The sequence below is a fragment of the Ambystoma mexicanum genome, chromosome 2q (genome assembly GCF_040938575.1).
Source record: "Ambystoma mexicanum isolate Mex_15411 chromosome 2q, UKY_AmexF1_1, whole genome shotgun sequence".
Classification (NCBI taxonomy): Eukaryota; Metazoa; Chordata; class Amphibia; order Caudata; family Ambystomatidae; genus Ambystoma; species Ambystoma mexicanum.
In genome coordinates, this window is record NC_090924.1 from 62,175,217 (window position 1) to 63,308,861 (window position 1,133,645).

The window sequence follows — 1,133,645 nt, forward strand, 5'->3', positions numbered from 1 at the left end:
GTACAAGTACATTAGATGGTGTACAAAGTTTTGCTTATAAAATGGGTTACAATGTTCAGTGCATTGAGGTTGTGCAAAATGATACATAAGACACTGTATAAATGCCACACTTCATAAAATAGAAGAAACATTGTGATACTGATTGGATATGTTAGGGATCATACATAATGTTAGGATATATATATATATATAAAGTTTTTTTCACTGAATATATATATATATATATATATATATATATATATATATATATATATATATATTTCAGTGAAAAAACTTTGTTAAAGGGACGTTATGGTTAAGTTGCGCTACTAAAAACCTATGAAATTCAGTGAAAAAACATTGTTAAGGGACGTTATGGTTCCAAGTAAAACCGAAAAACCCTTGAAATTCGCCAGTTATGGTAATCTAAGCAACCATAACTTGCGTCACCACCGTGCACTGCTAAGACTAACATCCATGACATCAAAGATGACATCACAAATTGGGCAACCAATATAAACAACATAGAGGAACGGGCATTCGGAATGTAGTATTACTCTGTAATACCACAAGGTAAGGTTGGGATTGCAGACTGCAGAAGCAACAATCTATATTTACAAGTCCACAATCCCATGATTATACATCTCCATGCCTTGAATGCCAAAATGCAATGTCTTTCGCCTGTACTTTACGCACATATTGTGGAACACCTCCAAATGTACCGTGTGACTTTCGTGACAAAAAAACACCCGTTTTCTGCTTCTTGCAGCCATATCCCATCCCATCCTCATCACCCCTCACCTCCCAAGAGATTATTTGATAAGTTTGATAAGTGCAATGTTGTTTTTTTTAATATGTTTTTACCGCAATGTCCGCGGACACCAGACACGGATCCAAGATGGCGGGCGCATCGGAACAATATGACGCACTTCATGCTCTTCACCATCCAATCAGCGAAGACGTCACATGTCCGTGGACATGACGCAAGCCGATTAGCCAATCGGTGTCCTGTCCGCGGAGCGAGCAGGGAAGTGTGTCCGCGGAGCGGACATAGATATCACTAATTCTTTGTGACCTACTTTTTGATCCTTTTAAAAAAATACTACTGGACGGATTTTCACCAAATATACAAAAGCATGCTTTTGGGACCAAGCTCCTGCCACAAATTTGCTGAAAATCCGTCCAGCGGTTTGAGCTCTAGGCGTTAGCAAAGTTTTTTCCCCATTCAGTCTATGGGAATAAAAATAAATTTTGGGACTCCGCTATAACTTTCCCCCCCCTGGACCAAACCTCACCAAACTTTGCAAGAAAATTCAGAGAGGCCATATACTTTTTATGCAAAGTTTGGTGAGGATTCGTCCAGGGAGAGCGAAGTTATAAGCCGCCCAAAAAGTGCTCTTCCTATGGGAATAGCAACTTAACCATAACTACACAGCCACTGCCATGGCTGTGTAATATATATATATATTGATGTCATACAATGCATCGTGTAGTTTGTACATAAGAATAATTCTTGACCAATGGTGAGAAGTCTAAACTTACGCTTAATAGCGTTGTGTGCAGTCAGAGATGGGTAAGGGTCATCTTATTTCATTATATACAATCAATCTCTCGGCATACGACAACAGAAACGGATTTATAACCTCTCCAGAAGGATTAGCTGCATGGTTGAAACAGAGTGCCACATGGGCTTGGCATACGTATCTGGTACTTCAAACAGGGAATAGGGTTGGGGGGTTATCCACAGCATATGTCATAAATGTTGGGTCTGCAAGGGGACGGGACAAGTTTATGGAGATAACTTGTTTTTCTGAAACCCCAGTTTCGGCCCGGTCATTTGGAGGTCAATGATGGACTCCAGAAGGTGAAAGATACAGTGTTTGTCATGTAGCTTGTTCACGCCTAGTCTCCTGTGAGAACAGGCCTGCTGCAGGTCTGCGGAGGGGAGGAGGGCGAGGGAAGTGACTGACCCGCTGTGCGCGATCAGGAGGGGAGAGCTGCAGCCCTGTGGGCCGCTTGTGTTCATGAGGCCTAAGTTGTTATGTACAAAATGGAGTCTAAGTGTGGCACAAAAATGGAGTTTGGTATTATCCTGCTGGCTGAGTAGTGCAGCCATATGGGTCCCGCATCTCTGGCCACAGGCGCATGGGTGGCTGCCGGATGAATCGCAGTCCGCATGTTAGTAACAATAGAGGGGAGGGGGCCTTGAAGACCTTTCCTCCCATTCATTCCCCCCTTTTGTTACTTAAGTAACAAAAGGGGTGAATTTAGTTACTTAAGTAACGAATACTGTAGTTCACCCAGCCTCTTTCGTTCCTCCTCCTCGGCCACTGCTTCGTCCCATGCAGGTGTTCCCTTTCACAGCATCCAGGCCCTACACACTCCCCGGAGGCTCTACCCAGCTCTAGCATATTCATCAGGCATACAAGTCATGTATATACACCCTCCATCTACCTCCAGGTTCACCCACACCTCGTCATACCAAGTTAACGTGCAGGGTTCTTTTATTGTTGTGTGATATAAGTTATCTACAATGTACCCATCATAATACATTGCTGCCAATCTATATTTAGGCCCTGGGTCATCTCCTGTTTGTACCTGTGCCTTGTGTGTCATCTGCACCACTCCCTTAGCATTGCCCATTGTCACCATCATCATTGCACTGTTAGAAACTGCATCTGCGCAGTACCTGAGACCTAACTGGCACACACTAAAAATCAGGAGCAAACAGGAGCAAAAAAACGATGGTGGGTACTAGTAGTTTAACAGCCATCCCGAGTCAAGAGGGTACCCACGAAAAAATCTCATTGAACCAGGTGCTGGGCTGTACTCCTCCTTCCTTTATCCACTCGCCACGGTTGTGCACGGCTGCAATTACGTGCAACAGAGTTCCATTGTCCGCGTCTGCAGAAGGTACAAACGTGCAACACGTGCTCCCGATTTTTCAGCAAACACCTCCATCCATGGCCGTTAACAGGTCTAGGACATACCTGTTCTACATTGTCATTAGCCGTAGGGCCCTTAGCTCCACCGTGATCACGTAAAATCCTTCTTCTGTGTCGTTGGCCAGTTGGATCAGCTTGCAGCGGGTAATTTGGAGCCATTTTGCGTTGGCTTGCGCTTGTATACTTGGGATGAGGGAGGTGAAGAATGTTTCGGTGGAATTGAACAACCGTAACCTATCTGGTATTTGTGCCAAAAGTTCTGTGGATGCCTTGGGGATGTAATTCAAAGACCTTCTTTTTCTTGACACTGAGCTTTGCACGTTCTCAGCGGATAGGGCATACACCGGGTAATCGTCAGTTGGTTGTGGGGTTCCTGGTTCCTTGACAGCAGACAGCCCCCTCCCACCTTGGATATGACTTTCAGGTACCACCATCAGGGCGGAATGCAGCATTGCCACAGAGGACGTGCCCCTCCATGACTGTGGGAGGTGCAAGTACTCCTGTTTGCCGCAGACCCAGTAAGTGTCCATCAATGCAGCTGCCCCTTTTTTCATGTCTGGGATGATGAGCGTTTTATTACAGTTCCTGTTTGTGCCCATATTTATTTTTCCTTCTCTAAGAAAACACAGTTCATAGGCAATTTCTTTTTGAAGCTTGAATGGCTTCTCCAGCACTGTGGCCCAAGTGAGCTTTGTGATGTGTTGGGTCCACATCGGGGCGCATGTTTTCTGAATCCATTGCAATTTTTCAGCTGCCAACCCTCGTAGTGCCTCTGCCTTGCATGGGAACTGCTCATTTAGCCATTTATTGTCCGTATACAATGTCCCTTTGATTACTAAAAGCGGCTCTTTCAGGCATACCACTCCTTTAGGTTTTGAGTGGCATGTTTTTTCATTCTGCAACATTTCAAAAGAGACAGTGTGAGCCTGGAAGGTGTTCTTTATTCTGCATAATGCCAAGATGAAAGAGACATTGGGCATCAGCAATAGGCGACTCCTGTGGCAGCAGTACTTTAGGAGTACCCGAGGCATTTGGTTTTAGAGCACACATAACAGCTCTCATTAGTTGTCTGCTTTGCAGTGGAGCTCATGTCTGCGTAACATTTATTGGACTGGTGTGGATCTTCGATTGTGTCTAGCCCCAACCCGTAATATTTGTCATAATTTGTCCTCCCTGCCCCGCTTTTCTATCTCTTATTGCTTTTGAGGTGCTCTCTTTCTTTCCCTTCTCCATGCTGAGTTAAGGGTATTCCACATGCCCCCCCCTTTCCCCACTCATTATACAGGGCAATAAACCTCTCGGCAATTTCTGCATTTTCTTGTTCCACACTTTTAGGGGATATTGTTATCTCTGTTGTTTCAGGTGTTGCAGTGTCATCATACAGCCAAGGTAATTCAGAGGAATCTGGGTCGTTCATTTGGTATAAATTATACTCAGAGGCATTGCATGGAGCAGTGGGGCATGCTGGTACAGGTATATTAACCGTGCTGTTTGTATGCCGTGTGGCACTATTGTGTGTCCCGTGCTACCAGATTAGTTTAAACCCATCCCATATGAGGTGGGTTCCTTTTGTTATCATGTTGGTCCCATTTCCTCCCTCCTCATTTATGTCTATTGATATAAATGCAATGGGCCAATATACCACTAGTCCAAACATCATTGAAATAAATATTACTGCGCAGACAAACAAACCACATTCGTAGCTATAGCACCTTAAGTTAAAATTAACATTTCCATTTCTATCTACTCTAACATTGTTATAATCGGGGGCCCCCTCCGTTGCCATGGTATCTCCTGCACAATGAGACATAAAGGGGCGTTAAGCATGCTCATATATCCATACGTCGTTATTTTTATAAAAAATGTGTTTGTTATATTTTTATTTCTGTGCGTTTTATGTGATTTTTACACAAATTAGAGAGAGAGAGTGAGAGAGAGCAAGTTCTTTTTATCGCATCACATTTTACATAAACATCATTTTAATTTTATTTCCATTTTTCTTTTCCTGTCGCTTCTTTATTCATCACTTCTCAACTTTCCTCTTTCATGTTTGAGTCACCTCCTCTGCCATTCCTGTCTCTGTTTCCTGTGTTACACTATCATATGCTTTTCGTACGTTGGACAAATGTATCCAGTACCTCAGCCCCTTTACCTTTACACCAGTGGGTGTACAGTTCACCACTTCATATAGGCCATGAAATCGTGGAGTATTCCATCAATGTATGGAACTCCTCACATATACCATCTCCCCTGGCATGAGCTGACCTGCAGGACTGTCTGTTGCTGGTGTTACCGTATCATTTGCTGCTTCTTGGGTGAATGGGGGTGCTAACTGCCTAGCAATCATGAGTGCTGCTTTTGTGAGTTTTGTCAAATATTCATTAAATTCTTCCCCTAGTACTGTTGCACTCCTGTGTGCATCTGAGTGTCTGCGTAGTGGGGAGTGTGCTTTATGCATGCGTCTTCCTGTTACTATCTCTTGTGGGGACAAATGGTGGTCCTTGCTTGGCTGGTTTCTCAATTCGAATAGGGCCAAGGGTAAACAGTACACCCAATTTTTCTTTACAGTGTAACATAGTTTGGAAAGTCTACCTTTTAAGAGCCCGTTTATTTTCTCAACCACACCGTTTGATTGCGGGTGATAAATCGTACATAGTTTATGTGTTATTCCTAACATCGCTGTTACTTCCTTGAATAGGTCATTGACAAAGTGTGTCCCGTTGTCGGAGCGTATTATGTCACATATTCCCCAGCGGGGAAATACTTCCCACACTAGGAACTTCGCTGCACATTTTGCATCTGGCTGGGCACGGGCTCCTGCCTCTACCCATCTTGAGAAGGGGCATATCACCACTATCATGTAGTGTAATCCATTGCATCTCTCGCCCTTATTGGCGTGATCTATATGTAGCTCTCTAAATGGTCCAATTGGTTTTGGCAGTGTTCCTCATAGCATTCTTAATGTCATTCCTGAATTGTATATCTGACTTGTGGTACATTCCATTGCCATTTTTGATATTTGCTCTTGTAACTCTGGCACAAACCAGTTTTCCTGTATTTCCGCTGCTATGTGTTGTTTGGCGTTGTGAGCTGGGAAATGAAGCTGTTGGAAAGCTATTTCTAGTAACTACTGGGGCATCACTACTTTACCTGTGTTGTTTTGATGCCAAAGGAGATCTGTGGATGATTGGCTACATCTACTCTTCTCCCAGAGTTCTTGTTCCTCACCTGGTGGTCCTTGCTGCAATTCTGATATCTGGGAAATCGACATGAGGTTGTACCCATCCGGGCGATCCTCCTCTGCGTGTTTCTGTAACACGTACTCACCTGCTGGTTCCTTAGGAAGTATGTCGCTTCTTTGGTGGCAGCATCGGCTGCCACGTTTCTCAAGGAGACTACGTCATCCTTGTTTGTATGGGCCTGACACTTCACCAATGCCACAACTGGGGGCTCTTTCAGGGCGTCTATCAGTTCTGTCAATAGCTCAGCGTGCTGTACTGGGGATCCGTCTGCCCGTCGAAATCCTCTCCTTCCCCGTCCGTGCCAACCCTCCATGTACTGTTGTGGTCATGTATGAAGAGTCAGTGTATATCGTTACCGCACATCCTTTTGCTGTATGCAGTGCCTCTATTAGTGCTATTAATTCTGCTGCCTGTGCTGAGTAGTGGGCGGGCAATCTTCTTTGAACAATTACTTCATATTCGTCCTCTTCTAATCGCACGACAGCCACCCCCACATGCTTTTCTCCTGTCTCAGAGTTAATTGATGCTGACCCATCTATGAAATATATCTCTCCTTCAGATAATGCATCTTCACTAGCCGTGGGTGAACCATCATCCTGTCCTCTGTATGTAGGGCAGTCATGTGTTTGCATGTCTTCCACTGTGCAGGCTTCTGTGAGAAATGTTGCTGGGTTCACTGTTTTACACCTCATTATGTGTATGTTGGCACTTGATGATATGATCTCATATGCTGTGGCTCTTTGTGTTGTTAATGTGCTCTTTGACCTTATTGTGAATAATGAATGCTCCACGAACAATGTCACAGAACACCCCATCACAATCGTTGCACTTTTTTCAATTACGAACGCTGCAGATTTGAGTAATTGTTTGCAAGCGAAGTGTCCCTGCATTACCGCATCTAGCGTACTGCTGTAGTATGCCAGAGGCTTGTGACCCAATGATTTTATTTTTTTTGTGTTAGTACTGCTGTCATGAGTGTCCCAACACAATGTGAAAATAAATAAAATTTGCGCTGATAATCTGGGTTTGCGAGTACGGGTGCTGAAGGCAGTGTGCATTTCTGCTGTCCATTGTATTTCTGTGTTTTCTCTTTGTGCTTCTTTGAGTCCCTGCAGTAGTGGTTTCGTTTACCCTGCATATTCTGATATCCAAGCACAGCAGTAGTTGCACATGACGAGAAACTTCTGCATTTCCTTCACTGTATTAGGCTCATTTACAGCGCATACTGCAGCAGCCCTGTCTGGTATGATTCTTTTCCCATCTTTTGATATTAACTGTCCCAAGTACAACACTTCGGCCAGGCAGTATTGTAGCTTCTCTCTGTCCACCTTGTAGCCTTTATGGGCCAACAATATCAATAGTGTAACAGAGTCCTGCCTGCACTCATCCTCGTTCTTCCCACAGATCAATAGATCATCCACATATTGAATGATCGTGCTCTTTGTGTCGATATTGCCTAGATCTTCATGTAAAATCCTGTTGAATATACTTGGGCTCTCACAGTATCCTTGCAGCAATCTGCAATGCTCATATCTTTCCCTCCCAGGGTGAATGCTGTCAATGCTGTCAGATACTGTGACTCAGGGTCCAGTGGAATTGAGAAGAATGCGTTCTTCAAATCTACCACTGTAAAACAGGATGCATCTTTGGGTATGCTGCAAAAATTGATGCAGGATTTGGGACCAAAGGAAATTCTATTTGTATGACGTCATTAAGTGGGCGTAAGTCCTGTATCATCCTCCACGCCCCCTCCCTTTGCTTTTTTAATAGGGTAAATACAAGTGGTACAAGGCAAATTTGAGGGCACTATGATCCCCTGCACTAGCAACGCATATATTGTTTCTTTTATCCCTTCTTCTGCTTCTCGGGACAAGGGGTATTGCTTTACCCAGGGCAACAATGCCCCTGGTTTGAGTTTTATTTTGACAGATGTTACCTCGCACAACAATCCAACATCATGTGGGCCTGTTGTCCATAATTCCAGTGGCACCAGTTGCATGACATCATCAAAAAAGGGAGGTGGTGCACCCACTACTGCCCTTAGCTGTATGGCACTGTCAGAGTCAGTGAAGAGCTCTTCATCCGACAGGTCTCGCAGGGCTATGTTAGCATTGATACACAGCACCGTTCGCCATTGACACCCATGTATGTCTATTCCTATTACTGCTATTCTTTGAGCGGACACCTGCACTCCATGCAAATCTAGGGACATCACTGTTCCTTGCATTATTTCTGGACGTGCTACAGGGCAGAACATAAATTCTGCGGGCACTCTCCATTCTTGATGCTGTAACTCAGGCACAACCCATGCTAGTGTTTTTAGTCCTTGGATGAACATGTCTGGATTAACTGGTATTCAAACACACCTCTGGTGCGGTGGCTCGTGTGTGCACTACCAACATCACTCGCATTGGACAGAACCCAGGGGTTGAACAAACTATCCCTCTTTCAGTGAAGAATATTGTCATATTGAGTTTACTGAGGAGGTCCCTCCGCAATAAATTAATGGACGAGTCTTCATAATACAGTAGAGGTGTTCATACTGTCTTCCCACCTACCGTTACATCCAAATCCTCAGTATATGGAACCTCGACGACCGCCCCAGACAACCCCTGCGTTTCCAATTTACAATTAGATAACGGGAACCTGCCTTGTCGTAGACATGATTTTACGGCTCCTGAGTCCACCATAAAGATGAATTGTTTGTTTCCTATCTCCGCCCCCACCAGTGGTTCCTCAGCTGCATTGAGGTTTCGTTGATAGTTCTGGACACGTACGTGCTCTCTGTGGGCTGTTCTATGCTGAATATCTTGTGTTTCCCCCATTGTCAAAAACATTCCCCTACACCACTGCCACCCCTCCAAAGGGCGCAGGGGCACTGTTTGCTGTTGTAATGAAAGGGTTACCTTGGGTGTGGGCAATGTGCTCGCGGGACTGTGGGTGCTGTAGTACATTTCGTGGGGGTGCTCTACGCTCATCTGTGCACCTTTGGTCATGACGTTCTTCTCTCCCTCCACCACCCATTGGCAATGCATGTGGACTTCCTGGGTGGGGGTGGCCACACTGCTGTTCATTTGGATAATTATTCATGGGTCTACTCCGACACTCCCTTGAGAAATGTCCCCAACTCCTGCAATTCCAACAATTCCCTTGCCCTCCTCTGGGGCATGGTCCTCCATACCCTCCATACCCGTACACGCCCCCCCTTAAACCTCTGTACCCACCTTGTCCTCCACAGGAACTCCTTGCTTGCCATTGTGGCCCTCTGTACTGTTCCTCACCATTCCACTGCTCCTGTCCATTTCCTGCCCAGTTGGCTGCCATTCTGGCTTGTATTGCTATTGACCCTTCCTCCTCCTCTCGTTCCCTGTCTGTGGGGAGTGTGGCTACAGCTGCTGTGACCTTCACTAGTTTCATCTGAATTAATTTAGCCTTGTCTGCCAGTCATTTCTGTGCTATCTCTTTCTCTTTTACTTTGATCCTTTTGCAATGGTGCACTATAATGCTTTGTATTTCTGGCCAGCCTTTGGCTTCAATCCCAGCTATTTTATCGAGTTTTTTCTGGACTTCCTTCGGAAGCCCTCTATTGATTATGAAGTAGAACAGGGAGGTAGATTGATCCCACGCAGTGCCTGTCTCCGCCCTCCACATCTCCTGCACCTGTAAAATGAAGGCCATTGCCTTTTCTTCATCAGCCATTGTGCACTGCATTACTGACTAAATTGGGCGTGTGTGGAAAAGTATCCCTCAATGCATCCCATATCCCTCTTTCAGTGTAGGATATTGTCATATTGAGTTTACTGAGGAGGTCCCTCCGCAATAAATTAATGGACGAGTCTTCATAATACAGTAGAGGTGCTCATACTGTCTTCCCACCTACCGTTACATCCAAATCCTCTGTATATGGAACCTTGACGAACGCCCCAGACAACCCCTGCGTTTCCAATTTCCAATTAGATAACAGGAACCTGCCTTGTCGTAGACATGATTTTACGGCTCCTGAGTCCACCATAAAGATGAATTGTTTGTTTCCTATCTCCGCCCCCACCAGTGGTTCCTCAGCTGCATTGAGGTTTTGTTGATAGTTCTGGACATGTATGTGCTCTCTGTGGGCTGTTCTATGCTGAATATCTTGTGTTTCCCCCATTGTCAAAAACATTCCCGACACCACTGCCACCCCTCCAAAGGGCGCAGGGGCACCGTTTGCTGTTGTAATGAAAGGGTTACCTTGTGTGTGGGCCATGTGCTCGCGGGACTGTGGGTGCTGTTGTACATTTCATGGGGGTGCTCTACGCTCATCTGTGCACCTTTGGTCATGACGTTCTTCTCTCCCTCCACCACCCATTGGCAACGCATGTGGACTCAAAATGTTATCCCTGACCCACAAGGCCCTCAATAATTCCGCCCCCAGATACCTGATTGACAAATTCCACAGGAGAACATCTCTCAGACCGACTAGAGCTGTCAATTCTAATTGTTTGACAATAGCGAACTTTAGACTCACCACGATCGGTGGAAATAGCTTCCCGGTAAAGGCTGCAAAAACCTGGAACTTACTGCCACAAGACTTGAGAATGGACTTGCCCTACCCCCGTTTCAGACAAAATATCATTCAACTTCTCACTTCGACTGACCTTAGATGACCTGTGTCACCTACCTCCCACTGTATTTCCTCGCATTAATTCTTTACATCTGCAACTCTGATTGACCTCTCTGGAACATTGTACTTTTTGTAATTATTTGTGTTCTAAAGACCTTTTATTGTACTTTATACTGTATGCTATGCTATGTTGTAACCATGTAAGTTTTGCATTTTCTTGCCACTGCACCCTGCTACCCCTGGGTCTGGCGCGCATAAAAAGTGAATAAAACAAACAAACAAACTTCCTGCGTGGGGGTGGCCACACTGCTGTTCATTTGGATAATTATTCATGGGTCTACTCCGACACTCCCTTGAGAAATGTCCCCAACTCCTGCAATTCCAACAATTGCCATGCCCTCCTCTGGGGCATGGTCCTCCATACCCTCCATACCCATATACGCCCCCCCTTAAACCTCTGTACCCACCTTGTCCTCCACAGGAACTCCTTGCTTGCCATTGTGGCCCTCTGTACTGTTCCTCACCATTCCACTGCTCCTGTCCATTTCCTGCCCAGTTGGCTGCCATTCTGGCTTGTATTGCTATTGACCCTTCCTCCTCCTCTCGTTCCCTGTCTGTGGGGAGTGTGGCTACAGCTGCTGTGACCTTCACTAGTTTCATCTGAATTAATTTAGCTTTGTCTGCCAGTCTTTTCTGTGCTATCTCTTTCTCTCTTACTTTGATCCTTTTGCAATGGTGCACTATAATGCTCTGTATTTCTGGCCAGCCTTTGGCTTCAATCCCAGCTATTTTATCGAGTTCTTTCTGAACTTCCTTCGGAAGTCCTCTATTGATTATGAAGTAGAACAGGGAGGTAGATTGATCCCACGCAGTGCCTGTCTCCGCCCTCCACATCTCCTGCACCTGTAAAATGAAGGCCATTGCCTCTTCTTCATCAGCCATTGTGCACTGCATTACTGACTGTAAATCGGGCGTGTGTGGAAAAGTATCCCTCAATGCATCCCATATCCTTGCTCTTACTGTGTTGAAGGAGGCACCATCATGGCGGTCACAATCCAGCATTATTCCTGGGAAACCTGTTTTCGCCCAAACCCGGTCAGCTTGGTCGCCTACTGCGGATACTAACAAGCTCTTAACTTCACCTATTGCCAAGAGGAGCCCAGCAGTGTTTTTCTCAAATGCGTAAATCCATTTGCTTGCTCCTCTGGAAAGCAGGGGCAACAGTTTCAGTAAATTTGCCTTACCCATTTGGGCGCAGGGAATATAATTAGGTAGTCCTCCCCCCTATGTATTAGTGGCAATTGCAACTTGCCTTTTGCTGTCTTCCCAGTACTTACCTTCGTTCCCTTTCTGCCCAATATTGCCATTCGCCCCCTTCCTGTTCCTCAACCTCCCATTCCATTCTTCTTCCATTGCCCTTCCTAATGGTGTCTGTCCTAGCCCCACTGGTGCCCCACCGGCTGCGATTCCCAGCCTTCTTTCCTCTTGTTCTTGCTCTTCTATGTCGCACCAAAATTCTTCCTCTCTGTCTGATGTCATATCCCCTCCTTCCGCTTCCCCCTCGTTCATTTCCTGACCTACCTCTCTAATTCTCGTAGGTGTGTCATTCATCTGGTACAAGATCTCACCCTTCGCCCACCCTTCTTCCGTGGACCTGTCGAGTGACTGTGACATTTGTGTCTGTTCTATTCTGGATGTTCCTGATCCACCTTGTTCACATATATGTCTCAGTCGGGATAGTTCACTTCGGGCCATTGTTAACCTTGAGTCTAAGGGCCTCATTACACGGTAGGCAGTAAGGGTTAACGGTCACTGGTAATGGTACCGGTGACTGTTAACCCTTACCGCCTTACTACGAGGTCCCTTAGCGGGTTGGTACTTTAACGCCTGCTTTTAGCAGGCGTTAAAAACCAACCTGCTAAGGGACCTTGGTGCTAATTACGGCACCGCAAATTTGCGGTACCGTAATTAGCACCTTCCCCATTCCCATTGTGCCCTATGGGGCAAAAATGGGAATGGGGAAGGGCAATGGTGGAAGGGGGAATTACCGCCCGCCAACCTTGGAATAGGGCGGTAATTCCCCTTTCCACCAAGGCGTTGCCGGTATTTTACCGGCATGGACCAAGGTGCTATTAGCACCTTGGTCCACCGCCTACCGTGTAATGAGGCCCTAAGTCTTGTGTACATTTTTCAATATCTATTGCCGGGGTACTCACCTGTCCACCTGATCTCGGGCACTCGTACGGGGGAGGTGCTGTAGGTTAGGTGGGGTCGGGGGTGTAGGTATTGCCACATATACTGGCTCACTGTACCCTTCGGCAGGTACTGGTTTTGGCAGCAGGGGATACAATCGTGCAACTTCTATTTGAGCTTCCTTCTCTTCCCCTTCCTTCCCACTATTCCCTACTGCCAGGGGAGATGAAATCTGTTCTCTTGTCGGTTCTTTATTCTTAATTGGAGGTACTTCTTCGAAGAGCCTCCATAGATCTAATATCTCCCTTCTATTGTGATACTGTTTGCCTTTATATTTCATATATAGACATGTGGCTACCATGTCTGAGACATTCTTATCGAACGATCCCCCTTTGGTCCGCACCCGGTGGTAAGCCTTTCCCCTTCTACCCTGTGATCCATTGATCATGGTATTTTGTGATTCTCTCTGCGTAGCCTGGCATGCTTTGACAGATATGTGCCAATGGTGTTCCTGCACCCATTCTAACCTCTGGCCCCTCCTGTTCCCTTTGCTAGTATGAATTATATGACCACAGTTCTCACTACTCCAGTATTCTGTGTCGCTCTGTATACTACCTTTACACAACAGTATTCAATGGTTCTCACTTACGATGACCAATACTCATGAGATAATAATGCAATACTTTTAGTTATTACCAAGTGTACAGTAAACATAACGACACGACAAATCAAACACATAACATTGAACAATGAACAGGCCACACACAACATGTAACATATACCCTCCCTGTCTACTCTCAATATCCTGTTGATGAGAATCTCCCTTATCCCGATACCTTCCACCCTTTCCCCTTCAGCTACCCATATATTTTCCCGTTGATCAGAGAAGAAAAGAATAAAGCGTTTCTAAGTCGTATTCCGAGTCCTCTCCTTATATGAGACTCCCACTGATTCTGTTTATTTTCCGCTTATTTGCAGTACTAGTCAAGATAGCACTATGCAGCAGTGCCTTCTACCCCCTTGCGCTGCTAGGTTCCCATACTCTTCTTTCACCTTGTAATCTCCCTAACATATGCTAATGGCCATAAGCAGGAAAAGAAAAATAAGAGAATATCTATTAATCCCACAAGAGCCCCCTATATTTATTACCCGTAGCCCTCTTTCAACTCCCCTCTACCTCATCTGACTTCTGTATGCTATACTCGTATCCTACACCCAATTTCTTTTAATGTCGCTCGCACTTGATATTCACGTGTCTGTCTTGATCCGAGTCCCTTCGGACCCGGTCCATCCAGGCGCTGCCCCGCACTCAATGGCCGCCTCCGGCTCTGATTAGCGGTACGGTGGGTTTTGCCAAGTGGGACCCGTACCCTCTCGCCCTACTGCGTGTGCACGTCTAAGTGTACCGGTTGCCGTAGGCGAGCAGCTCTCTTGAAGGGGTGCGCCGTGGGTCTCCGCTGTGGGACGTCTCGTGCCAAAAGGAAAAAAGGGACAAAATCACGTCCTAGGGTCACTACTTGAAAGTGAGTGTGCCCCATAATGCATTTAGAACTCAGTGAGAGTCAGTAAAGGACACACCCCAGGAGGGAATGAGACCAAGACCAAGTGCGGGTGAAGGCAAAAGGTAAAAGCTTATCCAAACCAAAATAGGGCAAGCAGAGAACTCGGCAAACTCCGAGAGCGCTCTGCCAAACATCAGAAAAACATTCACATTTTGTTACAAAACCACATCACCTATGACGTGGGAACTAGGGATTACATGAATCGCTGAGATTGGGAAATGGGGAATGGGTAGTATAGAATATATAGTGTTGAAGCTCCAGGATTAGCGAGGCTCCACGTGGTGTCATGGTAATGCTTGCAGGTCAGCTGGACTCATCGTGGTGGAGCGCTGGGTCAGGCGATTGTTGAGTTGATACATCTCGGCTGCCCTAACATTTGCCCTTCTGGCCACACATACTCATTCAGTGTTAACTATACTTCACAATGCCCTGTAAATCCTCCAAGTCGTTATTCTAACATCAAAAGAAAAATAGCACATAACTCTGGGTGTTCGTGTTTAATCATCATAAAGATACTATACAATAAATGAACTGCTTCATGGGTTCAAGTGGCTTAGCAGGGGGCACATTTCAGGGATACCTCTATCTCCATCCTACGTTAGATCTAGTGAGAGACATCTTTATAGTTTGTTAGTACAAGAGCAAATATATGGCTACCATGGTCAGTCTGGGTTAGGGTGAGCTGGGATACTACCTGGTCAGAGGGCACATAGTTGGTACATCAAAAAGGCGGTGAGATGAGAGGCTTGTTACCCATATATCTTTAACCAGAGTCTGGGGGTGTGGAACAAGTTTATGGTGCTATTGTGGGTCTGGGGACTTGGGGGAGGGTGGGTAGTGCAGGCTCAGCAGAAGGTTAAGGGGTTACAATCATGACATCAGATTGTCAGTGAAACCAGGACTTTACATGTCAGCCCGGCCTGAGGGTGAGAGAAGGTGGGGGTTGAGCATGTGGTGCTGCAGGAGAGGGGAGAGAAGAGCCTGTAGCTTGTTGAGCCGTATCTCGTGCATTTTGCTGGGGAGTACACATGAATCATACAAACGAGGAAGAAATAGGTTAGTGTGTGTGTACAAGTACATTAGATGTTGCACAAAGTTTTGCTTACAAAATGGAGTGCAATGTTCAGTGCTTTGAGGTTATGCAAAATGATGCATAAGACACTATGGGCCTCATTACAAGTGAGGCGGTAAGGGGTTAACAGCGCCGGTAAAGGTGCCAGCGCCGTTAACCCAGTACCGCCTCATTACGAGGTCCCCTTGCAGGACCGGCTCTGGACGTCTGGTTAGACCAGACGTCCTTTGCGGGTCCCGCGAGGGGACCAGCATGCTAACAACGGGCCCATCATTAACGGGCCCGTTGTTAGCATGCTCCCCATTCCTATTGAGCCCTATGGGGGCTCAAATGGGAATGGGGATGGTCCGGGTTCCCTGAATGGGGAAATACCAGGCCCTCCAAAGTCGGAATGGCCCGTTATTTCCCCATTCAGGGACCACAGACCCGGACCCGAATTTGGAGGCAGCCATGCCCTTTTTAAGGGCATGGCTGCCTCCAAACTCGTAATGAGGCCCTATATGTATAAATGCCACACTTCATAACATAACATAAACGTTGTGATACTGATTGGATATGTTAGGGATCATACATCATTTAATATATATATATTTATGTCATACAATGCATCTTGTAGTTTGTACCTAAGAATAATTCTTGACCGATGGTGAGAGGTCTAAACTTACACTTCATAGCTTTGTGTGCTGTCGGAGATGGGTAAGGGTCACCTTATTTCATTATATACAATCAATCTGTCGGCATACGACAACAGAACTGGATTTATAACCTCTCCAGAAGGATTAGCTGCATGGGTGAAACAGAGTGGCACACAGGCTTGGCATACGTATCTGGTACTTCAAACGGGGAATAGGTTTGGGGGTTATCCACAGCATATGTCATAAATGTAGGGTCTGCAAGGGGACGGGACAAGTTCGTGGAGATAACTTGTTTTTCTCAAACCCCAATTTCGGCCCGGTCATTTGCAGGTCAATGATGGACTGCGGAAGGTGAAAGATACAGTGTTTGTCATGTAGCTTGTTCGCGCCTAGTCTCCCGTGAGAACAGTCCTGCTGCAGGGCCGCTGTGCGCGATCAGGAGGGGAGAGCTGCAGCCCTGTGGGCCGCTTGTGTTCATGAGGCCTAGTTGTTATGTACAAAATGGAGTCTAAGTGTGGTACAAAAATTGAGTTTGGTATTATCCTGCTGGCTGAGTAGCGCAGCCATATGGGTCGACCCGCAGCCATCCCGCATCCTTGGCCACAGGCGCATGGGTGGCTGCTGGACGAATCACAGTCTGCATGTTGGTAAGAATGGAGAAGAGGGGGCCTTGAAGACCTTTCCTCCCATTCATCTGCCATCCTCATATCTATCTGGGTCTCTAAAGTTTGCAGGGAGGACTGGTGGTTTTCTGCTGCTTGCAAGCTCTCGTCCCATTGCATCGATCCGGACGTTAATCTTGTCCAATTTGCCTCCAATATCTGCCCTCATACCTCCGATCTTCTCTAGTAATGAGGCAATATCACTCTTTGTGGACATGGGGTCTCCCACCCCTCCTGCATTGTGGGTTCTGGGGTAGTGTTCTCAATTCCCTGGTTTCGTAAGTATTCGAATCGTTCCAGTTTCCCTTTCCATTCCATCGGGGACCTCAGGCCCTCTATTTGGGGCGCAGGGCTCAACCTTCAGCAAGCAAAGGTCTCCGATGGTATCCCCAGCCCTTCCACTCCAGCGTCCAGCGAGGCGGGCACATGCCTCGGTCCCAGTCCGCGGGCCCTCACCTCCTCACACAGTTCCAGATTCTTTCATTGGGGTCCCCTTGTAAGTCTAACACCCCCACCAACTGCCAAGGGCATCCACTTAACCCCTGCAGTGGACCGTATGACCAAGCAGCCCCCTTGGACAGCATATAGCCTCGTTCTCACAGCGCCAGTTTCCACCAGAGCCTCACATGACAGGGCTCTACACCTCCCCTCTCGAGTCCAGGTCTGGTTGTTCCTCGCAGTATGTTCCGCAGCCCTGACCTACAACCATCAGGGTTTAGCCTCCACACCCCTCCACTCTGCCTCTGGCCTTGGGTCCTCATTCCATGTCTGGGCCCCCACCACAATCCGTTCTCCCGCTCACCTTTGCCCTCCCCTCTGCATTCAGGGAGGGGCATCACAAGCTCCAACAGACCCCTCTGTGGCACGTCTCCTCACTTTTGGCCTCTCGCCTAGTTGTCAGGCAGGCATTTCTCCTGGGGCGGGCTTATGCCGCCGGCAACTGCCAGGGGGTCAGGGTGCTACGCCCACCCCTTCCCCTACTTTCACACTCAAGGCTATCCTCCAGGGGGGTCTCCACATGCCGCCAAGTGCTACTGGTCTCACTCCGGCATGTGAATTAGGGGACTGCTCTGTTCCCTGACAGTCTGCGTTCAGGCATTCCCTCAATTTGCTCGGTCTCTCACCTCCTGTCCCTGGGGAGCACTATCCCACTGTTCTGGTCTGCAGGGTGCCAGTTGCCACAGGTCGCCAGACCGGTCTTACGCCTCTTTCCGCTCCGGTCCGGTCTTCTCCCTCCAACTGGAGCAGGCGTGCTTCCTCACTACTTCCACCCATGCCCACTGCGTTCCCGGTTCAATCCGGCTCCTCTGGTAGGCACTGCTACCCTCGGGGGGGGCCCATCACCTCAGGACACCGGGCTGGCCCTTCTCCACACTTCTCAGGCCAACCTCCCTGCTGGCACGGAGGCTCAGACCAAACAATTCCCGAACCCAGAGCAGATGCTGTCTCAGCTCAGGGCCTCCAGCCCCTGCCCGTCTCATGCTCCACGGGCTCTCGGTGAGGGACGGGCTCCACTCCTGGGCAGACCTGCAGGCTCTGATAACTCGGGAGCCGACTGGGCGATCCACCCCAAACTTTCTCGGGTGGGTGGTGCTGCGGGTCTTCTGACGCCGTTTTCTTCAGCTGTCGGCGCTCCAGGGGGGTCAAAAGTGGGTGCTCAGTACACTTTAGGGCCCCGCAAGTCAAGAGCTACGCTCTTAAGCAGGCACCATCTGCCGGCCTCCTTAAATTACATTTTTTAATCTGTTTATAAATTAACTCGATATTATTAGATTTCTCGTAATTACCTTTTTTTAAATGAAAGATGTATTAATTACTTCTTGCGGGCAGTACTGTCAAATCTGAGGCATGCTGAGACCTTTCCCTTTTGGTCGTGTTCTAGATATTCTCCAGTTCCCAGCGGTGATGGAGATTACCCTTCTGTGAATAATACAATATGAAACCAGGACATTTGAACACATTAATGATTTTACATTGTACACAATTAATTGACAAAGAGAATATGTTTGCAAGGCTTTTGTTTGCATATCTGCTTATAAATCCATGTGCAAGCATTGATTGAACAAACAACTACTATAGCAGCAAAATGAACGTGGCATGATTGATTCCCATGTTTGATTATTTGCTTAAAAACGACACCACGCTGTAACTGTCTGCAGCAGTAAAACATTAATTTACTTACAAATATCTGTTCGCAGTAGGAAGCATTATCCGAGCGATTCCTCAGTCTGGTCTCAGCTGCTTTTGAGGTGCATTCTTGAATCCCTACCGTTGCATTGCATGATATGTGTATATACAAGCAGTGTAAGTCAGATGAGGCATGTCTGAAGACCAGCTTTTCGAAGATACACTTGATTTTTCAATACAGATCGAAATGTGGCTATGTGTTGTGCTACACACTGCTTGCTGACACAACACTATCTTGTTTGAGATTTGTAATGTTGGAGAGGATTTTAAACCATGATAGAATTCCACTAAATTCCCATTTTCCAGCTGCCCCCTGAAAGGGAACCTCTAAGAACGTTGGTTCTTTCTTTGTTTAAGCAGGTTGCCTATGTAGTGTTTTGAGCCAGCCAACGATCATGGTCAGTCTTAGCTGTGTTGCATTGCTCAGAGTGAAGCCAAAGCAGGCAAGTGCCTTCTCCAAGTTCTATGCATAAAGCGTAATTTGTGGTGTACACGCATTTCGAAAACATTTTTTCAGGGCAAGCATATGTTCAATGTTAAAATGAACGGCTATTGCAAACACGTATCTAAACATTACAGTCAAATGGACACTGTAGTTAAAAACTTCTTTAGCGTTTAAAACCAATTGGCTTGAACACTAGACGCAATGGTCTCATTTTTTTTCTTTTTTTATGTCAAGCTTTATTTCTCAGATTTCCATTTTATCAACTTTCCAGTACAAATCAACTAATGCAAAATACAGAAAATAAAGTACATGGAAACAAAAGATACATACACAAATTAAATCAAAATGAAAGGCCTGGGCACCCGAGGATAGGCTGCAGGAGTCTCACGGAAATTGGCAAGCACAAATCACAATAAACCTGAATTGTTGGGCTATTTGGTGACAATTTGCTGGTTCTGTTATTTCAGAGAAGGGATAAGTTGCTGTCATGATACATGTGTTCAGGATCGTTGACATGATCTAAAAATGGGAACCATGTCTCGGGAGGATAGCTTAGGGGCAACGTGCTCGCCTTGGAAGCAAGAAGACAGAGCACCACAGGTTCGATCCACGGGTCCGCGCTTAGAAACCTCTGGCACGTTATAAATAACCTATCAAATCAAATCAAAAATCAAAACCATGTTGCTAAGTATTTGGCATAGGAATTAGGCAATGACGTTGATGTCCTTTTCATGGAAAGGAATTCCCACACCTTTATCCACCAGCAGCCTATGGGTGGACCCTCTGGGGCTTTCCAAAACTGTGCTATTGTAAGTGTGATGTCTTTCATGTTATTGTCCGATGGGGAGGGACACGGGGCAGCAGGAAGAGGAGGAGCAAAGGATAGGTGAGTCAGTTCCTGTTTGTGCATTGCTGAATAAAGACGTGTTCCTCATATCCCCGGCCTCCGCGTCTCTGTGCATGAGTGACTGTGTGAGAGGGCCTGCATTGAGAGAGTGAGTAAACCCCAGAACACCACACTGGCAACGAAGCAGGATATTTTCCCCTGCGGCACCAGCAGTCCCTTTCATGAGAATCCCGTGCTTGTGACTAGGAAAGGTCGACACTTGAGCCGCAGGCCGCTGCAAGGCGGGTAGAGAGAAAGGGCGGGTAGGAGCGAAAAGGCTCCCCGCCAGCTGGCCAATGGACACAACCCGGGCGGGTTAAGCACGATTCCCGCCGACGGCAACCAGGAAACACCTGCGGGTGGAGCGCAATGACTCCCCGCCAACAGAACACGACCGCATTCCGGGCGGTTAGAGAGAAGAGCTCTCCCGCCGACGGTGACGGCCAAAAATAAGGCAACCAAGGGGCGATGGAGGCGCTGTCCTCCTGCTCAATAAACACAGCCTAGCAACAACGGGTACCAGAGCACGGCAGCGCCCCGTTCTGCTCACACATTTTGTCAGCGGAAAAGAGAGGTGCGAAGGACTTCCCAGCTGAAAGATTACTTGCGCAGCGGGAAAACGACCCGCCCTGAAGAACAGCCCAGTCATCAGCGGGTGGGAGCACAGCAGCTCCCCGCTACAACAGTCCTTAAAGTAGGACAAACAACATCTGATATCCAAGGGAGTGACAGCACGCTCACCACCAGAGACAGATCCATTCCAAGCCCAAACGTGGTACCTGACCACGCTCATCACACACCAAGCAGCCACATACAATCTCAGAAGATGAGTCACTAACCGTACAACTAACACCTGCCCGTGGCTGCCTTCAAGAATGTGTGACAGTTTATTATCCCAGCTGCCATCCAATTTTGATTTAAGTGACACCAGCACCTTGGGATCACAATGGAAGAGGTGGCTGAGGGACTTCGAAGTGTGCCTCAGAGCTGTGGGCCCACTTGACAATGAGAAGAAACACAGTCTGCTGACCCATGCAATAGGGTCAAACATAAGGGACATAGTGGACGAGCTCCCAGAAAGTGACAGTGATACCTACATCAATCTGAAGACAACGCTCACTGACTACTTCACACCCCACACAAATGTGGACTATGAGAAACACATTTTCCACACTACCAAGCAAACCAAGGGCGAAACCATGGATGCTTTCCTCATGAGGCTAAAACTAAAGATGAAACATTGCGACTTCAACAAATTGTCATGAACTACAGAACACGCCCCTTTTGGACTTCCTGGTCCTTGTCTCAACGGGGCTTACACTCCCTTGTACTCCCAACATGGCCTGGTTGAATGGAAAGGATATCCTCCTAGTGAAAGAACCTGGGAACCACTTTCTAATCTCAAGGCCCCTCGACTGCTCAGAAGATTTCACCTTATACACCCGGGCAAACCCGGAGGAACGGGTCTTTGGAGGGGGCATGCTGTCATGAACTACAGAACACGCCCCTTTTGGACTTCCTGGTCCTTGTCTCAACGGGGCTTACACTCCTTTGTACTCCCAACATGGCCGTCCACTGTGAAACACCTTCCTCGCTCTACGCCTTGGACGTAGCGTGTTCTATTAATAGACCACGCCTCCCGTGGCTCCGCGCGTCTCAATGCTATTGCGAAGTAGCGACCAGACCTGTGCTCTGTAGCTCGCGGTATTGTTTTCCTTTCTTCTTTCCAGCCAACCCATTCCTAGTCCCTTTCCTTCCTTTCTTGATTCCTGGACTCGTGTGCTAGTAGCGCACTCTGTAAATTTCCCAGATTCCTGGATCCTTGCATCCCGGAACTTTGAACGCACGCTGGAGTCGGAAGAGACTTGTGCAGCCTTATTCAAGACTCGATCCGTCCGCAAGAAGGCATCGATCAAGAAATCCAGCAAAGATCGAACTCAGGTGAGAAGGGGGGGAACTCCTTGACACAAATATTCCAACAAAGAAGCGCTGCCTTCACAAATAGTGGGATGTGAGAGTGCAGACTTCAGAAAACTATTACTACAAAAACCACAAAGCCTAGAAGAGATCCTTCGCCTGGCCCGCTCAGATGCGGCACAAGCGTCACAAGTTGAAGGGCTCGAAGACATCAAAATAATTTATGGGAAACAGGAAAGTCTCAACAAACCTGAAGGAATCTCGAAAAACAATGGCAACCCCTCCTGTTACAGGTGCGGCCACGGGTACCGGCATGAAGGTCAGTGCCCCGCCATGGGCCAACAATGCTCCTCGTGTGGGGGAGAAAACCACTACAAGGCAGTATGCCTCTTATTCCGCAGCATGAGGCAAGGCTGTAGGGTATTTTGTGGAGATTTGGGGCCTGACGGTATTTTATTACCGCCGAAAAATAACTTAGCAATAATCACTCTTTGCATTCAGATTTGGCCATGTGCAACAATAATACAATGGACATGCATTATTTCAGCACCCAGACCTGCATATTTGGTATACGTGGTTGGTGGTATTTTGGTGAGCATAATTCCCTTGTTTTATTTGTGGCCCCAATGTCCAGAATCCCTTATCTTTGCTTAGATTTTTCGTGTGATCACTAGAGAGACCTCAGACCTGCATTCTAGGAATACCACATTTCCAGTGATAGTGTTGGTGTGCCACCATGGGCGAACTCACTGACTTATTTACGACAGAGAGCTATATGTGGTAGTCTTGTGGTAATTTCCACTACCTTATATACGGTAGGGAGCTATGTTCAGAGAGTCTCTCTTCCCGTTGGCTCATGTACCTCCAACAAGCTATGCTACAGTCACTCACAATTATTCATACTGATTCTGACATGCACACATCTGTCTTAAAATGACCATTGCACTGTTTAAAAATCTCCCCACATCATCGGCATTGTAATGGTAAATAGAAAATAAAACACCCGTCTGTTTTCAAATATTTTCTGTATTATAAAAGCTGCATTTAGACACGATCTCATTCTTTACAGAAATAAATAAAATGGTACAGTCAAAGCATTGTCTATGACACACTGCAAAGTGCGTGGCGGAGAACAGAACTCAAATTGCAACATTGGTATTTGATTAAGACACGCACAGGAATCCTACACTGACTGCATATTACCGTACACACTCAGCTCCCACACTTCTCATTACCTTATCTTTTTAGTTGTTCTCTTTGTGAATGTGGCTCTCTTGGATTAACTCCAGCAAAAAGGAACGCTTGCCTTCTCAAGCCGGGGTCATTGCCTGGAATTCTCAGCTTTTTCAGATAGGAATGCCTCAGCCAGTGGAAAGGTTTTTCTTTCAGCTCTCCCCAATCTCGACTGCAGCAGGACACAGGAATCTGCATTCAGTCAGGACCCCACAGCCAGGTCTTCTCCCCAGTAGTGCAGAAAGATGTCTGCCTGTCTTTTTCCCTGATACTGCCCACTAAAACTTTCCTCTCAGCCCTCTGTATGACGTGTCCCAATGAAATCCATCATCTCTCATCCTCCTACTCTTCAACAATAGCTTCGCTTATACATTTGCAATTGTTGCAAATCTGACTTCCTTCTTCCTGCAGTTACTGTGCACAAAAACACGGAGAATCAGGCAGAGAAGAGAAGAGAAAAAAAAATCTGCACACACATTTAAATGGTTTTCAGAGTATGCCTAATTCTGCAGTGGAGAACACATTTTATTAGTGGGTTATATTAAATAAGGTTTTATTAGTCAGGTTAATGGTTAATAGGTTAGCTGTTAATTTTCAAATGTGTCTCTAGCAATATAGGCATTTCAGGTGAAAAATAGTGTGCATTTTTAAATGAGCACGTGTGCTTTTAACTGTAAAAATAGATTTGCATCTTATATGTTAAAATCGTTTTTGACTGAATAGCCTGTCTTTCCTTGTTAATCTGCTAACCCATATAGCAATGCACCGCACCCTTGTGGTGGTGGTGCTGCAAAAAAAATGTGCTACTTGTGCAGTATTACTGTACTCTGTACTGTAACACGCCAAATATCCTTACATATACCCTCCTTTTGTTTTTAGAACTTGGCTATAATCCAAGCCAATTCCTAAAAACAACTTGTTCTATTTTTTTTACAATATAGCAATCCAACAAAATGAATATTCATGTGCATCAATGAAAATTTGCAATCAACATTTCATCTGAGTCCATCAGTTCATAAAATGTTCCACATTTGCCTTCTCAAGGGAAGTGGCATTACTTTAAGTTTAAATTTTCCAAGTCAATTAAAAACAATGAAATAAAACAACTAACTAAAACAAATAAGTAATATAACAAATTAAAATAAATAATTAAAATAATAAATACGTGGAACTCCATATGTCAGTACTCTTGTCCGCTTCTGACACGTCCCGAACAGCGATGTTATTCGGTTCATTCAAGTACGCTTTCATCTTGGCAATCTTGAATCCACAGTAGGCATCTCTTTTGGCATCCCGGTTATTTTGTCTTCACCTCCACCTGGAGGCAGGCATCTTTTGGTCTTCATCCAGGGGACTCCAGGACTCCATCGTCTCTCCCGTGGCCTCTGATCCCGGAACCTCCGACCAAATAATGTTAATTGTCTAAATCAAAATAGAAAATAAACAGATTAAGTACATAGCACAATACTAACTTCATCCTTTTGCCAAAAATAAAACATGCTTGGTAAAAATATTTCGTTTTTTTTTTTTTTTCTTCTGAAATTAAACACAAGTTAAAAGAAAACAAACACATATAAAACAGCATTCAATATTTAATACACTTTCTCTCTGCACACCAACCATGAGCTTCCATTATATGTGCATTTATTTATTTATTTATTTATTTATTTATATTATATATTTTTACATATATTACAGTGTTTATGTGCCATCATAACAATCAACTTTTTTTAACTTCTTTGTCACTGCCTCCTGATTACACCCATTTATTTTCTCAAGGGACTCTATCCGTTTCCACATGCTCAAGCTGCCTGATCTCATGTCTGGGATGGCATGGTTTGATTTGATTTACATGGACAAACTGCTCTATTGCTGTTTCACCTTCATTTTTCAAAATTTTATACACTACAGGAGAGACTTTATCTATAATTCGAAATGGCCCCTGCCAGGCTGCTAGAAATTTAGAATTTTTCTGTTTACTTTTTCCAAAATGAAACTTGTACACCTGATCCCCTACACTGTATTCCTTTACTGATGTCTTTTTATCATAATATGACTTTGCACTGTCAGCAGCTCTTTCCAGATTTCTCTGCACAAAAGCAAATGCATGTTGCAAATGCCTCCTCAGTTCATCAATATATTCATGAACTGTGGATGCACTCACTAGAGTTTGCTCATGTGTTCTGTATAGTAGGTGTTGTGGTAACACCATTTTCCTACCTGTTAAGACCTCATGGGGGCTAACACCTGTTGCTTTGGCAGGAGTCGACCTGATTGCCATCAAAACCAATGGTAAACGCAAATCCCAGCTGGAACCTGCTTCTGCCACAAATTTCTTTAAAATATCCACAACAGACCTATTGCTTCTTTCAACTGTACCTGAAGACGCCGCCCGATATGCGATATGTAGTTTCCTTTTCACACCTAGTATTTGCCATACCTTGCTCATTAGAGTACTTGTGAAATGACTTCCTCTGTCTGACTCAATTCTTTGCGGCAACCCAAACCTTGAGAACACATGGTTCACCAGCAATGTGGCTGCTGTTTGCGCACTACAATCTGGTGCAGGAATGCACTCAATCCACTTTGACATCAAACATACCACACTCAAAATATAACGGTGTCCCCTGCTCGATCTTTTTAAAGGACCTACATAGTCTATTTGCAAATCTGACCATGGGAGAGTTAGGCCTCTTTTCATCAATGGTGCTCTATGCATTGGTGAAGCAGGTTTAAATTGGGCGCATACTAGACATCCTCTAGTATATAATTCCACATCTTGGGACATATGAGGCCAGTAAGCATAATCTTTTAGTATTTCTAATGTTTTTTGTGAACCTCTATGGCCTGCAGTTATGGCATCATGTGCATGGTGTAGCATTAGTCCTCTGAATGAAAGGGGTACTACCCACTGTATTTGCCCTGTTATGGACTCTCTAATCATGAGCCCATCCTGTAATCTAATTCGTGTTTTGTTCTTTAATAACACCCTCAACTCTTCTTTTCCCATACAATCTTTTTCTGTTACAGGATTTTGTTCAGGATCTATCAAATGATTATAATAGATTCCCAAAATTTGATCATTCTTTTGTGCCTCAATCAAATCTTGGTCTGGCGTGTCATGACTCCACTGCACCACCGGTTGATCTACCTCCTTTGGTGCTTTAGAACGTGTGACTGCATCAATTTGTATTTCACCCATTAAATAATCAATAGGTAGCAATTCTCCCATCACAGCCCCAATCTTAGCCAGATGGTCTGCCTTATCATTTCCCTCCTTATCCTCTCCTGGTGTTTTTAAATGCCCACGAATTTTTCTCCAGTATATTGTTAAATTATTTTCTGACACCAATTTGTCTATGGCTTGTATCATTTTTCCATGTTTAAGTGGCTTTTTGTTGTATGTAACCATGCCTCTTGCTTTCCAACCAGGCAAATACTCCACAAAGCTATTCCGTGCATAGTCAGAATCAGTCACCAGGACAATTTCACTGAACTTTTTATCAACTGCAGTAGCAATTGCTTTATAGATGGCTGCCAATTCCGCCACCTGACTGCTCCTATCTCCAATCCTCATCCCTATACTAGGAACGCCTTCACATTTCAACCAGACATTTCCTATTCCTGCCACTAATTGTTTATTACTGTCATTTTCAATGTGAAAAGCACAACCATCCACATATACAGTTGGCAAATCCTTGCATGTTTTTTCATCAAAAGCTTTGTGTGGTGATTGTTCAAATTCCTGCAAACTAGTTTCCACTTCCATTTCATTTGGTATTTGTTCAGCTGCACAGTCATGTAAGTCAGCTAACCCTTGAGCAATTGGGCTCTTTTTATTTTGTCCATATCTCACTTCTACGGGAAAACCTTGTAATGCCAGCGTCCATGAAGTGATTCTGGATTGCGCTAGATTGCCTGATCTAATTCTTTTACTCTCTAAAAATTGCAACGGTTGATGATTTGTTTCAATAATCACCTTTTCTCCCTGAACAATGGGGCGGAAATGTTGTAGCGCCCACACAGTGGTTAATAGGGCCTTCTCACATTCATTAAATTTCATTTCAACTTGGGAAAATGCCTTACTTGCATATGCAATGGTTTTGTGATTCAAATCGTGTTTTTGTGATAACACTGCTGACATACAATGTTCAGAAAAGCCTATTTCTATAAAGAAATCCCTGTCCTTTATGGGGTATGCTAAACATGGTGCCTTTACAAGATATTCCTTCAATCTATCCACTGCATCAGACTGCTCTCTTTCCCATCTCCAGGGAGTATTTAGTTTAAGCAGTTTAGTTAATGGTTGAGTGATTTCTGCATAATTCTCAATGAACTTTCTGTTATAGCCTGTCATCCCTAATAAACTTTTTACTCCTTTCACATGTTTAGGATCTTTTAATCTTTGAATGGCCTCTATTTTCTTCCTTTGTGGATTTAGCCCATGTTCAGTCACTTCATGCCCTAGAAAGTTCACTTTTTTCTTGCACCATTGTGCTTTTTGCAAAGATACTTTGGCGCCTGCTTTCTGCAATTGGCCAAGTATATGTCTTATTTCATCAAAATGGCTTTTAAGGCTTTCATTTTTTATCAGGACATCATCCACATAAACTATTGTTCCTCTTTCCGCTGCATCCGGCATGGCCTTTCTCAAAAATATGCCAAATTCACTCCCACTATTGATGTACCCGAACGGAGCTCTAAGCCAGGCATATTGAGTCCTGTCAAATGTAAAGGAAAATAAGTGTTGTATCTCCTCTGCCAATGGCACACACCAATATCCAGAGGTGAGATCTAATGTGGTAAATACCTTTGAACCATGTATCTGAGCTAGGCCCTGATCAATGAATGGTAGTGGCCATCTAGATACTGGTACTCTTTTATTTAACTCTCTTAAGTCTGCACACAGCCGCCATTGACCATTTGGCTTTAACACACCTAAAATAGGCGTATTGGATGTGCTATGAATGGGCCTGATTATTCCCCGTGATTCCAAATTTTTAATAATCTCTGCCAATGATTCTAAACATGCCAGCGGTAGTCTATACTGGCGTACAAACACTGGATTTCTGCTACAACCTTCTGGTAGTGTGGCCACATGTAAATCAGTTAAACCACAATCATAAGCATCTTTTGCAAATACATCCTTAAACTCCATAAATATTTCCCTCAGGTCGTCTCGATCCTCATCGCTGTCACATGCATCCGCTAAGGAGATCTGCTCTTCTACCATTCTGGAAAATTCTGGAAACTCTTCTGGTAAAGGAATCTCAGCGCTTTCCTCTAACTGTGTGGCTGTGTCTTTTTGTAGAGCTGCCACTTTTAAATATTTTGGCATATCAGCTTCCACTTCAATGGGCTGATTTCCTGTTTCATTTTCATTTAAATTAAATATTATGCAATCCTCTTGATGGCAGCACACTGTCTCATTTGAATCATAAGGATACACAGAATGAATTTTAAATATTCCTTTGGGCTGAGAGTCCAGGTGTTCTGGCAACTCGCTCTTGGCATCTACATATTTTTCAGGAATATTCCCAATCACCATGTTATTTAAATCTGCCGTATAATGTGATTTTTGTATGGCCATTCCTAATGGGGAGTTTTCCTCTAAATGAATATCCTGACAACCTTTATTATTTACCATGATTTTTACAGATCCCTCACCAATGTCTACCAATGGAATGTATTCATAATCCAGGCCTTGCTGTTTTATGGATTCATTCAGGCATACAAATGCATCAGAGCCTTTCATCTGCTGTCCATTTTTGCATTTCAGTGTTATTGCAAACTGTTTTGTAAATGCAGGAACAATAGTATTTTTCCTCAATTGTAATTCGACTGCATAAGGAACTAGTTGTGCACAATGATAAGCCCTTCTTTTGTCTTCAAATTCAGGTGCCGGACCACCTAGGCGTGACCATATTTTTTGATTAAGGAAATCTAACACCATACACATTCTGTGCATGATGTCATTGCCCATGTAAAATTCATTTTGTGCTCCACTCACTATCCATACATTATGGTAAATTATTTTCTGCCCAATGCTAATTTTAAGCATGCATCTGCCTGCAATTCGGTTTTCAAAGTCTGGACTGTCCAACCCAGAAACATATTGGTTTTTAATCCTAAATTTCGGGATTTCTTCCCTCTCCATAATTTTTTGCAACAATTTCTCATTAATGAAACTCCTTTCATGTTCAAGCGCTAAAGTGGCTTTTATTGTTTTAAGATAATCATTTATACCAACTTGAACCCATGGTTGCTCATCTTCCATGTGTATTTCTGCCAGAGTGGTAATGTGTTTTTCTGAATCTGTTTTAGGAACAATATTCTGTTTGCATGTATTCTCTTTTAAGTAAAAACGTAATGTGTGCTCATCTATAGCAGTCTGCCAATCTTTCCTTGGGTCCAAGTATATTTGTACAGGTAGTTTTTCATTGTCGCTCTGATCTTTGTCTTGACACATTAATATAACAGTGACACTAGGTATGCAGCTATTCTGGAGATATACCTCCACAGCATCATTTGTTTTGGCAACGGTGTGACATTCTTTTATATTGCTGTTTTGTGATTTTAGTTTCTTAGGCCTCAATGGTTTTTTGGTTAAGGACCACAGCACTCCATTCACCCCATCTATGAGAGGAGACAATCTTTTCAGGCAATCTGTCCCCATCAGAAATGGAATTTCACAAATAGATGTGATCAATACCTCTTGTTTCATTCTGTGCTTTTTTTTTTTTTTTTTTTTTGTTAAATGTTATGTTTGACTTGTCAAACTTTTCATTTTTTTTTTTTTTTTTTTTTTTTTTTTCCCCGTTTCCTTGTGCTGTTCATGCTAATACATCATTATTCTGTTTGTTCTTTTACAGTTCTTTGTCGATTTCGATCCAGAATTTGATCACTGTGATGATCAACCAATGGTTGTTTCCTTGGAGCAGTTTTGCCCATCGCTCCTCTGTCGTCATTTGTTGCTCTGAGATTTTGAAGAAGTCTCTAAATATATCACGTTTATTTTTTAGCTCTGGGCACACCATGATTAGATGGAATAGGGTTTCTTGCTCCACTGGGTCTTTACAATAGCGACAGATTGCCGAGATGCTACGTGTTCTATCTATCAATGACAAGTATTCACGCGTCGGTAGGATATTCAGACGAAATCGTAAAAATAAGTCGCGAATTTTCACACTGGGAAATTGAAGTAAGTACGCAGGCATCTCATTGATAGCTCTTACTTCCATAGCGGTGTTTAGATGTCTTTTAAATTTCTTCTGATCTTCTGTTGTTCTTATCCAGTCATTTTCTTGTACTTTCCGTTTGTATTTAGTATTTTATTTATTTCTATAGCGCACCAGGCCCAGGGGCATCCGGGCGCTTAACTTAGTTACAACAAGATGAAAGCATGACAAGGCAATGTGACAGAGTAATTACAAGATTATTACAGGAAGATATACAAAATTTACAACATATACATTCAAATGAATATCGATAAGGCAGTGATTTACAGGATAGTTAATAAGGGATGCCGAGTAGGTCAAAGTGCAAGTAGGGCAGTAAGCTGATGTTAGCAGTCTTGGGCGGATAGCCATGCTTTGGTAAGGTATTTGAATTTCAGGAAGGAAGGTTCTGCTCTAAGGTCATTGGGGAGTGAGTTCCAAAGTTTGGCTGCCAGGATGGGGAAGCTGGTTCCACCAGATCTTAGGAGATTAAAGCGCGGGATGACAAGGCAGTTTGCTTGGGCCGCTCTGCGAGGTCTGGTGGAATTGTGGAAAGAGAATCTGTTTGCCAGGTAGCGAGGGGCTTGGTTGTGGAGGCATTTGTGTGTGAGAGCCAAGGACTTCAAGGAGATGCGCTGTGGGATAGAGAGCCAGTGCAGGTTGCGCCTGGTGTCAGATATATGCTGGCGCCTAGGAATGTTAAGGGCCGCTCTGATCGCATTGTTTTGGACAATTTGTAGCTTATTTAAGTTGCGGAGATTAGTACCTAGATAGAGGGCATTACAGTAGTCAACCTTGGATAGAACAAGGGTCCTGGCCAAGGTTACGCAGTTGGCAGTGGTTAGGAACGGGCGACAGGCGGTGATGAGCTTGCAAGTAAGCGCTGCTGCAGATGAGACTGCGTTGGATTGTCTAGTCAAGGATAGGGTTGAGTCGATGTAAATCCCAAGGGTTTTCGTGTCCTTAGCAATCGGGATGGTATTCCCATCGATGGTGAAAGACTTGAAGGCAGGGTTAAGTTTAGTGAGTTTTTGTGGTGAACCAAGAATGAGGAGCTCTGTCTTTTCATCATTTAGGCAGAGGCCGTGCTGGGCCATCCACGCTTGGATGACCTGGTAGATGGCGTTGATGGCAAGGGAGTCAGTTGTGTAATCGCCTGTGATGGGGATGAGTATCTGTGTGTCATCAGCGTAATTGGTATACGTGACGCCCAAGTGATCCAAAATATCGAAAAGGGGTTTGGTAAACACGTTATATAACGTGGGCGAGATACAAGACCCTTGAGGCACACCACAGGCGACCGGAGCGGGTGGTGCGGCCGCAAGTGGGGAGAATACACGCATAGATCTATTATCCAGGAAGGATCTGATCCAAGTGGCGGCATTTTCTGAGAAGTGTGCGGCTGATTTGAGGTGATGGCAGAGAATTTTGTGATTGACGAGATCAAAAGCAGCAGAGAGGTCCAGGAGAAGTAATAATGCCAGTTTGCCTTTGTCTTTGAGATCTTCGATCTGCGTTTTTAAGTCAATAAGGGCGGTCTCAGTGCCATGGCGAGGCCGGAAGCCTGATTGCCTGAGTCCCAGAAGGTTATTAGATTCAAGGTATTCCTGAATTTGTAGGTAGGCCGCGCGGTCGAGGATTTTTAGTAAAAAAGGTACAGTGGTAATTGGTCTGTAGTTTGTGGGTATACTGGGATCGAGGGTAGGTTTTTTCAGAAGCGGGATGACCCATGCATCCTTAAGATTGTCCGGTACAATCCCAGAGCTAAAGGAGGAGTTGATGAGCGTAGTGATGAAAGGTGCTAGGTCGTGAGCAGCTTCCTTGATAATAGGTGCAGGACAGAGGTCACCCTGACAATTGGACGGTTTAAGGCTAGTGATAATCTTTTCCACTTCGAGAATGGAGAGTGGAGAGAAGCTAAAAGGAGTCAGAGAGTCTGTGATAGAGGGGTTTGTGGTAGGTATAGGGATCTGTAGAGGGTTGGATTGAAGGCTAGATTGTTTGTTGTTAATTTTAATTTGGAGAGTGGCAATCTTACCTAGGAGAGCTTCTTGGATTTTGGAGCACCAGGTGCTATCTTTGGTACATGTGTCAGGTGGGGTAACAGGAGTTTCAAGTTCTTTTAGAATTTTAAACAATTCTTTGGTGTTAGATTTGGCTTGCTCGATGCGTTTGTTATATGTGTCTTTTTTTGCCTGGAATATAGCTTCCTTGTAGTTAAGGGTGGCCAGGAGTACGCGTGATTTGTTAGCTAGAGAGTGATTGCTTCTCCAGTGGGATTCTGCAATTCGTTTTTCTTTGCGTAGTGCTCTGAGATGGGGAGTAAACCAGGAGTTTAGGTGGGCTCGAGGTTTAGATTTTCTCAGTTTCGAGGGTGCAATGGTGTCTAAGGCTGTAAGCATGGCCCGGTTGAAGGTGTCGACCAGGGCCGTAGGGTCAGAGCATGATGGATCCAGAACATTAAGAGCTGGAAGGAGGAGGGGTAGGAGTCTATCGCAGGTAATGTTGCGTTTGTTACGGGTGGCCATAGCCGGGGCAATGTTGTGAGGGAGGCTGATAGGTTTGGACTCAATATTGAATGTAATTAAGTTGTGGTCTGTCCAGGCGCACTGTTGGTTAGAGGTGATGTTGATTGGACAGTTGGGGGCGGCTAGCCAGTCAAGGGTTCTGCCCTTGTTGTGGGTAGGTTGGTTTAGGAACTGAGTGAATCCAGCATTAGTGAGGATGTTGTCAATAGACGAGGCAGCGGTGTCCTTGGGGTCGTTGAGGCCTAAATTGAAATCCCCCAGTATCATAACCTGGGAGGTAACTTTGGTGCTGTGTGTGAAGATGTGGCATATTGAGGTCTGTTTCTCAGCATTTCTTCAGTAATGCCTTCGTCTTGCATATTTCGTTTGATCTCGCTTATCCACTTTGTTAACGCTGTAATTTGGAATGCATCTTTTTTATCTTTGAAAATTTCCAGTGATGGGATGTTTTCTTGCGAAATGATTTTTCTATATAGGTCCATTTGTTTCCAAAGTACAATGGATTGGATAGATTGGAGGGCAAGTTCATATCGAATTCTAGAGATTGGTAAAGATTTCGGCAGAGCAAGGGTTTTCCTCCAGAATATAGCTTCATATCTTGGCCATTTCAATAGGTGTTGATTTATCAACGATTCGCTCGCATAAGTCAGGATTGGAATGACTTTTTGCTTATACAATAGAGTTGTAGGTTTTACTGTATATGCACCATATTTGCAGTGAAAGAATCGGCCTTGTCTTGACAACGATATTGCCTTTTCTTCGATATTTTCTTGCCATTCTTTTTCGTTCTTCGATGGATTTATTATTACACCTAAATATTTTATGGATTTGGTTGCTAGAATGTTTTTGTGTTCTAGGTAGAGATTTGGAGTCCTTTGCTTCTTAGAGTTTTCAGTTATGAGTTTCATCATTTTGGTTTTTTCTGTGTTTATTTGTAGATCATTTTCCTTCATGAATGTTTGCGTTTTGTTCAGTGTTGTTTGTAGACCTTTCACCGTTTTGTCCAAAATAATAATATCATCGGCAAATATTAAAGTTTGGATAGGTTCACTATTTATCTTCGGTGGATTTGCCGTAGTGTGTTGAATATTTCGTTCAAACTCATGGGTGTAGAGATTGTAGAGGCAAGCAGCTAGTGGACATCCTTGCTTGAGCCCATTCCATGTGAGTATTGGTGCTGTTGCCTTTCCGTCATTTGAGAGGCGAACTCTGATTGACGTATTCGAGTATAGTTGTTGTATTGGTTTCAGAATGGCCGGTGGGCAACCCCATGCAGCCAATTTGAACCATAGAAGTTGTCGGTTGACTAGGTCAAAGGCCATTTTTAAATCTATAAAGATTGCATATACCTGCTGTACTTTTGTAAATGCTTCGTGTTTTATCATGTTCAGCAGCAGAAGATTAACGTTGGTGCTTATTTTTGATACAAAGCCGGTCTGTCTTTTTGCTAGTTTACCATGATGTCTGGCCCAATCAGTTAATTTTTTCTCAAGATAGCCTGCAAATAATTTGCCCAATGGATCTAATAGTGCTATCGGTCTGTAGTTGGTAGGGTTTTTTCTATCTCCTGCCTTGTAGATTGGTATTAAAACGGCTGTCGACCATGTTCGGGGAATGTCATTCGTCTTTTCTATCAGGAGTAAGAGATGTGAGAAGAATTTGGCCCAGTGTTCTGGATTTGCTTTAAGGTTGCTGTTAGCCAGCCCATCAGGTCCTGGGGCCCTAGATGAATTCAGACTCCTCATAGTAGTGGTGATATCTTCTATATCCCATTTTAGGGTCCAGGGTTCAGTGTCTTCTTGTAGACTTGAAGCTGGTTGGAGTATTGGTTTCTTATATAGGTTTTGATAGTGTTTAACCCATATATGTGATTCCACCTCTTGAGTCAGGGTTTGCTTTTTCGATGCGTTGTTCATCAAGGACCACAACTGTCGCGTGTTTTTTCCACTTAACGCTTTCAAGAGTTCTTCTGCATCATGTTGTTTCGTTGTCATTTTGTATGCTTTCATTATGTGGGCAAATTTTTGATTTTCTTTTTTTATTTCAATTGCATTATTTCCTTTTTTTTTCTTTATTTGTCGGAGTTGTTTGTAGTGTTTCTTTTTTTCTAAAAAGATTTGAAGATTGAAATAATGAGTATGCAACTGTTTGACTCTTTGTTGATTTCTTGCTGTGGATTGTTGATATTTCTGTAAGATCCAGCCATAGTTTAGTTTATCTTGGTCTTTCATCGCTGTGTCTTTAAATAGGTTAGTTAAATCTCTAGCTTGATGATCTTTAATTCTAAGGCGATTCAACCCGTTAGTTATTTCAAGTTCAGGAAGATTCAAACAATGCTCGCATGAAGGTTCGGCCGGCCAGGAGATGAAGATTTGACGATGGTCGCTATTTGGGTTTGACACATTCGCAGTGCGATTTGTGATTTCCCGAATACCTTCTGTTGTGAAGATATAGTCAATTATTGTGTTGGAGTTTTCTCTTGACCAGGTCGGCAACGGGATGCCTTTTTCGTTGGTGGGTTGCACGCTTAGGCAAATGTTGCGTAACGTCATTTCCTTGATCCATTTTCTCGCTCTCGATGACATTTCGTTAGGTGCCAATTTCTTTCCTTCTTTATCGAAGAGGTGGAAATTGAAATCTCCTGCCAGAATGATTTCGTTTGTGCTATTAGTGATATTCAGTCCATCGATTTCCTCACATATAGAGTCGATGAATTTGTTGTCAGACATAGCTGTAGGGTTCCAGTAGATGTTAAAAATCGATAAACGCGTGTATTTTGGAGGATAAGATGTATTGGATTTCTGTATTGACGGAATGTTGATGGTTAGGAATTGTGCCCATGGGTGAATTATTTTACTTTGCAATATACGCCATGTGAGTTTTATTTTTGTTAGTATGAGCATTCCTGAGGCTGGTCTTCCTTGTTGAGAGAATATGGCTGGATTCGTAAATGATCTGTAGCCGTCGCACACCACTTCCTCTTTCAACCATGTTTCCTGGAAACAGATGATATCGACTTCTTCAAGTGTAGATGTCTCTTTTTCCAGAAGATGTCTGTAACCCCTCGTGTTCCAGGAACATAAGGTTGTATGGGGATTCAGTAGGTCTTTTCGTTGTTATAGGTATGTTTTCTTTGTTCTGTGGTTCACTTCTAGATTAGTGCAGGTTCTTGGCTTTTTATTTTGCTCGGGTGGTCTCAAGCTTAGATCGTTGAGCTTTGGTCGCCCTTCTTGGAAGGTGTATTGTCTGGTTCGTTTATTGAATATATTCTTGCTAAAGATTTGTAGCGTTCTTGTTTTTTTTTCCGCCATCAAACGAGATACCATTATTTCCTCTGTTTGAAATCCCAGAGTCGATAGGTGATGTTTATTGTCGATGACACATTGCATTGTGTCGTGGTTTGAGAAATCAACGTGGGCTTCTTCCATATATTGCTTGTTTGGGAATATGATTAGCTCAATGTCTTCCGTTTTTATGTGAGATAGTTGTGGGATTGCCTTAAACAGGCGTAGGGTATTAGATCTATTTAAGATGACAGGATCTTCAGTGCTTGGGTTGTTCGGAAATATGGCCAGTCGATATGCACATGATGCATTTGACGGATTTTTAAAGATTGGTCTCGAGAGTTTAGGTGTTGTATGAATCGGCGTGTAACCGTTGGTTTCTATGGGTCCTTCTGTCTCATCTGCTGGCCATTTTTCTTCAATTGACACTGTCGAATATGCCAAAGCGATGTTGCTTTGGTGCACATTTTCAATGCTTTCGCTCCGAGTGCAGTCAGATATCGAATTTTCATATTCATCTATTATAATGTGGGATTCATCTTGAGAGTTTATCGAAATGGGGTTGTAGGCTCTTCTGTCATCTTCTGTAGAGATGTCTGTCAGGTTAGTTGAGTTTGCAGGTTTAATTCGCGATTCTTGTCTGGTTAAGTCTTTAAGACTCATTGAGTCGTTAGCTTGTGGGATAAAATTTGTAGTTCTATCTCTTTTTTCCAGGGTCGAGGATGTTTGTTGGTTAATTGCATCTATGAGTATATCTAATGGTTCCATCGTTGATTGGTTGCCTTGAGTTGTAAGATTTCGAGCTTTATCTTTTTTTCCAGCGATTGGAATTGGATGTGATAGAGTAGACTGATTATTAGGTAGAGATTTTCTGTTGGTCTTTGTTTTTTCATTATTTGTTTTCTGCGCATTTAGTACCTTTCGCAGAAATGCACGTGACCCGTTTTTAGCAGGTTTTTTGGGCTTTGGTTTATTCGATGAGTCCTGTCCCACTAGTCCTCGTTTTGAAAGATCAAAGATATCAAATGGTGTGCAAGCAGGAGGTTCGGTGGTGTTTTGCCACACAGACACCAGGGGTTGTGGCACTGGCACTGGATAGGGTTGATGGTCATATTGTGTCGTTTGGTCTATTTTCCTCATGTTCAGGTTCGATTGGTTATCTGTCTGAGTTTGTTTAGTGGTCCATTGCAGGTTCGTTGGTACTTGTGCAGATTTTTTTACTTTATCATCTACTATTTTTTTTGTGATAATTGAGAATGTGTCCATTAAATTTAGTTTGTCAGCTCTATCAGCTCTTGCCACTTCGGCTAATCTATTTTGCCATATTCTTGACGATTCAGCTTCGTATTTTAGTCTTTCTTGTATTGAGTTTATAAGGGATTCAAACTGCGTTTGCTTGGTCAAGAGCATTGCTAGCAGTGTCGCTTGATCCTTGATAGAATCAACCATCGCTTCTTCAATTTTTAAAAAAGGAATCATAGCTGTTGATAGTACTGCTACCAGAGTGTTTTGCAGATCTAGCATCGTCGTCGGTATTCTTTGTTGGTATTCTATACGATTACTTATATTCCCCAGGTTCACTCCGATGGACGAATTGTTTTTATTTGGATTGTTTTCCAAGGGTTCATTCGTAGGTGAAACGGTTCTGGGTGAACCGATTGGGGTAGATGTCTCCATTTTTCGGATTTGTTTTGGCGTAGTGAATCCGCCAAACACCTCCTTAATTCTTTCTTGTGAATCCATAATCGCATCAATTTCTGTAATGTCGAGAGATAAACGGGCAATTCTTGCTTTGAGTGGATTTGTGGGCTCATCATTTCTCATAGCAGTCGGCAGATGTGTTGTTTGCCATTGCCGTTTGGCTGCCCTTGCACGCTCTTGTAGCGGTGTTTGGTAATGAGCGTCTAGTCTCAGATTTTGATCTTGCGTCTCTGGCAGTGATACTGATTTTGTAGCATCACATATGGGGTATATGTGTTCCGGATGGGACGTGGAAGGTGTGTCCAAACGTATGGTTTCTATGTCTGTTTTGCCGGATGCCGGTGTGTGTGCTACATGTTCAGGGTTGTCCAGAGTATCCTGGACTTCGGGTTTAGCTTTATTTTTGTCATAAGTATTTGGTGTCTTGGAAGTATTCAATATGGTTTCATCCATATCTCGTTTGATGGTCATATTTTGTGTAGATACTAACGATTCGTCTCGTTTGCCTTGGAGCCTTGTTCGGGGCCTTGTGGTTTCCATGTAGACTTGCGATTCCTATCGCCGATCCAGCCGCAAACAGCAGAAAACAGCCTCGCCCTTTTCTCCACCACGGGCTTCTCGCCACAAGGGTGACGGAGTGCTGGTTATGTAGGTACTTCCTGTAGGCGTGTCACACGGACGTCAGGTGACGCTTGTCACCTGATGCGGAAATGATGGGTAAGCACGCCGCTCGCTTCAACTGCTATCGGCTCCTGCCAATAGACTAACGCGAGTTGGAGCGGCGCTTCGCCTTTCCTTGGGTCAACAGGTAAGATTCAGGATCGGGTGATCGATTAGTATCTCAGCCGCACAGCAGAAAACAGCCTCGCCCTTTTCTCCACCGCGGGCTTCTCGCCACAAGGGTGACGGAGTGCTGGTTATGTAGGTACTTCCTGTAGGCGTGTCACACGGACGTCAGGTGACGCTTGTCACGTGATGCGGAAATGATGGGTAAGCACGCCGCTCGCTTCAACTGCTATCGGCTCCTGCCAATAGACTAACGCGAGTTGGAGCGGCGCTTCGCCTTTCCTTGGGTGAACAGGTAAGATTCAGGATCGGGTGATCGATTAGTATCTCAGCCGCACAGCAGAAAACAGCCTCGCCCTTTTCTCCACCGCGGGCTTCTCGCCACAAGGGTGACGGAGTGCTGGTTATGTAGGTACTTCCTGTAGGCGTGTCACACGGACGTCAGGTGACGCTTGTCACGTGATGCGGAAATGATGGGTAAGCACGCCGCTCGCTTCAACTGCTATCGGCTCCTGCCAATAGACTAACGCGAGTTGGAGCGGCGCTTCGCCTTTCCTTGGGTCAACAGGTAAGATTCAGGATCGGGTGATCGATTAGTATCTCAGCCGCACAGCAGAAAACAGCCTCGCCCTTTTCTCCACCGCGGGCTTCTCCTATTTTTATGTCAACCTCAGTTACACCTATGATGGGCACCTCCTCCCCATTAAAGTTATGCACTGGGCCTTGATTTGCCTTCACTGTGATCTGACTCTGTGGAGGCCTCCCTTTATTGATACTCTTTACCAGCTCCTTGGACATAATTGTGGCCTGTGCGCCAGTGTCAATCATAGCGAAGGTGTGGCATTTTTCTTCTACAGTGATGGGTGCATAATATCTGTCCTCAACTTCCTCTAATACACATAAGAAATGTGAATTCTTACTGATTTCAGGGCTCACCTTTCTCAGGTCTTTTTCACTTTTGGCTAAGCACATTGGTAAATGAAAAGACATTTTTCCCTCCTTTTTACCCATTTCTGTGCGAGATATTTTATTCATTTCTCCATGATCAGAAGTTTTTTGGAGTGTGGCCACTGTTCGCCCATCCATCTGGGTAACATCAGAGACCACATTACAACCTTCCAACTGAACATGTGTAACAACATCATTCAGCAATTTGTCATTTTTTAATTCTGTGCATTTGTGATCATTTAGTGTAATACCAGCCCTTGCAGCCTCTTCAAGAATATGTGGCTCAAAGAATTCTTCAGGTGATTGACTTGTACCCTCCTTGTGAGCATTTCCTTTTTCTGTCTGTGTTTGGTCATTGTTTTGCTTGCCCAGGGAAGGAGCTATGGCATCCCCACTTACTCCCTGTTCACTGGTATTCCCCATGCATGAGTCATTTTTCTTAAATCTGTCCCTTTGTTCTTTTGGAATTCCTAATGTTTCTTTTTCATTTGTGCAAATCTTTACTGTTTTATTTAGCTCTAAGTTAAACCGTACCTCTTTTTTAGAAGTATTTGCACTTTCTATCACAATTTCATTTACTGGTACTTTCATTTTTAATCCATTAGTCACCTCAGAGTTGTCATGCAAAATTATATCAGAGCAATCTGTCATTTTGGCACTGCGATTATCATGAGTACTTAGTCACTTTTTGGAAGCCCCCCGGTCATTGCTATGGCCATCAGCCCCCTCTTTGGAAGGTTGTTTTTGCGCTGTATAGAGCTTTCCTATTTGCTCAGCTAACATTTTCACTTGGGCCTCAAGGCACTGGAACCTTTCCATCTCTCTAGGATCCTCTTTCTGTGGCCTAGGTCGATATTGGTTGTTTTCCCCCTGATTGGATCTATTCTGATACCTCTCAGGTGATTGATGTCGGTTGGGATGGTTTCTGAACTCTTGATTCATTTGTGGAGGGGAGCGGGTTGCACGGGTTGCACCCATCCTTTGATTATAGTCCCTTGGTGGGGAATCATTGTACTGGCGTGGACTGTAGTTCACGTTTTGCCTCATGTCCTGTCTCTCAGATTGTGGGTACTGGCCCCTATATTGATTTCCATTATCAGTAAATCGATCCACATATCGGGGCCTATCCTGATTACCATATATCATGGTGTTGGGATCAAACCTACTCTGTGTCCCCAATGACTGGTAGGGACCATCATTTCTTTGATCTTGATTTTGTCTCTGGTTATTGTTCATACCTGCCATATCAGACCAGTATCTTACCCGGGGTCTATCCCCTAAGTACCTAGGGCTGATGTAGCTCTCTCTATTACTAGGATCATGTGATTGGAACATTGGTACAGGAAATGGCGATCCTTGTTGATTACCCCTTTGTTCAGGTGTCACATTTTTACCTTGACTTTGAGCAGACTCAAGGGACATTTTGGCTGACCTGATTTCCATTACTGTGGCTGAGGGTTCTTTAGATTTAGGCCTAGTATCTTTCATTTTATCACTTTCTCTACCCTGACAATAGAGTACCTCATATAGCTTTGTGCTTTGATGTACAATCCATTCAAGGGACTTGTCACGGTCAAATTCACGGACCAATTGGGATATGATGTCTTTCTGTAGCCCATAGAAGTATGCAGTTTTAAACTCATTGGAATTTGAGTCAAAAGATACATCAAAGCGAGAGAATGCTCTTTTTAAGTCTTGTAAAAATTGGCGAGGGGATGTATTAGGTCCAGCAGTAATAGTGTACGCGACTTTCTTTGCCTCCTGCAATGACTGAAAAGGAGAAAAATGACGCCTAATTTCTTTTTCAAACTCCAGCCATGTCATATTCTGCTGTTCATTTAATCCCCTTATGATGCTGGCCGTCGGGGCATCTAAAGTTAAATGAAAATATTGTCTGTACTGTTCCTTAGGTATCTGGAGTGCTTTAAAAATGTCATGTACCGCTTCTAAGTGATCCTCAATGCAGCATTCACCTCCCTTTTTAAATGGTTTGATCAGGGCTTTAATGGATTTCATTATTTTTATGGGGCTACTTGTTGCAATGCATGGAATTGCACTATTTTGTGATTCAATCCTGTTTTCAGGTGTATGAGATTGGTGGCTGCCCCCAATGGGAGTATCAAATCCCCCAAGGGCGCTGCAACCAAGTTCAGTCACCGGCCCAGTCACTGGGGCACTAGCTCTTTGGGCAGAGCTAGAATTCACCTCCACTCCATTGAATGTGGTACCCTGCCGCCTCTCCTGGGACCTGGGAATGCACATTTGCTGTTCTAAGTCCTTACACTTTTTAAGGAGTCTAGTTGCTTCATTCTGCAAATAATTATTTTCATCGCTCATTTTATTAATCGCCTCCTGCATGTCGCACATTTGCATTTGGCATTCATTGAACTCTTTATTTCTTTTGTCTCTTTCTTGAATCATTTTAATCATTTCTTGTTCTGCACTCTGGAGATCACCTTCTTTTTCACAATGTTCTTTTTGTAAAATCTGCATTTCTGAAACAACCTCATCTTTATCCTGCCTAATGTGATCCACTAAGGCTTTTAAGTGTGCCAATTCTTGCTCACTATCTTCAAATTGTTTCTTGCTTTTGGATAACTGAGTATCAAAGTCTCTGCATTTTAATTGCATGTCTTTTTGGCATACATCCAATTCTGCTCTCAACATTTCCTGATTTTTACTTGCCCCCTCTAATTCAGTCTTTAACCTGTTAATTAGCTGAGTATCATTCTCTTGCATTCGCAGGGATTTGTTTAAAATAAACCATATTTTGCCGCATAGCCGTATTAAACAGTCTTTCTCTGCATTTTTATCGGCTGCATTCAATAATCTTGTAAGGCAGACCTGAATTATGCTGCCTTCTGCAAAAATATTGTCTAGTTTTTCTTTCTGCACCTCACCCTGAATGCGGTTACTCCATTCTAACGTACTATTCGAAGACCAATTCCCATGTGCAAATAACTTTGCCTCTAAATATTGCACTAGATCTGAGAATGTGGTTTCTCTTTGTGACATTCTGAAATTCGTTTTTAGTGGCACACTGCTATTATAAAATGGGTTCCCTTTAATGTGCAAATGGCAGTGTGAGACACGCTTGCCACGCCCAGTAGGTACTCTGTGATCACTTTCCCGGCCTGCAACGCACCATAAATATGTAGGGTATTTTGTGGAGATTTGGGGCCTGACGGTATTTTATTACCGCCGAAAAATAACTTAGCAATAATCACTCTTTGTATTCAGATTTGGCCATGTGCAACAATAATACAATGGACATGCATTATTTCAGCACCCAGACCTGCATATTTGGTATACATGGTTGGTGGTATTTTGGTGAGCATAATTCCCTTGTTTTATTTGTGGCCCCAATGTCCAGAATCCCTTATCTTTGCTTAGATTTTTCGTGTGATCACTAGAGAGACCTCAGACCTGCATTCTAGGAATACCACATTTCCAGTGATCGTGTTGGTGTGCCACCATGGGCGAACTCACTGACTTATTTACGACAGAGAGCTATATGTGGTAGTCTTGTGGTAATTTCCACTACCTTATGTACGGTAGGGAGCTATGTTCAGAGAGTCTCTCTTCCCGTTGGCTCATGTACCTCCAACAAGCTATGCTACAGTCACTCACAATTATTCATACTGATTCTGACATGCACACATCTGTCTTAAAATGACCATTGCACTGTTTAAAAATCTCCCCACATCATCGGCATTGTAATGGTAAATAGAAAATAAAACACCCGTCTGTTTTCAAATATTTTCTGTATTATAAAAGCTGCATTTAGACACGATCTCATTCTTTACAGAAATAAATAAAATGGTACAGTCAAAGCATTGTCTATGACACACTGCAAAGTGCGTGGCGGAGAACAGAACTCAAATTGCAACATTGGTATTTGATTAAGACACGCACAGGAATCCTACACTGACTGCATATTACCGTACACACTCAGCTCCCACACTTCTCATTACCTTATCTTTTTAGTTGTTCTCTTTGTGAATGTGGCTCTCTTGGATTAACTCCAGCAAAAAGGAACGCTTGCCTTCTCAAGCCGGGGTCATTGCCTGGAATTCTCAGCTTTTTCAGATAGGAATGCCTCAGCCAGTGGAAAGGTTTTTCTTTCAGCTCTCCCCAATCTCGACTGCAGCAGGACACAGGAATCTGCATTCAGTCAGGACCCCACAGCCAGGTCTTCTCCCCAGTAGTGCAGAAAGATGTCTGCCTGTCTTTTTCCCTGATACTGCCCACTAAAACTTTCCTCTCAGCCCTCTGTATGACGTGTCCCATTTTATTAGTGGGTTAGTGGGTTATATTAAATAAGGTTTTATTAGTCAGGTTAATGGTTAATAGGTTAGCTGTTAATTTTCAAATGTGTCTCTAGCAATATAGGCATTTCAGGTGAAAAATAGTGTGCATTTTTAAATGAGCACGTGTGCTTTTAACTGTAAAAATAGATTTGCATCTTATATGTTAAAATCGTTTTTGACTGAATAGCCTGTCTTTCCTTGTTAATCTGCTAACCCATATAGCAATGCACCGCACCCTTGTGGTGGTGGTGCTGCAAAAAAAATGTGCTACTTGTGCAGTATTACTGTACTCTGTACTGTAACACGCCAAATATCCTTACAGGCGCTATAAAAAGTGGAAGACAAACGCCGGACAGAGACCAAAAACAACAAAGTCCTTCCCGCACGACAAGCCATCCCCAAGACTCGGTCCGCCGCAGATACCGAGAGGACCAGCCAGACAGATGGAAGGAGAGAACCTCGGGCAAATGGAGAGACAACAAACCCTTAACATCCAGACACAGGAGGAGACCTCGAAGATATATCAGGTATCTAGGCGAACAGTCACAGTCGGACAGCGCATCAAGTGCATCCTCAGTAGACAACACCAGAAGAAAGGAAGGCATCAAAGAAGAACCACGGAAAAAGGGCTACCTATATGTATTAGGCAACCCCACAGCGAAATGAACACAGCCCGACCTTGGTCATCCAGGTAAAAAAAACAGCTGCCAAATTTTTATTGGACACGGAGGCCACCATTAACGTCATCAGCGAGGAGGTATACAACAGCATACCACAGGCCCCATGGCTACAACCAGCAAGAGCACTCATATTTCCCTACAGGTCAAAGACACCCCTAGCATGCAAAGGCTTCTTCACAGCATCATACAGCTACAAAGGTCTCACCCACCAAGGTCACACCCATGCATGTCTTAGAAGCTGCCACCAACAGCGGATGCATCACGAGCTACAAGGCGGCAATTGAAATGGGCCTTATTCATGTCCTTTACAGGCTCATGATGCACAAATATCTGGAACCCACCGCAAACATTGAACAGGTATTTCCAGCACTGTTCAAGGGACTGGGCACATTGAAAGACTGTCAAATTAAACAATGCAAATCGATCCCAACATCACTCCTGTAGCACAACATTATAGATGAATCCCCATCAACATACAGAAGCAGGTGGAGAACGAACTAGTCAAACTACTAGAAGCCGACACCATTGAGCCAGGTGAAGGTCCCACACCATTGGTGTCCCCCATAGTGCCAAGGGACCCAAAAGTACCCAAAAGAGACTCTCCCGACATCCGCATATACGTGGACATGCAACGGCCAAATGAGGCCATCATGAGAGAACACCACCAAGCCCCACGCACCACGGACATGGTGCACCTTCTAAATGGAGCTACAATCTTCTCAAAGTTGGACCTTAATAAAGGGTACCATCACCTAGAGCTCAGCCAGCAGTCCAGATACATTATTACATTTGCAACTCATTTAGGTCTATACCAATACAAACGACTCAGCTTCGGAGTCTCATCAGTGGCAGAAATGTTTCAATCAGAGATCCACAACGTGATCAAACACGTGCCAAATTGTCTCAACTACAGTGACGACATTTTGGTATTTGGACAGACACAAGAGCAACATGACGACACACTAATGCGAGTATGCATGGCGCTAGAGGAAGCACAACTCGCCCTGAACAAAGAAAAGTGTGAATTCTGTAAGCAAACATTACTATTTATCGGCCACATCTTCTCTGCGCAAGGAATGACACCCGACCCCGATAAGGTCAGCACGCTCACGGACACAGAACCACCCAGCTCCACGTCCGACCTTAGGACTTTTCTGGGTCTAGCGAGATATTGCACGTGATATATCAAAGACTTTGCATCTGTCAGTGAACCTCTCAGGGCACTCACCAAACTCAACTCAGAATGCAGGTGGTCAGAAAAGTGCCAAGAAGCATTCCAAACAATTGAAAACCGCATAGCTGGCGCCAAAAACATGGCCTACTTTGACCCCAGGAAACATACGGCCTACTTCGACCCCAGGAAACATACAGAACTAATCGTGGATGCGAGTCCGGTAGGCCTCAGAGCCATCCTGACCCAACTAGGTGAGAGAGACGAACACTCCCAGCACATCGTATCATACGCAAGCAGGAACCTGTCAAAGACAGAACAAGCATATTCACAAGCGGAGAAAGAAGGCCTTGCCTTGGTGTGGGCATGCAAACACTTTCATTTATTCCTATATGGGAAACCTTTCACAGTTGTCACCGACAACCAGGCCTTGCTATTCATCTATGGCAATCCACAGGCCAAAATGCTGCCAAGAATTGCAAGATGGGCTCTACGGCTGCAGGATTACCAATTTGACATAGTGCACAGGCCCGGGAAGGAACAAAACCCTGCAGACTTCCTATCAAGACATCCTAGCAAGGGAAATGTGGCGAACCCGTCAATAGCGGACCAATACATCCAATACATATTACAAGGAAACACACCAAGGGGCCTCGATGCAGACCAAATAGCCTGTGAGTCGAACGCAGATCAAGGACTGCAGATCATCTTGAGGTGCCTGGAGACAGGCTACTGGAAACAGGCAAAGCACCTAAATGAAGAAGTGGGGGAGCAAATAAAACAGGACATTACCTGCATGCTAGCTGTAAAAGAAGAATTCGCCAAATCAGACGAAGGACTACTCCTAAAGGGAACCAAATTGGTAATCCCTCGCAGCCTAAGACAGAAAGTTCTTGAACTAGCACATGAGGGACACAGAGGACTATTTTCCACCAAAAGGATGTTAAGGCAAAAACTGTGCTTCCCTCACCTCGACACCCAAGTGGAGAAACTGCTTAAAAACTGCTCCACGTGCGCAGCCATAAACCCGCACACCAGACCGGAGCCCCTGTGCATGACCGCGCTACCTGAAGGAGCGTGGGTGGAAATCGCGGTAGACTACTTTCCACCCCTTGAAGGAGGCTATCACATATTGGTAGTGGTTGACGAGTACTCACGATTCCCCGACATACAGATTGTGCCATCCACCTAGGCATACCACGCCATTCCTGTGCTGGACAGAATGTTTGCCACCTATGGTATTCCCAAAGTAGTAAAAACAGACAATGGGCCCCCATTCAAAGGGCAGGACTTCAAAACATTTTCAGAATACATGGGGTTTCACTATCATAAAATAACACTGCTATGGCCTCAGGCAAATGGCACATAGAACGTTTTGTGGGCAACATCAAACGCACCACCCAAATTGTCTGGCTCACAGGAGAGCCCGTTAAAAAACTACTGTGTCAACTGCTGAGACTACAGAACCACTCCACACAGCACCGCATGAAAAACATTGTCAGAAGAGATGTTTGGGAGAAGCGTAATAACCCGCCTTCCCCACATCATACCAGAAGAAGACAAATACAAGGACGACCAAGAAATGCGAGAGCACGACGCTGAGAAAAAGGAGGACATGAAGAAAACAGCAGACGAGAAAAGGCGAGCCCAGGAAAACGACCTGGAGCTGGGAGACGTAGTCATGAGACGTAGTCATTGTGAAGCAACCCCAAGGACGCAAGTGCATGACCGCTTTCAATGAAGCACCCCTCGCAGTAGTAAAAGTAAAAGGATCACTGCGCAGGGTGACCGGAAAACCACTACAAGAAACTCCTCACATTTCAGAAGGATGCTAGAATTAGTGCCTGTTGCTACTCCCAGCTCGCCTGGGTTTTCCAGTGAACGGGATGCACCCTACGATGGAGAACGAGAAGACTGAAATGCCACTCTGGGAGTAACCAGGACAGTTGGAGCCGACAAACCAAAGGCCCCAAAGAACTCGGAAAAAGCCTCATCGGCTCATCAAAGAAATTAATTGAAGTAGGACTTAATGTTAAGCATTGGGGGGGGGGGTGATGTCTTTCATGTTACTCATGTCATGTGGGGAGGGACACGGGGCAGCAGGAAGAGGAGGAGCAAAGGGTCGGCGAGTCAGTTCCTGTTTGTGCATTGCTGAATAAAGACGTGTTCCTCATATCTCCGGCCTCCGCGTCTCTGTGCGTGAGTGACTGCGTGAGAGGGCCTGCATTGAGAGAGTGAATAAACCCCAGAACACCACAGTAAGGCAGGCTGCATTCAGTAGTTGTGTGATTGCCCACAGAGTGGATTTAACCCTACATTGTCGTTGCTTCCCAGAACCAGCCCTAGTGGATTTAGTGGGAGCTGCGCTCCTACGATGTCTCTAATTCTCACCAGAATTTCTTTCCAATCTAGCTGAATTGCCGGGCATTGCCACCACATGTCGCATGGAATTGTCTTTTTCACGTTATATCATGCACGTTATATAAGCTAACATTGAGCCATTGTGTGCCAACGCAATGTATACATTCGTAAGACTTTTAAAAGTCGTAAAAATGCGTCATTATGATGTAAAAACATTTGCAGAGTGCCTGAAAGGTGCACATATACAGAACACATTGGCTGTCTCTATTTTTTCTTCCTCCTCCTGTTATTCATCAACCTCCTGTCCTGTTTCAACCACCCCTCCCTGCTCTTTTCTGCCAACATCCCCTTTCGTTTCAACCTCCTTCTCTGTTGTTCGCCTCCACCAACCTCCTCTCTCTTTCCAACCCCCTTTTTCTGATGCTTTCTTTTGCCAGCCTTCTCTCTCTCACCAACCGGTGTTGCCTCCTCCACTCATCCACCTTCACACTTTCTCAAGTACCACTACTAAGCTCCTCCACTGTGCTATTGTTATTGTTATTAATATTATAATTAGGGTATTTATTGAGTGGCAACTTAGCTTTGGGAAACAACCGAGCACTTTATATAGGGGGAAGAACACAGTGAGGGAAGCAGACAAAAAAAGGAGCGGGGACCTAAGAGGGGAGGGTGGGCAATTGGCAGCATGGGGCGAAGGCAGTGGGGAGCATAACACTGAGTCTCAGGCAGGGTGCATGAGGGCACGGCTTGTGGACCTAGGTGTTAAGGAGGAGCCATTCATTGAAGAGGAAGGTATTGAGCTCTTTCCTGAACTGTAGAAGTGATGGGCAAGTCTGATATTGACAGGGAGGAGGTTCCAGAGTCTTGGAGCATAGACAGAGAAGGCCTGTCTTCTGGTTCTTTCCTTACTGCACTGTCATCATTCTCAAGTCTGCACATTTCATTACTTCTGGTGGATTGCAGGCCTCTGGAGATACTGAGTTTCTCAGTGAGGTAGCTTGGGGTGACATCCTTCTAGATGATGCAATGGGATTTGAAGATGATACGGGCTTGCAGTGGGAGCCAGTTCAGTTTGATGATTGTCGGGGTGATGTGGTCAAATTTGCGCAGTCCTTTAATGAGTCGTGCTGCAGAATGCAGGACACATTTCAGGGGTGCCAGGGTACTTGCCAGAAGGCCTTCCAAAAGGGAATTGCCACCATCCAGGTGAGAGAGGACCAATGTTTGGACAGCAGATCTGAAGTTGTTTTCTGGGATGAAGGGCTTGATTTTCGGCAGGAGAGAAAGTTGGTACCAGGGCATTTGTGTCTTCCTTGCTATGTGCTGTTTGAATGTGGGTTGTCTGCCGATGTTGATCCCAAAGGACTTGGCACACGGGGCCAGCTGGGGTGTGAATCGATTGAGGTTCATAGCAGACAGCCAGGTCTCGGTGTCAGGGAGTTTGGTTTTGTTAGTCAGCAGTAGGAATTCAGTATTGGAGCGGTTGTGCTTCAGGTAAGCACTGGACATCCAGGACTGGATCAATGTGAGACAGGCCTTGAGCCTGTGGCTGTCGTCGATGCAGGATATATTGAGGTGGATCTATGTGTCATCTGTATATTTGTGAATGGGGATGTTGTGTGGAGAGAGGGGGGTTCTGAGAGGTTCCATGTAAAGATGGAAGATCACAGTGGACAGGATGGATCCTTGCGGGACTCCACAGGTAATGGGTAGAGATGGTGATCTGGAAGAATCTATTTGTACGAACTGTTGGCGGTTTGCAAGATAGGACTTGAAGAAGCTCAGCGATCTTGCTAATCCCCATGTGGCAATGTACATTGTCGGTGAGTGTCTGGTGGTTTACCGTGTGAAATGCTGCTAACAGGTCAAGGAGAACTAGGAGGCAAGGATGGCCATCAGCAAGGATTTTAAGGGCATCGTCGATTACCTAGATGGTAGCCGTTTCTGTGCTGCTTTTGGGTCTGAAGCCAGATTCGTAGGCCTGAAAAAGGTGATTGGCTTCAATGTGCTGGAGGAGTTGTGTGGCTATTTATTTAATTTTTTTATTGATTAAAAATGTATTCAACCTTTAACAATTGGCAGTTTACACTAAAACCAAATGTAATATATTAAACACTTTGCATACTAAAAATACCATGCAAACAAAAAAAATAAAACAGAAGAGAAAGAAAAAAAAACACAAGGCAATGAAAAAAAGCTGAAATTACTTTCACGAAAAAAAGGAGAGCTTTGCATGAGAGAAAAGAGAAAAAAATAAACCTGCTTGATCAATCGTTATTGAATCAATGAATGTTACAACTGCATTTGCAGTGGATGTTGTGATACCTGATAAGCAATAATTCCACATTGCATCAATATCCAGGGTGACTTTGATTCTAAGTTTGTGGAGCACTTTATCACACAACTGTTTCAAGGCAACACAGTCAAGTAAAACATGCTTCAGTGTTTCTCTCACAGATTAATTTTGACCAAATCTGCAAAAGGCTGCGGCTTCTGTTATTACACCATTTCTTAATAGGGTGTTTCTTGATTTGATCAGATTTAAGTGGAATCTGAAAAAAGTAGATTGCACAGCCTTGCTGGAATATATGGATAGATATGCGGCCAGACATTTCTGTCTTTTGTGGTCGGCCTTAAGATGATCAAAGACGGGCTTGGAGTGAAATTCCGTCACTGTGTTGGACCAGTCTGCCCTGAAAATTGCCTTCTTAACTTTGTTACGGTTCTCTTTCAGGTCACTCTCAGAGCAGCCCGTTTCAGCCAATGATAGAAGTGCAAGCCCCCTAAGATCTTGTAGGGCTTGAGAACTGCCCCTCTCACAAGCCTCCGCAAAATCCACCATCAGGGAATTGACTGTTGGTAGAAGCATTTTCCTATAAAAGGACAAATATTGCTGAAGTGCTCTGGCCTTCAAGGAGGTGATGCCCAATTCATATCGAATACATGCGTGCAGCACAGCAGATGATAAATGAGGAACTCTTCTCCAGATCAGGGCTTCCAGGTTTGTTAGGTAATCTATGAGGGCTGGATTATATATTGCTATTCCATAGAGCAACTTTGGGACAATCTTGCCCCCATAGTACCGTAGACAGGGCAACAGAGAGAATTTGCCGAATTTTGAGTCTACCCTTTGGAGTTTGGCGGCTTTAGTGTGAACCAAGCACACAGTGGAGCAAGAGAAGGTTTAGAATGCATCATAAAACCCAGGTAAACAAATGAATCAATCTTCTGCACTGGTGCTGATTGTATATGCCACTTAAAAGGAACCTGCTTACAATTAGATGAAAATTGCATGACCTGTCTTTGTGGGATTCACATGTAGTGAATTCTCACTTACAAAGGCAGAGAAGGCGTTTAGAAAGCGCTGAAGGCCTATCGAGGTATTATCAAATACCACATAATCGTCTGGATATCCAGCCCACAAAGGGTTAAGGGATGAGATTTCTAGCATTGCCTGGGATGCTGATTGCAAAAGTTGATCTACATCTGCCATGTACAGGATGTAGAGGGAGGGTGCCAGAACGCATCCCTGTCGTTCTTATCGGGCGTGACAACATGTCTTGTTGGTTCAAACACACTTGCATGGAGGATCCATAATGTAAAGCAACTAGCAAACACCATTTCAATAGCTTATGCCACAAAAATGCCTGGTCCACTGCATCAAATGCCGCTGCCAGATCGATTGATGCCAAATAGACCAGACTATTCCCTTTTGACCGTGCCTGGCACTGTATACATTTGAGTAGCATACCATTCAAGTGTGTACCCATCCCCTTCCTAAACCATGTTTGCCATTTCAAGATTAAATTCAGGCTACAGGCCGAGGCTTCCAGTTGTTCGAGGAGGAAACAGGAAATGATTTTTGAATCAACATAAAGAATCGCCATCGGCTGGTAGTTGCCTGGGTACTCTCTCTTTCCCCCCTTTTATAGATTGGTATATGTGCTCTGTCCATGTTGGTGGAAATTGCACAGATTTAGCGATGTCAGTGAATAAGAAAAATACAATTTCTGCCCAAAGTGGTGGACTAGATTTAAAAAGGTGGTTAGATAAACTGTTCAGCCTGGTGCATTTGAGTTGCTATAACGGCCAATGATTTTGGTTTAGTTTCGGATGAGGAAGGGCTAAGTCAAAACAGATCCCCTTACGGGGGTTATTAGCCCAATTGAAATTGTCAGCGGTAGAGGGTAATGCATAAAGGTTTTCAAAGTGCTGAACCCAGGCAACTCCAGTGACTGCATTGACAAGCCTACCCACAGGCACGTTGCCCCAGAATTAATTAAGGACCAGAAGGATTTAGAGTCCCTCTGAACCAGGGCAGACAGCATGTTTTCTGTTTCCATTTGAAGATGTGACGCTCTAGTTGAACGAAGCCAGTTCTATATGCCCGCTGTATTTCCTTCGTCCTTACATGTGTGGCCTGGGCAGTGAGACAAGAATCTGCTCTAATTTGCCTTAGTTTACGTCTGACTTCTCTTCTTTTTTCCACTGCATTACTATCATATGAATGTAAATGGGCAGATGTACTGTGTTTCTTAATACCTGATCTAGTATTGTGTTGTGTGGCTAAATTCTTTCTCAAGTATCTTACCTAGAAAGGGAAGGTGGGTGATGGGGCGGTAGTTGCTGAGATCATCAGGGTTCAGTGTTATTTTCTTAAGAAGCGTGAGGATTTGTCCAGTCTAGAGGGTTGACGGGAATGGGCCTTGAGTTAGGGAGCTGTTGATGATTCTCAGGTAAGAGAGGTGCGCTTCAGTCGGAAATGTCTTGAGTAAGGAGTCAGGGAGGATGTCATCTGCATACGAGGTGGCCTTGAGGGGTTTTTAAGGTGGCAGTGAGGTCTTCCATAGTTAGTGTCTTGAATGATGTCCAGGTAGTTGTAGTTTTGCAAGATGGGGTGTGTAGTGTGCTGTCAGTTGTGTTGGTAGAACATGTTGATCTTGCTGATGAAGAAAGAGTTGATGGTGGTGGATTTTTCAATGGAATGTGTTACGGGTGGGTCGGGCAGAGGGTTGATGCAGTGCTTGATGGTTTTGAAGAGGGCTCTGCTGTCATTGTTTGCCTTGGTGGTGTTGATCAGTTGCCTGCGTGTAGCACAGAGTTCCTTGAGCAGGGCGAGGTTGGAAGCGCTGCAGGATTTTCACCAATTCTTTTCTAAGTTGCTGAAGGTTTAGACTTGAGGCTGCACCGTTTCACTGGGGCATGGCGGTTGATGTCTGTGAGGGGGGTGTTGTGTTCTTGGAGAAGCGAGTTGCAGTCCTGGTTCTTCAGAGGTACATCAGCCCATGTGTGCTGGAGTTTGGTGAGATCTTCTGTGAGAGCCCCCACTGGGAAGTCCCTGAAGGATCTGAAGGCTTGGTTTCCAATGGCTTTGCTTGAGAGGTGTTGTGTCACAAATCTCAAGATTGCCAGATGGTCCGACCAGTCGAGTGGATTAGGAGAGCTGTGATGAAGGATGGGCAGAGTGGTGATGATAAAGTCGAGGATATTAACGTTCCTGTGAGTTGGTTCTTTCATGTGCTGTGTGAGGTTCAGTGTGTTGAGTGTGCTACAATTGCCAGCCAATTCCTTCTCCAAACTGCCTCCACTCTGGTATGGGCTGGCATACTTTTATCCTTGGGAGGCCCCTCCCCTGGGACTGGCTTTCCACTGAGGAACACACCATTGCTGGTGAATTACTTCAGGCCAGGGGATTAGTTTCCCGAATTTCCCACAGATGAACGTAATGTGCTGGTATGAGAAAGGAGCAAGTCCTGGTCCGCCATCATTGATTTCAGTTTGTGGGTACTATCTGGTTCAGCCTCTTCATTCAGCCCCTGAATAGGAGATCTGCTCTGTGCGCATGTCAGAACTGTTAAGAGTTGTTTCTGTGTTTGCTCTTATAGCCCCTGCTTCTCCCACAGCTTTCCTTGCCAAATGCAGAGGTTTGTTCACTCTGACGCTGGCTGCAGGGGGGGTGAGTATTGTCACTCAGGTAGGTTTAATTCACAAGTCTGGTCCATGAACCAAGTCAGGTAGGGCTGAGTTTCCTTTTTTCTTGCACTGATCTTGGATTCCCTGAAGTGAGTGATTGTAGTCATCGGGTAAAGCAGTCCGGTCTGCAAACCGCTCTTCTGTTTCACGTTGCCCCAAGATTTCCTATGAACCAGGTTTAGACTTTCCATGTAGAGCTTCAGCAGGATTTGGGGAGACGATGGGTGCAATACTGGCTATTAGTTCTGAGTAAACAGTGACTGAGGGTTTCTCAAAGGGCCTGTAGGTTGGGGTCCCCAATATGTGAATCCCCTGCCAAATAACAGGAACTATGTGGATGAGGCTAGTGCATTCTCTACATACTGTGTCTGGTCCATCATCCACTGGCTCGGGGAGGTGCCTTGCCCCCTTGGTGGCCTCACTAGTCATCCCTATTGCAGGTAGGGGACTTCTTCATACGAGATATAGCCTTGTCTCGGTTACACACTTGTTCCACCCCTGTGTTTTTAACATAATAAATCAATTTTTTTAACAATTGATTTGGGTCTCAAGTTCTTCCCTTGGCATGTGCCCTACTTGAAACTTGTGCCACTGCCTTTGGCTCTCAGGCAACTTGGGTATCTGCACATGGTGCACTCTGTGCACCACTCAGGCAAACTACATTTGAACTTTTGACATCAAGTGATCGTATGCTGTTTTATCCCTTACGGATTTAGGTGAATTCTGCCTATTTATTGTGCATCTCAGATCCTTTAACCATGTGTTCTTTTCTTTAACAAGGCTCTCTTGGATGGTGCTGCCTGTGAGATGCCTAGGAGGGGGCATTGGCACTAACTGCTTCAGGGCAACATTGTAGTAATTTTGTTTGCCACCACCCTCTCCTGTCGTTGGAGTGGGAATCTACCAATATAGCGGTTGCCCCTTTAGGTCAGGGCATGTAGTAGTCATTACTTTTTCTTGAATTAAATCAAACCCTCAAGTGGACCCCCTGTTTCTCTGTTTGTTGCAGCCACAGCGAATACTAATTGACCTTTTCACAATTGACCTCGGGAGAATTGACCTCAGAAGAATTGACCTAATTTAGAAGGTCAATTAGAACATATATGCGGGGGGAAACCCCTGTGACCCCCCACCCAATCCCCTTATATTATTTATAATCCAAAACCAACCCACTACATATATAAAATAACTAAAATAATATGAAGGTCAATTGTGCAAAAGGTCAATTAGGACCACTATAATTAAGTCATTTGTGCAAAAGGTCAATTGTAAAAGGTCAATTTGGGTAATACTGTTCATGTGACCCCACAATGCTCAGTCTACCCAGCTGAACGAATTTTGCAATTGGGATGCAGGTGATGTGGCAGGAGTGCTCAGGTGCATGTTGTTTTAAATCTTTATTACTGCCGACACGTGTTTTGACACAAGTGTTGTTCTCAAGGCTAGGTCCGTAATTACATGTCCCAAAATATTATATTTAGACGGAATTGGTATATGCGCCTTTAGGTCTGCAAATATAGTCCATGTCCCAAACCCAACTGGGACACTTTTCTTTTTTTATACTTCCATTTTGACACTTTGGAAAAAATATAAAAAAGGACACCTGTGCAAAAGTATGCTTTCAGGTCCTTGCTGATGCTCCTCGTGCACGTTTGCTGCAATTCCTGTCAGCACTTCAGGCTGTAGCCAAAACCAGAATTGTTTTTCCTATTCAAAACTATGCCGTGTGCCCCAATAACCAAAACAGTATAGTCACTTTGGAAAAAATAAAACACAAGGCAGATTTGCAAAAGCATGCTTTCAAGTCTTTGCTTATGCTCCTCGCGCAGGTTTGTTGTGATAGAGTCCAGCACTTCAGGCTGTAGCTGCAAGCAGAATATGCTTCCCATTCAAACTTAGGGCTTCTGCCATGCTGCATGCTCCAATCAGCAAATCATAGTACACATGTGTCCTGCTCAGGGCCAGGCCCGCTGCCCAGGCACCAAAGTTATATCACTATTATTTGTACGTACATTTTTGAAAGATAAAACACAAGACAGATTTGCAAAACCATGCTTTGAGGTCCTCGCTGATGCTCCTCGTGCAAGTTTGCTGCAAACCTGTCCATCACTTCGGACTGTGCCACGAGCAGAATTTCTTTGCCCATTCAAACCTTTCTCGACTTTGAAAAACATTACCACACAGCCGGTCCTTGCTGGCCATGACCACTTTAACCCCCTTTTGCCGGTCCCTCATGGTCATGGCCATTGGCCAGATTATCTGGGTCAATCATGCCATTGGCCATGGCCACAGCCTTTACCTCTGTCACCAAAGGTATATCACTATTTTTGTACCTGCATTATGACACTTATCAAAAAATTCAACACAGACACATTTGCAAAACCATGCTTTCAGGTCCTTGCCAATGCTCTTTGCACCAGTTTGCTGCAAATCCGCCCATGTTTTATGTTTTGGAATATGTCAAAATGTACGTGTAAACAATATTTGTATAACTTAGCCCCCACTTGACAAAATTGTACCAAACTTTGCAAAAACATTCATATTTGCGTCTAAAATCTTTTTGCAAATTTACAAGCCTTTCAAATATTTTGGAACCCCCCCTCTTGGCAAAACAGCATCAAACTTTACAGAACCATTCAGGGGCGGGTCTAAAACGATATTGCAAATTTTCATGCAGTTTCATTGAGTGGCGCCAAAGTTATAAGCCATCCAAAAACTGCTTTTCACCGACCCTATAATGCAAAAATATGCATGGATGTCCCCGAACATTTGAGATGTTCACGAACATTACAGGAATGGCCCCGTACATCTGAAATGTTCCCGGATATTAGAGATGAAACAATACCCACATTTGGGCTTTTTATTGGCATATCCCATGCTTGTCACCCCTCATCTCCCCAGAGATGGTTTCATTAATTTGACAAGTGTAATGCGTTTATTTATATGTTTTTATCGCAATGTCCACGGGCCGCGGGCGCAGTTTGCAAATCCAACCTGGTGTCCGTTTAACATTTTTTACGCACCTCACATTTTTAATTGACCAATCAGTGGGAGAGTATGATGTCCGCAAACGTCACATGGATCTCTGATTGGCCCAGAAGTGTCAGCGGACACCAAATCAGGAAGTTACACAGATATCACTACATTTATAAGACCTACCTTTTGGCCATTTTAAAAATAAACGACTGGATGGATTTCCACCAAATGCCCCCATACCTTTCCTGTTGAAACAGTACTGGGTATGAGCTGCACAGACAGCCCGCCTCTGAACCCAACCATTCAGGCATTCTTCACTAATGGACTGCCGACCTGTTAGTGATGGCGGGTTCATGGTTTTTCCTGCATCCCTGTAATTTCTCCAGCTAACGAGATCTAGATTCCAGGTGAAAAAGCTGTGGCACATTTAGCTACATTTACAACCGCCTTTTTCATGTGCAGCACAGATATCTGCTCTTGGCACTGCCTCTTTGTCCAGTGACCCAGGGGTCGCAAGGACAGGTCTACGGGTAGCAGAGGGGGAGGCGGGTTGCAGCTGCTTCCACTGGCAACCCCTAAATGATGTCCCTGTTTGCAGCCAATCCCGTGCCACCCACTCATATAAGCTCTTAGGCAATGCTAATAAACGTTTTTAAAATGCAGCACCTTCAACTTGAAGTAATGTACACGTAATGGCAATATGTAAAACAGAGTTCACCATGACCTGTCCGTCGGACTGGTGCAAGGAATCAGTCCTGGTACCAATGGAAAAGTGGCCCACAATCACACATTACGATTAATTCCTATCCAGAACATACTGTTTGAGTACTATCCAAGTGGGTGTTTTTGGTTAAAATGAAATGTAGCCCACAATGGGCCTCATTACGATTGTGGCGGTAAGGCAACAACGGCGCTGTTAGTGCTACCGGCGCCGTTGTTACCAGACCACCACATTACCAGTTCTGCTCGCAGGTGCTGCTCTGCATGCCTGGTCAGACCTGGCGTGCAGAGTGGCACCCACGAGCAGAACTGGATGGTAGCAACGGTACCATTATGAACGGTACCGCTGCTACCATCCTCCCCATTCCCATTGAGCCCTTTGGGGGTGCAAATGGGGATGGGGACGTACCGGCTCCGGGTCCCGCGCAAGGGGAATTACCGGTCCCACTGAGGTCGGAATGGCCTGGTAATTCCCCTTTCGCAGGACCCGGAGCCGGACCCGAGTTTGGGGCTAGCCATGCCGGTAAAAACTGCATGGCTACCTCCAACCTCGTAATGAGGTAATGTCTTTGAAAATATGTGTGCCTAGTAACATTGGTTACAAGTAGTGTAGTAGTTTATGAAACTTGCCCACTCTAGTGAAAAAAGGGGTCCATTCTGTCAAACAAAATTGTCCCACTCTAGAATCATAGTGTGGCACTGCCCTATTGTTCTATGAGCCGGTCTGAGCCTGCTGGAAGTTCTGCACCATGAGGCCACAAGGTTTCTTATCCCAACTTCTGAGCATTTTAGCCGAGATATCTTGACTTAGTTTGATCTCAAATACTCTTGTTGAGCAAATGACATTGAGTATGTAGTTAAGCAGCAATAATTAAATTTCTCTCACTATTTACCAGTGACAGAAATGGAATTACTGCAGCTTTTTCCAAACCGACTAATTCCAAGTAGCACAATTCTGGAGCCGATTCCTGGGGAGTAATTACCTCCAAATAATGGCCTCTAAATAATGACAGCAATTCCTCTGGAGGGTTTAGCGCTAGTGGAATTTGCTCCATCAATTAATTAATTCTACCCAATTACAAGTTGAGATACTGCCAAAATACCTTCACAAAGAGGGGGTAAGTGATTAAAAAAAATAGGCACACTAACATAGGGCAAACATGTTAAGGAAAATGCACCCTGGTGATGAAAATGAACCCATAGAAACCAATAGGTCCCAAAAGGGTATGCCCACACCTTCCCCAAAAAAACTTGCAAGAAACCTCCAGGCCCTAACAGTTGCAAACGAAGAGATCTAGAACCTCCAGCTTCTCATTGCTTTGCAGCAGCAGCTGCATCAGCGTGCAAGGAGTCAACCAGGCCAAAGGGGGAGGAGGTGTCTGGTGCAGAGGCCGCCCATTCGCTTGGTCAAAGCATCAAGCTGAGCACTCAGAGATGGGAAGATTATCACACTTCACCACCTGAACAGGCAGACCATATCAGACCTAGGCTGACATTAACAATGGGATCAATATTTCAGAATGAGGCCTGGCAAAAAGTAATGTCGGACAAAGTCCTGCGACCTCTGGGGGTGTGGGGGGAGGCTAAGGGATGTGCTAATATGAACTATATCAGTTGTGTAAAAAGACCACCTCGGGTGTTCGTGTTTTGGTCGGGAAAATGGGGATACCTTCAACATGAAGGGAGTGAGCGCTGCCAAATGCTTGGTGTGGTCCATTGGTAGTAAAAGTGCTCCACCACGTGCAACACCACAGCACTGGGTGGACTCAGAGATAGCCTTGCCCAGGAGGAGTTCGCTCGTGGGATCCCCGCCAGTGGCAGAGCCCGTGTTAGAGGTGTGACAGGTAGAGGTCTGGAGGAGCTGCCAGATAATCCACTGAATCCCATGCTCCTTGAGTTCTGCACACTTTGCAACAGTCAACAATCACAGTGAATATCAGGAATTGGTAAGATGTTTTTTGTAAAGTTTTTGAAAACCTCACATTTCTAAAGCATGCTGTAGATTTTGTTTGAGGCTGCTTTGTGGGATATTAATGGTCTAGATCATTGGGCCTGTATTGCTACTGATTTCTAAGTTAGCCTTGGCACTCTTCTTTCCTTGCCCGCTTTGGAACATATATCTCAATCACAATGGGGTCTCTGTTGGACCCCGAAACTGATACATTGAACAATGTGCCCTCCCACCGAAAAGCTACATTCTCAAAGGATGAGCAAGAACTGGCTGTAGGCGATACTCCACAACACAAATCTAACATCATCGAAGACATCTCCATAACACAAATATAATACCATCAAATACATTTTGATGTAGAACAGGCCATTTTTGCCGTGTTCGTTCTCATAGAGGGGCACCCATGACTAATTTGTATTGTATTACTTCATCACTATATTGAGTGTCGTGAACGTTACATTACCTCATGCAACTTTACAGTGGTGTATGACTTCTACAACTTAACAGATGCAGACTAGCTGTTTGCCCCCGTAAACATATAAGAAGACTCTGTGCACATTCGTGCTAGCGTTCGACTGAAATATTGCACTGCCTGTGCTAGGTACTCAGCAAGGTGGTGCTCGCATTAACTCATGCGAGGTGATTATCTGCACAATAACATGAAAAATTCACTTTGAACCAAAAAAACGACTTGGGTCTGGTTCGTAGCTACTCAGAGAGTCCTTTTTTTTCGGAAGTCGCCAAGTTCTATGATTCATAAGACAGACTGTTTCCCACATGTTGGGTTCGTTGTCTTCGGCCAATAAACTAGAAACAAAAGCCACGATCAGTATCAGTTATGCTATCAACCGTTCCTGCACTAGAGAACGCGTTAAGTAATTCAGCTCGCTTTAGGTGCAAGCACTGGATGTTTGCTTCGTTGTAGTTCACAGCGTTTGAATGCGGTGAGGGGGAAGCGCTGATAGAATACTTCAAATTGTAGTCTCAGACAAGGAAAATATGAAATGACAAAGCCGCGGTACTTATCTGCAGGTGGTCCGGGGCCTGGATGGTTTTCAGGCGTGTACCTGGCCCCTCATGTGGCTTTTCTGCCGGGAGCTCACCAGCGACACGTCTACTCAAATCAAGATCAGTAGCATGAGCAAGGTTGTCTCCTCGTTGCGTGCGCATGTGCATTGAGTCAGGTGTGGCCTGGGTGTGCCATCCTGTCTGCCGGGAAAGGTAATTCTGTCTCCCAAACTTGTTGCCATACCTACAATGGAAGCAGATATGACATCTGCTAAAACGTGCTCTTTGGTTGGATTTCACAACAGATACATGTTTTATGCTGATATTTTGGTTTACACTGTTTGCCCCACAAGTTACTGCCACCAAGTCTGGTTTTGCCCTGACAGTACTCCCCCTCCCTCTGATAGACCCAGGTTTACTAGGATGATTTGCATGAAACACACGCAGGAGCCGAGGAGCATGTACATTAGATTTGGGTTCCTAGGAATGCTCTTCAGGACAAATCCCACCTAGTCTGTGAGATACCAGAGCTGCCCTTGTCGAATTTAAAATAGCTTTGACTTCAAATTCTGGAAAGCCTTTGGTGAGAACTGGTGGTGTTCTTACTAACCGTGGTGAAGCTGGAGTGGGTTTTAGTAATGCTATGTGGAACAATGGATGGACCCTCACATGGGAGGGGAGGATCAAACGTACTGCCACTGGATCAATTATGGCTTCAACCCGGAATGGTCCAATGTCCTGAGGCTGGAATTTCCACTGTCCTGCTGGATGTAGATGTTGTGTTGATTACCACACTTTATCACCTATTATGTACTCTGGACTCAGCCGTCATTTTCTGTCGGCATAGCATTTGTAAGATTCTTTTGCACCATCAAGCCGGTAGTCGATCCTCAGTAAAGCAGGAAACCGGTTGCATGTGTGAGTGGTAACTGTATGTGCTAAATAACGGCGGATGTTTGGTGGAGGCGTGTATGGCGTTATTATAGGCCAATTCTGCTAACCAGATTAAATTGACCCAGGCAGCTTCATTTCCGTGGGTTACACATCATAAGTATTGTTCGATGGCCCGATTGATGCACTCTGTTTGTCCTTTTCAGGGATGCCAACATTTTTGCAAAAAGCTTTTCAAAAACAGGAAGTAAATTGTGAGCCATGGTCAGAAATAATGTCCTGTGGAATCCCATGCAGACGTACTATTTGTTGTAAGAAAAGGTTGACCATTACATTGGCTGTGGGTACTCCCTTGCATGGTATAAAATGAGCTCGTTTTATAAAGGGAATCCACCACTACTAGTAGAGATGTGAAGCCTTGGTTCTCAGGCAGATTCACTATGAGATATAAGGAGATAGTATGCCCAAGTGGGTGGTGTTATGTGACGAGCCAATGGATCCCTCACAGAACCCCTGCCTAAAGTCTCCTCCCAGGTGGCCAGGGAAAGGCAGACGCTTCCTGATTCTGACCTTGAGGGTGGTGTACTGTGGGAGGATCATCTCAGAAGAGACCAGGCCCAGGGTGGTGAGGAGATCCCGTGGGATGAGATGCAGTATTTGTCCTTTAAAAGGGAGAATCTTTTAAAGTTGCAAGAACAGGTAATGGCCTATTGTCATTATGATGTATCTAAACCAAATAAAAGATTGTTGGCGCTGAATGCAAATGCCTTTAAAGCTGAACAGGCCTTAATAACAGAAAGACCATGCAAGGTACTTCATGATAAAAATCCTCCCAACCCCCAAAGGCATAATGGAAAGGAATTTAGAAATGATGATAAACTGTCTTCCTTTGTAGCAACACATTCTAATGGTTGATCCTTGGATAATTCTAAGGAAAATAATTCTACCCTTAGAACTAAGAAGTTACTAAAAATAAAAGATTTTGTTGTTAAGGACCACAAGTCCTCTAACATCAGTAGTACTGGGAGGAGGAAGAGGGCTGAAGAGTCATGCTGTAGTAGTAGTCAGACAATTAAGCCTAATAGCCCACACCTAAGGGAACCTGAGAGGCTTAAAAGTCCCCCTCAGGATCAGGCAGTTAGAGGAAGCTGGAACTGTGGCTGGAGTGTATGCAGTAATAGCAGAAACAGAAGGAAGAAGGCACAGTGTTAGCAATCCAGGCAGAAGTGGGAGAACCAAAAGAATGCCAGGACTCTGATGCAGCAAATGTCACCTGCTCGTCCTGTGAGGGTCTTGTTCCTCCAAACTCTGGTATGCAGAGGCTGCACAGCAGAAGGCATGCAGGAAGGCTGGTTTTCACCATGTGAGCCTAATTGCAGAAATTGCGCAGCAAGAAGCGTGTTGGAGACCGTGTTGAGCAGATGTGATGAAGCCGTGGGTCTCAGGAGTGAGAAGGGCTCCTTAATTGAGTGGCTGTACTGGAGACACCTTCATTGTGTGGGTCCCAAATGAAGCCAGAAGTCGTCAAAATTTTGCAACACGTGGAGAAAGGAAAACAGAAGCTGGTGAGGGAAACCTGGTGTTCTGATTCCTTGCACGAGTACTGCCAACAATAGTATCCTGCTTAATAATTGCTTAGAAATTAGGCAGAGTTGTTACTTCAGTCTTTAACAATGGGATACTTGAAATGTAGCACTTGCGTGTGATCGGGTATTTCAATTTCACTTACGTGAAGAGCAAACGCTGTGCAAATCAATTGTTAAACCTTTAAATGTTGTAAAACCTATGAAGAAGTGGTTGCGTGTGCCTAATTAAATTTCACAAAGGAAGAGTGAACTCTGAATCATTATTCACACAGATGACAATTGCCCATAAAGAGATGTCAAGTGTTTAAAAATTGTATTTGAAGGTGGAGACTGCAAGCATTGCCCAAGCCAAGAGTATTCCCCTATTGAGACTGAAATCAACCTTTCCCAAAGCCAGAGAACAGTTTAAACAATACTGTGATCCGAATAGAACTTCAGCATTGCCTAAGATACAAGCGTGAAAGCATTTCCTGATGCCAAGACAGTGGCACCAAAGCTTCTGGGTCATTATTCTGGCTAACAGTTGGCAAAGGGATAAAAACAAGGTTGGGGAAGGAAAACTTGCTACTTATAAATATATTTTGAAGTTGATACAACATACATTGCCAAAGACCATCAGAGAAAGAGAGAAGAGTGTATCAAAGGCAATTCTAGGTTGTTGTTGGTTGCAGATAGACAAGAGAGGCAAAGAGGCTGTCCCTTTGAAAAGGAATCTTCAGAGGAAGTGTGCCTTGCCTATTTGAAGGTGTTGAATTACCTGAAAGTGAATCTTGTCAGAACCAAAACCTATTTGAAATGACAAAGTATTGAAGCTGTAGTGGTATTCCAAAGTACTGAAGCTGTGTATTTGGTTGTCAGTAGATGTGAGAATTCAGTAGCACAGATGAAGTGGAATACTATGAGGCAAAGAAGTATGCACTCATGGGAAACCTTTGTAGAGGTTGTGGAAGTGGAAGTAGAAGCGCTGTGAAGTCATCCTAAAGATACCTACTGTGACTCCTAATCTTATAAAGAGAGACATATTAACTGTTAACCAAGACTTGTGTTTCACTAATATTTACAGAAGTTGTATTTCATTTGAACTGTCACAAGTCTTCTTGGATAACTGGAAGTGGTGGCAAAGCAGCATAGCTGGAAATAACAATGATGCTAATTTTTAGGAAGCGGAAAGTCCTTATTACACCAAGAAGAAGAAATTTGTTCTTGGAACTTTGGTTAACAAAACTTTACCTTGACATTGAAACATCCAGAACTGAATTGAGACTGTATTACCTAGCTGGATTGTCTGGTTTCTTTTTGTTAAACATTGGAGCAGAAATGACCTTGAATCCTTGGGAAGGGAACTCAATCAGGTTATCAAGAAACTGTGAATATCATTGTCGATGGTATTAAATTGCCATATAGTTTCTTTGTGTATTTGATGTTTAAGTGCAAGGGCCAGACATCCTGTGTTGGAGTGTTTCCCTTTAGTGTTGTTAGGCAGGGAAATCCTTGTCAGAGTAGGGATAGTGAGGCATTTGATAACTTTTATAATTTAATAAAATGGCATATTTTGAACAACTATCCAAAAGTTGCCCGCCTCGCATTGCTGACCCCTCACAGTTGGTGGTGGTTGTAGTTGGCCCACAGGTCTTTGGTGGTCGGATTTATTTCTGGCACATACTTTGCAATCCAATACATATTGGCAATTTTTTTGAGACATTTGTGGCCAACAGAGGTATCTTTTTATCAATTTGTACGTTTTTGTTTAACTTAGATGCCCTGCAAATGGAGAATCGTGGCACAAGCGTAGAGCCTGTTTTCTTAGGGCTTCATTTGGAAGATATAACGCTGAACCATTGGAGACCGATCTATCTATCTATCTATCTATCTATCTATCTATCTATCTATCTATCTATCTATCTATCCATCTATCTATATGTTTTTTTATATAGCGCCACTCGCTCAAAGGCCTCAGAGCGCTCACAAGACATACAACAAAAACATAAAGGGAATGCACGCAGTTTGAATTTAGTAAAATTGTAGCGGAGACCTTATGCGTTTTTATCTATCACTCTATCAAAAAGAAGTGTTTTCAGATGTTTTTTAAACATTGTCATTGATACGCACACCGTGATATCCAGGGGAAGCGAGTTCCATAGGGTGGGTGCCCATGCATTAAAGCGAGCACCACCAATCTTTTTTTAGGAGGACATGCGGTTAGTATAGCATCACACTATTATTCGGGCATAGAGTCTGCCTAAAGGCTCACTATTGAAAAGAGAACAGGAGAGCTTCACCTGAAAGACATTTAAACACCAGAATGAAGCCCTTAAACTGTATTCGCTGTTCACCTGGGAGCCAGTGCAGTTTTCTGCGAGATTCAGAAACCTGAGATTGACGACCTAGCCCACAGACTGCACGAACAGCTCATTCTGTGTCACTTGTAGCTTCTTTATATCAGCTTGGGATGTGCCTACAAAGAGACTATTGCAATAATCCAGCATAATGGCATTACCATTGACTGTGAAACATTTGTACTGTACGTCTAGGTTTTTTTAGCTTTTGTTTGGTACCGATAACAAGCAGCTCCGATTTTGAGTCATTCAGGGCCAAAGAGTTAGTGGCCATCCACATCTGTATGGCTTTCAATACTGTATTAACTCTAGCCACATCTTGACTATAGAGACCAGAAATTTTAAAGACTATCTGGGTGTCGTCTGCATAATTCACAAACTGGACCACCGGAGAAGCAAGAAGGTCACATAAAGGTTTGGAGTATACATCAAAAAGTAGCGGCGACAAGCATGATCCCTGTGGAACACCACATGTTAACAGCTTTCTTTGGGATTGGGCATTACCTTTAACCACATTAGCCATCCCTGGTTCCAAAAATTATTTGAACCTATGTGCAGCAGAGGGGGTGCATTTACCCACCTTGACCAGTCTCTTCGGCCAACAATGCGTGATTGACTAAATCAAAAGCTGATGAGAGATCCAAAAGTAAAGGCAATGCTGCATTACCTTCCTTAATAATTCCTGTGATATTAGATTTAAAATCCAGGAGAGCAGTCTTGGTCGCGTGATTCACATGAAAACCATATTGTTCATTAGCCAGGATTTAATTTTGCTGCACAATTGTTTGATATTGAGAGCAAGCTATTCTGTCAATCATTTTTAGCACGAAAGGAACATTTGTTATGGGCCTATAATTTCCAGCGACTGTTAGATCAAGGTTATCCTTTTTTATTAGAGGTGTGATGCATGCCTCTTTGATATTCTCTGGAATATAGGCCTCTTGAAAGGAGCGATTAATACATTTTGTGACCCAAGGAACAAGTGTTCTAGCAAAATCCTTAAAGAATGTAGCTGGGAAAATATTCCCCTTACATATTGTGGGCTTCATCTTTTGTATTGTCTCTATAACCTCACTTTCCGATACCTCTTTAAATGCAGAAAGAACAGTATCTGGATTTATTGTGTGTGAGAAACCTGAAGGTGTCTCCCTAGCTAGTCCCTGGGCATCTGTCATCCAGGTGGTCAGGACACGGCCATCGCTATTGGATCCAGTTCCTGTGGGTGGACCAGTGAGGGAGGATCACCTGGATGGAGGGTCCTTGCAGAGTGGGAGTGCGACACCGACGGTTGAGACGCGGTACCCCCCTTCTTTCAACTCTTTTTCCCCATCCTACCACGTAGGATATCCCAAAACACTGCTCCCCCTTTTACGACACGAACACTTTCACACAACACAAAAGACAATGGACTAACACCAGAGCCATTTACCTGACATGTTCCAATACAAGGGTCAGGCAAAGTCAGGCAATTGACCAGAATCACACACACCTGATGGCCCTTTCCCTTCCCCACAGGGGTAAAAGGTGGAGCACGAGAGCACAGCACGAGCAAGGCAAACCGCACAACATGAGCTAACTCAGTACGAGAGGGTGACAAGGAGAGAAGTGACCTTGCCCTTTCTAAGCAAGACCCGTGAAACCTACGCAGATGGAAACATAAAACCGCGAACAAAGGCCAGAGTGTTTTGAAGCAGATGTCAATGGTACACGAGACCCTCCTCCATTGATTACCAAGCCGGGGAGAGACGCATGCCTCCGTGGTACCAACCTTGAGTCAAAGGAGAAGAAAGCCAAGGAGTTGATCATAGCTGGTGAGTCGAGAGGAGAGTCAATAAGAAACCAAACTGTGTTGAACGAAAAATAGCAAGCAGCTACATTTTAACTTTGAAAGGTTTAAATTAACTATTGAGAAAGACGGGGAAACCCCACAACAGAGGCGTCCGGCACCACATGGGTGCTAACGCAGGAAACTCTGGGTGATTACCCCATGACAAGAGACTACCGTAACAAGAAGGCCTTGGGAAGAGGTGAAGTGAGGTCAAAGTGGTCATGCAGGGGTCTTGTAAAATCCTCTGTACCGTCGAAAGTCTTTGACCGACAGATGATTGTGAAAGAAAGGGAAATTAATCCTGCATGGTGAAAACTAGTACATGAACAGAGTGTTGCAGAAGTTGGCAAGAGTGTACCCAGTGGAGGGATGCTAACGAGACGGGGGAAAGCCCAAAGTGCCATAGTCAACTGTTTGTGTAAAATTTGGCGAGAGTGAACCCGGCAAAGGGAAGCCGACAATCGGGGGCGAAGCCTGAAGAACTGTTTAAAAAGACATTAAGAGTCATGAAAGTAAGAAGCATTGGAAGACCAGGGGAAGTGAATGGTCACCCTTGTCAAGTGGGTCTGAGCCCAGTCGAGGGAGATCCAGGGGTGAAAAGTCCTCACCAAAAGTCATTTTGCAAAGGAACTTTTTGTTTGATTGTTTGTTGTTGAATACATCAGGCCCTCGAAGGTAAGAGACTTTTTATTGAAAAGAGACTTAACTATCGAAGAACCAGATAACTGGATGTTTTCACCAGTTGTGTTCTGCCTTTTGTTTCACCCCTCTGGCATACAGAACCTCTGTGGTAAACCATTGTTATAGTTAACAACTTTATTCTGTTTTACGGATCTTAGTGGAGCCAGAGAGTCGAAAGCTTGATTGGTAGCTGATCTGAAAGCAAATATAAAATCTTCAAAGGAATGTTTCTCTACCAATGGCGGTAGTTAGGGTATCACTTGTGAGTCAAAGGCCTCAATAGTGACTTTTTTACCTTTTACGAGTTAGGATTGATGATCTAACTAATTTCAAGGTTTTAATTTGAAGGAGAGAGAAGGGAACCTCAAAAAAGAGAGAAAAATTATCAGACCAGATACTCGTTTCCACAGACGTTAACATCACCTTCTGGTTCTTAGATTAAATCCAGTCCAAGGTGTTGCCACCATTATGTGTTGAGGCAAGAACATGCTGATCAAAACCAACAGATTGGAGGGTCTGTAACAGTGACGAGGCCTCATGATCCAGGGGATTATTAGCCCATAAATTAAAATCCCCAAGGATAATAAAGGACCTTGTATTTTTTTTTCATATATCTGTTTATTGGCATTTATAACAGCAACCAAACAAAAGAACCACAATCTTCCCAATCCAACGAACCCTCCCACCCCCCACCCCCAACCCGACTTATCCTGGTACATCACAACAACTCTCAGATTTTGTCCTTGTTAGCGTTTTCCCTGCTCCCTTCTCTCGCCTCCTACCCCCGTTCATCCTTATACTGAGCAGTCCAAGTTCCACCGACCGGATCCACGATGCCACTGAATCTCCCCCCTTTCAGTTCCCCCCCCATCCGGACTCAAGCCCTTTATTCGGCCAGACCCAAAAGTTTCATGCTGCTCGGGCAACAGGCCGCTTTGGAGTCTCTACTGAGGAATTGCAGAGCCAGATCCCAGTACAAAAGGAACTGCTGGTGCTTCCCTTTTAACAAATACGTCACCATTTCAAGAGCCGCCAAGTTCCAAATCCGTCCTACCCATTCATGTTCCGTGGGCGCCTCTATCGCCCTCCATTTCTGCGCTATCACCAGAGCTCCTGCCATCACCAAAATCACGTACACTTTCCTTTGGGCCCTCGACCGTAACCCATCCAGGGTATCATCCAGCCCCAGCATGAACAGTCCAATGTTAGTGCCCCCAGTGATGGCAGTGCCCATCATATCCTGCACCGCCTCCCGAACCTTAGTCCAGAATGGGGCAATCTTCGGACAAAGCCACCAGACATGCCTCCAGGAACCCTCCTCCCCACAACCCCTCCAGCACAGGGTGGTCCCAGACCGATAGATCTTAGTGAGCCTATAAGGGGTAGGTGTCATGATCTCTGCTTCCAAAAGGTCAGGGTTTTCCCAACTCCCTTGGAAGCAGATCCATAACCCAGGTTCCAAGTGCCAACCAGTCCCAATTGGGACCTTTTGGACCCAGTCCTGGCGCCAGTGGCACCAGGCTCATAAATATGCCCAGTCCCAGCGCTGGAAGCGCCGGGCTCATAATGCTTGGGTGGACTTACCTGCAGCAGACCATGCTGCTTACTTGCCTGCCAGTTGAGCCTCTGATCCTCTTCTGTTTGGAACTACTTTTCCTGTTGGGTGGGGCAGGAGCCACTCCCTAGATTCAGAACACTGGAACTCTTCTGGAAAGCAGGAACTCTTTTCTTACCTAGGCGTGGCTGTGGAAGGAGACACCTAAGCACTACAGGAGGCTATTTAAACCACACCCGATGGATGAATCTTGCTTTGCGTTATTCTGCATCCTCTGCAGCAGAACGCTCATCGTGTCTTCTGCATCTGATCCTGGGCCTAAGGAAAAAGGCTTACCATCCTGAATCCAGTCTTCAGCAACACCTATAAAGACAAGAAAGAACAGGTTAGCATTACGGTCTTCAGTGACAGCTCTTCACTTACCTGGTCCATCGGCTGTCACCAACGCCTCGCGCTGCATTCCGGCATCTGAAAGACAAAGGCTTACCTACTCTTCGTGCGCTCCGGAGGTCTTCACACTGCATTCCGGCATCTGAAAGACAAAAGCTTACCAACTCTTCGCACGCTCCGGAGGCCTTCGGCGCTGCATCCCGCATCTGAAAGACAAAACAAGGTGCGTTTAAAGACATTGGGGAACTTTAATACTCACGTGCCATTACTCCTTTCCACATCTAACCCAGTGGGTATTCCGGCACCCTGCAGCCGCTCCGAACTTGTACCTGCAAAATAAAAAGACAGTTAGAGCGCATCGTGAAGCAGGCAACAAGCGCTTACTTACGTGCTTCCAGGCGCTTCTATTCATCACACGGGCTCCATCTTCAACTCACTTTAGCCCGTCATCCGCCATCGCCGGAACCCTGCAAAACAAGAGACATCATTACTAAAGACTTTAAAGACATTAGTATTACTCGAAACTTACCGTTCGTGCAGTAAACGACGGACAGCAGTCCTCTGAAGTCAAGAAGCCTGCTCCCCTTATCCAGTGAAGAAACTGGTTACAGCACCCTGCCCCGAGGCAGATGGAGAGCACAGCGTTCACTTACCTAAGGTGAGAGCGTTAACCTTTGGGGTTCTACAGGAGAAGAGAAAGGGAAGAAGAGAGAGACATTCAATAACCCAGTTCCTTAATCCCATATTTTCTATCTGCAGACATCTTACCCTTCGAGTCAGACATACAGTGCACAGAGGTCCAGCCCAAAGAGCCAGCCGTGTGTTACACATCACCTTTGAAGATACGGTATACGCCCAGTCAAGACCGGCGCCTCTACGGGAATCAGGTGAGCGTTACAGTAGGATGCCACTGATACATCATCTTCACCCAAATTTCTTGGAGTTGCAAAGAGGTCGTCAATTTAGGGATCCTCTCCCAGAGGGTTTGCCACTGCTCCAATGCAATTGATTGTCCCGTTTCCTTCTCCCACTTGGCCATAAAACCCTCTCACCCATCTCCTCCCCTTCCTTAAATAACCTGTAGAGATCCCCCACTAGATGTCTATCCCCTGCCCTATTGGTCACATATTCTTCGAACTGGGTGAGGCCTCTTGTGGCCGCATCTTTCACAGCAGGGTGTAAAGCCCAATGCCTTAACTGCATATACCTGAACCGCTCTACCTCTCCTACACCGAACTTGGACTTACAAGTAACAAAGTCCCTCAACTGTCCCCCTTCATAGAGGTCCTTGAGAAACCTACAGCCCCCATCTTCCCACGCATCAAACCCAGAGTCTACTTCCAGCCCAGGGGTGAACTGGGGGTTTGCCAGAAGGGGCGTAAGAGGAGAGGGAAAGGTAGTGATTTTCAACATAGCCACCGCCTCGTCCCATAACTTGCCCACCAACTCCTCGATTGCACTACAATACATCCTTCTGGGTCTATCCTCACATGGAAGCCACAAAACTCCCTCTAACCCCCACCCTATCACTGCTCTATCCATTTCTCTCCATATCTTCCCCCTATCATCCTTCGACCAGTCCCGAACTACCCTCAGCTGTGCCGCCCGGTAATAATTCACCATGTCTGGTTCACCTAGACCCCCTCTATTTCTCGGCAGTTGCATCAGTCTACTAGGGATTCTGGGCTTCTTTGAACCCCATATGTAGGCCTGGGTGATTTTTCTTAGTTTCCTAAAGAAAGGGGTTGGTACCCTCACTGGCAATGGTAAAAAATTTGCCTCATACATTTGTTCTATTGTCCCCGTAATGACAGTCCCCAAATACCCTATTTTACGCTTCGCCCAGGCAAACCCAAATTGCCCCCGTAATTCCTCCTCCAAACCAGGGCCAATCTGCAGGCACAATGCCTCTGACTTACTATTGTTGATCCGCAGCCCGGCAAGTTGGCCAAACTCCTCAAAGACTTTCACAGCTACCTCCAGAGATTGTCGGGGATTCGTCAGGATCAACAACATATCGTCCGTAAAGGCGGCCACCTTATGTTCACGTCCACCAACCATTACCCCTTTAATCTCTTGGTTAAGTCTAATTTTACAGCGGACAGCCCTGCTTGGTACCTCTAGACACTTCCACCGGGTCAGATGTTTCCCCATTAATCATCAGACGTAGCGTGCGCTTACAATAGTTTGCCTCTATCTTGCCCATAAACTTCTCCCCAAAGCCCATCTTACCATAGTGGCAAAAAGAAAGCCCCACTCTACTCTATCAAACGCTTTCTCAGCGTCCATGGCTGCCACTATTGCCTCTATCCTGGACTTGTTTACCTTTTCTATAATATGGGCAATCCTCCTTGTGTTGTCATGGGTTTGCCTTCCCTTAATAAAGCCTGACTGGTCCCGCTCCACTAGGGACGGTAGGAGAGGTTCGAGTCTAGAGGCCAATATCTTGGTAAAAATCTTCGCGTATATATTGATCAAATCAATCGGTCTATATGCTCCACACAAGGCAGGATCTTTCCCCTGTTTAGGAATTAATACTACTTTCGCCTCATTCATAGAAGGGGTTATCCCTTTTCCTCCCCCAAAGGTATTATATAAGGCGACCAATTTCAGGGCCAGCTATACGTTTTGTAAAAAGCTGCCGTAAAACCGTCCGGCCCCGGAGCTTTATCAAGGGAAAGAGCCGCAATAGCTTTGTGTACCTCCTCTATGGTTATATCCATTTCCAGTTCTTCCCTCCTTACCACCTCCACCCCTGCAAGTTGACAGGTTTTTAAATACCTCTCCAGGTCTCCTCCCACTGGACCGTCAGATCTATACACTGCACCATAATATTTTGCAAACTCCCGCTTGATTCCTAGACTCTCCGTCACCTCCCCCCCATCCGCCGTCCTAACTCTTAATATCGTTCTATCCTTCTCCTCTCCCCTCAGCTTTCTAGCCAATAACCTGTCTGCCCCGTTTGCCTTCACATAATACCTCTGCTTGAGGTGCAGCAGCGCTCTCTCCGCCCTGACCGAAATAATGGTGTCCAGTTGTCCCTTAATCCTCCTCAACTTCCTTCTATTCTCCGCGGAGGGTCTAACAGCCAGCTCCTGCATTACCACTTTCAGCTTCGCTTTCAGATCCTCCTCCAGTTTCCTACATTCCCTATCCCTTCTCGCTTTGATTCCAATGATCACCCCCTAATGGTAGCTTTAAAAGCGTCCCACACTATCCCAGGGTCCATGTCCTCCGTATCATTCCTCTCTCAACTCGTCTTGCAACACCACATCCTTAAAAATGTGAGAAGGGTATTTCCACTTCCACAATCCAGCCGCCTGCGACGGCCGAGCGAGCTCCAACACAATCGGGGCGTGGTCCGAGAGCGAAATCGTGCCCACCTCAATCTCCCTGAGCCTACCCACAAGAGCGCGAGACATCCACACATAGTCTATCCTGGAAGCGGATCTGTGGACATGAGAATAGAAGGTGTACCCACTCTCATTACCCCTATTTTCCCGCCAGGCATCCACCAACACTAGATTATCCAGTTTGGACTGGCGCTCTCTGGAGGGCTTACCGTGGGTCAGAAAGAGCCTCGCGCTCCTATCCCTCGCCGGGTCCCAAGCCAAGTTGAAAACCCCTGTGAGAACAATGTTACCCCTGGCCACCTTCTCCAGTTCACCCAGCATGCTTTGTATAAAATGGTCCTGCCCCGTATTGGGCGCATAGAGAGTAGCTACTGACCAGACCTCCCTGCCGCTCCGAAGATTTAGGGCCAGAAACCTGCCCCCACTGTCCCGGGAGGACCCTATAACCGTCACATCCAACCCGTTTCTTAAGGCTATAAGAACTCCCCCTTTCTTCCTCTGACCGTTCGATTGATAGAGGCGGTTGAACCCCTGTAGGCGCACCCTCAATCTGTCATCTTCTTGTATATGGATTTCTTGAAAGCTTACGATGTCGGGTTTTTCTTTTGCCAACATAAGCTCCACTTTTTTCCGTTTAACCGGCGAATTCAAACCCCTAACATTCAGGGACAAAATTTTCAAACCTTTACCCATCGCCCATAAAGAACGTGGATCACCTTATACCAGGACCCAGCCCCCATCCCCTGTTCCCTCCCCCCAAACCTGCAATCCCCCCCACCAGGTGCACACTGCCAGCCTCCAGCCCCCCCCGTACCTCACCTTCAGGAGTAGTGCCGCTTACCAACCCCAGTGTTCCTATTGGCAGGTCAACCCAGACCCATAAGAACTCCTCCATGACCCCATCCCCCCACCAGCCCGTAGAACCTCAAATTGATCCCCCTCTCAAAAACCAACTCAAGCCTATCCCAAAGCGGAGTGTGGCGACACGCTTCGCGACTCCCTTCCTGGGCTCGAAGCCACATCCCCAGTGGGAGCACCCATCGGGCCTCTCTTTCTTGTCGCTTTCCTCCTAGTAGTCTGCGTTGACCACTCCCACTCCTTTCGTTTAGGGCTGGCTCTCCCCCTATCAAGCGTATCAATTGAGGAGTGGTCCACCTCCATCCCAAGGACGGACGCCCCCTCCTCCACAGATGTGATCCTTCTGTCCATCTCAAATACCAAGCCAAATGGAAATGTCCACCTGTATTTCAAGCCCCTCTTCTGGAGCTCCAGTGTTATCGGGCACATTCGCTTCCTCTTATTAAGAGTAATAGCCGACAAATCTTGGAACAACTGAATCCCTGAGCCTTCAAAGCTAATGGCTTCCGTCCCCCCCGCCGCCCGTAAGATTTTCTTTTTTTGCACATAATCATGCATTGCCACAAGTACATCTCTCGGTCGGGCGCCTAGCTCATCTCTTCTGGGCCCCACTCTATGTGCCCTGTCTACTCTGATCTCATCCGGGCTGGACACATCCGCAAGAGGAGCTAACAGCTGCTTCACCGTCTGCCGGAGGGCCGAGTCCGAGACAGACTCTGATAGTGATTTCACCCTGATGTTAGCTCTCCTGGACCTATTTTCAAGGTCCTCGGTCTGAAGCTCCAAATTATGTGTGGCAGTGGCCAGGCTCTCCATCCATTCCTGCACCTTTCGAGGGTCCTCTGTCAGCTCTTGGAGCGCTTTCTCATTGGTATCCACCCTTGAGCCCAGATTAGTCAGGTCACAGCTCACCTCTCTGATCCCACCTGCCAGATCGTCCTTCATTTTGTCCAGCTGTACCTGCATGACTTGGGCCATTCTATCTCCAAAAGATTGAAAGCACTCCTCCAGGAGCTTCTTAGTGACCCGATCGTCCCCCCGGCCATCCTCCAGGGGCAAGTTGTCGCCACTCCCGCCACTTTCTCCTCCGCCCCCGGACTCAGCCCCCTCCTCCCTTCTCCATAGTTTCTGAAGCGTGCACTCCGAGGACTTTTTCTCCCCCTTCGCCGGGGTCCCCGGGGTCTTTCCTCTACCCTTAGACATTGCCCAACCGGGTGAGTCCTTTGGACTCTTGCCCCCCTTGTCCAAGTCCCAGTCACTCCTCCTGCGATTGTATCCTCAGCAAACACAACCGGGTCCTTGGCCCACTCAGGTCCAGATCACCTGGACACAATCACCTCCAGCCGTAAACCTGAAAAGCCCCAATTCGCTCCTCCTCCTCGCAGAATAGACTAACCCCAGCACTCCAGCAATGGGACTGCCCCAGTCCAAGCAATGTGGCTAGGGGGGGCCCGGAGCCGCTTCCTTGACCACCCGTAGCGTATGGTCTCCAGTTCTCCCCGGTGCTCCGCACTCTCAACAGTCCTTCGGCGCAACAGGTATCAGATTGGAGGGACCTCACCGCAGGGGCCTGAGTCTTCCCCCGGAGATGATCCAGTGCGTGCTCCCTTCCTCCCTCCAGTGGGGCTCAGGGAAGCCGCTGCATCAGAGTCCTTTCAATGGCCAAGGGACCCCCGCTTCCCTCCTCCTGGGATCCTGGTTGTAGGCCGACGCCAGGACTCTGCGGGGAAAGAATCCACTCCAGGCCCTCTGGGCCACCGACGATCCCGCTCGGATCTCCGCTCCCCAGCCTGCGTGCTGCTCGCGCTAGGCTGCAAGCTCCTCCTTCTCCCCCCGGCGGGTACCAGGCCCCACACACCCGCCGGTGCAAGCAGCCGCCAGACAACAAGTCCACTGCAGGGCCTCCCTGCTGCCTCCGCTCCACGAGCGGGTCTTCTCCGTTCAATCGTCCCCGGGTCCTTGAAGCTCCAGAAGGCCCGGGGGCAGGGACAGCCCCAGACTGGGCCGCTCTGCAGGAGACCCCTCCTCCGCCCCCTCCGGGGCCCGGGCCACACGCTCACACCGCCTCCCACTCCAGCAGGAGCGCGGTATTTACCGGGGCGAAGGCGGCTTCAAATCTGGCCGCAGGTCCCTGCGAGGTCCCCCGCCCCTCCGCTCCACAAGATCCTGTCGCCGTCTCCGCCTGCACACTCTCCGGTCCCACAGCTCTGCACGCCGACACGGCCCCTCTCAGGCTGGGGACGAGCACCAGCTCAGCCCCGGCAGCTCCTCCCCGAGTCAAGCCGCACTCGATCAGACCAATGGAAAGGCAGGTCACCGCGCCCCCTACCAAGCGCCACCATCTCCGACACCAGCTCCTGCAGGTAGGGGCACCCGGGGAGGGGAACCACACCTATTATTCCCTTTTGGGGCTGGGGGCTCCGGGAGCGCCTCTAGCAGCGAGTCGTCTCTCCAGTGGCCATCTTGGAACTGACCTTGTATTTCTTAAAACACTACCAATAAATGCTAATAATAGCTCTTCAAATAGCAGTGTCAACCTGGGAGGTCTGTATAATAATAGAACAGTAAGTGAGTTGACAGAGTTGCTATGAAGAGGTGCCTCATGAAGCCATGCCTCAGTAAGTACTAATACGCCGAGATTGGTTTCCAAAATAAAATCAGATATTTTAGCAGCATGCTGAACTAAAGACTGAGTATTTAATAAACTACATTTCAGTGTATTATTCGGTACCTCTGCAGCGGAGTATGTTCTTGTACAGTTGCTGTGGTTATATACATTGCCTACATGAACTTGGGTATTATTTAGGGTTGTGATGATTTCATTTAAATTGACTGGTAAGGATAAACAGCAGGCAGTACACAGTGTATCAGTAACTGTGACTTTAGACGCTACTATTTTATATTGGGCAATTCCCCAGATTGCTATCCTCTGACATAGCCCTGAGACATCCCTGGCAGTTTCTCTGTATAGCAGCCGCCAGACTACATTGTGTAGACATGTGAATCACTTTATTAGTAAGGATCTAAGATTAGAAGGGAGAACACAGATCTGTGTATGAGACACTCACTGTACATGAACCGGAACAAACCGGCTTAGAAAGGAATCCTTCAGGGAAGGAAATTAACTCATATAGCCCGGTCAAAATCCGGCTTAGTCGCGCCGGCACTGATGTGCCTGACGTTGTCTCAAAAAGGCACAAGAACTACAAAACTAATCGCAATTGTAGTTCGAAGGCAACCAAACTAAATAAAATGGTAGATGCTTCAGATAAAAGCTAAGTGTCATGATTCCTGCCCCTCATGTCCCCATCCCTCCAAGATGTCAGGCTGGAGCCAGGCCACAATCACCTACATGGCCCTCAAGGGCCTCTCCATCCCTCCAAAGACCCACTTGGAGTCAGACTTGGGCTTGTGGCACCAGACTCACTCCCATAGGATACATTGGGGATTGGACTTGTAGTGCATTGATGGGGACAAGATGGATGCCCCCACCTATTTCGGTTCCCAGAACTGCATGTGCAGTCTAGTCTTTTGAGTGTGGTTCAGCCCAGAGACACCTGGGATACCCAGAGACTATTTAAGCCACGCCCAGGCTGAGAAACATGCTTTGCGTTTTCTGCACCTGCAGCGTGACACTCACCGTGTTCGGATCGGTCTCCAGTAGGCCTGCATCATTCTTCTGTGCTCAGCTCCTGCAAGAACACTGTTAGGAACAGCCTTACCTTGCAGCGCTTCTGCCCATCATTCATCGCTCCTTCTGTTCTGCAGGCATCTTCAGCTGTGTCCTTCTAATCCCGGCACGCCGCTTCCTAAGGAAAAGGGAAAAGAAGAGAAAAAAGGCATTAGTAAGCATTCAGCAAATCTTCGCTTATTTTTAAAGACTGTACGAGCTTCAAACGCTTACCTGAATCCCAGCCACTCTGGGGGAACTCTGTCTCCGGAACTTCTCATCCATCTGCAAGAGGGAAAAGACACTCCAGGTTAGCGTGGAAACATCTAGAGGCGCTGAATACCACGCTTACTCACCGCATTTCTTCTTCATAACCGGCATCCACGCTGAAAACATTGTGGCACCTAAAAGACACAGAAAAAGAACTCAGTTCAATACAAATACGAAAGGGTCCCATCGCGCATGAGTGAGAGCATCGTGCTCTCACTCACTTTCAGCGCTACTCTTCTCAACAGCACGTCGCCATCCCGGGACGCCGGCCATCATCTAAGGAAGGAAAGGAACGAAGTTAGAGAACTGTGCAAAAGACTCATTATACTTACCTGTCGGACTCTTGCCAGTGAAGTAACTAGGTAGCAACGAGCCTGAATCAATCAACGCGCCCCTGTGCTGAAAGCAGGACGAAGAGCACACTTTCCAAGAAAACAAGGTGAGCTGTGGATCAAAGGGAAGGGCTGGACCCCGGGGAAGAAAGGGTTCAAGCACACAGAGACAATAGGGAGATAAACTCTACCAATCCTGTGTTTCAGGCCCAGTCTCCAGTCGAGTAGACTCCAGGGAAGGGTTCGAGGTCGTAAGAGGTCAGAACAGGCTGAGTGACGTCCCCGTGGATACCAGGTGAGTATTACACTAAGTAAACTAATGTGTAAAACACACTACTAAAATAGCTTCCCACAATTGATTTTTAAAAGTATGAAATTCCACCAGATAAAGTGCATAACAGTTAGCAGCACAACGATTTAATCATATAAAAGGAAACCTTCAGCCAAGGAAATTAACTTATATAGCCTGGCACAAACCAACTTAGATGCGCTGATGCGCCGGACGTCATCTCATAAAAAAGCACGAGAACTACAATATTAATGGGAATTGTAGTTCATGCTCATCAGTGATTAGGAAAGTAATGCCGTACTCTACAAAAGATGCAATAGAGCAAGAAGGCAACCAAACAAAAAAAATGCTAGATGCTTCAGATAAAATACAAGTAAACTGATGTCTAAAACACACTAAAAAAGCTTCCCACAATTGATTTTTAAAAGTATGAAATTCCCCCAGATAAAGTTCATAACAGTTAGCAGCAAGACGATTACATTTTATAAAAGGAACCTTCAGTGAAGGAAATTAACTTGTATAGCCCGGCACAAACTGCCTTGACATGGGTTTGGTGTTTTTCTGGAGTTTGTAAGTAGATAAGAATGTCGTCTATATAGACCACTGCGAAAACATCCAAGTATCCACATAGAACTTCATCTCGGAAGTGCTGAAAGGCGGCGGGCGCATTGCTGAGTCAAAATGGCATGACTTGGTATTCATATAACCCAAATTATGTCCGAAATGCCCCCTTCCATTGGTCTCCTTTGTGCACCAGATGGTAGGCCCCTCGCAAATCTAATTTTGTATATATAGTGGATCCTCGCAACTGATCTAAAAGCACTGGAATCAGAGGCCGCGAGTAATGACTCTTGATAGTTATCCGAGTCACCACACTGTAGTCAATAGAGATCCTTAAATATTCAGTCTTTTTCAGCAAGAAGAACAGGGGGGTTGAAACTGGCGAAGACATGTGTCAAATGAACCCATTCTTAAGATTGGTTTCAATGTATTCTTTGAGGTGGGTATTTTCTGCTTCTGTAAGAGCATAGATGGGAGTGCAGGGAAATGCTGCGTCTGGTTCCCGATCAATCCTGCAGTTGAATGTGCGATGTGGAGGAAGGGATTCTGCTGCGGAGTTACTAAACGTGTTGCGATACTCTTCATATTCTGCTGGAAGTTCCACCGTCACACCACAAATGGTATGTTCTTGTGCTGACTGCCGAGGTGTTTCAGACAAAACTTTTGCTGGGAGGCATTGATCACAACAATATGTAGATACCCATTTTACTGTGCCTTGAGACCAATCCACCATCAGATTGTGCTGGTGTAGTCACAGTGTTCCCAGGATAAGGCCAAATTGGGGGGCTGCAATTAAATTGAAGCTTATTATTTTTTTGTGGCCTTGTGCGCTTTCTAGCACCAACTCACCTGTTTGTTGTTTGATAGGACCCAAAATCACAGGAAAACCATCCACCGATTTGACATCTTCGCCTCGCTCCTTGTCTTTGAGTGGTAACCCTAACTGTTGTGCATAGTGGACATCAATGAATTTGCTGGTAGCTCTGGAATCCAACATTAACAACACTGGCACCCGTTTCCCTAGATAGTGGAGGAAGCCATGACACCTGTTTCCCTAGATAGTGGAGGAAGTCTGAAAGAGATACATGTGGAGATACATTGTTGCGAGTTGGCTAGAGTTTTCGGTGTGTTTACCGAAGGACTCGACAGGGCCACCATGTTTACTGGCGGGCACTGGCGTACCCCAAATTGTCGGTTTTTGGGTTCATTTTCCATAGTACAGACAGAGTTTCTATCGTCTTCCTTTATCTTTTTCCTCTTTTGAAATTGGGCCTCGGACTGACCTGATTTGCATGGGTTCATCTTGCGTTTTGTCAGTTGCCCACATTAATATCTGCTGGTCTAATCTGACTATTGGCCTTGGTTCCAATTTACGTTGATCCTGTTTTATCTCACACTGTCGCTGGTCCAATTGAAGCACTAGATCAATCATACATACGTAGGCCCTGGTAAAATAACGCCATTCTTTTTTCCACTGCTAAAAGGTTGAAGGTGATAACATATGAAACTCTATCTTTGCTCCCTTGACGTAAGGATAAGAGCTCCCGATCCCTCACCAAAGATGCCGCTCAGCGGTTAAAGATTTTGCCAAACTGTTCTAGAAAAGATTCCCACCTATACAGAATGGCATCGTCTTTGTGCACCAGCGGTGTGGCCCAGGTGGCCGCATCTCCCCGTAGTTAGGAAATAACGTATGCGGTCCATACCTGGGTGGTACGAAAGGCTGCCAGTTTCATCAAAAAAATGCAACTTGCATTGCATAATAAACATGTTGTACTTTTGGGGGTCACTGTGGCATCTTTCTGTTGGTACCAATGGGAATGGGGGGTATCTGTTCATTCCATCGAAATCAGTTTCATCTAATGCCTTACCATTGAATTATATCCAACGAAAAGCATTTCCATCTAAATGCCTTTTCATTGACTATAATTTGATGGTATATTCGAAACTAGGGTTAGGGGTTAGGGTTGGGGCTAGGGTTAGATTAAGGGTTAGAGTAGGGTTAGGGTATGGGTTGGGGGTGGATGTGGGGGGCTGGGAGGGGTAGCCCTCCCACCCCCCCAATATACAAAAAAAACATTAAAATGTTACAAGGAGCTGGCCAGTGCCGAAATTTCAGCAGTGGACAGCTCCATGTATATTTTCAATGGACAGGTTTAGATGTAAATGCACTTTTACATGTAAAGGATAGCATTTCGATGCAATGTTATTCGATGGATTTCCATTGATGGAAATGCATTTCGATGCATTTCCTTCGATGGAAAGACCATAAACCGATCAGGGGTGCTGTGGTGACTTGTACCTGCACTGGTGGCATAGGGTCTGATCTTTGAGGTGGAAAAGGCATGGCTTGTGCATTTGCTTGTAGAGTGAGGGTTTATACGTGGCATAATCCTGTTGCGTAGCTGTGAGCTCAGTTTCTTTTTTTTTAAACCAATCTTTTTATTTGATTTTAACAATAAACAGACATCTCAAGAGCATAAATTTGATTATCGAGCAATTCGTACAGAGATGAAACACAACAAATCAAAAACATAACCAGGTGGGGACAAGGGGGACAGCGGGAACAGGGGGGACCTAATAGGCGGGGGTGCTATAGGTGGTAGGGGTCCTGGTTTGGACTGTTGATTTCCACAGGGCGGATTGGCTGATCATTATCTGAGGTGGGAGCGCATAGAGGGATGTGAGTTGCACGCTACTGCTTCTGATTCCGTGTCACCGGGGCTCAGCCGGTGAGTTCAATGAGAGCCTCTGGCCGAGGTTCGGAATTCGCTAGTCATATTTAGAATGCCAGCGGAGGGGCAGAGGTTTTCTCGCCATTCTGGGGAACTGCTCCGTGTAATCTAAAAATAGGGCCCAGGTGTCTAAGAACTTGTTTCTATTTCCAAGGCGGATGGCGTTTTTTTTTTCCGCCACTGCGATGTCCCAGCATTTGGCCCACCACAGGCTCACTGCAGGGCCCTCTGGATGATTCCATAGTCTTGCTATCGCTATTTTTGCTGCTGTGAGAAGTTGGGTGCATAGATTTGCCAGATTGCCGGTTAGCAGGAGTTGGCCGTCACCTGTACTGCCCAGTAGGACTATTCCTGGGTCCCACGGAATCGTCAGGCCTGTGATCTGCTTGATGAGGTCCAGAATTTCTTTCCAGTATTTTGTGGAGCTTGGGCATGTCCATAGCAGGTGGAACTGTGTGCCTTTCTCTGCACAGCCTCTCCAACACAGCGGGGAGATCGCTGGATTGCTCTTGTTTAGGGTCTTCGGGGTTAAGTACCACCTGTAGCAGGTTTTGATCGCCCCTTCCTTGTTAGTAACGCATTTCAAGCATTTTTGTACTCTGGTCCAGATATGTCCCCATTCTTCCGTCTCAATTGCTTTGCCGATGTCCCTTTCCCACTTTTCCATATAAGCCTCCTTTTTGTTGGGGTCTCCTCTGTCCAATAGTCCATACAGGGCTGCTATTTTCCCCCTGGGGGGAAGCATTGTGAGCGTTTGTTCCAGAGCCCTTAGATCTCTACTGCCTTGTGATTTCATTGGCTTGTGCGAGAGCCAATGTCGAATCTGCGAGTAGCAAAATATTTCAGTTTCTGACACCCCACATTTTTCCTTACATTCTTCGAATGTTAGCAGCAATCCCTCTGCATAGAAGTCCCCCACATATTTCAGCCCTCTCGTCTTCCAGAAGTTGAAGTTATTGGGCCCAATTCCGGGGTTGAAGTCCAGACCGGGGACAGGGGGCCTATTGTGCTCCTGCAGTTCCATTGCCTGGCTGCCCTCCTCCAATTTTTCGACAGTGTTCTTGGTCGCGGTTAATGGCCCCTCTTTGGGGCGGTCGATGGGCCTGATGATGTGCGGGATTGCTTCTACGGGGCTTCAGCACCAGTCCTCCAGCTTCATCCAGCGAAGTCTGCCGTTGGTTAGCTTCCAGGCGAAGGCTGGTGAGAGCTGGGACGCTAAGCAGTACCTGTCCACCTCTGGAGCCCCCAGGACGCAGCATAACCCTTCTGGCTATTCATGGCTTCTTTCCCCCCCAGATGAATTTAATGATGTGTGTTTGGAGCTTCTGCAGGTCCTTCCTGGGGATGGAGATCGGGAGGGCCTGGCAGTGGTAGAGCAACCCCTTGGCACCAGATTCATTTTTACTGCTGTTATTCTTCCCAGCCATGACACTTCTTGCTTCTGCCATCTTAACAGGTCTGATCGCAGCTCCTTGAATAGTGGGGGCAAAGTTTGATTTGTACAGCTTCTCTATTCTGCGTGGAATCTGAACCCCCCAGGCATTTAAAGTGTGAGCTGACCTCCTGGATGGGGTGGTTGGCGGCTAGTGTCTCTACCATGGCTCCTGACATGGTGAGCTCAGTTATGAGCACCTGCAACCCTTTTAAAATATATTCAATGATCAGAACCTTGATATGCCCAGCTGCCTAAAGTTACGTGGGGTCATGCTTCTGTCACGGCTCCTCTGGATCTTGCACAGAGGCAGTACAAACTCCTGCCTCCCTGTGGGCTCTTGGTACTGCAAGAAACCTGAAGGTGTCTCACCCACTAGTCACCGGGGATCTGTCATCCAGGTGGCCAGGACACGGCCATCACTTTTGGATCGAGTTCCTGGGGGCAGACAAGTGTGGGAGGATACCCTTGGTGAGGAGTCTTCGGGGAGTGGTAGAGGGATACCGGAGGTCGAGACGCGGTATCATTATTATTATTAAATTATATATTATGCACAACCAACGGCCCAGAGGCATACAGGCGCAAGTCATATCCCTGGCATGTCCATTGCAAAGAGAGGTGATCCAATCCTCATTTAAAGAGGTGAGTCTTGATCGAGGCATTCCCTTCCCTGTAACTCATTTATCCCATCCTATCAGGTTGGATACTTAGGAACTCAAACCACCCTTTCCCAACACAAACCATTTCTCACAGATAGCTCGATATGAGAGAAAACGTACTAACACCCGAGCTGTATACCTGGCATGTCCCAATACGATAGTCAGGCAGTTACTGATCATCACACACACCTGACTTCCATTACATTTCCCGACATGGATAAAAGGCAGAGCACAAGAGTACACTCTGAGCGAGGCAAAGCACACGAGGAAGCAGCAGTTCCAAGATGGCAGTTTAACACGAGGTGAAAGATGGCAAAACAGAAGGGAATCGCAAGGAGGGAAGTGCCCTTGACCTTTTCGATGAGGAACCATTACTATCACAAAACCTCGAGAATAGAAAGCGTAAGACCAGGAAACCCAGCTGAAGAAACCTGCATTGTGTATTGGAGGTACCCAGGGCTCTCCAGCATCGATTATCAAGGTGGAGAGAATCGCCTGCTGCCTTGGTACTGTCCTTGGCTCCTACAACAAAGCAGTGCCAGTGCAATCAACACAGCCGGTGAGTTGGGGAGGCCGATACCAGACCGGTCTGTGTTGAAGCCAAGGTTGCAAGCGCATGTGATAACCAACGCGAGTAAAAGTGGACAACAGATGAGTGATTGAACTTTGAAACCAAGGTACGATACCTTAGAGTGGTCCGGCACAGAGTGCAGGCTCATTTGAAGGTCACTGTAAGGTATCCAACTTAGAGGTGTCAAAAGTGAAAGAGTGACAAAGGATTGTGGATCGAAGTAGTCCTGCAACGGGTCGAGCCAAATACTGTGCACAATCGGAAGTCTTTGATGTTAATAGAGTAAAGAAAATTGATGACAAAGTAGATAAAGTTGGTCCAAGCCCTGCGTTTTTATTATTTGATGGTCGTAGCTTGCACCTATCTTTAGATTTAGTATTAGATAAGCGTTTTTCAAACCTTTAAAGTTCAATAAACACTCTTGAACTGTGGTCACTTGTGTCTGTCTTACTGTTGATACCATGCCTTCCTTACAGTTCCTGCACTGAAAATGTACACAGGCCAAGATGGTTAGAGTCCAGTGGATTGGATAGGTACAGGGTGGGCACGTAACCAGAGACAGGGTTAGGGAGAGGTTGAGGCAAGCAAGGGGATAGTAGGGAAAATGCTCCTCGACTCCTTCTTCATGCTCAATAATCAATGCTGATCTCTATGCCAGGTGCATCTGCATTGCACACATCCATGCACTCTGTTGCCCAGAAATCATTCATAGCCCATACTCAGAACAAGTTTGCATTAAGTCATGCAAACTTATACTGAGCCTGGTGAGAAACCTTCCATTACTTCAGGCAAGATACATTGTGTGTGGTGAACAACCTTGCATTACTTCACCACTACATTAAGCATTCTCAGCGTTGCATTACCTCATGCAAATTTACATTGGTATATCACTTCTACAACTTAACAGATGCATACTAGCTGCTTGCCCCCTAATACATATACAAGACTCTGTGCACTTTCGTGCTAGAGTCTGACTGAAATAATGCACTGCTTGTGCTAGGTACTCAGCAACTTTGTGCTCGCATTAACTCATGTAAGATGATCATCTGCACAATAACATGGATAAATCAAATTGACCTAAATGATCGACTTAGCTCTGATTCGTAGCCACTCGAATGTTCAGATAGTGCTTTTATTTTGGAAGTCACCAAGTTCTATGAATCTTTTTGGTTATTACATTTGTCGTTGACTTTGCACCACCTATAGTTTATTTTGTAATCCCAATATTAATTCGACATACATAATTATATTAAAAACACAGACAGAATGAGATTAGTTGTGTTTTATATTGCATAGTTTTACTTTCTAATGTTCAAATTGCAGTATCCAAATGAACAATATATCATTCTTCAGATTTTGCTTTTGAATATTCAAACTACAATGTCTAGCTATGCAATAAGTTGGTCCAAAAAAAAAAAGAAGAAAAAAATCTAATTTTGATAAAGTCTAAGCTTGGCAGACTTCTAGTTGTAGCCTTAGTGTTTGTGCTGATTTGTTATGCCTCGTGGCATTTAGGTTAACAATTTTAGTTAGATTGAGTTTTCAAACTCAATTTAGTCTAAAACCTCTGTGTCCTCATCCTCTCATCCTCCACATGGGTTTCAGGAGGAGTAGTAGTTTCCTTTTATGTAAATCCTTATTGCCTTCTTTTCCTTGTCTGGAGACAACTAAGTACAGTCGATTTGAACTTTAGAATTCTTCATTGATTGTTATGTTTAGTTTCATTGGTGAGTGGTCAGCTTGACTTCAACTCGGGATGGATTTGATTGTCCTTTCCTGGTTTTTCGCGGCAATTACTTTGAATCTTCAAAAGCAAAATCAGAAGAATGATATATTTTTCATTTGGATACTGCAATTTGAACATCAGAAAGTAAAACTATCCAATAAAAAACAATAACTAATCGCATTCTGTCTGTATGTTTTGAATATAATTTTGCATTTGGAATTAACATTGGGATTACAAAATAAACTATAGGTGGCGCAAAGTCAACAACAACTGTAACAACCAAAAAATGCACAGACAAAAGAGCAGCAGCTGTATGACAAGCAACCCTAAGCCTCAAATTTAATAGGGACATCGCCCTGGACACAAGTGAATGTCTGCATGTAAACAATTGAAAGGTTCTATGATTCGTAAAACAGATTGTTTTCCGCATGTTGGGTTTATTCGCTGCGGCCAATAAACTAGAAACAAAAGCCACGATCAACATTGGTTGTGCTATGATCAACCGTGCATGCACTAGAGAATATGCTAAGTAATTCAGCTTGTTTTAGATGCAAGCACTCTGTGTTTGCTTCGTTAAAGTTCACAGTGTTTGAATGCGGCAGGCGCAAAGCGCCGACAGAATACTACTTTGGATCGTGGTCTCAGAGAAGGAAAACATGAAGCGACAGAGCAGCGGTACTTATCGATAGGTGGCTCAGGGTCTGGAAGGTTTCAGGTGTGGGCTTGGCCCCACGTGTGGCTTGCCTGCCAGGAGCTCACTGGCGACCCGTCTACTCAGCTCAAGATAAGCAGCACGATGAGTCGGGAGTGGCCTGGGTGTGTTCTGCCTTGTTACAAGAGCTTGTGCTCGGCCTCCTAGTCTGCTTGGAAAGGTAGTTCTGTCTCCCAAACCTGTTTGCCACATTTACAATGGAAGTAGATATGACATCTGCTTAAACATGCTCTTCGGTTGGATTTCACAACAGATACATGTTTAACACTGATATTCTGTTTACACTGTTTCCCCTACAGGTTACTGCCACCATGTCTGGTTTTGCCTTGACAGGGGTGGCCGTCATCAAGGATGTTGAGGGCACCGTCAACCACTGTGCTGTCTCTGTGCTGCATCTGGATCTGTACCCGGATTGGTAGGTTTGGAGGAGATTGTCGGTGTTGATGTATTGTTGCAGTTGTGCGGCTACTGCTTTCTATCTTATATAGTAAGGGAAGATGGGTGATGGGTGATGGGGCGATAGCTACCTAGGTTGTCGGGACCCACAGTGGGTTTCTCTAGTAGCAGGAGGATGTGTTCTGTTTTTAGTGTTGATGGGAAGGTGCCTTGAGTTAGGGAGCTGTTGATAATCTCCAGGTAGGGAAGGAGAGTTTCTCCAGGGAGGTTCTTGAGGATGGATGCTGGAAGGATGTCGTCTGTATATGATGTGGCTTTGAGGGCAGCCAGGGTTTCTCCCAGGTCCTCTGTTGAGAGTGTCTTCAATGTTGTCCAGGGTGTGGAGATTTCACAAGGAGGGACGTGAGGTGAGTCTGTGGATGCAGAGCTGGTGTCTATGTGCCGGCGAATCTTGCTGATTTTGTCGAGGAAGAAGGTGTTGATGCCAGTGGATTTGTCAATGGAGTGTCGTATGGCAGGGGCGGCTAGCGGGTTGAAGTAGTGCTTGGCTGCTTTGATGAGGGCTCTGCTTTAATTGTCGGTTTCTGCTATGGTGTTCTGATAGTAGGAGGCCTTGGCTGTGTTGATGAGTTGTCGGAGGATTGCCAGGAGTTCCTTGAGGTGCGCCAGGTCGGATGAGACCCTGGCCCAGCGCCAGGTTTTCTCTTGTTTCCTGATGACTATTTTGCTGAGGTTGAGTTCTTGCATGTACTAGGGTGCTGATGGTTTCAGTTTGCAGGTGAATTGGTTTAAGAGGCACATGTTGATCGATGGAGGCTGAAAGGGTGGCATGGAGTGCTTCCAGTAGAGAGTCGCATTTCGTTGGGGGTGTTCGGTCCATGTAAGGTGGAGGTTGGCAAGGTCTTAAGTGAGCGCTTCCACTGGGAAGGTCTTAAAGGACCTGAAGGTTTGTCTGATGGGTTTCTGCTGAGGTGCCTGACTGGGATGGTGTGCAGGATGTTGAAAGGCACGGCTAGGTGGTCAGACTAGTTAAGCGGGAGAGGAGAGCTGTAGTGGAGGGAAGATAGTGTGGTGATGATTAGGCCAAGGACGTTACCTTTCTAGTGTGTTTGGTCTTTCGTGTGCTGTGTGAGGCTGAGGGCTTTGAGAAGACTGAGGAGAGTGTGCTTCATCGGTCTGCTGGCCTTGTTGCCTGGGAGTTTGAAGTCGCCTAGGAAGATGTTGTTGCCATGCAAGAGGGACATGGTGGTGACCAGGTCGGTGAAGTCTCTGATGAAGGCCATTTTGGGTTTGGGTGGTCTCTATATGAGATGGAAGGTGAATGTGTCTGTTGGGGAGAGTGGGAAGTGGCAGGAGAGGACTTCAAAGGAGCCATTGTTGTCGACGTCAAGTCTGGTGCAGGGTCACAAGGTCTTGTGGACGACTGCGAGGCCTCCACCTGTTTTGTTTGGTCCGTCTGTGTTGGATGCTGTAGCCATCGGGGACAAGGACGTCTAGGATGTGGGTGGAAGTGGGTGTCATCCAGGTCTCGAGATGAAGATGGCGTCAAGGACGTATGTGGTGATGAGTTTGGTGATGTCTGTTTCATGAGTGATAGATGAGCGGACATTGGCAAGCATCAACTTCCGTGTTGTGGACAGCGAGGGGGTGCTGATGGACTTGGGGCTGATGTGGATGAGGTTGCTGCATTGCAGAGTACATGCCTTGGAGGAAGTGCAATATCATTGGCGTTGTCTGATGATGGTGGGGATGGACTGTGGGGACGGAGGGAGAAAACACATGTCTGTGTGTACTTAACTGTTGTCTGAGCAGGGATTTGGGCCCTTTCCCCTCCCTGTCTGAACAGGTTCAAACAGGAATTGCCCTTTTCTTCACCTACCCTTCACTTCAGACACCCGTGATCTAAGAGTTAAGAGCAGAAAGGAAGATGTGGGCTAAGAAGTTGGGTGGGGTTTAGGCCAGGTGACCTAGATCTTCTTGAACCTGCTCACCAACTGCAATGGGAAAGAGGCATGTGGGCTGCATAAGTAGGGAAAAAGAGCAGCAAACCAGGAAGGCACCAACTGTTTCAAGTGATTGACAGGTGACCTAGATCCTCTTGCACCTGCTCACCAATTGTTGTGGAGACTACTGTCTTTTTGGACATGGCACTCATATTTGGGTGCAGCTGAGTATATCTCATGAGGAGTAGGATCTGCTAGTGTCACATGTCCAGTTCTGACTATGAATCCTGTATTATATATGCTTATGACATGATCATGCCTTCGTAGGGATGACAAGAGATTCACATCTTGCAGAGTGTTTTTGTGGTGCAGTTATTGTGTGATCACTGGATGCAGGATGCATTTGGCTCCTCATCAAGGCCTAAATCATTGTGACTGGCCAAACTACTCTGAGAAGGATTGCACTCCATCCTCATAAAGCGGCTCCATGATACCCTTGGTATCTCGGAGCAGGCACTGGACTAGCTGACCTCCTTACTCACTGACCATCCTTCCCAGGTTATCCTGGGTTCTTACTCTTCACCCACCTCTATCTCCACTTATGGCATTCCTCAGGGTTCTGTCCTTTCGCCTTGGCTCTTTAACATCTATCTCGCCCCTCTTGCTCACCTTATCTCCACTTTCTCCTGCACTTCCAGTGTTAGGCAGATGACACCCAACTCTTCTTCAGATTACCCTCTGCATCTCTTCTGACTTCCTCCGTCATTCCTGATTGCCTGTCTGCCATCCTGTCTCGGTGCGCCTCCAATGATCTCTGTCTCAATGCCAGCAAGACTGAGATTCTTCCTATTGGGACTCCTGTTCCCTTTTTTCGCCCTTCACTCTGGCCACCCTCTATGATCTCTCCCTCCTCTCCTTCCTCTGAAACCGGACACCTTGGAGTTATTTTCAACTCCTCTCTCTCTCCTTCATTCCTCACATCTTGGACCTTGCCAAGAAGGCCCATTTCCACCTCTACCTCCTCAGAGGCTCCTGCCTTTCCTTACTTTTCCCCAGAAGCTTAATGTCTCCAGAGCTCTGGTACTCTCTAGGCTGGACTATTGTAACATCCTCTTCCTTAATCTACCTTCTTCTTCTCACCGCCTCTCCAGCTAATCAAGAATAGGGCTGCGATACGTATCCTTGGCCTCAAACCTAGGGACCGTATCGTTCCAGCCCTAAAGTCTCTCCACTGGCTTCCGGTTGCTGCAAGGATCAAATTGAAATCCCTCTGCATCATCCATAAGGCTGTCTGGGGCAAGGGACCATGCTATCTGTAACTTGCTCTCAACAAATTGTCTCCTTCCAGATCCCTCCGATTAGCAGGCTCCAACTCTCTGCTTGTCAAACACTTCCCTATCAGAGAGTGGGTGGCTATTCACTCTTCTTGGCTGGCTCCCTCCTCTGGAACAGCCTCCCCCTTTCTCTGTCTTGAGCCGGATCTTCTGAAGTTCTGCAAGCACCTTAAGACCTTCCTCTTCTCCTACTCCTTCCCTCTCCCGTGCTAAAACCCACACTCCCTGTGATTGGTGGCTGGGGGCATTATGTGTCCTTCTGAGTCCTGACCTGTCGAATCGCCCACAGCATGCGCCCTTCCCCTGCACTTGCCTTTGGGCACCACAGGCCTGTGAGGTCTCACAGGCCTGCACTTGTTGTGTTGGCTGGTGACACCTCTTCCACCAAGTGGTTGCTGCCTGGCACTTACCTGTTGCCTTTGCAACTGGCTCTCTGACACTCTCCTGTTGCCTTTGCAACTGGCTCTCTGGCACTTCCCCCCCCCTCTGTGGAGCCTCTAGTACATCTCCCTTCCCATCTCTCGTTCTGCATTTGCACACTCTGAATGTTAACAAGGCCTAGTAGGACTGCTTTTGTATTTTGCTCATCAGTGTCATCATATTCCATTGTCCTGCTGTTCCCTTCCCTTTGCCCTGAGAGTGCTTTGAAACACAATTCCTTGATGTCTACGTGCCTTACAAATGCCCAACTAAAAAAATAAAATAAATAAATAAATTGCTCATGCTTGTCATTTATGTTGCCATCACTCCCAGGATGGACAATGGCATAGGCAATTGATATCTTTGTAAGGCTTGTTGGGGTTTGGCCATTGGTTCCAGCATTTCTTATGTGGTCCTTACGTGTGACTGGTGCCTGAGAAAAAATACATTTAGGGGCATATGCCCTCTTGTGTTTTGTTTGTTCATAACACATTCAGACAACATGTGTGAGAGAGGGCAAAGGGTTGGGTCTATTATCATGGGCCTCGCCTGGTTACCGCCCTTCCAGATTTTATGAGGTCACTTTACATTGGGGCATCACATTCATCTCTGTGTGGCATTAATTCCTAGATATCACCTGCACTGGTGCCTCACCTTTACTCCCATTGTTTTATTGGTGGTTCATCTGCTTGAGCATGACCGCTAGCAGATTCAGCAGCATCGTTTGCATGGTCATAGCTTGGGGCTCATGTCATACATTTCCATTTACATGCAGCCATGCATCTCATTTTATACTCACTGGATCCATTTGGCTGACATTTCCCAAATTGATACCTCCCAGTGCCCTCCAGGCCAGCCACATGAAGGATGCCGCTGCCTTTCTCCTCCCAGTCCAGGGGGTTTAGCTGCTCAAGAGGGCTACTTCTAGTGACTGATGTTTGGATTCACTGGCTGGAGAGGAGACTGTGGTGCCTGGCCTTCAGGCCATTCAGCCTTTTTCTGCAGTTCTCGCTGTCCTGTGGGATAATCACCATAGCCACCACCTTTACTCTGATGTCTCTTCAGGTGGGAGTCTTCCTGTCGATGGTGGTTTTGCGTGATTGCCCACCAAACAACTCCTCTGCATGTCCAATCACATTGTACAAAGTCTTGCAGCTCTGCCTCAGTAAATTTAGGATTTCAATCCCACATTTCTGGCACCTTGCCCTTCCCCTTTCACCTGCCATGATTTCCACAATGTACTACTTGGGTGGCAACAGGAAATGGGTAATATTCAGTGAATGCAGATTGTAAAGATGGCCACCCCATATCTTCCTGTTTCTGTGAAGAAGCTATTTACATCTGTCCTTAATTCCGCCATATTTTGTGGAATTGCAGTTATGGGAATTCCTCCATAATCATCAGTGATAACAGTAAATCTGTTGAAAATGTCTGGATTTATCGTTGTTAATGATTTTTGGTATTAATCCCTCGCAACAGCAATAATGTTAACAACTAGGCTCTCCACATGCGACTATGAGGAGGTAATATGGAGCTGATTCCACTGACAGGAATGGCAATTCTGCTCCACGGATTTGCCACAATTTTTAGCACCCACTTCGTAATGGCGGGGGGGGGGGGCGTAGTCCTTCATTTGTGAACATTTCACTTTCCATGGTGTTCCACTAATCAAAATGCTACATGCACATTCTGGAAGATCCAAGTCAGAATCCGTGGAATACGTGTCTATTCAGAGACATGTGCCCAATGCAGAGATATGCAGGCCTCCAACATGGGCTACGCCCAATGTCTTGTGTAACTATTACTTGCTGGATGTTTCCTCCTCGGTTTATTAAGTGTTGTTGTTGTAATGAGCAAAAGGTTTGCTATGTTAGAATAAACTATTGTTGAAAACTGCAGAGTTTGCCATTCTGTGGGCTAGCCTGCATTTCTGGGCTATTTCTGCTGTTGGGCAGAAGGCTACAAGAAGCCAAAGTCAAGATGGAAAGGGATGCAGAACAGTGTTCAGCTAATTATTACGGGGAAGTTCTAAGAGACAGCAGGTGCCTTCCCAGACTATAGACCAGTGATCTTCAAACTGTTTTGGTCTGGACCCCCCTGAGCAAAATGTGGACAGGCAGGGATCGCCCAAAAATGCCAAATGGACAGTAAGTTTAAATGGCTATGAACTATTGCACGTCGTTGCCACACCCTGCTCCCAGTATAGACCCTGGGATCGCCCACTTGCTCCCATCACAGTCTCTGGAGTCCCTTATCCCACTCCTAGCCAGACCCTGGGTTCCCCCCACCACACCCGAGACCCTGTGCTCTCCCCACCCTGCTCTCACCAAAGTCACTGTGCTCTCCCCACTCTGCTCCCACCACTATTGCATGCCCCCCCCCATCCTGCTCCCACCAAAGTCCATGGGCTTCCCCCACCCTGCTCCAGGCACAGTCCCATGGCCAGGGGCGGCTAATGAAATTTTTAAATGGAGGGTCATAAATATTTCCCCCAGATATGCAATAGAGCACGAACCAATGAAGTAGGGGGAATTCTCCTGCAAGGAATTCATTTAAAATAAAGAGTTAAAATGAAGCTTTTTAGATCCAAACAGTTTGCAAGAATACAGTCTGACAGAGTATCTCGGGAACCATTGTCCATTCAAAACCTCAGTTGGATAAGTTCGGAGAAACTACTGAACAGCATATTAAACACTTTGCAGTGTGTGCGCAACCCATTGAGCCACCTCGTCAGCTATCAAACCATTCAGTGAAAGCTGTAAAATGACGCAGATACATTGGAAACGGATCTGAATTCGTGCAACGTTTTCCCTAAATAGACTTATCAACGCTGCATAGCAGGAAAACCTTTGCCAGACGTGTGTCTTTCAGAGAAATCAGCCAAACTCTAAAGTTGCTATTTAGGTGAAAGAAAAACATGTAATTGCCCCTCTATGTCATCCACTAAGGACATGCAAAGGGGCCAGATCATGCCTGTGCAGTAAACCAGGTGGTATTTCAGAAAACAGCATGTTTTACTGCTCTGCGTGATTAGGCTCTGGTAACCCAGAAAAATAAAAAAAACTGATTTGTCTTGTGGACAAAAGGCAATACCTCTAGCCAAACCACTGATATCAGACCAGGCAGAACTGGTGCATGCAGTAATTCTGTTCATCCCAAATGGTTTTATCGAGTTACAGTTATGAGGAATACCAGGAAGAAGACCCCTGTTGGGGGGTTGGGATACGTTCTATGCACGCGGCCTCTCTTCGTTGGAACCGACAGAAACATGGCAAGTCATTGGAATGGCAGTGATGGCTGTGGTGTAGTAAGCTCCTGACAACTTGGAAACACAAAAATAAAGTTATTCTTTTCAGACTGTGGGTGTGCGGCCCCCAGTTTGAATGCCACTGCTATAGACGAATGAATACATAATGCTTGTGAAGGCCACAGTGAGATACACGAGAAAGCCCAGAGAGTAGCATGGCCAAAATGAAGAACTAGGATGTGAGCACAGCGCCCCCACTGAACGTTAAGGCACTCAGTCCAGTGGTAAAGTTCCTTGGTAAAATGAATAAATAGGAGAAATTAATTTCCAAGAGCAGGACCTCAGTCATGTTTTTTTCATGCAGCTATTCATTGTGAGAAGATAACTAGAAGGTTTTCTCTGGGGTTGGCAACATGTATTGGGATTGGAGTTGCAGAGTGAGCAGGTGCAAGGGGCGGGAAACCAAGAGGGCCAATTATGGGGAAGGGATTGTGGTCTTCCATGAAATGCAACAAATGTTTGACCTCGCTGATTTCCACTCACTGGATGATTGGTTCGTCTCAGTGTGATGCTACAGCCTGAGCGGTCTCAGGTGTCGCTGTCCAATTAGGGTCAAGCTTTTTTTTATCAATTACATCATGAAGCGGGCCAACCAATGAAAATGATGTACTTTGTGCTAACTATGAAATGATGTCATGTTTGAGGGGTGATATTTTGATGGTCACGAGAAAGGAAACTTCCAATCATATTGTTTAAGTTATAGTGTTCTTTAGGAGCTCAATGACGAATATTCAATGGAAATGTTAGACTAAGAATTGACGCTTCAATTGTAGAATATGTTAATTTTACGGTTTCTTGCTTTAAATATTGTAGCCGTGGGCGTGTCGAGATTGTTCTCAGTTCGGTTCCACTGAGCCGTCTGATTCTCTGGGCTGTATTTTGGAAATAAAAAGCTGTTTTTCATACAATTTGTGCACTCTATTTTTTGGATTACTTTAGTATTATTTTGGGGGGTTTTCGGGGTACTTTACCTAGCTTTACAGTATGCTTATCTTATAGTTCTCCCTCCTACATGTATTGCAGCCTGATATCCCCTTGCAGCCTGATATCCCCTTCTGCATTTTACACTGTTACTAAATTAGTCCTTGGTGTAAAATCTCACTAACTGGCGCCTGAGCCTAACGGATTGTGTACATAGTATGCATGAGTGGAAGACAAGGAGCGTGATAGGGTCCATTTATTTTGGAGATTCAAAATTCTATTGATGCAGTTTTTCTATTGACAAGAGGAGTTTCAAGTATGGCCTACGGCACAAGCAAGTTTCTTAAGAAGTTGTGAAATAGAGAGCGTGATGGACTAAGAGTACCTAAAACCATGGACGTAATAGTTCATATGATGTTCAGCCGGTGCAGCTGAAAATGGACAAACTGTCCTTTCAAACAATAAAATAAAGGTCTTAAAGTTCAACAAATGGGAACCAATAACAAAACACAGTGATTTCCACCCGGATGATGCACGTGTAGAAGAATTCAAGCGATAAAGGTACTCTGTGGTGCTTGGATTTGTTGCTTATCCTTAGCCAACAATAGAAATCTGGCCACTGTCTTTGATGGGGTTGATAAAGTTGCATGTCTTTTGCCTAGTGTACTGGCTGTTGCAGACACCCTCCCACCCACCACTATTCAGATACAGGCTCTCTGCAGTTGCTTGTGAAAATCAATGTTGAAAGGATTGAACACAGGGGAACTCCCACACATTTTGGTATGGGCAGGTGGTCAGAAGGGACTCGGATATTAATCTTCTATCTCTGTCTTTCAGTCGGCTCGGGCAACTTTTGAGAATGGTGGAAATCCAACTCTCAAGAGACACTTCACTTGGGATCTCCTGATGCTTATTAGTGCCACACACTTTGGCTTTTGAAGTGTTGGATACACACCTTCCCACAAACAATTCTCTCAGATGTGCCTGCTCTCTCTCAGCACCCCTTGCACATCCTTAGGGAGGGATGGGACCCAAACTCCCACAAAATAGATCACTTTGTTTCACTTCAAGCCTTTCCACACTCCACACTTTTTTTATTGTCTTTGGTTAAAATCCTTTACAAAAGCTTAAATATTACAGAGTAAATATAAAAACACAAAAAAGAAAGCAACAATTCCACATTTCAACATTAAAAAAATCATTTTCTACATCTATTTTATCATATAGCAACATAAAACCTCCAATTCCAACCAATATCTTAATGCATGGAGTGAATCACTTTCTCGGTCTATACTCTTTCAGCTCTCACAGTGAGACACTGGATTTTTCTTTGAATCCAAATTGTCTTGAATAACATTCAGGAGTTGAATCAATGTAAGCAATAACTTTTTTTTTCAACTTTATTTAATAATGTTTCCAAATGTTACAATTGAAAAACATCATATCAGTGAGAACAAGGTATAAGCAATTCCATACATATCACTTCTCTAAAATACATACAGCAATCAACTTATCATTGCCATAAAATTCCCACCCTATACCCTACATTAAACAAAACAAAAAAATACAACACCAAACAGGACAAGACAAACACCCCCCACCTAGCCCTCTTAAGCAATAACTTTTGATTGAAGCCCCACATACAATTTTCCCATAAGCTTTCTCTGCTCAAACAAGATGACAAGGATAGATAAGATCCAAAAATCCTATTTCTAAAAGCTTCAAAAAACTCACAGTATATGGTCAGATGCTTTAAAGATTCAAGTACAGAGGTTTATATACAGAAACAACATATGCCAGGAGTTGGGTTTCCCTCCTCCACATTCCAACATTTAATCCTTTCTTTTGTCAGCAATTGATTCTGTTTAAAGCGCATATATATCTTGCGTGACCGATTACATGGAAACATCTCCAAATAGCTAGGTCTGTCACCCCATTTTCTGCTAAATTTTACGTATTCATAGTAAGTCTTGCTCATGCCAATTTGATCTAACATAAGGCACCAATAATACTTCTGAAAATTACACTTACAAGACGGAAGACCAGCAACATGGTCTTCCTTGCTAATCAGTGCGGACTGCATGATTACTTCCATTTTATTTTCAAATTTTACCACAGATGAACAGAACCTTCCCTCAACAAAAGTGCCAATTCTTCATATAAGGATTGTTTCGGAGGGGGGGGGGCATTTTTACATAGCTGTTCAACATGCGCCAGTGCCATTTAGCTGAAAGGGGTAAAATGCCCAATCCGTGGCAAATAAGTACATTCAGAATTTAAAGCGCTAGACCAAGTACCTGCTTCCATATTCTACCCTGCATCAAATCGAGAAACCCCTCCATCTCCAAGAGGCAGATATCAAGTGCTATATAGCACTATGGGTTCTACTTTCAAAAGATAATATTGTAGACAGGGGAGGACAGAAAATTGAAAATACTTGTTAAAGATGATTTTCATCTGAGATGTGATTGACTTCACTTTTACATTAAGAAGATCTTTCCACGCAGTTATGGAATAGGTATTTGCAAGTATGTAACCGAGATATTGGATTGTAGGCATCTGCGGAATACACACTCGATTCACACACCAATTGAATCTAGCGATTTTCTTTTTGCCATCTGCAAATGAAATAATAAATGACTTAATCGGATTAATTTTGGAGATTATGTTTTTGGGCAAAACTGAAAAATAGATTCAGTTTTGTCTGAAGCCCAAAAGGAGTGTGATCTAAAAACATAAGATTGTCAGCGAAACCAATCCAGTTAAGCGCCAATCGACCCAATTTCACCGGAAAAATAACATTCTTGCTCCAATCCGTATCCATGCCCACTAGGTAGAGATTAAACAGGATTGCCGCAAAATTGCAGCCCTGTTTAAATCCAATCTCAGTAGGGATTGGATCAGTTACAGCCCCATTCATTAACAGCCTTATTTCATGAGAGGTATTTTGATGTAAAAGTGCAATAACCGCCACCAGATTAATCATCTTCTCCTCATCATCTGGAAAGCCCAGATTAATCATCTTCTCCCACAGCACTTCTCTAATCACTGTGTCGAATGCGGCCATAAAATCAAAACCTGCCACATAGATAGGGCCTGTTCTTGAATGTTTAGAGTGATCGTATAAATAAGCCATAATAGATGCGTTGAGAGGACAGCCCATATGTTTTCTGAAGCCCACTTGAAAGCGTGACAACATATTCAAGTGGGTTATATAAGACCGGATTTCTTCTAAGATCAAAAGAGTAAAGATCTTGGCCGCAGCATCCATCAAAGCAATGGGTCTGAAGTTATTAGGATCATCAACCTTTCCCTTCTTATAAATCGGTCTGACAATCGCACTGCCTCAAGAAGGGGGGAGTTTTCTGGTCAAATATATTGAATCGAATTTCATTTTTTTAATATCGACTCATAACTCTGGATCTGCTTTGATCAAACAAGGCGGAATACCATCTGGCCATGGTGCCCTCGACCCTTTCGTTTTGGCAATTGCACCAACAATGTCGTCACGCGACCACGGAGAACATTTTGAAATCAACAAATCAAATGTTCAACGGGTTCAAAGCCAAAGGGCAGTGCATATTTAGTATTTATGTAAGCCACCCATGTGGAAGCAGAAACAGCCTCGTGTAAAGTAGTAGCAGCACCAGTAATCGCTGTAAGTGTCGCCCACACCTGTCTTGTATCATTGGCAAGGACATGGTGTATCATCTTTTGATTGCCGTTTCTGTGAAGTTCATGCCTAAGGACCTTCACCTTGTTATGATACAACTGAACAATATAACATTTACGAGAGTTATGTATAGTCCAATCATAATTGGCTGGGCTCAGTTGCCTTAGCTGTCTTCTCTTTTCTCTCTTGAGGGAAACAATGCGGTCGTTAAAGCGATGACGGTGCTTAGGTACCACTTCACAATGGCGCTGTGCGATCCATTTCAGGTGTTCCTGAATGCGCATTTTATTCCGGCGTTCGGCTATGATAGGCGTAATGCAGGAATTAGCCGACACATAACAGAGTATGGGGTCATTTCTCAGACGTTTAAAGTCACACACGTTTTAAAATCCCATCTAACCGATATAAGCGGGCGATCCGTGGCTAAAAGAGCTAGGGCGGTCACAGATTTATGTGTGAGTTTTCAGATATTCAGAGTCAGTTTTAAAGCAAGATGATCACTTGATCCACATTCATTGATACCAGGTGAAGCAAACCAGTTGATGCGAAGAAATAATCAATCATAGAACGTGCAGAGCCTCTACTCCAAGTATAGCCATAAGTATCGGATGTGGGCCTAATGAGTTGTAGATCCCAAGACATGAAATACTCAACCCATTTTTCCCCATTAAGTACAGAAAGATGAGACAGGCCTCGAAAAGGAACCCCTTCTGAACTTCGTAAATTTAAACAGGTGGAATTAAAGTCCCCACCGACAATGACCCTTAAAGCCAGATTACGGGAAACCACATCTTCCAAGATCTGATTCAACCAATCAAACATACCGGATATGGAGGATGCCAATCCATGCCAGTATAAGCATACAACAAAAACTCCCTCGTTGACCCTGGAAAGTGGAGTTCCACCACAAGAAGGGACTCGTGGGCAAAGACCAGATTAGATACAATTCTACAGGATTTGCCGATCAGTATATTGCAAGACCCCCAGAAGGGCGCCCCAATAAACCCTGTTTGGCCAGCTGGTAATAAGAGTGATAACCCTCCACAACAAACCGAGTTAAATGCATGGTTTCCTGAAGGAGAATAACACTAGGTCGTAGATCAGCATCAAGGTCTGCGGCCCAAGACATAAAGTTTCTTAGGCCACACAAATTCCATGTCATAAAGGTCACCCCTATAGGATAATTCTAGTGGTTCTGGTTCTGAGTATTGGACTGAGTGGGAATAGATGGAACTGATCCTGCAATCCCCGTTAGTGCAGTCGCAAAGATCATAAGTTTCTTAAGCAAATCATCACTAAATTGGGTGGAATTTGTCCCATAAAGGGGGCACCTGGCACCTCACTCTTAATAGGAGGTGTTTCCACAAAGGCTGTCGCTTCAGCTTCAGATGGAAAGATGTACGGGGTGAGCCCAATCAATTCAAAGTCATCTCTTTGTTCCCAGATCAGTTTAATAATGATATATGAATGGTATCCGCAAATCATCTGATGTCGACTTTGGGATGATAACCAGACCCAGTCAATATCATCTGATCTGATTGTCCTCAGGGAATGTATTGCTTGGAATGCTCTCAAAATAGCAGAACAATTTAAACTCGATTTCCCATTTGGACCAGCCTTTGCTTCCCTCCCCCTGATATATGGCATTTCAGGCAAAAGTGCCATCTCAAACTCACTTAGTCCCTCTTCTAAATTCATGTCCAAGATGTTAACACTGGAATTGGGTGGTACTTTAGGGATCTCATCATAGAATACACGGGCGACCGCCTGTGCACCTAAGCCGGTCACTGGTTTTACTGGTGCACTACTTAAATTTCCAGAATGCGTATGCGCAGTATTGGATTCAACAGGCTTAAAATTTGATTCAACTATTTGCTCTTTGGGAGTAAACATCGTCTTTAGATCAGTTTTCGTTACTGGATTATTTGTGTTTAGGTTCAATGGCTTTGGGGGCATTATTCTACCTATACCTTTAATTCTATTTGATGCTTTTTAATCTCAAGTGCCGGATAGAATTCAGTAAATCAGATTGTCTATGTTGATCATACACAAAGGACCCCTCAGTGGGCATCTAGTATTTCTTGTGAAAACTAGATCCCAGTATGCCCTGTTGTTATGGGATTTTTTGGAGTTTCTTCTTTCCCTTAACTGCTTTTGGTATTGGTACCGCATTTGTGTTCTCAATATTCAATAAGGCTTTAGATTCTGTATTAAGCTGATGCAAATCAATAACCCCATCTTCGTTAGATAGATTACAGATGTCCTTAACATGGGAAGCATGATTATCATTTTTCTTCAATCATTCATTTTTTGATTTTTTTGATTTTGCACTCAAAGATTTATTCTGTCGGGCCACTCGTTTTAATGTCCTTACAGCCAGTTTTTGTTTGTTTTCGAGACAGCACAGGACCAGAGACGTCCGTATTTTCCAGCACTGGCGGCACAACAGCAATATAATCATGCTTAACATGAAGGTCATCTTCCAGGTCGATCAAATTAGTTAGTGCTGTGGGACTAGCAATCGGTTCACTGTAAGGAGCCTCATTAGGGTTACCCGGTTGGTCACCACATGGGTCATTAGAGTTGGTCTGGTTGTCATACGAGATCACATTAAGGTTCTGTAAAATGTTTTGAATTGCCATTGAATTAGTAGTAACAGGCTGCGTAAGGTCCCTCACTAATTCTGCCAAATTAGGTTTGCCATGGCTCACATTTCCAGCAGCTAGTTCAGCAAAGGACTTGATTGGGTTGCCTATCGTCCTATAATCCAGAGGTTTTTGTACAGCCCTATTTACTGTGGACACATTAGGGTTATTTCTGCCAGCTGTTAAGGCAGCCACAGTGTCACAAGCAAATAGGAGCCCTTCCATCTGATTAATTTTGCATAGAATTTCGACAAGTGCACCCTTCATAGCTCCACTTTCAGAGTGTGCTTGTTGTTCGTGCCCTCTGTCCAGCACATGTAATATTCGTGTTAGCACCGGGAAATCCGTGCCCATAGCCAGAGTCTAAAGGATCCTGGCCCGCCATAACCCGAACTTCAGGAGCGTTCCCATCATAATGATGATTGGGAGTACCTGAATCAGGCCCCAAGAGCATTGCAGCAGCCGGGTGATCCATGGACATTTCAGAAGAGTCTAAGGGATACTGACCACCGGTTGGATGAGCTTCAGGGGCACTCACCTCAGACTGATGGATAGATATGCCAATATCATGGTCCGAGAGCATTAAAGCTGCCACAGTTTTTAAATTACCCTGCACATCGGTCAGGGAGCTAGATTTCCAATTACCAAAATCCCCCGTAGACTAGTCAGCATTATGATCTGTCATAGAAGCGTTGCCTTTACCCAATCCGACAAGCGCCTGTTGCGGCTTGCTAAACAGTTGTACATTTTCAATACCCCAGCCACTTTGATTTACTGGGGTAGAGGGTGCGAGGGAAAACCGCATACGTTTCCCTAGCTCAGCTTCTATCGCGGGGGCAATCATGGAGACATCATTTAATTTACTCTTGAAACTCTCTATTCCCATTTTCTTAAGGATATCTGCACGTTCGTTCATTTCTCCATCAGACATTACTACTACAACATTTGATTGTTCGTTGCCTTCCATTAGATCTGATACATTCATTTCTTTCATTTTAAATGTTTTTGATGCAGGAAATGGGTCATATGGCCCTACAACCATCTCACCCTGCGTTATTGCCGGGATAGTACACATTTCAGTGTCCCCCAATATGTTGGATTGCTGGGAGCAAGAGGCAGGCTGTGGTTCCTCACATACGGAGGTGCCCACCTCGCTGCTCTCTTAAAGCCCATTTAGGCATACCGAGGTAGGTTCTTCCGTCACCCCCAACTGTGAGCCTAGGCTCAAGCCTGCTAAGGGCTCACACAATTTGCGACCACTTCTAAGACCATTGACAATTTTTACAAATCGCCAATAGGGATCACACCGCACTCTACCAGTACCTCATCCTCCCAAAAGGGAAATTTCACAATCACACTGAATCTGAGTGGATAGATACCACACCATTCAGGTTCAAGGCCAACTAACCTCTCACATCACTTTATAAGGCGTGAGTCGGTAATAGTGGCGAGTAAACTCAAATCTACTTTATGCTGAAAAATAATGGCAGGGAAGTTCAAAGGCACTTGCCCCACAGTTACCCCCACACCAAACACGATCAGAAATAAAAAAGCACAAAGAAACACAATCTCAGCAGAGCCTTAATCGCAGTTCAAGAAGCAAACAGACAAAAAAGTTTTTTTTTTCAAATTTCCTGCAGCTTCAATGCGGCTTTGACTCAGGCATCTAGATGAAATAATGTTACAGAAGCACCAGCTGGCACTACTCTATGGGGTGGGGACTCAAAGGCACTAGGCCCGCAGTCACCCCCACACCAACTCAAATTCAGGTCACTAACAACCAACCTTTCAGAACACTCTTGTGACTTTTGCTAAACGGTGCTGCAGTAATGCAGCTATGCAGAGTCAAGCCACTTTGTACTAAAGAATAGGGTTAGGGAGGCTCAAAGGCACTCGGCCCACAGTCGCCTCCACCCCAAACAAGGTGAGAAATCAAACAGCACAAAGGAACAAAATCACAGTAACGCCTTAATCAACAAAATTGTTCCTTTGCAGATTTCCTGAGCTTCGATGCAATTTTAGCATAGGCAACAAGATGAGATAATGGTGTTGGATCACTAGCTTGCGGAGCTCTACAGGGTAGGGGCTCAAAGGCACTGGTCCCACAGTTACCCTCAGACCACTCCAATTTAGGGCTCAAGCAGCCGACTTTTCAAGACACACACATGACTTTTGGTAAAGTGTGCAGAAGAAATCCTGATGCGCGGACTTAAACTGCTTTTGGCCGAAAAAATAATGGCAGGGAGGCTCAAAGGCGCTAGGCCCGCAGTCGCCCCCACACCAAACAAAATAAAAAATAAAAAAAAACAAAATCACTGCCACGAGTGCACCTTAATTAAAGATCAGCGCATAGAGGCAATAAAGTCAGTGTGTAGATCGTTACAGCTTTCCAGTAGAACACTGTCAGATCGACCTCTGAACAAGCCAAGCGAGTCCCATAGGAGACTTTTTGGAGGGTCTACAGTCACGCATCCACGCAGGAGCAAAACAATGGAGTCCAGACAGAGCGTATTGATGGACTATAACTGGAGTGTCAGGGGGTTTCTGCACACCCCTCAAAGTGTGGTCTAAACGTACTTGCTGAAGTGTGCAGTTCTTGCAATCCAGTTTACTTTATACTAAGTGCTCTCATGCTAAACAAGTTCTGTACTTAAACAGTTCTGTGGTGCAAGACTCACCAGGCCACAGTCGCAGCGCGACTCTCATGTACGGTTAGGGTCACCAAGAGTTTAAGGTTCTTGCCACCTGCTTAAACACGGGAAACTCGCTGAAATGGGCTCATAACCAGTATGGTACGGTACAGTATGTACACCATGGGCTGTCCAATGAAATGTGACCAAAGTTCAGCAGCCGGCTAAAGGAGCGAAAAAGAGTTTCAAGGACATCAAAGCATATAGAAAGCTGAGCTCTTACCAGCTGGATGGCTTTCAGCAGTTTCACAAATTCGGCGACCACCAAACCGAAGACCTGCAAACACCAAACACACTGCTGGCACTCCGCGCATTCGCTGTGTGTTTATAGTTTGGAAAGTAAATCAACCGCAGTAGAAAGAGGACTGCTAGTAGGTGTAGGTAGATGCAATGTTTCTGCCGGTCTCCCGGAGAAATACACAAAGGTCCTTCTAGACCAGCAACACCAAACACACTGCTGGCACACCGAGCAGCGCTCCACGCAGGCCCGGTGTGTTTATAGTTTGGAAAGTAAATCAACCAAAGTAGAAAGGGGACTGTTAGGAGGTAGATGCAATGTTGCTGCCGGTCTCCAGGAGAAATACACAAAGGTCCATCTACACCAGCAACATCAAAAACACTGCTGGCACAATGTGCAGCGCTCCGCGCATGTGCGGTGTGTTTATAGTTTGGAAAGTAAATCAACCGAAGGCGAAAGAGGACTGTTACGAGGTAGATGCAATGTCGATGCCGGTCTCCAGGAGAAATACACAAAGGTCCTTCTACACCAGCAAAACCAAACACAGAGCTGGCACACTGCGCAGCGCTCCACGCATGCGCGGTGTGTTTATAATTTGGAAAGTAAATCAACCGAAGTAGAAAGAGGACTGTTAGCAGGTAGATGCAATGTTGCTGCCGGTCTCCATGAGAAATACACAAAAGTCCTTCTACACCAGCAACACCAAACACACTGCTGGCACACCACACTTTGCCTTGTATCTCTCCTCAATCTCCCTTTAGTGTTCTTCACCTCCTCATTACTACTTCCAAGCCACTTTCTCTGCTCTCCTACAAAACTCATCTTCCTCCTTGCTGCTCATCATCTTCTCTCCTCTCTTCCAGCCACTACCAAAGCACTCTCTTCCTCGCCTTCACCATGCCCCTTCTCCTTGTCTCTTCTTGCTCCAAACGGCAAAGCTACTCGGTTTCTCCATGTGGTTCTTACACTCTTCCGACCCTGCCCCCAAAACTTCAGACTATGGGTTGCAGAATTTTGGGCAGGAATCCCCCGAGCTGTGTTCCCTGAGTGCTTGCGCTCCTAGCCCCGCCCCTTCCTCTCAGTTGACCATGGTTTCCATTTTAGATTCTCAGACTGTAACTGCATCTGAGAACGTCTAGTGGTCGGCAGGTCCTGAGCGCTTGTCACGACCTGGGGGAGATGGCGTGTGTGGAACTATTGGAAACAAGGTCCGCCATTGAATGTTCCATCACGTACTTTGCCGCGTCGTGTGCAGGTCTAGTATTTGTTTTTTGCTTCGTGTCCGACGCCGGTAGTTATCTACCGTCACTTCTGGCTCTCGGACGCGTTGCAATGACCTTAGGCTTTTTTCCTCTTGCTGTTGCCTTCGCTCCCCTGTTCTTCCGTCTAGAGTTTTTGTCCGCTTACCTTTTTTCCCTTGCTTTTTTGCTATTTTTCCCTTGTTTTCTCCCTCCACCTTCTTGATCCTGCAGTCTCGCTCTTTCCCAGTCCTTCCGCTTCCTTTCCCGTTCCTGTCGTGTCTTTGTTATGCCTGTCTGTTCCTTTTCCCATTTCTTTTTCCTTTCCTGCTTTTCCTGCTTGTGCTGTTCTGCTTACCAGTGTACCGAATCTTGCCTGACCTCGGATTGCTACCGGTCAACCCTTTGTATCGTTCTACTTACCTGTGTACCGGACCTTTGCCTGACTCCTCAAGGGATTTGTGCTTCGGGGTGTACCTGGGAACCTAGGACTTACCTTTGTCCACTCTTGGAGACTTCGTTGTTTTTTTTTGTGCCTCTGGCTTTTTCCCCCTATCTGGATACCATGGAGGATTGCCCACAGCCCACCTATACGGTGACACTGTGGCGTCCTTCCGTGAGCGCCCTTATCTACATAAAAAAAGGAGAGACCCGGGTCTAAAGGGAGAAAGAAGCCGGAACCCAAGTGGAAAAGTAAAGGTGAGGAGGAAGGGGAGGGGGGAGAGACTGAGTCCTCTTTTGAAGAAGAGGATATAACAGACCAGTGTGACAGTTTTCAACGCCACGAAACCAGCTGGCTACTCCACAGCAAATACAACTAGTGGCAGCAGTCCAGAATCTTAACCTGGAAGTCCAGAATCTCAAGAGTGCCAACGCTACCCTACAACAACGGATGACCGAGAGGGAACAGCCTTCGACAGATCTACCCCCACTTCCTTTGGTATCGGGAAAAATTGATGGCATGCCAAAAAAGGTGAAAGAGTTCTTGGATGCTTGTAACTTGCATTTTTCATTTTGGGCTCAGGCTTATTCATCCGATCATGCCAAAGTAGGGTTCATGATCACACACATGACCGGAAACGCTCTGGCATTGGCCACCCCATTAGTCAACCAAACCGATCAGGTACTGCAGGATTATAGCGCCTTTAAAACTCTGATTCAGCAGACTTTCCTATGTACTAAAAGCACTTATTTGGCTTCCGAAGTGTTAGGCGATCCTCAGCACATCAGGCCCCCCCACATCAGAACACTGCTCACATTCCCCAAACATCTCCACCCGAGCTTCGAGGCTCAAGGGATTCGGTGAACCCACAGAACCGAAAACACCGTACCTTCTTTGCTGTACGGGCTCGTTTACAACCTTTCCTGCATTGGCAACTGCCTTGGAGGATGTATCGCAGAAGGGACGGCGTTACGTCATCACGTCGGTCACGTGATACAGTGTGGCGTTCCTCACGTGATCTTGGTGGACGTCACATGGCCCAGAGACGTCACATGACCCTGGGACACACAGTATAAAGAACTGAGAGGCAGGACGATCATTGCTTCTCAGCTGGCTTCGGACCCTGTTTGGCGTTATCACTTGCTCCTTGTTACCTCGACCACGGAACTCGATCTTGGACTCTCTTGGACACCCCTTGTACCTTTGCTTGGAACTGTTTACCTGTTGCCGGATTTTTGGACTGCACATCGACTTGTCTTTGGATCATCCCTGAGTATCCTGCTGTACTTCTACGCCCAAGTCAAGCCCTATCTTACAGGTGGTCTACCTGTATCCACGCTTACCTGCGGTTCTACCACTCCAGGGACCGCTGTATCTTTTTGAGCCTCGAACCTCCCTACTAGGTTACCTGGGTCTCCCTTACACCAGATAGGTAAGACACTTTAGATTCTTTTGTTTACCTGCCTGTATTGTGATTGCCTGGTGCTTAACCTCATTCCTTCTTGACAGCAGCATCGGTGTTCCAGAGGCTCCGTGGATCTGGGAAGACATCTCTCACCTGTGGCCTCAAGGGTCGCACAGCGGGTTTCTATTTGGTTCCCCTGTGCGTCACTTGGGGACGGAGGTCTCATCGGTCTACACGACACTCAAGTCAGAACAGACTGAGAAGCCGTATAGTCGTGTTAGACGATGCAGGGATCCACGGACGAGCCCATAACTGCTTTAGTTCAGGCAATTACAATATTAAGGGCAGATATGGCCGCCGCGAACACAGTGATCCATCAAAGGCTGGATACCATACAGAGCGTTCAGCATTCCCTTCCTGCAGACCCTGAGTTTGGAGATGGCAGCTCCTCCACTACACCCCCTCCCTTGGCTACTTCTACAGTCCCGACTCCAATAATCCTCCCAACTCCTTCCCCCCTGGCTGCTCCTGAACGTTACCAGGGTGATCCCAAGAAATTCAGAACCTTTGTTAACCAGTGCAAGTTACATTTCTTATGCAGGCCTTTGGCTTTTCCCACGTCCACTGCGAAGGCCGCCTTCGCCCTTTCCCATTTAGCTGGAACAGCTGCCGCTTGGGCTAATCCCCTGTTAGAAAACAATAGCCCAGTTCTTTATGACTTTGATTTGTTGGTCCTAGAAATGTCCCGAGTATTCGATACTCGACACAAGGCACAGTCTAGGGATTTGGAGTTGTTGGAATTGACTCAGGGCAAAAGAACTCTGATAGATTACATCACCCGGTTCAATCAGCTAGTTGCGGAAACATCATGGCCAGAAAACAAGCGGGCGGTGGTCTTTTATAGGGGGTTGAGTAACACCATGAAAGACGCTTTAGCAGTGATCCCTTCTATGCCTACTCAGTATCAGGAATTGGTTGATCTCGTCCTGCAGGTAGATGCACGTAGATCCGAGCGTAGGGCTGAATTGGGGGCCTCTTCCTCTCCTACTCTTGTTAATACTCCCGCTTCCGGTACTGATGAACCTATGCAAGTGGGAGGGTTACGCAGTCCTATTACAACATCTGAGAGGGAACGTAGAAGGGTAGATAATGCGTGCTTTTATTGTGGCACCACTGGACATTTCGTGAAAGAGTGTCCTCGACGCCCCAAGAAGAGTCAGGTTTTTCGGATGGCTCGACCTTAGAACCGGAGACCAGGTCGAGTGTCCCATCATCTTCTCCGGGTACCCCTCTTGCCTTTGCTCGTGTTCAACCCATCTCCGTAAAGGCTACTCTATGTCCCTCTACTGGCCTTCTTCATGCAGTCAATATCATTATTGATTCCGGTGCCACTGGTAATTACATAGATATTGATTTGGCCCATTCCCTCAATCTACCCTTAGTGGTAAAAACACGACCGGAACATGTCCAAGCCGTAGACGGCTCCGCATTGGTTTCTGGTCCTGTTAGACATCAAACTGCACCCCTCTTGTTGAACATACAAGACATACACACAGAAACCTTAAGTTTTGATTTGATCACCGCACCTCAATTCGGTATCATACTAGGGATTCCCTGGTTACGTGAACATAATCCCCTGATCAATTGGCAAGCAGGCACTGTACTCTTTGAGTCCGATATTTGTCAGAATTATTGTCTCCCGACCCATCAAGCCCCTGACACACCCTCTCGTGTCTTGGGAGCCTTAGCACAACTCACACTGACAGTTGACGATCCAGAAGTCATACAGGCCCATACTGTTGGGGGGTTGATGTCTGGGATTCCGCCAGAATATCGGGCTTTCGAGTCAGTTTTCGATCGAGGCTCGTCTGAGGTACTTCCTCCACATAGAACTTATGACTGCCCAATCGAATTGCTTCCTGATTCCACTGTTCCTTCGGGCAGGATCTACTCTTTGTCTCCTTCGGAGGAACTGGTGTTAAAAGAATATGTACAGAACGCCCTGCGATTAGGACACATCCGTCCCTCCACTTCACCAGCGGCAAGTCCTATCTTCTTTGTACCCAAGAAGGAGGGGGATTTACGTCCTTGTGTAGATTATCGGCGTTTTAACGCGATCACCAAGAAGGATAGATATCCCATCCCGTTAATTACTCCACTCTTAGATCATTTAACACATGCTTCCATATTTACCAAACTTGATCTACGCGGCGCATACAATTTGGTACGCGTTCGCGAGGGAGACGAGTGGAAAACTGCTTTCTGTACTCGTTACGGCTTGTACGAATACCTTGTCATGCCCTTTGGCTTATGTAACGCCCCGGCCACGGTCCAACGATTCATGAATGACATTTTCAGGGATATTCTGGATGTGTACATGGTTGTGTATTTGGACGAAATCCTGAGCTTCCGTTCATAGTCGAGGCAGATGCCTCTTCCTTTGCCCTCGGGGCGGTACTGTCACAAACATGTCCTACTACAGGCAAATTACATCCAGTGGCATACCACTCCCGTAAGTTTTCCAGTACTGAGTCTCATTATACCGTTACGGAAAAAGAACTCCTGGCTGTCATGGACGCTTTCCGTGTTTGGCGTCATCATCTTCTGGGGGCTAAACATCCCATCACAGTATACTCCGATCATCGGAATCTACAGGATTTGGCCTCTCTGAAATGCATTAATAGCAGAGAGGTCCGATGGCATCTTTTCTTTTCCTCTTTTGACTTCCGTATTATGCACCGTCCTGGAACGGCACATGGGAAGGCGGATGCCTTGTCACGTTCCCCGGGGGGGGTCCAATTGCCTACATTCCCCGACACTGTTCTCGGAAAGAGTCATGTGATTTGTCTCTGTACTCCCTCATTGTCACTGATAGACTCGGTTCGATCCTGGACTAGCAATCATTCTGACCAGTTGCGAGAATGGGACCCAGTGTTTTCTGATGGATTACCGTTCGTACATGAACGCCTGTTCCTTCCCACACCTGACACACGTAATCTGGCCCTTGAGTGGTCTCATGACGCTCCCTTTAACGCTCACCCCGGACAAGAGCGCACTTTAGATCTTCTCAAGCGTTGGTGTTGGTGGCCTTCTATGAAGCGCGATGTAGAATGTTATGTTAGATCATGCGCAGTATGTGCTCAGGCTAAACATCAAAGGGGTCGACCAATTGGGTTGTTGCTTCCGCTTCCGGTACCTCCCAGGCCCTGCCATACGTTGACGATGGATTTCGTTACTGATCTCCCCAAGTCGAAGGGCTTCGACTCCATCTGGGTGGTGGTGGACACGTTCACTTAAATGGCCCGTTTTGTTCCCTGCAAAGGTATCCCTTCGGCTCCTGTATTAGCGGATTTGTTTTTTGAACATGTGTTCATGCTATTCGGCCTTCCTTCGGTCATTATATCTGATCGAGGGTCACAGTTCACCTCTCGGTTTTGGAGATCCCTGACGAAGCTATTGGGCATTGATACCAGGTATTCTTCGGCCTATCATCCTGAGACCGATGGACAGACCGAAAGGACGAATCAATCTATGGAACAATACCTTCGTTGCCTTATATTGCAACATCAGACCTCTTGGTTGGCCGCTTTACGGCTTGCGGAGTTCGCATATAATAATGCGGCTCATTCTGCCACTGGTTATTCTCCTTTTTACGCCCTCTATGGCCAACATCCCAAGGTCTTGCCGGTCCCTGATGCTTCTGATTCTGCGAACCCTGCGGCCACGACATGTCTTAGGGATCTTTCTGCCTTACACGCTAGTACAGTGGTTCATCTCACTGAAGCAAAGGCTGCTATGAAGGCCCGTGTGGATGGCAAACGTCGGGCTGCTCCCCCTCTGGTGGTGGGTTCCAGGGTCTGGTTGTCTTCCCGTCATCTTCGCCTAGTGGGTTGTCGGAAGTTGCTACCTCGCTTTGTCGGTCCTTATGTGATATCAAAGGTTGTTAATCCGGTGGCTTTCCGTCTAGTGCTTCCCAGCTCTTGGCGCATCCATCCTGTGTTTCATGTCTCCCTCCTCAAACCCTGTCCCGACTCTGTCCGTCTTCGTACCCCTGTTGCGCCGGTGTCCTTGTCCTCTCCTGATGTTTTCGAGGTGTCGGCCATTTTGGGCTCCAGATAGTTTAGGGGAGGGATCCAGTATCTGGTGGATTGGAAGGGTTACGGCCCGGAGGAACGATCATGGGTTTCCGCCTCTGACCTGAACGCCCCTCGCTTGGTAGCCTGTTTCCATTTAGACCATCCATCCTGCCCACGGGGTCGTGGGCCGTTGGGGAGGGGCTATGTTAGGCGATCCTCAGCACATCAGGCCCCCCCACATCAGAACACTGCTCACATTCCCCAAACATCTCCACCCCAGCTTCGAGGCTCAAGGGATTCGGTGAACCCACAGAACCGAAAACACCGTACCTTCTTTGGTGTACGGGCTCGTTTACAACCTTTCCTGCATTGGCAACTGCCTTGGAGGATGTATCGCAGAAGGGACGGCGTTACGTCATCACGTCGGTCACGTGATACAGTGTGGCGTTCCTCACGTGATCTTGGTGGACGTCACATGGCCCAGAGACGTCACATGACCCTGGGACACACAGTATAAAGAACTGAGAGGCAGGACGATCATTGCTTCTCAGCTGGCTTCGGACCCTGTTTGGCGTTATCACTTGCTCCTTGTTACCTCGACCACGGAACTCGATCTTGGACTCTCTTGGACACCCCTTGTACCTTTGCTTGGAACTGTTTACCTGTTGCCGGATTTTTGGACTGCACATCGACTTGTCTTTGGATCATCCCTGAGTATCCTGCTGTACTTCTACGCCCAAGTCAAGCCCTATCTTACAGGTGGTCTACCTGTATCCACGCTTACCTGCGGTTCTACCACTCCAGGGACCGCTGTATCTTTTTGAGCCTCGAACCTCCCTACTAGGTTACCTGGGTCTCCCTTACACCAGATAGGTAAGACACTTTAGATTCTTTTGTTTACCTGCCTGTATTGTGATTGCCTGGTGCTTAACCTCATTCCTTCTTGACAGCAGCATCGGTGTTCCAGAGGCTCCGTGGATCTGGGAAGACATCTCTCACCTGTGGCCTCAAGGGTCGCACAGCGGGTTTCTATTTGGTTCCCCTGTGCGTCACTTGGGGACGGAGGTCTCATCGGTCTACACGACACTCAAGTCAGAACACGAAGACCTTCTGGACATCAAACAAGGAAGTACCGACCTACTGTCCTACATTACTTCCTTTAAACAAATAGCTGCTGAAGCCGGATGGCAGGAACAAGCACAATATGCCATTTTTCGGAGAGATCTAAGAGAAGATTTGAAAGATGAACTGGCCTGAATAGCTCGACCTCCCACATTTGCTGAGCTAGTTACCGCCACACTCCGCATTGACTTTCGTTTGGCGGAACACCGAGCTGAAAGAAAGAAAACCAAAAATGATGTCTCTTCTCCCCTGGAAACCCTTCCTCCTCTGCAGTCATCCACCTCACGAATACCACAAGATGAGCCTATGCAAATAGGTACCACCCGCGCTCCTCCTACCCCTGAAGAGCGGAAGAGGCGCAGAGATGGGAGCTTATGTATGTACTGTGGCGCATCTACACATTTGCTCTGGGATTGTCCAGATGTCCCACCCAGGCGCTCGGTAAACGATCGCCCTCGTGAGTGTTGGGACTCACTACCGAGGGGCTAATACCAGTCCTTATGCCACTCTCTCTGTCACTTCCTCCGACAGGACAGAGGATTCTTGTCTCATGGTTGCTGCTGTGACTCTACATCTCGGAGGATCCGAAATACAGTCCCAAGCCCTGCTCGACTGTGGAGCGGCCGGGAACTTTATTGATACCCAGTGGGCTCAGCAAAAAGGATTGCACCGTATCGCCAAAACAGAAGACCAGAAGGTAGAGGGTGTAGATGGTGAACCCTTAAGCTCAGGCCTGATTACCCATACCACAGAGGAGCTCACCATGTCTATTCAACAACATTCTGAACGCATCATCTTTGACATTATTCGAGCTGCACACTTCCCTCTCATCCTTGGTATTGGTTGGCTATGCAAGCACAATCCCACCATAAATTATACAAAGAACCTCTTAAGTTTCCATTCATCTCTCTGCAAGGCCGAATGTCTACCCGAACCAAATTTTGAGACAGTAAAGACGGTGTGCAGCTCTGAGTCCAGAGTCGTTCATGGTCTGCCTAACCATCTAAGGGATTACGCTGAAGTGGTGGCTGAGAAGATTCCTTTGGAGTTACCCCCTCACAGACCTGAAGATTGCTGTATTGAACTCAACCCAGGAGACCTGGTACTTTTTTGCCACATGTTTCCTCTATCAGTGGAAGAGAAGCAATATCTCAGGGAATACTTGGATAACAATCTCGCCAATGAATTGATCCGCCCTTCGCAATCTCCGGCTGGAGCCTCATTATTTTTCATCCCCAAAAAAGGGACTCAAGAGCTACGACCTTGCATCGACTACAGGGGCTTAAACAAGGTGACCATTAAAGATCGGTATCCCATGCCACTGACAACAGATATTATCCAAGCTGTCCAAGGATCAACCATTTTCACTAAACTCGACTTGTACAATGCTTATCATCTGCTCTGGATTCAGACGGGAGATGAATGGAAGACCGCCTTTCGCACCCCTTTCGGCCTCTACGAGTACCAAGTGATGCCCTTTGGGTTAGTTAATGCTCCCTCGATATTCCAGCGTTTTATGGATCGTCTTTTCTCTGATTTACTGAGTCACACGACTATTATCTACCTCGATGACATCTTGGTATTCTCTCACACTCAAGAAGAACATATCAGGCACGTTAAGGAAGTCTTTCAGAGATTACGTGATAACCATCTTTCCGTAAAACTCAACAAAGGTGTCTTTTCCGCCTCCTCCATCTCTTAATTGGGGTTCATACTTCCCCTGAAGGCATTTCCATGGATCCTCAGAAGGTCGTATCCATCCTAGATTGGCCAACACCTAAGACTGTTAAGTGTTATAACTTGATGGTCGTGAAGATTATGGGGCCTCTGTCCACAAGTTCCACTCAGAAAGATACAAATAACTTCCTGAGCGATCCTTGAGGCCACAGGTTTTTTGAGTGCCGAAGAACGCCAGGAACCAGGAACACCGGTGACCCCTCGACCACTGTAAAGCAAGCAATGGGTCAGTACAATGGCAAACAATACACTGAATAGCGAGGTAACAAATATCAAGGGCCTAACCAAGGTGGGGTCTGGGGACGGGAAGAGCACAGATGAAAAATGGAGGTGTTCCGTGTGGCTGCAGAGTGTAGCAAGCAGCAGCGGGTAGGCGTAGTACTGGAAGATTGCTGTAGAATTTGGCACTGCAAAACCTGTATGTGGGTACTCCAAAAGGTAACAGAAGAGGAAATCCGAAAACAGTCCGTTAAGAGTTCCAAGGTCAAAAGCCAGCCAAGTTCGTCGAGACCAGGGGTAATCCAAAGGAATCCAAAAACACAGTTCAAAAGGTCCCGAAACAGCAGAGCAAAACAGTATCCGAGGGCTTGACAGAGGAATCCAAGAAGAACAGTTCGTAGTCTAGAATCGAGATGTGGAGACAGGAAGACGCCGAACAGTGCCTGATTGGGTCAGCTGTGAAGCACTGAATGAGCGTTCCCTCTCCGGGTTTGAAGGGGCCTACGAGTATCACATGTCCCCATCACGTGACTGATGATGTAGCACATTTCCTTGTCACATGACCCATGTTTTCAAAAACGCTGCCGTGTCTTCCTGGGGGCGTGATGAAGCAAAGAAAAAGGCCGGCGTCTCCATTGACTGTCTCCAAGACGCCAGGGCAGCTGCCAACGTTGCAATGGGTGAGTATGACCATAGCGCGTTGGATTCCCTCGTGTGTTCTTGTTGTATAGCCGCTGCCGTGCTGCTTGAGGGAGTGAGGACAAGAGGTTAGAAGGGGAAGGCAGATCAGGACCTGAGATGGAAGGCTTAGTGGCTGCACGGGTATTCGTGTGCGTAAGGTGACCAGTGGATGGTGTAACAGAGCCCCCCCCAAAGGCCCACGACCCCGTGGGCAAGCAGGAAAATCTCGATGAAACTGGGCCACCAAACGAGGGGCATGCACATCCCGGGCAGGAACCCAAGAGCGCTCCTCAGGACCGTAACCCAACCAATCCACGAGGTACTGGAACTGACCCCTGAAGAGACGAGAGCCCAGAATACCCCCAACCTCATAAACATCAGGGTCATCTAGTGACACAGGGGCAGGGTGAGAGACCAGACGCGTAGGACCAGGGCATGGTTTCAGGAGGGAAGTATGAAAAACTGGATGGACCTTCCAGGCTAAAGGAAGGGATAGGCGGTAAGCCACCGGACTCAGGACACCAGACACCCGAAAAGGACCAACAAACTTGGGAAGCAATTTGCGACAGCCAGGCAAGTGTAGATAGCGGGACGACAGCCAAACTCGGTCCCCCACACGGTAAACAGGAGCAGCAACCCGTTTCCTATCGACTGACGCTTTCATGGCCAACTGAGCTTCCTGCAGATGGGCAAGAGTCTGGGCATGAACCATGAACAAGTCGCGAACACAAGATGAGGCAGCAGGAGCACAAGAGGATGCATAATCGGGAATGGGCAATGTACGGGGGTGTTGGCCATAGAGGGAGTAGAACGGGGAAAAGCCAGTAGAGGAGTGCAAGGAGTTGTTATGGGTGAATTCAGCGAGGTGTAGCAGGTGTACCCATGATTTCTGATGTTGTAGTGAATGACAGCATAAGTATTGTTCCATGGCCTGATTTACCCTTTCCGTCTGGCCGTCGGTTTCCGGATGGTAAGCAGAGGAAAATTGTGCATCAATACCCAATAATTTAGTGAGCGTACGCTAGAAACGGGACGTGAATTGTGAACCTCTGTCAGAAACCAAGACCTTAGGGAGCCCAAACAAACAAATAATTTACTTGAAAAACAGGCTTCCCAATGTAGGTGCAGAGGGTATACCAGAACAAGGAATAAAGCAAGCCATCTTTGTGTAGGCATCTACTACAACCCACACTGTATCAAAACCCTATGAACGAGGGGGATCAGTCACTAAATCCATTGTAAGGGTATGCCAGGGTCTGGGGGAATCAGCAAGGGCTGTAAAAGACCCAAGGGGTGATCCCTACGGGACTTACACTGGGCACACACTGAGCATGTGTTGACATAGTTCTCAACGTTGCGCCGCATCGACTGCCACCAGCACCAGCGTTTAAGTAAATCCAGAGTACGCTGTTGTCCTGGGTGGCCATGGATGGCAGCATCATGAGACCATTCCATAGCTAGATTTCGAGTGTCACTAGTGGGTAAGAACAACCTGTTGTGAACAAAAGGCAGACCATCGTGATAAATGGGATCCCATTCTGCTAACTGTTGTGGATGTTGGGAAACCCATGTGCGTATGGCTGACAACAGAGGAGGCGAAGGAGTGCATAAGCATACTACATGCCCGTGGTCAAGCAACGTTTCTGGGAACACCGGAAGCGACACCCCTCCAGGAGAGCGGGATAGAGCGTCTGCTTTACCATGAGACAGACCAGGACAGTGTTTCACAACAAAGTCATAGGCTGCGAAGAATAAGTGCCAGCGAACCTGACGACTGTTGATGCATTTGAGGGATGCGAGATCTTGCAAATTCCTGTGATCAGTGAAAACCGTGACTTGGTGTTTGGCCCCCATCAAATGGTGCCTCCATACCTGAAATGCGTCTTTGATCGCCAGGAGCTCCTTTTCGGTAACTGTATAATGGGACTCAGTAGATGTAAACTTGCGTGAATGGTATGCTACAGGGTGTAAATGACCAGAGGTTGGGCAGGGTTGTGACAATACCGCTCCCAAAGCAAAGGATGATGCGTCTGCCTCGACAACGAATGGCAACTCCGAATCCAGGTGTTGTAGGACCGGAGCTGAGGTAAACGCAGATTTTAAGGACTCAAAAGCGGCCTGATGTTCGGGGGTCCAGATAAATGGAGCATGTGGACTGGTCAATTAAGTTAATGGTGCCACTATAGTAGAAAAACCAGGGATAAATCTCCGATAAAAAATTGGCAAAGCCCAGGAAAGACTGTAAGGACTTAAAGTTTACCGGAACCGACCATTCCAAAACGGCTCGTACTTTAGACTGATTCATAGTCAATCCACCCGGTGAAATGTGGAAACCCAGAAATTCTACTTCTTTGGTATGAAACGGACACTTCTCAGGCTTGGCAAATAGCGCATTCTTGCGCAAACGGGATAGGACTTCTCGGGCGTGAAGGATGTGTTAGTCTAAAGAGGAGGAAAAGATCAGAATGTCGTCCAAATAGACTACCACATAATTGTCCAGAATGTTCCCAAAAACCTCATTCATAAATCGCTGGAAGATGGCAGGGGCGTTGCACAAACCGAAGGGCATCACCAGGTATTCAAATAAACCATGTCAGGTACAAAACGCCGTCTTCCACTCATCCCCTTTGCGGACACGTATCAAGTTGTATGCTCCCCGGAGATCTAATTTGGTGTAGATGGAGGCGTGTGTTAATCTATCCAAGAGTGGAGAGATAAGAGGTATGGGGTATCTATCCTTGATAGTGATGGCGTTCACACGTCTGTAGTCTACACAGGGGTGAAGATCCCCCTCTTTCTTTGGAACGAAGAAGATAGGGAATGCAGCAGGCGAGGAGGAGGGCCGAATGTGGCCCAAACGTAATGCCTCCTGCAAGTATTCTTTCAAGGCTTTATCCTCTACTGGTGATAAAGAATAGATTCGGCCCTTGGGGATCTGAGCGTTAGGGACCAGATCTATGGGGCAATCGTAGGGTCTGTGTGGAGGTAAACTCTCTGCGGTGCCCTTGTCGAAGACTGACGAAAACTCGTGATAAACTGGAGGTATGTTGGAAAAGACAGCACCAACCATGTGCAAAGTGGAAGAGTGGTGTTCATCAGTCACAGATAGGGTCAGATGTGCTACTGCACCCAACGCTGCAGCTGGTGTATCGATTACCTCCTCTCTCTCGATAAGACAAAAAATGTTGACATACTTCGGATTCAAAACAGACCTGGCCAGTATCCCAATTGATTAGCGAGTTATGTTTCTTTAACCAAGGGATGCCAAGAATGATACCAAACTGAGGGGTGGTTATGAGGTCAAAGGCAAGTGTTTCCCTATGTGTTTCCTGGATGACTACTTCCATGGGAGCAGTCTGTTGTCGAATAGGTCCAGAAGCAAGGGAAGTCCCATCCATAGCCTGTATAGGCTCGGGAAACTCCTTGGTAACTAGTGGAAGGTTCAAGGCATAAGCCATTTGTATGTCGATAAAGCAGCCAGTGGCCCCGGAATCAATGATAATCTGAACGGGGTGCATTGTGTCAGGAGTAGGCTTTAATAAGGCGTGGACTGTGACTGGTCTAATAGGCCCAAATGCCAGAGGAGAAAAAGAGGGGGACTGTGGAGAACTCGTCCTGGCCCCCATATTCAGGGACGAGCACTCGGAAAATCCGGATTCTTTTGCTTTGGGCGGTGTGGACAATTCTTGACGTAATGTCCATTAAGTCCACAATAAAAGCAAACGTTGTCGGTTCTCCCCCTTTCCTGTTCCGTCATAGTTATAGGGCTACGTATTCCACCCACTTGCATGGTTTCGCTGGCTACATCAGGAGGAACCGACAACTGTGTACCTAAGAATCTGACTTCTGCCTTGCGCTCGGTGCGTCGAGCGTCTAACTGGAGTGTTAGGTCAACCAGATCAGAGTACTGAGTCGGAAGCGACGGCACCACTGCCAAAGCATCCTTAATGGAGCCGCTTAGACCTCTATAAAATACTACAGCCTTTTTGTTTTCGGGCCAGGATGTTTCTGCCGCTAACTGGTTGAATCTTGTTATGTATTCTACAAGGGTGCTTTTCCCCTGAGAGCGATCAAGTAATTCCAAATCTCTGGATTGAGCTTTGTGTCTGGTGTCAAAAACCTTAGACATTTCAGTCACTAGCAGGTCAAAGTCATAAAGGGCTGGATGATCATTTTCAAGTAATGGGTTGGCCCATGTGGCGGCGACGCCAGACAAATAGGAAAGCAAAAACACAGCCTTGGCAGGTGCATCAGGGAATGCTGAAGGTCTACAAAGGAAATGTAATTTACATTGATTCAGAAATGTAAGCAATTTCCTGGGGTCTCCCTGGAATCTCTCATGGGATGCTAAAGGAAAAGGAGTGGGAGCAATTACTGGTGTGATGATGGAAGGGGTGGCAGAAGGACCAGGGGTTGGAGGTGTGGGGTCCCCAAATTCAGAATCAGGAGGTAGGGGAAGGCGAGCACTCTGAAGGGAGTCAAGGCGGTGGTGTAACGCTGTGGTGGCTGCGGCCATATCGGCCCTCAAGGTAGTAACTGCTTGCAGTAGAGCGGCCACGGGGTCCCCAGCCGATGCCTCCATAATCAGAACTACCTGTCGGCTTCACAGTCTGTTATGACTTGATGGTCGTGAAGATTATGGGGCCTCTGTCCACAAGTTCCACTCAGAAAGATAGAAATAACTTCCTGAGCAATCCTTGAGGCCACAGGTTTTTTGAGTGCCGAAGAACGCCAGGAACCAGGAACACCGGTGACCCCTCGACTGCTGTAAAGCAAGCAATGGGTCAGTACAATGGAAAACAATACACTGAATAGCGAGGTAACAAATATCAAGGGGTTTACCAAGGTGGGGTCTGGGGACGAGAAGAGCACAGATGAAAAATGGAGGTGTTCCGTGTGGCTGCAGAGTGTAGCAAGCAGCAGCGGGTAGGCGTAGTACTGGAAGATTGCTGTAGAATTTGGCACTGCAAAACCTGTACGGAGAGGGTACTCCAAAAGGTAACAGAAGAGGAAATCCGAAAACAGTCCGTTAAGAGTTCCAAGGTCAAAAGCCAGCCAAGTTCATCGAAACCAGGGGTAATCCAAAGGAATCTAAAAACACAGTTCAAAAGGATCTGAAACCGCACAGCAAAACAGTATCCGAGGGCTTGACAAAGGAATCCAAGAAGAACAGTCCGTAGTCTAGAATCGAGATGTGGAGACAGGAAGATGCCGAACAGTGCCTGATTGGGTCAGCTGTGAAGCACTGAATGAGCGTTCCCTCTCCGGGTTTGAAGGGGCCTAGGAGTGTCACATGACCCCATCACGTGACTGATGATGTAGCACATTTCCTTGTCACATGACCCAAGTTTTCAAAAACGCTGCCGGGTCTTCCTGGGGGCGTGATGAAGCAAAGAAAAAGGCCAGCATTTCCGTCGACTGTCTCCAAGACGCCAGGGCAGCTGTCAACTAGTATGACCATAGCACGTTGGATGCCCTTGTGTGTTCTTGTTGTATAGCCGGTGCCATGCTGCTTGAGGGAGTGAGGACAAGAGGTTAGAAGGGGAAGGCAGATTAGCACCTGGGATGGAGGGCTGAGTGGCTGCACGGGCATTCGTGTGCGTAAGGTGACCAGTGGATGGTGTAACATTAAGGATGTCCAGAGATTTCTTGGATTGACGAACTTTTACCGGAAGTTCATTCCTAATTTTTCTCAACAGGTCTTACCCATCACTACTCTCCTTAAGAAGTCTTCTACCCCTTTCTGTTGGTCCCAGAATGCCGAAGACAGCTTTATTCATCTCAAACAATCCTTTTGCTCTGCTCCCATTCTGCGACAGCCAGATCAACATCTCCCGTTCATCTTAGAAACTGATGCTTCTGCTGCGGCCGTAGGGGCAGTTTTGCTGCAAAGACACCAGGATAAGGAACATCCGGTATCCTACTTCTCGAGGACACTGAACGCCAGCCAAAAGAACTATTCTGTCATTGAACGCGAACTGTTAGCCATGAAATTGGCTTGTCTTTAATGGCGAGATTTGCTTCAATGAGGTGAACACCCTTTTACCATCTAGACCGATCATAAAAATCTGCAGGTCTTACGACAGTTCGAATGCTACAATACCATCAGGTGAGATGGGCTCATATCTTTGCACAGTTCACCTTTAACATCACATACATACCAGGCGAACAGAACTTGGTTGCAGATGCACTTTCCCGACACAGTGATTACTCCTCCGAAACCGAACATACTAAAGAGATGATGTTCTCAAAAACCAAGAGGATTGGAGTACAATCCACCTTCCTTCAGCAAGTAAGAGAAGAGTCCGGAGGACACTTTGACGTTGAATAACATCACAAGAAGATCAACTATGACATTCAGCAAGGGGAAACTATATCTACCTACACAAACTCTAAGGAAGACCGCGTTGACTTGGTGCCATGATTCTAAGATCACAGGTCATCGAGGCAGTAAGGGTACTCTAGACTATCTTCAAAGACACTTCTACTGGCCAGGTATGAAAGAAGACACAAATCAATATGTACAGTCATGTACCACTTGCCCCCGCAACAAAGCACCGACTCAAAGACCTTTGGGATTATTGGAGCCATGTGCCATTCCTACGAGCCCCTGGAGTACCATTTCGACGGATTTTATTGTCGAATTACCCAGATCCCAAGGGTGTACCTGCATAATGGTCGTTGTGGATTCTTTTTGAAATTGGCACATTTTTCACCCTTGCCAGGGATTCCCTCAGCTACTGAGATGGCTGAGGTCTTCCTAAAGGATGTGTTCCGACTACATGGTATACCAACCAAAATTATCTCGGATCGTGGTAGCCAGTACACTTCCCGATTTTGGAAAGCCTCCTGTGAAGGGTTGGGGATAGAAAGAGCATTGACTTCAGGTTTTCATCCCCAATCCAATGGGCAAACCAAACGTCTTAACGGCACCCTTGAACTGTATCTTCGATGTTTCATAAATCAGCAACAGGATAACTGGGTCAGACTCCTACCCATGGCAGAATTCTCTTATAACAACTCCATCCATTCTACTCTTGGGATGAGTCCTTTTTTCTGCACTTATGGGTACCACCCACGTTCTGTTCTACCCCTGGCGGGCCTTTTCTCAAACGTTTCCTCCATTGATCCACCCTCAGACTCATTCATGAGGCCCACGATAAGGCCAAACAGAGTCTCCAGGAGGCTCGAGATCGCAACAAGACCCAGGCCAATAAACACCGTAGGCCTGTCCCAGGTTGGGAGGTAGGATCTCAGGTAATTCTTTCTACTAAATATTTACCCCGATGGGTACGCCCTTCCAAGCTGTCCCCTAGATTCATCGGGCCTTACAAGATCTCCCATAAGATAAACCCTGTGGCTTTTCGTCTCCAACTCCCAGTGGGTCTACAAAGAGTCCATCCAGTGTTTCCCACCTCCCAGTTAAAACCCTTCCAGGTCGATAAATGGGCACATATCTCCCAAAACACCCATTTATCCCTTGATTCTTCCAAGGAAGAATACGAGGTCGTGCAGATATGTGACTCTAGATATCGTCGGGGAAGGTTGGAATACCTTGTGCATTGGAAGGGATATCCCTGGTCAGAGAATTTGTGGGAACCCAAATCTCATATAAATGCCCCGCTTTTGTTGCGTAAGTTTCACCGGAGTAATCCGGGCAAACCTGGGGGAGTGTGCCTCAGGAGGGGGCATACTGTAACGACCTGGGGGAGATGGCGTGTGTGGAACCATTGGAAAGGAGGTACACAATTGAATGTTCCATCACATACTTTGGAACGTCGTGTGCAGGTCTAGTATTTGTTTTTCGCTTCGTGTCCGACGCCGGTAGTTATCTACCATCACTTCCGGCTCTCGGACGCATTGCAACGACCTTAGGATTTTTCCTCTTGCTGTTGCCTTCGCTCCTGTGTTCTTCCGTCCAGAGTTTTTGTCCGTGTACCTTTTTTTCCTTGCTTTTTTGCTATTTTTCCCTTGTTTTCTCCCTCCGCCTTCTTGATCGTGCAGTCTCGCTCTTTCCCGGTCCTTCCGCTTCCTTTCCCGTTCCTGCCCTCTCTTCGTTATCCCTGTCTGTTCCTTTTCCTATTTTGTTTTTCCTTTCCTGCTTTTCCCGCTTGTGCTGTTCTGCTTAACAGTGTACCGAATCTTGCCTGCCCTCGGATTGCCACCGCTCAACCCTTTGTATCGTTCTACTTACCTGTGTACCGGACCTTTGCCTGCCCTCGGATTTGGCTCAGCTCGACCCACTGGTGCTGTTTTCTTGCCTGTGTACCAGATACGGTAACTGTCCTCGGATTGCTTCTGCTCAACCTCCTTGTACCTCTTGCTTACCTGGATTACAGTACCCTTGTCTGCTCTCGAACTCCTGACTCCTCAAGGGATTTGTGCTTCGGGGTGTACCCGGGAACCTAGGACTTACCTTTGTCCACTCTTGGAGACTTTGTTGGGTTTTTTTGTGCCTCTGGCTTTTTCCCCATATCTGGCTACCACAGAGGATTGCCCACAGCCCACCTATACGGTGACACTGTGGCGTCCTTCCGTGGGCGCCCTTATCTACATAAAAAAAAGGAGAGACCCGGGTCTAAAGGGAGAAGGAAGCCGGAACCCAAGTGGAAAAGTAAAGGTGAGGAGGAAGGGGAGGGGGGAGAGATGGAGTCCTCTTTTGAAGAAGAGGATATAACAGACCAGTTTGACAGCGCTCTTCTCTTCACTTTTCTGTATCGTGGGGGCACTGACTGGGTGAGGTGAGCTTAGAATTTCATAAGTGCCTTCATAACAAACAAGTTGGTACGGCCATGGGGCTCATTTGATATCGCCAAGCATGCACATCCTTGACAAGTTCTGTCTTGAGGAGTTTGTATTCCTGAGGGTATTTCACTGCGTCTCTCTACAACTCCATTGCCTGTGCTACTCTTCTCGAAGGAGCCCTCTTGTTAATGAGACGTTGGGTGCAGTGCATGCTAAGCCTAAAGGTAGGGGGGACAAGGTATCCTCCCTGCACTGCCCCAGGCCCCGATTCATGCAGTGGGGCTGTTACCCTGCCCCCTCGGTCATCCCAGCCCCAAAGATTGGAGTAAGACAGAAAACTTGGTCACACACCACAACTTCCACCAGACTCTTCTCATAGCTTGAGTAGTATTTGGACGACGATCCCTGCTTACATTTCCCCCTGGCAGAGGCGTTGCTGGGGGTGGGGGCTAAGGGGGCTATAGCACCTGGTCTTTTGATTGTAGCCCCGGATAGAATCTCAGGAGCTACAGCCAAAAGGCTAGCTAGCCCCCAGTCCCAACAGTACCGACATCAGCATAGCCCCAGGTCTTATCCAGACCTAGGAACTCCCCTGCCCCCTGCTGTGTTATTAATTTCTGAGCCCTGCTTGCACTTCTCTTTCGGTGTCTCTTGCACTACGTGGGAGGGTGTCTGGACTACAACTCCCAAAATACAATTCACTTTGTCTTTCCCATGCTCATGAAGTCAGTTCGATCGCAGATCTCCAGCATGACAGCAGTCATTGCAGGGTTCGAGTGCTAAAAAAAAGTAAGAAAGTGGGGGAGGGTGTGGGGCACTCTGACGTATGCATTGGGATGTGACCAGTGGTCCAAGTGGGCGGGAGCAGTTGGGAGTGGTGCGCCTCTACTTTTTTTGTTACGTTTTACTGTTCCTATACTTTTATTTTAAAAAGAAATTGTTCCAGAATGACTTTGTTTTAAAATAAAGTGTAGGAAGAAGTTGAAACTTGCCCTTCAGTGCAGGGCACTGAACATTCCCCAGACACGCTTGTTTGGGGGTTTGGATTGCACGTGGGAGGGGCACAGAGATGGGGTTTGTGGGGAGCTGGGGAAGGCCAGCAGAGAACATCGTTCCACTACTTCTTTTCGTACACTTCGACCCCTGGATGTGACGTCATGGGTGGTGAACGTAAATTGAAAGAAATTTGCATATTTAATTTGAGGGTGTCTTTCTTTTTACTGTACAGAAAAGAGTCAACGGAGTGATGTACGACCCTGTGCTTAGAGATTCTTGAGATCTTGCGGCTAGGTTCCTTGTCTCTCAACTGCGAGACCTGGGTTCAAATCCCGAACACGGCTCTCTGTCAAGTGGTGGTAGAAGAACAGCGTCCACTGGCTGAAAAAAAAGTGCTCCCTCGACTTAAGCCCCGAGTCCTTGCCAAGCTTGCATTTAAAGTTCAGCTACACGGCAGAATTTCACAATGGTCTCAGATTGTCACAACTCAACATTTCCATTTTTTTTATTTGCAGTACCTTTTGTTCCTTTCCTGGGATTCGGTCAGCTGACCGAAAACAGTGACAACAGACTTACAGATCGGCCATCTTCTTGTTTCAGCAATGGCACTTCACCACACCTCCCATTCCCATAGGATAAGGATTGGAATGTTTTGAAAAGTGGGGATAATGTTTGGAGACAGAACAGATAGAGCCAAAGATAACTGGACATGAGAAGGTGAAGGGGCGGGGAACAAAAGCAAATGCCTATCTAATGCCCACACTACAGTCTAAACTTGTTCTTGTTCTTAACAAGAATTCAATGCAGGGAACAGATGCTGGAAAAACCTTATTGCTTATAAGTCAAGTGCCTCAAGAGCAGGAGCTGGTTTACAGTTGCAATTAAGCTATTACATTGCAGAAGACTGCTTAGAAAGAACATTGGTATCCCCTTAAAAGCATGGCTTCTCCCTGCACATTCAAGAACCCACCCACTCCAAAGGGAGGACTCTAGACTGGCTAGCCAGTTCTAACTGCAATATTAATGTCCACTCCAGTGCCCCCTGTTTATGGTCTGACTACCACATCATTACCTTCAACATTGAAGCAGCCCCGCGTGCCCCGACCATATTAGCTCCTGCCCTCCCCACTAGAAATAAAAGGGACATAACTAAGGAGAAACTACACCCACTGTTACTCCCATCGCTCAATGCTGCCTTATATTCCTGCACCGACTCTACATCCCTGGCTGATACCTATAATCACAGCAGTCTCACGGCCATAACTCCCATCGCCCCTATCAAACTTAGAAAGTCCAAACCACGTGCACATCTCAACTCCTGGTTTACACCACAGTTAAGAGTGCTCCGTAAAGCTAATCGTTGTGCTGAAAATCGCTGGAAAAGTCACCCCTCTGACGAACATAAAGAAGGTTTCATCCTCGCCTCCATCACCTACAAAGATGCCATTATCACGGCCAAAAAGGATTCCCTTAACAACCGTATCCTGCAAGCAGACTCAAACAAAATAAAACTCTTCAAAATGTTAAAAGAACTCGAATCTCCAGCCACCCCCCCCGACACATGCACTAAAGACAGCAATGGTGTGCCAATATTCAGTCCGCCCTTCTGAACAAAATCTCCACTTTACAATCTAAAATCAAAGACAAACAAGATAGTCTGAAGATGGAACCGTCCAACCATTCGCCCCTCTTGATTCTCCTAATATTAAACCTTTTGCCTTCTTCCCACTCACCATCGCTGAGGTAGAAGACATCATCAAGAGAATCAAACCCTTATACTGCCAAGGTGACCCGTGCTCTGCTTCAATCGTCAAGGACTCGTCTCACGACTTGGCCCCTTTCATCACGGCCTTCGTTAACTCCTCTTTTAAAACAGGCACAGTCCCTGACAACCTCAAGGACGCATGGGTGATCCCACTGCGCAAAAATCCAACCTTAGACCCTAGCATACCCACCAATTTCAGACCCATAACCACTGTTCCTGCTTAAGATTCTGGACCGTGCGGCATACCTGCAGATCCAAGACCACCTGGAATCCAATAATCTCCTCGGCCTACGGCAATCTGGATTCCGCCCCAGACATGGGACAGAAACGGCCTTGATAGATTTAAAAACCCAAATTGAGGTCCTGAAAGATAATGGAAAACTAGGAATGCTTATTCTTCTAGACCTTTCTGCGGCTTTTGATCTGGTCAATCACCAAATCCTATGCCGGCACCTCCACTCTGCTGCCCATTACTCGGACTCAGCCTCGGCTTGGATCAAATCCTTCCTGAGTAACAGATCCATGAGGGTCTTCCCACCTTCCGCTGCCCCTGCTCCAATTCACTGTGGCGTTCCCCAAGGATCTTGTGTGTCACCCACACTCTATAACGTTTTCACTAAACTGCTCTTTGATGTACTTGATGATCTGGGTGTCTCATATACCAACTATGCTGACGACACCCAGATACTCATCCCCATCACTGGCAACTAGTTGACACTAAGGCCTTGAACGACGTTTATCTGGTCATCCAGGCCTGGATGGCACAACACAAATTATGTCTCAATGACGACAAGACGGAGCTCCTCATCCTGGGCTCACCGCAACGTCTTGGCAAACTAGATCCTTCCTACCAATCATTTATCATAGATGGGAATACCATCAAAGTCTCTAAAGACACTAAAACATTAGGTTTTTACCTTGACGCCACCCTCTCCTTGTCCCGACAAACCAATGCTGTCAGATCAGCCTCAGCTTACACGTGTAAACTTATTGCAGCTTGTAGACCGTTCCTGACCACTCCGAACAGTGTCACCTTAGCTAGAACGCTCATTATGTCTAAAATTGACTATTTAGGTGCCCTCTACCTAGGGACTAGCCAAGGGAATCTGAATAAACTACAAATCACCCAGAACAATGCCATTAGGGTAGCTTTAAACATTCCCAGAAACCACCACATCTCTGAAACTAGAACTAACCTACACTGGCTACCTGTCAAGCAGAGAATTTCATTGAAAACACTTGCCCTCAAGCACAAATGCCTAGCCAACAAGCCCCCCCCCATACCTCTGCTTCCATTCCTCCACCCGACCTCAAAGAACTGCCCAGCACCAGAGCCTCTCTATTCCTAGGTTCAAACTCCAAAAAGCGGGGGGTACGAGCTTCCCTGTGCTTGCCTCCAAGCTGTGGAATTCCCTCCCTGTCACCATCAGATCTGAAGACTCATTTAACACCTTCAAGCTAAAAACGAAATCATGGCTCTTTGATCAGAACTAAGGCACTTCTGCCTCCAGGCCTTACCTGCTAACTTCTATGTAAGTTTTGTATATATTCATGTTTGCACATTCATTTGTATATAACCATGTATGTATATTACCTGTATGTATGTATATTACATGTATGTATGTATATTACCTCTATGTATATAAGCTTAAGTTGCGCCCAGATGCCCTCGGGCAGATGGTGCGCGTTACAAATAAACAAAATACAAATACAAATACAGAGCTAGCTCAAAGAGATCCCAAGGGAGTACGCTTTTAATGGGAAGGCGCAAGGAGTGAGGGGGAATGGCCATAGGGACCAGCACGTGTCCTTCCTTTGCCCCAAACTCTCTATTTTCTTTACTTCCCAAACCAATGGGCGTCCCGTGTACAGCACCACATAACTAAAAACACCACATAACTAAAAACGTACCATGCTGTGGGGTTTTCATTCATGATTATGTGAGCTTGTTTATGATCCTTTACTGCCCTCTGCTGAACAAACATATGAATTACAACTAACGCGCATGTATATTTACGAAGACACCTCTTCATCATTCGCAAGACCAACATACGATTAGCTCTATACCCGTGTAGTAAGATAAAAAGTTGTTAGGTTTGAATCTCCTAAATTGCTGTGGCGCAGGGGTCCAGCTACAAACGGGGCTGGACTGGGAACCACACGTGGCCCTGTATTTCCGAGTTGGCCCATATTACCCCGAGCAAGCGTCAGCTTCCCGCTTTAATGATGCTGTGCAGGTACCCCTCCACATCTAATGGACGTTGAATGGGCCGCTGGCAGTGCCCCTATCGCTGGAGTAATTGGTTGAGGCGCAACATATGTCTCCCTTACCGTAATCTCCATCTTAAAAAACAATGCCTATATTCATTCTTTCTCTTGTTTTTGACACAATGCACAACCCCCCCCCCTGACATTTCCCCAACTCTCTTATTATATCTATTCTGATGCTCTCTTCGTCCTCTCCTTGTAACTCTTCTTTTCTCTCCTCTGCTGTCATAACTCCCTCCCACCCGGTTGTCTCTCGCCATCCTCTTCTCACTCCTTTGCTACCCCCTTCATTCCCTCTCCCCATGCTACCTATGCCTTCATGTGCCTCCTAGCACCTCCACACCTACCCCCTCGAGTTCTTGCCCCAGCTCCCTCACCCTACACCTCTGTCTTGCCGCAACTCCACCCAGAACTGCCTTTACTCTTTCACCTGGAAATTGCCAAGCACTTCGCGTCTTTGTGGATGGTGTCGCCATGCATCCTTGGCACCTCTGAGCTGTCTTCCAGCACTCCTTTCCACCCTACCGCACTCCCTTGCTAACCTCTCTTCCTCTCCCACTCTTTCTTTCATTCATACTACGCCCCCCCTCACCATCCTGCTCCCTGCAAAATATCCTATTCTCCGATTAATTTCCCGCTCTTGTTCAAAGTTCTCCACGTCCCATTGTCCTTTTATTTCTGATGTGTCCTCGGATCTGGCCTCTCATTCCATTCTAATTTACGAACCCCGATTCGCTTTCCTTCCACTCCCACCCTCTCACTTCTCCCTTCCCTCTTTCCCTGCCGTTCTCTGAACCCTTCCCCCGTTAGTCTGGATCACAGTGGCATCCGCATCCGTGAACATGAATCCCACAGAATACTGGTGGAAATCCCACGAGATTTCAGCACAGGAAGTCATCATCCCAGCAGAAACAATAGCAACCCTGCAGTAAGGGAAACAAACAGAAAACAGCCACTGCGGGGTGATGGGAAAATACATAAGAGGCAGAGGTCTGCTCCCATCCTAAAATAGAGCAAAGCAGACTCCGAGACACTAGCCCAATCTCTGCACACGGTACACTTGCATTTACAGTACACCTAGTGCCCGCGTGTGAAGAGAAATGCAGCCCCGAGCAGCAGCAGCATGCCTGCCCGGTGGGTGCCGGCCCAAACACACACTATTGCCAGCACATTGTCATGTCTCAAACATGACAGGGACACTTCTTCATGGAAGGCTCCGAACCTGCCCCCCCCCCCCCCCGAGTTTTCCCTCTACTCTTTGTGCCTCATCACACAGGCAGGGTGGACCTCTTACTGTCAGTCACACAAAAAGTGCACGTGTGCTCACGTGGTCCGTCCGCTGCCAGCTGCATAATTCTGCAGTGTGTTCTTACTAAAATTCAGAGACTCTCCCTGTTATGTTTATCAGCACAACGTTAGTAAATAAGGCATTAAAGCCAGAAAATAGCTTAAGTTCAATTTCAGAAACTTACAAATAATTGTAATTGAATCTTCATCACAGGAGCGAGGGCCAGGGGAGTTTCTAGGTCTGGAAAAGACCCGGGGCTAAGCTGATGTCAGAACTGTTGGGACTGGGGGCTAGCTAGGCTTTTGGCTGTAGCTCCTGAGATTCTATCCGGGGCTACAACCAAAAGATCAGTGGCTATAGCCCTCTTAGCCCCCCCCTAGCAACGCCCCTGAGCGAGGCAATCATAACATTACCTGCACAAAGCCACATATGTGATTTATGGCCAGGACCAAACGCTGGGACTTTCTGTGATGCATGTATATAATATTTATTTTTTACAGGGCAGATGGGCCACTGTTGTGGCCTAAATAGATGACAGGACGCTGTAGGGTTTCTAACAGTCTTTATTGACTGACAAAAGGGAGAAAGGATCTAACGTGGCCTGATGGCGCTGGGCGCTTACTTACAGTTCATTGCAATCAAGTCCTGTGCTTTCCCAGTTGATTCACTGTGGAAAGGTTGTGCTCACCAGTGGCACGCTGTAAACTTCTAGGGCCCCCATGTAGCCTCCTGTGGCTGTGGTGTTAAGCCCTAGAAGCTGTGGTGTGAGTCCTGTGGCTCACTGCTTCTTCTCCTGTAATCAGGAGCAGCGCTCCTCTGTGACCGCTTCAGCTGGCCGAGCGCCAACTCTGAAGCGGGAATGTTTTCCCGCGGAGCGTGGGCTCGCAAGATCCCGTCTCGCAAGATCTCGCGAGAACACGCTCTCGCGATCATGTGATGTCCCCACACACCTCCTTTGCTGGGAAAAAGGATGGGTGGTCACTCCATGATGAAGTCCGCATATTTCCTGGGTTTCCTTCTCTCTCTCTGAGGCCTGCCAGGATCGGGGTATGGAGCGGGATCGATGAAGTGTCTTTGGGAAGGTGCTGGTGATTCAGGTTCTCTTTGTCCAGCTCTTTGCTGTGATTCCCTGGGTGTTGTTGGGGGGATGGGGCTTGCGAAGTCATTGTGATGGTGCGGCTCTATGGTATCTCTACTTGGGAGGTGATGGTTCTCGTATGACTCTTGGCAGACTTGATCTTCTCCAGTGTCTCCTCGTGAGTGTACAGTGTCTTCTTTCCTGCGGTACATGGCTACCCTTTCTAGATTCCATCTCCTGCCATCGCTGGTGCAGATGTGGTTTGTCCCTCTCTCCATGACTTCTATGGGACTGCTGTATCTGGAATCAGTGGAGGTGTCCTTGTGATGAAGTTGTATCTTCACCAGATCTCCTTTGTTGACTTGTGTGTGTCGAGCGGCTCGGCGCAAATCCCCCTGTGCTTTCATTGCTTCTTTGTTGCGCTGCATGCGGCACGTTATGTCATCCATGTCAACGTCTTCGTCGGCCCTCACTTGCTGGAGCCATGGTGGTACCAGTGAGGATGCTGCCCTTCTCCCTCTCAGCAGATGGAAAGGTGAAACACCTGTGATGGCGTTGGGGGTGAGACGGTGGGCCGCTACGGCTTCTTTGACTGTCTTGTATGGGTCTAGGCCCGAGGCGTGAGCCAGTTGTAGCGCCCCCTTGATGAAGCGGTTTGCCCGCTCGACTAGGCCATTTGCCTGTGGGTGGTATAGACTTGCTTTCCGCTGTTGGATGTTGTTGAGCTTGAGAAATTTTTCCATTTCTCTGGAGACTAGCTGGACACCGTTGTCCGTGACGAGTTCTTCGGGCAGGCCCTCCCGCTGGAATATGGCGGTGAGTGTTTCAATGACTGTTCCTGTGGTGATGTCTGAGGTGAAGTCAGCTTCCACCCATTTGGAAAAATAGTCGACCATCACTATCCCGTACCTGTGCTCTGGGGGCATGTTGTCCAGCGGCCCTATGAAATCCAGACCCAGTTTTCGCCACACCCCTTTGGGGACTTCGGAGGGCAGCATGGGGGCTTGCCTCACGGCTAGGCGCTTGTCGCTGTTTGAGCATTCATGGCACCTATCGACCATCTGCCGTACGTCCTGGTCCATGCCTGGCCACCAGTATGCTTTGCGTATCCTTCGTCTGGTCATGTTGCACCCTAGATGGCCCGAGTGTGCTCTGCACAGTATGACTTTGCGGATTCCGCTGGGTGGGATGATTTGATCACCTCTGAGAATGAGACCGTTCATGGCGGTGATTTCCTCGTTCACCTTCCAGTAGGGACGAAGGCCTTCGGGGATCGCCCTCTCGTTGGGCCATCCATTTCGAACCCAGGTGCTTACATGCCTTAGGGCGTAGTCCTGCTCGAACTCTTTCTGCCAGTGGCGCTCGCTCATTTCCATGTACTCGACGTTCCTCAAGTCGCCGATGGAAGCAACGACACATTCGTCTTCCAGGAATGTGGTGCCAGGGGCGCTTTGGTTCAGGAGCCTGGACATGCAGTCCGCTTGTGCGTTTTTCCAGCCCGCAATGTGTTGTATCTCATAGGTATACTCTTGGAGCTTTGCGGCGATCCTGGCCAGTCTAGGGGTGGCCGTCTTGGTGCCGCCCGGGCTCAACATGTGAATTAGGGGTTTGTGATCGGTGATCAACTTGAATCTTGTCCCCCATACGTATGATCTGAAATAGTCGACGGCCCAGGCGCATGCCAACATCTCTTTCTCTACCGTAGAGTAATTCTTCTCGGATGAGGATAATGCCTTGGATGCAAACGCCACAATTTTCTCAGTGTCGCCCTTCTTCTGGGTCAAGGTGGCCCCCAGGTCGTATGTGCTGGCGTCAGTGGTGATGCAGGTGTCCCATTCAGGATTGTATGGTTTAAGACACAGCGCGTGTAGAATCCTTTTCTTGATTTCACCGAAAGCCTCATCCTGTTCTGGGCCCCAAGAGTAAGCTGCCCCCTTCTTCAGGAGCTCCCTCATGGGAGACATGGTCTCGGAGAACCTGGGGACGAATTTGGCATAGTACTCGGCTAGGCCCAAGAATGAGCGTAGTTCCTCTTTGGACATCGGCGCCGGTGCTTCTGTAATGGCCTCCATGAGGTTCCTCTTGGGGCTTACCCCATCACTCGAGATGCAGTACCCAAGATATTCTACCTTGTTCACCCCGAAGACACACTTTTCATGGCGTAGGTGAATGCCTTCCTCCTGAAGTCTGCCAGGACTGACTTGAGTGCCTTGTCATGGGTCTCGTTGTCTTTGGCGTACACCAGGATGTCATCTTGGAAGAATGAGACATTGGTGAGTCCTTTAAGCAGGGAGTTCATCATCCTCTGGAATGCGGATGCTGCGGACGATAACCCGAAAGGCATGCGGGTGTATTGGAAGGTGCCAAAAGGTGTGATGAACGCCGTCAGGGGGCGGAAGGACTTGTGTAAAGGAATCTGGTGATAGACATCATGCATGTCCAGCTTCGAGAAAATGGCTGCCTCCTTCATCATGAGGACAATCTCATTGATGCTGGGGAGTGGGAAGCTATCCGTGATCACCTCTAAGTTCAGGCTTCTCAGGTCGATGCAGATCCTGAGGTCGTTGCTGGACTTTTTCTTTACTAATACTACCGGACTCAGCCACTCTGAGGATTCCACGGTTTCAATGGTTCCTTCTTCGACCATCTTCCGCAGGTGGGCGTCCAAAGCTGGTCTTGCGGTGGCAGGTACTGCCCTTACTTTGTGCTTGACCGGGGTGGCGTTGGGTTTCAGCCGAATCTTGTGGACAAAGTTTTTCACTTTTCCCGGTTTCTCGGAAAACAGGTTTGGAAAGATCTCCTTGTAGTTTTGCGCTGCTCCTGATGAGATCATGAGCACCTGTTCCGGAGTGCTGGGATCTAGTTTCATGCTGAGTTTGTGTTGGTCATCCCACCCCAGCACGGCTGGACCTTTGGGTGAAAAATACACTTTGGTGGTGGTAGACCTCCCTTTAAAATCGATCTGGGCTTTGATGTAGCCCAAAAGGTCGACCGTTGCCCCTCCAAACACGGTCGGTTTTTGCCTGGTTGATCTAATCTCCACTTTTTCTTGTCCCATCATCTCCTTGTACGTGTTGATGGGCAGAATGGTGAGGTCGGATCCCGAATCAGCCATGACGCGCGTTTCCATTCCGTCCACTTTAATGGTGCAGTGGGGCTTTTCTCTTCTGGCATGGGGGGCATTGACCATGACAACCATGGGTCTGTCCTGTAGTTCATCATCATCAGTTGAGGTGCAGTCACCGTCAACACGGGAAACAGTTTTCTCCCGCCACATGCATGCCGGAGCCACGTGGCCAATGCGTCCGCACTTGGAGCACTCCTTATTCCTGGCGGGGCCGTCGCGGTCGTTCGCCATGTGCTTGGAGCTGGCGCATCTGTAACATTTCGGTGCCTCCTTTTTCCTGGGACTTTTGTCTTTGGGGCCGTCGCAGGAATGCTTGTCTCTGCGACCTCTCCATTGTAGCGCCGCCATTTCGGGCACAGGCAGGTGACTTCCCGCCTCCTTGCGTCTACTGGAGGTTTCTTCCTCCGCCCTGGCAATCTGGATGGCTTTATCGAGGGTGACCTCCTTTTCTTGGATGAGTTTGTCCTGTACTTTCCTAGAGTTGGTGTGGACAACGAGCATGTCGCAGATAACCTGTTCTGCATTTTCTCCAAAGGCGCAAAGAGAAGCGAGTTCCCTCATCCTGGTGATGTAGTCATCCACGGGTTCGCTCCCTTCCTGTTTGCGAGTGTAGAATCTCAGCCTGTGAAGTACAATGTTCTCCTTATTGGTGAATCTCTTCATGATGCGACGAGTCGCTTCTTTGTAAACATCGTCGTCTTCGACGTCATTGTCGGCCCAGGTATTTCTTTAAGGCTGGCAAAGATGCGCTGACCTTCAACCCCTAACACATTTAACAGCATCGCCCTCTTCTTGATGGGGGCATATCGCGTGCCGCCCACTGCTTCCAAGTAGGTGGAGAAAAGGGGTTCCCATTGCATCCAAGGAATTGCTGGTGTTCCTGGCAAGGGGAGAAACGCAGGGGGTGGTGTGGCGCCTTGCATGGTGGGTCCGTGGGACTTCTGGTATCCTCGTCGCCAGTTATGTTGTGGCCTAAATAGATGACAGGACGCTGTAGGGTTTCTAACAGTCTTTATTGACTGACAAAAGGGAGAAAGGCTCTAACGTGGCCTGATGGCGCTGGGCGCTTACTTACAGTTCATTGCAATCAAGTCCTGTGCTTTCCCAGTTGATTCACTGTGGAAAGGTTGTGCTCACCGGTGGCACGCTGTAAACTTCTAGGGCCCCCATGTAGCCTCCTGTGGCTGTGGAGTTACGCCCTAGAAGCTGTGGTGTGAGTCCTGTGGCTCACTGCTTCTTCTCCTGTAATCAGGAGCAGCACTCCTCTGTGACCGCTTCAGCTGGCCGAGCGCCAACTCTGAAGCGGGAACGTTTTCCCGCGGAGCGTGGGCTCGCGAGATCCCGTCTCGCCGCGATCATGTGATGTCCCCACAGCCACTTGAGTTGGTAAATGCAGCGTGCAATGAATGAAGCCCTTAATCGAATAGCAGTGACAGGACAAGAACCTCTGAGCATACATTATCATGAAGACATTGCTGGACTTGCATGCCTTGTGCATTATAAAAGATACATTTGCAACGTGAGTAAGCATAGTCCAAGCTGACAGTGTGAATTTCCAGATATTCACGTGGCACCACAATCAGCTAAGGGGGTGGGGAAGGGGGGAGGGGGAGACTACGAACCAAAAGAGGCTCTGGAAATAATGTTCTCAGTGGTCCCATAGAACACATTCTCAACAAGCCCCACCCTTTCCCTATGAGAACATTTGGAAATAAAATAGGTTGTCGCACAAGAGAGGCCCAGGGCGCAGAGGCCTAGCAGGAAATCAGAGCCAGAGATCCCTATAGGCCAGGCCACCCCTGCCAGCTAATGCTCCTGGGCAGCGAAGTGAAAGGGGGTGAAGCAATGTGCCCAGGGACACACACGGATGCCGAGATTTGAGCAGTGAGAACTTAAATGCACGCTTGCCTTAGTACATCTTCGCGGATCAGGGTGGGTTACAGGGCAGTCGATGGATGTCAAAGTAAGTCTCTTGGGGGGCGACGAGGATGCGGGGAGTGGAGGGGATTCGGGAAGTGGGGGGGGGGGCTCTCCAAAAATACCGCAGATAGGCTGGGATTTGAGCGGTCATGAGACAGCCGTGAGCGTCGACTGTCTCCGACACGTCTTCTATTGCAGCCAAAGGGCACCGAGTGGAGGAAAGGAACGGGCAAAGAATACAGGGGGCTAGGTCAGTGTCAGAAGGAAGGTACAAACGTGCGTGTGCCCACTATACAAGAGCGAAGTGTAACCACCGAAATGGCACATAACACACTGTGATGCCAGTGTGTGGCACAACTTGCATGTATAGGTCTCCTGTCACGTAGGAGGTGCTCGTCCAATCGGTTTTTTTCTTTGCATTCTGGGACATGTAGTCCTAGTGGGAAATGTAAAACTGCAAGTACCAGAATGCAAAAACAGGGCTGGGTGAGTATCTCCGAAAGGGCCTGGGGCATGTTGGCATGTAAGTGTAGCAGCCAGCTGCTGTCATTTCTCGGGGTGAACACATTCATGGGCGAGAGAAAATTGCAGGGAGGTGTGAACGTGGCAACACCTACCTGGCAGAGAGGGCACTTTGCACCTTCGAGGCGCTTAGCACGCGGGCACCCACAGACTCCCACTTCCCAACCGAGGGACTCCGACAGTATCACCTTTTTAGCCTGTAAAGAAATATCATTGTTGCAGTGAAGTGCGGTGCACACAGGCCTGCGGCCAGACGCCTCTTCCCAACCAGGAAGCGCTTGGAGGAAGCCCCTGCACATCTATGTGCAGTGCAGCAGGCGTTCCTCTCGCAGTTGAGCACCCTTTGTGTGATGCTGTGTCACGCGCCGGCAAGCCAGAGCCGATGGAACATACAAAACGTCGGTACCACCCAGAAGCACCACTCGGCGCACTTCATGTTTGAATGATGATTCCGCCCTGTGCTCGATGTTTTCCCTGTAACATATATTGATTTCCTTGATAGATCTAGATGCCTGGTGATAACATGTATCGCGGAACTGTTGCGGATGCAGCGCGCACACCTGAGTTTACGCGCGCGCACTCATATTTGCCACTTAATCATTCCACCAAGTGAAGAAACGGTGACTCGAGCCGACCGCCTTAGAACTTTCACCCGACTCACAATATAACACCAGCAAGTGGCAATGCAACGATATCTAGCAAACCCCTTTTAACTGAAACCAATATCGACACGTTATTCTAGAGTACTGACTGAATATCAAGGCCCTGGTGGGTGTGAAGTTCCCCCTTGCAGGTGCAGGCGGCGGGAGAGATGAACGGTGGCACAGCTCGGGGAAAGCGGTCCAGCAGCAAAGGACACAACACGCCTGTGTTCTCTTATGCCCGGAACTGCCTGTCCTCCGTCAGTGCGGGTCCTTTATTTGCAATATGTCTCATGTCATCGTGCATGCGGGACGTGAGGCGGATCTAACATTCCTCTTTTTTTCCAACAAAACACAACTAAACACAAACACATAACCACATCAAACAACATCCCTAACTCTGCAGTGCAAATCTAGTCCGGCACAGTTACACGCTCTCCACCTTGTCATTTCACCACTCATAGTATCTTACCCTCTCTGGAGAATTCGGGGCTGCCCTTAGGTTATACCTGCTGGGCCGCTGCTGGGATGCTGTCTCGGGGCTATGTCCTCCTCTGGCTCACCTCCATCTTCTGGATACGCCTCCTCAGATCCTTCTGGTTGCTCCTCCGGCTCTCCACTTGGTGTCGCTTCTCCCTCGCCTCGGTGACTCGAACCGTGTGGTGGCAGCTCTACATCCGCCTGGGAGTGTCTGTCTCCGTCAGTCCACATTCGCTGGGGTACCCTCTTAAACCAAGAAGCATTCCTGGCAATCGTCTGTTGTTCTTGTGCCGCTGTCACCATCGTTCCTTCCGTTCGGGTCACTTTGTAGGTTTTCGCTGCTCCAAAACGTGATCGCTGACTTTGTGTCTCGACCTTCTTGCATGTCTCCTGTCACTAATGTATTTGTTTGCTGCAACTCTCCTTCATTGGGTGCCGTCACTGTCAAAAGGGTCTAGTCCCCTGCTCGGGTGGTGTATTATGGTTGATTTTACCAAAGTACCATACATGAGGTCCGCTGGGGGTATGTTGGTGGAGCTGTGGGGTGTCACCCGGTAATTCCGTAGGAATCGGTATAGATCCACTCTCCAGGGGCTGTTTTGAGCCCTGGATATGCATAACACTTTGTTGATTGTTCGCTTGAATCTTTCCACAACACCATTCACCTGTGGCCACCGGGGCATGATGTGGTGATGTTTGATGTGCAAATCATCCAGGTATTTCCTCCGTCCCCTGGAATCGTGGTCCATTGTCGGTCCTGATGCGTCTTCGCAGGCCCTGTGTTGTGAACATCTCCGAGTGCAGGTATTATGGTCTCCGCTGCTGTCGAGGATATGATCGCCACTTCTGGGTATCGTGAGTGGTCGTCAATAGCCACCAGCAGATATGATCCTTCCTGCACTGTACAGAAGTCAATGCTGATGGCGTACCACCTTGATGACCCACCCTCTGCCGACTGTATTGGCTCAGGGTTTGGAGGTGCTCCTGTGATTTGGCAAGGGTGGCAGGATGTAATAACCTGCTCAACCTTGGTGTCCATGTGAGGAAACCACACCTGGTGTCATGTTCTGGCCTTTGTCCTGACCATTCCCTGGCAGCATCATGTGCCAGCGCCACGATTCTGTCCTGCAGGCTGCTGGTTATTACTATGCAGGCTCCCCTCAGGATCAGCCATTCGATGGTGACGGACAATTCCTGTCGTACTGGGTATTTGACAGTAATGAAGTCTCTGGCCGCTGGCTTGCGGTTATGTACGTGGCAGAGGAATGATTTCCAATCACTGGATATGATAGTGTTCTTCACTATGTCACAGCAAGTGTTATTGTTCGTGGCCTTCACAATATCTTTGATGCCGACCGCCTTGGGCTTCATGGTGTGTATGATTTGACATATGTGTTCCTCTGTTTCCTCTGCATCACTCACTTCCCCCAGGGTCGCGGCCCTCGGGTGCCTGGATAGGAAATCTGCCGGATTGTCTGTGCCCGCTTGGTAGGCCAACTCGAACTCATACTGCTGAAGGTGGAGCAGCCACTTCCCAATTCCGGCCGAAGGGTGTGCTGATGACACTGTGAAGATCTGGATGAGTGGCTTGTGATCTGTGTAGACCCTAAACTTCCGTCCATAGAAGTAAATGTGGAAATGGCAGCAGCCTCAGAGCACTACTGTGGCTTCCTTTTCTATGTGCAAGTATCACTTTTCAGTGGGCATGAGGGCTTCAGAGGCATATGCGATTAGCTTTGTTTCGCCTGTCCGTGATTGCTGGACCAGGATGGCCCAAAAGCCAACGGGGCTCGCACTGACATATAGTTCAGTCGTCAACATTGGTTTGTAATATACCATTGTTGTTTCCGATGACAGAGACGTCTTGATTGGCTCAAACCCCTCCTGGCATTCAGAGCTCCAGTTCTATTTGGTGTTCGACCTGGTGAGCTCCCTGAGCAGCTCGGCATGGTTGCCAGGTTGGGAATTAACAGACTGCAATAAGTTGCCATCCCCAAGAAACTGCGTACTTCCATGGGTGTTGATGGGGGGAGGCCTCCTTTATGTCTGCCACCTTTTGTGGGTCGGCTGAAAACGTACCCCGAAAAATATTATCTCTTATTTCAGGAACTCGCAATTGTCCAAGTGGATGGTTAGGCCTGCAGTCTCCAGCCTGCTAAACACCATCGCGAGGCGACGCATGTACTCCTGCCTGTCGCTGGCGTGAATGAGGATGTCATCACTGACGTTCAGCACTCCCGGGATCCCTTGGATCACTTCCTGAATGGCTTGCTGGAACACCTCTGCCGCTGAGGAGATGCCAAAGCTCAGTATCTTGTACCGCAGCAGACCCATGTGGGTGGAGAAGGTCGTAATATACCTTGAGTCACAGTGTAATTTCAACTGTTGTTATCCAGCATGGAGGTCAATTTATGAGAAAACCTTCGACCCTGTGAGGTCCGTAATTATCTTATCTAACGTGGGACTGATGTGTTGTTCCGTTTTGATTGCTGCATTCGGTAGGTGCATTTTAAAGTAAATCATTATTTCCCCCGGTTGCTTCAGTTTCTTCGTCACCACCATAGGCGAAACCCAGGGTGTTGGTCCTGTGACTTGTTCAATAATGCCAGCCTTTTCAAGTTTGTGTAACTCCTTTGTGAACAGGTCTCTCATATGAAATGGAGTTCTACTATGGCGTACCTGCTGGGGCTTTACAGTCTCGTCGATGTGAAGTTTTAGGAGCTTGCCTTTCAAACATCCGATGCCGTTGAGGATGCCCAGGTGCGTCTCTAGGGGGTCGGTGACGTCTGTTCAGTCTGTGACGTCGCAGGTGAACCAGATCAGTCCCACGTCTTCCGCTGCATCCCCACTAAGCAGGCATTCGATTGCAGTGTTGATGACATAAATCTTTGATTTGATGACTGTCTCGCCTCTGCTTAGTTCCGTTCTGAAGCGTCCTTCCACTGGTAGTGGCATCTTGCTTCCGTAGGTGAACAGGAGTGTTTCAGTTGACCTGAAGTCAGGTCGAGGACATAGTGTCCTGAACATTGTCGATGGCATGACATTTACCGATTCTCCAGTGTCCATCATCATGAGTTTCCCTGGGCCCTGTATGGACACAAGGTAGTCGTGTCTTATTTCTCGGCTCTGGGCTTCTGTGAGCAAGTGCTGAGATCAGATGGACCTTGCTCCTCCTCCTCGTTCTCCCAGTCCCCACATCTGTCAATGTGTTGCCATTGTCATCTCCAGACTCGTCTGTCGACGAGTTGTTGTTGCCCGCTATGTGACGCATATCCGCATGCTTCTTTTTCTTGAAGACCGGTTTATCTTGTTGCGGTTGTGGATGTTGATGCTGCCCTGAGGATCTGCATACACGTCCAGAGTGGTCCTTCCGGCCACATACCTCACACGTGGTTCCCTGCGCTGGGCAGTTTTTCCTTCTGTGGAATGCCCCAACTCACCATCCGCACTCAGTAGGCCGTGGGATCCTCGGATTGCCACTGCTGTGAATTGTTCGCCTCATTGTAGTCTTTCCTTGGTGCTTGGCGGTTGGATATCTGTGCTATCACCAATGTGGTTGGCGCCAGTTGGAGCTTCTCTAGCGTGGTTCCCATGTGTGCCGCTCTCGCATTTGAGAGCTCTCTTTGTCGTCCATATTAAAGGATCCAGACTAGGGTGATGCCTTTTTGGGCCAACACCATTCTGCCCAGTTTCTTGGAGTGCATGCCGTTGATGATTTGGTGCCTTATTTCCTTTTCGACTTTGTCGAATTCACACAAGAGTGCTAGTTTCCTACGCCTTGTGTGGTAAGCGTCCAGTGTTTCATCCTCCATCTGTACTGTGGTGCAAAAATTGAAGGTTTCGTAGTCCGGATTTAACTGTGGCATGAAATGTGCTGTAAGGGCGTCTTTGACCAGTTGGTATAGGTCCGCACCATCGTCAATGACCAGCGTGTTGAAAATGCGCAGGACATCATCACCCATGTTGAGCAGAAGGTTTGACCTCATCTTTCTGGGTGTTGTAATGTCCTTGCAGTCCAAAGCATCCAGCGGTGCCCCACTGATGATGGATCAGTGTAGAGGTCGAAAAGGCCCTAATGCAGCTGTGGCACCACCATGAGGTCAAGGGGATGGCGATGGTGGCATCAGTGATGCGGCTATCCTTACCGGTGTGCCGGATCTGGGCGTGGAAAGGCCAGTTGCCATGTTGCCCTGGTGCCATGTTCACCCCCTTGTATCTGTGGGTAGCAATGGCTTCCTCCTCACCTTTGTTTTCCGGTCTGTTGGTGTGGCACCATGGACTACTCTGCTCCCAGGTGTTTCCTTGGGAGGTGCAGTGTCTTCCTCTATGCTGCTTGATAATGATGCACTGTATTTCGTTGTGCAGATGCTTGAATTTGAAAAAAAAAAGAAATCTTTTTTTTTGGGTGGGGGATGTTACCCCTACCGTGTTTTCCCAAAATTCGCCTGTGTTGTGGACGTGTGGACTGATTTATGCCTGGAATCAGCTGTGCACATCTTCCGCTCCGTTATCTTGTCACGAGTGTGAAGTTCCGCCGTGCCGATGCAGCCGGCGCAGAGAGGAACGTGTAGGGCCTGCATTGGTGGCCCGGCAGGGGGAAAGCCAGAACAGACATAGGACAGGACACGCCGGTGCTCTCTCATGCCCAGAACGTCTGCCTTCCGGCAGGGCAGGCCCTTTTTTGCAGTACGCCTCACGTCCTGCATGCACGTGGGTAAAAGAGTGCGCTGCCACCATTCTTTTCTTGGAGTGGCTCGACACGCCACGGGCAGCAGCTGACATTTACTTCATACACAGCTGAGCTTTTGCATGTAGATAGCCCAAAAAAAAAAAAAAACATACATTTAGTAATTGCACCTGAAATCAGTGAAGTGGCCGCAGTCGGAGGTGTGAGCCCGCCCATACACCGGGCAGAAAAGAAATGCAGCAGCCAGTGTGATAGCGACCCACCAGGTCATAATTTATGTGTCCTTCCCGAAAGCAAGAAAAGTGTCCTTATGCCCCAGGAGTACTGGGGAAAGTCCAGGTGGGCCAGTCCAGCATTGGCTACAAAGCAGACAAAACTTAGTAGGTTTCCATCAGTGGTGCAAAGGCCATTGAGCAGACCAGACTTTGAAGGGTTAGCGCCCCCTTTACATATTTAACTAGTATGATGTCTTTCACCCCTACTTACTGACTCTGCATCTAAGGGTGCCATGCTGCCACGGCTCACCTAAAGCTTCTCCCAAACTACAGAGCGATCGGGGCAAGAATTCCCTTCACTCCTCCCCTCCCCTTCCATTCCATTCCATTCCCTTCCCCGTTAGCTCATTAGTTAGCCTTGCTAAAGCAGGATAAAACATCTTAGAACCTGCTATCCTACAATCGACTGGGATGAGGGTATTTTTAGATATACATCCCCTACTCCCATATACCATCTGCTACTGTAGCATGGGTGCAGGGAGCAGGCTTAGCCAGGGGGTTGCACTGCCTGTAGGAAGGCCTTTGAGATCTTCCAAGGGGTAGACCAGGGGATCCGTAAGACTTTAGCAAGAGGTGGCCAAGGATCGCACCGGTACACATACATTCAAGCACTACGCACACTCAAGTTGGGTACTGAACGCAAGAAATCTACATGCCTCAAGAAAATAGCCTGTGTTTGAACATGTTAGAGGACTCTCTTTTGCAGTCAGAGGAAATATCGATGGATGTGGAATTGCCGAGCACAAGCAGAGGCCTCAATACGATTGAGGGATTCTTGGACCGCCTGAATGCACGAGTCAAGGACCAGGGTTGGGAACCTGCAGTGGGAATTATGAGAAAAGATCAGGGAGCAGGAAATAAGACTGGGAGTGGGGCTGGTGCCAGAAGACGTTATTCAGAGATTGGCGAGTAAAGCAATTGGTCAGGGTTGAGCCAGGAGATGCAGGGATCCACGAAAATCAAGACCAAATCAAGCAGGGATGAGGGGGGGAGCAGGACGGCACGGAAGGTGCTGGAAGACTAATTGGCTGCAGCCAGGGCTTTCATTAGTCATAAGGAAGAGGGCAATGCAGGAAGAGGTGCGGCAAACGTGGCACCAGTCGCAGGACCAGAAGAAGCCGTAAAGGAACAGGGTAGAGGGCAGGGAATGAAGATGGGTATAATGGCACCACCTAGAATGGAACATTGGGGCACAAGAAAGAGTAGGAATGCAGAAAATGGAAAGGGGACACCAGTGTGACCAAATCAAGCATTGAGCATAAACAGTAATCATGGGAAGGATACAGGGGACACAGCAGGGGACGTCATGTGGCCGAGGGGGGCGGCTCAAGGAAGGGTTGGTAGGGGAACGGGGAACAGGAAGGGTGGGGGCCAAAGGCACAGTAGCAGAAGGTCGTTCTCTGGCCCTGGGGAGCCAGGGCCCATCACCCATATGGGTGGAAAGGGTATTAGTATGGCTGCGACAATACCCCTCTCGTAAAAGAACCGGACACCTTAGGGGTTTCGTGATGGGGATTTAAAATCCCATATAGGAGCCCCATTGTGGAACGATGGGCACTGAATACAAAATCGGTGCGGGATCGTGCAGAAGTGGTAACGGAAAAGCTAAAATAATTGCTAAATCTGGGGATGATAGCCAGCCCGTATGCAACAAGACCAGTGACGATTCACAGATGCGCCAGGGAGATGGGGGCTTGGGGCGATATAAGGGAATGCATAGCACAGGCCGGCATGGCCTAGCTAGTGGCACAGGAAGGGTTGGAGAAAAAACAAAAGTTTTAGAACGTTTCCCTGTGGTGGCAACACTTCACATTTGGAGTCCAGTACTCGCAAACAGACGAATGACCATATTGTCAGATAACATGGGGGTAGTGCAAGTGCAGGTGATTAACTATCAGCCAGCACAATGTCCGATAACAATCAGGCTGATTCGTCACTTAATGTGGGCGGGGGTGCAGCTGAACACTGAGACGCATGTCAGGGTTACAGAACACAGCCACTGACGCACTTTCTCGTTTACAGATCGAGAGTTTCATATGGGCATGATGTAATGCCGACGAGGCAATGACACGATTTGACAAGCGGCTCAGGCCATTGGTGGAATGGAGTGGACAAAAGGGCGAAGGATTTAGTAGAACAGACGCTGCCGGAAGGGACATGGGACAAGGAAGAAGTACAGGCGATGTATCAACTTGTTTTGGCGATATATCTGGTACTAGGGCAGAGTATGGGCACTAAGATCAAGCGTTTGGTGCTCTGGGCAAAGGACTCTATGAAATCAAACACTTGGCTAGTGAAGCTCTTGGCAGCAATTTTCTGAGAAGTTAGAGTAGAGTGTAGAGGAGACCCAACAAAGTGTTTGACAGTCAGGATCTCGTTTCAAGGTTTGAACAGGAGTAGGACACTGAGCCTAGAAGACAGATTGCCAATAGACTTCAGGGTACGAAGGCAGCTGATTGTACAATTGGGCAGGATTTGCAAATCACTATATGAGGGCAGGCTATTCAGTGCAGCCTTCAGCACAGCTTTCCTTGGGGCATTTAGAATCGGCGAACCAATTGCCAGCTCCAGAGCAGACACCAGTGGCAGGGCCTTAGCAAGGACGGATACGGCAATGTATAGGATGCATGTGAGTATTCCCATCAGGCGGTCAAAAACTGACCAGGATGGGAGTGGACGGGAAGGGACATTGGGAGTGCTAGGTGAAGAAGATTACTGACCAGTTCACGCAGCAGGGGTGTACATGTTAGTCAGACCGGCAGTCCATGAATATTTATTCTTACATCAGTACATGACACCTTTGACACAGTATCAATTTAGGAGGGTGCTGGCAATGTCATTAGCTAAAACAGGTGAAGAACAGGAGAGACACAGGCCACATTCCTTTAGAAGAGGGGCAGCAACCACAACCTATGAAGAATGGCTTGGGGAGAGGAGAAGAATGGCTTGGGGAGAGGAGAAGAATGGCTTGGGGAGAGGAAAAGAATGTCTTGGGGAGAGGAAAAGAATGGCTTGGGGAGAGGAAAAGAATGGCTTGGGCAGAGGAGAAGAATGGCTTGGGTAGAGGAGAAGAATGGCTTGGGGAGGTGGACGCCGTACCGATTCCAGAGCTATATTCAGACGGGGGCTACCCTAGGGGGCAGGGAAAAAGGTTATAGTACAAGGGATAAGTTACAGCGGGGGAGGAGGAGAGGGGTTGGAAGATTAGATAAACAGGTGCGGTGGAGGGTTCAAGGTAGGAAATGCTACTTCACAGAAGGAGTCGGGGGTTAAGGGGGGGCGGAATCATGGGGGATACGTGAGAATGAAAACAATTTGTGGAAAAATGCAGACTTGACAATAAAATGCAAAACTAAATTCATACTTTCGCGTCATTCTCAGGACGAAAGGAAGCACGCGAGCAGCACGGGGCATATGACAGGTGAAGTGGAGCAAGGAAATGGGGCTTGTGGAGACATAGGTCGGGGACGGGATGGGGGAATGAGATGGAGCGAGCTTTATGGCCTGGTAATGGGGGAAGTGGCAAGGTGGTGGAGGCCGCACGTTCTTGCAATTCACCTGGGAAAGGGTAGATGCTTGTTACTACAACTAATGCGAGGCACACTGATAGATTTAAGTCGTAGCCTAGGGGCCAGAGAAAGTGTGGTCCGAATGGATTCCAAGACAGGAATGGAAGGGGGCCCATTCACAGAGCAGTGGAGGAATCTCTGAGGCGTTTGAATGCAGGCATGGGGACATTCTTGAGAGGCAGGGCTTCAGTTGGGGCAGGCACACATTAATCGCACTAAGAATGCCAGGGTAATTTGCCCCGTACATTGTTCATCTGCCCGAGGGGGGATGGCCTTAGTGAGAATGAATATCAGGGACACGTTGAAAGGGTATGGGTGCAAACGAGAATGAGAAAAGATGGAAGTCTCCCAGCGGCACCTACGCAGGGAGGAAGGGCAGCAGGGAGAACTACGAAGAAGAGAGTGGAAAGCGGCAAGCGAACTGGAAAGCCATGCAATCGGGAGAGGGGTGCAGGGCAGTGGGTAGCCGCCCAGGAAAGAAAAGCATAAAAAATAAACAGTTGTACAATTACTGGCTGGGTGACTGTATCAATGGCACACCCGGTGCAGGGGGCATAGAGGCTGGGTGCAAAGGGAAGGGGGGTCTGGGTCGGAGAACACGACGGTGAAGTTACCTGGTGTTGCATAGTGCCCCTCCTGGGAGCATGGTAGCTCCCAGAATGTTGTCATGGGTCACGTGGCTGTAGCCACGTGACCAACATAATAAAAGCACTGAGCCGCTTCCGGCTCGGCAGTCGCACCATGCATTGACTCCGGTGTGGTTCTTGCTGTGCGCCTGCCTGGCGCAACACCGCGTGGTGCAGGCCCAAGGACCGGGCCCACCACGAGGCCGGCGCCCCTGCTGGGCAACGCCGACCACCACCGTCTGAGTGCCATGTGACCATGGCGTTTGGGGACGACCCTGGCCTGGGTGCCCACAGAGCCGGGGCCGTCGTGTGCTGGGTGCCCCCAGCTCTGTGTGGGCTCCAGTGACCTGGAGCGCCGTGGGATGATCCCCACGGCACCATCCGCGGTGTGATCACCGCACAGCAGTACCCGTCAGGTGACCCCGACATGAGTATGGGGGCTGCCCGGTGACCCGGAGCAGCCCAACACCTGGTGTATCCAAAGAGAAGTGCTGTAACAGCCAAAATAATCCAGCAGTCGTAGGGAAGGGCGTGGGAGGGGGCGTACACCACCCCAGGGCACAAGGTCTGAGGGAGGCATGGGGTGTAAGCAGCCAGTGCTGGGCGAACCAAAGGGGGGGTGGGTCTTGCCTTTGCAAGCGAGTAAAGGGAAGGCTGGCTAAAGTAAAGATTACCATGGGAGCGGCAGGAAATGAGGAAGGGGGACACGGGGAAGGGCGGGTAGGGGGTACGCACCAGAGGGGGAGTGGCAGACGGTAAGCAATACAAAGAGATGGGGGTCGGCCAAGCCAGCAGGGTACAAGAACGAGGGACAACATAGCTGGGCGATGTCAGTAAGGCACGCAGGGCCAGGCAGGGAGGCCAGTGCTAAGTGCATGACCCAGTGCCCCAATAAATACCAGCCCAGCGTAGCTTCTTCGGCTGGGATCATCAATACGAGTCACCTGTAAGATAACGTTCCCCTAATAAAGCAGCTGCAGCAGTTTGATCAACCATCACAACTGTGTGGCTGCGGAATTATTGGGGATGGGGGGGGAGTGAGGGGTGGTGGCAAGAAGGGAAAAATCAGGAAGGGAGGGGGTCGGGACAGCCAAGTATGGGTGTTACCACTAAGCTAGAGGGCCATGCCACCCTAGGAAGGCCTTGGAGGTCCTCCCAACTAGTGGGGAACACCCACCTGACAGGAGACCCATGACCCGAAAGGGAATGGCAGCGCGGGACACACAAGGACGGAGGGCATGTGAAGGGGGCAGAGTTTGGAAGCAGCCAGGTGTGGGTGTGACAGTCTAGGGAAGAAGAGTTGGCTGGGATCACGGGCCAGATAAAAAAAAGAGCAAACAGGGGGTAGCTCTCTTTGTTCCAGATTCGCAAATAACGAGAGCATGCACCCGCACGCCCACACCTTTAGTTTAAGGATAGTCTGGGGGATCAGTTCGGAAATTACATGTAATGTTATGATATTCTGTTTGATACTTTGTTTCAGAGGCACCTCAGCAGAGTTACATGGTGTATCCAAACAGAAAAAGTGCTGTAACGGCCAAAAGGGTCCAGCAGTCGTAGGGGTGTGGAAGGTGTGCACGAGGTCTGGGGGAGGCATGGGGCGCAAGTGACCAATGCTGGGCCAACCAAATGGGGGAGTTTTCCCTTTGCAAGCGGGTGAAGGCAAGGCTGGCTACACTAAAGGTTAACATAGGGTAAGCGGGACATAGGGGAACGGAGGGGGGATCGGCCACCAGAGGTCGGCAAAGCCAGCTGGGTACAAGAACGAGGGAAGACATAGCTGGACGATGCCAGCAAGGAAAGCGGGGCCAGACAGGGAGGCCAGTGCTACCTGGATGACCACACAGTGCACCAATGGATACCAGTTCAGCATAGTTCCTGCGTCTAGGATCGTCAATACGGATCACCTGTAAGATAACTCTTGTCTAATAAAGCAGCAGTTGATAATCCACCAAAAGTGCGTGGCTGTGGAATTATTAGGTTATTGTAGGGGATGGTGGGAAGAAGGGAAAAATCAGGAAGGGAGGGGCGAGCAGCCAAGTGTGGGGTTGTCACCACTAAGGACTCCCCGCTGCAGTGGGGGTACCGCGTGTTAAGACATCTGCAGTAGTTTGTGCACCATGTTTTGAAACGCAGTTATTTTGGTCACTGGAGGTTATTCTGCTGCCCCATTCCACCAAAAAACTCCACCGCTCACCCTATATGCCTGCTGTAGCAGTCCAGGGGAAGGAAGAAGTACGTGGCGCCTCTGTAGTGGATTTCCATCATTTCTCAAACTGGGCCAACAAAGAGGGTAGAAAATGTTGAACATGTGCAGCTTAGGACTGTCATGTAGAGCAGCGGCTGCCGAAGAGTGGCACACAAGGCACGCAAGACTGCAGCAGCAAAACGTATGAAGGCAACAGCCCTTGCTTACACGAGAAAGACTACAGCGGCTCTCCACATCTCCTGCTGCACCACTAACAAGTGTAAGTAGTGCATCCCTCTCCCTCTCCTTTGCCCACATTGATCTATTGAGGACTGACTGAGGCGTGTAGCCGAGGAGGATCCATGTAGAAAGCCTAGTTAGCTCCGTTATTTGATAGAGTTAATCACAACAGTGTGAACCTCCTTCCCGACTTGTCACTGTTAATCGGGGTGTGCCCAGAGCCGACACTAGAAATTGCAGGGCCCTGGGCAGCAATTGGTGTGTAAGCACAATCTGCAATTCAGGATCTTGAACACCTCTCTTCCCAGATGTAAGTGGTAGAAATATTGGTCCTCATTCTGAGTGTGGCAGTCTGGAAACATGGGTGCTGGTAAGCTTACCGGCACCCTTGTTTCCGGACCGCCACACTATGAGTCGGTCTGCAGGGGCCATAGCGCCTGGCAGGTCTGACCCCGCAAGGTGCATCAGCCCGGTAAGCAGAGTTGTCACGGAAGCACTAGCACTGTTGCCAACGGTGCCGATGCTACCGTCTCCCCACTCCAATTGCGAATTACCGAATCTGCCGCCTGACTTCCCGCTCCGCCGGGACTTGTAATGTTCCGGTGGCACCGGGAAGTCAGTCAGCAGAGTCAGTGTTTCGGGGTCAGCGGCAACTAGCCTGTGGCACCAATGGGTTACCACTGACCTCGTAACGAGGCCCATTGTTTGTAAAGGACTTGAAAGTTAACTGCTGTTTTTGCAGCCGTTTCCTAATTGTTTTTATTTTTATTGTGTATATATTAGGCCGTATTGCCCAAGCTAGAATTACTCTTACTTCAGAAGCTACAGATAAGGATTATTTTGGCTGTCTACAGAAAAACTCCAAGCAAGTTCCCAGGATGTCAGATCAGGGCAGGGACTGGCCCCAGGGCAGTCCGGGCCGGTTGCGTATATGGCAGGATTGCCTAATAGTGCGATAGAGCCGATTTACCTGGAAGGCCTTGAGGCAGGGAAGTAAGCAATTTTTCAGGTCTTCAAATGCTAACCAAATAGAGCTCAAGTCCTAAAAAAAAGTTGGTGGGGCTCCATAATATATGCATAGGCGCTGAGTACATGGGGTTAGAGGGCTTAATTGCACCCGCTCTCCTTGCCATACTCACCTAAGTCACTGGCTGTGGCAGGATTTCTATTTCCTCTCCTGCTAGATTCAGGCTTGGTGACGTGTTAGCATGCATCGTGCAAAATTCCGTATAGTAGACTGCTGCAAAGACAGAGCAGCAAGCTAGGTGACCTGTTGAGATGTGATATGTTTAGACCTCCCTGTAAATCATGTGGCTTTTTTCCAATTCCTGCTGCAGAATGTGCTGTAAAATGTGGTATTTCGACTGGGGGATGGGTACAGCTCCTTCTCGTCTCTCAGTGTAGGAATCTTTGCACCCTGTAGCGAAAACTAAAAGCGGACACCCATTAATATATGCGCAGTAAGCGAACATATCTTAAAGTCAAATATGCAAATGTAGCTAAATTATCCTTTACCCTTAGAAGAAAGTGCACAAGACAATTGCGTTCCCAAAAAATGTATCAACCTGGAAAAATGATCTGAGAGAGAAGAATTTCAAATAAATATGCTAGTAAACTATAAAAGGTGTCCACCTTTATGATGTTGCTCGAGTCCATGGTCATTCACTCTTTCATTTTTTTGTCATTATCCTTGCGCGGACGATACACAGATTCTTGTTAGTCTCGATCTCTCCCTCCAACCCACAGCTAAGCCTTGTCACTCTTGCCTTCCTTCTGTCCATACTTGGATGAGCAATAACTGTCTTCACCCTAATGGTGACAAGACTAAGGTTCTGGTGGTCGGCCCTGCTACTTCGGCCAACCTCTGGACTTCTGCTTTTTGCCCTTCCGTTCTTGGCCCGCTACCTAAGCCTGCCACAGATATGAAGAATCCTGGAGTTAAGCTTTCTGCCTCAGTCTCCCTCGAGGCTCAAGTTAGCTTGTCTGTCAGCTGTTCACCATTAGTTAAAGAGTCACTGTAAACTCCTTCCTTACTTGCCGGCTCATTTGTGTCCTCTTGTGGTTTCTACTATGGTGTTAGGGTCCATTTGTTATACCGTAAAAGTAATCACATAGCCCGAATTATATGAATAGTATGTTGGCCATAACCGAATCGCATCATGTGATAAACTTTGCAAACCAAGAAACCTGAATGTGACCATAGGGAGTCCATTTTGTAAATGCCGGCCATTTTGTTTTCTTTTTAGTAAAACGCTTTGCAAAGTATATTATATGCTTTAGACTCACACACAGTGCGAGGCCACAGTTTGAATTCTGAAATACTAACATAGGCAGGAATGTAGATCCATGCAGAAATACATTATTTTCCCTGTCAGTGAGGCCTTGAAGCTGTGCAGAAGCCGTGCCTAATCAGTAGTCGAGGTGCTGGTTTGTCTTGCAAGCACTGTTGTAAAAGGCAGTTAAACATGAATTATATGCAACTAACAGTGCTCGTTCACGAATAATGGTATTTCTGCCTCAGAACTGTCTGACCCTTAGCTCATGAGCCGCGGCAAACAGATAACGTTGTATGGAATGTTTCTCTGCTAAGAACAAGATATCCTTTCTGCTCCATGTTCCTCATAACAGAAAAGTATCTCTGCAGCCTTTGCTAGACTAACTAATGTTTAAACTAAATGTAGACGTGTCATGAACTGTCAATTACCAAACCTTAGCCTGAATGACATGTATAAGGGCGGGACGTACCGCATTAACAAATGATGATGTATTATGTATATATATATGACTGCTTGAGCGCTGCCCGCTTTCTCTCGCATCTCACGGTGTCTGGGAACACACGTCGTGAGGCATTGAGACCCAGTCGGCCGACTGAAATACTTTGAATAAAACCAGACTTGTTTGGAAATTGAACTTCATGACTGATGCGTCATTGGGTATATGGTTATTGTGCCTTATTTCCATATATGGGCTAACATAGATGGCGCCCGAATAGGGACCCTCTTTGTGATGCTCCATCACATACGTTGAAGGCAGTGACGAGGTCGAGAATGAAGGTGTCAGACCGGGATCGGAAAGGTGTTTGCGGTGCCCCTGCAGAAGTGATTGGAGACTCCTCCGCAGATCTGTACACAACCGATCTGTGATCGACGAGTGCCGGCCAGAGAGCATCGTGGCTTGGATCCTGGAAGCGAAGCAAATTGAGCCAGACATGCGGTCATGACGATTCTTGGTTGCGCCTGTATACAGGTGAATTGAGTCCTGAGAGACTAATTGGTTGAACAGGTGAGTCGTGCCCTGATTTTTAAATGTCTGATATTGGTCGAGAGTTGCACTTGCAAGTTCAAACGGCCAGGTTAAGAAAAGGGTAAACGTTAACCATGCCTGGGAAATTGTCTTCTTGTCTAGTGAGTTTATTTCACTGCGGTAGACAATCTTTGGAAACTTGCCAGGTCGCGCCACCCGAGGGGTCACCGGCTCCTGATATGTACATAAAATACGGAATAGGGGCAATATTGTTTAATGCGGTTTGGCATAGGCAGAACAGACGTGTTTTTATTTTTATTGTGTATATATTAGGCCGTATTGCCCAAGCTAGAATTACTCTTACTTCAGAAGCTACAGATAAGGATTATTTTGGCTGTCTACAGAAAAACTCCAAGCAAGTTCCCAGGATGACAGATCAGGGCAGGGACTGGCCCCAGGGCAGTCAGGGTCGGTTGCGTATATGGCAGGATTGCCTAATAGTGCGATAGAGCCGATTTACCTGGAAGGCCTTGAGGCAGGGAAGTAAGCAATTTTTCAGGTCTTCAAATGCTAACCAAATAGAGCTCAAGTCCTAAAAAAAAGTTGGTGGGGCTCCATAATATATGCATAGGCGCTGACTACATGGGGTTAGAGGGCTTAATTGCACCCGCTCTCCTTGCCATACTCACCTAAGTCACTGGCTGTGGCAGGATTTCTGTTTCCTCTCCTGCTAGGTTTAGGCTTGGTGACGTGTTAGCATGCATCGTGCAAAATTCCGTATAGTAGAATGCTGCAAAGACAGAGCAGCAAGCTAGGTGACCTGTTGAGATGTGATATGTTTAGACCTCCCTGTAAATCATGTAGCTTTTTTCCAATTCCTGCTGCAGAATGTGCTGTAAAATGTGGTATTTCGACTGGGGGATGGGTACAGCTCCTTCTCGTCTCTCAGTGTAGGAATCTTTGCATCCTGTAGCGAAAACTAAAAGCGGACACCCATTAATATATGCGCAGTAAGCGAACATATCTTAAAGTCAAATATGCAAATGTAGCTAAATTAACCTTTACCCTTAGAAGAAAGTGCACAAGACAATTGCGTTCCCAAAAAATGTATCAACCTGGAAAAATGATCTGAGAGAGAAGAATTTCAAATAAATATGCTAGTAAACTATAAAAGATGTCCACCTTTATGATGTTGCTCGAGTCCCTGGTCATTCACTCTTTCATTTTTTTGTCATCCTTGCGCGGACGATACACAGATTCTTGTTAGTCTCGATCCCTCCCTCCAACCCACAGCTGAGCCTTGTCACTCTTGCCTTCCTTCTGTCCATACTTGGATGAGCAATAACCGTCTTCACCCTAATGGTGACAAGACTAAGGTTCTGGTGGTCGGCCCTGCTACTTCGGCCAACCTCTGGACTTCTGCTTTTTGCCCTTCCGTTCTTGGCCCGCTACCTAAGCCTGCCACAGATATGAAGAATCCTGGAGTTAAGCTTTCTGCCTCACTCTCCCTCGAGGCTCAAGTTAGCTTGTCTGTCAGCTGTTCACCATTAGTTAAAGAGTCACTGTAAACTCCTTCCTTACTTGCCGGCTCATTTGTGTCCTCTTGTGGTTTCTACTATGGTGTCAGGGTCCATTTGTTATACCGTAAAAGTAATCACATAGCCCGAATTATATGAATAGTATGTTGGCCATAACCGAATCGCATCATGTGATAAACTTTGCAAACCAAGAAACCTGAATGTGACCATAGGGAGTCCATTTTGTAAATGCCGGCCATTTTGTTTTCTTTTTAGTAAAACGCTTTGCAAAGTATATTATATGCTTTAGACTCACACACAGTGCAAGGCCACAGTTTGAATTCTGAAATACTAACATAGGCAGGAATGTAGATCCATGCAGAAATACATTATTTTCCCTGTCAGTGAGGCCTTGAAGCTGTGCAGAAGCCGTGCCTAATCAGTAGTCTAGGTGCTGGTTTGTCTTGCAAGCACTGTTGTAAAAGGCAGTTAAACATGAATTATATGCAACTAACAGTGCTCCTTCACGAATAATGGTATTTCTGCCTCAGAACTGTCTGACCCTTAGCTCATGAGCCGCGGCAAACAGATAACGTTGTATGGAATGTTTCTCTGCTAAGAACAAGATATCCTTTTCTGCTCCATGTTCCTCATAACAGAAAAGTATCTCTGCAGCCTTTGCTAGACTAACTAATGTTTAAACTAAATGTAGACGTGTCATGAACTGTCAATTACCAAACCTTAGCCTGAATGACATGTATAAGGGCGGGAAGTACCGCATTAACAAATGATGATGTATTATGTATTTATATATGACTGCTTGAGCGCTGCCCGCTTTCTCTCGCATCTCACGGTGTCTGGTAACACACGCCGTGAGGCATTGAGACCCAGTCGGCCGACTGAAATACTTTGAATAAAACCAGACTTGTTTGGAAATTGAACTTCATGACTGATGCGTCATTGGGTATATGGTTATTGTGCCTTATTTCCATATATGGGCTAACATAGATGGCGCCCGAATAGGGACCCTCTTTGTGATGCTCCATCACATACGTTGAAGGCAGTGACGAGGTCGAGAATGAAGGTGTCAGACCGGGATCGGAAAGGTGTTTGCGGTGCCCCTGCAGAAGTGATTGGAGACTCCTCCGCAGATCTGTACACAACCGATCTGTGATCGACGAGTGCCGGCCAGAGAGCATCGTGGCTTGGATCCTGGAAGCGAAGCAAATTGAGCCAGACATGCGGTCATGACGATTCTTGGTTGCGCCTGTATACAGGTGAATTGAGTCCTGAGAGACTAATTGGTTGAACAGGTGAGTCGTGCCCTGATTTTTAAACGTCTGATATTGGTCGAGAGTTGCACTTGCAAGTTCAAACGGCCAGGTTAAGAAAAGGGTAAACGTTAACCATGCCTGGGAAATTGTCTTCTTGTCTAGTGAGTTTATTTCACTGCGGTAGACAATCTTTGGAAACTTGCCAGGTCGCACCATCCGAGGGGTCACCGGCTCCTGATATGTACATAAAATACGGAATAGGGGCAATATTGTTTAATGCGGTATGTCATAGGCAGAACAGACGTGTATCAGACCTTCAGTGGCCGAATAATGGGAGTTTTGAATTAGCGCGTATAGAACATTTAGAATCTGTTTTGCTACGGAAAAAGGCCAGACCTGCAGCGTTTGGCGTTGTAAGAGACTGGAGGAAGCAAGCGAATTTGCGCTTGAAAAGTAGAGAAAAACATGCACGTAGACATAAATCAAACATAGAAAAAGCGCTAGAGCATGATCAGCAGAAGCATATAGAAGCTATTAGGAACATGGATAGGGCCTTCCAATTAGACGTACAGAAAATATATCTTTCACAAGATTTGTATACATCTGATGAACTGATAAATAAGATACTGAATGAGCTAAGGAATTAACATTTAAGCACTGACCCAGTTGCACCGCCTTCTTATGTATCCCCTCCTGTTGCTATTGCTATTCCCACGATCCCATTTGCACCTGCAGTAGCCGTTCCATCTGCACCCGTGACATCATTTCCTCCACCTCCTTCAGAGCATGAGTTATATGCTTTAGCTGGTAGCTCTGCATCAATGGGGCCTGGAAAAGGAAGTGTTAGACTGACTCAAAATATGATTAGCAAGGAACGGAAAGACGAACTGAAACAGTGGGCTGAGACCTATATTGATGATAGCGATGAAGTGGCGGTGCAAAGTTCCATATGTGATCATAGAGGCCTTGGCGAACAACAGGTATTGTTAGAATGTATGGGAGATTATCTTGTTAAAATATGGAGTGAGTTGACTAGTATAGTGGTACCGCAAGAGTTGCATGATTTGATTGTCCTTTCCAATATACAAGATAATGCGGCAAAAGTACGAGAACATGTAGGGCGAATATTTGTGTTCAAGCGCGAACTTGATCGATTGTATAAAGAGATAATGAGTAAAAGTAAACCGCATATGTCATATGTTCAGTAACGGTTTCTCCCGCCGTTGAAACCCGTCAGTGAAGAGATGCGAATTTGTACGTGCTCAGATGATTACGGATGCCGCCATTTTCCCGATTGAAGTGCATGATACGTTTAGTCAGTATACACCAGAGATGCAGAGAAAGTTGTTACAAGTTATGGTGGAGTATTTGCAGGATGAATGTATGAAGAAAAAGGTGTGTTGTCCTGCTGATTTAATGATGATTTATAAAAGAGCATTTTAGCCTGACACTGGAACAACTGCTTTTTCTCTTGATTTGGCTTTGCTGCTTAATAGACAAACAGAGGTAGAATCCCCTACTTTGCAATTATCCATTAGGGAGGTGTCTCCCACGTTTGTCCCGAAAGTAGAGGTTGCTGCTGATGGAGCGATTCCAGCGCGAACGATAGAAGCCCATTATATCGCACAGTTTGTACATGTTCCCTTTTCTAGGCAAGAAGTGAATACAATAAAGCAGACCATTCCTGGCATTAGAAAAAGTCTGGTGGGATTCTATAAGGAAATTGAATCAGTTTTAAATTTGTCTGTTTATACGCTAAGTGACATTGATTTATTGTTCCCTGTGATTCTTCCTGCAGACATATGGAAACAGATTAGAAGTATAAATGATGCGCCGATGTTAGGCGATACATTGGAGAACCTGATTAGAACTGATGGCGAAAGAAAGGTGGGGGAGAAGCCTCGGCAAGTAATTTTGACTTTGCCTTTTTTACGGATAGTAGAGAAATTAAAAACCTTAGTGCCTGAGAAGAGAATAGTTTGGGATAAATTGATGCTTGCTTACAAGGCAAATTGGAAGGAGCGACAGATTATTTCAACCGATTTGAAGATGTATTTGCAGACTTTAGTGGTCAAGATCTAAGTACTGAACCTGGTAAGAGATTGTTTGTTCATAAGTTTGTGCGAGGATTGTTACCGAAAATTCAAACATTAATAATGACATTCGAAAGTGCAAGGCAAGCAAAATCACAAAGCGAAGCATTGCATATGGCCCAATATTATGAGAATTGAGTAAATTCAGAGAAGGATAAGGAAATAAAGGAAAAAGGAGATTTGAAAACCAGAGTGTTATTGCAACATGTAGCAAACAATAATAGAGGTGGTGGAAACACACCATCTAGAGTTCCATTTGCCTTAACATCCAACATGCAAGGGGGTCCAATAGGTATAAATCAATGTGCCTATTGTAGACAAGAAGGCCATTGGCGAGCACAATGCCCGCACTTGCAGAATAGAAATGGGACTATTTTGAGAAGACCATTTAGAGGACGGCCAAGAATAGCAGGTCCGAATAGAAACCAGTTGAAGCAACAATTTCAGGATAATCAGGTTAATCAAAATCAACAACGGAACACCATGAATGGTGGAAATGTTTTTGATTATCCCTCCAATGCATACTACTCTGGAGACTTTACATCTGATGATGTACTGTTCCGTTAGGCCAGCCTGACACAGGGGTTGGAACCAGTGCCTATTCCCGTTGACCAGAAAGGGCCATACGTAGAAATGAAGGTTGGGAATAGGAAGCACATTTTTTAGTGGACACAGGTGCACAAAAATGTTCGATTGATCATCAGCAGGTTCCAAACATACCACTGTCAGGGCACAAGAATGTCTCAGTAGGGTTCTCAGTTACACCAGTAATTAGTCCAGTTTCACAACCAGTGCCAATTACACTAGGACCATTTACTGAATCATACCCGTTTCTATTGACGACAAATTGCAGCGAAAATTTGTTGGGATTGAACCTATTGAGGTTCTCAGGAGAACAATGAATTACTGCATTCAACTTTTTCAATAGGTTCAATCCCAACAAATTTTCACTGCAATTTGTCGGGATTGAACCTATTGAAAAAGTTGAATGCAGTAATTCATTGTTCTCCTGATGGAGTATACTTGACGATTTCGCCACAAAAAACTCCTGTATCACAATTTGTATCCATGCCGTTGCCGCCTGAATTGTGTGAAGTACCAGCTTGTATATGGGCAGTGAACAATAATGATGTTGGATGTTTGAAAGTAGAACCAGTAAAAATTGTTTTGAAGGAATTACATCACCGCGTATTCCACAATACAAAATTTCGAGTGAAGGTGAAAAGGCATTGAAATCTATTGTCTGATTTAATTGCTGGAAATGTAATTGAAGACATTTCTGGTAGTGTTTGCAATAGCCCGATTCTTCCAGTTTACAAGAAAGGAGGTAATGCTATTCCTTACCGTATTATAATTGATTTACGCGCCGTTAACAAAGTAATTGATCCCCAATTCTCGTTAGTCCCCGATGTAACCACAATATTGACTATGATTCCTGCTTTCGGCATCACACTTCAGTGTGATTGATTTGAAGAACGCGTTCTGCAGTATTCCCGTACATCCAGACAGTAGATATTTGTTTGCTTTTACATTAGGAGGGCGCTCATCTACATTTACCCCTATTCTACAAGGCTACACTGAAAGTCAGAGTATTTATAGTAGAGTATTAAAAGAACACTGGATATGCTTGAATTACTATCAGGATGTATATTGTTACAATATATTGATGACCTACTTATAGCAGCAGACTCAGAGGACATTTGTAAAAAAGGAACTGTCACACTATTGACACATTTGGCGGCACAAGGTCACAAGGCATCATAGAAGAAATTTCAGTATTGTCGAGAGGAGGTGGCCTGTCTCGGATACCTCCTACCGAAGGAGGGAAGAAGATTGACACCAGAACGAGTGGAGAGCATCTCTGATATGCCTATTCCAAACATGCAGAAAGAAGTCATGGCTTTAATTGGCATGGCTTCATATTGTAGGCAGTGGATAGCTAATTTCTCAATGATTGTAAAACTGATAGTGGCATTGACAAGGAAGGATGTTACCTTACTTTTGCCATGGAACATGGAGTGTCAAGAAGCTTTTGACCTGCTCAGAGCTGCATTATGCTCAGCTCCAGTTTTGGGCACGCCAAATTATGAGAACGGTTTTATGTTATTTTGTGCATGAAAAGGATGGATGTGCTTTGGCTGTTTTGACTCAGGAACACGGGGGCAGAAATAGACCATGCGGTCTTCCACGGCGGTCTTCCACGGTGAATCCTGTTGCATGTGCTTTGCCATGTTGTTTGCAAGCTTTTGTTGCAGCTGCAGCGTCAGTAAAACAAACCGAGGGGATAGTTTTAGGTCACGCTTTAACCATGATGGTACCCCATTCAGTAGACGTTCTTTTAACTAGAACGCAAACGCAACATCTCACATCCGCCCGACTAACGAGATATGAAATTGTCCTATTTGCACTTAATATTCAAATTAAGAGATGTTGCGCTTTAAATCCGGCTGAGTTATTGCCCCCTCCCAGTGAAAAAGGGAGTGAGAAGCGAGTATCACATGATTGCTTAATCACTACTGAGTAAGAGACAAACGGAAGAATTGATTTAACTGATACCCCCTTGAAAGAGTCTGATGGAGAACTGTTTTGTGACGGTTCTTGTTTTAAATTACTGAATGGCACATCTACTGCTTCTTATGCCATTACTACACTGAAAACTATTGTAGAGTGCAAACGAATCCCATATAACTCAGCACGAGCTGCGGAAATAATAGCATTAGCTAGAGCCTGTGAAATGTCTGCAAACCCTAGTGTAAAAATTTATACTGACAGCCAGTATGCTTTCGGCGTGGGCCACAATTTTGTCCGACTATGGCCTGAAAGGGGCTTCCTGATGTCACATGGAACTAAGATTTAACATGGCACTTTGATAGTGAAACTGTTGTCAGCACTTGCACTTCCTAAGCGGTTAGCAATAATGAAATGTGATGCACATAAGAAAACAACGTGTAATGTGGGAAAGGGAAACACATTTGCTGACCGAATTGCCATTGATTTACAAAAATGTATGTCGAAACAGCAGAAAAAGTGTCCTGCATGATAGAGGGCAGAATTGAGACAGTCAGAGAGATACAAACAGAAGCCACTACAGAGGAAATAAAACAATGGTCCGAGGGTCCAGCAGAATTAGATCTCGAGGGTTGTTTGGTGGACAAAGAGAATAATAGATGGTTGTTGCCAAATGTATATGTTATGACAATGGTTACGATGGCCCACAGTCCAACATACATATGTGTGAAAAAAATGTCACAGCACCTCGGATCTGTATGGTGTAATGGAAACATAAAGAAAACTGCAGAGAGATTGGTTCAGAATTGCATGACTTGTTTACAACATAACATTGGAAAAGGAACAGCGACACCAGTAGGAAGTTTTGGTCCTCCCCTCTATGCCTTTTGAAGTCATCCATTTTGACTTCATAGAAATGGAAAGATGCCAGAACTATAAATATGTCCTCATAGTGGTGTGCGCATTTAGCAAATGGGTGGAGGCCTATCACCTGAAAGATTGTTCAGCCATGTCAACAGCGAAATCCAAGTTAAAAGAATATTTTCCCAGATTTGGGCTGCCCCGTGTTATATGGTCCAACAATGGCCTGCATTTTATAGCGGCCGTGATATTACAAATGTATGCAGGTCTCCGAAGAGATAAGCGATTCCATTCAGCCAGACACTCGATGAGTGCCGGTTTGGTAGAACGCCAAAACGGTATTTTGAAAAACAAGTTAGCGAAAATTTGCGCCAAAAGCAATTTGAAATGGCCATATGCATTACCACTAGCTTTGCTATGTATGCGTACATCTGTGCAGGCAAGGACTGGCCTCTTCCCATATCAAATAATAATGGGGTGACTAGCGAATGTCTGGAATGTGCCATGTCCAGAAAGATTGAGGGAAGTTAAATATCTATTACTCATTGACTATTGTAAACAGTTGACTCAGAACTTGCATTTGATTCATCAGCAGGTGCAGGAGCCTCTTCCTGTCAGGTATATAAGCCCAGGACATTGTCTGCAACCGGGAGACTGGACATTGGTTAAGAACTTTGAAAGAAAATCTTGGCTTGCACCGCGCTGGAAGGGGCCCTATCAGGTGTTGCTGGCTACACAGACTGCGGTCCGAGTGAATGGTCGAAAGCATTGGATCCACGCAACACACACGAAAAGAATCCCGTTTCATTTGCCACATGAAAAAGAGATCGATAATCTTGACGTCGAAAGTAAGACAGCTGTGATCGATCACAAAGACATCGCCGAATTTCAGCCAGAAGTCCTTCCTAAACCTGAGAAAGGGCCTGGGGAGATTGCAACAAAAATTGAAAGATCAGTATTACCTCAACATTGTTCGACTGCTGCCTCATCATCACGAATTGCATCACCGACTGGCACCGTCTTTGCATATGCTGCAAACAACGACAGTCCATTCATTGATCATACCGTACCTGGAGCTGTAAGGTACAACCTACGTTCACAAAATCGGAAGTAATCAGCAGCTTTTGTTTTGCCTTTGTTTCCAGCTCACGGATAGAGCTTTGAACGGAGGCCTAGGGAAAGGGATCGTATGAGCTTTATCGGATGAGAGCTCTGACACGTGGTTTCCTGGTGCCATCATTGAAAGTGAATGCCTTTGCAACCTTGCGTGGACAAGCGGGGGCAAATGGTACCGACACTATAAAATTGATACTTGCTTCTGCCTTTTTGGAGCTGTCGAGGTAAACACCAGCTTGCTGCCATCATAAGCAGGCTGAACCCCACTCGTTTGAACTTTGCTGCAAACGTGTGTTACTGTGGAGAACTTTTTCCGTCGGACACTGAGAAACTTTCTTCGATCATGCCTGTATTCGCTCCTGCTGCCACCTGTACTGATGCTGCCATTGATAGACATATAGACATTGACATTATGCCTGCATTAAGAAAGACTTGATCTACAAAGACTAACCTACTCCTGATTACCATACCCATTTGTATAGTAGTTACATTGACCCCAATGTTTTGGTACTTGGAAACTATGCATCCCTTGAACACTCTATTGCCAACTGTAAATCGTCCCACTACGTTTACCCCAGCTCATGTGCTTTCTTACACTCTTCCGTAACGAGATGTGACACACCGAAAAGGATATGACAATAACACTTTATTGCTGATTATGAATATGACCCATGCTATTTTGAATAGATCCAATTGCTGGGTTTTCTCTCATTTACCCCAGCACGGAGAAAGAGAAATGGGTTGGTATATACATCCTTTACTGCTTAATACTGCCTGTTATGCACCATTAAGAGCTTTATTTTTTTGGAAATGGAACAATAGTGTCACTGGAAACTTTGATGGAACAAATATAAATGAATTTGAAAGATTGGTAATAACCCCGCTAGGTTGTTCTGTGTTCACAAACCAAAGCAAAATGAACACTGCATCGACTAGTCCTATAGATAGACTGTCTAGGCCTTACCAGTCCCTGATTACTTTCAAAATGGCTCCGGTTGGAAACAACGATGCCATGCTTCCCTCCTATACTATTAATCACAGTCCACATTCTGTTCCATTTTGCTTGCGTAAAAAAGGTTCCCACCCGGTGGGAACATTTACTAGTTGCATGAATACTGCTGTACTTGAGCAAGAAGAGAAACCGTTATATATTGGAGGTTCTGTCTATTTTGTGTGTGGAGACCAAGATTATCCATGGTTACCTAGAATTGGGAAGGTACCTGTTATTTAGGGATACTCTTACCTGGTGTGTTCTTTGCCAAACTCATGAAATAGCAAAAATATCTACATCTCCGGCACAACAAGATGATACTCCTGGGCAAATCTTTGGGGACACAGCAAAATCATTTATACCTTTCTGGGGACAAGCAATAAACTAATGGAATAAAAGAAAACTATCCAGGGTATTAGAGAAAACAATAAATGGAACCACTGACATACTTAACAACATGACATTGGAACAAAAAGCAATTATACTAATTGCCCTTCAGAATAAAATGGTTCTTGATATTATTTTGAGTGACCGTGGAGGTGTATGCAAATTAGTGGGGTCAGCGTGCTGTGTATTTGTAAGTGACTCCTCCCCTACAATATTTGAGGCAATTAAGAAATTACATGTCCTAAATTCTGAAATTCATGTTCCCGCAGGTGGCTGGAATCTAAGCATAGGTCCATGGTCCTGGGAACTGTTACTATCCTGGGGATGGAAACTAATTGCAATTTTCATTATGATATTCGGTATCCTCATATTCTGCAAATTTCGAATGAATGTGTACAATTAGTGCAATGATTGTGAAGTCTCCTCCCAGAATGATAAATGATGGTCCAAAAGATGAGAATGAAATTATTAAGGAATTTATGGTAATCAATATTTCTGATGATGATAGTGACATGGGTAGTTCAGAAATGAACACCTGGTCTGATGAAGACGAAATGTATGGATAATGATGCTATTGGTTTAAGGTCAAAAGGAGGGTTTGTTATACCGTAAAAGTTATCACATAGCCCGAATTATATGAATAGTATGTTGGCCATACGCGAATCACATCATGGGATAAACTTCGCAAACCAAGAAACCTGAATGTGACCATAGGGAGTCCATTTTGTAAATGCCGACCATTTTGTTCTTCTTTTTAGTAAAAAACTTTGCAAAGTATATTATATGATTTAGACTCACACGCAGTGCGAGGCCACAGCTTGAACTCTGAAATACTAACGTAGGCAGGAATGTAGAGCCATGCAGAAATACATTGTTTTCCCTGTCAATGAGGCCTTGAAACTGTGCAGAAGCCGTGCCTAATCAGTAGTCCAGGTGCCGGTTTGTCTTGCAAGCACTGTTGTAAAAGGCAGTTAAACATGAATTATATGCAACTAATGGTGCTCCTTCACGAAGAATGGTATTTTTGCCACAGAACTGTCTGACCCCTAGCTCATGAGCCACGGCAAACAGATAACGTCGTATGGAATGATTCTCTGCTAAGAACAAGATATCCTTTCTGTGCCAGTGCTCCACGTTCCTCATAGCAGAAAAGTGTCTCTGCAGCCTTTGCTAGACTAACTAATGTTTAGACTAAATGTAGACGTGTCATAAACTGTCAATTACCGAACCCTAGCCTGAATGACATGTATAAGGGCTGGACATACCGCATTAACAAATGATGATGTATTATGTATATATATGACTGCTTGAGTGCTGCCCGCTCTCACTCGCATCTCACGGTGTCTGGGAACACACGTCGTGAGGTGTTGAGACCCAGTCGGCCGACTGAAATACTTTGAATAAAACCAGACTTGTTTGGAAATCGAACTTCACGACTGACGTGCCATTGGGTATATGGTTATTGTGCCTTATTTCCATATATGGGCTAACACCTTGACTATTGTAACTCTCTCCACCTGGGTCAACCTGTCTACCTTCTTCAAAGGCTACAGATCCTGCAACATTCTGGGGCCAGAGTAGCTACTGGTATGCTGTTTCATATTTCTATTTCTCTTGTTCTCGCATCTCTTCACTGGCTTCTCATGCCACAGTGTGTGAAGTTTAAGGCCCTTTGTATTTTACATCGTACCTTTTATGGCACTGGCCCAGAATTCCTGCAGGCCAAATTCTGCCCCTATGTGCACTCTCACACTTTGCCCTCGGCTACGGCTATGTGCATTTCTGTTCCTCGATTCAGACGTTCCCACCCCGGGGCTCATGCTTTTTCTGTCGCAGACGGTCTTTTATGGAACTCTATTCCTGTGTTGCTTTCTGCTATTAAAGATCATCTGTCTTTTTGGCATTCTCTCAGAACTTTATTGTTCTAGTTGTTACCCTTTTCATCAGTGGGGGGTGCGCTCTACTAGAGTTCATAGCTTAACGTATCACCTTTTAAACCCAACAATTTATAAAGAAATATTCCAAAGGAAAACAAAATCCAAAAAGGAGACATGTACTTTCATTACACCTTTCTGTGGTCTTGTGGGTATGCGCCTGCACTGGAAATATGGCAACCTGAGGTGAAATCTTAGATTTGTTTTAATGTTGGCCTCAAAACACCCAACAGGGGTTATGTCTGACCTCTAAAAAAGGTGGGTGGATGCTGTCCACACACATGTATCCTCGAAGTGTGCCCTGAAAATCAGCACAGAGTCAGAACCAGAGAAAATAACCCCTTCACTCTCCAGGACTATAACCTCTCCTGCCACATCCTGGGCAAATATTCATGACCCACTTGCCCTCTCTTCCTTTTCACTTTCACCCCCATGTTTGGCTTTCAACAATACTCTGTTTTATAAAGATAACTTGAAAAGTACACAAACAATAGTAAAGTAGTCACACAAATATATAAATCCTTATAGAAATATGCTAGGCAAAGGGGGCGCTCGAGAGCCCGAACATGATGGCGGTAGGGAGACGGAGCTCTAATGCAGATGAGCTTTGCCACCACAGAATATCCTTTCTCATCTGTGCAAAAGCTAAATGTAATGCTGGAATCTGATGGCGGAAGGTGGGGAGAGTTGAATTCCTGCAAATACGGCTTGCCAGCCGACTCTATTGCTATGATATGGGAGGTGGAAATCCTGGGAGCCTGTGAATGCGGGGACTGGGCTGGCTGACGGGCCGCAACTCCCTGTAACGGCACACACCTCCAGGCTCACGGCCTGGAGGCAATGACTCGAGTCAGATAACAGACCCGTAGGGGAGCAGAGGCACAGAGAGGAGCACTGCCACATGATGTGCTGCGGCCGGCCCGCCCCGAGAGATATCTCCAGCCAACGAGAGCAGGTACAGGTCAGCTGACCCGTACCGTCGACATCCCGGCACACCTGATCTTGGGCACAGCGGCCTTGGCACCCCTAACTGCTCGCTGAGATGCCCAAAGATGAGCGGAGGCATGGAGCGACCCGAAGACCGCACTGCAGAGGGAAGCTCGGCCAGAGCTCCAACAGGGACACCTCCCCCTGCCCTGAACGGCAGATTCGCCGTTATCTGGTGTCGTTAGCCCACCACCAACCCGGCAAAATGGTGAGCCACTGGGGGTTACTGTGGGCTGAGAGGCGGCCGACTGTAGTGGGCCTGTATAGAGGCGCAGATCGGTGGAGAGGGAGAGAGAGCCGCATATCCCCGGGCACTGGCCCTTACATAATATCACCCGAAGAGATGCATGAGGCTGCGGATCGCAATGGCCTGCACAGATTGGTTCTCCAAGCTTTACGCTCCTTGATGAAAACGCCGGTGGCATTCCCTTCCACTGACGGTGCACGTTAAGAGGCCCACTTGCATACACATCCAAGACTGCCTGCGAGTATCTGGTCAATGCCTCCTGCCTCTAAGACTGGGAACAGGCCCCTGCCAGCTACATGAGTACACCATATTTCAGGAGGTGGATAGCCGGCATAGGTTTGTGGTCCCAAGGCCGATGGATGCTGTGGTCCTCCTTTTGACACATCAAGCGGAACCGCTGCAATTATGGGGGCTAACAAACAGGAGCTTTCACAGAGTTGCCACTGTTCCCATTAAATAAACCTGCAAATCATCAGTGAAGGAGCATTGACGCCGGGACCTGGACCTGGTAAGCCGGGAGACCACTGTGGCCCAAGGGGGGGGTCCCCAACAGCCCGATAAGAGCCCATTGACACGGCGGGCCACCCACATTGATATGATAGGGGCCACTAACGCTAAGGGAACACCCTCTATAATCGCCTACGCACCTTAGAGCCAGCCTACTGGGTGAACCAAAAAAGCACAACTGTAATGGCATGGGCTTCCCTGGATCTGTACCCACCTGGCATTATATGGCTGGCCCCTGACCCCTCTCGTAACAACGCCACAGATCCAGGCACAACTAGTACACCGGTGCACCACTCTACCTGGAGACAACCCACGATGGAGGCCCAAATCCAGAGCCAGCTGCAGGCAATCCTCCGGGAGATGAAGACCAGTGGGCAGAGAACTCAAGAAACAAACAATGCCGTCCAGGACATTAAGCACGACCTCCAAGATGTCCATACACAGTGCACAGGCAGACCGGATAACCGACAACGAACAGCGCATCAGCTCGCTAGATGACAATGTTGACACAGCCACCACTGACATCGATGGTCTAATTAAGGAGGTACAGCGCTTAGGCGCAAAACTGGAGGATCAGGAAAAGTGGCCCTGAAGGAACAACCTCCTTCTGGTGGGTCTCCCTGAACACCGTGAGGGGACGGACTTGGAGGCCTATATCTATGGCTTTTTCCATGAAAAACTGCAGATTCAAGACCCAAGAAACGTCATTATAGAATGGGTGCACAGTGCCTGTGTCCCCAAGCCTGCTCCTGGCGAACCCCCATGTGTCATCGCAATGCAATTGCTAAACTTCCAACATAAACTGGCAATCCTGAAGGCATGCAGGTCCATGGGCACTATACGCGTGGAAGGGGCCCGATGCCTGGATATTCAATGACTTTTCCATTGAGTTTTCGAGATGCATGAAAGAGTTCAATCCCTTTTTTGAAGCCCTGAAAGGCACGGATTAGATATATTACCTAAAGTTCCGGGCCGTCTGGTGTATTTGCTTAGAAAAACAGTAGCACTTCTTTGATGATATGGAGTTGGCCTGGCACTTCCTAAGGCAACGCGAACTGGTCTCCACTGAATTCCCATCTGCAGAACTTGGAAACCGCCCAGATTGAGCGCATGTCACCTCGACCTTGACCGCAATGCTGGGCCCAACTACAGGGATGTTGGAAGTGGACCTTGAATGCCAACAAGAGGCACTAGTGAACTGAGTACTGCAGAACCCTGGAAATGAACCCAGGCTCTGGTTCTATTTGAAGGCCTCGAGACATCTCTAATGAGGGTGCACCATCAGGAGACCATTCCCTTCAAAGGGGGGCATACCACTTGTGCACTGCCCACTAATAGGATGTCTGAGACAACGCAATTTAGCAGAGCTGCTTCTCTCTATGACTCCAACAACATGGAGCACCGGTTTCTAGTTTATGGAAGGGATGACGCACGATGGATCACCTGTCACCCGAAGCTCATCTGCCCCAATGGCAGGTATGTGTTCTATGTTAAATGTTGAAGTGGGTTCCTTACACCACCAGTGTCCCCTGGTTGGGGGCATTGGTATGCATGGGGAACTGTGCGGGTCCTTGGACCCTCCCCGACCAGCCCCACACATGGGCTTTTGCTATTCTGTATTGGGATACAGTTTTTCGATCCCAATGTTCTAATGTCTGTTTATGGTTTGAAGTGTTTGGGTTTGTTTTAGGGTATAATCCTCCATATGTGACCCCAATGTCACCATGGGTACGGGTCAGGAATGGAAATCGGACAGTGAGCGCCTCCCAGAAACTGAGATGATCACCCTTAAATGCATTACCCTTTATATCCAAGGGCTGGGCCACCCCATAAAAAGGAAACACATGCTCAATTGCATGCAAGCTATCCAAGGAGACATCGTGTTTCTCCAAGAAACTCACCTCAACACGACAGAGTCTGAGAAGTTGGGCCGGGGTTGGGTCGGGACGGTAGTGCATTCTCTGTGTCAAGGGAAGAGGGGTGTATCCATTTAAATCCATAAGCGGGTTCCCTTCTGGGTCCTTAACACACTTGCAGATGGGGAAGGCAGATCTGTCTTAGTACAAGGTTGCATACTGCACCAAGTTATCACTCTTCTCAATATATTTGGACCCACGACTGACACACCATCCTTCTTCACGCATATCTTCACAGAGTGTGCACGATATACGAGTGCTGTGACATTAGTTGGGGGGGATTTAAATGTCACTCTGGCTCCACCACTGGACGGACAAAGCACATCCACAACCACACAATCTAACCCGCATAAACTGGCCACTCTCTAGTCCCTCCTAGAGGAGCTCCGACTTAGAGACGCCTGGTGAATCACACATGAACACCAGAGAGATTACACCTTGTATTCCAATCGGCATGGCAGCTACTCCAGGATAGATTACTGGTTTCTGTTCTCTAACGCTACCCATCAGATCTGGGAGTGCGACATATTGGCCTCCACCCTCTCGGACCTCGCGCCGGTGCTGCTGCATATTGACCTACTGGAGGTCCCTTGCACGGAGACCGCTGTGGAGTCTTAACTTGAGAGCCTTGGGATATTCAGCTTTTCTTGAGTACTTAGAGGGTGATACTTAACTGTTCTGGCAAACTAATGTGTCCTCTGAATACCCAGTACTGAAATGTTTGGACACATATAAGGCATACACATGAGGGCTATTTTGAGATGGTCCCACAAGCTAAAAGTATGGGGGAAGCGGGAAACACAACTGAGGGCTGACATACCGACCATGGAGAAGCAGCATAAATGCATGCAGGGACCTTCAGGCACAAAGGGGTGGCCTCCCGCACCCAGAAATCATTCACCAGCTGGTTGCAGCCATATTGTTCCGAGGGAGATCGGCCCTTGCAGTCTCATGGTGCTTTCACTGAGCAACAGACAGGCAGCACAAATTATCGACTCTATTAGAGACCGGGGGAACCTGCGTGAGGGAGATGAGCGTGTAAATGAGCAGTTTGCAAATTCCATGGTGCGCTATACGTGGAACCAGACCCAATAGATCCACATCGAATTTGCAAATGTCTATTGACGGTCAAGCTCCCTAAGTGGGGTGTATCCCAAATAGAGGGTCTTGCCGCTCCAATCACTGCCTCAGAGGTACTCCGAGCAATCAAGTCACTATCGGCGGGGAAGGCAACTGGCCCTGATGGACTTCCCATCAACCTCTATAAAGCATTAGCAAACTGCCCAACGCCTACTCCTGAGTCTGTGTATGCAGGAGCTGGAATCAATTGCCACCTACCATGCTCCATGCTGGCGGCTAACATTGTTGTATTCCACAAGAAAGGGTGCGACCCTGGGGTCTGTGGGTACTACTGACCCATCTCTTTGATCCACGCTGATGGGAAAATCCTGGCAAAATACTTGGCCCAGAGCATAGAAGGACTAATCCTGCTCTTTATCCATAGGGACCAAACTGGCTTCATCCATGGCAGGCATTCTGCCGACAACGTTCGCCTGGTGTTACATGTCATTGCAGGAGGGACAGACCCAGAAGAGGAAATTCAATGTTATAAGCTGAGAAGGCATTTGATAAAGTCTAATGCAACTGTTTGTTTCAAGTGGTAGACACCTATGGTTTCCCAGCTGAATACATCAAACTAGTAAGACTTCTCTACAATGTCCCGACGGCCTCAATGGTTAATAATGGTATTATATCTGCCCCCTTCTCTCTACATTCAGGTACACGGCAAGGGTGCCCATTATCCCCCCTCTTATACAAACTCATCAATGAGCTACTAGCAACAAAATTTCAGGCTGACCCTGGGTGGTTGGGAATACAACGGGGTACTGAAGAAGATTGTGTATCCCTATATGTGGACGACTTGCTAGTGTACATAAGCAACTATAAGACCTCACTCCCGAGACTATGCGAGCTGATAAAATACTTTGGTCACGAGGCAGGCTACGTCATGAATTGGATGAAATCAGAGATCCTCTCATTAAGACCGGACATCCCTTGGGATCCCAGTGGGGTGGCACCCTTCAAGCTCCAGCTTTGCTATGTTATATACCTAGGTGTGAAAATGTGCCTGTCCTGAGCAAAATACTAGGTCTACCCCGGTCCTGCTGAAAATCAAAACAGGATCTTCTCTGGTGGGAATCGCTCCCGCTGTCCCTCTCCGGAAGGATAAACACGTTCAAAATGAACCCTCTACCGAAATTGACCTATCTGGCCATGATGCTCCCCTGAAGAAAGCGTGGCTCACACTTGAAATTCTTTGGGCCTCTAAGTGGGATGGTGGACTAGTGTTACTGGGATAAAGAACATATTACGAGGCCGTGCAAGTGTGCTGGCCCAAACATTGGCTTAATACTGCAGACCTGACCAGCTGGAAAGCAACGGAACTATCCCTACTGGCGCTGCACTCGCCATCTGAGACCCTGGCTATTCCCCCAACTACTTGATGAGATTAAAAGACACCCGATAATAGGGCCGACGCTCTCACAATGGCACAGACTTCGGGTGGTGCTAAGCTCACTGATTCGGGCGACTCCAGCCTGGATCAGCATTAGAGCGCTGCTGTCACACGGGCTGGATCATAAGTTGCATCCCAGCCAAGATGTAGCGTGGCAACACGTCCGGGTGATGGACCTGTACGAGGACCATTCCCCACTTAGCTTCTCAGAAGCTAGGTGGCTGCTCAGACTGGGGTGGTCAGATTGACTCCAATATATAACAATTATCGGTGATCCGCAAACACACCACGGAACAATCTCGTACGGTTACACAAATGGCGGGCGAAATCAAACAGACAACAGCATACCCACACCTGCGCAATTTCTACACAATATGCACCCCAAATAATGTGGAGCATAATCATATTCTAGCGACTCAATGGTCCGGTGATCTAGGAACTGTGCTTGATCCAGGTAACCTATATGACTTCTTCAAAGCTATACCGGCGGTTTCGCCCAATAGCCGCAACTGAGATATCCAGGACAAACTGATCCAACAGATGTACTATACAACAAGCAAGTTATTCCGGATGGGTCTCACGCACTCTCAAGCCTGTTTGCGGGTATGTGAGGGGCTGGGCACGATGGGCCATATTCTCTGGTCCTGCCCGCAGATCGTTGCATATTGGCAAATGATACATAGACAGATCAGACACATCAACGGGGTGGCGATGAAATTGGCACCAGGTCCATTGGTATTTGGGGGGGCAGAGGGAGGATTGGCACACAGACCCCTTGCACTGCAAGATAATACACATAATGCTCTTCGGTGCTCGTAAAACACTAATCATGAACTGGAAAGCCATCAGCCCACCCCCTAAACTCATGTGGCAGACATTACTTACCAAGTTATGCTCCTTGGAACCACAGTACCTTCAAGCGCCTTAGTAGGCCTGCGCAGGCGGCACGCTTCTGGGCGCTAGCTGAACCATATATTTAAACCTTCAGTATCTAATGCAGCTATGAACCAGAAGAGGATACTGACCATCCTTGGTATACATGAGCTGGGGCAGGTGAGGGAAGTGCGCTGCCAAACAAAATCAAAGGGACCACACTAGAGAAAAATACCTCTACCCTGGGCAGCAGGTCCCCCCACTCACGTCACACTACTAACTCTATATGTGCTCTGAATATAGATGGACCGGGCCCTCTCGAGCCGGAACGTCTGTCGACTAGCATTGATAGGGGGAGAGGAGGATGCAAAAACACTGGTGGAGAACTCCAGGAGCCGCAGCTTGACCCAAGTGTGACCTACTTTTGGGAATGGTCGGAGATGGATACTTACAGCTAATGTTATATGATTGGGAAGTATCAATACAACTCTTCCCACGACACGTGTGGTACATATATGCATCTAGGGGAGGATTGGGTGGGAAGTGGGAGGGGGGGTTAGTTATTACAGCCATACAAGCGGGCATATTAACTGCTTTCCTGAAGTAGAATATCTATGGGCGGGGGAATTGTGGCTACAACTGCACTGTGAATGAACTGTCTGCCATTTCACATGCCCACCATATTTAACGGGCTGTACCAGTTTGAAATGTAATAAAAAGATTGGAAAAAAATGAAATATGCTAGTTAAAACCTTTACCATTGTGGCATTATTCCTGTCACCTTGAATGGAAGCCTACAAGTACCAGAATGTAATTTTGCAGTAGGCAAAAAATGGCCTGTGGATTTTTTACACACAAGGTAATGTTTGAAAAGGTCACCTGTTTGTGTTTCAAACCTTGACAAAGGCATGCATCATATATAATGTGGGAAAATGTTGCATTCTACCTAATAAAAACTATTTTTAGTGTGTTAAATATGAACACATACTAAGGCAGATAGTTTAAAACGGGTATGTGTAATATGTTTAATTGCCCTGGAGAAGGGCACAGATTTTAGGCAGCTGACTGGTGCATTGCATGTGCTTTCAAAATAAAAAGGTCCATTATCATCCGTTTTTAACAAGGAAAAGCCAGGGGATGCGCCGAGCGCAGGGAAGCATGTAGCATACGATGCCGTAGCCGCTACACGCAGCAGGCCACTCTTGGGGCCTATGTACCCATGCCCCTCCAACAATAGGATCCTGCTGGGGTCGGGGAGGGGGGCCCTCCTCAGACTAGCTGGCACCAGTCCCGGGAAGCAGTAAGAAAGGAGGGAACAAGGTGCGAAAAGGGGCGTATGGGGGCGAGCTAGACCATCCCCTATGTCGGGCTTATAGCTGGGATGGGCATGGGTTGTATAAAGCACACGTTAATTACCATGAGGACACCGAAATACTCCGCAATAGATGGGGTGCACCTCTCACGGGTAGCGATGGAAATCATGAGAAGGAGCATCAGGGAAGCGCAAAAAAAATAAAAAAAATAAATAGGGTTGTAAATACAGAGGTATGGTTAAAAGACGGCAGCAGGGGCATAACCTCTGATGCGCAACAGGAGCATGTTGGTGGTAGTAGGAGGAAGGATCAAAAGTAAAGGGGAAAGTAAAGTAAAAGCGAAAAAGTGAGTGAAAAATGAAAAGTGTGCAAGGTCACTGAATAGGACGGCGACGGGGGCATAACTTCTGATGCGTCAGGCGGCATGTGGAGGGCGGTGGGTGGAGGGATTAAAAGCAAACAGGGAAAGTAAAATGCGAAAAATTAGTGCAAAATGAAAAATAAAGTTGAAAATAAGCTAATATAATTTAAGTGGAAGGTTAAGGTAGTGTGCATAAGTGCCTAGGGGAGGGTAACTGATCAGAGCTAACAGGAGCACAGAGGAGGGAAGAGACAGGCACCGAACCAGCTAAAGAAGCCTACAAAGAGGTAGGTGGGGGATCTCTTCGGCGCTGTAAGCCTCCCAAAAGTCATGGCGGTGGATTAGGCAACTGACGGTAGGGGCTGGCAGGCACAAGGTAACAGGGCACAGGGGAATCCAGTTCGTCGGGAAAGGGGGAAGGGGACAAATGTACGGTGCAGCTACTTGGGGAGTTGGTAGAGGACTAGTGATTGGGTACCAGGGGGGAGTAAAGGGGGAGGAGAGTGGGGGGGAACAACTTCCAGGGGAAACGAGGAGCAGGCAATGGGGGGAAAGGGGCAAGTGCAATGGGGAATGAAGGAGAACAGAATCCTAATGGGGGAACAACAATGGGGGAGTCCTACAAGCAACAGAGAGCTAGTAGGCCTGGAGACCGGTTGGAAGGGGTTGAGGTCAGGTACCTAGGGAGGGAGGGGTGAGGAGGCGAGAGAGCGGCAGGACCCCAGGGGCGAGGAATAAGATAGGGACATGTAAGCTGTGGGCCGGTGTTATGAAGGGGTTGAGTCAAGGGGAGCAAGGGGGGTGGGGGCAGTCGACAGGGGGTGGAAAAGGTTTAAATATCTTGCACCTGGGAAAGTAGCAAAATTGGAACCGGCTGAAAATAAAGCCGGAGCCGAAAGGGGGAGTGTTCAAAGTACAAGTTAATAAAGTGAAAATGTTGACGGGGTCATGTCTGTACAAACAGAGGCTGCCCGCCATCAAGTTTGAGTTCATGCTAAGTTAAAGTGGAAAAGTAACAGCGTCAATTCCGCTCAACGGATGCTGCTCGCCACCAAAGTGGCGAGTGTTTGGGTGTGCAGCTCAGAGCAGTATAACCTGATGCTGTATTACCAAGTAACAATTAACGCAGCACCTGTAAGCTACCTCCTGCTTAATAAAGCAACTGCGGCCTGTACATCCACAACTGAGTCAGTGTCTAATTTCTGGGAGGTGTTGGTGGAGGGAATGGGAAATGTTTGGAGAGCCGCAGGGTAAACAAAGTGGAATTGGAAACCAGGTAAGCCAAATGCAGGGCCCCATGGAAGGACAGTGTGGGGTGTTGTGGCTACGTTAAGAATGTCTTGTCAAAAACCATGGTCTCTTAAATGGCTATCACTTGTAAATCGCTGTAACTTTAAATGGTCTGCTTGAAGAAATAAGTGGTAAGCAGTACTTCCAAGGCGCCCCACAGCTTCTGGTGGGCCGCTGGGAGGGGGTATTTGTCTCGAGAGCATCGCAGCAGGAGGTTGAGAGGTGACATGTTACATCACTAGGGCAAACAAAAAAGGAGACTCGTACACGTAGGCAGCACAGCACCTTTTGAAAACAACATTCCTTTATGTGCTTGAGGCAGGCTGCTGATTCCTGCGTGGCCCCGTAGACATGTCTACGGGCCCTGGTCAGCTGCACAGACTGCCCATACCTGCGGCTGACCCTGGCTACCACTCCCTTTTCACTAATTATGGGAAGGCGGGAGTTGCATTTTTCCAAACTTGAGGCTTTTGTTGGGCTTAATTCCTCGTGTTGAAGTTCTTTCTCTCTTTCCACTGTTAAGTGAAGAGGGCTGTGGAAACACCACTGGCTCCGGCTCCCTGGGTAGGGCACATAGTGAGGTGCTTAGCATGTACATGCAGAATAGTTTTGCGTTCACGCCCCTATGGCAGGCAGAAACCAGAGACTGCACACACAAGCACTATGCATTCAGCCTCCCACACAGGGGTAAACCAACCGTTGTTCTGCATGGTTTCTCACGTTCACGGGGTTCTGCGTTTCTGCCCTGGTTTGTTAGTGTTCCAACCCCCCCACCACCTCTCCAGCACCCCATTTCCCCAGGGCAAAGCAAGCCTGGCTGGGGTTGTTAGACCCCGACCTTCATTGTTAGAGGTTGAAACAGAAACCGGGGTAAGACGTGAGAGAGTAGCTCACCACCAAGGCTTGTGACCACACAGGTCGGTGAAAGCAACAGTGTGCACGATGCTGTGTTCACAGACGGAAGTGACTTCATTATGTGCCCCCCAGCGACACCGTTTGCATGTTGAGGTTGCATGTTTCATGTTCTCCACTGGGTACCAAAGCATTCTGGTTGCTGATCTCACTCGGACATGTAGGTTTCTGTCAGTAAAAGATGCTGAGCACTGTGGTATGTTTGCAGTTGCAGCCAATAATACCACAGACATGGGAACATTCTGCCACAAGGCAGCGGAATTACTTCCAGCATTTTACTGGACGTTTTCCTCAGCCTCACAGCCAAACTTGTAATTCGGAGGGACAGTAATGTGGCCGTAACAGAGTTAGCACTGCACTAACGCTGGTTTTTCACTCCACCACCAAACTCGTAATGAGGCCCATGCTCATGGGCTCTTGATCCCGGGGTTTGGTTCTGCTGCGATGTATTGTTAATCAGTAGCACACAGTGCCCTCTGTCGAAGCTTGACCTATGGATCATGCTCCCCATGTGCCTTTTACCATCTTTCTTCGAAGACACACATTGCTCCTTAGGTGGCAAAAATGAAGCTTCTGGTGGCACAGTTTAGTGAAAACCCTTTGCATCAAAGAGAGCAGGGGTCAATTGCAGCCCTGTAGGTGATGGGATCTTTTGAGGACACTGGAAAGTCTCTCCTCTGAAGAATATTCTTCTACTTCCCAAACCTCAGCCACATTGCTGAAATTGTAGGCAGGCTCTGACCCTTACCGCAGACAATGGTAATGTCCACGGCTTACTCTTACATCCCGTCCCCTTTCCTCGATACTGCATGGGCGTCCCTTCCTAGGGATGGGAGACAGAACCTTTTTCACCAGAAAAAATCTTCTTCACCTTTAAATTTAGAGACATGCGGGGGTGTCGCCCTTGGAGTATGCGCTACCCTGACTCCGCCCACCGGCGCCACTTCTCAGTCCCCTTTTCCGTATCGACGGGAATGGGACAATTTCACCAGCGCTCCTGGGTTTGGCCTTGCTGTCAAGGTTCCATTAGATGTCTCTTCGTCTGATCATAGATTGGTCCTGCATCTGATTAAACATTCCAGAATCCACAGTAGAGCGAACAGTTTTCACTCTAAAGTGGGACTCTCTTTAGCTCCTCGGAATCATGGTTCGTCTCTTTCCCCGCTCCCTTTCAGGAAACGCTATGGGTTGCCTTGGAGACACTGGCCACCTTTGCATTCACGTAGGTGTTCAGGCCTACGACACCGCGTTATGCGTGCGGTCAGCTGACTGGTATTTAAGCCCGCCCCCGCGCACGGCGGTGCTTCTGAATTTGTAATTTCCTAAGCTACGAATCTTGTTACCTTGTCTTCTAGCTCCTTGAATCCCTGGTTTTATTTGTGACTTTCCTGCCTTGTTCTTGTCATTGCCTTCGTCTTACCTTCTCATTGCCAGACCCGGAACGACCAGGGACTGCATTTGCCTCATCCCTCAAGTCTTACCCGCTCATTGCCAGACCCAGAACGGCCACAGACTGCATTCGCCTCATCCCTCAAGTCTTACCCGCTCATTGCCAGACCAGGAACGGCCACGGACTGCATTCGCCTCATCCCTCAAGTCTTACCTGCTCATTGCTAGACCCGGAACGGCCATGGACTACACTCGCCTAATCTCCCAAGTCTTACCCGCTCATTGCCAGACCCGGAACGGCCACGGACTGCATTCGCCTCATTCCTCACGTCTTACCTGATTATTGCCTACCTCGGAACGTCCACGGACTGCCTTGTCTCATTCCTCACGTCTTACCTGTTGCCAAGACCTAAGTCTCTTAGATTGCTCCAACTACAATCGGTGCTTTGTCTTCATTCTCTTAGCGCCCAAAGACTTTAAGGAACAGAAATGACTTTTGTGCATCGGCGCAAGGATCAAAGGACATTAGCGCAACGATCAAAGGACATTAGCGCAACGGCGCAAGGATCAACAGACTCTTTAGGCGTCCTCGTGCCGGCGGGAATAGGAAACAGGACATTGTGTTTCCAGGACTACCACTTCCTTCCCAAAACTACATCTGCTGTTTCTACCCAGAACACTCACTTGGTAAGCACATACAGTTTGGTTCTTCCCTTTTCTTACTCTTCTGTCCTCCTGGTAACAGTTACCTTTCTTGTTTCAGGATACTCACCAATCTAGCTTAGAACTATTCAGTCCCATTCTGATTTTCTTGCTTGTGAGTACCAATTCTTCACCTTGTTTTGAGATTACATTGCCTTAAGCCCAATGTTAATACTTGGTTAATTTTTCTTGCAGCCAGCTGTCTGAGTACCAGGGTGTACCAATATTTTCGAGCAATACTCACCTCAATCTGTCCTTTTGTACTCTTGAGGGGTATATTGTCAGAAAGACTCAATTGCATCACGACGTGTCAAGCCACCACCACTGGATTTAGTCCTTGGGCCCTAACATATTCAGCAGCCTTCAAAAATGGAAGAAGCCGCTGATCATTTAGCGGCTTTATCGAAAGTGGTGGCTGACCTCAGAGCCAATATGACAGCAGCACATGATGCTACTCAATGTTGTATCAATGAGTTATATGCTGGCTTGCAGTCAGGAGCTGGAGCACCTAGTCCTGGAGCGGATTCAGCTTCGGGAAGGGCTCAAACGAGAACTGATTCAAGTCCTGTCTACATGGCAGCCCAGTTTCCGTTGGCTCCTCCAGAAAGGTTCTTTGGGGATCCTAGGACCTTTCGAACATTCATTAATCAGTGCCGTTTGCATTTCCTGTGTAGGCCTGCCTCCTTTCCGGATGCTACTACAAAGGCGGTTTTTGATTTGTCTAACCTTGGGGGTACTGCTGCAGTATGGGCCAATCCCCTGCTGGAACAGAGTAGCCCGCTCCTGTATGATTGCGAGGCACTGATTACGGCTATGACCTGTGTTTTTGATACCAGATATAAATCACAGGCAACGGACCTGGAATTGCTTTCTTTACAACAAAAAGACAAATCTTTTTTGGAGTACTTGGCAAAATTTAACCAGCTAGTTGCAGAAACTGATTGGCCAGATGAAAAGAAAGCTGCTTTGTTCTATAAAGGTCTTTCGGAAAGTTTGAAGGACGTTCTAGCAACGGTACAAGGTTGTGCCTAGTGGTTTCCCAGAACTGGTTGATCTTGTGTTACAAATTGATGCCCGAAAGGCAGAACGAAAGGGTGTAACGCTCACCTGATTCCCACGGAGGCGCAGGTCGTGGCAGGAAGGTGTCTGTGACTCGAAAGGTGATGTGCAGGACACGATGGGCTTCCGGGGTCGAACCTCTTCGCACTGTGTGACGAACTCGTAGGGTGAGGTTTCTGCAGGTGAAAGAATATAGGGGTTAATGGTCTGGGTTGTGTAATGCCTCTCTTCCTCTCACTCCCCAGCTTCTCCGTAGAGCCCCCTGGTCAACGTGCTCACCTTAGATAGGTGAATGCTGGACTCTCCATCTGCGTCTGATGCAGGGCGCTGTTGCCAGTTCCTTCACTTGTGAAACATAGGCCTCTTGGACTCAGAGGACCGTTACCGTCGTTAACAGCACGAGCGGTGAGTTTCCAGACACCTTTTTAGTCTTTATAGTCTTTAGATGCAAGGCAGGACTTCGTATGATGCTTTTCCCCCTTTTGCTTGCAGGACTCTTGTGAAAGATGAAACAAAGCACCTGGAAATGCGTGAGTAAATGCAAGCGCTCTAGCTGTCTTTTCCCTTGCAGCGTAGTTCGGGTTGAAGAGGCACCGGAGTATTTGCAGACGTTCTATTGTGAAGAGCGCGATGAGCGTAAGTAAATACCTGTCTAATGTCTCTTCTTTTGTCTTTCAGAAGTTTGTTTGCAGCGCCGGAGTCCGCGGAATGCCCGTGAGTAATGCAATGCTTTTATCTCTGCAGGCGGCGATGCAGCGTGAAGAATTCCAGAGTTCACGGGGTGCCGGTAAGTAATGACAATGCTTTTGCCTTCACAGGCGAAAATACAGCGTGCCGAAATGACCGCAGCCGAATGATCAGGTGAGTAAGCACTGCGAGTTAAGACTGCCTTGCTAACCTGCTGTTTCTTGTCTCTGCAGGTGCTGCTGTCGACTGGATACATGAATGGTGAGTATGATTCTTGCAGATTCAGGATCGAAAGAAGAAAGGCTGGAACAGACTCTGTGAGCGTTCTGCTGCAGATGCAGAATAACGCGAAGCACGTTTCTTCTATCGGGTGTGGTTTAAATAGCCTTGGAGTGATGAGGCATCTTCCTCCACGGCCCCGCCTAGATAAGAAAAGAGTTCCAGTTTTAGAAGCTTTCCCCATGCTGAATCCAGGGAATGGAGCTGCCCCACCCAGGTAAGAAAGTAGTTCCTGTTCACAGAGGACTTCTAAGAGGCTGGTAAGTAAGCAGCATGGTCTGCTGCAGGTAAGTCCACCCAAGCATCTGCACACATATTATGAGCCCGGCGCTTCCAGTGCCGGGACCGATGATTTTGATGAGCCTGGTGCCACCGGCGCCAGGAGAAGGTCCAAAAGGTCCCCGTGGGGACCGGCTGGTGCCTAGGATTAGGGTTAGGGGCCTGCTTCCAAGGACGTTGGGCTGGTCCTGGCTCCTTGGAAGCAGTGATCATGACAGTACCCCCCCTCAAGGCCCCTCCTAAGCGTGTCTTCTCCGGGGGTTTTGGCTTGTCGGGGTGATTCAAATGGAATCTCTTGACCAGACGAGGTGCGTGGACATATTCTGAGGGCTCCCAAGACCTTTCCTGGGGACCGTATCCTTTCCAATCGACCAGATAGTATAATTTAGATCTGGAGATTTTGGAGTCTAGGATGTTCTTTACTTCGAATTCGAGTTCTCCGTCTACCAAAACGGGTTCTGGGAGTTCAGTCAATCGAGTTTCTGGTTGTACTGGTTTTAATAAGGAGACATGGAATACTGGATGTATTTTCATGTGCGTAGGCAATTCCAATTTGACTGCCACCGGATTAATTATGGTAGAGATGGTGTAGGGTCCAAGATATCTCGGGTTGAAGGTGCGGGATCCTTTTAGAGGCAGGTGCTTAGTGGATAACCAGACCTGGTCTCCTACTGGGTAGTGAGGGGCCTCCTAACGGTGTCGATCTGCTCCTTTTTTGACTTGAGCTTTAGCTCTTTGCAGATGGGCAGTGGCTTCCTTAAAAGCACGGGTAATTTCAGAGTGTAAATGATCCACAGCTGGTGTTTCGAATTCTTGGGGAGGATCCAAATTAGAGGTTTTAGGCTGATGTCCGTATAATAGGAAGAAGGGAGTCTTCCCGGTTCCAGAATGAGTCGAATTGTTGTAAGCGTATTCAGCGATCCACAGAATATCCTTCCAAGGGTTTTCAGTTTGTTGGAGCATGCAACGCAGATATTGCTCTAGAGTCTGATTAGTCCTCTCGGTTTGTCCGTCAGTTTGGGGATGGTGACTGGTTGAAAGTCTTACATCAATTTGGGCTAGACGACAGCAACTTCGCCAAAAGTGGGAGATGAATTGACTTCCCCTATCAGAGATTAAAACCGAGGGAAAACCGTGTAACCGAATGATGTTTTCTAAGAATTCTCGGGCCAATACCGAAGCCGAAGGTAGGCCCTTCAGGGGAATGAAATGAGCCATCTTGGAGAATAGATCCACGACTACTAAAATGGTATTATACCCTGAGCATGGAGGTAAATCCGTGATGAAATCCATGGACAGGGTATGCCATGGACAGGGAGGAATATCCAGAGGGTGTAAAAGGCCGGCTGGTTTCTCCTTCTGACTTTTATTCTGGGCACACACACCGCAGGAGATTACAAAGTCTCTAATATCCTTCTTCCATGATGGCCACCAGAAATGTCTTTTGATCTTTTCCATGGTTTTGGTAATGCCAGGGTGACCCTCCATCAGAGAGTCGTGATAAACAGAGATTACTTGTTTTTGTATTTTCTCACAGGGCAAGTACAATCGTCCTTGGAAATATGGTAGGTCTTGATCCACTGAGAATTCTTTTCCCCTTAATTGCCAGTCCTGCGAATCGGCCGGAGTTAGGAGTGCCTTGACTGCAGTCTTGATGTCTTCAAAGGATTGAGTGCTGACTAACCCCAAAATCCTTTTTTCTGAGATTATGGGTATTGGTTCTGGATTGGTCAAATGTTCATCTACTCCCATCCGAGAGAGGGCATCTGCTTTTCCGTTTTTACTGCCGGGTCGATAAGTGATTATAAAGTCAAACTCAGCCAGAAACAGAGCCCAGCGAAGCTGTCTGGAAGATTGAGCTTTGGCCGTCTTCAGGTATTGTAGATTGCGGTGATCAGTCATTACGGTGACTGTGTGTCTGGCTCCCAAAAGATAATGTCGCCAGGCTTTAAAGGCCGATCTGATAGCTAAAAGTTCCTTGTCTGTAATGGAATAGTTGATCTCGGGAGCCGAGAATTTGCGGGACCAAAAGGCTACAGGATGTAATTGGTGTGTGACTGGATCTCTTTGTGATAAAACTGCCCCCATAGCAAGACTAGAAGCATCTGTTTCCACGATGTAGGGGAGTTCTGGGCGAGGATGTTTCAGAACAGGTGCAGAAATGAATTTTGCTTTTAAGTCCTGAAAAGCTTGTTCTGCTTCAGTAGACCATTCAAAACGTTTGTTCTTTTTTAACAGAGCGGTGATGGGCTGGACTATCCGGGAGAATTCAGGAATGAATCTGTGGTAAAAGTTTGCGAAACCTAACATGCTTTGAACTCCTTTTACCGAGGTTGGTGATGGCCACTTGATGATTGCATCGACCTTCTTCGAATCCATATGAACCCCCTTAGGTGATAATATGAATCCCAGGAACTCAACTTCAGTTACGTTGAAAACGCATTTTTCAAGCTTGGCAAAGAGGTTATGTTGCCGCAGTCTCTCGAGAACCTTTTTAACGTGTCTCTGATGTTCCTCTTCAGATGATGAATAGACAAGGATGTCATCAATGTAGACAACAACACACACGTCTATGAGTTCTCCAAGGACATCGTTCATAAAATACTGGAAAGCGGCAGGAGCGTTACAAAGTCCAAATGGCATCACTTGATATTCGAATAACCCATACTTGGTGCGGAAGGCCGTCTTCCATTCATCGCCTTCTTTTACTCGTACCAAGTGGTAGGCTCCTCTGAGATCTAACTTTGTATATATACATGCTTCTTTGACTTGGTCCAGGAGTTCAGGGATCAAAGGTAACGGGTATCTGTTTTTAACGGTGATTTGATTTAGGGCGCGATAATCTATACAAGTTCTAAGGTCTCCTTCCTTTTTTGGAACGAAGAACAAAGCCGAGGAAGCTGGAGACTTGGAAGGACGGATAAACCCGTTAGCTAGGTATTGGTCCAGATATTGTCTGAGGTGAAGATTCTCTGGCTCGGTGAGGGCATAAATCCTACTGCAAGGAGGAGTTGTTCCGGGTATCAAGTCTATTTGACAGTCGTAAGACCTATGAGGAGGCAGGGTGTTAGCTTGATCCTTTCGAAAGACATCTTGGAATTCCTGGTAGTCGGAAGGTAATGTAGGAACCTCCGAAGAAATTGCCGCCACTGAAACTTCAGGCCGAGGATAACAAGTGGTAAAACATTCTGGAAACTGAACCGTCTTTGCTCGCTAGTCGATCTGAGGATTGTGTTTCTCTAACCAAGGGATTCCCAGAATGATCTGGAACTGAGGGGCCTTGATCACATCGAACACAATTTTCTCCCGGTGTCCATCTTGACTTACTAGCGTCACTTCTTGGGTGGCATGCGTTACTGGTCCGGAGGCTATCTCCGTGCCATCCACTGTAGTAATGACGTCCTTTACTGCCTTGGGGACAAGGGGTAGGTTCATCCTTGATGCCATTTCACGGTCCACATAATTGCCGATTGCTCCGCTGTCGATGTAAGCTTCAATTGCATGCAAACGATCCGGACGTGCTGGACTAATGAGGACCATGGGCACCACGAAATGCGAGGTCACGGGACAGATCTTAACGCTCGGCAAGAGGACCTCTACACTTGCCGTGCTAGGTCGTTTCCCTGCTCAGAACTTGTGGCACTGGTGTCTGCGGCTCCTACAGCCTTCTTAGCTGGTTTCACTGGACAGTCTCGAAGAAAGTGCCCTGAGTTCCCGCAATAGAGGCATAATTGCAGCTGTCTTCTTCTTTCCCGCTCCTTTTGGCTTAAAGGACCTTTCATCCCCCCTATTTGCATGGGTTCCACTGTGTCCGCTCCCTTAGTAGGAGTCTGTGGTTTAGAAAACACTCGGGTATCAAATTTAGAGCGATCAGCCTTCCTGTTCTGTAATCTGTTGTCCAATTGGACGACCAAGTCAATATAGTCTGAACATTCTTGTGGAGGATACACAACTTGAGCTAACACATCCTTGAACTCTCCACGCAGGCCTCTGTAGAAAAGCGTTATTCTCTTGTCCTCGGGCCATTGAGTTTCCACTATGAGTCTGTTGAATGAGGCTATATAGGTTAAGAGGTCTTGATTACCCTGTCGTAATGAAAGAAGTTCATTGTCCAAGGCCTGCCCCTGTGCATGTCTTGCAAACAGTTTCTCCATACTGGACTGGAAGGCCTGGAAATCATATAGAACCGGATCATCCTGGGTGACTAAAGGGATCGACCAATCTGCGACGCTGCCACTGAGATAAGAAAGCACGAAAGCCACTTTGGTCTGATCTGTTGGGAATGCAGCTGGTCGACATAAGAAATGTAAGCGGCACTGGTTGATGAACACTGCATATTTCTTTGGGTCACCAGAAAAACGTTCGGGCGGAGCCAAGGGCACATTACCAGGTAGATTGATTTGCACTGGATTTACAGATGGTGCAGAAGGATAACTTCCTCCTGGAGCGGGCAGAGGTGTCTGTCCTGCCTGCGTTTGTAGCAATTGCCTAGCGAGGTCCTCTGTTCGCTCCTTGGAAAGTATTAGTTCTCTTCTTAGAGAGCTTGTGTCCTGACGAGCTGCATGTACTTCTGCTCTTAATTCCCCGAGCAACTGGGCTAAGTGATCAGTGTCTGAGGTTTCCATTGCGCCTGGGTAGGAGTTTTGCGGTGGGCTTCGCGTTCTGTAACGCTCACCTGATTCCCACGGAGGCGCAGGTCGTGGCAGGAAGGTGTCTGTGACTCGAAAGGTGATGTGCAGGACACGATGGGCTTCCGGGGTCGAACCTCTTCGCACTGTGTGACGAACTCGTAGGGTGAGGTTTCTGCAGGTGAAAGAATATAGGGGTTAATGGTCTGGGTTGTGTAATGCCTCTCTTCCTCTCACTCCCCAGCTTCTCCGTAGAGCCCCCTGGTCAACGTGCTCACCTTAGATAGGTGAATGCTGGACTCTCCATCTGCGTCTGATGCAGGGCGCTGTTGCCAGTTCCTTCACTGGTGAAACATAGGCCTCTTGGACTCAGAGGACCGTTACCGTCGTTAACAGCACGAGCGGTGAGTTTCCAGACACCTTTTTAGTCTTTATAGTCTTTAGAGTCTTTAGGTGCAAGGCAGGACTTCGTATGATGCTTTTCCCCCTTTTGCTTGCAGGACTCTTGTGAAAGATGAAACAAAGCGCCTGGAAATGCGTGAGTAAATGCAAGCACTCTAGCTATCTTTTCCCTTGCAGCGTAGTTCGGGTTGAAGAGGCACCGGAGTATTTGCAGACGTTCTATTGTGAAGAGCGCGATGAGCGTAAGTAAATACCTGTCTAATGTCTCTTCTTTTGTCTTTCAGAAGTTTGTTTGCAGCGCCGGAGTCCGCGGAATGCCCGTGAGTAATGCAATGCTTTTATCTCCGCAGGCGGCGATGCAGCGTGAAGAATTCCAGAGTTCACGGGGTGCCGGTAAGTAATGACAATGCTTTTGTCTTCACAGGCGAAAATACAGCGTGCCGAAATGACCGCAGCCGATGGATCAGGTGAGTAAGCACTGCGAGTTAAGACTGCCTTGCTAACCTGCTGTTTCTTGTCTCTGCAGGTGCTGCTGTCAACTGGATACAGGAATGGTGAGTATGATTCTTGCAGATTCAGGATCGAAAGAAGAAAGGCTGGAACAGACTCGGTGAGCGTTCTGCTGCAGATGCAGAATAACGCGAAGCACGTTTCTTCTATCGGGTGTGGTTTAAATAGCCTTGGAGTGATGAGGCGTCTTCCTCCAAGGCCCCGCCTAGGTAAGAAAAGAGTTCCAGTTCTAGAAGCTTTCCCCAAGCTGAATCCAGGGAATGGAGCTGCCCCACCCAGGTAAGAAAGTAGTTCCTGTTCACAGAGGACTTCTAAGAGGCTGGTAAGTAAGCAGCATGTTCTGCTGCAGGTAAGTCCACCCAAGCATCTGCACACATATTATGAGCCCGGCGCTTCCAGTGCCGGGACCGATGATTTTGATGAGCCTGGTGCCACCGGCGCCAGGACAAGGTCCAAAAGGTCCCCGTGGGGACCGGCTGGTGCCTAGGATTAGGGTTAGGGGCCTGCTTCCAAGGACGTTGGGCTGGTCCTGGCTGCTTGGAAGCAGTGATCATGACAAAGGGTGAACAAAGAACCACCCCAGCTGTTCTGCCTGTGTAGACTCCTGTTTCAACCTCTGAGCCAATGCAGATTGGTGCCATTCGAGGTCCACTCACTCCCTCAGAAAGGGAACTCCGAAGGGCCAATCATTTATGTTTCTATTGTGGTTCGTCTGGTCATTTTTTAAAACTTTGTCCCAAGAAACCTAATAAGGCGGGAAAAGCCAAAGCTCGACAAAAGACGGGGTCCCTTTGTCGCGTCAAGTTGTCATGGACCCAGGTCCTTGGTTCCTTTCTCAGTCTTGGCTACCTTGTCTTCTACATCTGAGACAACCTAGTCTGTTGAACCCATGCTTGATTTACGTGGATGCACAATTTGTACGTGAACATTCCATTCCATTGATTTCCAAGAAAACACCAGAGTTAGTTAATGCAGTGGACGGTACATCGCTGATTTCTGGTTTGGTGACGGAACAAACCATTGACCTTGTGTTATCAATTGGTGACAATCATTCAGAGATCATCCATTTTGATGTTATTTCAGCTCCCCAACTCAAGCTGAATCTGGGTCTGCCATGGTTAACTAAACACAATCCTACCATCGATTGGATATCTCGTTCTGTTAAATTTACTTTGGACCACTGTCAGAGGTTTTGCCATGTATCCACGGTTGAATCCGGAAATCCTAGTTCCTTGCTCTTGGATACAGCATTTATGATTAGGGCGATCACTACAGAGCTCCTTCCTAAATCATATGATTCTTTTAGGGACGTTTTTGATAAAAAGGCAGCAGAAAAACTACCTCTGCATCGTCCTTCTGATTGCCCGATTGAACTACTGGCAGAGGCCCGTATTCCTTCTGGTAGAATCTATTCACTTACGCAAAAGGAGGATGTAGTGCTAAAAGAGTATTTAGATCAAGCACTCAGGACGGGATTCATCCATCCCTCTAGGTCTCCAGCAGCATCACCTCTTTTCTTCGTTCCCAAGAAAGAGGGAGACCTACGCCCCTGTATCGATTACAGAGAGCTGAACGTACTCACAGTCCGGAATCAGTATCCAATTCCGTTGGAAGAACCCAGTTGATCCAACAGGACTGATATCAAGTTTTTTACCAAACTGGATTTAAGGGGAGCCTATAATCTGGTGAGGATCAGAGAAGGCGACGAATGGAAAACAGCTTTTAAGATAGAATACGGTCTTTTTGAATACTTGGTTATGCCATTCGGTCTATGTAATGCCCCAGCTACGTTCCAGTATTTCATCAATTATGTGTTCAAGGATTTACTGGACCAGTTCATGGTTGTCTATCTTGTCAGAAGTGCCCTCCCCGCTGCCGAAAAAGCTTGGTGATCCCTGGCTGGACATGCTGCCCCTGCTGCAAGAAAATAAAACAAAATTGTGCAACAAGAGGTTGTTGCTTAGTATACCATCATGCTCTGTTTGTGCATTATTCAACCCTTCATGGGGTATTCCTCAGAACGTCCTTACTTTCCGCCCGCAACTCCATGCAGGTTGTGCTCCCCATCCCACACCTTTTCTTGCGTGGTATCTGCCGCCTACCCTTCCCCTGTCATGCCTGCCTCCCGGCCCTACACAGCCATAATGCCTTACTGCTAATCCTTTGGTCCTTTGCACAAACCACTTCTCTTGACTGTACTTCCACTGTTCTCTGCTGCGACCTGCAATTCGCACATTGAAATTGTTACTTTGACACCCTTCCCACCATCAACTTACAATGGCGGCAAGACATCTGTGCCCCAACAACTCACTCCTTTGTCTGTGTCCCTGCCCCCTGTCGTGGCAGCTCAAGGCGCCCTGTGTTGCTGTCCTTACTTGTTCTTAACATGCCCTCTGGCTTATTACAGATACCTATGAAAAGGCAAGTAAAAAAAGGGGCATGCCCTATGCTTTGCTGAGAATCTCTGCAGCAAATATGTATCTGCACGTTTATCAAAATAAACGAGAGGCTTTCAGACTTATACTCGGTTCATTGAAACACTTATGTACCTACGCATGTTAAAACTATCCATACAAAACCCCTGCCCTCACGCTTCGCTCCAGGTCAATGAGGCACTCGCGATCGACACGTCTAACATTAGTGTTCTATTTTTTTTAAAAACCTTTCCCCAAACCATAACCTTCTAAAGCCCTTTGTGATAAAGTACCATTCCTAGCATCCCATAATATGCACATTGTTCAAAATCATCTTATTTTTCTTTGCACCCGGAACTGAAACCCCTTTGTATAGGCACGATGTAAAATGCCTGGATGCCTGTCATTACCAGCATCCTAGCGTTTCATTAAATCCATACTTTCTTTTTGCTTCGCATCGGGAATCTGAAACCTAGTGCATAGGTGTGTTATAAATTGCACCGCACCCTGAAACAATCATGCGTAGGAGCTGAAACACTAGTGCATAGGCATCATAAAAATCACAATGCACCATAAAACGCTCATTCGTAGGAACGGACACGCTCGTGCCTAGGCGTGTTATAAAATCGCACCACACAATGAAACACTCGTGCGCTGGCATCTTGTAAAAACCCTTTGCTTCCTTGTAGCAAATTAGCCAACACTCGTGCATAGGCGTTTTATAAAATTATCGTTTGCAGCGAAAAACGAAATTGGAATCTGCTGTTCGGTGTTTGCCCCGTAGCGTGGGCACTCAGCGCCTTGCCTTCCCCCCCCCCTTTATCCGTCCTTTCTTACCCCCCCCCCTCTATTCCTAATCAGTCATACCATGCAAGCAGTAGAAAATTGACACGACACCAGTTTGTGTGGAAAGTTAACATGCCTCAGCAGCTTTATTTGCATAAAGTCTTGGAGTTATCTTACAGGCAATCCGTAATTCACCGTCACCGATACACTATTTCGAGTGCGGCTACCTAGGGCTTCCCCCTCCCCCTCCCCCCCCCCTGATCGTCCTCGTCCGGTGGACGCCTCGGATCGAGCCCGGCCCTGACTATCCACCTCTCTCTACCCCGGCCGTTGTTTGCAGTGAATTTTTTGGTGTGCCCACCATTTCCCCCCGTGCCCATGTCTAGGTCTTGTTGCGGGTGCCCGACCCCCCGCACACTTGCCCCGTTTCCTGCTCGGGCTCTAGCTAAAACCGGCAGCCACGCGGTGCCTCGCTAACATCAGGTTCCTATACCGGCACCGTACTAGTGCCCTTACAATTTCCTATACCGGCACCATACTAGTGCCCTTACAATTTCCTATACCGGCACCACCACAAGTGCCCTTACATTTTTCTATACCGGCACCACCACAAGTGCCCTTACAATTTATGTACGTATCCGTATTTGGGCCGGCACCGCCCTCCGATGCCGGCCCCCACTTTCTGCCTGCCTAGTTGGCCGTCGCTTGCGACGTCCATCTAACCTTTTCTTGCCAAACTCTGCTCAGCCCCCCCTACGCCTTCGCGTTGTTCCGGTTATTGGCATCCTAGTCTTACCCCCGTTATGCCAAAACCCCCCCCCCCCAGGTCTCCCTGCTGTGTCCCCGAGCCCCCCAGAAACATCGCAATTCCCTCTCACTCAAGGGGCCCCCCCCTCCAACTGCAGCCTTAGCAGGTGTCCTCCCCCCCTTGGCTGGTGTCATATCTCTTCCAGATTCCCTGTCCCTCGTACTGTCTTCCTTTCCCAACTGTCTCCCCCATTCCCCCGGTCCCCTATGCTGCGCCCCCCCAGGCCCCCTCTTTCCTGTCCTTGCTGGCCCTCCTTGTCCGGACTCCCCCCGCCCCCGATGCTCCTACCTTTCTTCCTCCCTCCTCGAGCTCCTCCCTCTTGCCCCTCCCCCTCCGTGACGACTTACCCCTGCTGTAAATTTTTGTCCCGGTAGCATACCCCCCCGTATTCTCCTCTTGTTCCCCTCCAACCAGCTTCACTTGCTGCCCTCTTTTTAGTTTGTTGTTCGTTCCCTCCCCCCCCCGCAATTTGGGTCTTGGAATTGCCTCCCAAGTCCCCTACATCCCTCCCCTTTTTTCCCAGGGCCTCCCCCAAGCCTATTGCTCTTGGGGCGCCGTGCATCTAAACTCTTGGCTGCTCGTTCCCCTGTGGGTCTGCTAGCAGTGCTTTGTAAAGGGATTGCAATGTAACTCCGCTGGGCGACCTGTAAAACAAAATTGAAAAATTATTCACATACTTTTTTGTCGGGAGGGTGGGTGGGAAAAAAGAACGCAGCTCCGGCAAGACGGGAAACCGAGGGAGGATGTGTGAATGCTCACACCAGCACGGGCTTTTATGCCCGGCTTCTCCCCGGTTTCCCGCCCTGCCCCGAAGCTTTCGCGCCCTGCCAGGGGGGGCGGGCCCCTTTCCGTCATCATCCGCCCCCCCGGCGGATTTCCCTTACGTGTGTGGGGGGAGGGGAAGGGCGGCCTGTACCGCCCCCACTAAGGGGCGGCGCTCGCCATGCCTGCTTCGCCGGCGCGTTCGCCCGCCGTAGCGTGGGCACTCAGCGCCTTGCCTTCCCCCCCCCCTTTATCCGTCCTTTCTTACCCCCCCCCTCTATTCCTAATCAGTCATACCATGCAAGCAGTAGAAAATTGACACGACACCAGTTTGTGTGGAAAGTTAACATGCCTCAGCAGCTTTATTTGCATAAAGTCTTGGAGTTATCTTACAGGCAATCCGTAATTCACCGTCACCGATACACTATTTCGAGTGCGGCTACCTAGGGCTTCCCCCTCCCCCTCCCCCCCCCCCTGATCGTCCTCGTCCGGTGGACGCCTCGGATCGAGCCCGGCCCTGACTATCCACCTCTCTCTACCCCGGCCGTTGTTTGCAGTGAATTTTTTGGTGTGCCCACCATTTCCCCCCGTGCCCATGTCTAGGTCTTGTTGCGGGTGCCCGACCCCCCGCACACTTGCCCCGTTTCCTGCTCGGGCTCTAGCTAAAACCGGCAGCCACGCGGTGCCTCGCTAACATCAGGTTCCTATACCGGCACCGTACTAGTGCCCTTACAATTTCCTATACCGGCACCATACTAGTGCCCTTACAATTTCCTATACCGGCACCACCACAAGTGCCCTTACATTTTTCTATACCGGCACCACCACAAGTGCCCTTACAATTTATGTACGTATCCGTATTTGGGCCGGCACCGCCCTCCGATGCCGGCCCCCACTTTCTGCCTGCCTAGTTGGCCGTCGCTTGCGACGTCCATCTAACCTTTTCTTGCCAAACTCTGCTCAGCCCCCCATACGCCTTCGCGTTGTTCCGGTTATTGGCATCCTAGTCTTACCCCCGTTATGCCAAAACCCCCCCCCCCCAGGTCTCCCTGCTGTGTCCCCGAGCCCCCCAGAAACATCGCAATTCCCTCTCACTCAAGGGGCCCCCCCCTCCAACTGCAGCCTTAGCAGGTGTCCTCCCCCCCTTGGCTGGTGTCATATCTCTTCCAGATTCCCTGTCCCTCGTACTGTCTTCCTTTCCCAACTGTCTCCCCCATTCCCCCGGTCCCCTATGCTGCGCCCCCCCAGGCCCCCTCTTTCCTGTCCTTGCTGGCCCTCCTTGTCCGGACTCCCCCCGCCCCCGATGCTCCTACCTTTCTTCCTCCCTCCTCGAGCTCCTCCCTCTTGCCCCTCCCCCTCCGTGACGACTTACCCCTGCTGTAAATTTTTGTCCCGGTAGCATACCCCCCCGTATTCTCCTCTTGTTCCCCTCCAACCAGCTTCACTTGCTGCCCTCTTTTTAGTTTGTTGTTCGTTCCCTCCCCCCCCCGCAATTTGGGTCTTGGAATTGCCTCCCAAGTCCCCTACATCCCTCCCCTTTTTTCCCAGGGCCTCCCCCAAGCCTATTGCTCTTGGGGCGCCGTGCATCTAAACTCTTGGCTGCTCGTTCCCCTGTGGGTCTGCTAGCAGTGCTTTGTTTCAGGGATTGGCCTGTGATTCCTCCAAGACTCTCTGCTGGCTGCCGGCGGCAGAGAGTTCCCCCACACCCAGCTTGCTTCCACAGGGCACTCCCTGATTTTTTTTTTTTTTTTTTCCTTATTTTTTTTTTTTTTTTTTTAGGGCAATTAAAGTCATGACGGGGGCTTAGAACTTGCATGTAAGGGGGGTGTCTGGAATGATGGAGAGGGGGACAGGAGACCTCCCATCCTCACAGCACTCCTGGAGTGGGTGCTTTCAGACTTAAAGGAGAGAGTTAATTGCCTGTAACATTGAAGCTGCACTAGAACAGTCTTATTAGAATGCGTAAAGAAGTTGGATGCCCCCACACCAATAAGTGTGCCCCTCCCCCACCATCGCTGAAGTTAGCGCCTCAAATGTAGTCTTGAGGTTGTGGAGAGCTGTGGGTTGCAAGGCCCTTCAGAAGACCATAGTCTGTGCAAACATATACTTGAAAAGAGCATCACATTACATGCAAATAATGACTAGAATTGGGTTCATATTCAATTGCTAGCAGAGCTGACTGGTATAAAAACATTGCAAAATTATGCAGAGGATTGTGCTGAGGCGCAGAGATGACTGCTATGTCAGCGACTATGTGACAGACAGCTGGAGCAAAGGTTTCCTGGGAATTCTTACTATAGTCTATCAACCCATAGGGCAACTCTCTACAGTTGTGGGCTCTGCTGTAACTTACTATTATAATGTACAGGATTCATAAAGTGCAAACCCATCTGCGAACCAAAGAATAGCGCCCCCTAGAGGACACACCCGCGGGTTACACTGACGGCGGGAGACGTTCAGAAGTAGTTCGGAGAGGCTGGTAGGGTGCCGCGAGTTCTCCCCTTTGCTCTAGCAGCTCCCGCCTTGTCCTAATCACCATCCACCCACGCCGGATCTGGTAAGTATTGGGGGGTAGGCGAACGGGTCTGCTCGCCGACCGCCGCGTCAGCTTGAGCGGGCCCTATTTAGGGAGGAAGGAATAGATTTCGCCGTCACGTTTTACTTAGTTAATATGCATTGCAAGCAATGTTTTTCCATGTCTTCACTTTATGCTCAGCAGATGGTAGCCGCGCCACACAACAGCTGATTATTTGTTTTTGGCATTAGAGCAGCCTCCAGTGGCTCAAGTGGTAAGTGCTTGGTCTTGGAGCGCCGAGGACCCCAGTTCCAATCCCCCGTCTGCTATCTCCGGGGGACTTTTTTTTTTTTTTTTTTTTTTTTTATATAATTATTCCTCGTGGCCGTTGGTAACACGTAGTCCTGAACGGCGCATTTGGCTTCTGCACGGGGGGGTATTCTCAGCTGACCACCCTCCTTTACTCCCCTCGCACATTGATACGCCCCCCCCATCCCTGTTGCATGGCACCCCTCTAGTATCCCGTCATGTTTCGTTTTAGTAACCTCGTGGCCGGTGTTGGCGTATTTGAGGGCTGTGTGGCGAGTGGGAGTAATTGAGTCATTGGTTGTTCTGAGCGGTTGGGGGGCTGTTTTAGAATGGACCATTCTATGTGGAAGGGGGTGTGTTACCAGCTGGGCCTGGCGGAGACTCTGCAGCCTCCTGGGAGGCAGAGGGGCTGCCGGGGGTTGTAGTCTTGAAAGGCGAACTCTGGGAATTGTAGGTCCGTCTTCATCACGCGTTCGACGGGAGGGGACAGGTACTGTGTGAACCCACCCCTCTCGTCCCCACCTCTATCTAGGACCCCATGCAGAGTGAGAAGTGCGCCGAATTACCTGCCTCGAGCATCGATGAGGCCATGGCGCTCCCTGACGCACAGAAAGCCTTCGCGATGGCCCCAATGTAAACAGACAAGCCGTACAACGGGCTTAAAACAAAACATTACTTTGTGGCACCCGAGGCACAGTGGCCATCATATAAACCAAAACTTTCGGCGCGCCATACGAAAAGGCGCATGCCCACGAGACTCCGCACCTTGCAATCGAACCCCGGTCTCCCGCATTACCAGTCCAAGCCCTTAACGCTTGCGCCACTGGCGGCTGCGCTAAACAAACGTAAAATTCACTCTAAATAAAGCAGCTTTCGTTAAAGCTGCTTTATTTAGTTTTTCCATGCTGTAAACATATCACGCCATAACAATGCCGTCGTGGTAACAGCCCATTTCTTGAACAAACGAGGCACGGGGCCCTGATCGTCACGGCGGCCCCAATTAAAACGAAAAACACACCATCGCTTTTAAAATTGCTTCGTCGACACCCGAGGCACGGCGGCCCCGGTACCAGTTAACCACAAAGTCAGGGTGCCCAACGTGAACCCACGAACCCCCCGCCCACCCAAGCCAGCAGATTTGCTGCCCGCGCCACCGCGATCGGTACCGCCGCACTCGGCGGCCCCAAAGCACACAAGTAACACGGCAGACAGCCCCAGTTCTGCTCCTCCCCACCACACAATCCACAAGGTGGTCAGGAGCAGAAGATTCGGCACTTGTTGTAGTGCAGGCTGCTTCCACTGCACAACCCCTTTTTGAAGCCTGCATACAGCCACTGCTGATGCTGACGTACAATTAAAAGAAAAGGAGATTGATCCCGTAAAATATTGTATTCCTCGGGTCCGCTCCAGCTGGCGCGGCGGCCAGCGAGCAGACCCTTCTCCCTTCCCCCCCATACTTACCAAATCCACCGTCTTATAATCCTCCCTGGGCGGGATTCGGACGGTGCCCTCGCTCACTACCCAACAGTACCTGCGCACTAGCGTCGGGGCCACCGCACAATCCCCACCCGAACTTCTGCGTTATGAGGGCCTGCGCCACACCACCCCGAGAACTCTTCCCCCCACTATCGCCCCCCATGAACCCGTCCACACGAGACCCGCACAACCGGCCCGACGTTCGAGCGCTTACCTGCAATCCACCATGTGGCGACAAACGATCTCCGGGCAGCAACTTTCGCCAGCGACTCCCGAACTCCTCACTCTTCCACTGGAACCGCGAACTCCTCGCTCCTCCACCCGAACCGCGGGAAACCCAGACACCAAACAGCCGCTCGAACACAGAGAATAGAGCGAGCTAACGAAGAACGCAGCTCCGGCAAGACGGCCTGAAAGATCCAGTTGACACCACTTCCCTACCAGCAGTCCTAACAATGTCTATATATGCCCGCAATTTATGAACATATGCCCCAAGACGTTTGTACCCACTTCCCTCCTAGCAGTCCTATACATGTCTTCCCCTATCCACGTGTGCCCATGCTAAGGCGAGGCGTTGGGCACAAGTCAATTTAACCAACACAATCCATAGTCTGGCCGCCCACTTCCAGGCAGGAATTGGCCCCAATCGAGGACGCATCTGTGTATTTGCGAACATCAAGCCCCAGCGCCTTTCCGGGTGAATTCAACGCACAAACCAAAGTTGCGGGATACTCTGCACCGAAGAACTTCAAATCTCCCTAATGGTGTGCCCCCTTGCAAACTGGGGACTCCTTCCTAACCCATGTTGAGGATGGATACCCTCAGTGACTAGCCCCAACCTGAAACCCAGCGGAATACCACCAACGCCAACTTGAACCCGCTCTCTCACTGACCTCCCTTCAAAAACTTGTACTAACCCACCACTGCCCCCCCACACAGAATTTTTTTTTTTTTTTTTTTTTTTTTTTTTTTTTTTCCTCCCTTTTCTTCCTCCCCTTTATTTCTCATGCTCTCCACCCTCCTTCCCACGCGTTGACCCTCTTCCCTGCAATCCCCCCTCCTTCCCCCGCCGCTGGGACTGGGCTCCACAAGGCACCCACCCCTCCCAGGGAGGCCCGCGAAAAACCCACGACATGCACAACAGCACAATGCAGAGCGTCGTCCCTCGCCACCACAATGGCTCTCCCCCCCCCGACAAGGCCGTGTCCGAGCGCGAGGGAGAAGTCCCCGCGGGCCCAGAGGTTAAGATTCAGTCTAAACCTTCCAGCCATCACCTTTGTTTTTGCTTCTAAACCCAGTTTCACTGGAAATTGGGCCTTCCGTCATAATAAACCAAAATGGCTGCGTAATTGATTGGAATAATGGCTTAACATAATTTTCTTCTGCAGAAGTAGGTGCTTTTCTAATCTCATAGGAATGAGTAGCGCCAACATCTTTAGACTCTAAATTCTTTGTGTAGAGTGCTAATTAAACAGAAGAAATAATTAAAATGCAATGACTAGCTAACCAAGCCGACAATGACCAGATACTTGCATGGGGAATCAATAACGTGATGTGGTAGCACTATTTAATAACAAGGAGTCTGGTTCCCCCGGTGACTTCTCATTTAATGAAATCCATAACGCACAGGAATGCTGTCATCGTTTCAGGAGGGTACGAATACGGTACGGTACATAAGGTACATACGAATCAGACCGGGGCAACCCAAACCGCGCACACCCCCAAGCGCCGACATCGCTAAAACAACCTCTCCACCCTCCGAACCACCGCGCGCCACCCCCGCGAGGCACACGGAGGACGGCGGCCCCAGGGCCACCCAAACACATCCCGCGGCAGCCACCCCCAAACACACTGCATCCCGCTCGCTGCCAGAAACACGGACCAAGGCAGAGACCGTGAAAAAACACTGAGAAGGCGGCTTAAACAGGAAGGCAAGATGGCCGTCTTCCATAGGGGCATGGGGTAGTGAGTGAAAGCCAGTAGAGGCAATGAGGGAAGGGACTGGGATACGGCACACACAGTGAACCGGTTGGATCGTGGTAGAAGCAAAGTCGGTTTTTAAAAGGCTGAAAAGCACAACTAAATGTTAACAGATCCAGGAGGTGCTGCGGCTGCAGAGGGGATGGGGTAGCGAGGCTGGCGGACAATTACGGGGCGCACAGTGAGTCCATAGATCCCCATAGTCATTATTGATATTAATTGTCCGTTAGAAGAACGTGTTCTTTCTGGCACGGGGCTGGCTAGGAAGGGGGCACACGGGCACTTGCCAACCACACTGGCTGGACTCTGATACATATTACATCTTAGCATTTTCCCAATCCTATCACGTTATGTAGCATGCCCAAAGCACATATTTCGCAGCGATCGCGTAAACATAGTTCTGATTTTTACAAAACTAGCCACCCCTGTGGTGCACACGGACGACGTTCAGAGGCCCACGCCCCGCGATATCATCGGCTCCCTAAGCGGAGCTGCACCCCTTCGAATGGATGCTCCTACCCCCCCATCCGCCCGCGGCCCCCGTCGACCTCGACTCCCCCGTTTCCCCCCGACCCAACGAACATGTATCCCCCCTTGCCTACCTCCAGCGTTTGTATCTGGAACCGACCGCTGCAACACAGGAACTCCTCGACACGTCCGCTGCTTCCTATCCCGACGAGATTCGACGACGCTGTCCACCACCTTCGACGGCCCAAAAAAAAAAAGAACGCAGCTCCGGCAAGACGGGAAACCGAGGGAGGATGTGTGAATGCTCACACCAGCACGGGCTTTTATGCCCGGCTTCTCCCCGGTTTCCCGCCCTGCCCCGAAGCTTTCGCGCCCTGCCAGGGGGGGGCGGGCCCCTTTCCGTCATCATCCGCCCCCCCGGCGCATTTCCCTTACGTGTGTGGGGGGAGGGGAAGGGCGGCCTGTACCGCCCCCACTAAGGGGCGGCGCTCGCCATGCCTGCTTCGCCGGCGCGTTCGCCCGCCGTTCGTTGTTTCCCAACACTCTATCCCTCACCTTGATGAGAACCTGTTTCCGGCTTCAGGCTGAACAAAGGAAACCCTCGTGCAAATCCCTGCCTCCTTATCCACATTCCGAAACTCCGGTACCGTGCCCCCATACTCCGAGATGGCCTACCGGTGCCAACCGACAGAAGTTACTCCACAAAGTGCCAACGGCTGATGACCGGCACTAAAATTACCTACAGTACATACATAACTACAAGCCCTCCAAAACGTAATATACACATTACATACGGGCTGACTTTCCCGGGCACGCTTTGGCAACTGTGCCCTTCCCGCCCGCATCGGTGCAGCAGCCCCGCAAAATTGATAGCATTTTTAAAATTCCCATTACACCATTGGTGCCGTTTTGGTGGCTGAAAAGCACCTCCGAGGCCACTGGGCCTTGAGGCAAGGTTTCTAGGCACCACATGGAGGAAATGCTCACGGTCTACGGACTCGCGGCAAGGGCAGGCGAAAATGCACTGCCCATCAACTCCACACCCTACCCCTTTGTGCCTCCCAAGGCACCACATGGAGGAAATGCTGCGGTCTCCGGACTCGAGGCAAGGGCAAGCGCAAATGTGCAACCCATCGACTCCACACTATACCTTATAGTCTCCCGCTAATCTGTGCTCGCTCCAAGTGAGCCTCTGTTTCCTCTGTGCGTCTGCTGTTACTGCTGCCAGGGCTGGATGAGAGGGCGTGCTCTCTGCGCCCTAGCTATTTAAGTCCTCGAGGTTCCGGGCGTTTCTGGCCGGACCCCTGAGGGCACCCTGATTGTGTTCTCTTCAGAGGAGGCGAGTCCACGCATGGGATGGCCAGAGGGGCGGCTCGCTATGTTAGCTGTGCCTCTAGCGACCCCAGTCTGGGCTGGCGCACCTGCTCATTCGCCCGACGCAGAAAACAGACCCGAACTGTTACAGAACACGCCACAGAGTTTAATTGCTAACTCTACTCTCAGTGAGCAGGAGGAGCAAATAAAAGACAAAGCCAGACCCAGTTTATTACCTAAAGCAAGAAAAAACGATGTGGATCCTTCAAAGAACTTAATGCTGATGGCGGCCAATCGTACTGTCGTTGTAGTTCAGCCATAGAACAAACAAACCTCACCCCACCGATTCAAGAGTGGGCAAGACCTAGAACAATCGACGATGCCAACAAAATCTTGCCAAGATCTGATGGGGAGAGAGGACCGCTTAGTTGAGCGCCTCAAGTTAGACTTTCATAAGCTAAGAGAGAGGCTAAATGAAAGCTGAGGAATTTCAAACCTCTGTGTAGAAGCCAAGCTCAATTATGGTGTCCCCATGCTGACATCAAGCTCGAATACTACAGATTTGACAGTTATGAATGGCAGAAGGCCCGATGAACAACGGCTTCATAAGAAAATGACTAGCACCCCTGTAAATGGGAATAAGCCACAATCAACCACAAATGATAAAGAAAACTTGCACCAACTAAACCGCGACAATATATCCCATGTCTAGATTCTCCCTGCCAACTGAATATGCACCGCCCAGCAGAACCAGATGAACTAACACTAAATAACAAAAGTCGGATTTCTGTTGCAGTGGGGATGCAGATTCATAATAATGTGATGGCAGCCACCACAATTGCGATGGCCCCATTTGTGTAACTATATGAGTCTTTAAATGACACCTTGAAAGACCATGGAACTCTTCTTGCCATGAAGAATTCAAGACTCATACTCTTGGAAACATTCACTGAACAAATCCAAAGAAGGCTAGATGGAGAAGCCGAAAAACGTCTGCAAAATGGCACAGCAGGCTAAGTGATCTAGCCAGAAACGAGATGGCAGAAAAAACAGATCTAATGGAAGCAGTAATTGACTGCACCAAATGGATGCGTCACAACTTCCACAAATTGATCTGGTCACAACTTCCACAAATTGATCCCTAATGCAGAGGTAGATGGACTGCCATTGTCAGTGAATAAACAATGGTGAGAAGACAGTGGCAGAGCAGAAGGGAGACTCCATTCAAATCTCAAAAGAACCCGTCAACTTGAGTGTCGACTCACCAGAGGAATGTAGAGGCAACTCCCCGGCCAACACTATTGAAAAGAAAGATCTCTCCATTAATCCTAGTCATCCCTCTGAACTGGTGAGGGAGCCATCAAAAAGAGCAGTGATGGACGGGTCCAAAGTCAAAGCTGTTGACAACCCCTCAAGGAAGCCTAACCTGACCACTACAAGCACAAGCGACTCCGCTTCCCGCACTGCAGCTACGAAACAAGTTACAATTGCTGGAAACCACAGTGTTGACAAAAAGCAGTCTCAAATTCTACCCCCCTCAAAGGGGACGATTGATACCCCGATCTTCAACATCTTTTCCAAGTCTGCAAAGTTTGAGCTAAGCGCGAGTGGCAAGCAAGTTGACACATATTCAACAAAAAGCTTCTGTAAAAGGAACGGAGGGCACGACATGCGCCCGAAGAAAGGGAAATCTAACGGCCCGAGAGCCTTCATCAGAAATTTAACAACTCCACCCCCAGCAGTACTGTTTGAGCGTGCTGGTACAAAAAAGAAACAAGATAAGACAAATCAGCTGCCGGTGAGTGATAATCCACAGCTTAATTCCCCAGAGTTAGTCGACAATGTCAAAAAAAGGCAGAGAGCGGAATTTGAAGATTGAGAAGGAAGCCAGGCAAATACCATAGATGATCTGGCAAACTTATCAACTTGCTCAATAAATGATGAGGAAAGGCACAACTCTCTGAATGATCAAACTCTGGATTGATCATATGATCAAACTCTGGATGAAGAGCCCGTAGGCCTTTCTAGGGAGGAATCGACTTGGCGAACCAAGAAACCAGAAGAGGCAAAAATCCCTCCTCATGGTAGTGTTGCTGGGAAAAGGAATCAGACTGGGAGACAACGAACGAACAAATATCCAGGGGAGAGCTGGGAGTCCCTGGAGTCTGCTCTCACTGCTTGTCCTCTAAACCCACCCCTTCTGGACAAATACCACGGCTGGAGCCCGTCAGGGTGGAAGCCCACGGGGGTGAAAGAGCGCAGGTGTCTGCTCCCACCTGGGTGTTCGCACCACGCAGGGATGGGCTTCCGGTGGGCGCATGAGGTCAGTGCCCGCAGAACAACCCCCTTGAGGTGAGACTTATCTTCCTGGTTTTAAACTTTCTGGATTTCCCCCCGTCTTGGTGGGGGTGTTACAATGGAAACGGCTGGTGTTATGGCAGGAGGGGCCCTCTCTTTCCCGTTTTCCCCCCTCTTCCTCTCCAAATCTTCCCTCCTCTTGAACCTACAAGGATCCACAGTCCCGCTGGTGCATCGGAAAACTATTTTGGGCTGAAGAAGGAAGGGGGGCCCGTCACACAAAGTGCCGGCGGATATGCAGGGTAGTGACACGCAGGGGAATGGAGTATGTCTTGATCTTACAAATGGGGCCGGAGCACCCCAACCATCTACGGACACTGTTTGTAATCATGAGGGTTTCAGGAGGGAAACTGTATTTGAACCATGCTGTACCTACAGCCCTCAGGTGACAGTCCCAACCTGCCCTTCTGGGGCTAAAAACGCTCCTGACCGGAACTCACCCCCTGCCCCCGGTCTGGCCAGTCTTCTCCTGGATGCATCTCTGCCCACTGCCGACTTCTTAACTGACTTGTTAACCCCTGGGGGCGTGGGGGCTTTGACAGTGTGCCCACTGTTGTCTTCCTGTATTCCCTGGCCATTGGCTATGGAAAGATCTCTAGGGGCATTGTGAATTTGACTGGTGGATGTATTCCTTCAGTCCCAACTTTGGTGCCCGTCCATATCCTTCCCTTTTTGCCCCAAACCCTGACTCCTCAACCCCACAGCAGGGACTGATACTCCCAGAAGTCCACCCGCCTTTTCTTCTGCGACCATTGCTTCTGACCCAGGGACCCAGGGTTGGGAGGGAGTGAGTGAGGGAGTGGGCGAAGGAAAGCTGGCTAGTTTCCATTCAAGTTTCTGGAGTGAGCTCACGCCAGATGCTCCCTCCGGGACCAGCTCTTTCCTACGCCTTATCCCTCTCTGGGCTCCCAAACCCCACCCAAAGGGAGATCAATGCCAGCCAGCCCTATCCTCTACCGTATCTGCCAACCTATCAATTTGCCCCTGCCAAGATCTGCATTCCAAGTTGGCTGTGATTAAAAATCTGCTACTGACCCTGAGTAAGGAGGTGATGGGGGCTGGAGGGGTGGTGAGAGCGGGCTCGCTAGGGGCCCGTTCTGAGGGGCTGATCTCAGCCAGTGCCACAGGGCCAACACCTTCTTGCCCTTGTCCCCCCCTGCGCCCACAGTTTTGATTTCCCCACCCCTGAAGTGCCATAGCAGGAGGGTTCCAACACCCAGTGCTACTCCCATCGAAGGAGCCCACAGAGATCCCACCTATGGGGGTGAGCCCCCACCATTGCGGAACCTTATTGTGACGGCCGAGGGCAAGGTGCACTCAGTGGGGCAGGAATCCAATGCATTAACTCCCGGTCAGGGGAGGTCTCTGTCTGGGCATCATCTATGTGAAGGGCGCGGCAGCAACATGGTGTTCCTCCACGGGGTTCCCAAGGGAACCAAGGGATGCCCTCCTGAACAAATGCCTTCACTGGATGCAGGATGTGGGGGACTGTGGGTTTGTGTACAGGGGTTTTCTGTTAGAATGCACCATGCTTTCCACATGCCCTGCCAAACCGGACATTGTCAAACTGGTCCTAAGGGACGCCCACATGGTCAGAGATGTTATGGAAAAATGAAATCGCCATGGGCGGACGAGACAAAGCGGGATTACAGTCAGTTCCTCCCTCGATTCTGGACATGTGGTCCCTTTGGGTGACAACATTAGCAAGTAACCACTTTCAGGGGCAAATCTTATTCCATTGGGCCCAAGGCTCACTGGGTGCTACAAGAGACGTGGGGGAGGTGGCCGTTGATCTTTGGTCAAAAGTGTTGTCCGGTGCCATTTTGTCTGTTTTGAGGGCTTAGTTGAAATTTTGTACAAGAAACATATTTTTAGGATGTACTTTGATGGCCTTTCAGGCCGAATAAAGTTGTAAAGTGAAGTGAAATATCACTGTTTAAGCGTAGAAAACTGTACACTGAACATGAAGGTGAAGGAGAGACTGAGTCTGTCCTCAAATTAAATCCAAAATTTACAGTGGCGCAAGTTCAAAGGAAAGGCAGAAAGCAGACAAATGCTAGTCCCCTAAAACTAGACAGACAAAGGGTGCCCAGAAAATTACAATTGGAGACCTTTTTATGGCAAAAAAATGAAGTCAACTTAAATAGACGAAACATAACGAAGCTCCTACATAGTGTGCCATTTCTCAGAAGAGTAACATCTGAAGATATTGACATTGTGGAGTATGTGACCGAATCTCGTTCTGATTAATTCTACATGTGTCCTCTAAACTGATAGAAAGTACCCCATTAACAGCTGGTGATGAATTACTCACATTTGGATACAAGCTAAATAATAATCACCATCTTAATAGCAAAGAGCGGAAGAACGAACAGAGCGGAAAGTTAATAAATGAGAGACACTTGTTGACGATTGAAGACAGGAGAGAAACCCTTAAAGAAAGACAGGAAAGATGAGAAATTGGTAGCTTCTCCAAAAATAGCTATGAGGATTCAGTCAAACAAGGGATGGAAATGAAAGGACGACGTTCTGACCGTTATTAGCAAACAACCCGCAAACCCCATGACAAATGCTCATTAATATCTTGGAACACACGTGGTTTTATGCATTTGTTTCAGGCGGGGGGGTTAAACAAGGAGCGTCACTCTATATGATATGATATGGCATATATAACGCGCCTATACACAAGTGTTTCAAGGCACGACGAGGCAAGGGAGGGGAACAGAGGGAAGACAGACAACGATCCTACTAGGCCCGGTGTCATTCAGATTGCACAAGTGCATGGGAAGGGGACAGGGGAGAAGTGCAGGGTGGGAACGGGGAGAGGACAGTGCAGTACATGGGATAATAAAATAATAACAATAGGTAGGTATGGCCAGCAGGTGGCAAGTGCAAGGGTAAGTGCAGACAACAAGTGCTGGTAGTGGGGCTGTAGGGATACAGAAACAGTCCCCAAGTGCGGGGTTGCCAGGAGGGCAGTGCAGGAGTGCGACTGGCGGGGGAGGGGACCTGGGCCCGAGATCAGAGGGCGGCCAGGCAACCAGTGCAAAGTTAGTGTCAGCCAGGAAGTCAGCAAGGGAGAGGAGGAGAAAAAGCAGAGGCAAAGAGAAAGGTTTTGAGGTGCTTCCGGAACCGAAGATGATTCTCCTCAAGTTTCAGGGAGGCAGGGAGGCTGTTCCAGAGGGAGGCCCCGGCCGAAGAAAGAGATCTACCACCAACTTGTTGCTTGGAGAAGCGACTAACCCTGAGGGAGTTTGAGGCAGATGAGCGAAGAGCTTGAAAAGGAAGGTATTTAGGGAGAGACAGTTGAAGGTATTGAGGCCCCAGGCCCCAGAAGGCCTTGTGGACGATGCAGAGGGTTTTGAACTTAACCCTCGCAGCCACAGGGAGCCAGTGTAGAGATTTCAGTCCTGGAGAGATACAGTCCCTGGGCTTGAGGCCAAGGACAAATCTCGCAGTCCTGTTCTGGATATTTTGCAGAGGGTGGAGAGAAGAAGCAGGCAGATTTAGAAAGAGGCGTTTGGAGTAGTCAAGCCTAGAGAGAACCAGAGCTCTAGAGAGGGTGAGCTTCTGGGGGAAGGAGGAAAGGAAGAATACCTCTGAGGAGGTGCAGTTGGTAGTGTGACTTCTTAGAGACGTCAGAGATGTGAGAAGAGAAGGAGAGTGTAGAGTCGAAGATGACCCTGAGGTTTTTAGCCACACAGGTGGGAGAAGGAAGAGGGCCAAGAGAGGCCGGCCAGAGAGCTACAGGAAAAGAGGGAGTGGGTGTGCCAATGAGGAGAATTTCAGTCTTACTGGCATTAAGGCAGAGGTCATTGGCAGCACACCACTCCTGGATAGTAGACAGACAGTCAGAGATGAGGGAAGTAGAGGAGGAGGCCGAGGGTAGCTTGAAAATGAGCTTGGTGTCATCTGCATAACACTGAAAGTTAGGGCAGAGAGTGGCGATGTGGTGGGCCAGGAGTGCCAGGTATTGGTTGCACAGCCAGAGCGAGAGGTTAGACCCCTGGGGGACACCAAAGGTAGAGAAAAAGATAGCGGAGAGGAAGGAACCAAGTTGGAGGGTCGGTGGCAGAGGAAAGAAGTCAGCTCTGCCAGAGCCTGCCCGGTGATACCCAGGTTATCACAGAGACGTTTGAGCAGGATGGCATGGTTGACAGTGTCAAAGGCGGAAGAGAGATCAGGCAGGATGAAGCAGGATGAGGACGCAGGGGGTGTTAGAGTCAATATTGGAGAGCAGGTCTTCACGGATGTTCAAGAAAGCAGTTTCCGTGCTTCTAGCAGCTATGAAGCCAGACTAATGGTCATGGAGACCACCAACAGATTCAGTGTGGAGATTAAGCTGGGAGATGGCCAGTTCCTCCAGGAGCTTGCCCAGGAAGGGAGTGATGGAGATTGGACGATAGTTGGCCGGACAAGAGGGGTCGGCAGTGGGTTTCTTAAGAAGAGGGTGCACAAGGGAGTGCTTCAGGGGTGATGGGAAGACTCCGGTGGCGAAGGAGTGATTACAGAAATCAGCCAGGGCAGGAGCCAGGGAGTCGATGTGGTCCTTGATAGTTTTAGAGGAACAGAGGTTAACCTGTTTCAACAAGACTTTCATAGATCAGACTTGTCTAGAAACCTTATCTGCAGAGAACAGGGGAAAGGCAGAGAAGGAGGGAGGAGAGGTGGCTGCAGAATGGCCAGAGGAAGAGCAGGGAGTTGGGAGAGGGGGGGGATAGGAGGAGAGAGAGGACAGGATGTCCTGAGTTTTAGAGATGAAGTGAGATGTTAGTGCTGTGCAGAGGGCCTGGGAGGGGACAGGAGAGGTTAGAGACTGCGGCAGGATTGGCCAGTTCCTTGTAGATTTTAAAGAGTTCAGCCGAGTTGTTAGATACTGCAGAGATGCAGGCTTGGACATGCGCTCTCTTCTTGGTTAGGACAGAGAGCCGGTATTGCCTTTGCAGCAGGCGGTAGGCCAGTTTGTCAAAGGATGTACATGAAGCACGCCATTTCCTCTCGGCCACCCTACACTTGCGTTTTAGGGTGACGAGGTCTGTATAATACCAGGAGTTGCACTTGGCTTTGGGCTTCAGGCGGATTCTCATGACAGGGGCAAGGATATCAAGAGTATCAGAAACAGCAGAGTGGAGAGTGGAGAGGGCTGTGTCAGGATGAGAGTGAAGGGGGGTGTGAGAAGTTGGCGGTGACACGCGCTTCATCGGTCGGATGACTGAGAAGGTCGGTGGCAGTAATGGAAGTGGCTTGGCTTTGGGGTTAGGGAGGGTGAGGTGGGAGGAGAGGAGAAAGTGATCACTCCAGGAGAGAGGTGTAGTGAGAGGGACAGAGAGGGGAAGGTCTGAGGAGATCAGAACATCAAGAGTGTGCCCTGCAGAATGAGTCGGGCCAGAGAGGAGAATAGTGGGTGAGAGAGAGTCGCAGAAGTCGCGAAAGAGTCCAGAAGGAGGACAGGAGGCATCTAGGTGGATGTTGAAGTCTCCAAGAAGGGGGAGTTGAGTAGTTGAGGCCAGGAGTGAGGAGGAGAGGTCCGCCCACTCAGAGAGGAAGGATCAAATCTGACCAGGTGGCCGATAGATAGTAGCCACAGTGAGTGGCTACGGGAGAGAGCCTGCAGACAAGGCATTCAAAAGAGGAGTAGGCCTGCGTAGGAATGACAGAGGCAAGAATCCACTCGGAGAAGATCAGGGCTACACCCCCACCTGAGTGGTTGGCCCTTGGTGCAGAGAGGATCTTGTAGCCATCAGGTAGGAGCAATTCAAAGCTTGTGACAGAGCTGGCCGTGAACCATGTCTCGGTGAGACCGAGGACATCAAGGTCCAGTTCTTCCAGAAGGCGGCAGATGTCAGAGGACTGTTTGAGAGCAGAGCAAGAGTTTAGAGTGGCAAGATGGAGAAGGTTGCCATCCTTGAATGACTTCCGGGGAGGGGTACGGATCAGAGGTACACCCTGCAGAGGTGTAGAAGGAGCCCAAGAGGGGGCAGAGAGGGAACGGAACGGCAAGGTAGCCAGAGAGGAGGCAGAAGGGGGAGACGAGGTAGTCAAGGAAAGGGGAGAGGGGACAGCAGGAGAAGAAAGGAAGGTGATGAGGCACGGGAAACGTCTATCAAAGAGTTGAAGGTTGGCCTGATGGCCTTGGACCAGGACGGTCTCATTGGAGTAGACATTGATGATGACTTTAGAGGAAAAGAAGGATGCCAGGAGGGTGTCCCAGCAGGTGCCACTATTAATGGGAGAAGAGGAGAAAGGAGAGAGCACAGAGACTATATGAAGGGTCCATAGGTCTGACAAAGGCACGACAAAGAGGATGTCAGTGAGAGTTTCCTAGGAGGAGGCACTGGTATAGGTGTCGGCAATAGGGATGCCTGGGTTGGAGACCAGGATGTGTTTTTTTAATTTTTTCCTACCAGATTTAGTGAGGGGAGCAGGTAGTCAATAGAGGAGCAGTTACAAAAGATAGGAGAGACAGAGAGCACCATATAATAGGTGGGAGAGGGGGAGGGTGGAAGGGAAGACACTAGTGAAGGTCAGTGGAGTAGGCAGACTAGAGAGCAAGAGGCAGGCAGGTTGTGCAATACGACAGATGACAACACTCAGGAAAGGAGTTTTTACACAATGCGCCGGGTAGAGGCAGGTAGGAGGGCTCACCCAAGTTTGAGAATCCTAAAAGGGGAGAAAGGTCTGGTATTTCACAATGCAATTTTTAAATACTGATACAGTGCATATTATAACAACACAGTGAAAAAACACCTAAGTTTGAGAATCCTAAAAGGGGAGAAAACCTGGTATTAACAAGGGGAATACAACACAACTGAGAAGGTGTGAAGGTGGCAAGGAAGCTCAGAGGGACTGACCAGAAGACTGACTGGCGACTGGCGTCCCCTGCGGACACCTGCAGACACAACAGGAGGAGCTGCCACAGAGGGAGTCGCCCTTTGCCTTAGGGGCCCTTAGCCGCGGGGCTGCCCGGCAGGGGCTGCCCTGGTAGCGCCTATAAGGGGGGGGGGCGTGCCAATCCGGATGCAGTACAAGGGGTGGGAGGAAGGCAACGGAGAACCACGGAAGGGGAGAGAGGGTAGGGGGGCACAACAAAGGGAAAAACAGGTAGGGACAGCAAAAAAATCAAACAGCAGGGCCCACGGAGGGGCCTGGTACCTTCACAGCAGCCTTCAGTCAGTGTGCCTATAAGAAACATGCCTACGTGAGGCTCCTGTATGTGATGGTTTCGGGACTACTAACAATGATCAAAAATAATGTGGACTGGAAAATTGTAAAAACAACAAACCCTAATTTATTTGTCCAAGGAACAACGCTATGGAATACTTGTGAACACAAAAACAATGCAGAATACCTGATGTTAATCAATAATTACTGGAATGCAGCAATGATCTCTTCTGAGAGATTCCTCTCTTCAGTAATGATGATGATTGACAAATGTGTTTTTAAATTAAAAAATCCACACATTATCGTCTTCAGAGACCTGAACATCTCAATGTTCGACACCAATGGGAACTTCAAAGAGGTGTCAGCAACTCAGTAAGATCTAAAAATGGAGTGTGGCACATGCTGGACCCAGGAGCTGGACCTACGAAACTGCAAAATGCTAAATGGCCAGACCACAGGAGACATTCCTGCGAATCCAACATGGTGCAGGAATGGGTGCCTATATCTAGTCCTCAAGAAACATTTTGCATACTATCATAAATCTAAAAGTGATTAAGATGCAAAACAGTGATCATGATGCTTTAAACTTGATGTGGATGATGGAAACAAAACCACTCTAAATCTAAGTGACCTAAGAATAAACCAAGGCCAAAACCGATTGAAAATAAACCCGGAGAGAGATTAATGACCCGACAAAGAAACTCAATTCCGTGAACCAACACAGGTTTGGGAATCTAAATTATGTACCTCTCCTATCAGCATTCAAAACAACAAAATCTGGTTTCAGGTCTGACCACATGCAAAACAAACACCCATTTAGCCAGAAGGTGGTTGAGGAAAACAAAAAAATGCGGAAAGACATCAAAGCATTAAAGTTTCATGACATCTTGGGAGTGGAGACTGGCAAAAAAATGCAGTGGCAGAAATATCAAAACTGGCTCCTCTCATTTTAGCTGACCTGTAATCAAGAGCGAGCAGAGGTGATGCTAAAACCCATCTATGTCCACCACGGAAGAGATACATGGGCGATCATAAATGAAGGTTCACTAACCCAAAAAGCAAATCTGAGCAACAGAGTAAATGCAGACCAATAGGTGAAACACTACTCAAAGGTCTTCACCAATTTGACGCCGGATGCAGATGAAATATCGAGCAACTCAGATGTACCATGCGATACATGTATTAACAAAGAGGAGATCGAAGTTGCCATCTCAAAATTAAAGAATTTGGGTGCCGCAGGCCCCGACGGATTGTCTAATTTTACTCTAAAAAAAACAAAGATCAATGGGCCAGATTCAGCGAAGTGCTCTTCAAACACATCTCAGAAGCGAAGAACATTCCAGTTTCGTGGAAATCAGCGGCAGTTGTTCCGATATTTAAAAACGGCGATAAGGCCGGCCCAAACTACTACCGTCCAATCGCTTTATTGGATGTCATCTGCAAGTTGTTCACATCATTTTTGCAAAAGAGACTGTCCAAATGGGCTGAAGATTCAGGAATTCTAGATGTGAAGCCTATTGCTAAATTTGATAAATCTGGAAACGTTAAAAGGCAAAATAAATCTGTTCCTGCCATTTAACGACCTATGCCAGGCATTCGACAGTGTTAACGGAGCAAAAATGTGGGTGCAACTGATGAAGTGGAACTGACCTCCCGACCTATTACAAGCTATCAGACCGCTTCACTCTGGAACGTCCATTTGAATCAGACTAAACCTCGAAGGTTACCTCACAAACAAAATAATGACCGAAAAAGGTGTCAAGCAAGGCTGCCCTTTAGCTGCCTTAATCTTCAAACTTTATTTATCGGACTTCCCAGCACCTTTAACAAATCGAGATACCTTCCCGCCAAGAATAAATGGCCACCCGATAGCATGGGCGATATACGCCGATGACTTGGTGCTTCTGGACACAACTCAAATAGGTCTTCAGAGACTGATTAATCACCTGGAAGAGTACTTGCAAAAAAACCAATCTGTCGATAAATTTAAAAAAGTCCAAAATCTTGACCTTTGGATCAAACCTTAGGAAGAGAGGCAGACAGTTCAAATGGAACCTAGCTGGCGAACAACTCGAAAGTACTGACTCGATCCGCAACCTGGGCATCTTGTTTAACACATCTATTAGAGAATGGCAGTGGACACAAGATCTTAAAATACAAATTAAATTTCTTGCTCAGCAAGGGGCAAAATTTCATACAGAACACAGTAAATATACCTTGAAACTGGCAATTATGTTTTACAGGCAAAAGGTGATAGCTACTATAACGTTTAGAAGCGAAGGAGGCCTAAACATAAGTCGGTCCATATGGGAAATGCTAGAGGGCTACTTTTGGCTTAGGGTTCTCCGACTGCCTAGATTCTTTTCCATCGCTGCAATCTGCTACGAACTTGGGCTGCAGTCATTATATGCAACGGTTCTCTGGAAATCAGTGGCCTTACTGCGAAAAATGATAATGACTTCTTCAGCCAGACAATATCAAATTTTAAACTATTCTTCAAGCAAATCTTATACTGGCCTGTTAAATGAATGGGACAGGAAGATCTGGAAACAATTCAGTCATGCAGAGATTGCATCAGAAACACTCAAAGAATCCATGTGCAGCAAAGAAAAAGATTTCCTGCTGCGATTGGATCGAGACGCTCCGTCAAATAGCTAAACTTGTCACCTCATTAGATCTGGGGTGTGAAGCGAGGGCGATTAACATTATCCCAAAATATTTGGAAAGGTTCCCGAGCCAATACCACCAAGACAATTTCCAGCGGTTACACCTAAATCTATACCCAATTAAGGAAATGCTGTACATGAGACATCAAGTAGATACAGCAGACAACCAGTGTCGATTCTGCAAAAAGCTGTGGAGTCGTTGAAGCACCTTGTAATTGAATGTACAGAATTCAACACCCGAGGAAGTCTCTTCCTAGAGAGAAATGCATCGAAAAATGGGAATATGGAAGAGTGGTGGCAGGGAATTCTGTCTGGCAAGAACTACATGACAATCTACACAACAATAGACTATCTTAACCAAATCTTGAATTTCTCTGTGTGACGATGTATGATGGGTAATAATATTAATCATGTTGGGTAACATCAGGGACATTTTTGATGCTGAGGATTATGGACGTTATGACAACAAATGCGAGAGAAATAAATGTAGGAAAAAGGTTGTAATAAACTGAATTTTATAATAATTAAAAACAACAATTATTGTATAGAATTCCATAAAGGAAAATTATTTGTTATTCCTATTCTTTCTTATTTAGGGTCACTGCAAATTATCTGATATTCCTATTCTCTTTTATTCAGGGTCACTGATACACTTGTGGACCCCTGGTGTTTTTTAAGAGGCCCGAACAAGGAAGCCAGCTACTCCAGAAACGAAGAGCCACATGGCACCGGATACAGCCCAGGAGCTCCCATTTAAAAAAAGAAAAAGAAAAATGTTGGTGTGGGGGAGGGTTGTGGTAGCAAGGGAGACCACAGAGATCGAAAGGGAGACCTCATGGGTAGCAAGTGTGACCCCTGGCAACGCCCAAATGACGTCCCTGGGTGCCAATGTGATTTGTTGACAGTGTGTCAAGTCAGCAATCAATTTTTGGGCTACCTTTTGCAATTCTCTTCTTTGCTGAGGTTTTGATGTTATGAAGTTTTTCTGACAAGGATTCTTTTTCCAAATTCCTACTTAAAGCTCCAACCGCTATTTGGTCTGCTGCCCTAAGTAGCCCATATGGCTGCCAACGCAAGTCTACTGGAATTTGTCATTGTCTTGCCACAGAGGCATAGCCAGGATTGTCTAACAAGTGGGGCCTGAAGCTAATGTGTTGGGACCACCGCAGCAACATTAACTTCAGTACATTTCCACACAGCACTACTCAGTGGGCATTTATACATTTTGGGTGGGCCTTTCCCATTTAGGCCCTACCTCTGGGTGTCTGGTCAAAGGGTCGACTACAAAGGGTCGAATGGTCAAAGGATCGACACCAAAGGACCGAAAACAAAAGGATCGCATTTTTTTTTTAAATTACATTTTCTTGGGGTTTTCGTTTAGGGAAAAAAGTGGTTTTTACCACAAAAAACAGGGGTTAGGGGGACTCCCCCCAAAAAAATAAAATGTAAAAAAAAACAAAAATGTCGATCCCTTTGTTTTCGGTCCTTTGGTGTCGACCCGTTGACCATTTGATCCTTTAGTTGTTGATCCTTTGACCTATAACCCCTACTCTGTCTACGCCTCTGTGACATGCCCTTCTTCAACCGGAATGCCATAGGCTGATGGCCGTTCTGTACTTTTATTTTGGATTCAGCTCAATGTAGCCTTTCTGTCACACATTGGTAGTTTCTGGCTTCCCGAGTAGGTGCAAAAAGACAGCGTTTTTAAGTCCTATCAACTGGTCAATTTATTTTGAGCCTTTCTTTGTGCGGTTTTCACGATAGGAATGGCCTGCTTGGCTGCTGTGCCTCTGTGAGCTCTGGCCATTGTTAACAAGTGTTCCTTTGCTTGAATGGGATGCAGTTTTGACTGGGAGGGCGGGGAGGTGTGTGGAGGGGTGGTAGTGTTTTTTCTCAAAAAATTGGTGATGGGTTGGCTATCCCCACGTGGACGTCCGTCAAAAATTTTGAATGGTGCATGGATGGTGTTTGGAGGACCTAGGTAACCCCCAGGTGCGTATATTTGTGGCTATCCCAAGTCATTAAACACTACCTAGTTAGCACATTCCCAATGCAGCTGAAGAAATCAGGCCATCATTGGAGACTTGTTGCTGATGCAGTGCTACTGACTCCCAGCAGATGAAGCTCTGCCTCTCTTCCATCCAAGAGAATGCCGATGTGGGCTCTTCTTCCCACTGATCTGGTGGGAACAGCTGGATCCTCCTTTACTACTGCTCACTGTGTACTTCTCTAGTGTCCTGAACAGGAGTGGGTGCCACTGCTGCCTCTACTAGAATCCGAAAGTCTTGCTGCTGCACCTAAGTGCCTGCTCCACCTTGTGACATCCTGGCCTGGACACCTGAATCTGTTTTCGGGACCCTCCCGCCCCATCCTGTAGCCCTCTGTTATGACTTGAGAATCATTGGCCTGTGGTAGGGAGAATTCTCTGTAAAGGCTAATTTCCCAAACCTAGTGAGTCCCCCAGCAGCTTTGCTGGATTTTTGGGGTTTATTTCTTTCTCCTGCTAAGAGTGAGACTCTTTTTCTCCCACTCTTAGACATGATTTGAGGTGTTCCTTTGACTTTGTATGTGTTCTATGGGCTATGGGGTCCTTTACCCCATAGGGTTTAATGTGTTTTTGGTATGTGGGTTACACAGCACCCTCCGTGCAGTAACCCAGGGGTGTCGTAGCGACCCCAACACATAGACTCCACATCCTGGGATGGACTACTGTCTCCCAGGGCATGTAAAGTCACCATTGGCTTTACTAGTCTTAAATTGTGAACAGAACCAGTACAAACCATCATATTGTGGATGTACTGGTCGGGGCAATTTGATTGCCCCGGGGTCTGTTGTTCGAGGGGGCACTGTCCAGTTCCCCCCGACCGAGTTTTGGCTGGTGGCAGTGGATACTACTTTTTATATTCGATCGCAAATATATTCCTATGGGATTTTCCCATTGTTTGAGGCTACCACTTTTTAAAATAGCCTCGAACATACCGCTGGTTTATTAAATTAATATAAATTCACTGGTTGGTATTTTTTGCCGAAACTTGGTTCCAAAATGGCGTTTGTGTTCGCTTCTGTGACTCCAACCCAAGTCGAGCCCTTTGTTCCACTTTTTGGCGGGCTTCTCCACAGAAGCCTCCAAAAGTGGTGCCACTCTGTCTGGGTACCACAAGGGGTGTGGGAGGGGGTTTAGGCACCCTGGACTGAGTTGCCTCAGCAACTCAAGTCACACTCTTGTGTGATTGGCCCAAGTGGTGAGCCGCCCGGCTCACCACTTAGCATGTTTGAGTGACAGCTAGGCTGAATGAATGGGGGTTTTCTGCATAAAAGCAGGGCTTTGGGGACTGGAACTTCAGAAGTCGCCACAGGACCTAAAGAATCCGAGGAGGGAGAAGCCGAGCCGACCTGCAACCGCCCTGCTGAACCGTCTCACCACTTTTCCAGACGACAGAGGAGATCTCCTGTCCTCAGAGTCTTCTTCCTTTGACTGGTGGGGATAACCAGTTTGCCCGTCTTTTCGCCTTCCTGGACCATCTCGTGGCCGCCTTGCCCGTGCCCGCCTTGCCCATGCCAAGCACCCCGGCAACCGGAATACCACGGTTTACCACTACAGCGAAGAAAAGGGTAGTACCTTGTAACCGGGAAACTCAACGGCTGGTTTCTTCCCAGGCAGTGCAATGACCTTCATCTTTCCTCCACGTCAAAGCCTCCTCTTCCTCTGGACGAAACACTGACTTGCACCCGCTGCCAGGAACAACTGCCCCCGCTGGAGCGTTCTTTCCATTTCAGGTACTGTGACCCGCCTGGCTTCCCTTGCGACAGATCGTTCGGGGTGACAGTAAATCCTCGACTTTCTAACCTGGGTTAGCCTGGGGCCTGTTAACTAACTTTTCCTAACTTGATCTCAATCTTTTGTGAACTATTTACAAAGACTCTTTGGGCATAACCCCACTGTGTGATCCTGGACACATTTCGCTTGCTCTCTCTAAGAGTGGGCCTGGCATTTGAACTTCCTTGCTCTCCAGTCGACTTTGCCTAACCTGCCTCACTGTGGTTCTTTGAAAAGTATTGAGATTTGTGTGCTTTCATAACTTTGCCCTTTTCCTCCCTTTTTATATAACTTATTAGAGTGCCATCTTATGTTAAGCGCTCACCTCGGTCTGACAATAAGTGGTGTTTCTCATTAAGACTTGTCTAATAAGTAATCAGGGTTGTATATATATATAATAGTGACTGTGTGTTGAAATTACTTACCTCTTTTTGTGCTAGTGTAATTTACCAGTGTGTCTATAAATAAATAATTATATACTTTTACACCAAAGCTCTGGTCAGTGTTAGTTTGTGCTACTGTACCTCGGTACCTATTGTGTATACTCTATATACTGCCTAACTCATCTTGAGAGAAGTCTGACTGCTCAGCCACAGCTACCAGGTAAATCTGGGTGGTACAGACTGCTACCAATTGGGTTTACTGCCAACCACCTGTAGTCCTAAATCTTTTGCAGTGGTCCCTAAGGGAACTGCACAGGTTTCTGCCTAACAGCCTCTAACTGAAGGCTCAGTATTGTGGTAACTTGCTGCTGGTCTATCATCCAACACATTGAGAGTCGTCTTCTTTGAGCCTGTCATCCTTGCCTGCATCAATGAATCCATCTATCTGTCTTGAGCAGCCTTTTCCACACTCTTCGGGTCCTTGGGCCTCGAATATGTCACTGACGACTGCCTCCAATGTCTGGGGGCTCCTTGTGCAGACTGTCCTACCATGTACCTCCCCTGTGACTCAGTCTGCGCCCAACCTTGTGCCGCTTTCCTTTGAAGAGCCTCTGGTCTTCAAGCCTAGATCGCTTTATATAGTAAGTCATTCACCGTAGTGACTAACATACTCCTAGTACATAGTCCCCCTTTCCTCCATACTGCATGGGTGTCCCTCGCTAGGGACGGGAGATTGAGCCTTTTTTACCAGAAAAAAACACCTTCCCCTTTAAATTTAGAGGCGCGAAGGGCGTGGCCCTGGGAGCATGTGCTCTCCTGTCTCCACACACCGGCACCACTCCTCAGTCCCCATTGACGCATTAACAATATTAACATTGCCGAATGACACCAGTATTAATAGGGGGGAGGGTGGTGGGACGTATGCAGGAAAGGGGACTATGGGCTAGGAGTACCTTAGTCACTATGATGAGTAACTATTAATTACTCCTATGTCCCGTCCCCTTTCCTCCATACTGCATGGGCGATTACAACTGAATGAAGCCCCAGTGTAGAGAGGTGACCTCCTTAAGCAAACAAGTTCCTTAGAACCGCCTGTCCGAAAGCCGCGTCTGATTTAGAGCCGGCGTCCAAACAGTAGTGCTTACAGAAAGCCAAAGGGGTGGCCCAGGTGGCCGCCCTGGTGATGACCTGCCATGGGACCTGCCGCTGGAATGCGACGGCCGTGGCCCTGGCTCTGACAGTGTGGGCGTGCATGTTAGCTGGAAGTGGTTTGTGCTGCCCCTCATAGGCCTCCTTGATGGCTGAAACCATCCACCTTGCTATAGAGGCCTTGGAAGCCTGTTAACCTGGCCATGACCCCCCGAAGGTGACAGAGCGTCTGACTTGCGGAAGTTCTTGGTCCTGTCCAGATAGAATCTCAGAGCGCGCCTGACATCCAGACAGTGTAAAACCCTCTGAGCGTAGTCCTTAAGATCGGAAAAAACATAGTTAGAACTAGCTCCTCATTTAGATGGAAATCTTAGACTTCCGCGGGGTGCGTTCTCAGGACCACCTTACCCTTGTGAAAAGTAGTATAGGGTTCTGATGCCACCTGGATCTCGCAGATTCTGCAAGCAGAGGTGAGATCCACCAAGAAAGCTGTTTTAATTGTGACCAATCAGATGTCTGCGGATGCCATTGGTTTGAAAGGTTTGTGCGCCAGGACGCTCAGCACTACACTGAGATCCCACACTGGGTGTGGCTTCTTGATGGGCGGGAACAGCCTGGGGAGGCCCACCAAATACCGCTTAACCACTGGGTTGGAGGAGGAGAAGACCTCCTCCTCAGAATTCCTTTAGGCCCCTATGGCTGCCATGTAGGTGCGGCAGGTGTCTGCACGCCTGAGTGAGTGAGCAAAGTGTGCCGAAAATGAGAGCACTGGACTCTAAGGAGATCGACCCCCTTACTTGCACATTGGACGATATGCTCTCATTGACGGCACACCTCGCTCACTCAGGCGTGCAGATAGACACCTGCCGCACCTACTTGGCAGCCACAGGGGCCTACAGTGAAAGACCCTGGACCATTTACTCTTGTACTGGCTCCTAGTAGCGTTGCTCCTAGCGCCCAGAATGATGTTCAGGTTAGCATGAAACAGGCTCAGATGCTTCAGAGTGACCTGCTCAGGCACAACGCTGCGAGGGCTAATTTCTGTGGAGCGGGGGGGGAGATGACCCTGCCCCCGTTAAAAGAAGAGGTGAGCTGGGCCCAGCGGCAGGTGAATGGGTGGCCTGTCGGAAGAGGCTGAGGAGCTCGAGAATCACGGTCTCGTCAGCCACCACAGAGCTATCAGAATGATGCGGAGGTACCACAAGTCCCTTATCTTGCAGATCATCCTGTGGATCAGAGGTGTGGGAGGGAAAATCTAGGCTGTCATGCCATTCCACTGTATCTGAAATGCATCGGCCAGGGAGCTGTGGCCCTGCCCATGCCAGGACGCAAACGGTTGGCACTTCCTGTTGGACCAAGAGGCAGAAAAGTCCACCTAAGGGTGTTCCCATCTGCTGAAGACCCCGAGCAGGACCTGATCATTCAATTTCCATTCGTAATTGTCTGCTCGCAGCCTGCTGAGCCTGTCGGCTTCCAGGTTGGACTACTCTGGGAGGTGGATTGCAGTCAGATAGATGTTGTTCTCCAGGCCCATTCCCACATTCTGACCGCTAGGTTGCACAGTGCAGGGGACCTGGTACCACTATGTTGACATAGTACATGCTGGTGGAGTTGTGCGTCTCGATGAGGACGACCTTGCCCCCAATAAGCGGAAGGAAAGCCTTGAGAGCTAGCCAGATAGCCTTCAGCTCCAGCCAGTTGATGTGAGATTCCTGCTCCTGCAGGGACCAGACTCCATGGACACTGTGGTTGTCCAGCGTAGAGTAAATTGTGTCCCTTGACGTCTGGGTTGAATTTAGGAGCCCTAATCCAGGCAGTCTTTCTCAGATCCATGGCGATGCATATGGCCCAGTCCTGCCTTGAAACGTGCCTGGCTCTGCACCGGACGTTCTGGAAGGAAGTTGGCTATTTCCCGCCAAAGCCTCTGGTTAACGGCTGCCAGCATGGCATCCTTGTTGAACTGACGAAGGTGCAGTGAGGCACTGGAATAAAGCTTCTTTCCGTAAGCCTCCAAGACCTTCTCCTCATTGCCTAAAGGCCGACTGAGGCTTTGAGTAGAGTGACACCGCAGCGATCACCGAAAAGTGCAGTTGAGGGTGTGCCGACAGCAAGAGTGGATCCCCCTCCATTTGCATATACTTGGCGTCAAGGTGCCAATTGACATGCTGGCCCGAGTGGGGCTTAAACCACCCCTTTTTGGCCAAGGCGACAACGTCCTTTTGCATTGGGATCTCTGTCCTAGCCACGGGGCATAGAGTGAGAGCCTCAGCCAGCACCCCGCCTCCGGTTGTTCGACCTCGGGTTGAGGAAGCCCCAAGTTCTCTGCCAAACCGTTCGTGGAAGGCCTTGGCTGACGACGGCATGCCTGGGCCTTCTTCCTCGTCAGTGTCCACCAGGGTTTCCGGATGGTCTGGAGCGGGTTGAGGAGTGCTGGGCTCCGAGGGCTGCAGTGTGGAGACCGGAGCCGGAGGCTGCAGCGGAGGCTGGTGTGGAACCGCCTGAACTGTGGGAGGCAGGGGAGCCGGAATCGAAGGAGCTGGCGAGGGCAGCAGGGGCTGCACCGGAACCTGCAGCACTGCAGCCATAAGAGGAATGACTATAGGCGCAGGGGGAGGGGCCGGAAGGAGCATGCCCCTGATCACATCACGAAGGATGGCGCCCATTTGAGGAGATCTCATGAGAGTGAGGAACTTTTCAAAGAACCTGTCCTGACAGACCGGTGGGGTGGCAGGTGATGTTGACGGGGTAGCAGGCAGCTGCTGGGGCCGGTGGGTTCTCTGTCTAGCCGGTTGCAAGGTTAACCTGCCCTGCGATGCTGATGGATAAGCTGTAGGCCACGTACCCACCTGCTCCGTTCCAAAGGGCAGTATCAGACGAGCGACCATTTTGTCTGGCGCAGCGGCCATCTTGTTGAGCTGCGTGCCACGTGCTAAAGTCGTGATGCCTAGCTCACTGGCCACAGCCTCCTCCAGGACTCTTGGCGGTGGAGCATGAGACCTACCCTGCGTCTCAAGACGTGGCCTGGTAGGCGTGTTGCAGTCTGCAGTATCGCTGGTAGTGCTGCGTGCAGGCGCCCCCTCGGACATCTGGCCGGTACTAGAGCATAGCCCCTTGGGTGAAACCCGGTAAAAGAACCTTGTGGTCCCTCAGCACTCTCTCCGGAAGGATCTAATGACCCCTCGGCCTGGCGGCCGGTAGCTGAAATGGCCTTGGTACCAGTGCTGGTGCGAGTACCTGAAAGGTTCCTCCCGCTCGGGCGTTTCTTTAGAAAGGAGTAGCCCTTGCAGGGTGCGATGAGAAAAAGCGGCCCTACCTAGGGCCTTGACTTATGTCTGACGAAGTCCATCAAGCCCTCAGGAGGTGACTTTTCGCAGAGTTCCCTCCACCGAGCTAGCCTGTTCTTCAGAGCATGTGGTGTAAGCGCATCACACGCGGTACAACCCTCCCACTCGTGGTCCGGGCCAAGGCCGCGGTGGCAAAGAGTGGGGATTGGACGTAGGTTAGAGCCCTTCGGAGGCTGGAAACCTGCTGAAGCCCGCTGACGTTGACATGCGCCGGGGAGGAGCGTGGCGCTAGAGGACTGAGTACCTGATTGATAAAAAGAAGACAAAAAGACAGAAGAAAGTATCAAGGGGAAGAGCGCGTGGTACTACAAAGCCAAACCCAAACCCAGGAGCGCTGGTGAAATCAGCCTGTTCCCGTCGATGTGGAAAAGGGGACTGGCGCTGGTGGGCGGAGTCAGGGGAGCGCGTGCTCCCAGGGCCGCGCCCCGCACGTCTCTGAGTTTAAAGGGGAAGAATGTTTTTTTTCTTGTGAAAAAGGTTCTGTCTCCCGTCCCTAGCGAGGGACGTCCATTCAGTATTGAAGAAAGGGGACGGGAAGTAGAAGTAAGGCTCTTATATTATAGGCAGTCTGAAGGTTGTCTTCTCTGCAGGTATCTTTGACAACACTGAGTCTCACTTCCAATAAGTGGGAGCTGCCTACTGGCTTTGTAATGTTAAAGTCTATGGACTAGGTAATTAAACTAGCAAAACTAACTACAAGTGCTGGAATATTGCTATGGACTGTAAAAGTGTGCTGTATATCTGTACAGATTGTGGATTAACATTTCATTTTCAGGTACTCTTCACTGTTTTATATGAAGAGTATATTTTTCAGTAAACATACTGTATGGACCTTTATTGCATACTGATGTGTGAGTCATTGGTACTTTAGGATTAGGCCCACCCTCCTAAAAGTGATGGTCTGACTGTGCAGGCACATTATGATTGTGAATTAATTTAAGGGGAACCCTGCCCCTAAACTATGAGTTGGTCTTCTCAAACCTTCAGCAGGGGACTTGTACAGTCTGAAAAGTACAATATCCAGTATCAATGATTTTCTATTCTCATTGCTTGAAGTATGTTCCCGTTAGGTTTTAAAAGCAACAGATTTTTTTACAGAGTACTCTATGGTTCAAGGTCAATAAGCATTTTCTTTAACGACGGCTCCTTTTTAGGGGTGTTCTGGGGAAAGCTACCCCTTGGGTAAGTCCCTAAATGCATGCTGGGACTTTCTTTACACATCGAGAAGGCAGGGGAACACCGGGGCTAGTTTATCTCAACTTTTCTCTAGTGCAAACATGATGCAAATTGATTTAGCACCTGCTGTGCTATGTGATTAATTAATTCATTTATTTTTACATTTGTACAGAGCTCCAAGCCCTCGGGCATCATGGCGCTTTTTCTTGACCAATTACTTGCAAAAAAGAATTAAAAAAAATCTGAAAATGCCTGGAGTAAAACACACTACACAAAGCGGTAGGGAAGAATCAGGCGGAACAAAGGTTCAACGTTCAAGCAAATAGAGTTTTTAGCGATTTCCAGAAGGCCCAATAAGACCGTTCCGCTTGCTAGGTTGGTGGGAGTAGGTTCCACTGTTTGGCTGCAATGGTTGGGAAGCTTGCGCCTCCAGCTTTCACCAGTTTAAATTTGGGCTGAACGAGGCAATGGGCATAAGCCGCTCTTTTGCGTCTGGATGAGGTTACTAGTAATATTTGGAGAGAGTTAAGCGAGGGCTTCCTGTGATAGACATCTGTGAGTGATTGATAGTGTCTTTAATCAAATCCTCTTGCGGATGGGGAGCCAAATATGCCTTTCTGATTGCTGCATTGATGTGTTTGGATATGTTCAGCACTGCTCTGAGGGCATTGTTCTGGATGACCTCATCTTCCTAATGTTGAGTTCTGAGGTACCTGCAAAGAGTGCTTTGCAATAGTCAAGTCTTGAGCCAATAGTGACTCGGGTGATTGTGAGACAGCTCTAGGGTCTAATAAACTTGGTTGTATAGGCAGCAGTTGAGGTGATGGAGTTCACTGAGCGTGTGAGCGGGAGTGTGGCATCCAGTTAAACTCCAAGTATCTTCACAGACAAACTGAGATTGGAATACTCTCAATGACAAAGGCAGAGTACTGAGGGGGCCACCAGGAGGATCACTGTTTTCATTGTTTGGGCAGAGGTGGTGTGTGGCCATCAGGGTTTGGATAGTTGAGTAGACGGAAAGCAGGGAGGTGGAGTCTTCCAGGTAGTTGCCAGTGAGAGGGAGCAGGATTTGCGTGTCACAGAATATTTTGTATATGATACGGCGATCGAGTCAAGGAGGACCAAAGGGGTTTCTTGAAGATATTGTACAATGTTGGGAGACGCACGGGAGGTGCGTTGGCGTTCTTCGCGAATACTCCGATGGATCTGTCTGCAAGTAAGGAGGCAATCCAGGTTGCGGCTTCCGGCGAGAAGTCGGCAGAGATTGTGGCAGAGGATCTTGTGGTCCACCAAGTCAAATGCTGCCAATAGGTCAAGATGAAGGAGTAGGGCAGGCTTGCCCTCATCTTTGATGTCATCCAGTTGATTCTTGAAGTGCAAGAGAGCCGATTCTGGACCATGACTAGGGCGTAACTACGACTGACGAACAGAGTAGCTTGCCTGCAAATCTTGCACTATCTAGGATTTTTTGGAGGAATGGAACAGTAGTGAGGTGGCGGGTGGTTGGCAGGGTTTGTGGGATCTAATGTGGGTTTTTTGATAAGGGGGAGAACCAAGGCTATGTCAGAGATATAGGCAAAGTGAAACATGGGGAGGTCATTTCTGTTTGTGGGAAGGGAGGGCATGGTAGGTGGAGATGGTAGATGGAGGCTGGTTGCTTAGCGGCATAAGCAAAGATTGCTTTAAGTCTCATTTTTTTGGAGGGTATTGATTTTAGCCAACATCGAGTTTTGAATGTTCGAGCACCATAGATCATGTTTGGTACTAGAGGGTTGGTAGGGGTTTCAAGTTCCCTAAGGATAGTGAAGATCTCGCTAGTGTCTGATATAGAATTGGCGATACAGTGTTATATGATGTAGCCTTTGCCTGTAGGATAGCATGTTTGTAGAATTTGGCAGCACAGGTGAACTCCAGCTTCCTGGCCATGGTGGGTGACTGTATCCATTTAGCTTCAGCTAGTCTTTTGTTGGAACGGAGTTTGAGAAGGTCCTGGTTACCCAAGAGTTCCTGTGATCAGACGGTTTGGACTTTTGTGGTAGTAGTGGAGCGATGGTGTCAATAGCTGTAGTCAGGACAGTAGAGTACAGATTAGCGAGAGTATTAGGGTCAATAGGGAGGGGCGAGTGAGGGAGGCCAGTGCTGAGCCCCGGGGCAAAGTGCTCCTTGGTAAGGTTTCTTGAACTGCGGGCCATTGTCAGTGGTAGTGGGAAAGTGTCCAATAGGGGACAAAGAGAAGTGGATCACGTGGTGTTCAGACCATGGGCATTATTAAGGGTGAAGAGGAAGACCTAAATGTGGACCTCGTCGCACCTACCCACTCTCATTTCGACAGCAAAGAAACAAAAAGTGTACATAGTTCCTCTGCCTTGCCTCCCCATCTTTGATGTATCGCAGGTATGAAAAACGCTATTCACTCAGACAGCCATTCAGACCATGTCCTGGAGATACAGCTGCAATCAATGAAGAAACTGATGATTTCACGACAGAAACTCTGACATAGATGCGTTAGACATGAAGTACATAGGCATCCTGCATGAAGCTACGCAGACACTCTAGATTGATTGCTGACAGACCCGAAGAACATGCTCATGACTCAGGTAGATGACGTGCACACTTTTGCTGGGCAGAAACCGCCGTACACATGAATTGTTTGCTGACGCTTAAACTCAACTAACATGGGCAGCCATGTAAATGAAGATGGAAGCAACAAGTACATTGGAATTAATGGAAGGAGCAAAATGGACTTGAGGATGCAGAGATGAACTGACAGGTGCAATTCAACAGTTCAGGCTTGGGCAATCAGTTCTTTAGGCTTTGTTCGACTTGCCACCAATACACAGTTCTACTTTTGACTTTTATTTTTCCACAATTCAACACCGGCTTCCCTCTGCATTTTATCGACACACGCGCAACCTTCAACTTTTGGTTACAGTTACTTTTGCTTTTAACACAAACCAGGCTTGTGTTGCCTTTGATAACTCACGAGTGGTGTTAATTATTTAGGCTTCTTTCTTCAAGTCCTTTCATGTAGCATTCAAGGCCGTTAACAACGCCTCCTCTGCTCCTCCACATCTCTGTCGATCACCCGGGAGGGTAGCAGGCTGCTTTGAAGCACCTTGAAGGTTTCTCCTTTCCGCTTACTCGATTTCTGTCTTGGAACGCTTCTGGCTTCCCGAAAGGGTGGAATTCTTGCCTGGCTCTCTCTCATTCTTTGCAGCTGCTGATCAGCCCCTTGGCCTTCCAACTTCTGTAGCCTGGTTTGAATCAGCCCCGGAAGAGCTGCTCCTTCTCGTTCCCAGCCTCGCTCAGAGTGTGCCTGTGCAAGCCACCTTTTATGGCGCTTAAGGCCAAGGAAAAGGCCCCGTTTGTCCCCTGTTCGCCCCGGGACGCTGCGGCAATGCAGCCCACTATGTATCCCACCTGATCTATCTCCCATGATCACCTGGCCACTATTGTCTGCTGTTGCCGATCTCACTTGTGCGCCCGACTGACTCTCGCACACCCATGGTCAATGAGGCCGAACGCTGGTAAGATGCCTACCCATTGTCAACTGTGAACAAGTTCTAGCTCTGGCACACCTACTTGTATAATTGACACTCGCGCTGAGTGCAAGACACTCTCTCGGCCATGCTATGCGATTGCACACTTGCACGAACATTGCCAAATGCTACTATGTTATTAGGCTTACTCCGCAAGATAATATTGCCTGACTAGATATTCAGTGGCCTCCACTGCTAACAAAGAAATATACTGTACTATCGTACCTTTGCCAATTGACTAGGACCCCTGGTATGGGCGACTTAACAAAACTTATGTGATGACCATGTGAAATTGTGCTGACTGCCTCACACATTGCCCACTGGCTTAGCTAGCAAATTGTATTCACGTGCTACAGCAGTGCTCATGCACACAATCGCAAATAACTTTTATTGTTATAACTGTCTACTAGACTATACGTTCAAAATCACTCAGGAAATGCACATACCTACATTACCTAGACTAGCCAGTAGTGTTACATAGTCCACTAGCTCCTAGGCATGTTATCCCTAGTATAACGTCATAGCCACTTGATATGTTAATGTTTATGATAACGTACATTAACCACTGACTAAATCATATGTCTAGTCCACTAGCGAATGCATCTGGTTACTTATAGTACCCAGCCTCACTCTATGCGAAGGTAACACCGTTATTGTCAAGCCACTGCACTTTCATACTGCAAGCCTTACTAATACAATATGTACCTACAGCCTAATCTAGTCTACCTGGGTGCCAATCTCATGCTAATGGAACTCTACATAATGTCGACACGAACTAGGATAGCAGATATACTGGAAAATAATACCTTGTCTCCACAACTGTCCAGGCATATGTCCAACGTACCTCTCCCAACGACCCCTTGCAACACTTTGCTTAGAAATTCTAGACTCCGAGCACGGTTTCCTAGAATATTTGACCCGCTCATCAGACATGAGGTTATCTCTAACTTCCAGAATAAAGTACCCTACAAACACCCATCTAAGCTCAGTCACACCACTAATAGTAGCACCGACAAGCCCCACACAAAAAGAACTAGGACCCACATCAGATTAGCCGCTCTAGACAGCATTACCCCACCGCCCCCAGATAAATTCACCCCTTACCTTAAAGGAGCCTTAATAAATGCAAGATCGTTAGTCGCTCATGCCACAGAAATAGCTGAAGCCATCTTTACAGAAGATTACGACTTTATCGCAGTCACTGAATCCTGGCTCCACAAGGCAGATGGCCCTGCACTGTCCCTAGATGTACCAAATAACTACACCATCCTTAGATTTGACAGAGGCGAAGCCAGAGGTGGGGTACTAGCTATTATTGCCAAAACCAATCTCTATGAGAATCTCAACCTCGCCTAACATTAACTCTTGTGAAGTTATGTCAATCAAAATACCCACAGCCAACTCGCAAGCGTTGAACATTCACCTTATATAAAGACCCTCTGGCCCCATTAATACTTTCATTGAAGACCTCTCCTCGATCCTATCAGAAAATCTAAAGGATACCTCCCAAACGCTACTGTTAGGAGACCTTAACATAGGCTTTAATGATGCCAATGACCAACCGGCTTTACCCAGAGAGTGAACGGGCCAACTCATAATAAAGGGAGAAGTCTCGATTGGGTTGCAGATCATAATTGTAATGTCTCCATTAGCTCCATCTCACCCCCAATCTGGACGGACAACTACCTCATATCTTTTAGAATAGCAACCAAAAGACCCACCTTACAGGCACCTCCTGCCCCTCCCACATTTACAAGAAACAAGAAAAATATTACAGTAGAAAAAATACTCTTGTGTATCCTGCCCACCCTCAACTCCCTACCTGACAATATGGATCCTTGCATCCTAGTGGAAGACTATAACAAAGCTATGAACAGAACTCTAGACAACATCGCCCCGCTAGAACTTAGAAATAGTAGGCCCAAAAGCCACCTTAACAATTGGTTTACTCCCCACTTAAAAAATCTATGACCAGACAAAAGAAAATGCAAAATTGCTTGGAAACTTCATCCCACCGCAGAAAACAAACTAAAGTTAACAAAAATATCATCCCAATACAAGAAGGATATACTTCTGGCCAAACAAGATACCTATAATACTAGAATCACACAAGCAAATTCTAGCACAAAGGAACTTTTCACAATTCTAAAAGAACTAGAAAATCCTATCACAGTCCAAGACAACTGTGTCAAAGATAACACATGGTGTACAGACATCCAGCATGCGTTGGCTAACAAAGTGGGCAACCTCCAAAACAAAATAGCACTAAAGGAAGCCTCACTAATCGTCACCAAACGACCACCCAATAAAACAATTTCACCTAAAACTAAGCATGTCACCCAATTTCACTTGTCCAAAGTCTCCATTATAGAAGTTGAGAAAGTTATTCTGGGTCTCACACCATCTAACTGCAAAGGTGACCAATGCCCAGCACAACTTATCAAGGATGCTGCAAGGGAGCTAGCACCTTTCATTACCAAATTTATTAATGCTTCCTTCACATCCGGCACGATGCCTAGCAATCTTAAGGAATCCTGGGTACTCCCTCTTCTCAAAAAACAAACGCTAGACCCCGCCATACCGAGGAACTACAGGCCTATCACCACAGTGCCATTCCTACTGAAAATCTTAGACAAGGTAGCATATATCCAAATCCAGAACTTCCTAGAACTTAACCAACTCTTAGGCTCCCGTCAATCTGGTTTCCTGCCATTACACGACACAGAAACAGCTCTCATTGATCTCAAAGCCCAAATAGAAAAAAATAAGAGACAATGGAAAGCTTGCATTACTCCTCCCCCTGGACCTGTTGGCGCCTTTCAACCTGGTAGACCACAACGTCTTATGTAGCCACCTGGTCTCAGCTGCCCACTTCTCCAGCGAGGCTATAGCGTGGATACAATCGTTCCTCAGTGACCGAACTATGAGAGTCTTCTCACTGTCTGCAGCCGCGGACCCCATCCCCATCACTTGCGGGGGTGCCCCAAGGCTCATGTGTTTCTCCAACTCTATAATATATTCACCAAGTCCCTGTTTGATGAGTTGGACTGTCTGGGTATCACCTACACCAATTATACAGATTATACCCAGATCCTCCTACCACTTACCGGGGACTACTGCAAGGATTCAGCATTGGTGAATAGAATTTACAGCATCGTTCAGACATGAATGGCCACTCACGGCCTCTGTCTGAATGATGACAAAACAGAGCTTCTCATCCTGGGATCCTCATCCCTTCTTACTAGACTTGGCACAAACTACTCATCATTCATCATTGATGGGAACCTTATCAAGGTTGCCAAGAAGTAAAAACATTAGGTTTTTACTTAAACTCCCCTTTAACATTCACTAAACAGGTAAACTCCCTAGTATCCTCGACAGCATACACATGTAAACTAATTAGAGCTGGAAAACACTTCCTCTCCCCAACAGCTGAAGACCCTAGCTAGAGCTCTCATTATATCCAGACTAGACTACTGTAACGCTCTATACATTGGAGCGAATAAATATATTACCAACAAAATCCAGATACTCCAAAACCATGCCCTCAGAGCTGCACTCAGTATCTCTAGGAAATAACATATTTCCAAAACTAGAAGAAAATACAAGTGGCTATCCACACTGGAGAAAATCAAACTAAAAACAGCCTCCTTCATCCACAAAAGCCTGAACAACAAAGCCCCACGATATCTAATAGAAAGATTTGCAAGAAAAATATCTTCTAGACCCACAAGGCTAGTTAACTCTAACTGCCTTCAGGTGCCTCACTTCAAACTATCCACTATTGAGGGTACCCGTTTCCCAGTTAAAGCAGCTCAACTATGGAACTCACTACACTCAGAATGGACCAAACCGTTGCCAAATTTAGACAAAATCTGATCATATGGCTCTTAGAGAATGCTGACAAATTAACTTGCAGAATTCGTCCACCCGTGTAAATAACTGTAAATTTCTTCTGTATATTGACTGTTTATATTTTTCCTACCACTACCTTCTCCATGTACCATACACCAATAATTTACTAGACTAGAGGTTTTGCATTATTTGTAACCATTGTAACCTGTGTACTAAGCTGTGTGACTTCTTATTGCTTGCGCCCTGATACCCTTGGGTCTGGCACGCATAATAAATATTAAACAAACAAATTTATCCTGACCGGGAGTGTTAACAAGTGGCAGGTGTGTATAGTTAGGATTACGTGCCTGACTCTGCCTGGTCTCATTAAAGGGACAGAGCCATTGCAAGTCAGTAGAGGTAATCTTTCTGGCCTCATTCCTCATCTTCCTCAGCTCAGTAGTGTTGTCAATGTGAAGTGGGGAGGAATTATGGGAGCTGTAGTTTCCCATAAAATAAGCAGGGATAGGGGTTAGATGGGTTGTGGAAAAAGGGGGATACCATGTTTTACCATCATGTGCTTCTCCCCCAGTCTCCCAGGACCCCTTACGCAGGTGATCCTCCCTCGCTTGTCCACCCCTGGGGTCAGGATCCAAAAGCAATGGCCTTTCCCTGGCCACCTGAGTACGGGATCCCCGGGCACTAGGTTGTGAAACACCCTCTGGTTTTTCACAGTTAGTATGCTTTTTATCTTTGCAGAGCTAGTGGGGCATACCTTTGGTATTTTCCCCACTTCAAGATAGGATTTCCTTTGAATGTCAGTTCCCAAAACCATAAAAACCAGGGAGGAGGAAAGAAGCCAAGCTTGCCTGTACACCAGCACAACGAAGGACAAGCCCTTGGCTTTAGCATCCACATGATTGCATGCAGAGGGGAGGATGTATAAGGCAGTTTGGCGAAAGTCTGCCTATCTGCTAATGTAGTCCACATCCGGAGAACAGCCAAGTGAACATCACTTTCTTGCCACTATGACGGTTCCATGATTAAATCTATGTTGATGTAATAGAAATCCCAAAAGCAGAGTTCAGATAGAACCCTTCTCCTAAGGTTTCAGATAATTGACTTTTCTGTACCACAAAGCAGAGTAGAAGGAGGCAGGCTTTGGTCTCTTGTTAACAGAAACCGAAAATGCCACACAACTAAGATAGAGGGGGAATTTAAATATGCACTGTTTTCTTAGCAAGTCTCAGACATCTACAGTAAACGTATTTGTGAACAAGTTAATAGCGTATTTATTGCCAGATCAGAATTCTGTATTGAGATAGACAATTTTGGCAAGATTTGTCCAGCAGATCAGGATTCGATACATATCATAGGAATGGTGATGTCAATGAGAGTATGGAACAAAACACTTTAAATAAAACCTCTCTCTCAGTGCATGTGCTATATGAACAATGGGTATGGTGCTGAGAGCTAGGAAGAGAGGTCCCCGACATCATATAGGTCGGGATTGGAACTACAGAGTACCCACTAAGCACACGGATGGGGAAAAGAAGCGCAAATGGCTAAGACCACCTAGGAAACCACAAAAGGTGCAGGAACACTAAGGGGACCCTAAAAGGCTCATCCATCTTGACTCTAATGCAACGCAGACGTATTGACGGAGTCACAATAATGAATCACCGGCTCCCTATATTTGTCAGTGTACTCCTCGTATATGGATACACAGATATCTAGTTTTTCTGTGCTGGATAAGAGATCGGCAACGTATGTTTGGGTTCTGGGAGGGAATCACAATGGTCTCTCTTAGGAACATAACAGGTTCACATGTCGGTTAATAGAGCACCTTGGAAACTGTAAGTTGCCATGACAGTAACCTCCAAGCTTGTTCCATTTTTAGACCTCTCAGTTTGTGAAAATCCTGCAGGTACCTTAAAATATCCTCTCTGCTAGATCTTCTGTGCATGACTGGATGGATCACAGAGTTAGGCAACACGGTGCTTGGGATAAGACTGGTCTGGTTTGAAACGGATGTTCACCTGATGGATCATTTGCCAGATAGACGTTCATTGACTGTGAGTCCTTCATCATTCGGGAAATTCTGTTCAGACAGAATGGGCAACTGACATCAGGGACTCTGCAAATAGACTTTTAGATACAATGTCCACAAGTTATAGAGTAGCAGCCTTCGGCTAAAGGGGAATCACACACAAAGCACATAAGTCTACAGGATGATTGGTCACTACTCTGTGTGAGCAAAATCATAGGGACTCCAAGGCAAGTGAGCTTCCCGGAAATGGGACCAGCAAAACAATTTTCTTAAAGACAGTGACCTTTGGCATAAGGGCTAGGCTGGGAACAAATGTGATTCAGAAGTTCAGGATAAGTCAGGATGTTTTAGCCGGCGTCCCCCTTCCCCACGTTTTTAGCATGGACAATGGTGGACTCTCGAGCACAGCACACTCCTGGGCTTCTCCAGTACAAAGTTACAGTTCCTTTCAGCGATATTAGGACCTTCAGTGGTCAAGTCTCTTTTCTACAAAGTCTCTTGCTGCTGAGGGCCTGATGTGTCAACAATAACAAAATAAAAGTTCCTTTCAGTACTCTTATACGTTGGGTGATGACTCTTCCACCCTGGATCCCCCTCAGCCGAGCTCTGATCTTCTCAAATGTTAGCCTCCCTCTGTCGGGTTCACAACGGCCTTTCACTCACAATCTCTTCATCTGTAGTATTCACAAGTCTCAATGTCCTTTTAAACAATCTTTCACCGTGGACATCCCTCAGCTGGGTTCACCCTTGTCAACACAATGTTCACGGGGTTATCGTGCTTCACCCTGCTTTGCAGGTATCCCTCAGCCGGTGGTTTACATTTGCCAGTTACAGGGTTCGCTTTGCTTTATCACAATGCAGGATTCCCTTCCCTTAGCTTTCCTCTTGGTTATGGGTCAAAGACTTTCGGCTGTACAAGGGGTTTTACTCGACCCTTGTATGACCACTTTGACCTCCTACATCGGTCCCCTCTAGGGCCTCCTGGTATCTGTACTTTTAAGAAAAGGGGACCAACCAGAGTCTTTCGAATAAGCGCCCATGCGGCGCCGGACCACTCTGCAGCTGGTCTTTACCTGCGTTTTTAAAGTTACGTAACAGATAAGATCTTTGTTCAAATCATGTTGCCATTTGCAACCTTCGCTCAACACAGCTTGGTCTATTATCGGTTCTCCCTCTGACTCACCGGCTGCGCTGAAACTCATTGTCATTTCTTGTTTCTAGAGTCAAGGACGGTACCACGGTAGCAAGTGCCTCCCTCTGCCTTGATCATCAGTGTTGGAGGGCTCTGTGCACCGTTGACATCTGCTACACCACACGCTAGCGTCTTATAATTCTTTTTTCTGAGGCTTTGCAGGTCTTCGGTCGAAAAGGGCAAGGCCACTTCCCTTCTTGTCCTTTCCAGTATTGCTGCCTTTTTCCTCCTCTTGAACTGCCGTCCTGGCACAGCTGCCTCCTCGTGTGTTTTTACTTGCTCAAATTGTGCTCTCGCGCTCCACTGTTTATCCCTGTGGGGAAGTGAAAGGGCCGTCAGGTGTGCGTAGTTATTGTCAGTTGCTCGACTCTGCCTGACCCTTGTTTTGGGACATGTCAAGAAGACGGCCTTAGTGTTAGTCTGTTGTGTTTCACAGTGTAAGAAAGTGTTCATTTCGGAAAGGGGGTATGGGTAGAGCTTCTGAATATCCTACGGGGTAGGATGGGGAATAGGTGCTATAAGGAAAGGGGTACCACATCTCAACCGTCTGTGTCACACTTCCACTCCACGAGGACCCCCCCGCCCATCCAGGTGATCCTCCCGCACTGAGACACCTTCAGGTTTCTCAGAGAGCCGAAGTAGATGATTGAAGGCAGAGAGAAAGTCAGTTGCATATGGGAAGCAGTATTCTAGGCCCTGGGTTTATAGTAATGTGGTGCTGGTTTGGGGGCATAAGTATGCACTTTACAAGAATTAATATAACACAATACAGGCAGAGTCTTGCAGGTACCCACACTTCAACATGTATTTTAACTTAATGCTGTTTAACGGTCCTCTGGTCTTCTGCTGCATCGATACAATTGGTTGGAAGGAAAAAAAGAAGGTACGTAGAAGCCTTTCCTTTAATCAGCAAAATTTTGCAAAGAAATGACCATAAACAAAACAACACTGGCAAAGTAGGGCTTGAGATATATTTCAATTTTTATTTCCTTTAAGTTTCCAATACCAAATTCAACCTGTGCAGAGGCCTTACCTTTTCATTAGACACTTCTGGCAAGAACTGCCCTCTTTTGAGGATGTCTTTCTTCAAAATTCTTTCAGAACAAGGGAGTGAAGGAGGGTCTGGGACTCTACTAGGAGATACAGTATCAGGCATTAGATGTGGATTAACAGTGCCCTAAAAGCAGAGAAACTGCAGAAAATCATGGTCAAGGAGCACTGTAATTTAACAAAGGAGAGATGCAAATAAAATTAACAAAGGAGAGCTGCAAATAAAACAAAGGGAGCCAGGACGTTGCGGATGGTGGAGGTGAAGGGCATATTCAATCATAGAAGGCTAATGGCACAGAGATGCCACAGTATTGACAAAACAGAATAGAATGCAAGGGCAGAGTAGGCCTTGTCAAAGAGAAGCATTGTGGGACCTCAGTTATGGACTTAGAACTGCCCGGGAGTCGCAGACCTTAATACAAGCCTTAAATTATGCAGTAGATATTCAATAAAGAAATAACCGATGTAAAAAATGGACAGTGAGATGTTCAGCATGGATACATGGCCACCCCATAAAACTCACTAAGAAAGTCAGCAACTACGTCTGGTCCAGGTTGGTAGGGCAAGAACATGATGTTAGGGTATGTGCCTTAGAGGAATAGGAAGAATGACATTTCCTGTGTACCATGCACTTGGAGTTACTATTTTCATTTCTGTATAGGTTGTATACCCGTTTTAATTCTGCTAGGCATGGTTTGGTGGATCCATGTCAATAAGGTGTTGGTTGTAACGCAAACGGTTGGCAGCAAAGACCTTCCTATTGGCTTGGCTGGGAACTGCATGATTTCATAAAGTGCAAGGTCAGGTGTTGCACAGAGTAACCCAGGCATATGCTCCATCCACAATACACCACCTGTATGCCTCACACCTCTTCTCTGACCCAAGGAGAGACAGGGAATGGATGTGCAATACTGTAATTGAAAAAGAAATATCAAATGGACACAGTAGTAGAGCTACTATATGTGGGTAACTAGCTATTCTTTCAGCACTGGCTCGTTAACACTTCTTTGGAAATAGATTACTATGGTAAGAATATTTTGTGTAGACTGCTTTGGTGGAATTCACTGAAAACACTCTCCAAAATGGAGTACACGAGGGAGTGCTTCATCCAGTAAAGGTGGATGAACGTGAAAGCTCAATTTGGTGGCCTGCACTATTGAAGTACAAAGCTAAGTCAATGGACTGGGCTGCCTCTGTTCAGGTGGCACCAGCGTTTTGTGAAAAAGACAAAAAACATTAAATGAATGCAGCGAAATTCCCAGATGTGCCTATCCGACAGTGATTAATACATACAGCAGCCAAGGAGTAATGGATAACGTATTATGACAGATCACTGCCCATGTCTAATAACTCACAAGGGCAATTTGTAATCAGAAAATATGAGAACATCATCCCGTTACTCACTGTTGAGGAAACATAATCTGAAGCAACCACAAAGAGACCTGAAGGATTACAGGAATTTCGTGCTAAATCCATGGCTAAGTAGACCATGGTGGGTCCTGTGAACAGCTATTCACAAGAACTTACAATTGTAAAGGTACAGTTGAACACGATAGGATGGAAGCTTCATTGCAAAGGCCTAAAAGGACACCTTAAAGAGAAGTATGTCAAGGACATCGTGCCATGCCACCAGATCATAAGCCGTATCAAGAGTAATACAACCGAGAACATTTCATGTAACCACACCCATTAAGGAGCAGTGAGGGAGGGCTCTAGGAAGGACTGGTGTAGTGTTTCTTTGGGTCAGAGAGCCCAGATGAGGCTGTCACATGAATTGGAATTATTTACCAATCATCCTGACAGAAATAGCAAATGTTGAGACCTCTTGACCAGGCTTACTACAAGATTCCAAAGGCTCTGAATAAAGGAAAAACTCTGCCTAAACCCAGACCATATGGGGTGGAGAACAAAGCAACCAAAATGGCTTAGGAGAGGAGGTGTCCCTCAAAAAGCCCATAGAGGAATATACAAGATTGGTTCCCTGTGGTGCGTATTGCAAGCCAGAGGAATACTTGTCAGCAACTACATACCTCACACCATCAGCAGACAAGGAAGGAAGAAGGATGTAAAGAGGGGAACTTGCAATTTATGTATCTGATTCATCCAGAAGAATACATGTTTTGTTAAGGCAGGCAGCCAATAAAGTGGAACTAGCTATGCCTTCTCCAAATGAAGACCTTTACACTTTAACTACAGTACTAAGGCAACATTGTTTGTCCTAACAGGAGTTGGCAGAAGCAATACCAAGAGAGGTTTATGTAATAAGGCTAGTGCAGGAGTACTTAATAGAAGGGCTCACGACAAGTGACCAGGTTTCATGCATCCAGTTCAAGACTTAATTTTGATGACTGCCTCAAATGCCGCAGATGGAATGCTCCAAATGAAATTTGTATTTGTATTTATTAAGTTTATACTTTACGCCAAAGCGCTGCACATTTTAACAACAGGGTACATTTAACACTTTATCAGGGGAAATGAAAGTTAGTAGGTTGTAGGTCTTCTCAACTCATAAATGAAAACAATGGCCAAGCAGTCTCAGATAATGGCTTGGCACAACAGCTTGGCATATTGAGAAATCTGGCATGCGCACTTGTAAACATTCTTTCATTAATGGCCACAATGCCGTACAAACTTAAAGGAAAAGAAAAAACAACTTGCATGAAAACAGCTGCAGTCTCATGTTAATATCCATCGTTTTCTTTCAAGCTGACAGAATGAGGAACACAAGTAAACAAATCAGAAAAACATCAGAAAATACAGGGTAGTGTTTAGGAGTATAAGCCTGTGTTTGTGAAGGTGTGCCGGGGCGTTGGCAAATGACATTCTCTCCTGCCTACTGGAAAATAATTTTTGGCAGGTAGTATGTATTAGCTCTCTGGTGCTGAAGGCCAATGGATACTAACATTAAACAGTGTAGACACGGATGAAGACAACATAGCAATGACCTCTTTAAATGTGCAATTCACTTCTCTCGGGATCAAGATACTGTGCTTCATTATATGGGAACGGCAGTCCCACACCAAATTCACTTGGAGAACTCTGGTTCCCTTTCATCAATGATACAAGTGGGACTAGAGCATCCGAGGCACTGCATTGGGTTAGCTAAGAATCCATCCTCTAAATAAATGTGAGGCAGTGGCCCCTGCCAGCCACATGTGCTTGCTATCCGCAGAAGTTCAATCTCCAGCTCTCAAGTTCACGTTCATTGCATGCATAATCGCCATGCATCTGCCGCTCCATGAATCATCTGGCGGATTTCTCCTTATGTGCACTATTTTTAAATACCCTGTGGAAACCATATTCGGACATGAAGTGCTAATGGGAACAGAATCTGCATTCCCTAACAGAGTGAATAAGGGGGACTTCAGACCACCGGCTGCCCCAACATGACTTAAGTGATGATGCTGGTCTGCAGTCATTAGAATAAAACAGTTCAAAATGCGATCTGGGGTCTTTTGGATGGAAATGAGAAGATACATGCACCAATTGCTAACACACACAGAGCCACAGAGGTTTGTGTTGAAGGCTCAATCCGAGAGGATTGTGGTGATTCAATGCACCATTCTCTAAGAGAGCAAGTCTGTCATTTTATTTGTACTTTAGATCAAGAATAATTCCTGGACCAATATATGGTCCAGGCACTAACAGCAGTGACTTGGAAACCATGATTCAACAATACAATACATAAAGGCACACAGATTTCAGGCAGTGGTCTTGAAAAGCAACCCTTTTCCCACTCACTGCTGACTATAAGACAAGAATTCAGTCCATGATGGTGGCCACACTGCATTATCCTGCCTTTCACAGAATGTTTAATGACAAGCTAATAGAGAGAATGGACCAGGGATCCCTCAGATGTTGATTGGATAGTGTAGGAGTTTCTACAGACTCCCGACATCTTCTCCTGGACTATTCTGTAGTTCAAGGCAAACTTAAATGAACTCAACCAGTTGACGTGTCATGTTATCTTCTCCAGAAAGAAAGCACAAACTATGGCAAGAAACTGAAATATGGACCACAGCCATGTTCAATAGGTTGGCCTCCCTGTACGCTTTCTTTGGCAATATCTTAAAAAATCTCTAGCCAGAGTTCTTTATACGGGGACATGGTTTGGACCTAAGCTAAAAGGACCACCAAAGAAATTGTGAAACTACCATCATGTTAGGAGGGAGTAGCTGTGAAAACAGCAAAACATTCAGCAAATAAATGTCCACCTTACCATACTTTCAAAGTGGGATTTGGGGGGGCACGGACATTCGTGCTGAAGAATACTTTCATTAGGCCAGATAGAGCGCGGCCATGGAATGCCCTCAACGCAAACAGTGGGGCCACAGAACCGGGAATGCATTGCAATGAGAATAAATAACACCCAGGCCATAGCTTTCTCAGGAAACTTAGAAGACACATGCACTCTTCTCTTTAAATACAAATAACACTAACAGAGTGCAAGTCTGTCGCTCTAAATATAAAGGTATTTAAGCACATGCCTGCGTGCTTCTTTAAATATGAAGGTCACTCTGAGTACGCCAGAGTGCTTCTTTAAATGTGAAGATCATAAAGTATATAAGATTGTGTCTCTCAATATACGGGTTGCATGAAGGCCTGTTAATACTATTAGAGGAAATGAAGGGGGGCTGCAACAAGCACCATAATGGAGGACAGTCGCGCCGCTAGGGTTATCAAATAATGTGCACGAGATGGTGTTAACAGTGGGTTGATGTAATCCAACCCACTTGTATTTATTAGAAAGGTAGAAAGGAAACAGTCTGCATGTGTTTGTTATGGGGCTTCAAATGTGATTGTAGGGGGCAAGACAAACCTAAGGCCATGATTTTAAAAGATAAAAAGACTGGAGGTCAAAGAGTCTAACCATGGCAGAAGATATTGCATTAGCGGTGCACAAGCAGAAGCCTTGATAAAATGGTATCTCATGCCACATTATAAAGGTCCACTTCACCGTCCATTTCATTATATATATATATCAAATGCACATAAACTAATATACATGTAAAAGTAAAAATGTACACTCGTATGTACACACACACACACTCGCACACTCACATAAAAAATAGAACAAAAACATATAACACATCAGCAACAATTGAAAATAAAGTGTCCTGTAAGCAGTAATTTGAATCATACTGTATCACAACCTTTGCTTTGAGCAAGGCAGATATCTCTAGCCGCACTCTCAACAGTGGCTTCCGACCCATGCCACGGGGGGTCTGGGAGTACATCTGAAGGCACTTTACTCCTCCTTCACGTTGAGGGGATGCGCAGGTTGGTGAGAAACAATGGAGTTGGCAATGAGGAGTGGGTGTGACCAATAGAATTGTAAACCACACTGTATTTCAGAGAAGGGCCATAAAGCAGAACATAAAAATCCAAGTATTCACCCTCCCTTTCTCCCTACGCCCAAACAAAAGATGCACACTGCAAATGTCTCTTAGTGTTTCCATGGAGCGGAGAGTGCCGTTGTAGCTGCCGTCTGTATCATAGCCTCTCTGAACAATGTAACTTTGTGAGTTCATCTGCTTCCTCTGGCTCTTTGTCCTCTTTCCCTATGGCTTTGCTTAGCCTGCCCCTTTCGTTGGCCTTTGCAGGTTCCCTGCGGTGCTTCTGAGGGGCAGGAGGTGTATCTCTGGCCTCCAACGAGTCAGAGCAGTGGGAAGATTTGTCAGAACCATGCACAGAAGTCACCAGACTGGCAATCTCATCTGTTGGGGAGCGGCCAATGCTGCCATCCACCTGAACCCGGATATCTGGTGAGATGGACAGTTGGTGGTGAGGTACAATCCCATTGTCTGTGCACTTTGGGTAGAGGAACGTCTTCATCTGACCTTTGCCCTTGACATTGACAGTGCCCCGATAGTCAAAATCATAGGCCATCTTGGCGAGAACACGGTAGCTCTCCTCACTCACCTGGATCCGACACTCCACCCCAGTGGTGTCCATCCGGCTGGCAATGTTCACGGTGTCACCCCAAATGTCATAAAGGAGTTTTGTAGTGCCAATCACCCCGGCTGTTAGAGGGCCATGGTTAAAGCCAATGCGCAGTTTAAAGTTAAACCAAAGCATGTTGTTGTTAAAGTCATCAACCACCCTCATGGTCTCTTTGGCAAATTCGAAGAGGGTTTGGAGGTGCCCATGAGGGTGGCTGGTATCTTGACACTGTGAAGGGTTTAGGCCAGAAGCCGCCATGTAGGTGGCACCAATGGTCTTTATCTTCTCAATGCTACTGTAGTCTGGCTTACTCAGCAGCTCATCAAAGTCACCAATCAGTTCATTCAGGACGCGATAGCACTCTTTGCCTCCTTCATAATTCTCCTCGTAGAACTCACTGAAGTTGACGATGCTGGCAAAGATCACGCCGGCATTGTCATGGTTTTTGGAATAGCTCTGGGAGACCTTCAGTTGTTCCGCCACATGGTATGGGATGATGTTCCTCAGCAACCAGTCTGCTTGATCTCGCATGCTCTGGATTTTTGTGCGATGGAGATCGGCTTCCACATCTCCGTGATAATGGAGTCGGTAGCTTACTTCAAATTCACGATTCAGGAACCAGACCAAGAGCAGGAGGAGGAGGAAAGCAAGGATCACCTCTGGACCAATTCGACATGCTGGCTTTACGTAGGAGGTGGAAATGAGGCATGTGGGCATCCCAGAACTATAAGAAAATGAGAAATGGTTATTATACATATGCATTATTTTCACTTACAAATGTCTCTGAACACATACAAATATAGAAGTTAATTTCCCATGATTATAATTATTTTATTTAAAAAGTCAATAGAAACTGGCTACTTCCAAAGCACTGCGGAAAAGGGATTGTGTTATCAGCACATTTGAGGAGTTTGTTCACAGTCTGTGTCTGGCAGATAATCAACTTGCAAATCCTGACAGTTTATCAATGCCTGCTATGAGAAACCAAGGGGTGTCTGACCGACTAGTCCCTTGGGATCTGTCATCCAGGTGGCCGGGGCATGGCCATCGCTATTGGATCCAGACCCCGGGGTGGACCATTGCGGGAGGATCAGCTGGATGGGGGGTCCCTGGGGAGTGGGAGTGGGGCACCCGAAGGAGAGATGCGGTTTCCCTACACCCATTTCCCTGTAGTACACCCTCATTCTATATACTATCTAGGAACCTTATCCCCCCCTTTCCTACACACACGCTGCTGCATGGATCAAGTACGTCAGAGAAAGACAGACTCACACACAACCAGTCCGTTTGACATGTCCCAATATCAGGGTCAGGCAGAGTCAGGCACTTAACCTTGATGACTCCCACCTGAATCCTGTTCCCTTTACCCACTGGGATAAAAGGCGAAGCATGAGAGCACCCAGAGAGCAAGGAGAGCAAGGCAAACAAGGCGATCTGCCAAGGGGCGAGAGTAGGGCTGTGGTCAGGCCAGCTTCATAGTGAAGGTCGTGCAGACTTTTTCTAAGGAAACCTCCCCGCTAATGCACAAGCTGAAGGCGGGTCCTCCTTCGGTTGAACAACTGAGTTGGGAGGAGGCGAGCTGTGCGGTACTGATAGCCTTGGAAACGCTGGATGAATGGTATTGAGCGGCACCAGTGAGTGAACTGTGAGACCGGCTGGGGTTATCGAGTGAAAGATATCAAAGCGTTTAATTAGGCTTGCAGGGTTTCGTGAAACTGTTGGCGGGAATACATTGTAACCAGAAGGATTAATGCAGAAGCTGCTGGTGTCATAAAACCATAAGGGTAGCTCGCAACATTGCCAATATGTATAGGATAACGGAGTGGTTGGGTAATAGAATATTACCTTCTCAAAAGGCTCCGCACACAAAGTGAAACTATTAGATTGAAAATAAGATAATTGGAAAAGACTGCAAATACCAGAAGGCCTTAGGAGAGGCGAACCAAAGTAACAGAAAGTCAAAGTGGTCATACAAAGGTACAAGCAAAGTTCTAGTACAATCGAAAGTCTTAGACAAGTGGGAAACGAAGGGAACAATTGCAAAGTAAAGCTAAGTGAACTGTGTTGTAAATGCAAGTGTGAACCCGACGGAGGAATGCCTAGAGAAAACTAAGGGGAGCGAATCCCGTATTGTGATAAAGTTGAAAGGCAAGTGTGAACCGACGGAGGGATGCCAAGAGAGCTGAGAGGAGCGAATCCCACATTGTGATAAAGAGGATAGGCAAATGTGAACCTGACAGAGGGATGCCACACCAAATATTTGTTTAAAAAGAAATGAAGAGTTCCTGAGTGTTATAAGCTAGTAGAACTGATAAAGATTAACTGAATTGTGGTTTGAAGGCTACAATGAACCCAATGGAGGGCTGCCAAGGGAAAGTGAATCCCGCATTTTGTTAAAATGACTGAATCGTGGTGTAAAGACAAACGTGAACCCAACAAAGGGGTATCACGAGGAAGCCAGGGAAGAGGGGAACCTCGCATGGTCAGAGCTTGGGAAAAAGTATTGTAATGCCAAGCAAAAGACATTGCTTCGAGGGATCCTGCCTTTTCTGAAGAAAATGCTTTCTGATGCCTGTAGACTGAAGGGGTGCTCACAGTCATGCCAATGTTCTGCCTTGTCCCGAGATGTAACACGAGGAAGGAAGGGAGTACACTAGTTCAGCAATCCTGAACTACAGAAACACTTTGGTCATTTCAGTTTGCACTACACTCTTTTGTTATACATATCATTGCCCCACACCCTTTTGTTTTATAGAGTAAGGATTTGGCAATAGGTTTATTAGTATAGGCCATTTTGTTTTGACATGACACCACTAGGACAGCATTTTCTTTACGTTGATGGTTGTAACTTACTCCCATCATAGATTTAGGTTTAGATCAGGCATTTTTCTCACCCTTATACTGTGTAATAAACACCCTTGGATTATACTCCTTGTGTCTGTCGTGCTTCTGATAACCATGCCTTCCTTACACCACCTTGAGAGTTTTGTCATGCAGTTCATCGTGATGTTTTATAATAGAAATTGGACCAGTCCATTAAAAGAGCCATACCCACACACATTATTTTCAGATACTTTGAAATGTCAAAGGAATACTCTAAGAGAAAGTGCTAGATCCAAAGGGATTTGGGGGACATAGCTGACATCTTAAACCCAGTCTACCTTGAACCAGGTTTTAATACATTTTTTTACACTGAGTATTATATTTCAAGGTATACTTATTTAGCATTACACCTTATAAAATGTGTATTTTCACTTGATATTTGTTGACATAGTGAACTTTAAGGGTTGCCTGCCAGCACCACCATTTACACTTTTTGCCACAGTTTGGTGAGGTAATTGTATGAAAGATCTACTCAAGACAAGTGACAAAGAGAGCAAAAACAACATGCCCCATACTCTTTCCAATAGCAAAACCTATACAAGCAAATTAAAACAACTTAATTTCCTTCTATCATGCCCTCTGTGAAGACTGCCTCTTAACGCCTGGTTCCACAGGACACAATTGGTGCAAATTCCCACCTTGGCTAACTTTCAAGTAAGGTTTTATAATTGAACAACATTACTTCCTCATAATGTGAATTAAAAGGCGGCAGCTATAGCGGGCTAATGTGTATTGTTACATGCAGGCCATGCTAATCTAGAACACCAACTCTAAATCTGTTTCAGAACATATATGCCGCTTGCCCAAGAGAAGGACTATCATTTGAGTGCAAACTGAAAACACAAATGGTGGCTCACATTCGCTCAGCAGATATCGTAAGGTATATATATATATTGATTTTAGTAATAACAAGGATTAGCAAAGCCAACAGGGCTTGCTTCACAAATGTAGATTTTCTTGGTTCAGTTCTGCAGGTCAGTCACAGAAAGAAAAACAAAAATAACAACAATGTAGTGCAGCATGTAAGTGAAAAACACACCAATGCACTAAGCAGCAGGGAACAAAACATGCTTTTCAAAAGCTCCAATATATACTATAAAATGGCTCCTGCTAGAACAGCGCTTCCAATAAAACGCACTCGCTTTCGGAATTGCAAAACAGCCAATTAGTACGAGGGTCCCTATTTAATGTGTATCTTCAAGAGCTCTGGCAGAACCATAAAGCAAGTGGCATTCTCGTCAATTATTGTTTTAAACTAACCACAGGTTAGCTCAATGGCAGTATTGGAAGCAGAGAACAACCTCTTTTTTTAATAACTTTATTTTTAAGGTCATAGCGCAACAAAGGATGCAACAAAAAGCACCACAGACACTGATAAAGCTGAGGCAAGGATAAACCATAAACCATAATAGTGTGCCTAATATCCTCTCTGTGCAAAGTTGACTGCAGAAGTGTGCCTAATATCCTCTCTGTGCAAAGTTGAATTTAGAAGGTGCCTAGTAGTGTGCCCTGGTTGAATTTAGAAGTGTGCCTAGTTGTGTGTCCTGGTTGAATTCAGTAATTGCCTAATATCCTCTCTATACAAAGTTTAATTTAGAAGGTGCCTAGTACTGTACCCTGGTTGACTTTAGGAGTGTGCCTAATATCCTCTCCGTGGAAAGTTGAATTTAGAAGTGTGCCTAATATCCTCTCCGTGCAAAGTTGAATTTCAAAGTGTGCCTAATATCCTCTCTATGCAAAGTTGAATTTAGAAGGTGCCTAGTAGTGTGCCCTGATTGACTTTAGAAGTGTGCCTAACATCCTCTCCGTGTAAAGTTGAATTTAAAAGTGTGTCTAATTCCTCCCTGTGCAAAGTTGAATTTAGAAATGTGCCCAATATCCTCTCTGTGCAAAGTTGAATTTAGAAGTGTGCCTAATACCCTCTCTGTGCAAAATTGATTTTCGAAGGTGCCTAGTAGTGTGCCCTGGTTGAATTTAGAAGTGTGCCTAACATCCTCTCTGTGCAAAATTGAATTTAGAAGTGTGCCTAATATCCTCTCTGCGCAAAGTTGAATCTAGAAGAGTGACTAGTAGCGTCCCCTGGTTGTCTTTAGAACTGTGCCTAATATCCTCTCTGTGCAAAGTCGAATTTTGAAGTTTGCCTAATAGTGTGCCCTGGTTGAATTTAGAAGTGTGCCTAATAGTGTGCCCTGGTTGAATCTAGAAGTGCCCCTAGTACTGTACCCTGGTTGACTTTAGGAGTGTGCCTAATATCCTCTCTGTGCAAAGTCGAATTTAGAAGTTTGCTAATAGTGTGCCCTGGTGGAATTTAGAAGTGTGCCTAATAGTGTGTCCTGGTTGAATTTAGAAGTGCGCCTAATAACATGCCCTGGTTGACTTTAGTAGTTGCCTAATATCCTCTCTATGCAAAGTTGAATTTAGAAGGTGCCTAGTACTGTACCCTGGTTGACTTTAGGAGTGTGCCTAATATCCTCTCTGTACAGAGTTGAATTTAGAAGTATGCCTAATATCCTCTCTGTGCAAAGTTGAATTTAGAAGTGTGCCTAATATCCTCTCTGTACAGAGTTGAATTTAGAAGTGTACCTAATATCCTCTCTGTGCAGAGCCGATTTTAGAAGTGTGTCTGATTTTCCTCTTTGTGCAAAGCAGAATTTAGAAGTGTGCCCAATATCGTCTCTGTGCAAATCCATAATTAGAAGTGTGTCTAACTTCGTCTCTATGCAAAGCAGAATTTAGAAATTGTGCCCAATATCCTCTCTGTGCAAAGCAGAATTTAGAAGTGTGCCCAATATCCTCTCTGTGCAAAACCGCAATTAGAAGTGTGTCTGGCTTCCTCTCTTTGCAAAATCGACTTTAGAAGTGTGCCTAGTATCATCTCTGTGCAAAGTCAAACTTAGAAGTGTGCCTAATAGTGTGCCCTGGTTGAATTTAGAACTGTACCTAATAACGTGCCCTGATTGACTTTAGTAGTGTGCCTAATATCCTCCCTGTGCAAAGTTGAATTTAAAAGATTGCCTAATATCCTCTCTGCGTAAAGTTGAACCTAGAAATATCCTGTGCCCAATATCCTCTCTGTGCAAACTTGAATTTGTTGCCTAATGGTGTACCTTGATTGAATTTAGAAGTGTGCCTAATAACGTGCCTTGGCTGACTTTAGTAGTGTACCTAATATCCTCCCTTTGCAAAGCCGAATTTAAAAGGGCCCCTAATATCCTCTCGGTGCAAACATGAATTTGGTTACCTAACACCCTCTCTGTCCCTAATATCCCTAATAGCGTGCCTGCTTGAACTTATATCCTCTCTGTGCAAACTTGAAATGGTTGCCTAATACCCTCTTTATGTCCCTAATATACATAATAGTGTGACTTGCTTAATCTTAGAAGTGAGCCCAATACCATCTCGGTGCAAAGCTAACTTTAAAAGTGTATATAACACCACCACTTTGGCATAGCGGAATTTAGACAGTGTCCCTAACAGCGTCACTGTACCAAAGTCTAGAAAGTCTGTTCTATAGTTTATGTGGGTCATAATTGCACTTAGAATGTCTACCTATAGCTTATCCGTGGCATAATTGCATTTAAAAAGTCTGCCCTATAGCCTATGTCAGAAAACTCTGCCCTATAGCATATCTGTGTCAACAGAGAATTTGAAACTGGATTTAGAAATTTAGCCGCTAGCATATTTATATCATAACTGCTTTTAGAAGCCCTCCTAAATTCCACTTATAAGAAGCACCTAAAAACAATATCTCTGGTGTTGTTACACTCGAAACTCTGCCTAATAGCATACCTGTATCCCCGCTTTGCAATTTAGAACATTAAAAATACATGAATAATATCACCCTGTTTAGTTGAACCCAGAAACCTTGAATAATCTCACCCAGTGGTACCACTCATACTAACCATGAGTGCACCCATTCCACAAAGGTCTACCGGAAACAACCACTGTGCACCACCCCCCCTTCCCTCCAACCCTACCTCCTGCCTCCCCGAATCATCCCACCCTCCACCCCATCCCTTTTCCAAACACCAAGCCAGAGGTGCACAATGGCGTGCCAACCACTCTAAGACCACTACTCCCACAAACCCCACCGATCAGCCTACTACGATCATACCCGCTCACCTCACAAGCCTCCCAAGCATGCCCCGCCCATCAATCGTACACCCCACGCTTTTCCTATCAAACCCCACCACCATCCTGCCACGACCACACTGCTTCCCCTCAATAAAAACTGCACGCCTAGCCCTAGCAAGAACGGAAGCCTCATCCCTCTCCCCCTCTGGCCCCCCTACCCTCTCGCACACACCAATCGCAACATAGACACTAAAGAGGAAGCATACCTGGTCCCCCTCAATCTCTCTGCACTCATCGCCTCCCCTGTCTCGACCCACCGCCTCATCCCCCCTTCACCACCCTCACCCCATGCCTCACCCTGCTTGAAACCCCTCTCCCTCGATTTCTCACCGACCGCGGCTGAAACTCCAAACCCAACACACCCCACCTTTAAATCCCCCGGACCAAACCCAATCATCCCACCCAAAACCCACCAACTTCCCTGTCTGCCCACTCTTCCCATCGACCACCCCACCCCTCTCGCTCTCCTGTCTCCACCCTCTCCCCCCCTTCACCCATCTCTGCAGCTCCGACATCAACCTCTTCTACCGAAGTGAAGTGCATCCTATTTAATGCCCGATCCGTAGCAAAAAACAGACACATCATCTTTGACCTCCTTGCCTCTGACAAACCAGACCTGGTCTTCATCACCGAAACCTGGTTCTCTGACGACTTCGCCCCTATCGCGAATGAAGCCTCCCCCCCCCCCCCCCCCGACTACTCCATCATCCCACTGAACCGTCACTCTAGAGGAGGAGGAATAGCATTCGCCTTCAAATCTCACTTCCACGCCTCAATCATCGACAACCAACCTTCCATCCCTTCCTGCGAATCACTCCTCGTCAAACTATCTCTTTCCCCTTCATTCTCCCACAGCTTCCTAATAATCTACAGACCCCCTGGCTACGACAGACAATTCTCAAACAACCTCTGCGACTCTATTGCCACACTCCAACTAAACCATCCCAACCTCACCCTTCTGGGAGATTTCAACATATGGCTCGACATTCCCACCAACCTTATGACACACTTTCTGGTTGACGGCCTAGACGCGATTAACCTCCAACCCCACATAAACAGCCCGACCCACCATAAAGGACACACTCTTGATGCCATCTTCAGCTCCCACAACCGGATACATCTAAACCCCCAGACCCCTATCATCTGGTCCAATCACTTCATTGTTTCTTTCACCATTCGCTCTCCCAAACCACTTCCCATACCCGAACCTGAACCTCCGATTCTACGCAAATGCTGGAAGAAGCTAATAATCCTTCCTGACCTAGCCGACGCACTTCTTCAGTCTCCCCCGCCTACCAACCTACTCAATAATCAACTAACATCCAATGCCTTTGACTCTTGGCTCAACACCTCGCTAATGCGACTCACACCCTCTTGCAAACCATCAGCCCGCCGTGGACTCTTTCCTAGATGGTTCACACCTGAATTAAATACCAGTAAACAACTATATAAATACCTAGAACGCAAATGGCGGAAAGACAAAACTCTCCTAAGCAGATCCACCTTGGCCCGGCACCTTCGTCAGTACAAGGCCGAAATCCGAAAAGCAAAAAAAGCCTATTACAACTTCCGAATCCTAAACTGCAAAAAGCCCAGCAAAGAACTTCACAAAATCATCACCGAATTCACCAAACCATCATGCACTACCACCGCCCAAACCCCTCTCAATCGCTGTGCGACTCACTCTCTCTCTACTTTTACACCACAGCTCTCGAAAGAACAAACGCTCTAACCAACAAACTTGCTCTCTTACACCCACCAGGCAACCCACCCTCCATATCAGCCACCCCACTGCCTGCGACCACTAACCAACCAACATTTGACTCATTTAGTCCAATATCAGCTGACCAATTTCTCAAACTTCTCTCTGCCCGCAAACCATCCGGCTCCCCGCTGGACCCTTGCCCGGCCACAACCCTTAAAGAAATGTTTGCATCTACCTGCGCAGGAGAACAAGCAAGAACCATCATAAATGACTCCCTTGCCTCGGGAATTTTTCCCGATGCATTCAAAACGGTTCACGTCAAACCTCTAATAAAAAAACCTTTCCTCAACCCTCTCGAGCCCAAAAACTACCGCCCCATCTCAAACACAAGGTTCCTTGCCAAACTCATCGACCGAACCGCCTACTCCCAACTAAATGCCTTTGTCGAAGCCAACAATCTCCTAGACCCTGCTCAATCTGGTTTCAGAGCCCGACACGGAACTGAAACCACCCTAACCTCAATCTGGGACGACCTTAAAAACACTGCAGACTCTGCGGGTTGCGCCGCATTAATCCTTCTTCACCTATCCACCGCCTTCGACACAATTAACCACTCAATCCTCCTTGACCGCCTGCACTCCCTAGGAATTTGTGGAACCGCTCTCAAACGGATAACATCCTTCCTCAAATATAGGAACCAAATAACTCTACTCTCCACCTATTCCTCCCAAGCCCGACCAGTCGATACAGGAGTTCCACAAGGAGCATGCCTATCGGCCCTCCTGTTCAATCTCTACATGGCCACCCACCCACAAATAATTTGTTCGCACAACATCCTGTGCTACAACTACGCTGACGACACTCAACTAATTCTAAAACTCCAGAACTCAAAACCCAACTGCCGACCTGACCTTGCTTCCTGCCTCCTCGACATAGAGCTCTGGATGACCACAAACCACCACTTGCTAAACCCCTCCAAAACCGAAATCATGGTATGTGGCAACACCGAACTTCTTCCACACCCATTACCTTGCCCATCTGCCATGGGCAACTCACCGACCCCCTCTAATTCAGTAAAAAACCTTGGTTGCACCTTAGACTCTGACCAAACACTCTTGCGTCAAGTCAACAACGTCTCGAAGTCCTGCCACTTCCACCTTAAAACTCTTAGACGCATTTTCCCATACCTCTCCTTTCCCAACAGACTCTCCGCGGTCCAATCAATTATTATATCAAGACTAGACTATGCTAACCCCCTCTATCTCGGAGTCCACGCATACCAACTGACTAAACTACAAAGAGCACAAAACACTGCAGCCAAACTGCTACTAGCGCTTGGCCCGAGAGACCACATCTCCCCACCCTCAAAACCCTGCACTGGCTTCCAATTGCCCGAAGGGTGACTTTCAAAATATTATGCATTTCTCACAGAGCATTGCATAAAACCGGACCTCAATATCTTCAAGACAAACTAAAACCCTATCACCCTGCAGGTACTCTAAGATCAAGCTCAGCCGGCCTCCTAGTCATACTGAAAACAAACTTAGTCAGGTTAGGCGGATCATCATTCTCAGGCCTGGCCCCCACACTGTGGAACGCACTCCCACCCCACATTTGACTCACTGAAGACCTCATGTCTTTCCGCAAATTACTGAAAACCTGGCTCTTCCCCTAAAACCGACCCGAACTCTAACTCAAACTGGATAACAGCATCGCAATGACTCAGCCAAATGCTTGATCATAAATTGCAATGCAGCATCATGATCCGAACGAAATGGATAAAAAGAATAAGTTGTACGAGAACAGTAAATTGAATGAAATTAATGAAATGGACGAAATAAATGTTTTTGACAAGATGATCGATGTGGACACGAGGAATAAAGTCGATAACAACAATTGAAATAACCCAAATTATACTAGACCTTAAATAACAATAGATCAATGCAGTGAAGACGATAAAAGAATAAATTGTACGAAAACAGTAAAGCGGTTGAAATAGATTAAATGGATTGCAATGAACGAAAGGAAGCAGAGCACGGAACGGATAGAGTGCGTGCGACAAGTGACATAGGCTAAACCGATAATAAAGAATGAACGAAGTGTGTGGGGCGGATAAAGTCGGTAGAGTGGATAAAGTGCGTAAAACGGATGAGTGTGCAGAGCGTATGAGTGCGCATAGCGGATGAGTGCGTAGACCGGTCGAGTGCGCTGAGGGGTCGAGTGCGTGGTGCGATCGAGTGTGTTGCGCGGAGGAGTGCGTGGCGCGCATGAGGGAGTGGCACGCATGAGGCCGTGGAGCAGATAAGAGCACGGTGCGGATAGAGGTTGGTGCGGAAGTTGGATGTAAGTGGATAATAGAATTACAGCTGATGTAGGGTGTTTGAGCAGATGTATGGCGAGTGTTGAGCAGATTTAGGGTGTTGAGCAGAAGTAAAGTACGGTGGTGTTGAGCCGATGTAGTGTGTTCAGAGGATGTACGATTTGGTGAGGTGCGGAGCAGGTGTAGAACGCGGAGAGCGGAGCGGTTGTGCAATTGCGGAGCGGGTGTAGAACGCGGAGAACGGAGCAGGTGTAGAGAGCGACGCGGGTGTAGAGAGTGGAGAGGGTGTAGAGGTGTAGAGTGCAGTGCAGGTGACGAGTACGGAGCGTGTGTCGAGTGTGGAGCAAACGGGAGATCTGTGAGGATCGAACGGGTGATGTAGTTGAAGGGAATGGGTGAAGTGGTTGGAAGGAACGGGTGTAGTAAGGCGAAGAAACGGGTGAAGTGGGTGGTAAGAACGGAGGATGGATCTGGAAGAACGACTAATGTATATGGTTGAGACGGGTAAAAAGTTGAGGAAGGAACGGATGAAGTATGTGGATGGAACGGGGGAAGAGGATGGATCAAATGAAAAATGGGATGGAATGGAGGAAGTATTAAGTTGGAACCAACAAGGTATATGAGTGGAACGGATGAACTAGGTGGAACGGATGAACTGGGTGGGACGGATGAACTGGGTGGAACGGATAAACTGGGCGGAACGGATAAACTGGGCGGAACGGATAAACTGGGTGGGGTGGAACGGATGAACTGGGTGGGGTGGAACATGAACTGGGTGGAACGGATGAACTGGGTGGAACGGATGAACTGGGTGGAACAGATAAACTGGGTGGAACGGATAAACTGGGTGGAACGGATAAACTGGGTGGACTATGTAGATGGAACGGATGAACTATGCATATGGAACGGATGAACTATGCAGATGGAACAGATGAACTATGCAGATGGAACAGATGAACTATGTGTTATGCTCACCTGGTATCCGCAGGGACGCCACCCAGCCGGGTCACTTGCTGGTATGCTTCTCAGCTTTGCCCTGATGTGGTCTGCGGGGAAGGTTCTGCCTTGTGGTAGAATTAGGTGTGCTCTTCGTCCTGCCTTCTTTGCAAGGGCGTGTTGTCTTCCATGGGCGAGTGCGGTCCAGTTACTTCACTGACGCCGGCCGTTTGATATTGTTCAGGTAGGTCTTACTGCTGTTCTTTAGTTTTGTTGCTATCCTGCATGCCTTTCTTTGTTTAAAATGTCTCCTTTTTCTCCCTTAGGTATGCAGAGCTTCAGCGCGGCGAACTGGCTTGGTTGAGCCCCGCTGGTAAATGATGGCGCATTAAGAGCGCTATGATGCGGTAAGTAAGCGCTATGCGCAGCGCTGCAAAGTCTTGCCTTTGCTAACCTGTGTTTTCCTTCCTTGTAGTTCGCAGTGTTCTTCAGCGCGAGTGGTATGTCCGGAGTGGTGCCAGCCGAGAGGCGACCAGCCAGGTAAGCCTTTTGAGCAGTTCGTAATTTGTAAATGTCTCTAGAGCTTTCTTTAATCTTTCCTCTATCTTCCTCTTTCAGGTCGTTCTGTCCGGTAGGCGTGCAGATTCGTGGAAGCTGTTCTCAGTAGCTGCAAGTGTTTAAAGATGAAGACTGCAGGTAAGATGCTGCTGCTAATGATGTTCCTTTTGTCTCCTTGCAGGTTCTGCTTCTCCGAGGTTTGAGGGAATAGCTGGACACGGTGAGCGTCACGTTGCAAGCTGCAAAGTAACACGAAGCATGTTCTGCAGTCAGGGTGTGGTTTATATAGCCCAGGTAAAGTAGTACCAGGGAAAGTAGTTCCAGGCCTGCCACACCCAAAACACTAGACCGCATAGCTTGGTTCTTAGGGAACCAAGCTATGTGGATGACTCCATGTTGGCTGACAATACTATAAAGTAGTTCCCAAGCACATTGTTGTTCATGGTGTATGAGCCTGGCGCCATAGGCGCCAGGACTGGCCTCATGAGGGCTTTTGAAGAGGATGCCAGGCTCTAGAGGCCCGAGTCCTGACTCCACCTGGCCAATGGGTTTGCCAGAGGGTGTTTTGGGTGAGGGACGTGACGCTATGTAGATGGAACGGATGAACTATGTGGATGGAAAGGACGAACTATGTGGATGGAACGGGTGAAGCATGGGGATGGAACGGGTGAAGCATGTGGATGGAACGGGTGAAGCATGCGGATGGAACGGGTGTAGCATGCGGATGGAACGAGTGAAGCATGCGGATGGAACGAGTGAAGCATGCGGATGGAACGGGTGAAGTATGCGGATGGAACCGGTGAAGTATGTCAAAGGAACGCGTGAAGTATGTGGATTGAACGGCTGAAGTATGTGGATGGAACGAGTGAACTGAGGTTGAATGGGTGAAGTGGGTGGAACGGACGAAATGGTAGAACGGATGAAATGGGTGGATGGACGGGTGATGTATTACGGAACCGGTGAAGTGGGTGGAACCAGAGAAGGGGGGGAAACGGGTGAAGTGGATAGAACGTATGAATTTGGTGGAACCAGTTAAGCAAATGGAACCTGTAAAGATGACGTATGTGGATGAATGATGCATGGAGAAAGGATAACATGGCCAGAACGAATGAAAGGAGCAGTGCATAAATTGGTTGGAGCGCATGAAATGGCTGAAGTGCTTGGAATGGGTTGGTGTGCTCGAAACGAAGTGGAGTGCAGAGAACGGATGCGAGTGCACGGAACAGATGCGAGTGCATGGAACGGATGCGAGTGCATGGAACGGATTAGAGTGCACGAAACGGATTGGAGCGCACATGGAATGGTTTGGAGAACATGGAACGTTTGAAAGAGCATTGAAAGCAACGGTTTGAAGTACTCAAAACGATCAGAGTACTTGGGACAGTCGGAGTACTTGAAACAAATGGAGTATATGGAGCTATTGGTGTGAAGCACCAAAAGTAAACCACCATATTCTCATCTCCACGCTTACTCTCTTCTTTACACCACCACTCAAATAGAACACAGCGATACTATGACACCATTTGATATAGCTGTTCTCATACCATCATTTGCCACATACTCCCCATCACTCTAACTAAATACTGCTGGTTACACACCCACCAGCCTAGGCGTTTCTCCTCAGGCCTAACGCAGCCAAAATCGGTCTGGATAACAACCTGCTAGAATGAACACATACTCTTGATCTCTCAACCTCCACACCTACAACTAAGAAGCAGCTATCACACGGATACACCAGCTGCACACATATCCGGTGCTCACATGCACCTTTTGACTCTCTCTATTCTCTCTACTGACCTGAACTTCGGTTCCCGAGGGCGTTCAACCTTCCAGCGCCTCGAGACCATACCAATGGTACATAAGGTGCTATATAAATGCAAAATAACATAACATAACATTCACTTTGCGGCTTGAGTCTGCCACATACATTTCAATGAGAGAAAGCATCACAGCCCAACACCATCCCCTGATCCAGCATCTGGCCCTGTTACCGGGCCTTCACCCTGGGCAGCCACTAGCACGGACTCCAACATTCTCTTGAATTCCAACCATACACCCGGCAGGCACACACTCTGAGGCGATTGATTCCAGTAATTGATGTCCATATTGGTGGCCCAGACCAAGTTTCTCAACCATTCATGCACAGTTGTGGCAGCAGAGCGCGCCTAGGATAGCATAATACGCCTCTGAGCCATTTTAAAAGACACATTGCCAGATGCTTCTTAAAGGACTTGGATAACTCATACTTTCCGCCCAGCAGAGACACCATGGGCTGAAGAGGAACAGCCTTCCCCACTGCCTTGTTTATGATACCCAGAACTTCTTCCCAATAAATCCCGATCAGTGGGCAGAACCACAAATAAGGGAAAAACCCTGCACCATCACATTTCACACACAAATTCACGCACTCAGGGTTAAACTGGACCTGTCTTGCCAGAGTCATATTGCATCGATGGAACATCTTGTATTGTATGAGCTTAATCCATGACATTTGCCACCACTTTTTTTCTAAATACACTGCGTGTACCTTTGAGGGGGATTCAGCCCCGATATATCGACAGGAAAAATTGAAATAGACGACATTTACGGGAAATTAAGAGCCACAGGTTTTATTGAATGCAACATCAAGAGCTCCAATTGAACTTTTTTCCGGATGATGGAATCTGATGACACTAAACAATACGAGCCATGAAATTGATATTCAAAAGCACTTTGCTAGACAGAAAATTACACTAGGATTAATATTCCGTGAATCTTAAGAAGGAAGTCGTGAGAACGACTTTATTGTCAAAACATGTGTCGGCTGACAGAATTTGTATAATAAATACTGTACAAATTACGGATGCTGAACTTTTATGGATGTGTACACAAAGACACAAACTGACTCTGTATATTGTAATAATCTCTGGAGGAGCGCGAGTGCGGGTCATCATCACTAATTTGTATACTTTATACTGGGTAGTGATAGACATGCCCAGCTGATTGAGCAGAGCACCGCAGCTTGACCTCTAGTCAAAACTTTTGAGACAATCTGAGCGCACACGACAGGACCTTTTGCCTACCATCTCATCTTAGTGTACACTTTTTGGGCATATGTGTACATCTGGCGCCACTGCTTATCGTCTAAAGGGAAATCCAGACATCTCTCTCATTTAAGTTTGGCACTTATAGGGCACTCCGGTGCCTGACTCTGCAATAATTTACAAAGCGTAGAGACCACATGCCACACCCTGACTCCAACACAATGTACTTCGGCAAGGGGGACGTTGCAGTTTTAGCTGGGAAACCATGATCCCATTGGTGGAAAGCCGCCTCCCTCTAACAGTAAATTGCTGCTGTGTAACAAACGTCCCTTCCGGGTACATCTCCCCCAAGCATACAATACCCAGCCTCCTCAATGTGTTGGATATTCAAGAGCTGAGATCCACCACAGGCCGAATTCTTGCATGTACAGAGTCCCTGTGCCAACGTGACTATGAATTATCATCCAGGGATCGAGTGCACAGCTTACTGGATCTTACGGACATTCTTCCTGCCTAACCCGGGAGATCAGCAAGGAATGGAGAGTGTATGGCTATACTAATGTGCGCTATGCTCAGAGATGTGCCCGAGAGGAAAGTTGGTATAGCTCCACTTCGGGAGAAGAGTGACCCTCCTGTTCTAACGGCCCAGTGAGAACCTCCCACCAGATGCAGTGATTTTTAAGGTGCCAGACCAACTGGATCCACAGGTATTGGATCTGCTTAAATTCTCGACTTGGGTACACTGGGATGTTTTGGAACAAATATAGCATTTCAGGGTGTATAAGCATTTTGGCCAAGCACGCCTTGCCCCAGACAAAGAGGCAATTGCTTCCACCGCGCCACCTTATGCTGTAACGCCATCAATGCAGCCCAGTGATTATTCACTAGTAGACGTGAATGATCTTTACTCACCCCAAACACCTCATTGATGATTCCTCCCATTTATAGTCACCGATATTCTGAGGACACACTGTACTGCCATTTAAGCGGAACAGGATTGACTAAGATCAGTTTATGTTCAGCCCCGATTGAGACCCAAACCGAATCACCTCATCTGTCAGCGGCATCAGGTTAGTTTTTGGGTTCCTGATATAGAACAGAATGTCGTCAGCATAAAGAGACTACCTCTCACCCAAGGGCAAACCCCTATTAATGTGAAGCTGTTTTAGCCTAAACACCAAGGTCTCCATTTCAATGGCGAACAGTAGCAGCGACAGCGGGAAGCCCTGCCTGATGCCCCTCCCTAACGTGAAGGGCACACCAACTGTCCCCAACGCAGGCCTTTCAGCAGTTTGTCTAGCATACAACAGCTGAACACACTATTAAAAAAAAATACCCTGATAGCTCCATCGTCTCTAAAACCATAAATAAGTATCACCACGATAAGGAGCCCAACGCCTTTTCGGCATCAAACAGATTAGCCACTGCTCCCATCTGCGGGTCGATCTGAGCCATTATAGCAAACAGTTTACGCAAGTTCAAGACTGTTCATTTCCCCAGGAGAAATCCCGAATGGTCCAACTGTATAAAAGGCGCAGCATATTTGATAAACCGTGTTGTCAGCACTTTGGCAAAAATCATTGTATCTAAATTAGGAAGTGAGATAGGCCTATAGGAAGAACTCTTGGCCTGGTCCTTATTTGGCTTCAGGATCAGAGTAATCAGGGCTTAATTGATGGATGGAGGCAACACACACTCCACGTATGCCTCCTCCCATAACCTCACTAGATACAGTTCAAACCGGGACGCAAACTTCTTATAAAATTCTGCGCTCAGGCCGCCTGACCCCAGAGATTTGGCACAGGGGAGGTCTCTAATATCCACCATAATTTCTTCTGCTGTAATGGGGGGATGGAGTTCCTCAAGGGTCTCATCTGTCAGCCTCCCAGGATGATGATCCCGCAGGTCAGACAGCTCGACCCACTCATACTGCGAGTATAGGCCGGCATAGTACATTCTCAATGTCGACAAGATTTCTTCCAGGGAAGTATGCAGCAACCAATTCTCGTCCTTAAGAGCAGCAATTTTCATACTGCTGCTTCCCCCTCTAATCAGCGCTCGCCCCGGTCTATCTATTTCACCACAATTCCGGGCTAACTCGAGTCCCCTGAAGAACCAAATTTCTGTGGTCGCAGCCTGCCTAAATTGGTCCAACTTTGACTGCAACGGCCCCAAGCCCATGGTACCTGGTGCGTTGGCAACCCAGAGTTCCAAAACCTTAATCTCGTTCTCTAGTTCAGTCATCGGACCGTAACACCCCCATCTCTGGGCCCATGCATATCACTTGTACATATAGTTTCAAATCTTCCCAGACCAAGGCCAGTAGCGGCATGGACCCCACATTAGTCTAAAGAAATATTGAAAGGGCAGAGTCCAGTTCCCCGCCCCCCGAAGGCTACATCAAGCAGTGCCTGTGGCTTGGATCTCCAAAGCGGCCTCATAGCCATCTTATCAAACACCATTGTCCAACACACTGGGGAATGGTCTCACATTGTTCCTGGAGACATGGCACACAACAGGGTCTTCCTTACCAGTTCTGGACTGGCCAACACCAAGTCAATACGTGAATGCATATCATGCACCGAAGAATAGAAGTCTGTCCTGTGTCTATTAAGGGTACGCCAGACATCTTGCATCTTAAAAAATGACATAGCCGCCCTAATCTCCCTTGCCGCCACTAAGGATCTACGTTTGGTGCTCAACCTACCCTTGTCTGTGTCCAAGATTGTATTAAAGTCACCCACCCACACCAGCTGCATGTTCATATATTTTAATGTTTTATGTGGCAAAAACTGAGGGTCATCAATGTTTGGTGCATAGATGCTAACGAATGTGATCCGGACCCCAAACAAGGCGGCGCATAGGAAGACAGTGGCCCTGCGTGTACACTTCCTAATAATTCTACAGAAAATTCAAGGGTCTTATGAACCAATGTCAATACCCCGCTCGAATTTGAGGGGTATGTCGTGCAGTGTCTCGAGGGCCCTCATATCTTAGCGTACAGCTTAGTCCCAGAGCCTGCATAGTGCGACTCCTGAATACAAATGTTAGCATGCTGACTCTCACAATAGGCATGGACCTTGCTGGCCATAACGCCATTTAGGCCCCTGACGTTCCAGCATAGGATAGTGCACTTCTCAGCCACGCTTGTAAATAACCACCAATAAATGGATGCACCACAGATCTCCAGGACCCACACCCCCCTGCCTCAAGCCCCACCTAATAGCATGCACCACAACCATTTTACTCACAACCAGTCCCACAACAGCAACATCCCAACCGCAACCCCTATACCCAATCCCCCACCCCCACCCTCACTGCCGTCCCCAACCAGCAGTGCAAACCCAAACTCCCAAAACATTTTGGCTAACGCACAGGGGTACCAACAGAGTTAACCCACCCGGCTCCATCCAAAGCTCAGACATCCATAGCAATTCCAATGTTACATTTCTAGAACAGGTATAAAACAAAAAAAAACATTAGTTCACTTCGGCAGTAGCAGAGTGCCAGCAGTACCGGGGGGGGGCAAAAGTAGGGTTGCAAAGCTTCAAACCCTAAACACAGATCTCACAGAGGTACCTCCACCTGGGCTTCAACCCGTAGGGCCTTGGGTATTGATTCTAGAAAAGCATGCACCTCTTCACGCCACAATAAAAAGTGCATTTTATTGTTCCATATCACACGCAGTCTTGCAGTAAACAACATAGCATACTTAATACCCTTGTCTCAGAGTCTTTTCTTGGCGGAAAGAAAGGTTTGATGAGCTTTCTGGGTGGCTAGCATTAAATCAGGGTAAAAGGAGATCCCTGCCTCTTGGTATCTCAGCTCCCCAAGTTCTCGAGCCCTATGCCGTACCGCAGGCCTGTAGCAGTAATTTAGTAGCCGCACTATCACTAACCTAGGGTATTGACCCGGTTTCGGGAATGGGCCTAAGGACCTATGGGCTCTCTCCACTAGGAAATGGGGAGGCAGCAGCGGATCCTGCAAGACATTCCTGATGAAGGATTCTATGAAGGTTTCCATATCGGTGGATGCAACCGACTACAGCACCCCACTATTCTCAAATTTTTCCTGCAGGACTGAGCTTCCAAATCTGGCCTGCACCTTATCTACATTTGGAGCTTGCAGATGTCTCGTTTCATTTGCTCCTCTCCATCCTCCAGCTGACTGATCCTGGTTTCCGCTTCCGTAATACAGCCGCTCTCCTTATCAATCCTGTGCTGCATAGGTCTACTTTACACACCAGACTGTCCAGCTTTACGTTGACAGAGTCAAAACCCACCTTCATTTGCAGCAGAATCCCCCCCATATCTGTTGAGAACGTTTCTGGGGGTCTCTGATCCAAAGTTCCTGGACTAGCAATGGCCACTGCCCCCATCACTCCCCCTCCTCTCAGTTAAGTCCTGCTTATATTCTGTGCTCACCTACCTGGCCTTCTTCTCTGCCCCTGTATTTCTTGATGAAGGTCAACTTGCCCTGGCATTTGCTCCCCTTTGTCATAGACTCGCAAATCCTCAGGCTCCCCAGGGACTGCTGAGCATCCCTACCAGCTTCAGCAACATCACAGCCACAGCTTGCACCCCCCTCCAACCATGCAACTCTACGGGCCAAGCAAGATGTCCATAAAACAGGTGTACACAGAGTTGGGCAGTGCGCCTCAACAAGCTCCTTTCAGACTACTGTGCCATAACAGGCCTTACAAAAGCCTCACCAGGCTATAAATGTCCCATGATCCTGTGCCTGTGTTCCCACTGACCTGGACAAATATCCCGCTGTATAGCCCCTCCTCATGAGTCCTCCAGAATCAAGGCTGTACCACCATCCTTTTGTAGATCTCACCAAAGGCTCAGCTCCACACTCCTCTCACGACCATGAGAGGAAGCAAACTGCTCCCACCTCACCTGTCAGGAAGCGGGACGAGTCTCTGCTGCCCCCATCACGGGTGCCAGTCACCTCGTAGGTTCCCCCGGCTTTACGTTACAGGCCTTTCTACAGCAGAGGGGATGTCACTGAGTTCTGCTACCCACCCGCGGGCACCCGACGCTTCATAGGTTTTCTCTGTCGTTTGCTGCAGGTCTATCCATAGTGGAGGGGAGGGCTCTATTTATGCCACCCACCCCCCGCCGACCGCATCCGGTAGAGCACCAGCAATTGCCATCTGCCTTCTCCTCCCACCACTTCCAGCACGGGCAAACAGGTCCTTGGTCCGGATCCAGTGAGACGGGCACATCAGATTTCAGCGCTCCAGCGCTACTCCACCATCCCAGGTTTTTGTTTCCTCCAAGACGTTGGCTATGGTGGGGGTCTAGGTCGCACTCTGTTGCTGCAAGCAGGCTGCCTGCTGCGTTAAGCCGTGGGTTTCCTCCAGGCTATTTTAAGCACTTTTGGGGCATGAGCACAGACACCTTTGGGGTCCCCTCCACTGAATCAAAGGAATTAAGGAATCTGAATATTTCTGGTGCCCCCCCCCCCCTCATCGCGATCACCACCCACAGCTTGATATGCTGCCACACAGCAATCAAAATAAGCATGGATACTCCCTTTTAGTCCAATTACCCTCTTTATTCTTACTGTAATAGGAATGATAAATAAGTAGCATTTCAAGGGCAACATCAGCAGTCCAAGTACGGGTGTTCTAGCATGGGTACGGAACCCTTTCCATTAATACAATGGACTCATTCTTTGATTGTACCAATTCATAAAAAAGGTGATCGGTGTCTCCCACAGAACTATAGACCCATCGCCTTACTAGACGCTCCGGGCAAACTCTACAGCCGTATTATTTTGCAAGAATTGAATAAGTGGACCCTAAATGAGTTTAAAAGAGACCCATTTCAGACCGGTTTTGTAGCAGGGCTAGGCACCTCAGTAAATCTAATTACATTAAATATGTTAAAATCTAAATATGCAGAACTTAATCAACCTCTGTATATGGCATTTGTCGACTTTCGGGTAGCCTTTGATTCAGTCGATAGATCATTGTTATTCCTGAAATTACAAAGCTATGGCTGTCCTCCATCATTGCTAACTATAATCAAAAAATTGCACTCGAATACGACAATGCAAGTTAGATTATCGCTTGATGGGCTGTTGTCTGCGAATATTAATACAATGAGAGGTTTAAAACAGGGGTGTATCCTGGCGTCCACTCTCTTCAATCTTTTCATCTTAGATATTGGGACCTCTTTTGAAGAAGTACTGTCAGATTCTCCCAAATTGGGAGCTCAGAAAATTATATGGCTCTTGTATGCTGACGATCTTGTCCTTATTTCGCAAACTCCAAGAGGATTACAGAACCTTTTGAACAAATTGGACACTTATACTCATACTAATAATTTAACTATCAATGTGGATAAAACTCAGATAGTGATTTGTCAAAGAAAAAGGCCCACAAAAATGGTGAGAAATCAGTGATTTTTGCGCGCAGTTCCATTACAAACTGTACCAAGTTATAAATACTTAGGATTACCTTTTTCTGGCTCTGCGACAAATCAAATTTACGATGACTGCGTAAAAGCCAAAGTCACGACTTTAATCTCACAAGCCAAAATAATCCTATATAAGTATGGCAAATTCACTGCAGAGCATGTGGTAGCCTTTTTCAATCAAAAAGTTGTCCCGATCTTATCCTATGGAGCTGAAACTCTGTTACCTCTGTCTAGAATTTACTGGGATCGACTTGAAGGGAAGTTTTGGAAAACAGTTTTGTGCTTGCCAGCATTTACTCCCTTGTGTATGTTAAGGTACGAACTTGGCAGTATCTCCCTGTTTGGTCTAATTCTTTGGAAATTTTGCAATCTTTATCGAAAGTGTCTTTTGGGTATACAAACTAACAACATGCTGGGTTCAATTGCAATGTACATCTGTGCATCCAATGATGTATTCCCTAAAAAGTGGGTAAGAGAAATCATCAATGCTCTAGCCAGTGCGAACGTTTCAATTGACTTGTTACTTAAGAATCCTGTTCTAGCAAAAAAAAGAATGTATTGGCATGATTGGAATGTAACCCAAGAACTATGTACAAAATATGTAGATTTTGATCGAAATTTGTTCCCTCACAAGAAGCTTAAACAAATGGCCTATTATCTTTTAAAGTCTCCATCACATCATGTTCGCTCTGAAATGTTAAGACTGCGTTTGAATTTACAGCCCACAAATCAAATTTTAGCACAAAGAGGTGCAATTCTAAAAACTGAAACATTTTGCCGTTTCTGTAAAGATGCTAAGCAATTAGAGTGCTTAGCTCACCTAGTAGTGGATTGCCCGGCTTTAAGTGGCATACGTAAACATTACTTCTGCAATGTATTACAATTATATTGTGATCGCTCATCATATGAAATATGGATTATATTAATGACAAGCAATCGCACTGCCATTCACATCGCATTAACGCAATTTATAAAAACGATTTTTCCTCGTGATTTATCGCTTATGGCCAACTGACAAATGTATTTTAAATTTTAGGATATATGTGGGTTTTTATTTTATTTTTTTATTTAACTTTCAACTTTTATCAATCATTCTTGTGAATAGGACACTGCTTATTATCTCTGAAACAAATCTGTAAAATTTAACAAATCAATCAAATATGTATATATGCTATGGAAAGCTTGATAAAATTGTAAAATTGGTAAATTGATACAAATTATGTAAAATTGATTTATGTAAAACTGTAAAATTGTAAAATTGTAAAAGTGATAAAAATCAATGTATTTTGTAAATGAAGATCTTTTTGAAAGGTTGAATTTTTTTCAGCCAAACAAAAACAATAAAAAAAAAAAAAAAATTAATACCAGCCACAAACGAGGTATACTGGTCATAGTATAAATGCAGGATACATATTGTATGAAAGGGGTGAACATAATCCAGAACAGACAGATGACTCAGATTATCTGTCTCACAGAATGCAAAATGCATAAGCATGGATACAAGAGAGCAATTGGAAACGAGGATAAAGCTACACATACCATAGCATACGTAGCGGATGAAGATTAGAAATTGCCAGGAATGTGTCCGTATCCAGACGGACTGAAATTAGAAGAGGATATGGTTTTCAAGTAGTGTTGCCACTAGAGAGTAAAGAAACAAGTGGCTGTGGTGTGCAATATATCGATGTTCACTATTATCATAGAGGAAGCAACACTATCGTCAGTAAAACCATGAGTCAGGATTTTTTGAAGATCATGCCCTGAGAATGAAAACACTCTGAAGGGTGACAATTTTGAAAGGTTCAGGGATTGGTAATTTTGACAAGTTAGGCAACACAAGGTTAAATGAGATGAGGCTCACACATGGTTAAGAGGCGACACACTCTTGCTCCCATTTGTCAATTTCTGGACTTTACCACTTTATTTTAGATTTTGGAACAATGAACAAAAATAATCAAATTTTATAGAAGTGACTCGGAAAGTTCACTAATCACATAACCCAACATGATCATATTTATTAACTAAATGTTATAAAACAGTTTAGCTTCATTGTCTCCATCATAGGGAAGTACCAGCATTCTACCCGATGTGATCTTAAAAGATCTGTTATCTTGGTTTCTCTTTTGTGTTTTAAAGCTTTAATTTGCACAAACACAGGCTTGTGAAATTGTTATTTATAAACATGCAGATAAACATTTGAATTGTACAAAAAAGCAAACCGTTTTCTGTGTCAAATGAACAGACCCTAAAATATGCTTGCCAAAGGCCTTTAATATTTGGTCCGCTTTCTTCTGTCCAGAACCCTTTCCACTCAAATTACCGATATAAAAAGAAAAACTGGGTAATGGGTTAACCCATGCCATCCGCATGTGAGAAGGCAAACCTTTTCACAGAAGACAGCACGGTACTATCGGTGATATAAGATGATTTGTCCAGGATCACTCAGGATAAGAGAATTAATGCCTTGGTTCAACAGTGAAGAATTAGGTTTCCTCATCACCTCTCAAGACTAACACTTTATGTTCATCAGTAGGCGTGGCTGCCTAAGTTTTACAAGCACCTCTCTACAGAAACCGGTTTCTATACCTTCACCATACTGATGCTATGTTTGTTTTTAGCGCGATCACTACCTGGTGCAGGTACATTGCTGATAATAGCACCTGATGTGCTACAAAACAAAGTACATATACATGCAGGTTTATTAACTTCAGACATAGGAAAGTCTGAGTAAACCTTACTGGAATTTTGGTTTTGTAATCTTGCATATGAACACAGATCTCTGCAAGACTCTTAGACACTGAGCTATCTTCTGAACAATTGCAGCACTCAAATTGATCAATATGCATTTCAACTTTGACTATTGCACAAGATAAATATGAGCCACGCAGAAAGGTGAGAATGCTACAGGAGTTGTGCCATAGTGAATGCACACACTATGCATACCAAATGTGAGCACAGAAAGCTTACAGGATAAATTAATCACAACAGAATGTCATTTTTATCCTCAGCAGCATGCCATAAAATAACCTGAAGTATGAGATTTATGTTTGGTGAACAATGGAAACTGACTTCTTAGATCAGCCAGCTTTGTGGGGTGCCCCTCCAAGGTGGGGGCCCGGGACATGTGCCCCTTTTGCTCTCCAATAAAGACATCTCTGGGTGTTCTCTGCCTACACCGGAGCTCAGGCAAACCGCAGCCATCTTCCACGGCTGCTCCCCGAGTACCCCCAGATCACCCTCTTTTACGAAACATGCATTTTGCCATCAAAGTATTTTCACAAAAAGATTTTTCTGCCAAAGTGAGGCCTCTGTATCTGTAATGAACACTGAAATGTACCCACGCCACATGTGCACCCATCATACATGCGTGTTAACCATTGTGCCAGCATTTTACTCTCAACATATATTATGTTTCACATTACAGCACTCCGCCCAGTTCACATTTGCATCTATGCCAGCTTGGAGAAATAAACGGGTGAGTAACATTTACTATTTGCGTGGCACTGATTTACATTTTGAAGATCTTTTGCTTAAATGTAAAATATGAAGAGACAAGCAGGGTTATATGCCCAACAGGCTTGCAAGATGAACCTTGAAGGCAGAACATATTTATGCATTTAGTTAAATAAATATAACATCTTCTGATATTGCTTCCTATATTTCCTAAAGCACATTTTATTTTGATGAAAATTAACATTTTATACTCCTGAGAAGGAATTTACTTCAATCCCTGTGATATGATAAGATATGATATGATATGATATGGCATTTGTAACGCACCTATACACAAGTGTTTCAATGTTAGATGGTTGTCTCTGATGAATTATTCAAATATTTTTAGCAACTAATTTGTACATGTGTGATGGTGAAAAGTGACTATAGGTGTGGCTGAATGATTTCGGAAATATGTAGAACAAATTTGGGTTTTCACTTCAGGTCATGCGTTAGGGTAGCAAATGTATTTTCAAACATAGAAGTTCAATTAGATAATGATATTTGAGTTCCATTTTAATTAAATGTTCAAATGGTTTGACCTTGCAACAATCTGAAATGTCCTCAATAAGGACATTTCAGAGCGAGGGTTTAGTTGTTTTCTAGTTTTAAGCAGAAAGGAATGAAATGGACATATGTAGGCACTTGGCTGTTCTTGATGTGGATAATTACACTTGATAGGCGACTCTTTTAGATTCATAAAAATTACCTTTGACTAGAAGGGAACTACAAGCTCGCCTCTTATGCATCAAGCAAGTCCCATTTTCCTACCGTCATTTTGGGCACATTTTCACAACATTTGTGAAACTTCTTTTAGGACTATTTTTCGTGGATGTTTTTGAGGTTGGGCCAGAGAGGGATGGGAAGATAAGGGAATTTATATTACCCACTGGTTTAGAATCCGACCTTCCCATTTCACCACTAAGTCCCTCAGCTCTGCCACATGAGTGGGGTAGACACTTGTATAGTGTGTTTTTCGCTTGACAGTTGCTCTGCCACCAAAAGATTTTTTGTACTGTCGTTTCTGAGCCTTAGATGGTCTAAAGCTTATGTTTCTGTTGATGCCGTAAGCATATGTTGGGTCTAAAATGAATATCACGTAATATTATCCCCATAAATAAAGTCGCCATAGATATAGCCTCTGGGAAACGGCATAGGCAACATTATTTATGTGGATAATTTATGAGGTAAATGGGAGTGGGAGTTTGCGGGGGTGTCCCCTGATCCCTTTAAAAAAATATGGGGGTTGCAGGGGTGTCCCCCGCAGGTTCCATGGGGTAAAATCGCTGCAAAGAAAGGCGCCATTCTTGTATGGCAACATTTTTGCTGGGATATTAACACATGGAACCCTAAAATGTACTGGTAATGCTAAGATAACCTTATGAGCATGGTGGATGCCTGCACTGTCTGATGTGTACCCAATTTTAATCCTCTTTATCCTCATACATAACCTTCCAACTGCATATTTAGGTGCACCCAGATTGGCAACAAGGGGAAGACGCTAACAAATACAACTGCATAGGAAGCCTTCTAGCACAGGAAGAATCCACAACTACTAATAAACCAATACATCTAGAGATCTCATGATCTACCCAGATTCCTACAATTTCTATAACATACGTTCTATGAACGTTTTCATCCCATGCGTTTTTTGTCTTTATTCTGAGGGCTTCCAATGTGAATAGTTCTATAGCGTCTTCCAAAGCCAACATTCCTCAATATGTTTTGAACATCTCATATGCACTTGAAATCAATTAATTAGCTTGGATAAATGCTTTTGCTTTCTACGCCAACTGCCGTACAGAATATTGGTGCTGAATTAACTGATCTTAAATGCAAAAGAGCAGGGCTAGAAAAGGTTCATGGGCGTAAAACCTTTCCTATCGACTCCCTATAGCAGTCTTCCCCTAGAATTGGCAGAATCCACCACCAGAAAACCTACGGAAGGGAGATGAAAAACAAGGAGGCTCGCCTCTCAGTGCTCTATGTGTTTCCCAATACGGACCTTGCAATGGCAGTCCCAATCAGGTATTCGGATACATCCATGGAGCAGCAACGAGCAAAAACAAACACTTCTCAAAAGGACGTTTCTACAATATATGCTTAACCATCACATTATCTGACATAGTGATGATTGGGCACCTTTAAACCAACTCTTTTTTACCAGAGCAGCATATGGTCAATAATCCTCAAAAGTAGTATTAAGGCCCAATACCCACAGTACTGTCTCTGTAGGAACTAAAGGCATATGCTGCAGCTCTGTAGACGTTTATTTTCATGGTGCTCGATTTAAAGGTGTTTTCCCCTGACGAGCCCTATATATCGTGCGTGCCGCTGAAGGATTCTACGTCGCTCAGGGTCAGACCAGACCATAACTCTGCCCTATGCAACCAATATTACATACAAAGCCACAATGGCTCCCACTGGCTGGTGGCACCCTTAACTTCAGGACTTCAGATTTTCTGTACTCTGCGGATGAACCTACCAGCTAACCCTGTGTAAAGATCCAGTGCAGAGTCCTAGAGCCAGACATTGGGCCTGTAAAAGAGTGAATCTGATATGGATATGGCCAAGTTTGCTCAAGGATCTTTCAACGCATCTGAAGGGCTTGTCCCTGAAGAAGCCAGCAAGGTTTTAAGATGAGAGCATTGGAATAATATTTAAATGAAGACAACTTGTCTTAGGACTTGAATGAAGGTCCAAATACTGAGAACCTCATACATGTTTATGGTCTGCTCCAGTTCCAGGTAGATGTACTAAAGAAAAACAAAAGCAATGCTGCAACTTGAAACCCACCAAAACCCTGCTAATTCCAACGCTCTTTGCCAAATCTTGGGGAACAGGACTCCAACCTACCAGGGAAATACCAGGAGGTTGCTCACTGCCCTGAACGTGCAGGGACTAGCCTGTTGGAACACATGATGTGTGATGCCGCAGAGTCTGACGGGTATAGGAGATCTGCAGCTGCCTAAGACACTGTGCTACAGCCTAAACACAGCAATCCAAGGCGCACACACTGTCAGGAGACGCCCCTTAACTCAAGTACCATTCCTTCTGACCAGTGTCGCTGAATACATATTCTTATAAAATAGCCAATTTGCATAACTTTAATCAAAAAACTCCCCCCTTGGGTACTACTCAAACAGTGTCACAAAAGGGATGAATAGCCATATGCAACTGTAGGCCACTTTTTCATTGGTGCCTGAGGCAATTTTATGGCCCAGTCCGACCCTGTGGAGCTGTGTCTGATTTATATGCTGCATCTGCACCCTAACGTCTGTGGCTCCCAGCTGCCCATGAAGAACAGTGGACAGGCGCCCCTAACATTACTGGGATGTTTGCATTCCTTCTCCCGCTGCCTCAGATTCCAGCCAGAACAACACAAACTGATAGCTTGGACGGAAAATAGCCAAAGAAAAGACACTGTGAGGTACGGGGAGGCTCATAAGCTGGTCCGGCCACAACAACACAACACTTATTTCCAAAGACTAACTTCTCTTGCAATCACCAATCTTTCTTTTCACCTGCATGCATTAGTGATAGTTCCTTCTGAACTATTGTTCTTGTGTACTTATGTATAAAAGCCTATTTTCATCATATTCAGTAACTCTTTGTCTGGATCTTCTTGGCCAGTTGTAAGTATGTGCTAGTGTAACTATAGTTCAGTGATTATTATTACTTATCTGCCAGTATCTGGACTTCTTGCACTTATCAGAGCCATTTATTGAACCCCATTCTTTCACCTTTGAGATCGCCCGCTGGAGATCTCTGGATCACAGCCTCAAATGTTGATATATTTGAATTGACCATCAAACACTGCTGCATATTGCTTTTTGAGGCTGGGCTCTTTCTGCAGATGGCTTTTCTTTTTATTGATTCTCAAGTATATTCAACTTACAAACGTTTTATCTATCAGCTAAACATTCCTAGCAACTTGGAACGGTCACTTCTCGTGGCGTTGCTAGTTCATAACCTGTCTTCTGAAGACAGAATTTTGAAATGTTTTCTGAATTTGCTGTGTTCTCACTTTCTCTATACTTTCCAAACTACCATTGTAAGCCTTTTTTGCCAAAGGTTTTTGTGAATCGGTGGAAATAATTCACATTTCTTGGCATATGAGGAAAACAAATTGGCAAATATGGATCAGACACGATATGCATTTTGCTTTGCACAAATCTTACTTGATGAATAATCAAATCACCCAATTTGAATCTGAATGGGCATCGTTTCATTAATGGAGCCTTATTTCAGCCATTACAAAACTGTTCATCTCTATACAAACAATTGTGTTACTGTCGTTTTCCTGTTGATCCAGCTAATTATGTCACAAGTGAAATACGATCAATTCCATTTCCACCCGTGGAAAGGCTCAAAGCCATGTGGATTCACATTTGATGCATTACATCCCTAAAGTCCTACCTTTTGCCGTCTAATTTCTTTATCTTTAACCCCAGCCTCATTTCTCAGTATTTTTTGTAACCTCTGGAATGTAATCTCTTATATCTGTGCTCTGTTTGCACCTGCTACCATCTGCCATTCTCCTTTCCACTTACAGAATCTCTGGAATGTACTTGTTAACGTCCCTAGCGTGCCTTCAGATCGCTATGCCTCCAGACCTCCTAATAAGTAAAGCCAGTGACCTTCCCTCAGGACCTCCTTTCCTTTCCTGCTGATCCAAACTCTGCTCTCTATTATTACTCGTCTTTCTGACCTGTTTTAATGTTTTCCCCCTCCATTACAAATTACTTTTACATTAGTCAATTTATTATGGTCCTCCGGGGCTCAGTACCAGACTTGTTTTATTTATTTTGTTCTTTTTCCAAAAAGATGTCTATTGCACCCACTATGGTGCAATTTTTATTAGGGCTGTTAAGAACTTTAGGATAGATTCTCACTGTACCATACTAGACACACATTGTTGATGAACAACTGACTTACCTAATATTTAGAGGTGAATCCATTTCTGGAATTGTGGTCGATCTGAAACAGAAAAGCAATAAAAAGGGTTATAAACAATAGGTATTAGAAAGCAAGTTGTTGTTAATCTTGGAAGAGGTCATTGGCCCCACTGTTGAATACAGATGCAGTCATGTGTGTGTGGCCAAGGGCCACCAAGGGAGTTGAATAGGGTTCCATACACACGGAGGGTGTTTGGAGACACCAAGTCAAGCCACAGGAGAAGCGCAAATAATTTGAATTCTAACAGTTTTAATGGTTATTGAACAATAACGGGCCATCTAATCATGGACTTTTCTCTGCAGTTGTTGAAATGGCTGTTTGACAGATTCTTTCACTGTATTTTATTTTAGGGCAATGGCCAAGTTAGGGTGTATTATAAATTGATGTTATGGGTACTAAAGGCGTGTGGGTTTGGTGGGGGGCATGTGATGAGTTGTGGGTATAAATGCTACAAAATAATTCTCAAAAATGCACGCGCTGCCATGTGGGCCTCATCCTATAGAACAAAATAGCGGTAACTGTGCATGAGCGTAAGTGTGAAATGGCAGAGCAGTTTTTGTTTCAGTAAACTAAGTAGCATATTGGTGATATAAAGAGGTGTCTATGGTGAAAAGGACTACTAAACAGCAATAAGACATTTTAGAAAAACATTAAATCATCGACACATACCTATTTTAAAAAAAATAACATCTGAAATATTGTCCGATAATAGGCGAGGGCCAAATACGATCTTAATAATATTCACGCAAAGCTGATGAATCTGCATTGTTTTGGATCAAATAAAGTCACTATGAAGAAGGGGAAAATACAGGCAGACTTTAAGTGGCCCAATTAAAACCTATGGTAAAATGGTGTGGGTTTTTCATTACTTAAAGACAAGCAAGATCTATTAGTGGCAAACCCAAATTCAAAACTATCCAATGCTATATAGGACAGATCTATATTAAAAATTGTCAAGGAAACATAAGGAATTATTAGACTTCCTCCATATTCCTACCCTTACAAAAAGAAAACCTCCTGATGTTAGGTCAATCCATAACTGAGGAAAAAAGCTATGAATATTGATTGTATCCCTCAAGAATTCTATACAATTTTCAAGATCACATTATCCCCAATACTAGTTACATTATTTAAAGAAGTTGAAGTTAAGCAAGACATTAGACTGGAGCTCAACCAAGCAGTGATAACAATAATACCCAAGCCTGGTTGGGATTACATACTTTGTTCCAATTTTAGACCTATTTCTCTTGACAGACATGGCAATATTTGCAAAATGCCTAGCCCTTAGACATGGTAAATGTATTCCATCCTTAGTTCATAACACTCAGACTTGTTTTGTACAGGGGAGATTAGCAAAAGATGAGAACATCACTACGTATACTTTGGAAGAGCAACCGCCAAACAATTCTAAATGTGTCTTATCGTTAAATGCCAAAAGGCATTTGGTAGGGTAGAATTGCCCCATCTTGTTGATATAATTAAAAGATTCGGTTTAGGCCAGAATTTTATTTCAAAGGTTAAATTGAAATACTTTAAAACCAATGGTCAAAATGATCAGTAATGGTTTTATCAGATCCTTTCTTTCTCTAACACGGTACAACACAGTGTGGCCCCTAGGCCCCTCTCTCCCTTTGTTTTGGCACTAGGAGGAACTAGGGATGGCAATATATCTCTCTAATAACCTCTCACAAGGTGAGTATTATGCATTCATTAAGCACTTAAATCGCCTGTGAAATGCAGCAATGCTCATTGTACATAAATGCAATCCAGGAATTAGTCATTGTTGTTTGTACACCTAACCCATTTCTCCACTCGCCCACCGCACCTTCGCAACTTAGGGGAAGGCACAGCTTCACTCCATACACCCTGCACACACATAACTTAAACACTATTGCACATCACCTCTGCAATAAGAATGAAGCTACTTTTAACAACAAAATTCGAACTGTAGCTTCCCATATAATTATCTATCACCTTCAACGTAAACCCCCCCTTTAGTACACAGTATTCCTCCGCTGCAATACACATTCCATTTAGACATGGCTGACTATTAGCCACCATCGCATAACTTTAATGGCTGAAATGCCTCACGCATATAGCACCTCCCAAACGATCCCAAATATTTGGACTCCGGTCACTCCAAGGGCATTCAATCAAAAGAGAATCGGAACCATAATTATGGTGAAAGGCGCTACAACAAATGACAGAATGAATGAATGAATGAATGCATTAGCATCATTAGTACCTTAAGGATTAGTGACTCAGCAGAATGCAAATATTTTTTTTTGGGGCTAGCCTTGCCTCAGATGGGAAGATTAAAGCATTGTTATATATGCTGACAATATTTTACTTATTGTCGGACATCCAGAAAGGACCACTTTATTTGAGCCCAATCAAAAAAGACTCCACAGACTAAAGCTTCGAACAGAAACACATTCCACTGGTCTAAGACTTCCTCACATGAAACATATTTCCTCTCAACTCAACATTGTCAATTATTACATTGATTGCATGACCCCTAAAATATGTTGTAGTAGAAGAAGAACTTTTGGTCCATGTTTTTGGGAGTCATATGCCCTCATTACATTACATTAAACTTCTATTTGCTATCTGATAACAGACGGAACTGAAATAAAGTGAAAGTAGATTTATGCAGGAATTAGAAAGAGGATTTTAACATACATTTGCAGATTAACAATGGGATACATTTCTATGCCCACAACATTATTATATTGGAGAGGCTAGATTGAAGATTACACAATTTAAAATTGTACAAGATTTGTTCTGCCCCCTCCTCCCAACCCCCAAGTAAATTGTTTGGATTTAGCATTTACTTATCAGATTCATGTTGAGGATGATGACAGGTAAACAGAGATCGGTTCCATGTACTATGGAGTTGCTTGAACATGGATAGCTTCTGAGCTCAAGTCTGGCACATGATTTAGTCTTGTTCGAATACATCTACCTAAACACAGAAGCGTAGCTCATCTATATGAACTCTCTGAAACTGTGAACCCTAATACAACATCAATCACCCAATTGTAAGAAGCTCACTACTTCACGTAAAATCCGATATCTTATCTATTGTACGTTCTTTTGTGATTAAAAGAGCATTGTTCTTCCTAAATAGTTTGATAACTCCTGCTCTACTGACAGCCACGGTTAACTTTCTTCTATTGAGAAAAGACGTACATGATTGGACAGACGAATGACTAAATAGCCTTCTGAAAAATATTTTTTGGAGGTGGCTCTTATTTTTACCATTTGGGGATCAATGAAAAGCTTAATTTGATATATTTTAAAACCAGCAACTCGGCTCTCGAGATTTCATACATGTTAATTTTGGTCTTTTGTGTACATTTTCATAAACTCTATTTGCTCATCTACTACTTGCTAATCTAATCTAGGGAAACCTGACTTGCTTACAGTTTGTTGTTAAGTAGGTTAGGCATCTGTTTTATTTTTACTTGATATACATGTAATTTCCTGGTATTTTCAGAATCTTCATATCATTTCAGTTACATGGTTGGTTACAATTAGCTCAGTTATAACATGCCATATTTGGTGGATAATAATCTACATCCTGTATGAAGGGCATTTTTATTGGTTAAAATGATTCATGTTTTTCTTCCTGCTCAACTGCTCTAAATCTTGCCTATTTACAAATATATTAGCCATACATTTTTGAAACCTTCTGATCAGGAAAATGTTGATATCTCTTAGATAATTGTAAGCTTCACACTTATTTTGTAATCCAAATATATATGAACAATGAGACACATACACTTTAAGCTAGGCTATATATGGTGTACTTAAGTAAAAACTATATTCATCTCTACTCTTTAACATTGTTATGGACCGTTTATTGTACTTATCTTTTTCAAGGATGCTGAATACAAATCATTAGAAAAACATATGCTAGGAAGGGGCTAAGTCAAAACATGTTTACATCTGTATAATGTAAAGGCAGGACATGTTTTTTATGAAAATAATAGTCCATAGGTGCCCCTCTGCGAGAACAAACACGGCTAAATGACCTGTTCTTTGGGAAGGTACCCACTCGCGCCTTGAAACACTTGTGTATAGGAGCGTTATAAATGCCAGATCATATCATATCGAGAGTCCGCAGCCACACTTTAGCTCACTGTACCTTTCACAGAAGGGAAATAGCCATTTGCATATCAGTCTTTGTCCCACCCACATGGGCAGTCCAGTACGCATTGCTATGGCAATTCTCTTCTGAACAGGAGTACCAAGAGCAACCCCATACACGTGTTTCAGCCTTGTTGGGCCTCATCAGTGAGGTGGAGCTGTGCCTCTCTGTGAAAGGTACATTGAGCTAAACCCTTTGGGTTCTCCTTTGAGATTATTTTACTATCCCTAAAAACTACTGTTCTTAAAGATAGAGGGATACTTAGTATGCTTCCTCAAAAACCCTAACTCCTGAGAGATTAGCACATACCACCTAACTAGTATCCCCCCTCTCTCTGCTTTTTAGTCACTGTGACAACCCAACATTTATGGCTGGTGCCAGTGGACGTGTTCTAGCAACTATTGTGCTATTTCTCTTTACCGCAGACTGTAATTCCAGTCTGGGTTATGCACAATAAGGTCGACTATGTTCTAACATGGTGGCTCCTTTCTTTTTTCACCATTGTGGTTGTTTTTTGTTAGCCCTTCTTCTACCATTCTGGGAAGGGAGGTCTGTGTGTGAGTTTTGCCTTTGGCGGGAAACCTTTTATGTCCTTGATGAGGCAAGTGTGACTGGGAAGGCAAGAAGCAGGGGAGGAGTTTAACATTCCCCTGTCTTTTGTTTGCCAGAGTATCTGAATGGAAATAGTTCCCACTGGGGGGGTTGGCTGTCCTGATTGGACATCCACCTGCTCATTTCTGTCAACTGCTGCAAGAGTTTGCCGAGATGTGAATGGGAAATCTGAATAAAAGGAGAGGTTCCTGAGGCAGAAGGCAAGTCAACCACTGGAACAGAAGATCCGAAGCTGAAGACAACCATAGATGCCTGCAGACCCTTCCAGTAACCGTGAAGCGACCACTGCTGTCCTGACCCAGTTTTCTTATACACAGAGGAGCTCCTAAGAGGATGACTCCCTCCCTTTGGCTGGTGGCACCAATTAGCCCCGAAACGAACTACTAATCGAGCCATCTGCGGGGGGTGGGCTGTGCCCTCCCAGGACGGCAAACAGCAAATACCAACAGACATCCAATCTGCACAGCACTTTGGTGAACTTCAGTTGGACCTCCGGAGGCATACCACTCATCCAAGTCCCCTCACCAGAGTGCAGGACTGAAAAACTGAGGAAGATCGATCAGGCGATATCCGTCCTTTGTTTGAGCTGATAAAAAGGCGCTAAAACCGCAGACCGACGTGGGGGACCAAAGAAATCCGTGCTGAGGGTCCTCTCTCGTGGCTACTGCTGTGACATCCCATTAAGAGACCTTCTTTTCGTCACCAGACCGAGGAATCATGAGACCAGGTTCGTCTTTGCTGCACAAGAGAGAACCCAGTTATGTTTACTTCTTCTAACCTAAGGTACTGCAGGGCTAAAGTTAGAACTTATCTTAAGACGAATAGTTACTCCAGTGTGACTGTAGTGCGTTAGGTGGTGTTCGGGTGTCCACCCATGCCTCCTGCCCAGGCTTGATAGCTTGTGTCCTATTAGGAGTCCTTGGCAGGGTCCCTATAACTTGTGTTATCTTGCTAGGAATTTTTATTCTAGTGACTAAAGTATCGCCTTTCTGCTGCTACATAAGACGTTTTGTTCTACTCCTACACAGACTTTTAGCTGGTTAAGGATTGGGCTTACAAAGCATTAGGAGCCTTAAAAAGTGTTACCAGAACTTTTAATATTGCTCAAGTGTGAATAACCATCCTTTTCCTTCAAACAGACTTAGTCTGATGTGACTTTACTACATACATGCAATTACCGTTTATCTGTAATCAATGCAAGTGCGCAGTGTTACCAATAATACGGTAGAACTGTCATTAGTGTCATTCTCTGTAACAAGTGTAACCGCGAGCCACTACAATTGAAGCAGCCTCCTTTGAAAAGCACTGTGAATAATTCTTATGTGTATTGGTTATTCGAGAAGAGAATGTACTTACCTGTCTTGTGTATATATAATAAATACATATTTTGATATAACTTGTGTGTAAGTGTTTCTTTGGACTATTGTATTGACTGGGTTCAGTGTACTTACCTACAACTCACATCCTCCTCTGAAGATAAGCCTGGCTGCTCTCCCAATCTACCAGATCCTTTGTGTAATACAGACTTATACTAAGAGTTGGGGACTTGTATGCCAAGGGATAGTTTAATAGAGTCTTACCTAAAACTGGACTTTAGGAAAACTCCCCTAACAGTGTCCTAGGACTGTTTTGAACTTCTGCATTGAATGAGTAAAGTACATTCTGGGAAATATTGTTATGTAGTGATTGTGTGCTTTGTGAAGAACAACCATTCCGGCATGTGTTTGTGGTACCAAGGAATAGCATGGCTAAACCTGGCATGTGATGACAATATTTGGGCATGTGGAGCTGGAACTAGCAAACAACACTCTTGTTGACATATGAACTGCTCTTGCTGATTAGGAAGTCTATTCCTGGCTCTCTAGGCTAGACGTAGGGATAGGCTGGTTTGTCTATCAGTGTACTTGGCAGTGCCTCGGCAATTGAGGCTACATTTGTCATAGTACAGCAGTACCCTAGCATATGATGGCAGGACCTGTGCATGTGCAGCTGTCCCTGGGCATATGATGACAGTATCTGAGCATACGGGACAGCAAGTTGCATTAAATATAGCCGGATATACTGACTGGGCAAGTGCGTGTTTAGCTTGATGAGATAGGTGTACAAAGACACTCATGCAAAAGGTATTTGTTGATGATTGCCCCTTACATGAAAAGAGCCAGTAGAATCTTTTTTCGACTTCTAATGGTACCATATAGTCGGTGTCCTCCATGTCTCTTTCTTATACAAGAAATGAACTGCCCATGGCATAATGGGCTTTAAACAAGGCCCTTCCCCCTCCTGGCACAGAAAGTATTTGAAAACATTTCACGTTTGAGCTTCCTTTTTCTGTAAAAGATACTTTTTCATTGACATCTTGTCAATGAGGCCCTTTAGCAATCTCTAGAGCCTCCATCCTTTTTCATCGGCATACAGTAGTCTAATATTCCCCCAGTTTTGTTCAGAAAGTGTTCACCAAATTTCACTTCTGATATCACATCTGCCTTGGCATTTTGTCATTCCACTTCTGCATGCACTTTATCTAAAACGTTATATATAAGCCGATTGTCTGAAACCATTTCATTTTTCGCATGTAGAGAATTCAAGCAGTGAAAAAAAGACTAGCTTTCTTATAGTAATGCAGATTTGGGAACAGCATATTCTCCCGACAAGAGATGGGATAGGAGAAGCAGTCACTGTTAAGGTATCACTTTCCTTCTCCAGCATTTGGTAATTCCCATTGATTTAAATGGATTTCTCTTAAACTAGATTATCATATGCTTTTGGCAATATTCTTTGACATTCATCACAGAGTTAGTAAAGACTCAATTCCCCTTTAGTTTGGAAGCTTCTTCTGGATTGAGATGGGATTCATGCAGTAATGCTGAATCAGGATTTTGCAGGAGCCAGGTCACTCTTCACTAATACCCTCTAGCTGAGAAGGCACATGAGGAAAGTATGTATGACTGTCTTATGTAAAACCATGATCCACTTTCTCAGAAACCTTGTTGCAGTGGACAAGCTGTTGAGATCTCATTCACAAGTACCTCATGGATCCATACGGGTCCGCCTGCTGCATTGAGCAGGCAGGCCACATACGATCTCCAGTATTTGCACCACCATGAAAATCCATGCACATTTGTCTAGCAGTGAAGGCGGGACATGGCCGAAATGCAAGTTTCGTTCTGCCCTTCCTTTCCGCCATACAAATGATTGAAAAGGAGTCATGCTTTTACACATTCCGTTTATGTTATGGCTTCTTGGAACATGAGTTCCTCAATGTCACTGGAATAGCTCCAAACTGCTCCTCGAGGCCCCCTCACAGCCCTCCCTTTCATACCACTTGTTCCATTTTCTGTGTGTTGCCTAGAGAGGCATGTCTTCTCTGCCATTACTTATGTTTTGTTCAGGGTGCATTATTGTCTCCAACCAATATAGACTTTAATTCATGCCTTTTGTGACTTTATGACCTATTCACAAAAATCAAGTGGTCTTTGAGCCTGTAAATCATGTACAAAATTAAGTTGTCTGTGGGGCTACCACAGTGGCACCACAAGCACACAAAGAACATCCTTCTGAGCTACCTTCTTGGCCGGGTAGAGCTTTACTCAATCAAGTGATTGTTTTTGTTCAGCATTAGCAACATTATAGTACATAAGTAATAATATATTTATCATTTATAATTTATCACTATTTATTCATAATACAGTATGCCATTAATATAATAAAAGTTAAGATACAAATAGGTGTAAAAATTAAACTAAGGCTTAAACTTGCTTAAATTAATAAAACAAAGTAAAATCTTTCAAGACGCACATGTTAACACAGCAAAGACACAGCTAGCCACACATTTTTTGAATACTGTTGCAGATGGCTTTGAATAACCTTAATGGCTGCTTTGAGACAGATTTTCAGATTTGGAAATGTTACGAAAAAGCAAGAGTTGAAACATGAATAACCAAATGATTACCTGGGGCAAGAGAAAAAAACATTTCCAAAATCGTGCTCATTCTCAGAATATGAACACACTTAGTCTACTTTGCTAACACATACTTTTTTAATAGTATTCCCCCCTCCTCCCGTTCCCATTGTGAGTGTTGGATAGTCTTTTTTTATCTTAAGAGTGCAATCGTTTTTTATACTGTTGTTTCATTGATATATTTTTCCTGCGCCAGCTTTTGCTAGCTCTTCTTTGCTTGCGATTTCTTATTCCTTTTAAATGCATGACTGGTTCATTTTCTTTGTACTCTTGATAATTACATTTTGTTTAAAGAAACCCATTAAAAAAAGTTAGTTAAGGAAGAATCAATGTTGGAGAAATTACCCAAATGCCCATGCCTAGAAACTTTCAGTATACTGGCTAGTTGATGTCTATCTGAGCCAGACAAAAGTAAAGACATTAAGCAACAGTGTTAACATAACCCAAAAATAAGCAACTCGTTTGACCCATACAATGTGGGGTCTGACCAACTAGTTAGCAACCAAGCTCACCTGTCAGAGCACAAAGGGACATAGAGAAGAATGAGGAGCACCACTCCCACAATAGTGGCCAGCGAGGACCGCATCCAGGAGCTGAGCTGGCAGAAGTTGCAATACTGGATAATGGTTATGAGCAGCGCGGAGCACAGGAACATAGCATACTGAAGAGAAAGCAAAGAAAGCATGAGTTATAGTGGGTGATCCCCACTGCCCTAACAACCACAACTTTAAAAGGTCTTCCATGCTCAAAGACTGAATTTTCTTCAGATAACAATGCTCTCATTACACGAATAATGAAAACAAATCTATGGAACTCCATCGGACGACAGGCTTTGAATTGTGCCTTGGACTCACAATGCAGAGAGGAGATTGAAGGACTAACAGATGAACAAGGTGCTTACCTTCGGTAACAATTGCTTTGATATGCGCTAGATTTCAGCTGCAGGTAATTCATCTGCATTATGTCTGGAACTGTGAAATGCTTTTATTAGCGACGGATACCCCCAGAAAGGTATTGTTCAGTTCAGAAGTGACCAAAGGGCATGATATGGTTAGACTCTTCCCAATCATTTAATTCTCATATGCAGAAGGAAGAGGAACCTCCCTGGGTAATAACAGGGGCAGTTATTCAAGTGTGAATGATTTCCAGAGGCAATTCAGCGCCCACTAGAACCACTGATGCTAAAAATAAGCATTCTCCTGGAGGATTGCAAGATGGCCACTGGTGAATAAGCACACACAGTCCTTTGCTCCGCTCCTGGCTGAAAAATAAGCAGGTTGTGCCTTTGTAAACCCGGGTACAGGCTGGGCAAGGAGAGATATGCTGAAGCAGGGATAACGAAGTGCAGACCCTTGCCAAAGTTACTGATGCCTTCACCCCCACAGAAGAAGAGCACAAGGAACGCGCCTGCCCTGGGAAGTAAGTACTGCAGAGGCAGTGAAATCAGAGGCAAAGCGTGCTGAGAGATATCCAGTCCCTTGATTGAGCGGAGAAAAGGGAGTACAGCATCGAAGATTCCAGTGGTGGACAGTGTGAACAACGCGGGTGGAGTTTCTCTGGCGGTGAGGATGAATAACGTGGATGGAACCTTCCTGCGACGGAGTTCCAGCGAAGATTTGAAGATCAGAAAGTATACCCCCCGGGGTGCTTGGAAGCAATATAAGGACTAGAGGAGGAGGAGCTAAAGCTTAGTGTGCAGATGTTTGTGGGCCTGATGACACATAGCTAGAGACAAGTTTGAATGAATTTGAGCAATCCCCACACAAGGCATTCAACAAAGAAACATGTAAGGATTTACCAACTGTGTATGTAGATGGATGTGCATACCATGTAGAAAATGATACAGAAAAAGAGCGTGTAGCAGGAATATGAAACATATGGTTTAAATGTGACAACATTCCAAGAGTAAGCATGAGGATAGGCCCCAAAAGCAGTGAATTGGCAGAATTGGCCGCTATTTATAAGGCAATATCTACAGCAGTAGAAAATAGATTCAATGAAATAGTTCTAGTAACGGATTCTGATTATGCGCAAAATAGTTTTGTGGAGTATTTACCTGGCTGGTCGGTGAAAGGCACGTTCACCTATAACATGAAGCCACTTAAACATGGCAAGATGATTCAGGTTATAGACCAACTTGTGTCAGAAAATGGCCCGATAATCCATTGGAGGAAAATACGTAGTCATTTGAAAACACCATGTGAGGATAAGGAAGGAAATGGTAAGGCAGATCAGTTAGCCAAAATTGGAGCTGTAATGGGGGAGTTATATCCGATTGAACACCTCCGTGGTGGAATACAGGTAGATCCGAGAACACGTTCCAAAACTCCAAAAACAGTTCAACAGCCTGTGGCACAGTGGAGTTTTGATAGTCCAGATCAAGACTTGATCAAAGCGCTAAAGGAAGATCTTATTCTAGGCCCATTCTACAACCATTTGCTCAATGCAGAACAAAATCCTCTGACTGAAAAGGAATGCAAAGGGAAAGAGGAATTAAGGTTGCTATTAAAAAACAAAGAAAAGTAAGTTACAAGACGGACTGATGATTAGACAATCAGTGACAGGCCAAATCCAATGGGTAATGCCTTTGTCATTTTGGGGATTGATGATACAACATGCTCACAATGCCATAACTGCAAGACACAGAGGTTCACAGAAAACTTTGGAAATGTTATAAGATTATGCCTATTGGCCACACATGTCCCAAGATGTTGAGCTCTACACCAGAGGGTGGATAGTGTGCACAGTTTCAACCTGCGTCACCAGCTCATAGAGCACCATTGTTGAAAATGGGCTTGACACTCCCATGATCTGATTTACAAGTCGACTATGTCGAGCCTGTGAGGAGATCAGCAAGGGGAAACAGGTACATGCTGACAGTCACTTGTCTAATGTCTAAATGGGTGGAGTGCATTCCAGCTCGAGAATGAAGTGCGCAAACGGAAGCCACTTTACTAGTAAATCATATATTTTTTATTTGATTTGGTTGAACAAGTTTCAACCTTTCAAAAGAAAGTTAAATATACACATACATGTATACATTCAATTCAGTTCTATCAGTATAATGCATTTCAACACAATACATTTGTGTAAACAAAACAAACAAAAAGAGAAAATACTTTTGAATTTACAAAACATTGAGAATATAGTGCAATGTATATATGTTATATGTTAATTTAAAACATTTTGATTTTAGAGAAAATTTCAACATAGACATCAGTACATTGTCAATAAAAGAGCAACTCTGTTTTCAAATGACATGTTAAAATAACATTTTTAAAAAAACCTAGGTGTAATTAAAATAATATTCTTAAAATGTAATCTTAAATATACAAAATATACTTCAGCGTTATGAGTGAACTGTATATTATGTATCTGACCAATAGTAAACGGTAAGCTGTAACGCTTCTAAGTAGTGCACTAATGCTATTTTCACTGCTATTCTAGGAGATGAAAAGATGTTGCACCAAGTTTAGCTTGATATAGTAGATAAATGGCGAATTTGGTCTTTAAAAATTATCAAACATTTAGAGATTAAGGCCGGAAAATCAACTACTAAATGTTCAACAGTTTCCCTTTGAGTTTCTTGTTGAAAGAAACAACAAATATTCTGTTCTTTACATATGATGCCACGCCTGGCCAAGAGGTTCTTAGTTGGCCATAAATTCAGTTGAATTCTTAAAAAATGGACTCCTAAAATGGGGAGATGGACATTTAGCTAAGTAATTGGACATTGTGCAGATTTTCTTATGCCCAAAAAGTGTAGGCTCAAAATCTCAATACATTCGAAACTGAGTTTGTGTATAAATCCAGTCACATTGATGCAATTTATTTTTAGCTCAAACTGGATTTTCAATTAGGAGCTCTATTGAAATGTCAGCATCAGCTAATGCATTTAGTACAAAAGTCTGCCATCTCTGTGGAAAAGATTGAGAGGAAGTTAATAAATATCTAGCTAAAATACTCAAAATATTGTTCACATTTATACCCAATAAACATTTTCTGAAAAAGTTGAAAATGTTCCATGCATAGTGAATGTAAAGAGATAAAGCACCTAACTCAAAGCAAATTATTGGCATTGGAGTACAATTAGGTAATTTGAGGATAGCACACCAGAACGGAGCTTCCAGTTTGTCCCAAAATATTCGCTCTCTAGGAGATATGCCATAGGTTAAAATTGGTACAGCTTTTTGTAAATAATAAGTCATAATGTGATTACAGGTGAATTTACCATATTTAAACAAAAGGATTTTTTCCTGCGATACAAGGGTTGCAATTTTGGAATCAATGTTCAAAAGATATAGTTTGTCATTAGGTTGACTACTAATAATAATCCCTAGATATTTATACTGTTGAACTATAGCTAGGGGATTATCTTGAAGTGTCCATGTATAAGAGCTTGATTTTACTGATTTTCCAAATCTTAAAATTTGTGTTTTTTCCAAATTGATCAGAATATTATTTTTTTCGTGCATAGATGTCCAATTTGTTTAGCATCCCTTGTAGACCTCGAGGAGTTTGAGATACCATCACAAGGTCATCCGCGTATAATAACCACGATATTTGATGCTCTCCTAACTTGGGTGAATCTGCAATTGCTTCCAGAAAACATATGCTTATATCGAGAATAAGCAAATTAAAAAGAATGGAAGCAAGAATGCATCCTTTCTTTAAACCACTTCTAGTCAAAAAGGAGGCAGTTAACAATCCCTCGATAGTTAGTTTAACTTGCATTGTAGTTTCAGAATGTAAAAGACTAACCAGAGCTATTAGAGAGCTTGGGCACTGATAAGATTGAAGTTTTTGTATCAATAAAAGGCGATCTATCGAGTCGAAAGTGACTCTAAAGTCCACGAAGGCCATATAAAGAGTTTGCTTTCGGGTGATATAATGGGCCTTCAGTATATTGATGGTCATAATATTTACAGAGGTGCCTAAACCAGCAAAAAACCCAGATTGAAATGGATCTCCATTGTTCGTAGGAAGAGTCCACGCATTTAGGTCCTTTAGTATTAAACGTCAAAACATTCTTTAAGGGCATCCAGTAGGGCAATCAGCCTATAATTAGCTGGATTCTGGCGATCGGCCTTCTTATATATTGGGAGAATGATGGAGTGTCTCAACAAGCGTGGAATCTGTTACTTCAGCTTTATATATGTGAATAGGTTGAATAAAATTAAAGACCATACTTGTTTCATCATGTGGTTTGATAAGCCACCAGGCTCTGGGGCTCGGGATTGACCCGCTTTGTTTATAAAAAAACAACATATCTTCCCTAGTGAAGTTTATGTGAAAAGCGGTCTGTCAATCTATAAAGAGCAGATGACTTTGCTCAGAAGATTGAGGAAAGGAATATAAATCAGTAAAATATACAATCCACGACTGTTCATTTACACCGTTTATTTGAACTGCAACTTGCAAATTTGTTGTTACTTGGTTCATCAGAGTCCAAATTTGTACAGTGTTTTTGTCATGCAGCATTCTAAGCAGCTTTTCCCCTTCCGGCTGAAACGTTTGAGATTTACTTGCATGAATCATATTTTTTCAAGGTTTGGTTTACCTCAAAGAATAGAATCAGACCGTGGTAGTCATTTCACTAGTGCATTAATGACAAAAATATGGCAAATCTTGGTTGTGCAGAGGAAGCTACACATTTATCACTGGCCCTCCTTTTAAGGAGGAATGGAATGGTGTAACAGATGGATAGTGGACATGTTGAAAAAGTTTGTAGATGAAACAGGATCTAGTTGGGATTTGCGGCTTCCATTGGTACTAATGGCTCTCAAGTCGACGCCCATTAAGTCAACAAATCTCAGCCCCCATGAAATCTTGACGGGAATAAAAATGGTTTTGCCACAACACTTACTTTACAGAACAAATGAACAGGTGCTTATAACGTCCACAATTCATGAATATGTGGAAGAATTGAGAAAATACTTGTAATATGCGTTCACATTTGCGCAGGGAAATTTGGAAAAGGCTGCTGACGGTGCAAAGACATATTATGATAGGAAGGCATTTGTGAGACAATATGAAATAGGAGACTAGGTATACAAGTTTAACTTCAGAAAGAATACACATAAAAACTCTAAATTCCTTGCAGCACGGCAAGTGCCATAAAGAATTGCAGTCCGTATACCCAAAACATGAAGTCAAAAGACTAGAGCGAGTTGAGAGTAGAAGGGAGTAAAAAATTGAAGTGCTTACCTATTAAATAGAATTACCAGAGCAGATGGATAGGTGTTAATAGTGAGGAGATGTTAATAAGAAAAAAGGAAAAATATATCAGTTTAGTCAACAAAAATGTAAGTGAGTAACTAAGACAAAGGAGTCTTGTGTTTGAGACTGTTACCTGAAAAATACTGTGTAATATTAGTTTGCTTAGTTTATGTTATTTTCAGTTGGTCATAAGGAGATGTCTTGGATGTATTATGTGTTGTGTTATTTGGTATCATTTGCATTTGCATGCATAACTGAATTTTATTTCAGATATCCCAGGGAGAAAGGAAAAGTAAAAGGTTTGATGTGCCTGATTCCTAAGTTGTTTCTTCTTTTTACTCTATAAAAATAATTGCTTTCCCCGTCAGCACCGGATCCTTGGAGCGCCGGGTGCCTGGAGGATTCCACTGGAATGGAGTCCCTTGGAAAGCCACCAGGACCGAAAAAAGGGAGTGAAGATGATGACCCTGAAAGATGTGAAGATGATGACCCAGAAAGAAGTCCCACAAAGTCCCGGAATGGAGGTTCATTCCACCAAGAATGGTTTCTTCTGCAATTTTGAAATTATTTAAAGACAATTTTTACTATTTTTATCACAAACTGATTTGTACTGGTTTTTACATCTGACTGAAGTCCATGGCACAGTTTTATGGACTTATGTTTTCTGAAAGTGACAATGTTTATCTTTAATATTTAAAAAGAAAAAATCTACAATTCCCCCAAAGGAAAAGAGAGATAAGATTAAAAAAACATTCTAAACAAAAAAAGATTTAAAAAAAGATTTTTTTCTTTCTTTTGCTCAAGAGTCATTCTCAAGACTAGACATATATACATAATGTTTCTTGTGTATGAATATTACCATTTGCATGTTTATTTTTGACTATTAAGATCTGGTTTATTGGGACTATAGCATATATGTTTGTTTTTTCCTGCAGTGATTCCAGGTTATATCCCAGCAGGAAAAAAAAGGAGGGTTGTAGGAAGAATCTAGACTTTGCATTTCAACTGCTAGACTCCACATTTCAACAGCTAGACTCCACATTTCAACATTCACATTTTAGCGAGGGTTGAACTTCAACCAGTGCCAAGGGTGTGAGACTCATTATGGACTCAAGAGTATGAGTCTCAAGCTGAATTTAAAAAGATTGCAATGCACAGAGCACATGCTAGAAAATGATCACTTTGCTCCATGATGCTATTTTGATGGGCCGAGCTGCACTAAAAAATAACACCAACATATTTTTTACTGCACGTTTAGCTCTCTATTCATGTCAATTCAAAGTGACTGAATGCAGAAGAAATACAATGAGATTAAATAACCTTTTCGAACGTGTTCTTTATCATAAACTAAAATCATGCAAGTTACAGAGAGTGACACATACACCCACGTTGTAATTCACAATGTAAGCAAAGTGTTTCCTGCAATGGCTTTCAACACTCTATCTTTGCCAAGCTCTGCTAAATCAACCTTGGCTTCGCAACAAAAGTTGGCAGGATAAATATACTCTGAATAACAGTTTTACATGTACATTTAAATTCATATCTCTGATGCAGTACCTAAAAATGAACTGGATTATTTAATCTGAGCTACGCAATATGATTCACTTCACCAGCACCTCAATTAACAGATAATTACCTTGGTTAAGCTGGCGATATTCCCTGACTCGGCTTGGCAGTGTTCCAAAGTCATTCACAGGTAAGGTCGCCCGAGACTGTGCAGCCCTTCTAAAGATTGCTGAAGAGCCGGGTAAGTACATAATAAATGAGAGTGAGTGGACAATCAAATCCTTATGTCAAAACCTAAAGATAAGAGCATCCAGGCTAGAAGGAGGCAACCTCAAGTCGAACAGGAAGGTCAGCTTGAGTGGTGCTGGGTTTTCTTAATTATATTTTTCTAGTCAATAGGCCATATTTAAATAATCTCTCTTTAACCTTTGGACTACGTTCTGCAGTTTTTTTAAGTAGCTTCTTTGTCCTCTTTCTCAAAGTATCTTTGTTCTGCTCAAGTTCCTTCTCTCACTCTTGTATGACTCCAGACACCCTTTTATATAGTTCTCCTCTCAGGAATTGCGGTTGCTCAACTCCCAATTATAGTTCACCTCTTCCTGCGGTGCTCTTTCATGTATGATATGTTTCTTCCTGAACTCAAGGGTCTTGACTCCCCAAATGTCTCTCTTTGGTTTCTGTTCTTTCTTATGTGAGGAATCCCAGGGTAATGTCACTGCTTCCCTGGGGGAAGACTCTTCCCATGAGGCCAGGGAGGCGAGGCTGCTACCCAATTGTCTCCCAAGGGGTGGTACTTAGCGGGTGGATCTCATGGGGAGGGAACCCCTCCATGAGACCAGTGATGATCCCCTTGGGAGATTACGGTATTGCCATCCGTGATTTCTTTCACTCCTTTCTTTCACCCCGCTCAGTACCCTGTGGTCCCCCTCACCTATCTATCTGTGTAGAGTTCAGGAAGCCAAGTGCCAGGAGAATACTGAGACAAATAACAGTTCCACAGAACTCTGATGATCATCAGTTCAGTACTGTGACTAGGGTGAAGGTGGAGCAGTGAAGAATACCTATGGAAACCAGCATACACAGTCTAGTTGCTGGAGACTACCTATTGATTACCCAAATTACAAATTAGGAGAAGGACTATGCCATTGGTCAAGCCTGCCCCCGAGGATCCGAGAGCAAAGTTTGTATGACGCAGACAGAGAGACACAGGAAGAAGCTTTAGACCAGGAAGACGGTGGAGAGAAGCCGCTGTCTCTGAGGTTGCTGTCAAGAACCAGCAGGCCAAGAGACACCAAAGAGAAACAAAGTACGATGAATACTTGGGATGCCTCCTCAAGGAAAGCCACACAGCTCAACCCGCTGAAGCAGGGACACCAACCACAGTAGAAGCAGAGAGAAGCATTGGAAGCTCGCCCAAAGAGTCGGAAAATCCCAAGCAGGATGTCATGGAGCAAGAATCCGAAAAACAAGGTACTGGTGCTGCCTGTGTCCATATGAGAGGCTGGGGACTGAACGAGGGGAGCCTAAAGGAAGATTGGGAACCCAATACGAAATAAAGGGGATGACAAAGGATCCTAAGAGAAATATAAGGACACAGACATATGCCGCATCAGTAGACACTTTGCAGGAGAGTAAACCGAGTATCCTGGAAAGCCAATACAAAGTGGTGTGGGACCCAAGTGAACCACCAAGGCAAAGACAAAGTAAATGGTTTGGCGAACTGAAAGAAACACAAAGGCAAAGCCGAGATAAGAGGGTCTGGGACCCTGAGAAAATCAAGAAGAGAGATTGAAACAAACGATATAGAATATCCTTTGTGGAACCGTACTTGGCAGGAGAGTACACCAGGTCAGTTCAGTTGGACATTGAGTGAAGTTGGGGTAGAGAACTTGCGAAAGCAACACACCAAGTTTTGGGACATTTATGAAGTTGGGCGAGGCCCACAAAAGCAAAGCACAAAGGTCAGGGACTCACACAAGAGCAAAGAAACATATAGTCAAGGGGCTGAGACCCAGATCAATTCAGAGAGAGCCCAAGAGAATATAAAGGGGTCTGGGACCCACACTTCTGAGACAGGAAATACAGAAAAGGGTGGTGGAGAGCCTGAAACAACACAGAGGGATACAGGACCCATGTGAAAGACATTTTATGGGAATTCTGAGTTCTGTAGTCAAGTCTGGCAAGATAGCACACCAGACTTGGCGCTACAGTTTTGAGTTGGAAGAAGAAACAAGCGGAAGAGACAAACCCACACCCCACTCCCCTGATGGAAGGAAAATATGTTTTGTGAGGAAAAAGTCTACAGTTAAGTCTGGCAGGATAGTGACCGAGACTTAACACTACATTTGGGAATGGATCACTGGGAACTGTTTTTAAAGATTCACTTGTGTTTTCACAGCACAAACTGAACTTTAAAGTTCTGTATCCGGAATGTGAGAAGCCTCCTTCTGGATCACAGACGGAAATAGGTTTGGACACAGGATGGTGGACATATTTACAAGACATCCTGACAGAGTCCTTAGTGTTTTTGTTGAGGTATGGCAACCCATCATACTAATAGGGCAAGCTAGGTTTTTCCTTTTCTTTACTTTTATAATGAAAGTCTTTGTCAACAAGAATGCCACCACTGTGTCAGACTCGCACTTCTGTACCCTTATACTCATCTTTGGGATATAGGTTGACCTTTCCCCTTTCCCAAGGCAATAAGATTGCAACTCTATTCCTCTTTCCCTTCTGTGGGTTTCCTGTTTCTCTTTATCCCATTAGCACAGTTCTGTGGTGTTAATTTTTAAATTCTATTTCTGTCCCACACTGTGGGGTTTGGGTTTCTCTTTATTTCATTAACACAGTGCAATAGGGTTCCAATTCTATTTCTCTCCCCTTGTGTGGTTTTCTTGTTTCTCTTAATCTCATTACTTCTGTCCTGATTCATCGGTTTGTTTCCAATTCTTTTCATGTTAGTACTGGGATGAGTTATGTTTAAATTATACGGAGTCCCTTTTAACTTTGCAGTATTTCCGTTCCCCATATTACCTTCTGTCTTCATGGGTAACATGGCCAGAACTTGTAGGACTTTGGACTCTCCCTTGCTTCCTCCCGCCTGTGGTGTCGTCATGCGGGCTGGCTGCCCACCACGATTGCTTCGTGGTCATGCCACCACCGAACTCTTGGTCCCAACTTGTTCGGATTTTCTCTGTTCTCGCACGCCAGTCTCCCAGCATTTCTTGTTCCACGCTGGCGATGTTCTGGCTTACGCGGGCTCCGCATTCTGCTATAGCTCCACCTCCTTCCGCTCTGTTACATACAGGGGGCTTCCTGAGGGATTCTCATCTTTCCACGCTTTGTCGGGTTTTTGCCTCATCTTGGTTTTCCACCTGCACTTGGCTTTCCGCTTTCTCTTGCTGGTTCTTTGGCTAGTCATCCCTTTTCAGCATTCTCGGAACAGTCCATTAGAGACTCTGATTTAAAGGGATATCATCAGTTTCTTTTTGTTGGTAATCTAAGTTCACTTTACCTTCATGAAACTGATAATGGTCTCATGTATTAGGTAAATCCATATAAGCCATCACTTTGTGGGCGTCAGAGAGTTCCTCACAGGAATGGGAGTCCTTGTCCCCAAAGGGGGAGTCTCTCCCGCTAAGGTCCCACTTGCCTCTATCCCTTGGGAGGGTGTTAAGGAATGGGCTCACCTTCCTAGCCCCTCAGGTGGGGGGGGCTTACCCTTCGGGAGAAGGGACAAATTCCCTCAATTCGTCACACATGCCAGTGAAATAATGATGGCCACAAGTTCATTTTCCTAATATTAAAGATATGAGATTCTGTATGTTATCGCTTATAGTGTACTTTGTAAAGAGATGGCTGCAGCTCATTCCTTTTCGCCAGTGCTCTTTGCTGGGCATATTTAGAGGCCATGTAAGTATATCTGCTATTTTAAACCTGGTCCTAGATCAATGATTATTTTGCAGCAGCAGACTGTCACCAAAGATAGTCAGAGATCAAACATTTCTGAACAATATAAAATGTGACACCAGAACTAGAGAAGAAATGTTTGAGGCTGGTGGGGGTAAGACGTAAGCAATAAGTCTGGCTTTCTCTTTAAGCCGGTACAGGTGTTCTGCCGAGTCTCACACTACATCAGGCTGCAATCTATCTATGTAAGTGGACTGGATGAAGGTTCAGAGAAGTGAGCTGCATAGCTCCCCATCAGGGAATCATAGTCAGCTGTTGTCAGTTAGCCAAAGGGAGAACTTCATCTCCCAGCCCTCCCTGGCCTTGCAGAACTGGTTTGTATCTACAAATCAGATTTCCCCTTGTAGCGAGTGCTATTGGGGACTAGGGGAGTGTCCCATCCATTCTGCTACATTGGTCCCTCAGCCTCTTGGACTACTGCCACTAAGCTAGCCGATGCAGGACTTCATCTCTGGCCTCAAATACCCTGGAGGACACAGTTTAAGTCTAATAAACAGGGTACAGGCGGAAGGAAGAAAAAATGTAGTCTCCCTTCAGGTGTATTTGGTTGGGAGCACAAGGACATAGCCAAGAGGAAATTGAAATGCCTGTCTCTTCCTGATCGAGGCTGATTGATGCCTGGCCCTACCTCATGCCCATCCTTTACCACCTTTACCACCTTTACCACCTTTACCACCATGGCGTAAACTATGTTTACGCCATGGTGGTTGGCGGACTTACCGCCCCATTCCGAGGTTGGCGGGGCGGTAAGTCCCCATTAACCCATTTACCCTTCCCCATTCCCATTTTTGCCCCATAGGGCATAATGGGAGTGGGGAAGGCGTTAATTACGCCACCGTAAATTACGGTGGCGTAATTAACAACAAGGTCCCTTAGCGCCATGGATTTTAACACCTGCTAAAAGCAGGTGTTAAATCCTCCATGGCGCTAAGGGACCTCGGAATCAGGCGGTAAGGGTCGGCGCTGTTTACGCCGCCGTAAACCCCTTACCGCCTGGGTCCTAATGAGGCCCAATGCTTTAGACATTGATAGGTTACTCCCTGGCAGAGTTCTGTTAATGATGGAAAGAAGTGAAATAATTGAATAACCTGAGCGGGGAGTTAGAGGATCTGCCTGCACCTTAACATGAATGGCAATCATAGAAACCAGGGAAACCATTGAGCCTACAAGGAAACCCGCACAGTTGACCAGTGTTTGTTTCACCATGGTGGCGTTCAACTCGATGAGTTCAATGAAAATGGATGGGAGCACTATAACTAATGGGGAAAAGTAATGTTAACATATCCCATTGTTACGATCCTTCAAACCTTGCAGACCTGGCACTTGGGGGAACTTAAGGAGAAGAACGTTTTGTTATCAAATGAAACCTTCCATTTGGACGAGGACTGTGCCTTCTTGGAAGACATCTTTGACTTGGCCAGAATCCTCTGATTTATGAGCGATTAAACAAGGCTGAACAAGTCTTAAATCGGATGAGCACTCCTTTTGAATATGACTCTGGCCTGAATACTTTGGAGGGACAGCACTCTATTTTGGCACAGCAGTTATCACATGGTATAGCCAAAATAAAAACTACGATAGAATGGCAAAGGAGACTGAGTGATTCTACAAATGGTAATCGCTCAACCCATGTCAATCCAGGCAAGGTTGATTACCCCTCAAAGCCTGGCCCTATGCCTATAGTGGAAGGCATGTCAAAAGGGGGAGCCTTGATAATTCCACTAGAGTGCGAATGAAAGTCTCCCTAGAAATCTTATAATGACCCTCAATTGGAAGTTCCTCTACATCGGAGGGGCACGTGCAAGACACTCAAACCTCCTCGTCTATATCATCTGACCCCTCACAAATTGGGTTGGCCTTTCATACCATCAGAAATTCATGTGAACATCGCCTGCCATCAGCTGCAACGGCTCAGCTACAGAATAACATAATGTCAGCTCTGGAAGTTGCGTTAAATTCCGTAACAAAACTGTTTGAAACAATGAATGAGACAATAAAAGATCAAGCAACCTTATTGGCTGTGACTCATTCAAAGCTAATATTCTTGGAAGCCTTTGCAACATCAATACAAACCAGGCTGGATAGAGAAGCTGAACTATCTGTTCATTGGCAGGAAAGGCTTTACAATCTGGGGAGAGGCGGATAAAAACATCATGATGGCCTCTATGAAGTTGCTGAGATCTCTTCATGAGAAAGGCAAACTGGTTAAAATACCTCCCAAAGAAAATACTGAGTCCATGGCTAGATCACAAGTGTCCCAGATGGAACTTACAAAGTCTCAAAACTTCAAAAGCCCAAAGGCATTCACTGCTCAGGTACCGAAGAACAACAATTTTCAAGTGCAAGAATTGGTGTAGTCCTTGGATTTAGAGATACTAGTGAATAACCAGACTGACCTAGTGGAAGAAAGGTCCGGTGTAACACATGAGCAGCGGCAGCTAAATGAAAGCAATGTATTAAGGGCCAATCAACAACTACCTCCAGATAATGAGAATGAGGGGGCCGGTACATCAGTGGCAGCACAAACAGAATCGGGAAATAACAGTCCAAGTGTGAAGATGTTTCCTATATCTGAAAATTCAAAAAAGCAGAAAGAACACGCCTAAAAGACAAATGGGAAACATAATAAAAGATGAAAAACATTCAACTGGTGAACAAACCCAAATCTAATTGATCAAAATCATTCCTGTGGAATTTGAAGACTCCTCCGATCCAGAAAATAGGCCCCCAGACGTTTCAAATGATTGAGCGACTGCGGATAAGTAAAATCACTGACAAAAGAGATTGTCAAATTGTCGAATTAAGAACTCAATCAAATAGGGGATCTGGTGATCATCAAGTCGATCAAGGTGAAGACCCAGGAATATCGATCTTTTTGGAATTTACGATACATTTAGCCGGTCAAGTGGCACAGTGAGTAGAGCGCTCGCTTTGACATCCATGCATAGCCTGCTAACGCAGGTTCGAATCCCGGCAGGGCCAAACTCAGCCTTTCATCCTTCTGAGGTCGATAAATGAGCACCACACACCGTGGGTAATAATAAGCAGCGCTCAGATACCTGAGGGTTCGTAGCACTATATAAATGCCAAATTATTATTATTATTACATTCAGATTAGGAGGGTATAGATCAAGGTGAGATAGTGGATCTTTCATACAGTTCTGAACACGAAAATGTCCTGAATGATCCGCCACCCCTTGATAATACCCAGAATCCCTTCCTTGAGTTCCCTAAACAGATTGTGGTTAGTAAACCTACAGAAATGATGAATGACCACTTTCAATCCCTGGAAGAGACATGCACTTATGCAGATATTACAACCTGCTGGCATAAATATCGCAGAAGGGGCCTTCGAGCGGTTGGAGGTTGTAGAGAAAAATATATCATCTAATAATCAAGCAATAATATCTAGAATTACAGTTGTAGTAGAGAGATTACTACTCTCCAAAGATGGCCTAATTTTAAATCGAGCCAATGTTCTAAAACAGCTGCATTGTGTCCCTAAATTACGATACATTGCATCGGAGGATATATCAATAGTTCAATCTGTCAATGAAACACGTCTAGATTGGGTTATCCTGCATTTAAACTCTGTGTTGGTGAGAGCAGCTCTGATGGAAGCAATGCATGATTTGCTACCATTAGGCTTTGAAATAAGCAAAGAGTGGGATGCCAAGATGGACGCCGTGTGTAGATGATGTGTGTGAGAGCCTCTCCCCTCAGGGCCACACTGAAGGTGAATAATTAAAGCAACACTGGAAGATGGAATAACGTTATCCCGGAAGAAAAAAAGGGTTGGAGCATTAAGGAACGGCCGCAAGCAGAAAACTCAAGGCAGAAACGGAGAGCGCAAAGTAAACTCTGCTGCGCAGCCCATAGAGAGGGACGGGCGAGCTGGCAGCGTCGACAGGAACTTTCGAGGCACCACTTACTTAAGCAGAAAAGACAAAGAAGTGGCGCGGCACGAGAGAACGGGTGGAGATGAACACCGACCCAAACACAAGGAGGGAGAGCCCGCCCAAGGTGAACATTAAGGACAGTAATAAATTGCAACCTCATGGACGCGGAAGGAAAGGAGGCACCCAGAGGAGAGCCTCGCACCACGGCAGAACAGGCACCTGCGCAATATCGGAGGCACACCAGGGGGACGGACCGATATAGAAGAATTAAAGCTAAATCGGGGCCCTGGAACACTCAAGGATTTGTTCACTTTTTTAATAAGGAAGACTTGGGCCTCTAGTGCTATTACATTTTATGCTTGCAATAGACCTGGATATGATCAAAACCAATATGTGATGGCTTTATGGTATTCTTGAATCCCACCAAAAAAGGCCCGGCGAGTAGACCCCAGTGAGGTTTAATGACATTGGTAAAATCTGGTCAGGGGCTATTGGTGACTGAAGTGAGAAACCCAAATCCATTTGTAGAAATGTTGATTCTTAATTGTCTACTTGCAGCACTGTAAAGACAATAATATTATATTGGAATTCTGTAAGGATTGGGGATTAATGTTTTGTTAATTGTGTAACCTCGTTAATTGAGGTTTCCTTTGTTTGACTAATCAATCCTTACATAATGATCTGTTGAGAGCTTAGCATAAAATGTGTAGACAACCAGGGGAAGGGTTTTTCAAAATTCTCCTTGCATAAAAAGATTGCATTATGGGTCCAGGAATTGAAAGAGCAGGGATTATTTATGCTCAATGGTCAAACAAAGGGTGACATCCCAGGTAGAGCGATCTGGGCCCGGGGTGACCAGGAAGCACATTTGTACTATTGTTTTTTTTCTTGGAATATGATCAACTTGATTGACTTACTCTTAGTAACACCTATGGAAAATAGTGACCATCATCTTCGAACAGTAAGATGAAAGGAAGTATAAGAATGCCCCTAGTTGTGCACACTTGAAACCATACAGACCTCTCAGAGAGGGAACAGATTAAGAATTAGTCCCAGTGAGATCCCATCTATCACAGCCAAATACAAAAATCAGCTAGTCTTGGAATTCCAAGGGAAAAGGTGCAGAATGGTTGAAGCCTGAATTTAAAAGACTACACACCTATAATAAGGAGATTTTGTACAGCAAGAGGACTGGGCTTCATAAAGCACCCAGCCATTACACTCGGTGACCCGGACCTTTTTCGCAAAGACGGCACACATCTATCAAACCAAGGCATGGAACATTTCTTTCGAGAAATGACAGCAACTCTAGCCTCCAGGGGTTGCCAATAGGAGATACTTTCGGGGGAACGTGGTCAGCAGCCAACCTGCCCACGTGTGGCGGCACGGGCCAGAGGGGGGTAACCCCAAGACCCGGTGCCCAAAAGTATTTTACTATCATGATATGTGATTATTGTCATCTCCATGACCATATATGTACAATAAAAAACCTACAGCCTTTTATTGCCAACACTTGACAAACAATGTGTGAGCCAATTTATTCTGGGTGAGGGTACGGGGTCGGCAAGAAAAGTATGCATGCATATGGGTTCCGCAGTTATGGGCAATGCTGCAGGGCCGCGCAAAGCAAGGCAGGGTAACTGCTGTTACCATCATCAGGCCTGGACAGGGGCAGCCCGATCTCCCCTCCCCCCTCTCTGCTCCTCTCCTTCCCCCCAAGCCGGAGAGACACACAATCTGTGCAACACAATACTGAGGAAGGGTGAGGTGTGAGCAATCACCTCACCCTTCCTTCATGCAGCAAGGTGCTAAGCACCTAAGGAAACCAACAGGCAGGCAGGGATCAGTTCAAAGACCTGCCCACCCCCAGAGGGCCAGATAATCGGCTATCCGGCTGGGGGCTGGAACATAACAGCCCCCACTACTCTTATAAATACAGAGCGGCATGCTCTGAGAAAACACAAACAGTTTGTGGACCCTGAACGGGGACCCAAACACACAGGAGGTGCACTGTTTACTCAGTGCCTTCTAAATCTTTGCTTCTTTACCACAAAACCCTCCCACCCTACAAATAAGGGAGAAGAACAAAGGAAAATAAGTACAAGGCACTGTACGGTGCCCACAAGTTGGTGGGACATGAGAAGGCGGGCACGGGCCAGAGGGGGGTAACCCCAAGACCCGGTGATCAAAAGTATGCTACTATCATGTATGTGATTATTGTTATCTCCATACCCATATCTGTACAATAGAAAAACCTACGGCCTTTTATTGCCAACACTTGACAAACAATGTGTGAGCCAATTTATTCTGGGTGAGGGTACGGGGTCGGCAAGAAAAGTATGTATGCTTATGGGTTCAGCAGTTATTAGAATACTCATTCAACCGCGAAAACCCCATTCTGTACATCAGTCAGAAGGGGACTCAGATAATCCTTATATTAGGAACTTAGCGAAAAGTACCCATACTCTGCATGGGTTCTGTTGACAGACATGATAACACTCATCAATTGTTGAAAATCAATGATCTTGTAGGTTGCTGCTCTGAGTCGCTTATCGCTTGATGAGCTTTGCACTCTGAAGTAAACTGCACTGAGAATGGGTGCGTGTGGCTGGCCGATATACCCCCGGAGCAGACATGGAGGGGAGACGAGAGTTGGCGTGCTGCGCTGTGTTGCGGTGCAAATATCCTGGAAATTGTGGGTCCTAGGGCCTTGAAACGTGGTTTTCGGCCTTCGAGGTTTGTTCCTCACGTTGAGACGCTCAAAATGAGCTTTGTCCGGTCCTTCTATGACCACATTGATGTTTCGCCGATTTCAGGCAACCGTCTCATGTGTGAAGGGGCTGAAATTTGGGGAAAGAGGTGACGTGTCCAAATGTCATGTAGCCAGTAATGTCCACAGGGTCCTAACAGATAACGATGCAACATTTAGTGCAGACTGGTGGAATGGTGAGGAATTGTATAAGGAACAAACTAACACATTTTCTGCTTTATATGGGATACATTACTCACCGTAATCGTATTTCTGATGCTTGTATCTGCTTAGATTCACATGCTGTGTATAGGCCGACATCTAGTGGAAGCTGCGGAGTATTAGCTTGTTTTTCAAAACTCGAAAATGGGCGTCGACACAGGGCGTGCCAGTAATACTATCCCTAGTGTGACGTCCACTGTACCCAAGATCCCTCACGCGTCTAGGATCCTCAGATTGTATTTTTTCTGACATGAGGTAGCATGAGGAGTAGCGTGAGTACAGATAATCCAAGCAGATAGATAGAAAGGTAAGACTACAAGCAACCATGCGCCTTCTCTCAGAGGGGAGGAAGGGTGGGTCGCATGTGAATCTAAGCAGATACAAGCCTCAGAAATACGATTACGGTGAGTAATGCATCCCTTCTGAGGCTTGTGGAATCTGCTTAGATCACATGCTGTGCATAGATTAGCGAGCAGTACCTGAAGAAGGAGGTGGGATGTGAGAAGGGTCATGAGCAAATAAGTGTCTTAGAACCGCTTGTCCCACTTGTGTATCTGCCTTGGAATGAGTGTCAATGCAGTAATGCTGAGTAAAAGTGTGAATAGAGCTCCAAGTAGCTGCTTTGCAAATGGTGTCAAGGGGTACATTTGCAATGAAAGCCAGAGTGACCCCAATGCCTCTAGTAGAGTGTGCTCTTGGCATGAAAGGCAGAGTTCTTTCAGAGAGTGAGTAACACAGCTGGATACAGTTAATAATCCACTTCGAGATGGCACCTTTAGAGACGCGATCCCCCTCTCTGCCTGTAGCTACAGAGACAAATTGTTGATCTGTTTTTCTTAGCGGTCTGGTTTTATTTACATAGTAGAGGACCGCCCTACGCACATCTAGGGTGTGTAGTTTCACCTCAGCCGAGCTTTGAGGGTCCTGGAAGAAAGCCGGAAGCTCGATGGACTGGTTTACGTGGAATTTAGATATAAAATTAGGTGAGAACCTAGGGTGTGAGCGTAAAACCAGTTTGTCTTTATGGACAGTAAAGAAGGGATCCTGCACTGACAGAGCCTGAATTTCACTGACCCTTCTTATAGAAGTAATAGCTACTAAGAAGGCCATTTTATAAGTCAGGTGTTTGAGACTGCTTTTATGCATGGGCTGGAAAGGGGGCCCCATGAGCTTAGATAGCACCACATTAAGGTCCCACCCTGGTGGTGGGTTTGAAATAGGAGGGTGAAGTCTCTTTACTCCTTCCATGAAGGCTTTAACTACTGGTACTTTCCACCACGAGACCTTGTTATGGGAAGTGGTGTATGCCGACAGGACTGCCAGGTGTACTTTCAGTGAGTTAAAAACCAATCCTGCGTCTAGCAGGTGGAGCATGTATGTAACAATAGTGGAAAGAGTGCAATCAACTGGGTTGATTTGTCTACTCTGGCACCAGATAACGAATCTCTTCCTCTTGTCAAAGTAACAGTGCCTTGTGTTTGGTTTCCTAGATTCCTTTAGGATGTCCATACACCTCTGTGGTAAATTGAGATGTCCAAACTCTAGGACCTCAGGAGCCATGCTGCCAGGTTCATTGAGTTGGGTTGCTGATGCACTGTTTGACCTTGGTGCTGGGACAGTAGGTTGTACCAGGCTGGACGTTTGATGGGCTCGCACACCGCCATCCTGCGTAGGTGTGGGAACCACGGTTGTCTTGCCCACATGGGAGCAACTAGGACGAGCGTCATCGACTCTCTGTTCATCTTGTTCACCACCTTCCTGATGAGAGGAGTTGGTGGAAAAGCGTACGCAAACATCCCTGACCAGTTCATCCACAGGGCGTTCCCTTGGGAGTCTGGTTGGGGGAACCTGGATGCAAATCCTGGGCATTGTTTGTTTTCGCTTGTGGCGAATAAGTCTATAGTGGGGAAACCCCACTGAGAGACGATATTTTCTACGACCTCTCTGTGTAGAACCCATTCGTGTTCCTCTGGGAGGGGGTCTCTGCTCAGAGCATCCGCTAGGGAATTGAGCTCCCCTGGAACATGTTGTGATGACAGGAAGATGTTCCGTCTGAGTGCCCATATCCAGATTTTCTGGGCAAGCTTGGACAGATTTGGCGAACAAGTCCCACCTTGCTTGTTCAGGTAGAACATGGCTGTTGTGCTGTCTGTCCGGATCTGCACTGACAGGTTTAGTAGGTGGGGCTCGAACGCTTGAAGCGCTCTGAATACTGCCAGAAGCTCTAGCAGGTTGATGTGGTTCTTGGCCACTGAGGGAGACCAGAGACCCTGAGCTGTGTGGTGGAGATGGTGAGCTCCCCACCCCGTCAGACATGCATCGGTAGTGACTACTGCCTGTACTTCGGGATGGTAAAAGGGTTTTCCCTGTGCAAGATTCTCTCTTGTCCACCAGTGAAGGCTTTGCATTAGTGTTGGCGAAACGACCACTAGATCGTCCCACTGACCACTTGCCTGAGACCACTGTTCCGCCAACCATTCCTGCATGGAACGCATGCGCAGGCGCGCGTGGGGGACCAGGCAAATACATGACGCCATCATGCCCAGTAAACGCATTGCTTTGCGTACCGTTATTTGGTGACCGGACTGATATTGCGGAATTTGCAGTAGTATATTCCGAATTCTTTCCTCTGAAGGAAATGTCAACCCCTCTTGAGTATCTAGGATTGCTCCTAGGAACTGTTTGGAGGTGCTTGGCACCAGGCTTGACTTTTTCTCGTTGATTGAGAAGCCTAATTCGTGGAGGAGGTCGATAGTCCTTTGAATGTTTGTCCTGCAAATTACTGAGGTTTCCCCTGTTATGAGCCAGTCGTCCAGATAAGGGTACACCGGGATTGCCTCCCTGCGTAGGTGTGCAGCCGCCACCGCCAGTACCTTGGTGAATACCCTTGGTGCCGAAGCTATCCTGAAGGGCAGTACCTTGAATTGGTAGTGCCGACTGTCCACCTTGAAGCGCAAGTACCTTCTGTGAACTGGGAACATGGAAATATGAAAATAGGCATCTTTCATATCCAAGGTTGCCATGTAATCCCCCTTTTTTAGGAGGGGGATTACCTCTTGTAGCGTAGTCATACGAAACTTTTGGGGCTTGACATACTTGTTGGCAGGCTGTAAGTCCAATACTGGGCGCATTGTCAAATCTTTCTTTGGCACAAGGAAGTAAGTTGAATAAATACCCTTGTTTACCTGGTGTCCCGGGACGAGTTCTATCGCGTCCTTTTCTAGCAGAATGGCAATCTCCTCGAGGAGAATCTTCTGATGTTCTAAAGAGTGTACTCTCTGTCGTGGAGGATGGTTCCGGAGACGCTGCAGTAGTTCTATACAGTACCCTGTGGATACTGTTGACAGCACCCATCTGTCTGATGTGATCCCTTCCCAAGCCTGGGTGAAGTTGGAAATGCGTCCCACTACTGGGGTTGCGTGAGAAGGGACCCTGAACTGAGCGTCACTGCTTTGGTGGAGGCGTGCCGCCTTCTTTGCTGGGGCTGCCTCTGCCTTTACCACGACCTCTCCTATTACCCCTGCCGTAACCCTGGGTAGACTGTTGGCTGTTGTTCCACTGTGTACCCTGCCCCTGGGAATAGTTAGATCCTCTCTGGGAATTTTGGCCACGTGGACGAAGAAAATTACTATTCCCTCTCTGGTTAGGGGGTTTATTGGTTAACTGGCCAAGGGACTTCAGTGTCTCGTATTCGTCCTTGGCATTCTTCAGTGCGTCCTCGACCGCCTTACCAAACAACAGATCGGCTTCCACCGGTTTGTCCAACAATGATGCCTTCCTCGACCGCCTTACCAAACAACAGATCGGCTTCCACCGGTTTGTCCAACAATGATGCCTGGGTTTCTGCCTTAAAACCAGACTGCCGTAACCACGCATGTCTCTTGATAACAGTGCCTTCTGCTATCAATCTGCCTGCGTTGTCCGCGGCGTCAAAGGTTGCTTTCAAAATGCAACCAGACACGGCTCTACTCTCAGCGGAAATCCGAGCTAACTGGCCCTTTAAAGGTTCCGGAGCAGAGGCTATAAGTGCCGCGACTTCTTCCCACTGATGGCAGTTGTAGCTGGCCAACAGCGTGGTGGGGTTTGCAATCCTTGCCTGATAGGCGGACGTTGAGGCTACTTTCCTGCCGAAACCATATAGTTTTTTGCTCTCCTTGTCTGGAGGAGCTTCGGACGATGACAAGGGTGTTCCAGCCCTCTTACGAGTGTTAGTGACAACTAGGGAGTCTGGCTTCAGATGTCCTCTTATATAGAGAGGGTCAGACTGGGCTGGCCTGAAAAGTTTTTCAACCCTGGGATTGACTGCTCTGGTGAGGTTCGGGTTCACCAGGGACGGGTCTATTCTTCGCTGAATGGATTTAAGGATAGGGATGGTCTGGGCAACAGGCCTCCTTTCTCCCACTAACTGCTCGGCGAAGTCCCTCTCCTCCTGGACACCGTGGGTGTCAATATGGAAATGTTCTGCTGCACGTGCGAGAACCTCGTTTAGGAGGGGTTGGTTATCGACAGGGGAGTCGGTAACCGGGGCTTCGTTTTCTACCGGGAATCTACTCTGTAGGTTTCAGGGTCTTCCTCTTCTTGGTCCTCATCATCCCCATAGTAGCCCGTCCCGGTTTGCTCTTCTACCATGCCAAATTCTTGGTCCTCACCAAAGGAAGCCTCTCCTTGATACAGTGAGTATGGTCTTGAGTAAGGTTGTACCTCGAAGGGTTCTGTAGACCTCATCTGTGTCTCAAACCGGGGCTTCTTACTCGGGGGGGATAGGATCGTTAGAGCCTGAGGGTGTCGCCCCTTGTGGATCATACGAAGGGAAATGGTCTGGATTTTTATCGTAAAAGTCAGCCAAAGAAGACATCCTTGACATGACCCTATCTATGTTTTCACTCGACCACTTTTTGGAACTGGGAATGACTCTCTCAGCAAGTCTCGCAGATTTATCTTGAGTAGATTTGCTGGTTTTAGACATATCAGCAGACCTGGTCTTGTCTGTCTGTTTAGGGGGAGTGGCATGTTTTACAGGTGTGGAAGAGTGCAAAGGCTTCTTCTTCTTCTGTTTTCCCCCCCTCCCTGTGAGTGGAAAAGTGTTTTCCCTGTCCTTTTGTGGCTCCGGAGGTTTTCGACGCCTGGCGTCGAGGATCGGGGGTAGAGTCCCTGTCCTTCGAGCGTGGGGCTGCGCTGATCTTGTCTGCGGGCTCCGACTCCTGGAGCGCGTCCTGGGGGTGGAAGTCGTCTTCGTCCTCCGACGATCGAACTTCTGTTAGCCTAGGGAGCGAGGCACTCTTGGCAAGAGTGGATGATTGCCTGGAGTCATGCGGCAATCTCGATCGAGAACGCCCAGAGGACACCGAATCGGACCGTTCTGTTTGTGCCTCTTTCCGAGAACTCGACGTCGTTGAGTCTCGGTTGGACTTCGTGTGTTTAGTGTGTGTGGTGTGTGAAGCGCTTGTGTCGCCGGGGGTCTTCCCCATAGCTGCCTGTCATGCTGAGATCCTGGTGTCTGCGGAAGCTGCTGAACCCTCGACAATCCACCCAAAATGTGGCACTCTGAGCTGACATATATATATAACCGCTCAGTTTACCTCACTTTCAGGGGAAAGCGGGAAGGGACAAAGAAACAAACACCAGGCTGGAAGCTATCAACTCGCTGGTTCTTCACCTGTAGTTAAAACATAAACATGCAATACACCTCATTACTCAATGGGTTACTATACTAACCTTAAACTCTATATCCTTTACCAAAATAGTCAAAAAAACCATACCTGGTACTTCTCTTCAAAGTGCCCAGAGAAGTGATAAGCAGACAAGACTTCCTTACTTGTGGACCAGAATCTTAAAGATCATTCAGCCTTCTCAGTAGGTCCATGAAAGTAATATTTAACTTTGTAGTTCGTCTTCTCAACCTCAAGATTCTTGAACAAGGTCTAAAGTTCTTCAAATAAGTTTAAGGAAGTTCTTTTAAGTTCTTGTATTTGTTTTTGTATTTTCTTTTTAGAGTGTCTCTTACTCAGGAACGAATTTTAAACTTGCGATGAAATCTTCATGTGGATAGCCAGCACACGCGCTAAAATCCAAACCGCGGGAAAAAACGCAAACGCGCTGAAAATCCAAACCGCAGGATAAAACACACGCGCTTTAATCCAAGTCGTGGGAAATACACACACGCTCTGAAAATCCAAACCGCGGGAATAAACACACGCGCTTTACTCCAAGTCGCGGGAAATACGCACACGCGCTGAAAATCCAAACCGCGGGAAAAAACATACGCGCTTTTCTCCAAGTCGCGGGAAATACGCACATGCGCTGAAAATCCAAATCGCGGGTAAGACGCACACGCGCTAAAGTCCAACCCACGAAAAAATACGCATACACGCAAAAAAAAAAATTGCGGGAAAAAAGCACACGCCCTTTTATTTTATCACGTGACACTTCTGAGAGCTCGCGCGAAAGCTCCACATAGATTAGTTCTTGCGCACGCGCAGATACGAAACGCGTAATATAACACACACGCAAACTCACGTAGAAAAAACCCACACGTATATGAACAGTAAACGCAAGTCCAAAGTTCACGCTCGCGCTTCACTCACACGCGCAGAGTCACACGCGTAGGCTCAAAGTAACAGGAAAAAAATCACGCGCTAGTTTGAAATGACACGTAGGGATGAAAACAAACGTACGCGCTTCAGTTTTTTAGATACAGATATGCGATATCAATCCCTTTAAATTAATATAACCTTTTTACAAAGTTCATCAAAAATGGAAAGTCACTTATCTTGTGATTGAGACTTGAAAACTTCTTTTCTCAGAAAATTGGAAATTTCTCACTCCTGTCCTGTGTCTCCACCAAACTCCATACACGACTCCTGTTATACTTTCAAAGATTCCGCTCGACTGCTTGAAACTTGTCACCCTTGAACAAGTTAAGCAGGAGCTGCAAGGCACATGACCTCTCAGCTGGGCAAAGATGATGAAAGGCAGTTTAGAATGTTCACTGTCCTCCCTATAAACAATCTCCAGCCAATTAGAATTTAGACTGAGAACCTCTATCTTGGCTTGGGGCGTTTTCCATAGACTGCAATGAAGGTTAAGGGCAAAATTGGCTGTTTAAAAATATAACCCATAATAACTTCCCAAAACCTTTCTATACTAAATATGTGTCTCCCCTGACCCAATGTAAATGAGTATATGATACTGTATGTAAAGAATATGTCGCTCCAACCTGACAGTACCTGACAGTACCCCCCTCCTAACGCCCAGTCCCTGGGCCACTTTTCAATGGAACTTTTTTATGGAATCTTTCAACCAAACGAGGAGCATGCACATCACTTGCTTTCTCCCAAGTGCGCTCTTCAGGACCAGAACCCTCCCAATCAATGAGATACTGTAGCTTTCCTCTTACTCTTCTAGAGTCCAGAATTCTCTTAACCAGAAATTCTTCGGAAGCATGTTCCTCAATCACAACTGCTGAAGGAGTAGGTGTTCATCTAGTTCCTTTAACCACAGGTTTTAATAAACTAACATGGAAAGTTGGATGAGTTTTCATATGACTGGGTAATCTAAGACGAACAGCCACTGGATTAATCACCTTTTCAACAACAAACGGTCCTACGAAACGAGGACAAAACTTATTTCTTCCTTTAATTCTCAAAAACTTGGTTGATAACCACACCAAATCTCCCTCACTATATTGAGGACTAATCTTTCTTTTACGGTCAGCAAACCCTTTGTATTTTTGTTTACTCTCCACCAACACCCCTTTTGCCTTTTCCAAATTTCTTTTCATGACTTCTAGTCTCCTTTCGACTTCTGGGTTTCCTGAATCATTATTAATCTCAATACTAAGAAAACGAGGATGAAAACCTCGTCCCAAATAAAACGGAGACATAGAGGTGGCATCCTTACTACAGTTGTTATATGCGAATTCTGCAACCCACAACAAATCTACCCACTCTTCACCTGTCTGCAGATAACACCTCAAATATTTTTCCAACTCCTGATTTATCCTTTCTACCTGCCCATTGGTTTCGGGATGGTAACCTGATGATAAACATACCTCAACTCCCAATCTCTTACAAAAAGCTCTCCAAAACTTAGAAATAAATTGAGACCCTCTATCTGAGATGACCTGACTGGGAATTCCATGTAATCTTACCACTTCTTGCAAGAAACTGTGAGCTAAACTATCAGCGGTAACCTCTCCCTTCATTGGAATGAAATGTGCTTCTTTAGTAAGTAAATCAACTACAACCAATACCGATGTACACCCTTTATCTTGTGGAAAGTCTGTGATGAAATCTAAGGACACTGAGTACCAAGGCCGCGGTGGAACTGGTAACGGCTCCAATAACCCAAAAGGCTTTCCGATGAGATTCTTAGATCTAGCACAAACTTCACAGGTCTTAACAAAATTAAGGGTATCTTGTCGAATTTTTTTCCACCAAAAATTTCTTCTGATCAACTCAAGAGTCTTCCGATACCCTGGATGTCCTGCCAAAACTGATTCGTGACACTCCTTCAACATTTTTTCTCTAAGTTCAATTGATGGTAAATAGAGTCTGTCATCTAAATAAGGTAAACCATCTTTAATTTTGCGAGCTGGATTCAAACGAACCCAATCTTCAAGTTGTGTCTCAGAAATGGATTCCCGTACTTTCTTGAAGATTTTGTTCTCCTTTTCAATCCCAGCAAGAACAAAACGTTCTGGAGCGATCAATGGAAGAGGCTCACAGACCGACTTAACCTCACTTTCTGGAAACTGCCGTGACAGAGCATCTGCTTTTTTATTTTGATTACCTGGCTTAAAAGTAACTATAAAGTCATAATCCGCAAAAAATAAGGACCACCTAAGTTGTCGAGGTGTCAGAGTTTTTGCTGTCTTCAAAAAAAGTAAATTTCGGTGGTCAGTTAATACTGTCACAGTGTGACGTGCTCCTTTTAAAAAATGTCGCCATTCTTCAAATGCTGCTTTGATAGCAAGAAGCTCTCGGTCTGAAATGGTGTAATTTTCCTCTGCAGGTGAAAATCTCTTAGAAAAGTAGACCACTGGATGCAATTGTCCTGTAACATTATGCCTCTGAGACAACACTGCTCCCATTGCCACATTGGAAGCATCAGCCTCTACAAAAAATGGTTTGGAAGCATCAGGATGAATCAAGATAGGAGAGGTAATGAATTTCTCCTTCAAAATTTGAAAAGCCTCATCAGCCTTAGCTTCCCAAACAAATGGAACTCCTTTTCTTAAAAGTCGAGTAATTGGAGCTACTAAACTGGAGAAGCCTTCAATGAATCTTCGGTAAAAATTGGCAAATCCCAAAAAGCTCTGGATCTCCTTCACCTTAGTTGGAGTAGGCCAATCACGAACCGCTTCCACCTTTTTTGGATTCATTTCCAGGCCACAAGGAGTGATCACAAATCCTAAAAATTCTACCGAATCCGTATGGAACTGACTCTTCTCCAATTTAGCGTAAAGATTATTCTCTCTCAATTTTCTTAAGACCTGTCGAACGTGAATTTTGTGTTTCTCCAAATTCTGGGAAAAAAATCAAAATGTCGTCAATATAGACGATAACAAAAACATCAAGAAATTCCCGAAGAACCTCATCGATAAAAAATTGAAAAGCCGCTGGGGCATTGCAAAGACCGAAAGGCATCACTTGGTACTCATACAGGCCAAATCTGGTCTTAAATGACGTCTTCAACTCATCCCCCTCTTGGACCCTTACAAGATGATAAGCTCCACGTAAATCCAACTTAGAAAATATGGTAGCACCTTGGATTTGATTTAACATTTCTCAAATGAGAGGGAGAGGATACCGATTTTTCACTGTCATTCTATTTACCGCCCTGTAATCTATACAAGTTCTGAGAGAACCATCAGCTTTAGGCACAAAGAACAATGGTGAGGCTGCCGGCGATTGAGAGTGCCGAATAAATCCCTTAGCCAAATTTTCCTTTAAATATTCTTTCAAATAATCATTCTCTTTTTCTGTCAAGGCATAAACCCTACTGCTAGGTAAAATAGCTCCAGGCTCCAACTCTATCTTGCAGTCAAAAGGTCTATGAGGAGGCAACTCTCCAGCTTCCTTTTCATCAAATACATCCCAAAAATCCTGATAACAAGTTGGAAGTTCACCCACAACTGCTCCAATGTCAAAACCTATTGCCCCTCTTTCTGCAAGCGAAAATGAAACGGAATTCACAACTTTTTCTTTCTCTTCAAAAGATTTTCCTGAAAGACAATGTTCCAGACAGAAGGTTGATTCTAAGGTTACAATTCTTGCACTCCAATCAATTCTGGGATTATGAAGTGTAAGCCAGGGCATACCCAAAATAATTTTCAAGATTGGCGCGTCAATTAACTCAAAAGAAATATTTTCTTTATGACCTCCAGTCATCTCCATCTCAAGTAACTCTGTATTATGAGTGATTGGACCTGAAGAAAGAGATGTCCCATCAACTGCCCTGACCTGCTCCATTTCTTTCTTTGCAACTATAGGAACACCTAGAGTTTTTGCCAATCCCTTATCCATAAAATTACCCGTAGCTCCTGAATTAATAATAATTGGCCCAGAACCTAAAATTACTTTTTCAAACATCAAGGATACGTTCACAGTTATGTGAGGAACCCCTGTCTGTATTGTGTTAGCCACTTGTTGTACGCTGCCTGAAGATTTGGAGATCTTCTTGGGGGTAAAAGGACAGTTTTCAAGAAAATGGCCACTCCTACCACAGTATAAGCACAAATTATTCTCCCTTCTTCTTGCCTTCTAATCCTTGGACAACGGACCTCTCACCCGGCTCTGCTGGTCAATTATCTTTGACTTCACTTCTCTGTTCGCCACCTCAACTTTAGGCCTCTCCATTCTTCCTAGAAACCTAACCTCTCCCTGAGAACGTCTACGCTCTAAACGTCTTTCTGTTAAACGAAAATCCAACTGAACTACCAAATCAATTAAGGCATCTAAAGTATTTGGTCGCTCCAAAACTCCAGCCAGAGCATCTTTTAACTCATCCTTTAAGCCCCTATAAAATAAGAAAGCCCTCTTCTCCTCTGGCCATTTACTTTCTAAAATTAAAGTTCTAAATTGAGTGATATAAGAAATCAACTCCTTTCCTCCCTGGCGCAGTTCCAGTAATTCTCCATCAACCTCTAAAGATAACTGTCTCTTATCAAACATTTTCTTAAATTCAGTCTGGAAAAGGGAATAATTATTCAAAGCCAAACTCTTTTGACTCACCAAAAGACTTCCCCACGCAGAAGCTTCTCCAGATAAATATGATAAGGTGAATGTTACCTTTGAAGCATCTGTGGAAAACAACTCTGGACGACTTAAAAAATGCAATTCACAATGAGTCTGAAAAATTTGAAACTTTCTTGAATCTCCTAAGAAACGTTTGGGAGCGGCCAAAGGAACAGGCATAACTAAAGTTCCTAAACCTCCCTCTGCCCCTCTGGGAAGTCTAGGTTCTTGTTCTTCTCCTACTCTCACCAACTCAGGTGGGTTTCCTGCACCTTCCGAAACCTCAACTTCTCTTTCTTGTATTTGAGTTACCTTTAAATTTAACTCATCCATTCTTTGACAAAGACTTGAATATTCCTGATGAGCCACCCGTAACTCTTCTCTCATTTCCCTAACCATTACTCCCAATGCCTCCATGGCTGTCTCGTCGGGGTTCATAACAGCTTGGGCAGACACTTTTTTTTATAGGCCTTTCATTCTGTCATGCTGAGATCCTGGTGTCTGCGGAAGCTGCTGAACCCCGACAATCCACCCAAAATGTGGCACTCTGAGCTGACATATATATATATAACCGCTCAGTTTACCTCACTTTCAGGGCAAAGGGGGAAGGGACAAAGAAACAAACAGCAGGCTGGAAGCAATCAACTTGCTGGTTCTTCACCTGTAGTTAAAACATAAACATGCAATACACCTCATTATTCAATGGGTTACTATACTAACCTTAAACTCTATATCCTTTACCAAAATAGTCAAAAAAACCATACCTGGTACTTCTCTTCAACATGCCCAGAGAAGTGATAAGCAGACAAGACTTCCTTACTTGTGGACCAGAATCTTAAAGATCATTCAGCCTTCTCAGTAGGTCCATGAATGTAATATTTAACTTTGTAGTTCGTCTTCTCAACCTCAAGATTCTTGAACAAGGTCTAAAGTTCTTCAAATAAGTTTAAGGAAGTTCTTTTAAGTTCTTGTATTTGTTTTTATATTTTCTTTTTAGAGTGTCTTTTACTCAGGAACGAATTTTAAACTTGCGATGAAATCTTCACGTGGATAGCCAGCACACGCGCTAAAATCCAAACCGCGGGTAAAACGCAAACGCGCTGAAAATCCAAACCGCGGGATAAAACACACGCGCTTTAATCCAAGTCGCGGGAAATACGCACACGCGCTGAAAATGCAAACCGCGGGAATAAACACATGCGCTTTACTCCAACTCGCGGGAAATACGCACACGCGCTGAAAATCCAAACCGCGGGAAAAAACACACGCGCTTTTCTCCAAGTCGCGGGAAATACGCACATGCGCTGAAAATCCAAATCGCGGGTAAGACGCACAAGCGCTAAAGTCCAAAACGCGATAAAAACTCACTCGCGCTAAAGTCCAACCCACGAAAAAATACGCATACACGCAAAAAAAAAATCGCGGGAAAAAAGCACACGCCCTTTTATTTTATCACGTGACACTTCTGAGAGCTCGCGCGAAAGCTCCACATAGATTAGTTCTTGCGCACGCGCAGATACGAAACGCGTAATATAACACACACGCAAACTCACGTAGAAAAAACCCACACGTATATGAACAGTAAACGCGAGTCCAAAGTTCACGCTCGCGCGTCACTCACACGCGCAGACTCACACGCGTAGGCTCAAAGTAACGGGAAAAAAATCACGCGCTAGTTTGAAATGACACGTAGGGATGAAAAAAAACGTACGCACTTCAGTTTTTTAGATACAGATTTGCGATATCAATCCCTTTAAATTAATATAACCTTTTTACAAAGTTCATCAAAAATGGAAAGTCACTTATCTTGTGATTGAGACATGAAAACTTCTTTTCTCAGAAAATTGGAAATTTCTCACTCCTGTCCTGTGTCTCCACCAAACTCCATACACGACTCCTGTTATACTTTCAAAGATTCCGCTCGACTGCTTGAAACTTGTCACCCTTCAACAAGTTAAGCAGGAGCTGCAAGGCACACGACCTCTCAGCTGGGCAAAGATGATGAAAGGCAGTTTAGAATGTTCACTGTCCCCCCTATAAACAATCTCCAGCCAATTAGAATTTAGACTGAGAACCTCCATCTTGGCTTGGGGCATTTTCCATAGACTGCAATGAAGGTTAAGGGCAAAATTGGCTGTTTAAAAATATAACCCATAATAACTTCCCAAAACTTTTCTATACTAAATATGTGTCTCCCCTGACCCAATGTAAATGAGTATATGATACTGTATGTAAAGAATATGTCGCTCCAACCTGACAGTACTTGACACCGCCCTGCCGGACGACCTTCCGAGGTCGGGGACCTTCGCTCGGCTGTCTTTCGATGCCATAATGCCCTCGCTGTCCGAAAGTACGGCGTTGCTGCCGTCGCTGAAGGCGCCCTCCGCTGCCATGGCCGCCTGCCTGGCGTGGTGGGCCCAACGCTTCGTCGAACGGTCCTTAAGTGTCTTAGGTTTAAACCTACTACACGCTCTGCTGTTCGCTTAGGGGTGGTCCCTCGGCAAGCAGAGATTGCATGTGGCGTGCCTGTCGACCCAAGGGTATTTGCGATTGCACTTGGGGCAGAATTGAAAAGGGGTACCCTCCATACGCACCTTGAGGCAGCGGGCTGTTAAGTGTAGGAAATGTATAAGGTGTACCTATATACCAAGAGTGTAGAGTATGTCCAACCCCCACTCTCCCTACTTGCAGGGCCGAGGCCAGAGGCCTTCCAAGGCCCGGGCCGAGGCCAGAGGCCTTCCGAGGCCCAAATCCATCGTGCAGCAGCCGACGGTCGATTTCTTCTCCAGCCGGCGTCGAGTGTCGAAGTTCAACGTTGGGATGGGGAAGGATGTAAATAATTTAATATTTTAGCAAAAGTATGGCTAAGGCCAGGAGACTCCGCAAAATGCTTCCGACCAGTATGGCGGAAAAAAACAATCTGAGGATCATAGACGCGTGAGGGATCTTGGGTACAGTGGACGTCACACTAGGGATAGTATTACTGGCACGCCCTGTGTCGACGCCCATTTTCGAGTTTCGAAAAACAAACTGTAATACTCTGCAGCTTCCACTAGATGTCGGCCTATGCACAGCATGTGATCTAAGCAGATTCCACAAGCCTCAGAAATATATATATATATATATATATATATATATATATATAGAGAGAGAGAGAGAGAGAGAGAGAGAGAGAGAGAGAGAGAGAGAGATATGCAACACTGTAGCACTACTAGTCCACAGACCAGTCTTGGAAAAACCTGCTTAGTAATAAATGATAACACGAATCAGAGTCATTTCACCGCTAGCAAACATTACCATGGACGGTAAGATTTACGTTAGCCTGAACGACGTCACATGCACAGTGTGTGACGTCACTACCATATATATCAATGTTCAAAATGGTGGCCATGATGAAAATATTGCGGTGCGCCAATGCCCAAAGCAGCATTTTCAAAAATATAAAAGGTAAGCGAATGCAACAGCCTAGCATTACCGTATGAGACCATACTGCATTACATAATGAGACTGATGTGAGATCACCATTTTAGCAGTGTGACAGGGAAACAATGTTGAGATCTATTCAATATTACTACAGAACTAGCCTCTCCATTCCCGCTATAGTTGTCCACGCCAAAACATGGTGAGCATTATGCTAATTTGTTTTTCACTTGGTGAACTACTAGAACAATGAGACTCTAATATACTAAACGCCACCACATGGTACCTTTTCAGCAGTACCAGCCATTTCTAAAATGTATGTCGACATCCCCCAGAACTCCTTTTAAACACATATAAGGGTGCATACATGTGTGGGATACATTCCAATAACTCATTTATAACATTCGATATGCGATTGGCCCTCATCTCAATCTTATCTTTTCTCATTTTCAGAAACATTGACCCAGACTAACAAGTCAATGGACATAGGAGTGAGAATCCAAGCAATAACGCAGTTTGCATCTATTTAATAGCCAGACATATAAGCAAATGTTTTGATTTACTACCAGGCAATCCATACCATGTACAATACTGTAGAAAGGTTTAATGCCTCTAAATCTCCATATTTTATATTTATAGAACCTTATAAGAGATGAGATTTAAGAATGCCTGGATAGTCTTTCCAATAGGAATCAATTAACACTGAGCTCAATCTGGTCTCCGACAGAATTGGTAACAGCCAAGATAGGAATATACCAACATAAATTAATTTCCAGTTTGATGAAACACAATAACTAACTTTCATTATTTTTTCTCTTTCCTTTTCCCCTTTTCCTGTGGCATGTCATCTTGCTACTAATGTCAAACATATAACTTAGGCCAACTTTCACTGTAAATTTTTGACTTCGATATTGTCTAATGTAATCTAATGCATTCAATATCTCTTGCCTACACACAAATGGATCAAATAGGTTGGGCATATACGTCGTGAATTATGTAGGACTCACCTTTTTTGTGTCATTCACACAACATGTGCTGGTTTTTAACACTTGTATGCAATATTTAACTAGTACTTGAGCCTTGAAAAAGACCAACCAGGTCGAAACACGTGCCTGCCAAGTTTCAGCAGCTTTGCAAAGAAATAAACTTTCTAGCTTGTTACATTTACATACCATTGACTGGTTTACAGTTCTATTGATGTGGGACAACACAATTATACTACGAGAAAGAGACTTGCACAGGTAATCACAGGTACTTAGCAGGGAAAACATTAAATTGAAATTGGGACATTGGGCATAGTCGCATGATTTGTGATCACAGAGCAGAACTGTGTACTATAAAGCATTTCCGGCCACATGATCTAGTCACCCAACGCAGCACTGGGGGTGTCCATATAACGATAGAGTGGATGGAACGGATAGAGTGGATGCAATGGATAGAGTGGATGGAACGGATAGAGTGGATGGAACGGATAGAGTGGATGGAATAGATGAAGAGAATGGAACGGATAATGAGAAAGGAACAGATGACGTGGATCGAACGGATGAAGCGGTTGGAACGGATGGAACCGATCAATTGGATGGAACGGATGAGGGGATAGAACGGATGGAAAGGATGGAGTGGATGGATGGAGCGGACAGAACGGACGGAGCAGATGGAACGGACAGAGCAGATGGAACGGACAGAGCGGATGGAACGGACGAAGTGGATGGAACGGATGAAGTGGATGGAACGGATGAATGGATGGAACGGATGAAGTGGATGGAACGGATGAAGTGGATAGAGTGGATGGAACGGATGGAGTGGATGGAACAGATGGAAAGCATGGAACGGATGGAACAGATGGAAAAGGTGGATAGAGTGGATGGAAAGGTTAGAGTGAATAGTATAGATGGAAAGGACAGAATGAATAGAATGGATGGAAAGGACAGTGTGAAAGGAGTGGACGGAGTGTATATATCTCTGAATATCCCTGTATCTCCTATTTATGCTATGTATATGCTATGTACCTGTATCCCCATGTTATCTGTATCTCATGTTTACCCTATCCATCCTGTCGCTTTATATACGTATGCTGCTTTGTACGCCCCCTGTCCTCCTCTCTTGCTTGGTCGCAGGAGCTTTACTGATGACCACCATATCACACCACTACGCTTACTCTCTCCTATACACCATCATTCAACTAGAACACAGCTATACTATGACACATCCAGCCTAGCTGTTCTCATAATAACATGACCCCACGAAAACACCTCAACATCCTAATAAAACACAGGTAGCTGAGCACATACCGGCTAGCTTAGGCGTCTCCTCAGGCCTAACGCAGTCAGAACTCAGTCTGGGTGACCACCCTCCAGATTGGACACATCCAACTGATGTCATCAGCACCACACCTACCGCTAAAAAGCAGCTATCATGCAACAACACACCAGCTGCACACATATCTGGTGCGCCCACGCACCATACAACACTCTCTCTACTGACTTGAATTGTGGTTCCCAACGGCGTTCAACCTACCAGCGCTTTGAGATCATACCAATGATACATAAGGCGCTATAAAGTAACATAACATGACATATGCCCAAACCCATGTACTCGCTGCTACTAAAGGGCAATCCTCTCCTTCCCTTGTACAGTGATTTTGCCTATGCTTTAGAACATCTTCTCCACTCGCCAATGACCCCACTGAAGCATTTAGGGAACTAAGTAAGAGGTTTAGGAGAGGGCCAGTTCATGCTAAACCACCTTTTTCCCTCGTCACATGGTCCTGACACCATTTTCTTTCAAGACCCTTCTGAAGCCTTGGTACCCCGATTTCTCTGGGTGGCACACCTTCCATTACAGAAAACATCATCTTCCTTGGCATCCTTAGTGCTGTCCGATAAAGCAGTCTAGCAGTGGTCAGGACCTTACCTCCTCATATAACACTGTAGACGAATGCCCATTTTCTGGTTTCAATAAAAATGTGAAAAATGAAAAAATTATGGACCCCCTGGTTCTCAGATACTGTTTAAGCTGCCATGTGGTCTCCAAAGATTAAACGGTGAAAGATTTATTCTGAGGTTTATGAAAGCTAAATGTGACATTCGTCTTGCACTCTATCATGACTCCATCTTTGAGGCACTTCTCATCTAGGATTCAGAAACTTGCAAATAGGGGAGGGAGCAGTTTAAAGTCGTTCATTATCTTTCCTCCCCACCAACCTTAACTCAATCACTCAATCCTTCCCTTGCATTAAATTCCACTGATATAAGGCCCCCCCTTTCTACAAAGGATAATCAGAAGGGAGCCCACATAACCAAATATATGCCATCCCTTCCCCATCCACCTATCTCTGCTTTGACTTTTCACCTGTCTCCACTGTCCATGTGGACACTAACCACAATTCTCGAAAATCCAGCAACTCTAAAGATGTTATTGCTTCCCCTGTAATTTAGGAACTTCTCAACCACTTGACATCAGCAATGACTAATGAATCTCAGTAATGCCTCTGTATTTAGGGTCGTTTTACCAACTTGTTTCAAGTATGCTCAGGTTTCTCTGCTTAATGAAAAATAACATAAAAATGATGCTGACCCACATAATGCTGTTAATTACATGCCAATTGCAATCCTCCATCAAGCACCTAAAATACAAGCAAGTATTGCCAGTTTACATCTGCAAGAATATCTTCCCACAAGGAACATATTCAATATTTTTAAATCTGGCTTCCATAAAATGGCATGGCAGAGAGCATGCCCTCAACATTTCGGACAATGCCCTGGAGGCAGAAGATGCAGGAAGATATATGCTGACATGTCTACTGGACCTTGTGCCCGCCCTTGATATGGTGGACCATAGAATTATGGTTGATAGTCTGACCTTACACTAGACCTCCTACTCTTTGATTTGGAGATATCTGCAGATAACGGTTGGCCCTTTGTGTTTGTACGCCTCGTCAGTTAATTGTGGGGTTCCAGAAGAGTTTAAGTTTAAGCTCTAGATTCTCTCTCTCTTCAAATAGGTAAAGCACCTTACTATAGTCTATCACTCTTATACAGGTGACAACCATACAGACAGTTACATGGCCCGTGATTCTATCACTCAGATGAGGCAATGACTGGTTGGCATTCACAACTGTAGGAAATCCAGGCGCCTGCAATTAAAAAAGGGCTGGGATACGATTCTGCTTCGCTGCCCTTTACAGACAGCTGCCCCACCCTGTCCCTCTGCCCTCCTTCCTTGCCAATATTTTTATATCCTCTGCCCCTGTTCGGAAGCTCAGAACTATGATGGACTCCTTTCATTTTTATGTGGGTGAATATAATCGAAAGGGGCTGTTTTCTCCCCAATTAAAACAATGAAGCCTTTTCCTTAGCCTCAGGAAGACTGAATGGTTGGTGGATGAGGTCTTTCAAGTTCACATGTATTGGAGATTGCCTGTCACGTCCAGAGAAAAGGTTCCAGTATTCCAAAATGCCACTGTAAGAACAGTGATGAGCTTTCGCAGGTGAGAGTCTACATTGGTTCAATATCCAAAGCAGGATCTCATGCAAAGGTTTTTGCTTTTATCACAACTGCCAGTGGTGCAGGATCTCTGAGCACCTAAGCAGAAAAATAATTGTTCCATCCCCTCTCAATCCCCATAGCTCATGGTTTCAGTAGCAGAGGCCAACTTTGAACCGTTCTGGATTCCAACTAAAGGAATTCCTCCACGCATTTCATGAGGGTGGATCCTAATCATCTTGTGTTCAGAGCACTTCCAATACCTCCTGTGCACCTTTCACTTCTATGCAGTCATGACCAGCGGGGACTGCATTTTTGATGCACTTTATATGAATTGTTTCCCTCGCTAACAATCCTTAGGCCTACACAAAAGCACTCGATGTTACAGCATGCAAGTATGCAAAATCAGCAACCAAAGTGAACACCTGCTCCTCAAGAGTAGCATTTCAGCTAATTGCAATATCACACTCCACATTGTCTACCACCCCCCAGGGACAACCAACGACTTCCAAGCCTCACTAATGCACCTGCTATCCGACAACTTGAAGGAAACCACACAGTCCATTCTCTTGGGAGAACCTCGGGCTAAACGACCCTAATGATGCCTCAGCCAAATCCCTAGACAAAGCTTTATCCACCCTAGGCTTTAAACAAGCCATTACTGGTCCTACCCATTCAAAAGGACGTACCCTAGATTGGATAGCCCACCACAATTGTGACCTTACCATTAACTCCAACTCCCCTATACCATGGTCTGACCACCAATTATCCACTTCAACCCTGGCACCTCCAAGGCTGACACCCAAAAGGAATCTCCACTATCCCCTTGCTCTCACAAGGAGCTCCCGCCTGCTCACCAAACAGAGAAGCATTCCCCACCTCTTGGTGCCTGCCCTCAAGCCCCCATTCGCCAGTAGCCCTGAGGCGCTAGCTCAAACATTCAATAGTATCATCAAACAAACTGTTAACTCCATCGCCCCTCTCACCTCTAGGAAAGCTAAGTGCACTAAGCATTCAAACTACTGGTACACCCCATAACTCCTTGAGCTACATACCAGGAAAAGAGAAGCGCTCACTAAATGGAAAGCCAATCCCACTGACTCCTTGAAACAAGATTTCAACAAAATAGCCAAAGATTACAAACTGGCGGTCATCAAAGCCAAAGCTACCTCATTCAACTCTAGAATAGCCAATGCAAAATCAGACTCTAAAGACATCTTCGCCATATTTAGAGAGCTGGAATCCCCCGCCACCTCCCCACCATCCTTCACCAAAGATGAAACATGGTGCAATAGTATTCCATCGGCCATGCTGAATAAACTTTACACCCTCCAAAACAAAATCCGAGCTCACCAACAATATCTCAACAGCCTCACCTCTAGGCCTCTCAAACACACTGGCCCTGATGGGAGCGATTCTCCCCTCTTCTCCTTCCAAGATATTATGGAAAAGGAAGTCATGAGTTCGATTAAACCATCAAACTGTAAAGGGGACATCTGCCCTGCACAGCTGATTAAAGAATGCGCTCCACCCTCGCCCCCTTTCTTACTGCCTTCATTAAGGCTTTGTTCGCCACAAGGCATGTTCCACCCTGCCTGGAGGAAGCGTGGGTTAGCCCCCTTCTGAAGAAATCCACACTCGACCCCACCAACCCTGGAAACTACAGGCCCATCACCACAGTTCCGTTTCTACTAAACATCTTGGATAAAGCTGCACATCTTCAAGTACAAAAATTCCTTGAAGACAACAAACTTCTTGGTCTACATCAGTCCGGCTTCCGCCCAGGTCACGGGACCGAAACAGCACTGCTAAACCTGAAGAACCAAATGGATGACAGTAGAGGCGAAGGCAAACCAGCTCTTCTCCTCCTCTTAGACCTGTCAGCTGCCTTCAACCTCTCTGCCACCACCTATCCTCTGCCGCCAACTTCTCCCCTAATGCCATAGCCTGGATCACCTTATTCCTCAAAGACAGAGCAACGAAGGTCTTCTCTGACCAAGTGGGTGCACATCCCAACATCTTAAAATGTGGCGTCCCGCATGGCTCCTGCATATCCCCTACTCTGGACAATATATTCACAAGGCCTCTCTTCTTCATCCTCGATGCCCTAGACATCACCTACACAAACTATGCGGATGATACGCAGGTACTCATCCCACTCTCAGATGACTATGAAGCCAACATCAGAACCATTAACTCAATCTACACCACCATCCAAACGTGGGTGGCAGAAAACTGGCTCTGTCTTAATGGGAACAAAACAGAACTTCTCTTAATCGGTTCCCCAGAAACCCTAAAGAAACTTGATGTGAAATATTGGTCATTCACCATTGACAATGTTCAGATACCCATCTCCCACACCGTCAAAACACTTGGAGTGTACCTGGATGTCAAAACAGGTTAACACAATCACGTCCGCAGCAACCTACCATGCCAAACTTCTCACGGTGGCTAGACCCTTCGTCTCCAAAGAAAACTGCTTAACCATAGCCAGAGCTATAACTGGTTCCCACCTGGACTACTGTAACGGCCTCCTAACCGGCACCTCTACAAAAAACATCGAAAAACTCCAGGTTGTCCAGAACAACGCCTTCAGAGCTGCCATCGGCATTCCCAAACATGACCATATAACGTCCGCCAGACAAGTCCACTGGCTCTCTATCAAAGAAAGGGTAATCTTCAAAACCGTCGCCATCACTCAGAAATGCCTGCATAACACAGCCCCTCTTCACTTATCTGAAAGAATCTCCAGACCACTCTCGACAAAACCGACCAGAACCCCTTACACCAACAGAATCACTGTCCCTAAGGTCGTTAGGTCACACACAGAAGGATCCATCTTTCCATTTATCACGGCTGCCCACTGGAATGCTTTATCACCTCACCTTAGAGGGATAACTTCACACCTGGCCTTCCGCAAAGCAATCAAGACCCTTCTCTTCACATGAACTTACTACTCACCCTCCCCTTGCCCCCGCTGTCTACCGACATTCTAGCACAGAACTCTGGTACTTACTGTTAACACTGCTTTTGCTGTATTTAATTCTAAGATATGCCCTCTTGTAACCAGTTGCTTCACCTTGTAACCATTATTTTTTCTTCTCCAACAAAACGCTTGTATTTACTGTTAACCCTGTTTTCTCTATATTCACCCAATGTTACGCCCTCTTGTAACCAGTAGCCCCACCTTGTAACTACTATTTCTCTCCTGGACCAGCGCCTCAATGCCTCTGGGCTGTTAGTGCACTTTATAAAGTCAAATAAATAAATAAATAAATGCAGTCTCCAAAGACTGCATAAACAGTAGGATAAAGTTGAGCGTCTTCCTTTCCTATTCTCTCTGCTTGCGTTACCTTCACGTAACCCCTCGTGTGACAAGAGACAGCTGATAATCCCTAAGTAAGTTAGTTTCTCACTATACCAAAGAGCGAGCCTAATTACCGTTCTGTCAAAGCTGCAAGAGGGGTATGTGTGGGACTGAGAAAATGATATTGTGATCCTATGCATTCCTGCTTATGTAGTTATGGATAAAAGAACGTCTGGTACTCACATTAATGTTAGTTTCAAACTCGGATGTGACGTGTGAGAAGACAGCCAATGCTGGAAGGGATACAAGCAAAGTCCCAATGAAATGTCGAGGTAACCATCCAGAGATTACCTCAAGAAGCCGCTTTGTACAGACCATTACGTCCTCCAGGTAAAATGCCATCCTACAACGACAATAGCAAGAACATACAATGTTACACAGAAAAGTTTAAATTGGTGCCAATAGAACATGATATTTTAGTAAAGTTAGTAACTTACACCCTTAACATAAATCTTGTTCAATGCAGTAATCCGAAAATGGCCCATGTACAGCAGTTCACTTTACAAATAGTATGCACTAGAAGCACCATCTTGTAAAAGTCAATAGCTATTACCCTTCCATTCAACACTAGTCACGTGTGCTTAAGGGACCATCTAGTTCAGTTCAAGTGTGAAGACAGTGAGTGTGGAAATTGTTCTGCGTTCCAACTTCCTAAAGTCTGACACAGCTCACTGCAAGATATAGACGACCAATGGAGCCAACCTATTGGGGTGTTTTTTGTTATTTTTTTCTCAATTTTTCTAACAGAAAATGTAGGTCTGGGTACGAGCTGACCTAAATTAACTTCATGTCAGCAGCCAACCGGGACTTGTGCAGTGCCAGATTGAAAAGGGATCAATTTTCCTTTCATCTCTTGGCAAAATATAATACAGTATTCTGTTCCTGGTGCCATGAATGGTGTGCCCTCAGACCCTCCCAGCAGTTTCACCTTCAGAACCAGGCAATGGGCCCCCTTTCCCACAAGATGCCCATGGCCTGGTCTAGCCATGCAAAATCCCCTGAACCCCAAAAGTCGTTCCTTGCACATATATAGAGGTCAACAGTCCTCACCACATTAGATATGGGCGTAGGATTACTGGTGCATGGCCTTAGCTCAGGAAATATAGCATTTGTTTGCATTCAACTTTCAAGGGGGCCAATTCGACTGGGAACGTACCCCCTTCAAGTAATGTTAATAGAGGGATCGAATTTGGGATCTTTGTAAACAGGGCAATGCTGAAATGCTGCCGAATGGGTTTACTTAATATACATGGATGATGCCCTAATTAAGAGTGAGGAACTAGATGCACAAATCCAGGGGGATCAGGAATGTGCTCTCTCAGTTACAAAGTAATCCTTGTCCTGCGGAACAGTTGCATTCATCAATATCTTTGTTTGGGATAGATGCCTTCCTGAGTGTTTTGGTGTCATTCAAAATTAATCTTACATTTCTCAGAGTTGATGGTCAGACAACTATTGCCGAAAATTGATGAAATTTCTTGCTCCATCTAAATGGACACATTATCAAGAATGCCATCGCAAATGTACGCTATATCTCCCTTTAACACTGTCAGAAGCTATTACCATAGCTCTCTGCAATTCAGCGGAGACCAACCCTAAGCTAAAAGCTAGAAAAAGATTATATGCACCAACGGCTCCACCAATGAGGTCAGATGCTGCAACTCAAGATGCAAAGCAATTTGAAAGTATGCAGAGAATAAATGTAGTCTGGAAAATAGGTCTAGTTTTCTGTGCAAGGACAAAAAAACTGCCATGGATGCAGTCTGACCCAAATCCAATTATTTAAATCACAGAGATCTACGTATGTGTATTCTGCCATTCCCCTTGCATGTAATCACTGCTAATGGCAACCAATTTAATGCCACTATCCATTCAATGGCACATTTAACAGTTAGCCTAATAAATTCAGCCTTCAAAGCTTGTTGGTATAATCAATAGCATACAGTGGGAACTAATAGACCTCAAATTTGACATTTCTTTTTTTTTTTATTGACAGTTGTTACATAGCACACATAACCGTGGCAAAATCATATATCCTCACATTTCGACAACTTGCCAGTTTTAACTTTTACATTTCCCCAACACAAATGAGTAAATACCCCTCCCCCAGCATAGCCCCTTTGCCCCCAGGATAGCAAGGTGTAACAGAGTCGAATGTCTGCATATTTTAAACCACAGTAATGTATCTTTTCCCCAGGTGATGTGGGCACGTGCGTCACTGATCCGGCAGGAGTCGGGTTCCAGGGCATCACTTAGCCCTTCTAAACACACCTTACATGTAACACTTACAACTCCTTATTCATCATGCTGTCACAGGAGGAGCATGATCAGGGCCATACTTTTTAAGGAAGGCCGTCCACTCCAATTCATAGATCTCTGATCATGTAACAGCCCAGTCAGCAATTCCATCTCATAAGTGTCTCTTGCTTTCAAAGTCCATTGTATCTCATTAGGAAGCAATGCCCTCTTCCACCCCCCCGGCCAGACATGCGCGCGCAGTTAGCAGGAGGAAGTGGACCATATGAGGTATCCGCCTCTACTCCCCCTCAAGCACTTCGACTCCAAAGAGCACCAACCAGGGGTTAAGGCGTCTCTCTATTCCGTCCAGGGACTTTATACATCCCAGGACCTCTTTCCAAAAACCTTGCACCTCTGCACAGCCTCACCACATATGACAGCAGTCTGCAATCTGGCCACATCCTCTCCAACATCTGGGGTCTACTCCAGCATGCCTCTTTGAAAAACGCACAGGGTCCCATTGCCATCTATATAACAACTTTATGCAGTGCATTTTTTTATTGGCATGCAATCGATGTTCTATGTGCATTCTTACACAACATTGTCCACTGCTCTGCACTCAAGGCAACCCCCATATCCATTTCCCATCTCCTCTTATGCATTTCTGTGCCACTTCCGTGGGCCGCTAACAGGGCCTGGTACAACTTGGAGATCAAGCCCTTCATAGAAACATCCGTGCCAAGTATCTCCTCAGATCCTGTCAACTCCCTATGCCGGTCTTCCTTCCATTCCTGCGACATCAATGCACCTTTTGAGTTGGAGGTATTTAAACAACTGTAGCGTCCCCACACCCAGACCCGCCTCCAGCTCGGACACGCCCACAAACCCATCCACCTTCACTACCGGCCCCACTCTTTTCAGCCCTGCCTCAAACCAATCTTGAAACCTGGCATGATCCGGGATACTGCCGCAGATCGGGCTGCCCATATGGCTCAGTGGGGTAGGTCATATCATAACTCCTGCCATATCTTTTTTAATCATCCACAGCGGGCCCAGGACACAATACTCAGACAGTCCTTGGAATTGCTTCCCGGGGTGCCCATACACATTCTTCCATCGTGACCAGCCTGAACAAATAATTCTCTACCTGCACCCACTGTTTATGTGCATCTACTCACAAATGCTGGACAAGAGACATAAATTGTGCAGCCCTATAGTACAGGCACATGTCTGGTAGCCCCACCCCTACTCTCTCCTTAGGTTGAATGAACACTCTGTATGGCACTCTTTGCTTCTGTCCTTGCCTTTATCTCTGTAAAGTGTGCATCTGGCATCGCGATTGGCAGCGCCTGATACAAGTATAACTTTGGGCAGGTACGTCATTTTGACTGCATTAAGTCTACCCATCCAGGACACAGTGAGCCTGGACCACCTCTCCAAGTCATCAAAGAGCGTACTCAGAAACGGGGGGTAGTTGGTCGTATACAGGTCACTTAGGTCTTTTGGTAACCGTATTCGTAGATACTTTATACTATTCTGCTCAATCAGGATACTGAGGCCACCCCAATCTGCACCCTTTTCCTGCAACCCCAGACCTATGGGGAAAAGGATTGGTTTATCCATATTAACTTTCAACCTCGATACCTGCCCGTAGTCAGTTAACAAACGGTGCACCCCCTGGACCAATGTGGGCAATTGGAGAGATGAAGGATGTTGTCCGCATAAAGACTAAAGTCTATACTCCACTGCCTCTACTCTAATGCCAGATTTCTGCTCATCCTGTCTCCACTTTATACTGAGCAGTCCTATGGTGAAAGTGAAGAGTAGGGGCACAGGGGGCACCCCTGCCTCATACCCCTACTGAGACGAAAGGCTCCGGACGTCTTCCCATTGAACACTACACTCACATTCGGCGCAGCATAAATTGCCCAGATAGCGCGTTGTATTCGTGTCCCACACCCCATCTTGTTGAGTACTGTAAATAAAAACTCACACTCGAGGCGATCAAATGCCTTTTCGGCATCAAGGATGAGTTATGCGTAAGCTTCTGAGTCTACGGAGAAATGCTCCATGAGATCTATCATTTTCCTTATAGCATCTGTACCCTGTTGAACCCTCTATGAAGCCCACCTGATCTGAGCATGTCAGCCGATGTATCATGCCCTCTAGCTGGGAGGCCAATATGCTTGCAAATTTATTTTCGTTGAGCAACGATATAGGCAGATATGAGGGGCACCAGGTCCGGTCCCTCCTTCCTTAGGTATCACTGTTATGAGCGCGTTACTAAAGGATCCCGGGCGGCCCCGGTTTTAAGTATTTTGTTATACACCTTGATCATGTGCTTCAGAAGGTCCTTGTAAACTGTTTATAAAAACCTGTCGTCCTTCCATCCTCACCCAGGGCTTTCCCGTTGGGGAGCTGCCGAATCACTGCCATCACTTCCTCTCTAGGAGCTCAACCTGTGGGCCAGTGAGCCTCTCGATTTCCACACCTCAGAGAGTTATTCCTCCGAGGCAATACCCGACCATGGACACTCTATTGCATATAAGCCTTCATAACATAAAGCAAATCTTTCCGCAATCTCATTGGGTGCGTCCACTCCTAGCTCCCGGTTATCCTTCAGCGCTGCAACCCTCCTCTCGGCTCTCTGTGTTCGAAGCCTCGTGGCCAGAAATTCATCTGCCTTTTCCTTGTTTTTTCGTAAAATCTTTGCCTAAGGTACTTTAACTTACATAGAGTATCCCCCAGCCGGAGCGCCCCCTCAAATCGGCCCAATTCTTCTGAATTCCCTCTAACACTTCCTCATCATACTGCCCCTCTGAATGCATCTGCGATTCCCCTCCTGTATAAGGAGTCACCCTCCAGATGGCCTTCCCCGTGTCCCAGACAACATTAACATCTATCCCATCAGTGTTGTTAATCTCAGACTATGCCCTAATATCTTCTGCAAACTTGTCAGCAAAAAGTGGGTCCTACCACAGGGCGTCATTACATCTCCATCTGCTGTCTGCCATGCTAAGCCCTTCGATATCAAGGTGCATTACAACCATATTGCGGTCAGATCACCCCCCAGTCGAATAGCGCTGCTAATCACTCTCCTCCTTGGTCACCATTCAAAAGCAGATAGTCAATTCTAGTATATGTAGTGTGGGGGCGGAGACAAAGGTATATTCCTCATCTCCCAGATGCATCACTCTCCACACATCTATCAATCCCCTTGCTGCAATGGCGCGTCCCAAGTGCCCCTCTCTCCACTCTCTCCTGGGGAGAGTCAGTCCTTAGCAGATTTCCTGTCTTGCAGTTTGTCGGCCCATGAATTAAAGTCCTGCCTAGTATTAACATATCCCCTACGGTGGCCAATATCACGTCCAGGGCTCCCCGGCTAAACGCTGCTTGTCCTTGATTAGAGGCATAGAGCGCAACCAAAACCACCTGCAGCCCTTCCATATTACCCTGCACTATAAGCAGCTGCCGCCCGTCATCACTCCCTGAACCACGCATCCCTCGAGCCGCTTCTGTTTGTGCAACATTATTCCCACTCTGTCCCGCTTTGCATGCCCCGAGGCCCAGTAGACTTGCACAATCCCTGCACCACTTAGCCACCTCTTCTCCCCCTTCCACCAACCTGGTTTCATGCAGGAACATCACATCTAAACCAGCATTGCAGAATTCACAAGCTACTAAGGAACCTTTTGTTGGCAAATTCAGTTCTTTACCATTCAGGGCCCCATGATCAGACTCTCCCCGCCATCTCCCTTGCCAAACATTTTCACCTAATACCCGATGCCTCCTCTACCAGCTCCCATCCATCATGTGCAGCCCCCCCAATGCCTCCATCTGAATACTTGGTGTCTACCAAAATAGAGTCCCTTGTGTACCCATGCTACTCCTGGAACTGCCCAACATAACAGGAACTTCAACTGTATCAAACACATTAACTGTGGACTGGAACTGGCAGTGAATGTTATAGAGATGCCCCCTCGCCCACTGAGGGCCACTTGTGGGGGGAATTGAAGACTGGTTCTCCCAAACCCTTGTAAGAACCAAGCTATCTTTGCCCTTAGTCATACACTCTGCAACTCCACCGGGGCACTCACGAGTTCTTACGTGGAGACGGGGCATTGCATTAGATTAGGCTGATGCATTAGCACCCTTTAAATTGTGCAAACAACGCAGTCGCCCTCCGGAACCCTGGTTTTCTCAAAAACTTAGGGACAGCAAACTCTGTTGTAGGTAGACTGAGAGAAAGTGGCGTCTTAGTTACTCTTCCAACTCTAAAATCCTTTATCGTAGCACTCTTGCTGCCTACCATATCAAAGTCATAAATGCAAAAAAAGCCTACTTTGCTCAGACTGTGGAGGGGGCTGTTAATAAACCGAATGCCTTATACGATTTATTGCAATCCCTGTCCATGCCTAAAATAGGACAGGATGCAGCCCCACCCTCCCAAGAGCATTGTGACTCCATCTCTACTTTCTTTCTCTCTAAAATTACCATAATTTGGGACAACATTGCAACTGAGGCTGCAGCAATTAATGCCTTCCCGGCGCTGGTGAAACTCCCCCCTACTGGAGGGTGCTCGTCATTCTTTCCCCTTTTTTCCAATGCGGAAGTTCTCTCCACTATTCAAAAACTTAAATCTGCATCACCTACAGACGCTATACCACTTGCTCTTCTGCAGGAGACGTCTGCCGATATGATTAACCATATAACCTCTGCAGTTAATATTTCCTTCTCCACTGGAACAATATCGGGCTCACTCAAGAATGCTTTAGTGATCCCGCTGCTTAAAAAGCCTTCCTTGGACCCTGAAGTGATGGCCAACTATCGCCCCATTTCACTTCTTCCCTTTTTAATGAAGGTTCTGGAAGCACTGGTATTCCGTTTGTTGGCTACTTTCCTGGAATCTTCCCAGTTTCTTGACCCATTTAAATCTGTCTTCCGGCCTGGCAGAGGCACTGAATCCGTTCTTAATTCAGTAATGGATGACCTTTTCCGCCTGGTTGACCAAGGCGGTGTCGGATCATTCCTGTTATTAGATCTGTCGGCTGCTTTCAACACCGTTGATCATTCTCTTCTTATTTCCCGGCTTGTGGAAGCTGGTATTTCTGGCCAAGTTCTTGAATGGTTCAGAGCTTTTCTGACTGATTGTTCACAGTCAGTCTCTCTTCCCCTTTTCTGCTCGGCGCCTGCCCCTCTTTGCTGTGGAGTCCCTCAGGGCTCAGCACTGTCTCCTATCTTATTCAATGTCTGCATAAGATATCTCCTGCTTCTTATTAAATCGCATGGGTTTTCTTTTTATTCATATGCTGATGATACTCAAATCCTAGTCCGTATGGACCTGACTAAATCTGAAACAGCCAATAGGCTGAAAAAATGCCTGGAGGAACTTCGAGCATGGATGACATTGAATTGGCTCAAGCTGAATGGTAGTAAAACTGAGGTCCTACTCCTCAGCTGTACTGGACATCCGACTTTTGGCCTTTGTCACTGGTTCCTCTCCCATACCCGTCCTGTCAGTTAGGAATCTTGGAGTGCGATTCTCTGCCACTGTGACTATGTTTAAACTCAGGGTTCTCTGGAGGGTCTTCCCGTTTATTCCTGTAGCTAGCCAGGCACCGGTGGTGGGAGCACTAGTTCTCAGTGTGCTGGACTATTGTAACTCACTATATCTGGCACAACCCGGCTACCTTACTGGACGTCTGCAGCTGCTCCAGAATGCCACTGCTAGATCCATCATCGCCCAGTGTTTGGAGCACATATGACTCCCTTATTAAGACAACTGCACTGGCTCCCCGTCGCCCAGCGGATTCTGTTTAAATCCATGTGCATTGTGCACCGGGCCTTTTATGGTGTGGGACCAGATTATTTGCAAGTCAAGTTTACTCCCTACCAGCCTACTCGCACTCTTCGTTCCCAACCCACCCAGCGGGTAGCTGTACCTCGCTTTAAGCTAGCTCGTAAGGGAGGCCGTGCCTTTTCAGTTGCCGCCGCTAAGGCCTGGAACAACTTACCCTTCTCTTTGCGTGATACTATTCATCACCTTGTTTTCCGCCGTAAATTAAAAATCCTGCTTTTTTAACTACTTCACAGTAGCTTACCTTGCCTCCTCAGTGCCAAGATGCCCCTGGGTGAACGCACATTACACAAATGTATTTAACATAACATAACATTAAGACACATATAGTCATGCCCGCTCTGCCCCCTATACCACCTGGGAAGGCTCAGCAGTGCCTCCTACTTTCCTCTTTTCTTGGTCAGGCTTGCCTGCTGATCCAAAACCATCACAGTGTCTGAGGTCAGGTGGCTTAGGGCCTGTTCTGTTTCTTCTGCCGATGTAATACGATAGTCTATCCCGTCCACCCCAAATTGTAAAGCATATCCCGTCCACCCCAAATTGTAAAGCAAATGGGAATGCCCATCTGTACCTGATCCCTTTAATCATTTAGCCACTTCATAAGCAGTCGACAATCATTTCTCCGGGACAGCATTAGATTGGACAAGTCTTAGTAAACCGTTATGCGGGTGCTCTCATGCTCCAAGTTTTGCCGCAACCGTGCAAGTACATCAGCCTGGTCCTTATACCTCGAAAATCTGGCAACGATGGAGCGTTGCCCAGTCCCATAAGGCTTACCACCTCTATGCGCTCTCTCCAATTGTACCTCCTTGCCCCCTACTGCCTTTAACAACTGATTACAATGCCTTGCACTTTACACTGCACTTGAGAGGGGTTTCTCCATCTTCCTCTCCCAGCCCGAATATTCAGATGTCATTCCTCCTTTCCCTGTTATCGAGATTGTCCATTTTTAGGGTCACTTCCTCCTCACGCAGCTCCAGTTCTGTCATTCGGGAATCCAGGTGCATTTCAACCACATAAACTTTAAGTTGGTTATCCTCCAGGCTCTCTATCTTACTTTCCACCGTGCCTTCCAATTCTGTAAGATCTGCCAGGGCCACTTGTATGTCTCCTCGAAGCGCTTTAATTTTGGCCACGATACTGCCAATGTTATCCTTCATGGTGAAGTTCGACACGTCCACTACCACCAACAGCCGTCCACCTGGTGTCTCTCCTGTGGCACCGCCGGGCCTCCCCATGTTCGTTGTCCTAAGCTTCGCCATCTTGGAACTTTTATGTGCTGCCCACTACCTTTTCCTGGGCCGTCACCCAATAGTGGATCACTCAATAAGTCCTCTAAGGGCCTCGCCTTCTTGACATCCGTGTCCTGGGGCCCTAGTCTCCCTTGTCTCTGTGCTCCTCACTTCGTCCAGTAGGTCCCTGTGCTCTCTCCCGACTAAGGGGCAGTGGTCATCCTCATGCAACAAAAAGAAAACACTATGCTGGTGGCCCACCTGGAGCACATTCACTTTGTTTGTCCCTTGATGCACAGGTGTGGGAGGCAGCCCCTGTGTGCACTGGGCAGGGTTCATGGAAGCCCGGGCCGCTCAGTCCTCCACCCTCATATGTAGTAAGGCCTGATCTCAAAGAGGCTTGCTGCAGTGCTGGTGGGCTGCGTATTGAAACGCATTGTTTATAGGCACCATATAAATAAACAATCATTTCATATAGCCCCTGTCAAGCTGGAGGCCGTATATGGGCGGGCTGCCCCTGGCCCTCTGTGATCTAATGCCACAGCCTCCTGGGATCTCCTCAGTGCAGCCGGAGGGGGGGTCTCTCACTTCCCACAGCCTGAAGACACTCACTGCCAGGTCTGGGGACTGCACCCCTCCGTTTACAGCCACTGCTCCTCTTCCCCTCAATCAGAACACAGGGCGCTGAACTGCAGAGACAGCGGCTGGCCCATACGGCGTTGGGCATCCGTCCACATCAGAGCGGGCATTCTGCACTGCTGGGAGGCGTCCATGTGGCAGGGGTCTCCTGGGCTGCGCCTTCACCAGAGCGCCATTACCTTGGGGACCTGATTGGTCTGTTGGTACTAGCTCCTCCACTGTTTGCTCAGCCGCCGCAAGCCGGGACCCAGCGAGGTCCTCAGGAGGTTGGCCTCCGCTGTTGCTCGATGTGTAGGCTCAGCACGGGCTGAGCAGGTGGGTCTATCTCAGTGCCTCCTCACTCACCTGCCCTCGTACCTCGCCTGGGGGCACAGCACCCGTTCTGCTATGTGTTTTGGCCCGCTAATCGAGCCGGGCCCGATTGGTTCAGCTCTTTCTCCTTGCTTAATTGTTGAGGAAAGCGGCCGCCATAAGCTAAGCAGCCATGTTTCCCCGTGCCCCCTGGCCGTCCTGACATTTTTATTTTAACTGTTGATGTGAATGTATTCATTCATTCATTCATTTTTGTCAGTTGTATAGTGCTTTTCACCACAATTATGGTCCCAACGTGCTGGTGGTTGAACACCCTTTGCTATTATGCGTTTCGGCCATTAAAGTTATGAGCGGGTGGCCAAGACCCTGCTAGTCACCCATGTTTGAATGGCATGTGGATGGGTGACTATACAAGTAGCTACGCAGGAAGGGATGTGTAAGAGGGAGAAAAGTTATTTGAGTAGCTACAGTTCAAAATTTGGTTTTGAAAGGTAGCTTCATTCTTATGGCAGGGGTGTTGTGCAACAGTGTTTGAGTAATATGTGAGGGCAAATGTGTGTGGGTGTGAAGCTTTGCCTTTGGCTAGGTTTTGAAGGTGCGGAGTGCGAAAGGAATAAATGGTTTGGCTATACATTCAACATGGTCTACCCCCTGGATTCCAACTGGGTACCAGAGCAGTGTTTAATTTCACATAGGTTCTAAGTGCAATAAATACCCACCCTATGTGTGGATTTTAGAGTGATACATTGCCCATTACCAAGTCCTTCATAAGCAACAAATTCCCACCTTAAGTGTCTAGTTGAGCGGCAATGCCCACCCTTATATGTGTTATAGTTACATACAGTGTTGACTCCAAATGATGATTCAAATGCAACTAATTATCCTCCTCCAAAGTGATCCATTTGCTTGACCTAAGGGTGCATATAACAATGTAAGGTTTTGTTTTTGTTAGTGACATTTATTTATTTTTACATTTATTAAGCACACAAAACCCTTAGGCATGTTACAACCAATTACACTCACATAATGAAAGGAAACTTATGATGATGATCTCAAGATCACATAATGTAAGGGCAGAGAGTACAAGGTCTTGAAATAGGTGGCTTAGGTGAACAGCCATGTTTTCAGTGATTTTCTGAAAGACCAGTAAGATTTTTCAGTTCTTGGATGAAGAGGGAGAGGGTTCCATTGGTTAGCTGCCACTGAGGGCAAGCTAGCGCCTCCACTTTTTGCCCATTTGAAAGCAGGTAAAATGAATCTGTCTATCATTTTCATGTTTAATATGACATCCTTGTGTAAAAAAGGTTTACATTTGAAGTAGGTATATAAGATGAATGTTAAGAGATTTAATGAATAATTTCCTTTTTTTTTTTAAATAAATGGCAGCTTTGGCAAACTGATTTTCAAAATCAGATGTTAAGAGTTTAGGACCTGGTTTCCAACAAGAACCTCATTTGAGATGTGTTATTGGTACCCAGGTTCCAGCTAGGGGTTATAGTGGTTTTCTCTTATCCCATGTTCTGACGTAGACATCCGTGGTAACAAAAGCACCAGGTGACCTAAACTATTATTTCCAGACCACACTCAATCCCCACTTGTAACATCTGCCCATGGATCACTCTTCCTTTTACTCATCACCTGCAACAAAATATCTTCATTTTGGATTTTTCTTGTCCTGTAAATTCATCCCTCATTATTCTTTACAACCTTCTTACAAACCTGGGCAAAGTTTCACTGCATGCCTCAAAATCTTTCAGGTACAGAGCGAAACACTCTGTTAAACTGGTGTTTAGATCCACAAAACCACCATACAAATACTCACTTTTTATGATAATCTGGTATGTTTTTGCTACCATTTTGCTGAACTTAAACAATGTGTATGTTCCTTTTTCCCTGCACATCGTTACCACGTAATGCAATTCATATGCTGACCATTCCAAAGCATTAATTTGCTCATCAACTTGGTACTTCTTGCAATAGCTACTGCTTCTTGTAGCGGCAGTTTGTTAACTATTGTTAACTATTCAAAGTCCTTCTTGTACTTTGATGTTCATTCTGTGAATCAAGAAAATTTGTATTTTCGTATTTGTATTTATTACATTTTTATAAATACAAATACAAAAATACAAATGTTCTCGATACACAAAAATGTTTGTGATGGGGCCCTAGGATTGGAACCATCCTTGCTAAACTCTGTTAATTGATCCGGTGTCTTTATTGTTTTGATGCCAGGTCACAGGATGTGTTTTGAGGTGAAGCCCACACCTCCTTTGTTGTATGTTCCGGGGTTATCCTGGATACCTCGCAGTTAGTTTGTTGTTTCAAAAAGTAGATTTTCCACACCGTTTTACGAATGGTGTTAAGTGCAATTTTTAATAATCATCAAATTGTTTGTTGTGTGGGCTCATGGTCCCAGTTAAGGTCAGCCGACATGTGTTTCGACCACGTGGTTCTTTATCAAGGCTAGTGTTAATGGTTGAGTTCTCCTTTTGGGGTTCTGTGTAGATTTGCAGTCAGTCCAGTGGGTAACAGCTGGGCTCCTCAATAGGCCCTTATTTGAATATGCGGCGTGCGTAGTAGCCTCCTCGGTCCGTTGTCCGCGAAACAACAAACTAACTGCGAGGTATCCAGGATAACCCCGGAACATTCAATATGTGTATCATTCGACCTACTAATTTGCTTGCAAAGTATGGATTTACAAGTGGACATTTCCATAGACAACCTAATAGTACAGGCTCATTCATACCTTGCACTCTTCGAAAAAATTGTATTTTACCAGATCTTAATTGGTTGTCCTGGCTGAAAAGGCTAGAAGGTAATTTTTGGAAAATCACATTGGGACTTCCCCCAGCAGCACCATAGTTTTTGTATGGGTTGACGTAGGTTTTATCTGGATGCTGTAAATCATACATTGCTGAAGAATCCTCATTGATGGCTTCAACGTGGAAGGAATTAGGAAGAATCATAAGGGAACTCAATAGGCTCTGCTTATATGTGCCAAGCCTCATTATAAGCATTACTGAAGGAAGAATATTTTAATGACGATTGAGTTCAAAACAGTATTAAGGCGAATATGCCCCGACTGGACTATGACATTAGCATCATGCACTTGAAACAATTAAAAACTTCTGAGGAATGTATGTTAACTCAGCCGGCTACTTTGACATGCCAAAGTTGTTTTGAATGGCACCCCTCTACTCAGGTGTGACGTTGTCTCCTGAAGCTGAGATGTATTCTTCTAGAAACACAGGAGTGAGTAGGGGCAAGGAGGCAGAATCCTAGGAAAGAGATTATGTTCAGGGTAGATGCCTGCATCTTTTTTAATTGAACAAGGGTGTGGGAGCCCCTCTACTGACAACGAACATGCGACAAATACCCTGTTCCATGGAATTTCTTCCACTCAGGAGGGTCTATAACCACGTTTTAGCTCACTGCACCCTTCAAAGAGGAGAAGAACAAGTTACTTACCAAACTGGTAACGTTCTTTCGGTGGGATGTTCCTCCGACGTATTCCTTATCTTTGATATAATCAATTCCAGCTTGCTGACCTCGGAAATATTTTCTCAGTAGAGGGCGCTGCGCCTCGACGACCCTCGAGACGGTGTCCCTCGACAGCCTCCGTATCGGCACCGCCGTCACCCTGAGTATAAGTAGATTTGCGCAGCGTCCGTTGCTCAGTTCCGTTTTGGAGTTTAGTTTTGCTTTGCATGAATTGGTTAGTAACCTTGAAGGAGCGTAAGCTGCAACTACAAGGGAATTTTTACTGCGGGGATGGATGGGCGATAAGGAATACGTTGGAGGAACATCCAATCGAAAGAACGTTACCAGTTTGGTAAGTAACTTGTTCTTCGAAGGGATTGTGTCCTCCGACGTATTCCTTATCTTTGATAGACTCCCATAACAGTAGTATAAAGAGGAGGCGGGAGTAAAAATGAAATGTGTCCCTTTAAAGATGAACAGAATGCAACACAGTTTTTCCAAATGTTGTCTCCTGGCTAGAGGAGGAATCAAGGCTGTAACATTTGGTAAAAGTGTGTGCGAAAGACCATGTGGCAGCCGCACATATGTCCTTATTTGGAACCCCTCTTTGGAGAGGCGAAGAGGCTGCGATACCCCTGGTTGAATGAGCCCTAAGATGTTGAGGGGGCTCTTCCCCCACCAATTTATAGCATTATATAATGGTTAAAATAATCCATCTTGAAATGGTTTGTTTTGTAATTGGCAACCCTAATTTGTGCCCTGCATATCCAACAAACAATTGGTCTGCTTGTCTGATTCTTGCCAGTCTGTTAATGTAAAAGCTTAAGGCACGCCTTGGATCCAGCCTGTGTAATCTTTCTTCCTCTTTCCCTGGATGTAATGTGGAATTCAGAGACCACCTTTGGGAGAAAATTAGGCTTCACTTGTAAAACAACCTTGTATTTATAAAAGAATGTATGAGGAGGTTTGCAAGATAGAGCTTGTAATTCGTTCACTCTTCTGGCGGAAGTTAGAGCCACTAGAAAGACTGTTTTAAGAGTGAGAAATCTTAATGAACAGGAATGAAGTGGTTCAAAAGGAGTACCCATCAGAAATTTTAAGACTAGATTTAGGTCCCACAATCGAACTTGAAAAGGGTTTGAGGGATAAACATTAGTTAATCCTTTCAGAAATTGGATTACCAAGGGTATTTTGAAATATGAAGGCTCCTCAGCAGTACGCTTAAAAATTGACAGCGCTGCGAGATAGCCCTTGATCATACCAACTTGAAGACCTGAATTTGCTAAGTAAAGCAAGAAAGATAACACCATCGGTGTACTACATGAAAAGGGTTCAATATTCTTTTCTCTACACCAGCTGCAAAATTTGTTCCAACGACAGCGGTATAAAGTCTATGTTGCTGGCCTTCCGGCTGAAAGCAACACCTCCATGACGTCATCCAGGAGATCCCAATCCTTGTATCTCAACCTTTCAGAAACCAGGCGTGAAGGTTGAGGGTTCTGATACCGGATGGAGAACCTGACCTCCCTTCTGCGAGAGAAGATCCTCTCTTTGCGGAAGATGAATTGGAGGACATATGGGCATGTCTAGAAGATCCGGGTACCACGTTCTCCTGGCCCAATCTGGGGCAATTAGGATCATGGGTTTCCAGAATCTTCTCAACCTCCTGATCATTTGAGGAATGACGGGGACTGGAGGAAACGCGTATAGAAGTGGATAATCCCAGTCCACTACGAACGCTCCCCTAGAGCTCCTCTCGGGGGAAATTCCCTTGAGCAATACTGATCGCACTTCCTGTTGATGCTGGTGGCGAACAGATCCACTTGAGGAGTTTCCCAAAGGATGAAGATCTCTTGAAGGACTTCCTGAGCTAGTCCCACTCGTGAGAGACTGTGCTCTGCCTGCTCAGAGCGTCCGCCGTCAAGTTCTTCTCTCTCCGGCTAGGTGAACTGCTGATAGAGAGATTCCTTCTTGACTTCCCCAAAACCAAAGCTGCATTGCCTCTCTGCACAGTGGCAGTGACCCTACGCCTCCTCTTTTGTTGAGGTAGTGCATGGCCACTGTGTTGCCCGTCATTATCAGGACATTCTTTCCCTGTACTGATGGCAGAAAAGCTTTCATCGCTAGTATGATCGCTCTCAGCTCCAATAGGTTGATGTGTAGACTGGACTCCGATGGAGACCAACGACCGCTGATGGTCAAGTCGTTGGCATGGGCTCCCCACCCTGTGAGTGAAGCATCCGTGACTACTGTTCCCTCCGGCCATGGTTGCCAAAACTGTTCTCCTTTTAAGATGTTCTCCCGACAGGCTGTAGGGGAGGACTGGTCCAAGAAGACCCCCCTCGCCTGCGCTTTCTCCCCAGGTGAGGACTATGGCTCTCTTGGGCGTCCCCTCATGCCACCCGGGCCCAGGTGGTGGAGGGTTCACCCACTGGAGACATTGCCCGCATGTATTAATTGCCCACATGTATTAAAATTTAGCTAGGCCTAAAGAAACCATTTTGTCTGGTAAAGATGGTGTGAGCTCAGCGCACTGTAGCGCGGCCCCCACCCTTGGAGGGTTTCAGTCATCCTTGTTGCCGCAGCACCCTGGCAGATCCGCTGCGAGCACGTTCCCACGAACAAGACGGACATGAGCTAGTGTAATACACTAACATTGTAACAGTTCACCTCCCGCAATGTATCATCGCTCCCAGCATGACCCGGCCAACAGGCCTACGCAAATGAAAAGAACAGTAAAATGGTCGTTAGATGACAGACAATCTTCGTATATTAATGTTGAGACTACTTGCAAAGGATGCTTTTCTTCCATAAAATCCCTTATATTACAAAAGCCTGTAAGATGTATAATTACAAGAGATCATGCTCCCATGATATAAGCGATGATGAGCATATACCATTGCAGTTGGGTACTAATAATAACGGAACGCACCAGGAATCTGTTTGTTACGTGTATGACTGGAAAACTTACACCCCATGGGCTCGCGCCATAACTGAACTAATGCTGCTAGTGGACACAAGAAAACGAATGTAACCATACAAAGGGCCCATGTGAAGAATGCAAGAGAAAGCACATGTCATGTGTGCATGTCTAGGCCCCACATGCGCCACCACCGTCACGAACAAGTGGCGGGTTACTTTCTATGTTCTCCACCAATCCTAACTCTACCTCACTTACTGCAAATATATATGCATATGACTAAATACTGTACTTGTTAAAACATAATGTATGAATAAGGTACTCAGACTGGGTATAATCAAGACACATCCAGCAAAGTTTAAATGCATGTTTTGTAATGTTCCGAATAAGTATTATAGAGTGTTCAAATGTTTATGATGTCTCTACCTAAATCGGCAACACACGAGGGAGATACCTTTGTGAAATACATGCAAGGCCATTCCCCCTCCCACCCTACGACGGCTGCCAAGGCATGAGAGCAGAGACCGCGACGCGCTGCGTTACCTCCCCCAACCAGACTGGAGTCGCTTCAAAGATTTGTAACCCCCTCTGTAGCACCCAAGGCCACCACCTGCCACATGCATTATTTACAGCACAGCAGTAAACCTCTGCCTGAACACACGCGCTCCCTCGTAAACCTCACAACCCACCGGACCATCTCAGACTTATGGCCCTGTGCAATCAAGACACCCAACACTTTGGCAACACACAGCGGAACATCCATAACAACTTCTAACAAGGCAGAAAGACATGTACCGCCCGTGCCAGGCCCTGAAGCTTAGCCCCTCGACCTATTGCCCCGGTCAACAGGACACTGGTAACCATGCCCTGACGTATTGCCTCCAGTCCCCTCACAAGGTGCATTCCTCCTGTGTTGCATTAACCTGTTGTATAACCTATTGTAAGATTTACTAAAGAAGATAATACTAAAAATGCCTGAATGACTGCGGTGTGCATGGCCTAGGGCTAATAAGTCAGGAGAAGACATTCATCTCTGCCACTGGCCGCGATGGCCCCACCACACCGCCTGGATGAACTCCGCCACCCTGCCAGGCCCAGCCCAACCCACGAGGCTGCCCAGTGACGTCTTCCAGCCAAAGCCAACCACATCACAGCAGCACCTATAGTTAGTCGTCGCCACCCAATCCCCATGAACTTGTGCCCCCTATAGTGTGTAGGTTCTTATGACGTTTTTTGTAAATATATACGCCTGTCTTTGCTATTGTCAGACAGAGCGCTCTCGGAGTTTGCAGAGTCCTTTGCATGCCCTATTCTGATTGATAAACTCCAATTTACGCTCACCCGCACTCTGTCTTGGCCTTATTCCCATCTTGGGAGAGTCCTTCATTGTCTCTCATTGCGGGGAGGATCGTGCTGTTTGGGGACGCTTGCTTTCAGTGGTGACCCCGATAGCGTGATATTATTTCTTCCTAAACTCGTTATAACCGTCCCCTTTTGGCACGAGAATCTCCGGTCGAAAAGGGATACGCACGGTGAGCTGGCTCCGGGAGGCTGCCCGCCAACGGCGACCGGTACACTAAGAAGTGCGCACTCAATAGAGAAAGGGTACGGGATCCCGGTTGAAAAATCCCCTTTGAGTACCGCTCGCCGGAGTCGGGGCTGACTGTTGAGCTGACGGCGACACTGCCTGGACGGACCCAGTTTCGGAGACTATCGGTTCAAGACGGGCACGTGAGTACTGAGTGTGAGCGATTGTAAAGGGAGCGGGGAGAGAAGCGTAGGACAGGGAACGAGAAGGGGGTACGAAGATATACTAAAGATTATTCTAAAATTTCCTTTCTTTTTCTTTGCATATGGCCATTAGGACTACAAGGTGAATAAGAGATAGAAGTGACGGGAACCTAGCTCCGAAAGGGGGTGGAAGGCGGCGCCGCATAGTGCTATATTGACTAGTACTGGGAATATATGACGAAGTGAAATACAAGATAAAAGTGTTCAGCAAAAGGGGACACTGAGAATATATTAGTGCTCGCTATTATTTCTTTCTTCTCTTTTTCTTTAGGGGTAGGGGGAGAATAAAAAAAAAAAAAAAAAAACAAGTTTAGCACGAACCTGGGAAGAAAGTAAAAGAGAAACAGGTCCTACGAAAAGGGGGGAGAGCAAGTTAAATATATAAATATATGCATATGCGCATCCATCTATCTAAGTGAGACGGACAGGGACAGCTGGCTAGGGAGGAAAGGGAGGGAAGCTCGAATGGTGAATTGAATGCTACCAAGAAGTGTGTGTGCACCTCGTATGTGTCAGGGGACGACTTTGATGTTGCGAATGTGTAAAAGGGCTATAAATGTATAATTGTTAAATGGTCATGGTAAGTGTGACCGGATAAAACTTTCTGAAGGCAACGTTGATACAGTGACGTGAGTGGGTGCCTTTTGATTTCCGGATTGATATTGTCAAAATAAATGATGGGTTGCTCTTGTATGTGTCCCCCAAAGAGAACAAAGTAGAAACTGTGTACAGTCAGTTTTGTATTGTGCAGTGAAGGGAGGGGGAGCCCAACCGAGCATAACACTGAATGTGAAGTAGAATACGAAAAATAACATTGATACTACATTCACATTGTAGTTGAAGACACACAGAGACACATAAGCACTAGGAGAGCACAGAGATGGGGCCTGAAACACCCTTATCACATATTTGTAAAAGTCTACCGGGGTACGCGGAGCGGATTAAGAAATATCACGACCAATGGGTAACTGAGTTGAAGGGAGAGGGGCTACCCCAGATATGGCCAGAGGGAGGGTCATTTGACAAAAGCGTTCTGGATATGGTGATGACATGCATTTTCCTGAAGTACCGAGGGAAGCAGCTGCAGAATAGGAGGGAAATATTAGATCTTTGGCGGTTATTTGAAGAGGTACCACCGCCTAAAGCGCCAGCACCAAATCCTGATCTCCCATCCACTACAGACAATCCACTGATGATACATAAAGATATCAAAGAAGTGCCAAGTGTAGCGCCACCAGTAGAGGTAATAAGTTTATATCCGATATTAAAAAAACCTGTACCCGCAGAAGGATACAGTGATCCAACGTATGTACCTCCCCCGACAACCACTACACCCCACCGACCCACTGCACCCCCATCATATGAAAGTACAAGGGAGCGAGGCCAGGCGAGTACACAAAGGGTGGACATAGAGAAACTCACAGATGATTTACAGTCAAGACTGTCCATAGCAAAAGATGAGCTCTCAAGAATAAAAGACATGTGCGGACAAACCGCACTTAATGCGACTAGATCGGGGCGCACGTCTAGAGCGCCAGACGAGACAAGAAGAGCTGAAGAGGGGTGGAAGAAAGGTGAGATACTGTTCAGAATTGAGGAAGAACCAACCCGAATAATTGAAATAGAGACACGTGAGGGAGATCCCGACAATGATGAAAGGCCTATGGGGGATAGAGAGGAATTACTATGCGATATAAGGGACGAGTTAGAAGAAAGTGACAGGTTGAGCCTGGCTATGGGAGGAGGAAGTGAAGGGGGGGATGGCACATGTTCAGTGAGAACACTGGACGATGAGTGGTCGGGACGACTAAGGAATAGAGTGGGGAAAATGGCATCACTAGAGGCATCAGCACCCACATCGGGTCCAGGTGCCATAACGAAAGGAAAACTACAGCTCCCGCTGATACACAGAGGAGGAGGGAGACCTAACTATATCCCATGGGCACAAATGGACAAAGCCAACTTATCAAAGCTATTGCCCCCGTTATCAGGAGGGGCAAGTAAGTGGATATACGCCTTTGAAAAACATACTGCTGGAGTACCCCTAGCTGTAGGAGATGTGAAAAGTCTGCTCGTATCAGCGGTGGGCGATCAGGCTGAAAGAGTATGGGTTAAAGCCGGCTTCCCGGGAGTAACGTTAGATTGCGACCGCCATGATGGGGCCTCCTTTAACACAGTGCGGGCTAGAGTGTGGGACGCCTTACGCGAAACATTTCCAGATACACCTGACTTACAGTCCGTGATGCAGTGTACAATGAATGACGGGGAGGAGGCTATGGATTACATTTTTCGGGTCCAAGAGATGTGGAGAGCGGAAACGGGCACGCCTTGGTACCAATCGACCTCTTTATTTTACTTCATTATAAAAAGAGGGCTCCCAAAGGAAGTGCAGAAAGCGCTCGACAAAATAGCAGGTATTGAAGCAAAGGGATGGCCAGAAATTCAGAGCATAATAGTACACCATTGTAAACGAATAAAGGAAAGGGAGAGGGAGTTAGCTCAGAAAAGATTGGCAGACGAAGCAAAGTTAGTACAGACAAAATTGGTGAAGGTCGCAGCGGCAGTAGCCGCACTCCCACACAGCAGGGAGGGAGACGATGAGGAGGAGGGGCTGATAGCAATACAAGGAAGGATGGCAGCTAATTGGGCGGGAGCAGGACAGCGGCAGTGGAATGAGCAAGAGCAAGGTGGAGGTCCGCAGTGGCAAGAGTGGACCCCCCGAGGGGGACGAGGTGGGTACAGGGGCCGAAGAGGAGGTGGAACGGGGTATGGAGGAATGGGAGGAAATGGATGGCAGGGCCCTAGAGGTGCACAAGGAAGTTGCTGGAACTGCGGGCGATGGGGGCACTATTCTAGAGAGTGCAGAAGTAGACCCAATAACGGGTTCCAAGAGGTAGAACAATATGGCCATCCCCACCCGGGAAGCCCATATGGCCTCCCAATGGGACAACAACAACTAAGAAACCCAAGCCAAGGTAATGCCGGCCAGCAACAGGGACCCCAGTATAGAACACAGAACCACCCACAAAACATGCAAAACAACGACAGCATGCAATATACCCCAGGCAACCCTTTCGCGACAGCAGCAAACGGGGCCCCCGCACCAGCACCTTACAACGGTATGTCAGTGGTCTCAGGTAACGTATTCAATGAAGGGGGGGCGATGAGACACCCCGCATAGGACAGCCCACAGAGAACACTTGCGTGTCCAGTTCTATCTACCACCCACAGTGCAGCAGAGGAACCATTGGTAGGGGCACAGATAGGAGACAGGCAGTTTGTATTCATGGTTGATTCGGGAGCGGAGAAATCATGTGTCAGGGAGGGCAGGTTCCCGTTATCTAACAGGAAGTTAGAGACGCAGGGGTTCTCTGGGGCTGTAATTGAAGTTCCTTACACCGAAGTTTTGGATGTAACCGTAGGGGGCAAGACTGTAAAGGCACCCTTACTGTATTATGAACAGTCCCCGATAAATTTGCTGGGGAGGGACCTTATGAGTAAACTTAACATGACCATATCATTTACCGAAGGAGGAATTGTGTGTTCGACACCCGGGATATGCCCCTTGCGTGCAATGTTGGTAGTGCAAGCCTACACAACCACACAGGAAATACGAGGGCTGCCACAGAATGAAGAGATGTTTATTGAAGGGCTAAAGACTTTGGCCCTTATAGTTCCAGAGCTAAAAAGTATGGATTGGAGGATTCCAGCAGAGTTCCTCTTCCGCCCCATAGTGTGTCCAAACGCAGCACCAGGATCAGTGGTGTCGCTGGATTTGCACGCCGTGCAGGTATCAGCGAAACGGATCGCTGTGATTGGGATGGACAGAGAAGGATGTGAGTGGCGCACAGTGCTGTGTACAAACGCCAACCTCGCCCTACGCGAGGTAACAGATGAGGATCTCTTTTCAGACACAGAAGCAGATGGTGAGATAGTAATGGAAATAGCGATGCCCTGTGACATTTTGATCCAAGCCAGAGAGATCCCCGTCCAATTGATGGCAGTGGTAGGAACACCACCGTCATTTTTTGATGACGACATGAGGCTAGTACCAAACAATTTATGGACAACAGGCCCCCATGATGTAGGGCTGTTGCACAGAGTACAACCTGTGATAATAAAACTAAAACAAGGAGCTATCTTACCCAGAGTGAAACAGTATCCATTGTCCCGTGAGGCTGAAGAAGGGATAAAGGAAACGATAAATGCACTACTAGTACAAGGGATAACAGTGCCTTCAAACTCCCCATGTAACACATGTATTTATCCAATAAAAAAAGCAAAAGGGGGATCTTGGAGGATGATACAGGACTTACGCCCCCTCAATGATGTAATTCAGAAAGAGTTCCCTCTAGTCCCGAACCCTGCATCAATACTATGCAGTATCCCAAAAGCAGCATCACATTTTACAGTAGTGGACTTGAAAAACGCATTTTTCTCAATACCCCTGGCTGAAGAGAGTAGATACCTTACAGCGTTCACACTGGGGGGAAAAAGATATGAACACTGCAGACTGCCACAGGGATACTGTGAGAGCCCGAGCATATTCAACCGCATATTGCATGAAGACTTTGGAAACCTATCAGTAGAGAGTACGATTATTCAGTACGTGGACGATTTATTGGTGTGTGCACAAGACGAAGCAACATGTAGAAAAGATTCAACGACGCTCCTGACTTTACTAGCCAACAAAGGATACAAGGTAGACAGGGAGAAGCTACAGTATTGCCTGACTGAGGTCCTATACCTGGGACAGCTCATATCAAAAGATGGAAAAAGAATAATTCCCGACAGAGTAGAGGCAATAAGATCAGTAGGAGAACCCACAACAGTAAAAGATATGCAGAAATTCTTGGGGATGTGCAACTATTGCCGAGCATGGATACTAGACTATGCAGCATACACGAGACCCCTCCTACAAGCACTCAAAGAAGCACAACAGGAGAATGTAAAAATAAAATGGTCAGAAGAAATGAGCATATCGTTCCAATCACTGAAAGAGCTAATTTCAAGCGCTCCAGTACTAGCAAACCCTGATTATGGACGCGAATTTTACCTATTTTCCCATTGCAAAGGAACACTCATGACAGCGGTACTGACACAAAAAACATCCTTAGGACACAAGCCCCTGGCTTACTATAGTGGTACTTTGGATGCCGTGATGCAGGGTCATTTCGCGTGCGAACAATCGCTCGCAGCAGCCGCATTCGCGATTGAGAAAAGTGCCACAATAGTGATGGGGTGCCCTGTGACATTGTTTGTGGAACACTCATTATTTGCAATACTTGAAAGATCAAAAAGCACACTGACCACACAGCGGGCAACAGCATACGAGATTATATTGTCCAGCGCCAACATCCACATAGTGAGATGTAAAACAGTGAACCCCGCCACATTCATTACAGAAGCGTGCACATTAGAAGATATGCAAAATCACGATTGCGCAACCCACACAGGAGAAGGAGGGGAGGGCACAGTTGTGTGTGAAAACGCTCTCAGCGAGGGGGAAGTGTACTTTGTGGAAGGGTCCGCATCAATTGATATGGACACGGGAGAAAAACACGTTGGCATGGCAGTAGTGAGATTAGAGGAAGGTGAGTTTGAAACACTAGTACAGTACCGCCTCCCGTCACATTACTCTGCACAGGCAGCAGAACTGATTGCGCTCATAGAAGCACTACACGCAGCCAAGGGCTGTGCAGTAACAATATACACAGACTCAGCTTACATGACGACGATAGTACATGGAGGTCTAGCAAGATGGGGCCGTAGGGGATTCAGAAGGGCAGATGGAACACCAGTGCAGCATGCAGAATTGTTAAGAGAATTAATTGAGGCCCTACAAAACCCTACTGCTGTAGCAATAGTGAAGTGCCAGGCCCATACATCCAACTCAGACGTTGTGTCTTTAGGGAACGCGGCAGCGGACGCTGCCGCCAAGGAGGCTTCCTATTTTCAAAAATACGACACAGGTGAGTTCATGATCAAGAACACAACAACCGAAGAACTGTCAGAAGGGTATAACATGATGTCCTTATCACAAATACTAGAATTGCAGGAAGGAGCTAGTGCAGAAGAAAAACTAACGGGGATGCAGCCAATCAGGAACAGACCTACTATGGCGGCAAAATAACTCAGGGAAAGTGGTAATGCCACTGCAGTTACTAGAAGTTGCATTTCAACAGCTACACTTCCCCGCACACAACACTAAACAGCACATTGCAGCAGAAATACAGGAAGAATGGTTTGTGCCCTGTCTCCAGGAGCATGTGTCTCGATTGGCAATGGAATGTACAACATGCCAAATATACAACTCAGGAATGACATTACGCACACTCCGGGGAACAATTCCTAAACCCATTGGCCCCTTCAGAGAACTGCATATAGATTATGCAGACATGGGGGAAAGGTGTAATGGCGCACGGTACATGATCGTGGTTGTGTGCCCGTTTTCAAGGTGGGTGGAAGCAGGACCCTGTGCGCGACCTGATGCCAAAAGCGCCGCCAAGTTCCTAGTAAGGGAAGTGTTCCCGCGCTGGGGAATTTGTGACGTAATTCGCTCAGACAACGGCTCCCACTTTGTGAATGAACTTTTCAAGGAAGTTACCACGTTATTGGGTATAAAACATAAATTGTGTTCGATTTATCATCCCCAAAGTAATGGCGTAGTGGAAAAGATGAACGGCCTGTTAAAGGGCAGGTTATCAAAACTATGCTTCTCATTGAAGAAAAATTGGATTTACTGTCTACCCCTAGCGCTATTTGAATTGAGAAACCAGCCAAGCAAAGACCACCATTTGTCCCCGCACGAGATCGTGACTGGGAGACGAATGAACACAGCACACTCTCCACTGCGCGAACACTCAGATGCCCACAGAAGCGCCGCAATATTGGGAGATGAGTTCACAGACTATCTAAGAAAATTAACAAGGGCAGCGCGCGCAATATCAAAGCAACTCTCCCCACCCTTCACTAGAGAAGAGGGAAACGTAACAGGATCTGTCACGGAGCCAGAGCAACAGCTACAGCTGATGCCAGGTGACTCAATTTATGTTAGAAGCTTTGTGCGTCGGTGGAATGCACCACGATTCCATGGCCCATACGAAGTAATATTCTGCACGCCCACAGCAGTGAAGGTGAAGGGCTTGCGGTACTGGGTACACTTGACCGATGTACGAAAAGCATACAGCAATGTACAAGAGGAGATAGATGAGGAGGCACAAACAACAGCAAACGATGCAAATGAGTAGGATGTCTACATATCGACTTGCGTGTGTGTGTGTGTGTCTCAGCACTGGACTTGAATGGAATAATGACTGACAAGGATATTCCAAAAAAAAAAAAAAAAATGTATGTGTGTGCTTTCTTTTTTATCTTATTGAGTGGTATGTAATTAATGTAATAATAATATTATAGCTTGCATACACCCTTGTCTGTGAATACCCCTCCCCCGCAAACCCACCCGCTTCCATTCCCCGTCAAATGTATTGGCACAGATGGTGCCAGCAAAACGTTTACATGCATGCACTTAATGCACTTTTATATCTCAAACAGGAGCTTCCATGGCATCTAACGGGCAGCCTGCAACGGATAGAATTAGTAGAATGAGAGAATTAGTATATGAGAGATGTAGATATTCGTATGAGTGTGGATTATCAGTATGCATCACATTGTTTTTTATGATAATGTTTGGCTTGGTTACGTATTGGTTTATAGCGTTCATCTCTATCGAGATGTACGAGGGGGGAGGGAGTAACAACACTACTGGACCAATTAACAGTACCACCGGGCCCAATGCAACTGCAGGTGTCAATACCAGGGAAGGTGATTTTTTGATATGGGACGGAACTAAACTTGTGTGGGGGTATCATACCACACCATCCAGTGTTGGAATGCAGAGCAACACAGTGTCTCCACCAGGGGTATCCAATTACAATGCCCACAGTCTCAATGACCGAAACCCGTCTGCCATATCATGGTTGTATAACACCCCCACCAGCCAGCTTGCCCCCAGCCCAAAAAACAATCTGCCAGATAACGTCAGGAAAGAAGACGAAAAGCTACTAGCAATGCACGAAATATTATATGATGAATGGGCCAAGGGGGGCGGGAATGAGAAAGGGGGGTCTAGTTTGTCCACTGTCCTGGGGGTTGGGAAGTACATGAGTAACAAGAATAACAGACGAAAGAGAGAAGCAGGGAGGAGGAAGTATGATGAGTACTATGGGCTAGGCCTAGATAAGATGGAAGACCCACGACACCCCCATCAAACAAATAAGTGGTACGCAGACATGAGTGCCACAGCTAAACAGACAACAAACGAGAGCTGTTATGTCTGTTCCCTCATCCCCCATGCATCAGGTACACCCAAAGTGTTGTTACCTAAAGAGTTGCCTATTGTGGATGCCCAATGTCTCCTTCATTTCACGCTGTGCAGGATTAAGAACACCTTCCAGGCACACGAAGTGACTTTTCAAATGCTGCAGAACGAGAAAACGTGTTACCCAAAAACGGCAGGAGTGGTATGTTTGAAAGAACCATTTTTCGTGATAAAAGGGACACTTTTTTCTGACAATAAGCAGAAGGATGAAGAAGTACTGTGCAAAGCGGAAGCACTAAGAGGTGTGGCACCGGATAAATTGCAGTGGATAGAGGAAACATGTACACCGGTATGGAGAGAACACATTTCAAAACTAACTTGGGTAACTGCCATTGAAAAGCCGTTCAAACTGCAGAGCGAAATGGACTATAAACTGTGCTTTAAAGGACAAGGGAGAACCCCCATGGGAACAAACAAGAACTGCAACAAAACCCTCACCATCCCAGACCTAAGGAAAGGGACAGCGGCCCTGATGGACACGTACTGGGTGTGCGGCAACCAGGCATACCTACACCTCCCCCAGTCATGGAGTGGCAGCTGTTCAATGGCCACTCTGCACTCAGCCCTAATGGTGATACCAGAAAGCCACGTCGATGGGACACAGGAACGCATGCAGAGTGTGGCTCAACCAACTGCAGAGACACAAATATATGTCCTGTCTTCTGGAAGCAAGGGAGAAGTGCTGACCCGTAACAGACGAGCATCAAACTACATATCAAAGGCATCATCGGAACTGTTGGCACAGATCCCAGACAAGTATCGATTATTCAGCTCAGCAGAAACATTTTTTGCCTCACTCGTCTCAAGTGTCCAAGCAAGGGCAAACGCAAAGTGGCTCCAGATAACACGCTGGGAACTAATTCAGCTGGCAAACGACACTGAAGAAGGATTCAATATAATTAAAGTGGAACTAAGAGCTTTACGACTAATGACCATGCAAAACAGGTATGTCCTGGACCTGTTGACGGCGATGGACGGTGGTGTTTGCCGAAAAATAGGAAGTGCCTGCTGCACTTTCGTACCTTCTGAAGACGCAGAGAATGGCTCCCTGTCCCATGTGATCGAAGCAGTCCACAACCTAGGAGAAAAAATGAAAATGGAAGGTGGAGCAGAAGCGAGTACATGGTTCGACAACATCTTCTCCTGGGTTCCCTCATGGCTTGGAACAACTGTGAAATTTTTAATACCAGCTGTTGTGTTCCTCCTTCTACTTTTTTGCCTGTGCCAGGTGGGTCTTCGAGTTTGTGCTAACGCAGTACCAAATGGTGCAATGATGATGGTGACAATGGGCAACTCACACGGTACAATAAAAACGATGCAAGAAGCACAAGTACAAACAGGGATAGATAACTCGCCCAAGTACCAACTGGTGCCCATATACCACGATAAAGATATTGTAGATAAGTTGTGGCACACCACCATCAAAGAGCCCCGTATATTAGAATGGTATGAGGAAGTTTGGGTAGATTTAGAAGGAGATGGTGGGTGCATATATCTAATGTGTACCCCAGATGAATACGCCCGGAGAGGTGAAAGCTTAAAGGGGTGTGCAGAGCATGGATGCCCATCAAAGGAACTCCTGCATGGGATGAGGCGGTGATGGACGAGGCAGAATGTAGGAGGATAGAAGAGTTAAAGAATTCGTTACTTTAGTAACGAAAGGGGGGAAATGTAGGGGAGGACTGGTCCAAGAAGACCCCCCTCGCCTGCGCTTTCTCCCCAGGTGAGGACTATGGCTCTCTTGGGCGTCCCCTCATGCCACCCGGGCCCAGGTGGTGGAGGGTTCACCCACTGGAGACATTGCCCGCATGTATTAATTGCCCACATGTATTAAAATTTAGCTAGGCCTAAAGAAACCATTTTGTCTGGTAAAGATGGTGTGAGCTCAGCGCACTGTAGCGCGGCCCCCACCCTTGGAGGGTTTCAGTCATCCTTGTTGCCGCAGCACCCTGGCAGATCCGCTGCGAGCACGTTCCCACGAACAAGACGGACATGAGCTAGTGTAATACACTAACATTGTAACAGTTCACCTCCCGCAATGTATCATCGCTCCCAGCATGACCCGGCCAACAGGCCTAGGCAAATGAAAAGAACAGTAAAATGGTCGTTAGATGACAGACAATCTTTGTATATTAATGTTGAGACTACTTGCAAAGGATGCTTTTCTTCCATAAAATCCCTTATGTTACAAAAGCCTGTAAGATGTATAATTACAAGAGATCATGCTCCCATGATATAAGCGATGATGAGCATATACCATTGCAGTTGGGTACTAATAATAACGGAACGCACCAGGAATCTGTTTGTTACGTGTATGACTGGAAAACTTACACCCCATGGGCTCGCGCCATAACTGAACTAATGCTGCTAGAGGACACAAGAAAACGAATGTAACCATACAAAGGGCCCATGTGAAGAATGCAAGAGAAAGCACATGTCATGTGTGCATGTCTAGGCCCCACATGCGCCACCACCGTCACGAACAAGTGGCGGGTTACTTTCTATGTTCTCCACCAATCCTAACTCTACCTCACTTACTGCAAATATATATGCATATGACTAAATACTGTACTTGTTAAAACATAATGTATGAATAAGGTACTCAGACTGGGTATAATCAAGACACATCCAGCAAAGTTTAAATGCATGTTTTGTAATGTTCCGAATAAGTATTATAGAGTGTTCAAATGTTTATGATGTCTCTACCTAAATCGGCAACACACGAGGGAGATACCTTTGTGAAATACATGCAAGGCCATTCCCCCTCCCACCCTACGACGGCTGCCAAGGCATGAGAGCAGAGACCGCGCCGCGCTGCGCTACCTCCCCCAACCAGACTGGAGTCGCTTCAAAGATTTGTAACCCCCTCTGTAGCACCCAAGGCCACCACCTGCCACATGCATTATTTACAGCACAGCAGTAAACCTCTGCCTGAACACACGCGCCCCCTCGTAAACCTCACAACCCACCGGACCATCTCAGACTTATGGCCCTGTGCAATCAAGACACCCAACACTTTGACAACACACAGCGGAACATCCATAACAACTTCTAACAAGGCAGAAAGACATGTACCGCCCGTGCCAGGCCCTGAAGCTTAGCCCCTCGACCTATTGCCCCGGTCAACAGGACACTGGTAACCATGCCCTGACGTATTGCCTCCAGTCCCCTCACAAGGTGCATTCCTCCTGTGTTGCATTAACCTGTTGTATAACCTATTGTAAGATTTACTAAAGAAGATAATACTAAAAATGCCTGAATGACTGCGGTGTGCATGGCCTAGGGCTAATAAGTCAGGAGAAGACATTCATCTCTGCCACTGGCCGCGATGGCCCCACCACACCGCCTGGATGAACTCCGCCACCCTGCCAGGCCCAGCCCAACCCACGAGGCTGCCCAGTGACGTCTTCCAGCCAAAGCCAACCACATCACAGCAGCACCTATAGTTAGTCGTCGCCACCCAATCCCCATGAACTTGTGCCCCCTATAGTGTGTAGGTTCTTATGACGTTTTTTGTAAATATATACGCCTGTCTTTGCTATTGTCAGACAGAGCGCTCTCGGAGTTTGCAGAGTCCTTTGCATGCCCTATTCTGATTGATAAACTCCCATTTACGCTCACCCGCACTCTGTCTTGGCCTTATTCCCATCTTGGGAGAGTCCTTCATTGTCTCTCATTGCGGGGAGGATCGTGCTGTTTGGGGACGCTTGCTTTCAAGGCCCACCAATGAAGGTCTCGAGCTACTCTGTCCGGGACTTGTAGGAAATCTGACATTTTTCCTGAGAATTGTGACCATTGGGTCCTTAGCGCCCACTGGAGGGATCTCGTTCTCAGGCGAGCCTCTGGCACTAGGAAGATGATGGATGCCATGAGACTGAGCAACCTCAAAAAGTCGAAGGCTGGTGGATGTTTGGCATTTTAAAACCTGGTGACCATCTGTAGAATATCTTGAGCCCTCACCTCTGGTGGCGAGGCTTTTCCCAGGGATGTGTCCAGGACTGCTCCAATGAACTGGAGCCTCTGTGATGGTATCATCTGTGACTTCTTTAAGTTGAGGGAGAAGCCCATCTTGTGAAGGAAGTGGCAAACACAATCTAGATGGATCTGAGCATGTTCCGGGGATACTGCTCTGATCAACCAGTCGTCCAGGTAGGGGTAGACGTGAATCCCTTCCCTCCTTAGACTTGCAGCCAAATTCGACATTAGCTTGGTAAAGACCCTCGGGGCAAAGGTCAGCCTAAATGGCAGAACTCGAAATTGATAATGAGAGTTGCCAATTGCGAACCTCAGGTATTTCCTGTGTTTGAGATGGATTGGCACAAGGAAATAAGCATCCTGAAGGTCTAGATATAACAACCAGTCCTGAAGCTGGAGGGCCTGAAGGATCTGAAAAAGGGTTACCATCTTGAACTTGTCTTTCCTGAGGAATTTGTTCAATTCTCGCAAGTCCAAGCTGGGTCTCAGTCCTCCGTCTTTCTTCGGTACTAGTAAGTAGGGGGAAAACCAAACCTTGTTCCTCTCCGCTACAGGTACCGGTTCTATGGCACCTTTCTCTAGCAGGTCTGAAATCTCCTGCATAAGGAGCGGATCTGGAAGCTTCAAAGAGTTGTTCCCTGGTGGATGACTCTGAGGAAAGTGTAGGAAAGGCAGGCAGTAACCTTGGGCAACTGCCTCCAATGCCCAAGCATCTAACGTAATAGCCTGCCATTCTGCCAGATGTTGAGTTAACCTGCCCCCTACTGGTGTCTTGTGAGGGGAGACCTCAGAGGGGTTTAGAAGCGGCTGAAACAGATGCTGAGGGTAAAGTAGCACATGCTGATGCAGATTTTTTACCTTTACCCCGTCCACCACGGGAGAATCGTCTCCGGCCCCTTTGAGCTGGCTGTCATCTGCCTTGTCCAAATGCGGAGTAAAAATGAAAGGACTTACCCCTTCAGGATGTACCTGAGGGGCGATTTGGAGTTTGCCGGATTGCAGCCCCAAGGGGTTTCGCTGCTGCTTTGGATGTTTGCAATTTCTCCAGGCTGCCATCAGCCTTCTTTCCAAATAGAGAAGTGCCGTCAAAGGGCATATTTAGAAGTCTGGGTTGCACATCTGGAGCAAACCCAGACTTCCGCAACCACGCAAACCTGCAGATTGTGGTACTTGCCGCCATGGCCCTGCTGATACTGTCAGCTGAGTCAATGCCTGTTTGAAGGGACTCACACATTGCATCCTTTCCATCCCTGATGATGTTTAAGAATGCTTCCCGTTCTTCTCCTTCTGGGAGACAGTCAGCTGCAGATGAAGCACGCTCCCAAAATGTGTGGCTGAATCTTGCTAGCGTGCAAGTGGCGTTGATAGATTTCAGCACCATACTACATGCCGAAAAGACTTTTTTTGACATGGCGTCAAATCTTTTATCATCTCTGTCTTGTGGAATGGTAGGGTATGCTGACTTACTGTTTGATGAAGTTGCTGCCTGCACAACTAAACTCTCCGGAGTTGGATGCTTGCTTAGATATTCAGGATCTGAAGCTGATACTCTGTATTAAGCAGAGAGTTTTTTATTTACTGCAGGGATAACTTCAGGAGTTTCCCAATTTGCAGATATTTTTCTTTGCAGAGCAGCATGAAAAGGAACAACGGGATCTTCCTGGGGTCCTTTATCTAATATATCAGTAAGGTCATCTTGCTGAAAAGAAGGAGTAGGTGTAGTCCACCCCATAAACTCAATTATTCTAGCCATAAGGGCGCTGTAAGGTATCTCTGCATGTTCTCCAGGGTCTGGTTTAGCAAACTCTACTTCTGGAGAAGTATCTATACCACTTGCCTCATGCAGAGACTCCTGAAGATCTTTTAACCTATTTTCTTCAGAGATTAATTCCTCTGGAATGGGTATTGTAGTCCTTTGCAGACCAAAAGGTCTCTAATGGTCAGAGTCCTCCCCTTCCTCATATAGGGAGGAGAAGGCTCTAAAGTAATCAGACCTAGGATATGGTGTAAAACCCATTTCTAGAGAAGAAGGAGCCAAATTTGTTGTTACTGCCTAAGAAAACATTGTGGTTGTCGACATAGACGTCATAGGCTTCGACAATCCTGAAAAGGGCATTGCAAACGTCGAAAATGCCTCAATGAACTCGAGAGGACCGGAATCCTACTCTGCGCTGTTGAGATTGTCGATGGCACTCTCGACGTCATGGTCGGGGCTTTCGACATCTCTACTGCCTGTGACTTAGTTGCAGTTCTAGGCTTATCCTTTATCGGGGTAGACAACGGCGTCGAAGATGGCGTCGATGAAACCGCTTTATGCGTCGAAGGTTCCTTCGACAGAGGCGTCGATGACGCAGATTTTTGAGTCGAAGGAATCTTCGATGACGGCGTCGACGACATGGTCTTATTGCCTTTGTTCATGGCGCTCTCGAGTATTTTTACTCGCCGGGTTCAACGACTTGCGGCGTTTTGATTTTTCAGGTCTTTCACCCAGGGTATCACCCTTAGACGTTTCCGAGGGGGTCGAGGCCACTTTCTCGAAGACGCTAAGCATTTTTTTGCGGAATTCCTCCCACTTAGCTGTGTTTCGTGGGGCAGGTGACCCTTTCTGGGGAACTAGAGGAAGAGGGATTTCTATGACGCCTCTTTTCGGAGGGTCTTGATCTCGAAGAATGATGGGAACCGCTTCGAGATCTCGAACGGGAGTGTTTCTTTTGACGACGAGGAGACGAATGCCTCGAGTCAGCCGAAGAAACTTTTGAAGGGGTAGAAGTTTTAAAAGCCTTACCTCTTTCTAACTTCCCCTTACGCTCCTTCAAGGATTTTGCCGTCATGGACATACATTCCTCACACTCTGAACACTGATGCTCCGATCCCAGGCACCACAAACAGATCCTTTGAGGATCGGTTAAAGACATTTTCTTTCCACAGTCGCGACATTTCTTGAAACCAGACTGTGGAGTCAATGGTTCGGATGAAGATGCCATCGTGTAGAACCAAATATCTTCGAAGAATAAGAAGGTTTTTATATGAAGAAAACAAACCGAGCGTTACGTTTCTGAGGCACACGAAGTGTGGAAAAACGAACTGAGCAACGGACGCTGCACAAGTCTACTTATACTCAGGGTGACCTCGGCGCCGATACAGAGGCTGTCCAGGGACTCCGTCTCGAGGGACGTCGACGCGCAGCGCCCTCTACTGAGAAACAATTTCCGAGGCCAGCAAGCTGGAATGGATTATATCAAAGATAAGGAATACGTCGGAGGACACAATCCCTTCGAAATAACCATTTGCATATCAGTCTGGTCCCACCCATAGGTCACTCCAGCACCGAAACCCAGTGAAGTGAAGCTGAGCCTCTCTGATTACACTGGGTTCTTTAGATCGAAACCCCACATTTTACAAATTAAACAAGGGTGTGGGAGCACCTCTACTGAGAATGAACATGGGTCAATTACCCTGTTCTATGGAATTTTGCCCACTCAGAGGGTCTACAACCACCAGCACCAACAGCTTCACCTCACTGATGATGCCCGAACAAGGCCGAAACACGTCTCGGGGGTTGCTGTTTGTATTCTTGTTCAGAGGAGAATTGCCTAACATTAAGGTGCTGGACTGCCCAGAGGGGAGGGACTAGACTGATAAGCAAATGGATATTTCTCCTCGGTGAAAGGACAGTTAGCTAAAACATGGTTTTAGACTCTCCTGCGTGGGTACTGTGACAAATCTAGCAAAGCCGTCAATGGTTCCCTGGGGGAAATCTTCCCTCATGTGACCAGGGAAAGGAAGAAGCTGCATGATCCTGACCCTGGGGGTGGCTATCTGTGGGAGGACCACATGAGGGGAGACACCCCACAGGGGAATGGGGTAGACTCGCTAGATAGAACATGGTATCCCGGTTCTGCGTTTGAGTCTCATAGCTCATTCTGGAGTCCCCATTCCTCAATGGCTTATCGTATTGCACAACATTCAGACATGCCTGATTGTACAGTTTCTCAAACTATCCCTTTCTATTTGACAGACAAAATTGGGATGAGGAAGAGGAACCAGAGCATGAAGATTACTTAGGCTGCAAAAGTGGAAGGCGTGCTCTAGTTGTTACATGAGCTCGATTGGCACCGGGGCATTTAAATCTTCAGAACGTCGCGGAAAAGGAAGACTAACTGCTTCCGATGCGGGAAGGAATAATTAGAGATGATTGCCATCCAGAGAAGCTCAAGTGACGAAAGTCTGACACAGAGACGCTGAGAATTGAAGGTGCTGCTGAAGGGAGCTGAAGGCATGGTGGAAATTGAGGAGCAGACTGAACGTACGCCAGACCTGATGGCAAGAGGTAGACCGAGTCGGGAGACACAACGGACTCCGAAGCTGCAGCTGAGAACCAGTGAGCCCACGCAGATGGACGGGGCTGATGGGGCGCTTTGGGAGGTTTGCCGCGTACAGAGAGAGCAACAGTACAAGAGATGGGGAAGCCTCTATAGTAGGACCCCTGGGATATTTGTTTATAAATCAAGAAGTAAATGAGAAAGGGTCTGGGACCCAAAGTAGTATTGAAAAATCCACACAGGGAAAACAGTGTGGCAGAGAGAACAGAAGTGAACGAAGAAAACCCTGACAGGAGAGTATACCAGGCTGAGAGCGTAAGAAGTGGTGAAACCTAAAAGTCCTGGCAGGGAAGTATACCAGGCAAAGAGTGAAACAAGTATGGAATTCAGGGGAAGGAATTGGCGATCTCCTTTCTTTTGAAGTGATTAACTGTGTTCAATGAGAGAATACTCATGCCCCTTGAACAAGAAAAACTGTGAAAGCTCAAGAAAACCAGTGGTAGAGAAACCTCCTGGAAATGATAAATGTTAGTTGATGAAGAGTAAAAAGATAAGGGAAGAGGTATATCCCTTGGAATAGAGTAATAATGATAAATCCCTTGAAAGCAACATGAAAGTAGGGGAAGGGAAGTCCCTAGGGATTTATAAAACTTAGTATTGATGTGTGTGATCCTGGAAATACATTGAAGGGACAGGGCCTCCCTGTCCTTGTCCTGTACTCCCTTGTGTGTGTTCTGTGTTGTTTTCTGCACAGAAGTCCAGTAGGACCCCTGGCAGTGCAGCTCTTTCTCTGGTTGTGGTGAACAGAGACCCTTACGATACCCTTATGGCACCCATGGGTGGGGGTATAACCCTGTAACCCTAGTGTATGTTTTTGGGCACCTGTGTGTTGCCCACAGGCCAGGGTTTGGGCTGGGGGCAGCTTCATGCTGATGTGACAGGAACTTCTGAGTATCTTCCATTCTATGTTATGGGTGCCTGGTTTCTGTGTGTGTGAGACTCACTGAATGAGACAGCCCTGCCTGAAACTAACTGACACGAAACTGACAATGGGTGCTTGCCCCAATCCACATTCCTTGCTATGGGTGTCTGTGTGGAAGTGAATTGCCTGAATGCCTGTGAGCCTGATTGACCATCTTGCAAAAACTGCTCTCCTTCATCGAGGCACCCTGGAAGCCAGTTCTGTGAGTCTGATATCCGGAGAAGGGATCCGCCGAGAATCCTGAAGAGAGAGTCTGGACATGTAGGCCATCAAAGTCCATTGACGTCCGGGTTCGAAAGAATTTGAATCCAAGTCGAATCGTATCACCGAGAAGCGGGGACACCTTGACGCTGTGCTGCTTAACGACTGAAGCCGTGAAACATTCCAATTTGCCTAAGAACATTTGATAGAGGGCTCCCTTGCCATCACTGTCGCCCACTTTGTGCCGCCGGAGAAAGTCAAGGTCGCCGACTACCGAGGAAAGTCAGCCGGTGGGTTTCCCACCACCATAAGCCGACAAAGACCTCCCGAGGACACTGAAGGAGTGACAATCCGAGGTCCAGCCTGGGTCGAGTCCCGTTTGCCGGAAGCTATCCTAAGGTACGGGCTGCGGCTGCAGCACCATCAGGCCAGAGGACGCCGAACGTGACTCCCGACACCCGATGCCCTGCATCCATCACCGAGTCTAATTTGCGGCACCAAACATTTTGCATCGACATGGACCACACGCCTCATCTTCCCGGACTTCCACGATTGATCATCAAAGAGCACCGCGAATGTCGAAGCTGCAGCATCACCGTAAGTGTTCACTTTTCCACAAAGTTCTCGACGGCCAGTGGCTTCTGCTTTAAAGGGAGTCCACCCTCGAAGGATACCGTCGACGAAATTCTTCTAATTCAGGAACAATAGGGTGATAGAACTCTTTAACTAAGAAGCAAGGCTTATTAAGCATTTATGGACTGCACTTGTTAATTCTTGTATTACAGGTTGCCCAGGTGGGGGGGATCCTCATTCAGAATTGTGTATCTATACCCAAAGAAAGCATTCTGCCATTGTTTAACTTTAACCTGCCTTCCTTCCTTATCATCTATGGGTATCAGGTAATAATATCCCTATGGTCGCTGCATATAATGTCGCTGGGAAAAGGTTGTGGCGACATTATACAGGTGACATATATATATATATATATATATATATATATAGGGACATGGGCAGCAGGGGTGTCCTCCGCTCCCCATGAAAAATAAAAAAGGGTTTGGGGGTACCGGGGGGTGTCCCCTGCATGTTCCATGTAATAATGTCCCCACAAAAAAAGTAATATTTTCTGCAATTTTTTTTGCATGGCGATATTTCTGAGGGGATATTATTACATGGAACCCGTCTATGCTGCTCGACCTTACTGAAAGATTTGTACCTGTCAGCAGTTGATGCATTTATAGGAATCTAAATGTTAAGTGTGGTACCACATAGCAATGTATAGATTTGACATATTAGAATGACCAGAGTACAAAGTGTGTTATTGAATTGTTTATACATTTCTGAACCTTATTTTTATAAAAAGAAATGTGCTAGCACATAACAGTGTGTGGGCATTCTTTTGTGGGGGGCTTGGGGACTCACTGTACTTAAGAACCAGCCTGCACCACCTCCTGGGTGATTAAGCCTTGGTTGCCCGTCCATAGCTACCATAGAGAACCTTGGCTGGGGTCCTGTGCTTCTACTCTGTCATATAGTGGGCAGAAGTACAGATATCCCCTCCAGTCTTACCAGGTTACTCACTGTAGTGACCACCTTACTCCTAGTCCATAGTCCCCTTTCCTCCATACTTATGGGACATCTCTCCGTCCTGTGGGACGGGACCGGAGCACTTTGTAAAAAGCATCCACATTTGTTTCAAAAATGTGTCCCTCCTCTCTTTCCTGCGCGGGGCCCGGCACGCGGCAGTAACCCCGCCCACCTTGCCTCCGCCCCGCGCATCGCCCATCAGTCCTTTTCTATCGCAGGGTCAAGACCCATTAGCAATAACAGAGGAACCTTATTAGAGGGGACGGCGGGCGGGCGTATGAAGGAAAGGGGACTATGGACTAGGAGTAAGGTGATCACTACGGTGAGTAACCTGGTAATACTCCTACGTCCCGTCCCCTTTCCTCCATACTTATGGGAGATTCCCAAGCACTCCTTAGAGGAACTATGGGTGGATGGAAATACCCTTTACTGAAACAGGTTCTTCAGCACAGCCTGGCTGAACTGAGCGTCAGCTCTAGAGCTCATATTGAGGCCGTAATGCTTACAGAAAGCAGATGGGGAGGCCCAAGTAGCCGCTTTAGCGATGGACTCCCAGGGAATAAACTTCTGAAAAGCAACCGCGGCTGCCTTGCCTCGCACCTGCTGTGCATGGATACCTTTAGGAGGTTTCAGCTTTTGGACGGTGAAAGATTCTGTGATACAGGCGGCAATCCATCTGGAAATGGATGCCTTAGACGCCGGCCTGCCCTGAGGTTTACCAAAGGTCACAAACAGTTGGGAAGATCTCCGAAGCTCGGAAGTCCTGTCCAGCTAGAATTTAAGAGCTCTTCGGACATCCAGGCAGTGTAGAACCCTTTCCGCCTCCGAGGCAGGGTTCGGAAAAAAGACCGGAAGGGAAATCGACTGATTCAGATGGAATTCGGTCACTACCTTTGGTAGGAAAGCTGGGTTCGTCCGAAGGACTACCTTGTCCTTGTGAAAGACCAAGAAAGGATGCTCCACCGACAATGCCTGGAGCTCACTCACTCTCCTCGCTGACGTAACGGCTACCAGAAAGTACACTTTCCAGGACACGTACTTCAGGTCAACCGTAGCCATTGGCTCAAAGGGTTTATGGCACAGCGCCGTCAGGACTACATTTAGGTCCCAAGGCGGGTGCAGACTACAAACCGGAGGGTAGATGCGTGTCAAGCCAGCAAAATGTCTCTTCACCACCGGGTTAGTTAAGGAATAAGAACACCGGTCTGTAGAGAGGTAAACGGAAATCGCAGAGAGATAAGTCCTGCAAGACAGAACATGAACCCCTGACTCTGCTAGGGAGGATACGAAGGACAGCACCTTGTCAATCGTTGCCACCCTTGGGTCAAATTCTTTCTCCAAACACCAATGACAGAACCTGAGCCATTTACTCTTGTATTGGGATCTGGTCGAGGGTTTCCTGGCTGCCTGGATAATGCGCATGTTATCCGCAGACAAACCCAAATGCTCTAGAGACGTGAACTCAGGCACCATGCCACCAAGTTGAGCGATTGTGGGGAGGGGTGCCACATCTGCTGTTCCCCTTGGTGAAGAAGATTGGGAGTTACTGGTAACCTGATCGGCGGACACACCGACAGGTGTTGAAGTTCTGAGAACCAAAACCTGACCGGCCACCACGGAGCTATCAGTAGAAGAGAACAGTTGACAGAGCTCTTCAACTTCCAAATTGCTCGATGAACTAGGGGAAGAGGAGGGAAGGCGTAAGCTCTCATGTTGTGCCATGGAATCTCGAGTGCGTCCCCCAGAGAGGAGGCTCCCAGCCCTCCTATGGAGGCGTACTGAGGAAGCTTCTTGTTTACCGCCGTGGCGAAGAGGTCCACCTTCGGTGTGCCCCAACGCGAGAAAATCCATGAGAGGATCTCCGCCTTCAACTCCCACTCGTAGCTGACCACTGTCCGCCGGCTGAGGGCATCCGCGGTGACATTCAGCTGGCCCGGGATGTGCACTGCAAGCACCCAGACCCTATGAAGCACGGCCCACTCCCAAATCTGGATGGACAGGTCCACGAGAGGGGGACACTTCGTTCCCCCTTGCTTGTTTATGTAACACATTGATACCACATTGTCTGTTCTTATGCGGACCACCTTGTCGACAATGAGCGGTCTGAACGTCTTGAGCGCCAGAAAGATCGCCAGATGTTCCAAATGATTTATGTGCAGGAGCTTGTCCTGAGGTGACCAGAGGTCAGAGACCTGAAGAAGATCTAACGTCGCACCCGACCCCAAAAGGGAGGAGTCCGTCGTGATCGTCACCATGGGGGCTGGGTCCTGAAACCCCGCGCCCACTGACAGGTTGCTGAGAGATGACCACCAGTCTAGGTCCACCCTCATGGAATCCGGAATCATTATTCGCTTGGAATCCGGGTCCACAGCCTGACGCCAGGAACTCCGAAGAGCCATATGGGTCAGTCTCATTTTGAGACGAGCAAGAGGAAGAGCCAGTACACACGAGGCCATGAGTCCCAGAAGCCTCTGGAACCACCAAGCCGACATGCTCTCCGACTGTGCAAACATCTGACACGTGGCCAACAGATCCACCATTCTGTCCCCGGTCAGATACACTCGGCAGTCGATCGTGTTCCAACAGAAACCCCGGAAAGTCAGGTCCTGTGAGACTGTCATGGAGGATTTCCGCCAGTTCACCAACAGCCCAAGATGGAACAGCAGCTGAAGGAGAGACTGAAGATTGCCCGCTGCTTCCAATGGACAAGGGCTGCGTAAGAGCCAGTCGTCCAAATAGGGATACACATGGATACCCTGGAGACGAAGATAGGCCGCAATCACCGACATCATCTTCGTGAAGACACGCAGCGCCGAACTAAGGCCAAAAGGAAGCACCCGAAACTGGAAGTGCTCCTCTCCCAAAGAGAAGCGGAGGTATCCCCTGTGTGGATTCCAAATCAGTATATGCATGTACGCATCCTGAAGATCCACCAGGCTGAGCCAATCACCCATCTGCAAAGAGGAGCGAATCTGGCCGGGCGTGATCATCTTGAATTTCTCTTGGGGTAGGAAAAGATTGAACTGGGAAATGTCTAGGATGGTGCGCAGGCCAGCCTGGTTGGGTTTGGGCACCGTAAACAGCCGGGAGTAGAAGCCCTCCCCTCGCTCCCAAAGGGGAACGGGTTCCACAGCTCTGAGGTGCAGAAGTTTCTGAACCTCGGCCTTGAGGGAGGGTGAGCCCGACAACTGAAAAGGAGGGTTGAGGGGTGGGGTAGGGGGTAAAAATAAGCAGAAGCCCGCTCGAGCGATTGACAAGACCCATCTGTCTTCTGTGATGGCCTGCCACCCCTCCCAATGAGACGCAATGCGTCCTCCCACCGGGGTCTCGTGCGAGCACGGAAAACCCTCATTTGGCAGGCTTATCGGTGGCGGTGCCACCTAAACCTGATGAGGAGGCTGAGGAGCGGGAGAAATACTGCATACGCTGTTGTTTACGGCAGTTATTCCCCGCAGGAGTATCAACTCTGTGAGATTTGCGGTCGAGGAAGCCCCTAAACCCAGAGGAAGGCCGACCTTGCGACAGCGGCCTTTGAGCCTTGTAGGGAGCTTTAACCAGAACAGACAATGATTTAGCCGTCTGAGTGCTGTCTTTGGTTTTGGTGAGCTCTACATCAGTAGAAGAGTGATGGTAAGGATACCATCAAATGGAAGGTCCAGAACCTTGTCTTGCACCTCCTTCGAGAACTTAGTGGCATGCAGCCACGCTTGCCACGAGGTATCAACCCCAAGCATCAGACCCCGAGCCGAGGTGTCTACGTGATGAGCCGCAGCCTCCAGGAGATCCTGGGCCAAGACCCTGGCATCGGAAAGGCCTCCTCTGAAAATCTCCAGCTTCTCGACCGGAATGTGCTCCTCAAATTCCAACAGACCTCTCCACATCCGTATGTTAGCTCCCGCCAAAATCAATTCTGCATTGGCCTGCCTGAGCTGTAAGGCCGAATTGGCAAAGATTTTGCTCCCTAGGGAGTCCATCCAGGAGCTTGTCCTCCTTTCCCAAGACCTGAGTAGCCGTCGCTGAGAAGGATGCTGCAGGCCTGGATTGCAACGTAGCCGCAGCCACCACTGTGGAGGAGGGAGGCGGACAAGACGACAAGGCCACTTCTTCCGAAGGATGCAGCCTGTACCTCGCGTCATTCTTTTTATTGACAAAAAGTCCAGAGTGTGGCTTTTCCCAAACTCTATGGACCTCGGCCAGAACGTCCTTCTGCAAGAACAGGCCGGTACGCTCCAAAGGAGACAAGGTGAACGCCCCAGAAAGCACGCCCTCCTGCAGAGCAGGTGCCTCGGGCACCGGAACATCTCAGAAACTCATCATGTCCAGCACCCGGTCAAGGAAAGCTCTGATAGAGCGGGGAAGGTCCTCGTTGTCCTGATCGCCTTGAGGGTCATCTGACAGGTCAGGATCCTGCTGAGCCGTATCAGGCACTGCCTTGTCCACTGGGGACAATGGTGGCACAGGCGGAAGCGCAGGGGGAGGCACAACAGGCAAGGGAGGCGCTGGCGGGACCACCGTCGGAACGGGTGGAGCCGGAGGCGCAGGTGGACATATCTCCTTGAAAAGCCCTTTGAAATATTCCCTCATGGGGTCGGTGCGCATAAGCGCTTGAAATTTACCGAAAAAAGCGTCGTCAGGAGATTGTTTCGGAACCTGAGGAGGCCTCTCATGAGGTGGACAAATCCAGGGACGTAACGGAGAAGGGTGCCACACCGGCCCCTCCACCGACGAAGCCACATAATTCAAGGGAGCCGCCCCCGCGGGCAATGAAACATTGTGCGGAAGAGGCATCCGGGCGTTCAAATCATAAACCGGCCGGTAAGTATGCGCACAAAGGACCTTAGTTTCCCCCGAAGGACCGAACCCTACACCAGGGGCCGATGGCGTAGTTGTAGGGGTAGTACCTAAAATGGCCACGTGGTCGTGGTGGGAACAGCCGCCATTTTGTCTTCATCTGAGGGGAACTGCGGCACGTGAGGAAGTGAGGCAGGGGCCCCGTCGATGGGTCAGGGGTCTTAATTTTAGCCTTAACGTAAGGAACCTCGGCACAGCCAGTACTATGAGGCCTGGAATGTTTCTGCGACATACCAACCGCCAACTGAGCCTTCGAAGGAAGGGCCTCGGCACTGCCGGTAAAAGAAGAAACTTTCTTCTTTGCCCCCTCAACAGATCTGGTGTCACCACAAGAGCGGGAACGGTGCGCTGTCACCGACATGGCCTTGCCCGGCCCCTCAGAACTGTTGGTATCCTTAGCCTCTGTACGAGGGACCTTGGACCTAGGCCCAGTAGAAGCCTTATCGGCACGGGCCTCGAACATCCGTTAGGTAACCCCAAGACCTCAGGGCGCACCCGGTTTTGTTTTTGAGGGAAGCTGAAAGAGCGGCCTCAGAGCAAGCTCCGGTACCCCACGACTCAGTAGAACTGGGTCTACAAACAGCCCCCACAGGAGGGGCCTCGGAGCATACTCCGGTGGACACAGGCCCTTTACGGAGACTCTCGGAGAAAATTCCGGTAGAATTATTAGGCCCGACAGGCACCTCAGGGCGAACCCCGGTAACAGAGCGATCAACGCCCCTCCCGGCCAGAGAGGAACCCGGAAAGGTATTGTCAAGATCCGAGTCCACCTCCCCTTTCTCCTCACCTGACTCCTCCGAGGTAAATTCGTAAGGATCCGTCTTGGTCTTGCTGGGTTTCTCTTTAGCTCTTGGTCCCTTGCCTTTCTGAGTTCTGGTCTTCTTTTCGTGAAGGTAAGGTCTGGCCCCTCTGGAGGCCACCCTGACAGAGGAGTAGGCCTGTCACAGGGGAACTCCAGGGGGCCAGCCTCAGCTCTAGGGAAAAAGCCCGTAGGCAGAAAAAACCCTAGTCCGTAGGTGGGTTCCGAAGATGGGGTCTTTAGATGGTACAAATCCTTAAGGTTGAATTTCCTGGATATTAGGTAAAAGGACGTACTCAGTGCTACTGAAGAAAATGTCAAGACACAGAGTGGAAGGGTCTTAAACCCGGAGCGAGAGATAGGTAAGGAAAGGAGGATCAAATATAGTCTATGAAGGTTAGCTGAGAATATGAGAAGAATATCTTGTCGAGTCAGGAAGAGGAAGGTAGGTATGTTCTGAGTAGCCCAAAACAGCGTAGTGCAATATAACCACGGCGGAGAAGGAAGGAAGAACCCCGCCGGGAAGCAGCACGCCGAGACGGCAAGGAGGTAGGAATAGGTAACGCAGAAGCGGCAAAGCGCAGCGCTTCTGCGCTCGTTAGAGACAGAATATACAAGACTGAAGGGCTGAGAGTGCCGCCGATAGCGGAACCAGCTAGGAAGCTCCTGTTAAAGGACGCGGAGAACCGTGAAAGAAGCACCTCCGTGGCCGGAAAAGGAGGAAGACCAGGCAGCAGTAATGTTAAAAAAAAAGAAAGTTAGAGCGAAGGGATGAGTGCGAGGAGGAGAGGCACCGTACCAGAGACAGCGGCGGTGACCTCGAACTAAAGTAGAAAGCTAGCGAACACGGGAAAAAAAAGGCAACAGACAGAGATATTAACGCACAGGGAAGGAACAGAAGGTATGATATCAAGGGAGTAAACACAGGATGGCAGTAGTCCAAAGTCGGAGCGTTGAGAAAGTAAACAAGCCACAGATACAACGCACCGAAAAGTGGGCGGAGCCTGGTTATATAGGCTCCGGCGCCATGTTGGGTGAGGTCTAGACCGTTCACCGTCGGAACCGCCAGCGGTTCCAATGTTTCCAATCCTGGATCCTGACAGGTATCCCCCGGCCGGGGTGCTCTGAAAAGTAAAGAACTTACCAGGCGTTTTTTCTTCTCGTCGATGAACGCCTGAAAATGCGAAGGAGGAGTCCGTCCGAACACCTCCTCCCACCGCTCCAACCGACATTGAAGTGCCCGGACCGAAAGGGAGTCACAGTAAAAACAGGAGTCCCAACGGTGTTCCGGACCCAAACACTCTAAACAAAGAGGATTGGGATTCGCCCTCGCGAGGCGACGGTGGCACGATTTACAGTCTGGAAAATCTAGTTTAAAAGACATAGACATACTAGTAAACGAACGCTAGCGAGAGCCAGAGAGGGAAAAAAAAGGGAAGAAAGTCTTCCGAGGATGCAAGTGTGTCCGGCCCCGATCGTGCGAGAAAAGGACTGATGGGCGATGTGCGGGGCGGAGCCAAGGTGGGCGGGGTTACGGCTGCGTGCCGGGCCCCGCGCAGGAAAGAGAGGAGGGACACATTTTTGAAAAAAATGTGGATGCTTTTTACAAAGTGCTCCGGTCCCATCCCACAGGACGGAGAGATGTCCCATAAGTATGGAGGAAAGGGGGCGGGACGTAGGAGTATTTACAATGTGAAGCGACACAAAAGGAATAATTACATTTCTAGAATTGAACTACATTGAGAAAGGGAAATATGGGGGAAGGGAAAACCCCCTCTCTCGATGAAACTTTGGTTTGTTTAATTTGCACCATTTGAATTTTTGTTTGGTAACTGTGGAGAGCAGCTAAATATGTTCAGCTATTAGGGTTGGCATGTGAGGGTCAGGTTAGGTTTTGGACACAGGACGGAGGACATTTTACGTTTGGACATTCTGACTAGGACACTAGTTAGTTTGGTTGAGGCAGGGAAACCCCTCGTAAAACCAACCCTTCTTTTTATTTTGGGAAATTAAAGTTTATACCAACCTACATTACGCCACTGTGTCCGACTCTTACTCTTGATTCATTACAGTACCTTCCCATAGTAAATCGTTCTCGGTAGAGAGGCTCCCAGACCACTTTGTGAATCTTTTTCATTGATCTTGTATTGCTTTTGCCCATTACTCTTCAACCTGTATAAAATCCTCTGATACCATCAGGCCCTTTTCACAACATTTATTTAGGCTTAGGAGGAAGGACAAACATATGAAAAGGTACAATTTCCTGTATGGGCCTTCATATTGGGTGCAGACACTGGGATCTTACTCAAGACTTGAAACATGTTATCAATTTAATAATGATAACCTTTCTTATAGTATTGCATTGGACAGCACCTACCTCCAACCATCACCACATTTCAGGCTTATCGAATTAAAAACATTTTTTTTAAAACAATACCACAAACCACAGCAGATATTAAGTACCAAACATGCATATTCAAGGTGATCGGGCAACTTCAGTTGCATGGGTGACCGGTAGCTGGCCACCAGCTCCAAAAGTTAACAGCAGAGAGCTGCTATTAAGCCTCCATTTGTTTATGTGCAGGGTGCAAGAAGATCTACCACAACATGTTCAGCCTGCATGCTCACCTGACCGATACAATGAGTGACACCACCCCGAGCAGTCCAGCAAGAACAAAGACAACAATGCTTCCCAGTGATGGTGCAGACGTAGATGTGCCCTGCTTCAGGAAGCAAGTGATGGATAGAATTAGGAAGACAACAGTTGATAGTAGAACGTCCAGGAGGGAGCTAAAGGTGGCACTGCCAAACGTCTTCACGGGAGCCGTCCTTATGACCTGTTTCAAGAGATCAGAAGGATAAACCAACAAAAAAAAATACAAGTTAATGGAGGTTGCTTGTTATGAAGGTGTAGTTGGAAAGGTTTATTAGATATACAGGCTACACATTAAAGGAGCAGAGGGAATTGAAAAAGGAGGCTACAAAGGCAGAACCATGGAACACAGGAGGCTGCTCCACTGCTGCACTGGGTAATTCATTTGTCTTGGCTTTTCTGTTTAAGGAGTGTAAAATGCATAATGCTGGCATTACACGTGCCATTTTACATGTAAAAGTAAGTCTGACAAGCATCCTATTTGTAGTCAAAGTGGAGTGGGTATTTAGGATCTCCCATGACATACAGCAGAAAGGTATGTGCAACAGTGTATCTGCAGTTCAGTGTAATGCAGAGCTAACTATCCAGGGGACAGGGCAGTGAAGCAGCTGTATAGTGCACTCTACTTTTAAAGGGCAGTTAATCCAATTAGGCCTATACGTGAAAGGGCAATGGACTGACCCTCTACCCCTTAATGAAGTCAGCAGTGTGGTTTCAAACAAACCATAAAGCAGACCCCATATGTAGAGGGATGGTGCATTCTAGGTTTATCAGATAAATGTACACCACATACTGTCTATTACATTAGTTGGATGTATTTTTCTGCACTAATTAGAAAACCGTTCAAAGAAACAAATGACATTCCAAAAAGGGATACAGATAGTGTATGTGCGTACCTGGTACCTCTGTGAGCCTAGTTGCACATATGCAAGTAAGCCCTGGAGCTGCAGCACCTTCAGTCACAATGTTGACATTTCTTCCCATCGGACAGTACCTAAGCCAATGCCACAGGGGATCTGAAAGCATAGCAGCTTAAACTTAGAAGCAAGAGTGTGTGTGCATGGGGAGGTTCAACTTATACCAAGCCTCTGTCCTCTTCAGCCAATTGCACATTTAAGTTCTCAGCCTGCATTTGGGAGCATGTTAAGGCAAGGATAGCGAGGATGGGACAGCGGGTAGGACGAATGACCAAAAAGGTCCCTTAACTAAGGTTTCAGTTAGTAAGGTCGGTAACATTTACTTACGGTTATGTCCGTGAGTTCCACAGTTGCAAAGATTGCCAAGCGCAAAGTTCAATGGGAAGACAGCAGCATGGATGTTGAGTATACAATCTAGCCTGAAATACTTTTCAGGATAGATTGACCAAATTGGAGCCCAACCCTGTAACTAATATCTAATGACTAGCGCTTGCAAAAAGTGTTAGGAGTGGTGTAGGTGGCTATTTCGCAGAAAATGTGAAAAGGCCCTTAGAAAACTAAGGGGGCTGTGTAAGTAAGGACATCTTGCTTGTTTGTTTGTTTATTTATTTATTTATAGGGCGCCCTGGACCCTTAGGTAGCTGGGCGCACAACACGACAGGGATACTTAAGGCTCGGTTACAGGTATAGATAGGTACAGAGAATACTTACAGGCACAGTTGCAAATGTTAACAGATACAGGTAAGAGGCAAGACATAAAAACAGATAGCTATAATCATTAGTCTAATGGTCGTTGAGGCGTAGCCAGGTACGGGTGTTGCGTCTAAAACTGTCATAAGACTGATCCCTTCTTAGCTCGACTGGTAATCTTTGGAAGCAAATATCCTTTGAAGAGTGTAACTCTCCTTGAAAGTGATGTACAGGTTTCAGTGGTTTCTGTATCAGGTGCTGGCTCTCCATACATACCCAACTAAAGTGTTTTGACCTATACAAGTAGAATCAGAGGTCTCCCTGAACATCAAAGTTACGGAGAGTGCATCCATATTATAAAGCATGGGGTCAGAAAAAAGGTAGGAAGACAAAACTGCCCAGTTCTACGGACAGTATAGGCCCGGGCTCTGCAATCTGTGGCTCTCCAGTTGTCATGTACTGTAACGCCCATGATTCCTCACCATTGACTATGCTGGCAAAGGATGAAGGGTTTTGTAGTCCAAAACATCTGGAGAGCCAAAGGGTGCAGACCCCTGGTAGACTTACAAGTACGTTAGAGTTGGGGTGTAACCTGTGAAGAATGCGCTGATCTCCTAATCTATATGTGTGTCATTTGCATCAGTATCAGCGTTGGGAGGTACCCTTAACCCTCCCAGAACTTCTCAAGAAAATGTAGGGTTAAATGCTGACAAACAACGCTATGACAAAGGTCATTAGTGTCCTTGAATATCTTTCAAAATTATATGCCTTCAAACACTGTAATTGTGCAGTCCAGTTTTAATAGTGAAATCTATCACAGCCGACACGCGTTTCGACCTGGGGTCGTCCTCAAGGCAACTTCTTACGTCAATCTGTTTCCCTATTATTAGCATTTGCTGGAATTCTTCCAGTAATGATTTCAATTTTCTGCCAATTCTTTTTACATTGCATCTGCATTCAAGTCTATTAGTGATGGAAAAGTCTTATTGCGCCCCATAGGGTATAGGTATATATTAAGTCTGATGTAGCCATTGTCTAGTATCTCAAAAAAGTTCGTCCTGCCTTAAATTTTGATGGTCCCAATACCTAAAGTCTCCTTATCATAATCCTCGGGCTGAATCCCGCGTGGTCGCTAGTCCATTCGGATTGCACAATTGCAGTGTTTGAAGGCATATCATATTGAAAGATATTCAAGGACACTAATGACCTTTGTCATAGCGCAGTTTGTCAGCATTTAACCCTACATTTCCCTGGTAGACTTATCTTGCCAGCAGAAGTTACCACCACCATGAAGAAAGCAGTTTTCCAAGCGAGGAAGGAGATATCACTAGATTTCATGAGTTCAAACGCCCTATGTGCGGCTTACTTGGCAATGCATTTAATACAGCATTTAAATGCCACACAGGATAGCATTTCCTGTTGGAGGATAGAGACAAAGCACACCATAAAAATATTTTCTGGCAACCTTTTCCTCAGGAAATCAAATTGGGCCTTTGAATTTAGTGCTCCAAGGTAGGCTCTGTAGGAATACATTAGAATACCTGAATGGACTTCAGAAAAGGTAAGTGATGAAACAATTGACAGGGTGCGCCCATATATCTTTCCATGGGCCGAGCAGAACTAAGACCATTTGTTGTTATACTAAATCCAGTGAAGGGTTTCCTGAATGCCCTAATGTTAGTCAGATTATATTCATACATAATAGGGAGGCAGTAGCTCAAACAATGAGAAGCCAGACTCAAACTTGATAGTTAAGTTTAAGTGAGAAATATCGCATCACTCCCTTTCCTTGATAGGATCCAGTCAGATGCCTTTGCTTGTTCCATGGTTATAGACTGCAGCAGGTGCAGAGACACATGAAGAAGCACCACCCCTTTAAAGATGACAGACCTCTGCCAAGCTAAGCCAAGCCACCAAACAGCATTAGTGGAAAACTCAGTGTCTTAAACAGGTCTTACTCCCATTTCACAAATGCAAATGTTGTCATCCCTAAGTTACAGATACACTTAGCGTGGATGCATTCTGCTCAGCTTGTCTAGATGTATAATGAATTTGTACTCTAGATATGGTCTTTGCGATTGCCCGACTAACATTAAATTTGCAGACAGCCCAGAGCCTTGAGAGGATGCAGCCCTGATTGTTAATCTGAAACATGACCTTCGTGTTGACTGTGTCAAGCAAAACTATTTCTACCAAAGGAAGATGAGTGCTCTGGGTCCAAGAAGTGTGCCTCATGCTCTAGAGTACTAATACATTAGCACAAACCTATGAAAACAGCATATGGCTAGAACTGCACTTCTCAGAAGGCAGATGTGGTGTGCTGGTGTGCAACAGTGTGCTGGCTCAAGCCACATAATACAACCAGGCTGGCCCCAATAGATGAAATGTCAGTGCTTGCTCCCTTTGCATGACAGAACTTTTTGTGCTTGTGGAAAACCATGGCAGTGCAGCCCGCCAGTGTGGGGGCAGCACGAAGGCATGCAGGGCCTGAGGGTGGAGATTTTAGAGGGTGCTTTCAGTCCAAGCATCATGGCCATGGGATCAAGACGTGCCGCAGATGGAAAAGTCCACCCTTGCAGTGGGCCCTTCTTAGGCCATATTATAGTTTGGCTTTCTTCCTGCCTTCTCAGGTCACGAAACACCTTACAAAGTTATGCACTTGCCCAGGAAAGCTGCAGATTTTGTGGGCTAGTGAGCCTTTTTGTGTGTGGGGCCCAAGAATGCAGATGGGACTGTCTAGTCCCAGTCCACATCCCTGGCGCTAGACAGTCTGCTTCTCTGGTGGATGTGAAACCAGTAGTTGTCCCCGATTGGACAACTACTGGCTGTTTGAATGGTGCAGATTCTTACCATTGGCGAGCTTGGGCTTACTTCCAGCTTGTATCTTGGATAAAAGGATGTCCTCTCCAGCTATTCTTCAAATGTATGTTGGAGCCAAGAATCCCTCGAAGAGCAGACTGCTGAAGATCCGAAGACGACTCCAAGTGGCCCAGCATCCCTTACCTTGTCTGGTCCGATGAAGCCCTGCTCCTCTACCTGATCTCTGAAGACCTTGAGCAGTGCTTCAGTCCTTTGATAAGTGGGACCAACTAGTCACAGCAGCTTCTCAAAGATCCATCCCTTAAAAGCCTTCTCATGTGACCATGGACTGCCCGGTGGAGTGACTAGATCTCTCATGGGCTACCTCGTCAGAAGCATCGCGGTTCCGTGATCGTGACTGGAACTTTGGTGGTCACCAGCTTGTGCCACAAGTCACCTTCTCCCCGAATCCCAGCTGCCCACCTTCAAGGGAACCTGTTCTGGACCAGCTGCTGTGACCGTGACTGGAAGGACGCCGGTCATCGCCTGCAAACGGCGATTGCCGCTGGAACTCACTTCCCCCATTCAGTGAAGTGTTCAAAGGAGGCCTGCGTTATTGGATTCAGCATTCCTTCACTGACAGGGGTTGCATCTTGCATTATCAGCCGACCAGAAGAATTCTCGAAATCGCAACTCCGGGGAACCTCTTACTTGAACCAACGGCAGAAGATCAATCGCCCAGCGACCCCCATACGAACCCCAAAGACATCTGGAAAAATCAGTGTCCGGGGGAGCAAGTAAGCATCAGTGTGCGGATGCAGGTGATTTGACCGAATCCATGTTTTCGAAAGAGTGAAGTCTCTGAATAGATATATTTATTTTATTGCAGGGGAGACACCCTGCAGTCTCCTCCTTCCTCCTACCTTTATTAATATCCCTAACCCCACCCCCACATATATTTTTTAAGCTTTTTTTACGTAGAAGAATTAAAAAACAATTTGGTCAGTTCTTCCTTGAAAACATTAGATTTGGTCACTTGTACGGTTTCGTCCGTGTGCCTGTACCCCCAGTCTTCCATAGGATAACATTGGAAACAAGTCTGTTTGCCTCGTGTCTCCCCTACACTCACCTTTTGTCGTCAACCCTCGATTGGGTATCCTGTCCCTGGGTTAGCCTTGGGTCTGGAAGAGAGGAGAACACTTACATTTTCTCTGGTAAATTGTTGAGTAACTAACTAGTTTTAATCTAATCACCACCACAAGTCCATTGCATCCTTTCCCAAAAGAACTCATACTGATAAGACACATTAAAGATGTGGTCTTAAGGTTTGGACTTCTCAAGTTAGGATAGTGTCTTGTAATTGGTTCCCATCATTTACTACATCTAATTAACTTACCTAAATTGTTTGATTAAGTTATCTGAGGTCTAGTGAACCTAATGATGACTTTACATATGTGTATTATAGAGTGTTGTGCGATAATATTACCTGTCAGATTCATTTTCCAGGGTGTTCATAAGGCCTAAAATAAATAACTATTTTTCAAACTGATTGTCTAAATTGAATTATTGTGTGTGTGTGCTGTCTTTAAAAGCAATATTGTGCCAGCCTGAAGAGCGAAGGACCCACGCGAATATTAATCTTTGAGGGCTTTGCTCCTGTGTGCTGAGCTTGAGGTGTTGGGGGCCCAAGAACAAACGGCACCGGCGATGTGAGGGTTTCGCTTCTTTTACAACTCGTAGTCCAAAAGAGGGAACCATCAATACCCAAATGTCCTTCTTATCGATTCAGAGATAGAGAAATCACCCTAAAGCAAGCTTCATTTGAAACTGAACAGGGAATAGTTGGCTGGCAGAACGCAAGGTCTGTGAAGCTACTACGGCATCTGCGAGGGTCCTGTTAAACAGAAAGAAAATCTAAAAATAAGATTGAGGAAAAAAGTCCAACCACCCACTATGTGCTTGAATAGTTTAGGGACATGGGTGAAAACATCCTTTCTTCCCTTCTAGATATCCCTTAAAAACCTTTCATCAGGAAAATCAAGGGTGTGTAAAGTTTAAGGCTGTTCTGGCAGAAATGTCCTTAATTGAGCACGTGGAAGCGGTGATGCATGGCAGCTCGAATGATGGTGGGGGAGAACATTGAATACTTGACCTACAAGAAGGTCACCCATTGATACCGTTTTCTTATTCCATCCAAATTATGGTTTAGCTTATTGTTTGTTTGTTTGTTTGTTTATTAATTTGTAGGGTGCACCAAACCCTTAGGTAACTGGGCGCACAGCATACAAAGAAAACTTAAAGCTTATTTACAGGTAAAGACAGGTAATGGTAAAATACATACATACATTAATAGTAGAGTCAAGATACAATGCAATGGGGGGAACTGATTCAGGGAGCAATCTGTCACCAGATACTGTAATGATGCAAAAATTTAGTCATGGTGGTCGTTGGATCATTGAATATAGTTTTTGTAAACATGTTTTAATTTATATATTTACTTATATAGTGCTCAGTTGTGGGCTCTCCTGTGTGGTTTATTAAAAAATAAAAAAAATATTTTAATCAGGAGAGCGTACCTCTTCTTGGTAGCTGGCTCTGTACGCTCTCTCCAAGTCCTGATCCAAGAAATTCAGGCTAAGCCGGTTGATGGGAGGCTTGAAGAAATAATCATTCATCATCCTGCAGGCACAAAAGAAGAGCACAATAGGTTAGTGGATACGAAGAAATAAACTACACACACACAACTTATGAAACTTTATAGTCAGACACCAGCTTCTACAAAGCCCTGTGCTCCACCCCCGCACCAGCACACACACCTTTAAGATTTACCACCTTGAATGTCCCTAAGATTTTGGCAAAAGGTCATTCATTTCATATTACATGGAAGCATATCAACCATCACTGAGACATGGGCCCATATGGCAGCCATTTTGCACCATTGCAGTGCACTTTGTGGGCCAGTGCAAACATTGCTGTTAAACAATACATGCATGCACTGGCACAAGCATTGCACTGTGATGGTGCAAACATTCTGTAGTATGGCCATGGTAGAAACAGAACATTAACAAAAACGCACACAAATGCATACCCAGTGATGACAAAGGCTTGAGGGATCTAACATCACCGTTTATTCGACAGTCAACCATTGTTTGAGGCCCAGTGCATGGTGTCATTTAACATTAGTGCCAGTTCTTTCAGATATGGGGGTGCGCAAGGGAGCGGGGTTAGATGTACGGAGAACGCCCTTTATATAGGTGTTTTCCAATTGTCTGTGTCTAATGTTTTGTGGATTGATTCATCCCTCTTCTTATTTGAGCTGAGAACAACTTATCTCTACTTTTCATTACATACAAAGACATAATATGAAAAACACAATGGATTTGTATTAATGAACTTCTATTTAAATACTTTGCTACAGCCTTGGTCAGGATTCTTAATGTCATCGATGACCTTACTTTTCCATGTCATCAAAGTAATTGTTTCCAAACAGTTCTCACATCTTTCCGTGTTTCTTTCAAATGGAACCATAGCCTCAACATTCTTCTTCTCTGCAGTCTTCACATTTTAGCCCCAACCGGTGTACTTAGCCGTTTAATACCATCTGTTTTACTTTCTCCTTGATCCAGAGCTGCTAATGCAGGCGTTCACTTCTTGGCACTCACAACAATGGATAGCTCTCCGCCTTGGAAGCTTCGCCTCTGGCTGAAGACTTTATTCATGCTTTTCGGTTATCAAATATCCAAGTCTTTTCTCTACGGCTACTGGTTCCCATATATCCCAAAACGAATCACCTTTTTTCCAATTTTCAAAACAACTCTTTTTTAAGAACCTCTCAGGATTCAAGCGTTTTGACGTCTTCAAACCTCTCAAGTTCAAATGTTCTTGGAGTTTTAGCCGCTCTCAGACCCAAACGTCCTTATTTATTTAATTGTATTTGTCGGTAGCGCCCAAACCTGGAGGTATCACGGCGCTAGGACAGCGGTACAAGGGTTATATAAGATGGTTTGAAACAAAAGGTCATAGCATTCTTCCATAAATATAGACAGGCAGGTACAACATAGATAGGCAGGCATTAGGGTTACACATATGTGTTAAACAGTGAGGCTTTGACTTTCTTTCGGAAGAGCGGGTAGGCAGGTTCATTTGGGATATGCTGTGGGAGAGCTTTCCAGAGCAGGGAGCGATGGTGGTGAAGCAAGAGCCCCTCGCTCTCTTTCTGGCATTTCTGGATGAGAACAAGGCTGATGTGTATGTTAATGTTAAAGGACATTGATACCGCGCACTATCACCACGAGAGTGGTCCCCTGGCGCTCTGGCGGCTCTGAAAGAGGGAGGGGTGGTTAGTGGGAGCAAGCTGGTAAAGTGCAAGAGAGCAGTGATGTGCAGTTGGCAGCCTCAGCCCAGTGGGTCCATTGGCTGGGCCTGGGGTGTTTGCGGCCGGTAGTCGTTGTGTACTGTTGTGCGAGTCTATGTGTGTTTTTTGTTTTGTTGTTGCAAAGTAGTGAAGTTTGTGCGGTTTGCTGTGTTATAGGTTTGTGGTTGTGTTAGGTTTGGAGTATGAGCGATGTATGCAGAGGGGGAAATTGTTAGTGCAATTGGTTAGTTGGCATCTTTATACTAACTTTGAGGAGCTGGGGTTCTGTAATCTCCCAATCTCCCAAGGTGGGGTTCAGGAGCACTCCTGCGCCCTTGTCCTGATCTGGGTTTGACCGGCCTTTGAGGTCCCTTTGTTTGTGTTTTTTTTTGCTCCCTCCTCCCCCAGCCTCCCATGGAGCCCTACCTGTTTTCACTCCTCACTTACATGGCTAGTGCATCTGCCAAGTGTCCCCAGCTCCGGTAGTGTGGTGAATGCCAATATCCTGAACAATTCCACAACAGTGGTGCCTGGTGGCGACTGAGGGGTGAGTGCGGGTGTTGGGTGGGACTAGGGTGAGTTGTTGACTCTGTCTTCATGGGTGTCGCCTGTGTACCACTCTGCCCGGCGTCCTTGGTCCAGGTGCCGTGGAAGCTCCTCCTCATAGCGAGTTGTCCACAGTCGATTCTGGGAGTTGTCCGTGTCCACTTCTGTTTAGTCATCCCTTTCCTTTCGGTTTTCTTTTGGAGTCTGTGGTGTCGAAGAGCCAGGTTTTTAGTAATTTCCTAAATTTTAGGTGATTTTTGGTGTTTCTTATTTCTTTCGGGATGTTGTTCCAGGTTTTTGCGGCTAAGTGGTAGAAGGAGGTGCCTCCAAGTTTTTTCAACAAGGGGTCCCCCCGTGTTGTTCCCTTGTGCCCCCCCACACAGGAGTTTGTCTTGCTACATTCTGGTTTCACCATCAACATCTTGTGGCCAATGATGGATTTTACTTTATGGACTTCATTGATTCACGGTGCGTCACCCTTTCTCAACTCTCATGCTGGACTTCCTTTGAATCTTGTACTCATGGTGACCCTTAATCATGTTGTTCCCATCTTCATCTTGTATCCAGGCTTGCAACATTATGTGTTACTACTGACTTCTGCAATTGTATTCGCTCTCCCCTCTTGCTTCTCCACTCTTTTTGACTGCTTACTCTCTGTTCTCTCCTCCTCTTCCTTTCTCACTTTTCCTATCTCCTCACCTCCTCCCCTTACTTTCTTCTCTGCACTTACTCTATCAGAATTGTCCCTGGACCTAGTATGATAGCAACCTCGTCTGTCGCTCCCCCATCCCCTTGCTGTCCCCTCCCCCCCTCTAGCACTATCTGAAACGTTGTCAGGCCTAGTATGATAGTCGCTTATTTTGTTCTTCCCCTCCCTTTCTGCACCCTTCTCCCTCACCTTTTGTTTTTCTCCGGCTCTACCAGAAATGTCGTCAGGCCTAGTACGGTAGTCGCCTGTCTGTTTCCATTTCCTTCCCACTCTTCCCCTCCCTTCCTTATCTATGTCTTAGCTCTTGCACTATCTGAAATGTCGTCAGGCTGAGTACGATGGTTAATTTCACATCCTTACTGTTCATGGCCTGTAAGAATGTCATTGTATTTTCCCTTGTTCCCTCCCTTGTCTTGAAGCGCTTTGAAACACTTTGTGTATAGGTGCTATATATATAAACAATGATATCATATCATATGGTTTTGGTTCCAGGCAGATTTTGTTACTTGACCTGAGGAGTCTTATTGGCTTGTAGATTGTTATTTTCTTTTGTAGAAATTCTGCTCCTTGTCCACTGATTGCTCTGTGCGTTATGCACATCGTTTTGAAGGTGATGCAATGTTTTACTGGGAGCCAGTGTTGTGTTTTTAGGGCAGGAGTGATGTGTTCTCATCTCAATAGTTTGAGGAGTAGTCTGGCTGCTGTATTTTGGATCCGTTGTAGTTTCTTCAGGAGGTATTCTGGTATTCCGAGGTAGAGGCTGCTTGCATAGTCGATTTTTGACATGATGAGGGCAACGATAGTGAGTGTTTTGTGCCCGAAGGAGAGGAAAGGTAGGATTCTTCTTGCCGTGTGAAGGAGGAAAAAGCATTTCTTGACTGTTGCAGTTACTTGTGGCTCTAAGGTTAGGGTGTTGTCCATCAGGACTCCCTGATTTTTTATTACCTTAGATGGTGGCCACGGGATGGCGGTTTTGTTCTTTTGGTCTTTGGATATGATCATGATTTCTGTCTTTCCTGGGTTGATTTTCAGGTTGTTGGCAGTCATCCAGTTGCCAAGAGTTTACAATATTTTTGTTTAGTGCCCTAAATACAAGGGGCACCCGCCTGTTCACATCCACCCCTCTCACTCGATATTCATATATTTTCCACAGGATCCCCAACTAGTCGCAATAGAATACTGCCGAAACGTGATGAAGACAGGGAATTAAATCAAACTCATATATCCCTGATCCTTTGGAACTTATATTCCGGTTCCAACTATCAAACCTCACGTTGGTAAGGATAAAAAAGATATCTTGTATCAAAGACCACGCAGCATTAATTGCTTGAAATTAACAATTGCAAAAAGGGACTACCATTGAACAGAATCCACAGTTTGGGCAATGATATTGTCTATATATCGAACCAGTATCATGCATATGTCCTTTTAGCACTCTACTTTATGATTTAGTCATTTTAGTGAAACGAAATGAACTAAACCCAATCTTCTTTGTGTTTCTTGTTTTTGTTCTGTGAATATAATTGTGTTAAAATACCTTTGTATACTGTAATCTTTCCCCAAAAAAACGTTGTCTTCTCAATGTACCATGTGGATGTACTTATATTTTGTTCTACCCTTGGTTGAGATTATAACCTTGTTGATTTCCGGTTATGTGTTGTGTTTTTTCTAAAAATATATGATTTTGACCTTCTTCTAGGAAGTAGGAAGTGATTGTCTTTTGTTCTTCCTAAATTATATTGGTTATCTATTACCTATTTCTCAAACACTGGAAACATCACTGTAATATTTGTCCTTTGAAACATAGAGCAACTTCACTACTTGGGTGGACACATGAGAACAGCGGTTGACCTCACCTCAGGATTTCCCCAATTCGGAAACCTCGTAAAAATAATAATTAACTTTTAAAGGAAAAAATATGAAAATAAATAGTAGCAAGGGTACATTCTTCTGTTTAGATGTTCAGTCATCCAGTTGAAGACTTCTTTTAGACATCCCATTAGTGTTGAATGATCTGCTTGGGTGTCTTTGATTTTGTAGATGATTTGAGTATCATCTGCGTAGTTGTAGCACGTAATGTTGTACTTTTTGAAGATTCTAATAACCAGAGTCTGGTAGATGTTGAAGTACAGCGGTGATAGTGAGGATCCTTATGGCACGCCACAGTCGTTAACTCTTGGAGTGGATTTGAAGGGTTTAATCCAAGTGGGTTCTGTTCTGTCTGCTAGGAATGACTTAGTGCAGAACAATGCTGTGTCTGTTTTGCCCATGTCTTCTAGTCTTTTGGTTAGGGTGTCATGGCTAACTGTGTCAAAGGCTGCGGAAAGGTCGAATAGAATGAGGGTTGAGGTTGTGTCTGAGTCTACGATAGTTTTTAGGTCGTCCCAGATGGATAGTAGCGCTGTTTCTGTTCCTCTAGCGCGTCTGAAGCCGACTTGCGCTTGGTCTAGCAGGTGGTGTTTTTCTACATATTCTTGGGTTAGTTTGTATACAAAGTTTTCATGAGTTTTGCCGGGTAGGGGATGTTTGATATCGGTCTGTAGTTGGAGAGGTTTTCTACGTCGCCACTTGTGTTTTTCATAAGAGGTTTTATATATGCTGATTTGAAAGTCCTCGCTACAGTTCCTGTTGCTAGTGATAGTTTCAGGGTCCGACCTGGTCAGGTGTCTACTCGTCCTGCTTCTAGAAGAAATAAACAACAGAACGTGAAACAACACTCTCTCCATACCCGAATCCATAAGATCAATGGAAACGGGTTGCCATGGCGACTTTGGCGTCCATTGCGTCCTCCGCATTACGGACGGCGTTAGTGGCGTGATTTCCATGGTAACCTATTTAAACACTTCCGGGTTGTTATTCTTCGCTTCTCATTTTGTAATCAGCCGTGACTACGTCTTGTGTGTACCTTGTATCCTTTGTGCTTATTGCCATGCCTTGTTCTTTCCCACTTCCTTGGTATCCTTGTGACCCGGACTGCTTACTGAGTTCCTTTGCCTGCTGAATTGGATTTGTTTGTTTCCAATTGTGCCGAACCTGGAATGCTTCCTTACAGTCCCTTGCCTGTTGATTTGGAGTTGTTTGCCTTCACATGTGCCGATCCCGGAACGCTGACTTACAATCCTCTGCCTGCTGATTTGGACTTGTCGCCTCCACTTGTTCCGAACCCGGAAGAACAAGTTACTTTCTTACCTGGTAACGTTCTTTCGATGGGATGGTCGACGTATTCCATATCTATGACATGTAATCACCACAGCGGTGCTGCTTCGGAAACTTTTTTCGGCGTCTGCGTCCTGCGTCGATGCGCCGTCGTCGAGGGCCTCCTCCGACGTCCAAAGTCATCCGATGTGATAAGTAGGACGCACGACGCCCGTAGCCTCAGTTGTAGTTTTTTCCCCCAGAACGTGTGACACTAGTCAACTGCCAGTCAGACACAAAGCCTTGCGGAACGTAAGCTGCAATCGCAAAAGAAATTCTGCCGCGGGGAAGGCAGGGCGGGAGCGATATGGAATACGTCGTCGGACCATCCCATCGAAAGAACGTTACCAGGTAAGAAAGTAACTTGTTCTTCGAGGGGATTGGGTCCTCCGACGTATTCCATATCTATGACAGACTCCCAAAGCAGTACCAGAGCAAGGAGGAGGGAAAGAATTTAGAATCAAAATTTAGAATAGCTAATCAAATAGCAGAGCAAAGGACCGCCTTGCCAAAGGCCAGATCCTGTGCTCGGATGGAATCGAGGGAATAGTGACGTACAAATGTATGTACTGAAGCCCAGGTGGCTGCATCACAGATGTTGCGAATAGGAACACCCCTCTGCAGGGCAGTAGACGCAGCCATACCCCTGGTAGAATGGGCCCGCAAGCCAGCCGGTGGGTCCTTACCCGCCAAGCGGTAGCACTCCGAGATGGCCAAAATAATCCAGCGAGACAAAGTCTGTTTCGTCACAGCTTGCCCCAAACGCTTTCCAGCGTAACCAATAAAGAGTTGATCGTCCACTCTGACCCGGGACATGCGTGAAACATAAAAGCTTAAAGCTCTCCTAGGATCAAGCCTATGGAGCCTCTCCTCTTCCTTACCAGGATGCGGAGGAGGATAGAATGCCGGAAGAACAACCTTCTGGGCCAAATGAAATTCCGACACTACCTTCGGAAGAAAAGAAGGACGAACTCTAAGGACAACCCTGTCCCAGTGAAGGGTGGCTTAACTGAAAGTGCCTGTAACTCACTCACTCTGCGAGCGGAAGTAACCGCAACTAAAAACACAGTTTTCAGAGTTAACAGCCTCAAAGGGCAAGAATGTAAAGGCTCAAACGGAGCACCCATAAGAAACTTAAGAACAAGGTTTAAATCCCAACCAGGCACCAGGAAAGGTGACGGAGGGAACACATTAGTGAGCCCTTTCAGAAACTGTGAAATTAAAGGGATTTTAAAGTAAGAACACTCTTCAGACGAGCGCTTAAAGATGGACAGCGCCGCCAGGTAACCTTTAATGGTACCCACTTGCAAGCCCCTGTGGGCCAAAGAAAGTAAAAAGGACAGAACCATGGGGATGTCACATGCAAAAGGATCCACATTCTGAACTCTGCACCAGTCGCAGAACTTACGCCAACGGCAACGGTACAGAGACTTTGTTGCTGGCCTTCGGGCCGAAAGCAACACCTCCATCACGTCTTCAGGGAGGTCCCAATCCCTATACCTCAACCTTTCAGAAGTCAAGCGTGAAGGTTGAGGGATCTGACCTCTGGATGGAGAACCTGACCCCCCTCCCGTGAGAGCAGATTGTCTCGGTAGGGAAGACGACGCGGAGGGCAGATGGACAAGTCGAGAAGGTCCGGGTACCACGTCCTCCGAGCCCACGCCGGAGCAATGAGGATCATCCGGGAACCGAACTTCTGTAACCTCCGCAGCACTTGCGGGATGACGGGGACTGGAGGAAACGCGTACAGCAGCGGGAATGACAACTCCACCACGAACGCGTCTCCTAAGGCTCCTTTTGGAGGAAATTCCCGCGAGCAAAACCTTTCGCACTTCTGGTTGACACTGGAGGCGAAGAGATCCACTTGAGGGGTCCCCCAAAGGGCGAAGATCTCCAGGAGAATCTCCTGAGCCAACTCCCACTGGTGAGAGATCGTCTGTCACGTTTTCGTCACCGGCCAGATGAACTGCCGAGATCGAAACTTCCTGCTGGATGGCCCAGAACTCAAGCTGCATCGCCTCCCTGCACAGAGGAAGTGACCCTGCCACCCCCTTTTTGTTGAGGTAGTGCATGGCCACTGTGTTGTCCGTCAGGATCAGGACACTCTTTCCTCGCACAGTCGGCAGAAAAGCCTTCAGGGCTAGCCTGACGGCCCTCAGCTCCAACAGATTGATATGGAGTCTGGACTCCGTCGGAGACCAACGACCGCTGACTGTCAGCCCGTTGGCATGAGCTCCCCAACCCGTGAGGGATGCATCCATCACGATCGTCACCTCCGGCCAGGGAAGCCAAAATGGAGCCCCCTTCATCAAGTTGCCTTTGACGGCCCACCACAGAAGGTCCCGGGCGACCGAGGGCGGCACCTGAACCGGGTCCGACATCCTGCCGGAGGACTGCGACCATTGCGTCTTGAGCGCCCACTGCAAAGATCTCATCCGCAACCTGGCCTCTGGCACCAGAAGAATGCAGGATGCCATGAGGCCGAGCAACCTCAAGAACTCGAACGCTGGGAGCGTCTGGGCATGCTGAAACTTGTGCACCATCTGCTGAATGTGAAGAGCCCTCACCTGGGGAGGAAAACACTGCCCCAGGGAAGTGTCGAGCACTGCTCCGATGTACTGGAGCCGCTGTGTTGGCGTCAAATGGGACTTCTTTAAATTGAGGGAGAAGCCCAGCCTGTGAAGGGAGTGGCAGGTGACGGACAGATGATCCAGGACTTGCTCGGGAGAGCTCCCCCTGATCAACCAATCGTCCAGGTAGGGGTAGACGTGAATCCCCCCTTGCCTGAGATGCGCTGCCACCACCACCATGAGCTTGGTGAAAACCCTCGGGGCGGAGGTCAATCCGAACGGCAGGGCCCGAAACTGAAAGTGCGAGTCGCCAACCGCGAACCTCAGGTACTTCTTGTGCTTGGGATGGATCGGCACATCCTTGAGGTCGAGTGACACCAACCAGTCCTGAAGCTGAAGGGCCTGGAGGACTTGAGAGAGAGTAACCATCTTGAACTTGTCCTTCCTGTGGAGTTTGTTCAAACCGCGCAAGTCCATGATGGGTCTCAATCCCCCGTCTTTCTTTGAAATCAAAAAAGAAGGGGAATACCATCCCTTGTTCCTCTCCGCTACAGGCACCAGTTCTATGGCGCCTTTCTCCAGCAGGGCTTGAATTTCCTGCGCAAGGAGCGGATCCGGACTCTGCAAAGAGAGGTTCCCCGGTGGATTGTCGCGAGGCCTGTGCCGAAAGGGAAGACAGTAGCCGTGGGTTATGATCTCCAGAACCCACACATCTGAAGTAATGGCTTGCCACTCTACAAGATGCTGCGCCAGCCTTCCTCCAACCGGCGAACCATGGGACATGGCCTCATGACTGAATGGGAGCGGCTGCGGCGTTACCTGAGGGCAAAGAGGCAACTGCCCGAGCGGCCTTGGCACCACGGGTACCCTGTCGTCCACCTCTGGTACCCCTGCGTTGGCCTCTTTGACTGCCAGCTCCTCTCGCTTTACTGAAGGAGTAATAACGAAAGGAACCACCCCTCCACTGCTGTCCCCTAGGACGAAAAGGCAGAGGTTGGCGAACTGCAGCGCCCAACGACTTCGCTGCAGCTTTTGAGGTCTGCAACCTCTCAAGGCTCTCGTCAGCCTTGCTGCCAAAAAGGTGTTCACCGTCAAAGGGCATGTTGAGGAGCCGGGACTGCACATCAGGAGCAAACCCCGACTTCCGCAACCAGGCAAACCTGCGTATTACGGTGCTCGCCGCCATGGACCTACTGACGCATTCAGCTAAGTCCAAACCCGACTGAACGGACTCACACATGGCATCCTTACCATCCTGGACCATAGCAAGGAAACCATCCCGTTCGTCCCCTTCGGGAATATGTTCAGCCGCTAATGCAACACAGTTCCACAGAGCGTGTGTGAAACGAGACAAGGCACAAATGGAGTTGGCCGCCTGAAGCGCCATACCACCAGAAGAAAACACTTTCTTCGCCATATGGAACGGCAGTACCGGATCAGTTGGGGGACCAACATCAAGGATGTCCGTCAGATCATCCTGCACAAACTCCCCTGGGGGAGCAGACCATCCCAAGTACTCAGAAACCCTAGCCATAAGGCGCCGGTACGAGGAATCGGCATGAGAGCCAGGCTCAGGCCTACAAAATTCCACCTCCGGAGAGGTGTCCAGTCCACTGGCATCATGCAGTGACTGTCTCAAATCGTCAAACTGACTATGGCCCGAGACAATTTCATCTGGAACCCGACTAGGAACCAGGCCATCAGAATCCTCATCCGCCTCTGAAATATAGTGTGGCGAAAAGAAGGCACCCGAGAGTGCATGCTCTTAACCAGAGCCTTCCTAGGGGGTTCTCCCGTGCCACGGGGTACCTCCGACACGAAAGGCGTCGATGGCGTCAGAGCGAATCAGCGCCGGCGTCGAGAGGACCGGCATCGGCGCCGAGAGGATCGGCGTCAACGTCAGATGCAGCGCCTCCAGCATCGGCGGCGTCGACACAGCCCTCGAAGCCGGAGCCCCGAGCGTGTCCCTCGACGACCTGAGCGTCGACGGCTTCGACGACTTCCTCGGAGCCGGAGCCTCGAGAAAGCCTGTTGACGCCCTCGACGCCTCAGACGTCGATGTCTTCCTCGAAGACCTCACAGGTGCATGCGGTCTCGAACGCATCGAGGACCGGGACCTGGAACGGGTACGTCGAGAACGAGTCTCCTTGTCCGAACGGGACCTCTCCCGTGACTCGTGCCGACCACTCTTGCGAGCGGTGTCTCTCGACCTTCCACGACCGACCCCACTCGGGGGCGCGGACGGCTTAGTACCCTGCGACTCAAGAATCGCCAGCATTTTCTTCCCGAAGGAAGCCCATTCCTCCGGCGTCGCACGGCTGGTGGGGTAAGCGACGTGCCGGGCAGAGTCCTCCGAAGAGGACCTGGAAGACGACCGGTGTCGGCGCTTCCGAGAATGCCTCGAAGAGGCTGAGGAGTGGCGAGACCGACTCCTAGAAGGAGACCCACGAGACTTCCGACGATGACGCGGAGAGTCACCCCTCGAATCATCCGTCGAAAGCCCCGCAGACTTCGACTTCCTGGGCTTGGACACCCGACCTACCGACAACTTCTTCTTACGTTCGCGTAAGGCTTTGGACGTGAGCGACTGGCAGTCGATACAGTCATCCGTGTCGTGGGCCTCCCCGAGGCACCAGAGGCAGGCGTCGTGCGGGTCCGTCACCGACATCTTGGACCCACACTCCCCGCACTTCTTGAAACCCGGACGCGGGGTCGAAGACGAAGTAGAAGACATCTTCACACGAAGGATTTTCACAAAACGAACAGGTTCGAAGAACCGAGAAGAACAGAACTCCAAAGAGTCAAGGCGTTAACCGAGATTCACGAAGCAACACGTTCGCGGAAAAAACGGAACTGAGGCTACGGGCGTCGTGCGTCCTACTTATCACATCGGATGACGTTGGACGTCGGAGGAGGCCCTCGACGACGCCGCATCGACGCCATCGACGCAGGATGCAGACGCCGAAAAAAGTTTCCGAAGCAGCACAGCTGTGGTGATTACATGTCATAGATATGGAATACGTCGGAGGACCCAATCCCCTCGAACGCTTATTAACAATACCTTGCCTGCTGATTTGGATTTGTTTGTCTTCCCATGCACCAAACCCGGAACGCTTACTTACCATCCCTTGTCTACTGGATTGGATTCGTTTTCATCTCTTCAAGGAATACCTAGTATTGTCCTGAAACTTACCCGTCGCACCCTAGTGTACTCAGAGGAAAAGCGCTGAACTTGAGACTGCCATCCTGCGCTGGGTCGTTAGGCGTCCTCGTGCCGGCGGGATAGGATTGGGACTAGAGACTGCCTCATTCCGTTTTAGGCATCCTCGTGCCGTCGGTTCAGGTATTAGTACACTGGGTATTGGTTGGCATCACGTCTACGTCAGGACAAGTGGTAAGTCTCCCACTTCATTGCATTCTTCTGTTCTTACAATTCTTCTCTTCTAAAGCCTCACCTCCTGTCTTATATTTTCTTAGTCTACATCTTGACTCAGTCTTGCCCGATCTCTGTACCAGAACACCCTGGAATTCTTTCTCATCTGGTCAGTTGTTATTGACTGTTTTCTTCTTACCTACTGTATTGTTGATTGACTCTGAGGTCTATGTTGTTCATCTTGTTTCTCTGCAGAGCCTGGACGTTTGTGTGGTGTTCCTTATCTTTCAACTAATAGATCCCTCTGTACTTACCGTGTGTGTTCAGATGGTTACATTTGTAGAAAGAATTCTCCGGCTACACTACGGGTCCAAGTTTGGTTCCATCATTACGGATCCTGAGAATTCTGACATATCTGACAGATAGGTTCAGAAGGTTTCTGTAGTATTCTGCTGGTGTTCCTTGTGCAAGGATTGATTTGTAGATGTCCGAGGGACAGGGATTCATGGGTGATCCTGCTTTCTTGCTGTGTTTTACCAGCATTGCAAATGCCTCTGCTGATAATTCAGGAAAGTTTTTGAGTTTGTGCTGGGGTTCTGTGATAGGTTGGCTTGGGAGTATGTTGTGGTCGGTTGGTATGTTTTGTATGGTTTGTCGGATTTCATTGATTTTTTTCTTGAAGTGGTCTGCCAGGTCGTTGCATAGTTTCTCTGAGGGAGTTGGGGTGTGGTCGTAGCCTGGTGGGTTTCTCATTTCTTTAATGATGTTAAACATTTCTTTTTGTGTGTTGTGGCATTAGTGATTCTGAAATCATAATGCCTTCTCTTTGCCTTTTGAATTTCCTTCTTGTATGAGCGGATTTGTCTCTGGAACAGTGTTTTTTTGCCTGGGTTTTAATCTTTCTTCCATTCCAATTCCATCTTTTTGTTTTCCTTTTTCATGGTGCTTAATAGTGGAGTGAACCATTTTGCCGTTGCTCTTTTTTTTTTTAAGGGGTGAATGGTTTTTTTCGGGTGATCTTGTCGATTGCGTCTGCAATCCATTTGTGTAGTAGCCCCGCTTTTCCGTCTAGGTCAGCTAGCTCTAGTTCTGTAGTTTAGGGTTTGCTTAACTCCAGTTGTTCGAATAGGTTGCTTTCTGTGACGTGTTTCCAGTTTCTTTTTGTGGTGGTTGTGAGTTTAGGAGGTTGGGTGCAGACTTGAGTAGGCAGTGAGATCACAAATGAGATGATGAGATGGTCGCTCCACAGTATTTGTATCGGCGGTGCCGTGGTGATGAGTTTTTCCTTGGCGAAAATTGCATTGATGCTGTGTCCTGCCGAGTGTGTTACCCCTCTGACTAGTTGTCGTAGTTTCATGGTGGTGAGTTGTTCCATCAGTGAGTTTTGGGAGTTGGCGTGACTGTCTTCAAACCAGATGTTGAAGTCCCCCAGGATGATTAGGTGTTTGTGGTTGATGGCTATGTTGGTGATGGCTTTTACGAAGTTGTCGACGAAGGCTGCATCATATGATATGTCGGTGGTCTGTACACCAGGATGAATGTGACGTTGGTTTTTGGGCTTGCTGTTAGGTGTATTACCATGGTTTCGCAGTTCAGGATGTTTTTATTTTCAGGTGTCCTTTGAATACAATTGCGGCGCCTCCTCCTTTTTTGTTTTTCCTGATTATTTGAAGGCATTTGAAGTTGGTTAGAAGGCAGCTTTGGCGTGTGATTTTGTAGTTGTTGTCCAGCCTTGTTTCTGTGATGAACAGGATGTCAATGCCGTTGTCATCGAGTAGGTCGAAGATCTCTGTTGAGTGTTTTGACATGAATCATGCGTTTATGAGTTTGCTGTGGAGGTTGGGAGGTGTTGTTTGGTATGGGCTTTCTTGTTGAGTTCATCTTCTGGTTGGTGTTGGGGTCTCCTTCCTGGCCGATCTCTTTTTGAGGTGTAGGTTTTGGGGTGTCAGCGTTTTCGAAGAGTTCTTCTAGATTTTGTCTTGGGTTTTTGTTTTCATCGGGTTCGTCTTCCATGAGTTGTGGTTGTCAATAGGAAGTTCTTCTTGCTTTTGTGATGTAAGGTGTTATCGCATCGGTTGTGCGTTTGTTGTTTCTTGTGTTGTTCTTCCTTCTTCTGCGTGTTTGTGTTGGGTAGTTTGATGTTGCTGTTTCCACCGTTGGGTTGGTTTGCTCTGGTTACCAGTTGTCAGTTAGGTAAGGAGTTAAGTAGAGGGATTTGTCTCTTCTCTCAGTGTTGGTTCGATACTTGTTCCTTACTGCAGGGGTGCGTTCTGTTGTTGTGGTTCTTTGTTGCTGATCCAGAGTGTCTGTTCTTTCTTCTCTTTTTCTTTCCCTTGGAATGGGTCGTTTGCGCAGCATTGTAAGGCGTGGTTTTAGTTTTTTTGTTATTTTTTGTTATTTTTTAATTTTTTCTATGTCCGGTTGGTTCTGTTTTGGTCTGGTTGTCTTGTGGTGTAGTAGTGGGTGTGGAGGGCTGTCCGCTAATAGTTAGGGCTCTGTCTGTGGGTCGTATTCTGGCTGATGTTGCTGACTCGTTCAGTCGCTATTAGAAGAGTGGGGAGGTGAGGTGGTTAGGGGTTATATAATTGGGTGTTATTGGTGGGTCTCTTTAGTGTCCGTCTACCTACATGCGGTTCACTGTAGTGAATGGGCAGTGTGGGCTTAAGGAAGGTATCTACTCATTGAAGGGTGATCTGCAGTGGCAGAGTTAGGATTTATGCCTTATGAAAGCCTAGAAATTGAACCCCCACTAAACTTGAGAGACCGGTATAGTGTGGGAGAGGCTTATAAATGCAATCTAAATATCTCACGATATAATATGGCGACAGAACCATATTGGAGGAGCAGAGAATGTGGATGTTGTGTTTCTTGGTGATATGATTCGTGAGGTGGGGGGCAGTATTGTGTAGCAGCGGAAGGTGATAGTAAGAAATTTGAATTTAATATGTTCTTTGATGGGGAGCCAATGTATCTTCAGTCGGATTTGGGAGATATGATCTGACCGTTTCAAGCCCCAGACTGCTCTGAGTGCGTTGTTTTGTAGCAGTTGTAATTTATGTTTTTGGTTGACGTCCCTGCTAGGATGGCATTACAGTAATCTAGTTTACTAGCTATGATCGCTCTAGCTAGGGTGAGACAGTAGTTCTGGGTAAATCATTTTCTGGAGAGGTTGATAAGTTTGATGGAATAGGCCGCAGAAGAAGCAATTGCTTTGGCATGTTTCTCCATTTTTAGTTCTGCGTCTAGATAAACACCAAGTGTTTTGACATGGGTGGAGACAGGGATGGTGTTTCCGTCAATGCAGAAGGAGGTGAAGGCAGGGCTGAGGTGGTAGAGGCGATGATGGGAGCCGAGCTCAGTTATTTCGTTAGACAAAGATGATGGGTGGCCATCCATGCCTGAATGATGCTGAAGACGTGGTTAATGTTAGAAGCATCTAGCTAATGGTTACCAGTGTTTTTGAGTAGGACCTGCGTGTTTATCAGCAAGGTTGGTGTTAGGTATGTTGTGGCTGTCAAGAAGGTCGAAGAGGGGCTTTGTGTACATGTTGTACAGGGTGTGGGGGGAGGCAGGAGCCTTGTGGGACACCGTGGGAGACAGGAATGGGGTTAGCTGATTCAGAACCCACAAACACTCTAGTGGATCGTCCGGATAGGAATGATTGGATCCATAAAGATAGCTTCCGGTGCGAGGTTGAACGTCATGGTGAGGTGTTGGCAAAAGATTTCCTAATCCACCATATCAAAGGCTGCAGAGAGGTCTAGTAGGAGGAGGATTGCAAGCTCACTATTGTCTCTGATGTGGTCAAGCTGGATCTTAAGGTCAAGGAGGGCGGATTCTGTACTGTGTCTTGACCTGAAGCCTGACTGAAGGGTGCCTTGCAAGTTGTGGTTTTCAAGGTAGGATTGAAGTTGCAGGTATGCAGGGCGGATCAGGATTTTGAGGACATAGGGTACTATCGTGATCGGACGGTAGTTGGTGGGGATGCTAGGATCTAGGGTGGGTTTCTTCAGGAGAGACGTGACCCAAGCTTCTTTGATTGCAGTGGGGATTGAGTTGGATTTGAATGATACATTAATAAAGCTGGCTATGGTATGGGCCAAGGGTTCAGCACACATTTTGACAATGTGAGTTGGACAAGTGTCTCCAGCACAGTTGGAGGCTTTCAGGTGCTGGATGCTGGAAAGGACATCAGAGGGGGAAGACGGCAGTCAATTGGAACTGTGGAGCATTGGTAGCGGTCATGGCAGTTCTAGCCTGAGGGGTTATTGGCATGGGTGTTAGAAGGGATTTTTTTCAGAATAACTTTGTCCCTTAACTTCTGTGTTTTGGTGTTGAGGGCAGGCTGGATGAGAGAACACCATGCTTTATTTTGAGGAACGTTTTCAGAAGGGGGGGCGCTGGAGCTTTATAAGGATTTTAGAGAGCTCTTTGACGTTCAAGCTGGCTTCTGTGATTCTGGTGTTGAACACATTAGCTTTTGTAGCAATGATAGCTGTTTCGTAGGTATCAGCTGAGTGAGCGCTGGAAGGCACCTTTGTTGGAAGAGTTAGGGTTTTTTCTCTAGAGATGTTCAAGTGAGCGTTTCTTTTTTCGGAGGGAGGCTAGGTCATCACTGTACCAATTCTGGGGGTTACTTTTTTAATGGGAGGTGGTTTCGAGAGGAGAGTGTTTGTCAAATGCTGTGAGCAATGCGGTGTTGTATGATGCTAGGATGGCTTCTGGGGTGAAGTTGTCAGGGGCTGATTTGAGAGAGGCTAGGATGGAAGGGGTCAGTTGCTCAATTGTGAGCTTACAAGTGTGTCTGGCAGTAATACAGAGGGGATCCCCGGTTGTAAGGGTGATTTCAGTGGGAGTGGTGATGGTGAAACATATCAGAGAATGGTCTGCCCAGGGCACGGGAACAATGGAGGAAATTTGGAGTGTAGTGTTACAAGGGAGTATCCAATCAAGAATTCTTCCTTTTTCGTGGGTGGGCGATAGGACCAATTGGCTGAAATTCATCTCTTCGAGGGTAGCTGAGAGGGCAGAGGTCTTGTGGTCAATGGGGGTCTTTATAGCCTAAATGGAAATCTTCTAGTAGAATGAATTTAGTATTGGGCTTGAGGAGAGGGTTGATGAGGAGCGGGATGTCCGAGAGTTCCAGTGAGGGAGGGTTGGCGATAGAAGAGTAGTATCTTTAGCCCGTGTCGCATCTAGATAGAAATGTGAATGTTAGCATGTACCAGACTTAAATGAAACTGTGAATGTTACTAAGTACCACACTTAGATGGAATTCTTAACTTTAGCCTGCATCTCATTTATACAGGTGTAACAATGTTAGTTTGTGCCACACTTAGATGGAATTCTTAACTTTGGCCTACGTCCTATCTAGATAAGATTGTGAATGTTAGCATGTGCCACACTGAGATGGATTTACAAACTTTAGTGCGCGTCGCATCTAGATAGAAATGTGAATGTTAGCATGGGCCACACTTAGATGGAATTCTTAACTTTAGCCTGTGTCACATCTAGATAGGATCATGAATGTTAGCATGTGCCACACCTAGATGGAATTCTTAACTTTAGCCTGTGTCGCTTCTGGATAGAAATGTGAATGTTGGCATGTGCCAAACTTAGATGGAATTTTTAACTTTAGCCTGCATCACATCTAGATAGGATCATGAATATTAGCATGTGCCACACCTAGATGGAATTCTTAACTTTAGCCTGCGTCGCATCTAGATAGAAACGTGAATGTTAGCATGTACCACACGTAAATTAAACTGTGAATGTTACCAAGTACCACACTAAGATGAAGTTCTTAACTTTAGCCTGTGTCACATTTATACAGGTGTAACAATGTTAGCTTGTGCCACACTTAGATGGAATTCGTAACTTTGGCCCGCGTCGCATCTAGATAGAAATGTGAGTGTTAGCACGCACCACACTTAGATGGAGCTCTTAACTTTGGCCTGCGTCGCATCTAGATAGAGGTGTGAATGTAAGCGTGCGCCACACTCAAATGAAACAGTGAGTGTTGACAAGTGCCACACTTAGATGGAAACGTGATCACTAGCCTGCCTCACATCTAGATAGGATATTAAGGATTAGCAAGTGCCACACTCAGATGGAATAGTGAATGATAGCAAGCAGCACACCTATACATAATTCCAAAGGCAGCAATGCCAAATAACCAATCCACTAACAATTTCAACCCTCTGCATACACCTCTCAAACTCTAACCAAACACAACCACAAGCCTAAAACACAACAAGCCGCACAAACTTCACTACATTGCAACAACAAAACAAACCACACATAGACTTGCACAACAGCACACGACGACTACTGACCGTAAAACACCCCGAGCCCAGCCAACGGACTCACCGGTCTTAGGCTGCCAACAGCACATCACTGCTCTCTTGCACTTTTCCAGCTTATTCCCACAAACCCACCCCCCTCCCTTTTTTCAGAGCCGCCAGAGGACCACTCCGGTGATGATAGTGCGCTGTACAAATATCCTTTAACATTAACATTAACATGTTGATGGTGGTTTGGGGGGAGGATTCAAGCTTGACCAGTAGGAGTTTGTAGCCTGGGAGACATTGTAGGTGAGAGGCTCTAATGGGGAGGGTGGACTTGTGGATGATAGCAACTCCTACTCCAAGGCCGACTTGACGGTCCATTCGTAGGATGTAGTATCCAGTGGTTATGGCGAGAGAAATGATGGGTCCTGCTGCTTCATGTAGCCAGGTTTCAGGTAATGCTAGTAGGTCCAGGTTGTTGGGCAGTAGGAGGTCGTGGATATTGGATGTATGAGCGCAGATGGATTGAGCATTGACCAGAGCGCAAGCAAGGGAGTTGGGGGTGGAGGGGCTATGAGGTAATGGTGTACTGAGGGAGAGAGGAGGTGTAGTAGAGATGCAAGTGGGCTGGGGAGTAGGGCAGGGGGCTTTAGGGCTCATGGAGCAGTAGAGTATCATTTCTTGGAGGGGGGGGGGGAGTTAGGGAGTCTAGAGCAGTGTCTATGTGAATGGGCTGGCCTAGGCAGGGTGTACAGAGTTCATGTGTGGTGAGGTTGGTGTCTGGCAGGGAGTGGGGATTCTGGAGTCTGCAATAGGAATGTGGGGGGCAACAACAGCTATATCCATGGCAGTTTCAGCTGATACATTGGGGATAGGATGTTCATAAGTAAAATGAATCAGCGGTGGGGTTGGCGGGATAACATCCTGTATATAGGACACAACATAAGCATTGGTAGATTGGTTAGCAGTGACATTGTGGGGGGTGTAAATAGGTACATTAGATATATCATGTTCAGCAGTACATTGAATTACACTAGAATTGAAGAAATCAACAATAGGAGCAGTAGTCATGCGGTGTGACGGGCAGTTTGGCATACAGGCCATAGTGGCGTTTGTGAGGATGAGTAGCAAGAACCCGCGTCTCGTGGAGGGGGCAAACTCTTTTCCGCTTTCCAAAGTCCTTCTTTCTGAATGTCATCTGATGTAGACGTTTTGGAGCTTACCTTTTTAGGAGTTTACCATTCACGTATGACACTAACTCTTTGGAGAGTGTTGACATGCCCTTCCATGTCTACTTTTACTGGTGGTTCCTATAGAAGTTACTGATCATCTTAACATAACATGCATGACTACTGTACTGTACTCCCTGTGCATACTCCCCTCTCCTTCATACTACTCAGACTACCAGGAAGAGTACCATAGTGGAGACTGCTCAGCAATGTGCCTTGCTTACCTGTGCCTTGTTGACAGTAACTTTTCTGGATTGGCTCATGGCCATGTTTGTAACATGTTATTTTGATCTTTTGCTGTGATGATAAATAGGGTAACCTCCACCTTGGAATTAGGCAGCCCTGTCATGATGCCTGCCCGATTACTGCACGGCTTCCGCAGAACTGTATATTTATCCTACTTCTAAATGCTACTCTTCTCTGGGCAATGCAGCGAAAGTCATGGTTGAGATCTCGATTGTGCATGACTTTTAACACGCTGACCTCATTTTGATAGTAATCTTTCCGACCACCCTTTTATGAGAGCCTAGCAAGCCTACTTTGCAGTCCACCTGAATCGGCTATTGTTACCAGAGTCTCAGTCTCTTGTCCTGCTCCCAGAGTGAGGAGGTTAGGAATGGGTGAGAGGCTCATGGGGATCCTCTGTATACTGCCTCACTAAACTACACTGGGTCAGCACCAATGAGCAGGATGTTGTTCCATGGTCATCGGAATCCCTCTCACCTAGTTTACTGATACCTATCTTGTGAAGGAGAAGATTGTGGCTGATTCCACCAACCCAGTTCACACTTCCACTCACCTCACCTCATCAGGGCAGTGCTGGCAATGCTAAGTGGTGCTGTCACTGGGGAACTACATCCCCTACATTTCCATACACTCAACACTTATTTAGGTGCCCTGAGATCACTGGGGCAGGGTTTGAGCCTTCGTATTAGTCGATAGTCGTGTAGTAAAGGACTGCTGCTATGGGCTTTAGCCATTGTATTCCATTTGCTGACAGAACCAAGAATGCTCATCCTATATCAGCTATGTGCCTCTTACCATCCTGGTTTCATCCTATATGGGATTTCTTCATTTTTCCCCATTTTCAAAGAAACTTCTAAACTTGTGTGTTAACCCCTCCTGCATTCATGTTACCAATTATCTTTTCCTATGCACAACTTTTAATGCAGATTAAATACGGCCAGTGAATAAGGAGCTGCTACTGCCAAACTATGTACATAATGCAATCTGAACTAACCATATGGAAAAGGCAGGTAAAAGGTATGAAGCCTACATCCCTGCCCATCACCCCAGAAGGCTGGGATGGCAACTCACATTCTGTTTGACAGACAAGGCAGGCTCTAACAATGGGGTAGCATTTTGTAAATTATTCAGCACGATGAAACATGGAAGCTACATTCCTAAGAATACTGCATGCACTAGAAGTGACTGTTTCACCCTTTTATTGCTACAAACATATTTCCACAGTGATCACCACAATTGGCGTTCAATGCAAAGCGGACATGTATGTCATGTCGCTAGCAATTGATGGGTTAAAATGTGACGCGAAAAGCCCAGGGAAAAACAACTGAGTGGCCATAAAATGTGTTAAGTAACATGCGCAATAGGATACAAAAACCAGAGAAAATTATGACAAAAAGTACTCTGGTTGACTCAAGATGAGATGTGGCATTATGTGATCACAAACACATGCCACTTACTGAGAAATACAATACAAAGGTTCTAAGGTACTGAAGACAGCTCTCTAGTGTATGCATGTTAGAAATTGCTGATATAACAAAATCCCTATGAATCCCCTATAAATGCACTTTTGTCAAGTATCCAGCTTACTTTTAGACAAAGGACACTATCTATAACATGGGTTGCCCCCCACAAGCCAAGAGTCAAATTATAGTACACATTCCCAAGGAATGAATCATTTTCAGTCGATGCAATTGGAGCTTTGCAATTGGAAGACAGTCTTTGTTATACTCCCCCAAAGTTTTTGTAAGGTGAACCACATCAGGTCACAATCATAAAAAGATGTTTTGATAGAGTTGCCAGTAGACAGCCTGACCACCCCAACCAATGATCAGGAGGCTATTTGCTACGCTTAATAGGAATCCGCAATTACTTTTTCATTCTATTTTGATTTTACCTGTCTTCCTTAATCACGTCAACAAAGTGAGCATCAGTCTTTTCGCGGATGTTCTTGAAGCGCAACGGTAATAGAGCAGACTGGTCCATGCTCACTCCGCCCCACCGGCTCTTCTCCTGAAGCATCTCGCACAGGGATGTCTGACTATTGGTCAGCTTCTCCTCCTGGGGTGGGCTCAACAATCCGTTCTGGGCCTTTGGGTAGCGTGCAAGAACAATATGCTATGTCAAAAGGAAACAAAACCACAAACAGGTTACAAGACTAAAGTAAAAGATAGTAATTAAACCAATGAAGCTCATTTAACTTTGTTCGCAAAAACACTGGGCCTCATTAGAAGGTTGGAGGTAACCATGGCGCTTTTAGCGGCATGGTTGCCTCCATACCGCAATCCGGGTCCGGGTTCCTCGAATGAGGAATTACCGGGCCATCGCAACCTTGGCTGACCCGGTAATTCCCTGTCTGAGGAACCCGGACTCGGTCCATCCCCATTCCCATTCGAGCCCCCATAGGGCTCAATGGGAATGGGGATGTAGCTAACAACGGGCCCGTTAATGACGGGCCAGTTGTTAGCTCCCTGGTCCCCTCGCGGGACCCGGTAAGGACGCCTGGTTTTTCCAGGCGCCCATTGGGGGTCCCGCGAGGAGACCTCGTAATAGGGCAGAACGGGTTTATCGGCACCGGTGCCGGTAAACCCATTCCGCCAATCTTATAGTGAGGGCCACTGTCAGACAGCATGGCATTTTCAAACGTTAGCATATACAAGTAAACGCACAACATGAGAGGGATTGTCCAGTATCACAGACCGGAACGTATTGCATCACACATGAAATGAGGTCTACTGCAATGTTTATCCTGCACATTTCCCATTATTCATCAGATTGACTCGCCTCCCGGGGCAAACTATGCACGGAATAGAGCCCAAATGTATTTAGGCCAGCAGGTCGGGGTCACCATAGCGGCAAATGTTTCCACCCTCTCATTTGTGTACACCAAGTCCCTTAGCCATTCCACGCATGCTTGGGCAAATGCTGACTTCCAATGTTGGAGGATCCACTTCTTGGATATGATAAAAGCCAGGTTAAAGAACGTCTAGTAACCACTGCTACTTTGCCTATATTACCCAGCAAGTATTTCAATGGTGATATGACGGGAGCAATTTCAGTAATGTCATTCAAAATATCAGCCACCTTACGCCAGTATGCACTGATGGGCGGACATTCCCAAAACAAATGGTAGGAATTGGCAGGATTGAAACCACACTTCATGCACATCCCGCTCGCTCCCGGGAGAACGTAGCGAGTTTAGCAGGGGAGCAATGTAGTTGATTGGTTATTTTAAACCGTATCAGTAGGTATCCCGCATTCATAGACACTTCTTTGGTCAGCAGACAATACTGATTCCATTGCATATCTGTGAATTCAGTGGCGAGATCCAACTCCCATGTCTGACAAGCTCTGTTTTTACATCGCTGTCCCTCCTGTACCAGGTTGTAGAGTTTGGAAACCATATGCCTGCTCTCACCTCCATCAGTAATTGCCGTAATACAGGCATATGTCTCAGGCTCCACCGGGTGGCAGCCTAAGTTCGATAATGCAGTAATTTCAAAAAGCCCTTGCCCATTTTGGCCCGAAAGACCTCGACTGACACAAAGGTACCTCTGTAAACAGGTCCCCAATTGTCATTTGTTGCTCCAGCCACCATGTCCTGCGTATTTCCACATTGTATGTTGGGGCAGACCTGGGTAGTTCCAAAGAAGGACCCGCCTATTGTAAAGAGCGGTGAGCACCAATCTGCGGTATATTCTGCCCCATGCCTTCACTGTAGTACACACTGGATCGAATATACATGAATCTACATAACGGTTACAAAAAATTACAGATCGTAGGTTGGTGGGGCTGTTCTAGAGTGGCATGAACTTCCCTGCACCCAGAGGAGTACCAATACCCAGCAAAGTGCATCTGTGCTACCAAAGAATAGAGATTTTTTTTTGGGTGAATTTTTTGAAAGCGCTCACACAGCTGAGGGGTATCGAGGCACTGTTACAGGAATATGTCTCTTAGTTGCGTATTTATAACTCGCTTAATACCCAGAGGTTTCTAAGCGCTGACCCGGGGATCGAACCTGTGTTGCTTCGTGTCATATTGTTTCAAAGGCAAGCACATTGCCGCTGAGCTATCCTCCCGGAGCTTGAAATATGGCTCGGCCAATCCCCCCTGTGCATAGGGCTCAACCAGTTGCTCCTAGCTAATCCTAGCCATCCCACCTCCCCAAATAAATTCCAGCAAATGCGGCCGCAATCTTGTAAAGAACTCCCTCCCTGGCCATAACGGAACATTATAGAAATATTAGAGGACTTTGGGAGAACAATAATTTTAAGCATAGGAAGCTTGAACCATATTTTCATTTAAGCCCCAAATGCCTGCAGATATTCTGTGTGGTCATGAGCATAAAGGGAATTTTGTAACTCCAATATTACTATACCCAGATATTTAAATTGCACCAGGACCCATTTGAACCCTAGTAGATCTGCTGGGATGGTCGTAGCAACCGTAAGAAGGAAAAGCTCTGATTTGGACCCATTAATCCTGTACACTGAGTATTTGGTGAACTCATACACTGTGTCCATCATGGGGACCAGTTTAACCGCCGGGAATGGACATACAAGTGGGTATCATCAGCATATAAGGAGATGACTTGCGGAGGGCCCCATACACGGATACTCCTATACTCATGCAATGTTCTTTTGCGTGCAGCCAAAGGCTTGATGGTGAGAGCCAAAAGCAGGGAGATAGCAGACATCCCCAACTTGTGCCCCTCCCGAGCTGCAGCATCTGCAAGATATTGTTGTTAGTGCCTACCCTGGCTATGGGCCCTGCATATAGCAGGTGTACACAATTTAAAAAATACCGCCCAGACTGATATCGCTGCAGGACCATAAACAGATATTTCCATGACACCAAATCAAAAGCTTTCTCAGCGGCCAGGCAGACAGCCACCGCCCTGGCCCGCTGGTTAATCTGAGACATAATACAAACCAGCTGCCTAAGATTCAGGGCTGTGGAGCGACTGGGGATAAACCCAGACTGATCTGGGTGCACCAGATGGGCGATGTATGGGAGCAGTCAGGAGGAAAGCATCTTGGCGAAAAACATTAAGGACGAAGGCCTATAAGACGCAATATCCGCTGGCAGCCTGTTGGGCTTCAATAGGATATTAATGATGGGCCTCCCGAAGGTAACTTCCTAGTTTACATCGTTTCCTCGCACAGCTGCATCAATCGAGGCGCCAATGTTAATTTAAACTCCTTATATAACTCAACACCTAATCCATCCGACCCAGGCGCCTTGCCGGACGCTAATGCCGCTATTGCCACATAGGGCGAGGTTGCGGTTGTAGGTGCAGGAGCATGGAAAGCACTACCGGGGAATGGTCAGACAGCGTACGTGGCAGAATTTCGCACCTTTGAACTTTGTGAACCAACTCAGCAGATAGAAACCAATATTTAATTCTGGACATCGTTTAATGCACAGTAGAATAGTATGTATACTCTCTAGCCTCAGGATGTAACAGCGCCAAACATCACAAATTTGCAGCTGGTGAATAATATGAAGTGAGCGTGCAGTGGCGGACCCCACCCGAGGGGATATGGAGGACCTATCCAGGACATCATTGAGAATAGTATTGAAATTCCCTCCCCAAATGAGGGGGGTAGTAGCAGATCGGGCGAGTATTTCAAAGATAGAGCTGTAAAAGCTAGGGACATCAATGTTAGGGCAGTAGGTGTTAATGAGACCCACATCCCTATCATACAGCTGACCTCATACAATCATGTAGCGGCCCACTGGGTCATCACCACTACCCGTGACCTGAAACAGGACCGAGCAGTGGATAAGGGTGAGGACACCCGTAGCCGGAGAGGAATAATTGGTATAATACCTGTAACTACTCCATCTTGGGGCAAACGTCTCATGGGTACGCCCGGCGCAGGGGTCTCTTGTAGCTTAAGAATTTTAGGCGGATGCCTGGCAAGATAGGCCAATAGTTTCCTGGGCTTGATTGGGTTATTTATCCCACGCACATTACATGTGAATAAGGTGACTGGCTCCACAGGCCCCACAATGTCAGGGTCTGCCATGCATCTCATCCCACCTCGGCTGCCACACCACCACATGTTGCCATGATACAATAGAGATTCTGTCTGCCAAACATTTAACTTTAACTCCCCCACCCACACAGTCCACCCCAACCAGAAAGTGTCACCCCGTAACCCTTCCATGTTGAAACTTCCAAGAAAACAGTGAGAGCAGCACCTCAACACGACATATGAGGACCACTCGGTTCAGAATTGAGATACACTCAGAAGCCCATAGACCAGGTAAGAGCTGCAGCAATAAAAAAAAACAATGCACCAACACATACTAATGCCATCAAGCAGAATAACAGTAAACACTGAAAACATAATGCAACTGGAGGGTAGCTTTCCTCAAAGAGCAGCAACAGCGCAGACACAATTTATCATCACGTATTGTTTGAGGCCGGAAGCACAGAAGGGGGCATAGAAGGCTCAACATACTGTAGAGCATCCCCCAGAGTCTCAAAGAAATGGGCCCTGTCGCTTTGCAGAATGCGCGGTTTGGACAGAAAGAGGATGGCATATTCAATCTGTTGCTACTGTAGCAGGCACTTGAACGGGTCGTAGGATCATCTGGCAGCCTGGACCCCAAATCTGAATAAAAATGGACAGTGCTGGATTAAAATTTTAACGAGCCAGCCCTTTTCTTTAGACAGGCACAGTATGTTATCTCTGTCTCTATAGTTTAATAGCTGTGCGTGATTATCGACAGTGCCCAATGCATGGGGGTAGGCACCGATGTGCACGTTCCACCAGAAGTGTGCTGAAAAGCCTGCCTCCACAAACAATGTCTTCAGCGGATCCTCCACAAATTGCTTCATAGGCTCCCTCCCCGCCGCCTTCTGGAACTCTCACAATGCGTATGTTATTTTGAGCGAGAGCGCAACTCCAAGTCTTCACACTTCATTCTGACGGCAGAGAGTTCCTTTGTGACCCCTTTCAGTAGCTGATCATGAGAGAGGACTGTATCTTCACGGTGCACTATCCTCGTCTCCGTGATGTGCCCGCCCTCTTTATCCATCCTGGCCTTCAAGAAGCTAATGTTGGTGACAATGTCATCCAACTTAGTGTTAACAGAGTCAAATACAGACTGCATCGCTGGCATAAGGCGTTCCCATTCCCTCTGGTGCCGCCACTGTTCCCGCAGGGGCAATCTCTGTAGTAGGTGCGGCAGACACTTCCCTGCCAGGAGTGCTAGCAAAGAAATCCATCGGCCCATGTTTTTTGGCAGCCCCCTTAGTCATTCTCCAATGTGCAATGTACTCAGTTTGGTATGTCACCCCACCAGATCTTCCGGAAGACAGGATGTCACAGGCACCCTCGATAGGCCATAGTCTGCACCTCACCACACCAGTCTCGACTTCCTCCAGGCCCCTCGGGCCCAGTACGCCACCTAGAACCTGAACCCGCAGTCAAGCAATATGTTGATCAGTGCAGTACTTCAATTCCACTATATAAAGGCTCAGCCTTCCCCTGCTTCCTCAGCCAACCTGATGCCCCACCTTGTAGTGGGGTAACTTGGCCACAGAAACCAGGAACCCTGCTCAAGGTGTCATGTCAGCACCAATGAAATCGCAAGGTATAAGTCCGGAGATGCCAATAGTAACCACGGTGGGCCCGGGCCCAAGTGAGCAGGTAGGCAAGCTGCACAAGGCCCAGCCACTGGAGCTCTTCAGGATGTTATCCGTTTCCTGCCGGCAGCCCCCCAGCGGGCCAATGATCGTGTTGGGGAGCCAACCACGGGCTCACTGCCGATGTCACTGCCGATGTCACCAAGTCTCTCCACACTGCCCGTGGGTGCCAGGCTGGGAGATAGCGGTCGCCAGGCATCCACAATCGCGTCCGAATCGGAACATGATGCAGACAGCGCAGGAAGGCCGCTGAAGGATTTCACAATAACGCAGTCACTGCTGCGTTCAAGAATTGTTCACGACCTGCACCACACTTAACAACACCTTCCCCTGTCGTTTGTCCCAGAATCGGCAGGCAGAATGTCGGATATATTGATGACAGGATTTTGCTGAGTGAGGAGCCTAACGTTCAGGCAGCCATTGCAGTTGCTGCTTAGATGCGCACCCCCTGCCCCCACTTATTTAAGTTTTTTAAAGTGCAAATTAAATCAACTCCAGGTTATTATGTGAACTGTTGCTTTAAATATCTGAACATACAAATGAGAACTCAAATACCCTTCCTTAAACAAAACTTAAAAAACTCGTGCGGAGGTAGATATTGCTTTTATTATCATATGTATAGCCCTATTGTTTGTATAGCTCAACAGAAATACTAATTACGTTCATCGAATAGCCAAAATCTGGGAAACTCCGAAGAAAGAATCCAACTTAAAAGCCTAGCATTCATTTTCAGTTTGCGCTACTAGGTGCCGCTTGCACCACCTATAAGACGAAACTATTGCATTAGAGAACAGATCGAGAGAAATCGTATGTGAGGAGGGACACAAATTTGCCCATCCATTGTCTGCCACCATGGCCATGCTAATCCCTATGGTAATCCCTGTCCAGTTGCTGCCCCTCCCCATGCAAAAAACACCCCCTCATTGGAACTCTTTGAGCTCCCTTAAATGAAGCCTTACCATCAGAAATGTCTTAACAAGTCTACCTTCAGCCACTCAATTTATAAGCACTTTGCATGTCCTTCACTGAAGTCATGTTAAAAACAAGCACTGGCAAAGACAACAGTTTTGGCTTATGTATAAGTATAAGGCATTTGCCAAGAACGGCCATTAGATGCCCAGGTACTCGCATGTTGCACCTGCTACCATCAATGGCCAGTTAATACCACCACAGCAGTGCCTGACAAGTGCCTTTCCCGTGCCTACACAAAATCCAAAACTGTTGGCATTGCCAATGCTTGATTTAGGTGGAAGTTGCATTAACTGTGATTCTTAAACGCCTGGACTTCTAACCCTTGCCTTTCTGTAGCTGCCAAACAATGGGAACTGTCACGAACTAGTGGCAGGACTGGACACTGCTTTGTAAACTATCAAACTGAAAGTGTGCACTGTCAATAAGTATCATATTCCTACTTCTGGCTCTCTTACTACAGGTACAGGGCATATTTTAGAGCTGGTGAAGTGAAGGATAAATAGGTGAGAGAACCAGACATCATGGCATTCAGGCAATGACCCTGACCAAATTTGACATCATTACAATAGGCTATGGGGGTCATTTCATGTTTGCCGGTCTGGTAGATTTTCTGGTAAAATTGTCAGCAATTCCGGTATCAGCAATTTTCTCAAAAAGACAGAGGATCTTGTGGTCCATGAGGTCGAATGCCACAGAGCTCGAGCAGTAGTAGAAGAGAGAGCGAGCCCTGGTCATTGGCGTCATCAAGCTGATTCTTCAGGTCTAGGAGGTGTGAAGGCATCATGAAGCAAGACACAGACAACAGATTCAAAGTTCAAACAGAATTGCTTTATTAATTTAAATGTCAGGATGGTTAAAGGCCTAACTTGCCCTGTACTAAGATGGGATTTCCCTACACAAAGAAACTAAGGAAAGTCTGAGTCAGAATGTTCAACTTAAAAGTCTGTATGTGTCCAAAATCTATACTTGCCCTCATAACTGAAGCTAAACAATGTGTAGGTATATCAGCAATAAAAGAAATAGTGTTCCAAATAAAGTTTGGCACTTCTTCCAGCTCCTTGCTTACTTTTCGGCTCCTCTTCCACACGTTCAAGATGGCTCCATAAAAGTCTTGGGAATCCCCTTCCCCAAATTCAAGACAGTTCCACAAATCCTCAGGGTTCCCTTCCCCAAGTCCAAAACAAAGCCACAAAGTCTGAGTTCCCTTCCCCAAGGTCAAGACAGTCAACTCGTACAGGTTAATATTCAAAAACAGCTCCAAATGAACTTCACACTCCTTCTGGGTTCTTAAAAGTTCAATCCGATTTCTTACTCTTGTTTCACTCCAGCAACCTCTGACTTTCATGATTGGGGTTTCCCCAGTATAGGCGCAGTTGTCAGACCACACGGTCCACCCATTACAGATTGTGCAACCAGGAACCCTAGCCTCTCTAGCCCACACAGGTTCATCTGTTTCTGTACCTGTGTGATGGTTCACCCTTACCTGGCTTCTCCTTATCAGCATCTTGGCTTTGCCACAATGTGCTTTTTCCTTTGCCAGTCTTTGGCCTTGCCACAATGTATCTTCACATATAGTTCTCTCTGTGGTGGGTTTCTTCCATCACCACCTTGCTTTCAGACTCTCTTGCAATGCCCACAGAGGTTTTTCTGTATGTGTACCTGTGTGATGAGTTAAACTCACTTTGCTTCTCCTTATCAGCCTCTTGCTTTTGGCACAATGTGTTTCTTCCTTCTGTGTGTCATATGACTCGTGTTTACTGTTCAACAGGCAGTATATAAATTCTACACACACTTGTCATCGGGTCATAGTTTTGTCAAAAGCTTTCATTCAGTTCGGTATTCAATATCTGTGATCTGTTAATCTTCCACTTGCACGTTATCTTGTCCTTATCACATGTTGCTTTGACCGTGAGTCTCGCTTGCACTTCAGTCTCTCTCCATCTCCCGCCGGCAGGTCCTCTCTTCGCAGATGCTGTTGGTCACTTTGCTACTTTCTTCTGCATCAGCAGCTCTGGCTACGAACCTCCGACCAATGAGGCTCCCCCACCTTGCCTTCTCGCGGCCTGCCTGGCCGTTGGTTTCACAGCTTCCTGGAGTCATCAGTCAGTGTCCTGGCTCCCCTGCAGAGCCCACCTCAGCTGCCTCCTCACATACAGGATTCCCTGCTGGTCTCTTTGCTGCTGTTCTCCTCCCTTTTTATACACCTACAACCACTTGACAGGTTTTTAAAAGAATATGTATTGTGCATTTGTAAGGCGCTTATACATCAAGAAATTGTGTTTCAAAGCACCCACAGGACAAATGGGGAGGGAACATGGAAACAAAAGGCAAATAGAATAAACTGATGTACATGAAAGAGGCGGTTCTACTAAGCCTTGTGAGCATTCAGAACGAGCAAGTGCAGCGAGAGAGAAGGGACAAGGGAAGGGGGTAAGTGCTAGGAGTTCCATAGAGGAAAGTACCAGGGAGTCAGTTGCAAGCAACAGTTAAGTGCCTAGTAGGGGTCACCAGTTAACGAGTGATCACCTGCCAATACAATAAGTGCAGGCCTGTGAGAAACAGAGGCCAGTGAGTGCCCAACGGTAAGTGCTGGGAGAGGGCACTAGGAGTAGGTGCGAGTCACAGGTGTGAGTTCCAAATTGTGATTGCCTAACTGCTATTATTGGAACACTTGGGACTTGCCTGACCTCTAAAACACCCTGAAGGCCTCTTCCTCGTCCCAGTACTATAGTGGGTTGAATGTGGGGAAATAAGGGGAGATGTTTTGCAACAGCCCATAAAGGCCGGGGGAGGGTGAGGTTGGTTCTCAATAGGGACAGGGGGATATAATGTCTCGCCTGTGTATATCCTCTCCCCAATGACCCTCCACCCAGGTGATGCTCCCTCGCTTCTCCACCCCCATGGTCAGGATCCAAAAGCGATAGCCTTTCCGTTGCTACCTGAGAAGAGGATCCAAGGGGAGTAGGTATGAGGATACCCTCAGGTTTCCCACAGAGGGCAGATTCAGTTCTGTGTTTTGGGCGGAAGACTGATTGTTGGGTCCCCAGAATGTGGTGGCGTTCGAGGAATGAGTGGATTTGTAGTTATCCATCTCGGTCCATGATTTTCAGCAGAAAGGGGACCATTGTAATTGGAAAGGATTGCAGGGTCATAGAGGACTTTATCAGCAGTGTGGAGTTCCAGGATTCTTTCAGGGCGGAGGGGACAGTGCAAGTAGTGAAGGATGAGTTAATAATGGTAGCAATAAGGTGGAATAGGGGTTCTGCTCACTCCTTTACCATATAGGCTGGGCAGGAATCTCCCTTGCAACGGGAAGGCTTAAGGCCTTTGATGATGTTGGCGAGGGTGGAGGTGCTGTGATTTGGAACTGGAAGAGGGGGATGTCTATTTGGTCTTTGGGAGCAAGGGCTGAAAGAGGACCTGGTAAGTGTGTTTGTGTGGCTTCTATTTTTGCCTGTAGTGAGATTTTGCCTGAGAGAGTGTCTTGGATAATGTTGCACCAGACTATCTTTCCTGATGGAGGAAGGTGGGGAGATGGGGGTTCCCAGTTCCCTGAGGATGGAGAAGAGTTCACGACAGCTGGAGGCCGCTTTAGTGATTCTCTCATTGTAAGTGGCTGCTTTAGCGCTCAGGATGGCTTGTTTGTAATGGAGTGAGATTTTTGAGGGATGGGTTTTGCTGGCTGCGTTAGGGTCTTTTGTGGCAAGCTTCTTCCGCCAGGAGACAGCAGCAGTTCCCTGATCCTGACCCTGGGGGTTGGCTGTGCGAGGGAGGATCACATGAGGGGAGGAGACCCTCAGAGGGACGGACAGGCATCATCAGATGAGACATGGTATCCCCCCTTTCCTTTTAGGGATATTGTCTCCATTCCCCATGCCTTGATGCAATATTGTGAGAAACCCCTTCAACATCCTGCAAAAGCTCCTGACAGAACTTATGAACATTTTACACCGAGAAAAAGGGCTGCCATGAGAAAGACTGTGAACCATAATGTGCAGTTTAGTGTTGTGAAGAATGTGATTGGTCCAAGACAGCCTGGAGGCAGACGTTTAAATCAGCCACCACTGACAGATGGAGATAGCTTCCTTTTCCAAGCGTTGGCTGGGAAACCGATGGGAGACGCAGGTTGCGGTACGGAACAGACGGCGTCTCAATCCTGGAGCGGACACTGAAGGCAGGTGAGTGGAGGTGACGAGCGAGGGAACCGACCCAAGCACACCTTGCTGGTCAGGCAGACCAGGAAGCAGACAGGACCGAGAGCTGTGGCCGCAGAGCACTGCCGGCGAGAAGAAATGTGCAGAGGCGAGCTCCAGACCGGTCACAAAGTGAAGTGGTACTGGTTGACCATGGAGTCGCCAGACGAGGAAGAAGGCAGTCGCAGTGGGAATTGGAAGTTGGGACAGGCTTTGTTCTGATGCAAGGAGCGAGAACGCTCTGTGCTGCTTACTGGGGAAAGGCGCTCAAATCCAGAAAATACAGAGCCGAGTACCCGAGTATGTACGATTGGAGTGAGAGAACGCGTAAGTTGTCGGTGAACCGAGAGGGGAGAAGGGATGCCGAAACTGAGGCAAAGAGACCCTGAAAACTTGAATTAGTTGCCAAGTGTGGGGAAGAGAGTAATCCGCAGTGGAATCAGTGTCATCTTCATCGTCACACTACTTTGCCATGAAGTAACTTGGGGAATACCCATGCCCCCTTGTACTGAATGAGAAAGAGAGAATGCAAAATTAAGTGCTAGCAGGAGAGTATAACAGTTGAATTGCGGATCTGGGATTCACAACCATAAGTAATTGTACAAAAGAACGAGACAGGAGAGCATACCAGGTATTTTGCGAGACTAGGACCCGTTGCCAAATTGTGCAAAAGAACTGTACAAGATAACCTGGTAGGTGAGTATACCAGGTGTTTTGCAAATCTGGGACCCGTACCCATGTAGTGCTATCTTGGAAAGAGTATCCTAAGGAAAACCCATACCCTTGGGATTTCAATGGTATTGAATGTGGACAAAGGCCTGGAAAATTGAGTCATTTCCACTGGAGTGAATTGCAACACAAGAGGAGAGAGTTATCCTCTTGGGCTATAAAGAACTTGGTTATTCTTTGAACTTTTGTTTTGGTGGAGAGAATCCTAGGGAAGGGGGCAATTCCCTTTGAAACTGTGAACATTATCCGCTTGGAACCTTTGTTGGAGTTATACCTTTTGTTGAACTTGAACATGTGCGCACTTTCTAAGCCAAAGGCAATACCCTGAACACCTCAGAGTTAGTTTTAGAATGCAACGACTAGGGTAGGATTTTGATCAAAGACATATTTGCTTTGGACATCTTGACACTTGACAGACCCTTAATTTTGGTTGAGGTACGGAAATACCTCCTAGACTAGGAACAGTGAGGAATTTCCAACCCCATTTATTATTTAATAAACGTTTATACCACTCACCATGAGTCCTCTGTGTCTGTGTCTCATTCCTGGTTCCTCACATTACCATCAAATATCTTCGAGTGCAACAGACAGGCTAACATTATAAGGTGCAGCACTAAGTGTCCACTCCCAAATCCATCTAAGGCAGTGGTCTTCAAACATTTTAGGCCTGACCCCCATGCAAAATGTGGGTTGGCCAGGCCCCCCCAAAAATGCCAAAAGGATGCAAGTCAAAATGGCTATGAACTATCGCGTGCCATCACTGAACCCTACTCCCATTATAGTCCTTGGGCTCCCTCACCTGTTCCCATCACAGTCTCTGGGCTCCTTCATCCCACTCCTACCCAGTCCCTGGGCTCTCCCCATCACACCACAGACCTGGGCTCTACCTACCATGCTCCCACCATTATCCCATGCCTCCTGCCCATCCTGCCCCCACTACAGTCCCTAGACTCCCCCATCCTGCTCCAAGCACAGTCCCAGGGCCAGTGGCAGCTGGTGAATTCTAAGGCATAAATATTTCCCCCAGATATGCCATAGCGGCAGAGCGTAGTAAGGGACCCTGAGCCAATCAAGGGAGGCTCGGGGGGTTTTGCCCTGTGAATTCTTTTAAAATAATGGGTTAAAATTATGCATTTTAGAACATACTTTTAAACAAAATGTGTAAAAAGCCAAACAGTTTGCAACTGGTGCTGGGTGGCCCAGTGGGCTGGCATGATATTTTTTACTGAACTTCTATAATAGATGTCCAGTAAAGAGATACCATCCCTGTCCCCATGGCCCCACAGAGCCTAACACAATCAACATGATTATGTGTGTATGCAAGGTGCTGGGGGGCCCATGCGGAAAGCATGGCATTTTTGACTGGACATCTATGATAGATGTCCAGTTAGAAATACCATCCCTGTCCCCCGGGCTCCACAGCGCCCCAGAAAGCGAGCTGATTATGGCAGGTGGGTAGGGGGATTGTGCAACAAAGGCATTTTTAAAATGCCTTTGTTGTACAACCCTCCCCCCCTTCTACCCCTCACTCGGCAAAATCAGCTCAACGGACCAAGAAAAAAAAATAACACACACACACACACACACACACCCAACCCCCCCCCAATCATAAAACAAGCGTACATACACACATTTAAATAAAAAATAAATTAACATAAACTTACCTTCTGTCCCAGTTCTGAGGTTTCCCACCCAGTACTCCAGCTCCTGCATCTGTTTCTGAACAGGAATTGGGAAGCAAGAGCCTGCGCATGGGTGCTGAAACACCCTGCTCCAGGATGCTCTGTCTGTATTTTTGAGGAGGCGTAGGAGCTCCCCCTCGCACATAGACATGCAGTTCGCCAGCCAGCATTTCCAATGAGCTATGCAAGGCTGGCGAAGCAAAGCACCCCCTGCTTGCATTGCTCAGTGAGCAGGTGGGGCTGGAGAACTCAACTGTCAAAGGGAAACTTTGTTTTCCTTTGACAGTTCAGCCAGCCCAGGACCACTCCTTGAGCTGGAAAAAGCAGCTGAGGGAGAGCTCAATGTTTCACTCGGCTGGTGCCTCGGTTCCTCCATAATGGGTCTGGGGGCCACTGGGTTGATGCTCCTTTGCCCATTACGGATGAGCCGCTAGGCTCGGACTGGCCTATAGGGCAATAGGGCTATGCCCGAACCAAAAATGGAATAATACTAGCGTGGGCCAGTTTCTTGTGCCAAAATGGGCCACCTTTCTGGTCAATGTGGGCCAGTTTGATAAGTAACTTCACTATGCAGCTAGTAGTTTTGATCATTGTTGCTGAATAAATATTCTTTAAATATCCAAATTTGCTTACATTTTAACAAAAAACACCCCATTGGGTACAATTCAAACAGTCTGTCACTAAAGAAATGAATTGCCATTTGCAACTGTGGGCCACTTTTTCATTGGTGCCCGAGACAGTTTTATGCTCCAGTCCGTTCCTGTGAGCAGCCCATACCCATTTAAAAAAAACAAAATTGCAGCTGCGCCACCTTTGGGGGAGGCGAGCCACAGTTTGAAGACCTATGATCTAAGGGTAGCACACTTCCTACTGTAAGGAAAGGCTTGGCATCATCAATGAAGACAGTCCCAAAAGAGACACAGTTCGAGGGTGTTTACTGAATTTTAAAGGCTTAGTTAAACGCCTATCTAAACCTATATCTAAGGATGGGAGCAAGCTATAACCAACAAATAATAATAACGCAGTCCTAGTCGAGTCTGTCAAAATAAAAGTCACTATGCTAATAAACCTATTACCAATCTTTACTTCTAAATACAAAATGGTGTGGGACAGTAGTGTATGCAAAAAAGGAAAAGTGTTCAAGAAACAATATGTCAGGAGAGTTGAGCAGTTGGCCTCCCTTCCCACCCTTTCAGCATGGGACAAGGCAGCACACTCGAGCCTTGTGTGCACACCGGCTTCCTCGGCACGAGGACACAGTTCAATGGTAAAGTCTTTAAGAAACAAAAAGGATTCTCAAAAGAAACTTCTCTTGTCAAAATACTGTCTTCCTCCACCTTGAAACAAAGTTCACTTTGCTTGTCAAACACAGACTTCCTTTCCTCCACCTTGAAACAGAAGTTAATTTTACTTGTCAAAACACACAGTATTACCTTTTTTCGCAGTGACTGCTGGTACTTGTAATTCCTTTTGTCACTCGTACAGTTCAATATCTCAGTATTAGGACCATCTGTGCCAAAGTCCCTTTGCCATTCAAAGTCTCTTACTGCAGAGAGTCTGATGTAGCAAATGAAACAAAAAAGTTCCTTTCCTTTGTCAAGATTCTCACATTCATAAGTTCACGACTGTCTCTCTCCTCAGGTTCGGACCATGGGTACCACTAGTCCGGGCTCAGACCCCATTTCTACCATGTTCACAATTCAGAAGTTTGTCTCCCTCATCCGGGCTCGGACCATGGATCTCCCTCTTCCGGGCTCAGATCCATTTTGACACCAGAATTGAAGACTTTCGACTGTGTGCGGGATTTAGCTTGACCTGCTGCAGGACCACTTCGATTTACAATTCTTTAAAACTCTTTAACTTTTGCTTCTGCCACTTCTCAGCTGGATACCTTACAGAGACCTTCAATTGGGCACACACGAGGTGCTGGACCACTCTGTCCCACAGCTTTGCTCTTTTGGACTACAAGTCCCAGAATGCACATTCAAGGTTTTGTTCCCCCTTCGTCAGCCATAGGCACTTTTGGGATTTACACAAAGTTCTTGACACAACAAGTTATCCCGCCTTAGCTTCCCTCGGGTCACAGGATCTCCATCTTTTACCCTCAGTGATGAGGTGTTAGCGGATCCTCAATGGGGATTCACTTCAGGTCAGGAACCAGTACCTGACTTTCAACTACCTGGGTTTCTGGAAAAATATCCATTGCCACCCATTGATTTCTATGGGTAATCCTCATGACTCCCACCTGCCTCTTCTTCGTACCACTAGTTGGACTTCTAAAATGGAAGTAGGGATTGTGGGAGTTGTAGGTTTTGTCCGGATGAAGGGGGTAAATGTATTGTGCTGGGTGAATGGATTTTCCATAGGGTTTTAATGCCCCTGGTAATTTTCTTCTTTTTATTACAGAAAGGTTCTGGGGTATAATGGGACTCTGCTGACAATATCCCATTACAACAGAAGGGGTGCCGGGTAGGGGAGTATCGAAACGGGAGGAATACCATGTCTCGCCCACGGCGTGTCTCCCATAGTCCCCAAGGATCCCCTGACCAGGTGATCCTCACGCGTACGTCCATCCCCAGGGTTGGGATCCAAGAGCGATGGCCCTCCCCTGGCCACCTGAACAAAGGATCCTGGGTAATAGCCGGGGAGAAACGCCTCAGGTTTCTCACACCACCCTCAAATCCATCTAACCTTCATAGATCGTCTAAGTGAAATACATGTGCTAACCTTCACAGATATTCTAAGTGAAATACATGTGATAACTTTCACAGCTCTTCATGTGCAATACATCTGCTAACCTACGCAATTTCTCCGAAAGCGCAACACATGTGTGAACTTACACAATATTTTCTGAGTGCACTACATGTGTTAACCTTCACAGTTCTTCAAGTGCAATACAGGAGCTAGCGTACAGAATTTCTTATAAGTGCACCACATGCCCTAATCTTTTAGGTTCCATATCAACAAAGAGACAAACAAAAGGAAAAAGCAGTGAAGCAAGTGGGGTAACAAAGCACAAATAAAGGGGGCAAATGTGGGAGAGCACTCACCAAAATGTTCCAGGTGCAAAGGAACTTGGCCAGGAGGTCATGGAGTCTAACTTCATGGGCAAGTATTGTGGGGGACCTGTGATCCCACGGCAAGCCAATCCATACGGTTTTGAGAGGGGGATTGAGGTGGGATGGGAAAGGCCAGAAAACACAGAGACAAACAAAAGGAAAAAGCAGTGGAGCGTGTGGGGAAGCGGGGAACAAATAAAGGAGGCAAATTGGGGAGAGCACTCACCAAGAGGTTTCCAGGTGTCACATAAGATTCAAGATGCGTTACATGGCAAAGGACAGCAAAATCCTTTTGGATTAATTAGTGGCAGTTGGCAAGATAGGAGTTGAACCAGCTGAGTGTGGTTTTGCTGAGCCCCATGTGGCGATGTAGAATGCAAATGACCCCAATTACAAACCTTTTTCTCCAGGAAATTGTCTTTGTCTTAGAGGGCAGTGCACGGTATGGGGCATAGCGTTTGGTTTGGGGTGGGGGTCATGAGGCAGAGCGTTTGTGAGATCATGGCGTTTGGCTGGGGGTTCATGTCGTTGGAGGTGGGAACATGAGGGGAACAGTGCCATGCTGTTTGGTGGGGGAGGGAGGACACTGGACATGCTGTCTGGTGGTGGCCTCAAGGGCATGGGATATGCCATTCAGTGGGGGGAATAAGGGAGTCAGGGCCATAATGTCGGGAGGGGAATGGGGGAGGCCAGGGCCACCCAGGGTGGAAGCAGAAACTGGGACAGTTCCATAGAGTGATAGAGCAGGATGAACAAGAAAAGGAAGCCAACAAAGAGGACACAAAGTGGCAAAGGATGGGGCTATAGCTGAAGTGGTAACAAGAAGGTAGATGTTTCTGTGCATTTAAAAGTGCATCCCAAATTCACAAGTGGGATGCGTTTTCAAATGCACAAGCAGAAATTAGGGTCGCGTCCCTGCAGCTGTGACACATAGTCGCAGAGCCCGGTTACTCTTCCCTTCATTTGTTACCTTTTTTGTGGGATCTGGAGCTCAGTCCAACAAAGAAAGGCTGTTGAGGCATATGTGAACAGTCCCACCACAAAGATTGCCTGACTTCAACATGGCTACACTGTGCCCTATTAGCGAGTCTCCCTTCTCTTGCCCCTTATTCAGCCGCATCGTGTCTGGCATCCAATAATCCAAAAATATGCCAGGAATCTTCACTGCAGGGCCCCACCTACCACATCGGTGAGGGCAACTTTCAGTTAACCATCCTGAACTTCTGCTGTTTGAGCCCTCTGAGGCCCCCACTGTGCTCTTGTCGCCCTGGACTTCGAAAGGGGTGGGCTTCTACCGGGCCTGTATCTTCGGTGAGCCACTCACAGCAATACTTCCAGGGCTCACTTGTCATTTGGTCCGAGTAACCAGCGGAAACCTGTGGGACCTGGATCCATCCCAACAAAAAGCCTGGGTCCGGTGCAGAACGCCTTGAGCCTACCGCTGCTAATTGCTCACTGCAGGACCCCTACCACTCCGAAGGGCTCCACACATAACTCTCGGCAGTCCGCACTCGCCACTCCACCTGGCCGTCACGTACATTTAGAGTCCTAAAGGGTCGATCCACACATTTATCGCTGCAGCCTAGGACGCCTGTTAAGATTGGGCGGCCATCTTGGCCAGGCTCTCTACCACCACCCACTGAAGGCTTGGTGTTAAAAGGCATTTACATAAGAGGAGGCAAAACTAAAGGGAGTTCCCACTGCGGTGCATGGTCCTTCAGTTATTTAAGAGTAAGCACAATCTGTCATGCCCAAAGGTTAAAGACGGTCTCAGTGATGGGCACAGTACTACACTCTGCCTTGGATTATTTGAAAACTTTCTATGAAAGCCTTAAAAATCAGTGGCCTCCAAAACATACAAAATACAGCAGCAAGAAGGATGTGGGGGCTAAAGCAAAAAGATCATGTTTCAGGTTCCAGGCGAGGATTACATAAAATTACTATAATCAAATGTGTAATAGAAGTAAGCCATCGGTTTGATGGTGGGTTCCATGAAGAACTCATTTATACTCTTATTTTAATGTTCGGAAACTTCCCGTCTGCAGCCTTGGCGGACTCTCATTTACGCCAATAAAAACATGCTGGGGTCCCCATTACTTTGCAAGTGTAGCCGACCCTCGTGGAGGGGATAATGCTCCTTTCTATGAGAAGGGACCTCTCAATTTCCAGTTGATCCCATTCCGATCCTCGCATCATTGGCAGCCTCACGCGAATGTTTCTGTCATTTGATGTTACTATCTACTGGAATTGGACGCCTATCCTTGTGACCCGACTTTTGGAACTGGAGGTGGCCAGCACATCATGGTTTCTTCCTTGCACTAACTGGAAGCAGCTCGGTAACAGGGGTGACATTTTTTTTCTTCTTTGTACTCTCGCCGGCAGCAATTGAACAGGCACGGCATGACATTTTTGGGCAAAGCTATATAGGCAGACCCTGATAAATAGGTTTGTAGTCACTCAACGAAGAGAACAATAACATCATATGTCTCACAGCATAGCCGTCTGTTGGCCTTAACATTGTCCAATCTTTTGGTCAGATTCCGCAGGATTCCTTTACAATGTATCTTCCTATTGGAGTCGATGAATGCGTTAATAGGACACTTGATGCAAACTGCTTCAATTTGACACTGTCGGATAACAATGGAAAATAGAAACTTGGTTGCTGTTTTGCCATAGTAACCAGACAAATGCTAATTCAACAAAATTGACATCTTTGTATTATGGGAGGAAGTGGGCTTTTAATGTCTGAAAATGCCTTATATTTACCCTCCCCAGACAAAGTGAATTCCTCGCTTGGCATTTCTTAAACACATATTAAGCAGTTGAAAGGTTTAAATAACAGTTCCCAACCAATGATAAGCATCTCCCTTTTCAAGCAGTTAATGTATTCCTCCAGCAGTGGGTAATCCACTTTGAAAATGTTCACTGTTTGGCCAATTTACATTTTATGTGCCGTACCAATTCCAGATTAGGGCTGAGAAAATGTTTATGAAGGCATTTTGAAAGCAGTTTGCTTGACTATTAAATACGTAATAAATGCCTTCCATTTTTAGAAGAGTTACTATTGCAATATCACCTTAAGTAGTTTGATGCTAAGTCAAAAATATTATGGATGGTTTATTGACTCTTTAATCACACAATAATTGCTGTCGTCTGTACGGTGAGGGTAATCTACAAAAAGTTGTGCTATGGTGTGAAAGAGGCCCAAGACGACCAGCCATAATACCTTTGTGTTGACAAATGTTGCCTTGATAAGTTCCCAAGAGATGCCAGCGTCAATGTCATTACTAAATTCCCTTCTAATGTTGCACCCACTCAATGTTGTGACTCTTGAGAATCCAAAGGATCACTCTAGCCATTTTTTGATAGAGTAGCTAACAAGCCGCTCACGCTACCGTGCCACCAATTAGCCATCCCTAGAAGTTCACCTCCAGTTGCAACAAAACATTGCTCAGTGGCTCTAACCTGGAAGTGAACTCCCAGGGATAGTTACTGGGTGGTGCTGTGACATAAGTAAGTTCTTTGTTAGCTGAAATGACCGTTCTACCTACACAATTCAAGGAGAAGGGCTTTTGTCATGCATTTTTTAAAACACATAACAATGATGGTGGTGTTTGCTAGGCCATTGCTCCAATCACAAGGATGTCAGACTACAACAAACTGACAAGCCCCAATGAAGGAGTACTGAGTATGTGGCTTTCTTGCGTTCCTGAGTGTAGTCAGTTTTAGGTTAATAACACTATTTATACAATTGTATCGGCCTATAAAACAAATATAATCTTACATGGAGCTAAAATGTATGATAATCAGCTGATTTGCATACTGAAAAAGCATTGATAAGGGGCTCATGAATTGATCTTAGCTGAAATGGCCTATTCCACACACACACACACACGCGCGCGCGCTAACACCGCCAAAAACTGCCTTGTTTTTCTACAGAGAGTGAATATGCCCGAATTTGAGGAAAGAAGTAAGTCTGGTCTACACTGCCCACAAAAGTCTCAGATTACAGCTTTAAAACTCTTTGGTGCCAACAATAGGTGCTCCTGTAAAGTAAACTCGCGTAGGGATACCTTTCTGCCGATGACTGTGAGGAAACTGGATTGTTAGCTAGAATTACACCTTTTAAATAAACCATCCTTAATTATCAAGGAGGCATATCAACTTCAAAACATGGAATTTTGTGAATTTGAGTTGTAAACTTTTATATTTGTTGGAAGTTTAAGCATACACATATTGAACATTAAAAATATTTCTTCTTTTTTAAGCTAAGGATAGCGCAGTATGAATGTATGGACTATTTGTATATCTAAAATCTTTGCTAAATAAAACATATATTGAAAATATATTTTTATTGTACTCAAGAAATTGCCTCTACCTATTTGGAAGACCATATCTACATTTACTAACCATTGGAATCCTACTACCCTGCCGACAGACGCTTAACTTTGTGACCCAATAACGTGCACCACTCCCAATCTTGAAAACTAAATTACCAACATGCATTAAAATGAAGGAAACAGTCTAAATCCCTATGTTGCAAACAATCTCCTAAAGAGCTTCAGAGGGACCTGTGTGCTTTAAAACCATTTTCACTCGGTCTAGCAAATGATACATCATTAATTCTGCAAGTGAAAGAAGTAATTAACTTCTCAAAAGCCCTGTGACAGAATTCTTAAACATTTGCTATTAACACATGTTCAAGATTAAGGCCTTCCCACCAACACTGCCCGTAAATTGGATATGAGAATGTCTAGCTTCTCAGCAAATAACCTCTGAAGTCTACAAATGGAAAGCAGGGCCAAGCAGCTTACCTTCTCGACAAAACAGAGTGTAGGTCATCTGAGGAATAGAAACAAATGTTTGGAAGCAGACAAGGCTTCAACGAGAACTGGCTTGGTCGGGACAGGTCTGTGAAGAGGAAAATGAATCTACTCTGAAACCTGAAAATTAACAGAAGAGTTGGGATATGCAGGGGAGAATCAAAGAAATGGAGAGTTTCTCAATTTAAAGTTCTATTTATTTATACTATAAAGTGAAGAAGCATGGTGCATTGCTTCACTCATGATTTTCATTTCTCACTAGCTACCATGAAATAGGTACACCTGTGGGATGTAGGTAATTACCTCAACACTTGGCAGAGGGCATCCTACACAGATTACTTGCACACCAGAAACATTCCTTTGAACTGGCCAAGGGACTGGATTTTAACCAACTTATTCATAAAAAAAGGTGCCCTTGCTGCACTGAAACAATGTACCTTACCAGAATCTACAAACAAGAAATGTCAGTGAAGTGCAGAGCAGCACAATATTTCATCAATAATAACAGCATTCCCTATAAATCGTGGAACTGCATACAAAAATGCAAGGAGGCTAGAAAGTGTCCGAAATGTTCCAATGTAAACAGTGTAATTATTTTCCAACAGCAATTGAAACCTTGGTCAATTATTTCAAGAATATATATATTTAAAATATAAAAGTGATACTTTTATACATTTTTTTGACAAAATCCAAGTTTTATTTTTATTGAACTAACTGAAAATATTATGCTGAAACTGTAGTTCCATTCGTTTTCGAAGTCCCAGTGACCTCTTCATTGGATGGTGGTCACACGACAGATGAGCAAACAAAGAAAATCACACACAGACCTACCCATCGCTTTTCAATAGAAAGAAAGAAAAAAGGACAAGAGATTCTTCCACGTTAAATTCCCTTGGCTGCATGAAGAAAGTATGTAAGAAATTCAGTCCTCAAAAACGCTAGACTGAAACACATACTCAAACTGAGAAGTAGTTCTCATTGCTCAAAAATTACATTTCAAGCAGAGCTGTGTTATTCACCATTTATTTTGCATGTAATGCGTAATATGTCTAAACACCTAAGCACAAGTCTAATAAGTGGAATCCAGTACAGAAAAAAACAGTGATGGTGTTGCAAAGAAATGTTAGAGTCAACGGTCCGGAGTTTGAGAAGGAAACAATATGCTTTTTCAAACCTTCCCTGCACAGGCTAAAGTTTTTCACATGTGCATTGATTTTAAGTTCCCAATGTTTCAACCAGCCTCACGGTTTTTCCAACAACAATGAGTCAATATGCCCCGAGTTGGCGGCCCCACCCTTTAGGTAACAACCCGCCACCAAAGTTAAGAACCCGAGAACAGCATGGGTCTCTTAATGAGGGTGGCAGGCCGTTACCTGCAGGGTGGCCCAGCCAACGAGGGACATATAGCCATTAGCACCCATGTATATCACTACACGGGTGCTAATTTTCTTTTTTTTTTAATTATAAAAAAGAAAAGAAAAATGTAGCCTTATCTCACGCCCGACGCAGCACAGTGCCTTCAGCCAGGACCTCTGACTTCTGAAGGTATTGTATTGTAAAGTGCCATGCAGCGAGATAAAGTTAAGCTAAGTTAAGAAATAAATCACACCATTAGCACCCGTCTAGTGATCTATATGGGTGCTAATGGGCAAGGGGAGCTGGGAGTAGGTTACGGGAAGTGCCTGACGTGAATGAAGTGCTAGGAACACAGGATTTCCTTTGTGAATACAGCCCGCATTCCAAGCATTTCTATTGGCTACGGGCGCCTCCCAGGATGCTAATTTGTATAAGCATCTTCTTGGCAGCCACAGCCAAATAATTGGTTGCAGTGACTGTAATGACCAACCGGACTAAGAAAAAACACCTTGCATCAGTGTGTTGGGACTATAACATTGTTAAAGGTTAGAGCATGTTTTCGAAGCCTCAATGCTGTGCTAGGGTCATATAGTAGAGGTTAACCAGAGTAAATTAATCATAGTTGTATGCATATGCTGGGACAAATACAGAAATCTCCCGTAAGCTTCAAAGGTGTCAAATCCAAATGTATCCTAGTTGTGCCTCATGTTCCACAATGCCTTACTGACTCGCATACAAAGCGACAAATTCAAAAAACAATGATTTTGCATTAAAAAGTGAGAGAGCTGACAACCCCCACATTTTTCACACATGTTGAAATTAGGATTAACATTTGAAGACTGGGGCAGTTGGATTCTCTGGGAGTCACCAGCTATTAAGCAAGCCAATGGAAAGATCTGAATAATCAAAAAGTGTGTTATCATGACAAAGTGTAGGAAAAATTGCCATTGCAAAAATAGAAACACAGGGAATATGCAGAGCAAGGATTTTGAAAGCTGCCAAGAAGGGGAACCTTTTCCAAATGGAGGAGTTCTGAATGTGGATAATATCAGGAGATGAAAAGGCCTTGCCCATGAAGGAGCCTGAAACAGCTTAACTTGAGGTTGAGCAGCTTTCCTGGAAAATGGAGTACAGGACCAGGTGAGGCCAGAGAACTGTGAGTTACTTTGAAATCTCATGAGGTTCGGTCCTGTCAGAGTGCATTAAAGAATTATTTAAAAGGAAGTATAAAAACCAATTCCTCAATCCAATTGTAGAAGTTCCGCAGAATCATTGCCCTGCTAAGTCGCTGGAGTGGGAAGAAACGGTGGAGCCAATTTAAAATAAAATGCTTTAGTATGTTCGTGGGAAATACACTTTGCTTTCACACTGTATTTAATGCCGAGCAAGATGTCAGTGCAGTATAACCAATAGCATTTATCAGCACTAAAGTGCAGTCCTTTGTAAATTAAATCCAATCAAATTGTACCAAGAGTGTTCTCACAAGTGAAGTCATCCAGTTAGGTTGCGATTCGAATGGCACCTAATGGAGAATTGTTTGATAGCATGCGATCTGTGAACGCCACAGATACATAAACAGAGAGATTGGGAGATAAAAGGGGTTTTTAACGTCTCACTTCTCGTAGAAAATGATGCCAATGTAAGTTATATTATCTCTTCTCACTTGACACTGCACAGTAGGGTCAAGGGCTTTGCACTTGTTGGATCTGATCCGTGAAGTAGGAGGGGTATTCAATTCTGTAACAGAAAACCATAAAACCATTCTATTTTGGATGGGTGAACCAATATTCCATGCAATCTAAATTGATAGCACTGCCTACTGAGCTCAAACCTGCACATTTAGATGCCCCTCATAGCACACATTCAAATTGCACGCCCATATTATCAACCCACAGGAACATATTTACATGAAGTGGGAATTGATTTCTACTGAATGATAAGAGTTTAGATGTATGCAACATTTCTCTACTACTAGTACTTGATTATAAGGAAATTCATGTGTTGTACAAACTGCTTGGATTATTTGAATATACAAGCCGACAGACGGCTTGTAAGGAAATTTTATAGAATTGTGTTAATTAGGATTAGATGTTTAGAAATATATGTAGTTGATTCATGTAATTGATTGTGTGTGCGCCACCTCATTGTGAGGTTGTCACAGGCAGGTCAACTCCAATGGTGTAAACAAGTTATTAAAGTTAATGTATCTTATTGTGTGGATTTCTCCCACATAAAGTAAGGTGACTCTCTAGGATTTTCTTTTATTTAAATACATTTGAGTTTTAACTATAAGTACAACCTGTTTCTTGTGCCAGAATTGTGGGGTGAGATTTTATACATTTAATGTTATATCAGGGATTGTAATTTAGTGAAAAGAGCAACATATCAACAAATATCTTGACAGAAGGCATCTGCCTCAGGGACCCGACTAAAATGTTTGTTATGAAGCCAACCACAAACAAGCCCAGCATCCTCCCATCTCGCAGATTAGCCTCAGACAATCAGAGCTCTGGCTCCATCGAGAATCAATTGGGGAGAACCGAGAAACTGTACTAAAGGTGTTGAAGGTACCTCAGGAAATCTTCCTGGACATTGGAGGCAATGGGCAGGTGGACTGAAGTTAGAATTATTCTCCAACTAACTGCTTGTTCTGTACACCTCCATTAACAAGTGCTACAAAGAAGGCATGGACATTGTATTGTTTCAACTGTACCAAATATTAGTCACACTGGACGTGTGGATCACAAGCACCTTTCAGGAAGCAAAGTGGTCTTCGCCTGGTGATCAATTTTTCTGAAATTACCTGCTGAGCCAGGAATACTAAAACACTTGGTTAAAGGTGAAGGAGTCGAAGAATTATTGGTTAGAGCCAAGACAAGTGGTCAAACGTGCCTTGCCAGCAAAATACTGCCTTTGTCAATACCAGGTGCCCTTTGTCCCCACCACCTTTAACAAAACCCCCACTCAAGCACCCGTCATACCGGTCGCCCTGCCTTCCATTCCCACCTACCTTGACCAACTCTAATTTCTTGAGATAGAAGGTGGACACCAGGCCACGTTCTACGAGTGGTGGGGGAAATGTGCAGCAGAAAATGTCTGTACCCCCAAATGTACAAATGCACTGACATTACTGGAAGTGACGTCACAGTAAATTATATCACAAGAAAGAATATCAATGGTTGATACTCAAGTGTCTCATGGGATGTTGCATTAGAAGATGTTACCATGAGTGTACCAAAAGAGAAATAACTTTTAAATAATGTACAATTGGTTATCATTACTTTTTTTGTGTACTGAGCAACTCTTAAGCAATACTCCTACTCATATAGAGGGCATTTAACAAAGTTTCAGGCTCCGCCCAGGAATTCCCGACTAAAAAACTAAAAGCACTGCAACATGATGTCAGGGGTGCTTATAGCCTTTTTTTTTTAAACGTGTGCAATGGGTGCAGTGGTCAAGTTAAAAGAAACCTACAAAGTAATTGGGTCACCATAGAAATTGCATAGGAACTACCGTTTTGTTTAACCATTATGTTTGTTTTTTGTTGGTTGGTTTTCTTTAGACATAGCTCATTATCTGATAAAGCTTGTGGCTGAAGTTTTTCCACCTTACCTGGCTGTTTGGTCTCATGATTATGGTACTCTATGACCTGCTATGAGGAAAAGCGGCGGGGGTGTTGTGGTTATTTCATTATTTCATCCTGTCTTACCTGCACCGCTTCCCCGCACTAAAGCACTTTCAGGTTTATTCACATAAGCCCCCAGAGGTGGAAGGCCCAGATGCATAAGGTGGGAGGTGGGCTTGCAGGATGAGGCGCTCCTCGACAGGGAAATGGGCAACACCCAACCAGTGCATTTCCTGTGGCACCCAGGTGTGCAGGGAGGGCTCCAAGTCCCACAAGACAAAAGGGGCCCAGACTACTGGGCGCCCAGGCAGGCTGGAAGGTGGCAGGGACAAGTAACAAGCACCTGCCAAACAGGTGGTCCCTGCCCCTGACAGCTACATCAAAGGCCCCCCGCCCATCCGGACAGAAGGGAGGACAAAGGGCCTTTTAGTTGCCAAAGGGGGCTACCTGACCTTAGGGCTTTTTTGGCCTTTATTTGAGGAGGGCAAGGTAGCCCCTCCAGTACTCCTGTCTCCCTGGCACTGGGCGCGCATCTGCTGCAAGGCCACCCGCACTGAAGAAAAAACGAAAAAATGATCCTCCCTCCCTCCCATAAGAAGTGCAAGGTTTAGGTAGCACCAACAATAAACGACACACTGGGGACACATATCTCTGGAATACGGGTAAAAAGACAAAAACAAGCACCTCTAAAGAGGCTAATTACAGAAGGCAACATAAAACTAAAAAATGAAGATAAGAAAAGGATGAATACGGGAAATAGCTAACGCCTCGGAAGAGGCAATATAAAAAAGTGAAATATGATGATAAAAGGAAGGAAGCAAATGTGGAATTAAAATCCTAACTAAGATATGAAGATGAGAAAAGGATAAATCGCGAAAAGAGCTAACGCCACGCAAGAGGCAATGTCAAAGTAAAAGATGCTGGGCAAAAGAAGGAAACAGCTAACGCTGCAAGAGGCACGACCCTGGCGCTAATGGGTTTACGGCACCGTAAAAGGCTGCGGCGCCGTTAACCTATTAGCGCCTAATTACGAGGTCCCTTTGTGGGACCCGAACTTAACGGCTGGTTTTACCAGCCGTTAAAGTCCGGACCCGCAAAGGCACCTTGGTGCTAAGTACGGTGCCGCAATTTGCGGCACCGTACTTACCGCCTTTCCCATTCCCACTGAGCCCTATGGGGCAAAAATGGGAATGGGGAAGGGCCATGGAGGAAGGGGGAATTACCGCCCCGCCAACCTTGTAACGGGGTGGTAATTCCCCCTTTCTCCATGGCGGAGTCGGTAAGTTACCGGCATGGACCATGGTTCAAATAGCACCATGGTTTTCCGCCAGGGTCGTAATGAGGCCCAAAGTAAAAAAAGCGGAATAGGATGGATAAAAAGAATGAAGCAAGTGGAAAATTAAATAAGGAAACACCCGACTAAAGCTTAAATATGGGAAAAGGATAAATCTGGAAAAGAGCTAACGCCTCGCAAGAGACAATGTAAAAGTGAAAGATGCTCGACAAAAATATGAAAACAAGCAGCTAATTGAATTAGGCAACTTCTAACCAAAGCATCAATATGAACGAGGATAAACCCGGTAAAGAGCTAACGCCTTGCAAGAGGCAAGGGAAAAAAAGAAAAAAGCCAAATAAAAAGAAGGAAACGAGTGGCGAAAAAAAAACCAGACACGGCTCAATGCCTGGTCATTACAAAGTCACAAGCTTTTCTGTAATGAGCGCCAGGGATCAGCCTCGAGTTGGCCCTACGGTGGAGTAGGGTCCCCGCTCACCTGATCCCATGTTCCCCAAAATAGTTTTGTTTTTCCATTATGTTTTTTGTTGGTTGGTTTTCTTTACCCATACCTCATTATCTAATAAAGCTTGTGGCAGAATTGTTTCCACCATAACTGGCTGTTTGGTCTCATGATTATGGTACTCTATGACCGGTTATGAGGGAAAGGGGGGCGAGGGAGGTGTTGTGGTTATTTCATCCTGTCTTACCTGCACCGCTTCCCAGCACTAAAACACGTCCAGGCTTATTGGAAATAATATTGCAAATACACACCAACACTCATTTTTAGTAGAACGTTCCCAATACAAACTGCTAAGCATTTGGGCGTAGCACGTGATTCAGAGAGGGGGCTTTTGTTAAATGGCCCTTTTACAACTCAAAGTTCCTACACTGCTCTGCCATGTGCACCTGGGAAAGATCACCCAACATTAGTAAGCTGCCTGGTTATTGTTCAGCTTAATTGACTAGGCCACTTGCATCTATAGTAGTCTAGCAAATTAGGAGCATAAAAAGAGGCTGAATGCAGTTTGAATCTTTAATTTTGGATTGCAAATCACCTTAGCCCTAAGGAAGGCCACTTCACTCAATCGTCAAATTCGTTTTAAAGGGTGTTTTGTTTCGGGTTTGTTTTTGTGCTGCCCCGATGGGACCAGTGGGCCTAGGGTGCACGGATGCCCCCCGCCCCGAAGAGAGACACAGACACCAGTTGTGCTGTCTTTGGTCTTCCGTCATCACGCCTTAAAGGAACCACACCACACTCCTCCTTTTTCATAACAAACAAATGCACAAAAAAACCATAAAACAAACATGAATGTGAAGGAACAAGTTACTTACCTGTAACTATTGTTCTCTGGCATGGATTCACATGCTCATGAATATTCCTCATCGTCAGACTGGGAATCCTCGGTAAAAGAAATAACAGTTTTGCTTTCACTTACAAACTGTATTTCTCCTCTAAACCAATCACTGTCCTCTGGGTCACACTGTCCCCATCCTGCACTCTCCCCTCCCCCTCTACATTGCACTTTCCCCCTTCCCATGCACTTGTGCAATATGAATGACACCTGGCCTAGTAGGATCGCTGTTTGTCTTCCCTCTGTCCCCCCCTCCCTTGCCTCGTCGCGCCTTGAAACACTTGTGTATAGGCGTGTTATAAATGCCATATCATATCATATCATCCAATGACAGTCCTCTCCCTAAGCCCCACCTCTGTGTTAGGACACTTTTTCTGAAGTCCAACTAAGGGCTTAGTAAAACCATTCTACCGAGGCAGTACAAGACTCCACTCTTAGTATAAGGCTGTACCACCTGAGTTTGGGGTAGCGTAGACAGAGCAGCCATCTTAGGAGGGAGAGAGGGCAGTAGATACAGTACAAGTGAAATTGTAATACAAATGATCCAAAGAAACACTGAAACACTATGTATTGTAAAAATAAAGGATTTATTTAACTACAGGTAGGCCCAGATAAATCTAGGGGTTAAGTAAGTACTAACACATTATATGAAATCACTATATAAAACACAACACTATACTTGATAGTACACAGACCCAAGTTTAGACCTTATTTGGAACACCTAACAGTAGTTCTAGGGAAGTCAAAACCTTGTTATACACATTTAGTATAGGCCAAGCCTATTCTTTGGGAGTAAAAGACCAATGGTTACTTTCAGATTACTTTTGGCAATACAAGGGCAATAGGCCCTTCCAGTTGCACAGTGACTCTTGGAACAAAACACAAACAGTCAACTGGACAATATACTTTTTGGTGAATAGTGAAACACTTATTCTAGGTGCAGTAGAAACCTAATGAAGTAATATACATTTACAGATGCTTTGGAAATCAGGGAACCCTAGATTGAGGTAAGCAATATCTCTGGTAACTTGTTTTGGATGGCACACAGCTAACACAAGGTAAGTAAAACCCACCTACTTTAACTTCACAATGAAGGGGAAAGTAAAACCCAGTGTCACACTTTACTGAATAGTTATTCTAGGTAGGCAACAACATAATGTAGACTTATTAAGGACAGGCTAGCAGCAAGTCAGGGGAAGCAAGACCCATTTGGGGGACACTCATACAGTTATCCTAACAGGACTAACCTGGTGATACCAACAGTTGGAGGACACTCATACAATTACCCTACAGGAATAATCTGGTGAAACCAACACATTACTTTTGTAAAGTGGCACAACCTAATCACAGGAGAGTAAAATACCTTCACATCTACTTTCTATTAGACTGGTAAAACAGTGGCTAAGGAAGAAAAAATGTTAACCATACTTTTAAGAATATTGCATCACACATTCAAGATCAGTAAGAACTTTTGTAACTGTTCACTCTTAGAATTACAGTTACCCACCAACTCTTTACAAGTAAGTAAAACACTTGATTTCTTTTCTAGGCAGAAGTGCCAAACCCTTCAAAGTCTTTCCCTTATTCTTGGAGCATGAATGTTCTCAGTGGCAGAAGGGGGGTCACTAGGACTACTGACCAACTGGCAGTGTTAGAATAAGTTCTTTAGTTGCAAAAGTCAGAGTTCCTTAGGAAAACTGGCAAACGGGTGAGTACTTTACTTCTAGGGTTAGAAGAGGGTCCAGGGGCTTCACAGAAGACATCCCAACAGGATTCTAGCAGTGGGACTGGGTGCACTGGATGAGGGACCTCCCAATCACAGAAAACACCCCAGGACTACACAGAAATCCCAACAGGCTTAAGGTAAGTATATACCCAAGCCAACACAGTATCTCAGCAATGAAGAAGAGATTGCAGCAGGAGAACTTCAGGGACTGCAGCCAAATACCCGGTCAGTGGATTCCTTGTCCTGGAGACTGAACACAAGACCTCAAAAGGAACTTCGCAGCAGGGATCGATGAAGAAGGCTCTAGGCAAGATTTCTCTCGTGGCTGAATGCGGTTCTGCGCCTTTTCAAGAAGCACAGAAGAAGACAGAAAATCGGGGTTGAATTCTCGTCGTTTAAAAGGTCCAGCACCCTTGTGAGGGGACTTTTCAGACTCGCTCCGTGTCTCTGGAGATAAACCAGGATGCCCACAAAGTTTCAGCCAGATTCGGAATTCGGAAGACCGTGCACCGCATTGGGGTATTGCAAGAACGCAAGGTCGCAGCAACCCGTGGGATGGCTCAAAATGCAGGTCTTCTTGAGTCTAGTGGATCTAACCAGCCTCTGGGTTCAGGTCGTCGTTTTCGGAGACCCCAGGTCGATTGGAATGAAGGGCAGCAGCAGGCTCCGGTTACATAGCAGGCTCTCCAGTCGCTGGAAATCATTCCTGATGCTTTTCCTTCGTCATCCTCTTCGGTTGTCTGTTCCAGTGGTCGACATGACTTCAGCTTCCAGGTTCCCAGTATTTATCAGGAACTACAGCACAACCTCTGCATTCTCTCCCCGCATTTTACAAGAAAGGGGTGTCTGGTTGTCCAATCAGGACAGCCAGCCCCCCACTGGGATTTGTCCCAGTTGAAGGAAGGCGTAAAACAAAGGAAGGGGACGTTTTGGACTCCTCCCCCACTTCCTGTGCTTACAGACGGACTGGAGCCTGGGTGGGGTGTCCAGTGGACTCCTGCCAAAGACAAAACTCAAACAAAGGAATTTCCCACCCTGGATGGCAGGGGAAGGAACAAGAAATGACAAGAAACACTAAAATGGCAGAAAAAGAAGACAGGGCCATTTTGGTAAAATGAGCACCCTTAGGTGTCTTTACTGCAGCTGTGATCACAGGCCATGGCAAAGGTGCACCAAATTAGTAAGATATCACTGCCACCAGCCATTAAAGGTAAGCTTGTCACTGTAACAGAATTGTTACAGTTTTAATGTGAAAGGGGATACATTGTATCTCCCCAGCACTCCACATAAGGTGGGGTGTGCGGGTTTCACAGAATAAAATGTAAAAGGGATCCAAAGATCCTTTCTACCCTTGGGAACTGTGGTTCACTCAAGGTTAGCACAATAAAGTTAAATGGGGAGCACCTAGGGCAACCCAGCAACAACAGGCACTTATTGCCAATAAGTTGTTAGACATGATAACTTTAAAAAGACACTATGGAGAGTCTTAAAAATGACACCCATAAAAAGAGTTAAAGATTAGGTGAGTGTGGAAAAAGGTTCCCACTCACTGAGGTATTAATGAACAATATCCCACTAGAAAAGCAAAATGTTCTGGAGTTGAACCAGTAAAGGAAGATTTACCAGCTCTGTGGAAATCTTACCTAACACTCTGGCAGCCATCTTCAGATTTTGGTAAGCATGCAAAGTGTCAGTATGAGCAAAAAGAGCCTCAGAGGAGAACAATAGTTACAGGTAAGTAACTTGTTCCTTCTCCAGCATGGGGTCTGGCATGGATTCCCATGCTCATGAATGACGTATACACAGCAGTACAACATTACACAACCACCTGAGGTGGCAAGGCTCAACAGAAGCAATCAACTCTCAGCCCTGGAAGAGACTCACCTTAAGCGAACAAGTTGCGTAGCACTGCTTGGCCGACTCTGGAATCCTTGTCGATGCAGTAGAACCTCGTGAAGGTGTGCCTGGACCTCCATGTAGCAGCCCTGCAGATGTCCAGCAGGGGCACACCAGCTAGGAACGGTGTCGTCGCAGCGATCGCTCTGGTGGAGTGGGCTCTCGAACAACTCGGCAGCGGTCGGTTCGTCAACCGATGACAGTGCATGATGCAGCCGCAGAGCCACCTTGAGAAGGAAGCCTTGGACAAGGCCTTCCAATGGTTCACAGGACGAAAGTTCACAAACAGCTGTGAAGTCTTTTCAAAACTCTTTGTGCATGCTACGTAGAACTTGAGGGCATGAGCAACGTCCAGCAAATGCAAGGCCCTGTCAGCGGTGACTAAGGTTTCGAGGAAAAAAGAGGCAACATCAAAGGTTCATTGAGGTGGAATTCCGACAGAACCTTTGGCATGAAAGAGGGGTGTGTCCACAGCACCACCCTCGATTCATGGAAAGTCAGGTAGGGCTGCTTGCAGGACAGGGCCTGTATCTCACCCACCCTCCTGGCGGAGGTGATGGCCACCAGGAAAACCTTTTTCCACTAGACGAACCTGAGAGAGGCCTGATGGATAGGCTCGAAAGTGGCCCCCAAGATGTAGCGGGAGATAGCCACCAGATGTACCTTGAGTGTGCCAGTCCGTTTTGGCCAAGGATAGCAAATATGGAAGAATCTGCCGGGCCGTGACCCTCAGAGGGGTACTCTTCTGCGACCGGCATCATGTAGCGAAACGCTTCCACTTGTGACCGTAGCACTTCAAAGTCGTTGCCGCCCTGGCTCACCGATCCTGTGTCATGATGCAGGATTTGCCTCCTTTCTGGTGAGAAGATCCGGTACCACTGGTAGTTTGATTAGAGGCAACCCTGACAGGCTGAAAAGGTCCGGATACCAAATCTGCCCGGGCCATGCACGGGTGATAAATATCATCCTGCAGTGACACTGTCTGAGTGTACTGATGACTAAGCAGGAGAGGCAACGGTGGAAACGCGTACAGAAACATCCCTTCCCACAGGAAGGAGAACGCGTCCCCCAGGCTCCTCGGTTCATGAAATCGGCTGGCAAACCTCTGGCATTTGGAGTTCGCCACCGTTGCAAACAGATCAATCTGGTGCCTGCCCCACTTGGCAAAGATGTGGTCCACCTGTTCCTGCCGAAGGTTCCAATCGTGGCAGGAGCACAATTCCCTCCTGAGGGAATCCGCAATGATGTTCTTGACTCCCGCTATGTGAGGAGGGACGACGAACATTTCTTGTCCAACGGCCCAGCTCCATAAGTCCTGTGCTTCCCTGGAGAGCGCCAGGGATCGAGTGCCCCCTGGTTTCCTGATGTAGAACATTGTGGTGGTGTTGTCCGTGAAGATTCTCACCACCTTGCCCTTCAGAGACAGAAAAAATTACTTGAGGGCACAGAACACTGCCCGTATCTCCAGGATGTTGATATGGAGATCCTTCTCCTCCGGCAGCCACAAACCTATGCCGTGCAGACGTCCGGTGTCGGCTCCCCAACCTTCCAGGGAAGCGTCCGTGGTGACCATTTCCTGGAATCGAGGGTTCTGAAACCCTGTGTCCCGGGCAATGTTGGAGCAGACGCCTCACCACCTTATCGCCCGATGGAACTTGTCACCCATAGTGATCTTGTCTGCAAAGTTTCCGGACACTTGTACCCAGCGAGCGTCCAGGAACTCCTGAAGAGTTCGCATCTGTAACCTGCAGAGCCGGATGAGGTAGATGCACGATGACATGTCCAGCAACGACTTGATGGTCCGCAACCGTGGCCGTCTTCATCGTCAACAGCTGCTGCACCTTCCCCTGAATGGCCGCTACCATCTCCTCCGAGGGTGATGCTAGGCAGGACACTGTATTGAGTCTGGCCCCCAGGAACAGCACTTTCTGCGATGGTATCAAACAGGACTTTGGATAAGTGATGGAGAATCCCAGATCCTTCAGCAGCTTGACAGCCGCCTCTGTGTGTCCGATGGCCAACTCTTGCGAGCGGGCCTGGATGAGCCAGTCGTCGAGGTAGAGGTATATGTGAATCCCCTGTAGACACAGATGGGTCGACTTCAAGACGAAGTGTAGTGCATTTAACTGGTAATGCTGTCCCTGCACTACAAAGCGTAGAAACCTCTGGTGTTTTCTGTGAATGGGGACATGGAAGTAGGCGTCCTACAGGCCCAGCAATGTCAAGAAATCCCCTCTTTCCAGTTGGCCGAACACTTGCTGCAATGTGACGATCCTGAATTTCTGAGATTTGAGGTTGTTCAGACGTCGCAGGTCTAGAATGCACCTCCAGCCTCCCTTTCTATTTTCTTACCAAGAAGTATCTGGAATAGACTCCGGAGCCCCTCGTCAGCCAGCCTCCCAGCGGGGTGCATGGGTAGGAGCCTGACATCTTGACCGGTTCAAGCTTGCTTCAGCGCCGGTGCTACTGCCGCCGGCGACGCCGTCGTCCTCCACCGTAGGCCTGGGAACGGCCTCTGTGGGCTTCCTGGGTCGTGGGTCTGGAAGGCTGACGGTATGAGGAGGAGAAACCTTCCAAAGACTGCCTGACTTTCTGTTAGGCAGAAACCTGTGCAGTTCCCTTAGGGACCACTGCAAAATGTTTAAGACTACAGGAGTAAGCAGTAAACCCAATTGGTAGCAGTCTGCACCACCCAGATTTACCTGGTAGCTGTGGCTGAGCAGTCAGACTTCTCTCAAGAAGAGTTAGGCAGTATATAGAGTATACACAATAGGGCTAAAAATACAGTAACGCAAGCAAACATTGATCAGAGCTTTGGTATAAAAGTATATAATTATTTATTTAAAAACACACTTGTGATAAAAACACTGGCACTAATATGTCAAGCAAGTTCAAACACAGTGACTATAAGTATATACACCTCCCTAGGTAATTATTCGACAAGTCTAGGTTAAGACACCACTTATTTAGCAAAATAGAGGTGAGCGCGTAACCGTAGATGGCACTCCAATAATTTGTTTAAAAAGGGAGAGGAAAGGCAGAATAGGAAAATAACACAGTACCAAGACTTTTAAGAAACCACAGCAAGTCATGAAAGGCAGGGTCTACTGTAGAGCAAAAAATTCATAGGCCAGGCCCACTCTTGGAGAGAGCCAGGCGGAATGTGCCCAAGATCACACAGGGGAAATGCACTCAAAGTCTTTGCAGAAAAGTCCAAAGAGGTTGGAACAGTTCAGAAAGGTAATGTTAGCAGGTCTGAGGTCACCCCAGGATAGAGAGTCAAGGATTTACGGGACACCTTGGACAATGGGTTGCAAGGGAGACCAGGCGGGACACAGTACCTGAAATGGTGAGAAAGCTCCAGCGGGGGAAGTTGTTCCTGGCAGCAGGTGCAAGTCGGGGCTTCATCCAGGGGAAGAGATGATCACTACGTGGAGGAAAGCTGGAGGTCGTTGCACTGCCAGGGAAGAAACCAGCCATGGAGTTTCCCGATTAAAAGGTACAACCCTTTTATTCGCGGTACTGGTGAAGCGTGGCTATCCGGCCGCCGGGGTGATTGGCACGGGCGATTCGACCATGAGACGATCCAGGAAGGCGAAAAAGGCGAACTGGTTGGTCCCACCAGCTCAAAGGGAAGAAGACTCTCCTGGAAGAAGATCTCCTCTGTCGTCAGGGAAGTGGTGAGTTCGTAGAGCAGGGCTCCACTGGTGGTGTCATCGTTGTAGCTGGCTCAGCTTCTCCCCTCTTCAGATTCTTTAGGTCCTGTGCCGACTTCTGAAGTTCCAGTCCCCAAAGCCCTGCTTTTATGCATCAGAACCCCCATTCATCAGCCTAGCTGTCACTCAAACATGCTAAGTGGTGAGCCGGGCGGCTCACCACTGGGCCAATCACACAAGAGTGCGACTTGAGTTGCCAAGGCAACTCAGTCCAGGGTGTTTAATCCCCCTCCCACACATCCTGTTGACCCCAGACAGAGTAACACCATTTGGAGGGCTTCTGTTAGAAGCCCGCCAAAAAGTGGAACAAAGGGCTTGACTTGGGTTAGAGTTTCAGAGGCGAACACAAACGCCATTTTAAAACCGACTCCTGGCAAAAAGACCCAACCGGGGAATAAATATTAAATAAATAACCAAGCGGTATCTTTAACATTGCATAAAAAGTAGTGTGTTTAAAATGAATGGGAAAATCGCGTGGTATCCACTGCCACCAGCCAGAAACTCGACAAGGGGGGACTGGACAGTGCCCCCTTGGAAAACAGACCCAGGGGCAATCGAATTACCCCTACCAGTACTTCCACAATGTGATGGTTTGTACTGGTTCTGTTCACAATTTGAGACTAGTAAAGCCAATGGTGACTTTACATACCCTGGGAGACAGTAGTCAGTCCCAGGGTATGGAGTCTATCTTTGGGGGTCACTATGACACCCCTGTGTTACTGCACTGAGGGTGCTGTGTAACACACATACCAAAAACACATGAAGCCCTATGGAGTGAAAGACCCCATAGCCCATAAAACATATTCACAGTCAAAGGACATTCTCAAATCATGCCTAAGAGTGGGAGAAAAAGAGTCTCCCTCTTAGCAGGAGAACAAAATAAACCCCAAAAATCCAGCAAAGCTGCTGGGGGACTCACTAGGTTTGGGAAATTAGCCTTAACAGAGAATTCTCCCTAACACTTTCCTCTGGAGGAGTGAAAGGAAGAGCGGTGCTGTTGGAGGGTGCCCACGGACTGGGCCGTCTCTGTATTCGCCTTGATGACCTGTAGGGACTCATCGACGACCTTCCCGAAAAGGTTATCTTCGTTGAAAGGCATGTCCAGTACATTCGTTTGGAGCTCCTGGCGAAAACTCATGGTCTTCATCCAGCTTTGGCGACGAAGGCAGACACTGTTCCCCATCTGCCGGAACCTTGTGTAGGTAACGTCTAGCGTCACTGTGATGGTGTGATCCGACGCTACTTCTCCCTCCTGGAAGAGGGCGATCACCTCCATCCTGTTGTCGTCCGGTACGAATGCCAAAATCGGACCCAGCTTGTGCCACAGCTCCCTGTCGTACCTGGCTAGGATCGCCAGTGCGTTGGCTGCCTTGATGGTGGATGCCGCGGTATAAATCACTTTCCTGCCCATGGAGTCCATCTTCTTACCTTCGATGTCCGGAGGGACTGAAGATGACGAGGACGGGTTGGATGACCATTTCATCGCGGCCAATGAAACCACAGAATCTGGCGATGGTTGCGACCTCAGGCACTTGGGTGTGGATTCTGGTACCCGGTGCTTCTTCTCTAGCCTATCCCGCTTGGCTGAAGCTGGGCAAGGGTTCTTCAAGCGGGCCAGGCCCTCCTCCCACACATCAGCCACGAGGGGCACTGCCATGATTTTCTTCCTCTTTGCCTCACGTCTCTGGTACAGGAAACCCTCCTTCCTTGTTTCTTTGGGCACCAGCTGGAACAGCTCGGAGGCTCTGGCGATCATGGAATGGAATGAACCCACCTCGTCTGGTGGGGACGCCCAAGGGTGCAGGCACCCGCTGCTCGCTCCGACAATATTATCATCGTTGTCCGTGGTGGAGGCCGTATCCTTCCCGGTGTCTGGGTCTACTTGGGGAGAGGGTGCCTGACGCGGATTTGGAGGCTTAAATGGGGGCATCGGATGGCGCGTCCTCTTCTTTGTCGGCGGATGGCCGAGGGCGGGGGGCACTATTGGAACTGCCCCTAGTAGCATCCTCTTCTGGATCTCCGATACCAAGGTGTGGAGGGTTGTTAGGATGTCCAGAGACACATCCCTCAGTTGAACTGATGTGATCGGCACACTAGGCCGTCGTCGCCCCCCTCTTTCACATCCTCATTGATCGTGTGTAGGGACTCAAGGTCCTCGTCATCCTTGGATGAAATTTCCATGGCTTGGACCACAGCCTGGGACTGATCGAGACCTCCTTGCCTCCCCCCTTTGGGCTATTACCGGATTCTGCGACTGTGTCCCCTTCTCTGACGTGCCGCAGACGTTGTCAAAGTCAACACGGCAGCCTCGCGCCTCGTAAGGAGGGATACCTTCAGCGCTGTGGGGGCTTCCTTCTAAGGGTCATCCCCTTTAGCTTTCAAGAGAGCAGCTGCCACCAGCTTCATCGTCGACAAAGACCTATTCTGTGCCACCTCGGTCTTCTTTGGCAGCTCAGCCTTCTTCTCCGCCATCCGCAGCTTCTCGGGCTTCTCCCGCAGTTTAGTTGGGTTGGACGACTTTCTCTTCATGGAGAATCTCCATTGTCGGCGGAAGGGGATGTCGATCGCGCCTTGTCTGCCCTGCTTCTGCAGCTGCCCCGGTAAACCTGGACTTGCGGTTCTTGTCCTTATCATAGGCCCCCAAGGATGAGGGGCTCTCACAGGACTTCGAAGACCGCTCCTCAGACTGACCGGCCTTGAGTGAGGCAGGCCCATGTTCGGGGGCACAAGGCACAGGCCTTGGCGTTCAGCCACGCCTGTCTACTGTGCCTGTCCTTTGTCGTCTTCTTGGAGAAGCCGTGGCATATTTTGCAAGTTCCTTCCTTGTGGTCCGGATGCAGGCAGTAGAGGCATTGCAGGTGCTTGTCCTCCACAAGCACATTTCAAAGCCCGTACTTGGTAAAGGACTTGAAGAGGGACCTTCCTTCCTTCTTCTCCTAAGTCATGGTTGAGGGTACGAAGTAGGCCCGATGGCCTTCTGGAAACTTCGACGATCTTCGTCTTGAAAGGTACAGAACTTCACTGACACAGATCCCCGCTGTCGGCAGATGGAGAGAGGAGCACACAAGCACTTTCGGAACAAAAATAGAACCTTTTTATGCAAAAAACACGCTAAAACATAGATGTAGCCCGCAGAGCAAACACAAGGACTCCAACACTGAAGTGTACAGTAAAAATCTGAAGATGGCTGACAGAGGAGGGGCTTAGGGAGAGGACTGTCGTTGGATGGGGGCAGTATGACCCAGAGGACAATGATTGGTTTAGAGGAAGAATACAGTTTGTAAGTGAAAGTGAAACTGTTTTTCTTTTTACTCAAGATTCCCAGCCTGACGACAGGCAATATTCACGAGCATGTGAATACATGCCAGACCCCATACTGGAGAATAGAACATTACACACAACAAAAGTTCTACCACAGTCTTCCAAGAATGCTGGCCGGCACCTGGACTCACGAGCAGGATACCTCCTCTCGCTCACCGTTCTTGGGGTGCTCTCTCCTGTCTCTCAGAGCCAGTGTTCTCACTTTCAGTCTCGCTCTGCGTCAACCACCTCTGGCCACCATCTTCTTCATCGCTGTCTCGCATCTCCAGACTCTGTATTTGTACGTCCTCCATTCCATCGACTCAGACTGCCCAGGAGGCCGGAGAGAATGCGAGTCTCTGAAAGAAACAGGAATTCTGGGCAATTGTTCCTTTTCCATTTGATGCCATCACCATGAATCCCTTGACATCTCTGAAACAGGGCATATGCCACAGCCACACCGGTGGAGCAGTGAGGTATTGTACGGTATTCCAAAAGGAATTGAAACAGCACCCTTCTCTCGCAGAGTACCTGGCTGTGCGCCATCCGGAAAACCTTGTTTACCGTGCACATAAAACGTTCCGCCTCGACATTTGCTCAAGGCCACACAGGGGTGATCTTCCGGTGGCACTCTCCCCACTCTTACAAAAACTCTGAGAACTCTGCACTTTGACATGGAGGGTCATTGTCCGAACACATGACTTTGGGGAAACCATGTGTGGCAATGACTTTCTCCATTGCTGGTATCCATCATGGAGTGAGGTTGATGGAACAAACTTCATGTCTGGATAATGAGACCACTGGTCCACGTTTACCATGAAGTGAGTCTCGGTGAGTAGACCCAAAGCCCACGTGCACACACTCCTACACCGTTTCACTCTGGGCCATGCACTCAATTTGGGGCTCCTTGTGCTTCGGGGTGGCCGCCTGGCACCATACACATGCCTTTACAAACTTCTCTGCCTTCTCCCCCAATGCTGGAAACCAAGCTTTAAGGTGCAAACAAGCTTTGGTCTTGGCAACACTTTGATGTCCTTGGTGTGCCAATTCGATCACCTTTTGAAACAGGGAAGAAGGAACCACCATTCGCAATCCTCACAGCAGGAGACCTTCATAGATGAATGTGAGCTTGTGTTTTGCATGCCACAACTACTCCAACATCGTTCTTGTCTCTTGCCTTCTTCCCTTGAGGTTGACCAGGATCCTTGTCCACTCACCCCTATTCACAGCATCCCACAAGAGGTTGAAACATTCGTCCTTCTCCGACTCATCCCTCAACTCTTCTAGCGCCATTGAGGTCGGAACCATCCCTGCAGTGACCAATCTCACAAAGTCTTCAGTTTCTTCTTCCTCTCCACTCATGTCCTTCGAACTTCCCAATGGATGCCTGGACAAATAATCAGCAGCGTTATCATTTCTGGGTCGATACACCAAAGTCACATTGGATTCTTGCAGGGCAAGGAACTATTTTTTAATCTGGGCAGGGGGTTTTGCTGACGCCCCCGTCATGATGGAATGAGGGGTTTGTGGTCACTCACCACACACACAGGATTATCGAATATTTACAAGTGATAGTGACAACAGCCCCACAGCATGGCCAAAACCTCATGCTCAATTTGGGAATACCACTGTTCCGCCATTGACAATGCCCTACTAGCGTATGCCACCTGCTGGACCTCCCCTTTTGATTGTACTACGTGAAAACCGCCCCCAGCTCAAAAGGGCTTGCGTCCACATTACTTTCTGTGTCCAAACTGGGGTAAAAAATGACAAAGTGCACTCGGCCGACAGGGCTGCCTTTATGTCCTCACAGGCCCTCTGCTCCAGAGGTGTTCACTGCCACGCTCTTTTCTTGTGAGATTTCTGAGGGGCTCTGAGATGGTTGCAAGGTCCTTGATGAAACGGCCACAATACGTGACCATGCCCAGAAAACTCTGGACCTCGGACACAGTTCCAGGGGCCTTGTCCTCACAGATGTCGCTGATCTTTGCAGGGTATGCAGATATACCTCCCTTCTGAAATATAAACCCAAAAAACTCAATTCTCCTGTTCAGAAACTCACATTTCTCTTAATGGAGCTTCAGCCCAAGTGAGCAAATTCTTTCCAGGACCCTCTCCAGACGCGCAAGGTGTTAAGCCCCCTACCGGGCAAACACTAAAATGTCATTGCTGATGTTCAGCGCACCGTTAATGCCAACCAATGCTCTATGGGAGACATTTTGGAAGACCTCTGAGGCTGAAGATATCCCAAAACTGAGTCTCTGTACCGGTAGAGTCCTTTGTGTGTAAATGTTATTTATCTCGAATGCTGGTGCAGAAACAGCTGGTGGCAGCTAGCCCTCAGAACCAATTTAGACAAAAACATAGTGCCCTGCAGATCAGTTACGATGTCATTGATGGTGGATGTGATATGGTGCTCCCTTTTTATCGCCATGTTAGGAAGGCCCATATCGATGCAAATTCTGACTGACTCAGGCTGTTTAAGTTTGCGGGCAGTGACGATCAGTTAGAGACTCATGGGGTGGTCCTAGCCACGGGTTCAATTTTATCTAGTTGGACGAGATTCTGAAGTTCCTACTCGATCTGCTCCTGCAGATGAAAAGGCACCCATCTGTGCTTCAGCGCTACTGGATGTACAGTCTTGTCAATGTCAAGGTCATTATATACACACACTGGTGTTGCGTTATGGCAGAGGCTGATGCAGAGCATTATAGTGTGCCTCAGCCATCACATTGACGGACACGCCAGTGTTAATGAGCACTGGAGTGCTTGTGTTTAAAATGTTCACCATGCACCTTGGTTGGCACTTCGTTTTACCACCAACGTTCACCACAGTAGATATGAAAAACACATCTTCCTTATCCTGTTCACACGGTGGAGGGTAAACATCAGACACTGCATGCTTGGCGTTCGCCACCTGGGAAGTCTGCTTCTGGAACAGCACCCTCATGCGTTTTGTTCCCCTAGAATGAGTGGTCAGTGCAGACTCTCTGCACACATGTGCCAAATGATTCTGAATGCCATAACGACCACACGTGTGTCCCTTGTCCGGGCACTCGCTTGCATGAGGCAAATCATAGCCACACTGAGGGCAAGCAAGACTGGGACCAGGCCGAGTCTCCTTCTGCCCGCCTAGCTTCCTACCGGCTCTCCCGGGAGGCTGCTTGCCCACCACACACACTTCCTCCAGCTTTATCGACTTGAGGGCTGATTCCATCTTGGACACCCTCACATCCGCCAGTTCATGCAAGTGGGCAATTTCCAGAATGTGTGCCAGAGAAATGCGAGGCTCTCTGAGAATTTGCTTCCTCATCTTGACTGACAGGCAACCCTGAATGAGTTGTTGACTCAACCCCTCATCTTCCTTGCCCTGCGTGCACGTGGACACGAGCTGGCGCATGTGCCCATGGAAAGCATCCAGACTCTCACTGGCCTTCTGTGTGGACAGCCTTGTAACAAATCTCTCATAGTCTGTGTTCACCGTAGGAGCAAAATACTCATTCAGCACAGTGACAGTGGCCACACAGAGTTATGAGCAGGTCTTAGTGTTGTAAAGTTCTTGTGATCTGCCAGGCCAGCCGAATAACTGAGCATGGATTTCTTGGCCCGATCTTCCAGTTCCCCTGTGGCGTCAAAATACATGTTGAGGCACTCAAGCCAGAGACTCCACCTTGGCCTAAAACGCATAGGTGATCCATCCACATCAGACTCAGTTAGGGGAGCCAAAGACCCTTGCCCTCGAGGCAGTCTGCCTCTGGGCAGTGCCCTCGCCTCATCGCCTGACATAATGCCAAACCAGAGCGGGTCCGGATGTGAAGAATTGGTAGAGTTCCCAATGGCAATGTCCCAGATGACAAGGCCTTGACTGTATCGATATACCAACACTTCAGTGCGCACAAGCACTCACATGGGAGCCACAACCCCCTCAGGCACACATGTCCAGCCGAAGTGTACAGACACGTCGCTGAAGTGAGAATGTCCCCTTGCACCAGGGCACATGAGCAATCTCCTAGAAGAGCCGCAACCCAGTATAGGCTGGAGACCAGTGGGGCCAGCTCACTTGCTTAACACAGGTGAAGAAGAAAGAAAATCTTCCCACTGCCACCATGGAGGAGACAGAGAATGGTGAAAAATTGTCTTTTCCATCTATGTAGGCTTCCCTCAAGGAATTTCCTAAAATGTGGCCTTGTGTCACCAGGGGAGCCATAACTCACCTTCTTTCTGGCAGGATACACTGCAGAAGTGGAAATAACTGCCATATCATTCATACTGTTGGAGGAACGAAGCATGTCGCACACGGGCACCCCCACAGAGAGACTGCTGATGATTTGCCACGCTGAGGTGGCCATAAGTGATCCCCGGAACAGAAGGCGTTTGCGCAGGTCCACAGTTCAGACCGCTGAACTGCAGGGCCCCCTCGTCGCCATTTGTGGTGTCCCGATGGGACCAATGGGCCTGGGGTGCACGGATGCCCCCCCTGGCCCGAACAGACATGTACACCAGTTGTGCTGTCTGCGGTCCCCACACGTGCATTGCCCTGCGTGCCAAGGCAGGGCCGTATATATTAGCCCAGCGCAATAACGTACGCGTCATTGTGCCTTAAAGAAAGCACATCACTGTTTTATGGCAGTACTGTTTCAAGAGTCACTTGTTTCCAGTCTCTTCACTGCAAGTGTAGTTTGTGTGGCTTGTTGCTATCCTGTTTTGTGAAGCGGTTGGCTCATCTCCCAAACTACACACCACGGTATTAGTGTCATGACCACTGTGAGGGGGCACAAGTTGTGCCACAAGCAGGCCCCCACCAGAACCCTGAGGGAATTAAAACCACTGTAAAAGGGCTCCTGGAGCCAGTCCTGGCGCCTTTGGCACCAGGCTCATATGTAGGAAGGAAGGGCTGTTCAAACTAGGTCCCATTTATGTACATGGGCCTTTAAATCCAACATGGAAGCACCCACACAATCTAGTTGTAAGAACCAAGCCATGCGGTCTAGTGTTTTGGGTGTGGCAGGCCTGGAACTACTTTCCCTGGTACTACTTTTCCTGGGCTATATAAATCACACCCTGACTGCAGAACACGGTTTGTGTTATTCTACAACCCGCAGCGTGACGCTCACCGTGTCGAGCTCCTGGTCTTCAGCATCTTCCTGTAATCCTGCAAAAACAAGAACAAGACTATTCTGTCTTACCTGAGAAAACACCACCCAGCACTCAGCATCTCAACTGGGCTGCAATCTGTGGAAACCGAGAGAAGAAGAAACATCACTTACCTGTGAGTACTAGCTTAAGGACTTGCGGCGAACCGCTCCCACAGCTGCTGTTCGAACATTGCGACCTGCAATAACGAGAAAAGGAAAAACAATATTAGAATGCATACTTCCAAAACATCGAATTCCATCAGTCTTACCTGAATTCCATCGCGCTACGCCACGCTTCAATCCGGAGCACCACAGCAACATCTGCAAAGGAAAAGAGACATATTCAGGTTCGCTTTCAATATTAAACAACTGCACAGCGCTGTACTTACCTTAACGGATTCCGGGGGCCTGGTTTTCATCGCGCTCTCCTCCACTCGCAGCACCACAGCGGCCTGTTAGGAAAACAAGAAGAAAACACAGGTTAGCTTTAAAAGACAATAAAGGCGCTGCGCTTCGCGCTTTCTCTTACCTAGAAAACATGCCTCTCCATCCGGCACGCCAGCATCAAGACCTTCGCACCTAAAAAGAAGGAGATAAAGACATTAACGAATTCCCACCATAAACAGAACAAAGACTTACAATTAAAAAACCTACCTGCCTACCAGCAGATTCGGGATCACAGCAGGCCTGGGCCCAAGGAAGGCGTACTGCACCAGTGAAGCAACTCGGGCAGCTCGCCAACAAACGTCAAGCGCCCCTCACAAGAAACGCAGGACAGATAGCTCACCCTACAAATAACTAAGGTGAAAAAAGAACCCAGTGGGAAGGGAATCGGTCACAGGGAGGTGGGAGATTCACCCATTAGAGACAGTTATCACAAATCCTCCCTTCTGCAATTGCAGATTAATTATTCAGCACTGGGCAACTACGCATCCAGGGTTCCAGATCTCAGAGCCTTCCGACGCCCCTGGGAATATCAGGTGAGCGTAACAATTAGCCTACTTGACCTATTGACCAAACTGACCTTTTTTGGCCCGTCCAAATTGACCTTTTTTTTAGCAGTCCAAATTGACCTTTTTTTTGCAGTCCAAATTGACCTTTTTTTAAAATTGAACTTCAATTACCTCGATCATCTTGCCTATTTCACTTTTTTCCTTGCTTCTTTTATTCATAATTAGTGACTTCTGAAACAAACAATTTGTTAAAGTTACACTTCAATACAATTTGCTTATGCATATCTGTTTTCACATTATAATGAAGCTCACAGAAAATGACATGCTTGACAAGTAGTCTGAAAGGGTCAGTGTTTCATATTTCAACGCTATTTCTCTCAGTCTGTTTATATTTTGAATGCTCTTGGGTTTTATTTCTATGTAGATTCTGACCACTTCATTTTTGAATAATCAAATTCTCTTGCAACCCTTGATCTGTTTGCAGTACTGTTAAAAACATACACAGCGTTGGTTTACTATGATTCATGGCCACATTCAGGCCATGGTGCTAACCCTCCAGTTTATTGTTGGTTTTTGAGGATCAAGTTAAGACTGCAGAGTAACAATTCCAATATTCAAGTTTTATTTTTGGAACTTTTATGCCTGAACGTGTTTGTTCACCAATCCAAGTTTCCTCAAAATAATTAAAAATGTGCTTATTTCAGTCTCATTTCACACATAGTATGGTTCTGTAATGATCGACATATATGCATCTATCACGTTTTCCGTAGGAAAAAAGGCTAGTGCACATAGCTTTTTTATGTTGTGCTGATATTCACTGTCATCACTGTATCTTGTTTGCAGCCCATGTTTTTGGAGATTTCGCCACACTGCTTGACTATAATGAAAGTAGCAACCTTGAATTGTATTTAAAGGAAAAATAGCAACCTTGAAATGTATTTAAAGGAAAAATATTTATCATCGCATTAATTGCTGCCAGTTCGAAGTCCATTGAACCTTTTTTTACCCTCTGTTTCTGTGTTTGGAATTCTCTCTTTTAGTTTGCTAAATATTTCTTTGTAGTTCTTTTCCCCTTTTGCTTCCATCAATATGTACACTAGTGGGCCCACAATTCATTGTCCATCTCACCATGCACAGTATACACTTGTACGAAATGTTTGGGACAGTACTTGAATGTACCGTCCAACATCCAGTTCTTGCTTTTTGCTAGTGAGGACAAATTTTGATCAGTTGCAAAGATAATGAATCTGTTTTCTAATGTCTGGCTATCATAATATATGAACCGTTCTCCCTGCAGTTACCTGGAGGTTTGCTGGTATTTCCACTTCTGCTACCTTTTTTGGGACGGTCGGCAGTTTACATTCTAAATTTCTTTGATATATACAGTACTTGTTTTTTTAAGTAAGTTCTTGCACGGCATTTCACGAGCCAAATGCAGAGGGATGTCTCTTAATATACGCTGTACCAATTGTCCACTTGAACATTCCTCTGATTTTGCCTTTTTTAAAATTCCACACTCTTCTCTTTTACTAGAATTTTTGCAATATTACGTTCATGGTTATGGTCTGTTGTGTTTTCAATGTATTCTCCTATTGTTATGGCTCTGCCTCTTCAATGTATCTTCTTGTATTCAGTGCATTTCCACCATTTTGTATCTCCCTTAAATCTCTCCAGATTGTATACAAAGCCATTTCTTGACAATTGTTCCTTTCCTTTCGTAGAAATAATAAAAACTGCATTTTCCATACTGTTTGTTACCTAAATAAATCAATTAACATATTTTGGCAAGTTATTAAATGTTTGCATCATGTTTTTTCTCTTCCTTAACACCATATAACTCCTACACATTTTTGTCATTTATTTTGGCTCTTTTAATTTTTTACATACTGCAAATGTCAATACTATAAATCCATAACGTAATGCTTATGGCCAGTTAATGTGGCAAACTTATAATGAAACCGTCTCGATGCTTTATAATATAAAGCAAATCAAAGTTACCCTGGGAGACTTACATTGCCTGCACTTTATTTCCTCCTCCTCGTGTTTTTAATCCAGACATTGTAGTCTGTACTTTATCTATAGTTACCTTATTTCTAATGCTTGTAAATATTTGTTTACAATAAGATTTCAAACACTTTACCTTTGTGCGTTTTACTTACCTCTCACATTCACTGCTACTGCTTTATTTTCCTTTCAACTGTATGCAACGATGCTCGATAGACGATTTCACTCGCAAAACACTGTGATCAATTTCCCCTCAGCCACGTGTTTGCTTCCTTTACTAATGTCCACAGTAAACCGTTTGTCGTCATGCGTAATCTCGCGAGATTTGGACTTTATGGCCTTTGATCTAAATCCGCATTCATTTCCTGGATTCCCGATCGAGTTGTGCAGTGTTGTTTTTTGCACTGACACTACGAATGCTTTTATGCCCGAATACACACCACATTAGTAAAAGTAAGGCCAAATTATGGGTATAGATACTATTTGTTTCTTCTGATTGGCGCGCAATATGTTGTGCTTCACTTTTGAATCCTGGAACTTTTACAATACGATCGAATCGGCTATACGGTAATTTATTTTCAGTCTATTGTAGTGTTTTCTTTTTATACAATTAAGAGGTATGACATTGTATATAAATTAAGTAGATTTATTCAGGAGAGCCCCCGAGCGGGCCATTTCACCAAAGCAACATCTTCGTGTATGATGCCATCAACATTCTGGAATCATACACGAAGATGTCACCATAGCAACAATAACATAACATTCTCACATCTCCCTACCTAAACACAAATAAAATTATATTTGAAATTTAACTAAAAACACCTTACACTAAAAAAAAACATATATTTCATCACTGGACAACTCATCCTTAAATCTTTCCCAGGACCTTAACTTGTCATCAGTATCTCTCCAACCAGCTTCAATAGCTTTTCTCAGCATTTCTTGTTCAATGTCACTGTCCCTTGCTTCTATCCATTCTTTTTTCGAGAAGCTAGGATGTACTTGAGCTATAATACAATCCATGTTCTGTTCCTCCATTAACACTTGTCCATCCTCACAGTCATCTACCACACCTTCACATGGTAACCTGGAAAAACAATCCGCAACCACATTGTTCCTTCCCGGAATGTACTTTATGGTCACATTAAATTGCATAATAATCAAAGTCCATCTTCTTATGCGCGGAGACATCATGTGAGAATTTTTCGAGTTCAAAACATGAACAAGAGGCTTATGGTCTGTTCTAACATCCACAGGAATGCCCCAAATGAGACTTTTAAAATGTTCTAATATCCACTTGACTCCAAGAGCCTCCTTCTCTATTGTCGAATAACTTCTCTCAGCACCTCTTAATGTCCTTGATGCAAATGCAATGGGAACAACTTCGCCATCTTGAACTTGTTCTAAGACACCACCTAAGCCTACATTGCTCGCATCAACTGCTATCCTTGTTCTGGCACTCGAGTCAAACATTTTCAAATCCGGTGCTTTATTAATCATAGTCTTTATCTGTTCAAATTCCTTTTTGCATTCTTCAGACCATTTAAACTTCATTCCTTTACTCATTAGATTCCTCATACTTTCGGTGTTATCAGAGTAATGATCAATGAATTTGGCATAATATTCTGTGAGTCCCAAAAAACTCCTCAGCTGGTCTTTATTACTTGGTTCTGGAATTTTGAGAATAGTGTCTACCAATGATTCCTTAGGCATGATGCCCTTGGTATTTATGCGATGTCCCAAATATGTCACCTCATTTTTCTTTATTTTGCACTTTTCAATTTTGAGTGTCATTCCTTTCTGCTGTAACACTTGCAGAACAGCTAACAATTTTGCATCATGTTCCTCTTGAGACATTCCTGACACCAATGTATCGTCCTGGAAGTAATATACTCCTTGTAAACCTTCAAACAGATGATGCATTAACCTCTGGAAGACAGCAGCAGCCGAAGCTAACCCAAAAGGCATTCTCTTGTACCTAAAGGCTCCCAACGGCGTTACAAAAGATGTCAAATGTCTAGATCCTTCCTCAAGTACCACCTGATGGTAGGCCGACGACAAATCCAGAGTCGTAAAATACTTTGCAGGACTCATGGTGGACAACATCTCTCCAATATTCGGCAAAGGATGACGATCCACCCATATGTTGGCATTTAAATCTCTTAGATCGACACACATCCTGATAGATCCATCTGTTTTTTTAACTAACACAATAGGCGATAACCACTCCGAACTCTCAATTGGCTCAATGACATCTTGCCTGCATAGTCTTTCTAGTTCAACCTTTAACGTATCTCTGGTGCCGATGGGTATACTTCTCACTTTATGTACAACAGGTGTCACACCTCTTTTGAGAATGATGCGATGTTCAAAGCCTTTTAGCAAACCAATCTTGTCATTGAAAACTTTTGGAAAAGCTCTTGCCAAACTCTCTGCATTGTCACAAACATTCTCAGAAATACAAAGGATGGGTACACTCTCTCCTGGATGAATCTTGATTTTCAAAGAAGCTTGCTCCCACCATCCTACTATTGAAAAACCATTCTCTGCCACATACAGTCTGCAGTAGGTTTTTCGCCCTTCAAATTTCAATTTCACCCAAAAACACCCTACAATATTGATAGGTGTCTTTCCATAACCTGTTGCTCTGGTGTTTGTCCTCTGTAGGTCTTCCATCTTCTTCTTTAAAACATTGACATATGTCTGTACATCAACCATAGTATATGGAGAACCTGTGTCCACCATCACTTGTAAAGTTATCCCATCAATATCCATAGGAACCCAAGATCCTACACCATCATCTCTTGGTGTGACTGTAAGTATCTGAACTCTATCTTCAGTCTGATCCGTTATTGCTATCAGGTTACTGGGACCAGCAATTTCCTCCACAGCTCTCACACCCATCGTAGTTGCACTTCTGCTTCTATAAAATCGACCAGTATTTCTACCAAATCTGCCATTATATCTGCCTCTCCCTCTGTTGCTGCGACACATCTTTCCAAAATGTCCCGTATGTCCACACCTAAAACACTCTGCCGAGACTGCCGGACACTCCTTTTCCGTATTTTCATGTTTGTACCATCCACAATATGTACATCTATTACTTTGCTTGAATGCACCTCCTCCGTCTTGTCTGTATCCACTAGATGCATCTGACCTGACCATTCTCTTAACCATGGCAATCAATTTTTCTTCTTGGTTGTTATGCTGTTCATCATTTATCTCTTGGACTGACTTAATTCCAGTGTCTTCCAGTTTATTTTGAACTTCTCTCATACATTTTTCACCCATTTCAATTGACCTGGCTATCTCAACAGTTTTATCTAATGTAGGATTCTTCGCCTGCCATAGGCGTTGCTGAATGCGCGGATCGGCCACATGCTACACTATCTGATCTCGCAAATATTCATCAGTAACCCCGGTGAATGCACATGTGGCCATTAATCCTCTCAATGCAGCCAAATATGAATCAATACTTTCCTCGTTGCCCTGTTTTCTTGTGAAAAACCTGTATCTTTCCAATACAATGTTGGATTTATTTCCAAAATGTTTATTCAATTTAGCAACTGCTATATCATACTTTCTAGAACCACTTGATGCTTCACCCCATGTTTCCTCATCATGTTCTAGTTCGGGCAATGACCTGAATATTCTCAATGCTTCCGTACCAATGCAGTGCAACAGGGTTGCTTCCTTCTGATCATCATTAAATTTTGCCCCTCCTATTGCTCTCAAATACACTTGGAAATTGTCTTGCCACTGCTCCCAAGGGCATGTTGGATTCCCAGGTGCCGATAAGAATTTTATTGGAGCAGCCGTGTTTTGCATGACTAGAGTTTGATGTTGATTCGTATGCAATGTCCCCCTCATAAGTAGTATGCTCCACCAGATCGCTTGTTCCTTCCTTTATATTGATATTTTATTTCCTCTTCACCAACAGTTTGCACGTAATGTTTCACAATGTCATTTAAAAACTCCTCGAGCATCCATCAACATCACAACTGTCAAGAGAACCGATTTCAGTGCCTCCGTGCAAACGCGTTCGAGCGTTTGTTTATTTTTCACATACTTTGTTTACATAGGCCCAAACAGCTGTTCGTCGCATTCATGAAACGCAGGATTCCGGCCTTGTTTCTTCTAAAATGGCGGCACGCATCACACGCTCGAAGGTCCTTTACTCTAATGTCCAAGGACGGTTGATCCACACTCGCGCACATCCCAATGCAGCTCTTGCCAGTTGAGTTCAGCGTTTATGATTTTCCGCAAAATAATGCCGCTCACCTGCCCTTCGTCCATATGTATTTTACTCAACCACTCGTAGCCGCGGGCTCACACACTTCGTCACACGCATCGGGTGACGGCCGTACACATCATTCATCGTAATCATGTCCGGGGGCTCCCTCAATCAGCTAGATCCTCGTCGCCAATTGTAGTGTTTTCTTTTTATACAATTAAGAGGTATGACATTGTATATAAATTAAGTAGATTTATTCAGGAGAGCCCCCGAGCGGGCCATTTCACCAAAGCAACATCTTCGTGTATGATGCCATCAACATTCTGGAATCATACACGAAGATGTCACCATAGCAACAATAACATAACGTTCTCACGTCTATTTTCTACGTGCCATTAAAACGACCTAAACCCACACCACCACAGACATGCTGTGTGATGTATCTGCAGGATGGGATCTACTTTGCTGTCCCTGCCGAAGTCCTACACCGTGGTGTTACCATGTTTTCTTGCCTCTAGCCTATTCTGTCTCTAGCTTGCTGCGCACTCCCGATGGGGCCGAGGAGAGGCCGAGGAGAACAGGTCTTCTTGCATTGACCTGAAACCAACTTCAATGATGAGGAGTAGGAAAAGGCAGTGTTTAGTTTACATATTGTGGGGTGGGAGTCGTTGAGGTTAATTGCAGTGTAAACCAGCTCCTGATATATTGAAATATCTAAACCAATTGTGCCTTCAACCACTTGATTTGTAATCAAAATGTGTGTCCTTGCATTTGCTCTTTCCACTGAAAGTATGTTAAAAAAAGCACTGGCAAAACCAAGAATGTTGGCACTTTTACAGGCATTAGTTATTTGCGAGGAACTGCCCAAATGTGCCCAGCTAACAACAAAAGGTGCCAACTGTTGCCATCTCATGATCACGTGGCATAATGATGGCATTGCCTGGAAAATGTCTGCCCCATGCCTACACTAAAGCCAACACCGGTGGCTTTGGTAATGCTTGTTGTACATGGTATCCGATTTTTCTATTATCGTTTTGTGCTTGTAAACATTATGCTTCATTTGTTGAATGTTCTGGCCGGTCATGCGTTATCCTTACTCCTAATTTTTCATCAACATGGCCCGTAAAACATCAGTCTTGAAAGGCTACGTCCCGCCAGGCACTGGCCTGAGATTTGGAAACCGCTCAACAGGTCCATAATGGTTTCCAAGAGACCCTCATTCGGATGATCCAACTCTTTGTCGTTATAAAATAACCAGTTTCCTCATGTGCCCCAAACACAGAAATTGCCAGAACTCTCGCTATAATTCAACAAACTAGGGTGCCTTCACACCAAAGCCTAAGGTGAGGTTGAGGTTGGTTCAGACTTGTGGACAAGATCATGTAAAGGTTAGTGGTGCTGCTGCAAACATTTATAGTTTACAATGCTATAACTGAAATATAGAAAACGTGTATTATTTTCTACGCGCTTATTTTTCAAATTTGAGCGCCACCTTTTGCCTATTATAAGGTATTACAGTAGAAACCACTCACATTTTTAAAATCAACTATTTAAATACAGTGTTAATAGACTTTCTTGCAGCCCCTCGAGTAACCAACCAACAGTGATTGTCCTATAACATTAGGTCGTACCTGCATTTAAATGTTCGAGGTCCTCAATGACAACTTTTATACGGGGAAGCTATCCAACATATTACATTTAAGTGTCAGTAGCGCTCTTATAACAGAAGTGCGAAAACGTTATTTACTGTAGTGGCTTTTGGCTAAAGGTGGGAGGGGCAGAGATTTCATGGGGAGGGCCGAGCCAGAGCAGAAACAGGGAGTCTAGCCTGGCTCTTAGTGTCAAACACGAGCCGAGCCATCAACTCACCACACCAGCGTTTTAAGTCTGTAACAGTAGTAGTAAATACAACACAAATATCAAGTAACATAACATCATATACCTGCCAACATGCGCCATTCCATTCAGAAGATAACAGTACAGTATTGTTTTTTTTGTGAATTATATAAGTTTTAGTCCTAGATATTAGATTGAACTTCAAAACATCAACAAAAAACACAACTTTAAAAAAGGTTATGTTATGAAGAATATGTTTTGTTCCATAAAAGAACATCCCTTTTCTGGCTAATAAAAAAGCAACAAAAAAAAAGCTACACGATGGGAGGCTGGGGGTGAGGGGAGCGTGAAGTCAGATTACAGTTTAGAGGTTAAAAACCGCGGCTAAAAAGATTTGAGCTGTGGAGGAAGATACATATGAAAGTGTCCGTGCTTCAACGATTTACAACCAGCTGCTAAAGCAGAATACTGCCAGGCCCCCTTTACATGGAGACTAGTCCTAGAGTGGATCAATGCGGCCTCACCATGACGCCTGCATGTGTGTCCACAGCTAGCAATGGGGGGCTACACGAGCCATCGAGGAAAATGAATCCCTGGTGGGAGGCAGCGAGTGTCAGACAGACACTGCCTCCAAGACCAAAAAAGACTTGTTTTTTTATTTTCATTTCGTCATGATGCAGGTGGGGAGAACAGGCAGATCTCAGCTCGGGCCCCAGGGCTCGTTGACACCTAGTTAGGGTCAGGCTGTGGTCATCCACAAAGCCCGAGCTGGCTCGAGCACCCCACCCGCCCCCGCCTGGCACTCCCAACTCCCCTTTTGTATACCTGATCCTGGAGTCACCAGTCCTCCACACTAATTGAATGACCACCCGGAACAACCGGAAACAAGTATTCTTTCCACAATATGAAGTGAACATTCAATTTGAATGAAGGGTGATGCGTGATCTTGCAAGAGACATAGGTGAGGGAAATGACAAGCGGGTGCTGTGCAGGAGAGGAGGCAGTAGAACTTTGTAGTACCTTGCCTCCTGCAAGGTGCACCTGAGTGAGTGATGAAAGGGAGCAGGAACCAGGCTCACTCAGGTATGTACCAAAAAGGAAGATGCTTTTTTTAACTCCTTAGTTTCATAGATATAGTATAGAAGAATGAGAGAGAAGGCTACATGCATCAGTCCTGGTCCCTTGCCCAGCTCCCAGTCCTCAACCGTCAACCTTGGAATGCCCAGGCCCCAAACTCTCCACAGTGCACCAAACATTCCACAGGTCCTAGCTACTCACACAGACACATCATAGCATACAAGATACTACAAACTTCACGCGCGAGAGTCACTGCAGCAATGAACATATCATCACTTGCAAACATAGATCTGGCACTGGTATTTGTAATAGATCCCCATATAGGCAGCGACTAGGTGCAGGGGTGTACTGGCCAATGGGGAACTCTGGAGATTTCCCGGTAGGCCTCTGCAACACGGCCCTCTTTTGTCTGGTAACCAGTTTATTTCCACATTATCTAGATGGTTCGTCTTTCCGAAAACATGTAATATGGGGTCACTTTGGAAATTATTTCCAGGGCCTCTTTTGGTTTGGACTGTGTGCCAGTGCATGCTGCATATAGCGGCACCCTCTATCCACTAATTAATATAAATCGGGTGATCCCCTCCCTCCAGTGGTAACACAACTATATAACATAAGGTATTCCACCATTGGGTTTTCTTAAGTTTCCTCCTTAGTAAAATTTAATTCTATATAGTCGGGTATCTTAACCTGATATCCCGCTCTGTGTGTCTGACATGACAACAAAATAGAACATTTAAAGCAAAACACAGTTAATGGTTCAAACACCTATTCAAGAGTTACAGATGGTTCCAACACTTATTCACAGTTTACAAATCGTAACTGAATTTTATATACACATTCTATTAATCACAGATTAAATCATTAACAACAATTAAGACATAAAATAATACAATACCAGTGGACAGTGCCCTGGGGAAGGAAAACAATGAAAAGGCGAAAGAAGAAGAAGATGGAGGCCAGAAGGCCCAAGAAATATTGAAGGCCTTCAACTTTACCGAGTCTCCCTCGATGTGGACTTAGTACATGAATAAACGAAAAGAAGGCGATGTGTAGAAAATTCACAACTTAGTGTTAAATGAAGAGAATACAAATATTTGTTGTTCCTTATTTTACAATTGTTTTCAATTGGGTATTACTTGTACAATTATTTCTGTTTCCATCCCATCACTCAGGATGTTTTTGAATATGCAAGAGAAAAAAAAGAAAAATACATTTTCTGTTTTTGTATTACAGTAGAAAGTTCACTTTATGCAGCAGGTCTGCCAACTTGTGTGTAATATAGGTGTTACCATTAGATGTTATGAGGGGAATGATTGCAGTAGGGCAGGGTCCGCATAATTCAACACGTTTCGCGAGTCCAAGGTACAAATCAGGGCGTCTTCTTCAGGGCGTGTTCATAGACCCTGTGGATATATATATATATATATATATATATACACATATGTGCATTTTAGTGTAATGTCTGAAGTAGAGCTGCATCATTCTAAAAGAGCCTTATTTCTATACCCTGGATAACTTACCCAATGTGGAGTAAGTACGGTTACTCCAGGAATCTCCTGCCCTCTTGGTCGGTAGGCAGTGACAATATGGCCGTCACTGCGGCAATGAAGCTGATATTGTAGCAGTGTAGCTTGCCAAGTGATCCTGCTGTGGCATGTATCCACAGGGTGTCTCTGGATTCACAAAGGAGAGAAGTGTCCTCCAATCTGGGGACAAAGTATTGAGAATTCGGTAAGTAGGAGTAAGATGGAGCGAAATGTGACTCCAACTGTGATGTAGGGGGGGTGCATGCATGCTAAAACAAGGGGGTGAAAATAAAGTGCCACCCATGTGGTTGGGAGGTAGGACACGGTGAAGAGTGTTTCATGCTGTTGCTCGCACACGTAATGGAGTGCGGGGCTCTAGTCTAAACTGGTGTAACCCTGCATGCTTATGAACCCATGCAGAAAAGCATATTGGTATAGCCGGGGGTCATAGAATCCAACTAGAAGCAAACGGTACTGCACCCTTAATAATGGCTGGTGGGAATCCAGCCTAAGCAGTACGTCCATTATTTTCATGTGTTCCTTTTCTTTCAATAATTTCGTTCGCGGGAGGAGTGCTGCAAAATGTTAGGGTGAAATTGCCCAGTCTATGAAAGTAATGTGGCCAGTATGAAGGACAGGCACCTAGTGGTGCATTCTAATAGCTTCCTGAGATAAGGAGATCATTTTCATGTCTCCTCTCTGTGGCGGTGGCAGCAATTCGCCCAAGGTAGCGTCTACCTTGTTGTTAGGGATACAGGTAATGTGTCCTTATTGGTATAGCCGGCGAGAACATGCTGGTATCAACACACCGTCGTCAAGGAAGCCCGTTCCTACTCGATGCAAGGTGTCATTGTTGTTTATGTTTTTATGTATAATGCAACTAATGGAGTGGTGCATATATCCATTGTCATGTCCGTGCCCTGATATAAAAAATGAAGAAGAAATTGGGTGCTGGGCATGACTGAAAGAGCCACAAATCCGGCTCCTCCTCATGTCGCAGTGTTTCCACGATTGTTGCACACCCGATTATAGCCCAAATAGGTAGCTCATGAAGAGTCCCCATTAACACGGGGGCTGATGGAGACAGACACATTAATGGATACCCGGTTTGAAAATAGGGAACAGTCTTTGCAATTAGTGCCTGATGTATAGTGTCCCAGAACGGGATGATTTAATAGATACTGAATAAACTAAAGTGACACTAGTCCATGTTGATAACGCAACCTTAGGTAACTATGCTGCATGGTAAATATTGGTCCTGGTTAGCTCTCAGTAGGTTTCTAATCATGTATTTAAAAAAGGGGTCAAGCTGGAAGAGAGCATCCCATGATGGCAAGGGTGAAGAATTCACTGAAGACATGCTACTATAGGGGATTATAAACTGCAAATGAGGGCCAACCCTAGGTTTTTGCACTGGTCTGCTTCCGTGATCAAGTATACTGGGTGCCGTCTCCATCTTCTATTATAATCAATGGTTATGTCACTGGTATAAATTCCTCATTCAGTCCTTGATTAAATGTATCCAGTCTGTGAATCCATTTTAGCTCCTTCTCAAGAAGGCTTCTCTGTATTTTTGGTACCCCTTTCACTATTTTCAGGACTTCGTAGTGTCCAAACCGGATCTCTGATGGCAAATGATTGGATTTTTTTCATAAATTTGCAAGCAACACAGTTGCCACATGGGAAACGTCTGGTGACTGCTTGTAGGTTCCACAGACTATTGTGTAAGGTGCTTTTTTAAATGAACTTTCGAATGCACCAACAGGTCTCGCAGATTAATGGCCCTCTTGAGGGCAAATCGTGGTCTGGGTTCTCTAGGTAGGTCCAGTTGTACCAATGGCAAGTATTTGCAAATTAGTTTCTTGATTTGAAATTAAATGTATGTGTGCCATGTGTAATGACACGCCATTTGTTTTGTTGGTTTCACCTGTTTTCTGGATGTCTATCATCCAATTGTTCTGCCTGGTCATTAAATTCTTCCAGAGATGTAGAGTTCTGCCTGATTCTTAAATATTGTCCATATCACAAGTTCTCTTTGATATGAGTCAGGTGGTGGCTGTTGACATGTAGTATAGTGTTTCTGTCACTACTCTTGTGGTACAGACTGCATTCCAGTTTATCACCCTGGTATTTAATCACAATATCTAAAATGTGAATTTCTGTGTTGCTATATTCCATTGTGAACTGGATGTTGTGGTCACATTCATTAAGCCAACTGAGGATTGATTTGAGTCCTTCTTCTGTGCCATCCCATATATGTACCTCTTCCAGTGTCGGATCTGTTGCCTGAATGGATTATGGTCAAATAACACATATTTGGATTCATATTTGGCCATGAACAGAATTGCCAGACCTGGGGCAAATGCAGCCCCCATGGCCGTGCCTTTGGTCTGTAGGTAATATTGTTGGTTAAACACAAAGAAGTTTCTGCAGAGAGCTAGTGTCATCAATTCCACAATTAAGTTATTGGGAACCTTTGCCTGTAGGTTATATGGTTTCAGATGTTCCCTTATACAGTCAATGGCTTGATTCTGTGGGATGAGTGAATAAAGGGATTTTATATCCATTGTGACAAGCAGTTGGTTATTGGGATCAAAATGTATTTCCTCAAAAATGTGAATGCTATGCATAGTATCTCTTAGATACGTTTCTGTCAGGATGCTCATACGTTTTTAAAAAATGTACATTTATTTGCATATAGGTTCCAGAATTGAGCCACACCATCTTACATTGGTCTTCCTGGGGGATTTTTTGGGGTCTTTGGGAATCTTAGGTAAGGCATGGAACGTGGGCGTGCGTCCCTGGGTACTGTTTAGAAATGCTGCTTCTTTCTCAGAAACCCAGCCCCTCTGGAGTCCAAAAGTAACCATCTCAGATGTTATGAACAAGCTCCTTATTAGGATCCTTTCTGAGTGGTGTGTAGCTCTTAGTGTCATTCAATAGATCATATACCATTTTTTGATATTGCGCTGCAGTCATGTTCACTATGCCCCTACCTTTGTCTGCTGGTTTAATGATCAAGTTTGAGTCGCCTGCCAGGGTGTTTAGGGCTACACTCTCTTCCTCTGATATGTTGTGTCGGAGGGTTTTCTTTTTTGCTTACGTTTTTTAAGATCCCTCAAGATGCCCTTTTCAAACATTAAGATATCTCGTGGTATTTGGTTATCTACAGGGGTCAAAGTCGAGGGTGGGTGGAGTTCTGAGTATATTTCCCTTGTATCCTTCGGTTGTTCCTTAAAGAAAGGACTTAATCGCACAGTCCTCAGAAATCTCTTTACTTGCATTTCCATGTCGAACCAATCTGTCTGTTGAGATGGTACGAATGACAGACCTTTTGATAGTATAGAAACCTGTGCAGGGGTTAGTTCTGTGTTTGCCTAGTTGAATATCTGCATTGTTAGGGGATCATTGGTTATTGGAAGGACGGTCTCCTCATCCATCATCTCCTTGTGCGGTATGGTTGTGTCCATGGTGGGTGCTCCAGTTGTTTCTTCCAAAACATCCTCTGCCTAAAAAAGGAGCTGGGGTGGTGGATAGTTCCTCCATCCACTAATCACCTCACAGACACTGAAAGTCCCTGCCACAGATACTGGAAATAAATAAACCTGAGTAAGTTGAGGGAAAAGGGTTCACGTCTTAGTCAACCGCTGACCACCACCGTCATTGTCCCCTTTCTAATCCTATCCCTTTTTACTTTTGGTTATTAGGTGGTGCTACAAGCACCACCTACAAGTTAAAACTATTTTCATCGGAAGTAAAGAGAGGAGAGAGATGGGATACGCGGATTGGACGGACACATTTGATCGCCGATGCTAATCTCTATGGCCAGTCCTTGCTACTATGTGCCCCTGCCGGCTTAGAACACCACCCCTGGGATCTAATTGTGCTGCCAATGACATTACACTATTTCTAAACAGTCCTGTGAAATATACTGGCTTAACTGCCCTAAGCCCCTGAGCTGATATAATGTAATCTATTCACGTGTAGGCATCATGTATGTACCAGTATCGTCCAAAGAGACCTAACATAAAAGATTGAATGGGAGATTTGGCCGAATTTCGGCCGTTCGTAAATTCCGAACGGCCGAAAAGTTCGGCCAAATTTCCCATTCGGTGGCAAGGGCTGCATGGGGGTCCCCCGCACCCATGTTCACTATACAGTGAATGGGAGTTGCGGGGGTGTCCCCCATAGCCGATCCCGTACAAAGTCAAAATAAAAAATAAAAATAAAAATAAAAAGGACGCTTTCGTGCCGGTTCCCGATCACGGAAGTGAAAGGGAACAGGTGTTGCAGGGTCATAGCGAGTCGGCGGCACACAGCAAAGTGTGCCACTGCAAGGTAAGTAGGTGGGGGTGGTTGGAAGCCCATGGCTGCAATGTTCAGAGGTGAAAAGATCGAACATTTTCAGAAGTGAAAGGGAACAGGCGTGGCAGGGTCATAGCGAGTCGGCGGCACACAGCAAAGTGTGCCGCCGAAAGGTAAGTAGGTGGGGGGGTGTGGGTGGAAGCCCATGGCCCTCTATAGCTCTAAATTCATAATATTAAAATCCCCAGCTCAAATCACCAAACGCTCACTATCTATGCAATCTGCGAGCTGCTTCCTCAAAGGACAGGTTGTCCTGGTTGGGTACATCTATATTAGAATAACTTTCCTCTTTCCAAGTATCGCCCCATAAGCACTAAGAGCCTGCCCTCCAGATCAGATTCTTTTGCGAGCAGCTTAAATTCTACAGATTTGTATATGTCTCTACCCCTCTTACGCCTGACCTTTATGAGAGTATTCCCTGAGCTTACTCCAAGATGGAGCAAGCTTAACCTCACACCCCCAACATATGTGAGTTTCTTGCAACAGCAGGATATCCATTTTATGCCCTCTGGCATACTCCGAAGTGTGCCTGGACTTCCGATCATCCTTCACCCCTCTTACAGTCCATGTTTTTATCGTTAAAAGTTTTATTCATATCTCCCATGTCCTACCTAAATCATACGCATGTGCTACATCGACAAACCATGCTTTTACCACATTCATAATGCTCATGAATCTAGCCAATATGTAATTTTCAACAACTAGTTCTATCTGCAGCACCAAACAATTGCCTTCAATCCCACCACCTCCCATGCCACCCACCCAATTTGATCAGCAAATATCCTCCCAAACATTTAAAACTGCCCCTGTGTGGTACATGCTGGGGTGCACAGTAGCACAGGCCCCTGCTACTGGCCGTAATTTGCCAGGCTGTGGTCTGCCGATTCCTGTTACTACGCATCAATTACATTAACCATTAACCACCTGGGCCACGGTTTGATCCCCACTGCGGCCCGCGCCGCTCTCAGTCCGCGACTCCTTCCCTCCCTCTCCGTCCTTACTCCCACCACGCCCCTGGAGCCTCATTGGGCTGTGCCTGCCCAGCTTCCTGGTGTAGCTCACCAGAGGTCTCTTGCATGCTCTTTCTACCATCCGGAGCGTTTGCAGGTGAGTGCCTTGGCCAGTGACCCTCCCGGGCATGCTGGCTAACTTCTGGGCCACTGTTTGTGCCCCACCGCGGGCCGCTCTCAGTCCCCGACTCCTTCTCTCCCCCTCCCTCCCTCCCTCCTCCTACCCCACCCCCATAGCCTTGATTTGGCAGCCCAGGATTCATCACGCACCAGGCCAGGGCAGCCCCTGCCCGACAGTCCCCTGCGGCTAAGGGCCCTGAGGCAAAGGGCGGCTCCAACTGAGGCGGCTCCACATCATGTCCGCCGGTGTCAGCAGGGAAAGTCAGCGGCCAGCTGTCGACCAGCAGCGACTAGCACGGTAGGAGCAGCCTAGGTGGGAAGTTATACTCAATTTGCATTGCTGGTTCGCGCTTTTAGTCTTGTGCACAACTTGCATTGATAGGTAAAGGCCCCTCTACCCCAATACAGGATTCTCAAATCCAGCTCTGTTTAGTCTGGCACACAAACTGCATTGTTAGGTTACTGTGGTTAGTCTTGCATTGTTAGACATAGGCCTCTCTTCCACTATACAGGATTCCCAAATATAGCTGTGTCTAGTCTTGTACACAAACTGCATTGTTAGGTCACAGTGCTTAGTCCCGTACAACTTGCATTGTTAGGTGAAGGCCTCTCTCCCACTATACAGGATTCCCAAATCTAGCTTTGTTTAGTCTTGCACACAAACGGCACTCTGAGGTCACTGTGTTTAGTCTTGTATTGTTGGGTGTAGGCTTCTCTTCCACTATACAGGATTCTCAAATCTAGCTGTTTTTAGTCTGGTACAGAAACTGCATTGTTAGGTCACTGTCTTTAGTCTTGCATTGTTAGGTGTAGGCCTCTCTCCCACTATACAGCTTTCCCAAATCTAGCTTTGGTTAGTCTTGCACACAAACGGTACTGCAAGGTCACCGTGTTTAGTCTTGCATTGTTAGGTGTAGGCCTCTCTCTCACTATACAGGACTCTCAGATCCAGCTGTGCCTAGACCTGTACACAAAGAGCATTGATAGGTCACTTTATTTGATCTGGTACACAAACTGCATTGTTAGGTCGCGTTGTTTAATCTGGTACACATACTGCAATGTTAGGTCGCTGTGCCTAGTCTTGTTACGCTCACCTGGTATCCACGGGGACGCCACTCAGCCCTGGTTGGATGATATGCGCCTCGAACCCTCTCCGCGATCCCGGGGGGTGCCTCCGATGGAAGTTGAGCCTGAAATACAGGAGGGCTGGATTCAAGACTGGGCCGTCTCTGGTAGGGTCTCTTCCCACCTCTCTTGGATTCAAACCTTCCCTTTGGCCCTCTCCTCACCTTGTTTCTGTAGAGGGCGTGCTCTCCATCCTGCTCTTTGTGGCAGGGTTGCGTAGTCTCGTGGGGGCGTGGGCGACCGAGTTACTTCCCTGGTGCGAGCCCTTTCAAGTGTCCTTAAGGTAGGTCTTGCTACCTTGCAGTCTTTGTATTGAATACTGTTCTTGCCTTCCTTCCTCCTATTGTGGTTAATGTCTTGTCTCTTCTCTTACGTTGTGCAAGAGATTTGGCGTTTTCGTGCAGGCTGGGTTGAGCACCTGCCGGTAATGGATGGCGCAGTGTGTGCAATGCTGTCCGGTAAGTAATGCGCAATGTGCGGCGTTGCTTCACCTTGTATATGCTAACCTGTGTCTTTCTCCTTCTTTTGCAGGCTGCAATGTTCTTTACCGGTGGGCGTGATGTTCCGGAACGATGCTAACCAAGAGGTGACTAACCAGGTATGAATCTTGTAATGTCCGTTGTTCATGTGAAGCCGTTAGTATGCGTTCACTAATGCTGTCCTTCTCTCTCTCTCCTTTTCAGGTCGCTTCGTTTCGGAAAGCATGCAGTGCCCAGAAGATGTAGTTCGCTGGATCGACTGTCCCCAGGTAAGCAGAATCAGGAGTTAACGATGGCTGAAGACAGGATGCTGTTCACAGGTAAGATTCCTATAACAATGTTCCTCTTCCTCTCTGCAGGCTTGCTGTCCCAAGGATTACTGGTATCAAGGACACTGGAGACCGGCCTGGACACGGTGAGCGTTACGCTGCAAACTTGCAGAACAACGCAAAACGTGTTCTGCTGCTTGGGTGTGGTTTAAATAGCCTTCCAGTAAAGTAGTCCAGGTAAAGTAGTCCGAGGCCAACCACACCCAAAACACTATACCGCATAGCTCAGTTCTTGGGAACTGGGCTATGTGAGTGCCTCCAGTCTTGTACACAAACTGCATTGTTGGGTCACATAGGTAGTCCTGTTCTACCCTGCACTCAACCCGCACCCTTAAATTTAGTCTTCATATACGTAACATAGTCATTGAGGCACCATGTCACGCGCGGGCCACACCTATGCAACTCCCTGGCCCCACTGAGAGCCACCGCAGGCGCTCCTTACCCCCTCTACCACACAGCTCACCACCCTTCCACAGGGCACAACCAACTGGCACCCCTCACCGCCCTTTTTTCCCCGCCCCCATCTTAGCCCACCGCTTCAGATTGTCAGTCTCTCACCTACTCGCAGATCCTGCTCTGCACAACTAAGAGCAGCAAGATGGAGATGGAGAGAACGGTTAGATAACTCCCGCCCTCGTAATACACAATCCCGGACGCAGCCCACCAACATCCCCCCACCCATCTACAGACCACTCCCACCTCCCACTTCATCTCACTTAGCGCAGCAAGATAAGCTCTAGCCAACACCCCACTCACCAGAGAACCACCCACTCTCTCCCACACCACCATGCCCACACATAATGCAAGTAAAGGGCGAGACCGCAGACACCTAATGCCCCACCTAGCATCTCCCACTCTCCAACACAGCTCGCAACCACCGCCACCACAATACAGGAGCGAAACCTCACCGCCCGCACCCAACCCAGTCCTAGCTCTCTTCCCCTCCCTCCTCCGTCAACGCACTCCAATTAACCCCTCATCCCCTCACACCTCCTCCATTCCTCCTTTCCCACCCTCACTGTCTCTCCCTACATCAGACCCCGCTCTTCCCACATACACTAACCACCCTCCACCCACGAAGGTGTCCCGCCAAATATCGTGCACCCTCATCAATGCCAGGTCTGTCTCCAAAAACAAACTCCACATCTACAACCTCATCACAGAAGAAAACCCAGACATCCTCTTCATTACTGAAACCAGGTTCTCAGATGACTACGAACCTCTCGCGCCCAAGTCCCTCCCACCTGGGTACAATCTCACCGTTCGTAACAGATCTCGTAGGGGAGATGGCCTTGCTATACTACACAAAGACCAATTTAGGCTAGTAACCATTGACACCTCCACCTGCACCAAAAGGCTACAAATCCCTCCTGATAAAACTCCAACTCGCACCATCCACCTCACACAGCTTCCTTTTCATCTATACACCTCCCGGCTATAATAAAAACTTTGCAGACTGATTTGGCGAAGTTCTGGCCGCCAATCTCATCCAACACCCAACCCTCACTACCCTAGGATATGCCAACATATGGTTTGACTCACCATCGAACCCCATGACTAGATCACTTACAGACATTCTAGACCCACTCAATCTGAAAAATCACACATCCACTCCCACCCACGTGAGAGGCCACACCCTTGATGCAATATTCAGCACCTCAAACATATCCACCAAACACCCGCGCCCACTGTCATGGTCTGATCACTCAGCACTCTGTTTCAACATACTGCTCAATGCCCTGTCCAGTGGCCAACACCCAACATGCCCCCTACAAACTGCCCCCTCCACTTTCCCATTATGGAACAAAGCGGCAATCACCCAGATCTTGAACTCTCACTCCGCAAATCACTCAACTCACTCTTCCTAGTGGAAGGACCACCAGCAATTGACTCCTTTGACTCCTGGCTTTCCAATGCCCTCAAACCCATAACCCCTTCAAAACGTTCTACTCAGAGATTTGGACCATCGCCAAGCTGGTTCTCCCCACTCTCAAACCCCTGAAAACTCTCAAGCACCGTCTGGAACGGGCCTGGAGAGCCGATCCTACAGCCCTAAACAAAAATGCCCTAGCAAAGACATCCAGAACCTACAGATCAGAAATCAAAAAAGATATCATATTATGGTAACCAAATGCAAATCCTAATCTCCACCTGGGACGACCTAAAAGAACAGCAGACGCAGACGGCTGTGCGGTCCTCATCCTTCTCAACCTGCATGCAGCGTTCAATACCATCGATCACACCATTCTATTAGACAAACAACAAACACTAGGAATCAAAAACACAGCCCTGTCGTGGATTTCGTCCTTCATCTCTAACTGGTCGCAAATCATGCACCTCAACCGATTTACATCCATATCACGTCCAGTCTGCAAAGGTGTTCCCCAAGGAGCATCCACGTCAACACTTCAATTTCTACATACAACCCATTCCCGCAATCATCCGTTCTTACAACCATCACTATTACAACTACGCAGATGATACCCAGATCATCCCCAAAATCCAAAATTCCCAAGGATCTGGCAGCCCGGACCTAGAATCGTGCCTCTCGGATATTGATTACTGGATGATGTCCAACCACCTCATTCTCAACCCTGGGAAAACCGAAATCCTACTTTGCGGGAAACCATCCCTCATTCCCCAACCTATCCCGTGGCCCGAATCACTAGGACAAGCACCAATACCCTCAAACGTGGATAAAAACCTTGGATGCGAATTTGAGAACCAACGTATCCAAAACATGTTTCTTTCATTTGCGTATCCTCAGGTGGATTTTCCCCTACCTCACCTACCCCCACCGTTTCTCAGCCATCGCCTCCATCATCCTCTCCCGCCTCGACTATGCAAACTGCCTCTACCTAGGAGCCCCCGCATCTCAACTACAGAAACTCCAAAGAATCCAAAATGCAGCAGCACGCCTGCTCATTAACCTTTCTGCCAGAGAACACATCATCCCTACCCTGAGAGTCCTTCACTGGCTACCTATTGCCCGCCGCACCACCTTCAAAGCCATGTGTATCACCCATCGCGCAATCCACAACACCGGCCCTGAATTCCTACGAGACAAAATTGTCCCTTACCAACCGTCCAGGAACTGCAGATCTCGCAATGCATTTTGCCTTGTGATCCCACCGCATAGCCATATAAGACTTGGCGGCTCCTCCTTCTCCGTTCAAGCGCCAACCATCTGAAATTCCATCCCTCTACACATTCGCAACATCGGAAACCACCTGAAATTCAGGCAGGCCTTTAAAACCTGGCTCTTCCCATTACTCTCCAAAGCCACTGCTCCCTTGAATACTACACTAAATATCCGCCTCCGCTCTAGATCACAACTCAGGGGCCGGCAGCTCTTGCAGCGGTCTCACCTGACACACCACCACTCTCCTCTAAACAACACTGCCTGCCGTCTAGAACCCCAGGTAAGCCAGCAGCTTTCGTTGTGGCTTTCCGGTTCCACCAACATGCCTCACACAACAACACCCCATCCCTACAAACACCGGAGCCAAGCCAGCAGCCTTCTCTGCAGCCACACTAGCATCAGACTCTCCTCAAAATCCATACCCACCAATCCACATGAGAGACAATTAACAATTAGATAGGGGCCCTGGCTAGCACACGCACATCAATAACTATCTCAGTCCCATTGCTAACCTCCAACGCTCACCCTGGGAAGCTCCCACCAGTAGCAACCCGCCTTCACATCCCTACTCCCCAAACTAGTTCCAACAACCCCTCAATGATTGTTACATCACAGATATTTTCATCACAACAGGCTGTAACCTATGGCCTTTCATGTCTAGGCCCCACCTGCACCTGCACAAATCATGGGTTAGCCCCCGCCATTTTGTTGGTTTTAGATAAAGAACGCCAGCACCGTGAAATAAGGGCCGCCTGCCGACCATAGAGGATTCTCAATATTTGGCACAGCCTCTCTTGGCTGACTATAGGACGACACATACTGCAGTGGGATACCCAAGACTCTCTTCTCAAGAATTCCCTAGTTAGCCCTCTACCCAAATTACACTGTTAGTGTAGGCTCTAGCTTGTTTAGTCTTGTACTTAATAGCATTGTCGGTTTAGGCCTCTCCCCCACTATACAGGACTCTCAAATCTAGTTGCGCTCATGTTGGTTCCTAAACCACACTGGATGGTGTAAGCATCCGTCCCAATATACAGGACCCTAGATGCTACGGTACGTATATCTCACACCACTAGCGTGGACACAGGCCCCAGGCACGGCCAAGCATTCATGCATGATAAAATACGCCTACGACTAAGCTCATCCAGCCTAGCGCACACTTAGCCGTCCAGACTGAAACACCTGATGTGCCTCAACACCTCTATCACTAGCATGCGGCGACCACCACCCGAAAGGAATTTGGTATAGCCGACCCACATAAACTCTCTCAACATTAGCAATCTATCCCTAACTCTCAACAGCACCCACCCATGTGCCTGTCCTCTCTCTGGCTGCTTAGTCGAGCCTTGCCAGCCAACCAAGTCCTAGATCGGCAACCTGCACACACGCAACTCCTAAACTAACCCCCTAGAACTCTCCAACGACACCGACTGTGGTCACCAAGGGCGTTCAACCAAGGAAAAAGCGCATTGAGGCCACACAAGGGGGGAAAGAGCGCTATATAAATAACAAAATGCAAGTTCCCTCAGGTACTGTGCAGCCAGCGATCCCTGCGCTGATCTCTTTGTTCAGTGGTCTCAGTACCTGTCGAGTAATTAATTAAAAATAAATGTGTCTATTGCCCCAGACAGACCGTCCTGTAACACCACATCAGTCAGCCCCTCATTCTTAAATATCCAGGGCGTTCTCCCTACCCCCCGCCCACACTGGGGCATGGTCCGACAGTGTGCACGCCAGGATGGACGCCTCAGTCACTTTACCCATTAGTGTGTGGGAGACCAGGAAGAAATCTAGCCGGGATGCAGAGTTGTGTATGGACGAGTGGTATGTGTACTCCAGTATCCCCTGGTTTCTAGTTCTCCGGACATCAGTAACCTCCCACATTGAACACATGCATTGTAATTTACCAGTCGCCTTGGGACCCGAATGGTGGACTCCCCCTGTGCGATCCTGGCCCTGCTCCATGACGGCATTGAAATCTTCAGCCCAGATTATCTCACCGGGTGACAATGTCCCCAGTTGGGAGTCGATCCACTCTAATGCTTCCACTGTGTCTTGATTTGGGCCATAATAGTTGACCAGAGTGTACAATCGGCCCTGTATGATTCCCTGCACCTCCAGTCCTCTTCCCTCCTGATCTTTAACCATTGTAATTAGACGGAACCCAACAGAATTATGGATGAGAATACACACCCCTCTAGAATATGAGGAATAGGAGAGAAGTAACGGTGGCATCCCCAACTTTTCCAGAATTTTGATTCTGTGTCTGATGTCAAATGTGTCTCTTGTTGAAACACAATTTCCACTTGGTGTCTCTGCATGTATAGCAGTACCCTACAGCCCTTAGATGGACAGTTTGGGCCTCTCACATTCCATGAAATATTTCTAAGTGACCCGGACATTACATACCCGCAACAACATTCCGACCATCTAATCTCTCCAATTCTTCTGTACGACTGGCCCCTTAACCTCTGCCATAGACTGCCCCCACCCGCACCAGTCCTCCTGACCCACCTGGTCCCCACTCCTTCTAAATTAGAAACCAGCCATATAGGTAATAATAGTTCAGCCGTTTAAGGTGGCAACACAGCTTTTGGTCCCACCGTACAGCCCAGCTTAGAACCCCAACTATGACCCTCCCTCCCCCACCAGTAACACCAAACAGCCAGTTCCCCCTTCCCACTCCACCCTAATAACACACATTTGCTCACGTTCGGGGGCTCTCCAGGACACAGTCATCCTGACAACCCAGTCCACGGATGTCTCCGCTGCCATAGGATACTGAAGGCCACTGCATTTCCTGCTCTGAGGTTGCATCATACGAGCCCTCTGGATAGACCCCCATACAGTCATTTTTGCCTCTTTCGCGTGGAACTCTCAGCAGGGACTCGAGGAAGGAACTTGCCTCCTCTGGAGTGCCTAGGTTTAGATGGGAAGAGCATCGCATATTTAATGCCACTCTCCCTGAGCCTCCTTTTCACATCGATCGTCTTCCTGGATGATTGTACCTTTTTTTCTGAAAAATCTGGAAAAAGATGGATCTGTGCGTCGTGGTATCTCAGGGAGCCCTTTTCCCTGGCCCTCCAGAGTGCCACGTCACACGTCCCTGTTACGATAGTTCAACAGTCGAGCTATTAGCGGGCGAGCAGGCCTCCCTATATTGGTTTCCTGCAACTTGGTATATGGTGAGCCCTCTCCACGATAAATACTGCTGAGAAGTCTTCACGCCTAGGACCTCCTTCAGAAGGTTCTCCACCATTGTCTCCATGTTGCGCTGGTCTGCTGCCTCCGGGACTCTTATTATCCTCAGATTATTTCACCGTGACCGTGATTCAAGATCGTCTTGTTTATCAGTCAGTTCTTTCACCACCTGCCTGAGCTCCGCTAGGTCCCTCACTGCAGTGTTGGTCCCATCTTCAACTGTGGATATTCTGCCCTCAGCTTCACCATGCTTATCTAGGCAGACCTACATATGGTCCACCTTGCATGTCAAGATGTCAATTTTGTCATCCAGCGATTGAATACTTTCTTGTACCTGACCAAGCATTGCTTTAATGTCACAGAGCACCTCACCAGGGTCCGACACAGAGACTTGTGAGGATCCCTCCTGAAGACCCTCCATGATCCCAGCTGATCTGGGCATTGTAGTGGCTTCGAAATGCAGCAGAGATCATTGCTTGCCCAACTTCTGTGCTTTTGACATGGTGCAGCCTGCGAGCCCCGGGCAGATCATCTTGTCAGAGTATGGTACCGCTACACCAGCTACAAGCTGATCAGTGAGCGACACTGGTGTTTTGCCTCATCCAATCATGGGCCCTAGGTTCTTCAGCACCCCTTTACAAGGTCTTGCTGAGTCTGATGGGAAATCCAGTTGATTCCAAAGCCTTGTTTCTGGTCACACTGCCCTTCACTAGTTGGTGGTATGGGCTGAATCCTGCACCACTCGTTGCCCGCAATCTAATCAGAAGGGCCATCCCTGTTTTAGGCCATCAGTAGGCACAATAGGTCAGAGCACATAATGGAGGCTGCCCTCCCCCCCAGGTTGTGTTCTTCATTCACGGCCCTCCCTATTCACCTCTCTGCCGCCTCGTCAGAGTCTGCCCAGCACAGCCCATCACTTGCACGCGTCTGGATAGGCCCCTAGTCCATGGAGCCACAGGGCGTGTGACTTATGTACCCCTGACCTTCCACTCCATGGGGGTACCAGCACCAGAGATCCCTTATTTGCAGATTAATAACAAGCAGCTGGTTGGGAGCCGCACTAGGCATGACAAGGGCGTGACTCGCCCAGATGCCTGGTGGCCCCCTTTGCGTCTGCTGTGCGGGATGTTGTCCCACACCACCAGTTCACTCTTGCGCCTCCAGCTCTGCTCGACCCCGAGCACCATGGGTTTTCAAAGTTAATCCGAATGTGCACCAAGAATTTGCACAGTTTACAGAACATTCCACAGCTCCTGGCAGTCCAAACGAGGAGGGTACAGACCAGATAGATTAGGATTGGACGGGAGCTCACGGATCTATGGCCATTTTGGCTGGGCTCTCTACCGCCCCCCCATTCCACTGCATAATAATTTTTATTTGAGAATTTCAGAGGTAAAATTCCAGTGGATAGGAATAGCTACAATTATCAATCGCCATATAGACATCATTTTTCTACATGAAAACAACAAACATTATTTAGGCAGTCAGATAGCCTCAATTAAGGCCCACGCTATTGAGATGGACACAAAACAACCTTAAACCCACATATATTGGAAAAATTAAAATAACATTGGGTGCAATGTGGAGGGCAAGGGCACTTACACCGTAGAAAAGTACACACAACAAGGTCACTAGTACACGAATGTGAAGCAACATAATTGTGGCAGAGCTGTAGGGTGCTTAAGGTGAGAAACAGTGTGATAACACATTACAATCCCACTCACTCTAAGCTATCTCTGAGCAGCACAGCCCAGGATCCACAAAGGACTGGGGTGGGAGCAAGGATTTCCAATTTAGGTTTCTACGCTTTACATGCTTCTATGACACAAAGCGCCATGTTTACTTTCCTGCAGCCTGAGTTCCACGCAGGCTTGATCACCTTCCAAATCCTACGGCTACAGTTCACGTCTTACTGGGTCGGCATAAAGAGACTCAGCCGGGCAGCCACCAGGGGCACAGAGATGTGCGTCGTTCCCCTCCAGCAATTCAAAATCAGGAGTAGAGCTCCCCCAAGTTGCCCCAGAAAGTTGTGCTACCCCCTGTCCCCCAGACCTAGCCAAGGTACAGTGCACCGCGGGGGTGTTAGAACGGACTGTGCAATCCACGGATTAGCCGAGAAAATCCGTAGTAAAGAGGAGGCTGATGCAACAACAGTTCTGAGCCACCCCGTGCCTCCAGGTGAAATCTATGCGAGGCCGCGGAGTGCAGGCAGCACCACTGGGGGTGAAACATATAAAGCCTGCCACTGCACCCCAGAGGAAGGCACATGACTGGTCGAATGGACACCCTCCCCACAGAAGTCAGCAGGCACAAGAGAAGCGGCAGAGAGTGCCCCCTGGGAATTACATCGCTGATGTCAGTGGTGAGTACGGAGATTTCCCCTGCCCACAAAGCACTGGTACAGCCAAAGGCGCAGAGCGTGGCCTGGAGAGCCCACACCCCACACACCCGTGCAGAGACTTAGGTAGGTGGTGTGTGACAAGGGGAAAATCAAGAGCGGCACTCAGCGGCCCACGTTCCCGGACATTGTTATTGGTGGGGAGGTCCCCCCCCCTTCCACGCATACCGGAGGCCCCAGCCAGAGAAGGTCCCCTGCACCTTTCCCCACAGGGGCCAGACTGTATTGGGAGCCAAAGCGGAGGGTGCCCCAGGAGGAGGGCAGAAGGCCCCCTTCCAGGAAGGCACCGCTGAGCAGCAAGCCCCCGGGGGGCACTGGTCCTACCCTGAGATCGCGGAGGGGGCACAGGATTGTGAAGAGGCCCGTATTACTCACTGTGGAATCTGTGGGGGCAGCAACACCAGCGCTGCGCACTTTAAGTGCAGAGCACCCTAAATAGAACCAGAATCCGGTCTGAAAGGACTTGGCCCACAGCCAAACCTAATGCGGTCCTCCAAGGAGGGCAGGGAATGCTCAGAGGGGGAAGCATGACCACCCACCCCGTAGCGCCGGGTGGTGACAGAGCAGACTTCAGCGAGCGGTGGTGTCCCCCAACACCTCAGATTCATACAAGGATTAGAGGACCTCGAAGTGAATGAGCCCAAGTGGGCCTGGGGTCTCTCTATACCTGCCAACAGTCAGCTAACCCAAACACAAATGTATATTGCCATACATGAGCGGAGCGGCCCCGCTCCAGAAATTCAAGTATGACCGAGCCCCCAGGCCAACAAGAGAACAGCCCCCCCAGGAAATAAAACTATGGCAGATGATGTGAAATCTATGAGGAGAGATATGGCGGCGATCTTGGAGGAACTGAAAGGTTTTATATCCGATATCACACATAGACTGGATGGACTAGACAGAATAGTGGTTGATATGGACGACCGAATCCAAGGACTAGAGGCCAACCAGTCATCAGTAGATGACCTGGAAACCCAGTTCGATATGCGGATCTCAGAGCTAGAAAGAAGGGAAGAGGAATGTGCCTTAAAAATTGATGATTCTGAGAACATGGAACGACGAAGAAATCTGCGCTTTTTTGGGTTCCCTGAAAGGGAAGGCGAAACACAAAGAGGCACCGTCCAAGCAATTAATGGTATTGTCAAAAAGTTGTTCAACGATGAAAACACCATGGAACCCACCATTGACAGAGCCCATAGAGCAGGAGGCGGCATCCGAGGCCCCCGCTTCATACTGGCGAGGTTTCATTTTTACCCAGAGAAAACCAATATTCTATAAAAGGCCAGGGCGATGGGCCCAATACAATGGGGAGAATCCAGGGTCAGCATTTACCAGGACCTGTCTTCCTTCACTCTGTCCAGACGTCGCCTCTACGGCCCCCTGACGAAATGGCTCAATGCAAAAGGAATCTGCTACAGATGGGGATTTCCCTTCTCCCTCAACTTCGAACACGAGGGTTAAAAATACAATTTGAGAACCGTGGATGACATTGGCAGGGTATCACGAGAACTACTGGGAGAACACTCTGAGAACGAGAATTCCATGGCAGTGAGGGAGATACAGGGGAACACCCAAGGGCTGAGAAACCCAATGACAGATGACGCATCAGGGGATGCCGCAAATTCAAAAAGTTGAATCCTCCCTCTCCAGCAAAGACCTGAAACAGAAACTGAGAAATCTAAATAGTGGGTCCGATGGGAGTCCTGCTCCATACCCACTTAGCTGTTGAGGAATTAATTCAAAGTGGCAGGGGACTACACACCGTCTCCCAGACAGTTCTGCTTCCCGGAGTGGGAGGCTCGATCCTGGGGGTGATGACGGTGAGATCCAAGACAACAAGCCACATGAGGTTGTTGGGAGGAGGGGGGACAAGGGGTGTGTGCAAAAGGCAAAAGTTCTTCGAGCTAGTTTTGAGGGGGGCTCAAAGTAACGATATTGTGGGAATAAGCATGCCTGAAGAAGGAGGGGAGTCTGATGGTCTGGACCAATGATGGTGTACATCGCATCTGCGGCTCAGACGAGTTCAAAAAGGGGGGAGGGTGTAAAGTTGAAGTTTTGGGGGTTGTTCGCAGGGGGGGCGTTTTTATTACATATGCAAGTAACACAACACAGGGCGTGCACCACATATCAGCAGTGGCAAGGTAAAGTACCTGGTGGCTTGGCCATCGGGGACCCAGATTTATACAGAAACTATAAGGAATCCTGCATGCATGACCTGATCTTCGAGATTGCTCTAGGCTCACTGAACGTTAGGGGTCTTAACTCCCCATCGAAGAGATCCCTAGTGACCCGGGAATTTAACCGCTTGAAGCTGGATGTTATGCTCTTACAAGAGAACCACTGGAAGAGGGGGGAGGAGCCAGGCATGAAAGCCAGGGCCATTGAAAAAATGTATCCTGCCTCGTGTGAATCCAAAAAGAGAGGGGTATCGGTGGTAATTGCGAAAAAGCTGGGCTTCACGGAACTCTCCACCCTTGAGACCCAGAAGGATGCTATATTTTCATCAAGGGACTGATAAAAGACTAAAAGGTTTCCTTAATTTAAACTTATAGCCCAAATGAAGGACAGGACCATTATTAGGAAAAAGTGAAAGGGAAAATACCAACCTTTGTAGCGGGGCACTTATTGGGGGGGGCTTTAACATGGTCCTGGACCCGGAATCGGACAGGAAGGGGGCAATTCTGTCAAAGGGATCTTACGTACAGCGCAAGATGGCCCGGCCTTCTCCCAAATAAAAAACAAACTGGCGGTGATGGATGCAATGGTCCGGGAGGGAGAAGCGGTCCCATCTTCCACTTTTCACTCAAAGGTCCACGCTACCTACTCTAGGATAGATTATGTCCTCGTAGACGCTGCCCTGCTACATAAAGTGTCAGCCTCAACCATAGAGCCGGTCCCCTGGTCATACCACGATTTGATTAGCGTTAAACTGGGAGAATGGTGTCCTGAGCAGAGGAAGGGGAGGTAGATGTGTAATTACCTGCTGTTGAAAGATAGAGAGGTAGCCCAGAGCCTGTTAAAATCAATAAAGGAATTATCGACAATGGGGGGGTGAGGCTGACGACAGTCTGGGAGGCATTTAAGGCCACGATACAAGGGGAACAAATCCGACTGGGAGCGATAAAGAAAAGGGAGAGAGAGAAAGAGGAGAAGGCCCTAAGAAGCAAGATATAGGCACTAAAACCTATGGGGATGCTAAAATCACAAATATCCCCGAATAATTTGGCAATAGTACAAAAATACAGAACACAGTTGAAGGATCTCCTCCTGTATCAAACAAAAACGAGCATTTCTCAAGCAAAAATATATGGAAAAGGGAGAACACACAGACAAAATACTAGCCTGGAAACTACGAGCTCAAAGAAACACCAAGAGAATAGGGCCCATCCGCCAAACAGATTCAAAAAGGGTGTATAAAGACCAACAAATAGAGGAGTTCCCAAATACTATGAGGCCTTCTGTTCGACTGAATATACAGGGGACAGAGCTTGGATAGACAAACTCCTCAATACGCTCCCGATACCAGGCATCCCCCCAGAACAGGAAGCCACACTAGAGGCCCCATTCACAGCCGACGAAATTAGCTTGTGTATAGGGAAGATGAAATAGGGAACATCTCCAGAGGAGAATGGCTTCTCGGTCCGATTCTTTCAGATATTCTGTTCCACTCTGGCACCCTTCCTGGCTAAACCATTTAACCAGGTACTGGAATCAGGTATCCTCCCAGACTCCATATTAAAGGCTCTGATAGTGGTTCTTCCCAAAGTGGGTAGGGACCCAACACAATGCCAATCATATAGGCCTATCTGCTTGTTAAACGCAGATGCAAAAGTGGTTGCAAAAACGTTAAGTGTCAGACTGGAAATGCTCATGCATTCTTTAATCCATGGAGACCAAGTCGGCTTTATTATGGGACGGCAGGGCGCAGATAATATCCGCAAAACAATTGACTTAATGCACCTGACTCAGGAACAGAATCTGGATGGCTTTCTGGTCTCCATCGACTCTGAAAAAGCTTTCGATAGGGTGGATTGGGTATGTGGAAGGTTCTTGAGAGAATGGGATTGGGCTCCAACTACCGTAAATGGATCACTGCACTATACACAGACCCGGCGGCAAGGGTTCTAGTCAATGGTACAAAATCACAACCCCTTCTCTTAAGGTGCGCCGTAGCTGAGTTTAAACTGTCACTGTTCGCGGATGATATCCTATGCTATCTGTCTGAAGTGCATCAATTACTCCCCAAACCACTAGACCAAATCAACACATTTGGGGCATTCTCGGGTCTAAAAATTAATAACACAAAGTCTAGTGTCATGCCACTACAGCCTGCACACAGAATAGCCCAGGAAACGCGAAGAGGGATGAGGCTGGAAAACAAAGAAATAACATACCAAGGGATATGTCTCCCCTGCGATCTTACTCATCTGATTGAAGTCAACTTCACCCCTGCCCTGGCCAAACTGGGTGCAGATCTTTCACACTGGGCCCCCGTGACTCTTTTATGGCATGGCAGGATGACCTCAATTAAAATGACGGTCCTCCCGCAACTATTCTATCTATTCACAGTGATCCCCACTCGTCTCCCAGACTCTTTCTTTGAGAGATTTAACTCTATGATCTCCCAATTCATATGGCAAGGGAAGAGACCCAGAATCAAAAGGACCTCCCTTACTCTCACCAGAGACTTTGCCCTGCCGGACTTCTACTTATACTACAAAGCAGCACAACTGCGCATCCTCTTAGAACACACAAGAGATGGGCACATTCTGGTCTTACCTGGAGGATATGTATGCGCTCCACGGGAAAGTTAGTGACCCGCTGCGAGCCCCGACCAAGTCAGTACCAATAAGTCTCAGGGAGTACCCATTGCTTGGGGTAACATGGACCTTGTGGAAGATAAATGGGAGAAATGTGTCCCTCTCCTCCTGGCCTTCCCCTCTGAGCTCAATATGGGGTCCACCTGTAGAGTTAGTTAAAGGGGATTTAAAAATGCTCAAATGTGGTCAGACAAGGGTCTGGAGAGAGCGGGACAACTCTTCCAAGAGGGATGGTTCAAAAACCTTGAGATATTGAGGGAGGTGTTGGGGGAGGAGGGGGTGGCAGTGTTTGATTATCTGAGGCTGGAGGGCATCTGTACAGACCCCAAGGTCCTACCAAACCTCTCCCGTCCATTAACAGCCTTTGAACGAGTTATCAGTGAGTTTACCACCAGGAGGGGGATCGTGCCCAAACTGTACAGAGTGCTGGTTACGGCAAACTTCGAAGGGAGACAAAATTTCAAGCAAGCTTGGGAGATGGCAACTGGGAGAGTAATAACCGTAGAAACATGGGAACAGGTATACAGCATTATGTCCGAGGGGAATCTGTTCACGGCGAAAATGGAGCATAACTTTAAAATGTTACATGGCTGGCACCTAGCCCCCCGTAACATTTCCAAAATGTTTGCCGGGGTCTCTCCCCTCTGTCCCAGGGAATGTGGGAAGCGGGCCACATCATATCACATGTGGTGGACATGTCCCAAAATCCAGGTGTATTGGACTGAAGTCCTTAGTTGGATGAAAGAGGTGGCGGGCATAACTTTCACACTTGACCCACTGCAAATGTTACTGGGGTTACCAGGGTTACCGGAGAAGACCAGGGACGAAAATAGGCTTCCACAAATATGTGAAGCGATGCTGAGAGCGGCCCAGGTAGCAATAGTGCAAAAGTGGAAGAGCTCAGCTATTCCCTCTAAAATAGACTGGTCCCTCAAACTCCGGGACATATTCGTTTTGGAAAAACTCACTGCAATGATAAACGATAAGATGGAATCCTTTCATATGGAATGGGGAATGCTCATACTGCATTGGGGTCATAGCCGACCATAAAGTGATAGCATAACCATCCATAAGGGTCGACTGGCCAGTCAGGTTGAAAATACTAAGGGCACGCCCAGGGTCTTGTGGGGGTTGGGGGGGAGTCTCCCCTTAGGAAAGGAAACTTAAAAGAGCCTTAATGACTGCACAATTAAGGTGCCCTGAATTCCTGCTGTAATGCCATAACAAAGGTTAACTTGAAGAAGTACATGCTGTAACCCAGTGTTGTATAAGTTGGTCTGTAAGGGAGAGGGTGGCGGGAGGGGAGAGGGACGTTAAGGGAACAAACTGCTACTGCCAACATGCTTATTATTGTAACTGTTCCTCGTGCAATAAATAAAACGTTTTACAATTTTTTTTCAAAAACAGACTTCGCCGTCTGCTTAAAAGTTTTTTTAGTGAGCTAGAATTGTAAAGATCTGGCCCTCTGTATCACATTCTAATTTATTAGATTTCTGGTCTTTGGCTAATCGCCCAAAACGGATGAATGGCAGTAGCTAACCCAGGCACTGCCACAGTGTTCAGTTGTGACCTTAAGTCCCTTTAGATACACGTGCCAAGACGAGGTTTGTAATTCATCTTGTAGTCAATTAAGAGCATAAAGAGGAATTATAGAGTGGCAGAGAGGGCTGAAAGGAGCGGATTAAAAGGAGGGTGTGGAAGGTGGGGGGGGGGGTGGCGAAAGCCATGAAAAGCCATACCTTGTTGGTGATACTCTTGTGTTCCTCCTGGCAACCGTTCTGGGTGGCTCCTTCTTCAATAGGGACATCGCTTTTGGGAGCAAATGGAACACTGCAGGCAGGGCAAGTCTGCGGAGAGAAATTGGCAGTGTTGTAATACAGGATTAGAGAAAAGGATGTATTCAAATGCAACATGAGTGCGGTGCAAGTCAAGTTTCCCCTTTGGCTCCATAATCGCCCAGAAAGGTAATTGTGTTTATATAGATAAAATATGAATCCGTTCATGACAAAAACAACATACAAATTGGGATCCCAGACAAAGCCGAGGTCCCCTTTTTTCAACGGTGAAAAGTTGTAATGTGCTGAGCGCGAAGATCGGGTTTGCATTGTCTGGAAAGGAAGTATGTGGGAACAGCCACAGCCCAGTTCTGTCATTCTTCGTTTGGCAAAAGAGAAATAACATTATTAACGTTGTTTTTTAATAAATGCTACTGGTTACCACCGTTTTTTTCCGTTTCGTAAGTAACCGGTCTTAATGTTACTTAATTTACTGAACTCGGAGGATGTAAGACACTGTTGGCATTTAAACCGGACATCAGCAGGTTTAAACACAGATCTCGGCAGTACACGCTGGTCTCACTGAGCTAACTGACCAGCATCGTGTAAGGTTCGTTTAGTAAAGGCAGGTGGAACTGCTAAATGTGACATTTCTAAATGGCCTGTTGAGTGGGTTTCAAGAATTCGACTTTCCTGTACAGCACCTGCCTAGCCTAGTGCAGTTGGTTGCACTAACAAGCCAACCGTACTGGCCTTTGAAATAGTGTGGATAAACGTCACGAACCACGTGACTCCAAGGTGTGGTTGACCACTGTTGTATTGTCACACACCGACAGAAGAGAATGAATGCCACGGCAGACTTTGTGTTTAACAAAAACTAAACAGTAGCTTGACTCAACAGTGTCAGGATAGAAAAACAGTAGTGTCCAGGTCCTTTCCTTCATGGGGATACTGTTCTCCCCCAGGATCCCCAATAATACAGACCCAGGGAAAAAGTACCCAGCGTACTCTTTGCTGCTGGTTCTCTTCACAGGTGGATAGCGCCCTGCCCACTATTTGTAATACACACCAGAAGAACAAGTTACTTACCAACTGGTAACGTTCTTTCGATTGGATGTTCCTCCAACGTATTCCTCATCTTAGATGTATTCCATCCAGCTTTAGCTGCTTTGGAAAAAAAATTCGGCAGAGGGCGCCATGCGTCGATGTCGTCGAGTTGATGGTCCCTCGAAGGGCGACGTAATAGGGTGTATAAGTACCACGCGCAGCGCCCGTTGGCCTCAGTTCTGTTTTTCCCCCTTCATTATTGATTTTTCACTGTGTAGACTGTGCCGGCAGAGCGGTATTTGCCTTGCGACAGTTGGAGTGGCAATAGCCCGGAAAAATCTACAGAGGGGTAGGATGGGAGGGCGATGAGGAATATGTTGGAGGAACATCCAATCGAAAGAACGTTACCAGTTGGTAAGTAACTTGTTCTTCGAGTGGATTGTGTCCTCCAAGGTATTCCTTATCTTAGATAGACTCCCAAAGCAGTATGGACAATTCCTCGGGAGGAGGGGTTAGATTTTTCGATACCCTTACATGGCTGAGTATAGTACTGCTCTACCAAATTTAAGCTCCTTAGACTGGGAAGCATCCAGGCTGTAGAATTTTGAGAAAGTATGCAGCAAGGACCAAGTTGCTGCTTCACAAATGGACCTTATAGGAACACCTCTTTGTAGGACTGTTGAAGAGGCGATGCCTCTGGTGGAATGAGCCCTTAGACCTTCTGTTGGGTCTTTTTGTGCTAATCTGTAGCATTCTGAAATACAAAGCACAATCCAGCGTGATATTGTTTGCTTTGTCACTGACTGACCCAATTTCTTTCCTGTGTAGCCAATAAACAGTTGATTGTCCACTCTAAGCTTGGAAAGCCTAGAGATGTAAAAGCTTAAAGCTCTTTTCGGATCCAACCTGTGTAATGTTTCCTCCTCCTTACTAGGATGAGGTGGAGGATAGAATGCGGGTAAGACAATTCTCTGACTTAAATGAGAATTTTAGGACCAAATTGAGATCCCAAATTAGAACTTGAAATGGTTAAGGAGGAAACACATTAGTGAGTCCTTTTAAGAATTGTACTAACAAAGGAATTTTGAAGTAGGAGCATTCTTCCGACGAGCGCTTGAAGATGGAAAGCGCCGCTAGATAACCTTTAATGGTTCCAACATTTAGACCTCTATGTGCTAGGGTCAGGAGGAAGGACAGTACTTCCGGAATGGAACATAGAAAAGGATCGACATTCTTTTCTCTGCACCAGTTGCAAAACTATTTCCAACGGCAATGGTATAGAGACTTTGTTGCTGGCCTTGTTGCCGAAAGCAACACCTCCATGATGTCATCTGGAAGGTTCCAATCCTTGTATCTCAGCCTTTCAGTTACCAAGGGTGAAGGATGAGCGTTTTTGACCTCTGGATGGAGAACCTGACCCTCCATTTGAGAGAGCAGGTTCTCTTTCTGAGGAAGACATACTGCGGGACAGATGGACATGTCTAGAAGGTCCGGATACCACGTTCTCCTGCCCCTATCCGGGGCAATTAGGATCATGCGGCTCCCGAAGCGTCTCAGTCTCCTGATGACCTGAGGAATGACAGGAATCGGAGGGAACACGTACAATAGTGGGAAATTCCACTCCACCACGAACGTGTCCCCCAGGGCTCCTCTCGGAATAAATTCCCTTGAGCAATACCTTTCGCACTTCCGGTTGATTCTGGTCGGAAATAGGTCCACTTGAGGGGTTCCCCAAAGGGCGAAGATCTCTTGAATGACTTCCTGAGCCAGTTTCCATTCGTGGGACACTGTGCTCTGTCTGCTCAGATCATCTGCCGTCATATTCTCTTCCCCGGCTAGGTGAACTGCCGTTAAAGAGATTCCTTCTTGAATTGCCCAATAACAGAGTTGCATTGCCTCTCTGCATAGAGGTAGTGACCCTACACCTCCTCTTTTGTTTAGATAATGCATGGCCACTGTGTTGTCCGTCATTATCAGGACATTCTTTCCTCTGACAGATGGCAGGAAAGCTTTCAGTGCTAGTCTGATTGCTCTCAGCTCCAGAAGGTTGATGTGTAGTTTGGACTCAGATGGAGACCGACTGCTGATTGTCAGATCGTTGGCATGAGCTCCCCACCCCTTGAGTGAGGCGTCCGTCACTACTGTGATCTCCGGCCATGGTTGCCACAAAAGTTCTCCTTTCAGGATATTCTCTGAACAAGTCCACCATAGAAGATCTTGACGAACCTTGCTCGGAATCTGGAGAAGATCCGTCATTCGACCTGAGAACTGGGACCATTGAGTCTTTAGAGGCCATTGAATGGATCTCATTCTCAGATGTGCCTCTGGCACCAGAAAGATACAGGATGCCATGAGGCCGAGTAACCTTAAAAAGTAGTAGGCCTGAAGATTTTGGGCATTTTGGAATTTGGAAACCATCTGAAGAATGTCTTGAGCCCTTGACCTGGGAGGCGAGCTCTTTCCCAGGGATGGGTCTAATACAGCTCCTATATATTGGAGCGTTGAGAAGGTGTCATTTGTGACTTCTTGAAATTGAGGGAGAAGCCCAGTCTGTGGAGGAAGTGGCAGGTGACTTTCAGGTGATCTAGTGCCTGTTCGGCAGGACGTGCTCTGATCAGCCAATCGTCCAGATAGGGTTAGACGTGAATCCCCCCTCTCCTGAGGTGCGCTGCCACCACTACCATCAGTTTGGTGAAGACCCACGGGCGGAGGTCAATCCGAATGGCAGGACTCGAAACTGATAGTGTGAGTCGCCAACTACGAACCTCAGGTATTTTCTGTGCTTGAGATGAATCGGCACATGAAAATAAGCATCCTGGAGGTCCAATGACACCAACCAATCCTGAAATTGAAGGGCATGAAGGATCTGAGAAATGGTAACCATCTTGAACTTGTCCTTCCTGAGGAACTTGTTCAAGTTTCTTAAGTCCAGGATGGATCTCAGTCCTCCGTCCTTTTTGGGGATCAAAGAATACGGAGAGTACCATCCCTTGTTCCTCTCCGCTGCAGGTACCGGTTCTATAGCACCTTTCTCCAGCAGGGTCCAACTTCCTGCTGTAGGAGCGGGTCTGAAAACTTCAAAGGGTGTATCCTTGGTAGATTGCTTTGAGGTTGCGTTAGAAAAGGAAGGCAGTAACCTTGGGCTATTATTTCTAGAGCCCAAACATCTGAAGTAATGGCTCGCCATTCTTGCAGATGCTGTGATAGCCTGCATCTTACAGGTGTCTTGTGATGCAAGTCCTCAAAGTGGTTTTGAGGCGGTTGCTGCAGCTGCTGACGGCAGAGAGGCTGTAGCTGGAGCCGGCTTTGCACGTTTTCCTCGTCTGCCGCAAGTGGCCTTTCTCTGGCCCCTTTGACTGGCCATTCCTCTCGCCTTTCCATATGAGGAGTAGTAACGATAGGATCGTCCCCTCCAAGATTGACCTGGTGCACAAAAAGGCTCAGGTTGCCTGATGGAAGCTCCCAAAGACTTGCCAGCTGTCTTTGAGGTCTGCAACCTCTCAAGGCTCTTGTCAGCCTTGCTGCCAAAAAGGTGAGCCCTGTCAAAGGACATGTTCAGGAGACGGTTCTGCACGTCTGGTGCGAAACCCGACTTCCGTAACCATGCAAATCTGCACATTACTGTGCTAGTGCTCATGGACCTGCTCCCACTATCTACAGTGTCCAATCCAGATTCAAGGGATTCCTGAATGGCCTCCTTCCCATCTCTAACGATGGCTAGGAATCCTTCCCTTTCATCCCCTTCTGGTATGTGCTCCTCCGCCATCGCAATGCACTCCCACAGAGTGTACGAAACTGAGTTGGCTGATTTTAATGCCATACTCCCAGCTGAAAATACCTTCCGTGCCCAGCCATCCACACGCTTATCGTTCCTGTCCAGAGGGATAGAAGGGTACGCCAGTTTGTTAGAAGCTGTGGCTGCTTGTATGACCAAACTCTCGGGAGTGGGATGTTTCGACAGATAACCGGGGTCGCTACTGGCAGGGCGGTATTTTGAAGTAAGGGATTTATTCACTGGCGGAATAGAATCCGGAGTCTCCCAATTTTTGGTCACCCTATTTTGCAAGGCTATGTGAAAAGGTAGTATTGGGTCTTCAGTAGGACCATGATCCAATATGTTTGTTAGATCATCTTGGATGAATTGGGCTGGAGGTCTGGCCCATCCTAAATAATCTATTACCTTTGTCATTAGCTGACGGTATGATGGACTGGCATGTTCTCCTGGTTCTGGTCTACCAAAGTAATTTTCACGAGATGTATCAATACCACTTGCATTGTGCAGTGATTCAACCTAATCCCTCATCCTGCTTTCTTCTGAAATCAGGCATTCCGGGACATTTGGGGTGCCATATTCTAGCCCATAAGGTACATTCTCCTCATCAGATTTCTCCTGTTCCTCAAAAATGGAGGTCAGAGACTTGAAGAACTCTTTCCTAGGAAGAGGTTTGAAAACCTTTTCTGGGAGAGGTGGAGGAGGAGTATTAATGGGCCCTGAAGGGATTACAGGTTTTTTCCCTTTTTCTGGTTGATTTTGCCGAACTGGGGGTTTCGGCGTTGAGGGCTTCGGGGTCGATGTCGACAAAGGCGTCGATAGCGTCGGAGCAATACCCGTCTTCGACGGCGCCGGCTTCAATGGCGTCGAGGCGCTCTTCGAAGACTTGCCATTCGAGTTGTGTTCGGTCTCGGACGGCATCGGGGACCTCGAGCGGTCGACTCGACTCGAGCGGCTTTTCTCGCTCGGCGTCCTAGAAGGTTCTCTATCCTTCCTATTTCGATCACCCGGGCTCGAGGGTGCGCGAGTGTCGGAGCGATGACGTTCCCGGCCGGCTTCCAAGGAAGGCACGGACCGAGGCTTCGCTTTCTCGAACACCGCCATAATTTTGACCCTGAATGCTTCCCATTCTTCGGATGATGAATGTTTAGTGGGACATTTCATCCTTTTTGGGGATTCGCCTGAGGACGAGGTGGAGGGGGACTTGTGGCATTGTTTCTTCGATTTTTTCATCAAAGACGACGAGCAACGGGAATCACTTCGGGACCTGGACCGATGCCTTTCGCGTTGAGGAGATGCCTCTTCACGGGACCTCGACTCAACGCTAGAGGCTTTACGGTCGGATTTGCGACCTACCTGTAGTTTTCCTCTCCTTTCTCGCAAGGCCTTTCCCGTCATAGCCTGACACTTCGTACAGGCCTCCATGTCATGGCCTTCTCCGAGGCACCACAAACACTCTTGGTGCGAGTCTGTGATTGACATTTTTGAACCGCACGACTTGCACTTTTTGAATCCCGATCTCAGGGCCATGGTCGGCATCGATGATGAGGACATATTCGATATTATTTGCTATTCTCACAGAACTCGAGGCGCTGCGAATCTCCGAAGCAACGTTTACTGCGGAAAAACAGAACTGAGGCAACGGGCGCCGCACGTGCTACTTATACACCTGATGACGTCACCCTCGACGGAGGCCTTTGAGGGACCATCGACTCGACGACATTTCGATGCACAGCACCCTCTGGCGAAAAAAAAATTCCGAAGCAGCTAAAGCTGGATGGAATACATCTAAGATGAGGAATACGTTGGAGGACACAATCCACTCGAAGGATAGTGTCTGGAACATAGCTCCCTGACCCAGAGGCCTATGGTGCTCAGGTTCACTGTGACATTCAGGGTGCCCTTCTCCCTCCCTAATATCTCTCACACTCCTGTAGTTTCGGCTCCAATCTCTCCCTCTAATAATTCTCTAGATGTTATAGTACTTCACAAGAGGGATATGGTGCCATTAATACTGCGGTAGGCTCAGGGTACAAGGAAACAACAGGGTCCCGGTCCTGTGGGGGTACTACGTCATTCCATCGCCAGGTTTATTTGGTGGATTTTTTTGCTGCTGAATTTTGGCCAAAAAAAGCCATAGAAATATATGTTACAATTGGGGACCCTCCCCCCGAGCCCTCTTGCCAGTGTTTTACTATCTATTCCCTATCCCTCCACCCGTTATGTCCCTTTATCCAACCCCTTCCCATATTTTTCAATTACCTTTTTAGTCAAAAATCAGTGGCAAAAAACTCAGCAGAAAACACTCTTGCGATGAATTGACGTCGTACCCCTGTGGGCTCTCCATAGGTCTTTTCACAACATGACATGCTGCTTCAAGGACTTTAAGGGTTCACCACACCACAGCTGGCAATCTCTTCACCCCAACCCTCGCTTCACTGCTCCTGGAATTCGCTGGCTCATGTAGCTGTCCTCCGGGTTTTCCCAAGCAGTCACTTCCTTCTTGGATCTTGACCTCTGCACGCTCATCTCTCCTGCTCCCACTGTTGCACTCCCATCGGCCTCTGCCTAGATGGACATCTACTTGGCCCCCAAGCTCAAACTCTCATTCTCTTTCTCTCCTTGTGATTGGACAAATGCAGTATTATCTTGTATGGAGTTGACAGATTGATTGGTTGTATGAGGCAATGGTTCCTCATCTCCGCCAGTCTCTGCTTTCTGAGATCATACCTTACAGCAAGTTGCATGCTGGTTTCTTATACCAACTACTCAGCAAGGGGATGGTTTCCATTCCATTGCCCAAGCCCCCACGGGTAAGTCTTTGTATCTAGTACGCCATATGCCATTTTTGCAGGTGGACACTTGCCCCAAAAGACTGACCAATTTTTGCGCCCTCTGTTTCGGCAGCAGGCCTTCTCTGCCCCTCCCCAGACAAGAAAGCATTCAGCTTTTGCTCTATAATGCCTTCTGCTTCCAAAATGTGGCATTTCTCAGGGTGACGCTACCCTCTCTGATCCCTCTGGGCTTCACAACAAATTACTAAGCTAGATATGCAAGGGTCCTTTCTTTGGCTAGAATGCTGAAGTTATAATCATTTATCAACTGCCCAGAAAACAAAAGGACAGCAAGCTCTTCCATGTTAGAAATGTTATGTTATAGTCATTTTTAGAGCCCACAACCGCCCGAAGGGACCCAGGTGCTAAAATGTGAATGGAGCCGCCTAACAACCAAAATTAGAACACAAATGTTTTTAGCAGACGCTGAAAGGCTAGATGGTCAACTGTCATACATAGTGCCTGAGGGAGGGCATTCCATGCCTTGTCGGCAGCAACCGAGAATGCGCGGCCGCCTGTACAGGTCAATCTAAAACGGGGACACTTAACAAGAAAGGCAGAGTGTGAGCAGAGGCACGGAGTTGGTGCATAGTGGGGGAATTTGTCTTGAATATATTCAGGCCCCAGGCCGTTAAAGGCCCGGTGACCCATACACAGCGATTTAAACAAAATCGTCTTTTCCACCGGAAGCCAATGAAGCTGCCTTAGCAGTGGGGTAATGCGGGCACCATTCGGGGGCCGAAAAATTGCTCTGGCAGCAGTGTTCTGCAATAGCTGAAGCCGATGAATCACATAGCGAGGCTGGGCAAGATACAGTAAATTGCAGTAGTCTAGGCCACTCAAGACGAGTGCTGCTATGACCGGAGCCCGGCATTTTTCCAGCACAAATGGGAGGACTTTCCTAAGTATGCGCAATTTAAAATGTCCGCTCTTACATACTGCAGCCACCAGAGCATCCATGGGCAGGGAGGAGGAAATAACAACCCCCAAGTTCTTCACGGATGCCACAGGGAACGGGAGAGGACAAAGGGACGCCGGCCAGCAGTCATTGGTCCAGAAAAGAAGAGGTGAGGTAGTACCAACCACCAGCACCTCCGTCTTACTGCCATTTCGTTTCAGCCATTCCCCTACCTCCTGGAGACACATCCTAAACCGACTGGCCATATTAGCCTGATTGAGATCGAGACGGACCAAAATTTGGGTGTCGTCTGTGTAGGAATAGAGGCGGAAACCATGGGACTGGATGAGAGCCAAAAGATGCTGAATATGCATGATGACACTCATGTCTGGCCCCGAACATTTCACCAGAAGGGGGCTATTCCGCATCCTTCATACACTGCCTTCAGGAAGATTGTGTCACTAGCCCTGAAGCTCCAGTAGGCCGTCTACTCTGGCTGCATATGCCCCTCTAGGTTCAGTGACAAAGGTGATGTTCTGATTCTGTAACAATAGCCAACTCCTTTGGTCAACTGTGCCATGTCCCATGGCAGAAGGACGATGCGTCTTCTTTGCAAAAGATTTCCAAAAAATGTATGGGAACTTGCCCCATTTCCAAGGCAGGCCTTGCAAATTATAAAAAATACCAATAGACCTGCAGGGCAAGTTCCTTAGTTTACATACTCGACCTAAGCGAAATGCACTTGCCCCAAGGTGACTCGTGACAAAATATTTACCAATGCTTTTTGTAAAATGGTGCATGCCACCATAAGCACAGTTCATATTTGGTGCAATGCTGCCAAGCATGCACAGTGAACTTGCATTTTCTTGTTTCTGCAAACAAAGTGTGTTTGCAGTAAATGCAAAATAAGTTTCTACCATCACCATGCTCGCCAGAAAGGTTGGGAATCCTGCAAATGGCGCTCGCCCTTCATAAAAACTACTTGCCAATGCTAGTGGGCTAGTAGATTTTGCAAGCCCTTCAAAGGAATCCATCAATTATCTAGGCATTGGAGGCTCCTCCACTGATTGAATATTTTTGACAGTGGGCCAGGTACCTGGGGATTGCCTCATTGCGAGAAATGTCCTTCAACTCCCTAGGTACTTCCCCCATCTCCACAGATTGCAATTAAATCCCAGGCACCTGCCCAATTGATGAGGATTGTGTGAGAAACCCGAAGGTGGCTCACTTACTGGTCCCCGGGATCTGTCATCCAGGTGGTCAGGTGGCCAGGATACGGCCATCGCTATTGGATCCTGGAGGTGGACCAGTGGTGGAGGATCACCTGGATGAGGGGTGTTCGGGGAGTGGAAGTGGGGCACCGAAGGTTGAGACGCAGTACCCCCTTCCTCATAACACCTTTTCCCCATCCTACCCTGTAGGATACTTAGAAGCTCTAGCCCCCCTTTTCCGACACAAACAATTTCTTACACCGTAACAGACAACGGACTAGCACCAGTGCCGTTTACCTGACATGTCCCAACACACTGGGTCAGGCAGAGTCAGGAAATTGACAATAACCAGGCACACCTGACGGCCCTTTACCTTCCCGAACAGGCAGTTCAAACGGAGGAGAAAGGCGGTGAGACCAGGATGGACGAAGAAGGGGGAATTGCCCTTGCCCTTTTCAACTCAGACCTGCAAAGCCTCCAAAAAGGGAATTACAATACCAGGAAACAAAGCTGACGTGTGGAGCAACAGATGTCACCGGTGCACAGTGGCCTCCCGCATTGATAACACAGGCGGGGTGGCATGCTGGCTACCGTGGTACCGTCCTTGACTTGTCAATTTGCATATTTAAGTAACTTTGGGTCTCACCCTAAGTTACTAGGGGAATCCAGACGTGGACCCCTTGCTCACTATTCTTAGAGAGGCACATCTCCTCCCTACTGATGAGGTCCAACAAGACCGAAACACGTGTCTGGGGATGCTGTTGGTACTCTTGTTCAGAGGAGAATTGCCTAGCATTTCGGTGCTGGACTGCCCCAGGGCAGGACAAAGACTGATATGTTTGGGATATTTCTTCTCTGTGAAAGATAGTGAGCTAAAGACTCTGGGTAAGTCTCTCGTAACCAGGACTAATGTCTGGCAGAGAGACTCCCAGGACCCCCCTTGTTAATTTAGTTTATACTTATTCATTTTGTGGTCATTTTTCTAAGGTGAACTTTTTTGTATCGTTAATGACTAATTTGTATGGTATTTGTACTCTGAAATCGCGATATATTTGTTAGTTGTAAAGGTTTATTGGCGCAACCAAATACAATAAAAAATGTTTTTTAAAACAAAGGGATGAAGGAAGATTAAAGAGATCGCTCCTTTCTGAGAATCCCAAATTATCAATAAATGATAGATAAGGTCAGGTAATAGGCGCACACTTAAGAGGAACGGGACAGGAGAGCAGGAGGATAATGCAGAAGTCCGGGGATAGGGATGTACAAGTTTATGCTGGACCTTTGTATTATAAAAGAACAATGTCAATAAAAATATAAATAAAAAATAAATATGGTAGTGAACGTGGTTCAAAACTTTGCACAGGACCTACAGAAATGTTATTGTAAGCCAACAAGGATTTCTAAGGCAGCTAATTCATGTGGTGCAATGTATAGCATGTAAACCAGAATGTGTACATTTATCAGTAGTGTATATAACGGCATGGGGTGGTGCAGTGTGTGCCAAGTAAAGATTTTAGGCCGATTGTTAGTTTTTATGTTGTGATAGCACACGTTTATCCTTGTAGTAATGGAGGCGTTGTTACTGTTGTTGTGTGGAGAAGTATTTGGTGTGGGAGCATTGTGCGGGTGTTATGTGAGGGGTAAACAATCTTTCACGTGGCACAGAAGTTAAGAAAGGAATTGCGTGGTCTGGCTAGATGACAACAATTTCTTTTGATTTGCAGGATTGCAATGCCTTGAGCGACAAGTACTTAGAGCAAAATGCAGTCCGTGTTAAAGGAAAGTATTGTTGATATATATATGTTTCAATAAGAAAACAGAGATATTTTACTAGTTGATAAAAGGAAATGTATGGGTGTTTGTGTGTTATGTGGTGGTCGTTGGGTGGTGTTTTCAGAAGAGAAGGTGTCAGAAGCGTTTGGATGTATTGATATGGTTTATAGAGGCATTGTGTGTGTGTGGGACGTTGTAGAAGTATTGATTTTGTCATTGGGTACTACAGGTATGTGTGCCATATGTATTGGATGGATTGTTATTGTGTTTTGGGGAACCACATGTAAGTGTGCGGGATGTTATGGGTGAATCAATATTGATTATTGGGGTGCCAGTGTGATGGAAGTGTTGATATGGTTTTTTGAGGGATTGTGTGTGTCAGATGTTACAGACATATCCATTTTGGTTATTGGGCATAACAAGGGTGTGTGCCAGATGTATTGATATTGTTGATAGAGTATCAGCACTATGTACGCCAGATATATCAGATGTATTGATATTATTTATTGGACACCACACGTATATGTGTCAGATGTAATGGATGTATTGGCATTGTTTATTAGATATCACATGTATGTGTGTGTGTGCTAGATGCATGGATATTGTTTATTGGGCATCAAAGATGTATTGATATTGTAAATCGGCCATCAAAGGTATGTATGGTAGATGTATTGGGTGGATAAATGTGTGTGTGCGCTCCGTAAAGGAGGGAGATATGTTGAGTGTATGGAGAGGTGTACGATGTCATCAGCGCCATCAGTTGAATGTGTAAGAATGTGGAATGTTTAAGAGTGTGGAATGTGTAAGAGTGTGGAATGTATGGACGTATGTGTTACACCTGAGGCAGTTCGAGCATAGGTGATGGGCACTAGCGGTTTCTGGTCCAAAATGCTGTCTTCAGATGCAACTAAATAAGTAACAGAATAAAGAAACTTGCATAGAAACTTGCCTGAGAGTCTGGAGAAGTCACTTTACAACAGTGCAGTTGCACTGGCCTGTTAATGCCAGAAATATGGGCACTTGACTATGAACTTGGGCAGAGCAGTTGCTGTCAAGCCGGTATCTTAATAATCCTGGGAACGGCCGTAAGAAACGAGGGAGGAACAGAACGAAGAATGGCAGAGGCACCCCTGAAGTGAGCAGCCACGGTGCGGGCCGTGCGCCTCTGGGGAGGCCTCGGCTTAGAGTCGCTGGCCCCGTTTGTCGAATACGGGAGCACAGAACAATACGAGGCGGTGAGCGGCCGGCGCTAGGACCTGCCCGTGCTGGCAGGCGAGGCAGGCCAAGCGGAGAAGCTACTGAAGCGCCCCTCGTACGCGGCGAGGGAGCGCTGACACAAAGTCACGAAAAGCCTCAGAACAAGGCTTTTCAATTAATATTGTTGCCGCGGGCCGCGGTGTTGGAGCGGCTGTGTCACTCAAAAGGCTGGGTGGAAGTGAATGCGTGCGAGCGGCCCGAAAGTAAGAAACAAAGTGCCAGGGGGGCGCTGGTACATAATAAGACATAAGACATAAGGCAACGTGAGCGGAGGGCCCTGGGTGGAGACTGCACAGTAGCCCACGGCGCATCATGGGGGCTCCCGGCGCAATAGTGGGGGCACAGGACACTGCTTTGGCCAAATTGCAGAAATAGTGCTGGCATCCTGGCACTGCCCCAATAATTGGAAAGAAGAGGAAAAGATAGAGAGCGGACCAGCTGGCTGGCGCCGACGGCCCCGAATAGGATGGGGGGAGGACGGACTGGCCTGTGAGCTGCTGGCGCCCCTGTGCCTGAGCGGTGCTAGCGGCATCAAAATTAAGTGTGTGCTACCCCACCTGGGGGTGAGAAGACAAGCGCGCTGGCCGGCTGGCATGCCCTGTGAGAGGCAGAGTCAGGATGGAAAAGCATGCTGAGGGGACCACGGATACGGCCTGACACCCGAGGCCAGGGATATTAAAACACAGCAATCACCTGTTGGTGAACCAAGCACATGTCCCAGGGCGCTCCCTTGGATGCATAGCTGAACTGGAGAGAGGATCCATGTGGCTACGTGGGAGGGCACACTCCATCTCTGTGACCAAAAGCTGGCCTGAAGACACTCCTGGGGCGGCCCCCCAAAAGCTTGGGTGGCAGTGGGAACCCGCTCTCGCTAGGACTGAAGACTAGGGGTGATAGGGCCGACCTGCGGTTTGGGGTCATAGCACCATGTCTAACAAACCTCTGAGACTGAAGGGCAAGCAGCCTACACTAGACAAATATACTAAGACGTTGCCTGGCCCGGAAGGAGCCAGGAGCAAAGACAGGGCACCCGTTGGGAGTGTGGCCGTCATGAGCACAAATCAGGAGGTCATTGCTGCGATCGCTGATCTGAAGGTGGCCTGGGAGACCAAGCTTCAACTGGCAGTGACCGAGATGAAAACAGCGCTGGAGCTCAAGGTTGGGGCGGTGCAAGAGGACGTGAATCTACTCCGGCAAGATGTTAGGTTACTGGCGGAGCGCACTGAGACCCTTGAGACGAAGATGGGCCCGAACACGGCGGACTGTGCTTCCCACGGGTCGGAACTTCACACCTTGGTACAGCGTGTGGGCAATCTAGAGAACAGGGCGGAGGAGGCGGAGGGGTGAGCCCGGGGGAATAATATCTGCATTGTTGGCCTGCCGGAAGGAGAAGAAGGCCACAACCCCACGGAGTTCATTGAAAATATGTTGTTAAAGGAGATAACTGGAGGAGTGCTGTCTCAGGGGTTCTCGGTGGAAAGGGCGCACAGGGCCTTAACGAGGAAGCCACCGCCAGGCAATCCACCTAGGCCGGTGATCGCCAAGATGATCCTTAACTACAGAGATCGAGAAAGGATCCTGGAACACTTCCGTAAAGGTGGGACAATACAGAGAGGGACAGCAAACATAACAGCTTATCCGGATTATACCCTGATGGTGCAGCGGAGCCGAATGAACTTTGGGGCCGTCAAGAGAAGACTGCGAGAAGCGGGACATAAATACATGTTGCTATACCCGGCGAAGTTAAAAGTTTTCCACAAACACAGAACTTTGTTTTTTGAAACTCCAGAAGATGCTATGGGATGGCTCGACACGCAGGGTTGCCCCCAGGAGTCGGAAGTTCAGATGGGAGAAGGAGGTGGAGAAGATAAGTAACAGGCATGGGGGGCGCCGGAGTGTGTCAGAACTTAAGACTATGGGACTTGATTATAGTAGCTGAAGCAGCTCTTTGACTGGTAATGCCAGGCTGGGGAAAAACATGATCCGTGAGCACTATGACTAAGGCTTTGTTAGGGAACCTTGCAGGGCCAATCTTCATACCCCCATTTAGAGTTTAGTTAGGTCGCCGTTAGTGCGGTGACACCCTGTTAGGGTCTTGGCCTGGGATCCGGGGTAGACCCAAAAGCGGGAGAGCCTGAGATGGAGCTGGGCATTTGTTGTGGTTGAGGTATGGTGGGGAGAGGGGAGGGAAGGGGTTGTGTGCAGTGGTTTGTTGTAGTTGGGGAGGCGTTATGGGGTGAGCCTACACCCCAGGGAAACGGAATGAACCATGGGAGACCTTAAAATAGTCACTTGGAACGTCAGGGGGCTCAACAGCTATATGAAACGGAACAAGGTCATGATGTACCTGCGCAGACAAAAAGTGGACATATCCTTGTTACAAGAAACTCATTTAACGCAAGATAAACTGGAAGTGATACGGAAGAAGTGGAGAGGGACAGTAGTAGGGGCAGCATACTCTGTCTATGCAAGAGGGGTAATCACATGGGTGGCCCCACATGTCCCGTTCCAGCTGCTGAGCTCTGTGGCAGAGGCAGATGGCAGGATGGTGGTTATGAAGGGGTTGGTGGAAAATAGAGAGATCTGCATTGTAAACACTTATGCCCCGAACCAGAACACGGCTGTGTACTTTACGACCCTGTATGGTAAACTCAGTGGTAGTGTAGGGGGGGCGGTATTGTGGAGGGGTGACTTCAATTGTGTACTAAACCCCAACCTGGATAGATCAGACACTAAAGTGGATAGACCCACCCCGGCCGCAAAGGCACTGCATGCATTGTTGGCGGATTTTGGGCTGATAGATGCATGGAGGTCCTGCCATCCGCAGGACAGACAATATTCACACTATGCAGCCCCACATTGCCTATATACTAGACTAGACTAGACTACGTGTTTGTTACGCGGGAACTAATGACCGACATACCGCAGGCGGAATATAAAGCCAGAGTCCTCTCAGACCACTCACCACTGATGCTAGTGTGGCAATACCGACCCCCGCGGGGAAGGATACCCACATGGCGATTGCGTGCAGAGGCGCTTAAAGATAGTGTATTTAGGGAGGATATGCGAGAGGAAATAATAAGTTACTTTGAGATAAACGCTGGCAGTATTAAGACAGCAGGCACGCTCTGGGAGGCCTTTAAAGTAGTAGTGAGGAGAATTGCCATAGCCAAGTCGAAAGGGCTGCAGAATGGGATCCTAGCCGAATTACAGGACTCCGAAAAGGAGCTAGAAAGGGTACTGGAACGAGATAGTATCACTAATGAATATAGAGAGACAACATGCTAAAGGAGACAAACCAGGGAGAGTCCTGGCATGGCTCTATAAAAACGAGATCCCTAGGCCCCCAATCAGAACAATAGTGAAAGACAATGGCGACATAGAGGATACACAAGAGGGGGTTAACCAGGAATTTGCAGAATATTACAGACGCCTGTATGGGGATGTGACAGGGAGCAACAGAGGGGAGATAAAGGACATACTGGAAGATATTGGGTTACCCCAGATTAGTGCAGAGGAGAGGGAGGAGCTAGATGCCCCGATCACCCTAGAGGAACTAGAGCAAGTATTGAGGCAGCTGCCCACGTGTAAAACCCCGGGAACCGATGACTCCCAAGCAAATTTTACAAGGCATTTAAAACAGAGGTACTCCCCCTGCTGCTGGAGATGCTTAATGAAGCATATGAAGCAGGGAAATTACCGGAATCTTTGCGCGAAGCGGTTATCATACCACTTCCCAAGCTCAATAAGCCTGGTAGTGACTGCGGATCCTATAGGCCTCTGTTGATGTTGAATCAAGATAGTAAGATTTTAACAGCGGTCCTGGCAAATAGACTAAAGAAGGTCATCAATAAATTAATACATCCGGACCAGACAGGATATGTCCCGAACAGAAACATTTTGAGTAATTTGAGGCGACTTCATCGAGTGGTTGAACACACAGACGGGGAAAAGCGGCCCTAGCCAATTACGGTATGGGGCCAGGATATCTTCATTGGGTGGAGCTACTATATAGTGCGCCACTAGCGAGAGTGAAGAGAGGAACGGTGATCTCGGAAAGGTGGCAACTTGGTAGAGGTACCAGGCAGCGATGCCCTTGGTCCCCCATGCTGTATATCTTAGCGTTGGAACCTCTGGCGATTTATTTAAGGCAGCAATATGATGCAATAGGCATTGTCATTGGGGAGACATTGCATTTAATTTAATTATATGCAGACGACATGTTATTGTATTTGCAGTACCCAGAAGAGAACCTTCAATATATACTGGAAGTGATGAAGAGGTTTGCAGAACTATAAGGTATAGCTGTAAACCCCAGTAAGTCCTGTGTGTTTCCACTGGGGAGATATAGAGGGCTCTCGGTGGAGAATCTGCCGGTTTTACAGGTACCGTGGGAGGTCACAACCTTCAGATATCTTGCGGTAGACATATACCATACGGTAGAATCTGAACATAAGCATAACACCGAAAAAACGGTGAAGAAACTGGAGAATAGCATGAAGTTCTGGGCGAAACTCCCCTTGGCAATGATGGGGCGAGGGGCGATGCTCAAGATGGTGGCATTGTCCAGATTGTTGCATTGCTTCGCGAACATCCCATACTCCATACCTCGGAAATTCTTTACCAGGCTGGACAGCATATGTGGGGAATTTCTATGGCACGGGATGAGGAACACGGTAGCCCTATGGAAACTACAAAATCTGTATGAGAAAGGAGGCATTAAATTACCAAATTGGGAAGTCTATTATATAGCAAGCCAATTATAACATGTAGCTAAGTGGCTCTCTGAGGAGCCTACCTTAGAACATAGACTGCACCAGGGGGACTGTGCCCCATATTTCCTGAAAGAGATGATATGGTTGCCCAAACAGGAGTTGGGAGGACGTCCAAGGATGCTGGGTCTTGGGTGGGGGATGTGGCAAAGGGCATGCCGGTTGATGGACAAGCCACCCCCGTGCTCCTCGCAGATCCCACTGGCCACAGTGGTGGGAACAGAAAGGCAACTAAGCTTAATGTTTAGGAAGCACTGGGAACCGGTGGGAATAGCAACTATGGGGGATTTCTGGCAGGAGGGCAAGATACTAGAATTTGAGGAGCTGGTACAACAAACGGGGCGGAGTGCTGGGCAATATATTACGTATCATGGGATGGTGCAGCGAATTAAAGACACCTGGTCCGAGATGGAACTGGCAGAGGAACCGGACACCACACTGGATATGATATATGATATAGCGGAAGGGGGGCACGAAACGTCTAGAGTGTATGAGATGATAATGACTCGAGTGGGCAAGGAGGTGGTGCAACTTAGACTGGACTGGGAGGAAGAAGTAGGGGACCCGATGAGCGATGGGATGTGGGAGAGGGTACAAGGATATCATAAAAAAGTATCGAGAAATGCTAGGCTGCAGCAGATACAGTTGTATATAACTCACAGAGCATATCTGACGCCACTAAAGATAGCTAAATTTAAGAACGTCGGAAACCAAGTGTGCCCAAAATGTAATGAGGAAAACGCATGAATGGTGCATATGTTCTGGGCATGCCCACTGATAGCGAGATATTGGGGGGACATAGCACAGAAAATGTAAGATAAAGGGATCTGTATGAAGGTGGATACTGCGTGGGCTTGTTTGTTGGGAGGGTTCCCCAGACCGCGTAAGCTTAAACATGTAAGTAAACTAAAAGATCTAGCATATGTCCTGGCAAAGAGAAGGATTACAATGGGTTGGAAAGCATGTCACAGGCCCAAAGTGGAAACATGGTGGAGGGACTTGCAGAAGTGGGCGGAGGCAGAAACAGTGGCATGGCAGGAAGCGTGTAGAGGGGACACAGAGGGAGAAGCGGGAGGCCTGTCGGGTTGGACGCAACTGATAGCAGAACTATTCGGGCCCTCATATGATGGAGTAAGTGATGGTGACTCAATGAGCGTGGCATAAGAGAACTCCCCACCGCAAGAGGTGGAAACTAACAATGTGGGAAAGTAGGCTCGGGATGGGGGAGGGATGGGAAATACAGTGGGCAAGAACATAATAATGTATGTGTATATGTGAGCAATTATGCATCCACGGTAAGTTTGGTTTGGGTTGTTCTTTTGTTTGAATAAAATCAATAAATATATATATATATATATATATTTAAAGTCACTTTACAACACCTTCCCTCACACGATCTTGGTCCAGAAGAACAAATAAAAGCAAAGTAGGACACATTTATCACCCTGAACTGGTCAAAAGGAAACTCAAGATGCACTCAGGAGGGAACTCAGTTAGGTGGAGAGAGAACCAATCCCTGGGCTTCTCAGGGGACAGTTTAACACTTAATCCTACCAACGACCCCAGGGAGGTGACAAGAAAGACATCAATGGAAAGAAAACTGAAGCAGTGCTATATAAACCCCTTCCATCTGTCCAAACAAGTGAATGCACTGGGGCTAAGCTGCAAAGTGTCGTTTTTTTAGCCTGGATTATCCACAGCACCCTACAAGCCCACAGATCCGCACGAAGCCTGAAGGCCATGCTCCACCCAGATACTGCCACTTAACGGACCTTCCCAAATACCTCTTTATCAGGATCGCTGTGAGTGACTGGTGGTTCTTACCTTGAGAAACAGAGGTAAACCAGTAAAGAAAGCTCCAGAAATACATTTGCCCAATGGTGAGGCAATAAAGGAGAAGGGGGCACACTAAGTGAAACAGACTTGTACTTCAACCCAATGAAGGGCTCCATTAATACAAAAAGTCTTTGTGCATCCTGATCCTTTCACACTTCCAATGCAGATAGTCAAATATATCCCATAAATATAGTAAAGGTGTTTGAATATAGAAAAATAGCCTTTGTTAACAAGGTTGTTAGAAATGTCACAGTATAAGACAAACCAAAGACCTACAGCGGTGGGAAATGTCTCTTATGAAGCATCTCGTTATTACAAGTATGACCAATTCTCACACTTGATTGTGGAATCTTCAGAAAAGATTTTCGGGCCCATTACGAGTTTTGCAGTAAATCTTTCGAAATACCGCCAAATCCAATTACTGTTACCGCCACTTGGGCCAGTGGAGTTACCACGGATTACAAGTGGTGTAATTCCCCATTTTTGGAGTCTGTGGGGATTTTTGACGGATTTACCGACAGCGCAGTTACCGACGACGAAAGTACTGTGCAGTAAATCCACTGATTTTGGGAGTTAATTCAACAGATTTACAGCACAGTAATTCTGTGGTAATTCCACCAAAGGTAAATCCACCAAAATGTAGAATTTTGCAGTGCCGGAAGAGTGGCGGTAACAGAATAACCACCAGTTTTTTCCCACACCGCCAAACCTGTAATGAGTCCTTAGTCTACTATCCAGAAGCGAAACATTATTCTTACAGACAGCTTGTGACGGTATCCCTGTACGATAGATAAAAACAACCTTTGAGACAAGAGGAGCAGGTGTGAAACCGACCTAGTTAAACATTGAGCATCCTTGAGCAAACAAGTATGCCATGGTGGTACGCAAAATGAGAGGATTGTCTAGGATCTTCCTGGAGTATAATAAGTACAAATGGAACTACCATCTGTGTGGCTACTTCCTGGTAAACCGCAATAAGGATTACGTGGTGTATGGCTCATATTACTCTCTAGAAACAGGAAATGCCCTCTAGCAAATAAAATAGGGAGTAAAAATACGTCCAACAAAAATTAGGAAACAGACATGCAAGCTTGCCCCCTGCTTCCACCCACAGTGCTGTAACGATACGTTCTAACCAGAGGTGCCAGCAGAGCAGTGCCACAGGAAGGCCAATGCCCTCTAATATCATTGCCACCTCTGAGAAGAAATTTAAGATGAAAATGCATCTCTTTATTTGCTTTAATTACTAGACTGAAAGAAGTGTGCATTACAAAGCGATGTTTTAAGGTCAATATAGATTTGTATTTACATAAAAAAGAGCATGTCGGAGTTTAACTCTGCACATTTAAAAAGGAAGTAGGGAGTAAAACGCGGCCACTTCATTATTTTATCTGAAGACATCTGTGGAAAAGTTACACATGATTGAGTCCATCGAAGCTACACGAGTTTGTGTAAATACAGCTGCGCGGGATACAAATCCAATATAGCATATGACCTATAATTGTAAACAGTACAGCAGATGGTGAGCACGCTTACCCTGTATTCCACTACCAACATCTTGCCTCCCTACTTCCATGGTCCTCCAAGATGCTGTTCCAAAGGGTATTTCCTTCACAGAACCAGGGCCCAGGGGGCATATACAAATTAACGCCAAGCTGGTGGACAAGTTGCAGAGGCTACACCAATAGGCGGTGTAGCCCAAACAACTCAAGGATTCAGGGGGCAATCCATCACTTCCACATACAAGTCTTACATGCAGATTCCCGTTGAATTTTCGCAACCCCAGAAGGTGGGAAACTTCATAGACCCATATTTGTAGAGCTGCTCTCAGTGACATGGCATCCATCTTGGGATCTACAAAGAAGTATTTTGTGAATGCCTACATATTATCCTGTGTATGCAATAATCGCTAAGATTCCTGCAGTGACGTGACTTTTTGGGGTACGGAAACTGGCCTGATTAAACCATATAGTGCAATACGGACTGTGGCTTCAAATTAATTGTTGAGAGTCTGTCCAAAAGCCACAAGAAAATGCTTAGATTTTCTGCAAGCCTTAGTTGTCATCAAACAGAATTATAAAGCGCTTATGGCGTTCAGTCTAAATACCATTTTGCCCTCCAGGGAAGTGGTAGGACTAAGGAAGACGTCCGAAAGACTCATTAAGGTGGAAAAATCAGACCCCACTATCAATCATTTTGTAATTAGATCTTAGGACAAGCTTGTCCTTGTGCAATGAGGTATATAGAAAGTCCACAGAGAAATTCTACATCTCACCGACCATCATAACAGATATGCAAGCCCAAAGAATGTCCACTTTGACCATGTAAAATTAGGATATTTGGTAACCAAGTCAAAGTGAAGTTGTGTTATTGCTTTTTGCTGACATTTTTTAAAAATCCAGGCCTGCACATGGTGCCACAATACGTGAACACGTTTTTACAACCGTTTTTTGAAAATATTTGGTTATTAAAGCTTAATATGATATGATATGATATATTTTATTTGTATCGCGCTCGTACACAAGTGTTTCAGAGCGCGACAAGAGAGAATTATAAACCCCCAAATACACCCACCCCTCCAGAAACCTAATAATACATGGTCCTCTGCCACAGGGATTTGCCTTCAAGCCTTCAAATCAAACGCTATGGGTCTTGAAATTCCAAACATTCCAGAAGACACCCATGCAGAATATGGTGGCCCTGTGAATGAAATGTACTGGTGGAAGAGGAAGTGATATGGATCACGCTGGCTGGCCATGCTGTTTCTAAACATCTTACTCCTTTCATGCACAATCATGAAATAGTGATAAGGGAGGAATACACAAAAGAGCTGATATGTGGAGAGGAGAAGATGCCAATATAGGAACAGCCATCAGAATATCTACAGTACACATTTATTATATATTCTCAGGTAGAGATACCTGTAGGCGTGTCAATCGACTGCCAACGATCTCGCTCCCAAATAGGGGGCAGATAGGGGGCAGAGGTTCCCTTACTAGCCAGCAGGTTATGGAACCCTTTGCCTGCCTATCCAAGGAGAGCACCCGATTTTAAGGTTTCGGAGGTCAGGTAAAAACCTGGCTATTGACCTCCTGATAAGCTGACCTCATGAACTCCGGAACAGCTGTCCCAAGCCCTCTGCTATGATGCAAGATGAATGTTTGCGCTCTATAAAGAAGTACAGATTAAATAAAATTATATGTCACGCAATAACTACAAGTCATGCTGGCTGTAGGTAGCTTTTTTTTAAATTTTTTAATTTTTTAAACTTTTGTTTATTGGTTTTACATGGTATGGTAATACATCAACAAAGGAACTGCATTCCCCCCACCCCTCCCCCTCTTGGGGCACTTATGTCCAACTTTCCGGGGACCTTTTTATGCATTGAAGATATCCGATACCTTAATTTTATGGGGACGCCATTGTTCCATAAAGTCCGACTGAAGATATTCAAGAATCCCTAACCATTCCTTTGCAAACTTGTCTCTCGTGCCCTGGATTGTGTGGGTGACTTTTTCCATCGTTATTTGGGCCCACACCTTTTGTAACCATGTGAAGGTCAGTAGGGTGTCTTTATTTTTCCAATCCTGGGCGATGGTTGACCATGCTGCTATGAGGAGCCCCATGAAGCCTCTCCACGGTGTCTTTTTAATTTTTTTTGCTGTTTGGTCTCTTATTCTGCATAGCCAAACCCCTTCCCCTAACAGGCTGTTTGGTCTCTTATTCTGCATAGCCAAACCCCTTCCCCTAACAGCCTCACATCAGGAAACATCTTTCCCATCTCTCCATTTACTTCTTCCCAGAATGGTTTTATCCCTTTACAATCCCACCATATGTGCCTCCATGATCCCACCTCCTCACATCCTCTCTAGCATTTATTTGACATTTTGGGAAACATAGATTGCAGTCTTTCTGGAGTGTAGTGCCATTGAGTCACTATTTTGGTCCACATTTCTCTTGTCTGTGCGGAGCGCGTCATCTTGGGGATTCGTTTCCATAGGTCCTCCCATTGGGTTCTTGTTGGTCAAAGCTCATCCCGGGTCTTGATTTTCTGTTCATCCCCATCAAATGAATCTGCATGCAACTCATTAAGTCATTCACAATGCTGTGTAAAAGCAAAAGCATATCAAACATATATAAATCTTTAAAATTCTGCTTTATACTTTTTCAGAAGATGCCCAACATGTTTGGGTTCTCACACAATACCGGACCTCCTTCAGTGCAGAACATACAAGCGTGGTATGGAATGGGTTTTACGTGGCGAGAGACCGATAGGAGGGTCAGAGCACAAATACCTCTGGTCAGGACATACTGAAATATAACTTAGCCAAGGTAACTCCACTAATTTCCTTTTTAGGGTATAGTTTTGAAAACACAGTGCAGATACTGGTTTCTTTAAATGAACCAGTTCAAAGTTGCAGGTAGAACTGGGAAGAAATGTAGGAGAGACACTGAACCCCTTATAGCCATCTATGGTGTCTTAGGTGAGAACTCTCCTAGACAATTTCGACCAAACTATGTGCCGCCCGACCTCTGTAGCGCATTCACAGAGGCCGAACTAGTGGGACAGGGAGGGCACGCTTCCAGTTTGAAAAAAAAGATCAATCTATGGCAGTACAGCTCATGACTGTACCCGAAACAGGTCACAAACATACAATGGCGGTTAGGGCTGCCTTCATAGTTGGGGGTAATGGCTTACAGCTACCTGTGTGTTAGCTGCAGTCTTACATGCGCAGGTATCGATGTAACTCACAAGCAAGAAATACATTTGCAAAAAGCTGATGCAAATCGCAAGGTTAGGTGAAATTTATTGGGGTCAGTAAGTTTCTCATTGGGACGAATTCTAAAGAGTTTTCTTCATTAAACTCAATGATGTCGCTCTTTGTGCTGGAAATCATGCATTGCTCCAGGTATGTTACTTTCTCTTCTGCCCTCTCATTGCTTTCCATCAATGGAGTATTGTCCACAGTATATCATTCTCGTTACTGTTCTTCTGAAGAAAACGTATCTTATAGACTTGAAGTCTTTGGAGGTAGAAACGCTGCTCTATGAATTGCACTCATGTCACAATCCAATCTTGATTCCAACGTGACTATCTCTCATCTTCCCCCACATTATCCACTTTGCCTCAAGAGCGCATGTATGGAGGTTTCAATTATTACTCAACATTGATACTCTGGACATTATTCAAAAGGCTGTCTCTCGGCAGCAGAAACACTCCACTCCAACATGGCTGCCATTTACATACCCTGCTGTGCACCACCATAAAATTCAGATGGCCAAAGGGGTGCCTCTTGATCTCGCCCCGCTGGAGCACCATCTCCAGCACTAAAAGGTGGCTGCTAATATCGTTGGCACTGGAGATTCCAATGTATGAGAATTCTAAATGTGTAAAAGCCAAGTTATTGCTTCCACAATGATTGACAATGAAGGAAGTCCACAGTCACATGAACTCCAAGGATGGAAACTGAGCAGAATAGCTGAAGTTTAGCAGGAAGTGAAGTGCTTGACTGAGGAACATTCTTAGTTCCACAGTGTATTCAAGCAAAAACCTGCCCCATGTATTACATTCTGTTAGCCAACAGCGAAGTACACAGTGGTCAGAGAGTGCAACTCTGTATCCTGTGGGAAATAAAGTGGGATCACTGTGGTTCTTTTTTGGGAACTTCAGAGAGGCACCTTCTTTGGTTGGGCAGAGATCCACTAGAGATAAGAAAGTCCACTGATACTGATGTAATGTTCCTGAGTTTTAGAACGTGCTTTACTGTCATTTTCAGGGTCTTCCGGCACTCTGGTAGAAATGAAAAGGCCGGGTGGCGGTGTGATGTTTGCTTAGTGGAAAGAGAGGGGAACATGCTGAATAGCTTTTCTGTAGTGTTGATGCACACTGACTGGAAATGCCATGTGCTCTGCATGCAGGTCTGTTTCTATGGTTTTTTCTGCCAAGACCACTTGAGGTACTTGTATCCAGAGTGTTGTGTGCCTCGCAGTGCAAGGCCTCTTTGTTCTGGACTGATTTATAAGTTGGTTGGAGTCTGGCTTAGTTGGTATGTGTATTGTGTTTTGGAATGTAGAATTTGACATTTGGTAGCTACAGGTTTGTGGCCAAAGTCATGGTGAGCAGTGCATCACTGGCAACACGCTGCCAAACTGCAGCATAAACAATGTTCTCCATGAAAGGACATGTCCTGCCCTCCAAGGGCTCAAGGTATGAGTGAGTCATTATTTTCACATCATACTCAGCCTCTCACGCCTACTAAGCTGTCACGTCTGTAAGCAAAGTAGACATTAAAGCATCCCCTTACAAAGGCACCTAGTCGCTGAATGGCAAGGGTCGAAAGGGTGGTGCCCACAGAACAGCGCGTCCTCCATAAAATGATCTTTGGATTCAGGATGCATTATTCTCCACCCTGAGACTTCAGCAGACACTACACTAGATGCATAATAGAATGTGGGCGTATGAGCGATCACCACTGCTCTATGAATCATCCAAGAATGGACGTCTGATGGAAAATAGCCATCAAGGCAAGTCTGCGTCCAACGCCTATCCGGGCACTGTTTCACGGCAACAGATAAACGGAGCAAGGACCCAACGCTTCAGGACTTAGGGGACAGATTTCAAGCCAGACCCTCGCTTCCATTTCCTTCAGAGGAAAGGAATATTGAAAAGACATGGGAGTCAGCTTGCAGATCCCCCAGCCTTCCTTAATCCGACAGTCTTGGGAAACCCCTCCCGATGCAAGCCCATTCACAATGGCAAAGAATCAGAGTTCAAACCTTTGCTTCATATTCAGGGCTCAGAATGAGCACTAGTGATAGCTGACTCAGAGTAAGTACCAGTCTGTTTGTATGTGTAGAATTGTGATGGAAAATGACTTTTTACGGCTGGCTAGCAGCTTGCCAATTGGCATTTTGACCAAAAATATATATGTAAAGTCTTATTGAAATTTCCATTGATTATAACACTTCAATAATAGCTGTGAACCTCAGAGTAAAACTTTCATCTGTTTAGGGGCCTGCAGCTCTTCATAGAGACTGTAAAATTCAACTGGCAGGCCATACGTGCCTGGGGGCCTCCCACCATTCATAGTTTGCAGTGATTACCCAAAAACCTATTCTGTGATTGGGGCATCTAGAGCCTTCCGTCCTTCTGCAGAGAGCTTAGTCAAGCAGTTTGTGTTCATGGATTACATCGCCTGCAAGTATAGCTGTATTCTATTGATTATATCTGCTCCTGCTTGCTCACGACCGCCCCCATCTGGTCGATGGATCCAAGTAATCGAGCTTCAGCTCTTCTGACTCTTAATAAGCCTGGCCAACACATGTCTACATTGATTGCCGAAGCTATGCTGTTTGAGCAGCCATGTGGGGTGCAGAAAGTGGCGCCAAACTTCAAGGACAGCCAAGTGTTTTTTGTCTCGCGTCTCTTAATTCTTGTAATTGATCCTATAGCTGGTCTAGGCATGTATCTAGCGTATGGGTTGTGTCATCATGGGCGGCAATAGTGTGAGTGGTTGATTTTTTTCTCCACTCCGTGACCCATGATTAAGGAGGACACTACCCCTTTGAAGGCATCCAATATAGGTGCTCTAGTAGTCGTGGTGCTTTTATTCCCCACAAAGTGATGCCTTCCGTGTGTTGCCTTTGACCCTACCACAAATTCTCCTGGATGGTCAGTAGTGCGAGCTTTAGGCCATCTTAAACTCCACCGAGGGGAGGAGTTTGAAAATCAGCCTGGCCATGGTGTAATATGCTGAATATTTGTAAATAAGCTTCACCTATGGATACATAGTCGATGCAAGTGTGTGGGTCATCTATGGGGGAATACAGTTAGTATGTTCTGCAAACTGATGCTGGACTCTGCATACATCCACCACGTTAAGTAAACCTGATGCCAATTCTCTAAGGGCTCGAGTTAACGTTGGAAATAATTTTAATTTTCTTAAATTATAATTGTGGTACCCAGTCCATATCCAATGCCCTGTAATAACCCAGCACATTCTTCCCGCACACCTGGGAAACATTCGGTCATCTGCATTTGTCGAGTACACATTAGCTATACAAACATTTTTTCCATTAGGCAACCGATAATAACATGACGGAGAAGCATGGTATAGTCCCAGTAACCCAACCCACACCTGGCATGAGTGAACCCCATTAGCTTCTCATATCACTACACCTCTTGCATGTCTGAAATAACAGGTGCTATACACACAAACACCCCAATGATTAGCTAATTTGGCAAGCTCCTCAAAGAACAGATGGTTCTGCTGCAGTAATGTCTGGGTCCGGGTGGTCATTCACTAGTAAGTGCTAAGACCTCAGAGTAAACGCAAATGTTCGGGCTCACTGAAGTTTCAAAACTGTTCAAAGTAAACACTCAGTCCCTGTAAAGCCTGGTTCCTGGTCTCTCCCAGAGACTTAACCCAGTACAACAGACGCAGTAAATAGGTGCAAGTGAATGCACACAAAACAAAGAACGCCAAATCAAATATCTTCTCACAATGCCTCTTGCAGAGTCTCTGGGTAGCTCCCGCCAGTTTCAGTCTTTCAGCAAAGTCCCAGACTCTAGAAATGATAGCTTCCAAGGCGAAGTTCTTGTGCAGCTCGGGGACAGTGGGGAGCCCTTAGACATGGTCTTAAGTCGACACTGGAGCCAGATGGTTGCTCTATAGTGGGAGTCACCCTACAGAGGGCCTTGAACACGGGGCTGTGATGAATCCTGTGGAGTCATCACCGAGCCCCAACCAGAGATCTCCTCCCATGTGCCCAGGCTACGGCAGCCGCTACCTGATCCCGACCCTTGGGGTGGTATTATAAGGGAGGATGACATGGGAGGAGACGGCTGTCGGGGGCGGAAGGTGGTGACCCCATCAGGAGGGACACAGCATTCTTCCCTTCCCAGAGAGGAAGACCCCATAATCCCTAAATTCTTGATGGCTTGTTGTCACTATACAATTTCCCTCCATTGTAAAACCCCTGCATGCAAAACACTCTAGGCAGAATACCATTCCAACCTCATATATACATAACATCTCCTGTTTTTGATGTTTTTGGTTTAAACAAAAATCTTAAACAAAATCATGTTAGAAGTCCCAGCAATCTTATAGACTTGAACTCCCATAAAGCCTCAAGTACTGAGACGAGGAAGAGGAAGAAGGAGTTAATATGGATTAAAGGAAACACCAAGCTAAACATGCAGACTAGTTGTTGTAATGAAGCCTGAGTGCACAGGACATTTAAAAATGGTGTTTGCAATGCGAGAAAGGGAGGAGAAGAAGGAAGCAGGACCGAGGGAGAAGGCAGCAGCACAGGAACGGACCGTGCTGGAGAAGGCATGTGTTTCCAGACTGCTGCACGCAAGCATTAATTACCAGATCGGTGGAAAGCCAAAGGAGACACGGCAGGCACCATGGGAAGATTGCTGGGGAGCCGGATGCAGCAGCAGAGCTACCGGGAACGCGGTAGTGCCGAGAAGCAGCAGTCTTACCGGCAGGTGAATGCGGAGCTGGCAGGAGAGTTGGGAGAAAGCAGAGTGGGAAATGCCATTCCAGAGTGAAAACGTCACTGCAGCAACATGACACGGGTCGGGGTTGCTACCAGATACCGGTGAGTCTTCCCAAACATATTGGGGACCCTAGGGCTTACAGACAGGCATGTGAACAATTAAGAACTTGTTTCGAATACCGACCAAGTAGAATACAAAGACAGAATTTGCACAAATCCTCATGTATAAGATGTCAAAACGGGGAAGTTGGAGTAAGTATTACCAAAGCAAATGAATACTGATGAAAAAGTTAAAAGACAGAACTTGAACAAGTCTCCATATAGGAGATATGAATGCGGGGAAAGTTGGAACAAGTAGTGCCTCAAGCCAAAGAAGTATAGATTCAGTGAAGGAATACAACTGTGCTATACTAGAGGACAGTAAACTGAGAGAAGTAGTCCTGGTGAAAGAAGCACATCGGGCAGTGAGCATTTTGGGGGGCCGAACCCGGCAGAGAAGCATACCAGATGATCTGCAAGACCCCAGAAGGGGAATCCTGGCAGGCAATCCATTCGTTATACACAGAGGAATAAGGCATTGTGGAAAGATACCAGGCAGGAGATTATGCAAGGGAACCTATGAACCTATGAACCAGATGAAAGGAAGTCCTGGCAGTCTAGAGCACCAGGTAAGTTGAAGGCGAATAAGCATGTAAACATTGCGGGAAGATACCTGGCAGGGGAGAATACCAGGGCATATGATGAACCTACTACAGGACTCCTGGCAGGGGAGTATAACAGTTCAGTCCATTAAAGTCCTAGAAAGAAACGTACTTACTTTTGAAGGACACATGGTAAAACAAGTATACCAGAGACTTTAAGAAAATAGGCAAGTGGAAGTTGGAAAATTGAACAAAGACCTTTTCCTGTTAAAATCAAAATACTTGCCGGAAGCATATAAGCAGAGACCAAAAGAGTTCACCGGAGAGTTTCTGATGGGCAAGTACATCAGGTGGTCCGCTAACATATCAAAGCGGTTTAAAAGAGAACCCTATATGAAAATCACATTGTAAATACGACCCCTTTGGTCTGTGAACTCAGTGCAATGAAGCCTAGACAGAGCTGAATGGTGGACATATTGTTTGCACAGATGTAACGCTCACCTGACTCCCACGGAGGCGCTGGCCTGGTTCGCGCTGCTGTGACCTCTTCTAAGGTGACGCGCAGGGTTCGGAAGACGGACTGGACCGGGCCCCCAAATCTGGCTTGTCTGGCTCACAGAAGTATCCTTCTGTAGGCGAAAATAGGGGATTAACTGTCTGCGGGGTAATGCAATCAGCCTCCCACTTTCCCCTCTCACCCTCCTCGAAACCCTTCTGTGATTCCTCGTAGCGTCTCACCTTAGGGTCTGGAAGGACGAGCTCTCCATCCTGCTTCTGATGCAGGGACGCGTTGGTATCCAGTTACTTCACTGGATTTTCGGATTGGTGAGAACCAAACTTGCTTGGCTTCCAGGTAATTTTTTGATAAGAGGTTCCCCTTGTGGCCATGCATTAATGTACTAATGCTAGTGTCTTTTTCCCCCCAGAGGGGCCGGGGTACGGAATGCCGGGGAACAGGCACCGAGATGAGAGGTGAAATCCTTGTAGAAATCAGGTAAGTCTTTAATGAGCGTTTTTTGGTAATGTCTTTTTATTCGCTCATTAACGCTGATGTCTCTTTTTCCCCTTAGGGGTCGGGGTCCGGAAATGCCAGGATGCGGCGCGGACCCGAAATGGAGAGGGAATGCATCAACAGGTAAGTCTTAACATGGAGATTTAGCTTTCCTTATTCCCTTCTCTCTCTCACCTTTTGTTCTGGTCTTTTTCTCCCTAGGCGCTGGGGCGTGACTGCGAATCCAGATGATCGCTGCTGAACATGGAGGCGACCTGTAAAGGTGAGTGGAATGCGGCGCTGCAGCGATCGACGCAATGAGCCATAGGCGCCAGGACACTGTCCAAAGGGCCCCTATATGGGGTTGCTGGGTCCTTCCTTGGGGACTGGATGTCCGCTTTCGGGGACGCAGGGCTTGAACCGGCTCCCCGGGAGCGGGCATCATGACAACAGAAACTTCCTGAACCAGGTACATGGACTGAAAGAAGCTGTTGCTTGAAAGAGACCCTGTTGCCATCCTTGAGAAGGTGCTGTTTGAGGGATACACTTTTGCCTTCCTTAAGAAGTTTTATGAAAGAGACACTTTTGCCAACCTTAAGGAACTATTGTTTGAAAGATACTTTCACCATCCTACCCAAGAAATCCAGGGGAAGGGAACCACACTCTGGATCCCCTTGGATCTGGTTTCTCCTTGGAAAAGACTATTTTTTTGGATTGATCTATTTGCTTTAATTGTGAACACTTTTGCCAAACCTATGCCAGACATTTCCTTACACCCTTAGTTGTTTATTCCTAGTGTGAGGGTCAGATTGGTAGGTTTTGGACACAAGGACAGCTTACATAATTTTGACGACGAGACACAGAGTGATCTTTAGTTTTAGTTTCATAAGTAGGGGAACTCTCTTTGGGATAGGGACAGAAAGACCTTTAACCGATGCACGTTTATTTTAATACAGATGTCTGATAGAGAAAATATTACAACTTTGTGTCCGCCTCTCATTTCTGACCCCTCACAGGGCCCACAGCCAGAGGACAACAGGAGGTTATGCTATGCTATCTGTTGGGTCCTTACTGGAGCTCTTGCTGCCTCCCTCTCTCAAGGACCTACGTCTTTAGCTGCCCCACCCAAGCTGCCTTCCCTTCTTGTCTCACCACAAGCTCTGACCTTGGGCACTTGTGAATAATCCTACTTCAGGCACTTAAGTGCCTGCTGACTCCCGTCACACCTCCTTAACACTCCACCACATGCTTGTTCCTCCTCCTGCCTTACTACTCTGACACCCTACTGACCTAGGGTGTTAAGTTATGCACATTGGTAGCACGCACTTTCACCCGAAGGCATCTTGGCACGTGGAAAACAAAGACACAGCCTACCCCTATGCTCTAAAAAAGGAAGGTCTTCGGTGCACGCCTAAACTGAAGGTGGTTTGCAGTGCCGCTCAGGTTAAAAGGCAAGACATTCCACAATTTGGCCGCTGCAAACGAGAAGGCTCGCCCGCCATCACGGGCAAGGTGCACCTTTGGTATTGCCACCAGATTGGCATTTCTAGAGCGAAGAGCCCATCCCGGAATATAGGGGTGGATCTTAGCTTGGAGATATTCCACCCCCTGCCCATAAAAGGCCCGGTGGACCAGGCATAGGGATTTAAATGTAATCCTCTGTACAACCGGGAGCCAGTGGAGGGCCCGAAGCACAGGAATTATGTGGGCTTCATAGGGAGAGTTTGTTGCCACCCTGGCTGCTAGATTTTGCAGCAGTTGGAAGCAGTGTATAGCGCCCAGAGGCTGTGCTAGGTAGATCGAATTGCAATAGTCGATGCGACTGGTGATTAATGACGCCTCCACCATAGGTCGTAGTTGTTCAGGAAAAAAGGGAAGCACTTTCTGCAGTACTCTGAGCAGAAAGTGCCCAGTTCTGCACACCGCGCTAATCTGTGGTGTCATCAAAAAGGGTGGATGACGGAAGAATCCCTAAGTTCTTGACCACCGTTACTGGGCTGGGAAGATCACCCAAAGTGGGGGGCCAGAAGGAAGAAGTCCACAAAGCAGCAAAAGAGGGGGATTCCACCACCAGGACTTCAGTCTTGTCCCCATTTAGCTTCAGCCAGTTCGCACTCATCCAGATTCGCACTGTCGACAGACACACATGCAGTTCAGAGGCTGCTGTTGCATGGTCACGATCAAGTCGGACCAAGATCTGAGTGTCATTGGCATACGAGTAACAGCAAAAGCCTTAAGAATGAATGAGGCGATCTAGCGGCTGAATATAGATGTTAAATAGCATAGGGGATAAGGCAAAGCCCTGCGTGACACCACAGGATAGTGCACAGGGTGACGAAAGAAAAGGGGCTAGGGAAAAGTGACTGACTCCTGTCAGTTAGGAATGAGACCAACCAGGCCAGGACGTGCCCCAAGAGGCCTGCTGCCTGCAGGCAGGACGGAGTGGTCGACCGTGTTGAATGCTGCAGACAGATCTAACAGGATCAGGGTGCCCACTCCGCCCAGGTCCACCAGCATGGTAAGGTCGTCAATCACAGACACCAGGACACTCTCAGTGCATTGCACCGGCCAGACTGAAAGGGGTCAAGAAATGCCAAAGTTTTGAGAAAAGAGTAAAGAAGAGGTGCTATCAGTGACTCTAGCAGCTACATAGAAAAAGTGAGAAGAGAATCGGGTGAAAGTTAGCCAGCACCGAAGCATCCAGGGATGTTTTCTTCAGAAGCGGGATCACAGTTGCCTGCTTCAATTCGGAGGGGATCAGTCCTTTCTGACAGGAGGAGTTCACTGCCTCCACAACCCAGGGAATCATAGCAGGCATGACTGCTTTCAGAGTGGCCAGTGGGACAGGATCAGAAGGGGCAACAGACTTAAGGTGTGCTACTGCCTGCAGGACCTTGTTGGCCGAAAATGTAGGGGACCTGCTCTAGCCAGAGTTAACCATAGTAGCCGATTCGCAGGAGCTGCAGGTGGCTGTGACACGCTTGCTAATGGATATCTTTTCCCGAATATCCACTACCTTTGTGTAAAAGAAATCCAATAGCGAATTACTGAGTGTTTGGGAGGCCAGCACCAAAGGAGAGAAACGAGAAACCGTTCAGACGAATTAACCACAGAAAAAAGTTCTTTAGATTGATTTAAGGCTTGCTCAACCTTACTAGTAAAGTAGGTTTTTTATCTGGCTGTCAGAACAGAACGGTGGAACATTTTAGAAAGCTGCCAAAAAGAGGCCTTCTCTTCCGGTCCATAAGCACAGTGCCGTTTGCGCTCTGTCTGCCTAACTATTAGGCGGGAGACTTTAAGTTGCTTAGTGAACCATGGCTTGCAGGGTCGTTTCCGAGCATGGACTAATTAAAGCAGGGCTACCTGATTCGCAAACATCCCGTAGGATGACAGAGGAGGAAAAATCAATGGCCACTGCGGCCCTATACCTATCCACAATCAAAGATGATTACTGCTGATGGTCCACTAAGTGCCATTTCCGTCTCCAGAACATGGCTGGGGACTCCTTAGCCGGACCCACTGCACTCAAGATATCAAAGGCAATAATCCTTTGGTCAGACCACAGTACCTGCTTCCCCTGAACCCCAGAGATGGTAGACACTGGCGAGAAAATCAGGTCCAGAATACCTCCCTGAATGTGTGTCGGGTCGCAATATATTGTGGTAGTCCCAAGTCTAGCATAGCTTCACAGAATTTGGCTAATCCAGATTGCAGGGGAGCATTGAGCCTCATAGTAAAGTCTCCCAATACAACCAAGTCTACATATTTCAACTGGAGAGCAGCTATTAGCTCGAAGAAGGGGTTAAGAAAAGACAGATAGGAGCCCAGAGGGCGATATACTACTAAGAAATGCCAAGATATGGAAGCAGACACTGCAAAGTGTACTAAAAGTGCTTCCATCTTTAGCTCATGCACTAAGGATATAATGGAGATATGAAGGGCTGAGCAAAATATAACAGCAACCCCCATCCCCCAATGGGTGGGTGGACATCCAATTCAGGTGAACATAACTGTAGCCATCTGGAAGTGCGTGGGAAAATATCAGAGTAGATATCTCCGTCAGCCAGGGTTTGGTAACAAAAACCACATCTGGGAGGGTTTCTGCTAATCATATATAAATTGAGCATGTGAGCGCATTGATCAATATGACAGATAGAGGGTCTTTATCAGGCCCCTCGACCACCCTCCCCTTAGGTCCCTGCAAGGAAATTTGATTAGGCAAGAGCACCCCTGCAGGGCAAAGTGCAAGGAGACAAGCCTGTGAATACCGCCTGAGGGCCACTCTCCCCTCCCATGCGGACCAGCTGCGCTGCCCGTAAGAACGCTCCATATATAGGGTGAGCAATTCCTTCTCCGTTCTTTGCTTTTCTCTACTTTTTAGAGTAGCCCTGGACCAATTAGGGTCCGGCTAGGAGTGTATAGATCGTTACCCCTGAGGGTATTTAAGTGAAATAAAGGACACAGGCACCAGTGTGATGATACAGCTAATGTGTGTATGTGTTTTTTTTGTTTTTAACAATATGACTCATCAGTTTTCCCTCCATGGACTTTACTGCGCCATCAGTCCCCTCTCGTGGGTCACATAGAATAGTGAGGGAACAATGGTCAATCTTCCCCTGTCCAAGGAATGGACTGGGCAGGAGAGAACCCTGGAGATGCCTAGTCTGAGCTGCATGAATGCGGCGGCCGGGACAAGACGCCCTAGAACCATGTTAGTAGTGCTGTCTGGGTGCAAGAAGAGTGCTCGTGGTACTGTCGCACTGCCCAAAGTGAAGCAGCTGCAAAGAAGGTACTCACGAGCAGCCCCCCCTGCGGTGGTCCGGGTGAAGAGGCTGGCACCAGGGAAGAGACTTCACTGGTGCACAGTGGAGAACTCGGTGGGCTGCCACCTCAAGCCCACCTTAGGCATGTGACAGAGAGGAGATAATGCCACGCCCAAGGAAAGGTATTTTTGTGAAAGACATGTGCAGGTGAAAGGGGAAAAGGGCATAAGAGTGGGTAGGACTATTATCAGTGTGGTTATGTTTTAATAAAACAAAGGCCCCCATTGTAGTTCAAAAATCACTCTTGTGCTTGGAGCTATTTTTGAAGGAAAATGTCATCAAAAAGAGTAGGATGTCTAGGAACTCAGATGGTGGCCCATCTCCTCTTTGCGTACAGAATGAACATATTTCTTTTGCTGGTTGCGTAGCACACCTTTCTCAGCAGCTGCACTGTGGGACGAGGGGAGGGTGTTGTGAGAAACCTGAAGGTGTCTCACCCGCTAGTCCCCAGGGATCTGTCATCCAGGTGGCCAGGACACAGCCATCGCTTTTGGTTCCAGTTCCTGGGGGTGGACCAGTGCGGAAGGATCACCTGGGTGTGAGGTCTTCAGGGAGTGGGGCACCGGTTGGCGAGACAGGGTATCCCCTTCCATGTAATACCTTTACCCCATCCTACCAGGTAGGATACTTAGGAACTCAGTCCCCACCGCCCCTTTACAACATGCATGAACACTTTCTCACGGACAGCTCACTATGAGAGAAAACAGTCTAACAGCCGAGCCGTGTACCTGACATGTCCCAATACAATGGTCAGGCAGGGTCAGACAATTAATGACCATGACACACACACACCTGACTTCCATTACACTTCCCCCACATGGATAACAGGCGGAGCACGGGAGCACACTCTGAGCAAGGCAAAATACACGAGTAAGCAGGAGTTCCAAGATGGCAGTTTAACACAAGGAAAAAGGTGGCAAAACAGAAAGGCATCGCAAGGAGGGAAGTGCCCTTGGCCTTTTTGACGAGGAACTGTTACTTTAACGAACCCTCAAGAATAGAAAGCGTAAGACCAGGAAACCAGGCGGATGAATCCTGTATTGTGTGTTGGAGGTACCCGGTGCCCTCCTGTGTCAATAATCAAGGCGAGAGAATCGTCTGCCGCTGTGGTACTGTCCTTGGCTCCTACAACAAAGCAGTGCCAGTGAAATCAACACAGTCGGTGAGTTGGGGAGACTGATACCAGACCAGTCTGTGCTGAAGCCGAGGTTGCAAGCAGCAACATTGTATGGTGAGCGCTGAAGCGAACAGTGTGTTTAAAGGCATGTGATAACCAAGGTGAGTGAAGTTGAACAATAGATGAGTGATTGAACCTTGAAACCAAGATACAATACCTTTGACAGAGTGGTCCGGCACCGCATGCATGCTAATTCAAAGGTTTCTGTAAGGTATTCAACTAAGAGTGGAGAAAGATGAAAGCGGGGCAAAGAACTTTGCATTGAAGTGGTCCTACAACGGGTCAAGCAAAATCCTGTGCACAATAGAAAGTCTTCGATGTTGACGCTACCAAACAAGTTCATCACAAAGTGAATTAAGTTGGTCCGAGCATGAATGAGGGAGATCAATTGAACAAGTTAATGACAAAGGGAATTAAGTTGGTCTGAGCCCAAACGAGGAAGATCAATTGAAAGCTTTTGGGATAAAATAATTTTGTTTTAAAGAGAATTAAATTGGTCCGAACCTGGCAGAGGGAGACTGAAAATTGATTTAAACCGGATCTGAGCCCAGCTGAGGGGGCTCCGAGGTGAATAGTGAATCGCCTGAGAAATTGAGTATGTGTGACATTCCGAGAGGAGAAAAACTGATTGTGTGTCGCATCAGGCCCTATGAAAGAAAAGACTTTGAAAGGCAAAGAGACTCGGGCAATAAAATATGTTCTATTCGCAGAACTTTTTGGACTGATCTGGGACCTCTGCCCAAGCCCTTTTAAAATTAATAATTGAAGTTATTGTCTCATTAGAAACCATTTTTGTAGATTTAATTTGCAGGGAAAACATGTGCACGAACATTGACAGAGTACGTCACCCAACTGAAACGGATTGCAGCAATGGAGAAGCCAGTGAAAGTGCACTGAGAGGAGAACTACAAGCTGTGCTTCCATAGCGAAGGGTCTCTTTTTGTCGGCTCAAATGAGCGATGCAACAGAACATGTCTGATTCCTGACTTAAAGAGGGGCACAGTGGCCGTGATGGACTACTACTGGGTGGCTGGCCAACAGGTGTGCTTGCTGACCACAAAGGTGATGGGTGGAAGGTTTCAAATGAATCTAAACCACTGGCAATTGCTCTGGGCAACCTTCCACACCACCGTATTTTAGCCCGTCTGTGCCATTGCAAAAGGGGACCAGCCATGTGCAAATCAGTCAGCAGCTGCCGCCACCGAAGGTAGCAGCCCAGCCCGAACTGCTAGGCCAGGTCCCCTCTGCACAGAAAACCAAGCAACCCCAGACATGTTTCAGCCTTTTTGGACCTCATCAGTGAGGTGCAGCCTGGTTCCCTGTGGCGCAGCGAGCAAGGGACCCACGTCTGGGCATACCCTCTCTCACAAGGAGAAACAAACTGACCACAAAAGTGATGGGTGGAAGGTTTTGAATGAATCTAAACCACTGGCAATTGCTCTGGGCAACCTTCCACACCACCGTTTTTTAGCCCGTCTGCTGGCCCGTGCTTGCACCTCCCACCATCATGGAGGCGTTACTGGTTGCTGGCCATTCTACACTCAGCACTACTGGTGTCCCAGAAGAACATTTGGAAGGGGGGCCAATACCGGATACAACACCAACAGTTTCCCCAGCAGTCGAAAAACAAAACCCACTGCTACCGCCAGAATTTCGTGTTTCACCCGGCAAGAGCCAACATGATAAGCTGCGGGCAAAGTAGAGGGCCACAAACTAGCTATCAAAAGATTCAACAGCACTGCTTGAGGAGACACCTGAAGAATACCGGCTGTTCAAGTGTGCTGAAACGTTTTTCGCAACCCTCTTGCTACCCGGCGTACAGGCCAGAACTAATGCTAAATGACTGCAGATCGTACAATGGGAACTGGTCCAGTTGGTGAACGATACCGAGCAGGGGTTCAACGTTATAAATGTCGAGCTGAGTGCCCTAAGGTTGATGAAGAAGCAGAACAGGTACGTCGTGGATATGTTGACAGCGATGGAAGCAGGCATGTGCAAAAAGATTGCGGATTAATGTTGCACATTCATACTCCCGGAAAAGGCTGAAAATGGGTCGTTGGCCCACATAGAAGCGGTGGTGGACGACCTGGGGGTGCGTATGAAAAAAGAAGCCGGTATCCAAGGAGGTGATAGGTTTGATACCATTTTCGACTGGGCACCATCCTGGCTAGGATTCCTTGTGAAGATGCTGTTTCCTGTCATTGTATTCATCCTGGTTGTTTTCTGCCCGTGCCAAGTGGGACTCTACGGTGTTGTGCCAAAGCAGTGCCTAATAGCGAAATGATGATGGTTTCAATTTGCGTTTCAAAAGTACCTCAAAATACAAAAGAAAGATAAATACAAACTGACCACCCTATCCCCTGCATGGTCCCCAAACCATATCAAGATTAAGTAGACAGACTGTACCATACGATCATTGTTCCTCCCCCTGGAAATTATAAAGAAGTATGTGTAGATTTAGCAGGGGATGGAGGATGTATGTACATGACATGTACTCCTGAAGAATATGCGCAAGCAGGAGAAAGCCTACGGGATGCATGTAGGGCATGGATGCCAATAAAGGGAACACCACCATATGAAGCATGAAGGAGGGAGAATGGTAAGGAGGGAGAATGAACGCAAGTATGCAGAGGAATTTGTTACTGTAGAAGTAACGAAAGGGGGAAATGTTGGGAAGGAAATGAAACTTTCCTATCCCCCTAGGCGCTTTACAGTGAGGCGAGTCCCATAGATAGACGTGCAGTGTACCAGGGTGCAAAGGGCTGTGCTAAAGAAACCATGCACGAACACAATATTGCATGAAATACAGATATATACACTTAGTGCGCGCATATAAGAGGCGCCCCTTTTGTAGTTATGTAGAAACAGTCTGTACTGCATGGCCGCGCGTTTAACACAGGCCCGATGAAGAAACATGAACAGGCCCAAACGATGATGGTAGAAGGACATGCGCTGCTAATTCCAATGGGAACTTCCCTTTATTCCTTAACTGTTGCAATTACTTGTTATTCCGAAAAGGAATGCACCCTGCAAGGCCGAAGGCAGCACCAGGCTCCTCTCTGCGCACATTCATCACAGCCCGGCCACTAGCAGACCTCCAATCCCCACCCAACCCACCAGGAGTTATGACACCCACAACTGACCCAGTCCAAGACCCCTGAATTCCGTGATAGTAGGTGACCTCAGACCACCAACCATAAAACCAGTGGTCATAAAAGATCTGAAGGAACACGATCATTTCACCTTATCCCATAATGACACACTTTGTAATCCAAGGTACAAGGTGGAATAAATTATAGTCCAAAGCGAGGGTGGAAACCTTGGGTGTGGAGAGTGCGATATGAACTGAGCAAACAATGTGTGGGTCAGCATGATCGTGATCCTCCCCCTGTACCAGTCACAGAGGTTCCCAGGTGCATGCCATAATGATAAAGTAGCATTGTCTTGCAATTGTAACTCATGAGGAACACAACCTTCAATCCCTGGAGAGATGAGCCCAGCTGAACCCACTTGATGGAAGACGGATGGACGGGGCTGGGACAAATCGCAGCCTGCCATCCCCTATGGAGCAGGCCCATGTATAGGGTCTCACCAACCAGCCATGTGTTTTTTTTTACTGTATGTGATGAAGATGTGCTGCCTTATAACCTTCTGCTTGTACTAATTTTTCGGCAGAATGTTCTCGAGCATCCGAGTTCTTTGCTTGCATCCTTGCTTTTTGTGCTATTAAAACTTGTTATCCTTGCAAGAAATCTCTTGGCCTTTTTCCCCTAGCGGGTTGTATTTGTTCTGGCCTGAGAGTTCAATATATATTATTCTAAAGTTAGGTACTAGCACTTTATTGTATTTTATTGTATAGGAATGTATTTTTGGTGAAACCTTATGTCTGTTTATATCATGCACTGTGCATAGATTTCTTTTAGGTTGACAAGTCTGGATGCAGAGATATTAATAATATTTGGTCTAGGTGTATGCACGGTTGAGATTCCATTATGGACATAATCAGCATACTCTGATTAAATTTGTACTCACCCATGCATGCCAGCTCCTACTTTTACATCTATATTTATGGTATGCATTTTAAGCAAACTGAACCCGTTCCAAAATGGCCATCTGCATTTACAAATGGCCAGTAAGTCACCTTTTCACTGTTTTGTATTTACTTTGAGTGTTTAAATTTTGGCTCCAACAACTGGGAGGAGCAACTGTGAACAAGCCACAGGAGTGTGGTGAAACGCGTCAGTCAGGCTCTTACTACTTGGGAAGCCTTTGTTTTTAACCGTCATGATTTGACTAAATAAAACTTTTTTCTACTTTTGCATATTTTTGCAAGTGCGGTTATTTTAGAGTTTCTGAAGCTTCATTTTCGGCATATTGCAGCCGTGGATTGGTGCCATTCCGGAGAGTTGGGAGTGCAGCTCCAAACAGTGAAGGCTTGTTTTGCCCCAACTTGGAAAAAAAAAATATATATATATATACACACATATATATATATATATATATATATATACATATATATATATATACACACACATATATATATATATACACATATCTGCTTAGATTCACATGCTGTGCATAGGCCGACATCTAGTGGAAGCTGCTGAGTATTACAGTTAGTTTTTCGAAACTCGAAAAGGGGTGTCGAACTAGGGTGGCCAGTAATACTATCCCTAGTGTGACAACCACTGTACCCATGATCCCTCACATGTGTAGGACCCTCAGATTGTATTTTTTCTGACATGAGGTAGCATGAGGAGCAGCGTGAGTACAGAGTATCCAAGCAGATAAGATAGATAAGACTACAAGCATCCATGCGCCTTTTCTCAGAGGGGAGGAAGGGTGGGTGCATGTGAATCTAAGCAGATACAAGCATCAGAAATACGATTACGGTGAGTAATGTATCCCTTCTGAGGCTTGTGGAATCTGCTTAGATCACATGCTGTGCATAGATTAGCGAGCAGTGTTAGAAGAAGGAGGTGGGATGTGAGAAGGGTCATGAGCGAACAAATGTCTTAGAACCGCTTGTCCCACTTGAGTATCTGTCTTGGAATGAGTGTCAATGCAGTAGAGCTGAGTAAAGTTGTGGATAAAGCTCCATGTAGCTGCTTTGCAAATGGTGTCAAGGGGTACATTTGCAATGAAAGCCTGAGTGGCTCCAGTACCTTTTGTAGAGTGGGCCCCTGGCGTACAAGGCAGTGTTTTATCTTAAAGGGAATAGCACAGTTGGATACATCCGACTATCCACTTAGAGATGGCATTCTTAGAGATGCGCTCTCCCTCTCTGCCTGGAGCTATGGAGACGAACAGTTGATCTGTCTTTCTTAGCGGCCTGGTCTTGTCTACATAGTAGAGGACCGCCCTCCTCACATCTAGTGTGTGGAGTTTCATCTCAGCAGAGCTTTTGGGTTCCTGGAAGAAGGCCGGTAGCTCAATAGACTAGTTAACATGGAATTTGGAAATTAACTTAGGTGAGAACCTAGGCCGAGTGCGTAAAACCAGTTTATCCTTATGAACAGTAAAGAAAGGATCCTGCACTGACAGAGCTTGAATTTCACTGACCCTTCTTATCAATGTGATGGCTACTAAGAAGGCAGTTTTATAAATCAAGTATTTGAGACTAGATTTGTGCATGGGCTCAAAGGGGGGGTCCCATGAGTTTAGCAAGTACCACATTAAGGTCCCAACCTGGTGGTGGGTTAGAAATTGCAGGGTGGAGTTTCTTTACCCCTTCCAAAAATACTTTGACAACTGGCACTTTCCACCATGACACCTTGTTATAGGAAGTGGTGTAGGCAGATAAAGCTGCCAGGTGTACTTTAAGTGAGTTAAAAACTAATCCTGCATTCAATAGGTGGATCATATAGGTGACGACATTAGAAGGAATACAATCACCTGGGTTGATTTGCTTATTCTGGCACCAAATAAAGAATTGTTTCCATTTGTCATAGTAACAGTGCCTTGTGTTAGGTTTTCTTGAGTCTTTCAAGATATCCATACATCTCTGGGGTAAATTGAGATGTCCGAACTCTATGACTTCAGGAGCCATGCTGCCAAGTTCATTGAGTTGGGCTGAAGATGCACCGTTAAGCCCTCGTGCTGGGAGAGTAGGTTGTACCGGCACGAGAGTTTGATGGGGTCGCCCACCGCCAATTTGCATAGGTGTGGGTACCATGGTTGTCTCGTCCACATAGGAGCAACTAGGATGAGCGTCATCGGTTTCCTGTGGATCTTGTTGACCACCTTCCTCATCAGAGGGGTTGGTGGAAAAGCCTAGGCAAACATCCCTGACCAATTCATCCATAGGGCATTCCCCTTGGAGGCTGCCTGGGGGAACCTGGATGCGAAGTCTGGGCATTGCCTGTTTTCGCTTGTGTCGAATAGGTCTATAGTGGGGAAACCGCACTGAGAGAAGAGGTCTCCTATGACTTCTTTGTGTAGTGTCCACTCGTGTTCCTCTGGAAGGGGATGCCTGCTCAGAGCATCTGCTAGCGAGTTGAGATCCCCTGGACCATGTTGGGATGACAGGTAAATCTTCTGTTTGAGTGCCCATCTCCAAATTCTCTGGGCAAGCTTGTACGGATTTGGCGAACAAGTGCCCCCTTGTTTGTTTAAGTAAAACATTGATCTGCACTGACAAGTTGGATAGGAGGGGTTCGAATGCCCGAAGCGCTCTGAAGACTGCTAAAGTTCTAGAAGATTGATGTGGTTCTGAGCCACTGTGTGAGACCAGAGGCCCTGAGCTGTATGGTGCAGATAGTGGGCTCCCCACCCTGTTAGGGAGGCGTCTGTTGTGACAACGGCCTGTATCTCTGGATCGTAGAAGGGTTTCCCCTCCGTAAGATTCTCTCTTGTCCACCAGCGAAGACTCTGTACTAGTGTTGGCGAAACAACCACTAGATCGTCCCATTGGCCACTTGCTTGAGACCACTTTTTCGCCAACCATTCCTGCATGGGTCGCATGTGCAGGCGCGTGTGGGGAACCAGGTAAATGCAAGATGCCATCATGCCTAGCAAACGCATCGCTTTGCGCACCCTTATTTGGCGACCGGCCTGATATTGAGGAATTTGCAGCAACAGATTCCGAATTCTTTCCTCTGATGAAAAGGCAGCTCCTAGGAACTGTTTTGAGGTGCTTGGCACCAAGCTTGATTTTTTCTCGTTGATTGAGAAGCCCAATTGGAAGAGGAGGTCGATTGTTCTTTGAATGTTTATTCTGCAAATTAAGGGGGTTTCCCCTGTGATGAGCCAGTCGTCCAGGTAAGGGTGCACTGGGATTGCCTCCCTGCGTAGCTGCGCCGCCACCACCGCCAGTACCTTGGTGAATACCGTTGGAGCCGAGGCTATACCGAAGGGATGCACCTTGAACTGGTAGTGCTGGTTGTCTATTTTGAAACACAAGAATCTTCTGTGCGCTGGGAACATTGAAATAAGAAAATAGGCATCTTTCATATATAATGTTGGCATGTAATCCCCCTTTTTGTAGTAGGGGGATTACCTCTTGGAGTGTAGTCATGCAGAATTTTTGTGGCTTGACATACTTGTTTGCAGGGCGTAAATCTAAAACTGGGCGCATTGTTAGATCTTTTATGGCACAAGGAAGTAGGTTGAATAAATACCTCTCTTTACCTGGTTGCCCGGGACGAGTTCTATGGCGTCCTTTGCAAGTAGAATGGCGATCTCCTCGAGAAGGATTTTCTGGTGCTCCAACGAGTGTACCTTCTGTTTTGGGGATGGTCGTGGGGGCGCTCTAGTAGTTCTATTTTGTATCTTGCGGATCCTGTGGACAGAACCCATCTGTCCGAAATGATCCCCCTCCTATGCATGGGTGAAGGTGGAAATGCCCCCCCCTGCTGGGGATGCATGGGAGGGGACCCGAAGCGGAACATCACTGTTTACTGGGTGGCATAACACCTCTGGTGGGGCTGTCGCTACCCCTAGTCCGGCCTCTGCGCTGCCGTCTGGGGAAGGCTTGTGATGCTTGGAACTGATTGTTGCCCCATGAGGTTCCTTGATTTTGATAGTTGTTCGAATTCCTCTGGGACCTTTGGCCCCGAAAGCAACGAAAATTAGAGTTTCCCCTCTGTCCTGAGGGTCTATTTGTAAGTTGTCCGAGAGATTTTAGTGTCACGTACTTGTCCTTAGCTGACTTTAAGGCTTCCTCCACTGCCTTGCCGAATAGTACGCCCGGCTCTACCGGCATGTCTAAAAGGGTGGCTTGGGTCTCGGGTTTGAACCCTGCTTGTCTTAACCATGCGTGACGCTTTATCACAGTGCCTTCTGCGATTAGTCTTCCAGCATTATCTGCTGCATCAAAGTTCATTTTCAGAATGCATCCCGATACCGACCTTCCATCTGCTGCCAGCTGAGCCAACTGGCTCTTCAGTGGTTCAGGTGCAGAGGATACTAAAGCAGCTGCTTGTTCCCACAGGTGGCAATTATAGTTTGCCAAAAGAGTTGTGCTGTTTGCAATTCATGCCTGATAGGCAGAAGTGGTGGCAACTTTCCTGCCGAGAGTATATAGTCTCTTCCTCTCTTTATCGGGAGGTCCTTCCGAAGAAGCGAGAGGTGTACCTGCCCTTTTTCTGGTGGTTGTTACTACCAGGGAGTCGGGTTTTAATTGGCCCCTAATGTATAGGGGATCAGAAGCTGCGGCACAGAATAATTTTTCAACTTGTGGATTAACCGTATGAGTAAGATTCGGAGTTACCAGCGAGGGTTCAATTCTATGCTGGACAGACTTTAATATAGGGATAGCCTGAGCAATGGCTCTTTTGTCACCCAGGATCTCTTCCGCAAAATCCCTGTCCTCTTGGACACCTTGTGTGTAAATTTGAAAATGGGCTGCTGCCTTGGCCAGTACCTCGTTGAGGAGTGGTTGAGTATCTACTGGTGAGTTATGCACCGGGGGTTCTTTAGGAATTGGGGAGTCAAGATTGTAGGCTTCAGCCTCATCCTCATCCTCCTCCTCCTCTTCCTGGTCCTCATCATCCCCATAATAAGAGACCCCTGTCTGGTCTTCCATAATTTGTAGGTCTGTTTCATCACAGTATGACTCTGGATGGTAAGATTCAATGACCTAAGGGCCTGTGACCAAATCCTGCACCTGGGCATCAGAGCGGCGTCTTTTATTAGGGGGTTGAGAATCCTAGGACCCCAAAGGGGCCGAGGTAGCTGGTGTGTTAGCGTAACTATGAAAATAATTAGGGTCTTTTTCATAGAATTCTGCCATAAATGACATTCTTCTCATAACCCTGTCGATATCACTGAGCTCCATTCCTTGGAGCTAGGGATAACTACAACCTCTTCAGTTTCTTCTTCCATACCCATGTCGAGAGCAGTGGGTGGGTTGATTTTCCCTTTAGTGGGAGAGTCAGGGACCTTAGACTTTCCTACTGATTTAGGGGCCCTTTGTTTTTCCTTATGAACATGGTGTTCTGAAGGCTTCTTGTGTTTTTTCTCCCCCTTCCCATGACTAGAGGAATGTTTCCCAGTGCTTTTCAGGGCCTTCGAGGAACCTGGCGCCTTACGTCAAGATTCGGAGGTGGTATCTGACACCTCGTGTCGAGGTTCGGAGGTCTTGGTGGAAGGGCGTTGAATCTCGGGAGTAGACGTTACGCGTCCTGACTGGGGATAGAGGTCGGAATCGTCTTCCAACGATCAGGCCTCCGGGAGTATTGGGAGTGTGACTCCCTTTCCAACCGTGCACAGTTGGTCTTTGTCATGAGACGATCTCGAACGAGAACGCCCACGGGACACAGAATCATTGGACCACTCTCTCTGTGTCTTCCGTTGCCAATCGCTTGACACGCGTGTCGAATCACGGCCGGGGCTGATGTGTTTAGTGGAAGTGGTGTGTGTCGCACAAATGCTGCCGGGTGCTGTCCCCATAACTGAGCCGCTGGCCATTCCTCCGGGGTCAGGGGCTTGCGCGTGGGTGTCTGAAGTCACCCCTCTGCCCTCGCCAATCCGAAACGGCGGCATTGCTGCCATCGCTAAAAGACCCTTTGGCATCCATGGCCTCTCATTGCCTGGCGTAGTGGGCCCAGCGTTTAGTGGAGCAGTCCTTAAGTGTTTTTGGCTTGAAGAGCTTGCAAGCTCGACAGGTAGCCTCGGGATGGTCTTGTGCGAGACACACATTGTACGTATTGTGCTTATCTACCCAGGGGAACTTCCTGTTACACTTAGGGCAGAATTTGAAAGGAGTACTCTCCATATGTATCAATTTGGCAGTGGGCGTGTATATGTAGGAAACAAATGTGGGAGCTTGTATGACCACCCCCCCACTCTGCCTACTTGTACAAGGCCGAGGCCAGAGGCCTTCCAGGGCCCAAGGTCCGCCATGGAGTTTCGACGGCTGGTTTCCTCGATCTTCACCGACGTCGATCTTCGGCATAGGGTGGAAAGAACAAGGAAGTGTTAACAATAATTTTAGTATAATTGGCAAATGCCAAGGGAACTACGCAACATGCGTCCAACTAGTATGGCGGGAAAAAACAATCTGAGGATCCTACATGTGTAAGGGATCATGGGTACAGTGGACGTCACACTAGGGATAGTATTACTGGCACACCCTAGTTCGACGCCCCTTTTCGAGTTTCGAAAACAAACTGTAATACTCTGCAGCTTCCACTAGATGTCAGCCTATGCACAGCATGTGATCTAAGCAGATTCCACAAGCCTCAGAAATATATATATGATACATTACTCACCGTAATCGTATTTGTGATGCTTGTATCTGCTTAAATTCACATGCTATGCATAGGCCGACATCTAGTAGAAGCTGCAGAGTATTACAGTTGTTGTTTTCGAAACTCGAAAAGGTACGCCGACAGGCATGCCAGTAATACTATCCCTAGTGTGACGTCCACTGTACCCATGGTCCTTCACGCATCGAGGTCCCTCAGATTGTTTTGTTTCGGACAAGAGGTAGCATGAAGTGCAGCGCGAGTACAGGTGTATTATAGCAGATATGTATCAGATAAAGCTCAGATAAAACATCTATGCAATTTCTTTCCAAGCGGAGGAAGGGTGGGCACATGTGAATCTAAGCAGATAAGCATCATAACTACGATTCCGGTGAGTAATGTATCCCTTCTGAGGCTTGTGGAATCTTCTTAAATCACATGCTATGCATAGATTAGCGAACAGTGTTAGGAGAAGGTGGTGGGTTGTGAGAAAGTCCAGCGGCAAATAGATGTTTAGAACTGCTTGTCCTACCTATGTATCTGCTTTGGAATGAGTGTCTATGCAGTAGTGTTCAGTGAAAGTGTGTACTGAGCTCCATGTAGCTGTTTTGCCAATGGTGTCTAGCAGGACATTTACGAGAAAGGCCAAAGTAGCTCCTGTACCCCTTGTGAAGTGAACTCTTGGAGTGAAAGGCAGTGTCTTGCTTGATAAGGAGTAACATTGCTGCATGCATCTCAATATCCATCTGGAGATGGCATTCTTGGAAATGGGGTCTCTTTCTCTGCCTGGTGCTACAGAGACAAACAGTTGGTCTGTTTTTCTCAGCGGTCTGGTCTTGTTTACATAGTAAAGGACCACCCTCCTTACATCTAGTGTAGTTTTTTTCTCAGCTGAGCTTGTTGGGTTCTGAAAGAAGGGCGATAGCTCAATTAATTGTTTACGTGCAATATGGACATTAATTTAGGTGAAAACCTAGGGTGTGTTAGTAAAGCCAATTTGTCCTTGTGGATGACAAAGAATGGGTCCTGCACTGACTATGCTTGAAGTTCACTAACTCTTCTTATGGATGTGATAGCCACTAAGAAGGCAGTGAAGAGGGAGAATCAGAACGTGCCCTCTGTCCCGGAAGACCCTTCAACCGGAAGAAGAATCTGCGACAATGTGGGGGTCGTTCATACGAATTTGCACCCATTCCCACTCCTCCGACGATGGATAATTATCACTAGAGATACCCTCCCAGCAGACCCTACAATCCAGTAGTAGTACGAATCTTACCAAGAGTGAACGAGGGGAAATGAGACCAAGCTGGGGACGGTTACATGGACAGACTCGATTAAGCACCAAGAAACCAAGCCACTTGTTGGTAGAGATACCATGACGACTTAGCTACATTAGACATGAAGCACATGTGCCATCTGCACACCCTAGACACTCACACATACTGAACTACCCAAAGAACACAGATATACAGCTCTATAGTTAGAGGACAGTGACATATAATTAATGTCTGCACGTTTATTATTTTGCTATTAGGCCTGATACAGCACAGCGGTAACGCAAGAAGCAAGAAGAGTTTGTGTACATGCTTGCAGACGCTCATATACAAATAACCCCATGGTGTGGCAGGAACACTCAAGGAACCCGACAGCCATAACGCACTAACCTACAGACTATTAGAAGAAGTGTAAGAAATCTAGCAGGCCGCAATCGGCTTAATAATGGGACCCCAAGCCTCACAGAATTATGTTCAAGCAGAACTACTGTGGAAGGAGTGAAGCAGCCATCAAGGTCGCAATGTTGCAAATGACATTCCTCACTCTGAACCTAAGTAACACCGGATGCAGGAGAGGTGCGACCTCTGACAAAATGCAGAATAATCCAGGGCTCCTGGGCTCACAGACATGGTCTGCAAGCACGTGAGCTGGCCGAGCTGAGGGGCTGCCAAGATTGAGGCCTGAGAAGAGCAACCTGTTCCACCCTCCAGACAATAGCTGCAACAAAGTCGTTACAGTCACGCTACAGTTCTGCGTTGGGAACTGGAGCATGCTCTTTACAGCTATGGGCTACACACCGTCATGATGCTGACACATAGTTGCACCTCGCAGATACATAATTGCACCATTCACAGGTGTTCCGAGACTGTGAACAGAGTTAGTCCCAGGCTCAGGGGGCTCAGGGCTCATCCAATCATAGCCAAGGCCCCTAGGGGTGGACAGTGAGGGTCACCAACCAATCACGGGGCTTACTCACTGTAACAAATTTCAAGTAACAATTTTTTGGGAATGGCTAAGCATACCACCTGACACTACACCATTCAATAATACACAACCGCCATACATATCTATATGGGACCTACTACTCAACAGCCTATCCCGAGTGAAGATAGGTTTTTGAGACGGTTCCAGAGAATGACGCTAATCATGATGTCAGATGCCATCAAAACTGGCCTGCGAGCCAGGGTCCTTTGAGAGATGCGTGGACATTCTTCCATGTATGTGATCCCTGTGCTGTGTTTATTATAAGAAACGGCAGTAATTCCTTGCCTCTTGTGTGGATCTGATGTTCTTGATTGGGCAAAAGGAATGAGTTAGGCCGTCCACAGACTCGCACCTGCGGGCCCCCAGAGTGGCTCGGCCGGTCCAGGGGGCCTTCCCCCAACAGCAGCATCATAAGTAAGGTGTTTAAGACATAACTTATGCATAGGCTCAAAGAGAGGTCCCATGAACTTTGCGAGTACTACATTGAGATACCAGTCTTGCGGTGGGTTTAAATTGCAGGGTAGAATCGCTTTGCTCCCTCCATGAATGCTTTATTGATAAGGCTGCCAAGTGAACCTTTATAGAGTTGAATACTAACCCAGAGTCTAACAAGTGGAGCATAAAGTGAAGAATGTGGGCTGGAGTACATTCTACAGGGTTTATTTGTTTAGACTCGTACCAAATTACAAATCTCCTCCATTTGTCGAAATAACTGTCTGGTGTTTGGTTTACGTGCCTCCTTGAGGATATCCATACAACTCTGTGGTAGATTTAGATGTCCAAACTCTATGACCCCAGGAGCCATACTACCAAGTTCATTTTTTTATTTTTATATAAATGTATTATTTTCCAAAAATACTAATTTACATATATACAGATAAATGTATTAATCCATATCCGATCTCACAAATTGTAATATATATACATTATTCGGCAATTAATACAAAGAGTCTCCAATTCCCCCACTCCCTCCCCCACCTTATTCTCACCCATCAACTTTAGCACGTACAAATTAAAATCATGAAATCTAGTACAGCAATAAAAACCTCCCCCAGATCTTCACAAAGAGGGTTATCTTCTCTCTCCTATATATGACTTTCTCAATATCAACCAATCCATGCATCTCTTTCATCCACGCACTCATTTCCACAGGTGTTTTAGACTTCCAACTAACTAAAATAAGTTTATTCCCAACCATCGCACCACGGAACAACCTCTTCTTCTGGCTCGTATTCAAATCCTCCAAGAGCTCATCAGACCCCAAGTTCATTAAGTGAGGTTGAGGGTGTATGGTTATTCCTCTGTATTGGGTCAGCAAATTGGTCTGGCACGGGAGTTTGATGGGATTGCATATCGCCAGATTGCGCAGATGTGGATACCATGGTTGTCTCTCCCACATGGGAGCAACTAGGATGAGCGTCATCTGTTCTCTGTGAATCTTGTACACCACCCTGTTCATTAGAGGAGTAGGGAGAAAGGTGTAAGAAAATGTCCCTGACCAGCTCATCCATAGGGCATTCCCCTTGGGGTCTGGTTGGGGAAACCTGGACGCAAAGTCTGGACATTGCTTGTTTTCTTTTGTAGTGAACAAGTCTAGCGTGGGATAACCCCACTGTGAGAAGATGTGGTCTACGACATTTGTGTCTAATCGCCATGCGTGTTCCTCTGGTAGGGGATCTCTGCTCAGCGAATCTGCTACGGTGTTGAGTTCCCCTGGAATGTGTTGGTAAGATAGGAACATCCCCCGTTTGACTGCCCATTTCCATATTTTCTGTGCTAGCTCGGACAGATTTGGAGAATATGTGCCCCCCAGCTTGTTGATGTAGAACATTGCAGTGATGTTAGGATTTGTACCGACTGATTTGTCAGCTGTGCTTCAAATGCTTGAAGCGCTTTGAATACCGCCAGATGTTCCAGCAGGTTGACATGGTTCTGTGCTGTGATGCAAGTCCACAGACCATGTGCTGTGAGATGAAGGTGATGTGCACCACGCCCGGATAGTGACGCATCTGTTGTAACTACTGCTTGCACCGTCGGACCGTGGAAGGGTTTTCCCTTGAACAGATTCTCCTTTGTCCACCAGTGAAGGTCTTGTGCTAGTGTTGGGGAAATAACCACTAGATCATCCCACTGACCGCTTGCCTGAGATCACTGTTTCGCCAACCACTCCTGCATGCGGTGTATGTGCAAACGTGCATGTGGGACCAGGTAAATGCAAGATGCCATCATGCTGAGCAAACGCATAGCTTTGCGTATGCTTATTTGGTGACCGGCTTGATTCTGAGGTATTTGCAGTAGCGTGTTTTGGACTCTTTCCTTTGATGGAAAGACTAACCCTTCTTCCGTGTTTATGACAGCTCCTAGGAACTGTTCAGTCTTGTTTGGTACAAGGCTTGATTTTTTCCCATTTATTGAGAAGCCCAATTGGAAGAGAAGGTTTATAGTTCTTTGAGTATTTTGCCTGCCAGAGGATAAGTCAATCATGTTTTGTCATTGTGGTGTACAGGAAGACAGGGCAGCAAGTGATTTCTTTGTTGTGTGCAGTGAATATAGCTATGGCTTTGAGGAAGCAGAATGTGTGGATTGTGGGAAATTATTGGATTCATTCATTGAAGGTTTACACTGAATCTCACAGCATCTCTGCTACTATTGGATTGGAAGAAGTGGAAGTTTCGTGGTATGCAGTGTGGGGGTTAAAGTGGGTGACCTTATTACCATTCTGTGAGAGTATGGCTCACTTTAAATGTCCAGATATTATTATTTGGAATTGTGGAGGCAACAGTCTGGGCCATGTGACTGCAGTATCTTTGCAGTGTGTCATGAAGGATATGTTGAAAAGCCTAATGGAGCTGTTTCCAGCTGCGAAGATGATTTTTTCTGAAAATAAACAAAGCATGTCAATAAAGGTGTATCTGCTTTTATATATGGTTTCGTAATGGCATCTTTTGACAATGAAAATATCAAGTTGGATGGCATAAATAATTTTCGAACTGATGGAGTGCATTTGACTGATGTTGGCAATCAGATTTTTATTTCAAATGTTCAAAATGCATTGAGTGTGTGTGAACAAATTAAAAGGGAAGATGTGGAGTGTATCTAAAGCATTTGTTAGTAGGTGTAGAACATAAAAATGAGGGGAAAACAACTGAAGCAGTTTCTGTAGAAGTTATAAAATACGTGTAAGTACAGTTTAGCATGTGTTACTATAGTACATAAAAGCAAAAAAAAACAAAATGGGTATTTTTAAAGAAACCACATAAAAACAAAAAAAGGCCGTTTTAAGAGCCACCATTGTCGAATAAATGATTTAAATTAAGTTTAAACCTCCCCATTCACTTTAATTGGCCATGTCGTCCGCAGACAAAGCGGTAATCCGCAGACCTGAATGTGCAATCCGGGTCTTTTAAAGATGCCAGGCCTAGAAAGGGGACTCCTGGGACCGCAGACAGTCGAAGACATGGGGGATTAGCCAATCAGGTTTCGTGGTTGTGCTGTGCAGGGAGACAAGGTAGCAAGAGTTATCTTTGTTGTGTGCACTGAAGATGGCCATGGTTATGGCTTTGAGGAAGCAGAGTGTCTGGATGGTGGGAGGTTCTTGGATCCATTGGTTAAAGGTGTACTGTGAGCAGTGTGGATTACTTTTTCAATTTTTATTCGGTGTTTTCTAGTTTACAAGTAACTTTTTATCAGTGATCATACCCATATTAAAATAAACAAAATTAAAGGGAAAATATTCTGATTTCCAAAATACAAATCCATAATAAAAGAAGGCGAAAAATGTCAATATTAGCAAATTCACAAATATCCGTACTGGTAGGGACTAAATAACAATTCATCATTATTCTATACGTACAATATCTTGCACATCCTGTAGTTCTTATCCTATTTACTCATCCCAGTATTCCAACCAGTCGTGCTGCCCCCTGCTTGAGCACCTTTTGTAATTTCACAAGGATTTACACCAGTAATGTTGTTATTGCAAGTATTAGACTCTGGTTGGCTGTTGTCATTAGTCTCTCCCACAATGCAGAATTAATAACTGAACAAATGGAGTGAACCTTGGGACCTAATATCCTGATTCTGTCAGTACTAAAATTCAGACTTTCCAGAACCAGATGTTGCATTGTTTCCAGAGGTGCCAGGCCACACACACGACATCCACATCCTCTTAGCTCCTTTGGTATTTTAAGTTTTGGGCATATCACCTCCAGGGTTGCAAGCGCATTGTGGTGAAATGTAAGGTATCGGTCCCTCATTTTTTGTGATGGAAATTTGGCTGGGTAGTCCCTTAATTTGACCTTGGGGGCATAGTACACCTGCTTATCTTTGTACAACTTCAGTCTCTCTAAATCCGCAATATCCATGTACCTATCCCACCTCGAGATCTTCTTCCTCACAAAGTCGGAATCATTATCTGTAATGTCTATTGCATCTTCAAAAACCAAACAGCGCTTGCGGAAGCTTTCTAAAAAGGATATGGTAGTAGCTTTGTTCCTTGAAACACTTATACAGACTTCAGCCTAGGCTAGGTTTTTCAGCCAGTTTTAATCTTTATAGCTGAGACATGCTTCGCTTAGCAAACTGGGCCCACCAAGATGTGATTCCCAGTTCCAACTCAATTACACTAATTGGGGTCGATCTAGGCAGGCCCAGAACAGCTTTTCCCTTCTGAGACATCAAGAAAAGTGAATTCTAGAATTTTATAAATTCACATCCACATAACATTACGGTTGTATTTTATTATTTATGTAGATCAATGAGGTGGATTAAGGAATAGGCACACATTTTTCTTTTCAAAACCTTCATCATAGAGATACACTGTTGTATTTTGCCCTCCATTTTCCTTTTTCTGATTACTGAGTTGATTGACTCTTTGAGGAGATCAAATACACCAAGAGGGTAATATTAGACACCTTCCTAATTGGTATGTCATGGAGTTTCCATGTGAAAGATTTTACTTTATGTCTCCTTGTAAAGGTTATTACAAAAGATTTCTCTGAGTTTATAGTCGGATGATTCTTAAGTAAGTAACTCTCTTTGAAGTACAAGCATGTAGAACTAGAGCACTCAGTGTTGTACCAACGCCATTACGGAATCCTGTTTGCAGAGGACTCGACATCCCCTCGTTGTCCGCCCAATTTGTACTTTTAATACTAATTTGACAGATTTTTGCAGCTGAGTTTAATAGGGCAATGGGTCGATAATTCTAGGCTTGGGCTCTATCAACTCTTTTAAAGATTGGCACTATCGTTGCACTTTTCTATGAAGTTGGGCAAGGTCCCCCTTTTGCGTTGCGAGGGAAGAGTTTGTGTAATATTTTTGACCATAATGAGGGGTTCTCCCTGTATATTATATTGGAAATCCCATCTGGACCACATGCCCTGGAATTATTTAACGTTTCGATGATCATGACTATGTCTAATTCGTCAAATGAAGAATCCCATACATCCTTGATATTTGAGCTCTCCTCCTTAGATGTTAGATACCCATATTTTATCTCAACTTTCTTTGTATAGTATACCACCCAATCTTCTTCTGAGACAGAGCATGACTGTAGATGCGCTTACTGGGAATCAACGCCATTCAGAGATCTCCATATCATTCTCGAGTCCTTGTCAATGATATGCTTAAACAGTATCTGATTTTTTGTTATGTATGTTTGTATTCTGTATGTCTTAAGCCATCCCTGGTATACCCTTTTCACACTAAATGTTCCCTTTAGTATCTCCATTTTAGTAAATTTTGGAGTCTGGGTGGACAGTGCTTTAATAGTGGCCGTAATACATTTTTCCTTGCATTTATTTGAACATTAAAAGTGTTTGCGTTTCGGAATGAAATATACGTATACTACGGGACTCAATTTAGGTGGAATTACCAGTTTGTTAAGGAGTAAGGGGACGTTTTCTGTCTGTGTTGCATTTTCCTTATTAACCTCTGCTAAAGTGTCACACCAGGCTCCCAGTCTGATGTTAACTTTGTGGGGGTTTCCAGTTTGACTTAACCTTTTTTTTTTCCCAGTAACCGTAAGATTAATTAGCTTCCATTTTCTGTTATAGTCGCAGCGCCTATTTTCCCTTCTAATCTTAGCATTGAATGGTCACTTACGGTTGTCGATATGATATCAAAGGCCTCTAAATTCTCAGGATTTACATTTTTCAGAAAGAGATAGTCAATTACAGAGCTAGCCCCCATATTTTGCCACGTGGGTAAATCCTTCATTTCCTCGTCAAATATAAGATTTGATTGTACAAATCCCCATCTTTGAAAAAAAGAAGACCAGGATTTACCCAATGAAGCCCTACTTGAACTGTCACATGTTTGATCTTGGAGCTCTCTATTCACTTCGTCAAGAGGAACTAAGTCTTTGTCACAGATATTACATTCACAATTAAAGTCCCCTCCCATAATTATAGGACAGAGTGGGGCTTGTTGTTCCCAGTCCAGTAGAATATTTTCCAGTTCATCCAGTATCCTGATTAATAAGCAACAAGTCGGATTGTAGTATATATTTATAATTAACATATGTGTCGGTTTCTTCTTGCTTGAACCTATTATTTCAGTTACAAGAGCCACTTCTGATTTACATTTTTTGATAGATCGTGAATGCCTGTTGGCTATAGCGGTTAGCAGATCCCCCCCCCCCCGGCTGGTTTGTAGTCTTGCAAAAATCCATCCAACACTGTACAACTGGTGAGCCATGTTTCTTGTAATAATAAAATATAATTTGTCTGTAAATTGTCATACTACTTCTTCTGTATGAAGGAATTGAACCCTGCTAATTCTAGTTCAGAATCTGATTTTTAGAAGCCTGGTCGGGATGCTGGGATTCCTGGAAGGGCACTGGGAAGCCATTCCCATTCGAAGGATGATTGGGATCTTGGAAAGTGCCTGCGATGGTCATTGTCAAAATGTCTGTGATTGTCAGTGTGGGATGTATCAACCCACTCATCCAAGCCCTGAAACATCACTGTGCATTGCTGGCAGCAGAAACATCATAATGGCCACTGGAAAACATGCTGCTCACCAGAAATCACCAGAAAATGCGCAGTGAAAACCTGAAAAATAGGCTGCCATCCACTTGTGCCTATCTTAGTGAGCACAGGAGATCACTGCCTAAAACCACAATTGGGCTACCCACAAAGCAGCCTGAAACCACTTGGAAATAGCAATGCTGATTGAAAAAGAAACAGAGCTAGTTTCAAAAATCAGTTTTCTTGGGTGTCAAAGTGCTGAAATCATGGCTCACAAACCACCCTAAAAGATCCAACCTCTTTGTTGGGTGTTCCACATCATTTACTGCAAGAATAAACACAAATACAATGTCAGAAAAAATCATATGTTCTCAGAACAAACCCCTATTTTAAGGATACTGATGGAGAGACCGCTGTCAAAAATGGGTGTAGTACCGTTGCTCACCTCTACCAGAAAGCCGGCATTTTAAAACTATTTTGGGTAAAGTTGAACATGGAACCCCAAACTATGCCAAAGAAGAGAGTTCCATCAAAATGCCATATAGAGTGCCAGACAGTGATTTCATTGTTGAAAAAGGCTTGATTTAAAGATATGTTGCTTATTGTAAGTTGATAAATGTATGTTGCAATTGACCAGAAGTTAATCTGATTTAGTTAAAACTTCAACAGGCCTTTTCATGAGAACCCTTCACACCTTGGGCTTTCCCACCAACAGGAGAGGATATCGCATTGAAATGTAAATCAGGAGAGGAGGAGATTTTCTCTGCAGCCCGGAGGAAGGAACAATGGGGGACTTGGGATGAATAGGAATATGCTGATTTGGGTGTAACTGGTCAACAACTGCTCTGGGAGAGACTGACATGTGACCTCTGAGGCAGCCAGATCCCGGAGGCAGAGACAAACCATTGTGGATTCGGATAGACCAGCAAATATATGTTTTATAAAATTGCTTATAACAAAGTGTACCAAGCTGACAAAAATGTAAACCTTTGAGACGGTTAAAATGAAAAAGTCACTCACAATTTAAGACTAAGCTGGATGCTGTGTGATGTTCTGAGACTAAAACCTGGAATTTATTCATATTGCAGATACGGTGTTTATGCTAGAAACATAAAAACTTACAGTAATATGCTCAGAGAGGGTGTGTATGCCTGTGTAAAATTTGGTGCAGACCAATATTGGGAAACCCACCAAAAGCATGAATAAGTGGTCATTTCTGAACCCAAGCTCGTAGGAACATGGGACTTGAACAGAGACATGCCTTCATTAATCTGTGATGTGTATATGTATTATGAACAACTTGTGTATCTGGGAAATATGTTTTTGGGGAAAAATTGATTTTCTCTGTAAAAGCAAAGGGGAGGGATTTCAGTTAAGCCATAAACACAGCATCACTCTGACTCATTCTGACACGGTGATCCTTTCTCCAGTCAGGGGACAGGGAATTCTTTAACCTACCAAATCCTTAGAGGGTTGGGCATTGAGAATCAGCCTACCCACCCACTTTGAAAACACATAAATAAGTACTGCTAGGACAGATGAGGGACACACTCTTTCCACTCTTCAACCAATTTCTTGTGAATCACTCTGCAGGAAGACTCGAGACTACAGATAGATCCAGACTACAAACAGAACCAAACTCTAGAACCCAAACTCTAGAACCTTGATGGAGAGAGGCCTAAACCAAAAGCTGAACTCTTCTCAGCAGGCTTCAGAATCTTTTGCAAACCTGATTGTAACCCCTAAACTTCCACGGGGCCTAACCAAACCTTTCAACCGCCGGGTGGTGCTGTTTTCTTCTAGCTAAGAACCCTGTGCTAGAACCCAGATCCAGACACAGAAAGCAGAGCTGTATCCGGAAACCAGCAGATCCAGTCTGAGGGACCGCGCAGACCAGAGGCCGTGCTGTGAGCAGAACCCAGTGACTGAGACCTGTCCGGTGGCGAGTGAAGTCAAACCCTTGACCAGATCTTTGACGAGGCGCATTCCATTCCAAAGCCTAGGAGTGAGTATCTAGTCTAGAACTGTCATTAACCAAGCTCTTAGTTTAAAGTAATCCTCTTCTATCCATTTCAACCTGTTCATAACTGCATTATAGAATCTTGTGTCCATCCGGTTGATTTCAAATCTGTAAAGCGCATCTGTCATTTCTGAAATCTTGATTCTATTTCTGAAAAATCTACCTTCACAAAAACTTCTGTAACTTTTGAACCACATGTCCTAGAAGCGAAATTTAACAAACCCATTCCAATTCATTATAGTTTTTCCGTAATCGCGATTTACGCAAGCGGAAAAACTGCCGCGAATTGCAATTTGGCTCAATTTCATTTTCTGTCAAAATAGCTGTTTCTTGTCCTCAATCGCTGAAATTCATTTTCAATTGATAATCATTCATGAATCATTGCTAGTGTTGACCTGTACCAATCCAAAGTAATTCTCACTAGTGCTGAATCTCCTTTAGTGAATTAAAATCAATTTAGCATATTTTCACTTTCACTGCAATCACATTCAAAAGTATTTTTGCCTGTTTTAAAATCATACCTGTTTCTCTAAGCTTGCTGGGGGAACTGGAATTGAACTGCCTTCTTGATTGTATTCTGGAAACCTGTGTGCCCTCATTTCCATCTCTTCATATTGCATAGTGGGGGGAGTGAGTAGTCACAGGGGAAAAAGTGATCATCTTGTCTTTTGATTGAAACCATATCAAGTTTATTTCTGTGTTGCATTCTTCCCTGTTATTGCATTTCCTTGAATCATATAAAGTATTCTCTGCTACAGTATCCTTCCTATTCTTACTCCTTACATATTAAAGAGAGTGTGATATTGCAATATTACCCATAGCTGATCATTGTCATATTCATAAGTGTGCTATTCAGATATTATTTTATTCATAAAAGTGTGATATATATTGTTCAATTCTTCAAATAAACCTTTTAATTTGCAAAACAAACCTACTTCTTGGCTCAGTGAGGTCGGGGAGATCCAAAGAGAGGGGCGTTATGTAAGGGTTCATCATTCAGATTTAAAGAACTTTGACATAAATATATAAATAAGGGCTTCCATTGGGCATCCCAGACTAGGCATTGACTTAGTTGGAGTGCTGAATTGAAGTCACTTACAGATTGGGGGCTCGGTAGCCGGGACTTCTGGATTTGATCTACCACTTGTGCAGCTTAATACAGTGTTCTAACTGACAGGATACATAAATCCTGTTGGGCTACTACGCTGTGTTACACTGTAAAAGCACCCCTCAAAAGGAAACGGTCTGTTTTGCAAAATAGAATAATAAACTTCTGTAAGTCAGGAAGGAAATCAATTTCCAGACTGGCGACATTGGTAGACATCAAGATAGCTAGAGAGCACCTTTTACATAAGCTATTTGTGAGAGGTGAGTGGACTGAGCAGGACCAGAATGTGTGCTTGCAGGCGATCACACAACAGGTCACTGCAACTGGGTTAGATATCTGGAAGGATCAGGGTCCCTTACACATGGCACTGAGTGAACTATATATGGCCCCTAAGGCCAAGGATGAGCATGACAAGATTGTCAGGATAGCGGCATATTTATATTTATATATGGGAGCCATGCAGGGCAAATGTGCTGAAGGCCAAGATCTGGCAAATAGGCAACTGATGGCATTGGAGAAGGCCCAATCTGATCTGGACTCTTCTGAGCAGAGGCTGCAGAGGAGCCAGGAGTCAGAAAATGATAGTAGGCAGTATTTGGTTAAAATCAAAGAGGATATGGGTATCCTGCAACAGGAAAGGGCAGACCAGGATTCCAGAATTCTGGCCTTGCAGAAGGAGTATCAAGAAGGTTTGGACTCCCTACTGCAGAGCCAGAAAAAGCTGGAGCAACAACTGGACTTCAACAGGGCATGCACAGAGCAGGTAGCCACCCTGCAAAGCCACCTAGATAGAGTGAAGGCAGAGAGCAATACATTGATGTTGAAAGACCTGGACACCCAGGCAGAATTTGAGGAAGAGCGCCAGAAAGCTGGTGCCCTTCAAAGGCAGAGGGACGACCTGGTAGCACAGAGAAAGGCTCTTGCTCAGGAAAGGGATACCTTAGGCCAGGAAGTCTGCAACTTAAAAGGGAAGCTGGAAGAAAATCGCCTGGCCCTCCAGGGACTGGGTGATCTCCAAAAAGAGCATCAAAACTTGTTGGAGCACACCAGGAGGGTGGAAGATGCTCTTGCAAGAAAGGAGCAGGCCAGTAGGGATGGGACTCAGGAGGTAACCCTCCTGCAGCAAAGACTGGCCCAGTACTCCAGGACAAACCAGGAGGCACAGAGAGAAAATGAGGCTCTCTGTCAGCACAATGATAGGCTCCAGCAACAGGTAGCCATGCAGGAGAGACTGATAAGAGTCTAGTAAGGCCTTGATTGAGGACCTGAAAGCACAGGCTCTTGCATGGCAACAGGGAGCGGGGACTGATAGAGATGAGGTTCACTGGGGAAGGGAAACACCCGAGCATAACCTCAGGAGCCCTAGTACCAGAGGCCTTCATCTCTCCCAGTCCCTGGACTCTGCCACCCTCATGCCCCTGGCACACATGAGCCCAGGGCCACGGGGATGGCAGATTACTATCCAGTCAGAAAAATGGGACTCATGGACCAGTACCTCCCAGGCATGGATGGGCGGGCATCTGGGTATGGGCACCCAAGTACTGTGAAGTTTAGTGGGGAACCCCAGGATAGTAGGCCCACTAAGGTACCCATCAAATCCTGGGAGCAAGGAGGAATCAGAAGACTCTTCTCAGCGTCCCAGGACACAGGAGACTAGGTCCCCACATTCTGCCAGCCATTCCCAGGCTCGCAGAATCCGGGAAAACCTGGAAGATCAGACGGGCACCTCTGGGAGCAGTGCCTCTGAGTCAGAGGATGAATGGACCCGGGTTACCCGAACCAAGAAGGCCAATAAGGCAAAAAAGGCCCTTGCTTAAGGACCCCTTAAAAGAGATTAAGGCAATAAGGAGTGTCATCACGCCTTATCACAAGAACGCCAAGTATTCTGTGTGGGAACACTTAGAGCTCTTTGAGCAAATGATGGAGACTTTCCATTTGAAAGACAGCAGTAGCTGCATTCAGTATGTCAAATGGACATTCTCCCCACAATACTCCAGTTTCTTTGCAGGGCCAAAATCATTCCAGATTGTCCACATATAGGGCGGCCATCTTAAAGCACTCCTCTGTTCATAGAAACCCCCAAGAGGCTCGAAAGGTAGCCTACAATTTAAAATGTGGGGAGGATCAGACCCCACGAAAATTTGTGCAGGAGTTGAAGCGTGCTTCTGCGCAGACTACCAGAAGGGTGCACACAGATAGCAAAGAATATGTTAATACATTTTTCCATGCCTTGCCCAAATACATCATGACCCAGCTAGTGAGAAATTTTCATGAGAAAAGATCACTAGACTGGGTCATTGAACAGGCCACCCGAATCTATGAGGTGCAGAAGCCCATAGAAATTAAAAATGATGCTCAGAAAAGCCCCAAACCGACCAGCACCCCTGCCGCTGCTAAGGTGGCAGAGGTAAAGGTTGCCCCCATTTTAGATTTGGAGATGGGGGGCCGTAGTCCCACAAATGGGGTCCCTCACTCCCCTGACTATGTAAGTCCCCGCTTCAAGGGAAACCGACCCATCCTGGGTTATGTGTGGACTCCTCCAGCCCAAGCGGGGGATCCAACCAAGCACCGAACCCAGGGACCTTCCCTCCTAACTTCCCCCAGGAGGGCATAAATTCACCAAATCCTGGGCAGGACTTTTTCCTCAGGTAACTACAGAACTTCCAACCCCAAAATCATCCATCCTTCTTTCCCCACTTCCCTGAGCCCAGACAACCTAATCCGGGAGAGGGGAGGCCAAGGGTGGAGGGGTACCCAAATCTTCCCAACCCGGAGTACTACCAGAGAAGGGATAGCTACCCTTCCCGGGATCAGCCCAGGGGAGAAAACAGAACCCTGTATCAGCCAGAGCGGGTTTCACAGTTAGAGCACCAGGTCCAAAATATGGCAATGAATCTGGGTTGCATGCTGATGGCTCAGCAGAACCCTCAGGTGGGCATGCCGGCATAGAATGCCCCAAACTCTGGACCTGGTGCTCCAGAACAATGACGGGGGCAGCACCCAGACAAACCACTGGTTCCCAGGGAGGAGGCACAAGGGGAAGGGGAGTGTAAAGCCTTGGAGGAAGCTTCCTTCCCCACTTGTAAACAGCCCCTGGAAACCCAGGAACCGGAAACAAAATCTCCTGCCCCTGAAAGTCTGCCACCCAAGGAGCAACGGGGGGGGTAGGAGAAACAAAGGACCCAAACAGACCCATTTTGTGGAGGAAGTAAAAATCTTCCAATTTGAAAGAAAGGGATCCTCAGAGGATCCTGGGAAAAGGATCTTCTCCTTCAGAGATGGGGGAACTCCTCCCAAAGAAAAATGGGTCCCAAGGGATTCACATCCCGACTGGGTAGATGTGGGGACTGAGCTAGTGCCACCCATCATCCCATCCCAGAACCAACAACATCAAAATCCCCTGGTTCAAACCCATCCTGGTGACTGCCTCCAAAAAGGGGGGGGGGAGCGGCCCAGAACCGGTACCAGGGTAACTCAAAACTTCTATCTCCAGTTGCCAACTTTTTCTTTCAGATTCCCAAGACTCTCCACAGAATTCTGCCCCAAACTCTTCGCTCTCAAGTTCCAAAACCAGACAATTAGTCCACCAGTTGTCCAAAAATGTGCATTATCTGTGCCCCCTTGCGGAGAAGGAGGGAAGCTACTATGCCCCGGTTCAATTACAGGGGCAGGGTACAATTGTGGCACTGGTGGACACTGGATCCCAAGCTACCCTTCTGTCCAAAAAGGCTTTTGATGAACTGAATTCAGGGAGGGGGAGAAATACCAAATTCCTCTCACCTCCCTTCCTGGACAACTTCAGAACTTTGACGGGAAGGAAATTTCCGTCGAGTGGACTGGGGATTTGGACATTAAAATTGGGCGACATAAGGTGAAACACCCGGTCATAGTAGTGACTCCAGAGGGCACCCCTTGTTTACTGGTGAATGACCACCTGAGAAGGTTGTCACCCCTAATAGATTGTGTAAACAAGGTCCTTTGGACCCAGACTAGCCGACCAATAAAGTTAAAACAGAGTGTCAACCATGTTAGTTTAAACGGCACATGCCACATGGTTGAACAAAAATCTGACCAAGTGGAATTTCACTTCCAGAACAACCAAATTCCAGACGTGACAGTAATTGCAGTAGGACAACAGACTGGCGAGGGGGAGGGGGGTTCCTCTCCATTTCTGAAAATAAACCTTCCTTCCAGTTTAAGGTGGTATTCCACACTGGAAGGAAACACTCGGAAATTCTTTACCAATCCACAATCAGACATTCCCACTCCTATAGTCCAGAAAGATGTGAAATCAGCTCAGAGCCTGGCTGATATTCAGCAAATTAGAGAGCAGTTGTTTATCCCTGTTCAGTTAAATGAAGGGAAGGACTCTGTTCTCGCCCGAGTGTGTGTGAACAACAGTAAGAGCTTCATCAGCGAAGCCATGTTCTGCCAATTCCCAAAAGATCCAGCCATTCCCACATTCAAACTGATAGACAAATGGGAAATGGATTTGGAAGCACCCAATTCCAAACATCTCCTGCCAAGCAGGTGTATGCTCAAAATCTCGATAGGCAACAAGAGCATAGTCCATAATTGTTGGGTCGTGCGAGACGTCACTGCCGCCTTTTACTTGGGCAGTGACATTTTCAATCGCTTTTCCATTAGTTTGGAGCTAATAAACTTCAAAGCTTGGTCCCGGTTAGCGGATAATCCCATGGGCTTCGATGACCAAGAGAAAGCATTTAGGTCAGCTCAATTGCTACCTTATGCAGTTGAAATTCAGATTGGAGAGGAAGTCACCATCCCAGAAAGGACCCGACAATTCTCCCTGGAAGTGAAAGTTAAAAGAGGACAGAAATTGAAAAACCCTGATGCTTATATTCATCTGAATGCTTCTCTCCAACAGCAAGGGTTGGGGGTAAACCCATCACCATTAGTCAATATAGAACATGACACCATTCCAATAGAGGTGGATAACAGCGACTTAAAGAGTATCACTCGAGCCGCAGGCACCATTATTGGAATGGCGGTTGATAACCGACATTTTTCCATTGATTTAGGGAATTAACTGTTCGGACCAATCCCCAGGGACTGTTTCGACAGTGACAGTGATGACAATACAACACCAGAGAGGATCTTTATCCGGCATCGGGGGAACTTCCTGGTGTACACTTTCTGCACTTATGGCAAGGAAGATGTGACTTGTGACTTCAGAAGGGATGAGGCTATTTTCCAGGTCCATGAGGGCTGCCTTTCCCACCTGAAGCCACCAGTCCAAATCAGCACTTTGACCAGGGACTTCGCCACTCAGCTGGAGGAGGCCGCTGAGATAGCGAAACCAGAAGTCTTTCCAGGCTTCAGGCAGATGGTTGAAGAGAGAGTCAACCTAGCGGATGCCTGTGTGACTCTGGAGCAGAAGCTAAAGTTGAAACAAGTTTTCTTGGAGTTTCAAGATCTCTTTGCGGTGGACTCATATGACTGTGTTGCATCGACATCCACACAACAACAATTCCCACGGACCCTGGCATGACTCCAGTGTTTGCGAAGCAATATCGCTTCCCTTTCACATCAATGGAGTCCCTTACTGAAATCATTAAGAACCTGGAGTCCCGTGGGATAATCCGTCCAGTCCACAGCACCTTCAATAATCCGGTGCTGGGGATATTGAAGCCAAACGGCCAGTGGAGACTCTGCGCCGACCTTAAGGAGCTCAACAAATGGGTCCATACTTCCTGATGGCCTCTTCCCTACATTGACCAAGGGCTGGCCCAGATCCAGAGGTCACAGGTATTCATTGCAATAGACCTGACCAATGGATACTGGACTGTGCCTGTCAGTAGGGAGGACCAATACAAGCTGGCTTTTACCTTTGGGGGCCAGCAGTACACATGGACCCGGACTCCCTTCGGATACCTCAACTCCGGCAATGAGTTCAACATTTTCCTACATAAGGCCATGCCCGACCTGGGTAAAAGGGGTAACCTGGATTATGTAGATGATGTCCTCATCAAAAGCTCAACTGTGGAGGAACATATAGCGGAGATCTGTTATGTTCTGACCCAGTTGAGGGCCGCCGGAGCAAAACGTTCCTTTCAGAAAGCACAGTGGTGTAGAACCCGTGTTAATTTCTTGGGGCATGAGATTACTCCTCAGGGTCTCTGTCCCCAGGAAAAGAAAGTGGAAGCACTCCAGAAACTGAAAGACCCCACAACTCTGCGGGAACCACAGAGCCTGCTTGGAGTGCCTAATTACAGTAGAAAGTTCATTGAGGGCTACGCAGAGATCACCAGACCCCTGATTCATCTTTTGAAGGGGGGGGTCAAGTGGGAATGGGGTCCAGAATAAGCCGAGGCAGTAAGACAGCTCAAAAGAAGCCTCTCACAAGCGCCTTGCCTAGCTTACCCTGTCAGAAACAAGGAATTCTTCTTGGAGACAGGGTTCTCTAATACATGCTTGACTGCAGTATTATACCAAAAGCATGACAAGGTCAATAAAGTAATCTCCTATGCGAGTAAAACTTTATCCTCTGTGGAGGAAAAATTCAATGATTGTGAGAAGACACTCCTGGCAACGGTCTGGGCATTGAAGAATTACCGCCCGTTTATCCAGGGGGAACACATCATAGTGGAGACTCCACACCAGCCTCTGCAATATCTCCAAAGTGACAGAATCCGGGCCGGAAATGTGAGTAATTCCCGAATCACTTCCTGGATTCTGTCAATGCAAGGCTTTCCTGTGGAGGTCAGATATGGCCAAAACAAGAAGAGTCCCCTAGCGCAAGGTCTGGCTGACTTGCATGATTGTGCCAGAGAAAACTGTCTCGAGGACGAGAGTCTTAAAATCAAGGACAACATGGAGGCATACCTCAATTCCCCACACAAAGTCTTTGAAGAAGACAAGTGTGAGGGAATGCCCACTGTCTATGTGGATGGATGCTCTTACCATGTTGACAACAACGGGGAAAAAGAACTTCTGGCCGGCGTAGGAAATGCATGGGTGAATGAGTCCCCAGAACCCTCCGCTGGATACAAGATTGGTCCCTGAAGTGTCAGAGTTGATGGCTGTACATCAAGCCATCCTCACTGCTGTCCAACATCAACTCCACGAACTGGTCATAATCACAGATTCGGATTATGTACGGAACGGGTTTGTGGAGCACCTGGTTAAATGGAAAACCAGAGGCATGTTATGTGCTAATAACAAACCCTTGAAACATGGGAAGTTAATTCAAAATACTGATGATCTGGTCACCTCGAATGGGATGACCATCTATTGGAAAAAGATCAAGGGTCATTCCAAAGTAGAGGGACCAGACAAAACTGGAAATGACTTAGCTGATCAGCTGGCCAAACCCGGGGCCATCCAAGGGGATCTAATAGAGATTGAGTCCCTGTTGGGGGAAATCCAGGTCACTGCTATCACTAGGTCCCAGACAAATGCTCACAATGATCTTTCAACTGCACAATGGAGTAAGGAGACCCCAGATGCTGATTTGATTACGGCTCAAAAAGGGGATCCAATAATTGGTAAGTTTTATCAACACATTGAGGACCCTGAGAACTTTCCTCGGACGGATACCGATTACATAGGGAAAGAGGACCTCAGAGTGTTGATGAAATGTCCAAAAATGTTCTGAATCTAAGACGGTTTGTTGGTAAGGAAATCCTTAGCTGGCCATGATCAGTGGGTGGTTCCTACCTCATTCCGAAGCCTGATGTTAAGTCACGCCCATGATGCGGCCACAGCCGGTCATAGGGGGTTTCATACAACACTTGAAATCTTAAGAGAGGTTGCATACTGGCCACACATGGGGCAGGACCTCGACCAATACTTGAAGGGGTGTCTTGTGTGTGCACAATTTCAGCCAACATCCCTCACACACTGTGCGCCTCTCCAAAAGAGGGGGATGACACTGCCATGGTCAGATTTGCAAGTCGACTTTATCGGGCCCGTGATTCGCTCCTCTAGGGGGAATAAGTACATGTTGACCGTGACATGCTTATTTACTAAATGGGTCGAATGTCTCCCGGCCCCAAACTGCAAGGCAGAAACAGCAGCTGCCCTGATGATCAATCACTACTTTTCGTGTTTTGGACTACCCCAAAGGATTGAGTCAGGCAGAGGTAGCCATTTCACCAGCGAAGTAATGACAAAGATCTGGGAGATACTTGGGGTTAAAAGGAAGCTACATATTGCTTAGCGGCTGGCCTCTATTGGTGCAGTAGAACGTTACAACAAAACCATTGTGAGCATCTTAAAAAGTTTTGTGGCAGATTCTGGGCCAGGTTGGGATATCCGATTACCTCTTGTCCTAATGGCCATCAGATCTACCCCTTCATCTACAACTAAAATGTCACCGTTTGAGTTGATGATTGGATGCAGGATGGTGCTTCTCCAGCATCTGCTTTACAAGACCAAGAGCAGACATTGATCAATGCCTCCACAACTCATGAATATGTTGAAAATTTAAGAAAACACCTTCAACATGATTTTGCCTATGCTCAGCGAAATCTAGAAAAATCAGCCGATAGCATGAAGACCCACTATGACTTGAAGACTACCAGGAAGAATACAATGTAGGAGACCGAGTCTATCTATACAATTTCCAAAGGAACCAGGCCAAACAGCGAAAATGTCTGCCTCCTTGGAAGGGACCTTTTGAAATTGTAGAGAAGATCTCACCAGTCACCTACAAGATCCGCATCCCCAAAGGCAGTTTGGCAGAGGGGGAAGATAAGTGGGTCCATATAAATCAGCTAAAGTCTTGCCATCCCAGGCACACTCTGCAGCAACTGGAGGAGACCTCTGGAACCCCAGAGGGGGCCACTCCAGATCCATAAAATTCCAACCCTAAAATATTCCACATATAGTCTATAAAATACAATAATAAAAATACAAATGTCTCCTGATTTATAAAATGTATATGCCCGCCCCCCTACATTAATAGTGGTGGGGAAATGTCTACGAATATGTTTTGGCCTTTTTGCTTTGTCATCCTACGAGAGAGAAACCAGGGAGACTGACCAAGGAGGACGACCCGGGGACCGGGAGCAAAGATCCGAGGGGCCGAGGTATCGCTCAATACTCCCATCAGGACTGGCGAGGAGAACCAAGCGATCCACCCCTGATGGAGGAAAAGACGATGAACTGTGCCATTTGTGGAATCCGGGGAGATGAGGCTGACATCCCAGTCTTGCGAAGTTCCATCGATGAAAGATCAACGGCCATCGCAAGAGAGGGGGTTGTGGGATGTATCAACCCACTCATCCAAGCCCTGCAACATCACTGTGCATTGCTGGTAGCAGAAACATCATAATGGCCACTGGAAAGCATGCTGCTCACCAGAAATCACCAGAAAATATGAATTGAAAACCTGAAAAATATGCTGCCATCCACTTGTGCCCATCTTAGTGAGCACAGGAGATCACTGCCTAAAACCACCATTGGGCTACCCACAAAGCAGCCTGGAACCACTTGGAAATAGCAATGCTGATTGAAAAAGAAACAGAGCTAGTTTCAAAAATCCGTTTTCTTGGGTGTCAAAGTGCTAAAATCATGGCTCACAAACCACCCTAAAAGATCCAACCTCTTTGTTGGGTGTTCCACATCATTTACTGCAAGAATCCACACAAATACAATGTCAGAAAAAATCATATGTTCTCAGAACAAAACCCTATCTTAAGGAAACTGATGGAAAGACAGCTGTCAAAAATGGGTGTAGTACCGTTGCTCACCTATACCAGAAAGCCGGCGTTTTCAAACTATTTTGGGTAAAGTTGAACATGGAACCCCAAACTATGCCAAAGAAGAGAATTCCATCAAAATGCCACATAGAGTGCCACATAGTGATTTCATTGTTGAAAAAGATTTGATTTAAAGATATGTTGCTTATTGTAAGTTTATAAATGTATTTTTATTTACAAGGAACTATGTTGCAATTGGCCATAAGGTAATCTGATTTAGTTAAAACTTCAAGAGGCCTTCTTTTCATGAGAACCCTTCACACCTTGGGCCTTCCCACCAACAGGAGAGGATATTGCATTGACATGTAAATCAGGAGAGGAGGAGATCTTCTCTGTAGCCCGGAGGAAGGAACAATGGGGGCTTTGGGATGAATAGGAATATGCTGATTTGGGTGTAACTGGTCAACAACTGCTCTGGGAGAGACAGGACATGTGACCTCTGAGGCAGCCAGATCCTGGAGGCGGAGACAAACCATTGTGGATTCAGATAGCCCAGCAAATATATGTTTTATAAAATTGCTTATAACAAAGTGTACCAAGCTGACAAAAATTTAAAACTTTGAGACGGTTAAAATGAAAAATTCACTCACAATTTAACACTAAGCTGGACGCCGTGTGATGTTCTGAGACTAAATCCCGGAATGTATTCATATTGTAGATACAGTGTTTATGCTAGAAACATAAACACTTACAGTAATATGCTCAGAGAGGGTGTGTATGCCTGTGTAAAATTTGGTGCAGAACCAATATTGGGAAACCCACCAAAAGCGTGAATAAGTGGTCATTTCTGAACCCAAGCTCGTAGGAATATGGGACTTGAACAGAGACATGCCTTCATTAATCTGTGTTGTGTATATATATTATGAACAACTTGTGTATCTGGGATATATGTTTTTTGGGAAAAATTGATTTTCTCTGTAAAAGCAAAGGGGAGGGATTTCAGTTAAGCCATAAACACAACATCACTCTGACTCATTCTGACATGCTGATCCTTTCTCCAGTCAGGGGACAGGGAATTCTTTAACCTATCAAATCCTTAGAGAGTTGGGCATAGAGAATCAGCCTACCCACCCACTTTGAAAACACATAAATAAGGACTGCTAGGACAGATAAGGGACACACTCTTTCTTCTCTTCAACCGATTTCTTGCAAAGCACTCTGCAGGAAGACTCCAGACTCCAGATAGTTCCAGACTACAAACAGAACCAAACTCTAGAACCCAAACTCTAGAACCTTGAAGCAGAGAGGCCTAAACCAAAAGCTGAACTCTTCTCAGCAGGCTTCAAAATCTTTTGCAAACCCGATTCTAACCCCTAAACTTCCACAGGGCCTAACCAAACCTTTCAACAGCCGGGCGGTGCTGTTTGCTTCTAGCTAAGAACCCTGTGCTACAACGCAGATCCAGACTCAGAATGCAGAGCTGTATTCGGAACCCATCAGAACCCATTTTAAAGCTGAGATCCTAAGTTTTCCAACAAACCCAAAACAACATTCCAATTCATTATAGTTTTTCCGTAATCGCGATTTACGCACGTGGAAAAATTGGCTCAATTTCATTTTCTGTCAAAATAGCTGTTTCTTGTCCTCAATCGTTGAAATTCGTTTTCAATTTGATAAGCATTCATGAATCATTGCTAGTGTTGACCTGTACCAATCTAAAGTAATTCTCACTAGTGCTGAATCTCCTTTAGTGAATTAAAATCAATTTAGCATATTTTCACTTTCACTGCAATCACATTCAAAAGTATTTTTGCCTGTTTTAAAATCATACCTGTTTCTCTAAGCTTGCTGGGGGAACTGGAATTGAACTGCCTTCTTGATTGTATTCTGGAAACCTGTGTGCCCTCATTTCCATCTCTTCATATTGCATAGTGGGGGGAGTGAGTAATCACAGGGGGAAAAAGTGATCATCTTGTCTTTTGATTGAAACCATATCAAGTTTATTTCTGTGTTGCATTCTTCCCTGTTATTGCATTTCCTTGAATCATATAAAGTATTCTCTGCTACAGTATCCTTCCTATTCCTACTCCTTACTGATTAAAGAGAGTGTGATATTGTATTATTACCCATAGCTGATCATTGTCATATTCATAAGTGTGCTATTCAGATATTATTTTATTCATAAAAGTGTGATATATATTGTTCAATTCTTCAAATAAACCTTTTAATTTGCAAAACAGGAGCAGGTGTACAGGGAAGATGTTGGATGTGCCTTAAATCTAAGGTAGGGGGCAGCGTTTCTCATGCCCCTTGACCAAAGCCTTGAAAGCACTCCAATATTGCTCCCCCCCCCTGCACAGTGGTGTGTCGCAGTACATACAGACTGTTATCCTTGAAAAGTAAGGGTCAACAGCCTCATGTATGGCCTGCGAGGCAGCCGGTGGGATCCTCTGCCCCACTGGAGTAGCCTGTGCGGTGGCAGGAGTTGTTGAGGAAAATAGGGTAGAAGAAGATTGCCTACTTCTCCTTGAGAAAGGAATAGCCTTTCTCAGAGCACCCGGGTGGTTGGATCGAGTGTGGCGGCGCATGGAGGTGATCCCAAAGGAGTACTGCCCGTGCTGTCCATGAATGAGTATGACCCCACACACACACACACACACACACACACACTCACACACTCAATGCATTCAACACGGGCAGCCTGAACCTTTGGGACCTAAAGAACCGCCACACCCATGACTGCAGGGTGTTGTAATGACATCTTTTCACAATGATAATATCAAGTTTGATATTGTGAATATTTTTAGAAAAGATGGAGTGCATTTGACTAATGTAGGAAATCAGATTTTTCTTTTGAATGTCCAAAATGCATTGTTTGTTAGTAGTTGTAGTAAATAAAAAGCAATAACAGAAACAAAATTGGAAACAATTTTTGTGAAAGTTAGAAACAAATAATTAAGTTCAGTAGAACGTTTGTTAGTTCAGTATATAAAACCTCCAAAAATAAAAAAAGTTCTTTTCAGAGCCACCATTTTTTAACCAAATACAAGTTAATTGATTTTAACTCCCTCCCCCATGCTGAATTTTCCAGGGGTCGGCAGACTATGCAGGCTGCAAAGGTTTCTTCGATTTTTAAAAAAAATGTTTAGTTCCATTTTTTAACATTGAAAGGTGACTCCAAAAGGAAACTTTTTTTGGGTATTATTGGTTTGTATTTTTTTCTAGGAGAGGCAAGGAGGTAAGCTGGGAGATGGAAGGGGCACTAACAACAGATACAGAGGAGCAGGTGTACAGGGAAGATGTTGGATGTGCCTTAAATCTAAGGTAGGGGGCAGTGTTTCCCATGCCCCTTGACCAAAGCCTTGAAAGCACTCCAAAATTGCTCCCCCCCTGCACAGTGGTGTGTCGCAGTACATACAGACTGTTACCCTTGAAAAGTAAGGGTCAACAGCCTCCTATATGGCCTGCGAGGCAGCCGGTGGGATCCTCTGCCCCACAGGAGTAGCCTGTGTGGTGGCAGGAGTGGTTGAGGAAAATAGGGTAGAAGAAGATTGCCTACTTCTCCTTGAGAAAGGAACAGCCTTTCTCAGAGCTCCCGGGTGGTTGGATCGAGTGTGGCGGCGCATGGAGGTGATCCCAAAGGAGTACTGCCCGTGCTGTCCATGAATGAGTATGACCCACACACACACACACACTCAATGCATTCAACACGGGCAGCCTGAACCTTTGGGACCTAAAGAACCGCCACACCCATGATTCTCTCCGGGTGCTGAAGGTAGGAACTTCCTCTACCTCATCTTCCTCGTCCTCTTGCTCCTCCTCTGCATCATCGCCCATGTTCCCCTGTCCAGGCCCTCCATTTGGTGATGGTGGTGGCCTCTGGAGAGGATGGATGGCTATGAGTGATGCCATTGATGCAGGATTGAAGATTTACCAAGGTGATCTCCAAGGCAGGCGTTTGTCCCGGTGCTCTCTCCTGATTAGCCATTTTGAGAATGACTAAAAGTAATGAGTGGGTCCCTTCAGAAGAATCGTCCGTGGACCGCGCGACTGTCCGTGGGCTACCGAATCGAAACAAGGCCTTGGAAAGTTGTAAAAAGTTGACATATCAACTAAGTTTGGGTCTAGGAGCTCTGGTTGGGTAAACTTTCAACGTGAAAGATCATAGAATGGCTGGAAATGCAGTTTCAAACTGTCAGCGGAGTGTGGAAATGTCATTAGGTGCAGTCACATGATGACGTCCGGGGGCATCCGTGGACCTTGGCGAGCGGGAGACGCCAGGCGCATGCGCAGGGATGTCGACAAACGGGCTTGCTGTCCGCAGATCAATTAAAAGTGAGTTGTGCGAGAATGGACATGCCCAGACACAGCGCGATGTCTGCAAACATCATCCATTGCATAAAAAGACCCCGAACAGTCATAGTCCATGGACTATCAATTGTTTTTTTGTGGTATAGAACTGGAGGTGAACTTCCAGCGATGGCTACTAGGTGGGGTTGTGGATTGTGTGACTTGGCTTAAATGGACTATTCTACTTTCACATTTCTGGTGAAAGGTTTTTGTTTGCCAAGTCATTTTAAACCCACCATAACTTTCTTAGTGATATATATCTTAACATAGTGCAAACTGGAATATAAGGAGTTGTCAGACAAACTATACAGGGTTTTACAAACAGTGAGCATGCTGGGATTGCCAAACTGGCTTTTTATGCTAGGAATATCCAGAATGAGTCTACACTGTGATTATGTAAATTGAGTATAGAGGAAATGTATAACATTTTAATGGGTTTATGCTGTAAACTGAATTGTAAAAGTTGCAAGCTGGGCTTGCACAACCGCAGTGTATTGGGGATGACAATCTGGGAGTTTAATTGTATTGCGCAGATCAGAGAGCATACATACTGCAAGTGCACACAATTGGAATATACTGTGTTGTCAATCTAGGAGTATACTGGGGTACTCAAACTAGAAGTATATTGGTATTTTTCAAACCAGTAATTTAGTGGGATTATACTGTGCAAAGTGGGCTTGCCTTCAACTGAGAATGTCTTAATAGAAAGTCGCATTTGGAGTACGAACTTGGAGGGCAAATTTAGTCTAAGATTGTCAAACAGCGATTTTGCTAAATTGGTATATAGCTATTTTGCAAAAATGTGACCATAATTGTATTGTTTTGAGGGGAGCATACAGTATTTGTTATACTGGGAATAAACTGGGTTGGGCTAATTGGGAACATACCGGGGATGTGAACACCAGGAATGTCAAACGGGCAGTATACCCAGATTTTGCAGATTATTCCTTTGCTGCAACTTTAGTAAGTGGGGACATTCTTGAATTATGCAGCAGTAAACGGGTAGTAATGTATCATTAAGTATACTGGGTTTGTCAAAATGTCATGTGATTATTAGGTCTTTATGTCGTGTAAAAACTGAGTATCAGCATACCGAAACTGTGTCAAGAGTGGCTAGACCAGGGTTGTCATACAATAACGTCTGGGATTACTTTTATGGCAGGCATGAAAAGATGGTTGTACAGCCAGCACAATGACTATACCTATGAGAAATATCTGAATTTTAAACTGCAATTAATTCAGAACTATGATGTGTTTGCACTCTTATAGCAGGCACCAGTTTGTTTGCTTCCAAATTGCTCTGCTTTATTCACTACTCACTTTTTCAAGGTATTCTGCTGTTGCACAACATGTTTTGTATTATTGAACCCCTTTTATCAAGCGTTGCAATATAAACAAATCAAAAAATGTATTTAAATGTTATGCTCTTACCAAATTAACTATATTACTCCTCATCCTCACTTATAGTTACAGTTGCGTATCCCTGCCATGGATGATATTTTCACATAACAAATGTGAGTCAACTTTGCTACCTAAAACTAAGCAAGAACCAGTGGTTGTTTCCGACATCACTTCCTGAGTATAAGGGAACTAAGAAAAAATACTAAAATGGCGCCATCTCATGGGCCTGGACAATGGAAAGTGAAAAGGGACTCCTAACAGGATTACTTGATAATCGAAAGTAAAATATTTATAAATAAAGGTTTTACAAGTTTGCAACCTTACCAATAAAAAACCACATCCTGTGTTAAAAGCAATGACAAACTTGCGGAATGCTCACACCCTGCCATACCAAGAGCCGGAAGCGCCCGGCCCAGAGGAGCAATGCAGAGAGGTCAAACCTTGTTGGCCGAACTCCCAGACTCTCCCAAGGAGCGCTGCACACGGAACAGAGGTATGCAGTGGCTCTGGGGAACTGTGGGAGGGGAGGGGAGACATAACGAAACCCTAAGGTGAGATTGAGAGACAAGAGACCCCAAGTCAGGGGTGAGAGAAACAAAACCCCATGGTGGGTTACGAGAAACCAGATCCCAAAGCCGGGTGACAGATATGAAATCCTAAGGTCGGGTGAGAGACCCGAGACCCCCAAGGCGGGGTGACAGAAACTGGCCCAAAATCCCAAGTCGGGGTGACAGTCGGGGTGACAGAAACCCAGCCCCAAGGCATAGTGAAAAGCCCCAAACCCCAAAGCAGGATGAGAGACCCCAAGGCAAGATGAGGGAAACTAGACCCCAAGGCTGGGTGAGGAAAACTAGTCACCAAGGAGGGGTGAAAGGAACCAAAACCCAAAGTGGGGCAAAGACAGAGAATTGCCTAGCAAAATAGAATACCAGGATCTTCCTTGGAAAAGACTACAAGGAGAACAGTCGGAATGGGGGCACATGCCCGACGTTCCCACGTGAGAACAAAGATGTGAGACATAAATTGAACACTACAGACAAGAGAAGGTTGGAGAGCCATTCAGGTTACTGGCTTAGACTGTGCACTGGGGCAGGGAGCATCTATTGATCAAGACACTTCAGGGTGGTGGTCAGAAGACAATCACCTTTCATTTAGCCAAGGGCCAAGTGCACTTTTGTTACCTTTATGTCTTTTTTTTATAGTGATAGGGACAGAACTCAGATAAGCATAGGATTCTGGGCGGAGGACATTCTTGCTTTGTAAAGAACATCCTGATGGGCAACCGTTTATTTTTTCTTTATAGAATAGAGTCAAGAATCCCAGAGTTAGGGACAGCATATGTTTCTTTTTGTGCTCTACAATAAAGAAGAGTTCAGCCACAATACCATCATGTCAGTCTCCTGATTCTGACCCACCACCGTTTATTATACCATCTCTAGAAGTCTTTCATGTTTCTTCTAATTTGGCTGGCAAATTCTGCCACGTGACACGCAATTGCATACAGAACGTAATCTGTAAAACATGTGGCATAATGCTTCAGTGGTATTGGTTGCCCTGTCATTGGGTGTCAATTCATACTTTTCATTGTGGCAACAAGAACTTGTTTGGTGGGCTTCATCGGCCTGTAATGGCCCGAAACCCAAGTTATAAGCCCAACCAAAGTGAGGGCTTTAACACCGGGCACTGGTGCCATTACCTGGCCGGTAAAGCCCACCGAACACGTTATTATTCCCATTAGCACGCCAAGGCAAACCCTTGAGGTGCTAATAACAATTACAAAAAACTTTTTTTAAAACCTTATGCATTGCTTCGTTCGCAGCAGCAGCCGGGGAGAGTCAAGATTGCCATGGAAATGGAAGGCGGGGCACCGCTCTGAGCCCCTCTTGCATTTCCATAGTGTGCACAGGAAGCCAAGTGGTGCGGCCTGGGAGAAGGAGTCCTGTTTAGGGAAGGAGAGGAGTAAGGGGGGTGTTGAGGTGTTGGATATGGGGGTGGGAGGCACGGGGGGAGAACATCTGCACCAGGTGGAGGGTGCGCAAAGCACTCTGGTTGCTCCGAACCCAGGCTTGCTTCATTAGATTCAACGCGGGTTTGAAGCAACTTGATTGGCTGATGCAACCACCAAGGTTGCTAATATGCTGTAGTAACAAGAAAAGAAGGGGAGGGGCATGCAAACCCAAAAATTATTTGCTCAGCCGGGCATATATAATGCCCGCGAGTGATCCTATGATCTGTGGTGTCTCGGGAGGTAAGGAGAAATTAAGTCGCTGAGTCTGTCCTGTCACTTTTCTAGAAAACAATACTGCCTTTTTAAATTTTCTATGGATTTAGACTGATTGCCTGGGCCTGTCTTCAACCAGAAGAGCAACAAGGCATAAAAGGACAGAGAAGGGTTTATCTGTCCCTGCCTATCTAAGGCCCTATCCCTAGTCAGCGCTAGTGTACCGCCCGTCTAATAGTGGATAGAAAAAGAAGAAAACAGATTACTGATATTTTAACCGTTTTTTTTTCTCATTTGATGGTACTTAATTGACTGACGGCCCAGGCTCTGTCCTGTTGGTAAATACTTGTGATATGATCCGGATAATCACCGCAAAGCAAAGACATTGCTTCTTAAAAATGTTAAACTAGGGGAAAAGCTAATTCCCAAACAGTATTGAGGCAACTACTCATTTTATCTTCTCTGTCATTTTATGCCTTGTTGCTCTTCTGGTTGACGACAGGCCCAGGCAATCAGTCTAAATCCATAGACAATTTAGAAAGCCAGTATTGTTTTCTAGGAGTGTGACAGGACAGAATCAGCGACTTCATTTCTCCTTACCTCACAAGACACCACAGATCATATGACCACTCACGAGCATTATATATGCCCAGCTGAGCAAACAATTTTTGTGTTTGCATGTCCCTCTACCTCTTTTCTTGTTACTAAATAGTGCTTGGCCATAACCTGTACAAATCCTTGCTAAGCAACGCATACCCTTTGTGTTTTTTCAGTGCCACTTTATTGTTTCAGCAAGGGCACAGTAGGGATGGGAACAAACATTTATTTGTGTGGTAGATGTGACTGGGTTTGTCTTAGTAGGTGTATCAGATCTTGATAAACGGCTAGTCTCCATTCATTTGTATGACAAGCCATATCGCATCTGTGGAAAACGTGCTTAAGAGTGTGCTGCACTGCTCTGTTGCAGGGTGCAAAGGCTAAATCACAATTTGAATCCTTTGTTTTGGCTCCCTTATGCTTTGGAGTGGATGCTTGTTCTCTGGTGGCTTCAGAGGATTTCCTGTTGACTTACACAAAATGACTGTTGTAATATCCTCCTTGTAACAAAAGATGTTGCAATATCTTCTGTAGTACTTTCATGGATATCGATTGATAATTCACTTGCCCACAACAATTGGGAATAAGGTACAGAGTCAATGTTGTTTTCTTGGGTGTATTGACTCTGCATGAAGCAGGAACTTGTTGTCAGTGGACTATCAGAGCAGTCCAAACACTGGTTTACTCGTGTAGATCCGTCCTTCCAAGTCATTTGTGTTTATGTTCCCTCTGATACTTGCGGGTTCTGGCGCTCTACAAATAAATAAATGTTATTATTATTATAAATAGCTGTCCCCAAGTAGCTGACTTTCTTGGAGCCAATGGGTTATGTAATCTGTATTGTGCTATGAACTGGATTCCGATATCCAAAAAATGATTCTAATGATTCTACACTGGATTACCAAGCTATAAGTAGGTCCTCAATATAACGTGTGTCCATGCTAGCCCTAGGGCTGGGCCATGACCACACTTGGGCCCTCATTACGACCCTGGCGGAGGACCATGGTGCAATTTGCACCATGGTCCATGGCGCTAAGCTGCCAACTCCACCATGGTGGTTGGCGGACTTACCGCCCCATTCCGACCTTGGCGGGGCGGTAAGTCCCCAATCCCCATTTACCCTTCCCCATTCCCATTTTTGCCCCATAGGGTATAATGGGAGTGGGGAAGGCGTTAATTACGCCACCGTAAATTACGGTGGCGTAATTAACAACAAGTCTCGTAGCGCCATGGATTTTTCCGCCTGCAAAAAGCAGGCGTAAAAATCACCATGGCGCTACGGGAACTCGTAGTCTGGCGGAAAGGTACGCCATGCTTTACGCCGGCGTAAACCCCTTTCCGCCAGGGTCGTAATGAGGGCCTTGGTCTGGTCCTTCCAATGCAAGCGTTGGGTGAAATGTTACTGCACCAGGGCTAAAATCACCCATACTTGGTCATTGTGTTGGAGCTACACTCCCCAATGTAGGTTCATTTCAGTGGACGAATCAATCTTAATTTGCTTCATGGAGAAATTGGTGAATGCTGGGCAAAATCTGACTGCTTTGTCAATTTCGCCTGCAGAGCAACATTTGGCCATTCTAGCATTTTCTTAGCCAAAATGTTGACTGAAATTGCAGCCAATTGAGGAGTTGCAAAACAAATCAGCCCCCTAATTGGCTAAAATGTCAGGCCAAACCGTGCCCAAAAATGAAATTTGCGGAAATGTGGCAAACCATGCAAATAATGTACTCCCTTGGTGAAGTAAAATTTAAGGCAAATTTTGCAGATTTCGTTTTGACATGGTAATTTTACCACCCTTTGGTGCAATTACCTAATGTATGCTACCCTAGCACTGGTGTGAAGGCAGGAATGTTTTGGATATCCGAGCAAGCACAACAACCAGATCTGCACTGCTGGTAGAGCCAGTCCTAATACCGCTGCATATGTAGTCATTGTACTGGTACCGCCTCTGCTCCCAATCCTGACTTTGCACCGGTGTGAAAACTAGCCATCTTGGATCACTCCACATGCCCAAAAACCAGTGCAAATCCTGTTACCCCGCAACTTAGCGTGGCTTTGTTGGAAACTGGCAACCATGTCCTAACCAGGCAATTCCTGACCCGTGCCGAAAGGCGTTACTGGGGAGGTCCCAGGGGGGTATAGCCCCGGGTCTTTTGCTTGTAGCCCCGGATAGAAGCTCAGGGACTACTACCAAAAGGCTATAGCGATCCCCGAATCCCGCCAGTCCAGACACTACCGTAGCCCCAGATCTTTTCCAGACCTAGCAACACCCTCTAGTCTTACTACCATCGACTCAACATTCAGATCAATTACCTACATCCCTTCACAGTGATGCATGTCACCTGGTGTCAGATTAATGTACAATTCGCAGAATCCATTCAGCTAAGCGCTGTCTCGGCCACATCCTTCCAGGGTGAATAAATGGTGTGCCATTAAAATGGCTTTGGTAATTAGAGTACCTAGAAGCGTGAATAATCGGGCATTAAGCGATGTAAAACATACCACTCAACCTTTTCAGTTGCCATGGTGGCTGAACAGAGATGAGTGTGCTTTTGGCAGGCTGAGCCGATGACACATGTATGCATAGGTAAAGGTCATGCTGTGTGGGTGACTGACTCGCGGCAGTGCAGCCAAAAGCGTGCGATTTGAGGTATGATAAAATCACGAGTGCAGTGTCATTTTACGGTTCCACATAGTTTGGCTAAATTGTATTCTCTCAAAATGGTATGCATGCTTTCTATACCACCGCCCCAGCACCTAAACGGTTGGTGTGGCCAGGTGTCACGGTATCCCACCACATAGCACAGCTGAAGGGGCTAGTATATGAGTACAGGCACTGGTGGCGTCAGGAGACTTGGCCTCCTACTTTCCATTTAGGAGACTGGATTTGCTAATTGTAGCCAGGAGTAGGCAGAGAGGCACGAGGCGGCCCTGGGGCACGGGCACCTTGGCTCTCCACGGGGAGGAAAGGCTTGCCTTTGAAACTAGACACTTGCGGAAGTGGCGGGCCCCAGCGCGAGCTCCTACACCTCATTAGCGGCGGATGCTCACCTCAAGCCTGCTCCAGCAACCCGCGGGAATCCGGTCCCTGGAGGGCTTAATGATAGATTAATGTGCCGCTAATGAATATCAGGGCAGGGAAGGAACTAGAACGCCAGGTTCCCCGCAGAGGGCACGACTAACAATGAGAACCGCGGGCAATAATGGCATGCAGAACACGAGCAGGAGCCGCCACGTCATACGCATACTTTTCTTCGTATGATAAAGTAAAAGCGCTGTGCTTTCAAAGATCCACTGTCTAAATAGTCTATGGAGCGTAGGGCATGGCATTGGTAGCAGGCAACACGGTTGGTGAGCCACCACACCAACCGACTCTCAGCACAAAACAGCAGGCCCATTTTTTAAGACACTGGCTGACTCCTGGGTGACCTGCTTCGTCTCCGGGCAGGGCCCTATTCAATTAAATGTGCCTCGCGCTCCGGGAGCGGGAGCATTTAACAACAATAGGCGCCTATTGAAAAATGTGGCGTTCCGCATGACTCCATTGGCTGGCTCTGTCTCTGGGTTCAGACCGGGGACTATGATTGGCTACAAACAAACTGAGTGGCCAATTACATGGAGGTGGATATACAGCATAGTGAGCAAATCCCACCCTTTTCCGGCAAAACACAGTGACGTTTGCTTTTTTTCCTCACCATGTGGGCGGGATAAGGAGGCAGAGCCTTATGTGGATGTGTGTGGGCAGAGCGTCAGGTGACTTGGGTCTCTGGGTTTTTTCATTTTGAAATGTAGGCAGATCTGGGCCCCACGCTAGAGACGCCCAGCAAGTGATGTCATTAATAATTAGCAGTTGACCTGCTATGTATGGAACAAGTTACTTACCTGTAACTGTTGTTCTCCAGCATGGGTCTGGCATGGATTCACATGCTCATGAATATTCCCCGTCGTCAGGCTGGGAATCCTCGGTAGAGAAAAAATCAGTTTCAGTTTCGTTTCTGAACTGTCTTTCTACTAGTAACCAATCACTGGTCTCTGGGTCATACTGCCCCCAGCCAACGACTGCCCTCTACCTCAGCCCCTCCTCTGGCAGCCATCTTCAGATTTGGTAGCACGTAAAGTGGCAGTAGGACCAAGAGAAGAGCCGCAGAGGGGTAGAAGGGAGGGTTCGCATGTGAATCCATGCCAGACCCATGCTGGAGAGCAACAGTTACAGGTAAGTAACTTGTTCCTTCTTCAGCATGGGGTCTGGCATGGATTCAAATGCTCATGAATACAAGAATACATAGCAGTACACACATGCACAACCACGGGAGGTGGCAAGGCTCAACATTAAGCATATCAACAACTCAACATTAAGCATCTCTTACCTCCTCACCAGGCCCACCTTCATGCGAACAGGTTGCGCAGCACTGCTTGGCCGACTCTGAACTCCTCCCTGGAATCCCGGTCGACGCAGTAGAATCTCGTGAAGCTGTGCGTAGACCTCCACGTAGCGGCCCTGCAGATGTCCAGCAGGGGCACACCAGACAAGAAAACCATGTTAGCAGCGATCGCTCTGGTTGAATGGGCTCTCGGACGTCCGGGCAACGGTTGGTTTGCCAACCGGTGACAGTGCATGATGCAGCCGGAGAGCCATCTGGAAATGGAAGCCTTCGAAAGGGCCTTCCCTTGGTTCACAGGTCCAAAATTCACAAACAGCTGTGACGTCTTCCGAAGGTCCTTCGTGCGGTCCATGAAGAACTTCAGCGCTCTAACCACATCCAGCGAGTGCAAAGTCCTCTCAGCCAGCGACGAAAGCGACAAAAAGAAAACAGGTAGCACCAAGGGCTTGTTGAGATGGAAGTCTGACGGCACCTTGGGCATGAAGGAGGGGTGCGTCCTCAGCACTACCCTCATCTGATGGAATGTCAGGTACGGCGGTTTACACGAGAGGGTCTGGATCTCTCCCACTCGTCGCGCGGAGGTGCTGGCCACAAGAAACGCCGTCTTCCACAACAAGAACTTCAACGGTGCCGCATGCAGAAGCTCGAATGGCGGCCCCCTGGGTCTGGCCAGCACCACGTTGAGCTCCCACGCCGGGGCCGGGGTCTTCACCGGCGGGAACGATCAGAACAGTCCTTTCATGAATTCCTTCACCAGATGATGGGACCACAGAGATGATCATCCCGGAATTCTGGTGTAGCGGGAGATAGCCGCCAGATGAATCTTGATGGAGGCATGTGCCAGCCCCGTCTTGGCCAGCGATAGCAAGTATGGCAGCACTTGAGGGGCCGTAATCCGTAGAGGGTTAATCTTCTGTGCACGGCACCAGACAGAGAACCTCTTCCATTTGTGACCATAACACCTGAGTGTCGAGGATGCAAGTACCTCCTTGCAGTCCGCCGGGATATCGAACCTTCCAAAATAGTGCTGCAGGAGCCAGGTCTGCAGGTTCAACGATCCTGGGTCGTGATGGAGGATGGCGCCTCCTTCCCTGGCAAGAAGATCTGCGTCCGTCGGAAGTTAGACCGGAGGGGATGCTGACATGTCCAGAAGGTCCAGGAACCAGATCTGCCTCGGCCACACCGGTGCGACGAGGATCATCCTGCACCGGGACTGTCTGAGTTGACTGATGAGACATAGCAGCAATGGCAACAGGGGGAACGCATACAGGAACCGGCCGTCCCAGGGGAATGAGAAGGTATCGCCCATGCTCCCCCGCTGGGGAAACCTACTGGCGAACCTCCGGCACTTGGCGTTTGTCGCTGTCAAGAATAAGTCTATCTGGGGATTACCCCATCGTCGGAATAGGGGATCCACCTGATCCTGCCAAAGTTACCACTTGTGGCACGAGCGTAGCTCCCTGCTGCGCGAGTCGGCGATGGTGTTCTTTATTCCTGCCAGATGGAAGGGTCCCAGGAACATCCTTTGGGCGATGGCCCAGTGCCACAGGTCCTGCGCTTCCTTGGATAGGGCTTGGGATCTGGTGCCCCCTTGCTTCCGGATGTAGAACATCCTGGTGGTGTTGTTGGTGAAGATCCTTACCACCTTGCCCTTGAGGGACGGGAGAAACGACCTGAGGGCCCATAACACATCTCGGAGCTCCAGGACATTGATGTGTAGTGATCTCTCCTCCGGGAGCCAGAGGCCTCTTGCGTGGAGATCGCTGGAGTGCGCACCCCATCCCCCTAGGGAGGCGTCGGTCGTCACCGTTTCCTGATGTGCCAGGGTCTGGAAGCCCATGCCCGCCTCTAGGTGCGTGTGGTCGCCCCACCACCGGATCGCTTGTCGGAAAGTCTCTTTGATCTTGTCTTCAAAGCTGCCCGCCGCTTGCCTCCAACGGGCGTCGAGGAACTCCTGTAGGGGTCGCATCCGCAGCCTGCATAGGCGCACAAGGTAGATGCACGAGGACATCATGCCGAGCAGGGACTTGAAGGACCTCACCCTGGCCACGTCCATGGTCAACAGCCGTTGTACCTTGCCCAAGGTGGCTTTCGTCCTTTCCTCCGACGGTGAAGCCAATCGCACCACTTTGTCGAGCCTGGCTCCCAGGAACAGGGCGACTTGCGACGGTACCAGGTGGGATTTCGCAAAGTTTATCGACAATCCCAAATCCGTGAGAAGTTGGACGGTCTTCGCTGTGTGATCGACGGCGAGTTCTCTTGACCTTGATCGGATGAGCCAATCGACCAGGTAGGGGCAGCCACGCCGCCACTGGTGCTAGGCACTTGGTGAACACCCTGGGCGCCGACTTCAATCCGAAGGGAAGGGCCTTGAACTGATAGTGTCGCCCTTGGACCACAAATCGCAGGAACTTTCGATGTCCCTTTAGGATGGGGATGTGGAAGTAGGCATCTTCCAGGTCCAGCAACGATAGGAGGTCGCCTTCCTCCAGCTGTCCCAGCACATGCTGGATGGTGACCATCCGGAACTTCTGGGACTTGATGTACTTGTTTAGACCACAAAGGTCCAGGATGGGTCGCCAACCGCCGTTCTTCTTTCGGACGAGGAAGTATCGCGAGTACACTCCGGAGCCCCGGAGCCTCTTTGGGATGAGTTCTATGGCTCCCTTTCTTAATATCGCTCGTACCTCCAGAAGCAGTTGTGGGACGTGGTTTTCCTTTCTGGCCATGGGTCGAATGCAGGGACACCTCTTTCGGAATTCCAGGGTGTGCCTGCGGGCCAGGGCATCTAGCACTCAACGGTCGGTGGAGATGGACTCCCACACACTGACGAATTACGCCAGCCGGCCTCCCACTGGGGTGCTTTGGTGGGGGCCCGGCGCCATGGCCGGTTCAGTCCTGTTTCGCCACGGCCTTGCCTCCTTGGCGACGATGACAGGATCCTCCTGTCTTGCCGCGTTCTCTGTAGGCCTCCTGTGATGAGGAGCGGGCCGCTTGGCGGTACGACGAGGAACCGCCGCTGAATCCTATGGAGGCACCTTGTTTGCCTCCGGCGCTCTGAAAGGACGGCCATCGCTGTTGATGACCACCCAAGGCCCGCGCCGTCTCGGTGTCCGCCTTGATGGCCTGCAGTGACTCGTCCACTGTCTTGCCGAACAGGTTTTTCCTGTCGAAGGGCATGTCCAGTACCCTGGTCTGCACGTCCTTATGGAAGTCGGTGGCCTTGAGCCAACCGTGCAGGCGAAGGCAAACGCCGTTGCCCATCTGACGAAAGCCGGTGTCGGCGATGTCTGTGGCCACCGTGATGACGTGGTCCGAAGCCACCTCACCTTCCTGTAGGATCTCCAGGGCCTCAGCCCTCTTGTTGTCCGGGAGGAAGTCTAGCAGGGGAGCGATCTTGAACCACAGCTCCCTGTCGTAGCGTGCCACGATTGCGAGGGCTTTGGCCACTTTGATCGTCGTCGCCGCCAATGAGATGACCTGTCGTCCCATGGCATCCAGCTTCTTCCCCTCGCCGCCCGGTGGGAATATGGAAGTTGATGCCGTCGTCCCCGCCGCTTTATTCTTGGCCGCCGCGGAGACAACCAAATCTGGGGCCAGCTGTGCCCTGAGATACATAGGGGCGGAGTCCGGGACTCGGTACTTCTTCTCGTACCGGTCCCTCCTAGCAGGAGCCGTGGACGGGTTCTTCAGGAGCACCAGCCCCTCATCCCAGATGTCATCCAGTAATGGGATTGAGAGGACAGTCTTCCTCTTGGACTCCCGCCGTTGGTAGAGGAAACCTTCCTTCTTCTGTTCCTCATGGCAGAGCTGGAAGAGCTTAGATGCCCTGGCGATCATGGCATGGAAGGAGCCAATTTCGTCAGGGGGGGAGGCCCGAAGAAGTGGTGAAGGGATGTCCATTCCGTTGTCACCACCGTCGTCGTCCGTCCCTGTCGTTGCCGTCTACGTTCCCGTCTCATCCCTCGGAGGAGGGGATGGGGGTGAAGGCTGGAAGGGGGGAGGTGGATGGACTTGTCTCCGCTTGTTAGGTGGGCTCCCCGACGGACCAGTCCCTGCTGGGTCGACGGTGGTGGGTAAGGGCATCCTTGTCCTTATCTCCGTGCACAGGTTCTGTATCGCCATAAGGATAGCTCCTGAGTTGTCCTGCGGTAAGGGTTCCGGCTGCAACGGGATCGACGGTTGGGGCGCGGGGTCCTCTGCGGTCCTATCTTCCTCGTCAGCCCCTTCGTTGCTCTCCTCATCAGCCTTATCGGGATCCTTCCCGTGGGCCCTAGATACCTCAAACTTCTTGTCCAGGATCCTTTGGATGCTCGCCAACTCATCCTCAGAGGTGGTATCCGTGTCCGTTAAGGCTATCGGGCCCCCCTCTTTTTCCTGCTGGGGTTTCATAGGGGTCTTCTCGATAGGCAGAAAAGATGATTCCCTCCGGGGTGGCAGGGAAACTCTAGCACCTGAAGTCGTCTCCACTGGGGAAGCCTGCGTAGGTTTTGACCGGGGCCGCCACGACTCCCTCAATCGAGGCCTTAGCTGGGTGAATCAGGGCCTTCACGATCTTGGGCGTGCCTGAGGCCTTCACCTTGGGGGGCTGAACAGGGCTTCTCTCGAAGCTTACCCGGGTTCTCCGATTTCCTCTTCCCCGAGCCAGAGCGTTGGCTCGTGGTTGATGGCGTTGGTGATAATGTGCCCTGCATGGCAGCCGAGGAGCCCGACCGATCGGCGCTCCCGGTGCCCGCGGACTTGCGGTGCTTAGCCTTTTGTTGGGCTCCCGTCGCTGGAGCGCCCTCAAAGGTCTTAGAAGACCGTTCGGATTTCTTCCTCTTCTCACCCGTTGCTGGGCTCTTCCCCTCCAGCCAGCTGTTGAGTCGAATACGACGATCCTTCATCGTCCGTTCGGACATTTTCTTACAAAAGGCACAGTCCTTCTCCACGTGCGATTTGTCATTGTGAAGGCAGTAGAGGCACCGAGAGTGCTCATCCTCCTTATAGACGTTCTGAAGCCCGCATCCAGGGCAGCTCCTGAACAGCTTGGCTCCAACAGGTTCATGCTTCCCTTATCCTGGGCCATGTCCACGGGGGTAGGCCTCAAAGATCTTCTGGAATCCTCCGAGAAGTGGAAACTTCGAAAAAATGCCCTTGAGGGGCATAGAAAATTCCGAGAATGGATCCCCGTTGATCGGAAGTGAAAACGGTGGGGCTTGAGGCTCGATTGACCGAAAATACAAGAGTAAACTCTTCGAAAAAATGCAAAACGCAGTAAAAGCTCGAGAGCTACAGCACGAGGACTCCCAACACTTGAACGTGCGGTAAAAATATGAAGATGGCTGCCAGAGGAGGGGCTTAGGTAGAGGGCAGTCATTGGCTGGGGGCAGTATCACCCAGAGACCAGTGATTGGTTACTAGTAGAAAGACAGTTCAGAAACGAAACTGAAACTGATTTTTCTTTACCGAGGATTCCCAGCCTGACGACGGGGAATATTCATGAGCATGTGAATCCATGCCAGACCCCATGCTGGAGAAGCCACTTTCGCTGCTGTGTTAACACCTAGACGTTTGTGATTGCGGGAGATGTATTTTAAGACACAATAGGGAGTACATTGCTGGTTCGGAAGACATTTTACCAGCTCTAAATGTCGACCCTCAGTGAGTCGAACCGAAACTGATAAAGGACTGCACAGTGGGTTTCAATCTTAATGCTGTGATCTTATATTAAATATTTTAGGCGGAACATGCTCTAAGGCCAAAGTGATCTGCTCACCTGTGAAGCACCTACACATCAGGTCCAGTGACCAGAACAGAGCTACAGCTCAGCCTACATTAGTAAAAGACAAACCCGGAGAAGGACACCACGCGACGCCATGCCCCCTTTCTCGAAGACCCTGCCCACTTGAGTTAAATACTTTATTTCCGCCCGCACCTCCAAATGATTGGCCACTAACAGCCTAAATCTAAGATGGGAGCAAGCTACAACCATCAAATAATAATAAGGCAGTCGAAGCGGCATCTTGTCAAATAAAAAGGGCATATACAAAAAGAAAAACGATTGCCAATCCTTACCACTAAGTTACAAAATAGTGTGGGATAATGTTCACCAGAAAAGAAAGAAATGTTCAAGAAACAATAAGTCAGGATGGTACAGCTGGGGTCTCCCTTCCCTATGTTTTTAGCATGGGACAAGGAGGTACTCCTGAGCATAACACACACCTGGGCATCTCCTGCATGAGGTTACAGTTCTTTTCAGCGATATCAGGACCTTCTGTGGCCAAGTCTCTTTCATACAAAGTCTATCGCCTCCACCCTGGAACGCCCTCAACCAGGCTCCAATCCTTTAGACAATGTTAGCCTCCCTCTGTCGGGTTCACTACAGTGTTTCGCTCTTTATATTTTCACCTGTAATGTCCATGAGTCTCTATGTCTTTTTAAACAATCATTCACTGTGGACATCCCTCAGCCTGGTTCACTCTTGTCAACACAATGGTCACGGGGTTACTATGCTTCACCCGATTTGTAGGCATTCCTCAGCCAGGTTCACAACTGCCAGATACACCATTCACTTTTCTTTATCACAATGCAGGTTTAATTTCCCTTAGCTTTGCTTTTGGCAACGTGTCAAAGACTTTCGATTGTACAAGGGGTTTTACTCGACCCTTGTACGACCACTTACGTTGGGCTCTCCTATGGCCTCTTGCTACTTGTAGTTTCAAAAAAAGGGGACCAGCCAGTCTTTCGAATCAGTACCCAAGTGGCACCGGACCACTCTGCAGCTGGTCTTCCCCTGGGCTTTCTTAAAAATTCAGTAACACACAAATTCTTTGTTGACACGTTCCTTCAAATCATATCATGTGCCGTTTGCAACCTTCGCTCAACACAGTAAGGTTTACTATCGGTCCTCCCTCCGACTCACTGGCTGTGCTGAACTACTTAGCGTTTCTTATCTCTGGAGTCAAGGACTGTATCACGGTAGCAAGCGTGTCTCCCACCCTTGGTAATCAGTACGGGAGGGCCCTGTGCACCGTTGACATCTATTACAGCACACGCCAGCTGTAGTTCACGTTCTTATGATTCCTTTCACGGAGGCTTCGCGGGTCTGGGTGAAAAAGGGCAAGGGCACTTCCCTCCTTGTTGTCCTTTCAGGTCTCCCCGCTTATCTCCTCCGTTTGAACTGCCGTCCTGGAATAGGTGCTTCTTCGGGCATTTGGCCTTGCTCAAAGGGTGCTCTCGTGCTCTGCCTTTTATCCTTGTGGGGAAGGGAAAGGGCCGTCAGGTGTGTGTAGTTATTGTCAATTGCCTGGCTCTGCCTGACCCTTGTGTTGGGACATGTCAGGTAAACGGTTCTGGTGTCCGTTGTCTTTCACGGTGTGAGAAAGTGTTTGTGTCAGAAAAGTGGTGGAGGGGTAGAGCTTCTAAATATCCTACGGAGTAGGATGGGGAAAGGCTGTTATAAGGAAGGGGGTACCGGGTCCACCCCAGTCAGTGTCCCACTTCGCTCTTCGAATACCCCCCCCATCCAGGTGATCCTTCCCCCACTGATCCACCACCAGGAACTGGATCCAATAGCGATGGCTGTGTCCTGGCTACCTGGATGACAGATCTACAGGGACTAGCGGGTGAGACAACTTCAGGTTTCTTACACCACCTTGCCCAAGTCCAACCAGATCTTTGGGTCATGCAGCATCCAGAAAGGCAACCTAACCTTGTTCACATTCTCCACCTTACGGAACACCTCTACTCCCCAGTCGTTTCACCAGCCTGTCGGCATGGAACCCATAAGTACCCCCTTTTCTCTCCCAACTTCCACTTTTATAGGCATGAAACCAATTAACCAGTAGACACTTCTTCACGGGGTGCCACATACTGAGGGATTTACATTTCAATCAATATTTAGCACGCAGTTCCTTCCTTCTCAAATCCAATGGCAACATCCCTGTCAGCACTTGCACCGCTTCAGTAGGTGACGACCTAACCACCCTGTCACAATCCTCAATGCCCTTTCCTGTATACCGTCCAATATACCAAGCTGAGTCTGACTGTAACTACCCTGCAGTTGAACCCCAAACTCCAACACACTCCTGACCATTCCTACATAACATTCTCATACTCCTCTGTCCTCCACCCCACTCACGACCCAATACTGCCCTCAACAAATTAAGCCACCCTTTATACTTCGTCACCGTCCTCTCCACTTGTAACTTCCAAGACAGCCGCTCATCCAAAAGTACACCAAGATGCTGAAATTCCGACACCTGTGCCTACCCAAACCCCCTCAAAACTTGAGATCTAAACTGACACAGGCACTTCTCCTGTTAAACAACATACACACTGTTTTGGAGGAGGACAACGTAAAACCCCATTTCTGATACCAGGCTTCTAAAACATCCAAAGTCTTCTGCAATCTCCCTTGAATCACTCCGTCAAACTTACCTCTCACACAAATCACCCCATTATCCGTATGGAATCCAACCTTACAGCCACTCTCCTGAACCCTCTCTATAAGGCCATCCATCGCCACATTAAATAGGATAGCGCTGACTACACTGTCCTAAGGCGTCCCATTCCCCATCAGAAACTCCAGGGATAACGCTTCCCTAACTCGCAGTCGAAGCACCTAATTCTCTGGAAATCCTTAACCCAAGCAAACAGTTACCACTGAACACCTTTCGCCCGCAAGGCATAGAGCAACCCACCAAACCATATCGTATGCCTTCTCCATATCTAGAAAAACCGCACCCACCATGTCCCGGCAGGGCAAGGCCTCCTCAAAATCTAAGCAACCACAGTGTCCATTACCAACCTACATTTACCAAACCTACGCTGAAACATACTCAGCTGATGCTCCGACTCCAAAAAGTGCACTAAGAGAACAGACACCATTTTCTCCATTACCTTACACAAAACTGATGTCAATGCAATTGGCTGATAGGACCCACAAGAGCCAGCCATCTTCCCCCGTTTCAGTATCGGCAGGATGATAGCCCTCTTCCACCCACTGGACAATGTATCGTTATCCCACACCATATGGGTCAGCCGCAACAACACCATCAAAAAGACATCTGGAAAATGCTTTAAATAAACATAACGCACCCCATCCTCACCCGTACTAGAATCCCTACACCCCCCTCAAAGTGACCTGCAACTCACTCATAGTAAAGGACATATGCATACAGGGCGTCAACCTTCCGCATGGTTAACACGCACTGATTAGTAGACATAAAATCTGAAATTGCCCATCTAGTTTGCAGGGAATAATTATTTGTACTGTGTACACCTGCAAAATGCACATCTAATGTCTCTTCATTACTACCATCCTCCACCAAGCCATATCCCATAACAGCAATAATCGGATTCAGAGATCCATCTCTCGCCTGAGCTGTCATGCGCCGAAATCTCGCCCATACCCGTGACATACAAGTGTCGCCAGAAATAGTACCACAATAAGTCCTCCAATACTCCCTCTTATGAAACCGAATCACCATCTGCACTAGCGCCCTGCCCTTTTTATACGTCATGGCCTTCCACAGTTTTCTCTTCCTGTCCCGAACAGCCAATGTACAGTCCGATGACCACCACAGTCCCTCAGGTTTCCTAAAGAGTTTACCCCGAACTAAAGCCAGTTCTGCCCCAACCCTCCGGAAGATACCTACCAGTGCCAAATCCAACTCATCCACAGTAGCCGGAAACTTTAACCGCTGGGTGCCACCCACTTCTAGACCACCCATCAACCTACTGTCTCCCTCCCCAAACTTCACCCAATCCATAACACGTATGTTTCATCCCTGCGGGGAAGTACTCGTCGACTTCACCACCCTAACATTAACCTCCAGAAATATAGACACACGGTCACTTCCCATCGCCCCAGCCATCCTCAACTTCCACACATACTTAGAGACCAAAGAAGCCGACACCCAGGTCAAGTCAAGACAAGACCCCATAGTCGTATGAATATTAGTCCTCATGGGTTCTGGTGAGTTCAGTAATACAAGCCTGCAGTCATCAGCCAACACCTCAAGTTTAGCCCCATTCAAATCAGTCACAGGACTGTTCCAAAGCGTATTGTGACAATTGAAGTCATCATAGAAAACATACCTGTCTCCATGCCCCAAGGCTTGCTGCATTGCCCCTACATCCAGCAGCCTACATGTGTTATAAAAGTTCAATACAACCAACATACCATCACCCACAAACAACCTCACACCAATCATCTCCAACTCCCCATCAAACTCAAGAACAGAACAATGTATATCATTATTTACCAAAATGCCGACCCGCGCTATAGCTACCGCTCTAGCTACATCGCATACCTTTGAAAGCGGAAGTTAAAACTGTCTCTCAACCAAGTCTCCTGCACACACACAATATTGACATTATCCTACCTCAACAACTCCTTCAGCTCCTGCCCATTTGCCAATAGACTCCTGGCATTCCATTGCCACAATCTCAAACCCCTGACCTCTCACGGGAGACGTCATCACCACGCATCAGCCTATGGACATCCCTATCAGTGATATTTCCAAACTTCAAATCCATTTTTGCAGCCCTCGCCACCGCCTGCAATCTGTCAGATTTTGATTGACACTCAGCCGTCATATTGATAGTCGGAGTAATAAAGCACAGCAAATCATCCATTTTGATAGTGACATCCACACTAATGACCCAACCATCCCCCAAAGTCAGTCTCTTCCCCACCTCCACCTGCTTCACCAATCTGCAGGACTACCCGTCACGTCCACCCGCTGTTCTTGCACCCTCTTAACTGCAGCAGCATAGCCGATGTTATGGCTCACCTTGGTATTCACAACCTTCCAGGCCTCCACTTGTGTAGCACAACCCCTAAAGAAAGCTATGTGATCACCACCACAGTTACAGCACTTCAGCACACTCATAGAAGTACAGTCTTTGATGTCATGGGTACCACCACATTCACCACACCTCCTTTCCTTCCTACAAGATAGCGCAACATGTCCATACTTTTGACATTTATAACACCGAAGGGGGACCGGAACATAAGTCTTCACCCTAAAGTGCTGAAACCGCAAATACACATACTGAGGCACTTTGCTTTCCCTAAACCGAATAGCTTCAGTCGTAGAAGTAATGCCCCATCAGGGTCTTTCCTACCCAACCTCCACACCTCCAAAACCCCCAAATCCTGCAAGTAACTCACAATATCCGTATAGTGTACACAGAGAGGCACCTCATACATCACACCCTTACATGCATCACCACCCTGTTCCGACACAGAAACAGGGACAACCCAAGTCCAGAGCTTTATTCCTGCTTTCCTCACCCACACCTTAAACCAACAGTCTCCTCCCACTTGATCACCTGGACAGAATGCACTGCACCAATCCCTCTGTGGACCCACTCCGAAAACAACAAAAGGGCTAACTCCACCAAGAGCCTGATCCGGCTTTGCCGACTTTATAACCACCTGTCAGCCTAACTCTAGCTCCATGGGCTCCACCCCAGACTCACACCCACCAACGCAGTGCTGCCCACCACCAGAACCCCTACTGTCCTCAACCCTTCTATCCACTGGGGACCTATTACGGATCAGCGTCTCACATGCATCAACATGCAACCTCCCTCCTTCCCCCACCACCATCATCCCCTGCTATAACCTCTGCCAAAGTCTGGCGACCACCACCCTCACCCAACTTCCCTTTTCCATCATCACCCTTGTATCCTTTTTCCCCACACCCCCCACCCCCACCTCCAGTCCTAAGTGCCCTCTTGTCGGGCACACCACCACCAACCACTGCAGTACAGAGTTTACCCTGGCTGCTCGGAGCATCACCCCTCCAAGGAGCAGGCCCGACGCCTTCAGTCGCTCCTTCCCACGTACTGCTGCCCATAGCAGCCTTTTTTAAAACATCCCCCTTCACACTCATGTGATGCACCGAAAAACAACTGGCAGCCCACAGCGTCGCTGTCGCACACACATGGCCCCCAACCTCTGGCACGTCTAAAAGAGCCCCCCCCACCACCACAGCAGCAGATACACTAAACAAACACCTCAGGGAGCTTACTGTGCCACCTCAGCTGCAAAAAACTCCCAATCCTTCCTCCTGTGTCTGGCACCGTTCTCCTGTTCTGCCCCGGTAGCATCTGTCGCAGACGCCTTGCAACGAACGAGGAGTAGCCTCCGCTCAACCCAAGCCATTCTTCACGTAACTCAGAGCAGGTTACAGTTACTTCAGAATCTTCCCTGTGCCGCCTCTGCCTCTCAGTGCCGCCATCTTCCAACAGTAGTAGTAACGACCCATGTGTTGCTGTCACGTGACATACAGGATATGCACAATTGATGAATGTCGCTGTGGTGCCAGTGCAAGACGTGAGACTAATGCACTACATTTTAAAAGCGTTAGATTGTTGATCAGGTGATACTGAGAACGTGATGATGACATGCACAGATGAGTGTGCTGTGCAAGCCAATCAAGCAGGAGGCAGTGTGACATTACATGGCTGCCATGTTGGATTTTTCAAACAGAAGAAATGAAAAAAAATCAAAATGAAATTAACGAACGGGAAAAAAATCACAAGACAAATATATAAAAATAAAGAATAAAGATTACTGTGAAATACAGTGGGTTGTTCATGGAGCACTAACATTGCTGATGCTTTGATATAATCGAGACCAGAGTGGTGTGTTGTTCATGCTAGCCCCAGTTAAACCACACTAACGTGAAAGATAACCTATGTAAAAATGTGGCCGCGGACCGTGGTCAAAAGTGTTTAGGACAAATGCCAACTATATGCAACCAATGCGGTTGCAAGATTGCTCTATAGGTGACATGTAAAAGCAAGAACCTTCTAACATTGTTGCATTTTTCCAGTTTAACAGAACGGTGTACAACTAGACACGCATTGCAGTTTACACAAAAGAGTTCTTCGTTCATGCCATGTGGTGTCAGAGAGCTCAGACGGTCCACCGAAAATGCTTCACATTGGGCTCTTTTTCTGTCTATCTCCTTTGAGCTCCTTCTTATTCAATACTTTTAAAATTTGAAGTGAAATTTCATTTGTTAGATGGAGTGTCCTCGTTCCTGTTTTTGGTGCACACACATGACCTGTGCTCATTCCAGTGAATTCTTGCTTTACATGAGGTTTATCCAACATAATAGATGCCACGTGGACATCAAATGCAATATACCACATTCTCCAAAGAACAAGTTACAAAGTCTCTCAGCTTGATACGTTCCCCTGTGTTCGGATGAAACACAAACGGTCCTTTGATGACACTATTTGAGTTCGTACAACTCAAACATGGATATATCCCCTTCTTTCTGCTCAAACTGTTTGTCTATGTACTGCCACTAGTATTCACTAAAAGATCTCTTAGATTTTGACTTTTTTTATTGACAAACACAAGAGGACGATAAAATAACATTCTTGTCCTAGGATCATTCGTGAGTATATCACAATGTTTATTAATACTCTTCTTGATGGTGGAACTCCGTAAAGAGTATTGGGCAATGAAAAAAGATCGGGACTGGTTCTTTTTTCTTTACCTTGCAGTAATCCTGCTCTAGTTTTGGAGGATACCTTTTCTAATGAGGACATCAGTCCTTCCACGGGATAACCTCTACCTCTGAATTTGATACATTATTTTTCGAATTCGTCTTGACAAAGGTCTGGTTCACTCACAGTGTGTTTGACCCATAGAAACTGGCCATACAGAAGATTTTTCAAAGCATTAGATGGATGGTAGCTGAGCTGGTGTAATAGATTGTTGTGATCAGTTTCTTTAACATGAAGGGTTGTAGAAATGGTGTCCTCTTTAGAGAATACATGTACATATAAAAAGTATAGGTTGGGTATGCCGATCTGAGCAATGAATAGTATACGTGAGTCAATTTCATTGATGAAATCTAATACATTTAGTAAGGTGTCCCTGGGCCAATGTCAGACGATAAAAATGTTATCAATCTAATGGACCTATGTTTTCGGGTACTTGAGACACACCGGATGGTTGATAATATGTATCAACTCATAAAGCAGTTTGAACAGAGTGGGGCCATGGTGGCCCCCATGGCTGTGCCAAATGTCTGCAGGAAATACTGATCTTTGTATTTGAAATATGACTTTTTTGAGATAAAACAAGGCAACATAACTCCAAACTCTTTCGGGGCGCCTACGGCATATGTCTGCAAAAGGAACTATTAGACGGCTTCTTGGCCCATGTCATGAGGTATACTTGTGTATAAACTGGCAACACCTATGGTGAGTAAGATGTCGTCATGTGTAAACGGAATGGTTTGAAAAAGTAACAGAAAATGTGTCATGTCCTTGACGTTAGTGGGAGCGCGTTGTTCGAGCGGCTGCAAAAAATATTCAATGCATGTCCCTAAGGGCTGTAGGATTCCACCTGTAGCAGCGACAATTGATCTTCTAGGATAATTAGATAAACTGTTGCTTATCTTGGGGAGCAGATAAAAGGTCAGTGTTTGAGGATGTTGCACTGTCAAATAGGCTTTGGTTCTTTTGGAAATCCAATCCATGTCAAGAGCAGTGCTGAGAATTTGCTCTATATTTTGGAGGGTAGTGTTTGCCTGTATAGGCCAGGATCAGTGGATTGCCCAGACAAAGAGCTTATTTAGAATCAACTTAAATGTTTTATGTTTTTGAGGCCTATTGTTTTGTGCAAAAAAACTCCACTTTTTGATGTCACTGTAGCCTAGATGTTTCCGTATCCAGGTATAAAAGTTGGTATTAGATCTTATTTGTATGTATAACGCTTCATGTCTGACTCCTCCTTATAAACTCTGTAAAATAGGTGTTATTACTACCAGATGTAATGGTTCTTAATTTAACAAACTCAGAAGGATAAAGGGCTGATTCAACCTTGCTGAAATATGAACTTGGATGTGCAGGCTAGCACATGAAAGAGCTAATCCTTTAACTCATCAAGCTATCCAGTTAAGAAACAATTATGCTATGTATGCAGTTAAAGGAAACCTATATTAGGATACAGTGAGAAAGACATGGTATCAAGAGAGACACAGACTCAAAGATAATTATTATAACAGTTCGAAAATCTTTATTTATAAGCTTTGTTGGGTTGGGGGAATGCTTAACTGGTCCTAACTCTAAAGGGGTGGTTCCCTCAACTGATGCTTGTAAGAGCCAACAATGTACATCAGTCCAAAACCAAAGTGTGTCTGTGTCTAAACCTAGGCTTGCCCTCACTCTTAGGCAAAATGTCTTCAGGGACCTTCTTAAAGAAAAAATGGTGGTTAAAAAGGAAATGTGAATCAGAGCTGGTTCAAAAATAGTCAAACTCAAAAGGGTTGCCCTTGAACCTTCCACGTAGGGTTCTTGCCATAAGTCAATAGAGTGCACAATGTTTCTGGGTCTCTCAGGGTTCCCTTCCCCAAGCATAGGCACCTCTGGTTTCATACAAAAGTTCACGTTGTCAAGATGCACCATTTTAACACACAGTTCTTTCCATGGGGTAGTGTCAGAGACTTTTGAAAACGAAAGGCTTTGGCTGCTTCCCTGCGCGACCACTCTTACTCCTGACCCCTCTCTGTCTCTTTTTTTCTCCTTTTGGGCACCTTTCTCTCTTGTGCTCCTTTCCACTCAGGCTTTGTTTTACTTTTACCTTTCTTTGTTTCTTTCTTTGGTGCAAACCTGCACCTTTCGCACTTCTTTGCTAGGCCTCTTGCACAATCTTCTTGACTTTATCGTGCCCCTGGTGCATGCTATTCTTTGTTCGTGCACCCTTGCACCTTCCTTTCTTTGTCTCGTGCCTCTTGCATTTTCTCTTTTCAACCTGTGGGCCTTTCATACCCTCTTGCCCTTCTTTTGGGTCGCTTGCACCCTTTTTGTTACTTTCTCTCACTCTGTAATTCACTTTCTTAATCTGTCGGGTCGCTCAAACCCTCACTTTGCTTTCTCTTTACTTGTTTTCTATCTTTCACTTATTTTCAACCTGTCCGGTCGCTTGCACCTCCTCTTCCTGCTTTGGGTTGCTTGCATCCTCACTTCACTGTCTTTCGCTACGTGCCCCTCGTGCCCCTCTGCTTTTTCCTTGCTTTCCTTTCCTTTTCGTTTTACTTTCTGCTTTCAAGCTGCCGCTCCTGCTCCAGCCATCGTCACACGTATGGTTTCCTATCATTCGCCTAGCTTGACTCACCCAGACAGCACAGCGCCGGCAAGCAGCTCCCCGGGATACAGGGCATAAGTTCAGGGTCTTACCACCTGCACTTCAGACACCCCTGGGACCGCCACATGTCACAGGGGAACAAGCACTGGCCTGGACACGGCCAATAAGCAGCATCTCGCCTTCCTCTGACTTCAAGGAGACCCGGCTCCTTCTCCCCACTGCGAGCACTCTAGTACACCGGGCCAGCATCTCAGCGTCCCGTTCTCCTCCAGTCTTCCCACGCTTCCAGTGCTGCTGTCTTCACATTCCAACCAGCAATCCCAGCTCATTCTTACTTCTTGGTAGAATCACACCTTTTATACCTGAAGTAAATGTCACGTGGACTCAGGTGTAAATGGTTTGCGTCGATTGCCTGACAATGCCTGACTATCAGTTGGACAGTCTACTGGTGTTATATGGTAGGCCTCACTGTGTATCCCTATGGTGCTTCTATGGGTAATCCTCATTGCTCCCGATCACCTCTTCCTTGTCCTAGTACTTGCAGGAAATGGGGAGGGGGATGCAACAAAAGATAGGGATTTATGTCCATCGACGACCTGATTATAAGGCGATTAGCAAAAGAGTGGAATCATCCCCATGCCCTGTTCTATGTAATACAGGTGATTCCCTTTGTGTCAGATTACTCCCTACCCCAAAAACCCTGACATGAGAGTACTGGTCTTCATAGTACTTCTTATGATCTAAACTAGGGGAAGACAAAGAAGTGTTGGGATTGGAGTTATATCTTTGTCTTATCTTGTCCTCCTCCTTGCCGGGTGTTGTTACAGGGTGACATGTTTGTCTCTCTCGGGTTAGGGACCATGAGACCTGCATATTCCACGTTGGGACTTCTTCCTCACCTACCATGTTGTTGGGATACTGCTTCTTAGCTGGGGTATTCCCCTTAGTGCAACCCTGGTCTCCCCTATCCAGGTGACCACCCCCTCGCTTGTCCATCCCCAAGGTTGGGATCCAAATGTGACGGCCTGCCCCTGGCCACCTGAATAGAGGATTCTCAGGGTCCACATGGGAGAATACCCCAAGGCTTTTCACAATACCTAACTTCAACTGTCCTTTCCAGTCCTTTTTAAAAGAAAAACAACACTTCTATAACTATGTTGTACTAGTGGGCCATGACAGTGTCCTCCTGCTTCTAAGCACTGTAATAATTTAGCATTAAGTATCTGTTGCAAGGGCTGGAACAGGTGTTAACGGTCTGGGCCTTAGTTTAAGACCCCAGCAAAGATGGGATGGGTGCTTAATGCTATTAGCACTCGTTCCACAGGTTGGAACGGGGTTAATTTACACTATTTTCTTTTTGTGAACTGGTCGTCTCGCAGCGTCCTGTTCACAGAAAGAAAATACTGTATCAAGATGGCCACCATGGATTTGGAAGGCGGGGCTCCGTACAGAGCCCCTCTTCCATTTACATAGTGGCCTCAAGGAGCAGCAGCAGCTGCAGGGCAGGCACTTGCCGGCGTCGCAATGAGATTTTTTTTTTATTTTTTAAAAAGGGTATGGGCGGTGGGGGGAGATGGCGGGCAGCAGAACCGGCCATCAGGTGCCTTGGAACGCAGGCTAGATCAGCAGTTTCAGCCCACGTTCTTAGCTTCCTGATTGGCTGGCTCCCCCTGCAGGGTGCTAATAAGTGTTATATTATTAAGAAATGTAACCCCTCGAGCCAATGGATTACCATATGCTGTGGTGTGCACACTGAAGGAGAAAAAGCTAGTAAAATAGCTAAGCCGTGCTCACTCTTGGAATCTATGCATGATCTGCAAGTTACGTGTTTGAATCCTATGCGAATTGGGTGTGGAGGGATGAATGGACTATGGTGAGAAGCATACTTGTACATGGTGCGAGTGCCCCACCCACCCCCAATTATAACTTCTGTCCCATCACTCTTCTGCCAATCAATCCCTCTGTTGGCCATTAGACCCATATGGAATACCTACAAAAATAACCCCCCACCCCCTGTAAAGGGGATATGGCAGTTGGGGGTCGGGAGGTTCACAGACAGGAATAAACCCAGAGATCATGAAGGAAGCAGGCGTTCAGGTCGTTCAAGCAAGCTGCAGTGAGTACAGGTGGCAGCGAGGTGATCTCTGTGTACATAACAGTGGAGAAAAGCATACAATCGGAGCAATAGTCAGGCTCCTTTTGAAGCCAGCCTGCACCCCGCTGGAGGGTGATGAGAGGCGTTAAGGCAGCAGGAGTGGACAGTATCCTGATGGCATCAGCTATTTAACAGCCAGGTTTATTTATTTATTTCATTTTATTTAATGGTTTTTTTTATAACGTACTTAATACCAAAGTTCATTTTCTAAGTGCGGATCTGGGATTCGAACCTCTGTTGCTCTGCGGTCTTGCTTCCAAGACCAGCATGTTACCCATGTGTTATCCTCTGTTCACTTTGAATGTATCTGAAATAAATTGCAGCTTCTTTCAGAGGTAAGTGTTAAGGAATGTATTCGGCCGGCAAAGGGGTAATAATCGTGCCCACTGTGAGGGGCCCCCCCGCAGGGAGAAAGGCCTGGGGCAGTTTGTCTTCCCCCCACCCTTCCCTTCTGGATGGCCTTGGCCAGCATAACACTGTGGTCGCGGAGTACAAAAAAAGTAGTGGACCTATGGCCCACCTACAAATCCTCGCCTCCCCTGCTCAGCAGCTCACAGGGCGGGAGATTGACTTCATACAGTGTCCTTGCTTGGCAGACTTCAGCGCTGTATCCAGGTTACTTCTGGAAGAGGTCATGGATTTCCTTACACCCACAGATAGGAAGCCAGTTCAGAGCAGAAGCCTGACATGGACGTCTCTAGGGGGAGCACCTGTACGTTAACTCCTGCCTAATGAACGTCTCTGCAGGCATTCTTCTTCCCACACACCACGTGTCTCTGCCCTTTTCTTGTGGGTGGGCTGGGGAGGTTGGCAGTAGGGGATGGATGGAGCAGGATATACAGTTTGGGGAGTTGTGACAATATTGGATATTTGTTGGAGACTGGTCTGGGTTGCCACGGCTAGGCTATTGTGAAACTGGAGTTCTTCGAGCTGGGAAATTCATCTTCCAGCGTGGGCAGACATAGTCTCACTATGAGCCCAGTGTGTGCCGCTCAGGGATGGGATTCACACTATGTCTCAAGCAGGAGAGTGAGACAAATGGAAGACTGGCTGTGCCGGCAAGAGAGCTAGGACATCAATGCTCTACCTCCAAGTCACAGGCTCAAATCCCTAACGGGGCATAATGGTGAGCTTCAAGAAAACAACATTGTCCTTAGTATCCGGAACGGAACTCATGGCAGATTCTCAAAAAAGTAGAGCAACATCGTAGCCTTTAGTTTTCTACCAAATTCGATCTCTGCAATCAAGGATCATTCCCACTGTCCGGGGGAGTGCGGGAGTAGAGAACATTTCAGCCAAGAGCCAAGTCACCCTCAGAGCATGATGAAATCAGGTTCATATCCAGCCACGCTATTAACCACTGGGCATCATTTCCTTGCATTATTAAAAACTCCTGTTGTATTTATTGACTCAATATTCATGTATATAAGAGGAAGAATGGAGCAGTGGCAGTCAGTCCCTGTGTAGAGTGCCTTCGCAACAAACAAAAAAAGCAGCGTAGAATTGAGAGAGAACTGTGCCGGTGACGGAGAAAAGACGTATATTTAGGACTTAAGATTCAGAACAAGAAAGTAATGAACATATATACACATTATTATACCAGCAAATTTGCCATTATCTGGAAAGGTAGATTGGGGTCAGTTGTTGGGTGAAAATCACAACCATTCATGCTCGCAAGCCACGGTGAGGCACTTCTAAATTCATGGCCGAATCCAAGGACAAAGGCTTGCACACACAACCCCCCCCCTCCCGTACTGCATACCTTGGTTTTTTCAGGGTGATTTGTCTGTGCCGACGCACTAGTATTATCAGCCGGTAACCCTCCTTGCGGCTTTTGGGCCAATGATGAACTGGAGTTGTCCCCCGAGTCAAGTGTGGCGAGTAGCGTCTGAGAGCAGCTGCAACTGGATTCCTTCGCTCGGCGGCCGGATACCAGGTAGGTCTTTAAACCTGAAAGGGAGAATGAAAACAAACATTATGTTAAAGAACCCTCCATAGTGATTGTTCTAGAACCCTTTACGAACATTGCGGGAAACGCTTCCAGGGGAAGAAGGTGCGCTTTTCTACACATTTTATTCATATTTGCAACACGTTTCTCCTCTGGAAAAACAAAGCTTTGGGACCTGCAGTCATGTGAGCCGGAGTGAGAGAAATACAGGTGGTAATATGGGAGGACAGGTGCCAATGCACAACCCAATCACAGAATAGAGTGCTAGACTAGGGGGGACTACTACCTGTGGCTCTCCAGATGTTTTGGTCTACAACTCCAAAACAGCCCTATCTTGCATAATCAATGTTGAGGGATTTGGGAGGATTAGGCGAACATATTGGGAGAGCCACAGGTTGCAGACCCCAACCGTAAACACTAGCATGTTAAATCACTGCATTCATGCCCACGCCTATTATCACAAGGCCTGTACCAACCAATGCCAGAGTAATCGTGACTTGATTGTCACTAGGATTTCCTTAGGAAAAATGTCACCCCTCCTCCACCCCACCCCCCCCCCGACACGTGCATGGGCCCAGTGGCATTTAAATAGCTCAAGGACATCCGCTGTGAATTGTGAATGCTTCCGCTACTTGCCACACCTGCTCTCAGCAGTCACTACAAAGGTATTTTACTGAATAGGAAACAGAGAATAACTTTTTTAACGAAACAGAAAAAAGGAAAAATATCAAATGTTTTATTAAAATATATATGGGGGTTGGGTAAAGGGGTCAAAAGGGGTGGGGAGGGTGGTTGGGAGGGTTTAGAAGCACTGTGGGAAACAGGGGGGGTTGGAGGGGAACCCCCTAAATAAAAAAAAAGATTCGATATGTTTTTGGTAAAAAAAAGGTTTGGTAAAAAAGTATTTTCTGAAATTTCCTTCGGTAACATCACATAGATTCACTACAAATCGAAGAGTTGCTTGCAATGACCTTCAGCTGAGGAATTGGGGTCTGAAGCCCCAGAGAAGCAGTCATCAGATTCCTGGGTCTAGCCATGCCCAGCAAACTGCAGCGAACCACTCATCTGTGGCTGAGGCATCAGATGTTAACCAGAGTTTAATAATGAACCCGGCCGGAGGGGAAGCTTGCAGTGGCCGACGGCTGTTCACAGGTTGGTACATGCACTGTTAGCAATTGCCTGCAGTCTAGAAGGGCCTGGTTCGCTTAACAATTGGCTACCAGCAGCTATCCTGGTATCCACACATCCACCCGGGCCATACAAGCATACCTGTGTGTTTTGGGAATGAGTATGAAGCTGCATGAGGACACACCTTGGAGACATTTAGTGGGTCATATATAAATGAAAAGATTCAGTTGGCAAGTTAGGACTTCAGGCCAATGGTGAATTAGCTCATATTGCTCAAGTGATAGCCCCTGCTTATTGGGTGATTCCAGATACCCAGGAGCTATTTTTAGCTCATCGCGTCTTATTTCGATCTCTGCACATGTAATTGCAGCGCCTTCTACGAGTTCAGACGAGCAGGTAAGACATGAAAACACAGGCAAAATGAATTACACGAAGGTGCTCGGAAACCATAAAACCATGCTGTTCTGCCACATGAAATTGTAATAATGACTTTAATTTTGCTTTATTATTTGGGCAGCCATCTCTTGTGTTTGCTCCAATGCAATCAAAAATGAAGCAGTGGGAAAAGCCTACAACGAATAAACATTAACAGCGTTAAAGTGAGATTTAATACTATTTTTTTTCATGACGATTTGTGAGGTGCTTGATGCCCCCTACAGCCACTTCGGGGGACCACGTTTTTAAAAGGCGCAGGAAGATATTCTTCTGAGATTCAGAGAGCCACATGAGACAGTGTCAAACCTAAACACGCTGTTGCTTTTCAGTCCCCTGTGCCATAATGGGAAGAAGAGGATGTTGTGTGTTAAGGGGGTCTGATGACGAAGCAGATTTTTTCATGGGGGGGCCACCGAGTCTCGTTACTAGGCACCAAGTCACCTCATGTGGCTGCCAGAGCGGAGGCACGAAGCTGTGGAAGATACAGGATGGAATCCAATAGAACAGCACCGCAATGGATATCTATTCAGTACAGTGAAGGTCAATGTGCCACCGAATTCACCAAGCACTGACTCCCAAAATATTAGCTACATGGTGCACAGAGGTGTGTGGGTGCATGCGTTCCGAGACTCTTCCCGCAGTCTCCTAGATGGCCTCCGCTTGAACCATGGGTAGAATGATCTGCAGGGTATCCGGTCTGGCCCGCCGCATGCTAGGCGTTCGGACCCAGTATCTGCACGACATTTGGTGGGAGAGAGGTGGGGTACACGTTGATTTAGGAGAAACAGGCGTTCATGTAGTATAGATAGGAGGGAACTGCTGAGTTATCAAACAGCTCAACAGCTTCTGAGTTGGCTTTGGTGCAGTAAATCTCGTCTAAATTGAGGTGTGTTGAGAGAGGGGGCGCAAAAACACCATCTATCTTACTGTTGATTAAAAAAACATAAATAACAGTAGAATAGTCCATTTCGGCTAACAAAGTCACACACACCACTGCTCCACCCAGCAGCTATACCTGAAAGTTCAGAGCAACTTAGCAATGCATTGTGGGTATGTAAATTAGCTCAATAAATACCTGGCTTATACTTATACATTTTCAGGAGGTATCCCAAGAGTAACCATACAGTGTACAGTCTGCACGTTATTGTCTAGACCTGTGCTTGATGCTGCTGGTCCGGAGAGCTATTGGAGGGAACCATTAGCAATAAAGAGGTATTATGTTTTTGAAACATTCACTGTTTTCGCCTACATTCCAAACCACTGGGGAAAGTGTTCAGAACTGGTGGAAAAGGTACTTCTAGGGAGTTACTGGCAACACTGGTCTACAAGGAAGCCTTTAGAGACCATCCTGGAGTCATTTGATGATCATGAACTACTTTAGATGTCATTCTCACCTCATCAGAAATCATCAAATGCTTAAAGTCATCATCAAGCGTTTCATAATTGTTCCTGATGATTTAGCAATGACTTTAAGGTGGCTTGCTGATTATCACCAAGAGCATCACCATTAATTGTGTCTGGTGAGTTTAGGATGATTTGTTGACGACTTCACAAGACCTGCCAAGCCATTTTGTTCAACTTTTGTGGTCGTCATGGATAATTTTCAAATGATTGATATCTTTTAAAGAGATTTTTCATTGTTAAGCCAAATCCCATCTATCTGTGACACCATCAGCACTTTTTGCTGGACTTCGGGCCTTTTTCCTGTTCTCCTGAATGAGGAGAGCCTTTTCCTCCTTGTTCATAATTTTTTTGCTCTGACCATGGGAACCCTGTACATTGTGTTCTTACTTTGTTTTATGGAGCCTTGCTTTGCTCCATACTTTTTGAAGGCATCGAGTTTCAGTTTTGCAGCACCTTTTGTGCAGTGTTGCTGGAATCCCTTTGTGCTCTCCCTGTTATGTTATTTTATTTTCCTTAAGAACCACTGTTCTCAAGGTTAGGGGGATACTTTTTATCCTTCTTAGCTTTTCCTTTTGTGATATCAGCACACACAACCCTATGTGGAGTGCTGAGGTGTTGCCTAGTATCCCCCTTCTCACTGCTGCTGTAACATTTCTGTTACAGTGACAAGCATACGCTTGTGGCAGTCAGCATTTTCTACTGACCTTTGTGCAATTTTTACTAGCAGGCTGCAGCTGCGGTTATGCACAGAAGGGTCACCACTGACCCAAAATGGTGGCTTCTTTCTTTTATAACCATTTCTTGTGTGCTTGTCCTTTCTTGGTCCTCTTCTACCATTCAGGGTGAGGAAGGTACTGGTTTGAGGTTTGTCTTTGGTGGGAATCCTTTGTGTAGCCCGCCGAGGCTCCAGTGTGTCTGCGAGGACAGGAAGCATGGGAGGATCATGAAACTCCAATATCCTTTGCCTTCCGATGTGCCTGAAAGAAACCAGTTCCCACTTGGAGGGCTGGCTGTCCTAACGGGACAGCCACACACCCCTTTCTTTAAACTGCAGGGAGAGTTTGCAGAGGATGAGTGTGAATTCCTGATAAAAGGTGAGGGTCCAGAGGGAGAAGACAAGTGGACCACTGGAATAGAAGAGCTGAAGAAGACGATGACCTGAGACACCTGCAGCCCCTTCCAGCAACTGCGAAGTGACAACTGCTGCAAATTCTAATGATTTATTGAGAAGCCACCCTCAACACAGGGAGTTCCTTCCCTGCCCACTTAAGGTGTGACGCAACAAACTGTTTAACAGATTATTTTCTTCAGCCCTACTTCAGATGCATTCCATGCCCCTTGGATTCCTCCCGCTGAGCTAATAATGAGCCAAGAACCAGGCCGGTGTAGAGGAAATATAATGGTATTTATTTAAATTAAAACAGGAATAGAAATTAGCATGAAAATGTCAAACACCACTTTATCCATGCCACACAGAATCAACTTCTCGCAGCATAAATAAATCTGAAAAATTAGTTGAAAAGAACACAATCACAATTCTTCACTTTCTGCAAATTTCACTTCGAGAATTAGTTACACTGATCAATAGTGATATCAATTATGTAGTGTTGTGCAATTTTGATTTCACTGCGGGCTTAAAGGCTAGCAGTAGGATTTCAAGATTGGAACAAATACATATGGCAATTATGATTACGCCCACAGTTTTGGTTTAAAATAAACACAGGGTAATTTAGCGGTTAGATTTTCAGAGCCCCCCCCCCCCACTTTGGTCTGTGTTGGGGAAGTCAGACAGAAAAATGGAATGATTTGGGGAATTTTGGATTTCAGACACCCCGCCACTGAAAAGCCTGTGTTGGGGAAGCTGGATAAAGAGGATGGATTTATTTAAGAATAAGGACACCCCTCTTCCTTAAAGAAGGACAAAAAGGATTACATACGATTGCATTGTGTGGTGCTGCCATGAGGTAGGGTTGGGTGGTGGCAGTGCTTGTTGAATTTAGGTGGTGGAATGGTTTAGGAGCCTGGTGAGTTTGGGTGGTAAGGCAGTGCTGTGGTGACGCGCCAGGGAAATCTGTGGTGGGTATAGTGGGTTGAGTTGTTATGGGTGATGGGGCACCAAGGTGAAGTGCTGTCATGAGGTTGGGTGCTTGACTGAGTTTGGGTATTGGGGCCAGCAAGTTGTGGGGGACAGTGGTCGAAGTGTACGAAAGGAAGTAGTGGAACTATGTTGCCTGCTGGCCTGCACCCACTCCCCACAAACCCCATCACCACGTGCCATCCCACAAACAATACACACCCCCAAACACTTATATCTGCTTTTTAAGGGAACGTTCAGTGCAGTGCACTGAAAGTGCAAGTTTCAACTTGTTCCTACACTTTTATTTTAAAACAAAATCATTCCGGAACGGTTTCTTTTTAAAATAAAAGTATAGGAGCTGTAAAAGGTAATTAAAAAAAGTATAGGAGCACCGCTCCCGACTGCTCCCGCTCACTTCGACCACTGGTGGGGGATTGAGACGAGGTCGGGTGGTGGGGTTGTGTGGTGCTGGGGAGGTTGGGTAGTGGGGTTTGTCTGCAAGTTGGAGGGTGGCAAGGGTTCTGGGGTGAGGTTGGGTGATGGGGTTCTGGTGCGTGTTGCTGGGGTGAGATTGGGTTTGGGTTGAGTGATGTGGGGTGGCACAGTTGGATAGTGGCTCTAATGGGGTGAGGTTGAGAGGTTCTGGGGAGAGTTTGGTAGTGGTGTTGGAGAGCTATTATACGGTTTTGTTCTGGGGTGGAGTGAGGTTCTCAGAAGGTTGGGTTGAGGGTAGTGGTGAAAAGAGCTAGGGTGGAAGAGATGGGTAGTTAGGGTGCTGGGTGAGGTTTGGTGATGAGGTGCCAGCGCAATGTTGGGTAGTGGGTTGCCAGGCTGAGGTTGGGTGGTGGGGTGCTGAGTGAGGTGCTATGGTGAGATTGGGTGTTAGGATGATGTGGTAAAATGCTCAATGAGGTTCCGTGCTGTGTTAAGGTTTAGTGGTTTGCTGATGGGCGGTAGGAGTGCTTGGTGGGGTAAGGCTAGATGTGGGGTGCTGGAGAGATTCTGGGATGAGGTTTGGCTGTTGGCAGTGCTGGGATTGAGTGGGGTGAGATTTGGTGGTGGGGCAGTAGGGTGAGGTGCTAAAGTGAAGATGAGTGGTAAGGGAACTGAGTTGAGTTGCTGAGATTGTTGGGTGGTAGGGTACTGTGTGATGTTGAGCGATAAAGGCGTTCTGTGGCAAGGTTGGGCGGTGGGGTGGAGTACTCTGGTGAGGTTGGATGCTCGGGTGGTGGAACGGAGTGACGTTAATGAGCTGGTTACATTTTGTGAACGTAAATTCACTCCAAGAAGTGTGGCAGTGGAAGTGCAAATCACGGACTGCAGGTGGCAGGCTGCTCCTTCGTACCAGCAATCAAAGGCGGGGCGTCAGCAGCGCAGACGGCGGCCAACACGATACTACGGATGAGTCAGCGCAAAGGGATGGAAACATGTGGCGCAGTGGCGAGCAATTTCCCCGAGAAGGGAAACCTCAAACAACTTCCTATTGTTCTTTAGGACTTCACCGTTGCCTCTGCCCCGCCATCTCCTGTTACGTGTATGCTCCCTCGGCTTTCCTGCATCACCAGCCATCAGGGTAGCGGTTAAAATAAACACCGCAGGGCGCCGGGTAGCTGAGCCCGATAAATAAGCCCTGATGCTGCGGCTAAATCGGCTGTTCCTCGTCACTAGTCAACACTGCGGCACTACTTAGGAGTTGCCCGTTCCTCCAGTACAAGCGTGTTAATAATACTGTAAACTTGGACGACCTTCTGCGAACAGTCTACTCCAGGAAGGCCAACTTTACAAAATGGTTTCACATGATACTTGAGACCTTGTAGCAGATCTGGGGTCATCTGCGCCCTCTCCATCCACTTTTTTGTTAACATTAGCGGAAGATGGCATTTTAACACACACACAAAAACAGGCATTTGCAATGGCAACCGTTTAGGCTTTTGTGTAGACATGGTAAGGCACTTTCCAGGGACTGGCAGTGGTATTAACTGGCCATTGATGGTAGCAGGTGAAAAATGGTGCTAGTACCTTGGCAGTTAATAGCAGTGTCTGGCAAAAGCCTAATAGATATACACAAGCCAAAACTGTTGGCTTTGTCAATGCTTGTTTTTAACAGGACTTTAGTGACATGCATAGTGCCTATAAATCGAGTGGCTGAAGGCAGACCTGGTTTCCACATTTGTAAAGCACCAGTAGCAGGTTTACAGCTCCAATTAAGTCATTAACACTCTCAGGAGAAGACAACTTTGAAAATTGGCAGGGACTTTGAGTGCAACGTTTGATGCTAAGGCTTCATTAAAGTGAGCGGAAAGATCTCCCACGAGAAGGTGAGGGGCAGGAACTGGGTGAGAACGGCCATAGGGATTAGCATGGCCAGTCAATTGGTGGCACATAACCAAACATCTTCAAGCTTTGTGTTCCTCCTCAAATGCCATTTCTCTATACATGTACTCTCTAATGCAATAGTTTCGGCTTATAGTTGGCTCTGTCATCTCACATTAAAAAACAGAAGCACCATTATACATGTAGGATACTTATCTGTTAGAGCTCTGTCCAGACCTGTGGGGCAAAATATATGCAAACATCCTAATTTGCATATGCATGGGCACCAACATAAATGACTTCACAAAAAGAGCACTGCAAGAAACATCACCAGTGTTCGATGCTTAGAGACACCAAGGGAAGTGACATTACAATAAGTTGCCATGAGTAAGTTGAGTGTCGGTTAACGGTGTGGTGTGAAAAGTACTACAATATTATTTATGTAGCAACTCTACAGCTATTACACCATGAGTGAAGATTCTTTTTTATAATGTATAATAACATAAGCTATGAGCTGAATTAATGACAGGGACTCCAGATAAGACACTGAGATTAAATAATTTGCCCAGGATCACACACTTTGGTTAGAGGATGAACATGGAATGTGGGCAATTTAAGCAGCTGACTACATATCTTCCCACGTTTACTTGATATAAATATTAATTAATACTTTGTTTATAGAAATACCTTGGAAAGAATGCATACAACATACAAAAAAACCAGCATCTTACAATAAACTAACCTTACAGTATTGAATCGTCATAGAAACATATTGAGAAACATGGGTATGGCTTTAACTTCATTTTCCCCATCCTGCATGAAAGGTCACCACCGTAGCACCAAGCAAAGTAATGTGAGCAAAAACAATCTCACTTGGGTTTTAAAACCATGGTCTTCTTTCAAACACATCATTATGCACCGTGCCCGTTTCTAATCGCCCCCATTCATATGTCTTAAGGGACAAAAGTCCTTGCTGATTATGCCCCTTCCTCTTATTACTCTTATTGCCCCCATTGTAATGCTCTGTTGACACAGAGCAATGTGTTAAAATGTGGCACAGTTCATAGGGAGAGCTGCACTGCTCCCCAGAGCTCCAACGCATGCAAGTGTGAGCTCAGAGCAGAAAAATCTTTGATTAAGCCGGGTCTGAGGCAATCTCAGGTATTTTGGCATCCCGCAGAGGGAGTCTGCAAATCACAGGACTGTGGGATTTAATCACAGCCCAAACAAATATAACTGAAAGGCCCGCTGGAAAAATGACCGGTCAGCCTTCAAAGACGTCCACACTGAAAATGGGCCTGGTAATGCAGACTGCGTGTGTTTCTGCAAGTAACACAAGGAAGAGGTGCGATTCAATGGAAATCCTATGTAAATGGCCAAGGACTGGAAATCACAAGGCCTATGTTTTTAATTTGTTTAATTATACAATTACAAACTTCTAATAATTTAATTCAATCCATCCACCATTATACATAACTTCATTCACCTAAAACAAATAAAACATGTATATAATTACACAATTATTCAATATATCTTAAAAACCTCAATCAACTTTCCCCTTTCTTTTCCCACCTGTTGAATTATCATATTATTCCTTTTTAAAATGTTCATCTAAAAACGTTATCAAAGCGCTTGTTAGCCTAAAATCTGTACCCCCACAACTTTTCCAACCATTCTTCATCGCTGACATCTAGGTATCCCCATCTGAGATCACCTAAGCATGTGTTTCTCCAATCTTTTAGTCCAGGGCAATCCACGACTAGATGTTTCAGCGATTCGACATGGTTCTTACAAAATCGATATGTATTGTCATTAAACTTTACCAAGTTACTACGCTCAGCGGCAACGTGCTCGCCTTGGAAGCAAGACGACACGAAGCAACACAGGTTCGATCCACGCTTGAAAACCTCTGGGTATTTAAGTGCGTTATAACTACGCAACTAAAACAAACAATTCCTGTAACAGCGCCTCGATGCCCGCGGGCTGTGTGAGTGCTTTAAAAATAAAATAGAAATACAAGTATTTCCTTAGTAGGTAGTAGTTTCATGCGAAAGCGAATTAATTTATCACAATGGTATCCACTGGAGAACCTTTCCAAATATTTTGTAAACCTCTTTAAATGTTTGATATCTCCCCTAAGGTGAGTAAACATTTTATACTTGTTCTTTCTCTCCCAAGTGTCCCTCCAGTCGTCTGCCCACAAGATCCTTTTCACAGAGTCAGGACTAGCTTCCAATTGCTTGTCAGACACACCCAACTTTGTTAGGATCTCTCCACATTCACTGCACCACAATATCATTGTTCCGTCCCTTTTCTGCCCCCTCTCAAGATTTCAAATTGAATTTTGCTATTTTTGCAGATTATGTTCTGGAATAACGATAAAGTGGTCCATACTCCTCTCACGTACAATGAAACGAGTCCCAGCTCGTACCTGATAACTGCCATCGGTACACAATATGGGAATCGTAAAACTTTTTGCCAGAAGATTCCTTCTAGTGTCTCCCACGTCTTCCAAGGTACACCCAACGAGGCATCTGCACTTGCACGTTCTCAATGTCACTGGGCCTAGTAAGATCGTTGTTTTTGTTCTCCCCTGTTCCCCTTCCCTTGCCTTGTCGCGCTCTGAAACACTTGTGTATGAGCGCAATAGAAATAAAATATCAATATCAATCTGCAGCATAGTAGATTATCAGGGCTGTTTTCTGGTTGTAGAACTTTACCAAAGGGACCACTGAGAATCTGCCATATTTAATATGGACTTTCCCCCTTGGGCTGCTAAGTTTGTGACTTTCAGTTTTAGCTCCCCAATTCTCATAATTTCCCTTACATTAACATTCACATTTATTCCCAGATATTTTATTGAGGATTACTGCTTCTCCCAGTGTCCATCACAGCAACACTTTTCGTTTTGTCCTAACCAGTTGTATTATTAATATCTCTGATTTGGCTGCATTTATTCTGAGGCAATTTCGGTTTACATACTCCTGCATCATTGCTAAATTCCTCTGCAGCCCAGTTTGGGTCTGATCGATGATGACGAGGCCATCAGCGTACAGTAACCATCCTAGAGGATCCCCTGCTGTTCTCGGCGGGAATGTACCCGACTCCTTCATTGCCGCTTTCAAATCAGAAATAAACAAATTGAATAATGCAGGTGCTAGAAAGCATCCATGTTTGAACCCTCTGAATGTGCCAATTTCTTTTGTCGTGAGCCCCGAATGACTTAATGTCACCTGGATCGACGTGTTTGAGTACAATGCTTCCATAGCTTGAATCAGACCATATGCATATCCCCAGGCTGCTAATTTTCTCCATAGGAGTTCTCGATCTATCCCATCAAATGCCTGCTCTAGATAAAAGCGAGGTAGAATTTCTTTCCCTCATGCAGAGCTTTGATTTTTAATAGATTAATTAAGAATAAATTGAAGCCACAACCAACACCTTTGACAAACTCTGCCTGGTGTTGGTCAATAAGTCCCGGCCTTCGTTGCCCAGGTCTGCAATCTTTTTAGCAGGCCTGCTGCAAAGAGTTTTCCCAGCACATCCAATAGTGCAATGGGTCGATACTATTTTGCCTCAAATCTGTTCCCCTTTTTGAAAATAGGCACCACCACTGCCTTTTTCCAAGAGGGAGGAATCATCTTTATTCTTACTACTTCAGTAAACGGGGCTTTTGCAAACTCTGCCCACTCGGCTGGTGCCAATTTCAGCATTGCGTTCGTAAGCCCATCGAGGCTTGGGGCACATGAGCTACTGGCCTTTCATATAAATTCCACCAGCTCCTCTCTAGTGAATGTTATATTTTAATCTGTGGCATCTGGAATAATTATTTTCTCTCCCTTTGGTTTTTTAAACAAGTCTCTAAAGTGCTTAATCCACTTTGCTTCGGAGAATGGATTAATTTGGGCTGCTTGCTGATTAAAATATTCCTCGTTTAAGATCTTCCGCAGTCCTCTGGTGTTACCTGAGGCAATTGCGATCAGCATGGACTCAGCATCTCTTTTTATCATCATACTTTTGTGACATATAAACCAGTTTTAATATTGTCGTTAGCGAATTCGACAGCATTTTGTTCGTATTAAAACAGGAAGATTTTTTAGTTCTCCAATATCTTTCTGTTGATTCTTTTTCTGTTTTGCAACATCATTATCATATGTATGTCTATACATATGGTTACTATGTCTATTTCCCACCTTTTTAATCACCAAAACTTGTCAGTAGAGGTGTGTAATCTGTGGTGCTCTTGTTCTCATTCACTCCATCTATGAAAATCTTGGTCAAGCAAGTAACTTCTTCTGGGTTTATGCGTGGTCTAGTTCTGTTTGTTTCAACTTCTACCCTTACTGGACAACTTTCAAGCCCCATCTCCTTTGGAGCATTCCAAATTAGTTTCCTGAGGTCGTGGTCACTATTTTGCATACAGACTACTTCTAGTGATTGTGCTGCATCATACACATTCTGTGATACAAAATAGTAGCCCAGAATGGAGTTTTGTTCACCTCTGCGCCACGTTAGGGCCCTTGGGATGTCACCAGCTATTTGGCCATTTAACATCTGAAGATGTCTGGCTTGTGTCTTGTTTAGCCACATTTTATGCACTTACTTTCTTCCCAATGACTACATTCTTTCTTTTACGGTGTTCCTTTGTGAGTACATTAATACAATCAATATTCAAATCCCCACACAGTATCAGCCACACATTCTCATATTATATTTACAATGCATGTTGTCAATCACTTCCATCACTGTCCTCACAAATGGTTCCATTTCACATCTTTTCTCAGTCCAATATATGTTGATCGATGCCAAGAAATGCTTCCCCCTGCCCTCACATCTGCGCAGTCTAATAATTACTGTTTGGATGTAGGGTCTTGGCAAGCATACCTCCAGACCAACTCCTTTTCTAATGATCGTTATTAAGCCTGCCATTGGACGGCCCTTCTGCCCGTTTATCGCATTGTTTATGAATACACTATACCCATCTAGTATTGTGCTATGCATTGACCCAGTTTCGTGTAGGCATAGTATATCATAATTCTTGCTTTCTATCTCTGTCATGTTGAATACATGAGAGAAACCTCTTGTATTCCAGGTGCCCACAACAATCTTATTTTCCTTTCTGATATGACATTAACATTTACTTTTCCCCCACTGCGAAAGCACCTGCCAGCCAATCCCAAGATTTAACATCTTATACGGTGGAATTTGTTGTTTTCATATGGTCATCAATCTTTCTACTGCCCCCAACCAATACAGTCAATAGTTATTTTCAATTGGCCCAATTGTCTCCATTCCTCTGTGTTTTTGCCCTTTTGATATGCCACAGTATTTGTTATCCTTTAGCACTCTTGCAAGTATTCCTGCCTCTGAACCTCCACCCCCATTTCAGTGCAGGGCCACAATGGGTCCCTCTCATTGGACCCCTCTCCCTTCTTCACATACACCGTACATACTGAGGTATCAAGTCCTAGTGGTCTCAGACTAGGGGCGGCCTCAATAAGTAGATTTTGTATTATACATGACTTAATGTGAAGACGCACTAAATCCTACTACTAAATCCTACTATCGCTCGTTAGGAAATTCAACAATCGATATGTCCTCTGATTCGAACGTTCTCAAATTTGTGATGTGATGTAGAAGTCTCATCACCTTGTTACAGTTCAGAATCAGGTTGTCTTTTGCCGTCAAAATCCTCTCCAATATTATGACGGATTCATCTTTTTCCTTGACTTTACCCATCCGTTCTGTTTGCTGTTTTTTCAACCTTAAGTCCCCTGAGTTTGACAACATTTTGCCCATGAGTTCACCATTTGTTACGCAATGCTTGACTTCAGGCACTGTGGCTTCCCATCTTTTCAACTGACTCGAGGTTTGCTTGCACACTTGTGATATTGAGTCCCTGGCGATGTGCTTTATCTACTAGGATTATTTTTTCAGCCATGATTTTAAAGTTTGACTTTGGAATCTCCTTTGAGGTTATTTAACTTTCTTGATTTATATTGTGCATTAGATTGCACCTTAAATCCTCTGTAGTCGATTTTAAGGGGACATTTGATTCCCCAATGACTTCGACATCATCGTCGTCATGAGTTGAGATGTTCCATATTCTGAGTTTTGTTCTTGCTTTTTTCTTTGCAAGGTTTTATTTTCTTGTGCTTGTTTTTTTCTCCATTGTGGCCAGATTATTTCAAAGTTTGCTTTATTATCTATCTTTTAATTCCGTTTCCTATTGGGTGATCTATGTCCCCTTCCTCTTCTTCATTGGGAGCGTCTCCTCTTTTGTCTACCAAACCTTTGATCCAATCTTCAATGGGCTCTTGAGTCATTGCCCTTCGTTTTGCCTTCATCAGGCTCTTTGTCGCCTTTTTCAACCTGCAACCAGGGATCCAATATCACACCCTCTGTTGACCATCGTCTTGTCCTTTGATTTGCTCCAGGGGTTGCCACCATGTTTGCAGTCTTCTGGACTTCATTGATCTCATTTGTGCACCTATATTGATTTTCGGCCAGTCTGGATCATTCATACACATGATTTTTTTATCTCCAAACCTACTTTTAGCGTTTTAAACTCTTCAGCTAATACTTTGTTTTCTCACAAGCCCACTATAATAAGCTCAAGTATTTGTTGATATCTTTGATCTCCTTCCTTTCGGATGTCCTTCCTTATTTCCGATCTTCTTGTCGCATAGGATTCTAAATATGTGAGTTTTGAATGCATCATAGCAATGAGAGTTGTCTGATCCTTAAAGCGCTCATGTACTGTTTCATATAACTTTAAAAAGGGAGAGAGACTGTTAGGGCAGACATTATGATCCCTAGGACCTCCGGCTCTAGTTTTGTTATATCGTAGCTTCTGTTGGTGCCGATCCGCTTCTGTGACTCTCTTTGGTTTCTTCAGTCTAAGTATCTGTCTCTATCCTCTTGTATCTCTGAGGAGTCTGTTGTTTTAGAGTCACTTTCAATGTAACTCCTTCACCCCAAGTTTATTTTTTCCCCGTTTTGTTCCACTCGACCATACATTCTTATTGGGGTTTTGTCTATATGTCTTCGTAGTTCTTTAGTGAGGTCTTTAGCCCAGTTCCCCAACTGATTTCCCACCGTTAACTCTGAAATTCCCAGCTACAGAGGACCGCTTAATGTACTTTCATTTAGGTTTCCTCCACGGATATTTTCAATTTCAAGGGCAATTTTGGTTAGGTCTTCTCTCAATGTATCAGCCAGGGCCCCACTGGCTGGAATTTGATCATGGTCAGGGTCATGAATCTTTGATAGAACACCCACCCCAAAATCGCAAGGTCTACTCCTAGGCGGGCCCCTATTCAGTGCTGATATGGATGTTGGGGTGCAGGGACTGTCAGGTTTTCTTTATTTTTTTCCACATGGTTACAATTTGTAACAGTAGTCGCTCTCTTGATGGTAACGTTTTCAATTTCTGGTTCATTACTGTAGAAGATAGCCAACAGGCACTTCAGAGTTTCCTCAATAATTAATTTGCAATGCATCCATGTCATCACGTAATGTACCTCCCTCTGCTCTCTCAACCCCCCCCTTTACTCCACCTCCCATTCCGCTGTGCAGGGGAGTTGCTAGGTCTGGAAAAGACCCGGGCTAGGCTGATGTCGGTACTGTTGGGACTGGGGGCTAGCTAGTCTTTTGGCTGTAGCTCCTGAGATTCTATCCGGGGCTACAACCAAAGGATCAGGGGCTATAGCCCCCTTAGCCCCCCCCTAGCAACGCCCCTGCCGCTGTGGGTGGCTTAACTAAATTCCACTCCGGTCCACAGTCCCTCATGACGTCAGTGTTGGTGTTGCTATTAGCATCTAGGGACCTCAAAGGCCCAGTTGATGTTAGCACTGCCTCTTTCCCCTGACTCCCCCCACACCCCTCATTGCAGAGGTCAGTTAAAAAATCTTGCGCAGTCCCCTGTAATTCTGTCAGACGGGTTGTGGAGGGAGTAAGTGTTAGTTCGGGCCACAGGTGTGACACTTCAATCGGGGGTGCCGATTTAGTCAATTGTGTTGTAACATATATTCACTCTCGTGTTTCCGAGACGTACGTACCTTTATCCAGCGTTCGCAGTTGCACTGGATCCATTACTTTAGAAGATGAAGTGAGGCACTAGCCAGAAATTGCAGCCTCACCAGACGTCTTGCTCGTTGCAACACCTCTTTCGCTGAGACGCCCACTTGCTCCATTCTTCTGGGGGCTTAAGTCAGAGGGGGGTATGATAGGTTTGGGATTGAGGATAGGGTTGGGGATAGTAGCTTTTACCAGCACAGCTCACAGGCTTCACAGGAAACACAGTAAACACACTCCACCACACCCTGCAATGCTCTGCGTCTGGCTATGGTGTTTTCAATGCTTATGCGGATGGTAGACAGTGAAGTCCGACTCTTCAAACTCGCTCTCGTAGACTCTGCCTACAGTAAACACACTGCACCACACTCTGCGATGGTCCGCGTCCGGCAAAGGTGTTTTCAATGCTGATGATACAGTGAAGTCATACTCTCAAGGCATGCTCTCGCCGATAGTAAACACACTCCACCACACTCCACCTATCTTTCATTACAAAAGGAAAGGTTGCACTAAAAAAGCAGCCTTTAATTCACATTTGCAAGAGAAAATCAAAGGCCCCTTCTACATGAAAAGCAGGGTTTTCAAATACTGACAATAAAATGTTCTTGCATGTGCATGTTACAGTTTTATTTTTTTTTCAATAAGTTTTTATTAACCATTTGTGATTCATACAACAAAGAGCATTAACAGGAAGAAAAAAAAACCCCAGAAACTCCTAAACCCCTTCCCTCCCCGCCCCCCCATACACCCCCCCTCCCATCCAGATTCTACAGGTTCTCTGAGCGGCAAGTTCAACAAGTAGGAGAAAGAAAATGGGTAGCACACTTCAACTTTGAAGGTCCGATTCATCTTGAGGGCTAACTATGCCCAACAGCTCCATCGCCCTGGGGCACCAGGCCCGGCGGGCTCCCGTCTTTAAGAAGGACAACAGGGCGGCCCAATCCGAGTAAAAGCTCAAGTGCATGCCTTGAATCGCATAGGTGAGCCACTCCATCGCCACCGTTGCCCACAGTTTCGCCACCCACTCGTGTTCCTGAGGCGGGTCCTTTGACTTCCTCTTCCTGGCCTGGACCATTGCCGCTGACATCATCATTATTACATATAGTTTGCGGTCAGCTTTGGTGGACAGGGTGGTAAGCATTCCGTTAAGGCCCACTAATTTGCGCCCCCCACCTCCATCTTGCAAAGGACCCAGCACCTGAGTTATCGCCTGCAGAACAAAAGACCAAAAGGCAGCCAGTTTCGGTCATTCCCACCAAATGTGAGCCCAGGATCCCACTTCGCCGCACTCCCTCCAGCAAAGCGCCGAGTGTGTGGGGTACATCTTGTTTAACTTAAGCGGGGTACAGTGCCATCTAAGTAGCAGCTTCAGCCACATCTCCCGGATTTGAATAGACCTAGCGAGTTTGGGGATTTGGGACCACAGCCTAAGCCATTCCTGCTCCCCTACGCCAGCCCTTATATCAGTCTCCCATTTACCCATGCAGGACCTGGAATGTAGTGCCTCTTCCCGTTTATGAGCTTATAAATAGATGAAACCACCGCCCTATCCCCCGAGTTGGTATCTAAATACTTTTCAAATTGGGCAAGAGGGCGCGAACCCGGGCGTCTTACAGACGGGTGGGAGATCCAGTGCCTGAACTGGAGGTATGAGAATCGCTGTTGCTCCCCCACACCAAAGTCTTTCTTGCACTGCTCGAAGCTTTTCACCTCACCTTCGACGAGCTAGTCTCGCAGCATCCTACATCCCCCTGAGAACCATGGATTGAAACTTGGTGCGGGGGTGGCAGCCGGAGTGAATTGCGGGTTTCCATGCAGGGGAGAGTATGGGGAAGGGAAGGTAGTGATCTGAGCCCTACGGACTGCCTGATCCCATGCATCCCCGGTCGCCGATGTTATAGCGCTACAATACATTCTGTGTGGCCTATCTTGCTTCGGCAACCACAGGACGCCCTCTAGGTCAGAACCCACCACCGCTCTATCAGTTGGTCTCCAGACTTTGCCCCTGTCATTCCTCTGCCAATCCCTAATAACCCTAAGCTGCGCAGCTAAATAGTACACACGAAAATCTGGCTGCCCCACTCCCCCTCTCTCAGGCAAGGCTTTCATAATGGGAGCCGCCACCCTCGGGCTCTTTCCGCTCCAAACAAACCGACCAGTTATCTTTTGCAGAGCCCTGAAGAAGGATGTAGGGACTTGTACCGGTAGGGTGACGAAGTGATACAAGATATGGGGCAGGATTGACATCTTTAAAGCATTGACTCTACCCAACCACGAGATATCAAGGGGGCCCCAGTCCATTAACTTAGATTTCACCTTCTGGAGGAGCGGCGGATAGTTCATTACGTACAATTGGTCCACTTTTTTGGTCAGATACACCCCAGGTACTTCAACGAGGATTCTACCCATCGGTATTTGTGGACCTTGGCGAGATCCCGAATTTCAGAGGGCGTCAAGGTTAGGGGGAGAACCTCAGACTTGTGGGCATTGACTTTTAGGCCTGCCACCTTACCAAACTTGTCCAGCTCTCTTGCCACCGCCTGCAAGGATAAGATCGGGGAGGTTAGGGAGAATATCATATCATCGGCAAAGGCCGCGATCTTGTGGGCCTCACCTCCGAATGGGATACCCTTGATGTCCTCAGCTGCACGAACCGCTGCCAGAAATGGTTCCAGGTGAAGGGCATACAGGAGTGGCGACATCGGGCATCCCTTCTTGGTGCCCCTTTCCACACGTATCGGTGCAGTAACCTGGCCATTTATCGCTAAGCGCATGACAGGGTTTTGGTAACCAACCTTCACCCGGGCTATAAAGCCTGCTCCGAAACCCAGTCGCTCAGGACCGCAAACAGGAACCCCCACTCCACCCAATCAAATGCCTTCTCGGCATCTATAGCCAGCAGAAGGGCAGGAATATTCTTTTTCTGGGACTTTTCAATCAGGTGCGTGAGCCGTCTGACATTATCCGAGGTTTGTCTAACCCATATAAAAACTGACTGGTCTCCCTGAATTAGTTTGGGGAGGATAGGCTCTAGACGATTGGCCAGAACCTTAGCATGAATTTTCGCATCGACGTTCATTAGCGCTATAGGACGGTAGGACGCGCAGTCAGTCGGATCCTTACCTTGCTTATGAAGCAAGATCACTTTAGCTTCGTTCATGGATCCAGGGAGTTGCCCCGAAGAGCCTATCAATTAAATAATTTAGTGAGGGCGGGAATCAAGTCCTCCTTGTGGGTCTTATAGAATTCTGCAAGGAACCCATCTGGTCCCGGGGCTTTACCTGATGGAAGATTATTAATGACCCTCCGCACTTCATCTGTCGTGATCTCGACTTCCAGCGCGTCCCTATCGACCTGCGACAACCGTCGGACGCTAACATCCCGATGGTATGTCTCTTGCTCTACAATCTAAGGAAAACTCGAACTGTAAAGGGCAGTATAGAATTTAGTAAAAGCCCCCTCAATGACCGTATGCGACGTGAGCAAGCTCCCCTTCTCACCTTTTATTTTTAGTATGGTTCTGTCCCCGGCCTCCTTTCGGAGCTTTCTAGCTAACAAGCGGTCAGCCTTATTGCCCTTTACATAGAACCTCTGTCGATAGCGGCAAAGGTTCCGTTCCAACGCTCTGGTTTGTATGAGGTTCAACTGACCGCGAAGCGACCTATACTCTTTTTTGGTGGCAGCCGACATTGTAAGGCTCATTCGAGACATAACCTCCTTGAGCCGCTCCTCAAGCTGCAACTCCTCCAGCCTTAATTCCCTTTCCCTTCTAGCCTTGATAGCGATGATCCTGCCCCCGATTGTGGCCTTCAATGCGTCCCACCAGATCTGAGGGGTCGAGTCCTCCCATTTATTGTGGGAGGCGTACTCCCCCCACTGCCTCCTCAATCTCACTAACCAAGAGAGGGTCTCGAAACAGGGAAACCGGGTATCTCCACTTCCAGATGGCTGGAGGATCTCTAGGCACCGCCAACGATAGTGTAAGCGGGGCGTGGTCCCCCACAACGATCGCGCCCGCCTCCAATGCCAAGGCCCTTCCCAACAGTGGTTTTGAGATCCAGACATAGTCTATCCGTGAGTGTGACCTATGTGCATGCGAGTAGAAAGTATACCCCTCCGTCGAGCCATATAGTTCACACCAAGTGTCTACTAGCGCCAAATCATGCATTTTCTTCAACAAGTCCCCAGAGGGGCCCCCTGTTTATCCCATGTCGAAGGAGCTCCTATCTTTAACAGGGTCCCAGGCTAGATTAAAATCACCCATTAGGAGGATATTCCCCACTGCAAATTCCCCCAGGCGGGTAAGGGACTTCTGTAGGAAGGGGTCCTGAGCCTGGTTGGGTGCATATAGGGTGGCCACCGTAAAGGACTGGCCCTTGCCCTCCAGCAACACTGCAAGATACCGACCCGGATTGTCCTTCTGGATGTCTTTAATTGTCATTCCTAACCCAACCCGTAGAGCTAGCAACACCCCCCCCCTTTTTGCTTGGCTGTGTAGCCTGAACCAGACGGGAATATCCCCAGAATCTAATCCTATGTGAATCTTTCGTCTGCACATGAGTTTCCTGCAATGCCACTACGTGAGGCTGTTCCCGCCTAAGAAAGCGCTCAACTTTTCCCCTCTTTATATGGGAGTTAAGCCTGTTCACGTTTAGTGACATGAATTTTAGGGCGTTAACGTTAGCCATCTGCCCGTGTCATGTTGATCTGGAAAGACCCAGGGAACCTTCTCGGCCTTATTTCAATCGTTGGGTGCCCTGAAATGTCCCCCCATGCAACCCTTTTGGTGCCACTCAAGTCTGAACCTTGAATCTTAACCCCCTCGCCCCTCGCCCCCCCCATCCACCCCTTTTGGGCGGGATCGGCTGGCACTCAGCCCCCCTCGTACAATAAACACGAGAACCAACCCCAATACCAAACCCAGAGAACACCCACGCAGGAAATCCCATTCCCTTTCCAAGAATACCAAACCTGCCCATCCCCAACCTGCATTCGAAAAAACATTAAGCCATAGCCCAGCCCAAGCTCTTAGACAGCTTCCTTTAGAGCCCTCCCCGGCCTCTACTCAGAATCTTGTTAAACCCATCAGACTGCTATGACAGCACTGAGGAACCACTCTGCCCAGCCATGTCTTCAAGAGAGCCCTTGCTAGCTTGTCGCTCGGGACACGGGCCCGAGGACCTCTTCCGACCCCTCCTGCGCTTAGCTGTCGACCACTCCCATGGTTTGCGCGGAGGCAGCTGCTCTCCCTCCCCCCGCGTGGGGGGTAAGGGTTGATCCTCCAAACCCAGCAGGGCCAAGCCCTGATCGCAAGTTGTTATCTTGTGTTGAGAGCCCTGCCAAGTGAAGGACAAACCAAATGGATGGGCCCATCTGTAGCTGACCCGTTGAGATCTGAGGAATGACAAAACAGGGCCCATTCTTCGCCTCTTTATAAGGGTGATCCTCGCCAGGTCTTGATAAAGTGTGATTTCCTGGCCGTTGTAGGTGATCCAAGCTGCCTTTCTCGCTCTCTCCATGACTCTCTGCTTCGTCGCATAACTGTGGAAGGCTACCAACACATCCCGAGGTCTAGAGCCCGGCTCCAAGCGTCTCGGACCTACCCTATGGATAGGATGTTCGCCTTCTAGACCTGTTCTCCAGGTCTTCCGCTTGCAGCTCAAGGTTTTGTGTAGCCACCGCCAGCGTCTCGAGTAGGGTATCGACTTTTCTCGCATCTTCCGTCAGTTCCTGGATAGCCCTCTCGTTAGTTTCAACTCTCTCCTCGACCTTGTTGACGTCTCTTCTGAGGTCCCCTATGCTTTCAGCCAGGTCCTCTCATAGTTTGTCCATCTGTTGTTGTCTGACCGCCGTGGTCTTCTCTAAGAGTTCGCCCATAAGGCGCGAGAGTGATCCCCGAGTTAACGGCGTGTCCTGGCCCTCCTGGGAGGACCCCTTGGAGGGCCCGACCAGCCCCCAAACCGAGTCTCCGTGGTCTCCATGTCCTTAGGCCACAGTTTCATAAGGGGGCCCTCTGTAGTTTTCTTGGACATCTTTCCCTGTGAAGTGCCCTCTTTCCCCTTGCTCCTGGACATGGACGACCCCAGTGGCAAAAGACAGAGGGAGACAGCAGCGTCCACAACTGCACCCCCTAGGCAAGGGCGGTGCGGGAGCCGGGATAAGGGCCACACCAGACAGGGACCCACAGCCCCGCCCCACTCAGCCGGGTTTACTCCCCCGCAGCTGTTACCCCCAGTGGAAGTGGAGTTACCGCGAGGGCCAATCCCCTCCTGTGGGACCAGAGGTTTTCTATTTTGCTGAAGGGGCTCAGACTGACCGGCCCCTTCAAAGTTTACTGTCCATGGAGCAAGTTGCTGAAAGTCTGCAAGGCGTTCCACCAAAGTAGCCCCCCAGCGGGGCCCAGCAGCCTGTCCACTCGCCCAAGTCCAGAAGGCCTGGCCCGGGGAAGGACAATCTACCGCCCCTGTGCTGCCAGCAGTGAGCCTCCTAGCCCGACCGTACCTCACAGGCGGCCCCTCCACACGGGGCCGGGGCCAAGGGGGGTCGCAGCACAATCCTACAGTTCCTCCCGACTAGCCGGCCATCTTGGAATCCCTTATGTTGCAGTTTTAAATCAAGACATGAAAAACATGTTTCGCAGCTAAAATAAAGATATCAGGGAAAAGACTTGGTGTGTGGTGGCAAGAAGCAATGTATTAAAATGTATAACATGCTTCACATGCAAAATATCGGCAACAATTGAAACAGGCTATTTTGTTTCAATAGGTCACATGTGAATCTCATTTAGTCCTGAGACAGACCATGTTGTTGTTATTGGGCACATTTTCAAGGCCTGCCTGGCTCCTTATCTGGAAGGGAGATCTCTGTGAAGCTGATGTATACCCAAAGTCTTTACGACAAGGCCAGATCAACACAAACCCAGCCCTGGATGGAGAAAATGCTTGGAAATTTAAAGTTTTAGATCAGAATTGGGGTCAACTTCAGATTAGAGACCGAAATGACAGATGTCAGCATGGCCTCATGGCATCGGAGGGCAGAGGTGAACGGTCTGCCGGATGACAAGGATCTCCTTAGCCCATCAACCTTCAAAGAACAAAAGGCTAATGGCTTTTACCCCAGCCTTAAACTAATATTCAGCCCAAGAGGCTACAGCAGTTCAAGAGAAATTAAACCTATGTGGGGAAATGAGAGATAAGATTTGCATACATGTTGAAGTTTCCCCATTAGTTTAAATGGACTATCCTAACTAGTGACTTTCTCAGCAACGATAAGCCACACTGCATCCATTCATATGCCATTTCAAGATAATTCCAAGGTGATTTTGTTGAAATAAAATGTATCCAAATGCGACTTATGCAATTGCAATAGCCACCTAAAATGTGTTTCTGGCTGCCCCTTAAATGTCCTAAATTAAGGAATTGGCGGGATGACGGGTTATACATATACAATTAGGTACTTGGAGATTAAATTGCATATTCATAACCATTTTACATTTTGTGAAAAGGGCGAAAAATCATAGCATGGCCGTGCGATAAGGTGCAGAAATGAAAGTAAGCTTCATTGATCCATCATGAGGAGAGGAATTTTAATATCTATATATCATGGCACTTATTGGTAAATTACAAAATTATGCCATGCAGGGACATTTTGGGTAAAATTGGACATGGTGAAAAAATATGAATCTCAAAAGGGGAGTTGCAAGATTTCTATTCCTGAACTAATCATTTTAGAGGGGTTTCGATTTGGGGGGTGGAGAGAAATGTAAATGTCCAATCCTGGCTGAGAGATCATAAGTTAGCACCGCCTAATGTTCATTTTCAATGGGAGTGGCTTAGAGAATAAAAGGGTCTTGCACTATTGAAAAAGGGGCCAGCTGCTAAAAATCACTGAAGGAGATCTGCTGAAACATCATCTGGGTGGAAATATTGGAAGAGGAGTGGAGATTTCCATTGCTGGGGAGACTAGAAAACAGAGGCTGTGATACTTCCCTTGAGCCACACAGGGAGGATTGATGTGGGATCCCATTGACTGGAGTGATGGCCAGAATCATGTTTTTTCCTAAAAGCAAAGCGCTGCTCAGTCTCCATGAGTATCGTGCCCAGAGATTTTCAAAAGTAAGTAGATTGTCCAACAAAATGTCAGTGTGAGGATCCATTTAACCCATTCCCTTTCATTAGTGGGTTATCTTTCATTAGTGGGTGGGGGTAAAAGTGTGTAGACCCTTAGCATATTTTACTGTTTATACATTTAATTAACCCCCAAATAGACTGACACAGGGGGGAGATTGGAAGAATTCAAAACGTTCGCCCTCTATCCTAGCAGGAAGATACAAGATAGTCATTTAAAGTACTTGGGGTGCCTTGATTTTTCCTTTTCACCCCTGACTTCTCTAATGAAAAGGGGTGTCCTTCCCTGAAACAAAATGCCTAACTGATACCCCTTGCCAAAACTTGTTTTTAAAAACAAAAGATAAAGATATACTTGCCACCAAAATGAAATTGGGTAATTGTCACCATAACCAAATCTTTCCTTTAAAACAAAAAAGTTGTTTGTTCCATCCCCAAACCTTGCCTTTCAAACCAAAAGATACTTGTCCCTAAAACGAGATTCCCCACTGAAACCCATTCCAAAAAATTTGCTTTTAAATAAAAGGTACACTTATCTTAAAACAGAATTCCCAATTGTCACCGCTCCTTCAAAATTGTATCTAACAAAGGCGTATCCTTGGCCCCAAACCTAACTTCTAAACTGTCCCCACTCCCTAGACCTAGCCTTTAAACAGAGGAGTGCTGCATATCACTTCTGCACAGGTTTTTGTGCTGGGGAGAAGTGTTTTGCAAAGTGAAACTAGTGTAATTTCCAGTGAAAAATGTACACTCTCTCCTGAGAGTGAGTAATTGACCCCGATAGCATAAGGATTTTTGCACTGCTTTTTGGTGAAAAGGAAAGGGTTCTAATAGCGACATGCATTTGTTCAAATCCATGTTTCCAAAACTGCAAGCACTTTTAAGCGGGCGTGTAAATTGACTAACAAATGTTGCTGTAAGATTGCTTTGAAAATCGAAATGTGTATGTGATTTTAAAGTATACCCTTATCAAGAAGTGCTGATGTTTATGCTCTAGTCATGTTACTAAGTATTATTTAATGTGACAAAAGGGGTTCATGGGCAAGAGGGTTGAAGTGGTTATTTAGCTTCTGTTTCATGTTTGTGAGACAAAAGTAAATGCAGAGAAGAATTCTGATTAAAAGTAAGATCTGAAAAGTGTGTTTTGTAATTCAAGCTTTGTTTTCTGCCACAGTGAAGGTGGCCTGTGTAATTAAGTAAAATGATTGTTCATTGACTTTATAACTTAATTAAATATATATTCTTTCTATACCCCGGCCTGGTTCTTGGCTCACTGTTGGCACATTGGGATGAGGGTGAGATTTATGTGGCTCTATATGAGTCATCAATAGGGCCATCGCTAAACAAACGTAAGCAAACTGTTGTGGGGCTCCTTGATTGGGGGGGACAGCCCAGGTTAAGGGTCGTCTCTCAATATAAAGGTACAGGACAAAAACCATCAATGTGGGTAAGTCCCACAAAATACTGGATGGTTGGCCACCTTAGTCAGAGCGCAAACTAAAAAGCCTAGATTTCTTACTGGTAATCTCCCTTACTTTGATTGTTGCATCCTCGTCACAGTATTTAGGTCAATGCTGCGTCCACTTCTTCTGCAGGCATCCTGCTGCCCCGGTACATTATAATTTACCTATGGTCATTAGCTCCCTCCTTCCAGAGAGGAGTTACAAATGGACACTTTTCATAGTCTCTTACATATACATACCCAAGCACCACCTACTGAAGCATAATCTGGATAAAAGGAGTGAGTAGGAAACGTACTAAGTCCTGGGATAGGTAAGACACAGACGGAACGGTGGGTGCTGCTGGGCGGCCAATTGCCCCAAGCCTTTCACTTTCTGGGGCCCCATCATCACCCCCTTGCCGGCATTCTATGCAATCTTAGAACAGGTCATGCAATTTATAACGGGGAAAGCAGAATAGCATGCACCACCGGCAGAGCGCATTCATTAACATACACGTTACAGGAAGCCCTTTCTGGTGCAATCAGGCTGGTGCCCACTCTCTAGGCCATTAACGCTTCTTATTGCCCTCCAGCAGCCACAGGCATGGTGCAGGCTGGCTACAAAGGAGTGGGAATGCTTCTCCCATTGTGCCCCTTTCTCGGCTGTGCTCTGCTCACAGAGATAACCTTGCTCACACTTGAACTCTCTGAATCCTGGAATTTCTTTGGCCTTATTGGTTTGCCTTTTTACTGTCTGTGACACCAAAATGCCTTATCCATTTTTCAGGAGGTTGCATGCTCATATATTTCTCACGTGGTTCTTGGCCATGTGACGGGTTGGGGGCAGAAGTTGACAGTGGCTTCCCTAGGAGTAATATTTTGGGAGGAGGCACAAAGAGGCACTTGCTTTTTATACAGGCATGCCTGAGGTTGAATAACAGTCACAGAAGTCACATTTATATCGACACTAATTTAAGACTATGACATTATTCCACGCCTATGCTTGGATTTAGGGATGCCAACATGTATGCACTTATAATAATGCATTACTTACATAGAGCTTTCGCTAAAGCACTTTATCTAAAGCAAATATAAAATGATTACCCAGCAACTGAAATGAATACTCATTTATCAACCTCAGAATGATTAAATGTGGAGTAGACCTGGCTAGGATTTAAACCAATAATCTGCTGGTCAACCATATATTCCAACAGCGAGCACTTAACCCGCTGGGCTCTTTTACCCACTACTTCTCCTTAACTATGCATTCCATAGGATTTGGTGGCTCTGGGGGTTTCATTTCTTATTAACTGAACACTTCAATGACAGTGCTTAGAAGCAGGAGGAACAGGCCATGGCCTACTATTAAACGTAATAACAGCTTTTTCATACATTGTTTGAAAAATGATTTGAGGGGACAGGAAAGAGTGGTGGGTACTATCCTTTTTAACTGTGCAGTTAATTACACATCATTCTGTGTCACACAAAGATAGCTCAGGTTTAAAAGCTCAACTCTAACATGTGCCAGCCTGCACTTTCCAAGTTCATATTTCACAGGGATGAATCAGCCCTTCATTCTTGTAAGGTTGATAAATGAAGTACTATTACATTTCATAGAACTAAAGCCTATTTTACAGTGCTTTGTAGCAGGAGGACTAGGACATGAAGCACTATACATAAAAATATGATAGAATACCAACTATTCTACTAGGGTGTGGGACAATCTAGGTCAGAGTGACATCAAGATGTGGAGTATGTTTTCACAAAATGATAGGCCGTCTGAAACAAAACAAACGTTGACCCCCAATAAGGTGGTCTGGGGGCATCCAGTCTGTCTGGCTTATATTGATAAACAATACTCTCCAGCTGTACCATTGCAAATATAGCACATTAGAGGCAGCCAAAACACAAGTGGAATAACAAAGGCAGTGGGGTTTGTGATGGAAGACTATCTGACAAGTGTTCAAGGTAGGCTCATGGCTCATGAGCCTAGATCCTGGTGGAAGATGACATGTTGGGTGGCCATGACAGATCAGTCTCCAGATTTATCCTACCCATCTTTTTGATCAGTGCAATGGACCAACAGAAAGATTTTAGTTTAGCCCAGCTGCATTCAGGGGGCCTCGTCAACAGATCTATGCACTCCACACAAACTCAAATGGTGTTTTCGCATATGGCACAGTGTAAAAAGCAACAAGGATGCCTTACCAACAAATGTTTTGTACCCTGCCTGACCAACCCCTGTAACAGCCCTGTAAAGACAGAAGCAGAGAAATGAAGATTACCAGTAAATAATCTACAGAGCTCTCGAGTTTCCACGTGACATTTCTTTTTTTTAATTATGTATGTTTGGCTTGAGAAACAAAGCTTTTACACAATCTTGATTACATAAAAATACTTGAGTGCATTTCAAAATAGACATAAAATCAACAACACCCATGACATAATTGGAATCCAACGCATTTTCATCACTTAATAAAGGTTTCCCATTCTATGTCTAAAACCATCCTCGAAACAGGCCACCACTATACAATACAACCTTGTCTACAAACAAGTTCTAAGAACTTAAATATCAGATCTACATAAAAGTCTGCATATAAAAATGGTTTCTATTTTTCGTTAAAAGCCCCATCTAGAAATGTAAGTGTAGAAAATAGCAGACTTAATTCAGAGCCATTTAAGAGCATAGAACACCATTCTTCTGTCATCATGCACTTATAAACACTCAACAATGTCCCACAGTGGATTGTCTGGAGTCCTTTAAGGCAGGACAATTCACCAATATATTTTCTAATGTTTACAACAGCAAGGAGTTTGCACCCAACGGATTTGCAAAATATGCACATTCTGAGCTATCAACCTTCGTTTTTTGGGTACAGGTTCAGTCTAAATCTCATAGATTCCAGTGGACATTGGGAAACTTTGAAAATTATCTCAGTGATGTATTGAATACTTTCTCTTTTCCAGAAAAATGGGAGAATAGTTCATAGTGTTTGTAGTCCTTACAGGTTACAATCCAGTAGTTTAACCATCTCTTATGCATGACCTCTGCTGGATTAGAAATTAAGACATCAACCAATGTCCCCAATGGCTCAATCATTTCTGTACATATGTTATTCCAATATATTAATACACTCTCGTTTCTCAATGAAGGTCACATACAGATGTGTGTATAAAGTGCCATTCTTAGCTAGCCAACATTTTCGACATAAGGGCAGAGCACCCTAGCTTTCACAGGCAGCAAACCTAATCTGAAACGGAAGGTCTGAATTGGAACTCAATTTGGGAGGAACAAACGTTTCTGCCAAAAGAGTCCCTCGATCCCGCTGCAAATGTTAGGTGACAGGTTAAAAACGACTTCAGCACCGTATCTGATGACTGGAATCCACTTCAATTTATAAAAAATCCACAATTTGCAAAATCGAAATGCAACCAGATTTCATGTTTATGGCACGTGCTTGTGCAGCGAGACACCTCAGTTTTTGTTGTAAAAATGGTAGCATTCTTCCCTCATTAGCTTTCCCCGAGGTATAAAACCCTAAATACATAAAAGATTCAACCTGTTTGTTTTCTTATTTCTTGTTCTACGAGGGTTTAAAATCATCGTCTTTGTCACATTAATTATTAAATCATTATCTAATGCAGATCTTGAGAGTTCGTTTAACTGGCGCTGTAACCCAACCAGGGTTTGGTCAACTAGGACCAAATCATTGGCACACAGCAGCCACCTAATATACAATCAACCAATACGAGGTGGAAAAGATCTTGTACAAGTTAAGTAAGCCCCAATATTCTGAAAAAGCATACATTAAACAAGGACGGGACCAACATACAGCGATGCTTTAGGCCTCAATAAGTTGGAATTTGATCACTTAGCAGGCCCTCTTGGTTTAAACGTACACACATCGATGTATTCGTATGCAAGCTTTAAATTATCGCCATCAAATCCAGAGGACACGCCCATTTGGACAGTTTGTTGCATAGCCGAGCTCTGTCAATGCTGTCAAAAGCTGAGGAGAAGTCAATAAAAGCCAAATACACGTCCAACCTCTCACAGACCGCTCTAGATTTAAGGAAATGTACTAAAAACCATTCACTGAGGTATCATGGCCCTTAACGAATCCTGCCTGAAACAAATCCAACCTATTGTTAGCTTCGGCCATATTAAGCTGCCGAGTATGCACCAAGGATGCAAACATTTACCAGGAATATCCAAAAGGGCGATAGGCCTATGATTCTTAGGGTTAAGCCCTTTTCAAATATTGGGACTATAATCAAAGTTTTCCATGAATGTGGCATCTCTTTGTTAATCCAAACTTTCTGAAATAAATAGGCAAGGAGTTTGGCCCACACGGCTGGAGACGCTTTAAGAGAAGCATTCGACAGCCCATCAGATCCTGGGGCACGTGAACACTTGCTCTTTACTATTATTTGGGAAATAGCCTCAGTACTCAGTGACAATGACAAAGATGTGGCCGCTTCCTCCTGAGTGTGCTCTTCAGCTAATGGGCCCATAGCATGTAAAAGCACATAATGCGCCTTCCAGTCTGCCTCTAAGATTGGATTAAGCTGAATCAATAATTGAGGATTAGTTGTACCCTTTATCACCCTTCAGAATTCAGACACATTTTTAGTAGAAAGTGATAACATGACTTCCGCGTCTTTCTGAAGGATAGAGTATTTATTTTTTGCATTTATTTCAGCGCACAAAGCCTAAGGCATCTAGGCGCTAGTTACAGAAAACTGCATGGTACATTTAATGGAGTTCAAGAACACGATAAAGGTTACAGACATAATTAGTTTGTGTGCACAGACTCCCACCTCTTGGTATGGGGGCTACATCAGGCATGCAGACAGGCATAAGGGACACACTAGGTGTGTGTCTGCAGACTGGGAAAGCCTCACTTCATGGTACGGGGTTACATCAGGCGTGCAGACAGGCACAATGGCCAAAGTAGATGTGTGTCTGCAAACTGGGAAAGCCTCACCTCATGGTACGGGGGCTACATCAGATGTGCAGACAGGCACAAGGGACAACGTAGGTGTGTGTCTGCAGACTGGGAAAAGCTTCACCTCATGGCACAGGGCTACATCAGGCATGCAGACAGGCACAAGGGACAAAGTAGGTGTGCGTCTGCAGACTGGGAAAGCCTCACCTTGTGACATCAGGCATGCAGACAGACACAAGGGACACAATAGGTGTGTGTCTGCAGACTGGGAAAGCCTCACCTCATGGCATGGGGGCTACATCAGGCGTGCAGACAGGCATGAGGGACAAAGTAGGTGTGTGTCTGCAGAATGGGAAAGCCTCACCTCATGGTACAGGGGATGATACATCAGGCATGCAGACAGGCATATAAAAAACAGGCATTTACAGCCAAGATAAGTTTCATATATACCATCGGGTTGCCATGGTGAGTAACAGCAACTTTAGTGTCTGTACACACCCTATAGCCGCCTTGCCTCGTGGTACGGGCGATATCTCAGATCTTATGTTGAGCATTACAGGCAACAATACGAGTTAACTATGCAATTACCAGTAACATGATACATTGATTTGCGACCGTAGCAGATACAAGGCAGTTCAGCAGTGAATAGAGCCTGAAAGGATTGGATTGTTCATGGTTATGCTTTTTCAACCAGCCTTTGAGTCTTTGCTTTAGTAGGTTCGCTTCTGAAACATTATTTGAATCATTATTATTACCCAACGCTCTTAGGTCAGCTCTCCGATAACGCTTCTGGACTTCTGCGTCAAGACATGCCTCTGTTTAAATAAACCTTTTCTGGGAACTTGAATCAGCTGATATGTGTTATGTAAAGAAGATGCAAATCTCTGTGCAATAAAGGCAATTGCAAATTGGTCTTAGTGGCCAAAGACTTTGGTATATAATTATTACATTTCGTCAAGTAAGAGTTACTCCATCTTATTCAAATTCTCACCACAACTTTCATTCAAATTACTAGCACAATAGTTTAAGCGCTGCATTAGATCTAAAAAGCCCCATGCCATTTTGAGTATGTGATGGTCACTCAAGTCACGTTCGATCATCCGAAAAGAGACCGACCTTATAACCGAACATATAATCGATAAGAGCCAATTGAGGGCCGCGCTTCCATGTGTCGTGGGCCGTGATGTCTCCTAAAACGTTACCGTTTAAAGCTGCCATTTCCAAGTTGTTCATTCGTTTTAGCCATCACGTTTTTTTAGACAGTGAAGTATGTCTTGAATCAGTAATTAAGTTTCTTTTATAATCAAAACATGCACTGTTTAGATCTCCACACATCACAGATGCATTTGAATTTGATTATTATTTCTTCAACCATATCTAAAAAGGTGTCTTGAGTTATTCTGGCCGGGCTCCAATAAAGATGAATTATCAAAAAAGTACCTAAACCAGGATAGCAGTCCCACACTAGTTCTACCACTTGAATATAGAGACTAGGCGATTTCCAGTGACGCGCATAAACACCAGTATTATTACGACTGCTTATTATCACACCTGCAGTGGGTCTATCTTTCTGATTTTTAGTTGCAGGGTCTAGAAATAATTAATAGCCATCCAGCCAAGGGTATAACCGCAGTCAAGTCTTTTGAAAAAGAAAAATATCATATCCACCAAATGTAATGTTTATATCGCCTGCATAAAAAAGATGGGATGGATGCTCGGTCTCCTGCTGTTTCCTATCCTATTGTTTAGGTATATGAAGGGCTCAGCAAGCCAGGACCAATTCATGTCCGATTCTACAGGCCGGCTACTGCCTCTATATTATTGGACCTGGTGTTGGTTCACAACTTTTGCCAAACAAGTCATTGTGAGCGGAGGGTAATATGCTATTGTAGTTTTTGTCCTCAAAAATAGTTTAAGCAGTCATTTGGTTATGCCGAACGGCCGAATAATCCACTTCTGTTAAATCAAAACCAGATGAAAGCAGATGAGGTACTGCCTCTAAAAGAACTTGTCTAACAATTTTGGAGCTAACATGAATAAATACTATAACCAAAGTCTTGTCATCGGTAAACTCGGTTAATATCTTTAGATGAGATTGCTCTCAGATTCGGGATAGAGTGTAGTTAATTAAGTTAAAACATTTGATCTATTGAATATTACTGTCTCCTGAGACTTTAAGATATGTTGCAATAAACATTTTTCTTTAGGGTATTTAGCTTCACCGTCCTCTTTTCTCTCAATGGGGCTACCATTTCTACTATAGGGCTGATCACCTCTTAAGTTTACCATTCTGGTTTCTGTTATAGCCTGTCATTTTATGAATATTATGATCACTAAAATTAGTACAGAAAGTGGAAGTTCGCAAGTGCATCATGTATCTTCATTTATCCAATGTTAAAAACGCAATGCCTACTTTCCTTTGATCGGGTGCAGCAACAGGGAAAATTCCTGGAGTATTTACAGAATTCTGAACAGGATTTGAAGAACGACAGCAGTTGTGAATTCTTTAAAAATTCAGAGGCTCGTGTTTCTTGTACCTTTGGGGACTGGGAAGATTGTACTACAACCACATTATCTTAATCTATATTACTGGTTGAGTAAACAGCGATATCTAAAATATCAACACAATTCGCCTCCTTATTATACTCATGTGTACTTAACCATATCACATGTTGGTTATTTACCAAAATATTTTGATTTCCTTTTTGGCTGGCTATACCTTCATGTCCTCTTTCCCCCCCCCTGGGTTATCCCTAGAGACCAACAGATCAGTGTTTCTATCAGGCAGAGTGAGTGCACACCGGAATTTACCGGATCCACAGTTATCCGAAGATCATACGGATTTCCTATTCTTAGATTTCTTTATTCTTACTAGTTCCCTCCCCCCCCCAACCCTTTTCTTCTTCTGCTTCTGATAAAATATTGAATAATTAAGTACCTTGTTGCCTTGTTCCGGCTCAATGACTGATTGTGGAGTTGCACAAACCTGACAGACAGATTTTAACATGTTTTCACCTAAGATATATGGGGAGTGTGTCCTTGTTAGTTCAGGGCAAACTACATCAGTCCCTTTCTCTCCCCTATTATTAATAGATCAACTATACTCCATTGACTCGGACACTAGTCTTGTCGTTGTACAGTCTCTAGCACAAGGGCTTATTGCCACCTCCTCAATTATATGCAAACCAAGGGGTAAAGATTCATAAAGGCACTCCAATTGAGTTGCATTAGAATGGCCAAAGAGCCGCAAATGAGTATCATTTGCCATTGACGCCATTATGTAACCCTCTATTAATGAAATGTTCGAGGTCAACGTGGTTAAAAGCGCATTTTGGTCTTTCATATTATCGTTGAGCTTTCCTATTGATTGGAGGAGACTGTAGTAGGTGGCGACGTCTGAAGAATTAATAGACTGTCCCAGGTTCTTAGATGCCGGAATAGGAGATAATGGAGGACCACTCAATGGAGGAGGAAAGTCACTAGATAAAATCTCTTCTAATGTGACAATCTCGGCACCATTATATTGATGTACTATAAAAGGCCTCTCGTTCTCCACAGAAGGAGTCTCTAAAACATGAGGTACGTTGCTTGACAACATTTCTTCCGGTGTAACGGCATCAGCATGTTTTGTTCGCTGTGCCGAAGCAAGCCGCTCAGTCTCCACATGAATACGGCCCTGTTCAGGAGCAGGAGAGGTCAGTCGAGATTCTGTTATGTCACTCAGCCAGCACATGCTAACAGCTCATCGTCCGGTACCTCATCCGAAAACGTTTTTTGATATAATTGTCACATCCAAATTATCATATGATGTCTTGAGTGCGGCAGAAGGTGATTTGGAAAAAAAAGAAAGTCATTTGTACGTTGGGAGTCAATTCCTTTTTCTCCAATCGTAATGGTGTAGGCATCGGTATTACAATTAAAAACAGTAGTTGAAGGCCCAGCCGTGTCTGATCTGGAAGCCTCACCCAGGCTTAGAACTGTAGAGAACTGCTCAGAGGGTAAAGAGCCAGATGCCACGGAATGAGCCGCCATGCCCCTCGTCCATTGTAATAACGCACGAGGGTCGGAAATACTGTTACCTTTGCTGCGCAAAGACTAAGATGAAGTCATGGTACAAGGCTTCAGATGCCACACAAAGTACACGCTATTCGGTTGCTTCCCGCGTCTTTTTAAAACTCAGACACTCGAAATCAAGCAATTACAGTTATTTTACATTATTTTGAACTGAGTATACAGAAGCTCTATAGGGGAGAGTAGGAGATGAGAGCAAAGAACCAGCTGCGGTATTTGTATTGGTATTTATTGAGCGCTAACCCATCTTGCTGGACTGCCGAGTGCTGCTTGACACTGCCAGAGAATCAATGTCACATTCCAAATTAGTGTAATTACACTTGTTCTCTCCAGAACACAACTGCCTGTCTACTGCTTGACACTTCAGCGGCACCCCACATGAAATGAGAGAGAACACCACCCAGTCCTGGGTTTTGCTTGGAAATCTGGTACTTTTATTCCCTACATTTTAGAAGGGAAAGACACTACAATTATCAGATTTCCAAGGGAATACAAAAAAACAGAACTGGATGACTTCCTCACACATGGGTATGGGGAAACTGGAGTGCAGAATCTAGGCTATACAACTGAGATCTAACAGAATAACCCTACAATTTCTTACACTTATTCAAAAGAGTATAGCAGAATTCAACACCTTGGGCCAAATGACCAGGAGTCTGGAATGCCCCACTTCCGAGCGATAGGGAGTGACTAAGAATGTAGGGGAAGCACAGGTGGCTGCTTTACAAATATCAAAGAAAGCTGCCTTATCCCGCCCCATTGAACGACCCGGGAGTCATCCGCAAAGTTCAGTCCGAGTGGAAGAGTAGATCAAAGCAAAAGCAGACCTGAGCCATCTTGCCATTGTGCCTACGCAGGGCTTTTTACTCTTACAAACAGGTCCAAATTTGTATCAAAACATATAGCCGGCTCAACTCTGTTTAAAGAATGTCCACTGGTCTCTTGACTAGGGAATGGAAGGTCTCCTCAGGATTATCTCTTGGTTGCAGTCAAAAGGAGGTACTACCTTAGGAGTAAATCATAGCCCCAACCTTAGCACCAAACAATCAAGTGAGTGGGGTGGCTGGTAACGGATACAGGGAGAGTGGGGAGCGGGAGGGAAAATGGCCGGTGGATGCATCCACTGCTCGGGTTGCTCAGAACCCAGGCTTGGATCGTAATATAGATTCAGCCCATGTTTTGAGCAACTTGATTGGTTGACACACCCGTCGAGGGTGCTAATTCTAGGTATAAGTTTGATAAGAGATCAAGAGCAGACGGGCATAACGTTCTGTGGCCACCCTTACCAAAGACTAAAATACTAATTTGCTGCCCACTGAACCCCCCAGGGCAATGGAGAACAAACCAAACTTGAATCACTCTGGCAAGCACTAGAGGATCTAAACTGGTTCCCAATCTAGAGGCGTAGACAGGGAGCGGACAAGGCCCACCCAAAGTCTGTAAATGCGCACTCAGCAGCGCTGTCTGGACATTTACAGATGTTAATGTCACTGTGGTGGGCCAACTACATTAACTTCAAACCCCACTTGTTAGACAATCCTGGCTACGCCTCTGATATCTAAAGAAGAGAGGGCTTTCACAAACACCAATTTCAGTGAGTAGTACAACGGCGACCGCCAGCCATAAGACTGGAAGACGGACAAGAAGTCTGGATCGAGGCACGTATACTCTTTCAACAACTAAACCAACAAATGTAGATGAATTGAAAGAACTGGGTTTCCACAAAGATGATTGTAAGCACTCATTCAGGTGCTTGTCACCATCAGTACGCGAGCACGAAACACATCTGCTGCCAGAAGGGGTAAACGCAGAATGACATGGATGCCTCTTTTCTTCTCTCAGATAGTAATCTGGTTTCCACGCGAAGATGGGAGAAGCAAAGAGCACTCATTTTGGCCAGGAGCATAGAAGAGAGTCTGTCCTCCAGGCTGCTTTTTCCAGAAATCAAGTGGATGAAAGGTGTAACCCACGTCCCACTTGCCCCCTTAAAAGGGGGTTTCCTAGTCAGGCACATGCACCATCAATAAAATTACAGTATAGTGGAAAACAGTGCTTGTCCCCACCAACTTTTGTGGCACACCATTTTGTCCCACTCATTTGGCAAGGGCCCTTTTCATTTAGATGTCATGCCCCCCCCCCCAACATTTTTAGCAAAGTTACTCCACTGGGTGGAACAACCGGGGATTTCCCATGGGTGCACCTGTAATGGAGGGGCCATGAGCATATGTGCTGTGCAAACAACCCTGTAAATAGCGTTTTATGAGGTGTGAGTACAGCGCTGGTAACTCAATTACAGCCAAAACCTCACTTTGGAAGGTCGAGCTGGCTCCCCGCTGTATGGTCTCTTACAACCCACCTGGTTGATCCTGCCATGTTTAATCAAAGCATCATCCCATTGCCAGGAGGGCTGCAACCCTTCTATCTCCGCCACATCCTGGGACTTCAATCACAGAGGCGCCCCGTTGCCAAGAGGGGCGCTGTGCAACATCCTACGAGTGCCCCCAGGCTTACGGTGCTGCTTTCTGCCAGAAAGGGAGCCCAACAGCGACGACTCTGGGCTGGCCTCCTTGCTCTACCATGCCATCTTCCATCAGCGTGCTGCTCGAGGCATACGGCCCGGGATTATTACTCTGCCGGCTCCCCCGGGACGCCACAGGGCGTGTGTGCCTCATCCTAGAGGACCCATCAGGGGCCGACGACTTCTAAACTGGGTCACTCCCAGCATAGGGGGCCTGGCCTGATACGTCTCAAGGGCCCCCGTGCGGACAAGACAACCCCTGATCACTACTAGTACACACAGCCCGGGTAAGTACTCGGTGGGACACCTACTGTTTGATTCCCTGGGCCACTCAGCACACAGGACTCTGGCTTCAAAGACAGCAACGAAGGACTTCTCCCAGGCAGCCGAGTAAGGACAGTGCTGTACATATTTTTTAGATAAAGTTCATTTTAAGAAGAGCACAGAAAGCCAGGCAACATGGCAGAAGAGCGCTATATAAGACCACTTTACCTTACATTACATATGGGATTACATACACAGATGTGATAAAACCGATGCAGGCATGGCTCATCAACCTCGCGAAACCCATTCCCCCACTCGCATTGGGGAGGATTTATTTTTGCACTCTGAAGTACAATTCTTTTATTGGACTGTCTACGGTGGCCCTATAGTTAGTAGTGCACTCATGTAAAACCCACACTCCAAGCCTAGTGGTGAAGGCAGCCAGAAAGCAGTATAAGGAGCAGCTTTCATGAGGACATGCATAAAGAACCCAGGGGGTTGCCTGCCTTGAGTCTGCTTTACCCAGAGAAGTGTTAACAGAGTAACACTGGGACCTGTAACGAGTCAGCACAAAAAAACAGCAGAAAGGGGCATCCTTTTGTTCCAGAAATGATATGGAACAATAAAGATTTTCCACTACAGTAGTCAGCATGTTGAAACACTTCACATCATAGCCCCAATGTTCACATTGCAGCTTGCTGGATGAGGTGTTTGGCTAGTCCATCCGGGCATGCATAGGATTAATTTGATTTTGGAATTGTGTCTAGTTACTGCATGGATAATTAGAAAACTGGAATGGAATTATGCATGTTTGGCAGTTAAAGGCTCGAACCAAATAGTGTGGCAGGTTTAGTGGTGCTTTTATATGGTCAGCTGCATAGTGATGTGCTTGGAAATGGAATGTATGGATTGTAGAAGAGTGACGTAGTGGCCTTTTGAAGGTGGGGCTCAGGGCTGGTAGAGGCCGAAGCTCGGGCCGGCGACCTGCTCGTGAGAATTGACGTGGCTCTGAAGGACAACGTATTGCTTGCCAGCAGTAGGTAAGTGGCATCTGCGACACCCAGTGAGGCATTGTGTGAGGAACTGACCTCCCTAGGATCCGAGCACAATGGCCTCAGCAGCGAGTGCTAGATCTACCGCTCGGTAGTTATCGGTGAGGAGCGAGGACATAGAGCAGAGGCTTGCTGACCTTCCACTTGAAGTACTGTACCACAGAGAGCAAGAAGATATATGACAATGGCAGGGTATGTTAAGGACAATGCAACATTGTTCCAGACTTCAAAAAACATATGGGCTGCTTTTTGTTCTGCCCTAACAGGACAGATCATTTGCATGAGACCTCGAAGCGTGGTGCCTGCCGGGTGCCTAGATGATGTACCCATGACCCCCAAACCCTTATGCCTAGGGTATGTACATCGATTCTACTTGGCACAAGAGGGCAGCTTCATTGTGGGGTACAATGGATTCACTATTTAATAAAAACAGATGCAATGTTACTCGTGTTTACCATGTTTCAGCATCTGTTCGTAGCAAACCTCATTCTTTCAGGCAACATCCGGCCATAGGTAGCACTTCTATTGTTTAATAAACCCAAACACTAACTCACACTCCAACACTATACTGTGCTTTGACTGATGATCCTTGTGTCTGGGATAATTTATCCTAACCCTAAAACATATACTTCACCTTACTCTCCTAATTTAAACTCTCATTCTAATCCTAACTCAAACCAATGAGCTGTTGCTGACACTAACTCTAACCCTAACCCAAATGTATTGTAGGGTATCTGGTCATTTCATCTAAAGCATTACCATTGAATGTGCCGCCAATGACCTCTGCCTTAATGCCAGTAAGGCTGAAAGTCTACTCATCGGCACACCCACTCACTCCTTCCCTGCAGCCCTCTAGCCGGCCTCTCTTGGCCCTCTTCCTGCTCCCACCTGGAAGGCTAAAATTCTCGGGGTCATCTTCGACTCCACACTCTCCTTCTCTTCTCACATCTCTGACGTCTCTAAGAAGTCACACTACCAGCTGCACCTCCTCAGAGGTATTCTTCGTTTCCTCTCCTTCCCCCAGAAGCTCACTGTCTCCAAAGCCCTGGTTCCTGCTAGGCTGGACTGTTGTACACAGCCTTTATCTAAATCTGCCTGCTTGTGCTCTCCGCCGTCTGCAACTTATCCAGAACAGGACTGCGAGACTTGTCCTTGGCCTCAAGCCCAAGGATCGTATCTCTCCAGGACTGAAATCTCTGCACTGGCCCCAAGTGGCAGCGAGGATTGAGTTCAAATCCCTCTGCATTGTCCACAAGGCCTTCTGGGGCCGCAATACCTTCAACTCTCTCTTCCTAAATATCTTTCTCCTCGAGCTCTTCGCTCATCTGCCTCCAACTCCCTCAGGGTCAGTCGCTTCTCCAAGCAACGAGTTGTTGGTAGATCTCTCTCTTCGGCAGGGGCCTCCGTCTGGAACAGCCTTCCTGCCTCCCTGAAACTTGAGGAGAACCATCTCCGGTTCCGGAAGCACCTCAAAACCTTCCTCTTTGCTTCTGCTTTCTCTCCTGCTCTCCCCTGCTGAATTTCTGGCTGAAACTGCACTGGTTATCTGGCCATCCTTTCTGATCTCGTGCCCAGGCCCCGCCAGTTGCACTGCCTCCGTGGCAACCCCGGCACCTGGGGACATACGTTTGCACTTACCTTGCACTTGCCACCAGCTGGCTGTTTTTATTTATCTTATTTATTCTACTATCCCGTGTACTGCACTTTCCCCTCTCCCTTCCCCCACGCACTTTTTCTCCCCCCCCTTCCCATGCACTTGCGCGATATGAATGACACCTGACCTAGTAGGATTGTTGTCTGTCTTCCCTTTGTTCCCCCTCCCTTGCCTCGTCGTGCTTTGAAACACTTGTGTATAGGGGCATTATAAATGCCATATCATATCATATGCCATTCCATCGGCAAAATTGCAACGAAAAAATATGCATCGAACGCATGTTTTGTCAAGGTAAAGGGTTTAGTGTTATTTATAATGGGGTTTAAAGGGTAATAAACAGGGGTTTGGGGGGACCCCCAGTTAAAACAAAAGGAAAAAACATGGATTCAATGGTAATTTTTTCGATACATTTTTTTAGATGGAATGGTCATTCAATGGCAATAATTCGATGGAATGACCATAAACCGTATTATAGCCCTCATCTCAGCCTTGTCTAACGATGCTTCAAATGTATATTCTTGCACTCACTGTGATCTACAGGGAATGTTATTCTAAAACGTGCAGGTGGAGGATAATTGAACGACCCACTGACAGTGCTATTATGGCATAGAGTTCATGTGTTGAGTGCATTTCTCTTGCATTAAGTAGATAAAGTTACTCGACCTGCAGGCCTTTCAGTATTTTAAAAGGTTTTTGTTGAGTCCTAATGAATGAACATGGCTGCCTCTTTCTTTGCTCTCTGTAGAGATCTGTTTCTAAGCTGGAGGTCACAAGATTGAATAGCAGTGGGGCCAACTAGTCCCTTCATTGGTCAGAGATCAAAACATTGAGCCTTATTCAATGTTCTGATAACATCCATTAGCACCCTGTGCGGCGCCGTCAACCAATGAGAATGCTTGGAAAGTGGGCTGTATTCATTAAGGAAATCCCACTCTCCAAGCATTTTCATTGGTATCAGGCGCTTCCCTTCCCTACTCCCCTTCACCTTAGCGCTCGTGTAGATCCCTACATGGGTGCTAATGGAACCTTGTTTTTTTCAATGTAAAAAAAAACATACCTTTATCCTGTGGCTGGGCTCTGTGTAGTTCTGTCATTCAGGCAGTCCCTCTTCAATGTTGAAGACAAAAGTCATCAACATTGAAAAATGACTTCCTGGATGACAGCACTGTGCAGTGTCAGGCCACGGGATAAAGGAAAGTTTATTTCTGTAAAAAAATGTAAAAAAACATTAGCACCCGCTTAGGTAACTACATGGGTGCTAATGGCGATATTACACTCTGCAGAGGGCCAATGTTAAGGGACCCTCTCTTTGCTCGGCCCCTTAAATTGGGCAGAGGCTGTTACCGACGGGGTCGGCTGGCCGCTTTGTGTAACATCTCAAAACAGCCGACTAGCAACACGACAATGTCTTCTGATGGCTCCAGCTGCGTCCAAATTAACAAGGGGGTCCTGGGAGTCCCTCTGCCAGACATTAGTCCTGGTTACGAGAGACTTACCCAGAGTCTTTAGCTCACTATCTTTCACAGAGAAGAAATATCTCAAACATATCAGTCTTTGTCCTGCCCTGGGGCAGTCCAGCATCGAAATGCTAGGCAATTCTCCTCTGAACAAGAGTACCAACAGAAACCCCAGACACGTGTTTCGGTCTGGTTGGACCTCATAAGTATGGTGGATCTGTGCCTCTCTAAGTATAGTGTGCTTTGTCACCCCGAGTGGGACGGGTATGCCCAGACGTGGGTCCCATGCCTGCTGGGCCTAGAGACCCAAGCTACTCCTCACTGATGAGCCCCAACAAGGGCGAAACATGTTTGGGGATGCTTGTGGTCTCGTGCAGAAGGGATGTGACCTAGCAGTTTGGGCTGGATTGCCCCTTTTGGGGTGGTGCCAAGCCTAATTTGCATATGGTCTTTCCCCTTCTGTAATGGCTTGGCAGGCGAAGAATGATGGTCTGGAGGGTTGCCCCGAGCAATGCCAGTGGTTAAGATTCAGTCTAAACCTTCCAGCCATCACCTCTTTCTTTTTGCTCCAGCTGCGTTCAGCCAACTCCCTGACTACAAGAGATGGCACTTGGCTACCTAAGGATTTGGCGCGCATTATTAAATAAACAAACAAACAAACTTGGCTGCAAGACATTTTGTGGTTTACACAAAATGAAGAGCACTTTGATTCAGGGGATGGGGAAAATGTCAGGAAAAACAAAGGAGAACAATGAATGAACGGGTAATGTAAGAAGAGCAGAACTAAAAATGAAATACCGCTTGCAATTAATCAAGGTAAAAAGGAAGGGAACTGCAGAATAAGAACAATGACGGTGAAAGGAGATTGAGACAAAATGCAAAATGAACAAAAGGGAAAAAAGGAAAATGCAAGCAGGATAGAAAAAAAAGGCAGGGAACAAATACATTTATGTATACAGCGTACCACTGCATGCTCTCAAGGTCCCCTTGAAATAGTGAAAGGACACATACACATGGCAAAGTATTATAAAAGGCAGCACATTTAGAGCAAAAACAAAATAGATAAAAGGAGGGATAAAGGAGAAAAAGTGGTGAAAAGATATTGTTTCAATAGATTTCATTTGCTTCTAACAGGAGCCTCCCTTTGCTGGAATTGCATTGCTCCTTTTTAGTCTAGGCATCAGGTTGCGCTTTAGTGCCACCTATGAGCTGAAACTATTGAATTGATGCCATGTGAGGAGGGACACCGCTTGTGGGTGTGATTTGGTCATTTACCCACACAGTGACTTCCCTTGGCAAACCAATCCCTATGGCCATTTCCACCCTCTACCTACCCTCCAGACCCAAAACACACCCTCCTGGGATCTCTGAGAGTTTGCTCTATCAAGAGACAAAATCAAACTTTAGCCTGTTCCTGTTATTTCTACAGTCTGCTGGTCCACTTGATTTAGGTTTCTTCCATGCGTTGAAGTCCTGTTAAAAACCAGGAATGACAACCCATAACAAACCCAAGTTATCTGTCTATTTCCCAGCTGTTGCGGTCTTGTGTCAGGTGGCACCATTATGCCAATCCCCGGCAAGCGCATCACAAATGCCTGCTACCATAGTCACCAAAGAGCTAGTTGCCATTACCTGATTGATTTTGAGAAATGGTGCCAGACATGCATTTGAAACTTGTTAGCACACAAGCTCCGTTTGAGGACGTGGTAAAGGAATTGGTGCCAAATGTGGCAGAAAAGAAATGAACAAAGGTGTGAATAGTAATGAAAAAATGAAAAATGCACAAGTAACAGAGCTAGAATAAAAGTGCAGAAAACGAGAAACACGTTTGGAAAGAGGAAATTGCAGTATGAACAAGAGAGTTCTAAAGAGACAAAAAGAAAATTCACAGAAAAAAGCATGAAAAGCAAAACAAATATGGAATTGAACAGAAAAGATCAAATGGGGAAATAAAGCGCCAGAGAGAGAAAGAAGCAGGGAAACAAGTAGTGTAAACATACGAGAGGAAAAATAAAATGTTAAACGGGTAAAGAACTTCAAAACGATCATCAGAAAAGGAGATAAATGCGAAAAAAGATCAAATTGAATTAACGAAGGCGAGGAGCACGTATGTTTATAAGGAATCAAATGTTTTTTATGTTCTGTAAAAAGGGTATTGGTAGTCGTCTATGAAAACAAGAAAAAATCCTGGTACTAGATAAAACTGGAAGCATGTCTTTGCCAAGTCCATCAGCCCAGAAGCATTACAACTAAACTTGCAGAGTTGCCCTGGACTAGGTGTTCTAAGAAACAGATGAGCTGGGAAAATGTACTGCCTATGAGAAGCGCTTTCATACTTGCAATGACCAGTCGTGGATGGAACATGGGGGGATGGAAAGATAGCTCCTGCTCCCTGTGAAACGCCATGTGTTTCAGACGCAGGGCTGGACTGGGAACTAAAAGAGGCCCTGGAAATAATTACTGGGGACCAAAAGAGGCCCTGGAAATAATTACTGGGGACCAAAAGAGGCCCTGGAAATAAAGTTCAAAGTGGTCCCAAATGACACATTTTCAGCAAGCCCAATGCTTTTCCTATGAGGAAATTTGGAAATGCCACACAAAAGAGGGCCAGGGTGCAGAGGCCCACCGGGAAATCTCCAGAGTGCCCTATAGGCCAGTCCACCCCTGTTCAGACGCCATTCTGCACTTACGATGTTCCTGAACAGATGCAGACTGCCGTGTGCAAGAAGCGATGTGATCAGGATTCTCGCACTGCACCAAACTTAGCAAGACTCTGTGATCAACATCATCTTTGCTGAAATCCTCTTCACTGTCAACTAACGAGCTACTAAAGGATGCTATATAGTGAGGTTAGTTGTGGGGCAGTAACTTCAACTCTTCTATGTAGTATATAATCAAACTTCACAAGGTAATACAAAGAAGCGTTTGCTACAATCTAATACTGGTATGTTTTATTTCCTATGGAATATCCAGTTAAAAAACACAGGTGGTTTCATGATATGATACTTTTTGAGGCACCATTGCCCCTTAAAGGAAATGTTGCAAGGGCCGCTTTTGAGGCCTGAAAACATCTTTGAAATGAGACCTTATAATAACAGATATTGGAGTTTGTATTGTTTTCCTTGGTGGTCACCTTGGGAAGGTCACACACCACAAGGTGACAACATGGAAATTAGCTTTTTTTTCAGATGAAAAACGTCACACCTTTTCTTACCTAAACTACCACGAACTTACAAATGCACCCCTAAAAGGACCTTATGTGGCTGCAGAATTACTGTGTTCATGTTCCAAAAACCTTAAACAAGGTACAGGTATTTCACCTACATATTATGTTTTTGATTGTTATTTGGACATTGTGTAATGGTCATCTGTCCTGGCAGCGGAACCGCAACGACATACAGGCGCAGGAGAGAAAGAATGTCAAACGTCCACCTAAAGAACCCCCATTAGGGGCCAGAGACACTGTATGAGGAATTGTGAAGGTGATGCAAAAGACAGAACAAAATGGAGGAGGCACCCCGATAACCGGGGCAGGGTTCTCCTCCTCCTCCCTCATGCCTGGGTTAGGGGGAGGGATAAGTCCAAGGGCGCCAAAGTGCTTAGAAAGCCCGCGAAAGGGCAACAAAAGAAAGGGGCGGGCCGAGCCCCATATGAGCGGCAGGTGCTGGCTGCACAGACTTACAGCCTGCAGCCGAAGTACGCCCGCCGAGGCCAGGAAAGATTTTCATTTTCCACCCACCCACCCTGCATAAGGGACATCTACGGCGAAGCATGGCCGTTGACGTCGCAGGACAGCGAGGCAGTGTTTTGCCGACCAATGACAAGAGACAGGCTCCGAATGAGCCACTGCACAGCCGGAAGGGTCTTCGCTCTTCTCGGGGGCACCTGAGGGTAGCAATGAGGGCTCAGCTTCCCCCGAAGAAACGGCACTCTCTCAGCCCAGGAACACCTGCAGGAGCAGGCTGGTCTCCGGCACGAAAGGTTGGGAGAGTTGGGCCTACTGTGGACTTTGTTGGGGAAAGGGGGAAGCAGGTTTTGGACACGGAGCAGTCGCAGCACCTTCAGAACTATTTCCACAATTGTTTGCTGTGTTTCTTTTATGTGTGAAAATAAATCTGCTGCCTTTTTATGCCAAAAAGAAGACATGTCTCATTCTGCACCTTACTGGTGGGGAGAAGGGGTTGAGATGAATGAGCAAGAGTAATGTATATTGGTATAATAACAGGTTATGAAAAGTAATAGAAAAAAGGGCCAAGTCCCACATTGTTTGTTGTTGGGGGAACAATTCTCAAAAAGTGACGGGGAACCGTATGAAAAAAAAACTTCTCTGAAGTCAGGGATTTTATCCGAGAAGGGAAAGACCTTAAACAACGACTAATTACCCGTGGCTATCCTAAGAAATGTATCAATAGAGCCTATAAGAAAGCAAAACATGCGAACAGGGATAGAGGCCTTCACCCAGAGCCTAAAATTGTAGAGGAAAGAATTACATGTGTAAGCACTTTTAGTCCAATCAGCAATGCCCTACGCCGAACTATTAAAAAACAGTGGCATATTTTGTCCACTGAAGATTTCTTTCCGGCACAACCAAGGTTTGCCTTCAAACGTCAGAAGAATTTTAGGGATATTCTTGTTCACACTTATCCTAAAGAACCTACCCCTTGTACACAAACTAAACTCTGGAGCCTGCCACCAGTCCTTGGCCATTACAAATGCGGCCATTGCTCAGTTTGTCCTTTGACCACTAATTGTAAAACACTTGAGCTCAATGGGAGGACATGGAACCTTCGTTCTTTCTCGGACTGGTTGATTTAAGGTATAAAATGCCTGTGTAATTTATTATACATGGGCAAAACATGCAGATTGATCAGACAAAGAATATGTGAGCACAGGTCTTGTCTAAAAACGAAATCGACAATAAACCACTTGTGGCACATTATATAACAGCCAATCACAAATACACAGGTCTTCAATGGTTTGTAATTCAAAGAATACCTCCCTCACCTAGAGGTGGCAATAGAGATCTATCATTCAGCCTAGCAGAACAAAGATGGATCTATAATCTTAATACAGTTAACCAAGGCTTGAACTCTTCAGTCGAATGGAACTGTTTACTTACGTGAAATCTAGCTCCCTCTTATAATGCACTTGTTATGATACTAGCAGCACAATCTATCTCTGTAGCTACATCTATCTCTGTCGTCACAGGCCTGCAGCATTTAGCGCTAGTGGGTGGATTTTTTCTAGATTTTAAGGTATGTCATAGCCATCTAGTCACCCACAGTAAAATATGGTGTTTGTCTCATTTATTGAGACTACCGCATCATATAGCGACTGGGCATTTCTTCCTTTCATTAGACAAAACATTTTTTGTTTCGCGGTTCAGTTATGCAGACAAGAATTTGGGATGTTATACTTTCCATATGCACAACTAGGGTTGCATACGCCACACCTCTACATCGGCACATGCAGGTGGGTGCTTCTGCTAAACATCAATCCCCCCGCTAAACTGTGTATTCTCAGGACTGCGGCATACATCTTTAAGAAAAATCTCCAAGACTGTCCAGTAGTCACTTGTTTGTTAGGCACGTAGATGCAGGGCTCACGTCCCTGCATTCACACGCATTTATACCCGGCTCTCCTTCAGTCGGAGCTGAGCCAGGAGTCGCTACAGACGTTGTTTTTCGTGCTCCGCTGTCGCAGAGGTAAGCTCCATTTCCCTGCCATGTCACCCTTTATTTTTCGATGCAGGCTCGCCTGTAAGAGAAGCTCTTTCCCTCTTCTGAGTTTAGTGCCCTTTTGCAATGAGTTTCACTCGTTCGTTTAGACACCCGAACAAACTATGTTATTTTATCTTGTAGAATAAGTCAAGACACGTTCTTTGAACCTGCCCCGAGTCATTTGAAACTTATATTGGGACCGAGAGCCTTCTTTGCCGTACTCTCCTGTGCCATTCTGACTCCCGAACGAACATCGTAAAAAGACTAAGAGCCACCATACCTTCATTCAGCTTATCAAGGTATTTACTTAAGTGCAAAAAACGCGAGTTTTCTTCATTGACTCCACCTGATGTTTTGTCCTATTCATTCTATTTAGCAAACGACCTCCATCGTTTCCCTGGAATAATACAATATCTTGGGGCCCGACTTGACCATTACTTGCGCCCGATTTACAGTATATCCAGCTATGAACTGCTAGCACACTTCAATACTAATAGTAAGCTTTTTATATTGCATGTACTTATCTTTTGCACCCTGATGTATTTAAAGTGCACTTGGGGTGCTGCACAAACAGAATCCTTTTGGACCACAGAAGTGGGTTTCTCTGTTATTCTGGTTTCTTGAAGCAATGAACCAAGTATTAAGTGAACAATCACTTTGTACCCACATTAATAGTGAACATTAAAATTCTCCGTGATTAATAGGACCAGGTGCTCTTTGCCAGTGAATCTATTATCCATTGAGCACACGTGTTTCCAGACGGCTGATTTTTCACCGTTCATTTCACACTCGACCTAGTGAAAACAAGTAAGAGATTGAACGTTATTATGTGTCACATTTTGTTATGTTTATTGTTTTTTCAAGACTGTGTCTGTTGATTTTATATATATTTTAGAATAGAACCAATTACTTTAAGATATTGGTTGCCAGTGCTTTGTCTACAACATCACAATTTAATGTCTCATTGATATAACTAAGAGACTTGTTGGCTGTAAAAACTAATCTGCTAAATAGCCTATGAATTGTTTCTCTGTGTTCCACGAGTGAATTAATTGAATACATCTTTCTAGATCTATGATGTCCTATCCACATTGTATATAAGGCCTAACGTGAAGAAATCACCTGTCCTGAAGATGGCCATTACACCATTATATGTATGGACACTTGGGAAAATGTCCAATCTATCAGCTGGCCGAAACATGTCGACACCTTACATCTCAAACAATGTCTAACCATATGCGTTGTATGTAATTATTTTTAGGAATATAGGGTGTATTGATTTACCCATTCCTTTCTTTTCTCTTCTTTGCCTTTCTTCCTGTTGTAGTTTGGCGTAATAGTTAGAGAAAGCTTGTATTTGCGCCCCTCTTGTTTTGACACCCTATGTAAGTACCGTTTTTTAGCCTTTTTAACATTTATATGATTCAAATTAAAATGATATTTTCTCTATTTTTTTCTAGGCTTTTTTTGCCTTCTCTCGATTTATGAACATTACGCACTGTTAAACTGTTTGTAAAATGTTGAGCTATATGCCTCATTGTATGTAACCATAATTCGTTCAATCCCCATTTCTTAAATCGAAGTAGTGAGGGGTAATCAATTTTCAGTGTCCCTTGTGGCAGGTTATGAAATGACAGAGATTATATGATATGATAGGTTATTTATAAAGCGCTTAATAACCAGAGGTTTCTAAGCGCTGACCCAGGGATCGGTCCGTGTCGCCTTGCTGCTAAGGCGAGCATGTTGCCACCAGTAGAGTAACTTTGCTGAAAATGTTGGGGTGGACATGACATCTGAAGAAAAGGTGCCCCAGCCAAATGAATGGGGACAAAATGGTGTGCCTTGAAAGTGGGGGGGACAAACACCTCCGTCCCCCCCTAAAATGATGCCCATGGTTGCCACTGGGCTATCCTCCCGAGACTGAGCATGAATGGGTTGGATCTAGGAGATATTATGCGTTGAAGTCTGCTCTATTTGTCTTGCACACTATGCAAATCTCAATTGCTTCTAGGTACTCCAACAGTGTATTGAGATCACAGCTGTTGCCTGAAAGGATGGGGTTTTAGAAGAAGATTCATTCGAGCTGACTTCTTAATGTCATGGGGCTGTTTGTGCGTCTAAGGTCACCTTAAAGATTGTCTCTTAGGCAGAGGAGCCATGCTCGGGAAGTGCCTGCCTGCCTGGCTTTTGCATCTTGTTTTGGGCATGGCCTGACCACAGAGTTATTTTTTAGCAGTTCGGTTTGCCTTTTTCTTGGAGGGGGCTTTTTTGGTTAGGTGGTCAGGTGATATGTCAGGAGCATTTTAGGGCTGAAGCACCCATGCGAGGGATTATGTGATGAGGGGAATAATATGCCAGGATGGGCTATGCCAATGGCCGTGGGCCAGGGATCATTTGAATCCTTGCCCGTTCTCCGTGTTTTTACGAGAACCTTCACTTTTGCCTGTGCACTTCTGTAGCAGTCGTTCATGAAGGGATGGTTAGGTAGCAGCATGGACGGCTACCAGTGGCGTGCTTCAGAGCAGAGGTAAAATGCGCAAAGAAAATCTCTGTGCATCAAAGCCAGCCTGCAGCAAGCAATGAAAAGCAGGCTTGGACCAATTTGAAGGTACACGCTCCAGACTTCAGAGAGAGAATAAAGCAGTGTTAAGTGTTGAGCACATTTTACCACAGCCAGGGGGGGATCTGATTTATGTTATTCCCAGTCGTGATCCAACAGAAAAACAATCAGGAGAGGAGATACGTGTAATGAAGCCAGGATTCAACGCAGGGACAAAAACAAATACTGCCGTGGATTATTTTCATGGCAGCTTTTACAGGGAATGCCCGCGTCATCCCCCCCATGTGGAGATGCCGAGCCGCCAAGTATTTGCTCGCATCTGGTCCAGGCGGAGCACATTTGTGAAGCAGGCAGTGACCCGCCTGGATCTGCGCCATCCTTCAGCACAAAGAGAAAGAAGCAGGGAGCGAAGCATGTCTTGTGCACCTTTGCCAACGTCCAATGGAGAGGCGAGAAGCAGGCAATGGCGTCATCGGTCAGCAAATAAACAAGCCGGTTCTGAGCCCAGCTGAATGGCTGCCACCAATCAGTCTAAAAGTAAACAGACGCAGCAGTGACGCGTGCGTGTCACAGCTAGCTTGCAAGAAATGGAAAAAAGAGGGGGAAACGAGGAAGAAAAGAAAGCGGAGAAAGAGTGTGTGCGCCAGTGAGTGAGCGACAATAGTCATACACGTCTCAAAGATGTTTGCAAAGATTTTTTTACTAAGGAAGTAATGATAGCCGTGCTAATACCCCTGAAGGTACCGTTTACAAACACGCCGGGTGCAAGCAGCCCCCCCTACGTGCCATTTTGAGAATGGCTGTACTTGTAACCAGTAGCGACTAGTGAATCTTTTTATTGGAGCCTCAGACATTTTCAATTAAGGTACCAGCTGATTCAGCATAGTGATGGCGGCTCTGAGATAGTGGGGTTCTTCCCCTGGGAAATTCTCATAACCAGATTTCTAGGCTAACAAATGAAGAAAAAAAATCTATCGATGTCAGGTCACCAACAGTACACAGGAGCATTTCCCTACGCATTTGTATGATGCTTTTGCCCACATGTACATATGCCAGTACTGTGGCACTGTAAGAAGACGAATTATATGCCAGTAATTGCATGTAAAAACACACTCATGTTCACTTTGATCCTAAAGCCAGTAATGCCACTGTAAGAAAACATGTCCACGCTGTCTGCGCCAGTAAGGGCAAGTACTTCCACATAACTAAACACTCACGTCCGTTTTGGCAAGCTTGCAAGCAAACATGTTCATGCAGGCTGTGCCAACCCAGCAATGTTCTCCACTGCAGACTCCTCAGTTACCCTCTTTCCGCATCTCTTCATTCCACCTGCCCCCTTTGCACCCTGGCCAGGCCACCAACAGCAGACCTCCCCCACGGTCCGCAAACCGTTCGTATGAAAACGAAACAAACACATACACACACACACACACAAACACACACACACACACCCACCCCCCTTCCCCCACCCCTTCTAGACCAGCAGTGATCCCAATCAAAGGTGAACCAGGCACACTTTTGTGGTAGCAAAGGCTGAAGGAAGGTTATGTCTTCAGGAGGGGTGTGATCAGGTAGCAGCAGCAACCATAACAACTTGAGTATTATAGTTCGAAATAAAGTAATGTCCAATCAAGGTTCTATAAAAATGTAGACTTTTTATCAAACAAAATGCAATCAATCAATTAGGAGAATGTAGGAAATCCCACACTTCTTAAAGAGAACACAGAGAATGCAGACATTTGTGAAAGGGCACTCTGGGTAGATGAACAAGGGTGTTCTGGCACAGGATTGCCACAATGTCGCTGTTCAGAGGCTATGTATTTGAGAATAACAGAGAAGGTGGCTTACAAGTCACTATGATCCCAAAAAGTGGACCGGGGGCACAGCCTTTTCACAGTCCCTTTTGTTGTCTTTGGGGCTCAACGGCTTTTCGTTTTGAAATGGGAGTCTGGGTGCTTTCAGCGCCAGACCAGTGTCAGGATGATGAGCAGCGGCACAAAATTTATCAATGCAGTGCTGTTCAGCAGCGGCGACAGCTTGTGGGTTAAAGGCGCTAAGGAAGGCAGGTGATGTGTTGACGGCCCTGGAAGAGTTGGCAGCTTCGGATGTGGAGAAGCAGAGATTGGCCTTTGGCGGTGAGTGGGTTTGGCTGGCTCAACACAGCATCGGGGTACTGCATCAGCTTGGAGCTTGAAGAAGCTGGTGCGTGCCCAGGCAGCAGTGCCCCATTAGAGCTGCTAGAAGACTAAGCAGGTCAAAGATGCGGAAATAGCAGAGCTTTAGTGTCAAACGAAACTCAAGAGTGCAGAGGCGGGTGGCCAATGAGGTCAGAGAGGTCTCTGTGGTTCCTGTGCATCAGCTTGGATGGCGTTCAGGCAGTTGAAGATGCAGGGAAGGCCGGGGATCGCTTCATTGGTCCTGTAGTAGCTGGACATCCCAATCCAGAGGCTCCAGGACAAGGTGACACCTTCTGTTCTTCACTACTGCTCCAGGGAATTTGGCTACTACCTACAGAAGATCCTTCACCACATGTGAAAGGATACTTGTTGGAGTGCAGACAACTGTTGAGGCCTTAGTCCACAGCAGTTCACCCCCAATGTTCCCTGTGGATTGTTATGGGACAGAGCTCTCCTCTGCCTTAGGGCTTTCTGTCTTCAGCTACATGGCAGAGGACCTTGTGATAGACTGTTTCCCCAACAAAGGTTGAGATGAATTTGTCTTGTCCTTGTTGAAGGTCAGAGATGAATCAAAGAATTATCCATCACGCCCCCTCTCTTTTTTGAAGGCAAAATGCCACAAGGGATTGGTCCAAAGCAAGCGTGCTGTAAAGGGTCTAGTCGCTGTCGTAATATATACCCTTTGCCTAATAACATCACTCCCAGGGTACCTTGTCTGCAGGAAATGGAGGAGACAGGAAAAAGGAAGAAGGCCCTAACCGGAACCAAGATGGTAGTACCAAAATCTATGCCCACCTTCCCTATCTGGCTACTCTAACTCCAACCCCTTCCAATGCCTCATGACTTCAAAGGGACTCCAGCGCTCAGCATCCTGATGCGAGAGGCTTTTGCTATGACAGTGCTTTCCTTTAAGGCATGGTTCCCGGAAGACTCCTGGGGGTAGGTCCTATACCCTGGGGGAAGGTGTTACCCTTCCTGCAGGAGAATCAAAGGGGCAGCACCGTGACTATTGTTCTGCATGCCTGTAATCAAGACAGTCAGACCAGACCCCAATTTGCAGATCATAGAGCATAGAACTGTGTGCTATCAAAGTGCTGTGTCTGTTTAATTATGGGCTGTAAGCAGTCACCATGCCACAACTAGGTCTGACTTATATTGAAACATGTATGTGCCATTAGACTAAAGCATACCATTTTTTTTAAATTTTGGCCAGCATTGCAGAAGATTAAAAGCCCACCCATGCCTGCAAAAAAATGTGTTCCAGCAGCTATCCTGGATACACATGATCTTTGAACCTGCTCTGGACCACTGCAGGCCAATCACCACGGTCCCGGTTTTACTAAAAATCCTCGACCGTGCAGCATATCTACAAACTCTTGGGACTTAGGCAATCTGGGTTCCGGCCACGTCACGGCACTGAAACTGCCCTCATAGATTTAAAAACACAGATTGAAGATCTAAAAGACAAAGGCAAACTTGCTCTCTTACTCCTCTTGGACCTCTCGGCGGCCTTTGATCTCATCAATCATGAAATCCTCTGCCACCACCTTAAATCAGCTGCACACTTCTCCGATAAAGCTACAACCTGGATTAGCTCCTTTTTAGACAATAGATCTATGCGTGTCATAAAGCCACGACCAAACCCATGCCCCTGAGGACAAATCAAGGGAAAGAGGGCTGCAGGGGTTGTGGGAGGTACCCTGAGCCGGTGTCACCTTTGTCCCCTGTGCAGATGTACCTGGTGTGGTGGAAATAGGAGTTCAGGCAGCAAGACCAAAGGAAGACTACACTTCCCAGCAGCCTCGGGCCTGGAACTACAGCCCAGCCAGCTCAGGGAACGCCCAGGACTGCGCCCAAAGGAACGAGGAGGCCATTGCGCATGCGCGATCCTGGAAAGTTTGTCTGTGCTCAACGCTGCTGCCGAGAGGACGTACCTAGCAGAGCTCCAGCTAAGCCACTCGCGGGGCCGCCCTCGCTGCCGGATTCCACCATCAGGCCCCGCGATTCAAAAGATAAGTAGATTGAATTCTATTTAAAGCTTGCAGAAGAATTAACGCTGAAAAAGGCTCCGGTTGCCATTGACAATCAGGAGAGCCTCTCAAACTCTGGGGAAGTTACGCGAACTAACTAACTAATAACAATACTAAACTGCATGCTGATATGCACTCGCCTGTTGCGGGTGTTAACGTAACGCTGAGCTCGCCCGTTGCGGGTCATTGAGAACAGTGCTGATGTGCACTCGCCAGTTGCGGGTGTTAACGTAACGCTGTGCTCGGCGGTTACGGGTTATTGAGAACTGTTACTCGCTACTTGTGGGTACTTGTGAATTGCCAGAAGGCGTACGAGAGCAAAGCTAATTATCTCCTTTTTTGTCAGGAGTTTACCGCCGCCTACAGTGATCAGATTCCACGGCCCACAGACTGCGGAGCCGGCGGGCGGAACGTAACTCATTGGAAACTAGAGCTAAGTGTATTAATGTGATCAAAAGTCTAGTGTTTGAATTCATGTTGATAATTCGTTGTGAATCTTATATAGTAAGAGGGAGAAAAGCCAGTGTCAAGTCAAACTGAGTGCTGAAAACCTAATCAGAGTACTGTGTCTATTGAAACCCTGAGGTGGGGCAAACTTTGTGTAAGAAGCAAACAGAGTGTTGGGTTCCAGTCTAAGGGTAATGCATGCATGAGATATGAATGCATGAATGAATGGCTAACGCTAAGCTGCATCTGCAACTACAAGATGGAAACAGCTCAGACTCCAAATGGACAGAGTCAAGGAGCATGCCAACCCTAATACCCCTTATCCTATCCATAACCTCTTCCTAATCCACAACCCGGTTACCCTACCACCCCGAAACCCATCCAATCCGTGGACCCTAACCCTCTTACCCCGTGGGGGTCGCGGTGACCTGTGGTAAAACTAATCCAGGCGCCAAGACCGTCAAGGGGAGGTAGGAGTTCTTGCTACTTCTGCGTAGGGACGGACTTCGCCTTGACAATGCGCGTGTTCTCTCCACTAGCAGCCGCCCTACCTGCACCTGTCTCCTGTGGCGTGCCACAAGGATCTTGTTTCACCCACGTTGTATAACGTGTTCACCAAACCTCTCTTCGATATCTTGGACTATCTGGGTGTCACTTACACCAACTACGCTGACGACACCCAGATACTAATGCCTATCTCAGGTGACTACATGGCCGACTCCCTCGCTATCAATGTCATCTACCAGGTCATCCAGGCGTGGATGGCTCAACACGGACTCTGTCTTAATGATGAAAAGACTGAGCTCCTTATTCTTGGTTCGCCACAAAAACTTACCAAACTTGACCCTGCGTTCAAGTCCTTCATCATCGATGGGAATATTATCCCAACCACCAAGGACACAAAAACCCTAGGGATCTACATTGACTCAACCCTATCCCTGACCAGACAAAATAATTCAGTCTCTTCCTATGCGGCATATACCGGCAAGCTTATTACAGCCTGTCACCCTTTTCTCTCCGCAACCAATTGTGTCACCCTGGCTAGAACTCTTGTATTATCCAAGATTGATTACTGCAATGCACTGTACCTAGGCACAAATTGCTGCAACCTAAACAAGTTACAAATTGTCCAAAACAATGCGATTAGAGCTGCCCTCAACATTCCCAGGCGCCAACACATATCCAACGCCAGACGCAATATTCGCTGGCTCTCAGTCCCACACCGTATCTCCCTGAAAACCCTGGCTTTTACCCAAAAATGCCTTCATAACCAAGCTCCCTGCTACCTGGCCAACCGATTTGCCCTCCACAACTCCATTAGACCCCGCAGAATGGCTCATTTAAACTGCCTTGAGGTTCCACGTTTCAATCTCCAAAGATCAGGTGGAATCAGCTTCCCTATCTTGGCAGCTAAACTCTGGAACACGCTTCCTAATGAGCTTAGAGCAGAACCCTCATTCCCGAGATTCAAACACCTTACGAAAACCTGGCTGGCCGCCCAGGTCATTTAGCTCTGGGTTCCCTGCTTAATTTGCACATGTATATATAATCTGCTTGTCCTCTCATTGCTATTATTATACCTGTAAATTCTGTATTATACTTGTAAACATTGTAATTATGGTTCTGTCTGTTTTTCTTATGCTGTAACTAAGTGGTGCGCCCGGTTGCCCCTGGGCCTGGTGCGCTATACAAATAAATAAAATACAAATACAAATGCAGAGCTAGGACCGTCACAAGGCTGGTTCAGCAAAATACATCTGTGCACTATCATTTTGGCATGGAGCTTTTATGAAAGGGGGTTGTGGGGTTTGATTAGCAGATTTTATTTCATAAAGATAAAAAAAGCTTGCGCTATCCCTTCATCACCAGATGGCCATTTGGTCCCAGACACACACACATTCACAGAAAACCCCTTGCGTGCACGTGCACCCACACTCTTTTTCCGCACTGACACCAATCTCATGTTGCTTCTCTGGATGGTCCTCTTTGCACACCCTGCCGGTAGGAACTAAGAACCAGTGGGAGTCAAACATCCCTGGGAGTCTTCGTTCCTGGAATGCATGGAGCACCCATAGCTCACTGCTCTAGAAAAATAAGTGCAGGGGTGTTCCCTACACGCTTTCCAGTCTGGAGTACTCCAGTCAGCAAAGCCAATGGGCCATGCAAGACTGGGGGATTCAAAACACCCATGGCCTTGCCTGGCTTACTGTGCATGCAGAACAGGGCTACTGCATACCATGGGAAACACTATCCCCAGAACACAGCAAGCCTAAGAGCACTTCCTCCTCTGCTTGCTGCAGCTGAGTGAGCGCTCAGGGTTTCAGTGGGACGGATTTGGCTGCTCTAAGGGTGGTGGTGACATTCCTGTTGTCCATTATGGATGAGCTGCCACTGCATCTGAAACAGACAGGCCCCGGTTTCCCATTACCAACACGAATGTAAATGCTGCCTGCCATGCCGGTGCAATGCGGGGAAGGATTTGAAATGATTCTGAAGCTACGATGTTCCTGGATTCAACAGTGGAAGCGATTTTTTCTCTGGGAGAATGTGCAGGGAGACCACACTGCACAGACTGCCTTGCTACAAAGAGCCAAGGTTAATATAGTTAAAAATCCACCTGGAGAAGGTTCTTCAGGAACTACTTTTCGTTCCGCCTTTTTGCAGGCAACTATGTTTTATGACTACACTGCGAATGTACTTCCTGACCCTGTGATAAGCCGTCCCTCTTGTAACATTGCAACGGGCGCCTGACCCAAATGACTAGGTGCCCAGCTGGGCAGCCTACCCTGGTCCCTTTCAGTTTGGGCAGCTGGCAGAGATGAACTAACCCAGATGAGAGGGCTGCAGGCTGCACACAAAATCGCCACGTATGAAGGGAGGACCAGGGGTGATTAATGTGCTTTTGGAGCTGCTTGGGAAACTGGCGGCACTTAAAGGAAAACACGCTTTTGATCATTTTAGACGAACAATGCCTTAGTGTTAAGGGCACTGGCCTGCACTGCACTGGAGCAGCAGGCAAAATATGGACTCTGCTGTAAAAGCACCGACGTCAAAGCGGCGGGGGCCTGCTGGACAGCACCGAGGCGATTGGGCAATCGCAACGTCCCTGGCACCACAGGACGTACCAGACCCGAATCATTCTTCATCTACCCTGGAAAAGAGGACAAGCAGCCAGTTTAATCCCGCCTCCAGCGTAATGCAGGCATGCATACTTCCGGTAGTGAGGCTGGCTCTGAAACCTAGCTCACCAGGAAAGATCTAACACTTTTGGAAGCATCACAGGGCAATGGTCTGCTTAGAACCCCAAAATGTAGATGCCTTATCTTGTAATTAATTTAAGGACTAAAGCACATCCTGCCTGTTATGTGTGGGTCCAGTGTTTGAGATGAGAGAGCGTCATGACACCGTCACGCTTCTCTAATAAAAGGGGCTGTGCTGGCACGTACAAATTAGTGCAGCAGAGCCCCAGGTAGCGGCAACTCGTGTCTTTGTCTTATTTGGGAGCCACATGATCGCGGCCTGTCTGCAGCCCCGGCCTGGGTGTCCCCAGGACCGAGACCGCCCTATCTGGGGTGAACCGCTGCTCCACTGTGTCCCGTCCGGTGGTCTGGACTTTACAGGGTGCTCCCTGAATCTCGAGTGCTGCATGACCACAGCGTACAAGTCCCGTCGGGTGATCCCGACATCTGGTGTGGCCTGCCCCGGTGACCGGAGGCGGGCCACCACATTGGCGACGAGGAGGTGTCGCCCCGCGCACACCCGTATGGGGGCTCTCAGGAGTTTTTCGTTTTTATTCTTTACCCGTGAAGGTGGTGGACCAACAGACCTGCGTGTGCGGTCACGGCCCGCGACCGTGCATACTGAAGAAGCAGCATCGGCCGCGTGGCGAGTGGCCCGGGGACCGGCTGCTGGGTGCCTGCGCTGATTGTCTCCAGCCCGTGAGGAAAGTTCCATTATCTCCAGTGGAAGCCGCGTGCAGGTGCGGCCGTCAGAGAGCAGATAAAAGAACCGTCGGCAGCCTCGCGTGGTGAGATACGGCCACAGGCCCCAGAACAAAGGAAGGGGGCGGGGCCAACCCTCCGTTGGGCTCCCGCGGGCAGGGTAGCAGCTGGGGACTACCCTGGAAGGGGCTGACAGCCTCAACAAGACCCGGGCCACACAGTGAAACTCAATATTCATCACAAAGTTGTCCAAGCCAGGGGTATGCCCAGAAAAGGGGGCGCAGCCTCCAAAGAAGCACACCCTCCACAGACAAAGGAAGGGGTGTGGCCTGCAGGTCCAGGCTGCGGCGGTGAACGATAGCAGCCAGCTGAGGCCGCACGAAGCGGGGTGGACGTAGCTCAGCGGCACCGGGCCACGGAAACAAGAACAAAGCCTGCTTCAAGTGGCAAGGAGGCACTTGTGAAGCAAGGGTGGCCTCCAGCTGCAAGGACCTGTGGGCCCAGTACTCGGGTGCCAAAATAGTACGTGGCCCCTCCTGGCATCTCTGCCACTACCAGTATCCCCGGTGGGTGGCAGCTCCTCAAGGAGTGCTTGTGCGCCCCCATGGCTTACGCTCGGTGGTGTCCCCAGGCCCTCATTGCATTTTAACCGGTTACAAGGCCACAGAGTTATTAACAGGCTCATAACTTCTTGATGAGGGCAATGCTCCAAACAAATATCTACCCACGCGCCTGCATCAGGGATTGTGAACCATGCAGCTAGGCTGGTCGCTGGCAATATCGCCCCCCCAAACCCCTTTTTATTATCACTGTCTTCCATGTAAAGAAGAATCAGGATTCAAGATATTCTAAAAGCCAGCATAAGCAGCGCCATTTTTTTTTTTTAGATACAAAATGATTCGTTTTGAAATGTTTACTAACATGTTCAAGCAATAGTCGGGCCTTACTATTGCATAACATACGAAGCATGACAAGTGAACACCTCTCCTCTCTTGAAACTGAATTCAACTCCCCACATTAAAGCAAATCTAGACTAAAGAAGCCACCAACCTCCTGAGCCTAAATAACAGTCTACAAAATCAAAACCTTTGGTTCATCTTTGAAACGCCTTTACATTTATAACTTGGGCTCTTTTAAGACCAAGAAGAAAACACTCTCAGATTCACAGTTTTCCACAGCGATACGCCTTTGAAAAGTGGCATATCTAGTACCATACACACTACAATTGTCTGTATTAATTAATTGTAATGATTTTACTGCATTCCTTTTAGTATGTGTGTCAGGCACGTCCAGTATTATTTAAAATGGTTCGATTTATTCACCAAGCCTCGACCGGGTGCTAGTCTACACCGGGTGATGGATTTAGCAAATTACTTAAATGCCAATTTCTTTTGATTCCTGCATCCTAATGAAAGAGAAAGGAATTAAGGACTCTCTGTTTTCCTGGCGGCTATAATGTAAATTGAAGATTTGTTTTTAAATGGCCCAGGTTCAGCCTTCTTCCTGTCCACTGTTGGAGAACGAAGAGCTCACACTGTCTGGTGGCTACTTCGCTCTTGCGAGCTGTTTGGATGAGCCTGGCTCGCTTGATATCTACAGCTTCCAGGGCCTACCTCTGGCTCCATAGGCCCTGAGGTGCCATGGAAACATCTCTACACAGCACTCGCCACTCTGTGCTTGTGGAAATGCACATAAAGCAGCATTGGGACACATGCAGGAGACATTTAGAGCACAGAAGGTCTCGTACAATATCCAAAAAGGCGCAGTTTTCATCTTGCGGTGAAGCTTTATCTGCAGCTCACAGTGTATGAGGGCCTTGTTCAGTGGAGTAACCTTGCTGAAAATGGCGGGGGACCCCCACCTACAATTATGCCCATGGCCTTGTTACCCAAATGTAGCCCCTGCTAACTGGCCGATACCCGGTACGCAGGGGCTGATTTTAGATCGCTTCATCAAGCGTTTGTTCCAAACTCTGTAATTAATTAATATTGGTACCTTTTTGAGGAACTGGGTAAATGTAGACTTAAGCCTGTACACAAATGAGGCAGGTGTGCACCATTGACTGAGGTCACAGTATGTTTCACACATTCTTACAAAAGCAAACAGATGTATAAGAGAACCAGCATCACCTTTCCTCCAAAATACATTATTACATTACATTTCATAGGTTTGGTGGATAATAGAAATCTGGAATGCAGGCTTGAATATAAATCTAGATGGGAAAGCGAGGTTAAAACAATACGAGACGGAGAACAAAATAAAAAAGAGCGGAGAATCCCAAGAGTGCGCTGTCTCCTTAGGATTCGACTGCACTGAGTAGCAGAGAAAGGCGACACGTTTAAAGCCAGTCGAGTAATCATCAGTGGGACGATATAATTAAGGCCACTAAACAAGCGCTCAAACCGACTCCTGTGGATAGGGGAGGGGCAATTCAGAATGGATATTTGCCACTCTCTGCTAAGAGCCTCTAGAGGCACGGAAACGGCTCTTCTCAACACCTGTGCAGACCTGCTCTCAAATCTTGATAATAACACGCTCCTCTGTCCTCATTCTCCTTGACCTCTCCTCTGCCTTTGACATGGTTAACCACGACATCCTGATCGGATGTCTCTGTGACAACCTGGGAATCACAGATCAGGCTCTGGTGTGGTTTACCTCCTTCCTCTCCGACCGCCCATCCCATGTGGAACTCGGAGCCTTTCATTCAAATGTCAATCTCTCAACTTGTGGCGTTCCCCAGGGATCTAACCTATCTCCCTTGTTCTTCAATGTCTATATGGCTCCCCTGGCAGGTGCGATCGGCCCTTTCAGCTCTAACTTCCAATGCTACGCAGGTGAGACTCAACTATCTTACAAGCTACCCTCAACCGCCTCCTCCTCACTCATATCTGACTGTCCGCTCTTCAGTCTTGGTGTGCTGCACACAACCTCTGCCCTCAATGCCACTAAGACCGAGTTCGTTTTGCATTGGGACCCCTGCTCCCGCGCTCCCACTTTCGCTCTGGCCGGCCTCCCTTGGCCCTGCGCCCGCACCCACCTGCAAAGCAAGAAACCTTGGGGTCATCTTCGACTCCACTCTCTCCTTCTCCTCTCACATTTCAGACATCTCTAAAAAGTCTATCAGCTACACCTTCTCAGAGGTACTCTTCCTTTTCTCACTTTCCCCCAGAGGCTCACTGTCTCCAGAGCCCTGGTTCTCTCAAGGCTGGACTATTGCAACAGCCTCTTCCTGAACCACCCTTCTTCTGCACTGCATCCTCTGCAACTAATCCTGAACAGAGCCGCAAGTCTTATCCTTGGCCTCAAGCCCAGGGACTGCATCTCTATGTTGCTGAAATCCCTTCACTGGCTCCCTGTGGTTGCCAGGATAAAATTCAAGACCCTTTGCATTGTCCACAAGGCTTTCTGGGGCCTGGGACCTACCTACCTGCAATGCTGTCTACCTAATTACTGTCCCTCACGAGCCCTCCACTCATCTACCTCCAACCTTCTATGAGTGAACCGGTTCTCCAAGCAGAGATTTGGAGGGAGATCCTTATCCTCAGCAGGTGCCTCCATCTGGGACAGCCTCCCTGCCACCCTCTGTCTTAAGCTGGATCTCCTTAAATTCTGGAAACTCCTCAAGACCTTCCTCCTCTCCTCTTCCTTCTCTCTCCCTCTACCCTGCTAACCTAGCTCTCTGCTTTTTCCCGCTCTCCCTCCTACTGGCCGCCAGGTTGACCTCAGAATCTCACTGGTCCCTGGTACCCCCGCCAGTCCTCTCTCGCACTTGACTCAGTGCTCTACACCCTAACCACACTCAATGCACTTTAGAAATTAACCTAAGAGAGTGGCTCTCTCTGCACTTACCCCAGTCTCAACCGACTGGGTGCACTTGATCCCTCCCCCCTGTGACCGTCTGTGTACTTGCTTGATCCGCCACACACTGCGCCTGAAGATCATCTGTTTGTTCTCCCTTGTCTTCACCCCTAAATTGCACTGGTAAAACTGCAGAATCGCCGTCAGGCCTATGTTCTGTCTCCCAAACTGTTAAATGTACTCGTTACGCACTTACTCTGCCTGTGCAGACTATTATCGTCTCAGAATTTCAAGGTCTCTGAGCAACTGTTTGTTTTTTCCCCATGCTCCAACCCTCCTTGAGTGCTTTGAAACACTTGACTGTGTATAGGCACTTTATAAATAAACAATACCATACCATACCACAATGTGTTGTATTAATGATGGGCTCAAATGTGTGCGTGGGCAATCCTGAAAGTTTGGCGACTTTGTTTACCAGGGCAATGTGTGCAAGTTACGTGCGCTCAGCAATCCAAGCTTCTTGGGCCCAGGCATGTTGACCCACAATCAGAGTGTGTGAGTCCATGCACATGGATGTGTAGGGACCACGCATAGGTGCATGGTCTGAATACACCTCAGAGCCTAGGCACACGTGCAAGAGAGAAAAATGTAGACCTGGACAGAGTTTTCATTAATATGGCCTACTGTGCAGTGCAGCTGTACAATGTGATCCAAGAATTCCCTTCAGATGGGATGCAGCCTCAACTGAACAAGGCCACATTTCCAGTAACCAATCTATTGTTGTTACTTTGTAATGTTTGCTGCAGAGCAGCTAAAATTAATTTGAAATTGGCCTTCCATTGGAGTCAATCCGAGAGCTCATCTCAAGGGTTAATTTACATGTATCCTGTTGCTCTTTTTGAAGGTGTTACAGACTATTACTTTTTTTTTTAAATGACGGCAGATATCAGTCCATTAACCACAACTTTTACGCTGTACAAAATCCGTACCTCAGCCCATCAATAGCTAATTAACGCGATTCCCAAACGTCCACCTTGACAGACCGTGGCTGGAAGAATAAAACTAGCAAGCAACCTTTGCGGTGCCATGCAACTTGCTTCAAAACAAGGGCTTTAAGTGGGATGGTGCTTGCCGTGGTTCCATGATGTCCCCTGGCAGCCCCAGCCGATGAGGCCGCTAGAGGCCAAAGCTTTTTTTCTAAAGCCTTAAGCTCACGCTCATGTACGAGAGCTTCCGGATTTAGAAAAAAGGCCCTTTCTCCATAATGGTAACGCCCGTACCTGCCAGGCATCCCTTTAACCAAGAGATGCCAGTGGGCCGGCACCACCATTACAGAAGAAAAAGGTGGGACTACTGGAAGAAAAGGCATTTTTTTTCCTAAAGCCTGAAGTTCTCGCTCATTCGCGGGAGCCTCAGGCTTATAGTGGCCCCACCTTTTCACCCTTAATTGGTGGGTTGCACCCCCGTCAGGCATCCTTTTAACTAAGAGATGCCGCGATAACTGTGATTGCGGAATCTCAGTTATTGGGATGCCTGGGGGATGGGCGGGCAGTGCCACCATTAAGGCTAGAAAAATGTGGCGCTGTCCCCCACCATTCATCCCTTTTATATAAGGGATACAGGGATCATCACCCTCGGGCAGAAGTCGGCACCACCATTAATTAAGAAAACGGATGGTGTCAACCCCTTCTTGGCATCCCTTTAGTTAAGAGATATAGAGATCAGCACCCTCTCCCCTGGGGGGGGGGGGGGCAGCCTGGAAGGGGGTAGCTAACAGCCCATTCAGCCAGGGCTCGTTAAGGGGGCATGGCCCAACAGGTATTCCCTAACGTTAGGCCACACACTGTTGAACACCCATGCCTTCACATGCCTGATACTCTACTCACACAAAAATGTCCTAATCATTTCAGACGTAAACTGTACCCCGTTATCAGTCACTAATGTACTTGGAAATCCCTCTCTGAAGAAAACATTTTATAAAAATCTGATAAGTTCACTTGTGGTGGCCTCTCTCACCCCTGGCTTGTTTTCCCATGTCACTTAAGGCACTGCTCAAAACAACCCGATATCTAAAGATGGAGTAGGATTCTGTCTGCATTCAAAGAAACTAGGAGGCTCTAGCAAGGTTATGGAATACAAGGGAGGTCGAGCTTTGCCCCCAGACAATGATTCAAGTACATCACATTCCTGAAGACCTACAAAACAACTTCGGATTTAAAAAATGCAAAACAAACCAAACGCATATCATTGTTTACCATTAATTATGTGGATCGGGGATGGCAGGGGGCAAGAAGAGGTGGGGGGCTATCCGAGATGATCAAATGGAGGAAGCGATCTGTCTGTCTACGTATGCCAGCCTACAATCTAGTGAAAAAAACACAGCAAACTGTGTTGGCATCTATGCCAGCAAAGGAATAGGAAACTGTAGCACCGTTCGTGTTTAATGCCAGACTTCAGCACAGACTCTGGAAGCTTGCAGCGGTCGGCGTGCGCCAGTGCCAGCCTCCAGCACACCACTGGAGGCTTGCAGTGATCTGCTTTTTGTGTACTTTTTCCGTGCCAGCCTTCTGTACAGCAGTGGGAAATGGCCTTTGTTTCTCATGTTCGAATGTTCTTAGTACACATTTTACAATATGTTATGTTGTGTTGATTTATACCACTACCACCCAAGGGCAGTCTCCTCGAGGCGAGAACTACCTGCTGACAAACAGGACACCCTGGAGAAAGGGACACGTGTGCCTCTAATATATCCCTTGTAGAGCACATTTTAATAAGTCACTAGGAATTAGCTAGCCATGTGCCTGGAATCACTGCTCTCTCCACGTCCAAACCTCTGCCCATGCCTTCACATGCCTGCTACTCTACTCACACAAAAAAGTCCTCATCATTTCAGACGTAAACTGTACCCCGTTATCAGTCATTAATGTACTTGGAAATCCCTCTCTGAAGAAAACATTTTCTAAAAATCTGATAAGTTCACTTGTGGTGGTCTCTCTCACCCCGGCCCACTCCACCCATTTGGAGTGATAATCCACCATCACAAATAAAAATGTGGTATCTTCTCCCAAACCCTGAATGGGACCCGTTACATCCACCGCAACTCATTGCCAAGGTTGGGGCGGTACTTCTACTACAATCAACGGGGTCTCCCGCACAACCTTGTTTTTGTCACTCAAAGCACACTCTACACAATCACTCACTTCTCTTTCAATTAACTTGTTCATGGTTGGCCACCAATAACTCTCACAGTCTTCTTTTTCTGCCGTTTATTCCTAGGTGACCTTGGTGTTCCAGTTCAATCAACCTTCTCCTAATCTCTTCCGGAGGTACAATCTTTACTCCGCTCCTTAATTTGGTCCCTACTATTGATAATTCATCTTCCAATTCGAAACAAGGTTCAAACCTTCTATCCAGCATCTCTCTGTCGGGCCATCCAATGACCGTCCACTCTAAAACTGATTTCAACACAATGTCATTCTTTGTTGCATTTTCCCATTCGTCTTCACAAATTGCTCCTTCCTCATAGCTCACCACTATTGACTCATCTACATTATGACATTCTTCTTGCACCATTGAATCTACAGGCAATCTCGAAAGGCAATTGCCACTGAATTCTTACCCAGCAGATAACAGACAGATACTTGCAGACCTAACAACATCTAGATATCCTTGGAGAACATTTACTCCATTCCATTTTGGTCATCATCTGTACTAATGGTTTGTGGTCTGAGCTTACCACAAATCTTTGACCCCACAGGAAAAATTATAAGTGTAGAATTGCCCAAAATACTGCTAGTGGTTCCCTCTCCACAACCGAGTAATTGGCTTCCGAACCCTTTAAAGGTCTGGAGGTAAACACAACTATACATTCCTCCCCACTTCCATCCCTTTGGGTCAATGACTCTCCTAATCCCAGAATAGTAGCATCGACATGCAAAAATGTTTTACTTTTTTATCTGAAAATGATCGAATGAAGAAGCGTTAGATATACTTTCTTTGATTTTTTCTAATGCACTCCCACACTCTTTGGACCAGGTGAACTTCACCCATTTGTTTAGTAACGACCTGAGGGGCGGATAATATTGCAAAGTTTTCAACAAATCTAGTAGTATTCTGATAATGCTAGGAATTAACGCAATTGTTCTTTGTCCTGGAGCCAATCTGATCGCCTCAACAAGACTGTGCTTTAGCGTTATCCCTCTGGCTGATATCTTATGTCCCAAATACTCAACCGTTTGTACTCCAATTTTGCATTTGGTTCTCTGTACAGTGAATCCTGCCTCCTTTAGTTTGTTCCACACCTCTCACTTTCTTATCATGCTCCTCAACTGACGATGCATACACCAAGATGTCCTCTTGGAATATTATGATGTTTTTTACACCCTCAAGAACTTTTTCCATTACCCTTTGGAAAACGGCTGCTGCTGAAGCCAAACCAAATGGCTTTCTGCAGTACTTAATGGTTCCTTCAGGTGTTATGAACGACGTACGTTCTTGGTAAGATTGTGCTAATTGTATCTGATGATATGCTGCAGAAAAATCAATCACTAACTTCTTTATCATCCTTTAAAAGTGTGAGTGCTTCTGAGATCACTGGTAGATGATGTCGATCTACTAGAATACTTCTATTTAGATCCCCGAGATCTATTCAGACTCAATTTTTCATTTGGCTTAGCCACTAGTACTATTGGAGATAACAATTCAGTCACTTCTACTATTTCAATAACACCCTTTTGTAGTAACATGCCCAATTCTTCCTTGAGCTTCTCTTGCAAATGATGAGGTACAGGACTTCCTTTGCGTATTACTGGATTGGCATCATCCTTCAGTTTTATGTGGTGTTCAAAATCCTTGACTTCTCCCAACTTCTCTGCGAAAACGTCTGGAAATAAATTTTCCCATCAGCGTTTGATCTGCGCAATTGTAATTGGCTTGTGCAAATTTTATTGAATGTGACTGCCGAGGTTTGCTTGTTCATCCCATCCTAATAGGGATGATCCCTTTTCTGCTACGAACACTTCTGCTGTGCAATTACGTTCTTTATATTCCAATTCCACTTTGAATTTTCCCAACATTTCTATTTCAACTTCCCCATAACCATGTGGTCCAATTTCATGTTCTTGTAAGTCTTGTATTCTTCCACTGACATTTATGAAGGTTTCACCAGATATAATTGTCCAAGGAGACGCGCTGTGCACCTTCATTATTAACGATTTCCCATTGATGCAAAAACTCATCTGATGGTCCTTTCTTTCCTCCCGCCGGAGCTGATAACTCAAATACATGTCTGACGTTTGTGGTTTTGCCGTCCGTCAGAGACAGTTGTGCCACTTCTTGCTCTAGTTTCATCCGTTGACTTGACTGCTCAATGGTATTCACTGTAGTTTCCTTTCACACTTTGGCAAAATGCCCCTTCTGTTTTCATTTTATGCAAGATGCATTCTTCACCGGGCAGAATAAGCTTGAGAACACAGGTCCAGTGTAACCACACTTGAAGCAGCGTAACTCGTTCCTTCCCTCATTGCTTCTTCTGTTTCACAGAGAACAAATCTCACCTCCTCCGTGATCAGCTCTCATATCTTTCATGTAGTGGGCAGTTTGTATGATGCTGCGGGTAAGCTCCACTGCTTGTTCAAGTGATAAATCTTTTGCCAATAACTTCTCTTGGATTTGAACTTTGTGCATCTCACTAACTGGTCTATAATTAGAGAATTTGTCAGTTGTCCAAATTCACAAGTGTAAATAAGTGTGTATAGCGCAGCTACATAATCTTACACTGGTACTGCTAACTCTTTTCGCCTCTGAAAGAATGTATGCCTCTCAAATGTTTTATTCTTTTTCGGTTCATCGAGTTCTTGTAACATTCTCACTGCTTTTGTAAAGTCATCCAAATCACCTGCACCTTCCGTTGTGAGTTCTGACAGTCCTTCAAATACACAGCGCCCTTCAATTCCCAAGTTGTGTAGCAGCAAGGCATGATTTTTAGCAGGTGCAAATTTGTCCCCCCCCCCATTGCGAGCAGGTAAGTGTCAAACATTCTTTTCCACCTTTCCCACCTTATTGGAGGATTTCCTGGCTCAGCTAGGAAAGGTGGCAGCAGGGGACATGCTTGATGTAGCCATAGTTTCTTTTATTGCTCAGTATTGTCCAAAGGGAATGGAAAAAAAAAAGATGTCTTTTGTGTGTGTATCCTTATAACTCTTTGTTTGATTTAAAGGTTGCCCCTTAGTTTGAATTGTATTTATAATTTCACTGGTCACTGTGTGCGGGTTTGTTTAGATCATGCAGTGTTGCCTTGCACATCTTTCTGTTGACATAATATGATTGTAGACGCTTTGCGTGTCTTCCTAGGACTTCTGCTTCCTTGGTAATGTTCCATTTCCTTGTTTACATGCGAACGCAGGGCACGCACATGGATCCTTTCTTCGGATCAGGTTGTGTCGAGTTGCGCGCCCTGTTCCTTGTACTTAAAGGAATAGTGCGCTCAGAAATATTATTGGCAAAAAAGATGGGCAATAATAAAAAAAAATCTAAAAAATATTTTTTTTAAAAGTCCCTATGTAAAGTATTGAGCAAATGAAGCTCAAACTTTAAAATGGGAAGCACTAGGAGGCATCCATTTTGAGAAATGGATGCCGGCTGTGCTTGCCCTTGCGGCACTAATGAAGAAAAAGCCAGCCAGCTGTAGTAAACAAAAGCTACCATTGGGTGGCTTTTGCTTCATTGGTGCTGGAGGACAGAGACCAGAGACTGCAGGCAGGAAACCGGCATCTCGGTAAGTGCTAATTTCTTTTTTAAAATAAGCACTAGCTAGCTGTGTTTTTATTTCTAAGTTTTCCGGGCTGGAGGAGCTCAGAAAGAAAACCGCAGCTTTTAAAACGTTGTATTTATGTTTGCCCCCCAGGGCTCCAATCTGAAGCTACCGCAAACATAAATACAACGTTGTTGTATTTAAAAACGCTGCGGGTTTCTTTCTGAGTTTCTCGCACTCATCCAAGCCGGAGCAGCCCGAGAAACTTAAAACCGCAGCGTTTTTGAAACACAACCACGTTGTGTTTCTGCCTGCCGTGGCTATCACTTTGGGGCTCCGGGGCTCCCCTGGGGGAGCCCAGGAGACTCAAAGTGAAAGCCAAAGCAGGCAGAAACACAACGCGGTTGTGTTTCCATGCTGCTGTGTTTCTACCTGCCCTGGCTTTCATTTTGGGTCTCCGGGGCTCCCCCGGGAGACCCAAAGTGAAAGCTGCTGCAGGCAGAAACACAACGCAGGAGTGTTTTGAAATGCTGTGGAGTCTCCTGGGCTCCCCCAACCCTGAGGGAGTCCAGGAGACTCCAAGCGAAAGCTGCCACAGTGAGAAATACAACGTTGTATTTGTAAATGCCGCTGTATTTACAAATACAACAACGTTGTTATTCTGAATGCAGCAGCTTTCACTTGGAGTCTCCTGGACTCCCTCAGGGTTGGGGGAGCCCAGGAGACTCCACACGAAAGCTGCCGCAGTCAGAATAACAACATTGTTGTGTTTATGATTTCCGTGGTTTTCTAACCACGGCAATCACAAATACAACAACGTTGTATTTTTAATTGATGCGCCTTGGCTTTTTGCCTTCATTTTACGTTTTCTGTGCTTCCCTGGGCTTGAGGAGCACTGAAAACGTAAAATGAAAGTGAAGACGGACTCCTCAGCTCTGCTCTGGCTGCAGTAAGCAAAAGCTCCCAGTAGGGGGCTTTTGCTGCTTGTTTAGTGCCACCAGGGCAGAGCTGAGGAGGTTGCCTGAAATGGCAAAATGGATGCTCCCATGTAAACGCTTTGAGCCTCGTTTGCTCAAAGTGTTTACATAGGAACTTTCATTCAAATCATGTTTAAACTATGTTTTAAACTATTGGGCATCGTTTTAGCCAATAATACTTCTGAGTGCACTATACCTTTAATCACTTTCTTTTAGCTTCCCCGCTGCTCACCAAGTCCTGCTGTGGTATATGGACCGTTTCACGAAATTGCCATTTCCTGGGGGGAGGGGAGGGCCCAGGCCCCGGCGTACTTAAGTACTCGGAACGCCTGAAAGCCAGTGATGCATTGTGTCAGCGGAGCAAAATGAGATCCAAGTATAGGTTGAACAGAGAGCACCATCAGGTGATCTTCTATAGTGCGATGAAGGCTCCAATGGATAACTTACCTCTGCCCTCAAAGGTCAGGAGAGAGAGTACGCAAGATTTCTGGGCGAGCAGTCACAAAGCGCATAAACTCCACACTTTTATCAACTGCGAGCAAAACGTTAAAATCAAAGAGGTATGCCACTGAAAAGCCCATTGTGCTGTTAAACTCGCAAGCCACCACTGTGTCCGCCAAGTCACTAAGGGATCCAACTTCATGGACTCTCCTTTCCCCAGAAGATGAAATGGCAGGGGAAACACTTATTTGTTATCTTACTGACAGCTTTGATCTGTCAGTGGGGTTGCTGGAAACCGAGGCTGAGCCTCATTACTACAATTTCTCTGGCTGAAAGCATAGTCAGGTTTGGGTTGCTTCTTGATCTGTGTTATTGTGCCACAGTAGAGATGGTTTCACAGGGTCAGCGCTGTGATGAGCTGAGGGTAGCAGTCAAAAGGATTTGCAGTAATTGTAGCGAGTTTCTTGATCAGTGGGTTTGCATTCTAATCCAGTCATTGGCAGAAAGTATTGTTTAGCTTTGCTAGCTGTCCAGCCAACATCTCGATAGTGGGGAACACCCAGGTGGGAGAGTGTATAAACTAACTGGAAGGGCTCTTAATCACAGCTCGCCTGTTTTGATGATTGAGTATAATGCGCAGGAGCTTGCTTGTACTTAAACCTCTGGTTAAAATGCCTTGTTAGACAAATTAGCAATTCATAATCCGGCATACAATATCTAAATCCGCTCTTGTGCAATATTCATTGCAACACATGGAAACTGCTTATATTGCACTAATTATCCACAAGTGTAGATTAAGATTCATCCGTTTAACATTTGCCTCCTTCAGCAAAGAATGAAGTCTGGGAATAATCAGGCTTGGCACATAAAAATGGTAAAATGGCCCAGTGGACTAATTTATTCAATGAATAGAACGGTGTGTAGCCTGAAGCAGGGATCAGAATTAAAGATTTGATGAGCAGTTCCTAGGCATCAGGCATTAGCCAATGAGCAAGCAGTACTTCTGGTGTACGATACGTTTAATCAGAGTGTGCTGCAAAACAAGCTTTCCCACGGGATGCAATCTGTAACTTTGTGTCCATTATATTAAAGACACATTATTCTTTAAATGTCTTTGAAATGAGCCCATACATGCCTTTAACATAGTCACAACCATGCAGTGCTTGCATGGAATAGGTGTGTGTTCCTATGGCACCAGTTGTCCTGGGGAGTCATAAGTGCCTCCTTGTATTTCAACCCTGCAGAAATGCTTAGAGACTTCTCTAAATGCATTATATCAGGACTTAAGTAGGTTTTTATAAAATGTAATTTATAACCCTTAAAAACCAACTTTGGTGAAGCTGCTTTTTCCTCCTACATTGTCTCCAAACATCATCTATGATGAAAGAAGCTGTTTGCGAACGCGAATACCCCTAAGGAATACATTAATACTATTTTGAGGTTAAACATGCAGAGGATTTAGTAACAAAGTCACTCGAAAGCAAAAAAAAGCTTGAATTAGATGAAATCTGGAAGAATAATGTAATCGTCAGATGAGGTGTTGTACAATGCTTGCATGAGGTGGACAATTATAATTTATAATTGGTTATTTATAACGTGCTTAATACCCAGAGGTTTCTAAGTGCGGACCCGGGGATCGAACCTGTGTTGCTCCGTGTCGTCTTGCTCCCAAGGCGAGTGCGTTGTCCCTGAGCTATCCTCCCGAGAAGATGACTTTACAATGAAGACAACCAGCACTGGGGAAAAGGCAATTAAGCCATAAGGTAATATCTGCCACAGCATCCTAAGCTCACCAGGTATGTGTAGTGTTAAGGTCTGTCACCACCTCAATGTAACACAGTTTGGAAACCAGCATAGACCTCGGTACTGTCCGTTTTCCGCCCAAAGTCTGTGGAAACCCTGATGGAGTTCACTGTATAAGAAGGGAACCACTGATGAAGCCCTGCAGCGAGGCCCACACCCTTGAGACAGACAGTGCGCGAGTTCTGGAAATATGTGCGCCAACACTATTCAGCCTAGGAGTCATATCATGCATGGCCACAGGGGGTGTTTTGTGATAATGAACCCAGTTAAAAAGGGCCGCCACATACGTCAGCTGAGACGTGTACTCACTTGGCAAGTCATCAGCAAGAGGCAGTGGCGTATTTAGGCTTTCTGCTACCCTAGGCCCAAATAAATGCATGCCCCCTGCTCCCCAATTTTACTCCACATCTGCCAGAATATGCACCTTCACCAGATTCCACCACTTCATCAAACTATGTCTGCAACTATGACCCTTCACCCCCATTTCATTTTGGCTCCATAACATTATAAGGATGTTTTTAAGGTTGCATGGATTAGAAAGTTATTGCTTCCTTTCTATTCATTCAAGCCTGTCATCTTCTATGTTATGTTAGTTGAAAGAGTGTTTTCAGATCTCTGCTCCCCAAGACTTGGGAAAAGCAGTGTGTTCTACAGTTGAGTGCACTGAAGGTAATTGTTACGTCTAATTGTCTACTTTTGGTTAGGTCTGAAAGCAATCTTTTAGAGGAAGTGATAAGAATGTAAGCTGTCTACCAACTGGACACAAGTGAGAGAAGGTTGGAACGAGGAATTTTGGTTTCAATGCTAATATTTGGTTTCTCTCACAAATTGCCTGCTGCCACTCTATGAGAAGCACCTAGACTGGTCTGTAAAATGAACGCAACATAACCACATTTCTGCATACGTTCTTATCAAATGGTAAAGTTTAAATATGAATTATATGCAAGTGGTACAGGCACATCTTATAAAAATATTAAATAAAATGAACTCAACACCCTTCTCATGGTTACAGCTCTGGTGTTAGCAAGGGGCAAAATGGAACCGAGGCAAGTTACCTGCTGCAACCGATGTACCCCCAATACCTTGGGCTGGAATGCTATTAAATGACGGCAAAATCACAGGTGAAGTTTGTAAACTCAGCCTGGGCATAGACACCTCAGTAGAGTAAAGACAGCTGGAGAAAATGTTTCTTGGAATCTTTGGCTGTGCATTGTCATGGTGGAGTAATGAATAAGGGTGACACTGAGCATTCGTGTGTGGGAAGCAACAGCATTCCTCGTAGCTGCACAATGCAGGCACCTTTAATAACAAATGGAGTGGCACATACTGTTTACATCATTGCTATTTGTGCAATTGTTCAAAATACCCAACACTCCGAGAGTAAAATTGTGCAAAGGATCAGGCGTTCCAGCGCAATATTACCTTTGTGGGTGTGGTTTAGGCTACGGATCTTGCCAACTTGCATTTAGGGTAATTTAAAATGTTTAACTCTGTAGAGTTGGTTGACTGAACAATAAATGGGAACATTTAGAGATTTGGTATAGATATGGAGGCCCTGCTGTTGTTTGAAGTACTGTTTCATGGTAAAAGTCCTACCTTGTATTTAACATATAATTAATGTAAAGATTACTTATAAACATCATAGTTATACATTGTGTGGCATACTTTGCAGTTGGTCCTACTGGTAGTACTGAGCATGCAGCAGAAAGTCATAAGAGACACATGATAATCCCAGCAGGGAGGGATGCCATTTGCTGCTTAGCATGGAGCAGCTTCTGTAATTGTACATTTATAAAGCGCTTATATACAAGTGAAGTGCTTCAAAGCGCTTCAAGGCGGGAAGGGAGCGAGGGATCACAGTCGTCATTCTTATGCCTTGAAGAGTCCGAATGATCTAACAACAATAACTAGCATACTAGGCCAGAGGCATATCTACTAGTGTAAGTGTGTGACAAAGAGTGAGAGGAAATGGGGGGGGGGGGTGGAGGGAGAGGAACGTACAGAACAATAAACTACAGTACTAGGCCTGGCGAGATTTCAGATTGCTTGGTGGGTGGTCATCTAATGCACCTATGCATGAGTATTTGAGGCACGACCAAGCTAGGGAGTTGAGATAGAGGGCGGACTGGACAGACTTGTTAGACCTAGTTCAATCAAGGTTATGCAAGTACGCAGAACAGGAAGTGCGAGGGAGGGAGGAACGTGCGACCACCCCAGCATGGGCCTGTGTTAAGTACAGAGTGATGGCCCCTCTGGTGGAGCATATTGCAGTAGTGCCAAGCAGAGTGCAGAGGCCCGGAGGCAAGTTCAGGACTGGCAGGGGGAGCCTGGGACCCGTGAGGTTCTGAAGGTGCACCAGGTGACCAGTCAGCGAACTGAGCAGGTTGGAGAAGAGAAAGAAGGAGGGCAGCAGGAGAGAAGAGAAAGGAGGTTAGCAGGGGAGATGGAGAAAGAGGAAGATAAGAGGAAGGTCTTGAGAGGTTTTGGGAACTTAAGGAGGTCCGGCTCAAGACAGAGAGAGGCAGGGAGGCTGTTCCAGAGGAAGTCACCTGCAGAGGATAAGGATCTACCCCCAAATCTCAGTTTGGATAAACAGCTCACCTGCAGACAGTTGGAGGAGGCTGAGCTGAGGGCTCTAGATGGAGAGTATTTGGGATGAGAGCGTTGTAGATAGTAAAGGCCCGGGCCCCAGAAATATGACTGAATGGATATCTTTACGGGACACCTTTACAGCTGTGAACAATCTTCGGCACACAGTTTTTGTTCTTACCCTTCTATGGCTTTGAGTATCGTTTCACAGGTTTCTTGATGCACTTGTGTATTCAGATTTACTCTGAGCCATTTTAACTTCTCTACGATCTATTTCATGCTTGCACCTTTTGGGCAGCCGCAGACCTCTGAAATGTGGGGCCGGGGAGGGAAATTAGTTCTTGCTTCTGAACATCATTTTAGTGTCACCTGTGGTTACTCTATGCTAGACATGTGTTTAATATTGTAAAATACTGCATCCTTTTTAACCTTTCTTTTTCTGAAGGGAAAACCCTAATTTTTGCAACCGTTTAATGCATGTTGTGTATTTGAACAGTGATTGCTAGTGATTGCTTAACACTGCGCATGGGTGTACTGATTAGAAAGAGCTCCACAGAAAATGTGAAGTGGCTCCAATAAAACCAATGATGTTTTGGATGTTTTGCATATTAAAGAGCATTTTGGAAAAATGAGCATGACCAAAGAGTGTTATATCCGTCATATATGTCTATGAGAACTGTATGACTGAATCACTAAATAACTAAAGCACGCTGGGTTTTGTACGTGTTTCCCCTTTTTTTTTTTTTAATAAAACAAGTCACCCTAAAAAGCTTTTGTAAATATCAAGCATATGTAAAGGTTTGGCCATCGAAGACTTTAGCTGTCAAGAGTGAAATGACTGCTAACAGATCAAAATTACTTGCAGTGTTGTGGATCAGCCAGACTCAGAGAAACAAAATTGGCTTTATATTTAAAAAATGACAAGTAAATTGAAAACAAACTGCTCCTCTGGTAATCTGCCGCCCTAGGCCTGGGCCTAATTGGCCTTGTTGCAAATACGTCTATGGTAAGAGGTCATGATACCTTTCTGCCAAACTGAATAAAAAAATACAGTATCATTGTGTGTACAGAAAGCAAGAAGCTTTTCTTCACAAACAAGTTGCAGATGATGTGATGGCAGCCTCCAGGGGACCTCTTTGTCCAGCAGATGCTGGGAAATCGGATCCTAGCCCCAAACTGGGTCTTTGTCAATGCTCCAGAAATGTGCCATCCTAAAACATTGTTTTTACTTTTGTTCCAGGGAATTGGACATACAGAACAGGAGAGTGGGAGAGAAGGGGAGAAAACTACATGGGTAGGTTGATGGACATTCCAATATATGGGACAGTTATACCCTTGACAATCACCACGTAATGCTTAAGAGCAGGGGGCACCATAAAATATGATGGCAAGTCTCTGAAGAGCTGTCTTGACTCGGCAATTTCGAGTATCAGTTCTCATATTTACATAGTGGTTCTGATTAAATGTTTGTGTTCGTTCACCTTATTGTTCTCCAATTAAAGAATCTGCTCCATTAACACTTCATCCCTCGCAACGAGCAGGCAAACCATTGTGTCCGAAACGAGTAGTTTCTCAACTCTTGGATGAGGACTCTTCTAGCTTGAAATAAACCACCTTTACTCATGCGATTTATTTACACCCGATGCTGATCTGAACTCCCCGCTCCCGAGCTCGTGGAATGGCAACTATTTCATGCTCACTGCTACATACCTCTGCCGCTTCTGCAAGGAATGAGCCAATGCTTGCAGCCATCAGGAGAAGAGATCCAAAACTGACGTCACAAGCTCGATCCACATTCTTTGCCAAGAAGTGGGTATTTTCAGAAAAACAAATATTACACGTTTTTGCAACAAAAGATTGGCTTTCAAACTTTCCAAGTATAAAAGCCCAAAGCCCAGGCAACAGGCAAATGCTCACAGAACGTGTGGAGATTCGACTGGGTTTAATGGAGAATGGCTGGTGGAATAGGCACGTTTTAGTTTAATGTCTGGGTGAAATTATCCTTCCGCAAACATCGAGAGTGGGACATACAATTTAATCTGCCTTTATTGTGTCCATTTAAACCTCTACATAAGCCGCGCACATGTCCATTTTACACCCTGAAATCAGACTAATGCCACCAAAGAAAAATAACACAGGGATTAGGTACACTGGTGACATCTACCTGATGCTGTGTGCACTGTGCACTGGTGACATCTACCTGATGCTGTGTGCACTGTGCACTGGTGACATCTACCTGATGCTGTGTGCACTGTGCACTGGTGACTTCTCCCCAATGATGGGTGCACTGGTGACTTCTCCCTGATGATGTGTGCACTGCGCACTGGTGACATCTCCCTGATGCTGTGTGCACTGTGCACTGGTGACTTCTCCCCAATGATGTGTGCACTGGTGACATCTCCCCGATGCTGTGTGCACTGTGCACTGGTGGCATCTCCCCGATGCTGTGTGCACTGGTGACCTCTTCCCGGTGATGAGTGCACTGGTGACATCTACCTGATGCTGACACATCTTCCCGATGCTGTGTGCACTGGTGACATCTCCCCAATAATGTGTGCACTGGTGACATCTCCCCAATGCTGTGTGCACTGAACTCTGGTGACATCTCCCTGATGCCGTGTGCACTGTGCACTGGTGACTTCTCCCCAATGATGGGTGCACTGGTGACTTCTCCCTGATGATGTGTGCACTGCGCACTGGTGACATCTCCCTGATGCTGTGTGCACTGTGCACTGGTGACTTCTCCCCAATGATGTGTGCACTGGTGACATCTCCCCGATGCTGTGTGCACTGTGCACTGGTGGCATCTCCCCGATGCTGTGTGCACTGGTGACCTCTTCCCGGTGATGAGTGCACTGGTGACATCTACCTGATGCTGACACATCTTCCCGATGCTGTGTGCACTGGTGACATCTCCCCAATAATGTGTGCACTGGTGACATCTCCCCAATGCTGTGTGCACTGTGCACTGGTGACCTCTCCCTGATGCTGTGTGCACTGGTGACATCTCCCCGGTGATGTGTGCACTGAACTCTGGTGACATCTCCCTGATGCCGTGTGCACTGTTCCATGAATGTGTCAGATCAGTAGCATCCTCCGAACGCGCCACAGAGAACTCTGCATAAGTGCTTCATGATCTTAACAGGACTTTAATTATTGTAAATTAGATGTATTTGTGTCTTTACTCAAGTAAAATAAAGCATGGATTACAACAAAAATATTGGTTTTAAAACTGCAAATGTATTTGTAGTATACAGCTGTGTGGTCAAAGTGTATGAAAAGAAGTAGTGGAACTATGTTCCCCGCTGGCCTGCCCCAAATCCCCACAAACCCCACCTCTGTGCCCCTGCCACGTGCAACCCATACCCCTTACCTGGCTCCTGCCTTTCCTCCATCACGCACCCACCACTGCTTAAAGGCCGAAAGGAACAATGAATGAAATGCTAAATGCATTTTAACCATCCACCCCACCCCCCATTGTTCCCCACCACATGCAGGTTCAAACACCCTCCCCTTTCTAATCACCCACCATTCGCACCTCTTTAGGGCAAGCTAAGGATTAAAGTGGCCCCTCCCACCTACCCATTAACTGCACGTACAGCTGTGTGTGCAGTATTTGCATGTTAAGTTGCTTAAATGCTAAAGAAACATTCCAATTACTGCAGGAGCAGGGCTATGATGGAGCTGGGGAATGGGCTAGCTCCCCAAGCAGAATTCTCATCTGATGCAAAAATGATCAGATCTGGAGACCCCAAATGGCCAGTCTACACTACTGCAGTGTCTATAATATTACATCAAACCAAATGCAAAATAGTAATACAACATTCTTCTTTTTCATAATACTTAATGGTGCAATTCTAATGGAGACCACAGCCAATGCATTTCGGACAGATGGTCCATCATCAGGGCTGTTTCTGTTGAATCTTTCTAGCCTCTGTTCCATATGTTAACTCATCAGAAGTAATAAGAATGTCTTGTTGGAGACCAATAGAGCCCCCCTGAATGTACGAGGCTTTATGGTAAGGAAGCAACCACCATGCTTGGTGTCAAGACCACCGGTTAAACGTGTGCCTCTAGACAAGGCATACATTTAACTGTAAAAAGATTAGAATTCGGTTCACATTTTCCTGAACGACTGAATTGTTCAGGTTACTGGAGGACGCTCGAACGAGTCATTATTTTTGATTATCTTTGTGATATTACAGTGGTGCACGCCGATATCCTTTCCGTATTTCCTTTTCCCCAAGCAGGCCACTGAATAAATACCATCACCCCTGCAGTTCTATGATAGCTCACTGTGATGCGAGGCTGGAGCTGATGCAGCAGGTCTCAGGTTCTGATCCCCAGTAAAACTCAGGCAGCATGAACCCCAATGCAGGGAAAGTTTCAACTTCTGCCCACGCTTAAATTTAAAATGAAACCATTTCAGAACGTTTTCTTTTTAAAATAAAAGTATAGGAACGGTAACACTTAATTAAAAAAGTAAAGGAGCACTGCTCCCGCCCACTTCAACCAATGAAATAACCTTGTCGAGGAAGTGAGCTACTTTTTTACTCCCAATTTCCAAAAGTGTCTCACTGCGGAGATGCCCCGATTAACCCTGTGAATGGTGTTAACCTCAATCATTGTGCACTCTGCAGAAGAAATTGAAAGGTTAACAGCAGATCATTTTAAATATAAAAAGAATCATCAAAATTTAATTTTCTTTGTATGTTCACATACGAATGCAATGGCCTTTTAAAAAATAATTGTTTGGGAGAGGACTAAAACACTAATTTACAGCAATAACAAATCAAATCGTCGTTTTTGTTAAACAGGAAGCAGCACAATGGTGCAGTTACTGGAAAATAATTAGAACTTGCTTAATAAACCTTTACTGCGACCGTACTCATCTTGTCAATTGTCACAGAGAGACTGCCATTGACTATCTGCCTGATTCATGGAATTATTTGTGTGAAAAAACACAGATATGCGTGCTTTTCTACCCGAAAATCCCCATACTTCAAACAGGGATTTCCTGGCAGAAAGGCACGCAAATCTGCGTTTTTCACGCAAATAATTCCATGAATCAGGCTGTATATTTTTAGACCAAAGAAAAGTGAACAATTAAGGTTCAGGCGATCAGGATATTTTTACGTTTCCCTCATTCTGCTTTCTGCCACGCATCCCAGACCAGACTTGGCATCCGGTCTTCAAGGGCTCCCAATTCTGGAAACAATATCAACAGAAAATTCACTGAGTAACAAAACATTGTCAAACTACAACGTTGACAGCTCAAACTATGATAATACAGCATACAGAAAAGCATGAAGCTCAATATACACTCCTGCGCTCGAGCCACACACTACCACGAATGTACAGCCAATCAAGACGAGCAAATGGGAGGCCATCAAACGAAGAAGGGTTCGAAACAATCTTCATGAATTATCCCACACTGACGGAAGATTAAAGGGATAGACTGTGTTTCCAACAGAGACTGAAATAGGCAGACAAGATGGCTCCCGTCTTAATGATCCTCTCTTCTTCTTCAGAATGTGTACCTGCTGCTAGGAATGGGACATTCTCATTATACACACAGACACGCCCCCATAGGCACAGTAGGGGGAAATCCTACCTCCTCTCTGATCAGTTCAGAACACTGCCCTTAATGCAGTTTGCTGGATTTTATTCCATCCCATATTACCTTGCCTACCCAAGGATACAGGTTACCGTGGTCCCTAAAATGTGGATGAAAAAGAGGAGGGACAGCAGCCAAAATATACAAACCATTTGAAGATAGAACACAAAAAGGTAGAAGCAATGCAGCCCGATGATGGCGCAGGCCTCCATAACAGAGGAGACAGAGTAAAGAAGCTCTGCTAGAGTCAGGTGACTGGTAGCAAGCTAAACGCCCACTGGTGTGGCAGGAAGCCTGAATGCGAGTATTGAATTTTTCTGCCAGAAAATTCACTGCATAGCTAGATTTCGATTTGTTGCTGGAGATTCTTCTATTTTGCTGCAAGAGAATTTATTGTATAGCTAGATTAATTTATTTTGATGCCATAGGTTTACATAGCTTGACTAACTCATTTGCTACCAGATCATTTAAATGCATACAGATAATTTAAATGCATAGGCCAACTAGTTTAGCTTTGCTGCCAGATAAAATAAAATGAATCGATGCAGCGAAATGTTTTCATTACCATACAATACATAGAAATTGTGTGGAACCTGTAATTCTATTTTACCTTGTTATCAATCTGGTTTTCGACCTCTTCACTCCACTGAAACTGCTCTTCGTTCTGTCTGCGACTCTCTGCCCGCTATGATAAACACTCCTCTGTTCTTTTACTTTTGGATTATCCACTGCCTTTGACACTTACTACTTCTCCAATCTCTTTCTTCTTTTAGGTTTTCTGGTTCTGTACTTGCATGGTTTCAATCCGATTTAACTTGAGGAGAACCATATCCAGTCCCGGAAGCACCTCAAGACCTTCCTCTTTGCTTCTGCTTTCGCCCCGCCTCTCCCCTGCTGAACCCCAAACTGATACTCTACTGGTCACTTGGCTACCCTCCGATCTCGGGCCCAGGTCCCCTCCTCTGCCAGCTGCACACCTGCACTGCCTCCCAAGTAACCCCAGCACATGGGGGCTGTTTCTGTATCCCTACAGTCCCCTCCCAGCTCTTGACACTTGATGTCTGCACTTACCCCTCCACTTGCCACATGGTAGCTGCACTTTTACCTATTGTATTATTTATATAATTTATTTTTTACTGTTAATCCTATGTATTGCACTGCCCCCGCACTTTGCCTTTCCACCCTCCCCTGCACTTTGCACAATCTGAATCTCACTTGGCCTATTAAGATCGTTGTCTTTGTCTTCCCTCTGTTCTCCCTCCCTTGTTCGTGTATAGGCGCATTATAAATGTCATATCATATCAATCGTGCCTACTCTGTATCCTTGTTCTGATTTCCTTCCTCTCTCGCACACAGTCTTCTACAAGGGTTCGTTCTTGGCCCATTTCTCTTTTCTCTCTAAACTTCTCCATTGGCTAATATATATCTCTTCTTTTGGGTTGTCTCATCTTTTGTATGCTGACACCCAATTCGTGCTCTGAAACATTTGTGTACGAGCGCGATAGAAATAAAATATCAATATCAATTATGGCTATCCTTTTCTTCGTTCACACCTATTATTCACATAAATCTTTCAGCCTATCTCTGCAATCAAAACATGGATGTCGGAACACTTTCTTGTGCTCAATCCCTCAAAAACAGGAGTTCTCTTTTTACCAGCTAATACGATCCCTCTGCCTGTTTCTCCTCCATCCCATCTGCCTATTTCTCTTACTGCCTGCAATATCTCCTTTGTTTATCACATTTCTATCACATCCCGCTCCTGTCGTTTCCATCTTTTCAACATGCAGGAAGTTAGACCTCTTCGAACTTTTAGTGCCACTGAGCTTTTAATCTCCTACATTTTTCACAACTATTCTACTGCTCTGTACTTCTCTTTGGTGTCCCCGTCTCTCGCCTAGCTCCTCTAAAGTCCGTTTTTAATTCCTCTATTAGTTTCTTGTTTTCTTTATCTATTCATGACTCAATCTCTACCCTATCTTTAATGCCCATCTTTTAATTCTCAACTGAAATTCAATTTTCTCTCTATTGTAGTCAAGCCCCTGCTCCTATTTATCTAACATCTGTTTCCTTTTATGTTCTCACTCTAAATCTCACTTTCTTCTAACTGTACCCCATCCTCCATGTGCATCTTTGCAGTTCCACTCTTTTTCTATGCTGGCTCCTCTCTATGGGAATGCTCTCCCACTCTCTCTACGGTCTTTTCACTCTTATCCTACTTTTCGTCCTGCCCCGAAAACCTTATTTCAATCTTAATTGCATTACAGTGAAATTGTAGTTTTTAATTCTTGTCTATTTTATTACCGTTTTTCTCTCAAATGTACTGTAAATTGGTTTTGTACAGCGCCTTGGCATAGGCACAATATAAAATGACAAATGATTACGAAATACTACATTATCCAGCAGCAAAATTAAAGTCTTTGTGTAATCTGATGAATCCCTCATTTCTCCCCCCAAAGGGGGAGCCCTCCATGGGGTCAGGGAGGTGAGACCACTACCCAATAGTCCACCTGGGAGTGGTACTCAGTGAGAGGGTCCCATGGGAGGAGACCCCACTCAATTTCTCAATTGGAGAGGTGAAGACTATCGAGGGAGAACGCTGTATGTTAACCACCACACCTCCAAACACTGTTCCTCAAACATGAAAAGGGGCCAAACACCCCCGCTCACTCTGTCTCCTCTTTCTTATGATAGTTACCTCACACACAGCTGCTCTGTATACAGGTAGATTATGATTACGAAGAGTGAGTATGGATGACATGAGGAAGAGCAGAGTCCAACGTGGAACCAATACAAATATGTTAGCTATCCGATGCTTCAGAATCAATCTGCCCTAAAAACTGACCAAGGACACTCCTCAGTGTCAGTCCTGTCCAGAGGAGCATCTAGCTGGTGAGCGAAGCTGTGCAGAGAGGATGCATGGCTGACCTGGATGCCTGGGATGGGAAGGTGGGCACTGAGAAGGCGTAGAAGAGCCAACACTTACACGAAGGCTGGGGAACCCGCCCGTCAGGTGGCAGGAAGGCGACCATCCCAGTCGTCCAGGCAGGACCCGACGTACAGGGAGCAACCAGCGTGGCAGAGCCAATGAGAGCAGACTGCAAGAGCCCAGGGGAAACTGAAGAAGCTTACCAGTGCAAGAGCCCAGGGGAAACCGGAGAAGCTTACCAGTGTTGCAGAGGACCGAAAACCTTGCAGACCAAGCTGAAGGAGCACGGAGAGCAGTGCTTCATTTGTAAAAAAATAGGTGCCAGGGCTCAAATATTTTCTAACATCAGGATCGGCAGCTCCTCGCCCACCGTTGTCACCACCCACAGCTGCTCCCCATGCTGTCAACATATATGCAGTTAAAGCTGCTGCTCCCACCGGTTTATTGTTGTTGATGGATGTTATGGGTCACTACGGCAGAGGTATGATCTACAAACACCAATCAACACACATAAAATAAAATACTCATTGTGTCTTGACATAAGACAAATGTGTTGTTCAACACAATCATCATTTACATTTTGTGGACATTCTATAGGTGTTTATTATGTGACTGGCAGTTAAATTATAAAGTTGCTACAACACCACATCGTAATCATACTGAGTCTGAGACAATAAGTACCAGGGTTGAGCCCTGGAAAACACCCCCACAAATTAAGCACTGGCAGAGGGGGTCCAGGAAGGCACTTGGAGACCCCAGAGGCTGCAGTTGGGAGGAAGTGCAGAACCATTTTCCTCATCCCAGTGGGACCAAACAAAGAGATCAAATAAGGACATATTGGGTGAGAGAACGCCCCAGAGAGACCCAAAGAGAGGCTTGGCAGGATAGTGAACCGGGCCAAATTAAGAACCATTACAAAGCTGAGAAAGGGACCTGGAACCCGAACTCTGATAAACGGAGAGTTGTACATGCAAGAGAACACCTGGCAGGTTAGTGACCAGACTTAAGTAAGAGGCATTAGATGTCATGATCCATCGATCACGCCCCTTTTGGTCCTCCTGGTCCCTGGCACGTCGGGGGTTACTCGCTGTAGTACACCCAACATGGTCGTATTCACAGAACGCGGTCTATTGACCTTTACGTCCATGCAGCACGTTCCATAAATTAACCACGCCCCTGCGGCTCAGCGCGTCTCAACGCTATCGTTAGCTGGGGCTAGACGTGCATCGCAGTTCGTGCTCCTGGAACTGAGTTGCTGCTCGAATTCCCGGACCCATTCCTTCTCCTTCTCCTTCCCTTCCCCTTGTACCTGTACCTGTATCCATCCGCCTTCCGCGCAGACCGCCCCGTGTGCGGCCTTCCTTCCTGGTATTCCTGGAGTTTCCTTGATACCGGACGAAGAAGCTGAACGAATCCTGGAATCCGACAATGGCCGAGCGGGCTTATACAAGCCCGAACAGCACGGAAGAAAACCCTGACGAAGGATCCAGCAAGGCAGCAAAAACAGGTGAGAAAAAAGGAAACCTGTGACAGATTGAGACGCCATCTGATTGAATTCGACACAGACATGGAAGCGGCCATCCAGGAACTTATGCGTGGCATGCAAGAGCTGACGACCAAAGTGGAAAATTTAAAGGCAGAGAACGCCGCCTTAAAGCAATTGGTGTTGTCCCGTGAATCCGCTACGAAAGAGAGTGTAATAATGGGCGGCGTTGTTGATAAATATGATGGTTCCGCAAAGAGCCTTCGTGGATTCCTTGATTCATGTTTGGTCCACTTTACTTTCAAGCCTTATTATTTTTCTACGCCCAGGGCTAAGGTGGGCTTTATTATTTCACATCTTTCCGGCAATGCCTTGACCTGGGCCACCCCACTGGTTAACTGTGGGGATTCTCTCCTGGATGATTACGATGGCTTCATACAGGCCCTTAAGACCATGTTTGACCACCCAGAGCAGGTCTACAGTGCCCAGGAACGTCTACTCGACTTTCAACAAGGTACCCAGGATATGCTTACGTATGTCACACGCTTCAAACAGCTGGCTAAAGAAGCGGATTGGTCCTCTGAAGCTTGTTTTACCCTATTTCGAAGAGGGCTAAACGAAGACATCAAGGATGAACTAGCCAGAGTGGCGCGCCCAAGTTCTTATCAGGCCCTGATGGATCTTGCCCTGCAGAGTGACTTTCGCATTCAGGAGAGAAAGGCAGAGAAAAAGAAAAGCAAATTACCACTCCAGAAGAACCCCATTGGGATACCCTCGAACCCCGAAGGTATTTCCACTTCAAGTAACAAGCCTGAACCTATGCAGCTAGGGGCATTCCGTGGACCCATACCCTCCCAAGAAAGAATGCGTAGGATCCATACCGGGTTGTGTATGTATTGTGCATCAGACAAACATTTAGTGAGAGAGTGCCCAATAGCCCCCCCCCACGGCGCTCGGGAAATGCCAGCTCCCGATCCTAAATGGAGCACAGGTTCGGGAGAGAGATGCCTGCTCCACATCAATTCCATCCTTGAACTCTCCTGGACAAAATTCTTTGGTGATCTTACAGGCCTTCTTATCGCCATCCAAGAAGGAAACGTACAACATCCTGGCACTGGTGGACTGTGGAGCTATGGGGATTTTCATAGACCAAGAATGGGTTCTTAAAAACCATATTCCTTACGAATCCCAGACTATCATGCAACCTGTAGAAGCAATTGATGGAAGACCCCTTTCTTCAGGACCCATAACCCTTCAGACCAAGGACGTCGAACTTGCAATAAACCACCATCGAGAAAGGATAAAATTTGACATCAAGGCGGCCCATTACCCAGTGGTTTTGGGAATGCCCTGGATTCAAAAACACAATCCGTACATCAATTGGGCAGCGGGTTCCTTGTTCCTGGGCTCAGAATTTTGTATGTCCCACTGCATAATGTCCAACACCATCAGAAGGACCTCCTACGAATCACCAAGGTACAATCTCAGTCTCAAACATTATCCGGGTTCCGGAGATATACCAGGAATATTATGACGTTTTCTCCTCTGCCATTGTCCAGGCGTTATCTCCCTATAGACCAGAAGACTGTGCTATAGAAACAGAACCTTCTGCTGTGATTCCCTTTGGAAGGATGTTCATCTTATCCGAACCTGAAAAGAAAGCCCTTCGAGAATACCTGGATACTAATCTTGCAAATGGCACCATACGACCCTCTAAATCCCCAGCCGGGGCCTCACTGTTTTTTGTTCCCAAGAAAGACACCAAGGAACTCAGACCGTGTCTGGACTATCGAGGTCTAAATCAATGCACCCTTAAGGATCGCTATCCGTTACCCTTGATCTCGGGCATTCTGGAGGCAGTAAGGGGCACAGTTGTTTTCACCAAGTTGGATCTCAGGGTTGCCTACCATCTGATTCGTATTAGGGCAGGAGACAAGTGGAAAACAGCCTTTAGGACACCCTTCGGTCATTATGAATACTTGGTCATGCCCTTTGGACTTGCTAATGTCCCGGCGGTCTTCCAACGCTTCATGGATAGGGTGTTCTCAGACATGCTATTTCTTTTCGTGATTGTCTATCTGGACGATATCCTAATATTCTCGAAGGACATTTCCAAGCACGAAGAAAATGTAAAGGCAGTGTTACGACGACTACACGAAAACAAGCTCCTGGCAAAGCCCGAGAAATGCATCTTCCATGCTTCTACTATACACTACCTAGGATTTGTCCTTAGTCCAGAAGGTATCGGAATGGATCAATCCAAGGTTAAGGCTATATTATCCTGGCCAAGTGCCACCTCTGTGAAACAAATCCAGTCTTTCCTGGGCTTGGCTAATTTCTACAGGAAATTCATACCTTCCTTTTCCGAGATAGTCCAACCAATCATTGCCCTGTTAAAGAAAGACGTTCCCTTCCTATGGACCACAGCTCAAGAGGAAGCCTTCCAACGGTTGAAGACTGAGTTTACACAAGCCCCCATCCCGGCTCAACCTGATGTCAACCAACCATTCATAGAGGAGACAGATGCCTCCAGCTCCGCTATTGGAGCCGTTCTCAAACAGCTATTCGGGGACAGGATGGAGCACCCCATCGCTTACCTTTCACGGACATTAACTCCCAGTGAAACCCATTACTCAGTCTTGGAAAAGGAACTGCTAGCCATCTGTCAAGACTTCACCGAGTGGCGTCATTTACTCCTCGGAGCGAAACATCCTGTCCAGGTCCGCACGGACCATCGAAACCTACAACTACTGCAGTCCTTGGAATGTAGGAATAGCCGTCAAGCTCGGTGGGCCTTCTTCTTGGCCCAATACCAGTTCCAGATTCACCACGTTCCCGGAACACAAAATCTAATAGCTGACGCCCTCTCTCGACGTCCAGACTACGAACCTCCGGCAGATCGGGCATATCCCAAGATGTTTCCTCATACAATATTTGTAGATCAAGCAAACAATCTCCAAGAAGACATTTGCATGCAAACTCAGACTTCGGAACTCTGGAAGGGACTTTCGAAAAGGAATCAATGGGATCTGAGAACCAAGGACGGATACTTGTTTAAAAATAACAACCTGGTCATTCCCACAAAGAAACTACAACAAAAGATAATAAACCTCTGCCATGATACCCTTCACTCCGGTCATCGTGGCATTTCCAACACCCTCCGTCTAATACAAAGACAATTCTGGTGGCCCAGAATGAAGGCTGACGTTCAACTGTACGCTCAATCTTGTTCCATCTGTAATCAAAACAAACATGACAACCAGAAACCAGCAGGACTCTTGTTACAGCCTACACCACCAACAAGACCTTGGGAAGTCATCGCTACAGACTTTATTGTAGAATTACCGCCATCCAGAGGGTACAGCACTATCATGGTCACCATTGACTTGTTCACTCATATGGCTCATTTTATACCTCTGTATAAGTTACCATCCTCGTTAGAACTTGCTGGAATCTTCCTGGAACACTTCTTCCAACTGCATGGACTTCCTTCCAAGATTATATCGGACAGAGGACCACAGTATATCTCTCAATTTTGGAAACACCTCTGCAGGATACTAGGAATCCAACGAGTCCTCTCCTCAGGATATCATCCCCAAACCAATGGAGTCACAGAACGAGTGAATCAAATCCTTGAACAATACCTTTGTTCTTTCTCTACTAAGGTCCAGGACGATTGGTCGCTTCTAATACCAGTGGCAGAATTTGCCTACAACAATTCGGACCATTCGGCTGTTAAAACCAGCCTCTTTTTTTTTGCAGCCATGGATTCCACCGTGCGGTATTACCTTCAGTCCTTCCGCACCCTACACCAGTTCCAACAGTCGACTCCTGGATTGAAACACTCATCAATGTACAGAGAGAAGCCAAGGAACATCTAGAAAGGGCACAGATTCAAACTATGCAGATTCGAGGAGAAGACCAGGGCCTTCTTACACCATTGGGGATAAAGTATGGCTATCCTCGAAGCTACTGCCCCGACATCTCAGACCGAATAAGTTGGCTCCTCGATATATGGGCCTTTTCCTATAAAAGAAGTCATTAACCCTGTGGCCTTTCGACTTAAACTACCAGACTCCTGGAAGAAAATCCATCCAGTTTTTCACAAATCTCTATTGAAGCCTTACATCCAAACCACCCGGACTAATCTTAGACCCAGTCCTGTGATTGTCAATGACCAGCTAGAATATGAAGTGTCTTGAATATGCGACTCCAGATATAGGCGAGGACAACTTCAATACCTGGTGGAATGGAAAGGCTATCCATCCAGTGAACGTACCTGGGAACCAGTCTCAAACCTAAACTCCCCCAGATTGCTCAGAAAGTTCCATCTAATACATCCAGGCAAACCCGGTGGAACGAGTTTTAGAAGGGGGCATGCTGTCATGATCCATCGATCACGACCCTTTTGGTCCTCCTGGTCCCTGGCACGTCGGGGGTTACTCGCTGTAGTACAGCCAACATGGCCGTATTCACAGAACGCGGTCTATTGACCTTTACGTCCATGCAGCACGTTCCATAAATTAACAACGCCCCTGCGGCTCTGCGCATCTCAACGCTATCGTTAGCTGAGGCTAGATGTGCATTGCAGTTCATGCCCCTGGAACTGACTTGCTGCTTGAATTCCCGGACCCATTCCTTCTCCTTCCATTCCCCTTGTACCTGTATCCATCCGTGTTCTGCGCAGACTGCCCCCGTGTGTGGCCTTCCTTCCTGGTCTTCCTGGAGTTTCCTTGATACCGGACGAAGAAGCTGAACGAATCCTGGAATCCGACGACGGCCGAGCGGGCTTATACAAGACCCGAACAGCACGAAAGAAAACCCTGGCGAAGGATCCCGCAAGGCAGCAAAAACAGGTGAGAAAAAAGGAAACCTGTGACATTAGAAAGCTGAAAATGTGATCTGGGACCCACATAACGGGAAGAGAAGACCAAGGGATTCGAAGGGTATCCTTTGGCAAAAGACAGAGGAGGAACAAATGGGACGAGAAAGATTATCGAACAAAAGTCAAGAGAAGACCAGGTGAAGTGAAAGAGATCCTTTGGCACAAGTTAAGAGAAGACCAGAGGAAGGAAGAAATATCTTTTGGCTGATGTTTAGACAATATTGATGCTATTGAAAGAGAGCCTAAGAAAGGCTTGGGGAAGGGTGATACCTTCCCATTCTTGTTTGGGAACAATAGGCAAACAACCTGAGAAGGTCTGGGGAAGATAGACCTCCTCCCCATCGTTGTGGAGTAATACAGAAAAGCCTAGTGGCGGCTAGGGGAAGAAGGAAATTCCCTCATCATTCACAACTACCGAAAAACATCCTAAAGGAGGGTGTCATCCTATTGGAGTCAGGGTGCAGACTACTTTATAGTTTTCTTTTCATGTATAAGGGACCGAAATAGGTTTGGGACATAGGACAGTTGGTTTTTGATGGCCAGTCTATTCTTAGTTTTGTTTGAGGCAGGGAAACCCCTCATACCTATAGGGTTCTTCTTTATTTTCTGTTAAACAAAGGTTTGTGCAAACAAGCATGCCACCTGTGTGTCCCGCGTCTACTTCTTTACCGTATCAGTAACTAGATACACCTCTCTCCTTGGTTCCAGAGTTTTTCATTGTGTGGCCAGATTATTTCCTTTCTGCTTGCACATAAAATTCATTTTTTAGCTACATTTATTTTCATTCACTGGCACTTGATATCACTATGCAGCTAAGCTAATTTTCTCAGTTTACTGCCAGTTCATGGCTTTGTGGACAAGTTTAACAGATTTGCTGTTCGAGAATGCCATCAAGTAACCACGCCAACTCATTGTGCTGACAGCCTATTAAAAGGAATAGATAGATTCACTCTTGTTGCGGCTAGATAATTCCTTCTGGGTAACTAAGCTGATCTTGGCCAGCCAGAATCTTGACTGTAAAGCTAGACGAACATCACCTTTGTGGCAAGGTAACTCCTTTGCATAGCCAGACCAACTCATGCTGATACTAATAAATCTCATTATGCAGCGAGAATAATGTATTTCTGCTGCCAGACAATAAATTGACTATTAATTTTGCGGGCACTTCAATACATCGTTTTTTTGTGGAGCCAGTCTTAATCAACTTGTTCCTAGAAGATATACACACATTTTCTCTGGTGTAACAGTGCCTATCTTGCTCTATGGCAAATTAATTTCCTGACTAGAGAAACATATATTGCTGGTAGCGCCAGTTGAGCTCTTTTCACTTAAACCTGTTACTCTGACCTGGATGTTTACACAGAAATCTGACCAAAACATCCATTGTGAGGTGCCAGCAATGAGAGGCAGACACAAAGTTGAACTGTCTCAATATTTGCCATTTTATTAAAATAAAAGGGGTTTGGAAAAAAGCCTATCTTGCCATAACCAAAGGAGAATTCCCCTACCTATCAAAATAAAACTAAAATAAGTTGACCATGCGTCCAAAATGCACCTGGCACTCTCACTAACATACACAATCAAATGGGTACAAGCCTTATCTACAGGATTTAGTTTCACTTACCCTCAATGCTTTCGGGAAAAAGGCATTTGAAATACTCTTTCACCAGAGTTGCATTAAGGGTAATAAGAATGTCTCTTTCCTGGGTATTTTTCCTTAAGATGGCAAGGCAAATGTTCTTTTTACAACACAGCTTGAAATATACCAAAAGGCAGTCTTTTCCAGTCTTTAGGATGGCCAAAGCAAAACTGTTCAGTTTTAACAAAGACTTGATAGAATAAAAGTAATATTTCAACAAAACCTTTGATTTCCTGGTATACTCCCCTGCCAGGGACTCCTCCATTAGAAATATCCAATTTCAACAAAAACATAAGTGAACAAAACTTATTTTCAACACAACATTCAATTTCCTGGTATATCTCTTTGCCGTACTCTCCTGCCGGATATCTCTTTCCAGAGAAGGTTCACTTGAAAACTCTGGATATCCTAGTTTACTCTCCTGCCAGGAAAATCCCCATTTTGACTCACACAAATCCCCTGGTATACTCTGCTGCCAGGTATCTCTTTCAGAAAGGTTCCGCTACCGGATTCTCTTATCAGGTCTCTCCGTAACATTCACCTTTCTCTGAAATGTTTTCAAAATTGTGCCTCCTCAGGGGTACAGCCTTGTTGACTTACGTTAACACTTGCACCAATTTGCCCCATGCTAACATCCCTTATATGAGAGTTGGTTCAAGCTTCTTCTGTCAACCTCTCTTACAATGTCTCTTGGCAATTCTTGTTCCAAGTTTCTTCCGAACTGACATCTCCTGTCAGAATTGTACAACTTCTGCCTCTTTGTTTCTCTTACAATGTCTCTTGACTAATGGCAATGCGGTTTACAAGTTTCCCCCAACTGAAATCTCTTATAAGGAGAATTTCCCTGTATTTGCCCTCTTGTTCTCTCTGTAATGTCTTTTGATTTATAGCAATGATGGTACCTAGTTTCCCCAAGATGACATATCATGTCAGGAGGATTGCCCCATGTTTTCCCTCTCGTTCACTCTAATTCTATTTGGTTGGTATTCAAAACTTTAATTAATTGTCCACACACCTGTCGGAATGCACCGGGGTCACCACTATCAAAGGGCCAACTTACTGGTATCCCCTGGCATCTTTGACTCGTGGTTCGGTGTAGCGGCAGGGTTTTACTTTGTGTATGACTTCCACAGCTTTTCAAACCCTTTCCAGCTTCTCTGCCAGCTTCTTGGTCCCCCGCTGATATGGGTGCTGCTCTACGGTCCTACGCGTCATGGACAACAAACAACGTCTCTGCAGTTACCAGCTCCGATTCTGAACCTCCCCGGAGCCTGTCCGACTCCATTGGGTCTCCCACTACTCCGGTACGTTGGATGGATAATTGGCAGGTCGAGAGCATCTTTCTCCTTCAGCCTGGTTCACTCCCACACATATGCGCAGCTCAGCTTCCTGCTTTGTGCCCTCGCAGCCTGATCTGGCTTCTCCTTCACCTTCTCTTTCTCATTCTCTCCCACGTAGTTGAATGAATGGGCAACAACTAGACTGCACATTACTATTGGCACTACTGTTGATCCTCACTGACTCTTTACTCCTCTTTTTCGTCCCAGTACCTAAAACCTTCTGGGATTTGAAGTCCAAAGGATTACCATAGTTTTAAGTTCTGTTGTTGCACACGTTTATCTACATCACATCCTCGTCAACATTAGATGTGAAAGGAGCTATGTACATGTGAAGGATAAAGTTCTGCTTAAGATGTTTAACAGACATAGGTTTTAAGACCTCACAATTAAAGGGTTCTGAATAATGAAAGCATGCCATTTTAAACTCTGGGATTAGGGTATCTTCTTCATAGTCGAGGACTGAATACGGTGTCTCCCCTGTCAGAGTCATCACCTCACCGCAACAGCCATCCATTCCCATGTGATCCACCCTCAGAATACTATCCCCGGGTCAGGATCAGGTAGCGGCTGCCTTCCTCTGGCAAGAGGAGACTTAGCCACACACAACCCGAGGCAATCTGGATCCTACAAACACAGGTCAAGACAGCGGCCTTTGACACTGTCACTCGCAGATCAGGTGATTGAGCAAGTTGGACTACACAACAGTACAGCGAATAAAAAAAAAAATAACCTATGGAGTCGCACAATGTTATACCCTAGGCCCATCTTTTTTTAATATCTACACGGATCAACTACTGAGGTGTATAAAAAAAAAAACATTGGTTTACCTGCTACAACAAGTCTGCTTCAATATAACAAGCAACAGGTGTATACATAAATAACTTAAAACTCATCAAGGACAAAACAGATCCCAAAGATCGAACCCAACGCAGAACCAGAAATGCCACTACCGTGACATTCTGAAATGGGTACCTGTCCGAAAATCTCACAGGTAATAAAGAGCCTCGAGCACGGCCTGCGTGGAAATTGGGCTCTGCCTGTTATCACAAATCAACGCACTAGTGAAGAAATGCTTTTTCCAACTCCACTCAATGAGATGGCATTCCTCACATTGCTGCATAGGGCCATTGCCGTCTATACCAACAGCTTATAGCTAGTCATGCGGGACTACTCCACAAAAAAACTTCAAAGCATTCCGAACTCGCAGAAATATTGCTCAGACTCAATATGTGGGTGAAAATACCCCCGGCACTCTCCACTGGCTTCAGGTTAATACTCTGCCTTGCCCACAGAGCTCTTCAGAGCCTTGGAGCAGAATTCATACAAGCAAAGATCACACTATCAACCAAGGAGGACACGAAGAACCAGTGGCTATGCACTACTAGAGACAGTGTGCTAGGCCTCAGAGAAACACCCTTGTCAACACAGTGACCCAACTCTGGAATAGCATTCCAAAGAAAATCTGCACAATTCAGGACCCTTATTTTTAGGGAACCGCTAAAGACCTGGCTTATAAATGCCTAATTAACAGAGGTTGACAGCATTTTGGAGGCATTCAACAGCCTGGTCTAGGGAACAAGACATCTGGCCACACTGTATGGATATTCCACATGGCCAAACACTACTCCTTCTCACAAAACCTTTTCAACCTCTACGCTCACACATGCTATTCACATACAAGCTAAGCCACTCGCACACTGCAATGGTATAACACAGGCAACAGTCAAACAACAGAACACCACAGCTCTGCACTTCACTTGGGCAACGCAGCCCGGGCGAACTCATCCTAGCATCACGGCCACACCATTCTCCCCACTCTGGACACAAGTGCCAGAAGCAGAGCTCAGGGCCCTTTTAGTCTGTGTGTATCAACACTACAACGCAGATTTCTTGCATGTTCCCTCTCTCCCCAACTAGCCTAAACCACCGCCCTCTCATTGCGCTTTTCAAATTCTAATAACAAACCTTATGGAGGCAAAATTGTTACCCAACCCCCAGGAAGCCCCTATTTACTTCCAGTTTCTGTTCTAGAGAACTGTAAATGATTCAAATGAGTCCACTTCGGGCTGCAAAGACAATTTGCAAAATGATGTGAAGGAGTTGCCCACTTGCAAGAGTTTTCTATCACTGGTTATGATCTTGTATATTATATTTGCATCTGGGCCAGGAGATCCTGGAGCTACAGCCACTGGAAGGCCCAGCATATCTGGGTAGATGCTGGAGTGCACCAGGGCAAAACATTGTCAAGATTTCCGATTGGGGCAAACACTCATTTTAAAGGTAACCCACTTATCCACCAAATGAAGAATTCTTTACACAATGAAAATTGGGAGCCAACATATATGTTTTTTTTTAATTAAAGGATCCTGGTGTTCTAGTTATTAAATTATCCGAAGCCCAGAGCAATGCCAGAGGTTATTAATTCTAAACCTTCCAACCATTGCCTCTTTTGTTTTGCTTTGTCACCCTGAGTGGGACAGTTATGCCCAGGCCTGGTGACCCTTTCCTGCTGGGCCTAGAGACCAAAGCTGCTCCCCACTGATGAGGCCAGAGGCCGAAACATGTTTGAGGATGCTTTTGGTCTCGTGCAGAATGGATGTGACTAAGCAGTTTGGGCTGGACTGACCCTTTTGGGGTGGGACCATTCCTGATTTGCATATGGTCTTTCCCCTTTTCTAATGGCCTGGCAGGTGAAGAACGATGGTCTGGACAGCCGCCCAGAGCAATTGCCAGAGGTTTAAGATTAATTCTAAATCTTCCCGCCATCACCACTCGTTTTGCTACGATGAGGAAAAGAACATAATGTTAATGGATTAGGGGGCCTTCTTGTGTTCAATTGTTTTGGGCCGGTCTTCCTTTTGCACCGCTGCTTGCTGCAACTCCATGAACATGCGTCTTGCTCATCCTGCGTATGCATCCTCGCCCAGCAAAAATACAGGACAAAACAGGTGCCGCCTCATTTCTTCCCCATCCCATACTGCTGGATGCCCTCCCTCTTCTTGGCACAACAATCCAACTGCCCTGCCAGTTCCAGTGGCGAAAACCATACTACAAATCAATGGACGCATCAGTATGTGTAATCGCTGACCCTGGTACCTTAATAATAATGACATTATTAGCTGCTGTTTCATCCCCATTCAGCCTCCTACCATACATTGTAATAGTTACGCTTATTGGCCAGGATGAAGGCCCGAGTACGCCCTATTCGAACCTGTGTCCTGCAGACGGAACATATGTCAAAGCTGAGCACTTAACACGGTGAACTATTTTGCCCGTTTCCATGTAATGAATAAATGTCTTGTCGAGATGGAGTGTTCCGCTGGTGTACTTTACCAAGGGAGCAAGCAGAAGCGATTTTGAAATTGGTGCCACTACTCTCTCGTCCCCCTTGGAGTGTGAGGAGCTAATGAATGTCTAATAAAACCGTTTCTCACTCAGCAGAGTGGCACTAGCCAATCATTTGCTCAGGAACCTATATGGTAAAGTCTGCATACCATGCACGCCACCAGTGCATCTCTTCCAAGTTGCCATTTTTTAAGCCTTCACCACCGCCACCCACTACTGCACTTGCTCCTCTCTTCCCTCTGAGCCCACCTGACCCACAACTAAACTGCTCCCCCACAGCCCCCGAAGTACCTACTAGTCTGCATCCATACCAGGCCACCCGTCTGTGTGCTATGGACATAGAAAAGGGATCCCTTTTCTGTCTCTTTTGTGGCCAACTTGTATTTAAGGGAAATTGATGCGCGATGAGTACAACAGCGCACATTTCCTTAAAAAACGCCATCAGAAGCCCACCTCAAATGTCCGGGTGCTCCTTGGAGGTGGAGGGCTTAAAGGGCTATTAATAGCTAGAGCCCACATAAAAACACTTGCTTTGCTCGGCCTGTAAATTGAGCCCAAGGGCAGTTACCAGTCAATAAAGCCCAACCCCCCCTTACTGTGTATTGCTTAGATATGCTACAATGGTCTGTTTGTTTTGTAGTTTCTGTCTTGTTGTTTTAGCACCTACATGCCCGAGGGCTTTGGCGCTTTAGGGAATATGAGCATTAATAGGTCAGCTGTGTCCAAGGTAGAATGTTCCTCTACATTGTATTTCTACAGAAAGGTTGAAATAGCCACCCCCTCCTCCCCCCCAACGACTACTTGGAGAGGACTCTAGCGGAAGTCCAAAGAAAATCTACATTTGCAAACTGACCGGTTACACCATAAGGGGGGTATTGCACTAGTTGTGTTGTGTTTTGAGGTCTTCAATGGTTAGAAAGAGTACAAGATAATGGGAGAAACGCACTTGACCACTTTAAAGTTAACTGCAGGAGGCAGGCTAATTTAGGGCGAGTCTACTTGCCCCCTGTAGAACCAGTCGGCTTTATGGTCTTTCTAGCAAAAGTAAGCCAAAAATAACCTTGGTCAGAGAACATTTTGTAGGAAGCATCTTAAAAAAAAGTTGGCACAAGCATGACAGCGACGAAGCAGAGAGCGAGAATTCCGACGTACTCGTGAGAAGTCGTTTTCTGTTCGCTGTTATGACATCAAGCTAAAAACGGTAGGACGGGAACGGGGGCCTCAGCACACTGAACGCACGACAGCTAGAAAGTGGCTATTAAAATATTAGGGCTCCACGCGTTTATACCGCAATTCGCCAAACACGCAGAGCAGGCGAAGCCGCACTCGATGTAACCCGCGCTATAGGTCATTACTCAAAGTCTTTGTCCCCCTGGATGCACCGCTTCCCAGTTTTCGGATTTTCATAGTTATTATAATAATACTTTCTCATCAGTCTCAGCCTTACAACATCTTGCTGGGGATGCAGGTCGTTGCCATTGTTCTTAAAAACCACTTTGCAAGCAAACGTCCATGCAAAGAATCGCCTCTTCTGAACATCGGAGAGGAGAATTGCGCAAATGAAAGACACGCTGCGCCCCTTCTCTTCATCGACCACAGGGCGTTTGACAACATCAGCCTGAAAACGCAAAAACACAGTCACGGATCCCCTTCCAGTGCCGATTCTGAGATCCACCGCTTCACACCCCTGCCCCTCAAACAGACGTCCGGGTGGAACTCGGGGACGCCCAACCCCATTCAATCACCAGGGCCCTATACACGAATGGATATGCAGAGAATCCACGTTGTGTTAACCTTTATTGGATTAACTGAACATGTAAATCGGAGATCGCTCCACCCTGGCAGCACCAGGCTGGAGACGAGGAGGTGGGCGTGCCCCATGTTTACCCGGCTCTGCCCATGCTGGCCTGCTCGCTCTGAAAGCTGAAGAAGTATTATGGAGCTGGTGGCGCAGGAAGGAAATGCACCCCATTTTACACCAGCTCAGGTCTCATCCAAACCTGGGGGCATTTTGCAGGGGGAGCACACAGGTGTTGCTGAGAACCCCAGAATGTTTTGCAGTCCCGGGGATCTTTCACCCCAACAGAGAGGAATCGACAGAGACCCTTCCCCCTGCCCAGAGGGGAGCAGCACACTGCCCCTCTCCCCTCGGTATTTCCTTACCCACTCAGGTGGAATTACCATTTTAACAACACTGTGCCCATGACGTATCAATTGAAACAAAGGGTTACTCTCTGCCTTGGTAGATAGTAATTCTTATATGAGGAGTGCCAAGGAGTCACGCTGCATTTATTGAAATGAGGGGAAAAACAAAACGATATTTAAAACTAGCATTCTGCAAAACACTGTCTAAATCCAGCCCCAGTGCCTACAATAGATTGAAATATCGATGACAAAAAGATTATGAAGCTCAGTGGCACCACAGAGGAAGTTGTATTGTCACTCCAGCAAGCATTATCTAGAAGCCTTTCATCTCCAATAACCACACAAGACAACATATCATGAAACCTGGGTGCCATCTTTGTCAAAGCCTGAACATGGGCCACCGAGTAGACAACGAGGTCAAAAGTGGCCATTTTTTGAGAAATGCTCTAAAACAAATCCCATAAAGCCATGGAAAACCGTTGCAACTATCATACAGGTGATATGACTTCACCCCCCCCCCCACAAAAAGACCCTCAAGGGACTCTAAGCTGCAGCTTTCTGGTTAATCAGCACCACACAAAGGAAATATCTCATTACTTGTCCCAGTCTTACATCATGTGGTTTAAGCCCTCCCCCTGCCCCCCAACACTGCACATACAAATATCGGCTCCAAAGACCGCACCTCCAATGTGGGTCTGGCCATACCCCCTGACCCCTGCCAACGTCCCTCAATTCTCCTCTTCTTGGCAGTGCCTTCCGCCAGTACGGCTGTACTAGGGAGCTGGCGGGGCTACTACTGGAGAGAAGGATGCATTGGGTTTGAACAGGGAAGAGTAGATGGCCTGCTCACATCCTGTTCTTTGATGGGGAGTGTGGTGCAGTCTGCACGCTTTTGACCAGGACCAGGCGTTAGAGCAGCATGGCCTTACCTGGAGAAGGTTGAAGGAACTAGCGTGGCTACTCCGGTGGAGCAGTGCTCACTTCTTGGCGACAGCATTGGAATGCATGCTTCCTCCGCTCATACCCCTGGGGCCCTCAGTCACCAGGGAACATTAGAAGCTGGAACCAGTGCCTGCAGGATTTTTCATGAATCAGGCTGTAATGAAAGCACTGGGTCCTTTTCTACTATCTAGGGGCAAATATTTCTGATTCAGATGGCAGTTGCTTGGACCACTGACACCACAGAGAAAAGGGATGGAAAAGGATCAGGCAAAATAAAGCGCAGTCAATCTGCCATGTTTTCTGCTAATGACGGATGATCAGCGGCTTGGCAGCCTAATTCCACCAGAAAGAAGAGCAACTGTTTCATGATGCACTGGATGTCATTCCCACCCACGGCTTGGAAGGAACTCTCAATACGATTGCGTTGCAGGTGTGGCAGAGGGGCGTGTAAAACGTGCTAGGTTAATGCTAGGAAGGTATTTCACTTGAGTGGCAACGTGGCTTGATATATTAGGTGTTTCCGTTAAAAAAAAAAAAAAGACCTGTAGCTCATTTCACGAAAAGTTGATGAATTTTACATAGAGTTTCGGTTGACTTATCAGTTATTATTTATGATATAATAAGTCATTTATAATGCGCCTGTGCACGAGTGTTTCTAGGCATGACAAGGCAAGGAAGGGAGGACGGAAGGAGGACAAAACAACAATCTTGCTAGGCCTTGTGTCATTCAGATCGCGCAAGTGCGGGGGGAGGGGTAGAGGGGGAGAAGTGCCAGGGGCAGGGGAGGGGGGGTAGTGGAGGGAGAGTGCAAGGTAGCTACTAAGTGCATGGTAACTAGTAAGTGCAGCCAGGTGGTGGCTCGTAAGAGTCAGAGGACTTCAGGGTTGCAGATGCAGTCCCTTAAGTGGTTGGGAGGACCAGAGGCAGTGCAAGGGCAACCGGTCATGCAGGAGCCGGGTCCCGGGAGTTCAGTGGGCGGCCAGGTAACCAGTAAGCACAGCAGACATGAACATCAGCAAGGGAGAGGGTAAGAGAAACCGGAAGCAAAAATAAAGGTCTCGAGTTGCTTCCGGAACCTTAAGTAGTCCTGCTCAAGATTGAGAGGCAGAGAGGCTGTTCCAGAGATAGGCCCCAGCAGAGGACCGAAATCTACCCCCCACTCTCTGCCTGGAGAAGAGTCTGACCCTCAGAGATGGAGGTGGATGAGGCGGAGGGCTCGAGAAGGAAGATGCTTAGGAATAGGAAGTTGGATGTAGTGTGGTCCCTGGCCCCAGAAAAGGCTTGTGGACGATGCAGAGGGTCTTGAACTTGATCTTTGCAGCCAGTGGAGAGATTTCAGTGCTGGAGAGATACAATCCCTGGGCCTGAGGCCAAGGACAAGACTCGCAGTCCTGTTTTAGATAAGTTGTAGAGGGTGCAGAGTAGAGGCATGCAGATTTAGAAAGAGGCTGTTGCAGTAGTCCAACCTAGAGAGGACCAGGGCTCTGGAGACAGTGAGCTTCTGGGGGGAGTCAGAAAAGGAAGAATACCTCTGAGGAGGTACAGTTGATAGTGTGCCTTCTTAGAGACGCCAGAGATGTGAGGAGAGAAAGAGAGGGTGATGTTGAAGATGTCCCCAAGATTCTTAGCCTCACTTGAAGGAGCAGGTAGAGGGCCCAGGGTGGGCGGCCAGTGTGAGAGAGGGAAGGCGGGAGCATGAGTCCCAATGAGGAGGATCTCGGTCTAACTGGCATTATGGCAGAGATCGTTGGATGCACACCATTCCTGCATTGCGGACATACCATCTGGTACTGAGCAGTAGAGGCTGAGGGGAGCCTGAAGGACAGATGGGTGTCATCTGCCTAACACTGAAAGTTAGAGAAGAAGGTAGAGATGCAGTGGGCCATATGTGCCAGGTAGTGGTTATATAGACAGGGAGAGAGGTTAGACTCATGGGGAACACCACAAGTAGAGAGAGAGATAGAAGAGATGAAAGACCCAAGTTGGACCTGGGAGGGTTTGTCAGTGACAAAGGAGGTCAACCAGGCCAGGGCCTGACCAGAGATACCCAGGTTGTCTCAGAGGCGATTGAGCTTGATTGCGTGGTGGACCGTGTCAAGCGAAGAGGATAGATCAAGGAGAACGAGGACAGAGGGAAGGTTAGAGTCAAGATTGGAGAGCAAGTCTTCATGGGTGTTCAGGAGAGCAGTTTCCATGCTTTTGGATGCTCTGAAGCCAGACTGGTGGTCATGGAGACAAACAACAGATTCAGTATGTAGAGAACGCTGGGACATGGCCAGCTTTTCCAGGCGTTTGACCAGGAAAGGAGTGATGAGATCGGCGATAGTTTGCCGGATTGATTGTTATAGGGAGCTTTTTTGCCTCTAAAATGGAAAACTCATTGGCGGTCATCACAAATTGGGCGGTATCCCGGCAGTAAATCCACTGGGATACCGCCCAAAGCAAAAGCAATACTGCAACTCGGTTCGGCGCTATTAGCACCAGATCCCGAGTTATGGCAAGGCTGTAAATCCCTATTTTTACCACAGTCCTTAGGACTCTGAGGGCATTTTCAGCACTATTATACTGCAGCGCTAATAGAGCTGCAGTAATTGCCATGAAAATGGGCTCAAAGTGGCCAGATTTACCTCCAACTTTCGGACCAAACTCGGGATTGGGTGGAACAGTAATGCAGCAGTAATAGCTTTTTTGTTTGACATGTCGGCTGGCAACTACAATATGAACATATGTTAAAGAGCACGCTACATTCTCCTTTTCCCCGTCTGCCTCTAGGGAGGTCTGGTTGCTACTAGATGTATCCAGAGCAGTGTCTATCTGCCTAGCACGTTCCTTCTATTTTAAGGAAATGTGATGTGTGGTATGTTAACTTTGGGATGGCTCATCATGTTCAAAATCATTCTGCTCTACTGTGTCTAGATGGAGCAGCCTCTTCTGAACAGAGACGCGCTACGCGGCGTACCCAAACAAACGAAGGACTGGAGCTCCACGAGAGGATGATAGCCTCCAGACACTGAAACAAGACACGACACAGAGAATACTGTGAATCAAGTGAACGACAGGAGCACTCCAGCAAACTAATCAAACAAAACCCGTGGCACATGCCACACAAGAAGCAACAAAACGAAGCCCGCAGAATAGAAATATCTGCGTGCCGTGAGTAAGAGGAATTAATCCCACCCGTACATAATCAAATGGCACTGATAGTCCTGCTAAGCACTGAACACTAGCAGCCAAAGATTGTATGTACTCACCACAAGCAAAAGATGCAAAATAAACCACAGCGGGGCATGGAAGAAATAAACAAGTGATGAACACCAGACCATATATGCATCAATCACAAGGTAATCTATTGGCCTTAAATGTATTTTCTTGACATTTTACAAGCCCTCTTCACTTTATACCCCTGAAGAAAGTTCTACAATGGTAATACAGAACAGAAACATGCACATGTCGGGTGTCGTAGACAAATATTAATTTACCTTTCTTTTTGAAGAAAACAGATGTGTATTTCGAGAACCAGGAGTTTTATAACATTCTAAAGTTGCTTCTTCTGTGTTCCGAAACAAGTCTACTTACTGCTTGATAAAATCAGGATACAAGGGAGCCATCCGAGCTAAACCAGAAACTATACATCAAGTCAATTGATCACGAACCATACACAGTGTATTTAAATTCGAGGGGACTGTTCACGGGTGCCATATGTATTTGTAATTCCATATGAAGAGAAATAATTTTAACTTTGATTTTAAAGAAAAAAATAAATCATTGTGTTGAATTAATGGCCCAATTCTGCTGCAACATTGAATAGTTGTGATCTAGATCCTTCAAGTATTAACATATACGATTCTCATGGGGGATCGGATTGGCAGCTCTAATAATCTATAGAGCTACTACCGAGGGCCTTTCTCTTGTACTAAATGGATCTCTTTGGTTCATACGGGGTCGATCAAGAGATTCGGGGCCGGAGGGGCAGTGAGGTCCAAGGAAGATCACCAAGAGGAATATTGGCCATTCCATTCATGCTACTGGTGGAGCAGCTACCCGGGCTTGCCCTTCACCTCTTATATCCCACTATAGATGGGGAATGGAAGATATGGAGATTATGGATTTTGTGAGGTCTGTGTGGTCAGCTCTTATGAAGGCCTGTATTTTTTGCTTAAATGCTTTGGTTTCCATAGTTTAGAATAACTTTATTTGTGGTACGTTTTCCCTTGACTTCTGGGATTGAAATGTAAACATCTTGCTTGGACATCTATATACTTCATTATCTAAGGATTGGCACAGGAAGGAGATGAGGAGGCAATCCCACAATTACTTCAATTTACCGGTAATCTTCATTACTCAGACTCATCCTGCCTCATCCCAATTGTTCAACCACCCCTTCCACCGATACCTTTATCTCTTTAGCTTCAATCCCACTTTGGTGGTAGGTATTTCAAGGTGCAGAAATGTCATATACGGGGGTTTGAGGGCCACATACTGATTGGATTGTGGGAGGAGTCCACTTATGATTATTTTAATGTTGAGTTCCTTGTTATGCACAAAGGAGGTGTGTGAGGGAGGCTTAAATCTCGCGCCATGTAAGGCAGCACTAATGAGTGATAATTGACTCTTGGCAAATACGCAAAGGTTTGCTGTGTGCATGTGTACTTTGCAGTGGGCAAGTGATTTTTTATGCATGGCTAGTAGTTTGCAACTTGAAAATTGTACCCATAGTAAAGGATTGGGAAGGATCAATCAATCATACCGACCACTGGTCAGTAATGGTGGCACTACAGACATCCATGCATAACTATCTACAACAGGTGCATGCACAATCTAAAATGTTCTGAGTATGCAACTGTGCAACCCCTCCCCACAAATCTGTACTGAGAAAACCTTATACTGTAAAAAAGGGGCCTGCAACCTTTGGCTCTCTAAATGTTTTCGACTACAACTCCCAGAAGGCCTATACATCACAGTCTATGGCAAGGGACAATGCAAGTTATTGTCCAAAACGTCTGGAGAGCCACAGGTTGCAGACCCCTCCTTTAAAACTAGAAAACCGGTCCAAAACCAAACCTTTCGAACAGCACCCTTTCCCTATCTCGATACCTGCATCTTTCAAGGTCTCTGAATAACATGGTCTTGCCTACCTACATGGCACAACACCTCTACTTCATTGTGGGACAAACTCAAGGCTCTCAATACGAATACAGCACTACACATGAGAAAATAAAAAAATAAAAATACAGTGTCATCTACTGAATAAAGCAAGGTCAGGCTACTGAATCAAACTGAGGGCCGCTGCTCTGCTTAGGATTAGTTATTCTGCAATTATTTAACAACATTATAACTGTACTGTTTGTCTCCCCTTGTCCTTCAATAGTTCATGTTTACAGTTAATGTAATTAAGGAGCCTTTGCAAGAAAGATCTGTGAAATGCCAATACTCCCTGTGAAGTAGGCACTCTGTGGTAAATGGTTTTCCTGTCAACGTGTACATCCATTTAAGATTTACTGCTTGGAACTTATTAGTAGTAGTTACACTAAGAATTCAGCGAGTACAAGAAATAAGGGCAGTTCTGTGAAGTGTTTATCAGCATAGAATATTTACTCAGATACATATATGGGCTGCATCACAAGTTGGGCGGTAGCCCTTAAATGCGGTGGTAATGCTATTACCGCCGCATTTAGGGATGACCCTATTATGAAAAAAAGAGGGGGGGGGTCTGGGAAACTCTCTACCAGCACAAACACAGCCCATTGAGTTGTTCTTGGGTGGATAGCCCCTGGGAGAGTCTCAACCAAGTCTTTAGTTCACTGTTCTTTTCACAGAGAAGACATTTCCCTTCATATCCGTCTTTGTCCTGCCCAGGGGCAGTCCAGCACCGAAATGCTAGGCAATTCTACTCTGAACAAGAGTACCACACAACCCCATACACGTGTTTCAGCCTAGTTGGGCATCATCAGTGAGGTGCAGCTTTGCCTCTCTAAGAGCAGTGAGCAACGGGTACACGTCTTGATTCCCCAGGTAACGTAGGGTGAGACCCAAAGTTACTTGGTATGCAAAACAGAGGGGGGTCTGGGAAACTCTCTACCAGCGCGAACACAGCCCATTGACTTGTTCCTGGGTGGATGGCCCCTGGGAGAGTCTCAACCTAGTCTTTAGCTCACTGTTCTTTTCACAGAGAAGAAATGTCCCCACATATCAGTCTTTGTCCTGCCCAGGGGCAGTCCAGCACCGAAATGCTAGGCAATTCTCCTCTGAACAAGAGTACCACAGCAACCACATACACATGTTTCAGCCTATTTAGGCATCATCAGTGAGGTGAAGCTGTGCCTCTCTAAGAGCAGTGAGCAAGGGGTCCACGTCTGGATTCCCCTGGTAACTTAGGGTGAGACCCAAAGTTACTTGGTATACAAAACAGAAGGGGGGAGGGGGGTCTTTAGCTCACTGTTCTTTTCACAGAGAAGAAATTTCCCCGCATATGCCCAACAAGGCTGAAACACGTGTATGGGGTTGCTGTTGGTACTCTTGTTCAGAGGAGAATTGCCTAGCATTTCAGTGCTGGACTGCCCCTGGGCAGGACAAAGACTGATATGCAGGGACATTTCTTCTCTGTGAAAGGGACAATGAGCTAAAGCCTTGGTAGAGTCTCTCCCAGGGGTTATTCACCCAAGAACAGGTCATTGGGCTGTGTTTGTGCTGGTAGAGAGATTCCCATACACCCTTTGTTTTGCATAAATTAACTTTGGGTCTCACCCTAAGTTACCAGGGTGATCCCGACGTGGACCCCTTGCTCACTGTTCTTAGAGAGGCACAGCTTTACCTCACTGATGATGCCCAACAAGGCTAAAACACATGTATGGGGTTGCTGTTGGTACTCTTGTTCAGAGGAGAATTGCATAGCATTTCGGTGCTGGACTGCCCCTGGGCAGGACAAAGACTGATATGCGGGGACATTTCTTATCTGTGAAAGGGACAGTGAGCTAAAGACTTGGTAGAGTCTCTCCCAGGGGTTATACAGCCAAGAACAGGTCCTTGGGCTGTGTTCGTGCTGGTAGAGAAATTCCCAGACCCCCCTTTGTTTGGCCCTATTATGAGTTGGGCGGTTAATTGGAGTTTAACCACCAGCAAAAAGAGGCGGTAATAGCGTCCCCCTCCCAACTCCATGGCAATAACTGCCCAACCGCTACTCATGATCTGGCGCTAATAGTGCTATTTGCGCTGGCGGTATCTCGGTGGTATTACCGCCGGGATCCAGCCAGACTCGTGATGAGGCCCATTTGTATGTTACGATTGGGTGCTCCTATGTGAGGCATATCTTGTAAATGAACCACACTATATTCAAAACAATGAAAACCTCTAATTCATTCTCACAGAAACACCTTGAAGAAGTGAAACAAAGTCAACTTGACCCCCTTCAGCTAAACCCAATGTGCATGTTGTTCCATACGACAGTGCACACCAGTCCCCTCCTCGGTCTTCATTAAAGACAGCAAGCTAAGCACAGTTTTCTGACCACCCTGCGCCACTTACTGGGAACAGGCACTGCATTTTTGAGGAGCCCAAAAGTTCTTATGGGTAGACATGCCAGTCACACACTTGCCGAAGCCTACGTGGCGGCTAGGGTGATCCTCATGGCTGCCCTGCTGTGGCATATTTCCACTGCTGCTAGAATTACCCAGTCACCCCCTCTATGACGAAACAATCCACACTTCCAAACGTACTACCAAACTTTGACATATCCCCCATACTCTCTGCCCATTAGTTCCAACGTGGGTGGGTGAACTTTCCCTGTCGCAACACCATGGACAGAGAGGCCTTTCTTGTGGCAGCAGATTATATTTAGGTCATCCTGGCCCGAAGCCCTTCTCCGAGCATGCCCCTTCTGGAGCCCCAAGTCTCCCCTTCCTGCATCCATTCGTGGAGGAATGGAGATGGCGTGTGGCCGGAGGGGCATACCATAACAGTGGCTGCACAGCTCCATCACCTCGTATTGGGATGAAGCAGCCTCCGTTTTTCCTTTGCTCGCCCTATGGGGGCTGGGAGGTCATATAAAAGATGCATGTGGATAAGACCTCATAGTCCCCAGTGATCGTTGGGAGGAGGCATCGGTTCAAACACTCTTGAATCAGCCTGTGACAAAGTTAGAATCCTGAGGCTGGTTTGCAGCCAGGGTAATTTGAACTGCTTTCCAGTGCCACGATCTAGACCTGGGGCGATTATTCACAATCCACAAGGCATGTGGCCAATGCAGCAGCATTGGGCTTCGTTGCCATTCGCTTGATGTGAAATACGTAACTGGTCCTACATGGCTTTAAAGTTGCATGTATTTTTCCGTGGCAGTGGAGTGCACAGTTTTAGTTTGGGCATAGTTGGCTGCGGCAAAATTGGCTTTGCAGCCGAATTGACTACGGTCAATTCGGCCACGAACAATTGTGCCACGGCCAAACCGTATATATCCCTGGTCCGGCATGGCAAAAACTGAAAGATTACAGAGGCACCATATTACGCCAATACGCTGTTTGTGGTGTTACTAGGGCTCCAGGTTGAAAAAAGTTTCAAGGTATCAGCAGTTTAGTGCCCTGATCAGAAAGTACAGCAGACAAACATTGTCCTCTTTTATGTCAACTCTAAGGAGGTTCTCTAGTCATCTGTGGAGCAGACCACGTGCAAGGTTGTCACAGAGGTCATTGTTCCTGTGTCCAGGAAAGGGAGTGGATAGTATAAAGAAGCACCTGCTTCTCTCATTTCCCATCCCAGTGGAGGTACCAGTTCCAAGTCTTGCAAGAGACCGCTCAGACAGCCAGGTTCCTGGGCACAGGAGAAGCTAGAAACCAGGCTAGGGAGTTGGACATGGAGGGTTTCCTTTCAAAAGCTGAGTCGCCAGTTTCTCAGGTTTGACTGGAGATGAGTCTCCATTGGTGTGAAGATCTATTCAGCCCCAACACCAAGACTTTCGACCACTTTGACAATCTGAAGTCAGCTTTCACGAAGAGTGGACACTCCCACATTCCATTGCTCTTCTGTTTGGGGGCAATACACTGGACTATACATGCATCACTGACAATGCTCGAGGGTGGGCAGGGGCGATTTGTTGTTGCAACACAAGGGTTTATAGGATGGGACAAAGAACTGTTGGGACTGTCTGTGGCCCACAAGAAGGCAGAAGGTAAAAACAAAAAAAAAACAGAGTGCAAGCGAGGGGCGATACAATATCCCCAATATGGGCAGTCTTATGGTAGAACTGTGCCAACCCAAAAAATTGCGACAGCCCAGTCTAAAGGTAGCCTTCCAAATGCCTAAACGCTTCAGAAAACCAAGACGAGTGCCCTAGACCCTCTGTGGAGGGAAAGTGACTTCTACTCCTGGCATCGATTAGAGTACGTAGATCATCATATCCAAGTATATAAAGGACCCTTAGAAAGTAAATGACAGGAACAAGATGCTCTCGTCAGGATAAACTACTGGATTTAGCAGACCTGCTTGCAAAATGATTGGCCTAGATGCGGGCTTCAAGATATCTAGTTCCAGTGGACGTGCGATCATTGGTAGATCAGCTTAACACACAGTGTATTTTGGGCTATGTGAATTGCTCTATATCCACAGCGACCAGTAAGTAATGACCCACAGCTAGTGAGTCAGCATGGTCAAGGCAGCCCCTATTGTACTTGGGCTTCTAATTGCAAAACCCTTGCTTGTAGAAACGGCAAATTTGTAAGCATGCACACAACCATGGACATAACCCAAACAGCTAATTGCAGATTTTTTTGACATCCCAGGTTTGCACCAGGGCCAGTGGAGTGAGTTGCTTTTCTGAATGTGTTTTTTTTAAATAACTTATTTGTTTTTAAACATATGAAGAAGACATGAATTGCAAGAAGTTCAAGGTAGCATTTTTATATCAATGTAAATTCCCACCTAAACTACACCCACCACCCCCAGATTCTCATATTTCCGAGTGCACCCCATGTTCCTGTATACAGACTGGTCCCATTTTTTAATAGTATCCATCCCCGCATGCCATTTCGCCAAACTAGGCAGTTCCAGACTCATCCACTTTTCAACTACTCTTGCCTTTACCAAAATAAAAGCAATATTTATCTATCTTCTGATATCTCAAGTATTCCCCATTCGATCCTATCCCTAATAACTCCCAGAAACACATGCCAGTTGTGGGGGTGGGATGCGGACTGTGTTGCAGCTTGTCCGCAACTGGGAAAAGGGTAAAACAGTGTTTTGCATTAGAGAGTGTGGACACCCGTTTAAAGAGAGTTAAGCCAACACGGATGCATTTTGACCTGGCACACACACTCCTCCTATCAAAGGAAACGGCCCTGGTATGTCCTCATCCCTGAGGATTTGTGACCTGTGTATTTGTAGTGAAAAACAAAGCCCAATGTTGACACGCATTAATAGGTCTGAAGCCTTACAATGCCTAGTTAGTCTGCTAACATTTCAAGATGGTTGTCGTCCATCTCTTGTGGGATTTTCTCTCGTCAGGCGATTGATTTACCCGTTTGGTCATGAAGGACAGGTATCTGAAAGTCCTTATTTTTCTCCCTCACAGGATATTCGCTTATTTCTTATGTGAGGATCAGCAAAGGGAGTTTACCCCTCTACTTTTTGGTATATCCTCTACCCTTTGGCGTTGCACCAAACTCCTGAAGCCAGTTAGTGGAGGCTTTGCTTTCCAGAGCAGTAAGGATTATCCATTTACAGAACGTGATTTCAGCATCCGCTGGGACTACACTCTCTGGTAGATATGAAAGTGAAATGACTCCAGAGCCCTGGGATCATTACGAACTGGGAGCAGTCTGAATTTGTCTCAGCAAAGAATGTTTTTTAATGAGGCAAGTGACGATCATGATCTGATCATCCTATTTGAACAGCACCAGTGCAAGCATGGTTTCCAGCTCTTCTGAAACTTTCCATGGATTGACCAATCTTACTTCCCAGGTCGCGCATCTTAGCTTGGTAGGTTTTCCTCGACCATTCGTTTTCAGTTGTCGCTGACAATGATGGGGTGCAAGATTCCATGCAAAAATGCATTATGCCAAGTCTTTCGCAAGACGGTTCAGGTTATATGAGGGAGTCATGTGTTCCATGAGGGGTTACAGATCAGTGTGGTCTGTGTGGCCTGGCTTGTGTATGGGGGGGTCCGTCTATATACAAGGGCGCATGCACCATCCGTACAGAATGTTCTTCCCACAATGGAAGAGCTGGTCAAGTCTTATATAAGAGCAGAAGTTTAAAGATCTGCCATTTCCTAAAATGGACTTAACATCCCTTGTTGGTTACACATCTTTTGGTGTGAAAGATGATTACAGACATCAGGCTGATAAAACCACACACTCCTATGCATGTTAAAAATGTGCAAGGACAACGAGGAGTATCACTTAAGAGGATCCTCATAAGAAGCTTGGGATACGTCTGTGCCAGACCTCTTGCAAAATAATTTCAAACTCAGAGCTTTGGACATCTAAGGCAGAATATTAGCCGTTGAGATGTATGGTTTCAGGTGGTGAGGACAATGAAGTCCAACACTAAGGTTACGTCCTAAGCAGCTTTTTCTCAGAAGTCTGGTTTATCTGCTGTGGGATTCTTGGTTTTCTTACAGCAATAAGTAATTAATACTTCTCTTGGGGCACAGGAGGCTAGATGGAGAGATCTTTGTGCCAAAGTTATGTCTCCTCTGCCACCTTGCCAGATGGGTGAAGTTAGTTAAGTTGGAGGATGGCATGAAATCTCGTCGTTTGGGACAATAGCATGAAGGGCCTTCAGGTTAGGGGCTAGGCTGGAGGATATTTTGAAGAGAGTTAATTGATTTGGTGAATCGACTTACATTTTTCATTTCAAGGCAACTGAACACATGTTTTCGTGAGTTCCAAAAATTCTTCAAAACAGAATTGAATGACAAGGCCGAACACGTGTCTGGTGTTGCTTATTGTACTCTTGTTCAAAGGAGAATTGCCTAGTATTTTGGTGCTGGGATGCCCTTATGGGTGAGGCCAGATGGATATGCACAAGGATATTTCTCCTCTGTGAAGGGTGCAGTGAGCTAACACGTGGCTGTAGGCCCTCCTGAGTGGAAGAAATTCCATAGAACAGGGTATTTGACCCATGTTCATTCTCAGTAAAAGGGCTCCAACACTCCTCCATAATTGTATGAGCTGCTGCTCCTCGGGTACAATGTCCTTCTTCTATGCCAATGCATAATTTTAAAGACATGGATTAGAGTAATATTTTAATTATTTCTGTATACACAGGAAAGAACAATGCTCCTGATCACAAAGGAACATGCAATAGATAAGAAATCAGATTTGATGGGAAGCAGTGAGCTTATCACAATGGGGTGTGTTTGAGGGACATGAGGAACAGATGGTGGAGGAGAGTTAATGGAATAGTTACCTTGGACAGTACACTGTTGGGCATGCACAGATTAAGGACAATCAACATTAGACATTTTTAAGGGTAGGGAAGCAGTACATCCAGCTGTGTTGGGGATTTGATCACGATGGATGAAGTGCTGGAGTGGAGGCAGACAACATTAGGGACAGAGGCTGGTTAGAGGGTAGAGAAACATGTTAGCTAGAAGGCAGATGGGAGGTAGGTTAAGATATCCTTTCCTATTGTTCTTAGGAGGGTGAGTGTGTTCCTCGTGAAGTTTGGAGTTCTGGTTTCCATACATGTGCTATGTCTAGTTTTGCTCACAGTTTGGCATCTCAATATTTGAAAATGGCAATCGATTTTTAGGTAGGATGTTGTGCCAGACCCTTGAATAATTCCATTGATTTCTCATCTAAGGATGAAACAGAATTAACTTCTTGTCGCTTGAACCTTCAGACTCTCGTGGAAACAGCTGGACACTGTTCCATCTGGAATTCGGGGTTTGACTGTAAAAGGCTGGACTTTGCCTCCTTGTGCATCAAAGAAAGAGGCAGAGACTGGGACAACATGGGCACTGGATTGTCTGGATGGGGCATGAGACTTCGTTTCACTTCTGCAAGATGTTTTTGGGAAAAGTTGTTTGTTCAATATTTTCAGTTAAAGAAAACCTTGTTGTTCCGGGCGTAAAGAAAGAAGCAGAATAAGTATTACATGTTTCTAATACTATCAAGACGTTCTTATAGCGTGGTATGCAACATCTATATTCCAACATATCTGCAAAACAAGATAGTCTCTGTTAAGCCACTGGCAAGAGGGAAGGGGGAGGCGGCCTGGGGATAGGGTAGAAGAACAGGGCTTAAAAGGAGGCAACAAGAGGAACACCTCAGCTAGTGATAGTTATTGCTGGTGGGGAGGAATATGAACCTTCTCCCATTAAAAGAAAGGAAAGGGTTTGAAAAATAAACAAAATGCAAATTACAAATGTATTTATTTGTTTATTTATAAAGTGCCGAAAGCCTGCGGGCATCAGTGCGCTGAAACACGTGCACAAGGACAATCCATCTAAGACGGGACAAGGCAGATATGGAGGAGAGTTAGTTGGGCAAAGGTTGGTTGGGCGATGGGGGGAGATTACCGGAATAAGTGGGTTTTCTAATGCTTTCTTGAAGGTTTTCAGACCGTCATCCCTTGAAAGGGTAGTGGGCAGGAGATTCCACGGTTTAGCTGCTTTGACGCAAAAGATTTTCCTAGACCTTTTTCATGTTTATATCTTGGGCATTTGATACGTTTTTTGTCTGCTGAACGCAGAATTCTGGTAGGATGGTATTGTGGTATAAGGATTTTTAGGTATATTGGGGCAGTTCCATGTACACATTTGTGGACGATTGATCCTATCTTTCTTGTACAGATAACCAGTGTAAGTTCCTCCTGTGGTGCGTGATGTGTTCGCGTTTTGCGAGTTTGTTCACAATACGAATGGCATTGTTTTGTATCACTTGACATTTCCCCACGTTGTAACTTGAGGCCCTGATCAGCAGGGAGTTGCAGTAGTCCAGTATGGACAACACTGTGGCATGGGTGATGGTTGCTGCATTATCCTTAGATATATAATGACGAATATTTTTCAAGAGATGGAGGGAATAGTTGCAGCTTTTAGTCATCTGGTTAACATATGCATCCGAGTTGAGAGAGGCCTCCAATTGGATTTCCGTGGTTTCACCTTAACCAAGAACCATTATGCAATTTGTACATATTCGAAATTTGGTATATTCAGTGTCCAATTTTGCATGTATGGCTGCTGAGGCAAAGATCATTAGCTCAGTTTTTCCCCATTGATTCATAGCCAATTCGTTGACATCCAATCTTCTACGAGATGGTATAACGTAGATAATGTAGTGCCATCTCTGTCATACACTCCTGGGATTTCAATGACAAGCTGAGTGTCGTCAGCATAATTTGTGAAAAACATGCCCTGGTCGTCTAGGAGCGAGCAAAGGGGTCTGATAAAGATTTTATAGTAATGGGAAAAGACTTGCCCCCTGTGGAACACCGCACCAAATGGGAGATTTAGGAGATTGTGCATTGCCCTATTGGATACATGCTTCCCTGTCAGACAGGAATAAGAGGAACCATTCTGCCGCTTTGTCCGAGCATTGACCTTGGTGGCGAGCATTTGTTTAAGAATACCATGATCCACCAAGTCAAAAGCTGCAGACAAATCCAAAAGAGTCAGGATGCCCACTTTGCCTTCCTCAATCATATGCAGCATATGAGACTGGAGATCTATGAGGGCGGTCATAGTATTGTAGTTTGACCTGAAGCCTGATGGTTCAAAGTGTAAGATGTTTTCTACTTCAATGAAAGATTGATATTGTTTGTATGCTGCTTTGTCCCAAGACCTTGAGGAGGACATTGCAGTTAGTGATGGGTCTATGGTTGGTAGGATCTTTGGGATCTAGGTTGGGCTTTTTTTGAATTGGGTTACTTGGGAACCTTTCCTTCCCTAAAGGAAACGTTAACAAACCTGGTGAGAAAGGGCACAAATATTTCCTGAAGGTTCAGTATGATTTTCGAAGGTATAATGTTCTCAGAACATGCTGTGGGTCTCACAGATTTGAGTATGTTTTCCATGTCACATATCTCTATTTTGGTGAATGAAAAAGTATGATGGGCTGGCTTTGGGTTTGGTGGTCTTTGAGATGAGCGCAATCGCCTGGGGTAGCTGTGGACTGTAAGTTATCTTTGATTTTCCTTTGCGACTTGGTGATTTTTTCCTCCAGTGCAGCCTGTTCTGTTATGCTGTCTTCAGTGGTAGGCACAAAAGGTACTTTGAGTTGGGTTTCTCTGGTGATTTTATTATTTCAGAGTTTTCTAGAGCTATTTGTAGCTTGTTCAACTTCTAAATTGTAGAAATGTTTCTTGCTCTCTGTTATTTTGTTTTTATATGTTTTGTCCGCTTGCTTCCAGGCATCCTTCTTTGTTTAGGATAGGTGTTTAATCCAAGTAGATTCTAGTCTACGTTTCTCTCTTTTTCAGAGCAACTGATTCATGATTGAACCACTTTTGGTGACCAGGGTTTTCTCAGACCAGTCTGTTTTTTTGGGGTGCTACCCTGTCAACCAATATGGTGAATCTTTCTTGATATTCTTTAAGAAGAAGTTCCACTGAGTCATCCATCATCTGACGTTTCCCTCATGATGGTATTGAGACAGGATTAGAGCTCAAATGAATCAAAATGTTTGTAATTCCTACCGCAAACAGATTTAGCGGGATTAAGAGATGTAATGTGTTTGTTAGGCAGTTGGAGATGCCATTCTATAGAATGGTGATCCAACCAGGTGCATGGTAGTGTTTGGTCAATCTGGGCGGCTACATTTCTAGTACATACCCAATCAAGAATATGATTTTTGTCATAAGCAGAATCAAAACATTCAATTGATCCACTGACGGTGGCAATAACATGCAGGACTCCCGATCACTCTGGAAGACCAGGAAAATTAGCAGAGAGGAGAAAAACGACCCACCCTACCTAATGGAGGAGAAGCAGCAAAGTGATGTGTGTCTGGTAGACAATGGGGCTAGTAAAAGACAGTCCTGCTCACTAATGGCCAATTAGGTGGCACAGCACGTGAACTGGGCTGGTTTCATAGAGCTCCTCTATGCTACGTTTGCAGTCACAGGGCTGCAGTGGTCAAGATCCCCCCCCCCCCAAGAAGCTGAAATAAGTCAGCTTTCCGCATGCTTTCAGTCTGGACAAACAACATCTCTAAATAAAATGCGTATGTATCAGGGAAAAAGTGAAGTCATCTTGGTTTCGCAAGGAGTCTCTTAGCCTTAAGCAGAGAAAGGCGGACAAACACTCCAGAATACCAATGCAATAGAATACCATTATTATTTCTTGTACTTTACGTCTTTATTGTTTTTCTACAGAGAGCAAATAGTCCTTTTAAGAACCAGGTCAGTGAACATTCACTAACAGGAAGCAACGCTTATGGAACGGGGTCGCAGTCCTCGACCACACCAATTTCAGAAAACGTATAGGCAAAGCCAGTGGTTTTGCCTTTTGTTTAGCATCGGATAGGCTTTTGGCAGGCAATGACATAATGGTACTACCTGCCATAAAATGACAACAGCTGGACAATAGTGCACTTACATGGGCATATGATTGCAATACCTAAACACAAGCAAACAATGTTGGCTTGGTCAATGCTTGTTTATCAGGACTTCAGAATAAGGAACAGATACAAACCAAGTGGCTGAAGGCACACTTCGTTGCAACATTTATATTACAACAGCAATGCACTCTCAGTAAATTACTTAGAAATTATCAGTGGCAGGCCAGAGGTTGAGGTTACTACTTGATAAAGCAAAATCAAAGATCCCAGGGTGATTGGTTTAGGGAGGGGCAAGTATTGGGCAGAATGGCCAAAAATATTAAAATGGCCAGGGGCAGTCAAATGGTTGGTAAATAACCAAACACCCAAACACCCAGAAGCTGTGTGCCCCTCTACAGCCCACATTTCTCCTACCTGTAGTCCAATGCAATAATGTCAGTTGATTGGTGGTGCCTGAGCACCACGTGATAGCCAAAACTAAAAACAAGATAGCCCTCTTAAAGCCGCACTGATAGCTTAACTTGGGGGCAACTTTTGTCTGTTTCAAAAGAAAACCATTCCTATATTGTGTAGAATAAAGTACGCTCATCACGACACCCAGGTCTACTCGCTTCTGCAGTCAACAATTTCACTTGAATCTGTATTCTGCTTCTTGGCAGCCGCTGCGCAGGCCAAGTCCTGCCGATTCATTACCCTTTCTCCGGTTGGCCAAGTTTGCCATGACTTCAATGCCAGTCTCTCAAATTAACATCTTTGGTGCCTGGCATGGCCGGAAACTCTTCACCAATTTACAAACCACCCACGGGACAAGAACTGTCACCTTGCCCTGCCTAACAAATTGCATTGGCACGTTTTCGCAGTGATCAGCAAAATAACTGTGTTAAGTACCCCAGCGCTATTCAATCTTATAGGGCTGCCAATTAAAATACATCACTTCCACCAGAGCTGCAAAATGGGGCAGTGCCAGAACGTCTCAGCAGGGTTCCTAAAGCAGTTAAATGTAGATTAGTGGCAGTGGCAGAAACAAGGAAAGGATTAAATGGGCAAGATTTGCGATTAACCTTCCCGAGCGGATGTTTGACGAGTGACAGACACTACACCAGCCCGTCTGGCTTCAATCAAATGGCCATCATCTTGCAGTCACTGGCATACATTTATTACGGGAAATGGTTGTGCTCCAAAAGCACAGTGTAAAGGGGGAACAATGGTTATTTTCTGGCTATCATTTACGCTTCTGCGTGGATGTACACAGCCGTAAAATTACTCTTTGCCTAAATGTGGTAACCCCACCCTGTATGGGCAGTGCCCATTCCAGGGAAACTGGTACTTTATAAGCACACTAGGACTGTGCTTTGCACATCCCACTTCTTTCGTAAACCAAGTCTCTGCCGCTCTCCTCGGTATAAACACACCCGTGTCTCACCTAAGACGTCCTCATTGATTACACATTATTTATTTATTTATTGCATTTGATTACACGCCCAAACCCTTTGGTGTCACGGAGTAGGTTACATACATCATAGGCATCTTAAAAGTTACATATATCTTGGGAATCTTAGGCAGTTACATACATCTTAGGCGTCTTGAGCGACTTACATCACTCTTGGGAATCTTAGGGAGTTGCATAGGGGTGACGAGCACACGTGGGTTCCACAAAATAAGCTCAGGGAGCATGCAGATTAGGCAGTATTCAGATTGAGGAGACAAGCTGTGTTGCACTTGCGCAGTTAGTATTTGTTAAACAACCAGGTTTTTAATTCTTTCTTGAATTTTGGGAATTAAGTTTCGTTGCTGAGGTGGTTAGGAAGTGAGTTCCAGATGCGAGGAGCTGCTATGGGGAAGCTGGCGTTACCTGCTCTGGAGGTTGTGAAACGTGGGATGTGGAGGTGTGTGTTAGCGCTGGATCTGAGTGTTCTAGTCGTGGTTTTGCAGGAAATGCTTCGACTGAGATAGATGGGGGCGTTGTCAGAGATGCATTTGTGGGTGATGGTGAGAGTTTTGTGGAGAATTCTCGCTTGTACTGGAAGCCAGTGAACATCTCTTCTGTGTTGAGAAATCTGCTCTCTTTTGTTTATGCCCCGAGCTGCTCTAAGGGCTTTGTTTTGGAAGAGTTGCAGTTTGTTTAAATTCCTTTTTTAAGTACCTAACAATAGAAGGTTGCAGTAGTCTATCTTTGTTAGGATAAGAGCTCTGGCAAGTGTCAGGCCCATAGGGGTTTAACACTACACTGGGGAGTTTGGGGGTAAAAGGGATCTAAAGGACTGTGACGAGGAAGATCCAGAATGTGCACAAGCATGTCCCAAGCTGGGGGACAGCCCCATTAGGCATGCATGGGCAGCCCCATGGGTCCCATCTGTTTAATAGGACTTGGGATGGCACCGGAAGATGGGTCCGGGACCTTACCAGCCCTGGGGACCACACTGCTTTATCTCGCTGACAGTTTCAATTGGTAAGTGGTGTTTTGGGATACACAGGCTGTGCATCATTGCTCCAATGTCTCCGGTTGAATGTGTAGTTACGGTATCGGTATCATCTTGCAACGCTAGGGTTGGTCATCAAAGGGTCAGTGCTGTGGTGGGCTGCCGTCCACAGGGTTTATGGTAGTGCAGCAAGCTTCCTGATCAGTGTGTTTGCATTCTGATCCAGTCCTTGGCAGAATGTCCTGTTCAGCTTTGCTAGATGTTCTCGATGCCCAGCTCGCTGTGCAGGCCGGTTCTAGTCGCTTTCCATAGGGCTTTCTTTTGCACTTTTTGAAGTATCACGCGGAGCGATACCATGCAAGTGGCCATGCTAGGTAGGCATATGTCATGGTGGGCCCGATAATTGCCTCGCTAAAGTTGATTTCGCTGCAGATAAGCATGGACAGGGGTGGGCCCAGCGCTGCCAGATGTATTCTGCGGAGTACTCTCAATGTAGCTCCTCCAGTTGAGCTTGCTGGCCAGGTTCATGCCTTCGTAGCAGCTGCTACTCTCCCCCTCGATGGTCTCTCCATTGAGGCAGATGTGCAGGTGCTGCTTGATTTGTTTCTGCTAGTAGAGGGGTCAGCGAGGCGAGTGTATATTAAATTGGGGTGTTCACACCAAGAATGCCCCTTTAACTGTGTTGGTGCTGTCCTCGGAGATAGGGGAGAGCTTGCTGTTTTTTTCAAGGCCCCGTCACAGGTTCCCACATCACCTGAAACCTTCTACGGATGCACGGTTGTAGGAGTTCATGCAGAATTGCCTTTTTTGGAGGCCATTACGCATTGCCGGAAGTATGGAGGTGTTGGTGTGGCCGGTGGCAGGGACAGCACTGGGCCCTATAAGGAAAGTAGGAGCATGTTTTAAACAGCAACATACGCCATTTTCTAGTGTTAGATTGGCGCCAACGAACGAAAGAGGGGGTATATAGGTTTGCGGCTGGTGTTCATGGTTTCTCCAGCGATTATTGGCAGTTGCTTGGCCGGATTATATTTTTGCAATAGTTTTGAGCTACACATTTGTGGATAATTGCAGAGTTATAACTAATGATGTGCATCCCATGTTGGGGTTAGTTGCGTGGTAACATAATGTTGAAAAACAATCTTTACAGCTCTTCCTGGAAGAGCTATGCCATTTTCTCACTCGCCATAAACCCCAGGTGGCTTGGTGACTTGTGCAACAAACTCCTGTGAGTTTTTGAAGTGAAGGATGTCTACAGACTCAGGTAGGTTTCAGGTAAGTATGTATTTCTATAAATGAAGGCCCTCCAGTACAAGCTCAAACTGATGGCAGTACAGGTTGCTTTCTTATATGCACATAGATGTGGAACCTTAGAAGGTTATATGTCTCCTTGGATAACTAAGAACATGTTGATAGCAACTTGGCACACGAATGGCAACAACATAAACAAAAACAGTTTAAGTGTGGCATGAGGCAATAACATGCTAATGCAAACTGTCACCAGCTACCTGAATAAGTGACATGAAATAAAATAGGTTTATTTATTACAGTTGCTTGTGAGTTTCTCTAAAGACACAATTCATATAACTAATGTTCATATCCTTATAAGGTAACCATAATATATGTTGTAACACTAATATGAGCCACACTTAAATGTAAAAGGTTCACTATTGTGCATATTATATAAAAGTATATAACACAACAGTTTTCTCTCAGACCGAATTGCTTTTGTGTAAATTTCATAAAAAGAATATTAATATTGTCATGGTAAATGCATTTTGGAGTAAGTCTCTTAACCCCGTGGTAATTGTATGTCCACTCGCATTCATGGCACTATTTGACTCTTGCTGTATTGCCAATCCATCTTCAAGAGCAGAGAGTAAAGATGAGTGAAATATGCACGCATTTCCTGAAAGAGGAGCACATGTGTGAATAAGTGCAGCCACAGAAGACGAGTTTGTTGGACACAGTTGAAGCCCAGAATGTAAGTGAAGCAGTTGGATTAGGTGAGTGTGGAAGTAGGGGTCAGTTTTCAAACGAATGGTCATTGCTCCATTGTTTGTCAGACAACAGTGCATTCGCCCACTTGGAAATGAGCGCAGTTCGAGCACATACTGTGAGGTGCACTGCTGAGGCTGCGAGGAGGAAGAGGAAACCAAGTAAATCCATTGTGTTAACGCACCGACTGCAGAGTTCAGTGGGTGATCTGCTGAACACAGGGCTGAATTGCAGCTTGTCAATTGCTGTGTGACTGGAGGATGCAGTTGGCTGGATTGGGCATCCCTAATATTTCAGTTTTGAATTTCAGTGGAGGGGCCATTTACAATGAATGTGCACACAGTCAGATTGTGGGCCATTTGACAATTGAGGAAGGCTCAGCAGAAGCTGTTCGGAAAGGGCTCAATTTCCTCCTTTTTGTTGGAAACACGGTGTGCAGAGGTGGCTCGTCCATAAGGGGTGAAGGGGTGCCAACCCACCAATACATTAGCCCATTACAGAGGAGCAAAAGTTTAAACTCTCAAAGGGCACGTCATTTCCCTGTGACAGTTTATGATCCATAGTGCACATGTACAATGGACCATGCAAGGGTGGGGGCGTTTTCCTTCCCCAGCCTTGCATGGCCCATTAGGGATGCAGGATGGGAACTGCATGTCTGAATATGTGAGGGGGCGCTACTGCACCTCCCCGAATATCTAGACTTAAAGGGGCGCTGGAAAAGTGGCACTCCAACTCCAGCGTCCATGTGCAGGAACCAGGAAGTGCTCTGGGGTGTTTCCTGGTTTCAGATCTTGTGCACAGGAGCCGGAGCCCCTTTGTCACAGGATGCAGTGTCTTGAAGGAGAAGGATCCAGACCGAGTCTAAGGTAAGTGTAAAATGTATGCTGTTTGTGTAGGTTGTGTGTGTGAATGATTGAGAGTGTGGTGTGTGGTTGGTTGGGTGCATGCAAGTGTGCATGCGAATGTGAAATAGTCGAGCGAATGCTACAGGAATGTGTGTTTGATTGAGCGAGTAAATGTGTGTGTGCTTGTGCTGGGAGTGTGCTGGCTCCGGTAGGTGGGAGGAGAGATGTTTTACTGGGCATCTATGATACAATATCATAGATAACTAGTAAAAAATGTTATGCCATAGTAAGAAGTGGTGAGACTGACTACATCAAAATGCCAGACTATCCACGTAATAGCACTTATGCTTGCTGCATGGCACGGTGGGGTGAAATGTATCCCCTGAAGCCCAGAAATAAAGAGGCCAGAGTCATTTGTGAATGCTCACCGAAATATAAGGCTGGCACAGAAATGCCAGACATGAGGCCTATTGAACCTAAATCTAAAGGAAAGAAAGTGAACCTAAAATGAAAAATGCAAAGATATGCACAATGCCTCTCAGGAAGGAACAGAAAGACATGTGGCTGACACATTCATGGAGAGCTGCACTCACAAATATAGAGAAACAGCAGTGCATTCAGTACCTTCAATGGAATACCGGATTGTGCTCCAAGCAGCCAAAGTGAAACGGAGCTCATGGCATATAAAATAAATAAAAGAATCTCATTTCGTTTTTCATTCACGCAAATTGACAGTATGCTAAGAGAAATGCTCACTTGCATGTAAAAATAAAAATAAAAAAAATCTTTTTTTGTTTTTCCCTCATTCAAATGACAGCATGCAAAGAGAAATGCTCACTAGACTTTCAAACTTGAATATGGTGTTCTCATATAACAGCTTTATGCACATGGACAATCCAGAATTGATATTCATGTATTTGGAAACTGTGTGCCTTTATAAGATGTCATTTAAAATTGCAATTGCATGCGAGTTCAAAAGGCCATGTGCTGCTCGCCACATAAACGGTCACTTCTCCCAACATGAAACGTACCTCAAGGCCCTTCCCTCTGCTTCCCTGAAGACACTGGGCTGGTTTTCATCATCAATCAGAGCCATTAATTAAAAATACAAGAAATACATTTTTTAGATCGAAAACACAGTGAAGACCAGATAAGCCCATGTCTGTTCTTGCGCAAGAGTGACCGTGATGTCACAATTCCCATAAAATGTCCATTAAGAGTTGCTATCAGGGCCTCACGTGCCTTGAAGGAAGAAGCAAACAAACACGGACAAGGCTCTGCTTAGTCACATGTTCAAGGAGAAATGAAACTGGAGGAGCAAGGGTGGGGGCTGCAGTGAAGGAGTGTGAAATGGGAGAAATGCATTTTATCGCATGAAAAGGGCAGTGTGCATGTCACAACAGTCATTCCAGCCATTTATTAACGGTGACAGTCCCCCCATTTTAACCATGCCAAAACAACTTTGGTGTGATAAACATAACTAAAGTTATTATTGAAAATGTGATTTGGGCCCCCCCTTGATTCCAAGAGATGTGAAAGTAGATATGAGCGTGCCAGTAATAATTAATATGAAGACTGTAAAGTGGCATATTTTTCACTGATATGGCTCCTGAGTAAATGAAGGAAAACAATATCTCTGCATAGGGAGGGTGTGTTGCCTTCAGACTAGCCTTATCTCATTTGCCTTAAAATGTAGTTCGCAAAAATATATGCATACATGTAAAGATTTGAAAATGTAGGGTACTTGCCATGTTGAGAGATTTTTTAGTTTAAAACATAACCAAGCCCATCTGTCAAAGTGGGATGATGAAGCTCTCTCCTCCTACAGCTGTCCCTAATCACTCCACCATCCCCCTTGTCGTATTAGCACACAGGTGGGAGGTGGGTAGTGAAAACCAGCCAATCCCTTTCGCGAGAATCATGCCAAGTTAGTGATGTGGTTAGTGATCCTCCCGCTCTTTTACTGTTTCCTGGGGACGCTGTTCCTCACCTACACAGCCTCTGGAATACGGCGTACCCCAAGGCTCAGTGCTTGGCCCTTTCCTTTTCTCACTCTACACCTCCCTCCTTGCCCCTGTTATCGACTCATTCGGCATTTCTCACCATTTCCATGTTGACGACACTCAGCTATTCCTTTCCTTCTCTTCCTTCTCTACCGACCTCCACCTTAAACTCTCTTCCTGTCTTACTGCCATTAAAAACTGGATGTCTTCTCACTTTCTTTCCCTCAACACTGATAAGACTGAATTCGAATTCTTCCCTTCCAACTCTCTTCCCCCTCCCTCTCCTCCACCTTTCATTCCCTTTCCTCCTTCTAATCTCCCTATCTCTGTCCACGCTCGCAATTTAGGCATTCACTTGGACTCCTCTCTCTCTTTTTCCCCATCATATCTCTCTCACCTCTCGTGCCTGTCGCTACTACCTCTTTAATATTCGCAAAGTCTGCCCCTCTCTCACTTTCCATGCTACAGAACTTTTAATCTCCTCCCTTATCTTCTCTCGCCTCTTCTACTGCTCCTCCTTACTCTTTGGACTACCTACTTCTCATCTCGCCCCCCTCAAATCTATCTACCATTCTGCTCTGCCTTATCTCTCCTCCCTCCTCTCTTTCTACACTCCCTCCCGCTCCCTTCGTTCTGCTGACCACTTCCTTCTCACTGTTCCTCCTCTCCCTCTGTGTCCCCTCCCGTTTCCGCTCCTTCCAGCTCCTAGCCCCCCTGCACTGGAACTCCTTACCTCTCTCAATCAGCTCTATTCCTACCTTATCCTCATTCCGCATATCCCTTAAATCTCTCCTTCTTCATCCCCCGCCATGAAACCCTTCCCCCTTCTTGCTCCCTCCTTCCTTGATCTTTTCCCCATGATCATCTCCCTCCCCTCACCCATCGACCCTATTCTCACCCTTTTGCCCCTTTCCGTTTTCCCTTCCCCTTCTCCTCCTCGCCCCTCCCTCTGAGTTCTACTGCACTACTCTCCCTCTTCCCTTCAGTTTAATTGCTCTTAATGTTTTGTTGGTTCCGATTCATAATTGTAAATTGCTTCTACTGTTATAATGTTATATGTATCGAGTTGTTAAAATGTACAGCGTTTGAGTAAAGCGCTATATAAACATAATAAATACAATACAATAAAATGTAATTTTCCCTTTAAATAAACCAGTTTGCTTTAGAACTGGACTTCCTGCACTAATTCCAGGAGGTAACCTGCTGTTAAAATCTGGTGAGAAATATCCCAGCAGAGAGGCCCTAAATCTTGCATTGGAGACAGGAACCAGGAGTCTAGAAGCTGACTGGGACCCCTTGGAGGAGTCCGAGGAGATCCTTGACTGACCCCCTTGCTGCCCCAGTGGTGCCCTGCTGTTCCCTGATGTCCTGTTTCTGGCCTGTCCTGTAAGTAAAATTACCCCAAGCCATAGATTATGTAGGCCCTTTTCCAGCATTGTTTTAGTTATTTCCCCACAGAAAAATATCTGGTTTGTCTGTGTATATCCCTAGCATATTTAATCAAAGTAAATCAATTAATTTCCCTATTGAAATCACAGGAACAGTTTGTTGGCATTCAAAACCAAAAAGCTCTCCCCAGTGTGTGTGAGCCAGTATAGACAAAGATTTGCCAAAATGAATTAATCCCAAAACCCTGCTCCCACGTGAGTGTGCAGGGTGCAAAACGAAATTCCCCACTGATCCCCTTCATTCTAAATCAGAAGGGTGAAGCCTGCTAGTGCATTTGCATATGCAAGTTGCAAAATGAAATTGCCCATTTGTGCGCATTGTGCTCTGACCAAAACCCCAACACCCGCCTGTTCTGGTTGGGTGTAGCAAAATTAATTTCCCATTGCTTTTCTTTCTTTCACATTGCAGCTGTCCTTAAGATCCCAAAATCAATTTTCCCATTGTGCTCTGACCAAAACCCCAAAGCCCTGCCTGTTCTGGTTGGGTGTAGCAAAACGAATTTCCCATTGCCTTTCTGTCTCCCATATTGTTTCTGTAATCAATACCCCAAAACCGATTTTCCAATTGTGTTCCCACTCTCTGCCACTGCCTTTCCTTCAGAGGAGCCAAGTCCAATTGATGTTTGGAGGGTGAGGGTTGCTGTAATCACTATGTGTGTTGAATTGTTCTTTTTGTGTCTTGGTGGGTGATTTAAAACAAAATAATTGTAATTGTATGTTCTAGTATTCTCGCTGTGTTGGTGCCTTTACAGAAGTCATTTTTGTTCTTGTGTTGCCACAGCATTGGTGGCTGATGTTAATCTATGTGTGAAATTTGGTTTAAATAAATTAATAAATATATCTATTCTGAATACACCGGCCTGGTTCCTAGTCCATTGTAGCAACGGGTACATTTAAGGGTTGGGTGTGAGACGGGTTGGAGGCCTCACCAAACAGAACCTGAATCAAAATCATAGTGATTTGTTTTGCGCCACATCCATTGGGGGGAAAGTCACTCCCCGAGTTGAGTGTGACAGTGTAATAAACCGCGACAAAACATTTTCATATGGTATCATTACTAAAATGATGCCCAAAGCAAACCTGAATACTGATACATATAGGTGCAGCCAGCATGGAAACGTATGGGCACAGCAATTGTTTTTTCATACTAGTATATATTGTGGGCAAAGGCATCATGCAAATGCATTGGGAAATGCTCCTGTGCACTTGTTGGTGACCTGCATCGATGCAATATTTGGCATGAATTACCATACAATAACGATTGCAAACTGGCTTTTTTCCCAATTTTTCACAGAAAGTGTGCTGTATAATGCATCAACAAATTTGCCACACAGCACTGTGTATAGCAGGTTTTTGGATAACAATGCAACTATGCAACTGCACAGTGCTGAAACCTTAGTCTTCACACTTCCACAGTAGCAGTTGTTTAAAGAAAGGGATTCATGGAATGGGGACCATTTGTGGTTCACCATTTGGTTTGGTTTCAAACAGTTGATGGCTAGCGAGGGATTCAGTAGCACTGCTTGCAAAAGGTAAGGAACAGCCGGGTATGTAGGGTGTTGCAGTGCAATGTAATGTCATGAGTGAGTGGTCTCGTCATAGTTCATTGAGGACAGTAAAGTGGGCAGGAGTGCCTGTTGGTTGGAATGCTTGTGTGTGGGGAGCTGGTCATGGGACAGTTTCAAACCAAGGGGGAAAGAGTTGTTACACGTGGCATGCTCAGCCAATGACCCAAGGGAGGGCCGTACATTGAACAAATAATGTGGCCAAGATAAGTGCAGTTGGTTTTATGGCTCTTAGTGAGCGATGGTGTTAAGTTTATAGAGAGATATTGTAAGCTTGACGTTCTTGAACGGAGAGGTGGTCACTACAAGGACAATTTACCTTCTGCTTCTCTCAGCCCAAAAGTTTGTTTTGGAGCTTGACACCAACTGCAACAGTACTTCAATTCTCCGGGCCAACTGGCAACTTGCAATCAGATATGTGGCATGGAGTTTTGGAATGTCCATAAAAAGTGGCACCTGGACACATCTGAAGGATATTCATAGCCTAATAGGCATTTTAATAATTTGTAAAAAGGATCTTGCTCATCAGGCACAAGTAAGATTTGTGGCACACTAAGTACTGGCTCCTCATTCCCCAGGGGTTGCTCATCTGACTTTGTGGAGCCCAATATCCAGGAGCCATTGCTAGCCTCTGGGAATCCAATTTTTTTGTTGAGTCCTGCCATAAGATGGCACACTAGGTGGGACAAAATGCTGTGACCGGCATATTATTGTCGAATCGGACATGCATCACTGCTCAAATTTAGCCCATCATGGTGCACAAAGCGGGTAAACCGGTTTCTTTTGCATGCTTTAAATATTCAGAACAAGGAGGTATGTTGTCATAACGTGAAGGTGTCGTGTTTTTTTTTTTGGTACTCTACAGAGGTAGGCGTGGCAATTGTCACTATTTGTTTCAGTTTACAAAGCCAGTTTATAAAGCAAGAATCTTCGGCAAACATCTGCACTAAAACCTTCCAAGGCAGCCTTTGGGTCCCTCAAACAGGAGGACTGCAAGACAGGGTGTAATGCAAGAGTATCCTGAATTGCAGTGCATGTGTTGGCTATGCTATCACGGTGTTCTTTTTTTACTGGAAATATCTTACTTCCGGCCCTGTTAGCAGTTCATTTAAGAATATGTACAGTTCATTTTGCCCTCAAACATCCGTGGCATCTTTTGGCACACCTGGAGGGGCTCACACAATGTACGGGAATCAAAGTAGAGCAGACCAGTGTCCGTGTCCAAGCATAGTTGCTCTGGCAAATGCTTCCATACAAAATGTAGATTTTTCATATGAACTACAAAAAGAGCTGCATACGTTTTGCAGTTCGTACATTACTCGCTGTAAATTTCTCAAACTCATTAATGCTCCTACGACACTCACTCCTACAACACAAACCTACTACGCATGCCCCTACAACACATGCTCCTACGACATGCTTGTGTCATAGGATCGTGTGTCATAACAGTGTGTGCTGTAGGAGCGCACGTAGAGCATTGATGTGAATTTTCAAAAGATATACATTGCGCAATGTACAAATTGTGAAACTCATACTCCCCCCAGGTTGCATGAAAAATATACATTTTGTATGGAAACTGCTCCCAGAACAACTATGCTAGGACATGGACACTTCTGGGTATTCCTGCTGATGAGCAGGCCAGCGCCAGTATCAGCAGTGCCATGGAGGACAGAGCATGCCAAATTCCACAGTACAGATCAAAGAAGCAATACGCACTATGTTTCTGCTTATATCTTTTATGTTTTTGAACTACGGTATCATTGTAATGACTTTTTTTTAAAAGGTAAACATGTTTGTCATTGCGCATGAGTCATATTGATAAATCTTGATCAATCTTGAATCATTATTATTTCAAAATTGGTGAAGTCGATTTCCACACTTTTTTTAGTGCACCAATTAATGATGAGATGTAGGTGCATGCCAAAACGTATAGAAATCTAAGTGGCTAATTTATAGATATTTGGGCCAAAAAAAGATGTTTCCTTTTGGGAAGACCCATGTAAAAAGCTGTTAAATAAACTATCAAAGTAATATTTTTTTAAAATATGAATCCGTCCATGCAAAGGTGGCTACCTCGAAATTTGACTGTGGATTATTCGAATTTTTCATGGACGGGTTCAAGAGTTAAGAAAAGTTATTTTTCTGAAACTCCATAGACTAGTCTTAACATTAACTATGCCATACATGCATACACACAAACACACACAGACAGGGGTTTGGCGCTTTAAGACCACTACAGTGGTGACACGTGCAATATATGATGATATGGTAAGTCATTTATAACGCGCCTGTACACAAGTGTTTCTAGGCGCGACAAGGGAGGGAAAACAGAGGAGCGAGATCTACCCCCCCACTCTCTGCCTGAGAAGCGTCTAACCCTTAGAGAGTTGGAGGTAGCTGTGCAAAGGGCTCGAGAGGAAGGTATTTTGGAAGAGAGCGCTGGATGTAGTGTGGGTTCGGTCCCAGAAAGCCTTGTGGACAATGCAAATGGTCTTGAACTTGATTCTTGCAGCCACTGGGAGCCAGTGGAGAGATTTCAAGGCTAGAGAGATACAGTCTGGGCTTGAGGCCAAGGACAGGTCTTGCAGCCATGTTCTGGATTAGTTGCAGAGGGCAGAGAGTAGAGGAAGGCAGATTGAGAAAGAAGCTGTTGCAGTAGTCCACCCTAGAGAGAACCAGGGCTCTGGCGACAGAGAGCTTCTGGGGGAAAGTGAGAAAGGGAAGAGTCCCTTTGAGGAGGTGTAGCTGGTAGTGCGACTTCTTGGCAACATCCGAGATGTGAGGAGAGAAAGAGAGAGTGGAGTCGAAGATGACACCAAGGTTTTTTGCCTCGCATGAAGGCGAAAGGAAGAGGGCCCAAGGCGGGCGGACAGAGAGAGAAGGAAAGCAGGGGCGGGTGTCCCAATGAGTAGCATATTCGTTTTACTGGCATTAAAGCACAGATTGTTGGAGGTGCACCAATCCTAAATTGCAGATAGACAGTCAGGAATGAGCGAGGGAGGAGAGGAGGCTGAGGGGAGGCTGAAGCAAAGCTGAGTGTCATCCGAATAACACTGAACGTTAAAGGAGAAGGTAGAGATCAGGTGGGTCAAAGGGGCCAAGCAGAGGTTGAAAAACCAGGGTGAGAGGATGGAGCCCTAGGGAACGCCACGGGGGGGGGGAAGAGGAGGAGGAGGAGGAGGAAGAGAGGAAGAGAGAGGCAGAGAGAGAGGCAGAGAGGAAGAGAGAGAGAGAGAGAGAGAGAGACAAGTTGGCCCTGCGAATGGGCGATCCAAGAGGAAGGAGGTCAGCCACTCCATGGCCTGATCTGTGATGTCCAGGTTCTCAGAGTCGATTGATCAGGATTGCGTGGTTGACCGCATCCAAAAGCAGAGGAAAGATCAAGGAGCATGGGAACAGAAGGAATGCTGGAATCAAGGTTAGAGAAAAGATCTTCACGGGTGTTGAGGGGAGAGGTTTACATGCCTCCGGCAGCTCTGAAGCCAGACTGATGGTCATGGAGACAACCACCAGATTCAATATGGAGAGTAAGCTGGGAAATGGCCAGCTTTTCCAAGAGTTAGCCCAGGAAAGAGGTGATGGAGATTGGGTGATAGTTTGCCCACAGGAAGGATTGGCATATGGCTTCTTGGGGGAGTGTGGGGTGCACAAAGGAGGGCTTAAGGGGGGGTGGAAAGTTCCAGTGGCAAAAGAGCGATTACAGAAATCGGCCAAGGCTGGAGCTAGAGTGTCAATATGGTCCATGATGGTTCCGAAGAAGCAGGGGAGCACCTGTTTGGATGATACTTTCATAGATCGGACTGGTCCAGAAACCTTGTCTGGTGTTGGCAGAGAGAAAGAGGAGGAGTGGGAGAGATGGCCAAAGAGGGAGAGGGAGAGGAGATAGAGTACACAATGTCCTGAGTTTTAACGGAGAAGTGAAAGGCCAGAGTCGTACAGAGGGCCTGGGAGGGAACAGTAGAGGTAGAGACTACAACAGGATTGGCCAGTTCCTTGCAGATTTTAAAGAGTTCGGCCGTGTTGTTTGAGGCCGCAGAGACACCGGCTTGAATGTGTGCTCTCTACTTGGACAGGACAGAGATTCATATTCTCCCTCTCTCCCTATCTCCCCTTCGCCCTCTCCCTGGGAGTTATTTAGCTGCTGCTTCTAGTGTAGGAGTGACTGGATAGCTTAAAACCAACAGTTAGAAGGACCTACATCTGACTCAAGCCAACTAGCACCTCACAACCACATAGTTGCCAACATGCCCCATTCCAATTTGTAGGTGCTTATCCAGTCCTTGGTTTTTTCTTTGCATTCTGGAACTTGTAGTTCCACTTCACCCATTATAAAACCTGCACTACAAGTACCAGAATACAAAGAAAAAACAGGACTGGAATAGCACTTACAGATTGGAATGGGCCATGTCGGCAACTATGCAAACATGCATATGTGACATTAACTTTCAGTGTTTAAGAATGTAAATAAATAAGAATTACGACAAATCTAGGACCCATTTCAATATAATGGATCATACAAAATGGGGCAAAAGCTTCAGTGTGCATCTCATGTGGAAGTGAGATTTGCAGTGCACTGTATGTGGTTCCCCAGCAGCAGCTCCTGCCTTTTGGCGACCAAACAGAGATTATTGGTAAATACTTGGACCAAAAGAAGGACTTGGGCACACCATATGCATGGCCTTTGTGAACAACCGACCCAATCATCTACTCCACTTTGTTCAATGAACCCTTGCACCAGAGAGTGAACAGTGGCGCCCCCAGACATTTTTCATAGGGGTGGCCTCACTTGAAGTCTTGGGGTGGCACACCCAAACAAACATACATAAATGAATGGGCCAGTGGGGGGGCCCATGCTTTTATAAGGGTGGCCGTGGCCCCCCTTGGCGACCCCTTGGAGGCGCCCCTGAGAGTGAAACCTCATTTCAGTCAGACCTAAAGACGGCAAAGGCCCTTTGTACAACCTCATAAATGAGCAGTGGCAATTGCAGAGCGGGAATCCATCAACATGGCTCTGGGCCACAGAGAGCTCAAGGCAACACAAGGAGGAGAAATCAAAGTACTTTGATGGCAAGGGCTGCTGTGGTAGTTCCCTTTCTTCCAAGTTCGTCGGAAACAATCCTGCTTCTATGTACTACTATCCCTGGAAGACTTGCCATAATTTGAGACTAATACGATGCCAGCAGCCAATCAAAGTCACTTAAAACCAGTGTTTGGGTATACTTACTATACTATAGGCATGCTGGGGGTAGGGGTTGTGATGTACAAGCATAGCTTTATCCGTGATCAAGAAACGAACAACAGCAGAGAGTGTGGTAAACCAGCTAAAAGATTAGGACATATCTGCTGAGTAATCGCAAACCATGTTCATTTGTGTTTTGCCATCTGTTTTAATTAGAGGGTAGGCAGCAAAATGTGCATACAGTAAACACAGCCCCCAACATAGCCATTAATTATCCAGACAAGCAGCAGATGTAGGGAAGGCACGTTTTAGCGGCTCATTCTACACAACCTTCTAGGCACAACAAAAATCCAAATCTTTGGAAGAACCAACCAGTTCCTTCCCATAAAAGGTATCTCTGCAAAGCTTGCATCCACACAACAGCACCCGTCACCACCGAAAGTTGCATTCTCCCTCTTATCTCAATAATCAAACCGACCCCCTTTCTTTCAGATGCACCACAATGTCTGGATGTTATGCGAATGGTATAGTGTGTGTTATAAATACCATTAGAACATGCGGGCGGACACAGGAGCCAATCAGGTTGCTCAGGATGCAGGCTGAACCTCACGCTTTAAGCTCACATTCAGAGCAAACTAACAGCGGCGCACGCCGGTGCAATGGCTTAGTACAAAATAAGGTGGAACCCCCTACGAGCCATACTGAGGGCCCCCCGAAGCTAGGCAACAAAGCACCAACCTCTCAACGCTCCATGCTGGTGTGGACCACCACACATGCACAATGCGCATGATGAACATGCTGCTGCAGGGGCACACTGCACTAGGTGAAAGATATAAGTATTTGTTTTAATCAAACCTTAATTCTTCCATCTAGCATAGACACAAGGGTGCTATGCTTGGCTCTTGAAGGGAAATCTACAAGATAAGGATGCAGAGAAACGTGCCAAACAAACAAACAAAAATGTGACCTGCGCACAGCATCTGAAAAAGACACAGGCAAGGTAATTATATAGGATATGATATGATGTGGCATTTATAACGCGCTTGTACCCAAGTGTTTCTAATGCACGGTGCAAGAGTAAATGTCCAAAGTATATGACAAGGCACAAAAAGAAATCTCTTCAGTTACATGGAAGAATACAGCAACCTTTTGTGAACTGAGAACAGTCAGTTTTGTTTTCTAAAGGCACAATATAGGAAAGTGAAAAAACGAATTGAGCCCTGCATTGTGCCGGTTTTCCTTTACAGGGTTAGAATCGGCTTAGTATAAAGAAACATACAGAGACATTAAAAATGTAAACCTTTGACTGGAGTTTGATTGCAAAGAAAAAGTTATGATGTTCTGTTTAAGGTGACAATAGCAATGGAGAAAAGAAAAAAAGCCTGAATTTCTGAATCTAACAGCAGCCTTGGGCCTAGACGATAAAATAGCAAACCACCCCCAAAAAGTTAGGACATAGGGCGATGACTTGCTCCAAGGAAATTAAACTGCAGTCGACGCTGAACCATACACTTTCTGACACGGGTCCCACAAAGACCTCATTCTCATGAGTCATAAATGCCCCAAGCTCTGACTAACAAAGGAATAGATACCATGTGGCCATGTAATTAGGCCAGGAACCTGGGATGCCATTTCAAATTTTGCAAATAAGAAATATAAACTGCCTTTTGAGTTTGATATATGTAATCTTATTTCTGTCTAAAACCTATGAACAAAGTGCCATAGAAAGTTATTTATTTAACTGCTCAGGGTGAAAATCTCTATCAGCTGAATAAAAAAATGAGGTTACTTATGTAAATTAGGCACATGTGCATATTTTCATGCTAAAATGGAACACACCAGTGATTCATATATCCTAGCGTTCGTGCTGGTGAGCACATTATTCTGAGCTGTGTGAGAAACCAGAAGGTGTCTCACCCATTAGTCCCTGAATATCTGTCATCCAGGTGACCAGGACATGGCCATCGCTTTTGGGTCCAGTTCCTGGGGGTGGGCCAGTGCGGGAGGATCACCTGAGTGAGGGGTCTTTGGGGAGTGGGACACTGGATGGTGAGACGCGGTATACCCTTCCCTATAACACCATTACCCCATCCTACCAGGTAGGAAATTTAGGAACTCAACCCTCCCCCACCTTTACAACACAAAAACGTTTTCACAGCCAGCCTGTGGCAAGAGAAAACGGACTAACACCTGAGCCGTATACCTGACATGTTCCAATACAATGGTCAGGCAAGGTCAGGCAATTACTGATCATCACACACACCTGACTTTCATTACACTTCCCCACGTGGATAAAAGGCGGTGCACGAGTGCACACTCTGAGCGAGGCAAAGCACATGATGAAACAGCAGTTCCAAGATGGCGGTTTAGCAAGAAGAGAAGGACGGCGAAACAAAAGCAGATCGCAAGGAGGGAAGTTATCTTGACCTTTTGGACAAGGAACCATTACCTTCACGAAGCCTCAAGAATAGAAAGCACAAGACCAGGAAAACAGGCTGAGGAATCCTGCATTGTGTGTCGGAGGTACCTGTGACCCTTCTGTGTCGATAATCAAGGTACGGCCAGCTGCTGTGGTACTATCCTTGGCTCCAACAAAATAGCAGCATAAATGAAATCAAAACAGCCGGTGAGTTGGGGAGACTGATACAAGATCGGTCTGTGTTGAAGCCAAGGTTGCAAGCAGCAACATTGTATGGCGAGCGTTGAACAAACATTGTATTAAACGCATGTGACAACCAACACAAGTAAGGTTGAACTGCAGACAATTGATTGAATTTTGAAACCAAGATATGATACCTTTCACAGAGTGGTCCAGCACCGCGTGGGGGCTCAATCGAAGGTCTCTGTAAGGTATCCAGATGAGAGTAAGTGAATGAGTGGCAAAGGTTTGTGAATCGGAGGTGGCACTGCAGCGGGTCAAGCAAAATCCTGTGCACAATCGAAAGTCTTCGATGTTGATACAGTAAAGAAAGTTAATGGCAAAGTAGATAAATTGGCCCAGCGGAGGGAAACCCAATTGATGTTCAATAAACACCCTTGAACTGTGGTCACTTGTGTCTGTCTTAGTGTTGATACCTTGCTTTCCTTACAGCTGGGAATGGAATTTTTGTGTTAAAGTATTGGAACAAAAGCCAGAAATCTGTAGCACACACATCCCATGTCATGCTGTGATGAAAATTGCATTAGATGATTCACCAGCGTGAGAGTAATCTGATAAACAGATTTGTAACATGATCACGCGTGAGGAACATGATGCTTCAGAAAATTACAATTTTTCAATGTAGAAATCTCCAAGATGACATCACAACAGCTGGGAGTAAACCTGGGTTTAGAAGTCACATTAGACTGCCCTCTTCATTAATATGTCCAATGAGTATAGAGGGGATAGTTTAGTGGGATGCCACATACTCTGACCAATTAGATTAGAGAAATGATACACACCTCTAAAGTGAGTGGTTTCTGATCAATAAAAGTCCAAACCATAGATTCTACAGACTCACTTGCTCACTCACTGATGGGCATGGAAGGACTGAAAAATAAGAGAAAGGAGAATTGGCAACAACATAAAGGAGAATGTAATAAATTGCTTTCCTTTTGGACCCATTTTGGATTACTAGCAGTACCCTGCAAGAGAGGCCTATCTTGAATTAAAGTCCAAGGCTGCCTTTGGCGGAAAAGACACAGCCCAATACAGAAAGTGGGAAACCGGGCTGTGGAGGGAACCAGACACCAACTGGCAGACTCATGCCTACCTCTTCCTAGAAGGGGAGAATTGAACCAGTCCTTAAAATGTTCCACATGTCTATGAGACAGCAAAAGGAAATTCCTATGCAAGTATAATATTAAGAGTAAATTGTTCTGAGGGGAGCCATACTCTAAAAGGGAATAGTTTAAATCCCAGCCCTTTTGATTAGTGAATGTACTAAGGGAGTGGGGTATTTACATTTAAATTGACTATAAATATTTTGTCAGGAGTAGGGTCTGGGGCAAGCCCAGGAGACAGTATATGAGAAAATGAGGAAGAAACTACGATTCCCAGCATGCTTAAAGGGCGAGTTGTAGTCTATGCACTTCACGCCATTGAACAGCTGAGCCATTAAGATTGTATTTAGCCGTTGACGGCCCGGCCACAGGTGCCGATAATTAAAGTTTTGCAGCACGGGCAGTCATGACGGCGTTTTGAGGAGCTTTGGACGAGCTGATGTCGAGCGGAGAAAAAGCATTAACGGAGGCGAACGGAGTCCTGCAGCAGCCTCCTGCAAGTTCGTTTTCACAGTGGGCCGTGGTGGTGACTTCATTCCTATCGCTGCCTGCAGACTATGCGCGGCAGTAGCACGCTGAGGCTACAGCAATTCATGGCGACAGTTCCTGATGTCCGGGTGTTCTTGCGAGGCACCCGGACGCTAAGATAAGTACCTCCCAGTATTCATGTGAATCTTGAGAACACTATATGGTTAATATGAGTTAATGTAAACCAGTGCAAGTTACACGGGTTACACTGGGAGTATGAGGCAATACTCTCAGTGCAGAGAAGATTCTCTATCAATGAGAAGGGGCAAGGTGGTCCAGTCCTATTATGACAGGAATGTCACAATTTATGTGCTTTGCTTCTGTTTGCTTATGTTAAATGTCAGCCTACGGGGCCATGTGTCATGTTGAATTCATGTAGGGAGTATTCACGTGTGTGTACCATACAGTTGGTGTTGCTTCATGTCTGTTATATGTGATATCTCCATGGTCAGAGTCATGGGTATGGTTAGGGGTATGATGTAGGGTAATTAAGAACCCAAGTTCCTACTTTAGTACATTCAGGCAGTAGACAGGTATACAGGGGTTTCAGTATTTAGTATTCTGTTATATATATTTGCATGTTCTCTATTCCCTACCTTCCCTTTGTCATTCCACCCCCTTTCCCTAACTCTGTCTTCCCCCCATTGGCTGCCACGTGGTTATCTGTGTTTTTACATTCAGACGCCCGTGCCAACCACGGTGGGAGGGTCGATCTATTCGGCTTCTGTGGTTCGGGAGAGGGGGTTGAAACCCTTTCATGCCTTCTTAGACTTGACAGAATTATCGGCCCCCGATTTAGGGGTATTTGAACCACCCAAGCCAAATGGATTTGAATCCTCCTTCGTTAGCAGAGGTGCTAACGACATTGCAATAGATCCAAGCAGAATTAGCGCATGCCAGACAGGAATCAAATACTATTAAGGCTCAGGTACAACGGTTAGTGGCTCAGGGTACTCCCTTGGAGGGGGCAGGGCCGTATACGGGGGCTACCTCAGGAAGAACATCTACAGTCATTGTACAAGCACCCAGCAGTGTGCCATTAGCGGCACCAGAAAGATTTGCAGGAGATCCTAAGAAGTATATGACATTTTTAACGCAATGTAGACTGCATTGTTTGTGTAATCCCGCTGCATTTGAAACCATCAAAGCTAGGACAGCATTTGTGATTTCTTATTTGACGGGGGATGCAGCGGCCTGGGCCATGCCATTGGTGCAAAAGGATGATCCGCTGTTGTACAATTGGGATATGTTTTTGACAGAATTTGGACGGCTATTTGATCGAAGGGAAGTTTCATTAGCCCAGGACAAGGGATTGTTAGCCTTAAAGCAAGGAACACGTGATTTAGTATCCTACGTTATGCAATTCAATCGGTTGGTCATAGAGACAGATTGGCCAGAGAATAAACAGACAGTCTTGTTTTATCTGGGACTTAGGGAGGAATTGAAGGATGCGATGGCCCAGGTGGAACCACAACCCAGTTCATGTACTGCTATGATTGACCTAGCCTTGAGGTTAGATCATCGCATGAATGAAAGAAAGGGGGATAGGAAGAGACCGGAGGTGGCACCTTTTGTAAGACTGGACAAGGGGCGGGGAGGAAAAAGCAGTGATGGGGAGCCCATGCAAATAGGGGGCGTAAGTGGTCCTTTGTCGGCAATGGAGAAGGAGCAGCGCAAGGCTAATAACTTGTGTTTGTACTGTGGGCAACCAGGCCATTACATACGAACATGCCCTAATACGCCAAGGAAGGTGGAGGCGGGAAAAGGAGTTGGCCGGCCTTAGGGGGAACTCAGTTGTCAGGCCCCAGTATGAATAAGTTCCCAAGCTGGGCAGCTAATATGATGGATCACAAAAATTCACATGTGTATCTGTTGGTAACGTTGATTTGTGCATGCACAAAACAAATGGTGTCAGCTATGGTAGATTCAGGTGCTACTGGAAATTTCATTGATATTGGTTTGGCACGAAAGTTGGGATTACCGGTAAGAGACAAGGCACAGGTGGAAGGAGTACAGTCAGTGGATGGTTCTCCTTTAATTTCTGGTGCCATTTCACAGCAAACCCAACCAATTCAGATGAAATGTGGATTAGGGCATACAGAGGAGATTGTGTTGGATCTGATAGCAGCTCCTCAATTTGGTCTCCTTTTGGGAATGCCTTGGTTGACCTTACATAACCCTGGTATTGATTGGGTCAAACGAGAAGTTTCATTTAAAGGGGCAGGGTGTGAAGAACATTTGGAGGAAGTGGTTGGACCGGCCCTTTTTCTGGCAGATCAAGTAAGGGATTCACAAGTGGTGAGGGCTGTGGGCCTTGGCATTCCTAGGCAGTATGTGGATTTAGTAGGAGTGTTTGACAAGAAGGGAGCAGAGAGGTTACCTCCACATCGCTCTTACGACTGTGTAATCGAACTCGAACCTGGAGCCAAGTTGCCATGCAGTCGTATTTATGCTTTAACAGAAAAAGAAAATCAACACTTAAAGGAGTATTTGGATGATATGTTGTAAAAAGGGCTCATTAGACATTCCACTTCACCAGTGTCATCCCCTTTGTTTTTTGTGCCGAAAAAAGAAGGAACACTCAGAACCTGCATAGACTACAGAGCTTACAACAAGGTGACCATAAAAATATGTATCCCCTGCCTTTAATATCAGTTCTCTTGGATCAAGTGAAATCCGCAGTGGTCTATACTAAGCTGGACTTGAGAGGGGCATATCACTTGATTCGTGTAAAGAACGGGGATGAGTGGAGCACAGCCTTCAGAACTAAATTTGGATTATTTGAGTACTTGGTGATGCCCTTTGGGCTGTGCAATGCCCCTGCCGTATTTCATGCAGGAAGTGTTGAGGGAATTTTTGGAAATATTCGTCATTGTATATATTGATGATATCTTGATCTATTCAGAGTCGCAAGAGCAACACGTAGATCATGTGCGAGCAGTATTACAAAGACTACAGGAGCATGAATTATGTGTTAAGTTGGAAAAATGTGAATTCCACACTACTCAGGTGGAATTTCTTGGATTCCTACTCACTCCTACAGTTATAGTCATGGACAGAAAGAAGGTACAGGCAGTCCTTGACTGGCCAGTGCCTCAATGTATCAAAGACATTCAATCCTCCTTGGGATTTGCCAACTTCTACAGGAGATTCATTTTAAATTGTTCACAAATTGTGGCACCCATAACTAAATTGTTACGAAAATCTTCAGAGTTTCATTGGAGTCCAGAAGCAAATCAAGCATTCAGTGCACTAAAAGAGGCATTTACTTCCGCTCCTGTATTGAGACATCCAGATCCAGAAAGACCTTTTCAAGTAGAAACTGATGCTTCCAATATAGCAGTGGGTGCTGTGCTGTCTCAAAAAGATGGAGAAGGGAGGTGGCATCCAGTGGCTTTCTACTCCTGGAAACCCACTGGTTGTGAGCAGAATTATTCTATTACGGACAAATAACTATTGGCCATACGAGCAGCATTTCTGGAGTGGCGGCAGTATCTTTTGGGAGCGAGACATCAAGTACTAGTAGTAACTGACCATAAGAATCTACAGTACTTTAAAACTGCACATACCTCAAGTCCCAGACAGTTGCGGTGGTCACAATATTTCAACGAGTTTGACTTCCTGGTGACTTTTCGACCAGGGAAGAAAAACGGGAAGGCTGATGCATTATCTAGACAGCAAAACCTAGAAAATGTAATGACAGAGGTGAAGACTATTCTTCCTGTGGAAAGAGTGGTAGGAGCAGTGTCCAGCAGTCTGTTGAAACAGGTGAAAAAAGAAATGAAGAAACAAAAGAATGAGGCTTGGGGCAGGAAACCTTTGGAGACTGTGAAAGACGGGCTTCCGTACTATGCAGGGAAGTTATATTTACCAAATCAAGACTTACAAACAAAGGCTCTGCAGTGGTGCCATAACTCCCCCTTGGCAGGGCATGCGGGGAGAAAAAAGACACAGGAAATATTGACGAGGTATTTCTGGTGGCCAACCTTAAGACAGGATACCATTGATTATATTACAAAGTGTGAAACATGCACACAGTGTAAAGCCGATCATGTACGGAAGGCAGGACTATTGCAACCTTTGCCTACTCCTGAAAATGTTTGGACTCATATTTCTATGGACTTTATAACTGACTTGCCTCCTGATAATCATTATGACATCATTTGGGTGGTAGTGGAGTATTTGTCCAAACAAGCTCATTTTGTGCCTTGTCAACGTATTCCAGGGGCAAGGAAATTGGCAGATTTTTTCTTACAGAACATCGTTAGGTTGCATGGGTTGGCACAAAGTATTGTGTCAAATAGGTGTCCACGGTTTACATCTAAATTCTGGCGTGCCTTTTGTCAAATGCTGGGTATTGAGTGTGCTTTATCTACAAGTTATCATCCACAGACTGATGAACAAACTGAGCGTGTCAATCAGACTTTGGAGCAGTATTTACAATGTTATTTGCATGACGGGATGGATTCTTGGGTACAGGCTTTGTGGTTAGCAGAGTTTACGTACAATAATACTGAGCATGCTTCACTAGGAATGGCACCTAATGAATGTTTGTGTGGACAAGGACAGAATATGTTACCAGAACAGTTACCCCCAGTGGAAACCTTGCCAGTGTTGCAGAAGAGAAAAGAATTACTTCTGACTATGAGAGAAAAGGCTAGAGTAAATTTAGAGCAAGCTAAGAAGGATTATAAGAAACAGGCAGACAAGGGGAGACGGGCAGCTCCTCATTATCGAGTGGGTGACAAAGTATGGTTATCTACACGTAATTTACCATTGGCAGGATATCGTAAATTTGCCCCCAGATTCATTGGGCCTTACGGAGTTGTAACATGCATATCGCCAATGGCTGTGAAACTAAAGTTGCCTGATACCTGAAAGATACATCCTGCGTTTCATGTGTCTATCCTTAATCCTGCAGTTCCGGAAACACGTGTACAGAGACCACCAGCCATCACCAAAGAAGGTCAAATGGAGTATGAAGTAAAGAAGATATTGGATTCAAGACTCAGACAGAGGAACTTGTGGTATTTAATACAATGGGCTGGTTATGGGTTGGAGGATTGTTCCTGGGAACCGGCCAGTTCGGTGCATGCTCCAAGATTGGTAAGACAATTTCACTTACGTCACCCGGAAAAGGCAGGACCTGGGAGGAGCCCTGGGAGAGGAGGTACTGTCAGGAGTAGGGTCTGGGGCAAGCCCAGGAGACAGTATATGAGAAAATGAGGAAGAAACTACGATTCCCAGCATGCTTAAAGGGCGAGTTGTAGTCTATGCACTTCGCGCCATTGAACAGCTGAGCCATTAAGAGTGTATTTAGCCGTTGACTGCCCGGCCACAGGTGCCGATAATTAAGGTTATGCAGCACGGGCGGTCATGACGGCGTTTTGAGGAGCTTTGGACGAGCTGATGGTGAGCGGGGAAAAAGCGTTCACGGAAGCGAACGGAACGGAAGGCAACACGACAGGGAGAGCGAGCGTTGCAGGTTCGCACTCGCGGACCCTTGTGGTCTGACTCTAGTGTTCACGCGAGTCCCGCAGCAGCCTCCTGCAAGTTCATTTTCTACCGGGCCGTGGCGGTGACTTCCTTCCTATCGCTGCCTGCAGACTATGCGCGGCAGTAGCACGCTGAGGCTATGGCGCTTCACGGCGACAGTTCCTGATGTCCGGGTGTTCTTGTGAGGCACCTGGACGCTAAGATAAGTACCTCCCAGTATTCATGTGAATCTTGAGAACACTATATGGTGTGCTACGTTTGAGAGACTTATGAGTTAATGTAAACCAGTGCAAGTTACACGGGTTACACTGGGAGTATGAGGCAATACTCTCAGTGCAGAGAAGATTCTCTATCAATGGGAAGGGGCAAGGTGGTCCAGTCCTATTATGACAGGAATGTCACGGTTTATGTGCTTTGCTTCTGTTTGCTTATGTTAAATGTCAGCCTACGGGGCCATGTGTCATGTTGAATTCATGTAGGGAGTATTCCTGTGTGTGTACCATACAGTTGGTGTTGCTTCATGTCTGTTATATGTGATATCTCCATGGTCAGAGTCATGGGTATGGTTAGGGGTATGGTGTAGGGTAATTAAGAACCAAAGTTCCTACTTTAGTTAATTCAGGCAGTAGACAGGTATACAGGGGTTTCAGTATTTAGTATTCTGTGTTATTTATTTGCATGTTCTCTATTCCCTACCTTCCCTTTGTCATTCCACCCCTTTCCCTAACTCCATCTTCCCCCCATTGGCTGCCACGTGGTTATCTGTGTTTTTACATTCTGACGCCCGTGCCAACCACGGTGGGAGGGTCGATCTATTCGGCTTCTGTGGTTCGGGAGAGGGGGTTGAAACCCTTTCATCCCTTCTTAGACTTGACATATTTCATTAGTGTATGTGCTTCTGGAATTATAAATTTGATAGAATAAATCCTATGGTGTGTATACTGGGAGATCCCCTGCCTCCTTCTCTATGTAATGATCAAGCACAGAAGGCGTATTCTGGGAATCTAAAGGAATTCTCACTGTGCACATACCTAGAAAAATAAAGTCACTGGAGTAATTTCCTGGTTACATCACCAAGCGGAGTTCTGTTACAGGCGCTGAACCATGCAAGACGAAGGGGAAAGGGCGTTTAACCGCTACCTATTTTCCCACCTTTAAGTTGTGCATTGAAAATGACAAATGTACACTTTTATAGATTCATGTAACAGCAACACCACTGAAGGGAATCTAGCAAACATACATGATGATATACATTTTGTTTTTGCAAGCAATGTACATGCACAAGTGTTAAGTAGCCTGTGTTTTAAATTGAGTTTTCTAGACCGCTGTTTGAAATTCTGCCATGCCTACTGTCAAAAGGGCGGGGTGTCTATTTTCAATAAAGGGGAAGGAACAAGTTACTTACCTGTAACTGTTGTTCTCCAGCATGGGTCTGGCATGGATTCACATGCTCATGAATATTCCCCGTCGTCAGGCTGGGAATCCTCGGTAAAGAAAAAATCAGTATCAGTTTCGTTTCTGATCTGTCTTTCGTAGTAGTAACCAATCACTGATCTCTGCGTCATACTGACCACAGCCAATGACTTTCCTCTACCTAAGCCCCGCCTCTGGCAGCCATCTTCAGATTTGGTAGCACGTGAAGTGGCAGTATGACCAAGTGAAGAGCCGCAGAGGGGTAGGCAGGAGGGTTCGCATGTGAATCCATGCCAGACCCATGCTGGAGAACAACAGTTACAGGTAAGTAACTTGTTCCTTCTCCAGCATGGGGTCTGGCATGGATTCACATGCTCATGAATAAAGAATACATAGCAGTACACACATGCACAACCACGGGAGGTGGCAAAGGCTCAACATTAAGCATTACATCAAACTCAACATTAAGCAATTCTTACCTCCTCACCAGGCTCACTTTAGGCGAACAGATTGCGCAGCACTGCTTGGCCGACCCTGGACTCCTCCCTGGAATCCTGATCGACGCAGTAGAATTTCGTGAAGGTGTGCGTCGACCTCCACGTAGCAGCCCTGCATATGTCCAGCAGGGGCACACCAGATAAGAACGCCGTAGTAGCAGCGATCGCTCTGGTCGAATGGGCTCTCGGACGGCCTAGCAGCGGTCGGTTAGCCAACCGGTGACAGTGCATGATGCGGCCGGAGAGCCATCTGGAAATAGAAGACTTCGAGAGAGCCTTCCCTTGATTCACAGGTCCAAAGTTCACGAACAGCTGTGATGTCCTCCGGAAACTCTTCGTGCGGTCCACGTAGAACTTCAGCGCTCTAGCCACATCCAGCGAGTGCAAAGTTCTCTCGGCCGGCGACGAAGGAGACGGGAAGAAAACAGGCAACACCAAGGGCTCGTTAAGATGGAAGTCCGACGGCACCTTGGGCATAAAGGAGGGGTGCGTCCTAAGCACCACCCTCGAGGCATGGAAAGTCAAGTACGGTGGTTTGCAGGATAGGGCCTGGATCTCTCCCACTCGTCGTGCGGAGGTAATGGCCACCAGGAATGCAGTCTTCCATGACACAAACTTCATCGGTGCGGAGTGCATCGGCTCGAATGGGGGCCCCATGAGCCTGGTCAGCACCACGTTAAGTTCCCACGCCGGGGCCTTCACCGGCGGGAACGACCGGAACAGTCCCTTCATAAACTCTTTTACCAGTCGATGGGACCACAGGGACATCCGTCCTGTGGTTCTGGTATATCTGGAGATCGCCGCCAGATGAATCTTAATGGAGGCATGGGCTAGCCCAGCCTTTGCTAGCGATAGCAGGTACGGCAGCACTTGAGGGGCCGTAATCCGTAGGGGGTTGATCTTCTGTGCTCGGCACCAGACAGAGAACCTCTTCCACTTATGACCGTAGCATTTGAGAGTCGAGGACGCCCTGGCCTTTGCAAGAACCTCTCTGCAATCGGCGGTATATCGTAGCCTCCAAACTCTAGCGCTGCAGGAGCCAAGCCTGCAGGTTCAGCGACGCCGGGTCGTGGTGGAAGATGGCGCCTCCTTCTCTGGAGAGAAGGTCCGCGTCCGCCGACAGCTTGATGGGAGGGGACGTTGACAAGTCCAGAAGGTCCGGGAACCAGATCTGCCTTGGCCACGCCGGTGCGACGAGGTTCATCCTGCACCGGGACCTCTTGAGCTGGCTGATGAGTCAAAGCAGCAACGGCAACGGAGGGAACGCATACAGGTATAGGCCGTCCCAGGGGAACGAGAACGCATCGCCCATGCTTCTCGGCTGGGGAAACCTGCTGGCGAACCTCTTGCACTTCGAGTTCGCCGCTGTTGCGAACAGGTCGATTTGGGGTTTGCCCCATCGTCGGAAGAGTTGATCCACCTGATCCTGGCGCAGTTCCCACTCGTGACACGCGCGCAGCTCCCTGCTGAGCGAGTCGGCGATGGTGTTGCTTTCTCATGCCAGGCGGAAGGGAACCAGGAACATCCCCTGGGCGACCGCCCAGTGCCACAGATCCTGAGCCTCCTTGGATAGGGCTGGGGATCTGGTGCCTCCCTGCTTCCGTATGTAAAACATTGTCGTGGTGTTGTCCGTGAAGATCCGCACCACTTTGCCCTTGAGCGACGGGAGGAACGATTTGAGAGCCCAGAACACGGCTCGGAGTTCCAGGACGTTGATGTGCAGGAGCCTCTCCTCCGGGAGCCAGAGGCCTCTTGCGTGGAGATCTCCGGTGTGGGCGCCCCAACCTTCCAGGGAGGCGTCCGCCGTCACCGTCTCCTGGTACGCTGGTGTCTGAAAGTTCTTGCCCGCCGTGAGGTGCGCTCGAACGCCCCACCACTGAATCGCCGGCCGGAACACCTCGTTGAGGGGGACCCTGTCTTCGAAGGTGCCCGTCGCCTGCATCCAACGGGCGTCAAGAAATTCTTGAAGAGGGTACATCTGTAGTCTGCAGAGGCGCACCAGGTAGATGCAAGAGGACATCATCCCCAGGAGGGACTTGATGGACCTCACCCTGGCCACGTCTGTGGCAAGCAGGCGCTGGACTTTGCCTAGAATGGTGTTCGTCCGTGCTTCCGACGGGGCCGCCAGGCGCCTCACTGTATTGAGCTTGGCTCCCAAAAACAGGGCCACCTGCGACGGCACCAGGTGGGACTTTGGGTAGTTTATGGCGAATCCCAGGTCTGTGAGTAGCTGGACGGTCCTTGCAGTGTGTTCGACGGCGAGTTCCCTCGTTCTTTAGCGGATGAGCCAGTCGTCCAGGTAGGGGTAGACGTGAATCCCCTGCAGGCGCAGCCGCGCCGCCACTGGTGCTAGGCACTTGGTAAAGACCCTGGGGGCCGACTTCAATACGAACGGCAGTGCTCTGAATTGGTAGTGCCGTCCCTGGACGACGAACCTGAGGAACTTTCGGTGACTTTTGAGGATGGGAACGTGGAAGTATGCATCCTCCAGGTCCAACGACGATAGAAAGTCGCCTTCCTCCAGCTGTCCCAGTACGTGCTGGAGGGTGACCATCCTGAACTTCTGTGATCTGATGTATTTGTTCAGACGACGAAAGTCCAGGATGGGGTGCCAGCCGCCCGTCTTTTTCCTGACGAGGAAGTACCTTGAGTATACCCCGGAGCCCCGGAGCCTCATCGGGACAAGCTCTATGGTGCCTTTCCTGAGCATCGCCCGTACTTCCAACAGCAGTTGCGGGACGTGATTCTCCTTCCTGGCCACAGGTGGAACGTGAGGGCACTTCTTCAGGAATTCGATAGAGTGTCCTCTTGCCAGGGTATCCAGCACCCAACGGTCGGTGGAGATGGACTTCCACGCGCCGACAAAGTTCGTCAGCCGGCCTCCCACCGGGGTGCTTCGGTGGGGGCCTGAGACCACGGCCGGTTCAGTCCTGCTTGGAGGTGGTGGCCTTGCCGCCCTGGCCATCTTGCCGACGGCGGCGAAGTGCTCCGTGCTTGCCACGACCCCTGTAGGCCTCCTGAGACGAGGAGCCTGGCGGTAGGACGACGAGCCACCGCTGGATCCCTTGGACGCACCCCGTCTGCCTCCGGAGCTCCGAAAGGGCCGTCGTTGCTGAAGGGCTCCTAGGGCGCGGGCCGTCTCCGTGTCCGTTTTTATGGCTTGGAGGGATTCGTCCACCGCCTTCCCGAACAAGTTGCTGCCGTCGAACGGCATGTCCAGCACCCTGGTCCGGACGTCCTGACGGAAGTCGGTCGCCCGGAGCCAACCCCGTCGTCGTAGGCAAACACCGTTGCCCAGCTGGCGGAACCCGGTATCGGCAATATCGGTTGCCACCGTTATGGCGTGGTCCGACGCCACCTCGCCCTCTTGCAGTATTTCCAGGGCCTCGGACCTCTTGTCGTCCGGCAGGAAGTCCGATATGGGGCCCAGCTTAAACCAGAGCTCCCTGTCATAACGGGCCACTATCGCCAGGGCGTTGGCCGCTTTGATCTTCGTCGCCGCCGACGAAATGACCCACCGCCCATGGCGTCCAACTTCTTTCCCTCGCCGTCCGGCGGGGAATTCGACTTCGAGGCTCCTGACCCCGCCGCTTTCTTCTTCGCCGCCGCCGAGACGACCGAGTCTGCCGTTGGCTGGGCCCTGAGGCACAGGGGAGCGGTTTCGGGGACCCGGTACTTCTTCTCGTACCGGTCCCTATGGCTGGTGCTGTGGAGGGGTTCTTGAGAACCGACAGGCCCCCCTCCCAGATGTCATCGATTAGGGGCACCGCGATGACCGTCTTCCTCTTGGCCTCCCAGTGTTGATAGAGGAAACCTTCCTTTCTCTGCTCCTCCGGGCAGAGCTGGAACAATTCGGACACCCTGGCGATCATGGCGTGGAATGAGCCAATCTCGTCGGGCGGCGAGGCCCGTGCGACGGGAGACGGGAGTCCCGTTCCGTCGTCGTCGCCCTCAGAACCCGTCGTCGAGCCCAACACACCGTCATCTCCCGACTCGTGGGAGGATGAGGAGGGTACTGCAGGCCTTACGGGGGTGAGCGGAGGAGAGGGTTGGGTCCTCCGTCGTTTGTTCTGAGGACTTCCCGACGGGCCCGGTTGCGGGTCCTCCGGCCTGGGCCGTGGGAATCTCGTCCTTATCTCAGAGCATAAGGACTGGATGGCCGACAAAATGGCCACCGAGCCATCCTGAGGCCCAGGATCCGGCTGCGCCGGAAGGGAAGGTCGCTCTTCCTCACCATCGTCGTCTTCCTCGGTTATCTCCCGAGGATCTTCCTGACGGGATCGAACCTTCTCGAATTGGACTTCGAGGTTCCTCACGGCCTCGGTCAGTTCCTCCTCTGAGGCTGACTCCGAGCTCGAGGAGGGCACATTGCCCCCCCTCGCTTCTTCCATCATGGCGGCCACGACGATGGGTTGAAAAGAGGATTCCCTCCTTGGCGGCAGGGAAACTCTAGTCCCGGAGGCGGTCTCCGCTGGCGGTGTCTCTGCCGGCTTGGCCAGAGTCGCCGCAATAGCCTCGATAGAGGCCTTCGCCTGCTGGGTAGGGGCCTTGACCACCTTAGGTGCATCTCGGCCCTCTCCTTCGGGGGAGGGGCGACGCCTCGCTCCCCCTCTTCCGAGATCGGACGGGGCTTCTCCCGAAGCTTACCCGGGGTCTCGGATTTCCTCTTCCCCGAACCGGAGCATTGGCTCGTGGTTGACGGTGCCGGGGAAGGTGCGCCCTGCCTGGCGACCGAAGAGCCCGACCTTTCAGCGTTCCCGGAGCCAGCGGACTCGCGGCGCTTGGCCTGGTGTTGGGCCCCCGTCGCCGGGGCGCCCGCACAGGACTTAGAAGCCCGCTCGGACCCTTTCTTCTTCTTCTCACCCGTCGAGCCCTTCTCCAACCAGCTTGCGAGACGGGATCGACGGTCCCTCATTGTCCGCTCCGACAAGTTCTTGCAGAACTGGCAGTCCTTCTCTACATGAGTCTTGTCCCCATGAAGACAATAGAGGCATCGCGAATGTTCGTCTTCCTTAAACACATTCTGCAGCCCGCATCCAGGGCAGCTGCGAAACAGCTTGGGACCGAGTGACGAACTCGCATCCTGGGCCATCTCGAAGTAGGCCGAGAATCTTCTGGAATCCTCCAAGAAGTTGATTCGACGAAATCTTCACCCTTGAGGGGCGTAGGAAAATCCTGCAATGGATAGCCGTTAACGGGAGTAGAAACGGTGGAGCTTGAGGCTCGATTAACCGAAAAAAATGTGAAAATTCACCTGAAAAACCGCGAAACACGCAGTAAAAGCTCGAGAGCTAAGCACAAGGACTCCCAACACTTGAACGTGCGGTAAAAATCTGAAGATGGCTGCCAGAGGCGGGGCTTAGGTAGAGGGCAGCTATTGGCTGTGGTCAGTATGACGCAGAGATCAGTGATTGGTTACTACTACGAAAGACAGATCAGAAACGAAACTGATACTGATTTTTTCTTTACCGAGGATTCCCAGCGTGACGACAGGGAATATTCATGAGCATGTGAATCCATGCCAGACCCCATGCTGGAGAAGCATAGATACCTTGATAGGCAGGGGTGTTTTAGGTTAATTTGGCTTTCTATACGATGACCACTTTATCCTGAGGCCAATACACTTTTCAATGCATGGTGGATGGCGCTCAGGGTAAATCAAAGTTACAGATGGTGACGTGTGTGCTACAAATGTCTATTCCTGTAAATGTAGCATTGGAAATTGATGGGACTAGTGTATTGATCAGTTTTCACTGGGGTCAGCATTGACATTGGAATTTCATAGATGTATAATTTTTTTACATTTAAATTCAATCACTTATTTCTATTTTATTAATAAATAGGCCTCCTTGCAACACCATCATTACACGGTAGGCGGTAAGGGTTAACGGTCACCGGTAAGGGTACCGGTGACCGTTAACCCTTACCGCCTTATTACGAGGTCCCTTTGCAAGTTGGTACTTTAACGCCTGCTTTTAGCAGGCGTTAAAAAACGAACCCGCAAAGGGACCTTGGTGCTAATTACAGAACCGCAATTTGCGGTACCGTAATTAGCACCTTCCCCATTCCCATTATACCCTATGGGGCAAAAATGCCAATGGGGAAGGGCCTTGGTGAATGGGGAATTACCGCCCCCGCTCACCTTGGAGTAGGGCGGTAATTCCGCCATCCACCAAGGCGGACACGGTAAAATACCGGCGGCAACCATGGCGCAAATAGGAATGTCCGGACAGAAAGCACAAAAGGGAGCAAAGCTACTGGGTTGCACCAGAGAAATGACTGAGGCATTCAACGAGCTGAAAGAAGCAATATGCCCAGCTCCAGTGTTAGGGACCCGAGACTACAAAAAGGAATTCTTCCTGTTTTCACATGCCAACAGTGTGGTTATGAAAGCAGTACTGATCCAAAAGACAAGCATGGGCCATAAGCCAATTACGTATTAGAGCGAGCAGCTTGACCCAGTAACGAAAGGACATTTTCCATGCAAACAACACTTGGCTGCTGCAGTTCTCGCAGTAGAAAGGGTGTCATCAATAACAATGGGATGCACAACAACCCTTTACATGGAACATGCCCTCTTTGCGATGCTGCATAAGCCAAAGAGCACACTGACAACACAAAGAGCATCAGGGTATGAGATGATACTATCAAAACCAGAATTGAAGATCGTGAAATGTAAAAATGTAAACCCAGCACTATTCATGGCAGATGTCTATCAACCAGGAGAATGGGTTCATGACGGTACAAAGAACATTGAGTTCTTCACTGAGACACGCAAAGTAGAGGAGGGCACACTTGATGGGGGAGTGGTACTGTAAATTGATGGGTCTTCAACTATCAAAGTGATGGGATCAGGAGAACTGGAGCTGGTGTAGTGAGATTGAAGGACGATTGGACAAGTGAGGTAGTTGAGAGTGCTCATTTACCTCCTCATTATTCAGCACAAGCAGCCGAACTAATGGCACTAATATTGGCACTACAAAAATGTGAAGGGAAGAGGGTGACAGTTTACTCGGAGATTGCTCATGTCACCTCAACAGTACATTCAGGATTGGCAAGGTGGGTCAGACAAGGGTTCAGGAGGGCGGATGGGTCTCCAGTATAGCATGTCCTGCTGTTAGGAGAACTAATCGAAGTAATAACATACCCGCAGGAACTACCATTGGTGAAGTGCCAAGAACACACCAATGGGGAGGACGCCATCTCCATGGGTAATGAAGCTGCAGACTATCAGGCAAAATGTGCATCATATTTTGGAGAAATGTGGGACTTGAAGGAGAAGCAAAATCAAAGGGGAGGGGTGAGGCAGATGCTATTAAAGGACGGCTACAAGTACCTACCAGAAACCCAGATAATGGAGCTGCAGGCAGCTGCACCAAGAGATGAGTAAAGAGAGGGTGTTCAATGTCCCCTACCAATACCCAATGGCAGCAAAACAACACAGGCAAAGTGGTCATGCCTCTTGCGTTACTGAAAACGGCATTAAACCAACTGCATCATCCCACTCACACAGGGAAAGAGTTCATTGCAGCACGCATTGGAGAATCATGGTTCTGTCCCGACCTATACGCAAATGTAGCATACTTTATTAGCAACTGTTTGACGTGCTCCAAACCCCCGTTTCTCCGAAGTATTACAAATACCGCTTGTTTTTGACATTACTGCCAGGCTCATAATAAGCCCCTATGCATCATGAAGGTGGGCATTTGAGCATGTAATGAGTTTGACAGGCGAAGCTGTGAATGAATAGAACACAGAGGTGGTTCTAGGGATGGACAATACTACGCGACCGCCCAGTGCCATGCCAGATGCCCTAAAAGCAACAAACACATGTGACACCATTGCCAGTGAAAGTCCAACTCAGCATAGGGCTCTAGTGAAGAACAGTCCTTCCAACAGAGTTGTTGGAGTGCAAACAAAGCTTCGAACGGCAGGTTGATAGCTCACTAGTTAAGCACTCGCCTCAGATGGGGCAAACCGTCACACTTCAAGTTCAAATCCTGGCTAGGCATACTCAGTTTATCCACCTCGCATGGCAGAAGGAAGGGCTGAGTACCATTAAATAAGATAAATATGGCAACTACTACTACAACGCTCAGAAGCAGACGCGCGACTCAGTGGGCACAGCAAGTTGATGGGCTTTCGGAGGCCTCAGAATCCTGTTTTGGAAAGTGCCTGTCGAGGCGGGGAGAAAGCAGTCGGTAATCTGGGGCTCCGAGGCCCGAGGGAGAACACGCCGATGGCGGAGATCAGTCCCCATAGTGATCTGCAGGTGTCTGCGTTTCCATTGCATGATTATGCAGTCGGACGCACGCCATAAGCCTTCACGGAAAAAGAAGGCGGCCCAGGAGAAGAGCGCGCGCAGGCCGCCTGCGCACGTGCACGCCCAGCCCCGCGCCACCTGCCTAACAAGGCATCGGGACGGTCCCTCGAGAGCCCGACATAATGTGGATCACAGACTTGTCTCTTTCCGACAGAAACTGGAATTCATTTAAAAATAGAATGAAATGCTCTGCGCGAGAAGTAAAGCGGCTATGCAAATTATCCTTCATAGCCATACTTCTCACAAGGAGATGAGAAGCGAGGTTACAATCTGAGCACAGCATCAGATCTGAAAGATTTTTGGGATCCGACAAGACCATAAAGGAACATTTCCTATGTGCATACATATACACAAAGTTAACCATCTGTGTTCTGTTTATTTTATGTTTGTATTGCCCCTTGCTATTTATACTGGCATACACCGTTGTTGGATTACAACTTTGTTGCCGGCATTCTGCGGTCTTCATTTTCAAAAATGTATTTTCTTGTAGCTCCTAGATTTTTAGAGTACTCTCCCCCAAGACACAATTGACGTCACAGTGTTCAAGGTGTCTCGCGCCAGGAATGAGTAGCACACCTAGCCCGGTTTTTTTTTTTTTTTTTACTTTGCAATTCGGCACTTGAAATTGGTCGTATTATGAATGCAGGATACAAAAATAAAATAACAACTATCTGGGCGGCAGGTGCTGCCCCGCCCATACAGACAATTTGGGGGCTCAAACAACACAATAGTGGGACATTGTATTGTTGCACTAGTTTAGAGTCAACTGTATTTATCACCAACCAACACCATTAAAAAATAACAAAAGTGACATGGAAAAACCATGCTTTAAAAAGCGATTTCTTTGAAGTCTGTGTCAAGACCTGAGGCTCGTATTATACAGCAAGCCGCCACCCCAGGTGAGAGCAAGAAGCGTGCATCCTATCTCAGGGTTTCCCGTTTTTGGCGGCAGACTAGCAGCGCACCTAAACAGCTGGCAGAATCTCACCAAAGACGCCTGGGTCTTAGAGACAGTATAAGGTTTCCACCTAAAATTTGATCAGGAACCTTCCAGTGCCGATCATCCTTTCTGAAGAGGATCATGGATAGGTGGGAAAAGAAGTCACAGCCTGCAGAGACAGCTCAATATCACCTCTATCGGATGCGAGTCGGGCAGGTTCCTGAGCAACCTCTTTCTGGTCAAAAGGAAGCTCAAATTAATACCCGTCATCAATCTCAAGATCCTCAATGCCTCGCTGTTATATCGCCACTTCAAGATGGGGGGTATTCACCTCCTTCAAGATGTCCTATAAAGTGGGGATTGACTAGCCCGCATAGATCTGCAAGACGCCTAATTGACAGTACCCATCTTTCAGCCACAACAGCGGTACCTGCGGTTCCTCTGGCAAGGATGCTGGTGGGAGTTCACTTGCCTCCCCCGTTTGGGCTCTCATCGGCTCCATGGTGCTTTATCAAGCTGCTCAACCCACTGGGGACCAGGTTTGAGTGAGAGGGGAGTCAGGTTGATAATCTACCTGGTCAACGTCTGAATTATGGCACAGGAGTAACTGCTTCACTTTCAAGTGAAAGACAACCGATCTCCTGGAGGAATTAGGATTTCTGGGGAACTGGGAGAAATCAAAGCCAAACCCCATGTAAAGGTTAGAGTTTCTGGGGTTCATGATAGACAAAGTATAGAGAACATGGAGTCTCCCCTTTATCAAAATCAATGCTATCGAGAAGGAAATCAAAGAAATTTTAGCAAGGGACAACATATCCCAGAGAGAACTGGCGAGAAGAGACACCTAGCTTTCTCTATCAGGCAATCTTTACAGGCCACTCCATTATTGAGCTCTGCAGTGCCTACAAATTCAGCATCTGAGGAAGAGCATGACCTACGATCAGAGAATATCTACGTGTCAGGAGGCGATGACCAGCACATGGAAGCCTGGAATGGGAAGGCCATTTTTCAGGTCTTTGACAGATTTGATAATAGTCTGTTGTAGAGCGATCTTGACCGGAGGGAGATGGTTGACAAAGGAAACCAAGCTCCACATCAATTGGTTAGAGCCACTGGCGAGTTCCGTCATGATCAAGAGCTTGACACAGGACCGAGTCAAATGCTGCATCCTCCTGAAGAGGGACAATGTCTCAGCCATGCTGTACACCAACCGGCTTGGGGGCACCAGGTTCAGGAACCTAGCGGAACTAGCCAAGGACTTCTGGTACCTTCTGCCTGGAGAGGCGTGTAAGCCAGACCATGGAGTACCTGCTGGTCCCTAGTGGCAGACTGAAGCTCCAAGTACCTCAGAGACTGCAGTGACTGGCAGCTATACAAGTCAGTGTTTCGCAGGTTGATGGAATTGAGGGGCCCTTGCTTGACAGATCTTTTTGCGACAAGATTGAACTGCAACTGTCGTGCTTCTATATAGGCATGCAGATAGAACGAAGATATGTTCCAGCGGCGAGCCGCACAATCAGCCCATGCTAACTGAAGGTATCCGGGTGATTCTAAACAGGAGGAGGCCACGGGGACTGTATGAACTATATGCAAGGAATTTTAATATTGAGGGTGAAAGCTTGAGAAGAGTGAAAGCCCTATATGAAGAGACTCCAAGGGAGTTATTTGAAATACTGTGTAATGAATACTGGCAATCCCTGATGAAGAACTTTAACAAAGTTGTGAAGCTAAATTCAAACCCCAGTTACAAGAGTATTAGACACTGACTGTAAAACCAGAGGACAGTCCCCACAAGAGATACTATCACAACCAGCAAAAGGATGGAAGAAACTCCAACTAAGTGGAGAAGAACATCCAAAAAACAGAAGGATACAAATTGTGGAGTGGCAAGGGAAGAGACAACCACTACAAGGGGAACATGCAGTGTTCGACATTGAGGGGAGCTGGGGGCTATTTTGCTCCTGCTTTTAGTCTAGACAAACCTGGTTAACCTGGCTTCTACAGCTACCAGGAGCTACCTTTGTCTACACGGGCCAACTACTGCTGAACAAACACACCTATGTGAATTTAACTCTGCGCATTTAGGGCAATCTATACATGACTATTAGGACAAATCAATATGACATTGAAAGCATAAGTGGTCACACAAAATGGACAAAGTGATAGGTTTGCATCTTATGTGGAAGTTTAATTTGCAGAATGCTATGTACTAGCTGTTCGTACCCCAGTTGTAGCTTCTTGTCACTGGTTAATTCTCAATACCCTGGAGCTGGTTTTAGCTCCTGCATATCGAGTCTAAATTTCGATCCCTGAACTTGAGACTCTAGACGGGCTCAGGAGCTCCCAGAGAGCCAGTGTGCAATTATTCATCAAGAACTTCAGAAGCACATCCTGGAGAGTGGCATAACCTGGATAGATAAGAAACAGAATGGATAATACTTTTCTAACTAAAGTGTGTGTTGAAACCCTGAGAGAAAGCCGGGAGGGCTAAAAGGAAGAGACTGCATTTAGCCATTTCCCTTGTTTTTAGGGCCAGATAGGTTTAGAGTCTTGAGAGTGTTTTTGTTTTGACTCCTGACGACTTACAAGCTCCCTTATCTAGTTTGGATAAGCAGGAAAAACCCCATAGTGATAGCGCAAGATAGGCATTATATTTCTTTGTTTAATAAAATATCATGCAAATGTCCAATATGTGTCCGACTCCTGGTCCCAGCGCCATTGTCTCTTCTTTCTCTCCCCTTTGGGGTGTCCCTCTTTCTCACTGCCCCCCGCCCCCTGGGGTTTGTCTCTTCCTTGCTCCCCCTTATAGGGTTCCTTGGTTCTCACCCATTCCAGGGTTGTTCTCTATCCCGCCTTTCCACCTGTCTCTCATTCTACTGGAGCCACTGCGCACCTGCTTACATTGAGCTGTGCTCCTCGGAAGGGGTGTGGAGTCTGCCCAGGGCTCCTCTCACCTTGAAGCCGCTTATGTGACTTGCCGACGGGATTCTGTATCGGCCGTTGGTGAATCTTATCTGCCAATTGCTGGGGACAAGGACCTGTAGACGGCCTCTTGTTGGGGCTTAGGCCCTGGAATACTATGTTCCCATTCTTGAAGTTGCGCTGGTGGTTCCGGCTGCTCATCGCTGGTGTCTGCCTGCCTGCACTTTCATAGTGCACACTGCGGGACGGAATGCCACATCTGGCATTCTCTCCCTGACCTGTGTGAGACAGGCATGGAATAAAGAGAGACACAGACTCAAATTAAATAGTTGGAAAACCTTTATTGAATAACGTAGTGGGTTTGTGTAATGCCTAACTGGCCCTAACGCTAAGAGGATTGTACCCTCAACTGATATTTCTAAGGACCGTGGATATCCATACGTCCAAAGCCAAAGTACATCTGTGTCCAAACCTATCCATGCCCTCACTTTTAAATCAAATGTGATAAGGGGTCTCCTTAAGGGAAAAATTGTGATTTAAAAGAAAATGTAAAGCACGGTTGGTTTCAGGTAGTCTTACCAATAGGTGTAGCTCTGCCAGTTCAAAAATAGTTCTACTTAAAAGGTTTGCATCTGGAACCTTCCCCATAGGGCTCTTGCAGCAAATCAAAGTTCACAAGGTGTCTGTCTCTTGGGGTTCCCTTCCCCAAGCTTTGACCCTTCCAGTTCACTTTTAGGCTCTCAAGAGTTGCCTTCCCCAAGTTTAGGCCTCAATCACAAAAATCAAAAGAGCACTCTGCTTCTTCTAGGTCTCTCAAGGTTCCGTTCCCCAAGGCGAGGCCTCTTCTTCAGAGTTAAAAATAAAAAGGTCTTTATGGGTCTCTCAGGGTTCCCTTCCCAAAGTCTTAACCCCTCTGGTAATATCTTTAATGGGCCTCTTGGGGATCCCTTCCCCAAGCCTAGGCTTCTCTTCACACAGTTCACCAATGTCTTTAAGTGGGCCTCAAAGGGTTCCCTTCCCCAAGCCCAAGGCCCCCTCTGGTTTCACACAAACAAAAAGTTCCTCTTGTCAGGATGTACCTGTCACTGTACAGTTCTTTCATAGGGGTAGTATCAGAGACTTTCGAGAATGCCGGGTTCTTTGCTCCTCCCAGGCGCGACAACTCTGACCACTAACCCCTCTCCTTATTCATTGGCACATTTTCCTCTTCCGTGGCTCTTTCACTCTGTTCTTTCTTTACTTGGCGGTGCACCTTTGCACCCCTTTCCAAGGGTTCCACTTTTCCTGTGCCCACTTGCACCTTCTTTCACTGTTCACTTTACTTGTGCGCTGTTGCACTTTCTTTCACACACTTTACTTTATTTCGGGTGCCTCGCACCCCTTTTCCTGGTATCTGTGTCTCTCATGGCCCCTCTCCTGTTTGTGGGTCAATGTCTCACCCCCTTTCTAGCTTTCAGGCTTTTAGCGCTCCTTTGCTTACGGGTCACTAGTAACCCCCATTTTGGCTTTTGGATCACCCACGCCCTCTTTCTTCACTTTGTAATCACTCTTGCGCTTTGCTCTTTCTTTCTGCTTTCCGATTAAAAATGTTAATTTCTTTCTGCTTTCCTCTTAACACTGCTTGCTTCTCTCTGTTCCGCTCTTCCGCTCCAGCCCGCTGCACGCTACAGAGTTTTCCAACTCTCTTGCTGACTGAAAACTCACTGGTAGCGTGGCGCTGATCAGCGGGTCCTCGGGATCCTGAAGACCGAGGTCAGGGTCTTATCACCTGCCCCTAAGCCACCCCTGGGACCAGCTCACGTCCCAGGGAAACAAGCACTGGCATGGACATGGCTAATAGCCTGCAGCACGCCTCACTCCGTCTCCCTGGAGACACAGCTCCCTCGCTACGCTGAAACCCTCCTGACACACCGGGTCAGCGTCTCGGCGTTTGGGTCTCCGGCTCTTCCAGGCTTCCACATTCCAACCAGCAACACCAGCTTGCTTACTGCTTCTGGCTGAACCACACATCTTGTAGTGGAGAGTAAAGTGGAGTCAGGTGTGCACAGTTGAGGTAAATGCCTAACCTTTCCTGACAGCCTAAAGGTGTTAGGAATGAGGCCTCTCTTTTTATTCCCTGGCTGTTCCTATGTGTAATCCACATTGCTCCTGTTCGCCTCTTCCTCGTCCCAGTACTTTTTGGCAATTGGGATGGGGCGAGATGGAATCCTCACTGCTCCCAGTCACATCTTCCTCGTCCCAGTACTTGTTGAAAATGGGAAAAAGGAGATGGGGCCAGATGGCAATGGGTATTTCTGGGCGAACCCAGTATAAGGTAAGTGACTAGGAAAAGAGGGGCGTCTCCTGGCTCCATGTTTATAGACCAAAGGAGATTCCCTTTCCCTCTGGTCTAAGCCCGGGGAGGCCAAATAGGTGCCACAGTGGGAACTCCTCCTTGTCTGGTTTTATTGTGTTATGATGTTTCCTTCTCCCTCTTAGATTTGGGACCGGGGTGTCCATATATCGTACGAAGGCTTCCGGGACATTCTCTTCCTCGCCTGCCGTCCCTTTGGCATACTGTGTCTCACCTGGGGTACTCCCCCCGACAGCAACCGCAAGCTTTCAAGATCCACCCTCACTCGTCCACCTCCAGGGTTGGGATCCAAGAGTGATGGCCCTCCCCTGGCCATCCAAATAGAGGGTTCTCTGAGTCTATATGGGAGAATACCCCTATGTTTCTCACACCTGCCATGCCACTTCCGGCGCTTTAGGGGCAGTTGAACTCTGTGTGCTTCACAGAGACCATCTGATGATTGGTTCTTTAAATGACAGTCCTCTCGGGGTTCAGTTTACTCTCCCTTCCACTGTCTTCCATGGAGTTTGGGCGCAACATAGATCAGAAGCAGAGTCAGTCATAATGTAAGGGTTTATAGGATTATCATTCACCCTATTCCCTACATACCCCATAAAGGTGTACCGATGATCTCCAATACAGGGTGAAACATGTATTCATGTATCTACGTACTTAAAAGCTACCTGTCTTGTGTTGAAACAATGCTCTTTATAAAATAGCACTGCCATAAAGGCAGACATTTTCCTGGAGCACAGGCTTGACATTTAAGCTGATTTGCATACCCTCAATGCATTACTCACCTGTGATGGCTACTGGGTGGCGCTGTGGTGTTCGTGGCATAGCTGAAACAGCGAATTCTGCTATATATGACACACATTACTTTTCTGCAAAGAGCTAACTCTAAATGTCAAATGCATACTGGAAATACAGAAGATGACACGATTCGTGATGTAAAGATGAGAAAGCGTCAAGTGAGTTTTAATATAAACCTAAAACTAGCAGAAGAGCATACCAAACTTATGGAGAGTAGTAGGTAAATCTATATTTCAGTGCCAGGGGGCAGAAGGAACGTCATTTTTGGCACCGTACAAAGAGGTAATAATGTCGTCAGCATTCCCAGTGGCGCTCAACAATGACAACTGGATGGGATGTTCGGTAGGGCCAGAAAGGTAAGGGTGCAAGACTGTACACACATATTAATACAATATACAGAAACGGAAATGGATGAGGACTTGGCAGTCATCTTAGAGACATACGACGAAGGAGAGAAGCCATGAGAATGTGAATAGATTAGGAAATGATGCAGTGCCCGGGTAGAAAGACCAAGACAGAGAGAGGAGCACAATGGTTGAGTCCAGACAGGAGAAGGGTCAATATATGATATGATATGATAGGTTACTTATAACGCGCTTAATACCCAGAGGTTTCTGGTTTCGGGTATAACAAACCCCAAGTGGAGAAGGTGATGAAAAATACATTTCCTATGGTAAACAGTTGGCGCAACAAGATCTGGTTACTTGAGGTTGTGTGTTCTGGGGAAGAAATGTAAGAGTCACGTTGGACGATACATTTATGAGCCGCGGGAGAAGCGACAGTAGCCACGGTGGAAAAGATACTGGAAGCTATGTAATAGATATATGACGAGTTGCATAGGAAATCTCAGTTTCAGAGAGGTAGAAGGATAAGTAAAGTGCCTCCATCTGGGTTTCCAAAGCAGTCAGACAGACAATGGTTAATAGAATCGGAACAGGAAAAGGGACAAGCATTGGCAAAGCCAACCCTTTTTACTTGTGTATGCATTGAATAGGTATTCATGAGGCACTGCGAAACTGGAACTACCTCGTCACAAGATGGCAACAGCTGGAAAGTGGTACAATTACCTGGGTGTATGATAGCAGTGCCCAGAAAATGCTTATGTAATAGGTACACACACGCCAAAACGGTTGGCTTGTTTAAGTCTAGTTTTCAACAGTACTTGAGTACAGGAAGAAACAGATATATAAATCAACTGGCTCAAGGCACACTTGTTTAATATATGTCTATTACTCTAGTAGCTGCAATGAAGCTATTAACATGCATCAGACTGCTTAGGAGTGACACTGGCAGGCCAACATTTGATGTTACTGCTTGGCAGAGCGAGCTCAGAGATCCCCGGTAGATTTTTGGGTGGGGAGCGCAGGTAGTTGGTGGGTATGCCGTAGGGATTGTCATGGCCAGAGGCAGTCAATGGGTGGGATGATAACCCAAACTACAAGCTGTATCCCACTTCTCACCTACTATCTCCCTTTTAGCTGCACTCCAATGCAACAGTTTCAGATTATAGATGGCACTTCAGCACCAACAAATAGCCAGAACTAAAACGGATGGCTAGTCTTTCAGAAATGTTCCAGAAAAACCCACAGGCAAAAGACAAAGAAAACCAACACTGGAGGTAGACTGAGTAAGACTAGAATAGACTCAAGCTTGGCCGGGTGTAAAGAGGTGATGTACGAATGGAACGGCCCCGATACTTGCCATGCGCACTCTTAGCAAGCAGGAGAGACTATGCACGTGCGCATGCCAGCAGCCTCTTCAAGGCGCCACGTTTCTGACGATTCCAGATGCAACGTCGCGCAATCTTCGGATATAATGGGAGCTCTCAAGTGCAACAACTTAAAGCACCGCACAATTATATCTGGATGTTTACACAAAAAGATCCACTTGGAAAAATGAGCTTGTGGGCGCTTGTCAGCAAGGTCCTAGAAAATACCGTTAGCATGGGCGGCAGATGCAGCGTGCAACTTAATTGGTGCATTGCTTGATGCTTTGAAAAAATAAATGAGGGGATTGGTGAAAGGTGCGCTGCAATTTCGCTCTCCTCCTCCTGGGGATACAGTTGACGTTTCCAAGAAAATTATACGCAGGTGGACGCTAGACACCTGGTATGTTAAAAAACAACAAAAAAACATGGTATTGCTACGGAACCTTACAAAGACGACTTCAAAATTAAACTTCGGAAGTTGTTCTCAGTAGAAAATGTGTAATCAAGTCATTGCAATAATAGAAAAATGGCACTGGCAAGGTAGTAGCCAACTTGGTCATGTTAATCTGCCCAACTCTAACTGGCCCGGGCAACCAATCTCTTTATGTGTGGATCCGACCTCCAAATTCTGGTGCATCTACCCTGATTGGGATGAGTTTGGGGGGTTCTGCGATTGTGCCCTCAGACCTTACGCTGGAATGCTTGTAGTTGTTCATTTTAAGAGGACATTGCAAAACGCCAATACCGCAGTGTTACCGGAAAAGCAGTCGCAACGAGGCACTGATTGCTAAGTGTTACGTTCCTTTGTAAATTGGAAGAACATCCTGGCTCCTAGCACTTACAGGGTTAATGTGCAGGGGCCAGGAAAAGTTTGCGATAACGTCTGAATTGTTTTCCTTGATGTCTGTCTAATCACAGAAGGCTCATACTAGCTACTATACCGAAAGATCGGTCTGCATCGCTCCAGGGAGAGGGCACGGTACCTATTGACCCACCTGTGTAGTGGCCCTTGCCATGTTCCGGCTCTAGACTCTCTGAAAACGTCACAATCCGCTCAAAAGCACCCAAAACGGGCAGGGGTGTTGCAAGGTCTGGACAACACGTTAGTCTGTGGCTTCCCCAGAAATAAAGAAATTGACATTTTTAAGATCAACATTCCCCCTCTTGACAACTCGTTAGAGTGCTCCAGAGGACATGCATTACATTTACTAACAGTACTGACTAAACAGCAAGAAGGAAGAAGGAATACTTTTGTTGGCACAGAAGAGAGAGAAAAGGGTATTTCAATTTGCAATCCTGTGCGTGCCAATGTAAAGGATTATTATCCATTCTCCTTATTCAAGTTGGGGAGCTGGTTTTTCTCACCGACCAGTGATTGCCAGAAACAATATTTAGCAAAAAGCAACAACCCCCTTATAAATTTAGGAGAGAAGAGGGGTTCGTTCCTGGCTATCTTGCTTAGTGGGTTTGAAAGAATTGTTCTTACACGCTGTTGTCTGCGATGTAATTTTGCTTTTATTTGTGCAAGTGGTTGGTTTACGTTGTCATATACATATAGTACATTGGGGGGGGGGTTCTTGAATGTACTATATGAGGGTAGAACTCCCCTCACATTCTGACAGGCTTCAGTTACTTTCCACTTCTCGTTGGCCCATTCGATCCATTTTGGGCAGGTGAGGTGGGAGTCAAGTACTGTGATGAGGCAGGGAAGGAGTGGGCCTAATGGAGATTACCAGAAAGTCATCCTGGCATTACCTCCATATTCCTTGAACATGGTTTGAGGTATAGCAACTTGCTGTGATGAATGGGCATAAAGAATCACTCAGACCACAGATGCTCTGTGTACCACCCGTCACCGGTTTATAAACAATGCATCGGATTGAGACGTGAATTCAATGCATCCCGCCCCAAGTACACCAGTCCCAAAAGCATCCCCTGCCCCTTTTCTGTGCATATTCAAGCAATCGCGCTTTATACATTGGTATGGATCTGCCCGATTCGGAAAAAAATTAGGTCAATTTCCTGAGACAAGTGACATTGAGACTACCTTGGGAAGAAAAGCTGGGTCACATCTGAAGGAAATCTGAAGGTAATCTGTTAGTAGTAGTGATGGCCATAAGGAATACCGTTTTCATGTTAAGCAGTTTTAATCATACTTCTTCCAGGGCCTCGAAGGGAGCTCATGCAGGCTTTTAGAAGACATGGGAGATCCCAGTGGGCAACCCTGACACAGCTGCTGGCCTAGTAAGGGAAAAACTCTTCAACAGCCGATTCACGAGACAGGATCCAAAGAATCCTTCACCAGTTTCCCCAGAAGTCCAAATTGCTGTCCTTTGTGCCCGCAAGGCAGAGACAGGTGACCCCAAATTGTACCACTCTTGAAGAAACTGAAGGACAGTGGGAAACGTGCTCAGGACTTCGGAAACTCCCTTCTTTCACTGCAGCCCTGAAAATTACCGCAATGCCATCAGAGGCCTTTAAGGTTGATTTTTTCTTATTACTCAGAATTGTTGGAGCCAACTCTCTGGACAAGCCCTAGAGCTGCAACCTTTCCCTCCCAACTTTCAGATCCCCTGCAACCTCTCAGACTGAAATATTCAACCCTGCTACTCCTTAGGCGTGATTCATGGAATACAGATGTCTTGGGAGGGGAAACAGTGGAGTGATTGTGAGCTCTAGGGGGTGAGTGGGGGGGAGAAAGAGAATCAGCATCTGCAGAGCTAAAAGAGGGCCACCAGGACGACTTCTTCCACCAACCCCCTGATCTTTAAAACTACTCTTGGGATAAGTGAGAGAGGAGGGAAGGCACTGTATTGCCATCTCCCCGGCTTCTCAGAAAGGAAACCAATAGCTAAACCAGGGTATCTTTGCATTTTGTGGAGAACCAAAGAGATCGAACCTGGGAGTTACCAACCTCGCTCAACCTCTCGCAAATGCTGAGAAATACTTCCTTTTGAAGTTACCACTCTGCGGGAGGAAATGCCCTGCTCTGTCTCTCTGTGACTGAATTGTCTAACACTTTGAGGGACAAGACGTTTTTCCTCTGCGCATTCCCCTAGATCTTTCACCAGAAACAAGAACACCCCCTGCCTGTTAATGTGAGGCAAAGCCGTACTATTGTCATTATGACGCAACATTCTATAATGTGAGGGACCCGTGGGAGATTAGATCCTAAATCGGCGGTGTGGAACTAAAAATGTATGGATCAGTGTTATGATGCCACCTCCCAAGGCCGGGACCAACCCAAAGGCATTCTAAATGGCGCCCAAGTTCCTTGGTGTGCCCAACAGCTCCGGCATGCGCCGGTACGCAAACAGTCCTGTGCTTTCTTATTGGCTCTCCAGGCTCGAACCTGCCAATAGGGCAATACGGAAATGCCTAATGCTACAGAAGACCCGTTTTCTGGGTAAAACTGTCCACGTTGATGAGTTACTTCATTGTGGAACTGGCAGTTTTGACCAGTGTTAAACAGTTTTTCTTTAAAATGCACAACTTGCAACACATTTTAACCAAAAAAGACCTCTTGAGTACTACTGAAGCAGTTTGTCAGAAAACAAACGAGTTGGCATTTGCAACCGTGGGCCACTTTTTCATTGGTGCCCGAGTCGATTTTATGCCCCAGTCTGACGCCGAGGGTTTGCATCCTGTGCACCTCTTGCAGCACCATCTCCTCCGGCACACCGGAGTCCTTGCAGCATGTCTCCCTGTCCGGTGTCTGCATATCGGCGTGCTCCCTGCGGCCTTCTCCACACCGGCCTGAAGCTACCGGCGTGCATTCTCACGACAAAGGTGAGGCTTCCCAGAGTGCTCTGGGAACCCCAGCGGACCCCTGCGAATAATGCTATAGGCTCGTTAATATGTGAAGAATTGATTCGTGGAGAAATGACATTGAGCCTACTGCCCTTGGCTCGCCCCCGTGGGCTTACCACAGGATCAGGAGTGGTGCCATGGACCGGTGTAAGTCCCCATTTTTGGAGTCCAAAGGACGACACAGGGATTTTTGGTGGATTTACCAGAAGCAGTTATTCCACGAGGTGAATCTGCCAAACACACTGCTCGGTGTTAACGCCCGGTGCTTCGCGAGGAACGGCTCTGGCCTGGCTCGTGACAAAGACACCAGGTTTCGCAATCAAAACCAAAACAGATTTACTGCTCGACTTTGAAGCTGGGCTTGCAGGAAAACAACTGCTCTCTCCGCTTAACATTTGATCTGTAATGTAGCGATGGGTGGGTAGTGCTGAACGGAACATCTCGTTCTACAATATCTTTGCCCACATCGCCACAATAATACCAATGAAGAATAGTCATAGTACTTAATGCGTGTTTTCTAAAAGTATTAATGGATTTGGTTGGCAGCCAGCTTGTGTTTTTTTTTTTCTTCATTGGGCAGATGCGTTTTCAGCATCAAGAGGGTTAGACACATGTAATAGAGGTGCTACAAACCAACTGTGTTCACGGCTGGTTCCTTATAAAATGCCAGTAAATAAACTGCTGTGAAGCAGTGGCTTTCTGAAAGTACCATGCATGTGTATGGTAACCAATACCCTGTGTGGCTTTTACTGGTCGAACCCCAGCTCTGACCCAGTACAACAGAAGGCTGCAACTTTTGGCTCTATAGATCTCTAGAACTACAACTCCCACTAGCCCGGACCAGCATAGCCAAAGGAGAGGGGTCATTTGAGTTCAAATCCAAAATATATTCAGTGCACAGATTGCAGACCCCTGTATTACGTGCACCCATCAGGTCACCTACCAAGCCAGTGCCGAGCATTAAGCCAAGGAGGCAGAAAGGCACAGCTGTTGGGGCGCCTCAGGAATAATTTGGCTACACTGTGATGCAACTCCCACTTGCAGTCAAGTTGGAAAGTAGGCAAAGGTGCTCTTCCCTGAGAAGTAAAGGAGCCACGCAGTGTAAAAAGTAATGAGGATCAGCAAACGCATGACAGAACCCGGCTTCAAACATCTCTGTATTGTACTTTTTTTACTTGCTATACTCTCAAAAATAAGTGTTAGACTGAAAGGAAATTCGGTATATTTAGCAAAGGTGGCTCGTCCTGAAAGGAGGGCGCTTCGAGTTGTAGGCTGGCAACTGGAGCGAACATGTCCACTGCATCCCCATTCCATCATTGGCCACTTAAGTAAAAGCTCCACTCCTTGATGGCAATAGGGAGACTCAACTACAGCCATGCTGGAACAGACCAGTCAGCTTGGACCGGAGGAAAAACATTTCAGACACCCTGAAACTCCCAAAGTCGCTATCCAAAGAGCCTTAAGCGCAGAGAACCACTCACCAAAAGCACCCCACGGGCCTGACTACTCTGGGCAACCCCCCGCGGCTAGTGACACACTGCCCCGGGCTACCTAGGGTGCGCAGTGGATGCAGACCCCATGCACAAAGGGACTGGTGCAGGATTCGTACGGTAGTGCCACTATTACCCATATAAGCAAAGGTCTTCACCTTCCAGGAATTGTTAACATAAAAGTAATAGGCAAAAAGACGAGGAGGCCTAAATTTACTTCCAAATTGACGTTTTGGAGCTACATTTAAATAGCCTTGACAATTGAAATGAACGCGTGCCTTTTTTTTCCTAATCCCACCTAGAAACCTAGCATTTAGTGGGGATCGCATTTTTCCCCGTGGTATTTTGCAAAAGTTACTAATTCTACTGCTTGACTTAAGTCAACCTATGACTAAAAGCAGGACTCCGGTGACCCTGGCGCGCTATGCAGCAGCTGCGTCATAGGCACCAGTATGACACACAACCCTCAAGTACAGCTATTTACACTGCTTATGCCATTCGCGGGCACAGCATAAGTGCACCAAACCACTGACATTCACAGATTTCATCCATGCGGTTTCCGGGACATTTCTAAAGCCTGTTGGGCATGCCATGCTGTTTGCGGTCTGCTCAGCATGCAAGGAGAAGCCGTAGGGATGGTACTGGTGAGCTAGTGGGGCATACAGACTGGCACGGCTTCCGTGGACATGCCGCTTCCTTCTCTACCAACTCGGCAACTTGCCTGTACTAAAGGTCACGTGCAGTGCCTTAAGTGGCACTACAAAATGAGCCTGGGGTCATCAAGGGGGCGTGGCCTAACGACAGGGGTCATCTGCTGGCTCATTAGGCCACGCCCCTCGATGAACCCCGGCTCAATGGGCTACTGGCACCCCTGCCAGGCAGCCTTTTGTAGAGATCAGCATCACCATTAAGGCTGAAAGTGTGAGGCCGCTGGAAGCTGACTGAGGCCGTTTCCTGAAGACAAACTCCCGCGAAGGCGCGGGAGCTTCAGGATTTAGAAAACAAGGCCTCTGCTTCCAGTTGCCTCACGGTTTCTCCATAATGGTGGCGCCGGCACACAGGCATCTCTTGCTTGAAGGGATTTCTCACAGGTGCGACGCCACCATTATTTTTTTTTCTTCTGAAGCCTGAAGCTTTCGCACACGAGCGAGAGATTCAAGCTTTAGAAAAAAAGCCTTTTTGTGTATTGCCCGGGGCTGCCAGGGCAGATTAGTGGGCCCTGGCAGGGGCCCACCTCAAACCGAGATTTTGGAGCCTGCCGGCAGGCCCCGACCCACTTAAAGCGCTGGTCATGTGTTGGAAGAGTCGGTGCAATGCTGTGGCATGTGCTGCATTCATTGTCCAGGCAACGGAGGCTTCGACTTCCCTAAAGGCCTGTCCTCGCTTATCACAGAGTGCCCAAACTGGTTCTCCACACACACGCCCAGGACAACAAGCCATGCACAAGATCTTCCGATAGGACGCTAGAGGACTATGCTTCCAGAAATCCCAGACTACAGCGAAGGCCAGTAATACCTGCTCAATTGTGGGTGCTTAACTGGTGCCCATATGTCGACCGTGCTATAAGGGCTGTAAAGGATGTCACTCATTGATTCAAAAAAAGAAACAGGGTCTTTGGGCTGTCCACTATGCACGCAATTCCACCCGAACAGTAAACGGGTAGACGAATGCGGGCGGAAAAAGGGGTCATGGAATGATGACCCGTGAAATAATGAACCCCAACCCATTACGAGTATCACTATAGGGCAGAATTACAAACGACCCTTCGAAAGAAGAGTTTGCCTGTGCTACTATCCTGCTCTCAATGTTGCCAAAGTGCTGGAACTCTATGGTTGAGTTCTCGGAGCCAGGGTATCGTATGATAATTTATTTATATAGCGCCTATACACAATGTGTTTCAAAGCGCTTCAAGGCGAGGGAGGGAACAAGGGAAAATACAATGACAGGCATTGAACAGTAAGGATGTGAAATTAACTATCGTATTCGGCCTGACGACATTTCAGATAGTGCAAGAGCTAAGACATAGATAAGGAAGGGAGGGGGAGAGTGGGAAGGAAATGGAAACAGACAGGCAACTACTGTACTAGGCCTAACAACATTTCTCGTAGAGCCAGAGAAAAACAAAAGGTGAGGGAGAGGGGTGCAGAAAGGGAGGGGAGGAACAAAACAAGCGACTATCGTACTAGGCCTAACAACATTTTATATAGTGTTGGTAGTGGGATCATGATTGTAAGTGGAAAACCAAATGCCCAGAAAAAAAACACAGCTGCACAAAGACAGCAATGTCGCACAAGATCCTCCATGCACTCCGAATGGTGCGGTCACACAGGGACTCTGCAAATAAAGGGCCCCCATAGGGCTCAATGGGAATGGGGATGGAGCTACTAATGGGCCTGTAAATGATGGCGCCCACTAAAGGACCTCGGAATGCGGCTGTAAGGGATTCACGGCACCAGCATCCTTACCGTTGCCATTAACCCCTTACCACCGTACTCGTAATGACCCCCATTGTGTGAGCTAGCTGCACCCTTCATTTGTGCGCGCCTGCACCCCAGTGAGGAAGTGCGGAGCATCTTGCATAGGGCACTGCTAGACTTGGGGCCGGCACTGCAGAAGGGCCACCGTTTGGAGAGAGGACAGCCATTGACGGATAGCCCGTTTATCTAAATCATATCAAGGAAATTGGAGAGATGTAGTTTTCCCCCCTACCCACTCACCCGATTGCAGCAGTGGCACATTCTGCATCTGCTGCTGCTTGTCCTGGTCCACTGTGGCTGCCATGGAAATGGAAGAAGGGCTCCTTATGGAGCTCTCCCATTCCAGATCCTTGGCGGCCATCTTACTGCAGTATTTTCATTGGTGTCCCGTTCATTGAAAGAAAATACAATGCTCTCAGCCTCTTCAATTACTGGATTGGTAACCTGGGGTGCTAATAACGTTAAGACCCTCATGCCGGATCAGCTGTTATTGGCCTGGGGACCCTCGTTAAACGCCCCTTGCTTCGCTCAGGCATTTAACTCGGCCCCTGGGCCGATAACACCCGATCCGGCTGTCTTAACGCTTAATTTTGAAGCTGCAACATTAATGTCCTATACAGAGCTAAAACATATCTGGCCATTCTGCATTTCTAGGTACAACATGCACTGATGACATGTACAAGAACTCCAAGGAGGATTTAGACATTTGCAAAATCTGTTTTGAGAGCGAAAGAACATTTTAGAGATGCAGTGCAATCAGATTTGAAATACTTTTAAAAGATTAAAAAGGGCTTGTACCAGAATTGTTCCGATCAGAAATCTTTTGGGAATAATTGAATGATCTCTTCCTTTTGAGGAGCCAATACTGGCTAAAGTTCTGATGATGCGTCATTTATAATATAATCCAGCCAAATCCACTACATACGAGAGAAAACAATCGGCATGGAGGGTTCAGTACAGTGGTCTGCATGGATGTGTAAAAAGTGGTAGCATGAGGGACTAGCAAGTGATGGAAGCAGCATACCAAAGGGAAGAAGGAGAGCACGGACAGAAAGGCAACATCTCGAGGCATGCCACGATACAACAGGAGGGAAAGCGCTCAAGGGAAACACACACAGCCCATGGCACAGTTTACACCCCTGGACTACATCCTGTTGCCACGGTCATGGAGGCAAACTACTTTATTGTGACCCTGGTGCTCAAATACCCTGTAGATTATTGTAGATCCCAAAAAGCAGACCCATTCAGCCAATAATATGGAGGCACGTTTTGTTGTTCAAATTTTGCACTTGAAATTAAAAATATTCCTCTCACCAGCTACCACAACAAGGGTTTACTTGAAGAGTAGCAATACTTACCTGCTCCATTGAGAGACAGCATGGCACAAATTGCACTGAGTTGCACACATCCACCAAGAACTCTTAGGTGAACTGACCACAAATACAGAGTTTTGATGAACTTTAAATGAACAGCAGGTCCGGCTGAAAGCGCATTACCTTGCAACTCATGGAACTGCATATCAGACATGCGAAAAGGCCCTGAGGACGGGGGGAGGGGTGGGAAGACTGCAGATATATGATTAAACCACCTGGCAGACATTGCACAGGTTGAGGTTGACCATGGGACCTCCCACTGCTGCAGTCAACGCTGGGCTGCATAGGACATACATAGCCCAGCCAGAATAATACAAGGGCCTCACCCATGCGAGTGACACCTGCTGGGAGGCACGTTGCATGCACAGTCCAGCCAAAGTAGAGACTTTGCCCCCCCCCCAACACACACACACTGCTTTTGTCTGCCTGAGATCCACCCATCACCAAAAGAGGCCATCAAGCAGCAGCAAGGCTCTTGAGACAGCAGTGGCCAGGCTGCCTCCAAAATGAGGCCTTTTAGAAATCGTTTTTTTTTTACAGTGCACGGTATAGACTTTGTATAGATTTCTAAGGGCTTTTTATATTTTTAATAACGTTTTATATTTTAATACATCTTATATTTTTAAGGTTTTTAGTTTATATTGTAAATAGTGACTTTGTCAATTCCCTGTTTTATATAAAAATCATAAAAACCCTGCTGGAGTACCATAAAGAAAGTCTACGTGAATATAAAAAAACCGTACTCCAGCATATCCATTGTATGCCTTTCCTTTTGTGTTCAAAGGTATTCTAAACCAGTGTTTTTCTCCTTAGGCGTTTTGGGAAAACCCATTCTGCCCTAACCTTTGCTTTTCCATCACTTTTCTACTGACCAACAAGGGTCTCCAAGGCGATCTAGAACCCAGGTAAGCGGGTTTGGAGTACGGCAAGAGGCGGGTCATGTGATAAGTTAAGTGACACAGTTATATGGTTGTGCCCGCCTACACCCGCCTTCCAATAAGTGGTAGGATCCCCCCACTACACATAACACATGCCTAAATAAAACTGTAGCCTTGCCATACAAATAGAACGAGCATTGGCAGGGTGTGCATTGACTTCAGAACAGGTAGCAAAGGAGGAAAGTCTGAGACAGTCTGCAGGTAAGTGTTTTAAAATAGAAGAAAACATGGCAAGCTGGTGCGGTTCTGGAGTTTGCCGGTAAGAAGCTCTCAAAATGTTAGGGAGTTACCCCTGTACCAAAACAAACAGCACAAAACACTGCCAAGCAATCTGTCTGACTGTCTGCATAGAGCCATGTGTGAATACAGGAGATCATGTAAACAATGTCAGCTTTTCCTGATGCATATGTTGTCTCCATCAAGGCATGTCCTGCACGGGGCTGTTCTAGGGGCAGGGGAAGCAGGTTTTAAACCTGTTAAATCTTCCACGTGGCTTAGTAGAGAGACTTTTTGCACTCTGACAATTATTAACAGCAGGAATACAAGGATTGGGGCACAGGGCAGCAGCCTGCCCTACCGTCACCCACCACCCAACCTCCCCACCATGATGCAGCCAAAAGATTACCTGGCCAGATCAGAGTTTGAGAAGGTTTGCACCCCCCTACCCTCAAAATTTAGCATTTGTGAAATTAAACAATCTGTAAAAAACAGTCACACACCCATGGACCGCGTGATAATTACTACACAGGGGAAGTGGCATGCCAGGGTGAGGGTTAAAAGGTGCTTTCTTTTTTTTGCTTGCTTAATCAAAAGGACTACAGCCTGACTGTAGTAGGAGGAGCTTGTGGGGGCGGGAGTGGATCTCAGAGGTAAATGGCCACATATATGATGAAGGGAGGAATTGCAATTCCTTTATCGTCTTGTGACTGGGCTCTTTTTCCTGGGTGTTTGATGTTTTAGGGCAATCAAATAAATGAGTGACTTCATGTCATCTGGGCACCACTTGGGTATCTTTTGAACATCATTTTCTGGTCTGTTATATGTAGTTGGAGAAAACACTTTAGTTCCCAGAATGCATTAATTTTTACACAAATGCAATCAGGCAGAGTCACCTGCCCATCCGATGTGGCTTGCTGGAAGGCATAACAAATGTTGGAGTAAATAGTGAAAAAGCAATATTGCTCCCCCTTCCGTTTGGTGCTGCTCTGTATGTTTTCGACAAAGGGGCAATTAGGTGGACAAATGAGAGGGTAATGGGTTTAGAGCAGAAGACGATTTGAAGGCTGACTGGATTGGGCCAAAGGAACACATTACTTATCTGCAACTCCTGTTCTCCAGCATGGGTCTCTCATGGATTCACATGCTCATGAATATTCCCTGTCATCAGGCTGGGAATCCTCATTAAATGAAAAAACAGTTTTGCTTTAGCCTGAAAACTGTATTATACTCTATAACCAATCACTCTCCTTTGAGTCATAGTGCCCCCATCCAATGACAGTCGTCTCCCTAAGCATCACCCCCGATGGCCATCTTCAGATTTGGTAGAGCTCTCAAAGTGTCAGTATGAATGAAGAAGAGCCACAGAGGGGAAGGGAAGTTTTCATGTGAATCCATGCCAGACCCATGCTGGAGAACAGGAGTTACAAGTAAGTAACTTGTTCCTTTTCCAGCGTGGGGTCTGGCAAGGATTCACCTGCTCATGAATAAGATTAGCTAGCAGTACATATACACAACCACAGGAGGTTTGCAAGGCTCAACAGAAGCAATACTTTTACCCCTGGAACAGACTCACCTCAGACAAACAGGTTGAGTAGCACCGCTGAATCCCTGTCGATGCAGTAGAATCTTCTGAAGGTGTGGGTGGACGGTGTGGGTGGACGTCCACGTACCAGCCCTGCAGATGTCAAGCAGGGGAACCCAAGAGAGAAATGCTGTTGCCGCTGCGATGGCTCTGGTGGAGTGAGCTCTCAGCCGGCCTGGAAGTGGTCTGTTAGCCAAACCAAGACAGTGCATGATTCAGCCGCAGAGCATCCGGGATATGGAAGCCTTAGACAGGGCCCTCCCATGATTCACAGGTCCAAAATTCACAGAGTTGAGATGTCTTACGAAAGTCCATTGTGCATGCCACATAAACCTTCCAGGCACGAGCAGCGTCCCGCGAATGCAATGTCCTTTCTGTCGGTGTAGAAGGATTCGGGAAGAAGACTGGCAGGACCAAAGGCTTGTTGAGATGGAATTCTGAAGGAATCTTCAGCATAAATGTTGGGTGGGTGTTAGGCAGAAACCTGTGCAGTTCCCTTAGGGAACACTGCAAAAAGTTTAAGACCACAGGAGTAAGCAGTAAACCCAATTGGTAGCAGTCTGCACCACCAAGACTTACCTGGAAGCTGTGGCTGAGCAGTCAGACTTCTCTCAAGAAGAGTTATGCACACAATAGGGCTAAAAATACAGTAGAACAAGCAAACACTGACCAGAGCTTTGGTATAGAAGTATATAATTATTTATTTAAAAACACACTTATGAAAATACACTGGCACTAATATATTAAGCAAGTTCAAACACAGTCACTATAAGTATATACACCTCCCTAGTTAATTATTCGACATGTCTAGGTTGAGACACCACTTATTAGCAAAACGCAGGTGAGCGCGTAACCTTAGATGGCACTCCAATAATTTGTTAAAAAGGGAGCGAAAAGGCAGAGTATGGAAATAACACAGTACCAACACTTTTAAGAAACCACAGCAAGTCAAGAAAGGCAGGGTCCACTGAAGAGCCAAAAGTTCATAGGCCAGGCCCACTCTTGGAGAGAGCAAGGAAGAATGTGCCTAAGATCACACAGTGGAAATGCACTCAAAGTCTTTGCAGAAAATGTCAAAAAGAGGTTAGAGTAGTTCAGAAAGACAAAGTTAGCAGGTCTGAGGTCAACCCAGTTAGAATGTCAAGGATTTACGGGACACCTTGGACATTCCGTTGCAAGGGAGACCAGGCGGGACACAGTACCTGAAATGGTGAGAAAGCTCCAGCGGTGGCAGTTGTTCCTGGCAGCGGGTGCAAGTCATGGCTTCGACCAGAGGAAGAGATGATCTCGACGAGGAAGAAAGCTGGAGGTTGTTGGACTGCCAGGGAAGAAACCAGCCGCGGAGTTCCCGATTAAAAGGTACGACCCTTTTATTTGCGGTTAGTGATGAAGCGTGGCTATCCGGCCGCCGGGGTGCTTGGCACGGGCGATTCGACCATGAGACGATCCAGGAAGGCGAAAAAGGCAAACTGGTTGGTCCCACCAGCTCAAAGGGAAGAAGACTCCCCTGGAAGAAGATCTCCTCTGTCGTCGGGGAAGTGGTGAGTTCGTACAGCAGGGCTCCACCGGTGGTGTCGTCGTTGTAGATGGCTCAGTTTATCCTCTCTTCGGATTCTTTAGGTCCTGTGACGACTTCTGAAGTTCCAGTCCCCAAAGCCCTGCTTTTATGCCAAAAAAAACCCATTCAACAGCCTAGTTGTCACTCAAACATGCTAAGTGGTGAGCCGGGCGGCTCACCACTGGGCCAATCACACAAGAGTGCGACTTGAGTTGCCAAGGCTGCCAAATCCCCCTCCCACACATCCTGTAGACCCCAGACAGAGTGGCACCATTTGGGGGGCTTCTGTGCAGAATCCCGCCAAAAAGTGGAACAAAGGGCTCGACTTGGGTTAGAGTTTCAGAGGTGAACACAAACGCCATTTTAAAACTGAGTCCTGGCAAAAAGACCCAACGGGGGAATAAATATTAAATAAATAACCAGGCGGTATCTTTAACATTGCACCAAAAAGTGGTGCGTTTAAAATCAATGGGAAAGTCCCATAAGAAATATTCCGGCGGAATATTTTGCGTGGTATCCAATGCCACCAGCCAGAAACTCGACAAGGGGGGACTGGACAGTTCCCCCTTGGAAAACAGACCCAGGGGCAATCGAATTACCCCTACCAGTACTTCCACAATATGATGGTTTGAACTGACTCTGTTCACAATTTGAGACTAGTAAAGCCAATGGTGACTTTACATGCCCTGGGAGACAGTAGTCAGTCCCAGGGTATGGAGTCTATGTTTGGGGGTCACTATGACACCCCTGTGTTACTGCACTGAGGGTGCTGTGTAACACACATACCAAAAACACATGAAGCCCTATTGAGTAAAAGACCCCATAGCCCATAAAACACCTTCACAGTCAAAGGACATTCTCAAATCATGCCTAAGAGTGGGAAAAAAAGAGTCTCACTCTTAGCAGGAGAAAAAAATAAACCCCAAAAATCCAGCAAAGCTGCAGGGGGACTCACTAGGTTTGGGAAATTAGCCTTAACAGAGAATTCTCCCTAACACTGGGTCCAGAGCACCACCCACGTAGCATGGAAAGATGAGTATGGATGCTTGCAAGAGAGTGCCTAGATCTCCCCGACCCACCTGGCCAAGGTGATGGGTACCAAAAAAGCTGTCTTCAACGAGATAAACTTCAAATGGGCCTGATGCATTGGTTCAAAAGGGGCGGCCAAGAGCTTAGTCAAAACAATGCTGAGCTCCCAAGCCTGAGCAGGAGCCTTCAATGGTGGAAAAGTCCTGAGGAACTCCTTGATGAGCTTGTGCGACCACAGAGATTGTTTACCAGGCGTCCTGTTGTAACGAGATATGGTAGCCAGATGCACCTTGATCAAGGCACGAGTCAAGCCAGCTTTGGCCAGGGAAAGCAGGTATGGAAGGAGCTGTGACTCGCAACAATGTAATCTTCTGAGTCCGGCACCACACCGTGAAGCGCTTCCACTTGTGACCGTTGACAGCATAGAGGATGCCCTGGCCAGAACCTTCTTGTATTCCAGTGGGAGAGCGTAATGTCCAAACTCTAGTGTTCCAGGAGTCAGGCTGTGAGGCTCAGTATTGTGTCATCTTCTCTGGCGAGAATGTCAGGAAGTGGAGGTAGCAGGATGGACGGAACCACCGATAGATGGAGCTGGTCCGGGTACCAGATCTGCCGGGGCCACACCGGAGCGATGAGTATCATCCTGCAATGACAATGTCCGAGTGTGTTGATCATACTTAGCAGGAGCAGAATTGGAGGGAAGGCATATAGGGAGAGCCCCCCCCCCAACCCTCATGGAAACAAGAAGTCATCCCCCAGGCTCCCCAGCTGAGGGAAACTGCTGGCGAACCTCTGCCACTTGGAGTTGGCCGCTGTCGCAAAGAGGTCGATTTGGGACCGACCCCACTTGCTGAAAAGATGAGATATTTGCATTTGCTGAAGCTCCATTCATGATAGGACTGCAGCTCCCTGCTGATCGAGACCAATGGTGTTCTTGATGCCTGCCAGGTGAAAGGGTACGAGGAACATTCCCTGAAGGATGGCCCAGCACCACAGGACCTGGGCCACCCAGGAAAGCCCATCCCGCCCTGCTTCTGGATGTAGAACATGGTGGTGGTGTTGTCTGTGACGATGCGCACCGCCTTCTCCTTCAGCTGAGGGAACGACTTGAGGGCCCAGAAGACTGCCTGGAGTTCCAGGACATTGATGTGGAGGTTCTTTTCTACTGGGAGCCAGAGGCCCCTCACATGGGATTGTCCGGTGTGGGCCCCCCCACCTTTCCAGGGAGGCGACTGTGGTATCTGGAAAGGAGACCCTTTTGTGAGATGTGGGCGTGCCCCCTACATCAAAGAGCTTGTCGGAACTCCTAGTTGAGAATGACATTGTCAGTGCAAGTACCCGTGATCTGCAGCCACTTTGCATCCAGAAACTCCTCAAGAGGCCTCATCTGAAGTCTGTACAGCGGGAGGAGGTAGATACAGGAGGACATCATGCCCAACAATGACTTGATGGCTCGCACTGTTGACTTCTGTGCTGACCACAGGTGCTGCACTTTCCACAGCATCGCTGTTACCATCTACTCAGAGGGGGTCGCCAAGCATGCGACCGATTTGAGGCGAGCGCCCAGGAACAGAGCATTCTGCAATGACTCCACGCAGGACTTCGGATAGTTGATGGAGAATCCGAAATCCGTCAGAAGGCAAATGGTTTCTGTGGTGTGCTGGATTGCCAGCACGTGGAAGCGGGAGCAGATCAGCCAGTCGTCTAGATAAGGGTAGACATGGATCCCCTTGAGACACAGATGCACTGCCACCATAGCCAAACATTTTCGTGAACACTCTCTGCACCAACTTCAAGCCGCAGGGCAAGGCCTTGAACTGATAGTGCCATCCATGGGCCACGAACCGTAGGAATTTACGATGCTTCACGTGAATGAGGACATGAAAGTAGGTGTCCTCCAGATCCAAGGTTGCCGGGAAATCCCCTTCCTCCTGCTGGCTGAGCACGTGCTGCAACATGACCATCCTGAAGCTCTGGGATTTCAAGTACCTGTTGAGGCGCCTTAAGTCTAGGATTGGTCGCCACCCTCCTAACTTCTTCCGTACCAGAAAGTATCTGGAGTACACTCCAGAGCCCCGGAGGTGCTGGGGGGATGTGCTCTATCGCCCATTTTCTAAACATGGCCTGAACCTCCTGCAGCAGCTGAGCCATGTGTAGCTGATGTGCTACAGGGGGAATGCTTTGGCTTCTGCACCCTGGCCTGTGGGCGACGACGATGCTGCCCTCCACTTCCGAAGGCTTGCGAGTGCCCTCTGTAGGCCTCCTGGATTGTAGAGCAGGAGGGCTGGCGATAGGTTGCAGAGCATCCTTTGGAGGATCTGCCCAATTTCCCTTTTGAGGAACGAAAGGACAATGATCTTCTCTGCCTCACTGAGTCCTGGGACAGTGCAGTCTCTGCATTGGTCTTTATCGTTTGGAGCGTCTCGTCCACCACCGTCGACTGCACGTCCGCCCTGAAGTCTGTAACCTTCAGCCAACCTTTTTGTTGCAGGGCTACTCCGTTGCCCATCTGGCAGAAGCCAGAGTCTGCAATATCCTCTGCCTCCACTGTGATGGCATGGTCCGAGGCCACCTTGCCCTCTTGGAATCGGGTCAGGGCATCAGCCTTCTTGTCCTCTGGCAGGAAGTCCAGGATCATCCCATGCTTGTACTAGAGTTCCCGATCATACCGGGAAAGGGTGGCCAGTGCGTTGGCGGCTTGGATGGTGGAAGCCATGGTCTAAATTATGTACTTCCCCGCCGCAACAAGCTTATTCCCTTCCTGGTCCAGAGGCACTATGGACCAGGAAGATGGTTCATCAAGTGTTTCCTGGCGGCGACAGACACCACCACAGTGTCTGGATAAGACTGTGACCTCAGGCACCTGTGGGCCGAGTCTGGCACCCTATATTTCTTCTCCAGTCTCTCTCTTTTGGGAGAGGCAGTATTCAGTGTCTTCAACAGCTCCAATCCTTCCACCCAAACATTGTTCAGCAGTGGAATTGACATGACCGTCTTCCGTGAAGACTCCCGGCACTGTAAGAGGAACCACTCCATCTACTTTTTTTCTGAGACCAAGTTGAACAGGGAAGAGGCTCTTGACAGCATGCAATAAAAGGAGCCCACCTTGTCCGGGGGGAGGGGGGAGAAGCCCTGCAGGCTCATCCGTTCCCCACCAGTTCACCATCAGCTGGCACATAATCGTTGTATTCGTCCACATGGGTTGATGCCGTGTCCATGCCTGTCTCAGTATGTGTAGGGACCGCCCTCACTAGGGTGAACAGTCTCTGGGGTGGTGCTTGAGGTGGCATTGCAGGCCGGTGATTCGGCCCGAGGGTTGGCAGGGATTGATGAGCACCTTGAACTTGTTGGACTCGTTCTAGGAGGACTCTTCACTAGAAGCCTCGGAGGGCTAGTGACCGGCCCATAAACCAGAGCAATTGGTAACCTCTGCTGTATCTCCAACACCAGGAGTGAAGGGTCAGCAAAATGTCCAAAGACACATCCCTTGGAGCTGGCTGAGGCGTCACTGGGATCGCACGTGCCACTCCGGGCTGAAATATGGACCAAAAGGCAGATCCTCCTGGGATATGGGGCTGAGGCCCCCCTCATGATCCGAATAGTAATTTTCGGGCAGGTGCTCGTCGTCTGAGCTGGTGTATATACGTGGGGATCTCATCGGAGACCCTTGCAGCCTTGCCTGGGACACTGTCCCCACCCTAGGGAGAAAAAGCATAGAGGGCAGCAGCTCCCTCAATCTCCATGAATCTTTAGAGAAGGAGGCGATGATGGGAGCCTGTTCACGCACAGGAGTCATAGCCACAGCCGTCTGCGGGCTTGGAGGTGAAGGCACTCGTGGAGGTAAAGACACTTGTGGCGTAGCCGTTGTCTTCACCGTTGTCTTCACCGTGGACAATGGATGACGAAGTGGTCATCGGCGAAGACGAGGCCTTGGCAGACGGAGCCGTTGTTGACAGGGTTTTGGGCATCTCCTTCACACCCTTGTCCTTAGAAGAGCAACAGTGCTTTTGAAGGGGTCAGGGACTTCCTTGCAGAAGGAGCCACCCGTCGCCCCTCCTGGCAGGCTCACCATGTACAGAGATGGAGACGGGGAACGGGTCCTTCCTGAACTGGGTCCTACAGCCGCAGAGGTATATTGGCATCCTCAAAGGATCTTGAACTCCTTTCAGAGGGAGCACGTTAGTGGGATCTTGCCGTCCTTGGTGAGGCATGGCTGTGCTCGACGGACGCTTCAGAGGCCTTCCCCAACTTGAGCCACACTGCTAACCTGCGGTAACAGTCCTTCCTGGTCCTCGACGGAAAACCGCAGCAGATCTCACATCCCTCAACATCATGGTCCGGATGTAGGCAATATAGGCAACTGACGTGCAGATCCTCAACGTAGATGTTTTGTAGTCGAAACTTGGTGCAGAGCTTGAAGAGACTCCTCTTCTCCTCCGGCATCGTCGAGGTGCGAACTGGGCCTATGAAAAACTTTGCAGAGAAGGTTTGCGATGGAAGGTGATCTTCGCTGACAATGGATCCCTGCTGTCAAGCGACGGTTGAAGATGGAACAATGGTCAAAAATGATTCATTTTATTGAAAAACTCGAAATATCAAAAGAGGCCTCAAAGAGCAATGTGAGAGGACTCCGAACACTGAAACTTGCAGTAAAATCTGAAGATGTCCACCGGGGGTGAAGCTTAGGGAGACGACTGTCATTGGATGGGGGCAGTATGACCTGACCTAAAGGACAGTGATTGGTTATAGAGTCAAATATTTAAGCACTTTGGCATAAAGCTCCATAGAAGTAAAAAAAATGTTTAAAAACCTGCGTTGCACTACTGCTCCATCATTAAATCATTGCAGTGTTAATAACGTTTTATTGACTTGTATTTAAAATCAATAAGTAGGCAGCAGCGTGTACAGCAAGATTCAGAATAGCAATTCCTTTATTCATTATCCCATGGTAAATTGGTACAATACAATCAACTGATGAGCAACAGAATACCATGACAGAACAGAAAGAAATCGAGAAAAAGAGACCTAAAGCACAAACAAAATAATTGTATGACCCACCAAACAGAACGTTATAAATGTAAAGCAAAAAGTGTGATTTGCAAGATATCGGGCCAACCCCATTAAGCATACACAATAGTGTAGATTGGGTCAATTCCTGCAGCCCAGGTAACGCACAAAATTAAGATCACCACCAGATGGAGAAAAGTTCAAGATGGAGTAGCAGCAGAGGAGTAATGTGGGGGCTCAGGGGTGGGGCGACCAGATTTTTTTAAAAAAAGGGACAGGGCAACTAGCATGAAAGTAGGACTAACTCTGGAAAATGGTTGTCAAGGCACTACACTTCAGTAGCGTTTGTAGAAGAAGGGGGTTTAAGTGTTACTGTTCAAATAAACACATATAATTAATTTATCACAAACTGACACTGTCTTAAATTGTAAAATGCAGCATTTCTTCTGTGTGAGATTGTGCATTCATGCCTGTCAGCTAGGAAGACCGACTACCAAAAACCGAAACCGTGACCACTGCAGTTTCCATAATCTTGAGAAAGGGGGACAGAGCAGCAAAACCCGGGACAGTCCCGGAAAAACTGGGACGTCTGGTCGCCCTACTGAGGGGGAATACGGGAGTTGGGCTTTTTCCGGTGTTTCGCACCAGGTACAACATAGTCAAGAAACTGCCCTCGTCTTGCACTTCAGCAAGCGGTTCAGAAGTCGTATCCAGGCTACTGATCAACACAGCTGCTCCTTCACCACTAAGCTTATCCCCCAACAACCACCATTGCCCATAAAGGCACGGGTGCCAACATTATCCATTCCACACTAGTCCAGTCCTGGATGCATCTTTACTAGTCCAGTCCTGGATGCATCTTTACATTCTGTACATTATCCATTCCACACCAGTCCAGTCCTGGATGCAGCTTTACATTCTGTACATTATCCGTTCCACACCAGTCCAGTCCTGGATGCATCTTTACATTCTGTACATTATCCGTTCCACACCAGTCCAGTGCTGGATGCATCTTTACATTCTGTACATTATCCGTTCCACACCAGTCCAGTCCTGGATGCATCTTTACATTCTGTACATTATCCATTCCACACCAGTCCAGTCCTGGATGCATCTTTACATTCTGTACATTATCCATTCCACACCAGTCCAGTCCTGGATGCATCTTTACATTCTGTACATTATCCATTCCACACCAGTCCAGTGCTGGATGCATCTTTACATTCTGTACATTATCCATTCCACACTAGTCCAGTCCTGGATGCATCTTTGCATTCTGTTGACTTTTAGTGCTGGATTTATAATGGGAAATACAGGACTACAAGTCCCAGAATGCAAAGATAAACCCAGGACTGGTCTAGCATCTCCCAAATTGAACGGATAATGTTGGCATTTATGTTAAGTAGCTGCCATGATTCAGTGTAAACTTCTGACACGAAAGGATAAGGGGTCACAAAGCTACTGTGCAGTACCTAAACGAATACTTTTCTCGTATACCCCCAAACCGAGGTACAATCCGTAGGATTCCCACAGAAGCCCATTGTCCCAAAACGTCCCTCGCAGGCAAAAGGAGGCACGTGTACCGTGTTATGGGCCGAGGTCTGGCATCAAAAGAGCGCGGTTCCTCTGGAGAAGGAGTCCCGGTCGCACACTTCCGAGGAGGAAATTGATGTGATTAATTGCGCGTTCATCCGACTCCCTTGGCTCGCATTCGTCTGCATTGGAACGCTTCATACATTTGTAAAACAACACAATGGGACGCTGTGAGCAAGCTCTGAAGGAGAGGAGATTAGCCGTGTCATCACTTGACTGCGTTGCCGGCGGCAGCTTGCCATACAATGCATTTACCGCTTTTAAGTAGTGGCAATAGCATAACTTCGCCCACTCCCGCGCACCCTTGCATAAGGCCTTCGTCTCCAAACAGCCACTTCTCAAAGAAACGGGCAATAATCATGGAGAAACAGGAAGGACAGGAGCTCACGATTCCCGAGTAACAGGAACGATTTACCTCTGTCACTCGAGCCAATCGCCAAGACTGCGGCCCATCAGAAGCCGGGCGCTTCGGGCTGTTGACATCTCTCAGCCGTTGTGAAGACTGTGTTGTATCTGAAGTGTAGTGCATGTTGGTGGGGAGTGCACGCGCGTTTCCTGTGTACTGGAATGTTCGTGTGTGAGGCTGATGACGTGCGTGTGCTCTGTGAGTTGACAGTTGGAGCTGATCTAATGCCTGCCCGGTTGGGTGCTGCCAGTGTCTCTCCAACGATACCAACTTACATTAAGAGACACTAAACTTATCAGAAGTACCACGTTGTGTCATTACATGCTTGCTGTCTTACTTTATTACACTGGGGACGAGTATTCGTGCTGCTGCGGAGGGGGCAGCGGAGCGGAAGAGGACACTGCCCTCCAGCATAACAATTCCACCCGGTGGGGGGTTTGGCCCTGTCCTTCTGTTTACGAGTGTTCGCCGTCCGGCTGTCTGCAGCGGGGCCCACCAGAGTTGCGGAGCCCCTGGGTCCAATGCTGAGGGTCCAGTGCCGAGGTTCCAACCTTTGGGCTGAAGAGCACCCTGTAGCTCTAGCGGGGGCCACCAGAGTTGCGGAGCCCCTGGGTCCAGTGCCGAGGTTCCAACCTTTGAGCTGAGGAGCACCCTGTAGCTGTAGCGGGGGCCACCGGAGTTGCAGAGCCCCTGGGTCCAGTGCAGAGGTCCCAACCTTTGGGCTGAGGAGCGCCTTGTAGCTGTAGCGGGGGCCACCGGAGTTGCGGAGCCCCTGGGTCCAGTGCTGAGGGTCCAGTGTTTGGACTGAGGAGCACCTTGTAGCTGTAGCAGGGGCCACCGGAGTTGCAGAGCCCCTGGGTCCAGTGATGAGCGTCCGACACTCGGTCCGGTGCCAGAGCACAGTTTTTCGGGTCGAGGAGTGTGGTTCTGAGCGGGGCAGCGGGAGCTCCCCGGGTCCAGTCCTTGAACAGGATACGGTCTTTCGATATGGCCGCGGTGTCTACAGAGGAACACGACCTGCGCGGTGCCAGTTGTGTCTCTGGTTCTGGGGCCTGTTCACTAGGCCTGGAGCCTGACTGTCTTAGGGAGAATGGCCATGGCGCGTGCGCGCCCGTGGAGCGCAGCGCACGCCCTGCTGTGGAACGCAGGGTTGGTGCGTTCGTAGTGCCCAGCGATTTGACTATCGAGTCTGTGAGAGGTACAGATGGCTCGCGGTCGAGCATGGAATCCTTGGGCACCGTTGGCTTCGTTCAGGTAGAGGCTGTTGGGGTCTGCGTGACAGGCCGCGGAGTGACTTCCACCAAGAGGAAGCACGGAGATGGACATACCTCGGTATTTCGGGCAAAAAAGCAGTGTTTACATCGGTGCTCTGTGTGTGAACAGGAAGGGTGCTTGCACATATCCTTTTGTTCCGCGTGCCGGGATCGTCTACGAGCCCTTAAGGAATTTGATCAAGAGATATATACGATTTTTACATGAAGTTAAATGATCTTGCAATATCTGATGTGTAACTTTATGTTGTCGTCGCAGGCCAGCATGTAAGTGCGTGGTTGTTCATGTTGTGGCCTTTTTCCTGTTGTAAATATTTGGGCCTTGGTAGTGTGAGTGATGTATGAATGTTTATGTCGTGGCACATGGTCTGATATTTGTCTGTTTATCCTAAGAGTAGGTGAGGTTATTTACTAGTTACTTCATGTTTTCTTTCAGGTGCGGTGGAGATCCATTGTTCTTCTAATTTTCTCTCTATTCTTGGGAAATGGCCGGACTCGAGGGAGGTGGACTCGGGATGGGGTTTCTTATTATTTATTTTTTTAAGGATATTTATAATGCGTAAGTGTTTTGCCATGCCCTTGGGACATTGGGCTGGACTTGAGGGTGGTGTGCCGACGGGCTCATGGGAGGTGTGTCCAAGGAGATTTAATTGCTTCTTTATCTTCCATGTTATAAGTTCACTTTTACAGTGGGTATATGCTTGTGCTGATTACGCGAGTTGATGTGCCTGCATGTGCATTGTCCAATTGTAGGACGTGCGCAGCGATCTGAGTGCCTCTATGTGTCAGGCGGTTACGTCTAGTTCTGAGTGCCGGGCGGGCTTAGAATACGTCGGTACAGTTATGGATGCTGTGTTTTGATGTTCTGGGCTTGGAGTTCTGAATGCGGGGTGGGTTCGGACTATAGTGCAGACTAGGTTGGTGCGGTGGGGTGTTTCCTGCATTTATTGTTCTAGTGTTCTAGTTACTAGTATTATGGGAGTTCCAGTGGTGTTCCCTGTGTTGTTTTGCTGATTTAACCCTAGTTTGAGAAGAGCCGGTACCATTTGTTGGTAATATGGGTGTGATTTTTGTTGCCGCTATAGATGGCCAGGTAGATCTATCGCAGCATTTGGGTTCCTAATAAGCTTTTCTCCTGCTGGTACGGTTACTGCCAGTTCCCACATGTTTTAAGGTGATGTGTTTAGGTTCGTTGGTGGCAGTGCATGTTCATTATGGCTTCATGTCTCGTTTAGTGAAAGGTTATTGGGTGTGGGCGAGTGTGGTGGTTTCATGTTAGAGGTGTGGGTGTGGAAAGTCTGTGGGGTGTTTCCAGTGCGTATGGCTTGTTGGGTGTTTGGTGTTTTTCAGCTCATGAGAGGGTGTTTGGTTCCTTCTTTGGTTTTTGTCTAGTGGTTTCTTTTGCCAACTTTGGTGGATCACGGGGCCTATGTGTTGTGCTTGTTGTGGGTCGTGGATGGCCGGGAGGTTCCATTGGCCAGTTGGTTAGTGCTCTGGTGTGGCAGGCTGGGGGGCCTGGGGGGCAGCCCGGGGCGGGAGGTGTTAAGTGTGCACAGATTGCTTCGAGGTTTTTAGTTTTGCTATTCAGGGTGTGTCAGGTGTGGCAGGCCTGAGCTCCGAGGGACAGCTCAGGGTTTGGCGATAGTGCTTCGTTTTTTTTTGTTTTGTGTCCTCGAGGGTTTTAGTCCCGTGAGGTTTGAGACGTAGGAGCCCGGATGTGTTTTGCAGGTTTCGCTAGTTTTGCTGGATTTCCGTTTTGCTAGTTTTGCTGGATTTCCGGATTGTTGTTGTTGTTGGTTCTTGTGATCCTATTTGTTTGGTTGCAGTAGGCAGGTGGGCTTTGTTGCCACTGCATGTGGTGAGTAGGAATGATGAGAGTTGAGATGTTGTACTATCTGGGTATGTTGATACATGGGAGGGGCGTTTAGGCGCTCTGTTTTTCTAAATGTAGTGTTCCGTTTCCGTGTTCTGTCCTGTGCGTTATTATGAGTGTTGGGGCTGCTTGAGTTTTCTCCGTTGTAGGTTGGGTGCATGGCATGGTGGCCACATGTTGTGTATCTTGAATTGGACTTTTTCTCGTTGGGTCTTTTGTAAGAATCTGTCGGGGGGGAGAAGTATTGTATTTGAAGTGTAGTGCATGTTGGTGGGGAGTGCACACGCGGTTCCTGGGTATTGGAATGTTGGTGTGTGAGGCTGATGGCGTGCGTGTGCTCTGTGAGTTGACAGTTGGAGCTGATCTAATGCCTGCCAGGTGGGGTGCTGGCAGTGTCTCTCCAACGATACCAACTTACATTAAGAGGCAATAAACTTACCAGTAGTACCACGTTGTGACCTGCTTGCTGTCTTACTTTATTACAGACTGCTCTGGTTAATGTGCCGTGGGCCTACATCCCCCAGATCCGTTCTTGGCGTTTGCCCAGACTCCCGATTGGCAGCCTCGGATTCCTATCACAGCGTTCAGTCGTTTCCCAGATAGGTTCATGGTACAGAACACCCCTTTCCCTACCTTATGATACCACACCTTGCCGTACCATGGCCACGACATGGAAAGGAGGTGGCTGCTCATCCCACCCTCCCCCTTTAGCAGAAGTGGACGTAGGAAAAAATGCTTGGCTTACCAGAAATCATCATTACACCTAGAGCTCTACACTGTAAATAAATTGCATACCACGCCCCTGGCCAGCACATCCTAGCACCACTGTTACAAAACCACCCCTGCCCGCCTCCTATGGGAACATGGAGAAGCAGACCTGCTAGCACAGGTTCACATTGCTTCTGGTCTGCACGCATCAACACAACAGCAATTTTCCATCTCCACACTTCTTATAGAGCAACTGGAGACAATGCAAATGGCAGCGGTCCATGGTCTAAACCACAGTAACAAAACTTCTAAAGGCAATCTTTAAAATATTGTTCTTTGAAAACCATTTTTTTAAAAACCTGGCCCTCCCAACTCCCCACCCCACCAATGCGAGATAACCCTACCAGAACCTTGCTAACCAACTAAGAGTGGAAGGGCAATCCTCCGCCCCCGGCAGGAAAGACTTATATGATGCGCCCCCTCTGCTTAGTCAGCAGGGTCAGACTAAGTAGCTGTATAGGATGAGAAAGGAGGAGAGGTTAGGGGGGAGGGTAGTGTTTACTCTCACTTTCTTACTGGGAAAGCAGACTGGTAGAACAGCATAACTGGAATTGTAGGGCTGACTCTAAGAAGTTGGATTGCCCGAGTCCCTTTACAGCACAGGGACGGATAACTTGAAAGAGGGATCAAAGCAAAACAAAAGAAAGGTTCCTTCATCAGGAACCAGCATTCTTGCCAAATCGTAATATTTCATCAAAGTAAAAGGAAAAGAAAACATCAAAGAGGCTCTTTACCTAGAGTGCAATCGAAATGACCTGCCTGGATCTCTCTGTCCCTGAGGAAGTTTGCGAGACAAATTCTTGCAGTTTGCAGCTCTCCTTATGAGCGCCGAACCAACGGAAGAGCCGGAATTTCGTCTGATGCCCACATCAGACGTCTTGGACTGGATTGCCCTTCCACCCTTCGTTGGTCAGCAAGGTGCTGGTCTTCTAAAACCCAGAGGTTCTTGGATTTGCAAGATCTTTTTGATAAAAGTCATAACTATCTGGTCGCAGAGTTCTTGAGTCATCATTGGGTTTCGCTGCAGGCTGCTGTCATGGAATTCTTGGAGGATCTTAAACACATCCTTTTGTCTATATTGTTTTGATTCTATGTGCAGAGAGTAGTGCGCTTTTGTGGTTTTGACAACTTGAGCCCTGTAGAAACATCGCTGTTGAAAGTAGGCCATTTTGTCTCAAGGCAAGTCATTTTTCCTCCAGATTTTCTCCATTTTCTTTTTTCATGCCGTTTCGTTTGGAAGTGAATGATTCAGTTGAGGGAACGCAATCATCAGCACAGAATAGCAAATGGAAGGGGAACTGGATACGGTGAGCAACCATGGGAAGATCTGGTCATATGTGACTGGGGCAACAAGCAGCTGTGCCAGTTTTTTCAAATTCAATCTTTATTAGAATAAATACGCATTACAATGACATAAAATAGGAAGACAGCAGTATGAGAACATTTTGTTTTTAATGACAATACAAAAAAAAACAGGGAACGGGATGTGAGAAATAAAAGAAGATGAATGGTTAAAGGAGACATTACAATAATCATAACAGAGCTAATTAAAGGACAAAATACCAGGAAATATGGATGGAAGGGAGGGGTAAGGAAAAATAAACATGACAAACACCCAACATGACATTGGAAATAATGGATAGATTATAAATAATAATATATTAAAAAAATAGAACATGTCGTGGGTGCAAATGCCCAGTAAATTGGAAACCCCTAGACCTGTGTTGACACAATGCAAGAGCTATGGAGAATTGTATACGAGAGAGCAGAGTAGGTCTGTTTACAATTTGGATGTGAATAAGAGCGTGGAAACAATGCTTAGCTACAAAAAATACCTGTGTGCACCTCGCACTTTACAGATTATGGATTGTAGTTGCTGTGAGATTAAAGATTGCAGGAGATCCCTAAATAGTAGATTTAAAATAATTTGCCATCAAATCTGAAATTGCAATCATTTCCATTATTTCCCAAATTTCCACCAATAATTCATGCATAACTGGACAACGCGTATAGGTAATAGATGGCCTTCTTCAGCCTTACCAATAAGTAGTTCAAGATGATGTATTTAAGGAATTATTTTGTATTGGGGTCCACCAATTCTGTGTAATTATTGCTACACAGCTGCTAGTCAAAAAGATGCATTATTACTGTTCCTTATGTGAAAACGTGTTTTACACTGGCAATGATGGGATATATTATTGTTGACAAGCCTGCCTCATGATTTTCTTGGGGCGCAGCATGTCAGGAGGACAGCACTGGCAAACACTGTTTAGACAGTCCTCATGACTTTAGACACAAGAAGCATGAAACTGTGCACTCACTCACGTGTTCCCCTACATAAACTATCTTCAGTTCTTTGGCTTTTTTATCCACGTGTTTTGAAGTGTGTGATTTGGGATGCACTATGGTCACCCTTATTTTAAACATTTTCTCGGGGGCTCACAAGCAGCGCTCACTTGTGTGAAGTCGGGGGAAAGCACGTATGCCCCACTTCTTAAACATTCAACAGCCGCGAATACACTAAAAATGTACAGGAAGTTGGTGATCAGATTTCTGAGTGGAGATTGACACATATCCTGATGAGGAGAGAGGCCAAGATATTCCATGTGCAGCTCCAACTCTGTACTACTGGATCACAGATGTGGGGAAAAAACTGTTCAACGCGAAACGCTCCCCTTTCTATCAGTGTACAACAGAATAACGAAGATAACGTAGTTCTATAACACCTACTGCCATGTACCTTCTGCATTGTAGCACTTGTCACAAAGCCAAGTGGAGTTCACAGAGGACACAGTTGTTGTTGCCTATTTTAACAAATGTGGAGCAACTCAAAAGGGGTTAATCCAGAGGCATAGCCAAAGTCCTCTAGATTCAGCACCTTCCCACCCCACTCCAAAACAGCTTCGCGCCTGCACCCAGTGTCACTCAGACTTTCTTGGCACAATTTAGTCCATACGGATGGTGTCCTGGACTCAGTGGGTTTCTGCCTATGGCCCAAGGATGGGAAGTATCCTTAAGGTTGAACAAACACTCTCATTACAGGACCAAAGAAGGTTCCCAGAGGCACTGGCTGGATGGATAGGTGCTGAAGTACAATTCTGGCCTAATGACCCAATCCTGTCACTCAGCCACAGCTTACTCTGCTCCTCATTGCACCACTGCTAATTTGTGTTTGTGGACCTTCTCCCAGTAACCTTCAGCTGTCTGTTCGCTAGCCTCCACGATTTTCTACCACAAGCTTGCTACTTCTCTCACCCATTCTAGACAACGGTTTATTTGTTGTCACATTGACTGTCTGTGGTTGGCCTTGGGTCTCTAGGGAACAACCCATTGTCCACTCCCACTTTTAAATTGTCCTTGTCGCCACCAGCACCCTCCCCCTCCTATGGTGATGCCAACCTGCACATTCCACTCCTCATCCCTCTTCTCCTCCAACCTCGGTTTTCCCCTCTCCTCGATGTTGTTCTTCCAAATATGTCCCGTTCCCTCCTCCACCTCTTTCTGCCTCAACACTGTTTATCTCCTCCTCCCTTTACCCTCAGCTCTCTCTACAAAACCTCCTCCTCATCAACTTCAGTTCTCCATCCTCCTACTCTGGCACCTTCTGCTCTCTCTGCACCTTTGTCTTTCCATGCCTATTAACTCCGCTTCTCCAAACACCCAAACTCCCTAAAGCTCTCTCTGGACAGTTATAGGCCCATGATCTCACCACTTGGCCAGACTATGATCTGTGGCCTACATGTGTGTAACTGAGCTGGGTATTGGCTATGTGGTAAACATTGAGGGAAATTCAATGAGCCACCGCCATTCTGGAGCTTCCACTTACATACATGTGCAGTAAAGCAGTAAATCATGGGCGTGGCACTCACATCTGAGCAGAGCTGCTGATCAGTTTCCACTCTCAAGATGCAGAGCCTGAAAGATAATTACTCTGTTTAAAGTTCTGCTTAGTTTGCTCACACTTGCACTGCTACTCTTCCCTACTTCCAGGGCTGCATAACTGGGTTGCTGTGGTTGTTTTTACTTCAGGCCATATTTAATTAAAGAGCCAATAGTTTCCATGACCTCATCTGTTGGGTCCACATAACTACAGGAAACCATAATTGTACTTCAGGGGCCATGTATGGGCAATGGCCTTCATGTGGCGCTTCCCTGTTTTAGGTCCCTGGCATTGTGGGGGAACAAGGGAATCCAACCAATGCCAACCAAGAGCCAGCATAGTAAGTTATGAGGGATCGTGTGTTGTAGTTCAAAACATCTGGAGAACCACAAGTTGCAGACCCGTCATGTAGATGGAGGTGGGGCTTGTCACCGGGGTCATCCCCACACACACACAACCATTATCAAACACTGGGCAGCGCCGACACAGTGTAAACAAGATTCATCAATTTATTGTTGATGAAATAACCCCACTTGATACACAAACCAAATCGATTTTGGGGGCCTAGAATACTGTGAAGGTATTCTGGTGATTATGCACGTCATTTACCTAAGCTTCCTTCCTGAGTTGAAGAGTCTTTCTGTCATTTTCTACACAACTGAACAAATTAGTTTCCTATGGTCCAGAGAGTTGAATGGCGGAGAAGCATGGGCGACAGTAGTGTTCAACTCTAAGGGCTGGTTGGCGAGGGGACAGATCACTGAAACCAGAGAAGGGATCATTGTAGATGTTGGGCTTTCCTACCTTTTCACTGGAATGGTTTGAATCTCAGGGTAAATGCAGATGTTTTCATAGCAGAACTATTTATGCCAAGAGGCTCCTTTCGCTTAGTCTAGCTTGTTGCGGCACACCGGTGCCACTTGGCTTTACCTCAAATTGCTAGTGGGCAAGTAACATGAAACCAGTTTCTGGAGGTAGTTGGAATTCCTTGCCCCACGAGGCCATGTGCATTGTGCAACATCCTGTCATATATATTCTTTGTTCCGCCTTAAGTTCGTGGACAGATGTTCGAGCAACCCTATGCTCTCAGATTTCTTCAGATACAGGCACATTCCAGCCACCTGATGCTTCATGCTGTCAAGCTGCTGAAAGAGATGAACAAGTTACTCTCTTACCTGGTAACGTTCTTTCGATGGGATGGTCCGATGACGTATTCCATATCTATGACAGGTAATGTCCGCAGCACAGCTGCGGACATTACCTGTCATAGATATGGAATACGTCGTCTGGACCCAATCCCCTCGAAACTTTGTTAGCCTTGGGCTATGATGTTACAGCAGTCAAGAAAAACAAGACCAAGAATAACATTCTAGATGGGCAGATCATCATGGCTAGTTACAGTAACGATACTTCTAGCTATGATCGCTCAGGCTGCATCCCCGTCACCAACCTCACCCACTTTTCCTCAGTCCAAGGTACCATGACATTAACCAAGGTCAGACCGCAATGAGCATGTGATTCAATAAAAAGACAAGACATTCAAATTTTTCCATTTGGGGGCTATAGACGTCCCTATGGTAGTAAATAGGGGAGATGGGGCTCCTAATTTAAGTTGTGCCCACTAATTTGTTCTCTGTCCCCACTGTCAAAAGACCCTTTACAACAATCCTAAAGGAGCTCCACCAAGCGGTCAGCAAAAGCATTTTCAAAGACTCGGGTTGCTACACCTGTCCTTTGTTGTGGCCTGCAGCAGACACCACAGGAATAAGGCATTGTGATGGGGCCCATCTCATGCTAAAAGCTAGCTTCCCACATGCTGTGGCACACCGTTCGCTAACAATTTAATATGAAAAAGCAAGAAACAATTCCACGCAAACATAAGCCACCAATTGATTATCTAGATTCAGGTTTTTTGTGCAATTGTCCCTGCAAATACCCCACCATTTGTGTGCTCCTTGGGAGTATTTCATCCCAGTAAAGGCTCAAAGATGTTCTTGTATTCCCAAACCACTCAATTGAAATTAAATATTTCAATTTTACTAACAGCAGGTGTTAAAAAGGGGAGGAAGAATAGCTCAGGGGCAATGCGTTTGTCTTGGAAGCAAGACAAGGCGGTACAACACAGGTTCGAATTCAGATCCTGCGATTAGAAGGAGAAATTACTTACCATAATGTTTTTTCTATGGATTCTTCTCCCGGGGATTCCTCATCAGAGGGAATATCTATCAGATGAGGAATCTGCGGGAGAACGACAATCCATTGAAACCACTCGCTGGTATTAAGCACGTCATAAATTAACGAAAAATTAAAATAAAATAAACTGCTGTGCGTGCTCTCCTGGTAAACCGACTGGAGCAGATTCTCATGAACTGACAAGAAAAAAAGTGTAGAGGTTGCACTCGTTTTACTTGCGCCACTTTCAGAAATGGATAGATTGCCTCATTCAAAAACAGGGGTCCTGCGCATTTCTTGGGTGCTCTGCGGCTGTGCAAAATAGGTGCTGGGCAGCCCACTTGCATACATTAGTGCCAGATCGTGCTTCCTTCCCACTTAAACAAATGCATGACCTTTGAAAGATACCTTTATACCTCTTCAGATCAGACAGTAACAATGTTAAAGTATCTTTCTTTGACACTATTTGGTCCCACTGATTCGAACATCTGTGGAGCTGTGTATGTGATAGCAGTGAGGGGGAACTCTTGTGTCCGTTTCTTATTTTTTGCTGGAAATATGGAAATAGGTGTACACCCTATTTCTATCAGTTGGGAGTATTTGCCGGCTTGTAGGGAGTAAAAGTTGCTGGGGCGCCGCTTATCTGTATGGCTGATTGCAAGTATTCACCGTCCACATATGGACAAATGAGCTTAGTGAAGCACCGACTGCATGAGTGCAGAGGCAGCAGGTGTGCAAGCTTCACTCCTGCGAAATATGTACAAAGACTGCAGCTTACACCTACACTACTCCTCGCCCCTCTCTCCCGCTCACTGACCCTTCCCTTCTCCCTACTGACTTCATCACCTCTATAGTAATTTCCAGGTTGGGCAATGAGTTTTTTCTCCTATACAATTAAACCAACTGCGGCTAAAGCTTTGCCTCCCAAAGGTGGTCGAGTATTTTTCCTTTCATGGTAGATTTCAGATTCTGAGGCAGGTTAGTGTATTGGGCCCTGCGCCCAGCATCGCCTAGTCAAGATGACCTTTTGCTCGATCAGAAGCCAGTATAGCGATTGCAGAGCAAAAGTAGTGTGGCCAAATCTTTTCGAACCAAGGATATGTGTTGCTACAGGGTTCCTGATTAAGTGCCCATCTGTGTGCAAGCTGCAATCACACTTCAGAATTTTGCCACGGCCGACTTGGCCCTTCATTCTTCAGATGTTGATAAACTGAATAGCTTGAGGATTACCATGTGTCCTACTGATGAAGCTATGGAACAGCGCCCACGCCACACTGCACAGAGGAAGATTGCTGTGTAAGTACAATCACTTAAAGTGTGGCTGTTTACTAGACCACAAAACATAAAAGAAAAAGCGAGTACGGCACAGATTAAAGGCCGGAACAGCTAAAACCTTCAATCGCTAGAAACTGCTGACTGTGACTGACTGTGACTCCAAGGCCCACGAAAACCACTCAAATGAAACCGCACAGCCATCCAACTTTGAAGCATCAGACCAACTATAGTTTAACATAACAGCCATCACACACCTGGAACCCAAGACATATCAAAGAAACGTTCTCACAAACCATTGCAGAATAGAGACGAGACCCATTTGAGTTAGCCCCACTGACAACTTCAGTAAGGCTTCTGGAGCAAACTTTACTGAAACTGCCATCACCCATGTATCCAACTCTCTAACAACCGCTCACCACTGTTACCTCACTTCCATCCACTTATTAATTCACCTCTCTACAGCTTTTCTATAGCCTTATAAACGAAGAGTGGGGAAGGGTCATTATCCCAAGCGATAATGACCCCTCCCAAGGTCTATAAGGCTATTAGCACATAGTTGTAATAGCAATATATGTTTTGGAGTTTCAATGGTTTGTCTTCATAAATTAAGCATTTTAATTGCAAACCTGGTTAATCTGGAAAAGGTTTAACATGAGCGTGCATTAGGTTTAACATAAAAGTAAAGGATTTCTTTTAAAGAAAGTGCAAGCATTGTTCAATTTTTTAGCTTTCTCTTTGGTGTGTTCACTTGAATGATGCAGAGAAATAAATGCCCTCACACAGAAGTTTTTTTTAAAAAAATGTCTTGCCCCTAAATTGCATTGTTACTTTACTATGTGCTTTTGAAGTAAGAAAGCTCAGAACAGTCAATACCAGTAGTTATTGACAGCACTTTTGAGCATTCCGATTGGTTGAGAGGGGGTCAATAACGATATCCATGTGCTACTACTGTTTAACAGCATCCCTCCTCCAACCCTTTATTCCCTTGGGCTCAAGGGCACTGTACTTAATTCTGTGACCTCTCTCTCTAAATATCTCCTTCTCAATTTTCTTGAACTCTACCACCTCGTTCCTCACCTCTCTCCCATTGCAAGCCCTTCCCTCCCCCACTCCCAAAGCTCAGTATTGGGCCCAATACTATTAACTCTATAAACCTCCTTTCTAGGGGCAAATTAATCTCATTTGACTTTCACGAACACCAGATTCCCAGATCTTTTCCCCTAGCCATCCTTCACCACTATAGCATTATTTTGGATCACATCGCGTACTGGACGGCCCTGTGCTGCCTAATGCTCAACTCCAACATGGAAGTGATGCATCCTATGCCTCCAACACCAGACCCACTTCTTCATCTCTACCCCCCAGACCATTTCCTTCTCGCTTAACACTCTGTGGGTTCCTTTCCGACAGTTATCTAAAACTCACTTCATAATGGCAACTGCTGTGTACCCCAGGATAAACTTACCATAAGGGAAATGTCTGCCATTGCATCGCTGATCTTTCAGCTAAAACCCTCATCTCTACCAGCATCCTCAGCAAGATGGGCTACTGCCCAAACACACTCTTTGGTCTCCCCCTTTACTCCTAATCACCTCTAAAGAAAAGACCTCAGTTTCGAGATCCTCCCACATACCCCCATGCAGGGTAGTTATCCACAGTCTCTCTCTCCCTCTCTCTCTCTCTTGCTCCCCCCCACACACGGCTCTCTTTCCTCAACCTCCAAGTCTGCTATCCACCATTCCTGCTCCCAATTTTTGCTCATTAGGACTGCCCCACTGACATCAAAGAAAACCCAACACAGAAAGTGTTCACGACCTGAATCAAAGTCTGCCTCTTAGCTAGCGAAGGGATACCCTGCACAGACCACAAACCGACCCCCGTGAGCCTCTGATCATTCCACCATACTCCTCCATCAGCACTTTAAATGTGTGCAAAACTGCATGCTTAGGCACTCTGCCTTATTGTACACTGAATGTATGTCTGCTCCCGCTCAGTCCACCGTAGTGTTGCCACTTCATCACTTGGTTACGCCAATAATAATTCAGCCACCCTCTTATAAAGGCACGCTATTCAACCCTATTCCGTCCTCTTCCTTTTTACTCAATGGACTCCTTTTTAGGTAATTTCTGTTCCAAATCACATCCTGATTGCTTAATAACTACAAATACAAAATAATAATAAAATGCAACCCAGAACAGCAACACCAGCTCAATTTTACTGATAAAACGGGTTGGACTCTACCACTTCGGTCTGACCATAAAGTTCAATAACAGAACTTCTTAAGTGCCCCAGATGACCTGCCCCTCCCAGAACTAACCAACTTACCTTTCAATCTGCTAGCACTCTTACAATAAACACAAGCCCACACCAGTGTATTCCTGCTAACACTACCCCAACCAGAGGAACCTTGGGAAACTGCTCCGAGCTCATTGCGGGACATGCTGCAGCTTCAGGTCCGTCACATACCAGACGCCACTCTACACCAGTGGCTCTCCCAGTGCCCTCATCTAACAGAACTCGCGTTTCGCCACAGAATAAAAACATCAAGCACCCAAAGGACAAGGCCCCAAACGACCATCAAATGAGCTCCCTTGACCCTCGTATTTTCGGTGAGCTCCCAATGCCTGATCTTTTTACTAACTTACCACAAGGCCATCAAAAAAGGGCAGGGGTGACCTCTACAAGACCACTGTACCACACATTACACTTACATTAGGTAGTGAACACACCTATAATCGCTCATAGACGTGAGAGGTGTCCTCCATGAGGCACTAGAGGAAAATGTGATATTGATAAATGGGTAATATTGGAGACAAGTTCGATGGAAAATGGTTTTGGGTTATTTGTATACCCAAAGTCTGCCTCAGAGCTCTTGAGTTTTAAGGAAAACCGCAGAACTGTTGTGTTGGAGTTGTAATGTGTAAACATGGCTGAGGTGGAATTCGGGGTACTGTAGCTTGAAGGTACCTACTGAAGGGGAACAGTGGGTTGTGATAGCAGACTTCATTTCTTTTGTTATGTATTTTTGGATTTAGTGATTTGAAGCTACAGCAACAAATGAGGACAAAATAGATATGGCATGAAACACACACATTAGAATACACGTGTAAGATCAAAAGGCTTTGGGATGTTTTCCGAGGTCTGTTTAGCAACACTTTAGCATACATTTTATGGTGTATATTAAGTTGACACAGGGTTTATTTTCCTAAACCTATTCCCACCGTGCATAAGGACACAGGTTTAAGAAATACGAAAAGCTTGGTAATTTACATGCACACTTAAACCAGTGTGGCCAGTTGATGCGCATGTGTTTGTGTCCCCTGTACGCACCCAGTGTCATCTCTCGCCCCAATATTTGTTTCTGGAGACACAAATGTTGGGGGACCTTTGTTTACTGTTGAGTACAATTAAGTGTGAATGACACCTCTTACTCTTAGTCATGAGGGAGACCGAAGCCATTGGATCCCTTGACGGGATTAGCATTGAACGTGTTGGCACTGGGGTCTACAATATTGCGACAGTGTTTGCTCTGAGCTAGGGGCGACATTAATCAAGCCGACATAGCTACAGCGGGATTGATACTCTTCTTACACTGGGACCCGGAAGAGAACGCCAGTAAACGGAAGACTTGAGCAAGATGAAACATGAAAAACAAAAAGTATTATTTGGAGTGCGATTTTTAAGGCGGAGAGCAGAATACCAACGCGTGATGCATTCTCAAACCGATGTGAAGCCTTCTCGAGGGCTCACTGCTGAAGGATTCATGGGAAAGCGCGCAACCCCGTTTGACCTCCGTCCTCAGAACGTTGATTAGATCGCGTCTGAGAAAGGAAAAGCTCGCTGTAGTGATTAGCGACCGACCCAAACAACTTCAAGCTGCAGAGAAACATACTTATGGCTGCAGACATTCTGGCGAAAGGGATGGGAAAGCAGCGTTTGATACCAAGCAGCCAAAACCAGGCAGAAGAGAAGAAAACCATTTCAACCAATAGCCTCCTCAAGAAGCTCCTTCCGCGCACCTTTAAAGACGCAGCAATGGCATTCCAAACGGTTGTAGTTTCTACGTCATGCGCCCGGTGTTTGGCTTGAATCCATTGCTACATTTGTTTCTTCTGAAATCGCTTTTCTTTGACTTGGCCATAAAACCTTCAACACAAACAAGAGCGATGACATAAATAGATTTAGATCTAAAGAATGCTGCAGCCCAGACTATGAAGCCATGGTCCACTCTGCCCCTAGACACTCAGTGGAAGGGAATGCGGTGGCATCCACAGCTTTACTGAGGCACTGAAAATAAGATGTCGGGCCCAGTGCCTAGACCACAGTGTTTTTAGGCTGCAATTCAAAGCTCAGTTGGGCTTATATTCGGTCATTGGTAGAATAGCCTTTGCCCTCGTGCTCCCTTGAGCATTGGTTGAAGACACCCCGGAGCTGCACGAAGGCCTCCCAGCCTGACCACCCTTGAACCATAGACACACTCTGATCACTAGAACATTCCACGCAAAAGCCAAGGGCCACTGCATACAGACCTTTGGTTAGACAGCTGCCGTACTAGAGTGTTGTTCCTAAGTTATTAGCCTGCCTGACATGCATTACTTTACAATCTCAACGTCAAAGTACTTCTCACAGTGAAATCGTTAATTCCAACATCCCACCACCACCCACAGGCATATGCACTCTTGGCGAAAAGTCTACACTCCCAATTTCTCTTCACCTGCGTGTCCACTGCATTCACCCTGCAAACAGTCCACTCTGGGCAATGCCAGATAATTCTGTTAAAGGTCTGGCAGGTTAGGATAATGCCTAAAAGACAGTCCCCTATACTTCAAGGGTGTGCTGGAGCACCAACCAGGCCCACTGTGCAACCATACACTAGCTTCTTCGTGAAATTATTTGGAACTATACTTCTGGGTTTAGCTCAATAACAGGAGCAATAGGAGAGAGAGCTCTTTCCCTGGTCAGCAGGATGTCCCAATCTTTCTGCACCGACGCCACAAGCATTCAAATGACCACACACTCAATCATTTCCTTCCAAGCAAGACATTGCAAACATCTATCTAAAATCTCCCCTTTCCACTTCTCTCCACATGTTCCCTTTTCGACTCCTCGGTAGACTAAGGCGAGGAGACCCCAAGCGGGGATGCATATGCCAGACTGTGGACAAGTCTCAGCCTGTAGGACCACCACAGTGGCGACGGGTGCAGTGTAAAAGTGGAGTAACATAACATAGCTCTGTAGAAAATAAGATTATTCATGCTTCATTAACGATGTTTCGCTAGGCAGTACCCATCCGGTACAATGTAGCCTCAATTGGTTCTGCTTCACTATTCAGCAACTAGACAAGAACAAGGAAATTGCCTAGGTTCCGAGAGTTGGCCTGAAATAGGACAAAAGGTCTGTTCTTTCTCATGTGTTGTAACTGTGCGAGATAAGCACCTTCATAAAAGGTATGTGAAGACATTTTTGGCTGGCAGTAAAAAGTAACGCCACAAGGAGGATTGTGGCATCTTAGCTAACAATTACCTTTCACTGATAGGACAAGTGCCCAATAGATTCCTGTGATTAAAGGACTAGCACCCTGCAAGAGTGATAGGGATGAGCAGGGCTTCTAAGCCCTTACTGAGCCCTGTACCACTACTAGAACAGCGGTAATCTCAATGATAAAGGTGAAACGGGCACAGCACGAACAGTAATTCCCATCTTAAGGCAGCGTGGTAAAAGGTCAAGCTGAACTCTTCAGTAAGGTGTGAGCCAGCATGGAGGTGTCCAAAACAAAAGTACGGTAAGTGCCAAAATAAAAGAAATGTCCCATCAAGGTAGTATAAAAAAAAATAAGACTTTAAATGACCTAAAAGGAGAGACAATCTATTAGAAACACTTGCAAACTAACCACAAAGTGAGATGCACACAACGAATGCTGACTCTGGGAGAAAAGGAAACTCTGGTAATTGAATAATATGTGCCTTTAAGTTAACAGACTTGTAAAAAAATTAAGCAAGTTCAAAACTGTGTGCACAGAATGGGGTCTAAAATGTCACTGGGCGGCTAGAACAATGCCGGAGGGGACAGAACCACAAATCTATACTTATCTTCTGTCACTGTTTCCACAGTGTTGAGTCGAGTTTCTGGGTGCTTTTTGATGTGTGAAGTCAGGTTCCAGCTAGTTTGTCTGGATTAGACAACTTGGTGCAGTTCGACAATCGACAACTGCTTCAGGCTTGAAGCGCCTTGGAACAGGCAGGCTATGTTTGAGTCAATATAGCTAGAAGGGTTGAGGGGGCCTTGATGCGAAGAAAGCAGATTTCTAGCTTCTGTGGCAAGCTGGCTCAAGTGGATCCAACAAGACCACGTAGTTCGACAAGTGGCAATGGCTGGTGGCTCGAAGATTGGGACAGGGAGGCAATAATAGGACTGGCGCAGCACAAATGCGATAAACGTGGCGTTAAATACACTAAGTGCCAAAGACGGCATCGTTGGGTTTTTACAGTGGCTCAAAGGAGTTAAGAATGCTCCAAACAGTTTGAAATTGCAGCAAGAACCAAAAGGCAACTTCTTTTGGTCCGGAGGTCCTTTCCAACGTGTAGGTCCTTTCACTGTGTCCAAAAAGGCTGTCAGAAACAATGGGAGGGTTGCCATTACAGCAGCCAGATTCCGGTGTTCCAGCGCCCAGCATCAGTCAGGCTAATATCCAGCAGGTTGCTTGAAATATTCTCCAGCGGGGTCGGAGATAGAATCGGAGCCTGCTGCCATTTTAAGGTCCTTGTCTTCACCCAATGGATGCATCCTTTACCCCACAGAGGTTCCAGTGCAATCTTCAAGTTCTTACGAGATGTTTGCCTCAGTGGATTCCCAAAGATTATGCAATTAACCGAGCAGAGAGTTTCACCCCTTATGCACTTACTTTGCCACAGCGGATTGACCCATGCTAAACTTTCTGTAAGGGAGCCCCCCCATCCTAGCTGTTTTAACAAGGGTTATTCCTTGTGATCTCATATCCCTTGTCTGCAGATGTTATGAGCGGTCTCAAGAAAAAAGTGGGGCTTGGGCATAATCAAGATGGTGGGCCCCTTGTCCAATGTGTAGCCCCCACCCCCCCGATAGACCGTACCAAAGGGACTCCAGCAATTACCCCCCTGGTAGGACTTCCCCCCAGTATGTTGCAGGAATCCCATTAAAGCTCCCAACTACTACCCCGCCGCTTGAGGAGTTTGGTCTTGTTCTCCGGGGAACAGTGGCAAGGCTTACCAGTAGAGAACAAAGGGTTTCCTCGACAAGCTACCATCCGTTGTGGGTGAGGCTCCCAGGGCCAAACGCAAAAAAACTCAAATTGCTTTGCATCTGCAGGTCAACCACTAGCTAAATTAATAGCATCAGATTGGGTGTTGCAATTTTAACTATATGTCCTATGCCACTATATCCAATTCGACATAGCTTTATATTTACATGTAACCAAGTACTGTTACCAGAAAAATGGAGATATATGATTAGAGGTATTTTGAACACGGGTGCCAGCATCTTCAAAGGAAGCCTATGGCTGTTGAAATTAATTTGATTCCAGATGGCAGTTTTCGGAAGGTGTATATTACTCTGTAGCTGCCACATTGCCAATTGACATTTCAGGTGGCATTTTGACCCATTTCCCTTTTAAGAAATAATGAGCATAGCTCACAATTCTCTCAACTCTCAGTCGGGCAGAGACGCTTATCTTTAGTTAGCGGCTAACATTTTCGTCCTGTTTGTCCTTCTTATTCATCAGTCAGTCCTCATGGATGCCCAGGGCTCCTCATGGCCTCCAGTCGCTAGAGGATTAGGAACGGCAGATATTCGCAATGGCCATCTTTAAGAATGCAGACAGCAACCAACGTGTTCAAATGCTTCCTTTTAGTGGTCATACAGGCACATGGCAACAAATATATCTTGTTATTGGCAAAGATGTTGCCACCACAATAGTAATTGGGGGAGACCATAACTTAGTTATTCTCCATTTAGCTGCTTATGGCAGGGGTTTCAACACCTCCCATTATCCCTCAGTAGTCAATGTGCTGGCTAGGGCTGATGGGAGCTGTAGTCCGAAACATCCTTAGAACCAAAGGTTGCAGATCCCTGAATTACGGGTTATATATCAAGCCACCAGGAAGAGACACTGTTCTCAATAGCCTGTCATATGTCTCTTTGGCTGCGGGAGATTTAGGATTCCTAAATGTCCTGCTAAAGAGCAGTAATAATTCTAAGATAGGCCCCATTTAATGTCGACTTCCAAAGACAGGTTTTTCCCATGTCTGCTAAAATTGTATTCCGCGCCAGAGTCAAGAGATACGGTTCAGTTGCCTTGCAGCTCCAACCTTACAGCCTTCTGTCTAGTGTATAGTAAGCTGTTTCTGTTCCAAGTCCTTCAATAGCTACAACACGGCTCATAAAGCAGACGGACAGAAATGGCCCCTGATCTTTTCCAACTGCCACCATACGGAGAAACAAAATATTTTACACCGAGCAGGCATCTGCTGGAAAAACAAGAATGCTCCATCAAGCGTGGGAGAGTTGGCACATTGGGGGAAAATATTTTCTTTGGGACAAGAGCCCAAGCAAAGAAAATACCCAAAATAGACACGCACAAACAGGCCAAAAACGTTTCCACTTCTAAGAATAACAGATTACACGCACTGCCACGCAACCCAACTTAACGGCCTTTGCTGCGCATCTGAGAAAAGGAATTGGCTAGGTCAAGCGGTTCCCGACATTAACATAAAGCGCCTACTTTCCCCGGACTGGCTGCTTGCACTCCAGTCGCTCTCGGGCCTAATTGCAAAACATGATGCTTGAAAGATCGTTGGTCCCAGGGACAGCATTCAGGCTGGCCCCATGTTGAACACCCACATAACAGAACCAGCTTGCAAGCAATGCTCATTCTGTTGGTATTTGTCCAGCAGGGCCTGATTACAATGAAGTAATGCATTGGCAATTGATAGAGGCTTGTATACTGTGTCTAATGTGGCAGGGTGTGCTCGTATGCGGTCGGTTGCATGGTTTAGTCCCTATAGTGCCAGGCAGCAGACACAGATTTAATTGTTTCACTGTCAGAAACACATGCCCAGCATTTGGGAGCGTCCGGGGTGGAATCATTTGTGGTAATTTTTGGTTTTCTGGAATGAATAAAGCAGAATTTGATGCAAAACCGGCCTGCCCTCATGGCTTAGGTTCCGAGCGTAGTAGCAGGGAGTCCCATTGGAAGGACACTTTGGGGGGGGGGGTGGGGGGTAGGCGCGCTAGTTTCTTCCGAGGCTGCGAAGAATAGCAACCCACCTGTCTGGCCCGCCTCTCTAGGAAGCCCTTGTATCCCCTAAAGGAACGTGGCCTGACCTCTGAGGTTGTTTGCGAGGAGAAGATTTGTTTAGTAGCTGGATGCTCCAACGGCACAAACCACACGCGCCGTTTGTGTACTGGACTTTGTCTGCAGTTCCTCACCATTCGCGGAAGGACATAGATTAGTGATCTCGAAAGGGAGGTTTGCGATTTTGTGCAGCACATCTCATGTCAGGCCGTCTGCCTGGCTGACTTGTCCGGGTGGTTGGCTGTAGAATGGTCCTACACTGCCCGTTTGCCCTCCGTGAGACCTGCCTGGCAAACCTCCGGGAGGAACCTGTCGAAATAGGAAAGCTGTGGGAATGAGTCTCTGCGGGTGGATACCTATGTTGTCTCTGATATAGGTTACATTTGAATGTACTGCATACCTGTGTTTATATATATGTCACGTGTTACATTTTAATGTATTGCATGTCACTTAGTGCATCTTAATATGTGATGGCACTGCCCCAGACACAGGGGAGTGTTGCACTTCGATGATGTATTACATGACTTTTCATCCCTCACTGTATTTTTCATCTTCTAAACTTGCTCCCACCTCAAGCAATAGCTAACAGCTGCCAGTTTTACAGCCAGTGTAAAATCTCCAGCCTGGAAGCTGGCCCGCCCCTTTCTTGTACTAAGCTTCCTTGAGTCCTGGGAACAGCCCCACCCTCCCACAGGGGCCTGCCTACGTTTACTCACCTGCAATTGTCCTGTCACAGCCCCTCTGCACCCTGGAACAGTTGGGTGGGAACCATTGTGTCCATCCTATGATGTTTGTCCACCTTTCATGTCCCTGCTACCTTCTTCCTTGGTCCCTTCATCTCCTTTCCTGGGACAGCTGGGGAGGAGGGGGCTGTGACTGCATGTTCCAGCCTAAACTCCACCCCCACCCCGTGAATCTCCACCCTTTATCCTGTCACTTGGACCCTGGAAGCTATATTTGGCCTCCTTCCCCTTCCTGTCACTTGGACAGCTGTGTTCATCATGGCCCCGCCCCCTTACTCCTGTGACCCTATGGGCAGGCTCTGCAGTGGTGGAGCAACAGCCTTATAAATCAACAGAGGGCTGTAGCTCTTTATTTGGCTGCAGTGCTAGACGTGTGGCTGGGGACAGGGGAGCTACAGAGACCCAAACAGGTACACTTCTCCCAATCTTTCCATCCACTTATGCCCTTTCCTGCCCAACCTGCTCTCCTCTGTCCCTGCCTCTGCCTCTCTCTGTTTCTCTGTGCACCTCTCACTCTCTGCCACTCACTGCCCCCTCACTCTTCGCCACTCTGTGCCCCACACTCTACGCCACTCTGTGCCCCACACTCTACGCCACTCTCTGCGCCCAACACTCTCTGCCACACTCTGCGCCACTCACTCTGCATCAATCTCCGTACCACTCACTCTCAGCCAGTCTCCCTCTGGGTGTGCCTAGCCAGTATTCCTCTGATCAATGCCCCTCCTTGTGCCCGCAGGCCAGTGCAGATAAACATCCCTGGTTAGTGTGCCTAATTTACTCAGCTGGCAATGAGCCTAATTCTCTGTAATAAATTGGTTTCCTGATTTCTACAAAGATGCTGGTGCCTTCTTTTGTGTTGTCACTTTCTTGGGTAGCCTGCCTGTTATTGCCAGAGGGGGGACCCAGACCGCAAACACAACGCACACCTCACCAGGGTCTGTTAATTCCCTGACCCAAAACTGTGGCTCTGTCTGGGGCCTCCCACATGTCTGTACTCATTTTGGCCTGTCTTCCACTTCCACAAAGCTCCTTCCCACAATCTCTGGTTCACTGCTGATAACCAGGCTGAATTATTGGCTTGCCTGGGCTGCAAGGGTGCTTTCCGATATGCCTTCCAGCCAATGAGAGAGGAGTTGATACTCCTTACCTAAAAATAAGGTCACGAAAAAAAAGTTGACCACGAAAAAAAAGTTGACAGAGGACTTCAAATGAACCGTCGCCACAGCCAACATGGAAGAGGAGGGCTACGTGTGAGAAAGGTGGTTTCCATTAGAAGAGGCCGATTCCTCATGTCAATCTGCCTGTTAACCACTGTGCCAGAGTGAGGCCTAATCCATATCCAAAGTGCTTCCACCAGGAAGCCTTTCTGTAAGGAGATGCTTGCATCTCATCCATCATGGGGATGTCACGGAATACAAGCAACCCAATTTACAAGCTCATGGAGTGCCCTTGCTGAGAAAGGCAGTTCCTCCTCCTGCTCATCACCCATATTTCCTAAGACTGTAAGGTCCAAAGGTGCAGAGAAGGTACCGGAGTTAGTCCTGGAGGCAAAGGGGAATGCTAGGCTAAAGGAGGAGTTTGGGGATCAAAGCGAACATACCTGCATGGGAGCAAGCACCCCCCCAGATACAGAGCAAACCACACGTGTCACAGGCGTGGGAGGTGAGGTGCTCAACGGACCCACCAGAGGTGCATGCTGAGACAGCAACATCTCGCATATTAGGGCCTGAAAATATCTCCACATAGCCAGGGATTCAATAATTTTGACAGAAACCGTTTATAAGACAGACTTGTTGAGCATGGACAGGATGAGAAGATGGGCAGGAACCCAGGAGGTCTCTGAGCTCCCTGAAAGCCACAAGGAAGCGAGGTCAAGGGATGGAGGAAGCAGCATCCTTGTTACGGCCAACCACTGAACCCTTGGTGCAAAAACATCTGAACACTGATGAACAGTGGCACAGAAAACATGCCTGAAGCCCAGGCGACTTGCTTGTGGTAGCTGCCAATACACACCATGAGCCACCCTGTGAGCGCGTTTGGCATATTTGTACTTGTGAGCCCTATGGGGTACCTTGTCCGTGCCAGTATACCTTTCCACCAAAACCCCCTCGTAGGAACCGGTAACTTAGCCCCTTTACTTTTAGCCCTTTGAGGTACTTACCAAGTGTGGGGATCTTCTGACCGCTCCCGGACTTCAACCCAGACCAGGTAACTTTGGGGTACTCCCCTTAATTCATCCCTGAATTGAGATCCTTGGAATACCCTTCAGTAGTTAAAGGGTCACTGGGACCCCTTCCAAACACAGGGATTCCCAGGAACTTCTTTACCATCAGGGACTCTTGAAAGGATCATGGAGGGAACCTGGACAAGATCTCTTCCCACATTTAAAGCAAGCTAGTAAGCACAAACTAACAAGGTATTACAGGACCAGCGGTGGTCACACCAATGCTCTGTATCCAAGCATTCCAGGCAGAGTGAAAGGGGATCCACAGCAGGCACCTCCTTCAGAGCAGCTTAGGCTGCAAAACCAGCTTTACCCAGCATCGGCGAGAGAAGCTGTAGCAGTGAAACAAAGATCAGAAGATTGAACAAAAAGAGAAGGGGAAAGAATAGTGCAACAAGCACATTTGAGGGAGCGTTGCTTTGCATCTAAAAATGGTCCGGTCCCATCCCTGCGAGTGGTAAATCCCAAAAGTATGGAGGAAGGGGCATGGGATGTAGGAGTAATATTGTTTGACTCTATATTTCTGTGTTGTTCATTCTCTTAGAGTTACCTAGTCCTCACTCAAAGCCAACAATCTGACTAGACATCCACCCATTCAAGGTGCTCCTTTGTCCGACTGGTCCGCCCAAACAGATAACGTACAACCAGACATGAGAAGGCTCCTGTGATAAAATGACTTTAAAAAAAAATATATATATTTTTTTTTTTTACAGAAAGGGGGTGAGGGGCGCGCTCTGGTTCCCAGCTTTGTGTACCTTTCCACACTCCAATAGATCTTTTTCAAGCGCTTTCATGCCTCTTGCAATCTTCAGGGAAGCAGTCTGTTCAGGTGTTAATGGTTAGTACCAATTACGGCCTCGGGGATTTTGGTTGGTATAGTCAATTCAAGTAGCCAGGAACCAACTCACCCTCCAATTACACAGTGTAAATCCCCAATTGGGGGGAGGGGAGAAAACCAACAGTGTGGCTCTCCTGAGTAGGGGCATGTGTCACCACCTCTGCAGCCCGGGACTACCAAAAACATTTCACAGAAAGGGGGTAAGGGGCAGACTCTGGTTCCCAGCTTGGTGTACCTTTCCACAGTCCAATAGATCTTCTCCTGCAAGCGCTTTCATGCCTCTTGCCAACTTCAGGGAGGCAGTCTGTTCAGGTGTTAATGGTTAGTACCAATTATGGTCTCAGGGAATTCTAGTTGCTGTAATCAATTCAAGTATGGGCCTCTCTTGGATACTCTAACTCTGCCCTCTTCCGGTCTACCCTGAACCAAACAGTTTACAGTTACAATACAGTTACTTCCCTTCTGGCGTTAACTACCTTTTTGCTGGCAGAGCTGGTGCTTTGAAGCCCTGGTCCCCTCCTTACTCGTGGAGGTGGGGAGGCGTACATCCTGCTCTACTGAAAGGTAACAAGCCTTCCCATGCAAGAAGGAAGGCAGGTGGTGGGTGGGGTCTAGCACCCTGTTAAGAAGAGACCCCAGCCTTTGATAAGCTAATCCGCAAACTGACAGAGGAATGAGCCACTAGAAACCAATCTGACAAAACAAACAAATTATGTGTTACTGTATATTCCCGACGGTGACCATATTAGAAACCAGATATGGCTTTTTATTGCTCAATCAACTGCCACCACGCCCATGGGATGATAGGATATACAATTACATTGAAAATGTGTTTTCTTTAATGGAGAGTCCTACTTTTAGTCTAAAAAAGGCCAATAGCACTTGGGTACATACTTGTGAGGCCCTCTTCCTTAAGCTGTCATGTAGGCGTCCTCCACATGCCTTCTACCTCTTTTGCAGCAGATTTGGCAAAGCAAATTGGGGTTACACTTTTTATTGCACACATTGAGGTGGCACTTTTTAAGTGTCATTGCAGTGCTGCTAACATGGTGATGGATCGTCCATTAATGATGCCCAGCAGAGCTGTTGGCAAGTTCAATTATGCACCCAATGGCCAGCAGACCCTTGCAGGTATAAACCCAGTAAGTGCAGTTGTAAAACCAGAGGCTGCTGTACTGACAGTGAGATCTGACTTTCATAGCAGAATCCATGACCTAGGGCTCCTACCAATTCAAAGAATCTGGAAGATTTCCCCCTAGCAGATGAAAATCCGTCAGACAACTCGAGCATGACCACCCCAGAAAAATCCAATCGGTCTGTTACAGATCCTAGACAACCATGGCTTGCCAAGCCCCTTGTCATTGGCTTATTTATATACTAACAACCATGACCCACCAAATCCTGCTGTCATCCCCCATTCACATCTGCTTTCTCCAAATACTTGTAAGTACCCAAAAGAGGGCCAAGAGCGGTACAGAGCGCTTTGGAAAAAACAAACACATTCATAAATGCAAGAACAGAGGTCGGGTTAGCAAGCTGCCCGCACATCCATTTGTTGATGGCGTTAAGGCACTTAGAAGCCACAAGTTGGCAGTGCATCAATCAATGAATTGCACCGAATGCCTTCGAGTCCAATTATATATCAACGTCTTCTGCCTGAGAGCTAAAAATACTAGCACACAAACAGCTACATACATATTTTAAGGGTTTGAGGTGGAGGAGGTAAGTAAGGCTGGGAGCCAGCAACTGCTTCCTTTCTCCACTGCATGCCTCCTATGTTCAAGAAGACACAAACCTCATTTGCTCAGCTTTCTGCCCTCACGAGAGGGCTTTGCTGTATTAAGGATATCTATGGGAACTCAGCTGGCGCTGGGAAACCACCTACATCCCAGTGGCCTTTAGATGAATGCGGAAATAGAGTGTGACCGGGGCAAGCAGTGCCGCTCACAAGAGCCTCGCGCTCCTGTCACGGGGAGACGAGAAGCGCTTTTTTAGTTGATCAATTTAGTGAAAACCGACAAGTAGCGGGATCACAAAGTCTGATTTAACAGTAGGCATTGACGTACAATAGTTATACGGCCTTGTAAAAAAAAAAAATAACTTGAGTGTGGGCCCTCAGTTGTCCCAATTCTTAAAAGAGGTTATTGTGAAGCGACACAGAGGGGGTCGTATACATTCAATGTCAAGCACTGAGAGTGGCATAGCATGGGAATATCTGCACTGACCGGTGATATCCAGGGCCCAAGGTGCCAGCTGGAGCAAAGTGGGGATTCCTTTTGATTTTTCCCTGTGAAAGACATGCCCCGCATGCTTCCTCTTGCTCATTCTTGCTCTCTGGCCACCAGGCGAGGAACACCTTTTAGACTGTAAAAACTCAAACGCATGTTAGAATCGAGGAATATTTTCAGTAAGTCCAAAAATTGGGTTTTGGCTGATTATAAAACTGGGGTAAGATCCCATAAAAACTTTCTTTCACATTACGTTTTCTGAAATTGACATAGTTGGAATAGAAAATAGTGACCGAGAGTGTACTAATAATGGTCACTTCAGGCATACGTGCAAATCAAAAGAATGAAACTCCAAAGTGAACACCTTGTGTAGCGCAAAGCAAACGGTTTAACCACTCATTCTGGGAAAGCAATAACAGGCTGGTTAAGGAATGGCAAAATTACTGTAAATGTTTAGCAATAGCCTACTGTCAGCGCTGGAAATCGAGGGGAATAAAATAGGTACTCTTGGAACCCCCCTCCCTTTGTGCTGCGCAGAGGGGTATGTGGGCGATGCTGAGGGGCAGAGACCCAGTCAAGCAGCACGCCATCTCTTCAAGGACCCCAAACCTGATGATTTGCATAAAAGCAAAGAAAAAAGAAAATAATTGACATTTTACAGTGATAATGATTCTGAATGGATCTGTGATAGTTATTCTGATCAAATAATGCAAATTGGGTTTGCTGCTCTACCCATTTGTCCGTATACTCACCGTAACAGAAACATTTCCTTAAACTGCAAAACCTAAATGCAGATTTGGGCAGCTTTTCAATGTGGTGCGAAGTTTGTGCTGATTCTGGACAAAGCCCAATCTTGCTTACGCACGTCTCCTGAAGTCTCCTGAGGTGTGAAAGCGCTCCCGGCTCGAGCGCAGATATGTGACGGAACGCCGCTCTGCCAAGACAAGCTTTGCCGGAGTGCAGCTCCGTCTTGTTCCAGCCCATTTCCTACCCTGCTTACTGCGAATGCCAAGCTTTAACGGGGAAGGTCAGATCATACATGGAAAAAAAGAGGTTTGTTGCTCCCGGCTATCTTGCTTGGAGTTTGTGAAATAAATATCTTTAACACTGGTTAGTACGAATTAATTTGTTTATTGTTGGTGTTTTTCTTAGGTGATTTTTTCATAAATACATGTGTTTTTGAGAAACACTATTTGGAACTTGACGAGCAAGTTTAGGTCAGCCGACACGTGTTTCGACCCTACGGTCGTTCTCAAGGCCAATTACGGTTGCTGTGTGCCCTCAGTGGGGTTCCGTAGTATTAAACTGTCCTTAAGGCAGTCCTGGCTCCTGTTGGGCCCTGTATGCTCTGTCTGGCGTCCCAGGCGGTGCTCTGCTGCAGAAGCAGCAGAGCACCTTGAGAACGACCGTAGGGTCGAAACACTGTCGGCTGACCTAAACTTGCTCGTCAAGTTCCAAATAGTGTTTCTCAAAAACACATGTATTTATGAAAAAATCACCTAAGAAAAACACCAACAATAAACAAATTAATTCGTACTAACCAGAGTGTTAAAGATATTTATTTCACAAACTCCAAGCAAGATAGCCGGGAGCAACAAACCTCTTTTTTTCCTACTCACCAAACTGGGGCTTAGGCTAAACCCCAAAACCGCTCCTGTGATCTTGCCCAAATCACAATCACAATGCAATTGGAGCTTAGCACTGGCAGGTTCCACTCCTAGAACCTAAAACCCACCTCAAATCATACATGCCTTGTGCTAGGACATGACTTAAACTGTTAACCAAAGATGTGGTGTTCAAAGGGGGTCCACTGATACAGTAAAAGGGCACAAGAGTATTGCTACAATTAGAAGGTAAAATTGGCAGGGCACAGAAGGGGGGAGAATTGAGAGAGGGAAAGGCGGACCCACTGCCGGTTCACCTGCTGCCATATCTGCTGTAGTGCGCTCATGAAGCTTTCGTCTTCAGAGTGCACTGTAATCGGACCTTACCAAAAGCTTGGTTGAGTGCCAGGGTGAGCATCGGCAAGTCCCTTTCTCATCTTTGAGAGTGAGCAAGAGTGAGTATCACTGTGGGTCAGCAGTGGCGCCCAGGGAATGGCACGTCCTACACCTGGAATCTGATTGGCCATCCCAGGTGCCACCCTATTATCCTAAACTATGATCATTATGTGTGTGCACGCTCGTACTTCATGCCACCCCTGCATAGGTCAGTGCCCCACTTGGGCCACCCCAGTCAAGAGTCTGGACACACCACTGCATGGGTAATACGTGCAGTGTTTCAATCATATTGTCATAGCTGAAGGAATGTAGACAGACATGCGTTGAGAGCCATCGAGTCGAGAACTGAAAACCAATGCCCCACTCAACACCACTGTAAATAAATATTGGAAGATCCATTCTAAAAAAGGCACGCGAAAATCCATGGGAATGCCATGACCTTGTACAATCTGAACATTAGGGATATGACTCTGATTCTGAAAGTGAGGCACATGTGCAGGAATTCGGGGGCTGCAGGGACTCCAGAAATATGGCCGGCTATTTTAGTCCCATAGTTCTGAGCTGATTAAATCGAATTTCCATCCCTCCGGAACGTAAGTGCCGTTCCCAACATATTATGAATGGAAAGAGGAAGGGAGCAGTAGAAATGACGCGCGCGCTGTGACGTGTTTTCTCTAATAAAGCAAAGTTCTAAAACATGTTTTTATGAAGAACCTGTTGAAAATGTAGGATAATACGTTTTCAGACTACCGGGCCCATTGTCAACAGGCCGAGTAAACCAACCGGCTGCCTTTTCAGCATCCACCTTTACTGAACGCAGCAGTTATGCGGGCACAATGAGACAAACCTAAGATGGCAAACCCAGCCATTTCAGAACTATAAGAAACTGACGAAGTTGCCAACAAAAGGTGTCTGTGGGTTGATCGCAAACGCCTGGGAGGACGCCCATAACCACTGCTATTCCCAGGCGATGTCAGCACATATGAGCTCTGTAGGGGCGCGGGGGTTGGAGCAGAGGCGTAGCCAGGATTGTCTAACAAGTGGGGCCTGAAGCAGTGACATTAGCTTCTGTAAATGCCCACACAGTGCTGCTGAGTGGGCATTAACAGATTTTGGGTGGGCTTTGCCCCCTCAGGCCCTACCCTGCCTACGCCTCTGGGTTGGAGGGTGAGGGGAGGGAGGCATGAAAAGAGGAAATGTGGCTGGTTTAATTCTGGAGAGGCAGTTTAGAGTCCCTCATGACACATTATATCATGGTGGCACCCGATTCTTGCGCTTCCACCCCTGCAACCACTGATAGCTTGGCCCCCGGGACTTTGCTTGTGTGTCACTTCACCCCCATTTTGGGAAGGTGAATGAAGGTAACCAAGATAGCCTGGGGGATCTTTTTCCAAGTCCCATGAACTATGAAGGGAAGACTCGGGAAAACACCACCAATCCTGTACAAAATAAGTATTCAAAATATTTATAGTAATTCAAGTGTTGTGCTGCGTGTTAAATTGAGGTGACATGATTTGTTGTACAAACAGCTTATTTATGTTCCCATAGGTGCCAAAAAACATTAACAATCAGAGTTGATATCTTTATCAGTGATTGCCGGCGATGATCTTTTATTTTGGTACAAGCACCTGTATTTCTATTCTAGACATTTGGCCCTCTAACAACATCCCTCATTGCTGGTACTGCTCCTGTTGTTTTGTTAGACTTTTACAGAGTTCCCCAGGCAACGTTACATCACCTTTCTCCCCCTGGGCAAAACCCTGATATTTCTGATTATGAGAGGGTGGCAGAGAGACAGCTTATAATAATGTACAATTATCAAAAGACGAATAACACAGCTAAAAGCAATATGTAGAAGTAACCGCTGCAAAGCATTCTGGGTTGAGAGACACACTTACTGTCCCTGAAAGAAAAGTAACATCTTAAGATTCAGGTCCCTTTGAACCCTGTAATTGATTTTGCTCCAAATTCACCAAACATCCTGTATGTGGCATCTCAGATTACGAGCTCATGAATCGATATGAATAAATTAATTTGCATCCTCATCTCAATATTTTATCAGAATATCAGAGAACCCCCACAATGTCTAGTGCGATTGAATAGTTCACGGTGGGATTCTCAATATATCCTAACCCTTTAGATGAATTGCCAATTTGGCCTAAAATTATTCTAGACAAAGAAGTATGCCACTTTATGCTGTGCATAAATAAAAGACAGTGAACATGATTGTATTCATCCAAAGCAACAAGAACTGTGTTTGGCGGGACACAACGGACACAACTATCACGGACAAGCTACAGCAATGGGGGCTGCCTTTGCTCATCAGATACCAACTTGTACCTCAGGTGATATCAACACATAATAGCACTGACCAGAACAATGAAAGATCCCAGATGTGTGCAGTAGCATGAGATAGATGGCAAAACACCAGCAGTGAGCAAAGCCACATCATGGTTTTCAGCACAGCTGAACAGAATGAATCTTGATCGAAGTCATGCAGCCAGTGGTTATCCTGAAAACCAGATGTGATGAGGACAGGACTTGGAGATTCCGAATGGTGAAGATAGCAAGGATGAGCTGACAATTTGCCATAGTAGTGAAACTGACCCCCATATATTTGGAGGACTATATAAAGACTGAAATCGGCTGTGTTTCACAGCATACCAATGCCACGATCACTTGCCCTTCTATCTTGTAAACCTACCTTCTGGTCTTTACGCCTACCTTTTGGTCTTGTATGTTAAATGTTGTTTGATGAAGACTGGAAAAATGCTGCACGTTCAGAATTTTCAATGCGCTTTCCTTTTGTACTTCTACTTGCACTATACAAATCTGTGTTTGCTTCCTTGACTGCGTTCCCGTCCCACTACCTTTCCCCTTCTTTTTCCTTATACACTCACATATACATGTGACACATTATAAAACACCAACTAAAATACAATGCAAACTTGAGGCTTCCATAGAAAGTATGTAGGCTCAGAGAATTTCTAGATGGGCCAGGGGTAAAATTATGCAACCTGTGAGACTACAAGAATATTGACCTGTAAAGGAGTAGTAGGCCCAACCATCAGCCCTAGGCGAGGGGTCATTGGCACCTGGGCAGTTGTAGGTTACCTGTCACTCAGATACACCATAAAAGATTGTAAGTGATGACTTAGTAAAACTCCCAAATGAAGAAGCAATACACCCTGAAAAATGGGTCATCCTTGACACACACCTATATATATATATATATATATATATATATATATATATATATATATATATATATATATATATATATATATATATACATATACATATATCAGTAAAAAAATAAAAAAACGTTGTTAAAGGGACATTATTGTTAAGTTGCACTAATTAAAATCCTTTGAAATTCAGTGAAAAAACATTGTTAAAGGGACGCTATTGTTAAGTTGCACTAATAAAAGCTTACCAAATTCAGTGGAAAACTTTGTTAAATGGATGTTATGGTTACAAGTAAAATGGAAACCCCCCAGAAATTCGCCAGCTATGGTAATTGTAAGCAACCATAACTCGTCCCACCACCATGCACTGCTAAGACTAACACCCAGGATATCAAAGATGACATAACAATTTTCATTGATAACATCACTGATGACATCACAAATCTGGGCCACTTGGTTTTGTTCACAGACATATCTAAACCGGCCGGTTTTGTTCACTGACAGTAACAATTTTTAAATGAAAAAGGTGCTACATATCTAGACGTTAACCTTGTATATTACAGACAAACTTTCCTTAGGGTTTGGTGTCAGCTCATGGTGCACAGATATGGGGCACTAAGCAAGCCTTAAACACACAATTAATTTGTGTACATGACGATGATCTGTAATGTTATTGACATTTTCTATTGATGTTATTTCTGTCTTCCTTTCTTTAGTTTCCCTGTATGTTCCTCTAATTTGATTGTATTGTGGGTCTTTATATGTATTGTTTGTACTAACACAAGTATGTAATAAGCCTTGATTTATTAGCTATGTATTGCATGCTTAACATTACTCAAAACTCTCCAAGGATAGCTTTCATTATTTTACAAGCCAAAATTACCAGAATAAAAATAGTGTACTTCTATAGTGTATGCTTCAGCCATTTCTTATGTGTATGGTATGATTAGGTTCCTGTATTAACTCACACAAATATGTTTTGTTTAGAGTACATTCTTTAATACATTAAGTAGCATGTGATCGGTCTCTTGATCACCCCTGACATCTTGTTACCAACATTATAAACACAACCCCTTGTAAGGACTTTTCATCAAAATTAATTTCATAGGTGATGGCAGCAATGAAAATTGTGAAGTCATCTTTGATGTCCCGAATGTTAGTCTTAGCAGTGCACGGTGGTGGCGCGAGTTATGATTGCTTACCTTACCATAACTGGTGAATTTCTGGGAGTTTCCATTTTACTTGTAACCATAACGTCCCTTTAACAACATTTTTTCACTGAATTTCATAGGTTTTATTAGTGCAACTTAACCATAACGTCCCTTTAACAAAGTGTTTTCACTGAATTTCAGGGATTTTTACCAGGATACCCTTAATTTTATACATGTCCCTTACATCATACTGACCCCACCCCCCTGCCTCCAACATGATAACCACAGTGTCCGCGGACAGCGCAAATGTCTGCGGACAGTGGACAAAAGTACAGAGGTTATCTTACAATGTTGTATCCTTCAACCGACAAAGACATATGCATAAAACAAGAATATATTTATGTACTACAACTATGTTTTAATTTAGTGCACAATATAATGGAATGCACCAAACACAAAGCTTAACTGTACACCTCACAGTAGCACCTCAGTAAAACCCTGCTTACAGACTTACAAACACCTGGCACTTACTTCAGAAGAAGCTCTTAGAAAATAGTAAGTACGCTGTATTTCTTTCTCTATTATTACCATTTGTTATGCAAACATAATTTATAAGAAATAGCACTATTGTTTTGTTTTAACAGAAATGGCAAGCACACTAGAATGGTTAGAGGAATATTTCCCAAAGACGAAATGACTGAAGAAAACAGCTCTAATGGTATACAATTAAAACATTTTAAACAAAAAAGTAATGTAATTCTTTCAAATGTCACTATAATATGCTTTTCTTTTTAACAGTGCATAGTGGTGATGAGGAAACCAGGGCCAAATTCTATTTGAGAGAACCTGACGATTTACACAAAGAGCCTCCAACCCCAAAAGTACATATGAACTAATCGATTTATCATCAAAAATGGATGAACTGAATAATAATTTCATGTAGTTGCTCACATTTGTGAAAAAGGATGTCAAGGGAAATGTTCGCTATCACTGCCCTACTTGTACCTGTACCTGTTCACCTTGTCCGAACCAATCATCCCCATCAAATTGCCTGAATGTAAAGCAAAGACGCTATGATGACACCTCACTCCCTTCCTCCCCTCATGAACATTGTATAGAAAATCCCAATTCTCCCGTTTATGTTTCCCATTCCAATTCCCCATTTCTTGGTTAATTGAATGTATGTTTTCTTCAATAAATATGTGTGTGAATTTTCTTACTGCCAGTTTTTTTTTTTTAAAAGCCCAATCAAGGGTCCGTGGACTATGCGACTGTCCGGGATGTCCGTAACCGAAATGGAGGTGCCTCCGGACACCAGCGATGTCCAGACATGTCCTCCGTTTTCTCATGACACACTTTCAATCAGTCCGGGGACCCCGCGCCTGTCCTGAGAACACTTGGCCCCTTGGCCCTTTTTCACAGAATGTTTTCCAATGGGGTTTTGCCATTATAAAATGCTCCCATGAACTAGGCCCCTTGTCTGCCAGTGGTCCCGGATACCGCGCCTGTCTGTACATGTTTGCACTTGTGTGGCGCACTTTTAATTAGTTTGGGGACTCTGCCCCTGTCCTGCAGACACTGACGTGCATGCACACATCATCTCACTAAGCACCCGGACACCACGCCTGTCTGGACATGTCTGCTCGGGCATGGCACACTTAATTAATTAAGGGACTGTGGACACTGGCCCGCATGAGCACATCGTCTCCCACCCAATAGGTGTCTGCAAGACAACAGTTGTGTCGCCGGACGTCATAATGTGACCGCACCCGCGCGGTATGACAGAAGTGTTTGTGGATAGTGTCCGTTCCCCCTGGACAGTTTAAATGCATTTTTGGCCAATCTAGGGTATTTCAAGTTGAAACCTTACCCTTGCAGAGCTCCTAGACTGTGTCTTAGTTGATCTGGCAATGTTTTATAACTTTGTATGCCCCATTTGTGGCTTGATAGTCAGCGGACAGTCTCACGGTCCCCGGACAGCCCCTCTGAAGGGACCCACCCATTACTGTTCCTCATTCTCAATCTGGCTGTCCAGGAGAGAGCACTTGTTGGTTTTCTGTGCAGATCTTTGAAGAAAATGTATTGTAGATCAGAATGGCATCTGTTACGGCCACTTCAGCTCCCCAACCACCACCACCACCATCATCTGGAGGGCATGGAGAGGGCAACAGTGGAGATACAGAGGAGCATCAATCAGAAAATGGTGATGAGGTACAGGAAGTCCCTCTCTCCAGCTCGTGTCATGAGTCCTGGGTGTGCCAGCTGTTAACCACCATAAGGGGTGTACCAAAGGCTCAGGCAGACACGGTTTGATGCACTGAGTGCACTCAGTCGCGGAAAATCAGGTCTGCACTTCTATGGGACCACCTCCATGCAGCGCCACCTCAAGTCAAACCACAAGGGAGCATTGACAGGGTGGTACCTTTCTAAGGGAAGAGTAGGCTACCGCCCTCTACTTCATCTTCATCACCTCAAGGGGTACACCTGTCGGGCAGAGGATCCCAGTGGAAGCCTCCCTGGCCATACATAACACTGTCGACCCGTACCTTTCGAGGGTCACAGTACTGTGTATATACTGCGACACACCTCTCTGTAGGGCGAAGCAGTTTTGGAGTGCTTGTAAGGCTGCGGATAAGGAGCACGCAAAACACTGCCTCTACCTGATCAAGGCCCACCCAACATCTTCCTTTCTCCACCTGCCACGTCGTACCTCTGGTTGGTGAACCTTCCCTCCCTTCCCTGCCCTACCTTGCCTCCCCTACAAAAAAAAGCCAACAAATAATATAAAACACAAACAAATGGTTCCTTTAGGAGCCACCTTTCACAGTTGAAAAACAGAACCAAAAAGTAAGTTACAAGCCCCTATGCAGTCTGTGGAGTCTGCAAACAGCACAGGATTCCACAGACATCAAACAAATGTGTATGGTGGTGGTATCAAAAACATTGAATTCTTTTGCGTGGGAAAATGGTGCTCTGAAAAGAACCTTTTGTTGGATTTATAACTTTTATTTTAAAAAATAAATTTTTTAAAGTAAACAAAAGAACACTAAACGTAACAACGTAACAATTTCTTTAAACCTGCAAAAAAGTATTATTTTTTTCCCGGTGTTTCCACTTTTTTTTGTTGCACCGTCTGAAAAATGCTTTGTATTATTTACAAAAACTGCTTCGAAGCATTCTGAATGTTTTACGGAAAAATCTAATTATCTGCATCAGTAAGTTGTGCTCCATCTGCGGAAAATGTTGGCAATATCAAATTTAATATTTTCATTATGGAAAGACGTCATGCCAACATCTCCCAAAAATACACACACAGCCTTATGGACACTGCGCTTCACTTTCTGCATTTGTGGACCGAATAGCGCATCCACATCTGTCTCTGGACAATGCGAGAAAAAATCCTTCTTGAATTGGGGAACATTATCTTCAACTTTCCGAATGTCTCCATTGCAAACTGCAATGAAATTCCAGTCACATAACCTAAACTGTTCCCTCCACAATGAACAATGATAATGTCCAGATGTTTTAGTGTGAGCATATTTACACAAAATGGGAGCAAGTCCATCCACTGCAAGTCGCGCACTCCATACCATTCGACATGAAAATCATCAAATCCAATATTTTCAGCCACTCCACAGTGCTCAGCATACACTTTCAGCCAATGAATCCACGAGTCCCCCAAAATCCATACTCTGCCTCCTGAAAGATAGCCATCTGCAACCCTCTCTCCTTGTATACCACAGCCAGGAAAACTGATTGGCTAATCCCCTGGGCTGCACAGTCCCATTTCCATGCGAGTTATCCTGAAAAGAGCCGGATGTGGTATGCCCTGTCCGCAAATTACTGCACTATCCCTTTCCACTTTAATCTTTGTAGCACTACTTCATTGGCTGTTTTCAAGCAGTCACACACCAATCCACCAATCACATCCAAAAACTCTACATCTTATCCGTCATCTTAGTTCAACACTTCAGATGTACTGTTGAACTCTCAGAGTACATGTCTCCTGTTACTCACACGCTCTTGCATCAAAAACTACTATAAACATCTCCAAGATTTCTATTTGCAGATTCATCCACATCTGCATCTATCAAGACAAAGTACAAGTAAGCAGTGCGTAATTAGGCGCTAGTAGGTTAACGGCGCCGCAGCCTTTTACGGCGCCGTTAACCCATTAGCGCCTGGGTCATAATGAGGCCCATTATATTTTACCAAGTGTTCTTTTTTCTTTCATTCTGTCACTTTAAATACAACTTCTCTCACTAAGAAAGTTACACTTGAACTCCCACAATGCAAAGTCAAAAGGAAAACTGCATGTAAGTTATTAAAGCATGGCATGTACATGGAATGAAAAATGGCAAAATGCAATGCGTTTACAAATATTTATTTCAGCACCATTTCAAGTAAAATTAATAAATGCATGTATATATTTACATCACTACTATGTGTAATTTTAAAAAAAGTTGAAAGCAAATGGAAGCCATTTGTACAACATTTTGAAATGACATGCAGTGTGTGCAATTTTATTAACTTGGACGCATGTGCATACTTGCTAACACTCCCTTTTCTTTTCCGTACGTGCTTATTGGCTCCTATATTTTTGTCTGCATTCTGGGACTTGTAGTGCAACTTTTCTAATGCAAAAGTGCAACCACAACTCCCACAATACAAAACAAAAGAATCATCATTTAATAAGCAACTACACATTGGAATGCATCACATTGGCAAGTATGCATGTACTGACAACATAATAAACCTTCACGCAAGTGCCACTTAAAAGTGATCTGCAAATATTTTCCATCTCCATTTTTTTAAAAATAAAAATGCTATGCACAGTGCTGCTATAAATCCACAAAACCATTTGTTAACTTTCACGTACAGCCTCTCAAAGAGGACAGCTTTTTAAACGCTCAGCTTTTTCCATGCTGCATTCTATAAAAATGTCACACATTCTTGCTGCGGTCCCGTTAGGCATAGTAATCACGGGACGACCGGCCCGTTAGCAATGGTGCCAGTGCTCCCATGTCCCCATTCCACACGGGAATAGGCATCAACATTTTCTGGCCTGTGACTTTCAAGGCCAACGGGACTTGTAATGTCCTGGTGGCACCAGGAAGCAAGGTGCCAAAAATTATTACGAATCTGGTGGCAACCCACCTGCAGCACCGGCAGGGTTACCGCCATACTCGTAATGAGGTCCAATGTTATTAACTCTTCTCCCCAACAACTCCTCCTACATTCATAAATAATGTCTTCTTGTACTAAAATTACTGCATTGTTGCCATATTTACCCACTAATTTTCTTCTTTCGCAATTGCAGGAAACCACAACCTCCAGGAAGACAACAACCTGAAGAAAACTACTATTCACATCCTACAAAGTAAGTGCTCTTACTGTAGTATATTCTCTTACTCGTACTGTATAGTTTAGCTGCATAGTAGCCTACAAAAGTCCTTTCAAATCAACATTTATTTTGCTCTTACTCATTACACTTCAACATGTACACTCTTTCTATTCTCACCTAAACACCATTACAACACCCACTATTATCCTGAAAACATCATAATGTACTTACGTATTCATTCACACTAGCACTCTCATATGCACTAACCCAAGCCCTTCACACATCTACACACACAGCTACTCTTACAACCTTCCCAGCCACAACTATCAACCCATTACACAATCACACAGCCATCTTATGTATCTCTGCCACCATATTCAAACACTCATTTACAATACATCCATCTATATTCCACAACTTCCAAACCCACGCTTTCCTTTTTTTCCAACAGACAAAACAGAATACCTACTTAAAAGCAACTCCGTAGAAAACAAAGAACAATAGACCACATAAAAATAAAAGCAAGCCATATACTCATCCACCTCTAGCAGAATGTATAGCAAATATTCAAACAAAATTGCTAATACAATTAGTCAACAAAACTAAACCAGCAACCACTAAAAGAATCTAGGGCCACTCTTCCAAAAACTAAAAGAAAATGTATAAACATGAAGAAAACTGCTAATCACCCATCACTATATCTAACAATGTTAACGTAGTCACACTTAAGCATTCCAAAAATTTATTTTCCAAAATATTTACCACCATAGAGTACTTAACAATCTTATGAAAACAGCTGAAAAGTCATGCTTAATTACTGCAGAAGACTAATCCTCGAAGCTCTAATTGACATTGCAATTCTGCTGAAAAGAAAATTGTTTATATTAATTTTAAAAAGAATGAAACAACTAACAAAATTAAATCAGTAAATTACAAAAAGTACTTCTAAACATGCGCAATGTCAACATAGACCCCCTTTCAAACTTCTGTGAAGGTAAATGGAAACAAGAACAAAAGAAAACAATTGCCATAGATAGTAATGACCGAAGGTATAAAATGGTACAAAACACCATTATGGCACAAAAAACCCTTGGCGAAAAAATATCCTCAACAAACTTTCAAACCAACTGTTCCTTTCACCCAACCAATCCGTCCAGTCTACAAATGGCTATGCAGCTCAATGTGTAACAAACAATCCTATACATCTTTATGGCAATTCCTCAATCACTTTATATGAAAGTGACAGACAAAATTAGAATAAATAAACTTTACAAACCACGGACTCCTGTCCAGTGCGCAACTACACTGGACTGCGAGAACATTCATTAGCTTGCATTTCGGGAACTGCTTGCAAAAGCACCTTCTACCACATCAAAATGTTAGGAACACACCATTCCACTATATGGAATTTTCTGCAGAGACTGCACTATGCAAAAAGTCCTGCTTTACAACTGCAAAATTTTGATAACATTCTCCTACTTGGAACAGCCAAAGAACTTCTTCAACAAACAGAACAATTACAAAGTAAATATTCTGGAAGTGAAGATGACTTAGAAAATTCAGTAACTTTAAAAAACATTAGTGACAACCTTACAAACACCAGCCTTCTAACAAACACATGGAAATATTCCCACTTCCAAAAGCTCTCTAACAACTTAATTTTTATGAGAGCATTTTAAGCCAAACAGTACACCAATTTCAAGCTATAATACTCCTTCAACCCAAAACAGCCAAATGGCCTTCTTCTGAATTATTAAAAGGCATTTTTGGGATAGTAGTTTATTTGCCATTATATCTTTACGAAATTGTAGAAAGTCTAGGAGTGCAACGGCCAATAGATCAATCTTTGATTATCCTAGTTAATGGTGTACCAACAAAAGACAAAAAGGTTTGGCAACAACTAGTAGACTTAAACAAAGTAATAAAAGCCCTACAATATCTACAAGAAAAAAATGAATTCTACAAAGATGTCAACATAGAAGAGAATGCAAGTGAAACCACCCAAATAATTCAGGAATTATTACCAACTGGCCAATTTGAACGTGTAGATCCTATTACTCCAGCCAATATTTTGGACCAGTATATAATTAACCCACTACACTCCAAAGACACCATAGATGATGCATTAGAAACATATCAAATGCTTCAATCCAAAGGATGTCCAATCAGCATATGGGAGAAGTGTGTAGAAGCACATTCCTTTCCTCTACTCTTTCCTTCAGGAAAAGGTGTAAGATATGATGAAAGATCCACTCAAATAACAGCACCAGAATATAGCTCTTTTCAAAGGTATTCTGAAGACCCCACATCCAGACAAAATGTAGAATACATATTCCAACATCTGTTCGAAAGTGAACCAGCAACTCTGTGTTACTGAGTTGCACACACATTAAACAACAATCTCTAATTCTTTTAACTTGTCTGGTACCCAACTGCTTCAAAAGATAAAAGATAAAGATGAAGTTTTGCAGTCAAGTATCAAACATCTCTTGGCAAACATCTGTGGTACAAATGAATACTGGATCCGACGTCACGCTTATGTACGTTGTATGCTATGGAACCTTGGCCCACCCACATGGTTTGTTACTTTAAGTTGTGCAGAATATGCATGGGATGACTTGCATGACTTTTTACGCATAGCAAACCTAAATAAAGAAGGAATAGACACAAAAACACCAGAACTCTGTTCTATGGACCCTGTAAATGTATCAAGATACTTTCACCACCACTTTATTGCCATGCTGCACTTTATCTGCAATAACAGTACCCCTCCCCTCTGAGGAGTGGAACACTTCTTTGGAGAAAAGAATATCAATCCAGAGGAGCACCACACATCCACATGCTTTTGTGGATAGAACATGCTCCTAAATTTGGTCATGACAGTGATGCCACTGTTTTGCAGTTTATTCACAAATACATATCCTGCCACATCCCTACAGAAACCACACATACTGACCTACGTACACAAATTATGCTTCCAAAAACATAACTGTGGCAAATGCTGCCAATGTAGATATAAAAACACAGGTAAATACTACACCAAATGCCACTTTGGTTTCTCTAGACCAGTTTCAGCAAAAGGACAAGTAAACAGCCTGATGTCTTCTGTTAGACACAGTGAGAAAGGCAAATCGCCTAAAAACACATACAACATTAAAAGAAACAAAGCTTCAAATACATCAATGATTACAATGCAATCATTGTCCTCTTCTGGAATGCAAACATAGATATACAATATATTGCAGACAATTCCAGTGCTGTTGCAAGATATGTCACAGCCTATCTCACTAAAGCTGACAAAACAAAGCTAAAAGACCTCTGGGATGACATATCATCTGACAAAACACTGTCACAAAAATTGTACATCTTAGGCATAAAATGCTCTCTGATAGAGAATGTGGATGATACGAAGCTGCACACCGTTTAACAGGCACAGCCTTAAATGGCAAATTTGAATGCATATTCTGGCTAAAACTTGGTCCAGCTGCGTCCAGAAAACAAGGGCTGAAATCCTACCAAGATATAGAAACAATAGCCACAAATGATCCCAACAGCTGGGACATTTTATAAAACAATATATTAGACACATACTACCGAAACAGTAGTACTGCTTCGGAAAACATGTGCCTATACCTCGTAGCCCAAAACGACTCCATAATAATGTCAAACCAGATGAAAAAACTGGAAAATATGTTGTCTCAACTTGTGAAGGAAGACTCATCAAATGTAGCAGACCCAGCCTAATTTATCATATAAAATTAACATTTAAAACTCCTCAAAATAGAGAACTTTATTACATGGCCCTACTGCAACTTTTTAAACTATGGAAAAAAGAAGAATTATTAGGTAACCATGACTCATTTGATGCTGCATTCAATGCAAATGAAATCAGTATAACAAATGTCAATTTCAAGCAATTCAAAAAAAGTTGGAAAATGAACGCCAACAAGAGGAAGCAGTTCAAGCACAAATAGATGAAGACACTCCTGAGGGTAGTCAACCTTCTCTTACAGGAAGCCAAGAACCGCTTGGAGAACCACTCATTCTAAATGAAGCAGAAATAGTCATGACCCAAGTAGAAAATACCATGCATCAATATAAACAAATCAGAAGAGGACTTGTCAGTGCTGTAACCTTCATGTCTATGTACACTCAAAGGACTATTCCTAGTCAATTTAGATGCAAACAAAGTCAAGGTTGACATTCCTTGCATCCTAGAGTACAACAGTCTACGTGCACCCTGCACATCCCATCTAGATATGTACCTTGTTCCTCAAAAAGTTAAAGTCTTAAAAAGAAAATGAATGCAAACAGAACTTATAAGAGATCTCCCAACAATAGTGCCTTGATGCCGCCAGGTCTTGTTGCGCTCTATAAATCCTTATACAATACAATAAAATATCACCAAAGAAAGAAAAAACAACTGCTACTCCATCAACCAGTACAACGACAAAACTATCTAGTGCAAACACAACCGCACATCTATCAGCAGATATAAAGAGAAATATTTCTTCTAAAAAAACAAGTGTAGGTCCAGCAAATGACACAGACAGAACTCTATGGTCCATTTAAATTTTCCAACGCAACCGGTGTAAATTGCTATGCAAATGTAGCAATCAATCTGCTGTTCCAATTGCCACCAATTGTTCAAAACATTTACTTGAACAGCTCAGACCAGTGGTGTTTGCAAATGCTCATCCTTCATAGAAATGCCACAAATAATCCTATCAGCACTTGCAGGGTCTCGGGAATAAGGCAAGAGTTGGACTACTGTACAGGAATAGTAAGTAATTCACCATAAACACACTTGAAGATCCACAAGAATGTCTAATGTACTTACTGCAAGCACTGCAAACCAAAAACATACCTATAAATGAAATCTTCCAAATTTCATACATATGGAAAGATACATGCACTCTCTGCAACCATGTTTCAGAAGAGCACATCCCTAATGAACGATTTGTGCATTTATCGATACCAAATTGTGAATCCATTCCATTTATCAGCTGTTGCAAAATGCAAATCATGCCATATTATGCACTTTTTGCAATTCAGACAATCGTCCCACCATGCACATAAACTCACATAGCCAATACCAGATACTAATGATTTTACGGTACAACACAGATGGTACCAGAAACAACTGCAAGCTTCTTCCCTTCCAACTCCCTTCCTCCTCCCTCCCCTCCTACTTTCATTCATTTTCCTCCCTCTAATCTCACTTTCTCCCCTCACGCTCGCAACTTACGCTTTCACTTCGACTCTTCTCTCACCTTCTCCCACCACATCTCACTCACCTCTCGTGCCTGTTGCTACCACCTCTATAATATTCGCAAAGTTCGCCCCTCCCTTACGTTCCATGCTACTAAACTTTTAATCTCCTCCCTTATCTTTTCTCGCCTCTTCTACTGCTCCTCCTTACTTTTTGGTCTACCTTCTTCTCATCTTGCCCTCCTCAAATCTAACTATCACTCTGCCATCCGTACCCTCTGTCTCCTCTCCCCCCGAGACTCCATCTCCACTTCCTTATCCGCCATTGGCTGGCTCCCCTTTCACTCTCAACTTAAATTTAATTTTCTCTGCCTAGTCTTTAAATCACTCCATGATCTTGCTCCCCCTTATCTCTCTTCCCTTCTCTCTTTCTACACCCCCTCTCGCTCCCTCTGTTCCACTGACCACTTCCTCCACACTGTTCCTCCTTCCCCTTGTGCCTCCTCCCGTTTCCGCTCCAACTCCTGGCCCCCCTCCACTGGAACTCCTTACCTCTCTCAATCCGCTCTATTCCTACCTTTTCCTCTTTCCGCACGTCCCTTAAATCCCTCCTTCTCCATTCCCCACCATGATACCCCCTTTCTCTCCCCTCTCCCACTCTCCCTCCCTTCCCCTCTTCCCCCCTTAAACCTCTCCCTTCTTTTCACCCATCCCATCCTCGCCCTCACCCCTTCCTGCCTACCCCTCCTGCTACCCCCCTCTCCCTCATAGCTCTGCTCCAATCTCTCTCCCTTCCCTCTGTCAAATTGCTCCACATGCGATTTTGTTGACTGAATCAAAATTGTAATTTGCTTCTTGTTACTGTAATTGTTATATTAAATGTATCCTGTTGTTGTTAATGTGCAGCGCTTTGGTATAAAGCGCTATATAAGCCTATAAATACAAATACAAATACACACGGGCAAGTATCCCTTGGCAAGAAAACCTTCACAACTGTAGGCATAATCTACCACACTGGTGCCGCAACCACTTCAGGTCACTGTACTTCATGCAATAAATTGTTGGTTTGAATGCAACAACACTTCCGTTTCTCTAAAACATAGATTATCAGCAAATCTAACAAATGCATACTTAATATTCCTTAAACCTTCATTTAGTCACTGACCTGTACAACTATCAACAGTTAGACTACACCAACTGGTATCTAACTTCATCCATAATGCTGCAATGCTATTTTTGAGTAGCAGAATAGTTAGAATATGCCTACAGGCATCTAACTGCTTCAATAAATACCCTTCAGAACTATAAAACTATCAACAGATAAAATACACCAACTGGTATCTAACTTCATACATACTGCAATGCTGCTTTTAAAAAGCAAAACAGTTTCAATACACCAACAGATATCTAACTACTTCAAAAATACCCTTCATCACACTTCATTGCAAATAAACCATCACGATTCTTCTTACTCCAACACTGCTTGTAACAACAAATACACTTATCTGTACACTTTAAACAATCCCTTAAGTACTGTAGGCTATGCACCTAAGAATCTGGCAACTGGCCACAACCACCATAGCATAATATGGCCATTCATCCAAGAATCTGGCCATTGGCACAACCACCACAGCATAATTAAACCATACATAACAAGGACATACAATACATATTGGAATAACAACTCGCCCTGAACCTCTCCCTCCCAATGCAAACATCGAAATGGACTGCCAACCCTATTTCTCACCTACGAAAACAACCCCATATCATCTATATTCTAATCCCCTACTGTGACCAATCCCTCTTTCAGTCACCAAATAACCCCAAATGTGTTTCTCAAGCTGTCTGCCCAAGACTCTGTCTGCGGACTACCGCGGGGTCCACAGACTGCCGCGCCACCGGCACGCTATTTTTCCACCTATACAAAGAGCCCCATATTATCTTTTTTCCACTCCCCCACCCTTTCCAGACCCTCTTTGCAACAACAAATGACCCAAAATGTGTTTTGCAGACGTTTTCCCCACTAATCCATCCGCAGTCAGTGAGGCTGTCTGCGGATCCAACATGACGGGCGTTATTCGGCTAATATGACGCACCTCACGTTTTTTATTGACCAATAGGCGGGCTCACCCGATGTTCGCGGATCTCACGTCGTCATCTGAACCAATCGGAGGCCCGTCAGCGGAGCGAACAGGGAAGTGAGTCTGTGCACCGAACCCAGGTAGCACACATTTATCTTACCTACTTTTGGGCCGTTTTACAAAAGCACGCTTTAGGGACCAAGCCGCCGCTCCTGCTGCAAATTTGGTGGAAATCCGTCCAGCGGTTTGGGCTGTAGACGTGAGCAAAAACTGTTTCCATTGCATCTATTTTGGGACTCCCCTATTTCTTTGCCCCCCTCCCCCCCATGACAAAACCTCACCAAATTTAGCAGAATCAATCTGACGGGCCATATACTGTTTTTGCAAAGTTTGTTAAGGATTCGTCTGGGGTTGGGGGGGGCAAAGTCATAAGTCGCCCAAAAAGTGATCTTCCTATGGGTTGAGCAACTTAACCATAACTACAGGGCCGCTACCGCAGGCCCGGATATATATATATGTATATATATATATATATATACACACACAAACACACACAAAATATACCAATTCAAGAAACTTACATGATCAAAAGTCTAATATAATGTGTAGGCACATTAATTAAGCCCTAATGAAAGAGGGCAATCAAGTAGCTTAAGCAGGCTCTTTAAGTGGGTTATTAATGAAAACACTCCTGTTGCATCTGGTATGACTTCTGAGAAAGCCAACTAGCCCATCGCCTTGAGGGTATTTCCTAAACCCCCTAAGAGATGGTATCAAACTGTGGGTGCAAAACATTGAAATTGGTAGGGTGAATCAAAAGCATTGGTGAGGGGGTTTGTCTCCTTATTTTACAGGAAGCAGAGGCTTAGCAGTCCACTCTCTGACCGGTAGGTCCCTCATTTAACCACTGGCGATACTAATGAGACCTCAAATGCAGGAACTGCTTATTCGACAGTACAAGACCAAACAGTTTAAGTGTCCTTCCTTGCATCTTTGGCTTGTAAAGGTGGGACTGGGAAGATTACAGCTCTCACCTGGGAGCAGAACAGGGCTCAGATAGTTTGTGCCGATTCAGCAAAAGATATGTGTACAGTACAGGGAGATTGCAGATTATATGTGGTGACTATATAGTCCATCATGAACATGTTAAATGCTTTACAATGAAAGAATGACTCACTAATTTAAGAAATTATTCAAAGAACAAGGGGGCCAGAAGGACTACAACATTTAAACTATCTAAAGGTAGTGCATTTTAGCGGCTTTCATGAGAGGAGACCTTCTTTGTTCTTCAACTTGTAAAAGCTGATCCGAAAGGAGGTACCGGAGAAAGACAATTAGACTAATCGATTTTTAGGTAATGATCAGCAGAACTTGGCATAAATCTTGAATCTTAAAAGACCAGGATCATTGTTCTTGTACAGTCTATGCAGTCTTTTTCACCAATATAAACGATAAAAGGAAATTTGAGAGGGAAGAAGCATCACATTTTCGTGAATATCTTTTGTTAGGAATGCCGTTGGAACCTACTTTTTTAGCCAAAACTATTTTTTCTAAAGTATTAGCTGAATGTAAAACAATATTCTTTGATATTTGTTGATTATGCAAATTATACAAATGTAGATATATTTACACAGAAATGTTGCACGTCAGTGATTCATATATCTAGCACCCCTGAAGGCTAGGCCAATATTCAGCGATTAGAATAGAATCCTTGAGTGAAAGTATCAGAAAATGAAAAGCAAAAATCGGTCTCACACACACACACACATCATATGCTGTGCCTAGATGACTCACATTATTTGATTCACCTGAGTGAGAGCAATCTGAAAAACGAAAAAGTAAAATACGCACATATCAGGAACATGCTGTTTAGAAAATCACAACTGTTAAATGTAGATGTAGAAGTCCCCAAGGTGACATCACATAAAATGAGAGGGAAACTGGGTTTAGAAGTTACTCCCATTAGAATGCCCTCTTCAATAACATGCCCAATTAGTATACAGTGTATGGTTTAGTGTTATGTCCCCTTTGGAACACTGCCCAATCACATAGCCTGACCAATCAAAATAGACATATGATACACATCTCTAAAGGGAGTGGTTTCTAATCTATACAAGCCCACGCCCACAGATTGAAGGGGTCTCACTCACTGATGGACTGGCTGACTGGAAGAAGGAGACAGTAAGAAAAACTGGCAACAAAAGCAGGGATAAGAGAATAGCGTTCTTTCCTTTAGATACATCTTGTGTAGTTGACAGACCTTGGGAAAGGCTTATATGGAATTCAACCGCAGGTGTCCACATTGGAGAGGGAAGCAGACAGCCCCAATGCAGAAGGCAAAAAAGCAGGGAGTAGACCTGCTGACCTATCCTTCTGACCATTACTAGAAGGGGAGAATCAAAGCTGCCCTTGAAGGGATACTCCAAGAGAAAGCCTTATTTAAGTATAATGCCAAAGGGAAATATAAATCTATCGGGAGGCATACTCTAAAAGAGGACTTAATCTATTCCTCTTTTAGAGTATGCCTCCCCATAGATTTATATTTCCCTTTGCCATTACACTGAAAAAGAGTCGGGATATCCCAATAAACACATCTCGGGTCTATTTGATCAAATCACAAGTTTCCAGAAGCACTGGTTCTGAAATATGTACTAATTTCCTTCGATGTACAGTCAATTGATATACCCCCTTCAGTACTTTCACAAATAAGAGCAGACTAAGACGCTCTTATTTGTGAAAGTACTGAAGGGGGTATATCAATTGACTGTACATCGAAGGAAATTAGTACATATTTCAGAACCAGTGCTTCTGGAAACTTGTGATTTGATCAAATAGACCCAAGATGTGTTTATTGGGATATCCCAACTCTTTTTCAGTGTAATGGCCAACTGCAGAAAGAGAGCCATATAATTTCTCACTTTGCACATGCCTAGAAAATAATGCAACTGAAGTCATTCCCTGGTCATATCACTGAGCAGGATCCTGTTACTAGCTCTGAACCACTAAAGAAAAAACAGACTGTTGTTAACTGCCACCCGATTTCCCACTTTAAATTGTCCATTTAAAAATGACAAAATGTGCATTTTTTAATAAGGTAATGCAATAGAAATATCATTGAAGGGAATCTAGCAAACATACACGCTAATTAGGCATTTTTGTTTTTGCAAGTTATTTACACACAGAAATGTCAAGTAGCCTGCCTTTAAAATGAGTTTTCTTGAATGCTTTTTGAAATGCAGAAAGGTGTATTAATTAAGAGGAAGGTCTTTGTTCTTAATGAATGAAAGGTAATTTGATAGGCAGAGATGTTCTGATTTAACTTTGATGCCTATAAATCAAAGCTTGTCCTGAATCCTCATTCACTTTTCAATGAATGGTGGTGAAGGTGTGTTCAGAGTGAACCACGAAGTGCGTAGAATTGTTCACTTTGTCATTGAACCCCGAGGTGAGAAGACGTGCAGTTATGCTCGGTCCTGGAATTTAGCTTTGGATACTGTCCCTTTAAGGATTCTCAATCAAAACTCCTATGAGACCGCGAAGTGCGCAGAAGTGCTTAGTGTGTTCAGTTGTGGGCAGCTGAGGGAGGTTCTACCTTGCCGCACAGAGCTTGCTTTCTAGGGCCTGTGCTTGGCAGTGCAGCCCCGTCCCCGCTTTCTCGCCAGGATCACTGAGCGCTGTACTGAATACAGAGGAAATACAGAGGGTGAGCAGTTTTGTCTTATTGTCTACTTCCTTTTTCTCGTGCAGTTATCCAAATGAAGTCTCTCAAGCAGCGGAAATATACTTTGCGCAGCTCTGTGCGCCATGCTGGTAAAGGAACTCACAGCCAAGCTGCGATAAATGAGAAAGTCCATTGTCTTCCTTTCTCGAAAAAGGATAAGCAAGATCCTGACATAGGAAAGCAGCCAAAAATCCTTTTTTTCACATTTGCTTCAGCAGAGACTGTGGCAGAGACCACGGCAGGAAATAAGGTGATTGATTTATCTCCCTTATCTCTTAGTCAAGAAATCCTTATAGAAAAGCAATTTTTGGGTTTTCCAACGATTGACAATGAGAACTTATTACTAAAGATGTGTATAGGTCTGTGAAGGAACTCTATAGGTGGAGCTCTGCTACAAATTAATGCGTCTGTAGGATTCGATTATATAATTGGTACTCGCCCGGACCTGCCAAGATTGCTTTCTACATCTGACTCTTCAGATACAACTAGCGAAGGGGAGAGTACATTGCTGTCTGATGCGATCTCTTTTGCGGAAGCAACTGAAATCTCAACCCCGCCTTTAGACATAAATATGATGTTGGCAAAAATGTATTCTTTAAAGACACTATGTTCCGCAATGGCGGAGGAGAAACGTACGTTAAAAACCATCCCGGCCAAAGTAGTGGACGTTATACCTATGTGTAATGCTGCTCAGGATCAGGGAGTGTCTGAGGCGACAGTGTTTGTGACAAATGAAATTGCACTTGAGACTCACTCATCTCATTTAGAATTGTTAAATCCTCCCGTTTGTGCGGGTCAAGAGCAGCAGGATGCAGACGCAGTTTGTGAACGTTCTCTCTCTGAGCAAGTAGTTGAAGAGGGCGATAATCTGGCTATTGCATCGCCCTGTCCTTGCAGGGTTTGAAGAAGAAAGCGCGGTAGGCGTATGCTTAGTAAATCGGGCAGGCATAGAAAATGTAATCGAGATGCTAATATTGATGCCTCTGGCAATCTTCAGGATTGTGTATTACTTGCCCCCACTTCTCTAATTGGAAATAGAACGAAAATCCCTAGGGATCAGGGTGATGGTACCACAATGCAGGTCTTCCCGCAGGGGCCTCATTAAAATTGGCTTCATCCTGGCACGCAGGCGACCTTCCTTTATGGCATTAACCCAGCCTAATTCTGGAAATAATGTGTCGCAGAATAATAATCATGATAATTATATATATATATATATATATATATATATATATATATATACACACAGGCCCCGAATGTTAACGGCCTGAGCTCAGCGACTACCCCATTTCACCCTTCTAGGTTTATTAATTTGGCGCCTCCTCGGGCCGGCCATGGAGACAACCAGGTCTTGATTAATAACCATAGTGACCATATAAATATGCAAGTGCCAACACTGCTTTGTCAACATTCAAATGCTAATGCTTTGTACCCTGCAACTGCAACATTTCAATCTTTCATGTTTAATCATTTGCCACTACATCAGTCTGGTCCTGGAGATAATCCGGCTTTCTATAATAAGCAACGTAACCATATAAATATGCAAGTGCCAAGTTTGTTCCGTCAACAACAGAATGTCAATGCCATGGGTCGCACGACTATAACAGGCCAACCTTCTATGTCAAGTCATTTGTTTTTCATCACTAATACTTCTGTGCCCACATTGTCTAACGATATGAGTGGGGGAGAACTGGGTGGTGTGCTTCCATTCGGGAAATGGGTTAAACTTGCAGAGCTCAGCCGTCTAGTGGCAAGTCCCTTCCTGAATTGTTTTTTTTTAACTCGAGTTATGGCAAAAAAATCCTTATTTAACCAACATCAATACAGAAGATATGACACATATAGGAGTGCCCACTCCGGATAGCGCTACTAACTGGGCTCTCACTGAATTTATCTCACCGGTGGTAGTAGCACTACTGACCACCTGTATCTCAGAATTAAATAGATTGGGGTTTGAGCTCACATTATGTAGGGAATATGCTACAACATCACACCGTGGGTAATAATAAGCAGCGCTCAGATACCTGAGGGTTTGTAGCGCTATATAAAAGCCTAATTATTATTATTATTATTATTATCAACAGGTATATCTAAGATGAATGCTTTGGTATCCAATTCTGACCACAGTGCCTCCCTAAACCGCACTACTTCCCTACTTTTTTCTAAAGAGGCACGAAGATCACACCCCGATTGGTTTACAATGCTCCATTGATGTATTGTCTTTATATACTAAAGACAATAATTTAAAAATCAACATCAGTAAAAAGAAAATTGTAATGATTGGCTCTGGCTCCAGGAATAAAAGCTCTGTCTCTTGGAAGTTGGATGGTGTACCCCTTAAGGTGGTGCAGAGCTACATTTATCTTGGGATTTCCTATTCAGTCTTGTCCTCAATGCATGTTTTATGGTGATTTTATCATTCCCAATGTTTTAAGGAAGTGGTTGGTTTAAAAAAGGTTTCAGTAATAAGGGTGGTTTTAATATAGAGGGTCTAATTTCCATTTACAGGACAAGTATTGTTCCTGGAATACTTTATGGTAATATCCCTGTTTTCTGAATCAAGAATGAAATGGTTGGAGATTTTGGAGGGAAAATTGTTGCGTTCAATTTTAGGTGCATCATCCTCTGTACCAGTCGAAGCTCTAAGGCTAGAACTGGGCCTTTCATCACTAAGATCGATCTGGTTACTTCAGCGATGTAAATTTGTTTTATCCCTCCATGCCCCACACTGGCACGCTGACCTACTTTTGAGGCTGATTGCTAAGCATCATCATCAGACTACTACCAACCCTTCCTTATCCAAGCTTCGGGACATGACCATGCAACATTTGGTTAACATAGGTCTATCAATGGAAGAGCTGATTGACTCTCCGAATGCATTCAGGACACTGAAAAATAAAAACAGTGTATGGGATATAAAAGCTAATTTTTACAAATTGAATAAGAAAAATGACGCAACATTTACTGGCCAGGGCATTCATTTTAATCTCCTGTGCACTTATTTAGTCAAGTCTTGTACCTCACAGCTAAAGAGATTTAATACCCATCTGGGGTTCAACATTCTCCCGGCCAGGGAACATACGGACCATTGGATGGGGACTTCTTATGAGGAAAGACTCTGCCATTTGTGTAACTATTCTGTTGAAACCGCCCGGCACATTCTCACAGGCTGCCCTAAATTGATTAATGCCAATATAAAAGGGTATGCATCTTTAGTTTCCAGCATGGAATTTATCGAGTCAGATCAAATTTGGAATGGCAGGGGCGTGGCCAACTGCGCGATGCAGTAGACGTGTGCTCTCGGAGCTCCCTCGACCGCGGCCCAACATCCTGCTACATTCGACCATTTGCAGTGCTTGGGGGACCCCCAAGATAAGCCCCCCCAGTGCCCGATACCCTGGAGCGCATCTGGGGCGTTTTCCAGCCCGAAACGCCCAGGAACCGCGGAGACAGCAGCGAATGTGGGGAACGCCGGTGCGGCCCGCGGAGGAAACAAGATGGCCGCCGGGGTGCGCTCTGGGTGAGGAGCGGGTCATCTCTGCATCTCCGTAGCCGGCGGGGACGAAGAGCCAGAGTGCCTGTGCGGGTTGGAGGCGCAGGCGAGCCCCCCGAGGGAACCTGTGAGGGGAGCCGCCCGCCCGATCGAAGAAAGGAGCGGACAGCTGAACGCTGCGAGGGAGTCCCGTGCACTGCCGAGGCGGCCCCGCCGGTGAGTGCCTGCTGCTGTTGCTGGGGGGTCCCTGCGCGAGACTCATCCCGCCTGCTCGGGAGACCCCAAATTCGCTGGGAATCCCGAAACCCGACTTCATCCTGAGAAGCTGGCACGAGCACCGGACACAACTCCCCCCCGAGAGCAGACATCTTGAAACCTGCTGGCCCGCTGCGCGGGCTGAACCATCCGGCGGGGCCCACGCCTCCGCGAGGCTTTGTTTGCTCCCCCCCCGACCCCTGGGAGATACTAGGTGATAACGTTGTGGGAGAAGGCGGCCCTGGGGCGCGCCGCCGGGCAACGCCTGGAGAGACGGCTGGGGGTTTCTGCTGCAGCCGAAGGGGCCATTCGGGTCTCTCCTGCCCCCCCTGGAACTACAAGCACTGAGGATATAATAACAGAAGGTGGGGATACGCCGATACGCGGCCTCCATCCCAACGGGGTATAACAACCCCCTAGCGCCGGTGGTCGGGCCAACACATCCACTGACACGAGTTCGCCACCCGGCTCTCTACGCCCTTCCCTTCCCCCCACCCGCCTCGGTCGGGGGGGCTGCCCGCGTCCACAGGTGTGGGCAGCGCTCATAACCCAGCGCAACTGTCCTGGTGGGGCTGAACCAGTGTGCAAGAGGGCGCCCGTGAGGCAGTGACCATGGGGAAAGACAAGATTAGAAGACCGGCCACGCAAAACAGAATCGACCAATATACGGTTCCCCCATCGCAACCTCCTGACACTCCACTGCTGCCGTCGGTCGAAGAGGACTCTGCATCTGGGCTCTCCCTAAGGGATGTCATGGCAGCTATAGCGGACTCCCGCTCATCGATGGAGCAAAAGATGAACGGAATCAGTCTCGACGTGTCCCTCCTCCGACATGACCTGCAGAAACTATCGGCACGCACTGGGGAGGCGGAGCAGCGCATCTCCAACACGGAGGACGGGTTGTAAGTAATACAACAACAGCTCCAAGGAGTCACCGCCAAACTTAAAACTCTGGAAGCCAAAGTCGAAGAAGGGGAGGGCAGATCCAGGCGCAATAATATCCGCATCCTCGGTATCCCCGAGAAAGCTGAAGGCCCCTGTATGGAGCTTTTCTTGGAGCAATGGCTGATGGACCTGTTCGACCAACGATCCTTTTCTAAATTCTTCTCTGTAGAGAGGGCACACCGAATGCCCACTGGCAGACCAGTGCCTGGTGCTCCACCGCGAACGGTGATAGCAAAGCTACTGAACTACCGAGACCGAGACGCGCTGCTGCACCTCGCACGAACCAAGGGCACGACCGCATTCAACGGGTCCAAGATAGCCTTCTTTCCGGACTATACCCGTGAGGTCCAGAAAGCGAGGCAGTCCTTTGAGAAGCTGAAGCGACAGCTGCAAGCGATGGGAGTCAAGTACGGCCTGCTCTTCCCGGCCCAGCTGAAAATATATTACAGGGGTACAACAGTCCACTTCAACGACCCAAGGGAGGCCTGGCGTTGGGCAGAGCAGCACATAGAAGGGGACTGGTCGGCGCCCCGGCCCAACAGGGACAGAAATCCTAGACCACCACCGGCACATCCTCCACATCCTCCGGATCCGGGTCAACCACCCTCGCCGAACCAACCGGCGGCGGCCGGAGATTGAACAGGATTGCTCCTTACGGAGGGGTCTGCCCCCACAAGCGGGAGCACGCCCAAATTGATGTTGCAGGGGGTGTGGGAGAGTACCACAGCACTGCTATAAATTGTCTAGGTCATTAATAGTGCGGTCTGCGGGGGCACTTCTTCCGTTGCAAGTGGGGAAAGCAACGGGGGCCCCCCCCCCTCCATTCGTTAACTTCTTCTAGTGTTAATCTGTACAAGGGTTTGTAAGGCTGTCACCTTACGTTGTTGAGGGTCAGCGATGTTGGGGCGACAGGTACTTCGTGTTGGGGTGGAGTATGGGGTGGGGGTGGGAAAGGAAAGTTTCAATGGGTTCACTGTTACCCCGGGAGCAACGCGTCTCCGCAAGCTCCGAGGTTTGTTGAAGTTGAAGTTCACGGCAACACGAGGCTACAAATGGTTCAGGCAGCACATCACTCAGCATTCATGGCACATACTGCGATACACCACTGTTGACGGGGATGCCCTCCTCGGAATACACCTGGTCAATCTCTTGTGTGAGTCCTTAGATGGCACCTTTACAACCCCAGTCGACTCCGACTGAACATCCCAAGTCTCTCAAGGTGCTCACCTGGAACGTAAATGGGATGGGCTCGGCGATCAAGAGGCGCTTGATTAAACATATTCTCAGTAGACACTCCCCCGATGTGGCCCTGCTATCCGAAACCCACTTGGCGGGTTCGAAATGTTTGCATTTCCAACGCACAAACTACAGGGCTGCCTTCCATGCGGGATATACAATGGGATGCAGGGGCACTCTCATCCTCATACATAAACGTGTCCCTTTCACCCTCCAGTGCTTAGAGCAAGACCCACAGGGCCGCTATGTGCTGATCCTTGGTACACTTGGGAACGTAAGGGTCGCCTTCGTCTCGGTGTACTCCCCGCCCGGACTGGGGCGGGAGCTACTGGACGAATTGACTGCCCTCATAGGTAAACACCAACCTGACGAGCTGTTTCTGGGTGGAGACTTTAATGATGTCATGTGCAATTCCACTGATCGTACACATCTCAGACATCGCAACCCGGACACCCCCACAAAGCTCTCTACCTTTGCTTCTGCCTTGGGCCTGGGTGATGTATGGCGGGAACTGCACCCGGACGTCAGGGGATACTCCTTCCACTCTGGTGCCCACGGTTCCCTCTCCAGAATTGATTATCTCTTTGTTCCACATACAGATCTCTATAAGGCAACGGCGGCGGAATTCCTTCCCCGGGGCATCTCAGACCACTCGCCTCTGCTGGTGGAGATCCGCACGCGGGGTGTTTCCCCCCCTAGGACATGGAGACTGAATACTTACTATCTGGGTTCCTCCGAACTTGTTGATCACCTCACTGAAGTCTCTACCGAGTATTTTGAAATTAATGACAACGGAGAACAGGATCCAGTGGTGGTTTGGGAGGCCTATAAGACCGTTTTGCGGGGTGCCTTAATCTCCTGGGTGGCAAATAATAGGCGAGAGAGGCTCCGGGAAGTAACAGAGGCGGAGGGTGAACTGGCCCAATGTGAGAATAAGCACACCCTTGACCCATCCCCGCAGACCCAGCTCTCCCTTAAACGAGCCACCGAGCGGCTCCGAAACCTCCTATTAGATAATGCTAAACAAGCCCATTGGGACTCCAGAGCCAGAATTTATGAGCACGGAGACAAAGCTGGCCGAATGCTAGCCTGGTTGGAGAGGAGAGATGAGGGGAAACGATGTGTTCGTGAGATTGTCAACTCACGGGGTGAAAGGTTTCAGTCGGATGCAGAGATAGCTGAGGCATTCGCCCAATTTTATGAAACACTTTATCGGGCTCCGACCTCGCGGCTGGACCCGTCCCTTCTAAATGACATCCCATTCCCGACTCTCTCAGTACAACAAAGGGTGAGGCTGGACTCTGATCTCTCAGAGACCGAGGTGGCTGACGCACTAGCCCAGCTGCAGACCGGGAAGACGCCAGGCCCGAACGGGTTTCCGGTGGAGACGTGGCAGAAACTGGGAGGGGTCAGCATAGCGTCATCTCTCCATAAAATGTTATTGTCAGCCCGGGAACAGGGCGCTCTCCCGCAGGATCTGTGCAAGGCCACCATCGTGGTCATCCCCAAACCGAGCAAGCCCCAGGAACACTGTGCCTCCTATAGGCCGATCTCGTTAATCAATGGTGAGGCTAAGGTCCTCGCCAAGCTCCTGGCCAATAGGTTACAATCAGTGGCCGATACCCTAATACACCCGGACCAATGTGGCTTCATGCCACACAAATCGACCCGAATGAATCTGCGTCGACTCCATTTAGCGTTAGAGAGGGCTCCCGCCATTGACATTCCGCTTGCCCTTCTGGCAGTTGACTTTGAGAAGGCTTTCGACTCGGTCCGATGGGATAGCCTCTGGGAGATCATGGCACGTATGGGCTTTGGGGAGGAGTTCATGGGATGGGTGAAACTGTTGTATACAAATATATGGGCGGAGGTCAAGGTGAATGGGTGGACCTCTCGCCCCTTTCGACTGGGACGTGGCACGCGGCAGGGGTGCCCCCTCTCCCCCCTTCTCTTCGCCCTGGCGATAGAACCATTGGCTATATGGCTTCGCCAGAGCACATCCTGGATGGGATTCAGATGGCCAGAGGGACACGAGGACCGGATATCTTTATATGCGGACAACCTCCTGTTATACCTGGGAGACCCTGCCCGAGCTTGCCCCATAGTGACCCAGATTCTTGTCCGATATGGGAGATTTAGCGGTCTAAGGATCAACTGGAAGAAATCTGTTTTCTTCCCAGTGAAGGGAGGAGAACAGCCCGACCCACAGGAATGCCCTTATCAAATAGAACAACTTGGTTTCCGATACCTTGGGATTTGGATCACATCGGACCTAACTGGCTAAAGCAGGCATAACCTCAGGCCAATCCTGGATCGATTCTCTAATGATGTACAGCACTGGAAGCTTCTTCCCCTGACCCTCATGGGTAGAGCCGCTCTCTTTAAAATGTTGGCTCCTCCGCGATTCCTTTACGTCCTTCAGAACGCCCCTTTGCAGATCTCGGGGGCCGAATTTGGCCGGGTGGAAACTCTCCTTAGGGAGCTCTTGTGGGGTGGTGGACAAGCGCGCATAGCCCTGGCTACACTTCAGAGGTCGATCTGGGAGGGTGGGATCGGAGTGCCCCGCCTTCAGACTTACTATTGGGCCTCACAATTAGTGGTGGTCAATGACCTACTGCATGGGGACCGGGAACTACCCCACATTAAGGCCGATGTGGCAACCATGCATGACACCGATCCACTACAGCTACTGTACGACACCCCCCTAGATCCTCCCCACTAACGATGAGGGCACAGATCACTACCACTGCACAACTTTGTGGGATGGGGGAACAAGATATCAGCGGCGCAACCCCTATGGAGAAATGCCAACCTGAGGGAAATGGCGAGGTTCGAACCTTGGCCGTGCTGGGTGAGAGCTGGGATACAGAAAGTGGGAGATGTTCTTAGCGGTGAGAATCTTGCCCCGTTTGCGGTCCTGCAGCACAGGTTTCGACTCCCTGACACCGAAAGATACCACCATATGCAAATGTCCCATGCCCTAAGAGTCCACATAGCGCTGGACGACAGCATACCGGAGTACTCACCTATAGAACGTAACATTCTACCTGAATACATCCCCTCCAAATGCACATCCATTCTTTACAATGCCATTACATCCTTTGCGACTCCTGAATTGATCAGCTTAAAGGCCAAGTGGGAAACAGATGTAGGGAACATTGACCCTGAGGACTGGATACGGGTACTAATGCACCCCAGGGAAACTGCCATCTCCTCGAGACTCAGACTAGTGCAACTTAAAATACTACATAGAGTGTATTATCCTAGAACTGCACTGTTTGGATGGAAGAGGGCAACAGATGCCTTAGATGTGGGAACGAGGAGGGGACCTTCTTTCACATTCTGTGGTCCTGTCCCCGCATCCGAACTTTCTGGGGGGCCTGTTGTCGGGAACTGACCCGGATACTCTCCACTTCAATAGAACTTGACCCGAAGGTCCTAATCCTGGGAGCGCCAGGGGAGTATGAACTGAATAAATGGGGAGAACTCTTATTGCATACGGCGACGGCCCTGATGAAGCGGAACATTGCACAAAAATGGGGAGTCCCCGAATCTCCGACGATGGAGCAATGGGCGATAGACATGGACACATGTGCTATGTTTGAAAGACGGGTCTATAATGCAAGAGGCTGTCCCAACAAAGCCTCTAAAATATGGGCGGCATGGGAGGAGGGAGGGCCTTGAGGCGTGTGGCCTTGAGAGATGCCCTTTAGAATATTCACACTGTGAATTGCAGGTGTGTCCCCTGTGAACGGTAATGATATACTACTACTGCTGAATGGGTCATGTGGGCCTCATCTGATGTAGCTGCCTCTTTTTTCTCTTTTCTCCTTTCTCTTTTCTTTCTTTTGCGCCTCTCTTTTGGTTTTGGCCTATCATGTCTATGTTATGACTAAATGAAAATAAAATGTTTTATAAAAAAAAAAAAATTTGGAATGGCATATACAGTGCAAAATCAACTGTAAAAACGTCTTCTGCCTTCTTCATCTGGAAAGAGGCACTGCGGACATTCAAACGGATTTGATATTACAAACTATGCAGTGCTATGACATTTCGCCATGAATTTTTGCATTTGACTTAAACTGCTTGTTATTTTATTTTGGTTTTAACGGTATTTGTATGATTTATCGAATCGTTTTTCTGATGTGTAATTTTGAAATAGGTTTTAGCTGATGTGTTATGTACCTTTCACACTATTGGACATCTTGTACTATGGATTAAATACTTGTCGCAGATTTTATGTGTCTGCATTGTGTAATAATGCTTTTATGTGTTTGTGATATATGTGCTAAAGGTTTTCATTAATTAACCAATGCACAATAAAGAAAATGTTTACAAAATGTACTTATGGTGATGTCTGCTTTTAAAAACTCTGCATTCAAGTTAAATGCAGCTTTGATAATTCAATTGACCAGTATATGATCATTCATCATGGTAGTAATCCTTGACATCTAGAGTTCATAGCGAATGAAGATGTATTTGTTTATTAAAAATAAAAATAACCAATCCAATTTAAAATATAGATAGACCTTCTGCGCAACCCTCATATGGTCTCTGTTCTCTCTCCCTTTTTCCTCCTCTCCAATTAATGGTGGCACTAGGTGAGAGGCCCTTGTGGCCGCCTTCCACTCTTCCAAGATCATCATTAATGTCTATCTGAATGGAACCGTCTTGGTCCAGGGCCCTCAGCCCAATCTCCTCCTGCCTCTTCCTCGGCCCACCCTCGGGCCTCTCTACCACCTCCGCAGGGTGCAACTGAAGCCGGTACCCTCCACGGAAGTCTTTCAAAGGGTGTCAACCTGCTCCATGTCGCTACTCTCAATTCTTGCTCTGCTGTCAAACACTCCTATGACATCTGTCACCTACTTGAAGAACTCTACCTAGATGTCCTTGCTCTCCCAGAGACATGGTTCATGGCGAGTTCTGTCACAAGCTTTGACACTCTCCTCCCTGAAGACTACAAGATCCTCTCTGAACCTAGAACCAATCTTCCTGGAGGTGGTCTTTCTAGAGTGGGTTCCTGCCTCGGTCATCTCTATGCGGGCCTACTACTCCTTTGAATGTCTGGTCTGCAGGCTCTCTCTCTCCTGGCCTCTCTCTAACCGTGGCCCTCATCCTCTTCTGACCCCCTTCGGGCTGCCTCTCCTGCTCTTCCTCCTTGCTCCTCCTTCGCTGTTATCACCCCCCAATGACATTTCTAGACAGGTCTGATCTATGAAAGTGTCATCCAAGCAAGTGCTCCCCTGCTCTTCCAGAACCATCAAGGACCACATCGACACCCTTGTCCCAGCCTTGGCAGATTTCTGCAATTACTCCTTTGCCACCGGGACTTCCCCTCCCCCTCGGAAGCGCCCCCTCCTTAATAAAAATTCTGCTTTGCGATCCTTCCCATCTGGCTAACTATCGCTGATCTCCATCACTCCTTTCTTGGGCAAACTCCTGGAAAAGCTGCCCATCTCCCAGTTCACTCTTCACACTGAATCTGTTGGCGGTCTCCATGACCATCAGATTAGCTTCAGAGCAGCTAGAGGCAAGGAAACTGCTATCCTGAACACCCGTGAAGATCTGCTCTCTAATCTCGACTCTAGCCTTCCTTCTGTCCTCATCCTTCTTGATCTTGCCTCCGCTTTTGACATGGTCAATTATGCCACCCTGATGAATCGTGAGAATGTGGGGATCACGGATCAGGCTCTCTCATGGTTGACCTCTTTCCTCCTTGACCGCCCATCTCAGGACCAACTGGGGTTCTCTCTGCCACCTCTCTCTCCACTTGTGGAGTTCCCCAGGGCTCCAACCTTTCCCCTGGCTTTTCAACAACTATGTGGCCCCCCCTTGGCCCAGCTCATCTCTACCTTCTCCTCTAACCTTCAGTGTTATGTGGATGACACCCAGCTCTCCTTCAGGCTCCCCTCTGCCTCTACTCATGTCTCCATCATCTCTGCCTGTCTATCTGCGATACAGGAATGGTGCGCCTCCAACGATATCTGTCTCAATGCCAGCAAGACTGAGATCCCCCTCATTGAGACCCTTGCTCAGCCTTTCCCTCTCACTCTGGCTGCCCTCCTTGGGTCCTCTCCCTTCGCCTTTCTGTGAGGCGAAAAGACTTGGGGTCATCTTCGGCTCCACTCTCTGCTTCACTCCTCACATCACTGACATCTCCAAGAAGTCCCACTACTGACTACACCTCCTCGGAGGTATTCTTCCTTTTCTCACCTTCCCCCAGAAGCTCGACGTCTCCAGAGCCCTGGTTCTCTATAGGATGGACTACTGCAACAGCCTCTATCTGAATCTACCTTCCTCTATTCTCCGCCCTCTGCAACTAATCCAGAACAGGACTGCGAGACTTGACCTTGGCCTCAAGCCCATGGATCATATCTCTCCAGCCCGGAAAGCTCTCCGCTGTCTCCCAGTGGCTAGAAGGATCAAGTTCAAGACCCTCTGCATTATCCAAAGACTTTCTGGGCCCAGGTTCCGCAGTACATCCACCTTTCTCTTTCTAAACCTCTTCCTTCTCGAGCCCTTCACTCTGCTACTCCAACTCTCTGAATGTCAGACACTTCTCCAAGCAGCGACTGGGTGGTCGATCTCGCTCCTCTGCAGTGGCCTCCCTCTGGAATGGCCTCCCTGCCTCTCTCAAACTTTAGCAGGATCACCTCAGGTTCCGGAAGCAGCTGAAGACATTCCTTTTTCCGCTTCGGCTTTCTCTCTTCCTCTCCCTTTACGACCAGCTGTTCCTCTGTACCGACAGGTTGCCCGGCCATCATCAGAAAACAAGGGATACCAGACTTCCCCCAACAACAGTAGTACCTGCACTGTCTCCGGGCTTACCGCGCAATTAAGGGCTGTATCTGTCACCCTACAGTCCGCCCCCATGCACTTACCCTGAGCCAGCTCCCCCTGGCTGCATTTCTCAGAGCAATGCTGCATTGACTGCACTTTCCCCTCTCTCTCCGGCACTTCTCCTCACCCTCTCCCCTTGCACTTGCCTGATCCGAATGACACAAGTCCTAGTAAGATCGCTTGTCTTTGTCGTCCCACTGTCTCCCTCCCTTGTCTTGTTGCACCTAGAAACACTTGTGTACATGCACGTTAGAAATAACTTATCATATCATATCATACTATGGCCCAGTGACAAACACTGAAGGATTCTGTATGTCAGAGGAGATCCAGTCAGCAAGAAGTGGACCAGCATCAGTTTCGGCAAAGAACTTTGCAACGTGCTGCTGCGGAAACACTGCACTAAAACAGGGATCCCTGCAGACAGATGTAAAATCCATACCAAATGTCAGTGCTCCTGCGAGTTTAGCAACACAGGCCGCAGACCTACTGTGGAAACAGCAGGGCACAGGGAGCGGAGGTAGACAGTTGGAGCACAACAGTCTGGAGCAGGCATGGGGGGGGGAGACTTTCACCTGACCCAAAGATGGCCAAAGAACTTTATTTAAGCTTGGTCCTAGGAGAGCTGGGGAAAATCAGTAAGTGAATTACTCCTAATTGGGAGCCATGTATTAGAGTGGAATTGTAGGCAAGACCTATAAAATTGCACAGAGGGGAGCAGCCTATGAAGCTGGCTAAGAGAGAGACGCAGTCCTCCAGGAGCAGGCTGAACAGAGAAGGGTAGACATCCAGATCTCGGGGGAGCTGATGCAGGACCATTGACTCCGGGTGAAATGGGGTCTAGAGACCTGTCCTAGGCCGATGTGCAGGCTTTCGACTGAGCGAAATGGGTGACCATTTCCTGAAAGCTCGGTGTCCTTTAACCAAAGCTGCTCGGTTAACCATGGTATTAACAGTTTTACAGTCAAAGCGTGAGCTTTTGCGGAAAAAAGAGAAACATACTCGCAAAACGGATGGATTTGCAGAAAGGGTAAAAAGAAAATCGCTCAACAACAAATAAAAATACTGAGACGTAGTCTGGAATAAAAAAATATACATTCAAAGTGCTCGGCTAAACTTCCCACGGAAACGGCTTACTAGCTAAGACGCATGGTGGTTCAAAATGAAAAAGGGCCCGTTCCCTTTGGGAAGAATGCGAGGAATGGGGTTTGCTTATTTGACAGGGTGAGAAATTCATGATCTGCACACTGAACAAGACTGTTCTGCCGACGAAATCCATAGGGTATTAAGCACAGAAAGTTGCCCGGCCCACACCAAGCAATCACACGAAAAAGAAAGGAAGAAACTTCATTGTACTGGTTTTATAAAGCCCTGGGAAACCGTAAGGCACTGAAGAGCAAGGAGGGAAGGGTTAACGTTGACAAAACTCAAGTTCTCGAGGCGTTTCTGAAGGGCAGTCTTTCCGGAAGATCCCCGAAAGTATGTGTGAACGTGAATTCCAGAATTGGGGGAGGGGCAAAGGCAGAAAAGCCAAGCCAGCTTTCATTTTCCTGAAAAACGTAGGTACCGCGAAACCGCCATGCAGTACTGGAGCGTAGCGCTAGAGTAGGCAAGCGGTGGCACTGGTCATTTACAAGAAAGTTGGGGATTTTACTGTCGAAGCCTCCGTGCACCAGCCAGAGAGCCTTAAAGACACTGTGCTGGCAGCAAGTGTAGAGAATTCCCCAAAGTGCAGATTGGTCACGTTTATGGGCACCAGTAAGTAGGCGGGGCAGCAGAATTCTCGATCACCTGAAGGCACCTAATCAAATTGGCTTGAGAGCCCAGGTATAAAGGATTGCCACAATCCAATCTGGGCGAGATATAGCAGGGACATGACGATGGCAATTTGGCAGGGCATGAATTTAAGTAATCTGCAGCTTGGAAAGGAATAGGAGGAAGATACCAAACTAACTTGTGGAGCCAGTGCAAGAATGGCATCCACTTTGAAGCTTAGGTCCTTCACCAATGAAATTGGGAAGTAAATGGAAGTGGGCCACAACTGGGAAATGGCGTGGTTCAATGGAAGTGGGCCAGAACTGCTGGGAAATGGCACGGATCAATGGAAGTGGGCCAGAACTGGGAAATGGCACGGATCAATGGAAGTTGGACAGAAGGAACAAGTTACTTACCTGTAACTGTTGTTCTCCAGCATGGGTCTGGCATGGATTCACATGCTCATGAATATTCCCCGTCGTCAGGCTGGGAATCCTCGGTAAAGAAAAAACCAGTATCAGTTTCGTTTCTGATCTGTCTTTCGTAGTAATAACCAATCACTGGTTTCTGCGTCATACTGACCACAGCCAATGACTGCCCTCTACCTAAGCACCGCCTCTGGCAGCCATCTTCAGATTTGGAAGCACGTGAAGTGGCAGTATGACCAAGTGAAGAGCCGCAGAGGGGTAGGCGGGAGGGTTCGCATGTGAATCCATGCCAGACCCATGCTGGAGAACAACAGTTACAGGTAAGTAACTTGTTCCTTCTCCAGCATGGGGTCTGGCATGGATTCACATGCTCATGAATAAAGAATACATAGCAGTACACACATGCACAACCACGGGAGGTGGCAAAGGCTCAACATTAAGCATAGCATCAAACTCAACATTAAGCATCTTACCTCCTCACCAGGCTCACCTCAGGCGAACAGGTTGCGCAGCACTGCTTGGCCGACCCTGGACTCCTCCCTGGAATCCCGATCGACGCAGTAGAACTTCGTGAAGGTGTGCGTCGACCTCCACGTAGCAGCCCTGCATATGTCCAGCAGGGGCACACCAGAAAGGAACGCCGTGGTAGCTGCGATCGCTCTGGTGGAATGGGCTCTCGGACGGCCGGGCAGAGGTCGGTTTGCCAACCGATGACAGTACATGATACAGCCGGAGAGCCATCTGGAAATGGAAGCCTTCGAGAGAGCCTTCCCCTGATTAACAGGTCCAAAGTTCACAAAGAGTTGTGACGTCTTCCGAAAACACTTCGTGCGGTCCACGTAGAACTTCAGCGCTCTAGCTACATCCAGCGAGTGCAAAGTCCTCTCAGCCGGCGACGAAGGCGACGGGAAGAATACAGGCAACACCAAGGGTTCGTTGAGATGGAATTCAGACGGTACCTTGGGCATGAAGGAGGGGTGCGTCCTGAGCACTACCCTCGTGTCGTGGAAAGTCAAGTACGGGGCCTTGCAGGAAAGGGCCTGGATCTCTCCCACTCGTCGTGCGGAGGTGATGGCCACAAGAAAAGCAGTTTTCCACGATAGAAACTTCAACGGAGCCGAGTGCAGAGGCTCGAACGGAGGTCCCATGAGCTTGGTCAGCACCACGTTGAGCTCCCACGCCGGGGCCGGGGCCTTCACCGGCGGGAACGATCTGAACAGTCCCTTCATGAACTCTTTCACCAGACGATGAGACCACAAGGACGTCCGCCCCGTGGTTCTGGTGTATCGGGAGATCGCAGCAAGATGAATCTTGATGGACGCGTGTGCCAGTCCAGCTTTGGCCAGCGTCAGCAGGTACGGCAGTACTTGGGGGGCCGTAATCCGTAGAGGGTTAATCTTCTGTGCGTGGCACCAGACAGAGAACCTCTTCCATTTGTGTCCGTAGCATTTAAGAGTCGAGGACGCCCTGGCCTTTGCAAGAACCTCTCTGCAGTCGGCCGGTATGTCGTATCCTCCAAACTCTAGCGCTGCAGGAGCCAGGCCTGCAAGTTCAGCGACTTCGGGTCGTGGTGGAGGATGGCGCCTCCTTCCCTGGAGAGTAGATCCGCGTCCGCCGGCAGCTTGATCGGCGGGGACGCTGACAAGTCCAGAAGGTCCGGGAACCATATCTGCCTCGGCCACGAGGGTGCGACGAGGATCATCCTGCACCGTGACCTCTTGAGCAGGTTGACTAGCCGGATTAGCAGAGGCAAGGGAGGGAACGCGTAGAGGAACAGGCCCTCCCAGGGGAATGAGAAAGCATCGCCCATGCTCCTCGTCTGGGGAAACCTGCTGGCGAACCTCCTGCACTTGGTGTTCGTCGCCGTCGCGAACAGGTCGATCTGGGGTGTGCCCCACCGTCGGAAGAGGCGATCCACCAGATCCTGCCGTAGTTCCCACTCGTGGCACGAGCGCAGCTCCCTGCTGAGTGAGTCGGCGATGGTGTTTTTTATCCCTGCCAGATGAAACGGCACCAGAAAAATCCTTTGGGCGACGGCCCAATGCCACAGGTCCTGCGCCTCCTTGGACAGCGCTGGGGACCTGGTTCCGCCCTGTTTCCTGATGTAAAACATGGTGGTGGTGTTGTCGGTGAAGATCCTCACCACCTTGCCCTTGAGGGACGGAAGGAAAGACCTGAGGGCCCAAAACACTGCACGGAGCTCCAGGACGTTGATATGCAGGGACTTCTCCGTCGGGAGCCAGAGTCCCTTTGCGTGCAGATTTTCGGTGTGCGCTCCCCACCCTTCCAGGGAGGCATCCGTAGTCACAGTCTCCTGGTGGGCTGGGGTCTGGAAGTCCATGCCCGCCGTCAGATGCGCGTGGGTGCCCCACCACCGTATCGCTCGTCGGAAGTTCTCGTCGAGCTTGATCCTTTCCTCGAAGCTGCCCGTCGTCTGGATCCAGCGCGCATCCAGAAATTCTTGCAACGGGCGCATCCGGAGCCTGCACATGGGAATGAGGTAGATGCAGGAAGACATCATCCCGAGGAGGGACTTGATGGACCTCACTTTGGCCGCGTCGGCCACCAACATCCGTTGCACCTTGCCGAAGATGGTCCTGGTCCTCTCCTCCGACGGGGAGGCCAGAAGGGACACTGTGTCGAGCCTCGCTCCCAGAAACAGTGCGACTTGCGCGGGCACCAGGTGGCGTAGTTCACGAAGAATCCCAGGTCCGTGAGGAGTTTGACGGTCCTTGCCGTGTGAACCACGGCGAGTTCCCTCGTCTTGGCGCGGATGAGCCAGTCGTCCAGGTAGGGGTAGACGTGGATCCCCTCGCGGCGCAGCTGCGCCGCCACCGGTGCGAGGCACTTGGTGAATACCCTGGGTGCCGACCGTAGTCCGAAGGGGAGGGCTCTGAACTGGTAATGACGCCCTTGGACCACGAACCTGAGGAATTTTCGGTGCCCCTTTAGGATGGGAATGTGGAAGTAGGCATCCTCCAAATCCAAAGACGATAGGAAATCCCCTTCCTCCAGCTGGCCCAGGACGTGCTGGAGGGTGACCATCCGGAACTTCTGCGCCTTGATGAACTTGTTCAGACGTCGGAGGTCTAGGATGGGGCGCCATCCTCCCGTCTTCTTCTTCACGAGGAAGTATCTCGAGTAAACTCCGGAGCCCCGAAGCCTCTTTGGGACGATTTCGATGGCGCCCTTCCTGAGCATCGCCTTTACCTCCAGGAGAAGTTGAGGGACGTGAAGTTCTTTCCTGGCCACGGGGGGGACACGCGGGCACCTTCTTTGAAACTCGAGCGCGTGGCCCCGGGCCAGGGCGTCCAGCACCCAACGGTCGGTGGAGATGGACTCCCACACGCTGACGAAGCCCGCCAGCCGGCCTCCCACCGGGGTGCTCCGGTGGGGGCCCGACCCCACAGCCGGTTCAATCCTGCTTGGACGCGGCCTTGCCGCCTTGACCTCCTGGGCGACGACGACGGGGTCCGCTAGACTTGCCTCGTCCTCTGTAGGCCTCTTGCGACGACGAGCGGGCCGCTTGACGGTAGGAAGCGAAACCGCCACCGGAACCTCTGGAGGCGCCCTTGCCTCCGCTGCTCCGAAAGGGCGTCCGACGTTGCTGCAGAACTCCGAAGGCCCGGGCCGTCTCAGTATCCGCCTTGATGGCCTGAAGGGAATCGTCCACTGTCTTCCCAAACAGGTTGTTCCCGTCGAAGGGCATGTCCAGGACTCTGGTCTGGACGTCCTGCCGGAAGTCCGTAGCTTTGAGCCATCCACGACGTCGAAGGCAAACGCTGTTGCCCAGCTGGCGGAACCCAGTGTCGGCGATGTCCGTCGCCACGGTGATGGCGTGGTCCGAGGCCACCTCACCTTCCTGCAGGATCTCCAGGGCCTCCGCCCTCTTGTCGTCCGGCAGAAAATCCAGCAGGGGAGCTATCTTGTACCAGAGCTCCCTGTCGTAGCGAGCCACGATAGCCAAGGCGTTGGCCGCTTTAATCGTCGTCGCTGCCGACGAGATGACTCTACGTCCCATAGCATCCAATTTCTTTCCCTCGCCGTCCGGCGGGGAAGTCGATGTGGAGGCCGCACCCCCCCCGCTTTCTTCCTGGCTGCCGCGGAGACGACGGAATCCGGGGTAGGCTGCGCCCGGAGGCACAGGGGGGCCGTGTCCGGGACCCGGTACTTTTTCTCGTACCGGTCTCTTCTAGCTGGCGTCGTGGAAGGGTTCTTGAGGAGGGAAAGGCCCTCATCCCAAATGTCGTCCAACAGAGGCACTGCGAGGACCGTCTTCCTCTTGGCCTCGCGCCGCTGATAAAGGAAGCCTTCCTTTTTCTTCCCCTCAGGGCAGAGTTGGAAAAGCTCGGAAGCCCTGGAGATCATGGAGTGGAAAGATCCGATCTCGTCGGGCGGAGAAGCCCTGGCGGGAGGCGACGACGGAATATCCTCGTTGTATGCCTCGTCGTCCGTACCCGTCGCTGCCGTGTCAGTCCCCGTATCATCCCCTCGGGTGGACGGGGGAGAGGGCTGGACGGGGCGCGACGGTTGAAAAGGAGGTGGTGGATGGATCCTTCTTTTCTTGGTAGGGGGAACACCAGAAGGTCCCGGTTCTGGATCCCCCGACGGGAGAGGTTCCTCCGTCGGTAACGGTAGCCTCGTCCTTATCTCGGAGCATAAGGACTGTATGGCCAACAAAATGGCCGCCGAGTTGTCTTGCGGCGCTGGCAGAGGGGAGTCCGACGGGCGAGCAGGGGCCCCGTCGGTATCCTCGACGATGTCGTCGTCGTCACCTGCGTCGGGGTCCATTCCGACGGGCTGGCCTTCTTCCACGCCTAGGCCGTGGCTTAAGACCTCGATCAGCTCCTCTTCTGAGGTTGAGGCCGAATCTACGACGACGCCCTGCCCCCCCTTTTTCACGGGGGTCCTATCGATGGGCACAAAAGAAGACTCCCTCCGAGGAGGCAGGGAGATTCTGGGCCCTGAGGTCGCCACCACTGGTGCAGCCACCACAGGCTGAGCCAGGGCCGCCGCGACCGTTTCGATAGAGGGCTTGGTCGGATGGATCAAGGCCTTCACCACCTTAGGTGCGCTCACCGCCTTATCCTTGAGGGAGGGGGCACTGCCACGCTCCTCCTCTGCCTTAGAGCTCGACCGGGGCCTCTCCAGGAGCTTCGCCGGGTGCTCGGCCTTCCTCTTACCCGACCCAGAGCGTTGGCTCGTGGTTGATGGTGCCGGGGAGGGTGCGCCCTGCCTGGCGCCCGTAGAGCCCGACCGTTCGGCGCTCCCGGTGCCAGCGGACTCGCGGTGCTTAGCCTTATGTTGGGCCCCCGTCGCCGGGGCGCCCTCAAAGGTCTTAGAAGACCGCTCGGGTTTCTTCTTCTTCTCGCCAGACGGGCTCTTACCCTCCAGCCAGTTGGCGAGACGTTGATGGCGGTCCTTCATGGTCCGTTCCGACATGTTGCCGCAAAACGCACAGTCCTTCTCCACGTGCGTCTTGTCCTCATGAAGGCAGTAAAGGCAGAAAGAGTGTTCGTCCTCCTTAAAGACGTTCTGCAGCTGGCATCCAGGGCAGACCCTGAACAGCTTTCCGGGCGTCGAGCTTCCCTTCTCCTGGGCCATCTCCGAGACCGGGCCTGAGAAGCTTCTGGATTCCTCCGAAGTGTAGCTCGACGAAATCTTCACCCTTGAGGGGCACAGATGAATCCGACACGGGTCCCCGTTGATCGGATGTAGGATCGGTGGAGCTTGAGGCTCTTTGACCGAAAGAATCGAAGTTTTTTTGTGAAAAAAAACGCGAAAAATAGCACTAACGCTCGAGAGCAATAGCACGAGGATCCCAACACATGAACGTGCGGTAAAAATCTGAAGATGGCTGCCAGAGGCGGTGCTTAGGTAGAGGGCAGTCATTGGCTGTGGTCAGTATGACGCAGAAACCAGTGATTGGTTATTACTACGAAAGACAGATCAGAAACGAAACTGATACTGGTTTTTTCTTTACCGAGGATTCCCAGCCTGACGACGGGGAATATTCATGAGCATGTGAATCCATGCCAGACCCCATGCTGGAGAACTTGGAAATGGCACGGATCAATGGAAGTGGGCCAGAACTGGGAAATGGCGTGGTTCAATGGAAGTGGGCCAGAACTGCTGGGAAATGGCGCGGTTCAATGGAAGTGGGCCAGAACTGGGAAATGGCGCGGTTCAATGGAAGTTGGACAGAACTTGGAAATGGCACGGATCAATGGAAGTGGGCCAGAACTGGGAAATGGCACGGATCAATGGAAGTGGGCCAGAACTGGGAAATGGCGCGGTTCAATGGAAGTTGGACAGAACTTGGAAATGGCACGGATCAATGGAAGTGGGCCAGAACTGGGAAATGGCGCGGTTCAATGGAAGTTGGACAGAACTTGGAAATGGACACTTTGAAGCTTAGGTCCTTCACCAATTAAATTGGAAGTCAATGGGAGTGGGCCAGAACTGCTGGGAAATGGCGCGGTTCAATGGAAGTAGGCCAGAACTGGAAAATGGCACGGATCAATGGAAGTGGGCCAGAACTGGGAAATGGCGTGGTTCAATGGAAGTGGGCCAGAACTGCTGGGAAATGGCGCGGTTCAATGGAAGTGGGCCAGAACTGGGAAATGGCGCGGTTCAATGGAAGTATGCCAGAACTGGGAAATGGCATGGGTCAATGGAAGTGGGCCAGAACTGGGAAATGGCATGGGTCAATGGAAGTGGGCCTAAACTGGGAAATGGCACGGGTCAATAATAATTGGCCAGAACTCAGAGTGCCCTAGATCTTGAGCACCTCCGAAAAATAAGACCACCATATTATTTGAATTAAGCTTCAGCCACTTATGGCACTTCCACGTCAGATATGCACAGGAAGTATTGGCTGTAGATACCCATTTCCCATACATACAAGGCGGGATCTCTGCATCATCTACATTAAAGTAGCACTGAGTGTCAAGAAAATGCACGAGCGCGGCCAGTGGCATAGCAAATATGCCTAATAAAATGGGGAAAAGTGAAGACCCATCCAACGAGGCACACTGCAGAGAGAGAACATGGTACAGATTAAGCATCAATTTCCAGTGCGTTAGCCTTACATAGATGATGGAAAACTCAAAAATAGCCTTGAAAGCCTGGTAGCATGGTTTCACAAAGGGAAATTCATGTTCTTTGCGTGCAGAACTAAGGCAAAGAGGTTATACACTTAAAAAAAAATATGTACGAGTATTAATTTATGAACATTTGAAATAAGTATGCAGAATGCTATATTTAAAACACAATTCCGGATATCCGCCAGGTGAGAAGTTCCCTATTCTACCCCATTTTTTTCACCTCTCCCTTTGCTTAGGTCCATGCCAATCCCTCTTTCACACGCATGCTCGGTGCACTTTATTTGGGTGCCCAACTTTTCTTCCCTTTCATTTTTATATCCCCATTCTTCCTATTTAAAGCTGAATTGACTAGATGAGATTAAAGTGGGTAAATTCATGCATAATGAGATCTTACTTTTTCTCATTTAGTGCTCACTTGATACAATTTTCATTCAGATTAACACTACTCTTTGAGGCTTTGTTCGATAAAAAACAAAGTGCACACAAAAAAAAGTTAGGGCACGTGATGTCTTGACTCCAGTTTACTGGGCCAACTGCCGTAAATAGTAAAGGAACACAACATTACAGACCGACTGTGTCCGGGACCGACTGGGAACTGCCATCAGCCATATTTTTCCCCAGAAACGTGCAGGGAGCAGGACCTTGCCAACAAAACCATGAGGCAGAGAGGAAGCTGCATGAAAGACTGCAGCTGCAAAAAGGACCAACAATCAAAAACTACTCTTCCTTCAAGCCCTTGAGAACTCAATGACCAAATGAGAAGTGGTTTGGAGTAACCAACATGGGGCACAACTGGTGGCTTGCCTTTGCAATGATATTGTGCTGCCACGATTCCCTATTCTTCCCAACCACTTGTGGCACCCCGAAACTGCCCGTGTGTGTCATGCAACATTCACGTTATCAGCCAAAAATATTAAAAAAATAAAGATTACAAAAAGGACAGAAAAGCACTTCTGATAAATTCACTGCTTTTTTAAAGTTATAGGGCACAATTTGTGGGTGGCTTGATTGCAGCAGGGTGCAAAATGTGCACTCGCTACTAGCCATTGGCTAGTGATCTTTGACGCTTTGTGAGTAAAAAAAAGGCGTGCTGTCTATGTATAGAGCTGATGTGGCGAGGGACTTGTTATGGCTGGCTAATAGCGTGCAACTTAACATCCCTCCCCCCACACTCCCACCGAGTTTCACTAATGTACTTTGAAACAAAGTAAATATTTTAGTAACCTACACATATGATTTTAAACACATAGTAAACATAATAACTCGAACACTGCGTCATTAGAAGTGTACATGTGCCCTGTTATCTGGGCACCGCACCCTCCCCAAATAGACTAGAGAAGTCCCTGGCCGTGCCCCGAGGGCTGCTTATCTCAGGGCCACAATGACTCGGCTCCTATTCCGAAGACCCAAGTTCATCTACAAAGACACTTGATGGAGCACTCCCCTCATCCTTTTCCTTCCAAATGTTTCCTCGAGATTGTGGCGGTTGTCGAAGTAGGATGCTCATCTCGCAGAGTCTGATGCAGCCTTCCTGCATTTGGACGCTTTTAGCTGCATGGTGATCCTTTCACTGCAAACCATCTACTTTCTTCCTTTCCTTGTCGGTGCCCTAAAGCTCGGTTGAATTTAGCAGACATGACTAACAAAACCTGCTTGATTGCACACAGGGACGTCATTTCACCAAAATGCCAGGGATAGCGGAAGTGGCATCACACGACCCTTGAACGCTGGTGACATCACAGGAAGTGATGTCATTTGACCCCACCCCGAAGTGATACCACAGGAAGCGATGGAACACAACCTTTGACCCGTTGACAAAACAGAAAGCGACATCACATAGCATTGTACACTACGGAAAATATGGTTACGACAATATCACTATAATGTGATGTACATTTCATGCAAGAATGGATCGCCATTTGTAGCGTTAAGATCAGTGTGTATAGGCCCATATTATCAAATTACTGTGAATGTAAGCAGACGTCCATGACCAAATGATAATGATGTGTTATTATATAGCACTTACGCTTAAGCGCTTTATATAGAAAAAATATACACCCGATATCATCCAACCCATGTTTTACTCATTTATCGACCTCAGAAGGATGAAAGGCTGAGTTGAGGCATTTAAGAACAGACTAAATCAGTGACTCACCCCCTGAAGTGTGCCTGAAATAAACCTTTAATGAGTCTAGCAATTATTGTATAGAATTCCAGGAAGACACATTATTTGGTTTCCTATTCTTTCTTATTTAGGGTCAGTGCTGAAAGTGTTAGACTTGCGGAACTCCTGTTCTTATTTTTCTTATTTTTTTTAAAGGGCCTGTACAAGAAAGCCAGCCACTCCAGGAGCTTACATTACAAAAAAAAAGTTTTTTTTTTTTTTTTAGAGAGGTCGCAAGGGACTTTCCTTAAGGTACGGTTACATCATATCATACATATGCATAGAAGAAGGAATCCAGAAACAAAAGAATGTTGTCTGTGCATGAAGTTAATTAGTTCGGGTATGAACATTTTCTATTAAAACTGCACCTTTTGGTGCATGCTTTACTTTCCCAGTATATGGTTATACTTGTATGCATAGTGCTCTCTATATGTTTTTGTGAGCAATAGTGCAATTATGCAGTAAAGGAAGCATACGTACATACTTATGTTTGACAGAATGTAAACATTTGTAATGGTAGCATTTATCAATGTGGTATGTAACATGGGAAGATTGCAAATATTGCACCTCTGTAGTGCATGCAGCATACAATACCTACATGTCTTCAGGAGTTCGTTCATGTACTGAAAGAACGGAGTAATGGAATTTTTTTTTCAGTAATGCATTGCTTAATGACCTACGTGGCATATCTTAGTTCTTCAATCATCTCTGATACTTTTCTGCCAATGATATAATTACAATTCCTTGTGGAGCCTCTGCATGAAAAAAAAATGTACATGTGATGTCATCAGTGATGTCATCAGTGACATTTGTGATGTCATCTTTGATGTCCTGGGTGTTAGTGTTAGCAGTGCACAGTGGTGCGGCCAGTTATGGTTGCTTAGACTACCATAACTGGCGAATTTCAGGGTTTTTTCGGTTTTACTTCAAACCATAATGTCACGTTTATAAAGTTTTTTTTGTGAATTTCACAGGTTTTTAGTAGCGCAACTTAACCATAACGTCCACTTAACTAAGTTTTTTTAAGTGAATTTTACGGGTTTTTAGTAGGGCAACTTAACCAGAACATCCCGTTAACAAAGTTTTTTTTACTGAATATACACTTTCATCATGTGATTTTTGGAGATATGTACTATAATTCCCTTACTTTATATACATATAACATAGAACATACTGAACCCCTCGCTAATGATATTTGAAACGCACAGACTGAGCGCGCCTGTCTGCGGACTGGGCGTGGACGAGATCAACACTACCCAAACAGTCAGGTGGTATCTGAAATTGTACTATTGTGCCATATGAGAAATGCACAAGTTTAAAAAAGAACACAAACACATTTTAAGTACTAATAAGTAACCAATTGAACCTACACATCACAAACATGATCCATGCATTTAATTACCATGTAGAATGAAATGGATCATACCAGAACAAAAAAAGATATGCCTCCAAAGTAATTACCACACAGAAACTGTGCAGACAGGAGCGACAGTGGATGCACACAGTACAACGAAGACAAATTACAAGAAAATAGTAAGTGTGCTTCATTTTTCTTATATGTGTATGTACATTTTTGTATGAGGTGCAGAAAAAATAATTTATTTCTGTTGTTTTGACACAGAAATGTGCAGTACTTTGGAGTGGCTGGAGGACAATTTTCCGCATGGGAAATTTAAATAGTATTCCCCTTTTCCCCTTTAAGGTGGGCTCTGAAAAGAGCTGTTGTTTTTTGGGCAGATGCTTGACAGACACCTGTTATTTTGTATTTTTTTGATTTTTTTTCCTCTTACTTTACTCCTACAATCATTATAGAACCTTCTCCAAAGCAAGCCTTACATTCCAAAACAATGTGGCATTCCCCACAACAGACAACGAAACACCATCTGCTTCAAAATAAGCTGCATTATTGGAGACAATGTTCTCGTGGCTGCAGAAAAACATACCAGCGCGTAATATGAAAGCATGCATGCCGCGATTGATGGTACACCTCCCAATACTTTGATCAGGACAAAAAAAAGAACTGGTGTCCCATTTTCCTCTAGGGAGTAAGCCAGAAAAAATTACTTCGCAGTTGGGAAGATATTAATGACTGCTTGTACCAACTGTTCTAAATCTTCCAACAAAGCCAGGTGAAGTCACGTAGCCCAAATGGCAAGCACCGTAGTGCAAAACTAGCACATGGGGACTGGTCACCCTACGCATATCTCTGCAAACTTGGAGAATTGCCGCAACATTGCAATCAGTCGCAGCGCTCCACACCACCTCCACTCCTCTGACATCGAAATTGTGTGCCACATGCCTACTTTCGCAATAGTCCTGTAAACCATGGACAAAAAATATCTCCGAGCACTAACACCCTGACTGTCTCCAACTCTGCCATCTTCACTACACGCACCGTCTTTCGACACAAATGAACAATGTGAACATCTGATTGGCTGATGCCTACAGTCCCCTTTCCATGCTAGATTTGCTGTAGAACCCCGTATGTGCCACGCCCTACCCGCGGACAAGCGCGGTCTACGTGCGGCACGTAACACTTAGCCAGTCCTTCTACTCTTTCCACATCACTCGCGAATCCATTCCCTCATTGGACACAGCTAAGCAGTCACACAATTCACAACGTCAAGTATTCATAGACCTCGACCAATATATTCGGTAAAATTAGATTAAAGACATTTTTTGCGATGAATCCCCCCAAAGAAAAAGAGAACATAATTCAAGGAGGACAAACAGAAATGACTAAACAAGATCTGGATACGCTATCTACTCTCATGTTCCTTCAAGATGGAGGAGAAGCCACCTCTGATGATATTGAGATTGATCCGGGAACTGGAGATCAATATGGAATGGTATAAAACGAGTAAGATCAGAAACAAATCAAAATTCAACCCACCTATCATCACAGGAAGCTCTATAGAGACATTCCAAAGCTTGGTTATAGAAGATCTCAAGAAAATAAGACTTAAAGAGGTGAGGAAATGTAAACCCAACATAGAGAAGGAACACTCAAAAGCTCTCAAGGAATTGAATCTCTTGCCCAACTGCATTATCAAGGCATTGGATAAAGGCCACAATATTGCACTTATGGACAGAGATCAGTGTGTACATGAGGCCAACAGGCAACTGAATGATAGAACCTGTTATGAGAAGTTAACTGAAAATCCGATGGGAAATTTGGAACTGAAATTACAGAACTTCCTTAGTGAATGGTCAGAAAAAGGAATGTTGGAAGACCAAGATGTGAGATTCCTCTATAAATCTCATTCCACTACACCTACGATATATTTCCTTCCCAAAATCCATAAATGTGCCTCTAAGCCCCTGGGCAGACCCATCGTCACACTTACAGGTTCATTATTAGAGAACATGTCAAAATACATCGATGAATCTCTATTTCCTTTTGTTCTGACATTACCTTCGTACTTGAGGGACACAAAGGATTTTTTGCTGAAAATCAATGAACTGCCGTGTGACCTGGATTTCCTTTTAGCAATGATGGACGTTGTCTCCCTATATACGTCAATCACACATGAACGCGGAATGAAGGCCTGTGCATATTATTTGAATACCAGGTCTTTAAATTATACTCGACATTCAGAAATGATCATGGCCATGATCCATCTGTGTTTGACGAATAATGTATTTTTATTCAATCAAAAATACTACAGACAAAAACAGGGAACTGCGATGGGAACGACCTTTGCCCCGTCCTATGCAACCCTCACTATGGGGTATTGGGAAAGGTATGAGGCTTGGAAAGAAGAAAATTAAAAGTTCACCAGGAATGTTGTCATGTGGCATCGCTACATTGATGACCTGTTTATTATTTGGAAGGGCACTCCTGGAGAATGGATGGACTTTGTGAAACATTTGAACATCACCAGTTACAACTTAAAATTCACTGAGACACACAGTCCTAAAGAGGTGGTTTTCCTGGATGTGATAGTCTTTATAGAAGATGGGAAAATGAAACCGAAATTGTTTCGGAAACCCACTGGAGTCAATGCTCCATTACGTGCGAAAAGTGCACATAGCCAAAATCTGATTTGGAGTATCCCTTATGGCGAGTTTATCCGCTTACGGAGGAATTGCTCTGAAGTGGGTATTTATGATGAGGAGAGCAAAATGACAGCATGGGGCTTCAAAAAACAATGCTACCCCAAACAAATCATCCAACGAGCGTATCTGAAAGCATGGCAGTGTGATAGATCGCTTCTGCTATTGGATCATACAAATAAGACACAGAGTACAGATAAACAAGAAGCAACTTACCTCATACTAACCTATGAACAATCAGTGAAGGCCATCAAAACCATCATTCAAAAGCATTGGACCACATTGGTGGTGGATACAGACCTGAAACAAGCATTGGGTAGCTACCATAATTTCTCATTTCAAAAATGTCAATCTATCAAAGACAGGTTGGTCAGTAGCTTCATGGCACCTGAAATAACTCCCCATCAATCCATGTGGTTAAACCGCAGGAATAAGGGTTTCTACAAATGCAAAAAATGTAAGATATGCGAATTTGCGGATGAGTGTTCCACCTATTCATATCCAATACTCCAAAAACCTATTACCATCATGGAAAGAATTACCTGTGAATCATAGTATATTTTGTATGCACTAAAGTGCACTTGCAAGAAATGGTACATTGGAAGCACCAAGTGCAAGTTAAAAATACGCATCCAACAGCATATCAGAGCAATCAAAAACTGTGACTTTGTATACCTTATAGCTAAACATTTTTGGGAGCAACATGAAGGGAAGCTATGTGACTTTTCATTTATGGGGTTACAACAAATCAACATTGGACTAAGGGGAGGAAACAGAGAAAAACTGTTAAGGCAACAGGAAACACGATATATTAATGACTTTGAGAGTAAGATCCCGTTCGGACACAACATCGATGAGGAACTTTACACATGCCTGGATGAATGATCAATGAAATAAGTACTGTACCCATGATACTTTTGTAAAACTGTTTTGAGAATTATCTGTGTAGTAACAGATGGATTACTATTTCCCTCAGATTGTTTTTTATTATTATTGTTCTTGTAACATTTTAATCACTCCCACCCATTATTTTATGGCGGGGAGCTTTTGAGCAGCATTATTAGACACCCTGACTAATTCCGTATTCCCTCTTGTTATTCGCTTTTCCTAAAGTCATTAACCATGTGTTTTTACCCTTGAGATAGGCACACTGCTATACATTATGTGAAAATATAAAGGCATTTTATATAGTACCGCAGAATGAATATGGGATGCACTATGCACTTTATGTTAAGCACACATGAAGAATAATGGTTGTACTAAGCCTGTTCATTCTGGAGGTCCACATATGAGTTATGCCACTCTATGAAGTGCACTTTGCACTTCAGTATTGTGGTACCAGATTAGTCATTACCATACTGACACGGCTCATTGGCTATATGGATTCAAAATACAATATACCATTATCATCCCTATCTCGGGTAGGGAATTGCACTACGCACTTTAAGGAGATCATAAGACGAGACCGAGAAAACTGCCCGTAATAAGAATCTGCATTATGCACTTTATGATGTCTGAACATACAGATCAGACATTATAATATGGTAAACTAGTGTCAGAGGTTTCGATATACATTCATAAATTATATGAATTTGATTACGATATGGTACCTATTATAAAACACTCGATACTTGAATGGCATTAGAGCATCTAAGCAGTAGCCACCATATTAGGGAAAGAAACACGCGTGGTTGGCAGTAAGCAGGGTTACCAACATGATTGTATGATGGGGTATATATTTAGACAAACATGCCGAACTGCTGCAGAATATACTCCGTAATGGCGGCATTTTAACACCAGGTAGGACTGCCGCAAAGCGAATCCAGTCCTCTCTCCACTTCCCACTCGATCACGATGGAATGACAACTGTGTGGGGGGGAATAAAGGAGTGTCTAAAATGTCAGCAAGATCATGTGACCATGCTACAAGCGTTAGCGAAACGCACCATCTGTGGAGGATTTTCGTTAAGCTGGGCGAGGGTCGGGAGTTTCCATGCAAATTTTAAAATTATTTTTTGATTAAAGGAGATTTTAACCGATCTGGACTGTGGTGCAATTTATAGTATGCAAGTTTGGGACCTGAAAGCGGAATCCGACTCCAGGAGTGCGGCTCAGCATTACGCCGTTAAGTCGGTGTGATAAAAGTTTGGAGAATATATATATATATATATATTTTGTAACTTGGTTCACCAGAACACTGCCAAGTTCGAATTGCACTCCCATCCACAATATCAAAATGCAGCCACCAACGCTGAAGTGTAGCAGTAGCACCACAGGACAGAAAAATTCAAACTTAAAATCTTTTCTTTATTCAGTTCACAAAAAAATGTTAAAAATGCTGTGAAGCTCCAAAGCAGTGTCCAGGAAGCAGCAAAAAACCTGACATGTTTCGCGACACCTAGTCACTTGTTCACATACACACATTACATATACTGCAATTTTTTATTTACATTTTGATATTTACGTAGCTGTGTGTATTCTCAAAAACGGAGAGGAACCCTCTATTTGCAGTTTATTTTGATGTCTTATAAATAAAGGGGCTTGTGACATCTCGCATGTAGTTTTCAGCTTATGATGGAGCATTTAACCCACATAAACAGTATCGAGATTTATATTGTACATCACCATTGAGCCCAAAATATCGAGATATGACTTTTGGGTCTTATTGCCCAGCTCTACTCACATCAGAGAGTACTATAGCATAGGTGCTTTTTGTGGAAGGTGCACGTCTTGCATCTGGATAGAACACATCACATGAGCAGTGCAGGAGGCATACATGGACAGATACATGCATATCTGTTACTCCCTGTTTTGGTTTGATAATATTGTCCTGATTTTAAGGAGTAAAATACAGAAGACCTGGCACTCTGTTTCTGAGCACTGCTTCCAAAGACTATAGCCAGAGTCCTGGTTAAACAACTGTATTTAAGGAGGTAATGGACGTTGGTAGTTTTAAAACTAATTTCTGTCCGTCAGCAATTAGAGCCCTGGTGGAAAAGTAGTATTTAACTTTGTATCCCTGTGAAATGGAGAATGCGCCGATGATTGCCAAAAACCTCCGCCCATGGCAAAGGTCAGTCGCTGCAAAACCAAACTTTTCAGAACCTATCCCCTCCCGTGTCAGCTTGTAAAAATCTCTTGGGATTGCACAGGATTTGGTCTGCCCACTGAACAACTACAACAGGGCTAAATTGCATTTGGCTCTCCAGATTTTTGGACTACGACACCAATGAATCTGAACCAATGAATATGCTAGACATCTAGACAGATTTGTGAATGTCATCTTGCACCACATCTAGACAGAATTGTGAAGATTACCATTGCGTCATAACTAGACAGAAATGTAATACTAGCCTGCGTCAGAGCCAGACAGAATTGTGAAGATTAGCCTCTGTCACATCTAGAGAGAATTGTAATAATAGCTTGCGTCCCATCTAAACAGAATTGTGAACACTAGCATTCCATCACATCTAGACAGAATTGTGAAGATTAGCATTGCATCACATCTAGACAGAATTGTAATACTAGCTTCATCATATCGAGACGGAATTGTGAAGATTGGCTTGAGTCACATCCAGACCGAATTTGTGAAGACTGGCATTGCGTCACAACTAACGAGAATTGTAAAACTAGCTTGCATCACATACAGATAGAACTGTAAAGATTAGCTTGCGTCACATCTAGACAGAATTGTGAGCGTCAGCTTGCATCACATCTACAAAGAATTGTAAAGTTTTGCATTGCGCCATATCTAGACAGGATTGTGATGATTAACATGCGTTTCTTCGAAATAGCGATGCCACTGACCAACCCCACTAAACAATCTCACCCCTCTGCATATACTGCTCACACTCTACACAAACACAACCACACCTCCAAAGCACTACAAACCGCACGCACTTCACTACATTGCAACAACAAAACATAACACACATAGCCTCGCACCACAACACATGATGGCTACCAACCGAAAAGCATACCCAAGCTCAGCGAATCATGTTAACTGAACTGAAGCTGCCAACAGCACATCACAGCACTCGTCTCTTTTTCATGCTCAACCTTACTAACCCACCACCACCCTCTTTCCTTCTCATATGCGCCAGAGTGCCAGGGGAACACTATGGTGGTGATAGTGTGCGGTATAACTATCCCATAACATAACATAACATGCTGGCTAAGGCTGATGGGACTTTGAGTCCAAAACACCTGGCGAGCCACAGGTTGAAGAGCCATGCACTACGTAAATACCTTGGCCAAAGCTTCACAGATCCAAGTGTGTCCTACCTCGTCAATATTTGCCAATATTGGAATCAACTTGTAACATTGCTTTGAGCGAACTATGGGAGTGTATTCCTTGCGGCATTCCCAAAGACCACCAGCCACACTCTCTCTCAGAAGCGTTAGCAGATTAGGGACTGAGGGGCAAGGCCCACCCAAAATCTGTAAATGCCCCCTCAGCAGCGCTGTGTGGGCATTTACAGATATTTTTGTCAGTGCGGGGGGCCCAACTCCATTAGTTTCAGGCCCCATTTGCTAGACAATCCTGGCTACGCCTCTGCTCTCTCTGAGTATGGTATACATAAACGAGGATATTACATTACTCCCATCAACTCCCGTGCTGCCATTGGAGCATTGGCTTCCCCGGCACTGACAAATCATGACTCAAAATGCCTGGCATACAATAAAGGCAGTAGACCCACTAAAGCCAAAGATGATTCCCAGGAAGTTGTCCATCGCTGGTAGTCTATCGCAAGGGGCAAACCACTCTGCAGACTCCAAGTGCCGCGGTTTCCCCTGAAGAGCTCTTTTCAACTTCTGCCCCACAGATATGCAACTCACCCACAGATATGCAACTCGGAGTGTAAGAGAGCAGAAGGGACAACGTTCGGATGTGCTTTTAAAACAGTGCTGGTCAAACAAGGTTTATAGAAGTGGTGTCGTTGGGGTTAAATTGCAGGATGCCATGATCGAGAAAGCGGAGCATAGCTGGATTATGAAAATTGACGTACTTTTAAACATTTAAAAACACTTTTGAAGTCCAGCATATTAATGCGGTCTAGCCTCGTTTGCACTTTCGGTAAAACTTAGTGAACAACACTCAAATAAAATGAGCCCAATATTAACTTGTTAAAGGAAATCCTCCCCCGGCAGCACACATTTGGCACGGATATCAGACCAATAACATAGCAAAACTACAGGCCGAATGCACCCAGAAGCAAACAAACGAATAATGAATTACTCTTTAGACCAGGTGTCTGCAACCTCTGGGTCACTAGATGTTGTGGACCATAACTCCCATTAGCACCAGCCAGCACTACCACTGCTGAGGGATCATGGGAGTTATAGTCCTAAACATCTAGAGAGCCAGAGGTTACTGGCACCTGCTTTAGACACTTTCCAAATCATACCCAAAAGGAAAATAGAATATTGGACATTTTGAAACTAAGCACAAAAAGCATGGATTTTCCAGTTTTAGTGGCCAACTTTGTGCCATTTTGGGGCACATGGTGCACAACAGTTGGGTTCAGTGATCCCCTGGCAATACTGACTGCTAAGAGCATGGAAGCCGGTTTACTGGACCGAGAAAAGCAATGGCTCGATAAGGAGGGCTTGGGGCTCATAAAAAGCAGTACTGGGCATGGTTCCAGGCAATGACGATATTGGTGGTGAGTGAATCCAGTGATTGAGGGGAACAAGTAAAAAAATGAAAAATAAAACACCATTTCAATACTGTCCTCTGAAGGGCCGCACAGCGAGGAGCTTGTGACTGGAAGGAACAGTTGTAGGGCGGGAAGAGGCTGTCAGAGCAGGGAGTAGTAGAAAGGGGCTGGCACGTGGTGTGCCAGATGGAGTCCTACGAGCAAGCAGGATCCATGGCTAAACCAGCCATGGTTGGCCAGAAACCATTAATCTCGATTGGCTCCGAGGAGTCCATTAAACACCAAGTCCGAGGTCCCTAACTAGGCGTTACAAAACCTGAACTGAGTGGACGGTCCAGGCGCAGCAAAGGTCTCATGTTTTACAGGCCAATTACGCCTAGTACAACCAGAGGGCCATACAAAGCTGTTAACTGAAATGCCTGCATTCAAAGACATTCTACAAACGAAAACTCAAATGCTAACCAGACATATGCTTTTCCAGTTTCAAATTATCTCCTCTACTCATTTACAGAAAAAGCTGTATATTCCCTAGTTTTCAGGCGCTTTCAAAAGACATGCATTTCAATGGTCTGTTAGACTTGGTTCACTCACATTTAACAGTTCAGAAATAAAGTAATTGAAAAAAATAAGCTTGACATTTCCAATCAAAGTCTTTACCATTATATAAATAACCAATTATTTATATAGAAGCTTTCACCAAAGTGCTGAACCAAGAACAATTACACACAATAGAAAATGTGAGGTCAATCCACAAGCGAAATGAACCCTTTTTGAAAGCACTGTTCAAATCAAGGTCTTGAGTAGCGGCAAAGGTCAGGCTATGATTTCCAATCCAAAAGATACAGATTTGTTGGCTGCTCCTCAATGGCTCTCAACTGCAGTTGCTTTCACCAAACTTCACGATTTTTAACAGGGTCAAGTGGAGCTAGAAAGGAGAGCAGGGAAGATGGTTTACTGAAAAACCGTTGCAAAGCTTAGATTGCCTTACACCACACCCACAGAGTTGCTTTAGTGTCTACAACAGAATGAGTGGTAGTTTTGCGGTTGCAAATTGTCGGCCACATGTCCCTTCAATTTTTTGGAGATAAAACAAACATGGAGTAGGCGTTTTCATTAACTTGTTGCTCCACGATTACTCCAAAACGTGAAGTGTTATTTATTTACAGGAACCAAACTGGAGTCCTTCCAATTCGTGCTTATATCCTGGAGTGACTGGTTAGTTTGATAGCGACCGCTACCAGGAGCTACATTTGCCTCCCCCAGGCCAGCTGGAGCCTTACAAACTTAACCAATGTAACATAACTCCGGGTGTTTGGGAATGTGTTAAAAGGGAGCCCTTCTAGCACGATCACCCCGCTCCACTTTCCATTATGTTTCCCGCTCCTCAGTCCTACCATGGTGCCCAATGAGGGCTCTTCAATCAATGGTGGCACTGAGTTCCTAGTACCTGGGGCGCTGCCCCAGGACTATGTCCAGACATCCTACTTGTTATATTGGACTGCAGGCCCTCCCAAGATGGCCCCTTCCACATGCTGTTAATGTGAGGCCCAATGCCTTAATGGCGCAATGGAGGGGAATGCCCTCATGCCACTGCCAGGCTTCAAGAGGGACCTTAAAGGCAACTTTATGAAGCAAAAGTCACCAACTTCAATGACTACTTTCCAGACTACGGACCATAATAAAGCGATCAGGGGAAATTCTTATCAGGTCGGGACCATGGCACAATTACAAATACTCCATATACTGGCCGTTTATGGTGAACGTTTTCACTTGTGCTCTAAACCCGTCCTGACCTTTTATATATAATTGTGACGGATTCCAAAGGGGCTCGAAATACAGCCCTAACTTCAGGTTTCCCGAACTTTGCAATCCAATTGCTCATTTAACAAATTTGTAACTCATTACAGGGGGTCAATACATCGATTTTCAGATTTGTAGGTGACATGAATTGGTGTATAGTTCAACTACACTTTACATTTGTGTTTATAACCAATCATATTATGGCACATGTTAATGAGCTTTGTTCTATGGGTTACGATCCTTTCCTTGGTCATGCCATTGAAACTGGTGGTGGTTGCCATGGGAAAGGGAAAACAATAAAACATGGGATGATTTAACAGCTGAATGCAGTATACAAAACAATGGAAATACGAATCGTTTTGTTAGTTATCAAAATCCAAGTGTCAAAACAGCCATTTGAATTGGTATTGGTCAAGGCTTCCTAATATCTCACAGTCACAATCAAGAGCAACGGTTGAGGAGACAATTGTATTTTTCAAATTGTTTTCATCAAGTTCACGTGGATTCAACCATTGTTTAACCGTGAAAAATGATACTCGATATTTCAATTGATTGCACTGCAGAACGTTTGGTTTTTGTCTAGCGTAGATCTAGATGGATGAGTTTCATAAATAAACTAGCCACAAGAGGGGATAAAGGAAGGCCCTGAAGGAGGCTTACTTTTTCTTGTTACTAATTCTCTACTTCTGTAGATGAACTAGCTTTCGAATGATGTATTGTATGAGGTTTCATTGGAAGTCACCAACAAATTCAGAATCCTGATTAATGTTACTGTTACTGTCCACCGAATCATGCCTCTCTTCCCCTAATGTTGAATATGATAAAGGAGACATAAAAATGTTTTATCAGACCAGGAGATTTTAACAGCGCTTGTTTTAATAAACAGCAGTTTGTTAGGGATACCTTCCATACCACTTGTGTATTCGCGCCTTGAAACACTTGTGTATAGGCGCGTTACAAAGGCCATATCATATCATACCACCAATATTCATTACGCACCATTTTCCAAAACCATGATCAATAAGCAGGTATCAGCGTGGCATTCATTAATATCTTCTATTCTAGGAGCAACGTGAAAGCCCATTCTTATTTTTGTTTTTGTGAAGAACTTTTATTTGTTTACTTTACACATCAGTCTATTAATCATGCTTGATTTTGCTGCTATATCTGTTCCGTAGGTATCGATCCCTTTTCTAGGTAATGCAAAAGTTACTTATTCTGGAGACAAAATATGGTGTAATCACAATGTGGATAAAACAACAAGACACTTATCCAAGGATGACACATGGTGAAATGCCATGTCTTACAGTTGACAATTGTCTACATTTTACTGATGCCCCAATGAGGGGTACGAATCCTCGCACATTGATTTCCTGTAGGAACCCAGCTAATCATCCTCAATTTGCCAGAGATACCCGATATGAAATAGTGTATGAGGCGAGGTTTGAGAGATCTGCTCCTAACCAGTCATTGAGATTCTTATAGACAAGATAAGAACACCCCTCACCCCCCAACAATAGAACAAAATTGTTGAAAACATTGAAAAAAAGCCCAGCAAAGAGTGCAACGGGGCCATATGCTTCATATTCTCCAGATACCAACGGTTCTTTGGCATCTGTCTCACAGGCTAATGCAGTTTCTGAGAATGGCTGAATACAGCGCTTAGCACAGCTGTATAACAAATAATTCTTAGGCGCCTTGCCCAAATTCACTCCCACAGCTATGTTAGATCATTCTTTTGCAAAAATGAAGGATCCTATTGGCCCTCCATCCATCCAGCAGATAAACTGACTGGGGCTTTCACCTATGACACTATTGAATAGCCATTACTAAATTGAAATCATTGCTAGCTCTGGGTCCAGGGGGACTTTCTAATGTCACACTAGAGGCAGATATTCCACATTGGACATAGATATTATAGATGCGGTTTTCTGATATTTTAAGAACTTGCCGCCTTCCCACGACATGGCCAGGCTCTTGTACTGTACTTATCTACAAGAAAGACTGTTTCAGCATCCAAGCTAATTATCGACTAGTTGCACTGTTGCATATAGACAGCTGAGGTGTTTTTGGTCTTACAAGACAATCTTGTAAAGTTGTACCTATACATCAAACTGGTTTAACGAAAGGATCAAGTCCATTTATCAACAGTCTATTGTTAAATATGGCAAAACATCAGGTCTGAATGGGTATGACACAGCATCTATATGTGGCCTTTTCAGATTCCCGCTCCGCTGTGATCCAGAATACATTTTTGCAGAAGCTCTCTATTTGGGGTATTCTGTCTGTATTGCTGAAATATCTGATAATGCTGTACATGGACACCACTGTTAAGGTTATACTAGATGTGCCTCAGACCTACCTCGTGCCATTTGGACCTCATTAGGACTGAAGCAAGAGGCTGTGTACATACATACTCCTCATCTATTTAATCTTTATACAGCGCATTACAGGCATTCCTTTGCTAAAGTTTGCAGTTTTCCAGTTAATCTGAGCAATTTTGAATTCTCCTGGCTTACATACGCAGACAATTTACTTCCTCTGGAGAGGACACAGATTGGTCTTCAACGCACCCCAAACAAGTCGTATTAATATTCTAAAGAGATTAATGTGAGTATTAATCCCTGTCCATATATGCAATTTCATAGGGCTACGAAGACCAAGAATAACCTTGTTTGGAAGGCGGCGGGCTGCCCCTTAATAGACACTGATAATATCAAGAACCTGGGTTTTAATATTAGTAATTCTTATGACAATAAGTTATTTTATGATTTGCAAAGAAATGTAACTTTAGGTATGGGGGTTTCCCTAAGCTATACTCCAGAAGCTAATGCCATCATTGCTGTATGGAAGTGAAATGATGCTTCTCCAATCGTATTGGTTCTTGAATTTACAGGAAGGAAGAATATGGAAAGATGTTTAAGCACATTTAATCGATTATGTCAATTTTGATCTTAAACCATTTAACATACAAGCTTACATTGAGAAATGTCTTGCATGTCATCAAATCAGGTCTTTTATGTCTTTTAGATTTGAACTAATGCCCACGGGGGAGATTCTTAGTACCAAAAATGGTTCCCTGTGCCAGGATCACATATCTTGCTTTGAATGAAAGCTCTGCTATAGAAACTCTTTCACCTTTGCATAGAGTGTCCCAAATTGAGATGTCACATTATCCTATTTTGGGTACTTTGTTCACTACTTGCATTTTATTTAAACCGAATAGTTTTGGGCACGCTTAATGTTAGGGAATTATGTTTCACTGATAATTGCTTTACTGCGATTCTGTAATAGTTTATTTGTAATGTTATATTCTATTACACCGACTGATATTTACAAAGAATGTTTATTTCCTAATTTTATTTTTTGATCAATGAATGCCTAGGATGAAATGGGTTTATATTCCATTTCACTTAGTATATATTTGTATTTTCATATTATGTATATCTTAGTCTATATGTGCAGTGGTTTATATTAAATGTAAGGTTTGCCACAAACCAAAAACACTTTGCTCCTGTGTGAGTTTATTTTCCATTCTCTGGCACCCACCAGCCACTGCTGCAGGTTTTAAATGTACCATCTCTTTTCCTAGCTTTTCTCCCTCAACTAGCTGTGCATCCTGTATCTTGGTTGGGGGCTGCTTGTTACGAGCTCCTCCTAGCCATCTCTTTGCCTGTCTCAAAGGCCCGTTCTTTTACATATAACCTCCCTTTCTACTCAGAGCAATGGCAACTTGTGTTCCCCCAATTTCAATGGATATGGCCTTTTGAAGATACAGAGCTCCCTCCAGGTCTACATGTTTTAAGCCCCAAGAGGTACAAAACTCGACTGGAAAATTAAAACAAACTTATCCCAAAGAGCCACCATCTTCATAGACTGGGATTCCCTGAATGTGGCCTGAGAGCTTCGGATCATCCTGCTCCATCGCTTCTATGTCCTATTTCCGCATTTTAAAGAACAAGCACAAAAAAGACTGATTTGTTTCTGCCGTTTTTTGTGTCGGCTTTAAAATGCAAAATTAGGACGGACGGACACACAGACACACACAGACACACACAGACACACACACACACACAGACACACACACTCTCTCTCTCTCTCTCTCTCTCTCCCTCTCTCTCTCTCTCTCTCTTTCTCTCTTCAGAGCCTTGGATCCAACTGCTCAGGCACACTCCATTGGATGCGGGCAGGTGGGCGGATGTAGGACTTAAGCTGCGCAGATGCAATTCCATAAGTCCCAGAAAATTGCACTTGGAAGCAGACCCCTGAAACCTTGCATAGCTTTTCAATTGGCATTTAGAACTCCTAAGGACGCAATAAAGAATGCCTTGATTTTGTGGAGTCAAGTATTTTTACCTTAATTTGTAAAACATATACAATGTGTCTTCTTTATTGTACCTTCCCCATTCTCAATGGGTTCACCATAGTTACCTAAATGGTATCACTGTTCAGAAAAGCCATTAGATTTCACGGGGGAGGGGTCATGGCAAGTGAGTTGAATGATGTCTGCAGAGTAGGTCAGGTCAGGCACAGCCTTTTATCCTTCAAAGATCAATAGAAGGAATTGCAGTGAGTTGGAGGACAGCCCACCTATTTAAGCCTGTGGACTGTACTGGATAATGTGTAAATATTAAAAACACATGCAACATGCACCAAGAGGGGCAGGTGCTGATGGTTGGGCCATATTCCCAGAAAATAACTAGCAATTAAGCATTTGTAAAGCATTTCCAATGCTAGCCACAATAACCTCAATGTACACACTTTATAAGACAGAACTACAAGCAAACGTTGCTGAGTTTCTGCTGTGGACAGTGGATTCCCGGCAACCTGCTGCCCTTGCGAGGGAAACCTGTCCTGAGCACACACCTGTATCCATATTACAATTATAGGAACATAAAGCATATCTAAAATACACATGGCGAGGTGGAAGAATCAATAGTTTATAGACCGAGCACTCCTGAAGGTTATCTCAATAGCCAAGGCGCGCGATAACGAATTCCATTAATCAGGTGGTGCGGGATAAGACCGGACAGTCTCCTTACAATGGCAGGCTGAGCGTACTCATGAAAGCCAGAGCTTGAGAAGTACAGAGACTCCCACAATACAGCCCGCCGCACTGCGCCACAAGAACTGCTCCAGAAGTAGAGGCCATTTTCAGTAGGATGTCCCCTTCCTGCACACACGACACCCACACTTTACATCGCTGGGGAGCCTCACAATTGCAGGCCAAGTGCAAAACTTGACATTTCCGTTTGCCTTGGTTCAACTCTGACTTTCCTCGCTGAAAAGTGGAAGCACTCATTTCTCATTGAATCTCGAGTTTGCCAACATCTCCTCCAAGGGAGGCTTCCACCAAGGCGTTACACTACTTCTGCTGCATGTACTTTTTCAGATACCTATGACAAGGACTGGTTGCCTGATGCAAATCCCTGGATAACAGCAAATACACAGGGAGGGAGTGATAGTTTGCAGAGCCATTTTCTCTTAAGGAATGCATTGCCTTATGGAAAAACGAAGTGATGTTTTGATTACGTTTATGTGATTACTTACCAAAGCAGTAATCGGTATATGCATCTGTGTCAGCAACGGGTTTCATTGACAACAATACATTTTTTTTAAAAAAAACCCACTCAGAAGTGGGACGAGGGATTTGGCACCGCTGACCAGATGAAATATAGTACACACAAAAATCGGAGACCCAATTTTTCTGGCACACCAGGAAATCCTGTTGCGCTTATCACAGCATACCTAACAAGACTCACTTCCGACAGGGTTGGATATAGGCTTGTGATGAAGTGCAAAGTCACTTAATGGTCGAATGATGAGGTTTTACTGCTAGATTTGTCAGCATGAAAGGTGAAGCTGCTTGGGGGAGAAAGAGGGTGGTGTCATCTCGATAGTCATTAGGTGGTTTAGAATGACTATTAGCACACTGGCGAGGGAAGCCAGCCAATCCGATGGCTAAGAACGCGGGCTTGCACCACCGGTGCCAACCACCGTTTCATACCACCTGACGGCCACCTGCTGCAGGCCACCATGTAAAGGGAAGAGGGGCTCCCTTTCTATGGCAGCCATCTTGGAAAGTATTTTCCTTCCTTCAAGGGGACACTGCCCCTTAACAAGTGGGTGGGGATTGATTCCCTTTACCACCCAGGGGCTTTGGTGGGACACCCTATGGTACCAATATTTTGAGAATATCCTTTCCTGTGCATTACTTGGAGAGGAAAGGAAATTGCAAAATGGGTCACATCTGGTCCCAGCCACTGAAATAAATGGCAATATATGGCTGAAAGTGGCCTATTCAAAGTACGTATTGGCCTTTTTTTGTTTCTCTTATCTGTAGCCAACTGAAAGAGCTTGATCCGCAGCACATGGGAGGTCCACAATTCTCGACTATCCAGGAGGACTTTGTAGAATTTAGCCATGCCATTCTGAGTGTCCAGTGCTGTAAGTATGCATCTAGCCACAGTGTCTGTTTGATGGACAGCTGCCTCTAGGCTGCCACTAGTATATAAAATGCCACACGTAATGCACTGACCAGATCAGCCTTCAATTGCTGCCTTTCTGGGTGTAGACCTACAGGACATTCTTCAATTTCTTTCCATGGGTTTCATGTACAGCTCAGTAATGTAGCTTAGAGCTAGTCTGCTTCAGCGAGAGGGGGTGGTTTGGCAGACAAGCTTTCAGGTGGAGTATAGCAGGGTCTCTACGCAATCAGTTTCCCGCCACACTGAATTGCAACCAACACCACAGACAATTGGGGAGGAGGCCGAGACTTGCACAAGCCATCTGTACAATTACGGTCCCGTGGAGAGTGTCCAGTGGTGTTTAGTCCAGATAATTTTGGCTTCATTAAGATGGATCTCTGAAGGTATTACTTTACCAACTTTTTCGTTACACAGGCCTTACAAAATAGTGCTGCTATGTGTTAACAGAGGAGGGACACAACATAAATGCTCTAATGGTCTTGTTATCGCTTCACATGCCTGTGCAAACCTGCCTGCCAGAAACAGCCATTAGGGCCTTCACGTAGCTAAAAGTGAGGGAAGAGCTAGGTAGGAATCCGCAGCAAAAGTAGTAGGAGATTAAAACCTATTCAGCTGCATCACCAAAGTGACACTGCAACCCAAGGCCCAGTATACCACCCAAATGTGCCTCTGTAAAAGTCCTTGTTCAAGAACACCAAAGCAACATCATAGGCAAAAGTCCAGTCATAAAAGTCAGGCAACGCCTTGGTGAATTTACCAAGAGGTGAAAACTGCATTTCCGGGTCACTCTTAGCCAATTAGACAGGAGTTGCTTGTAAATTGAGGAAAGCTTACCCATTGCTAGTTGGGTGTATGGTAATCACCAGGCCAGGTGCCTTTGTAGCTTACCCAGAGTTTCACCTTAGGAAATCCTTCTAACGAAACACATTCTGGTTATCCCAGGTGGGGCACAATACGCCACAACCCAGACAAGCATCGGATGCATAAGACCACCACAGTACTGATGGGCACAGTATAAAAGCTCATTAAAACTGTAAAGTTCTTATTCTGGGATCTCCAAAGCAGACGGTTAGTTTGGGTGAACCTCAAAGAAAGACAGAACACTCATAGACATAAGGAATGTTCATTTGACTGCATGCATTCAAGAGACAGCGCTTGCTCATCAAAGGTGGAAAAGGAGTACACACACACAAGCATTTGTCGAAATCCAAACCTTTGCAGCTGGCAAGTATGAGAAATTGGCAGGGGAAAAAAACCTGCTAGAAAGGAGAGAAAAAAGTGAGATGGATAAAAGAAGCAGGCAGTGCAGGAATTGGGGCTCAATTTCGATTTACGGATCCATGTATAACTGCTCCAGTCCCATCACCATCCACGCACAATATCTCTTTTGTGTGGAGGGAAGAGGATGGAGCATGTGACATATGTAAAAATGCTGGGAAGAATTAAAGAAAAAACATGCACCTCATAATAGACAATTGCAGCTGTGGTAAAGCATAAGACACTGTATTGTCCCTAAATGCTTAAATGAGTAGGAAAATGTCCAGTTCGCTGAGTATATATTTTCTCTGCCTTAACACTATGAATGTACAAACTGAAATAACAAAGGACTTACATCAGTTGATATAACAACATTCCTTTCCTTAGCTGAAGATGTATTTAACATTAGTACTCGGCGCGCGCTGTACACCGGGAATTCTACGTGTCAATTAGCTCTTTTCCGAGCCATACCATACGGTATTCCCGTGTACGTTAGTGTGTCTCGCGCATGCCGGGTACTGTGTTCCCGGCGAGGGGCGTGGCAGCCCCTTAGCCAATGAGGAGGCTTGAAACAGGGCAATCCCCACTCCGAGCCTCCCCATGGCTGGAGGCTGCCTTCGTCCCCCGCCGGGGACTCGGGTATGTTTTTTTTCCCTCCATCCACATCCCCTGCAAACTATCCCCTCCCCGCCCTCCCAACCCCACTTACCTTCTTTTTTCTTCTTTTCTTGGGAGCGAACGCGCTGGAAACACTTCTGTTCCCAGCATGTCCGCTCCCATCCGCCACCATGGAAAGGGAAAACGGACTATGTTTTCCCTTTCCCGGCGGCCATTTTGTTCACTTTTTTTTTCTGTTTCGAAACACGGCAGCATTTCGAAACAGATAAAAATGCAATTAGTACCCCGGTCTAATGGGCCGGGGTACTAATGGCTATAAGACCTTAGGGGACAGTCACCTATACATCATTTGTATGTAATCATTTATTTAATTTAGTGTTGCAGCCTGCTAGTACTTTGGGTTGGACTGAAAGTGAGCTGATTGAAACAAATATCACATTTCCAATCGGGGCTTGGTTTACAACTGTCTGGCTAACGTAGGCAGCGTGTGCTCTATGTTTACTTTGTGGAGCCGCTTGTTTGAAGAGCCTCCGGTAGCGGTTGTAGGAGGGATCCGACAGAGTGGCTGTGTGAAGCAGAGTGCTTTCTTTGTAGAACTGAGCCACTGGCGCGTTTTTTTCCCGTAAAACCAGAGCAGCACAAGTTGGTATGTCGGAGCGAATGTGTGACCTCACCACAGAGAATTATGGCTGGATAATTTCCTGTGGCTGACAGATGCCATGTAATCCATATACAACATTGATATTTTGGATTAATCGCAATAGAAAATGTGCTATGTAGGTCAATATATTAATAGGACTTAACCCAAAGAGTACTGTACTGATTGTATCTACATAGAATAATTAGATACCATGTCCATTCACTGCAGTTTTGCAGAATGGGGGCAAATCCTAGCTTGACCAAACTGCTGCTGGGAAATCATACATTCTTACTGTGCCTTATCAGACAAAAATGTCACTCTTTTGTCTAGAAACTGAGCTGGAAGTAAGATACACAGTGAGTGAGGTAGAGGGTAAAGTGTTCTGTTAAACAATATTCTTTCATTCTTAGCGCCTTACCGGGTAGTTACTAATGTAGGCCATAACAACATTGTATGGCCCGAGGAATGAGGTAATATTGCTATTAGCACCCGGGGGGGGGGGAAACGCACAGGTGCCAAGGTAACTGTGGGAACCCAGGAGCCACAGCAAGGGCGTGACGCATGGCTTCTATTTATTTGAATATGGCTTCCTTGCAAAGGGGAGCCGGTTCCCGGAGTGAAGCCCCACCTTCCACTTCTGTCGGATGTGCGCCAAGGTTGTGGTGAGAGGCAGGGGGCCAGCTATTGAAGGTGGGGCTTACAGGGTGTGGTGCCCGAGCTCAGTAAGGCAGTCTGAGGCGAGGTAAGGTGATGTGTGTTCCAGGGGGCCAGGCTTCAGTGAGAAATGTGAAATGAGGATTCCCCAGGAGTGTATTAACATATGAAGTCTCCCAGTAATCGGTGCCATTTTGATGATTTCACATCACTGCGTGGGCCTCACCAATACATCTGTGAAGGTAGCACCCGTGAGTGTGATGCCAATGCATGCCATATTGGAATTTGATTTCCCCCATGGTTTTGAGTGGTTCTATGTGAAAGTGTGCCCTGGGAAAAAGTCACAGATAGGCGATTTGTTTTGTGTGCTTTTTTTTCTCTGCACCTCTAAAAGTCTTCACCCACATAATCTGGGATGGGTATTGTTTACTATTCTAACTCCAGTCCTAGAATATTGAGGAAAGTGCTTGAATTTCGTGGGAGTGCACATTTGGGGAAATGTCTCCCCTGGCGACCTGTTCCCAGGCGACTTTATCACTGGATGCCTTTTGAGTTTGTGTGTAAAGTGTGTAGATGCATTTATTGTCTGAGACCTGTGCTGCAAACTCCTTAATGTTAACAATGTGCAAAAAGTAGAAAGGATTTCACCCTTCCCTGAAATGTCAGTCCTTTTATATGTTTTAGAAATCTTCATTTGCTTGCAGTTGTTTATATCGTTTTCTCGGCTCCGCATTGAAGACAGTCTAAGGCCGGCCTCGACATTAAGCACTGGGTAAAGTAGGCAAAACAGACCTACTATGCATACGATTCATTACTGGCTTCTTTTTGGAGCAGTTGGAGTGTGGGGCGAAGCGGAGCATAACTTGCATAGCGTTGGAGCGAATCTTCCAGCTGCACAGTCTGAGGAATTTAAAAACCGAGTGCAATTCTCCTAAAATAAACAAACAAGTGAAAGGCCTTTCGGAAAGAGTAAGAGGGGCCATTTGCTAAAGTATGCTTCCTATTGGATTGCAAATGTTTCTTGTTGCTTCGATGAAAAGCGTGCCCTAAAATATTGTGCGGGCGAGTGAGAACATTTTTCAACAGAGAGACCAATTAGCCTTATTCATTGCAACCATTTCTAAGGCCTGTCAATTGAATTTAGTGACTGGTCTATCAGTGCTGAAGGCAAGACCCAGAACTTCGGAGTGCATGTACATCCAGAAGAATTCAGCAGGCTCAAAATGTTTATTAGTAAACATGAAAGAAATGCAAACGTTTGGGATTTCATCACTGTGATGTCCTGGACTGCCGAAGACTTATTTTTGCAATCTTGAAGGTTAATAAGAACTCTTTCTGTGCATACCTATAATTTCGGTGCCATATATAGAGAAAATGTATCTGTGGTTTTAGTGTGTCTCGATTTCCATTCAATGCAAAAGCAATGATAAATGAATAGGTACGCATGTGGATTTTATTCTGCCATGCATTCCCTTCACTCCAAACAGCATTATCTAGCATTTAATACTCAAAATGAAACTTACTCAAACATATTGCAATTTGACTTTGTCTCAATGTCCTTTATCACCCTTGGGCCCTTATCGCCCTTGGGCCTCATGTAACCGATCTCTCACAGCGCCCTGATGCCTGAGGTTTTGTGTGCACCATACAAATGAAAAAATAAATAAATAAATATTGCTGATGCGGCTCGAGGTAACTTGAACCTATTCGAAAAGTGACTTTTCTGATGCTTAGCCCTAGTTCAGGAATGCACATCGAGATCTACGGAGTTTAAGCTGGTTCTGAAAGCAAGGCCTCATAAAAACACAGCCAGATGGTTATCTCCTGAAATATTTAACCCACTGTGATATTTAATGTCTTGAAATGTGTGCAATGACATATGGATATGATGATCTATATTGTATTAAGCACTCATATTTTATTGTAAAGTTACAGTCAGGAAACTAAATTTGAACATTAGGAGTTAATTTACCCCTCCCTTTACAGTCATGGGACTGATGGAAGCCACGCCTCTGTCATAAGCTCTGAAGAGGAGCGAACGACATATAATCGCCTGCACATATGGGAGAGAAGCGGATTAAGAAAATATGATGGAGGAATATTTACTTGCAAACAGCTGGGAGGAGATGACTGGGGAGAATTGAGACCTAAAGACTGGAGAGATTAGCAGGCCTGGATTCCAAGCAGCCAGCATAGTGAGGACCTTGCGGAGGACAGCAGCTCCAGATTGGGTGTCCAAACTGATTTTCCCGAAATGAGAATCTATTTTTAAAAAGATAACGAAACCCCCCCCAATATAACTCCAAAGTGTCCTTATACACTCTCCAGGGTAAAATCTGGGGAATAAAATGGGATGGGAATTAAAGGGGGAATGCTAATGTGACAAATCACATTGGTGTTGGGTTGGAGGGAACTCCCAGGTAGAGTGGGGGCTACTAGGAGCCCCTTGGAACCAGAACGCATGGCAGGCCCAACACCTCCCCCTTTGCCAAAAGGGAATGCAGGTCCAATCTCTCAGCATACTTGTCACTCATGGGCGCACGTGGAACTGGTGCAGACTGGTGAGTGCACTCATTATTCTTTCTGCTCTTGCGTCTGGGGGAAAGGGGAGCAAAGGTAGATTCTGGCCCTCCTTCTTTGGGGAGATCTCATGGGCTCTCAGTTTTACATTTTTAGCTAAAAAAATATAGCCATTCTAATCTCAGTCTTTAATCTGCTCACCCTCCACTCTTGAGTGCTGCCCTTTACCGTTCTGTGTATCCTGGTCCTTCCCATTCCCCCCTTTTGCTCAAGCCCTTATTGTGTTCACTCTGCTGCAGTGCTGGCTCACCAATTCACATTCCCAAGTCCCATCCCATTAAGCCACAACCCACTCCTATTCGCTATCCCTCATCCACTTACCTGGCAAGCCCTTCCTCCTTCCCGTTTCCTGCCGTAATTCCTCCCTCCCTGTTAAGCCTCTAGTCTAGCCCCTCTCCTCCAGCACCCTCCCTTTCGCAGACTGTCCTGAATCCACCTCCCTGCCCCAGGCACTGTTCAGGGTCTCCTCCAATCCATTCTAGCCTCCATTTCCATCTCCAAAGCAACACCCTCCCGTTCCCCGCACACTCTGCTTCCCTCCCGTTCGTATTCACAAATTGCCGCTCCCGTTTGCAGTGCCAAGTCATGCCTCAACCCTGATCACATGTGCCCTCCCCCACGCGGCCTCCGGCGCTGCCTGTATGTATCGTGGCATACCTCCAACTATTTGTTGAACCAGTTGCCTTGAAAAGCAGTCCAGAATGGTGCAGCCAATCCCCTCAAGCTCACACATTGTTTGCTATACTTGTAGATCATGCGATTATCATGTCTTAATTACTGCATGGCAACAGGACTTTCCGAAAGCTTACTAAGAGAGTTCAAAATACTACCACAGCGCCGTTATCCAAACTTTGATGATTTATCACAGCCAGTATTTAGAAACATTAGTGGCTTCTGGCTCATGTCAAATTGAAATGTAAAATGCTCCAACTCGCACTGAGATGACACTGCCTGCAGCCCTTTACCTACCCCCGGTTTTTGCCAGCTTTTCACTTGTGTTACCAGAATTTGAGATGGACAAAAGGATGGGTCTTTTTTTCTGTTGTGCATAATCCTTTTATCTGGTTACTTGCAGGGCTCAAGTCGAGGGTACACGTGGGGGGACAGAGTCCAACCACTTTATTCAGAGGGTGGACTGAGTTCGCCCCCTAACGCGTGCTAAACTTAGAAACCTTGAATGTCCTCTTTGAATTCATGAATTAAAGCCGACCTTCGGGATCAAACCTGCAGTGGCAGATTTGTAGCCCGACACTTCACCACTACGCTATATAACCTGGTGAAAAATAACCAACAACTAAAGGTGAAATGTCCCATTCCGGTACTTCAATTCCCAGGGAAAACATTTGTATTGGTTCTTGGAGTTTAAAACATGCACACCTTCAAAAACACGATTAGAAGAAAATATCCTCTGTTGGTTTTGTGTGGGTTAATTTTAAGAAAGGCAAAATCCATTTGTCCTTTTCAATTTGGGTGGTTATGCAAAGCCAATTTAATCAGATGTGCATATTTCACCTTGATATGCTAATTTATGGCGCTGTCACATCCCAATGCGTTTGCTGATGAGACCCCCACTTTAATTTTCAGGACTTGATCCCTGGTTACTGGCAAAATAAAATACTAAGTGCCTGATTCACAGCGCGTGTTCTAGTGGGATTGCACCATTATGAAAAGTGTCTGTGAATCAGACCCTCAGCGTCGGGAGGATTAGGGTAATTCAAAGTAAAAAGTTCAATAATGATTCCAAAAGTCTGTTTCTCAAGTGGGGATCTGGACCAAATTCCTAACAAAAGCACCCAAAACAATAGGGTGTCCCCTCTTGAGCCAAATTAGTTTCTTCCATGCAGTGCCTAGGTTCCCGAAAGTGTAGCAAAGATCCCAAAACGGTGGTAACCTAATTCCCAAAACACAACACAGGTTGCCCAAAACATAAGGTATTTTACACAAGTCTCTAAAGGAGGCCATCCTCTTTCCTTCTCTTGTACCTGTAAGGAGGGTGGCTTTCTCGCCCAGCTCTGTGTTCGATGGGTACTCCTCTGACGGTGAGTCGTGGAACTGCCGCCGACTGATGTTTTAGTAGTCCGCTAGAATTTGCCTCTTGGGTCTCTTCTTCTAATGCTGGGAGGTGTCACTAGTCCTGGTGGGGTATGATGGAGAAGTGGTGGTGGCTTCTCCTAACTGCCCACTTTTTACGGCTATGCTCTTTCCCATACTGCATTTCTCCCCTTTCCTCCTCTCTTCCTTCAATCTCACTACCCCCTATGTCACGTTTCCAACAACCGCTCGATCTGCTGTATTCTTACTCTCTTCCTACTACTTCCCAGATGGTAGCCCTCGCTTCTAAGCCAGGACATTTGTCTTTCTTCCCAGACAAGCCCTTTCTCTCTCTAAACACCTTTGCTTCACTCTTATTTCCCCATTGGTGCTCCTGGTTACCCTCTTCAAGCTGTTATCCTTCTCCTCTAAGGGCTCTTTCTAGTAGAACCCGATCTTCTATACTTTCCCACACATCTACAATTGTACCTCTCAACAGGACTTCTCTTTCTTGTGAACCCTCCTTGGTCTAGGAGTCTCGGGCTCTGCTGCTTGCCAATGGATGCCTCGTCTGTCACTCTTTAGCCAAGTCTCTACTCAATTGAGGTCTCCTGGGATCTGCTTCCTTCCAAGTTCTTCCAAGGACTAACGAACTCTGGCTGGGCTTGCTGAGTCTTAAAGGGTTGTTGCCCATCCCCTTAGGTGTGCTCTGTGGTGATGGGTTTTCTCTCGCTGCTGTGGCACAAGCCGGCGTCTGATTGTCCTTGTGAGTAGGGTCAGGTGATCTCTCGGGCTGACGCAAGGTGATATAAAGGCCATTTGCCCTTTTCTATTCGATACCAGCTTGGGCTGTGTGTGATTTGTCATCCCTCTCCCTTGAAACGGCCTCCTCTCCCCTGTATGTCTCAGAGAGCCCAACAGGTGTTTTGTGCCTATAGAATCCTTCTGGTAAATTGGAGAATGAAAAACCTACATTTATTTTGTGTGCTGTATTTTTGTTTGCCTCCCTTGATGCAATGCACTCCCATGCAGGAGTTGCATGTTTGTTTTCTTTTCCCCAATGTTACGAAAGATGCATAGTATTTGCGGGGACCACGTAAAAGGCTTATATTTCCCCCCTTCATTATTGCCAGAGGAAACAAAGTAACAAAAACTGTTGTTCGGGTAGTTACAATGTTTCCTTGTTGTTTGCGTAAAGCAAAGATGTTTAAGTCTCTCAGCTAGAAATTGGGTGTGGCTAGTGGAAGTCTCCTGTGCTTTTAAACCTAATGAGCTGTTGGCCTCTCGTTTTTCATGGCACGTGTGGTGTTGACTTTCCTCCAAGGGGATCCCTGAGGCACTAGTGTGATAGGCACCCACCCTCAGAAGGGTTGCCGCATCACATTAGTTTGACACCAACCACTACAGAACTACTTTTGACTCTCTGGGCCAACCAGACCTATGCACACATGCCTATGTGACATTAACCCTGTATTGTGGAGTAGTTACAAGGAGCATAAGGACATATTTAGAAGACATTTAAAGCATAGATGCTCTTGTATAACAGACACAAAGTTAAAGCTTGAATCCCTATTTGGTTTGGGGAATATAATTAGTTCTGCTTCTGAAAATGAGCCAGAAGATGATATTTGAGATATAAAATATAAGAATAGTGTTTTGAGTTTAGATAATTAGATAGGTTGATACAGAATTCAGTGGATAATCAATCCATCAGGACCTGGTGCCTTCCCTCTACCCAAGCCATTGATAGCTTTGATAATTTCAGTAGATGTAATGTCATTATCAAGGTGGGAAAGCTCTATTTGAGGGTAAGATGTTCTGCTTATATTGTTAAAAAAGGATTCAATATTTTTGCTAGGAATAGGACATTCTGGGGTGTATAAATCAGCATAGAACGTCCTAAAGCAATCCAGTTTATCTTTTGAGCTATGATGAGAAATGCCATGGGTATCTTTGATATGGGAAATATGGAACTTTTCTTTTTTGGTTTTAAGATAGGAGGCAAGCATTTTGCCAGCTTTGTTTGATGTTTGATATATTTTTGTTTTATATTTAAGTATTGTCCCAGCTGCAAGTTATGTAATTTCTTTATGGATTTTGAAACGCAGCGCAATGACTTGCCGAAAGTTGGTCGAGCTAGAGTCTAGATAATAGCATTGCTCAGCTTGGGTAAGTTGGGAATAAAGGTTGTCTAAATGAAGTTTTCTTAATTTTCTTTTTTTCCTGAGAGGGCCATGATATAACCTCTTAAAGCTGCTTTAAACGCATCCTAATTATTTACAACTGAAGTTTCACGGTCCTGATTGTTTATAAAATATTGTTGGATAAATGCTTGTACTGATCGAATGAACTGAGGGTCTTGTAGAAGGAAATTATTAAGTTTCCATCTATTACTACAACAAGTTAATTAAGTCCTGTTTAGACGCACTCAATAACTTTTCTAATGAGGTTCTTTCTCCAGATGCCTTCAGACTACTGCAGCTTACCATGATCAACGATGTGAGAGCCTCAACATTTTATAATATGCTCACCTCTACATCTGAAGTGTGCTCTATTCGTCTTAAATGGGAACAAGATCTGGGTTGCACATTTGATGATCATATTTGGTTCAGTCTGTTCTCTAAAATTAAAAATATATCTGTCTCCACAAATATAACATAACATTATTTTTTCTTTATTCATAGAACATTTATTACTCCTGCTAAGTTAGCAAAGGTCAAACCAACTCTTGATGCTAAATGCTGGACATGTGGTCTGACCCCTGCTTCATTTAAGCATAAGTTTTTTTAATGTTCATTTACTTTTAGGTTTTGGCAAGACATTTGGAAGTTCATTAAGCTCATATTCTCTGTTAATATTCAGCTGTCCTTTTTGAATGTCTTTCTAGGCAGTACAGCTTTAACAACTAATATCTCCCCGGACTCAGCCAAACTTTATGATTTATTGTTTTGCACAGCCTTGAAATGTATTACAGCTAACTGGAAGGATTTTCGATCTCTCTCCACCAGAGGATGGTGGAACTCTATTTGTAATATTCATAAAAAGGAATTGTGTATGGCTAATGATTTGAATGCAATCCCTGCATTCAATGCTAAATGGTTCTTTTTCATGTAACTGCACATGGTACCTGAACCTACATGCCCATTTTGAATGTATTAGATATTTACCTTTAATCTCATCCATATGCTTGTCATAAACGATTATTATAACTGCAATAACAGTTTGAACAAATATAACATTTTGTCCACTTTCCCCCTTACTCTCCTCCCATCTGTTTCGTGTATGTTTGCTGTTTGTCTACCTGTTTGTTGCCCCATCTTTCTTTTTCCAATTCCCCCTAATTTATTTTCGTTGCAGACTGTGAATAACAAGTCATGTTCCATTTTCTATTGCTTACATAACCTATGCTCCAAGAACTTTGTAAAATTATACATATTGTCTAATGAATGTTTTAAGCATTATTAACTTCTTCAAATATTATTATGGCTATTCTATGTTTATCTTTAGCAATTAGTTCCTCTAGATGTCTGTAACTTGTGAAAACATGTATTATCATTATTTCTTAAAAAAACAAAATGATAACATTTTTAAAAAAAGCTTGAATCTCACATGGAAATTAGATTTGCAGCATGCTATGTACTAGCTCCTCCTTCTCCCACAGTAAACCCTTCTTATGGGGGATGTGTTTTACATCTTTATTTCATCATGATCCATGAATTTTTTTCTGAAAGTTTCCATAACATGTGCACACATAAAATGCAATAAAAGCAATTCCAAAATACAATATGTACGTTAATATTAAGAATAAAAAGTACAAGTTAAAACAAAGTAAGAAATCCTTCTCACAGACTACCTACAGACAAATGCACAAACACAGATATGATGACATTTAAGAATCCATTAAAATGTTCCTCTGATGCAAGTCCCCATGACCCTCTAGGAGTATCAGACAACAGGAGATAAAGCAGTGCTGGGCGAACCCTGGGACCCTAGTTCGCACAAAAACGACCTTAAGGTCTCTGCTCTTAGGTAAGAGTACTCTGGGCAAAACAGCAAAAAATGCACCAAATACTCCAGAGACGCTTTACATAATGGGCCTCAAGGAATAGCAGTGCCACTCATACCCTTCCGTACAGCCCTGAAGGCTCTTAATGGGGGACAATTGATCCATGCAGTAAGCAGTATATTGTGGCAATAAGACCCGAGGCGGCAGGCCAATACTGCCCCAGGTAATGCCCCGGGGCTGTACTTACAGGCCTGAGCATGGGCGGTATTGGCCCGAGGGAAACATTCACCCTTGGTGTTCTCATCACATCATAGACAACGTCAGCTCAATACGCGGGAGAGTGCAATAACTCCGGGGGCTGTACTTTGTTGGACTGGGGACGCAATGAGGGAGGAAGGGCAGGTGGCAGGATCTCAGGTGTACCATTCCTTTGGGGCGGTAGGTGGCATGAGGACAGGCATATGTTTTCCTGAAGGAAACACTATGAGGGAGGTGGCAGAATGCCATGTACATCTTTCCTGGAGATGTGGAGAATATCCACCATGAGGAGGATGGGAGGGGTGTGTGTAGTGGGGGGGAGGTGGGGGAGGAGTGTCAGGGCAGGGATGAGCCTCGGGCCAGGGATGGGACAGTCTTGTTTGGGGATTTGCATTGGGAGGGAGTGGGCCCCTCCCTTAGAATTTGATTGTTGTAATGTCATAACATGCCAATTACGAACTGTATATTATATAATAATCACGTTTTCATATAGGAACACGGGCACATCTTCATCCTTTTACCCCATTTAATGGCACAGCACTGCATTTATAGATCACGGAAGGATGAGGAGCGGAGTCAGCCATGCTTGGAATTGAATCCATGACTGCAGGTTGCACACACGCCTTGGCAGCGTGTGCTTAATTACCAGGGTCACCTTACCTGGCCTGTCTATCACACATATGAACGAGGCTGCACCACGGCTAAAACAAAAACGGAGCGATGCTTTCATCGAATATTACTTTCGAAATGAGCAAATCCTCTCTCTCAAATGCCTCCAGAGATGAGAATACCCGTCCTAGCTCTCCTACCATGGCGGTGCATCTAAAGTAGCCCCATTACACATCCAGAAACGTACAATGGTATACATCAACTCTCCACGTGCCCCATTGATCAACATTTCCCATTATTTCCAAATTGGGGTAATCAATTATTTCCTCCGATTAAGTAACTAAAACACAAACAAACACCCAAGATTGAGAAGTATAAATAAAATAGAATCGGTCAAAGATTGCTCGTTTCTGCCTCTACAGGGCTCGATTGGTTGCATGAAGCAATAATGTTTTCAGGTGTGGACCAGGTTTAAAGGTGATGCTGATGTTGATTCTATGGCTTACGCTGAGTTTCAGAGTTAGACGTCTGTCTATTATTCAAGGTAACATTTGTAAATTTGGGCTGATGTTTTTCATGGACAGACGTTCCTAACTTCTATAACAAGAGTATATATTTTTGCATCTCTACTTTATTGGATTCTGGCAATAATTAATAAAATACAAAAAAAAACGAACCCCCTTCCTCAAAGAATCAAAGCATAAACAGACAGCATGAAAGTGGGTTTTAATTCTCAAACAAAACAAGAGACTATTCTGTGGACTATCTATTTTGCTTATCCCTAGACAGTTAGGGGATCCTCTTCTGAGAATTCGATTCAGTAACCACTGATAGGATTTAGCGTGCATATCAGCCTGATTAGTTTGGGAGTTCACTTAGAAGAGCAATTTATTGACCTTAAATAAATGTGTCATTCATTAGATGTTTTACCGCTTATGGCTTTGTAAGCCTTTAGGATTCTACTCCGTTCCTTTTAGCAGGTTTTTTTCATTACCATTTCAAATGTGGGCTTTTTTGAGATATGCTACTACTGGCAGTCATTTTGTGAAACCAGAAGAGGTTTCACAAGACACTGTGCTCTTTTTTTAACCGCCATCTTGGATTTAGAGTTGTTTTACTGGCAATAGTGAAGAAAACGAGTTCTACCGAGCTCGTGCAAGATGTCTGTCAATTTTATTGGCCACTGTTTCATGGTCTCGGGCAGGGGCTACTGGGAACCTAAAGAGACTCTGGAAACATTTTTCAAAGTGGGCCATGATACAATTTTTTAGCAAGCCCCAAACTTTTCCTATGAGAACATTTGGAAATAAAATAAGTTACCACACAAAAGAAGTCTATGGTACAGAGGCCTACTTGGAAATCTCTGTAGTTCCCCATTGGCCAGTCCACGTTTGGTCTTGCGCCTCCTAGAGCGTCTCAAGCCATGTGAAAGAAGCCCATAAAAAGTCACCAGGTAAAAATGAGAAGCAAAAAGCCCAATATCACGTCTAATAAATGCACGTCGGTCATCGTGTTAAAAATGATACACAATCATCAGGGAGTAACTTGGCCTCTGCGCCAGCAAGACGTGATCATGCTTTTATCCTCTGGTGGCAACTATGCACAAAGCCGGAAGCAGGGAGTGGCTCTGGGGAAAGCCCATTGGAGGACTATTGCATTCCTGGTCAATTTGCGCAGTGTTATCACAACACGCACTAAGCGGATAACAATCAACCCTGCCACGACGAGGTTGCACGGAGGTCAGGCAGGTTTCATGAAAGGCTCAACACGTTTCACCTGGACAAAATGGCTCTTTAACCAAAAACGTAGCTGTGTTTTGATTCATGATGGATCCTCTGCTAGGAGAGCATACTAGACGCTTAAGAGTTTGTGTACTTTCAGCTAAATTAGGACTATCCTTCCGTGAGTTTCACATTTTGATTTTACCTTCCTTACTGAATATGCCAAGGGGGCTGTTTTTATAACTGATTAACATTTCTGCCCGACAGTTACATTGCAAGGACATCTCTGAACACATAAGCATTCATTTTTGATTATTTGTTATCTGAATGTACAAAAAACTGCCATGGCAATATTCTCACTATTTTTGTCTAATAGCATAGCCTCCACCCTAACTATGGACCAATCCCAATGTGGCTTGGTCCTAAGTGTGCTACCATGAGGATATATAAACATGCCTGCCAAAAATGCCCTTCCTAAAGACTAGCTTTCTTAGCCGTGTGACTGTCACTCCACACGTTTCTTGGTTTCTCCCCATATATGCTGGGCTGTTGTAATCTCACCCATTTCATCGGTAGCAAATGGAGTTCTAAACAGGTTAATAATAATACATTTGCTCATAGCACTTCCCATTGCATCCCTTCAGCTTTGAAGCTCTGTAATCATGGGTGTTCTATTACTGATTAAATTGTATTCACTGTCAGGGCTCGCAAAATCTACTAGCCCACTACCACTGACGAGTAGTTTTTATGAAGGACGGCCACAATTTGCAAGATACTCGACCATGCTGGAGAGTATGGGGTTGTTAGAAACTTATTTTGCATTTACTGCAAACACACGTTACAGAAACTGGCAAATGTAGTTTCACTGTGCATGCTTGGCAGCACTGCACAAAATATGAAGTGTGCTTATGGCGACATGCACCATTTTACAAAAAGCACTAGTAAATATTTTGTCACCAGTCAACTTGGGGCGAGTGCATTTCTCTTAGGTCAAGTATGTAAACTAAGGAACTCGCCCTGCAGGTCTAGTGGGATTTTTAATAATTTGCAAGGCCTGAATGTATAGACCACAGAGGGAATGGAGAAGGGCTACATCAAAGCTGTGCCTTGAAGGCTGATCACAGATATCAGGGGTGAATGCTTAATTTAAGGAGAAAACCTAACTTGAGAAGATGGCGCTCTTCGTGATTTGCCTAGGATTATGGGAAGTGATGGCGTTTCAGTGTATAAGGACTTGGTTGACTTTTTTAAGGCAACCCAACTGTTTTGGAGGGAAAATATGTTACATATTCCTGTCTGGAAGGAAAAACACCTAATTTGAAGGTAAAAGCGCCATATCTCCTCTGAGCCATGCCCATGGTTTCTAGGCAGATCATTGTTCAACTGCAATCCAAAATGAGCAGATGGTGATTGGACACCATCCAAGTACTCTCAGATGAAAGATACAATGTGATAGGCCTATGGATTCAATGGCTTTATTTTTATTTAATTCAAAAAAGGTTCTGTGAAGCCAATGCTCTCCTATAGAGCAAGCACGTCCCTGAATCAATCTTTTACAGGTGTGGATGTATCCATCTGAGATGATCACCTTGGTTCACCATCAGCTGGAAATTCATTTTTATTCTTGAATTAAATTCAGTAATGCCTGTTCAAATGGACAACTCTAAGTTGGCCCACAGCTTATTTTGCACATTTATAATCTTGTATATGACATAAAACCTCAGACAGTATAAAGGATTGGTTCTGGGCAGTGTTATTATGTGGCAGAGCATAATGGCTTAGTATTGCCAGTCCCAATTCTGATGTAGAGGAGTAGGTAAGAGCCACCCTGCCAGTCCCCGCCCCCTCACCGCTGTCATACTGGAACAGTCGGAGAAGAGCTATAGATGGGACCCCTTGTATCGTTCCGATACCGCATCGAGTGTATGAGAGACATAATGCACTCAGACAGCCATACAGAATGTATCCTCGCACTGAAAGTGTAGAAGGATATCGCAAGGAAGAAAGTTACTTGGAAGGATGTAGTTTGCCAGGATGCATCAGTGAATTTCGTGGATGTACGTTAAATTAAATCTGACAAGGACAAAGTGATGACATGAAGAAGATATATGAACTTATGATGAAACGATATGAAAATACTAAGTAACTGAAGCACCAAGTAACTGAACCTGAGGCTAAAATGTTCATGATTCTGAAAGAAGATGAAGTAGCTTACTGACCAATAACTGTAAATACGCAGTAACGCAAGGTAGAAAGACAACTTATAGAAACCTGCTATAGAGGAATATATAAGGTGGCAACGATTGCCATATCAGGAAAATGGACGACGGTTCAAGTGAATGTAACCAAGTTACCTCAGAAACAGGCCGAGGCTGTAAGAATCAGGAGACATGGAAAAAAGCCACTGTGATCAGACTCAACGATGAGTCAAAGTTGACCCAGAATGAAGATTCTATTTCAAGGGATAAACTCAAAGCACAAAGGGAGTATGTGGCTAAGCTCTGAATGTGAGACATTCTTCTTAGTTGAAGGAAGATGAAGACATCTGTGAGAACCAAACTACTGGTCAATTAAAAGCATACAAAGTTCATGTAAGATAGAGTGAGCAAGTTCCTAGAGGCCAGCGGGAGCAACGGCACCCTGCGTGATTAAATCAAATAGCAGTAAATGGAAGGATGAAATTGACAAATTTGTGGTGCACTCACATGTGATTCGGAAGTAAAAAACAAAGACTATTCATTCGAGCCTCACGTTAAGATAGAGGTGTGCTCACACTCCTTTGAATGTTCCAGGATAGTGAGCAGCACAAGGTCAAACTACAAACAAGAGACTTTGACTTGTTACATGTGGATGAAAGATGATGGACTAATTGGTCAAATGGAGAGTAGTCTGATGGGATTCAAACACCTACGTTTTGTTTCACGTACGTGCTGTTAAGGAGCCGAATGTCCAAGGTTGGGATAGTATGCCAACCCATCAGTGGGGTTGGGGGACAACCTAATGCATAACGTTGCAAAAGTCAATCCCCTGATGTTTTGTCCACTATAATCAGTACTGTTTGCATTTAGAGGTAGTTCAAGGTGTGCCCTAAAGACAAGGGGTAGGCAATGAAGCACTAACCCTTATATATTGTATAAGTAGACATGTTCCCTTAACCAATCCCTCCCCTCAATAGTTTTTGTATGTTGCCACTTAGTATGACATCATAGATGACGTGCATTGGGGTATAAGACCTCAGCACAATCAAACCTAGATGTGAGTGTGCATGCATCAGCCCGATGTGTGTCAAGTCTCCCTGCTTTATTAAACTGAGACTAAAGTAGTATTTGCCATATTCCTAGAGTCTGTCTGGTTATTGGATTTGTGACCATTATTGTAATTCCAACTTGTGCAAAATACGCTCCAAGGTGCTACAGCACACTGAGATTGTACATATAGCATTAGCGTGCTCCGCCCCCATTCTGTGACGGAATACGAAAGATCATCACTGTCCTGTCCTCATTGTCCAATAGGGGCTTCAGCACTATACATGCAATCCAGAAATGACGAACATTGCTCAGTTCTCCATTCTGTAACACACACCATTACAGCCTAATTGAAGCACACAGTATCATTTCCAAATGTATTGCATCAAAGGCTTTTCTACTGTGCCAAGTCACCACTGTAGTCGTTTCAGAGCACCTAGGCTTGTTGGGGGAGTGGTGTGTACTGTGCCCCTGCGAGGGCTCTCCAGAAAATAGTCTGCTGGAAGAAAGAAAAGGGAATAAAAGAATACAAAAGTAGGAAATGGATTCTACAAAGAGGGAGGGATGCAGCAGTGGGAAGAATGTTTTGCATAGATTAAAGGTACATGTCAGCCCTTTTAGGTAGACTATAGTTTCACTAAAGGGGCAGGAGGATATTTCCTAAGGTGTTATAATTGTGTTGTGTTTCCAAGGTGAATTTGGACATTTCTAAGTGCATACACAAATAATGACGGATGCATGAGAGGCTCGAGAGTGTGCTCTGGCAATCCAGGAAGCTGTGTGGCTTTTTTGCCCAGCTAGGCTTTATGTAAACATTGTACCCCAGGCAGAACTCCAAAATGCTGATTCTGGACATGCCAAGGCTGAGCCAAGAGTAGCTTAGTCATGTGTAGAAAGGTGCATTTTATTGGTAAAAGAAAGTCAGGGAATGCAGCTGTAAAACTAGAGAAAAAAACGTCCACCTTGAGGTCGAAAATGTTGATAAAGAGTTTAATCCATGTCATGCCAGTCTATTTTAGTTCCCAGTGAGAGTTGGGAATTACTTGGGAATAGGCTATCAAAGTACAGTAATACAACCCCGTCCATAGTGAGAATGCAGATCCTAAGCTCCCTGTGCAGGATGTATTCATCGGACTGTGCCGCAACACACAGTGTGGCTAGAGCGAGAAAGGGGCCAGCCAGGTATCCGTCCTTCTGTGTACTATGACAATCTGGCACCCTTTGAAGGAAATGTTTTTATGACGTGAGCACGTCTTTTGCTCAGGGGTGAGCGGTCCTTTAAGCACAATACTAACTTCATTAATAATAATAATAATAGCAGCACCACGGTAAGTACGTTCATTTCAAGTACTCGACTGCAACTAGCAACCTCGAAACTGCCCAACATTTGGCGACGAGTTCCAATTTTGCTCTCAAATGTCATTGGCACGTGTGTATTCCACCACCCCTACAAAACAAAGGACAGTATACGTGCTACGACGCTGCTCATTGCGTAATTCTGTATTACGGAGGCCAGCCCCCTTCTGTGTATACGCAACATTCCTAAAGACATTCTTTGACGGACTACGCATAACGTATCAGGAAAAAGTCACGTTGCAAGGCAACCATCTCACGAAGGCCAGCTAGTAGATGAGGACATCCCTTCAGCGTGGTAGCAGCCAACCTGTAAACGAAGACCACGCGCGGTTACAGCCGAGAGTTAAGCAAATATACGCAGAAGAAATAGAAAGTATGGCTGCACTCAAGGATTTGGACAACGGACAATTTTGTGTCATACCAGAGAAGGGAAATTTAAAACAAATGCTGAACCGTTTATATTTTGTAGGGGGATAAAACTGAAACATGTTATACAAACTGCAGAATATATCAACAGCATAAGATATTGTCTGGGTTTAAAGACTCCAACACGGAGTAACAGTACAATTAAACCATTACTTTACCCGACTTCTCTGGACACCATTTAGATCTACATGTTTTATCAGAAAGCATGGACAGGATTCATTTCTCAAAAGAGGCAAAGCCATTGTCCTAAAGCAAGGCCATTGAAGCTAGTGACATGGATAAACATGCAAACATAAATGCAGTCTAAAGACAATTGAAGACATATTATATCCCTCAAAAACGTTGACCTTGTACACCCAGAGATTCGCAAATGTCCGTGCTCCCTCAACATAGTCCCTGCGGCTTCTAAATGGCACTCAGTGCATCCATCCACTCCCACCACCAGCCTTTGCTCACTACTGGGATCTTTAAATGCAAAATCGGAATAATCGAGCTCTATAGATAACGCCCTCAGGCCCGTATCCATCTCGTTCTGGAGGGGCCATAATGACGGATACAGCCCATGGGCTAGGTCTATAAAGCTGAATTATAATACTTAAATTGTTCACTTCACGTTCTCACTGGACAATCTATGGGCTGTAAAAAACTACCACCCACAGACTGGTTCATTTACCCTTTTCGGATAGTATATTCCAAGGCTGCCAGCAGTGCAGAGGATACCTGCAGCCAACCACCTGCTGCTTCCCAGGAGGATTTCAGTGCTCATAACGTCTTTATAGGTGTACATACTTTAGACTATTCAGAACAACCCAGATTACAATAGCTTTAAAGACCCTACGCATGGCCTGTACTAGGCGTTAAGGTCGCACAGGCCTTTAACTTTGTCTTCAGGGACCAGAACGCCGGATATGGTCCCCCAACGAGGCCTATAAGGATTATATATAAAAGGATGAACTCGTTAAATTTGGAAAGAAGCATTCAATCATTGAAAAATAAAATGAAATTGAGCAATAAGAGAGCAACGCTAAACTGCACTTCTCCTGCCAAGCTGGATCAGAATAATGGAGGGGGGGCATTCCTGCTACAAGCACTGGTGCACTTGGCCAAGTTACCAAAATATCAAAAGAAGACAGTGAAATCAGGCAACCAGGTGTAGCATTTTATTGCATTGTACCCGTATTTATAGAGCGCAAAGTATGGCCCAAGGGTGCTTAAAACCAACAAGAAAAATTGAGCCCATCAACAATCACGGCAAAAATATCAGTAATATCAACATCATCATACAAAGCTTTTGAAAAAGAGGTCCTTTGCATGGTAGAGTGACCAAATTCAACTTTTGCTGCAGGTGTGTAAATATACAACAATTTTAACTAGTGCTCTGTGCTACAATTCTTTCAGTTGATATTCTGTCAAAAAATTAGTAAGAGGCTACCATGGGGACCTGCTGCTGCTTGGACTAATTTCTACTTTCAACATCTAACAGTTACAAGGGACTGCTTCCATCAGCCAACTAACCAAGGTTGCATTTGCAATATTTATCAAAAAAGGGAAAAAGAAATGAACTTCAGATACTCTTAAGCTATACATACTAGTTCTAATATTTAAAGGCCTTCGTGCACTAAGGAAACTCCCAATGGTGTATAGAATTTGAACACAGGGTTTTGCTACTCCTCCCTACAATTCTAGAGTGACTTTAGGCCAATAAAGGTACAAGAACCTCAACGCTGTCTTTCTGGAATAGATCCTCCGGAAATCGCTCACCTGCAATGAATCGGGTTATGCAAAAGACCTCCGTAGAAAAATGTCTGCGTAGTATTCCAAGAAGAAAACTAGCCACGGGACAGCCTTCCGTCTAAGAAAAACAGATTATAATGATATCTTGCCAAACATTATGAAATTTAGAATTCTGCCATTTCATGTGCCGTATGCCGTCAATCAAGGGGAAGAGGGCATGCCACTCCCCTACAGATGTACCTCAGGTATGCAAAAATTGGAAGATTTGTGGTTTTGGTAGGCTTTTCTTAGGTCCCGAGGTCAAGATCTGGTATTAAAACGAGGCACCATGGAAACATTTGGTGTTGGGCATTTTCCTGAACAACGTTTTTGACTGAGAAAGGTGATGACTTCTTAAAAATTGTATGAAAAATAACATGCATTTTTGGCACGCTGCGCTAACAATCCAATCAGTCAGAGGGAAGCCCGCCAACTGTTAAATGATTATTTTCTGAGGACAGGATAAGAAAACAAGGTTTGATGTCTAAAAAATTCAAAGACTTCAGTAATGTCTTAAAAAAACTGGATACCAGCTTTAAACAGGCATCACAGCAGGGATTGGACCAACAAGTAGTATTGAATCTGCAAAAAATATAGCGGGATTTAAATAAAATTAAAAAAAAATAATCACACACACACTGCACCTGACACAAGAGTGCCTTAAAACTACCCCCAGAAAGCAGATAAAGCCAGAGTGGGGCATTTTGAAGCATAGACTCATGCTGCGTCGAGTTTATTTCAGGTACTGGACTTGATCTTGCATTAAACTTCACTTATCAAACGCACTTCCAGTTTAGGGATGACTTCCTCCTTTAAACTTTGCTACTTTGAAGGGATCCAACAATTGTGAATCGCCATTTGTGCACTGTACAGCTTCAAAGGGAAAATGTGTTGATTAATCTAACACTGGTTACATTGCAATACTTACACCACATTTCATAGCGTCGGTTGGACCCTGCCAACTTTCTGAACACACTTGACACAGAAGAGACTCTTGGTTCAGATATAAACAAAAACACACTCATTTCATTCTTCAGAATTTGTCAGTGTGTGTCTGACGAGAACACACTCATTGTGGCGAATGAAAGGTAAAACGTGTACACTAAAATGGGCATCACCCACAAATGTTTGGATGACAAATGTGTAAAAGGGCTACGACAATAAGAACGTTGAATGCAATGCCAGACAAGGATTGGCAAGGACTACAGGTTTCCGATGTCAGATGTCAACTAAGCCTCACATGTCCCAATAATGCAATCATGTGTTTGGTACAGTCACCATATGCTAGGGTACATCCCCACATATGAAGTTAGTGGTAGCATATACCAAGTGCCTCCTCAAATGCCTTATTAGTCAGCCCATGAAAACAGTCCCAAATGCCCCAGTCATGCCATGGAGTGAAAGGTGTAGTCTAGCAGGCGTGCGGTCCTATACCAAAACAGTCCCAAATGCCCCATTCATGCCATGGAGTGAAAGGTGTAGTCTAGCAGGCGTGCCGTCCTATACCAAAACAGTGTCAAATGCCCCAGTCATGCCATGGAGTGAAAGGTGTAGTCTAGCAGGCGTGCCGTCCTATACCAAAACAGTGTCAAATGCCCAAGTCATCACATGGAGTTAAAGGTGTAGTCTAGCAGGCGTGCCGTCCTATACCAAAACAGTCCCAAATGCCCCAGTCGTGCCATGGAGTGAAAGGTGTAGTCTAGCAGGCGTGCCGTCCTATACCAAAACAGTCCGAAATGCCCCAGTCGTGCCATGGAGTGAAAGGTGTAGTCTAGCAGGCGTGCCGTCCTATACCAAAACAGTCCAAAATGCCCCAGTCGTGCCATGGAGTGAAAGGTGTAGTCTAGCAGGCGTGCCGTCCTATACCAAAACAGTCCCAAATGCCCCAGTCGTGCCATGGAGTGAAAGGTGTAGTCTAGCAGGCGTGCCGTCCTATACCAAAACAGTCCCAAATGCCCCAGTCGTGCCATGGAGTGAAAGGTGTAGTCTAGCAGTCGTGCCGTCCTATACCAAAACAGTCCCAAATGCCCCAGCCGTGCCATGGAGTTAAAGGTCTAGTCCAGCAGGCGTGCCGTCCTATACCAAACCAGTCCCAAATGCCCCAGCCGTGCCATGGAGTGAAAGGTGTAGTCCAGCAGGCGTGCCGTCCTATACCAAAACAGTCCCAAATGCCCCAGCCGTGCCATGGAGTGAAAGGTGTAGTCCAGCAGTCGTGCCGTCCTATACCAAAACAGTCCCAAATGCCCCAGTCGTGCCATGGAGTTAAAGGTCTAGTCCAGCAGGCGTGCCGTCCTATACCAAAACAGTCCCAAATGCCCCAGCCGTGCCATGGAGTGAAAGGTGTAGTCCAGCAGGCGTGCCGTCCTATACCAAAACAGTCCCAAATGCCCCAGCCGTGCCATGGAGTGAAAGGTGTAGTCCAGCAGGCGTGCCGTCCTATACCAAAACAGTCCCAAATGCCCCAGTCATGCCATGGAGTGAAAGGTGTAGTCCAGCAGGCGTGCCGTCCTATACCAAAACAGTCCCAAATGCCCCAGTCATGCCATGGAGTGAAAGGTGTAGTCCAGCAGGCGTGCCGTCCTATACCAAAACAGTCCCAAATGCCCCATTCATGCCATGGAGTGAAAGGTGTAGTCCAGCAGGCATGCCGTCCTATACCAAAACAGTCCCAAATGCCCCAATCATGCCATGGAGTGAAAGGTGTAGTCCAGCAGGCGTGCCGTCCTATACCAAAACAGTCCCAAATGCCCCAGTCATGCCGTGGAGTGAAAGGTGTAGTCCAGCAGGCGTGCCGTCCTATACCAAAACAGTCCCAAATGCCCCAGTCATGCCGTGGAGTGAAAGGTCCAGTCCAGCAGGCGTGCCGTCCTATACCAAAACAGTCCCAAATGCCCCAGTCGTGCCATGGAGTGAAAGGTGCAGTCCAGCAGGCGTGCCGTCCTATACCAAAACAGTCCCAAATGCCCCAGTCGTGCCATGGAGTGAAAGGTGCAGTCCAGCAGGCGTGCCGTCCTATACCAAAACAGTCCCAAATGCCCCAGTCGTGCCATGGAGTGAAAGGTGCAGTCCAGCAGGCGTGCCGTCCTATACCAAAACAGTCCCAAATGCCCCAGTCGTGCCATGGAGTGAAAGGTGCAGTCCAGCAGGCGTGCCGTCCTATACCAAAACAGTCCCAAATGCCCCAGTCATGCCATGGAGTGAAAGATGCAGTCCAGCAGGCGTGCCGTCCTATACCAAAACAGTCCCAAATGGCCCAGTCGTGCCATGGAGTGAAAGGTGCAGTCCAGCAGGCGTGCCGTCCTATACCAAAACAGTCTCAAATGCCCCAGTCGTGCCATGGAGTGAAAGGTGCAGTCCAGCAGGCGTGCCATCCTATACCAAAACAGTCCTAAATGCCCCAGTCGTGCCATGGAGTGAAAGGTGTAGTCCAGCAGGCGTGCCGTCCTATACCAAAACAGTCCTAAATGCCCCAGTCGTGCCATGGAGTGAAAGGTGTAGTCCAGCAGGCGTGCCGTCCTATACCAAAACAGTCCCAAATGCCCCAGTCGTGCCATGGAGTGAAAGGTCTAGTCCAGCAGGCGTGCCGTCCTATACCAAAACAGTCCCAAATGCCCCAGTCGTGCCATGGAGTGAAAGGTGTAGTCCAGCAGGCGTGCGTCCTATACCAAAACAGTCCCAAATGCCCCAGTCATGCCATGGAGTGAAAGGTGCAGTCCAGCAGGCGTGCCGTCCTATACCAAAACAGTCCCAAATGGCCCAGTCGTGCCATGGAGTGAAAGGTGTAGTCCAGCAGGCGTGCCGTCCTATACCAAAACAGTCTCAAATGCCCCAGTCGTGCCATGGAGTGAAAGGTGTAGTCCAGCAGGCGTGCCGTCCTATACCAAAACAGTCCTAAATGCCCCAGTCGTGCCATGGAGTGAAAGGTGTAGTCCAGCAGGCGTGCCGTCCTATACCAAAACAGTCCTAAATGCCCCAGTCGTGCCATGGAGTGAAAGGTGTAGTCCAGCAGGCGTGCCGTCCTATACCAAAACAGTCCCAAATGCCCCAGTCGTGCCATGGAGTGAAAGGTCTAGTCCAGCAGGCGTGCCGTCCTATACCAAAACAGTCCCAAATGCCCCAGTCGTGCCATGGAGTGAAAGGTGTAGTCCAGCAGGCGTGCCGTCCTATACCAAAACAGTCCCAAATGCCCCAGCCGTGCCATGGAGTTAAAGGTCTAGTCCAGCAGGCGTGCCGTCCTATACCAAACCAGTCCCAAATGCCCCAGCCGTGCCATTGAGTGAAAGGTGTAGTCCAGCAGGCGTGCCGTCCTATACCAAAACAGTCCCAAATGCCCCAGCCGTGCCATGGAGTGAAAGGTGTAGTCCAGCAGGCGTGCCGTCCTATACCAAAACAGTCCCAAATGCCCCAGTCATGCCATGGAGTGAAAGGTGTAGTCCAGCAGGCGTGCCGTCCTATACCAAAACAGTCCCAAATGCCCCAGTCATGCCATGGAGTGAAAGGTGTAGTCCAGCAGGCGTGCCGTCCTATACCAAAACAGTCCCAAATGCCCCAGTCATGCCATGGAGTGAAAGGTGTAGTCCAGCAGGCGTGCCGTCCTATACCAAAACAGTCCCAAATGCCCCAGTCATGCCATGGAGTGAAAGGTGTAGTCCAGCAGGCGTGCCGTCCTATACCAAAACAGTCCCAAATGCCCCAGTCATGCCATGGAGTGAAAGGTGTAGTCCAGCAGGCGTGCCGTCCTATACCAAAACAGTCCCAAATGCCCCAGTCATGCAATGGAGTGAAAGGTGTAGTCCAGCAGGCGTGCCGTCCTATACCAAAACAGTCCCAAATGCCCCAGTCATGCCATGGAGTGAAAGGTGTAGTCCAGCAGGCGTGCCGTCCTATACCAAAACAGTCCCAAATGCCCCAGTCGTGCCATGGAGTGAAAGGTCCAGTCCAGCAGGCGTGCCGTCCTATACCAAAACAGTCCCAAATGCCCCAGTCGTGCCATGGAGTGAAAGGTGCAGTCCAGCAGGCGTGCCGTCCTATACCAAAACAGTCCCAAATGCCCCAGTCGTGCCATGGAGTGAAAGGTGCAGTCCAGCAGGCGTGCCGTCCTATACCAAAACAGTCCCAAATGCCCCAGTCGTGCCATGGAGTGAAAGGTGCAGTCCAGCAGGCGTGCCGTCCTATACCAAAACAGTCCCAAATGCCCCAGTCGTGCCATGGAGTGAAAGGTGCAGTCCAGCAGGCGGGCCGTCCTATACCAAAACAGTCCCAAATGCCCCAGTCATGCCATGGAGTGAAAGGTGTAGTCCAGCAGGCGTGCCGTCCTATACCAAAACAGTCCCAAATGGCCCAGTCGTGCCATGGAGTGAAAGGTGTAGTCCAGCAGGCGTGCCGTCCTATACCAAAACAGTCTCAAATGCCCCAGTCGTGCCATGGAGTGAAAGGTGTAGTCCAGCAGGCGTGCCGTCCTATACCAAAACAGTCCTAAATGCCCCAGTCGTGCCATGGAGTGAAAGGTGTAGTCCAGCAGGCGTGCCGTCCTATACCAAAACAGTCTCAAATGCCCCAGTCGTGCCATGGAGTGAAAGGTGTAGTCCAGCAGGCGTGCCGTCCTATACCAAAACAGTCCTAAATGCCCCAGTCGTGCCATGGAGTGAAAGGTGTAGTCCAGCAGGCGTGCCGTCCTATACCAAAACAGTCCCAAATGCCCCAGTCGTGCCATGGAGTGAAAGGTCTAGTCCAGCAGGCGTGCCGTCCTATACCAAAACAGTCCCAAATGCCCCAGCCGTGCCATAGAGTTAAAGGTCTAGTCCAGCAGGCGTGCCGTCCTATACCAAACCAGTCCCAAATGCCCCAGCCGTGCCATTGAGTGAAAGGTGTAGTCCAGCAGGCGTGCCGTCCTATACCAAAACAGTCCCAAATGCCCCAGCCGTGCCATGGAGTGAAAGGTGTAGTCCAGCAGGCGTGCCGTCCTATACCAAAACAGTCCCAAATGCCCCAGTCGTGCCATGGAGTGAAAGGTGTAGTCCAGCAGGCGTGCCGTTCTATACCAAAACAGTCCCAAATGCCCCAGTCGTGCCATGGAGTGAAAGGTGTAGTCCAGCAGGCGTGCCGTCCTATACCAAAACAGTCCCAAATGCCCCAGCCATGCCATGGAGTGAAAGGTGTAGTCCAGCAGGCGTGCCGTCCTATACCAAAACAGTCCCAAATGCCCCATTCGTGCCATGGAGTGAAAGGTGTAGTCCAGCAGGCGTGCCGTCCTATACCAAAACAGTCCCAAATGCCCCAGTCGTGCCATGGAGTGAAAGGTGTAGTCCAGCAGGCGTGCCGTCCTATACCAAAACAGTCCCAAATGCCCCAGTCGTGCCATGGAGTGAAAGGTGTAGTCCAGCAGGCGTGCCGTCCTATACCAAAACAGTCCCAAATGCCCCAGTCGTGCCATGGAGTGAAAGGTGCAGTCCAGCAGGCGTGCCGTCCTATACCAAAACAGTCCCAAATGCCCCAGTCGTGCCATGGAGTGAAAGGTGCAGTCCAGCAGGCGTGCCGTCCTATACCAAAACAGTCCCAAATGCCCCAGTCGTGCCATGGAGTGAAAGGTGCAGTCCAGCAGGCGTGCCGTCCTATACCAAAACAGTCCCAAATGCCCCAGTCGTGCCATGGAGTGAAAGGTGCAGTCCAGCAGGCGTGCCGTCCTATACCAAAACAGTCCCAAATGCCCCAGTCGTGCCATGGAGTGAAAGGTGCAGTCCAGCAGGCGGGCCGTCCTATACCAAAACAGTCCCAAATGCCCCAGTCGTGCCATGGAGTGAAAGGTGCAGTCCAGCAGGCGGGCCGTCCTATACCAAAACAGTCCCAAATGCCCCAGTCGTGCCATGGAGTGAAAGGTGCAGTCCAGCAGGCGTGCCGTCCTATACCAAAACAGTCCCAAATGCCCCAGTCGTGCCATGGAGTGAAAGGTGCAGTCCAGCAGGCGTGCCGTCCTATACCAAAACAGTCCCAAATGCCCCAGTCGTGCCATGGAGTGAAAGGTGTAGTCCAGCAGGCGTGCCGTCCTATACCAAAACAGTCCCAAATTCCCCAGTCGTGCCATGGAGTGAAAGGTGTAGTCCAGCAGGCGTGCCGTCCTATACCAAAACAGTCCCAAATGCCCCAGTCGTGCCATGGAGTGAAAGGTGTAGTCCAGCAGGCGTGCCGTCCTATACCAAAACAGTCCCAAATGCCCCAGTCGTGCCATGGAGTGAAAGGTGCAGTCCAGCAGGCGTGCCGTCCTATACCAAATCAGTCCCAAATGCCCCAGTCGTGCCATGGAGTGAAAGGTGCAGTCCAGCAGGCGTGCCGTCCTATACCAAAACAGTCCCAAATGCCCCAGCCGTGCCATGGAGTGAAAGGTGCAGTCCAGCAGGCGTGCCGTCCTATACCAAAACAGTCCCAAATGCCCCAGTCATGCCATGGAGTGAAAGGTGTAGTCCAGCAGGCGTGCCGTCCTATACCAAAACAGTCCCAAATGCCCCATTCATGCCATGGAGTGAAAGGTGTAGTCCAGCAGGCGTGCCGTCCTATACCAAAACAGTCCCAAATGCCCCAGTCATGCCATGGAGTGAAAGGTGTAGTCCAGCAGGCGTGCCGTCCTATACCAAAACAGTCCCAAATGCCCCAGTCATGCCATGGAGTGAAAGGTGTAGTCCAGCAGGCGTGCCGTCCTATACCAAAACAGTCCCAAATGCCCCAGTCATGCCATGGAGTGAAAGGTCCAGTCCAGCAGGCGTGCCGTCCTATACCAAAACAGTCCCAAATGCCCCCGTCGTGCCATGGAGTGAAAGGTGCAGTCCAGCAGGCGTGCCGTCCTATACCAAAACAGTCCCAAATGCCCCAGTCGTGCCATGGAGTGAAAGGTGCAGTCCAGCAGGCGTGCCGTCCTATACCAAAACAGTCCCAAATGCCCCAGTCGTGCCATGGAGTGAAAGGTGCAGTCCAGCAGGCGTGCCGTCCTATACCAAAACAGTCCCAAATGCCCCAGTCGTGCCATGGAGTGAAAGGTGCAGTCCAGCAGGCGGGCCGTCCTATACCAAAACAGTCCCAAATGCCCCAGTCGTGCCATGGAGTGAAAGGTGTAGTCCAGCAGGCGTGCCGTCCTATACCAAAACAGTCCCAAATGGCCCAGTCGTGCCATGGAGTGAAAGGTGTAGTCCAGCAGGCGTGCCGTCCTATACCAAAACAGTCTCAAATGCCCCAGTCGTGCCATGGAGTGAAAGGTGTAGTCCAGCAGGCGTGCCGTCCTATACCAAAACAGTCCTAAATGCCCCAGTCGTGCCATGGAGTGAAAGGTGTAGTCCAGCAGGCGTGCCGTCCTATACCAAAACAGTCTCAAATGCCCCAGTCGTGCCATGGAGTGAAAGGTGTAGTCCAGCAGGCGTGCCGTCCTATACCAAAACAGTCCTAAATGCCCCAGTCGTGCCATGGAGTGAAAGGTGTAGTCCAGCAGGCGTGCCGTCCTATACCAAAACAGTCCCAAATGCCCCAGTCGTGCCATGGAGTGAAAGGTCTAGTCCAGCAGGCGTGCCGTCCTATACCAAAACAGTCCCAAATGCCCCAGCCGTGCCATGGAGTTAAAGGTCTAGTCCAGCAGGCGTGCCGTCCTATACCAAACCAGTCCCAAATGCCCCAGCCGTGCCATTGAGTGAAAGGTGTAGTCCAGCAGGCGTGCCGTCCTATACCAAAACAGTCCCAAATGCCCCAGTCATGCCATGGAGTGAAAGGTGTAGTCCAGCAGGCGTGCCGTGCCATGGAGTTAAAGGTCTAGTCCAGCAGGCGTGCCGTCCTATACCAAACCAGTCCCAAATGCCCCAGCCGTGCCATTGAGTGAAAGGTGTAGTCCAGCAGGCGTGCCGTCCTATACCAAAACAGTCCCAAATGCCCCAGCCGTGCCATGGAGTGAAAGGTGTAGTCCAGCAGGCGTGCCGTCCTATACCAAAACAGTCCCAAATGCCCCAGTCATGCCATGGAGTGAAAGGTGTAGTCCAGCAGGCGTGCCGTTCTATACCAAAACAGTCCAAAATGCCCCAGTCGTGGCATGGAGTGAAAGGTGTAGTCCAGCAGGCGTGCCGTCCTATACCAAAACAGTCCCAAATGCCCCAGTCATGCCATGGAGTGAAAGGTGTAGTCCAGCAGGCGTGCCGTCCTATACCAAAACAGTCCCAAATGCCCCAGTCATGCCATGGAGTGAAAGGTGTAGTCCAGCAGGCGTGCCGTCCTATACCAAAACAGTCCCAAATGCCCCAGTCATGCCATGGAGTGAAAGGTGTAGTCCAGCAGGCGTGCCGTCCTATACCAAAACAGTCCCAAATGCCCCAGTCGTGCCATGGAGTGAAAGGTGCAGTCCAGCAGGCGTGCCGTCCTATACCAAAACAGTCCCAAATGCCCCAGTCGTGCCATGGAGTGAAAGGTGCAGTCCAGCAGGCGTGCCGTCCTATACCAAAACAGTCCCAAATGCCCCAGTCGTGCCATGGAGTGAAAGGTGCAGTCCAGCAGGCGTGCCGTCCTATACCAAAACAGTCCCAAATGCCCCAGTCGTGCCATGGAGTGAAAGGTGCAGTCCAGCAGGCGTGCCGTCCTATACCAAAACAGTCCCAAATGCCCCAGTCGTGCCATGGAGTGAAAGGTGCAGTCCAGCAGGCGGGCCGTCCTATACCAAAACAGTCCCAAATGCCCCAGTCGTGCCATGGAGTGAAAGGTGCAGTCCAGCAGGCGGGCCGTCCTATACCAAAACAGTCCCAAATGCCCCAGTCATGCCATGGAGTGAAAGGTGTAGTCCAGCAGGCGTGCCGTCCTTTACCAAAACAGTCCCAAATGCCCCAGTCGTGCCATGGAGTGAAAGGTGTAGTCCAGCAGGCGTGCCGTCCTATACCAAAACAGTCCCAAATGCCCCAGTCGTGCCATGGAGTGAAAGGTGTAGTCCAGCAGGCGTGCCGTCCTATACCAAAACAGTCCCAAATGCCCCAGTCGTGCCATGGAGTGAAAGGTGCAGTCCAGCAGGCGTGCCGTCCTATACCAAAACAGTCCCAAATGCCCCAGTCGTGCCATGGAGTGAAAGGTGCAGTCCAGCAGGCGTGCCGTCCTATACCAAAACAGTCCCAAATGCCCCAGTCGTGCCATGGAGTGAAAGGTGCAGTCCAGCAGGCGTGCCGTCCTATACCAAAACAGTCCCAAATGCCCCAGTCGTGCCATGGAGTGAAAGGTGCAGTCCAGCAGGCGGGCCGTCCTATACCAAAACAGTCCCAAATGCCCCAGTCGTGCCATGGAGTGAAAGGTGCAGTCCAGCAGGCGGGCCGTCCTATACCAAAACAGTCCCAAATGCCCCAGTCGTGCCATGGAGTGAAAGGTGCAGTCCAGCAGGCGTGCCGTCCTATACCAAAACAGTCCCAAATGCCCCAGTCGTGCCATGGAGTGAAAGGTGCAGTCCAGCAGGCGGGCCGTCCTATACCAAAACAGTCCCAAATGCCCCAGTCGTGCCATGGAGTGAAAGGTGCAGTCCAGCAGGCGGGCCGTCCTATACCAAAACAGTCCCAAATGCCCCAGTCGTGCCATGGAGTGAAAGGTGCAGTCCAGCAGGCGGGCCGTCCTATACCAAAACAGTCCCAAATGCCCCAGTCATGCCATGGAGTGAAAGGTGTAGTCCAGCAGGCGTGCCGTCCTATACCAAAACAGTCCCAAATGCCCCAGCCGTGCCATGGAGTGAAAGGTGTAGTCCAGCAGGCGTGCCGTCCTATACCAAAACAGTCTCTTTTCCCTAGATGGAAGATGGACTTGATAAGTAAGCTATTTTATTGGTACGGTGCTTTCTGTTCACTAACGGGTTAAGAAAAGTATGAAGACTGCCATTTCCCTCTTCATGTCATTTGAAATCTATAAGCATGTGTGCTCCTTTGGTGCCAGGATGCCCTGTAGTGAACGTGCAGCGCTTTGTAATCATGAATACATAACTTAGAAGTCCTACTATTGCAATCCGTCCAACAAGACGAACGGCCCTTCTTGCAGACTTTAGTGATACCATTAGCATATCCTATACCCGCTTACTTTCAATCCTGCCTCAGGAGTGCATTATCGGGGAACACTCAGATAATCCAAAGAAACCCCAATAAACTTCGTGCCGCGACTAAGGGGCAGCAATAAAGACACAGAACAGAACAGAGGCCAAAAATAAAAGTACAGCAAAGCAAACACTTCGGTCAAATCCACACCTGCGACTGGTTCTACTAAATCCAACAACAGAGGCAACCGATTGCAACGAAGATAAATTCCCAGGAGTCCAGGAGAACTATTTTAATGATCAGGCTAACCTGTGCGTACCAGTGCGTACCAGAACCCCCTGGCTAGGACTGGATAAGAAATGTCCCTGTGGGAGCGGAATGCCTGGGGATCTCGTACAGAACATTTATGTATGTACATTTTATACAGGGTTAAGAAGAAAATGAGGAGGTATAGGTGTATGTGCCGATAAGACAGCTTTTTCCTTTGTTTTTTTGTTGTTGTTGTTGTTGTTAGGTGTATGATTGTTTTATGTATTCAGATGTATTTATGATGTATTTAATGGTGTTAACAGAATAAACTATGATTGACCTGAAACTAATGCACACACTGCTCTGCTCGTTTACATGTGAGGAAGTCACAAGGCCAGAATAATTCAAAGGCGGGGGAATGAATGACTTATATAATGCACTATCTATTACTAGCCATTATCACTAGTTTTTGCTTCACTAAGTATCATTGAAGCTAGATATTCAAGACAAATGACAGACTTCAGCATTCCAGAAATCACTGACGTATGAATCATATATTTGACTCTCTCTCAAATACTACAGAACGTTTAAAAAAGAGCTCTGGGCTGAGGGATTTCAAATTGGTTAACACTTACAACGATAACAAAAAATTAGATTCCAAGAAAGCGTTAACACATGCTAGTCCATATGCTATATCGCATATTATTTGCGCCTAGAAACTCTTGTGTATGGGCGCGTTATAAATGCCACATCATAACCGGAGGAATGTTGTGGCGCTCCCCCATTTGTCGAATTAGAGAGAATATGAGCGCGTATGGCTCGGAAATCTTATTATAGGCCTGGAAATTGGCCAACGAGGGGGAGCCACGTGATGCCCCTCTGCAATCGTGCGCAGAGCAGTGATCTCAGCGCAGAGCAGCCACTCATTGGAGCGCCACACTGAGACCAGCTGCACACACAGCTCCCCTCCTTGCCCGGGCCACTTCTGAAAGAGGCGTCCCCAGCACTGATACAGGTAGCCTAGGTACAGACAGAAGAGGACTGGGCACCAGAATACACGCTACTGCCCCCTGCTCCTTGCCTCACTTGCCACCGGCACGCCAAACTTCTACTCATGGGAAATGCAGCCCGGACTTGCACCCCACCCCACCAACCGCCACTCCATTTCTTTGCTGGGCAGCATCTGGCAGACAGTCTCAGGAGGCTAGCTCAGGTGCAAAGTGCTCACCTTGGAAGCAAGACCACACGGAGCAACACAGGTCGATCCCCGGGTCTGTGCTTAGAAACCACTGGGTATTAAGCGTGTTATAAATAACCAATCATATCATGGCACAGCCCAGCCTACCAATTCCCACCCATCCATCCCTCGATTTGCTCGGGACCAACCAGTTGCCATCAAAAACCCCAGGCAGATTGCCTGCTTTTCTTTTTTTTTTTTGTAGCTCCTGAACCGCACCCATATTCAGATCATAATAACTATCGACAAACCCACTCCTCCGTCAGGCCGCATTGGGAGTTATGGACCCGTAATCCTCCTTAAACACATTCACCTCGCTCGGGACTTTCACTCTTCAGAGCCCATAACTCCTGGTCCCCCTTCGGGCCGAGTCTATACTTAATTTAGAGATTCCCTGAAGGCACAGCAATCGTTCGAATGCTTTTCTCACACCATTTCTGAAAAAGAAGCCATTTAGTTCTTCTAAAAATATATTTTTTATTTTTAAATGTATTCTTTAAATCACTTTTGCATAATCTTATGTAAGCAAAAAACGTGAGTGATGTATACATTTCTGTTGAACTATTTTGTTCAGGCATTTTACATTGGCCCACTTACACGATGAGTTACCAATCCCAAATCTGAAAATGTACATCAAGTGTCAGCCATCACTTTCATGACGGAGTCTCCACACGGTCACTGGTCATTTAGCATTATTTTGTAGTTGACCACAATCCCCATTGCCGAATTATATTACTTTGATCACCAATCAAGCACCGCACCGTAGCGAACGATGGCTGCAGCTTCATCAACCCTACTATTGGTCAGTCAAATTTTGCGATTGTGCGGCATAGTTCGCCAATAACAGTCTAACACTCATTGACAGCACATTTGAAGTGAAACACAGCAGGTACAGCGATGCAGTGAATTGGAAAGCAGATGATGCCTGCACAATTTTTGCATGCAGTCAATTCTTCGAAAATCAGCTTAGAATCTTGGGAATCTTGAGGGGTGCTGTAAGTGTACATGGGCGCTATAGTGGGGTTACTAAGGAACTGAAACTAGGACAAGATTCAGCCACTCAGACTTCACAAGGAAATCCTTAGAATGCACCGGTCATGCTTGGTTCCTCGGGCTGCTATGCATGCCACAGAGAAGTAAACACCTTGCCGGTTTCTGAACGTACTCGACATTTTGGATATTCCTGCTTCTGCGATGCAAGGTGTGGAAAGACTTCCTTCTATTAGATTTTCTCTGCCTTTTGATTTCTAGGCTTCCCGACCCACGAGCTGCCTGTCGTTGATCCTTCTTTGCAGTGACACGATCCTTGCTTCTGCTGCAAGGTTTGACTCCGCTATTGAACTGCGGATCCGTCGGTCTCCAGTTCTTCAACAGCCGGCACAGGCATTATTCGGCCCTTCCAGTATCATTAGCAGCAGGCAGTGTCAAAATGGCTAATAACCAACCATATTCCAAGTGGCTTCAACATTGCAGACATTCTCAAACCACAACATTGTCCAGCCATTTTGTGACTTACAACACCCCCAAATTAGTTGCTTTATCCAATAGTAAACAAGAGAAATATAAATATACATGAGGGGCCATGTCCCCCCCCCCGCATGAGAACATTCCTGCCCCGTTTCATCACAATAGAACCATTTTGCTGTGCTTCCCACAAGACAGAAAAAGATCCAGCCATGAATCCGCATGAATATACTTCATTCTCAGATGCCAACAATTTGGAAAATGAACCCAAACAAATGTTGATGGTACACTGACAATGGAGTGTGACTTGTAAAAAAACATCCCCTTTGGCAGGTCCTTGCTGTTTTCAATGCAAAAATCAAACAAATAAAACAGGATGAAAAGAATGTAAGTTTAATGTGTTAACAATGTTATGATTAACTAGGGTTGAGAACCACCTAAAGATACATAATTATATCTTTAAAACACACCAAAATAATGTCTATACCAATCCTGGGATTTGTCTTCTCCATTGGGTAGATACAAACAACTTTATCATTTTTTTCCAAAACTTATTTTGAAGTTTAAAATTGTACATAATAAATACTATTGTGCGAGCCGCAATTGAAATGTACAAACACAACTACACTTTCAAACCAAGTCAGACTCTGGTATAAGCCAGTACCAGAAGAAACAGAAATGTTTTGTAAAAACAAAGAATTGACCGCCTCTGCCTGCTGGCCTCACAAATATTGATAAAATCACATGGGCAACAGGACGTAACCTTCCTGCTGTCCATTGGGTTGGAGTTTGAATTCAAAAGAAAAACAATAGGAATGCAGGGCAGAGTCATAGCCCACTGAACAGAATGCGAGAGGATGCACATCTAAACCCTATACTTAGGGGGTCTGCAACCTTTGACTCTCCAGATGTTTTGGACTACAACTCCCATCAGCCCTAGCCGCAGTCCAACATTTCTGCAGAGCGAATGTTGCAGACCCTGCTATATATTAAGGAAATGTCACCCTTTTCCCTCCCTGAATTCTTTCAACCAAGCCTTCCCCTGAATCTTGCAGGCAATTCTTTCACCTTAAGTAAATCTTGACTTCTCCCCAATCCAGCATTTAATTTGCAACAAGTTTTGCCTTTTTTCTAATTATGCAAGATGAGCTTCTTGGCCACCCATGGACATTTTAACTGTTTAAGTTTTTATGTAACAGGAAATAAAGGGCTAAGCATAGTTAAAGAGAGTCATTTTAATTTTCAAGTTGAAGACCCATTCGAGTGACAATATGTAGTTTGCCCCAGTATTACTGAAGAAGCCGATCTCTTCAAGGCAATCCATGAGCATAGGTTGGAAATCTACAAATGGGTAGATCACAACGTCATTAGGTACAGCTTTTAAGCAGTCGCAGCTTAACCAGCTTTTCTGAAGATCAATAAAGCCTTTATAACCGTTTTTGATATGAATACACAATTTGACAGTTTAAAGTGCAACAATCTGGCTCTAATAATAAAACAAATTAATAAAAACGTGGGATGATCTGATCTCTAGCACACACAAGAATCATGGGTTTTCCTCTAAAACAAAGCTAATCTTTGCAGCAATTTGCAGTTCAGTTTACATTAGTAGTCACCCTACAAAAATGGGCTTCTTAGCACATGCCTAACACAACCAATCCACTGTATGGCACACCACTACTCAGAGTATAACAACTCCCTCCATCGCAAAACCTTGCAAACTCCCCCAGTACACAAGTGCACCATCTGCTCCCATACTCTGCACTAACTGAAAGCTGGATTATGTTATTGTATTGTTAATTTCTTTATGATCGCGCTGAAGGCCTGAATGCAAAAAAAACGCTAATAATCCTGAACAGCAAAGGCAATTATATGTTACGTTATTTGGTATTTGTATATTGCCTACTGCCATTTGTATGGCCTTGACGCGCTTTGAGGATGAACACCTTTTAGAAGACCATGGTCGGAGGATTGAGAAGTGATGAAAGGAGTTGTTAAATGAGTGTGTGCACATTTAAAGCCATAACAAAGGTAAGTAGGGAGAGGCTAGGCTCCTAACATCAGCCACTCATTTTCATAGGTGAGACGACGGTGCTGTGACAAATTGTCAAAGAGCCTGAGGGTTCATAGGAGTTGTGCTATGTGAACGACTGGACCGAATTTTGTGTGGGACGCAGCTGTATTCGATGAGAGGTGCCATTAAAGCCGAGGGTGATGTATGGTTAGGGTGGGTGTGGTCAAACAGTCTGTATCACAGAGGTTTGTGGCTTTGCGGACCGAACCCCAGTGGGGAACAGCTGTATTCCCTGGGATGCAGTGAATGAGGGTCTGGAAGAAGACTCTTACGGCACTTAATTGACTGTGGGAAAGATTTGGAAAATATGTCGGTTTTTTGTCATTTCTTACATTTTCCGCAACTGGCAGGCTATTACATAGTAGCAGTTCTTGAACCGCAAATGATATACTGAATTATCTTTTTAGATTAAATCTGGGGGCAGCTGGTGATATTGTGCCATAGGATCGAAGATTGCGGCTAGGCTATAACCAGGAGAGACCCTTTTTTGAAATTGTTCAGGTTATCAAACAATTCATGTTGTACAGGTAGCCAATGCAAATTCTACCAAGTCGTGGGATATGGACAAATAACTGGGGGCTGTCACTATGTGAGCCACTTGGTCTTGTAAGATTTTCAAGAAGTGTGATATTCGAAGTTTGGTAGATCCAAATAAGAGAGTTGCAATAATCCAATAAGGAATATATCACTGGATATTGCAATGGCTACCAAGTGGTGCTCTGCTAGGAACGGATCAATCTTCCTGAATAGCCGGGCATAATAGCATGTTGAACTAATAATGGCATTTACTTGATCAAACAAATCCATGAATGGGTCAAAAAGTCTCCCCAGAGTTTTACTTTGGGCAGAGTAGTTAAACAAGTATACTCGATTAAAGATCCAGTGATAAAGCATTTTATTTTCACGGACTAGTGGGCATACCAATATCATTTCTTCTGCTATTGAGGCATCAGACTTTTCCAGTTCTGGTCCATCCAAGCTTTCACGCTAGCCATGACTGAAGAGAACATTCATTGATCTCTGACAGTGTACAGTGGATGAGACCCAACTGCGTGTCATCTGGGTATCTGCAAAATCCCATCTCTTGTCTATCAGAACATCATGGAGGGGTCCCACGGAGATACTGAAAAGTAGTCGAGACAGGGGTATCTGCAAAATCCCATCTCTTGTCTATCAGAACATCATGGAGGGGTCCCACAGAGATACTGAAAAGTAGTCGAGACAGGAATGAGCCCTGTGGCACACTGTATTTCACAGGTCTTTTCTGATCTGACACATAACAAAGTAATGCAACAAGTTTGTTGTACAAATGGACAACAAACCACTTGAGGCTGAAGATGACACCCTGGCCACTCAGGCTACATCAACTAGTTTGGGGTCCAGGGTATCAACATCCGCTGAAAGATCTAACCTGATGACCACTGCATTTTTGCGATTGTCTTTATTCCACAAAAAGGTTTTCACGAATATCCAATTGCACCAGTTCCGACTCTCTGCCTGGTTGGAATACAGCCTGCTTAATGCCCAAGAGGCTGAGTATTTACAAAAAATCTGGCAATTGAACTGTGACCACCTCCTCCAACATTTTCACTAAGAATGGTCAGTTCGCCACTGGGAGATAGTTTAATGGGTTGTCGGGTCTAGTGCCGATTTCTTAAGCAATGGAGTTATCCACAATGCTTTCGGTGTACCTGGCACAATTCCAGACTTAAAAGAGCTGTTCACATCGACATTGTTCTTCATAACCTTGGGAGGGCAAGGATTGCTGGCACAATTAGTAGATTTAAGTGAATTGATTGTAGGTGTTAAATCTTGATCGTTTTTAAATTAAATTCCGTTTTTTTTAATTACAAAGCTAACTATCCACCTTTCAGCTGCTTCGGAGCATTTTCAGACATTGCAGCATGCTGCGATGACAAAACAAAAAAAAGGAAAGAGGAAAGATACGGTATGGCCAGATGCTTGAACACGCATTGGCAATGCCAACAGTTTGGCCTTTTGTGTAGGCATAGGAAAGGCACTTGCTGAATACTTATTGACCAGCCAAAACAGTTGGCTTTGGAAATGCTTGTTTTACCAGGACTTCAGTAAAGGACACACATGGTGCTTATAAATTGATTGACTGAAGGTAGACCTGGTTAAGAAATTAGACCAGTAGCGCGCTTGGAGCTCCAATTAAGTCATTGGCCATCATTAGCAGTTTCCCGGTGCAGTGTTAATGTGCCAGATTACCATATACTGGCATGTTACCGCACCGGTGAGGTGGCATGAATACCCTCCAACTAAAACCTGGAGGTTATTCTGCCACCTTACTGACCAAAAAACAATACCGGCACCTGTAATACAGACAAACGCCGCCGTGGAGTCCTATTGGACTCCATGGAATAGGGAGTTACCATCGTCGCCGGCACTCGGAATCCAGTGGCATTCCGCCGCCCGAGTGCTGGTAACGGTATTACCATTTGCCAGTATCCTAGCGGGACTACCGGCAGGAAACCGTCAAACATGTAATGAGGGCCATTAACTCTTAGAGTACCTCGTAAAAGAAACACTGGCTGGCATATGGAGTGCAAAGTTTGATGCTAAGGCTTGACTAAAGCCAGATCAAAGAGTTCCCATGAGGTAGTGTTTTGGGCAGAGTGTGACAAGAACTAGGTGGGAAGGCCATAGGGATTAGTATGGCCATGGGCAGTCAATAGGTGGGCAACTAACCAAACACCACAAGTTTTTGGCCATTTCTCCATATCTACATTCAAATGCGATAGTTTTGACTTATTGGTGGCGCTAAAGCACCACTGAATAGCCCAAGCTAAAAAGGGGCATCTATTAGGGCACCACATGAAAAGTTCCACAACATCTTGGCAATTTAGAGCAGCGATGAGCAGAGACAACATCTGAATTCTAGTAAACTCTAAGAGAAAGAAGACGCTAGACACTGACCTTTCGTGACCCGAAATGTCCTTTTCGGCAGCATGCGGCACTCTTTTCTTGAACCTTATGCATTTCATGTGCTTAAAGCGAAGGGCTAAACTTGTATTCCATTACTCCAGCCTTTGGATGTGTTACGTGTAAAGCTTCCGTATGGACACGTGATCTTCGTTCTACCACTCCCCACCCTTTCATCCCATTTGTAGATTTCATGTCTTTACCTTGGCAGCACTATACACCTCTTCATCTCGCCTTGTACAGCATTTGCGATGCAGAGCCGTTTTTCTTCGCCAGTTGGAGGAGAGGGACCAGGCGGTCTTGCAGGCTCTGCAGTCATGCAGAGCCGTTTTTCTTCAGAAGTTGGGAGGAGAGGGACCAGGCGGCCTTGCCAGCTCTGCAGTCATGCAGAGCCGTTTTTCTTCGGAAGTTGGGAGGAGAGGGACCAGGCGGCCTTGCCAGCTCTGCAGTCAAAGCTATGCTTCGCTTCCCTTCACTGCAATTTCCCAGGCACATACTGTAAAACAGCTCGCAGTCCAAGTGGGCAAGGGCGACGCGTTACCTCTCCTAATATCACCCTCCCCCTGCCACAAGCTCCATGAGCTTTTAGATGTTCGGGTGAGAGAAAAGGCTCTGCGGCAATGACTGGGAGAAAAAGAGTAAACACCAACTACACACACACTCTAGCCACAAACGGACACCCATGGCTAAGTTGACCGGTAGGTAAGATGGAAGGAACAGCGACATTTTCAAATAGTACAATGAAACACCACAATACAACATAGCACAGCAAAACAGAGCTTAGCCACTGCGATCATTCAAAAGATGAAATGACCAACTCCATTATCTGCGTCAAGGGGAGAGCAATGGTGATTCATTCGTTTACCTTTCAAACGGTTCTAAAAGAATGCAGCCATCTTTATTGAAAGGGAAGTGATTCAGGTAAACGCAGCCTACATGCAAGTGCAGAGATGTGGGCCGTTATCGAAGGAGAAAGCACGCTGGAATCTTAGATGGACGAAAGGCCCATGAAATTATACGAAAATATTATTGCAGAGGTTTTTGGACATTGTTTTTCCTAGCGAGTGCGTCATACGCCTAACGCTGTGGACCATCAGCGCCCAGTGCTTAAATGGTGCAGTGTGCCAGTGTTTTGCAGTTGCAATGTATTCTGCAGACTCACCCGGCTAATCTAGGCTGTGCTCTTGACACGGCTCTCAAGGACACCGGCGGAGATGGAGCGCAGCTGCTGGAGGGTTGCAGCTATGGCAAAACGCAAGTTTTCCAGTGCCCTACTGCAGCGAGTCTGCACGGGGGATGGGAGTTCAGCTTACAGTTCATTTTAAGCAAACACATTTTGGAATCTCTTAATATGTGTGACGAATCAACTTCCGGGGCACCAGCGATCCGGGGATGAATATCGATTTATAAACCAGCAATCAGCCACACACCTCTATTACAACAGAAGGGATCTGAACAGATTGGAAACAAACGTCAATTATAAACCTCCTTGTCCAATTTTGGTATGGTGGATGGAACGGCAGGCTTATCTCAGCAAGGTCGTGGATCGTTGGTTAGTTGCAACACAGCAAAAATACAATTATTACCCAATGATAAAAGGGACTGTCCAGTCAAGGTTGCATAACAATATCTACTTTATTATCACAACAGGCATTTATATAGCGCTCAGACAGCCCAGGGGCATTGAGACGCGGTTACAAGATTATGACATAGTTGCAGAACATAGGTGGGTGGTTAGGTTACATTAGCCCACAAAATGCTGGTCTTAGTTAAGTTCTTTCAGTAAGTGGCTTGGTTACATTCGACCATGCTTATGTTACAGTATGCAGGCTTGGTTACATCGGTTACAAAAGTGTGAGAGGCAGCAGGGTTACATGTTGTGCTGCATTCATACACAAGATACAGTTGTTTGGTAAGGGAAGCACAAAGTCAACCAGATACGGTGGTTATCCATTGACAAATATCAGTGGGGGTAGAGCCTTAGCAGTTGTGTGTGCAGTTTTAGGCAAATAATCTAGTTTTGCTTGCCTTGCAGAAGGCAAGATGAGAGGGTTCAACTCTGATGGCACGAGGCAGGGAGTTCCAGTGCCTGGAGGCAATGAAGGGGAAGCTTGGGCCGCCGCCTCTAGCACGTTTAATTCTTGGGACAGGCAGTAGATTGGCATATGGTGTTCTTATGGGTCTTGCGGCAGTAGGCAGGATGACTCTGTGAGAGAGGTAAGGAGGTGCAGTGTGATGGATGCATGTATGCGTAATGGCGAGTGTTTTGAATAAGATGCGCCGATGAACAGGCAGCCAGTGCGCTTGTTGTCTGGCTGCTGAGATATGTTCTCTTTTGGAGATGCCCAGCGCTGCGCGGAGGGCGTTATTCTGAATGGTTTGTAATTTGTCTACGTTTTTCGCTGAGGTTCCTGTATAGAGTAGATTACAGTAGTCCAGCCTTGAGCCTATGAAGGCTCGCGCAATTGTCAGACAGTGGTGGAGAGGAACGGTCTGCTGGCATTAAGGAGTTTGGAGTAGTAGGCTGCAGAGGTGGAGATTGCGCTCACTTGTCTGGACATAGATAGGTTAGTATCCAAGTAGACTCCCAGTGTTTTGACTGAGTGGGAGACTGAGATGTTGATGTTGTCCATGGTGAATGATAGGTACTGTTCATCAAGAATGATATGTGAGTCAGTGGGGGCTAGCAGTAGTAGCTCTGTTTTGTCGCCGTTCAGGCAGAGTTCTAGCAACACTACGAAATACATACCACTCTGTAAAGGAATACAGAGGACAGACGTTTCAAAGAAGGAAAAGGAATGAACTTGGGATACTGACAGGAGGGTAGTCTGTATGGTTAAGAACCACAATAGTTCAAGATCAAGCCGGTCTTCCAGGAAGGACCAGGGGGACAGAACTGCAATGTACCTTGTGCTGCAGGTGTTCTTGGCGTTCAACAGGGTTGCGTCAGCTTGAGTGCACTTTGCAGGCTTCTGTGACAGAGTTCAAGACAGGAGTCGGCTGCAGGTATCAGGCTGCAAGACGAACCAGAGAGCTAAGCTGGACAAACAGCTGCAGGCTGGTCTACACGGCAACTCAGGGTCAGGAATTATTGTGTCAGTGCTGGTTGGCAGTTCTGAAGCACTGGTCGAGACATCTCGGATGTCTTTAAGCGACTGCAGCATAACAACGGTCAGCGTTGCAGTTGGTTGCAGCTCGAGGAACTCAACTGACTCAAAAATGTCAATTAAGCTTCTTCACTGGGCTTGTGTCGTTGTTTAAGGCCGACGACCCAAAGCTGAGGAGTGTGTTTCAGGCAGCTGCCTTGTGCTTGATTTTGGGTTCAGAGACTCTCTGGCACTTCCGACCTAGGAAGCTTGCTGCAGAGACCAGCAGGGCATGCTGTGTGCTGGCTGGGTACCAGTTATAGAGCTGCTGGAGGGTCCTCTGGATTCAGTAGCTCCTTCTGTTCCCTGGGAGATGTTTAGGGGAGGGATCTTGCTTCCCTCTTTGGAGGTCCAGGTCTTCCTTGACTGGCAGAAGATGTATGGAAGACTGTACAGTCAGCCAGGGTCCAATGAGGAGTTCTTTCTTCTGCTTCTGGTGAAGCCTTCACATGATCTGTCGAAAGAGGGTATCAACCCTCTTTTAAAGCCAAATGGGCCACAGTGATTGGTGTAGGCTTAGCCTACCTTGACGAACCAATCCTGGGATCCCCACCAACAATCTCCTGTATGCATGAGGTCATAACCAGAGTGCTTTGCAACAGTAAAGGTAAAGGGGTGAAAACATGTGATACTAAGTCCCACCCATCTTCCTGTCTGTTGTGGATCAAAGAGTCTCTCTGGTTAACGGATCTCTCTGTGGCTTTGGATTAAAGCGGCGGTTCCCCTTGAAGCTGCGGCAAGACCAGACTCTCTGGCCCCTGCAAACCACATTCTCATACCTTATGAATGGGGTCCCCCTGGCGGGTGTACTATTGTAAACTCGCAGTCCCAGACATGACAGCTCACTGTCAATTAATACTGATTTCAGCAGCTGGTTTCAGGTTGACACAGTTGCACATGAAAGTTTGTTGGGGTTTCCTGCCTCCTTTGTTAACCTCTGCAGCCAGGCCAATTGTGGGCCTGGTTGAAGTACATTCTATTTGTATGTTAAATGCTGCCACGAACTGCAGAGCTGAGCACAAAAACAGGGTGAATCCATGAAGGCTTTGTTAGTTAATCAGGGTGGCCATGGCAGGGGGGAAGATTGGCCTTCCCCCTTACTGAGATGACATGGTGTACGCCTGTATAAATATCAAAAAACAATCAGGATGAGAGATCCTATAAGCGGTTGTATGGTTCTGAACATATACATTTATTTCAAACAACACAACAAATTCTTGGTGACTTTGCAATTACTTTACAATACTCTCGATAAGCACGAGAGTCAGACAACAGACAAGAGTGATTATATTCAGTGATAATACAAGGTAAGTATCCACCTCTGTGATAATGAGGCAAAACACTACACAGCACAATCACGAATGATGGTAGGAAAAACCTATGGTTGAACAAAGTGCACCCAGGACGGAGAGTAGTCCAGGGCGTGGTTAACACAGGGTGTATACAACATTTTCTACATAACATACACGGAAGGGGGGTTTTACAGTTGTGTTACAGGGGATCAACACTGGTGTGTTTCGGCCAAATCGAGCTTGATTGGAGCCTGTCTGTGTGTTGGCCTTCGTCAGGATGAACACCAGTAGCGATCCTCCCCAAGCCATCCATAGTGGCCACCGTCCAAGGCCAGTGGCTCAACTGAATCCGAACTAGCCATGGCCAAAATTTCACCCAAAGTGGCCACGTCCATAGCCGCTTTGACCCCACATGTGGTCCATGAGCCACTAGGTGGGTCCATGGGCCCCTTCCTGGTCCACAGGGCTTGGACCGATATGAAGCCTGCAGACCTGTTTGGTGCTCTACCAGTGGCCAATGGACCGACCAGTTAGGCTGCAGTTCCCCCAAAGCCGCATTCGTTTTTTTTACCTTCTCAATCCCTCCCTAGGTTTGGGGTGGCCAGTAGACAGTTACAATATGCTCCTTTTAGGGTGTTTCTAAGACCCTGCTAAAATTCTGTGCGCTTCAGTGGTAGCCCCCCAAAAATGTTGTCCTCCAGCAACCAACCTGGATGACTCCGTCAGCAGTCAATTTAGTTGCCCCCTACGAAGTCCACGGGCCCAGTAAGAGGAAGCCCAAAAGTTAAGTTGGCTTTGCAGGCAGGAATTGCACATAAAATGCCTTGAAGTCGTATGTGGGTCCGTGGATTGTCCCGAGCGAGCACATATCGCTAATTGTTTTTTTTAACTTAGTTTAAAAGAAACCACTGGACTGATTTTCACAAAACATGCTAAATCATTCTTTCGGGTAAAGATATCAGCTCCTTGCGAACATTTAGCATCAATCCTTCCAGTGGTTTGAACAGTAGAGGAGAGACTGCAAAGCTTCGTCTACGGAAAATCAGTGCAGACAGATATTTAATATATGTTATGTTAATTTATTACACGCTTCATTCCCAGAGGTTTCTAAGCGCAGACCCGAGGATCGAACCTGTGTTGTTCCCCGTCGTCTGGCTTCCAAGGCGAGCACGTTGCCGATCACCTCTACTCCAGAGACCTAGTTGTGGAACCTTTCCCACTCAAACACGTTGACCCCTCTTGACGAAGCCTCACCAGAACAAAATTAAAGAACCGTTATCAGGTCCATATTTTTCCGTAAAGGATTCATCAAACGTTAAGTAAGTTCTAAAACGTGTGTTTCCTTTGGTGAGCAACGTGTCCATAAACGACAACGTGGCTGCCGCAGGCTCTTTAAACACGTGCACACATTATATTCATTCATACACTTCAACAGAAGTGGCATGAGAACGTATATTTTTTAATTTCATATAGGTTTATTTCGAAAATGTGCATATAAAAAAATACACATTTTACCAACAGCCTTTTACTTCACAACCAATTATACAACGGCAGTAACAAAAAAAAGTGCAGATTGCAGTCGTGGGGGTTCACCAAATAGCATGTTTATCATTAACATGTGTGCAACATTTTCAAGTATATTGCCAAACACAAAGCCGAACAGTTTCTATTTTTTTGATTTCTTGTAATAAAGTCCCAAAACTGGTAAACACAGCACATCTTAGAAGAACCAGAAAAAGAAATCCGCCGAAATCCCACAGCTGTGCTTAAACGCTTTCCCTAATCTAAACCAGAGCTACTCAAAGCGGCAGGCTTTACACATGGCAAGTGGCTGGTCACAATGTACCAAAGGGACACTGCAATTTGCAATTGGTAATGCAAATGAAGGTGTCGACGAAAAGACAAAGAAGATGGAGGAGGCACCCCGATAACCGGGGCAGGGATCTCCTCCTCCTCCTTCCCCTGGGTAAGGGGGAGCGATGATCATAAGCGCGCCAAACTGCTGGAAAAATCCTGCGAAATGGCGACAAAGAAAAGGGGCGGGACAAGCCCCATATAAGCGGCGGACATTAGCTGCCTGGAACTTTGCAGCCCGCAGCAGAAGGACGCCCGCCTAAAACGGCGGGTCACTTTGTGGTAGCAATGATGGCTCAGCTTCCCCCCACTAGACGGCACTCACCCAGCCCAGGAACACCTGCAGGGGCAAGCGGGTCTCAGGCACGAAGGGTTGGGGGAGTTGTGCCTACTGTGGACTGTGTTGGAAAAAGGGGGAAGCAGGTTTGGACACGGAGCAGCCTCTGCACTTTCAGAACCATTTTCACAAATGTTTGCTGTGTTTACTATTATGTGTGAAAATAAATCTGCGGCCTTTTGTGCCAAAAAGAAGTCATGTCTCATTCTGCACCTTACTGGTGGGAAAAGAAAAGGGTTAAGAAAAATTGGCAATGAGAATATATGATGGCATAGTAATGGACAAATGCCCAGGTCATCCCAATGGCCAATCACAAGACTGAAGACTGGAAGTGCACCCCCCGCCCCCGATTCCAGGCGATTCACTTACGAATGGCTTCCAAGCCCTGCACGGTCGCAAACCATTGATTGGTCACCGCCCCTCGAGGACAAACAGCAACAATTCCTACGGGTAAAGCTGTTCACGGAGGAACACTTCCTCTGTGCATGGAGCAGCCACTAGCACGCTGCTTGCACCCCGCAAGTGCTCTCCAGGGTGCACCTGGGATGAATTCTGATCCCAACGTGTCGCAATGTAAGCTGCATTGCAAATGCTGATGCTGGGCGTCCCTTGCTGGCTGCCATCTGCATACGCTGCTGTGCACAATGAGGCAGAGTACTCATTGCACAGTACCCCTTTGTCCTACGTAGAATATATACATTGCGTGCAACAGGAAAAGAGTGCCCCGATTGCATTACTGTAACCTGGAATCAAATGTTGGGCCTTTTGCTCCAGAGGTCTACTGCTCTTTAAATTTTCCACCCAGCACACGCGGACGGGCCTACAGGGAAAAATAAATTTCCAAGCAGGCAGCTCTGGAAATGTCCACTTTTAACTGAGGGATCTCAGCAGCGACAGTTAAGGGAGGAGGAGAGGAAGAGAATTTCTCCCCACGTAAATTTCGCATGACGTTAATTGCATGGCCCCAGGACTCGGATCCATGGTTCCCATCCCCTCCCCACTGCCAATTCCTCTATCTCTCTGAAGATTTTTCTTTAAAATCGAGGGGTGCGCTCTGGAAAGGGTATGGCCAAACTTGGTTGGCATGGCCTAAGAGAGGGGCAGGTGAGTTAGGTCAAGGGCCATCTTGCAAACATTTATTTTATGTTACTCAGCATGTTGTCTTGCCTGCATACTGTAAAGAAAGTTTCACCTGGATCAAATTCTAAATAGTCTTACTCAGTATATAAACCATTCAAGCAGTGAGTACATCTTAATCATCCAGGCCCAGAGCAATTAATAGCTTTACTGGAGTGCTAATTTAGGATTAAATCCCCCTGGTGACTGTCTGTTCTGTGATTAGTTGCAGCTATTAATCCTCTGCCTCAATTCCTTTAGACTTCTGCCACAGAACGAAGCAGCAAGGAAGGGCTGAATGTATGCATGTATCGCCTAGAGAGGCACCAGTCTTCTCAAACTAAAGGGGGTTTCACTTTAAATGTGCTTTTACTGGCCAAAGATAGGCCCCTTTAAAAGATGTTAACTTATCATTGATATGTTTTATCCTGCTTTCTGCTCTTCTGTGTGGGCAGGAAACTTGTTTGGGGGCGGTCAGGAAGCTCAACCAGGGGCTCATGTTATGTACCATCTAGGTCTAACAAAAACCCAGGGAAATCATATGCACCTCTGTGGACCACACAGCTGCCTCTTTTAAACCTGAATATGTATGATTGAATATAAAATTGTCGCTAGCTCCTCTTAACAATTTTAAATGTATATTGCTGCTAGTTCGCATATGCCTTTTAAAAAATATATTCATTTTTAGACTGTTTTAGACTTCACTTATATTTTTACTTAGGTGCTTAGCTCCTTTGAGATAGACCGTTTCAATTGCTACCTTACGTTCCTAGCGCAATTTGAGTTGCGATTCTTTTCATTTGTTTTCGGCTAGTATTAACAAGCCCAGTTGGAACTACAATTTCCATTTTTTCTGTAGTTAGCTGTACGCACTACATATTCGCTGACCAGGCGTGTCAGCGGCAGCACGTGAGGGACCAGCCGGTTAGTGTCCGGAGTGGGGTCACCAGCTGCCTGTTTGTTTGTTCTCAGGTAGCAGCCTGGTAATATTTTCAATCTGTATTGATACATATAGTAAAATGCAGTCAATCCACAACATCATAGATGGCCTTCGTTTAACCGCCACATCCTCTTCCACCAATCCTTCCTCTTATAGGAGGAGCAATGCAGATATTTTGGCAAAATATTGTGCGTTTCCTGTACCAGTGGTCAACGTCCCTGGGACTCATTGTTATTCAACCAAGGATGTTCCTTCACAAGTATTGTATAAAGTTGAAGATCAGTCCCCCACTCCCGGTTCAAGAGGACTATGTGAGCGTGATTTGCGCGATCATCGAGCCCTCACAGAGAGTGATCGAGCATTCCGCCTCATCTCAGATAAACAATGACATGTTAGGGTCAAAATGTGCTTGTTCTCATCTTAAAAGTCCTGACCACCTCACGGACCTTGAACGTCCTTCTGCTGATTCAGGGAAGCATAAACCCGAACATACGCCTAGCCATACGGGTACTGCCTTGAATTTCTCACATACGAATACACGCTCTCTCGTGCGGTATGGCGTCTAAATTCTTGCCTTGCTCTCTGAAACTATGCCTGATCTTATGGCAATAACAGAATACTGGCTCAGGGATTCTACACCCACTGCTGCTACATTGGCCGTTTCACCCGAGTTTTCCATTCTTAAAGCTGATCGATCTGACTGTAGAGGTGGAGGGGTAGCCATTATCTTCAATAAACTCCTCAACATGCACACCAATTCACATATCTCCAGATGGTTGTGAATATCTGATGGCTAAAATAAAGTTAAATGATAATAGTTCTCTTACTATTTTGGTACTTTACGGGCCTCCAATTGATACTCGCCTCTTTGAAGAGCATTTCATTGGCCTTCTTAATATTATTACCAAAACCAACTCTCCAGTAATTGTTTTAGGAAATTTTTACTTCTGGGCTAATGCCTCAGAGGACAAACAAGCAATTTCCCTTGTCTTGGCAGTGAATGCCATAGGTTTTTCCATAGGATTTCGCCCCCTACTCATATAGATTGACAAATACTGGACTGGGTCCTGACACATCATATATCCGTAATTAATACTTGTGTAAGGCAACGTCCTTGGTCAGATCACTTCTTAGTGAATATCATCTTTTTTCAGCCCGATTCTTCTTCGCAATCTGTGTTAAATAATTAACAAATGTAAGAAACTTGAAAAATGTTGCTCCACACAGGTTGTCAGTCGGACTGCTGGCTAGGCTTACCCCTGTTGATTCCTTTAATAATGCTGACAGTCTCATTTTACATCTTACTTCAGCCATCAATGATTTTATCGAGGAACGTGCACCAACAAAACGTAAACTAGTAAGACCCAAAACTAATAGAAATGTGTGGTTTGATGAAACGATCATTGTCCTTTGGCAAAAGGAAAGCAGAGAGAGACTTGCAGAGGCTTTCTTCTCCCCTTTCACTTTATAAATAAGCAGCAAAAAAATCTTAAGCATGCCACACTGAAGCAAAGTCTCTTAGCTTCAATGACAGGATTTCCGCTGCCAAATGTAACTCCAGTGAGCTCTTTGTAATCCTCAAGGAATTCGAGGGTAAATCTTCCACTGTAGCAGTATTTATCAAGGACTCTGCCTGGTGTCAGGCAATTCACAATGAGTTTAATCTTAAAATCACTGGTCGCCAGCAAACCATCACTGCTCAGTGACATCAAGACACTAAGTCCATAAAGAGTCCATCTTGCAATTCCGGCCCCCCAATACCAATAAATAAAAAGGAATGAGCACTTATGCCATTCGAGTTCAGATCGTGTTCTGAGACTCAGAATTGCGAAATTGTAACAGGAATTAAGCCGACTACGTGGTCTCAGGGATAGTTGTCCCTCAAGCACCTTCAAGGCTTGCATGAATGTCCTTAACCCCTTGGGTTACCAAATTAGTTAATCTGTCCATAATAGAAGGTAATGTACCCCATGTTCTTAAGGAGGTTTGGATCACTCTTCTCTTAAAGAGCAGCAATCTGGATCCTGCCGTGGCGAAACAGTGTCCCAAAATGAATGTCCCGTGTTTGTTGAAGCTTTTGGATCAAGTTGCCTACATTCAGCTCCAAGGGTTTATAGAGAGAAATAATATTCTCAACACGCGACAGTTGGGTTTCAGATCTCGGCATGGCACCGAAACTAACATGCTGGATCTGAAATCCAATCTTGTGAGTATTGTTGACAAGGGCCAGCCAGCACTTTTCATGTTACTCGACCTATCCGCAGCGTTTGATTTGGTTGATCATTCTCGGCTGGTGGCTAGGTTGGGTGAGCAGGCCCCTTTTTCCAGTTCTGCTACTTGTTGGATTTCATCCTTTCGTGGACCAGGGTAGCTATTGATAATGCCAGCTTGTTCCAGCTAGCATTACTTGTGGGGTCCCTCAGGGATCTTGTATCTCCCCCACATTGTTTAATGTTTATATCATGCCCCTTATGGATGACTTGGGTGTTCAGATTATTACGACACTCGGGTCATACAGGAATTATCTGGATTTTTATAATCAGGATTTGTGTGTGATCACCTTAATTTAGGAGTCCAGTCAGGAGTGGATGACCATTCATTCTCTGGCTCTGAATGCTGAAAAAAGAGTTTTAGATTAGAGCTTCAGGCCAAAATCTAAAAAAGCTCAGCTTAGAATATGAAAATGGCTTTATCGCAGGCAGTAATATCAAAGTGGCTAAGAGTGTTAAGACTCTGAGCGTCACCTTGGACACTGAGCTTACTATGAAGCCACAGGTAGCTTGTGTACGAGCCTCCTGTGTTATATTACTAAACTGTTGAATTATATCTGTCTTTATACATCATTGAAGATCAGATCACTACTAGCTACTGCGCTGATAAACTTGCGCCTGGATTAATGCAACAGTTTGTTCTTAGGCACCTCGAAATCCAATATCCAGGCGCTTCAAGTGACACAAAATGGTGCCGATCGGGCTGCTTTTGGCCTATCCAGGAGAAATGAAGTCACTGAGGCCAGAAGGGAATTGCACTGGCTTCCCATTAAACATTGTCTAACACAAACTCCTGTCTCTCACCCAAAAGAGTTGCAATAGCGAGGTGCCACAATATTTGGTTGATCGTCTCACGACCCCTCCGCCAGGCCGTTGTTTGCACTCCCATGATTCCCACAAACTGATGCAACCCAGATTTAAATTGACGAGCTTTGGCAGAACCATTTTTGATGTCCAGGCTCATTCCGCGTGGAATACACTTGCACTCGATCTCAGGCAGATGACTTCCCGTGAGGATTTTAAGAAACTAATTAAGACCTTGTTGTTCAATCTCAACTCAAATTATTTGAGTTTTTCTTTTTCCATTTGTTTTTTACCTCCGATTTTTTGATCTCTTGTTGTATGTCCTGTTTTTGTCTTATGCATGCACTCTGAGGCCCATAGGCGTGAATGGCGTTATAGTTAAAAAAAAAACAAAAACACAACGCATCATTTTGAAAAGGGCCACCCCTGAGCCCCAACGTATTATTAGCCACCTCTGAAATCTCTGATGAGAAAGGGGAGGATACATGGCACCAATATAAGCTACTTGAGGTTTTGCATGAAAAATCAAAGAGCAGTTTGGAAGCACAAGAACAAACACACATTTTTAGATATGGCATATCTGTGACAATGACACACGCCTGCAACCCCTTCCTAGCACAGAATGCACACTGGCCTCCCTGTTATTGCATTTATGATAATACCCTAGTAGTAAAAAGACTGCAAATCATGAGTCCTGTAGGCTCACATGGACAGTCTTAGCCTTTGGGAGTCCGGTGTTGGCTGTGAAGCATTAGCAGCAGACTGCATCCATACACATATTGATTGGTCCCTAGAGGAAGTCACCTATACGCACACTGCGCTCTCAGCTCTTGACATGCACTCAATATCCTGCCAGAGGGCCCACTGTGGCGGATCAGAAGAAAGACAAGGACTCTGGCCTTCCATTTTTAAATATTCATTATTAAAATAAAAGTGAAAACGACTGACTTTGCCTAAACTACATGTTTTTCCTACCTAATAAAAACGAACTAGGGTGTTCGTCGGGTGTCAGTGAGTCTAAAAGGAAGGTCTGTCCTCTGTCCAAACTAATCTAAACTGTCCCTGCCACTTTCAAAACAACTAAGGCACAGGGTAATGACTCCATTCACCTGTGGGCTGCTTCTCAGCAAGTTCCCTTTAGTAAGGTATTCGTAGGTAGTTCTTTGTAACTACTTTTATCAAGTCATATAGTTCAGATATTGGGTTACATTTCTCAACTGTGTCTTTTACATGTTGTTTCTCCCCCTCTGTTCTATTCTTCTTTCTTGTGATCTTCTTTGTTTCTATCCCCTTTCCCTTGGGTCAATTCTCTTCTTCTCTTGTTAGTTTAACTTGAGGTTTTATCTTTACTCAATAGGCAACACTTTTCTTGACTAGGACAAATAGAACCGTTCCAATTATAGCTCTCACTCTTCTTAAGTATTTCCAACACTTGGTCTTTACTGGGACAAGTATGAGTTTTCCAGTAATGATTCTCACTCTTCTGCACCAGTTGGTCCTCACTGGGACCAGTATGCCTGTTTCAGGAATGATTCCCACTCTTATTATATACTTTGCATACCTGGTCATTACTGGGATGAGTAGGAATGTTTCATTCGTAATTTCCGCCCCAACAACCGGGTCCCCCTGCTCCCAGTTACCTTTCTGTCTCACGGAACGCATCACTGGGCTTGCAGTTCAAACAGGACCTTCCTTGGTAGTTGTCATATTGGCTTCTCGGCTCTTCATTTGCTCTTTGATTAGCACACTCTGCTGTGCCTTCAGGTAAGTGGACTCAGTGTTGTTTTGAAAGTCCCAAATCCACCGAGCTTAGGGCACACCACCACTTCTCACTCGGTCCCTCCTTGGACACTGCGTTAGCCCTTCAGCTTCTCGTACTTCATGTTTTCTGAGGGTAGGATGCTCAGACTTTCATGCCAGCTTCTTCTCAGCAACTGAAGCCACGCGTCCCTGCCTCCATCAGCTCTGCCGTCACAACTGATTTGGATTTCCCAGGCCTCTCTCATTCCCAGGTCTCTGCCTCTCAGATTTATGGTGTGCAGTGGGACATCCCCAGCAGGGTGTCAAAGTCCTTCTTCTCTGTTCTGCTTGTTCTCTGTAATGCTCCAGTTGTTTTCTTCATCTCAGTACCAAATTCGTATATCATTTCAGGCTGGCTCAAGGGTTCTACATGATAATAACTGTCAGCTTGTTCTTCATGATTTCTTCTGGTAGGTGTTATTACTGATGGGCTATAGATGGGTTGGTTAGGGAGTTCCTCATCAGAACAGGTGTCCTTGTCCCTTGTCCCTACGAAGGGGGTGGGAGCGGTCTCTTCCGGTGAGGTACGGCTTGCCTCTACCCCTAGGTGGGGGTATTGTATAGCAGGCTCACCTCCCTAGCCTCATAGGGAAAGGCTCCCCATGTGGAGAGGTGACTGAATCACGCGATTCATCACACCACTTAAATGCAGCCTCTCACCCATACACATATTTTAACCTCTCAACCTTGGGTTCACACGGACGCACATTGCCACATATACAGTTCATAACTTGCCCACCTTTCGGGACAGCCATTCTGCCACTCCACCCACATCCATGGTCCCATGCACAGGCTCCACATGGTGCTCAAACCAGGGCACTGAACATGCAGACAGTACGATGTCTGGGCACTGAAATGTGACACTCCAGTGGTTCACGATCAAGGTGGATGAAGTGTTCACCACCAGCTGAAACAAGAGCTTAGAATTTTCTATATCCAAGATCCCGGGAAGACTCTTTGCCAGATCCGGCAAAATCTGTCCCAATTCCAGCACTGAAAACAGGCCAAAACATTGTTGAAGTATAGTGTCCGTTCTACATCGGTCAGCCTAAAACATGACACTATTGTCTAGCTTCACAAACTATGCAAAGGAATTTGAAATACCTTCTATTTTTCCAAAGGCCTCTCCATCTCCACTTACCCATCTTTGACGAAACCACACAAGAAAGACCAGGCTCTTGCATGCTCTTTAGTAGGTCTGTAACAAGGACAACCCCAGGTCAGCCATGCAACAGACTCCTTCAAAATCCTACGGAACTATAAAAAAGGCAATTGCCTTCTGGAGAGTCTCCCAATTTGCCGAACAGACCAGTCCATCACCAACAACCTCTCTGCTTCCCATTGTACCCACAGAACAGCACTCTATAACTATTATCCATACAAAGGCAACCTTTTCATCCGTTGCTCCTTATCCCCTGGGATAGCAGGGCACATTCAGGAAATTAGAGAAATATGAAGTTCCCCAGAGATGCTTGTAGGCCAACACAGGGTTGGAGATGCTATTCTACAGGACATGTAAATTGACTTCACATCGGCCCTAGAGTGGGTCAGAACTCTTTGAATAAATGTAATGCATTTCATTAAACAAGGTGCATTGTGAATGGATCGTATGCATCAAGTGATGTAACTGAATGTCAAATAGAACCGGCAGAGGCATTTCATTTCCAAACAAAACTAGGAAGTATTTTATTTGTGAAGCCATGTGTATGAAAAACTTGTATACGTATTTACATTATATTTTAATATCGGGAGGAGAATGAAGAATATAAAGATTGAGTTAAATCTTTATTTTATTAAATTGTCATTACAAGTTAGATTTAAAACAGAGCACTTTTCCTTTACACATATAACTTCAAAAGGATTGATTTAAGTGAGCTCAGGTTAAACGTCAGATTTGTTAATCCAGGGTCCAGCTCTCAAAACAAAGAGTACAGAGATCAACTGTCTTTGAAACACACCTCATTAGTCAATGACTAACTCATTCACAGAGATGAACAAGCACAGATTTATACACGTCATAAAACGCCTGGTTTTAAAATACCAAGATAAATACATCCAGATATTAGCCAGCGAGTGACATTAACTCAAATCACTGGTCCTGCAGGTTTTATGAAAAGTGCAAGGTCAGTGTTCGGGATTCATAGCCAGCCAGTAATGGCCACCTCAGAAGAATAGATTTACACATAAAACCCTAACCCTTGACTTAAGCAGAGCAATAAGGCATCATACATTACACATCTGCTTCATGAATATTACTCTATTAAACAAAGCCAAGATATCTGTTCAACATATTTTGTGTTAATTTCAAAATTCAAAAAGGACATGTAATGTGCAGTCTAGAAACAAAGTGCATTTAAAGTCACAAAATAGGGAAGCACACAATAGCCCTAACTTTTGAACCCTTTGCTTGACTAAATGAGACTAGATTTTAATTCATCGAAGATGTGCAATCACAGACACATAGAACGGGTATATTAAGATGCATGCAGTATTAAAGAAAGGTTATTAAGATGCATGCAGTATTAAAAAAAAACTATTATGCTTGCGGGTATAGAAACCTGAAGGATGTCTCAGAATTCAGAATATTATTGTGACTGATTGAATAGGCCTCAGCAATGGCATAGGTCCATAAGAGAAATAAGGGAACAACATATTTCAGTCCATAGTTCATCCAAATACCTGAGGGGAGGGCTAACGTATAGTTCAATAATAACTTTATAACATGGAAAACACAATGAACCAATCGAAGTAAAGAGGAGGATTCTAGTCCTTGTGTGTATGTGATAAGAGCTATCACATGCTCCAGCCAATCCTGCATGGGTGGAGTTTGTTCAGTATTTAAAGTTAAACATATATGAAATAGGAGCTGTTTTTGAAAAGTAGCAGAGGAAGAAAGCATGTCTGATAGTAGAAAAGGTGATTGGGGTTCTTCCTGGTTATAGCTGATGGAAATCCTCCTTCGGAAGGCCAATTGCACAGGGAGATGAATGCAGAATCCTTTCCTAAGACAGAATCAGATTTCCTGTAAGGGATTTGGCAGCAGAGGGACAGAGAAAAAGTAAGAGACTGCCTGGAGGAGTTTCATGGAGCCACTGATGTCCTTACCGGTCCTGAGAGATTTAAAAGACAAACTCAAAGACAAACCAGAATACAGTACAATAACCCTGGTGCATTTTGGTATATGTCCCAAAAGTACATTTCAATCGAATGCCCTGGAATCTAGAATTGTGCAAGGCATGTTAGTCCCTGACTGTAGCCAATTCTTAATTCCCAAGTCTTCATAGGAGGAAATGAGGTCTCTGGGTTTGTGAGCATGGGGTACAATGGGAATCACGCTGCAGAGCTAATTTAAACCGTTATCCTTCAGCTCCCTCCTTACGCTTGGTGTGAATGCACAATAAAACCCCATATTCAGAGAACTGCTGGCTCCACTGCACTATGGACACCCGTTCCCTTCAGTGCCCCTCTACGGTTACACCTTGCTCCATCCGTTTGTATCCAGGCACCTCTGCCCTCCCACCGCAATCCCTATACTCCCCTTCCTGCACTTACCTTCTCTGGCAGTTGCCCATCTCTTCCTCAATTGCACTGCTGCCTACACAGTAACACAGGACTTGCTCCTGAGCCGCTTTCGTGCCAATAGTAGCCTCTTTAATTGGGAAAAGCTTCCTTTTCATGAAGGGGCACACAAACATAGGCCACCCCCCATGCTCCCATCATAGGGAAGGTCCTTCCTTTTTAAACAAATGTGCATGCTATCAGCACTCCAGCCATGAGCTCAGTACATCCAAGAAATAGCTATGCAATCCTGGATGTACTTAGCGGCATTGTTTTTTTTTAATCATACAAAATGACTTTCCAACTTGCCGAATAACAAATTGCCTTTACTGACAAAATAATGTATTATCCAAACTTCAAAATGACCATCAGACCAGTGACGGCAACAAGGTCTGAACGTTGAGTAGGTTCTGGCGTGGCATCCCAAGCACAAAGGAGAATAGTGTAATTGGTGATCTGGGCACTAAAGAACAAGATGAATTTACCCTGGTAATCAAGCTCTCTTTAGGGGAGAGTGTGTAGCTCAAGGAACGGGTCATTGTTTGCGAGAGGCCATGAGGAGGAGTGAGCACCGCAGTGGGTATTTCTGGGTGTAATGAGCCAGTGTCCATGCAAGGAGTAGGATGGTCGACTCATTCATACCCATGTGAGCAGCTAGACGGGTACACCCTACCCATGAAGAGATGGCACAAGGCAGAGGGTTGGGGACACAGAGCCAACACAAGACAGGAGAAATCTGTAAGCTGGGAGTGGGTCTAGGGGAAAAGACCCGTGGCATTAGGCACGGGGGCAGGAGGGCGAGGTAATCTTCCAGTAACGTCAACAGGACACAGTGGTCATCAAATTATCACGCATCAAAACCACATGACATTGACACACATATTCTGCTTGTCAAAGTGGAAAAGCAGGGAAGAATGAAAGTGGCTTTGGGAAAGAGGAAATCATCATAGAGGTAACCAGAGACACCTAGAACTGCATTTCGCTACTATGCATTGGGCACAAGGGTGTAGGTGCTAGAGAGCAAACATCAAGCCAATACTCAGTGTTTTTAATCTGAATAGATCGCACAGGTACAAACATCTCAGTCCCTCCCCTCTACCTCTTTGCAATAAGCTAATTATAAATCCCGATCTGGCAGATTCCCTCCTATTCTCCCTCTGAACCCACTCACTCCATGAAGGACCTCCCTCCATTGACCTTTCCGGCCAATGGCTCTCTAATAACCTCATCCCTGTCACCCCTAAGAGATATGCTTCCCAGAGATCAGGCCCTAATTCCAAGTGGCACACTCCCTCCCATAAATCCCATGAAATCCACAAGCATTGGCTAGAGCGCACATGGCAGGATAATCCCTTGTCCCAGAACAGTGTCACTTATGCCAGACAGATCAGAGCCTAAATGATTGAAATAAGAAAGCCAAAAGAGCCTTTTATGGAAATAGAATAGACAACTCCCTTAATCCTAGCATGGAACTCCACCAGATCATCGCAGAATTCCACACTCCAGGTTGTTCCACCCTCTTTGCCCCCACTCCCAAGCACACTGTGACGCCCTTTCAGACCACATTTACAACAACGCTATTGAAAGACAATGCTCAATCAACACCAAATTAGCATCATTCATCCCCCCTCATCTCGTCCTTCTTTCTCCTCCCCTCCACCTCCCACACTGCCATCTTCCACCCTGAATTCCTGAAACTGTTATCCCAATGCCACCCCTCCAGTTCCCCCAGAGACCCGTCCCTCTACTAAAGAAAATCCTTTCCTCAACCTCTACAAGCAGTTTCGCAAGATCCAGAATTAACCATTCACTTACATCAGGCATCTTTCCCAAAGCTTTCAAAACCTCTCATGTCAAGCCCCTTCTTCAAAGGTCCACTCTCAACCCCCTCCTTCCATCCAACTACCACCCTATCTTTAACTCTTGCTTCATTGCCAAACTCTTAGACCGCACAGCATAACACCCAGCTCTGCCGCCACACAGTATCTAACTGCCTACTAGACCCTGCCCAGCCCAGTCTGGATTCAGACCCCTCTGAGGAACAGAATCCGCCCTCGTCTCCATCTGGGATGACATGAAAAAAATGGCAGACTCGGAAGGCTGTGCTGCACTTATCCTCCTGGACCTTTCTGCTGCCATTGATACCATCAACCACTCCATCCTCATGGACAGACTCCACTCTCTAGGCAGCAGAGATTCTGTTCTAGAAGGAAACTCCTCCTTCCTCTCCAACCGCTCACAAATCATGCTCCACCCTCCTTTCTCCTTCCCCCGCCATGTCTCCAAAGCGGTCCCACAGGAGGCCTCCCTGTACCCCCTTCTCTTCAATCTCTACCTAAGCCCTCGGCCTGCACTGATCCACTCTCATAACCTAACTTGCTACAACTATGCTGATGACACTCAAATCATTTTCAAGATTCCAAAGTCACAGACCTTTACCCTCCTGGTCTCACCTTCTGCCTCCGTGAAAATCGACCAATGGACGTTGGTTTAACATCTCGCCCTCAATCCTGGTAAAACAGAAAGCCTAATATGTGGTAAAGCATCACTCTTCCCCCAACCCGCCTCCTAGCCAGCCTCCCTAGGGCCTCCACCCTTAGCATCCAACTCAGTAAATAACATGGGATGCACCTTGGACTTAGATCTAACAATCACCACATCAACACCATGTCCAGAATGTGTAATTTCCACCTCTGCATCCTCAGACTTATCTTCTCTTAGCTCTCATACCCTAAGAGTCTCAGCAATCCTTGCAATCATCCTCTCCCGCTTACACTACAACACCCTCTATCTGTGCGCTCCTGCTATCAGTTCAGAAAACTCCAGCAAATCAAACATTCTGCAGCTAGACTCCTTCTTGCCCTCTAACGCAGAGAACACATCACACCTGCCCGTCGAGTGCTCCACTGGATCCCTATCAGCCGATGGGCCATTTTCAAGGCCATGTGCATTACACACTGTGACCTCCACAAGACAGGCCCAGAATTCCTCCAACACAAACTTACAAGCTACCAACCTATCAGAAACCTTAGCTCTGGCTCTGCATGCCTCCTTGTGATCCCCCCTTTCAACTCAACCAGAATCAGAACTCTCTTCCACTGAACATCTGCTGCGATGAGGACTACTTCTCCTTTAGAAAGGTCCCCAAAATTGGTTATTCCCTCCAGCAACTTGAAGAACTCTACCCTCTTCACACTTACCTGACAACACCTAGGCCATGACACTGTCAGTACCTTGCAAGTATATTCTATAGCAACTTAAAGAACTCTCACCTCTTCACACTTACTGCATGACACCTAGTTCCTGACGCAGTCTGTGCCTTCCCAGTAGTTTACAGAGCAACATATAAGTACAATGTCGAAGCAGATTGGACAACCTGATTGTACAGCTACATCAGAGCCCCAAGGTATGTAATCATGCACCACTTCGGTGGATTTCAGCCGCAGGCACGGCAACACACTTGCAGCCATACATCAGACTGAAACACAAAGCACAACATCCCTGCCATCAGAATACAGCTACGATTGATGGCAAAATAAGCGATCTTGCTGGACACATGAGTCTCTTGCACTCGTGCAATCTGCAGACCATGTCTCAGCACCCACCCACATGCCTGACCATCATGGGTAAGTAACTGGAGCTTGGCCAGCCCACCCAACTCCCCATCTTGGCCAAATGCACACACGCATTCTAGTCCACCTGATAATTCTCCCGTACCTTGGACTTTAGCCCGGCACAATGCCATTCCCACAACAACCGTGTCGAGGCCATATTAATGGAATAAAGGTACTATATAAATGATAAAACTACTACTACTATGGCAATCATGGTTTAAGCAACAACAAAACAGGAACCAACTCCTCATACATCCCTATAGTCCGAGCAAAATGCTCTTGTTTGGAGTAGTCATGGCAAGACTTGTTTAAGCAGCATGCAAACCTAGAGGTAAAGGGCCGCGTTTGACATTGGAAATACTGGTCCCGCACGGCGGGTAATTGAGATATGCCTACTGTCCTGAAGACAAATGATTGCCTACTTAAGTGTCTAAGAGTCAGCTTTTGCTAATCTTTATTTTCGTTAATGCACCTCCTGCAGGCCCAATAAACAAGAGTAGCAGTTTTCCTGGTGACTTCAGTGGTCTGCTACTGCTCCCAAACCAGAGGCTAAGATTAATACTAAACCTTCCAGCCATCACATCTTATGTTGTGCGACTGCTCCCAAGCGCCACAAGAGCCCATTGCAGTCAAGGTGCATGTGAAGTGTTTAACCTAGCAGTGATGGTCAATGCCAGCCAATCGCAAGAGGTGGCGGAAGGTGTTTTTAGAGGGGCCGCCTCCATACCGTGGCAAACTGCATAGCCGTAGCACTAGGGCATGAAGCCTGCTAGATACTCAAGTTGGATCCCCATTGTCAGGGAAGTGCTTCGGTCGGTAGGTATTAAATAAAGAATAACATTTACAAAACGATTCTCACTACAGTAATAGCTAATGTTCTGCCCCATAGGCATCTGCCTGCTGCTGGGGTTTTGAGCTAATGTATCCCTTATACCTGAAACGACGAGTGCCCACCAGCTGTTTGATAGAATGTACACATTCTTCAATACAATCAAAGTCTTAACTCTCAAAGAGGTTTGGTGTAAAGGGAATGTGGGTGCGTAAGAAGGCCGGATGTGCAGGACTGCCATTGTATCAGAGTGTGCAGGCCAAGGAAAGTGAAAATGAATAGTTCCCGTGATAAGTCGTTACTGTTGCTAAAGCACTAGTAAACAAACAAAGTGGAAGCAGAGTTGTATGATGGACCAGAGATGTGCTTGGGGAACCCTTGAAGTGTGGAGGCTGGAATGGACAGGAAGCGTTTTTTTTTTTTTTAATGGTTGCCCGTATAAGCTGGGTGTGCCAGGCAAACTGTCCAAGGTGACAAAGCCAGAGGGTTGGCTGCGTGAAAAAGTGAATGCGGAAAACACAAGGGTGAAATCCCCTCCCATACTTGCCTGGCCTCTGCGTGGGGGTGAATTCACTGATGGGCACGGTCTGTGATTTGTGTTTGATATAATTGCAGATGCTGCTTTGTTATTCCTAACTAAGGCCTGTATTCTGAATTGACCTGTAAAACCCTCAGTATTTGCCACCTCGTCTCTATACATCACCTTGCTGTGCCAAGCCTGTAGGCTACTAGGTCTATGCAGCACTCCCTTCTGGCTTTGCTCACGTTTGCCATTACCTTACCATTTGCATCCAAGCAGAGGAGTTCTTTATCTGGACCGGGTGGGAGAGGGGAGGAAGAAGGCAATGAGGTGTACAAAGGAAGTGTAGGGGAAAGTAGTTTCCATCCACCTGTGACAGGAAGAAACGTATAACGCATACAAAAGATGTAAGGAGAGTGGCCAGTTGGCAAAGCCAGAGGGAAGAGAAAATAAAGCCTGGTCTTGCGCACCATGGTGAAAATGCAAATCATGTGAATCACGCAGCCTCGTTGGGGTTTGTTGACCTTGGTTGTGGAAATGGCGGACAACCTGTGAATCTGGGGAGACAAGGCAATGCTTTAGAGGTGATAAATGGATGTAGATGGTGGAGGGGTGCGACACGGGGAAACCCCAAGCCCCAAATGCGTATTCCTGGCCGGTAGCGCGAAAGGGAGTACAATAATCAGGGGCCGGGGTTTAGCAGAGGGCAGGGGCTATACACCTGGACCGGAAGAACAAAAAGGCAGCAACGGATAAAGAGGCCCCTCCTGGGACGTCAGCCCTTCTGCAATGACCCACAAGAGACGTGTGCCAAAATTGGTCTCTCACCAAGACGATAGAACGCTGCAGGGGGCGATTATTTGTTTGGGATTTATGACATAAATACACCACCTTTTTGTGACCTTAATGGTCTACAGTGTTTATATCGAATCCTATATATTGAATCACCATATATCGAATCTTATCTCGAAAACCTTTATAGTGAATGTATTTGTGGTGGGGTAAAGGGTTACATTTTTTGGGGAAACGGTCGGGATGTGTTTTTAGGGGTGGGAAACACATTCACTATAAAGGTTTTCAAGATAAAAGATTCGATTTATGGGCATTCCTTATATATTACCTCGATATAAAGACATGTAACCACATTAATCTATAGGTTCTGGAGACACTTTAAAGCTGGAGGAGCCCTACAAAGTACAAGCCAGGATTAACACGTAACAGCATGCAAGACCTTAAAATTGGGTCAACACTTCAAATATGCAGAAAACACGCTTTTGGGTTCTTTCTATACTAGCTGAACAGTTTGGGGTCAAGTAGACACCCATGCCCAAGCCCTGCCACAACTGAAGGTTTTAGTTACTTGAGCCGCAAAGGCAATACCTGACATGCGCAAAAGGTATCCTGGGGGCGTGTCTGGACGTCCAACAGGTTTCTCTGCGTGTCTTGCTTAAACAGTGTAATCCATAGTTTGGTGCAATTTACACGTCAAAGACCTTATTCAGCAGAAATGGTGCCCCAAAGAGTGGGCCCTTTGTCAGATCAACGTATTTCAGAATGACGTACTAATGTCTTTGCTCAAAGGTGTGGATGCCCTAGTGGAAGCCTGCTTCCGGTTTGGTGATTATTAGTTTCTGTTCTTTGCAGCCGACAATTTGAGTTGGCGGTGTTTGCCCATAAATCCTGGCAATGACTTGGAAAAGGCAGATGGGCCCACAGCTTGAAATGGGACTCTCGTCAAACCCTGCCCGGATCCTGCTTTGTTCCTCTGTTCTACCTGCACCGCTCCACCATGGCTCCACCAACAGAATCCCCAATCTCGGGAATCTAAGAATGCATAGCCGTCAACTGACCCGCAACTCGCCGGTGGGACCCGCAATAAAGCACAAAACCCTCGAGGCCGCCAAGGTGTCGGGGAAACCCGCAAGCAGAGCAGGCAGAGAAACAAGGTCTTGATAAAGTGATGATTCAGTCAGATGGAAAGCGATGCTTTAATCTACAATGGCTTTACGGAGGGCTGACCTCCTGTGACCTCTTAAAGTTGGCAGATTTCGTAGCCCAGAATAAAAATGTTTTTTTTACAAAAATAACAAAACAAAAAATCGAAATAAAAAAGGTATAGCCTTCCTCCCTTATGTCCCAAAAAAAATATCATTTTTGGTGTCTTGTGGTCAGCAAACACACGTACACTTTGAGAATTGGGCCTTTCTCTGTGTGCAAGTGAAGTCTAGATTGGAGCCAGGACAGAAACTAAGGCATGCAGACTACGTCCAATGACTGAAGGAGCAAATGTTTGAAGACGGCGATAGTTTGTTTGCATGGTAGCATTTCATTAGATTTGCGTTTTGCCCCGTCATTCCTATGGATGAGATGATTCCTCAGCAAGAGTTAGACAGGAATGTGGTAGTGTGATATTCAGTCTACAGACAGGCCAGAGACATTCCTTATCATAGTCATGGGGTGCGTCTTGGTAAGCCAAACAGCAGCTAGAGTACAGTATATGGGGCAGGCCACACACAAAAGTAGCCCTTTTATCAGTAATTGAAAAAAGGGTCTTACACATTGATTGATTGATTGATTAATTTATTTATTTATAGAGCGCCTTACACCAAGGCACTGTACAATGGAACAACTAATAGAGAGATCAACAACAAAAATTGGGAGCAAACATTAAATCATGAATCATTCTACAATGAAACAGTGCAAAGAGCAATTAACTGAGGGGGAGGGGAATCGGAGTGGGAATAGGATTGGTGAGGGGGGACATGAGAAGGATAGAACGAGTGAAAATGGAAGGGAGAGAGAGTGAAATAGGAGTGGGGAGAGAGGAATTAGAAGAGGGAAAGAAGGGGGGGAGAAGAGAGGATGGGGGGCATTCAATGTGGAGAATGGAGGAGGAGGGATTTAGGGGAAGTGCGAAATGAGGGGCGGGTCGTGGAAGAGCGGATTGAGAGGGGGAGTGAGTTCCAGTGCAGAGGAGCAAGGAGTTGGAAGGAGCGGAACCGGGAGGAAACGCAGGGGGAAGGAGGTACAGTGAGGAGGAAATGGTCAGCGGAACGAAGGGAGCGAGAGGGGGAGTAAAAGGTGAGAAGGGAAGAGAGATAAGGAGGAGTTAGACCATGGAGGGATTTGAAAACAAGGCAGAGAAAGCAACATTTTAGCTGTAAGTGGAAAGGTAGCCAGCGAAGGTGAGAGCGCGAGGAGGAGATGGAGTCACGGGAGGTAAGGAGACAAAGGGTACGAACAGCGGAGTGGTAAATGGATTTAAGGGGGGCAAGCTGAGATGCAGGAAGTCCAAAGATTAAGGAGGAGCAGTAGAAGAGGCGGGACACATGTGTCCTAATGCTCCTTTATTCACAGTCCCAAGTACAAATAGGTATGTTTGCATGGCACAAGACATCCTGCAGAGACAAAAGTATCTGCCAGTAGCTATCGCTGACAAGTCAACCAGGTTACCCTAGGTTATAACCAGGAGGGATATAGCTCCCAGCAACTTCAAAACCTGGTGTATGTTGACATTTTACTAACCATTAAAGAATACCCACAATTGATACTTTGTTGTCCAAAAACTGTATTATTCTCCGGATGGTAATTCAATGATAAACGAGATCAACACAAATTATTGTTTACGTGAAGTTGGTGCAATGTGGCACATTTTAGGTAAATACTACAGTGGCATTAATCACTCGACTGAAATCTTGAAAACATGATATCAGAGAGGATCAAATAACATTGTGATCCAAAGAGTTTATTCATGGCATTTAGGAGCGAAAGTTGGCTCATACAAATTCCACCACAAGAGCAGGGAGCTACAGCTCGAGGCTAGAGGGATTCCGGAGTCCCATACTTCTTCGCACGGTGCGCATAATGAACTAGGAGAGCATCTTCTGAGAAGGCCAAGGCAGTGCTGATTGGTCAAGGCAAAACTCCCTGCTGCCATTGTGACGAAATTACTACTACTCTGCAGGGGTAGAGGGCTGAGCAGTGGATGAAATACCTACTCTGCCCAGTGGTAGACGTGTACCGAAAACAGTAGTGGACCTGTGGTCTCGGCAGGGGAGAGGGTAGGCGGAAGCATAGTGCAACATGTGGCTAAGTGTTGCCATAGTGTAAGTGACTAGTAACTTAAGTCCTGATTCATGGAATTATTTGCGTGAAAAACGCAGATTTGCGCGCCTTTCTGCCCGAAAATCCCCATACTTCAAACAGGGATTTTCGGGCAGAAAGGCACGCAAATTTGCGTTTTTCACGCAAATAATTCCATGAATCAGACAGTACGTCTCTCAATGCAACTTTAAACTTGCACAGGGCCAAGAATGGACGAATCCGCTATATAGAATGGTGAATATGGTCGTAAAAAGGAGAATGGTAAACAAAAAAAAAAAGTGGAACACCGCTCCCGACCGTTCGCGCTCACGTCGATCTCTGACTCTGCCCCACACTACTACTAAACTAACAGTGATCACAATCAAAGGTGAAACAGGCACAACATGAATTGAATACCGTATTCGCCTCTTAGGGTAGCACAGGCCAAGACCGGGCTATACTCTTCACGAGGGTTGTGAGCTAGAAATGGGACATGCACATAATGGTACTGGGATACCAAAATAAAATAAAAGTCAAAATTAAGGTTCTATCAAAATATAGGAGTTTTTAAACTCAAAATTAAAGTAACTGGTAAAAAAATGAATGACCCATCCCTGTAAAGGGAGGTATAGAATATGAAGACTTCTACATGAAAAGGGGCACTATGGGTCTGAAGATCAGGGTAGACCGGCAAATGTCTCTGGAATAATGTTCAAGTTCAAAGGATATGCTTGAAAGAGCTATGGAGTGGGGCAGGGCCTTAAATGCTCATTACAACCCTTGAAACCAGACAAGGTGGCTAGAACCTTTATTTTCATCTTGGATGAGCTGGTCTACTTAGCAATTTCTAATGGGTTGAGTGGGTCAAGACAGTCCGGTGCACTCAATAAATCGAATGAACTTCAAGATGGTTGAGTTGGTTCGACGTGGTCCAGTGACGCAGTGCGGTCCAGCAGCTTTTATCAGCGGCACAACAGGAAGGAAATGGAAGAGTCAGCGGCTTGAAGCAGCCAAGTTGGTTCAACAAGATTCATGCAATACCATTCTGCAGTCCCCCATCAGCTAAAGAGACGGCTGGAGTACAGGTAGGCGAGAGTCTAGTCAGCAGTTTGACAGATGCCGGCCTTCAGTGAGCAGGATCCTGGTTACCAGTGTTCAGGCAGCAGGCAGGTCTAGCTCTATCAGTAGGTCACCCCAAATGGTCCTCTGAGATGGGTGAGGATAAGCCTTGCTCCTTCCTTGGAAGTCCTTATATTCACCTGCATGACGGAGGGATTTGGGTTTACGGATACCAAAATAAGGCTCCAGTGAAATCCTTCTTCTGATGTCTAAAGGGGATTCAATGTAAGAAGGTGGGGGTCTCGCCCCTTATATCTTATTTTCGACACATTGGATTGGTCCATTTCAAGCATTCTGCAAGTGTTCAATCCTGGCTGCTTTGACAAGAGCCTCTCCTCCAGAGGTCAGTCCCAGAGTGCTTTGTCTGCAGTGGGGAGGGGCACAGGAAGCGCAAGTTATCCAAGAAATCTCAAGTTGCGACCCTTCTTCTAAATGCAACTTCCTTACTGGGATCCTCCAATTCCTCCCTCTCCAAGTCTACCCTACAGCAAAAGCTCCCCGTTGTGACCTACTAATTGTCCCGGGACTGCTGGACTTTCAACCACTGACCGCCCTCCCTAACTCCAGAGGGTATATATATTCCGTTATCTCAGGAAAGTAACACGCTTATAAAGCTGAACCAAAAGTATTTATTTTGGGTGAAACAATCCCAGACAGTGGTTCACAAAATTCTGACAGTTGAACGGGGAAGGGTGCACAATCTGCACTCGCCATTAGCCATTGGCTAGTGACGCTGGACTCTAGGTAAGTAAGAAATGCAGTTTTGAGTGTATGTAGATTTGAGGCGGCGAGTGACTTTTTTATAGCTGGCTAGTAACTTGCAACTTTAATTTTTGCGGCCTGCAGTGAGGCAGTAGAACAAGGTCGACAGTAAAACAGCATCAAATTGGTTTTGGCCATTAAAGCTGAATATTCCAATAGGCCACAATATCAACCCAGATTTGGCTTAGATGTATTATTCAAACTGTCACCAGGCCTTGGCCGTACACAATGACATAAATCAGAGGTCTACAACCTTTGACCCTCCAGATGTTTTGGATTACAAAGCCCATCATCCTCAGGCACCATACGCAATGGCAAGGGATAATGGAATTTTAAACCAAAACAGCTGGACAGCTGTGGTTGCAGACGCCCGATATAGACTTTGCAACATGGTTGCCCATGCTGAGGGCGGCACCTGGCTGTTAGAAATGTGGATTCCCGATGGTTTTTTGAAGGAATTCACGTTACTGTGCAACTACCATGTTACCAAACTGCAAGGCAGCCGCTCGGGGTGTCAGTAGACAGCCCCAGTAGGGCTACATATTTGGGGCAGAATTAGCAACATTATTTTGTTTCACCCAAAACAAAAAAAAATCAATCAAAATAAACTCGGGATTGCCAGTACCGACTGAGGGCATTCTTTCACACCCATATTGTTTAAAGGGAGTAGATCTGGCAGCGGCGGGAAAATGTGTAAAGTTTAATGAAAAAAGTCAACTGCAACTCGTCCGCCTAAAATACATGACCTGTCCACGGGTCGAGTCAACAAGAGGAGCATTTTGGATTTTGTTTTTTACCCAAATGAATACAAGTTAACAAATAAAGACATTTGGAGAATATATGCCAACATGGGCATAAAAAACGAAAACCTTTAATTTCACTTTCTCTAATTGTAAAACTATTTAATAAACCAATCGTAAGTTTACATTGTAAGAACGCATAGGATTGCTAAAAAAAATACTTATTGTCAAGCGTGCTGGTAAACCTACAGGTGGACCCGGGCACTGCAGGGTTGTGTGCATTTATTTTCATGCCACATCGCATTTTCTTTTTAATGGGATGCATCCCAGAGTTGAACTTTATAGACAGAAATCGGTAAAATAAAGAGCCACAGTTCCAGCAGAATTCGCATTCCATATTTAAACACTCCAAGAGCGGTCTTCCTGTTGATGGGGTTTGCAGGATGTTACTCATCGTGCTATCGATGTTCTCGGCGCTCCATCCAGACCGCTGGTTCTGTGCGTTACACCCCACGAGAGCGGCCTTCCAAACAAAGCCACTGGCAGAGTCTCCCCTGAATGCTATCCCCACACCAGAGTCCTCTCCCTATACGTTAATTTCCCAACAAACTACCCCGCAACCCCTCGCTGTGAGATGGATGGACAAATGTGCTACACACTAATTATTTGCTGCCTTTGCCAGCATAGTATTCCTGCTGTTTCCCGTCCTCTCTTTGCATTCGCTGCCATGGTCCCCAATTTGCAACTCTTCTATTTGTTTCAGGCCATCACCCCTGTCCCCTGGCAAGCCATGTTAAAGGGCTTGTATATCGACCTTTTCTGCTAATAACGTTGGGCACGCTGCGCTTGGCTCTGCAAGAAAAAGGCAGTGCTGGTGTGGTAGAGGGATAGAGGAAAAGCCTGGGGAGGAATAGCTGTGGTGATGATGTGCGCAGCTCGGAAAACGCCCATTAGTGGTCTGACCTTCTAATTAAGTCCTACTGTGTTTGGCCAGTTTGGCTGCAAGTGTGATGACAGGGTTACAAGATTAGCTGTGGATGTAACTGGGCTCGAGTGTGAATAGCGAAAGGAGAGGGTAGGAGTCTTAAGCAGTTAGAAGTGTAGTAGGAGTGTGTGGGAAGGAGTGGTGTACATCCTCCAATTTCTTCCAGTGTGGTGTCCTTGCTTTATTTTGGTGACAGTGGTTTGTTGTAGGGTGTCCAAAGAGGTGTGATGGACAGCTGAGCAATATTTCCCTAATTGGGATTTTTTTCCTTACTCTAGTGGAGCATGAGTCTGCAACCTTTGGCTCTACAGGTGTTTTGCACTACAACTACCATCAGCCCTACCCAGCAAAGTCAATGGTGAGGGATCATGGGAGTCAGAGTCCAAAGCATCTGGAGATTCACAGGTTTCCTTTGTGGAGAGTTCCAATGTTTTTCCCATTCAGGGGCCTGGCCGCTTTATGAGCCAAACATGTGGAAGCCAGTGTTTCTCGTTATGTTAGTGTAGGTTTGTTGTGTATACATTACAACGTTATAGTGAGTTTAAAAAGCTTGGAAAAAAATACAAAATATAAAAACCCAAGTCTCATTCAGCACAGGCCACTGGAAGTTCACCTCCATTTCAGATCCGGCTGAGCAAGGCATTGTGGATATGCAAATTAGCTCAAATGTCAGGCCTTTGCCCCAGCAAAATGTCTTGTCTAGAGCGCAGTGTAATTTTATGCATAGCATTTTTCAACCCAAGTTAGACAGCTTCCGAGGATTCAGGTACTGCATACGTGTTTGACCTTTATTAGGGATCGTCACTTTAGTCTGAACCATTGTGGTTGGATAACTGGGGGCATGTTGAGCAAACACCTGCAAAGTTATGGCTAGTTTAAAAGGATTGAGAAAAAAAAACCTCCACCTGTAATGTGAAAATAAGCCATTTCAGCTAGCACTCTGCCACCCGTAGTCACCACTGGAAGTTCATCTCGAGATGGGCAATACACACACACACAAACACACACACACACACACACACACACACACATACACACACACTTTGCTTAGTTGAAAAGACATGTTTTGAGTGATTGTCCTCTGAAAGGCAGGTAATTCACTTCAACGCGAAGATGCTTTTAAAAGGAGTTCCATTTGGCAGTGTGACAAATCCTGAGATGTCGTCACTTCTCCCTGAGGGGGGGGGAGTCCCTTCCCTTGAGGCCAGGGAGGTGAGACTGCTTCCCGATAGTCCCCCTGAGGGTGGTACTTAGAGGGAGGATCTCAAGGCAAAGGACTTCCTCTCTGAGGACAAGGAAAAACATCTCACGAGAAAGCAGTATACCAACCCTCAACCCATACTCTACACACCTTCCTATCCCATGAACCTCACTTCCACATCCCATGCTCCTATGTATGTCTGTAAGGCAACAAGTTTAAAATCCACTGAGATGAGGAATAGTGAGGACTATCTGAGGATGACTCCCTTGACAAGTACTGGGACGGGGAGGATGAGCGGAACAATGAGAAGCCATGGTGAGGATTGGAATAAACATTCTAGTTGTTTTTACCTACTCGTCATAAAAAGGAAAGAAAGACGGAGATTCATGTAAAGCCATCCCTGGAAGAACCACGAGCGTGGAGAAAGCCCAGCACGGAAGATAGAATAGGCGACTGACTGGGATGCCGGCGAGGAGGCAGAGGCATCCCTGATCGGCCTGATGTGGAGAGACCAAAATAAAAACAGGAAAAGCAGAAGCTCTGGCCCACAGGAAAGTCAGTTTGATCAGTGGAGTGCAGACGGTGAGAAGTCTAATACTGCGTAGCTGCCGCAGTACGTTGGAAAGAGAAGGAAGGCGTGGGAAGCCCGAGACCAGGAGACTCAAAGCCCGAGACCAACCAGAACACACCGGCAGAAACCCTAAAGGTACCAGGGTTACCGGGACGGTTGGTGGAGCCATAACAGGGTTGTGGGAGAGTAAGGAAAAGATACACCCTCAATTCAGGCGCAAGAAGAAAAACCCTATAGGCAAAGAATCCATTAAGAATGCCAAACAAAGAAATATCAATATGCAGGTCTGGGACCCGCACCCACAAAGGAAGAGAGATGAGTTATCTTCTTTGTGGCAGTACCTGGCAGGAGAGTGAACCAAGTCCGCTAGATTACAATAGTAGAGGAAGCCTGGGTCTAAGACCCCAAAAGGAAAGAGAAGCCAGAGGAAGGGAGTAATTCCCCCTGGTATTGTTGAACTGTGCAACCAAGTGGAAAGAGACCAGGGAAGGGAATCATTCCCCCTAGCTATATAAAACTCTCAAGCAAAGATATCAGGCGAACGGTACTCATTCTCCTGGTTACCAAAGTTGTAAAGACTTTCTGATACAGATTGTTAGAAGACAGGCAGTGTTTATGTGAAGAAGTGCTTGAACTTTTGCCATTTTATGTTGGAAGACAATTTTGACCTGGGGGAGGGAGCCATTCCCCTAAGAGGAAACCAACGATAGAAGGAAACAAACGTTTATCCGCATTCCAGAAGAAGGGAGTCATTCTTCTGGGCCAAGAAGGTCTACTTTATCTATCTATAGTTTAGTTTTAAGTGTGAGGTACAGAAATAGGCGTTTGACACAGGACAGTGGACTATTCATTTACACTCACAATTTGACAGAAGCATTAGTGTTTTACTTGAGGCAGGGGAACCACTCTTAGACTTAGGGAAAGTTAGGTTTTCTCTTGATTATTTTGACCAATTAAAGTCTATAGCAAGCATCATGCCACCTGTGTGTCAGTCTCCTCCGTCGGCACCCTTACAGTAGCTAACATGGAGAATGAGGATCCTTCTTGTCTCGTGTCCCTGTGTCTCGGCTAATAAAGCATATTTTCATATGACTTTCACTTGCTTCCCCCAACCCTTTAACACATCCCGCTCAATTACTCACGCACTCATACTCACTCATACATTGTATCCTGAGTGCAATAATGATCTGGGAATTGGCAGATGGGGGGGCGGAGGGGTTGAGGTGAAGTCTGGGGCTTCCCTCATTACCATAAGTGAAGGGTTATGGCAGGCAAGAACGTTTTGGTCAGAGACAAGACTGCCCAAGGTATGAGAAATACAGGCTCCCATTTCACAATCCTTACTATGCGAAAGCGTTTAAACCTCACTCGAATTTGCTCAGGTGCTGTGCTCCGAAGCCAGCTAGTTCTTCTACACATCAGAGGTGTAGAAACACTGGCTATATTGAGTTTTATTAGATCAATAAAATGATGCAGGTAATTCCATCTCTAATCAGTTTCCCCTTTCAGAGGCTCCAGGACAAAAGCACAGGGAAAACATGATGTGCCCTGGTGGATCAGTAGCCTGATCCACAGCACCTGCTCCAACAGTGGCATAGAGCAGGTTCAGAGGACACAGGTGACTGTTTGACAGATGCAGTGACAGCCAAGTCTTTGCAGTGCAGGGGCTGCATTTAAGACACAGACCCCTGTTCCCAAAACAACATAACTATGAGAATCCTGTCCTTGTGGCACGATAAACTGTAAATAAAAGCCATACCCGAGTATGAGATATGATGGCGTCTCTTAATTATCCAAGCCACATCAATTTGAAATCACGTCTATGTCAGCCCTGTGAGCCCATCTCAGCTCTGGAAGGGTTATGTGTATTCGCCCAGCCAGGCTGCCTGCTGCTGCAAACAAGACTGTAGGCTTGTAGGTTGACTCTCTTTGTTCCTTTGTGAGGGCCCTCCCCAGAGAGACAGCCACTCCGCAGGAAGCTATCCTGAGACCAGGAATCAAAGTGCACACCAATTTGCAAAAGGAGGAGCCTCACACCAGGCTGCTGCATTCCAAAAGAACCTTTGATTCTATTGAGAAGGGGTCAGTGTAGATAGAGGGAGCTCTTTACAGCTGGAGGAAGGTTCCACCTTCTTGTTTCTCTCTGCCTCTGCCTTTCCTTCCTGTCCCCTCTACTTCCTTTAGCACAAAGCACGTTTTCTGTGATGTAAGTGGGCAATGTCCTTTTGTTCCAATGACAAGGATTGGACCCTTAAGGCTGACTTGCTTTTGCTCAATAACCTATAGACCTTTGCCTTTAAAATATAGGGTCACTTCCTCTCAGATTCAGTTTGGAACCAACACCTAGGAAAGTATTTTATTGGACATCTGTTGGCAGAATTGAATTTCAAAAGTCCACCACCAGTGAGGTGTAGAGGAGTTCCTTTTGTGCCACTCGTAATGGAAATAAAATGTGTAAAAGGCTTGGGTAAAGCTTTTACTCATTTCATTTCCATCATGCCCCGTTTTCCTTAATTTGCAAGGTGTAGAACCATAACTTACGTTTCCGTTGCTCCTTTCCTCATCGCTGTAAAAACACTCAAGCATTTGCACCGCCATGTGTTTTGTGAGGGGTTTGCACCAGCTACAAACAAGGCAGACTCCATAGGAGTCCATTATAAACACGGTCTGTCATGAGCACAAGGCAAGCAGGGTTTACTCAAGTTGCACAGCATAGTGCAAAAGGGTGGCGTACAAATGCGTATACCCCTTTTTGCCCTCCCCTTCTGCACTCCACCATGAAAATGTGGAAAATTCAGTAGCAGGTGCACATGTACCAGAAAGGGTACACATAACGGGTCCCCGCCTCTGAATTACGACTGGACTCCAATATGAACTCCTCAGTGTGCAAGGCAGAGGCAAGCTCTCTTGTTAGGTTAGGTTATGTATGGGTTGCGACTGGATCCTATTCAAACACCTCTTGAGTGTATAGTCTTCCCACGGCCCACATTACCACAAAAAGTGAAGGAGGTACATCTTTTTACTGTGTCAGTTTTACCTTTATGATTAGGATCACTTTTGGTCTGTAGAAGTGTGAGTTCTGAGCAGGTGGTTTATTCACTGCTCACTCCCAAACACCTGCAAATCAGAAGTCACTTTGTCACAGATGGAAAATCCTACTCCCCTTCATTGAAACCATCCAAGAAGCCACTTCAGACGAGAAATTTTAAGACTAGGAATAAAAGTCCCCTCTTACACATCATTGAAGTAACCTGTGGTCAAGCCCAACGTGAACACCTGCTGCCATCTGCCATGGGCTGCCTCAGAGTCCTTCGGCTGCTGCTACTGTACAAGCAGACAGCATAGGAACTTGCAGGCGGTCAAGGGCAACAGGATGGCTGCTATGTGGTGAACCCTAGAAAGAACACTCAAGTACCCTGCCACAAAAAATGCCAAAGAAACCAAAAGGTTTGAGAGCTGAACTACATCATTTAGCTCAGGATATATGATAGTGGACATTCCTGTGGGCAAGGTTCTATTGGAAGGAGGATACCAACAATATAGAAACCTACGAGTATGCACCATCTAGGTTTCCCAGCTGCACATTTCTGGGCACACCAAGGGCGGCAATTGCAGTCTAAGCAGATGAGGGCATTGCAATCTTCATGGTTCAACTGAATAGACTAGACTGCCCAACGGCGACAAAAGTAAGGACCAGTTTCTGGGATCCCTGGTTCATTAAATGCTACCGAAATTGCAGCTTAATTTGGAATGTGCATTTTTTTTTAAATGTTGCTCCAAAAAAGTTGATTTGGAGCATAACATGTTTTCCTTGGGAGCCAATTGCTCTCGAAGTCACAGATTTGTCTTGAGCAATGCATGTTCGGTCACACAATCTAACCAACCATTTACGATCTTCCTTTGGGGGTAGGGAGGGAAAGCGGGGCAGGGTACTGGATTGTACACCCATGTCCCACAGCATGCATTAAGAATTAAATTCTAACGTTACTCAGGGGTCGGAATAAAGAATTAATAAGAAGAAGCAAAAAGCAGCCCCTAGGTATCCGGCGTTATCCAGTTGCTGGAGCTACATGTGGAAGCGAGGAGCAAGTACATTGCATGCCACAAATCAAACACTAGATAAGCTGTAAAAATACTTTTGTTCATTTTAAATGACCTATTATGCTTTAAAATGTCTCATATATGTATCTGAATGTTTCCTTTTGCACATTCCCCAATGCACAGGGTTAATTTCACGGTGTCCCGTCAAAGTTTTGAAAAAATAGTTTCGAAATACAATAATTTCAAAACAAAATAGTCGAAAACATTTTTTTTTCGAATGCATTTTTTTAATGTAAATGGTTTTTTTTGTTTCGTATAGTAAAATTAGTGGTTTTTCCCCAAAAAACGGGGGTTTGGGCGGGGACCCCCCAAAAAATGTTTTTGCGATGCTTTTGAGTCAAAACTGTTGTATTTTGACACTATGACAGTCGAAAAAGTGACTATAAACCTAATTTCACATAGCAATGTTTGCATTGCACAAGATTGCCTCAAGAGTAAAATGTGGTTTCCGGTAGCTACTTTTTGTCAAGTTAACTAGGCTCCAAGCAAAAGCCAAACACCATCCAGCCATTTTGCCATCTGCTTTCTAGCGATTAAAACACGGACAGAGGTTCTAAAATCAAAACATTACAATAAACAAAAAACAAACAAAAAAAGCACAAGCACACAAAATGCAAGGAGTTAGCTACCACCACCAATATGCAAAGCTTGATCCACCGCCCAAATAACCCAGGGAATGATCAATCGATTCCAGGCATTGAAACATTTGCATGATCTACTTACACAACCAAACGTCTGGCTTCTGGTCCATTAAGGAGTCAGAAATGAAAGGCAGGTATGATAGGAGGCGTACATGCGGTTGTGGATGAGGAGCAACCAGTTGGGCTGATGCTTCAAGCCCAGGAGTCAGCAAGAAGATGTTTGTTTTTGGATTACAGCTCCGATAAACCCCCACCGCTGACTATGTGGTCTTAGTGCGAATGGGCTTTGCAGTCCCTAACTGGATAGCCAAAGGTTACCGACCGCGTACTATACCGACCAGTGGCAGGGACATGGTAGACCTTGACATTTCCATTTGCAGACTATGGGGCTAGAGGGGGACAAGGAGGCAAGTTGTTGGCCCCATCACTAGGATAAATCCAATCCTTCCTGACAAAGTGGAGCTAACACATTTGAAGGACAAAATATAATTCCAACCAACTAAAGATATTATGTGGCTTTCTACTGTGATCCACACGGCCGATGCAACTGTTTAATATATGCAGGAATCAATTAGCATAAAGATGTCAACACCCTTTAATTTCAATCCTAAATATATTCCATTGATAAACAAATCTGTCATTTATTTGACAAGGGAGAGCATCCCTTGCACTGTTGTAACAAAAACCAGTATGATGGCTGGGCAACACCCAGCATTTGTATCTCTTTCAAGAGCAGGGATGTCACTTTGAACCAGAAATTACTTGTAATAACACATTTACAGTCCTTCCCTGGGAGAATGCCTGTACAATAGCACAAAGATAAAAACATGTGGTGAGCCAGATTACGAGGGTTCAAACAAAGTAAGTCATAGACTAGGTACACAACAAACAATTAAGAAACAGATAAGTAACCAAGGTATCATTATGCCGGAGGGGCGGGGAGGCAAGTGTTTAAAACTAAAGAGGAGTACTGCATAAATATATCAAATTGCATTATTACACGGCCCTTGAGGGTGTGGTGGAGTCAGGTAAACAAGACCATAAGCAACCTTGTAGGCAGGGAGAAGGAACTTGGAAACAGTGGCCGTATATGGAGCCAACCTGCATGGTGTTGGTAAGCAAAAGTGGGGGCGGATCAGGTAGATTGTAGAGAGTGCGGAGGGCGTAGTTGAGAACTTTGTCTAGAGGAATGAAGAAGTAGAGCGGAAGGCTAAGGATTAGACACAAGCAGTAGTCTAGTCTGCTGAGCATGAGCGTGGAGATTAGAGTTTTTGTAGAGTGGTCAATAAGAAATGGACGAATATTCCTCAAAATGGAATTCCTTTTTCATGTGGCCCCACTAGATAGGTACAGCACCAGTATCACTGGCTGGAAAAAAAAGCCCAAAATCTGGGTGTGATATACAGGAATTTGAAATGCCTGCAGTCAACACCCGGAAAAGGTTCTTTGTTGTCCAGTAAAGGTTTCCATAAGTATTTTGACAAATGGACAAACACATGGATGCCAAATTCTGTATATTTTAGTTTTTTGTTTAACCTCCCTTTTAGGCTATTTTGTAATGTGGGCAAGAGCATCATGGGAATTAAAAAGTCTGTTGCTGGGAGACCGCTAGAGGGCATGAACCAAGATGGCAATGTGATTCTGAGCCTCGAGACTCCCTTCTACCCCATATGTCTTAGAAGAGCCAGAAACCCAGAGCGAAAGAGAAAAAGTCCCTTTGTGACTGGGGAGAAGCAGGGTGTAGGCCGGCAATCTACCCCGAGTTGGTGTGAGAGGCAGCAAAAGATGGAACGAGCTAGCAGAGTGCCAACAGAGGTAGAGCAGTGACTGAGAGACGGGAAGAGGGAGCCAGCGGCGTGCTCAAGGCCAAAAGTTGGGGTGTTTGCAGTGCTGGACCCAAGGTGTTAGGAATCGGCCAGTGCCGTTTGAGGGCTGTGGTGTTGTGCAACAGCATCCACAGTGTGCTTTTTCCCCATTGCGGGGGTCATCCATGCACGGAAGGACACTGATGGAGAGCACAGCCAGCAAAAAGTTACCCCCGTCTGCCCTCTTCCCCACCCTCCTCTAGAGCAAGTAGACCCAAGTCTGGGGAGACATCGGGTGAGCAGCAGAGTAGCAGCAATAAAGAGATGAGTCAGGGGGGTGCATGAGGATAGAAGGTCCAGGTGGCTGCTGAGATGGGGCGCCACTAACTGGAATTGCCCCAAGGGAAGCAACGTTGACCTCAGTCCAAGTAAGAAGTGAAGGCGAGAGGGAACAGAGTGTTCCATGGTGGATTGTGCAGGTGAATAGACAGAGTGGCCTGTACTCCTCAGTGAGGCAGAGCTGAGAAGTCTGCATGGGGTCATAGAGTGTGGTTCTTGGGATCACTGAGTGCAAGTATGAAGGGCGAGTGCCTAGTCAGTCCTTTCGCAAGAGTGGAGTCACTGCAATGTTTTTAAAAAGACAAGGCACGCCCCAGTGTCAATGGATCGGGACCCCAACATAAGAAGGTGGAAAGGGAGTGGACCGAGGGAGCAATGAAGGGCGACATATGGGACATACTGCAGGAAATCAAAGCTCTCAGATTGGATATAAAGTCATCAGTAGAGAAGTAGAGAGGTTGTGTGGATAAGATTGAGGAGAAAATGGAGGGCTTGGAGACCAACCAGTTAACAGCAGATGTCTTGGAAAAGAAGATGGACACAAGGCTGACAGACCTGGAAATAAGAGGGGTTGATTTGGAACTAAAGATTGACGATCTTGAGAACAGGGAACAACGTAGTAACTTGGAGAGGAAGGTTAAAGACATCATTAACATCCTCTTTCAGGATGAAAGTAGTAAAGAGATTGGCATTGAGAGGGCCCACAGAGGAAGTGGTGGGCCCGTGGGCCCGAGGTCGGTGGTCGGTGGTGGTGACGTGTGCCAGTTCCAAACAGAAAACTGAGGTGTTAATGAGAACTTGGAAGGTAGGCGAAGTGTATTTAAGAGGAGTCCAGAATACAGTTCTTCCAAGACTTGTCAGAGTTGACACTGTCCAACAGGAGGGAATGTAAGCAACTCACATCATGGCTTAGTGCAAAGCAAGTGAGGTACAGATGGGGATTTCCATTTGCCCTCATTTTTTGATTTACGAGGTGACTACTGCATCATGAGCGCAGACAAAGCCAACTGTGCATTGCAAATTGCGTGGGAAAAGTGTTGGTGACGGAAGAGTCCCAACTATAGTATAACTAGGGGTGTCCTACCCGTGTGTCTTCAGCATGCATCAGTCTTGCATGGCTTTGAGTCTAGTATTTATGCAGTACTTAAATTCCAGTTAGCTTCCTGGATCAACTCCTAGTGTTTTCTTGTGTAAAGGAGTACATAGCAATTTGTGATCCTTCTTCTGGCCTTTTTTAACTGGTATTTCTTTTTTTCCAGTGGATCTGTTAAGCATCTCTATCGAGGATGCTTGAGGTGCTTTCTGATACATAGTGTAGTTGATAAATCAATATTTGTACATCAACATATTGTAACAAGATATTAGTGAAAAACATTTGTAAAAAAAAACTAAATAAATAAATCCGATATTCATGAGAAATACTGATACAATTAGTCATTTTAATTCATTAATCATCTTTGTCAAGAGCATGTCTTCACCAATCCTTGGCCGACGTCACTATTAATAGTATAGAAAGTGGTTAAATATTAGGGGTGTTGTGCTTAGTCCTAGACCATAGATGTTTTGGATGATGATTTCAGGGCCTTCATCTAGGCCTTGGATTGGTTAGCTCTGTGGTGAGAGGAGACATAAAACCATATGTATGACCTACAGCCTCTCGGATTTAGTGTGCTGATTTAAAAAAAAAAAAAAAGGTTTTCGTTACCAGGAGTCCTGATTCGGAGGGCTTTTTCAATGTCCTCTTGTTACCACTGACCTCATCTGTCTTCTCGTGTCTGTTGCTGGACATTGTTCAGGGGAGGGAGGGCTGGGCTCTCTTTTAAAACGTGTTTTCAAAGTCACCTGTTGGGCACTAGTATTTCACTTAGTAGTGCGTGGAACTTCTGGCAAGGAAAAACAGAAATGTAGTGGGTTGTCATCAGTATTTGGTACATGGGGCTCGATATCCAGAAAAACCACTATAAGGCAACAATTTTACCTGATTTACAGAGTTTGGGAGTAGATCTTTAGTCTTCTCGCATTTGAAGGTCTGTGTGCCTTTCGTGGTCAGCTTGCATCCCGTTCTGTCTGTGGGTGCGAAAGGGGAGCGGATCGGCTTTAAGTATTGTTCGGACAGGGTGACATATCACGCGGGGAGGGTTGTACACTTCTTGTGTCGGTCTTCAATGGAGCCGGAGTAGTGGCATCCTGCCGAGACTCCTCTGTGTGCTCGGTCGTCTCTGTGGAAACTCGAATAGTGTTGCTACACTGCACTTGTGCATTCAGTGATTATTTGGCTTTCGATGCCATGTATTTGTGCATGCGCGTATGATGGATGCTCCTTTGAGAATTGTTTGTTTGTTAGACAAACGCGTTCTGGTTGTCAGGGAAACGGGCCAGATTGAGTGTTGCGCCATCTGCGAGTACAAAGAATCCCTATAGGTATATAGATGTGTATAGTCGTACGTGTGAGGGAAAATACAGGTGATCTAATCTGTGTTGCTGGGCTTTGACCTTAGCGCACAGCTGCATGTTAGTGAATGCGGAGTCCATTAAATGGGTCACCCGCAGATGTGGATTGGAGTTGCAGTGTCCTAATGATCTTGTGGGAAACAATATTGGTTACCATGTTGCATTGAGTCCATATATGCCAGAGACGTATTCCTAGTTGTTGGTCATTTTGTTGGAATTAGCGACATGTGAATGTTGGTGTGAGTTCATAGAGCCCGTTGGTTGTGGTTTTTAGTTTGTGGATCCACCAGGCTTCTTTATGTGATAAAGCATTGCTTGCATTAGTGTTGTTTCTTACATGGTCCACCAATTGATGTCATCGGGCTATGTAGTAGTTCCATGTAGTGTGTAACCATTGGCAGTGCAAGTTTTACATCTAACTCTGGAGGGGTGCACCCCAATTCATTTGTTCACTGCTCTTGAGGTTTGTCCTACATATCCGAGTCCGCATGGACATTCAATGATGTAGATTGAATTTTGAGTTTTGCAATTTGAGAAATTCTTCAAAGTCCATTCCTTATCTGCCACTGAGAAAGTTTTGGTCTTTTTTTGTGAACCTACAGACTGAACATGTCCCACATCGGTGGTGACCTATGATTTCTCTTAAATTCCATAGGGAGTTTTGCATCTCTTTCTTTCCGAGTTTGGCATGGGTAAGATGTTCCTTCAAATTCTTAGCACGTTTCAGAGCCATCCTGGGCGTTGGTTCTCCCAGGATGGTTTGTTACACTAGTGGCCAGAATTGTTTAATTATCCTTTTAATTTTGCTGGTATTAGGACAAAGTGTAGTTACACAAGTTAGTGTGCCATCATTTGCTTTTCTTTCATTGGGGCTCAGTAGGGCTCCCCTCAGTGTATATTTAGATCTGTTTTGTGCAATCCTGATTAGTTTTTTGGTATCCTGTGCTAGACAATTTCTTCCAAATCTTGAGCATGAAATGGTATGTGTATTGGGTCAGCTCTATACAGTTTCTGCGGATGCGTAGAAATTGGCCATACGGCAGGTTGTCTTTTAGATTTTGGGATGGTTGCTCCGATAAGGTAGTAATGTGTTCCTGTCTGTTGTTTTCTTAGAGTGTACATGTTAGTTTGCCTTCTTTGTAAGTGATGGTAAGGTCTAGGAAGTTGATTGACTTTGAGCTGCTGCATGGTGGGAATTGGATCTCTGTAGTTCGATCATTTAACCATTGGTGGAATTCGAGTGTTTCAGTGTCTCTGTTCCAAATGAAGATGATATAATCAAGGTATCGCTTCCATATGCTGATTCTGTGAAAGAAGGGCTATATGTTGTCGAACACGTAGTTCTTCTCATATTCTGCCACAAAGATTACTGCTAAGCTTGGTGCAAAAGCAGCTCCCACGGCGGTGCCATGCGTCTGGAGGCAATAGGGATCTTTAAAAAGGAAGAAATTCCTAGATAGAGCCACCTCCAATAGCTCCACTAGGAAATTGACTGGTACTCTTTTCTGTGATATTTAATTTGTGAGGTGGTTCCCTATGCATTCAAGTGTTGCTCCTTGAGGGATGCTTGTATAAAGGGCTTTAAAGTCCATAGTAACTAATAGCTGGGTTGTTGGATCACATGGTATATTTTCATATTCGTTGATTGTTGTCATTGTGCTTTTTAAATATGTTAATGTTTCTTGACTCAGGGGTTTTAAGAAATGATCAATATATTTGCAGATTGGTTCCAGGACTGATCCACACCCCGATATTATGGGTCTTCCTGGTGGGTTTGCTCGATCTTTATGGATTTGTGGAACTGCATAGAAGGCTGGATTTCTGCCTTCTGAATTATTCAGATATTGTTCTATGTTGGTGATCCAGCCATGTTCTAGGGTACATGATGTTATTTCTTCAATAGCTCTCTTGAGTTCTGGTTTAGGGTCCTTCCTTAGTTCTTTATAGTTCTTACCGTATTCTAATAGTTCTGTGACCATCTTTTGGTATTGGTCTATACTTTGGACAACAATGCCTCCTCCTTTGTCAGCCGATTTTATCACAATCTCTTTAATGTTGGCGAGTTGGGTACGGGCTAATCGTTCTTTATTGGTCATGTTGTGTCTCATTCATTGTTTAGTTGCTTCCAGTTTGTTGATCTCCTTCATGACACATTTTTCAAACTATATTATTTCTTTAGGGTTTAATTCTCATTCGGGCCGAAGGTGGATTTTGGTCTTATTCCTGTGTCCGCCTCCTGTTCTGTGTAGTCATCCTTGAAAAATGATTTTAAGAGGATTTTTTGGAAGAAATTCTTCATCTCGTTTTCTAGTGAAAACCAATTGGTTGGATTTGAAGGTACAAAAGTTAGCCCTTTTTTCAGAACTGCTTCTTCTTCTTTCGTGAATTTTAGAGATTGAAGATGGGTATTCATCTGTTGTCATCTATCTCCTCTGTTCTGCAGCGGGTTCTCAACGGGCGCCAAATGGGGGATCCAAATTGGTTCATTTGGGGGGGGACCCCAGTGTTGTCCTATGGGAGCCCCACGTCCTAAAACAGGAAGTCTTTGATATTACTGTGGGCCATAGTAGTTATAATGATAGTAATCATCTGGACACGAATTTCGAGCTTGAGGGATCAGAGAAAGTAACCCAGCGTTTCCGTGGTCTGGTTTGTACTGAATCCTTCTGGGTTTGTTCTTTTTCTTTATTATCTTAGTATTCAGAGGCTAAGTATGGGTATATATTTTCTATTTTGAAGTTCTTGTTTTCCGTAGCTAGCTTTTTGTGTTTCTTCTCCAAAGTGTCTGCCATGAATTGGTCCATTTGGCAATTGATTTCTTTTAGCTTGTCCCTCGCATTTTGCAGCGCCGTATTAGTAAGGAATTTTTCTTCTTCATTGTTTAGGTCATCTTTTATGTTAGCATGTATGCGTTGTGCAGTGGTGATAGTCGGACTGTAAGGTCTCTACTGCATTTAGTTGCAATCTGACTAAACCATAGCATATATTCTCTATCTTCTAGAAATAATGCTGGTTCATTTTTTATCGCGAGCCAGAGAGGGACTAGATTGGTCTTTAGATAATCTCTTAGAAAGTGGCCGTGAACTTCTGTGCAGAAACATTTCTTCTTAAGTTTGAGAAGTTCATCGCTTGAGGCTGTAGATGTAATTTGATTAATTCCCTGGGTGTTGAATAGGGATGATTATTTCATTCGTTTTTCTTCTGTAAAGATTAGTCTATTTTCATTTTTTTGTGGTGATGTAAGCAATAGTTGTTTAAGGCGGTACGCACTCAACTGGGCCAGCCGAAGGGGCGTAGGAGGACAGAACAAGGTCTGTGGGGAAAATGCATTTTTCTCTTACTTGGACTGAGCACTACTAGAAGAGTCCCAACTGGCAGTGGTGTCCCGGGCAATAGGAATGGGGTTGAGAACCCTGAAAGCAAGTAGAAAGGTTCCAGGGATTCGCAAATATCAGAAAAATAATATGCCCTCAGCAGTCCATTGAAGGAGTGTGAATATGTATAATGGATGGTATCTGCTTTGAGGAGAGTGTTTTCTGTGGTAGGGGAAAGGAAAGGTTGGGAAGTACAATGTGCCTAGGGGGGACAGACATTTGGAGTGTGTCGAGTACAGATATCTCAGTTCAGCGGTTGGGGGGACACAGGGAGGATGAGGGGAGGGAGACAACTCTGGCGGCCTGTACTAGGTGGACGTGTTGTGGGGGTGGATGGAGTCCTTTTGCTTTTATCACTGTTGTGGGTTACACTGTTGTGTGGGATGTTGAGGTGGGAGTTATGGGGGGTTGCCTTGGGCTGAAGTTGGAAGGCAACGTCTGGGTAATCCGTGGGGGAAGCTTGTGTGAAAAGGAGCAGAGAGCGTCTAAAAGGAGACATGGAATAGGAGGATATTGAGATGAGGGGTGGTGCCGACAAAAGGGGCCTAGGAGTTTTGAGGGTAGCCGCACAATGTTAAGGGTTTAAACGCCCCAACGAAGAGATGATTGGTGGCAAGGGAGTTTGAGCGAAATAACTAGGACATCCTCTTCCTGCAAGAAAAAAAGGTTACGACAAGGGGAGGAGCATAGGATTCCCAGCAAAGCTATAGGACGAGACCAATGGGCACCTGGTACTTTTAAGAAATGTGGTGTGGGAATATTACTACGAAGCATGCTTCACATTGAGATTGGGAATGTTGTGAGGAAATATGAGGGGAGACTGTTGATAGTCATGAGGAGGATGGCACTAGGAGGATTGAGCATCACTCCAAGCTCGGTATACTGCCCAAATCAGGGACAATATGTGTGTGCAGATATGGCTATTAAGGAGATATTTGGTACTGTTCAAAGTGTGCTGCGGGGGATTTTAATTTGGTGGCAGATGGCTCTAGGGACAAGCGGTCCATGGATGCAGAGGTGGGTACTGCAGTAAATAGCATGGGTGATTATCTTCAGAGGTTGTTGGATAAATATGCCTTGGTGCATGTATGAAGGCTCGAGCACTGGGAGAGGAGCGACTTTTCCCTTTTCTCTACGCTGCATGGTACTTACTCCAGAATAGATAAGTAGGCCAGGAGTATGGGGCACTAGAGCGTGCTATGCGGCAAGTCTGCTGGTCGGATCATAAAATGGTGTGGTTGGACCTGGATTTAGGAGGGTTAGGGTGTAGACATAAGCACTGGAGTTGCAATGATTATTTGTTTAATGATTCAGTCTTCTTCAAAGTGCTCCAAGGAGAGACTGAGCATTACTTCAAGGAAAACGACACAGCGGAGGTGAAGTATACCACGATGTGGGAGGCAGATAAAGGGACCTTGTGAGGACTGTTGATAAAGGAGTTGGCTAAGGGGAAGAGAGGCCTAGTTGAGCGTAAGGTGCAACAAGATTTGTAGGAACTGGAGAACAGAGGTCGAGGGGATTGAAGGTATTGGTGGAAGTAATAGAGGTGTAGAATTGAGAACTGAGGAACTTGGGAGATGATGGGTGAGGTGTTTGGAAGCTTTGTTTCCAGAAGCAGAAGTATTACGACAAGGTGGAATAAAGTGGGGGCGCTGTTGGTGAGGCAACTCAGGGCACAAAGGTTGGAGAGTAGTGTTGGTAAAATAAGAAACGTTCAGGGTAGCTTGTTGGATTCCACGAAGAAGGTAGTGGGGGCTGTTTTGCAGTATTATCAGGCGTTGAATAGGCAGGATGGGACGGCCACCTGGGAAGAGAGGGAGGCATATTTAGAGGCAGCGGACCCTCCAAAAGTAGACATGGCGATGTCAGGAATGATGGATGGGGAGATTACAGGGGAGGAGGTAGTGGAGGCGATCAAAGGGAAGGCTTTTTAGAAGCATTACACAGCACAGATGAAGGGGACATACCACTGTCATTTCGGCGGGATCTCATCACGGTTATCCACAAAGAGGGAAAGGGCCCTGTGGAGTGCAGGGCTAATCTGTCAATTTCGTTATTGACTGTTGTTAGAACAGTTGTCTCTTTTTATCAAGTTTCCCTCCATATTCTACGGACTCACAAACGTTTTGCTTTTGCTTTTCAACTGACCTGACTTTTAACAGTGAAGTGAAATTCAGCTTCACTCCACTGGGCTTTAGCTCACATGTTATGGAGAAACGGAATAGTCCTTTAGGCTGTCAGCACTGGGAAATTATGTTTCTGTTAGTCTTCTGACTTTTTGCAGTACAATGGGGTTTCTTTTGTATGACCCTAGACTATACTCAAAGGGATTTTATCGTTACCTACTTTTTCTTACTTTTTACTGTACTTTTTTTCAGGTTTACTGCATTTACCGCATTTGGCTACTAACAGTGGCTAGTATCCCAACATGGCCGTGCCACAAAGTATTTTGTTTGTTCCTTGGCCATCCTGTCCTTTAATCAATTAGCAGCACTCAAGAGGAATATTTAAAAAATGGGATGGTGTATAAACTATATAGAAAACAAATCTTTATTTCATACAAAAATCCCCCATCATTTAACGCAATATCTCCATCAAAACATACCCTTGTGCTGAAGGGGTTAGTAAAGTTTGAAGTGCTAGAGTGCATATTCAATTAGCATCCTCCCATAAACATAAATCAAAGTTTCTACATAGATGATTTCACATAAATATCATAAGCGAATGCCGGTCAATTACTAATTTATAAAAATCCCTCCAGCATGGTTCATCTACACAATCTAAACTTCATTTGGAATCAAGCTGGTGGTGACATCTATTAATTTAAAACTCCAAAGTCTATGGACTCAGCCCCCAGTGAAGGCACCCAAACACTGGATTTTTTCCTCTTTGCTCGTTTCAATAGAAGTGACTTGTACTGTGTCATTAAGTTCAATAGGTTACTTTCACTTTTTCATTCAGTTTGGTATTCAATAAAAGAAACTTTCACTTGTTTCATTCACCGTTACTATATTCACAGTTGTTTCATTCAGTTTGGTATTGAATAGGCGTAACTTGTATCGTGTTATTCAGTTCAATGAGTTACTTTCACTTGTTTCATTCAGTTCAATATTCAATAGAAGTACTTTCAATTGTTTCATTCACTGTAACTGTATTCACGGTCTTCTTCGAGCGTTCCGTGTATTTTAAGTGTCCCCGACACTTATCCGATCTTGGAAACTCTGAGGGAAAGCCAGATACCCAAGCGCTCCACTTAGCTGAAGAGTAGCAAATGAACTTAACACTCTGCATGATGCTTTCTTCACCAGTCTATTAGATAGATAGAGTAGTGCCTTAGCATTCTGGGATTTATAGGTGAGACAGAATTTTGTGCCCAATTCTCTGCCTCACAGGAAAGCAAGTGAATTTTCTTCCTAAAGGCAGTGACATGGTCCCATCTGGCCAAGCCAAATACCGCCCTAACGGCTCCATTCTGAACAGTATGTAGCGGTTTCAGATTCCCCTGAGATGTCCCAATCATTAAACTGTTACAGTAATCCAATCTTGAATTTATTAATGAGGAAGCCAAGAGAGAGATCTGTTTAGGAGAGTAAGATATGGTCTAATCTCATGTAATAATTTGATTACATATCTACAAGATGAGCAGCTCTGAGAGACCTGTTTTTTTATTGAGAAAGTATCATCCAGCATCACCCCCAAGGCTTTCACTGTTTTACTCACAGGAATAACATTCCCACCCACCTCAAATGATTTGTACTGTTGAGGGAGGTCCTTTAGGGGAGGACTGGATGCCATAATAAGTAATTCCGTTTTGGAATCATTGAGGGCTGGTGAGTTAAGTGCCATCCAGGCTTGGATTTTGGCATAAATGTGGTTCACAACCTCAACATCTTTCAGATAGTTGCCAGATAACTCAAAGAGGATCTGGGTGTCATCTGCATAGTTTGCAAATTGAACACCCAGATCCCAAGCAGATCGAGAAAGGGTGTGATATAAATATTAAACAGCAGGGGAGACAAGCAAGAGCCCTGGGGAATACCACAAGTGCAAGAAATGGGTGTCGCTTGAGCTCTCTCGACCGCAACTCTAGAGAATCTAGGACTCCAAAATGACACAATCCACTTAGCTGCATCCTCAGAACAATTGGAAACAATCAACAACCTATTGTGTAAACGATTTTGATCAATGAAATCAAATGCTGCTGAGAGATCTAATAATAACAGCAGTGTGGTATGTTTGCTTTCAATAATTCTGGTAATATTTGATTTTAAGTCCAAAAGAGCGGTCTCGGTAGCATGTTGGGCACGAAAAATGGACTGATTTGGATTGAGGAGTTTGTGTTCCTCAATACATTTCTGTAGCTGTACATATGCCACCCTATCTAAGATTTTCAATAGATAAGGGACGTTAGTAATGGGTCTATAGTTTTTAGGGATAGAGGTATCGAGAGAGTTCTTTTTCAAAAGAAGGGTGACCCATGCCTCCTTCAAAGCTGCAGGTACTTTGCCTGAAAGGAAGGAAGAATTGATCATTTTAGTGATCCATGGTGCCAGAACGTTCATGGAGCCTTTTAATAGATCAGATTGACGGACGTCACCAATGCAGGATGTAGATTTCATATTATTTATAATCTCCTTAATCTCTAGTTCAGAACAAGCAGAAAATTCTAATTTAGGAAGATGAGCACAGGAAATGTCATTAACATCAGGACAGTCATTCCTGACATCAAGATTGGCCAATTGATTGGCAAGAGCTAGACGGTGTCCGGCAATTTTGTGCTTAAATTCATCCTGAATTTGTCGGCACCAGAGTCCTTTGTAATAGGTGGAAAAGAATTGGCTTCTCTCACTCCCGCACAGCTTCCACTTTCCTTCTCATTTCTGTTCCAGCAGCTCCTCCTTTTATACACCTGTGTTGGACTAACAAGCTGCAGGTGCGAGTTAGAGTTTTGCATTACCTGACTTGCCTGACCACAATTAAGCAAACCAGTGGGACATGCCTGACCTCCAGACATTTTCTTCGTCCCAGTACTCCAATAAGTAAAGGAGGTAATCCTCATGCCTCCTAGTGGTGTCTTCCTCATCTCAGTACTGTTATCCATTTTAAAGGGGAGATGAAGTGGAACACTTTTATAATGACCCATAAAGGTCAGAGGGAGGTTAGATTTGGTTATCATGAGGATAAGGGGGAATACCATGATTTGTTACACAGTATCTCATCCCAACTCTTTCTTCCTCTATACGGTCTTCTACCTTTCTCAGAAACCAGGGGAACAGATGAACAATATCCCATAACCATTTCTGGGAATAGGGGTTCCTTTCTGACAGGAGGATATGGAATGCTGTGTCTCACCCATTGGTATCCCACTACCAATTCCCAAGGACACCCTATCCAGGTGATCCTGCCTCGCGATCCAAAAGGGATGGCCTTCCTCTGACCACCTGGAAAGAGGATTCAAAGGGAATAGAAGAGAGAAGACCATCAGGTTTCTCACACTGCACATATGATTTTTATGTGAAATCAATGATTTGTGTTTATGGGAAGATGCAAATAGAATAATCACTCTAGCACTTTGCACTTTATTAACCTCTTCACTGCAAGAGTATGTTTTATGGACATTTTGCTTAAACGACTATTTAGGATTATTGTATGAAATCAAGATTGTTGTTTTCTATATAGTTTTAACCCCAGTTTATCCACAGTCCCATTTTGTAAGTGTTCCTTAACTTGTGTGGAGGGCCCTTACCTACAGGGTTGCACTGCCACCTCGGGGCATATCACTTCAGTGTAATAGTCAAAGCTTTGTGGCAGGTAGCAGAATATTCCAGGCAAAGATGATCCGACAAGTCCAGTTTTGTCAAAGAAAGGTGCTGCATTTTAGCCTGGGACTTCATGAATTCAAGGTAATGGACTAGTTGACCAAGAATCGATCTGCTGTTCCTTGAAAACATTTATTTTAACAAACTGCATATCATTTGGCACCTGACCAATGACACATTGGTAGTAATTAAAAGCTTGCGAAGACAGATTTAAAATAATGGTACTTTCTGCCCGGGTTGCCAAATGTCACGAACTAAATGGCACACTTATTTAGTCTGGAAACGTACATTTCAGCAACAATTTGTCAATTGGACATACAGGTTCTTTTCCCTAAGAAATCCACACCACTGACTATATGGCCCTTATCTTTCGATCGATCGCCTAGTATATTCCAGGATATGGAGAGCTTTGAAGCAATTGAGCCTGCTAAAGTGCCACCCTTTAATGGAATGAAATACACTACTGATCATGACACTCGTGGACAACTGCAACACAGCCAACATTGGAAATACTATGGTACCAGAGAGTAGAACCACAAAGGGAGAATAGACCTTAATACATTGAAAAGAAATGTTTTAAAAGAGCCAGGTAGGACATTATTGCATCGACCATAAGATTGCACATCTATCCCACCCTCTCTGTATATCCATCTTATTATCTCCAATATATATTGCATTAAAACCAGAGGGAAACATATATTAAGTTGCTATCTACTACCCAGGCATAATAAAAGTCACTTGCCGCCTCAATTCTACACATATACACAGCACACCATTTCCTACTCGCCAAGAGGCAATGATCACTAGCATTTGAGCTCAGTTTTAAACAAAGGGTGAAAACTTCAATAATGAGAATCATTATCCTCATAATATCAATTCCATTCAGTCCACAAACATAAACCCCTACTATTGTAGTACACAGTGAAAGGTCACTACACACACTAATCAGCACTGACTAACACTTAGCCCAGAACAGTTTTAAAAAATCGCCACCTACTTCCCATTGCCATTCTAAGCAATTTTGCATAATGAAGCAGTTAAATGTTAAAGAGAGGTTGTCCACCTATAAGCTCTACTAAAAGTGTTGTATGCCTCGAACAGTCCTAAAAGACAGGCGGAAACGGTTGATGTCCTAGTATAAACGTAAGTGATATTTGTTATCTTTTCACTGCAATCTAAAAACAGTTCACACGTGCTTCTGCACCAATGAAAGAATCCAAAGTGCCTTCATAAAGAAAAGACTCCAAAGGTATTAACACCCAGTGCAGTGTTTCATCACTGGTCAAACTGTACATTTGGCAATTGACCGTATACAAAGAAATAAAAAAAAAAACACGAACATGACAGCGTATCACCATAGTAAGTAAAAATGCATAATCTGTCAGTGATTAATAGCACCCACATTGCCCACAAGTAACAACCAAGGTGTCATCGACTCCTTTTATGGGGTGTGGGGATGGGCCAGCCTACTACGAAGGAGTTTCTATGCTTGCTATTTAAATCTTCTGACTGATTACTTAAATATCAGTGTAATGCCTGATCCATTGCTAAAACAAAATCTTTATCAACAATGCCTTTCACACAATATGTAAGACAGTCTTCCCAGATCACAAACAACCTCTTAGAATGAATATGAAGTAATGGGATTAGTTTATAAAATGTACTTCGTTCTTTCTTTTTAATCCCTGTTAAACAAAGAAAGCATCAAGATAATGGTCTCACTGGGAGAAGCAACGTTCCATTGAATAGGATGCTCTCCTAGATCAGTTGCAAAATTGTAAAAAAAAGTTCAGAGAACTGCCAGGGGCAACAACCAGGCAAGCAGCTCTACTCTTGAGGAGAACTTGAATGACCATTTACATTTCAGAAAAACAAAAGGAGCCAATTCATTCAGGCTTCTTGGATTTCCTTAAACTGGATAATTCGTCCCTGATTCAGATTTTCTTTTGTATCTACCTCCTTCAAGGAGAGGTCTTTGTGGTACAAACTTTAGAGTACTGCAAAGGTCCCAGGAGTTAGGGTACAGATTTCCCCGATCAAAGATGTATATCCGAATAATAATAGAATGTAATTTCCAAATACTTGATTGATAAATTGTCCTACCTTCAATTTTGTAAGTGTCTGTAATTCTTGTATGGACTAAATGCCCCTACCAATTGTTGGCTCAATAATACTGGTTCAAAATCTTTTTATACCGTCAAAAAGGTCTGAAGTCTTCATCATAATAATATTGCAGGGTCTTCCTGAAGTATTATGGATTTGAATTACTCCTTAAGAAAAGGCCAAAGGAAATACATCGAAAACTAATTGTAACATTCACTGTAAACATCCCCTTTAAATATTTAAAGCACCCACTCAACTTACCAACCCAAAAAATAAGATGGGTTATTATCTCCAAATTGCAAATCAATAGCTATGAGTTGGAACAGATGATCCCTTACAACGCATCAGGGTATGAGGCATAAAAGGTATTTTTAAATCCCACATTCACTCCAGGGTCTCCTGGTCCTGAATAACAGATTTGTTACACTGCTCACGGATGAAGGCAAAATGGTGCTTAAACTGGCACAAAAAGAAAACAGGATTTCTGCTTATAATCTTTGAGGTGGGGGTTAATAAAAGCCGGTTAATAAAGGGGTTAATAAAGGCAGCAATCCTAGTTTCCCCTTAAGTCATGGGGCTTGTACACGAAAATAAAGATGCCCCTTGTGAGTGACACTGGTCCATTTTGAAGAGTGATGAAGATCTTAGCAAAGTCTTGGCAAACAGTCCTCAAATGACATGCTCTAAGGTCCTTTCATTAAAGCATAAATAAGCTCTGAGTATGCTAAAGGAGGTGGTGGAACACCAAGCATTGTGGTCTCATTGTTTCAGCCAAAGCAAATGCTTTTTTTCATTGTAACAAATGGAAGATTTGCAATTTAGCTCTCACGGGTAAAAGCGTGCAGTATGGAGACCAGAAAATATGGAAAACTGAACATACTGTATCAGGCCAAACCAATTTTGTGGTCTATTATACTAATTGCCCATGTAAGATGAGGTACATTGATTCAACTACTGTACCACTCAAATTCAGAATCGTACACATTATAGAGCGATCATAAATGTGGACACTAGTTAACATTTAGCAGTACTTTTTCAAAGTAATCATAACAGCGATGTCTCCCAAATGAGGTTTGGTGCTGTGGCGCATGTGAAAGAAGATAGGCACAAAGGAGACAGAGAAAAACAACAGAGATGTTTAGAATCCAGACCTATTATTAGAATGGAAAAATTAAAATCAAAAGGTCATAATAGTGATGAAGAGTTATATGTCTTTTTAAGATAGTACAATTTTTGATAGCCTATACTATCTGGCTATACTCAACCACAGGTACCGTTCTCTGGTTATTATATTAGCGGGGATATTAGATTTTATCATGAATATTGCTGAAGAACGTATATATATATTGTTGCATTTGGTCGATGTACTGATACGCTTTATATGTATTATGCCTACTGGGGCTGAACTACAACAACTATTTTGCATCACCATGCTTTTTATCATATGAGGTCCGTTTGAGACGTATTAATGTGTCCACACGTGAAGTTATGTCGTAGTGTCACCACGACATTCATTCCATAGACGCATTTAAAAACATATATTAGTTCCACATCATGTGGAACCATAGGTTGTGTAGCTATCAATAATAGCATCACAACTAGGTATATTTAAATGTCAACCTTTTAGAATTATGTATATATGTATATTTGTATTTTCATATATCATTGAATGGAATTGAGGTGCGCATTATCATGGAAGTTTTAACAAATGTATTTCTTTCACTGCTCTTTTGCACCAGCCCTTAACTTGCACTAAGTGTCTAATTTGAACAACAAAACCTGAACACCGCTTTGTATTTTTGCTTGATCTTATCTGTGATTAATTATATATTTAGATGAGAGTAGAGCAATATGTAATAATTATAAATGCATTGGCACTTTTCTCGGTACACTAGCGTTTTTAATAACCTAAAGCGAGGCGCACGTGTAAAAATCACTACATATAAAAACTGATGTTTAATGAAAGCCATCACAGAATTACTTGTTCACGTATTATAGTACTCATTTATATAGAAGAGATGTTTATATTTCTCCATCTTAAGATGGTGGCCATATTCCACCAAGAGTATCAAGTTAACACATGAGACTATCACGTGATTTACGAATTTGTAGATCGATGATATATTACTAACACAGAGCGGTTTGTTTTGTACTGGAAGCCTGATGAAGTTCGTAATAGTATGGAACGTGTGGCTATTTCAACCTGTTTTTCACAGGTATTTTTTAATTGTTACAACCCATGTTACTAATGAGATTTTATCATGGTTTTTTAACCAGTGGATGAATTAAATAAATGTTTGCACTTTTTTCAACAAAACGAGTGCCAGGATTTCCTTTGCAGCAGGAGCTCACTCAATTTGGAAGTGGGTGAATGGCTTTCCATGTTGGACCTTTGTATGCCATGTTTATGAGAAGGGCTTACTCGCATCCTTGGCACCCACTGCAACCTAAGAAGGCCGAGCGCTCCAAGGAAGTAAAGCCACGTGTGTGAACAATATATATTAACCCTACATATATAAAATCATAAGTGGCGGTTTTGCATATCAATGTTATGTAACGCATTAAATTGGGGTCTTGTATATCCTAAATATATGGGTTTGGCGTCTTTCCTTTCTACAGGTATTCAACTTTAATGTAATACTGTTCTAATTTCAAATTCTTAATGCGTTTTAAAATGATAAACTAATGAAGTGTGTTCCTTCCACGCATTAAACTGGATACAGGCGATACCAGAGCAAGCATGTTACCATTTGTGTTACACAGATGACAATTTCCTATATAAATATTTGCTGTTCCTATTAATAAATCTCAAGGGAAGAGTTTTCACTGTGTTGGAATATACGTCGATAGACCCTCATTCAGCCATGGACAATTAAATGTTGCATTGTGAAGATGTCGCTCAAAAACGTATAAAAATTGAAAGTTCTGAAACAATTAAAAATATTGTTTGGAGAGAAGTGCTGTAAATGAAGATGTTCCTGAGTAGAACCCATGTTTTCTTTTTTCCAAGTTCTGTTACTTAACAAATAAACACAGTAAACAATTAACCAAAGGGGAAGGTGCGGACGAAGCGGGCACCGAGGAACAAAGCAAGCCACTGGTGGAGCTTGGTACGAGGCGACCAAGCTGCCGAGTTCACCGGTCAGCAGGCGCCCTGGGGAGAGGGGGAGAGTAAAGCGAGCCTCTCAGCGGGTTGTGCGCCGAAGGTTTATGTGCATTTTCCAAAGAAGTAAAAAGATATACGAAAAAGTACTTTGTAGGTTTGAGTCAGAGCTTTCCAGATATGGGCACAGTCAGTGCCTCAAATATATTTACCCAACGCTTTCCTGGCACTTAGCATGGTTCTCAGAGTGCTTTGCAGGCACATTACAGCACTTTCCATATGCTTAAAAGGAGAATCCAGAAGCCCCAGAGCATGAATAACATCACGCCTAGAACACATTACAGGCACACACCAGTACTGTCTGTAACACGGTTGCAGGTTACCAGCATGCACCTTAAAAATACATTTCAAACCAGGTGTGCACACTATGCATACATTTATCACACCAACCTGGTCATTTTTAATCACGTCACATAAAATGCGAAACAAACAATTAATGGGAAAAGAACATGCCGGCCTACATTACAGTGTATACTAACAAAAGCAGAGTGAAAACGCTCACAATTAAAAGGTAGTTCAGTTGAGTTATTGATCCAACCAATGACGGAGCTCAGCGGGAAATTGGGACATTGGGAGGGGAAAGGAGTTGGGGAAGGGAGGTGGGAATGTTATAAACACGTTGAAAATGCCAATTAAAGCAATTTTTTTTTTAATTAAAGCAAATAAAAATAAATCACAAAACCCAAAAAGGTCGAGGGGGCGTATACAGACATTTGACTTTAAGGCTATAAGAATTCAAAAAGAAAAGAAATCGCCTTCTGAATGCAGACACTTCACCAGTATGTGTAAAACTGAACAGCCTCCCGGTTCAGGTGCTTAGCGCGGGGCTGCGCAGGTTCAGTGAGTCTGCGCAGTAAGGCTTACCTACTCCGCTTCAGCACGCTCTTCAGAATCACACACATTTTGCCGACTTCATTTTCTACATCTCAACTAAAATCAAAAGGAACATCTATACAATGTAATATGGTTGGAAAGGAAAGATGGCTCCCGCCACTCTACCCCGTCAGACTCAGGCTGGCCAATAGCCAGACTACCCTAGGGTCGAATTGGTAGCACAACATGCTAGTGCAGGGCAGAATTGGGTCCACCGTTCCTTGGACTATATTCGGAGTTTCTGCGCTGTTGGGCTGCCATTTTATTTTTCACTAACGTTACTGAACAAGTGTCCAATAAAACACATTCGTTGCTACATAGTTCATCAAAAAGACCCCCTCAAACACTTAGACTCAAATCTTAACAGACTGCCATTTGCGATTGCTCGTCACTTAGTTATTGTTGCCTCTGCCTAATGTATGTCCTGGTCCTGAGTCAACTGGGTAGCAGTGTCTTCAGTAAATGCAGTTTTTTTTTTTTAAATGTCCAATCTGTAGAACAAATGACTCCGACTGTAGTCCTAAAAAAGGATTGCATGCTGGCTAAAATCGCCATCCTACAATGTCTTTATTTTAGCATTGGTCCACATCCACCCAACGGCTGGGCCTTAAAATGAGCTCAATGTAGCAGCAGCAGCGTGTAATGCATATTTGGACCTGGGATGATGTATTTTGGCATGTTTGTGTATGCCCAGCCTGTCAGATATAGTTTACTGTAACAGGTTGGAGAACACACCATACAAGGCCTGTTTGCCATGCACACGAGAAAGGTCCCTGGGAGGCCCCGTCAAGGCTACATCTGCGGCGAGCTAAACAAAATACATCAAGCCATGAGTTACAGGAGTGGAAGGCCCACAAGAGTGAACCTTTAACGGGGACCAGGCTTTAAATGGGCAGGTCTTGTTGCACGACGAAGGCCTGCACTTCTTCAGAGGAGGGTTACTGGCCCTTCTCGGCGAAGCTCCAATACACGCTACCACTTCTCAGAAGCAAATGGATACAGAGAGGGCAGCAACCGCCCGGTTAGTCGTGGATTTCACATGCAACTGCTCAAATAAACTTCCCTGCGATTTCTGAACGAAGCGGGTGGCTTCGGTGCGTGGTGCGGGTCCGAGTGACAGAGCACATGAAATGTTAGCGCTAGTTTAATTGTTGCCCGCACTGTAGTTTTCGCCTTAGCACTGTAGGAAGAGTTTGCGCTAGATACATTGTTTGACATCGTTTAATTATTGCTCCTTGGCATCCTCATCCTAGATTATCTGTTTGCCCCAACACCAATGTTCTTCATTATGCCCCAAGACACTATATGCAGACCCACTATATCAGTGTCGCGCAGCAAATAAAAGAATGCTCCACCTCTACAGCCAGCGTACATAGCACCGCCCCAGTCAATGCACAATAGATCCACAGTAACAGGAGACTCCCACCTGGAGCCAAGTGCCTCTATGCCCTCCAGATAGACCACCAAGAAAGAGACCTGCACACTGAACCTGGGTCTTTGAAACTGCATGCATCAACCCAGCAGCAAAGCGATCTTGCCTTTTGACCCTCTCTCTCCGCCAACCTTATCCAGCCCACTCTCTTTCAAATCCGCCAGAGCATCTGGAAATATGGCAATGGCAGCGCCGCATGATAGAAATCCCAGTAACGTAAAATAACATAAGCCATCTTCTGGTAACACATTACACTTCCACCCATTTGTATTCTGAAAACCATTCTTGTCTCTACATACCTTTCCCGGCACCTGAAGAAACGTATCCATATTTATAGTTAAATTAAAAAAACGACTATTGGGCAGCTACAAATCTTACTTATGCCATTGATGTGCATATAGTGTCCCCCAAAGAACAAGCTCTGACAAAGAGAAGGCCTTGACTGGGACGATGTCCGGAGCATAGGAACACTTGCACAGTGGGTATCGGATATCAGAAACGACTGCAGATTAGTTGTGTAGAGCCACTAAAATAAGTGGAACTGGGTAAAATAATAAACTGTGTGCCCTGTTAACAGTATCAGAAGTCCTACAGAACACTTGAAAATGACAAATTGTGCTCTTTGTTGCGAGTGTAAAAAACGCTTAAAGGGAAGACCTTCTGCTTACATAATCATATCGATGGCCTGCCAAGTCAACATGAACAACTACCTTGGTCAACAACCCTGCCCGGGAGACATGTGGGCAGGCACTACTGCAGAGTTGCGCTACGTGCCCTTGTGGACTGTAAAGAAATGCAAACAGACACCCAGTGAAGTGTTTGCTCGCCAAAATCTTAGCAAAGCTATGGATGTGCAACCAAGTGGAACCAACTGTGCATTAAAAAACTCTCCATTCGTTTACTCATATTGTGGCCACCTTGGGCAAATAACGGAAACTGCTCACCCAACCAATCCAGCAGGGCCGAACATGTGCTAGCATATCGGATATCCCTGATCGATTGTCCTGCTTTTCTGCCATTGCTCTGCCCATTTATAACGAGTTTAAGGGCTTGCTGTAAATTACTCAGACTGTTAGCAGTATCAACCAGTCTACTATTAACACATTTCCAACAAATCTAAGATGCCATCAGTCGGGATTAGATCAACAAAAAAAATGTTATCAAAAAAAGAAAATCACATCAAGACACATAAGATTAATGACTATCATTTTTCTTTTGTACATTACTTAAAACTGCAGATTCAACCTTAACAATACGTAACACGATACATGTATAGCTATATATAAAACACTAACATTTACAAACAGCATTCAAAACTTTAAAATACATTTATGATACTTACAATTTCATGCATTTCTTCAAAAAAGAGACAGAGAAAAAATGTATTTTGACTAAAATGGCATAAACGCAATTTTTAAAGGAAAACACATTTTTTAACTAAAAAGGCATATACATAATAAAACTCAAAATATGGTATCATCCCATTGTAACTTCAAGTTTCAAGTGATTTAAAAAACCCAACACTGCTAGGGCAAGTGAGGTCGGAGGACCATTCAAGCATCTCCTCCAAAATCTATCCTTTTCAACTAAATCACAATGTTTCGTATAAGAACCTAGATATGAAGTCCGACTGATGCTTCGGGGATTCCTACTCATAATTGTTTTTACATAATCTACAGTATGTGTCCTGCAGGTCAATTTCTTTACATCTTGATAGAATGTCATTGGTCAAGAATAAATTCCACCTAAACATCGTGAAATCGGACCTTTCTTTACAACATGGAAAGATCTTCAAGTAAGGCGCTAAAGCACCTAAACGTTTATGCTCATGTCTTAAATGGCTAGATAAAAGAAGCAAACCCATGATATTTATCAACAGTTACGCACCAATCATGTTGGTAAAGTACCTGCTTTAACCTATCAGGATTATCTCTCAAGTCCGTACCTGTTAGGCAAATATCGTATTACATAAATCAGTAAAGCTGTTCATCACCTTCTCTGCTCCTGTCACCACCAGGAAACCTAAATCTTCATACAGAGTATTCGGACACGGAGTTAAAAGTTTATTATAAAATGCTAAACATTGATCCATCCCTATAACTTTCAGCGTGCTCAAGTCCAACTCAAACCGAATTGCAATGAAGGGAACCGCAGATTGGCTACAATTGAAATCTTCCGATGCTGCCATATACTTGCCACAGGTTCACGCCAAGGCTTCTCAGTGAACGTGTCATTTCCCACCTGAACGGAAATGCAACATTCTGAAATTGATTGACCATTGTGATCCAATTAATTAGGGCTTTTTCACCCAAAATGATTTTACCTTCACTGCTTTAATGAGGTGAATGTTCGCCAAACCACTGTACACAGCGCCAACTCAAGTCAGGCGGAAAAGCCGACTCTGTACGTACATACCAAAAGACACCCGATTTCCGACAAGCAAATGCAACGTTTCAACTTGAAAACTAAGCAGAATTTCCACTCTACTTCCATTTGCCTCTATTTTCCTAATTCTTTTAATGAAGGACAAACAAAAGGGTTGGACCAAACAAGGCACCAAACTAAACGTGAAATTCCCTGGGGATGTTCAAATTGTATAGCTTTTTTCTTCCATCGGACAAGCCTCAGCGCCTGCAGGCCAATACAGTGGCAATTGACAGAGTAAAGGGGTTCTATGTGATACCCTCGAGATTTTTTAATGGAGGGAGAATTCATTCATCCTTTTTTATCTGTAGGACATTTTACCACAAAGGTATGCAGGGGGAGAACGCTGCAATCCTAACCTAGTCCCCCTTCTAGCTTATTTATTACCCTAACCCACCACCCAACAAACATTCGCAGGACCATTTGTTTAAAAAAAAAAAGATGATTGTAACTCTAAATTCTACAATAATTAACTAGAGCTAACCCAAAACATAACCATATGACTAAACAAATGTCAACAGACAAGTAAAACTACACAAAGCAAACCACATAACCAACACAACCCTCCCCAACATCCACAGTACCTGAAAGTAAACCATTTCACTCCACTTCATAACTCAATCCCGCATTACCCAAAAGATCAACAAAGCTTCCCCACAGTTCTTCATGAAGGGTTTCCTTGTTTTGTTTACAATACATACGATTTGCAATTCTATTATAATTATTGTCTTAAGCTATTGTGTCGTTTGTAACTCAATGACCTAAGATGTAGATTCTGTTGTTTTTGTTGTACCATGTTGAAAATAAGAAATAAATAGATTTTAAAAAAAATTTTGAGATAAGAAATTTCCCCGCATATCAGTCTTTGTCCTGCTTATGGGCAGTCCAGCACCGAAATGCTAGGCAATTGAAGAATTGAAGAATTGCCTAGCATTTCGGTGCTGGACTGCCCGTGGGCAGGACAAAGACTGATATGCGGGGATATTTTTCCTCTGTGAAAGGGACAGTGAGCTAAAGACTTGGTTGAGACTCTCCCAGGGGCCATCCACCCAAGAACAGGTCAATGAGCCGTGTTCGTGCTGGTAGAGAGACCTCCAGACCCCCTTTTGATTTGCATATTAAGTAACTTTGGGTCTCACCATAAGTTACCAGGGGAATCTAGACGTGGACCCCTTGCTCACTGTTCTCAGAGAGGCACAGCTCCACCTCACTGATGATGCCCAACAATGCTGAAACACGTGTATGGAGTTGCTGTTGGTACTCTTGTTCAGAAGGGAATTGCCTAGCATTTCGGTGCTGGACTGCCCGTGGGCAGGGCAAAGACTGATATGCGGGAATATTTTTCCTCTGTGAAAGGGACAGTGAGCTAAAGACTTGCTTGAGACTCTCCCAGGGGCCATCCACCCAAGAACAGGTCAGTGGGCCGTGTTCGTGCTAGTAGAGAGACTCCCAGACCCCCCTTTGCTTTCACAAGTCCCCCGCCCTCTTTTTTCAGAGGGCACCTTGATATGCTAATGTCTGCTGACACCACATTCAATTGGTATGTTAATGAGTCCCCCCCACTTTTTTTTTAGGACTTGACTCCTGGCCTGTGCCATGCACCATCAGCATGCTCTTCTCATGAACCCACCAAGCAAGCGTCGAGAGCGCGCTCCCCTTGCTTTGTCTGGGAGAGAGGATCTGCCTCTTTGCTTGGGGTCGCTGTTTGTGTGCCTGCAATAAGTGACGCTTTCTACGGCATTGTATTGGCCTTGCATTTTGATGAGATTTACAGCCGACCAAAAACGGTCTCTGTTCAAATGGAATAACATTTACATTCTTTTAATTGAATATTATGATGACGTCAAATACCACTAAAAGTGCAGATATTTTCCAAACAGTCGAAAGCACATTGTGTTGAAAAATATATGTATTCCCTCAAAGGCATATTTTTACCAAAATGCGTTTTCCATAGGTTATGCTGCCTTACTGCACACTGCTGCCATTTGTATGGTCTCCAAGCCATGTATGCTATGGCTTCTGTGTACGCTTTCCAAAAGTCCCCATAGGAAGGGATTTATTTCAGACTGGTCATATGGGGGTGTATGTTTATGTTTTTACCAGACGCCAGAGGGTATATAAAGTGCTATAGTCGAAAAGAAGGGAAGAGGCGGGTGTGAGAAACACCAGAAGGAAAGAAAAACGAGGCAGGGCCTAAAGTACACTAAGTTGGTTTGGCTGCTTGCATAGGACAAAACGCCCTAAAGCATCTTCAAAGCACTATAATTAAAGATGAGCTAGGTAGGTAGGTTTAGAGGAGTTTGAGCAAGTAAAGTATGCGTTAGACCACAACCCCTCAAGTAATGTATATGTAAAGCCGTGCAGAGCCCTCAACTGCAGACAGCTGCTCTATGCATTGACTGCTATATGCATGCTGTTTGCTTCGCTTTAAGTGGAGCATCCCATATTAGACGGTAGAGTCCCTCACCAAATTAGGTGCAGCTAGCAAACCACACAGCTCCCAAAAGCCAACACATAAAAACTGCTAGTACCATGTGGGTGGACATCAGCTTTGACAAAATGGGCACTTATTGTCAATGGGCAATCCCAAAAGCAATGCATTGGGCCTCATTACACGGAAGGCGGTAACCATGGCGCCATTAGCGCCATGGTTGCCGCCGGTATTTTACCGAGTCCACCATGGTGAATGGCGGAATTACCGCCCCATTCCAAGGTGTGCGGGGGCGGTAATTCCCCATACACCATGGCACTTCCCCATTCCCATTTTTGCCCCATAGGGCTCAATGGGAATGGGGAAGGCGGTAATTACGGTACCACAAATTGCGGTACCGTAATTGCCTCCAAGGTCCCTTTGCGGGTCCCGTCCTTAACGGCTGGCAAAACCAGCCGTTAAGGTAGGGACCCGCGAAGGGACCTGGTAGTAAGGCGGTAAGGGATTCTGTGTAATGAGGCCCATTGTTTATCATACATGTTCAGTCAGCAGTCTGAAGAACTCACACGACAAACTAAAGCACGTCAAGGGCATGACAAAAGCCATTAGGCACTATACACCTATCACAAAAAACATATGACATGTGAGTAGGGGCAGCTCAGAGCACATAAAGCTTTAAATGTAGCGATTGTACAGGTGTTTGCCACATCTTGTCCCGGAGGCACGATGACTGTAGACCAGCAACTACCACCAAGGTGGTTTCCAGAAAAATAGCTGTTCAAGGCGAGTGGGTAGCTAATACGATACACACCTAAATGCTGAGAGCTTAACAATAGGAAGCAGATTTAACCTGAGCACAGCAAACGACCTGTTACAACCCGACACCTCCCCGCACGGGCATTAATAAGAAAGTCTTTCCCGTCATTTGGATAAGGCCAATGCTTTCCACACAGGGTGGGGGCTGAGGCACTCTCCATCAGAGCAAATGAAGTCCCCAGGAGTACCGGGCCTCTATCAACTCCTTGAACCCCCCAATTTTAGAGTTGAACCCACTCCCACACACTCCAAGGCCGCTGCTTCCGGGTGAAGCGATGCAGGCCACGCTCGAGGAGCACGCATGCGCGCTCTAGGTTGCTTGGAGAGTTATAGGGGTATTGGCAGAAGGTGGCTAATTTAGTACTCAATTATTTCATTAACGATGTACAACATGATCAATTTTTAAGAGACCGTCAATCAGGAGAAAGTTAAAGATCGTTTTCGCGAGCAGAGCAAAAAAAAGAAAAAAAACACTAAGGGCGAAACCATCAATTCGGTTCGGCTGGACTTAGCACCCGGTCGACAAGCAGCCATCAATCACAGCGAGACCTGGTCAGAGTAGCAGTTTGAACACTTGAAAAAAAGGCACACACTTCACAATACAGGTTTCACGTGAGCTGTCAGAGCTACTTAAGACATCCGGACAAAGCCAGGCTGACTCCCCAATCCTCTATGGCCGCAGTTCTGACATCAACCCTAGGGAATGCAGGGAATTCTTAAGTCACAAGACTTTCAAAATAAACGATACATTTGCGAGCGAAAAGGCTGCTTTTTGGCAGGGAAGAGGGAGAGTGCGCAGGGTGGTATCCGGAGGGCGTTATACTATATCGCCTATAACCCTCCTCGGGGTGTCTACGTACTAGCATCCCTGACCTACCTCCCAGGTCAGACAACTTAATCCACTTCAAAGCGGTTAATGGTTTTGTGCCGCAGGATACCTAGACGGGCAGATTTCTTTACATCAAGGTGCCTAGTTTATACTGCCCATAAAATAAAGCAAAACATGGATTCTCCCACCTGGCCTGGTCTTACTTTCGCTGGGAAGGGCCCAGGCACACAGCAGCGCCAAATGGAACCCGGGAAGGACATTTCGTCCAGCCGTCCTAGAAAGGAGAAGGACTGGACCATTTGTCTGCTGCGAGCACTGCAGCAGAGAAAGGGGTTGGTTTACGCCTGAGAAAGAACGTGTGGGTGTGGAAACTTCAACAGGAATTTGCCACCTTCAGATTCATTTGGTTGGTTCGAACTAGGAGTGGTACCTCAGGCAAAAGACCACTAAGGAGTGATTTGCTAGGCAGTGCACACCAATATTGGGCGATCCATGAAACAGTAAGGGTGCTGAATTTAGAACTCGGAAATGTATGCTGCGATTCAACAACTAATGCTATAGGGCAGAAGACAGCACCCGACTGATTTCCACATTTTGTGGACCGACTTGTTCAATCAATTTTATGTTTCATGTTGTAGTGTTTGGCTGTCAATTTATTGTTTTACCCTTGTTTGTATTATAGCGCCTTGAAGCTGGTCCCCCCTGGTAAAATGCTAAATATATCTACTACTAGAACTCCCATTAGCCATATCCAGAAGTCAATGGGGATGATCATGATAGCAGTAGGGCAAAACTGCTTTAAATCCACATATTGCAGACCCAGGTTTTAGGGCGACAACCACCCAGAGAGACTAAAAGCACCTTGTCTAATCTACACACACAACAGAGCTGTTTTTACATAGACATAGCAGTATGCAGACACTCTTCCGAAAACTGAGGCAGGTAAGTCCTATGAGTATGTTGCTATGCTGAACATGTTTTTAAGACAGGCGTAATGAGTGAAATAAGGGGTTAAGTTTACCGTTTCAGTAAATACAGCAAGCCCCCCTTCTTAAGTGCAGTTGCCCATCAGACTTTTCGCAGAGGGCCCTACCTGGTTCCTTGGCGAGTTGGAGAACAGAGCCAGCATCAGGCCTGCAGCTTTGGCTGGAAGAATATAGGACGTTCTCAGGACAAATTGCAATCCCTGAGGGACCTACGCTTCATTGTATATTCGGCACAGTTGACATGTTAACGTTACAAATTCCCCATGGAGAGTATTGCAATGAGATCATACCTCCATCGGTTCACTGGTAAATGTTAAATGTTAGCCCAGATTGCTCTCGTCAGCCTAAACTGTCCTCCAATTTCTACATTTTGGGTACTTCTTTAATTGCAATGATGCTGGGAGGCCAATCCCTTTGATTTCAGTGCCGAAAAAGTTAGGAGGTCGTTGTGGTTTATTTAAAATGGTATCTATAGTATGCTTTCTTTTGCCCGTACATGCAATAACAAAGGTTAAGCCCACAGTCAGCCTGAACTGGTGCCAAACAGCACGCCCTTTGGACATTGGTTGCATCTCCTTGTATTAGCTTCAACTGGTGGCAAACTGCACACCCTTTGGGCACTGGGGAGTGTGGAGGAGAGAAAGGCCAGGAGAGTAAAGGCAATGCCACAAAGTTATGGGCGCGAGGAGAATGAGGTCTATGCACCTGCATCGTCATGCCTAATCGCACACGAGGACCGTGGTAGGTGGCACATGAAGGGCTTTCAGGAATTCATGAGAACGGCTGACGTTTCATTAGAACGTGGCTAAGCAGGAGGCATACAGTGGCACACTCGTACACAGAAGGCGGGCTGTTACCAAAGAAGACAAGGTCATTTTTCTTCGCCTTGCAATGTCTACATCTGGTTTGCTCCTAAATGGCACCCGACAATCCTGGCGGTGCCTTACTTCTGTTCAGCTGCTCACCATTTCTTACCCGCCATGAGTCCATTGTCGCCCACCATTGGCTGGTGCCATGCACGTTTTGAGCCCCAATTTAAAGGATCATTTACAAAATGCCAACAGCTTGTTATCTTATTCAGCTTGGCTGCTCCTTCTTAAATCCACACGAGAGAAAAGTAGATTCAACCAGTTACTACCCAGAGAGATTAAGAGCAAGTAAACGAGTGAGGATAAACTGAATAGACTACGAACATGCCAGCTCTTAGGTGACATCGCACACCTGCCTTTTGGTTGTTAATTTGGCAAAATTAGTAATTCAGAGTTTTTAATCTTTCCAAACAAAGCCGCAGCTAGGCTCTGGGCCCCAAAATCTTGCTGCAGTAGCCCTCAGCCATGTCACACCAACCTCTGTCCGAACTTGCGGAGCGACTCATCAGCGGCCATGAGTTTGCAATCCTGGATATTCACAAGCCTTAACATTTGGTCTCTTGGGCAGGTGAATAACACAAAAAACAAGTGACACAACTACTGGCCCAGAGGCTGGCCTCTCTCTTACAGTTATACTATAAATGCAGGGCTCTGGGCCATTGGCTAGTGATATGTATTATTGGCGACTAAGAAAAGGTGTGCCGTGTCTAGGTGCGGAATTGAAGTGGAGAGCACGCTTTTCTATTGCTGGCTATTAAGTGGCAATTTGAAATGTTCCCTCTGGGAATATCACACTTTTATAAAGGTTTCCATGCCAGGCTCAAGCACTGTAAATGTGTCATTACACCAAGTGAATCTATTCAATGTATTTACCTCAGAGATTTCATGGGGTAAAACCATACCGTACTCAGGATTGAGACTGCAGGGTGCACACAAACATCTGATGCGAGTGTTTGGCTCACTGGGCCATCTTGCTGACCTATGCTTCATAAGTCTCTGGAGAAAGAAAGGTGTTCTGGGTGTGTGTTATGGTTGGGGTAGACTGGTACCTGACTTCTGCAATACACGAACAATCCCCAAAACGGTAAAACGGTGGCACTGAGCAGATGCTATCAGTCATCGTAACACACCAAGGGCCTGGTTTATTAAAATGTTTTAACATTGGAAAGTTACACTGAAAACATTTTTGTAAATCTGTAAATTGGGACCTAAAGGTTTACAATATAAGCCTCTGACATGCCCAGTAACAATACGCCTCTCAGCAACTACTCCTTAATGCACAATTAGGTAACACATGAGAGAAACACATAAGATTAGAAACTATTTCTGGCCCCTACCTTTCAGCTGCTCAGCTACAACAATCTGACCAACTCGCTCGACCACCAGGCTATCCTCCATTATGTAGCGGTCATCCAAGTATTTTGCTGTGGCTTCCGAAATATGGACCTTCCCCGCAACCCCAAGCTGTTCCATAAGGTTGGCCAAATTCACATCATTTGACCACACATCAAATTTAAACCTCCTCATTCCCAGAATGCCGCACAGCACGGTGCCAGTATGGACGCCCACCCTCATGTTCACCATCTCTTTCTTTTCCTGGCAGAATTGCTCAATGGCTTCGATCATACCAAGGCCCATTTCGATACAGCAGTAGGCATGATCTGCTCTGGGCTCCGGGCACCCTGCCACGCAGTAGTAGCAGTCGCCCAGCGTGCTGATTTTTTCACATTTGGTGTCCTCACACAGGCGGTCAAAGCGGCCAAACAGGTCATTCAACAAACCCACCAGGGCATGAGCCGACTTATTGGCACTCATTTTTGTGAAGCCAACAATGTCGGCAAACAAAATGCTGACCTGCTCAATCCGTTGCATTTTAAATGGGCGGAAGATGATGGGTGTTTTCTGTATGGAAGATTTCTTCTTCCGGTTCTTTGGACTGGACGTCGAGTGGCGCTTCACCGAGTTCTCGCTTTCATCGTCCCCCTGCTTCATGAGGTCATCGGCAATGATCCGGGGCATGACCGAATGGATCATCCGCTCCTTCAGCGCCTTCTCCACCTCCAGATCCTTCCCGTGCATGATGGACTGTCCCACTTTCAAGAAGGTGCTCCTAGAGCGTACCTCTGACATTATAAATAAGTGGATCCCAATGGCGTGAACGCAGATGTGCAGTAAGGCCTTGCTCAACAGCTCTGAATGTACAACTCTGGTTGCCGTTGGCGTGAAGCAGTCCTCGTCCCGGAACTGATAGCCAAACGTTTCAAAAAGTACAGAGTAGACTAGTCCAAGTAACAGGCTTAAATACAGGGGCATATGCATCACGGAGTACAGCAGAAGGAGAACTTCCACGCAAATGGAAAAACTCCCAACCTGAGAGAGGCAGGTGGCATTGGATGTTGTGGTGTGGTTGAAAAGATCACCGCTCTTGGACCCCTGAGACAAATCTTGTACTTGGGTTGCCAATGTCAGCATGAAAACCAAGAGCGTTGTCAACAGGGACACCCAAGTGTAATGTCGCGCATACATTTTAGTGAAGGTGAACACAAAAATGGCAACGCAGATAAGAAGGAAGCACAGAGCGGGCACCAAGTGAGCAATAGAGTTCGACCTCATGTAGACCACAAAATAAACGCACCAAACAAGGCAGGCGACTATGATGTAAAATACAGCGTAACGAAAACGCCGCTGCGTCTGTGGGAAGCACCTCTCCATGCAGGCCTCCTCCAGGTTGTTGGAATCAAACTTGGGGTTCCACCATTTGGAGCTGGCCCTTTCGAAGAGCTGGGGCAACTTCTTCTTCTTGCGCAGTCCGGCGGTGCCCCCTCTCTTTACCCCGGACTCCCCGGAGCTGCAGCTGGAGGAGATGCTGTACTTGCAGTGCTTGGGGATGGAGGAGGGTGGCGGTTTGCTGTTGATCTTCACTGTCACGCTATGGCTGTCCCCCGCAGCATCACAGCTGACCTCTGTGTTGTGCTGCAGTAGCTGCTGGCTTGCTGGGGACGAGGCCATGTTGACACTGCGTTTCAGGCCTCACTGGTGTGCGCTTCGGGGCCTTCTTTCCAGCCAACTCAGTGCTTTCCCATCCACATCACACTTCCAGCCCGCTTCCTTGAGCGTTCAGTTGCTCCCATGCTCCCCGGAATCCCAGGAAATTCTGTCCTTGCAGGCGTCTTCCTGTCCTTGCAAGAAAGAAGGGGAAACAAACGTTAGGCAGAAAAACGGGAGGCATCATTCTCTGCAGCAAAAATGAGCTCTGCTGCATTTCTATGCTGCGAAACTAAACCATGTGTCAGAGGCCTGCCTCTCCCCTCCCCCGTTCATCTCGCTGGGAATTTTTCTGAACTGCAGAGGGGATGGCTCGGAATAATATTCCCCTCAAATTCCTATATCTCCTCTGCACGGCTTGCCGCCATACTCCACTTGTCTAGATGAGCAACCCTCATCTCTTCTTTCGTGTATGGAACAGGAGGGGCACTCAGACTAATGCACCCGCAGAATGCGGATAGGGATCGGTCAAATGTGCCCCTTTGCCCCCTCCCCCCCAGCACATTTCCTCTGCAGAAACCCTTTGCCACGAGGGCAGCGAGAGGGGGCTGATCCGTTACACACGTGGGGATCCCTAACATATGGCACCTGCCCCTCATGTGTTTAGAGCCCAATAGAAGAAATGCACATATTTGGAGTGGGAGGGGAGGGGAGGGGAGGAAGGTCAAGTGTAATGACATACAGAAGGGGAAAAGGTGCAGGAAAGGACTAAGGAGGGGGCAGAGAGCGACACACACACAAGGACGGACACATGTTTGAGACAACAGAAGGCAAGGCGGGGGGGGCGGGGGGGGGGTGAACAACCGGTAGCAAGGAACTGAAAGGACGTAACCCCCACCCCCCCCCCCCCCTCCTGAGAACAATAGGAAACAAAGTATGACTGGGGCACGGACAGAAAGAGGTCACAGAAGCAGACCCAATAGCCACAAAAGCAGGAGACTGGGGCGAGAAGCTGAGGGGTGCCCAGAAGGGAATACGGAAGCTGAAAAAAGGTGCATGTAAGCAAAAATGGATTGGGGGCCGGAGGGGGGGGGGGGGAGAGGGGGCTAAGAACTCCAGAGCAGAAATGCGAGCACAGAAGCAAAAACGGGCGGGGTGATGGGGGCAGGGACGGAAGGGTGCACCGAAGCAGTAAGGGAATACACAACAAGGTACCACAGAAGAATAAAGGGGGCGCAGTGACGCAGAAAAGCTAAAAGAGGGGATAGCGAACAACAGCACTGTCTCATTCCATCCGTTCAGCTCGTGCTTACATTTTTTTGGGAGGTGGTAGGGGGGATCGGACAGACGGCCGAGGAGGAGAGAACACCGAAGACCCCCTTTTCCGGGGGCGTCTACGTGTGTGTGTCAGTGCTGGAAGGGCGCTTGGCCCCTTTCGCTATGCGGGAGGGTCTGTCCCAATCTACGCCAGCGGACCCCCAACCATCGGGCCTGGGCCGGAGAGGGCTCCACTCCGGGGCTGCTCTACTCCAAGCCGTGCAGCGGCCGCTGCTTGCGAGCCCCCCCGCCCCGGCTCTTTTCCCGGAGCTCCCAGCGTCTAAGCTTGCTTTTTGCCCGTGAATCCCTCCGACAGCGGGCATGCACGCCAGCTCTAGCTGCCTGTCTTTCCCATGGCTGGGCTACCAGTGCCCCCCGGGCGGCCCCGTCTCTCACTCACCATCTTCCGACTGTCACCCGCGACATGTCTGTGCGCAGCTCGCCCCCGCCCTGCTGTGCCCGCCCCTGGCACGCTATGCCCGCCCCCGGCCCGCTGTGCCCGCCCTCACAGCCGGCCCCGCGCGCACCCCTCCTGCCATGGGCCACTCCCCGCGGGCACGCGCTCGCGCTCGTCCTCTACTTCTCCCCCTCCGCTCCAGGTCTGAGCCTGTACCCTCCCTCCCACATATCAAGGGCAGTAGTTGGCCATTTCGTTGTGCTGCTGGATGCAATATCGGCCTGTCCTCCAGTCCGAAGAGCCCGCCCGACCATGCTAGTTAGTGTGTGAGCCACCGTAGTCCCGTTTAATGTGTTAGCGGTCTGTGGTGCCAGTCCTTTTGACCAAGCAATGTTACAGACCCAATGTTCTTCTATATGTTCTGCACGCGATACCATGAAGTGTTTCCCGGGACTACGCAACAACAACTTACACATAAAGTAAATAATTCCAATTCCGGTTATGGGCCACTTTTTATTGGTACCCAGACCTATCCTTTTAGTTTTGTCTGTTAAGCCTAAACTATTGTATTGGAGTACAGGTAGGAGAGAGATGGGTTCTCAGGAAGTACAGACCTCTTGTGGGTGTTGTTTGGGTACTAACCCACCTATTAACTGCCCCTGGCCATGCTAACCCCTGTGGTCATTTGCACCCAATGTCAACACCCACAAAAAAACCCTCCTAGGTTCACTTTGAGCTAGCTTTATCATGGAGTAGGTAGTGCCTGCCAGTGTTATTTCTAACAGTCTTGCGAGAGTTAGGTAAATGCACTACTGGTGTAATAAATATGTCTTAACCAAGGGTGCCCCCAGTCACTCGATTTATAAGCAGTGTGCATTTATTCACAGTAGCGTCCTTTAAAAAATAAGCATTGGCAAAGCCACATGTTTTGGCTTCTATATTGGTATTAGATCAGCATTTGCCAGGCACTGTCATCATATGCATGTTTAAGTTACGTGCGCGGTTTAGCAGCTGTTACCATATCATGGCCGGGTAGCAGTACACAGTAGAAACAACTATTGGCTTGGCTAGCACTTGTATGTGAATACTTGTTATTGCTGCTCTTCGAATAGACCATAAACACAGCCGTCTCCTGCCAATTTAGATAACCCAGTCACTAACAAGCTCTCATGTCCATTCCTATCCCTTATATATGATAGGTTATTTATAAAACGCTTAATACTCAGAGGTTTGTAAGTGCGGACCGAACCTTGTTTCCAAGGCGATCACGTTGCCCCTGCGCTATCCTCCCAAGAATTGTCTATGCTCGACAAGTCAAGGGTTTATTAATTCTGTTCAAAATGTCCTGTGAACACTACTTTAGGGCAGTATTTTTGGAATGTCGCTTTATTTTTTCTCTTAATCGTTCTTTACCACCATTATTCTAATAATGGATTTGTTCAGTTGACTACACAAGTCTTTTGTACAGATAATGTGCAGAAAGAGATTACACTGCCTCCCATGACACCCCAGAATCCCCAGGTCTCCCTGTTCCTTCTGTGTATTTTATTCATTTATATGTACACTACTATACTGCTTTCTTGCTAGGTACATGCTATGCCAATCCCATATCTGCATATGTAGATTAATTTAATTTTGTGCCAAGTGAAGACAGAGGTCAATGTATGGCCCTCACAACCCCCACACGACTCTCACCCCAAAGATAGAGACAAGACAGATGCACCTCACTCTTAGGCTCTAAACCGCCATCCTTGATGTATCGCAGATGTGAGAAACGTTACTCTCTCAGGCAGCCATGCAGGCCATACCTCCTCAATAATCTGGAGAAGATGTAGATGCCATAAATTGAACAAGTCGACTTACTGCAAATCAAGAAATCAATGACGTAATTTATTTATTTATTGTGCATTCGTTAGGCACTTATACAGTAAGTCCATTCTGTTTCAAAGTGTCCACAAAGCAACAGGGAGGGAACATGGGATTGAAAAACAATGAATATTTTGGAAGATAAAGACAAACCTACTATACCTTGTGAGTATTCAGAACGTGCAAGTGCAACGAGAAGAGTGGAAGTGGGGCTGGGGGTAAGTATTGGAATGTCCATGTTCGTGGGTGAGCAGCAGATGAAGTGCATAGTATGGTAAGTGCTATGCAACCTGGTGCCACATTGGGTAGAATGTGCAAGCCTACAGGATTGAGGCCAGTGGGTGCCAAGACAAGTGCTAAAAGGTAGGCAGAGGCTGCAGCCATGGGGTATGGGAGGCCAGGTCCCCGAGGATACAGAAGGGCCCTGGCCACCAATCACACCAACAGTGAGATTAGCAGAGGAGGGGCGAAGGGAAGGAGGAGGTGAAGAGGAAAGTCTTGAGGAGCTTCTGAAATTTGAGGAAGTCCTGCTCAAGATGAAAAGGGAGGGGGATGCTGTTCCATAAGAGGGAGCCAGCTGAAGAAAGTGATCAGTCTCCGGCCCTCTGTTTAGCGTAACGTTTTACACACAGAGAGTTGGTGCCAAAGCACTGCAGAGGTCTAGAGGGAGAGTATTTAGTAAGAGAAAGTTGCAGATAGCGTGGTCCCAGAACCCAGACAACCTTGTGGATGATGCAGAGGGATCTGAATTTAATCTGTGCCTCAACCCGGAGCCCGTGAAGAGTTTTTAGGTCAGGAGAGATGTGACCCCTGGGCTTAAGGCCAAGGATACGTCTTGCTATCCTATTTGGATTAGCTGGAGGGGTCGTAAAGTGGAAGAATGAAGATTCAGGAGAAGGCTATTGCAGTAGTGAAACCTATAGAGAACCAGGGCACAGGTAACATTGAGCCTCTGGTGGAAGATGGGAAAAGGGAGAATTCCTTTCAGAAGAAAGAGTTGAAAGTGAGACTTCTTGACAATGTTCTGAGTGTGAGGGAGGAAGGAGAGAGAGAGGAGTCGAAGTTGACTCCAAGGAGCAGGGGAGAGCCCATAGAAGATGGCCAGATTGAGGGGAAAACGAGGGAGCAGGGGTTCCAATGGGAATGATCTCAGTCTTGCTGGCATTGAGGCAGAGATAGGTGGAAATATACCAGTATTGGATGGCTGATAGGCAGTCAGTGATGATAGAAAATGCAAAAGGGTCAGCAGGAAGTTTGTAAAAGGGTTGTGTATCATCTGGGTAGCACTGGAAGTTGGTGGAGAAGGAGGAAATGAGGAGTGCTGGTTGAGCAAGGTAAGTTCTGAAGAGCCAGGAGGAGGCGGTTGATCCCTGGGGGACACCACAGGTGGAAAAGGAAGCAGGTGAGGAGAAGATGCCCAAAATGACTTGGGACAAATGGTCAGTTAGGAAGGAGGTAAGCCAGTCCAGTGCCCACTCCGAAATATCAAGGGTATCATGGAGTCCTTTTATGAGGATGGAATAGTTAACCATATCAAAGGCAGAAGAGAGATTGAGCGATCAATTTTCTTGTGCCATTATCTATTCACTACGTATAGCCAGCCTTATGATTACTTCGTCTACTTGCTTCTGTACAATTGCAAAATGGTTGCCATTTTCTTCTGTGGTTTTCACACGTGTGATCTTCACTCCGCACATGAACATTTACTTGGTTCTTACTTCGTCATCAGATTCTATATGGTCTATTCATCTTTTCTCCTGTCATCTCTTCTGAGGTGTGTCACTTTCTTCATGTGACGTCAGCAGTCTCTTCTTTCATCCGTCTTCACATGCTCTTTTGGGATCTTTCCGAAGAGCCTGTCAGTTCTTCGAGGATACAAAACAAATGGTTTTCTCAATGGACACCTTGCTGCAAAGGCTGCTCATGTTATAGGCATCATTACAGCTGTCTTGCTTGTCACTATTTCCGGTTCCCAACATATTGGGAATTTCGGGGTGGTACTTCCGGTAGAGGATTTTAGCTACTCATCTACACTCCATGCTCTGGATGATTCATCAAACACTCTCTCACCAGTCTCTGCATCTAGACATCCTCTCTTGAAGAAGTGTTTCTTAGGAGTCCATATCTTCATCACCCCTTTCAAAGATCCTGCTGTTTTGACATGGTCATCAACCCTCCAGATCATAAGCCTGCATTGTCCAATTGGGCCGCAGTAGATCCATCTTCCCACATACTTCTTGTGGTCTTTCGGATACAGGAACTTTGTTCCTTCAGGTGCCTGGATGTTGACCTTTATACAGTCTCTGATTTCCTCATAAGTCAGCTCTTTGGGTTCAAATCCAGATTGAACATCGATTAGGATCTTCATTCCTACCGCCTTCTTTGCTGTCTTCTTGCATTGTGTGATTATTATTTTGATCACACAAAATCCAAACATTAACATCAATAAAAATACTCCTAAGAACTTAAAGAAATTCACCATCCACTGTGGTACCCATGAGAAGATTATTGTAAACCAACTGTCATATGCATTATCTTCTACTTCTTCTTCCATCATTTTAGCACAAACACCTCCACCCATAGCTGTAATCATGTCCAAGACATATCTGTTCTGGAGAGTCATCAGTCTTATGGCTCTCAGCTCTTCTTTGATAGCATTGAATCCCTTTATGGTATTGATCGTTTGCAGCAGCTCCCATCTGGTTATCTGTAACCATTTGGCATTCGCCGTCGTCTGGATCCTTGGCATAAAGATAGTTGTAAATACTGATGCAGTCTTGCTGAACAAGCTGTGTTCATATGGAATAGCATTGAAAGCTTCTATTGATTTAGCTGAGAAGTTCTCCCTCTTCGTTCGATTGAGAAATCCATGTGACCTCTTCTTCCTCAGGTGTGCATCACACTTTTGGAAATCCTCCAATGTTCAAGTCACTTCTTGGGATCACTAATGTTGGAGCATGAATAATCACCATGGAACACAGTCCTCCCCAATCTCTGGGTAGCTTCACATAAGCTCTGTATCCACATGCCCAGTAATGGTCCATTATCACTACTGTCCCATTCTTCATTCCTGGTACATCAAAGATTTGACCACCATTTTCTTGTGCCATTGTTTCTGAAGCATAGTTCTGCACTGGCTAGAGGCACTATCTGCACTGAGCCTCCTTTATCTTCAACCCAGGCCAGTAGTTTGGCAAGCTTTGGCCAAATAGGTTTACATCCTGTCTCCACACGTTCTATAACTGGTTTGCGATGTCCTGTTATTGCCACTGCTCTGCAAATGACTATGCCTTCTTCCCATCCATCTGTTGAAATTACTGTTCTCCAGATCTGCATTTGGCCTCTCTCCTTGCATCTTCGTACCTCTTCTTCAGTTTTCCCTTGGCAATTGAGCTTTTTGTTCATCTCCCATCTGATTCCTGCTCCCTTCATTCCAGGCTGTTTGTATCTTATCACATGATCCTTTGTGCGTGATCTTGCTCTTGTTTCAAATCTTGAACATAATCATCTTCTTCTGGTGCTTTCCATTCTGTAACCCATACCAAGGATGCTGTTTGACCCTAGAATTGACATCTCATTTGGCAACGTGCAAGGTGCTTTAGACAATGTGCGGTTTGGACGTATATTTCCATAGCTACACATATTTTAGAATTCCCCAATACATATGATAGGAGAGCACAGACATAGCAGCTCTCCTCAGAGGTCCTCTTTCCTACTTCTTTCGTGTGCTGATACCACATGTTGTTCCCCAAATTTGCTGTACTGTCTAGATCATTATTTAATTCATAATCATCTTCTCTTATACCTTTCTTAGGTCTCTTTCTTGCAAGGTGAGCTCTTATAAGCAACTCATTCAATACACCATTATACATCCTTGCTATAGGTGGAACCATAGGGACACTTGTCAGTGAAATAGGTGACTTTGCATGTGTCATTGGTGTAGGGATAATCTCATATGGTCTTGGCCTTTGTGTAACTGATATGGCTGTAGGGTCACTGGTGTTGGAAGGATTAAGAGGATTGCTGCATGCTTTGGACCAGCAAGATAAGCAGTCTGCATTAGTAGAAACAGAAAAACAATAATAGATGCTGTGCATACATATATCAGGCACCAATATATTAGTCCCCACCAACGGTGATTCCTTACACGTCTGTGAGCTCGCTCGTTTCCCAACACTGCATCATTTTCAGGATCCCACATTATGCCTGTGAACTACTTTTTAAGGAAGGAAAAACCTTTTTAATCAGGCAAATTCGTCAAGTGCTCCGGTAGTTGCAAAATCTGTTCCATTATCTCCACAAGTGATCAACTGATTGCAGGACAATTAATAGGATCTCGCAGAAACACATAAATGTTGGTGTTGTGCCAAACAAGATAAGGATGAACTTGAGTCAAGTGATAAAAGACCATAATAAGTAGTCTGTGGGCATCATCATCAGACAGGACCATTGGTGTGTCCAAAGAGAAATTCAGTAACAAAGGAATCGGGGAATTGTTCCCTCTTCCAGTCGCTGAACAGGAAATCCAGATTTGGCATATTCTGCAATATCCCAACACGTTCCTTTTAGTTCATTTCAGAGGTTCCTGTGGCTCAAGCAACACGTTTGCATGCCTGCTATAATATCTATAAGGGGTCTCCACGTTAAGCCACAGTCCAAATGTACACTTGCATTTATTTACTCAGCACTTTCTGCGCTCTTCTTCCTCGTCATCGATTGAGTCTGCACATGCTGAACTACTTCATGTTGACTTGCTTCCGAAACAATGGGTGGGGTGGATCGGTCTCTCTCGTCAGCATACAGTTTAACGTCACCCAGGAGAATCCAGGCAGGTCTTTCTTGGACCTTTACTGCTGTGGGGGTAATGTAATGTTCTCAATGATGTAGGAACCAATAAAATGAGGCTCATGCCACTTCCTAGTGAAGTTGCGAATTAGGATTGGGTCTCCCACAAATAGTTTTGGCACAGGTAATAATTTCTGTAATCCGGTTGCTGAATGGTCTTCATCTTTGTTCTGAGAGTGACACCGCTTGCTTCTGTGTTGATCTGAAATGACAGAGATGCTACCAGTCATACATATCAAATAATCACGTATCTCATTTCCTAACATTTCTGCAGTCTTCTGGCCATTGCTTCTATTCCTCAATGGAGAAGTCAGTGGTGTTCTCATTCGCCTCCCCATTACTAGTTCATGGGGTGTGAGGTGGTGGTCCGACCTGGGCTGATTCCTTAAAGCATATGATGCCAAGGGTAGAACAATAGAGCCATCCCTTTTCAATGAACATTTTAATTTAGCAATTGTCTCTTTGAGAAGACTGTTGAGTCTCTCACATATCCCGATCACTTGAGGGTGATAAACAGAAGAAAACGCGTATTATGTTTAGTAACAAGCTAATCTGTTCAAATAATTCATTAACAAAATGTGGACCATTGTCGGATCTCAGCACCTCACATACTCCCTATCTAGGAAATACTTCTTGTACTAAAAACATTACTGCGCAAGTGGCATCCGGGGGTGTACATGGACCGGCTTCAATCCATCTTGAAAAGGAACACACATCACTATCATATATCTGTATCCACTACATACCTGCAGCTATTCAACATAATCAATATGTAAATGCTGGAAAGGACCATTAGGTTTAGGGATCACTCCCCCGATTGTTCGCAATGTGTGCCCAGCAGTAAACATTTGACATCCGAGGCAATTTACTACATAAAATGCAACGTGTTTTAACAGGTTTGGTACAAACCAATCCTCTGCAATAGCTGCTGCAAGGCTTTCCCTAGTTACATATGCGGGGTAGTACAGCTGTTCACGCGCTACCCTTAATAATGCGACTGGCATTACTGGCTTCCCAGTGCTATCTTGCCACCATAATGCTTCAGAGGGGGATAAGGAACATCCCCTCCTTTCCCATAACTCCTTCTCATCTTGTGGAGGATTGCCTTGAATTTCCATCGACTGCATTATCAGCATATGATTAAAACCTTCCTGCATTATTACAGCCATCATTTCTCCCTTTCTTATGGAGGAGTATCAAAACTTGAAATGCCTGAAGAAGTTGCAACCCTCTTGGCTTCTTCGTCCGCGGCTTCATTTCCGCATGAAATAAAATCAGCTCTTTTACTGTGAGGTGTGCATTTGACTATTGCAATGGCTGCTGGGAGCTGTAGATCCTTATAATCTTGTCCAATAATGCTGTGTGCTGCATGTACAGTTGACGTCACATAGGTGGAGTGTCACGCTCACCTGAATCTCCGCACGAGCGATGGAGCCACCGGTCCCAGATCTGCTTCCTGCACCACCACCCGTGAGGAAAACGAGGAAGATACCTATCAAGAGAGTAAAGACTTAGTAAGTGATACCAGAAACCTCCCACCTCTCCCCTGTAACCCTTTCTTCTATCCCCAGGATATTGGCTGTGACTCGCCTTTTGGAATAAGATGGTGGGCTCTCCTTCCTGCTCTGCAGGGGCGCTATGCTACGAACCCTGTGGCTAGTTACTTCACTCAGCGAAGGGCCTGGTTTGCAGTTCCCGCTGTGCTGCTGTCAGATGTGTGGCGAGAAGATTGCTGCAGGAGATTGCAGCCAAAGTGGAGAATTGTCCGTAGTCTCCTAATTACCGCCTTCAGGAGTGTGTCTCCGGAGACCATTTACCGCACTGGTTGAGGACTGTTGACTCACTGGACTCTGTGTCCGGTATGCCAGGTAAATTCAGTAAATTCGATTCCCAGTTACCTCACCGGGTTTAGCATGGATAGTTCGGGTGTGGTTGGCAAGAGATAACGGGTTGGGGCAAGAGATGCACTACCAACTTCCAACCTTGTTCTTTTTCTCCTCTCTGCAGGTAATCTGAGTCCTTGTGGAGCTGGATCACTGCGGGTGTCGAAGAAGAGGCGGGGCGGAGAAGACTCGAGGGCCTGCATGTTCAGATGGAGACAGCTGGAGTCCCCGTAGATGTAATTCCACAGGCAGCCATCGGAGAAGTGAGTATGGAGGTGCGGGTACTTCTTCCTTCTTGTTTAGAAGCCAGAACCCACGGTGAGAGCGAGCGCTTCGTTGGGCCGTGGAAAATTCTCGCAGATGATACAGGAGTTCAGGACATGGAAGTGTGTGCCAAAGGCATACAGACTGCACAGGAAGCATGGATTGCTCTCTGGGCGTGGCTTATATAGGCAGGCAAGTCCAGAGACTAGAGCATGCAAATCAGTTCTGATTGGGTTATTCAGAACCATGTTGAAGGGAAACAGGAAGTGCTATTCTATTTACTGGTATCGAGGTGTATATGCGGTGAGAGGATGAGGAATTATGTCTGGCTTGCCAGTCCCTTGTTCATCTTATCCCTGACTGCCCATCTTCCCTGTTCCCATGAATCAAGAAGGAAAAAGGCCTAGATGTGGCACTCTGACCAGTACCCATGACATGGAGTCACTGTACACAGTCACTTCTTCTGCTTCGTATTTCTCAAGCGCGATAATAAGTGCAACCAATTCTGCTGCTTGTGCCTAAAAGTGAGATGGCAGCCTTATGCTTTCCACAATTTCAAATTCCCCATTCTCTCTATGCCTGATCACAGCTGACACAGTCAATCGTTCTCCATTTATTTGATCGATTTTTGATGACCTATCAATAAAGAGAATCTCCCATTCTGATAGCGCATTTTTTTACACATGGTATGTCGTCATGTGACTCCTCATAGATGACGCAGTCATGTAACTGCTCACCCTCTGCCACGGGTTCAGCTACAAATGTGGCAGGGTTCACTATTCTACACATGACTATCTTAATCGCAGGATTCGATATGACTACTTCATACGCAGATGCTCTCTGAGATGTCAACGTACCCTTAGGTTTTTCCAAAATGGCAAACAAAGCATGCTCAACAAACAACATCATGGAACACCCAATCACTATGGCCATAGACCTTTCAATGGCGAACTCGGCTTCAGCCAACAATTGTTCGCAAGGAAAGTGTCCTCTCATAACTGGACCTAGAATCCCATTATAATATGCCAGAGGTTTATACCACAGTGTGGTCCTCTGTGTAAGCACTGCTGTCATAACTGTCCCATTTGTGTGCAAAAACAGGCAGAACTCCTCAGAATGATTGGTTATTCCTGAAACTGGAGCTGTACAAATTGCTTTCTTCAATTCTTCAAACCCTTCCTCCATTTCCTCAGTCCATTCTATTTTCTCATTATTGACTTGTGCCTTTTTTAATGCCTGCAAAGTGGTCTTGTGTATGAACTATAATCAAAATACTCATGCTCTAACATAAATGCATAGTCCCAGAAATGGCTGCATTTGCTTTACCGTATGCAGTTGTGCTGTTTTCAAAATTGCCTGAGCCCTTTCAGGTGTGACCTTTTTTCCTTCATTAGAAATTAACTGGCATATATACAGCACCTCTTCTTGGCAATAAGGTAACTTTTCTTTGTCCACTTTATATCCCTTGTCTGCTAGTATAATTATTAACTGAACTGAATCTTGCCTGCATTTGTCTTCTGTTGTGCTTCAAACCAAAATGTCATCTATGTACTGCAACACGCTTTTCAAATCAATATTGCCTAGGTCCATCTGAAAGACCCTATTAAAGATCGATGGAGACTCGCAGTACCCTTGAAGTAAGCGAGTGCTTTTCAGATGTGTCTGACAGAGCTTAAATTACATCAGATCTTGAAAGTCTTTATGCAACGGAATTGAGAAAAACACATTTTTCAAATCAAGCACCATGAAATATCGTGCCTCAACAGGGATACTACATAGTATTGTCGCAGGATTCGGAACTAAAGGAAATTCTGCCTCTACAATCTGGTTAATTGGCCTCATGTCCTGAATTAAATGCCATGCCCCCCCTTTGATTTTTTCACAGGATACACTGCGGTAATGCACAGAGACTCCGACGTCACTAAAATACTCTGCTCCATTAGTGCGGAAATAGTTTTGAAAATTCCTTCATCCGCCTCTCGAGACATGGATACTGTCTTGCTCGAGGTAAAATTGCTCTTGGCTTCAGCTTAATCTTAACTTTTCCTACCCACTTCAATAGACCTTTGTCATAAGGGCCTGTAGTACATAACGAGGCTGGCACTTTTTCTAAGTCCTCGTCAAAATATTCTGGACACTGTCGCACTATCATCATTCGCTGAGGGACCTCTCTTTTCTCTATTTTAATCCAATAGGTAATATTCATTTCAAATACCACTTCATCATCTGCTGGATCCTCTTTAAATAAATCCTCATCTGTGACATCAGTCAATCTGTACCCTTCCCCAATAGCAATCACTGTTCTCCAGGGCCTGCCCTTGTCCCATCCTTCAGGCATGGCCACTTCCCCTCATACTATAGCTGCAACTACTTCTAGAGGAACCATTCATCCCCCCTCTTCGTCCATAGGTATTTGTGGCTTGAATAGAAACTAATCAGGTATTCTCATAGTCTTTCCCACTAAACAAGGCAACCATGTTAACAAAATGCATACCCCATATTGGAAGACTTCAGGTTCTATTGGCATTCCTCGCAGAGCTATATGCCCTTTAAATGCCATAATACATTCACCCACGTTTAAAAAGTGTTTTCCTGGAGTAGAACACACTATGCCATCATCAGTGAAAAAATTGTCATGTTAAGCTTCGCCATTAAATCTCGTCCTAAAAATATTAACTGGTGTCTGCAGTGAATACAATAATGGAACAGACATGTCACATTCTTCTATTGAGAGTGGTAATTCATCAGTAAAAGGAACTCTGCTAATAGCTACAGAGAAGCCTTGAGCATTTATGGCATTTCTCGATTACAGAAACTTTCCCTCCCGTATACTTGAGCAAGTTGCACCCGTGTCTACTAAAAAAGTAAAAGATTTGCCTCCTATCGACACATCAACCCTTGGTTCCTCTTGAGAGTCTGGTGTTATCGATAGTACTGAACACATCAAGTCACCCTGTGAGCTGAAAGGACTCCTCCCACGATAGAAACAACCCCTATTGTAGGAGTTAATAACTGTGCTGTGTTTGTATTCTGTTGTATCTGCATGGGTGTGTGCTGTGACTGTCCTTGCAGTGGATTCAATGGTGCTTGTTGTGGCTGTTGTGCTTGCTGTATCTGCAGCTTTTGCATTTGCGGCACTTGTGCTTGATACACCGTCTGATCTTGGGCAAACCCATTCCTCGTCTGTGGGCTATAGGCAAGAGGATAAGCTGTCCCCCTCTTGAAAATTGGCCATTTTGTGCATACCCTTGGTTTCCACACATGCGCGCAACATGCCTTGCCATACCACACGTCCAACATACAGGAGGTGGTCTTCTAACTTGCCCTCCTTGCATATTCTGCATATTAGCCATCATGCCAGTGCTTCTGAGTCCCCAATCCCATAGAGTCCTGAGATCCAATGTTAAGGAGTTTTAACGTCGAGGATGAGAGAGAAGGGGACAGTGACAGTAGTATCAGGACCATGGTGTCAGATGAGGATATGCAGGGGAGTGAGGACAATCAAGAGGGAAGACCCTCTCGCTGCTCCAGTGAAGCAAGCCCTGATAGAGACACAGTATGGGGAGGCCTAGAAGACATGGAAAGAGGATAGGAGGAAATTGAAGGGCAACTGCTGCTTACTACGGGTGGATCGCGCAGTACGGATGATCTCACTCTGTATGCACAGAGGCTCATGGCCCTGCCAGGATGGAAACAGACAGAGATGGCAAAGGCGTTCATCACCACTAAAGACATGGGAAGACAGAGCAGAGGGACAAGACTGACACAGTTGCCAATACTGGAGAAAGGTGGCGGGCAGCCTTAGTATATTCTGTGGCAGCAAATGGGCAAGGACAATTTAAGGTGCAAGCTACTTTCGCTAACTACTGGTGCTGAGAAATGGATTTATGAGCTTGAAAGACTGACAGCAGGGGCAACATTAGTGGTGGGTCAGTCTTGGGGCAGTAGCAAACGATGTATGGAAAAGTGCAGGGTATCCCGGAGCGACTGCATAGAACACGGCACACAATGGTGCACCTTTCAATAACTGCCGAGCGACCTTATGGTAAGCTCTAAGGGTGCAATACCCAGACACCTTGGATATAAGCGTGATTATGGCATGCAAAATGCGTAAGGATGAAGACCCACTTCAGTATATTCAAGAAAGTCAAGTGTGATAGCGTCTCGAAACGAGGGAGCTATGGGACAAAACACTGACGTTATTTTACTACATATTATGTCAAGGATTGCCAGAGCAGGTGCAAAAACAGCTTAAGAAGCAAGTGGAGATAGAGGCTAAATAATAGTCAGAAATTCAGCTAACCATAGTGCACTAATGTAGGCTAATGCAAGGGAACACGAAAAAGAAGTGTGAGGAGAGAAAACAGGAAGAAGCAAAGTTAGTACAGAAGAAATAATCAAAGTACACAATGGAAGGGGCAATGCTAATGAGTGGGGATGGAGTAGTTACTCAGCATATGCAGAACAGACCACAAATAGCAGGCGGAGGCTTTGCAGTGCGAGGGAATATGAATCAGTGGCCACAGGGAAGAGGGTTTGGGTATCAAATGCAACAGGGTACAGAGGGGTTTCATGGGGGACAGAAAAGACCAATGGGAGACCTGTACAATGTTGGGTCTGTGGACAAATGGGCCACATATCTCGATTGTGTTGAAACAGGGTTGGGGTGCACCAGAATGGGCGAGTGAAGCACCAAGCCACATATCAGAGCAGACTGTCTTTTATGCTCAGGATCACATGCAAGTGCAGACATACGCTCCACGACAGACGCACACACAGGAAATGCATCACAGATGCAGGAACATATGCAGCATCACAACCAGCACAGCAGGCACCAGCACAGCAGAACGCCATAACCACAACACATGCAGCCTCCATGAGGCTGACTCCTTTGCGAAAGCTGGGGGGAGCGACTGTTGTAGGGAGTAATTCATTCACAGGGACAGGAATGTCATTATACACCCAGTAGAAGAGTCCACTGACAGACCTGATGTGTTCAATCGTATCTGTTACAGCCAATCCGACTGATGGACCACGTATGGGGTAACAATAGGTCACAAGAATTTTCCTTTCTCGTGGATACAGGGGGGACTCGGTCCTGTATTGGGGAAGGGAGATACCCAATGTCAGGCATTGCCATGAATGCACAGGGATTCTTTGGGGCTACGGACTTGGTTCCTTTTACCAACAAACTTCAGCTTTCTGAAGGAGAACATGATCTGACCATGACACTGTTATATGCCCAACAGACACCAGTAAACATAATGGTTAAGGACATGATGAGCCGACTTAACATGACCATTCCATTCTCAGACCAAGGGATAGTGTGCTCGACACCAGGAATTCATTACATGAACGTGAGGGAGCACATCCAGGCATATTGCAAACAGAAGGTACAGAGGGGGGTGCCAACCTGTGTGAGTTGATTCAATATGGAGTGGAAGTATCAATAGCGTGGCTCACAGGGATACAGGGCAGGCTGTTACACATCTCCAACAAGTTCTTATTCAGACCAGAGATTCCGCTAGATGAACAGGATGGAAAGGTGATCCCAAAAGAACTTGAGGCAGTTATAGTGAGAGACGAGAGAATAGAATTGCATGGGACTGATGACACAGGACGATCATGGCGAACAGTGATTGCCGTGGGGGAGGGCTACAGGTTGACTGATGTGACAGATGAGGAACTATTTCAAGACGATTGATCAGATCACGAGGTGGTGTTTGACGTAAGCATTACATACTGGGTGAGAATACATTACAGGGAAGTGCCCCAGAGAATGGCCGTGTTGCGAAAAGCACCACCACCATTTCTCAAGGAAGACTTGGGGTGAGCACCCAACGTCTTACGGACCAGTGGTCCCTATGACATCAGTCTGCTAAAAGGGATAGGGGCACTCAAGATAAAACTTAAACCAGGGGCTATTTTACCAAGGGCGAGACAGTATCCCCTATCAAAAGAAGCAGACAATGGTATTTATGAGATGATCGCTGTGCAGTGTAACAACGCGTGTACCCTGTGAAAAAGGCAACCAGGTGGTCATGGCGGTTTATTCAGGATTTGCGTCCCTTGAACCACATTGTTGAAGCAGAATTCACATAAGTTCCTAATCCAGCGACAATTCTGTGTAGCATCCTGATGGAAGCTACTCACTTCATGGTAATAGACTTCAAGAATGCCTTCTTCTATCTACCGCTCCATGAAGGGTCACAGGATTTGACCTCGTTTCTATATAGAAACCGGAAGTGGAAACACACAAGATTATCACAAGGCTACTGTGAGTCACCTTTTATCTTCAATAGGGTCCTCCAGATGGATATTGGCAACATACAGGGAGCACTGTCATACAGTATGTGGACTACATTTTGATTTGTAGCAAGCCAAAGGAACAGTGTTGAAATGACTCAGTATACTTGTTGACATTTTTGGCTGGTAAGTGTTACAGGTGGTCAAAGCAAGATTACAATATTGCCAGAAGGAAGGGCTATATATCGGGCAACTGATATTGCAGGAACGGCAAAAATGGACTCCAGAAAGGGCTGAGGTGATCTGCAGAATGCTGATTCCAAAGACTGTGAGAAGTGCAGCAGTTCTTGGGCCTCTGCAATTATTGCAGAGCCTGTGACTATAGTACATATATGAGAGCCTTGTTAAGCAGACTCAGGGAAGCACAGAGAGGGGACGGCAAGCTGCCATGAACACATGAAATGACTGAAGCATTTAGGAGCTGAAAAAAGCAATATGCACAGCTCCAGTGTTAGGGATCCGAGACTACCATGACAAATTCTATTTGTACACTCCAATGGAGTAGTGATGACTGCAGGAACCAGGAAATCAGAGATTGTATTCCAATCTGGCCTACGCGATGTCTACAGTGGCAGAGGAGGTGCTTCCAACGGACTGGTAGCACACCTGTCTAACACACGCCCCTAATGGGCAGGCTTATAGATGTGCTACAACTCCCAGCAGCAATAGCAGTCGAGAAGTGCCAGGTCCACACAAGAGGGGAGGACCTACTCTAACCGGGCAATGAAGATGCAGATGTGGAAGCGAAGCACACAGCATATTTCTCTGAAATTCCAGACTTTGATACCTCATCAAACACATGTATCCGTGTGCACAATATGATTTTAAAGGAAGGTTAAAATTGATTACCAGCCACACAGATAATGGAATTTCAGGGAAGGGCACAGATAGAGGAGAAATAATTATGGGTGAGTAGAGGATGCTCAATATCACCCACAGATGATTGGTGGCAACAGTAGAGCACAGGCAAGCTAGTAATTCCAACAGCACTATTGCAGATTGCTCTCACGCAATTGCACTATCCTACTCATCCGGATAAGGATGTACTTGCCCCACACACTGGGGAAAAGCGGTTCTGCCCAAATATGGCAGAGCATATAGCCACATTCATGGAAAACTATCACCTGTAAGAAGTTTACAGCTGGGCATAATTTACGTGCAGTGAGAGGAACCATACCCGCCCATCAGGCCTTTCCAACACCTCCACATAGACTACATAAACATGACCCGGGTGTGCTAGGGCTACCGCTGCATGATAGTGGTTGTGTGCCCATTTTCCTGATGGATTGAAGCCAGTCGCTGCTCACACCCTAATGCCCTCAGAGCCGCAAAATCCCTCATTAGAGAGGTGTTCCCACGACGGGGGCTATGTGAGGTTCTACAGTCTGACAACGTACCTCATTTTATGAATGCGACTTTTGAGTACATCACAAATCTATTGGAAATACAGCACAAATTCTCCTGGTGTTACGCTCACCTTGTCTCTGCGGAGGCATTGGGGCACAGTTGCAGCCCTCCCAGGAGTTAGATCACCCCTGTCAGGTCTCTCCTCCTGCAGATAAGCTGAGGATGGCGACAATTGGTGGCACTGCTCCTGCGTGGATATGAGAAAACGTGAGTGTGTTGGTCAGTGACTGTTGTACCTCTCAAACCCTTCAATCCAAGGTGCGATTTCTGTGGGCATGTACCGGCCCATAAGGTTCACCTGTTAATTATTGATAATGAGCTCTCCATCCTGCTACTTCGGGCAGGGGCACTTGTTGATGGGATCTAGTTCCTTCACTGATCCCTGGTGAGTAAAAGTCCAGTCCAGCTATGACTATGCTTTCCTCTGATTGATGGTAAGTGTCTCTTAATGTCTCTTATCTTTTCCCCTTTCTGTTTTCTGTCTTGGTATTTTTTTCTTCTAAATAGTGTCATTAATCCCTGAATAACGTTTTCTCTTCTGTTTTCTTCCCAGTAGATGTAAATGCGGCCCAAAGGCAGCTGTGGGGACACGAAACGCGGCCTGGAGGAAGATGGAGGAAATCAAAATGTCCGACAACAGGTGAGTGATGGTTTAAGGAAAAGCGGTGGTAAAGCGACCTTAAACTTAATGTCTGTTAAGTGTCTAACCTTGCCTTTTGTTTTTACTTGCAGTTGCTGCGGTCGCGGGTGGAGCGCATCGTGCTGCGGTGTCAAGATGAAGATTTCAGCGTCCCGGAAGATTTGAAGATGAGCTACGATACCGAGGTGATGATTTCAGAATTCCGGAAGATTTGAAGGTGTTGCTGCAGTGCCAAGATGAAGATGTCAGCGTTCCGGAAGATTTGAAGACGCGCACAGGTGAGAGTGGGTTCATCAGATGGAAAGTTTGGAGACAGGAATCAGGATTTCCAAAGGTAAGTTTAACCCCAGGCGGCGCTGAGCGTTACGCTGCATGGAAGTGCAGAATAACGCAAAGCGTCTGCCTCGGGGATTGGAGCAGCTTATATAGCTGAGATCGTGGGCATGCCCACTAGGCCTGGCTTGCCTACCACACTCTGCCACTCTCAGAGAGTCAGCACGTGCAAGGCAACCCAATAGCAGCAGCCCCACCCAAGAGTACACGTGGGGCTGCTGTAGTAAAGGAAATTCCCATGTCAAATACACTTAGCACCCAAAATGAGGTGCCATGTTCATAAATAAAAGTATTCTTGACCCAAATAAATGTTTCTGCTTATTGTTTTTCATGAGTCTGTGGCCAAAGGCGCCAGGACTGTGTCCATCCGGGCACCCTGTGTAAGTGGCACTGTAATGTTTGTGTCCTTGGCCCGATGGCCATGACACCTGGGCCTATCACCTGAAAGCAAACAGGATCTGTGAGTGCCTCAATGGACTGCTCAAAGAAAAGATTGCAAAAATAAAAGCCACCCTAAAATAGGTATGGCTCCATTGTTTGCCCCTAGCTCTCTTCACACATCACAATCAATCATCACAGAAAAAGTGCTGCTACCAGGGGGTGATAACACCAAGGCTTATTATTTGGAGCCTAATATGGTCACCCATTGTTGATCAAAAAGTAATAATGATTGAATTGTAGATATTGAATGCCTGAAGGAAATACGGAGAAGGCCAAACAGGTAAAGTCAATTGTAGTTTATCTTATTGACTAGATGCTAAACATATTGTAGCAAATTAAGGAAAACATTCTCAAACAATATTAACTTCGTGAGAAAGCTGGTATTAAGCAAAACAATCTTAAATGAAATTGGCTTAGTAAGAAAGCTGGTACATGAAAGAGTAATGTATGTGAGCAATGACAGTGATCAAGTAAAAAGCAAAGAACTAAATACACTTTTTTAAAACTTAAAATAAGTGCAAAATATATCCAAAGTAATATATCTTCTGAGATGGAGTCAATAAAGGAATACAAGAAAAGAAGAAAAATAGCATCAAAGGAAACATTTTCATTGTGTAACCAGTAGTACTATATCTAACAGCTTTTTTATATTGCCATCTCTCTGAAGTTGAAAAGCCTAAAGAGAGAAAATCGATGCTGCCTGAACAATCTACAAGCTGATTCAACTTGTGCCTTGCACATGAATCGAGGGTTATATGTGCCAAATCAAGGAGAGGTTCATGACTCAGAGAATAGAGACTGCCTGGAAGTTCGTCAAGCAGAGGAAGTTTGTTGCCTCACTCATATATCAGAGGCACTGTGTGCCGATGTGGCAGGGAGCCAAATAGTCAGTTGCATGGTCCTGTATTCAGGCGCCCACTGGGGCAAACAGAGCTGGAATACGCCCTGTCACTATTGCATTTTGGCGGCATATCAGTGAAAATAAGAGATGACCGCCTTCTTCAGGGCTAGGATGGCAGACCCACGGGAGATGGAAATCCCCTTTTCCTTTTCACACAGTGGTGCCAGAGTCACTGTAGTCGCTGAAAATGCCCTCCTATGACGTGTGCATCATGGAGAACGTCCCAAAGCCCAACCGGGCACCCAGTGAAACATTACCGAGGAGGGAATGCTGATACGTTTTACGAGTGGGAATCCAGGTTCATCAATTGGCCTGAAAATATCTCATCTTAACATGCGTATCCAAAATGTGTAGCTTGTCAGAAAACAAGTCTTCTGGGTGTTGCCAAAGTTAGTTTTGGATCGAGCCAGCAAGCAAAAGAAGTGGGATCCCCCCATTGCAATGGGCTGGATGCTGTGTCGTCCTGCACAAATCTAACAATGGAGTCGCACTCATCACAATCAGCCGGATCCAACCACCACTTAATGCACCATGAGGTGGTAACTGCACAGTGCATGCGACTCTCTCTGGCACCTCCGACTATGGCATTGACAGCCGCCCATGCCACGTCTGATGTGTTTGGAATTGAAATGCACAAATATATTGCTTCTTTGATGGCTAGTGCCTCTTTTATTTAATCGCCAACTGCAGGCACGGCGGGAGAGGTCTAAGAACAGCGAGGAAGATAACACCCCATAAATGGATGAAGGACTCCTAAAGCCACCACTACTTTACCCTGGGGACACTGTCCTGTTGAGAAACTTTGTCCGGCCTTGTTATAAGCCCAGGTTCGAAGGGCCATACGTGATAGAGAAAGCCACAGATTGTGTAGTTAAACTCAGCAGTAAGAAGGTTTGGAACTACATTGGAGATGTTAAAACCTGCTGAGTGTCACGTCTCCCGTTGCTCGCCCCATTAAGAACCGCACAACCACAAGCCCCACACCACACCTAACAACAAGAGCAGTCTCTGCACATAGAAAGAACCAGCAGATTGCCTGGCGTAGGAGGATACCAGCCTGTAGCCCCGGCGTCTACCGTCCTTTGTTTCGCTGGCAGTTACCATGGAGGCGCGCTCACGGCTGGTCACGCCCACGGAGACTCCCACGGCAACGAACACGAACATCCAGCGTCCCGTGACCACGTGATCACGTCACGTCTCACACGTCCGTGAGACACATCACGTGGTTACTGAATCAGTTTAAAAGCATCTTGGCAACGTGGTTACAGCGCTTCACAGCTGATCTCTTGAGGATTGTGTAGCGCTTTGGTTTTCCTGTTTCTGATTACGGATTTTGCGACCTCGGACTGTTCTTTGGATTTGGATTTGTCTTGCCTGCCCCTCGGATTTCTGTTTCTTGGATTCCACCTTGTTTCCCCAGCACCTTGATCTTGGAACTCTCTTGGACTGCCTTTGGATTATCCTCTCTGAATCTAGTATCTTGGAACTTTGGTTTTGACCTTCTTGCCTTGCTGGTCCATCTACATCAGACCCAGGTGTGTCCCACCTTCTAGCCGCGCAGAACGCCCATTTCACCACCACCAACAATCTGTGGCTCTTACCACATTTAGGTCCCTACTTGCAACACTCCTGGGTAAGCCTTGTCAATACTGATTGTTACCAGTTACCCGTATCAATTGCATTGCTCCTGTTTAACCATCAACCATTGCCGTGCAGTGGTCAGGTGTCCTTCCGGCGTTCCTGCTACCTGATTGACGGCTCAACACACCTGTGGCCTCAAATCGTAAGGTATGCACACAAATATATATAAATGTTATATATTTGTATGCATACCTTACTATGGTTTGTGTACTTTGCAAGCCATCTTTTCTAAACATAGAAATATGTAACATATTTCTATGTTTAGAAAAGATGGCTTGCAAAGTAAACAAACCATAGTAAGATATGCACACAGATATATAACGTGTATATATATTTGTGTGCATAATTTACGGTTTACCTAATTTTCAGGCCATCTTTTTAAACATTTTGGGTTTATAAAAGATGGCTTTGAAATTACACAAGTCAAGCCATCTTTTATAAAGCTTTGACGACGGACAAAAATGTCCATCGTCAAAGCTTTATAAAAGATGGCTTGAATTGTGTACTTTTCAAGCCATCTTTTATAAACCTCGAAAAATGTCGAGAAATCCCCAGGTTCGCCGAGGGTTAAAGATGCCTCGGCGACCTGGGGAAACAAAGGGACAGTAACTGCCTCTGGTGAACCCTCGCGTGAGAGGTATCCAGAGGCAGTTACTATGACTGACGGAAGTGGCAGTCAGGAACAGCATCGCTGTGGTTGGCTGCCACTTCTGTCAGCTAGCCTGACTTCATGGCAGGCACATCTCCCGTCGCGGCTGAGACTGGATAATGCATCCCGCAAATGTTGCGGTGGGATCGGGAGCTCCGGCATGGCCCTGGCTCAGCCCCACTTTTTGGAGACTGCCGGGGCAAGGACCCGGCAGGCCCCGGCCCACTTAAAGCACTGAACATAACCCAGAGTGAATAGAAGGAACTATGCATCATCAAAAATGGAAGAGGCCCTGGGTGGGATACCATCAGAGCACAGACTGTTCAACAGAGCAGAAATGTTCTTCGCATCCATCGTTCCAGCAGTCCAAACTAGCACAAATACCAAATGGCTCCAAATATTGCATTGGGATCTGATGCAGATGATAAATTCAACCGTCAAAGTGTTCAGTGCCATCAAGGAAGTGATGCGAGCAGTGAGGTTAATGCCTCTCCAGACCAGATATGTTCTAGACCTTCTCACGGCCATGGAGGGAGGCGTTTGCACCAAGATTGGGTCATCCTGCTGTACATTTATTCCTGCCAATGATGAGGGCACTGGGACCTGTAAGGATATTTGGCGTATTACAGCACAGAGTACAGCACTACTGCACAGGTAGCAATTTTTTTTGATGCAGCACCACCACATGGGTGTGGTGCATTGCTATATGTGTTGCCAGATTAACATGGACATATAAGTAAAGACAGGCTATTCAGTCAAAAACGATTTTAACATATAAGATGCAAATCTATTTTTACAGTTAAAAGCACACGTGCACATTCAAAAATGCACACTATTTTTCACCCGAAATGCCTATGGTTCAAGAGACACATTTGAAAATTAATAACTAACATTATTAATAAATAACCTGACTAATAAAACTGCATTTAACATAACCCACTAATAAAAATGTGTCTCCACTGCAGAATTAGGCCTACTCTGAAAGTGAACTTTTAAACGCACATTCATTTTTTTCTTTTTCTCTGCTGCTCTGTCCACATAACTACAGGAAGCAAAAGGGCTCGAAGGAACAGGAAATCAGTTGGTTACAAATAATTACTGTAGAAATGAGCCATTGTGTAGTGAGGGAGGAGATGGCATGATTGATTTCTGATTGGAGCAGCGTCATAGCAAGTATCATGCTAGAGGCAGTGATGAAAGTTTTGCTGGGGGAGCTTGAAGAGAGGGGGAGAACAGTCGGGATTTGGCAGAGCTGGGAGAAGGACCTGTTTCCTGGCTGAAGCATTCCTGCTGCAAAAGCTGAGAATTCCAGGCAATAACCCCGGTTTGAGAACGAAAGACGCTTGTTTTCACTGGGGTTAATCTTCAAGGGAGCCAAATTCAGAAAGAGAACAGCTGAAGAAAACTCATGCTGAACAGATAAGGTAATTACAGAGGTGTGGGGGCTGAGTGTGTACGAGAATATTCAGTCAGTGTAGGAAAGGAGATTCCTGTGCTTTAATCACATGTTTAATGTTGCAAATTGAGTTCTTGTCTCCGCCACTCTCTTTTCAGTGTATCACAGACAATGCTGTTACTGTGCTATTTTATTTATTTCTGTAAAGAGTGAGATCGTGTTTAAATGCAACTTTTATAATACACAAAAATATTTGAAAGCAGACGGGTGGTGTGCTTTATATTTACCAATACAGTGCTGATGATGTGGGGAGATGTTTAGACAGTGCAATTGTCATTTTCAAGGTAGCTAAACGTCAAATTTGCTGCAGCCGGGTGCACAATGTAATTCAGTATGAGCAATTATAACTAACTGTGTGTGTTGTAGTTTGTCGGAGGTCTATGAGTCGGCAAAAAGGGAGGCCCGGGACATAGTTCACTACCGTATATAAGATAGTGAAAATACCACATGATAGCTCGCTGCCGTAGATAAGACAGAGAGAAATTGCCCATGGTGGCACACTAAAAATGAAAATGTGGTGTTCCTGAAATGCAAGCCTGAGGTCTCTCTAGTGATTACACGAAAAATCTAAGCAAAAATAAGGGTTTCTGGATATTGGGGCCACAAATAAAACAAGGGAATTATGCTCACCAAAATACCACCAACCACGCATACCAACCACGCATACCAAATATGCATGTCTGTGTGCTGAAATAATGCATGTCCACTGTATTATTGTTGTACATGGCCCAATCCGAATACAAGGAGTGATTGTTGCTAAGTTATTTTTCGGCGGTAAGAAAATACCGTCAGGCCCCAAATCTCCACAAAATACCCTACATATTTATGGTGCGTTGCAGGCCGGGAAAGTGATCATAGAGTACCTACTGGGCGTGGCAAGCGTGTCTCACACTGCCATTTGCACATTAAAGGGAACCCATTTTATAATAGCAGTGTGCCACTAAAAACGAATTTCAGAATGTCACAAAGGGAAACCACATTCTCAGACCTAGTGCAATATTTAGAGGCAAAGTTGTTTGCACATGGGACTTGGTCGTCGAATAGCACGTTAGAATGGCGTGAACGCATTCAGGGTGAGGTGCAGAAAGAAAAACTAGACAATATTTTTGCAGAAGGCAGCATAATTCAGGTCTGCCTTACAAGATTATTGAATGCAGCCGATAAAAGTGCAGAGAAAGACTGTTTAATACGGCTATGCGGCAAAATATGGTTTATTTTGAATAAGTCCCTGCGAATGCAGGAGAATGATACTCAGCTAACTAACAGGTTAAAGACTGAATTAGATGGGGCAAGTAAAAATCAGGAAATGTTGAGAGCAGAATTGGATGTATGCCAAAAAAACATGCAATTAAAATGCAGAGACTTTGATACTCAGTTATCCAAAAGCAAGAAACAATTTGAGGATAGTGAGCAAGAATTGGTACACTTAAAAGCCTTAGTGGACCACATTAGACAGGATAAAGATGAGGTTGTTTCAGAAATGCAGATTTTACAAAAAGAGCATTGTGAAAAAGAATGTGATCTCCAGAGTGCAGAAAAAGAAATGATTAAAATGATTCAAGAAAGAGACAAGAGAAATAAAGAGTTCAATGAATGCCAAATGCAAATGTGCGACATGCAGGAGGTGATTAATAAGATGAGTGATGAAAACAACTATTTGCAAAATGAAGCAAACAGACTCCTTAAAAAGTGTAAGGACTTAGAACAGCAAATGTGCATTCCCAGGTCCCAGGAGAGGCGGCAGGGTACCACATTCAATGGAGTGGAGGTGAATTCTAGCTCTGCCCAAAGAGCTAGTGCTCCAGTGACTGGGCCGGTGACTGAACTTGGTTGCAGCGCCCTTGGGGGATTTGATACTCCCATTGGGGGCAGCCACCAATCTCATACACCTGAAAACAGGATTGAATCACAAAATAGTGCAATTCCATGCATTGCAACAAGTAGCCCCATAAAAATAATGAAATCCATTAAAGCCCTGATCAAACCATTTAAAAAGGGAGGTGAATGCTGCATTGAGGATCACTTAGAAGCGGTGCATGACATTTTTAAAGCACTCCAGATACCTAAGGAACAGTACAGACAATATTTTCATTTAACTTTAGATGCCCCGACGGCCAGCATCATAAGGGGATTAAATGAACAGCAGAATATGACCTGGTTGGAGTTTGAAAAAGAAATTAGGCGTAATTTTTCTCCTTTTCAGTCATTGCAGGAGGCAAAGAAAGTCGCTTACACAATTACTGCTGGACCTAATACATCCCCTCGCCAATTTTTACAAGACTTAAAAAGAGCATTTTCTCGCTTTGATGTATCTTTTGACTCAAATTCCAATGAGTTTAAAACTGCATACTTTTATGGGCTACAGAAAGACATCATATCCGAATTGGTCCGTGAATTTGACCGTGACAAGTCCCTTGAATGGATTGTACATCAAAGCACAAAACTATATGAGGTACTCTATTGTCAGGGTAGAGAAAGTGATAAAAATGAAAGATACTAGACCTAAATCTAAAGAACCCTCAGCCACAGTAATGGAAATCAGGTCAGCCAAAATGTCCCTTGAGTCTGCTCAAAGCCAAGGTAAAAATAATGTGACACCTGAACAAAGGGGTAATCAACAAAGATCGCCATTTCCTGTACCAATGTTCCAATCACATGATCCTAGTAATAGAGAGAGCTACATCAGCCCTAGGTATTTAGGGGATATCGGCCTGATATGGCAGGCATGAACAATAACCAGAGACAAAATCAAGATCAAAGAAATGATGGTCCCTACCAGTTATTGGGGACACAGAGCAGATTTGATCCCAACACCATGATATATGGTAATCAGGATAGGCCCCGATATTTAGATCGATTTACTGATAATGGAAATCAACCTAGGGGCCAGTACCCACAATCTGAGAGACAGGACATGAGGCAAAACGTGAACTACAATCCACGTCAGTACAATGATTCCCCACCAGGGCACTATAATCAAAGGATGGGTGCAACCCGCTCCCCACCACAAATGAATCAAGAGTTCAGAAACCATCCCAACCGACATCAATCACCTGAGAGGTATCAGAATAAATCCAATCAGGGGGAAAACAACCAATATCGACCTAGACCACAGAAAGAGGATCCTAGAGAGATGGAAAGGTTCCAGTGCCTTGAGGCCCAAGTGAAAATGTTAGCTGAGCAAATAGGAAAGCTCTGTACAGCGCAAAAACAACCTTCCAAAGAGTGGGCTGATGGCCATAGCAATGACCGGGGGGCTTCCGAAAAGTGACTAAGTACTCATGATAACTGCAGTGTCAAAATGACAGATTGCTCTGATATAATTTTGCATAACGACTCTGAGATGCCTAATGGATTAAATGTGAAAGTGCCAGTAAATGAACTGGTGACAGAAAGTGCAAATATTTCTAAAAAAGAGGTACGGTTTAACCTAGAGCTAAATAAAACAGTAAAGATTTGCACAAATGAAAAAGAAACATTAGGAATTCCAAAAGAACAAAGGGACAGATTTAAGAAAAATGACTCATGCACGGGGAATACCAGTGGACAGGGATTAAGTGGGGATGCTATAGCTCCTTCCCTGGGCAAGCAAAACAATGACCAAACACAGACAGAAAAAGGAAAAACTCACAAGGAGGGTACAAGTCAATCACCTGAAGAATTCTTTGAGCCACATATTTTTGAAGAGGCTGAAAGGGCTGGTATCACACTAAATGATCACAAATGCACAGAATTAAAACATGACAAATTGCTGAATGATGTTGTTACACATGTTCAGTTGGAAGGTTGTAATGTGGTCTCTGATGTTACCCAGATAGATGGGCGAACAGTGGCCACACTCCAAAAAACCTCTAATCATGGAGAAATGAATAAAGTCTCTCGCGCAAAAATGGGTAAAAAGGAGGGAAAAATGTCTTTCCATTTACCAATGTGTTTAGCCAAAAGTGAAAAAGACCTGAGAAAGGTGAGCCCGGAAATCAGTAAGAATTCACATTTATTATGTGTATTAGAGGAAGTTGAGGACAGATATTATGCACCCATCACTGTAGAAGAAAAATGCCACACCTTTGCTATGATTGACACTGGCGCACAAGCCACAATTATGTCCAAGGAGCTGGTAAAGAGTATCAATGAAGGGAGACCCCCACAGAGTCAGATCACAGTGAAGGAAAATCAAGGCCCAGTGCATAACTTTAATGGGGAGGAGGTGCCCATCATAGGTGTAACTGAGGTTGACATAAAAATAGGAAAGCACAGAATGAAACAAGAGGTATTGATCACATCTATTTGTGAAATTCCATTTCTGATGGGGACAGATTGTCTGAAAAGATTGTCTCCTCTAATAGATGGGGTGATGTGGTCCTTAACCAAAAAACCATTGAGGCCTAAGAAACTAAAATCACAAAACAGCAATATAAATGAATGTCACACCGTTGCCAAAACAAATGATGCTGTGGAGGTATATCTCCAGAATAGCTGCATACCTAGTGTCACTGTTATATTAATGTGTCAAGACAAAATGCAGAGCGACAATGAAAAACTACCTGTACAAATATACTTGGACCCAAGGAAAAATTGGCAGACTGCCATAGATGAGCACACATTACGTTTTTATTTAAAAGAGAAAACATGCAAACAGAATATTGCTCCTAAAACAGATTCAGAAAAACACATTACCACTCTGGCAGAAATACACATGGAAGATGAGCAACCATGGGTTCATGTTGGTATAAATGACTATTTTAAAACAATAAAAGCCACTTTAGCGCTTGGACATGAAAGGAGTTTCATTAATGAAAAATTGTTGCAAAAAATAATGGAGAGGGAAGAAATCCCGAGATTTAGGATTAAAAACCAATATGTTTCTGGGTTGGACAGTCCAGACTTTGAAAACCGAATTGCAGGTAGATGCATGCTTAAAATTAGCATTGGGCAGAAAACAATTTACCATAATGTATGGATAGTGAGTGGAGCACAAAATGAATTTTACATGGGCAATGACATCATGCACAGAATGTGTATGGTGTTAGATTTCCTTAATCAAAAAATATGGTCACGCCTAGGTGGTCCGGCACCTGAATTTGAAGACAAAAGAAGGGCTTATCATTGTGCACAACTGGTTCCTTATGCAATCTAATTACAAATGAGGAAAGATACTATTATTCCTGCATTTACAAAACAGTTTGCAATAACACTGAAATGCAAAAATGGACAGCAGATGAAAGGCTCTGATGCATTTGTATGCCTGAATGAATCCATAAAACAGCAAGGCCTGGATTATGAATACATTCCATTGGCAGATATTGGTGAAGGATCTGTAAAAATTATGGTAAATAATAAAGGTTGTCAGGATATTCATTTAGAGGAAAACTCCCCATTAGGAATGGCCATACAAAAATCACATTATACGGCAGATTTAAATAACATGGTGATTGGAAATATTCCTGAAAAGTATGTAAATGCCAAGGGTGAGTTGCCAGAACACCTGGACTCTCAGCCCAAAGGAATATTTAAAATTCATTCTGTGTATCCTTATGATTCAAATGAGACAGTGTGCTGCCATCAAGAGGATTGCATAATATTTAATTTAAATGAAAATGAAACAGAAAATCAGCCCATTGAAGTGGAAGCTGATATGCTAAAATATTTAAAAGTGGCAGCTTTACAAAAAGACACAGCCACACAGTTAGAGGAAAGCGCCGATATTCCCTTACCAGAAGATTTTCCAGAATTTTCCAAAATGGTAGAAGAGCAGATCTCCTTAGCGAATGCGTGTGAAAGCAATGAAGATAGGGACAATGTGAGGGAGATATTTATGGAGTTTAAGGATGTATTTGCAAAAGATGCTTATGATTGTGGTTTAACTGATTTACATGTGGCCACACTACCAGAAGGGTGTAGCAGAAATCCAGTGTTTGTACGCCAGTATAGACTACCGCTGGCATGTTTAGAATCATTGGCAGAGATTATTAAAAACTTGGAATCGCGGGGAATCATCAGGCCCATTCATAGCACATCCAATACACCTATTTTAGGTGTGTTAAAGCCAAATGGTCAATGGCGGCTGTGTGCAGACTTGAGAGAGAGTTAAATAAAAGAGTACCAGTATCTAGATGGCCACTGCCATTCATTGATCAGGGCCTAGCTCAGGTACATGGTTCAAATGTATTTACCACATTAGATCTCACCTCTGGATAGTGGTGCGTGCCATTGGCAGAGGAGATACAACATTTATTTTCCTTTACATTTGACAGGACTCAATATGCCTGGCTTAGAGCTCCGTTCGGGTACATCAATAGTGGGAGTGAATTTGGCATATTTTTGAGAAAGGCCATGCCGGATGCAGCGGAAAGAGGAACAATAGTTTATGTGGACGATGTCCTGATAAAAAATGAAAGCCTGAAAAGCCATTTTGATGAAATAAGACATGTACTTGGCCAATTGCAGAAAGCAGGCGCCAAAGTATCTTTGCAAAAAGCACAATGTAGAAGAAAAAAGTGAACTTTCTAGGGCATGAAGTGACTGAACATGGGCTAAATCCACAAAAGAAGAAAATAGAGGCCATACAAAGATTAAAAGATCCTAAAAATGTGAAAGGAGTAAAAAGTTTATTAGGGATGACAGGCTATAACAGAAAGTTCATTGAAAATTATGCAGAAATCACTCAACCATTGACTAAACTGCTTAAACTGAATACTCCTGGAAATGGGAAAAAGAGCAGTCTGATGCAGTGGCTAAATTAAAGGAATGTCTTGTAAAGGCACCATGTTTAGCATACCCCATAAAGGACAGGGATTTCTTTATAGAAATAGGTTTTTCTGAACATTGTATGTCAGCAGTGTTATCACAAAAACACGATTTGAATCACAAAACCATTGCATATGCAAGTAAGGCATTTTCCCAAGTTGAAATGAAATTTAATGAATGTGAAAAGGCCCTATTAACCTCTGTGTGGGCGCTACAACATTTCCGCCCCATTGTTCAGGGAGAAAAGGTGTTTATTGAAACAAATCATCAACCTTTGCAATTTTTAGAGAGTAAAAGAATTAGATCAGGTAATCTAGCGCAATCCAGAATCACTTCATGGACGCTGGCATTACAAGGTTTTCCCGTAGAAGTGAGATATGGACAAAATAAAAAGAACCCAATTGCTCAAGGGTTAGCTGACTTACATGACTGTGCAGCTGAACAAATACCAAATGAAATGGAAGTGGAAACTAGTTTGCAGGAATTTGAACAATCACCACACAAAGCTTTTGATGAAAAAACATGCAAGGATTTGCCAACTGTATATGTGGATGGTTGTGCTTTTCACATTGAAAATGACAGTAATAAACAATTAGTGGCAGGGAGAGGAAATGTCTGGTTAAAATGTGAAGGTGTCCCTAGTATAGGGATGAGGATTGGAGATAGGAGCAGTCAGGTGGCGGAATTGGCAGCCATTTATAAATCAATTGCTACTGCAGTTGATGAAAAGTTCAGTGAAATTGTCCTGGTGACTGATTCTGACTATGCACGGAATAGCTTTGTGGAGTATTTGCCTGGTTGGAAAGCAAGAGGCATGGTTACATACAACAAAAAGCCACTTAAGCATGGAAAAATGATACAAGCCATAGACAAATTGGTGTCAGAGAATAAGTTAACAATATACTGGAGAAAAATTTGTGGGCATTTAAAAACACCAGGAGAGGATAAGGAGGGAAATGATAAGGCAGACCACCTGGCTAAGATTGGGGCTGTGATGGGAGAATTGCTACCTATTGATTATTTAATGGGTGAAATACAAATTGATGCAGTCACACGTTCTAAAGCACCAAAGGAGGTAGATCAACCGGTGGTGCAGTGGAGTCATGACACGCCAGACCAAGATTTGATTGAGGCACAAAAGAATGATCGAATTTTGGGAATCTATTATAATCATTTGATAGATCCCGAACAAAATTCTTTAACAGAAAATGATTGTATGGGAAAAGAAGAGTTGAGGGTGCTATTAAAGAACAAAACACGAATTAGATTACAGGATGGACTCATGATTAGAGTGTCCATAACAGGACAAATACAGTGGGTAGTACCCCTTTCATTCATAGGGCTAATGCTACACCATGCACATGTAGCCATAACTGCAGGCCATAGAGGTTCACAAAAAACATTAGAAATACTAAAAGATTATGCTTACTGGCCATATATGTCCCAAGATGTGGAATTATATACTAGAGGATGTCTAGTATGCGCCCAATTTAAACCTGCTTCACCAATGCATAGAGCACCATTGATGAAAAGAGGCCTAACTCTCCCATGGTCAGATTTGCAAATAGACTATGTAGGTCCTTTAAAAAGGTCGAGTAGGGGAAGCCGTTATATTTTGAGTGTGGTATGTTTGATGTCGAAGTGGATTGAATGCATTCATGCACCAGATTGTAGTGCGCAAACAGCAGCCACATTGCTGGTGAACCATGTGTTCTCAAGGTTTGGGTTGCCACAAAGAATTGAGTCAGACAGAGGAAGTCATTTCACAAGTACTCTAATGAGTAAGGTATGGCAAATACTAGGTGTGAAAAGGAAACTACATATCGCATATCGGGCAGTGTCTTCAGGTACAGTTGAAAGAAGCAATAGGTCTGTTGTGGATATTTTAAAGAAATTTGTGGCAGAAGCAGGTTCCAGCTGGGATTTACGTTTACCGTTGGTTTTGATGGCAATCAGATCAACTCCTGCCAAAGCAACAGGTGTTAGCCCCCATGAGGTCTTGACAGGTAGGAAAATGGTGTTACCACAACACCTACTATACAGAACACATGAGCAAACACTTGTGAGTGCATCCACAGTTCATGAATATATTGATGAACTGAGGAGGCATTTGCAACATGCATTTGCTTTTGTGCAGAGAAATCTGGAAAGAGCTGCTGACAGTGCAAAGTCTTATTATGACAAAAAGACATCAGTAAAGGAATACAGTGTAGGGGATCAGGTGTACAAGTTTCATTTTGGAAAAAGTAAACAGAAAAATTCTAAATTTCTAGCAGCCTGGCAGGGGCCATTTCGAATTATAGATAAGGTCTCTCCTGTAGTTTATAAAATTTTGAAAAATGAAGGTGAAACGGCAATAGAGCAGTTTGTCCATGTAAATCAAATCAAACCATGCCATCCCAGACATGAGATCAGGCAGCTTGAGCATGTAGAAACAGATAAAGTCCCTTGAACACAAAAAGAGAAAATAAATGGGTACAATCAGGAGGCAGTGACAAAGAAGTTAAAACGTTGATTGTTATAAGGGCACATAAACACTGTAATATATGTAAAAATATATAATAAATAAATAAATAAATAAATATAATGGAAGCTCATGGTTGGTGTGCAGAGAGAAAATGTATTAAATATTGAATGCTGTTTTATATGTGATTGTTTTTTTTTAACTTGTGTTTAATTTCAGAAAAAAAAAAAAAAAAAACCGAAATATTTTTACCAAGCATGTTTTATTTTTGGCAAAAGGGTGAAGTTAGTATTGTGCTATGTACTTAATTTGTTTATTTTCTATTTGATTTAGAAAATTAACATTATTTGGTCGGAGGTTCCGGGATCAGAGCCCACGGGAGACGATGGAGTCCTGGAGCCCACGTGGACGGATTCCGGGAAAGCCCCAAAGAGGGGTGAAGACCAAGGCTGCAAAGCGATCAGCATTGAAGATGATACCGATGATATGGTTAATGATGATGATATTTGGAGGGATCTTCAAGAATTCAGAAGCACAGGTTGTCATTGAACCTGGACCAGCATCTGGTATCGCGGTGGAAGAGGCACCAGGATTCATCATGAGTGATAGAAGGATGATTTTCCAAAATATATACATACCATTGAATCCTGAGATTTTGATTGAAAAACACTTGAACAATACCGGAATTAAGATTGAACAGACTAAAGAGTGGCTGGAAATAAGAAAAGAGGACACTAAGCAGTCAATAAGAGATATATTAATGCAATTGGAAAAAACATTCGTGAATTCAGCAGACATTAAGAAGAAGAGAGGCAAGAGAGGTGCGGTGATGCTCGCAATATCATTGGTAATGTCTATACTTGGAGCCATAATAGGTACCACAATATCAACAGCCAATTCTATTTCAGTAGGAACACTGAGTACTAAAGCGCAACAGCTGATTATTGACCTAGAAATAATACAAAAAACATTAGATGGAATTAGAGGGGGACCGGATGAACAAGTAAGATTCATAAATGAAACTGCAATCATTCTAAATGAACAAGCGGATGTAATGCAACGGGCGACTAAAATAATACTTAAGCATGATAGAACTTTAAATGAAATATTGAACATAATGAGTCCTGTTGATAGACTATTAACGAATTATATGAGAGAAGTTCAAACTGCAGTTTCACAATTGATTCAAGGACATATCCCCTTGTATTTTGTTTCGCAGGATATTATTCGTCAAATGATAGAAAGATTGACCAGGAGGGAAATTGATATAATACAGGTAAAAATTGCATTTGAAATGGGTAATGCAATGCCGTTATATGTGGACTTGGAAAGACGAGAGATCGGATTTTTGCTATGCATCCCATATGTAGCCCCTGAACTTATTTACCAAACGAAGTGGGTACACAACGTGGGATTTTGGCAAGAGGACAAATTTATTAAGATTAAGACTCCAGAAGTGGTGGCATTTCAGTCATGGGAACCTGAAGTTTATTTAATACCAAACCTGGAAACATGTGTAAAATGTAAAGAACAAAATTATATGTGTCCAGGTAAACCGTTTGTTCCTGATGCCACAGATGCTATTTGTGGTTTGAAATCTGACCCAAGTCTATCAGAGGGATGTGAAGTGATTATTAGCAATATGGGGAATGAAGAAATGGCACAGGCTAAGATGGTCAGAGGTAAATGGTTGGTCAGCACCTGTTTAAAGAACATGACGGTAGTACATTTAAACCATGGAACATACATGGTTAAACAGGTGAAATATAATGTTTTTTATTTACAGGTTCCAAAGGATACAATTGTGTCAATTGGGGGGTTAACATTGTTTCATGTAACAAATGATGTTTGGGAAAGCCAAGTGGAAAATATCGATTTTTTCCAAAGGGATACTTTTCCAATAGATCCGGATGTGGAATATTTATTGAATCACAAAGAAAGACATGTTATAAAAATGAATTTGAGAAAAAACAATATTACAATTAGTAATCTGGGGATAATAGAAGTGGAAAGATTTAATTGGGGAACCTGGGGGGAACGCTCAATAGTGGGTTTGGCTGTCCTGGTGTTAATCATGGGTGGATGGTTGATTGTGCTATCAGTAAAAATGAAAATGTTACTGATTTTACTAGCTACGTCAGGAAGAGAAAGATATCCCAATACACATGCATTTTAAAAGAAAAAAAAGAACAAGTTGTTTTTAGGAATTGGCTTGGATCATAGCCAAGTTCTAAAAACAAAAGGAGGGTATATGTAAGGATATTTGGCGTGTTACAGCACAGAGTACAGCACTACTGCACAGGTAGCAATTTTTTTTGATGCAGCACCACCACATGGGTGTTGCCAGATTAACATGGACATATAAGTAAAGACAGGCTATTCAGTCAAAAACGATTTTAACATATAAGATGCAAATCTATTTTTACAGTTAAAAGCACACGTGCACATTCAAAAATGCACACTATTTTTCACCTGAAATGCCTATGGTGCAAGAGACACATTTGAAAATTAATAACTAACATTATTAATAAATAACCTTACTAATAAAACTGCATTTAACATAACCCACTAATAAAAATGTGTCTCCACTGCAGAATTAGGCCTACTCTGAAAGTGAACTTTTAAACGCACATTCATTTTTTTCTTTTTCTCTGCTGCTCTGTCCACATAACTACAGGAAGCAAAAGGGCTCGAAGGAACAGGAAATCAGTTGGTTACAAATAATTACTGTAGAAATGAGCCATTGTGTAGTGAGGGAGGAGATGGCATGATTGATTTCTGATTGGAGCAGCGTCATAGCAAGTATCATGCTAGAGGCAGTGATGAGAGTTTTGCTGGGGGAGCTTGAAGAGAGGGGGAGAACAGTCGGGATTTGGCAGAGCTGGGAGTAGGACCTGTTTCCTGGCTGAAGCATTCCTGCTGCAAAAGCTGAGAATTCCAGGCAATAACCCCGGTTTGAGAACGAAAGACGCTTGTTTTCACTGGGGTTAATCTTCAAGGGAGCCAAATTCAGAAAGAGAACAGCTGAAGAAAACTCATGCTGAACAGATAAGGTAATTACAGAAGTGTGGGGGCTGAGTGTGTACGAGAATATTCAGTCAGTGTAGGAAAGGAGATTCCTGTGCTTTAATCACATGTTTAATGTTGCAAATTGAGTTCTTGTCTCCGCCACTCTCTTTTCAGTGTATCACAGACAATGCTGTTACTGTGCTATTTTATTTATTTCTGTAAAGAGTGAGATCGTGTTTAAATGCAACTTTTATAATACACAAAAATATTTGAAAGCAGACGGGTGGTGTGTTTTATTTTTACCAATACAGTGCTGATGATGTGGGGAGATGTTTAGACAGTGCAATTGTCATTTTCAAGGTAGCTAAACGTCAAATTTGCTGCAGCCGGGTGCACAATGTAATTCAGTATGAGCAATTATAACTAACTGTGTGTGTTGTAGTTTGTCGGAGGTCTATGAGTCGGCAAAAAGGGAGGCCCGGGACATAGTTCACTACCGTATATAAGATAGTGAAAATACCACATGATAGCTCGCTGCCGTAGATAAGACAGAGAGAAATTGCCCATGGTGGCACACTAAAAATGAAAATGTGGTGTTCCTGAAATGCAAGCCTGAGGTCTCTCTAGTGATTACACAAAAAATCTAAGCAAAAATAAGGGGTTCTGGATATTGGGGCCACAAATAAAACAAGGTATTATGCTCACCAAAATACCACCAACCACGCATACCAACCACGCATACCAAATACGCATGTCTGTGTGCTGAAATAATGCACGTCCACTGTATTATTGTTGTACATGGCCCAATCTGAATACAAGGAGTGATTGTTGCTAAGTTATTTTTCGGCGGTAAGAAAATACCGTCAGGCCCCAAATCTCCACAAAATACCCTACAGACCCTGACAGAGGCCATTACCCAGTTATCAGAGCTGCATGCCAAGATGAAGGCAGGAACAAACACTGCAGGAAATGCTGAAAGCTGGCTGTCATATATCTTCTCATAGATACCAACATGGATGGCCAACTGACTGCAAGTATTGGTGGCAGCCCTGATACTAGTCTTGTTCACCTTTTGTGTCATCAAAATAGCCATCACACAATGCAAAAAAACCACTGAAAAGACTGTAGGAATGAAAGTATTGGTAGACTTAAAGACTGAAGAAGATGAAGAGACAAAAATACAGAAAACACTGAAATCACAACTGAAGCAGTGTCCTCTGTGCCCAGCAGGAACAGTGTTTGAGTTCCTATTCAACACCCCTGACTGTTGAGGGAACTGGGTTTGGTGCAACTTTTGTGGAGACTGCAGTTACCTGACATAGACTCTGGACAACCATGCAAAGAACCATGGACTTCTTGATGGGATAACAATGGGTTGGCCCCTGAAATTACACGTGAACATAGAACGTTGTGTAGGTAATGTTGTTGACTTGTCGACCTGACGGGGGCTTGAAGACAGAGGTCCAAGTATGGCCTGCATAACCGCCACACAACTCTCAGCATGAAGACAAAGACACAACAGATGCACCTCACTCTTAGGCCCTTCACCACCCTCATTGATGTATCACAGATATGAGAAACATTACTCTCTCAGACAGCCATTCATGCCATACCCTATAGATGACCTGGAGGAAATGGAGATGACATCAATGGAACAAGTCGACTGACAGTGAATCAAGAAATCAATGATGCCATCACTAACATCACGACATAGCCACACTTAGACATGAAGTACATAGCCATCCATTCACAAAGTTGCACGAACATGCACTAGTTCATTCCACATAGACACGAAACACATGCTTATGATTCACGCAGGAAGAGGACAAACACACATACATTTCTCTCTCTATATATATATATTCACATTCTTGGCCAAAGCTGAACCGCAAGACACCAAAGTATAAGTATACCAAGCTTGCACATGCTGGCTCGACTGCCACTAACATGGGAAAGCCATAAGGACAAATATGGAAGCCATAGGCCCACTGAAATGAATGAGGAAGGAGAGACAGACTTCGAGTACATGGAAGGGCTGGCATAATCGCTGCAGCAGTTGCAAGCAGAAACGATGCACCCAGGCAAGGACGAGTGGAGCCGGAAAGTTCCTGGTTACCAAGACAATAAGCCACCTCCAAGATATTCAGGCCAAAATCGTCATAATTCCAGGCAAGAGAGCTTCATCACGTGGTCTCAACACACAGAGCAAGATATAGCCCATTCAATCAAGGTAGACAGAGAGAAACTGTTCCCACCAAATCAGAGGTGGGAAGATACAAGTGTTGCTCAGAAACTGCCAACTGAATGCACTCTCCCAGACTTAGGTGATTAGAGATGACAACATTAGGGAACACAAATCCCTTCCATGTTCATTCTCATTGCCTTGAGAAGGTACACTGAGCCTGGTAACCGTCCAGGTTACCAAGGCTGGGAGAACCCATTTTGCCCAATCTAGGGTCACCTTTCACGTGAAGATATAGGGCCTCATTACACGGTAGGCGGTAGGGGTTTACCGGTACTGGTAAGGGCACCGGTACCGGTAAACCCCTACCGCCTTACTACGAGTTCCCTTTGCGGGACCCGACTTTAACGGCTGGTTTTACCAGCCGTTAAAGTCTGGTGCCGCAAAGGGACCTCGGAGCTAATTACGGTACTGCAATTTGCGGTACCGTAATTAGCACCTTCCCCATTCCCATTATGCCCTATGGGGGCAAACATGGGAATGGGGAAGAGCCTTGGTGAATGGGGAATTACCGTCCCCGCTCACCTTGGAGTAGGGCGGTAATTCCGCCATCCACCAAGGCGGACACAGTAAAATACCAGCGGCAACCATGGTGCTAATAGCACCATGGTTACCGCCTACCGTGTAATGAGCCCCATAGTATGTTGCAGGAGCCAATGGTCTCACTGCAACCCTGCAACATTGTAGATTAAAATATGTAGAGGTGATCCACAGAGCAGCCACCAGATATGGTTACCCAGTAGGAGAACTAACCCTTATAGAAAGTGTATATAGATTGCTTAGTCGACCAATGTGAATGACCATTAGTTTTTGTGGATGGAGCTTGGTCTTGTGACGTCACACCTGGATAAAACCAGGTAAGACACGCTCAGAAGATGAGAATCCCAGAGAATTCATGTTTTTCTAGTGTGATCTCTGCCGCTTTGTTGGATAATAAAGACAGTAAACTTTTCCCCATGGCTGAGTCTTCTGTTCTTGCAGTGGGGGGGTTTTGATGGACCAGAGTGTCTCTCTGCTGGTAATTGGGGTGACTGCAATGGAGCCCCTGATGCTCCTTAACACAAGTGATATTCAAAATTCAGGTCATATTTTTATTAGTGACCCTTAAGAAAGTTGTTTGCTGACGGTTTGGGAACTGCTTTGACCAATCCATTGCTCACCTTTTGTGCATACATTTAATCGCTGGTTGTTTGGGCAACATTCTCCCTGCAAGTCGATGTTGCATATTGCTGTTCAATGTTTCAACTCTCAAGGTTCCTCTCTAGTGCTGGAAATGGGAAGAAAATACTCTGCTCTTTCATCATGGACGTCATTTGGGGGGTGCCAGGGGTAGCAGCTGCTACCCCTTGCTTCCACTTTGCTATCTCCAGACCTGTCCTTGCGACCCCTGGGCCACTGGACAAAGAGACAATTCCAAGAGTAGATATCTGTGTTGCACCTGAAAAAGGTGGATGTAAATGCAGCTAAATGTGCCAGAGCTTTTTTCACCTGGAATCTAGATCTCGTTAGCTGGAGAAATAATAGGGATGCATCAAAAACTATGAGGCCGCCATCACCAACAGGTTGGCAGTCCATTAGTGAAGAAGGCCTGAATGGTTGGGTTCAGAGGTGGGGCTGTCTGTACAGCTTAGACCCAGTACTGTAGCAACAGGAAGGGTATGGGGGCTTGGTCTGGCTGGGAATAGGTAAGAGCAGCCTACAGTACTCAGCGAGAGCACAGCATGAACGCAAATCTAATCAGTGTTTCTCGCTGTCTGCTTTGCACATCCAGTGAGCCACTGGGCTTGTGATGGGAAGGGTGTGCCCCAGTGGCTTCTGCCACCAATCCTGCCTGGGCACTGTGTGACATTACCCAGTTCTGCCAGACATGCTTCAAAGGCACAATGTAGATAGACATAAGGTGAGATAATTAATTTACATGAGCTTGCCCTCTGCCTTTCAAGTAAACTATTTGTAGCTTCCTAAAGCAAATAACAAATATATTTTTGGAAGAATAGCTCAAGGGCAACACACTTGCTTTGGGAACAAGATGATGCAGTGCAACATTGGTTCAGTTCCTGTTCCATTGCGTAAAAGCTGGAGGAGGCTGGCACTAAGCAAGATATAAAGGACCAAAGAAAATGATGAAGTGGGTCTTTTTTAGGAGTGATGTCATGGAGCCGCTGCTGTTTACATTTTACAATACAAAAACCTGCAATTACTGTGACCTGCAACACATCCTTCCCCTCTATCTCCGATCTAACAAAGAAAACTGTCGGTTACTTACCAAATAAGCAAAACAGAAAGGTAATGGCTGGAATGCTTCAAATCATTCAAAGCCACTGGCACAGCTGTGGGCTCTGGGAAAACCTCCAGACCATCGTTTTACAGCCTGCCAAGTCACTACAGAAGGGGAAAGACCATATGCAAATCATGCTTTGTCCCACCCCAAAAAGGGCTGTCCAGCACAAACTGCTAGGTCACACATCCTGTCTACGCGAGACTACAAGCATCCCCAGACATGTTTCAGCCTCATTGGGCGTCATCAGCGAGGAGTAGCCTAGGTTTTAAGGCCCAGCAGGCTTTTCTAGGGGTTATGCCGTGGAGCTGCTGCTTACATTTTAAAATAAATAACCCTGCAATTACTGCGACCTGCAATGCATATTGACCTGTAAGGACGCCTTAGCTCTCATGTGTATTATAGTCCTCGGGGAGTGGAAGTGGAACACCGAAGGGTGAGACGCCATATCCCCTTCCCAATAACACCCTTTCCTCATCCTACCAACTAGGATACCTAGGAATTCAAACCCCCCCTTTTCCAACACAAACCCTTTCTCACAGACAGTGCACCTTGAGCGACAATGGACTAACACCAGAGCCGTATATCTGACGTGTCCAAATACTATGCACAGGCAAGGTCAGGCAATTTCAGATTGTTACACAGACCTGACCTCCATCACACTTCCCCACATGGATAAAAGGCAGAGCACGAAAGCACACTCTGAGTGAGGCAAAGCACAAGAGGAACCAGCAGTTCCAAGATGGCAGTTTAATACAAGGAGAAAGACGGCGAGACCAGAGGGAGTCGCAAGGAGGGAAGTACCCATGACCGCTAAAGACCGTTACTTTCATGAGCCTTGGAAAGTAAGAAACCAAAGACCGGGAACTGAGGCTGATCAAAACTGCACAGTTTGTCAGAGGTACCCGGGGCTCTCGTGAGCCGGTGAGTCAGAGAAACTTATAGCAAACCAGCTTGTGTTTTGAACCAAGGTTGCAAGTGGCAACATTGTAGAAAAAGAACAGTGTTTGAGGTGTGTGCCGCAAGTGTAATTGGAACCAAAGAAGTAATTGAACTTTGTAATTTAATTTTGGGACGCAACTAAAGATACCATACACAGAGTGGTCTTGCACCATGTGGGCGCCCATTTGAAGGTCTCTGTTAGGTACCTAACTGATGCTGAGTGTGAGAAAAAGGCATACTGAGATCAAAGTGGTCATGCAACGGGTCTTGCTAAATCCTGTCCACATTCGAAAGTCTTTGATAGTTAAAGTACATCAAAATTGGTCTGAACCCAGCTGAGGGAGACTAATTGACCAAGAGAAAAGGATCTGAGCCTGGCTGAGGGGGATCTGGGGTGAACCGTGAATCACCCGAGAAGAAATTATCCAAACATAGTTGAAAGGGATCTGAGCTCGAAAGAGGGGGATCAAAGGCGAATGCCCAAATTGAATACTGGTAAAAGGAAAAGAACGTTTGCATGTTGTTTTTGTATACACCAGGCCCTCTGAGTCAAGAGACTTGCAAGGAGCAAAGAGACTTGGACATAAGAGGTCCTGAACTGTGAAAATAGAACATCAACAACCACTTACTCTTTTTTAGACCGATTCAGAGCAGAAGAGGGAAAAAGAAAAAAATCTGTCAAGAAAGGCGAATCTTCAACAAAAGAAAACTTAGTGGTGAACATTTCGAGTTACAAACTAACCAACTCCGAACGTTAAACACTGCAGAAGGGGATATCTTTTGTCCCAATGCATAACAGCACCCTACTTAGAGAAAACATTTACTTGTTCAAACTAACATGGATAATGTAATTAAAACTATTTTTTGATTCCATAGAATTTCCAGAAAACAAACCAGCATCAGGACATCTAGAAATGAACCAAAAAGCACCTTCTCTCCACCAGTTCAGAACCCAGTGCTGTATGCATTTCAGAAAGTTGTCTTGAAAGACTTCAAGAAAATCAGATTTCAGAACAGAAGACAATCTAATTTAACAAGCAGGGAAAAACAAGCCTTCGAAAGATTATGGCAGAATCCAGATTTAATCATCAAGCCTGCCGATAAACGAGGAGCACTAGTTATCTTAGATACCATCAAATACAAGACTGAGGTTGAATCACAATTGAGTGACCAGGATACTTTCCTTGAGGTGTTCATGGATCCAACAGAACAAGTACGGGAAATAATTAAAAAAAACACTAGATGAGGCAGAAACGGAATAGATCATCACATATAAAACCAAAATGTTTCTGACGAACCCGCATCTAATGATGCCAGTCATCTACATCTTGACGAGAATTCATAAGAGCCTAGAAGACCCACTGGGACGCCCGGTCATCGTGGCTAATAATAGCCTATTGGAGCCATTGGCCAAGTATATTGATAAGGTTATTCAACCTCTAACACACAAATCAACCACATACATTAAGGACACAAATCACTTCCTGAAGAAACTGGAATCGATAACATTTGAGGAAAATACAGACATTATGTTCACAATGGACGTTACGAGCTTGTATACAAACATCACCCATCAAGCAGGGCTTGAAGCCATGGAATGGCTTTTACTCAACACACAAGAAGTCGTGAGAGGTGATCGCTTACTGATACTTAAACTCCTAACCATTGTATTAAGTATCAACTTTTATATGTTCGAAGACCGCTACTTTGTCCAAATTTCCAGAACTTCGATGGGAGCCGCTATGGTGCCGATTTACACTAACACGTACATGACCTACCTGGAAGAGACCCAAGTGTTAAAAAACCCAAGATGGGAGATTAAACTCAAATGCCTAGTGAGATTCATCGACGATCTGTTTGTAGTGTGGAATGGGACCGAAGGGGAATAAGAAGACTTCTTTAAATTCATGGATAAAATTGCACCAAGGATTAAGTTCACCCACAAAATCAGCAAGACATCAATAGAATTCCTAGATGTGTTAATCTACTTCAAATCCAACCAATTGAAGACTACAGTCTTTACTAAGTCCACGGATAGGAATAGCTTATTATTAGCATCAAGCTTCCACCCAAGACAAAACAATTGAAAGTATTCCGTTGAGTCAGTTGCTCAGATACAGGAGAATCATATCCAATGAAGAAGAATATGACATCAAAGCAATAGACCTGAGAAGTAGATGTCTGAAGAGAGGATACAATGACGAATCCGTGTTGAGACATGTTACTAAAGTAAAAAACACACCAAGAACAGAAGCCCTAGAACCAAGTATCAAACCCACTGAGACAGAGTTGGTATATGTCACCACCTACTCACAACAGAGTAACAGTATATAAAAAATAGTCAAAAGAAATTGGAAACTATTAGCTCTGGATCTGACACTAGCTTCCCTATTCCCGAATCCATCACTGTTTGTTTATAGCAAAAGTAGATCAATCTGTGATCATTTGATCAAATCTGACTTCAGCCACAAAAAAACAAACAGAAAGACCTTTAGGGGAACAATTCCATGCAACAATTGCAATTGTTGCAACAATGTGATTAAAGGTAACTATATTAATCCTCCATGCAAAGGACATAAAATCTGATTAACACACACCTCTACATGCGACACCACGAGTGTCATATATGGGATCAAATGCCCATGTGGGCTGTACTGCGTGGGTCTCACTGGCAGGAAGGCAAAAACCAGATGGGGAGAACACAAATCAAACATCAGGCAACAATCAGTGAAATCACCAGTAGCACAACACTTCAGGGACCAGAAACACATGATTGCACAGATTCAGTTTGTGATCTTAGAACATGTGACCTTACCGAGGAGAGGGGGCAACCTAGCCAAATAACTCCAACAAAGAGAAATGTATTGGATTGAGAAACTGGACAGTATGTACCCACATGGGATGAATCTGGAATGGGATTTGAACTGTTATCTGTGAATTATGAACTTACTGTCACCATATAGGTTTTGTGATGAAATAATTATGAATTCAGGATAGATATGATGTACAGAACAAATATAATGCCTAGGAGGATATGTTTCAGCCATCAGGCTAAAATGCAAGATCACTGTATGGGTTCCGAGATGTAATATTGATCAACAGCATATAAAATCCAACAATATCTTATGGTATGGTTAGATGCATGCAGCTGTAATATAAAATGTCTATGAACAATATGTGGGTAGAAAATCATTATGACATGTGCTGACTGTATCTATACAGAAATCCGAAATATAACCCACATAAAGAGAAGGACCTATGAACTATAAGTAGACCATATTTTTAGCTGGTTTGCTTAGAGGGAGCTACCTAAGGCGAATTTACAACAGAGAAGAGGTGTGAGACGTTATCTAGAGTAATTATAACAGCTGCATTGATATATACATCAGGGATTGTTTGAAACAGCTGCATCAGTATATGCAGCAGGAATCATCTTAATAAGCACCCCTTATCTTGTGGGTGACAGGCATACACTTTAGAATACAGAAAAAACAGTAAGAAGTAGTCCGCTCATACTGTAAAGACTTTCATGAGTCCGGTAATTGCTCTGGGAATAAATATAGGAACAATGTATAGAATCAAGCATGTGATGATAATACACCACATAATATAAACCGATTTTTTACAGGAGCCGTTGGGGATATGAATTCAAAAAGAACATACAGGCACCTCTAGCCACGGTTACGAAGCCACTCATATTAATGGGGAGAGATGCATACCATCAATACACCCAAGATGGCGGACAGCAAGGCACAGAAGTAGATTAGAACGATAGCCTAAAAGACGGACTAGCCCTGTAGTCGCTTAGCAACGTCCCGATGTGCACAGAGCGAGGCACCGAAGCTACCGACTGAGGACGTGTTAATGCAATGCCATACTGGCAGCAAAGCTTAAAAGACAGTAATATCGTAATCGGAGAAGAACTCGGATTAGATTTAAGTCACAGGACTAATTTTTGTATATGTGTATTCACAGTGAGAAAGCCATAGACTATTGTTAAAAAGTAGATGCCAAGCGGTTCATCGGTTAATGACTTGTTTATTTAAGTCTGCTACAAGCGACAGCAGGCACCACCTGGAGAGGCAGTACCCAACTGAATATTTTCAGAACTAAACACAGAACTCCACAAACCATAACACTCTAAGAATACACTTGCCTTAATTGGAACCTTAAGTATAATACATGAACAGAATATTGTGATTGGTCTGAATCCACGTTCAGAACCATATATCCATATTGATCATTGTTAAGTACAACCTACTTAAATAACACCCCGATCAGTAAACTCAACACACCTTCCCCCTTTCAATAACACCAAGTTACCCTAGCACATAATCTCGCAACCAAGAAGGTTCACCTCTCCTTCTTTCCGTACTGGTACTAGCATCTGTATCTTGCTGAACACTCTTACTCACGCCTCCAGATTCATACCCTAACTCGTTGTCCTTTCCCTTGTCATTTCCCTCACTATTTTCTCCATCTTCTACTGCTTGACCATTATTATTACATTTCACCAATTTAGACATGGACCAGCATTCCCCACCTTCCATTATGACCACATTCCCTCTTACTACCGCTATTTTCTTAGGCCCAATAAATTTGCTCTCGATGCATTTGGGGGACAACCTGGGGTTTTTTACATACACTAGTTCACCCTCTCTCCATACCAAACTCTTGGATTTCTTTTCAGTGTCAAACCTTTCTTTGTATGCATCTTGGGCCTCTCTGATAAGTGTAACAATTTTATTCCTATCAACATTCACACTCTTGGCCAAATCCAGCCACCCTGGACAGAGTTTTGTACCTGGCTGCCTGCCCTTGAGAGACATAAAAGGTGAGACTTTAGTAACAGTGTGAGGCGTCGTGCAGTAGTTCCAAACCATTTCCCTCAACACTTTCTGCCAATCCAACCCTGCCGCCATGGCCAACTGTAAGCCTCCTTTTACAAATCTGTTTGCCCTCTCCACCAGCCCATTAGCCCTGGGTTGATAAAGTGCTGTTCTGTAGTGCCTTATACCAAACTTTTTGAAAAACTCCACCATCTTGTCAGAACAAAATTGGACGCCATTATCTGAAATCAATTCCGTGGGAAAGCCTTCCCTGTAAAATGTTTCTTCAAAAAATGATATCATTTGGGCCGTCGTTGCTTCACCAATCGCCTTCCATTCTATCCATTTTGAGTGATAATCTACTAATACTATTAAGTATTTGAGATTCTCCCCCAAATTTTGTAGCGGGCCCATCAGATCCACCGCCACCTTTTTCCAGGGTTCACCCGGAACACTAACAGGTCTAATGGGTGCTTCCCTAACCACCTTACTTTTATCACTCTTCTCGCACTCTCTGCAGTTCTTCACACACCTCTCTACTTCACTGTCCACTGCCGGCCACCAATAAAACTCTCTGATGTATCTTTTGGTTCCTCCCATCCCTAAATGGCCTTGGTGAGCTATACTCACTAGTTTGGGTCTGACATTGCTGGGTGGAATCACTTTGGTACCCTTCCTGAGCTTTATATCATCGTCTGATAAATTAAGCTCATCCTTTATGCAGTAAAAGCAGTCAAACTGTTTTTCTACACTGTTTTTGTGAGGCCACCCTGTCTTAGTCCACACCTTAACTTGATTCAATACAAGATCCTTCCCATCAGCAATCTCCCATTCATCTCTACTTATGGCATTGTATTTGACCTCAGAAATACTAACGCCCTGCTCTGAGAATGCTTCCTCTGAATCTTTGCCCTCTATCGGTAACCTAGACAAACAGTCCGCTACCACATTGTCTCTACCTGCTATGTACACTATTTTGAAGTCATAGGCCAGGAGTTCAACCATCCATCTGGAAATTCTGGGTGATCCTTTGGCCCACTCTACACTGCCTAGTAGTTGGACTAAAGGCTTGTGGTCAGTTTTTACCGTAAAAGTTTGACCCCATAGATAGAATTTGAAATGTGCTACGGCCCATGAGACTGCCAATGCCTCCCTCTCAATCACTGAGTAATTTACTTCTGCTCCCCTCAGTGGCCTTGAGGCAAACGCGATTATATGTTCAGTCTTACCAGAGTCTACCTGAGACAGAGCTGCACCTAGACCCATATTGCTTGCATCAACCGACAAAACAGTTTTTCTTCCCGACACAAACCCTCCCAAGGAGGGTGCTTGTACTATGCATTCTTTTATTTTCCTAAAAGCTTCATGGCATTCACTCGACCACACAAACTTCACATTCTTTTTCAATAACTCTCTTAACGGAGTGGAGATGGTGGCAAAACCATTTACAAATATGTGGTAGTACTCCGCCAGCTCCATGAAGGAACGCAACTGATCCTTGTCACGTGGTTGGGGAGCACCGCTGATGCTATCAATAAGGGACTTTTTCGGAGCAATACCATCGCCAGAAATTCTATGTCCTAAATAATCTACCTCTCTAACTGCAATCTTGCATTTTTTTCTTTGCACAGTCAAACCAGATTCTTTGAGTCTGACAAGGACAGCCCTCAAAATCTCATTGTGTTCTTCTTCGTTCTCGGCAAACACTAAAATGTCATCCTGAAACACTGTTACTTTCCTTAGCCCTTTAAGCACTTCCTCCATCACACTTTGAAAAACAGAGGCAGCGGAAGCTAACCCAAAAGGCATACGATTGTACTTGAACACCCCTTCAGGAGGGATGAATGCTGTGAGATGCTGGCAACTTTTGGACAACGGAACTTGATGATATGCCGCTGACAAGTCAATAATGGAAAATACCTTCGGTTCTCCCAGGGTGGAAAGAGTCTCCGATATGTTAGGCAGAGGATGTCTCTCTACAACAATATTCCTATTGAGGCTCCGTAGATCTACACATAGTCTTAAATTTCCATTTGCCTTGGCTACTAGTACAACCGGCGATAACCATTCTGTTGCTGTCATTGGCTCAATCACTCCTTTGTCCACCAAGTCATTTAATTCTTCCCGAAGTTTACTTCTCATCTTTAATGGCACTTGTCTGACTTTGTGTATCTCTGGTTGCGCATTATTTTTTAATTTGATATGGTGTTCAAAATTTCTAAGTTTCCCTAATTTCTCGGAAAACACTTCAGGGAACTCCTTGGTCCAGAGGTCATCTTCCACTTCCTCAATGGAAATTGGCTGGGGGGCATTTGCCTGTATTCTTACACCCAAGCTCTTTTGTTCTTCCCATCCTAATAAGGAAGCTCCCTTGTTCGTTATCAAAATGTTGGCCTGACATTCCTTTCCTTTGTAACTGACAGATGCTGAAAATTCCCCCAAGATTTCTATCGTAGATTCTCCATATCCACATGCTCTAACATTAGTGGGTTTAATTGACCCTTCACCCTTTTTCAATATGTTAAGGAAAGTATCCCTCGAGATTATGGTCCAAGGAGAACAAGTGTCTACTTTCATGACTAAATCTCGCCCATCAATCAGAAAAGTGTCTGCTGGACCTTTAGCCTCTCCTGAGATGGCTGAAATTTCGAAAACAAACTTGGCGCTTGGTTCCTGGGTGACTGATACTTCTTGAATATTGTAATTTCTCTTGACCGATTCTTCAATGTTGGACCTGTTCTCTATTCTAGGTTCGAGGAAGCTTATGGGGTTAGCTTTACAAACATTTGCAAAGTGTCCTCTATTCTTGCACTTAAAGCATTCAGCAAATTTGGCAGGGCACGACGGAAAGTTTGCACCATGTCTGGGGTTGCCACATCTGGTACATGCATTTCTCGCAGTCCAATTCCCTTTCTTTCCACTGGAAATGTTTGATCTTTTCTTCTGGTCTATTGTACAGACTGACATGGTAGTCGGATTTTGTTTGTCACCCTTTAACTCCTTAACATACAATGATGTCTGTTCGATGCTACTGGCTAATTCGAGCGCCTCATCCAGTTTCATGTCCTTGGCCAGTAGTTTCTCTTGGATCCTTGCGTTATTGGTGCACCTGAGTAACTGATCCCTGATTAGAGAATCAGTCAGGTGCTCAAATTCACATGAGTAGCTTAATGATCTTAAGCAGGCCACATATGATTCAACCGACTCAGATTGTTCTTGCACTCGCTGGAAGAATTTATGTCTTTCAAAGCTGACATTTTTCCTGGGCTCAAAGTGGTCCTGTAGTTTTTTGAGGGCCAATGCATATTCATCAGTATCACCTGCCTCCAACATGTGTTCTCCAGTCAGTCCATCAAAGATCCTGCGTCCTTCTGTGCCCAAATTGTGAACCAACAGAGCCTTTTTGCGAGCTGACGAAAATCTGTCACCTCCCATTGCCACTAAGTAATTTTCAAATGTGTCCTTCCATTTGTCCCACCTGAGTGGGGGACGGCCAGGTTCATTAAGGAACGAAGTAGGTGGAGGAATTGATGCTCCCATGGTGAGAAAAGATTTGCAGCTATGTGTGTGTATGAAGTGGCAGAGGTGGCTGTGAGACGGTAATTCTTCAACAATTAGATTGGGCCACGGACCCAATAGTCACTTTGTTCACTTAATGAATATTTCCTTTGATGTACAGGCTCCTTTGTTCTTAGTGTAAACACTTTCTTTTTATTTCAATTGCACGTTCTAGAACGAGTACCATTTCAATGTTCTTTCCTTTTTTTTTTTGTATTTTGACGTCACAATGGAGACCGGGGCTCTTGAGGATAGAGTCTAGTAGTTGCTGGTCAACCGATGTCACAATGAAGACCGGGGCTCTGGTAGACACTCCCCCCTCAGCATATGCTGCAGCGCGTGTCTGTGCGCGCTAGGACCAGCTGAGAGCCGCGTGCGCTGGCACGCGGCGGCAAGGGGCGGAGCGAGCGCACTAGCAGCTGTGAGCGGCTCGTTCGTAGCTCGCGAGCCTGCTCTGCTGCCTGTCCTCGCGCGGCTCCCTCGCGGATCTCCCCCCAATCTTGCCACTTACCTGATCGGGTTTCTCCCGCAAGGTGCTCCCTCCGCGTCACCGCAAACACGGGCGGTGAAGGGGTCTGGGCTCTGCCAGCCGTGCACGGCTTCCTCGCGGCTCTCCTTCTTCTTCCGTGCAAGTGGACTTCCTTAACCGTCTCCTTCGCACTCGATCTGCCTCGCCTGCTGTCGCTTGGTGCGGCGGAGACAGTGGAAATAGAGTGCCAGCCCCCCGGCTGAACACGGAGGTGGATCAGCTGGGCCGGCGTCAGAGTCCGTAACACAAACCCTCGTCGCCAATGTTAAAAAGTAGATGCCAAGCGGTTCATCGGTTAATGACTTGTTTATTTAAGTCTGCTACAAGCGACAGCAGGCACCACCTGGAGAGGCAGTACCCAACTGAATATTTTCAGAACTAAACACAGAACTCCACAAACCATAACACTCTAAGAATACACTTGCCTTAATTGGAACCTTAAGTATAATACATGAACAGAATATTGTGATTGGTCTGAATCCACGTTCAGAACCATATATCCATATTGATCATTGTTAAGTACAACCTACTTAAATAACACCCCGATCAGTAAACTCAACAACTATTGAAAAGCGGAATGTAAGAACGCCGCTGCAAAACTGCTTCGCACGTGTTCCTTTAACAACTTAGAAGACTCAGCCAAGAATATTATGGTGATTAAGGTATGAATAACTATCTAATGCCAAACGTTCTCAGAAGACAAACATAATTTAATGAGTAAAACACACTTTACAAGTGTTAAAAAAGATATCCATCATTATTTACAGTGAAAGAAGACAAAAAGGTACCGACCAACGTGCCAGCTGAATAGAAAGAAAACATCTGCACTTGATCACCCGCAGTAGATACTCAGTGAGTGTAAGAGGCATGACTATATTAATACTGAATGAATTCTAAACTGATCGTGATCTCCTAGTCGGACACAGCGCCTTATAAGTGACTTGTCCCACAGGAGGTCACCAATCATCATATCCATAGACACCCAACAGATAATCCCTTTTTAACAGAGTGTTCTTTCATTACAGAATAGAAATGTGACAAATAGAATATTTCTATCCGGTGAACAGGCATGTGATGAAATCTCTTTTAATCAAAAGCAGAGCATTACCAAGGTTCTGCCAGCAGATTCCAAGGTTAGTGACTTAGGGCCACATTACAAGTGAGGCGGTAAGGGGTTAACAGCGCCAGTGAAGGTGCCGGCGCCGTGAACCCCATACCGCCTCATTACGAGGTTCCCTTGTGGGACCCGCTCTGGATGTCTGGTCAGACCAGACGTCGTTTGCGGGTCCCGCGAAGGGGACCAGCATGCTAACAACGGACCAGTCATTAATGGGCCCGTTGTTAGCATGCTCCCCATTCCCATTGAGCCCTATGGGGACTCAATGGGAATGGGAATGGGGATGGTCCGGGTCCGGGATCCCTAAATGGGGAAATACCAGGCCCTCCAAAGTCAGAATGGCCCGGTATTTCCCCATTCAGGGACCATGGACCCGGACCCGAGTTTGGAGGAATTGTTACCTCTAAACTCGTAATGAGGCCCTTAGTGTTTTAAGAACACACATGAAATACAATAATATAATGACAATGGAGATCATAATGATTGTATTAGAAAATATATCTAAACATAGTTCAAGGTATATTCTTTCCTAGAAAAATACTTAAAGTTCTGATATCTTAACCTGAAGAAGGGCGCAACGATGCTCGAAACGCGTATTGTAGTGAAAGATAGGAGATGCCCATATGAGAATCACCAATACAATTAGAACATCTATATAAGACCTTATCAAGATATCTGGATCAATATATTACTTGGAACAGAATATAGAGAACATATTGTTATCATATTGTAAAGAAACAAGAATGATGAACTGAAACTATCAATGTTATTTACCAATTGTTGAACTTGAAATTGATGATGAAAAAGCATTGTAACGAAGATTAATTACTGTGTTAAACATATTGGGCCTCATTACCCGGTAGGCGGTGAGCCATGGCGCTATTAGCGCCATGGCTCATGCCGGTAAAACACCGGCACCGCCTTGGCGGAAAGGGGATTTATCGCCCCATTCCAAGGTTGGAGGGGCGGTAAATCCCCTTTCCGCCATTGCCCTTCCCCATTCCCATTTCTGCCCCATAGGGGTCTATGGGAATGGGGAAGGCGTTAATTACGGCACCGCAATTTTGCGGTGCCGTAATTAGCTCCGAGGTCCCTTAGCGGGTTGGATTTTAACGCCTGCTAAAAGCAGGCGTTAAATCCCCCAACCCGCAAAGGGACCTCGTAGTAAGGCGGTAGGGATTTACCGATACCGGTAAATCCCTACCGCCATCCGTGTAATGAGGCCCATTGACTGCATTGTTAATTAGAAAGTGAGACCACTAACCATCATAATGACTATGATGACCATGCTTTTTATACATCCATATAAAAATATTTAAATCATATGAAAATGAATAATTGATTTCTTACCAATTGCATTGGATTAAGTGTGCCCTTGTGTGCCTCCCGTTTATCACGGGGGACCTACCATATTTACAGCTTTTAAAGAGCTCCCTTGCACAAGATTGAAAGTACTTAGCTTCACCAAAGTTTCACAGACTTCTCAAGCCTCCCTACACCCAGGCATCATAAAGTCTTCAACGTCACAAATGTTCACAAGATTCATAAAGTTCCCAAAGTTCTCGATAGTTCTCAAAGTTCACAAAGTTCTTCAGGGTTGCAAATAGTCAGGTTCACAAAAGTTCATCAAAAATCTCAGGCTTCCCCCGCCCAAGCTCACAGCTTTTCCTAGGTGGCTTTTCCCAGGTGTGCTTAGCTGTATCCCAAACTAAAAGTTCACTTGCTTCTCTCAGGGTTTGCCTTCCCCACATTCAATACACAGAACATATTTTCTCTGTTACTTGTTCTGTTCGTTTGACCAAGTTCAAAACGCCTGTCCTTTGTACAACAGTCACTTCAACAAAGCTTTCTTGGGTCTCTTACCCACGTTCGCATTTTGGTTTGGCCTCTTTTCCACTGGCTTCTATTTTGAACTTGGTTTGCTTTCGCAGAGCTCTCCTGCTGTCGAGGAGCTTTTCAAGTGGTTTCTGTTTTGCTTGCATTTCGGTCGGGGACAGTTCCCCTGCCATCACACCACTTCTTTTCCTTTACACAGACTTTCAAAAGCGTTTAACGTTATATGGGACCACTCTATTACTTTATATCCTTAAATAATCTCTTTACTATTGTTCTCTTGTTAATTATATCCTGGAGGCTTTTGATATCGAGTGTTCTTTCACTCGCGACCACTCCCATACAATGCATGCAGTCTTTCTCGCTTGCCAGCGGGTTTCTTCTCATTTTGAAACTCACCGGCCATGGATTTCACAGCTTGCTCTATTTCGTCCAGTTAGTGGCTTTTCCGTTTGAGGTCACGGTCTCACCACCTGCCCCTCAGACCCTCCTGGGCTTCCTGCTTTGTCCAGGGGAATGAGCACCTCTCTGGCCATACAAGGTAAGGGAGTAGCATGCCCCACGGCTCCCTTCTGACAATTCCTCTGGCTCTCTGGTGATATGGCTTCTTCACTGCGCTTTCTCCTGCTCCACCTGGCAGCCTTGCAGCATCTTGGTGACCCACTCTCCATTTGCTTGTTTTGGGCAGCTTTGGCTCAGCTACCCCTCCTTCTCGCCATCCAGCTTGTTCTACTAGTCTTCTGCCTTGGTGTGTTTTATACTCTTTTGGGGTTCTGACAACTTGCAGGTGTGTCTGTTTAGTCCCAATTGGCTGACCTTGCCTGGGACAGGCCCATTGAGTATAATAGTGGGCTTCTGCTTGCGGCTTCTTTGTCCCAGTACTAGAGTGGGGTTCTACATAGGAAGAGTATACTGGCTGGATTCACCTCTTCCTTGTCTCAGTACTGGCTGTAGGGACCTGTTGGTTCTTGAAATATCCCATGAAGGCTGAGGTTTGGGGTTTAGGGTAAGGTCTAAAAAAGGGGGATACCATATCTTGCCCACCACCATTCCCTCCCCAGTGCCCAAGGACTCTCTGCCCAAGTGATCCTCTCTCCCTTGTCTGCCCCCAGGGTCGGGATTCCCTAGTGATGGTCTTCCCCATGCCACCTGAACAGAAGAACCCTGGGGATTTTCCACACTCCCCACTTTCTTTCGAAGCTGTGTGGACTGCTTGGAGTTTCACTGCACAACACTGACTGCTTTGCTCTTCTGGTGGCTCCCTCCTTCCTGGGAGGGACTTACTCCTCTGTGCTCCAGCATAACATGGCGTTTCCTGCTCTCCGGGCAGGGTTATCTCCTTCTCTGGCACGTGTGGCAGGTCGGAAGAAGTAAGGAAACAAATAAGAGTTCCCAAAAGTTAGGGAACTCCCGTCGCCTGCACTCTATCACAGGCTACGATGTTGGATAACTCTAGTTTGAGGAAACTACACTTTTACGTCTAAGAGGAGAGCTGAGTACAGAGACAGGATTTTTGAGACTAATAACTAATGCAAAGTTAGAACTTGCGTTGTGTGGGGTACCCTGACCCAATAACAGTTAAAATTACAGTTAATATCAGCCTTGCAGGTTGTTCTTTTGGGACGCTGAAAAAAGGTGCTTTGTGAAACTTGAAAGAAAATAAAGTCCAGCAAGATTGTGGCCATTTTCGAAGGTATAATACTACCATTACTAATTTATGGTGTTACCAGATTTGTGTGAATTGTTTTATGTTTAATGATATATGTTAGTCTGTACAATATAGAATTCAGGCTCACCGATGAAGAGGTTTAGTACAATGAACTTTGTGGAACAATTAGGCATGTTTGAAATGCTGTTACCTACATTTAGCAACAATGTATCTACATAGATTATAATTAATAGTTTTCATTGTACATGTTACCCTTTAACACAAAAAGTGTGACTAAATTGATATGGATATGGATAGACTACTGATTATGTTTTTGATGAATGTGTAGATCAAATTATTGATTCGAGACCTCTGATGAAGAGAAGATATCTCGAAAAGCGTTGGCTCATCACATGAATAAGAATGTATTTTTTTCTGAAAAATGTTTCTTTTATGAAAACATTTATTCACAAGAGGATGTTTATATATTTATATACTGTGTATCTATAGAAGGAGATGACAGCACATTTTGTGCCTAAACTAAAGACAAACCAAAGGGTATTTACACTACTTTAAATATCTTTAATAGACTATTAACTTTTTGGCTTTTTTATTAGCTTATGATAGAGTGCAGGGACGGGAGTTCCCTAACTTTTGGGAACTGAAACACTTGTGTATAAGCGCATAATAAATAAACAATCAAGCAATCAATCAATCAACTCTTATTTGTTTCCTTGTTGTTGTTTGATCCAATTGCCAGGAACAATATTTCTCCCCTGGACCTTGAATAACATTGAGTCGTAATTATTACTTCTAGTTAAATAACACTTAGAACCGCATTATTTAGGGTGTGCATTGTGTCATCACATCACTTATAGGTCAGAAGAAGTAGTAAGACACTTAACAGACATTTCTATGGCTTTCTATTAAAATCACAAAGCTAAGGCCTATCTTTCCCTATTGCTAGAGGGTTACCCCTGTCTACATAAATAACTAAAGGTGCTCATCAGTCATCGGGACATCCAAAATAAATATGTTCACAGACCGAAACTAATTTTAACTGACCCTACCATGACTTTAAATAACTTAAATTATACTGGGAGAATATCTCCCCTCTGAGTATTCGGTTATAGCAAAGTCTCTTCTTTGGTCAAAGGTTCTCTTCAGTGAGATATCTTCAAATAGTCCCTTGCCTCTTTCTGGACAAGATCTTTTAATTCTTTTACAATGCACTTGAGTTTGGGTTCCCCTCCTGGGGCAGATGTTCCCCAGTTCCTTTTATAACTCTTCCTTGTACTTTGATCCAAGCTTTTTATGCCTTTCTGCTTCTTGTAACCCAGCCATCTGTAGGTTGGGTATCCTTTGCAGGGACTTGACCTTCCTCTTCTCATGGGGTAGTTAAGTTAGATTTTCTCTCTTCTTATTTGGTTCACTTGACAACACTTCCCATTCACATTCATAAGTTTCTCCCTCTTACCAGGGTGTTTGTACGCTTAATGCCTACTCGTTCAGGCTTATTCATTATTCTATTTACCACAGTCACACAGTTCCACTTAAATGGCTTTGGTTTTAGTATCCCGTCAATTTCACTGGAACGAGTTTCAAATGCACCATAAGGATACCCCGGCTGCCTCATGGTTTCCTGTTCCCTCTGTTACCTTTGTATCTGCAGGGGAACGCTTTCAGGCTTGGCACTCACTCATGTTCTCTTCCTAAGCTTCGTGTTTCGTGCTTCTCCTTGTTATCAGTGTCCCGCCCTTGCTCCTTTCTCTCGTTGCGACCGGGTCTGGATGCGGGAAGAAGAGTGTCTCGTGAACTCCCCAGCTGGGTGGTGTCACCCATGTTCTATTGGTGCACAGCCCACCACGAAGTCATCATGGTCACGGCACCACCGGGATAAGGATCTGCTTCTCCTCGGGTTCCTTCTATTCAGATACGCCGGGTCTCTAGTGTTTCCCTCACCTGCTTAGGATGCTTCTGAAAGTTGTGGGCACCGTGGCTCTCCTCAGCTCTGCCTCCTCTATACATCACATCATCCGGGGGCTTGCCCTGCTTACGCTCTTCTCTCTGGCTCGGTGCTTCAGCTCTCCTCAGCATGCTCTCCACAATCAGCCTCCTCATCTCTGTTATACGTACGTCTCTTCTTAAAGAGAGAGATCCGCTTCCTTAGTCATAATGGGGTATTTTAGTTTTGTCTTCAGACAAGTCTCTGGATCTTATAATGTTCTTCTTATCTGATAGTCCCATATATGCTACCATGGTGGATGATCTAGGGAATTACTCATAGGAACAGGTTCCCTTGTCCCCTAAGGGGGAGTCTCTCCCAGTGAGGTCCTACTTACCCAGACCCCTAGGTAGGATCTTGCGGAGGGGGCTCACCTCCCTAGCCTCAAAGGGGGAGGCTCCCCTTGGGGAGAAGGGACAAATACCCATGATGCATCACACCTGGCAGGTGTATTTAGGTTCCTTCTTGGAGAGGAGGGGAAGAATCCATTGGTCCTCAGTTCCGCAGAGGAGCAGCAACTCAGGTAGGTCAGAAACGAAGCCATTCATCTTAAATGGGCCCTGTACTTGGCAGCCCTGTTTAGCTCCCATATAGCCCATGCATGCTTGACACTCTGTCATGAAGGAAGGTGAAAGTGAATACTTCTTTGGGCATTTCTTGTCCTCAGGCGGTTGGGGGGGAAGGGGTTCACCCCAGTGGGATCTTGCTTGCCCTGTCCCCATGGAAGGATATCAAGTAGCTGGCTCACTGTCCTAGTCCCAAAGGTGTGGCTCTCCCTTGGGAAGGATGGACACATACTTTGGATTTGTCATAGCCCTGCCATGCGCAGAACAGCATATGCTGAACCTCTGAATATCAGAGCTCTCAAGGCCCCAGTATTTCCAGAAGGTATGTGGAACTCAGGTAGACAGATGCACCTCCTTCTGGGAGCAGAGAGAGACTGGGCTGACAGTGTCCAGAAAAAAAGGCAAGACACACAAAGGGCCTCATTACGAGTTTGGAGGTAGTCATGCCGCTATTTGCGGCATGGCTGCCTCCAAACTCGGGTCTGGGTTCCCTGAATGGGGACTTACCGGGTCATTCCAACCTTGGAGGACCCGGTATTTCCCCATTCAGGGAAGCCATCCCCATTCGAGCCCCCATAGGGCTCAATGGGAATGGGGAGGTAGCTAATAACGGGCCCGTTATTAGCTCCCTGGTCCTTTAGCGGGTCCCGCTAAGGGCAAATGTTTTTACCAGCCGCCCTTAGCGGGACCCAGTAAAGGACCTCGGTATGCGGCGGTAAGGGGTTAATGGCACCGGCATCCTTACCGGCGCCATTAACACCTTACTGCCGCACTCAGAATGAGGCCCAAAGTGTTTGTGTGCATCTCTGTGTAAGTATGTATGTTGTCCTGATTGTGTGCAAGTGTAGGTCTGAGAATTGTGGATGGGGGTCAGAGGAGCAGTGGCAGTGACATAGGGCAGGTCAGGGGTGATGATGTTGGCATGGGCCAGAACTGTGAGCAATGAGATTTACATAGGGCAGAACTGGAAGCAGTGGGATTGACATGGGGGCAGAAATGGAGCAATTATAGTTACACAGGGCAATGAGAGTTACATGAGGCACAACTGAGGGCAATGACAGTTAGGAAAGGCACAACAGGGCAATGAGAGGGAGCTTGGGGCAAAGATGTCCACATATGGAGTGCCATGTCAGAACTGGGTTCAGTTTGAGTGTAATAGGGCACATCCTGGGTCAAAGAGAGTGACATGCTACAGAGCTGGTGTATTTGGATTTTCATGGGGCACCACTGGTCAAGAGAATTACATTGGGGCAACCAGAGTGTGCTTGGACCAAAACAAAGCAGTGGAAGTGACCAGGAGCATAATTGGAGCAATGAGAGTGACGTGGAGAATTGTGGAAAGGAGAACTACACGGGACAGAGCCGGGGGCAATGAGAGCTGCATGGGCCAGCAGAAAGGGGGCAGAACTGGGGCAGTGAGGATGACAGTGGACAAAGCTCTGGGCAGCAGAACCTGGCATGTAATGTACTGGGATATTTCACGTGCACCCATACAGAACTGCTTGTAAATCGGATGGCTTTTTAAAATCTAATTTGACACAAAAACTGTGTTATCTGCCATTTTGACCCATTTTTTTTTTTAAAGTACGTTGTTTGGGGAGAACACCACACTCCCTATCTACTGGATTTGAGATCACTCGCTCATCACACTAAATGTAAATATTGTTTCTACTTCATTTTAAAAATCCACGAGCCCCGTCTGCCTCCAGCCGTGATGCTTGTTTTGGCCAAGAAGTGCTTCCCAGTCTCACTGCCTAGATTCTTGCTCTTTGAATGCTGTCTCTGCCTCTCAATGTGCTAAATGTGAAATGTCCTCAGATGGATTGGGACAAAAGGAGCCCAGGGGCCAGATTACACAAACTTTGCACCAGTGCAAAGTTGCGCAGTATTAGCACTAGGGCAAAGGTTGTCCTAATTAAAAAAAAACATTGGGGTCATGTTCAAATGCCCTAGTGAAAAAACATGCACTTTCAATGCATTTTTTAAACAAGGCAAAGTTTGCCGTAGTGCTAATACCATTCCGTATTAGCACCAGTGCAAACTTTACCCTGTTGCAAAAATGCTGTTAAAGTGCATGTTTTTCCACTCAGTGGGCCTCATTACGACACTGGTTAACGCCGGTAACTTACCGAATCCGCCATGGTGACATGGGGAATTACCACCCCATTCCAAGGTTGGCAGGGCGGTAATTCCCCATTTAACATTGGCCCTTCCCCATTCCCATTTTTGCCCCATAGGGCTCAATGGGAATGGGGAAGGCGGTAATTACGGTACCACAAATTGCGGTACCGTAATTACCTTCAAGGTCCCTTTGCGGGTCCCTACTTTAAAGGCTGGTACAGACCAGCCGTTAAGGTCGGGAGCCGCAAAGGGACCTCGTAGTAAGGCGTTAAGGGGTTAACGGCACCGCAACCTTTTTACGGCGCCGTCAACCCCTTAACGCCTGGGTCGTAATGAGGCCCAGTGGCTTAATTTCACCAAAATGCCAGGGGTAGCGGAAGTAACGTCACACAACCCTTGACCTCTGAAGACATCACAAAAAGGGATGTAAGTTGTCCCCACCCCGAAGTGACATCACAGAAAGTGATGGAACACAACCTTTCACCACTTGACAAAACAGGAAGTGGCATCATATAGCATTGTTCCCGAGTACACTACGAAAAATATGGTTACAATATCACTGTAATTTGACACACGTTTCATACAAGAATGGATCACCATATTTATTGTTATTATCAGTGTGTATAGGCCCATATTAGCAGTGACGTCATTTGGAGGTCACCAGAGGTCGAAAGTGCGACCTCTGTGGTCACAGTTGCGACCTCTGCCGACCTCCTGCAACCTCTGGACTGGAGCATGGGTTAGCATGAATATAGCAACTGTACCTTGCAATGAGGATGGTGATGTAAACCAGGCATTCTCATTGTGTAGTCTGCAGGTTAATTAAAGCCTGTCAGAACATTCCTCTGAACTGTATCGCTTTCTCTCTCACCATCGCTCTCTCACTCTCTCTGTCTCTCCTCTCCATCTCTCTCTCTCTCCTCTCTTTCTCGCGCTCTCTTTCTCTATCTGTCGCTCTTTCGCGCTCTCTCACTGAACTAATAAATCTCCCTGGCCTCAAGGCAGGCCAAAAATAACCACAGCAGAAGAGAGCCACAATGAATGCTTTGTTCTAATGTGTCTCTTTCATATCTCCGTGGCATGCTGTTCAGGATGTCTGTTTGCATGTATGAGGTAATGAGTGCCCAGAGTATGGGATGTCGTGTGAGTGTGCTGCTTTCCCTATTTTGCCAACCTCTGAATCCTGAAAAGTAGATCCACACAGGCTTGCCATGTGGCCAACTTTGCACCAGACCTGCAAATGAACTGGTCAGCTGTTAAATCTCAGTTATCTGTTTAATGGTGCCCACTAAAGAGTGCAATTTGCTTCTGACTTTGAGAACATTCAGACATGCAATTGCTCATTTTACTATAGCTGGTAAGCTAGCTCAGTGGGTTGAGCGCTTGCTGCTGCAATGTGTGTGCGAGCTGCAGGTTGCAGGTTCGGAAATATTTCTGTAATCTGGCCCCAAGATGTTCGAGTTTGTACACATGTCTTTTCACCTTTGACATCAAATGCTTGCGTGACCAAGGAGGCAGCTGGCCCAGCTGATGGCTGTATCGGGAACTGGGGTCCAGAGGGTTGGGGGAAAACATGAGCAGGTAGGCCCTACAGATCTTTTTGAAAGCACTAGCATCCGTTTGAGAGCAGTTTCCAAGTCTCGCCTGCCCGCAACTAACCTGTGACAGGGGAAGTGAATGCGTGAATTAATGGTACCAAAATCACCACAAAGATTATATTTGACCTTTTTTGCACATTTCTGCCCTAGGAGCATGGTGTCCCATATATAAGGGGGATAAAGGGGAGCCCCACCTGTTAAATCTGTATCAAAAGTAGAAGTGCAGCAGTACATCCCTCTTTGATGCCATATAAACTCCAACCTACTTTTCCCCACTGGTGTCAGCAAGGCCTAGGGCCTCATTACACGTTAGGCGCTAAGGGATTACCGATACCGGTAAGGTCACCAGTGCCGGTAATCCATTAGCGCCCTACTACGAGGTCCCGCAGCGGATCCCGTCCTTAAAGCCTGGTCTGACCAGGTGTTAAGGACGGGACCCGCTAAGGGACTTCAGAGCTAATAACGGTACCACAAATTGCAGTACCGTTATTAGCTCCTTCCCCATTCCCATTGAGCCATATGGGGGCTCGAATGGGAATGGGGAATGGTATTTGGCATGGGGACTTACCGGGTCCTCCAGGCTCGGAATGACCCGGTAAGTCCCCATACCGCCTACCCGGACCCGGTATGCGGTAAGGGAGTAGCCATGCCGCTAATACGGCATGGTTACCTCCTACCGTGTAATGAGGCCCATAGTCTCACTAATCTCTTCCAATGGCCTGTACCCCATGTGTACCTTTTCTCTGGAAAGGGTAGGACCAAATCAATTCAATGATATCTGGGTGCCATCCACAATCACATAGGAGCACACAAAGACCACAGGCACAATAGTAATAGTAATGACTACTTTGACAACCAACAGTCACGTTTAACATTGTCCTTTCTACCTGTTGTCGATAACTCAGGCTATCCGCAATTACTGTAGTTGATGACCCCTGTGAGGAACCCTGGTACACCGCGGGAGGTACCCTATATTGAGGCACACAAGAGGCCCAGACCATGCATTGAGCACACATTTGGATTAATGAAGGGAAGGTCCAGGTGGCTTCACCAGACAGGTGGGCACTTGTCTGCAGCCCAGTAAAAGTACAAACAATCATCGTCATATGGACAATGCTGTACACCATGTGCATATGTTTAAATGTTTCCAATGATGAGGACACAATGCAGCCCCTGGCTCTGAAGATGAAGAGGGTTCAGGACAACATGGCACCTCCGGATAGACGTGATCAAGAGAGAGAAGGTTGCATAGTCCGCCAGGACCATAATGTACAATTACTGTTGATTGCACACATATGCACCTGTCATTGTGCTGCTATCTTTAACTAAATGTACACACATCACTGAAAGGAAATGACTTCTGGATTAATTGGCTATATTCCAAAGTGATTTATTTCACATGTACCCACCTTCATCCCCAACACCTTATCCTCCCCGCACCCCATCCCAAAACCCTTACCCTCCACCACACCCTCATCCCAACAGTGTACCCTCCGCACACCATTATCCCCAACATCTTACCCTCCCTATACCCTCATTGTCAACACTTTACCCTCCCCATACAAGTGTGGTGTGCAGTCAGTCACATGGAAGTGGTTACTTCTACCTTCTCTTGACACCTGTTTGAGTTGGAGTGGTGGGACAAGGAAAGAGCATATGAGAGCGCCTTGGTGGTGTGCTTGCCACAGATCCCTCTGTTGGGGTGGTTGATACTGATCAAGACATTTTACCCACACCAGATATGCTGCAGGGTGAGGGTAATAGTCAGTGAAACATTGTCAATAGTGGCAGACATGTGCTGTGCCACCTCCGGCACCCTTTGGCTCATCAGTGTGATGCTGGCTCTGCCACCTGCTGAATACTGACACAAACCATCTAAGGCTGTAGCCACCCTCCTGGCGACACACTGCATGGCAGCTCGCATTGCCTGGGAGTGGTCCAGTTGTTTCGGGGCAATGCGTTCCATCCATTCCTGCTGCTGCTCAATCTGTGTGAGCCTCTCCCAGATAGCATCCAGTGTGTGTTGCTGAACTAGGCTCCGAGACTCATGGCAGTGTGTACCCCCAGAGCCACAAGCCTGCACACAGTCTGTATATTCCTCTTCTGGAGGTGAATCTGTGTCATCTCCATGGTACCAATGTAGGGCATGGTCAGAGGATAAGGGGGAGGGAATGGTGTGCAGCGGTGAGATGTTAGTTATGGGAGATGAGTCCAATGCTGTGCGTCTCACTGTGGAAGTTGCCGAAGTATGTCCAGTGTTGCCTGACACAGGTGCTGCAAATTGAGCAGGCACACTGTTGGTGTCCTGCACATGGGCTTGCAAACAGACTCACTGGTGTCAGGGGTGGGGTTGGTGGTGTGCACCCCTGACTCTACGCTAACAGTGGTGGGAAGGGGCTGTGTGAGAGGAGCTTCTGCACGCTGCCCCATTGCAGCTGTGATTGCCAAAACCATTGGAGTTGTACTTGTGCCCCAAGAGGAGGCTGCACGGGTGCACTGGCTGCACAAGGCAAAAAACCTCGGGGTCATCTTCGACTCCACACTCTCCTTCCCTCCTCACATTTCTGACGTTTCTAAGAAGTCACACTACCAGCTGCACCTCCTCAGAGGTATCCTTCCTTTCCTCTCCTCCCCCCAGAAGCTCACTGTCTCCAGAGCCCTGGTTCTCTCGAAGCTGGACTACTGTAACAGCCTCTATCTAAATCTTCCTGCCTCTATTCTCCGCCCTCTGCAACTCATCCAGAACAGGACTGCGAGACTTGTCCTTGGCCTCAAGCCCAGGGACTTTATCTCTCCAGGACTGAAATCGCTACACTTGCTCCCTGTGGCTGCGAGGATTAAGTTCAAAACCCTCTGCATTGTCCACAAGGCCTTCTGGAGACTGGGGCCAAAATACCTTCAATTCTCCCTTCCTAAATATCTTCCTTCTCGAGCACTTCGCTCATCCGCCTCCAACTCCCTCAGGGTCAGCCGCTTCTCCAAGCAACAAGTTGGGGGGAGATCTCTCTCCGCAGCAGGGGCCTCCCTCTGGAACAGCCTTCCTGCCTCCCTGAAACTTGAGGAGAACCATCTCCGGTTCCGGAAGCACCTCAAAACCTTCCTCTTTGCTTCTGCTTTCTCTCCCCCTCTCCCCTGCTAAATCACTGAAACTGTACTGAATCAGCAACCGGGCCACTCACCAATCTCGGTCCTTGGCCCAGCCACTCTCCCCTGCACTGCCTTCCTGGCAACCCCTGCACTGCGGGACTGTCTCTGTATCCCTACAGCCCCCCTTCCCAGCACTTGTCTGCACTTATCTTGCACTTGCCACCAGCTGGCCCTTTTATTTATCTTGTTCGTTACTAACCCTGTACTGCACTTTCCCCTCTCCCTTTTCCCCTCGCACTTTTCCCGTCCCCCCTACCCATGCACTTGCGCGATCTGAATGACACCTGGCCTAGTAGGATCGTTGTCTGTCTCCCCTTGTTCCCCCCTCCCTGCCTCGTCGCGCCTTGAAACACTTGTGTATAGGCGCGTTACAAATGCCATATCATATCATATCATATCTCAGACAGCGAGCTGCTCTGGGAGTCTTTGTGGCCATGACTACTTGGCTTCCTTGGGGCTGCATCACTGGACAGTGTAGCATGTTCTGGTGCCATAATGGCACTTGCAGGAGCAGAAGGGGCTTTTGTGCTGGACCCTTAAATGGCTGTCTTCTGTGCTTGTTGGGAGACATGGAACATGGCATGACTACCCCCCTTTTGATGTCCCTGGGTCAAGCTTAGCTTATACTGGTGTAATTTCCCTTTGCTTCTCTGATCCTAACCTCACTGTCCCCGTCTTGTTACTTCTCTTACCTCCTGGCCCTGCCTGGGGCTGACCTGGCCTGCTGTAACCTTCCTACTCTTGCTGTCTGTGCACTGACCTTCCTTACAATTTCTCTTTGACTCTCTGCCAATCTTCTCTTTTCTTTCCCCTCCTTTGTATTACTTTCTTCCTTCGATGTTACCGCTTCCGTCTCACTCCCGCGCCTTGCTAGCCACACATCCCCCTGACTCCTCCATCACCTCCTTTCTACATCTGGGTTCTGATGTTAACATCTTCTGCTCCTAGTCCTGTTCTTCAGAATAGGTCACCATCTCTGTTACACCTTTAGCTCACACCACCTCCTCTTGCCCTGTCTCCTCCCTTGTTACCACTTCCTCCTTCAGCTTCTTTCACTTTTCTGCCAATTTTCACTGGCTGATGTTGCCACCACCTTTTCTGTACCTCCTGTTGTTAATACCTCCTTCACCTACTGTGACAGGGCTGTTGATCTAGCCCTGTCAGGGGTGGCAGGGAGCCTGACCCTAACAACCCTCCTTGGGCCCTCCACCTTCACCATCCTGTGAGGCCATAAACCTTGGGGTCATCTTCGACTCCGCTCTCTCCTTCACCCCTCACATCTTGGACCTTGCCAAGAAGGCTGATGTCCAGTTTCACCACCTTAGAGGCATTCTCCCTTTCCTCACCTTTCCCCAGAAGCTCAACGTCTCCAAAGCTCTGGTCCTCTCCAGGCTGGAATAATGCAACAGACTCAATCTCCCCTTCTCCTCCCTACGCCCCCTTCAGCTAATCCAGAATAGGGCTGCAAGACTTCTCCTTGGCCTCAAGCACAGGGACAGTATCTCTCCACCCCTGAATTCTCTCCAGTGGCTCCTGGTGGCTGCAAGGAACAAATTCAAGACCCTCTGCATCATCCACAAGCCTTTCTGGGACCTGGGACCATGCCATCTTCAGCTTTCCCTCTCTCTAAATAGCTCCCTGCTAGAGCTCTCCACTCCTCTAACTCCAATTCCCTACTGGTCAAACGCTTCTCCAAGCAGAGAGTGGGAGGCAGGTCTCACTCTTCGGCTAGTGCCGCTCTTTGGAATAGCCTCCCTGCCACTCTCAGGCCTCAGCTGGACCTCCTTAAGTTCCGGAAACTTCTATAAACTTTGCTTTTGTCTACCTCTTTCCCTCTTTCCCTTCCGTGCTAATTACCCCACTGCCGCTGAGACTGACAGCCTGGGCCTTCATGAATCCCACAGGCTACCAGGCTCTCTACTCAGTCAACAACAGCATGCCCAACCCCTTTCAGCACTGCCCTTGCGGGCCCCCCATCTGGCAGATGTGCATGCCACTCTTGGGACTCCTCCGCCTTAGCACGTAGCCAGTGGCCTCCTCCTCGGCTTCCCTTGGCACTTCACTCCTGGGCCCCCACCAGCACTTGCCAACACCCCCACCCCTCATTTCCCTATCTCCTGCACTAGGACCATGATTGCATATTTACTGTTTTATTTTTGCTACTGTTATTTACTCCCGTGTACACTCCCCACATTTGCCTTGTGGCACCTGCAAACACCATTATGTTGTATAGGTGCCTAACAGATGCTCAATAAATAAAGAAATACAACCCTGCGTGCCAGAGTGTGTGTAGAAAGGCCTCCTCCCATCATCCCCTTACCTGCCAGGATGGTACCATGGCAGGGCCTGGCATCGCGCTGCACAATATCCTTGCAAGAAAAACCACAGACCAGCAAAGGAGAAGAGCCAGCTCACCAAGAGTAACTCCCTAATACAGCAAAGCTGTGTAGAAAAGGGAGTGGGGCTTAAAGCCCTTATGTAACCTCCCAAGCCCTCTCCTGTCACACCCCTTGAAAGCATGGTAAGCCATTGGTAGGGTAAGTGGCCCATCCGGACAGGCAGAGGGATATGTAAGAGGTAGCTTGGGAGTTGTGAGTTGCAGTTAGGTGAGGACCGCCCAAGAGACCAGAGGAAGAGAGAGTGACTGGAGTGCTAGGGATATTGTTAAGGAGGAGGTCTGTGGAGTGTTTGCGTGAGAGAAGGGAGAGTGTGAGTAGTAGAGGTAGAGTAGTAGTAGTGGTGGAGTGGAGAAGTGGAAGTAGCAAGTGAAGGAAATAGGTGGTAGTGGGGATATTAGGAAATGTGTTCGTTTTTATTTGGCCGAATGGTACATTTGACCGAATTTGGCCTGTATCATTTGACCGAATAAAAACGTACAACTTGGCTAATGCATGCCGAACATGTGCAGCGGGGGTTGCTCCTATGATTGGTATGTATTAGCCTTTGGGGGTTGCAGGGGTGTCCTCCGCTTCCTCATATTGTGTTAGACAGAATCCAGGGCAGTTCCCTTAGGGAGCACTACCCCAGATTAGGACCACAGGTGAGAGCAATAAATCCCCTTTGGTATCAGTCCGTACCACAAAGATTTAGTTGGTAGCTGTGGCTGAGCAGTCAGACTTATCTCAAGAGGGAGATTAGCAGTATTCAGGGTTGACACAATAGGTAGTACAGTAATATGGAGCAAGGAAACAATGACCAAGGTTTTGTATTAAAAAGAGAATATATATTTATGTAATACGCTTCTAAGTCAACACATAGATCACAGTTAATAAAGTAAGTTAAGTTTAGTCAAAAGAAAAGCATATACAACTCCCTATTCAATTGTAGACACGCTTGCGGTATAGTGAAAACTGAGCAAAACGGTACAGTGAAAACCTACTACAAATGGCACTCTACCAATTCACCGAAAGGGAGGGAAAGTACAAGTTAAACAGAAATATCTTCAGACAGCCCACAGCAACACTTCCCTGAAGTTTTGTGAACAAGTAATGCACCGTAACACTTAACCAAAAGACAAGTGAATGAAAACTGAGCAAAATGGCACTCCACAAGTTAAAACAGTAGGAAGGAAGAGGGGTTTAGAGGATTTAGGTGCATCAACACATTTCTCATTGAAAAGCAATCTAGTGAGAGCAGATCTAACAAATCAGCCAGAGTCAATAGGCCTGAGCCAGAGTCAGTGGTACAGGACCAAGAGCTTCGGAGCAAAAATGTTCTTGTAGTTGCAGTCAAGTCTTTAGTAGAAAAATATTGAAGAGATAGATGCAAGGCGAAAGACAATGTTAAGAGAGAGGGCGGCCGACCCCACAAGTAGTTAAAGGATTTAAAACACCTTTAGGGCTACCACAGAGAAAGGGCGGCCTGGCGGAACAATGTACCTTAAACGTGAAGAAGTGGCTCCTGCGGTGGCGGTTGTTCCTGGTAGTTCCTGCAGGTCGAGGGATCCAACAGAGGAAGAGGGGCTCTCGTCGTGGAGGAAGGTTCGAGTCGCTGCACTACCCAGGGATGAAACCAGCCGCGGTGCTGCCAAACGAAGTTTAAAAGGTACGCTCCTTTTAATCGCGGTCCGGGTCGATAGCTGCCTGGCTATCCGTCTCCAAGTGCTGGGCACTGTCGATTCGACCAAAGCAGGTCCGAGGATGCGATAGGTGAACTGGTTGACCCCACCAGCTCAAGGGAAGGAGGCTCCTTCGCTGAAGATCTCCTCTCGTCGTGTGGAAGAAAAGTGGTGAGACGATCCGGCAGGGATTCACCGGTGGTGTAGATGCTGAAGATGTCTCTGGCTTCTCTCCCCTTCGGTTCCGTAGTTCCAGTGGCGACGTCTTGCTCTTCCAGTCGTCAGGACCCTGCTTTTATGCAGAAAGAGACCCATTCATACAGCCTAGCTGTCACTCACACAGTGGAGTGGTCATCTTGGAGGAAGACCCTCCAGCCTATCAGGTTAGAGTGCGACCTGAGTTGCGGTGGCAACTCTGTCCAGAGGTTCTACTCACCCTCCCAAACAACAGACCCACCCCAGACTCAGTGGCGCTGAAAGGAGGGCTTCTTGGCAGAAGCCCGCCAAAAGGACGAACAAAGGATCCCTGACCTGGGTTAGGAAAATGGAGTAAGACTCGAGAAAGAAGTTTTATGAAAGGTCGGGCAAATAAAACCTACCAGAGTAACGTTAATAATAAAATCCACCGGCGGTATGTTAGAGGCTGTCAGTAAAAGTGGTAGCCTCGAACAATGGGAAAATCCCATAGGAAGATATTCACGGTCGAATATATAAGGTAGTAACCACTGCCACCAGCCAGAAACTTTGTAGAGGGGGACTTTAAGGTACCCTCTCGAAAATGAACATAGGTGTAAAACAATTAACCCCTTCCAGTGCTTTCATATTAAGATGGGTGTACTGGTTAAGTTCATAAAAATCGACTAGTAAAGTGAATGGGGACTTTAAATGCCCTGGGAGACAGTAGTCAGTCTCAGGGTATGGAGTCTATGTTTGGGGGTCGCTACGACACCCCTGTGTCACTGCACGGAGGGTGCTGTGTAACACAAGTGCATAAAGATGGTTCCTATGGGTGAGAGAAAATATCCCATAGGCATAAACACAAAAATAGCCTAGAACACACCTAGCAAGGATGCCTAAGAGTGGGAAAAAGAATCTCACTCTCAGCAGGTAATAAGAAATAAACCCTTCAAATCCATCAAAGCTGCTGGGGGACTCTGTAGGTAAGGGAAATTAGCCATGAAATGAGAATTCTCCCTAACATATTGGAGTCGAGGGACCGAGAAAAAAAAAAGAACAAAAAAGGGACCCTGCTGCATCGGATCCGACCCGCGTTTGAGGGACGGATCTGAAACTGCAGGGCTGCAGTCAACCAGGCGGCGACGAACAGGTAAGTAGCGAAGGGGGTTTGGGGGTGGGGGATTGGTGTGAGTGCGTTTGATCCTCTGAGAACTGATTGCATACGGGTTGTTTTTTTCAAACAGTTTGCTGCGATCAGTTCTCAGGCGGTCAAACACACCTAAACCGTTAGTGGGTAGTAGAGGGGTGTGCATTCCACCATACCCCTGGGGGTCTCTGGGGGTCTGGGCAGGGGCTAGCAACAGAGGTGAGCAGGGCACAATATCCCTGGAGGTCTGGTGCGAGAAAGACAGTGGTAGTAGAGCGGTAGTGGTAGTAGCATAATAAGAACAGTAGTAGAGGTAGAGTGGGAAGAGCGACAATGAGTGAGAGAGTAGGAGCAGATATTGGTGTAGACTAAAATAGAAGTTATAACTAGAGAACGAGTAAGAGGTGGGGAAAATAGAGTGAGAGGAAGGAAGGGAAGCAATAATGGAGCAAGGGGGATAGTTGGAGATAGAATTGGTAGGAAGAATAGGAGTGAGAAAGGAAGTAAGATCAAAGGGTGGAAGTGGAAAGGTAAAGTGAGAGATTGGAGGGACAGTAACGTGGTGGTAGGACAACAGCTTAAGGGATCAGTATAGCAAAGGGTCAGGTACGAGAATGTGTCCAAGGTGTGAGCGTGACGCCAGGTGAAAGAAGGAACCATTCCCTATTCCCTGAGTACTAACCGATGACAGGAGAGGAAAAGTTAGAAGTTTCCTAGGGAGTCAGCTAGCCATGGTCTCAGGGCAAACACCTAATGTGTGGAAAGAAGAACGACAGCTAGGGGTTAGCGATGTGAGAGTTACTAACCACACTGATTGGGAAGTCTGGGCTTGGGAGGTGGGACCCAATCCCAGAGGAAGCTGAAGAGAGGAAAGGGCCGGCCCCAGCGCCAGACATTCTCAACCTATTATGCCCCAAAAACACCCAGCCATTCTGACCAGCAAAACATCAATAAACACCCTTGAATTTTACTCTAGGAGTTATTTGTGGTGGGCCACCCTGTTGCACTACTTTCCTTCCGCTGACTCCTTCTGGACACTACTGCCTCCTGATGTTACCACCTCCTCCTTCATCATCTTCCATCTCACCACCTACTCTTGTTCCAATTGTGTTTCTAACTCCTACTTGAACCTCTGCTGCTGCAACCCATCCAATTCTAGTATGGCTCTTTAGCCTCTGCTTGTTACACTGATCTTCAACACCTAGCCATCTTCAAAGGCTTTTCACTGAGGCAGCTCTAAACCTGTGAGTGTTAATTGAGTGAGGGCAGGGATGGGCTATCTTCCCTGAGGTCCACTGGGCTAAGCTAAGGGGGTTGGACCAAGCCTACGACACAGGCACAAATCATGGTCCCCTTCCCTACCCCTAGCTTACAAATATTCAGAAATCCCCTTGCTGGCCTCATCTCTGCACTGGACAAATCCTCATACTTCGCAAACCCAATCTCCTCCCTTTGCAATCACCCTTACAAAATGTCATCTACCCTGCAAATTTTGCTCACACCTTCCAAGCCAATATGCATCGCCTCCTCCCTTTCTACTAATGACTTTGCTCACTACCTTTCTTCTAAAATCTCTAACATTTGTGAAACTCTCACAGTCCTCCTCTCTCTCCACCACCCACCTTCTGTCCACCACCTTGCAACGTCTTCCTGTCTACAACTCCTATTGAATTAGCACGCGTCCTTCACAGCACCAACCCATCTTGCGCCTCTATTTTCCAGATTGCGCCCAAAATAATCATAGACTTAGTTTCAATTACCTGCCTGTAGCCCTCTGAGCTCTTTAACCACTCTATCCACATACACTTTCCCTACCTTCTTCAAATATGCAACTAGCTACCCCTGGTGAAGAAACTCTCTGCTGAACAAAACATCACGGCAAACTAACACACAGTTTCCCTCCTTCCCCATCATTCAGAGGTCCTTGCGCAGTTGGTTTTCAACTGGATCACTAAGTACCTTGAGTATAATGGCATTGGAGATTCAATTTATTCTACGTCTTTAGAGAACACTCTGCCGAGACTGCAATCATGCATGTTTCCAACGTTCTCTCTGATGTTCACCACTCCAAACTCTCTTCTATACTCATCCTTTTGGAACCTCTCTACCTTTTTCGACACTGTAACCACACCTTTCCCTTCTTCGCTCTTCAGGATCTTTGGTTTTGCAAATGTGGTCTCGCCCGGTTCGCCTCCTACCTTGAAGGTTAGCTCTTTAAAATCTACTAGAAATTTGAACCACACTGACTCCAACCCTCTCCCTGGTGGCATCCCCCAAGGATGAGTCCTTGTAGCTCTGCTCTTTGCCCTCTAAACCTCTGCCATAGGAAGACTAATCTTGTTCTTTGGCTTGCACTTTCACTTCTTTGCTGATGACACTTAAATCTTTCTCTACTTTCTTCCTTCACCCCACCCATCACTGCAATTTGTAAATGGATGACTCATCACTGCCTCATGCTGAACTCACTTCATCTTTCCCCTAGCTTCCAATGTTATCCCTGCCCTCCCCTCCTGTCTCCTTCTCTCCTGACCTTCTTGTTCTCTCACCCAAGTCTCACAACCTTGGGTTCCTCTTTGATAGCGACTTCCAACTGCAACAATTCATCACAACCACTGCCTTTGCTGCATTTATTACCCGTCTCAACATTCTGAAAATTCATCAATTTCATACTGGCCACTCTACGATACCTCTAATCTCTACCCTAGTGCTCAGCAAACTTGTCTACTGCTCGAACCCACTCCTTGGCCTTCCTCTCTTGTCTTTCCTCTCTCTAGACAAAGGCCTTAACTTTGGAACCCGCACTCTCTACACCCTATCCCGATCCTCCCCATGTTTAACTACCGACAACATGCTGATTGGCTCTCCAGGCACAACAGCTCCCCTTTCAAGTTCCTTCTTCTAGTCTACAAATCTATCAATGGCCTTGCTCCTCAGTACCTGTCTGATTGTAACTCTGTTTACTCGCCATCTTGTTCTCTCCGCTCCTTCTCTGTACTCAACCTCAAGGTCACTTTCCCTCTTGCTTCCCCTCTTTCACCTTCTAGCCTGCTCCAATTGAACCCGCTGCCCATCACAATAAAAGCCAACCCAAATGTGGATCTCTTCAAAGCTCAGTATAAACGTCACTTACTTGGTAAATGGAGGGCTCCCCCTCATCTACAGCTTCAGCCCTACCTGCCCTGAGCACTTACTCCAGTGATGCACAACAATGTATGCCATGTTGTATATTTGTATAGTACTCTTAAATGTGAAGCACCTAACCCTTAGGCAACCTTTGTAAGCCTACTTTTTCATACGCGCGCGCGCGTGTGCGTTTTTCTGTTTGTTTTGTCCCTGCTCTATGTCCCACATTTTTTACACCTTCAAAAAATGGCTCACCACGTGTTCTCATCTTTGTGCTATTGCGCGGGCACACTTCCAGCGAATGCCTCCGCCATCTGGAAATGTGTTATTGCACAAGTGATTCTTGATCCCTGCTCTTCAAATAAATACAAATACTAAAATGAAAGCATGAATATATCTGGCCTGTCTTCCATGTTAGATTTCAGATTTCCCCCTATGATCCTCCCTCTGGTCACCTGCACTGGGCTGAGGGATGCGGTGTATTCAGCAAGGGAGTTAGAGACTTGAGATCCATTGGGGAAGTTTTCTAAATTCTCTAAAGGACACTGAGCGAGTGCGGAAAGTGATGCGTTGTTTCCCTTGCTGGGTAATCACTGGTGCCAGAATAATGACGGTGATATGTAGCTCTGTGTGTCAGTTTCCCCATGTTTGGGAAGCCATAGGCTTGAAACATTGTATACACAATGGTGCAGTGTTCGTCATTAGTCCAGCAGATCTTTAAACTAATTCCATTGTTGTGCAGGGTGAACTTGTAACAGTAGCAACGTGTGCACTGACTTAGTCATACAGAAAGGGTTTCTCTTAAAGGGAAAGTCATCCTTGTCTGTAGCAGAAGTTCGGATCTGGTAGGGGCACGTTTTAAACTCTCTCAATTGGGGAGAGGGAGTGTGCCCATTGCCTTACAGATAATTACAATGATTTAGGTCAAGGTTTAGCCTCTGGGCAGGCCTAGCCTGATGGGCCAGTAGGTGTGAATCCCTGGGCACCCCAACGACGAGAGGAAGGCACTTATCCATGAATACATATTTGCAGCCGTATGAGACAGCGCTAACAGGGCCATGTAGCGAGATTGTAGTTACTGCACCGACCAGGCTACAGCAATGGAGGACAGTCACTGCGATGCACAGCTGCTAAAAGTTGAGCCTTGGTACCCCGGCTGGGGAGCAGAGACGTGCTGCACGTTCGTGGAGACGCAGCCATGGCCAAAGGGACACCATGAGAAGGATGTCACTGGTGTGGTGCAACAAGCTTGGCACCAGTTAGCTTACTTGCAGGACAGTAGATGGGCATGGAGAATCGCTGCCCCCTGGGTAGGGGCGGAAGACATGTAATTCTCAGTGCAGGCGGTGGGGCTTACTACCATATCCACATAGGAGCCTGGAGTGGCACTATAAAGGGCCAATCAGGGTGCCTTGGTTAAGTTGAAAGGAGGGATTAAAGCAGAAGAATATGACCAAGATGGCGGCTGGTATGTTATGTGTTGTAGGAGGAACCAGAGACCCTGAGCTGTTCCTCTCGGCCCATTGAGAAGAAGAAAAGAAGAAGAAAATCCACAAAGGGCAGAAGAGCCCAGACCATGCAGAGGAGACTCCATCTTTACTACGGGCGCTCGGTGAAGATAACTGAGAAAACTAGCTATGTTGCCTTTATTTTCTGTTATAATAAACCAAGGAGCCGTGGTCCTCCTTTCACAGGCAGTCAGAGGGAATTACGCAAAGCATTGTTAACGCAGATCTAAAAGATGCCGACTCACCCTATACTATGCTCTGCTGAAGTAGAACTCAAGATGACAGCAAGATTGAATAAAGTCTCGGGCCATGCTGCAGTGCATTGCAGCGATTCCAAAGTGAGCACACCTGAAATAAACAGTTCAGTTCAAACGCTCTAGTCTTGGATGGATAGATATTTGGGTTCACAGGTGAGGGTAGCAGCGACGGCCCAGGTCTGCCAGCACCCTGTGCAAGATTTTTAGGTGTGCCCCCGCAAAGGCCCACCCTCCCCAACATTCTGACAGCAGCCGTCAGGGCCTCACTGAACTCTGCCTGAGACTCCTCTCTGACTCAAAGATGTGTTTGGTTGGCACCTAAACAAAGGTCCTGTTAGACCTACCTATGTCATCAGCAGCCCACACAAACGTACATCACGTTGTTTTTAAACATTAACTCGGGTCTGCATTCCTGGGAACGAAAATCCCACAAGTATGGCGAGAATAGGACATAAGGTAAGAGTACATACGTGATTACAGAGGCTTGTATGAGGGTTCAGCACACTCCCTGAACACATTGGGCCTCATTCCGAGTACGGCGCTAACCAATGGCGCTATTAACGCCTTGGTTGACGCCGTACCCGGACCGGCAGCGCCTTGGTGGATGGCGGAATTACCGCCCCATTCCAAGGTTGGCGGGGCGGTAATTCCCCATTCACCAAGGCTCTTCCCCATTCCCAAATGAGCCCCCATAGGGCTCAATGGGAATGGGGAAGATGCAAATAACGGTGACCGTTCATTACGGTCACCGTTATTGGCTTGGAGGCCCCTTTGCGCCCTCGACTTTAACACCTGCTCAAAGCAGGCGTTAAGGGCGAGGGCGCAAAGGGAACCTCGGAGTATGGCGGTAAGGGATTACCGCCACCGGTCTCGTTACCGGTGGCCGCTATCCCTTACCGCCATACTCGGAATGAGGCATATTATCTGTGACTGTGCCAAAGGTTCTGTGTTCGAAATGCAATGGGTCGAGATTTGCAGAATCGGGACAGTAAATAAGTCAACTTCTGCCCAACCATCAGTAGTTTGAGCATCACTAATTATTTATCAGCCTATCAGCATTTCTTAAATCACAAATAGAGTGGCACTTTCTAATGTGTTACCAGTTCGGTGACAATGGGCCTCATTCCGAGATTGGAGGTAGTCATGGCGCTATTTGCGCCATGACTGCCTCCAATAACGGTACCGTCACCGGTCTCGTTCAATGGGGACTTACTGGTGTAGTCCGACCTTTGCAGGACCGGTAAGTCCCCATTGAAAAAGCCATTCCCCATTCCCTTTGAGCCCCCATAGGGTTCAATGGGAATGGGGAAGTAGCGTATAACAGTACTGCAATGTGCGGTACCGTTATTAGCTCTGAAGTCCCTTAACGGGTCCCGTCCTGGTCAGACCAGGCGTTAAAGGAGGAACCCGCTAAGGGAACTCGTAGTTGGGCGGTAAGGGATTACCGGCACCGGTTTCCTTACCCGCACCCGGTATCCCTTACCGCCCTACTCGTAATGAGGCCCAATATCTTAATATAAGCTCAAAGGAAGCATCTTCAGTCAAACCAACTGTATCCAGAAAGTTAGTGTTTGCATCATACATTTTACCATCGCGTGCTTTATGGTCTACACTAGAGTTCCACAAACAAGCATGGATGCTCTGTAACAGGTGAGGGTGTCAGCAAATGCAGGCAATAAGAAAATGAGGAAGTTCTCGCAATGAAAGACAATGTCGCTTAAAAGTGATACGAGTAAACAGGCACACAAGTGAACTGCTGAGGCGGAAGTGAAATCTGTGCACTAGCGGCTTCCGCGCTTTACTGTGTTTTCAGTGCCTATCGGTCGCAGTCCTCTTTGCTGATCTTGTATTCTTCAGCCAGATTTTCAGCAGTGACGTTATTGGGGGTTTTTAATGTGAGAATCAGTGAGTCCGGCCCAAAAAAAGCATCTTCCATCTAGAACGGAAGGCTCCCCCCACACGGCGCAGCAAATAAAGTGCGCCTTGCCTCCAGCTCAGTGTCATGCAAACTTAAGTATTGGTCTGGCCCAGTGCCCCTTAAAGAAGGCAATTAGAACTGTGATGCAAGATTTACAATACTTACATTTGCATAACACTGGGCCTCATTACGAGGTTGGCGGTACAACCCGCCGGTAGCCAGTGGGTTGCTGCCAACCCTGTAACACTGTTTCCGCCTCCTGACATCCTGGTGCTATTGGGATATCATAGGTGGGGTCGAAACGGTTTTTTCCCATTCCCTTGGAGTCCCATAGGACTCCATGGGAATTGGAAACCTGAAGCACCATTACTAACAGTGCCGGTGCTTCAGTGAAAAGCATGCCGGTAGTTCCGTGCCCCTACCGGTAGACTCTTAGTTTGGCGGTCCGGATAGGATGCCGGTACGTGCTACTGGCTCCTTTATTTCTGGACAGCCTAACTTGAAATGAGGCCCACTGAGCTGGAGGCAAGACACCCTTTATTTGCTGGCCCGGGAGGCGGGAGGCACCCTTGTGAGGCTACACCCTTGAGCACACCTTGAGCCGGCTCTGATAGGTTGGCTGGCCCAGGGCAGGGGCTAGTTAAGTATAAAAACAGCTCATTCTAGATTAGGAGTGGTGGTGTTTGAAGGCAAGGGAGAGGTGGATTGGAGTGATCTCGAGGCAGTAGGAAGAGAATGTGATGCAGGAGGTGGGAGGCTGGAAGTGAGTGAACAAACAGCAAGATAATGAAGATAGTGAAGAGCATGGAGGAGGTGGAAAACCAGGAAAAGGTGGAAAGCAAGGAAGGGAACCAAGGGATGGATACAAGAGGAAGGAGAAGAAGTGACGCATCATTGGCAGGTGTGACATGGCAAAAGGTGAGATGCAAAAGAGGAGGAAGATAGAGTGAAGTTAAGAGATAACAGAAAAGAGGGGGAGAGTTGACCAGAAGGAGGGAGGTGACAGGAAGGTGGAATACAGAAGAACAGGAAAGAAGAAAGAATTTTGTGGAGGCAGTAGTCAACAGTAAGAAGAGAGCTGTAGTAGGTGGTAACACCTTGAGGAGGAAGATTAAGGATAAAGACAATATTTACAGTGAAGAGGTCAGGAAGGCGGAAGTGAAGAATATTAACAAGTTTGGGGACAGAGAGAAAGAAGGGGCACAAAGAGATTGCATCGATAGGGCTCAGGTAGAATTGGAAACCCAGGCACACTATGGGCCTCATTCCGAGTAGGGCGGTAAGGGATACCGGGCACCATTAAGGAGACCGGTGCCGGTAATCCCTTACCACCCTACTACGAGGTCCCTTAGCGGGTCCCTCCTTCAATGCCTGGTTTTACCAGGTGTTATGGACGGGACCCGCTAAGGGACTTCCGAGCTAATAATGGTACCGCAAATTGCGTTACCGTATTAGCTACTTCCCCATTTCCATTGAGCCCTATGGGGGCTCAAATGGGAATGGAGAATGGATTTTTCAATGGGGACTTACCGGTCCCGCAAAGGTCGGACTACACCGGTAAGTCCCCATTGAACCAGGTCGGAGTCAGTACCGTTATGGGAGGTAGTCATGGCGCAAAAAGCGTCATGACTACCACCATACTCGGAATGAGGCCCAATATGTCTGACAGAATGGAGTTAAAGACAGAGTGAGGATTGCCCTGCCTAACCTCGGGAGCAACATTGGGGTGGTCAAAAGGTCCAAGGGCTGTCCCGAGCTAGTAGAGTCTAGAATCAAAAGAGGCATAAGGGGGATTCATAGATGACCCCAACTGGGTTCCTGCACCAAGGCAGGGGGCATCCACAGAATCAGTTACATCACTACCATTCCTGAAGACACCTGTGGCCACTAGGGGGCGAGAAGGAAGCCACAGATCCTAAAAGAGATCCCTTTCCATAAGCATGACCCACTTAAGAGAGCTGTTCTAGCTTCCTAGCCAGACCCAAACACCCAGTGTAGGAAATAATGCCTTCTGCCTTAAAAAAGCAAAACTGCAACATTTTAAAGACACATGTGATGGGTGGAAATATATTTCTTTCCACAGCATCATTGCCAACGGAAACAATTTCGATTATAAGCCATGTTTTCGATGCCCGGGAAGATCTTGCAGATGTGAAGTTGCTTACAGGCAAAGTTAAATTGGCTTACCTTGTACTTGAGAGAATGAAAAAAAAACACAGCCAATTCTCCCACTTCTATAGGCTTAGCAGGAGTTACAACGCTAGTCATACGTTGACCACAATGCCGTTCTGCTGTTCTTCATCAAGCTTTGGCCCTACTGGGTGAAGAGAACACTTACAAAAGAAAGTCAAGTATTTGAGATGGTTTCAATTGCTACTTAAAGGTATCCGGATGTGTGAATACCTCTTTTAGTCTGCACACAATAGTTTAGATGCAATACACCCAAGGACTGATATATCCCTGATGAAGGATATTCACTCAGAAATGCTCTGGGATCAGATTTTTCCGTCCTCTTAGTAAACACATTGATGTGGAATGTATGGCTTATGAAGCCTATTTTATTTATACTACATACCACACTGTGTAGTTCATGTAAAGTAGTGAAAAGGACGATATAGTTGTAAGTTACAGTGACATTGGTCGCAAAGCCCCCCCCCCAGTACCTTAAGTAGTTTCTGTGGTAGAGGGTTTCGTTGATTGATTGCTTGTTGTGCAATTCAAGGACAGTGGGAGAGGTCATATAGACATACATGATTAACAGCAAATAAGCTTTATCATTATGTGTGTCCAAGTATCAGTATGGGTTCCACTCCGCTTCCTTCTGTTCCACGAGTAACAAAGTTGCAACATGCTCGCAAAGGAGTTATAAACATGCGAGGCAGCAACACATGCTTTAACAGAGGATTTCCTGACTCTGAATACTCATGCTACGACAGCAGAGGAGCCCAGGTGGAAGCAGGCAGCAGAAGTAGAGATCCCAAGCGGTTTGGGGGAAACACCATTATAAAACAAAATAGCAGCAGGCCTTAATATAAGCTCTGGCTTAACCTTTCAGAACTCGTGACCCTCAAAAAGCTTCCCAATCACAAATCAGCTAGGCTCACACATACCGGGTGCAATAAATGGCTTAGGCAACGCGCCACCCAAGGTGAGGAGCGACCACTGTATAGAAAGCAGACAGTTCACCATGCCAGAGTGGGCTGTTTGAGAGAGGTGTTTGAAGGAGGTTGATGAGTGAGACTTTTGTGAGGAGAGGTGAATGGGAGCTGGAGATTGAATGGAGGGAGTACTGATGAGATTGGAGCAGTAGGCCTGATCATCTAGTATAGAGTTGGAGGTTGGAGGGAGAAGTCTGAGGAAACTGGAGGAGACATTGCTACCATCTTGAGGAGAGAGGTTGGGGTTGGAGAGAGAGCATTGTGGAGGTTGGAGGGGGGGGTAATAGCATCTGGAAAAAGAGATCTTGTGGGTGCTGAAGGAGAAGAGTCCACTAGTAAGAGAGAAGTGTGGAGGTGAGAGGAATATAGCACTCTGTGGAGGTTGGAGGAAAGCTAGAGGTGAGATAGACCCAAGCTACCTGGGGAGGCAGAAAGAGGACAAGTTGCTCCTAGAGAGACAAAGAACAGGTGGGGGCCCTGAGACCAGCTGTGTCCAGGACAGACTTCAGAGGTTGGAGGAAGTAGGACATTGTGCAACCCCACAAAGCGGTAGAGCACTTATGAGTGGTACCAAAAAGAGAGGACTGTCCAGAGGACTAGAATCCTAGAGCAGTCAGGGGGTCAGGTTAGAACTGAGCACCTGAGCCTAGTCCCCAGACCATGGGAGAGTGACTCCATCCAGAGGAAGAGCCAACGGTACCTCAAACTTCTGGTGGAAAACTGCAGACTACTACAAGGCTAGTACAGGCGGGCCCCAGACAGCATGTACCCTGGCAGTGAGGAAGCGGGTTCAGGAATCCCAAAAACCTGCGACTTGAAGATAAAGACAAGGTCACCAACAAATGTACTCACTGGATCAGTGTCGTGCGTGTGTGTCTTTTTGTAACCCGCAAAGACATTTTAAACTGTCCCAGATTGCATGATCAGGGGCCAAGTGCTTTTTACTTTATTCGGATTGATCTTAGGGTGCAGGGAGTACCTAATGCTATTCTGGGGTTTGATGTGTAATACCACCCCACGTAAAAGAGTATGATCGAAATTAGACCCCATTTCATGTATACTAACCTCCACCCCTTTGTTACGAAGCCTCAGCATTCTGTGCTTTCTGGGGTCAACGCAATCCCACAGGGGAAAAGGACCTGGGACATTTATCATTAGAAAAGTCATACTTGTATCCTGCTGGCCGAGTCAAAGAGAATTCAAGTGGGACTTGAGTTTGCTGCCAATGGCCAGGAGCTGGAGCTTAGTAAATGGCTTTACTGTACCATGGAAGGATCCATACATATTACTGTATTGTTTTGTATGTGTTAGGATGTACTTTTATTCCCTCATGGCCAAAATAAAGTTATTTATTGAAAACCCAGGTCAACTACTAGACATTGGAGCAGGGCCAACATTTACCCAAAACAATGTAAGATACTCTTTATTTTGATCATAACTTGTTGGCGCATTATCCCGGCTTTCTGTATTTTGTGAATAAACCCTTGCTGTTTTAACAAACTGCATCCTTGTGTCACTCTCTTTATGCTCCTTCTCATGCTGTCCTGTGACATGCGGCTGAGGTCTGAGCATGTGGCTGAGCATTGGGAAACTGAAGGAGATTTTGAAGGAGAGCAACAGCAGAAGAGAGAAGAGAGGAGCAACAAAGGACGTAGAATTAGGTAGAATGATGTATTGGCTTCTCATGAAGGTAGTGGTTTGTGGGATTACAGCCAGGACCCTCAGATGAGGAGGAAGGCCAAGATCCTGGACCTACCTGTAGTAGTTCTTAAGTGGACTTACTGGCAGTTCTGGGGCTTAGCCTGCCGATATCAACTCCCACCTTTGGTTGCCACCTAGGTCTAGCATGCTGGTGCATGTGAGCCTGGAAACACAGGCGGCATCTCCTACAAATCCGGGACGAGAAGCAGAGGACATAAATCAACGGAAGCAGCAGTTGAGGATGAACAGCAAAGAACGTGAACTTATGCAACAATGACCTAAGAAAGAGGTGCCGGGACACTGAAATCCCTCAAGATTGTGAGTGGCTGAAAATTGTCAAGGCATTGCAAGAAGGGACCACAGAGTGAATGTTATTGAACAAAGAGATTTGTTGACAAATAGACATATTTGAGTGGCCCCGGGGGCCGATCACATCCGTTCTGTTCAACACACGTTGATAGCTCCTCTAGCTAAAAAGCCATAGAGAAGTCATTTTTCCCAAGAGCAGCTAGTTTGTTTATTCCATTGCCGATTATTTTAGGAAAGTACTAAGAAAATCTAGGAAAAGCGCAAAAGGCATTCCTTTAATGCAAATCCATTCTAAGATACTCCTGGAGTGTTCCCCTGGAAAAAGTCAATACATTTGACTAACTGGGGATCAGATTGTCTTCCAATGGCTCGTGGAAGCCACAGGTGGTTAAGAGTATTGCAATTTTAAAATAAGTAGCTGGAGGAATATACTGTTTTTCTCGTAGATTTGGTGGCCATTCTGTTGGTGCCCCATTAGAGGCTTACGGAACCAAAGCTGTAGCCGGAACACTGTATTCTGTAGAGAGTTGTGGCCATGCAAACTGTCATGCTCTTCAGTGAGCTGAGATCCTCTTTCTGAAAATCCTGTTAAGGATTCCTTCCGCAACATCATAGAGCCTAACTCCCAATGGGTTAGGAGTTAGACCCCTATCGGAGGAACTGGCATTAAAACCACTGATATTCTGGGCAAAGATCTGGGCTAATTATATTCAGTGGGCGACGTGGGCGGGAGTGGTGCTCCTCTTATATTCTTTATGAAGTTTTACTGTTCCTATGCTTTTATTTTAAAAAGAAACCATTCCGGAATGGTTTCATTTTAAATAAAAGTGTAGGAAGAAGATGAAACTTGCATTTCAGTGCACTGAACTGAAAGTTCCCTTAAATAGCAGGTGCATTTGTTTACGGGTTTGTATTGCGCATCGGATGTGGTATGGCAATAGGGTTTGTAGTGAGCAGGGGCAGGCCAGCAGGGAACATAGTTCCACTACTTCTTTTCATACACTTTGACCACTGATTATATAAACTACAGCTTTCGGATCTTTGTACTCTAAAAATGTATCAAAGGGAGGCTGGGCTAATACCTCATTGAGCTCAATACCTTGAATTTTGTTCAGTTCAATTCCTTTTTAGCAATTGTGAATGATTCAGAAAAAGTGGGTGATCAGCATGCATTGGTCTAACACAAATGACAGTAGCCCTAGGTCATAGCATTAGAGTATTCAAAAGATTATTGACCAATTGCGCTACACCCTAATTATTTAAGGGAACAACTGGGCAAAGCTCTTATCCTTAGCTAGTATTTTGCACACAATTAAACAGAGAAACAGTGCTCAGCATTTTCTTGGTACATATTCGTTTTACTGGTTTGCAGCCAACACGTGTTTCGACCTATACATAAGGTGTTCTTCAGGGCTTTTATTCCATTAATCCAAATCAAATCATACCATTAGTACGACAGCCATAAATTGTCACATATTATAAATAACCACAGAATTTAGAAATTGAGATCCATATGTGCAGGTACATCCATAATTGTTTACAAAGAGCGGATCGATTGTAATTCACAGCCTAGATTACAGGGAGGAGGAAGAAAACATACAAAAGGCTCAATTACTTTTTTTGTCAACATTGCACAATACAAATACTCGAGGCAAATATTGAGCCCATACTTAACACCAAGGCACCCTATTGTGCTAGGGTCTGTCTCCACCACCATTGCCGTGCGTCCACCACCGAGGCACCGCCGCACAGAATTTGAACCAAAACAGAGGGGAGGCTATTAGCAGTGCAAGTCTGTATCCCCTTCTAGTGTTGTTCAATTGTACACTCTACAGTGAGTAATTGGAATTTGTGATTAATGAAACAAAGACTGGCATAATGACTGTTTACAATGGTCAAGAGAGATCCGATTTGTGTCTCTTTTCAATTTCCTACTTTTTGCTGAAATTCCTAATGGACATCAGTTCCTGTAAAGACTGATATCCATAGGCTCATTAGTCATCCCATGGCGAGTGATTGTTTAAAGTTGTGGGACGCTCCATGAAAGATGTTTACCTTATTTGCATATTCACACTCTTATATTCTTCAAATAATCTCTCTGTTGCTTTCTCCATTTAGAGTTGTTTCCTCGCATATAGTCTTGATGGTGAAGATCACCTGAAATATTTTATAATGATGGACTTATTCATGTACCATACTCAAATACACGGGTGCACTACCACCAACAAACACCTAAATGGGGTGGAACTAATCCTTACCCCCTAAAGAGGATATTCCTTGTAAAGTGGATTAATATCCCATTCTTGTTATTGCCTGTGAAAACTGATATTTCATAAACTTAATTGGTAGTCACCACATATAACTAAATTTCATAACAGTGCATGGGTGAACCACCACCAGACCACCCATAGATTGCTGATGATTGGTTTAGTAATAGGAGAGGGATCCCTTTCGGCAGTTATGTGCCAGAGCGTTAAAACCCTTCTATAGACACTACACATTCGGTGTGAGATGCTTTCTTGTTACTGTTCTAATTTGCGTTAACACGGAGCCACAAATACAATACTAAACATATTTAACACACTGCATGTGGACTGCGGTTCATTTAGCACAAAACTGCAGGGCCATTGGGTCATGCCAAATGAGAAAAACCAGTACCAATGTTTGGTGCAGGTGACAATGCCACGGACGACGGAAAACACAAAAGAAGAGGAGGAGGCACCCCGATAACCCGAGCGGGGTCCTCCCCCTCCCTCCCGCTGGGAAAGGGGGAGGGGCCAACAGATGTGCGGAAAAAGTAGCGAAAAGCCTGCGAAGGGCCAACAAAGGAAAGGGGCAGGGATGCCCTCTTTATAACGGGCGGGCTCCTTACTGCGAGAAGCATCCAGCCTCTGCAGACGGACGCCCGCCCGAATCGCCTGGAAGGATTTTGTTTTGCTTGACTCTTCATCGTGAAGTGCTGCAGGAAGTGAGTTGGACCGGCCGGAGAAACATGGAGCTGTTGGAGCAGCCGTCACTACTTGGATGAAGGCAGCCGGGACAGCCGCGAATGAAGACAAGGCGGGAGGTGGACCAGCTGCGAGGTTGAGGTGCTGGTTCTGCCAGGAGCACCCCGTCAGGAAGAAGGAGAGCCAAGAAGCGGAGGAGCATCGTGGAGCAGCCATCGCAGGCAGAGCGGAGAGCCAGCCCGGGATCAACATGAGCAGGCGTTGCTGCCCGCAGCGAAGCACATCAACGGTGAGAGGCGTCGGGGGACGTGAGGCCGGAACTGGAAGAGGGAGAGCTACATGGCAGGGACAAGCGAGGAGAAGGCGCGCAGTTTCAGGTAAGGCAGCCGCTGGGGGAAGTAGACGCGGTGCCTGCCTAATCACAGGAATTGATCAGCCTAAGGGTGAGGAGAGAGGCCCGGGCCCGCCTGGGTGAAATATTGTGGCGCCTCAGTTGATTTTGATTTTAAATTAAGGACAGCGGGACAATTTTACTTTCACCTTGTGGGGGCACAGCTGAATTTGGTTAAATTAAGGACAGCGGGACAGTTTTACTTTCGTCCACCTGCTAATGAAACCGGCAGGTTCGTGCGGAGCCAAGGAAACAAAGTAAAGCACGCGGGTTATGCGGTTTTGGGCCCATAAACTGCACAAACAGCTGCCTTGCAAGGAGAGGGACAGAAAGATTGGAGGCAGACTGAAACCTGCGCGGCCTTACCGTTCAAACGTGGGTCACAGAGGCCAGTGATTAATAACTGTCTAGATATTAGAATGGATCTTGAAGCATTCATGGCAATGGCCAGGATGGCTGCTGCACAACACGGGCCCAATTGGATGGAAGCAATGGTCCCTCACCCAGGGGAGGAACAGGCTGGCCCCAGCCAGAGGGCGGATTCGCCTCTAATGTTCCCCAACAGCGACAGCGAGGAGGCCTTGAGCGAAATTCAAGGTCGGGAAGGAGAGGAAGAGGTCGAGGAACACGGCGAGGAGGAAGAGGAGCCTGCTATAAAAATAAAAAGAACCATGACTCAGACGGAAAAAGCAAGCAAGGAACAAGCCAGGAACAGCAAAAAGCCCAGACCGGGGCAAGAGGGAAAGGAAGGGCGCAGGAGGTTGTAGCCATACCACACCTGCACCTGCTGTGGTTCCAGGGAACCGTGGGTCACCCAGCACTCCTGTAACCAGACCAGTGGTAGCTGCTGAGGAGAGACCCACATCTTTGGAGGCAGTGAAAGGTATGGTCATGCAATGTATGCAAGCATGGGGAAATGGGGGCAATGGTCAAGTGTTCAGTGGAAATATTAATGCGTTTAATCACTTGGCGAGTAATGCAGCAGTGGTACAACAACGTGGGGTTGACCTGGGGCCAGCAGGGCTGGGGCCAAGGGGCTATCAGGCAGGTACTTCACACAACTCAGGATTCCCAGGCGGAGGGGTCCAGTTGCCTCAGGGGTATCACGCTATGGTCTTAACTAACTCAAGCTCCATCGGAGGGGTTAATACATTGCCTCAGGATGGGACAGCGCTGGCAAGGGCACAGTGGATCCAGTATGGTGGGGGCAAGGGTTGTCAGGGCCTGGAGTGAACACCGTTAGTGGGGGGAATCAAGGGGCCCAGACTGCGGGGGGAGCCAATGGCATACAAGGGGGTATGTGGGGCAATGTTACTCAGTACGGGAGACCAATGCCAGGCTTCTCTCCTGTCCGGGTTTCACTGAGTTCCTTGGTGTGGCATATCCCATGGGCTACCAAGGAGAAGTTGTGGAGAAAAGAATGTATTGAAATCCTATACTTGGTGGGAATGGAACCCTCAGGGGAAGGTATAAAGAATTTGTCAGCGAAAGAGAAAGAAAAGAGGGAAAGGAAAAAACCCAAGGTGGAGCCAACCATCCACAACTGGCTGAAAGCATTCAAAATGTATATGTCAATTATGCTAGAGAAGTACCCACAGGATGCATTGTCAATGATCGCTTATGAACAGTATATCTACAACCTGTACTTGAAACATGGGGGGGGAGAAGGTTGGTTACAGTATGACTGGGGCTTTCGGCAGAAAATGCAGGTCTGTCCTGCCATGTCTTGGGATGAGATGGACATTGGGGGGTTCATAGATAAAATGGTGCCCGCAAGTGAAGGGGGAACAAGGCCCAAGGGGAGAAACCTCAAGTATAGAGGGCCAGAGGGGGTTATTCTCAGCGGGGTAGTGCGTCCTTTTGCAGGTACTCCTCCTGGAACAGCCGTACCAGCTACCAGGGGGAGCAAGCAGAATGCTGGAGGTTTAATGCTGAGGGGGGCTGCACCTTTGGTAAAACATGTCGTTTCAGGCATGCGCAGGGCAAGGGTGCAGGGGACCATAGCTCCTCTGCCGGCAAAGGGAAGCAGAGTAGCCCCAAGACTAAAGAGAAAGGAAAGAGGTAATGAAGAAAGAGCACAAATGTCAAGGTGTACATACCTGTGGGTGTCTCAGATTGTAATTAAAATTGTTTACCCACACCGGTTAACCTCCAGGCAATGACTCCATTTTTAAATACATACCACAACAGTATGGACACAAAGCTGCTATGGAAAGGTTTCAGGTGTGGTTTCAAAATTCCATGCACAGGGGTTAAGAGGGGTAGGGAGGCACTCAATTTACGGTCGGCATTGGAGATGCCTAAGGTGGTGGCGATTAAGGTGGACAAAGAAATCAAGCTGGGTAGAGTTGCTGGCCCGTTCACTTGCCCACCAATGGAGAATTTTGTGGTGTCACCTTTGGGGTTGGTCCCTAAGAAGGGGGGGGGGCAATATTGCTTGATCCGTCACCTCTCCTTTCTTGAAGGTGATTCTGTGAAGAGTTGTGTCGGGTGCATTATTCCTCTTTTGATGATGCCGTGGAAATGGTATGGGCAGCTGGGAGGGGGGCCCTAATGGGGAAGGCCGACATTGAGTCTGCATTCCGGTTACTGCCTATTCACAAAGAAAGTCATAATTTGTTGGGTTTCAAGGTGCAAGACCAGTATTTCTATGATAAATGTTTTCCAATGGGATGCGCCATACCATGTGCCTATTTTGAGGCTTTTAGCACTTTCTTGGAGTTTGCAGTGAAACAGGAGGTCCAGGAGGGAGGAGTCTTGCATTACCTCGACAATTTTTTCTTCATCTGCAAAAAAGGGACGAGGGAGTGCGTGTCACTCATGAGTACTTTTCAGGGATGGATGAAGGGGATGGGGGTCCCGTTAGCTGAGGGTAAGACGGATGGTCCGGTTACCTGCTTGATATTTCTAGGGATAGAAATTGATTCAGTCAAGGGTGAGTGTAGGCTCCCCCAGGACAAGGTGATGAGATTGAAAAAGACTATCAAGGGTTTGAATGGGAAGAGTAAGGCGACCCTGAAGGAGCCCAGTCGCTGGTGGGTAATCTCAATTTCTTTTCCCGGGGAAAGTCATCCCAGCAGGAAAGTGTTTGCATGAAGTATCGAGTTCAAAACAGTGGGGTTGCAACATGCCAGTCAGCATGTCAGGCTGGGATCCGAAGTAAGGGAGGACCTCGGGATGTGGGAAAAGTTTTTGGAGGAATTCAATGGGGTACTGCTATGGAGGGAAGATTGGACCAGCAGCGACAGGTTCAGGCTATTCACAGATTCATCGGGTTCCATGGGTTTTGGGGCAATCCTGGACAACAATTGGTATGGTAAGGCTTGGCCATCGGAGTGGCATTAACAGGGGATCACTAGGGACATCATGTTGCTCGAGCTGTTCCCCATTGTGGTAGCCTTTAAAATGTGGGGTGAACAGTTGAAGGACAGGAAGGTGCTGCTCTGGTTAGACAACTTAGCTGTGGTTCATAAATCAAGGGTCGTCTAGCAATAAAAGGGCCTTGGGACTGCTTAGAGAACTCAACAAGAGCATGCTTGCATTAAACATCGAGGTCAGAGCACGACTTATTCCTGGGGTCAAAAACATAGCCGCTGGTTCTCTCTCTAGTTTACACTGGGAAACATTCCGAGAGAATTATCCAGAAGCAAGTGAGGTGATGACCCCATTCAAAGCTCAATGGTGGGGCATGATTGGGGTGATCTGAGCTCCCTGATTTACACGGCGCTAGCTCTAGGCACGGCAAGAAGATACAAGGCATGCTGGGAATGGTTGGGGGGTAAAGGTGACCCCACAAAGGAACATTACATTGTAATGGCCATGAAGGGCTGGGCAAAGCAGGTGGTGAAGAAACCCTATGAAAGGCGGCCCATCGACATTGAAAAACTGCATCGCTTGTTCAACTGCCTCGGGAAGGTGTGCCATGATGAATATGAGAGGGTTTTGTTCAAGGCAGCCTTCACACTTGCTTTCTTTGGGGTATTTAGGGTGAGCGAGCTGGTCCCAGAGAACAGGTTTGCCAAGGGAACAGGGTTTCTACAGTTGGGGAATGTACGTAATACTGTCTAAAAGGTAAGTAATACTCTGGTGTCCACGCTTGCATGTCAACTCCTCCCTCAGACGCTTTCGCTTTGACGGTATCCCAACACTTTGTTATCACTAAACAAGTCCAGAACATGTGCAACATGTCTGCTTTCTCTGCTGTGCACTGCGGGCTGCTCCGGGTTCCCTTGTTTCCCATGGTGGACATTCTCCTGTGCGTGAAGTATGCTCTGTGTGTGAGACAGAGCTGTGCTTGTCTGAATCTCGCATTTCTGGAGGCTTTCTTCGTGTACCGGAGGGCTCTGGTCCATTCCTGGTCAGTGAAAGACTTCCGAGTTCCGTTTCCCATCTTCCTCGTGCCTGCAGTGCTTGCACATTTTTTGCTCTCCAAGAGCGGTTTATAGAGTCTGGAGACCATGTGTTCCCCTTCTGACACGCCGTACCACGCATCCAGCGCCTCCTCGGTTTCTGCACCTACAGGTAGTTCCTGCCCTCTCTTCTCGATTGTCTGCACTGTGCTGTTGTACAGTATGAACTGGCCTTTGTGTATATCGTGATCTTACATCAGAGTTTGGAATTCAACCCATTGTCCGTCTTCCCATACGCCCCCAATCTGAGCCACCCACGTGCCACCCACTTGCCTTCTCAATGTCTTCGATGTGTCGCAAAGGGTCTCTGTTCGGGCACAGGTTAGCCCCGCGAGGGGGATCTGCGTGGAGAAGGGGTCTTGTATCCCTCTGGTTTTTCAAGCCTTCTTCCATAGAGTTAGGCCCAGTTTGACCAAGTTGGAGACAGTTTTAGTCAAGGACTTGTCTATCCATATCACTTCTCTTAGATAATACTGGCATAGTGCAGGTTGGAATAGCAGTGAGTCTATGGAAATGTCATCTCCCAGCCATCTGACCAGAAATTGCAGCTGCCCTGCTAGGTAGTAGCAGTCGAAGTCTGGCAATCTGATCCCCCCTGATTCATAGTCTCTTTGCAGAGTGTTTAGGGCTATCCTGTTCCTCCCCCTCCCCACAGGAATTCCTGTGCCATTGTATTTAACTGTTTGAAAAATGTCCCAGGCATGTCGTAAGGTATATTTGTGAAATAGTATAACAGGTGGGGCAGTACTGTCATTTTCAACAGGGCTGCCCTTCCTATCATCCCTAGTGGGAGTGTCTTCCAGAACTTCATGGCTTTCTTTGTTTTGTCGAGGGCTTCTAGTGTATTGGCCTTATGTGTCTCTGTGGTATCATGGTGTATGTTTATGGAAACTACGTGGCGCCCGTGTGAGACCCATATCTGGCAGCTGGTCTGGGGTGACCTGTGTTAGGTCTTCTAGTGGGAACAATGAGGACTTTCCTTTATTAATGGAAATTCCCTATAATTTGCCAAATGGGTGTATGGCTTCTAGTAGGTCTGGTAGGTTCACCCGTGGATTCTCGACAAAAAGGAGCATGTTGTCAGCATATAACGAGACTTGGTGTATAACGCGTCTATTTATATCCTGGTTTCCTTGTACTCAGCCCTAAGGAAGGCTGCCAGTGGTTCTAAGGCCAATATATATATATATATATAGCATTGGGGATAATGGCCATCGCTGATTCGTGCCCTTATAAATTCTCCAAACCTCTGAGATGTGTCTGCCTGTCTTCACTCTAGCCCTGGGGCAGGGTCAGATTGGCCCCTCGGCCTCTCGGTCCGTGGCCGGGCCGAAATCGTCCCTAGGGAGTGGGTGCCGTTTTCTGCCCACTCCTGGGCGGGTTTGGAAGAAAAAATAATTGAACATTTTTTGGGGGGAAAAAAAACACCTAAATAAATGGTGCAATTTTAAAGTAACCCAGATATGCAAGTATTCTAAGGTCAGCATATCCCCCCATCGAAATTGGGGCCTCAGTCTCCAACCTCATGTAGCATCATTTAACCCTGGGGTTGGGACACTGTTAAACAGGTTTTTCCACAGCCTTCTCGTGAGGAGATAACCATGATATTTACCAAGTTAGACCAAACTCTCTAAATGAGTGATGTAGCAGGGCATTAGGGCTGCACTCTTTGGAGCTGTTGGGCTGGTACCAAAGTACAAGGAATACTGCAAAAATAGAAATGCATGTATTTAGTATTGCATAGGAATAATTAAAAACACTATCTATACATTATTTGCAAATTTACAGCATTGACTATTTTGAAACCCCAAAGCTGAAGCCAACTGCACCGTGAAGCAGGATCAGATAGTATCAATCAGAGAATGACTGGCATATTTATTGTTTTGCTTGGAAATCACTCCCCCAAAATATGTATTAGTGATATTAGTGATAAACAACCAATTTGAGAGTAGAATAAGCATCCATTTCGGACAATGTATTTTACCTTTCGCAAGTTGTAGTAATAGCATGTTTTGTTTTCTACCGTTGTCTCTGTTATGATCATCACAAGACATTCCATCTTGGTGTCCTCGGTCACTTGACAAAATCCTTGTGCCTAAAAACTTCTGTACAGTGTAGAAATATTTGACCATAGCAAATCAAATGGCCATCGACTTCATTGTGCCACAATGAATGCTTTGTTGTAATGTGTCTATCTTTCCATCTCCCTGGCATGCTGTACAGCATGTTTGTTTGCATGTATGAGGTAAAGAGTGCTCAGATTATGGGTTGTCCTCTGAGTGCGCTGCTTTCCCTATTTTGCCAACATCTGAAGCCTGAAAGTAGATGCATGCAGGCTTGACATGCGGCCATCTTTGTAGCAGACCTGCAGATGAACTTAACTGGTCTGCTGTTAAATCCCGGTTACCAGTTTAATGGTATCAACTACAGAATAATTGCTCATTTTACAATAGCCGATATGATAGCTCAGTGGGTTGAGCGCTCGCTGCTGCGATGTGTGTGTGATCTGCAGGTTTGAATCCCAGCAAGGCCATCTCAGCCTTTCATCCTTCTTAGGTAATAAATGACTACCAACACAGGTTGGGTGATATTGTATGCATATTTGTTCTATAAAAAATAGCTTAAGCGTAAGTGCTATACAATAACATATTATTATTTGGCCTTGTACGTCTGCTTGCATTCACAGTAATTTGACAATATGGATCTATACACACTGATATTTATTATACCTATGGTGATCCATTCTTATATGAAATGTATATAAGATTAGTTTGTGTTTCATCGTTTCCCAGGATGTCACTTTGGGGTGGGGTCAAATGACATCACTTCTGGTGATGTCATCAGAGGTCAAGGGTCATGAGGCAAAGGGTGGGCCACTTTTTTGAGGTGAGAGGTGGGCCACTATTTTTTGGGTGTCCGGACCTATTTCTTGTCCCAGTCCGACCCTGCCCTGGGGTCCTTATATAGCAGCTTAATCCAGCGGAGGAATCCCTCCCCTATCCCAAAGTGGACGAGCACGCTCAGCAACCAATTCCAGTTCACAGAATCAAAGGCTTTAACAGCGTCCTTTCCTGTTTTAGATAATTGTTAATAAAAACAGTTCTTTGCCATTTTCCTGAGTTGGTTCTGTTATTTGGTCTCAGAATTACTCTGCTGTAATCCCATCCATTCCATATGCACGTTCCTAAGGGCCATAAACCCACCACCTTCCGGAATAAATGGTTGAAACATTTGCTAAAGATGTTGGGATCAGGACTTTGCGTGGGGAATGTGTGTGAGCTCGTAGCACAGCTAGCAAGGTGGATGTGTTGGGCATGGCCCATTTCTTCGGAAAGCATTGTTTTTTTGTTTTTTAATTTTTTTATTATTTTATTCAAACCACACAACAAAACAACAAAACATAATCAACACACTTTACAACTTAAACACTGCACTCCCCCCCCCTTATGAGCCTGTCTGTTCTTCACATTCAGTATCCTCCTCGTGTGTCAGGGTATCACTGCCCTCAGATTCAACTGGAGCCAATCTCGCCCCGAACATTTCCGCTATCAATGATTTCCATGCAATGAGGGAGCCCATTTCCTCATCCCCACTCGTGTTACTGGCCTCTTGCCACACCACTGTTTCAGCCTCCGCCCATTTTTGTAGGTCCTTCCACCAGACCTTCACTCGAGGCTTATGGCCCTCCTTCCACCCCATGGCAATCCGTCATTTCGCGAGCATGTACGCCAAATCCTTCAATTTCGCTCTATGTTTAAGTTTACGCGCTCTTAGGGTATCCTCCCAGCAAGCAGGCCCAGGCCGAGTCTATTACGAGTGTGACCCCCTTCCCTGCCAGTTTTTGTGCCACTTCACCCCAGTAGCATTCAATAACCGGGCACGCCCAGAACATATGTATCATGTCAACATTCTCCTCGTCACACTTAGGGCACGCCTGGCGCCCAACATTTCGGAACTTCGATATTCTGAGAGGGGTCATGTATGCCCTGTGCGTTATATATAGCTGTATTTGTTTGAACCTGGCATTTCTCAACACCTTCTTATGATATCCCAGAGCACGTTCCCACGCCCCATCTTCTATCGGGACTGCCATCTCTGTTTCCCACCTAATCGCAAGTGCGCCAGGTCCTTCCCAACCTTAGACATCAACATCTCGTACAATCTGGAGACCTCATGCCCACCTTCCGATGCATCGTATATTAACCCCACAGTGGCATCCGGTTCTTCCGCCAAAACGGTTTCAGGCCATATACTCCGAATCTCATGCGTTACCCTATGATAAGTGACATATTGGCCTCTGTGTAACCCGGCCGCTTCCTCAAGTTCTCCCAGCTCCAAAATAGTCCCGTCTTGCCAAATATCTCCCAACCTGACTAACCCCACTGATTCCTACTTCGGAAAGCATTGTAAGTTAGGAGCACTGTGAATAGGGGTATTAACTTGTTTTATGTTTTGTAGAGGGCTCCTTGTTTTAACTTTTAAATTTAAATGTGTCTCTATTTTAAGAATTTCTCACCTTATAAGTGTTTTTAAAATGGTTTCGTTCTAGAAACTATTTTGGTTGAGCAAAATACAGTTTTGAATTGAATTGATTAGTTTAATTTATTGCCCACCTTTGTATCTGACTCTAATAGATCCTTGTCTACAATGATTTACTACGTTGTTTGTGTGGTGATTCTCGTAGGCTCACTCATAGCCCCTTATTAATAATAATAATTTGTGTTAGATTAGGAGATCTTTCGAGATCTTGATAGTAAAGGGCTTAATGGGCAGTCCATTATTCATCAACTACCAGCAACACCATACTTAAAACATGATGAACAGATTTGGGAAGGGTGTTGGTAGTCTAAGGCAGCTGGTTTAGGCAATAGAAAGACATGAATGCAGTGACTTCCTATATAGGCTCAGTAAATGACCAATGCTCATAGGAGAACTGGTGAATACCCTGCCAGGCACTTATTCTCTCCCTTTGTCAGATGTTGGCCCACCTAGTTTGGTCCCCTCTGGTATGTGTGGACTAGCAATGATCAGCTAATTGTAGTGAGACTGAAACTGATTGGCTTATTGAAAATCAGCCAATCTGATTGGTTTGAGCCTGGAAGACCCTTCCAAATCACTGCCATTGGTATTTGCAGAGTTTTTGCAGGTCTGTGAACACCCCAAACTGCAATTCTTTTGAAAAGGGGTACATTGAAACTTCCTGGGCCTTTACCAGATTCTATGCAAAGTCATGCATGGGCGGTCACATAGTGTTGCAATATGTCTCCAAAATGCCAAATGGCAATTTCGTTGAAGGGCTTACAAATGTGGCTTGAGGGTGGGTTGGCTGCGTAACGATGTCCCTTACTAGACCGCTGGTGTGTGGCAAAGGTGACCATGGGGGCCGGCTACTGTCGAAAGCTCTGTGATGCAGGGCCTGGTGTGGTGTGGGAAGAATTCCCCAGTGACCTTCAACACCTGGATCAGCGGATCATCACATCTGTATGACAAGAAAACCTACTCTTCCAAAGCATTATGTCTTGGGCAGCTCTAATGAGAATATGTAACATGGTGGGTGCACAGGCCATCATCAAATTCAGGTCCTTCAGTGTTCTCATCGCCACCATAGAAAGAGGACGGCAGACAGAGAAAGAAAAGGTGCTGCAGAGCACAGGTGAAGTTAGATGGCTGGGAAGCTGCTTGTCAAACTATGGTGTCTTTAGTGTAGTACTCTTAGCCTGCCCTTCTACACGCACGCGGTGGCTGGAAATACATCCAAGATGGCGGACCAGGCCTTTGAAGCAACGGGCCGCACAAAGCGAGAAGACAGCGTTTTACAGTAGCAACACCTGCGACGAGCAGGCAATATAGAGCCCCCCAATCCCAGCTTAGAGACCTGTATGAGAATGTGATGAGATCTCCTGCCTGTTTGTGCACAACGCTAGAAGATGAGCCCAGGGGCTGAGTGCCTTCGATCGGTTGAATGTACTTTTGCAGCTCCTCTAGCTAATAAGGTTTTGTGGCGTCTGTGGCTGGAGGTAAATCTTTCTCTGTACTGGCAGCCGGCCTGTGGAAATGGCTTCCGATGCCTTTTGTGGCAAGTTGAGGATTATCACCTGTTTATGAAACAGCTAGAGACGTGCTTGTTTGACAACATTATATAGCATTAGGTCTGTGGGCTGGGGTTCTCGCGTGACCTATTTAGCACCAAGGTACTGCTCAAAGTTATACTACACTATATAAACTCGGACCACACACATACACACATTTGTCTCCTTTCCTGTTTGCGTAATAGGATCGCCTAGGCCGAGGGTCTTTTGTCGATGCTTCTCGCATCACATATTTAGCACCAAATTATGCCTCATGGTAATAGTGCATACTGCACCACAGGCATGCATAAATACAACCATATATTTTCCTCCTTTCAGGATATCTTGACTCCATTAGTCTTGATGGTTCATTAATTATATTCTACCAAAACAATACTTGTGGAATCCCCACACATGGGAATACGTACCAAAAAGTTGGTAGGACCAAATAAAATTGGGTGAATTTGGCTATCACATGACTCCCATACACAGATGCTCACCTCATATTGGACCCACCAAGGGTGCCGGTTAACATATGTGCAGGTCTGGCCATTTTGATATAGGGATTGCCAGACACAGTACAGGAGATTCAAGATGGTGGCTCTTGGAAACAGAAAGAACTAATATTCCCTAAAGGTCTATCTTATGCATTCATTTAGGAGCATGCACTAAACACATTTTGGCACGCTCCTACCTCAACAATTTTTATTGTTATTTGATTGTTCATCTGAGTGGTTTCTAAGCGCGGGATTGAGATACAAACCTGTGTTGTGTTGCGTTGTTTTGCTTCCAAGACAAACTGGTTGCCCCTGAGCTATCCTTCCTCCCCTAGGGAAAGCCCTGATATTGGTCCTTCACATCTCGCGCCACCGATTGGTCCCTGCCACAAGGAGAGCGGGAATCCTCAAGGTGTCTAGTGGGAGGCAAGCATGCGCCAGGATGGTACTTTAACACTAGTGATTTTAGAAAGGACCTTAAGATCTGTGGTTGCCACTCTGGTAAGTGTGCTTCCCACAAGTCCATCCTCTTTATTGCCAATGCAAATAGACCCCCAAATCCGTTATTGACTAAACATGTAGCTAGACAGAGATTTCTATTTCCTGCAGATGCAACTAGGTCCTAGATTCACATGTAGCTTGTTGTTGCACGTGTATTTAGGTCACAGATTGCTAAATGTGGGTTATTGTTTTCACTCGCTGGCATCCGGCCTAATTCTATTTATGCTGTGTCGAGGCGGACTAATCATCCCCATCTTGGGAGGATCACGCGGCAGTGTGCCTTGCGCGCAGCAAGATGTAACGGACGTTCTGTTTACTTCACGTGAATATGGCGGAAAATATGAGGGTTGTCTATTTGAAAAATTCTGAACATGTGCCCCCGTTGGCTTGCTTAGATCAAGTTTGTTTAGAACACCGGAGAGGAGCCCTGGAAAGAAGCAGGAAATGAGGATTAGGCCCCTTTGCCCTCCTTCATCATGGCGCCATGCAGTATTTTTCTGTTCCAGATGTTTTTACCAGGTGCTGTTCGCCGGAGAAAGAAAAATGGCCGCCTACGCGCACAGGAGGCGTTGAGACGGAGAGAGGCTCCCAGGTAGTGCTGAGAGAGTGCGAAGGAGTCAAAGTAAACAGTAAACTGGCAGTTGCAGTCCAAACCCGGAAGCGAGGGCGAAGCAAGACACAGTGAATTGTATACCCGGGGTTCAACGCCCAGACACATCCCAGCAGGGAGTTGCAGTTCACACACTGCACAACAGACTACAGAAGGCGCTGAGAGGCGGAGGCAGTGTTCAGAGGCAAAAAACATGCCAAGGCGAACTGTATACGGGCAGGGGGTGGAAGTGGAATAAGGGAACTAGTGGTACTCTGCCTGCCTCCAAAATAGAGCAAGCGGGATGTTGGGATGTGTTGGGGAGAGCTGTGGGTAGGCGGGACAGGGCCAGGCGGGGCTTGACCTTTGCAGTCTACAATGGCAGTTGTGGCTAGACAAGACATTGCCAGTGATAAAAAGAAAACGAATCGCACTACATCCCTCCCCAACAAATAGCAAGACATTAGATGCGTGAGTAGAAATCTTTGATCCAACTGTGCTTGCTGAATAAAATATTAAGAGACTATTTGACACTCTTTAGAACATGGTTATTATTGTAATCTGTGGACCATCATTTACACTTGGAACAACATAGGGCTCTAAACAGTGTCAGTAGGTTAGATGCGCTCATTCTGTTGCCCTTTGTCAAATGGGATGCCAGCGCATCTCCTCACTTGCCCCAACACAAGGTTTGAGAATCTGGCTGGTAAATGTCTGTGAAGTCAAGTGATGTAGGGGGAGGGAGGGCTAGTGCAACAAGAATGACATTCTAGTTGACAGTACTGGGGGCCACTAGCAGAAGAGCACCACAGTATGCCTGTTTGCCCCTAAATGCTTTAAATCTGTCCCATTGTAGGGGTGTGAACTTTATCACTTACTCCACGTTTTGCAGTTAAGTGAGGAGGACATCACATTTTTTGCCCAGGATCACACACTATGGCAGACCAGTGAAGAAGGGATTTTAACCCTCTCGCTAAATTGGGCGAGAGGGTTAAAATCCCTTCCTTACAAGTTTTTCGTGGTACAAATAGTTACGTTTTGGTTGCCATGGCCTACAGTAATACTGTGTACTTGCAAAATGTGCATTTTAAAGCAAGATGACAACATTTGTATCCTTCTAGCAACATTTTAATCTACAATAGTATAATTGTAGCTGATTTTTCAACATCCTGAATGGAAATCTAGAGGTCCTAATATGCAAAATATTGTACACATCAAAAACCTATTTAACCATGGTACTTTCAGCACCCTGAGGCACACAAAAGAAGTTTTGTAATAAACTGCGTCATGCTCTGTATTAAGAACATTCCACTGCAGGCTTAAAAGCCAACTCTTTTTGCGTGTCAGGCTAGTAGCAGTCATGGATGTAAACACGTTTCTCTTGGTTGTGTTGCTCACTTTAACGTTCACGGATTGGCCAGGTGATAGGTGCTGTGCGAGGCCTTTCCGTTGCAAATGACCAATCTTGCATGAGAAATGGCCTGCTGCGAACAAAAGAAATATATTGGCGAGCTCGTTAAGTTGCTGCTGACTGTCTCAGGGGAGCTGTGAACTGGACTGTGCTTGATCCTCCCAGCCCAGCTGGCTGTGTAGAAAAACAAAGCAGCCAGGACGTTTTTCCGTAATCCTTTGAACTCAGGGTACGCACTTAAAAAAATAAAATAACTAGTGGTACGGTGTACCAATGATTTATATGACGCCTCCACCGCTGTATACTGGGAGCTATAGTTAAGACTCTCCTCAGTGTGGTGCAAGGCGGTCAGAGGAAAAAAGATGTGGAACAGAGGGGTGAGTCTGGAAGAAAACCGAAGAGGACTTTATGCTGGGAGTTGGCCGTTGGGCCCTATAACAACTCTGCGTGGCTCAAGAGGCACAGAGAGACAGAGGGCGTCAACCAGTAAAACATCTTTGCTGTTGTGCCTCTTCCACTCTAACGGAGCAAAGCATGTGATCGCAAGAGAAACAAACTACACTGCCTTCTGGGAGTTGGAGTCCAGTCACTCCACAATGTGGTGCAAGAGGTGCTGAGTGAGAGTGAGTCGGGTTAGATGGAAGTTGTGGTCTCACACTTCACAACGCAATCTTGTCTTGCCCCATGGACATTTTGTAGCTGATCCGTGTGAATATGTGAATGCCTCTTTTAAACGCTTGCAAAGGAAGTTTTCATTTAGTTTCATTAGAAATGTTATCTATTTAGTACCCTGCGGATGTTATATGCTTGTATATCTTAAGTGTTTCGTTTTGGGTATGCTTGTGTGGGCTTGTTTATTGCCGAAATAAAGTAGTAATCACTCATTCACTCACTAACCCACCCACTCAAGAGACCCAAAGTGAATTGTTTCCTGTGAGTGGAACCCAAGCACTCCCCAACATGGTGCACAGAGCACTGAGAGAGAGTCCCCGAGTGTCCGTACGGGAAAGGCTGACTAGTCATTCCAAACAGTGGTGGAAGTCCTGTAAAAAAGGAACGAGTGGTACTCTGGCAGCACCCAAAAAGGAGGGAGTGGGATGGCCGGTCAGATGGGAGGGAGGGAAGGGTGGGGGCTGGAGGGCCAGTGCGGGTGAGCAGTGTGGTTAGGGGGACCAGGACCACAAACCTTTGCAGGACAGTGAAGCAGGGACTTTAATCCACTCTCCAGATTTGAGCACATACCTTCCAAGTTTTACTCAGTACAAACAGTTTGCATTTCAAGTCCTACAGTGAAAACGTCTTGTAACGTTTACTTACAAAAAACACAAATGTCATAATAAAGCCACACGACAACATGTAAATCCTTTTAGCAACATTTTAAGCCAAAAGAAACTCACAGTGGCTTTAATTTTCACTTCCTGAATGGTAAACTCTAAGTCCCAGAATGCAAGATGCCAACCTGAAAAATCTAGTTAACCCCATTGTACTTTCAGTGATTGAAGATATGCAATGAAAGAAGTTGTGTGATAAATTCAGATAGATGTGGCGATTCTTTGCAACAACCCCCCAGCTCATTGTTATTAAATCTTGAAAACATTTGATTTTGCATGTCAAGATAATAGTCATCATGGATATAAACACATCTTTAAATGGGCGCTTTGTGTTGCTCATGTAACTATCATAGATGTGCAAGGGAACTGGTGCTCTGTGAGCTCTTTGAGTTGGACATGTCCCATCATGCAATGGAAAGGCTCTGTCACTGATAACAGAAATGTGTTTGCAACCTGAGCACCTTCCTTAACGCCCTGCAGAGCCACAGAAACTCTGTTTATGTCTGCCTAGCTGTGACCTGGGAAACTGCCAGTGCTTGCAAGTCCAGCCATAACTGGCTCATGAGAACGAAAAAGCGCCCAAACGTGTTGCTTGAGCCTTCAAACTAAAGGTGCGGTCTGTAAAAAGCAAACGAACTAGTGGAACGGCGTATTCATGATTTATATTACACTTCCATCTCTGATTCCAAGACAGAGAATCAAAGAATGCATGTCAAGTCAAACTGTAAAGCATTGTCATGACCAGCTGTCAAGGGCCCGCTGAGAGGATGTGTAGATAGAAAATGGAGGCGGACCCAGTACTTTATAGCTAGACACAACTAGGGCCAGCCAAGAGCAAGTAATCTCAGAGAAAGACACTGGGCTCGAGACATTTGGAGTGAAGAGTATTACTTTTGTCGTGAACTGAAGACAATAAAGGTTGTTACATGTCTTCTTTTGATTTGTGACATCATCATTAATGGCCACACCACTGATATAGGCACCACAATAACAAGCATGTTATGTTCATGTGCTTTTACATTGCACCCAATCACCAAGGTAGTAGTTTCAAAGCGCCTAGGCTTCTCTGTAAAGTGGCTATTGTGCCCTCTTCCAGGGATGTCCAACCTTTGGCCCCTGAAAATGAGTCAGTGAAAAGGGGTAACTAAGTGGGTGGTGAAGCAGGAAAATAGGTTAAAGACCTAAGGGTGGGCTACAGCAAAGGGAGAAAGTGTGTTATTAGAATGGATGTGTGTCAGTCTACAATATATGGGCTCAACACTAGAGAGGCAGCTCAGTATGGGTCATCTTGATGTAGGAATTGAGTTATCAAGGCTGTTTTGGCCTAGCATAGGATAGACATTGTATAGTGTGGATGTGTGAGAGGCTTGAGAGTGTACCTGAGCAATCCTGGTAGATATTAAGGAATAATGACTTGGGGTGTCTTTGTATAGTACAGCAGGTACATCCCCGAATGAACATTCTGGGACTGACAAATAGAGCCAGATAATGGCTTAGTTCTGGGGTCTGCAACCTTTGGCTCTCCAGATGTTTTTGACTACATCTCCCATCAAACCTAGCCAGAATAATCAATAGTGAAAGATCGTGGGAGTTGTAGTCCAAAACCTCTGGAGAGTGACTAGGGCCCCTAGTCCAAGAGCAGAATGTGTAAACAGGTGAATGTTGCTGGTAACACAAAGGTGAAGACATAACTACTACAATAAAATGTATTTATCCTGGTATATAGGTGAGGGGAACTTAGGCCCACATGTTTTTTGTTCTTTTAAGGGTGGATTTTGAACAGCTTCCTTAAAGAAAAAGGGCCAGATGACAATGGGATTCTTTTTAGAGTTTTTATCAGCTTTATTGTGTCGTTAAACTTGATGGCAATGCATGATGGATGAACAGCTTAAGAGAAATATACATTACATTTCAGAAGGTAATCAACTTTTTTTCAGAACAAAGTAATAAAACCAATGCAGGAAAAAGTGTCAATACAGTTACTCTTGTATAAAAAAAAAGGGAGTTGGTGATCAGGATTCAGGGGTCAACGAGAATTGTCAGACTGCCTATGATCAAATAATGTGGACTGATGATAACAAAGCATAAAGAGTCCAAACCCTTAGAGTATCCAGTAAGCATCATGTAAATGTTTACATAGCTTTGTCAGAGTAGCAGCCTGTGTGACGAATCTGGGCAAGGTGTCAGTTTCTCGAAGAAGGAGCCACTCCCATTTATGCTAGGCAGGTGAGCCTGTTCTGCTTGACCATCCCTAGGGGTTTGGGCTTGCGGGACCTCAATCGGAGTCACTCCCCCTTAGGGGAATGAGAACTCCCAAGGGAGAGTGAGATCTCTCGTAAAGACTGTACTCGCCACCTATTTGGGGGCCAAAGAAGTTATAAAGATGAAAGCCCTTTTTGCTTGCTTGCCACCACTGATGAACGCTCCGCCGACTCAATGCCATAAAATCAAGTATATGTTGCCTCTCGTTACAGAGATGCCTATAAAAATACAGGAGCTCTCACTTGGGGGAGAAGATTCCCTGATCCCAAACCGAACAGCAGGGTAGGAGACATGCAGAGCGGATGCTGTCACTGCAGCGCAGCAGCCGAGAGGTGGGACCACAGAGAGGACGTGGTCGGTCAGGAACCCGGAGCGCCAGGGGCGAAAGCTCTTCAGCCCAGCACGTACTGAGAGTCATAGAAGTGGAGGGAGCCTCGAGCACTGACCAGGCCCCAAGAAGGCTGCCGCGGCAGGAAGCACTATCACGGCAGTTGGAGACCACTGCTGTCGATATTCAAATCACAGACCCTCCCTGGCGGAAGTGTCGTAACATGGTTAAGAACACTGAAAGCCAAATAGAAAAGTATTATTAGGAGGAAGGGACGCAAACCCAGACATTGATAGACAAGAGAAACTCAGGGGTTAGAGAACACATGAAGAGCCTATACAAAGGCAGAGGTGTCACAAGGACTGATACCAATACTGAAGGCTAAGAGAACCATAAATGGAAACTAAAAAGAGTAATGCCTACGTTACCTCAGAGGGTGAAGGGTCGACTGAACAATTTCAAAAAAGGTAGCAGGTGCTCCTCTCCAGAAGGAACATGGCATGATAACCTGTTCTGAGATGAGAGTTTGCAGCACACGCTTTTTGCTCACTGTACCTTTCACAGATGGGAAATATCCCAACAAGGCTGAAACACGTGTATGGGGTTGCTTTTGCTACTCTTTTTCAGAGAGGAATTGCCATAGCATGTCGGTGCTGGACTGCCCATGTGGGCGGGACAAAGACTGATATGCAAATGGATATTTCCCATCTGTGAAAGGTACAGTGAGCAAAAAGCGTGTGCTGCAAACTCTCATCTCAGAACAGGTTATCAAGCCATGTTCCTTCTGGAGAGGAGTGCCTGCTACCTTCTTTGAAATGGTCGAGTGAACAAGTTGGGCCTTAAGATGCAGCGTTGTTGGACGGGGATATGTCGAGTACCCCATTAGATCCAAGCATTTTGTACTGAATTATTCTTTTTGAACATTTGAAAACCTTTCATGAACTGACTGACCTGAGAAACTAAGACAGACGTGGATTTCTGAACTTTCGGATTTCTTATTTTGAAAGCCGCTGTGGTGGCCAGGACAGGAGCAGTGTCCTGGGATGAAACAGTTTTTATTCTGACGATTGTCTGCAGGAGAGTGCGTCAGCTAGGGGGCGTTAACGACCTCCAGTGTGAAAACACTTTCTCTCATTTTTGTTTCTAGTGTTAGGGCCAGCTAGTTGGACATGTTAGGACAGGGGACTTGTCATGTCGCAGACGCGGCTACCCCAAGTCCCACCACATCGTTATGTGGATGGCCCGCGTTTGAGGCCATGTCCAAGGGGAAGTGATGTTGGGCTAGGGAGGCGGGTGGAGGTACGAGGGCAGTTCCGGGTTAATGTTATGTACGAATAAAGAAGACGTAGCTTTCAGCTACAAAGTGTCCCATGTCTTCCTTACAGTCACAACCCTTGTGGCTGCCAGGGTCAGTGTCAGGCGGTCCCTGCACTTTCAGCCTTTACATTGGCGACAGGAGAAATGGATGCGTGCACACTGGCGTCCGCGCAGGCCTTCAGAGGTCCAGCCAAGAGGCAGCGCGATGAGCCACGGGCCCGGGGAGGATTATGTCGGGCATGAGTCACGCGTCTCGGCGCTCCTCCCCATGAGCGGCCCGCCTTTTTTTTCTCTCTTCTGGACATAGCACGCCGGCACACACAAAGGAGGCAAAGGGAGCATCAGGCTCCCGCGTACAAAGCAGAGATAAGGGGAGTAACCTTCCTTCTAGGGACGTACCAGATGCCTCTGGAGGCCACACCAGACCAGCGGTGCTGGTGGAGGAGCACCAGACCCCTCAAAGACAAAAGGGAAGGAAGCACCAGTGGCACTGGGGCCAAGGAAGTGAGGCACCCTCCAATCCTCTGCGCACAGGGGTAAGAGGGGACGCATATTTGCAGCATAAGGCCACATTTGTCCTGCAGATCACACCCACAGCCTGACTGCAGGCAGGGTGCAAACGGTACAGGGCCCAGGCAAGAAGGTAGGCCCTGGGCAGACTGAAGGTTGACAGAACTCGGGACAGTACCTATACAAGCCAACAGGAACAGCTACACTTCGCAGCATAGGCCTATAGGCCCCCCGCACCTCCCACGATGTCAGATCAAGAAGCCTCCTCCACATCGGCTGATGGAGCGATCGTAGGTGCGTCTGGACAGGAAAACTCGGCTGGCGGTGCCGCACCGGTACTGCACCTGCCCCATGCTTTTGATCTGAAGGATACCAGTAACCTGCGGCCTCGATGGGCGATATGGCTGAGGGACTTCAAATTTTACGTAGGGCCCATTGGTGTCACAGAGAACACCAGATTAAAGAACACTCTGTCCATGGCAGTGGGACTGGCTGTGAGGGACATCGCAGAGGAGCTACTCGACCTGGACACAGCGTCATGCCGCGACCTGCATGGCAAACGGTCTGAATACTTCGCCCCCACACCAACGTAGACTATGAACGGCATATCTTTCACACCCTCGACAACTACTGTTAAGTGTGAAAGGTCCACCCACTTGATAGTGCTTTGTAAGTCTTTATTAAGTCTTTACATATAAATAAGACCCCCAGCGGTGCCAGCACAACACCACCAAGGCAAACTAAAACCAACTGACAACAAATAGAACATCACTGAAAATAAACAAGTGCATCATAAACAAGGCACATCTAATTTAGAATCCTATGAGCAGCTGATGACATAACAAAGTTCCAGCCATCAGCAACATTAAACAAGCCTATCATTAACAGTGACTTCCCAATAATACAGGCTGGCAAGCCACATCATAACAACTACGTCATGAGGCTACGGATCAAGCTCAAATGCAGCAAATTCCACCGATATTCCAACGAGGAGGCCAGGTGTTCCCAGGTAATCGCAAGCTGCGAGTCACAAGCATTCAGAAAGAAGCAACTGCAAAAGCAGCGCTCTCTGGAAGACATCTTAGCGCTAGCTCGGATGGAGGCAGCTGTATAGTCACAGCTGGACAGTCTAGGGAAAATCACCATTCAACACAAACCCGCAGAAGCGGACGCCATCAACAAACTGTCTACAACACTGAGTCAACCAGGTAGATGGTCGGAAGCCACGTGTTTCCGGTGCAGATACAAATATCCCCACACTGGCGAATGCCCTGCCTTGGGGCAACAGTGTGCTGCCTGCGGGACAGACGACCATTTCCGGGCTGCCTGCAAGAATGCCCCAGTCAACACGCCCAGCAGACAGAGACTACAAGAACGACGGAGAAGCTCCAGAGAGAGCCCCCCAGGCAATCGACCAGAAGGAGAACCCAGGAGCCAGAGGAAAGAGGAACACAAACGTCGGACCACATACACCTGAGAAGACCGCCGGGCTCCCGAGGCCATGAGGCGCATTGGCAGGAGAAGATTCGTCTGATATATAGAAATGAGATCCCCATCAAGCAGCGAAACCCCATCATCGGGAGATGCCCATTGCAAAAAAGGCTACATGTGGGCCATAAATAACAGTACTGCCACCCAACACAGCCCCAGACTCACGTTGCACATTAACAACACCCCACTGGAGTTCCTCATTGATACAGGGGCGTCAGTAAACATCATAAGTAACAAGGCCTACAATGCCCTCGCCCACCCTCCAAAACTCAAACGGCCAACGATCGACATTTACCCATATGGGTCGACCACGTCTCTGCCCTGCAAGGGCATGATGAGGGCCTGGTGCACCCACAAGATCTACGTGGCAAAGATACTGCTGCACGTTCTCAAAACGGAAGCCCAAAGTGGCTGCATATTCAACTTAAGGACGGCAGTTGACATGGGACTGGTACATATTTTATATCAGTTAATGGCACGCAAGTACGTTGCCATCTCAGAAAATGTGGAAGCGGCATTCCCGAAGTTATTCAAAGGACTCGGAAAACTGAAACACAGGAGGATACACCTACACATAAATTCCAAAGTCCGGCCGGTTGCCCAACTCTACCGGGGCATACCTGTGAACATACAGAGGCAAGTGGAGGAGGAACTAGACAAACTACTACAACAGCAGGTAATCAAGCCAGTCACCGGTCCGATCCTGTGGGGGTCGCCCATTGTCCCGGTGCCCAAGAAGTCATCAGACGGATCCATACAGTTGTGTGTGGACATGCAGAGAGCCAATGAAGCGATCGGGCGAGAGCCACCAGGCGCCAAGGATCGCCGATATGTTCCATCTACTCCATGGGGGAAAAGGTATTCTCCAAGCTGGACCTCACAAAGGGGTACCACCAGATCAAAATAGCACTGTAATCCCACTACATCACCACTTTTGCAACACATCTCGGTCTGTTCCAAAATAAAAGACTCAGTTTCGGCATTTCCAAGGCCGCCGACCTATTTCAGGAGGAGATCCATAAGGTCATAAGACATGTGCCCAACTGCCTCAACTACTCAGACGACATGCTGGTATTCGGAAAATCCAAGGAAGAGCATGATGTAGCTCTACACCGAGTGTCACCCTCAACAAGTCCAAATGCGAATTTGGAAAAGGGCCGCTTCGGTTCTTCGGGCATATCTTTTTCGGAAAAAGGTATGCGGCCTGACCCGGATAAGGTTGTGGCACTCAGCATGGCTCAGCCTCCTAAAAACACATCTGAACTACGGTAGTTTCTGGCACTGCAGAGCTATTGCTCCAGACATCTCAAGGACTATGCCGCGGTAAGCAACCCACTCCAACTCCTCATCCGCAAGGATCGCCATTCGAGTGGTCCAAAGACTGCCAGAGCCGGGCCCGGGCCAAAGACATGGCGTACTTTGACGCACAAAGGAAGACAGAAGTGATCGTGGACGCCAGCCCGGTTGGGCTGGGTGCAATCTTGATGCAGAGAGACTCCACCGACCTCTCCAACGTGCACATCGGCATCTACGCCAGCAGGAGCATCCCTGCAATGGAACAGGCATACTCCCAGGCAGAGAAGGAGAGTCTGGCGGTGGTATGGGCATGTGAATACTTCCACCTGTTCCTGTATGGGAAAGCATTCACGATCATAACTCACCATCAAGCCCTTCTGACAATCTACAGAGATCCCAAAGCCAGAATGCCTTCTAGGATTGCCAGATGGGGACTGCACCTGCAGGATTACAAGTTTGACATTCAACATCACCCTGGTAAGGAGGAGAATCCGGCAGAGTACCTCTCTCGCCACCCGACAGGGGCGGCTCTTGTGGGGCCATCCATCGCAGAGGCCTACATCAACTACGTGGTGTACCATCTCCAACCGCTCCCCGTGGACTGTGCTGCCATAGTGGCTGCGTCCGAGCAGGACATGGCTCTCAGCATCGTCACCCACTGTATCAAGTCGGAAAAACCCTCCTTCACAAAACACCAAGCCAGAAACAAGGCTGAAGCTGTGAGAGATGACGTCAGGTGCCTGGACCTGGTGTGAAGCATGAGTTGTCCATCGTGGAAGACCACATCATCCTCAAAAGCTGCAAGGTGGTCATCCCGGAGGTACTACAGGTGAAGATGATCGAGCTGCACATGAAGGCCACGGGGGGGGGGCGGTGTCAACAAAGCGCCTTCTTCGGCAAAGGGTGTGGTTTCCTAAGATGGACACCATGGTGGAGGAAATAGTAGGTGGATGTACCATCTGCGCGCAAGTAGCCCTACCACCACACATGACCCATTACAGATGTCTCCACTCCCTGAGATGGTCTGGGACGAACTGGCTGTGGATTTCTTTGGGCCTCTTCGAAATGGCACCTATGTGCTCGTTCTCATAGATGAACACTCCCATTTTCCGGAGGCCCTGCTTGTCAAGAGCACGTCGGCCACATGCGTAATCCCGGCGCTGGACCGCATGCTAACTGCGTACGGAATCCCAAGAGTCATCAAGTCAGACAATGGCCTACCATTCACTAGCCAAGATTTTAAAAACTTTGCGAAATACATGGTGTTTCAGCATAGGAAAATAACCCCACGATGGCCGCAAGCCAAAGGCATCATCAAAAAGTGTATGGCAAGCATCAAGAGGACTTTGCAGATAGCTTCCATCATCAACAAACCGTTTGAGCAAGCTCTCTGTCAGCTTCTGAGGGAATATCGCCACACACCACACAGCATGACAGGAGTGTACCCAGCGGATCCCATGTTTCGGAGACCCATCAAAACTAGGCTACCGGAAGGACCCACTCAGGCATCACCAACATCGCTAGAACAGCAAGCGAAGGACAAAGATCAGGAAGAGAAGAGCAAGATGAAGGCCAGAGCAGATACCCGCAGGTGGGCTCAGGACTGCATGATTGAACTGGGAGACCAGGTGCTGGTGTGCCAGCCCAAGGGTCGAAAGGAGGATGCTACCTTCGCCCCTGATCATCTGGTAGTGACTCAAAAGAAAGGTACCATGATCACCACCGGTGGGGATGGACAACTGACCGTGACAAGAAACCCGTCCCACTTCAGGAAAGGGGGGTCTCCCCGGCCTTCAGATATGAATCCGCATATGACAGACTCGATGAGAGACACTCCGATGAGTCGTATCTCGGAGATGGAGTCGTTAGAAGAGGATGACAGCGAGGAAAGACAGGACTCACCCCCGCCGGTGGTTCGCCGGACCCTGAGGCCTCAGTGGTGCCGTATGAAGCCCACAAGACTGATCGGGGAAATTGACTGAAAGACGTCAGTGATCTTTCGTCCTAAAAAGGAGGAGGTATCATGTCGCAGACGCGGCAACCCCAAGCCGTACTACATAGTTATATGGGAGGGCCACGTTCGAGGCCATGTCCGTGGAGAAGTGACGTTGGGTTGGGGAGGGGAGCAGAGGGATGAGGGCAGTTCCGAGTTAATGTTATGCACGTATAAAGAACACATAGCAGATAGCTACACAGTGACCCGTGTCTGTTTTACGGTCACGTCCCTTGTGGCTGCCAGGGCCAGTGTCTGGTTTTGAGTTATTTGACATTCTGATGAGTACCTTAGTTTTTAATTGTTAGGAGGGGAACCTTTTAGCAATAGGGATAATAGTGTGGCATGTTTCTTTTAATTTGAATAAAGACAAGGGTAGAACATATCTTATGGTCCGAGTCTTACTTCTGGTTAGTCACCCCTGACAAAGGGAAAGTAGTTTCAGTTATGTTGACCAATGTGATGTTGTAAATGTCAATGATGGTTCTGAAACCCTTTAATAGTCCAGCACTGTAGTGGCCGATAGCGGTGCCCAGGGGAAAAAGAGGTGATTCGCTGGCATCTTTTGGAAAGGATAGGATGACCAACCGGGGCAAGAAGACAGGCCCATAAAAGAGCGGTTGCGGAGGCTCGGAAGCAGTTGCTTTCCCAGCCAGGACACCCGTTACCTGCAGAGTGAAGGAGAGATTTACCCACCCCCCCAAGCCCTGGCAGAAGTGTCTGAAAGCAGAAAAGTGGTAAATCGTTTTTTTCTTTGTATGGTTCGCTTTTGTCACAGGAAATGGGCAGTCCCACAAGCGACCATACTTTGATATTATTATACACAACCAAGAAATTAAAAGGTGGTGTCGACGCCCCTTCTCAGAAATGGATGAACCTCTGTATGCTGAACAGCAGGGGGGCAGTGTGAGGAGAAAATGACCATCTCCATCCTTTGTAAGTAACACAGAGTAACAGGACTCCTTTCAGCCCAGGCCATCCATTCCTGCACGGCGGTGCTGGACAATAAGATTGCATGGCTAAAGCGTTGTGGCCTAACAAAGGAATAGTGGTGGAAGGTTGAGGCAGAGGCAAGGAAGTGATGCGGTGCAAACAACCACTCCATGGATATCAAAATTGCCAGTTTTCGCTTGCATTTTGTAATATCCTTTTCCATTTAAAATACAATGGGCCTCACCACGAGTTGGCCAGTATCTGGGTGCTATTACAGTGAGCTGTGATAGCGCCAGCTGTAATAGCACCGGCAGGATTTACAGTTGTGATCCTGCGGAGCGGTATTGGTGGTGCTAATACGGTTACCGCCCAACTCGTGATGAGGCCCAATTAATAAGAATTCTGGAATAATATCTGCTGCCTTTATTATCCCAAAAATAAAGGATTGTTGACATTGATGTTGTGATGTTGTTAAAGCGTTTTATGGTTCGGAAATCCTTCTAGTCAGAGGTGGAAGTGTCATATAAATCATTAGTTGTCGTACCACTAGTTCATTTGTTTTTTTTAAGTGCATACCCTTAGTTCAAAGGATCACAAAAAGTGTCCTGGATGCATTTCTTTCCCCTAGGTCAAATCAAAAATGAGCTGGGCTCAGAAGATCATGCACTACCACCCATGTCTCAAGTCCCAGGCACATGGGAAGCATCTGTGGCTCTGCCGCCGCAGCACCTTAAGGAACCCACCAACACATTCCTTTTGGTTTCAACAGAAGAGCCTTTCTTATGCATGTTGGCTCATTTCCAAATGAAGGGCCTCGCATAGCACCTCCGACCTTGCACATCTGTGAAAGTGAAAGCGAGCAACAGAGCAAAGCACCCTTTGAAAGATGTGTTTATGTCCATGCCGCCTACTAGCTTGACAAATAAAGTTTGCTTTTATGTCCATAGTGGAATGTTCTCAACATCACACATACCATACAGCAATGAGCTTGAAGTTTGTGACAGTAAATGTTCATATCTGAATTTATTACACAACATTCTTTGTATTTTGGAGGACCTACAAGCAATTGGTAATGGAGACACCAGATATCTATGGCTATACACTGGCAACAGGTACATCCAGGCCTAGATATTGATAAACTAAAATGTATGGGAGTGGAGACTTCTGCTCCTCTTTTGGGAGGAGGCAATAGGGAACTTAAATTAAGACAACAGGAAACCAGCTGAATTCATATTATGGACACTTGCTATAATGGACGTAATCCAGATAACAAGTTCTTTACATATTTATAAAAGTGTTGCATCTAGAGACAAATGCGTCTTCACACTTAATAACCTTAGAAACATTAGGTAACCTTGCAGCTGTGCCTTTGATCATAGTGGCGAAAAGAAAAACAGAGTGGAGACCACCCTGTAAAACCCAGTGCTCCTCCTTGCTCCCCGCTAGGAGCTAAATTCATTCCTCTGTAGTTTGTAAGTTTGTATTCATATTTTAGATTATGCGGTTCACTCAATATCATAGAGTTCCAATGTTTCAAGGTAAAGATTGCAATAAGATTTCAAACACTTTCTCAGAGATTATATAAGTAGTTTTGTGTTTTAATCACTCAATGCTTTAGGCGAATAAGCAATTCCTAAGCTTAAAGTATAAGCTGTTTTTGCCAATGCATTTCAGGGCTACATTTCAACAAAATCAATACAATTCCTTTACAATTAAATTTATATAAATTTCAAATTTCAAATGTACATACCGCCCTGGGGGTGAATAATGAAGGATACGTCCATTCATACAGATCAGTGCAGAAGGGAGAAAGTAAAAGTGCATTCATTAGTGTCCTCAACCATAATTGGGCAAATATATTGTGAGAGATCAACGTGAGTACACATAATCTGTGGTTTCCCTTAGTTTAATTTCAAAATGGGTGTCGCCATGCACATGAGCACGTACATCGGGAAAACCTCCCTGTTTGGAAAAACATGTAATGAGTTTCTCTGTGACACCATCAAGAAGAGTGCTTCAAATGTGCCTACTATAGCCGGTCAGGGTTCCTACCTCTGCGGTACTCGAGTCTGTTCGCTTCGTAAAACGGGACATGAATGCGCGCCCACGTTGGAAAACTTGGTTTTAGCGTTGCCATGGCGATCGCGGTGGCGTCCAACGTCCAGGATTGGACGTGGCGGACGCGCCTCCAGTCCCACCCTCCCATGGGAATGGGTGGGCGGGACTGTTGATCGCCATGGCAACCTCTCATGCGAGTGCTGTTCGTTCTCGACATTATGTTCGTCAAAAAAGGTCGAAGTGGCTGCTGGTATGGCGAGTGCACACGCAGGTCACTGCAGTGCTCTCTATTAATGTGAACTCAACCCAAATGTACTTTAAGCTTAGGAATTGCTTATTCCCCTAAAGCATTGTGTGATTAAAACACAAAACTACTTGAGAAAGTGTTTGAAATCTTATTTCAACCTTTACCTTGACACGTTGGAACTCTATGATATTGAGTGAAACACATAATCTAAAATATGAGTACAAACTTACAAACTACAGAGGAATGAATTTAGCTCCTCATGGGGAGCAAGGAGGAGCACAGGGTTTTACAGGGTGGTTTCCACTCTGTTTTTCTTTTCTTTTTTTTAAAAACTCTTTTTTATTAGTGGTCACGTAAAGGCTGTCACACCACAGCACATCTGTTTAACTGTTACATCAGGAGTAAAGTATCCGTTACATTTCACATAACAATATTATGAAGACAAGTCAGCATCAGTAATCATGTTACATAGATAGGATCTGAACGGGCCCCAAATGTCCTTGGGTCTGCATGCCGAGGGTCGGGTTAAAAGAAACTGTTCCTCTGACTTGTTGACATGTGTCAGTTCTTGTAGAAATTGGTTCAGGGTGGGCGGGAGAGAACTTTTCCATTTCTGTAAAATACATTTTTTGGCAATAGCGCATGAAATGTTAAATAACCTTCTAATTTTCTCTGATTGCTTGCCAATGTCCCCAAACAAGTATTTCTGAGGAGTCAAATCGGGGGGCACCTCAGTGATTTCTTCCAGCAGCTCAGCCACCGCCCTCCAGAATCCCCTCAGTGGCGGGCAGTCCCAGTACATGTGAAAGGATCCAGCCTGGGGAGCATTACATTTAGGACAGGCGTCAGAGGCATCCAGTGCAAACCTTGCAATTTTGGCCGGTGTATAATGTAGCCTGTTCAGGATTTTAAATTGAATCACCCTTAGACCAGCATTAAGCAAAACCTTCTTGGATATCGCACAATAGCTGGCCCATTTCTTTTCTTCAATAGTCCCTTGTAAATCCGCTTCCCACTGCTCCTTTATCTGATTTAATGTGGGGGTATGAGCTTGAACAACTGTGTATAACCTAGAAATCTCCAGGCAAATTTTAGATGTTACTAACTGCACACATGGATGGGGTGGGGGTTCATCCGGGAAGAGAGGCCACCGGGAAGTTTCAAAACGGTACCTCTGGATTGTAGGGGACCTCCACTCCCAGCCTCTTGAATATAGCCATCCATGCCCTGACTGTACAGCTAACCGGATTATATGCACATGTGTCTTTATACTTTGGATCGAAAATAACTGATTGTATATTCGTGGGATGTGTGGTGTGTTCCTCTATCCATGCATGGGGTGTACTGTTCTCGTCATTATACCAATATTTCGCAAATTGGGCTTGGGAGATGTAATAATAGAGCTCGAAATCGGGGGCCGCCATCCCTCCAGAGGAATAGGGCTCTGTCATTTTCTCCCAGCTAATCCTAGCAGTCTTACCGTTCCAGAGAAATGTTACCACCATGGATCTAAGCTTGGAGAAGAAGGCACTGCCCGGCCATATAGGAATATTGACAAATAGGTATAAAAGTTTAGGGAGGACCGCAATTTTAAGAATGGCAACACGGCCGGCTAAGGAAATTGGGAGCCGCCCCCAAATCAGAAGCTTGGAGCCTAATGCCTGTAGGGAGCCCTCATGGTTGTCTGCGTAGAGTGTGAGCTTGTCCCTGGAGACCAGTATTCCCAGGTATCTAATGTGGTCTGCGGACCACTTGAGTCCCCCTGTGTCTGTAGGGCATCGGGTGGCAGGTGTTAGAGGGAATATTTCCGATTTCGACATATTTATAGTATACCCAGAATAATCTGCAAACCCCTGGATCTCTGTCATGACGGGTGCTATATTCACCTCAGGCTCCCTGACATATAACAATGTGTCATCCGCGTAAAGCGAAATTAGTTGGGTGGAGCCCTTCATAGTGATCCCTTTGTCTGAGTGTCTAAGACGGACCGAGGCCGCCATAGGTTCAATGGTCAGTGCGAATAGTAGGGGCGAAAAAGGGCACCCCTGTCTGGTCCCCCTCTCCAGGAGGAACATCTCGGAAATGGCTTTATTGGTCAGGACACGGTTCCGTATATAGGAGTTTTACGTATCGTATAAAGGTGGGACCCACCCCAAACGCCTCAAGCACCGAAAGGAGATAGACCCACGATACCGAGTCAAACGCTTTTTCAGCGTCGAGGGATATGGCCACTGCGCTCCTTGCGGGGTCGATCTGTGCCATAATACCAAAGAGTCGTCTGAGGTTTAGGGTTGTAGATCGAGTAGGGACAAACCCATTCAGATCGGGGTGGACTAGGGTCGGGACTGCCGGCAGAAGGCGATTCGCCAGGACCTTTGCAAAGATTTTAGCATCCGTGTTGATGAGTGACAAGGGCCTGTAGGACGAAACGTCCTGTGGTGGTCGCCTGGGCTTGTGGAGTACCACTATTATGGCCTCTCTCATAGTTGAGGGCAATCTGCCGGATTCGAGCGCATCCTCCCACACTTGTAATAGTATCGGCACAAGTTCCTCACAGAACTCCTTGTAAAATTCAGCGCCCAACCCATCTGACCCCGGTGCCCTGTCTGTTAACAGATCCTTGATTGCTTCCCCAATCTCTTCCATCATTACCGTCTAATCCATCGCCAGTCGCACCTCGTCAGGGAGCCTAGGGAGGGAGAGGGCTTCAAGATCGGTCTTAATTTTTGCGGATGTTTTCTTATCTTGGTTAGAGTATAGCCTCTTATAGAATTCCATAAATTCCCCATTAATGTCCTTATCCCCAAGGAGAACCCTCCCCTGTTACGTGCGTATGCTTGATATCTGTGTGGGTTGTTTATCGTGTTTAATTAGGTTGGAGAGCGCCCTGCCAGCCTTGTTGCCCTCCCCGTACCTGCGAGCCCGAATCGGGGACGCCACATATCGGACCTCCCTCGATGCAAGCTTGTCAAATTCCTGGAGATGTGTGTGTATATCAGCTAGTACTTTCTTGTCTTGCGTATTTGAATATGTTCTCTCGAGTGCGTCTAACTTCCCTTCAACAGACGATAGTTCGGTCCTCACAGCCTTTAACATACCCGTAGTTCTAGACATCAACAGACCCCTCTTCCAAACCTTGAATGATTCCCACACTATTGAAAGTCTGTTGACCGATCCGATATTATTGGACAGAAACTCCGAAATTTCAACATGGAGTGACTCCACTACCCCGGGGTCACATAACATTCCACCAGACATCCTCCACCTCCTGAAGGGACTCGGGGCGTCCCGAAATAGTAGTTCCAACAATACTGGGGAGTGATCTGAGAGGGTGCGGGGTAGGATCTCACATCGCTCGACCGAGGGCGTCATGGGCATGGAGACCAACCAGTAATCAATCCTGGACTCTGAATCATGTCCCGAGGAATAAAACGTGTATCTTCTACTGCCCGGGTGAACCTCTCTCCACGCATCAACCAGTGAGAGCTGTGCAATGGCATGTCTAAGATTCAGTGCTGTCCTGCTTGGGGGTCTCATCACCGTAGAGGATCTATCAAGAACCGGATCAATGGCCAAGTTGAAGGCCCCCCCCCACAAGACACCCGAAACATCCAGTGATATAACCATCTGATATATATCCAGGTAGAAGGTCGGGTCATCAATGTTGGGGCCGTATGTATTAACCAGGAGAAGCTGTTGGTTAGCCACCTCCCCCCAGACCATGACAAATCTCCCCTGGGGATCGACCTTGTGACCAGCAACCCGAAACCCAAGGCCTGGGTGAATAAGGGTGAGAACCCCTCTGGATTGGGTCGAGTAGTCCGTGTGGTACCTCAGGGGACCCCACCCGGGCAGGATGTGAGAATTACCCGTCCCCACTGCATGGGTCTCCTGCAACATCAGTATTTGTGCATTATGCCTGGAGACGTAGTTGGATATCTTCCTAACCTTAACTGGATTGTTCAATCCCCTCACATTCCACGTCAGCAGCTTAACCTGTAGCCCACCCCCGGGGACCCGAGATGTAACATTAGCCATTTTCAAATCTGACGAGTTCACAGTATTCGTGCCATACAGTTAGTGCCAGCCCAGCTGTGACCAAAACTTTACTTTTCAACCAACAGGCCGTCCCCTTCCACCCTCCCTTTAGAGGTAGCTCCGGAAGGCAGCCAAAATCCTCAACAAAATGCCACCATAAGTCCATCCAACAACTGAACGTAACTTACGCTTCACCCTGTCCCACCTGCCCCCCCTCATCATCACCCCAAACTTGACGATGTAGCCCATACAACTTATGGAACTTTCCACGGGTGGCCATGTTGCTTCACATGGCCGCCGATCAGGTCCAACAGCTCCACCAACCAAAGTGCCTGGTGTACCTTAATCAGTTACTCATATGGGCCCCGGGCCCAAGCAGGGTCGACACGCAAGTGTTTCTCATTCCACGGGTATGGGCCTGTTGTTTTGTGCTGGTCTGCCCCCTCTGGGAGGAAGGGGTATGGAAGTTTCAATATAATGCATGGCCTTTACTGGGGACTCGAAGAAATGGGCCCTGCCCGCATGTTGAAGCCTCATTTTTGGCGGGAAAATTAAAGCATATGGAATCTGGCACTGTCTAAGGAGCTTCTTAACTGGCTCATAGAACCTTCTGCTCGCTTGAACTCCAGAGGAGAAATCAGGATAAAAATGTATGCGACTTTCCTCATAGTAGAGGGTTCCCACCTCTCTCGCTTTTCGTAGGATTGTGTCTGTCTCTATAGTTGAGGAGCCGAGCAATTATGGTGCGTGGTGGCGCGCCTGGTTTAGGTGCAGGGGCCAGCGTACGGTGTGCTCGTTCCATCAGAAATTGTTCAGAGAAGGCCACCGGTCCGAACAGGGTTTTAAGCAGTGTCTCAAGATGTGTCTCCATTTGGCCCTTTCCAAATGATTCCGCTACGCCCACAACACGAATGTTATTGCCCCTGGAGCGCGATACTAGGTCCTCGCACTTGCTCTGTAGCTTCGTCATGCTTTCCTTGATTTGGATGATATCACGGCTGTGGTGCGAGATAGTGTCTTCATTAGTGCTGATACGGGTTTCAGTTTCCGTTATGCGTAGGTTTTCCTTCTCCACCCTAGCCTTTAAGGAGCCGATGGTAGAGACTATGTCATCCAGCTTTGTGTTTATTGAGCGAAACCCATTTTGGACTATATCTGTTAGGTTGTCCAAATTCTCACTGGATTCAGTAGCAGGGTTCTCGGTGTCGGCCGCGTGGGCGTCGGCCGACGTGGCCTGACCCTGACCCCCCATGTAGGCATCCATGGGGCCCTTCCTCAGCTTCGCCGGAGTCGTGGAGCCCTTTGCCGGCCTCTGTGGCTCCCCCATGATTAATGGCGTCCCAGGTGGTGCAGTATACTGTATCCCAAATATTCTGCAGTTTCCAGTAGGGGTCTGGTTTCCCGCCCACTCGGGCACTGGAGCCCACCGCCTCAACAAGGGTGATTGCGGGTCCGATTTAGCTGCTAACCCGGCCGACCATGTGGCATCCCGCGGGGGCCCCCTCTCCGCCCAGCCTCGTCTCCTTACCGGTCGTCCGTGCGGGTATTACTACTGCAGAGTTCCTCAGGCCGCGTACTGCGATTTGCACCGGATGCCTCGCCCCGCACCGCCCTGTAGGGTTTGTAAGGCGTTCTCTGGGGCTGAGCAACTGCGGCAACCACCACCGGGGCCTGGTCGGGCCTTGGGCAGGTACGGGCCGGAGAGTCGTCCACGCCGCAGCAGCCTAGAAGCCGTACCGTGTCACCAGAAGAGTGTCAGGGCAGAGCCGGGACTAAGCTCCTCCCCTTTTGGGCCCAGCCGTTTCAGCCGCGCCGCGGCTCTGTAGTAGACTGCTCTGGAGCTCGCCTCTGGATTCCTGTCACTCCGAATACGGGTCAATCTTAATCGTGCCGTATATCTGGCGACCCCAGACCCTGAGCCTCAGGATTTCGTCTGGTCACCCACGGGCGGCCGGGCCAGCCCCCCAGCCCGTCCGAGCCGAAACAGGCAGCGCTGGACGGATAAACTAGCTCAGGATTTCTCTGTGGAGCGGGAGCTCTTAGATCAGGCGGCCATTTCCAATGTGCGCAACAGCGCCCCCCACTCTGTTTTTCTTTTCGATAGTTTTGTTATAGAGCCCGGGTGTCAGAGGGCTTTTTTTCAACTCGGTAGCTCCACATATAAGCAATAACGGATGATAAAAATGATCCAGTATATTAACTAAATTGGAAACCAACAGAATTAGTAGTAGTGCCCATCTCGGATCCATTTTGATCATAGTGGCCAGATTGATAATGGATTTTGCATCCATAAGTTAACAGCCAACTCTAAATAGTTTATGAAATAATCACATGGCAACCGTCTACTAGCATTTGACATGAGGTATTACATAAGAATAGACATCAAATAAAGAAAATGTAGTCTAAAATTATGAGAGGAAGGGATGAAAGATTCAAAGAGAAGGACCACATATAAAGGTCGGAAGCCTAACAAAAGGTCAATGATGAACAAGTATCTAATGACAATTGTGAGACGTTAACCAAATAGTATTTGATTCAATTCAAAAGCCAATCAAGTGGAGACTTTCTCAAGATTCAATTATGAAAGGATACAAGCACGATGGAAGGAGAAAGAGCTCCCGAAAGGAACATGTCAAATAATGTCGAATTTAAGCACCATCTCTTCATAGTACATTTTCATGTGAACTCTGTTGTGAAATTCATTTGATTTATTGATCTATGAAATTTTGAAAATTAACAAATGTCTATTTGGTGCTAAGTCTCCCAAATGTTTTGTTTTCTTCAACTTTTTTGATTGTGCGTTTTAAAGCACTATGAGTACAGTAGTTACATAGATTTTTCAGGCTTGCAGTATTTTGCATCCCGGGACTTACAATTTTACATTGAGGATGTGGAAAATATAGCTACAACAATATTTTTTTTGCTGAACATGTTGCTATAAGGATGTATATGTTGTCATGTTGCTTTACAATAAAATGTTTGTATTTTTCAAGTAAACTCTACAAGACAGTATTATTGTAGGCATTGGCATCCAAAACCTAAATGTTCGTACCAACAAAGGTTTGTAAAGTGGTCAAGTGCCTAAATTGCAGAGTGGGTTACAATCCCTGCTTCACTGTTTAGCCAAAGAGGGTGATCCTGGGCAAATCATTTAATGCCACTCTGACTTAACTGCCACTACTTAGAGTGATTATAAATGGTTGCATTGTGTGTGTGCCAAAGAGATGCTTAAGAATTGTGGTGAGTTCTGCTGGTGTATCGTGGTGGGTTAGATTGGTGTATAGAAAAATGTTGTGCAGACACATGCCACCCATCCTAAAGTCACTGACTGACTGGTGAGACTATATGTCTTCCTCTCAAATCAAGTGATATGGGGCTGAGGGAGGGCTAGCGCAACAATAATGCAATTCTAGGTGGCAGCCTTGTTTGCCACTAACAGAGGGTGCACTCTTTTGTCCCTAAACTTATTGAATCTGTCCCATTGAAATGGAGTGAATGTCATCATTCATAAGCACTCGCAGTTAAGTCAGAGTGGCATTACATTATTGGATGCCAATGCCTACAATAACACTGTTTTGTAGAGTTTACTTTAAAAATACAAACATTTTATTGTGAAGCAACATGGCAACATATAAATTCTTATAGCAACATGTTCAGCAGAAATAATATCGTTGTAGCTATATTTTCCACATCCTCAATGGAAAATTGTAAGTGCCGGTTCCATTGTGTAGCTTGTGTTATTTAGGTGGACGGGTTGTGTGCAACAATGTATTACCGGATAGTATGGGAGGTAGATTATTTTTTAAGTTACCATTTCTTTCTCCAATCAATGCTGAATTTGGTTGGACACACCATGCAAGAGTGGGAATTTGAGGCACAAAGATATTGGACGCATTTTGCTTTCTGTTGTTTTTGCCAGCAACTAACCAGGGAGCGAAAGACCAAAGAAGGGATGTAACAAAGGCGTAACTCACAAGGGATCCAAGTACCAGAGTAGAATGACTAACCAAAGCAGCCAAGAAGGAGAGGGGCCACTAAAGAGAGCTTTGCTTTTATCTTAGGTTTACTTAAGTTTACATTTCGTTTTGGCTATAAGGTGAAACTAATGCACTGGAGTACAGCTAGGAGAACGATGACATGTTAGGAGGGACACACAGCGTGATGGTGTTGTTTAATTATGTACCAACTCATTGACTGCCCATGGACATGCTAATCCCTATGGCCATTCTCCACCGGTATATGCCCCTCCGTCCCCAAAACTCCTTCTCCTGAGATCTCTGAGGTAGCTCTCTAAAGCAGTCAGATCAAACGTTGGCCTGCCAGTGTTATTTCTAAGTAGTCTGCTGAGAGTTAATAGCTTAAATTGCATTAGTAAATGCGCTATTGATGTGCTTTATAAATAACTACATAAATAAGTAAAGCTTTTTTTAAGCAAGTGTACCTTCAACCATTGCATTTATATACGTTACTTGCACTGAACTCCTGTTTAAACAAGCATTAACAAAGTAAAACATGTTGGATTGTGTATATAATGTGTAGGCATATGCCAGTCATTCACGACAGATGCCTAGATAATTGTACCAATTTCAACATGTTGCCCTTTTATGGCCAGGTAGTACTGTTTTGGAGGTGCCCCTACCATGCCTTCACAAAAGCCAAAATGTTGTCTTTGCCAGGGGTCGTATTCAACTGAAGAGACTTCAGCCAGGTGAGTGCTGGCAACTACAAAGTGTATTGAGCTTTCGGTAGGGGTTTGGGTTTGCTTGAAGAATTGAATTTTGTTCAACTCAATTGCCATTATTTATACAGAAAAGCATTTGTTAATAGAAAATGATACAGTGAGATTTTAAAATGAACATTAAGGCATCAACTACCACATCTACATTAACTTCCTATATGATTACATGTGTACCTACTGCCACTGTTAAGAGCTCTATGCAGGTCAGTGTTATGGCTTTGAACCTAACAGCGCTTAGAGGTCATACCAATGATATATGGAGCACTATATAAATGCCAAATAACATAACATAACAATCAAAATATGTTAGCGCTATCTTTGTAATTGTGTGTTGTAGTGTAGATGATGGTCCACAGGGTACACTAATAAACATGTTCTACAGAGATGTGTGTCAAATAGTATCTTGTTTAAATAGCATGCACTGTTGGATCAAAGATGCGTATTTATAAATATCATTTTTTGCTATTTGTAGGGATGAACTTAGTGCCATTCGTTTCGTATTATTCCAGGCAATGATTAGTCACAAAGCAACAAGAGCCATGTAAACCAAAGGTCAAGCCCCATCCTGCCTAGCCCACCTGCACCTCTCCCCCGACTCCTCCCTCCATCCCACTCCCACCTTTTTGGATGCAGCCAGAGTACCACTAGTTCCTTTGTACCACTTCCACCACTGACTGGAGTGATTGAATGCGTACGTTATGCTGTATGTGTTGTCGCCACCGTATTATGTTGCTCTGTGGGACTGATGTAGAACAAGAGAGCTGGGTTACAGTGCCTCTGTTTTATGGATTATGTACACCATCTTGCTCCTGTGGTGAGAGGGTTAAGCATAAACATCATAGAAACGTGGAGTTGAGCGTCAGCTGAGTTTCGCTTGCCCCCGGAATGACTGCTTCTCTTCACACTTCGGTTTACACGTATGGCGCCCCTTACTCCGCTTGACATAAGGGACATAGGGCCTCATTACGACTTTGGAGGTAGCCATGGCGCTATTAGCGCCATGGCTGCCTCCGAAATCGTGTCCGGGTCCAGTCTGGTGGAGAGGGGACTTACCTGGACATTCCGCCCTAGGCGGACCCGGTAAGTCCCCATTCCAAATGTCATTCCCTAATTCCCATGGGGCTCAATGGGAAGGCGTTAATAACGGGCACACTAATTGCGGGCCCGTTATTAGCTCCAAGGTCCCTTAACGGGTCCTGTAAAGAACGTGTGGTGAGACCACACGTTCTTTACGGTTCCCAGTAAGGAATTACCAGCACCGTTCTCCGTACCGGTGCCCAATATCCCTTACCGCCCACCTCAGAATGAGGCCCATAGTGCTTAGGGAGGCACCACACCCCACCATGTTTCCAATTTGAGGTTAAGAGTGGTAGGCCTCAGGGAGCTGATCCCATAAGCCCTTTGAATGTTTACTTTTTGGAGTCACAGTCAAGTTGTTGGGTCTAATACTAGCAGTGGAATTGGTGTTACCGGGGCTTTAAGTGGGCCTGGGCTAGCCAGGGCAGAGCCCTGGCAGCATCTGACAATTGTGTCATAGACAGGGCCGTGCCAGGGCTCCCTAATGCATACATACCGACATTTTGAATCACCTGGGAGCAAGATTTTTTCATGGGAAGTGGGAGATTATTTCCCCATTGACCTGCATTGGGGTTTGGGATATTTCAGGAGGGACACAGTGAATAATAGCAACCTTTTTGATGGAAAAATCTGCAGTCTCCCGCCTAAATCGGAGGGTTGGCATGTATGCTAATTCCCCCTGCTATCGCCAGGCCACTAGAAGCATAGGCTTTTTTTTCTAAAGTCTGAGCTCTTGGTAAAAAAAGCCTATCCTGCCCTTTCATTGTGGCACTGACCCCCTGCAAGGTACCCCTTTCATTAGAAATGCAGGGATCATCACCCTCACTCACCATGTGCGATTGTGAAGATGTATGCAAAGTCGTACCTAGCAGGGTGTCCATGCTGCAATTAGGGCAACACTTACCCTATTTGAATGCCTCCTGTTAGGCCACAGCCCTTTTCCAAAATCGAGCAGGGGCTCTTATGGGGGCGTGGCCTAACAGGTGGCATTCAGCTGAGGCAAGTGCTACCGCTTATTTGTGGCACCGGCCCCGGCCAGGCCACGCCCCTTTCCCTCGATTTGGCAGGCCACCTAAAGCACTGGCTGTCAGTTCAGGCACCCTATAGATAAGTATAACGAGGGGTCCATCGCCTTAGCTGCGAGCTTGATTGACAGGCAGCGTCTGTATGACGCTATTCAGTCGTGTACACTGTGCTGTTAGAGTCAGTTAAGCTGCACTTCGCAGCCATAGAGTTAACCGCTTGGGCGCAATGCTCTCTGTGGTTATCGCATACTCCCGGAAGGTAAACAGATGCCACTCCATTCGAGAGGGCAATCTGAACGCGCTCCAACTGTCTAAACAATGAAGTTCTCAAAACCCCAGCCGAGATGACGAAGGCCTCGCGCTCGGGCAGGACAGAGCGTGTTGGCTTGGCTGGGCCTTGAGCGGCACGTGCCGGTGTTCGTTGGGAGTCAGGCACAGCCGTTGCCTCTCTGTTTTGCAGAGAAAAGCTTTGTGGAAAACACTGCCCGCGGTATGTGAGGGTGTCATCATCGCACCAAAGGTCATAACTAGAGTTGCACGGTGACTGCCTCATGGGGGCGAAAGTTAACTAGATCCAAACCTGGGGGTTGGGGGAAGGGGGGAGGAGAGGGATTTAGTCATAGTTAGTCTGGCCCATAGGGAACTCTGGACATTTCCCGGTAGGCCTCTGCACCCTGAGCCTCTTTTGTGTGGTATTTCCAAATTTTCCCGTAGGAAAAGCATTGGGCTTGCTGAAAATGTGTAATGTGGGGCCACTTTGAAAATTATTTCCAAGGCCTATTTTGGATCCCAGTCCACCCTTGGTACTACTACTTTAAATGATAGGCTGGAGCCTCTCTTCAGAAACTTTGTGAGGCCTGAGCAAACTTACTTGGGAGAACTGACCTTTCTCGTTCTGCCACAAGCGATGTTGTTGGGATCTAGTGCCAAGTTTTTTTACTCATGGTCACAGGGTTAGCACTTTGATACTCTTTGGGTCGTTTAGTGTTTTATAAATCAATCAAATGGAATAAAATTACACTTGGAGCAAAAAGTTAATTTTGAAGCACATTGGACCAGTCACATTGACCAAAATATGAAATCATTTAAATACATAATTCGCATGTTTATGGGTACCTGCCAGCATGAAATCACACATGCAACGTGGTTTGCAGTTTGCTTTGCCAGATGCATGTTCATGGTGCATGTCCACAAGGACGTAATTTCACCAAAATGCCAGGGGCTAGCGGAAGGGACATCACACGACCCTTGACCTCTGATGACATCATAGTGAGTGATGTCATTTTACCCCACCCCGAAGTTATATCACAGGAAGCGATGGAACACGACCTTTCACCCCTTTATAAAACAGCAAGTGGCATCACATAGCATTGTTCCTAAGTACACTACGCAAAATATGGTTACGATGTCACCATAATGTGAGATACCTTTCATACAACAATGGGTCGCCATATGTATCGTTTAGATCAGTGTGTATAGGCCTATATTACCAAATTACTGTGAATGCAAGCAAACGTGCATGGCCAAATGATAATGATGTACGCTTAAGCGCTTTACATAGAACAAATATACATCCAAAATCACCCAACCTGTGTTGCTACTCATTTATCGACCTCAGAAGGAAGAAAGGCTGAGTTGAGATGTTTAAGAACAGACTAAATCAGTGACTCACCCCCTGCAGTGTGCCTGAAATAAACCTTTAATGAGTCCAGCAATTCTTGTATAGAATTCCAGAAAGACAAATTATTTGATATTGCTATTCCTTCTTATTTAGGGTCACTGCTGAAAGTTTTAGACTTGTGGAACCCCTGTTCTTCATTTTTTTAAAAAAAAGGCATAAACAAGAAAGCCAGCCACTCCAGAAGCAAAGAGCCACATGGCGCTGGACACAGCCCAGGACCTTGCACTAAAGAAAACCAACAAAAAAACACGACATTTTTTTGGGGGTGGCAAGGGAGAACACAGAGGTAGCACAAAGGAGATCTCAGGGATCGCAGTTGCGACGCCGCAACCTCTAAATGACATCCCTGCATGCCCATCTGTGTTGTGCGATGATCCCATGTAGTTCTCTGCAGCCCTATGGTTTAGTTTCCTGAGGTAATAACAGGCAGTCTGAAGGGAACCCCCTGTTAAATGATTGTAAATTGTGGGCCCTGAATTTGCACCCTTCTACAGCATAACCTGACAGCATTACTTGGCCTAACATCACATAATAAATAAAAGAGTGTCACTACTTGTATTTGTATTTATTAATTTTTATATATCGCTTTACACCAAATCGCTTTACATTACAACAACAAAATTACAATCGAAGCATGAATATCAAATTAGAATCAAACAATCAATAACATTGTGCAAAACAATTAGCTGAGGTCAAGGAATGAGAGAAATGGAGGAAAGTGAGAATGGAGTGAAATGAGAGCCAGGAAGGAGGAGGAAGAAGATGAGATGTTAAGGAGGGGCGGAAGGAGGGGTAGGAGGAGATTGAACGGATATGGAGAGGTAGGGAGTTCCAATGTACTTGAACGTTTTTATAAATACAATAGCAAATACAAAAAAATATGCATTTGATTAAACCAGAAAGTGAAACAAGTGCAACTTTTAACTTGGTATATAATTTCTATAGTTTCTGATATTAACTAAATGATATACAATATAAAATATATGAATAGGTTAATAATGAGATCTGTTGAATCTTAAAACGCATCTTGGAATTGGTATGTGTGTTTATATACGTTTGATTTTGAATTGATTGTGCAATGGTTGTTCCTGGATTATGTTGAATCATTGTTTTGTAACGGCGACAGACTGGGCATATTATTGTACGGCCCTAATGAAGGTTAAAATAACCGAAATGCATTGGCTAACGTACAGAATATTATAGCCAGTATCTTTAAGCCCATCCACATTGAATATGAAAATGAATATTCAGGAGTGATGAGTACATTAATAGATGCACAATAAATATTATATTTTTGAGAAAACGACGGACTATGTCTAAATTGAATTTTCACGTAAATACAGTATTTACAGCATAGAATTTGAAAGTCCCTACCATAAGGGCAAACTGAGAGCACCAGTCTTCATAGAGAGATTTCACTCTATTTTTTTGTTCATCTGTTGAATCAGTGTCACTACTTCTAAACAACTCTGGTTACTGGCTGCACCAGTGAACAAAACTAACGTCGGTTCGGCTGTGGGTGAGAATATCTGGTGCCCGACTGACTAATGAGAATTCAAATCAAGCGGTATAGGACTACATTGGTTTATTGTTGTGTCAATGTAGTGAAGCTGTGCAGAGGTTCTATGTTCTATTTAAGACCTTTCTCTCAGGAGGCTACGCGTGTCACTTAAGGCAGTTGAGCAAAGCCTGTCTTGGTGTAAATGTTGCTGGGGTTCCTTGCTTATGACTATAAATATAAGCTTCAACTCCACCCACTAGTGCCTTTATTATATATTCCCTTCAACCCATCAGGCTGCATGGAACTTAGAAACAAGCATTGGCAAAGGCAACAGTTTGGGATTTTATAGACATTTGACAGGCACTGCCATAATAGTGCTACCTAGCCAGTAGATGATAGCGGCTAGAAAATGGTGTGAGTACCTGATATCAGTGCCGTTCTTTTACCTAGACTTAAGCCAAAACGTGTGGCTTTGCCAATGCTTGTTTTAAGCAAGGCTTCAATGCAAGGACATGTGTTCTGTTTATAAATCAACTGGCTGAAGGTACACTTGGCGAAGACATGTTTATTGCACCAGTAACACATTTGCAGCTGCAATTAAGCCATTAACTCTCAGAAGACTTTTTCAAAAGAACACAGACAGGCCAACATTTGATGTTACTATTTGATAAAGCTAGCTCAAATGAAACAACTAAATTGTGGATTTTGGTAGATGAGTATGAATTAGAGCAAGTATGTCAATATGATTACCTACAGACCAGGTTTTGAAACGACCTTACGTGGACAGCCCATTTTACAAAAGCAACGGAAAACCTGCAAAAGTATAGCTGCGGAATTCACAGTTTCCACAATAGGCAAGGTAGGGGGTGCTATCGTCCAGGCTCTAAAATTGTACAAAGCCCAGGGTTGGGCAGCTGCTTCGTATGGGGCTGAGCTTTGAGGACATTGTAAAACGATGCATTAAATGTAGTTGATAACGATTTTCTACGGGGCATACTCATTTTGTTTTTCTTCAAACTTTCTTTATTGTCTTTTTCTTTTACGTCATCAAAATATACATTAACATCAACTTCATAACCCTTCTTAATTCCCACTCTCACCACTCTGCCCCCCTTTGACACATAGCTTGTTAAGTTTGCATTTGCCTTTACATTGTCCATAGTTATATGACTGGTTGGTTCAGGTCACCCCAGACATGGAGCCGAACGGCCCTGGTCTGTATGAGTTCATGAGTACTCTTTTCCGGCCAGTTCTTCATCATACATTCTCAACTCACTCTGTTTCAACGTGTGTTACTCAAATGTTCAAGATGTGTTTTACTCATGGCGAGCCTTCCCTTCCTGATCCTGTGTTACTCTCCCATTCTGAATAGAACTGGCGGAAAGGAGGCCAGTAGTCAGTTGGTTGGCTGTTGCAGGGCATACTCATGAAATCCAAGGACGCCTCTATGGTCAGCCTACGCTTGGAATGTGATTTGAAGGCCATCAGTGAAGTACTAGTAAACAAGCCATTACAATATTGGATTAGACTGTGGAGTACACCAGAACTAGTGAAGTACCGGGAGGTGCTCGTAAATGTATGGAGCATTGCGGTTTCTGGCTCGCTCTTATGGTTTAGGTCCAGCCAAAAACGCTTTGAGGAACTGAGCTTGATTAGCATATGGGCTAACCCTGAGGGGTTACCATTCAGCTCAAAAGATGCTGGCTAAGATAAAGTGTAAATGACGCCACCACTAGGGACATGAAGTACTTGTGCCCTACACACAATGTCCAAGCAATTAGACGGCTTTAAACCTTATTCGGATTATGTGACCCCCGCATATGCCCGAGCCCTTTTTGTCAAACTGCGTAATAATACCCTGAAGGTGGACGTTTTTACACCAAGATGGTCAAAGACAATAGATGTAAAATGCAAAGTGTGCGGGAACCTGGAGGAATCCTAAATGTTTGTGGGTATTTCTGCCCAGAGTATAGTAGATTGAGGAAACACTATCTGCTGCCACTATTCCGCCCGAGGGGTATTAGAACGACTGATTGAGCGGTTGCATTCGGTAAAAGTACCGTGGAACTCACCTCAGTCTACTTTGCCCCTAAGTACTTACATGGAGCCTGACTACAAAGAGTAAAAGTGCAAAGCGAGAGTCTGATTGGAAACCCTGCTACTGTTAATGAATCCTAGTGTGCAATAATGTTGTTCTTAAAAATCTTCAGTTTTAAAACATTTTTATTTGTAATAGGATATGAAATGCGTTGAGTGCCACTGAATTGTATTTAAAGGCTTATTGGTGCTAATATGTTTTATATGACTGTGATGTTAAAATGATTCTATGGTTTTTAGCTGAATAAAGGTATGTTACAACAAATTAATCCTCGGAGGATCTGTTTTGGGTGTGGGAGGGGCCGGTAGTGGGTGGGATTGGCCATAGGGATTTGCATGGCCACAGGCAATCAATGGGTGGGTCGATAACCAAACAACACCGACAAGATGTGTGTTCCTCCTCAGATCCCATCTCCCGCCTAGATGTACTCCAATGCAATAGTTTCAGCTTCTAGGCCTAGTTTCAGAGCCACCTATCAGCCAAAGCTTAATAGGTCACATCGCAGTGGGACTGCGCAGAACCGATATCACAGGCAACATCCTTCGAATGTATTACATAGTGTGGACTGGGCCTCACTACACGTTCAGCATGGAAGTAATTGCACTACTGCAACTATGTCCATGGTAACCAAATGAATCCCACAGGAAATGCACAGGACCAAGTGGTAGAAACGGTAGCTGAGTTTGGCAATAATTCTGACGAAAGAATTCAAAATTACCAACAAATTCGTGATGAGGCCCACAGAGCCCTGTCAATTTGGATGTGCCAAAGCATTCTGGACAGAGGAAAAACAATACAATAGATGATTGATGGGCGTGGTTACCTGCGGCACCAGCTGGTTCGTGTGTGCATTAAGGTCGCTTTATATGGCGTAGTGCTGCAGGTAGAAGGCAGTAATCTGGTAGAAGTGCAGTGCCTTCTTCTGGCCACGCTCCAGTTCACAGATCTGACCAATCTGGTTCTAGATCTGCGGCTGCTGGTGGTCCCGCAGCAGAGCCTGCACCCAAGTGTGGACAGGACTGAGGCACTTAAGTGTTATGGATCCGAGTCCCCTGCTGGGCGTAACATTCCTATCAGTGCCTGCCAGACAACACAAACCTGGACACTAGGACCTAGCCACCAGGGCCCCTATATAGGGAGACTAGCACCATAGGAGGCAGCAGCACTCTGTCCCTCTAAACACAACACTCCTAGCTTCCTGCGCCTCTATTAGTCGTTCCTGAGTGGCAAAGGGAATGAGACAGAAGAGAAAAAATAACTCACTGAATTGTATGCATTTGTTGAAATTGACAAAACTGTAAGTGGCGGGGCTACCTGAGAATAAAGAACATCAACATTCGATTACAAATAAAGCCTTATTAATTTCACTATGCCCAGCCAATCAAACTGAAAAGCGCACAGCATCTCCTAGACTCTCGCACATCTATAGTTAGCCACTGTGTTTTTCCTCATAGCTAGCCTGTGTTGAACTGTATTCTGCCCATAACTGAGTGGTACTGTGCCCTATAGCTAGTCACTGTGTTCAACTGCACAGCGCCACTGTGTTGAACTGTGCTGCGCCCTGTGGTTAGGCCACTGTTTCAAACAGTGCTGTGCCCTATAACTAGCCTTTGTGTTCTGCCCCATAGCTAGCGCGTATTTATCGTTGCCACACCCTATAATTGGCCATCATAAGGTGATATGGGTGGAGAGCACAGCCAGTACTGTACTCCAGAAAACCCAGCCACTCTTGCGCTACTGCTATTGTGAGCTGTGCTGTGCTTCATAGTTAGACATTGTACTGAATTGTGGAAGGAAATGCGTTGCACCTAGAAGTATTTTAGGGGGCAGACTTTGTGTTGGAATTAGATGTATTTTGCAGGAAAGTAAATGTGTTACACCCAGATGCACTATGGTGGCAGGAAGGGTGTTACAATAGACATATTGGGAAGAATAGCCATGCGTGACATTAGATAGAATTTCGAAGATTAGCCATACGTATCACTAGACAGAATTGTGAAGATTAGCCATGCATCACATTTAGATAGAATTGTCAAGATTAGCCATGGTTCACATTAGATATAACTGTGAAGATTAGCCTTGTGTCACATTTAGATAGAATTGTGAAGATTAGGCACGGGCCACATTAGATAGAATTGTGAAGATTAGGCACGGGCCACATTAGATAGAATTGTGAAGATTAGGCACGGGCCACATTAGATAGAATTGTCAAGATTTTCCTCCTAGAAGAACTTTGAGAGTACCCCATGTACTAACAACCATGCTCCTGCTCCCCTCAAACACACCTCTGAAGTAACACACAACCAACAGAAGTAACACTAGCAAACAACAAACAATCCCAGGTACTGACCTTATCCCTACGGATACAACATGCCAGTGCGCACAACTGCAACCTTAAATACCAGCCAATCTACACATACAGTACACAAACACGCACCCAACATAACAGACAACAACAAACAACCCAGGAATTGGGCCTCATCCTCATGGATACAACCCATCTGCGCGCCAACACACAGAGCAGCCAGTTTCGCCTGCTTCTGGACCTATCCTATCACTTTGTCGTCACTAACCCACCCCGTTCACTTTCTTGCAGAGCCATGTGAGCGATTGAGACCGCCTCTTTGGTGGTAACGGTGCGGAGTATATGTCAACATAACATGATCTCTAAATTCACAGAGGTTTAGGGAACTCCTCGAATTTTCAGAGCCTCTACCTACCATGAGAATCAACTGTGGAAGTTGCGCAGCACAACTAGAGCAAGGCGTTAGACTTGCATACGTTTTGCTAAGGCCAGTACTACGATTTGTGAGGCTCTGTACATCAAAAGAGGAGTATCCCCCTGCTTTGCATATGTATTGTCATCACTGGAAGAGACATTAGTCGTTGATACTGACGGGCATCAACTGACATTAGAAGAAGTGGAATCACAGCGAGGAAATCAGTAAAATGGTTTAAGATTCAGTACAAGTTATCCGTGTAATTGAAGTTTAAAAATTGTTGCATTCACAATCCTCTTTAACAATGCGTATTAGTAAATATAGTGGGAGCCTGTGATCCTGACAGCCAATCATGTTTAAGGCTTTTGGGCAATAATCACTGGTATTGCCCAACAATATTAGCATCCCATTGCTGTCATGATCCTAGCAGCTACCCCTGGTGCCCCCTGCTCTGACGCACGCTTTGCTTATTTTAAACTGGTTCATCTTCTCTGAATCCTAATCACCCCCCCACCCTTTTCTTCTGTAAATAATCAGTCAGTACTCTCACTGCTGCGCCTATGCGCACCTTGAAAACGATAGCTGACTGCTGGTCAACCGTCGCTTAATTTCATTAACTCAGTAGCCATCTTTGAATAGCTTCCATTCACTTTTTCAAAAATATGGGTCAACACTCAGTACCCTGAGCCCTCCTTATTTCTCCTTCCCTTTATTCTTTGGCCCGTAAGATGACCTTCCAGGACCATAACCCCTAGTATTGCCACCATGGCTGAACTATAATGCTTCTGTAGCGGGGAATGATCTAACGCCCTTGGTGGGAGACAGCTGTAGGCGAGCACAGCAGTACACTGTTTCTTAGTGTTCAACCCGCCTTTTACCTGTATCCCACTTACATGAGGTTCTGAATCACCCCGGTTGGCCCCTCTAGGAGAAGGCCTGGGTCAGAAAGGGCAATAGGTATAAGGATTCCCCAAACCCCTAGGAAAAAACAATAGGTCAGAAGAAGTATATGACACACAAGGAAAGGCAGCAAAAGGAATGCTCAGCAAAAGGAATGCTAGTGCACGGTTTGTTTAGTTATTGGTTGGAATATAATTATCTTGACTCAACATTAGTGCACTTGCAGTTTTCTAGTTTTTATATAAAAGGGGGAAACACTTCATATTATCAAATAATAATAGTATTTCTAAGCAGCTGCACTAAAAACTAATAAAATAGCCCTTTCAACAAGTCCTTTAAATTACACTTTATGTTACAATAAAATATTCAAAAACCCTTACTTGGGAGACAGCCTGGCTGGGGGCATCTCAGTGTCTCTTGCGCTGCAGATGCTCTTAGATGGTGCAGGCAGTGCACGCGCAATGTGTTGGGGGCCCCAAAGTCCGTTTAGGCCAGGCTGCATGTGCCAGGGGCAGCAGGCATGGTGGCAGCAGCGTAGGTGTTCTTTTGCAGGGATTGTGAGCAGGGGCACTTATGAAAGGAGAGGCTGGGTATTGATTTCAGCAGCATGGGACCCTCCCGGAAAGTCTGTTGACCCGGACCGTGTTTCACAGCAGCGGCACGGGAAGTCAGCGGGGCCTGCATTAGCATGAAGCAGGCCCAGCACCAATCACATGGCGCTCCCCTTCCTCTCGCGCAGCGTACAACAAATGAGCTCAGGAGCAGTAGTACTCGTCCCCACGGAGAGTTCAAAACAATGGATCCTGGGCCTGTGACAGTGATGTTCAGAGGCTGGCCAGCCCCTGGAGGGGGTGTTAGAGGGATAGCCTTCATAGGGGGGGTAATCCAACACCTCGCCTCTCCTCCTTGAGAGGCGGAAGTGGCGTTAGGAGGTCCAGCCGCCTCCGTCCTCGGGCACCGGCGAACACTCATAAGGAATGGGGCTGCTGGGATCATCCACTGTGTTTGGGAGTTGCATGCCGTAGGTCGATATCCTGGCGTGGACCAAAGAGCCCTTCAATATTCTCAGGTGTTAATGAGTACCAACTACGTTGGGATGGTAAGAACAGGTGACTATGTGCTATGTACAAACACTTGGGCAGAAAAGTGATACCCCTGGGCGCCCTGTTATGCTGTATTGGCTATAATGGTGACTTGATGTCACCCGGGCTGGGGCTTCTGCTAAGGCCCAAGGGCCGACTTGGAGGTGCGCACCCTGGGCCAGGGTGCTCCTCCTGCACATTGGAGAGTGCACAGGTGCCATGGCGAAGCACGTCACAAAGGACAATTAATTGATATCAGTGGGGACTTGTGAGATCATGCATTGATTTCAGCAATGAAACAACATGGTCCAATGCGACACTGGCCTGCCACCGGCAGGACCTGGTTTTAACCCCTTGCACACCTGGTAGTGAGAATACAGAGCAGCGTAGACAGCAATGGCAAGTTGTAGGTTGCACTTGAATGTCTGCATGGTCCAACACGTCATTTGCTTCACACCATGCCACTGTGTCACCCGAAGGGAGGTAGGGTGAGTATATTGGCCTGGAATTGGTAGAGGCATGGTATGGCAATGACTGACCTGGCAGTCAGATACCAAAGGCGGGCTGTTTTCGCAAGAACCGAAACAGGAGTGCTCCATACAAAGCTTATGGGAGTGACTGACTGGGCAGTCGGATACCCGACGCTGCAGTTCCCCCGGAGAAGAATCTAAAGTGATCCATACAATGGTTATGGGAGTGAGTGACCTGGCAGCTAGATACCAGGGGCTCTCATGGCACAGATCTTTGTTAACATATGGCGAAAGGCTTTCCTTGTGGTGATGTTCACAGCTCTAAAATGAGCAGGATGTGCTTAAGCAGACATGGGAATTCTAGGTGCATGCAGATAAGGAGCATATGTTTGGGGACATTGGGCGGTGGCGGGGGAGCCACCCCAAAACATGTCAGAGTTAAGGGCGGTCCTAACTGGGTAGGAGCTTTGATGCTGCGGTTCGGCCACGAACGGATCAGAAATGGCTGCACTCAAGCCAAATTCAGACAGCGGGCACTGACTACTAGGTATGGTTGAGACTCCTCGTCAACTGAAATCAGTGGTCCCGGATCTATACTGTCTGGTAGTTGATAACCAGTAACGGACGTCTGCTACTTTGCAAATTGCAAACCGGAAGTGACACATGTCACCCGTGGACTATAACCATGTTGCAAGCGCGGGAAATCGAAAGGGCTACCTTAGAAGTTGCTAAGGACATTGCTTTGCTTATGTGGCTGGCACCGCCCCAATTTGTTTGTTGACTCCAATAAATGTGATGTTTTTGTTTCCAAAAACATTCAATTGTTTCGGTGGTTATTGTGAGTGCAATGGTAGCCATTGCATCTATGCCTTGGATCCTTGGATCCTGGGCAAGGGGTGACCATAGTGGGGGTTGGCCCCGCTATGTGAGGTGCCCCTCCTGGCTATAAAGAGCCCGGGAGTGGCGGTGAAGTCAGCGAGCATCGCCCCTCCTGGCAACGGAGCCGCTGCATCAATACAGGCAGGATCAACAAGGCATTTGGGGTGGTGTTGAGTGGAGCGTCAGCTCGACCCTACGATGTGAGAGCTGAGCTTTTTCAACTGTCTCCAACAGCGTCCGCTCAAGCCGTCTTCCAAGAAGGGGTGTATTTCTTTGAAGGGTACGCCGAGCAGCACACTACAGGGGGTCCCTTCCATGTTTCTCACAAAGCGAATTATACTTCAATACTCAAGCACATAAATCTCTGTTAGCGGGCCCAGAAGAGGGAACATGCAGAAGGAGGGACCTTTAGCCGAAAGTACAGACGCCAGAGAATACGCTATAGCTACGCAGATCTAACATAAAGGTGACACTAAACAGTGTGACGTATTACTTTCCCTTTTTAGTCAGACGGGGGTCATACTTTTTTGTGGTGTTGCCGTGAGTAAGCAAAAAGACATACGAGTTTAAAGTGTCCAACTAATGAAATGTCTCCTATTATTTTTATATGAAGCAACACTATAGTCTAATAAACTATGAGTGCGGGTTTTGTTCTAATGACGCACATTTTAAACTGAATCATGTCTAGGAACTTCCACTCTTTGCCGCTAAGGCACAGTTAGGTAGTTAAGCTGGTACTTGAGCAATTTACTACGCAATATACGCACGTGACCTTCAACCCTTTCAAGCGCTTGCTGGCATAAGCTCTTTTCAAGTTTTGGTTTAAAGAGCTATTATTAAACGACTCTCTTTTATTTGGATTGAAGTCTACAAACACCAGGGAGCAAATGAACATAAACCGAAATAATCCCCCCTGTGTACTTCCTCTGTAATTTCAGGATTTAAAGAGCCACAACAAAAGAAATGTGAACAAGGACGCCTGCCTAAAGCCATTGTGACACGTGCTTTCAAGTTTGTAGCAGGATAATTTGAATTTCCACCAAAAAACTAGCAGGCATCATGGATACAAACTGGACAGTTTGAAAGGTACGTTTTATTTTGAGCGTCAGTTTACAATCCCAGTGGAGAGGAAAAGGCACACCTTTCTAGGTACTGGGTTGTGGGTAGTGGGGGCGGACGACGACACTGAAGTCCAATTAGCTAAATGGTGTATTGCCTCTTGCTCTACAAATAATAGTCACCTAACTGGGTGTGTAGCGCCCTTGATATTTTGAGGAAGGAGACAGTGCTCCAGCTACCATTTGCAAGTGGGAGTATTTTCCCCCATATTTTTTACATTTGGGAGTAAAATGATTTTTAGCGAGTAAAAAATGTAAGTCCAATTTCCAATGTGATCATTTTATAAGCGAGTAAAAATACATTTTAACTGGAAAATGGAAATGTTTTTGGAATTATTTCTTTTCTCCGAGTTATTCAAACACATTAAAAGATACAAGTTTACTTCTTTCGACTAGGCAGTAATAATAGTCGTTTCTTCCTGTGTTTGCACTACTGGTCCAAACATATCCATTGAGCTTTGTGGGTGAAAGCAGGGGCATACAGTTCTACGTGTTTTTCTCCTATTTTTTGTTGGGAGTATTTGTACTCCCTATTTTGATTTTTTGGGAGTATTTGCCTTTTTTTATGGAGTAAAAGTGCCCGATACACCCCTTATCTGTAGGGTGGAAGGAGGCTTCTGGAGGAGAGCTGCTGGTCAAATACTTCTCAACATAAGATGTTTTAGAGTTGATATGTATGAAGGGTAGTAAAAGGCACCAGGCGAGGCAGAGCCAGGTGGCACGCAGAGTGGAGGAAAGTTCAGAGGTTGGGCAGCATGGGTGAGCAATAAGAGAGCCATGCTGATGAGTCACGATGATTGTATGATGAAAAGCAAATAGAAAGAGAACAAGGGAAGCACAGTGTGAGAACTGCAACTTCTGTCAAGAGAGTTTTGGGCTAACTGCACAAACTCCCTCAGACTCGCTTGTAGTGAAAAAGGTCACTTTAACATGACAGGCCACAGCTTACAAGTAAATGCTAACCTGGCTCCTTGGCCTTAAAGACTGTAGTCTATGATCAATAACAATCACCAACAATCAATTAATTCATTAAACAATACATCAATTCCTGCCCCTTATTCCCCCCGTCAAGTCCTCTGAACCTTCATTCACCCTTTCTCCCCCATCTTTTCCCTGGGCGTGGCCCCCTCCTTCTTCCATGCCTCTTCCCCCTGTGTGTACCCCCGGGCTAGCCTGTACATGCAAACAGCGCTACCCACCTCCTTTACCGCGCTATTACCACTTTTTGCTTCCCCCAACGCCCCTCCAAAGGGCCATGTCCCCTGCAACCCCTCCCCTAATAGACCATCCGCCATGCGCCCTTCAACACCAATTTCCTTACACCTACTCTTGGCCGCACAGCCGACCTGCCACACCAGCAACAACGTTAAACATTTGACATCAAGAAACCCCTACTGCCCCAGCCGGTCACACCAACACCACCGTGCCCCCATTTACAAGGCTGCCCTTTCATCCCACCCTACTTCCCCAGCCCAATAGCCTTAAACCCCTCCGCCCCCACCCCTGGCACCTGCCCCATAAACCAAACATATGGGTGTGTGGGCGGGGAACGCGACAAACGGCCCACCATATGCTTGCTTCCTAACCGCACCATCCGTTCCCTTAATTCCCTTAATGTCTGCACCAGATCCTCTCACTGGCCTGTGCAGCGCCCAAAACCACCCTGGTGGGAAACGCATATGCATACCCCCAGTGCCCCCCTTTGAGCTAACTGTACAAAAAAAACAGACTTGCTTGTACTGGAAAAGGTCGCATTAATGTGGCAGGCAACAGTTTACAATTAAACGCTAATCTGGCTCCTTCGCCCTTCCAGACTACAGATCAATAACAACCACTAACAATTAATTAATTAAACAATACATCATTCCTGCCCCATATTCACTCCCCCCTCGATTCCTCAACCTTCATTCTCCCTTTGTCCCTCATCTTCTCCCCGAAGCCACACCCCTCCTTCTTCCATACCTCTACCCCTTTTTTGTGCCCCCCAGGATAGCCTGTCCGTGCAAACAGTGCTACTCCCCTCCTTTACCGCACTATTACCCCTTTTTGCTCCCCCAACCATCCTCCAAAGCGCCATGTCAACAGCACCAAAATAAAACTCCCTGAGGTGTTCTTTCTGCCCCACCTCCCACTCCTTTACCTCCAACTCTTTATTACTCCTTCCACAACCAACCCAAAGTCCAGCAGAGTGTACTGATTGCCCATAACTGATAGATGACCATCATCCTCAGGGAATACATTGAACTCCTCATATTTGATGTCTGGAATGGGCAGCGTCTGCACTCCCGGAGACCTACAAAAAGTCCCCATCTCCCTGTTGATCTTCTTCATCATCCACTCCACTGCCCCTTCCTTCACAGTTCCGCTCCATGCACTCCCTGGCATCATTTCAGGCCATGCCAATGCAACTGCTGGCCAAATTTCCCTCAACCAACTGAGGTCCCTCTTCATCTTTTTTAATAGTGCCACACCTGTTTCCTTGACCAGATTGTTCTCTGCAGAATGTAAAAGCAGCAACACTGGCACCCAGTGGCACTCCCTCATAGCCGCCAGCATTAGGCAACAGTTGATCCCACATGAGCCCGCCTACTTCAGGCCATGTCACCAACGCAACTTCATAGCTACACCCCAACTGAGTACCTAAAATCCTTTTAGCCGCTGCTTTACCTGGCCACTTTACTGTGGAGAGTCGAAATCCATATATGAGGCACCTCACCGCTGCTTTGTAATTGGACAAGAAAAAGACAGCAAGTCTCCCTTCAGACAATGCCCCATGCCTGCCAGCTTCCCGCTATCATAGCCCTGGACAAACCCTTCCCCACGCCATGTTCTCCTGTATGCTGCCCTCAATATTGGTGCCAGTGAACCATCCAATAAATGCAGCATTCTTAATCTCTTAGCTGCCACAGCTCCCCCAGGAACTGGTGCCCTTCCGTCTCCGCTTCCAGTGCCAACCCATGGAATCTCTGCCACTGAAAATGAGATAATGCATCCACAATGCTGTTATCTTTTCCTGGCATGTGCATCACCCCAAACACTACATTCCATTTCAGGCACCACAACACAAACTCCATCAGGAGCCTGCCCACCCTGTCATCCCTGGTGGATTGCCTGTTCACAATATTAACCACAGCCTCATTGTCCATGTTGAAATTCTCCCTGTGGTCCTGCAACTCTCTCCCCCACAAGTCCAAGGCCACCTAAAAGGCAAAGAATTCCAAGAAAGCTATGCTCCTCCCCCTTTCTTCCAACGCTCTGGCCACTAAGTCATGTGAGATACATGCTTGAAAATAATAATCATGAACGTAAAGTGGTCACATGTCCTGGTGACCCAGTTAACAAAAGGGCAGAGCGGTTTCCCGCTCACAAGTTGCAGACACACCAGACCACTGGCTTTGTGTGTTAATTGCAGCCGGCAGTGCCGGGTGCGCAATGGCCATGGGCCGCCCTGGATCCCAGGCCACCATCATCCCGGATGGGGCCAGAATGGCCTACCCCATAACAGAAGAGACGCCAGACATGCGTGGACAGAGAAAGTCATAAAACAGGAAGCCTTTTAACTGGATGTCAACCGTGCATGCTGCAATGAAAGTGATTACAAGCGCAGTTGCCAAACAGCCAGATCCCAAATCTGGAGACAAGCAAGGGAATGCTTCTGCTGCGGTAGGGAATCCCTCTTGCACATTTTGCAGCATAGTGGGACAACGTGTGATGGCTTGAAGCACCCACCTACAAACGTCAAAACAATCACACATAAAAACAGTCAATCCATTAGATCTACAGCCCCAGACGAGTACACGGTGATGCTCCCGGAGAGTGAAGGAGACTGGCAGAAGAAATGCAAGCCTTTGGGCCTCATTACATGAACGGCGGTAAGGGTTAACGGTCACCGTTAATGGTAACAGTGACCGTTAACCCTTACCGCCGTACTACGAGGTCCGTTTGCGGGTTGGGGAATTTAACGCCTGCTTTTTGCAGGCGTTAAAACCCAACCCGCAAAGGGACCTTGGTGCTATTACGGCACCGCAAATTTGTGGTACCGTAATTAACACCTTTCCCATTCCCATTATGCCCTATGGGGCAAAAATGGGAATGGGGAAGGGCAATGGTGGAAGGGGGAATTACCGCCCCACCAACCTTGGAGTAGGGCGGTAATTCCCCTTTCCGCCAAGGCGGTGCCGGTAATTTACCGGCATGGACCACCTACCGTGTAATGAGGCCCTATATGTGACATAATCCCAGTAGGCAAATTAGCACAAATGCTAAAAGAGTCGACTGTCGACTTCCTGATCATCTCTCAAGACATGGGCAAGGAATTACGGCTGGAAGGCACCCATAAGCTCCACAACACCAGCACTGCCCAATCAACGAATACAAGGAAACAATCATCGTGTTGGGATATGCCGAGAGTAGCCGCCAGGTTCAATGACAGCATGATCTGCAGCGGAGCGCACATCTCCACATGCGGCAGCCAAGGTCTGGGCTAGCCGCGTCATCCAAAGCTAAGCAATACACTTCAGTTTAGGTGAGCAGTTCATGATCGCTCTCCCACTCAGACACAGCAGGCACTAGAACAAGAAGACGCTCCAGTTAAAAGCAGGGTTGGATGGTAACAGTAACTGCGACGGCTAAACTAGGACCAATGTTAGCCACCAAATGGCTCAGCCTGATTCTGTATACAAGGACTGTAAAATACAAATGCTTAGACTTTCTTTGGCCCACCGGCCCCCACAACTTCAACCGAGAGGTCACCTGTGACAAATGTCCTTTGCCAGATGTCTCTGAACTGGTATCATTGAAATGTCTCTGCCATTAAACAGTGCCATTGGATTCTTGAAATGTAACATGTGGAGCACATGCCACCAGATACACCTACACAGTAACCTCAAGCATCTCAAGGTGTTCATTACCCCATGTGGTGTTGTTTTGCACGCCAGAATGATATTTAGACAGTGATCTACAGTATCCATATTTCAAAGACGTATGACAATTACGCGACAGAGTATTGAGGGCCACAAGCATTTCCAGGGCAACAGTCTTATCCATGGGCACACAGGAGACTACCACAGTACCATGCTGGGTAAAGCTTTGATCAGATCGTAGGAATGTGGACTGCGAGGCTTCAGAGACAAATGCTGATTCCTCCAGAGACAACTGGACTGTTTGGCTTACGCAATCTCCACTGAATGGGGGCACCCAAAGAATGGCGAAGTGCTTGGAAGTCTCAAGTCCCGCTGATCACAATCAGCTAAAGTCATTCGTGGAAATAGCTGAATATTTTGTCAAATGAGTGAGACTTTTCCAACACCACGTAGTGTATGAGAGAACTCTCTCTGAATAGAGCAGCCTACGGTCGGAGATTTGGGGTTGAATGCCCGAAGTGTAAATCTTCGAGGGAGAAAAGACCGAAGATAATTTTTTTGAAATAATCTTCTCTCTTTTCTCCCCTGACCATTACCAATGTGACCAAACCCCTACCAACACCCACACCCACACCAACACCCCTACCCACACCCCCAACACACTCCCGCCACACCCTCACCTGTCCTCCCCCCTGCTTACCTTCCGTGATCAGGAACCGACACCTCAGGGTCCTTTCCTCTTTTTTTTGTTCGGGTCAGCTGCGGGGGTGTCCCCTGCAAGCCCTGTTCACTAGACTGTATAGTACAGTGAACGGGGTGTTGCCGGGGAAACCCCCGCAGCCACCGCAGCCTTTTTGTTTTTGTTTTTCATGACTATGGGACAGCTGTAGGGGACACCTCCGCAACCCACGCTCACAGTATAGTGAGCGGAGGTTGCGGGGGACACCCCTGCAGCCCCTGCAATCCTTTTTATGTTCTACCTACCAAAAGTCAAACCTTTGGTAAGTAGAACAATTAGTAATATTTGTTTTAGAACCTTTGGATGGGTCGGACATTTAGATTTGGTCTTTTTGGCCAAAACCACGCCCGGACAAAGTAAAGGTGACCATTGTTAAAGATGGAGGCCTTTGTGTTTAACTCTGGATTAGATGTCTTCGTGTTGTGTATTATAGTTGTGACCATGTCCCTTTATGAGGCTCGGAAATGAGGCGAGAGGGACCCTTATGGCTCTGCTATACAATGCCAACCCCAAAGCAGGTATAGAAAGAATCCCACCAGAACCTCTCCCTTAATTCCCAACCTCTGTATCCAGGCCATTCACATGGCCCCATACATTAGTCACAACAGGATGTCGTGAAATGGAGGTTTTACCCAGAGTTCCTGAGATCACTGTTCGCAAGTCTTGGTAGATCGCAGGACCGAAGGAGAAAGATGCACTTGCACGCCATCCGCGAATGAGCCCATGGGCACAAGAGAATGCTTACCAGTTACCCACAATCACAAGTGGTCAGACCTCGAGGACCACAAGCAAGCACAGACAGCAGTGTAATGGACCACAGAGGTATCAGGCAGACTGCACCACAGCGGCACCTGATTCCACAATGGTGACCTGAAAATAAGCTTGCCTGTGCCCTATGACATTTGGTTGGCTCTCTCCTATCTGGGACTTGTGAGGAAGTCTCCTGCCAGATCTTTCTTGTGGATGGTGGGGTTGCTGAGGGGGGGGCGAATGCGGCATCAAGCCAGGTGATGCTAGGCCCAGGTGTGGTGCATAGAGGATCCATTGGCGACACCACTATACTACGAGTGGGAGTCAGGAGCTTGTCACATTGCCACCTTGGAAGCTCTTGAATCTTTAAAGGAATCAAGAGTGAGCAGTAGTTCCTCTGGTCTAGCCACATGCATACAGAATCAGATTGAAAATCAAATGGTGAAAGAGCGGGACCTGGACCAAGTGATAGAATATGAGGAATCCATCAGTCAACTAACAAGAACCCCCCACTCATACAATAAAGAGCGGTTAGGTTAAGAGAGTTTCCACCCCGAGGGCAGGGCCAGGGTGTAGCAGCAGAAGGAGGACCACCCATGGGGGCCAATTAACCTCAAGCCCCACATGAGGACGGGATGCCATCCCCATGGGCTGGGCATGTCAGCAAAGTGCCAGCCCAGCTACCTAAGGAAACACAGCATAGTTCCCTTACACTAGACTAGAGAGAGGCTGAAAGGTGGGGCCAAAACCCTATAAAACACAGGACATGCTTAAGCAGGCAGTGGGAGTTAGTAGGAAGAGTCCATTTGAAGCAGCAGGAGAGGTGAACAGAAGAAGCTAGAGATGGACTAGGAGACAAGGCTGCAGGAGTGCCCTGAAGTCTGGGGAGAACTTGAGACAGGAGGTTTGGGTAGGATGGAGATGGGAGGCTTTTGGCGAGGTTGGGAGACTGGGGATGGATAGAGTCTGAAGGTTGACAATTAAGACACCCTTAATGCTGGAAAAATACCCAAAAGGCTTGGAAAATAAAGACCCAGATTGCTGCAAAAAGAAAGACGCAGTCATCTGGGATAAGATCGACTCGGGGTACTGGGTGGAGAAAGATCCAGAGGGCTGAGAGAGAGAAAGATGCAGAGGGCTGAGAAGAGAGGTATATAGAGTTAGGAATAGAAAGAGCCATTTGGTTAGGAGGAAAAAGACCCAGAGGGTTGGAGGAGATAGACCAAGTGATCTGGGGGCAGGGAGAGATCTAGAAGACTGCTCGAGGACACGAAGAAGGCTAGTGAGAATAATACCAAGAAAGGTGGGGAAATCATTTTTGGAAGTGAAACAGAAAGAAGAGTAATCAGAGCTGGAGAGGTGGTCAAGAAAAGAGGAGATACACGAAAATAGTTAAGCAGATGTTGGAAGAGTTATGAAAGTGGTTGAGGAATGGCAAAACCTCTAAAGGGGAAAATAAGGCGATACAGAGTTGTAGAGGGAAATGTAGAAGAACATGAAGGAGGTGAAGGAGGATGTTGTAGAAAAAAGAGGAAACAATGAGGAACATGAAAGAGATGGAGGAAGTGGTAGAAGGAGGTGACAAAAAACCTGGAGGACATCAAGGAGATGAAGGAGGAGGTGGTAGAAGAAAGTGAAGAGCAGAAGTACAAGAACATCAAGGAGGCGAAGGAGGGGTTTTAGAGAGAATTGTTGAGACAAAGTTGAATATTATTAAGGAGAAAGAGGCAGACTTCATCTCAAAAGGGAGGTTGAAAAATAGTGGTGAAGAAAATAAGGTGGTAGACCCCACATAACAACAGGGTTCGCTTAGGAGGGGTGGAGGAGTGAGGTTGTGGCAAGGCATTGAGATGGAGCAGGTGAAACTCAGAGAGAAGCTAAAGAGATAGGAAGTTCTAGGACAGGACCCTGCAGGAATAAGACTTGGGACAAGACGCCAGCCAGGGCGAGAGGGAGACTGCAGGAGGTGCTGCAGAACAAGGACCCTGTGGCAGAGGGTGAGGCAAGAAACCTAGTGAGTGTCTTAGTAAGACCTTTGGGTGGACTCCAGTCTCACTGCAGCTATGGACCTTGGTCGAAGGCCAGCCGCACTGCAACCAACTGCAGAGCCCACCCACATACTCCATCCAGCTTGGAGGTGAGGCACGGGGAAGGTTCAGCTTCGTAACAGCTGGAAGAAAGGTGCTGGAGACCGTTACACCTGAGATCACGACCATAGGAGGAGACCCCAAGAGGGAGAGAAAGAAGAAAAGTGCAGGAACCCATTAAGACCGGGATTATGAACACAGGGTGAGACCCCAAGTGGAAGAGAGAACCATTACTGGTGGTTGTGATCATCTTCTGTAGGAGACCAGGCCCTGGATTTACTGGGAAATGGGAGAACATTTGTTTGGGCCCTCTTTCACTTCCTTCTAAGTTGTCTCAAAGCATTGCCCACATCCAGGGGAATGTCCATCCTGACAACTTTACTTGCATTCAAAGCACTGAGGTTTATTGTTTTGCTTATGTGACAGATGTCTTCCTCTCAAATATCCCACATGAAAAGTAAGAGCAGGCAGGCAATGGGCTAAGCAATGCCCCCAGAATGCAAGAAGGCAAACCTTTTCACCAAAGATAGAGCTGTATGAGACAGTGAGACCAGATGACCTGTCCTGGATAACAGCATTGTCTGGTAGCCAAGGCGAGATATTCACAATATCCACTGTCTTAAATGTAACTGCATAGCCACCTCTGCTGAGTAGCACATTATGCTTCGCACAGTTTTTGCATCCCTGGCCTGGTTATCTAGATGGACCAAACTCTAGACCTGATATTAAATTAGTTATTGTAAATACTACTTTTGGTTGTAGGCACATTGTTTTGCAGCACAGTAGGAGTTATTATTGCAAAGGTTTGCATACTTGAGTTTATCAACCTCAGAGAGGGAAAATGCTACATCCGGCATGCTGCGATGTGGAACTGTGAGCTGGCAGATGAATACAGAATTCTGCAAAAGGTGCTTAACACACTGAGCTATCTTCTGAATCATTGGGCTTCTCAAGCTTTTCAATATGCATTTCAACTTTGATCAGTATATTGCCCACATAAATGTGTAAATGCTACAGAGGTTCAGCCATGGTGAACACACAAGCTATATCTAGTACAATGAACATAGAATTATAGGATTAGTTGATTTCATCCATTATTTGTTGTCAACAGCAGCCAGGCCACAAGCCCAACGCTTCAGCAGTCCACTATACAATTTCCTGTTATGTGCTATTTCTATTTTGTAAAAAATGTACCAGCAGATTATCCCGAGGTCTGTGGTGACCATACCTCAAAATGCCTGGCCCTCCTTCTGTAGAGAAGAACAAACCTTGATGGGGGAAGACCGGGCTAGAGTACAACTGGGGAGGAGCACCCAGGGCGTCGGCAGTCCCTAGGTCCTGCTCCCTCCAAGGGGCGCCCCGAAGTCATCACGACAGCCGACCAGCTAGTGGAAGTCAAAGGTTCACGGGAACAGCCGGCCCCAGTCATGCCACATGCCCTAGGCTCAACATAAGGGGAATAGGACACAGCAGGAGAGGGGGCAGAGGAAATATATAGATGGTAAGGAGGTGGCATTGGGGTCATTAGTACCCACAACTAGTGTTCCCCAGATCCCCTTGCTGATCTCCTCTTCAATTTCCAAGCTCAAGGGCTTCAGGTTCCTATGCTCCTCAAAACCTCAGTGTTTTCCACTGCCAGAACCCAACTACTCTGCATGGTCGCCATGGAGAGCCCGCTGCTGCCACTTTGGCTCTCAATCTCTCTGCACATCCATAGAGTAGCAAACAGGCAGGCCCCTCCTGCTGGGAGGCCTCGGTTCCGTGCCGCGCTCCACTTCACGATGCTCACCAGGCCCTCCAGACAGTGTGCCTTATCCAGGGCTTTTCTGGGCAGTAGAGCCAGGATACCGGCAAATGTAGATGCCATTTCCGGCACTCAGTCCGCCGGATTTCGAGTGACGGTATAAATACCTGTTCATTTGGGTTTGCACAAGTGTGATATTTCAACACCATCGTGCATTATTTTAATAAAAACCAAAGTGAGATATTTCAGTATGTCACACATATTTCAGTATGTTTTGGGGAAACATGTCATTAAAATAAAGTCGCATATTTCAGTATGTGTATGTTTTGTCGAGACATGTCATTAAAATAAAGATTCATATTTCAGTATGGTTTGGCTAGACACTGTCATTAAAATTAAAATAATGATAGTCTACGCGCCAAAACATACTGCCGCTATAATGTCCCCGCGCCAAAACATACTGGCGCTGTAATGTCCCCGCGCCACACTGGGTGCGCCAAACCGGCTCCTGCGCCGAATCGGCCCGTACCAAACTGACTGCACCAATACATCCTACTCCGCGCATTTAAGGCCATTGTACTGTCTGGCACTGGAAGGCACCCGGACCCATCCGTCCACAAGGTACTGTGCAGCGCGACTACCCTCTTTCATCATTAACATCTCTGAATCAAGCACGCTGCCTTGCCATGCGGATATACTACTGACTCCTTTCCTACCTCCTTGTATGGCATATGGGCGTGACACACAGCTTGCAGTTGTTGTTTGGTTATTTGCCTACCCATTGACTGCCCATGACCATGCTAATCCCTATGGCCAATCCCACCCAATTCCTACCCCTCCCCCAAAAAATACATCCTCATGTGAACTCTTTGAGCTCACTTTAATCAAGCCTTACCATCAAGCTTTGCATTCAAAGAAGAAGCCAGTGTTTTTTTTTCAAAGCAATCTTCTGAGTTAATGACTTAATTAAACCTGCTACTGGTGTAATAGAAATGTCTTAACCAGGTTGCATTCAGCCACTCAATTTATGAGCACTATGTGTGTCCACTGAAGTCCTGTTAAAAACAAACATTGGCAAAGCCAAGAGTATTGATATTTGCCATTTACTGCTACTAGGTACCTGGATACTCACACCATTTTGCACCTGCTAACATCAATGGTCAGTTAATTCCGCTACTGCACTGCCTGCCAAGTGCCTTTCCCGGGCCTACACAAAAGCCCAAACTGTTGCCATTGCCAATGCTTGTTTTCTGTTGGGGTCAGAGGCTAATTGCAATAATCCTTTATATGCAGCAATGCACATTAACTTTTGTTAGCCTCCCACCCCTGGACTACCATTAAAGTTTGTAGCGCGCTTTTTATGTGCATATTGATTGTGATAAAATATTTGAGTTTTGCGCTGTCAGGGATGAGATGTTCAAGTCCTTGCTTTCAGCAGACCTCATTCCACATTCTTGTACATTGATTTCAATTTCAGACTACAAAAGCCAAGCTTTTACATCCCAGAAGGCAAGGTGACGATAAGAACTGGTTTCGCATCTAGCACTTGGCTTTTGCTAATTTGAGATGTCATTAAGCTTCCCACTGGGTTATCCATGTCTGATAGTCACTTGTTCTTAGCCACAGTTTGATGCAGACATCCAACTTGTTGCTATACATCATGTGCGACTGAAGGAAGTTGGGAGCAACCCAGTGGATGATTTCCTTCCTCTCCAATAGAGTTAGCAGAGTGAGTGAAGACGATGCAATGGCGCCACCCATTCCTGTACTCTTTGGCGTAACGCAGGGTGCCTGCACTTCGCCATGTATTTATATTATTTGTATGGCCCCCTTTTTTGCTCATCTTGAATAGGAAGGGGTCCTATTCTCTAATTACACGGATGGCACACAATGTGTCATCCCCCTTTCAGGGCATCATTGCCAGGATGAAAAGGAATTGAATAGAATATTTGCTATCATTGAGAGCTGGATGATGCAGAATAACCTGGCGCTCAACCGTGACAAAACCAAACTCATGGTGGTGGGTTCAGCTGGCATCCTTGCCAAACTGGACCCAGCATACAAACACTTCCAGCGGGGGGATGTAGAAAGCACGACACTTACAAAGGTCAAAATCTTAGCGCTGTGCTGGACCAGACACTAAATATGAAATCCTATGTAGGATGCACTGTTGCATCGGCAACATACTACATCAAACTTCTAGCTCATTTGAGACCATATATAGCGCAAGATAACGCGGAAGCAATTGCATGAGCGATAATAGGCGCAAAAATGGACTATTGTTGTAGCCTATTGGCAGGAGCGGGAAAAGCAACCATTAATAGACTTCAAGTCATCCAAAATGGTGCTGCGAGAGTGGTCACAGGTCTCGCCTCACACGCTCATGTAACAGAGTCACGATGTGCACTTCACTGGCTCCCGGTGGGGGCTCAAATTACCTTCAGGGTATTGGTCATCACTTTTAAGTGCCGGATGGGGACTATGCCGACCTATCTACAAGACTACATTATGGAAAAACCCAATCACAGAAGCTTGAGAACGAGCAACCAAAATCTCTTATTCATGCCCAGATGTAAAACCAACAAGGCCCAGGGAGGAGCATTCTTCGGTGCTGCCCCTGTTTTATGGAACGCCTTGCCGGCACCGTGGAGAGCCTCATTGTCCCTTAGCCTGTTCAAAAAGGAGCTCAAGACCTGGCTGTTTTGTTAAGTAGCCTCTTGGTCCTCCTCTTCATATGGGGACTTTTCATTTTGAGGAGGGTCTACCCTGGATAGTGTACTCTCTGGGAGTCCATATGTGTCTTCTCCATTTTGTTTGTCTTGTCTGCGCCCACACGCCTACGGTTTTATGGATGCCATTATGAATAGAATAAAGTAAAGTAAAGCAAGAGATACATATAATTATGGGGAATCCCAATTAGCATTATAAAGAATAAGGAAATCCCTACCTTTATTTGGGAAACGATAAGCTATTGATCAATGGAAGGTAGATAGATATGTCAACAGTATATCCAGACTAAACATTCATTAAGAATGGTATCAATTTATTCAAAACAACAAGTTAAAATACAAGATTACATTTGAAAAATGCGTATACATATCATATGTTAAACATAGCATAAAAACCTTAAAATTAAAGTGCTAGTGACAAAAAATCCTGTAGTAGAGTTGCAGGTTTTCTATAGCTAAATATAGATAACTCATTGAAGCCTCAGGATAGTTATAGATGTTCTATTCAGCTGTGGCTCTCTCAATAGTGATACATATGATGATCTAATGCAAACAATTAGATAGATCTTGCTCTCGACGTGTTTCAGTTCACTACTTTAGTATGGAACAGTCTTCAGGAGCATAATTGTCAAGATTCAACACTAGAGGGATGAGGGTACGACACCCTCCCCCAAACCGCAGAAGCTGAATAGATCGACCCCTCCACCCGTGGTTGGCACAGGCTTCTGATACTAGAATCACAGGGTACCACGTGGCAGCCACTGGGGGAAGGAGGGATTACGGAGAGGTTGTGGATAGGGAAGGGAAATTAGGAACACTGGAAAACAAGGTAAGGGGGTTAAAAGGGAAACGTCAAAACACTTAGAACTGCCTTCTAACACCAGTCTGCAGCAAAACATATACACTGTAATATTTAAGACCGGAGTAGATTCCTGCATAAACCTTCTTAATTCCTACGAACAACTCCTGCCCTGTACCTTCTAACACATCCTGATGCTTTAGCAAACGTAGCCACATGAAGCATATACATTTAACATAAAGCGTGTGAACATTTCACATATGAATACAAAAACATATTGCCACACTGATATGATATGATAGTTTATTTATATAGCACCTATACACAATGGGCCTCATTACGACGCTGGCGGTACGGGGTAAACGGCGCCGTTAAAGGTGCCGGCGCCGTTTACCCCGTACCGCCTCATTACGAGGTCCCCTCGCGGGACCCAGGAAGCAACGCCTGGTCAAACCAGGAGTGCTTACCGGGTCGCGCGAGGGGAAGAGGGAGCAAACAACGGGCCAACTCATAATGGCCCGTTGTTTGCTCCCTCTCCCATTCCCATTCAGCCCTATGGTCCGGGTCCTTGGAGGGAGGAATTACCGGGCCTTCCGAACTCGGAATTCCTCATTCTGAGGACCCGGACGCGATTTCGGCGGCAGCCATGCCGCCAATAGCGGCATGGCTACCGCCGAACTCGTAATGAGGGCCAATGTGTTTCAAAGCGCTTCAAGGCAAGGGAGGGAACAAGGGAAAATACAATGGCCCTCATTACGACCCTGGCGGATTTTTTCCGCCATCGACAGACTTTCCGGCCATGGCGTAAAGTCCGTTTACGCCATGGCGGATGGTGGACTTACCGCCCCATTCCGAGGTCGGCGGGGCGGTAAGTCCCCATTGACCCATTTACCCTTCCCCATTCCCATTTCGGCCCCATAGGGTATAATGGGAGTGGGGAAGGAGTTAATTACGCCACCGTAAATTACGGTGGCGTAATTAACACCAAGGTCCCATAGCGCCATGGATTTTTACGCCCGCAAAAAGCGGGCGGAAAAATGACCATGGCACTATGGGAACTCGTAGTTGGCGGTAAGGGGTCGGCGCAGCTAACGCTGGCGCAAACCCCTTACCGCCAGGGTCCTAATGAGGCCCAATGACATTCTTACAGGCCATGAACAGTAAGGATGTGAAATTAACTATCATATTCGGCCTGACGACATTTCAGATAGTGCAAGAGCTAAGAAATAGATAAGGAAGGGAGGGGGAGAGTGGGAAGGAAATGGAAACAGACAGCCGACTACCGTACTAGGCCTGATGACATTTCTGGTAGAGCCGGAGAAAAACAAAAGGTGAGGGAGAGGGGTGCAGCAAGGGAGGCGAGGAACAAAACAAACGACTATCATACTAGGCCTGACGACATTTCAGATAGTGCTGGAGGGGGGTGTGGGGAGGAAAAAAAACAGTAATGGGAGGGTTGAGGAACCAGATGAGGTTGCTTTCATATTAGGTCCAGGGACACTTCAGATAGAGTAAGTGCATAGAAGAAAGTAAGGGTAGGAGATAGGAACAGGGAGAAAGGGAGAAGAGGAGAGAACAGAGAGTAAGCAGTCAAGAAGAGTGGAGAAGCAAGAGTGGAGAGCGAATACAATTGCAGAAGTCAGTAGTAACACATAATGTTGCAAGCCAGGATACAAGATGAAGATGGTAACAGCATGATTCAGGGCCACCATGAGTACAAGATGCATAGGAAGTCCAGCATGAGAGTTGAGAAAGAGTGATGCACCGTGAATGAATGAAGACCATAAAAGTCAAATCCAGTATTGGCCACAAGACGGTGATGGTGAAACCAGAATGTATCAGGACAGACTCCTGCAGAAGTAGGCTGGAGGAGGTTGAGGGGGAGCAGGGTCGAAGAGGCAAGCAAAACAGGCAACACCTGTGTGTGAGAAGGGGGGGCACAAGGGGACATCACAGGGGGACCAGAGGGGGTGAGGATGGCCTGTGGGGACAGAGGGGGTAACCCATGTTGGTGCATGCTTACCTGCTGTCTGAGCAGGGGGCGGGCTGGGTCCTCATGGTCCGAACACGTCCAAACAGGAATTGCCCTTTTCTCTGTCTGCCCTTAACTGCAGACGGCCGGGCGAGAGACGCCCTTGATCTCAGAGTTAAGAGCAGGAAGGAAGAGGCAGGGCTAAGAAGGTGGGAGGTACTTCGACCAGGTGACCTAGATCCACTTGCACCTGCTCCCCATCTGCAAAGGGAAAAGAGGCTGGAGGGCTCCTTAAGTAGGGAAACAGAGCGGCAAGCAGGAAGACACCAGGTGGGCGGGGATTGCTCAGTGGTGAAAAAGAGCGGCAAGAAGGAAGGCACCAGGTGGGCGGGTCTTGCTAAGTGGTGAAAAAGAGCGGCAGGCAGGAAGGAACCAGGGGGGTGGGACTTAGGCCAAGTGACCTAGATCCACTTGCACCTGCTCCCCATCTGCAAAGGAAAAGAGGCTGGAGGGCTCCTTAAATAGGGAAACAGAGTGGCAAGCAGGAAGGCACCAGGTGGGCGGGGCTTGCTAAGTGGTGAAAAAGAGCGGCAAGCAGGAAGCCACCAGGTGGGCGGGGCTTGCTAAGTGGTGAAAAAGTGCGGCAAGCAGGAAGGCACCAGGTGGGTGGGGCTTGCTAAGTGGTGAAAAAGAGCGGCAGGCAGGAAGGCACCAGGTGGGCGGGACTTAGACCAGGTAACCTAGATCCACTTGCACCTGCTCCCCATCTGCAAAGGAAAAGAGGCTGGAGGGCTCCTTAAGTAGGGAACCAGAGCGGCAAGCAGGTAGGCACCAGGTGGGCGGGGCTTGCTAAGTGGTGAAAAAGAGAGGTAAGCAGGAAGGCACCAGGTGGGCGGGGCTTGCTAAGTGGTGAAAAAGAGCGGCAGGCAGGCACAGTGGGCGGGGCTTAGTCCAGGTGACCTAGATCCACTTGCACCTGCTCCCCATCTGCAAAGGAAAAGAGGCTGGAGGGCTCATTAAGTAGGGAAACAGAGCGGCAAGCAGGAAGACACCAGGTGGGCGGGGATTGCTAAGTGGTGAAAAAGAGCGGCAAGCAGGAAGGCACCAGGTGGGCGGGGCTTGCTAAGTGGTGAAAAAGAGCGGCAGGCAGGAAGGAACCAGGGGGGTGGGACTTAGGCCAAGTGACCTAGATCCACTTGCACCTGCTCCCCATCTGCAAAGGAAAAGAGGCTGGAGGGCTCCTTAAGTAGGGAAACAGAGTGGCAAGCAGGAAGGCACCAGGTGGGCGGGGCTTGCTAAGTGGTGAAAAAGAGCGGCAAGCAGGCAGGCACAAAGTGGGCGGGGCTTAGTCCAGGTGACCTAGATCCACTTGTACCTGCTCCCCATCTGCAAAGGAAAAGAGGCTGGAGGGCTCCTTAAGTAGAGAAATAGAGCGGCAAGCAGGAAGGCACCAGGTGGGCGGGGCTTGTTAAGTGGTGAAAAAGAGCGGCAAGCAGGAAGGCACCAGGTGGGTGGGGCTTAGGCCAGGTGACCTAGATCCACTTGCACCTGCTCCCCATCTGCAAAGGAAAAGAGGCTGGAGGGCTCCTTAAGTAGGGAAACAGAGCAGCAAGCAGGAAGGCACCAGGTGGGTGGGGCTTACTAAGTGGTAAAAAAGAGCACCAAGCAAGAAGGCACCAGGTGGGCGGGGCTTGCTAAGTGGTGAAAAAGAGCACCAAGCAGGAAGGCACTAGTTGGGCGGGGCTTGCTACGTGGTGAAAAAGAGCGGCAAGCAGGAAGGCACCAGGTGGGCGGGGTTTGCTAAGTGGTGAAAAAGAGTGGCAGGCAGGAAGGCACCAGGTGGGCAGGACTTAGGCCAGGTGACCTAGATCCACTTGCACCTGCTCCCCATCTGCAAAGGAAAAGAGGCTGGAAGGCTCCTTAAGTAGGGAAACAGAGCGGCAAGCAGGAAGGCACCAGGTGGGCGGGGCTTGCTAAGTGGTGAAAAAGAGCGGCAAGCAGGAAGGCACCAGGTGGGTGGGGCTTCCTAAGTGGTGAAAAAGAGCGGCAAGCAGGAAGGCAGCAGGTGGGCGGGGCTTGCTAAGTGGTGAAAAAGAGCGGCAGGCAGGAAGGCACCAGGTGGGCGGGACTTAGGCCAGGTGACCTAGATCCACTTGCACCTGCTCCCCATCTGCGACTGACATAGTAAACTTGACATGTAGCACATTGGGACGTTGCAACACTTAATCGCTAAGCAAGTGGTAATGAAACAAACACGGGAATGGCTCACTTCATGAATGAGACAAACACATGGCCCAGTGGACGAGCGTAAGCACACATAAGCAGAACATGGAAGAGAGCGTGTTAATACTGCCCATAATGCTCCCAAATCAAGCGTGACACCGCAGTGATGGCCTTTAGGCAATGGGGATGGCGAGGTTCTTACAGAACCATTCTGCATGAAATTGCCTTTAAACGTCCCTACTAGCCTTATACCCACTGACTCCCCCAATGCCTGTTGCCTACCAAAAGTTAATACAATGCACCAGGAAAAAACATGCCCATGCTCGATCTCCCTGTTTAGAAATAAGAATCAACGTAGCTAACTTCCATGACAAAGGAATTTGTTTTGTCTCTTCGATGTTCGAGAAGAGTTGTGAACACAAGGCCGCCCATTCTTCTGCATTTTGCTTTAAAATGGCATTACATAGCCCATCCGGGCCATGGGCTCTTGATGTATTCAATTTCTTTATCACAGACAGAATTTCATCTTGTTCCCAGATGCCTGGCCATTTTATTTGGTCTTGTTTTGGAATATTTCTGTCATCAGTAGTATCCTTTTTCTTGTATAAGGTAGAAAAATGGTTAAGCCATATTGTTTCCGGTACATCATGGATCACCTGTTCTTCGCGGGTGGCATGAGGGTTCAGGAGATTCCATAGCTCTCTCGTGTTTGATTTCAGAGCTTTTAGTATGTTCTCTGCATCGTTTTGGAATAACACTCTTGCTTTTTTGTCCAGTTACTATAGCATTGTTTTACAGTTTTCATTAATTGCCGATAGTTTGGACTTTTCAGCTTTTTTAATCTGGTGCAATTCTCTCTGCAATTCTCCTTTTTTTTCCATCAACTGGATTAAACGCATGTCTGTGTGTTCTCTTGATCTTTTGCGCTGTTGTTATTTTTTGTTGAAGGGGGCTTAGCATCCATTCATAGTTTATTTTGTCCATGCTCGTATGGGTCGTGTTCGAATAGGACTGAACAAGATTTCCTAGTTGTTTTTCATGCGCAATCTATTCATGCCGCTGTTGATCTCCATGTGCGATAAAAAAAATGTCTTTGCGCTGGCATATGGATGTCGATTTTACGCTGATATGATGATCACTATTCTCTGTTTTCTTGTTGTCAATAGATGATATTTTATTTTTTATCTCCTGAGATGTGTAAATGTAATCAAGCATAGTGATCAAGTTTCCGTAAGACCAAGTTGGTTTGTATAGTGGCGCCTTTGCATTAGGTAGATTGATGAGAGTAAAGTTTCTGACCTTCAATTCTTTGTTCTAAGATTGGACCCTCGCTGGTAATTTCTCATGCGGTATGAACGCTCCCATGGGATCAAAAGATGAATGTTCATATCTCCACATATAATAAATTGGATGTGTTGATATTCGCTTATTGCATTGTCAATAGCAGTAAAAATGACATCAATACAAATCTCATTGATGATTGCGAACGGATTTCAATATAAACTCATTATACCCAGGGTTTCCTTAGTTTGTGCTGGGTCATGGATATTTTGTCAGTGTGCGAGATCTGAGGGATATTCACATATCGTCAATTGAGCCCATGGGTTTAAGTTCTTAGCTTGTAATAAGCATATATGTGTGTTGTTCTTAATTAAAGTTAATAAACCTGTTGAGGGACTCCCTTTTGTGCATTGGATCGCAGGGTTCATGAGTGTCGGGAAGCCATCACATCCCGGAAGCTCCGATATCCAGGTTTCTTGTAAACATATAAATTGAAATTAATGTAGATCATTGGTGTTATTATGAAATAGATGGTTGAAACCTCTTGTTTTCCAGGAGCAGAGTGACCAGGGATAGTTCTGTTGTACTGGTAATGGTTATCTTTCCAATTTTATGGTAGAATTCAATTAAGTATTCGATCTATGTGTGTCCCTCTAAATGAAGTGTTTGGTGTAAATCTAGCGTGAAATATTTCTGGAGTCCCTTTGTGAAGTTCTATATTTTCTTGAGTTCAGCTCCTTAGGGGTTTGTATATATTGACGCTGTATTTGTTCGTGGGGATAGATGCAATCTTTTTCTTGTATGAACTCCTGGTTTCTCCATCTCCACCCATCAATGGCTGTTGTTGCCAGTGTGCATCTAAATCCTAGTTTGCGCAATTGATGGGGCGCATCTAGAATTCTATTAGCAATGTCAATCGAGTTGAATTCAATCATTATTTTGTCCGTTGCAGTTTCATTAACGAATTCTACCAGTTTTATATCATTTGATTTTACCCATTTTAGCACGGGCACTGCATGTAGAAGACGGAGCATGTTGGTTCTATTTAGTATAAGTGAATCTTTTCCAGCTTCTAAGCGGTCTATTTTCAGTTTCTTTTCTTCTATCTGTGCCCTTGGGTCCATGAAAATTGGTAGTTGTAATTAATTATCACAAATGGAGTTGATAGGACTTTCACACTCATCATTATGGCTCCTATTTACTAGATCTATTCCTTGTGTTCTTAGTGCATCATTATCTGCCATTAAGTCGATCGTTATCAAATTTTCCCACACAGTCATATCTAAATCGTCATCAGAGATATCTTCGCATGACAAATCATTGGACTGGATTTGGACTGTGTGGCCTTCTTCGTATAGGTCTAGTGTTATTGAGTGATCATCTATTGCATCCGTTTGTTCATCTCTTGTGGATTGATAATGGTCTGTGTAAGTAGATAAGTAGATCAGAAGATCTTGTTGCTGTTGGTGTTTTGTTGATTGTGATTGCACTTATTCAATGAAAGGTGGATTCGATTCATTCTGTCGGCTTGGGTTAGTTGAATTAGCATTTGCTTTATTGGTTGTATGATTGTTGAGATGGGTCTTTTCCTTGCCAGGACCTGGGGTAGTGAGATTTCTTAGGAAGGCTCTTGATCCGTTGTTTTTTTCTTTTTCTTTGTTCTATTTAGGGCTTCTTGAGTAGATTTTGGCATTTTATTTGTCTTCTTAGAGGTGAATATCGCAAATGTTTCAGGTCCGTTCGATGATGGAAGTGATGTAGCTGGTTTAACAACGGTAGGAGTCTGGATCGCGTTATTCGTGGTATTTTCTTTTCCCAATATGCCAGCTCCTGATGTAGAGGGCACGGAAGAGCTGGGTTGGATGTTAGGTTGCTTTTGTTGAAGTGGAGGTTCGTTTTTGATATTTGTTGTGTCGACCGAGTCGCTGGAAGCATGGCCAAAATTCCAGATGTCAGGAGCTTTTTGTCATCTCAATCATTTCTGGCGATGTCAAATAGTCTTGTTTGCCATTGAGCACTTGCCTCTGCCTCTAAATCGAGCCGGTTGCGCATGGTGTTCACAAACGCTTCAAGATGAATGTTTTGAATGTATTAACGCTAGAAGCGAGGCTTGGTCTTTCATAGCCTACCCACTTAATTCTTGCAATTTCATAAAGGGGATCATGGCTTGCGATGATACTGCTAATAGTAGATTTTGAAGATCTAGCATTGTTGTTGGTATGGTTTCCTGTTGTTGTCCCCGAGAGGGACTGCATTGACATTTAGATGTTGAGAGGTCGTCATGCGCTTTCCTTGCTTCCATCTGCGGGTCCCATTTCTCACATTGGTTTATCCACATACTGTGGATCTATATGGCTGGGCACCGGTGTTAAGGGAGTTCGCAGTTGGCATTCGCGGTGTCGAGGTAATCTGTGTGTTACCATGAGTTAATTTAGTTTAGTTGCGAAAAACCTTGTTCCTTTTTTCCTGGTTATTCATCAATGTTTTAATTTCTGTGATGTCCAGGGACAGGCGTGCCTTATGCATATCAGTTGGGTTCCGTATTATTGGCGATGCTGTCTCAGTCTTAACACCATACTTTTTTCCCATGTTTTTATTGCTATTGCTGCTTTCCCCTTTTGTGTCAGCAATATCATTGAGTTGTTAATAGTGGGAATCGTCTTCTGTTCTTGTGCGTTATTGTTAAGAGTCAGTGGTTTGTTGTTTTTATTCTACTGCTTAGTTATTTCTTTGTCCAAAAATAGGAGCGTGTCATTCCAGAGTGGTTGTTGACTCATTTCCATGTTTGCGGGAACCCCACTTTCATCTTGTTGAGGAGCAGCCTTGTTCAAGATAGTTGTTGCACTGATTGATCGATCGGCTGGGATCAACAAATGGGAAAGGGTTTGTATCTGTGTCAGCGGCTCCATCCCTCACCGCCGTCCCGGGTATGGCTGTCTAAAACAGTGCTTCCCGAACAGGGGGAGTTTCACTCCCCTTCTGTGTTGTGGTGGGGAGCCGGCTCTTTATCGGTTGTTGCAGTGAATGTGGGAGTTTATCCCGTTCATTGTCTTGATCCGCAGTTGGCAACTGGTTCACAGTCGGCAAGGGGTGTGTAGTTTGGCCGGTCTTGTTGCGTAGCCGTGTTACCGGTCCAGTGCAGGCCGCCATTAACAGTGGATGAGTGGAAACGCCAATGACGTGGTGCTGCAGTTATGTTGGGATGTGGGCGGGGAGGAGTCGTGAGTCAGGAGGCCTCAGAGGCAACCCGAGTCAGCCTCTGGAAGACTCTAGAAGACTCAGCACTGACTCCGCTCCGCGGGTAGCCGGGCTTCTTATGGTGAAAGCACCTCCTTTTGCAGTAAAACAGGGAGGATCAGGTTGGAAGGCAGGAAAATCACCAGAGTCCCTGTGTACTCGAAGACTCAGCACCGACAACGATATTAAAAGAAGCATGGCAACCAGACATGGTGGGTACCCAGGCTGTGAGCCTGGTCCTCAGATGCTGGTGTGGTCATGTCGGTGCTGGAATACCAAAGTTCAGTAAAAGAGGACTTGAATTTAGTTTGTACTCAGGAAGGGCAGTTCAAGTGGTGTATTTCAGTCTCTTCCGTTCAGTATATAGCTTTTTCTCATCCATGCTCCAGGTGAGTGTGCTTCCCCTGTGCCCCCATTTTTAGGCTAAATTGTTGAAAATCAGCCCCTACCCCTGCCCGCCCGCATCCCACGCTCCCCGCTTCCTGATTCATACATCGCCCGCCTCCAGAGCCCGCCCCGCGATCCCATTGGCCCAGCAAAGAGGACATTACTGACCCTCCCAGGGCAGCCCTCTGCCCGTGCAGCCCCTTCGGCTAAGGACCCGAGGCAAAGGGCGGCTCCAATCCAGATCGTATCTGCAGGTATCCGCAGGAGAAGCAGGAAGCCAGTAACCTAATGTGAACCATAAACAACCAAGAAGTAAGTTTGGCAAGGGGGGGACTGAAGCAATTACTTCATGCCAGACAACCCTACCACTCAAACCTACTACCACAACTGGTGTAATTAAGGCACCTAGAAACCTTTGATTATACCTAAATCGCTAAATAGTCAGAAAGTGTGCCAAATAACGTTACTGCAGTATAGTTAAACTTAGAAAGTGTAAATCATATCATCTTGTGGTATAGTTGAACTCTGAAAGTGTAAATCATATCATCCTGTCATATAGTTGAATTCTGAAAGAGTGAATAATACCATCCTGTACTATAGTTGAATTTAGCGTCCCTGTAGTATAGTCACTGTGGTAAAGTTGAATCTAGAAATTGTGCCTAATATCGTCACTGTGCCAAAGTTTGAACTTAGAAAGTATGCCTAATAGCGTCACTGTGGTATAGTGGAATCTAGAAAATATGCCCAATAGCATCACTGTGATACAGTTGAATTTAGAAAATGTGCCTAATAGCGTCACTGTAGTATAGTCACTGTGGTAAGGTTGAATCTACAAAGTGTGCCTTATAGCGTCACTGCAGTATAGTCACTGTGATAAAGTTGAATCTAGAAAGTGTGCCTAATAGCGTCACTATGCTAAAGTTGAATCTACGCCTAATAGCTATATAGTAACTATGGTATTGCTGAACTTAAAAATTGTGCCTAATGTACGCCCCCTGTTCTGCTCTTGTGCTTGATCACAAGTGCTTTACTGATAACCAATATATCAAACTACTACGCTTACTCTCCACGATATTCCATCATTCACACAGCTATACTATGACACATTCGGTCTAGCTGTTCTCATAATAACATGACCCCACAAACTCCACATCATCCTAATAAAACACAGCAAGCTGAGCACATTCCGGCTACTTTAAGTGTCTGTTCAGGCCTAACACAGCCAGAACTCAGTCTGGGTGTCCTTCCTCCAGACTGAACATATCCAACTGATTTCCTCAGCACCACACCTACCACTAAGAAGCAACTTTCATGCAACAACCACACCAGCTGCACACATATCCGGTGCGCCCACGCCACATACCACACTCTCTCTCTCTACTGACTGAACTGCGGTTCCCGAGGGCGTTCAACCTACCAGTGCTTTGAGATCATACCAATGATACATTAGGTGCTATATAAATGCCAAGTAACATAACATAACATAACATATCTGTTTTTTCCCAGCACTTAATTGATGGCTCGAGCCTCCCGTGGGAAATGACCCAAACCAAACGAAGCAGCGCGTTGAATACTCCAGAGAACGCTCACCACCACCACCTGGAATGAATGGAGTGAAGCATTCCTTTGGCGTTCCTCGGATCTCCAAAGGTTCTCCCTCATGCCGTCATGACTGCCCTTGATGCATATTCTCAATAAGCTACACCTGTGCACAGCGGCCTGCGGTTGAAGTAGGAACTGCAATCAGCCTTCAGCTGTTAATCCGCGCAAAGCGCAAATGACTACAGTTTTTCACCAAACATGCTGGGAACTGAAGTCTCTAGAAACCCACACGCTTCTTGACTGCTCTCAAGCCCCAATTCCTGACAATAATGTAGGGTCACTGTTACTTTATGGGTGATCTCTGTTGATCTTTCTTGCTTCATAATTAATACTGCACAGAATCAGTATGACTGTTAACAGATATAAAAAGATAGGTATGAGCTTTTAATGCTATATGACCTATAAGCAATAATTTCTGTTTTCAGGCTGAAATAAAGAATAAGCATTACCTCACCTGGTGGGTGGCTGCAGTCTTTAGAACACTTATCGAGGAAATTCACTAGTCCTTCGAATGTTTATTTTGTAATCCCAAAGTAGACCATTTACTCTGAAAAAATACATATAAATTGTATAAGACTGCAAAGTTCAGTTTGGAACCTGTGATTCTTCATCCTTTGATATCACTTAATGATTTGCTAAAATCAGTTTACCTGCGGGGGACACGATAAATGATGATCTTTAATGTTCACTCATCTCTAGATATTTCGAGTTGAAATGAAGTGGAGCTTCTGCTCGCTACTGCGTTGTTTTATAGGGAATTTCTCATTGGCATGGAAAAATGATATCTGTCAGATGAAAGATATTCACTCTTTTTTAGTAAACGTTGGCTGTTAGAATGATGCTTGGGTCTTGTTAAAGACACGTTTGTTAATATGGTGTATCAGCTTTTATTTCCGTGCACCTTGGTAAAAAGTTTTAGTTTCTATTTCTCTAATAGGTTGGATTTGCTTACCTGAAGTTGTTCAGATCTTCGGTGGAATTCTGATCTTTATTGTGACGATAGAGCGATGTCTTCTCGTTTTTCTTTTTTTTCTCCAATATTAATTCTGGCGATCTGCAAAAAAGCAATTCCAGAAAGTAGTTTGATCCGGATGTTTAGAATCCTCTACGTATAGTTTACATCACTTAAATGCTCCACATAAGCTTGTTTCTCAGCATTAGCTGCGCGCATACCTGCATGGTCAAAACCTAGGGATCTACTTAGAGTTAAACAGTTAAACTATGGTTTAAGCGTTCTAGATGTGAAAATCCCTATTGGGTTGTGAAAAATCCTTACTTAGTTGTTTCCCTCTGGGTGAAAGTCGTGTGTGGCGATTTTGGAAACCGTATGCATTGTGATGGTCTTTCTTTTATTTTTAAATTCCGTTTACACTGAAAAGACCCAGCGGAGTACCGATAGAAGCCGGGTGGCCATCTTGAAAAGGAGACACTAGCCATAAACTAAATATAGATTACAACGGATCATTGAAAGAGTCTTGCAATCTAGGGAATGAGAGTTATTTTTATTTTTAATCCATTCTTGTAGTTAGAATCATTCATAGTTTTAAGCTGGATTTTGTAATTTTTAAGCGCGAAGCACTTATATTAGCTTTAATTGTGACTGTTGTGTATGTGATTAATTTATATTATGATTAATTTATATAGACCATATGATTACATGTAGTCCTTGTTTTAAACCGGGACGACTGTGGCTATTGTCAGGATAAAGTTAACCTTTATTTTATAGATGGGAAGAGAGCTACTGTTTCCGACTATATATAGTGTAATCTGAGCAATAATCAAAATAAGTATTCTGACAGTGATTGGGGGAATTGAATCATAAAGGTATGTCCCTTCCTAGATATATCTAGTAATGTCTGTTACGAAGTTGGAGCTTAGATTAAATAGTATATACTCAAATGGAGGGCAATAGTTGTAGATCTCATAATTCATTTGCACAGTTCTTTAAGGGAAGATAGATAGTTATATCTATTTCCTTGAGGTGATTAAGTCGGGTATGAACTAGTGTTGGGGATTAATTTGATCTAATTCTATTCCATTCATTGGCTTCTTTGAATCCTCTGATGTCACTTCGTGTCCTATAGATAGTTGTTTTTTTAAGCAGTTTGTTATTTCTTATAGTTTCATTTTCACCTTTTACTAGCAAGAGTACTGTCCATTTGAATTCTTCAAAACCATGATTTCTTTCTTCGAAGTGTTTTACCATCAGTGCTTGTACTATTTTGTTTTTCAAAGAGCTTTTATGTTCAATTATCCAAGTTTCAATGTTTCTGTTTGTTTTACCTATATAGATTAATCTACAGGGACATGTGATCATATAAACTACGTGGTCGCAGTTGCAATTTGAAAAACCTTTCTGTATCCAGACCTTCTTGGTGCCTATGTCTATCTCTTTAGTTTCTGTTGTTAATTTGCAGACTGTACATTGTCCACAAGGATAATGTTCTGTGATGGGGTTCATATCCCATTGTCTGGTTATACTTTCTGTCAGTAATATTCCAGTTTTCAGCTTACAATGACTGACACAATTGCCAGATGTCGATTTTTTGTAGGCAAATAGAGGGGTAGCTATTTTGGAAATAGTGGTTTTAAATACTTTCCTATGTTTCGAGATAATATTTCGAATGGCCAAACTCTGATCACTGAAAGTATTAACATATACTATCCTGTCATTGGGATATTTTTTGATGTTATCCTCTAGAAGTGGAGCCCTGTTATTGTTAGAGGCACGTTTGGCTGCCCTTTTGATTAGATTTTTAGGGTACCGTCTTTTTTTCAGTTTCTTCTTTAAATGTTGTGCTTCCTCTTCATAGGGAGCTGAACAGCTGCTGTTACGTTTGAGCCTAAAAAATTGCCTGTATGGCAAGTTGTCTTTCACATGTTTAATGTGGTGGCTTTGTTAACTCTGTTGCAATGGTAGTGCACTTTAATGCTCTGTGTTCTATTTCTCATTGCTAACTCATAACATGCTAGTGTAGTTTATGAAAGGTTATCTACACCAATTTTGGTATTTAACATATCTATTGTATTTGTATTGAAAAATAATTAAAGTATGTAATTTTTATATCTTTTGACCTCCTTTGTCTTCTATTACTGATGAGCATGGTGCTTACTGAGGACATGCACTAACTTTCTCTTACACTCGAAGAAAGCGGTAGTTTTTGAGTCACAAGCTTTTTTGTTGTTGCCAAGGGTTCCACCCTTAATGTGAGGGTTTGCTTGTGATTCCAATTTCTCCCTCAAGCTCCTAGTGTTTTGTTGTGGCTTTGGTAATGAAGCAATGAATTTTCCTTCCTCATGGTACAGAGTAAGGTCAACAAAATGTATTGAGTCTTGTTTTACCGTCATTGTAAATTTCAGATTACGGTTAAGGGTATTTAGCCAATTCAAAAATTATTTTGCTTTCCCTGCGGTGCCTTTCCAGATTACTATGATATCATCTATGTATCTAGGCCAAACCGTTATGTGTTGTTCATAAGAGTTGGTCGCATAGATGAATTGCTTCTCAAAGAATTCAACATACAGATTCACGAGGCTTGGAGCCATAGTGGCCCCCAAGGCGTTTCCTTCTGTTTGTTGATAAAATACCCCTTGGAACTCCAAATAGTTTCTGGTTAAAGCGAGTTCTATACACCACATGATAAATGTGTCACTAGCACTTTAATTTTAAGGTTTTTATGCTATGTTTAACATATGATATGTATATGAATTTGTCAAATTTACTATTGTATTTTAACTTCTTGTTTTGAATAAATTGATACTATTTCTTAATGAGCGTTTAGTCAGGATATACTGTTGACATATTCCTCTATCTTCCATTGATACAATATACAAGCAAGAGATAAGATATATTTCATGAAAAACATCACTCATAGTTCAACCACCTAGTAGTAGGCACTCAGCAAGAGACAATGTGGTTTTAACCAAAACAGACACCATTCCCAGTTTAGCTTCAAAATATATGTAGTCGGAGACAGTGTTTGGCAGAGAAGACATCACTCATACCATAGCTTCAATAATATGTAGTCAAATACAGTCTAACATATGAGATATCACCCAGAAGTGTGGAGGGAATTAGACATAATAACATAAAATAAATATATGGGAGTGGTTAAGGGTATAAGTAGGTTGAGGGGAAGTGGGGCGGAGTGTTGCGGGGTGTCTCCCCCTGCAGATTCGTCCAAAAAAGGTCAAAGAAATTCAATCAAATGTGATTAGGTCAAATAGACCCAAACAGTGTGGAGTACAGGGGAGAAAGCGGTCAACGTTCCCAGTAGCTCTTTAGCAATGGGGACACTGCCCCCGTAGAGATGTTTCCAGTTTCTGGCAGTGCGTCCTACATGAATCGGTGTGCAGGGTCAGTGTGGCTGCAGATGACACACTACTGACCTAAAGGCATGTACATGAGCTGCTGCGTTGTTGGTAATGCAGTGGTTTTGATCACAATCAGGGACCCACATCTGACGATGAATCCTTTGAAAGTAGAGTGACATGTCCTAAAGCAGAAAGCTACCAAGGTAGCTCCACAGGTTGACTGACTGCTGCAGGGATGGTATGTATTTAAAGCTGCCTGTATGTGCTAATGCTTTTTGCAATTCCTTCTAAAAAGATGAACTGTAAAATGCACCATCCGACGAGAGGACGGGTTAGGCAGGTCGCGTGCTCATGTTCACAGTGGCAGTGGGAGAATGCCTGCCCCCGTAGTGAAAATCTAAAGTTGGCACCCATGAACCCACTGCTCCGTTTCCTAATAAATGCTTGAAGTACAAAATACGGATTTAATTTCGATAGAGCCGTTTGACAACTCACTATGCACACGTCTTTAGAAGTATTCCCTGGGATAAAATATTCAAAGAAAGGGGCACAGACTGGCAGAGTATTTGTGGTGATATAACCACAAATAACTACATACACACATTAGATGTATCAAATAGTGGGTTTATATTTAAGAGACGTGTTTTTTTGAAAATGTCTTTTTTTGTTCTTTCATTTTTAATTGTAACCTGCAGCGCCGCATTTAGCAAAAAAATGAGCCAGGATGGGGAAGCCCACTTTTAACATAGATGGCCTCCACCCTGATGATCTTCATGGCTCACTTATTCCCATGGTGCTCTCTCAGGGAGGTCATTATGGGCGGGCAAAAAGGGCACGTGCTCCGGCCCAAGAACGTGTGCGTTGCCCCCATTGTGTTGCCTGATGCAAAGAAAAGAGTGATACGTTTTTCCAAAACCTAAATTGCGCGTCCCAATAATGTGTAGTGCGCCACTGGGGATCCGAGCCTGCCGCCTGCCTGTTGTTGACAAGTATGTCCTGATCCGATCAATGAACACTCTAATGCATTCTGTGTTTACTTTGGTGTTCACTAAATCAAACCCTCTGTAGGATTATTTAACTTTCTATAGAGAATGCATTGCTCCCATGCAATAATCAAAGTTGAAATGCATATCGATTCATTTGAGTGCCATGATGGTTAGGAAGATAGCTGAGTGTGTTAAGCAATTGTTGTAGGGGTCTGTGTTCATATGCTCATTCACATTACCATATTTCTTCTAGGCCTGCTGAGCCTTTCCTCTTTCTTAGGTCGACGAACTTATATGCTTTGTAGATAGTAACACCTACTTTGCTACAAAACAATAAACCTGCATCAGATAGTGCTACTTTTATAATAATCTGACCCGGCGAGGGCGTGGCTTTGTCCCCCCAGCCAATGGGGAGGCTCCGAGCGGAGGCATTACCATACGTAATCACGCTGCTCTGAGCCTCCTCAGGGCTGGAGGCTGCCATCTTCCCACCGGGTACCCCAGGGAAGTGCTCCCCCACCACTACCACCCCCCTTTCCCACCGATTTCTCTCCCTCCTGCTCCACTTACCTGCTGCTTTTTTGGCCTGCGCCAGGAATAGTAATGTTCCCGGCATGTCCCGCTCCCGATCCGCGACATGCCACCATGCAAAGGGAGAACTCGCGGATCCATGGCGGCCATCTTTTTTTTCTTTCTTTTCAGTTTTGAAATGCTCAACTGATAAAAGAACAATTAGTACCCCGGTCTAATGGGCTGGGGTACTAATAGTAATAAGCCCCTGGCTGGGGGATTTACTGCTTCAGGTAATGCCCTGGGGCCCATAGTTACAGGCCCGAGCAAAGCTGGGGGCTTATTGCTTAAAAATAGCATCATTATGGTGCAGGGTTAGAGCTCAGTTCACCGAGCGGGGGTATTAAAAACTGGGCAAAACTGGGTCTTCCCAATGAAGAACATAAAGTGTTAGTCAGGAGAGATGATACAGTAGCCAAATCTGAGACTGTGTAAGCAGTGTTCAGGCTCATATCCCGGCTTTGTCATCAGATGATACGGTGACCCTGGACAAATAATCTTGTCTCACTGTATAGTACTGTGCTGTCTTCTGTAAAAAGGCTTGCCTTCTAACATTCTGGTCACATTGTTTAATAATTGTTTAGGCCATTGCCTGCTCTTTCCTTTCATGTAGGCCATTTGCATGGAAGGAATCTTAGACAGAAGAGAGCATCCACATGTTATAGGCCTCCAGCAAGCTTGTTTTCAGGTCTGCTTATTGGACAAAATAATTTGTTTACTTTGCTATACAATTTCAAATGTTCGTCTGAACTTAATAAATAACAACTGGCAAGCCTGTGGGTTGGGTGTATGTAAAGCTTCAAAAAACAATAGTAAAGCCCATAGCATTCAGGTACTTGTATACTTCTCTTGAGGGTGGAAACAATGAAGCTAGAATCGTTCTTCTTTTGCATAGCATATTTCTATAAAGATGTTTTATATTGTCATGTTGGGTTATTTTGTGATTCGTGATTTTCCAAGCCAGAGCTACAAAACAGGTTATTATTTTAGAACATAAATGTCAAACATTCCCAAATAATTGCAATTTGCTGTATGACAAGAACTGGAAACAATGTAGTCAAGTGGTGGAATTGACGAATGGGTTAAAATCCCAGTTTCCCCTTTTAAACAAAGCATGTGATCCTGGGAAATTTGATCGCATGGCGCCTAAGATGTTAAATTTGCCAGTCCTAAATATTTAAAAAATGGTCACCCATTAAGCATGATTTAGTTCCTAGGGGACACTCTTTCAAAAAAAGCCTCACACATGGTTTAAAAGGCTATGTTGTGGTTGCATACATAATGATAGTGAACATTGATATAATGGACACCGCAGTGATTTTCTTTTCTCACTAACGTAACATCACTTGATAACCGTTTCCCTTTTGTAATAGCAGTCTCTTTTCAGATACGTGTCCATTCTTGGTAGCTTCTAATCCGCATCCACTATCTATGGCACATGCAATGGCACATGCCCCTCTCTTATAGATATGGAGACATGGTGGGCTAATTAGAGTACAAGGTTCTTTTTAGTGTCTTCTGTTCTTATGTCATTTCTCTTAAACTTGTCGACACTTAGGTACATGGTGTGTTATTTTGTTTTCTGCTCTTTAGATGTTAAATGTTATTTGTTGTTTAATTTGTATGTTGCTTCTGACTGTATTCGCGCCCGTCTGCTCATGGGCCTAAGGCGCAATATACACGAATAAATAGATAAATAAAGGTCTTATGTCCCCAGTCTCTGTGTTTGAGGTCATTTAGGTTCTGTGAAGCTGATGATCAGTGTCTGTGCTGGGGTTTGCATACATTTTTTTTTAATATGGTCACTGATCTGATTTCTGGATCTCTACAGCCCTATAGCTTCCAGGTGGCGGATATTGTTACAAAATGTGGGGCACCTGTGCTAGAACACAAGTACCCTTGACGTTGACCACGGATGTGGCTTTGGAAATGGAACTTGTTTGTTTTCATTCCAGCATGGGTGAAGGTGCCAAGGGGGCTTGAAGAAAGAAGCCATTTTAATCGTTGCAGTGGCAGCACAATGTATCCATTCCAGAGGCCCCAAATCCCTTCAGCTGGTCCCGCTTTAGGCCAGGAAAAAAAGATAAACTAAGCAAATAAAGAGGCTGCAAAAATGTGATGGCCCAGCTGGTCGGAGAAGCATCTTTAAGACTGAAGAAAAGTGTCCTTCACAGGCAGGTGCGGGAGGGGCTGTTGCCTGATTGGAAAGCCTCCTCAATTCGACAGAAATGGCAACTGAGGCAGAAGGATATAAAGTGAATTGCCCAGGATCACACACGTTTTGGTCAAGTGCCGAATCCAGTGCTACAGCTCAAATACCCTGGTTGCGTTGTCAGCGGCTATCCACTGCGCCACATTTCATCTCTTTCTACAACACAACAGCTTCTCCTTTTATTTGGTTAAACCTTCGTTTCGAGTGCGGCAGCGCTCATGTTTCAATCCGTCCCCAGGGACCGCCCACAAAAAGCTCCTCAGACAGAGTCGGAATCCGGCTGCGCCAGAATACTGACGGCACGCGAACTCTGCTGCCTGCCTGTTGCAGGTGTTTCACACAAAAAGCTGCGAAATTCAGCAGAGGCTAATTGATTTTGCGCATGAATTTTGTAATCAATTACTAAATTGCTTTAAAAATTCTGAGGCAAGGTTTAGTGAACTTGGGAGGGTGCTGATAAGTGGGGAGGACATGGGGAATAACCCATTGAATAAACACATCGAACAAAGATTAGTAAGAAACACGTTTGCCTGTTGCAGTTTTTGTTTGTTCGAATTGATGAAATGGGGAGCTCTTAAAAAAATGCTTGACAGTTTTACTTGGTCCTCCAACTTTCTCACTATCGAGCTTTTGATGGAGGAGTGGGGGTGGGCAGGAGGTAGAGTTCACTCCGCATACTGCTGTCAACACTGCTGTCTCGGGAGCATAGCTCAGCGCCAACGTGTTTGCCTAGGAAGCAAGACGACCCGGAGCAACGCAGGTTCGATTCCCGCGTCCGCGCATAGAAACATGTGGGTATTAAGCGCGTTATAAATAACAGACGCACCCTTATACCTGCCCTTTATGGAGGGCGTGGGTCCAGTTGAATTTGTCGCCGAATGTAAACTGGTTGTGAAAGAGGATATTCCAAAACAAGTGGCACTGGTGTGATTGCAGGACAGGCCAGCCTGAGGCCTGACATCCAGGATACGTGACGCTGGGTCTCCTTTCAAGGAAGATCAGGCTGAAAGCACGGTTTCCCCTGCTGAGTGCTTGCCTTCTTGGGATGCCTCCCCAACTCTAGCGGAAACTATAGCTTCTTAGGTGCTTATATCAAATGAACCTTGGTGGAAATAAAACATGTAAAAACCAAGTAGTAGTTTACTTAAGACTTTATTTCACGAGTCTTAACACTGTTATAATTGATTGTTTAATATTTGCAGGCTTTTTATAATTCGAATGCCAGATGTAATGTTACTCTTCTTTTGTTCAACTTGTTCTTAAATAGTAAATACAGTGATTAAAAAAACCTTGCATAAGGCTTTGACGCAATTCATGTTTTCATTGATTCGTTTGGTAGAGGGGAGGGGCGAGAGGTTACTTACGTGTCTGCTGCTCCCTTTCTCTCCGATAGACATATCCTGCAAGATGTGTGCCTGCTTGGATTTTCATGCCGGCGCAATTGCTAAGGGTTCCTATGGAGTTTGCTGGCTTTTTGCGCCAGCCGTGCAAATGAGGAACGTTTGGCGGCGGGGACCCGTGCATGTGAAAGTCTACACACGTCAAATTACAGGGGACGTCGAAAGTGTGTTGCAGTACACTTCATGAGCACTGACTCTCCCTCCCGGTCCGCTCGGTTGCATTACCCTATTTGTGTGTGGGATTACTATTGATTACAGTCGTGGTGTGTGGTGAGTATAGATTGTTAGTTACAGTCGTGGTCTTTAGACTGTTGGTTACAGTTGAGGTGTGTGTTGAGTGTTGGCTGTTGGTTACAGTCTGCAGTTTTGACTGTTGGTTACAGTCATGTGGTGGAGTGTGGTGACTATAGTGTGGGAGTTTAAGCTGTCGGTTACAGCTAGCGTGGCTGTTGGTTACAGCCAGAGTGTTTGGTGAGTGTAGACTGTTGGTTACAGTCGTGGTGTTTAGGCTGTTGGTTACAGTTGTGGTTTGTGTTGAGTGTTGGCTGTTGGTTACAGTCACGAGTTTTGACTGTTGTTTACAGTCATGTGGTGGAGTGTGGTGATTTTAGGATGTTGGTTACAGACAGGTTTTAATTGTTGGCTACAGTCAGGGTGGTTTTGTGTATTATTATAGTAGTTGTCTGTGGTTTAGGGTGACGTGTTATGTGACGCATTCGCACTGTTAGGCACATTTCTAACTTCTGTGTCTGGCGTACGGTATGGGTTGTCTACCTTTGCAGTATTTGCAGAGGAGTTGTGTTCAGTGGAGGCGTGCAACATTTTCCTCGCAATTGGTAATTTGTTATCTTCGTGTTTATCCATTGCAGGAGGTGGGTTATGTTGAGTGTTGGTGCACATCACTCATCTTTGCCGTAATCTTTCTGGTTCATTATTTCCTGCCAGTTTGGGTTTGTGGTTATGGTTTCCGAGTTTTCTGTGGGGCGGTTGCAGTTGTTCACATCTGTAGCTTAGGGTTCTTCTTGCTGCATCCATGCTTTTGATGCTGTTTGGCAACTATTGATCGGTTGGTGGCTAGTGTCTTCGGGGTACTTTGTGGGGCATCCTTTGTGTGCCTGAGCACTGTGTGGTGGACCAGGGTGTGATTCTGTTCAGTGTTTTTCTTCAGTGTTTTCTTCCATTTGTGGGGCACGGTGTGCTGCGTTTGTGGTTCCTCTTTTGGTTTATGGTATAACTAACGGGGGGCGAAGTGTAGTAATGTGCTGTGGTCTGTGGAACCTTGAGAGTGTGGAATGCTGGGGTGGAATGTTGTGCTTTGAGTGTTGGGATTCTAGGAGGACAGTTAGAGAGAAAAAGAGTGAGCTGAGCTGTGTGGATGGGGCAGTGTTTCTTCCTGCATTACACTTGGGCTAAGTGTACAACTGGACAATACATCTTATCTATGAACGTACCTGGTGTCCTGCGCTGTTCTTGAGAGAAGAACCCCACCATGGTTACTTCAGGCACCTACAGAAAACAGTTGCACCCCATCTCTAAGTGTAAAGATGTTTGGGCACCTTTAAAGCAATACCTGCATGAGACAGCTAATGCTACACAAGAAGTTATTCCGGCAGCGCATGGTTGGAATTTGTGACCCAATTTGAATTGTGGATTATGAGGCTGCGTTTTGCTCTGGCAGCAGGTGTTGAATATACAACTAGGACTTTTCTATGTTTGACATTACAATGGGACTTCTAATGCCTAGGTTCTGACTTGATGTTGAATCTGTGACTGGAAAGAGGAGCTGGGACTGGGCTCTGAAGTAAAATCAAAGAGCTGCAGTAGGAGAATGGGGGAGGTGGATGTGATGGGGCTGGGAAATTAATGCAAAGTCATTGATGTGAAATGAAAAGGGGTTGACTGCATTCTTCCGCTGTTTCCGAGAAGGTAAGATGTCTATAGTGTGCTCTGCATTTTGCAATATTAATGTAAAATGAGTGCAGGAGTGTTTTGCTTCTGAGTTGTGTGTAGTTACCCTAGAGATCACTTACAAGACCACACAGACCAAACGTTCTTGGACTCAGGGAGGCAATAATCCACATTTAGACCAATAGTTAGAATATAATTGGCTCTTTGCAGGCCCTTTATTCACACACCATATAAACATAAACCAAACACTATAAATGAATGAGGTTGGTTATACATAAACACATACATCAATATGACTAAAGAAAATACTTCACTGTTAGAGTAGTTGAAGTAGAGAACTTCAGCTCGGCCACTACGACACTACCCAGTCCCATGGCAGGTGGGCAGAGAGAGATCACACGTTCTAACGGGGTCTGGAGCGGAGCGTCCTCCCTCTCAGCGAGACTTCATCACCCAGGGTTTCAATTCTAAAAAAAACACTACCTGGATAACCCTATCATACTGGGAAAAAATCCCTGCCCACTGTAGGTTGCCAAACCGTCCGCAGCCGAAGGACAGCCAACAAGCATAGGGGCACTCAGTGGAAAAATCCAGCTAATAGTGGAAAATCCAGCTCATATCCCGCATGCTCGCTCCCAGCACCCCTTATCACTGCACCTGCACAGCTCTGGCTCCCTTCTTGGCATGTCCTTGATCGAACAATGCTCCAACTATCCCTCTAAATTAACTCATCTGCTTCCAAATATGAACATTGCAACTGTGCAACTGCGGCAGAGCTCATGTCTGCTTAATTGAGTTCACAGAAACGTATACTTCCAATGTAGTTATGAAAGAGAATGTCCAAATCTTGGCTTGGTCTACAACCCCCCACCCACACAGTGCAGGGGACACATAGGAAAATACATTTGGGAACAATAAAAGTTACCCAATACTTTGGAAAATGAAGTTGTGCAATAATTTGAATACAGTGGGGAAATTAAAAGTAATGTACTCCATTGCAAATAAAAGGGGACATAGAAATTGCCATTTCCACACAAATTACTATAGCCGTGGCCAGTATCCAGATTCCCTTCTGGCCACTGACCACAACCACCACAATAGAATTAAACCATATAACAAGTACAAACAATACACTTTCAAATAACACGACTCACCCGGAACCTCCCCACTCCCAATGACGTCGCGGACAGTAATATTGACCGCGGACTCGGCGGCACCTGCATTGCTTTTTTTCACCTATAAAAACAACTCCCTATCAACTTTATTCCACTCCCCCACCCTTTCTAGGCTCTCTCCTTCAGCAACAAAACAACCCCAAATGTAATTTCCCGACTTTTTTCTCACTGCACTGTCCGTGGACAATGGCCGTTGTCCGCGGATCCAATGTGGCAACCGTTTCAAAAATGAGGAGCATTTCACATTTTTGAACATCCAATTAGTACGCATCTTTGACGTCCGCGGACACCAAGCCACCCTCTGATTGGTCCATGGGTGTCTGCAGACTCCAAATTGGGAAATGAGTCTGCAGACCGGACGCAGATATCACTAATCGTTTTTTTACCTACTTTTTGGCAATTTAAAAAAAAACTACTGGACGGATTCAGACCAAATTTGCAAAAGCCCGCTTTTGGGACCAAGCCGCCACTCCTTGCGCACGTTTGATGGAAATCCATCTAGTGGTTTGGGCTGCAGGCGCAAGCAAACATTGTTTTCCATTGTCTCTATGAGGATTTCAAACATTTTGGGACACCCTATAACTTTGCTCCATACTAGACCAGCCTGCATTGCAGCAGACAGTAAGGTTATGTTTTCTTACTGTGGCAGTGTCATGGCATTTTTCTAACTTTTTACTGGACATCCTGGTAAATGCAAACATACTTGTTATGTACCTAGATAGGCCTACATTGCTGCAGCTAGTCTGGCTATGTTTTCTTCCTGTGGCGTGGCATTTCTTACTGGGCATCATGGGCAAACTAAACATGATTAGTCTTATTACATGGCTAGACTAGCCTAGATTGGTGCAGATAGTCTGTATATAAATTCTATTCTAACGGCGGCATGCTATGTTTTACTGGCAACGCCAACAGGAGCATGTTCTAATATGGTAATCCTGGCATCTATTGGCGCAGCAAGCATTGACATATATGGGCACAGCCAGCATGAAAATGTGTTTCATTAGCAGTATACCCACTTTCTAACACCTGCCAGTTAGATATCCAATCCCATCTGTTAGCTTAAAATCTAAAGTTCCTAATATTGTTCTCTATGCACATTTATAACCATAATTCACCAACAAAAAAAAACAATTCATTGTTTTTTCCAAAAATGCTGGGACGTTTGGACTTCTTTAGTAATATGGCTCTTTTTATGAAACCTCTAATGTCCCCTTCCGTTGCTGCCATGATATTAAGAAAATATGTGTCATGCCTGATTTTGATCGTAGTGCTTAGCGGTATTAAACACATTAATTGTGAGACAAATTCAAGATAAACAAGTGTTCTTGGGAAATACCAGGCAAAAACGCCAAAACGTACCTTCAGTCTTGTCCATTATTTTATGAACAGTTGAAGTTATCGCTTCTAAGCCGTAAGTGTTAGCGGGAACACATTTTTGCTTGTACAAGCACTTGAAATGCCTACTTGATGCTGTTGAGACGCAATAAATTATATGAAATAGTGAACTAGTTCTCAGTCCCATGCAGACTAGGTACCTTGGCCACCAGGCATTACCCTGCTCTATACTGACTGGTTACATCCCTTATCATTAACTTGTACCTAAGAAAGAAGAATTCTTAAATTGTTTCCTTACCCTTTCCCTTTGTAGCTGAATGTCTATTTTCAACATCACCCTGCATTGCACATCTCAATTGCCCAGGTCTCCTATTGCTGATATCCATTCCACCTGTGCTGCTACACTGTAGCAGCCTTGCAGGGCTGGGTTGCTACAGTGTTTAGTAGAGAGTGGTATTTTGATGCATCATTGCTTGGGCAGTGCCTTTTATTTAGGATTGACCATACTTTGCTTTCTAGACGCTTCCTATGCTGACCCACATCCCTGTAGAGTATATCCTTGGTAGATGGAGCAAAGAGATCAAAGGAAGGAACTGGGGAAAGGGCAGACGAAGTGCAGGGTTCAATGCGCGGAGCAAGACAACGTTTGTTTTAAATGACTTTAGCCTCTGGTAGAGCAGTGCCATCCCGTGATAAAAGCGACAGTTGGTCATGCAAGAGGACATTTTCAGGATCAAGGGGGGAGGAACAAAAGAAGAGGATTTGAGTGTTGCAAGGGAATACAGGGCAGGAAACACTAAAGATGCACAAGAGTTTTCCTACAGATGAGGTGGAGTGACTAAAGAGGAGTTGGATAAGGACTGGCCCCAAGAGAAAAGGGCTGAATTAGAGTTCCATGACATGAAGAAGAATTGGTTAGTCACGTAGGAAGAAATGCAAGCCTGTGAGGTATGGTGAGCGTTAGTGAGGACGTGAGAGTCCTGGATCAGGACTGTATATAGAGTGTTTACTCTGAACCCAGATTGGAGGCGGTATGTACCATCAGGTAATTGGTAAAGCAGCGGAACACAAAATGTGCTCAAGAACTATTGGTGGGGGTAGGGGGTCGTGAGACAGGTTGCTGCTTCGATGGGCTGCTTGGGTCAGCCGTTGGTTGATCCAGGGTGGGTAGGTTTGTGGCCACCTACAATTAAACAGGAAAGATCCTTCCGGTGATGAAAGCAGAAGAGTGGATAGTGTGACAGAGTCCATGCTGGAGGTTAGGTGACTGGACTGGGTTGAAAAGGGGGAG

At 46.1% G+C, this 1,133,645-nt stretch overlaps 1 protein-coding gene across 4 annotated transcripts; it reads right to left on the minus strand.

The window, feature by feature from the left end:
* Positions 1–233,753: 233,753 nt before the first annotated feature.
* ADCY9 (adenylate cyclase 9) lies at positions 233,754–959,574 on the minus strand. Of its 4 annotated transcripts, none has more exons than XM_069646827.1 (11): positions 959,519–959,574; positions 956,154–957,990; positions 576,266–576,453; positions 474,007–474,114; positions 395,043–395,263; positions 373,216–373,318; positions 366,209–366,417; positions 320,201–320,360; positions 279,457–279,605; positions 270,201–270,242; positions 233,754–240,507 (listed from the first exon to the last, which is right to left on the minus strand). In XM_069646827.1, exons 2-11 carry the CDS (start codon positions 957,823–957,825, stop codon positions 239,334–239,336), a joined length of 4,026 nt encoding a protein of 1,341 aa, XP_069502928.1. In that variant the 5' UTR covers positions 957,826–957,990; positions 959,519–959,574; the 3' UTR covers positions 233,754–239,333. The 4 variants fall into 4 exon arrangements, with proteins under 4 accessions (XP_069502928.1, XP_069502927.1, XP_069502930.1 ...); XM_069646826.1 differs by having other exon boundaries at positions 956,154–957,995; positions 959,519–959,567; XM_069646829.1 differs by lacking the exon at positions 959,519–959,574 and adding an exon at positions 959,115–959,490.
* Between the last annotated feature and the right edge of the window lie 174,071 nt (positions 959,575–1,133,645).

Excerpts from the sequence above, each read along its gene's own strand:
- ADCY9 (XM_069646827.1), bottom strand. The coding sequence starts at position 957,825 with ATGGCCTCGTCCCCAGCAAGCCAGCAGCTACTGCAGCACAACACAGAG. Across the intron at positions 320,361-366,208 it reads TCACTCATTGTATCGGTCAG|GATGGCATTTTACCTGGAGG; the intron begins GTGAGCATGCAG and ends TTGTCGTTGTAG. Across the intron at positions 279,606-320,200 it reads AGTTTGAAACTAACATTAAT|TATGCTATGTTCCTGTGCTC; the intron begins GTGAGTACCAGA and ends CTTTCTCTTCAG.